Source organism: Phascolarctos cinereus, unplaced genomic scaffold (genome assembly GCF_003287225.1).
Source record: "Phascolarctos cinereus isolate Bilbo 61053 unplaced genomic scaffold, phaCin_HiC Scaffold_1;HRSCAF=81, whole genome shotgun sequence".
Classification (NCBI taxonomy): Eukaryota; Metazoa; Chordata; class Mammalia; order Diprotodontia; family Phascolarctidae; genus Phascolarctos; species Phascolarctos cinereus.
Genome location: NW_027555514.1, coordinates 134,940,818 through 136,094,250, shown reverse-complemented (window position 1 = coordinate 136,094,250; position 1,153,433 = coordinate 134,940,818). Strand labels below are relative to the sequence as shown.

Below are 1,153,433 nucleotides of genomic sequence, written 5' to 3'. Positions count from 1 at the left end.
ATTGATCTATTGCTTGCCTTCTCAGTGGGTGGAAGAGAGGCTGAAATGAGGGAGAGAATTTGAAACTCAAAATTTAAATAAAAAAGAATGTTAAAATAAATATTTTTTTAAAAAAGGAAAAAGTAGTGATTAATTGCTACAGTACTTTTAAAGTTTTTAAATCTCTGTGCTACTGTATAGTTGGGCAGTATTCACATAAGAAAAAAGACATGGATGTGGGCTATACCAAAATTGTATTTACGATTTTATACTAAACACATATTCTGTAGCTTTTTTATTAAAAAAAAGGCAATTTGTTAAATTCAAAATACTTGTTAATAGCACGCAGTAAAAATGCCTTTGAGGTAATAAATTGTAGGTGGTGGTGATTAGTCAGTGATTTTTTCCCCCTGAAAAAAAAAAAGTTTTCTTAAAATTCATTTTTAAAACTTCCCAGCACGTCATGTGATATTTCCTGGTAAGCAACAATAAGGTAGAATTAACTATCCTCAAATGACTACAAAATTAAGTCAGCCATATAAGATTAAGATGACCATAAATACCATTAAAAACATGAATTTGCATAGCCCCTAACCATGCTAAATGGTCACATTAACAATCCTACATTTATTCCTTTCAGATGCCAGACTTGTTATTTTACAACTTGAAATCATGTCAGCTAAATGAACTTGTTTGGTCTAAATGTTGCAATTGCTTTTTTATCTATATTACTGATAAGATTCATCAGCCCTGGCTATTATTTCTGCATATTTTATTAAACCAATTAATGTAATTAAATTGATCTAAGCGATTCTCACTGAGGTGAGCAATACAATTTTAAACTGCTTACCCTTAGGCAACATGTGACATCATGATGAATTTATACATAAACCAAAACTGAATGCTAACAGATAATATACAAGTAACGTTTATCTCTAAGCAGTCATTTGAAAATTACTGCACAGTTTTACTTTCATCTTAAAGACATGCATGTAGTCCAATCCTAACATCTATAACAGAGCATAAATCTTCAGGAATAATTCCTCTGCAGGTTTTATTTTTCTAATCACATTTTTTAATTGATGCCTTTTGTTGTTATATTATACTCATTTCTGATTGTACCTTTCCTCACCCCGCAATCTACTCTTACCCAAGGAGCCATCCCTTGTGACAGATATTTAAAAGAAAGAAAAAAAGTGTTTCAACAAAACCAACATATGTATTGAGTGTGACAGTGTATATAACATGCCACATCTATAGTCCCTCACCTTTGCATTGAAAGGAGGGATGTGTATTTGTCTCAATTCTTCTACAGAGCCAAGAGTGTAATTATTGTTACAGTGTTCAACTTCATTTTATCATTCTTTCTGTTTACATTATTGTTGGCACTGTGTATACCATTTTCCTGGTCTTATTAACCTTACTCTATCAATTCATATAATTATTGACATGCTTCTTTGAATTTGTCATAGTTACAGTTTTTTATGGTACAGTCCATTATATTCATGTTCCACAATTTGTTTAGCCATTCCCTAATTAATGAAAATATAGTTTCGTTCTCATTCTTTTAATCATATACCAAAAAAAAGTGCTTCTAAGAATATTTTTGTTTATATGGTACTTTTTTTGCCCTGTTTTTGACATGCTTGGAATAACTGCCAAGCAGTGGGATCTGCCTCTGGAGATTTTCGGCAGAGAAAATTCCCTCTGCCCAATATTACAATACATACACTTAGCACTGTGTAGCATTATCTTGGGATAAGCTATGAGGAGCAGTGCACTAACTCTAGCATTTTTTAGAGCATATGAATAGTATGCACCTCTTATTTAGATGACTACAATAGCCTGCTAAATGCTTTCCCTTCTTCAAGTTTATCACCATTCTAGTCCATTCCACACACTTTCACTAAAGTAATTTTTCTTTAGTACAAATATGAGCATGTGACTCCCCTACTTAAATGGCTCAGTTTCATATTGCCTCTAAGATAAAATTTAAACTGTTTAGCTTTTAAGGTTCTACACACCTAACCCCAATAGGTATTTCTAGCCTAACTGGACATGACTCCTTCCCATAAACTGTCCAGCTAAACTGGCCTTCTTTCTGTTCCTCACACATAACACTCCATCTCCCATCTCCATGTCTTTGCACTGGCCATCCACCCATGACTGAAAAACACTCCTTTCTTACCTCCACCTCATTAAATCTTTTTCCTCCTTTAAAACGCAACTCAAACATCATCCGCATGAGACTTTTCCTAATGCCCTCCACCTGCTAATGCCCTCCCTCCTAAAGTACCTAAATGCATGTCTGTAAGTATTAACTTTATATTTATACTCTTTACATTTGTGAATACACCCATGTTATGTCCCCTGTTAGAATGTAAGCTCTTTTTGAAAAAGGATTGTCTTGTTCTTTAGACTTGTGTTCCCAGCACCTTACTAATACTCACTAGTCTTCTCTTTCCTGGGCTAATTATCTTCTCCTCCTCCCTTAAATGAACCTCATACATGATCTCAATCCCGTCCACCACTCTGATTACCCTCTTCTAGACTTAAAGTAGTTTATCATTGTCTTTCCAGCCTTTTGAAGGTTTAGCAAATGGCACCTCCATTGAATCTAGCCAAATTCAACATGTACTTCAATGCTTTCTAAAACTGCTATGTACTCATTTAATTTTTTCCCATTCCTTGCCAGATCTTATTTTCCATAACAGTTACTACAGAAATCAACCAATTAAACATGAAAAGGAATAGCTACACTTTCCTAGTACAAACTTTTATAAGACATTGAAATAAGCTCTTTCCCCTCCTCTCAGTCAATTCATACAACTACCTTTTGTCAAAGCAATGATAAATGATCACCTGGAAGCAGGTAGGTGGCTCAGTGAATAGGATACTAGGCCTGGACTCAGGAAGACTTGAGTTCAAATCCAGTCTCAGATACTTATTAGCTCTGTCCTCCTGGGCAAGTTGCTTACCTTCTATTTGCCTCAGTTACCTCAACTATAAAATGGGATATTTATAGCATTTTACCTCACAGGGTTTTATGAGGATTAAATGAGATAATATATGTAAAGTGCTTATGCCCAGTGCTTATCACTTAGTAGGCACTATATAAATGCTTATTCCCTTCTCCCTTCTTCTTACCTTCCTAACAGGGCCACTCCTGATGAGTCTGGACCCGATTAATCACTGTATTATCTCCTCAGCACTTAGGTAAATATTCCAAATATCACAATAGCTTAAATTTTGCAATATGTTACTTGAGCTTTTTTTTATGCTTTGTTCCTTCTTCCCTATTATTATTTTTTTCTTCCCTGTTATTAGAAAGACAAAGTTCCATGTGTTATTTTGCTTTATTCACACTATAACAATATAGTATCCTACATATGGTAAGAAAGCAAAAGTAGCAAAAACAATAATAGAGAACATGCATACAGCACTCTACAGCTTGAAAAATTATATACACATAATTTTTAAAATAAAATTTTATATTTAATTATATAATTTAATAACAAAAAGAAATTCATACATTGTTCATACAATCATAATTCACTGTGGAAAGGACCATTATGATTCCCATCTTACACATAAGTACACTAAAGCTAAAAGAGGTGAAGTAACCTTCCCAATGTCACAAGCCTAGTAATATCACAGCTGAGATTTTTTTTTAGACAACTGGGGTTAAGTGACTTGCCCAGGGTCACACAGCTAGCAAGTATCAAGTGTTGGGTCTGAGGCCAGATTTGAACTTAGGTCCTTCTGACTTCAGGGCCAGTATTCTATCCACCATGCCACCTAGCTGCCCCTACAGCTAAGATTTAAAAGGAATTCTCTGTTGACTCCAAATCTACTGTTACTTTGGAAACAACATACTAATTCTTCATCAGATAAAGTAAAATACTGGAGAATACATCACCTAGATGAATCATCCCACATAAATCTCATTTGTTCTGAGCTGTGTAGCCATTTTGAAGATTTTTGTCTTCATATTGAACAGGTCAACACTGCAATTATAGACCAGTCAGTTTAACATCAGACAACTGTGAAGTTACTAGAACAGGTCATCAAGCAATCAATTTTAAATCACCCTAATAGCAAGCACAATGAGACAGAAACAAAAAATGGGTTTATAATGTGTGAAATACGACAAAGTGGAAGACCACAAAGATATGGAAGATGAAAGCATTGTATAAAAGTGGTCTTCAAAGGAAGAGCCAAGATGATGGAGAAAAGACAAGGGCTCACTTGAGCTCTCCCCCAAATGCCTCCAGATAACTTTTAAAAATGCCTCAAAACAAATTCTAGAGTGGCAGAACCCACAAGTGAAGCAATTTTCCAGTCCAAGGCAACTTAAAAGGTCAATAGTCAAAAACTGTTGCACCAGGGTGAGAGTGGAGCACAGTTCAGTGCAGGCCATGCCAGCACAGACTGGGCCCCAGCAAACCAGAAGCAGACTTTTGGGGCAACAGAATCAGTGGCATCAGTGGCAGTTTGTGGACCTCTCAGTTCATAGATGGTGAAGAGGTCAGACAACTGGCCAACAGAAGATTACAGGGGTCCTTTCACTGGCACAAGAAGCAGGACTGTGTTGCATTGCCCATGCTCGGTATGGGTCTCAGTCTCAGAGCAAGGAGAAGCATAGCACAGCACAGCTTACAGGCACTAGTTATAGTTCCAGGGTAGAAAAGACTGCTTGTGCTCATTCACAGATCAGTGCACAGTACAGTAGAGTAGTAAACACACCTCTCCCTAGATCATACAACCTTGGAAGAACCAAAAACTTACAGGTCCCCAGAATTACCTCTGAAAACAGCTGCACAAAAAACCTGAAGCTTCGGACTGTGACCCTCCACTTCAGAAGAAGAGTCCCACTTTATCATAGATTTAAAAATCAGGAAATAGGCTGAGAAATGAACAAATAGCAGAAAAAGGACCCAACTATAGAAAGTTACTATGGTGACAGCAAAGATCAAAACATAAACTGAGAAGTCAACAAAGTCAAACTTCTACATCCAAAGCCCCAAAGAAAAATATGAATTGGCTTCAGTCCATGGAAGAGCTCAAAAAGGATTTCTAAGTCAAGTGGGGGGCGGGGATGGGAAGAGAAATGAGAGTGATGCAAGAAAATCATGAAAAAACAAGTGAGTAGCTTGGTAAAGGAGACACAAAAAACTATTGAAGAAAACACCTTAAAACAGAATAGGCCAAATGGTAAAAGAGAAACAAAAATCCTGGGTGGTTGTTGTTGTTGATGGTGTTATTGTTGTTGATCCTTTGTTCTAAAAGACAGTCAGATAATTTTCATGTCAGAATTGGCTCAAAGATGGAATAACACACACACACACACACACACACACACATAGTTGGGTGAAGAAATCTATCTTAACACACAGGAAAGTAGAAGGTAAAGAAGATAAGAGAAATGGGGGTAAAAGAAGGGAGGGCAGATTGAGGGAGGTAAAAGTCAGAAGCAAAACACTTGAGAATGGACAAGGTGAAAGGAGAGAGAGAGAGAGACAGAGTAGGATAAACAGGTGGAAAATAGTACAGAGAAAAATATATAGTGGGTAATCATTACTGTGAAAAAAAAATTTACAGCAAGTTTTTCTGATAATGACCTATTTCTCAAATATACTGAAAATTGAGTCAAATTTATAGAAATAAGAGTAATTAATTAATTGATAAATGGTCAAAGGGTATGAACTGGCAATATTCAGACAAAGTAATAATAGCTATAGTCATATGAAAAATGCTCTAAATCATTATTGATTAGGAAAAATGCAAATTAAAACAGCTCTGTGTTACCACCACAAACCTATCAGATTGGCTAATAGGACACAAAAGGAAAATGACAAATTTTGGAGCAGATATGGTAAAATTAAAATATTAACATACTGTTCACAAAGTTGTATACTGATTCAACCACTGGGGGGAGCAATTTGGAACTATGACCAAAGTGCTATAAAACCATCAACACCCTTTGACCAACCAATGCCACTACTAGGTTTATATCTAAAAAAACAAACAAACAAACAAAACCAAAAAGGAAAAGGGCCTACATGTATACTACATGTACTAAAATATAGCAGTTCTTTTAGTGGTGGCAAAGAATTAAAAACTGTGGGGATATCGATCGATTTGGGAATGGCTGAACAAGTTGCTCTATATGGTAGCAATGGGATACCATTGTGTGATAAGAAATGACAAGTAGGACGTTCTCAGAAAAACCTGAAAATTGTCTGCAATTGACATTTGATCAAGAAAGATTAAAAACAGTACAATTTTAATGACCAAAATAAATTATATAATTGGTCTATAAAAGCCAGATGATCTGCAGCATGGAAAATTGTTTTGTTGTTTGCTTTTGGTTGTTTGTTTTTGTTTCTTTTGTGTTTTTTTTTTTGTCCTTCATGCTGAAAGAGGACCAAACTGACATCATTATGTCAGGTCAATGTACATTGTGTCCAGCTCTGGCTGATTATACCAGGACAAGCTCATAAGGCTTTACTACAGGTCAGGCACAAACAGTCCTCATCACCATTTGGAGGGAGATGTCTCTAAATTTGCACATCTCACATTTCTTATGAGCTAACTTCCTCTTGCTATATAACCCAGAAGATTTCAGTCAGCTTTTGTATAAGCAGTAGATTCCCTGCCTTGTAAATCTCTGCTGGAACAGAATCAGCAATAAGTGCTTTGCCACATGAGAGGAGCTTAATGGCATTCAAAATTTCTACAGTTGGAAGGTCAGCTAGAGAGGGATTGACTTCAATCTGAGGTAAATGGTCAATGGTTTTAGCACCAATTGATATCAGTCTGTTGAGAACACTATGGAAGTGTTCAGGCCATCTCACCAGGGATCGCATCCTTATGATCTGTGTGGCTCCATCAGCACTGAGTAGTTTAGATTCATCAAAGGTTTTTGGCCTATAAGTAACTTTCATGGCATCATAAAAATGATTTGGCTTGTTGTTATCAGTGTAAAACTGAATTTCATTTGCCTTCTTACCAAATCAAGAATCCTGTAACTTTCTAAGCTTTGCTTGCATTTTACTTTTGAAGGAGTTAAACACTGTTTTTTAGAGACAGATGAACAGTCCTGCTAGGAGACCCTGTAGAGTTCTTGTTTTTCATTTAGTAGCTTCTGAATTTTCCCCATCATTTTCATAAAAACAATCCTGAGGTTTGCAAGTGTTCTGGCCCAGATTAGTAAATGCAGTGCTACACACCAAATCTATGAAAGCTGCCCACTCCTCTTCTGCTCCACCGTTACCAACAGTGTGTTGGCTCAGCTTTCCCTCCCAGTCAGTATCAAACTATAGAGAAGCACTCTAATTTATTGACACTGTGTCTTCTGATAGTCATCATCCCGGGGAGCCAGCACTTTGTGTTGCATGCCAATGTCTAGCTTGGAGAGGTATGATCAGTCCACCACTCTGTGTCACACATTGCCTTTTTACTTCTTACATCCTGTCTATCTTTTCTTCTTACAATGACATACTCTGTTAAATGCCAATGTTTTCTGTGAGGTTGAATCTATGAAGTTTTGTTGCATTTAGGTAAATGGAAAACAGTGTTGGTGATGAGGTCATGAGATACACAAGTCTTCAATACTAAGCGATCACTGCTATTACTGTGTCCAACTCGATTCCTCACAAGGACTCCCTGCCACATCTGATAGTCTGTGACTACTCTGGCATTAAATTTAGCCAGAAACACAAGCCTGTCTTCTTTTGGCACATTGATAATGAGGGTCTCCAGGTTTTCATAGAATTTTTTTTTCACCTCATCAGGGCTCATCTTGATGAGATCATAAACACAGTGGCAGAATGGCACTTTCCTTCAAGTAGCAATCATATTGTCATGAACCTGTTGCTGACTCCTTCTGGGAGGCATACAAGTTTATTGACTAGATTAGATTTGATGGCAAAACCTACACTGGCTTCAGAGCACTCCTCATCACTGCAGTCCCTCCAGAAAAAAAAAAAATGTGTATCTAGCTCTGACTTCAGTAAGCTGGCCTTCATTTCACAACCGTTTTACTCAGGGCTACTATTTGGATGTGATATCTGCTGAGTTCTTTCACAACAGGAGCTGTTCATCTTTCAGGTCTGCTGGCTTTCTTGCTGATAAGTGTGCACATATTCCATGTACCAATGATTGAGTTGAATCATCTTCACAAAAGTTTTTGTTCATGTTCTCTTTGTTTTGACCACAGGGTGGGATCCACATCTACAGTGGTAAGTAGGCCAGGATTAGGTGAAGCAGACAATTTTTAGGGCACTTTTTCTAACTCCTTCCTCATGCCAAGAAGTGAGCAGTGTGGTGCTTAAGAAGGCTGCTCGGACACCCAGGGGGCTACGAAATCTCACTGCTACTTTAGTACAGTGAGAAGATGACCCTATGACCTGGGACACCTGCATAGAGTTGTGCCTATAGCATCTACAGTTTCCATGCCTTCTGCTTCATCACTAACCTGCTACTACAGGACTTCAAAATAGGTAAAATAGTTGCAGAGTAAAATAATAAAAAAATAAAATATTTGAATAGTAAAATAAGAAAATTATTGAACAGTAAAATAAGAAAATAATGAAATAGTAAAATGGTATGGGTGATGCCTTTTCACATGATCTTAAATTGGATTTAAGCACAAAGTTGTTAGCCTCACTTTTTCTTCCAAAGTCATCAGATCCTAGGGGGAAGACAAAAATCAAGATGACTGGTGATGTCTCCAGATGCAATGAATGACCTTGGCATTTCTAGTGTATGACCAAGCTCTAAGTACTTCACAAGACTTACTTCTGCCGACTTCATAGTCAATTGAAACAAAATGTTTACATTCACCTATTCTGCCTAGGAAGTCTCCACATGCTTAGAGCAGATACCCCTGAGGGGTCTGAGGCCTTTCAGTTACCCTCAACCAGGTTTAGCCCAACTACCAAGATAATTTTACTAGGGTGTAGCCACTATGCATGCTACAACTTCTTGGAGCCCCTTGGGCAGCAGGGGGACACCAAAGGTGGATGAGCAGCCCTGAAAAGGGCTTGGCAACCCTCACACCAGAGGTGCTATCCTCCCTAAACACCTAATCCATCCCAGCATGGACAAATAAAATGCCAGGCTTAGCAAAAAATATTAACTACTGGAAAACAGCATCCTTTTTCATCCATTCTCAAATCTCCCACAACTTCCCTTACCCCTTCCACTCACCTGAGAACCTTACTTCACATTTCAATTAAAAAATTGAAGACCAAGACCTCCTTATTCTCCCTTCAATTGCCTTCCAAAACTATGAAATCCTTCACCTCTGTCTCACATAAAGATGTGGCCCTTATCCTTGCTAAGCCAAACTCCCTACCTACATGCACAAATGATTTCATTACATACCATCTTCTCCAACAGATTACTTTTGTTATCATCCCTATTCTCTCACAGTCTACCGGACGTTTCCCTCTCCCTCTGAAAACCCTTGCTTGATCCACTAATCCATACCAGCTATTATTCCATATCCTTCTTTCTTTTTATGGCTAAATTTCTTGATGATGCTATCTACAAGAGAAGCTTCCACTTTCTTTCTTCTAACTCTCTTCTTAACTCTCTACAATCTGGCTTCTGACATCATCATTCAACCTCAATTGCCAAATCTAAAGGTCCTCTCAATCCTCATACTTCTTGACCTCTCTGCAGTCTTTGACATTGTCAATCACCTTCTTCTCCTTGATACTTTCTTCTCTCTAGGGTTTTGTGACACTTCTGTCTTATGACTCCTCAGTGTACTTTGCTGTATCTTCATACAGGTCATACCCATTAATGGTGATCATCCCACAAGACTATGCTGGGCCCTCTTCTCCCTCTCGACTATTTCACTTGGTGATCTCATTGGTTTCCATGGACTTAATTTCATCTCTATGGAGATGATTTACAGTTCTACTTATTTAGCCCTAACCTCTTTGCTGATCTTCCAGTCTTGTAACACCAACTATCTATAAGACATCTTGAACCAAATATCCCATAGACATCTTGAGCTCAACATGTCCAAAACTGAACTCATCATCTTTTTCCCTGAACCCTACCCTTTACCTAACTTCTCTACCTAGTCACTGGGATCACAACCTAAGTATCATCTTTAACAACTTATACTTTCACCTTCCATATAAAATGTGTAGCAAAGTCCTAAAGATTCCACCTTCACACCATCTCTCCTATATGCCTCTTTCTCTCCTTTGACACTACCACCACTCTTGCCCAGACTCCCATAAACTTACTCTGGGAATAATAATAGCCTTCTTAACTCTTGGGCAGTATAAAAACAGGCAACAGACCAGATTTGGTCAGCAGGCTAAAGCTTGCTAACCCTGCTCTAAATGATTCAGTGACCAGTAAAATTATATACTACTTAATAAAATTCACCATATGCATACTAACATTCTTGCTATAAATAAAATCAGAAGACATAAAAAAGTTGAATCTAAATGGAAAGTCAGCTCACAGATTTTCCTTAGAGAGGAGAATAAAATAATTGGTAGCATCAGTTTCATCACATGCCTAAAATACTATAATAAGTATAATTCATGCAATTAAGTTATCTCACCTTACAACACTCAGGATCTTTAAGATCTAGCAATGAAAGAAACCAAAGGGTGGTAGCTTACTCAGAAGCTTCACACTAGTATATTATGAATATATCTTTCAAAAACAGAGCCGGCACTAGATATGGTGAGTACTGGACAATATGACCCAAAACAAAGCTTACCATATCTTAATAAACCAAAAATGACTGATTACCAACAAAGAAGCTGTTTAGTTAGTATTTAGTGTCTATTATGTGCCAAGTACTACGCTTAGCACTAGAGTCATTTTTTTTAATCAGTTGATCACAGCAGGATAGAACTTTAGCAGTCACATAGTATAACCTCCCCACCCCTGTCCTATTTTTCAGATGAGGAACCTGACACTCAGAATGTTGAGATGATTTGCCGAAGTTCACATAGGAATCAGCAGAAGCACATTTAAACCCAGGTACTCTTGCCCCAAGGGCTTTTTTCACTAGGCCACATTGTCTCCCAGTCACATGGCTTACATCAGCAAAGAAAAAGGTAAGCAATGTAACTCTGGGGGGTGGGGAAGACAAAGAGACAGAGAGAGAGAGAGAGAGAGAGAGAGAGAGAGAGAGAGAGACAGACAGACAGACAGACAGACAGAGACAGAGACAGAAAGACAGAGAGTGACAAAGAGACACAGAGACACAGAGAGACACACAGAGTGAGATATCTTTCCATGGCAGTGAGAAGAGGTTAGTACAGGTATGATGGAAGGGGAAGAATCAAGAGCAAAGAGAATAAAGGTGAAGAGGAAAGTGTGTGATGATAGGGAGCTATTTTACTCTATAGGTTCACGTTGAAAAAGTCAATGCTGTTGAACAATGGTAGGGGTAGAAGGTAAAGTTGACATACTCTGAAAAGATATATTGAGTGGCAGGCTTCTACAGTACAGTAGCACTGGAGGGGAACATGTGGTGTTTCCTACATACTTCCCAAATTAATTCATTTGGAAGAGGGCCATTTAAGGCAGAATGATAGACTGTCCTGTCACACCAATGATAATTACACCAATTTATTTAGTTCTAGGGAAGCCAGATATTATAACATATTATAACATAATGATATTATACTACAGAAAGTGATTTGCATTTCAGAAGGTTTGGGCAAAGTCACTGATTCAAGTAAGCTCCTGCATGAACAGTAGTCATTGGGTTCCTTTTATCCCTCACCTTGAGTTATTTGTGCATCATCAAAATTTCTTAGGGATTTCTTTCTCTTAGGCATGCAACTTTAAAGTGAGGTGGAGTGGGGTTTCCTGTGCAATGGTACTGAGAAGAATGCAAAATACAGCGAAAAGGATTGCTTTGCTAATTTTGTACATGGATGTGAGTCTTAGTATAAGCTATGTACCTCAAGTCACAGAGGGAACTAGCCTGCAATGCACCATGATCCAAGACTCCAAAAAAACTAATGCATTATTGAAAGCATTAGAATTTGTCAGTCTTTCAGAATTGTTCATTTTTACAATACTAATGTTATAGTTCTGCTCACTCCACTCTGCATTAGTTCATTAAAGTCTTCTTAGATTTCTCTGAAGCCATTCTCCTTTGTCAGTTAAATAAAAATTATTCCATTATAATTCTTTATCATGATTTTTTCACTTATTCCCTAAACTATGGATACTCATTCAATTTCCAGGTCTTTGCCATGACAAGAAGAGCTTCTATAAATATGATTGTACATATAGAACTTGTACCCCATTCTTTTATCCAATTTGGGTACAGGCCTGGTAGGAGTATCACTACCATCATTCCAGAGGATTGATGAAGAACATTGCCGACCTCATGAAAGAGAGATGATGGACTAGCACAAAAAACAAGAAATACATTTTTTGTATGTAGCTAATGCAGATACCTATTTTGCTTGACTATGCTTAAATGAAACAAGGGTCTTTTTTTCCTTCTTTTCTTCCTTCCTTCCTTCCTATTTAGGGGGGGTGGGAGGTAGGAAGAAGAAAAAAATACTTTATACTTAAAAAAAATCTTTTTTAAAAGTATGAGATAGGACTTTCACTGCTATAATCATAAAGGCTTCACTGAGTAGTCTAGGTGGTGGAGCCAGGATTAGAAACCAAGTCTGCCACTTTTTCCAGTTGTAGTCTCTATATTTTATCACATATGTTGAGAAGATTAAGAAAAATGAAAAAAGAGCAAACAGAAAGATTAAAAGAATAGAACTGACCTTATTTATCCTGAAAAAGGTGATTTTGTAATAGTGCTATTAAAGAACTATAAAAATAGGACTGAAAGACCTCTCTTGGATAATTTAGTCCCAAATTGCCTGCAGCTAAGGACACAGAACCAATCACTTCTGAAAGTTTTCTCTGGCACCATGATTCTATTAATTGTGTCTCATTTAGACTGCAATTTCAAGCAGAAAAAAATATTTCATTGGCATAATAAACCTATAATCTAGATAGTTCTTTTAGTATGACTCCAAATAATTTGATCTTTTCATAACTTATAGTTGTATTAAAGTATTTATAAATTGAAATATTTTTATAATTAGGATAGCTCTCTGTTTTAATAACTGCTGTAATAATTTTTTGTAAAGGAAATAATCCTTTGTTACTGAGAATACTAATTCTGATTTAACTATTTTTAGAGTTAAATATTTTTTAAAGTTTGGATTTTGAAATCCAAATCTAGGTTTGTTTTCATTGTATGTGCATGTTCCCTTCCCCATCCCCACATTGGAGGAAAAATACAGTTATATTAAACTTCACATGCTAAAATTACCAACATAATTTTGTAGGCATATTCCAAATAAAATGGCCCCAAGGACACTTTTTTTTTAATAATGTCATCAATATTTTATAAACCCCCCCCCACTCCAGTGGCGCATTACTGTAATTCTGCTACTAGGGGAGGCTGAGACTAGAGGATCTGCTTGAGCTTGAGAGTTCTAAGCCACGTGGTTATGGTTAAAGCTGATCCACAACAATTCAAAAATAATGAGCCCTTGGGAGGTACCAGGCAGCCAAAGGCAACCAAATCAGAAACAAAACATGTCAAAGCTTTCATTGTGTTTCCACTCTAGGAAATATAATGAGACACAATGTCTATCTGTCTGTGCATATGTCTCTCTCTGTGTCTCTATGTGTGTGTGTGTGTGTCTAAACATATATATATATATATATATGTATATATATATATATACATATACATGAAAATACATGTGTATATGTATATTTATATGCACATGTAGATATATATTATAATCCCCAAAGTAATTTTGCAAAATCTTGCTAAAATATTAATCACCAGTTCCTTATTATTTTTAGAGAATAGCTTAGGTTTTATTCCATTACCAACCTTAACTCCATCCTTTTCCATGCCGCTTGACCCTATGGTGCCTTCCTGGGACCTCCCTATTTGTTTCTCCCTGCATCTGCATCTCAACTCCTGGCACTCTTGCTTTTCTTCTGGTGGGTCCCCTAACACTAGAATATCCCTAGTAACTGTGCTCAATTATTCCACATGACCAGGCTACTGACATTTTCTAGCTCATTCAACCTTAACTCCTCTTGTTTGTCCCATATCTTCTTTGTCCTTCTTCCTTCTACTCTTCTTGCCTTAGGAAACTTATCTACTCTGGACCATGAGTCTAAGTTCCTTATGTCTCTAGTCACCAAACATATTTGTTCCAATCTGTACCAGAAGCCTTACCCACTCAACTTAATCCAGATCTATAATACCCAAAGGTCCCCTTCCCATTCCTTTCCTTGTCTGTTCTCTTCTGCCATACATAATCTTCCGGAGTCAGACCAATTTCCTGATTTCTGCTTGTGCTTTGCCATTTTTCATTTATGAGATTAATTACTTACTCAAAAATATAAGAAAAACAGGTTCCAAATTAAACTAATCTAAATTTAGGACATTACTGGCAGACAGAATTGAAATATAGTATTTATAGAGACTATGTCACTACTTTGCTACTAGGACAGTAATTATTAAAGCATTATGTGTAATAACAGTTGTGATGGTACTTCAAAGTAACATTTTAAAATTGTAATTTCTTTAAAAATCTATAAATTAATACAATTGTTTGACAGTGCCAGACTTCCATAGTTAGTTGTGTAATAAAAAAACACTTCACATCAAATTATGTTTCCCGAATTTATTATTGGATAATGGGATTTAAGTGTAGGTCATAGGATTTAGAGCCATAAAGAAATAGTAAGATGACCAAGACTAGTGGTTCTCACACTTTTTAAGCTTATGACCTTATGGGGCATACCCCATTGTACATGTGCAATATAATTCATGATGTATACCCTTTGAGAACCACTGGTCTAGTTGTGCAGAAACTGAGGGCCTGACAGGTTCAGTGATTAATCCAAGCTTATGGTGGTTATATAGAGCAGAGCCAGGATTCAAACCCAGACTTGAAGAGTTCAAAACTTTCCATGACATCTAGCTACTTCTACTACACTAATCATTACAGAGACTATAATAATAATTATTTGTATAACAGGAAATGACTTAGCAAGTAAAATAAATTCTGAATGAGAAGACCCTATACTTTTCTTGTTGCTCAATTTTTAAAAATTAAATTCAGCATGAAATTACCATCTAGCAATGGACTTTGCATAATTTTGAACTGCAATTTGCTCTGCTTCATGAAAGACACAGAAGAAAAAAGATGGGTATTTGAAACCATTCAAGTTCTGAAACGCCATCTGATATCATGAATATTTCATCTATTGAAAAGATTTTTATGCTTATCACTTTTTGAAATTCCACATCATAATGCTTTCTTCTACCTGCCTGTGACAGAGATCATTACTATCTCTGAAAAGCTGCTCCTTTCATGCCACACTAGAGAAACTATTGGATTTCCTACTACTTAGCAGCCAATCCTAACACTCAAACAAGAAATCCTAACAGAAGAATATACAAGATTACAGAGAAGGCAGTCATATTGCATGGAATTAAAATATCACAGTTTCTAAAAGGTGTCACCTGACCAAAGTTTGAGATTTACTATATGACTAAACTGTACAGCTAGAAACAAGAAACCAGCTCATCAGCTGGCCTGAAACTAGGATACTGACAATTTATTGGCTCTTTTCTGATTTAAATGTTTATGAGTAAAGCACCTTTGATATAAATTCCTTAAACTCAAATGCATTAGAAAGTCTAGTAGATCAAAACGAAAATATGATACATCCTTCTATGTCCAAAAAGAAGGGAATAATAAAAGAGTCTAAAAGGATGGAAACATGCCAAATGATCAGCATCAATGTGAGTTTAGCTTGGTGCCAATTTATTACATTGAAGAATTTAGCTACATTTCCATTATAATTCTTTCTCTTTTTCCCCCTGTTTTTTGGGCAAAATTCAAATATGCTCTACAGTAGAAGGAAAATGATTTCCTGGCAAATTGGAAGAATCTGGTGGGCTATAGATTTTTAATATTCCACTTAGTTAAGAAAACATTCATTTAGAAAAAGTCTGGTATGCTCTTTGTTCTACATATATCATTCCTAACCAACTACAGTTATCTCTTCCTCATGGTGGAGGTTAGGGACACAGCATCCCCATGATCTGAAAAATCTGCATAAAATGTTTGGACCTCCCTTTGTACCAGAGAAGAAAACTGATTTTTTTCTCTTTTTTCCTTTATGGAGAGTTTACAGTATCTTACTGTAAAATTTGGGTTAAGTATTTGGTCATAGGCTCTTGTAGGTTAATGTTAAGTAAAAATACAAGCCTTTGTGTGTAATCTCCTGGCTTTTGTGTTCTTTTTGCAAACTTTAACTTTTACTTATTTTAACTTTAAAAAAGAAATTGTGTATATTTATGGTATTAAAAGATAAAATATATTAATATTACACAGCACTGTACACATATTTTATGCATTTCTGAGTTTCTAAACTTTTTCTTTGTCACCTGATAGCCTTTGTATGTCATCTGCAGCTTCTACAAAACTTCCTAAAATTACCCATTTAATTTCTTATACTCACATGCAATATATCAAAACTGTAATGGGGAAAGTCACAATGTAGAAGGAATAACTGCACTAAGTTAAAAAAAAACTATTCATTCAGTCAACTGTATCAAACATTTCTTAGGACATTAAGAATATTCACCCCTTATATTAATTTTGAATGTTGAAAGACAATTTCTTTTAGCTAATTATCTAGGATTGACTAATACTTTAAGATGGTTAAATGTATCTCATATTTGGTCTAATCAAATGTTCTGTACAACTTATGCCATATTGAAACTAAACTCAAGGTACCAAACAAAAACAAATTTATAAATGAAAATAAAAACAACTACAACTTTTTTAAGTAGGAAAATTCTCAAGAAATATACACACATAATTCTAATAAGAGTTCACATTCATATATACGGTTAAATGTCTACAAAGAACTTTCCTCATTATAAACCTAGGATTATATATCTATACCTGGAAGGGACATTAGAGGTTATCTAGTGTAACCCCATCATTCTACAGATGAGAAAAGAGAGGCCCAGGGAGGGCAAGTGATTTGCCCAAGGTAACACAGGTATTAAGTAGCAGACCCAGGATTTGAATTCTGGTTTTGTGACTTCAAGTTCGGCACTCTTTTTTATTGTGCTACTCTATAAGGTATCCATCATTTTATAGGTAAGAAGTTAAGGTTTAGAGAGACTAGATAACTTGTCCATGGTCACAAAGCTATTAAGAATGATACCTTGAACCAGAACCCAGATCTTCTAACCAAAAAGTCCCATTACTCTTTGCATACCTCCCCTCTTTATATACCTTTCATATACCTTAAAAATATTATAGATTTTTATTTAAAACTACTAGTTTAAGCTAAGTATATTTTTATTTGTATAAACCAGCCTTTTCTAAATAATTTCAAATGATTATTCCAAATCTCAAAGTAGGAAACCAAAGGTATATCATCATTCTTGGAGGAAAATGGAATCTAACACATGGCTCCCCTCTTCTCAACTGATACATGTTTCACTCTTAAGAATTGTGCTTCTGGGTCGGGGCAGAGCCAAGATGGCAGAGTGAAAGCAGTGACTTGCTGGGAGCTCTCCCCCAAACCCCTCCAAATACTCATAAAAAATGGCTCTAAACAAATTCTGAAGCAGCAGAACCCACAAAAAGACAGAGTGAAACAAATTTCCAGCCCAAGAAAACCTGGATGATTGATCAGAAAGGTGAATCATGCCGGGCTGGGAGCGCAGTGCACCGTGGGTGCACAGGCCACAGCGAACCTGGAGCAGGCCTCAGATGACTGAATCTCGGGCAGCTGTGGAGGTTTCCAGACTCCTCAATCCACTAATACCAAAGACAACTTAGAAGATCAATGGGAAAAGTCTGTTTCTGTCAGTGCTGAGAAAGGAAGGGGGGATCTCAGCTCCATTCCCCACTACTGTGTCCCTGAGGGGGGCAGCTGCTTCCCGAGCTTCCAGACAACAGACTGAGGGGGAATTTGGTGGCTGATCAGAGAGGGACTGCAGGGATCTCTTTGCCAGTACTGAGGAATCTCTTGCTTTGCCTGTGTTTGGATCTGAGTCACAGTTTTTGGGCAGCAGTGCTCTGGTGAGGAGAAGTGCTGGCGTGGTGGAGCTTGCAGTGGCTGTGAAGAGGAACCCCTCCTCACAGTTACAGGACAGAAAGGAATATTTGTGGTCACAGGCCAGAAAAGGAGTAAACACCTCGCCCCTTATCATACCACCTTAGAAGAACTGAAAATTTACAGGTCCCTACAAGTATCTCTGAAAACAGCTGTACAAACCCCCGAAGCTTGGGACAGTACATTCTCCACATTGGTAGCAGACTCTTACCTTAACAAAGAATTTAAAACTCAAGTAATTGGCCTGGATCATGAGCAAGCAGTGCAAAAAGAGTCAGACTATATTATCTTACTTTGGTGAAAAAGAAGATCAAAATATACAACCAGAAGACAACAAAGTCAAAGCTCCTACATCCAAAGCCTCCAAGAAAAATATGAATCAGTCCCAGGCCTTGGAAGAGCTCAAAAGGGATTTTGAGAAGCAAGTAAGAGAAGTAGAAGAAAAACTGGAAAGAGAAATGAGAGTGATGCAAGAAAATCATGAAAAACAAGTCAACAGCTTGCTAAAGGAGACCCAAAAAAATACTGAAGAAAATAACACCTTAAAAAATAGCCTAACCCAAATGGCAAAAGAGGTCCAAAAAGCCAATGAGGAGAAAAATGCCCTAAAAAAAAATTGGCCAAATGGAAAAGGAAGTCCAAAAGATTACTGAAGAAAATACTTCCTTAAAAATTAGAATAGAGCAATTGGAAGCTAGTGACTTTATGAGAAATCAAGACACTGTAAAACAAATCAAAAGAATGAAAAATTAGAAAACAATGTGAAATATCTCATTGGAAAAACAACTGACCTGGAAAATAGATCCAGGAGAGAGAATTTAAAAATTATTGGACTATCTGAAAGCCATGATCAAAAAAAAGCCTAGACATCATCTTTCAAGAAATTATCAAGGAAAACTGCCCTGATATATTAGAACCAGAGGGCAAAATAAATTGAAAGAATCCACAGATCTCCTCCTGAAAGAGATCCCCAAAGGAAAACTCCTAGGAATATTATAGCCAAATTCCAGAGTTCCCAGGTCAAGGAGAAAATATTACAAGCTGCCAGAAGGAAACACTTCAAGTACTGTGGAAACACAATCAGGATAACACAAGATTTAGCAGCTTCTACATTAAAGGACCACAGGGCATGGAATATAATATTCCAGAGGGCAAAGGAGATAGGATTACAACCAAGAATCACCTACCCAGCAAAACTGAGTATAATCCTTCAGGGGAAAAAATGGTCATTCAGTGAAATAGAGGACTTTCAAGCATTCTTGATGAAAAGACCAGAGCTGAATAGAAAATTTGACTTTCAAATACAGGACTCAAGTGGAACATGAAGAGGTAAACAGGAAAGAGAAATCATAAGAGACTTATTAAGATTGAACTGTTTACATTCCTGCATGGAAAGATGATATTTAACTCATGAACCTTTGTCAGTATTAGGGTAGTTGGAGGAAAAAAATTATATGTGTAGATAGATAGATAGATAGATAGATAGATAGATAGATAGATAGATAGAAGGCACAGGGTGAGTTGAAGATTAAGGGGTCATATCTGGAGAATAAAATTAAGGGATGAGGAGGATTATACTGGAGAAGAAGAAAGGGAGAGGTAGAATGGGTAAATTATCTCACAAAAAAAACAAAAAGAAAAGTCTCTTACAGTGGAGGGGAAAGGGGAAGGTGAGAGGGAATGAGTGAATCTTATTCTCATAGGATTTGGCTTAAGGAGGGAATAACATACACATTCAATTGGGTATGGAAATTGTCTTACCCTACAGAAAATAGGGGGAGAAGGGGACAAGAGAGCAGGGGATGATAGAGAGGAGGGCAGATTGGAAAAGGGTGTAATCAGAAGTAAATACTTCTGAGGAGGAACAGGGTCAAAGGAAAGAATGGGAGGGCACAACAGGATTAAGGGAAATAGAGTTAGTTTTTCACAACATGTCTAATATGGAAGTGTTTTGCATAACTGCACATGTACAACCTATATTGAGTTGCTTGCCTTTCCAATGAGGGTGGGTGGGGAGGGAGGAAGAGAGAAAATTTGAAACCTAAAGTTTTAAAAACATATGTTCAAAAAAAATGTTTTCACATGCTACTGGGAAATAAATATAGGAAATGGGGTACAGAAGTCTATCCTGCCCTAGAGGAAAATAGAAGGGGAAGGGGGTAAGAGAAGGGGGGAGAGAAAGAAAAGAGGACAGACTAGGGGAAGGAATATTCAGAATGCATGCCATCTTGGTGTAGGGGGAGGGGTGAGATGGGGTGAAAATTTGGAACTCAAAAACTTGTGGAAATGAATGTTGAAAACTACAAATAAATAATTTTATATTAAAAAAAAAGAATTTTGCTTCTCAGAATCCCTTCTGGTACTTTAGGTATGATAGTCTTTTCTCCCTATCTTCATGGGTGATTCTTCTGCCTTTCAAATACATCATTTGACTATCTCAGAATAATCTTCTAGCAGCTACTTAAGGTATTCAACATTTAGCCCTTTCGCCTATTCTAGTTCAACCCTGAGTCAAACACCTAGAAAAACTATACTAACCTCTAACCCTACCATAGGTGGGATATTGTTAAATGTTTTGCTGAAATTTGCATGTACCATCTATAAAACTTCCCCTAATCTACTAGCCCTCCCTTATCTTTCCCAGGACTACACTCAGTGAACTCTAAAAATACTCCCAGGACTACACTCAGTGAACTCTAAAAACAAAAACAAAAACAAAAACAACCAAAATATCGCTTGTGCTCAATCCCTTCAGGAGAAAATGATATTTGTAAATTATGGTGCCAGTACAAAGTACCTATCCATTAAGATTATAAATTATTTAGCATATGCTATGTATTTCCTTTATATAGTTGGATTGATATAGTACAAAAAGTGCTGAACTGGACATCAGTAATCTTGGATTTGAGTCTCAAATAATCCTTTAGCTAAATCTATAATTTCTCTGGCCTCATCTGTAAAATGAGGGGGTAGGGCTAAATGATTGCTCACTTCCCTTCTAATTATAAAATTCTATGAGTCCCCAAATAATAAGACCCAAGGAGACTAAAATGAATACGGACCCTCATTCAGGAACTTGGCACAATGGTGACATTCACTAAAGATTCATAATATCCATCTTTAAATTAATAATGCTGTATATTCTATGTTACTGTAATTTTACTCTCATTTCCAACATATGAAGACCCAAGCAATTCTGGACTGTTGCCTTAGAAGAATAGCCAACACTTATAAGATTTAGCTCTAGTAACAAAAAATACGCTATGAACCCATATAATTGAAAGACAAAGTAAAACATCTTTAAATATTCATCACTTCAGTTCCTAGTCCCACTAGGTGTTTCTGAAAGGTGTTGTTTCCATATTTTGAGGCAATCCACAAGTATATCCAGGAATCATATTAAAGTTAAAACTTGGAAAGAACAAATCATTCATTTTTATATAACATTTCATTGATGACTTTTTAGACATATTTTGTGCCTACATCTTCCTGTGCACAAAATTGATCTGTTCACTTACTGAAGAATATATTCATAACAGGACTATGATTTCGATTTTTCTGGGAGGCCTAAAATAGCTAGTGTCAAAGTCAGCCAAAATTCGTTTTTTAACTGGCAATAACTATAGATTTATAACTGTCTGAAAACCTGAATGTTTAGCTGGAGGTCAGACTATGAGGTCAAAAAGCTGTTTTTGTAGTGTGTAAAACCAAAAAGGTCTACAAAATGGGAGTTTAGGGAATTCTATAAAAATTCCTACTTTTATACCAAAATGCTGGAAAATTTATACATATATATATATATATGTGTGTGTGTGTGTGTGTGTGTGTATGTATGTATGTGTGTATGTATCACCAAATATAATAACTGATATTAACCAAACCAGTATTCAATATTAAACAAAGTGCTGAACTGAGAGCAAATGTGTTCAACTTCAGCAATAACTAATTATAAAACCCTAGGCAAGAAATTCGACTTTTCTCTACCTAGTTTTTCTATAAAATAAGGGAGTTAGATTTAAATTAAATTAAATGTTCTTTCCATTTCTAAAACTATGATTCCATTACTCATTAAGCTTATAACATGATCCAAACACAGTGGAACACAATTTGGAACAATCCCCCAAAAGCCACTAAACTCTGCATATCCTTGACCCAGTATAGTAATACCACTATTAAAAGCATTTCCCTAATGAGGTCAAACATGGAAAGAAAGGACCTAATGGAGGAAAAATATTTATAGCAGCATTTTTTTTTACAGAAAAGAACTTGAAACAAAATTCATGCAGTTGAGAAATGGATGAACTAATTGTGATATATGAATGAAATGGAATATTATTGCATTTCATTCTATTGAATTATAAATTCATACATTCTATATAAATGTAACAGAATACTACTGTGCTATCAAATTCAAATGAATATGACAGATTCATAGATAATTGAGACAGCTGTAATAAATTCACACAGAGTAAAATGAGCAGAAGCTGATCAATTTTCACAACAGCAATGTAAATGAAAATACTTATAAAGGCCTTCAGAACTCTGATCAATGCAATGGTTAATTATAATTTCACATGATGAATCATGTCTACCACCTTTTGGAAGAGAAGTAGAAGGCTATAGGTGTGGAATGAGATATATACCTTTTGATATGGATAATGACTTGAATTGATTTTCCTAGTTATATTTATTTGTTTTACTTGTTATTTATAATAATAGAAATATTTTAAAGAAAGAGGAATGAATGGGCATAAATAAACTCTTAAAAATACAATTTAAAAATATGAAAGCACTCAAAAGAGACACAAATGATTAGAGTGATTTTGCTATTCCTGTGTTAAATTTAATATACACTTTAAAACTGTATGTAACAGAAATATACTTTCAAATAAAATGCTTTTTGTTTTCTTTTATATTTTGAAGTATTCGTGTTTGTTGATGTTTGTTAATTTCATAACAATGAATATTTTAAAAAGAAAAACATAAGCAAAGTAAAAGTAACCAAAAATATGTGTGGTTTCTTCTCTCATGAATCTTTTGTAAAAATCAGTTTCAAGCAGAGGCTTATTAAAGATACCTTGCTGTTACCCTCCCATTCTACATCCTCCTTACTACCTAAATCTCTAGCTCCTTGTCTCCCGCTGGATGATCTAGAGCTGTGACAGTCAACATGCCTTCTTATGTATTCATATATACAGATTTGTTGTTAAAGGATTAAAGATGGTAAATATTTAAATGTATCTAAATCTCAACCCAAAATCTAATTTATGGCCAAAACTTATGTGAGGGTAGGTCAAAATCACTCCCACTTACCTTTGTTGCTTTAACTAGGTCAAAACTAACCATGGGTGTCCAAGAAGGTTCTGTCCTGGGCCCTCTTCTTCCTCTATGCTATTGCATTTGGTCATCTCATCAGCTTCCATGGATTTAATTACCATCTCTATGCTGCTAATTCTTAAATCTACCAGTCCTGCCCCAATTTCTCTGCTGACCTCCAATATTGCATCTCCAACTGTTTTTCAGACATCTCAGAACAGATATTCAATAAACATACTAAGCTCATGTCCAAAACAGAACTCATTATCTTTTCCCCTAAATCCTCTCCCCTCTCCTGCTTTCCCCATTACCAGAGAGAGCATCAATATCCTCCCAGTTCCCCAGTGGCAACATGGAAATCATTGTTGACTCCTCACTATCTCTCACTCCCCATATCTGTTGCCAGGTCAGTTGATTTCACCTTTGCATCTCTTACATATGATTCTTTCTCTCCTGTGACAATGTGACTTACTTTGGTAAAGGCCCTCAACACCTGGACTACCATTGCAATAATCTATAGATAGGTCTGCCTGCTTGAAGCCTCTCCTCACATCCATCCTCCATCTAGCTGCCAAAGTTATTTTCCTAAAGCACAAATATAACTATGTTACTCCAGTAGCTCTAAATGCATATTGAATGAATAGCATCATGACAAATTGGGAAATGACATTTTCAAGTCTTTTTTATCCCTATGAAACCTATAAAACCAAGGTCTTCCAATACTCATTTACAATTAATTGAACATTTTTGCAAGATTACCTAAAATTTCCCCATAGGCTTTCAGTTTGGTATAAAAATTTTCTTTTCTCCCTCTATAAACATAATACTTGGGGTTCTATAGCAACCTCAGGCAAATTTAATTTCAGAGATGAGTAAAATTCATGCCCAGAGAGATCTATAAACTATATGGTATAGAAATACAAACATAATCCCTAAAATCTCAGCCCTTTCACATATTCTACTTCTCTGGCTGGTATATTTTATTTTTCTTTGCTTTATAGCATAACTTTCAATGATAGGGCTTCTGAGTAAGAACTATATGTTATCTCTTTTTGTGAAATCAATCAATACATAATAAAAGAACACTAAACTACAGAGAGAGTAATTCTATGAACCATGTTAAAAATCAGTCTTCAGGGGTACAGCCAAGATGGAAGAGAAAAGACAGGGACTTGCCTGAGCTCTCCCTAAATTCCCCTCCAAATAACTTTAAATAAAGACCTCAAAACAAATTCTGGAGCAGCAGAGCCCATAAAAAGACAGGGTGAATCAATTTTCCAGCACACGACAACTTAAAAGGTTGGCAAGAGAAGACTGTCACACTAGGCTAAACATGAAGTGCAGTCTAACACAGGCAGCCCCACCCCAGGCCTTGAAGGCCAGTGAATCAGCAGCAGTGGCTTCAAGAGCTCTCATCCTACAAATGGTAAGAGGGTCAGACAACTGCTCAGAAGGAGATTACAGGGGTCACTTTGCTGGTACCAGATGCAGGACTCTATTGCATTGCCCATATGCAGACCCAGAGCAAAGTTCTAGGTCACAGTCCCAGCTCGCAAACCCAGGGTGGGGAAGAGAATGAGTATATCAGAGCTTGTAGATACAAGGGAGCAGGGACCCTGGTCACAATTCCAAAGTGGAAAAGAGTGCTCACAAGCCAGAATAGTAGTAAATACACGTCTTCTTAGATTGTACCACCTTGGAAAAACTGAAAGCTTACAGACCCCCAGAGCCAGCTCTGAAAACAGCTACAGAAAAAACCTAAAACTAGGGACAATGCCCCCTCTGTCACAGGAACAGTATCCAACTTTAACAAAAAATTAAAAGTCAAGAAAAAGGAAGCAAACAACAACAAATAAGAGCTTGACCACAGAAAGTTACTATGGTGACAGGAAAGACCAAGGACAAACTCAGAAGAAGACAACAAAATGAACACCGTAAAATTCAAAGCCTCAAAGAAAAATGTGAATTAGTCTCAGGACCAAAGAGAATTCAAAGTTAAAAAGAATTTTAAAAATCAAATAAGAGAGTGAGAGGAAAAATTGGGAAAAGAAATTAAAGAGGTGCAAGAAAATCATTAAAAAAAAAAAAAGAGTAAACAGCTAAAGGAGACACACAAAATAATACCAAAGAAATTAACACCTTAAAAATAGAATAAGCCAAATGGTAAAAGAGGCACAAAAACACACTGAAGAGAAGAATTCCTGAAGAAGTGGAATTTGCTAGATAGGAAAAGACGCATAAAAATTCACTGAAGAAAATAACTCCTTAAAAAAGTAGAATTGCAGGGCAGCTAGGTGGGGCAGTAGATGGAGCACCAGCCCTGAAGTCAGGAGGACCTGAGTTCAAATCTGACATCAAACCAAACACTTGACACTTAGCTGTGTGACCCTGGGCAAGTCACTTACCCCAACTGCCTTAAAAAAAATAGAATTGGTCATTTAAAAAAATGGATATCTAAAACACATAAAGTGGTGAGAAAAAGGAATGCACTGCAGAAAAGAAAAGGAAGAAGTAAAATGGGGTAAATTATCTCACCTTGAAAAAGGCATGAAAAAGATTTTACAATGGAGAGGAAGATAGAAGAGATAGGGAGGAGCACTTCAACTTTCTCATCAGAACCAGCTCAAAGAGGGGAATAACATACATACTCAATTGAAGATAAAAATCTATCTTACCCTTTAGGAAAGTAGGAAGGGGAGGAGCTAGGAGGGAGGGGTGCTGATAGAAGAGAGGGTGAATGTGGGAGGAAATAGTCAGAAACAAAACACTTTTGAGGATGAATACAATGAAAAGACAAAATAGGATAAACGGGAAATTTTCTCTGATAAAGCTTCTCTGATAAAAAGCCTCATTTCTCAAATATATAGAGAAGTGAGTCAAATTTATAAAAATAAGAGCTATTCTCCAATTAATAAATGGTCAAGGGATATGAATGTACAGTTTTCAAATGAAGTAATCAAAGCTATCTATACTCAAGAAAAAATGCTCTAAATCACTATTGATTAGACAAATGCAAATTTAAAAAACTTATACCTATCACATTGGATAATGTGACAGAAAAGGAAAAATGACAAATGCTGGAGTGAATGTGGGGAAACTGGGACACTAATACACTGTTGGTGGAGTTTTGAATTGATTCAACCATTCTGGAGAACAAATTGCAAGTATGCCAAAAGGGCTTTAAAACCATACGTATCTTTCACCTAGCAATATCACCACTAGATCTGTATGCCAAACAGACAAAGGTGGGGGCCTCATATGTACAAAAATATTTGTAGCTGCTTTTTATGTGGTAGCAAAGAATTGAAAATTAAGGGGATGCCTATCAGTTGGGAAGTGGCTGAATAAATTGTGCTATGTGATTGTGATCGAATACTATTGTACTCCAAGAAATGATAAGCAGAGTACTCTCAGAAAAATCTGTAAAGACTTACCTGAATTGACACAAAGTCAAATGAGCAGAACCAGAACACTGTGCATGCTAACAGCAATATTGTACAAAAACAGCAAGATTGTACAATGATCAACTGTAAATGACTTAGCTGTTCTCAGCAATACAATGATCCACAATTCTGAAAGACTTATGATAAAAAATGCTATCCATCCCCAGAGAAAGACGTGATAGAGTCTGAATGTGAATGGAAGTATAATTTTATTTACTTTTTCTTGGGCTTTATTTCTGTTTTCTTTCTCAACATGGCAAATAAAGGAATATGTTTTACATGATTGCACATGTATAAGCTATGTCAAATTGCTTGCCTTCTCATTGAGGAGGGGGGTGAGAGGAAGAGAGAGAGAGAGAGAATTTGGAGCTCAAAATTTTAAAAACGAATGTTAAAATTGTTTTTACATGTAACTGGGAAAAAATAAGATAGTAAACTTTTTTAAAAGTTTATTCATATGTGGTTGTGTGTGTGTGTGTGTGCAGTATGTATGACACATGCACATTATAAAGGACAGTCAAAGTCATACCTTTTTACACAAAAGCCATAGCAAACTTTTCTTTAAATAACAATAAGAAAGTACAATAAATCCCATAGGTAAAAGTTTCAATATTAGTTTATAGGCAGGTATTCTGGTTTTGGAGTCTAGCTATAAAGCTATATAGCCACCTCCCCAAATTTCAAGCATCTATACAAAATAGCAACTGACCTCTGTTGATAACACTCATAAAAGGAATTAGTAATACCCTATTAAGAAGTGTACCTAAAGCTGATTTGTTCCACTATCAGCATGAATTCTGTCCAGAGTACAGCCATTCAACAGCATATTTTTTATATTATATATATGTATATATATACACATATATATGTATGTACATATATATGTGTATATATGTATATATCTTATTTGTACAATTATTTACAGGTTTGTTTTCCTCATTAGATTGTGAACTCTTCAAGGATAGGAACTATCTTTTGCTTTTTTTTTTTCATCCCCAATGCTTAGCACAGTACCTGACACATAGTAGATGCCTAATTAATGTTTATTGACTAACTGTTTGACATTCCCTTTTCAACTTTTTTTATAAGTTGATTCTAAATAGTAAATTTGCAAATGAATCATTCAAACAATAAACATTTAATTAGCGACTACTACGTGCCAGGCACGGGTAATACAAAAAGTGGCAAAAGATCATTACCTACCCTCAAGGAACTTACAATCAAAATGTGAAGACAACAGAGAAATATATAGAGAGTTGTGTGTGTATACATGTGTGTATGGGTATGTCCACACACACACACAACCACAAAGGTGTGTAAGAAGACCACAAAGGTAAGGGGTACTATGGTTATGAAGAACTTTGAATGCCAAACAGAGGATCTGATCCTGGAAGTGATAGGGAGCCACTGGAGTTTATGGAGTAGAGGGGAATGGTGATACGATCATATCTGTGCTTTAACAACATCACTTTGGTGGCTGGATGGAGGATGGCCTGGAGTGGGAAAGAGACTTGAGGCAGGCTGAGCCACCAGCAGATACTGCAATAGTGAAGGCGTGAGGTGGTAAAAAAAAAAATATTCACCAAAGTGGTGGCTGTGTGAGAGGAGAGAAAGGAGCACATACAAGAAATGTTGCAATGGTAAAATCTATAGACCTTAGCAACAGAGTGTATATGGAGGGTGAGAGATAGTGTGGAAGTGAGAATGATACCTGGGTTGAAAGCCTAAGGATCTAAGAGGGTGGTATTACTCTCTAGATTTAGAATGTAGAGGGAAGTTAGAAGGGGGGAAAGTCTGGGGGGTGGGAAATGAGTTCAATTTTGGACATGTTGAGTTTAAGATGTTTTACTGGACATCCATTTCAAGATGCATGTAAAGCAATTGAAAATTTGAGATTGGGAATTAGCAGAGAAACTGGAGCAGGATCAGTAGATTTGTGAAGCATCAGCAAAGGCATGGCAATTAAATTTATGGAAGTGGATGAGATCAACGAGTGAAGTAGAATAGGGGAAGAAGAGAAGATAGCACACGTGAGAGCCCTATGGGACATCTATAATTAAAGCACATGCTCTGGATGATGATCCAACACAGGAGACTAAGGAGTGGCCAGTTAGGTAGGAAAAAAGGACCATGAAATAATGGTGCCCTGAACACTTAGAAAAAAAGAGAATATCAAGGAAGAGAGGGTGATCAATGGGGTCAAAGGCTACTAGAGGTTGAGGAGAATAAAGATTGAGTAAAAGTCATTGGATTTGCCAGCTGATAACTTTAGAGAGAGTAATTTTGATGGAATAATGTCAGAAGTTGGTTTGTAAGGGGTTAAGAAGAGAGTGAGAGGAAGTAAAGTGCAGGTGCCTATTGTAGGCAACACTTTTGAGGAGTTCAGCCACAAAGCAAGAAGGGATATACGTTGATAATTCTTAGGGATGGAAGGATCAAGTGAGAGTTTTTTCAAGTTAAGGAAGACATGGGCATTTTTGTTGGTAATAAGGAATGACTCTGTATATATAGAATAAAAATAAGATGACAGAGCGTGCAATGTGTTAAAGGGGACTGTAGGAACACACTTTCTTGTAAAATGGGGGCTCCCTAGATTTCATTTCATTATAAAAATCATCAAAAATATATTTGCATGCCCATAATAACTTGTGCAAGAAGATTTTTACTGTAGATTTGGTGGGGGTTTTTTTGTCATTAGTGTGTATGAGATTACTAGATATAATTCTCCTTATTCCTAATAGAAGGCATGCTCATAAATTCTGGTATATTGATATATTTAAAGAAAAAAAACCTTTTCATAGATTTACTTCTGTGATATGCTATGCAACACTCAAAGAAAAGCACATAATCTATATACCATAAATTTTAAAAATCTAGTTGCTTCCTAATTAAATGTTATCCAAACTGTCTGTCTTCACAGTGGGGTATTTTAATATGAAGAAAATATTCTAATGAGGATAAAGACAGGTCACAAATGTCTCTATATTAAATCTGCAAGATTTTGAGTTATATTTAAGATTACAAAATTCTCACTGATACTCTATTCTTCCAAGTGTCACAGAAAAAATAAATATATGTTTAAGAGTTTTATATATATAAACACAGTAAAATCAACTCCTGGCTACCCATGGGTTTTCACACTGTCATTGACATTGTTACCTACTAAGTTTATCTTGACTCTTGGTAAAGGTAAACAGTCTCTTGATTTAATGCAAAGGGAACTGGAATATAAAGTTCTTTAAGTCACAGTAGTTATCTCTATCTCCCTATGACCGCCCTAGGGATACTGTGAGGACAGATGAAAACACCAGCTCTGGATCTTCACAATTCCCAGAACTGAATGGGGTTTATGAGGAAACTCTGTTAAATGTTTACAGAAGTACTCTGGATTCCCAGAACAAAGACAACTTTGGTTTCCTCCCCTTCTATTTTCCCTTCTTTAATCCTTTCTTTTCTAAACTATTCACTCCTTTTTCCTCAAAAAAAAAGTATGGCTGAATGAATCAGTACCAACAAATGAAAGAAAAATAAAGAAACAAATTTAGTGATTGCTGAAAATAGCTGTAGCCTCACTATAGAAATGAAAGTTTAGGAATATCAACAGGTCTGGCAGAAGTGGAGGGCTAAACTATAAAAAGAGGGCAAGTGAGGATGCAGTAAAATGATTCTCAGACAGAGAAGCTGAGGAGAAAGGACCCTTTACTACCACCCACCATGTCTTACACTGATATTCAGAAGTATATCATAACCTGGGGATGTAATACTTAGAAAAGAATGGAATGAGATACAATCACTCCCTTGATAGGGTAGACAAAGTCCTAAGTAAAAGAATTCTGGTGAATTTCAATTCCAAAGAATTGTTTGGTTCATCACAAAATAATCAGTGTCATTCATCACAGAAAAATGCAGGAAAAAAATATGAAAAACCTAACTAATTAGCCAAAGACAAAAATATTTTTGTCTATCACTTCTCTTCCAAAACTCTAATCTCCAGGTCATAACACACTTATTAATGTTAGCATACAACCTGGCAGAAAGCAATAAAAATCATATATCTTTAGCTTTCTTTTGTCTTTCAAGGTATAATCTCAGTCTAGCTTTAGTGTCCACTAAACAGTTTCATTCTTTCATTCCTATATGTAAGATTAATTAGTTATTTTCAGGAGTGCAAAGAAACTCAGTTTATAAATTTCCTGTCACAATGACAAAAATAAACAAATATTTTTCAACTTGTCACTAGGACTTCTGTTCAAATCCAAACCCTACTGCCTGAGAAAGTAAATTCACCTATAGGGGCTTCATCTTCCTCAACTATGAAATGAAGGGATTAGACTAGATGACTTCTTAGACCCCTTACAACTCTAAATTCATGATCTCATAATTGTATATGCTGTTGCAAGTGAAATTCAACAAAGGTAGAGGAAGGCACATTTTCTCCAAGCAATAAAATAGTTTATTAACAGGGCATAAACCACTTAATAAAGCAGGTCTAATGACTGCCTCAGTTAGCCAAAAGTCTTGGAATAGATGGTCATCTCCCTTTTTGTAGGTTTTGGAGAAGACAGAAGAAAGAACAGAACAGGGCAGGTAAAGAAATAATAAAATTGGTTATAGGGTTGGTGACAACATAGGGTTGAGGATAACATGATTGGTTATATAGCTGAGGCAAGGGGAACAATATGATTGGTTGGAAGTTAGGAATGAGGGGCTAACAACCACTCCCCCCTTCCCTCCTGTGACTAATAAATGTTCATTGTTTGAGTCTACTTACAAGGTCAGAGACAGTGAGCCAGACATCCTTAAATGATAGCTTGGTGGCATATAGATACTGGGCCAGCCTCCCTACTGTCCAGCCTTATCCCCCAATCATGACAGATTTCTCTGAGGCAAGAATAGAACAGCAATTATCAGGAGAACTGACTCTCTAAACTTAATTCATTACAGACCAGCTGAACTTCTGAACTAAGTTCAGGGACAAAGAACCTTGACTTAGGCAGTTATAGTGCTCAGCTCTATACAAGATAATGGGAATGATAAAATACGGCCTGTTCTGAGCAGTGATTATAAACTAAACAGGGAGGTGTGACAAAGATTAATATGCCATAGTGGAAAGAGTACTAGACTTGGAGTCAGAAGTTGTTGATCGGTCAGTCATTCAGTCTTGTCCAACTCTTTGTGATCCCATGTACCATTATCATGCCATCACTACCTGTAGATTTTTCTTGATGAAGATATTGGAGTGGTTTGCCATTTTCTTCTACAGTGGATTAAGGCCAACAGAGGTTATGCGGCTTGCCCAGGGTCCCACAACTTGTGAGTGTCTGAAACTGGATTTAAACTCAGGTCTTCCTAACTCCAGGCCCAGCATGTTATCCACTGAGCTACCCAGCTGGGATCAAATCTAGCTGTGTTACTTCATACCTGTGTGATCTTAAGCAAATCCTTTAACCCCTCTTCAATTTCTTAATCAGTAAACTTAGGGGTTCAGAAATTATTTCCAAGACCCTTTCTAGAACCACATGCTAAAATACTATGATAAACATGAAAAAAAAATTAATGAGAGGCAGAATGGAGAAGTGACTAGAAAGCTGACTTAGAGTTAAAGAAGACCTGTTCCTGTCTCTGACATCCTGGCTATTTGATGCTTATGAAAGCCACATAAACATTCAGTACATCCCAGGCAAATATCTAGGACTAGAAAGAATAGAGTAGACATTAATTGACATAAGTAGAATTTCCTCAAAGAAATCATAGCTACAGTCTAAAATAAAATCAAAACAAGCAAAAAAAAAACAGTTAAGTAGATCAATACAACAAAAATTCATCGCCCCTATGGAAAAAATGTCAATATATTCTCTGTTAATATTATTATTAATATTACCACTTCTGTTATTTTTCACAAAAGGTGCTGGAAATTTTGGTTTGTATGTCTAAGGATGATCAATTTTTCTATAAGCATGGATTCTTAAAATGAAGAAAATAAGGAATATGTCCTAGGAAATACCATAGAGATCACTGTATGAATAAGTGAATAGGAAAGGATGCTCAGACAGAATGAATACCACATTCACTAACTTGATGACATATTGCAAGAAGGCAGAAGAATATGCTAAGAGTACATAACAAAAACTTTGTTGCTTTTACCAGCTCTTTAGCTCAGAATAGAGAAGAAGAGAAGAAGGAGTGCAAGGGTAAATGCAAAACAACCAGTTCTACAAAGATATGTATGTGTGTAAGCATATGTGTGGGTGGGTATGCATGTGTACAGACACATACACACACACACATTCACACACACACACACACACACACACACACACACACACACACACACAGATAGGTAAATAGGACTTTGAAACTAGGTCCAAATCTGAAAGATCTGCTAATGTCCATCAATCAATTATCACTTCATCAACATCTGTTTTCTGTATAACATGGAGGTATATTTTATTCCAAAACACATGATCTGCTATCAAGAAAAGCTAGTTGGCTCTTATAAACATTAACCCCATATTCCCATGTCACATTTGGTAGGCCAAAACACAATCTTCTTAATATGTCTGATCTAAAAACTCCCTTAATTCATTTTCTAGGAAACAAATTCTTTCCACGATTATAAAAGCAAATGTAACATGCAACGACTAAACCATATGAGAGAGCTACCAAAAGGTTGTAGCTAGGATGCGATGCTTAATCCATATTTTGTATAGGAGACAGCTCTAAAACTGCCTTTTACGTAGACTGAAAAGCTAGAATTGAATGCAATATATACACACATATATACAAATGAATATATATGTAAATCTATATATATATATATAATTATGTATATAATATATAATTATTATTAATGTTTCCATCACTTTTTAAAGCCTAGATAATCAATGAAACAATAAAGCAAGCACTGATTTGTAGCACTTGCAAATTTCCTAAAATTTAACAATCAACTCTCCTGTTTTGAGCTGGCTCCAACACAGTCCTGGAGAAACAGCACTGCAGTGTTTTAAGGCTGTTCTGGTATCAAAAAGGAAAGTAGAGAGGGAAGATGAAGAAGGAGGAGGAGGAGGAAAAGGAGGAAGATATATGGAGAAGTTAGAGGAATGGAGAAATACAGAGGAAAGATGAGAAAATGAGGTAGAGAAAGCAAGATGGGGGAAGGGAGATAAGAATGTATTAGAGGTGGTAGAAGAACATGGAAATGAAGAACTAGATGAGTAGAAGACAAAAGATGAGGCAGAAAAGAGAATAAATGAGAGGTGTGTTAAAGATTACCTTTCCTGTTACAGTTATACACCAAGTACTGCCATTTGTAAAGCTACCTTATAGTAGAGATTTTAATTTAACTGCTTTTCTTGACAACTTCTGTTACTACTGGAGGTAAATGAGTTAGTGAGAATTATGAACAAAAAGAATATATGCCTTCGGGGTGGGGTTCTAATACTGAAGAAAATGAAATGAGTTGAGATATGATCTTACATATTTTACACCAAATTAGCTTCTCCACTGAATGGAGTGATTCATAAATTGTACTTACCCCAAACCCCTAAGCACATCTGGAGTTTATGATCACACAACAGCAACAAAAAAGGAAACATCTTTAAAAATAGAGAATTCACTTATGGTAGAAAGTGCACATGCCTCAAATAACATCACTGACTTAAATGAAAGGTTCATATCATTCTCTAAGCCATTTACTTACACAAAGAAACTACAAAGGAGGTACTTCTTCCTGCCACATAATTTTGCCATGGTCTTAACCCACTTTTACTATTTATGGTGAAGGATCATTATATCCACTAAACGTTAAATACTTTGGGATAGAACACCTACAAAACTCAAACACTAAAATCAGTCATTTCAAGTTACTTCAATGAGCATTGCTTTTAGCAATCTGAGCAAAGAACAAGTTTTTGAAATTTTTCTTATGCTATGATTTTAAAGCAGCATCATTGTTTGAAGCTGAATACTTATTAATGCATACTAAAAATGTGATTACTATATGGCAAAATTCTGATCCCGCCAACTGCTCTTTCAAAACCCTAATTTGTATTACTTATAATCTTACTTATTCTCGAAAGTAGTATCCCAATTAAATCAAAATAAATTAATAAAAATTAAAATAAATAAATAAAAAATTGAAAAAACTATGGAAGTCAAATCACTCTCACTTATTTTTATCTTCTGTTGAGTTTTGTCTCATCTTTCTGATGGTTCCTCCTATTGGTTTTAATTTTTTACTTACAATTTCACTAATGTGAAAATATGTTTAATGGGTATGTAAATGTAAAGCCTATATCAGATTGTGCATCACCTTGGGGGAGGGTGGGGGGGAGGAAGGAGGAGAAAAATTTTCAACTCAAAAGCATATGGAAGTGATTGTTGATAAATCAAAATAAATTAATAAAATTTTTTAAAAAAGTAGTGTCCCAAGGTAGAAAGAATTGTTAGACTCATGGCTAGATTATCTCATTAAGTCCATTTTATTTAATCTCACAATTTTATCATTGATTCATTTAACTTGATTTCATCTGGATATGGTACAATGGTCTTTTTTTTTCTTTGTCTCAGTCCATAGAAAGACTATCCATCTAATTCTTACCGATTTAAAACCCAAGGACAGTTAGATTCTGAGAGGGCAACAAGGGACATACAAGAAGAGGTGTTGGTTATAAATCAAAGTCTACCAAGATCCTGAAAATAAGAGTCTAGACCTGAAACCACATTCAATTCTAGCTTTGTAGTCTATGTAAAAGGCAGTGTCAGTGTCATCTCCTATACAAATTATAGATGAAGCATTGCATCCTAGCTACAATCTTTTGGTAGTTATTTCTCATGGTTCAGTCATTGTATGTTTTATTTGCTTTTGTAATCATAGAATAAATTTATTTTCTAGTAAATAAAATAATGGAACTTTCAGATCAGATAGAGAGAGAAGGTTATGTTTTGGCCTATCAAAAGTGACGTGGAAATGTGGGGTTAATATTTGTAAGATCCATCTAGGTGTGGCCCTTTGACTGAATCCAAACTTCACAGAACAAATCCCCTTAATAAAAGAATTTGTTCTGTAAAACTTGGACTCAGTAAAAAGGCTGTACCCAATGACCTAGAAGGCCACATGCAACCTTAAGGCCACAGGTTTCCCACCCATGGAAGCCTACTTGAACCATGACTAGGCCAAAAAAATTTTTTTTAAGTTCCCCCTGCAAAAAAAGTGCAGGCTTTCTGGAATTTGCCAAGTGCCTGCCTAGTATGAAAAGAGAATCCTTGGACCAAAAAGGGGTTCTTTACCCAGCCAGCCCAGGTGTCTCCTTTGAGAGCGGCCATCCAGCCCCTCCAGAAAATCCTTTCCTCCAAATCCTTTATGCCTCAAATAACTAAGTCCCCTGCTTATCATAACTACTTTCAATTTCACTCATACTGCTCCTTTGACTTACCCAGTGAGCGGTACTCAATTAAAAGCTATAATCACTAAAAAGAGCTTGGCCCATCTAATGCCCAACTTATTCTATTTCAAGTTCTAAACTGAAAACAGAGAGGATGAAGAAGATAGGAAAGAAGGAAAGGAAGCCAGGGAGGAGGAGGAAGGGGCCTCCCCTAAATAATTATTCCAATTGTTCATCATGGCAAGGAAATGATCCAAGGTCCTCAAAGTCAGCGTCCAACAAGCTTAGCCAGGTCTTGTCAAGCTATAAAGGCTTTGGGTATGACCCTACAGTGTGCTTTTCATCTTAGGGTCAGCCAATTTAAACTCATCTTCAAAGAACTTCCCACCAGGTGACAAATTATTTTGGCTATAGTAACTCATGAAATCCTCTATGTGGTATGATTAGGGGGTCAATGTGACTCAGTCAAGGACTCCCTGCATGGAAAAAAAATTGGACATCCTTAAAGTACTGAAGTAATCATATCCACAATTTATGTAGTACTTAAAGGTTTATGAAGATCTTAACAAATATCATCTCATTTGATCCTCACAACAACCCTGGAAGATAGGGGCTATTATTATTATCATTTTATAGATAGAGACTGAGGCAGACAGAGGTTAAGTGACTTGCCCAGGGTCACACAGCTAGTATATGTCTAAGAGAGGGTCTGAATTCATATCTTCCTGAATCTATATTCACTACTCTATCCACTCAGCCACCTACATGTGATAATATCCATATGTCCATACTACTTTACATTTTACAAAATGTTTTCCTCATATTCTGTCATGTAACCTAGTTTAAATATTATTTTTTACAGAAGAGGAAACTAAGATTAAACACATTAAGTCACTTATCCAGTGGTACTCTACTAGAACATGTCATTACTAAGACCCAACCACAGTTTTTCTGACTCAAGTCCAACATGCTTTCCATTATACTATACTGCAAAGATGATTGTGTTTATAGTATTTTTTTTAAATCTCACTTCCTTTCTCACTAGAATATATCAACAATAATTTACTCAAGAAGGAAAGAGAAAGTATACAACTGGATGTAAAGAAGAGTAGAAAATAATGGATGGAAAAGGATAATTTAAACAAAAAAATTGAACAATGAAAGGAAATTAGTCTTTTCAAATATTTGAAGAGACTTCCATGTAGAAGAAAAGAAAATAGAATTGATCCATGGAAGGTGTAACTGTGTATAGCAAAAGTGGCATTCAACAGATCATGAAAAAATATACAATATGAAGAGGAGTTCGGCAGGTCATACAGCCAAAGCAAAGGATAAAGATGGACAGATCCATTAGAATGCAGGTAATGGCAAGAGATCTAAAGAAAGGCTTACAGTAGCACATTGTGTAGTCCTGCAATAAGAGGATAATATGAAAAATTTCAAAGGATGATGACTTGAAAGGGTTACAATCTGCACCATGGGTAGGTATCACAGATCCATTAAAATAATTATGAACTGAGAGTGACCTAGTATCTATCTCTTTCTGAAAATATCTCAAAACCAAAGTGCAAGAGAATACAGAGAAAAGTAAAAATAAAGGAAGAAAAGAGATGGTGATCTTCTGGACATTCTCCAAAAGAGAAAAAGAGTTACCTTATTTCCATTAATCTATTCTTTTAGCTCACCACCAAAAGAAAACTAAATGTTATCTTCATAAATTTTATTCATTCAATAAATTTATACTGTATCCAGGTCAAAAATGTTAAGACTTAATGTGTCTAAGCACCTACTGTTCATCAAATATTATACTAATAGCCAGTCAATCTAATAGAAATATATAGCATAGTATTTGCCTTAAGGAACATACAATACATCCAGCTAAAAAATAGTCATCTGAAAATTATGAAATTTAAAATAAAATATAGTGAATCAAACTGTAGTAATACTTTTTACCAGATCAACATGTCAGAGAATATAGCATTAATTTTCATTATTTAAATTATATTTCAATAACTATAAATGTTTTGCATAACTGCCAAATCAATTCTTTCTGAATCAGCACAATAAAGAAATTTATCAGATTTCCATACTTCCTATTATATGTAAAGCTACAAAATTGATTTTGTTTCCAGTGATGTGGCAAAGGTGAATTCACATTTATTCAAGCTAACTGATTGATAGACCTGAAAACTTTAAAAATTCAACAATAAAATGAAGTAGCCTTCCTGTGCTTTGATTATTCATTATGAGAAACAGAGCTCTGGTTTGCTAAGCCGGCAAAGTAATAAAGAATATGATAGTACTATAGACACTTTCAACTTGTTCAAATTGCTAGATAGAAAAGTGAAGTACCTAAATGGTATTGTGGATAAAGTACAGACTCAGAGTCAGGAAGACCTGAGTTCAAATCTTACCTGAAGCACTTATTATTTAGCAAGCCGCTTACCCACTCCATTCCTCAGTTTACCCATACGTAAAATGAGAAATTCAATTCAATGACCTCTAACCTATGATCATAACACTGACAATGTATCTCTGTGTGCACATATACTTAATTAAAATTACATTTAATTCAGTGCTAATGAGGAAATTTTGAAGGCAAGACTACCTTTTAAAAATAAATCGTTTATAAAAAGATAAGAAAAATTACTTTGTTGCTGTGTCTAGTACAAAGTAGATAATAAACAAATACCTGCTGGTTTTTGGTTACTGTTATAGAAAAAAAAATGAGAAACTTTCTCTGAAATCTCACTATGATGCCAAGTAATCTCAATGGAAATGAGATAAAAAGTTTATAATGACAGCTATATACTTCCACAGCTGAATTCGATGTAGGCTGATATAGAAATGTACATAATATTCTACTGAAAGATTTGCTTGTTGAGAGTCCTTAAATTATGTGTCTGTCATGCAAGATTATGGCTGTTACAGGTATTTAAGTACAAGTCATTTTAAAAATTGAAAAATTGGTCAGAATGTTTACATACTGAAATAAGATTTTACAACATAACATGTTTGAGCACCTATACTTAGAATTACACACATACACATTTCACTACATGTAAAACTGGTTTATCAATAATAAATGTGATAAGTAACCATGGTTAAAGTCAAATGGGAATACTTTTCTATTATCTCTACCAAAAATTCAGTATCTAAAAGTTTTTAACTTCACCAAAGGTAGGTTTTAAAAATATCAAAATAGTATACATTATCAGACTTCTACATAATGAGACTTCTCTACTTACAAGGAAGCGTGAAGGAAATAGACATCAAATTCACATAAAATGTCTCAGTGTAGCATGGGAGTGAAATGAAGACTAACTGAGATGTGGCAACTGCTGGCAAGAGTGTGTGGTCTTTCATGAGAGGCTATTCCTACTTGTTACAAGCAAAAGTAGAAGGGCAACAGGGCAAAGGTGAGACAAAAGTCAGTCTAAATGTCTTAGAGAGTGACAGAGCCTATGTTCCTTAGGCAGAAGTAGACTAAGAAGACTCTAAAAGAGAGAGGTTTGTCACATTTTGAAGACAATACCATAGCAGCCATAGTCCTCTTTGCTGTGATGCACTTTCTCTATCTTTGGTGTAAGAAACCTCATTCGTAGAGTTGGTAAGAAGGTAGCTTCAAGGTGACAAACAATATGAACCAGATAGCTGTTCCCCACACTCTAACATATTTCTACAGCAAGGGGCTGAAGGAGTCAACGTCAGCAAGATAATAGGATCACAAACTGGGAACCAAAAGGGACCATTGAAGCCAATAAAGCCAAGTTCCACTTTTTATAGATGCGGAAGGATCTTTCAGGCTCCTTCTAGATCACATTCGGGTTATACGAGGAACACTACAACATCTGCAAGTGTGGAAAATCAACAAAAGACACACAACTCTACCAGTGGAGAATAGCAGAAGGTACTACCTCTTAAGCCACCCATAAAAGAAGAGGACACCAACAGTCAGCTAAGTGCCAGGCACAGCTCTAAAGTCCTGGAGAAAGGCAGAGGAAAGTTCCTGCTCCCAAGAATCTCACAGTCTAATGGGAAAGACGACATTCAAACACCTATGTACAAACGAGCTATATTCAAAACAAATCAGAGATAATCAACAGAGGGAACACACTGGAATTAAGGGGGATCTGTAAAAGATTCCTATAGAAGCTAAGATTCTAGCTGGGACGTGAAAGAAACCAGGAGGTAGAGAAGAGGAGGGACAGAGTTCCAGACATGGGGCACAGCCAGAGAAGATGTCCAGAGTCAGGAGATCAAGTGTCTTGTGTGAGTAACAGCAAGGAGGCTAGAGCCACTAGATCACAGAGAAGATGGAAGGGTATAAGGTATAAGAAGACTAGAAAGACAGGAAGGGGCAGGTTATGAAGGGAATTTGAAGGCCAAACAATGGATTTTGTATTTGATCCTAGATGTGATAGAGAGCCACTGGATTTTATTGAGTAAGGAAGTTACATAATCAGACTCGTGCTTACGGACCCTAACTGAGTAGAGAAGGGAGTAGAGTGGGGGAAAAACTTGTGGCAGGCAGAGCAATTAGCAGGCTATTTCAATAGTCCAGGTGTGAGGTGATGACACTGTCAGGACAGAAAAGTGGGCATATGTTGTTTGTTCTTTGTTCTTAGAAGAAGATCATGACATCAGGGAGGTGATGCCATGACATGCAAACAAACTGCATTTAAGTGAAGGAGGGCTGTGCAAAGTCACCAGCTTCACTTTCTCCTCCAAAGCTATCTGAGCCCAGTGACAAGACATAGATCAGGACAACTGGAGAGGGCCCAGGATGCAGTGGGATACGTTGGCCTTTTAAAGCTAAGGTCTTTAACAGGTCTCAGATGCAGGCAATGCCCATTCAGTGATTAAGGCTAGGTGAGAAATGAGGCAGAGAATGGCCTCTTTACCTGATTAAAAAAAATCAATCTGAGAAGGGAAGACTCTCAGGGTTCTTGGCCAAAAAAGAAACAACTGCTATTTACATTCACACTGAGACATCAGAGCCCAAACAATGATCAAGTGGGGCTTGATCTGGGACCTATTGTTGGTCAATCAATGAGAGCCAGAGTGATTTGGGTTTAAGGCACTATTCCTAAGAAAAAAAGGTTTCAGGAATCAAAATTTACATTCCTTTGGGCAGAGCATCCACAGATATGATACCTTTTGTGGATTGAGGGAAGAGAAAGCAAGAAAGCAAGAGGAAGGAAGGAAGGAAGGAAGGAAGGAAGGAAGGAAGGAAGGAAGGAAAGGAAGGAAGGAAGAAGGAAGGAAGGAAGGAAGGAAGGAAGGAAGGAAGGAAGGAAGGAAGGAAGGAAGGAAGGAAGGAAGGAAGGAAGGAAGGAAGGAAGGAAGATATTAACAAGGTAACAACAACACGCTTTGGCAACAGATTGAATATGTCAGGGAAGAGAGAGTAAAGAGTCAAGGATATCAGGTAGGTTGTGAGACTGAGTGACTGGGCAGATGGTGGTAAGTTAGAAGAAAGGGTGAGTTTAGGGGGAAAGATAGTTCAGTTTTGGATATGCTGAGTTTAAGATATCTTTGATACATTTAGTTTAAGATGTTCAATAGGCAGTTGGAGTGCTGCTGCAAAGCTGGAAATGTGCAGATAGGTTAGGGCTGGATAAGAGATTTGAGAATTAACAACATAAAGATGATAACTGAATCAATAGGAGCTGATAAGATCTCCAAGCAAAGCTGCATGAAAGGAAAAAAAGAAGAGGGCTCTGGACAGAGAATTGAGGGACACCCGTGGTTAATAAGCATGACATAGAAGATGATCCAGTGGTCAGAACAGATTCATGTCATGAAAACCTAGAGAAATGAGAATGTCACGCACAAGAAGGTGATTGACAGCGTCCAAAAGAAAGTAGTAAGTCAATATGAAATGGAGTTTCTAGCAAAAACACTCTTCTACACGCAAGAGCCTGGAAGTTAAATAACAAGCGATTAAAAGTTAATCAGAGGTCACACACAATTTCACATCAAACGTTTCCTTAAATGATGCATTCATAACATTAAACTGTTTATGGTTCTCATTCTGGGTATAACCTGATCATTTAGTGTGATGTGTTCTTTAAATAGAGACGAATATTAAGAATTACTGGGATAAAAGTCACAAGTTGGATTAGTGGGAGACAGTGAAATAGTTGCATTGTAAATTCTCTCTGTGAGAAGTCTTCAATGTTGTTTAGCATGGAAGAATTTAAATTGTTAAATTTTCTAGTGTTTTGTTGTTATTGTTTGTTTGGTTGGTTCTCACAAAGAAAATGATATCGTATTGTACTTAAGTGTTACAAAGGTACTTAATATTACTTTACACTTTTCTGAAACTGTACTCGTCAAGTTAATATCCTGTCAAGAGAGTCTATAAATATTTTTTAAAAGAACGCCTTCAATAGACAATTTCAGTGAAGCTAATTTTCTTGGAAAAACCTTAAATACCCAATTATATACTTATTGACTTCAGGTACATGGCTGAAGCCAAATAATGATCCTTTGTCAAGATATGACGGATATATTTACGTGGCCTCTGACAGTATGATACATTTAAAATGGAAGAAAAACAAAATCACAAATAGTGAAGAAGTGAAAGCAGTAGATCACTCTGCTTTTCCATTTTTTTCCTTTAAAATCTGAGTTCAATGAAATTTAGCTTCTTGAACGACTAGTCTAATACACAGCTGCCTATTATTAAGCAGCAGACTTGTAATCAATACCTTTACTAACAGCTATTCCCCTGGCTCTCTTAAAAAATAAACACAATATTATGTGGGATGGAAAACGCCCAATTAGGTTTTCCTGGACTAATTTAGCTTGTCAAGCTATTGAATATTTTGACAATAAATATATTCACACTACCGGGTTTGTGAGAGAAAAAATTAGTCCTTTAATTAGCAGTAAAACCAGTTCAGAAATCAGCCATCTGGTTTGCCTGTGGTATATCGTGAGATTGCATCAAGTCATCAGAAATTTAAAATGCTAGGAATAAATTACTGACCTCAGAGGACAAAATTCATTTCACCAACACTAACAAAAAGAAAAGAAAAGCCAACTCATTTTTCATGAAAGCACTGAAGTTGATACAAAATGAAGAAAATCAAGCTTTTTCTTACTACCACAATCTGACTATATATTACCAGAATGAGAGAATAAATCTGGACTCCTTTTTATGAAACAAGTACATCTGGATGAGAAAATGTAATGTATTTAAATGTACACTTATATGTAAACTGACCTAGAAGTATTTCCATGCTTGGTACCTGGGTAATCTAAGCCACTTGGAGCAGCTAAGGATTTCAAGGCACATGGGGTTCTTTCCTGTGCTATATATAAGATGCTACACCGCATTTCACAGGACATAACTGTGGTCAATTATTAGAGTGTAAGGTCCATAAGGGGAGATGACCACATTTTACCTGAGCCCTGGAGCTCCTCCAACCAGTGTGTTTTTCATCTAACACATTTCTTCTGGTTACCAATGATTCAAAGAAGATCCCTAAGTTGTGACAACTGCTAGGTAAAAACATGGCCCAGATAGGTGTAACAATTTGCTCCAAACAACAAAGGTAGGAAGTAGCACAGGTATGATTTGAACAGGGGCCCATTGACTCAGTAGTCAGTGCTCATTCAACTGTATCACATTCCCTCTCTTCCTCACACAAAGATTTATTAACACCTTACTAGATACCTAACCCTGTGAATATTCATATAAAGATATATGTGTGTGTGCATGCACGCACATCATGAGAAAGAAAAAGAATATGATCATAACGTTAGCCTGTGAGAAAATGACTGTGTACGTGTTTGTGTGCATCAATTTATATGCATACATATGTGTATGGGATGATAAGAAAAAATGCCAGAATATATGAAAAATAAAGGCTGGGATGAACTGGGAAGAGACAGGAGAGGTGGTTTTGTTTGTTTGTTTTTAAACATCTAGAAGGAAAATAAAGAAACATATCTGCCTTTACCCCTTGTGCCCTAGGCAAACTGGAGCCCAGTTCCTAGGCCAGGCTCTAGGGATCTTTTTCTTTTGGTGAAGGACAAAAAATTGCCAAAAATATAGTTTAGAGAACTCTCGGTGGGGAAAATCCCTCTACCAAACCAGACTATCAGCTATTCTGCAATTTATAGTCTAAAAGAGCTGCCCAGGGTACCTGGGAGGTTGAGTGAAGGGTCACACAGTCACAAGTGCAAGAGGTAAGATCTGAACCCACAAATTTCAGACTGCAAGGCTGATCCACCCCTCTACTCTTCCTCTCATACTAGCGAAACAAAGCTAAAAGTGAAAATCCTTCCTGCTCTCCAAGTTTAGATTCTATGCAGTCCCATCAACTTCCAATTACTTCCTTTCCCCTCTAGTACACCTACTCATTATCTCCACAAACTCACCACTCTGGCCTCTTCCATTTTCATGATTGCCAAAACAAAGTGAAGCCATATAAGTCTTAATTCATTAGAGCCTATATGGACCTTAAAAGGTAAAATTCTGTATAAAATTTATGTAAACTTCTACATGAAATATTCCTTACACAAAAAAGAAAGGGCACATTCCCTTGTTTGATAAACAAAGCAACAGAGACTCTGTTGCTCTGTGGGCGATTAGAACAATGGACCAAACACAGTAAGCCACTGCCTCCCTGTCAGCCATGAATTGGCATTTGCTGGTTATGCTGATCTGGAGCACAAGGAACCTATTCAACAATAGTCCCTATACCCATATGTCATCCTGAAAGGGTAGAAGAGAATGCTATTATTTGTATTTCTTGGTCACAAACCACAAGAATAAAAGAACTGTTTTCAGAAATGATGAGGTTCCGGCAGATAACATTTACCCAGAGGATTTGAGGCTTTTTGTGACATGAAGTGCAGAGTACTTTGAGGATGGTTACAGATGCAATGGCACAGAAAGGCTTTTAACTTTGGCTCATTTCCTCTGACCACCCCTGCCTATGTTCTAAATTATAACCTCTCAAAGCTACAGATCCTATAAAACTAGCTTTTCTTAGTATCATTACCCAAAATAAGTACATTTTCTTGCCTCAAAATAAAAGGACAAAATTATAGGACTCAATAACTGTCTACATTATTACATGCAGATAAATACAGCTCAACAAAGACTGTTTTATCCTAATAGCTATTACTTGTTGCTACCAAGAAATATGTCAAGACTGAAACCAATTTGAAATGTGCCTTAATAATATCTTATTCAGAACCAGTTTGAAATTCAGAAATACACAGCACATATTGCCTCAGTATTAATACTGGATTTACACAATGCAATCTTTGCCTCACTAAGAAATCTTACCTCTCACTTCTGCATGATGAAAGCAACTAAAAGCCTACAGGATGCCTTTTTGACCTGATAATTACCTTTTGAGATATCTCACATCACATGTTCTCTGAATAACTGGAATCAACCTTCAAATCCTTTTTTTTCACCCAATGGGAAAGTAGTAGCATAAAAAAATAAGCACAATGGGATTAATGAAAAAAGTAGGAAGAAAGGAGGGGCCTAGTGGTACCAGATCTCAAACTATACTGGAAAGCCTTAATCATAAAAAAAAAAATTAGTACTGTGTAAGAAATGAAAAATATTGATCAATGGAACAGATTAGGCATAGGATATATAAAAGCAAACAAGAACATCAGCCTACTGTTTGACAAACTCAAAGATCCCAGTTATTGAGACAACCCACTGTTTGACAAAAACTATTGGGAAAACTCGAACACATTCTGACAGAAACTAGATATAGACTAATTACTCATGTCATATACAAAGCCAAACTCCAAAATGGTACATGATTTGGACAAAAAATGGCAACATAATAAACAAACTAGGGGACAATAGGAGAAACTGCCAGTCAGAACTATGGATAAAGGATGAGTTCATGACCAAACGAGATAAAGAGGCTCAAAGGAGATAAAATGGAAACTTTTGATTAAATTCTCAGAGAATATAAATAGGTAGTTTTCTGATGAAAAATCTAAGCTATTAATAAATATATATATATATATATATATATATATATATATATATATGTTCTGAATCACTAATAATTAGATAAATTAAAATAACTCTGGAGCACTACTCAATACCCACCAGACTGGTAAAGTTGACCCAAAATAAAAAAAAAAAGGAAATGACAAATGTTGGAGAGGCCATGAAAAAATGGGCACATTAATGCTCTGTTGCTGGAGCTATGAATTGGTTCAGCCATTCTGGAAAGCAACTTGGTTCTATACACAAAAAGCTATTAAAACTGTGCATATCCTTTGATCCAGTGATAACACCACTAATTCTATGGTAAGATCAAGAAAGAGGAGAAAGATCCACATGTTCAAAAATGTTTGTATCAACCCTTTCTGTGGTGACAAAGAATTGGAATTTGAAGGAGTACCTATCAAGTGGGGAATGGCTGAACAAGTCAGAGTATATGAACATGACAGAATACTACTGTGCAGTAAAAAAAAAAAATTATTAAGGGAATGGCTTGAGAGAAACCTCAGAAGACTGTATGAACAGATACAGAGTAAAATGAGCAGGACCAGAAGAGAAATTTATACAATAACAATACTATAAAGATAAAATTTGGAAAGACTTAGAAATTTTGTTCAAACCACAATTCCAATCGACTTTCCATAAAGAAAGGTGATAGACTCAGTGCATACTGAGATATAGATAGATAGATAGATACACAGAGAGACAGAGAGAGATAGAGAAAGAGAGAGAGAGAGAAAGGAATTGTTAATTCAGGAATTTCATTTAGCTGTATGTGATAGTAACAGTTTTCTTTTGTATGCTTTCTCAATTAAAAAGAAAAACTGTGAGAAAGAGAATTTAGAATTGAAAATTAAATAAATAAGCAGTACAACAAAAGATTGGACCAGTGTATTTATCTAACATTAACTTGAGAATCTGCAAGAAGCTCTGCTTGTCTACCATTAGCATTTTGTAGTTGCCATACCTCTAAAACCACATATGAAATTAAATAAAGTTATAAATAGAGCTTTCAACAATAGCATGCTGAGAAATGGAAGTTTTATGTCATGCTTGGTAAAACACCTTACAAATGAAAAGTGCTGAATTTTAATAAATATTAAAAGAAGGTATTATTTCAAATCTTTAAAGCAACATTAAAAGTTTAGAATTTCTGAAATAAGAAAAAGCCCTACTTTTGTTTTGTAATAAAGTACATCCAGTAGGGGAGTGTGGACAGGTAGGTATCACAGTAGAGAGAGTGCCGGGCCTGAAGTCAGCTGTGTGACCCTGGGCAAGTTAATTAACCTTGTTTGCCTCAGTTTCCTTATCTGCAAAATGAGCTTGAGAAGGAAATACCAAATCATTCCAGTATCTTTGCCAAGAAAACCCCAATGGGGTCACAGAAAGTCAGACACAACTGAAATAAAAGAAAAACAACAAAGTAGGGGGCTGCATTTTTTAATGTTGGCTTCCTTTTCTCCTTCCACTAAAGGACACTGTTTTTCTTTGATTTTTTTTTTTAACCTGAATTCTCTTTCCAACTTTTTTCCATTCAGGTTCTTAAGCTGAGAGCTTTTTTTTTTTTTTTACTTTCCTCTTTCCATGTTTGCAAAATATAAACATTGTTTAAAAAACACATTTACCTCTCATGGTCCACTAGATCCTGCTGTTTGATCCTGCCATGAAACTGAAATGAAACAAAATTATTTCCTTGGTAATAGACAATAATCTAGTAAATACAAAATTCTGACTTAGCAGGATCACGAAGTAAAATAATATGCCAGGATAATAGCCCTACTCAATTTTAAGTTTTTCATGTAGATTATCAAACATAAAGTTTTAAATTCTGAAATCAATGTATCTGACATGCTTAGGAAAAAAAAATCACATTTAAACAGAATGTATATGAAGAGTTAAAAGGAAATTGACCCTAACATTCATTGAGTTTTTTAGATTAGCCTTCACATTTATAGATGAAATCTAATCTGGAGGTGTTAAATTGATAACCATTTTGCAATTTGTAATTCCAAGACTGACAAACTTTGTATGACCATTATCCATTATATTGTGAAGTATAATAGTGAAATATGGAATTTTATTTTAGTTTTAGTTTTAAATAAAATCATAACTTTAACCTGAGTATAGTAAACAGTAGAATAGCCTATATTGTCTCTCAAACCTTTTCCTTCTTTGCTAACCCTACTACCAATACTACAATTCTAATTCATTACTTTCTGCCTGGATTATTGTATTAGACTGCTAATCTAGCCCCATCTCCAATGACTTTCTTCTCCAATCCATTACACACACAACTACCAGAAAAGTTTTCTAGGGCATAACTCTGATCATAATATTGCTCTACTCAAAAATCTTTGATGGTCACTTAATGTTTAATGAACTATATCTAGATTCCTTACCTGGCATTCAAAGCCATGAATGTGGCTTTCTAATCTGAGCTTCCAGATTTAGCTCTCATTACATTTCTCCAATACCTTATGCTACAGCCAAACTAAAATATTCTGCTCTTCCCAGAACAAGCCTTACATCACGTGTTATTCATGCTTTCTTTCTCAACAGACTAGAATAATAGGTGAACTCTAATAAGAGGAACTATACTTCAACTTCAATCTCTGATTTCATTGGCATGGGTTCCTCTTCTATTGATACAGATTAAAAGTCCTCCAAATATCTGTACTTGTTTATGAATTGTTGTGGCAAGAAGAATTATCATCCAGTTCCAAAATTTTGGTAATGAGCCTCTACAACTTCACAAATCTGGATCTTGGATGCCCATCCACTGTTGGGCCTATACTTAAGCTTTTTTGAGGATTTTAGGATTAGAAGATCATTTATTTTCCTGGCACAGCTTTTAAGAACCAATAGTCACACCTCATATATGCCAGCACAATAAGGAACAGGAGCTGGACTTTAGTGGAGGAAGATAAAATTTAATAGGGAAAAATGTGCATCTGAGTTCAAAGATTCACTGCACCAGTATAGGAGAGAGGAATATAAGACAATATATGTGAAAATGACCTAGGGGATCTGACAAGGACTACAAGCTCAACATAAATCACTAGTGCAATATGATAGGTGATATTGCCAAGTTCTGAACAAGACAGGTAATAGTCCCAATGTATTCTGCTTTGATAGACAATAGTAAGAGCACACCAAGTGCATTCTGACTGGTGGAAGCAGTGTCTAACCCCTTGCAAATTAGCCTAGTCTCTCCTTAAAAAATATTGTGACCATCCTTGAAACTTAAATGGCTCAGGGGACTAAAGGCTCATACTTTTAACATCATTTCCTCATGTTACACATTTGAATACAAAACAGCCACTAGGAGCTCCAGGTGCTCTCTCTCTGATGCTCAGCTAGTAGATCACTTTGGAAAAATTCAGAAAAGGAAGCTTTATTCAGCTGAATCAACTCAAAGTATCAAATCTCCTCCTAAAATCCTTATCCTTGTTGAATATCCTTTTCCTGTTACGGCTAAGTACATATCTTGTTGTTAATTGTTGATCTATGAATGTCTCATTTTGTCCTAAAAGCTAACCTAAAATATCAGAGTACTCGTGTGATTTTGGACCAGCCTCTCTCCTAACAATGCCACTTCTTGGTTCTCCAAGCCTTCCCCCAAGGAGGACTTGTACAATGGTCACTGTTTGTACTTGGCAGAAGGGCTGATTACTTCTGGATTACAGTAGACAATGGATTATAGTATGCCTGCCTTTTGCCATTGTTCATGCCAGAGTCCACTCTTCTGTGGCAGCTGCCCACTGCCTGTGGAGCCCACATCCTTGCCCACTAACTGATGATGTCTACCATTGTTAGAGACCACATCCGGGTATGCTATCCATCACCAGTGGGGCCTGAATCTGTGCCTGTAGCCTCCTGACCACTGCCATATCTCATATCTGCCATAAATCCCATATCTGTGCCTTTTGCCACTCTCACCTCTGCCTAGAGCCACTAGGGCCCATGTCTGTGCCCACTGCTCCCACCCCTGGCCAGGGCTGCTGGGTCCCAATTCTCTGTCCACTACCCACTGTAATGGAGTTAATTGTTACACACCCTATGCTGAGGCAAAATAACTGCCATTACTCTGTTTCTGCTAGGGCCTGATTCTTGCCTCCTCTGTTGAGGCCCAGGTTATGAAGGATAGAGCACCACCCTCTCTACTGGCTTATCCAACACAGTTAATGAGGTCAGGAATTGCCATACAGGATGACTCAGGCAACTGCAAAGATTCAGACTAATCATGCCAGGGCTTAGATTCCCTTAACTACCAGTGGTCCACTTCAATAATTTTGTTAGTTAATAGGCACTATCAAGTGCCTACTGTGTGCTAGGGACTGTGCTAAGCACTGGAGATATGAAAGATACAAAAGAGAGTCCCTGCCCTCAAGGAAGGCTAAATCTAATGAGGAAGACAACAAGCAAACAAATATATACAAACAAGCGCTATACAGGATAAGTAGGAAATAATTAAAAGAAATAAGGAACTAGAATTAAGGGGGGTTGGGAAAGGCTTCAGCTAGAAGATAGGATTTTAGTTGGGATTGAAGGATGCCAGTAGACAAAGATAAGGAGGGAGAACATTCTAGGCATGAGGAATAGTCAAAGAAAATGCCTAGAGACAAGAAATAGAGTGCCTTGTTTCTGAAACAGCCAAGAGACCAGTGTCACTGGATCAAAGAGTATATGGCAGGGAAGAAGATACAAGACTGGAAAAGTATAGAGGCTGGATAGAAAAGGTTCTGAATACCAACCAGAGGAGTTTAAATTTGATCCTGGAAGCTACTGAGAGGCACTGTAGTTTACTGAGTAAGGGAGTGTCATGGTCAAACCCACATTTTAGGAAAATCACTTTGGTGGTTTAATGGAGAATGGATCCACAAGTGCGGTGATACTTGAAGCAGGCAGACCCACCAACAGGCTTTTGTAGTAATCAAGGATTGAGGTGAAAGCATTAGAGACAGTATCAGAGAAGAGAAGTTGGTATATGCTAGAGATATTTCAAATGTGAAATTGGCAGGCCTTTGGAACAGCCTGGATACGGAGAATGAGAGATAGTGAGGAATTGAGGATGACACCTAGGTTGCGAGAAACTGGAGTATGATATTAACCTCAACAGTAATATGGAAGTTAAGATGAAAGAGTATTTATGGAGAAAAGATAAAAAATTCAGTTTTGGACATGTTCGGCTTAGTATATCTTAATGGACATCCAATTCAAGATGTCCAAAAGGCTGTTGAAGATACAAGATTGGAAATCAGCAGAGAGGCTAGAGTAGGACAGGTAGATTTGAGAATCATCAACAGAGAGACTGTAATTAAATCCATGGAGCTGATGAGATTACCAATTAATGTAGTATAGAAGGAGAAGAAAAGAAGAGCAGAACTGTGCAGAATGCCCAGGATTAGAAGATGTCATCTAGATGAGAATCCAACAAAGATTAATATGGAGCCATCATATAGGTAGAATGAGAACCAGGAGAGAAAACCTAAAGAAAAGAGAGCATCAAGGAGGAGAGAGTGATCAACAATGTCAAAGATCATAGAAAGGTGGAGGAGACTAAAGACTGAGTGAAAGCTACTAGATTTGGCAACTAAGAGATCACAGGCAACAAATTGTTTTAGTCTTAGTTTTGTCATGTATAAAGTGGGAGAATAATGCTCACATAACATACCACGGTGTTCCTGTGAGGAGTATGCTTGGTATACCTTAAAACATTTGAATTATTGTTGTTAAATGACACATAGTGTGGCAAAGAATAGCCAGTAACAAAACAAGGAAGTCCTTGCTTCAAGTCCGGCTTCTGATAATATACTGGTTGGGACCCTGAATAAGTCACTTATCCACACAATCTAAGCCTGTTGTAAAATTCTTACAAATCTTCACTAATGAAAGGAGTTTCCTATAAATGAAATCAGAAGTCTAAATACTAAATAAGAGATTTAAAGTGGTCTTTCAAATCATAATATACTATGTAAATGATTATTGTTATTATTATACTAGATGAATTAGTGGTAGAAAATATGTTCAAACCTACAAAAACTGGATCAATAGGATTCCAAAACTGTGTGATATCAATACAAAAAATTCACTTTGGGGGTATGAAGAGGTTACTGTGCACAATGATCTTCCTGTCCTACTCACTTCACTTTTCATCAGGTCACATAGGTCTTACCATGTTTCTCTGAAACAATTCCCCCTTGGCATTTCCCACCGCACAACAGTACTCTATCACGGTCATATACTAAAAATTTTTTTTCAGCCATTCCCCAAATGATGAGCATCTCTTGATTTCCAATTCTTTGCCACCACAAAAAGAGTTGCTATAAAAATTTTTGTACCTATATTGGTCTTTTTCCTTTTTCATCAGTCTCTTTGGGATACAGATCTAGTAAGTGATATTGCTGGGTCAAGGGGTAGGCACAGTTTTATAGCCCTTTGGACCTAGTTCCAGATTGTTGTCCAAAATGTTTGGACCAGTTCCTTAGTTTACCACTAGCTCATTAGTGAAGCTATTTTTTTTCCTTATCTCCTCAAATATTTGTTGCTTCTGATAGATCTGAGGTAATACTTCAGACTTGTTTTAATTTGCCTTTTTGTAATTAATAGCGATTTAGAGTATTTTTTTCATATGACCAGAAATAGCTTTGATTTTTATTTGCAATAACTGCCTGTTTATATCCTTTGACCAGTTATCAACTGGTGAATGGTTCTTATTTTTATAAATTTGACTCAGTTCTGTACTCAGCATATATTTAAGAAATGAGGCCTTCATCAGAGAAATTTTCTTTAAAATTTTTGATATTACTTTATTGTCTGTGGTACCTTTTAGCAAAATGTAGTTTTCCTGATTATTTCTTTTAATTAGGACTATTTTTGCTTTTGCTTTGTCTGAGACCATGATTGCTACTCCTGACTTTTTTTTTCTTTTGGCTCAGTTGAAGCACATTAGATTCTGCTGTAACCCTTTCTTTTAACTCTGTGTGTGTCATTCTGTTTCAAGTGTATCTCTTGTAAAAAACATATTGTTGGATTCTGGTTTCTAATCCCTTCTGCTCTGTGCTTCTGTTTTATGGGCAAGCTCATCCCATTCATATTCACAGTTAAGATTATTGTGTATTTCCCTTCAAACCATTTTCTTCTGTTTCTTCTTCTCTCTCTCTTTTTATCCTGTCCCTGCTCAAAACTCTATTTTGCTTCTAACCACTGCTTCCTTTAACCTGTTATCATCCCCCGCTTCTCTTATTCCCTTCCCCTCCTATTTGCCTATCAGGTAAGTTCCATTTTATATACAAATGAGTGTGTTTATGTGTGTGTGTGTGTGTGTGTGTGTGTGTGTGTGTGTGTGTATGCTTCCCTCTTTGAACCAATTCTGATGACTGAGGTTCAAGCATGGCCTTCCACCCCAACCCTCAAGTTTTCCCCTCCACTATAAAAGCTCTTCCTTGCATGCCTCTCTTATTTGAGAAATTTTTCCCCATTCTATCTCTGTCTTCTCCCTTCCTCTAGTGCATCCCTCTTTCTTACCCCTTTATTTTTCTGATGATCATTCCAACATAATTGATTCACATCATATGCCCTCTGTCTATATAAACTCCTTTTAACTGCTTTAATAATGATAAAATTCTTAGGAGTTACATGCATCATCTTCCCATATAGGAATATAAAGAGTTTGACTTTATTGAGACTCTTGTGATTACTCTTTCATGTTTAGCTTTTTATGCTTGTCTTGAGTCTTGTGTTTAACTGTCAACTTTTCTATTCAGCTTGGGAGCTTGACCCCTAACACTCCTCTCTGCCCTGGAACTGTGACCCAGAATTGCACATGGGCAACAGAGTTGCCAATCAGTGCCAGGTATACAGCACCAGTAAAGGACTTGCTGTAATCTCTGCTCAATCTCTTTCTGACCAGTTATCTGACCCCATTACAACCTCTAGGCTGAGAGTTCCTGAAGCTGCTCCTGCTCCTGCGGGCACTGTTGCTGCTGGCTCCAGACAATCTTCCACTCTAGTGTTATAAACTTCTCCTGCCAACATACTAAGTTTTCTTAGGCTGGAAAAAATCTCACACTGACCTTGTGTTGGCTCTGCCACTCCAAAATTTCATTTAAGGTGTTATTTTAAAGTTGTTTGAAGGAGAATGTTGATCGTTTAGCTGGGTTGCCTCTAATCTGCCATCTTGAGTCTACCCCCTGGCAGAATCAGTCATTTAAAATGACATAATAAGCACAGAAGGGTCAGGCTGGCTATTACGAGAATTATAAAGACGTTGACATTTGAGAGTCTTTTATTCTTGAGGTGCTTAAGTCTATTGTCACAAGGACAGAAACAATAAGAGGAGAAATGTGCAGTCAGACTCAGATATATAAACATATATGAACACAAATGTTTTCTTGAAAACTAAAAATCCAGCTAATGCTGACAAAATTAAGAGAGTTAAAAGTGTTTAAAAACTGCATTTTTAAGCACAAATGTGATGATTTAAATTAATTTACTGGTAATAATATTATAAATTCTTTTTTTTTCTTTTAAGATTTACATTTCTTTCCAGACTAGCATAACATGCTTTTCCTCCCAAAAATATCCCTAGCAATGCTACCACCACCCACCACCACACCAGGGGCAGAATGCCACCTGGCAGCAAGCAGTTTTGTTGCTGTTCACCATTTCAGTGCTAAGCCAAACACCTACACTCAACCTTCCTCCCACCCCTCCACGATTGCAAATGTGGCACTGAAACTTCTCTGACACAACAGTGCTAACAATAATCTCCCTTTACAAGTCAGTCTTCCTTGACTGGGAAGAGAGGATGTCACTTGGCCACCTTAACCTGGGATAATTTGGCTTCTGCCAGCAAAATCATGGGCAATCTGTCTCTATTCCTTGGCATGCATGCATTTCCTGATGTCTCTATACCCCACTATTCATGAATGGCTATTTATTTTTCTTACTGGTGTCTGGTCTACAGAACTAAACAACTGCGCTATATATCTGAGGGCTCCTATGTCCAGCACACTCTTTCCTTGACTTTTTTTTAATACTCTAATGAACAACAGCTCATTGCTAATAAGCACTATAATGACGTGCTCTGCCCCAGGACCACCTTTAGTGCTGTACAAGAAAAGGAAGGTTGCTGACTCTGTACCTTCCTCTTTTTATTGTCTCCTCATCTGGGGCAGAGGCATCTGCTTAGGGATTTCCCCCCCCCTTATGAACAAAGTTCCTCTAGACAAAAGAGGCTAATCCCTTTCTCCAGATTACTTTGATTCCAAGGTCTAGCTGTTATAACGTCGTCTGGCAGAGTGGACTGAAGCCTTGACCCTACAGGTGAGGTTCAAGCAAGGTGCACCAATCTAACACGTAGTTGAAAAAGAAATTGCACTGCCTAAGCTATAGCTGCTCAAACACTACCCCAATTTTAAGGGAACTTCTGCACCAATGGAATTCCAGACCAACCTCTCCTGCTAGGTCTGCCTTTTCTGTAACATTTGTACCAATTAATCAGTCAACAAGGATTTATTAAGTATTTACTATGTGCCAGGTATGATGGTAGGCACTAAGCATGCAAAAACACAAAAATGAAATTGTCCCTTCCTTCAAACAGCTAAAAGAGAGCATGGGGGCAGCTAGGTGGCATAGTGCATAGAGCTCCAGCCTTGGAGTCAGGAGTTCAAATCTGGCCTCAGACACTTGACACTTAACTAGCTGTGTGACCCTGGGCAAGTCACTTAACCCCAATTGCCTCACCAAAAAAAAAGGCAAAAAAAAAAGAGCATGAGTGTATATAAATATATTCATAACTGATATACACATATATGTATTACATAGAGGTATACATCACTTTTCTGCTAAACTATGAAAAATACTACCAGAATTAATCAGGGCTCATGAAAGTCAGGTTTTATCTGACCCCAAGAAAATGCTCCCTCAAGAGAAAATTTAGAATGTCTTTTACTATGCCTTTCAGATTGCTTTTTCTTCCACCTGCAGATTTCTTCTCCAAAACTGCTTACTCCCTGCTTCACAAGATGAGTAAACAGGGCACATACATTGGGAACACAGGCCTGGTTTGGGGAATCCTTGCCCAACCAACATTTAGAGCATACCCCCTCCCTATTTTAATATTTCCCTCATATAGTCCTTAGATTTTTTTTCTAGTCCTAAAATCACCCCTGCCCTTTTCCTCTCCTCTGTATAGGGGGTCTTAATCTGGAATCTAGATACCCAAGGGGTCCATGGTTAGATTTCAGGAGATCCATGAACTTGAATAAGAAAAAAATACGTCTTTATTTTTCACTGGCATTTAACTGAAAGTTAGGATTTCCTTCAAGTATAAAAAAAATATTACTCTGGAAAGGGGTCCATTGACTTCACCAAAGTGAAGCCTATACTAAAGAGGTTCATTACCAAAAAAAGGTTGAGAACTCCTAATCTAGATGGTCATTCAATTGCATGGTCAATGTCACCAATGACATTAAATCTCCAGACACAGATTGACCTGCTTAGTGGTCCTCTAAATACTCACTGTGTCCCTTCTAAGAGAAATCTCGTTGTCCTCTCTTCCTTAACTAAATGGGTCTCAGCTAATGGAATCTGTCAAGACAAGTTAACAATTTGCTTCTCCCACCCCAGGTGGTTCCTACATACATCTTAATTGTGTTGTGGGTACCCACCCAGAAAAAGACAGAGCAGGGGACATTCTTCCTTCATCAAACTGCCTATTTTAGGACAGGTCCTACTGATCTCTGGATCATAATAGCCACTCAAGCCTGATCAGAGTTTTGAGGTTGCAATACAAACACTAGTGAAACTAGAATGAATTCAAGTGGAGGCAGGTGAAATGGGGAGGGCTGCATGAGAGGCCAATAGTAACACAGTACCTGCAATCTAAGGCTGGTAGCAACAGCCTGCAGATTTCACATCAATGCAGTGTTCACACAAAATTACTGGTCTTCGACAAACGACCAGTACTTATGCATTCAAACAAATGTATTTACCTTCCCCACAAGGCTGTATACTTATTCAAACAATCTGGATTTGCTCAAAGCATTATTCAAACCCCTTTTCTGTGACTACCTTTAAAGCCAGTTGTCATACAATAGAAAATCAGTCTCTTTGCGCAACCATACCTTTTCTTTCCTCAGCATGATGACTAGTCTTAGTAAAAATGCTTCACAATTAAATAATTTTCAAGTTTAGAGAAAAAAAAACTTCTTATAAATATTATATGAGACAGTCAATACTACAAGTATTATTTCTCCATTTTCAGATCAGAAAACAGGCATAGGGAATGTATAGTGACTTGCCCAAGGTCAGCCAACTAGTGAGACATCCGGAACTGGAGCCCAGGGTTTCATAACTCTCAGTCCTGGGTTTCATAACCTCAGTCCAGTGTTCTTTCCTCTACACCATGCTGCCTTCTTCACCAAACCAGACTCTGAATGATTTCCGGCTATTTCTAAATGCCAAATTGGTTCTTCAAGGATAAATTGCTGTCACCCCCTAGGCTATTCAAAAGAATGTGCTAAAAGTCCCAGTGGTAATTCAAAATGAGTAGTTCCAAAAGTATTTTGAGCAATGGCAGCACCATGAAAATAAGTATGTGGCCTCCCAAAGTGACTTCTTTGAAGGGAAGGGTAATCATTTGGAAGTCTAAGCTCTAGTATATTTATTACTAAATCAATCATAATATCATTGTAAGTCACCTTTCTACATTGGAATTCTACAATTTGTGCAAAGTCAAAAGACAAATACAAGTGTTTGGAGTTGATTTTTTGGCAGAAATTTGATGAAGGAAGGAGTTCTATTTTAGTAGAAAAGAATAGAAATGGATTATGCAAGTATGGTCAGAAGGAGCCACCCTATCATATATTTCACTCATCCAAACAATGCATAGAACCTCCCAACTGCTGTCTCTGGAATCTCCCTCAAACTCCCCTAGTGTCTCAAATTTAAGTAATATTTTGCTAATGTGATATGCACGCTTATACAAAACTGAATTATCACAGTTATTTTTACACAGAGTTGAATTACATTGTTGAATTTAAATTATCTTAAATTAAGAAAATGGAAAAGATATTTACTATTTTAAGTAACATTGTATATGTAGAAGCATATAGCAATATAAATAGCAGTATTTGTAGCACAATTTCATATGTTATTTTCCAAAGGATGAGAATATGTTCATCCTGGGTTTATTTACTCCATTTCTCTCTATTTATCCTGTTCACCTATACATGAAATTTTGCTTCGGTTTTAACAGTAGCTTTATAAAATATATTTTTAGAAGAAGAAAAAAATGCATTTCTAATGACTTTTATTTTCTTCTCCTAGAGCAAAAGAAATGGCAGACAGCATGGGAAACAAAAATGAAATCTGTCACATCCTCCCTTTTTGTAGACGCTCTCCTCCAGATACCCAATTTTCCTTATTCCCAAGCACTGCATTTGGTCAGCACATTAAGGGAAAAAAAATCACTAAGGAAATTGAGTGAATTGATGAAAGTCGTGTTCAAGTACTGGGTTGAGAGGATTCAGGGATTCCACTCATAACCCAACTGGATAGATTTCTCAACTCAAAGGTTTTTATTTACTTCAAATATTTCATGCTACCAACTAACTACAAAAGAGAAAGAAACTTGTTAAAGAGTTCAGTATCTTAGTGTACAGAATTAGTTGTATGTATATTTTTGGAAAAGACTAATGAAATATCTATTTTATTAGTTGATCGTACATATTTATTATTAAGATTGTTTTGTCTTTTTTTGTTTTCCAATGAGGAGGATAGGTGGGAGGGAGTTAAAATAAATATTTGTTAATTAAATAAATAAAATTTAATTTAAAAAAGAGTTCCATGGTTAGAATGATTGAAAATATTTTCTTTTGTTTTATTTTTTGAAGTATAAACCTGTGGAATAAATTTATTTAAAATGAGGTACATGAATATATCAAAGAAAAAAAACATACAAGTATTTGCCACAGTATTTTCCCTGATTTGGGATTACCTGAAAAAACAAAAACAATTACCTTTTATCTCAATGTCATTTTAAGATTGTACTATTCAATATGTAGTTAATTCTCCGTTATCTAGAATGTCTGGTAAATAGTTATTCTAACACTATGGTTAATAAAGAATTATCTCTCTCCCACACTAAAATCATACAGTCCTTATTCAAAACTAAACTTTAATAACTTTATATGAAGAAAATAGAGGTTAAAACACAAAATCTTAAGATTGTCAAGCAATGCAATTTGATTTTTTTTTAATCTTCAACATAGCTACCATCTTTTGCAATACATCTTTCAAACCAGTTTTCAGTTGGTGCTCAATAATTTGAACATAGTTTTAATCAATTACTCTTTTATAGAGGCATTATTTCACATGTTTACAAGACACAATTTTTGTTCCAATTATCTCCAGATTTTGTGAAATTTCTGTAGTTACATGCAGCCCCTAAAATACATTCCTGTCTCAATTACAAAGAATACACAGAAATAAACATTTTTAATGTAATTCTTTTTTCCAAACTAAAAAATAAACCAAAACTTAGGAAAAAACAAAAAAACACTATGCCATAGCAAAAGGACTACTCTTAGTCTTATTTTTTGCCAAATCATACAATCATTTCAAAAGGAAGACAATTTTTCCTTTTGTTGAGAGTCTACAAGACAGTTAATTAATGTTCTAATGAAAAGTATAATATGGTCACAAATTTTCCTTAGTGATAAGAAAAGTATGAAAATGAATACTGCATAGCCTGCTGGTATTATTATTCTGTACACACAAACATGTATACATACATGCACATATTTGTATATGTATACACGTATGTGTACCTACATACACATATGCACATGTGTGCATATTGGTTGTACTGCTGAGTGATTTTGTTCTTCTCCTATTCAAAATTCAATTGTAATCTTTAGTGGAATTTATCCTTTAATGTCCAAGAGAATTCACAAGAGCCTATAATAAGCTCAAGGCTGTCATATTTTCAAACAGCTTCAATTAGTCATTATTTCTGAGAATCTGAACATCCACCTGGAAAGTCTGTTGTTCAATTTTATCTGAACCACAAACTTAATTGTTAAATTTTAATACATGAGCTTGTTTTTAGAATACTGAGAAACAGATTACAGAGGATTTGATTTTAACAAAATGCTACTGTAAGTCTATTATCATACTATTCAGCTGCATTTTCATTTATACTAAGTAAGGAATAACAATACATAATAATGGCAAAGGCCCATACATAATATTAACATACTCAAATAAAAATCATACTTTTTAAAATATGTATTTCCAAGTAGTAGAATTTAGACATAATATATACACATACATTTATTATTTATATGCTATATTATATTATATTATATTATATTATATTATATTATATTATATTATATTATATTATATTATGTTATGTTATGTTATGTTATGTTATGTTATGTTATGTTATGTTATGTTATGTTATGTTATGTTATGTTATGTTATGTTTATGTTATGTTATGTTATTCTATACTATACTATACTATACTATACTATACTATACTATACTATACTATACTATACTATACTATACTATACTATACTATATTATATTATATTATATTATATTATATTATATTATATTATATTATATTATATTATATTATATTATATTATATTATATTATATTATATTATATTATATTATATTACATTATATTATATTATATCATATTATATTATATTGTATCATATTATATTGTATCGTATCACATCACATCATATCAAATCACATCACATCACATCACATCACATCACATCACATCACATCACATCACATCACATCATATCATATTAAACATGGACTTGACCATTTTTTCCAGACTATGGACCTAAGAATTAACATCCCATCTTCACACCAGACAATATCACAAATGTTGCCATTATCAACAATATATCTGACATCACTGTTTATTAAGAAAGGAAGAGAGAGATGGAGAAAAGAAAAAAAGAGAAGAAAAGAGGAGGGAAAGAAGAAAGGAAGGAAACAAGTATTTCTTAAGTACCTACTAAATGCCAAGCACTGTGCTAAGCACTTTACAAATATTATCTCATTTGAACCTCACCACAACCTGGGAGGTAGGTGATATTATTATTCCTATTTTACAGTTGAGGAAACTGAGGCAGACAGAAATTAAGTGACTCTCCCAGGAATGATAGATTAATATCTTAACTTTATATAGAAGAAAAGAAATAGGTCTTTAATATATTTTTGAGAAATAGGCTTTTAGGTTATAGAGTTATCAATATACAATGGTCAGTTTGTACATTTTAACAAACTAACTCAGGACAATATACAAAAATGCAATGTTGGGTATGTGCATGAATTAGCACTTGAAATCAGATCTGTCATCCTTTATATGTTTTAATTTAAAATGTTATGAGGTATATTGGATAGAGAGCTTGCCTTACAGTCAGGAAAACAGGCTCAACTCCTGCCTGTAACATATACTGCCTTTGTGATCCTGGGCAAATCACACACTAGACAACTCTCTAAGACTTCACTGGTAGAATCAGTCCTACTTTTAAAGGAATCACTGGTCACATCAAAAGTATATTAATTTCCTGCCTGCTAACACTCTTGAGAATCTTTGATTTCCTTCTGTTCAAGCCACCTTCACAAAGCCTTTCCTGATCAGCCCCACAAGTAGTGCACTCCTTCCCCAAATTCCCCTGTAGTCATCATATGTGTGTGCGTACATTCTTTTGGTATGGACATGTGTCTCCCTCCCGACCCCAACCTCAACCCTCCCCACACACCTTTTAGAATATAAGTTCTTGCCTACTGCTCTTCACTTTTATTTTTGTATTCCCAATGATTAATATGGTGTTTAGCAATTAATAAATGCAGATAGCTGAGACTTAATAAATGCAGACAGTTGACACCTGTTGAATGCAGATTCATTGGTTGATTGGTTATAGTCAACCCTAACAAAAGCTGTGAAGAAAAACCAGGATATGTTTATTCTCCCTGCCCCTGAACCACATTTTCTATCCTTTCTTCTCCTTTACACTCTTTTGATAAGGCAAGGTCTCACTCAGCCAAGAGACAGAAGACTTTGGTTCTAGACCTGCTTCTGTTACTACTAACTAGCTATGTGACCTTGATGAGTCATTAACCCCATCTGCAAAATAGGAAGTGCAGACTAAATGATCAGTAAAATATTTTCCGGCACTATACTTCTATGAACTTACCCCTACCATCCTCACAATGCCCTCTGGCTGCCCAGAGTCTCCTCTGCAAAAGCCAACAAGGCCTAATTTCCATAACACCTGGAAAAAAACCTATAATTTCTAATTTAAATTACCTCAAGATCTTATTAACTAGCCAGATAATTATATAATGGTTGATATTAGCTTAAATGTTACATTCCCTGTACATTCTCAGTCCCACCTCCAAATTCCAAATAATAAAGTTTTCAAATGAGATCAACAAGCATATTTTTAAGTACCTACTTTGTACTGGGCACTGTACTAGGCACTTGGAATAAAAAAGGATAAAAAAAATTAAATGGTCTCTTTCTTAAATGACCTTTTGCTTTATCAAGGAAAATAACATGTATAAATATGGGTAAAAATACAAAATGTATTGAGGATAAAAAAAAACATTAAATGGTCTCTTTCTTAAATGACCTTATGCTTTATCAAGGAAAATAACATGTATAAATATGGGTAAAAATACAAAATGTATCGACACCAAATACAAACCTATTTAGAAGAAGGAGCAGAATGGGAGCACCAACAATAGAGGGACTCAGAAGAGGCCTTTTCTAAAAGGTGGCAATTGAGCCACCTCTTATTGTGGTGAACTAGGGATCCCATGAAACAGAGGTAAGGAAGGGTATTCCAGGCATGGGGTAAGCTTGTACACAGGCATGCATGAAGAAAATGGATATCACATATGGGGAATGGTAAATAAACCAGTTGGGCTAAAAAGTTTATGATGGGTAGTAATGTCTAATCAACTGGAAAAGATAGATTAGAGTCAGATTACAAAGGCTTTAAAAGTTTGTTTTTCTTTTAATACAATTAACTTAAACATCAATAGATGGAAAAAAGTAACTATATGTGAAATCATGAATCTCTTTTACACGTAGCTTTTCTAAGGACGTAATAAATTTAACAATTCTGTTTTCTGAACTTCCTTATGCTCTCTTCTGCATAGCTTTTAAATGTTTTTTGATAGGTTTTTTTTGCATTACCATCATTACCTACCTACTTCCTTCTACAATAGTCCCCCTCAAAAATGAAAGCCCTTCCTTATAACAACTAATTGTCAAGAAAAACAAATTCACATGTTAGCTATGTTTTCTACCTCTAATCCAACACCTTTTCTGTGAAAAGATAAGGAGAAGCATTTGTAATTAGTATTCTGAAGTCCTAATTGGTCACTACAGGGAGTCATTCAAAGTAGTTTATCAAAACAGTTTTTGTAGTCGTTGAATAAATTGGCTTTGCTCACATCATTCTGTATCAGTTAATATAAGTTTTCCAAAGGTCTTCTGAATCCCTCATATTCAATACTTATTACAGTTCAATAATCTTTCATTAAAATACACACACCATAAATTTGTTCAGGCATTCCCCAATTGATGGGCACCTACTTTATTTTCAGTCCTTTCCTGTAACACAATAGCACTGCTACAGATTGTTTTTTGTACACATGGGATCTTTCTCTTTGTCCTTGGCCTTTTTGAAATATACTTGCTTGGTCAAGAACTGTTCTCCATTACTAGCTGTGAAAGGTATTGCATTCCCAGATAGATAAGTAGTTATCAATTATTTATAGATAAATTATAATCTTTATAACTAAGTGAGGCATCCATCTGGAGTTTATTGTGGCATATGGAGTGAAATAGCAATCTAGGCCTAATCTTTGCCAGATTGTTTCCCAATTTACCCAACAATTTTTATTAAAAGTGAGTCCTTACTCTGGTAATTGGTGTCTTTGGATATATTGGGCACTATGCTGCTATGGACAATTGTTTTTGGATCTTGTACAACAAATCTTTTTGACTAAACAATTTTTCTATTTTTAACCAATAACAAATAATTTTAATGATAACCAATTTGTAGTGTGGTTTAAAATTTGATACTGCTAGGCACCCTTCTTCCCATTTTTTCTTTCATTATTTCCCTTGAGATTCTTAAAGACTTTTTGTTCCTTCTGGATGAATTTTGCAATTATTTTTATGGTCAAATAAAATAAGCCTTTAATAGGTTCATGTGGCATTGAATTCATAAAATGATCTAGATAACAGTCATTTTTATTATAAGCATGAGCAATTAATATCTCTCCAATTATGTCTTCCTTTATTCCCATAAAGAGTATATTGTGATTGTAGTCATTTAATTCCTCCTCATGTCTTGGTAAGTAGATTCCCAGATAGTTATACTTTCTGTAATTATTCTGAATGTAATTTGGTTTTCTGTCTATTCCTGCTGGGTTGTTAGTGAATAAATTATAGTTTTATTTTATATCCTGTTAATTTATACGTTATTATTTCAATTAATTTAGCTGACCCTGTAGAGTTCTCTAAATAAACCATCACAGCATCTGCAAAAAGTGATTTATTGTGTTTCTTCTTTGCATAAATTATGAAGGGTCTTAAATTCTAAACAGATGAGTTTCTTTTATCCTTGAGGTAAAAGGGAGCCAGTGAAGCTTCATAAGCAGAGAAGGTTATGATCAGATCTGAGCTTAGGAATGTCAGTTGGGAAACTCTGTGGAGGATGGATTGAAAAGGGGCTAGGTTGGATGAAAACAAGCCCATTATATGGGGATTGCAGTAATTCAGGAAGAAGGTGAAAAGGACTTCAACTAGGGTGATGACTTTATGAATAGAGAGAAAAGTATAGATGAGAGAAATGTTGTAGAAGTAGAACTGATAAGACTTGGTGACTCATCACATTGGCTTTCTTATTTTCATTTTAAAAAACACAGTTTGATACCCTAACCCAAAGCTGTAAGTGACAAGGAATTTCAGACTTGTTAATAGCAAAAGACTTGGATACTCTTCAAATTATGGGCAAATGTGTGCTCTTTCAATAAGTCTAACAATGGGAATGCACATTGTGCAAAAATAAAGTTTATATTTTTTGTTTGGGAATGGGCTCTAGATCTGCCAGTCAACTAGCCTACTAATTAAGTGCTTACCATGTGACAGGTACTATACCAAGTGCTGGGGATACAAAGAAAGGCAAAAGACAGTCTTTCTTCTCATAGAACTAGTAGTCTAATGGGGGAGACAACATGCAAACAAATTATGTACAAATAAGATATTATTAGAATAAATTGGAGATAATCAAGAGAGGAAAGGCACTAGAATTAAGGGAGAACAGAAAAGGTTTCTTTAGGTGAGACTTTAGCTGAAACATGAAGAAAACCAGGGAAGCTAGGAAATGTAGATAGAGAGGGACAGTGTTCCATGAATGGGAGACAGACAATGAAACTATGCAGTCAGGAAACAGTATTTCATGCAAGTAAAATCAGCAAAGCCAGCAGCACTGGATAACGGAGTATGTGGGGAAGTATAGGGCGTAGGAAAACTGGAATGGCAGGAAAGGTAAGATTATGAAAGACATTATAAGCTAAACAGAGGGTTTTAAATTTGATCCAGGAGGTGACATGGAGACACTGGAGTGGACTGAATGGAGGTGGGAGGTGTAACACAATCAGACTTGCACTTTAGGAAGACCAATTTGGCAGATGAATGGAGTTTGGAGTGGAGAAAGGCACGTAGCATGGGGATCAACCAGCAGGCTTTGACAGTAGTACAGGAATTAGAGGATAAAGGCCTGAACTAGGATTTTAGCAATATCATAGAAAAGAAAGGAGCAACTACAAGAGAGGTTGTGAGAATACAAATGACCAAACTTGGTAAATGATTGGACATGGAGTGTAAGAGAGTGAGGAGTCAAGAAAAATACTGTCATGAGGCTGGTTGACTAGAAGGATGATAGTACTCCCCAAAAGAATAGGGAAGTCAGGAAGGTAAAAAAGCTTTGGGGGAAAGTTAGTGAGTTCAGTTTTAAACAAGTTAAATTTAAGATGTCTATGGGACATCCAGTTGGAGATGTTGAACATAATAAGAAAGTAGGTCATCAGAGAGGGTAAGGCTAGATAAATAGATCTGAGAACAATCAGCATTATCTATGAAAACTGAATCCATATAAGCTGATGAGATCACAAAATGACATAGTATAGAGGGAGAAGAAGACCCAGAACAGAGCCCAGCAGGACAACCATAGTTAACAGATATACCCTGGAAAAAGATCCAACAACAAGAGATGAGGACTGAGAAAATGTCATTAGTTTGGGCAATTAAGAGAGTACCATTTACTTTGGAGAAAGAAGATTCAGTTGAATGATGATGTCAGAAGCCACACTGCAGAGAGTTAAAAAGAAAGTAAGAGGGAAACAAGTGTATATGTCGATTGTAGTCAGCCTTCCCAAGGAATTTAGTCATAAAAGGGGGAAGAGAATTGGAAGTGACAGATAAAATCAGTGTTTTCTGAGGATGCAGAAGACATAAGCATATTTGTAGACAATAAGGAAGCACCCAGTAGACAGGGAGAGATTGAAGGTAAGTGAGAGAGTAAGGATGGTAGAAGGGTGAATCTCCTGGAGAAGATGAGATAGAATGGAAGGACGTGCTTGTAGAAAGAAGAGACACCTCTTCTTATGAAACAAGGCTGTAAAGGGGAGGGAAGAAAGAAAGTGGAGGAAGGGATATTAGTGATGGGAGATGAGGAGGTGAGTAGAGGAGCTCTTGGTGAATGGGCTCGATTTATTTGCCAGTGACACTTATGAACTACATGACCATAGGCAAGTCCCCTCTCTGAGCCTCAGTTTCCCCAGATCTAACATGGTCATGATAATGCGTGTAGTATACCTCATTAGATTACTATGAGGTTCAAGTGAGACTTTCAGGGCCCCACAGTGTTTAGTGATAAGATTGTGAAATATGAGGCAAAGGTCTCAGCTGAGAGGATAGGGTTGGGAAGCCACAGGAGGTTTGTGCAGAGGTAAAAAAGGTTTAGAAAACCCTCTGTAGTGAACAGGGTAATGAATTAAAGGGTATAAAAGGATCAACCTGCCACCTTGAGGGCCCAGTTGACATTATGTAAAATAAATTTGTAATGGATCCAGTCAGCACAACTTCATGATCTTCTCCTTCTGTGTTAAGCAATGTGTGAATAGAAGCATAAATAGCAGAGGATAGAAGCAATCCAGGGTTCAGTCTTGGTAAGGTGAGATTTTACACTGGATAAGGGGCAAAGGGACGCTAGAGCAGAGGACTGTGTAGAGATGAATTAATTCACTAAGGGGTCGAGATAGGAAAGGAGGAGGGTGTAACCAGTGCAGGGGTGATGGCCTGAGAAAGAACAAAGGGATAAAGGATTGGAGTTCATGATGTGGAAAAAGAATAGGTTTAGGAGTTGTGAGACATAGAGAAAGGTGGAACGACAAAAGATCAGATATAGGAACTTTAGAGATTGTAAACATGGAAGTGGTACACTTGAGGGTGGTGATAAGCTCAGTGGTATGACTATCTCTGTGTGTAGATGAGGGGTGGAAAAATTCATCATAGAAAAGGAGTAAATTGAAGAATTAGAAGATTAAATTTATTTTAAAATGAGAAACTTTAAAAGGTTACTAACGAAGTTTCAATGTTCATAAGTTGTTGCACTTATTTTACTGGATGTTAAAAGTAGTACTTGTGCCTGTTTTTGTTTTGTTTTTCTTTTGGTTACACATTCATATTTTCAAAAGGTTCACTTGGGTGAGCCTTGTAAAATACATTCTATGTAAGGATGATCATTTGTCAAGAACGCTAAAAAAAGAATTCTTCCTTCAGTTACTAGTTTACCTAGATGTCAAGAACCTCTTAGGTTCTGTGATTCTAAATGGTCACGTAAGGAATTCAATGAAAGAACAAAGACTAGTGAGCCACTGTTCAGTTTTCCTATATTTAGAAGGAAAAGAAGGAAGGGAATAAACATTTATATAGTGCCTAATATGTGCCATGAACTCTCCTAAGAGCTTTACAAATATTATTGCATTTAATCGTCACAATAACCCTGTGAGGTAGGTGCTGTTATTATCCCCATTTTTCAGTTAAGGAAACTGAGGTAAACAGAGGTTAAATTACTTGACCAGAGTCACACAGCCAGTAAGTTTTTAAAACTAGTTTTGAACTAAAGTTTTCCCTACCCCAGTGTACCTAGCAAAGAACCTGTTTAGGTTCATTGAAGTGGAATGAGAAAGTAATAGAAACGTTAGAGTAAGAGAAGGAGGCATTAGGAAAAGCAAGCTAGGAAATCTCATCCAGAATATTAGCTTCCAAGCAAGACCTCTCTCAGTTCATCCCTAAAGACACTGTACACACACACACACACACACACACACACACACACACATATATACACTATATATATATACACACTATATATATATACACACTATATATATATACACACTATATATATATACACACATACATATATGTGTGTGTGTGTATTAAGTTCATGTCTTATTCCCTTATACTTTTCTAACATAATACTTCACTTTTACATAATTCTTTTCTAATAACCACTCAGTAAAGCCAGGTGATACAAGGATACACATGCTTATTCTATAGATGAAAATCTATAAAAGGAATAAGGAAATCAGAACGTGGAAAATTGCTTCTTGTTACACTGCCAGTAGGGGTCAGAGGCAGGATGAAAACAAGAATCCTTTGTCCAAGTCCATCCTTTCTAATGCCAAAAACATACATTATATTCTCCGCTTACCTTCCTTAGACTATGTTCTTAACTATGGAAAAAATATATAAATATCCTCCTAAGTTGCTTCCAACCTAGCCAGTATTTTCAAATGGAATAGGAAAAAATTTAATCTGGCAAGATAGCTGGCATGCCAAGGTATCCAGTTTTAGTAAGATAAAATTTTTAAAAGTCAATTTGATAAGATATAGGGGGAAAAAATGTTCCAAGGGAATGGCTGATTGACTATTGGCAATCAGTTTAAGCAATGCTGCTATAATGAAAATGAAATTTTATTAATTATCTCATTTAAAACAGTACATTGAACTATTTGACAGAAAATAATTGTATTCAAAATGCCAGCAGAAAATAATGAATAGTTCTCATGAATACCAAAAATTAATCTTTAATACAAATAACCTTGAAAAGCTCTTCAGAGATTTTATGCTTTGAGGGTTGCCTCTTTCCACTACAGAATCAAAACTGCATTTAGTAGATTATTTATTCCCTACTCCTAATGCAAGAATCACTACTACATAATAGTAATCAACTGAAATATAATGGTAACTCTTTATCAATAGAAATAAAAATGATCCCAAGTCTACTAACAAAATTTAACCAGAAATAGACTAGGGAAGGGGAAAAGACATAAGGAGACGAGAGACAGAGCATAACAGCTCTAATCTTGGCCCATCTGGAAGAATTTAAATGTTATAAGAGGCAGTGTAGTATAGTGGAAAGATCACTGTATTTAAAATCAGAACCAGAAAGCTGGATTTGAATTCTGCCTCCAGCATCAGGTAACTGTGTGTATGATTAAGTCACTTAATGTCTCAGTGCATTGATTGCTTTATTTGTAAAGGCAAAAAAAAGGATAATTAAGCCCATTCCAGAGTTGTGAGGAATAAATTATATGACATATGTAAATATGTAATTGCCTTATGATCCTTAAAGTAGTATATAAATTTATTCTTGTTGTTATCAGGGAAAACAAAACTTCATTCAAATTAAGGGACCATGGTATTACAAATAAATTTCATTCTAAAGCCTCAAATTTTAATAGTTGCAAAAGGCTGTAATGCAAAATCAAAAATTACCCATACTACCAGTTCCCAAAGGGAATGTCAATTGGTATTTGTAGATTAATTCAATGACCTGAAATAATTATGAGTTTCTCATACAAAGTGGGTGATGTGGATAGTGAAGAATTTATTTTTGCTGTGTGGACTCTGAAAAGCAAACAAAGAAGAGACCTAAATGGCTACTTCAATGAGTATGTTAAACTCCATTATTGCCTATAACATGAGAATGAGGAAAAAACTGACGTGGGAGATGAAGCATATTATACCTAAAGTTCAAGGTGAGCTGAATAAGGTAACATGCCCAATCAACTATCTTCCTGACCTGATGAGACACTAAAAGCTTAAGGAAAGTTCTTAATTTTTTTGAAACTATCAATGTCTTAGTGTGCCTTATATGTGTTTTATAGCTTATTATTAGTAACTTAGTAAAAATAATTTTAAATTATGTGTTCTTTCATTCACAGTAAGAAGGTCTTCAAAAGTATAATTGCCCCCAGCTCTTTTCCTTTGCTACTACTTTCCATGGAGTATAAAAGCTTTCCTGAAATGTCAGATGCAGAAATACCTAGAAATTCAACATAAAACACATAAGTACATCTCTACTACACAAGCAATTAGTAAAGCTATATTTTGTTATGTTGGAGGAAAAAAAGCTGGTATCTTCTTAGCCATTTATTAAATATATTAATACATGATACTGCTAAAATGTAAAATTTTTTCAGAATTAACTTTTTAAAAGGTTTGGAGTAGTTCATAGGATTCAATATTTTATTCACTAGATCAGCAGTTCTCAAACTATGGTCCTGGAAGACCTATTTGGTCCATGAGGTCAAAAACATTTTTATAATACTACTAAGAGGTTTTAATTTTTAATATGGTAAATATTACTACATATAACTAATATAAATAAAAGTTCAATTTTTTTAAGAGTCTGAAGAGGTCCTGAGATGAAAAGCATTGATAACAGCTGTCACTAGAAAATGATACTGAATTATACTTTTCATGCTTTGGCATTGCTAAGAAACAATACAGGGATTGGAATATTGTACATTCAGATTTTACTAAAATAGATTATTTAAGACAATAAATGCAACATCTGATATAACAAGCCATATTATTTAATATAATGTGGTATACCATTAAACTAGAGTCCATCAATGTAAATTGAAATTGAAATTATCTTTCACTTGCTGCACTCTGCCAAGTATGCAAGAACATTTCCAGAGTAATGATTTCATTTGCTTTGAATTTACTTAAATCATTACACATCTTTCCACAGCTGCTAAATAACAATTTTCTTTTCTTTAAACTTTAATATTTGATTACTTACACATTTTAATGAAAACCTTTAAAAAATAAAAAAGTTTTGTAAAGAAAGATATGTATAATCTATAACTTGTTTCTCTTTTATTTTTGTCATATTTTTGGAGGTAAAGTGGGTTAAGTGACTTTCCCAGGATCGTACACAGATAGTAAGTGAATAGATACTTTTACTTTAACAAAATAAATCTCAAAGAAAAGAATTCTATACCAACATATCTAGTAAGAAACTTTTCTTCTTGTTCCTATAAGGCAGCTACATATCACAATGGAGAGGGCTCTGTACATAGAGTCAAGAAGATGTGAGTTCAAAACCAGCTTTAGACTCTTATTAATTATTTAGCAGTGTGGCCCTAGGCAAATCACTCAGTTTCACCATGTATAAAATGGAACTAATAATAACTACCTCACAAGGCTGTTGTGACTATCAAAAGAGATAATATATGTAAATTGCTTTTGCAAGCCTTAAAATTCTGGGTAAATTCTAGCTTACTGTTGTTGCTATTATTTTTATTTTTATTAAAAAGGCAGTTGCGAAAGACTTGAGAATTCTGATCAATGTAATGATCAACCCAGTTCCAGAGGACTGATGAAGAAATATGTTATCTGCCTCTTAACAGAAAAGTAATAAACTCAGAGTGCAAAATTAGACATGTATTTTTTACACATGGCCAAGGTGAGAACTTGATTCCCTTGTTACAAAGGTTTTGCTTTTGTTTTTTTGTTTTTCTAATGTGGAGATGGAGATGGTAGTGAGGGAAAAAGTGATGTTTGTTCATTGAAAAACATGAAATTATATTTAAAAAATTAAAGTTTGTTAGCTCTAGACACTTAAAGGCAATTATTACTGTAATCTTTATTATTACACATGAATCAATTTTTTTTGTGTGATGCAGGATATTGTGCTGTAACTCTTGCATCAGCTATACATTTCCAACAAAGAGACATATATATATTTACATACATATAAACATATAGAATTTAGAGAGTTTATAATCAGGGAATTTAAATTAGATGATGATGATGATGATGATGAAGTCTTTGTGTCTAGACATAGAAAGGCTTATAATAATTATCACAGCTATTATTATAATAATACAAAGATGCTGGATCTAGACAGTGAGAGGCCAAAAAATATATAGTTAAAGTTATCATCGTTGTCTGCCTTTCAGTGTCAAGACCCATAGTCTTCGTTATATTATTACTGTAATCATTACTGATATTATTAAAATATGTAGTCCAAAGCCTTACAGACTAAAATGTCTCTATTTTATCTATGTATATCCATATCTTTTCAGTGGTTATTGTTGTTCAGTTGTTTTTCAGTTGTGTCTGACCCTTTATGGTATATTTTGGGGTTTTCTTGGCAAAGATACTGGAGTGGTTTGCCATTTCCTTCTCGAGCTCATTTTACAGGTGAGGAAATTGAGACAAACAAAGTTAAGTGACTTGCTCAGGGTCACATAGCTAGTAAATTGTCTGAGACCAGATTTGAACTCAAGAAGAAGAGTCTTCCTGACTCCAGGCCTAGCGCATTCAAGATAGCTTAGGTGTGTACAAGTCTTGAATGGCCAAAAAACAGAGAGTGGATAATTTATAACTCTTATGAACCAAATCTTCAGATGATAAGCCCCATAATATAACCAACTGAGCTAATAAATGTACAGAAGCCCAAACACAGAAACTTTGCCATGATTTATACTATCAATTTTCTAAAGTTATTAAGCATTATAATATTAAAGAAATGTAAAATATACATGTAACTAAGGACAGAAAAGATTGGTCTGATGGTAGATTCATATACAAAACTCTCATAATGACATATTAGAAAATTTATAGGAAAGACCTCACTCAAGAATACTTATGTGACTTCTATTACCAAGATCACAGAGCAAAGAAGGAACCCTCTGAAGCCTTCCCAAATTCCTCTTGAAACAACTAGAGAGGGGCAGCCAGATCGCGCAGTGGATAGCGCACCGCCCTGAAGTCAGGAGGACCTGAGTTCAAATTTGGCCTCAGACGAAACACTTCACACTTAATAGCTGTGTGACCCTGAGGAAGTCACTTGATCCCAATTGCCAAGAAAGAAAGACAGAAAGAAAGACAGAAAGAAAGACAGACAGAAAGAAAGAAAGAAAGAAAGAAAGAAAGAAAGAAAGAAAGAAAGAAAGAAAGAAAGACAGACAGACAGACAGACAGACAGAAAGAAAGAAAGAAAGAAAGAAAGAAAGAAAGAAAGAAAGAAAGAAAGAAAGAAAGAAAGAAGAAAAGAAACAACTAGAAAACCGCCTCAGAATTGATCTAGGATGAGAGAAGCAGCTTACAAGCCCTGCAGGAAAGGTCTATCTCACTGGGTTAGGAGGGGAGTAAGGTCCAAAAGCAGCAGCACCCAGCCTCACAGCAAGGGGCCTGCAGCAAGGCTCCAAGTCTAGGACAATGCACCAGTGAGGCTCCATCCTCCTGTAAACCAACAGCCCCATAGGCAAATGAGCAGTCTGGGCAGAACAGCAAGGGCCCACCCCAGTGACCTAGCCACCAGCAAGACAAGGACCCCACTGCTGACCAGTATTGACTGGCCAACAGTGAGACTTCAACCTTGGGGCTTACAAACAGAGAGACCCTGTTTCCATAGCAACCCAGCAGCAGGCTCCACCCCTGAGCCAGACCAGCAACAAAATTATTCCTCCAGGGCCAGCTACCAAAAAGATTCTGTTAGCACAGCAATCCATCTGAAAGGCCCACCCCTAGAGCACACTAGCAGCTAAACCCCACACCCAGGGGAGGCCAACAGGAAGGCCCCAGCCTTCAACAGAAGCTGGAAGGGAAGCCTACATTCCAGAGAAAGCAAGCAGCTAATCCCTGAAATCTAGTGAAAGCCAGCAATAAGTGCCAGAGCACCAGCACAAAGAATTTGGGACAGCATAGAACCAGAGCCCAACTGTCACCTAAAAAAGGTGGGGGAGGGTTTGAAATGAGCAAAAAAAAAAAGGAGCTTGATCACAGAAAGTTACTATGGTGACAGGGAGGAACAAGGCATAAATTTAGAAGAGAACAACAGTGTCAAAATGGATACATGTGAAGCCTCAAAGAAAAATGTCATTTGGTGGCCTAACCATTTTGGAGAGCAATTTGAAATTATGCTCAAAGGGCTATAAAAATGTGCATACCCTTTGACCCAGAAATAGCACTTCTAGGGCTATATCCCAGAGATCATACAAATGGGAAAAGGACCCACATGTACAAAAATATTGATAGCAGCTCTTTTTGTGGTGGCAAAGAATTGGAAATTGAGAGGATGCCCATCAACTGGGGAATGACTGAACAAGTTGTGGTGTATGAATGTAATAGAATACTACTGTGCTATATGAAATGATAATCGGAAGGACTTCAGAAAAACCTGGAAAGACTTGCATGGACTGATACTGAGTGAAGTGAGCAGAACCAGGAGAACATTGTACGCAGTAGTAGCCGCATTGTGTGATGACTAATGTTGATAGACTTACCCTTCTCAGCAATGCAAAGATCTAAGACATCTCCAAATGTCTGATGATGGAAAATGCTATCTACATCCAAAGAAAGAACTATGGAGTTTGAATGCAGATCGAAGCATACCATTTGCTTTTTTTTTTCTTCTGTTTTGTTTTCTCTTTCTTGTGGTTCCTCCTATTGGTTCTGATTCTTCCTTACAACATCACTAATGTGAAAATATGTTTAATAGGAATATTATATATAGTCTAAATCAGATTGTGTGCCCTCTTGGGCAGGGAGGTGGGGAGAGAGAGAAAAATTTAAAACTCAAAAGGTTATGGAAGTGATTGTTGATAAATCAAAATGAATTAATAAAAAATGTCATTGGTCTCTGGCCCAAAAAGAATTCCTGGAAGAGATTAAAAAGGTTTTTTAAAAAAAATTTAAAGATATTTTAAAAAGCAAATTAGAATACAATAAAAATTGAGAAAAAAATGAGTAATGCAATAGAATCATGAAGAAAGAGTCAATAAAATGAGAAAAAAATATACAAAAATTTACTAAGAAAAATAACTACCTAAAAAAACAGAATTGGCCAAATGGAAAAGGAAGTACAAAAGCTCCCTGAAGAAAATAATCCCTTATAAATTAGAATTGAACCAGTGGAAATTAATGACTATAAGACATCAAGATATGATAAGACAAAATCAAAAATATAAAAAAAAATAGAAGAAAATGTGAAATTTCTCACTGGAAAAACAACTGACCTAGAAAACGGATCCAGGAGAAATAATATAAAAATTACTGCACTACCTGAAAGCCATGATAGAAGAAGGAGAAGGAGAAGCCTAGACATCTTTCAAGAAATTATCAAGTAAACCGCTCTGACATATTAGAGCCAGAGGGCAAAACAGAAATTGAAAGAATCCACTGATCACTGCCTGAAAGAAATCCCAAAATAAAAACTCCCAGGAACATCATAGCCAAATTCCACAGCTCACAAGGAAAAAGTATTACAAGCAGCCAAAAAGAAATAATTCAAATATGGTGTCACTACAGTCAGGGTTACACAGGACTTGGCAGTTCCCACATTAAAGGCTTGTAATATGATATGCTGAAAGGCAAAGAAGCTACAAAGAATCACTTACCCGGTAAAATTGAATATAGTCTTTCATGTGGGAAAATGGATATTTAACAAAATAAAGGACTCTCAAGTATTTCTAATTAAGAGACCAGAGCTAAATTAAAGAAAAATTTGAGCTCCAATTACAAGACTCAAGAGAAACATGAAAAGGTAAAAAACAACAACAACAACAACAACAACAAGAAAGAGAAAACATAAGAAATCTAATAAGGTTAAATTGTTCATATTTTCTATATGGCAAGATAATATTTGTAACTCTTAACTTTATTACTATAAAAGCAATTAGAAGGAGTATGTGTAGACAGAGGATGTGAATATAAGGTGATTTTGACAGGTCAATGCAAAAATAAATAAATAAATGAATAAATAAATAAACAAACAAACAAACAAACAAATAAATAAATGAATGAAGGAAGGAAGGAAGGAAGGAAGGAAGGAAGGAAGGAAGGAAGGAAGGAAGGAATAAAGGGGTGAGAAAGAAAATTGCACTGGAAAAAGGAGGGGGAGATTGAATGGGGTAAATTATCCCACATAAAAGAAGCCCAAAGAAATATTATAATAGAGGAGAAGATGGATGAAGGGGAGTGGACAAAGCTTAAATCTTACTGTCATCAAAATTGGCTCAAAGAAGGAATAACATATACATTCAGTTGGATATAGCAATCTATCTTGCCTTATTAGGAAGTAAAAAGGGACAAGGATAATAGAAAGAGTAGAGGGGACTGATGAAATGGAGGATATATTGGGGAAGGCAGTGATCAGAAGTAAAACACTTGTGAGGAGGGAAAGGATGGAGGGGTAACAGAGAGAGTGGGCTAAACAAGTGAAAAATATCATGGAGAGAAATGTACAGTTAGTTATCATAACTACAAATGTGAATGGGATGAACTCACCCATAAAACAGAAGTGGATAGCAGAATGGATTAAAAAACCAGAATCCTACAATATGTTTTTTAGAAGAAGCATATTTGAAGCAGAGAAATACAGATAGGATAAAGGTAAGGGGTTGGAGCAGAATCTATTATGCTTCAGCCGAAGGCAAGAAAGCAGGGATAACAATCATGATCTCAGACAAAGCAAAAGCAAAAATAGATTTAATTAAAAGAGATAAAGAAGTAAACTATATCTTGCTGAAAGGTACCATAGACAATGAAGTCAAATCAATGCTAAACTCATATGCACTAAATGGAATAGCATCTAAATTTTTGAAGAAGTTGAATGAGCTACAGGAGGAAATAGATAATAAAGCTATACTAATGGTGGACCTCAACTTTCCCCTCTCAGAACTAGATAAATCTAACAACAAAAGGTAAATAAAAAAGAAGTCAAGGAGGTGATTAAAATTCTGGAAAAGTTAGATATGATACATCTCTGGAGAAAACTGAATGGGAATAGAAAGGAATATAGCTTTTTCTCAGCAGTATATGCTACCTACACAAAAACTGACTACGTATACACAAAAACCTCACAACCAAATGGAGGAAAGCAGAAATAGTAAATAAATCCTTTTCAGATTATAATGCAACAAAAAATTACATTTGATAGTGGAAAATAGAGACTAAAAATTAATTTTAGATTAAATAATCTAATCCTAAAAAAAACAAGTGGGTCAAAGAACAAATCATAGAAGCAATCAATTTCATTAAAGAAAATGACAACAATGAGACAACATTTGAAAATTTATGTGATGCTGCCAAAGTGGTACTTAGGAGAAATTTTATATCTCTAATTGTTTACATCAATAAAAAGAGAAAAAGCAGATGCAACTTAAAAAGAACTAGAAAAAGAACAAATTAAAAATCTGTAATTAAACAACAAATTAACAACCCTAAAAATCAAAGGAGAGATTAATTAAATTGAAAGTAAGAAAATCATTGGACTAATCAATAAAACTAGAAGCTGGTTTTATGGGAAAAAAAACCCAACAAAATGGATAAACCACGAATTAATCTGATTTAAAAAAGAAAGAAGAAAACCAAATTACTAGTACCAAAAATGAAAAGGATGAATTCACCACCAACAAAGAGGAAATTCTGACAATTGTTAGGAGCTATTTTGCCCAATTATATGCCAATAAATTTAACAATTGAAATGAAATGGCTGAATATCTACAAAAATATAAATTACCCAGATTAACAAAAGAAGAAATAAAATACTTAAATAACTCAATCTTAGAAAAAGAAATTGAACAAGCCATCAATGAACTTCTTAAGAAAAAAAATCTCCTGGACCAGATGGATTCACAAGTGAATTCTACCAAGCATTTGAAAAACAAATAATCCCAATACTATATAAACTATTTGGGAAAACAGGTGAAGAGAGAGTGCTGATACCTAGACTAGGAAGAGCCAAAACAGAGAAAGAAAACTATAGACCAATTTCCCTAAAGAATATTTAGCAAAACAAAAAATTAAATACTAGCAAAGAGATGACAGCAATATATCATAAGGATCATACACTATGACCAAGTGAGATTTATACCAGGAATACAGGGCTGGCTCAACATTAGGAAAATTACCAGCATAATTGACCATATCAATAACAAAACCAGTAGAAATCATATGATTATCTCAATAGATTCAGAAAAAGCCTCTGCAAAATATAGCACTCATTCCTATTAAAAACACTAGAGAACATAAGGATAAATAGAGCTTACCTTAAAATGACTAGTAACACTTATTTAAAACCAAGGCATGCATTATCTGTAAGGGAGATAAGCTAGAAGCATTCTCAATAAGATCGGGGTAAAGCAAGAATGCCCATTATCATCTCTATTATTTAATATTGTATTAGAAATGTTAGCCACAGGAATAAGAGAAGAAAAAGAAATTAAAGGAATTAGAATAGGCAATAAAGAAACAGAACTATCATTCCTAGAGAAAATCCTAGAGAATCAATTGAAAAAATTACTTAAAATTATTAACAACTTTAGAAAGTTGCAGGATACAAAATAAACCCACATAAACCATCAGCATTTCTATATATTACCAACAAAGTCCAGCAGCAAGAGATAGAGACATGTTATTTAAAATAACTGTACACAATATAAAATACTTGAGAATCTACCTGCCAAAACAACTATAAAACACTTTTCACACAAATAAAAGTCATATCTTAACTACTGGAAATACATTAATTGCACATGGTTAAGCTAAGCCAATAAAATAAAGATGACAATTCAACCTAAATTAATCTATTTATTCAGTGCCATACAAATCAAACTATCAAAAATTACTTTATAAAGCTAGAACAAGTAATAACAAAATTCATCTGGAAGAACAAAATGTCAAGGATATCGAGGGAATCAATGAAAACAAAAACTGCAGAAGAAGGTAGTCTAGCTGAACTAGATCTCAAATTGTATTATAAAGCAGTAATTATCAAAGCAATCTGGTACTGGCTAAGAAATAGAGTGGTGGATCAGTGGAATAAATTAGGTACAAATTGCATCATAGTAAATGCCCATAGTAATCTAGTATGTGAAAAACCAAAAGATGTAGCTTTTGGAACAAAAACTCAGTATTTGACACAAATTGCTCGAAAACTGGAAAACAGTATGGCATTGTATACCAAGATAAGGTCAAAATGGCAACATGATTCACATATAAAGGGTAATGCCATAAACAAATTAAGAGAGCACAGAATAGATTATATGTCAGATTTATGCATAAATGAAAAATTTAGGACCAAAGAATAGAGAGCATTACAAAATGTAAAATAGATAATTTTGATTACATAAAATTAAAAATTATTGCATAAACAAAACCAATGGGACCAAAATTATAAGGAAAGCAAAAAACTGGGGGGAGGGGATTTGCAACAAGTATCTCTCAAATATATAGAGAACTGAGTCAAATTTATAAAAATACAAGTCATTTCCCAATTAATAAATGGTCAAAGGATATGAACAGGTAGTTTTTGACAAAGAAATCAAAGCTATCTGAAGTCATATTAAAATGCTCTAAATCACTAAAGTTCAGAGAAATGTAAATTAAAACAATTCTGAGGTACCACCTCACACCTATCAGAGTGATTAATATGACAAAAAGGAAAATGTTGGATGTTGGAGGAGATGTGGGAAAACTGGGACACTAAAGCACTGTTGGTGAAGTTGTAACCTGATCCAACCATTCTGGAGAGCAATTTGGAACTATAACTAAAGGGCTATAAAACTATGCATACCCTGTGATCTAGGAATACCACTACTATATCCCAAAGACATCCTAAAAAAGAGAAAAGGACCTATTTGTACAAAACTATTTATAGCAGCTCTTTTTGAAGTGGCTAAGAATTAGAAATCAAAGGAATGACCATTAATTGGGGAATGGCTAAACAAGCTGTGGTATATGGTTGTAATGGAATACTATTGTGGTATAAGAAATGACAAGCAGGATGATTTCAGAAAAATCTAGAAAGATTTACATGAACTGATCTATAGTGAACAGAACCAAGAAACCATTGTACACTGTAATAGCAATATTGTTCAATGAAGAACAGTGAATGACTTAGCTTTTCTCAGCAATACAATGATCTAAGACAATCTCAAAGGACTAACAATGAAGCATACTATCCACCTCCAGAAAAAGAACTGATATTGATTGAACATTGACTAAAGCATGCTATTTCTCACTTTCTTTCATTTTTTTCCTTTTATTTGCATCTTCTGGTACAAAATGACTAATATAGAAATGTTTTATACAATTGCACATGTAAAACCTATATCTGAATGCTTACCATCTCAGGAAGAGGGGAGAGAAGGGAGGAAGGAATAGAATTTGGAACTGAAAGGTTTAGATAAAAATGATTAAAAATGGGGGGGAAGAATACTTGTGTGTGTGTGTATACATATGCATGCTTACAGATATACAAATACCAAAAGACACACACACAAAAATATCCTGTAGTATGTCAGTACAATACAAATTGGCAGACACATCACTGTTCATGTAACCAATGAACACAACAGATGACAGTGTGCTTTATCTCCTTAGCACAACAATTCAATTAAAAAATTCACATTAAAGTAAGCCAATAAAATTGAAAATTTTTGAGAAACTGGTAATTTGTATGATTTTCCCATCTATCAGGAAAATGACCTACAATTTAGAAATAGCTCTAGATATGAGCACTGATGGATAAATTACTTTTTATACTTGTTAAGAATGTTAGAAGAAAATAAGAGGATTTACACAAATGCACTGAAATACTTTATTATGTGACACCAATGTTTTTAATATTTTAAAACTTCAGCATCCTGTTTGATAACCTAGACTATACCGGAGACTATACATAACTAAAGCAACATTCACCTTCAGTATTGTACAGGAGACAGGCTGGAAAACCAGCATCAGCACTTTCTGTCTAAGTGATATATTGACACAATACTGAAATAGCGACTCTGGCTAAAAATATGCCATTTATAACTGAGAAGAAATGTTTCTAAATGCTGATAAGCTTCTTCCTGTTAAAATACATTACGTAAAAATATTTTTCCTCTAAATGCTTATTCTACTGTTAGTAGATAACTGAGTCATTAACCTATATTCCTAATTTGATGATTAAAAGCTTTCTTTTACATAGATCATAGCAGTTTTGATATGCATATTTCTGATATACACATAAAGAGCTAGAAATCATTTGTCGTTTTTAAAGCAAAATATGCCACTCTAAAACAGAAAAATCAATTTTCACCCTTAATTTTCTTAGAATGTAAATTGTCTGCCCTAGAAAGCAATACATCAACAGTAAATTTATGACTCAATATGGATATCAGCCCACAGCTAAGAATTTGCAGATCTGCATAACCAAGCACATTAAATAGTCCTCCCGGGTAACATATAACCAGAAGTAACTCTCATAATTCAGCATGTACTATAGGAAGAGCTATTACAACAATATGTGTTCACCTTTTAGGAGCCTAATCCATTTTTAAAAGAAGTTATGCATATTGCCATTGTAATGAATGAAATCACAAATCTCATAAATTTTAAATGGTCCAAAGGATATTCTTTCACCTTTGTATGGCAACCAAATGCTATATGTTTAAACTGAAATTCTTTTTGAAAAATTAAATGGTCTTATCTGCTACATCCATGTTCCATGAAATCTACGGAAATATAAAGTTCAGTAACATCAACAGTGTCTTCTTAGAATAACCAGATTCAATTTACGCACTCAGATTAACTCAATTCACTGGGAGTGGAGGAAGAGATATTTAAGTAAATAAAGAAAATGATGTGGTTCTGTACAAAGAATGCAAAATTTGTAATCAGAAGACCTGAGTTCAAATTTAACTGCTAGTTACCATGAGACCTCAGGAAAATCACTGAACTTTGCTGGACCACAGTTTCCACATCCAAACTCATCTATAAGGTCCTTCCCAACTCTAAATCAGCCATATTATACTACCTGTATATCCTCAAAAAGGTCAGTAACTTTTTCAGGGTCATAGAGCTAGTGAACTTTAGAGCCAGAATTCAAACCCAGGCCTTTTCAACAAACACACAGAGCAGAAAGTGAAAACTATGTCTGTTGTCACTGTGACAACCTACTAAGGTCAACAAACACAACTAGATATGTATAGTTGTTAATATTCTAAGGTAATTGAACTGAGCCTAAACAAGGAATTCTTAACCAACTCTTTCATATGACTGACATGCCATTAGTTCCTTTATGACTGTCTCTGTTCCATACCTGATACTACAGACTTTTTCCATCATGCCACAACAAATCTTCCCACTGAAGTTCACTTCCCCCTCACTCTGATTGGTTGGTTCCTGTCAGAATCTCCATTTTAACGAAAATGCCCAGGCAGGCCACGTACACCCCTTAATTCCTCTCTTGGCTCTCCACTTGACTCTGTGGATTTTTTCCATCAGGCTTCCACATGTGTATTTTCTGCTCCCCACCCCATCCTACCTAAACTCCCCTTATTTTTCAGCTTGCTTTTATATATTGTCTCCTCTTATTAGAATGTAAGCTCCTCAAGGGCTGGGACAGGCTTTCTTTGTGTTTATGTTTCCAACATCTAGCATAGTGCCTAGCACATAGGGAATGTTTAATAAATGCTCAGTGATTCTGAATTGTTACAATAAATGCAAATTCAATTACTTTTATTATTATAGGTAATTTGTTCTTAAGAAGACATTCTTGAGAGAGAAGATTAGAGGGCCAGCCTCAAAATCAAGAAGACAATGAATTAGTTATTGCCAGCTAATCAGTGCTAAAATGCACTTGTTCTCAACACTTGCATATTATTGCACATTTTCAGTGTCTTAACACCTGGGATCATGAGGATTCTGCATCATAATTTCTACTGTAAATAGCTCAAGTTTAGACAATATAGGGCTCTGGTATTGTATATTTAAGAATAAAGCCATTTTATTTTGGCAGCTCTTTTTTATTTGTTAATGGCTAGATGGTTTGAGTTGGTTATATTAGGATGAATAAAAATTTAAAAGGCCCCCAGAAAAGTGATTTGCCTGTGGCATCTCTGACACCAAATCATTTAGTCTTACAGTACCCATGCAACATTCTAATCTTCTAAGTTATAGAACAGTTGTTTATCTGCATCAATAAAAGGAACTTTCCTTCACCAGAAGTTCCCTAAACCAATGACATTATCTTTGTTGTTGTTCAGGCATTTTCCAGTCATGCCCTACACTTATGACCCCAGTTGAGGTTTTCTTGCCAAAGATAGTGGCATGGTTTGCCATTTCTTTCTCTAGCTCATTTTACAGATGAGGAAACTGAGGAAAACAGGGTTAAGTGACTTGCCCACGGTCACACAAATATTACGTGTTTGAGGATAGATTTGAACTCAGCAAAACAAGCCTTCCAGACTCCAGCCCACTACTCTGTCTACTACACCACCTAGCTGCTCAATGAAATTACAGATCTGGACAAAACATATTATTATTGCAACAAATATACAAATATAGTATGTGATAGCAAGTGAAATACATTGATAAATCCATTAGAAGGAATAACTTTTCATCAGAATATTTAATCACAATCAGGCCAGTTTTCCAACCTACTGATCAAGACTGTGGTGTTATATAGACCACACTCTAATTATGTAGAAACAGAAGAATTTGGCTGACCACTTTAAATAGGTTTAGATGGTACATTCTAAAATCATGGGATTATTAGCTTATAACTAGAAGAGTATTCAGGGGCCATCTAGTTCAATCCATATACAGATGAGGAAAATGGGGCCCATTGAGGTTAAGTGACTTGCCCAGGCCCACTCAAATTCTAAGCTTCAAAGTGCTCTACCTCTTGATCTAGTACTCTCTTCCTTGTGCCACAGTCATTTTTTTCTACCTTTCAGAGGAAGGAGTATCATAACTCTTTGAGCTGGAATAAGAGAATAAGACTAAATTCCTTAAGGACAGGTTGCAAAGAAACAAACTACCTTAGTTCATATTCCACAGAGGTCCTAGGCCTGGATGGAACTGGAGCTAAATGTTTTATCCTAGCATAATGCCTTTGGTTGGGCTGAGGGATTTCCAATGTAAAACAAGAAATAAGAACAGGATGCGATTGGAAGATCTCTTCAGCAGAAACAATCAGAAGAGTGGGAATAATTGTATAGCACCAGGGTTAACACACTTTAAGGAATAAAGATTTGATTGGGGGTGGGGAGGTCGTGGAATAATGATAAAAGTCTGGGCTCACAAAGAATATGACATTCTCAGAATCTGAAAGGACCTTATAGGTCAGTAAGTCCAAATTGTAGATAATTTGCAGGACTCAATGTGCTTTTTTCACTTACATATTTTTACCCTGGGAATTATCATTTTGTCACATCTTTCTTCCTTCCAGCTTTCCATAAATTACCTGCAACTTTTTAGCTCCCATCACTATCATCTACTCTCCTTCAATTTCCATTACTCTAAAATGAAACTATTAAGTTTGGGCAACTTATGCCCAAACTCATACAGCTAGTATGTTTAGTGGCTGTACTTGAATTCAGGTCTTCCTGATTGCAGAGCTATCTCTCCAGTTACTATACCATACTGCTTCCCAATAAAATGTTACTCTCACTTTATCATTTTTAAATATTATGTGCAAAATAACATTTTCAAATGCACCTATAGCTTGGCCCTTTCCTACTTTTCCACTCTTCTTGCAACTTACTCCTCCCTCTACATTCTTCAGTGCAGTGATTGGCCACACAGACACTCTACCTCCCAAATCCAGACATTTTAACTGGCTGTCCACCATGTCTGGCACTGTCTCTCTCTCTCTTCTTCTCTGCCTCATAACTTCCCCTGACTTCCTTCTATTCTCAAGTAAAGTCATACCTTCTGCAAGAAATTTTTCCCAATCCTCATTAATCCTAGTGACTTCTCTAAGTGTCCACTCTCAATTTATTCTGTATATATCCTGTTTCTATATAGAAGTTTGTATGTTTCTCTCCCATTAGACAATGAGCTACTTAAAAGCAAGAAATGTTTTTTGTCTTTGTAACCCTAACACTTTGCACGTGGCGTGGCACATAGTAGGTGCTTAATAAATGCCCATTGATTTGACTTGACACCTAAAACTGTGTTAAGAATTGTGGAAAACAAATGACTCAAAATAATGATGAGATATTAGCTCAATCATGTATATCATTCTCATTTACAATGGGGCATGATATTAGCATGTCAGCTCCCAAAACACTTTGTTCTATGAAAGAGACAAACAGATTAGGGCATATGTCCATATTTTTATTTCTCTCAAGCTGGCTTGACGCACATTGCATGGGAGTTACAATCCATAACTGGGCTCCCTTAAGGGGGCCAATCCAGAACTGGTTCAATTTCAGATTTGGGGTGTGACAGTTGATCTCTCAGAAGTGAAGCCTCCTCAGGGGATCAATGGTTCTTGTTAATATTTCTTCATTGTTGCTTTCAAAACCCTCCCCTGCTCAGACCCTGTTTTTAAATGCTTAGCAGAAAGAATAGCCCTGCCCCCAACCTGAACTGCTTGCCCTTGAAAAGCTTCCTGCCTTTTCTTGTCTCTGGGATAAGGATAAGGGGGTTAGGGAGGGGAAATTTCAGTAAGTGTACAGTTTCCTAGAAATTACCTAAACCTATAGGAATTTGGCCCTAAAGGCCCTCCTGATTGCCACACCACTGTCACATCAGCATTAGGTTTACTAAATAAGGACATGTACATTTGGATTGGCTATGCCCTGTTTCCTTTTCTTTGTCTTTGAATTTTTGCTCCTAGAATGTAAGCCTGCCTCACAGCTAATGGGAATGGGAAGATTTTCACACCTAAGAATGTAAGCCCGCCTCCCAACCAATGGGAGTAAGGGACAGTGGTGGGTGGAGGTTTGTTTGTGTTAGGGTATATAATCTCATTTTGCTTTCTGTACCTCCCCTCTCTCCTGCTGGAAGTGTAGCTGGAGGAGCAGACACCCCTTCTCTCGAGATTTCAATAAAAAGTAACTTTTGCTTCCACCTTGAGAAGTCTCTGAGTTTAATTGATTTAGAGTCACTGTACCACACAGGGGGTACAAGGTTATATGCCCTGTGAAGAGTAGATGTTCCCAAGGGGTGCCAATCAACTCTGATTGATCAACACATTGGGAGGTGGGCTATATTAAAATGAGGGTCTTTGAGTACATGACTTAGGTCACTTAATCCTGGTACAATACCTTTTCAACAGGGGCTGATATCATCCCTCCATCATTCTACCTCTAGACAGAGGGAATACCTATTCTATCAGACCCCTCCACCATATCAGACTACTCCCAGTCTTGGGCTATCCAGGCAGAAAAGTCCATTTCCACCCAAACCTGGGAAGCTTCCAATGCAATCTCATTATCAGTAATGTCCTTCTGAAGAACTTTTCAGAAGGGGCCTGAGGGGGTGGGGGGGAGATGGTACTCTGAGTTTAACAATCATTTTTCACAGCAGAAAGGTCAAAGACATAAAATCAACCACTTTTTGGCCACTAATTGAGCAAAATTAGTATACCCTAAAGCTGAGCAAACATCTACAAATACTGTAGATTTTCAAAGTACAGCCTAAACAGTTACACGATATATAAATGCGTATGTCTGATAAAAGTTGTAAATATGCAGCTTTTCAGGAAATTACAAAAGAAGGGTTACTATTCATACTGGAACATGTACTCAGTCTCAACATGGAACTATTAGGCCATAGTTAAATAAACACTGAAAATCCCTTTAGTAAAATGACATATATTATAAAATGATATTTCTAAAAATTAAAGTTAAATATTATTATATACCACACCACAAAACTGTGGGAAGGAGCTCCTGAAAATACAGTAGCGCAATAGATTTTTAAAACCTATGTAAGGTTAATCTTTTACCATTAAAAAAAAGTTACATAACATATCCTAATATTAATTTTCTTCCAGCTTTTACATTCTATAATGCAACTCCCACTTTGGAGGGAGATTCTTGTGTCCTTCCTTCTTGAAGAGGACCATGACATCAGGAGATGATGCCATTACTTACAAATGAATTGGATTTAAGAGACAGAGGGCTGGGCACAGTCATCAGCCTCACTTTCTCCTCTGGAGCCATCTGGCTCCAGTGGCAAGATGTAGATCAGGACAATGGGAGATGGCCTTGGATGCAGTGGGAGACCTTGGCCTTTTTAAACTTAGGTCTTTCCCAGATCTCAGTTAGACTGAGGCAACACCTATTCAGTGATTAAAGCTAGGTAAGAAATGAGGCAGAAATGTTTTACCTAGACCAAAAGATAAATAAATAAATAAATCTGGGGTGGCGGAAAGACCCTCAGGGTTTCTGACTGAAATAGAAACAGTTGCTATTTACATTCACTCTGACCCATCTGGGGCCAAACAACGACCAGGTAGGGCTTGGTCTGAGACCTACTGTTAACAATTCAATAATTCAATGAGAGCCAGAGTGATTTATGTTTAAGTTATGTTTCTTAAGAAAGAAATCTAGCCTGTAAACCCCAAGATAGTTTGTGAGATTTAAGCCTGATCAAAATTCACATTCTTTTGGGCAGAGCACCTAGCAGGGGCAGAGGAGAGGGGAAGGAAGGGGAAGGTATCTATGTCCAGTGGCAAGATATAGATCAGAATGACTAGAGATGGCCCCTCTATCCACTGACAGTCACCTAGATGCCCCATCAGGGCTAGCTCTAAAGCAGCCTTAATTCAGGCTCAGAAAAATGATAGTGGCAAACCTTGGTAGCCATTTCAGATAATCCTCATGGACATGATGAGGATGGGATCTAGACCCCAAAAAGGAAAACCCCTGTACTTTCTCACATGGCCAAATCTCTGGTGGTCCCCTGGGATTATAATCCTATCAACTGGCCTTTCATTGTGGCAATGCCTAATCTATTACCCTTAATTTAGTACCTCCCTAAAGCCCCCAGCCATTTCCCACCCTTAACCCTAGCTAGGTTCCATTCTCCCTTGGCCACTGTGGTCCAGGTCCCAGGAGTTCTGTTTACCTCAGTTTACTGGCCACTCCCATCCAGATCCTCCTTAAACCCCTCCTCCAGTCACCCCAAACTACTTGGCCACTCCTAGACCCCTCCCATAGTTTTTCTGTATATAAGGTCCATCTTGTCTCCATTAAGATGCTTAGATTCTTAAAATCTAACCACATGCTCAGATTCTAACAATCTAGCCACTGTTCAGATTCTTATAATCTAGCCAATAGCTCACTAACATTCAGACTCCTTAAGAGTCTGCCCAATATGATGTTCTAATAAACCTTGTCTTTGACTGAAAGAAGGTTTGGGTTGAATTCTTTCGGACAGGATCCCTGTGTTCTGATATTGGGGTCCTAGCACCCCTAAACCTCTAGACTTCATCAGACAGAGTGTAACTATGGGGGATGGGGGAAAGAAGAATTGTTATCCTGCTATTATAAAAATAAAGTTCAAAGTGATGTGCACATCATAGCTTTGGTGTGTTCAGTCAAGTTTTAGGAAAATCACTGAGGAATAGGTTTCCAATAGAATTTAAGTTAATCTACTGACTATATAATTATTAATTAATATTACCTATGAAAAGTGATGAATATGAAACATCTATAACCAGTTTTGTTAACTATGCAAATAAAATCAATAGAACATGAACAGAAATCATTAACTATCCTATTAAAATACAGATTGAAGCTTTAGGCTCAAAAGGTCATCTATTGACAGCATTAACAGTACTGAAAAAATCTACTATGTGGTAGGCATATAATAAATTAAATTTGCAAACTCTTTTGAAAAATGCAATGATCTACCATAATTGTAATTCAGAAATGATTATACTAAATAGATTATGTACATATTTTCCCAATTAAATATGTATGAGTTACTGTCAAATTCCACTTCCAAGTGAAATAGTGATTTGGTCCTAATTTTCAGAATCTGATTTGGACTGCTTAGTTGAATAAACTAAGTAGATATATAAAATTTTCAGCACATTATTCAAATAATAAACTTTTCCCTTTCCCTTTTGTACTGCTTATTAAACTTTTTAAGAGTTCAACGAAATAGACGAAAGGTTTCCTTTTTAACTCTATTGTAGAATCAATCAGTCTGACAGAGAATTATAGACTATTCAAGAAAATTCAGGGAACATTTTCCAAAAAGATCATTTATTGGTTCAGTATAATTTTGTAAATATCTAAAAAATATCCAAGAATATTTGAACCTGATAGTGCACTTAAATTGTGAGCCCCTTTAGGGCATAGGCTGTCTTTTTTGTATCCCTAGCACTTAGCATAGAACCTGGCACACAGCAGGCACTTAATGTTTATCATCTGATTAACTGGTTGACTGACATTTTCAAGATAGATGTTCACTTTACTATTACATGAAGTTGTTAAAATCATATTTATCTATAAGTAACTCAGTCAAAAATGTGACTTGCAGTTTAGACTGTAATATCCATCCTTGACGTGATAAAGCTAACACCACTAACTACTATGCAAATATTTCTTGAAAATGGGTAGATAAATAAGGAAACATTTAAAATACAAAACATTAATAAATAGGTAAAGGATTACCTCATCTCTCAACTAAAACACATTTCAATTCATAAAAAAAAAATTCACTTAACATTTGAAATTCTTAATTAGTATATTGCCAAGGAAACCCTTGTCATGGCATGGAGAAAACTTTTGATTCTTGAAGAAAAATTCTGTTCAAGTTCTGCAACATCCCAGAAAACTCGAGGGGCAGCTAGGTGGTACAGTGGACAGAACACCAGCCCTGAAGTCAGGAGGACCTGAGTTGAAATCTGGCCTCAGAACAAACACCTGACACTTACTAGCTGTGTGACCCTGGGCAAGTCACTTACCCCCAATTGCCTAAAAAAAAAATCTTAAGATCATTCTGTCCTATGACAAACCATATGTGTACCTGTGGTCTGAAGCCAGATGAATTCAGGTACACTCATCATTGAAGTGATAGTTAGTAGTCAGTAGTCAGGAGAGTTTTTTTGTTTTTGGTTTGGTTTGGTTTGGTTTGGGGTTTTTTGGCACGGTATGAAAATGTGCCTTGACTTATGGAAGAACTGTGATCTAGAGTGATAAAAGAAATATCCCCAATAATGAAAGAACATATCCTTCAAAATCACATATGATATCAAGAAAATAATAACCCAGTTCATTCATTTTCAACAAATCACAATTTTTAAAAGGCTACTTTATTTTAATATTCATTCCTAAAACCCACAGTGCATATTTTGTTCTGTTTTATTTTATAACAATTGTGATTTATTTTATATTTATTTTACAATTGTTATTGTTTGTTTTATCTTAAGTATCACAAACCATATTTAATAGTTTTACAAACTCCACTATTGTTCCCATTATACTAAGATCATGTCTTTCCTTCTGGATTATAATATATTCCACTTTGAGACTCAGAGAAGTAAAACATGAAATCTATAAAACAAAAGTATAACAAAGATCAATTGGTTTTTTTAATAGCATCTAACAAACTATAAAAGACTATTCTTAACATTACCTTTGTGGTTTTTAAACACTCAAATAAAATTAAGATATTTTATGGAAGTCTAACATGCAAATAAAATTTTAATGATCTTTTGAATTACATTTCATTTTTAAATGGAATTATTATTCAACCTTAGGTTCATGTGACCATTAACATGGAGGGCTAGATACTTTCTCTGACCTTGAAGATCTCTCAAACCTTTCCAAAATAGACATTCTCTATCCCAAGGAGCAGATTTTAAGGGAAATGGGGAAACAAGTTAAGCAAGGGGATGGTATAGAATAGATCATTAGTCCTCTTCATAATCAGAGATGAGAGAGGGGCTACAATGGGGTTGTGTCTCCTCTGTCACCTGTAGGAACTGGCATTGCTCTGAGAGTAAAGCACATCAGAAAGAGGGAATCTATACAGGCAAGCTCTACAAGGGAGTGGTAGAAGCTGGAATAGCTATCTCAGAAATTTGGATTCCATAAGGAATACAGAGAGTAGAGAGAAATTAATTATAGGGATCATATACCAAAAAATAAGGGTCTAAGGCAGACAGAGAGGATGTATAATAAAGAGAGAAGGATAAACCTTCTCTCAAAAGACACATACATAATAAAATTAAAGGAATGGAAGAAATTAATCACGCAACAAATGAATCCAAAAAAAGCAGAAGTTGGAATCGTTATCTGACAAATCAAAAACAAGCAGTCAAAAAATAAAAAAAGGCAAATAAGGAAATTGCATTATGAAGAAAGGAATCAAAGACAACAAGAAAATTTCAGTAATAAAATCATACACGCCAGATGACTTAGCATCCAAATTTATAAAGGAAATGATAACTGAGCTGCAAGAAGACATAGACAATATGATAGTGACAGAGGACTCTAATATCCCTCTTTCAGCTTAGTATAGAACTGAAAAAATTCCTGGAGAAACTAAAGTTAAAAATAGTACATCTTCTAAATGGGTCTGAAAAGGAACATACATATTTATCTGCATTACATGGAAATTTTATGAAAACAGATTGTCTATTAGGTAATAAAGATATTGCAAACAAATGCAAAAGAATAGAAAGAGTAAATAGATCCTTTCAAACCAAGGCAATAAATAGTCATTCGTTCATGGACCATTAAAAAAAAAAGACACAAACCCAAATGGAGACATAACAATGAAATACTTTTTTAAAAAAATGAATGAGACAAAGAATAAATCATAGAAATAATAACTATGTGAAAGAAAATTATAATGATGAAATATTATATCAAAATTTCTCATATGCAGCTAAAGTCGACTTCAGGAGAAAAATCATATCCCTATAAACATGCATTAACAACATAGAAAAAAAGAGGATTAATGTACCAAATATACAACTTTTAAAATTACAAAGTTGACAAATAAACAACCTTAAAAGTGAAGATACTAAAAGTTAGAAAAGAAGGAAAGAGATTAGAAACAAAAAATATCCAAGTAAATCATAAATAAAACTTGAAGCTGTTTCTTTTAAAATACTCATAAAATTGATAAACTTTTAGCTGATCTAATTAAAAAATATGAGAGCAGAAAATCAAATCAATAAATTAGTAAACAAACAAGGTAAAGTCACAGAAAAAAAGAAATGAAAAGACTAATTAGGATATATTATGCATTTATACACTAACAAAACTGAGAACACAAAAGAAATAGAAGAATTTCTCCAAAAAGTTTTAAATGCCCAAACTATCAGAAGACCAAATTGAGGTCTAAAATAACCCAAAGAAAAGGAAATATACCTAACAGTTATGGAGCTTCCAAAGGAAAAAAGTCTTTGTCCTATTAGATTCACAGAAGAATTCTATTAAATTTAAAACTAAAAACAATTAGTACCCATACTTGACAAATCTTTCTCAAAAATTGAGAAAATACTTCATAAGAATCCTTTTAGGACACAAATACAGTCTTAAGACTTAAATCAAGGGAAGATAAAACAGGGAGGGAAAGTTATAATGAATATTGACTTAAAATTTTTAAACAAAATCCTGCCAAAGAGACTACAGCAATTAATACAAGAAATCATTCATTATGATGAAATGGAATTTATCCCTGGGATGCAAAGATGTTTCAATATTCAGAAAACAATAAACATAATTAATCCTATTAAAAACCAAACTTCAAAACCTACATGATCATCTCAATAGAGGCAGGAAAAGCCTTTGACAAAGTACAGGACTGTTTTATCATAAAAACTCTTACAGAGATAAGCATAAAAACTTTTTTAATATCACAAAAATATATACCTTAAACCAAAAGCAAGTACCATCAGCAAGGCATATATATCTCTAGAATATTTTCTAATAAATACAGGAATGAAGCAAGGCTGTCTAGTCTCCCTCTATTATTTTTTATAGTCCTGGAACTGTTAGCAATAGCAATAATGCAAGAGAAAGACATTAATGTCAATAAGATGGACAAAAAGAAGATAAAACTGTCTGTATTTATTGATGATATAATCATATACCTGGAAAATCCTAGAGAATCAGCAAATATGCTAATTGAGACAATTAATAGCTTTAGCAAATTGCAGGCTACAAAATAAATCCTCAAAACTTAACTGTATTTCTATATAATAAGAAAACCCAAGAAACAAAAATAAAAAGGTGTGTCTCATTCCAAATAACTACAAAATGCATAAAATATCTGAGGATTGATGCACCGAAGCACACAAAAGTTTTGCATAGATTTAATTACAAAGTGGTCTTTAAAGAAATGAAGCTGGATGAATATTCACTGCTCCTGGATAGGCCATGCCAATTTAATAAAAATGATAATACTACCAAAGTTAACTTATATTTCTGATGCTATACCTATCAAATTACCAAGAGGATATTTTATAGAACTTGATAAATAATAAGAAAAATCCACTTGGAAAAATAAAAGTTCTAGATTATCAAGGGAAATGATGAAAAGAAATAGAGATGAAAGGGGATTAGTACTTCCAGAGTTCAAGGTATATTATAAAGCAGCAGTCATCAAAACTATCTGGTATTGGTTAAAAGAATGGATCAATGGAACAGACTAAACAGGGAGAATAAGAAACAATGGAACTCAACAACTTAAAGTTTGATAAAGTAAAGAACATAAGTGATTTAGGGAAAAAATCATTATTTGATTTTTTAAAATCTACTGAAAAAAAAACTGGAAACCAGTCTGGCAGAAATTAGGCTTAGACCAACACCTTATATTCCACAATACACTCTAAATGGATACACAATCTTAATATTTAAGATCATGCTAAAAATAGAACAGAAAAAGTTCATATACCTCTAACAGTTATGAGTAGGTGATATATTTTTTTTTCTTTCAGTTAAAGTAGTGAGGTTTTTTATAACACCAGAATGGCACGCAAGATTCCTAGTAAATCTGCTAGGTGATATATTCTTAAGCAAACAACAGAGAGAGTCGATTACAAAAATAAAATATAAAACTTTTATTACACAATACTGAAAAGTTTCTGCATAGGCTTATACTCCAAGGAAGCAATCAATAAGACAAAAGTCTCCATGTACAACAAATTATTTAGAGACGCACTTTTTGTGATAGCAAATAAGCGGAAATATAATGAAGACCCAACAATTAAGAAATAGATAAACTAATTTTGGTACATAAATATAATGGGATATTGTTATACTGTAAAAAAGGTATGTGATGAATACAGAAAAGCATGGAAAGATTTTCATAACTGATGCAGAATGAGGTGGAGCCAAGAAAGCAATATATAATAACAGTAATGTAAATGAAAGGAAGAACCACACTACAAAAAAAAAAATCAAAAGTGAATGAACAAAATTACAAAGATGAAACATGATTTGAATGACCCCTTCATAGAGGGAAGAGGTCCACATGTATTACATATTACATAAGTTTTAGACTTTTTCAATGTATTAATTAGTTGTACTGATTTTTTTCCTTTCAAAAAGATGATTTACTATATAGGATTGCTATATGGGAGGGAGAGGGAAAGGGATACTAGAGGTAATAATGATGATGTAAGAAACAGAAAATGGCAATAAAATTTATTTTTTTAAAAAGTAATTAGACTTTGTTTCATATCTTTCATGGTCCATTAAACTATACTTTTAATAATCAAATTTGTGATCACTTAAATTATAAGTCATTTTTTGAAAAGGTATGGTGGGGGGGGTGGGGAAGCTTTATTTCACATAAATAGAGTTCTTTTTACCATAACACAATTCTATTCTAACTCCTATCTGTCTTGGTTTATAAAATCAAAATCTGAAAGTATACGTTAAGGAAATAAATGTTGAGCCAAATTACACCTCTGACTTTCCACTTAAAACCCTACAATTGGGGGACAGCTAGGTGGTGCAGTAGATAGTACACCAGCCCTAAAGTCAAGAGGACCTGAGTTCAAATCCAGACTCAGACCAAACACTTGACAGTAGCTATGTGACCCTGGGCAAGTCATTTAACCCCAATTGCCTAAAACAAAAACAAACAAAAAAAACCCCTATCATCAGTGAATATATATGATGATATATATGATGATCTATGATCAATAAGTGTATTTGTCAAAAAGTCCAATGTATCTTTCTAAAACACTTCTTAAATTACCTTATATTTGTAAATATGGTATATTCAAATAACCCCTAAACATAAGCTATACAAGTTTATCTAGGGCAGAAATTATTTGACTTTGTCTTATTATTTCTAACACCTATCCCAGTGTCTTGAGCAGGGTGAAATTTAATGTTTGTTGAATTAAATTGAATGAACTGTTTCTATACTATCCTCATTTCTCTTCAGGATGCATTCTAGGCAATCTCTTCTATGCCTCAGAAACCTCTTCATCCTGAAACTCATTCCACCCCTGGAATTCACACATTGGAGGCATTTTTAGTCTTCAGCTACGTCTCCCTCTGAGTAGATGGCTCCCTTTGGAACTTCATTTAAGTAAAGTACCCAGGAGAGGCCTGCCTAATTCCTCTCCAGGATATACTTTTCTATTATTTGTATTTTCCTGCATTTAGAATACTATCTGATAAATAATGACCATTTAATAAATAATTCTTGACTTGACTATACTAGTTTATGATACTAAAATGCATATTTAAAGAGGACTACCATAGAACATATTTTCACAGTAATAAAATTACAATTCTCCATGTATATTTTCATAACACCAGCTTAAACCAATTATTTCTAATGTCAAGTGATCCTACCACAGAAAACAAATGAGAACTTACGAATTATATTTTAATTTTGATTGCAACCTCTGAAATCATTAATTTTATTATCTTTGAAACAAAGTTGACAGGACAAAGGTATAGGACTAGATACCTTCTGGTTTTAAAGCACTACAAGTCACTGGGCTTTTCTATTCCTAATATATCATATATACACTTCTACTGACCTTGTTGTATGCCACCAAAAATCTCTATCCAGTAGTTGTCAAGTCCCACATAATACAGTAATTATAGGTACTTACAAAGTTTAATGGATGCTACCCTTGCATAACTTTAGTTCCCGCCTCCACTCTACCAAAGTCATGCTATTAGTCATTTCATGAAATAAAAAGGATTTTTTTAAAACTTCATTAATTGTTCATCTCAAGTTTTCAATTTTTCATTATTTAAACTCATTTTGCAGAGCAATCCTTCACTTTTCTAATATATTCTGCACTTAAGCATTCACATTTCCTTTTAAAAAAAAAGTCATCCATTTTCACAAGCATTTTTACATTCAATAAAATGCTTTTACAGGGGAACTACATTTCTCCTGTGCTGAATCACCTACAGTATTATCAAGTAGGATTAGAAAACTTTTTTTTTTCTAGAAACAATCAAGGAATTTTTATGGATTAGAAGATCAGTATAACAATAAAATACTGAATACCTGAAAACTATATCAAACATATAATTAGCTTATAATAGGAATGTAATATTTATAAGCAAAAAAATCACAAAGAAGGGACTGATTTTTGATCATTACAAAATACCTACAACGAAAATGAGAATGAGAATGGGAATGGGAAAGTACACTACGAATCAGAAGACTAGTCTACTAATAACCAACTAAATGGCCTTGAGAAGGATATTTTGGCTCTTTGGTCTACACTTCTTCATCTACAAGATTATACAGTTAGATAACAAAGTTGATTTTGAATGATGAGGCTTTTTGAATCCTGGTGTCAGATACTCAAATAAAGAGAGGTTGACTTGGACCCAAGAGATACGTGATAAACTCACCAGGTGGCTTTGACACCAGACCATGTTTCAGCTTTACATCCCATCCAGCCATGCATCCGGATTGCCTTTGTATGAATGACCTTTGGCTTCTCAATATCTTTCCTTAAATATGATGCCCAGCAGTGAAGATAATACCATACTAAAATAAAAACAGAGCACCTGTTTTTGTCACTGTTGGAGGTGGTGGTGCTGCTGTTGCTACTGTTGTTGATGTTGCTGGTTTTTGTCTAATTTCTGGGACCTCTGCTCTCTAAAAGCTGCCAAACACTATATTACCTTTCAAGGCTCATCTCAGATTGTTAACTCATGTTGAGTTTACAGGCTAATAAAACACGCAAGGCTTTTTTCAGATATGCTGCATAACCATATTGCTCCCATCTTATACTGCTATAAAGTAGTTTTTTTTAATCCAAGTATAAAATTTTACATTTATATCAATCATCTTATTTCATTTCAACAAGCTATTATGAAACACCTATTATGTGATAGTTGTCCTGCTAGATGCTTGAGATGCAAAGATAAGAAGTGTTTTTAAGAAGCTTACATTCTAATTGGGCAGGATTGAGGATGGGGAGGGGAGGGAAGAAGATGCATATGTGGGCAGATTTCTGTATACAAAATAACTACAAAGTAATTTTGAGAGGAGGAAGCAGAATTAATGTCTGGAAAAATAAGGAAGGGCATGTGATTGAGCATGTGACAGATCCAAAAGATCTGTCAAGATCTTTTGGAATTCTCTGTGGATGAATGAGTTAGTAATCACCCCTAGGCCTTTTACATTTCCAAATTTGATAAGAATATTATCTGTACCTTTATCTAAGACATTGATGAACATGTTAAACAGCATGAAGAGAAGCACAGATCTACAGAACAATCTACTCAAGGCCACCTTACAAGTTGTCATCAAATTATTAATGACTATCTTGTATTCTCGGGCATTCAATTAGTAGAATCCACCTAATTTTACTCTCTAGCTTATTTTTTGCCTTCTCTACAAATGAAAATCATGAGAGTTCTTATCAAATCCTTGGAAAAAATAAAAGTAAACTCTATCTACAATATTTCCATGGTCTGCAATTAACTACTGTGTCAAAAAAAATACCAATACATTAATATGATGAACTATTGTTGATTCAGGCATGTGCATTCTTTCTGTTTGATGCTTTCTTTTCTCAATGTTCCTTAACACATTATTTATTAATATGCCATAGAATTTTGCTAAGAATCAAATTCAAGATCATCTGCACATAATTTGTAGACTATTATCTTTGACTTTAAGGAAACACACAATATTTGCTATTCTCCAATACTATATTTATACATAATAGCTCACATTCGCCAAATCTTTTTAAAGATCATTGATAGTAGATGAGTATGATATCTGCTAGTTAATTTGAAACCTAAGCATGGAATTCACCTAGACCATGCGATTTAAACTTATCAAAAGCAGTTTCAGACTGTTTTACTATCTTGATTTTCATTATCAATTCCCTATATTAATCATATTTTTCTCTGTGCATACCATCCCAAAGAATACTTTCCTTAGAAAACACAAGCATAATAGGAATTGACCAATCCTGTCTTCTCTAGATTCATTTATTCCTTTCTCATCAAACCTAGGCAGTGGTTTAATCCTTCTTTCTGTCTTCCTGTTTTCCCCAAAATAGTCACACACAAAAAATCCTTTTTTGCTCTGAGCTTTCCTGATAAGAGTCAACTCATTCTGAGCTTTGACATTCTTGACACCGTTTTTCCATTATCATGCCATTCTTCAGATTTCTCCTCTCTTTTCTGCCTTTCATCTTTGTTTGCATCATTTGTCCCTGTCCTTTTAAAATCTAAGTTGGCTGGTGAGCATCATCTACACTGCTTTCTTAGATAACTCCATTTTTTCCTCTTCATTGGTATGGTTTCTCTTTTTATCTTCATTATTTCAGTTTTGAGAGGTTTCCATGACTAAATTAGCATGAATTTCTGCAGTAAAATTTGAATCCTTGGGATCCTATTTATACTTTCTCTGAACTCTTTGAAATATGTTCTCCTTAAATCTAAGGTATATTTCAGACTATTCCTGTCTTCTCTGCTTCTGTACTATAAAATCTAAGATGGAGCAGTTCTGTCCTCCTAAAGTTCCCATCATTTTCATGACAGCAGCTATTTTTTTCCTGATTTTTATTTAACAAGAATCAGATCTGGCATAGAATTCCCCCATGTTTCACATTTTGAAAAAGAAAATTATCATTAGGACACATTACGAAATTATTAGCTTCATTATTTTTTCACTTTCTTTATTTTTCTTGCTTTTTGTAACATGGCTAATATGGAAATATGTTTTACATGATTTCACATGTATAACCGCTTTCACATTGCTTGCATTCTCAATAGGTGGGGGAAGGGCAGGAGAGAGGAAGGGAATTCAGAAACTTTTTTTAAGAATGATATAAATAAACAAATAAATAAATAAATAGAAAATAAGTTATTAGCTTTTCTGTTTTTAGTACACAGGGAGCTGCAAAAAAAACCATATAATATAGTATATATGTATGTGTGTGTGTGTGTGTGTGTGTGTGTGTGTGTGTGTGTGTGTGTGTGGAGAAAATCCCCCATTACTACAATATCATGCTTCTGTGTCAGGTTTGTATCTGATTCATTACCACATCTTTATTCTCTTTCTGTCCAGGTAACCTATGGTATAACATTACCAATTGTTTCTTATTCTATTATCCTTCACCTGAGTATCCTCCACTGTGAGTCTACTCTCTGCTTTCTGAATTTTTCATGTGAGTTTATCTTGTTAATATACAATTTTATTCAATTGCACCCCAATTTAGTAACCCTACTCTTTTAAATAAGGTTTATCATTTTAGAGCCACATTTCAATCATGAGCCTCATCCTACCAAGTCTCAGTAATACATATAAGGTCAAATTTAACTCCTTACATACACCCCCCCCAATATAAACAAAAACGCACACACTCATACAAATACAAGTGCACACTTGAGTCTAGGTACAAACCTCATTCTCCTGCTATATTCCAAGTTTTCATACATAGCTTAGCCCTACCCTTTCTGAGGATCACTCACTCTTCTCTTCAATCAACCCTTTTCCTTTGTACCTGGCAAATCACCTGTCTTAAACAAAGTACACAAGTTCCAAATTTTCTTTTATTTCTTCACCTTACCTGAAACTTAGCATTGGCCTGATACCATACCCTTTCCTCCAAACTGTCCTTTAAGAAGGCTTCTCCTGCTAGATCTTTTGACTTATGAGTAGGAACTGCCCTACTCTTTCAATTGCTACTTCTAAACCATTATTCTTTTAGTCCTTTCAACAATTTTTTGTGATGATGATGAGAAAGAAGAGAAGAATTAAAGCACTTACATAGCACTTTAAGGTTTGTAAATTGCTTACAAATATTATTTCATTTTATCATCACAGCAACCCTGGGAGGTGGGTGTTAATGTACTAGTAAAATAAAACTACACTTTTCTTGTTTGCGTCTTTCTTTATACTGGCTATTTACCTAATAGTAAAAGGAAGAAATTACTATAAGTTTTTAAATCAAGGTTATATAAGGGGCAGAGCCAAGATGATGGAGTGAAAGCAGTGACTTGCCTGAGCTCTCCCCAAAACCCCTCCAAATACCTGTAAAAAAATGGCTCTAAACAAATTCTAAAGTAGCAGAACCCACCAAAAGACAGAGTGATGCAAATTTCCAGCCCAAGACAGAAAGGTATATTGTGCTGGGCTGGAAGAGTAGAGCAGTGTAGCATGGGCACAGGCCAGAGGGAACCTGGAGCAGGCCTCAGAGTATGGAATTGAGGGCAGCTATGGAGGTTTCCAGACTTCTCAACCCATGAACACTAAAGACAACTGAGAAGGTCAGTGGGAAAAGTCTGTTTCTGCTGTGCTTAGAGAGGAGCACAGGGTCTCAGCTCCAGTTCCTTGAGAGCGAGAGTGTGGCCCTGGGGAAATGGCTACCTCCTGAGCTTCTGGCCCACAGGCTGAGGGGGAATCAAGTGGCTGATCAGAGGGGGATTGCAAGGATCTCTTTGCCAGTGCTGAGGCAGGAATCTCATGCTTTGCCCATGCTTAGATCTGGGTCACAGTTTTGGGCAGCAGTCCTGGGGCAAAGAAGAGCGCTGGTGTAGTGGAGCTTGTAGTGATTGTGGAGAGAAAACCCTCCTCACAGTTCCAAGACAGAAGAGAGGGCTTGTGGTCACTCATAGACCAGAGAATAGGCCAGGAAAGGAGCAAACACCTCGCCCCTTATCATACCACCTTGGAAGAACTGAAAATTTACAGGTCCCTACAAGTATCTCTGAAAACAGCTGTACAAACCCCCAAACCTTGGGACAGTACATTCTCCACATTGGAAGCAGACTCTTACTTTAACAAAGAGTTTAAAACTCAAGTAATTGGCTGGGATCATGAGCAAGCAGCACAAAAAGAGTCAGAAAAAATATTATCTTACTTTGGTGACAAAGCAGATCAAAACATACAACCAGAAGAAGACAACAAAGTCAAAGCTCCTACATCCAAAACCTCCAAGAAAAACATGAATCAATCCCCGGCCTTGGAAGAGCTCAAAAGGGATTTTGAGAAGCAAGTAAGAGAAGTAGAGGGAAAACTGGGAAGAGAAATGAGAGTAACGCAAGAAAATCATGAAAAGTCAACAGCTTGCTAAAGGAGACCCCCAAAAAATACTGAAGAAAATAACACCTTAAAAAATAGCCTAATCCAAATGGCAAAAGAGGTCAAAAAGCCAATGAGGAGAACAATGCCCTAAAAAGAAAAATTGGACAAATGGAAAAGGAAGTCTAAAAGATTACTGAAGAAAATACTTCCTTAAAAATTAGAGTAGAGCAATTGGAAGCTAGTGACTTTATGAGAAATCAAGACACTATAAAACAAATCCAAAAGAATGAAAAATTAGAAAACATTGTGAAATATCTCACTGGAAAAACACCTGACCTGGAAAATTGATCCAGGAGAGAGAATTTAAAAATTATAGGTCTCTCTGAAAGCCATGATCAAAAAAAAGAGCCTAGACACCATCTTTCAAGAAATTATCAAGGAAAACTGCCTGGATGTTTTAGAACCAGAGGGCAAAACAGAAATTGAAAGAATCTACCAATCTCCTCCTGAAAGAGACCCTCAAAGGAAAGCTCCCAGGAATATTGTAGCCAAATTCCAGAGTTCCCAGGTCAAGAAGAAAATATTGCAAGCTGCCAGAAAGAAACAATTCAAGTATTGTGGAAATACAATCAGGATAACACAAGATTTAGCAGCTTAGCTACATATATGTGTATGTATATATGTGTATGTGTATACATACACATACATATCAGGCCTAATATCAATCTGAATGACCATTAAGAAGGCTTAATTTCATATTCCAAGAAGTATTCTTAAAAAAAAAATTCTGATTATTATCTTAGAATACCTAAATTTTACTTTTAATGTTGTCTAAATTCTAGAACTATTACCAAAAAGTATATCCTTTGCCTGAAATTGTCCTATACAAAGAAAAGTTGAATTGTTGAGGAAACTAATCACAGAATACAAAACTATTCACTTCTAGGTTCTATCTGGACCAAGTAGATACGAAACAGACAGTGGATGATGGCCTATTTGAAATGGACGAGTTGTCCTTGAGATTCTTCTTCACAGAAGACAGGTATCAATGTAACAAAACATCAACTAAATTGATTCTCATTGACCTTCTTTCTAATTCCCTCACAGTAGGCATTATGGATGATCTCTTGAGACCTATTTCCAATCGCACCACTCAATCACTTTTTATTTATTTGTTCATTCATTCACCAAACTTATGGGAAACACTATGCAAAGCAATGTTAGAAAAACAAAAATGATAAAGTCATGGTCCTTCAACCTAAAGACTATGCAAATATAAGACAGATTGTATCTTCCTAAGAGGTACAAAATGCTATAGAAATTCAAAGTAGAGAGATTAGTTCCAGCTGGAAGGGATCAATGAAGGCTTTATAGTACCTTGTACAAAGTAAGTGTTTAATAAATGTTAAATGCCATTTAATTTATGGAGAAGGTACCATTTAAGCTAGGCCATACGAGATGTGCAGAATTTCTTAGAGAAGTCACTTAACCCTTCTCCACATTTTCCCCAGATATAAATTGGAAATTAAAACTTTTGCCCTCTTTTTGGCAAGAATCCAGAGTTTAAATTCCCAGCACTATAACAAACTTTAGGTAATATGTCTGACCTACCTTCCCTACCTGATAAAATTGAATAATGTAGATTTACATATTTATTGCCAGAAATGTTGGAAGGCATTTAAGCAAATTCTAAAGCAGCCTTGAAGTCATTTGAAAACTACAGCAACTATCACATGTAATTTCAAGCTCTGGTTCAATTACTTCTACAGATCTTCCCCATAGTTGACAAATAATATTCCTAAAACATGGGGCTAACCACATCACTCTTCTGCTCAAAAGTTTTCTGGATTTTGCTCCTGGGATAAAATGCAAATTGTTCAAACTGATGATACTCTAAGACCTCCACAATGTGTATCCAATTTAACCTTAAAGCCTTATTTCAAGCTAATCCCTATCTTGAACTCTACATTCTAGGCAAATTATATCATGAGCCATTCAGCAAATGCCATACTTTCTATCTTCTGTCTCCATGCTTTCATACAGGTCTTTCACCATGTTTAGAACATACTCAACCCTAATCTACACCTCAAAAAATCGTGGTCATCTTTCAAGATGTCACTTCTTCTTTAAACAATTCTCTGACTTTCCCAGGCCCCCAAGTACTTAATATTCTTTCTTTCTCTCTTATTTGTTTCTTGTGATACATTTATTCGTAATACGCTTTATTTGTAATATATTTATATAGCCTTGATATACCTCCTCTTTGAGCACAAAAATTGTTTCATTTGTGTCTTTGTATTCCTGGTGTTAGGTCAGTGGCTTGTCAAAGTAGGTGTTCAATAAATACTTGATAAATTGAACGGAATTTCCCAAATCTTGTAAGGTAAAAATGACCCTGAAATACAAGAAAATTCTAGAGGCGCCTTATGCCCAAGAAACTGAAAAATAGAATGTATGAGGAAATTAGGGCGAAAGATGATAAAGACAAAAGAAAGAAAGAGACAGAAAGAGACAGAGACTGAGAGAAAACAAAACTTATGCAAGAATGAAAAGAAACTCATTTGAGACTGAAATAAACTCCAGGGATTTACATACTTTCATTTAAACTAATGCCTTCTTGTTCAATAGTCTCTGCTTTATTCTCTATTTTTTTAAAAAAAATATCACCTATAATATTATAAACTTTGCGATTCCAAGTGAGAATTTCAGTAAACTAAACAAATATTTTCCCAGTAATCCTGGATGGGTACTAGTAGCAATAGAAATGAAAAAAAAAATTCCCCTAAAGTGGACATAGGGTCTCCTTATCCTGTGTGTCTCTGACATGAGGGTTACATAAATCATTGTCAGTAAAAGAGGATATCAAGGACTTTAAAGCACACCATCAAGGACACAGTAATTTAAAGTGAACTTCATTCCCAGTACTGACTGATAAACTTTAATTCAACTAAGCAAAGGAAGTTCAGACATTTATCAACACTTCACTGAATATCTGTTTCCCAGTTTAAACAAACTAGAAATGCCTTTTCTCTTTATAGTAATCAAAAGCTAGTTTCAGAAACAATCACAAAATATTGTAACTGCAATATTTGAAAATAAAAAAAATTATCAGGTTGTGCTATGGTTTAGCAAAACATTATGGGACTTACAAAGCTCAATATATTTTCTTAAATCCATTTCTTTCCATAGAGACACATGTTGGCATTGAGGGAAGAAGAAGACACTTGACTTAACATGCATGCATCACAAGTGGGGAAAGGAAAAAAGAGAATAAATTAAAACATTCTATAAATAAGGAAGATGAATGGTAAAATACATATGGTGCATGTTTACTAATAGTATCCAATTTAAAAAGAAAACAAAATCTTAAATATAATTTTAAATAGCTTCAAAATACTTTGCTGACAATTTATGCATAAGTATTTTATAAAATATAGTATTAAAAAGTCAGCTACTTTGTTTTATGGAATAAATTTATTTTGTTTATGTATTTCTATATATCTCTATGTTCAAAAAAACTAACATTGTTTTCACATTTCAGTTTTAGTCTAAATTAGAATATCTACTGGTGTTCTGAAATAACATTCTCAGTGTTCCAAGTTGTATCTGCTTGGTAAAAAATAAAAAGCTGTGTTTCTTATACAGCACAAAAAAACACTGCAAATTATTACCATCATCATCATCATCATCTTTATCATAACCATCCCCATAAAATTTTTCAAGAACATAACTGATTTGAGAACTAAACAAAACATTTGAGGCCATTCAACTTGAGATCCCTTTTCTCCCATTCTAATCCCATCTTGAAATCATCTCCCATTCTCTGTTCCTTTCTCCCAGAATCAAATAATGAAGCAGCCAATCTCTTTGCCAAGGACAACAGCTCTACATACATGTTTGATCCCATTCCTTCCCATTTGCTCTAGAAGATTGTGTCCCCAATCATCCCTCCACTCAAATTTTTAACCTCTCCCCCTCAACAAGTTCCTTCCCTACTCCATTCAAACACACCCAATTTTCTCCTGTCCTTTTAAAAACCTTCACTAGACCCCTTAAGCTATCATCCCATAATCTGTCCTCCAATTCTCTGCCAAACATCTTGGAAAAAGTTGCCTACAATCACTGCCTCCACTTTTTTCTCTCTCCTAAATTCCGTGCAATGTGGCTTGCAATCTCTTTACTAAATTGAAACTGATCAGTCCAAAGCTGTTTTCCAAAGTCATTTTTCAGTAGTGTCTGACTCTTTGTAATCCTATTTGGGGCCTTTTTTTGGCAAAGATACTGGAGTGGTTTGCCACTTCCCTTTCCAGTTAATGAGGGACCAAGGCAAACAGGGTTAAGTGATTTGCCCAGGGTCACACAGCTATAAAGTACCTGAGGTTGACTCATCAGGAAAATGAGTCTTCCTGATTCCTGGTCTAGTGCTCTATCTAGCTACCTAGCTACCCCAAACTCCCAAACTCTCTGAAGTTATCATCTATCTAATTGCCAAAAGTTATAGTACTTTCTCAGTCCTAATCCTTCTCAACCTATTTGTTGCTTTTGACACCATTTACCACCTTCTCCTCCTAGATACTCTCTGCTTTTTCGGTTTTCATGAGACAACTTGATTCTGGTTCTCTATGTCTATAACTGTTCCTTCCCAGGAACAGTTTGCTAGCTCAGTGGTGCAGTGAATAGAGCACTGGCCCTAAAGTCAGGAGGACCTGAGTTCAAATCTAGCCTCAGATGAAACATTTTGCTAGCTCAACATCCACATTATGACAACTAATTGTGGCTGTTCTCCAACATTTTGTCCTGAATCCTATCCCTCTTCTCTTCTCTCTCAGGAGTTCATAATGTAGTTGTTGTCGTGCAACCCTCTGGACGTCTGGTGAAACCTATGGTCCTCTTATCAAAATACTTTTTTTAAATAATTGAAAGAAGTGCTAAATTTCAGCTAACGTAAGTGAAAATAAAGATTCATTTTTCTTAATCCAAAACCAAGAATCCCCTTGAAATCTATCCATGGATCTTAGTACATTTATAAATAACTCTTGCTATACACTCTCTTGATGATCTCATCAACTTTCATAAGTTTAATTATCATCTCTATGAAGAAAACTCCCAAATCTATATTCTCATCTTTAATCTTTCACCAGAGTCCCACCTCACCAACTGCCATTAGATGTTTCAAAATTTATGTCCCACAGACATCTTAAACACATGTCTAAAACTGAACTTATTACTTTTCTTTTCAAATCATCCCCTCTTCTGAACTTCCCAATTTCTGTCAAAAGCACCACCATCCTACCAGTGTCTTTATGTTATAATCTTGACATTATCCTTGACTCCTCACTCTCTCACCTCCCATATCTAATTAAGGTACCAAATCTTGCCATTTCTACCTTCACAACATCTCTTGCATCTGACCTCTTCTTAATTCTCATACAGCTGTCATCCTGGTCCAGGCTTTCATCATTTCTTACCTAAAAGATTACAACAGCCTCCTAATTGAGCTCCCTGACCTAAGACTGTCACTTGTCAGGTCAGTTCTCTGCACTGCTACAAAAGTAATTTTCCACAAGCATAGATTCAAATATGTCACTTCCCTACTCAATCAACTCCAGTATCTTCTTACTGATTCTAGAATTAAACATAATAGTATATAATAATTATCTATATCTACTAGAGTATACACTCCACTCAATGTACTTGTTAATCCACTGTTATCTTACTTAATGTGCTCTATATAGAACAGGCACTTAAAAAGTATTGGCTGTATAAATTTATGAATGAATGACATCAACACACATATATAAAATAGATAATCAATAGAAGAAAAACATTAATACACAAGCAAAAAGTAAGAACATTAGAATAATCAACATGCATTTATTAACCACCTGCTTTTTCCTCAGATACTGTACTAGGCCCTGTTATTCAGAAACAAAAACACAATAATCCCTGCTCTCAAGGAGTTTATATTTTATCAGGGGAGTTAACATGTACACATGTCAATATAAACAATATAAAATATGTATACAATAAACATATGCTGTATAATTACCAAATAAATATAAAGTTGTTAGCTACAAAATAGTGAAGGAGAACACTAATAGTTAGGAAATTAAGAAAAGCATCATGTAGTAGGTGGTACTTAATGATCAGTGCTCAAACAATTTTTATTGTCTAAACAAACTGCCTGAATAAAACTTTATAAATAAAAAGTCCCACAGATTCTTTGAAGTACATCTGCTAGTAACATCAGCAAGAAATCAATGTATGTTTTTAAAAGGAAAGCTGAAGAAAAAGATAATAGAAAATATAATAGTCACTGGTCACTGGAAGTAAACTACTATTTTTTTTTAATCTTCAAACACTCTAAAACAAGGGAGAGAAAGGATGTAGTTCTGAAAATTATGTTAAATAAATATGTATGGAAAAAATAAAAATAAATTTTAAAAGATCTACAGAATGGTTGGAACTATTCCATTATGCATGTTTATAGTCCAGTTCAAACAATTTATGGTCCTTATCAGTACTGGTCTTATAAAATCCTCCACAGCCATGAACATATGCATCAGTCCTGCAAGGGAATTTTATAAGATACATTCTGCAAATCTGAAATTGAAAGCAAAAACTAACCATATTATTTTAACAAGTTGTCAAGATGTGTAGTCTTATCAGGAGGGACACTATGCTGGCCTTTTGAAAAGCAGATAAAACTTAGAATTCCCCAAATAATTTACAATTCACAAAATCAGTCACATTGTAGGGACATCAAAGTCTCACAAAGCATGTGATTCAGGGAATATTTGATGCTTATATGAAAAGAACATTTTCTAATTTTTGAACTATGTGTTAGATTGTGCTAATCTTTATACTGCTGGTATTACCCATTTATTAAAAAGTTTACCATTGTTCTTATTTCCATTTAAGAAATGAAAAGACAAAACTAACAATAAGAATAACATGGTATTAAAACTCTTGATCATAGGATTATAGATTTAGAGCTGGAAGGGAACTTGCAATCTTAAAATAAAGATAATGTTTATCAGCCCATTAATAATTAATATACATATTTGATGAAAGAATCCATATTAAATTATGCAGTCACTCAAATTCAACTCAAGGTGACTAAAAGGATAAAGAGAGGTTAAAGTGAACTGAAGCAAGCATTCTAAAAGTTCTCAGACACTAGGGTCCTTAATGCTGTTGTCTTTATTTGGTAGAAAAGCTTTGAGGGAGCTTACTACTCCATTTTGACATCTCATGTGTTTCAATGCCATACCTCAAGTGTTTCAATGCTACAGGCTCACCAACCCTGGGACAGTCACAAAATCAAACAAAATCGCTTTTCTCCAAAGCCTTTCTGACAGTTCAAGGGTATCAGAGTTTAGCAGGTTCCCCATAAGTTAAAAGTCCAACTGCTCTATTATAAGCAGAGTAATCACTAAGGTATTTTCCAGCTCTAAAGTTCTATAACTAAAAATTCTCATTTTATCATAATTATTCGCTGAGGAAATGGGCTCACCTGATTTAGAATTTACTTTTCAGTTAACAAGTTTTTTCCATTTTTTGAAAGTTCAAAATTATAGAAATATAGAGTGAAGAACAGAAAGGGGGAAAAGGAAAATGTTGTTTTTAATGTCTTCAGCGGCCAACTAAGAGTACCAAATGCATAACGAGGAACTTAAACGTATTCCAACAGTAAGGTCATAGTCAGCACCAATTTAAAAATAGATAGCTCTGAGGGCAAAGTAGATCTATGCAGACAGAGAAGCTCTTCTGGGTATACAGGATGTTATTATCTCTTGCTGGCCTACAACATGATTTTTGCATGTGGCAAAACCACACTTTTCTTATTACGGTTGCCCTAGTTCTTCCAACATCGGTTATTGTACAGTCTCTAAATGTCACTAATTTATTCCTTAAGCATATAAAATGTTATATGACATGTGAAATATGATCACCAGATGTTCTTTATTTGCTTTAAGACATATATTGTAACTCACTAAATCACTAAAAATTGTACCACCTAGATTTCTCATTGTTTTAAATTTTAAGATTATATATCATCTCTTACAAGTACAAATATCCTTTTCTCCTGTCTGTTTTTGGCTTAGAGTAGCCTTAGAAAGAAATCAAAGTTGAGTAAATTAGCATGTAGGCTCCAGCTCACTTTCCCAAAGCCAACCAGGCCACATCTGCCTCTCAGGATTCTAGGGTACCCTGTGGGAGAGGGGATATTTCTACTCTAATGCCATCAGGTTCAGCCTTCACTGGCCATGTTCTCCTCTATGAAAGGACCAGTATCTACCAGGATTTCTCTCTCCCCCACATCTTCACCCTCATAGGTTTGGTTGGTTTTCCCCCAAAAGGCAACAAACTTAGGACTTGATTGATCTAGGAATGGGGCAAGGTTTAAGTTATGCCTCCTTTAATGCAGCATCCTGGTAGGTTTCAGGTGTGCTGATGTAGCTTCCTGGTCACCTAGAGCCATAAAAAGTCCCACCAACATAGGATCAGTGCCCCTCAGACTTGTGTATGCCTGAATACAACACAAGTCACCACATTCTATCTTGATGACCATATATATTTCCATATATAGACAAAGAGGCTAGTGTCTATCCAAGCTAAATGCTACTTTATATCCTTGCTATGTCAGGGCCAAGTAAACCTCCTTTAATTTATAGTTCAATGACTTAAGAGTGACTCATTTCATCCCAACACTGAATGTGAACTAACAGATTGCCAGGGTTAGGCCTGCACCTAACATACTATTACATAACTTACTGGTGTCCCAGTTCCATTTAACCACTTAACTACTTAACCACTCACTAGCTTTTAGAAAGGAAATTTTATAGCAACAACAAAAGTACAAATGTTTCCTCCTTCAACATCTCAGGGACAACTTCTTCCCTATTCTACTTTGGTTTACAGGAAGAATGGACCCAAACTTAGCTCATTTCCAATAAAACACTGATCCTATCAAGTTCACATCTGGATGCAATGTGAATGCTGGATGAGTCCTTATCACAGTTACTATTAGGCAGCCCCCCCCAAATCACTCTTGGTCACTTCTTACTTCACTAGATACCAATGCTGAACTGGTTATAAACAGATTCTGGGAGGCTCAGATGCTCCCTCACCAGACCTTTCAAAATTCACAAGTTTGGAGGCTCCAATCTCTTCACCTAGAATAAAAATGAAAAAAGAAAGAGGCCAAGGACCAAGGCCCATTTCTCTGGATTGAGTAGCCAGGACAGGCAGAAAGCCCCAAGACCTCTTCCCTTGCAACTCTTTCACTAGATGCCTTCAGAAAAGGAGTCAAATAATCAGAATACAGATAAAGAGAATGAGTAAAAAGAGTAAGCCAAGGCTGACTAAAACCTTTTTTGAAAATGCCCTAAGTTCTGCCTATAATGTTAATAAAAAAAAAACTTCTAAATATATAGTCAGCAGACCTGAACAAGTTGTAGAATTTCTATTAAGCTCTAGTCCAGTCCAAATTTTACAGAACAAATCCTTTTTTATTAAGGGGACTTGTTCTTTCAAGTTTGAATTCAGTTAAAGGGCCACATCTGAGGACCTAGAAGGCCACATGTGGCCTTAAGGCTGCTGGTTCCCCATCCCTGCTCTAGTCTCTCCAAGGCACTGACCAGCAATATTTCTTGGCACATGTGCAAGAGCCCCTTGTGTAAACACCAGCTGCAAATTGACAACACAGCACCTAAAGTTATTATCTGAGATCCCTGTGAGGAGAGGATTAAGAATAAAGTTCAATCCATCCCACATAGCCAGAGCAATTTACCTAGCAAGGAAAGTTCTCAGTGTTTATCTGTATCTGCTAAGGATGGATTGGAATCCTCCTATAATGGAATCCCCATTTCCCGCTGCTCCTGGGGCCATCTCCAGTCATCCTGAACTATATATTGCAACTAGACCCAGATGCCTGGGAAGGAGAGAGTGAGGCTGGTGATTTTGCATAGCCCTGCCTCACTTAAATCCAATTCACTTGCAAGTCAAGACATCACCTTCCTGATGTCATTGGTCCTCTTTGAGAATGAAGGACAAACAATAGCAATTTCTATAACCCAACAGACTCCTTGATTTTCACAGCAGTTCAAAACAGATGAAAAATCTAAACAATGAAGTCATAGCAGTATTCAATTCTGCTCAAAGAGAAACTGCCAGAAAATTGTTCAGGAAAAGAAAAATTGTTAAGGGGTCAGGAAAGCAATCTGAAGGTAAGCACTAAGTAAATTTCCAAGGAAAGATGGTGGCAAGAGCAAAACCTAAAATGAAGAGATTAAAGATACCATGGTATCCTTTAATGATGTCCTGGAGTTTGAAAATATAGCTGTGGCGAGAGAGACATTTCAGAAATTAAGATTGATGGCAGTGGGGGGAGCAGGGAGATCTATAGAAATTTTTAAAAAATCTCCCAATTCCAATATCCACCCATTATACAAGTGAATATGGAGGTGACTCTAGTTTCTCAAGGGCTATTCTAGTGGAACACAAGCTCTGACACTTCCTCTATACAATAATAAATTATTTTCTGTACCATTTTTATTCCAAAAAAGTGGTATTTTTGACTGTCAGACTGAAACAGATTGTTAATTAAATAGAAAATACTCCACGTACATATTTTTAGATATTCAAAACTGAACTCATAACCTAGGTTACAAAAATTATACATAGCCTAAACTTCACTATTCATGGTACCTCCATTTTCCCAGTCACTCATACCCAAAACTTGCCATTATCTTTGTCCTTATCTGAAGGCAGAGCAGAGGGAATGTTGGATTTGTCATCAAAGGACTTCAATCCTTGCTCTGCCACTCAACTACCGGTGTGACCTTCTACAAATCATTTATTTTCACTGTAAGCCTCTGTTTCCTCACCTATAAAATTAAGGGATTTGATTAAACAATGCCAGGGATTCATTCCAATATTAGATGCTATGATTTTATGGAACAAGAATTAGAGCCTCTTATTGGCTTCTAATGGTAGTCTAAGAATTTTTGAAAAATTCTATAGATCACTCAGTAGGGAAGACCAGCTTATAAATTCTCTGAAGCCCATTCCCACTGCCCACCAGTGAGTTCAAGACCCCATTACCTGTTGCCTATATTATTAGGGTAGTCTAACAATTACTTGGTCTCAATTTTTTCATTTTCCCTCTATTCTAATCCTTTATTTACACTGACCCCAAGATATTTTTTCTAATGTTCCTATATCATCAAAATAATTTTTCTGGGACTGATTCATATTTTTCTTGGAGGCTTTGGATGTAGGAGCTTTGACTTTGTTGTCTTCTTCTGACTGTATATTTTGATCTTCTTTTTCACCAAAGTAAGATAATACAGTCTGACTCTTTTTGCACTGCTTGCTCATGATCCCAGCCAATTACTTGAGTTTTAAACTCTTTGTTAAGGTAAGAGTCTGCTTCCAATGTGGAGAGTGTACTTTCCCAAGCTTCGGGGGTTTGTACAGCTGTTTTCAGAGATACTTGTAGGGACCTATAAATTTTCAGTTCTTCCAAGGTGGTAGGATAAGGGGCGAGGTATTTACTCCTTTCCTGGCCTGTGACCACAAGTACTCCTTTCTGTCCTGTAACTGTGATGAGGGGTTTCTCTCTACAGCTCCTATAAGCTCCACCAGGCCGGCGCTCCTCCTCACCCCAGCACCACCACCCAAAACTGTGACCCAGATCCACACACAGGCAAAGCAAGAGATTCCTGCCTCAGCACTGGCAAAGAGATCCCTGCAATCCCTCTCTGATCAGCCACTGTATTCCCCCTCAGTCTGTGGGCCGGAAGCTCGGGAAGCAGCTGCACCCCCCCCCAGGGCCATGCTCTTGGGGAATGGGGCTGAGACCCCGCCTTCCTCTCTGACCACCAACAGAAACAGACTTTTTCCACTGACCTTCTAAGTTGTCTTTGGCATTCATGGATTGAGGAGTCTGGAAACCTCCACAGCTGCCCATGATTCAGTCCTCTGAGGCCTGCTCCAGGTTTGCGGCAGCCTGCGCGCCCACACTGCACCGCGCTGTGCTCCCAGCCCGGTGTGATACACCTTTCTGATCGAACATCCAGGTTGTCTTGGGCTGGAAATTTGTTTCACTCTGTCTTTTTGTGTGTTCTGCTGCTTCAGAATTTGTTTAGAGCCATTTTTTATGAGTATTTGGAGGGGTTCGGGGGAGAGCTCAACCAAGTCATTGCTTTCACTCCGCCATCTTGGCTCCGCCAAAATACTTTTTCTAATGTTCAAATCTCATCACATCACTTGGGTATTCAAAATCCTTCATTGACTACAAAATTAAATACAAATTCTTTAATCTTAACATTTAAGGTCTTCTTCTAGTGAGAAAAAATCCCCCTACCCACAGTGGTTTGCACCTCTGCAAGGTACAGTTGTAGAGAATTATCTAGACCAAAGTGTCAAACACTAGAACACAGATAATGTTAACATATGGTTTTCTAGGTCAATATGTAGCTCCAAAGGATAGTTATGAATTGTTTAGTTGCCCCAGGCTTATACAACTAGTAAACTCTGAGGTGAAAATTGAACTTCCTGGCTCTCAGGTCAGATTGCTATATATTGCCTGTCTGCCTTTCTGGACTAATTCACAAATAAGAAAGTTAAAATATTAAGGACTTGTTATTAAGAGTGAACTTATTTTCTTAGTCTAAAAATCAGTGCTAGAAATTGTGGGAACCAGAACTAAAACACAAGCCCCAAACCTTCTGATCCCCAAGACCATATAAATTCTTTCTTTTCTTTCTTTCTTTCTTTCTTTCTTTCTTTCTTTCTTTCTTTCTTTCTTTCTTTCTTTCTTTCTTTCTTTCTTTCTCTCTCTCTCTCTCTTTCTCTCTCTCTCTCTCTCTCTCTCTCTCTCTCTCTCTCTCTCTCTCTCTCTCTCTCTTTCTCCCTCTCTCTCTCTCTCTTTTAAATATGAGGCATTTGGGGTTAAGTGACTTGCCCAGAGTTACACAGCTAGTGAGTGCTATGTGTCTGACGCCAGATTTGAGTCCACAGCCGGTGCCCTATCCTCTGCTCCACCTAGCTGCCCATGCCTCTCTTAAAAAAAAAATGACACCCACAGTACACACTACTGTACCGTTTGAATACAAAAGTCTGGAAATGGCCAGGATATATTACAACAGGAGCTCAGCAGTTAATTTTTAAATTATAAAATTTTATTTAGAACATGGACAATATTCACTATATATAAATTCACATTAGGCAAATTCGACTCTACTTAAAGAATTCTGAAAGAAATCTGCAATCCAAAAAAAACCCACAAAAACCCTGTTAATTTCTCTCTATAGTACCCCATTTTCTTACTCCACAGTACCACGCGCTCACGCTCTCTCTCCATTCTTGCCTCACCCCCTCAGGGGAAAAAAAAATACTGAACTAAAAAGAATTCCTCCAAGTGAAAGCAGAAGTATAGAGGCACAGGGAGACCCTTGCCACGTGTGATACAGGCCTGGGCTGCCCTCTGTGTGTCTGTCTTCTTTCTCTCTGTGCTCAGGTACCATGTGTCTGTTCCATGCCCCTGTGTTGCTTAGGCCTTCTGTCTTTGTCGGTGGCTGGCCCTGACCACGTGTGTTCCTCGTCCTGCTCTAGCTCCTCTGTCTCTGCCAGTCCTTGAACTGTGTTCTAGCCCCTTCTCTCCACAAACGGGGCCTTCTTCTGCCTCCTTCCCTTCATATTACTTAAAAGGTCTGTGGAAAGGGACACTGACCTAAAGCAAGGACTGTCTGTATTTTGTAATACTGTACATTCAAATATAATTCAAGAGAAGGGAATGGTTTGTTTACTCTTTCTGATTCGTTTTGGAAATGATAAAATAATTCAGCACATCTACCTCTTCACTTGGTCACTGGATACAAATGTAAGGGACATCATGCTCCCACAATTTAAGATAACCTTTGACATCTTACAACGTCAGCAAAGAAGTTATATTGTTTCAACAAGCTTGCAAAACCTTGAAAGGGCAAGCCAATGAGAAGGGCCCTAATCTTTTAGTAGACCCCAAGGTTCTAAAGGGCAGAACTAGTTTTAAGCAGCCCTAAGTAGGACAAAGGGCAAGGGCTTTTGGATGAGGAGGGATGGGGGGGCATGTCAAGGGGACATGGGATGGGTGGACATGTAAGATGACCTAGAAAGGAACAGACCAATCTGGGCCTGGAAGGGAGGAGTGGGGGCGTTCTCACAGTATAAAACTTTTTCTCACTTCTGTATTTGGTGCACTGTCTTCCAAGAGGTGTGCCCAGTTCTCCCAAGAACCATAAATAAACGATTCTTCACTCACTCAGAGGTTAGTTTCATCTTTAACTAGAAGGCTTTATTTCTCTAAGGCCTCCTTTGTAACACAAAGAATATAGCAAATAGTTCTTTCATACTGTACAACTTAATAAATAACCATCTTTTCACTCATTTTAGCAAGACTTTTAAAAAAAAGTTTTCATGAAATACAATAATTTTGGAACTCCTTGAAGTTCAGTTATTGGGATTTTACTAATAAAAAAATAGAAAAGGGAGGATGTGACCAAGTGAGGATGAGGTGAAAAGAAAAAAGTGAAGTAAGTCAAATTTAAGTGTTAACAATAAAAATAACAAAGAACAAACAATAGATTTAATGCCAAGATCTCTTTTTATATAGTAATTCCATGAAGACATTTAGGATTTTCAGAAGTGATTTCTTCACATTTTCCTAAGCCATATTTTTTTTAAAGCATGAATGAGAAGTTATATCATCTCTAAGAATGTGGAATCTACTAATGAATTTTAATCACCATTATGAAAGCTATCATTATTTTTTGTAGAACACAAAAAATAATAGTAGTAATTAGCAAGAGGTCCTTGGAAAAAAGTAAAGATCTGACTTTATCCAACTTTAATGATACTTTCTCAAAAAGGGCTGCACCCACTTCAGTCTCTGGATGCCATTCACCCAGAAAAAAATCATAAAATTCAGACTTCCAAATAATGGAGTTGTAATTCTTAGTCCTTTCCACCTACAGTAGCAGGATCCACTCAAGGCTCTGCCTGTATAAGACTGATTGTGGCACAGATATAAATAAAATCGAATTTCTGGCCATTGGCTCGCCAATCTGAAAATAATTTAATCTTGATTCGAACAAAGTACTAAATTGAACTAAAACACATGTATATGTAAAAATCTGTGTGTTCAGATTTCTGACCTTTAAGTATGGCCAGAAAAAAATTTAATTTAACTGGATAAGCCTCAACATTCTTCTGGGATGTGTGCCACCTAGCTGCCCCTACACTGCTTACTGAAAGATTCATGTTAGTTTTTTGAAGTTTGGTCCCTTACCCCTGTCAAATGGTCACAACCATTAAGATAGTCTTCATTTCAATTAATACCAAATTAAGATATCTTGCGAGACCTAAACCTGTCCTTCATCATTTAAGACAAGAAAAAAATCCTTGAAATAGGCTTATCAGGTGGTATGTCAGTGCTGTCCAACTAAAATAAAAATGAGACCACTAAACCACACATGAGGAACCTGCAGTAAACATGTTGCTTTAGAAAACTACAAATTAAGATTATCTATGTTCCACTTCATTTTTTATTTTGTTAAATATCTCCCAATTACATTTTAATCTGAGCCATACCAGGGAGTGTTGTCAGGTGTTTGACAAAGCTAGTATGAGTAATGATTTGCAAGGAAGGTTAAGATGGATCTTTTAGATAGATAGATAGATAGATAGATAGATAGATAGACAGATAGATAGATAGATAGATAGATACACAGTAATTCAACATAATCATTTAGGATTTTTAGAAATTATATTAAATTCTCTGAAGTGAAACATGGGTTCCACAATACAAATACTAAGCTATTTCTACATATTCTTCCAAGTCATAATTTAAACCATAACAGAAAGAAAAATACCTAGATACCTTAGTCTGAATATATATAGTTACACAAGTATAATATAAGGTTAACTTCTCAAAATACCATATTTTATTCACAACCCAATGTTAAACAATAACCTTAATATGATGACTAAGTTTATTGTTAGGTCACATTCATATGACATGGAAAAATCCATAAACAAACCAACAATTATGAATATTAGATGTGGTATTACTGGAAATTTCTAACTGTATACCAATTTCTAACTCAAGCCCAACTCTAAAATGCCCTCCTAATTAGTACAAGTCACTGCTTTTCTATAAGAAAGCAATAACGAAGGTATAGCTAATGTAAACAAGATAAAAAAAATATAAAACACTTTGGTTGATTCTTCAGGAGGATTTTTTTTCCTCAATTAAAATTGATTTTTAACAATTCTAATTTTTACATTCAGAATTGGAATTTCTTTTTAAGTTTCCTTTTTTACTGTAAATAAAAAAACATAAAGAGCTCAAGATAAAAAAAATAGTAAGGAGGAATGTATATGAAATTGTGCATTTGCATCATATACATTCCCTCCACCATAAATTTACTTTCTTACCTCCCACCCCCCACCACTGCCACCCACCCACTCTCAACTCTAGCAGTGAATAGACACATAGTGTCAAATAGAGAAGACCTGGGTTCTAATCCTTCCTCTGACACATACTAGCTCTGTGACCCTGGGCACATCACTTACCTCTCACTAACCTAGGGAACTCTGTTGCAAGTTGCTGAGGAAATGCAGACCATTATTTGTAGAAGGCATTTCCTCATCCAGGAGTTCCTTGAACCAATGAAATCAGACGTTTAGTCTCTATTATGGTCCCTATCCCTTTCCATATATGCATAGATACACAGATACATATACACACATATGTGTGTGAATGTATGTATGTGTGTGTGTATGTTAACAGGGTTCAAGTATCTCTTCATGTCAAATATATAGGACAATTATGATGATCTGCCAACATTACCTCAAACAAAATTTCAAGCAGAAGTAGGTAACCTAAAAACAAGAATAGTACAGAGTACACAAAATAACAACTGATGATGCTGCCATTCCCTATCATATGCATATTTCTTCTTTCTCACTTGTACTAACATCTGCTTTATTTCTCTTCTCACTTATTTCCTTTCCCTCTATCCTGCTATGCTTCAGACCTAAGCATGGCATCTACCACTGACTTATTTATAGAGCCATGGTAATGGCTCTCAGGAATTAAAAATAAAAACAAAAACAAACAAAAGCAAAGCAAAAAAAGCCATCCTTTTATTACTGACCAAATTCACAGAGGACCTCAAAAAAACCTCAGATTTGTTGACTTTGGGAAAATGGAATCAAACAGCATGTAGTTTGTTGGCTAATCTCCAAAGAGATCTTCAACTTTTAAAAATTTAAAACAAGAAAATTACAAAAGCCCTCAGCTGATCTGGCCTGATGGAGTCTGAATGAAAAGGAGATCTAAACAGAGGAAAAGTAATCAGCATATGAATCGTAAATGGATTCCACGTCTGTATGTGCGTGTGTGTATGTATGTGATAGAATGAATACAGCATTCCTGTATATCTATGTTTTGTTTTATGCATATGCATCTTTTTGCTAAGCCCAATGGAGAGTCTCTTTTTACCAAAGACAATAATATATGCTAAATATAAACATTAATTTTTTGAACTGTGTGCCCCAGCTTCATTTCTAATAATATATAATGTTGAGTTCTTACATATGTAGCAGGGTAGAAAAATAAGAAAGAGCGAGAGAGAGGAGGTAAATAGAGAGATAGACAAATAGGTATACTAAGCATTATTAGGCACTTACTATGCATCAGGCACTGTTCAATTCACTATGGCTAGAAATACAAGAAAGCAAGACAGTAATGGGGGAAAACATAAATAAGAGTTGGAAAGGGGGAGGAGGTTAACTCTGAGGTAGAGATGAGCAGGAACTGGCATGGAAACTTTGTCAAGATGAGGCAAGCCTCACCCGTTATAATTTGATATCCCAGGGGCAGGGTTCAAGTTTCTGAAACAAAAGGGATGAGGGTGATTATATTTTATAATACATAAATTAAATTTTACCATGTTTCCCAGGGGCAGAGTTCAAGTTTCTGAAACAAAAGGGATGGATGAGGGTGATTATATTTTATAACATATAAATTAAATTGTACCATGTTTACTTTGCCTTTCTGTGAATCTCACAAGGCTACTACTAATTTATGCACAATTCATGTCGTTACAAAGAATAAATTTCCAAAGTTAACTAGTGTTTACATCGAAAACAACAAGCCAGTGAATGTTCTATTTACATAAAATGATAATGCAATCTGCCTGAAAAATACAGAGATTATAAGGCTAATTAACATTTTAAACCTCCTGGCTTGCTATTATTACCTTGCTTTCCATCTGAAAAGAGCCTATCAACAACAAAATAAGACCAAGACTTTTTTACAATATGCAGAAATATTCCTGTTGACATTATATTCAGTGTTATTTATGGGCCATGGTATTCTTTCAAGATTTTTTTTATGTTTAAGCAAAATTCACTTTCTCAGCATTTCTATAATACTTCCTGAAGTGCTCCCAGAAGTGATATGCTACAGTTAATATTTATATTTTTTTCATGGTCTCAGTGATTATGCTGGCCTCAAGTCTCAACGACTTAGCTTGTCACTAAGCAAAGGGATATGAAGTAAACTACAGTAAGATTTTATTGAGTTCAGAAATATGTGGCATTAAAGAAAAATTGCAACTTGACTTCTCAGACTTCTATTTTAGGAGAGGCCAGGAGATAGTAGAGACATATTTTAAATAAAATTATTGATATCTTTTGTCTTTTCCGTCACCTAAATTTCCTCCAGTATCTTTCCCTCCTCTTTCTCTCTGAAAGCCATCCCATATAACAAAGAATATTTGTAAAGAAAAGTAAAAAAGAGAAAAAAGAGAAAATAATAATAAACCTGATCAACATATCAAAAAAAGTGATGTACTGTTCCACATTCATGGACCTCCTACAACTAAAAAAATAATTTTCTAGAAAGAAAGAATCAATTCTCCTTTGCTACCTGCCAAAAGAACTTCCTGCTACATATCAAATCTAAGGGGATCTATTATTTCACTATAAAAGGCTTTTGGTCAGTTAAGAAGTTCATGCTTTATTACCTAAGGAAGTCCACTGTCTGATTTGAAACCAATTCTAAGCCTAATTGTAAATAAATTTATATAAATCATTTGCAACCCAGTGGTGCCTAAATGCTATCCCATTGTCAAATATCATGCTCAAGAATTGAAATATGTATAGGGACATGATTTCTGACAGAAGTAAATAAGAGTCTTAATTGCCTTCTTCTAGGAATTACAGCTACTTTATAGATAGAATTGCAGTAGTGGTATTGTGATTTGAGGGGTATAGGATGCCCAACATTACCAAAAACTCCAGCACCACTACTGAGGAACACAAGCATCCCAATGCAATTCAACAAGCATTCCTTAAAATCCTACAAGTGTCATTCTTTTGGGACTTAAAAGCCTTTAGGCCTTAAAAATGCAAAAATCACAGGGAATACAAGGATTATCTGACAATTATAAAAAATAAAGATAAATTATGCGAGGACAGTGGAGGAAAGGAGGAGGTACCAAAGATAAACTTAACATACATCATGTGGGATGGGAAACATGTAAAAATGGCTAGAATCCTATCAAAAGGTAGTTTCAAGGAAGTCAATGTTTATACCATGAAGAAACAACAAAATCAATTTCAAGAATATGCCAATAGCTCTGAGGTCAACTTAACAGAATCCCAAGTACCAGACAATTCCAAATATGCTAGGGAATGACTATCACAGAAATGGCTGATTAACTTAGGTGGCTTTTGAGAATTTTATAGCAAGAAATAACCTTGGAGATCAGCTAGCAACGCTCCTCCCCTTATATTCCAGATAAGGAAATTAAAGCCTAAGAAAGATTTTGTTAACAATTTTTCTGCAGCTAATTATCAACAGTGCCAGGTCCCCCAATTCCCAGTCAAATGTTCTCTCAATTACACTATACTGCTTTTTGCAGCAAAATATGGATAACATACACTAAGATTAAATGAAAATAAAAAGGCAACATTCTTGAAATTTGAATACAGCATGCCAATTATAATGCAATTCTTATAATGAGTTTGCATGATAGTCTATAAAAATCCTTGCTTTTAGCAGATTTGATACATCCTCAAAATGCATACACAAATGTATATGATATCATATGTTTGTTGGACTAGTACTGATTAAAGTATAGTATTTCAGCCCACGTTGTATGAGTATACATTATTCATTCTTACTTAAAGTCATTTAACTGTAATTTTATGAATAGTTATTATCTGAACTCATATTCCCATTAATAAAGACATATATAATTAATTATGGACAAAAAGACTTGAAACAGTTCAAAGAACTTACTTTTCAATTAATATTACCATCAAACAAGAAAAGATAGTCATTTATTAAGGCACTATAATGTTGATTGCTGTAATTTATAGTATTCTCTGAAATGGTAAAATAAAATGAAAATTATAAGTATTGTATGTAATGACATGATATGTTTTATTCTAGCAAGATGTGCTAACTTTGTACAATGTGACCACAGAATATTCAACCATTGTGCTGTGTCATTTCAGGATAGCTGATGATTTTGCAACCTAATTAAAACATTTGGCACAATTTCTTCAACATTCTAAGCTGGTAGACAAATTTGTCTATCAATTATGTCTGCCACAGCATACATCGAAAATAGTAAAGATATTTCCTTTAAAAAGCTATTTCTCTTTTGGGGCTTTAACCCATTATTTGAAACTCTATATGGTAATTAATTTTTGTAAGGCATTTTAATGAGTTGCTAACCACTGCTAACCAGTGAAAATGGTTAAATTGTTGCCTTTGTAGGGATGTGCTTTTGCAAAAATATAGTGTTGATGAAAATTAATAAAGATTGTTTGATTGCACGTCATGTTTATTTATGTTCTCTATTACCATCCTTCATATTTAGAGTTAACAATAATGGATGGTGACAGCTGTCGCAGTATGAGTAGGGGAATTCACAGTTGTTATTACACAGTGTCCACCTGATAGACACAGAAATGATGGTTTGATTTTTGACTGCAACATGAGTTTCTAGTGCCCATTACTGCTTGTATTTCAGATCCATCTAATTAAAACCTGTGCTCCACAAAGCTACCCAAACTACTCCTTGACTACTACATAACAGGTTTGATCTGTTTGCGCTTATTCTTTCCTATTTGCTAATCAGTGCACTCTTAAAATATTTCTTCTGTGCTCTTGCCCTTCCTTCTTAATGTTGTTCTACTTCTGTTTACCACACAGCTACTATAATATGTACAGTCTCCACAAACATACAACCAAGAATTGAACTACAAAAAGCCTTATTTACTGAATTCTAGCAGATTACTCTGAGACCATAAATTCCTTAAAAGCATGAATTTGCTGTCATATGCCCCAGAATCTAGTACAGTACATTTCTAAGTACTTCCTTCATCACAATGCTTCTATGTCTTAGAAACTGTACATGACTTGGTGGCCAAAAAATTTTATCATTTCATAGGCAACCAAGTGACTGATGAGGAACTTAGCTGGTACTTAGATTAAAAGACATACAAAGTTAAAATGACTTTTAAAAAAACAGGTTCCGCTTCATGCCACAATAAAGAACTAAGCTATCATGAACATCATTTCCTTAGTGCTTACAGACTACTCATAAAATTTTTAAAAAGCAAGGTCTAGATTGAATTTATGGTTGTGTGCACTAATAGTACTTCCCCTAGCACATACAAGTACAAATACATAACATGTAATCAAAAGAGAATTCCAGCCAAGGGCCTGACAGACTTAGAAGCCCTAATGCTTAATCTGTATTTGCTGAATTGAAATAGTAATCATTCCTTACACTTCAATCTTAAATGTATCTGACTGGCAAAGAAGTAGCTCACAGGTCTGTGTATACCAAATTGTCACAAAGATAGAGGTTTAACATGATCACCCTTTCACAGACCTTCATTTTGGTGTGTGGTTTGTAATTACACTGGCGCCACATGGTTTTCTAATGTACTAATTCAAATCAACCAAAATCACTCCCTCTAAATTCACCAAAGATCTCCACATTGATAAATCCCGTCAAGACTTATTGATTTACCCAGAACATCTGACATAATAACCACTCTTTCTTCTGGATGAGAGACAGCATGTCTCGGGGTACAGAGCGCTAAGAAGGCCTTGATTCAAGGCCCACCTCTCATATACTGGTTGCATGACCCTGGACTTTCACCTCTCAGTGCTATAGGAAATTCTCTAAGACTAAGTAGCAGAGAAGGTCAAGGCCAAGCCTTGACAGTTCTACCTCAAAAATACTTCTGATAGCCCACTCTCTCCAGTCACAAAAGGCTCTCATTACTTTTATACTGCTCTATTATAATAGGTTTCTAACTGGTCTCTCTGAATCCAGAGTTTCCCCTCTATAATCCAGCTTTCATACAGCTGCCACATTGATGTTTCTAAAGTACATTACTGCGGCCTCAGACCAAGCACTTGACACTTACTAACTGTGTGATGCTGGGCAACTCACTTGACCCCAATTGACTAAAAAAATAAAATGAATTTAAAAAGTAATCTAAAGTTCATTAGTGGCTATATCACTACCTTGTTCAAGATGCACCTGTAGGTCTTTATTACTACCAGAACAAAAAACAAAGGTTTTTTGTTTGGGATTTAAAACACTTCAAAATATGGCTTCAGCCTATGTTTCTTTGATTCTTTTGTGCAGGCTCAGGATAACATCAGAGAAAACACAAAGAACTCCCATGCACTTATAAACAGATACATAAACACATAAGGTATACAGCTGACCCATCAACTTTCTACAAAAAGAAAATTAACTTGGGGTTGCTACTAAGGCAATATTTTGACATTTCAGGACTAATAAGATTAGATACCACATGAAGTGTGTGTGTTTGTGTGTGTGTGTGTGTGTGTGTGTGTGTGTGTAAAAGAGAGAGAGAGAGAGAGAGAGAGAGAGAGAGAGAAGAGAGAGAGAGAGAGAGAGAGAGAAAGAGAGAAGGTAGCACAGTAAATCAATGAACAGAGATCAGGCTTGGAATACTCACCTCATCTACCCTCAGACACTTACTACATATGTGATACTGGGTAAATCACTTAATGTGCATGCCTGTATGCCTCAATTCCTCATCTGTAAAATGAGGTGGAGAAGGAAATGGCAAACCACTCCAGTATCTTTGCCGAGAAAACCTCAAATGGGGGGTCCTAAAGAGTTGAACACTATTGAAACAACTGAACAATAACTTTTCAACTGCTTCTAATAATTAATGAATTGTTCTTGTTGAATCACATTCAACTTTTCATGGTCCAATGGACCATACTGTCCATGGGGTTTTCTTGGCAAAGACACCAGAATAATTTACCATTTCCTTTCCCAGTGGATTAAGGTAAATAGAAGTTAAGTGATTTGTCCACAATCACACAGCTAGTAAGTGTCTGAGACCAAATTTGAACTCAGATCTTCCTGATTCTAAGCCCCATATTCTATCCAGTGAGTCATCTAGCTGGCCAATTAATGAATAAAAAATGTTGAAATATGTTTACATATTTATTTCACTTGGTAAAATAAAATTGAAACTACTTATAATAATATTACAATAATAATACAGTTACAAAGTAAAGGCTTCTATTATTATGGATATTATTCTTGATAGATTAAATAGACCTCAGGATAGGCCTCTCTCTTAGTGCAGCATCCTGGCAATTAGATTAGACTAAATTATTATTTATACCACCTTTGAATTCAGAATCATCTGGGAATTTAATTTCTTGACATCTGTTCCCTCTACTAGATCATTAATGAAGAGGTTACATAAAATTAGACCTTCCATCAATTACTGGAAAACCTCCCAAATATGTCCCACAACCCAGAGAATAAGGTTTCTTTAGAAGATTGGCCAATCATCAACTTCACTGACCAATAGAGAAACCTATTGTAAAAGACTTTTGCATAGTTTTCAGAATATTATTTTTCACCTACTGATGGTTTTGATGTCATCCTCTAATGCCTCATGATAGCACTGAGTTATCAAAGGCCAAGTCAGCAAAACACAAACTCCAGCGAGTTCTTCTAAGTGGAAAAGGCCTGAGTATGGCACCAACGATAGGAATAACTGTATTCTAAAGTGCACCCAGTCCAGCTATGTTAGGAGAGACTAATCACCAGAAATACAATATGGCATGAAGATCATCTGCTAAGACATAGAAAACTGGTATAAACCAATGTAAGGACTGATCGTCCAAAACAATGAAAACATAGATCCTGGAAGTACTCAAGTTCTAATGGTTTTTAAAATCACTATGTTGAAATTCAATCATAAAATTGACATTTTCCTGTGTTGTATATTCTTGCTCGTGTTCAAATTAACCCTCTTTTTCTTGACATGTATCTCTCTCAAGCAAGATATTTCAGTACTTTAGAGCTCCTATTTAGGGATTTGAGTAATTATTTTAAAAAATCATATTTGTCTTACAATAAGTTTATTCTGTTGAAACATGCCAGCGATACAAAGTCTTTTCTTCTAGATTTTTCATCATTATTTGAGTAAGCTTACAAGATCAATTTTACTCAGGATAAAAAGCAGCCCTTGATGATTACTGACAGCATGTTTCCCCTTTCCAAATGGAAGAGGATACATGAGTTTTCAAAGATAATTGCAAAATGTTGAGTTAAGTTCGTTAGCTAACATTCCCCTAATGTCCCAAGGCAGTTTTCTTATTTACTTTTAAGCTAACAGCATATTAGTCTAATTATCTATATTGGTTTGCTTTCTCTTCTCTAAGTCTGATTTAGCCAAGAACTTCACTCATTCAAGAATCATTCATTTCATTCTTATCCTCATTTGACAATGAATCTTTTTCTATTCACTGATTTTTCTCCTTGAGTTCTTAAAATTCTTTCCCCTTGAATTTGGCTCCATTCTGTGAACACATTCTTACCTGATTTGAATTCCATTAACACATTAGCACTGTTACCAAAACTCTCGTATTATTTCTTTGTGATCTTATTTCTCTTTAAATTTCCAGCAGTAGAATATTGAATTTTTAATAATATAAAATGTATCAATGTTCCATATTTGACTCTAAAGACAAACACTTAAAAGAAGCTTATCTATTTTATTTTAATGAAGCTTTGTGTTCTTATATCAAGTTCATTTCCGAATGTCTTCCTCCCTCACCCCACTCACCATAATCATTACCCTGAAACAGACATTGAACAAAGGGGGCGGGGAAAGCAGCCCAACAAAATCAACAAAATCATTGATTATTTGGAACTTCTTATGGGATATGGTGTAGGTTGCTGGTTTAAGCCTAATTTTTACCAAGGTGCTTTCTAGTTTTCCAAGTAGCTCTTGTGAAACAGGGAGTTCCTCCCCAAATAATTTATATTCTAAGACTTACCAAACGATGACTTCAAGTATTTCTGTGATTCTTACTTATCTAGGTCATTCCACTGATCTATTTTTCTATTTTTTAGCAAATACCAAATAATTTAGGTGATTACTGCTTTACAGTATGATTTGACATATGGGAGTGCTATTTACCCCTTAATTCCTATTTCCTTCCACAATTTGCTGATGAAAATATAAAATCTAGACCTTTACGTTCCTCCAAATAAATGCCATTCTTTTGTTCAGTTCTAAAAAATAACCCAAAGTAGTTTGTTTGGTAGAGTACCAAATATTTAAAATTAGGTAGTAGTATTTTTATTATATTTATTTCATTATCATAACATGGCCCAACCATTAGTAGGAACTATCCTTCCAATTATTTAGGCAATTCTTTGATTCTGTATAGAGTGTTTTGTCAATATGTTTACGTTTTGAATGTGTCTTGGTAGAATAATTCTCAGATACTTTATATGTTCTGCAATTGTTTTTAACGGAGTTTCTCTATTATTTCCTCCTGGTTTCAGTGACAGCTATTTAGGCATGCTAATGACTTTTGCAGACTCTCAGACTGTTTTATTTTTGAATCCTACTGCTTTACTTTAGCCATTAATAATTTAAATTTGTTTCTCTGCTGATTCTTTGGGATCTTCTATTGTAAGTAAACCATTGTGTCATCTGTAAATAGGGATAATTTTGTCTTTTTTGTTAATGTTTATGTCTTTAATGCCTTTTTTCCTATCACTACTATTGCAAGGATTTAAAAAAACTATGTCAAATAAACATGACAGCTTGCTTTCCTCCATATTTATTTGGGAAAGCTTCTAGTTTCTACTCATTATAAAAATATTAGGTTTTGGTTCCAGTTTTTATACTTAGCCTTATATGAAAAATAATCCCTCCATGCCTGTGCTATTAAGGGTTTTTAAATTATAAGTGAGTTTCAATTTTGTTAAAGATTATCTTATATCTATTGACGTAATCATGTGGATTAAAATGAGAGTTTTGGGTGAAATTATATTATTTTCTTAACACTGGACCACCTTTGAATTCCCAGTGTGAATGCAGTTTGGTCAAAGTTAATATTTATTCTATTTAATAAATAGTCATGTTAATTATTTATGTGTATACATATGTTGTGTGTATACATATATGTTTTATACACATATATTGCATCTATTACATATAAATTTCTTATATGTGTATATGTATATGTACACATATGTACTCTCTTTCTATTCTTTATCCATCCCTGGTTTAAGTGTTAGGACAATATTTATCTCATAAAAATAATTTGAAAAATGTGTGCATTTTTTTTGAGAAAAATTTGCATTGCCTATATATTTGTCTTTTAAATGTTTGATAGACTTTACCTATAAATTCATGTAGACAAGGTTTTCTACCTCACACAAACACACATACAATCACAAACACACCTTCTGGCAGTTCTTTTATGGCTTGTTCAATTCCATTTTCTGAAACTAGGTTGATTCAGTACTGGTAACTTGACTTTGCTCTTTTTTACCAGAATAAGCAAATATTTTTATTTTATTATTCTTTTCTAAAGTACAGTCTTTAGTTTTTGCCATTTCCACATTCTTCTTTGTTGTGCATTTGATTCATTTCTAATTTTCAATCTTCCTTCATTTGTTCTTATTTTGGTTTTTAAATTTCTATACTAAGGTTGCAGGTCTGCTCTTTTTCTATATTGTTAATATACACTTTTAGAAGTATAATTTTTTTTCTTCTGTGTACTATTTTGGTTATATCACAGATATTCTGATATGGTATTTCATCATTATCTCATATACTCATTGTGTTAATGATTTATTACTGAGCCTACTCATCAATATGCAGAAAGTCATTGAGTCTTCATTTGGCTTTTGAACCCTGAGGGGGAGTTTAATCCTGATTCTGAAAGTGAGCCAAAGCATGCTTGGTACAGATATGGAGAGACAGACAGACAGACAATTTCATGGCTGCAGTTACCATCTGCAGTGATCTTTGAGTCCAAGAATATAAAATCTGATACTGCTTCCATTTCTTTTCCCTCTATTTCCCAGGAAGTGATGGGACCAGTTGTCAAGATCTTTGGGTTTTGTTTTGTTGTTGTTAAGCTTCAAGCCAGCTTTTACACTCACCTCTTTCAACATCAAGAGGCTTCTTAATTCTTCTTTACTATCTGCCATCTGAGTGGTATCATCTGCATATCTGGGATTATTGATATTTCTCCTAGCAACCTTAATTCCAGCTTTTGATTTATCCAGCTTGGCATTTCACATAATATACTCTGCATGTATGTTAAATAAATATGGCAGGAATATATAGCCTAGCCTGTCTTAAACCAATCAGCTGTTTCATGTTCAATTCTAACTATTGCTTCTTGACCAAAATGCAGTTTCCTCAGGAGAAAAGTAAAATGGTCTGGTAATCACATCTCTTTGAGGACTTGCCACATTTTGTTGTGATTCACACAGTCAAAGGTTTAGTAGAGTCAATGAAGTAGAAGTAGGTATTTTTCTCGAACTCCCTTGCTTTATCCAAAATCCAGCAAATACTGGCAATTTGGTCTCTATTTTCTCTGCCTCTTCAAAAACCAGCCTGTTCTGGTAATTCTCAGTTCAAATATTGCTGAAGTGTAGCTTGCCAAATCTTAAGCATAACCTTGCTGGCATGTGAAATGAGTACAACTATGTGATAATTTGAATATTCTTTGGCATTGCCCTTCTGTAGGCCTGGGAGGTAAACTGATCTTTTCTAATCCAGTGGCCACTCTTGTATTTTCCAAATTTGCTAGCACATTGAGTGCATTACTTTAACAGCATCATCTTTCAGAATTTTAAATAGTTCCACTGGAATTCCAATCACCTCCACTAGCCTTATTGCTAGTGATGCTTCCTAAGGTCCACTTGACTTAATTCTCCAGGTTACTCCAGGTCATTAGCCACACCTCTGTGGTTATCAGTGATGTTAAGATCTTTCTTGGATAGTTCTTATGTATATTCTTGCTACCTCTTCTTAAACTTTCCACTTCTATTAAGTCTCTACCATTTTTGTCTTTTATCATGCCCATTTTGACATGAAACATCCCCTTGATATCTCTAATTTTCTCTTGTCTTTCTCATTCTATTGTTTTCTTCTATTTCTTTGCATTGCTCATTTAAGCCATTCAAGATTACCCAAGACAGAAAGTTACAGTGGAAAGTTCTGACAAAAGGTGATCCACCAGTAAAAGAGAGGACAAAATACTCCATAGTCTTTGCCAAATTATCTTTGCCAAGAAAACCCCATGGACCCTCCTTTTTCAGATAAGAAAATTGACAAAAAGGAAATTAAGCCATGATCGAGGCCATGCAATCAATGAGTGGCATCCTGATGACTACACCCTAGGTCTTCTGATTCCAAAGCCTGTGTCCTCTAGTACTATATCATATTACATCCATTTACTAACCGTATCAAGGTTCAAAAAAATGTTTCATAAAAGATGAAAAAATTTCAATGAACAGACATGATTTGTAATTAAAATGTAAATTAATTATAGATAGACTAGTTTTCTAAGAGTACTTAAAAACAATTCATTCTCAATCTCTTTAGATTGCTATTATAATTTAATAAATCAACAAACATTTTAAATACCTACTATTTAACGAAATTTTTCTAGGTGCAGGGAATACAAAGACAGAAACAAAACAGCACCTGCCTTCAAGGAGCTAACAATCTACCAAGAAGAAACAACACAATACAAAGTTGTTTCATAGGGAAGCACTCACAAATGAACCAGGAAAGCCCTCTTTTAAAAGGGCCAACACTTGAGCTAAGATTTGAAGGTAGCAAGGGGTTTCAAGAGGCACATGTAAAAAAGGTGTTCCAAACATAAAAAGTCATCTAAGAGAAAGGACAAGTAGGCCATTTTAGCTAGAATAGAGAGTAGCTAAGGGAGAAGAACATACAATCAGAATGGAGAGACAGACTAGAACCAGATCATAAAATCCTTTAAGTGACAAACAGAGAAGTTTGTATTTTTTTTTCCATAGATGTAATGGATAGATACTGAAGTTTATTGAGCATGGGAATGACATGTTAAGAGCTATGTTTTAGGAATATCTGGATTTGGCAGGTACGTAAAAAATAGACTAGAAAAAAATAAGGCTAGAGAAGGGGATACTATGAGTAAGCTCATGTGATAGCACAGGCAAGAGGCAATAGGGTTTACATTAGGCATATAGTATGACTTGAATGGAGGGGATAAATGAAGGAAATTTTGATGGGGAGCTAAATCAATAAGACCTAGAAACTGAGTAAACAGGAGAATGGGGATTCAGAGTAAACAAACACATTTCCCTAAAATACATCTAGGAAATTTCATGTTATTTATTAAAACAGAACATTTAATATCTTATACAATCTATTATTTTTATTTATCAAACTAAAGGAAGACTTGAATTAAAATCTTGCCTCACATACCTAGTAGCTAGGTGATCCTAGGCAAATCACTAAACCTAAGCTCTACCCAGTATGCTGCTTAGTATATAATACATACTATATAAATGCCTATTCCATTCTGTTTTTGAGGCAGCTACATGGGTCACTGGATAGAGTTATGAGCCTGGAGTCAGGAAGACCGGGATTCAAATCTGACCTCGGACATTTACTAGCTATGTGACCCTGGACGAGTCACTTAACCTATGTTTATCTTAATCCTCTGAAGGAGGAAATGGCAAACCACTCCAGTATCCTTGCCAAGAAAACTCTACAGACAGTGTTGGTATACTATGGTCCATAGGGTTACAAAGAGTTGGACATGACTGAACAACAACAAAAAATAAACTGAATCTTATGTAAAGTTAGTTTTTAATTAACTAAACTTTATTTTAAAACAGAGATTTTGCAAAGGATATCGTAAATTTAACTTTTCCCCTTACACTAAAATCTGTAACAAAGCTTTTCTGCCACATAATTTAGCCTAAAATAATAGCTAACACTTACATAGTATTTTAAACTTTATAACATTATTTATATATTATTCTCTCATTTGCGACTGCTGATGGAACAGTAGATAGAGCCCTAGGACTGGAGTCGGGAAGACCTGAGTTCAAATCTAACTTTAGGCACTTCCTGTGTGACCCTGGACAAGTCACAACGTCTGTTTGCCTCAGGAAAATAATAGCAACTACCTTACAGAGTTGCCATGAGGTTCAAATGAGATAATAATTGTAAAGTGCTTAATACAATACCTGGCACATGGTAAGCAATATATAAATGTTAGTTATTATTATTGTTATTATTATAGTGTTATATCTCTATTTTATGGATGAAAACATTGAAGCTAAAAGAGGTTAAATGATATATATCCAAGGTCACAAAGCTAGTAAGTATCTGAGGCAGGATTTAAACCCATCTTCCTGATTTCATGACAAGTGCTGTATGTACTATAGCATGTAGGTACTCTAAAGAAAACCTTTCCAACTATACCTTGCTCCCCTAGCCTTGAACTTTGATATGTGAGTTTAAAGATTGATGGCCAAAAGTGAGTAATTTTCAAATCTAAAATTTTCAACTTTTTTTTCCTTTCTTACCTATACCAACCAGAGAACCAGGGCTAAGTCCTATACGCTGAGCAAAAGAAAAATGAAGTGACCCAATGAGCGAAAGGGAGAAAATGTCTACTGGATTTTTCCTTGGAACAGCTACAGTCTACCAGACTCCAAAGAGAGGAACAGGGTGCCTTCTGCAACAAAAAGGAGGTTGATAGACCACCTGACCCAAAAAAGGAATGAGTTTTGCCAAGTATAAGTGCAGCTAGAGTAATTAATACAGCACCAGAGAGAGAACCCAGAAGAGGCTTGTAGAAGGAGGCAGCCAAGGGACTCTTGTCTTTCTTTGCACCAGTTTTGTGGAAACAGCAAAGGGGAAGTGAGTGAGAAGTAGGGGAAGGAAGTAATAGTATCATGAAGACTGCAGTAAGATGATGTTCCCAGAGATTGAGAAAGCCATACTGCCCCAAACAGCTCCACCATAGGTGCTAGCACATTACAATGTGTCTAGTAAATTTTACACACCATGCAAACATACCAAACCTGAGTGACTGGAAGAATGGTAGTATCCTTGACAAACAGAAAGAATTTAGGAGTAGGGATAGGTTTAGGAGAAAAGAAAATAAGTTGGGTATAGGACATATTGAGTTAATGGGATTTCCAGGTAAAAACAGAGGGTAGGCAGTTGGAGATGGAGGACTAGAGCTCAGGAGAGAGATGAGAGCTGGATATTCAGAGCTGGGAGTCATCTGTATATATATGAAAGCTGATGAGTTTGTCAAGAGTGAATAAACCCTGTCTTTCTTTAACAAGTAATTAAATTAAATTAAATTTCATGAATGATTTGTGAGATCTCTCTTTATTGTCACATTTTGAGGGTATGAAGATCAACTTCAGACTTGCTCTTGTCTGAAATATCAGAATTTCCAAAGTGCTCTGAACTAATAAGGCATGGTTACTGTAGAAAAGCACAAACATCTTTACTAACCACTTGGATCTTTTCTAATGAAGTTTGTTGTGCATAAACAGAAACCTAATAACTCATGGATCTAGTAAAAAATTTCTTTCATATTTTATAAAAAATATTTTAAGGAGTTAATTTTCATGATGAAGGTGAGAAATGATTCTAAGCTGGTCTGTCATTTGAAAAATTTAGGGAATGGATCAAATCAAGGCGTCTGTGCAGTAAGTTGGAGAGTGAAATCCAGTCTACAGCTGCCTCGTCTTGTGCAGCCTGTGAGCTAAGAATGATTTTCACATTTTTTTTAATACAATAAAACTTTCAAAATGTAAAAAACTGTTCTTACTTCAAGAGCCATAGAGAAACAGACTGAGGGCTAGTTTGCAGACTCCTGGATTAAATGATCACTAATCTAGGATAGACAAGATATAGTTCTAAAACTTGAATAAGAAAGAGATTCTTGTAATGGAGATGGGGAGTGGGAATATTTTGAAATTATGTTTTCAACCAAAGGATGAAAAAAATAGAAAAGTTCCTTTGAGGTCACTGTGGCCCAGAAAGGAAAGTACTTATTTAACTTCTATGTCAGTACAACCTTACTACAATGACCTGCAACCTAGAAGACAGATGACTGTAAAGTGTATAGTACCTTAGACACAAACAATAATAGAATAAAAATAGGCAGAGCCAAGAAGGTCAAGAAAAGGTAATGTGAAAGTAGTTTATAATAAAATATTAAGGACTGGAAAAGGAGATCTTAAAAAAAAGAAACTTATAAACAACACATTTAATTTATACCTTTCTATTTTTATTCTTTGGAGGGTAAAAATCTTTATGTATGATTTTAGGGTTCAAAACAACATATACCTCTCAAAATTTTATGTAGAGCTTTCAATAAAACGATTAAGGGATGGTTCAGTTTTATTTCTCTGGTATGACACAATTTTATCAAGGTCACTACAGGTCTATCAATACAGCTCATTTGCATGACATTAACATTTCTATTTGAATGTTTAACTATTTCTTCTTGATTCTTTATTATGTTTGGTGTTTGTATTTAGAAGCAATATTCTGCAAACCTGCAGAAGGCTATATTAAGGAATTCTTTTCCTCTATATTTTACTTCTTAACTCTTTATCCATTATATAATACTTGTACAATTTTGTAAATGTCATCCTATGCATTTGTTTCAATTTAAAAAAAAATACTCCACATAGGACTAATACCTTTATACAATTGAACTCAGTTATATATAAACATTATCTGTATAAAAAAACTTTACTTTTCTCCAACTTTTACTTCATTTTCAGGAGCAAGAATATGATTTATAAATTTACGGAAGCAGAAATTTTGTATCTAATATGCAATCACAGTAAAGTCAAATCTCACAAACTCGATGTCTCTCACATTAGTACCTGTCTCTCCATTGCCACCACAACCACCCAGTCCAGGCCATGATCATCTCTCTCCTCAACTACTGCAGTACTCTCCTGATTGGTCTCCTCATCCTTTACCAAAGTATTCTCCACGCAACAGATAAAGACATAAGGCATTCGTTAAAAGCTTATCACTCGATAGGAGCCATGCTAAGTAAGCATTGCAGATACAAACATAAGCAAGCAAGACAGTCTCTGCCCTCAAGGAATTTAAATTCTAATAGAGGAAGAAACCATTTAAGGGGCTTTGGAGATATGTAGCAGCTTAGTGCTCCTTTGGTTGAGAAATGGCATGGAATCCTTAGCAAAACTAGAGAAAACACTCCATTTCAGAGCTGTGGCTAAATCAGGAGTGGAAACTAAGAAAATGTGTGGGGAAATGAAACTGTAGCCACAGTGTGGGTGACATAGTGAAAAATATCCAAGAAGTGGTATGGTAGCCTGTTTTCAAACAAAATAAAGCAAAAGTTCATCTCTCAGTACCTATGGGCAGAGTCCATATAACAAAGTGGAGAGATGAGAATATTGGCCAAAGTGTAGAAAGTATGATGAAGAAATGGCCAAATCTCTTTGGCTGCCAAATGGATATTCCTAAAGCATAGTTAAATCTGACCGTGTCATTCCTCTGTTCAAGAAGTTTCAGTATCTTTTCCTTCTTAGGTTCCTTCCTTTCATTCAGTCTAAAAACTCTTCATCTTCTCTATTAAACTAGAACATAGACTAATGGAGATTACTTCCAGTACAAAATACAAATTCCTATTTTATATTTAAAATTTGTTAAAAGAAAATCTTTTTTCAGGCCTTTGCCCTCACTAAGGAAGTAAACTCAGAGAAAATTAAAGGCATTTATTATGTATCTCAAGGCACCAAGGCATTGACAGCACTGGACCAGAATTCAAGCCATGAGCCAAGACAAATTTCATAACTAGACAAGACAAACCTAATAGGCAGACATTTCAAAAAGAGGATGAACCATTGTGTGGATCTCCTTCCCCCTTGCCACTTCATAGGGAAGTGAGATTAGGAGTAAGGAAGATGAAAGAAAAGCATATGCGGCTAGTGTTGACTAGCAGGTATTACAAATGACAAAGGGATGGAAGCAAAAGTACGTGCCTCAGACTGGCTGATGCCTCTCCCAATAGCATGTATCTGGAAGACAAGCAAGACAGAAAACAAAGGGGTCTCTAGGAGTGAAGCAACATATATTTTAATAACTGGTTCTAGACCATCCATGTTGATTAGCTATTAGTCCCCCTGGATCACATTACATTCAAACTAAAGTGGTCTACTTGCTATTCCTGCCCAAAACAGCATTCCATCCTCTCCTTCCTCTGGGTCTCCACTCAATCCTGGCCTAGAAAGCTCCTTCTCTCACCTCTGCCTTTAGCAATCTCTAATTCCCTTAAAGGCCTGCCCAAGTGCCACCTCCTACAAGAGAACTATCCTAGTTTCCCTGAGTGTTAGTGTTCTACCCCAAACCACTCAAATTACTTTCTACTGATTTTGTGCAATCTTCTATTGACTTATCTGTGTACACACTATAGTGGAATGTAAGCTCCATCAGGAAAGGAATTCCCTCATCTTTTGTCTTTGCATTCCTATTACACAGCTTCATACACATCATAGAGTAGGCATCCAATAAATGTTTGTCAAACTGAATTAAATCACATTTCAAATTTATAAGTCAAAATGTGTTGGGTAGAAGTGTTTGCATGATGAAAAAAAGTTTTGTTAAGAAAGGAAATATGACAGGATTTCAGGGGATAGGTTAAAACTTTTAAAAGAGATTTTTAAACTAGTAGCATATTAATTATTTGCATGCATAAATGGGTACCATTATTTACAACAGAGTTATAGTTACTCATCAAATAATAGTTGTAACAATAGGGTATTGTACTTATGATTTTATTTATATCTGTGGGGATGCTCAGATAAAGAAACTCTGCAACCAATACAAATTAATACATTCTCTGAAACTTTTAGTCTTTGAGGGAGATATACAGACATATATATTATGTTTGCATGTATGTAAAGACTATAGTTTATATATATATACATGCATATACATTTTATATGTGTGTGTATATATATGTATATCTTGAGGTACCTAGTAGATTATATACTCCTTGAGAGCATAGATTGTAGTTGATTTACTTTCATAGTTCTGTGAGTACTTGGCACAGTGTTTTTCACAAAGGAGGAACTTTAAAAATGTTTCTTTAATGGACTTTACTAAAATCAAAATATCTAATGAATACTAAATAAAAATAATAATATTAATATTAAAATAACAATACTAAATAAAATACTAACAGATAACATTACATAACACTTTAAAGTTTGCAAAACACTTTAAATATATGATTTCATTTGATCCTATAACAACCCTATAAAATGCTATTATTCCCAATTTATAGATAAAGAAACAGAGGCTGAGAAAGATTAAGTGAACCTCTTAGCCTGTTTCCTCACCTCTCAAATCTTTTACCGTGCTATGTTGACAACTTCATCTTGAAAAAGGAGGTGCAGAGAACAAAGGAAACAAATGGTTGGCAGAACTTTATGAGAAAGTTATCTTTCTCACACAAAAAAAATTAACTTAGGTTAGATTTGTCAAATTATCTTAGGGTCTCTGCTATAGACTAAGTGAGAGATGTATTCCAAGGCTTTAAGAAGGCAGATTTCAAAAAGTTCGGATAAAAAATAAGCAGCACCACATGTCCAGTTACTTTCATGAAAAGCTAAACAAGGAGAATATGGAGTATCTCAAAAATGTTATACCATACTTCATGGATGTTCATAAACACTCATTAATATCTACTTCCCCTACTGGAATTACTGCAATAAAACACTTCTGGAGCTCTAGAAAAAAAAAAGGTAGTAAAGTTCAGTGGCCAGTTCACAGAAGATAGGAATTGGTTTATGTTACAATAAACCAGTTGTCAAGTTTATGCCTGGGTTTACTTGGATATAGCTGAATCTGTAATCTCAAAGAGGGTTCTCCTTCCAAAGAAAGATGGTAACCCATCCTTCCCTGCCCATACAATGAAACTCTTGTCCAAGTCCTCCAATAAATCACCATAAACGGTCCATCCAAAATTCTAGGAGCTTTCTTCTAGAACTTTACATTGTGTGTGTGTGTGTGTGTACAAAGGAAGCACATATACTGTCCATCAAGTATCTCTTACTATTAGCCATTTTTTTCCATTCATACATTTTTTCTGCTGATATCTTTCTGCTGCTTCTCCTGAGCAATTCAGAATTGCAGTTGCAATTCAGAATATTACTTTTGCAATATGTTGTTTACTTCTTCTCCACTGACCTTTGAATGACTCACAACTTCAACTCTTTAGCAACAATAGCATTCCATGACTTGTAGCTATATATCATCACTGGAAAAATAGTAGCTTTAAAAAGTTGGCCATTTGCTTGAAGGAGAAGCTTAGAATCATTTAAAGAATTGTACAGTTTCCCAAGTGCAATCCAGCCCTCTCTCTTCCTCCTATTTAGTTCTGGCCGTAGATCACTGTACATTTTCAGTGGCTTCTGTAGATATGGATATATATATATATATACACACATACATATGTGTATATATATATATACACACATATATATGTGTGTATATATATATATACACATATATGTATATATATATATATATTTTATATGTATATTTATCTTTTAAAATTTCATAATCAAATCACACATATATATATATATATACACATATATAAAAGGAAGCACATATACTGTCCATCAAGTATCTCTTACTGTTACCCATTGGTAACATTGGAATGGAATGCATTATATGAGTCATGTGTCCAAATGAATATCATAGTCTCGACAATTCACTCTTGATTTTTCCTCTATGGATAATTAATTCATTCTTCTGTGAGTGACTGCAGACCTAGTTTTGGAGGCCTTGCAATGTTTTTGGGCTTGATACAACCAGTGCAATGTCAAAGGCAAAAGGGAACACCCAGAGTTCCAACACCATCTTTAGGGAATCCTTCTTCCATTTGGACTCTACACTTATCGCTATCAATGATGTTGATAAACACTTTTAAGAAAGTGTATGTTTTCCTGTTTTATGATTCACTTAATAATCAGAGTTGTCAAAGTCATTTCTATTATTATATCTTTTAATGAATTTTGTATGATTTTGACTTATGCATAGAAAACACTGTGGGAGGTACTATGGGGAACAGTTTGTTAATAAAAGTATACTTTATATTGTCCATTACAATATGAATTTCACTCATGATAATTTTTAAAATCATCATCATAAGTAGTACACTCATACTATCACTGGTTGGTGTTGTATACAAATTCACTAATTCAGAAATGTGGCCATTTTTCAGTCATATGTGATTCTTTGTGACCTTATTTGGGGTTTTCTTGGCAGAGATAATGAAAGTATTTGAGATTTCCTTATCCAGTTAATTTTACACATGAAAAACTGAGGCAAACAGAGGTAAGTCACACAGCTAGTAAGTGTCTGAGGCCACACTTGAACTCATGAAGATGTCTTCCTGATTCCAAACTTAGTGCTCTATTCACTGCACCATTTAGCTGTGCTACTGTAAGCAATCAATAATATTTACTATTGAATTACAAATTACACTTTGGCTGACTATTCATATCATTCCCAAGATACTTTAAGCAAAAGTATTATTTTTATGTTTTTATTAGTGGGGAAAAAAGTTCAATATGTTTCTTGTAGGAGATGAAAAAGTATAAATGTTAATATTTCAGCTTCCAGAATAAACTGCCCATCATTATACTGGCCACATTCTTTGTATTTTTATTCTAAGTTGCTGCCACAAAAACAGAGAAAAATCTAGCAGGAAACAGGCTGCAGAAAAGGAGGCTCACACCAAGAGTTCTACCTCTCTTTTCTCTCAGAGGAGAAGAAACTACATATGAAGAGATTTTTCTGTCCCATACATTTTTATCTGGTACACACACACACCCACATTCCAAAAGTATGTTGTTTTGACAACTTCCATTGTATAAAATGGTATTGCTATTACATGTTATTTTCAAAGGATACATAATTTTTAAGGTAAACACTCAAATCTCTCTTGTATAATACTTTAATTTGAAAATGAATTTCTAGCTACTCATTTATACATTTGAGAAAACAGCAAGCTTAATTTTATATGTGTATTTATATTTTTAAATTTCATAATCAGATCACATTTCTATAAGTCAATGTACATCTTAGCTATAAAATTCCGTGATTTGCTGAGAACCATTAGCCATCCTACAGCCATACTAATATATGTAGTAAAAGAAATACATTCAGTTATTTCTCAATTCAGAATTCAAAGTACATTACCAATGCAATCCAATTTCTACCCTTTTATCAAACTGAAAAGTTCATATCACTTGTATGAGCAGATAGGTATTTATTCCAAATAATATTTTTCCATATAAAATTTTTTAAGTCGGTTGGGGTTCTGGTATCTCAAGTATACCATCATGGGAAAAGAACAATAAATAATTTCAATGCCAAGAAAACTCAAAATGAGGTCATGAAGAGTCAGACAAAAACTGAAATCACTGAACATCAACCCAAAATTCCAAGAGTTTAAAGATTTTTTTCTTCCATTTTCAAAGAAAGAAAATAAACATTGTTTAATAACCATTTCTAAATTATGACCCTTAAGAGCCTTGTTAACAAAATGTCATTTGGTAAACTATTTTTTATTTAGTTGAGAATACTCATTAGGTAATACAAACCCTATTGCTAAGTAATATTTCTGATTATTCTACATCTCATTAACATCAAGCTTCATCTTTGAAGACGGTTAGTTGCATAATTAAATATAACCTGTGAGAACAAAGAAATACTTCATACAAATATCCAGTGCCCATATTGTGTCTCATATTAGTATGTGAGCATATATTAACATATCAATGTATTGTATATATCATACTAGACACATATGTACTTATTAGTACGCTAGTTAGGTATTACTAGGTAATACAATACTCTATTGCTAAATAATATTTCAGATTATTTCATTCCTCAGCGTCAAGCTTCATATTTAAAGATGGTCAGTCATATAATTAAGTATAATCTGTGAGAACAAAGAAATATTTCAGGTAGATATCCTTTGACCATATATGTGTGTATCTAATATTATATTATGTTCATGCATATTAATATTAGCATGATATCTTTGGGTTATACTTTCCACTATCGATCTCTCTTATACCCCCTCTCCTTCGTGTACTCTGCAATCTAGTGACAATGGCCTCCTTGCTATTTCTCAAACAAGACACAACATCTCCTTACTCCAAGCGTTTTCCCTGGCTGTCACCCATACCTGCAATGAGAGTGGAGGCTATCTTTCACCTTTCTTTGTATCCTCAGAGCTTAGCATAGTGCCTGGCACACAGGAGCTACTTGATAAAAGTTTATTGACTGATGAGAGACACAGAAAGCATAGATAAATTCTGAAAGTAGTCCCCAATTAATAGTGTAATATTTTGTTTCTACCATTGCCCTTACCACTAGTGCTGACAAGTAGCAAAATCACGAATTCTGATGTTCATATTTTGATTTTGTCCTTGCAGACCCTCTGATGACAAGGCCAACTGTAGACAGCAAGCTGATGAAAATGTAGATGAGAAGGCCTGGTTAGTGTTATAAAGAGACAAATAATTCTTGAATAATCAAGAGCTCGGTCTAATTCAATACCAAAAATAGACTTTTCCAATTGGGGATGGCTGAGCAAGTTGTGGTATATGAATGTAATGGAATACTATTGTGCTATAAGAAATGATTAACAGGCTGACTTCAGAAAAACCTGGAAAGACTTGTATGGTTTGATGCTGAGTGAAGTGAGCAGAACCAATAGAACATTGTACACAATAACAGTCACATTATGTGATGACTAATATTGATAAACTTAACCCTTCCCAGCAATACAAGGATCTAAGACATCTCCAAAGGCCTTGTGATGGAAAATGCTATCCACATCCAAAGAAAGTACTATGGAATTTGAATGCAGATTGAAGCATACTATTTACTATTTTTTTTCCTCTTCTGTTGAGTTTTGTTTCCTATTTCTGGTGGTTCCTCCTATTGTTTCTAATTTTAACTTACAACGTCACTAATCTGAACATATGTTTAATAAGAATGTATATATATAGCCTATATCAGATTGTGCGCCGTCTTGGGGAGAAAAATTTTAAACTCAAAAGCATATGGAAGTGATTGTTGATAAATCAAAATAAATTAATAAAAAAATAAAAAATAAAAAAAGAACTTTAAAATCAGCATTCCTGATACAGGCAGCAGAGCCAAGATGGCAGAGTGAAAGCAGTGACTTCCTTGAGCTCTCCCCCAAATGCTACAAATACCAGTAAAAAAAATAGCTCTAAACAAATTCCAAAGCACCACAACCCACAAAAAAGACAAAGTGAAGCAAATTTCCAGCCCAAGACTGCCTGGATGGTTGATCAGAAAGGTATTTTGAATTGGGCTGGGGGAGGAGCGTGGGCATGTAGGCCACAGCAAACCTGGAGCTGGGACTCAGAGGACTGAATCGTGGGCAGCTGTGGTGCATTCCAGACTTCTCAATCAGGAATGCCAAAGACAGCTTAGAAGGTCAGTGGGAAAAGTCTGTTTCTGCAGTGAGAGAGGAGCTAGGTCTCAGAGCCAGTTCCAGAGCGCAGAATGCAGGCCCTGAGGTGGTGGCTTTGTCCTGAACTTCCAGGCCACAGAATGAGGGGGAATCCAGTGGCTGATCAGAGGGGGATTGCAGGGATCTCTTTGCCAGTGCTGAGGCAAGAATCTGTTGTTTTGCCTATGCTTGGATCTGGGTCACAGTTTTGGGTGGCAGTCCTGGGGGCGAGGAGGAATGCTGGTGTGGGGGAGCCTGTAGTGGCTGTGGAGAGAAAACCTTCCTCACAGTTCCAAGACAGAAAAGACTGCTTGTGGTCACTCATAGACCAGGAAAGGAGTAAACACCTCACCCCTTATCATACCACCTTGGAAGAATTGAAAATTTACAGGTCCCTACAAGTATCTCTGAAAACAGCTGTACAAACCCCCAAACCTTGGGACAGTACATTCTCCACATTCGAAGCAGACTCTTACCTTAACAAAGAGTTTATAACTCAAGTAATTGGCTGGGATCATGAGCAAATCTCACAAAAAGAATCAGACTATATTATCTTCCTTTGGTGACAAAGATCAAAACATACAACCAGAAGAAGACAACAAAGTCAAAGCTCCTACATCCAAAGCCTCCAAGAAAAATACGAATCAGTTCCAGGCCTTGGAAGAGCTCAAAAGGGATTTTGAGAAGCAAGTAAGAGAAGTAGAAAGAAAAACTGGAAAGAGAAATGAGAGTGATGCAAGAAAATCATGAAAAACAAGTCAACAGCTTGCTAAAGGAGACCCAAAAAAATACTGAAGAAAATAACACCTTAAAAAATAGCCTAATCCAAATGGCAAAAGAGGTCCAAAAAGCCAATTAGGAGAAGAATGCCCTAAAAAGCAAAATTGGCCAACTGGAAAAGGAAGTCCAGAAGATTACTGAAGAAAATACTTCCTTAAAAATTAGAATACAGCAATTGGAAGCTAGTGACTTAATGAGAAATCAAGACACTGTAAAACAAATCCAAAAGAATGAAAAATTAGAAAACAATGTGATATATCTCATTGGAAAAACAACTGACCTGGAAAATAAGTCCAGGAGAGAGAATTTTAAAATTATTGGACTGTCTAAAATCCATGATCAAAAAAAGAACCTAGACATTATCTTTGAAGAAATTATGAAGGAAAACTGCCTGGATGTTTTAGAACCAGAGGGCAAAACAGAAATTGAAAGAATCTACCAATCTTCTCCTGAAAGAGATCCCCAAAGGAAAACTCCTAAGAATATTGTAGCCAAATTCCAGAGTTCCAGGTCAAGGAGAAAATATTACAAGCAGCCAGAAAGAAACAATTCAAGTATTGTGGAAACACAATCAGGATCAAACAAGATTTAGCAGCTTCTATATTAAAGGACCGCAGGGCATGGAATATAATATTCCAGAGGGCAAAGGAGATAGGATTACAACCAAAAATCACCTACCCAGAAAAACTGAGTATAATCCTTCAGGGGAAAAAAATGGTCACTCAGTGAAATAGTGGACTTTCAAGAATTCTTGATGAAAAGACCAGAGCTGAATAGAAATCAAATACAGGACTCAAGTGGAACATGAAAAGGTAAACAGGAAAGAGAAATCATAAGAGACTTATTAAGGTTGAACTGTTTACATTCCTGCATGAAAAGATGATATTTATAACTCATGAGACCTTTGTTAGTATTAGGGTACTTGGAGGGAAAAAATTATATGTATGTCGATAGATAGATAGATAGATAGATAGATAGATAGATAGATAGATAGATAGAGGGCACAGGGTAAGTTGAAGATGAAGGGGTCATATCTGGAGAATAAAATTAAGGGATGAGAGAGGATTATACTAGGAGAAGGAGAGAGGGAGAGGTAGAACAGAGTAAATTATCTCAAAAAAAACAGAAAAGAAAACGCTCTTACAGTGGAGGGAAAACGAAGGAAGGTGAGAGGGAATGAGTGAGTCTTATTCTCACAGGATTTGGGTTAAGGAAAGGAAAACATACACACTCAATTGGGTATGGAAATCTGTCTTATACTACAGGAAAATAGGGGAAGAAGAGGACAAGAGAGCAAGGAGATGATAGAGAGGAGGGCAGATTGGGAAAGGGGGTAATCAGAAGCAAATACTTCTGAGGCAGGACAGGGGGATAGGATAGGATTAAGGGAAATAGAGTTAGTTTTTCACAACATGTCTACTATGGGAGTGTTTTGCATAACTGCACATGTATAACCTAAATTGAGTTGCTTGCCTTTTCAATGAGGCTGGGTGGGGAGGGAGGAAGGGAGAAAATTTGGAACCCAAAGTTTTAAAAACTCATGTTAAAAAATTGTTTTCACATGCAACTGGGAAATAAGAAATACAGGAAATGAGTTACAGAAATCTAACCTGCCCACAGGAAAATAGAAGGGGAAGGCGATAAGAGAAGGGGGGTAGAGATAGAAGAGAGGGCAGACTAGGGGAAGGGATATTCAGAATGCATGCCATCTTGGGGTGCAGGGAGGGACTAGATACGGTAAAAATTTGGAAATCGAAATATTGTGGAAGTAAATGTTGGAAACTAAAAATAAATAAATTTATTTAAAAAAATCAGCATTCCTGGAGACAGACATACAAAACAACTACAAACAAAAAGTGAACAATATATTACATAAATATGTGATTTCTTAATACTATGCCAAGACAGAGATAAACTGCAATGATCCATAAGGGTTATGGAAGCTCCCAGACTGGGTTCATGAAGTTGGAGAAAACTTACTATTGTTCATTAATTTAAAAAAAGGTCTCTTAAGAGAATAAAAGTAAAGCGAAATACTGTGATTAGATATTCTTGGTTAGATATTCTTTACTCCATAAAAAACACCATATAGGGATATATAGATTAACTAAATTTAAAAAGGAAGACTTTAGGAGTCATTAATTTTATCCATCCTATAATTTATCTTTTCTTTGTATTGATCTGCAGAGTAAATATCTGTCAACTTCTATTTTTGCTTCTAATATTAATTTATTTTGCATTTTCTGTTCTTGCTTGGTATAGACAACATGTTATTCAAGAAAAGAGAGGGGAACAACATATTCCACAGTTGTATATGAGCATTGTATGACCTATTCCACTTGAGTGGTTATCCTTTCCATCACAAACTAAGTAGGCAGGTACCCTTGCCAAACAAAAGACAAAAGGACACTGAGCCTGGACAGGGAAACTCAACATGTCAAGGGCTTGTAAGGAGGTTTATGACTGATGAAATAAAAATATCCTCTACAGATGGAGCTGGTGTGAGGAAATAGTCCAACACATAAAGAACCATTCCTGGGTTTCTGCTACTCAAAATCCCAAACATTTTTAATGTTACAATTAATAATCTACCAGCTCTTGTTACCACGTTTTTAAATAAATCTTAAAAGCACAACTTGTGAGGAAATGTGTTCTTATAGAATTACCTAAGTATGGGCAAGTAATTAACAGAAACCTATTGTCCAAGTAATTTATACATCATCAGAAAACATTAAAATTTCCAGGTCAAGAATCAGAAAGATAAACAGGTTTCTGGCACGCACATATACACACAGGCAAACATCACCATTTTTTCCCCATTACTACTATATAGAATGTTAGTAACATTACTACATTGCCACCACAGTAAAAAAAAAAAAAAGCTGGCCTAACAAGAAGGTATACTAAATCATACCCCCCCCCAAATCAAAAGAAATGAGGCAGGTATTATTATAATCTACCTACTGTGCAGTTTATTTTTGAAAAGAAAAACTTTAAACTTAAACTATCCAAGCATTTGCAATGATATTTGTTATATCACTATGTCAGATATGTGTACTTTGACATCCCTTTTTACATTAGAACTGGAATGCGATTCTTGTCCTCTACAAATCTCAAAGGTTTTCAACAGACAAACAGTGCCACCTTTTGGTTTCACACACGTAGGAATTGCTATTTTTCTCCTATAATTCTAATTAACCCATGATTCATACAAGTGAGTTAATGTGTATATTGTGTCATAGAGTTCCATGTTACACTTGTCTGGAAATATGATAAAAACTATGCATTTAATACATGTATATTATTATAAGCATGGATGAGAAAAAGTAAATAAGATGGATCAAAAGCTTGTCATCAATTGTATTAAGTACTATAACTAAAATTTCTAATTATGTGAATTAATATCATTTAATAATACATCTTTTAACTACAGTAATGCATCTATTAACTACAAAAAATCTCAGTGCATGCATTCTTCTTGATATGAAGGAAATAAAAATTTCTTCCAGAAATTAAAGGTAAATAAAGTTGTTACTTTCTAAAAGCTAACTAAAAGATACATACCATATTTAAAGATGCATAATTTACTTTGTTGCTAATAACTGATCTTTCATGAATGATGGACTACACATGGAAATCAGAAAATATTCCATTATAAATAGAAAAAATAAAAAAGTTTCACTCTTACTTACACCAGTGACAGAATATTACCATGGTGCACTTCATAATTCCTAATTTTCCAGTAGTTCAAAAGCACTACATCACGTGCGTGGCTCCATCCAGGATTCAAAGAAGGCTGAAAAAAACAAAAATAGAGAGTAATTAAATGATACTGTATACAGTCTGTGATCTTATCAATGTGAATATTCCCTACATTGTCATAAGTGTATGTCCCTCATATTTTCATGTCTCATAACATTCCACTAGAAAGAACAAAAATAATTTTTCAAGTATAGTCATTTTCAACGAATTCCAGTTCTATAAAAACTCCAAATGCCAATGGAGTTTTCCAGAAGGCTAAATACTAATGCAAAGATGATAACTCAAACAAACAAATAAATAGATGAACAGATTATAGATAAAGAGTAGAATCAATGTTGGGTAGGTAGATAGACAGACACAGTAAATAACTATATTTAGGATGACAGATTTAGAACTGGAAGGGATCTAATGACATTTAGGCCAAAAGTTTCATTTTGCTGATGGGTTAACTAATGCCCCAAGTTAAGCTACCTGTCCAAGTCAATAAGCATTTTTCATGTTCTTGCTATGTGCCAGACGTGGTAAGGAATATCATTAATGCACTCAGGATGCAAAGAAAAAGGAAAAGAACAAAAAATAAAAATCTTGCCCTGAAGAAGCTCACCTTTTAATGGGGAAACAACTTATATAAATCAGGTCTTGGAAAACAATGACAATAATAGCTAGTATTTATACAGGACTTCCAGATTTACAAAGTATTTTACATATATTATTTTATCCTCAAAACAACCCTGGGAAGTAGGTACTATTGTTATCTCAATTTTGCAGATGTGAAAACTGGGGCTGAAAGAAGCTAAACGACAGGCCTAGGATCACACTGTCAATGTCTGAAGTAGGGTTCAAACTCAGCCCTTTCTGACTCCAAGTCCAACACTCTATGCACTGTGCCAGTGAGCTGCCTCAGAACGAATGAAAGGTAACCTTCAAAAGGCTAGTACTAGAGGTACCATGAGAATCATCTTAAAGAAGATGGCATGAGATGAGTCTTAAAGGAAACTAGACATGATAAGAATCAAGGGTTGGGATGAAGAATGTTTCAGGCACAGAAAACAGCCAGTGAAAAGCCAAGGATATAGGAGATAGATTGTACCGTACGAGGGCAAGTAAGACAGTGTGGCTGGATCACAGAATTCATGAAGGGGAGAAAAATGCAAAAATACAAATGAGTCAGTCAATAAATATTAATTAGGCACCTACTATGTGCCAGGCACTATATTAAGCACTGTACAAAGCAAGACAAAAGATAGTACCTGCTCTTAAGGAGCTCAGAGTCAAATGAAGGAGACAGGATAAATTGGAAATAATCAACCAATGGCAGGCATTAGTATTAAGGAAGATCAGAAAAGACTTCCTGTAAATAGTGAAAATTTGGCTAGAATTTGAAGAAAGCCAAAGACAGAGATGAGGAGGGAGAGAATTCTTACCATGGATAACAACAAATAAAAATGCCCAGAGTTGGCAGATGGAGTGTCTTATGCAAGGAACCACAGGGAAGCCAGTGCCACTGGAACACAAAGTAAATGGCAGGGGTGGGAGTGGAAGGAATATGAAAACTGGAAAGTTAGAAAGTTTAAAAGACTAGAGAGTTATAAAGGGTTTTAAGTCCCAAAGAAAGGATTTTATATTTGATCCTGGAAGTTATAAAGAAACACTGGAGATTACTGAGTGTTGAGGTGGAGGACAGGGTAACAAGGGCATACCTATACTTTAGGCAGATTACTTTGGTCAATATGTGGAGAATAGACTGGAGGAGAAAGAGACATGGCAGGGAGACCTACCTACAAGCTAATGCAATAGCCCAGACATGAGGTTATGAGGGCCTGGCCCAAGGTGGTACTAGTGTCAAAGGAGAGAAGGGGGCTTATATGAAAGATATTATGAAAGTAACATTGATAGGCCTTGGCAACAGATTGATATGGAGGAATAAGAGAGTAAGAGACAGCAAAAAATCAAGGATGACATCTAGTTTTTTAGCCTGGAGGATTAAGAGGCTAGTGGTACCATCAACAGTAACAGGGAAGTGTATCCATCAACTGGGGAATGGCTGAACAAGTTATGGTATATGAAGGTGAACAGATATTATTGTGCTGTAAGAAATGATGAAGTAGATGGTTTCAAAAAACCTGGAAAGACTTGTGTGAATGGATACAAAGTGAAGTGAGCACAACCAATAGTACAATTTTTAATACCAACAATATTGTAAAAATAAATATCTTTGAAAGACTTTGGAACTCTGATCAACACAATGATCCACCACAAATTCAAAAGACCCATGATTGTTCCATGCTATCCTCTTCAAGATGGAAAACTAAGAACTTAGAATGCAGATTAAAGCATATTTTCTTTTCTTTCTTTTTATTTCTTTATGGACATTGCTTATTTAGGAATTTTTTTGCTTGAATATATGTGTGTGTGTCTGTGTGTGTCTGTGTGTCTGTGTCTGTGTCTGCGTCTGTGATGTGTATATATGTATGAGTTTTGTTTTTCCTGTCTTCTCAGTAAGGAAGAAAGAGGGAAGAGAGAGCAAGACAATTCAGAACTGAAAATAAAATAAAATTCAATTTTAAGAATCAGTAATAGGGAAGTTGGAATAAAGGGAGTATTTTGGTGGAAAGATAATTAGTTTCTTTTTTGACATGTTGAATTTAAGAAGTCTATGGAACATCTTGTTTAGATGTCTATTATGCACTTTCAGGGAAATCATTTTGGTGGCTGAATAGAGGATGGATTGAATTGAGGAGAGACTTGAGGCAGGTAGACCCACCAGCAGGCTATTTTGATAGTCTAGGCATAAGGTGATGAAGGTTGGCAAAATAGTGGTGGTAATGTCAGAGGAGAGGAGGGTGTATATGAGAGATGTTGCAGGGGTGAGATTGACAGGCCTTGGCCACAGGTTAGATATGTGGGGAGACAGTGAGGAGTCTAGAATGATACCTTGGTTGTAAGCCTGAGGGACTGAAAGGATGGTACAGCCCTCTACAGTAATAGGGAAGATAGGAACTGGGGAAGGACTTAAAGGGGAAAGATAATAAATTCTGTTTGGGACATGTTTAGTTCAAGATGTCTACTAGGCATCCAACTTAAGATGTTTGAAAGACAGTTGGAGATATGAAGTTGGAGGTCTAGAGAGAGGTTGAAGCAGGGTAGGTAGACTTAAGAATCATCTGCACAGAAGTGGTAACTACATCTATGGGAGCTAATGAGGTCACCAATGAAGTAATATAGAAGTTGAAGAGAAGGGATCTCAGGGCAGAACCCTGAGGGACACCTATGGTTAGAGGGTTTAATGAATGAAGCTCCAGCAATGGAGACTGAGAACGAGCAGTCAGATAGGTATGAGGAGAAGCAGGAGAAACCAGGAATGGTGTCCTGAAAACATAAAGAGAAGAGGGTATCAAGAAGGAGAGTGACAAAAAGTATCAAAAGCTGCAGAAAAGTCAAGAAGAATGAGGCTAGAGAAAAGACCATTGGAACTGACAACTAAATAATCATTGATAACTTTGAAAAGAGCAATTTCAGTGAAATAAAATTAGGCAAAAGTTGGAGAATAAGGGGTTGAGGAAAGAATAAGAAGAGATAAAGTGAAGGTACCTATTGTAGACAGACTTTTTTGAGTTTAGCTATAAATGGCTTAAGAGATAAAGAATGATAGCAGAGAGGCAAGGATCAAGTGAGGGTTTGGGTTCTTATTTTTAGTATGGAGAATATATGGCCATGTTTGTAGGCAGTAGGGAATGATCCAATAGGCAAGGAGAGGTTGAAAATTAGCAATAGGCTGAGGATGACAGAGGGAAAATCTGTTAGTGGAAATAGGATGGAATATGATTTCTTGAACAAGTAGAACAGTTAGCATTGGTGAGGAATAAGGCCACTGTAGTTTCTTGATAGGTCAAGTCTGAGGAAAGCCTTAGGAAAAGCACACTTTGGTTGCTCAATGGAGGATGGATTGTATGGAGAGACTTGAGGCAGGCACCCCAAGCAGGCTATTGCGATAATCCAAGTGTGAGGTAATGAAGGTCTGCACCAAAGTGGTGGCATTATCAGAGAAGAGAAGAGACCAAATTCAAAAGATGTGGCAATAAGGAATAGTAATAGGGAAGTTAGGAAGAGGGAGGATTTAGGGGAGAAGATAGTGAGTTCAGTTTTAGACATGTTGATTTTAAGATGTCTACTGGACATCCAGCTTGAGGTGACTGAGAGGCTGTCAGAGATATGAGACTAGAGGATGGTATAAAGGATAGAGCAAAATGGATAAATCTGAGAATCATCAACATAGAGGAGGTAATTAGCAGCATAGTGAATAGGAGGCAAACAGACAGACAGTAGGAGTTATCCAGGATTGAGGTATGCAAGGTATGACATGTTTGCCAATGAAACAGGGGAAAGGATTCAAGAACAATGAATAGCATAGAATTGAATTTGTTCAATAAGAAGTCAAGATTAGGAAGCAGTCAGAATTCAAACCCAGAACCTTACACAAATCTGTCAGTCTTTTTACTATCCCACACTGATTGCATATTTATTACAAAAGAATTATTTCTCATCTTCTATTCTACCATAATGTATTTGGTAAAGCAAACTATCCTAGTCTTTACCAAAACTCACTATAGGCATGGGACAATATTATTCCACTAAAAGTAAATTAATAAATTTTTCCCTTGCCCTTCTGATATTCTTTTTTCACAGAAGCAAAAAGGGACCTACAGTTTGGATTTTATCCAATATGGGAAAATTTAGCCAGGTAGAAGTGATGAGAACCTTCAAAGAAAGTGACCATAATGCCCAAGGAGAAGATGTGGATATAGACAGACATGGGTTCTGAACTTTAGGAAAGCAGATTTGAAAAATTTCCAATTATTGTATCCTGATACATGATTGGTAAGATCCCATAAGCAAGAGTTTTTTAAAAAAGAAACTAACCTACAAAAAGTTTGCGAAGTATTCACGAATAAAATTTTGGCAATACGGTAATAAAAGAGAAAGGAGTTCTCATAATTTGACCATTTTGTAGATGCTCTTGATCTTTTCCTACCTGCTAAAAAAAAAGGAATGTGACCATGTGATCAGCAAGATGCCTTCTACCTCCAAAATTCCATAATTCTATGAAAATCAGACTTGTACTTTTCTTTGTCCACTAGAATTAGCATAGCCATAAAAATAAGCGAGAAATGCTAGACTATTAATAATCACTCCAGGATTTTGCTTTTGAAATGTCTTCCGTAATTTCATCTTAGCTTTACATGCATTAAAATATCACAGGGCATATCATTTTTGGTCAACATAGCTAATCTCAAAAGCACTAAAGGTTTTCTCTGTATAGGATTTGAAACTAAAAATCCCTGTTCTTGAAGCTTAAGAACTGGAACCTAATATTCCATTATCCTGTTAAAAAAAATGGTTTAGAATATCAATTAATTTGGCTTTCTAGAGACTTATACAGTTATAAATTTGGAGCAACTTAACACCATGGAGGAGTGAGCTATCTTGCTCTCACCTTTTGTATTTCTTCATTTAATTTTAACACAGATTACTATACACTGACTTTTATTTATGTGGACAATGTAATTCCTTAATTTAATTAGATGCACAATGTAATTTTTCAAGCTATGTTGACATCATTGCATGAAATTGACCCTAATTTCTCAAATGTTATCAGAGGACTATAAGGTCTCAAATGCACTACAATATGGAATGGCATTGAGTACAGGACCAGCAACTGCCAGTATGTCTGTCTTCTAAAGATTAGTCATTCATCCCTAGTGTGCTTCAGTTTCTTCATGAGTAAAATGGGATAATAATAGCACCTACCTTGAAGGGCTGTTGTGAAAATCAAATGAGATAATATTTGGAAGGTGTTTAGCATAGTGTCTGGCAAATCAATTCAATAAAAAATTTATTAAGTGCTTACTATGTATCAGGCACTGGGCTGAGAACTAGGAGAACAAATAAGTAAAAAGAAAAACAGCTTCTGCTCTCAAGAAGCTCAAAATCTAAAGGGAAAAGACAAAAATGATACAAAATCAATTTAATCTTCTCTGTGATCCCCAGTGTTATTTTTTTTCCAATTGTACATTCATTCCTGAAATTATAGTTGGGAAAATGGGAAGACCTTCTTGTCCAGTTTCAGGAGTGAGAGGGGAAAAAAGGGAGAAGCAAATAAAATTACATGAGACATAAAGGAAGGTAGTTCATTATTATGAACATTGGTCTTCATAAAGAATTATGTCTAAAATACTAGTCACTGTGTGAATTTGTTTCACTTCACAATACATGTGTGGATATATATGTATATATATATATATATATATGTTGTGTGTGTGTGTGTGTGTGTGTGTATATATACATATATATATATATATTTTAAAGAAAGATTTTTTTCTTTCTTTTTATTTTCATGAGGGAGGTGTGTGTGTGGATGGGTGAGGAATAGTTATAGAGCTGGCCAAGAAATACAGAAAAAGATTTTATTGAAGCATTTTTAAATGCACAGAAGATGATAGAAAGAAGGCCATAAGGAAAAATAAAGTTATGTGTTAAATTTATTATGTACTTGAAAGGAAAGAGATTCATATTTTCATGGACACTGTTACTTTCTGTTCTACTTTGAATACAAAATTATTCATTTGTTTATTAAGTTGAGAATTAAAAAATTATATTAAAAATAAACTGTTATCTGGCCAGTTGCCAGAGGGATGGTGTTGAATTGTTCTCTGAGAGGAAGGATCAAATCCATCATGAAGGTTCTTAAGGCCACTTCCCTTAGAATGTTATATGAATGCTAACTCAGGTTCTTTAAGAGAAGGAGAATCAGTTGCCAATACAAGATATCCAAATAAGGAGGGAAAAGCTTGAATTAATAATACTGCTAGGTATGAATAGATATTATAATATATATATATATGTATATCCTTATTTGTACTAAATATATTATTATATGTTATATTATATTTCATACATGCATATATGTTCTAGCATGCAATATCAATTCCATTACTTTTCCCAGAGGAAGAATGGTATTTTTAGTTACAAAACTTTAAACAGCAAATACAGCATCCTCATACATTAACAAAGTCATAGAAACTACAAAACACATAGTACAAAACGAATCATGACAGTCATAGTTTAATAGACCCTATAACATCTGGTACAGTAGATAGAGTAATAGTTTTATAAACAGGAAGACCTGGATTGAAATAGTATCTCTGACACATATTGCCTATATGACCCTGAGCAAGTCACTTAATTTCTCAATACCCTCAGGAAACTACCCAGGCTTATCAATATCAGAACAACTACTGCTGTGCCCTGGTAGAAGGCATTTCCTCACCTCCTATGAGTTTCCTACCCTAATAAATACAAGGATACAAACAAAAACAATATATAAGTAAAGAAGAATACTCTAAATGTGATACTGACTTATTCACAGTTTGGAACATAATGAATCACTCATTTTCCATCCTCCTAAGTCCTGATTTTACTATCCTATTTAAAAGAGGTTTATAAATCTATCTAGCTGCTCCTTATTAACACATTATTTTAAAATTTTTATAGCTCAGTTCCTCTCTATCTAAGCTATCTTAAATCTAAAATAGCAGAAACTAAAAAGAAAGAACAAAATATTTAGCTTTCCTGATCTGCTGTGATGACACTGAAATGTTGTTATCAAATATAAAACATTTTTCTCTAGCAAACCAGAGAACTAGATAGATAACCTCAATTAATTATAATAGAAATCATCTATGTATAAATAATCCAATGTAAACAGCCAATAAATCATTAACTATTTTTACACATATAAAGTTCCTATTTATACCACAATAAGGTATCCATATGTCTCTGCATATAAAAGATCTGCATATTAACAATCTTACATGTCTCTTCCACATGTAAAAGATCTGCATATTAGTAATCTTTAGTATCACTCAAAGATTTGACTTTTTTGCCAACAAATTTTGCTTGTTTTTTTTAAGCATTCTCTTATTCAGTTGAAACACTTTCTCCATCACCTCTAAGAAACCAGTTTCCTTCCAGTGTGGTTTCTTAAAGTAAAGAAATATATTTGGAGTTGGGCTACATAGAAAGATAAATGAAAACAATTGTATAAGTCTTCATTGAGGCTGACATAGCTGCCAGTAACTGGCTCAAATAAGAAAAATGCTCATAAGATGCCTATATTTAGCAATGGCACATGAAACCTCTAAGTTAGAAGGGCTAAAAGAACATCAAAAACAATCTTTTCAATTGTAATAATATTATAATTAGACCAGATAGCAGTATTTATTGAATATCTACTCAATACACAGCTTTAAGTGCTGTAGGGGACATGGCACCTACCCATTAGGAACTTAAAATCTACTGGTCTTTCCACTTCATCCTATCCTCCTGACCCTGGCCATCTAAAACTCACCAGGGACGGCTGGGAGGCAGGAAGACCCACCTCCACAGGCAGACAACCTGGAGCCCCAACTACTGGAAATCCAGAAAAGAAAGTTCTTGCCTCCAAAGTCTTTGGCATTTTCAAATGGTGTATATCAGAAACTGATGTGATTTTGTCAGTGGAAATGACATTAACAAAGTAGCATTACCATCTGCTTTGCCACTGTACCGTAAGGACTTTGGGACTTTTCCCTCTGACTTCAACTGAAACCTCCTACATGTGTTGTCTCCTTGATTCGAGTGGGAGCTCCTTGAAAGCTGAGAATGTTATACATTTCTATTTGTAGTCTCAGTGCTTAGCACTATGCTTTTCAGAGTAAGCTCTTAATGAATGTTTTTTAATTAATTCATTTTTATGAAATGAGCAAAAAGCAATACAAAATAATGTACATTCATGTGCTAAATAGTTGCTATTAACTATAAATGCTACTAAAGGAGTTCAGAGAAGAGTAAAAACAGTATATTCTGGAGTAGTCAGGAAAATTTCATGGGGAAAGTAAAACCTGAACTGGGCCTTGAAGGATGAAGCAAAATTGGGAAGGTAATTAATGATGAACATGGCACATACGGGAATGATCCGGAGACTGGCATAGAGTTCATGGTGGAAAGTAAGATAAAATAATAAAATGAGTAGGTAGAGTACAGTTAAATTATGAAGTCTTAAAAAAAAAAAAGGAGTTTCCAAAACATGATGAAAAATATGGTCTTCAGGAAAATTTGTCTTATGTATAAGATTTCAAAAGAAAACAATGGAATCAGGGAAACTAGCTAGAAAGATTCTGCATTAATTCAGGCAGGAGTTATGGGACACTGAACCAAGCTGATGATAGGAATAGGGATTAATCCAAGAGCTAATCCAAAATTAGATCAGAAATGTATAGAGCCTTCAAGGTTCTGTGTCCAAAGGGAACTAGAATAAAAAGCATTAAAGGTGACAGTTGAATCCAAATAAGATTAAATTCTGCTTAGGAGAAAACAGAAGGCTGTTAACATCTCCTTAAAGGATGACCAAAGTTCAAAGGCAGAAACCTGAAGAGGATCCAATCATTGAGAAAATGCAGGACAAGTGAGAGAAAAAAAGCAAAAATAAATAAAATTTCTTATTACTAGGGTCTAAGAAGGAATGAAAGTATGTAGAGGGCTCAAAAAGAGTCTGTGGTAAGAAGGACTGCACCTGGGATTAGATTCACCAAACCCTCTCAATTCTTTTATAGACCAGAGTCTCAAATCAAAACAACGTGATCCAAGGAACATTTTGAGGTTTTTCACTATGCTCTACTCCAGCTGTTTTAGAAAACCTGTAAAGGTAGTGCTAGTTCAAAATGATTTAATAGATTTTTTTAAAACTTCTATTTGAGATTGCATGACCAATATGATTATAAAGTATTTGCTTTCAGCAATCTACAGCAACCCAAAAACCTCACAAAAAGTAATTATCCACTATTACGCAAGTACCAGAAACTGCATTCCCAAGATAAGGAAACAAATATCTCACAACATAAGACAACATGAAATAAAATTAGGGAACTTAAATATTCTTACTCAGTATCTGGCCCTCAAACCATTTCACCTGCTGGACAGTAGTATCTAAGATAAACACATAGGTCTTCAGGGTCTGGCAGCAGAGATCACTGTTCATTGCTCACCTATGGCAAAGACTCAACCTGAACATACCGTCATCCATAAGAGTCAATAAGTTAACAATGATTCTGACATTCTGCATGTATAAGATTCACAAAAAAATGGCAATTATTCAAGAAGCAGTGGAAGAAAAATCATAATAATGTACTGTTGGTGAACCAATGCACTGGTCCAGGTATTACAGAAAACAATTTGGAATTAAATCCAAAAAGTCATCAAATTATGTACTGTTCAATGTGGTGATACCCTCAATAGTCATATAATCTATAAAAATAAAGGATCCACATTACACATATACTTACAGCTGCATTTTTTGTACTAAAGAACTGGAAACTAGAGGTGCCCATCAATTAGGGGATGGCTGAACAAATTATGCTATATGAAAATGTTATGCCATACGATATGGCAAGAGATGGGTTCAGACATATGTGAGACTTGTATAAACTAATGGAGAGTGAAATTAGCACGTGTGATATGGTTATAGATTACTTACTTTTTCTCTTTTTGGACTACCTATGCATATCTTTGGACCACATCTATTAGCAAATAGTTGAACATGTTCCCAATATATCCTGGATATAAAAACTTTACAAAAGAAATCTATTACAAAGACCCTCCCAACCTAAGTAACTATTTTCCTTCTAATTTTAAATGCATTGATTTCATTTGGGCAAAAAATTATTTTACGCTATCAAAATTATCCAGTTTTTCTCTTGTGAGCCTCTCTATTCCTTGTCTGGTCAAGAGTTCTTCCCTTATCCACCATTTTATCTCTTTATCTGCTCCTTTAATTGTTTTATGATATGACCTTTTATATCTACATCATTTATCCAGTTGGTATTTATTGGAGTATATGATGTGAGATGGTGGTCTAACCTAATTTCTTCCAGGCTGCTTTTCAGTTTTCTTAATTTTTTTTTCAAATAGTAAATTCTTTCCCAAGTAATTAGTCTTTGGATTTGTCAAACATTCTGCTACCTTGTTGTTGTTGTTGTTATTGTTGTTGTTGTTGTTTTTCCTTTGTTCTCAAAGAGGACAAATGATATCAGGAAGGTGATGTCTTGATTAGCAAGTGAATTGGATTTAAGCGAGGTAGGGCTATGCAAAAGTCACCATTCTCACTCTTTCCTCCAGAGCCATCTGGATCCAGTGACAAGATATATATCAGGATAACTGGAGTTGACTTGCTTCTGGATTATGTATACCTCATCTTTTCCACTGATCAACTTGTCTCTTTTTAAACAAATACCAAATAATTACTTGCTGTCCAGTTTGGTATTTACTATTCCTAGTATGTTTTTCTTCCCATTTCTTTTCACCATATCTCAAAATTCTTGATAAAATAAAGGAATAAAATTCCTCTAGGTAAATTTTGTATTTTTTCCTTAGCTTTATTAAGTAATCTTTTGGTAACTGGATTTTTATGACACTGAATAAGTTAACTAAATAATAATATTTTATTATATTGATACAACTCAACAATGAGCAATTAAAATCTCTCCAATTATTTAGGTATATCATTATTTCTATTAAGAAAATTTGTAGTTATAATTATATAATTCCCATACTTTGTTGGATGAACAGCCAAATATTTTATCCATTCTTTAGTCATTTTAAATGTAATTCCTCTTTGTATCTCTTCTGTTGGGTTTTGTTGGTAATATATAAGAAGGGCTGCTGATTTATGTGGTTTTCTTTTATATCCCATTTCTTGCTGCAATTGTTAGTTTTAATTAATTTTAGCTGAATATCTAGGATTCCCTATGTAGACCATGCTAACATTTGTCCAAAGTAATCATTTTATTTCCTCTTTACCCACATTTTCCCTCATTTTCCATTTTCTTGAATTTCTGAATTTATACCAGATAAATCATGGTCATGGGCTTTCTTACCTTACCCCTGATTTAGTTGGGAAGGATTTTAGATTTTTTCTACCAAAAAAAAAATTACCCTAGGATTTAAGTAGATGGAATTTATTATACTAAGGAAAGAAAGCCTTTTTAAAAACAGAAATGGGTGTTGTCTTTCATATCAAGGTTTTTCTATGTCTACTGATGTTATCGTGTGATTTTATTTTTGTCATTAACATGAGCAATTATATTTATAGTTTAATACTGAACCCAACCTTCTATGTAAATTCAATGTGGTCACTGTGTAGATTCTTTTAATATGTTACTGTAGCCTCTTTGCATTTAATATTACACTCAATATTTTTGCATTGTTATTCATTAGGGATGCCGGTCTATAGCTTTATTTCTCTGTTTTCTATCTCCCTGGATTTAGGTATTAGGAACTTGATTCATATGAGGAGTTTCATAGAATCCCTTCTACTTCAATTTTTATAAGTAGTGCAAAAAATTACTGAATCATTATTTAAATATTCAATAGAATTCAGTAAATAATAACAATATAATAATAAACTAGTTCTAGGCACACTTTATGTTCTGAACAGTTAATAGCTTTCAATACCTTATATTTTCTTCTTAGAATTTCTAATACATCCTGTATTGACTACTTAAAAATTCTTGGTGCTTTAGCTTAATTCTTCATAATTCACAAAATAATTCATAATTTCTTCAAATTTATTTTAAAATACATCATGACCATTAATGTCTTGACAACAGCAACAATGTCTTGACCATAACTGTAATAAATGTAAATTTTAAAATTCTCCAATTTAAAAAAGACACCGATTGATAATTGCCACAAAATTGTTTATATAGACAGAGGCCCCCCAAGAAATATTTTCCAAGGCCCCATTTACCCTAGGGTGGTCCTGAATACATCCAAAGTACATATCTCTGTCTTGGGCAGGTAAAACATGAGTGGTGAAGCTATCACTTCCTTCATTTAGAATACTGTGTCTGTTTTAAAGTAGTCTAAGATTATATGAATTTTTTTTGGCTTCCATACAATACTCTTAATAAGCCTAAAGTATATTAAAACCTATAGATCTTCTTCAGATGAACTGCTTGTCTAACCATACTCCCTCCATCTTGTAGTTATGAAACTGAATTTTTGAACCCCAAGTGTAAGACTTTTGCTGTATTCCTTTTGAAATTTTGATTATCTTCAGCCTCATGTTTCAACTTCTCAGCATCTCTCAGAATCCTTACTCTGTCATCCAGTTTTGTGGCTGTGCTTTCCACTTTTATATGACCTGGAAATCTGATGAGCATGCCATTGATAACTTTGTCTAAGTTACTGCTGAGAGCATTCATTAAATAGCACAGGGCCAAACATGGATCTGTGAGGCAATCTACCAAAGAAGAAATCCCTTTTAAGTTGACACTAAACAATCATATATTTCACAAATAAACATATTTAAAAGCTGAAGACAAAAGAGACCAATGAAAAAAATCAGATGAACAATGTAAATTAACTGCTACTACAAAGAATTTTCAGTGTTCCCTTTGTTAGTGAAAAAAAAGCATTAGTTTTAGAGTCAAAAGGTCTAGGTTCAAATCCCCAATGAGACTGTTACTATCTGAATGACCACGGGCAAGTGACTTGACCTCTGGACTTCAGTTTTTTCCCACCATAACATGAAGGAGTTGGTTCAGATGATCTCTGAGGTTCCTTCCACATTTAAATCCTATGATCCTATTAAAGAGTTAACTATATTCTTAAACCAGGAAAAACCACACCTCAAAAAACTTTTTAAAAGAATGGGAATAATAAAAAGCAAGGGGGAGAACACTTTGAAATGTTTTAGATTTTCTATCAAATTTCACTTAAGGACAATATCTTATTTCTCTTAGTTTCTGGGCAGTACTGGCATGCAATAAATATGTGTGTGTGGGTAGTGTGTGCCTTTAAAAAACTGTATATTGGGGCACCTAGGTGGTGCAGTGGATAGAGCACTGGCCCTGGATTCAGGAGGACCTGACTTCAAATCCAGCCTCAGACACATAACACTTACTGGCTGTGTGGCCCTGGGCAAGCCACTTAACCCCATTGCCTAGCCAAAAAAATAAATCTACATATTAAAAGGCAAATTCAATTCAATATAATAAGCATTTTGTTAAATACCTACTATTGTTCAAGAGATTGGAGATTAAAAAAATAGAAATAAAAAAGATCCCCACCCTTAAGGAACTGGCATTCTACTTTAGATACAACATGTAAACAGATAAATCATATAATTTGATGACAGAAAGAGAAATCAGGAAAGGCTCCACATTGGAGGATACCAGAGTTGAACCTCAGAAGAGGCAGTTCAAAATTGGAAGAGGTGCCAAAAGAAAGTTCCTAGGAATACTGTAGCCAAATTCCAGAGTTCCCAGGTCAAGGAGAAAATATTGCAAGAAGCCAGAAAGAAACAATTCAAGTATTATGGAAACACAATCAGGATAACACAAGATTTAGCTGCTTCTATTTTAAGACACCAGAGGGCTTAGAATATGATATTCTGGAGATCAAAGAAGCTATGATTAAAACCAAGAATCACCTACTCAGCAAAACTGAGCATAATCTTTCAGGAGAAAAAATGGACATTCAGTGAAATAGAGGACTTTTAAGAATTCTTGATAAAAAGACCAGAGCTGAATATAAAATTTGGCTTTCAAATACAAGACTCAAGAGAAACAAGAATAGGTAAACACGAAAGAGAAACCATAAGGGACTTATTATGGTTGCACTGTTTATATTCCTGCATGGAAAGATGATATTTGTAATTCGTGAGATCTTTGTCAGTATTAGTACAGTTATAGGGAAAAATTATGTGTATAGATAGATAGATAGAGGGCACAGGGTGAGTTGAAGATGAAGGGGTGGCATCTGGAGAATACAAGGGGTGAGAGAATTATACTGGGAAAAGGAGAATGAGAGAGGGAGAATGGGGTAAATTATCACATAAAACAGACAAGAAAAGACTTTAAAAGTGGAGGGAAGGTGGGAGAAGGTGAGAGGGAGTGAGTGAATCTTATTCTCATCAGATTTGGCTTAAGGAGGGAATGCCATATACACTCAATTGGGTATGGAAATATATCTAACCCTACAGGAAAATAGAGGAGAAGAGAACAAGAGAACAGGGGGAAGATAGAGGGGAGGGCAGATTGGGGGAGTGGGTAATCAGAAGCAAACAATTCTAAGGAGGGACAGGGTCAAAAAAGAAAATAAAATAAATGGCGGCAGGATAGGATTAAGGAAAATATAGTTAGTTTTTCACAACATGACTATTATGGAAGTGTTTTGCATGACTATACATGTATAACCTGTATCAAGTTGCTTGCCCTCTCAATTAGGGTGGGTGGGGAGGGAGGAAGGGAGAAAATTTGGATCCCAAAGTTTTAAAAATAAATTTTTAAAAAATTGTGTTCCATGCAACTAGGAAATAAGATGTACAGGAAATGGGGTATAGAAATTTAGCCTGCCCTATAGGAAAATTGAAGAGGAAGGGGATAAGAGAAGGGGGTGCAGAGATAGAAGGGAGGGCAGATTAGGGGAAGGGGTATTCAGAATGCATGCCATCTTGGGGTGGGGGGAGGGACAAGATGGAGAGAAAATTTGGAACTCAAAATCTTGTGGAAGTGAATGTTGAAAACTAAAATAAATAAATTAATAATAATAATAAATAACAAAAAAAGAATTAAATCAAGGTCTTGGATACAAAAAAAAACCATAAAAGAAGAAAAAAACTGGAAGAGGTAGATTAGAGGAAAATATCCATTCTAAGCCTGAGGACTGCCTGTGCAAACACAGCAGGAGATGGAATTCTGAGTTAGGATTCAGAGCACAGCAAAGAGGCCAGTTCAGTTGGAATATGGAATGCATGAATTCAGTATATTGTCAAAAGTGAATTCATAATTTCAAAAAGTTATGTGCAACTCATAACTCAACCTACTAATTTTGACAATATAGATTTTCATTTTATTATTGCATTTGAGGCTTTTCAAGTATGAAGTTATAACTGCTTAGATAGGAATGGCAATGCTAAGAAAAGAATGTAAGCAAAACTATAATGTCCTATAAATTTAAAAATGGCACTTTTGAAACCTAATTGCAAAAAAAAAAGTAATGATTTATATGTCAGTATACTGCTAATGATAGTACTGTACCATATTTGAAGAGTAACAACAGACAAAAATGGGATGTTGTTTTAAATATATACACAAGTATAATTTAAAGAACTTAATTCTTAGAATAGATCTATTCACTTAGCTCAGTACCAGGAGGCCAATGAGAAATCTTACTACAATATTCAGAAGCCACAAAGAATCCCCTCTTTCTGATTATCAAATAATAACATATTAATTGTAATTCAAATATAAAATTGGATCATAGGAAATGAACTCTTTTCGATAAAAGGAAAGCAGTTTTCTTTAATTACAATTGAAAGGATTTTCTATTTCTGTTGATGTCACCACTATTCAACTAATCTTCCAACCTTAAAACCTCAGATTTCCATTCCCTTACTATCAATCCTTTCCAAGTCTTACCAATTTTCACCTCCACTCATACTGCTACACTCCTTATTCTGGCCTTCAACACCTATTGCCTGAATTCACAGTGCAGACAGGCAGCAAAGCATATAGAATATTGGACACATAATAGTCAGAAGGCTTGGGTTTAAACTGTTCCTCATAAGTTGATTTGTGATGTAATCCTAGATAATTCACTTAAACTCTCAGAGACTCAGTTTCTTCATATCTAAAATGAAGATGAGAATATTTGTACTACTTAATTAACAGTTGTGAAGAAAGTACACTGGAAACCTTAATCATTCTATCTGCTTCCAGTCCAATCATATTCAAGTCCTCTTTCACAAAGCTGCCAAAATAATACTTCTAAGACAAAGGTCTGATCATGTCACTTCCTTGTCACTTCAAAAAACCTTCAGTGGTTCCTTGTTTCCTGTAGAATATCCTTAGCCTATCATGTAAAGCCTCCACAATCAACTTGCAACCTGCCTTTCCAGGATTATTTCACATTACCCTCTTTCATGTACTCTACATTCCAGCTAAACTGTACATTTAGCTGTTCCCAGGTCCTGTTTTGCTTTCATGAATTTGTCCAGTTTATATCCTCATTTCCTGGTATGTACTCCCTCATCATTTTGTCTGCTGACCTTTCTTTTTCTTTAAGGACAAGCTTTATATTATATTGACTGGTGTACACATCATATCACTCAACAGACTGTAAGCTTCTTGAGCATTTAGAATGTTGTTTGCTTTTTCCAATCTTTATATATTCAGCAACTGTCATGGTACCTAAATCTTAATAAAAATGCACTGAATTAAAAAAAATATTTGTTTATTTTCCTGTGGTGGATAGTGTGTTTGCTTTTTAAAGAGAAATATCAAAATAAATTTTGCAAATTACATAGAATTAATGATACCAAGTTCCAATCCTCTGGACTTCTCCATCATGCCCCAAAACCTCTTGATCCTAGAAGATCATTTCATCCCCAAAACTCATGACTTGGAAGCACTCTATGCCCCTGGAGCCTCTCCTTCTGATTGGATAGTGGAGGGTTCATCCCAGAACCTCAATTTACAAGGAGGACACCCTGGCCAGCCATCTCTTCATTTCTTACCAGGATATACTCCTCTGTAATTTTCCATCAAGCCCAAGCCAAGTACATTCTGTCCCTACCTGTTTTCAGCTTCCTTTCATGTGTTGTATTCCTTATTAGAATGTAAGGTTCTTGAGGCTTAGAATTATCTTTCTTCTTATTTGTACAGTCAGTTATGATATAAAACTTGGTTTTAAAATGCGAATTTGTCCCAGTGTGATTGATCTATTAGGGGAAAATGTGAGAATAACCAGAATTTTGTGCTTGCTTAACCAGCATTTTGTGGGTGAGAAACAGAAAGAGAATACAGAAAACTGGACCACTTCACAATAACTCACAAGTTGCAATCCTTCTTACACCCACTTCCCACAAGTAAACCTAAGGTTTTTTCCCCAAGATAAAGTGCCACATATAATGTTTATCTTCTGGTGCAGTAGGAGCTGTGGGCTAAAAAAAGGGGTTGGGACCATTCCAACCTCTTACCCCATTTTCCATTATGACTTACCTAGGGTTCTGATCCACTGAGGTCCCTCCCTCTCTTATCCACAGTGACTCAACTTTGCCAACTTGAGTCCCGTGAGAATCAGGCTGCAGGCATGGCCACTATTTATTGTAGTATTCATGTATTTCTTAACCACATAACATGTATAAAACTGATACCATTTTTTATTAGATTCCTGCCTTTTTTAAGTGTTAATGATGAAAGTTTTGATTGTTGTGTTAGTGTTAATAAATACTTACTGATGAATTCTAATAATACTTTAAAAGAAAAGTGGACTGATTGCTTGTATATGATTGTAATCTATCACATTGTTGAGTAGATTGAAATGATCAAGAATAAGTATTAATGTTTACAGTATGATTTTATTTTCACAATTCAATTCCATTTTCAGCAAATACTTCAGTGATGTACCTGCCAACAAGGGAAGGAAACATTTGTCAAAGCTTACTGAAATATTAGAAATGCTTGCTTTGTCTAGTTTAAAATAAAACTGGAAGTCTGTTTTGTATGAGTTTAAGCTAAAAATTCACTTTTCCTTTCATTTTTTTTCAAAAGACAGATTCAGATGCCATCATCTCAGAGTTAATCAACAATATGGATTCTTTTTTTCTAAATATTTAGGCTTCATCACATAACATAGCTTCCCTCATGTAGACAATTATATTCATTTTTAAATCTCTTCATCTCAATCTTTTATTCTTTCTTTTATTATTTGTTTTTAACATTCTTTTCTTTTTAAATTTTGAGTTCCAGATTCTCTCCCTCCTCAACCACTGAGAAGGCAAACAATATAATATAAATTATAGATATGAAATCATGCAAAACATTTCCATATTGCCATATTGTAAAAAAAAATAGAAAGCAAAAAAATTATACTTCAACTAGCACTCAGAGTTCATCAGTTCTCTCTCTGGATACCATCTTTTTTGTCATAAGTCCTTTGGAATTGTCTTAGAGCACTATTGATTAGAGTATCCAAGTCTTTCACAATTGATTATCATTACAACAGTGCTATTACTGTGTAAAATGAGTTCCCACTTCTCACTTCACTTTGCATCAGTTCATATAGGTCTACCTTTCATTCTTTCAAAAAGTAAAAAATACCTTTGCCAAAGCAGTCTTCTTTGCTTACAACAAAGAAAGAGCCACAAACTACTATCTAGTAAGCAGAATACATGTTTTAGAGGCCACCAGGAAATTTCAAAGGCTTTCTCAGAGCATGATTTCAGAACTTCAGTGTGCTTAAGAAACTTACAACCAATCCAAGTTTTACTAATCAAATCAAGTCAGTTTCTAATTTAGGATATGAAACCTCCATTTCCCTTCAACTATAGAAAGTATAATGGAAAGACCATAATATTTGCAGGTAAATATTATATTCAGTTCCTATATATCCATTCACACTGCCCCTTCTCTAACTCCAAAGCTAATCAAAATTTCTTTACAATTCTTTCTCCTTCAGTCCAAGTCCAATTCATATGTGGAAAACAGTGTTTTGCTGTGATTAGTTGAAGGTCTACTAGACCAATACAGCTATTCAGGCATTTTCAGAATTTCAACTTGAATCAACCTGATCCTCAACCAGATCTAACCTCCTTAGAAAATCTAGGGGGCCTTTAGAGGCCTTGGATTTAGGAGTCAGGCTTAATTTATCCCTGCTTAGGAATAATTGACCTCCCTACTTTAATTACTATTCAAGGCTTATCTATTCCAGAAGCCTTCCCAGACTGACCCACTTAATACTGCTTGTTGACTGATGAAAAGTTCTCTAACTTCCAGTTAAGTGCAATGCAACAGTTAGACAACAACAAATATTGGATAACTAATGTGTGCAGATCATTTAATGGGCGCTCTAGGACTTAACAGCACAGACCCCATACCCATCAAAAGCACAAATCCCATTCCTTCTGAAGTCTTTTCACTGAACAATTATCAAAGTTGAATTTTGCAAAAAGGACATAGGGATTCTCCAACAACTTTTAAAATATTAAAAAATTTCTTTTAAACTTATTTCATAAGAGTTGAATTCCCATCATTGCTAATATGCTTAAAACTCTCCCTAAAATCCCATGTACTCCACAAAATCTTCCTTCAGTGAAGCAACAAGTTAAGTTTAGCTCCTAGAAGAAGAGAACCCATCATATTTATACTCTAAATTTTCTCAGCATCTAGTAAAGTACAGTGTACCTAGTATGTGCTTAATAAATGTGTATTAAATTAATAAATCCACAATTTACCATAATATGCCACAAATCAATCTCAAGAAAAATAAATGTTCTCCAAGGACATTAATAATTCATCCATAACTTTAAAACATTCTAAGAAAAATCGTATTCAAATACTGCTGATGTAAAAGAAAAACCTTAATATACCAACAAGCTTGATGAATCAAATGGGAGAGCAGATGAAAGGTATCTAGAGATATAATAGACTACATAAAACATGCTCCTATCTGTGGTATCATAGGAATTAAAGGAAAATCCATAAAAGCACATTTCAAAATTATCACACGCCAACTTTTTCAATTTCACATACTTTGAGTGCAATAAATATGAACTAATCTATTTGAATTCTCTATTAATAACAATTTAGAGAACTACATAAAAACTACAACTTCCTAAGGGGCAAAAAGCTCAGATGAGGATTTGAGGGAAAGGTAATTTGAGAAGAAAATACAGACAAGCAATTAAAGTATGCTAAAAATTATATCCTATCTTCCTTTAACACTGATCTCTGCAGAATTATGGAGATTAGAATATAGAAGAGTCAGCATAGGATCACAGTTTGTACCAGGGGGTCCCCAGCCCTAGGAAAATGCAAAATCAGCTGTAATAGTGAAATTCCCCAACTCTATTTTAAGTGACTATGCATAAATCACAATATAGCTCTTGATGGTCTTCTAGTAACCATCTTGCCAGAAAGTCAAAACAGTAACAACCTACAATGATTACTGAATAATATTAAGCTGTCTCTGAGTTTAAAAACGAAAACACAGATTTAAAAAGAAAGCAGGCCTATTGCTTGCTTTTTTTTGGATAGAATTTTTAATTTCAAACTCAGCAGGAAAGAAGATAATCAGTGCAAAAAGCCAGCTAGGAGCCTAAGAGGGTTATTACAAATCTAGTTCTTAGGGACTCATTCACAGATAGCTTAAAGTCAAGACAATCACAAAGCCAATGGATGTGTGCTATTAATGGATAAAAGGTTACATGCTGTTTGAACTTCACTTTTCCTCATATGCTATAGTTTTGTAATGCATTCCACATAAATCACCTCTGAAGTCTACCAGAGAGCATTGTATTTTAATATTTTGAAGTGTTATCTTCTTCTAGTTAAACAGAGAAAGAGAAAATGAGATGAATTTTGTATAATTATAATTTAAAACTTTAACAAATGGTATGCCTGTCATCTAATCCACAAAATAGTGAATCTGTATTTTTTCAATTTGTATTAAGACATCTTTTCATTTAACTGTTTAAGTCATACATTCTAGTTTTGAATTTACAAAGTATAGATATTTTTACATTCTCAGCTAGTGGCCCTCACCCAGGCATCTCAATTCAAAGCAAATCCGAAATTTCACTTGTAAGGATATTAAAGGTCTCAGGATATGCTTTACCAATATAGCCCTATGTCCAATCAAATGGTCAGAAGAAGAGAGATATAAGGATACTGTCAAGGTCTCTCTGAAGAACTTTGAGAAACATGGGAGACATTGGCACAGGATCATCTGACATGGTGTAGCCATATCAAATAAGGCGCTGTGCTCTATAAGCAAAGCAAAATTGTGGTAGCTCCAAAGAAATGTGAAATATACAAATTTAGAGACATCTCCCTCCCAAGTAGTCACATGGACTATTTGTGCCTCACTTGTGGTAGAGCCTTCCAAGCTCATATTGGTATGGTCAGCCACAGCCCAACACACTGTACATTGAGCCTGACATCATGATGTTATTTTAGTCCTCTTCAAGCATGTAAGACAAACAGCAACAAGTTCCACATCCAGTCAAAACTCTAATTTGGGTCATTAAGTTGTGTCCAACCAAAGCACCTCTGAAGTTTCAAAAGTACACCATAACATTCTTCATATCCTATGTTAAACTGCTATTCAATACTGTGGTACTTCTTTTACAAAGAAAAAAAAACCTACCATTTTCAATGGTAATGACTTTTAATTTAAAATGATTCAGATGTTATGCCATGCTCAACCTTATGGAAAAAAAAGAAAATGTAAATAATAATCAACATTTTATGAGATGTTGTGAAAATAAAAGGAAGAAGATTTGGCAATAGATTGGATATGTAAGATGAACAGAAGTTAGAATTCAAGGATGACACTTAAGTTAAGCACTTAGGTGAGTGGTAGGATTATAGTGCCCTCAAGAGAAATAGGGAAATTTGAAAGAGGAAGTTTGGAGTAGAATCAATATTTTAGAGTGGTAGGAAGCAGAACAATAAACTCCCCTCCACAAAACTCCTCTAGCCATCTAAAGGATGTATCAGATGTTTCTATCAGACTGAATCCTGATGGGGAAATACAGAAGTTATGGTGAGTCATTTGTCTAGTGCAGCTTGGCATAAGGAGACTGACAAGGAAGTTGGCAGATACTGGGATTAGGCTAGAAGAATGTCACACATGAGTACTCAAGGAGAGGCTGTGAACCAGGGCAAGAAAAGTTACCAGACACATACCACTTCACCCCTAGATGTGGACAGGTGTAAAGCGGCAGCTTGTCACCCCCTACTCAGTTTTAGGTCACAGATCCAGAGAGGAATGAGGAGACTGGCACTCAGGTCAGTTACCTATGTAGAGATGCCTTAAGCAGTTTATCTAGAAAGGAGGAAATTCAGAAGCTACTGGGGCAGTGGTTTAGTTCAGGCTCCAGGCTCAGAGCAGGATCTCATTTGTAGTGTCTAGCCTAGCCTACAGAGGAATGAGTACAGGAATTCGCAAGGGAAACCTATAAATCTGCCATGGTGAGCTTTCCAGTTGGTTAATAGGGACTGAATCCAGCAGCCTTGCTCAGATTCACACTCAGGGTCAGGTACTCACAAAGCTCAAGCCAGAGAGATGAGGAGAGGACCAGCAATAAGACTTTGCACTGAATCACAGCACTCAGGAAACACTGAAATTTTACAGGTCCCCAGACTGTCCTCTGAAATCCTGGAATGACACAGCACTCAGTTTCCCAATATAGCAGCAACAGGACCAGCCCAAACTCCTTCTCCAGAAATGCTGCAGAGCCCATCCCTAACATAAAGTTTGAAGTCAGGAAGTAGTTAAAAGAATCAACAAACAAGCAAGAAAATAATCCCACCATAAAGAAGTATTATAGCAGCAGGGAAGCTGAAGGCATAAATTCAGAAGAAGAGAATGACTTCAAAATATCTATAAGCAAGGCTCAGAGAAAAAGATAGTTTGGTAACACACTTAACTTTGAATGCCTGGAAGAAACTGAGCAAGAGTTTTTAAAATGTTTTTATAAGTGGAATGTAATTGCTAAAGAAAAAATAATGAGAGCGATAGAGGAAAAAATCAGACAATTAGTAGCTTGACACAAGAGGTACAAAACCTTACCCAAGCAACAAACTCCCTGAAAATTAGAATGAACCAAATAGAAGCAAATAACTATATAAGGTGGCAAGAAATTTTAAAGCAATGTCAAAATACTGAAAAATAAAAGCAATATATAGTATTTCACAGCAGAAGCAACTGACCTGAAACACACTGAAGAGAAAAAAAATTTAGGAATCATAAGACTACTTGAATGCCATGATAAAAAAAAAACACCTCAAATATCCTATTTCAAGAAATCTTCAAACTGCCCAGATCTCTTATAATCAGAGGGCAAAGTAGAAGTATGACTAACCCTTCAGGCATCTTCTGAAGGAAACTCAAAAATGGTACTTTAGCCAAAATCCAAAGTTTCCAGGTAAAAGACAAAAATATTGCAAGCAGACAGAAAAATTTCGAGTAGTGAGGAGCCACAGACAGAATTGCACATGATTTAGAAGCTGACACTCTAAAGGAGTGGAGAACTCAGAATAAAATATTCTAGAAGGTAAAGAACATTATCTTGAAGCCAAGAATAACTTACCTATCAAAACTGAGTATAATATTACAAGGTAAGGAAAGGACTTTTAATGAAATAGTACTGCCAAGCATTCCTGATGAGAAGAGCAGAGCTGTGTAGAAATTTTGAAATTCAAACACAAGAGTGAAGAGAATCATAAAAAGGTAAACATGAATGAACAAAGGTAAAGGACTGAACAAGGATAAATTACTAACATTCAAATCTCAGGATATGACACGTGTTTCTTCAGAACCCTAACATCATCAGGGGTCACAGAGGGAGTATAATTAGACAAGGCCTGAAATCTGGAAAGACAGAAAAGGACTAGGTTATGAAGAGCTTTGAATTCCAGAGAATTTGTATTTTGATCCTAGCAGTGATATGGAGTCATTGGGGTTTATTGAGTAGGGAAGTAACATGAGACCTGAGTTTTAGGAAAACAACTTTGGTGGCTGGATGGAGGCTGGATTAGAGTGGGGAGAGATTTGAGGAAGGCAGACCCACCAGCAGGCTATTGCAGCAGTCCAGGCATGAGGTTGTGAGGGACTGCCCTAGAGCAGTAGCAGTATCAGAGAAGAAAGGGGAACATATATGAGAGATGTTACAGAAGTGAAACTGACAGGCTTTAACAACAGCTTGGGAATGGTGGAGTGAGAGGGAGTGAGGAGTTGAGATAACCCCTAGGTTGTAAGCCTGAGAGACTGGGAGGATGGTGTTGCCCTCTAAAGGGATAGGAAAGGCAGAAGTGGGGAAGGCCTTAGGCAGAAAAATAATGAGTTCTATTTTGGATATCTTTAAGAAGAAAATGTCTGACCATTCAAAAAGACCATTTCCATAAATTTTGTGGGTATACAATCCAGAGGATTTTCAGTGTGACTGAAGACAATCTTTCTGGTCTTCAACATGCTGATATCAGCATCTGAATATCTAAAATTACTGCACCAGTACTTTTCTATCTGGTTCACAGATACATTAATAATAAAATAATTAAACATCCCCAGTATCTACTCCTCCATAACATCCCCCACCAAAAAATGTAGAAATATAGCTAAGCAAAATAATAATAACAATAATAAGAGTAGACATGAGATATTTTCTAAGTGATAGACATTTGATTCAAATACCTCAAAGTAGTAAGGTATTCTTAACAAATGTTTCCTAGAATCTCTGTTTATTTCTCTAAGGAAAATCAACACAAAAAGTCATCTAACAAATTTTCTCATTCAATTTTAATCCTACTGTGGTTATTACATAATTAAATAGGGATAGGAACTAGGCCTATTATTTCATTAGCATAGATAACTGGCTGGTAAGGAAACTCCTCTTACTAATACAGGTTTGCACCTTCTCTGACACTTAGAAAGTTGCTGCCTAGAGCTCTGAGTGGTTTAATGGCTTAGCCAGGGCCATGTAGCCTGTACCTTCCTGGTTTCCGGGGTGAATCTATATCCTCCACACCACAGTGTCTCTCTACTTTACATAATATGTAGTATTCCAGAAAACACCAATAATTTAGTCAAGTAAAGCTTCATCAAAATTTGTCTCTTTCTTCTTGCATATGACTTTCAGTCTAAAGACTGGCTTCATCATGAAAACATTCAACTCGGTTCTCATTGCTAGCACTTTGTAAATAAAAAGCACATGTCATGTTGAATATATTAAGAATACTTAACAGAAATAAAGCTTTTATGAATCACACCTGCATTGAAGCACAGTCTACCCTTGCAACACAGGCCACTTGATCCAGAAAAGTTACTGTCACAGGCATAGCAACAAAGAAACCTCTCACAAAGGCCTTCAAATATCATCTCCCAAAGCCTTGCATCAACTCCATTCCTAAAAAGATGAAGGAAAAAAAAGGTAAAAATCACTCATAAGAATAGCAGGAATTTTTCAAAAGAGGTCTTTTGCTAGATAAGTGAATTAAACAGGTAGGAAAAATATCAGAAATTCAAAACAAGTATAAGATAAACATATAGATACATAAATATATATGATATACATAAAGCCAAACAATGACTTCTTCTCCTAATACATTTTCATACTGAACCTTTTTGTACTAATAGAAAATCTTTGATTTAAAGCCCTAATGACAAACTCATTAACTCTGCTAAGCTGTTTACAGCAATGCATTAAGATGAAGTCCAGCTAGGTAACCTCAGTGAAAAGCTTCCCTCTACAAGGCAAAAATAATTAGAGAATGATAAATTAACATAAAATAAGCATTCTAAAATTAAATTCTTCCATAGTCCAGATTGGCAAGGAATCTATGGTGGCTAAGAAAAATCCCACTACACACAAGTGAAATGTAGACATGAGATTATTCACATCCATTTAGCATTACCAATAAAGATTTCTTATCATTGTTCTTGCTTTATCAAAATTTTAGAGTTGTTTGGGGATCAACAACCACCTCAAATATCTCCCATTTAGAGATGAGGGAAACAGGTAAGGTTACGTTCTATATTTACTAATATTAAACCAAAAATACCTACAAAAACATCAGCAGAAGATATCTTTCTTAATTGGGGTAAAAAATTACTAAAATTTCCTCCACAGATCTTTATTTTATCTTTAGTATTATTATATAAATATTATATCTTAATTAATATGTCTTAATTATGCAAGCTCCATGGGTTGATGAATAGTGAAAAAAATTCACTTAGTACAATATAAAGATGTACCTCATTTCAACTCCCTCTTTCTCTCTCTCTCTCTCTCTCTCTCTCTCTCTCTCTCTCTCTCTCTCTCTCTCTCTCTCTCTCTTTCTCTTTCCCCAACCCTGTCAGTACAGAACCAAATTAATCCTTACATATTGCCAAAGTCAAAATGATTCTAATTTGACCTGTGATTTCTTCAGGTACTTTTCAAGACAGGCCCAGGGATACTGTTTAGACTCCAAACAAGTGCAAAAACAGTATAAAATAAAATAGAATATTCTTTGGGCTTTTGGAAAGAATCAAATGGTTACCCTACCAGTAAGACTATATCACTATTAGCACTTCAGAATAGAATTGAACAATACAGAGATGAAACCATGAGAAAAATATTGGAGAAATTAGGAAATATAGGAATGATTGCAAGAAATGAAGAAAATAATTGCATAGAAGATGCCATAAGGGTGGTGTTCATGTTCTCTCTTGACTATGAATGTTGGATCCTCTCCAATAGTCATCAAACTTACATTTGATGTGGAAAAATAGGAACCATCTTTGATAACTAAATAGGTATAGCTACCTGAACAGTGCAGCAGTAAGAATAATACCAACAACACCTATAAATCATGTTAATTGAATGATTCCATATTTCACTTCATAAGTTGTCAACAAGCATTTGTTCATGTGTCCTTATTTTACAGGAGAGGAAAACAAGGTCCCAGTGAATGTGGTATGATGGAAATATCACTGCTTCTGGAGTCATGACATGTTTATTTAAATCATGCCTCTGTCACTTAAAACTGTGTGATCATGGGCAGATCTCTTAACTGTTCTGGAGCTCAGGCGTTTAATGAGGCAAAATACAAGAACTGGACTAGATAGCTAGTAAGATGTCTTCCAGCTCTAAAGTGACAGGCCTATCCATAGCATAGCATTTGACCTTGTTGACCACTCTAATATATTCTTTGTTATGTATTTTTATGACGGTATTCTCTCTCTTAGTTTTCCTCTTGACCTCTCAAATTCAACATGCACAAAACAGAATTCAACTTTTTCCACAAACCCACCTATATTTCAAACTTCCAATTTATATTGAGGGTACCATCCTCCTCCTAGACTCCCAAGTTAACAAAGCCTCAGGGTCATCTTCGACTCCTCATTCTCATTCACCCAATATGTCCAGTCAAATGCCAAATCTTGCATTCTACCCTTTCAAAAGAAAACCCATATCTATCATCTGTTCTCCACACATAGAACTGCCAGTCTATAGTTCAGGCCCTTATCACTTCTCACCTTTTGTAATAGCCTTTTAATTGGTCTCTCTGTCTCCTATTTCTCCCTTTTATTTATTTTCCACACAGCTTACAAAGTGACATCTATTAAGTATATGTCTACTCATATCATTTCCCTGCTCAAAAAAACTACAGCGATTCTCTATAGGATTGACTACAAACTTCTCTATTTGGCTTTGGAAGCCCTTCACAGCCTGGTTCCAGCCTACTTTCTACTTATTATGTATTATTTACTTCCCTTCATGCATTCTAATTCCAGCCAAAATGCCCTACTTGTCTTTCTTCCCACATAACATCCCATCTCCTGTGTCTGTGCCTTTACACACAGAAGCTGACCCCAATGCCTTAGACACACTCCCTCCTCATCTCTACTGCTAAGAATGCCCTTCAAAGCTCACTTCATGTCACCTTCTATATAAGACTTTTCCTTAACCTCACAACCACCACTAACTCCTTCCCTACTCTTAGAAATTTCTATGGATTAATCTTGTATATATTTTGTACTTAATGTATCTTTTTACATATTGTTTCCCTTATAAGTTCCTGGAGGACAGAGACTGGGTTTGTTTTGTTTTTGTCCTTGTTTCTCCGGCATCAGTGCCTGGCACATAATAGGTAGTTAGTATTATACTGATTATCACTTTCTAAATATTTTGAATTAAAGAGATAAGGAAAAAATGACTCAGCTCTTTCTCCCTTGTGCACACATGTGTAATTCCAGTTGACATAAATGGTAGTGATGTATATACGTGAAGACGAACACAGACCTCTAAATTGCCAGTAATCTAATCTACCTGGAATGAGGATAACTTCAGAATAGTTTTAGATTGCATTTCTCTTAAAGTAAGAAATTTCACTCAAGCTTTATAAGGAATAGTAATTTTTAAAATTAGACTGTTTATTGGTTGACACATACAACATTAATAAAATGTGAATGTTTTTCCAAGGATTCTAAATGATTTTAATAAAACAACATTGTGAGCAGCCTCAGCCATTTGAATTCAGAAAACAGTAAACTTGCATGACAAGCCCCAATACTATATTACCTATAAACCATTTTAACATTAATTCCTTAAAGAAGCTAATTTACTTTCAATGACAACATCTTTCAGCCAGAGAACTAAAACACCTTTACTAATTATTTTTATATCACCTACACATGAGATTTAACATTCCGTTTCAATGGATTATGTCATAAGGATCTCATTTATCATTTTCCACATGCCTTGGTAATACAAGAACAATTTTAGCATACTTATTAAATCTGCACTGCTCAGACTCAAAAGATGTATTTTCCCTAGTCTTAGATTTCATTAGTTCAGTCTCTATGAAAACAGTTCCAATTTACATCAACTATTTTCACAACAAGGCAAAAATGGCCTGAATCCAAAAGTTCAATAACCTTCACATATAAAGAACATTGTCCTTCTGTTGCTTTTAAAGATGTTTTCAAAAAAATAAACAACTGGAACAGATGTACTCAATCTAGTAATATGCAGAGAACAAAATTCCCTAAACTTTGTAGTAGAGATATAAATTAATTGATATATGTGCTCCTGAAAAGCAGCTTGAAAATCATATTTCTATAAATCTAATTTTATTTCAAATTCAGTTTTGGAAAAGGCAGTGGCTTTGGATTCTGAGGACCTTGACTCAAGTCTTTCTCTAGTGATTACTGCCAAAATGTCTTTAGTTAAGTCATTTGACCTCTGTGAGCCTCAGTTTCCTCATATCACATGAGGGGCTTGAACTAGACAACCTTTGAGGTTATCTTCCAACTTTGAAATTCTGCAATTTTGTGAAACTGTCTTGTAAGCTGCTGGGGTGCTATGCCATCTATTTTTTATGTTGTTTTCTATGACACTAAAGACAAACTCAGAAAATATTTCAGATTTAAAAATAATTTATAGTAGCAAAATGCATGGCAAAGCACACTTGCCAGCCCTTTCTAATTTTGCTCCCTCATGGGTAGAGAGGGAAGAGATTGAATGGGAATCTTCTTAATTTAAGTCATGGTCAACAACCTTGAGTACTTCATGTAGGCAGTCTATAAACTCTATAGAATAGTGCTGTCATATGTTCCATAAACTTCTAATGTAGCCCCAATTAGATTAGCTCTAGAAATACCTATCTATCCATTCACCAAAGGGAAGTAAATTCTGAATAGGGAAAAAAAGTTGATTTTTCACTTTATCCCAGGGCTAGTCACAGGCAAAATCTGTGATAACAGGACTGGCAAGGGCAGGGGAGATGGGAAGGTGGTGCAGCAGGCCCCCAGATTTTTTTCCCTTTTATCCCCTACAGTTGGCTCCTCCAGAAAAGGAGCGATCTTATTAGTCTTGACCTTGTGCAAAGTCAGCCACTTGTGCGGTATCAGTGTGAGAGACTTCATGTGTAAGCTTTACTTAGGCTTTGGGTATATGTGCAGCCAACCTGCAAGGGATGGTGGTCCAGAAATACCCTGCACATGAGTACTTAGACATGGAGGAGGAGCTGAGGCAGCACATAACCAATCTCCTCATGATTCATGTACAAATAAACATGCTTTTGCCCTTACATGGAAGTCATTTACTCCTGTCTCTAAAGGCAGCAAGCAGTTTGAAATCCACACCTACTTCACCCAACTGCTTACTGCCACTGTGTGCTAATAAAATACTTTTACCTTTCTTTTCCTTAGTTCACTTTATTGACCAAGTCAAGACTCACAGCAAGATTTCTTTTAACAACCCAATCCTCTCTACCTCACCTCTTCATATTTCATCTAAAAGCACTGTTCTTTCTACCTTGGCACCCTAGCTCTGGCAATGAAATTCTCAGGATAGCCTTAGCTTGGTTTTCCTCTGAAATGTAAATGGATTTTATTTTACTTGCTCAGTGTAGAACTACACTACATTGATAACTACATGCGACTTTGCCTTTCCTTGCTTATGTGGAAAGTTATGGGGGATGTAGAAGAGGAACTGTTGATTCTATTTCTCCCTCTCCCCTTTATTCACAAACATCCAAAGTACATGGATCTCTTAAAAAAGAAGACCATATTCTTTTTCATAGTGAACTTGGGCAAGAGAGAATGTTTGATTGGAAGCAAACAATTCTACCAGTTGAATGGAAGAAAGACAGACCAATCTCCAGGACTCATGAAGAAAAAGAAAAGGGTGACCAAGGAGCTGAGTTGGCAGGACTAAAAAAAAAAAGTGAAGATTTCCACTAGGAGACTTCTGACCAACTGTGTTTCCTACCACCATCACCAAAGGTCCTTCCCCCATACCACTTTGGTGCCTTTAGTCCCCACTCTGCAGTCAGCTGGAGCTGCCCTAAATCCCCACAGCCCACCCACTTAAAGTGTGTAGGTGGGTGAATCCACCTTCAACTTGTATAGTACTAGGAGATGTGTTCTTGACATCTCCAAAGAAGGTTCTCAATTTATAACAACATTTCCCATAAAGAAGTATCATCACATGACCAGAGGTTAAGTGCTACAGTACTAAAAGCATACTACAGGAAGTTAGGCAGCTCAAGGGATACAGTGCTAAGACCTGAGTTCAAATTCTGCCACAGATACTAGCTGTGTGACCACGGGTAAGTCATTTAATCTAGCTACTCCATAGAACTGTTATAAGGCTTTGTAAACCTTAAGGCATTACATAAATGCAGGCTATTATTAGTGGGCATCAAGTGGGTTTTTATAGGCTGGTCTGAGAACCCAAATGCCATTCACCACATTTTTTCTAAAGAATTTGGTAGATATCTTCCCCTCATAGATTTAAAAATCATCTTCATGGACACAATCCACTTAAAGTTTGTATGTGTAGGTGCACTGCACATGTGTGTTTTTGTGTGTGTCTGTCTCTCTATATGTGCCTTATGTCCCTTACTAAACTGGATTCCTTGAGGTCAGGCAAAATGTTTTATTTCTCTTTTTATGTATTAAAGCATAATACATTGTACTTAGTAGATAGTAATAAATGTTGAGTGGATGAATGTGCATAAAAAATAAGAAACATTCAGAAATTTTCTGTTACTTGAGCTTTTACGAGTTTTAAACTACCAAACTGTTGCTATTGTTGTTTGTTCTTTGTTTTCAAAGAGGACTATGGGATGATGTCAACTCATGTTTGAATTGGATTCAAGTGAGGCAAAGCTGCACAAAGTCATCATCCTCACTCTCTCACCCAGAGACACAGAGGTCCAATAGCAAGACAAAATTCAAGACAACTGGCAATAGCCCCAGATACAGTGGATGACCCTGGCATTGTCAATGTCTGACCAAACTCTAGGCACTTCACAGTGTCTACTTCAGCCACTTTCATGGCCATTGGAGCATATTTTTGTCATTCACCCATTCTACTGGGGGAAGTCTTCATATGCTTGGAGTAGACACTCTCATAGCTCACAGACAGGTTTGAGGCCCATGAGTTACCTTCAGCCTGGTTTAGCCAATCTACCAAGACAGTTTGCTAGGGTGTGGTGGCTGCACATGCTACAAATTTTTGGAAGCAGTGTCGAGAGTTGAGTGTTAGATAGACCCCAAAGATAGATGAAAAGCCCTGAAAAGGGCTCAGCAAGCCCTCATACCAGAGGTGCTAATCTTCCTTGAACATCCCATAGATCCCAAACTAACAGGCCACTGGAGACATACCTCTCTTAGGAAACATCTTCCAACCAGCAACAAGCCAATGCTATAAAAAAAAAAGTCCTCAAAGGGGGAAAAAAAGAACAGTGTTTATCAGTAACCTGATTCCTCTAGTGACCATGAAAATTATATGCATTTAAAATGTGAGCCCTCAAGGCAGAGCAAAAGCAATGACTTACTTGAGCTCTCCCCCAAAACCCTCCAAATACCTATAAAAAATGACTCTAAACGAATTCTAGAGTAGCAGAACCCACAAAAAACAGTGAAACAAATTTGCAGCTCAACACAACCTGGATGGTTGATAGGAAAGGTCTGTTGCACCTGGTTGGGAGAGGAGCACAGTTCAATGTGGGCTGCAGAGGCAAAGATGGGGCCAGAGGAAACCCACAACAGGCCTCAGAGGACTAAAACATGGGAAATTGTGGTGGGTTTGAGACTTTTCAACCCATAAATGCCAAAGAAAACTTAGAAAGTCAGTGGGAAAGGTCTGTTGGACCTGGGTAAGAGAGGAGCACAGTCTAGCCCTGGCCCTAGTGCAACCCTGGGGAAGTGGCCACAGTGGCAATAGTTGCTTCCGGACCTGTCAGCCTGTGGGGAGATCGAGTGGCAGATCAAAAGGGGATTGCAGGGATCTCTTTGCTGGTGTAGAGGCAGGATCCTCTTGCTTTGCCCATGCTTGGATCTGAGTCACAGTCCTGGGGGGCAGTCCTAGGGACAGAAGGAGCACTGGAGTGGTGGAGATTATGATAATGGAAAGAGAATCCTTATCACAGTTCCAAGGCATAAAACAGTGCTTGTCATTACTTATAGACCAGAGTACAGGCCAGGAAAAGAGTAAACACCTCGCCCCTTATCATACCACCTTGGAAGAACTGAAAATTTACAGGTCCCTACAAGTATCTCTGAAAACAGCTGCACAACAAGCCTGAATCTTGGGACAGTACACCCTCCACACTGGAAGCAGGGCACTACCTTAACAAAGAATCAAAAAGTTAAGTAATTGGCTGGGAACATGAGCAAACAGAGGCAAAAACTTTGACTATAGAATATTACTTTGGTGACAACAAAGATCAAAACAGACAACCAGAAGACAACAAAACCAAAGCTCCTGCATCCAAAGCATCCAAGAAAAATATGAATCAGACCATAGAAGAGCTCAAAAGGGATTTTGAAAATCAAGTAAGAGAAGTAGAGGAAAAATTGAGAAGAAAAATGAGAGTGAATCAAGAAAATCATGAAAAATGAGTCAACAGCTTGGTAAAGGAGACCCAGAAGAATACTTAAGAAAATAACAGCTTAAAAAATAGGCTAACCCACGTGGGAAAAGAGGTCCAAAGAGCCAATGAGGAGAAGAATGGCTTAAAAAGCAGAATTGGCCAAATGGAAAAGGAAGTCCAAAAGCTCACTGAAGAAAAGAATTCCTTAAAAATTAGAATGGAGCAGTCTGTCCATCAGCCTGCTGGGAGCAATGCATGAGGCCATGTCCACCATTAGACCTACCCAGCTCCCTCATTGCCTCGACTCATGCCTGTGCCCCAAGGAGCAGTGACCCCCAACGCACTCAAAGATGGCTGGGATGGGAGTGCAGGTAAAGACCATCTCCCCCAGAGACAGGCATACTCTCCCCAACCGTGGCCGAACCTACACGGGGATGCTTGAAGATGGGAAAACGTTTGATTCCTCTTGTGACAGAAATAAGCTCTTCAAGTGTGTGACGGGGAAGCAAGAGGTGATTCGAGGCTGGGAAGGAGTTGCCCAGATGAGTGTGGTCCAGAGAGCAAAAATGTCCATCTCTCCAGACTATGCTTATGGTTCCTCTGGTCACCCAGGTATCATTCCACCAAATGCTAACCTCATCTTTGATGTGGAACTTACAAAAATGGAAAGACAGGAATGGTTTCTTCCCCTAGCTCCCTGTTTCTTGAATTGGATACATGGAGGAGTCCAGAGTCTCAGCTTCAAGAAGAAGAATGCACATGAATTTGTATGGAGCTTTTCCCTGATATTCCACTATTTATTGTATAGACATATACCCCACTTGAATGTGTTATCACCTGGCTTTCCTTCCAACTCTTCCTCCTTGTACATGTGTTGTCTCTAAACTATATACTGTAAACCTCAACTTTTCATCTTTTTTGTTTTTGGGGTTTAGATTGAAATTGAAATCTTTTGGGTATACATTTAAGATTAAGTATATGATCAAGCATTAATAGCACATAGCTGGGTTAACCTTAGAATAGGAATTATTTGGACAGAGAAAATCTTTGCACCCTTTATTTTTTTTTGGATGAAATTTATCCATTATGTGTTTTTTTTTCTTTTTGCTGCTGCTGTAAAGCCAAAGCAGATCGAGTTGCTACTGAGGGCTGACATATTCTCCATGCTAAATGATTTCCTTGGAGCATATCAGTCACCCTGTCCAAAATGAAGGTGGAGAAGAAGCTGCTTCAACCATTCAACCCTCTTTCCTCTCCCCCCTCTTAACTTCTGCCTTTTCAAAGCAGATATTTTCGATGCAGTGTTGTGCATGCCACTTGGTGTCTTATCCATAGGACAACTTGGGTCAATATAAACCTATTTTGTTGATGCCTGACTTTTTTTTTCAATCTTGTGCTTTTCTAATGGATTTGGAGGACTTTTTAAATCTCTAGTAGTCATCAAAGTTCCACAACTACCTAAATTCCAAGAACTTGTAGAAATTTGTTTGTAGAAATTTTCAACACAATGAAAGCCCAGTCATTGTCACAGGAAATTATTGCATTTTCTCTAAAAAAAAAAAAAGCCCTGATGCTGGTCATCACAACTTCAACATCTCCTGTTTTTGATGCTCAGCTTCCCCACTGCTGATACCCCTCCCTCCACTCTCACCCCCCTTTTGCTGTCCTGTGTAGTGATTTGGTAAGAAAAACTGACACCACCCCCTCTCCCTCCACCACATATGAGTTTCAAGTTTTATTATTGCAATAAAACACTTTATACTGGCTTTTCTCAAAAAGAAATATAAAAAAAAATTACAAGTGTTGCAAATGGAAGCTAATGACTCTATGAGAAATCAAGAAATTATAATACAAAACCAAAAGAATGGAAAATTAGAAGACAATGTGAAATATCTCATTGGAAAAACAACTGACCTGGAAAACAGATCCAGGAGAGATAATTTAAAAATTATTCAACTACCTGAAAGTCATGTTAAAAAAAAGAGTCTAGGCATCATCTTTCAAGAAATTATCAAGGAAAACTGCCCTGATATTCTTGAACCAGAGCAAAAAATAGAAATGGAAAGAATCTACCAATCACCTCCTCCCAAAAGGAAAACTCCTAGGAATATTATAGCCAAATTTCAGAGTTCTCAAGTCAAGGAGAAAATATTGTAAGCAGCCAGAAACAATCCAAGTACTGTGGAAACACAATCAGGATAACACAAGATTTAGTAGCTTCTACATTAAGGAAACAGAGGGCTTGGAATATGATATTCTGGATGTCAAAGGAGGTAGGATTAAAACCAAGAATCATCTACACAGCAAAACTGAGTATAATCCTTCAGGGGGAAAAATGAAAATTCAATGAAATAGAAGACTTCCAAGCATTCCTGATGAAAAGACCAGAGCTGAGTAGAAAATTTGATTTTCAAATACAAGACTGGAGAGAAGCATAAAAAGGTAAACAGGAAATAGAAATCATAAGGGACTTATTAAAGTTGAACTGTTTACATTCCTACATGAAAAGATGATATTTGTAACTCATGAGAACTTTCTCAGTACTAGGGTAGTTGGAGGGAATATATATATATATATATATATATATATATATATATAGACAGAGGGCACAGGGTGAGTTAAATGTGAAGGAATGATATCTAAAAAATACAATTAATGGGTGAGAGAGGATTGTACTGGGAGAAGAAGAAAGGGAGAGGTAGAATGGGGTAAATTATATCACATAAAAGAGGCCAGAAAAAGCTTTTACAGTAGAAGGGAAGAAGGGGGAGAGGAGAAGGAATGAGTGAACCTTACTCTGATCGGATTTGTCTTAAGGAGGAAATAACATACACACTCAATTGGGTATGGAAATCTATCTTACCCTACACGAAAATAGGAGGTAAGGGGATAAGAGACAGAAGAGATGATAGAAGGGAGGAAGGATTAGGAGAGGGGGTAATCAGAAGAGAAACTTCTGAGGAGGGACAGGGTCAAAGGAGAGAATAGAATAAACAGGGGCAGGATAAGATGGAGGAAAATATAGTTAGTCTTTCACAACATGACTATTATGGAAGTGTTTTGCAGTAACTACACAGGTATAACCTGTTTTAAATTGCTTGCTTTCTCAACAAGGATAGGTAAGGAGGGAGGAAGAGATTTGGAACTCAAAGTTTTAAAAAAGATTGTTAAAAATTATTTTTACATGCAACTGAGAATAAGATATACAGACAAAGGGGTATAGAAATCTATCTTGCCTTATAGGAAAATAGAAGGGTTAAGGGGAAAGGGATAAGAGGGAGGGTGGTGATAGAAGGGAGGGCAGAATGGGGGAAGGGTTATTCAGAATGCATGGTGTCTTAGAGTGAGGGAGGGAAGAGATGGGGAGAAAATTTCTAACTCAAAATCTTGTGGAATTATGTAAATGAACACTAAAAATAAATTAATTCATTAAAAAAAAGAAAAAAGAAAAAAATCATGTGAAGAACACTATACAAAATGGTAAAAGAAAAATAAAGACATAGTTCCTCTATAATCTATCCAGCCCTACAGGAAAATAGAAGGGGAAGAAGATAAGAAAAGGGGGAGGGAGGTGATAGAAGGGAGAGCAGACTGGGGGAAGGTACATTTAGAATGCAAGCCATCTTGAGGTTGGGGGAGGGGAGAGATGGGGAGAAAATTTGGAACTCAAAATCTTGTGGAAGTGAATGTTGAAAACTAAAAATAAATTAATTAATCAAAAAGAAAAAACAGAAAAAAATGTGAGCCCTGAGAATTTTTTTTCTTGATTAGTAAGCAAACATAGTTCATTGCTGCAGTACATAACTGTGAATAAAAGTGTCCAGATTCATATGCCATATGCTTTATAATACTTACAGGTGAAAGTCCTAATAAAGAAGGAAAAGTTCAAACACAGAATTCCAATCTTAAAAACAGCAAAAGAAAATTTTCACAAATGGAGGAGAGTGGGAAAGGGTATCACACAGGAATGTGACATACTTCACACTAAGTTTGAAGTGCTTTTCATTTGAGAGCAAGAACTTTTACATTTTGCAAATGATTTATATTGTCTTTCTGAGCTTTCCCTCCCTCAAATTTTTACTAGTGGATGTTTATTTCCAAATAACACAGTAACAGTGGACAGGTCTTATAATATAATGCAATCAAGTATACTGTTCTCACTATACATCTCACTATTCCAATGGCATGACTCAGTCTTTTAATAAAGAAACTATGTGAAATCCAAACCTTTGATCAATATTCATCACCATAAATAAGGTTGTTTTTTTTTTAATTTAGCTATAGGTTCTAATGAAATATGCTCGATGTTAAGTTTTAAATTCAGAAATATGCTCATCAAAACTATATTTATTACATTTAGGGAGGAGGAAGAGATTTAAGGAAGAATAAAAAAGAGAGCATGCTTTAAATATATGTGTATGTATTTGTGTGTGTTATGAAAGCTATCTTTGCATAGTTCAAACGCTTTCATAGAGATTAGACTTGTTCTGTTTCACATAAGCAAGAACAATAGTTAAAAATTGCAATGGGACAGATTTAGGTGATGTCAGGAAAAGATGAATAACAATTAGAGTGGTTCAGTGATGAAGCACATTATCCACTTCCTGACAGAAAGGTGATGGTCTCAAAATCTAGAAAGAGACATATTTTTGGACATGATCACTGAATATATTCATTTTGGTTGACTATGCTTATTTGTTACAAGGTTGATTTTTTTCTCAGAGAGAGAGAGAGAAAACTTGTTTTATAATGCACAAGAACAGGGGGAAGCACAGACAAGCAGGACAATTTTGAAAGTAACATGTGGAATTTGTTATATCCTTTTTTTCCTTTTTTTAGAAAATGGAAATAGTTCCATATGCAATCCTCTTTTTCTGTCTTATTTTATGTTTGGAAATGCTCTGCTGTGTGTGTATGTGCATGCATATGTGTGTTTCAGTTCAAGTAGAATGGTCCAAAAATGGAGTATGCTGGCTCCAGAAGTAGTAGGTTCTATTTCTTCACTCAAGGTCTTCAAACAAAGTATACTTGAGTGTCTGTCAATTATTTTTTTGGTGGGTATTCCTTTTAGCCATAGATTGTTGGACTAGAAGGCCATGCAGCTTCCTTCCTACTCTGAAATTCTGTATTTAAACTGTGGTTTATCCAGCCTGGTTTACCTTAATCAAATCAGCCTAACTCTCATATAAATTACATGACAGTGTAGGAGAGAGAGTAAGGAAGTGAATTGCTGGTAAGGTTCCAAGAAACTTACAATGACTCAGCTAGGAGGGTCCAGCATTTTTCTCTCTGAACTACCTAACATGTGCTGCCCTAGTATTGTACCTCCAGGGAGGATAGTCAGTCCCAATTTCTTGTGATATGTCAGTTTCAATCAGAGCCTGTACTGAATGGAAGCTGGACATAGAACACAAATAAGAAAGAATCTCAGTGGAGATGATAGGGCCTGAAGACTTCTTTTTTGCCAGGAACATAAAAAAGTGAACAATAGGGAATATTGCTCAGTGGTGAGTACCTCTGTGACATAGTGGGGTTAACCTTATAAGCAAGGATTAAGTGACCTCAGCTATGGAGGTTAGAAGGTTGCAGGGGCAGGAAGCAAGCAGATTATTACGTCTGTTACTGATATTAACACAAGGACCATGTAGCTGATGGCAAATAAGTAAGATGGCATTCACTATAAATGAAGGTCTGTAAATATAGCCTTAATTAAACACATGGACACAGGTAAGCACTTGGAAGGAATCTAAAAGGTCACAAGACAGCAAATCACAATAATGTTGGCTACAGTGAGTCAGCATCATCTAGGGAAAAGAACACTGCACTTGACATCAAAAGACCTAGGTTTTAATCTCTGCTCTTCCATTTATTAGCTGTCTGACTTCTCTGGGTCTCAGTTTTCTGCTCCCTGAATTAGGGATAAAAATACTTGTACCACCTTCTGCAAAGTTATTTTAAGGACAGAATAAGATGGAAATTAAGTACTTTAAAATTATGAATTGCTTATATAGAAGTGACCTCTTTTTTTCAGGCCTACTATAAACAGAATTTGGACGAGGTAATCCTCCATCACCAAATAAAATGTCAAAATTACAAGATTTTGCCCTGATTCTTTTAAATTTCAAATAATCATTCAGGTACTTGGAGTTATAAAAATGTGTGAAAAGTAACTCCAGTTTGTAAACATGTCATCTCTTTAAAACTTGCTTGACTTATCAGTTCTTCTCAGGAAAATCTTTTGAGGAACAAGAAGGCAAGAGAAAATATGCAAAGAGTGAAAGTGTGGGCCAAACATAATTGGCCCACAGTTATTACAAAAGAAAATCCAGCAGCCATAGAATCCTAAAGCAAAAGTCAATCATTATAAAAAGTCAATGCTAGCAATGCTGACCAAGACAAGGGCTCTCTATCTTGAACCAGAAATGTTTCTGTTAGAGGAAATTCTAACCCTCTATCAAAAAGCTGAGGAGCTATAATTGATTACTAGAAGAACAGATGCTAAAAAAAATATATCTATTAGATAGAAGAATAGGAACATATGAAAAACAAGTCAACTCGGAGGGTAGGCTTTTTTTGCTTTTTTTGTACACCAGCACTTAGCATAAGAGGTGGTACATAATAAATGATTAATAAAGGCCTGTTCACTTGATTCAAATCTAGAACAAAATATATAGCAATCAGAAGAAAGAAAACAAAGAGATAGTAAATGGGTTCTGGTTATTCTCATGAAAAGATTATCATTATAGTAAATCCTAGAAAAAGCATCAGAGGGATTCTACTGCATTTTTAATTTACTTGTTCTTTGAAACTTTTACTGATGTCTTCTGTTTTCACAGTAGTCTTTTCATAATATGCCTCCTTAACACTGAACCCTTTTTAAAGCAAAGAAAAATAATTTAAAATGACCAACAAAGCACTTGTACTGGAGAACCTCAATAATAAGATGAAAGAACAGTGTTTCATCATTTATGCTTCAGGAATAAGGTTAGTAATCTTCATAATCAACTAAATAATCTGCTGTAATCAAGTAGCAGTTTTCTAGTCATTTACACTGTAACATACAGTTTCCAAGTATATGCACAAATAGTGTTATTTATGCATATTTATTCCAACTTAACAGGATAGAATAATAAAAATAGTATCTGTAAGTGAATTTTAGGCTAATGAAATGATAACTCTCATGCATGTATTAACTAGGCAGATGCAACACAAAATAATTATAGGAATTTTAGCTATTTAATCAAAATGGAACTTATTTCTACAATGGTGGTATTCTAAATTAGTAAAAGTTTGCATTCTCTATCAAACACACTTGCTGAGGTTTAAAATAAAAATTTTGGATTTTTGAATTGCTATTTAACATTTCTAATATACTTGACATTTCTCTTTTTAAAAAAATATCATAGCTTCTGAGGAAAATTGGCATCATGGCAAACTTGATATAGGAACAGCTTTAAAGACAAGGAAACCTGGGTTCATGTCTTGCCTCTGAAATGTACTAGTTATGTGACCCTGGGCAACTAATTTAACTTCTTGGGCACCAACACAAACAGGAATTCTTAATATTTTTTTCTGGCATGGACACTTTTGGTAGTCCAGTGAAGCCTATGGAAAACTTTTCAGAAAAATATTGTTAAATGTATAAAGTAAAATATGTAAGTATACAAAGGAAACCAATTATATTAAAATACAGTTATCAAAATATGTTTCTTTTTAATTAATGGATCCCATGTTAAGATTCCCTTGTCTAAATGCACATCACTAGCAAATTGTTGATCTGTATCCATGGAGCCAGTTCTTATGCTGAAAGTTCCTTTCACTTATTAAGTAACAAGTCTGGACCCCCCCAAAAAATTTTTCTGATAAAAACAGGACCTTTCCTCAAAAAAAACTCTAAAATCACTACATGACAATGCTCAAAAAACAAAAGCAAAACCATTACCATCTTTTCAACACCATCATCAAAGATATAAAAACCATGAGAAGTAAGAATAAGATGGCAGCAGTGAGGAAACAAAGAAAGGAGGGAAGCAAATAAACAAAAGGTGGGATGTAAGAGGGTGAGCAGTTAAAAATGCAACGTAAGGGGAAAATTTAGCTGACAAATAATTAAAATAAAAATTTCAAGATTTGTGTAGTCAGTATCCTGTACCAGGATCATCTAGAATGATCCATAGGTTCCAAAAGTGAGTGATACCACCTCCTGGGGGTGCTAGACCAATCCAAGGGGGGTTGTAGTAGCCTCAGGTACAACTGGGGGGCATTAAATAAAAATAAGGGGGCAGTGGAAGCATAAGAAGAGAAGATAAGAAAATTTTGAAAAATTGCTTGTACATGTTTCATTTGTTGTGTATCAGAGTTACAGTCATAGTGATTACATTATTTTCCAAATAAACACACAAAATGCAATTTATAACCAATCAAGAGTAAAGTCTATTGACAGGTCTTAATAAGCAAGTGTTTGCAGACTAGCATGTCACAAATTGTAGGGAAGCCCAGCATGATTGGCAGGAATATATGTCTGTAATGACTTGTTTACAGTACAATACTATAAGATTACATGATGCAATATTGCATCATCAAAATTTCATTGTGTGGAAAAAAACCCCACAAATCTACAATAAATAATTAAATTTAAGATGCATAATTTTTTAAAAAACCGTATATAATATATACATATATGTTTTTGAAATCATGCAAATTTCTTTTTAAAAAAAGACAAAGGGTTAAGGAAAGTAGATTTCCAAGAGGGACACAGTAATATTTTTTTTAAAAGGGGAGGTAGGCCAAATAAGTTTGGGAACTTCTGATCTAGACTGTCTGGATGTGCTGCTCCTTGACTGCCTTGAGGTCTCTTACCCTAGCTAACAGTAGGGATGGATGTTTATAATCCTCCATTATTTTGGTCCATTTATCTTAGTTGCTTCTTCCAGCAACTGTGGTTGTTTATATTGTGTTTTAAAAGTTCTAAATGGGAGGGGTGGAGCCAAGATGGCAGAGTGAAAGCAGTGACTTGCTTGAGCTCTCCTCCAAATCCTATAAAAAATGGCCCTAAACAAATTCTAGAGCAGCAGAACCCACAAAAAGACAAAGTGAAACAAATTTCCAGCCCAAGACAACCTGGATGGTTGATTGGAAAGGTCTATTGTGCCAGGCACAGTTCAGTGTGGGCCCCACAGGCAAAGACCAGGCCTCAGCTAACCTGAAGCAGGCCTCAGGGGACTAAATCATGGGCAGCTGTGGTGGTTTCCAGATTTCTCAACCCACAAATGCCAAAGACAACTTAGAAAGTCAGTAGGAAAAGTCTGTGATCATGGTGACAGAGAAGCTCAGAACCAGTTCCAGCACAGCCTCAGGGTGGCAGCTGCTTCCATAGCTCTTGGCCTACAGACTGGGGGGGAATCAAGTGGCTGATCAGAGGGGGATTGTAGGGATCTCTTTGCTGATGCTGAGGAAGGATTCTTTTGCTTTGCCTGTGCTTGGATCTGTGTCACAGTTCTAGGTAGCGGTCCTGGGGTAAGGAGGAGGGCTGGCATGGTGGAGCATGTAGTGATGGAGGAGAGTGAATCCTCCTCACAGTTACAAGGCAGGAAAGACTTCTTGTGGTACTCATAGAGCACAGCATAGGCCAGGAAAGGAGTAAACACCTTGCCCCTTATCATACCACCTTGGAAGAAATGAAACTTTACTGGTCCCTAGAAGTATCTCTGAAAACAGCTGCACAAAACCCCCAAAGCTTGGGACAGTACATTGTACATACTGGAGGTAGCCCCCTACATTAACAAAGAGTTTAAAATTCAAGTAATTGGCTGGGAACATGAACAAACTGCTCAATAAAAGTCAGACCATAGAATCTTTTTTTGGTGACAAGATCAAAACATATGACCAGAAGAAAACAAACTCAAAGCTCCTACATCCAAAGCATCCAAGAAAAATATGAATCAGTCCCAGGCCATGCAAGAGCTCAAAAAGAATTTTGAAAAGCAAGTAAGAGAAGTAGAGGAAAAACTGGGAAGAGAAATGAGAGTGATGCAAGAAAATCTTGAAAAACAAGTCAACAGCTTGCTAAAGGAGACCACCAAAAATACTGAAGAAAATGACATCTTAAAAAATGGCCTAACCCAAATGGCAAAAGAGGTCCAAAAAGCCAATGAGGAGAAGAATACTTTAAAAAGCAGAATTGGTCAGATGGAAAAGGAAGTCCAAAAATTCACTGAAGAAAATACTTCCTTAAAAATTAGAATGGAGCAATTGGAAGCTAGTGATTTTATGAGAAATCAAGACATTGTAACACAAAACCAAATGAAAAATAGAAGACAATGTGAAATATCTTATTGGAAAAACAACTGACCTGGAAAACAAATCCAGGAGAGATAATTTTAAAATTATTGGACTACATGAAAGCCATGATCAAAAAAAGAGCCTAGACATCATCTTTCAAAAATTATTAAGGAAAACTGCCCTGATATTCTAGAACCAGAGGGTAAAATAGAAATGGATCACCTCTGAAAGCAGTGATCACCTCTTGAAAGAGATCTCCAAAGGAAAAGTCCTAGGAATATTATAGCCAAATTCCAGAGTTCCCAGGTCAAGGAGAAAATATTGCAAGCAGCCAGAATGAAACAATTCAAATATTGTAGAAACACAATCAGGATAACATAAGATTTAGCAGCTTCTATATTAACAGACCAGAGGGCTTGGAATATAATATTCCAGAGGTCTAAGGAAATAGGATTACAGCCAAGAATCACCTACCCAACAAAACTGAGTATAATCCTTCAGGGGGGAAAAAATGAACATTCAGTGAAAAAAAAGGACTTTCAAGCATTCTTGATGAAAAGACTGATACAGAAAATATTTTTTTTCTGTCTTGGACATTTTTGGCAGTTCAGTGAAGCCTATGGAAAACTTTTCAGAATAATATTGTTAAATGAATAAAATATATAGTATACAATACCTGAATAGAAAATTTGACTTTCAAATATAACACTCAAGAGAAGCATGAAATGTAAATGGGAAAGAGAAATCATAAGGGACTTATTAATGTTGAACTGTTTACATTTCTGCATGGAAAGATGATAGCTGTAACTCATGAGACCTTTGGCAGTATTAGGGCAGTTGGAGGGGGAAAAAATTGTATGTAGCTAGATAGATAGATAGATGGATGATGGATAGATAGAAGGCACAGGTGAGCTGAAGATAAAAGGGTGATATCTGGAGAATAAAATTAAGGGGTGAGAGAGGATTATACTGAGAGGAGAAAGGGAGAGGTAGAATGGGGTAAATTATCTCACATAAAACAAACAAGAAAAGGCTTTTATGGTAGAGGGGAAGTGGGGGAAGGTGAGAAGGAATGAGTGAATCTTATTCTCATGGGATCTGGCTTAAGGAGGAAATAACATACACACTCAATTGGGTATGGAAATCTATCATACCGTACAGGAAAATAGGGGGGAAGGGGATAAGAGAGCAGGGGAGGGGTTTTTAAAGGGGAGGGCAGATTGGGGGAGGGGATAATCTGAAGCAAACATTTCTGAGGAGGGACAGGGTCAAAAGAGAAAGTAGAATAAACAGGGGGTGTGTTAGGATCAAGAGAAATATAGTTAGTTTTCCACAACATGACTACTATGGAAGTGTTTTGCATGACTACACATGTATGGCCTGTATTGAGTTGTTTGCTTTCTCAATGAGGGTGGGTAGAGAGGGAGGAAGGGAGAAAATTTGGAACCCAAAGTTTTAAAAAAAAAGTGAAAAAATTGTTTTCACATGCAACTGGGAAATAAGATACACAAGCAATGGGTTATAGAAATCTATCTTGCTCTACAGGAAAATAGGAGGGGAAGGGAACAAGAGAAGCAGGGAGGAGATAGAAGGGAGGGCAGATTAGGGGAAGGGGTATTCAGAATGCAAGCTGTCTTGGGATGGTAGGAAGAATGAGATGGGGAGAAAGTTTGGAACTCAAAATCTTGCGAAAGTGAATGCTGAAAACTAAAAATAAATAAATATCTTTTAAAAGTTCTAAAAGGGCTTTACTCAGATAGGCTTTATTTCACTAGGACTTGTTACATACACATTGAATAGGTACCTGCCTAAGGAATTATAATTTCAGGAGCCAGGAAATTACTCTCTAGGCTCCCTAAAACACTGCTGAATAGCTTCCTTTATGAGGAAACAAAATCTTTTGTCTCACAATAAGAAAGTATATAAAATGAAAAATATCTCCTGGAAAAGCAATATATTGACTGAAAATTCATACTAAGATATAAAGGACTGATGTTAGATCCTTTCTTGAAAGACATCAAGCAAGGGAGCAAGGGAAAGGAGAAGGGAAAGAAGAAACTACAAAGACTCTGGTAATCAAGAGACCAAGGTATGTTGGAGAAATGAAGAAAGAAAAGAAACATTTATAGAAAGCACAGATTGAGGGCTCCCAAGGCTTCTACTTCACAGTTTTGCTCAGAATTAGCCCCTGGGCAAATCTCTCCTCTACCGTTCTTCTTTAAATGGGCCTGGGGCACAAAAAAAAATCTCAGCCAGCAGATTAGTCTTATTAAAGTCCTGAGTAATCTCAAATATACAGTCAATTCAAAATACATTCAAAGAAATTTTTTGCAATCTACTCACAGTTCATAGACCACCCCAGCACCAACGGGAATATCATATTTATTAAAAATGAGCATGTAGGCTTAAGACTAGACAGTGGAAAAGACCACCATTAAAATAAGCCTGATGTAAAAGGCTTAAGTACTTTAAAGTCTAAAAAAAACTACTTGTAAATAAGTTGTGTCCTTCATCCTTCACACTTAATACAAGGGAACTTGTTGAAATGACAATGAAGCCAAGAATAACATCAAAAGCCAAAAGAACTGCCATACAAGAAATCCATAGCACATAGTCCAGAGATTAGAGCAGATGGAGCACAGCACTAACTAGTCTGAAGTGTCTGCTGAACAGAAAGGTCAAGGACTATAATGAGCCTCTGGTGAGCATTATAACTTGTGGAACAAAGGTGACCATTCAGATTGCTCTCTACACGTGAATGTTTCTTTTGTATATCTGTCTGATCATTGCAAGTTACTGTTTATGGAATTACCCATAAAATTTAACAATAAAACCCCAAGTTATGATGCATTTACAAATCAAACCTTACTCAATATAAGGTATGATGTGAAACAATAAAAAATACTTATTAGCAGTTTAAGGAAACAAAATGGTCCCAAATGCATAATTTTTAAAGAATATCAGGAATTGAGGAAAGACAAAAACCTAACTTATTCATTTAAACACTAAATCTTAATATGTTATTAGCCTCTTTCAAAAAATATTTTCATACTTGTAATTCAGTTAATTTAATGATATATTCATCGTAACAACCAGTGGCATAATAGTATGTGATACATCCTTACTTTGAATTATCAGGTTTTCAAATTTCAGTCATTAAACATATGTTTTATATATACTTATTTCAAAGTATTATGAGATATAAAAACTCAAAGGACTTAGAGGCTAGCTGCCCAGGCATTCTTTCAAAAGTAGAAGTTAAAGAGCCAGCATAAACCAAGCACTGGCAGCCTGAGCTAAGTCAGAGAGACAAAAATGTCAAAAACAAATTCAGGGATAACAGTGAATTTGGACCACAGCACTAAATAAGAGAACAGAAGTCATATATGGCACGTAAGTTAGGTAGAAGACTGAGAACTTGGAATGTTAGGCTAAGGGGATTCCATTTTATTTGGTAGGAGGCAATGTAATGTAATAGAAAGAATATTGGCTCTAGTCTGAGCACCTGGGTTCAAATCCTGCCTCAGATTCTTACTGCCTATGTAATCTTAGTCAAATCACTGAGCTTCTCTGAGCCTTATCTATAAAAGGAGGGGGTTGGACTACATGGACTCTAAGGTCCATGTTTTAAATCTACGATCCTAGGAGAAAGTATTCTAAATACCTGTATGATATGACAACTATGAATTAGGAAGAATACTAAGGCAGAAGGATATATTGGAATAAGAAGAAATTAGAAACAAGGAAACAGATATAAGGCTCTCCAGTAGTCTAATGAGGAGGTATGAATCCTTAAACTAGGACTGTGTCAGAAATGGAAAGGAAGGAACAGATACAAAAGACATTCTGGGAAAGAGATATGAAAAGATTTAACAACTGAGTGGACATAGAAGGTGAGAAAAGAGTAATTTTTTAAAAATTCTGCATAACTTGATTAAGCACTTTTTTTTGGTTGGGCAAAGAGGGTTAAGTGACTGGCCCAGGGTCACATAGCTAGTAAGTGTTATGTGTCTGAGGCTGGATTTGAACTCAGGTCCTCCTGAATCCAGGGCCAGTGCTCTATCCCCTGTACCACCTAGCTGCCTCCAACTAAGCACTTTTTTAAATTAATAAATGAATGAATATCCTAAGTACTACAGATGTAAAGAAAGGCAAAAATATCACCCTTGTCCTCAAAGAGTTCACTTTCTACTGGAGATGAACGTGAAATCACTATGTACAAGATACATAGAGAGCAAATGGAAATTAACCTCAGAGCCAAGGGAACTAAAAAAATCTGCCTGAAAAAGAGTGAGTCTTACTCACTGTAAACTGAGTCTTGAAGGAAGCCATAGAAGCTAAAAGGTAGAGATAAGGAGCAAGAACATTCCAGGATGGAGTATACAGCCAATGCAAAAGTACAGAGATGGGAGATTCAATGTTGTATGCAAGGAATTGAAAGTAAGTTAGTGTTACTGAATCACAGAGTACATGGAGGTGAGAAAAGTATAACAATTCTATAAAGTTAGAAAGGGGGCAGGTTTTGAAGAGCTTCAAATGTCAAAAATAGGCCTTTATATTTGATCCTACAGGCAATATATGGCCAGCAGAATTTTAGTAGAGGTATGACATGGTCAGACCTACACTGTACAAATATAACTTTATCAGCTGAGTGGGAAGATGAATTGCAGTAGGAAGAGACTTGACACAAAGAGACCAATTAGTCTAGCTTAATTGCTAATAACCCAGGGAAGTTGGTAGCTGTGTGAGTGAAGACAAGGGGATATTTAAAAGAGATACTGGGAAGACAGGAACAGTAAGGTTTGGCAACAAAATGCATGTGAGGGACAAGTGAGTAAGAAGTGGAAAATGACATCGTTATGAGCCCGGGAGAACACTAAAGCTCTCAACAAAACCAGGGAAGCTGGGAAAAGGAGATAGTTCAAGGGAAAAGATAATGGATTCACTTTCAGACATGTTAAATTTGAAATGCCTATGGGATATCTAATTCAAGATACCAACTACCAAAAGGTAGTCGTGACACATGACTGAAGCTCAGGAAAGAGATTTGGGCTACACACATACACACACCTGTATATGTGTGTGTGTGTGTGTGTGTGTGTGTATATATATATATATATATACATATGTCTACATGCATACACACACACACGTTTGGGAAGCACCTGCACAGAGATGATAAATGAACCCAAAGACCTGATATCACCAAGTGAATATATTGAAAAAAAAAAGAAAGAAAGCCCAGGACAAAGACTTGGAGGTCCTCCATTGTTAATGGGAGTAATAAGAATGAATATCCAGCAAAGATAGAATGGTCAAACAGGTAGAAGAACCAAGAAAGAGCAGTATCACGGAAACTAAACAAGAGCACAGAGCATGCAGAAAAAGGTGACCAATAGCATCAAATTCAACAGAGTGGTCAAGAAGGATGAGGACTGAGGTAAAAACCATTTGATTTTGATATTTAGGGAACACTAAAGTAAATTTGGAGGATCATTTACTCTGAACTGGTCCCTTCACAAAGAATGCCTTCTATTCCATCTCTAAATGTTAAATCCTACCTGTCCCTCAAAGGCCCAGTAAGAATGCTGCCTTTTTTTTTATTCAGGCATCCTGCATCCCCTCAGGTTTCATCCCCGTACCACCTTCTGACTGACATCACTGTTTATAAGTTATTTTCCTATAGAAGTTAAATTCCATTAAATCAGTATTGCAATGTTCATTTTTGCAACAATATGTGGAACAGGGTCTTAGGTACTCAAAAAAATATTTACTGCACCTGAACACTAAAAATTGTATCTTTTTCTTATGGTAATTCTACACTTGTGAGATTAAATTTTGAAAAGAAATTAGCTATTTCAGTAGGTGCAATCAGGAAATTCAAGGTTAATCAACTTTAGCATATTATAACCTTATCAAAGAAACAAGAACCAATTTGGAATTCTCAGGAGTATAACTGAACAAATGTGCAAAGTATGGCTGACTTTTTAGTACTTTGACTTACTCAGAAAGCAACAGAGAATTGATCAGTATCAATTGACATGAGGAACATTAGGCCTATCACCCTATCACAAATTCATTAATGAAAAAAATATAATTCTCTAAAAGATTAATTATTTTACTATATTAATATCCCAATATTTTATTCATGCAGGCATGAAATAACCAACACAGTCATACAGAACAAAATGATTAAGATGTCAAATAAGTGAAGTTCATTGAGCAGCTACGTAGAGCAAAGTTTGTTTATGTAAAACATGAATTCCACTTACCCCTTCTTGTAAAAAATGAGTTGTTTTACTTATTTTGGAAATGAGGCACACCTGGAAGAATACCTGAAATATAAGTTGTTTTATTTATTTTAACATGATTTAATTTCAATAAAAATTTTCATTTGTTTTACTTTGAAATAAGTCACAACAGCATTTATAAACATGTATAATAACAGAAAGGGTCAATGAATTTTTTTCATGACCATTCCTCAACATGTTACGAAAAACTTATTTTGAATTCAACAACTTATTTTGAGGATGTTTGAATTTTTAAAAACAAATACTCAATTATATGTTCAGTATTGCATCCTGATAATTTCCACATTACTTGGAGATAATAAATTAAGTACTGTTGAATTTGTATGTCATTGTTTATAACAGAATAAGAAACATAATTCTAATATAGAAAACAACAAGGAAAGAAACACAGAACAGGTTTTGGAAAAAATACACTCATTCTGGGATGTAGTTGTTTCCCATATATTTATCATACTAGGGCTAGTAGAATGAATTGCTTTCTGATCGTTAAATGAAAAGATTAATGACATATAATACCAAAATGAGTTAAATGAATACAAAGGCCACTACCAATTTTGTAAAAGACATAAGTAAATGTCCAATTTCTTTGCCACAGCCTCTGATTTTTTTTTAGTGAGAATTATATCAAAATAGAAGGTGTGGCCAACAAACATTTAACTAAATGATACCTATTTTGCCAATGTCTAGAAGTGAATAGTATTACAAAAACCAGGAGCTTATTAAAAACTATCATTTATCATTACAGCAAACCAATACCTAAAAGGCAGAATCAGATCTTCCAAGGTCACATACAGTGGGATAATTAGCAATATAACTCCCCCTAAAAGCAAGGAATCTGTCTGCTTCTTACTTCATTGTCCCTTAATGAGCTTGAATATGCATAGGAAAACAGGTTCAGTGGAATCCATAACAGAGAGTGAATGGTAATTGACATGGCAGTCATTTCAAAATAAGCTGTTTCTGTGTAGTCAAATCATCAACTAATTAGGTCAAACATAAAATTAGATGAAAATATAAAAGTGAGAAGATTCTATGTGATTACAATAGTTCAGAATACTTCTATTCAAATAAATGAAATTTCTGTTAATATAAAAACTGGCAAGTAAATAAAGATAAAATATTAAGATAAAAATATTGACTACAACTATCACCAAAGAGAAAGTTTAGCCTAAAGTAATCCTGTAATAAAGAAACCCCCAAAAGCCCAGGAATTACCTCAGCCAGGAAACATCTACTACCTCTTTAATCTTGGACAAATCACTGAAGAAGAGGAGGAGGAGAAGGAGGAGGTTGACTACATTCCCACTAGGGTCCCTTCAGACTCTAGAAATATATGGCCACCAAGGTCAATATTGATTTATAAGCTTATGTCTAAAACATTATAAAAGAGGGTGGAAGATAAGGAATATCTTCTCTCAAAGCAGTGAAAAGCAAGGGAGAGGAAAATGCATCTACAGGAAGATTTATGTGTGATCTAATAAAGCAGATCATCCCAACAGCATTTATAGATGAAATGAAAAGAGGGCAACAAACAAAAGTAAAATGAACTGGATTAGTTAGTATTTCCATATTGGTATACTATCATCAATAATGATATAGAGATACATTTAGAACCTATCATCTCCATATGCAGTATGCTATGTATAAGAAGTAGGAATAGGAAGAAAAAGACATTGGGAAGTATGTGACTAGGCAAGACAAAATACATGCAGAAGAAATTCATGTTGGAGCCACAACTGGAATTGATTTGTCTGACACTCCAAAGAAAAGATACCAAAACCAATGAGAAAAATCACAGATGGAGAGGGCACATGGCAGGGAAGAAGGCATTAGCATATCAACAACTATTGACCCATATGAGAATGGTCTACATATGTATAGATAATATTCTTGAAAATATGAGAAGGAAACAGTCTTTCACAGATAACTTTATGCAGAAAACTTTTCCTATTAGCCAAAATCCTAATTTGATTATAGTAGTACCCTCCTAATAGGTCTCCCTGCACCAAGGCTTTCATCTCTCCAATCTGGCCCTCATATAGATGCCAAAGTCATATCCCTTTATTTTTTATTCTAAATTTAAAAACAAAATATTTCTATATACAGATGAGAATTGTACATGAAACCACAAATCTCCATCATGTATGGCTTATTTTTCTTTTTAAGAACATAACAAATTCAGTGCTACTTTCAAAGTTGTCCTACTCATCTGTGTCCTTCTGGACTTCCTTCTATTCTATTTGGTACATTTTAAATGCCTCGTTAACTGTCTTCTCCTTTAAAAAGTAAAACTAGAAGCTAGACCTCTATAACTTCACCTCCATCCCCAGCCCACCCCCTTAACCCTCATGGAGGGAGAGGAAAGGAAAAAAAATTAACAAATATATATAGTCAAGGAAGGATATATGGAGGAGGAGTAGCACCTCTGGTGTGAGGGCTTGCTGAGCCCTTTTCAGGGCTGCTTATCCACCTTTGGTGTCTAGCTGGCACTCAACTCTGACCTGTGACTCCAAGAAACTGTAGCATGAGCAGCAGCCACACTCCAGTAAATGGTCTCAGCAGGTAGGCTAAACAAGGCTGAAAGTAACTCGCAGGTCTCAAATCTGTTAGTGAGTTAGGGAAGTGTATACCCCAAGTGTGTGAAGACTTTCCCTGGCTGAATGGGCAAATGAGAACAATTTGTTCCAGTGGCCATGAAGGTGACTGAAGCAGTACTGTGGAGCACTTAGACCTTGGTCAGATATCAAAGACACCAAGGTCATCCACTGCATCACAAGTCATCCTGACTTTTGTCTTGTCACTGGACTTCAATGACTGTGTAAGACAGCATGAGGCTGCCAACTCTGCCCCACTTAAATCCAATTCATCCACGAGTAAAGATATCGCTGAGTGATGTCATTGGTCCTCTTCAAAAATGAAGGCCAAATAACAACAATGGTCAAGGAAAACAAATCTACACAGTGGCCACATATGAAAACGTACGTCTTATTCTATATCTTCAGATGAACACTTCTTTTTCAGTAGGTGAATAGCATGCCATCTCATTGGTCCTGTGAAGTCATGGTTGTTCATTGTGCAGATCAAATTGTTTAAGTCTTTACTGTCATTGTATAAATAGTTCTGGCATTATTCCCTTCACTCTGAATCTGTTCACATGCTATTTTTATTATTTCTTACAGAATAATGGTAGTCTATTATATTCATGTTCCATAATTTGTTCAGTCATTTAAAAATGATGGGCACCATCCACCTTAATTCCCAGTTTTTGTTACAAGGAATAGAGGTACTATAAGTATTTTTACATGTGCATCTTTTCTCTCTTCCTTTGATCATTTTGAGGTTAGACCAAAAGATAGGCATAAGTTGGTAATTTTTTATATAGCTTCAGATAGTAGAAAAGTAGGACCAATTCACAGCTCTACCATCAGTACATAGTGTGTCTTTCTTCCCACAGCCCCTGTAATAACTGTCACTTTCCTGTTTTGGCATTTTTGTCAATCTGATAGATTTAAGGTAGAACTTTAGAGTTATTTTAATTATACTTTTCTAAATATTAGTAATTTGGAACATTTTAAATAGGGCTATTGATAGCCTGAATTTCTTCCTTTAAAAACTACCTGTTACGTTGGAAGGGATGTGGAAAAACTGGGACTCTAATTCACTGTTCATGGAACTGTGAACTGATCCAACCATTTTGGAGAATAGTCTGGAATTATGTCCAAAGAGTTATTAAATGGTGTATATCCTTTAAGCAGTAATACCACTATTAGGTCTGATTCCCGAGGTGATTTGGGAAAAAATGAAAGGAACTTACAAATTCTAAAATATTTATATCAGCTCTCTTTATAGTGGCAAAAAACTGCAAATAGAAGAGAATACTACTGTGCTATAAGAAATGATAAGCTGGTTGATTTTAGAAAAACATGGAAAGATTTGAATGAAATGATTAGGAGTGAAATGAGCAGAACCAAGAAGATATTGTTCTAAAAACAACTTTGAATAACAAAAGTAATTTTGAGTATTATAAATGCTTGAATCAACTACAAAGGACCTATGAAGGAAGATGCTATCCACATCCAGTGAAAGAACTGATAAATAGAAGTATGTATAGTATGGTTTTATATATATATATATATATACATATTTGTGTCTGATGGTAGCCTTCTCTAGGATGGGATTCAGAGGGAGGAGAAAAAAATAAAAGTGCACACTAGAGAACAAAAGAAAACTTAGAAGGAAGGACAGAAAAGCTGGGTAGCTTTGAAAACAATGCGTAGCATTTATTACATAGTGTTTTTTTTAAGTAAACAATGTGAAATGAAAATTAATGGTTTAAGGAGCAGCTAGGTGGCATAGCGGATAGAGCACTGGCCCTGGAATCAGGAGGATGTGAGTTCAAATCCAGTCTCAGACCAGACACTTGACACTTACTAGCTATGTGACCCTGGGTAAATCACTTAACCCCAATTGCCTCACTAAAAAAAAAAAAATATGGTTTTATATTGAAACTTCTTTTTGTGTTGTGCCATGTATATGGAAATATTTTTTTTAATTTTTCTATTAAAGTTAAAAATTAACTTTAAAAAATTAAGCAAAAAAAGAAAACTGCCTGTTTATATACTTTGGTAATTTATCTATTAGAGAATGGCTTTTTTGCAATCTATTTGATTCAGTTTTTTAATGTATCTTGACTATTGGATCTCTATCAGAAAAAATGACTAAAAAGATTTTTCACCAGTTAAATTATTCCCTTCTGATTTTAAATACATTGACTTAACTTGTGTAAGTTTTTCCATTTTATACAAACAAAAGAATACATTTGATCTTCTGTGATACTATTTATCCCTTATTTGGTCATGAATTTCCCCCAATTATAGTTATGACAGATATTTATTATGCTTCTCTACTTTGTTTATGATGTAAACTTTTATGTCATATTCATGCATGCTTTTGGAGCTTATCTTAGCATACTGCATGTGATGGTAGGCTAATAAAGTGATATTCTTATTTAGCATTTTATGTTTCCCCAGTTACTAGTAAAAACAATTTTTAACATTAGGTTTTAAAACTTTGAGTTCCAAATTTTCTCCCTTCCTCCATCCCCATGCCTTTTCCATTGAGAAGGCAAGCAATTTGATATAGGTTATATATGTGTAGTCATGCAAAACACAGATCCAAGTGTGGGCAAAGAAACAGAGTCCTGCCTTAGTGCTAGTAAACAGACCCTTGTAATCTCCTTCTGACCAGTTGTTCAACCCCCTTACCATGTGTGGGCTGACAACTCCAGAAGCAGCCACTGCCACTGCCACTGATGATTCAATCACTTTCAAAGCCTCTTCCTGGTTTGTCATGGCCAGGGCTGTGCTGGGGCAGCCTTTGTTGAACAGAGCTTCACTCTCACCCAGGTTCTACAGACCTTTCCTGTCAACCTTTCAAGTTGTCTTTGGTGACTGTGGGCTGTGAGGTCTGGAAACTGCCACTGCTACCACTGATTTAGTTGTCCTGAGGCTTACTCCTGGTTTTCCGGGTCCCGGTCTACAGTGGTGCAGTCTATGCTGGACTGTGCTCTTCTCTCATCCTAGTGCAACAGACCTTTCCTGACAACCTTCCAAGTTGTTTTGGGCTGAAAATGTGTTTCACTCCATCTTTTTGTGGGTTCTGCTGTTCAATAATTTGTTTAGAGTCATTTTTAAAGGTATTTGGAGGGGTTTGGGGGAGAGCTCAGGAGAGTCCCTTCCTTTACTCCGCCATCTTGGCTCTACCTCCTAATAAAGTGATATTCATAAAGCTCAGTTATGACTGACCATTACACCTTCCCTAATAATAAACTCCAGTGGCTCCCTATCAGTTTTATGATCAAATATAAAATTATATTTGGCATTTAAAGCTCTTCATAATATGTTGCCAACCCAACCTCTCCTAAGCTTGTTATAAATTACTCCCCTTAAATGGTCAAAGGATATGAACAAGCAGTTTTAAGATGAAGAAATAAAAGCTATCTATAGTCATATGAAAAAAATGCTCTAAATCACTACTGATTAGAGAAATACAAATCAAAACAACTCTGAGGTACCACATCACACCTATCTGATTGACTAACATGACAAAATAGGAAAATGATAAATGCTGGAGAAGATGTGGGAAAATTGGACACTAATGCATTGTTGGTAGAGTGAAATGATCCAGCCATTTTGGAGAACAATTTGGAACTATGCCCAAAGGGCTATAAAAACACACATACCCTTTGACCTAGCAATAGCACTTCCAGGGCTGTATCCCAAAGAGATCATAAAAATGGGAAAAGCACCAACATGGACAAAAATATTTATAGCAGTTCTTTTTATGGTGGCCAAGAACTGAAAATTGGAAAATTGTAAATTAAGGGATGCCCATCAACTTGGGAATGGCCAAACAAGTTGTGGTATATGAATGTAATAGAATACTATGGTTCCATAAGAAATGATGAGCAGGAAGACTTCAGAAAACCTGGATTTACATGAACTGATGCTGAGTGAACAGAAATAGGAGAACATTGTACATAGTAACAGCAACATTATGTGATGACTAACTTTGATAGACTTATTTATTCTTAGCAATGCAAGGATATAAGATAACTCCAAAAATCTCATTATGGAAAATGCTATCCACATCCAGAAAAAGAACTATGGAGTCTAACTACAGATCAAAGCATATTATTTGCTTTCTTTTTGTTTGTTTCTTCTTTCTCATGATTCCTGCCATTGGTTCTAATTCTTCTTTATAACATGACTAATGTGAAAATATATTTATTATCAATGTATAGGTAGAGCCTATATCAGATTGCATGCCATCTTGAGGTGGGGGAAAGGAAAAAGGGAGGCAAAAATTTGGAATTCAAAAATCTTACAGAAGTGAATGTTGAAAACTAACAAGTAATTAATATTTTTAAAAACACTGAAAAAATAACACCTTAAAAAATAGAATTGGCCAAATGCAAAAAGGGGGTACAAAACTTAACTGATGAAAGTAATTCCTTAAGAAGGAGAATTGTCCAAATGGAAAGGGAAGTACAAAAGCTCACTGAATAAAATAATTCCTTAAAATTAGAACTGGTAAGCTAGAAGTTGATGATTCCACGAGACATCACGAAATAATAAAGCAAAATTAAAGAATTTTAAAAAGAAAATATGAAATGTATTATTGGAAAAAATAACTGACTGAGAAAACAGATTGAGAAGAGGTAATTTAAGAATTATTAAACTACATGAAGCTAGGATAAAAGAAAGAACCTAGATATCATATTTCAAGAAATTATGAGGGGCAGCTAGGTGGCACAGTGGATAGAGCAGGGGCCTTGAAGTCAGGAGGACCTGAGTTCAAATCCAGCCTCAGACCATGTACTTCACACTTACTAGCTGTGTGACCCTGGGCAAGTCACTTAACCCCAACTGCCTAAAAAAAAATAATTAAAATTAAAAATAAAATAAAAATAAATAAAAATAAAGAAATTATCAAGTAAAACTGCCCTGATATTCTAGAACTAGAGGGTAAAATAGAAATTGAAAGAATCCATAGACCACTACATGAAAGAGACCCCAAAATGAAAACTCCCAGGAACATGAGCACCAAAATCCAAAGTTTCCAAATCAAAGAGAAAATACTTCAAATAGACAGAAAGAAATCATTAACATACCATGGAGCCACAGTGAGGATCATACTAGATTTAGCAGCTAACACATTAAAAGAGAAGGAGGCTTAGAATATGATATTCTGGAAGGCAAACGACTTGTAATTATAGCCAAGCAGAACCTATCCAACAAAATGGGGTACAATACTTTGATAGAAAAAAATACTTAATGAAATAGAGAACTTTTAAGCATTCCTAATGAAAAGACCAGAGACGAATAGAAAATTTCACTTTCAAACACAAGACTCAAGAGAAGTATAAAAAAGTAACATGAAAGAGAAATCATAAGAGACTTAATTATGTTAAAATGTTTACATTTCTCTATGGGAAGAGGATACATATAACTTCTAAGAACTTTATCATTATTGGGGCAGTTAGAAAGATTTTACATAGATAGACAGCATGGGAGTGAGTTGGTTGTTGGAATTATTAAAAAAAAATTGGTCGGTGGAAAAGAGGGATGCCCTGGGAGAATGGGAAAGGGAGAGAAAGAATAGGGAAAACTATCTCATGGAGAAGAGGGACACAAGGAAGAGCCTTTACAATGGAGGGGGAAATGGTGCAGGAGCAATGATTGAACCTCATTCTCATCTAAATTGGTTCAAAGAGGGAAAAATATATATAAACTCAATTCATTTTAGATATCTCTTACCCAACAGGAAAGCAGAAGGGGAAAGGGATAAAAGAAAGAGAGTGGTAGCAAAAAAGGAACAACAAATAATCTCAATACTACATAAACTATTCAAAAAAAATAGTTAAAGAAGGAGGCCTATCCAATTCCTCTTGTGACACAAATATGGTTTTGATACCTAAACAAGGTAAAGCAAAAATAGAAGGAAAACCATAGACCAATTTCTCTAATGAATATGATGTAAAGATTTTTAAATAAAATATAAGCAATTTGGTTAAAGCAATATATCACACTATCATACACTATGACCAGGTAAGATTTATACTAGGAATGCATGTCTTGTTCAATATCAGGAAAACTACCAGTAAAATTCACCATACAAATAACAAAAACAAAAATAATATGATTATATCAATCGATATAGAAAATATCTTTCACAAAATACAACACCCATTTTTATTAAAAACACTAGAAAGCATAGGAATTAATGAAGCCATTCTTAAAATAGTAAACAGTAAATATCTAAAACCAAGAGCAAGCAATATCTGTAATAGAGTTTAACTTGAAGCCTTCATAGTAAGACCAGGGGTAAATGAAGGATGTCCATTATCACCACTATTATTCAATATTATGCTAGAAATGCTAGCTATAGTAGTAATAAAAGAAAAAAGAAAATGAAGGAATAAAAATAGGCAATGAGGAAATAAAACTATCACTCTTTGCTGATGATACAATGGTATACTTAAAGGACCCTAAAGAATCAACTAAAAAATAGTTCAAACAATCAACAACTTTGGCAAATTTGCAGGATACAAAATAAACATCACCATTTCTATATACTCCAGCAAAACATAGCAGGAAGAGATAGAAAAATTCCATTTAAAATAACTGCAGACAATATAAACCACTTGGGATTCTACCTGCCAAGAAAATCCAGGGACTCTATGAACATAATTACAAAACACTTTTCACACAAATAAAGACAAATCTAAACAATTGGAGACATATTAATTGGTAGGCCAAGCCAATATAATGAAATAGCAATTCTACCTAAATTAATTTACTTAATCAGTGCCACAACAATAAAATTACTGTAGAATTATTTTATAGAACTAGAAAAAATAATAATAAAATTCATCTGAAAGAACAAAAAGTCAAGAATATCAAGGGAATTAATGGAAAAAAAAATCTGAAGGAGGGCAACCTAGCAGAACCAGATTTCAAACTATATTACCTAGTAGTAATCATTAAAACAATCTGGTACAGGCTAATAAATAGACTGGTGGATCAGTGAAATACATTAAGTACACAATATGCAGTAGTAAATGACCATAGTAATCTAGTACTTGATACACTCAAAGATCCAAACTTTTAGGGTAGGAACTCACCATTAGACAAAAATTGCTGGGAAAACTGGAAAGCACTTTGGCAGAAACTAGGCATAGACGAACATCTCACACCATATACCAAGATAAGGTCAAAATGGTAAATGATTTACACATAAAGGGTAATACAAGTAAATTATGGGAGCATGGGAAAAATGTATCTGTCAGATCTATGGATAAGAGAAGAGTTTATGACCAAACAAGAGATAGAGATGATCACAAGAAGCAAAATGGATAATTTTTATTACATTAAACTCAAAAGCCTTTGCACAAATAAAATTATGCAGCCAAAATTAGAAGGAAAATAGGAAACTAGGGTGGTTGGGTATCAAGTTTCTCTGATAAAGGTCTCATTTCTCAAATACAAAAGGAAGTGAGACAAATTTGTAAAAATAAGAGCCATTCCTCAGTCAATAAATGGTTAAAGGATATATATAGGCAGCTTCCAGAAGAAATCAAAGTTATCTATAATCATATTTAAAAATGCTCTAAATCACTACTGATTAAAGAAATGCAAATTAAAACAACTCTGAGATACCATCTCACACTTATTAGACTGGCTAAAATGACAGAAAAGAAAAATGACAAATGTTTTCTGGAGAGTATGTGGATAAATTGGGATACTAATTCACCAACGTTGGTGGAGTTGTGAACTAATCCAACCATTCTGGATAGCAATTTGGAACTGTGTGAAAAGAGCTATGAGACAGTGCTTGCCTTTTGACCCAGAAATATCACTACTAGGTCTGTATTCCAAAGAGATCAAAGAAAAGGGAAAAGGACCTATTTCTTCAAAAAATACTAATAGCAGCTCTTTTTGTGGTATCAAGAAATTGGAAATAGAGGTGATGCCCATCACTTGTGGAATAGTTGAACAAGTTGTGATACATGATTGCGATGAAATATTATTTTGGTATAAGAAATGGTTTCAGAAAAATACCTGAGAAGGCTTATATGAACTGAGGCAAAGTGAAGTGACCAGAACCAGGAGAACAGTGTACACAATAACAGCAATGCAATATATACAGTAACAGCAATATTGTAATGATGATCAACTGTGAAAGACCTATCTACTCTAATCAGGACAATGATCAAGAAAATTCCGTAGGGTCCCATGATGAAAAATGCTACCTACCTCCAGAGAGAGAACTGATCAACTCTTAATACAGATGAAGCATATTTTTATTTTATTTTTCTTGGTTTTTTATCTGTTTTCTTTTGCAACATGGCTAATATGGGAATGCTTTCATGAATTCCCAAGTATAATCAATATCAAACTACATTCCTTCTCAAGGAGGGGGAAGGGGCAGGAGGAAACAGAGAACTTGAAACTCAAATTTTTTTTAAATGAATATTAAAGAAAATTTTTACATGTAATTGTGGAATAGTTAATGAGATAAATAAAAATACATTGAAAAAAGAGTCATTTCAAAGGACAGCCAGGATTCATTTACAGATTTGTGTTTCTTAAGTTAAAAACATGACAATATGTTACTATATTTGGGAAGCTGTTTTTAGTACAAAAAAAAAAACAAGCTATTACATACACCTTAAATTTTTATCTTTATCTTTCCTTTTTTTTTTTGGTGAGGCAATTGGGGTTAAGTGACTTGCCCAGGGTCACACGGCTAGTAAAGTGTTATGTGTCTGAGGCCGGATTTGAACTCAGGTCCTCCTGAATCCAGGGCTGGTGCTCTATCCACTGCGCCACCTAACTGTCCCAACACCTTACATTTTTGCTGAGAGTAATGTTTAATCATTAACTTAAAAAAATACAGTAGACAAACCCCTCCACATCAGTCAGGATTTTGACCTCACTAGTTTCCACCAAAAAACTACAAATCTATAACCCCATTTAATCAATTACAGGATAATAGCAGCACAACTAGCTATATTAAGCGAATGAAAGAAAACTATAAATAATTTTCTAGAGAAACTGATGGGACAAAAAAATGTTTCATCAATCTCACCAAGAACATTTGTTCTTCTGTATTTGAAAAAATTGGATTACTATATTAAGGATTTCAAATGTAAGAAACTTTCTTTATTATTTTACTTATTTATTATTCTCATTGTATTCATATTATAAGAATGAGTTATCATTTCATTAGTAGTGGTTCTAGAAATTGAAGGTAACACAATTGGGAACAGTGACTTGTACATTTTGATTAATTTAATCCATGATATATTAAAGCAAGTGCTCAAGTCTCATTAGTTCCCGTTAAATTTTCAAATGGGACAGAGAAAAACACACAGCTTCTATAAATAACATCAATTAGTAGAGAAATATAGTTTTTGGACATCTAATTAGAACTGTCACTGGGCTTAATAAGTCCTGAAAGTCCTTGTTTCATGTAGAACAGTCTATTTAGCAAAGTCAATTACTTCTTCTAAGGTGAAATGTCACTTTTGGAACAAAAGAAACCTGAAAGATAAGTGTATTTCCCAACAATATAGATCTGTACAATTTCTTGCACACATTAATAGCTGAATTTGCAAGTACATCAAAGAGCCATACTCATTCAAGTAAAGTATGTCTAAAATGTAAAACTGAACATACCAGAAAATAAATATAACCTTCTAAGTTCAAAATTGCCAAAAAGTATTTACAAGAAGAAAAAAAAAACCTGATAGTTGTATCTTACAGCAACTTTCATGTTTAATATTCTGAGAAAATATCATAAAAACTAATACAAATGCACAGTTCAAACACTTATTAAATGTCTACTATGTGCATGGCCTATGAGGATCAAAAGACAAAAATAAAACAGTCTTTGCCCTCAAAAAACTTACATTCTACTGAGGAGATACAATGTGCGGCATGGGGGAAGGAGGAAGGGCAGAGGAAGTATATAATAACTAACACTTATATAGCTCTTACTATGTGCCTGGCATTGTGCTAATGCTTACAACTATTATCTCCATTTTACTGTTGAGGAAACTAAGGCAAACAGAGATTGAGTGACTTGCCCAGGGTCACAGAGCTAGTAAGTGTCTTGGGCCATATTTGAACTCAAGTCTTCCTCACTCCAAGCCCAGTATTCTATCCATTTCACCATGCATTTTCATACACATATGTGCATGTGTGTATGTGTGTATACATATATATGAATATATATATATATTTACAGATATACATATATATATATACACATGTACATATGTATATACAAACAAGTAAATATAAAGCATATACAAAGTAACTTCATGACTAAGAGAGGTAATAACTGGGAAAGGGGGAGGGGAATCAGAAAAGATCTTTTGTCAGAAGAGGCACCAGAGCTGTGTTGCAAATGGAACAGAATTCTACTAGGTGGAAGGTAGGCAGGAATGTATTTTAGATACGGAAGACTGCTTGTGCAAGAACAAGGAAGCTGGAGATAGAATGTTGGGCAAAAGGAGTAGCCATCACACTAGTTTGACTTAAAATGAAGAGTACAGGAAAGTGAGTAATGTGAAATAAGACTGCAAATATGAGTGGAAGCCAGATTGTGGAAGGTTTGAAATGCCAAGCTAAGAAGTTTATATTTCATCATGGAAGTAATCAGAAGTCATTGAAGATCTAAGGGAAGGAGGGTCGACATAGTCAAATTGTTGTTGTTTTTATCAACTTGGGAGAGCAAGACAGGAGGCAGGAAGACCTACTAAGAGGTTATTGTAATAATCTAGGAGATGGGGGCTTGAATCATAGGGTAGAGGTTGTGTAGGCAGATAAGAGACAGATAGAGAGATGTTGTAAAGGAAAGAGTGAAAGGAAAGTCAAATTTTTATTGCTAATTTTTTTTTCAAAAACTAGGGCTAAAATAAACATTTATATTACTAGTAACATCTTATGTTTGTATATTGCTTCATACTTTAAAAAGCAATTTTCACTGTTTTTTATCTCCTGTGATCCATAAAACAGCCCACAAAGATAGGAAGGGCAAGTGTTACCATTAGCCCAATTTATAGAAAATGAAAGCAAATCTTTTGTCCCTTGCCCAAAATCACAGGTAGTTAGTTAGCAGAGTCAGAATTTGAAACCAGATCCTTTAACTTCAAATTGTAGAGTACCTAATATTGTAAATGTTTATCATATTATGCTGACATCCATGGAACCACTCAACATTTGTAAATGCTGTACTTTATACACCAAGATGATATGACAGATAGCCTATCTGTAGGGCTCACACTACATTTTGGGGTTTTTTTTCAATAGCACTCATAAATTTACTCTAATCCATCCATAGATTCAGAGACCATTAAGGTTTGGAAAGGACTTCTGAGGTCATTTACTCCAATATTTGTATTTTATAGATGAGGAAAGTCAGTCCTAAAGAATAGAAATTATTTGCCCAAGGTGACAATAAACAATTCCACTATGACTCAAAACCAAGTTTTATTCAAGGCTTGGCCCCTTTCTCATTAACTGTGAACTAGTGACCAATACTATGCACTTACAAAATAGCCAGCTAGGAACAGATAGATTTACAGTCTTTGAGATAACTAGAGCATAGTGAAATTGAATCCAAAATTTTGGCCACATTAATATTATTAGGACAGTGTCTTCACCAACTAATCAGATGCATATACTACAATTAAAGAGGAACATGAGTTAGTACTTCTAGAATATTTAGTTTTGCATATACCAACTTGCACAAGACTGAATCTACAAATATTATGCTGTTGTACATCTTTATTTAATCTTAATTAATTTATTTTTTTCAATATAGGATACTTTAAAATGCTCAATTTTGATATGATTGCAAACTTTACCACTAGAGAATCAAAATTTCATTCACTTAGCTCATTTATTCATTACTCATTCAGTAACATGAAGTGCTCCTGAGGAATCTCATGCTTCTAATTCTGAAATCAAGTTTCAAACCTATTTAGGAGGTCTACCTTACTTTCCTCTTAATATTTTAATGAATTAATAAACTCTTTCAGAAAATATACAACCCTCAGAATTATTTTGGCCAGAGAACTTAACATTAGGGGAAAAGCTAGTGATCTATGAGATAATAGCAAATGTGATTAAGATGATCAAGGTAGAAAAAACTGACCTCAGATAAGCTGTGTAATTCTACAATCAACCTAGTTAAGTGATCCCCTGTACAAATGGCCATATCTACTCACTGATCAGACCAAAGACCTATCCTTTCAGAAGTTCTTGGGGGAGAGGGGAAGGAAGCCGCTCCTCCATCCTTTTACCACTTCCTAGAACTCTGAATACTGGTAATCATAAAGAAATACACAAAATTACAATATTTAACTTAGCACCATGCTTGGTATAAAATAAATGCTTAATAAGCTTTATAAATAATGATATTATATATAATAAAAATAATATTAAAAAACTTAATAAATTTTTTCAGAACCTATATAAGTAAACTACTATGTATAACATTCTCCTGGTTCACCAGCACATAACTTGGCCAAAAGGGAAGTTACATTAGCGATCACCAATTCCTTTTTTAACCTTCACTACCAATCCCTTTAATAACATATTCTAAAAATTTACCAAGAATCAAAGTCAAGAACATTGTCCTGCAGCCTCCCAATAATCACTCTCTTTTTGAAAAACCATAAAATTTGTCAATCTTTCCTCCTATGGGCCTTATCCTGTTTTTTCAGTTTTTTAAAGATCACTGACAATGGCTTAGCCATCACAACAACCAATTTTTTTCAATACCCTGGGATGAATAGGTCATCTAGCCTTGTGCTTTCATCATCTCCTTGTATATTTTGTGCAGTAGCTTGTTCATATTGGAATAAAAACAAAACTATAAGCTGGCTAAAATTAAGGGCTTACAATCCTTTCTTTAGCTAAACCACTGCAATTCCTTTATTCTTCCTTTAAAAATCTGGATGAGACTATTTCATGGAGGAAAAAATAAGATATAGAAAAGCATTATTAAATTTTTAACAGGTACCCCTACCAGTCATGGGTAGAACTAGGGGTGAAAGTGCTCTCATCACTCAATTCTGTTAACTAAGCTAACATACACCCCAATTGCTACAAACAAAAGCAACTCAAATACATACCAAATCACAAATTGATATTCTATTATTGCCCTCCCTGGAAAAAAATTCCCCATCCAGAAATCAAAATTGCTTATTCCTTTTCTTTTTTGGTATCAACAACTCCTTTGCGACTACCCAGATGCCCTCCAGTACTGATATTTTACTACAGACATACTTTCATCCTTAGGCTTTATAAAAGCATGCCATCTTCTTGCCTTTAGATATGTGTTTCATTTTGGAAATAACAGAAAAGAAGTACATTCCAATTGCTAATGGCTTAGGAACATATGGAATGAAAATTACAATACAGCTGTCAACTGTATTGTCAAAAGTAGCCACTTTTATCTCCAGCTAAGAGCCTTGAAGATTCTGCAAACATTAAAGTTTACTATTTTCTATAATTTAATTGATTAGGCCCACAGGTCTGGGGAACCTGTGGCCTCAAGGCCACATGTGGCAGCTCTCTAGGTCCTCAAGTATGGATCTTTGACTAAATCCAAACTTCTCAGAACAAATTCCTTAATAAAAGGATTTGTTCTGTAAAACTTGGATTCAGTCAAAAGGCTGCACCCAAGGACCTAGAAGGTCATATGTGGCCTGGGGGCTTAAGGTTCCCCACCCCTGGAGTCAATCCCAGCTCTATTTAAGCATTTTAAATTAGAATTATAATTCAGTAAAACTGAAAATTGTATATCATCCATCTCAAAAATTCATCTGCACGACTTCCTTCTGTTTTCCAAAGCACTTCTACTAGCTCTGTCTTATTCTATCCACTGAAGGCAGAATCAGATTTGTTGGCACAGGCACTTTAGGAGCTAGATTTTTATATATATCCATGGCACAAAATATAATTCAGTATACTTTTTGGGGGGATGGAGGGTAGGCTAACTATAAAATGCAATGAACAACAATAGGCCACATGTTTATAGAGCATTGAGCTTTGCAAAGCACTTTACACAGTATCTCATTTGATCCAACCAACAAATCTATGAGGCAGGTGCCATTGTTATCCCAATTATATAGATGAGGAAATTGAGTCTAGGAAAGACTAAGTGATTTGCTCAGGGTTGCTTAATAAATATATAAAGTAGGATTAGGACTCAGGTCTTCTATCCACCAAGCCACTGGGGCCCTCTCCGCTAGAAACCTGGTATACTTATGGAAAGTTTCAATATAACTCTGCCTTAAAGGCATTTGTGGCATGAAAGCCCTTTAATAGAAAATAGCTTTCACACCTGTCTGTTATATATGAATGTTATTCTCAGTGAATCTGGGCTACAAGTTCCAAACAGGGTACATTTAAAAAAATGGCTAAAAACTATCACTATAAATAAAGCTCATCAGAATCAACTTGGATATAATGAGCCAGAATCTAACCAAGCAACTTCCCATTTGCAGAAGTAAATTGCCAAATGGAAGCAGTTTCTCAACAGCCTGGTAAGAACACTGGACTTGGAGTTAAAAAAAAAAAAACCAACCAGGTTTGAGTCTCAATTTCACTCTTTGCTGGCACTGTGGCTTTGAGCAAGTCAATTTAACTTCTATCAGTTTCCTTCTCTGCAAAATGGGGATATTAATACTAGTAACCCCACAGAGATGTTAGAAGGACAATACTTTGTAGAGCCTAATTTTTCAAGGATCTGTAACCTTTAATGTGTTCGCTCTCCCCAGTGGCGAAGAATGCAATCCATCTACATCTTGTGACTCTAGTATATGTCCATAATGTGTCCACTCAACATGGTGGGGGGTGGTCTTCTTTTAGGTCTTTTAACATTCTGTGGATGCCAGTGCAGCAGACAGGCTGTCTATCCAGTAGACAAATGTGAATTATTATATAAGCCTTAGTCACAAATTCTCAACATGTCCACTAGCTGCAAACAAGACTGTTCTTCAGAAGTTGACTATAAATGCTACAACCATTTTTCACTAAGAGAACATATAATAGGGCATGTGTCAAAGTGCCATAACAATGGCCTCTCTCTCAGAACAAACTTCTGGACAAGTCTGCAAAGATGTGTGTTTATGATTTGTGTGGGTGGTAGTTACAGACTTCTATCATTTAGATAGTATTGATGAAAAGATCTTCTTTGAGTACACAAGAGCTTATTCAAAGAAGTAGTATAACCAAATGGATTCTGACCAGAAACCTTCCAGTTCATGTATTTGCCCTTCTGAGTAGCTTCCCATGCACTTGTTGTTACTGTTTTATTAATATTGAGAAATAACATGATACAATATAGAATATGAGGTTTATCCTTGTCCTGAGGGCTTCTCTTTGCATGAAGGAGTTTTATAATCAACTGCTTGACCAATCAAGCAAAAAGATTTTTTTTAGCAAAAATCTACTACTAATAAAGCACTTTTTAACATTCTTATGTTTTAATCAGCATAAAAATTAGGTTCACCCAACCCTAATCTTCCCTTTCATTTTCTTGATGCTGCCTAAGAAATTTTTATAATGCAGTTTTCAAAAAATGAATTTAAATATATGATGGATCAAATTATATCTCCTGAAATAAAACATGTTATCAAAACCCTCACAAGGATTGCTGTGAGCTATGGGTTGGGAGAAGGACAGTGGCCCTCTCTCACTGAGCCACCATGTGTCCCTAAACACAGGGACACATATCCCCCATTAGACAATGTGCTCCTTGAGAGCAAAGATTGTTTTTTCATTTCTTTGTATACTTAGATAGGTATATAGAGCTTTGTACAATGTCTGGCATATACTAAGTATTTTTAAAATGCAAGTTGACTGACTGACTGAAAAAACAAAACAAATATTAGTGCTATTCCCTACTACTACCATTATAAATACAGTGCATATTAGGAAGCCAGTAAGAGTTGAGCTATGTAAATGACCTGTTTTAAGTTTCAATGAATGCTGGGCATCAAATTGTCACAGCGCCTAGAAATTTTGTTGTGGCACCTTATACCTTCAATAGCAATTACTTAATAGGAAAACAACAAGCTAACAGCTGGGATAAGTTTAGCTATTACATATACTGATAGAATAATAGATTTAGAGCTGGAAGGGACCCTAGAAGGGGCTGAGCATGCATGTTATCATAGCAAACACTGAACGAGGAAGGAGCAAAAGAAGATGGGGACCCAGTCATAGCTCCTTAGTTGTGCCTCTATCTCCTGCTGCTGGCTAACATGAGGTGCCAAAATCAATGCTGCTGCATCCAAGCTTCTCTTCCGTGGGATCCTAAGATGTACATAATTTGATAGATCTAGGCAAATGGTAGAATGAACAACATTAAATGGGTAGGGGGAGAAATGCATATCTTGCAGTAACATAGCCTTGTTGTGGTCATACTAAATCCTACCCCCTAAGCCAGCCCCTACCAAAAAATACCTATAGCAACTGGTGTTTCTGCATCTTGCTCACAAAACTGTAGATTTAAAGGTGGAGAACTTAGAAGCCATCCAGATCACCCTCATCATATCACAGAGAAGAAGCTGAGAAACAGACAAGCTCAATGTTATGCCGTGGGTCACACAGCTAGAACTACTATCAGAAGCAAAATCTGAAACTAAGTCTTCCTAATGCTGAATCTAGTAACTAATACACTTGCTTTTCCCATCCCCATCTTTCATTCCTTTCTCCTGCTCCCAGTGGCTCTCAATTTCTAGCTGGCATCACATGAGGGAACCCTATTTTTCCCCTTCTCAACTGCCTCCCTTAAGTCACCTGCACAGGAAAGGATGCAGGGGATAACTCAGGTGATAACTGCCCCTTCCTACTGAGAAATTCAACATTTGGCCTTTTGCAGGTTTGGAAGAAATTGTTTAAAAAGTTTTTAATATCATAGGATCATAGATCTAGAACCAGAAGAAACTTTAGAGGTCGTCTAGTCTAATCTTCTCTTTATTCGGATGGGGAAACTGTGACCCAGGGTGGGTAACTTCTCCAAAGTCACTGAAGTAGTAAGCCACAGAAGCAGGATTTGAACTCAGTATTTCAACTGACACCAGAGGAATCACAATGAATCACAATGGCCAATGGCTTCTTGGGAAGTCAGAGTAGGCATTAAGCCTCTTCCTCTTCTTCCTGTTACCTTGGCTAGATTCATGAATACACACACACACACACACACACACACACACACACACACACAACACGTGTGTGTGTGTGTGTGTGTGTGTGTGTGTGGGGGGAGAAAGAGGGAGAGAGAGAAGGAGAAAGAGAGAAACAGACAGATAGACAGACATAAATTTGTTTGGCCCCTACATCCAAAGTAAATCCATAAATTTAGAGTTGTGCCTTAGAGATCTATTTCAGAGAGAATTTTAAATTCTAATTCCCTCCCTTCATTATGCAAATTAGTAACTTGAGGTCCAGAGAAGTTTAGTGACTTCTTCATTGTTATAGTTATGAACTGCTAAGCTAGGATTCAAAACCAGATCATCCGACTTCAAATCTAGTATTCATTTGCTAAGATTTGGACTTACCTATCATAAAGAAGTTGTTCACATGACATTCAAAGAACACCCTCCAATTTACAATTCTTTTTAATGTATTTATATATTTGTTGTGTCCTAGTAAATGTAAGCTCCTTTAAGGGCAGGGACTGTTTTACTCTTACCTTTGTAACTCTAGCACAGAGCACAGTGTCCTGCATGTAGCTGGTGTTTGATAAATGTCTGTAAAATTGAATCTAAACTTACAAAGGCCTATCATATCTATCCCTTTTGATTCATCCTGCTTCCTCAACCCCAAGTCCTTCTTATCAAAGATAACATATGGGTGTACTCAAATACTCATCCTGGTCCGATCCAGTTCCTCTTCCACCTCCCCCACCAACAAGAAAATCTAAAGCTTCTCTTAACAGGATGCATGTTGTCCTTGTCAGGATGGACAAGGAATAGCCAGCTGGTTGCCTGAAAAGGGGTGGAACAGCTGGGGTAAAAACATGACCTTCTCTAACATGTACTTGTCTACTTTTCCCCAACAGCCAAGAGTGCCTCCTGTCCAATAAAACACTCTGACAAACATTTTCCAAAGCCCCCAGTTACCTTGAATTCCCAACACCAATTACAGAATGAGATAAAAGTACCTTATTCCTCTAAACAGTGCTTAATTTTATAAAATGATAAATGGAAAGAAGAAAGCTGAGAACTATATGACTAACTTATTTTGTAGCATTTCATCTTAAACATTATTACAAAGAATTTAACTTTATATTTCAACCATTATAAAATCTTACTTATAATATAATTTATGAAATATTTAATCAAGTGCAACCAACGTAACAGACTAAAAAAATCTAATTGTCAATAGCCTCTTTAAGGTTTTGCTACTTGCCTTAAATCTTTGTTGATTTAATCATAGTCATCTCAGTAAAATATTATGATTCCCATGTTCATAATCATGAAACTCTCCAAGTCCTTCTCTGTGTGATAGCCAATATAACACTAGGTGGACATTAGTTTCTTAATGAGGCATCTACATTTAGGAAATATTTTGTCAAACTGTTTGTTTCAAACTAATAGTTTATAGGACTAAAAGAAGGGTACTAACTCTTAACACCAGACAACTGGTACAACATGAATTTTTTTTTCCTTGAATATCTTTTAAGAGTATACTTCTACCTATATACTATAGATGGTCCACTCCACAGTAAACTGGTAGGAGTGAATCAGTGAGAAACCTAGAACAAATTTAGACTTCACCTAGAAGTGCTTTTACTAACACAAGCAAATAGAAGATTTCCTTCTCCCAGAATTCAATTCAACAAGCATTTATTAAAGGCCTACTGTGTACAGAGCACAACAGTAGGTACTGAAGAAAAGACAAGATTTATCTTTGTCCTATTGACTTTACCCCTCCTAGAACTTCACAGTCCAGTAAAAGGATATGACAAACATAGACAACCATAATACAAAGTAATACAGGTTAAATATATTAACCTCTTCTCCATGTGCAGCCATAGCCCTACTACCACCACTCTCACTAATATCTGGAAAGGGAAAAAAGAAGAAAACAAGCATTTATTAAGCACCTACAATGTGCCAGGCACTATGCTAAGTGATTTGCAAATATTATCTCATTTGATCCTCAAAACAGCCCTGGAAGGTATTATTATTACCCCTATTTCATAGTAGAGAAAATTGAGGCAGACAGTGGTTAAATGACTTGACCTCAACTGGTAAGTATCTGAGGCTGGCTTTGAACTCAGGTCTTCCTGACTCCAAGCCCAGCACTCTATCCACTGTGCCACCTAGTTGCCTCTACCGAGGTAAAGAAAGGGAGAGAAAGCCCAAATAACTGCCACTCCCAACTCTAATGCCAATCAACATTGAGGTCTGAGGCAGCAAGAGGAAAGGAGAGGATAGGAACATAAAAGTCCACAGCAAACCTTGTGAACATATCCCCCGCTGTCTCCACAAAGCTACTATCCAGAAACAGCACTTCTCAAAATGGCAAAGCTGAAAAAGATAGATAGGAAAATTGGAAGGAAATAATGGAAATCAGGTGAGGATTTTAGTCCTTTCTTGCATTCCCTTATATATAGTAAACAACAGTAGGATCAAAGTTACTTAGGTAAATTATTAGATTCCCTCCAAAGGAAATAAAGTAGGCAACCAAAGAATCAGGCATGGCAGCCTGGGTTTCCTTTACAAGGTACAATCTTAACATGAGTAACCATGAAACAGAAGAAAATAATTATGGAGCTCAGAAAGGCCAGATACCAAAAGAATTTTAGGAATTCTTGTCTCCAAGGACATAAAAACTTGTGCAGCTCAAGTTATATCAACAAGCATTTATTAAGTGATCACTCTGTGCCAGGCACTGTGCTAAGCAGTGGGGATACAAATAAAGACAAAAATAGTCACTCAGTTGTCCTTAAGGAGGGGTAGCTAGGTGGCACAGTGAACAGAGCACTGGGCCTGAAGTCAGAAAGACTCATCTTCCTGAGTTTAAATCAGCCAGCCTCAGACACTTACTAGTTGTGTGACCCTGGGCAAGTCATTTAGCCCTGTTTGCTTCAGTTTCCTGAGGCAAGATCATGATGAGTTGGACACAACTGAAATGACTGAACGACAATAATAAAAAGTCCACAAGGAGCTCAGATTCTGATTGTAGTCCATCCCAGTAAAAGACATCAGAATGTTGTTGCATATGGAGAAGCTTAAGTCTGACAATGAGAGCAAATCGTCCAATTTCTACAGAGGAGTCAGCAGAAGGTAGTAACAATCAAACAAAGGAGGTAACAAGGTACCTCCCTGTGGAGGTTAACTGAGACCCAGGGAGGATAAGTAACCTGCCCCAGGTCATACAAGGAGTATGAAGGGGCTGATATGGTCATCACAGACACCAGTCAGGTGCCTTCAATGAATCAAGGGACCTAGAAGCAAAAAAAGGGCCTAGCATCCATCCTTCCCACTAAGTTCCTATTCCCACTTCACGCCCCACCAAGCAGAATCTAACCTATCAGGGCCTGCCAGTACCACCATTGTGTGGGACTTCTAACAAAACAAGTCAAGTCAGTAAGCATTTATCAAGTGCTATGTGCCAAGCACTGTGCTAGGTGCTAGGAATACTTACAGAAGAAGAAAAAAAGACAATCTTTGCCTTCAAAGAGTATTCATTCATTCATTCATTCATAGAAAAGGGCTGTAGAGAGCGCAAGGGGAAGTAAGTACCCACAAGAGGTCATAGTGGAGAAAGAAGTCTGGCAAGTCAGGAGAGGAGCCTAGAGAGAAATGAAGAAGTGGACATAGCCTGGGTCCTTCCTTAAAATGGAGTTCCATGCAGAACTGACCAATCTGCAAAACAGGAGGCAGAGACAGAGGAAGGCTTCTGAGATATGGTAATGAAAGAATCTTCCAGGATGAGAAGGCTGCTAGGACACAGTGGTCAAAGTAGTCCAGAAAGTCAAGAGTGATACACCTGTCTAAGGCCATGAACACCACCACCAATAGCTTAGAACTAGTATACAATTCCTGCCTAAAGCATAGCACTGGAAAAAAGGAGAAGTTGGAAGTGGAGGGAAAGACACACTTCTGTTACTATAGCTGCAACAGAAACATTCCTGACATCTCAAATTGAAACTCTTAAAATATATTTTCCCATAGAAACAATGTTATAAATAGTGGTTAAATTTATAGTACTATACTTCAGGTGTATTATGGGCCAAGTAGGCTTTTGTGGCCTGCAAGCATATAACCATTTATAACAGTGATTTTATAAGAAAATGTTTGAGTGCCCAACAACTGACAAAATCAAATGATTGAAACATAACCCATTCATAAGTAGAGAACTGCCTATAACAGTATTTCTACATATATTCTATCAAAAAAACCAAAAAAGTTACTGCAACAGAAATACTTTCTCCTTGTTAACTAAAAATGATATGTATGTGACACATATAGAAAATATGCATGTCTGACCAGAAATCCACCTTTAATAAGCTGTCATTTGAATGAAACATTGTCTTAAACCAACAGACCAAAATTTATAGAAATGCCACCATATACAATAGCATAGCTGATAATCCTTGAACTACATCAAAATGTACTACTTTGTGAAACAAAACTAAAATAAAATAAGATGTTGTAGAAGTGTTTTTTCAGCACCCATTAGCTGTAGACACATTAAAAGCTTAGCATCACAATAATATGGAAACTGAGCCCAAGAATTTTCTAGAGTACAAGATACTCCTCAAACAAGCACTTCTATAATTGTAGCTGTGATGGGACCAATATCCACCAAAGTCTCCCTTTCCCTGTAACATGTTAGAATAGCCCCCCCTTTAAATGCAACAGCTGTACCTAGTACTTGACTGGGGGCAAAAGACAAGGTCAAGTCTCAAGTTGCCTTTCTTGATTCAGTTTCATGATAGCTTCTGGTTGTATCAATATGACTTCCTGGTCATGTAAGGACATGAAAAGATCAACCCCTTTGGGCTCAGGGTCCTTCAAATGACATCCTAATCCTCAGACCAGATACAATTACATATATATGAAGGTATGGGGGTGGAGAGTGTAATCTACCCAAGGAAAGAGCTGGGATATACTTACTGAGAATCCTTTCTATGCTATGACTAAATAAAAGTTATTTTGTTAACTGCTGAATGACCTATCAGTGCATCTTTTTCATCTCAGCTCAAACCTGAACAGGTACTAGTCCAGAGGACTTCTCACCCTGAAAGATGCCTCCAACCTATCCATCAATTAGTGAGTTCCTCCTTGGAATCTTCATTTGAAGAAGTATGCAAGCCAGCCATGCTCAAGACTTTCAGCTCCACTTCTAACTCTCTGGATTTCTACATCTTACCCTCTCCACCTTGCTTTTCAGCTCCTTTTCATGTGCTGTCTTCTCTCATTAGAATGTAAGCTCTTTGAAAGCAGAGGCTATCTTTCTGTGTCTATTTGTTTTTCCAGTGCTTAGCACATTGCCTGGTAAACAGTAAATGCTTAATAACTGCTTTATACGTCTGTCTTTATCAGTCAATCCTTCTCCTAACAGTAGCATTGTGTTTTCCTCCTTTAAGGTACTGCCTCACAAGTTTTAAACAGAGGCAACATCGCCTAAGGTACGCTTAACTAGGAATCAAACCTGAGTTCTAGTTCCAGCTCTGCCAGCTATGTGATAGTTACTTGATCTGTCCCTAAAATGAAGGTATATAATATCTGACATCCATATAGCAGTTTAAGGTTTAAAAAGTACTTCACATGTCATAACCCATTTGAGTCTTGCAGCAACCCTGAGAAGTAAGTTATTACTAGCCTTATTTTAAAAATGAGGAAGAAAAGAGACTTGGTCACAGCAGTAGGAGGTGAGATTCAACCCCAAGATCAGCATCTGCTCGGTTCTCAAGTCAACTAAGATCTATTAAGCACTTACTATGTTCTGGGCACTGTGCTAAATGCTGGGAACATAGCAGAAATAAGCAGAAAGAAAGAATCCCTGCCCTCAAGGAGTTTACATTCTAATGGGGAGAAGACAACAAATAAAAGGAAGTTGAAAAGGGGAAAGAGAGGATGAAGGCATGGCTGAAATGATACAGAAAGTCTTGTGGAGTATCAGGAACATGGCCTTCCCTTCTTTTCCCAAGGTTGTGAGAAACAACAATAATAATAATAATTGTATAATGCTTAAAGGCTTGCAAATGTACTTTATTTTCATGTAAAAGTGATATATATGCATATGTACACATATATTTATACATATATACAATAATATGTATGTCTATACATGTGTGTGTGTATATGTGTGTGTGTGTGTGTGTGTGTGTGTGTGTGTGTGTGTGTGTACACACACATATATGAAGTATTATATCACCATTAGGAACAGCTGGCTTTTCACTTTTAAAGTTTCAATGTGATATTGGGTAAAAAAAAAAAAGGTACCTTGGCTTCCAACCCTGTTAAAAATGTTATAGAGAGGTCAAGAAGAGTAAAGACTAATAAAGGCCATCATCTCTTTATATGTATATTTTCCATATATAATTTATATACATATAATTGCCTTTCTCAATCTTCAACCCTCTTGACCTCTCTGTCACATTTTACACTGTGGATCAGTGATAACCTTCTCCTGGATTTTCTCATTTCAGGTTTCTTGATAGCATTATCCTGGTTCTTCTGCCATCCAGCCACTTCTTCTCAGTCTCCTTTGCTGGTTCTTCATCATCATGACCATCATTGGTGCCACTGAGTAGCACCCAAGGCCCTGTCTTGGGCTTCTCTTCTCTCTTTACCCTTTTACTTCTACTATTCTACTTCTACTATTTTACTTGACAGTAGCATCAGCTCTCATTGGTTCAATTATCTTTTTCATGCAAATGATTCTGAGATCTATATATCCCAGCTCTAGTCTCTACCCTGAACTACATACAGTACCATATAAACAACCACCTTTTAGATACTGAGAACTGCCATAGCCATCGCTAACTCAACATGAGTAAAACAGAACTGATTAATTTTCTCCACAAATCCTCCTCTTTTCTGAACTTCCCTATTACTTTCACTATTCTTTTAGTCATTCAGACTCATACTGGTTATCCTCCACTCCTCACTCTTCCTCACCCCATATATCCAATTCATTGCCAAATTTTATCATCTCTACCTTCACAACTTCTCTCATTTGCATACCCTTCCCTCTTTTCACACAGTTTATCACGCTAGTTCAGACTCTCAATACCTCTTGTATATACCATTGCAATGGCTAGGAATTGAGGAAGTTTCTGCAAGTGCTACAGCAGTAGAGGAAGTTTCCATTCTATTGGCTCCCTATAACCAATGAAATCACAGGAGTGGTCTCAAAATCATTTTAAAAACTCCAAGAATGGTAATAGGTAATTACTGCAATGGCTTTCTGGCTAGTGTCCCAGCCTCATCTCTCCACACTTCAATCCACCTACCACTCAGCTACCAATGTGATTTTTTTAAAGAATAATAATGATGATGATGATGATGACGGGTATTTGTATAGCTTTTACTATGTGCCAGGCACTTTACAATTATTATCTCTGATTAGCACATCAACCCTGGGCCATAGGTACTATTATGATTTCCATTTTATGAGGAAACTGAGGCAAACAGAGGTTAAGTGACTTGCCCAGAGTCACAGGTAGTATCTGGGGGCAGACTGAACTCAGGATGACTCCAGGCCAGGTTCTCTATCCATTGTGTCACCTTGCTGCATGGTCAGAACAAGTCTGACCATGCATGTCACACCACTCTCCCTCTCCACAAGGAGCACCAGGGAGTCCCTGTTACAATACTCCATCTCCTTGTCTGTGCCTTTGCAACACATAGCTCGAATGGTCTGCCTTCTCATCTTGCCTCTCAAGTTTCCCTGGTTTCCTCAATACCCAGATCAAATGCCACCTTCTGTAGGAAGCTTTTCCTTGGCCATCTAAGTTCCTAAAGCCTGCTTCCTCTCAGATTTTCCCCCATCTACTCAGTATATCTTATATGTTTCAAGTTATTTACATGTTGCCAACTGTATTACAAAGTTATTTGAAAGCAGCAGCTGTTTTGTGTCTTTCTTTGTATCCTCAGCGTTTATAGTTGGGTAAGGAATAAATAGTGACACAACAAATCTTTGCTGTCTGACTGATTATAGTTCCAGTTAAGGTACTCCAGTCCCTAAAAATATGCTATCAGAGATTTATTCCTCTGAATTAAGTATTAGTATCTTCTCACATCTTCTCTTAAAATGTAAATACCACTGGGAGGATGTTGTTTAGGTTAGTGTGATAAATAAGCTATGTAAAGCACTTTGAAAATTTTATAGTGCCACAGGAATATTCATTGCTATTATTACTATTTCTATCCCTATCCATTTGAATTTTACATTTGAAAGCTCCCAAAGAACTGCAATGGTAGAGGAAGTTTCCATCCTGTTGATTCCCTATAACCAATTAAATCACAAGAGCAGTCCAAAACCATTATCAAAACTCCAAGTATAGTAATGGATAAGAAAATTACATTTTCAAAAGTAACAGTGTGGTTTGAAAATTATACTTTCCATCGTTATCATTTATACATCAAATCATGAATTCACTTTTGACAATGTACTGAATTCATGCTATATTCATGCTCAACAGGCCACTTTCTAATTCTGGAGCTCAGTGTTCCATATCTCTCCACTGTGCCTTTACAAAGGCAGTACCCCTGATTTAAGAATGAACTCTCTCATCTCTACTTTAGCATCCATTAAGACTCAGTCCCATGTCACTCCCTAGCCATTCTGATCCCCTAGTTCTCTTCCCCCATCAAATTGTCATATTTGCTTGTGTTTACATATTGTCCCTCTCAACAGAAGTTCTTCATAATTAAGGGTTGTTTTTCATTTCTGTCTTTGTGACTCCAAGACTTAACATAATGCCTTGCACAGAGCTGTTACATAACGTTTGTTGTATTCTATAAGCTACTAAGTCCTTGACCCTTGAGGGTGAATTAGTCTTGAGTTGCTTTCCTTCCTCAAAGATAAGAAGAGAGAAAAATGCAAAGGATGGAGAACTAGAGAGTGAAAATAATTTTTTAACTCTGCAATTTAGTCTAGGATCAACCCCCATTTAAGAAATAAAAGTCTTTATGTTTTTCGTCAGAAGGTTGAGGAGGTTGTATCAGAAGGAAAAGGAAAGTCAAGTCAATAGTTAAAATGAAGAGAACTGAAGTTTATATTGGGGATGTAGCTATAAATCATTTTCTACAAATTACTAACTGCATCTTGTGAACCTTCCCCTTATAAATATGATACATACATATATACATACATATGCATGTGTGTATATGTATATATGTGTCTATTTTTTTCCATATTTATAACTTGAGAACTCTCTCTACTAAAGCCCTGGGGTTAGAAAGAGTTTAAACATTGTTAAGAAGCCCTTTCAATTTAAGAGGCAAATATGGTCTATATTTCCTTGACATTCTCTATTTTTTTTAAACTAGGTATTCCTTTGAGCTTATAGAACCCCTTTCTAGCTCAATAGGTTGTCTTCATCTAATTATTGTCACTATTAATAGGACTTGCTACACTGGGCAACAGGTATTTCCTTCAGTAGAAAACTCATTATGGTAACTCAGAGTTTATGACTAGAATTTTAAGTAGTATGCTATATAATACCGTTTACTTCTACCAAGAAAAGTATTATGAAGCCATTATATTAACGTTTGTTAAGACATCCAGAAAGACCCCAAAAAGTTCCAGTTTCCTAATCCTGGATCTTTCCAACCTCATCATTATCCACTATACATAGCAGGTTGGGCACTAAATAAATGTGTTGAACTAATCAATGGGTATTTATTTTTCTCTCTAGAGGCAAATGAGATTACCTGACTGTAATGCAAATCTAATAAGGTAACAAATCTAAAACAATAGCAAAAATTGACTAAAACTCCCACAAACATAAACTCCACATCTTTCCCACATAGCCTGTACCTCTAGGCTAATTTGCCACATTTCTGCTCTTAGGTAAACTCAATTCCCATTACACCACATTAGAATCCTCCAAATTTTCTGTAAGAGCATTCAGGTAACACAGCTCCGAAACGGAACGGGAAAAGGGGGCTGCTACTGACAAAGTCCTTGAGTAAAGCAAGGGAGAAGACACTATAAACTGCGTCCTCTTTCCTCATTGAGAATTCTGGAAAATCTTTGAGAGAAGATATAATGTGACAACTGCCTTGAAGATCTACTTTCAAATACCAAGTTCTTGCTTATTTACTTCTCAAGTAGAGTTCAGAGGAGATAAGGTTACCGTTAATGGATCGTCAGAAGGTAAAAAAAAATGGTTTTTGTAGGGCATGCTTCTTCAATACCAAATGCCTTTTCTCTATGAAGCAGTACCAGATTTATGAAGTACCTTTTTGATTCTGACCTTAAGGCTGTTTCTTCAAGAGTTTTTAAATTGTTTAAAAAAAAAAAAGACCAGAGGATTCATACACTGATATAAAAAGAGGAGTGAAAGCACCAACCTTTTAAATTGAAAACCATCTCAGCTGAAAATCAGCACCTCATTATTTTAATTCTCATGTATTAGGAAGTGGAACTGGTCTTAGATTTGCATACTTCTTTTCTCATGTATTTGTAAGGTGTTAATAATAATCCACTTTTAGACTGCAGTTTGTGAAAATTAAAAGCTTCTATTTCCACCTGAGTTCAACTTATAGCTCTGCTACCTATTACTTATGTGACCTTAAGCAATTCATTTAACCTCACTTGGCCCTCAGTTTCCTCATTTCTAAAATGAAGGAATTGGACTAGGTGAACTCAAATCCCTTCAAACTCTAACTTCAAAGATCCTAAAACTTCAGGGTGTTAGTAAACACTAAGCTGTGTTCACTGGCTGACTGGAACAAAGATTTCTAGATACAGATAGATAGATAGATAGATAGATAGATAGATAGATAGATAGATAGATAGATAGATAGATAGATAGATAGACAGATAGACAGACAGACAGACAGACAGACAGACAGAGACAGACAGACCGACAGATAAGATGCTGTGGAGATTAAACTTCTACTTTATCATTCTACCTAAAGTTGGTCTTAGCACAGTATTCAAGTTCAAGGGTTACTTTCAATTGACAATAAAGGTTTCATCAGTTACTCATCACTTGTTTATTCTTAATCCACAGGAATTAATAAAGTTTTTATTATGTTTTATTATGTTCTTGGCACTGTGCTTGATATTGAAAATAACAGGAAAAGCCTACTATAGAAAGTGGCACTTGAATTGACCTTTGAATAGAGCTGGGGATTCCAAGAGGCAGAGATGAGAAAGGAATGCATTTACAGGCACAAATGAATGTAAGAAAATGCATGCATTAAGTGCTTACTATGTTTCAGGCACTGTGGAAGAATATTCAAAGACAAGAAGAGGGAATGTTGTGGCCCGAGCTCGGATTTAGAGCTGGAAAAGACTTTGGAGATTAAACTCCAACTCCCTCTCATTTAATAGGGGAGGAAACTGATTCCTAGAGACTTGAAGTAATACCCAAAGTAGCAGAGACACATTATGAACCCAGGTCCTATTTCCAAATCCCAAGCTCTTCCCACACCACCAAACTAGTCTTGAAAATTTTTTTTAATTACTACAGGGCAGCGTCATGGGATGCTAGGAAACTTCCTGACCAGGCCTCTTTAGTTGCAGTGTATTCTTTCCTGTCTAAGGCTTTGTATCCTCGAGAGAGAACGAAGGCTAAGGCCAGCTTCATCCAGGGAAGTTTGAAATCCATTCAAACACAGTCAAACTTTACTTTTCATTCTTTCCCTTTCTAGGGAAAAAGCTATGACTCCCAGCTCTGGGACTCCTTACTTTTTCTCCCGTTCTTCCCCGGTGAGAAAGTTTAAGTGGTTATTTTTGTGCCCCAAGACCCCCAAAAGTGAAAAAGATATAGACAGATCGTTAAAAATCCAAATGACAAAGCCCAAGGAAACCCACCAGCCCCGTGCAACTGGAGTAGGCAATAAAACTTTGGGGAGGCGTCCCCTTAGGGAAAATAAACCCGGCCGGAGGGGCGAACTCTGCCCTAGGTCCACGTGCGAGGCAGAAGTTGGGAGACCGTGGCACCGCTCCAAGGGAGCATAGTGGGGTGGGGGTAGGATGGGAGGTGCGGCTTGTTTAACAGAGGAAAGGTCAACCAAAGGAAGGCTGGGAAAGGTCGCCCTCACTCTCTTTTACATGCACACCCACACGTGCGCCTTGGGAAAAGGGAACACCGGGCAGCACGCACCACCTGTCTCAGTCCCCGCAGCCACACCCTGCACTGGCAACTCCGCTCCCCTCACCCCGCGCCCTTTGCAACCATCCCAGACTGCCAGGGATAACGGCTACCCCGTATTCCCACGCTAGGCCGGGAACCTGAACCTAACCATGACCATGCCACTACTCCCAGACCTGGCAAGAGACGGAGGCCCAAGCCTGCCCCTCTTTCTCCGCAGCGCAACTCAGCTCTGTCCCTGGGGAGGTCCACCCCCCGCCCCACCTGCGCCCCCACCTCCCGGTCATCTCGCCCAGCCCCTTCTAGGCTCCGCCCCGTGGCGTGGAGCCCCGCCCACCGGCAGCAGCCCACTCTTCCCTCCACCTCCACCAGCCCCTCCCAAGTCTTGGCTCTGAACCGCTTCAGAGAAAGGTCTCTATCCCATCCCTTCCATTTGGAGCTAAGGTTTAAAACCTTGCCCATAGCCTGACCTGGTGTTATTATTATTGCTATTGCTGTTATCATTAAGATATAGTAGTAGAAGGCTCATTCCGGGGCCTCTTCAAAGGACTTTCGAGGTAATTTAGACCAACGCCATCATTTTGCTGCTAAAGCTGCCTCCGAAAGGTAGAGCAACTCGCCTAAGGTAACAGAGGTAATCGTAATTATCACTGACATTTATATTGCCCGTTAAAATTTGCAAATCATTTTACACAGTTTATCCCTTTTAATTGAATCCTCAAATAAATAAAGAACACCTAAGCAGAATGGGGACAGGACCTGTGATTTCATCAATATGTGGAACTCCCAGGTGAGTGAACTCCCTCTGTCAATGCTGGTAACTCTCCTAGAGCACTGAGAAATGACTTTCCCAGGAACACACAGTCAGTGCATGTCAGAGGCAGGCCTTAAACCCTTATTTTCTTGGTTTTAAGGCTTGTCCTCTATCCAGCATGCCAGTCAATCAATTGATAAAGATTTATTAAGCGCTTACTATGTGTTAGGCACTGTGCTAAGTGCTGGAAAGTTCTAGACTCCTGTCTCCTTGAATTTGAAACTACTGTGTCCCCAGTGGTTCAATTACCTAAAGACCATCAAAATTTTTAGAAGACAAATTTATGTTCCATAAAGGGGGTTCAGAAAGACTTCAATTTCCCTGTGTTCTTGGAACCAGAATAACTCTTGTGTATTCTCTTCCTACCCTTCAGGAATGCTTCTTACTCTCAAGTCTGAACTCCCCCAGGTACAGAATATAATATGCTTTTTTTTCTTGAGACTTACTACACAACTTTTTCCAAGGAGAAGAAATGAGGGGGAAATATGACAACATCTTGAATTTCTCCCATATATGTATCCACTATGTTCAGTCTGCCATCTTATCATATCAACTCTTTCTTCAAAATGTCACTGGAATTTAGGTAATGCTAGTATAGCTAGTACAGTAGATGAGTTGCCCCTTTCCTCACAACTCAGTTTTTCTAACAACTTCCTGAATGGTCTCACTCCCTTGAGTCTCTCTTTCACTCTATCCTCCATACTTCTGCCAGAATAATTTACCAAAGCATTACTTCAGTCATCTCAAGAAACTATCTTGCTCAAGAAATCTAAGTGGCCTACCACATCATGTCAAAAATTCTCAGTCTAGTTTTCAAGGACATTTTTAATCTGATGTTACCCTTGCTATCCAGCCTTATTACCCATTACTCTACAACATAAACCATCTAGTATAATCAGTAATTAATATGAATGAAAAATTAAGTAATTATCTACATATTCAATAATAATAGTAACTAGCTTTTTATAGCATCCACTCAAGCACTATGCTAAGCACTTCACAAATACCTCATTTGATCCTCATAAACCTGGGAAGTAAGTACTGTTATTATCCCCATTTTATAGTTGAGGAAACTGAGACAGAGGTTAAATGATTTGCCCAAGATCACACAGCTAGTCAGTGTCTGAGGCTAGATTTGAACTCAGGTCTTTCTGACTCTAAGCCCACCACTCTACTCACTGTCATCATAAATTCTATGTACCCATATTTACATTATGCAAGAAGTTTTTTGGGGGGAAGGGGGACAAAGTAGGGGTGTAGGAAATCTGTGTTTGTAAGTGCAATGGTTTGTGACAGTCCCTATATAGAAATTCCCTCTGAAGATGTGTTTCAGCCACCTGTCCATAACTTACAGTCTTAGAGAATTATCTGGGGGTACTAAGAGGTTAAGTGACTTGCTCAGGATTACCTAGCCAGTATATGTCATAAATAAGATGACCCCAGGTCTTCATGATTCCCAGACCAGCCCTCTCTGCTGTGCCACTCTGCCTCTCAAGAAGTACAAGACACTCTATCGTACTCTTTATTTCACCCTTTGCATATCCTGCATTCTATAATCAGTGCATCCTGTAAAACACCTGAAATTACAGCCCTTTACTATTTCCAATTTCACTTGAATTTGACATGGCCCCTATTGAGCTAACATATTTTTAAATGTTTCTCAGGAAAACTGTTACTATAGCAACTCCAGTGAAACTTGTATTCTTATTTGAATGGATACTGCAACTTTCATAATTCTGCTTCCATCTTTCATTTCAAATGTTTTACGAATAGTTGAACATAAATCATGCCATCTGGAAAAAATAAGACTCTTTTTGTACAGTTGTCACCCAATCTTAAGTACATTCATAGTGGTAGCTATGTAATCTTGTAAAAAATAATTAACTCAAAATAAATATTTGGCAATAATCAGTCACATTCCATTATTTATATCCAAATGCATGTAAATATTAGATTCCAGAGACTTAAGATGCATTTTAAGTTGTAACTGGGAAATAACTGCTAGATGTATAGACTTTACATATAAGTGAAGATAGGAAAACTCTAGGGATTATTCAGTCAGATTTATTTGTTACCATTTAAATGGTAAATAATTTCAATTGTCAAGAATATTCAAAGTTGATGATTCGTGTTCAAGATTCTCATCCAATTTTTTCAAAACTATATACTCCATACTCTTTTACTTTGCTCATTTCCTCCAATTCTTCCAAAACTTTCCTTGCTAAACTCAAAAGCAAAATAGGCATGTATAGGCAAAATAGACTTGTACATCTCTTTTACCATTGCTCTATTGGAATCATTATTTTCCTTCATTCCACTCTTTATTTGGGAAGTATCCTTCCTTGAGAATGAAAGTGAGAGAAACCTTCTTTACTCCATCCATACATTTTCTCTCATAACTGAATGAATGCTTATGTCAACCTCTTACCCCTTACAAAAATAATTTATCTTTTTGTTCAGTGGATTTACTATCTCATCAACTTAAATATCCCATTGAGAGAATAATCCTAAACCCATTTATACCCTTGTACCCTGTGTGAATCTTGTCCATATCTTCCCATACGTCTTCCATAAAGGCCCTATCCAATATGTAACAACAACAATAACATCATTATGTGCAAGCACTGCACACGTGCATATATACATGTATACATACATTTTTATAAATACACACATATGCATGCACATATAGTATATATAAGACCCTTTTTCTGTCTTTTATCCCCTTGGGGTACATGACCAATAGCCATAATGGTAGGTTGTTCTGGACTGGACTTAATTCAGGCCACTTTTCCTGGTTTAGGATTTGTATTAGAACAAAATGAGATACTCATAGGTCATTCAACAGTTAACAAAAGGAGATTTATTTAGCTAAAGCAAGAGAAAGATATTCAACAAGCAGCTCCTTTGAGTTGCTTAGGCTGAGCAAATCTCTCATCTTGTTCCACTGGTCAAGCATCAGGGACCCCCTCTAGCTTCTCAGAACTGCTTTGTACCCAAGTGATGAAGTGACATCAACAGTCTGTGCCCTTAGTCCTCCGAGCCAACCAAGGCTGGAGGAATGTTTCAGTACTAGTCAAGGGAAAATTAGTTTAACCTGCATGGAGGGAGGGACTAGGATGTTGCTCTGTTACCACATGAGACAAAGAGTTGTTTGCCCTGTTATCTTGGTTCAATCTACTGCATTTAAAGAAGTAACATGGTCTAACACAGAAAGCATACTCCTGGCTAGTTTGTATGCCTAGGCTTTATTAAAAGGTACACAGAGGGAAAGAAATGTTAGCATCCTCTAAATAACACAAGCTGCTGAAGCAGATATTCCCAAGCCCTGGGGATGCAATGGCCAAGCATTGAGAGCCTGCTTCATACTGATTAGGCCTTCTGTTAGAGCCAAGACAAAGGTGCCTAGGGGACAGAATGGTTATAGTTTAAATACGGTCTTTAGGCAAAGGATATAATTAGAAGAGGTCTTGGTACAAGCTCAGACATGAGATATATAGGCATGTTGTACATCTAAAAATGATATTTCTTTAAAAAGAAATATACACGTATACATGCACATATATATGTTTCTATATGCATATACACATGAATGTTTGTATACACACATGCACATATATGTAATATATTCCGAAAAGTAACACTGAATATAGGCCACAATGTACAAGGTCTAATACAAATCATATTTGGGAGGCAAGGAGGGAGATGTTCCTTTATTAAGACCAATATAGTATATATTAATAAATTAATATAAATACTACCTTGATAATATTCATGAGTATATTCAACCTTAAAACCAAAATCTATGCAACTGTCTGTACTGACAAATGCAATGGATTCTTTGTAAACCCCATCCTCTCTGAAACATTAACACTGTTAATTCTTCTCCTGGAACTACTCACCTTTCTGCATTTTCAGGACTGGTCTCTACATTGGTTCTCCTCTTAACCACCTGCTCTATCTGTCTGATCCATTCTCAGCCTCCTTTGCTAGATTCATATCCATATCATATTACACCACCTAATTATAGGTGTCCCTTAAGGTTCTATCTTAGGCCTTTTTCTCTTTTTACTTTCTCCTCCTTGGTGATCTCATTGGTTCCTGTAAATCTAATTACCATCTCTTTGCAGTTGGCTCCTAAATGTGTATGTCTGCCCCTAACCTCTCTCTTGAGCTCCATTTCGGAATCACCAGCAGCTTATTGAGTATTTTGAGTTGGGTATACTGTAGGCATCTCAAACTTAGCATGTCTAAAACAGAGCTCATGAATGTTCCCCCAAAGCCTCTCCCTGTTCTGAACTTCCCTATTTCTGTCAAGAGCTTTAGTGTCTTTCATTACCCAGATTTGTAGTCTCAGTGCCATCCTCAACGCGTCATTCTCCCTTATCTCACATAACCAAAAAGTTGCCAAACCTCATCATTTCTATATCCCTCACATCTCTTGCCTCACAGAGGCACTGCCCTATTTCAAATCTTCATCACCTCTCACATAGAGTATTGCAATATCCTCCTAATTATTGAATTTCCTCCCTCTTTAACACAAACTCACCTCATCTACCAAAGTAATTCTTCTACCATACAGCCATGACCATGGCATTCCCTTATTCAACAAACTGCTGTGATTCTCTATTTTAGAATCAAATATAAATTCTTCTATTTGGCATTTAAAACCATTTGCAACCTGAAGGCTACTTACCTTCCAAGCCTTAGTACATGCGCTTCCCTTCACTCACCCTATGGTCCAGTCAAAATAGCCTTCATGCTATTCCATTTATAACCTATGTGCCCTTGCAGAGTCTGCCCCCATGCTCGAAATGCATGCCCTGTTCACTTCTACCTCTTAGAGTCCCTTGTTTCCATCAAAACTCAGCTCAAATGTCATCATGTATGTGAAGCCTTTACTAATTCCCTCTCCAAGCACAACTGCTGCAAGTACTCTCTCTAAATTAGTTTGTGTCTATTTTGTACATATTTATGTATATGTGATAGCAGAATAGCTTAGTGGATAGCAGCCTGGTCTTAGAGACAAGAAGTCCTAGGCCTGATCCTGCCTTGGAACCATTCTGGCTATGAATCCCTGGGCAAGTCACTTAAACTTCCAATGCTCTAGGTCTTCAAGTTGGAGGCCATGGCATAGACCCCAACTGGAGGAGAGGAAGATGGGTCAAGTTCCACCCTCCCTACAACAGCCAATTGTGATACGTCTCTGCTACAAGCACATCTGCCCTTCATTCATTATTCTTCCACCACTTTCCTGTTCACTCCCTTTCTTTATTATGCAGATTCATAACATCCCCCCTCCCTTTTCCCTACCATTAGTCCCCCAGGGTAGTTTTTACTGAACTGCTACCCCAAAGCCCATAGCAACAACTTTAGAGGTACCATAGAGAAAATTGTCCCTCTTCTCTTCCCCTTCACCTATATACCCATCTCTCAAAGAGGACCTTTTTGCTGTAGCCGTGCCATCACCAGTGAATGAGAGCCCCTGCCCTCAACTCCTATTTTTGTTTTGGGTTGGAAAGAGTGAGTTGCATAGTACTGTATATAGTGGGTTAAGAATTAAACCTGGGATTTCACTAGTATAGACAATTCCATGGTGAGGAAACTCCTCCTATCAATTCGGGTCAGCCCTTTTTCTTCAGCTTAGAGTCATAGAGAGCTGTCTAGAGCAAGGGTGTCAAACACCAGCCCATAACATTCTTGGGTGCCATCAGAAACAGATTTAAGTACAATTGGAAAATATTTAACAAAATAAATAATATCAATATGTGATTTTCTAAGTCAATATGTAGCCTTCAGAGATCCTTCTGTGTGGTTTAGTGGCCCCTGTTTCTATCTGAGTTTGACAAAATTGGCCTAGAGTACTGAGAGGCTATGACTTGTCCAGGTCATAGAGGCAATAAATGGCAAAGATGGGGATTTGAACATAAGTCTTCAGACTCCAAATCCACTGATCTTTCCACTGGACCATACTGCATTCTCATTTAAATTGCATTATGTCATTATGACAACTCATCTAATCTACCATCTCCCAAACCCTGCTTATAGTCTTTCTTCCATGATTTGGTTCCTAAAATCCCTAGTCAAAGATCTAGAACAGGAAGGTGTTGAAAGACCATCAGTTCCAATGTCCTCATTTTACAATTAAGGAAACTGAGGTCCAGGAAATTTAAGTGAATTATTCAAGTTCACAGGCAGTAAGCTTCAATTGTGGTATAGTTCCACTGGTCACAAAGCTGGTGTTCTTTCTAATTGTTCTATATGATTTCCTGCACTTAACAGTGAATTTCCTCAAAGTCAAATATGAAAGTCTTGTGGTAAAAATTCATTGATCCTTTATTTATCCATGAGATGAACATATGGTCTCACTTTTTAATGTTTTTTTTGGTTTATGTGTGTGTGTATGTGTGTATATGTGTATGAAGTTGTAAGGAAGAGAAGAGACAGCTTAATTCTATACCAAGTATCTTAACTTAAAATTAGTGTTATTTTTCTTGCATAAACACTGACTTTTAAAAAATCATTTTTATAGGCAAACATTGAGTATAAAAATCATCCAACAGTAAGAGGATTTCATCATACACACCCCAGAAACTGCTGAACTCTCAACAAATCTTCAACTTTTCAGTCATGTCGCCAAAATTTGTTGCCCTACATGTTTGGGCCAGGTATACGTGTGGATATATAAGTGAATATCTTTATATGGATGAATGAGCAAGTTTCTGTGTGTGTGTGTGTGTGTGTGTGTGTGTGTGTGTGAATGAGTATTGTGTGCATGTTTGTATGCTAGTGTGATTATCTATGACATAAAGTTGTATAGGAAAGTCAGCATACTTTCAGATTCATAAGTATTATAAGGTGGAATAAATTGTCTCTACATTCTAAAGCAGCAAGATGATACAATATAGGAAGCCAGAAACTATGCCCAAAGGGCTATAAAAATGTGCATACCATTTGACACAGCAATACCACTTCTAGGGCTATATCCCAGAGAGATCATAAAAATGGGAAAAGGACCCACAAAAATATTTATAGCAGCTCTTTTTGTGGTGGCCAAGTATTGGAAATTGAGGGGATACCCATATAAATTGGGGAATGGCTAAACAAGTTGTAGTATATTAATGTAATGGAATACTTTTGTTCCATAAGAAATGATGAGCAGGCAGACTTCAGAAAAACCTGGAAAGACTTACATGAATTGATGCTGAGTGAAATGAGCAGAAGCAGGAGAACATTGTACACAGTAACAGAAAGATTGTGTGATGACTAACTTTGGTAGACTTACCTCTTCTTAGCAAAAAGACTCATTATGGAAAATGCTATCCACATCCAGAAAAAGAACTATGGAATCCAAATGCAGATCGAAATGTACTACTTTTTTTGTTTTGTTTCTTCTTTCTCATGGTTCCTCCAGTTAGTTCTAGTTCTTCTTTACAACATGACTAATGTGAAAATGTGTTTAATATGAATGTATATGTAGAGCCTATATCAGATGGTGGTAGAAGAGAGAGCCAAAACTTAAGATCTTTTTTCCCCAGACATAAATATAGTCCCTTTGACCTTTAACAATGTGAGCAAGTACTCTTTATGTCTCTCCTATTTGCTCAGCATACCTACCAGTTATGATTTAAAAAAAAAAAAGATGCACAGGAAATGGTCCAAATCCTCAAAGATTTTACAGTCTCTGGAAAAAATCACACACACACACACACACACACACACACACACACACACACTAAAGGTATTTATGTATTAACACCAAAATGAGCAATACAGACAATAAGAGTTATCATCATAATGTGCAGTGGAAAGAATGCTGGGTTTGGAGTTATGATCAAAGAACTAGGGCTGTGATGAACGAATGGATGAATGAATGAATGCATTAATTGAAGAAGAAGATATTGCCAAGTACCTACTATGTTCCAGGTATGGTGCTAGGTAAGAGGAATGCAAATATATAGGTAATATAGTCCCTTCTCTCAAGGGAACTCCCTATTCTAAGAAGGGGAGATAAATCAGTGGTATCCAGAGAAGAGAATTTTGGGTGGTGAGTGGAGCCATAAAAGGTTGTCAGAAACTTTCTGGTGTCACTGGTAGATTATTGTTCCCAGAGTAATAGGTAAATGACAGGAAGGAGGAGAGAAGGAAGTAGCTATGTGCTCAGCGATGGAGGAGAAAGTAAAATGCCCAGGACCGATGGCTGGCTGTATGGGATGAGGCCTTCTAAATACAGTGGGTTAGATATATTTGTACCCATCACCAATCAGAACTTCTCAGCCACTGCCAAAGCTTGGGCAATTCATTTCACCTCTTTGACTCTTAATGTCCCCCTTTCTAAAATGATGAGATGGAACTAGATGCCCTTTGAAATCCCTCCTAGCTCTAGGCCTATCATCTTATAATCCTCCCAGCACTATGTTACTAATCTACAGTATGTGTGTGTAAAGAATAGAGCAATCAGTTGCAGACTAGAAAAGTAAGATGGCTGTTCCTCTAACAGCCTTAGTGCCTTCTTCAGTTTTTCCCTCCAACACATCCCCTGCCATCATCCTTTGGGACTTTAGTATTCGTTCTGATGCTCTGTATGACACTCTGACTACATTTCAATGGGAAAATTGGGGCCAGACATACACAAGGAGTTTCAGAACTAAGAAAGTTAAGTACCCCAAGAGAATGCAGCAGCAGTTTAATGACAAGGTCAGATGGTACAAACTTGCCTCATACCACCAATTGGTAGTCAGAGAATAAAAGATGGCTTTCCCAACTCTGGTCCCAAAGAGGCGGGTTCTAGGAGAGACACACAAAGAAATATCCACTTTAGGGAAATCTCTTGGCAATAAAGCCCTACTCTTTCTGAACTCTGCAGGCTCACATGGGTCTGAGTTGCTCTAGAGAAGCAACCAAAACTCCAACGATGTTCTATAATAGCAATTAGTGTATTTTTATAGGTATTTAGATACTGGTCTACCTTCTCCTGAAATCCCCAGTTACGATCCATACCTGTGTGCCCACAACAGTAGCAAATCCCAAATCTGCTGCCATCTCAGTCCTATTCCTTGCCAAATTATTCATTCAGCTTCCTGCCCTCAGCTTTGTCAGGACCCTTGGTCATAGCTCTGATATAAAGGTCAGGGTCAAGAGGAGAATGAGAAGCTAGCAAAAGAAAGGGCAAAGGGGAAAGAAAAAGAAGAACCATGAGAGTTCAGTGTTATAGATGCCAAGGGGAAAGAGAATACCAAGAAAGAGGGGGCAGTCAGCAGTTTAAGATGCTTCAGAAAGATCAAGGAGGATAAGGGATTTATTTATGTTTCATTTATTTTACTGATGGCTGTTCTCTCCTATAAAGGTGTTAGCATACCAGAGCTGTATGTGTTGAGTCTAACAAAAACGTTAATAATAGTAATAATATCTTACATTCAAATGGTACTTTTATGTTTCCCAACTACTTTTATACTCCTGATCTAATTTTACCCTCACAACAAGCCAGTGATACCTATTAGGCATTGAGGTGGTGTCATGGATAGAGCATTAGGCTTGGAGTCAGGTATACCTGAGTTCAGATCCTACCTCAGACATTTGTGTAGCTGTGTGATTCATCCTCGGTTACTCTATCTGTAAAACAGGGGCAATAATAGCACCTACCTCACAGGGTTGTGGTAAGGATCAAATCGTTTGTATGTTAAGTCTTTTGCATACCTTAAAAGCTATATAAATGCTAGCTATTATTATCCAGTGTCTGAAGCGTAGTAGGTACCTAATAAATGCTTGTTGACAACTCCATAGAGCAAATATCATTCTTCCTATGGTACAGATGAGGAAAATAGGCACAAAGATGTGAAGTAACTGTCTTAACGTCATCTAGCAAGTTGGCATAAAAGCTAAGAATACAACATAGATCTTTTTGCTACTGGCCCTCAGTTTTTACTGTTTGCCTCAAGACTAATTGATTCTTTTCTAACTTACTTTTGATGGGTTAACAGTAACTAATGAGGATAATTAAGAAAATAAATTATTAGGCTGAGAACAGAAGTATCAACAAAAGCAAAACCTTAATTGAATAAATTTGCTTTTGTTAATGGACAATAGCATGTAATAAACATATCCACAAAAAAACAGCTGAGGTAGGTGGATTAATTGAAACAAAATATATTTTTTAATAACTGGTTGTTCCATTTAAACAGAATTTAAATACTACCTCAGTAATGTGGGGACAGACAAAGAGAGCTTTGAAAAAGAAAATCATAGCTAATCCAAAAGCCTTTTTTAAAAATATGATTTAAGAAACAAATTGTCTGATTTAAGCTTCATTTTTCTTGTTCTTCTCTACTTGCCTTCTGGAGAGGCACTAACAAGTCATGGAACAAAGAGACAAAAGGTGAAGAGCAAGAGCAGAAGCAAAAAGGAGAGCTGAGAGAATGAGTAATCAGTCCCTGATTAATCAAAAGCTGTTTATATTGGAGCCTAATTTTACTTTTCCCAGTCTAAGACGAGACTCAAAGCTGCAGAGCAAATTGAACATGATGGGCAGAGATTAGCCCTACACAGCAGCAGCTGAACTGAGCTAGTAAGTGGAAACACACTAAGGAGCCTATTCTCCTTGGGTATACATAGTGCTTAGAAAACACCAGTATCTTTATAGTGTACTTTTAATAATTTTCCACTGACATTAAAAGTAATAATACCTAAGAAACTACTTTGTAAGAGGCCAGAGGATTTGCATTGAGTGCTTTTTGTTGCAGTTCCTCACACAAGACCCTCTATCTCCTGACTCTGGGCATTTTCACTGGCTGTCCCCATGCCTGGAACTCTCTACCTCCTTCCCTTTGCCTTCACTGACTTCTTCCATGTCTCAGATAAAGTCTCATCTCCTGTAAAAAGATTCTCACCATCCTTTTTAATCTTAGCCCCTTTTCACTGTAATCCTATCCAATTTTTCTTGTCTTTATCTATATTTGTACATAGTTATATAGACTGGTAGCTCCCTGAGAGTAGGCACTAGGTTTTTTGTTTTGTTTTGTCATTGCCTATCTTCATATCCCCAGAGACTATCACAGTTCCTGGAACTTAACAAACACTTCTTGGCTTGACTCAAATTTTGCTTTTCGGAACAATACTGAGAACAGTTGCTTTAAGATTAATTTTAAAGTTGATATTGACTTGAAATATAGACTTTCAATTCAATTTAATCAATATTTATTAGTACCTATTATGTGCAAGTCAACATGGACATAAAGACAAAACAGCCCTACTCCTGCCCTTAAGGAGCTTGCATTCTACCTGAGGGGATGCAACAAGTATTCAAAAAAATATATATTTTCTTTGGGAATTCATCAAATAAAGCCCATTCTTCTGATAGACTGTCGGGGCCCTATAAAAGAAAGGAAAAAGATGGATCTGTGGGTTCATCATGTATATTTCCTGTGATTGTAGTTTGATAACAAATTCAATTTGATAAGCATTTATCCAGTGCCTCCCAATGTATTAGATGCTAGAGATACAAAGAGGAAAAAATGACAGTCTCTGCTGTCCAGGAGCTTACAATCTCATAAGGGGAGGAAGCTACCTCCAGCAAGTTAAGGTATATTGGACATATCCATTTTATTTTCTATGTAGAGACTGCATGCTGAGTAACTTCCAAATCCCAGAGATAACATTCTCCCTAGATTGGTACCAGCCATTTCTGGGGTATCAACAAGCCCAGAACAAATCACAGTCTGGCACTGTGCATCTGACCCTTTCTTTTTACAGCCTCTGGTCTCCTACATTTGTATTCAAGCAACATTGATTTTCTTTGGTAATAAGGATGAAAGAGAGAAACTTTAGGTCTTTTTAAGCAACACTTGGTCACCTCCCCTGCAGTGATTTTCTTCCCCAAGTTGCTACTCAGCTAGCATCACTTCAGCCCCCCCCCCCAAAGCACAGGACCTTGAGCACTTAATAAATACTTGTTGATTGGTTGATTACCCCCAAAGACAACACTCTAAGAAGAAAGTTAAAAAAAAGCCTCTGGCTCTCCCTCCCACTAATCTCTAGCCTGAGTGCCTTGTGTAACACCCAAAAGAAAAACTCAACAAATAAACACTTGTTTTGACTAATAGACTCTTGCTAATTAACTAATCAGTTTTGACAAACAACCAGCATTATGGTTCAATTAGACAAACTGGTTTTATATGCTTAAAAACAACCTTTGACGGTCTTTTCAAGCATCTGAAATTCAATAATATTTTTGAAAGCATTCACAAACAGGACAGACCTGGCCTTCAAGGAGTGTATAGTCCAATGAAGAAAATAACACAGGAAGGTGGAAACTGAAAGGGAAGGTTCCCCCAAGCACAGGCTTGATAGAAAAGTCCATATGAATATAGCCTGATGGCAAATGAAAAGGTAGCTGGCCTGGGCACCGTCCTTAAACGGCAGTTCAAAGTAGTCAAATCAGTTGATTTGGTGCTACGTAGACTGTTAAAGTGTTTGTAAGCATAATCCTCTCTAGTGAGTTTAGGGAATATGTATAAGAAATTTAAGAATAAGTAGAAAAGTGGCATGATCAAAGTGATTCCTTAGGATTATTAGGATTACTGAATTGAGGATAAATTGAAGGCAGGAAGAGTAATTAGGAGGCTCAAACATTCTAGGCAAAAAGAGCTAAGTATACCAACTAGGGTAGTTGTAGTAGGAATAGAGTAAAGATCATAGGTAAGATATATTTTAGTATTGACAACACTTGACAACTGATTTAATTTTTAGTGGAGATGAAAGAGTCAAAAATAACTGAGATTACGAGTCTACAGGTCTGAGAGTGTATGTGTTCCATCAACAGAAACAGAGGGAAAAACTATTAGCTTTGCTTTGCAGGGAGGGTATGCGTGTTTAAAAGGGGAAATGGTGAGGTAAGTGTTAGACAATCACACTAATCAATTAGTTCTGATCCCCTACCCTAATTCATTAATAAAACAGAGAAAATAAACCTTCATCTCTTTCTCTCTTCTCCCTCCACTCCTGTGTCCCTCTCTATCTCTGTCTTTGTCTCTCTCTCACTGTCTCTTTGTCTCTCTGTCTGTCTCTGTCTCTGTCTCTGTGTCTTTCTCTATCTCTGTCTCTCTTTGTGTTCTTCCTTTCCTTCCTCCTTTTTCCCCCTCCCTATACCTGGTCTGATTGTCTTAAAAATATAACTTACTGGATATATAATTTATTAACAGAATAACAAACAATACAAAGACATATTTGAACATTTTAACAATGTGGAATGTTGGGATGAGGGTAACTTGGACAATGGGGGTTGAAGCATGTATATACTTTGGCTGGTTGCTGTTCATTTGGTGGTTTTTTGAGGGGGGAATCCACATCTGGCCATGTGCAAGGGCTTGTACTTAATGTTAGAGTCCCTTAATTGGACTCCATCAGCTGAAAGATGATAAATGCAGTCACCCAAGGAAACTTCAGAGAAGATAACTTCTTATGGAGGAGAGAAATAGCAACAATGAATTTAAGATAACAGCAATTCCTCAGAGACCAGTGAAGCCAGCTCTCCAGCAGACATGTCATACCTTGTGAGGAACAAGCAGTCTAGAAGTAGAGCAATTCAACCAGAATAGGTGCCATGCCCAGCAGTGAACTTTATGAGAACTCTACAAATCATGAAAGGACATTGAAGTCAATCAAGGCCAGGGGTTTTGAGTTACTACAGCCACAAATGCTCTTTAGAGGTGTTCTTCACTACCATATTATTCTCATTTTGAGCACACTATTCCATGGATTGTGTGTGTATTTGTAGGGGAATGAAACCCAGGGTTAGAAGAAGGAATGTTTTATGACAATTATTCTTGCTATGACATTTGAAAAATGCCTTTGATAAAAGCTAATTAAATCTACTATGATCAATAATTGGAAGCATGCCTATGGGGGAAGGGTTTGTGATTTAGAATAGTGAGTAGCCATTCACAGAATCATTCCTGGAACCCAAACTAGTATTCAGTTACCCTCTTAGGGACACAACTTATGAGTGAGTACAAATTTCAGGGAGTAGCAGCCCCTCTTGGAATGGGGAGTACTACAGATATATCAAAGTGAAGATCATATTCGGTAACCTCTAACTGTAACATCTTCCTAACACACACTGGAATAATAGCCCCACTATTCAACTGTCTCAGAGTGGTGGTGGCAGTCAAGGCCTGTCAAAAATTCCTTTTAGGATATCTTCTTTGAAGGATAAGAATTAAATCCAGTTCTCTCAAAATGTATCTTCCATCTCAAAGATAACAATTAACTCACTCTTAAGAAAGTTCTTGAAGTCCGTTTTTTCTATACCTCAAAGAGCCTCTCTCAGCGATGACAGTTCACTCTCTCCAGATGATAACTAAACTGTCTTCCCACAAAAATTCTATCCTCTTTATGGGTTGTGTGTGTTGTTCAACAGGGTTTAGTACCTCTGATGTAAGATGCTGTCGAGGGCTGCTCATCCACTTTTGATGTCCACCTAGCTCTCACCTGCAGCTTCAAGAAGCTGTAGCATGCACAGTAGCCAAGGTGGCTAAATTGCTAAAAGGTAACCAACTGGCCTTTGAAAATGAAATATAAACAATAATCCTCTTTATATTAAAGATACAATAACAATATTTATATTCTTTATGGGAAAGGTTATTGATGTTGGTGTTACATTTGCAAAGCCTTTATTTACTTCCTCGGTAGGGGAGGGGTGCATCAGAGTTAGCAAAGGTTAATGGTAACATGTAGTTTATGCATCTACCATAAACTGTAACACAGAAAAGCAAACTTGCTTGACACGCCTGTTTTCTCAAGGCAGTGCTGTATAAAACATCTTTTATTTCATTTGTTAGTTTTTGCCCACCCTTCTGACTTTTGGATATTTGTTTCTTTCTGTTCTTGCCCAGCTTTGCAAAAAATCTCCATCTGATATATATGTCTTCCAGTTACTAGGCTTTACATCCATAGGGTTGGGTTTATTTCTTTGTCTGCTATTAATTCATTTAACAAGGGGCAGTATGGTATAGTAGATGGAGGGGATGGCCTTGAAATCAGAAAAACCTGAGTTGTAATTCTGCTTATGATACATATATGTGTCATGGCTATATGACCATAGGCAAGTCATTTAATGCTCCTGGTGCATGCCAGTGCCCCCAGGCAACTCTCTAAGACTGCATCAACAGAGGGTATTTACACTCTGGGAGTTCTCCATATTAATGAAACCATGGGCTTGGACAAAAAGAAAAGTCTATTTGACAATATGATATTTTACAACTTTTCTCCTTTGTTTTTTTTCCATTTCTACAGGTTAGTTGTTTATGTAGAGAGTTATTATAGAGCACATATGTGTATATGTACATATATGTATATAAATATATTCATATATCTATGTGTGTATATCCCCTTCTCTCCTTTTCCATGGACATATGTATACATATGTATACATATGCACATGTGTGTATGTACATGTGTATACATGTGTATATACATATGTATATATGCACATATACGTGTGTGCATGTGTTGAATATTATGTCACACATAGTATAAAAATTATGTGATGTATTATCATATATAATGAATATATAGTGGTCCTTATTACATTATATATAATATATATGTGTGTGTTGATAATTTTATTTTATATATTTTATATTATATATATATATATACACGTACATATATATATATACATAATATATGTATGAATAATCAAGGTTGGCTTGACAATCATGGATTGTTTGGGGAAGGAAAAAAAGGCAGTCTGTAGATCATATATTACCAGGTCTTTTCCTGTAAACAGGAAGACTTTGTATCGCTGTAGCCTAATCTTTTTAGTACTTCTTTTGATTCCAGATAAAATTCTATAGCTTCTACTAAAATAGAAGCCTAATTGTGTTAAGTTTTTTACTGGGGTCCTCAAAGGCTATACCAATAGAAAGTGAACTCTGGTAGGTCATGCCAAGTTGGAAGTATGAGCCTGGCAATGGGCTGGTGTTCTGTGATCTCAGAACCTGCTTACTAAAGTTCAAAGAGACTCATGATCAGAAAAGTGGTCAACATGCTAGTAACAGATTTTTTTTCAGGCACCAAGCCTGTTTACTAAGGCATAGAAAGACTATGATCTATTGAAATCAAAGATCTTTGAAGTATTGAGTTAGGTAAAGTTTTTTTACATCCATATAGTGTGCCTTCATGGTCTTATGGCCAGACCCCTTCAGTGGCAATTACCTCATACTTTTCTAAATGCTTACAAACTGATTTTTCAATAATTGGTTCCAAATCAACAGCAATGATGTGGACAAAATTGAATCCTGTATACTTATAATGACTAAATTTGGGTCCAAATAACAGATGAGAAACCTCAGCAAACTCCTTTCCTTTGCAGAGGTGGTAGTAGTGGCTGGGAGAAGAGGGATATGTATATATAATACTGCATATTCTCTCAGGCTCAGTTGATGTATTGATTTGGTTGAACTACTTTCTCTCCACCACTTCCCATATTTCTCATTTTAATTTTTATTGAAAAGGATGGTTCACCATGGGACAAGGGAAAATAATATTATATAAAAATGAAAGATATTTGGAAATTCACTTCTCTGGGTTTCAGTTTCCTCATCTTCAAAATGAGGGGATTGGACTAGATGATCCCTGAAGTACATCCCAACTTTAAATCGGTAGACCTATATATCCAGATGTAATAGTATCTGTGGGAAGAATAGGATTCCATATGAAAAAAAATAAGCAAGAAGCTTATTAATCAAATGGAAATTAGCAAGAAAAGAGAAAAACCCAGTAGGATTATGAAATAGCTTCAACTATCAGGCTCTTTATTTTTAGCAAAATCAAATAAAATTTATTAATCACTCAGATGTATATGGCACCATATTCAAGAACAGCTGGGAATTGAAAAAAAGAATGAAAAAACACAAATGCACAAGCTCTTTTCATATCTTTTATTTTCCTGACCCTCTCCGTGAAAAAAAGTGTTGTTGTATAACTTATGGTATCACATATGCCCAAATGATCTTTGACAAGCTTTAGAAACTCTTTCCCTGCTCTAACTAGTATGTTAAAATATCATTGGCTGAAAATGTGCAAATTTTCAGTACTCTTTCAGTGATCTAAATATTTGGAATGGCCTACATTCTTTATATTTTCTTATTAATAAATGGAGCAATCAATAATTACTCATTGAATGCTTACTGCAAACTCAGCACCATGCTAGGCACTGTGGGAGACAGAAATTATCTACATCATGATATCTACCTTCAAGGACTTATAAACTAGCTGTATACTTCAATAGTGAACAATTTAAGACAGCCTGCTCTCCTTTTCCCATTTCCAGGTTAAATTTGAAAGAATTGTAATATGTCTTATGTGTGACAGAGATGACAGGAAAAGCCCTGACACTTAAGGGTTGTTGAGTGCAATACTATTGACAGCTAGCCTTTTAAAATTTACAATGCATTTTACATATACAGTCTCATATGATCTTCTTAACAACTCTATGAGATAAGTGCTCCCTATTTTAAAGATGAGAATACCATAGCTGAGAGATAATAAGCAACTTGCCCAGAGCCTTAATAAAGAGCTAAGACATTATCTAAACTTAGGTCTTCCTGATTCAAACACCAGCACCTGTACACTTCTGATTCCTCTCCTCTAATTGTGAGCCCCTGGCCAGAAACATCCTTACATGATGTGGCCATACAATCCATCCCTTCTCTTCTGGCTTCATTCTTGACATTCTGGACATGCTGTAGAAGAGATCTATCATCTTACCACTCGCCACCAACTCCTACAAACCAGACTAGATGAAGCACAAGTATCCTGAGGGAAATGAGAGGTGGTGTGTGCCAGGTGGGTCAAATCATTGCCATTACCTTGGCCACTACTTTTCCTTGTATCCTCTTGGAGATTGCACAAGACCCAGAGCCTAAGAGCCCCAAGAATTTCAGTAGTTTCCTACACTCCAAATACTAGTCCTGCTTTTAGCCTGGGCCTCAAAGCAAACAAATGAAGTTTTTTAGTCAATGTAAAGGACATTTTAAATCCATTACCATCTGCTTCATTGATACATCCTAAGGACAGCTGAGCCTTTCTATTTAACTTGTAGCTGAAACCTGTAATGTGAGCTCTGTGAGAAAGTGACTGTCTTGCTTTTCTATTTGTACTCCCAGAACTTAGTACAGTGTTTTGTATGTATTAAACATTCATTCATTCATTTTCCATTTTTGATACTTACTAGCTGTATGACCATTGTAAAGTTATGTTACCTCTTGGAGCGTCATAAAAATACCTAGTGTTTGCTTACAGAATTGTAAGGATCAAATGAAATAATACATACAAAGCACTTAACCAGCTATTATTGTCATCAGTAATAATAATAAACACCACAAGATGCCAGGAGTATAGAAATGAAGTATGGAGAAAGTCATCTGATACACTGTTTAGTCCGCATTGTATCCTATTGAGCTTAATTAGAAATGTTTAGCATGTAGCATTGTCAAAAGCAATTATGTATGACCTCCTTCCTCCACCCATGCCTCTCCAAAGGTTAACAATAATCAGGGTGGCAGTATACAGAACTACCATTTGTCTAAGAGAGAGGAATTATCCAACAGCTTCTAAGGCTGGCTTCCTGAAAGAAGGCCAATAATATTAATCAATATGACTATATGCTCATTTCCAGAGTTGTCAATCTCTGTGGTCCTTGTTTATAATCTTCAAACCCTCTGCTTACCTGGGTCTTTCCACTATACTGGATCTTTAAGAATACTTGTAATATCAATGCTCATATCATGCCATTTTTAAGGGCTAGTCTGATAGAGGTTACTGGTTGTTCCATGTCAATTTCATTCCATTATTATTTATGTGTCATTGTGTGGTGTGTAAAAGATAACACCAGACACCTGGATTTTACCCACAATATTTGAATAGCTTTTCCTGAAACACTATTCTGATCCCTCATGTTGGTAAGGAGATAATCCTGGATTCCCAAAGACCAGACCTGCTGAGGACAAGCTCTGGAACATCTTGATAAATGGGGAAACTCAGAGTGCAGTTCAGTGATGGTCTGAAAATTTGTTGTCCAAAGAATTTATCCTAGCTGAACTCAGTGAGGCTCATCACCAAATTGGCTGCAGAGTTATCCTTCCAAACAACTTTCAAAAACCATCCACAAGGTTATAGAAGAATTGCAAGGGTTTGCAATTTTGTCAGTGGCATACCCATACTAATAAAAATGTAATACCTTGAAGTATTAGGCTATCTAGAATATTCATAAAATCATAGGGTTGAAGGTCATCTTGCCTTAACGAGTATTCCCTAACAAAGGGCCATCTTGGTTCTACCTGAATATATCCAAATTCACAAAATTTAAAGTGAATGGAATCATTTAAAGTTAAGGAAGCAAAATACAAGGTACATCATTAAATCACTACAAATGACCATGGATATTTACAAGTTAATTTGCGTTGCTGTTTGCCGTATACATTTTTACAGTAGGATTGCATATTTAAACAGTTTAATCTTCTCTAGCATGCCATCTGTGACAATCTACAAGTGCCAAAATCAGAAAGGATGGGATCACTTTTCCATTTCTTTAAGGTCACCAAGGACAGACAAACTTGGGACATACTGTATTTGTCAGAAGCAAAAGAGATGACTGGTGAGGTGGCAATGACAAATCTGTTCCAGGCTCAGCTCATTTTACTGAAGAATGTTTGTCCCTCTCTGACATTTATCAAAAGAAATTCAATTTTATAAAAAGAAGGATGTCAAATAATAGTACATTGCTAACACTCATTCTACTCCTGTCAAAAGGGTAGGTAGGGGTGAGAGGAGGAGGGGATTCCATTATGATGAGATATAGGCAATCAAACAAGATGGAATGATACTGCTAATAGTACATGCATCTTTTAATTAACTTCTAATTAAATTGCTAGTTTGAGGTATGGGTTAGGGCCTGCTTCACACTCTAGAATATTTTCCTCTTCATATAAGATGAACATCTTACCTAAGATTTTGATGCCTGCCCCTTAGCTGGAGCAGGGGCCATGGCTAATGAAATTTAGCAATCCCCATGGCAAACCCCATTGTACAGCAACATGTACCTTGTAGGCACTTAATAAATATTTTTGATGATGATGATGATGTGATGATTTTTCTCTGTGCTCAGAGAGATCAAAGTAAGTTGTCACAGAGGGAAAAGAAATATGAAAGTCAGACTGAAATCAAAGGGAAGGAATTCTATTAAGTGACATGCTGAAAATGATGAAATGCTGAAACAAGTAATAGTATTTTTACTATTTTGCATAGAAATATTGAATTAGGGTACAAATTAAATCTTTTTCTCTGTAAGGGGTTTCCGCAGGACATAGGCAATCAGGCTATTGTCTGAAGGAAGGCAGGAAACTTGATTAACCAATCCAAAAAAGACCACATAGGAAAGATGGATTTAACCCTAGGAGGTGAAACACCAACTGTTATGCAGATTGGCTTTTCCCAACATATCGCGTAAATTAAATCAAGGACTGAAATACTGAAATATACACATAGTAATAACCATACATATATATGTAAATATATTTATTAATGTAGCCACATGCATATATATATATGTGTGTGTGTGCATGTACAGTACACAAACACATACACATGTATATGGCATGTACATTTGTATATATACACATATATATATAAAATGTTCTCTAGCCTGAAACCAGACATTCCATATTAAACTAACAAGAATCAAGGATATTCTTATTTAAGTAAGTAGTATTGACACATATGTTCTAGTTAAAGCTTCCAGAAAAGAACATTATTGCACTGAAAGGGGAATTTTAACCATGAAATAAGCTTTTGATTTTAATTTTGTGTAATCTAGCTTTCAAGCAGTCAAACACAGACATAACAAGAGAAGGCTAGATGATAGGCTAACTGCTCCAGATGTAACCCCTGGAGGAACATGGAAGGACCAGGTTGGCAGTGGAGAAGAAGCAGCAAGAATTGATTATGTATATAGAATATCAATGCCACTGGCTTCCCTGCTGTCTGTAAATAATACTGTTCTTTTCTTCTAGAGAAAGGAAGTACATAGTATATTACCAAATCAGAATAGAACCATGAATAGAAAACCACAATTAGACATGGAAAAGTGAATTCTGTTCTTAGTTTTTCTTACAAAAGATTGGGGGACATTGCCAATTATCCTGATGTATACCTTGCCACTTTGCATAGTCCTTCCTCACTTAAATCCAATTCATGTGCAAGTCATGGCATCATCTTCTGGATATCATGGTCCTCTTCAAGAATGAAGGACAAACAATAATAACAAAACACAAGTCAAACAAAGGACCTAATCTTAGTTTCTAAATGGACATGTGATTTAATCAGTATGAGTATTCTCTTCAGTAGTATTTTCCATCAATACATGCCCATCCTCTTATCTATGTTCTCCTATAAATTCATGACAAAGGGTTTATTTAATGTACTTAGGGCCTTGCTTGAGGTTTTCTGGCTTGCTGATGCCAGTAGGAACCATGGGTTTTCCATCAGTTGTCCCATGCTCCTTCCACATGGCAATTCTGCTTTCTTATTCAATTGCACATTTTGTTAACTAGACCTGTTCCAACACTTCTCCTTCCTATTTCTTATTTGTAGTGTGTTGTAAGCTGTTAGCTATCATTATGTACTTTTTCATTGTTCTATATGTGATCCTCAACTTAATTTCTTTGGAAGCTATAATGTTCCATACAACATCACCAGAAGAATGTTGGGATTAAAAAAAAAAAACACCACAGGCCTTACCTTCTCTTTCCTCTTTATAAAGGTGGAGGAATATAAGTGTGCAATATTGCCTACACTGTCAAAATCCTCTGATGTGTTAGTCTTGTTGGACTGCTTTTTTCTCCTCAATTTTCTATTCTTCATAAAAAGGATGGCTCCAGGGACAGGGGGTGGTGGTAGAAGGAAATATTTGGAAATAAAGATGATATAAAAATATCAATAAAAATGAAAAGTTTACTACTGTTTCTGATGTACCACTACTTCAAAAGATATAGGTTAAACCAATGAAGAAAAAAATTTAAAAGGGATGAAAACACATAGGATCAAAGTGGAAGGATATGAATTTGGTCAGGCATCGACTAAGTTCATGACTCTTTGTATCAGGATGGTCATTTGGCACAAAGATAATACCTGGCTCTGAATCCAGAGCTGGACAGCTTCCTTTATAGTTTAATGGTTCACTCTGGATGTGAGTAGATTTATTTGTGCAAGGAATAATTCAGTAAGAACAATATCTCCTCCTCCAAACATTGTTTACCAGTCATGTAGGTCTTTTTGTTTTAAAGGAAAATTTGTTCATTTTAAATAATGTATTTTATAATAGTGTAGGATGTAAAAATGATGAAAGAGAAAAAATGGGTTTTTATGGCTCTACATAGCTGACTATATTATATAAAATATGTTGTATGTGAATATATACATAATATGCATATATATATAATAGATATAGATTAAATAGTTTTATTATACCCAAGGAAATTTTAACCTATATAATATATATTTACATATACTGCATTAAATATATGCTAAAAGTAACGTATATACAAATGTGCTTGTGATGTATACAATAATACATGTGCATATAATATATACATATAATGTGTGCATATATGTTATATATACATACCTTGTATATGTGATGTGCAAGGATCTATACTGCAATAAAATAACAAATTATATTATATAACATATTAACAAGTGAAAGCATAATTACATTGGGATAATAAGCATACATATAAAAGCAAAACCAAATAAATTCTACAGTTGGAGAATGAATGGCAATCTGAATCAAATTTAAGAAACTATGGGGAGATGTTTTCTAATGGGAAATTATTTTAGCCCTATGCAGACCAATGGCAAGTACCTGCCATTGTGTGCAACATTTTTCCTAGAATATGCCAATTATAATTCAGCTACTGTGTCCTGTTTATCATGCCTACATCAGACTTCTAACTTTGTACTTCCTTCTACCATCTTTGTACTACCTTTTATTCATGTTTCAATTCAGTATCAACTTACTCCCTCCAGTTTATTGTTTGCCTCCTCAATTCAGTTGTGAAACTATCAATTGGGGGGCAGGTAGGTGGCACAGTGGATAGAGCACTGGACCTGAAGTCAAGAGGACCTGAGTTCAAATCCGGACTCAGACCAAACACCTGACACTTACTAGCTATGTGACCCTGGGCAAGTCACTTAACCCCAATTGCCTAAAAAAAAAATAAGAAAAAAAAAACAACCTATCAATTGGCCAGCTACCTAAACTTCACCAGAGAGTGTGACTATGAGACCTGCTTGTGTATCCATGGTCTAATTCTCCCCTTGCATAAACAATTAATAAAAATGTCTTTGCTATGGCAAGGAAATGCAGACTACTGAATTAATTCTTTAACAACATGGTGTATGTAGGCTTTTTAAAAAATTCATGCAATATATTTTTAAAAGAATGTATAATTAATTACCAAAATAAGTGGTATAGTCTGTGTCACAGGATGTCCGATGACAGTGAGATCAGGTCTTTATATTTAGGAGTTTATAATCTAAAATGAAAAATATTGAATCAGGTGAACACGTAGCAGCGCCAAAGACATTTCCATAATAAAAATTGAACCAATGCCTACATTATCTTCTGCAAACAACAGAATTTCTCCAAATAGGACACAATACTTTTTTTTATCATTCAAATCTTTTTATTGAAAATTTCTAAGAGGTGAATTTTAATGAACTTTGTATACATTCCTATCTACACAGATTCATTTATTTTTAAGATTTTTTGTTTAAAAAAATTTAACATTCATTTTTAAAAATTTGAGCTCCAAATTCTCTCCCTCTTTCTTGTCCCTCCCCCACCCACTAAGAAGGAAAACAATATACATGAGAAGGCAATCCATTATACATGGACCATAATGTGTGTTTATTCTGTCTGGAAAACACTGTATCTGAACTTCATAACTCACTCTGTTTGGAACACAGTTCTCCATGTCAGGTGCTCAATAAATATTTCTTGCATTGAATTTGTTAAAGACATACATTAATTTATGTATATAAATATCCCTGTGGAGCTCAGAGGAAAGGGATGTAATAGAGTTTTTGTTTGACCAAGGAGGACTCAATAAACTCCAAAAGCTCACTATAACCTCCAGGATCAAATTCAAAATCCTCTGTTTGGCTTTCAAAGCCTTTCATAACTTGACCTTTCCCTACCTTTCCACTCTTCTTAAACCTTACAGTCTTCCCTCTCCCTTATACTCTTTAATCCAGTGGCAATGGCCTTCTGCTGTTCCTTGCTGGACATTTTTACTTGCTGCCCCCAAAGCTTGGAATGTTATCCCTCCTCATTTCCATCTCCTGGTCTCCCTAGCTTCTTTCAATCCTTAGCTACAATCTCACTTTCTACAAGAAGCCTTTCCAGGGGCAGCTAGGTGGCACAATGGATAGAGTACTAGCCCTGAAGACAGGAGGACCTGAGTTCAAATCCGGCCTCAGACCAAACACTTGACACATACTAGCTGTGTGACCTTGGGCAAGTCACTTAACCCTGATTGCCTCATTTAAAAAAAAAGAAGCCTTTCCTAATCCTCTTTAATTCTAGTACTTTCTCTCTACTAATTATTTCCAATTTATCTTGTATATAGCTTATTTGCACACAGTTTCTTATATGTTGTTTCTCCAATGAGACTGAGTTCCTTAAGAACAAAGGCCTTTCACTGTGTCTCCAGACCTTAGCACAATATTTGGCACTTACTAGGTGCTTAATACATATTTATTAATTTACTTGTCCAGGGTCAGGCAGCTAATGAATGATTGAGATGGGATTTGAAACTGACATCTTCCAAATTCCAAGTTAAATGTCTTATCTACTACAAAACAATTCTCAAGGGTACAAATGCCTTTTTCCAGCTCTGTGTATCATGTAAAAAAAAAGTATTAGCTGAGTGTATGAATAATCTTCAAATCAACATAAACCCACTTTCAAAACAAAAACTAAACTATGAAATAGAAATTTTAGAAGTCTTTTTAAGAGCTAAGGTCATAACTCACTTTTAAACTGTAAAGAAATGCATTAAATCAGGCAGCCAACCAAATTTCAAGATCCATGCCTGATAAATATCCTAAGTTTTGTTCCTTATAATGATTTGTATTAGTTACTCCTCAAAGCAGCCTTGTAAAGCAGGTTAGGATTATCCTATTTTTTTTTCCAGAGAAGTATCCTGAAGTCCAGAGGGATAAAGTGACTTCTTATGAGTAACCAATGACAGTGTTGTAACCCAATGCATAAGGGAGAAATATGGATGAAAAGCTATATAAATACTTTATTATTTACAAAATCATTTGCTACTATGTATTTTTTCAAAACAGAATGCACCAAAAAAATTACTCAGTGAGAATGTGTGGAGAATGTGTGCATGAGCTAGATAACATTCAGCAAGTTATATTGATGGGCTTAAACATAATTTTGTTTGCTCTTCAGTCTCAGGTACACAGTGGCCAACTGTTTTCTATTTACTCAGAGAATAAAACAAGAGGAAAGAGGCTTAATTCAGTTGGACAGTGAGACAAAAAGCTACAGAGACCTTCTTAACAGTGTAGTTAAATTATTCATACTGTAAGATTATCATAGAGGCATACAGTCTGAAAGGAACTTACAGGACATAGCATCACAGAGCTAGAGTTAGAAGGTAACTCAGAGGCCATGTAGTCCAATCATTTGATTTTACAGATGAGTAAACTGAGACCCAGGGTGGTTGTAACTTACCCAAGGTATTAGGAAGCAGAGGTGGAGGGAAAGGAAAAGAAGAGAACAGGCATTTATTAAGTACCTAAGATGTGCCAAGCACCATGCAAAGCACTTTTTACAAATATTATCTAATTTGAGATGGGATTTGAATCCAAATTTTCTGGAGCTAATGCTTGTTACATTTTATCAGGATGCTTCCTTTTATATTACAAGATTTAGAAATGGAAGAACTGAAAGAGATCATCAAGTCTAAGCTTTTCATTTTCATAGCAAAGGAAGCCTTAGCCTCAAGAAGGTTAAATGATTTGTCTATGAGCAGACAGGTTGTAGGGAATTAAGATTCTGACCTTGGTCCTCTAACTTAAAATTGGAAATCTTTTTATTTCATTGAAACAAATCAGCCTGAAGCTTGGATGTCTCTCCAACAGCTTTGATTGTTCCCTCTTCTTCCTTTCTAATTCTTCGCAGCACATTTTACTTAGCAGGTGCTCAGAGTAGGTTATTGATGATGGCATAGCTATAGCTAGGATTTTTTTCAACTGGCATGAAAATTGGAGATGAAATGCTAAGTTCAGGAACAACTAATAGGCCAATTTGATTGAACAATTGAGTATGTGAAGAGGAATAATGTAAAATGAACCAGGAAAGGGAAATGTGGAGCCAAAAGCTGAGGAGATTGTATTTTATCTTAGAGGCAAGAAGAAGCTACTGAAAGTTTTTAAGTAGGGTAGTGACATGCCAGCTAGGTGGAAGGTGAATTAGACAAGGGAGAGATTAGAAGCAGGGTGTCATTAGAATTCTATTGTAATTATTGAGGCAAGTGTTGATGAAGACCTGAAGTAAGGTGCTAGTCATGTCAGGGGAGAGAGGACAGCTGTGAGATATATGATGGAGGTAGATTCTTTAAGACTGGGCAACTGATCAGACATATATGGGGTGAATGAGAGGTAAGAACTGAAGATGCCTTACCAAGTTGGAAATATGGTGGTGCTCTCAACAGAAATAGGGATATTTGGAAGATGATGGGTACTGGGGTCGGGGGAGGATAAAGAGTTCTCTTTTGACATATTAAGTTTGAGATGTCTATGGAATATCCTGTTGGAGATGTGTTATAGAGATTTGGCAATGCAGAAGTGGAAGTAGTTTTGTGAATGTATGGGAGATGATGATTTCACTATGACAGAAAGAAGTGGGTGACTTAGAAACATTGACTCTTACATGTACAATCTCCTAAAAGAGAAGCCTAAGAAGGAGAGGTCAAACAAATAGGAGGATAAACACTTGAAAAATGTGTCAGTAAGATGAGGCAATGAGAAAGTATCTAGCAAGAAGAATGGTCAACAGTTTTAAAAGCTGTAGATAACGCAAGGAGGTTGAAGATTGAGAAAAGGCTATAGGTTTGAATAGCCAAGAGATCTTAGGTAACTTTGAGAAGAGTAGTGAAGATTAGAAGCCAGAATGAGAAGGGAGGAAGAGAAGGGGTGAATAGAAATGAATATTGCTGCTTCTAGAGGTTTGGGTATGATAAGGAAGAGAAATATAAGAACAAAGTTTTTATTTCAAACTTTTTCTCCCTAACTAGTTACACCTTAGGCAGTGTATGGCTAGTGAGACTTGACCCATTAAACTGTGAGCTCCAGAAAGCAAGAACTTATCCCCAGCACTTAGCATGGTGCCTGGCACATAGTAGCTGCCTAATAAATCCTTATTGACTAATTGACCCAGGCTAAGGATATTTATACCAAAATCAGCTGGAAAGGGGGAGGGAAGGGAAGGGGCCAGAAAAGAGAGCATATGGTCACTTGGTAGATGTCTCTAGGTGCTGTCTGTTTCCTCTAAGGGCAGGTTACAGGGAAAAAGGAATCAGGACTTGATGAGGTTGAGGGGGAGGGGCTTATGGTATCTCCTCCTCCAAATACCAATAGGGATTCTCATCCTCCTGAGCAGGTTTGCTCCTGCAGTGGGATTGTGAGAGGGTGAACAGTACTTTGAGAAGGGATTTGAATCAAATTTTCTGACTCAGAAGCTAATAATGCTTGTTCTGTTTTATCAAGCTGCTTCCCTTTGTATCACAAGATTTAGAACTAGAAAGTATAAAAGAGATCATCTAGTCCAAGCCTTTCCTTTTCATAGAAAAGGACTGTGGACTTGGTCCTTTTCTCAGGTCAATGAGAGGTAAGTCCTAGGCTGTTGGTGCCAGACAGGGTAACCTGGGTGGCTCTAGTTTAGAGGCAGAGTACCTCCATACTTTTCACACTCCATGCCAGGCCTTGGTCCCAAGCGCTTAGCTCATTGCCTACAAGAGGCTTAAAGATCAGGGATCATCTGCCATTTTCAAACCCATACTACCCTACCTGTCTCAATTTCAGTGAAAGACTGCCAGTGTTGAAACCCAGCAGTCTCTCAGAAGAGAAGAGGACTAGGACTTCCATTATACCAGGTTCTTAACCTGGGGTCTTAGAACTTAAAAATAAATATGTTGATAACTGAACTTAATATAATCGGTTTCCTTTGCAATCCTATATAATTTATTTTAAGTACTTAAAAGCATTATTCTGAAAAGAGGCCCACAGGTTTCACCAGATCACCAAATGAGTCCCTGCCATAAAACAAAATTTAAGAACTTTCTATCTAGTTCCTAGTAGCAGAAAGGTGGCAGCCAGAGCTAAGGCTAGCTGGTAGCAGATGAATTTTTTTTTTGATGAATTAAGAGTATCAATGGTCCTACCTTTTTTGTAATCATGCACATGGGTAGCTAGTGAGTGAAAGTTAGCCACTATCCCTCCTCCCTCCAACCCCTATGCCTTTGGTGTTCTCTAAATTCCTGATAAAAATTGTGGGCAGCTAGGTGGCACAGTGGATAGAGTGTCAGTTCAAATCTGGCCTCCGATATTTGCTGTGTGACCCTGGTCAAGTCACTTAAACCTGTTTGCTTCAGTTTCCTTATCTACAAAATGAATTGGAGAAGGAAATGGTAAGTCACTCCATTATCTTTGCCAAGAAAACTCCAAATGGGGTCATGAAGAATCAGACATGATTGAACAATGACAACAACAACAAAATTCCTGAATCTGGAACAAATTTCCCTTACCTGTGCAGATTAGGGATCTGATTTATAGATTGATTAAATCATAATATAATAATATATATATATATTGTATGTATAATATATAATGAAATATATAATAATATATAGATCTAGAGCTGGAAGGAGCATCTAGTCCCACTTTCTGATTTTACATATAAGGAACCCAAGACCTCCTCCACCACGTCCCACACTCACTGGGAAGGCAAGAAATACAAAATCCTTACAAATTTGAAGTAATAAAAAATAAATTTTCATATTAGCCAAGTTTGATTCTTTTGGAATTGTGGTAGGTTATCACGTTGATCAGTCACTAAGTCTTTCACAGTTGATTATAATATTGCTGTTACTGTGTAAATTGCTTTTGGACCTCACTTTGTATCAGTCTATGTCTTTCCAAGTTTTTCTGAAACCATCCCCTTCATCATTTCTTCCAGCATAATAGTAGTCCATCACATTCATATACCATAACTTTTTCAACCATTCCCCAGTTTATGGGCAAAGAGGCAGGATTTGAACTTAGGTCTTTTGACCTCAGAGCCATTTCTCCTTCTGGTATAACATGCTAGGTCAAAAGAGAGGCTAGAGAATCTATTTCCTAGAAAATATTTAACAGAAACTTATCTCACCAGAATGAGTTTGTGGTGAAGAGACCTTATTGCAGGGGTTGTTTAATTATGTTTTACGCCTTGGATGTCTGGTGAACCTTTTCTCAGAATAATGCATTCAAATGCATAAAATAAAATACATTAGATTACAAAGAAACCAATTATATTGAAATAAAGATTTGATTTTGTTTTTCCCATACAAGTACATAAATTCCCCTGAAATCAATCCATGGATCCTGAGTCTCCCCGCCCTCCACTCTCCTGCACCCCAGGTCTATAGAGTCCATCTTAGAACCTCTGTCCTTGGTACTGAAACATGGGTGAGGCAGGGGTAGAAGATTCTCTCTAATCCTAAAAAGGTATATTGAAATAATACTATTAAACTGGTTTATTGCAAAATAACCTTCCCTCCCTTCCACCCCACTTCCCCAAGTAAAATTTAAATGGTTAAATTCAGGCCTTCTCAGATAAAGTACTTGTCTGCCACCTCCCTCTCCCCACCCCCTAGAAACTGATTTCTGAATAATTCCTCTTGTACTGCACTTTAAAGGTGTGTAATTAACTGGTAACAGGTTGTTAGGTAGCTGATGAGGTGTGAACCAGCCCCTAATTTGTTTTCTTTATTTACAACTTTCCTTGCACTTGAAGATGACAGCATGATGTTTTTCATTCTCTGCTTCCTTCACCAGATTAAAAAGTGATTTGTGAAGCCATTTTTAATTCCTCAAATTCCATTAAAATGGAATATCCAGGGGAGTCTTAATCAAGACATAATGGGCACTAAAATGCAAGCACAACTGCACTTTTGATATAGCCCTAAGGTAGATGCAATGTCAAACAACTACCACCAGTTAGTTATCTGATCATCAACCCTCAGCACTGGCCTTTCTCCACTTTTGGAATGGCTGCTAGGTGACAGGCCTTACTTACAACTCCAATATGTGGAATATGCATTAGAATTTGCCCAGTAATTAAAATGCAAGATTTGTTACAAGATTATGATGATTGCGTTATCAGGAAAATTTGCTTTTCATTTTGAATTTCCCTGCTTCCTATTAAATAAAAAACAGGCTGAGAGGGAGCTAAAAATCAAAATACAATGTAGTGAGAATTGTGAAAATGCAAGAAGGGAATACTGAAGATATCTAGAATATACAGCTGAAACAAAAATGGCTAAGTGGAAAATAAGGCTAGAACTGAAAGGAAGCATGAGGTAAAAGAATTAATGGAGACATTGGGAGGATCTGAAAAGATAAATGACAAGAACAGTCTTTCCTCTACCATTTAAGTAGGTCCCAAGCAAAGCCACATTTGGCAGTTGTTTGGGCCCTGATTGGCTCAGAGTGAATGTAAATAGCAATTGTTTCTGTTTTGGCCAGAAACCCTGAGGGTCTTCCCCTCTCAGATCAATTTTTTTTTTGACTAGGTAAAGAGGTCATTCTCTGCCTCATTTCTTACCTAGCCTTAAGCACTGAATGGGCACTGCCTCAGTCAAATTGAGACCTGTTAAATACCTTAGCTTAAAAAGGCAGAGGTCTCCCATTGCATCCTGGGCCATGCAGTCAGGGCCATCTCCAGTCGTCCTGATCTATATCTCGCCAATGAACCCAGATGAACCTGGAGGAGAGAGTAAGGCTGGTGACTTTGCGCAGCCTTCCTTCATTTAAATATAATTCACTTGCATTTCATGGCATCACTTCCCTAATGTCATGGTCCTCTTCAAGAACTAAGGACAAACAACAATAATGTAGTAAGGGCTAGATTGGAGCTTACCATATGAAACAAGTATGTAGCAGATAGACATGCATAGAGCTAAACTGAACTCCTCTTGCCACTTTTGTGGACACTCAAGTTGAAGGATTTAGGGATGATGTAAGAGGGAAGAGTTTATTCCTTCCTCCTACCCCACACATCCAATCTGTTGAAGCTTTTCACATATTAACAATGGCACATGTGCTGCTCAGACAAGGTACTCCTGGGCCCGGAGGTCTCTTTCTGCTTTTCCTAGTATTTGACTATTTTCCTGAACATGAGAGGCAATTTTGGCTTAGTGGATAGAGAGCTAGATGGGATTCAAGTCCTTCCCTCTGACACATACCGAAGTGAGTCATAATCTCGCAGAGCACTAGGCTTTGAGACTATAAGTTGCAGAGAAGGTACTGACCTGAATTGGTGGGAGGAATTTTGCTACCAGGGAGTCCCCTAAATATTTTTTTTAATTCCTTTATTTAAAAATGTAGGGGCAGCTAGGTGGCACAGTGGATAGAGCACCGCCCCTGAAGTTAGGAGGACCTGAATTCAAATCCATCCTCAGACCAAACACTTGACACTTACTAGCTGTGTGACCCTGGGCAAGTCACTTAACACCAATTGCCTAAAAACAAATGTGAAACAAAGATTTTCATCTTATAATATTGAAAGCAAAAACTTTTTCCACTCAATAAGAGATTATGAAAGTAAAACTTCTATCACTTCTATCTGATAAGAAACCTTTTTACTTACCCATAGCAGAAATATAAAAAGTTTCAGGTTCAGCTGCGTATTTCTACATACTATCACAGACAAGTCTATTAACCCTCTTGTTCAGATGGAGACATACTAAATGTAACAGATGTATCTCAGGCAAATGAGGTCTTTATACATTTATACTTAGAAATATCTAGGTTTTTGCGATAAATGATACTTGACTCCATAGACTGATCTAGTGAATAGTGATAAGATCTTTATTTTTTTTCATGTTTTGTACAGTGCAAATAATTTTAAAACAGAAATATATGAAAAAGTTTATTTTGTCAATGCAGTATCATACCTCTAACTTTTTAATAAGTGTAATTATCTCTCTGAATCAGAATGGAAATTTGAGTACCTTGCATTGATTAGTTTAGAATATTTACTTTTTTAAAAAGTCAACCGAATATTCAAGTTTCGGGAGCATATTTTTATTATGAAACAAATTTGCTTCATCCTTATTACAATTACTAAATAAAGCAAAACTTCTTTGTTTATGCACTTCATGTTCAAAAGCAGTGAGCAATATGACAATGATACAACTCATTTGTGTCAAGAGCCTACCCACTTGAAGTTAGCAGATTGCATCCACTGTTGAGATTTAACATGTGCTAGCTCAAATTTGACCTCATTTGCACGCATTGTTTCAAATAATCATTTCTGGGCTAGATTCACTGTCAGATGAAATGAATTTGATGTGTTAGTCTTACTTTTGTTGACCCTGATTGAACTTTGTTTTCAATTAAAAAGTAAGTGTATTTATATGGGAATTTTATTCAAAAATTTCCAATAATTTTGGCCATTTCTTTGTGTTTCTCCTGAGAAGGGCTTATCACCCTCAAGGCATGTGATATAGTAGATGAGAAGCTGGACATAGAGTCAGAGAGCCCTGGATTCAAACTCCTCTTCAAATATTTACTATCCATGTGATCTTGAGTAAATTATTTAAATTCCATGGGTCTCTGTCTCCTCATTTGTAAAAAGAGGGGGTAATATTTGATACTTTCTGCCCTGCTAGTGCTAAATTTATGATCCTATTACTCTCCCCTTCCCACCATGGGGCATGGCTTATAGTTATGATTTAGGCTATTATCAGCCACTCACTCCTTACTGGGATTTAGTTTTTAGGACTATTTTCTTCCTTGACAGACTTTAGACAGCATAGCATTAAAGGAATGACAGATAGTTTTGATGGAGAGAGAAAAAGAAAGGATACTTTTGAATATGGGGTACTGGTTTTCATATCCTTTATTTTTATGTTTTGTTTTTCAAATTAATTTTAATTTTTATTCAGAATTCTAACACCAAATAGGATGAGTATTTGCATATATGTGTATATATATATATATGTACATACATATATAGTAGATAAAAAAGAGGATTGTGCATGAAACTGCAAATCTCTATTATATAGTGTTTGTTTTTCTTTTTAAGCATATGAGATCAACCTGTAACTTTCAAAGCTGTTCCACATTCTTTAAGACCTTCCTTCTGTTCTTTTATTGCCATTAAAAAAAAAAGATGCCTCAATATATCTTTTTTTTCCCCCTTTGGTTGCTTATTTCTATTCCCACTATGCCCTCCCACTCCACCCCATTAGGAAAAAAAAGTCCTTATAACCAATACTCATTGGCTATCTGAAGATGTTTTTCATACCCTTTTACCATTTATCCTTTAGAACAGACCAGCACAACTTGTAAACTTCTTCAGGCCACAGATAGGTTAGACCAGAGACAGACTGATGATGGTTGGTTGCCATAGGTTATGTGACTCTTGCCTGGGCTGCAAATGGCCCACGGCCATATGTTGTGCAGGCCTGCTTTAGAGCATAGGTTCCCAAAGTGGGTGATACTACCCCGTGGAGAGTACTAGAATGATCCAAGGGGAAGTAATAACCTCAGGTACAATTGGGGAGCATTGAATAAAATAAGGGGGTAGTTGAAGCATAAAGAAAAAAGATATGATAGAAAAATTTTTTAAAACCATTCATGTATGTTTCATCTATTGTGTAATAGAGTTAAAGTCGTAGTGATTATATTATTTTCCAAATAAGCACACAAAATGCAAGTTATAACCCATCAGTGGTCAAGTCCACCAACAAGTTTAACAAGCAAGTATTGGCAGGCTACCATGGCACACATTATCAGGAAATCCAGCATGTGTCAGCAGGAATATGTGTATGTAATGACTTGTTTACAATATAATATTATACAGGTACATGATGCAATATTGTATCATCAAAATTTCAATGAGGGAAAAACCCCTACCAATTTACAATAAATTCTTAAATTTAAGATGCATCATTTTAAATAAAAATGAATAAAAACATTTTATATTTTTTGAAATGATAACAATTTTCAAAAACAAAAATGTAAGGGTTAAGAAAGTAGATTTCCAGGGGGTCACTGAGTAATTTTTTTAAAGGGGTCAGTAGACCAAATAAGTTTGGGAACCTGTGTTTTAGAAGATGGCTTTTGTTCTTGTATTTTTGTGTTAGTTCTCAATGCATCTTGGATATCAGCCCTTATTCAAAATCATTTGATTCAATTTCTCCCCAATAACAGCTTCCCTTCTTATTCTAGTTGCACTGATTTTGTTTATGCAAAAACTTTTCAATTTCATGTAATCAGCATTATTTATTTAATATTTTGTGATCACTTAAATCTTTGTTTAGTTAAGAATTATTCTCCTATCCATAGCTATGAAATGTATCTTGCATTTTTCCTACTATTTCCTGTGTGACCTTTAATATTCAGGGTGCATACATTTTGGCCTTATTGTGGCACATAACATAAGATGTTAGTTTAAACCTCATCTACCAAAGTATTTTCCTGTTTTCCCAACAGTTCTTGTCAAATAAGTAGTCCTTCCCCAAGTAAGTGGTGTTTTGGGATTTATCAGTTGCTGGGATACTGAGTCCTGAATGTGTGTGTGTGTTGGTAGGATAACTTTCAAATATTTGGGGCATTTTGTTGCTATTTTGAATGTATTGTTCCATTATTTTCTCATGACTTCTGTTAGTCCTGTAAAAAATGTTGATGATTTTATGAATTTGTACTGTATTTGGTATTTAGTATAGTTATTAGTCCTTTCAATTTCTTTACTGATTTACTTGACTTTACTGAATAAACATCATGTTATTAGCAAATAAGGGTTAAATTTTTTCTTCCCTTTGGAGATTTCATACATTTATTTTTTTAATTGTCTTGTTGCCATGACTAGTATTTCTAGTTTTAAGTTCAATTCTGTGGGGAGAGGATCACTCTTGCTTTACCCCATTGTTATCAGAAAGCTTTTCAACATTTCTCATTTTTGAACAAATGCTAGCTCTTGGTTTTAGATTTATACTTTTGACCATATTAAACAATGATCCTTCATGTCTATTCTTAATGTATGTCTTTTAATTTAATTATGTGGTCTATGGCATTCATGGGACTAATTATGAAAATTATTTTCCTAATAGAGACCCATTCTTGCATCTCTGGTACAACTTCAACTTCAGACTGTTTGACCCTTTCCCCAACCATTGCTATGATGTTTTCTCCTTTCTAGAGCTCCCAGATCTGGTGACTTCAAAGCCATCTTGTTGAAGGATAGGAATGCCTAGCTGGCTTCCTGCCAGTTTCCACAGGGGAAAAAGAAAATCAGCTCCTCGATTTGTAGCCCTTTTCCTTTCCTTCAGCAAAGAAGGCAGGTTCTTTATTTCTAGGCTCCTCAAAGAACGTAAATGTCTTGGAATGAGTAACACATTTGGATATTATCAGTTTGGTGTGACATGACTGATCACAGAATAAGAAATTTTTACAAAGTTCTGAGTATGCACTTTGAGGAGAGGGAAAAGAACTAAATCCTGAGGGTGTAGTGCTTGCTCAGCAAGGGTAGTTCTAGGTGAGGCTCCACGATTGGAGTGCCTGGAGAACTAAAGGGGACTGGGTTCCAGTAGAATGGAGAGAGTAACTGAATGCAGTGTTGAAGATGAAGGTGGAAAAACCCTTGGGACAAACTTTGTCTATTTTTCTTACCAAAGGTCAAGCTCTGTCAATATGTAAACTTGTTTTCTTTAGTTATGCTCTTTTGGAAAACTTTTGACATTCATCTTTGTAATAGAATTCTATATCTTTAAAAAGTTACCCACTGTTGACCTTAAATGTACTTAGTTCTTCAAGTACATTACTTATTTACAATTACCTCCAGTAGACTCCCTATAGGCAAACATCTGTAAACTCAGGTATAACTAAAGGCAAGAATACTATTTCAGAATACCATTCTGAATAGAATACTTTTTCAGAAAATTTCAGGAAACCTAGAGAGAACTTGTATCACTTTTAGAGCCTCATACAAAACTCATACAAAAATATTTGTGATATTTTGCCAGTACAACCATTCACTTATATGGTGAAATGTTGTCCTGCCCCCACACCTTCAAGACAGAAATGAAAGACTAAAGAACAATAATAAGTAAAAGACATTAACAAATAATGGAATTTTACACTACTATCATTTATTTCAGGCTACTCAAACCAGGTTTGAATTCATCTTTTCATGGAAAGAATGTTTGTAAATTGCATCATATTGATTGTAAATTGTCTAACACAGAGGTGTGGAACCTGTGGCCTCAAGGCCACATGTGACCTTCTAGGTCCTTGGGTGTGGCCTTTTGACTGAGCCCAAGCTTTACAGAACAAATTCTTTTAAGGGGATTTGTTTGGTGAAGTTTGGATTCCATCAAAGGGCTGCACTTGAGGACCCAGAGGGCCACATGTGGTTTCAAGGCCACAGGTTCCCCAGCCTTTGTAGCATATGGGGCAGAATAGACTTGTGAAAGTAGTTACAGAAGTTCTCATTTGGAATTATCAGTTAGGTTTTATATTACTCTGGATGTCATCCAAGGAGAAACTAGCACAAGACATGTTTACTGGCTGTGGCATCTGATCACTTTCATCCTCTGGAAGATTTCAAGGGTAAACTAAGGGAGATGATAACCTTAGTTCTACAAACACATTCACATATTACATATGTATGTTGAGGACAGTTATAGATATGTTGACATAGTTATGTATCATACATACACATGTGTTTATATATGAAGTATATATTTGTTACCCAGTTGGGATTTGTATTAACTCTTCCTTCAGAAATTTAATATTTTTTAATTGCTCCAGCCTGTTATTCTATTTGTGCAGTTTTGTTTTGTTTTGTTGGCTAGGTAATGAGGTTAAGTGACTTTCCCAGGGTCACAGAGCTAGTAAGTGTTATGTGTCTGAGGCCAGATTTGAATTCAGGTCCTCCTGAATCCAGGGCTGATGCTCTATCCACTGCACCACCTAGCTTCCGCTATTTGTGCAGTTTTGAAAGACACGACATAGGTCAATGAAATTTCAAAATAGCTTAATACTTGGAAAGTTAAATTCAAATGCTATTTTACGTATTATGTATTAGGCATGGTTGAAGAAATTATCAGTTAGTTTCTGCTTAAACATGTCCATATTGGGTGTCCATTCACGGACACTCAAAAAGATATGAAGATGGCAATTTCCCCTGCATTTCTGTCACAACAAAGACTGTTCGCATACTCTATTGTCATAATGCAATATTTTATCAGAATATTTCAATTCAATTAAATAAATATTTATTAAATTACTACTACATACAGGGCACAGTACTATTTGTGAGAAGATACAAAAATTAAAATCAGCCCTTTCCCTTAAGGATATCAGAGTCTAGGAATAATAGAAGATGTGGAAACAAATGTGGTACAAAGTAGAATGTGTTATGGGCACAAAAAAGAAAAGAAAAGAAGAGAAGAGAAGAGAAGAGAAGAGAAGAGAAGAGAAGAGAAGAGAAGAGAAGAGAAGAGAAGAGAAGAGAAGAGAAAAGAAAAGAAAGAAATGCTATCAGAAATAGGAGAAGAAAAAGCTCACTTGCAAAGGTGAAACAGAGAATGCTTTGAAGAGATGGTACTTGAGCCAGACCTTAAAAGATTTCAATCAACAGAGATATGCAGAAAATGTGTTTCAGATATAAAAGAAAAAGACACCTTGTACTGATGTCCTCAGGACACAGAGGATAGGATAAAATCTGGGAACAAGAGTTAATCCAATCTAGGTGGACTTCAGAGTGCTCTAAGGAAAGCAGAATGAAATAAGGCTAGAGAAGCAAGTGCAGTCTTAAGTGTCAGGCTAAGGCAGAGTAATAATAGTTTGTTATCTAACATTTTAAGATTTGTGAAAAATCAAATAAGATAATGCATTTAAAGTGAATTGTGAGCCTCAAAACAGTACATAAATTTCAGCTGCTATTATTTTTTATTAATATTAAAGACTCAGTACCCCCTCAATACTTTAAGTTTAGTTTAAATTATTTAGGATAATCATAGTATCCAAGCTCATTCAGTGTATTTGCTATTAACAGATTACACAAGAACTATAAGTCAAATAGCAAAGCATTTAATCATAGCAGAGTAGCCAAATAAATGGAACAGCTAAGTGGTGCAGTAGATAGAGTACCAGGCATGGATTCAGGAAGATTTAGCTTCCTGAGTTCATTTCTGCCCTCAGACACTTACTAGCTGTGTGACCCTGAGCAAGTCACTTAACCCTACTTATCTCAGTTTCCTCATCTGTAAAATTAGCTGGAGAAGAAAATGGCAAATCATTCCAGTATCTTTGCCAATAAAACCCCACAGGGTCATGAAGAGTTGGACATGACTGAAATAACTCAATACAAGCCAAATGAATAATAGTAAATCAAATAACACAATTATAATCATCTTCCTCATACATGAAAGTATATAATCTCAGCAGGTTTGGGAGGCAAGAGAATACCCTGTTGATACAGTAGAGGTATTTGTGTTGTGACTCAGTGACCTCTCATAATTTAGTGTTCTAGGAAACTGCTGCACCTCACTGCTTCTTGGTTCCACCTCTTAGCATGATTTCCTAGAGGCAAACAAGGGTCAAAGATGAGCAATAACCCTTGAAAGGAAATGTGACATGCTAGAGAGTACACAGGACTTGGAGTCAGGAAGACCATGATTCCCACCATAGATACTTCCAACGTGACCCTGGGTAAGTCACTTAATGTCTCTATCTCCTTTTCCACATTTGTAATAATAGGAACTCTAATATTTGTAGCTTTTAGGTCACAGGGTTATTATAAGGATCTAGGGGAAACAACAGATCCATAAAATGTTTCATAAATGTCAGCTATTATTAAATACATAGCATCCCTGGAAAGGGAAGGATGGAACTGGTAACATTTGCCCTGTATTTCCATCACTGAGGCAAAGATTTCTATCCTCCCCTTATAGGCAAGGGTGTACATGGTCACATGTGTGATTTACGAATATTATTTTTGAAATGATAGGAAGGATAAATTTGAAAGGGTTGAATTAGCAGACAAGAAGACCAGTTGGAAGACTATTACAATAGCCAAAGAGAGAGAATTGGTACTTGAACTAAAGTGTTGGCAGTATAAGTGCAAAGAAAAATGCAAGGGATGTTGTGAGGAAGAATCAGGCAATTTAATCACTGTAGAGAGGTGAAAGAGACAGAACAGTCAAATATAACTTCTAAGTTTCAAGTTTAAATGACTGGGAGGATGGTGATATCAATAGAAATAAAGACATTTGGAGGAGAAGCCATTTTTGTAATATTATTGCTGTTGAGATAAAAAAAAAAATAAAGCAAGTTTAGTTTTGTTCCAGTAGAATCTGAGAGGTTTTCAGGACAGCTATGTCTAACTATATATATAGACAGTTAGAAATGTGGACTTAGAGCTCAGTGGAGAGAAAAGGATGAATGATAAGGGGGAAAAAAGATAGATAGATAGATAGATAGATAGATAGATAGATAGATAGATAGATAGATAGATAGATAGATAGATAGAGTTTTAGGAGTTGTCATCATAAAGATGAAAAATTGGAGCCTTGGGAATTGTTGAAATCATCAGAAAAAGTGAGAAGAGGAGAAAGCTAAGGATATAAATTTAAGGATCACATACTCTAAGAGATACAAAGAACCAACCAATCAATAAGCCTTTATTAAGCACCCACTATGTTTCAGGCACTGTTCTAGGCACTGAGGATAAAAAGACAAAAAAACCATATTTTAAAAAAGAAGTTATTAGGGGAAATGCCAGTAGATAAGCACTGAGCTTTGAAGAAAAACAAGTTTTGCTAAGAGGTAGAGGAATGATGGGAGATGCAATGCTGCTTATTAAGAACATCAAAGTCAATTTGGCTAGGCTAAAAAAGTAAATAAGACAGAGTAATATATAATAACAATAAAAAAGGAAGAGTAGAACCCAGTTGTGTAGGAATTCAAATGCCAAATATGGTCATCTGCATAGAGATGATAATTGTAACCACAGGAACTTAGAAGGTCACTAAGTATTTAAAGAGAGAAGAAAAAAGGGCCCAGAACAGTATCTTGGTGGTACACCTATGATGACCCAACAATAGAGACTGAAGAGTAGTCAGGTAGGAGGAGAACTAAGAGAGATGGGATGTAAAAAAAAAATCCAGAGAGAAGAAAAATATCTAGGAATGGTAAAGCATGTCAATTCTACAGAGTGGTCAAGAAATATAAGATCTGAGAAGAGGCTATTGGGTTTGTCAGTTAAGAGATTCATAACTTTGAAGAGTGCAATTTCAGTTGAATGATGAAGTTGGATGTCAAATTACAAGGAGTTGAGAAGTGGGAAGAGAAGTGTAGGAAATAGCTTTTGCTAGGAGTTTGGCTGATAAAGGGATAAGTTCTATAGTTTTGTGTTTTGAAAGGATGGTAAAGACATATGAGAGATATTTAAAATTTTAATTTAATATATTATTTTTCCACAATTACATGTAAAACAATTTTCAACATTCATTTTAAAAATTGACTTCCAAATTCTCTCCCTCCCTCCCAACCCCCTCATTGAAAAAGAAATCAATTTGATATAGGTTATACATGTGTAATCATGCAAAACATATTTCCATATTAGTCATGCTGTAAAAGAAAACATAGGCCAAAATAAAAACCCAAGAAAAAATAAAGTAAAAAAAAAGTGTGCTTTAATCTGTATGAAGACTCCATCAATTCTTTCTCTGGGGATAGATAGCACTTTTCATAAGTCCTTCAGAATTCTCTCGGATCATTGTATTGCTGAGGATAGCTAAGTCATTTACAGTTGATCACCATACAATATTGCTGTTACAGTGTACAATGTCCTACTGGTTTTACTCATTTCACTTTGCATCAATTCATGTAAGTCTCTCCAGGTTTTTCTGAGAGCATCTAGCTCATCATTTCTTTCTTTTTTTTTTTTTTTTAAAAAATTAATTAATTTTTAGTTTTCAACATTCACTTCAATAAGATTTTGAGTTTTAAATTTTCTCGTCTTTCCTCTCCTCCCTCGCTCCTTAACATGGCATGCAATCTGATATAGGCTCTACTTACACATTGATATTAACCATATTTTCTCATTAGTCATGATGTAAAGAATAATTAGAACTAATGGGAGGAATCACAAGAATGAAACAATAAAACAAAACAACAAAGGAAAAGGAGAGCAAATAGTATACTTCCACCTGCATTCAGACTCCATAGTTCTTTCTCCAGATGTGGATAGCATTTTCTATCATTAGTCTTTTGGAATTGTCTTAGATCCTTGCATTGCTGAGAAGAGCCTAGTCTGTCAAAGTCAGTCATTGCGCAGTGTGACTGTTACTATACAATGTCCTCCTGGTTCTGCTCATTTCACTCAGCATCAGTTCATATAAGTCTTTCCAGGTTTTTATGAAGTCCACCTGCTCATCATTTCTTATAGCACAATAGTATTTCATTACATTCATATGCCACCACTTGTTCAGCCATTCCCCAATTGATGGGCATTCCCTCAATTTTCTTTGCCACCATAATAAGATGACTCATCATTTCGTATATCACAATAGCATTCCATCAAAATCATATGCCACAAATTGTTCAGCAGTTCTCCAGTTGATGGGCATCCCCTCAATTTCTAAATTTTTGCCACCATAAAAGAGCTGCTATAAATATTTGGGCATAGTTTCTAATTGCTCTACATAATAGTTGAGCCAGTTCACAACTCCACCAAAAGTACATTAGTGTCTCAATTTTCCCACATCTCCTTCAACATTTATCATTCTCCTTTTCATCCTGTCAGCTAGTCTAATAGGTATGAGGTAGTATCTCAGTATTGTCTTAATTTGCATTTCTCTGATCACTACTCATTTAGAGCATTTCTTCATATGGCTATAGATAGCTTTGATTACTTTATCTGAAAACTGTTCATATTTTTTGATCATTTGTCAATTGGGAAATGGCTCTTATATTTATAAATTTGGTTCATTTCCTCTATATATTTAAGAGATGAGACCTTTATCAGAGAAATTTGTTTCAAATTTTTTTCACAATTATGATTGCTAACCATATTTTCCCTTCATCCTATTTTCCCCCTGTTTATTCTATTCTCTCCCTCCTTTCTCCTTGTTCCTCCTCAAAAGTGTTTTTCTTCTGACTATTGCCTCCCCCACTCCACCTTCCTTCCTATGAGGACCACCACCTTCTCTTATTCCTTTCCTCTTCTACTTTTCTATAGGCTAAGATAGATTTCTATACTCAATTGAGTGTATATGTCATTCCCACTTTGAGCCAATTCCAAAGAGAGTAAAGTTCAAGCATTCCCCACCACCTCCCCATCCTCTCCTCTACTATAATAGTTCTTTCTTGCCTCTTTTATGTAAGATAATTTACCCCATTCTACCTCTCCCTTTCTGTTTCTCCCAGTGCATTCCTTTCTCATTTCTTAATTTTATTTTTTAAAGATATCATCCCATCATATTCAACTCACATCTGTGCCCTCTGTCTATATATACTCCTTCTAACTGCCCTAATAATGAAAAAGTTCTAATGATTTATAAGTATCATCTTCCTATGTAGGAGTGTGAACAATTTAACCTTATTAAGCCCCTTATAAGTTCCCTTTCCTGTTTATCTTTTTATTCTTTTCTTGAGTCTTGTATCTGAAACTCAAATTTTCTATTCAGCTCCAGTCTTTTCATCAGGAATGCTTGAAAGTCCTCTATTTTATTGAATGCCCATTTTTTCCCCTGCAGGATTATACTCAGTTTTGCTGGGTAGGTGGTTCTTGGTTATAATGCTAGATCTTTTGCCCTCCAAAATATTATATTTCAAGCCCTCTGATCCTTTAATGTAGAAGTTGCTAAATCTTGTGTTACCCTGACTGTGGATCCGCAATACTTGAATTGTTTCTTTTTGGCTGCTTGCAATATTTTCTCCTTAATGTGGGAGCTCTGGAATTTGGTTTTTTTTTTTTTGGCGGGGGGTGGAGGGTAGGCAATGGGGTTAAGTGACTTGCCCAGAGGCACACAGCTAGTAAGTATTATGTGTCTGAGACCAGATTTGAACTCAGGTCCTCCTGAAGCCAGGGCCGGTGTTCTATCCACTTTGCCACCTAGCTGCCGCAAGCTCTGGAATTTGGCTGTAATATTCCTGGGAATTTTTATTTTGGGATCTCTTTCAGGAGTTGGTTGGTGGATTCTTTCCATTTCTATTTTACCTTCTCATCCTAGAATTTTAGAAAATTTCTTATCAGATGGCTAGCTCTTTTTTTAATCATGGCTTTCAGTAAGTCCTACAATTTTTAAATTATGTCTCCTGCATCTACTTTCCATGTCAGTTTTTTTCCAATAAGATATTTCACATTGTCTTCTATTTTATCATTCTTTTGGTTTTGGTTTATTGTTTCTTGATGTCTAATAGAGTCATTAGCTTCCACTGTCTCAATTCTAACTTTTAAGGAATTATTTTCTTCAATGAGCCTTTTACCTACTTTTCCATTTGGCCAATTCTGCTTTTTAAGGAGTTTTTCTCTTCTGTATATCTTTTTCCATTTGGCTAATTCTGTTTTTCAAGTCATCATTCTCCTTATTGGATTTTTGTAACTCTTTTACCATTTGGCCTATTCTATTTTTCTAAAGTGTTACCTTCTTCAGTATTTTTTGGGTCTCTTTACCAAGCTGCCTACTTGTTTTTTCATTATTTTCTTGAATCACTCTCCTTTCTCTTCCCAATTTTTCCTCTACCTCTCTTACTCGATTTTTAGAAATCCTTTCTTAGCTCTTCTGTGGCCTGAGACCAATTCATATTTTTCTTGGAGGCTTTGGATATAGGAGCTTTGCCTTTCCTGTCTTCTTCTGAATGTCTGTTTTATTTTGTTCACCATAGCAACTTTCTACAGTCAGAATTTTTTTTCTGTTGTTTGCTCATTTTCCCAGCCTCTCGACTTTTAACTCTTTGCTAAAGTAGGGCTCTACTTTCAGGGTAGAGTGTGCACTGTCCCAAGCTTCAGGTATTTGTGCACTGTTTTCGGAGATACTTCTGGGGACCTGTAAATTTTCAGTTTTTCAAAGATGGTAAGATCTAAGCATAGGTGTGTTTACTACTCTACTGGCCTGTGCTCTGGTTTGTGGGTGACAACATGCAGTCTTTTCTGCCCTGGAACTGTGAAGAGGGTCCCTACTTCACTGTGGACACAAGCTCCTCAACCTAGGACTGTCACCCACGACTGTGACCTGTATTTGAGTACAGGCAAAGCAACAGAGTCCTTCCCTCAGTGCCAGAAAAGAGATCTCTGTAATCTCCTTCTGACCAGTTGTTTGACCCCCTTATTTTTTGTGGTCTGAGAGCCCTGGAAGCAGCTACTGCAGCTGTTGATGCATTCACTCCCAATGCCTGCTCCTGGTTTGCTGGGACTGAGTCTGTGCTGGCACAGACTATTCCAGATTGTGCTCCACTCTCACTCCACTTCCAATGAGAGACATTTCCTGCAAAACTTTTAAGTTGTCTTGAGCTGGAAAATTGTTTCACCCTGTCCTTTTGTGGGTTCTGCCATTGCAGGATTTGTCTTAAGGCATTATTTAAAGGTCTTTGGAGGGGTTTGGGGAAGAGCTCAGGTGAGTCCCTGCCTTCTCTCTGCCATCTTAGCTCCATCTCCCCAAGTGAGGGAATTTTAAGAATGGAGGAGAATTGGGCATATTTGTAAGAAGCAAGGAATAGCCAGTAGAAAGAAAGAGACTGAGTATTAGAAAGAGAGGGAATGATTTGTCAGAACAATCTTCCAGGGAGATGAGAGGACAAGGGATCAAAGCTTTAGTGAACTAATGAATGGTCTTGAGAAGGGTTATTAACTCAAGGTAAGAGAAGAAGCAGGAGAATAGTGTCATAGAATGCAAGGAAAGAGAGATTATCACAAAGGTACAGATGATACCTACTCTTTTTTGTTAGAAGTGATATTTCAATGTGCAGGTGATTCTTCCCTTCCCACTCCATTTCACAAATAATTGAAATAAAAGACAAAAGACTTCAATAATATTATTTTTATTAAAATGAAGTGTTGATGGATGGTGTCAGATGCTGCAAAAATGTGGAGAATGAGAATTTAGAAAAGGCCACTGAATTTGGCAATTTAGAGATCATTGAAGACCTTAGGAAGAGTGATTACAGTTACGTGATGGGAACAGAAGCACAATTGCAGGGAAAGAAAGGGGGAGGAGGAGGGGAAGAATAGGAAAATAGCTTGAGGGGGTGGTTATTTAGGACAGGGTCAGAACAAATATGTTTATAGGCAGCAAAATTTGAAGGGAGGGAGAGACAGAAGCAGGGAAAAAGGTAGAAAGACAAGGAGAGAAAGAGAGAGAGAATGATTAATGCAGTTTGTATTGAGTTTGTGACATGAGAGTGACCTTGAGGTCTCAAAGGCTATGCCAGTGGAGAACAATGTTTGGTAGGTTGCACCAAGTTGGAAAGATACTGAATACAGTCCTGAGGACTGTTTGCTATCTAAGAACAGACTAGCTAAATATCACTAGGAAGGTGAGCACAGGGGCAATAGCAATTCATGAAACCATTTACTAAGATGTAGAGGAATTGCAATCTGGATTAGTAGAAGAACTATCCAATCAATGAAATCACAGTCTTGGGAAAAATTTAGAGAATCATACTTTGAGTAGAGAAAATTTTTAAATATTAAATTTAGCATTTTGAAATCTACTTACAATGTTTTATATTCCCCTCTGCCAAAAATTTCCAAATTAATTATGTATCATAAATTACCTAAGAAGTAAAACCTTACCTGGAAGTTTAAAAAGAAATTCTGTTTTCCTCAGATCACACATACTGAGTCATTATCCAACGTACCTCATCCTTTGGAAGACTGCTGAAATTTGAAGTATTATTTAAGAATCTAAGGGACTTACCAAACAAGAATGGATTCAATTGCTCACACTGTGAGCATTAACTCTCTCAGGCTAATAGGGTACCATTTTCTAAATTACCTCTTCTAATAGACTGAATATCTAAGACCCTAGAAACAGAGGTTAGTGACATTTTAGAGACATAATGTCAGTTTTGTTAAAATAGAGGTCAAGGAACATTGTTAGAGGTATAGAAACCAATCAGAAGAGGTTACTCCTCTTAGAGTTGACAAGTTCTAAAGACATATGAGATAGACCTGATTCTGCTGGTAAGAAGCAAGTAAATTGTTCCCTTTGGAAACACGTATGAATTCTTTCAGGCCAGGTTGGTACAGTTTGTGAAATTATTTCAGCTTAAAACCAGAACTGCTCTGCCCTGTCTCGTTTACAAAGCACTCTCAAACTGAAGAATTTTCTGTACTGAGGTTAGCCTCCAACTTTTCTGAACAAAAGAGAGCCTTTATATTTCTTCAGAGGCTTAAGATGAGGGAGAGGGGGAGGGGAAGTGATATAAGATGTGAGAATAAGGGACCGAGAAGATGAAATCTTTCAGCAGTGAAGTCCCCACTCTCTGCTCTTGAACAAAAAAGAGATGGGCATGTCAGTATCTTCTTAACATATTATGGGTTTTGATTTTTTTTTAAATAGAAGGGTCATGAGGAATAGTTAGTCTAACCCCAATAAACCCACACTATACCATACTGGACAAGTGGTTATCTAGCACTTGAATAAAGATTATATCTCCTCCCACCATATAGTACCAGCTTGCCATCATGAAAGGGAAATGGCAACATTTGCCACTTTGTAATTGACCAGATGGCAGTTTCTTACCAACTAGTTGGGGACCAACCAGTGCTTTATTCATTGTGAGGAACCAGGAATTAGCATATGAATAATAGGACTTATGTTTCATTTATCACTTGCTTTTTTCAGGACTTACAATCTCTTCAGTATAGGAAACTCCATCACCTGCTCCACAATTTATTGTCTCAGAGAGTTGACTGAGAGCACTGAGAGGTTAAATTGATTTGCACAAGATAACAGTTAGTTTGACAGTTGGGATCTGAACCCAGGTCTTCATGACTTCAGACCTGGCTTCCTTATCCACTACTTCATGCTACACCTCATGTTAGTGGAAAGGAAGAAGAATGGTCCACCTTACACTCTTGCAGATGAAAGAGCTACCAAGGGATTTCAATAAAGCTTCAACAAAAGGCCTCTTTATACAAAAACGAACCTATCTTTATGCTTCACACCCACACATTAAAGATAATTTTGAATTAAGACACTGAAGATCTCTATTAAAATGTAAGTCTATTGTTCAAAGTAAATTACACTTAAATCATTATCAACTGCTAACACATCAATTAAACTAATTCATTACAAAAATAAGCATCTACTACATTCAGAGACTTATGGTTAGTGCTAAAAGAGACACAAAAAATAATAACATGGTTTCATCCTTCATGGTAGGCTAAAAATTTAGCAAAGAGACATAAATAAATAACTATAATACAAAAGTTAGTAAGCGTAATGAATAATTATAATACAAAAGTTAGTAAGCACAAAGGATAAGTAAAAATTAAATACTTTTCCAGGTCCTAGGGAGGAAACAATTATTTCCAGCTTCAAAGATCAAGGAGTACTTTATGGGGAAAGTGGGTGAATCTTGATGGATATATAGGAATTCAATAATCAATCAAATTCTTAGCATTTATTAAGTGACTGCTATGTGCCCAGTACTACGCTAGGAACTAGGATTGAAGTGGAAATAGTTAGAATAGCTGGCATTTATATTGCACTTTAAGGTTTGCAAAGCACTTTACATTTGATGCTTAACCACCATAGGAGGGAGACACTATTATTATTCCCATTTTACAGTTGTTGAAACTAAATCAGATCAAAGTTAAGTTACTTGACAAGAGTCACACAATTCTTAAGTGTCTGTGGCTAGTTTTAAACTCAGGTATTCCTAAGTCCAGGTGTTGTGCTTTATCCATTCTACCATTGAGCTGTCTCTAAATGGTGGGGACAGGGGAAGGGAGGGGGAAGGGAAGGTCCAGGAGGAGAGAAGATCAGCAGAAGCACAGCGATGGGAAAGAGGAGGGTCTGAAGCTTACCTTTGCCTCTTTACAACCTATGTGATTTTGGGCAAATCTCACTTTCTTCATTTGCAGAATGAAAGGGTTGGAGTAGATGATCAGTTAGTTCCCTTCCAGTTCTAAATTTCTGATCCTATGATCTATAGGGTCAAGTAACAGAAACTGTAACAAATGTTAGAAAAATATGAGGAGGGAGATTTCTTCTTGGAAGAATACTCAGGGATCTAATCTTTTTTTTTCTTTCAAATATGTGCTGAAAGAAACATTGAGCAATTTTGCTATATATTTTTCTACAGCTATTTCTTATATGTAGGTGGCTATTTCCAGTAATCTTTAGTACAAATTATGAAGATGTAGGAAAAAGACAGTGCTTCTATGATCTGGGTTCATTGTCTCTACAAAAGGTCAGCTGGACAATACAATGGCCCTGCCAGTGACTTTTATAACTTCTGAAAGTATGAGACTTTTAGTTTTTTTCTTATCTTTTTTTTTCTGGTCTGTCCCTGCTAGAATTTTAGGACATATTTTGTTGAAACTGTTTTCATAAGACAATAGTTTGGGCTAGCAAGGAAGCTTTATAATTGCAGTTGGGGGTTATTTTTTTCTCTGCTGAATTAAGTAGCAGGAACATGTATCTAGAGGTTTATTTGTCTTCTTAGAAAAGTGGGAAGCAGAAAAAGTAAGAATACGAATGTAAGGTAAAACAGAGGAAAGGAAGATAAAACCAAGGCAAAACAAGAAGCAAGATTAGAGAAAACTGACAGATGTGGCCATCTGAAGAAAAATTAAAAGGAAAAGGGTCACCAACAGAGACTATTTCAAATATCTATTTCAAGTTATTTAATGTGGAGGTTGAATTAAAAATGTAATTAATTTAATTATGCACAGCTGTTCCCCATTGAAATCAACTGAGGAAGTTCTTCTTAAGAGACTTTCCCTAGAGGCCTCCTTTCTGCTCAAGGCTCTTTTAGCCAGGTCGTCAACCTCCCACCTCAAGCCACATCAATCTGGTGCAAGGGAGAGGAGAGCTCCCAGGGAGAAGACACTTTTGGCAAAGGCTTTTCACACCAACATTCTAATTAAAACCCTGGAGACATTCTAATTAGACCCCTGGGGCTAATTCTCCAAGTTTGGCTCAAAGCTAACACATTTAATCCCTTTAATTCAGAACCTACTAGATAGGCAAAAATATATTTTATTTACTACCTTTCTAACTTCTCATAACTAGACAATTTAGTCCTCCCTCTCCAGTCCTACCTTTGTCCTCTTCTGGCCCTCTATTTCCATAGCACCTTCAGAAATTCCTACACCCTTGTTTATAAACAAATCTCCATTCATTCTGTCTCTTCCCAAATTCCTTCCATTCTTTTCCTGATGGAAAGCTCACTTCCTCCTAAAGACACCTCTTGATGTCTTACAACTGTTTCCAGGGTTGGTCTGGGAAAGCCCAGAAAGCGGGCAGAGTAGGAAGAAACAGTATAGCCAAGCTGTACCACAATGATACAAAGATTGAACAGGAGCAATAGTCCAAGTAGAAATCAGGAAATCCAGAAAGGACCATGGCTTCTCCTATCACCCTATAAGCATAGGGAAAATGCTTTCTTTGACACTGTCTCTCCTAGGTTCTTCTTCTGTCACTGTCACTCAGCAACTGATCCTCCATTAAAGGTCATTCCTTGAAGTTATATTACTCTGTCCAGATCCTTATTGTCAGTCAAGCAAACAATCAATAAACATTTACTAAGTGCCTACTATATGCCAGGCATTGTACTAAGCTATCAGTCACACTTTCTCCTCATTTAGAGTCTTGCTTTCCTGATTTCCAAATTCCTGAACTTATTCTTGTACACTTCTATATTTATATTGATCACTCTTTTGAACAGCCTGGCCTTCCAATTCATCAGCATCCTCAATTGCCATGAACTGCATCTCTACTCTACATTAGCCACCCTCAGCAGCAGTGGTCATATTTAAGACCATCACCCAAAAGTTCCACTATCATGAAGTCTGAAAATTCCTTCTCTAATCACAATCTGCTGCCCTTCACCCATCACTCCTAATAATAATAGTTGTAATTTATATAATTCTTCAAGGTTTGCAAGGAGCTTTATATGTATTATATCGTTTGATCCTCATCAATTCTGTGATGTAGACACTAAAGCTATTAGTATTGTTATCCACAGTTTAGAGAGGAGCAAACAGGAAAGAGGTTAAGTGTCTTGCCTGTGGTCAGAAGCTAGTAAGTATCAGAGTCAGGATATGAATGTATTTCTTCTTGACTCTAGTGTTCTAGCTTTTTCTACAAACATTATCAAATCTCCCCTTTCCTTAAAAAACAAAAACAAACACTTTCACTTGACATGACAGTCAGCCTAAAGTTCTCTTCCTTTTCATCAGAAAGAGTAATTTTTGTATGTTGCCTCTGATCTCACCCATTCACTGTTTCCCTCTTTGCAACTTTGCTTCTAATCACATGCTGTACTGAAATTGCTCTTTGAAAGATTACCAAAAACATTTAAATTGATAGATCTGATGGCTTTTTCTCAATCCTCATCTTCCTTTACCTTTCATCAGCATTTAACACTTTTGACTAAATACTTCTGGATACTCTCTCTCTTCTGCTGACTTTCATTGATGTTACCTTCTCCTGGTTCTCCTACTACCTGTCCATCTTCTTGAGTCTTCTTCGCTAGTTTATTATCCTTCTCCGGCACATTGAGCATGACTGTTCCATGTGCTCTTAGCTTGGCTCTCTTCTCTGTGTCTCTACACTCTATCCCTTTGCAATTAATCTGTTCCTGTTAGTTCAGTGACTATTTGTATGTGGATCCCAAATCTACACACCCCACCCTACATCTCAACCTGTATCTCAGATATAGCTACTGATCACACCTCTGCCTCTAATTCTACATGCCTGAAACTGAAATCAGCAGTTTCTTCTAGAAACCAAGCCCTCCTGTTTTTTTTTTTACTTTTTAAAAGATTTATTTTAATTGATATCTTTTGCTTTTATATTGCCTAGATTTCTCCCTATGTCTTTCCCTCTTTCCTCTCTAAGACAGCCATCCTTTATAACTAAAGTTTACTATGATTTTTTATTTTATATAGTGTTTTATTTTTTCCAATTACATGTAAAGATAATTTTTAATATTCATCTTTAAATAAACTTTTGAGTTCCAAATTTTCTCCCTCCCTTCTCTTCCTCCTCCCTAAGGTGGCAAACAATGTGATATAGGTTATATATGTGCAATCATGTAAAACATATTTCCATATTAGTCATGTTATATGAGAAGAAACAGAACAAAAGGAAAAAATTACCAAAAAATAAAGAAAGTGATAGTATGCTTCAATCTGCATTCAGATTCCATCAGTTCCTTCTCTGGATGTGGATAGCATCTTCCATCATGAGTCTGGAATTGCCTTGTATCATTTGTTTGCTGAGAAGAGCTAAATCAATCATAGTTGACTATCACATAATGTTGTTATTACTGTGTACGATGTTCTCTTGGTTCTGCTCACTTCACTCAGCATCAGTCCATTTAAGCCTTTCCAGGTTTTTCTGAAATCTGCCTGCTCATCATTTCTTATAGCACAATAGCATTCATATACCACATCTTGTTTAGCCATTCCCAAATTGATGGGTATCCCCTCAATTTCCATTTCTTTGCCACCACAAAAAGAACTTCTACAAGTATTTTTGTATATGTAGGTCCTTTTCCCTTTTTTATGATCTCTTTGGGATACAGACCTAGTAATAGTATTGCTAGATCAAAGGGTATGCATGATTTGATTGTCTTTGGGTATAGTTCTGAATTGCTCTCCAGAATGGTTGGATCAGATCACCAATCCACCAACAGTCAAATCCTCTTAACTTCCTTATTTATGTTGAGGTCAACACCATTCTTCCCAACTCCTCAAATCAGTTGCTAAGTCCTACTGATTCTACTCTATAAAATTTCTTCCATGCATCCCTTTCTCCACACTCACACTGCATACACCCTAATTCAGGGTCCCATTACCCTGCATTTGGACTATTCTTCTAATTGATTTCTTAGATTTTCTGTCTTTTCTCCATTCTGTCCTTCAATTTAAAAAAAAACATATTTCATGCCTATTGTGTGTCAGAAAATGTGCTAAATGATAGAAGGAAAAAAGACAATAATATCTGCCTTCAAAGAGCTTACATTTTATGGGGGAAGAACAACATAGAGACAGATAAGAAAAACAAAATATATTCACAGTAAATCAGTGGGATGGGAAGGCCCTAGCATCTAGATGTATCAGGATAGGCCTCGTATAGGAGGTTCCACTAGAACTGAGACTTAAAGGAAACTAGGGATCATGCCAGGCAGAGATGAAGGGGGAGAACATTCCAGGCATGAAGGATAACCTGTGCAAAGGCATAGGGACAGATGATGGTATGTTTTGTATAGAGAGCAGCAAATAGGCTAACTTGGTTGGAACTTGAAGTAGGGGAGATGGGAAGTAACAGAAAATCAACCTAGAAAGATAGGTTGGAAATAGATTGTGAAAGTATTTAAATGTGAAAGAGAAAGTTTGTATTTTGTCCTAGAGGCTATATGGAGCTACTCATACTTCTAGATCAGGGAGTGTTGTGGTCAGACATGTGTTTTAGGAATATTAATATAGAGCAATGTAGAAGATGTATTGAAGAAAGAAGAGACTATTATCAAGAAGACCAATTAGGAGGCAGTTGCAATATTCTGAGTGAAATATGATATGGGCCTGAACTATGGTGGCAGTGATGTGAGTAAAGAGAAGGCAGTATCATGGAAATATCATGGAAGTAAAATCACATGATGGAAAGTAAAATTCATAAGACTCGGCAACTGATAGTTATGGGGAGGGGTAATGAGGGAGAGAGAAGAGTCAAAGATAACTGAAGTTCTGAATGTGGTTGACTAGAAGGATGGTGGTACCCTAGATAAGTTAGGTATTAGAGGAAAATAATGAGTCCTCTTTGAGATATATTGCTTCTATGATATCTGTAGAACATAAAGGTCGAACTGTCCAGGAGGCATGTGACACTATAAAAGTGGTACTTAGGAGACTGTAAGAGTGAGGGCTGACTGTAAATTTGGAGGCCATTTTCATAGAAATGATAACTGAACCCATGGAAGTTGACAAAACTGAAAAAGGAAAGAATCTAGAGGGAAAACAGAAGAGGGTACAGGACAAAGCTCTGGGGCAGATCTATGCATAAGGTGCTTGACATATACGTTGGTCAATCAAAGGATACTGAAGAGAATCAAGAGAGAGTAACATCATGAAAACTCAGGGAGAAGAGAATATACAGGAGGAAAAGGTGAGCAATAGTTTCACACACCTCCAGACAGGTCAAGAACAATGAAAACTAAGAAAAGCTCAATGGACTTAATTAAAAAATCCTTGGTAAACTTGGAGAGTTCAGTTTCAGTCAGATGGTGGGGAGAGGTGAATCTAAATTACTACTGTTTGATAAGTGAATGAGATATAAAGAAAAAGAGCAGCAACAAATATAGACAGCCTTTTCTATGAGTTTGGCAATGAAAGGATAAAATTCTATAAAATATTAGCTTAAGGGTCAAGGGTAGGATTTTAAAAAAATTATTAATTTATTTTGATTTATCAACAATCATTTCTATATGCTTCTGAGTTTAAAATTTTTCTTCCCCTCCCTCCCCACCACCCTCCCCAAGATGGTGCACAATGTGATACAGGCTATTAAACATATTTTCACATTAGTGATGTTGTAAGTAAGAATTAGAACCAATAGGAGGAACCACCAGAAAAAGGAAACAAAACTCAGCAGAAGAAAAAAAATAGTATGCTTCAATCTGTATTCAAACTGCATTCTTTCTTCTTTGTGGATAGCATTGTCCATCACAAGGCCTTTGGAGATGTCTTAGATCCTTGTATTGCTGGGAAGGGTTAAGTTTATCAATATTAATTATCACATAATGTGATTGTTATTGTGTACAACGTTCTCTTGGTTCTGCTCACTTCACTCAGCATCAGACCATACAAGTGTTTCCAGGTTTTTCTGAAGTCAGCCTGTTCATCATTTCTTATAGCACAATAGTATCCCCTTACATTCATATGCCACAACTTGTTCAGCCATTCCCCAATTGATAGGCATCCTTTCAATTTCCAATTCTTTGCCCCCACAAAAAGAGCTGCTATAAATATTTTTGTACATGTGGGTCCTTTTTCCCATTTGCATGATCTCTTTGGGATATAGCCCTAGAAGTGCTATTGCTGGGTCAAAGGGTATGCACATTTTTATAACCCTTTGGGCATAGTTCCAAATTGCTCTCCAAAATGGATGGATCATCTCACAACACCACCAACAATGCTTTAGTGTTCCAATTTTCCCACATCTTCTCCAACATTTATCATTTTCTTGTTTTGTCATCTTGACCAATCTGATAGGTGTGATGTGGTGCCTCAGAGTTGTTTTGATTTGCATTTCTCTAATCAATAGTAATTTAGGCATTTTTTCATATGACTATAGATGGCTTTAATTTATTCATCTCAGAACTGCCTGTTCGTATCCTTTGACCATTTATCAGTTGGGGAATGCCTTGTATTCTTATAAATTTGACTCATTCTCTATATATTTTAGCAATGAGGCCAAGGGTAGGATTTTTAAGGAGAGGGGATATCTGAACATGCTTATAGGAAGTGGAGAAGATAGTGAGTAGAGACTGAAGATTAGAAAGAGAAGGGAGGATGAACAAAGGAGCAACCTAACTGAGAAAATAAAAGGATATAGAATAAAGGGAACAAATAGAGGGTTTGGCATTGGTAATGAGCACTACCTCTTTCTCTGAAATTAGATCATAGGAGGGAAAAAAATGGGATGATATTGAAGGTACTGATCTGATTTTGTAATCCCCTGCTAAAAATCATCAATTTCTCCCTATTTCCAAGAAGATAAAATACAAATCCATTATGGCAATTATATAACTCTGGAGTATGTGGGGGATACCATCTTCATCTATTCTGATTTCTGAAAGATGATCTTGAGTCTAAATGAAGGACTGGAGAGAACTCTCTTTGGAATCAGCACCAATAGAAAGATCATGTCTTTGCCTCCCACCACATTCAGTTGTTTGTGAGTCATGTTAGTACCCATAAAAAAATACAACACACCATGTGCTGAACTGAATAATTAGGTTGGAACCCTTATGAATCAGAAACTAGGGACTGAGTCCATCATCAATCTGGATGGTGGGAGGCTGTGATATTACATTTTGGGGGGTTCAAGACCACATGATCCTAATAATCAGTTATCTTTTTATCCTTATTGCCTTGCACAAAATAGGTAGCTTATGAATAATTGTTTAAATGAATTAAATAAATTTACACAACGCTTTAAATAGAAGAATATAGCAATGACTCATTGGATTGAGCACAAGAATTAGACAACAAGACTAAGAGACTTGTATCTCTTGCTCTTGGGTCATAAGAGCATTAGAACTGGCATACTTGGTCAGACTATGGCCCATCTAACCCAATATTCTTTTTGTGATAATAACACCAAGCAATGGTTGGGGGAGGACCATTTTTTCCTTGACATGTTAACCTCTAAAAGGTAGAATTTAGACCCAAACATCTTAGTTTATCTTGGCAAACCCATTGTATATGAATATATCTATACTTTCATGAAGCTATTTTTATTTTTTATATTATATTACTTCTTTGTTTCCAAACAAAAGAAGCATTTCCTATCCCTGGTGAAGGTCTCCAGATGCTCTTATTTGCAGGTGGTGCCATGCTAATTCCATTGAGCGCTATAACAATATAAAGGCTATTCAGCAATGTTAACAATATTGTGAATGAGTGGTCCAACCATCCACACTGTAAAAACAAAGTAAATGAATAAAGTAAATAGGCTGAACTCTGACATGCAGCTGGATGGACAACCTGGCAAATTGTTCCATCAATATGCATTACTTGAATAAGTGCATTAGATGGACAATATACTTGGCCTACAATTGAGTAGGAGGGGGACATTGAACTGGATTAGATTTAGAAAATTGTACAGTGCTTTCAGTAATCCCAAACTGCTTGCTATTGGCAAAAGCCCATCTTGTTAATAGCAGTATCATGAAATGCTACTCTTTTGAAAGAATTAAAATGATAAATAACCCAAATGTCAAGGGAAATATGCAAAGTGGTTATAGATACATTGTGACATGTGACTATCACAAGCTTGCATTTGAAAATTGGCATGACAGCCAATATTGCAGATATTTCTCACAAAAAAGGGAAGTGGATTCATCACATAGCAGAAATGAGAGACAAGAGATAAAGGGTGTAAACAGTACATTAGCAAAAAGTATCATAACATCTAGGGTAGATCATCAGCAGAGGATTTATAGGAAAGCACAAATAGTAGTCACACATGATAAGGTGTCATGGAGGGGTGTCTAGCATCAGTGTGGTACAGAGGAAATAGAATATAATTTGAGCATCAGAGTTCCTGGGTTCAAATTTCAGTTTTGGAGCTTACTAGGTATGGCAAATCTCTGAGTTTCTTCATTTGCAAAATGAAGGGATCAGACTAGATCATATCTTACAATCTCTACCTGCTCCAAATCCAATCCTATAGTAATCATATTTAGCAGTAGCAGAAGTAACAATACTGATGAAATTATAGATCTCCAAAATATTATAGCATAAAAGTACTACCCTTTAGGGTAATGAGTTTCTTAAGTTTACTACCTAATGGTATAATACAATGAGTAAATAGAAGGAATCAGAAGACCTGGGTTTGAGTTCTGATTTTGCCACTAACTTGGTATATGACTCTAGGAAATTGATTTAACCTAGGTATCAGGTTCTTCACTTAAAAATGGTAGCAATAATACACTAACTACATCATAGGGTTGTCATTATGATTAAATGAGACAGAATATGTAAAACCTTTTGTAAATCACAACTGAAGATACTAAGATATTTAGATAGTTCTTTCACGTCAATGACATGGGTACTCTCTCCATCAGTTAGGCAGAAGCCATGCCTTTTCATACTATGTGATTATTGGCATGAAAGAAAGGAAGGAAGGAAGGAAGGAAGGAAGGAAGGAAGGAAGGAAGGAAGGAAGGAAGGAAGGAAGGAAGGAAGGAAGGAAGGAAGGAAGGAAGAAAAAAAAGAAAGAAAGAAAACCTCCTTCAAAACAGAGGAACCCAATGTGCAAGAAACCTTCTTCAAGATCTTTTAGCCTTTTAGTCCATGAGGACTTGGGCTACCTATTACTTCTTTTCACATTATGTTATTGGCACATCTCTTTTTATGAATATGCATGCCCTGGCTGATACTGTTTATGTGACTGCTTGAGTACAAAAAGTGGGCTGTGTACAACTCATTTTGGGTAATATACTTCAATCTACTTACATATATCACACATCTCTCCATTGCTCTCTATGCTACCAATACTTTTGATTCTTTGGAAATTGTGATGTTCTATGATTTGCAGCTATAAGATATCACAGGGAGAATATTAATGTTTAAAAAAAGATATGGAGTTTTGTGGAGATGAGAAAGTCAGAATATGACCTGGTGATTACTCATATCTTCTTGGCTGCCTTTTAGGGGTAGTTTCCAAAGTTTTGCTATCTTCATTTCCCTGAGCTATCTTGAAAATCATTCCTTAATGTCTTCAAAATTGTGTCAACTTGAGCACAGATCTCATCAGTCTCTACGTATTCTAATTCAGCTCCTCTTTCCAGGGTCATCTTTTTACATTCCATTGCCACTTACTCTCATAACATACTGGGCACTGAGGATCTGAACAGGGTGATTTCACTATCATTGCTGGTGGAAACAGGTTACTGCAAAGACAGTGAGAAATCTGTCACTATTATGTTTGTGCCTATTTTTCATCTTCCTTCCAGTTTTGTTTTGTTTTTTCTGTAAATGTTCTCACCATAACCTGGGTTATGGTTAGCTGAGTCTCAAGGCAAACTTCTACACATACATTTCTTTCCTTGTGCCTACCATTACATTGAAGTCACTGAGTAACAAAAGATCTTAGGTTTAGAGCTAGAAGGGATCTCAGTCTTTATCTGGTTCATCTACTTCACTTTAACAAAAAGTGGCTGAGGCCCAAACAGTCACAAGACATGTTCAAGGTCAACAGGAGTAGAGTTGGACTTTGAATTTAGGTTATCTACTTCTAAATCCAGTGCTCTTTCCATTATACCATGCTCCTTATCACATACATTGCCAAATTCTTTATAAAATCTCTCTGCCACATAAGTAGCAATTTTTCTTCCTCTAACCTTCTCTCTCTATATGTCTCTCTCTGTCTCTCTCTCCCCCTTCTCTACCCCACTATCTCTCCCCCCTCTCTTTCTCTATTCTTCCTTTCTCTTCTCTCTCTCTCTCTCCCTACTCTCTGTCTCTATCTCTTCCCTTTCCCCCACTTCTCTCTTCTTTCTCTTTCTTTCACCTCTCTACTTCTCTCTCCTTCTCTTCTCTCCCCTGTCTCCCTCTCTCTCTCCTCTCCTTTCCCTTTCCCCCTTCCCTATCTTTCTCTCCTTCTTCTCTACCCTGTATCTCTCTTTCTCCCCCCTCTCTTTCTCTCTCCTCCTTTCTCTCCCTCCTTCAACCTCATCATACTTGCAAGCAGCAGAAAATGAGCCAGTAGATGGAAATAGTGAAGATGAGAGACAGGAAATGATTGAAGGGCCAAGCTCTCCAGTGAACACATTGAAAAGGGTAATAATAATAATAATAATAATTCACATTTATATAAAGCTTTAAGATTTGCAAATGGCTTTATACATATCTCCTTAGATGAAGGGCACAAGTGGAGATGTTAGCTTTGGCCAAGAGTAGATGCACTCCATCATAGATTGGAGCAAAAGAAAAGAGATTGAGAATGATTAAGAGGGTTTCGCAATTTGGAAGAAGAGGGAATGCACAAATAACAGCTTCTCTTTTCTCTGTAAAGGAGGAGGCAAGGTCCTGATGTTTGCTCCTTTTTGTTTTTCTTAATATACAAATGTATTATATAACAGCTCATAACATTCTCAAGAGATTTATTAAGTGAAGATAATAGAGTAGGATTCACTCAAGTAACTAACTTCCTGTGGGGAAAAAATTAATCTTTTTTTTCCTGAAGAGGTCCATTATGCTTTTAAAAGTCATATCTCTATCTTTTCAGCTGTCCATTTGGCTAAGAAGCTAGCCCTCAGGAATCAGGAATAGGAGGGCTTAAAGTCTTTTAACACATTTTAAATTTCATAAATAATTGAGGTGGAGGTTGCTAGGCTGCAGATGATTTACATTTCAACTTATCCCATGGTAATGTGATTTCAGCTTGTTTCACCGTTGTTTTTTTGTTTTGTTTTGTTTCTTTCTAATCCTAAGAGCCTGAGTTTCAATATTTAATTGTAACTCTTCTAAGAAAATGACTCTAGGTCTTTTATTTATGTTATTTCTTTGTACATATTTGAACAGGAAAAAAAGTCTATAGTATTATCCTATTAAATACACTAAGAATCCCAAAGAAAAGAAGAAGTGATGGGCTTGATTCCTGTTTTCCTGCTTCCAAGGCTTCTCTTGGATTCAGTTCCCCTAAAGAGAGAGAGAATTCCCAGTAGAGCAGCTGGGAAGGGGGTGGTAATGCTGATATTAAGGTGTCTTTTTCCATTAGAATGTAAGCTTAGTCTGAAGACTCTCTCCTTTGTATGTATGTTCCATGGGCTTAGCATAGTGCATGGCACATAGTAAATGCTTAATAAATACTTTCTCATTCATGTAACTCATTGATTTCTTTAGATAATTTTATAGTTAAGAACTGACACCTTCATTTCCCACCTGCTGCGCTGCTCGGTTCTATCTCCACCATTATTATGCTCCCTCAGGATAAGCTCATCACCAGGAAAGTCATCAACACGGAGATTGCTTCAGCTGTTGTACTCACACCTCATCAGTACCCTCAGCTGACTTTCCCCCTTGATTGGAGAAGGGTTGGAAGGCAGAACAAAAAACTCCTCCCAAAGCTTCCCTTTATAGAGGCCTCAGAAGTTCTAGCCAACACTTCATTTCCTACCAGGTACTCTTCCCTAATGTTCTACTCACCATTCCTGTGACTCCCCAGTCAAAAGCCTGGTTCCATGGCCACCACTTTTCTATACTATCATTTCTTTCCATTACAACATAAGCTCCTTGAGGGCAAGAACTGTCTCACTTTGCATCCCCAACACTTAGCACAGTGCCTAGTTACATAATAAACTTAATAAAATATTTTTCATAAATCAGTTCACTAACTCATACTGTAATGATTATAGCTTGTTTAGCTATTTGAATGGGGAGGGCTCTATGGAAGATCTACCCCTCCTTTGCTCCTGCCAGTGCAGGCACTTTCCGTTATTAAATGAAGTAGAATTCTCTTAACTCAATGACCGGACAAGTGATATGGCCTGGACTCAACGAGACAGATTTCTGTTCATTTAACATAGGCTAACTTCCCCAAAACAAACTGATTCCTTCCATTGACAAAGCTTCCAAGACTAGGCTATTCTTGGAGTTGTAACTGAGGTATGGCCCTGTCCTTTCATTTGATAAGTTAATATCAGTCATTCAACAAGCATTTATTAAGCATTTGCTATATGCCAGTAACTGAGCTAGAAGCAAGTGACTGAGTTTGACTAGAAGTAGTAGGCATAGTTTCAGCCAGGTTCTTTGCAATGTTTGCTCTTGAACTTTGCTTTCTCTCTTTCTTTCTAGTGACTGATTCTGTAAAACAATGAGGTAGTAAGGAAACCCAGCAGGCCCGAAATGTGTCTGTGGATAGAAGTGGATGGATGGCTGCCTTTCTAAGTAACACAGAAGTGATTGGAACTCTCTTCATTCTCTCCTCCTCCTCCCCCTCCCTCCCTTTCTTTCTTACCCACATTCCCTCTTTTCATTTTATATAGCAATAGTTTTGATAGATTAGTATCCCCTATGGTATATGTTCTTATTTTCATAAAAAAGCTTTCTTTCTGGATCAAAACTGTCCTTTTATGGGGGGGAGGGGTCAGTTTTACGGATGCTCTGATCAGGGTCTAAAGATCTCAGGAGGTCTGGCACTCTAATAATTTTGAAGGTAAAATAGACTCAACAGCTGGTAGAAGCTGAGGTATCTCCCAAATTCAGTAGAATTCAGAAAAATAGAGGGAGTGGTACAAAACAAAATAAGAATCAGATTTGTGCAGAAAATAGAGATCCAATTTAGTAATGAATCAACAATGCTGAAATATAATAAACATGATATTAGGGAGAGCTCAAATTTAAGTAATACATTAAAGTTTGCTTTCTTCACAGCAAACCTAGTAAGAATCTTCCATCCCACCCAGAGGAAAGAAGAAGGTGACACACAGGGGAAAAACATATCCACATACCTCAACTCCATCATGACCAATGTAGACACTGGATAATAGGTTGAGACAGTTGTTGCTGAAGAGGTCTAGAGGTTTCTGGGGTACTGATAGGAACCCCCAAAATTGCGATGCTAGGTCCTGTCTGAAAGAATTCGACTCAAATCTTCCAGCCAGAGAAAAAGTTTATTAGTGATAAAACGCATAGGCCAGGTGATACCCTTAGGATGAGCGGGTGTGAGAAAGTCTCCACCTTTTGGGCATGAGACTCTCAGCATCTGAATAGGGGCCAGGGTGGATTTTTTATCCACTGAAGTAACTTTGGGTGGCCAGAGAAGGGGGCTGGGAAAAGAGTCTAGGTGAGAATTCCGATTGGAAGGTCTGAGAGATTGAATAGACAATGGGAATAGATAATGAAGGGAACTGGAAGATAGATTTTTATAAGGCATCTGCATAAGATCAAAAGGTGGAGCTAGGGCTTTCAAAGGGATATAAGGGGAGTCCACAAGGGGAGTCCATAAGGAGCCCTTTGAGACCAGAGTCTGAGGCCCATAGATAAAAGGGAGCCAGATTCTTTTAGGGGGAGGGGCAAAGGTGCATCTGAAAAAGATTAAAAGGTAAGGCTAATGCTTTCAAGGAAGATAAGGGGCTGGGGCCTGTAGACAAATGGGAGTCAGATTCCCTCTGGTGCAAGGGGCTAAGATCTCAGCAGTTGCAGGATTGTGTAAAATCAGGGATTAGGTCTGTTTGGATAGCCATGGGAAATCATGAATAGGATTTCAAGAGGGAAGAGTCCTTAGATATCATCTAGAGATCATTTTATAGATGAGGAAACTGAGGCCCTGAGAAGTTAAATAATATGACAAAGGTCACACAGCCAGTCAGTCAATAAGCATTTAGGGTTAAGGTTAGAGTCTAAGGGTTAGGATTAGGGTTAGAGTTGGAGGCAAAATTTGGGTTAGGTTTAGGGTTGGAGGGTCTAAGACAGAGAGGGAGTTAGAGTCCTAAGCAAAATTAGGGTTGAGATCAGTATTTAAATGTCTTTTATATGCAAGGCACTGTGCTAAATTTTGAGGATACAAAGAAAGGCAAAAGACAGTCCCTGCTCTCAAAAAACTCACAGTCTAACGAGAATGACCTGAAAAGTGATTATGGGAAACAAGATATAGATAGATAGATAGATAGATAGATAGATAGATAGATAGATAGATAGATACACACATATGTTAAATTGGAGATAATAGAGGGAAGACAATAGCATTAAAGGGGAATCAGGAAAAACTTCTTTAATAATATGGAATTTAAGCTGGCACTAGAAGGAAACCTGAGAAGTCAAGAGGTGGAGATGAGGAGGGAGAACCTTCCAGGCATGAGGATCAGTCAGTGAAAATGCCTGGAGTCTGGAAAAGGAGTTGCAGAGTCAGGATTAAGACCTAGATCCTCTGATTTCAATTCCAGTGCTCTTTCTGCTGTAATTTGCTGCCTCTCCCCTAGCATTATTGCATAAGACATAGACACACATAATACATGCATGCATGTATATATGAATATGTATGTATTCATATACACATAAATTTTGTTGTTGAGTTGTTTCAGTCATGTCCGACTCTTTGTAACCCCATTTGAAATGTTTGAGGCAAAGATACTAGAGTAGTTTGCCATTTCCTTCCCCCTTTCACTACTGTCTGGGGTTTACTGGCTAGATTTCTTTCTCAAAGCCTTAAACCCAATTCACTCTGGAGCTCATAGATTGGACAATAGGCCCCTACCCAAGCACATTAATGGTTATTTTTTGGGCCGTCCTTACTCAGAGTGAATGTAAATAGTGAGTGTTTCTCTTTTGTCCAGCAACCCTAAAAGTCTTCCCCTACCAGTTTGATTTTTTTTTTGTTAAAGGGGCCATCCCTTGACTCACTTCTTAAAGAGGCCTATTCACTGAATGGCCATTACCTCACTCAAAGTGAGAACCTGAAAAGACCTTGGTTTAAAAGGGCTAGGGTCTCCCATTGCATCCTGGGCCACCTCCAGTCTTCCGGATGACTATCTGGCCACTGGACCCAGATGGCTCTGGAGCAGAAAGTGAGACTGGTGACCTTTCACAGCCCTCCCTCACTCAAATCAAAGTCAGTTGCAAGTCTTGTCATCATCTCCCTAATGTTATGATCCTCTCTGAGCAGGAAGGACAAACACAGCGACAAATGAGGAAACTGAGGTAAACAATGTTAAGTGACTTGCCCAGGATCATACATCTAGTAAGTGTCTGAAGCCAGATTTGAAGTTGGGAAGATGAGTTTTCCTTCCTACTCCCCTAACTCTCCCAGGGGAGAGAGGGAGAGAGACTGAGCACAAGAGCACATAAGGTAAGGGCCTTACGGAAAACATTCCAGGTTTGTAGCAAGTGTTAGAGTATGAGTTGACTTACATAACTTCAAGGAACTTAAAAGTCACCTCCACACTGTGATGTCAGCACCAGGGTAGGAGCTCTCCTCCTCCTAGAGAACTGGCTCTATGTTCAAAATATTGTAGATTCACAATCCCATTGCAGTGCTAAACCTCAGTAAATGGGAAGATACAAATCAACTGCTGATTTGCCAACTAGTAGGCGAACAAGAATTTTCTTGGGGAGTAGCCAACATTCTATACAAAGAATAAATCCTGCCAGACTAATTTTTTTCTTTGACAGACTGACAAGGGGGAAGTGGTAGAAGTAATATATCCAGACTTCACTAAGGCCTTTGATTCCATTTCACATGACATTTTTCTTCCATAAGCTAGTAATGCATGGTTTGGATCACACTACTGTCAAGTGAAGACATAAGTGGTTGGAAAGTAGCAATCAAAGAGGGGCTATCAGTGACTTAACGCCAACCCGATGTGGCCTGCAGGTGCTGGCCTTGGAGTCAGGCTTATCTAATGGGTGGTGGAATTGAGAGCAAATTCAGTAACTTGACACTAACACCAATCTGAAGGGATTGCTGATACCTAGGGAAACAGGTGAAGACTATAATGATTTTGTTAAAGTAGAGGGTCAAGAGAATAAGATAGTCAAGCTTCAAAGCCACAGTATCAGTCAAAGGGGTATTGGAAGGACTGATGGGGGTGGGAGGAGGGTATATATCAGAGACAGGATTTGAAGCTCTATCTACTTACTCCAAGGACTTCTCTATATCTATGATAGCATAATCCCTGTGTCCTTAGTCACTTAGTTCCCTATAATACTAAACTATAGTCAGTTCTGCTAAAATGCTTAAAATTGGAAATTTGTTCCAACGCAATGGATGCGTCAAGGAACAATTTGAACATAAAGTTGTTTCTGGAGGATATCGTCCACAAGAAACAGTGAGTTCAGAAACCGTCCCCAGCTGCAGAAGAGACAAAAGGACAATGAACCACCCCCATCTACATCTGATGTTACCACTTTCTGTCTGATTTCAGATTACCATATTTCTACCACTTCAGAATAACTCACAAGCTGAAATCCTTCCAAGACTCGCTTCCACCAGCAAACTTCAGATCTTCTTCAAGTGTCATATTGAGCCATATTGACTATATCTTCTGGTTCTGTAAAAGCTGTTGTCAGAGGAGGGCTAGTCTGTAACCCTCTGCCCCCTGCCTCCCAAACCTTCTTCCACAGCCATGGCCAAGGCTCCCAGCCCCCAGTTCCTGAGTTGCCACTCAGGAGCTTATCAAGGTCACCCTCCTGCCAATAAGGGTCCATCAACTTTGCCAGCTTGGGCCCAGTAATAGCCAAAACTGCAGATATGGCCATTATTTATCATAGTATTTATGTGTTTCTCAACCAATTAAAATATAAAACTGTGGTATCATTTTTTATTTAGGTTCTTATCTTTGTGTATGAGTGTGTCTAGGTGTCATTGATGAAGTTTTTGAGAGTTGTGCTCCAAACCCTATTTCTGTCATAAGCCCTTTGGTTTTTATTGTATAATTTTGCATAGAGGGATGATTTTTAAGAATGCATATGTTTGTTCTATAGCAGAACTGACTGTACCCTGTAGGTATTGCTTGTAGAGTCGGGGCATGGCAAAAATGATGTCGAAGAGGAGCAGGCATTAGAAAGGAGAAATTATTAACATACTGATACCAGTTTTATCTCAGGCTAGGTGTGTGACCTGTCTTTGCACCCTCCATAAGCTGTTTGTTGGATCCCTGGTCTGAATGGCACACACTATGTCAGTAATAAAAAGATGTGCTTGTCCAAAACACGGGCTGGTTATAAGTATTCTTGTTACCTAGATACTTCCTTGGGCTATGTCCCTATGTAGCCACAGAATGAGGTGGAAATTGAACCAATTACCTGGATAATGAATCTACAAACTACCTTTGCCTGAGGTATAGAAATAAATGAGGCAAAAAAGGGTTGGGCTTGGTTTTGGCTTAAATTATTCTTGTAATTACTTCAATTCTCCTTTGAGAAGTGTGTGTGTGTGTGTGTGTGTGTGTGTGTGTGTGTGTGTGTGTGTGTGTGTAGACTCAGGCTTCAAGTCTACAGGAGTAGGAATATCCACCTAAGGGCTATTTGTATGCTTTGGCATCTGAGGAATCTTCAAAAGTTTAATTCAAACTTGTTTAAAGAAAAGCTGCTTTCTAGCTTCTTTCTTTTGAAAAAATAACATTGCAACTGGCATTACCCAAGAAAGATGAAGATCTTCCTTTTGGTCTAAGCCTGCTTTCTTTATTCTTGCTTCAGACATGATTTCTGTTTTTGATGTCCCAGGGTTAGGGATGAAAAGAATTTGGATTTAGTTAAGTGAGTCACCAGCATCTACCTTCTTACAGTCTCAGAGGCTGCCCACTGAGTGACTGATTAGATGGGAGCAAACAAAGGAAAACAAGACGGGCATTGTGTCCTATTCAGAAATCAGCTGCTCCTGGATGGGGGAATTTGAGTGCCACTTGGCCTCACAGCTTACAAGGCAGTTATCATTTTATTCTCTGTGCTTAGTTCCCAAAACAAGAAGAAGGGGGGGAAATGAGTGGCCCCTCCATTATGTGGCAGCATATCTCTCAGGAATAGAGTAAACAACGAGCACACTGCAGAGAGTTGACCAGTAATGAGTCCTGCCCAACTGGCCAAGCAAATTCTGGCCCTCCTTTCTTCCTTCTTCCATTACTGTCTTCCCCTCCACCTCCACCACCACCACCCCCTCCTTCAAACTATAATTTCTTGCTTCATTTCATTCTTTCAGCCTTTATATCATTTTATGGCTTACTCAGAGAAAAGAGGAGCCTTTTTGTGAAACTAGGAGGCATGTATGCGATCAGTTTCTGTAGCTTTTATTCATCCAGTGAATTGTTTTTGATATTCCCCACGAATGGGTATTGTCATCAGCTCACACACAATTCCACCAGGTACATGGAATATGATTATCAATTGACATTGCCCTATCTCAAAATGTCCCATCAATCCATCAACTGTGCAAATAAAATGATTCAATGTGGGCAGAGATGGAAGAAAAACAATGTTTTGACTTTTCTCAGGGGCTTGGGGGAAAAATGTATGTAACTTTTGTGTGGTCTAAGCAGTCAACCTTTGATGCTATAAAATCAGTGCAATCAGCTTCAGTTTCTACCCAAGGCCTACCGTCTCTTTGATTCTAAATCTTGAGTTCCCAGAAGAAGCTGTTTACGTATTTAAGAAAATCATCCTCTCTTTACTGGTATCAACAAGTGTTTATTCATAGTTAGTTTATATCTGCATAAATATATGCCCTTTCCTTGTGAAGAAACTCACTAACTCCTAGGTTGCCTCAGGTCAGGATTTGAATTCATATCATCCTGATCCACACTATAACATACTACCTCTCTAGTTTTGTACATATGAATATATATAACATGGATAAGCTATAGTAGAGGAAAACAGGAGTACTTGTAAGTGTATATATACTGTGTATGTATGTATATATACCACCATAATAGTTTTAGAAGAACTGGAGAAAAGCAGAATAGCAGAAATATATGTACATATGATGTGTATGTGTGTATGTGTATATGTGTATATATAAACATATACATACATATATATATATGTTTATATTACATAATAAAAATTACATATACTAGCACTTTAAATGATAAAGCAAACAAAGCATCTGTGTCATATTCTGGATTCAAGTCCTGAGACTATGTGACCTTGGACAAGTCATTTAACTTCTCAATGCCCCCAATAAGTAGTTCTCCATCTGTATTGGAAGAGTGAGTTTTCTTTCAGGAGTTTCCTATACCAACAAATAATAATGACAGTGATAACTAGTTTTTATATAGCACTTTAATGTTTGCAAAGTGCTTAGCATATATTATTTCTTTATCTACACAGCAACCTTGCAAGGCATGTACTATTCTTATCCCCCATTTTATAGATGAGAAAACTGAGGCAAATAGAGTAACCTGGCCAGAGTTACATAATAAGTGTCTGTGGCTAGATCTGAAATCCGTTATTCCTGACCCTAGATTCAGTGCTCTACTTACTGTATCACCCACTCACTAGTCCAAAAATTAGACTACAGCAAACATCATCATTTAGCTACTCAAATAAGTAATCATAAAAACCAGGAAGTTTCACAAATACTTTCACAACAATCTCATTGTTTTGTTCATTTACTTCAGAGGAAATGCTACTGTCATGTTGCTAATTTAAAAAAAAGTAACAATCTATATGGCTAGATTGTATAGGAATATTTTCTATCTCCTCAAAACATTTTTTTGGTCATATAGATGGTCAAAACCATTTCTGATCCAAATATTTGAATAAATGGCTCCAAGTGCCTAACAGCATACACTGCTATATGGAAACAAATTTTATCAATGATGACTTTAATTTTAAGAAATATACCAAAGCTCAGTTATATGCCATAAGTCGTATGCATACTTTAGTTTGATGTGTATCATTATGTTATGTATATATATATATTATATTATGCATGTGTATATATTATATATATTATACCCAATATTAAGATTGGCCAGTTAATTGTACCATTAGATAAAGTGATAAACTGAGTCAAAATATCATAGGTAAAAGATGTTACCATTAACCAAGGGGCTGATGTGAGCAGCATTCTGTTAAGCACTGAAGCACATATAAGACATTGTCTATGTATGCAGTCAATGTGGACATTATCTAGAAGCATTAGCATTAGCTGCAGTTGGGGCTTTAGCTGAAACAAATATTCTTGAAGAAAAACAGCTGGTAGAACTCTGGTGTGATCCATTTAAACGTGTGCCTGCTCTGAATGGAAATAAACATCACATTGAATCCTTTGTGTTCCAAGAACTAGCATTCTTACTCAAAGATGAGGAAAGAACATGAGGAGATTCAGAAATCTTTCCATTTTGAAAATGGATGTTTCAAAACAATTCACCTGCAAAATTCAATGTAGCCTAATAGACCCAGAAAATACATTCTTACCTTCAAATACTCAGATTTCTAACCCATTGTCTCTTACTTGGAGGACAGGGTACATCAGGATAAGTCTGTTCTTTTCCTTTTTTTCATAAAACCAGGGCAATTTGTTATTTAAAAAAAATCAGCTTAGCAAAAAAAGAAATTAAATGAGTTTTTTATATCAAATAGACAAAATATCATGAAGCTATTTTTTTCATTTCTTCTTAGATTGATTTGGTGTTGAATATAGTCACAATCTAAGGTGAGGGGCAGGAAGTGGGAGAGGGGGAGGAAGAGAAGAGTGAGAAAGTAAAGAGGGAGGGAAGGAGACATAGAGACAGAGAGAATTATTTTAGAGAAAAGGGCACCCCATCCTCCTTCAACAGAGCATACTGACAGCTCTGCATCATCTGCATTTCTGGCAGAATCAGCACATCCTTTACTCCCACAGGTCAGAACACTGTGTACTGATGCTAAATGACAGCAACAAATGTCATTCATTCTACCACCTCAGCAACAGAGGACTACAGGGTATATAATACCTGTCTCCTCCCTCACAGGGGTAGGGCAAGGTTTAATTAATGATTGCAAAACACTTGGAGGTCTACATATAAAAGTTGCTATATAATTGTAAAGGATTGTGGTGAGGCAGGAATGGTATTAAAAATTTATTGGGGAAGGAAGGGGATTTAACAGGTGAATTTTATGTTTTACTTTGAAAATGACACCAGAGAGAAATGAACTGGCTTTCTAAGTACCAGAGGAAAAGAAGGGGGTGAACTTAAGAAAAGATACTCTATAAATCCCAAAGCATTATTATTTTAGTTTTATAGCTTAGATTAATCTGGTTTTAATACACAATAACAATAACCAGCACTAGCCAAATACACTGTAATCATTTGTTATTGAGATTAAAATCTCCAGTTATATGATGGTTATCTGTCTTTTGAAATGTCACTAGTGTGTAATGAATTCCAAGTTCCTAGATGTTTAAGGATACCTCAGCCACTAAGATGATAATTGGATTTTCTTTGATGCCCCTCAGTTTTCAGTAGGTTTGTTTCTCTGTCAGAGTCACATGCTTATTTATCTTATTTGCATTTGTTCTAAGGCAGCTCTTGCACAGTAGAGGAGCAATATACACATTCTGTTGAGTTATTAAAATTTTCTCAGATTATATTTGGACAGAATTTGTTTCCATACCAATATAATTTATGAGTTTTTTGTTGTTGTTGTTGTTGTTGTCGTTTTTATCACAGCATATCTGTGGGTCCATACAGACCTAATGGAGTCAGTTCCTCTGCCTGCCTCACATTTGAGGACCAGTCAATTATGTAAAGGATCAACAAAAATGTTATGCCTATTAGCAGGATCCTCAGCAACCAAAATGTCAGTTCTACTGCATTCTCTATTGTCTTGTCACTTAATGCTACCATTTGTGGCAGTTAAGTGATAGTGGATGGAGTGCTAGATTTGGAGTCAGGAAGACCTGAGTTCAAATCCTACCTCATGCTAATTAGCTTTTCACCTTGGGCTTCTGTTAAGGAAACTGAAACAAGCTGGAAACTGAGGGACATCACTTAACCTCTTTCAGTCTATTTCCTCATCTGTAAAATGGGATAATAAAAACACCTACTGAATGGGATTGTTGTGAAGATTAAATAACATGCAAAACAACTTTCCAAATCTTAAAGTGTTGCTTTAAATGCTAGCTATTATTATTAAAATAACTTTATTTAGTGATATCAAATTGTACTTTCACGTTCTTAAAACTCTTAATTATGTTTACTGATATATGAAGCTATAATCTTAAAGCTTACTTAGATCACACTTTATGGTTTAAAAGGCACTTTGTAGAAGCAGTATGGCACAGAGGATAGCAATCTAGTCTTTGAGCTAAGAAGACCTGAATTTGAGTCCTGCCTCTGACAGATATGGACAGCTAGGTGGTGCAGTGTATAGAATCCAGACCCGGAGCTGGGAAAACCTGAGTTCAAATCCAGTCTTACATACTTACTAACTGTGTGATCCTGAGCAAGTCACTTAACCCTGTTTGCCTCAGTTTCCTCATCTGTAAAATGAACTGGAGAAGGAAACAACAAACCACTTTGCCAAGAAAACTCCAAATAGGGTCATGAAGAGTTGGACATGACTGAAATGCCTGAACAACAAATTTGACAAATAAAGTTTGTGTAACAGTTAGCAAATCATATAAACTCTGTGCTCCAGGCAGGTCTCTAAGACTGCAATTTGTAGAGAAGTATCAATTGGCATTGGTAGGGGGATTGATTTTTAGCCAAGAATTTCCTTATGCTAATGAAATCATAATATATGTGTACATACAACACACACACACACACACACACACACACACACACGCGCGCGCTCACACACCTAGGAATAAGGACTAGAGCTGTGAATTCACTGTTATAGGGAACTCTCAGAAGAAGAAACTTCTGATTGCTACCTTTTCTGCAATCTATATCCTTAGAGAGTTTCTTAGACTCCTGTGAGGTTAAATGACTTAGTCAGTAAGTGCCAGAGGCAGTTCTTGAACTCCAAGCTTTTCTGGCTCCAAGGCTATTCCATCTATCTATCCATCTATCTTACACATATGTGTGTGTGTGTGTGCATACACACATACATATATATATATATAATGTACACACTGCATACATATAGGTTGAATTGATAATTAATTTATTATGAAATGGGGCAGGCACGCCCAGTTCTTTGGGTACTAAAGACTGTGATGGCAGTGGGAAGTGAGGCTGCAATCACACTTTAATAAGGCACAGAGAGTGTGGGGGCAAATAACGCAGAAAGTACAGAGACAAATGAGGAGAAGGAGTATAGAGGCAGATGTGGAGAGTGATAAGATTGTGGAGGAAGGCAGGCAGTATGGGGAAGAGCATGTGTAGGTAGAGAGGCACAGAGAATCACCCATGTAACCATGAATTAGAGTTGGGAGCACTTGGCAGCACTTGGTACCTATATGGGGATGGAAGAGTGCTCAGGGGGCAGGAGTCTGGGGTCTCATTTTATAGGATTTTGTGGGGCACAGACTAACTCTTATCTGTACAAACTTGGAGTTACTTCATTAACTTAACCAGATCATCTCAAAATTGTCAGTAAAACTTTAAAGATAACATGTATACATCATCTCAAAATTATCAGCACCATTTGGTGTTCTGTTGGTCTTCCTGTGGATGTCTGGAATTTATCTGAGGTTTACATATCATAGGGCCAAAAGGCCCTGAGAGCAAAACCTAGATGACTTAGCCTAATTCAGCACATATTATGAAGATGTGATTTTTTTGGTTAATATATGAAACAGTTTGCCAATTATGATCTTTTGATCTTTGAAACAATCTGTATGTGACTTCTAGGTTTCCCTTTGCAATCTTCTTGCTATTGCTACTTATAAAATTACTATACTGACTAAAAGGAGAGGGGTGGTCGGGGGGATTAGAACAAGATACAATTTTAACACATAAGTATGTATATATGTATTTGTGTGTGCATGTACACACACATAAACATACACACACATTCTCATAATCTGAGGATCAAAGTTCTCCTCATTGGTGGAGATTGTTTATTTAGTGTTCCACACCCACATAAGGGACAGAGCTGGTAAAAGCTTGGGAGAAGAGATTGTCTTGTCTTCTGGCTTGTAGCTTTTAGAGAAAACACATTTGGTTCCAGAATCTCGTCAAGTCCCCAAGAGGAGAAAAAGACTCTGGAAAGAAGCCAAAATGTGGAGAAGTGGCACTTCAATCATGTCCCTATTCCCAGTGAACTCATTAGGGACTTAGGAGAATTTCCTCTTGGGCAAAAACTGAGATGCTCTCTTGGTTGAGCTGAGTTATCTTGCTCCCAGTGACAGAGCTTATTCACTCTGTATTTTCTGATGTGTTCTTTACTATAAAACATTTCTGATTTCTGTTTCAATAAGTAAACCCATTTAGGGAAATGGATTTATTTGCTCTATGTGTTAGTTATGGAACTAGCATTTGGTGGGAAGGGCATCAAATCTATGCATGTTTCTGTGTATAAATCTGTACAATATGTATGTGATATGTATATGTCAGCATACATATATGCATGTATAATATAGTATGTTACACAAATTATGAATATTTGTTACAACAAAAGTGGAGGCATTAGACCAATTTTATAGATGGAAAAACTAAAACTCACTTAAGTGAAGTAATATGCCCACTGCCACACCCAGTAAGTGGTAGAACCAAGACCTGCATCCAGGTCTTACAATTTCAAATCTGTTGCATTTTCTACTATATAACAGCTAGCTCTATGTAGCTATTTTAATCTATATCTACACATACTTATTGGTTTACCAATTTTTGACAGGCCATGATTTTTGTTTTAAGGACTTGATGGATCAAAGCCTTTCTCAATCCATATATTCTTAGAATTGGAATAAATTTTTCACTCTTTGTTGCAGAGCCAATAACTGATCATATGTTTACCCTGACCCCTTATCTTTCAGCAATAACTGGTGCTTATTTAGCTTTCTAGATTGTAAAATGAAAACTTAATGGAGTATATGGGTCTCTGAATTTTTTCCTATCCTTTAAGTATGACTTGACCATCATGCCAACTGAAATCTGTAAAATAATGCTTGATTTGTTCATTAATTAATACAAATACTCATAACTTGAAGTCAGTTTTATAAAGCTATAAAATCTTTTGTAGAAATGAGTGAAGAGTACAGCATGACTGTGGAAGGAGTACTATTTCCTAGGGCCCTAGCTCTTCCTAGAGCACTAACTCGCACAGGCTAGGATGGTTTCTCCTTAAAGAGTACTAAAATTGGGGCAGCTAGGTGGCAAAGGGGCTAGAGCACTGGCCCTGGAGTCAGGAGGACCTGAGTTCAAATTCGACCTCAGATACTTAACACTTACTAGCTATGTGACCCTGGGCAAGTCACTTAACCCCATTGCCTAGCCCCCCCCCCCAAAAAAGTATTGAAATCTATTCTTGAATTTCAACTGGCCCAGGGGTTTAAGGCTTTAGTCCTTGACTCAGCTTCTTGGTCACCCAAGGATATTAAAGAGCCCAATTTATGAGGAGTCAGTGCCCTTCAAACTAGGTCCATGTCCCTTTGCTGGAAGAGTCCTCAACCTTATTGACCAGATTTTTTTTGGGGGGGGGGGATGAGGACATTTCTACAGCTAGTCTTCAGTTCTTCATCCTACAACAGAGGTTTTTAACCTTGTATGTCATGATCCCTTTGACAATTTAGTGAAGTCTCTTCTCAGAATACTGTTTTTAAATATGTAAAATAAAATACAAAGGGTTACAAAGGAAAGTAATTATATTGAAAAACCTTTATCAAAATACATATTTTTTTAAAATTTCATGGACTGCCAATTAATGGACCCCTCTACAACATAATAACTAATTGTCTGTGGAATCAAGTTTGGTAGATATGTGCAGTCAGTTTCCTCTCCCCCACTTTGAGTTTATAGTTCTTCAGATCAGAAAAATTGCCAAGCAAATGTACTTAACTGATTCTCACTAGATGTAATCCATATCTTGCCAACAATCTATACTTCATTTCTATATTTTAAATGATATTGGTCCAGAAATCCAAATTCTCATCTCAAATATCATCCTCTTAATGAGCTGTTTACTTCCCAAATCTTACTTTCCTTTCCAAAGCCCCATCCTTCAACTGGCAACAGTGATGGAACTACTCCTTTACCCCCAGAGTCTCTATATTAATTGCTAGGACTTCATAATCCCATCAGCACTTGTCTGGCATTTAAGACCTTCCACAACCAACCACCAATCATAGCTCATACTATTTTTCTCCTATTACTCTGTGTTCTGTACTATTTGGTACCCACATAGTACCATGTTTTCCTGCCTCATTGTCTTTGCTCATTCTCTTTCTTTTGTCCAGAATGCCCTTTTACCAGCTCTCTAAATGTTCTAAGGCTCAACTCAATGCCACCTTCATGAAGCCTTTCTGAATACCCTCCACTTGGTAATTGCTCTCTTCTCTCAAACCTCAAGATTTGTTTGAATTTCCCTTACCTATTTAGTGTTTATAGTTTAGTATATGGTTATTTAAATATGGGTCTTTCTATTAGACTTAGTACAGAGATTGTGTTCTAAGATTTATATCTCCTCCCTCCTCTTGTATGTAGCACAATACTTTGTACATGGTACATACGTACTAGATATTTGTTTGGACCAACTCAAATCTTTTATGTTCAATTAAGGCTATTTTTCTCTTTGTTCTAGCCTCAACAAATATGACCACAACTAGTTACCCTTCTGGCCATTGTGTGAGGAAATGTTAAGTTCTAGAATGTGTCAAAATGTTATTACTTTCGAAGGATTTGTCACATAATGTAAAAGGAAAAATTCTGAGAAATGTTCAACCCTTGCTAGCCTTTTATGATTAAAATGTTATATTCTTGGTCCTTGAATACTGGTTTATTGTAAAATGTTAAGTATAAAAAAGTAAAAAAAAAATCACTTCCCTCCAAAGTTGTGACATTTTTCTGAGAGGGAGAAAGCAATAGGATGGGGAAAATTGATTGAAGGCGTAATTGATTGAAGATTACAATTTGGAATAAAGAACATAGATATAGATATAGATATATAAAATATCACATACATACATATGTATATTTTAATTCCCATATTAACTAGTGGACAAGTGATCTAATGAGCAAGTGATCAAAAGAAATGTATAGTTTACTCCAGAGGATATCCAGGTTATAAATCATTGTGTGCATAACAGTACAACTTCATTAACAGTTAAAAAATTAAAACTATTAATTAAAACCATTTTAAGGTACTACTAATTAAACCAGCAAAATAAATTAAAATGATTAAAAACCCAGTGTTGGGCAGGCTATGAGAAAACAGGTAGAAATGCATTTTTGTAACATTTTTAAGGGTTAGGGTGCTATCCCACCCCAATTAATCATGGTAGATCCAGACACTCAATTAATCAAAAGTTTTAACTAGGTGTGAACAAGTCCTTAATCAATTTGAGCAGATTAAAGTGCTTCTACTGTTGGATGAAATTAGATGAAGCCACATGGGAATCTTGTGTTTGGTTGAAAGAATGAGACACACTCAAGGAACTATATTGTATTAATATTGTGTGTGTATGTGTGTGTGTGTATATATGTGTATATATATATATATACATATATATGTATATATATACACATATATACATGTATACACACACACACACACACACACACATAGTGTAATTAGTTCAGTGGTGGGCCAATACATTGGTGAAGGACTCCAGGTTTGGGAGTACCATGAGGAGGCATGCCCTCATGTCTGTAGCACAGATATCAAGGGAAAGGGGACAGTAAGCCCAGATACAGTGTTACACTCCTCCATCCCCTACACTGGCCATGTCACTAGACAGACTAGACCAGAGATAGATAATGCATCCAAAAGACATACCAAGGACAAACTAGTTATTCGACTCATTGAGGAAAGGCTGTTTCAGAGAACATGACTCCTTGAGGAAGAGAGAAAAGTTAGCTATGAACTCTACAAGGGCACAAGCTTCTAAGTCAAGCAGAGAACTACGCCTTAAAGGAAACTTCATGAGGACTCTACAAAGAGAAAGAACTTCTAGTAAGCAAGAACTGAGAGGCAGCATTTTGCCATAATTGTTCTTTATCCTTGTGTCTCACCACCATTGTACTTTAACTTGAATCTTAGTGGTTGCATTGAATCTTTTTTTTTTTTACATTTTTACCATCTGAATAACTCTGTTTTTGTTTGTTTTTGGCTTTTGGTTTTTGTCTAGCCAATGGGGTTAAGTGACTTGCCCAGGGTCACACAGCTAGTAAGTGTTACGTGTCTGAGGCCAGATGTGAACTCAGGTCCTCCTGAATCCAGGGCCAGTACTCTATCCACTGCGCCACACAGCTGCCCCTTGAATAACTCTTTGCTTAGCTCTAGAGTTGAAAGCAACTCCTTGCTGAGATGGTGTATTCTGAATGTAGTAGTTTATCTGCAGCTCAAACTAGCATAACTGAGCAATCTTCTGAGACACAGAATTCTTTCAAGTTACTAGTAGACCTTGAATACTTCCCAGGTACCTTGTGTGTGCAGGGGAAGAGTGCCAAGGAACACAAGAATAATCAGCTGGTGACAAGAGGAGCTAACTGTGTAGAGGAGAAAGAGGCATCAGTTCAGATTTCAAAATGGAGTTAAGGACCCCAAGAACTCCAATGTCTGGAGCTTTAACCAATCCTCTCTACTTAAAAGTTTCCACAATGGGTCAGAGTTGTCAACATCTGTTAGGTGTCTGGAGCTCAGACTGGAGCAAAAGAATTTTTTTCTTGGGATAAAAAATCCCAAGATTGCCTTTAGTTTGTGAGAAATGTTTTCATAGTTACTGTTGTTCTCAATTTATCTCCTCAGTAATATATTTTTTAAAAAGCTAATTAAGTCTGACTAGTTGTCAGTGAGAAGCTTACTGGTGAGGTTCCTAAGTGATAGTACTAGAAATTCAGTCCCTCAGGGTTACCTTATAGAATTTTAAGAAAGTAAATAGCAGCTGCACTCTAGGGACATGGCCTGTCATTGTGAGTACAAATAGGGTAATAACCTGGAGGGAGCGTCACATTTTAAATTGGTTGTCCTTTAAAAAATAATGGTTCTTAAAAATACATATATTGCTTTCTTGCCAACATTTCTTTTCACAGAACCTGCTCTTTCAACAAAAAGGTACCATTAAGTAAAACAAACCAATACATTGACCACGTCTGACAGTGTATGCTTCATTCTGTACCCATAGTCCACCACTTCTCTAGTGAGAGGAAGGAGGAATAACAATCCTCTGGAATAAAAATCAGTCATTTCATTAAAATGAGTTCTGAATTTTTTAGGCTTATTTTTCTTTACATTGTTTTCCTCTACATTACTTTCTATTTCCTGGTCATTGTGTATCTATTTCTTGTGATTTTGCTTAATTTCTTCTGCATTTAATTCATACAAGCTGTCTCAAGTTTCTATGAATCTTCACTTTCATTGTTTCTCATGTCATAACAATTTCCAGTACATCTGTATATCCTAATTTGTTTAGCCATTCTACTATTGATGGGCATACACTCTATTTCCAGTTTGTGGTAGTTTTTGTAGTTGTTGTTTACTAAGACAATAAATGGTGTTATGAATATTTTGTTATGTATGAAAAGGCCAGTTTATTTTAGGAGAACAATCTGACATAGTGTAACAGGAGCTGTGGGTATTCACACCCTTTGGTCCAGTAATTCTATCTGGAAAAATATACCCCAATAACTTAATGCCAAAGGAGGTAAAATATTTTTAGTAAACTATTCATCGCTGACTTAATTATGATAATTAAAAGTGGTAGCAATCCACATGACCCAAAATAAAGAAATGCCTGAGAAAACCAAGGCATAATCACACAATGAAATTAGTATTAGTATAGTTATAGAAATTGACAAATATGCAGACTGTCTAAATACATAATAAGTTATATGTGTTTCAACATTTTGTGGAAAAACTCAGAATGGAAAACAATGTGTATACGTGGATTTATAGCTATGTAAAAATGTAGGTCCTCTGAAGATGTCATTTTTTGATGTTGCATGTTGGAATGGAGAGTCTGGGTTCTTGAAAGCCGTGATAGCGATACATCCTATCAACTACATGACCTTCAGGCCATCAGTTAACAAGCATGTAATAATAATAACAACCATAAACAATTAACATCTCTATAGCTCCAACTATATGCCAGGCACTCTGCTAAGTGCTTTATAACTATTATCTCATTTGATATTAACAATAACCCTGGGAGGTAGGTACTATTATTAAACCTGTTTTACAGATAAGGAAACTGAGGCAAAGAAAGGTGAAGGGACTTGCCCAGGGTCATATAGCTACCAAGTCTCTGAGGCTGGATTTGCTGACTTCAGGTCCAATGATCTGTCCACTGTGCTACCTAACTGCCCCTACTAGTAAGTACTCTCTTGAAAAGAAAGTCTTGAAAAGCAGTCTCTGCTTTCAAGGAGCTGACCATCTCATGAAATAGACAATGTGAAAACAACTGTACATAAATAAGCTGTATAGTGAACAGAGTAAATTAGAGATAATCAATAGAGGGAAAGGCATTAATTAGTGTTAAGGAGGATCCAGTGAGGTCTCTTGTAGATGATTAGATTTTTAACTGGGACTTGCAAGCAGCCAGGGAAGCTAGGAGTCATATATAAGGAGGGAGACAGTCACAGAGATGGGGAGGACAGTGAAAATGACAAGAGTCTGGAGATGAAATGTCTTCTTTGAGATACGGCAAGGAGTCTAGTGTCACTTGATTGAAGAGACATGGTGTGAAGTAAGGCATAAGAAGATTAGAAAGGTAGTAGGGCTTTGAACTCCAAAGAATCTTACATTGGATCCTGGAGGTGATAGGGAACCATTGGAATTTATTGAGTAGGGGTGGCACTGTTAGATCTGCCCTATAAGAAAATTAACTTGTCAGCCGAGTAAAAGGTGACTGGAATGGGGAGATTAGAGGCAGGGACATCAAGTGGAAGATTATTGCAATAGTTCGTATATGAGGGCCTGTACCAGGTTGATGGCCCAGTAAAGCACTCTGTTATTCTAAGGCCAGATTTGCTAAATTTGTCACTTGCCATCAGATGAATACTAATCATGTGAGGGATTTATTGGTCTTCACAAAGACTATCTATGAACACTCTGTGTGCAGTTTATAGTCTCTCCAAGTACTTGCATATTGAAGTATGTAGCTACCAAATATTGACAAAGATCTATTTTTAACAAAGAGTAGTTGGATATAAATTTCTTTAGGGACTGTTTCAATTTTAACTTTGTAGCCCCAAGACCACACAGTACCTTGAATGGATAAATGAATGAATGAAATAGCATTTGTTATGTGTTTACTGTATTAGTAGGAAGTATTTTTAAATTCCTGTTGAATAAATCAGAATGATTAGAAGAGAACTTAGAGGGCAGCATGTAGCATTTTATAATCATCAGGTTCCTTTTATTTTGGTAAAAGTTGTCTAATTTTTTTTTAAAATTTCATACAAAAGAGTTCTTTTCTCTTGTTCTACTAAAATACAAAGGCCTTAAAATGACAGAGAGCACAAGGAGCACATTATATGGCAACCTCCAGAGAATATTCATTTTAATTGCATTGATCTTACTCCATGAGGTTAAACACAATTGTTCCCTGAGTTATATATCATTTTTATTGAGGTTAATGTGGAGTCAAGATCCAATTTCAGCAGCTCCTTAAAGGTATTTGATGGGTTCTCCCCTGCCTCTCCGACCTACCCCCAGCTGTTCAGTGACATTTGTTCACTTTAATTCTAATTCCTGGTGTCACACCTCAGCACTGTGCAAGAAGTAGCACATGCTTCCCAATCTTTTACTTTGTTTTGTAGTCCTGCATGGATTGGCATGACAGAGTCAAATTGGCACCAGACTCTGAGTAAGATTTAGGTTCCAGTACTGTCTAGGGACAACTAAAGTAGTGTGCCTTTGGCTAAGTCATTTAACTTTCAATGGCTCCCCATTACTCTCAGGATAAAATACAGATCAATATTTAAAGCCCTCTACAAGGTGACTCCAGCCTACTTTTCAAAATTTCTTTTAAATTACTTCCCTTTGTGAGCTCAATATTCCAACCAAACTTTTCTAAGGATGTACTAGATCAGGAAGCTCTGAGTTCAAATCCTCCCTCAGGCACATAACAGCTGTGTGGTCTTGGGAAAGTCACTTAACCCTCAAGCCTTAGTTTCCCCATCTGTAAAATGGGGATAATAAAACTCCTATCTCCCAGAGTTGTGAGGATCAAGTGAGATAGATAATAGTTTTAAAGTGCTTTGCAATCTTTAAAAGTGCTTTATAAAATGCCAGCTACTACTTTTCTCTGCACTCAGTGTTCTATCTTCTGCTTCTGTGCATTCCCCCGAGCTATATGTAACCCAGGCTCGAAATGTGCTTCCTTTTCCCTTCCTTCTCTTAGAATCCTTGTCTTACTTGAGGATTCAGCAGAAGTGTCACCTCCATCACAAGGCCTTCATTGATCATCTCAGTTGTAAGGCTTTAACTCTCTTCAATTTTCCTTGTACTATGCTTATTTATGTGCATGCTTTATCAAGCTCCCATGGAAGGCTGTGATTATTTAATTTTTGTTTTTGTATCCCCAGCACCTTGCACAAAATGGGTACTTAATGTTTAAGTTGAATTGAGCTGAAACCCTCTGAATCTCAGTTTCCACATCCATAAAATGGGAATAATATGTTTACTTCTCTTATCACAAGGTTGTTGTTTGAAACAAACAAGATGATGGGTTTAAAACACTTTGTTGTTGTTGTTAAGTTGTTTCAGTCCTGTCCAGCTCTTCATGACCCTATTTGGGGTTTTCTTGGAAAAGATACTGGAGCAGTTTGCCATGTCCTTCTCCAGCCCACTTTACAGATGAAGACCTGAGGCAAACAGGATTAAGTAACTTGCCTAGGGTCACACAGCTAGTAGGTGTCTAAGACTGGATTTGGACTCAGGACTCTTAGGAGCTGTGTTACTTTGGCCAAGTCATTTAATCTTCAATGACTCCCCATTACGCTCAGGATAAAATACAGATTGGTATTTAAGGCTTTCTACAATGTGACTCCAGCCTACTTTTCCAAATTTCTTTTAAATTACATTCCTTTATGAGAACTACATTCCAATCATACTTTCTAAGCCCAATAAAACTGTATGTAAGCTACTCCTGTGTACTTTATTTATTATTGTTTTTCTAAGAAGCAGTATGACATCACAGAAAAATCATTCATGTCAAAAGTTAGAAACCAGAAGATCCAGTCCTGGTTTGACATATACTAGCTTCAGTGACCCTGGGAAAGTCATCTAACCATTTGGTGCCTTAGTTTCCTCATCTGCCAAGTGTGGGTAATAACACTTGTATGAGGCAGCTAGGTTGCACAGTGGATAGAGCACTGGTTCTAGAGCCAGGAATACTTGGGTGCAGATGCAGCCTTTGACACTTATTAGCTGTGTGACCCTAGGCAAGTCACTGAGCCTTTATCTGTCTTGGTTTCCTCAACTATAAAGTGAAGATAATTATTCTACCAGGAGGTTTTTTGTGAGGATGAAATGAGTTAATATTTGTTAAATACTTAGCACAATATCTGGCACATAGTAAGTGCTATGTAAGTGCTAGTTATAATATTATTATCATTATACTAATTATTATACTATCATTATTATGGTTATTATTATTACCTTTATCATATAAGAGAGCCCTTTGAAAATCTGAAATAAATTAATATGAAGTGGTGGTAGTAAAAGTAGCAGCAGCAGTAGCATTAATAGAGATAGCAGCAGTGACATTATTGTTTTGTCCAAATCATTAATAGAAAAAATTTTTTCAATACCAAATCTCATTAAATAAGAGGATAACAAACACAGCAACTTGTTGTTATGCATAGTAAAGTGACACATCATGCACCTATTTATTCTTTCATTCCTGATGCTAATTATGGGAAAGTTTAGATAGTAATACTGGCTAACATTTATTGAGCCCCTACTGTTTGCTAGACATTGTGCTAAGAACTTTACAACTATTATCTCATTTGATCCTCACAACAATCCTGAGAGGTAGGTGCTATTATTATCATACCCATTTTACAGATGAGGAAACTACAGCAAACAGGGGTTAAACAACTTGCCCATGGTCACAAAGTTAGTAAGCACGCCAAGAACTCCTGAGGCAGATATATATCATATACAGACCACCATTTCTCAGTCTCTAGGCCCAAGCCTGAACCTCTAATAGAAAGATGTATAATGAGAAGAGCACTTTGCCAAGAGTGCTGGATTTCAGTTCAGGTTCGGCCAATAACTCAATTATATGAACTTGGATGAATAACTGAAAAATCCCTATGCCTGAAATCATGATGCTTGGGCTAAAAATCATCCTCCCTGGTAGAGAAAACAGAAGTAAAATAGGATAAATTGTTTCTACCTTCTTCTTGTCATAAGCTGTTATCATCCTATCCACAGTGCTTAATGGTTCTAGCTATTCTCTTACCCCCAACATAGCTAAATATACATACAGAGCAACTTTTTTTTTGTTATTCTTGGTATTCATAGTTAAACTTAACTGTTCTGGACTTTTAGCATAACCAACATTGTTTTTTTTAATGATGATACTCTTTTGTATTCATTGTAAGTTGTCTGCCCTTGCTTAAATATCTTTTGTACAAGTCTTTTAATAACCTAAGTTGATCAATGAATTCCCTGGGCATTCACATTAGTCTGTATTGACATCTTTCCTGTTCTTCATTAGAATCATTTGTGTTTTTTTATTAACATTTTTAAACGTACATCCCATCTCTCTTGCACTTTTTCTATAAAATTTTTTAAGCCATGGAAAGTTAGTTATCCTCTTCTAAATTCTTTGAAATCTGCTCTTCCAAAATCTAGATTGCATGTTAAACTCTACCCATCTTTTCCTTCCTTATCTATCCCAAATAACAAGGATGGTATAATTACTTCTTCCCAAGTTTCCTATCATTTTACTTTGGCAACTAGTTCCACCTTATCAGTCATAATCACATCTAGAACAATCCATTTGTTATTTCCTATATCTTTTTAAAAATTAAATTATCATTAATACAAGGCAACATTAATACAAGTTGTATTAATGGCTCTGCTTCTAGCAGAGAAGATGCTAGTAGATGCTTGGATGGTTGAAGCCCTCCATCAATATTATTATATCATGCCTCCTTTCCAATTTGTTATTTGTTCACTTCAATCATTATTCGTTTCCTCTTTCTGACCAACAGATTTGTCATATATTTCCATCACAAAGATGATTTTCTTTCTACCACCACTGATCCTTGTACAAGTGACCTCCAGCATTCCCCTGATTCATGGATTTCCTCATAGGTTTGTATCTTTTTAATGCATTCCTTTGTTTTACTGCTCCCCTGTCCCTTTGATCTAATCTGTTCTTTTTGAATAAAGGTTAATTTCTCATCACCATATTCCAGCATAGTGTCCTATCTCACCTATGAGGTTGAATTTGCCTCTTTACATTAAGATCTGCTGGCTGGCCTTCGATTCACTCTGCACATTCATGTGTAGACATGGGGTTTGAGTATAATAATTGACCCTTTTAATTTAATATTGGTATCCATGAATTAATGGTTCTCTCCAATGATATCCTTTCCTGTGCTATATCTGCTACTCTATGTGGTATCTAGCCTAGCAGATGTATGTGAACAGTTTTTGCCCTCCCACTCTGTTTTTAATTTAAAGCTTTCTCAATCGGCTTCATAAGTATCCAGACTAATATTTTTTCCAGTTCTCATTAGATGTGCTCTATCCTTGGCTACATGCCCATCATTCCTATATCTACATCCTTAGTCCATACATTTCGAACTTTTTCTCAGATACCATTTAATCCTGGTGTTCATTCCTCTTGTCCTTTCTTTTTGGAAGCCAGTCAGTCAATAAATATTTATCAAGCATTTGCTATGTGCTAGGCATTGTGCTAAGCACTTGGAAAACAAAGAAAGGCAAAAATAGTTCCTTACCTCAAGAAATGTACATTCTAATGAGGGAGAAAATGTATAAATAACTAGGTACAAAGAAGACATATGCAAAGGAGATAAAAGGTATATGGAAAGGGAAAGCTAGCAGTTAGGGGGACTGTGAAAGACCTGCAGAAAGTGGGATATGAGCCAAGTCTTGAAAAAAGACTTGAAAAAAGCCAGGAAAATAAAGAGGTGGAGGCAAGGGGGCAAAGCATTCCAGGAATGGGAGATAGCAAGTGTAAAGGTGTGGAGACATGGGATAGAGTGTTATGTTCACTGATGGCTCTGACTGCTATGAAAGAGGAAGATACCACTGCACTTAGGTAACCATTTGTCCAGTAATGTGGGACACCCCACATAGCAATCCTGGCAAGTTTTCCCAGTCTGCTGAGCTGTGAGCCTTGAGGGAAGAGGCCAATGAGATTTTCATCTATAGCTGATTCCTGGGCAGTAAATGTGAAGATAGCTGAGTGATCTATGAGTTGGAAAGAACAGAACTGAATCATCAGTTCTGCCCTTTGAGATCGGGACCAGTGGAAGTATTTTTACTGATGCTTTCCACCGTATACAACTATTGGCAGCAGTGATGAAAAAACAACCTCTATTCTCTCTGGTCTTTAGTTTCTTTCCCAGGAGTCCATGACCAATAGCTTACCATTTTGGTATCAAGTGAAGTGAATCATTCTTCTGGTTCCAATATGACCTCATATCATGGTTCTAATTATCAAGCTCTTGGTCTTGTTCTTTTGGAATTAGTCTCCTACAAGGGTATTCCCCTGCGCCTGAGTCTCTGTCTTGTTCCCCTGTCTAGTACACAGGTCCCTAGGACCATTTATACTGTAGTCACTGGGACTTGCTTCACCAGTCCTTCCAGAGATTAAAAATACCATCCTTGAACACTAGGCCCCCATTTCTGGTCCCTGACATCCCTGGTGTTTCATTGCTTACCTGCATGGATCTCTACCTATGTCCTACTACCTGACATTGTGCTCTGGGACCTATATCTGTTGCCCATTACCAGACCTCCCTGGCTCTGACTTCACACTTAACTGGATTTTTTTCTAGTCATAAGAACATAAGATCACAGATTTAGAGCTAGACAGAACCTTATAGATAATCTAGTTCATTCTCAACTACGTCTCCAATTTTATAGATGAGGAAAAAGGCCCAGTGAAGGTAAATGAGTTAACAAAAGGCATCAAAGTAAATGAAAGAGCCAAGATTTGAAACTAAGTCCTCTGTCTCCAGGAAATATAGTCCTCTTTCCACTCTATCAAGATCTGCTATCTATATTTCCCCTTTTCACTGTCCCTTAGATATATTTAGTTTCCTTGGTCCAAGAGTGGGGAGCCTGCGGCCTTGAGGCCACACTTGAGGGCCACGTGTGGCCTCAGATTCCTCACTCCTGGACTAGTCATTCCCAAAAATTGCCTATCTAGCCACTGACCAACTTCTACTTATAATGCTCAGTGCTTTTTGACTTTGAGAATTCACTTAGGAGTCAGTGAAATTTTTTTACATACTAACAACTTTCTCCTCTCCCTCTCTCTCCCTCCCCACCCCTTTTAATAGCTGTGGGCTGGGAGACTTTGAAATGGAAATTGGTAATTCCAAGATGTGTGGAGAGACATGACCCCTTCATCCATAATCAGGTATGCATCAAAGTGAAGCACCTTTTAACATAACTTGCATTTCATGAATTTTTTAGTGGTTTTGTTTAAAACATGGAAGAATGATTTTTATCAGCAGTTATTTCTTGTCTCAGAAGAGATATGTTCTGAGCCCTTTGGGATGGTCATGAGTGCCTGCCTTGCTGTAGGATTCCCTGGGGTATCTATCATAAAACAGGCAGAGGTAAATGGTTATAATGTAGTCCTGCATAATGGAGGACAAGAGGAATAGATAGATTTACAAAGTACCTTCATCACAACCACTTGAGGTGTAGATAGTATGAGTATTATTATTCCCTGTGATAGGACCAACATTTCCGTGAAGCAGCTTTTTTCTTCTCACCCTCAATATGAAGAGGCTTTACCTAAAAGAAGACAAAACTGTCTCCCACCCTCTTCCCTGGACCTGATTGGATCTCACCTTCCCCATCTTTTCCCCAGCACAGGGCCAGGACAAAGCTGCCTCTGGGACCTGATTGGACCTGGTTTCCCTAATTCAGTTTCCTGGTAATCTAGGGGCATAAAAAGTCCTAGCCACATGAAGTCTGGACGTCTCAGATTTTATGGGTGCTTAAGACCTCAGAAGTCCTCTACCTTGATGACTTGCTGATCTTTCAATGAGGAGGCAAGAGAAGCTAAGTCTACAAAAGCTGAAGATAAATGCTGCTGTATTCTTGTTGCATAGTCTTGCTGTATTAAAACAAAGTAAACCTCCTTTGTTAAATGTTTGATTTATGAGTGCCTCATTTCATGCTCAAATTAAATCTGAACTATAGGGCAATGCCTCCCACATTCCTGTAGTAAAGACGTGGAGACTAAGACACAGAATAGTTCAATAGTTTTCCTAGGGTCACACAGTTAATGAATTGTAGAATTGGGACTTAAATTCCTCTTTTGAGTTCAAGACCAATATTCTCTCCACCATAAAACATTTCCTCCATCTCATTTTAAATGAAGGGAAAAGAAAAATTAATTCAGGACAAAGGCATTATTAAAGGTGTAAGCAAACAAATGATTAGATATTAAGAAAGTACCTGAGGGACAGCTAGGTGATACAGTGGGTAGAGCACTGGCCCTGGAGTCAAGAGGACCTAAGTTCAAATCTGGCTCAGACACTAATTAGCTGTGTGACCCTGGGCAAGTCACTTAATCTCAACTGCCTCAAAAAAGAAAGGAAGGAAGGAAGGAAGGAAGGAAGGAAGGAAGGAAGGAAGGAAGGAAGGAAGGAAGGAAGGAAGGAAGGAAAGAAGGAAGGAAGAAAGGAAGGAAGGAAAAGAAAAAGAAAGTACTGGGCTGCCCTTGATGAATTCAAATCATCTCACCCAAATTATTGAACTACAAGTCTTAAATGTTCTCTGCCTCCTCATCTTTGCCTCTTAGGATCTCTGGTTTCCTCCACAACTCAGCTCAGATGGCCCCTTCTGCTAGAGGTTTTCTCAGCACCTCCCAGGTAAGAATCCCTTCCTCTTTAAAGTTACTTCACATCTCTTCTTTATGTCTTTTATGGATATCCAGTTATATACATGTTGTTTTCCCTATTACAATATAAGCTTCTTGTGGACAGTGACCGTTTTTGCTTTTCCTTTGTATCCTCAGCATTTAATACAATGCCTAGCACACAGTAAGTGCCTAATAAATGCCTAATAATTTACTTAAAGAATAGGAAAATGTGATTGCTGACTCACTATTACTAATAGGTGAAAGATTTTTTTTAATGGGGTAGGTACTACAGGACTTAAAAAGGAAATGTCCCCCAATTTTTCAAATGGGAGTGTGCGAATACAGCCTAAAAACTATAGGCCAGTGATCTTGACATTGATTCCTAGAAAACTGTTATAAGAGATCATGAAAAAGATTATGAGGGAACATTTTTAAGTGGTTATCACACAGAGCCAGCACGAATGCATCAAGAATAGATCATCCAAGACTAATCTTATTCCCTTAGAATTGTTAAGCTGGTGGTAGATCAGGGGAAAACTCTAGTTTTAATCTATTTCAGTTTTAGTAAAGTCTTTAACAAAATTTCTCATTGTTCTTATGAAAAAAAGATAGAAAGATGTGGGCCAGATGATATTTGAATTAGATAGATTTGAAGTCAGTTAAATGGCAGGGCTCAAAGTCTTCTTGTTAATGATTTAATATTGACTGAATAGGAGGCTCCCAGTGGAGAGAGTAGCCAGTATTCTGTGCTTGGTTTGTGCTATTTAATATTCTTATCAATGAATTGGATAAAGGAATCGATGACATGCTTATCAGATATATAAATGATAGAGGCTGCTAGGTGATGCAGTAGGTAGAGTGACAGGCTTGGAGTCAGGAAGATCTGAGTTCAGATCCAGCCTCAGATGCTTCCTAGCTATGTGATCCTAGGCAAGTTACTTAACTTCTCTTTGCCTCAGTTTCTTCATCTGTAAAATGTGAATCATAATAGCACTTGCCTTCAAGGATTGTTGTGAGGATCAAATGAGATAATAATTTTAAAGCCCTCAGTACAGTACCTGGCAAAGCTATATTGATGTTGGTTATGATGGTGGTAGTGATGGTGATGATGATGCTGATGCTGATAAAAATGATGATGATATGATGCTTGCAGCAGCTAGGTGGCATAGTGGATAGAACACTGGAATGAAGAAGACCTGAGTTCAAATTCAGCCTCAGATACTTAATTAACTGTGCATCCTTGCACAACTCATTTAACCTGTTTCCTTATCTGTAAAATGGGGGTCATAATAGCACTTATCTTCTAGGGTTTTTGTGAGGATCAAATGAGATATTTATAAAGTGCTTAATACAGTAGTTGCATATTATAGGTGCTATTAAAATGATTTATTATTATACAAACTCTCTTCACCCCTATCTCTTGGCTTCCCTAAAGAATCAGCTCAAATTCTTTCTATAAGACACCATTCCTGGTCTTCCCCTTCCTCCTTTCCCTTAAGTACTTTTGTCCTGACATTTATTGTTCAATCATTTTAGTTGTGTCCTACTCTTTGTGATAGCATTTGTGGTTTTCTTGGTAAGGATACTAGAGAGGTTTGCCATTTCCTTCTCCAGCTCATTTTACAGACAAGGAACTAAAGAAAATGGTGAAGAGACTTACCCAGGATCACACATCTAGTGTGTGAGACCTGATCTGAACTCAGGAAGATGAGTTTTCCTGACTCCAGGCCCAGCACTATCTACTGTGCTTAGCTGCCCTGCACTGAGATTACCTTACACTTTTACTGTTTAGGTGTTATATGTGTATAGTTATTTACATGTTGACTCTCCCATTAGAACTTGAGCTTCTTGAGAACAAGGCTCCTGTTTTTGCTCTTTTTTGTATCTCCTGTACTTATCATAAAGCCTGACAAACAGGAGGCATTTAACTAATGTTTGTCAGCAGACACAAAGCTGGCAGGCGTAGCTAACACAAAGGATGATGACATCCAGATCCAAAAAGATCTTGACAGTCTAGAGAAGAAGTATCAAACATGCAGCCCTCAACATTCCTGAGCATAATCTGAACCAGATTAAGATGTAATTTGGAAATATTTAACAAAATAGATAAATATAATGAAACAGATGATAATATGTGGTCTTCTAAATCCATATGGACCACTCAGGGACCCTTATGTATGGTTACTGACATTGTTTCCATTTGAATTTGACACCACTGGTCTAAAGCACTGGGATAAATCTAATAAGGTGACTTTTAACAGGGATAAATGTTAAGTCTTATATTGTAAAAAATCATGTTTGCAAGTATAAGATTGGCGAGGCATGGTCAGACAACAATTAGAAAAATAACAGGAGTTTGTAATGGACTTGTAAGATCAATATGAATCAGCAGCATGATATGATAGTAAAAAAAATTAACGCAATCTTGGGCTCTATTGAGAGAGGAACAGTTTCTAGAAATAAGGATCTGAGAGTACTATTATACTCTGCTTCAGTCAGATCACATATGGTTCACTGTGTTCAATCACAGTATGGGTGCTGTAGTTTAGGAATAACACAGAGGAGAGAAAACAGAACTTTGAAGGGCAGTAACTCCATGCCGTATGTAGATTGTTGAAGGAACCAGGAATGTATAGCCTGGACAGGAGGAGACTCCATGAGTCACATGTAGATTTATTGTTGTTGATCATATAGATTTAAGGAAGTAATGGAGAAAATGTTAATTATGCACATTAAACTTCAAAGTGGGTCCTATATATATTTCCCCCAGTAAGCTCATTGTTAAACATTTGCCAGTGCACCCTTGACTAGTCCCTGCAGAAATCCTTTTCAGCCTTGCAGTCCTTTGATTCTGTATGAACAAGAAACACAATTACCATGGGAGTGTCAATGGACCAAGGGTATAGTACATAAATGAACAAAATTTCAACCAGTATAAGTACAAAATCTTTGAATCTGAGAATCTTAGAAATAGAAGGGAGCTAGGAGGTTATTTAGACCAAACTCTTCCCATCACACAGGAATCTCTTATAATGTCATTGGACTTGAGTGGTCATCTAGCTTCTGAATGAACACTTACAGTGATGGAGAGATTACTAACCACCGCTCAGACTAGTCATTCTGTTTTGGCAAAATAATCAGTAAATTATTACTTCTGCTACTCATGTTGCTAATGTTCTAGGAAAACCATGTATACGATGCAATAACATTGTAGGGGGAAAACAAATTTTAGAATTCTGATTAATGCAATCATAAAGTACTAGTCCAGAACACTGAAGATAAAACATGCCGTTCAGCTTCTTGAAGAGAGGTGATGAACTTATAATACAGAGGGAGACATATTTTGGGTCATGGCCAATGTGGGGATTTGTTTTGCTGAATTATGTATATTTATGATGAGAGTATTGTGCAGGTATGACGGCACACACCTGTAATCCTTGCTACTGGGAAGGGTGAGGTTGGTGAATTGTTTAAGCTCAGGAGTTCTGAGCTGCAATAGGCCAAGCCTATTGGGTATCCATACGAAGTCTGGCACCAGTATGGCAAGCCCCTGGGAGTGAGGAGGCCACCAGATTCCTAAGAAGGGTTGAACTGGCCCAGATTAGAAATGGAGCAGGTTAAAAATACTATACGAGTCAGTATCGTGAATGGCCACAGCACTTGACGAAAAAGGGAGATCCAGTCTCAAAAAAAAAAAAAGATGAATGTCTCTTTTGAGAGGGGCACATTATAAATGCATTTAAAATGAAAAATTAAATTTATTTTAAAAAGACCTACAGATTTTAGTGTTATATAAACCCAGTATGAATGAACAGTACAGTATTTTTTGGCTGGGATTCAATTCAAATATGGAAAAAGAATAGCTAGATGGCAATTAGTCTGAAAAAGACCTAAGGATTTTAGTCAACTGTAAGCTGGTTATGAGTCAACAGGATTACATGGAATCCAAGAAAGGAAATGTGATCTTGGACTGCATGAGGAAAGGCAGGAAGTCCTGGGCTAGGTCTGCTCTGATGAGAACACATCTAGGGTACTGTGTTTAGTTCTGGGCACCACATTTTAGGAAGGCATGTACTTAGAGAAATCTACCAGTAAGGTATACATGAGTGGGGAAAATCCATGTGCTGGGGGCAACTCACAACTGGACTATGGGCCTTGATGTCTTTATTCCCTTCAGGAATAATCTTCATCCCATGAAGCCACTTCTCTACTAGCTGATCACCTTCTGGTTTTCACCACTTTCCTGATGGACAAATCACTTTCTTAATTGATGGCTGATTTTAGGCACATGATGTTATTATAATATATCATTACCCTCTATCAAACTTTGTCTACATAATTAAAAGAGTCCCTCTCTCTTTTTGATTAGCTTTTAAATTTTTTTTTGGATTACTTTAGTCAAATTTAAAATTGAATTAAAATTAATGTTTTACATAACCAGCCACCATTAAGTTCAATAGGCATTTCACCCTTAGGATAAAATCTTCTCACTATTTTGCTACATAGATGAGTTGGTTCTCCTAATTGTTTCATAGTAGCTCCCTTAATCTGTTCTTCCTGAGCTCATGAAATAGTAACAAGTTCTTTCAATTCACACCTTCCCTTAAGAGGGTGCTGATAAAATGTTATGCTACTATAGTGATAGTCACTTGCCTTTAAGCCAGAGAACCACAGAGTTCCTCAGGTTGGCCCTCTGTCCAATTCAGGCAAGCCCAGTCAGCAATTCAGTTGGCAATCAACTTTCAGCTGGTCGAGCCTTTTCTTACAGCAAAGCAGAACCCACTACAAAATAGATGCAAAACTCATCTCTGCCCCCACCCCCATCCCTTTTTTTCCTCTTAAACCAGAGAGGCATTAGAAAACAACCAGTCATCTCAGGTGTTTTCTCTCTCTCAGGTATCAAGATGATACTAGAAGGCAATAAACTCAAATAACAGCAAAATTAATCTATCTTTCACTGAGACTACCAGAAACAATTTCAACTATTTCTTCAAACAATTGGTAAAACAATCCCTCTTTTTCAATCACTAGACTCCCAGCAAAGCAGCTGAAGCCTTCCTGTCAGTTTCCTCTCCTGCTAGTTAGTGTCTTCGTAGTTTACATTTTTCATACTCCCAATGATTCAGATCAGAACCCTTTGGTGGCCAGTGACTCATCATATTAGGCAACCCTCAAAAAATCACTTTCTATCAGGTATGAACCCCAAAGTCCTTGTTTAATCTTCCCATAGTAGCCAGTTATTTGTTATACCATATTTCATCTATTAGAACCTTTAAAGCTTGGGGGGGGGGGAGTCATGTAAATAGAGACAAAAGTGCCCTAAGTCATCATTTATTCAGTTATTTCTCTGTCTACATATAGGTTCATTCAATATATTCATCTAAGGGGGCAGTTGTCTATATAGTTTTTCTTCACATTTTATCCAAGACTATATTTCTTCACAAGTTGATTTCCCTGACACAAGTTATTTTTCTGTTCCTTTAAGCAACCAAACTGTTTACATATGAAAGAAATAATGTCCCTCATCAGGATAGTGAGAAACTTGGAGAACACAATCTAAGATATATGTTAAAGAAACAGAGGCTATTTACCCTGGAGAAGAGGAGACTTGGGGAGTTAAGGAAGAACATAATGGCCATCTTCAAGCATTTGAAGTGCTGTCATCTAAAAGATTAGATTTATTCTATTTGGCTGCAGTGGAACAAAGCCAGGGACAATGGATAGAATCTGGAGAAGGGCCAATTTGGGCATAATGTAAGAAAACCCCTCCAAATAATTAGAGCTGTCTGAAAAATTAAAATTGTCTACTTGAGGAGTAGTGAGTTCCTCCTTCCTGGAAGCCTTTAAACAAAGGGTGAATGATCACTTGCAAGTTATAACAGGGATTCTTATTCAGGTATGACTTAGACTCATTGATTTATGATGTTCCTTTCAGCTCCAAAATTCTGCACTTTTGTGATTCTCGGATTCTGGGAAAGCATGCTGGGGAAAATTCCTTGAAGAATAAAAAGTGCTGTGGGGGTTCCAAGTTTTGAGTCAATGTGATTTCATCTGACAAAGCAAATTATAACCATGACTATTCTCTACTAACTAAGAATTGATTTAAGTCAATAGCATTTAATTTAATATTTCCTACTTAGAGATTAATCCTTCACTTCTTAGGTAAGTCAAACTCTTATTTCAAAGGAATTTTTCTTGCCTAAGGAGCAGAACCATGTTTATAGGCTCCCTGTTCTTATGTGATCTCCTTTATCTCTGTACCCATTTCTAATTCCTTGATGTCTGAAAATCTCCATGAAATCCTTTAACTGTCTTTTTTTCCAGCTTATATGATCGTTTGGATAAAATGTCCCTTCCATTTATCCCAACTCACAAAGTAACTTTGGGGAAGAAGAGGTGTGGCATACTTCTGAGAAATAGCCCTTAATGGTTATTTTCAACTCAGAAATGCAGTTGTAATAAATGGTGTGCATTTAAAGTTCCCTTATGTCTACTACAGAAAATAATGTGGCAATATGGATAGAAGACTTTCCTTGGAGTCATGGAGATTTGGATTCAAATCATGCCCCTGACACATAGTAGCTATTATAACATTGGGCAAGTTACTTAATTTATGATTGCTCCAGATTAGACAAGTTGCTGGTCTGCATCAATGGAAAGAATTTCCATATAAAGGGTACTCAATATCAGTGAAATCACAGATCTACACCCTACATCCCTCCAACCTCTGCACCATGTCCATTGCAATACTCCAGAGATTAGGCATGAAATATTTGTTATTGGACCAGTCATAAAACATTTCAGTCTGTTTGGACAATGAAGAGAGTAGTTAGTTTTAATAAGCAGTGAAATGAAACTTATGGATTCTCTTTTTTCTTTCAAATGAAAAATATTTTATCAACCTCCTTTTCCTTCCAGAAAGGGCAAGCCAAAAATCAGTCATTCTTTCTCTCACAGCTTGGAGGAGCCTGGGCTAATACTATTCAGCTGATTAATGCAAATCGACATTTCAGGCAAAGATGTCTTGGGTAAAGGTCAAGACGGTGCCCCAAACTGGATTCAGCCTCCAAAGGGCAGATGGGAGCTCCAACCTCATTTGCGTTCATTGCCATAGTGTTGCATCCACAGTATACCTGTCATATCAGGAATCCAGCCAAAGCAGACAAACTTAACCATCACTAAAAGATTAGTCTTGGAGGTTGGCTTTACTGCTTAAGAATTATATTCTCATGACAAGCATATTCCCTCCCTCTCCTCACAGTCAGGCATCATTTCCATTCTGATTGGGTAAAGTAATGCCATGCTCAGCTATTTCAGTTGGTTTCCTAGTTAGTTGAGATTAGATGATCATAGCTAAGATTTGGCATCCAGAGTCTGGAACAGACTTATTAATGATGATCAATTATGGCCAGGTGGAATTTCTGACAGCTGATTTTTACCTGACAATATGTATAAAGCCTTTAATTAGATAAATGTAGCTAGCAAGCTGACCTTACCATCTGCTCTCATTTCTCTCCCTGAGAAGAGTATTTCACTACATTCTGAATTTAACCCAAAATTTGAGCCCTGGTCAACCACAGGCAGTGATCTAATACTTCATCATCTACTTATAGCAATACAAATAGAAACTGTTTCCCCTAAACCAGCTGATGACCAAGTTGATAATTTGAAAGAAACCCTTCTCTGTCAACCTAAATTAAGTAGTTTTTGTTGCAAGCAAAAGGGATATTTAGATCAGGCCCCTTTCTGTTTTATACACTCTGTGGTGATATCTCATCAAAAAACATATAGGTGGGAAACACATTACGGCAAAGAAGGTGATGAGCCAGTAGTAGTAATGATGACATGGTAAAGTAACAGCAGCACTAAAAATAAAATTGATGCTGTAATGTCACAAGGGCCTGCCAACAAATACTGAATCTATTCCACACCTACAACTCTACCTCAGTATATCTGGGAAGTTCGTAGTCTCTGGGACCACCTATAGTTTTCAGGGAGGAGCCCATAGTAACCTATATATGATTATATTTTATAGCATACTGGGAGTTCTTGGAAGTACTAGTAATAGGAAAAAGATAAAAGGAAGAAATTAAAGGCAAAAAAACAGAGAGGAGGCAAAACTATCCCTACTTGCTGATGACATGATGGTTTATTCTGAAAATACTAGGAAATAAGCCAAAAATTAATTGAAACAAAGGTTTCAGTAAAGTAGCAGCTTCCAAAATTCACAGAAAACCAATAGCAGTTCTATTAAGGTATAACATTTGGGAACAACATGATAAACATGATATTTTAAACATTTATTAAGTACCTACTATGTGCCAAGCATTATGCTAAGGGCTAGAGTTACAGAAAAGAATCCCTGCCCTCAGAGGAACTCGAAGTCTAAGTGGGGAAATAATAAGTAAACAGATAAACAAGCCACATATAGAACAAATAGAAAGTACCTAAGAGAGGGAAGGTATTAAAATTAAGAAGGGTTAAGAAAGGCTTCCTCCAGAAGATGGGTTCTTAGTTGGAACTTAAAGAAAGCCAGGGAAGCCAATAGCCAGAGATGAAGAGGAAGAGTGTTTTAGGCAGGAGGGACAACCAGAGAAAATGCCCAGAGCTGAGAGATGGAGTGTCTTGTTCATTGAGCAGCCAGGTAGCCAGTGACACTGGATTGAAGAGTCTCTGGTAGGGAATAAGGTGTAATCCTGGAAAGGTAGGAGAGGGCTAGGCTATGAAAGGCTTTAAATGCCAAACAGAGCCTTTTGTATTTGATCCTGGAGGTGATAGGAAGTCACTGGAGTTTATTGAGAAGAGGCATGACAAGGCTGAACATGTGCTTTAGGAACATCACTTTAGTGGCTGAATGGGTGATGAATTGGGGTGGGTTGGGGCTTGAGGCAGGCAGACATACCATTGCACCATTACAGTAGTCCAGGCATGAGATGATGAAGGTGTGCACTAGAGTAGTGGCAGCATCAGAGGAAAAGAAAGAGATGTTGTAGAGATACCAAAGAAGTGAAATCAACAGGTCTTGGCAAAAGATTGCATATAGGAGGTGAGATAGGATGAGGAGTTGAGGATGATGCCTAGGTTGTGAACCTGAGGAGCTAGGAGGATGGTATTACCCTCAGCAGTAATAGGAAAGGTGGAGGGGGGAGGTTTAGGGCAAAAGATGAGTTTAGTTTTGGACTTAAGTGTGAGATGTCTATTGCAGTGCTTCTTAAACTGCGGGTTGTGATTGGCAACAGTAAAAGGTTTCTGAACGTGCAATGACCAAAAATTAATTCAAAACCAACTTGTAATGAATCCAACGTGTTTCCGGCAGCACTTGCTTGTGTTGCATTGCACAACTTCACTGCAGCCTTGATTCTAAACACGAAGCATGTGCACTTTGCACTGTGGAATGCCCTGAGGCTGTGCAATGCCAATGCATGCTGCACAAAAAGGGGTCATAAGTGGAAAAAGGTTAAGAAATCCTGGTCTGTTGTACTTCTAGTTCTAGATGTCTGAATGGCAATTGGAGATTTAAAATTTGAAGTCAGCAGAAAGGTTTGGGCATTTGAGAATTATCACCATAGAGATGGTAATTAAGTCCATGGGAGCTAATGAGATCACCAAGAAGAATAGAGAAAGAAGAGAAGAGGGCCCAGGACAAAACTAAGGTGTGATCTAAATGACCTTCCAAAAAAGGAGAACTGACAAGTAGAAGTCTGGGAGGTAAGAGAAGAACCAGGAGAGAATGGTATCCCAACACTCTAGAGAGAAAAGAAAGGATTTCAAGGAGAGAATGATCAACAGTGTCAAAGGCTGAAGAGAGATCAAGAATTAGGATGGAGAAAAGGTCATTGGATTTGGCCTTGCTATACAAGATATGTGGGTAACTAATAAAAATATATAAGACCAAAATTCATTCCCTAGTAGGTAAGTGGTCAAAGGATATTAAAAAACAAACAATTCTCAAAAGAAGAATCATAAAAATATTAAAAACCATATAAAAGAATGTTACAAATCACTAATAAAAAAAAAAAAGACAAACAAAACCCGAAACAACTTAGAGGTTTCATCTCATACCCAGTAAATTGGCAAAGTTGACAAAAGATGGGAATAGTCAATGTTGGAGCAGTTGTGAAAAGACAGGCACTGTGAGTGTTGCTATGAATTGTTCCAACAATTCTTCAGGGAATTTGGAATTATGTAAATGAAGTGATGAAAACATTTCTATACTTTGACCAGAGATTCCACTGCCAGGCATATATACCCAGTGGGCCAATGATAAAAATAAATTCCCATATACACTAAAATATTTATGGTGATGATCTTTTGTAGCAGCAAAGAATTAAAAACAAAGTTGATGCCCATCAACTGGAGAATGGCTAAACAAAATTGTTAGTCACTTGAGTCTAATGGAATATTACTGTGCTGTAAGAAATGTTAAATGTGATGAATATAGGGAAGCATGTAGAGCTTTACACAATTTGATGTAGGGTGAAGTAAGCAGAGTTAAGAAAACAATATGCATGATCATAACCATGTAAATAGAAAGAACAACTACAAAATAATATAAAGTAAATATTCCAAAATAACAAAGAACAAGCATGGCTCCAAGGGAAGGATATGAGAAGATACCCTGACCTCAGCCCTTTGCAGAGATAGAAGGTCAATGGATATGGTACATTATACATATTTTCAAACTTTTTTCATTTTTTGTTCAGTTTTGCTGATTTTTTTTCTTTTTCTTAAAATATTATTTTTTTATTGCACATAGCAGAACCTAGGTAGTACAGAGGATATAGTACTAGACATATAGTCATAAAGTCCTGAGTTGAAATCCACTCTCTTTTTATCCACTTATTAATTATGTGATTAATTATGTGACCCTGGGCACATATGAGCCAGTTGTCTCATTTCCAAAGTTGTCATGAAGATAAAATGAGATATTCATAAAACATTTTCCAAACTTAGGGTACTATATAAATATTATTTTATTAATCATCATTATTATTAATTGTAGTAATATCTTATGGGATGGCTATCTTAGAGGGAGAGGAGAGGGATACTGGGAGAAATTTTGGTCACATAAAAAAAGATATCAATGAAAATGTATTTTTTAAAAATTGGAAACAAGATAAATGTCCATCAACTGGGGACTAGCTAAACAAATTCTGTAACATAAGCATAATGGAATATCTTTATGCTATAAGAAATGATGAATACTGAGAAGTATAAGATTTATATGAATCAATCAATATTTAATAAGTAATTACTATGCACCAAGAACTATGCTAAGCTCTGAAATTCAAAGAAAAATAAAAATGATTCCCCTCTTTCAAGGAGTCCACATTCTGATGGAGGAGATTATTGTTTCCCCTACATTTTCTAAGGGGACCAGTGACATAATAGGTGATGTCTTGACTTGTGCATGAATTGGATTTAAGTAAGGCAGAGTTGCACAAAGTCGTCAGCCTCATTCTACCTGGGTCATGGAAGTCCAGTGTCAGGACAAGAGTCAAAATGACTGGTGATAGCTCAGGAGCTAACATGCAAACAACAATGTACAAACAAGAAGTTAATGGAGTTAACTAGAGTTAATGTCAGAGGAAAGTCACTCTGAAGAAGTGGGAAAGGTTTCTTAAAAAAAAAGTGAGATTTTATTTATTTATTTTGGTTAGGATATGGGGTTAAGTGACTTGCCCAGGGTCACACAGCTAGTAAGTGTTAAGTGTCTGAGGCCGGATTTGAACTCGGGCCTTCCTGACTCCAAAGCCAGAGTTCTATCCACTGTACCACCTAGCTATCCCAAAAGGTGAGATTTTAGCTGATACTAAACTGAAACCAGGAGACAGAGGGAAAGAGGGAAAACATGTCAGGTAGGGAGGACATCATTGAAATTGCATGGAATTCAGACATAGAGTATCTTATGTGAACAGCAAGGAGATAGTGTCACTGGATTTTGGAATATATATGAGTAACATTTAAGAAGATTTAGAGAGATGGGATGGGGGGATTGGTTATAGAGGAATTTTAAAAGCCAAATAGTAAATTTTATATTTAATTCTGGAGCTATTAGGAGCTAATAACAGGAGTAAAACAAATCTCTGGAGACAATGAAGGCACTTCACCCTGAAACATTAAGTTGTGACAACCCATGCGATTTTGCTGCTGTATAGGTATTAAACTGATGTAATGGAAATCCCCTTTCCCCCCCAAACCACTGTTATAATGACTTGGTAAGCACTTTTAACACTGTGGTGTATACATCACAGTACAACGCTCTTATAATGCTGAACATCCCTTAAACACCTCATCCCTGTACCTGCCTGATGGCAACAAGCATTTGTCACTGAACAGGTCACTATGCATAGGTCTCGGTGGCATTAGTGTCCCCCAAAAAAATTCTGGCAGCTTCTTTCTTTGCAGGCCTTGCTTATTATGTATCTAGGTGGCCACATATTAAAACTTTGTTTTTACTAACAGAAGAATGTGTCACAGAAGACCCTCCTGATTGCCTCATGGAAGGTCACTTCAGGTCAGGTTCATGGAGGCAGGTTCACATGCTATTGAACTTTTACTACAATTCTAACAGTGTTAAAAAGGTGTGTGTGTGTGTGTGTGTGTGTGTGCGTGTGTGTGTGTGTGTGTGTGTGTGTGTGTGTGTGTGTGTGTGAGAGAGAGAGAGAGAGAGAGAGAGAGAGAGAGTGTGTGAAGAGTTGTGAATATAGAGGTGAACAAGACCCATATGTTTTGTAAGAATTTGTTTTGTATTTGTTTTGAATTTGTAAGAATTTTGTAAGAATTCTTTATTAGTAAGAGCAAAAGACAAGGCAGTGTGTTATAGAAGAGTGTTGGCCTCAAAGTCAGAAATAATAATGATGATAATGATGTTGCTGATGATAGTGTTTATCACCTTAATGTTGGCAAAGTGTTTTGAGGTTTAGGTCTTGCCTTTGATATATATTGGCTGTGTTACCCACTCAGTGTACCAGGAAATATTTTGAGACTGTCATTGGTTGATCTATTTGGTAGAGAGATTTTATTCACTGGGAGCTCCTTATTCAATGAAATCACAGGTCTGAGCAGAGAGGAAATAAAACATTAAAGTTACCTTGTATATGTGTTAGAGTATTGTTAACTTTTTCTCACATAGGGTAGGCAAGCTAGTCTAGTTGAAGCATCAAAGTACTCTGAAAGAGAGACAAGAGGTAGTATGTGCTGGAAAGTGCAGGCCACCATTACTACCACCTTGAGTACTATCTCCCCTCAGACCTTGAAAAGAGCCATGTCCTCCAAAACAGCAGACCTAATTCTAGCCCATCCTCCATAGCTATCATTGAAGGAAGAAATCATGGTGGAGAAGGAGTCTAATCAATAAACATTTATTAAGCACCTACTATGTGGCAGGCATTGTTCTAAGTGCTAGGGATACAAATAAGAAAAAGAAAGACAGTCCATGCCCTCAAGCAGCTTACAATCTAATGGGGAAAGAAAACACAAAAAAGAAAACTGAAAAGGGAAAGGGAGATACCTGGTACAAGCACATAGTAGAGCCCAGTCCAAGAAGTGAAAGTGGTGGAAAATGAAGAGTTAGTTGTATGGCTTGGGATTCCTCTTTAAATGCAGTATTGGGAAAAGGTCTTTGCCCCACCCTCCAGCTCTCCAGTAAAAGGGGCAAAGGGCACTGATGAGGTATGAGAACCAAATCTGATGCAATCTCACAGAAAGATGAGTTTCCTGGTGATGAGGTTTCCTGGGAGCATTTTTATGATGGAGTCCACTCTAACATGGGAAACCTATCTCCCTCATTACCACTAGCCACAAATGCTAAACACCTGCCATTAATAGGTAGATGCCCTAGGAGTAGAAGCATCACCCATACCACAATCTTCACAGCCCTCATCTGGGGAGGCAACTCCTATGGAGAAGGGACAGACATCTGATTTACGAACTACCAGCCAACTCACCAACAGGGAAGGCAAGCTGGTTGAAGCAACAAAGAGAACCCTAGGGGAGAGAGAAGAGGCAGTATATATCATACAGGCTAAACCATCATCATTACTGTGACTACTATTTCCCTTTAGATCCTAATGGAGACTGTTAAGGATTCTAAACTTGAGAGAGACTTTTCTCAATCTACATTCTTCTTTATTAGTCTTTAACATAGTTGATACCTCTTTCTCCTGTTTTCCCTACTTGTCTGACCACTCCTCATTCTCATTTTCAGGATCCTCATCCAGATCTTGCCCTCTAACTGTAGTTGTTCCTCAAGATTATGTCCTGAGCCCTCTTCTCCCTCTATACTACTTCACTTGGTGATCTCATCAGCTTCTATGGATTTAATTAGAATGTCTGGGCTGATAATTCTAGTTTTATGTATTAGTTCAATTTTTTTTAACTTTCAATTTTATTTATCGCTCCTTTGATTTTCCAGGATTTCTATTTTGTTGTTTAATTGGGAATTTATAATTTGTTCTTTTTCTAGTTTTTTTTGTAGCATACCCAATCCATTGATCTATTCTTTATCTCTTTTATTGATGTGCAGCTTTAGAAATATAAAATTTTTGCAGTCTTTGGTTGCATTTCATGAATTTTGATATGTTATCTCATTGCTGTCTTAATGAAGTTATTGATTATTTCTATGATCTATTCTTTGACCCACTTATACTTTATGATTAGATTACTTAGGTTCAAATTAATTTGCCTTCCTTTATCTACTGTCTCTTTTATCACCCTCCTCTTTCTCTTATCCCATTCCTCTTCTACTTCTGTATAGGGTAGGACAGATTTTTATACCCAATTGAGTGTATATACATTTATTTCCCTCTTAGAACCAACTTAGATGAGAGTGAGGTTCAAGCATTGTGTGCCTCCCCACCATTTCTCCTTCCACTGTTAAAGCTCTTCCTTGCATACCTTTTCTGCACGAGACAATTTTCCCCATTCTTCCTCTCCCTTCCCTTCTCCCAGCGCATCACTCCCTCACATGTCCATTTTTTTACAACCTCCCAACATAATCAACTCACTCTTGTGCCCCCTGTTTATGTAGAATCCTTCTAACTGACCTAACAATAAGTTCTTAGAGTTACATTTATTATCTTCCTATAGGAGAATGTAAACAGTTTAACATTCTTAAGTCCCTTATGATTTCTCAATCCTGTTTATGCTTTCATTGAGTCTTGTATTTGAAAGTTAAGTTTTCTATTCAGCTCTGGTCTTTTCATCAGGAAAGCCTGAAAATCTTCTATTTCATTATTTTTTTCCCTTGAAGGATTATACTCAGTTTTGTTGGGTAGGTTATTCTTGGTTGTAATCCTAGCTCTTTTGCCTTCTAGAATATCACATTCCAAGCCTTTAACATGGTAGCTGCTAAATCTTGTGTGTCCCTAATTGTGGCTTCATGATATTTAAATGATTTATTTCTGACTAATTGTAGTATTTTCTCTTTGATATGGAAACTCTGTAATTTGGCTATAATATTCTGAGGAGTTTTCATTTTGAGATCTCTTCCAGATAGTTTTTCCCTAGTTTGCCCTCAGGTTTGAGGATTATCAGGACAGTTCCTTTGATAATTTCTTGAAATATGATGTCTAGACTGTTTCTTTGATAACAATTCTTTTTGATAATTTGGTAATAATTCTTAAATTATCTCTCCTCGATTTATTTTCCAACTCAGTTGTTTCTCCAATGAGAGGTTTCATATTTTCTTCTATTTTTTTCATTCTTTTGACTGTGTGTTGTTTCTTGATGTCTCATGGAGTCATTAGTTTCTACTTGCCCAATAATAATTTGTAAGGAATCATTTTCTTAAGTAAGCTTTTGAACCACTTTTTTCCATTTGGCCAGTTCTGTTTTTTAAGGAGTTATTTCCTTCAGTATTTTTGTGCCTCTTTTAACAAGCTGTTAATTATCTTTTTATTATTTCTTCCCTTGTTCTCATTTTGGCTTACATGTTGTTTCCCCCATTAGATTTTGAGCTTCTTGAGGCAGGGATTATCTTTTATCTCTTCTTTATATCCCCAGTGCCTGGTACATATTAGACACTTAATAAATGCTTAGGTTGGTTGATTGTCATTATCAATGTTCAATGAATGAAGGCATCATACTTGGAAGTTACTCCTTTGGAAATAGAGCCTAGCAACTGCATCTGCAGGTGATATAGCCACATCCATTAAAGATTCAGAAAGAAAGTTCTTGTCACCAAAGCAAAGTCTGGCACTGTCAAATAGTTCAGTATTAGAAAATGATATGATTTTATCACCTGAAATGTCATTAAAGAAAAAGCATTGCCATCTCTTTTGCTGGTGCACCTTAAGAACCAAGTACATTTTGAACTGACTTGTAGCTGAAATCTTCCATATGTGTTGTCTCTCTCATTAGAGTATGAGTTCCTTGGAAGCAGGAACCATTTTATACACATATAGTAAGTGTCTCCCTCTCTTTCCCTCTGTCTGTCACTTCTTGCCTCCCCTTCTCCCTGCCTCCCTTTCTCCCTCTCCCTGCCTTCCCTTCTCCCTCTCCCTGCCTCCCTTTCCCCCTCCCTCCCTTCCTTCTTTCCTTCCTTCCCTCACCTATGATTTCATCATTGTAGGGAACACTTGGTGTGGACATTCCATTTTCTAATGCATATTAGGTAATTTCTCTTTAAACAACAGCCTTGAAGAGAGAGCTATCAGAAGTCATTTAGCAATTAAGAAATTTGCCCATGGTCACACAACAAAGAGGTTTCAGAGGCTGGACTCAAACCCAGGTTTTCTTGCTTTCAAAGCTTTTCCTTTATCCTCCAAGCCATGCTGCCTCTGTAGTTCAAGAACTAATGCATTCCCTGGCAAGATTTAAACAATGAAAGGTTTCCCACAAGACTGGCCTTATTTATGTGTATAAAGCTAAGTGCCAGTCACTTACCAACTGTGTGACCTTGGGGAAATGGTTTAACCACCCTAGGTCTCAGTTCCCTCATCTATAAAATGAAGGGGACAACTGGATGATCACTGAGTCTCTTCAAGCTGTGACATCTCCACCTCTATTTGGCCTATTCATAACAATGCAGTTCAGGTTTTGTTTCTTCCCTCAGATCCAACTGGAATCCATTCAGAAATGCTGCTTTTATATTACTGACAGACCCTGCTTCAATTCTGTAACTCGGCACCCAGGGGATAGCTGATGTGTGAAAGCTTACCCACTCTGCCAAAATGAAAGACTTCTGCTCAACTTACTATCTTCTTCTGCCACAATGTGGAATACTGAGGCGTAAACACAACATTAAGTATGGAAATTCATACTGCTCTGTTTCATGCTGCAACAGTAGTTGAGAGCAGCTCACTGCTTTATAGCTTTTGTTTTTAATTATAGCAACAACCGTATTCATTTTCTCTGTGGTGTTTTGTTTTGTTTGTTTGTTTTTTTAAAGTAGTGGGTCTATTAAAATCCACCTAGGCAGCCTTTCATCTCCCTGTCAAACTTTTGGGCTTTACTTTGCTGTAAAGAACACTGTCTGGGGAACTGGAAGTCCTGGGGTGTAGACTCACATTTGCCAGTCACTTATTAGCTGTGTGATCTTAGGTAAGTTGCTTAACCGGCCAGAGCCTCACTTTCTTCATCTTTACAACAAAGGGGGTAGAACTAGATGAACACTGAGTCTCTTCAAGCTGTGACAATACGTGATTCTATGATTTATTTTACTTCCCTACCTCACCCTCTCCCATCAGCCAAGCCTTCCTGCCCCATTAGAGTATAAGTTCCTTGGAAGCAGGGACCATTTTACTTTTCTATTGGTATCTACAATGCTTTACACATGTAGTAAATGTCTCCTTTTCTTTTTCTCTCTCTGTCACTTCTTTCCTTCCTTCCTTTCTCGCATCCCTCTCATCTTCCTGATTCCTCTCATTCCCTATACTTAGAATCCTTTCTACTCATCTCCTTTTCTTCTCCACTAATTGATGTTCTTTGCTTCATTTAAGGGCAGCAAGGTAGTACAATGGATAGAGCACCAGGCCGGGAGTCAGGAAGACCTGAGTTCAAATCTAATCTTAGACACTTACTAGATGTGTGACCCTGAGCAAGTCACTTAACCCTGTTTGCCTCAGTCTCTTCATCTGTAAAATGAGCTAGAGAAGGAAATAGCAAACCACTCTACTATCTTTGCCTGAAAAAAACCCATAATGGAGTCACAAAGAGTCAAATACAACTGAACAACAGCTTCATTTAAGATCTAGCTCAAAACTTATGTCTTCTTACCTTCTGTGATCAATAGATCGCTTTCTCCAGCACTGTTATATGAAGGTGGTTTTTTTAATTAATTAATGTGTTTTTAGTTTTCAACATTCATTTCCACAAGATTTTGAGTTCCAGTTTTTCTCCCTATCTCTACTTTCCCCCTACCCCAGACAGCATGCATTCTGAATACCCCTTCCCCCAATCTGCCCTCCCTTCTATCACCTGCCCCTTCCTTTACCCTTCCCCTTCTATTTTCCTGTTAGGCAGGATAGATTTCTATACCCCATTGCCTGTATATCTTATTTCCCAGTTGCATGTAAAAACAATTTTTAACATTAGTTTTTAAAACTTTAAGTTCCAAATTCTCTCCCTTCCTCCCTCCCCACCCACCCTCATTGAAAAGACAAGCAATTCGAAACAGGTTATACATGTGTAGTTATGCAAAACACTTCCATAATAGTCATGTTGTGAGAGACTATATTTCCCTCCATCCTATCCCACCCCCCATTTATTCTATTCTCTCCTTTGACCTTGTCCCTTCTCAAAGGTGTTTGCTTTTGATTATCCTCTTCCCCAATCTTCCCTCCCTTCTATCATCTCCCTGTCTCTTATCCCCTTCCTCTCTATTTTCCCATAGGGTAAGATAGATTTTCATACTCAATTGAGTGTGTATATTGTTCCCTTCTAAGCCAAATCCGACGACAGTAAGATTCACTCGTTCCCTCTCACCTCCCCCCTCTTCCCCTCCACTGTAACAGCTTTTTCTTGCCTCTTTTATGTGAGATAATTTATTCCATTCTACCTCTCCCTTTCTCCTTCTCCCAGTATAATCCTCTCATCCTTAATTGTATTTTTTTAGATATCATCCCTTCATATTCAACTCGCCCTGTGCCCTCTGTGTGTGTGTACATGTTTGTGTGTGTGTGTGTGTGTGTGTGTGTGTGTGTGTGTGTGTGTGAATTCCCTCCAACTACCCTAATACTGAGAAAGGTCTCATGAGTTACAAATATCATCTTTCCACATAGGAATGTAAACAATTCAACTGTAATAAGTCCCTTATGATTTCTCTTTCCTGCTTATCTTTTCACGCTTCTCTTGAATCTTGTATTTGAAATTCAAATTTTCTATTCAGCTCTGGTCTTTTTATCAAGAATGCTTGAAAGTCCTCTATTTCACTGAATATCCTTTTTTTTTTCCATGAAGGATTATGCTCAGTTTTGCTGGGTAGATGATTCTTGGTTTTAATCCTAGCTTCTTTGACCTCCAGAATATCATATTCCAAGCCCTCTGATACCTTAATGTAGAAGCTGCTAAGTCTTGTGTTTCCACAATACTTGAATTGTTTCTTTTTTTCCCAGGGTTGGGTGTTTTGGGGGGGGGGCAGGGGAAGGTTGTTGGGGGTTTTTTTGGGGGGTGAGTCAGTTGGGATTAAGTGACTTGCCCAGGGTCACACAGCTAGTAAGGGTCAAGTGTCTGGTCTGAGACTAGATTTTAACTCAGGTCCTCCTGACTCCAGGGCTGGTGTTCTATCCACTGCACCACCTAATTGCCCCTACTTTAATTGTTTCTTTCTGGCTGCTTGCAACATTTTCTCCTTGACCTAGGAACTCTGGAATTTGGCTGTAAAATTCCTAGGAATTTTCCTTTTGGGACCTCTTTCAGGGGGTGATCACTGGTTTCTTTCAATTTCAGTTTTACCCTCTGGTTCTAGAATATCAGGGCAGTTTTCCTTGATAATTTCTTGAAAGATGATGTCTAGGCTCTTTTTGATCGTGGCTTTCAGGTAGTCCTATAATTTTTAAATTATCTCTCCTGGATCTATTTTCTGAGGCCTGGCTTTTTGGATCTCTCTTGCCATTTAGGTTAGTCTATTTTTTAAGGTGCTATTTTCTTCAGTATTTTTTTGGGTCTCCTTTAGCAAGCTGTTGACTCATTTTTCATGATTTTCTTGCATCACTCTCATTTCTTTTCCCAATTTTTCCTCTACTTCTCTTGCTTGCTTTTCAAAATCCTTTTTGAGCTCTTCCATGACCTGAGACCAATTCCTATTTTTCTTGGAGGCTTTGGATGTAGAAGCTTTGATTTTATTGCCTTCTGGTTGTATGTTTTGACCTTCTTTGTCACTAAAGTAATATTCTATAGTCTGAATTTTTTCCCCCTGTTTGCTCATGTTTCCAGCCAATTACTTGACTTTTAAACTCTTTGTTAAGGTAGGGCTCTGCTTCCAGTGTGGAGGGTGTGCTAGTCTATGAGTAACCACAAGCATTCTTTTCTGCCTTGAAACTGTGAAGAGGATTCTCTCTGCACTGCCACAAGCTCTGCCACACCAGTGCTCCTCCTTGCTCCAGGACCACCACCCAGGACTATGACCCAGATCTAAGCCTGGGCAAAGCAAGAGAATCCTGCCTCAGCACCAGCAAAGAGATCCCTGCAATCCCTTCTCTGATCAGCCACTTGATTCCCCCACCATCAGTGGGCCAAGCACTGCAGTAGCAGCCACCACTGATGCCACCCTAGGTCTGTGCTGAGACAGTAGCCAGACCATGCTCCTCTCTCCCAGGTCCAACAGACCTTTCCTACAGACCTCCTAAATTGTCTTTGGTGTTTGTGGTTTGAGAAGTCTGGAAACTGCCACAGTTGCCAGTAATATTGTCCCCTGAGGCCTGCTCCAGGTTAGCTGGGGCCCAGTCTTTGCTGTGGGACCCATGCTAAACTTTGCTCCTCTCTCAGTCTGGCACAATAGATCTTTCCTGTTGACCTTCCAGATTGTATTGGGCTAGAAATTTGTTTCAGTTTGTCTTTTTGTGAGTTCTGCTGCTCTAGAATGTGTTTAGAGTAATTTTTTACAGGTATTTGGAGGGACTCGGGGGAGAACTCAAACAAGTCACTGCTTTTACCCTGCCATCTTGGCTCTGCCCCAGTGGGGTTTTTTTTAAAACCCTATTCCATTGTATTGATTCCACCTCTGGTTTGTGTGCATTCACACACATTTATACCTGCTCTGCTCTCCTCCTACCCCTCATCTCTTCGCCAATGCACATCGTTCTCATCTCCATCTCTCATTATTCTTATTTTCCTTCAAAAACAAAAAAGAATTGCTATCATTTATATAGTGCTTTAAAGTTTGCAAAGCATTTTACAAATATATTACTTTATCTACACAACTCTGAGAGATAGGTGATATTAGAAACGGAATTAGAGTTAGAATTACATATAGGGAAACTGAGGCAGACAGTAGTTAAGCAATTTGCACAAGGTCACACAGCTAATGTCTGAGGCTGCATTTGAACTCAGGTCTCCCTAACTCCAGGCCCAGTGCTCTATCCACTGCACCACCTAGCTGCCAAGGCTCAGCTCCATTCTACCTCTTCCATGAAGCTTTTTCTTTATCCTCCCAGTGGTTGGTACTCTCTTCAAATTAACTTGGACATATTGTTTATTTATTCTTGATTGACTCCACCTCCCTCAGCCTCCTCTCCCCTCTGATTGGAGGGCTGAAGGATGGAATACCAAACTCTTCCCAATTCCTTCTTTTATAGAGAGCAGAAACTGGACTCTCAGATCTCACTCCACTATACATCTGCCTTGCTTTGTTTTAACTCCATGGAACAAGATGGCCCTGCACCAGGTAGCCCCTGGTGTTGAATCCTCCCCACTTCCTTGCCTCCTTTTGAGGGCAAATTATCTTTCTTTTTATTTATTGTAATCCCAACACCTAGCACAATGCCTGGCACAAAGTCAGTTGCTTAATAAATGTTGATTAGATTCAATTACCTGTATAACCTGTTGTATTCCCTGCCTCTCCGCCACTCAGTAGATTGCAAGTTCCCAGAAGGAATGAGTGGTTTCATTTTTTCTCTCTGTATTCTCCAGTACCTCTCATAGTACCTGTATAATATAAGTGCTTAATATTTGTTGAGTTGTTCATTCTTTCAGCAAACATTCATTAAATATTCACCATATTCAGTAGCCTGTACCAGGCATTGGGAGAGAAACTCACCTTTCTCTTTCTAATTGCTTATTCAATTTTCTTCCTTGGTTCTCCTTCTACCTCCTAATCCCTTAAATAAGGTATTTCCTTTTATGTAAGTCTCATTTTAATCTTTACTAATATGTATTTGTAATTATACAGTTACAGAACTGTAGAATTTGAGAGTTGGATGAGATCTGACCAGCCATATAGTCCAATCCCTACATGAAAGTATTCTCCATTATAACATACCCAACAAATGGTCATAGAGCCTCTGCTCAAACACCTCCAAGGAGGGAAAAACCACCACTTCTGGGGCTGCTTATTTCACTATTGGTCAGCTTTAATTGTTAGAAAGCTTTTGCTGACATCAAGCCTGAAATCTCTTCACTGCAGCCTCCTGGTTCTGGCTTGTATGTTTACGCTTATCCTTTCTAATAGACCCTTAATTTCCATGAGGGAAAGTAATGTTCTTTAAGTCTTGAAAGGGAATCTTAGTACCGGCTACTAGTCTCATGATAACAGCTTGGTGAATGAATGAACATAGAGTAACTCAAGTCAGAGCAACTTATTTCTAAATGTATTAATAGTATATTTATGTGGCAAAGTTTATAGGGCACTGGGTCTGGAGTCAGGAAAACCTGAAATCAAATTAGGCTTTAGATACTAGCTGTGTGACCCTTTAAAAGTCACTTAGCACGTAACTACATGGATAGAACTCGTGATAAAGAGTACAAAAAGGGTTTAATTTCAATTCTGTCCTTGGAGGCTTTCAGTCACCACCTGTGTTGCTTAACATCCGCTGAAGCCTGACAGGAACCATGCCATGATTCAATTCCAGGTTCTTTAATTCACTAGCATTTTCTTGGATCATCACCTTGGGGGCTGTCCTTAGGGCTGTGAGACAAAGAATGCTTGGAGCTTCCTCTTTAGTGATGGGAAAGGGGAATTGGAAAAAAAAAGTTTCCCCATTACAATTTCTAATTAAATAATACTGTATTTTTTCCTGTCATACTTGAAGTGATGACAAGTCAATGGAAAAGCACTGCCCTATGAAATGGAAATAAGGCAGAGAAGGAGGTGCTGCTAGATTGACTTCAATAAATGTAATCAGATAAATCCATAATGAAAGGCAGCATAGTAAAGCTGATAGAGAGCTGTTCAGGGGCTCAGGATCCTCTGGGTTCAAGTCTACTGGATGTGTGACCCTTGACCAAGCCCTCAGCCTTTCAGTGCCCTGGGCAGCTCTCTAAGACTACCATACAGCTCAGTTGTTTGTATACATCAGTAGGAGTTTCTTATACCAAGAGTTCCCTAGTAGGTGAAGTTTGAGGTCTGGATTAAAACCAAACAATTTTAAAAACTCTTATATAACATTTTAATGATTGCACAGAACATTATTCACTTCAATTTGGTAAAGGAGGTAAAATAAATATTATTAGCCACACTTTACAGATGAGGAAACTGAGGCTTTCAGATTTGAAGTGACTTACCCATACACGACCATGTAACTAGTAAGTTCCTAAAGCAGCTTTTGAACCCAGATCTCCTGATTTGTAGGTCCCACACACTATCTATTATGCTGCAGAGTTGCTGTTTTTTCTACTAAATGCCCTTTTGACTAGGATCATACAATCATGGATTTAGAGCTGGAAGGGACCTCTCTGGGTGTCTGTTTTCTTACCAGGGAATTGCAATTAGACTCAATAATCTCCAAAGTACTTTCCACTTATAAATCTACGATTCAATGATCTAAATGGTATACATGTCATCTCTCCTACTAAAATGTAAGCTCTATAAGGGCAAAGAGATTGGGTATCATTTTTTTTTATTTTTGTATTTTTTTTTCAGCCAAAGACAAGGTTTATTAAAGATTCGCCATGTTGGCCAGAGTCTCAAGGAATATGAACATTTGTGACCTTTGTATTGGCCAGATTTTACGAATCTCAGTCTTTTTAAAAATCGTATTTCTTTTCTTTTTATTTTGAATTTTGGATTTTTAAAATTTTTTTTTATAGTGAGGCAATTGGGGTTAAGTGACTTGCCCAAGGTCACACTGCTGGTAAGTGTCAAGTGTCTGGGGCTGCATTTGAACTCCGGTCCTCTTGACTCCAAGACTGGAGCTTTATCCACTGTCCCACATAGCTGCCCCAATTTTTGTATTCTTTATATCAACTTGCACATAGTAGGTTTTTAAAGAGTCTTTGTTCATTCAATAAATAAATCTTCCCTTGATGATAAGTCAAGGAACCAAATTCTGCTCATCCTTGTGGGACCCACAAAAGTGCCAAGCCAGGCATTTATTTGTCCTCTTTTCTTTTCTAGCTTTATATACCATTATTAAATGTTAATTGAAGGTGGTGTTCCCAAACCAGCACTGCACACAGGTGAGTAGTTAGAGGAAGAGGCTGTTGATATGTGTTTTCATAGTCACACAGGAGGCCAAAACCAATTTCACAATGGTGTTTAAATCACTACCTCGCCTGCCAGTCAGCAACAATCTTGTCTGGTCTTGGCAAAAGCTACATTCTTAATCATCTCCACATCTTGCTCAAGCAAACTTTCAGTATGACACTCTCAGCATTCGATCACATTAAGAAATGTTAGCAGTTTCCATAAAAGCAAGTAACAGCAAGAATGGATTACCAAACAGAAACTTGCTTTGGAAACTACTGACCCAGCAATGGACTCTTCACCAGTCTCACTTGATGTCTTACTGCTTATATGATCATATGCTGAAGCAATGGAGTACTGATACTCAATTTCAGTGACCTCCACCTCATGTGCTAAGTTAATTAACTCCATAATCAAAATCAATTTTGTTTAAAAATAAAGATTAGCATTGAGGAAAATAATCTAAACCTAGTATATCTTTTTCTTGAGCTCCCAAAGTGGTGATGAGTGAATGGAACAATGAGTGAATACAAAAGCATCTAAGTACCAAATATTATGTTTTGTGATAGGGATAAAACCATAAAAGAAGCCAGTTCTTGCCCTTGTGGGACTTATATTTTAATTGAGAGAGTTAACACATATAGGGAGGTGACCAGGAAAATTTTAGTCTTAGGAATTAAAGGGATGGTGAATTGATCCATATGGAAGTAAATTGGCAGAAGTAATGGCAGATTGCTTTCCAGCAAGTAATAATGATTTTGATTTGATTACTAGGCCCTGAGCAAAAGGTGATGGTTGGCATAATTCCAGAGGACTCATGTTGAAACATACAACCCATCTTCTGAGAAAAAGGTGATAAACTCAGACTACAGATTGAGTGTGTGTGTGTGTGTGTGTGTGTGTGTGTGTGTGTGTGTGTGTGTGTGTGTGTGTGTGTGTGTGTGTGTATGCGCACGTGCACACGCACTCTCGCCGCATGTGTTTTGGACATGGCTAATGTGGGAATTTCTTTTCCTTGGGGGAAAACAGGTGATGGTATAATGATAAACAGGGTAGATGGCTAGCTAGGATATGAAGAATAGTCTGGTCTGAGGCCAGTAGGCCAAGTGAGTTTGAATTTACTCCCTCAACCACTGATCAAGACAGTTTAGTCCCAGGGCAGGAATATCAAAGCGAATGGATTAATTCCCCAGAAACTAGGGTTTATGGAAATTAGATCCTTTTCTCTTTTTTTTTGCCTTAATTCCCACCCTTCCTAATTTCTGAAGGATCTTACTCCCATACTTATCCATCCCTGTCCATGTTCTTTAGTGTCCTTCTCCCCACTGGCTCCTTTGCTTCTGCATGTTTGAAGGCAAAAATAAAAGGGAAGGTTTAGGAAGGCAGACATTGAGTTTGCAGAATCATGGAATTTCAGTTGGATAAGACTTCAGCAGCAAGCTAGTTCAAACTATTCCTTTAAAAGAATTCTTACTACAACACACCTCACAAGTAGTTACTCAGCCTTTCCTGAACTCCAGTGGGGGGGGGGAAGCAAATAAGCATTTATATGATGTTATGTGACAGGCCCTCCTGGATACCTCTTGGATCACTGTCTTATTGTGATAGAGCTGCTTGCATAGTTCATTGAAACTATAAGCAATGCTGTTCAGGGTTACCCAAGGTGGACAGGTCATGGTGGAGGACTCTAATAACAGGTGATTCACTGGAGACGGAAATGGCAAACTTCTCCAGTATCTTTGCCACCCCATGGACAGTATTAAAATTCTCCTGGGGTGAATCCATGGGGTCATGAAGTAGTGAACACGACTGAATGATTCAACAACAACAGCAGCAAATGTTCCAGGCACTGTGCTAAGCCCTTCGCAATTATCATCTCATTCCACCCTCCCCACCAGCCAGAGATGAAGGTGCTATTATTAATCCCATTTAATAGTAGAGGAAATTGATTTGCCCAGGATGCAATAAATTACCTGAGAGCAGATCTGATCTCAAGTCTTCCTGACTTCAGGTTCAGAGCTCTATCCACTCTGCCACCACTAGCTGCCTCATGAAATAGAAAATGTAGCATATTGTCAAGTGGTTATTTTGATTTTTGATAGCACCAGTTCTTAGGAAGTTGCTCATTCAATTTAGGTTTTAATATTTTGATTTTGAGATGCTGATTTAACAACTAAATAGACATATCCAACAGGTGATTAGAGAGGTAGGCCTGGAATTCAAGAGATATATTAAGCTGAACACCAGTCAATCAACAAACATTTATAAAATACCTAATATGTGTTAGACACTTTGGGGATCATTTAGTTAGCAATGATGGTTTAACCAGGGGTGGGGAACCTGTGGCCTCAAGGCTGCATAGGGTCTCTAGGTCCTCAAGTTTGGCTCTTTGACTGAATCCAAACTTTACAGAACAAGTTCCCTTAATTAAAGGATTTATTCTGTAAAATTTGATCTCAGTCAAAAGGCCATACTCGAGGACCTAGAAGGCCACATCCGACCTTGAGGCTGCAGGTTCTCCACCCCTAGATCTATAAGGATATATGAAATACTATCTTTGATCAAAAGATGGAGAAATGTGGGCTAGATTAAAATCCACTTCCATGGATTCAAAACTCACTGAATGACCATAAACAGAGAAGTAGTTGTTAACAGCTCAGTATCAACTTGTAGAGCACCTGGGTATCTATGCTTGGCCCTGTGCTATTTTTAGCATTTGAATCACTGACTTAGATTATGTATAGAGGGAGAGCAGAGAGAGAGAGAGGGAGAGAGAGAGAGAATGCTACACATTTATTAGAATTGAAGATGACATTAAGCTAGGAGAGATAACTAGCATGTTACATGACAAAGTCTTTAAAAAGTTTTTGACAAGACATAAAAATGAGCCAAATCAAGCAGCATGAAATTTAATACAGGTAATAGTCAACTCACACAATTTAGTTAGAAAAATAAACTTTATTGCTATAACATGGGGGAGTTATGGCTGAGCAACAGTTTGTGTGAATGAGATCTGGGGTGTTTAGTGAACTGCAATCTCAAGATGACTCAGTAGTGAAACTTAGTGGACACAGAAGCTAATGAGATTTTAGGGTGAATGACATGAGGCATGGCATCCAGGACCGGGGAAGTGAAAGTCCGTACTGTCCTGGCCACACTGTATCTGGCAGTATTGTGTTCAGTTGTGGCCACCACATTTAAAGAGGGACATTAATAGGTCAGACAGCTTCAAGAGGAGCTCAACCAGGATGGTAAGGGGCCTCAAATCATGCCATATGAAGAATGGTTGCAATATAGTTAGAAGAAGAATATGCTTACAGGGACTGTAACAGCTATCTTTAAGTATCTGAAGGATAGTTATGGGGATAAAGGGAGGGATTAGACTTGCGCTGTTTTACTTCACAGGTCAGACTTAGAAACAGTGGGCAATGTGAACAGAGAGGGTTTTATGTCGGTGGGGTGAGGGGGTGGACTGTTTTAACAATTAGAGCTGTTCAAAAGTGGAGTGCTTACTTCTTCAGTGTCCACTGCTTCAGGCAATAGTGGATTCTCTCTTATAGATGGCCTGCAGGTAAAAACTTGTCAGACATGTTTGGAGGAGGGATTCTTTGACAGGAATGTCCTTATTTTAAAAACAAACAAAAACCCTTTTAATTCTGGTATTAACTGCCTAACTTTTCAAATGGTCAACCTATATCTCCTGCTTCCATTCGCTTCTCCCATCATGCCTGAGCACTTTGTGATCTTTTCATCTTTATCACTAAACCTGTTTTCCTTTCTAGCTTTTTTTGTTTTAATTCTGCATTATCATTGTACCCAAGTACAAAATGCTGGAGTCATCTTGGACTCTTCCCTTTTCATTGCCTATATCCAATTAGTAACCAAATTCTTTTGATTATTTCTTGAGTTCTCTCCTGTTTGTTTCTCTCTTTCTTTCCAGCAACTTTTATCAATACCCTAGTCTCAGCCTTTATCACCTTTGTCATTGACAATTGAAACAGCTTCCTCTTTCCTCTGCTTAGAGTCTCTGCATATTCCAATTCTTCCTACTTATGCCTAACAGATTATTGTTCCTAAAACCCTTTTATTGAGTCGTTTCCTTGCTACAGGACCTAAATTAGTTTCCTACTGTTAATAGCTTAAAGTCTGAACTTTTTAGCCTGGCATTCAAGATGCCCCTTACTAATCTGTTTGATCTTTATTGAGCCAATTCTTATCTCCATATGAACTCTCTACTTCTTCCAGGCTAATTTTCTCACTAACACATCCTATATTCCTTCCTGACTCATTCTTTGCTCATTGAGTTATTTGAAATTATCTTTACTTTCTTCTCTGATTAATCAAATCCTGTTTATTGTTTAGAGTTAAGGTCAAGTCATATTTCCTCCACTGAGACCTGCTCTAGTCATCATGTCCACATTAATTATCCATTCTCTGAGCTCTCACAATACATATGTTTGTGTGGGAGGCAACCTAGTACAGTAGAGAGAGGGTTGTACTTTGAAATTAGGAGAGGCCTGCATTTGAATCCTAATGTTGACACTTAGTAGCTGTGATTAGTGAGTGGGTAAATCACTTAGCCTTTCTGGGCCATGGTTTCCTCTGATGGAAAATGAAGGTAACAATATCTCTCAGTAAACTGTATAGGATGCTACACACACACACACACACACACACACACACAGTAGGAGATCAGGTTCCTAGAGCTAGGCTAGTTCCATCTCCCTCTGAGGGTTCTATAAAAGGACAAATTACAGTCCATAGGCCAAATCTGGCCCACTACCTGATTTTATATGGCTAGTGAGCTTAAAAATATTTTTAGTATTTTAAAATTATTTTATTGTATTTTTAAAATGTAAAAAACATTGTTTGCTTATTAATCATATGAAAGCAGTGGGCTGGATTTGGTCCCTGGATCAGTTTGCTGACCATTGTTCTAAAGTGACCCCTGAGGGATGGGGGGTGGGGGGGTACGTGATTCTCATAGTCTCAAACCCCCATACTGGAAAATTTTCAGTCATTGAACAGGGATTAGCTTCTCAGCTTTATTTAGTCAATTAACATCCATTAGCTTTCACAAAGGGTTATTTATTGAGAATATATAGCAAGAATAGAAGAGACATCTGTCCACAACATGCCCACATTTTCCTTTGTACTGCATCAATCCATGGAGAGAGTGGGCTCAAACTTAAAATCTTCTATGTAGCATTTGCTCTACCTCCCAGGGTTATTGTGAGGATCAAGTGTGTTGATATTTTTAAAATCTTTCTTCACTTCCTCTGCCCTTCCCTCAATTCATTCCTTCCTCTCCTTCCTCCCTCCTTCCATTTCTTCCTCTCTTTCCTTCCTTCCTCCCTCTGTCCATTCCTTCTCTCCCTTCCTTCATTTCTCCCTCTCCTTTCTCTCTCCCTCTGTTCCTCTTCTTCCTCCATTCCCTCCTGCCTCTTTTGTTCCTCTTTCCTCTCTTCCTCTTTCCCTTCCTTGGTTCCTCCTCCTTCTTCTTGCCTCTTTTGCTCTTTCCTTCCCTTCCCTTCCTTTTCTCCTTCTCTCTTCCACTCTTTCTTCCCCCTCAAAGCAGGAAAAAGCAAAAAGAAAAAAAACCCGAAACACAGGGCTGTGTTAATGGACCTCAGTTCCTAGGTAGCAAGGGTTCAAGGCTTTTCACTACTTACAGCCTTACTGCATGTTTCTCTCTTCGAATACATCTAGGAAGGAAAAGGAGGCTTTTATATTGTTCAGTTAGTGTCTTTGGAATGTACCCCAATCCTGTCTCAACAGCCAACTAAAAGTCTATTTTTTCCACATTTGGTTAGCTAACCAGAACCAGTTACAGAGAATCTGCACATACTCCAAATCAGGGAATAGAGCTCTCTTTCATTATATGACAACAAAACTTCCTGGAATCAGGCTCCCAGCCTCTTCCCCATGGGGACCAACACCAACCAAGTACACTCTGCACATGCTCGCTAGCCTCACCCTACCCCAGTCACAAGGATCAGTGAGTTAATGTATGTGAAGTACTTTGCAAACTTTGAAGAAATGTGTGAACACCAGTTCAATAATGTTTTATCATGCCATTTGTAGGATCTTAGAATTGACCTGAAAGTAAATTATTATTATCCATTCATTTTACAGAAAAGAAAAATGAAACATTTGGGCACTGAATGAATGGCTGAAAAAGAATTTATTAAGCAGTTACTATGTGCCAGGCATTGGAATAAGTTCATGGAGCACTAATACAAGCAAACTAAACAGTCTCTGTATTCAAGGAGCTTATATTCTATTGCAGGAGACAGTACATAAAGGGGAGCTGCCAGGAGTGGAACATAAGCTTGGTATGGTTTAGAAATGGTTGGAAAGTGATATAGAGGCCTGGTTTCACACAGAATAAGGCAAAGGCTCACTTCTTATGAGCAGAACCAGGAGAACATTGTGCACAATAACAGCAAGATTGTAATGATGATCACCGGTGAAAGACTTAGCTACTCTGATCAATACAATGATCCAAAACAATTCCAAAGGACTCCTGATGAAAAATTCAGTTCACCTCCAGAGAGAGAGAAAACTGATGAACTCTGTGTCTAGATAGAGCATATTTTTTAAGCCTTTACATGCATAATGAGTGTCACTTTGCTTACCTTTTCAATGGTTATGGGAGAGGCTGGAGAGAGGATTTGCAACTCAAAATTAAAAAAAAACTCACTTAATTAGAGCCCCAGGGCAGGCTCCAGGCTTCCATGGGAGTGGGTTAAAGATGGCCAGGGTACATGCTGTCTTACATTATTACTCAAAGCATGTGGAATAATGTTTTTTCAAACAACTATAGTTTTAGAAATATGTACAGTATTTGTCTTACAGGATTGTTGTCAGGATCAAATTTGATGTCAAGTGATTTTCATACTTCAAAGCACTATAAAAATGTCACTTGTTATAGTTAAGTTTTTCAATTGTGTTGCTCAAAATATTGATTTCAAAATATAATTTCAGGCTAATGCTCTTAGAAAATTCTCCTGGTTATTACAAAGCTTTTTTTTTAAAGAATAAAACTATAGCTGTTTGAAAATATATTATTCCACATGCTTTTTAGCAGTCTTCAGTATTTTTATGTACAGTTGTATAGTTATGATATGGATATCCTTTTATGTCCTCATTTTTTTTTCATTTGTTTGTCCCATATTCTCTTGTAGATTGTCTTCTCCCAGGCTTGTTCACATCTATTATTTCATTTGATCCTCACTACATGGCACGCAGAACTACTAATTTACAGCTTGGAAAACTGAGGTATAGAGAAGTTTAATGGATATCTAGCTAATATCAAAAACAGCTAGAACTCTATCCAATCTCCTGACTTGGATTCTAGTAATATTCAGTGCTTACTCAATAAATCCTATTGATAAATTCTGAGCAAATTTGTTCTGTCACCCCCTCTACCCACATTAATGTAATTAAGAAGATAATCTAGCCCTTTATTAGATGAAAAATACTTCTTCAATTAAGTTATAGCATAAAAAGTATGAAGTAGGTGTCTCGACCATTCCAAGATAACTTTCATTGGATCAATCAACTAAAGTTGTAAGCTATGTTCTTTTGAGCAAATCTATGATTGATTTGGAATGGTTGAGCTATTGGGTAAAATCAGATGATTAAATGTATTGAGGTTGACTGAGAAAATTAGACAATTGACAAAATTAGACAATTAGAAAAATTCCTCTCTATCTTATAGATGGGATTTGAGCAAAACAGCAACAATAATAAATCAAGGTTTGGGTGTGCTTTGAGGAGATAAACCTGAAAGATAAACAGGGAGGGGAGAGGAAAGAATAGGCATGGAGGACATGTCAAATTCTTTTCTTTCCCTCATTCCTCCTCCATTGATCATATCACATTGAGACTGGACTAGTAAAACAATGCATCTATCTACAAACTGAAAAAGGACAAATTAGACACATTGATGAAAGGCAGAGAGAAATGAAGCTGTAGACTCTTGTAAAGGCACTGACCCTTGGAGTCCAATAGAGAGCTAAATTTCAGGAGAACTTCGAATACTCCATGAAAGGAGAAAAGGACTTCCAATAATCCAGAGCTATGGGATTAACTTTTTACCAAATGAGTTTTCTAAGTTTGAGCCTATTCACCACAGACACACTGTGTGTCCAACAGGAGAGCATGTCCCATGCTTTTGGAGAAATTAATTTTCTACTAACATTATACTATGACAGTAAATATCCTTGGGGCAGCTAGGTGACACAGTGGATAGAGCTGTGGCCCTGGATTCAGGAGCACCTGAGTTCAAATCCGGCCTCAGACATATAACACTTACTAGCTGTGTGGCCCTAGGCAAGTCACTTAACCCCATTACCTATCCAAAAAAAAAAAAAAACAGTAAATATCCTTTGTATAAAGCTTAGTTAATTCTGGCTGGTAATCAATATCAGACAGGAACTCACTATACAATATAACTCAAACCTTTCAGGGTGTACCCTAGAGTCTTGAAAGGAGAACTAATTTTCCTCTGGGGACTCAAGCCACCATTGGGTTGGGAGAATGACCCTGGAGAGGTGATACATAAGAATCAATAGTTCAATTCAAGTATTAATGTTTCTAAGAAAATAAACTTTTTAAAAAAAGTGTTCTGATGCCTTTTTTGTCCCCAATGTGATGAGCCAGAATACTGTGCCCTTCAATTACATTAGAATAATGTCTCATTGATCTGAAAGATAATTGATGTTTACTCCTTTGAGTACCAAATTATTTTTATTTTAATGGCTTATAATGGAAATCTTTCTAAAATGTGCCACATTTATTCTTGCTTTCTAAAACAATATATGTTGAACATAAGTTAACCTTTTGGAGATGAAAGCTTATTGTAATAAATATCAGTTACTATACAGTGCCATAGCAGTAGTACACTTAGAGGTTCCTCAGGCCATAAAGTCTCTTTGCTTCTATGTGAAATATAGCTTACCTAGATTTTAGTAAAGAATTTGACAGTTTCCCAGGCTATTCTCATTGGGGAGAGACAGAAATGGAGGTTAGTTGACATATTTAGAAAGATTTGGAATTGGTTAGAAGGCTGGAATCAGAGAGTGGTCATCAGTGATTTGATGTCAACTTGATAGGAGGTGCCCTAGCTATGCTTGGCCCTGTGCTATTCGAAATTTTTATCAACTACTTGGATGAAGGTATAGATGGAATGTGCTTCAAAATTGCATATTGTCAAAACAAATGTGATAGTTAACAGCCTGAATGGCAGTCAGGATACAAAAAATTCAACAGGTTGGAAACAGTGAGCCAAATTAAGAAAGATTAAAGTTTAATAGAGATAAATGCAAAATGTCATACTTGGGTCCAGAGAATCAACTTCACAAATACAATATGGGAGAGGCATGGGTAGACAATAGTTTGTCTGAAAAACATTTGTAGATTTTAGTGGACTGCACGCTGAACATGAATTAATAATGTGATATGGCAGTCAAAAAAAGCTAATTTTTGGACTAATGCACTGAATTTAAGGAATACTATCCAGGAACAAGAAGGGGATAGTTCCATTTACTCAGATAATATCTGGAGAAGTATTTGGGTTTTTGGCATCACATTTCAGCATCCAGAGAAATATAACCAGGATGGTGAAAGGCCTTAAGTCAATTCTATATGAAGTCTGGTGGAAGGAACTGAGGTTGTTTAACCTAGAGAAGAAATGATCAAGGGGACACATGCTGGTTGTCTTCAAGTACATGAAAGGCTATTAAATGGAATATTAATTATACTTTTTTTCTGTTTGGCCCAAAGGACAGGACTGGGAATACAGGGTAGGAGTTGCAGAGAGACAAATTTAGGGATAGCAATATGAAAACTGCTCCAACCCCTACTCTCAAAGAAATTACAATTGCCCATGAATTGGAAAACCAGCTAAGCATTCTTGCTTGAATTGTGTCTTTAAAAAAAAAAGGCTCTGAGTGAAGGCCTCTTCTATGAATTAAGTGCATCGACTTTAGTGCATGAAGTATATGGCACCTAGTTTGGTTGTTCATAGACCTTTCTTACTTCTAGGTTCTTGGGAGAGTTGAGATAGATAGATAAGTAGTGGTGTAGGGGTAAATGTTTAACAACCTACTCTTTTCCCCTTCAAAAAAAATGTGCAGATGATACCTTTAAGTTTAATTTGCACAATTAACATTTTCTCTATAACTTTCTGAAGTCTAGACAATCAACAAAACAAATTAAGTGTTGGCTGATCTCGGAGGTGAAAATGCTCACACTGAAAACCTAGAAGTTGGTGTTCTGATCTGGTATTAGTTGGCTCTTACATACCATCATATGTAGATAAGTGACCTCTGGATTAGTGAGATGTTTTATGTAATAAGAATATTAGAGGTTTCCAGTTGTCATGCTCTTAAAAATGTCACATAATATAGAGTTAACAGCTCCTTTGAGGGATCAGAGTCATGTTCTTCCATCCTCTAGCTGAATTCAGAGGGTATAGTGGTAACCTCACTAAATGGATGCAATACTGGATTGAGTCAAGAAGATCTGAGCTCAGATCCTGCCTATGACAGTATGACTGGGCAGATCACTTGAACTTTGTTTACCTCAGGCAAATCTCTAGGATTTATCTGCTAAGTAACATGATTGGCGGAAGGAATCCATTATGCTAAGGAATTGCAAATCCATCACATATTTAGAAAGTAAGCTCTTGAAAGACAAAGGTACAAGCCTACCCAGCCTAACAGTAATAGCTAAGTAGCTAAAAGGCTTTCTGGGTCTTTTAGTGGGTAACATTCTTTTTTAAAAAATATATTTTATTTTTACCCCAATTATATATTAAAACAATTTTTTTAAAGTTTTGAGTTCCAAATTTTATCCCTCACTCTCTTCCCTCCTCCCTGTGATAACATTCTTAACATGAATGTTTATTACTGTTTTGTCTTTATGAGTAATTCAAAGGCTTCCATAAAAAGGGAACATTACTTTGTTCAGCACAAACAGCTATAAAACACTTAATTGACTTGGGAAAATTTACCCTCAAATTTTGAACAAGGCTTATAATAATTAAGCCTTTATTTCTATAAAGGTTCTAAACCACATTTTTAATGTGTGAAGTAGTATGGATCAATTAAATAAAACTGGATATCTTATTCCCTTCCTCTTTTTTCCTCCCTCCTTTCTTCCTTACCTTCCCTCCTCTTATGACTGTATTGAGACAAACTGTCACTTAGACAGCACCCTGAGCTACTTGTGCCATAATTATGATTTCAGTTACAAAGAAATGTGTCTCAAACCACCATCTCTAGGTAACATTGAATGAATGAATCAATGAAGGAAAAAGCATTTATTGACTGCTTACTAGGCACTACTCACCTTGGATACAAAGACAAAAACAAAGACAGTCCCAGATCTCCAGGAGCTTAAGGAAACAATACAGGGGAGTGGTGAGGAGGAGTGGCACTTTGGTCCATAACATCACAAGGAAGGTGACTAAGGCCACAGAGCTGTGTTGAGAAATAATCTATAAACTTTTGATGATGGTCTATAAGTATATATTGTCAAAAGGTTATGCAACAAGAGTCTGATTAGCATTGACTTCAGTGTAAAAAATTTATCTGTGGCATATGAACAGCTCACAAAGCAAACACACAGTCTTTTTGGCCTAATATATTTCCTAGTACACTTTTGTGGAATTCACTAAAAACATCTGCTCCCAGACACAGTTTGTCGCAGTTGGCAAAAGGAAGGTGCATGGGCTGCTTTACATTGCAGCTGGCTGTCATTTTTGTGTTGAGCCCTTCCTTTTTTGGTGTTTTGAAAGGTAAAACAGGGACCCAGTTATGCTAATAAATGGTCAGCTAAAGAGATAAATTTAACCTACTTCTCTACCAATTGGAAGCTGAAGCTGGTACCATCTCCATCTTTCCTCTTTAACCCACAAACATGAATTGTGTAGCTTAGAAAAAAGTAGTACAATGAAAAGGATTGTTTCACATGAGAAGAAAACAGTCATCTCAAGAGACCCGTTAGAAATATTCACTCTGGGAGATAGATTTACACAGCTACTCCTCTAGACAAAAACACACACAAAATATGAAAATGTTAAGATTAATCAAGTAATTTTATTTCATATTTACCATTCTGCAGCAACCAACATGAACATCTGGGTAAACAGAATCTCATGAAATAATCTGCTGCAAAAGCTGACTTCAGTAATACACGCACATGATAAATTCAATAACTCTGTTCACTGCCAGAAATAAAAAAAAAATGGCTTCAAGAGCAAATAACACTGATTCGTACTGTGCTCAAGCACTAGTCAACAAATCTATTAAACTACACAGGGAAAAGAAATCAGAGAGGCTTTGTTATCTTACTAGGGACACCTTGTTGAAATGGGCGGCTCTACCTCTTTATACCAACAGAAATAGGGAACCTCCCACATCATTTAGGATGTGATTATAAACACAAAATGTTATAATCAAAAGCAAGTTCAAGAAATTTCAGGCTGCAAAAACTTGCAAGATACAAAGCTCAAATTCATATGTTTCTTTTCTCAATTATGAATACTTTCACTAAACATAAATATTTTAACATATATTAATTTTTTTCTGACATTCAAAATTGTAAAGTCAATATGGCAGAATTATTGTTAAAAGCACATATGTACAAATATTTTTTCATACATAAAGTATTTGGCATAATTATAACAATCATACTGCATACACAACTGTTTGCTTTTATTTTTTTTTACACATAATGGTATCTCTTATTAAAATTAACCAGTTATGTACAAAAATACTTGAACATTTATTATAGAAAACCTCTATAACCAGCCTCAACAGCGTATACCTGCTGGATGGTTTCACTGAGAGAATATAAAAAAGTGGTCACCACCTTCCAGTTTAAGCTATCGACAAAAGCAAACACAGTTAAACCAACATGAGCTTCCCAACAAAAGAGGGAAAATATTTTAACAGTATGATTTTTAAATACAGTTCATATGTCTATTATCAAGTGAGTGTTATAAACAGTCAGTTAAAGAAAAAACAAAGATACAAAATACATACTACATACAAGGTGCTTTTTCCACACTCCTACAACTGGGGCATTAGCATTACTAGCTAGATCTACAGATGCTATGTTGGGAAATTCAAACTAGATTGGACTACAGGTATCTTCTCCAACCAGGGGACAAAAGGGATCATCAGTTAAGTGAGAGAAACTCCACTGTTAAGAAAGTAGAGCCTGGAAGGAATTTTCTTGTTTTGTGAAAAATTGAGAGTCAATAGTGCCTCTGCCTTTTACAAGTTCTGATGCCATGCAGTTGTACTAATCCATATTCTTGAAGGGTTTTTTTTTTACCCCTTCACTTACACGTATTGATTTAATACTGTCCAGCACTGATTCCTGTATCCTTGTTAATGGGACACATTCATTTGTGACTATTTAACACGGGAACATTTGTTCCTCTGCAGTGACCAATTTTATGTAAGAACCTTCTGAAGTCAGCAGGTACAAAATCCAAGTAAACATTTCTACAGAATCTTTTGCTTAGGATAGCTGTTGGAATACTGAAAGTGAATTGCACCTTAAAAAGAAAGAGATAGAGTGGAGACAAGAACACTGAAGAATCGATATTAATGAATCCTCAAAGTTTTACATATGTAGACAGCTGTCAAACTTCAAAAGCAGTCTGAAAGGAGTGTTTTGTCTCCAGAACAAAGGTACTCCTCAAACTTGATGCTTGCAACCCCTTCAATATATACTTTAAGTAACTGGCCTTCAACCTGATTTTCAATGATGTACGATTTTCTTTCTGCTTGTAAAAAAGCCACAAACCTCAGCCCTACTTACCGAAGTCTTCTAGAATAAGGACAATTGTGTTAGAATATGCACTGATTTAAATAAGCTTTCTTGTAGTATCAAGTATTCAGTAAAAAGTATACAACTTTAACACAAATGACAGCATTGTGTTGATTTTAGATTAGACTATGTAAAAAAGTAAACATAAAAAGATACAAAAAAGTCTATATCACTATTTACCACTTTCAAATTAGAATGTTTTAATGCAATTCTCTCATCAACACTTCCTGTAACATCTGGCCTTCTAGATCAGTAATTTTATTTAATATTGTGCAACATAATATTAATAAGCAAGTTTTATTTCATTTATTTAAAGAAAAAATCTGGGTAAAATATTAAAGTGCCTACACTAAATTTCTTCTCACCATACTTTTATTACTTTGTAAATGGTAAAGAATTCATTTCAAGGGAATAGAAAAGTGACTTATAATTGAGAGACCTTCCGAGGAAGGGGTCTGGGCCGAGGGACTTGTTCGGTCCTCCTGCTGCCATTCTCTAGGTTGGTTGATCGGGCCAACAGAGGTTTGGGTGGCAAGGCGGGAGGCTCCGAAGTAACAGGGATGGAAAGGCTGTGAGGTAGCGGAGTGGGGCGCCTCAAAGTTCGTTCATAAACGCTGTAAGGAGGTGGTGTTTTACTTTCCTTCCTCACTGGCTCTTCAGGCACACTGTAGGTCAACATGCCGACTGTCTGTTCATTCACTGGGTTTTCAAAGCCTGAAGTTTCAGACGTGCTACACCGGCTCAAGGATGAGATCCCACTGCTGTAACTTCCTGACAAGACCGGCGAGTTGGATATTAATCCTGAAGAGTGATACTCCACTGGAGACGGGGTAAATGATTGCATGGAACCCTGTTCAAAAGCAAAGCGAAAATGGAAAGGGACAAAAGAATGAGAAACAAAAGAAAATAGAGCAGAAAGATGAGAGCAGAGCAACAGTGAGAGCTTATATCAAATCAATAGTGAATTGCCTGGAATGTCTTCTTTAATCCACCTTTGCCTGTTGAATTCCCTAGGAATCAAGCTGTAGAACAGGACAGGAACTCAGAAACCATTCAGCACAACCAATTCATTTTATAGATGAAGAAAGTGAAACAGAGGTAGTAAGCATCGGAGGCAGGATTTGAACTCAGGTCCGCTCACACCAGAGCCAATGTACTTTCTATTATGCCACGCTACTCAACTTAAAAGCCACCTCCTTCACAAAGCTTTGCCTGACTCTTGGGTGGTGAGAACCTTCCCTGGCAAATCATATATAACATTGTGCTTTGCTCCTTTGTATGTACTTATATCTTATCCCCTTCTATCTTTTCAGCTTCATTGGACTAATATTACTCCTCTTCCACACACTCTGCAATTCAGCCAGATTGGCTTTTTTTTTTGGGGGGGGTGCAGCTATGCAACAGGGTTAAATGACTTGCCCAGGGTCACACAGCTAGTAAGTGTTAAGTATGTGAAGCTGGATTTGAACTCTGGTCCTCCTGAATCCAGGACCGGTGTTCTATCCACTGTGCCACCTAGCTGCCCCTAGATTGGGCTTTTTTATGTACCTCAAACATAGTGCCCCAAATCTTGTCTCTGTATCGTTGTACCCCTGGCCATCCTCTGTGCTTGGAATACAATTTCTTCCTTGCCTTGGTCTCACACACAGTCTTTCTCTTAATTTGCAGCTCCACCATAATTTTCTGCATGAAGTCTTTTCTTATCCCTTTCAACTGCTAATGCCCTCTACCCTACCTTATATTTTACTATTTTGTATACATTTGCATATATTTACAGGCTTTCTCACTGGAATGTAAATTCCATGAGATTAGGGATTGTTTTCTGATTTGCACTTACATCCCAAATGCTTAGTACAGTGCCTGGCACATAAAAGGCACTTAATAAATGTGTAGATTAATAATATTAAGTCCATGAGGACAGAGCCCATGCCTTATCTAAACTTATCTAAATCTAAACTGAGTTTTTGTCATTCAGAATAAACATGAAATGCTTCCTAGCCCATCCCATCACCCACATGATTAGCCTTATTAACCTTTATATCATTAGGAAGGCAAAAGAGAGAGACAGAAATGACCAGTGGCAGTTGGTAATCTGGACAGATATGAAAAGAGAACAAAGAATTAAAAGGTGAGAAACAAGAAGATAATACTGAAACCCCTTAGAGGGCCTGGAAGCAGGAACTACAATCTTCAGACATGGAGGCAATGATGCAGAATTTCTATGGGCACATGACTGACACAGAGTTTAGAAAAAAAAAACAATAACCCTACTTTTAAATAAGATTCCAGAAGGTAGGAAAGAATCTACTTTCAAAGTTACTGACATAAGACAACCTATTTTCTTTTCCTTTCACTCTAGATTGTTATCTTTGAAAAGCACCTTCAAAAATCTTATTTTTTAAAAGAAAAAAATGCTGCCTGGTCCCAAAACTCCAATTCTAGGCAGTCTGCATATAATTAAGGCCATTTAAAAAAAAGTGTTTTTCCAGTTCCAAATTCTCTCAACTCCTCCCACCCCCTTCCCTACCCAGTGAGAAGGCAGGAAATATAATACCCATTATACATATGAAGTAAGGCCATCTCTTTAAAAGATACAAATTCATGACGTCTTTGTCACCAAAATATACCCTAAATTCATGATAGCTAATGCTAGCGATTAGGATTTGGTTCTTAGTTTCAGACTGTTTTAACTTGGTATCAGTGTGCCCTCTAATGTAATTCTGGAGTGACAACACATGTGATATCTAGTGACACTTTTATATAAATTTCAGATCTGTTCTTCACAGCATTTTCTCCCTATTTAAATGATAAGGGCCTAACATATCAACATGCCTGTGATCAGTAAAAATACATTCAGGTCATATTCCAGAGGTATTGTCCAGTGATACTATAGGTTAGGTAACCTTTCCATGGATTAGCTTCATTTGTAAGGATTTGTCCAAAATATTTCTTATGAAGGGCAGCCAAGTGGTGCAGTGGATAGAGCTCTGGCCTTGGAGTTAGGAGGATGTGAGTTCAAATCCAGCTTCAGACACTTAACACTTACTAGCTGTGAGACCCTGGGCAAGTCACTTAACCCTAAATTGCCTCACTTTAAAAAAAAAAAAAGAAAAGAAAGAAAAAACCAAGGAAAACAACAAAATATTTTTTGTGAGCAGCAGCATGGCATCAGGGCTAGAGTGTTGGCCTTAGAATCATAAGAAATTAGTTTGAGAGTTGGTCATTTAATAGCTGGTACAACATTGGGCAAGTTCTTTAACCTGAGGCCTTAAGTTTCCTCATCTATAAGGTGGGGATAATAATAATTAACTACTCGTCTCACAGGATTCAGATGAGACAATGGGCATACTTTTATATCAATAATAATGATGATAAAAATAACTGATATTGACATAGTTGTTTAAAATTTGAGAAGCACTTAACGTGCATCTCACAATAACCAATTCAGATAGGCATCGTGAGTATTATCTGCCTGTGGCCACATAGCTAGATGTCAAAGAAAGGACTTGAAACTAGGAAATAATAATATTTATATAGGGCTTTAAAGTTTGCATATGCTAACTCATTTGATCCTCATGACAACACTGTGAAGTAGGTGCTATTACTATCTTCATTTTTACAGTTGAAGAAACAAAGGTTAAGTGACACCCCCAGGGCTACACAGCTAGGAAGTGTCTGAGGCAGGATTAAAATTCAGGGCTTCCTAACTTAAGTCCAGCACTCTACCCATTATACTAGGCTGCCTCACCAATGATGACTCTCATATCAAGTCTGCATAAAGTCCTGGGTCAACATGTCATAGCTCTGCTAATAAGTAATAAGGCAAATACAAAAACATGAAGGTGATACTGCCTCTTTCCTCAGTGTGGGCTATGTCATGAAATTCTACTCTAGATGTAAAAATTCAGAAAAAAAATTCTACTCTGCCATTATAAGTATGTATATACGTATACCTATGTGTGTGTACATATATACATACACATATAGTTCATCATTAAATAACACCTGTAGATCTTTTAGCTCTCAAAGTCATTCAGATTCTGCACATACCCCTTCAGAATTAAAATAATGAGACCATTTAACTCACCAGCAAATTGCCAAAGTAGAAAGCCTGGCAGCAGGAATGAAATCACATTTCTCTGTGATTTCCTCCAGTTTTGCTTTGAGGGCTCTTACCTTGTACAATCAGGCATTATTAAAAATGCAGATGACTCAAGGTCTCCTTGACCTGCCACAATTTGTTTGGAGAGGCTAGGTTGTTTCTCTTTCCCATTACCTTTGAAACACCTCATCAGCACAATGGACATGAAACCTGTATGTTCTCATATACTCAAATTCAAAATTTCTTAGACTTCTCACTTCAACCTCATACTCACCTCTACTGCAATAGCTTTTTAAAAAAAGGTGATTATGCTAAAATTCAGATTTTTTATCACCAAGTGATTATATTGATAATCCTAGTATACTGTCTGATTCAATTTAAGACACTAAATGCAGTTCTTGGTTTTCAGGGTGGCTGTTTTATGTACTAAAATTTTAAATAGTTCATGTCTTCATCCCAATTCAAAGTGATCTCTTTGACCATTTTATTTTTTTTATTTTTTTTAGGCAATTGGGATTAAGTGACTTGCCCAAGGCCACACAGCTAGTAAGTGTCAAGTGTTTGGTCTGAGGCCGCATTTGAACTCAGGTCCTCCTGACTTCAGGGCCGGTGCTCTATCCACTGTGCCACCTAGCTGCCCCATTTTATTTTCAGGCATAACTTTTTTTTTTATTTTTTGTTTTTGTTTTTGTTTTTAAATCAGTAAAAGAAACTGGGGTCTAGAACTGGGGTCCCTCCTTGTTTTTGGAAGGGTAGAGGCACTTGGGCTCCCTTCTCCTGCAATCATAAATATGCATTTCTAATTCACATGCCAGCAGGCTGTTTCAAATGATCTCAAAGAAAACATAGCCTGCATCAAGATGGATGAGGGTGATGCATAACAAAGGGTAAACAGACACCATAGTATGCCACTCCCTTTGGAAAAAAGGACCCAGTAGGATTTGAAGAACAGCCATCTGATTTCTAATTTGTGTTGGGGGTTTTTTTCAGTCAGGTTGGACCTAAAACTACTGAAAATGTTTGGGGACTTTTGACTTCCCTTGCATTTAGCTTAAGTGTTGGTCTTCCTGACATGTGTTTCTCATGATTCAATGCCTATTATAATATTATTTCTTTTTCCCTGTGTGAAATAGTTTGTGACTGTTTTGGGAGAGTGATGTCTGTGATTTGAATCTGTGCCTTGTGCAGCTTTCAGGAAGTAAGCAACCAACAGGGAAGATGCCATTTTCCCCCTTTCCGTGGGAAACTTTCCCACGTCCTAGAGTATCCTCCCACTCTCAATCCCTTCTTCCCACCTTGATGCATGTATCCATGAGTATTCTGCCTTGCCTTCTCTCTCCTATTGAACAGTAACCTCCAGGAGGGCAGGAACTGTCATTTTTCATCTTTGTATCTCTAACACTTCATACAGTCCTTTATTTTTTTTTTTGCATAAGGCACTTAATACATGTTTGCTGAACTAAATGATTTGCTTGAGGATGAACATTCCGGTGTACACCTAAGAGTCATGAATCTAAGGGAAAGTAGGGGTGTGAAGCTTTGTCTCTCCTGAGAAATACACCAGGTTCCTGTACCTTCATCGGAGATCGCCCAGCAGGAGAGGGGGAGAGTGGCGTCCCATGTCTTGCTGGTGAAGCTGTAAACAGAAATATTTCGTTTCATTTCAAAGAAGCCAAATGATTCATTCCAATTCCAAGCAGCCTCTCCATTTTTGAGGAGCCAAAACGAAAATCCCCTCCCTTCTTCTTGTACCCAGGGTTAGTATGTTAAGCCACCACCAGCACCGGCTTAGAATAGAACCTAAATGCGAACACATACAAAACTTCAAGGCTACAGAAATATCACCAACAAATTACCAGCAAAAAGTCACTGAGCTCATGAGGGTCCATGCCAAGAGCTAGATGTCCTGAGAGCCTGGTGTTTCATTGATGGAAGGGTCACTTATACACCCCAGAGTGCTGCCTAGGGCCTGGGTAGCTAAAGGAGGACCACAGGACAGAAACGTAGCAGCTTATAGCAGAATCATCAGCAGTCCCTATGACATTTCCCTCGCCTTTTGAATACTCCTGAGATACAAACAGAACACATGTGACTATGTAAATAAAAGAGAGATGAATATATCTTGTTTATGTTCTCTCACATTTACACCCAGGACTGCACATCATCCTATAAGATGTTCAGACATGAAGTGACAGTATTCTGTCAATACCAGAAACTTGGTAGGAAACTGTGATGCTTGGGCTAGCCTCTCTACTAACTAGATCCTCCTTTGATGCTAAAATACTCAAAACCAGCATTGGTGATCACACTGCTTTCTTCCACTTTTTAAAAAAGCACATTGTGTATGTGTGTGTGGTGCATAGGCAGCAGTTTGTGATCAGGGTTGAGACCAAATTTATACTTTATGCTTTCTGGCACAGCAAGACAGACCTCACTTTACTGCTCACAAATACATTTACAGTAGAACCACATTAATGGTTGACTCTTTATCCTAGAGATCTTTTTAGCTATGGATCAAACCACCACTTGTAACATTTAATTGTGGACAGACAGTCACAGTCTGATATAACATGGTTAGCCTGCAAACAGAATGCTTGTCAGATCCTCCTATATCCAAGTATTTGTTGCACATTGCTTTAAGCATACTCTGTTCAGTGACATAGAACTATTCAGTATCTGAAAGGAAGAAATGCAGACAGCTATAGATCACCACGATAGCAAACACAAATGGAAACTTCACAACAGATTAGATATGCGATCCATGCAGAAGGAAATGTAGATATCTTGATTCACATCATTAGGTCAGGTCTGTACTTAGGCTAATTGTACACAAACAGCCTGTGAAGTCCCTGGTTTGTTCTGAGTTGTCCATTGGCTAACATGCAAGCCAAATAAATGTCACCACTGGGATTGTGTGAGCTAATCCAAATTATTGGGAGACACCATAAACACATCAATGTGCTTACTGAAATGAGACTTGAAATCTCATTTCAGTAGCAGTATTATTGTGATTTCTTCAGTCCTACCGAAAGAAGTAATTCCACCAATAGTTATATGTATACCTATGTATGGGTGCTCCCTGACTTGCAATCAGAACTCAGAATAGAAGGGGGAATGTTAGAAAACCACTGACCTGCTCAGTTTTTGATTCTCAGAAAAGGAACATGGGTCATTTATAAATAAAATCATTAAGTCAGAGATTTGAGGAGGAGGGTTTAGTCTTCAGTGCCCAATCTTTTCCCTTGCCTCCTACCCTATCAGGGTCATGTCTGAAGTTAAGGTATGTCCTATTTGAAATTAAGTTCTCAGGAGACTAAAAATTCATCCTTACAGCGGTGCTTTCAAATTGGCCTTCCTACGCCTTAACCTGAAGTGGGGCAATAGATTGCTGCATCAGAAATACAAGCTGTTAGTCTAGTTGTTAAATCATACAAGAACCATTTTAAAGAACCAGTTATAGATTTTTTACGAGTCTTTCTGCCTTGACAGATATAGAACATAAACTCAGAGCAGACTACTTGTAGGGGGAAAAAAAAGAAAAAGACTATGAAATCATCTTTGTTTCCTTAAAACAAAAAGATTCTAGAATTTAACAAATGTCATGGGGGGATCGTTTCACAAAACTAACACAGTACAAGCCTAGTTATCATGGAACAGACTCTCTAATGATAGAAAGACTCTCTAATCAACACTAATCAACAAATACATGATTATTGTTATTATTTTCAAACCTGCTATGTGCAAGACACTCTTTGTAGTCGATCGATAACTGCTGAATTTCTATTTTGTAATGACTGACTTGGTTTCAGGTCAATACGATTAGAAAAAAATTAACTGAATTAGCATCAGATTTGACAAGAACCAGTTGGATAATGAGATAAAGAAGATGAGTTAGCAAGGTTAGGTAACATCTCTAAACCTCTGACGATGATATTATGGAGAGTGTCACTTTCCCACAAACATCTGAGTCAGAAGCAGAATGCTACCGGGCTGAAAGGTTCACTGGCTTGTTCCAGTATCGATTTTCTTCAATACTTAGAGAAGAATAGCAGCTCAGAGTAGAAGGGGGAACATTAGAAAACAAGTGCCCTGCTCAGTTTTTCATTCTCAGAAAATGAACATCTACCTTTCTCTGAGTAATTCAAGATAGGATGGAGTGATTAGTAAAAATTATTTTACATAAGTGATGGCTCAAATACCCACCAGTCTGTGTGGGTCTTGGAGGGACAGGGGGAGATAAAAGTTTCCCACTATCCAACATGTTCTTGGCTTCTTTCCCACTGTCCAGGCTCCAGCTGCTAGGGGTGGGATTCACAGCTGGAAGGGAATAAGAAAGCTGAAATACACATGGTTCCAGCTCTTCTTTGTGAGTTAATGAGTCTTTAATACCAGGAGAAAGTTAGAATGACCCAAAATGAAAATTAAAGCAGGAAAATTAAAAAAAAACCCATTAAGAAACCTTCTCAATACCAAGCCATTATTTCATGGGCTACTTACAGTTGCATTTGACACTTAATTTGGTGATAGTATTTCTCTTCATTTCAGTCTAGCTGTCAAATAGAACTACTTAACTCTAGGCAGGATTGTAGAAGCTTGTGGGGAATCAGAAACTGTTTAGTTGGTTGATAACAGATGGCAGACATATCCTTGAGACTATTTTAAAACTTGGCTTCTTATGAAACTTTCTTGGCAAATAGCACCCTAAAGGAGAAGCCATGAAATGCTAACATCCCAACTGTTGGGCAGTGCTATTTAAAAAGAAGGGACATGATAGACGATCAAAACAACTGGATCATATGCTGTTGGAGGACTAGGCCTCATGTCCTCAGAAAAATTCCTAAATGAATTGTAGTGGGTCACAGAGATGCTAGTGAACAGCAAGGATGGTATTGCTTTTTCCCCCATGCTCTTGGATTAGCTGATGAAGCGGCTCTACTCCCCAGAAAGATGTTGAAATCTGGAGCAAGCATTTTTCAAACAAGGCCACTGACAGATCTCTCTCACACATGTATATGTATACACACATATATGTATACATATTTAGTACATTTATGTATTATATGTACACATACAGCCTGGTTTCAAAAACAAAACGAGTTCAGCAATCTAATGGGAAGCTGCCTACACAGATATTGCCATCTGCTGGCAACTGCAAGAATTTAAATCTCATGGCTAATACTGCACAAAGATTAGAACGAACAAATAGGAGTACCACAAAATGACTAAATGGACCCCTACTTGAAATCCTTTAAAAAAAAATCCAGCCAGTTCTGTTTGAAGTAACATTGCAAGTGGAAGTGAACAATCTTACACCTCTCAATTCAACCTTCAGCATTCACTATTGGATTTGTAAGCATCAAAGTGACATTTTCAGCTTTTAAATTCTCCTCGGTCAGGACCTAAGGGATCTGTGACTTGTACTGAAAAGTTTTACATTCATTTACCAGTACATTCAAATGAAAGCATGGGCTATGCTCTTAATGAAGGGCAATTAAAATGCATTTAAGCAAGGACATTTCCATTAAAGGCTTTTGATTCATTTGCCTGTGGACCTCTTTCACATTTGAAGCTTGACCCTGAAAGAGGCAAATGGGTGATTTCCTGAAAGGCCATTTTTATTCCCAAATAGATGAGGAAGACATGTTTAATCTGCATTTCATTCTGTGCTGAACAGATTGATACTAATATGCAATTTGCAACTAAGAATGTGGTTAGTTCTTTTTCAAGTGACTTTCAGACAGGGCATGTTCCATTATGCACTGGATTGTAATTCTTAAATACCATTTAATTGCACAGAGAGCTAAGCCAATGTCACTGCAAACAACAGATGAGGCTGGGAGACAGCACTTTGTAATGGAGACAAAGAATGGAGGCATGAAATCAATCTATAAAGTTACCATTCTCTCTACACCAAACAAGTAACCTAATTGGCAATCTTTTATTGTTGTTGTTATTCTAAGGAATAGAAATTTCCCACTGTGGCCCATTAAGGCACCAGCAGAAAGCCACTAACTGAGGATTGTCTTTCTTGTTCCCTGTACATATTCAAATCTTACATGAAAACTAATTGTGAGGAACAGAATCATGAATGTAGGTCTCTCATTAAACTGCCCAAAGAGAAAACCAGTTTTGACTATTAAAAATATTTCACTAAGTGACAAGAGCATCCCACATTAGACACACAGAAGACTTTGAAAATAAAGACAAAGAAAACCCAAGCACATGGGCTGGGCTTAGACCCACCTTTATCAGGTGCTGAAAGATTAGGGTCACTTCTTGGCAAAGGACCATCTCCAATATGATTAAACAGCATCCTCTGGAAATTCAGAAGAATTTAATGTTTTATAATGCAATAGAACATGCTGGCTTATAATACTCTTTAGAATGTAATATCTCACAACTGAACTTGGTTCCAAATAATTTAAAATATGGAACAAAGAACCTAGAAACAAAGAATCTGGTTATCCTTTAGGGGGAAAAAAGCCAAAACAAAAACAAACCTCACAAAAAATAAAAATAAAAGATGATGCATTTGTTTTGAGAAAGGAAAAAACAACATTCAGAAGTTGGATTGGCCTACATAGAATAGAAATATCAACAAAATTAGTATCTAAAATATTTTTGGAATGGAGCTGAATGTGATGCAATTTTAATGGCAGAACTAGGCCCTGAGAAAGAGATGAAAAAATGTGCCTCCCTCCTTTCAAAGATGGGGGGAGGACTATGGGTATAGAACATTACATATACTATTAGACTCTGATGAAAAAGAGAGTTGATCCCTCTTTTTTTCTTCTTTGTGACAAAGAATGGTCCTCTGGGTAAAAGAGTGGGAAGAAATATTTGATAATGTAAAAAAAATCAATAAAAACTAAAAAGTAGATTGATTTTTCTTGTATTCCATGTTAAACATAGGTTAAACTAGAGAACACTTTATAAATATGCATATATGCTATTATGGTAAATAAAATCCAGATAAGAATTAAAGATAAAACAATGGCTTCAATATTATGGTGAATAGATATTATTCCAAAAAATTTTGAAAACATATATTAAAAGTTAAATATTTGACCTCAAAAATAAATAAAACTTGGCAAAAGGCATAATTTGGGAATTCTTTGTTGTGTCAACACAGCATAAAATTTCACAAGGGGAGGAACTCAAGAGATTCCAAGTACCCATGACTTGCTGAGTCCTTTATGTTGGCAGCATTTTCCTTGAGCAGATGGAACAACATTGAAATTCCCTTGCAACATCAAATGACAAAGGGAAATAAAAATGATTAGCTAGTTCAGCCAAATGCACTCAGACATAATTTTTGAGAGATACCAGAGTATTACAGATGAGGTGTCTTGGGATTACAAGAAGATCACATAATCAGCATGAATGAACCAATCAAGTCAAATATCTCTTTCTTTTCAGTTTTAAGATATAGCTGCTGTTCTCTGGGAAAATCATATGAAGAAAAGGACACAAGGAAAAAATAAAACCCTCCACTTCTGTTAGAAGACAGAAATCATTTAGAATTTACTCAGATTTTACCTGCTATATGTTCAGAGATTAAATTCACCTCCACATAATTTGTACGACCAAAGGATGTTGTGGATCTTCAACTTTACACCATGTTACAACTCTTAAACTATCTTCAGATTCCTGAGCCTCAGTGAAATTTCTTCATATACAGGGTAGGAAAAGAGACAGAAAAGCTATCTCCCTCCTCCCACTTCCCTTGTCTCCCAAAGTGTGTGAGCTCCTTGAAGCCAAGAACTGTTTCATTTTTTCTTTGTATCCCAGTATACAGTATATGTATATGGTATATATATATATATATATATATATATATATATATATATATACAGTTTGTATACAGTAACTGACACATAGTAGCCACTGCACAAATGCTTATTGAATGAAAAAAGGAGAGGGAAGGTTTTTAAATATTTTTTCCCAAGTTGTGATGGTGATCTTTATTCAGCTCTATTGTTCCTGGACGTCATGAAGGGGGTGCCAAATATAACTCTGTCCCATTGGTTTTGGCAGATTAAAGGTATTGCTACGTAGTCTGTTTCCAAAGGAGCCTAAACATCAGAGAATCTCAGAGCTCAAAAAGAACTCTAGGCCATCTAGGCTCACAGATAGCTGAATGAGAATCTCCTTAAAGGATTCCCAGACACCAGGTCATCCAACCTCTGCCTGAAACCCTCCAGTGAAGGGGAAAACCCATTACCAGCTGAGGTGGCATATTCTAACATTCTTAGATGGTTCTGAGTGCCTTTTTTCCTAGCACTAAAGTGAAAACACCCTTTCTGCAGCTTTCCCCATTGATCCCTCTTCTGACCTCCAAGGCTAAACAGTACAAAATGGCAATTTTTCTTTCTTGCAATGGCAATCTTTCAAATGAAAACAATTATCATATCCCCCAGTAAATCCAGTGTCCACAATCAATACTCTTATGCAAGGGTATCTGTGTCTTTCATCATCTTCGTCACCCTCCTCTGGATGTATTTTAATTCACGAAAGTCATCCTGAACAATGTTTAACACACATACCACATTCTAAAAAACATTAAAAGCTGCATGAAGTTGGGAGGCTGTGACAAAGAAGGGTAAAATCAAGGTCAGAACCTTTATTTCCCTCCACGTTCTTTTGGCCAGACAATATATATGTATTTTGATTGTTAATATGACCAAAAAGGAACTCTCAGGCCATGGGCAGAGAGAATGCAATCTGTACGGTATAAACAATCAAATTTGGCATTTTGTTCCAACCCTGTTTTGCCTGTGACATTGCCTTAGAGAAGCTCAAGTCAACTTCTCTGGAGAAATACCAGTGGTTTTAAGCAGTCCAACATGAGATTATTACCTTTTCCCTTGCACCTGGTTAACTAAGCCTCCCATTCCCATGAGTGCTACCTGTGAAGGCTCCGTGGGAGTAGGATAGATGGCACTGCATGGTCTCTCTCTAGGAGACAAGCAAGAGTTTTCTCTGGAATGTTTGTGTTTGTCAGACAGGAGAGGGGAGGCTAGAAGGAAAAAAAGAAGGCGAGATGGTCAGTCTGGTGGGGACGGGGGTATTAGGATGCATTCAGAGGGGAAGCCCCTTCTTGAATTCCCTACTCTCTCCAAAGGAAGACCCACATTTTCTCTGCAGCTTGCAGAGTGAAGGGTCCTGAAGGAGGAGTTTACTAGGGCAGGAAGAGATATCTGGGCAACGTCATTTCCACCTCCTACTCTGGCACTGACCTCTGGCACTGGATGGGGCTGAGCTGGTCACGTTAGGTGAAGCAGAATGAGTAGAACTCAAGCTTGAGGTAGATGGACTTGGCTGGAAATACATGGGAAGTTGTTATCAAACTATGCTCACAGGCTTTAAAAAATGCAGAAATGCTTTATAAAGGCTATACACAACTACCGATTTTTTCTTTAAGTCAGAATGTTATCTTAAATGAAAAGAGCTCTTTGTAATATAGTAAGATGTTATTAATTCAGAATTATTGAAGGAAGGAGTTTGAATTAAGAATATGAATTATTCAATACTTTAAAAGAAATTAAGTTTCATTACTATCAAGTATGTACCATAGCTCAAAGTTTTATCTGATAGGGATCCTTACAGAATCTGCTTTTACAAATAGATAAGAATGTGTTTTAAATATTATATCTGAAATGACATTCTTACTTATTTGGCTAGAGTTTGTTTTATCAAAACTTTGTTTGTCTCCTAGAACAGTGCTCTGCACACAGCAGATACTTATGTGTTTTTGGACTGAATTGATTTTGGGGCTTATACATGAGTGCTTCTGTCTTGTTTCAACTGCTTAAGAGAACAAAATGGTTTTATTCTCTTGGTAATTTTGCCACTGTTAATTTGACCGATAAAGTTTTTTTGTTGCTTTTTTTTTGCCATAAATTGTACAAAATTCAACTTTAGACCAGGCTCTTTTTGAACTACCACAAACTGCATTTTGGTGGATTTCTTAAGATTATTCATTAGAGTTGGAAGCAACATTCTAATCTTGTAGAGAGGAAACTGAGGTCTAGAGAGGCTAATTAACTTGACCAAAGTCACACAGGTAGTACATGGCAAAACCAGGATTTGAACCCAGAATCTTTGATTCCATTGGGTTTCCCACTATACCACACAGTCAGATGGTAAAGTAATCAAAAGGAATAGATGTAATGCTTCACGCAGCTGATTTTGCAGTACATACATCTTTTCATCACTCCCCACATTCACGTAGATATAGGAGGGTAACAGTCAACACTGATGAAGTTTGACTACATAAATAACTGACAAGGCTATACTATGTTATGTTTTTCATAAAGAAAAAAACCCCACAAAACCCCCAATCCTGTTATGTGAAAGAAAAAAAGACCACTGAAAATATTAAGAATATCCATCTTTCCAGTTCATCTTGAGATATCATGTGGATATCACCAAAGAACAAAATGATACATAGATTTCCAAGCTCACCAGGGCATAGCTATATTGGGTTTTCCTCACTTGTAGGGATGGACATGCTTTCTCAGAGCACATAGGGGCAATTATGGAAGAAATACTTTCCATCATCCCAAAGATAACAATACTGTTATAAGGCCTTACTATATATGAAAACTCTTCCGCAAATTCTAAAATGTTGTAGAATCATCAGTTATTATTATAATTATCATCACCATTAGTATTAGAGGTTTGTTTTAAGATAACTGTTTACTCTCATGTTCACACTTCTGATATAACAAAATGATTAGGAAGTTCTATGATTGTGGGCGGGAGGAGGGTGAAGAGGTGAAGGGGAGGAATGAACATATAAATATGACCAAATAAATAACTGATATTACCTGCATGTTAAAGACTTCATCAGAGCTTTCTGATTGCCCTGTGATATTGCTTACTTCGGCAGAGGCTTGTGAGGACAATGAAGAGGAAGAGTATCGGTTGACAGCTGGATAACTTAATGGGCTGTTACAGGGAGAAAAAAATGGTTGTTAACTCAGTCTTGGAATTGCACTTTATCACATGCTGGTATGGCATAAAATGGAAAGAAAAAGTATACATCACATTTTGTCATCCCACATTTATCTCAACAGAGTCAAATGTTTGAGTTTATTTATTCCTCATGCTGTTGCTATTTTACCAGCGGCAGATGTCTACAGCTGCCTTGTAGGTTAATTATTTCATTAAGAAATAGTGTATTTGATGAATTATGCCATAAAGAATGAGAGAATTGTTTCAGATCATCTTGTGAAAATGCCAATGACTTGAAATATAAAATAATTCAGTCTCTGACTTACCTACGCCTAGGAATTACTCTTGCACCATCTGGACTCATAGAAGCAGGTGCTGAGTTTCTACAGACCCGAGGACTTCCATTAGGGAAATGGACAGGACTGGCTTGAATACATGCAGAGAACTCCTAAGAATATATTAGGCAAAAGAAATGCTATTTTAGAACAGTAATCAAATGAACAAAGTAACTTGTGAGAAAGCATTTCTATACATTATCTGTGAATTCTACTTAAATTTCATTTAAATAAAAAAATTCTCATAATATATACATATATAAAGGTAAGTTTGCTTCATTATGATCAAGTGCACCCCACATCCTTTTTTTTTTGTAATAATACGAACATAGTGAGAAGACTTAACAGTTGAGATTTCCTCTGTGTAAACAGTGTAGTATGACAGAATGACCAAAAGATGTCACTATTGGTTATTTAATCCTCCCCTCAAAAGCAAATCACATCAGACTGATTGCTCCTCCATGGCCAATTTGTGTGATGCCTTTTCTGTACACACCTGTATACCCAAGCTTGACTTCATCACGAAGAACTGATCAACTAGCTTTTTATGCAGAGGCCTCATATCTTGAGGTACAAACTTCTCATGCACGGCTAAACCAAATTCCAGAATCTGTGCCTTTAGAATAACATAAAAGAAAACATTTATTAATGAAACACAGTTCTGAGTTATCACCTCAACCCACACCATTTGTCAATGGGGAAAGGATGTTTCTTTCTTGGGAAATGCAGGAAGAGTGGGCAGGAGTAGCTGGGAGAGCGTTTGATAGGAGCCCTGCCTCACCACAGAAAAGATGAGGCCAACTGTTCTCAGCTCTTCACTCCCTGTAACCATCTGATACCTAACATTTTCCTTTTCTCATTAGTCTCTTTTCCACAGTTCTCTATTCCATCCCTCTCAGAGTTGTGAAGAGGAGAAAAATGAAAAAAAAATTATATAAGTGACTAATCCTCTTGCTTGGTTTGAAAATCCATGGGTGTATCTAGGTAGGACCGAGATTGTAATTATTATTTTATTTGCATGGGACAGTAGTTCTCAAACTTTCTGGTCTTGGGACCCCCTTACAACACTCTTAAAAACTACTGAGGACCCTCCAAAGATCTTTTGTTTATGTGGATTATATCTACAGATATTTACCATATTAGAAACTAAAACATCTTAGAATTATTATGCAAATAGCTTTGACCTCTCAAACCCTTGAATGAGTCTCTGGGACACACATGGATCTCTGGAACACTTTGAGAATCTCTAGTATAGGGAATTTCTGATGAGGAAACTTCCTCTACCAAAGCAAACCTGTGCCTTCTCTGAACCTTATAGCCTTAGAGAGCTGACAGAGACATTTGGATTAATAGAATTGCCCAGAACACATGGCCAATATGTTAAGAACTCTGCTTTAGCGGAAGGATGATATAATTTCTACAGCAAAGCATTCAAAAAACATAAGTACTTGTGAGAATCTGCCTACACTGGGATCATAGCTCTAAGATTAGGAGAGGGCCTGAGAGGCCATTGTGCTTTTAACCTTTTCCTTTCATAGACGTGGAAATTGAGTTTACTCAGCCTAGTCACCATTGAATTTACTTTTACCTCGAAGAGGGCAGAAGAATTAGAGAGACAGTGATACAGAAATAACAGGTAAGAACTGGCAACTCAAATATGCGGTTAGGTGACAGTAGATAGAGCGCTGGACCTGGACTCAGGAAGACTCCTCTTGGTGAGTTCAAATCTGGTCTCACACATTTAACTAGCTATGTGACCCCAGGCAAGTCATTTAACCCTGTTTGTTTCAGGTCCTCATCTGTAAAATGAGCTGGAAAAGGAAATGGCAAACCACTTCAATATCTTTGCCAAGAAAACCCCAAATGGGGTCACAAAGAGGAGGACATCACCGAAAAGACTCAACAACATCCTTTACTGCTTCTGAGATCAATGAACAAAACTGTGAGTACTCCCTCTCCTGAGGCAGATGGCAATCTTTCTATGTCTCAATAGATTATTTCATGAGTTATTCATGCCTGGAGAAATCCTATCCCCTCATGGCTAAAATTCTGATGGTAGACCTTACTGAACTGGGCTAGACTTGTCCTACGATGGTAAAGATATAGGATTACCAGCCTGTACCCAAACCCTGTCCAGTTTGGTAAGACCTACCAAAGCTTCTATTCTGTAATTACAGCCTTCAAGCTATACTTCAAACCATGATGAAAGACTTGGGTAGAATTTTCATAGAGGTTCTTTATAATATATATCTAGGCAACTAACCAGATCCTGGGGTATTTAAAAAGAGCTGTCACATATCAATAGCTGGCAAGATGGATAAGTAATCGCATTATGAATTTTCTTTCTTACCTGCTCAAGCATCAGCTCTCTCAAGCGTGTGATTTTCTCCCCATCTTCTGGGTGGTTTAAAATGTATTCTTTCACAAAGAATGCCTGCAAAAACACAAACACTGTCAGTTACATCCATTGCATATGTCCTATGGGAGACATACAAATATAATTTTAGAAAAATTGTGATCTTTGCCTCTGAGGAACTACAGTCTAATTAGGGGTGAAGGCAAACCTCATGTACATATTCAGAAAAAAGATCAATGGATATGAAGTCAGAGAACCTGGGTTCAAATCCTACCTCTGAGTAGACCTTGTACAAGTCAGTTAACTACTCTGCCACAGTTTCCTTAGCTGTAAAATGAGGGAATTTTAGACTAAATGGACTCTAAGGTCTCTTCCAGCTTTCATCCTATGACCTTATGAACACTTCCTCCTATTTCCTCCATTTGCTTTGTATGTATTGTGTGTACTAGTTTATTTGTCTCCTCCATTAGAATATTAGACTTTTGAGGGCAGGAGCTGTATCCCATAAGTTTAGCACAATGGGTGGCACATAGTAAGTGCTTTATAAATAATTAATTGACTCATTTTTTAAGAATGCATACTGCAGGGGCAGCTAGGTGGTACAGTGGACAGAACACCTGCTGTGGAGTCAGGAGGACCTGAGTTCAAATCCAGCCTCAGACACTTGACAACTTACTAGTTGTGTGACTCTGGGCAAGTCACTTAACGCCTATTGCCTCACAAAACACACACAACAACACACACACACACACACACACACAAAACAAAGAATGCATATTGCAGCCCCCATATGACTTGACAGTCCATGAGAGTTGCTATGATCAAAAGCTCATCATCCTGAAGCTAACACTGTAATGAGTCTATCTGAACATAGCTAACTAGGCTGGTGCTTGGCTGACAGTTCAATCTGCTAGCATTTTTAGCTTAGTAGGACCTGCCACTGCTTATTTACTGCTACCATACATGGTCTTTGAGAATCCAGAATCACTTCTGTGTCTTCAGTGGATAGTATAAAATCAAAAAAAATCAAATAAACTATTTGATAAGGAGGTAGTTGGACTCATCCCTGGAGAGCAAAATTAGCTGTAAAACTAAGTGATGCCATGGACATGTCAAGTCAGCAATCATTAAAGAGATGAATCTTAAGAAGAGGTCAGAAGTTATGTAATGAGTGTGTTTTAACTAAAATTATTTATATTCTTGTACTATATTCTTGAACAAACTTTCTTCATATTAATAGTGACTGGTGGTATGGAATCATCTGTCTATCATTCTGTTTGGGGTTTAGAGGATTGATAAGATGACAGCTGGTGGCTTCAGAATAAAAAATAGTCACTCACCATGCTTGCACAAAGTGATGGCTTTAATTGACCAAACGTCATTCATTCATTCCTTCTTTATTCATTGTGGTATGTACACAGGCTGGCTAAGTAATTTCTTGTGGCTGGTAAATTTTTGGTATTTCAGACCTGAGTTTTCAAATCCTGCCGCACACACTCACTGTGTACTATGGTCTACCATGTCAACTTAAGCCTCACTGAACTTAACCATAGACAAAAGTCACTTAAGCCTAGATTTCTTCATCTGTAAAACAGGGATAATAACATCACCAGCTTCACAGAGTTGTGATGATCAAAAGAGATAGCACGTAAAGGATTTTGTAAACCTTAAAGCACCATATAAATGCTAGTTGCTATTATATACAATCCTCACCTCTTGGTACCTGGAAACTCCACCATTAACTGCTGCATCTATGACACCATTCAGACACATTGTGAGTGGGTTAATATTTTGCATCTGCCGAGTTTGACACTGGCTAATCAGCGTCTTCAGTTGTTGGTTCTTATTTTCCAACACTTCAATTGCATTTTCCAGAGGACTCATTTCCACCTAAGAAGCAATTAGTCACAAAAGCACACAAAATAACTCTAAGGCATGATTATCCAGTTTGGATTACCCATAACCTTTTTGGTTTCATGAATTCTATCATACTCCACTCACTCACTGACTGAAATGAAGTTGGGATTATCAGCAATTCTCAATTATCCACTGGAATGAGTTATCAAGAATTGACAACATTCAATTTAATTCTTCAAAGCAAATTTCTCCACTTTTTATACAAGGCTGAATGTCTTTCTTAAAACTTATTTTTATTTTCTTTAATACATGACAAATTATTTGAGAAATATGCCACACCTCTGTGATTTTTAGGATGATTTTTTTTTTTACCACTAAAGGTGCTAAAGGATGGTACTAGAGACTATGGTACAATGACAAATCAGGCATAGTTACTGCTTTCATGGAGTACAGTCTATTAAGAGAAACAGGGTATTTGCATAAAACTATAACTGAGACCACAAGCTAGCACATTATGGAAAAGATGAAAGTTATGGGAAAAAAAAGTGATTTAGACCCCAGGGTCTTCCTATGGAAGGGCAGCCTTTTTTATGGTCAATGATGTAAAATGATTTTTTTAATGATCTGGTAAGGGGTGAGGTGGCAATGATTGTTTTTTTAAAAGTTTTGGAAAATATATATAAATATATGAATATTGCTATCCTTCACTAATTATTGCCTGAATTAATTGAATACAAAACAAAAGGCATTCTCCTTGAAGAGAAAGGCTGCCAAATTATTAGATTAAAAGGCCTCCAGGTTTATCTTCTTTCAGTTAAGAAGCTAAGGTTGGTACTGTTAAAGATTTCTTACAACATCTAAGACCAACCTTGGAGAAAGAGAAATAATTTATAACCATGGTAACTTAGAATTTAATCAGTTATTATGGAGTTGCCTCATACAAAAGATTCTCCATATGGTCTAAAGTTGGCATGTTTTAGGTCACAACTTGGATGACTAAATGTGAATCAGTTTTTAAGGAAATAGGAATGACATCTCAGATGCTGCTTTCCATATCGTCTCTGTTTTTATGTACATACTACTTTTCCCTAGATTTTTTTTTCTTTTTGTTGTGGACCTAATGCAGCAATATAGACCCAAACTATTGCTGGGGATTTCTAAACCTTGCAAGTGGGACAAGACTCTCCATGCCATGCACCTAGCATCCAGCCCCAACATTTCTACTAAATGATGAACATGCTAGAACATAATAAGGGGAAAAAATGAGCATTTCAGTAACATCTACTCAAGCTACAAAAAAATGAAATTTCCCATATATATTCAATTTGCTTGAGGGTTGAATCTACTTGAGGTTTTTTTTGTTTGTTTGTTTTTTAGCTATTGCAAAATGAAGATGTCATTCATTTAGTTTAACTGAACATGTCATGTTAGGGATGGTTTCACTGCTCACTGAATATTTCAGGTAGGACAAGGGATTCTTGGCAGATGACTTTGGAGATCAACTGCACCTGCTTCTTTGTTGGCAAGGTAAGTATCCTTTGGAAAGGATACAAAAAAGTTGCTGAAAATGAGTTCATTATTAGCACATTTCATGCTGGATGAAAGCAGGTGGGGATCATTGGGAGAGCTGGCCTCATTTCTACAAGATGAAACAAAACTTATGAAGCAGGGAGATCAGGTGTTGTAAGACCCCAGGGCTATGGCAAGAAGTCCAAGTGAGTGGAAACTAAAACTGGTAGATGATGGCGGCACAGGTCTAACCATCAGGCTCAGCGAGACATTTGGGTTGGCTCATGCTGCTACCTCTATTTCTCAGATCTGGAAATTGGCAGTGGTGGCATTGATTAGGATTGTGTTTGGTTCTTTAGCCAAGATTTCCAGATGACTCCCATCTCTCTGCATTTGGCTTTCTTTCTGTGCCTGGATCTACCTAGATGAATGATATTCCACTATACACGCTTCACGGCATTCAGCAAGACAGGTCACATAGCACTAATATGCTAGTGCATCTATGGGGCTAAACATGCCCCAAAGCTTCCAGTGGGTATAAGAGGATGAACACTGAACGTTATTTTTGAACATGGTACCTATTTGGGAATGGTGCTTAGTATCATAAACATTCATTAACTCGTGATTGCAATGTTCACATAGTGGACTGACTCAAACAAAAACTCAGACAATGGATACCATGGCTTCAAGTAAAAAATTACGAAGAACTGCTTAGCTAGAAACTTTGATCCTTACCACTTCACGCTTTTCCACCTCAAACCAGCGAGAAATTCCTGGCAAACTCTGTACCAAAATCAATGAAGTTCTCTCCACCCAGAGACTCTAGAAAAATGCAGAGATAAATAAATAAATTAAAGCAAGCTACTGAGCTAAGGTTAATGTTTACTTTTTAGTTTTCTCATACTTTGTTTATTCTTGCTAGCTTTTGTCAGTCGAGTTACCCTGGTATGCCTTTATAACATGTTGATATCTGATGACTTATCTCTCCTGCACTTACAATCTGCAAGGCATTATCCTTATGTTCATATTCATCTTCCCTTTGTATGTATTCTAATACCCTTTTCTTCCTTTGTGAGTGTTCAGTCTCCCCAGGTTGACTATAATAGGTAAAGATAGACTTCATGTTTTCCTCCCTGTTCTATCTCAAACAGGATTAACCATTTTAATAAGGCTTAGGCATTAGATAGCTAACTTCGATATTTCATTCATCCATAACTTTAATTCAGGTGTTTTCTCCAGCAACACAGATCATGAGTGCCTCTATCTATGCTGGAAAGATAACTGTTGCTAAAAAAAAATCTACCATCTTTTGGCCAGTTTGGTGATGAACTTCTATAGACTAAGCTAGGCTGGTCCTTGAATGACAGACATATAGTCTGCCACTAGGTCCCTACTCAAAACCATTTTCAGCTTGAAAGAACATGCCAGTAGTCTTCAGCAGCTTAAGGTCACATACATGTCATAGCAATGAATAAAAACATAACTTTGGTGAAAGACAAACTAGTAAATACACCAAAATAATTGAATCATAGAGCTAGAATGGACATTAAAGACCATCCTGTCCAACCTCATGTTACAGATGAAATAATTGAGGCTTGAACCAATTAAATGGTGATGTCACACACAGCTACTTACTGGAATAATCAAGCCTAGATCTTAGCTACTTAGTAAGCCAAAAAGAGTGCTCATCTTGGAATCACGAGGTCTGGTCTTGAAGCCTGCCTCTGCCATTTACTATTTGTATGTCTTTGGACAAATCACTTTAACTTCTCTTGGCCTCAAATATAAAGTGAAGGTGTTGGACTGGATCCCTACCAGCTTTAAACCTATGGTCCTCATGCTCTTCCTACCATTCTATGCTGCTTCATCACATTATCTGATTCCTCTTACCACCCACTGTCTTATAGAGGGAGAAAGGGCTGAAGCACATTACTGCAGAATGGGCAGTTTTGGTGAGAGAAGAAGACAATAAGAACATGAAAACCCTGGCAGGTGTGAAGACAAACCTTATCTTCTTCATGGGTTTGCCCTAATTCTGGCCCTACTTCCCAATATAGGAAGTGGACTATATCTGACTATGAGTAAATAATATTTTTCTGTAAGAGAAGCTACTCTACATATATAAAAGCATGCTTAAAAAGAAAGGAGCTCTGTAAAATTAGTACATCAGAGTAACATGTTTCTAACCCTACTTTGGCCATTTCTTCTATGGCTAATTTACTTTCTTTAGGGGAAAAAATAATTTTCTGAGTGTTCAGATAGATATTGTATACTACAAATTCTCAATTGCAATGGTGCCCTCTAAGTTGAGAAGTAGGACTGTTAATGAAATGGCAACATAGTGTTGTAAAACAAGAGAGAGTCCACTCTTTCTCTTTACTGATGCACTTACACCTATCTCTATAGCTACCTAGACATATTAACTGTTCTAGTTGGGCAGACTAGACTACATAACAGGGAAGAGTTGGTTATGAGAATACCTTGTTCAGTAATCCCTTCCACACTGGTGTTTATAATTATTAGGGTGCAGATAAACAGGAAACAAATAGCCTTAAAGTACTTGCAATGCCTCTTTTAACCCATATTTTGACCTTAACTCTTCTATAGATATCCACTTTGTTTTCTCCTATTCTCATGTGGGTCCTCAACTAAGGAACCTCTCTCTATATATATTTCTCTCTATTTCTCTCTCTCTCTCTCTCTCTCTCTCTCTCTCTCTCTCTCTCTCTCTCTCTCTCTCTCTCTGTCTCTCTCTCTCTCTCTCTCTCTCTCTCTCTCAAACACACACACACACACACACACACACACACACACACACACACCTCCAAGGAAAAAGGTAGAGGACTAAATATTAGAACTGTAACTTGACTGTCATAAGAAGATTATGAACAAAGAAATTTCCTCTACCAATGCAGGTCAGTACATTTTCTGCAATGTATAGTCCTGGAGAGTTACCCAGAGCATTGAAAGGTTAAGTCATTTGTCCAGGGTCATATAAACAGTAAGTCAGAGGGAGAACTTTAACTGGCTCTGAAGCTGACTCTATCTAGTACACCATATTTCATATCCAAGATAGAAAAGAAAGATAAATTCTGGTTTGTCATTTTTAGTAGAATTCCTCAGCTTACTTCAGTATCTCACTATGATACAGTAGTGACTGGGGACTCTCCGGTTATGTCAGCAGAATACCAGCTCCACGGGTAGGATTTATCAAGTTGGAAAGATTCAAAGTATAAGCCCAGAAAGAAAGCCCCTGTACTTGTCATATGAGATTGAACCCCACCTAAGAATAGAGACACTCATCACCAAAAGGTTGGCCACCAGGAGATCTGTTTTCTAGCTACAACTATAAGTATCAGAAGGTGCAGATGATAGAATGCGGGACCTGGAGTCAGGAAGATCTGAGTTCAAATCCTGCCCCCAACACTACCACTTATGTTACCCTGGAAAAATCATTTGAATTTTCTAATCCTTAGCTTTTCCAACTATAAAATAGAGATGATAGCACCTGTTCCCTGGACTGCAGTAAGGATCAAACGAGATACTACATGTAAAGCATTTTGCAAACCTTAAAGTAATATATAAATGCATTAATATTCACAAAACACGGATTTTGAACAGCAACCCCTCCACATTCTAAAGAAGTTTAACTGAATTTGCTGTTTTTGAAAAAGTACTGGTATGGTTAATAGCTCAAAAGCTGGAAGGTGATAAAGCCCTGTGTTCACAGTCTGTAGTTACATGAAAAATTTTGAAAGACAATGTGGTGGTGGAGGTATCTTGGACCAGCCTTGAAGTAAGGAAGTCCTAGGTATACTTCCTGCTTCTACCAAACACTACTTGTTGGGTTTAGTCGTTTTTCAGTTCTATTCAATTCGTCATGACCCCGTTAGGATTTTCTTGGCAAAGATACTGGAGTGGTTTGCCATTTCCTTCTCCAGTTCATTTTACAGATTAGGAAATGATGCAAAGTTAAGTGACTTGCCCAGGGTCACACAGTTAGTTTAAATCTGGCCTCAAATATTTACTAACGAAAATGAGTCTTTCTGACTTCAGGCTGGGCACTCTATTCACCAAGCCACATAGACGCCCCAAACACTACTTATAAGACCACCAACAAGTTATTTAACTTCCAGGGCCTTAGGTACTCAGATATCAAATTACATAGTGACAACTTGCTGATTTGTCTTGGATGAAGGGAATGTCCAAACTGGAAGTTTTCTACATTCACAAAGTCCCTGGTATGGCCCTCTCCGTCCCATACCTACCTATAAAGGTCTACTTTGGGTAAGATAGCTAAATAAGAAAAATGAGGTTTTTATAATGAGAATTAGGTATAAATTATAGATGTTTGGATAACAAAATGAATACATATCAACAACAAGCATTTACTAAGAATTTAATTATTTTTGCAGTACTGGCCACACCAGAATGTTTTCTAGAAACATTTCCCAGAAATGTTTTCTGCTAGATAATCTCTAAGGTCCTTTCCAAATCTAAAATTCTATGTGTCTTTTTATAGAGTAGCCATGATGGAAGAAATTACACATAAAACTAAGTAATTTCAATGATTAGGTTTTAAGAGGGACCTACTCCCTCTCTTAAGTGATGTATCTGGTCTCCAAAATGTCGCTGTATTCAGAAATAGAAAGCCATATTATATTCTGTCTGCCAAAGAATCTTGCCTTTCTCCCCAGATGGTATGGTTGCAAGTCTTATTACCCTTTACTTTTGAAAGTCCCAAACTCAGTAGTATATGGGATATATAAGAAGAGTCAGATGATTAGGTAAGTAGACAGAAATAAAAGATATGTCTTCACCCGTCACGTGAGAAGTTCCTAAGTACACCTTCTCTAATGAAAATAGCAATTAAAACAAACTAACAAGATTCTCCAAAGGCTACAAAGTTGTTTTCTACTGCAGAGAATTTATTTAAAATTCATCACATTAAAATTCATCATCTATAAACTTCATCACTTTGTATCTGTGAATAAGTTCCTTGAAGTTCCCATAATCTATTCAATGTTAAAAGCATAGATAATGATAAAAGGAACCTTAGAGATTTTCTTGTCCAAGACCCTTATTTTACAGATAAGAAAATTGAAGCCCAGAGAGAGTTACTTACCCCAAAGCCCAGTGGTAAAGATGGGACTAGAAATCCAATCTTCTGAATTCTAGTCCATTTCTCTTCAAGCTACATGTCTGCTAGTACAGTTTAATTCATTTAAATTGTTGAGTTACACAGTTATTTACATAGATACCACTATATTCTATATTAACTGCTTTAGAAAGTTCAAAAGAATGAAAAGATCCATTCTCTGCCTTCAAAGAGCTTAAAATATAGTCGAGGAAATGTGACATAAAAGAAGTTGATGGTACCTTGAATTCATTCTCCTTATCTTTAGTTCCTTTGTGGAATGGCCTATCATAGCGAAATCTCCAAATATGATTCACTTTATAGAAGCTTTTGATGTTGTCTGGGATGCCTTCTCTCTGCAAGACCTCCTGGCTCTCAGGGATGGGAGTCACAGCATAGATCTGCAGATCTGTATTCAAATGATTAAGGAAAGAAACCTGGAACTGCAAAAGCCAAGGAAGTTTATCTGGATCTAAAGGTTTTCAAGAATCAAATTGCAGATAAACACTGATTGCTCCCCTATGGTGAGGTCTGTGTTGGCTCCATTCAATTCTGGACCACTCCTATTCCCCTCCCCCTTTTTAAAAAAATCAGCAGAAAATAACTGAAGTCCTAATTAATTGAAATTATTTTTAAAATCTTTAGGCCATAAACCAACTACTGATGGCTCTAGGCAGGTAAATCTTGTGTGCGTTTCAATGGCATAAATATTTTATGATTTTTAAAAAAATTTATAATTTGATTTTTGTTTATGACTGACCTGTTTTTATCAATTATGATATAACTCAATCTATTTAAATACATTCTCTGTTGTGCCATTATAAGAAAAAATGTTCAATCCCTAAATAACTGTCTTTCCTTTATTCATTCATTCATTCATTTATTCATTCATTCATTTATTTATTTATTTATTTGGTTTTTGCTTTGCAATGTCATTCACGGTACCCAGAAAAAACTTCCAAAGGGGTTAAAGAACAATAGTTTCATAGCTGCAGGCTAAGTCAGATAAGAGTACCAGAGTTAATCAATTTTGCCTCTGCTAGGTCACTAGTTGATCTACTGTTCTTTAGACAGTAGTAGGTGAGACTCTTAATAGCAATTAATAAAGGCTGTTCTGCCTTTTCCCATTCCTCCATTTCAAAATGAGAATACCAAAGAAAAAGGGGATAGTGAATTATGCAAATAAACAGCGCTATCCTTTCTCTGAATTGAGCTAGTTGCCACTATATAATATAGAAGCAAATTACTTTAAGAGAACTGCTAAAATAGCTTTCAAAAGCATGGCTGTGCTGGAGAATAATTTTAATTAAAAGGAGATTTTCCGATATAAAGGATTTCTTTTCAGTTCCAATCATCATTTAAAAACAGCAGCTGGAAACTGTTTGCCAGGAACCCAGTGAAATTAAATGAGCAGAAAGAGACTGTAACACAAATAGTATGCAGACATTCTCTTCCTCCCCACCTCTCCCTCCCTCCCCCCACAAAAAAAGAGTAACCACTCAAGAACCTTGGAAAAAAATTGGGTAGTGAATGGTTAGTGCCATTTAATAAGAACACCACCCTTCCGCATGTATGGATACACTGTGCTTCTGCCTGAAAGATGGTCTCATCAGGCTGATTGGCATGTTGCATAGCAATAGCATGTGGGAACTCATTCAGCATCCGTTGCTGGAAAGCTTCCAGTCTTTCATAGTCATGCCCTCGGCAAACAAATTCTTTGTTCTAGAGGGGGAAGGGCAAGAAAAATACAACAATAAGCAAATTATCAAGACGTCTGAAGTACCATTACGTGGAGGAGGATAGCAACATTAAAATGAACACTGACATCTTCACATCAGCTTGATTACATGAAGTAGCACTAGTCTGAAAATGAGAAACTGGACTAATTTTAAAACATGCAAACTAAATGCCACATATTTTGTTTTGTAGATTCTGAAATGACCTCTTAGTATACATGATTCCAGGTCTTATAGATTTTCTTACAGGAGTGCATGATTTGCTCAGAGTATGAAACTTTGAAACAAAGCCAATCCGTTCAATCTGGATGCAAACATGCACAATTAAAATGAGAGACTTGGATGAGATAATCTCAAAGATCCAATCCAGCTCTAAGTTCTATAACCCTAAGACATGTTAGAATCTCGATTAAAAACCATCATACTCCCCTATCTCCAACTGTCACCACCAAAGAGTATCCAATTAATGGTTCCTGTGTAGACATATGAATGAAACTGACCCATCAGTCATTAAATGGCTAAACTTTTAAAGCAATTCTTGCATGTGTGAGACAACAATTTAGTAAAATCTTGGAGAGCTATAAATAAACCTTTATGAGTTCAGTAAGGATATGAGGGAAAAGGAAATAATTCTGAAATTAAGTTTGCTATTTGGTTAGATAATGAGTACATTGGGAATTTTCTCTATTACAACTTGGTACAGAGAGAGGCAGTATGCATAATGGAATCACTATATAGCAGAGTGGAAAGCTGGCTTTGGAGTCAAGAAAACTTCCATTCACATCATGCCTCTAAGACACATTGGCAATGGGATGTAAATTCTCACTGCCCAAAACAACTTCTAAGACTGTAAGTTACAGATAAGTTGCTGACCTGCATTAATTGATGAAATGTCCACAGTAGAATTTCCCTTCCCTAATCATATGTCAGGACTTTCCCCAAATACATACATACATAGATATACATATATAAATATGCATATATATATATATATATATACATATATATATGGAGAGAGAGAAATATGTCACTCTCCCTTTCTCCCTCTCTATATACACACAGACATTTTTATGTGTCATATTTCATATCACAATAACTCCAGAGAAAGTAAAGCTTCTGTTATGACAGGTATATCTGTTAAGCTATTTTCCATAATAAAAAATAGATATTGCATATATTTTATAGTTTTAATTGTCTTGACTTATCAGGAAAGAGAAAGTTCTTTTTGAAGGCGAATGGATAGAACATCTGAAACACTGATTCTTGAAGAGTAGTCCTGCAGTTCATATTTTTAGCCAACAGAGGGTAACACTTTCCTATTGTTCAGTAGAAAATCACATTAATATGCAAGGAACATTTTTAAAAAGAGAAATGATTTAGAAATTGATATATACCCTGGATAAAACATTTTCAAGGGACTTATTTAATGAAATTTATTCTATTAACTAATGCAGTTTTCTAATTTGCTAAACTGACTTTGAAAATTAATGACTCATACCTCTTACAGATCTTTCTTATTGCCTCTTTAATTGACATTAATTGTGCTTACTAGATACCTAGGGTGGTTCACATTATACTTCATAGTTACTGAGCTAGGATATCTTGGGCAAAGATCCCAGGTTATAATGGTGAAAGATAGGGAAAATCATTTCTTTTCTTTCATTTTAAATACAGCCACCCTTTGTGATTCAGTACTTAGCATTTAAGTCTTGCATCATCTTGTAAAGTGTCTCAGATGTTTGTGTGCGTGTATTATGTACACCCTTTAATATATATGGACCACGTCCCACATGCTTGCTAATAAAAGCTCTACTTTCAAAATGCTGACATGTTAACTTTATTGTTTTTGAACTCAATTCAAGTAGTTTCTTTTAACAGTAATTTCATTGTTTTTGGAAGTTAAATTATGTACTGAGTTGGACTAATCTTGCTTCTTGATCCTCAAATTTTGCACATATCTCAAAATATAGAAATGCTCTGTTATTAAAGCAAAATGAAAACCAAAGACTAAGTGATGCCAAAGCATCTTGGTGTAGAAAGCATTTCAATAAAGAAATTCAATCAATCATTTGGATATGTGGTCAATGAGTCAACTCACACTTTGTTTAACCTTATTGGACTTTTGGAGTATGAAACTTTTAAGATGAATTCTATTTCCTTTCCTTCCTCTTTTACTTCTCCATCCTCATATTGCCAAGTATACGTTCAGATACAAAGTAAAATTTGGGACACCATTAATACTAACATCTTTAAGCATTAAAGATTTAAGGTTAAAATTATTTGGTCCTATTTTCCCTAAAACTGTGGACGTGAGCATCAAAATTCATTTAATGCCACGCAGTGGCTCTACTTTCAATTTTTCATTCGTTTCTTGGCACTAACATAAGAAAGATGGAAAATGGAGCCCAGTGTCTTATTTATTAGTATTATAAAACTAGAAGTTTCTTTATGAACACATACTTTATGAACAATGTATTTTGTAGAAAATAGTTATTAGTAGTAATCAGTAGGAATTTCATTGTTGGTATGGTGCTGACTTTTTCTTTCACAAAACAATCCTCTTTCTTCCAGGTTTGCATTCCAAGATGTAGAACTACTACACCTTTTTGACGGTTCCATTAACTCCATCTCCTACCCTAATACCGCCATTATAAAAATTGCAGCATTAACAGTGTTAACTAGAAACATAGGTGCATAAGACTAAAAAGTGGAAACAACTATAATTATACAACACAGTATATCCAATAATAACCTGAAGTAAATCTAGATAGGAGAGCTAATCTTTGTTCTGATGGATTTAAGTAATTCTAAATCTATGCTATTGCAGATTATTATTAGATTTCTAGCTTAAAAAGATAAAAAAGATAATCCAAGGATTTTCTAACATTTTCAGAAAGAGTAAAGCAGTTCTAACATGATAGAGTCCTCCTAATTGAAGGAATTGGTGTTGGAAGTATGAAAGAAAACTAAAAACGCCATGTACTCACTCTTAAGAAAAATGGAAATTTTTTCCCATAAAATCCAACTCTAAAAAACTCTGGTTCAAGACGTTGTTGGTCCATGATCTTGTCATATAAAGAGGCTTCCATCATCTGAGAAAGCACAAGAAAACCTTTAAACGTTTCTGGCTGGTCTTTAACACTGATAATTGACAGAGGCTACTGTTTCCTGAATATCTGAATTTCTTAGTTTAATTTCTAGAAAGATGGTTTTCATATACTTCTTGTTTTCTTGGGTGAAACTTATCCTGAAGTTCAATTGAATTCTTTCTATTCATTCACAACACAATCACGCAATGCATTATTCACAATGAAACATAGGTTAATATAGAATGTCAAAATGAAAACCTTTTGCATTTTAAATCAAACAATGCCTATTCACTCAGAACTGAAGTGACCAATTTCACATGTCTTTTTAGTCTCCTGGAATTCACTGATGAGGAAAATGCCAGGAAATTGGAGTAGGGGTTTTTTTGGGGGGGGCATGGAATGGATCTTTCAAAACACAAGTGAATCCAGTTATTTCTATGAATAATAAATTACACTTGTATGTGATATAGAATTTGATGGTCTGGTATACACAATTGTGGATTTCAGCCCTACAGATGGTCAACTTTTCACTCTAGAGGATGCAAGCATTCCTTAAACTAGATAGTTTTGTGGTAACAATTCTAATACAAAAGAATCTGATATATTAGGCCCCCTGTGCACAGAAAGCCTTTAAATATAACTTGAAACCACGAGGCATTTAACAAAATGCATCAAGTTTGCAATTCCTGGTTTCAGCAACACAAAGTCTTCCGTAGTAAAACTATTATTGCATGTGAAAGCTTTTTTCTCTGTGGATGATACTCCATGGAGCAGCAAGAGTGATGTTTAATGCTTTGAGTTTAAAAAAAATCTTAGCAACTATTGCACCTACGGGCCACTGTGACTCAATGTTGTAACCCTCACTTCTGCCAAATAGCAACAACCCAAAGTCTGAAATCTCAAACTCTGAGGCCTGACAGAGCCAGCATAATGTACTACATTTAAAAACACAATTCTTCTCTGTGGTCAAGAACCACCACCCCATAAATTATCTCACAAAAAACAGAAAAGAAAAGGCTCTTACAGGGGAAAGTAAGAGAGAATGAGTGAATCTTCTCATAGGATTTGGCTTAAGGAGGGAATAACATACACACTCAACTGGGTATGGAAATTTGTCTTATCCTACAGGAAAACAAGGGGAGAAGGGGACAAGAGAGCAGGGGAATGATAGAGAGGAGGGCAGATTGGGAAAGGGGGTAATCAGAAGCAAACACTTTTGAGGAGGGACAGGGTCAAAAGAGAGAATAGAATAAATGGGGGGGTGGGATAGGTTTAAGGGAAATAGTTTTTTTTCCTTTCTTTTTCTTTTTTTTTTTTTTTTGGCTAGGCAATGGGGTTAAGTGACTTGCCCAGGGTCAAATAGCTAGTTAAATGTTATATGTCTGAGGCAGGATTTGAACTCGGGTCCTCCTGAATTCAGGGCTGGTGCTCTATCCACTGCTCCACCTAGCTGCCCCCAAGAGTCAGTTTTTCACATCATGACTACTATGGAAGTGTTTTGCATAACTGCACATGCATAACCTATATTGAGTTGCTTGCCTTTTCAGTGAGGGTGGGTAGTGAGGGAGGAAGGGAGAAAATTTGGAACCCAAAGTTTTAAAAGCATATGTTCAAAAAAAATGTTTTCACATGCAACTGGGGAATAAGAAATACAAGAAACGGGGTATAGAAATCTATCCTGCTCTATAGGAAAATAGAATGGGAAGGAGATAAGAGAAGGCGGGGGAGAGATAGAAGGGAGGACAGACTAGGGGAAGGGCTATTCAGAATGCATGCCATCTTGGGTTGGGGGAGTGGTGAGATGGGGTGAAAATTTGGAATTCAAAATCTTGTGGAAATAAATGTTGAAAACTAAAAATAAATGAATTTTTAAAAAAATTTTAAAAACCACCACCCCAGCTTAATGACAAAACAAACACAATTTACTCCTCCATAAAGAGAACCCAGTCCAATATTAATCGGGTTAAATTAACAGTTTCCAATGCTCTGCTTGGCAGATTTTTGTAACAGAGAAATACATGTGTATATTTATTGCCTTGTGACAGTCTGAAGAGCATTTTTTTATAAAAGCCAAAAAATCTCACCCATAGGATAGATTAAGTGCTGAAGATTTAGTGTACAAGAATAGATTACGTACTAATGATCTCCAGCCCTCCCCAAGTAATCGAATTGGAAGTCCACAAAAATTTTCAGGTAGGTCCATTTGCTATTTCCAATGTCAGTGCATATTTCACAAGGAAACCGTCCAAAAACATTTTTAAGCAAGATTTGCAATATTGCAAATGAAATCTAATTTCACAAATGTTCTTCAGAAAACTAATTGAAAAAGATGCTCCCTTAACTCCTTGATTAGATTCCACCAGGTACATTACCCGCATCTTGCTCAGGTTTCTGTAGTCGTAATAGCTTTCATATTGCTCTGCAATCTTCCGGCATAAGATAATACCATTCTCCCAACACTGTGGACAAAGAGATGACATAGAAACAATTTGGCCATCAAGCCATGCAACTTACACCTCTTAGTTATGATATGCTCCTTTGAAAATTCCAAATTGCCTAGATCATAGATTAATTATGCCTTGCAGGGGTGTGCTGGAGCCAACTTGAACCAGCTCCACATAATTGTCAAATTCCCAGTATGAGCATTTATACCTTAGAAATTGGCAAAGACTACAAATCAGGACTGGACGGTTTTGTTGATTGTATAGACTTCAGAAAATAACAGAGAAAATGTTAATGATGTGGATTAAACTCAAATGTGTGTCATGTGCACATTTTCCCCCTCAGAGGGCAGGTTGTTATACATTTAACAGAACATTCCCTACATGAGAGTCAGGAGAGAGAGGGCAAAAAGGGCTGGTCTTGAAGTCAGGAAGATTGTGGTCAAGTACTCCTCTGCCACATACTTACTACTTGACCATGGGCAAGTCATTTAACCTCTTAATGCTCCAGGCACCTAAGATTGTAGTTAGAAAAAAACTGTCAATCTGCAAAAAGGGAGGGAGTTTCTACACTGGGTGCTCCTCACACCAATGAAATCACAGATTTAGACATTTCACTTCCACACATACCCCCCCAATTTTTTTTTTATTAATCTTTGCCATGTTCCTGTGAAAATATTGACCTCCCTCCACCCCCGACAATTCCTCTCTGTGTGTGTATGTGTGGTTAAAAATTCCAGAGGTCTATAAAGTAGTAAGAAGCTTTCATGACCAGGGAGAAAAAAAAAAGGCAGATTAAAGTCTCACCAGCAGCATCTACTAGTTTTGAATGCAGAAACAATTTTTTCAGCTGTCATTTCAATTGCATATCCATGTATTCTTCATTAGAATTTAAATTCAATAGTGGCCAGAGAGAGGAGAGGAAATTAGGCCCTGGATGCTGAGGTGTGATTACCACTGACCACCAAGGAGCAATTACTCCCTCCTGATAGAACCATGATGGCTACCCCTTCCTCCTCAATTACCCAAATTGCACTCCCAGATCCGGAGGCATTAACACAACACCTGCCAACTTTGGCTATTTGCTGGCCACTGCACTGCATAGATGCTTTGATCTAACACAAACTCCTGGGAATGGCTTAATACAAGCAGGCAGAGATAAAACTGAATTTGTGACCAGCAATTAACTCAACAGGTGAGAGACTTGACTGTGGAAGGGCACAGAGGGATTTCGTTCACTGCCAGGATAACTAGATATCAAAGCTGTTTACTCAGGTAAAAAGGCAGAAAAGAAAAGAAGCATTTTCCTCCTTTTAAATTTTGAGACACATCACATTATACTTTTTTGACAGAACTATGATATATGGTAGAATTACAGGTCTCTGGCTTTCCCTTAACCCCAAACTAGATACATATAAAGCACCTATCACTGAAGGATCTGAATGCTCAGTTAAAACATAAAAACCTCATGGCAAATGCCAAGCTATAGATCCCAGGATAACATATTTAGAGATCTTAGAGGTCATGAGGGCCAACCCTCTCATTGTACAGATCAGGAAAGAGGTCAAATAAGCTGCACAAAGTCATACACAGGAGTAGAACCAGGGCTTGAATCCAGGTCCTATGACGAAGAAATTCTGAACTCTACACTGTACCACTCATTCTACTTGAACTGGCTTAACGAAAGGAAACTGAAAACATACATTAAGACAAATGAGTTGGTCAATGATTCTTCATCTTAGTTTTGTGGTCAGAGGTTTATAGATTTAGAGTTAAAAGGGACTGTACAAGTTCAACTACCTCATTTTATAGATGAGGAAACTGAGGTCCACTGGGGTCACTTTTCCACAATTACAAGGGTAGTAAGTAGAAGAGCTAAGATCCAAACCCCTGTATCTTCTGTCTCTAAAGTCAATGCTTTTTCCATTGCACATTGTAACATTGCAGAATTTCCAATAATTTTAAATTTTACTTAACTCTAGTTACAAACAAATTGACATATATTACAGAGCATTTTTAAGAGCAGGTAGGTGGTGTACTAGATGCAGTATTAGACCTAGAAGACGTGAGTTCAAATTTGTCCTAAGATAATTATTAGCTGTGTGACCCTGGGCAAGTCACTTTAGTTCTCTGTTTGATCCAGTTTCCTTATCTGTAAGATGAAGATAATAACAGCACCTACCTCTGATGGTCATGAACATCAACTAAAATAAGAGTAAAGCACTTAGCACAGTGCCTGGCACATAGTAACCACACACATACCCAAATAAATTAGCTATTATTGTTTTTAATCATCATTACTATTACTATGAGGTAATTGGGCTAGGGTCAAGAATTAAAAACAAAAATAAAAACAACCAACTGAAAGTAGTTGGTTGTCAAAACTCTCAAAAGGCAGGAGGACAGTAAATTGGATATTCCCAGATCAAGGACAGTGAACCTCGAGGCCACATGTGGCTTTCTAGGTCCTTGGGTGCAGTCTTTTGACTGAGTCCAAGTTTTACAGAACAAATCTTTTTATTAAGGGGGATTTGTTCTGTGAAGTTTGGACTCAAAGGGCCACACTTGAGGACCTAGAGGGCCACATGTGGTCTTGAGGCCAGAGGTTCTCCACCTCTGCTGCAGATAATGAGGATACATAGAGGATTTTGCAGAAGAAAGTTGAGAAGTGACATTAAAAAAAAAATCTGATTAGTGATTTCCGTGAAGGAAACTTCCAATGAGGAGTATCCTTCTACCAAAGTAGAACACTAGCTATTCCACAATTGATTTGTCCTACAGAATTGCCTCAGGCACTGAGGTTAAGTCATACAGCCTGTATTGTTACAGATGGGCCTTGAAGCCAGCCAGGTCTTCTTGACCCTGAGGTCGACTCTCTACTACACCAAGATGGCTCCTAAATCTCCTAAATGAACTTAAAGATGTTGTTGTTATTTCCTTAAACTTTCTAGTTATTACCAAAAGACACACGACTGGTCACTGACACTTACTTTGCCTCTGTCAAAGTTCTGAATGATGGTGAGGTGAAGGTATTCTTTGCGTTGCCACTCTGTTTGCATGGGATAAGTTAAAAATTCCCTGAGGGGCCGATCAGACCATTCCAGTAACTCATCGTACAAGAGGAGAGTATAAGCAGCCTCTGAAAGTTAAGGGAAAACATATTCATTAAAATAGCGCCTTAAAAGCCACATGGCTATATGTAAGACTCTTTTACGTGGAGAAATTTCCAGCCAACTTGGAGGAAATTATAATGTTGTCATTTTATAAGATATGTACCCTGGTTTTAGTACTATCCACTATCTCATCCTGCCAGTTCTTTTCCCATTTCCCCAAAGGTTCCCAACCTGATTAAAGGCAGAGGCCACAATTTATCATTGTAATCAAAAGGTTATAATAATTTCCCCTTGAAATGTTAATGTAATTTGCTTGCAATACTGAATACAACTGAAAAATGTTTATATCAGTCATTCCTTTTACTCACATCTTATCATTCTAGATCTTTCAGAGGGTACAACAGTACTTTGAACCAGAGTAATAATATTAATAGTTAGTATTAACATAATGCCCTAAAGTTTGCTAACAGCCTTTCAGGCACTATCTCATTTGACCTCATCACAATCTCGTGAAGTCAACATTATAATTATCCCCATTTTACAGATGACAAAACTAACTTAGAGATAGGCTAAGTGTCTTGTCCAGCGTCACAAAGATATCAAATGTCTGAAATGAGACCCAAAGATCTAGACTGCCCTGATTCCAACACCATCAGTCTGTCCACTGTTACACAGCCCCTAGTATCAATGTAACTCATTTGTTGTTTAGTTGATTTAGTCACGTATGACTCTTTGTGACCCTATTTGGGGTTTTCTTCGCAGAGAATTTTGCCATTGGACTGTTTTACCATTTCCTTCTTCAGCTCATTTTACAGGGGAAGAAATTGAAGCCAACGGGATTAAGTGATTTGCCAGCATCACACAGCTAATAAATATCAGAGACTGGTTTTGAACTCAAGTCTTCCTGACTCCAGGGCCAGCGTTCTATTCGCTGTGCCACCCAGTTGCCCCAATGTAACTCATGATGGCTGTGTTTTCGCTTAATATGTGCTTGCTTTAAGGAATGTACATGAAACTCAAGTAGTTATATGTTATTTATATGCATTCCTAGAACTATGGATTATTCATTCTATATATCTGAAAAATGAACAGCAATAAATAAAGGGATATTTGTCTCACGGACATTGTAAAAATACTGTAATTTTAGGTAGAATTTTTTTCAGATTACCCTTACCTTTACTATATTAGTTTGTTTTTAATATTGCATCCTACCTTCCACATGAAGTGATTTCTACACACATGTATATAAATATTGTGAAGTTATAATTTATTCTTTATATCTGCATACAATTCTCATGTCTTTGAACTTCTTAGCCAAATCAATTTTCTTCTTCTTTTAAAGCAATAACTCATAACTTTATGGTGTTTTAAGGCATATAACACTCTTTCTATAACAACCTTGTGAGGTAGATAATTAATTCTTAAGGGCTGTTGTGAGGATCAAATGAGATAATATTTGTAAAGTGCTTAGCATAACTCCCTGCACAGAGTAGGCAATAAATGCTTGTTTCCTTTCCCCTTAAATTTAAGTTTAATTACAAGTTAATATGAGGCTCAACTTGCCTATGGTCACATAGCTAGTAAAGATCAAAATCTGAATCTTCTGAAACCATATCTCCTGATTTCTACCATTACATATATATACATATATACATCTCTATCTATATCTATCTATCTAACCTGTCTGTCTGCCTATCTAGTATTTGGCACAGCTAGTGGTGAAGTGGATGGAGTACCAGACTTGGAGTCAGGAAGAGTGATCTTCTTGAGTTCGAATCTAGAATCACACTTCCTAGCTGTGTGACCCTGGGCAAATCAGCTAAACCTAGGTTTCTTCACTATAAAATGAGTTGGAGAAGGAAATGGCAAACCACCATAGCACCTTTGCCAAGACAATCCCAAATGGGATCACAAAGAGTCAGACATGATTGAAATGACCGAATAACAACAACAAAATATATATAAAAGACATTAGCAGCTGGGAGCAAGGGAAAAGGGGGAGGAAAGGAGGGAAAAAGAGGCAGACTAGGCCTCCTTTGGAAGGTGGGATTTGAACTGAGTTCTAAAGGAAGTCAGAGGGGAAGGTGAGAAAGCAGAGCCCTGCAGGCATGGAGGACATCCAAGGCACAAGAAGGAGTGGCAGAGAGGCAAATTTAGAGCTAGTATAAATAGAAATTCTTAACTGTTAGAGCTACTCCAAAGAGAAGTAGACTACCTCATTAGGTATCATCATTGGAAGGCTTAAAGTAGATGACCACTGGTTTGACCCTCTTGTTTAGGTATAAAATAAAGTAGATAATCTGTGAGGTCCTTTAGAAGACTCAGATTGTGTGGGAGTGGGAATAGCCAGAGCATGGAGTGATACTATTCAGGCTGGGCTGGCTAATAAAGTTCCAGCTAACGAGGAGGGTGACCTGTGGATCCTCAAGCTCTGGCCCGCACTCAAATTGTGCAAACTTCCCAGATGTGATGAAGAGATGGAAATGGTAAAGTTCAGTTAGAATAGAAGGAACTTAGAAAGGGCTGAAAAAGTTTTATTCCATTTAACACAAACACCCCCCCATATAAAATAATGGGTTTTTTTTTCATTCATTTTACTTTCCCCATGGATACAAAAGAATGAGGGCATGAATTATAACATATGCTAAAGACTGAAGAATAAAATATTTGAAAAAAATAACCTATTCCTTGAGGAACATGAAAATCATAAGTGCAAATTGGGTAAACATATTTCAGGAAAAGACTGATTTGTTTCTAGAATAGAAAGAGACATATGTAGGCTTCCTTTTGGGGAAGCAAAATGTCTCTATCACCTAGCTGGAATAAATGGACTAAAGTTCTCTTTTTCTTTCTACAAGCTTTAAAAAATAAATATGTGTCCACATACTCACTTTGTTGCTTCACTGATTAAACAATTCCCGAACTCAAATAGTTCCCAACTAATGAATTAGTTGTAAAATTATGTAAATCAGGTGTTTGGAATCCAAAATGTATCTTTTTGGTATATAATATTGCAAATAGAAATTCTATTTCCAGGCCAGCTCACAAAAGCCAACTTAATCCATAATATATATGACAGTATACCATTAGAACCCACCATAAAAACCACCATATATAACACAATTCAACAAGTATTCATCAGATGTCCATTACATGAAAGACTCTCTGCTAAGTGCTAAGTATACTAAGATAAAAAATGATAGTGCTTGTCCTCAAGGACTCTTAGTTTTTTTTCAGAGAAATATATGCTCAGAGTTCCAACTGGACCAGGAATCCCAACGGGGACTGTTAGGAGGAGGGGGTAAAATTCAGGGACTAGAGCTCTAACAGAGCAGAGGTATGAGATCCCTCAGTTTCCTGTCTGTGTAAACCCTGAGGAACACTCTTTAAGGTAGCTTCTTGGTCCTATGATGGTAGAATCTACTAGGTCATCAAGTACCACCTGCCATTACTGTCTAAGAACATAAAAGGCCTTAGCTTTCCTCAATACACAGAGCCCAGGAAGGTGGGGTCTAAAGCAGACACTAAGGTCCCTGTCCCCAAAACTGCTCAATCCTTTGCCATCGCTGGACCCAGGGGCCCAGCCTCTCTCGAAAACTGGAAGCCTCCTTGACACAAAAGCGACTACTATGTTATGGCAAGTAGTACTAATTTTGTCCTGAGTCATTGAAAAAAAAATGCCCCAGGATTCTGTACATACTGAATTCACTTTTCACTGTCAGACTCCATTAACGGGCCTCAGATACAAAATCTTTTACTGTTGTGACTCCAAAATCACTGTCAGGACACCAGGCCTGAACAGAAGCCAAGTACACACTCTATGTATAGGGTATCTCCCAGGTGTACATTTTAGGATAAAGTAAAGGAACTGGTATTAAATGTGATTGCAAGGAGAGGTGGGGAGGAGAAGAGTCCAACCACTAGGTATCCAACATACCTACCCTAATTTCCCTGCTCCCCAGAATAGATGCTGTCCATCATTATGGGATGTAGGGGTGGGAAGTCAACTGGTACTTTCCTAATCCTATAACTAACAAATTCCCAACTCTTCTATCCCTGATTCAGTCATTATTTTCCCAAGCAAAGCCTCACTCCATTTGATAACGTTCCCTCTCTCTTATCTCTATCTAGCTCAGATCTGTTCCTTCCCTTGTTTCTATTCTTTTCAATCTCTCTCTGAAATTGTGTCCTCTGGATCCTTCCCCCTCTTTGGTAAAACATCCTTCCATCCTAGATTTATTCCTCTTCATTCTTTCCTTTTTCTTATACACATGGAAACTTGGTTCCCTTCCAGAGGCACTGGTCACCCCTTCAGTACAGGGTGTTGCTTTTCTCATATCCTCTACCCACTTGTCCAGGAACTGGGGCCAGTAGACTCCTGGCTACTCATTGCTACTTCCAGGCCTTCTGTCACTCAGTAACATCTCCTCTATTGAGGTTTACTCCACCCATCTGTATCACCCATCAAGATCCTTGTTTTCAGAAGCTACCAGTTCCTTAGTCTCTCTTCCCCTTTCTCACAGAGTTTAATACATAGCTCAAAATCTTCCATTCTGCCCCAACCCTTATATTTGAACTTGACATCCTGATGTCTCCTGGAATACTGTGGCCTCTCAGTAAATCAGCCTATATTTCACTTTAGCTACCCAATGGGATGGTAGTACATGAAGACTTAGAAACCACCCATATACATGCTATTTCCATGATCCTAAATTATTTTCCTCTCTGACTATAAACACTTGTCCTCCCATCTCTCTGTCTCCCTTATTCCTCCTAAATCTATATTCATCCTTCCTCAGTTCAAAATCTTTAGTCTCTCCACCCTCTGTCTGTTCTAATCTAGCCCATAATCCCTGCTGTGGTCTCATTGCTTTCCCTTTTACAGTCTTTAACTGATTTGGCCTCATTGCCCTCCTTTACAGTCTTGACCTTAGAGTTTAACAGTTCAACCCTACACTGTTTTCTACCCTTTTATCTTTCACCCTATCCCTTGGCTTAATACTACTCATACCTTATGGAACCTCAAGCCTGTGTTATCTCTGTGACTCATCTTTCCAATACTGTTCTCATGCCACTCATGGAAGGAATAACAACCTATAGGCTCAGCCCACAATTTCACATTAAGTTATCTTGACTGGGCATATAATATAGTTTCATTATAATCCTTTTATTGACTAATTCTCTCCCACGTTCTCTTAAATGGATCCCAAGCCTTTTCTTCTTTTCTCATTTCCTCTAGCAATTCATTTCCCTCCCTCCCAATAGAGGATCTCCTCCTCTATTTTACTGAGAAAAATCAAGGATGCCCCCAGCAACTTGTCCTACTTATTCTCTCCCTATGCCCACTGCCTGGCACAGTCCCTGGACTCCTAAAGAATGCTTATTGATTGACTCATGTACAGATTTATTTCCTGATACCTTTCAATGTGCCCAGCTCTCCTCATTTAAAAATATCCATTACTGATTCTATCACTACCCCCTCCCAAGTTGTTAACCTGAATCTCTCCTAGAAGTCATCTACACTTGGTGCCTCCAGTTCTTCACTTGTCACTCATATCACTCATATCATATTACCTAGCTTCCAGACATATCACTCTACTGAGGCTGCTTCCTTGAAGGTAACTAACAATCCCTTAACTGATAAAGCCAATGGCTTTTTCTCAGTTCTTATCCTACTTGACCTCCCCTCCCTTCCACATTCTTTCTCCTCCCCCATCCCATCTCTTAGATTCTGTGAGACTGTCTCTGTCTCCTATTTCTTCTCTATTTTTCTAACTGCCTCCTTTGCCATTTCATCTTCAATCTCCTGTACCATGAGTGTGGATGTTTTTCAAGGCTTGATTCTAAGCTCTCTCCTTTGTTGTTTTCATATGCTCCCATAGGTTAAAGTAGCATTACCATACAGCTTGCTCCAAAATCCATTCCTAATATTTCTTCTAGACTCTAGTACTACATTTCAGTGCAGTAGGAGGCAGGACCCTAGGTTATTTGCTCTGTGCGGTGGAAGAGGGAGCTACTGGGAGAGAGGAAAAGGTACAAAACAGTCACTATGGAGAATGAGACAGAGAATCAATCAATGTTGAATGGACTGTCTACCAGTAAAAGCCCAGCTAAGGTTATGTAGCATAAATTTGCAGTAGGTTGGCAACATAATTTTTTGGCTTTACCATGGAAGCTTAATGGCCTTGGGAAAGCAAAGAAATCATCTGGTAGGCCTTATTCTTGGTTGAGAATTGGCAGTTTGGGAATGACAAAAGGTCGAGTAAGGCAAGGGATTTAAAGGGTAGCTGCTAGCAAATCACTTAAGTGGTTAACCACAGACATGGTCAAGAGTGGGTATTGAGGCAAGGGAAATTGAGAGTACAGAGATGACTACGGGAAGAGGGAGAGGTCGAGGAACGAAGGTTATGGTGAGAGTGAGAGCAGGATTCTTGTGAACTGGGATGATTATAGATGGAGAGAAGAATCTCAAAGTTAGTGATTTTGGGAGATGGTATGGTTACAATTGAAGTTCTATAGAATGACCATGCCTGCATGTGTCTGAATTAGGGCACACATGGAGGCTGCTGGAGTTGAGAAGGTGGAGAAATTATGAGATTCATCAGCCTATCCATCAAAACAGTTTCTGAGTAGTAGGCTATGCCTAGGCCTAGATGCACTGTAATGGAGGGAGCTACATTCTACTATAAAGGAATAGCTAAGATTTCATGCCACATAGGAATATTCAGGGCTGATAACCTCTGATAAGGAGGCAGCTAGAGAGTAAAAGTGGCTTTGTTTTATGCATAATGGAAGACTTTGCATGGCTGCTATCTCTGACCCCTGACATCCTCACAAGCATATTAAAAAGCCCAGGGTGGAATGGTGCCTCCTCACTCCTGGAGGTCCAGATCTGCTGTTTGTCAGAGATATCCCCTGGGGAGAAGAATAAAACAGACACTCAACCAGAACTATCAGCATACATCCTTGCCTTTTGTTTGACAACTTCATCCTTACAAGTTAAGTAAACCTTCTCTTCTACCTCTTACTTTTGTCTGGTCAATCATTTCTACATTCTAAGAGCTGGGTTTATGATGACTGCCTGAAGTCCTTCCAAAGCATCTTTATACTCATTTTTACTGTTTATGTGTAAGCACACTCTTACCAAGTCAGAAATAATCTTAAATTGAGAGAAGTACATCACAAGGGAAAAGGCTCTTCTGAGAGTTAACAATGCTTAGGTTCTGAGAGTGTTGGAGATTTTTCACTTTTAAAACAAAAAGGCATTTAAACTAGATACAAGGCCCTGGAATAAATATGTGAGGAATATCTAAGCTGCGGCAAAAACTACATTTAAGTGAAATAAACAACATCTATGAAATATATACCCAAACCTGCTGATTTTAGCTAAGAGCAGTAAGTTGAAATTTTGTGAATAAAAGCAATAATTTCAGAAAGGTAAAAAGAGTGCCTTCACTCTTTTAAATACTGCAAAATAGCCATACCTACAGTCGATAGGGCCCCTTATCATACTGATGCTGTGAACCAATATTTACCAGGTCATGTATTGCATATACAGTAAATTATAATCTCCAGGTAGCCATGCTACTTTGAAATCCCAAGTCCTGACTTTGGATTAAGAAAGTGAATGTAGTTGCATGACTTCACAGATATAACCAATATCATATTGCTTGCCTTCTCAAGGGGTGGGGGAGTAGCAGGTTGGAGGGAAAGAATTTAGAGCTCAAATTTTTAAAAAATGAATGTTAAAATTTTTTTACATGTGATTAGTAAAAAATTAACAAAATAAACAAAAATAATTTTTAAAATTGAAAGTGAACATAGGTATTTGTCATCCTTAAGGAAACAATCTCCAATACTACCCCCAAGCCCCAAATAGTAAAGTTACCTGTGAAATTCTGTGCTTTCAGATGCAGATCATAGAGTTTATGAATGTAGCGTATATACATCTCTTCTTTGTTCAACTCAGTTTTGTAAAAGTTCTGTAGCAAAAGTGTAAGCATAAAAAGCTGTGTTAAGGTCAAAAAGTTATCAGCCTAGTTCTCTTCTTCAGTTCTTCAGTGAAATATAAGAACTGGCTCCTTTTTAAAACCCATCTTACAGAATAAAACCTTGAAATCTACAGAGCCTATTTTAAGTGAGGAGAGTAGTGGTACCATCATTTATTAGTGACTAAGCTGGGACATTTGAAACATTTTTGCTTAAATTTCTCTAGTCCATTTTTTTTTTCTCTGTCTGCATTTGCGGGGGGGTGGGGGAGGGAGGGAGGTTAGGTCTAGACCTATGATCTTATTGGTGGTGAATTCCTAGTATGGAAATTCATTGCACTAATGCAGATCATCTACTAACTTATAAATTATTATCATAGTTAACTGGGCCACTTACAGGGATTGAGTGACTTCTCATTTATTGGAGGCAGGGCTTAAAATCAGGTCTTTCTGACTTTAAGTCTGGCCTTCTATTCTCTAAGCCATGATGCATTTTAAATCATCAATGAACAATTCATCTCCTGATTCCTTGCTTTTTACTTCCTGTCACTCATACCTGAAAAGCTATAGCTCCTCACCTCCACCTCCTGGGTTTTCTGGCTTCCTTCAAGACTTACATCAAATCCCACCTTCTTTAGGAGACCTTTCTTGGTATCCTCCCCCTCCCCAGTGCTTAGGTTCAGAGAGTGTTGGAGATTTTTCACTTTTAAAACATCTACTTAGCATATCTCTTGTATGTATATGCTTGTTTGCATATTGTCTCCCACATTAGAATGTGAACTTCTTAAGGGAAAGGCTATGTTTCTGCTTTTCTTTGTGTCCCTAGAGCTTAGCACATGGCCTGGCACAGAGCTTTCAACAAATGCTTGTTGAGTTAGTAGTTGGACATAACCAAGATTGTAACAGATTGAACATAATGGTTATTGATTTATGGCTTTTCCACACCAAAATGGTTTATAAAATGCTACACATTTTATTGGCAAACCATTCCAGTATCTTTGCCAAAAAAACTCCATGGACAGTATGGTCCATGGGATCATGAAGAATCAGAAATAACTGAATGTCTGAACAACAATATATTTTATAAATGGGATTTTATGAATGAAAATATATATATATATATATACACATATATATATATATACATATATATATAAATATATAATCATATAAATGCATAGACATTTTGTAAAATGACTATACATTCAATTGTATCTTTAAATTTTGGATTTATTTTAAAAATTTATCTAAGAAATAAAAAAAATGGTATTGATAGACAAAACGTGAACCTGTTATGTTTTCTGAAAAACCATGTGGTGTAAGACAGATGGAAGAGACCATTTTATGATGAGTAAGCTCCTACTCTAGGTTACTAATGACAGATGCTAAGTATTTTTGGTTTATGTTTAAAACACTTGTCCTACATATGAATCAATAGGGATTTGATTCATAAAACAAATATTTTATTTGGTTATAAAAATATATGGGGCTCCGATAAGAGTAAATGTAAATGAGAACGAAGAGGCAAAGAATCATGAGAGAAGGTTAGAAAGAGTGAATGAAAAGTTATGGGTTTTATGTACTGAAATTAATTGATTATAAAAAAAGTTAATATCATTTAGTTATATAATTCAATATTAAGTTATAAATAATTTAATAAAAGAATTTTTAAAATGTGTCTGGTCCTTATTTAGCTTCCCTGTGGTCTTTTAATTATTTACTAAAAACTCTATTTTGATTTATCTAAAAACATTATACATGCAATGCTTGACTTACAAATATCCCTTATACATGAAAAGGACCACCTAAATTAGATGGTATGTTCTCTCAGTTAAGATAATGAGATTTTTTTATTTGAAAGAGACATTAAAGGTCATTGAGTACTGCCCATTTCACCTTTCCTCTCCAAATTTACAAATGAAGAAACTGAAAACTCAGAAAGGAAGTGACTTTGCTGTTACTGTATGGGATTTCCTTCTCCTTCCCTCACAACCTGCTTCTGTCTCATACTCTAGCCCCATGACCTCTTCCCTTTCCTCATAAACACTTCCCATTTTGGCTTTTATCTTGCTCCAAGGTAGGCCTACTTCATCAGCACCATTTGTCCTGGAAGCAGCCAGGAAGCCACACAAGTCACTGAATTTCTCAGGGTGCCAGTTTCATCTCTCAAATGAAGGGGCTGAACTCAGTGATATTAAAGCCCCTTCCAGCTCTATTCTTCTGGTTCTGCAAAGAGGAGGGAAGAGGAGAAAAAAGTCACCTCGCCTCGCTCCTCCCCTCTCTTTCAACCCAACATACACACTTGGTCTTAGTGCTGTCACTCGGCCTCAGCTTACTCGCCCTTCTCAGGGTTTTGTTACTATTCTAGTTCATGTAGGGGGAAAAAAAGTCTGTGACCCCCATCTAGTTTTTCTTTGAAATGTTAACATGTTTACTACATATATATCCCAATGACTCAAAATTATCACCATCATGAACCCTGGATTTTCCTATAGGATTTCAACAAAAAAAAATAGAAAGGAGGTGGGAGGGGAGGTGGGGAGGGGAGTGAAACATGGAAGAAAAGAAGTTTCATCATCTCTGTTTCCTCATTAAGCTTTAATACCTTAAGACCGCACTAAGACTTTTGGGACACTGTATTCCAGAGAACCAGTAGCAGGTTCTACTGTGTTATAAAAATTCATTTTCTAGGCAGATCACAAGGCCTTTACAATTTAACAGACTGTCTTCCAGAGTTGCTGTGATCTCAGAATTCTCCACCCTGTCACCAGTATCATGAGAGCCTTTTTTTTTTAACTTGGCTAGGCTCGTCCTCTGATGAAAGACTGACAATTTAGTTTATCATAAGCCGAGGCTGAAGTTTTTTGAGCTTGGTAGAAATGGCTAGAGCTTGGGCTCTCTTGTCCTTGTCTCTGACAATGCTGGGTCGACCCCACACCATGATTTAGCACTGGAACATTTAAGGGAAAACCAATTCAGTTTGCTTCAGTTAAACATTCTTTTAATAAAGTATTATATTTAGGGCCACAGGCCATTCTCTAAGACTGTATGTTATAAGTTATTTATAGATCTGTATCCAGTAGAGAGGGTTTCTCTAGAGCAATGAAGTCATGAGTCTGATAAATTGTGTTTGTGTGTGCATGTGCATAGCCTATACAGGGGTAAATGGATGGATGGATACGTAGATAAATACATATACGTATATATGCATATAAATACATACATATATAGATAGATAGATAGATAGATAGATAGATAGATAGATAGATAGATAGATAGATTTTCAAATACATTATGGATTGATTTTTTTAAACAGGATTGAATGACCACTGAACTAAGATTTATGACATGATTGCTAGGGGAAAATTTATTCTGAGTTCCACACAACTAACAAGTTTATTTCTAGACTGTGACCACAGTAATTCTGTCTATAATATATAATACGAGTCCATCTACCCATTTACAATATTAGAAGAGCTACTAGTTGAGCTCAGGAAACTTGAAAAATGAAAATTTATTCTAAGAGGAGTGCCATACTTTAAATCATGTGTTTAATGTACTTTTATTGAGCAGGCCATCATTCTAGCTGATTCTTAAGGAACTAAAGCATCCTTTCTTTATTTACATTTTTTTAGGGAGTGAGGAGATGGGATAAAGATCATCAAATTGCAGCAGAGGAAGATGAGCACCAGGGTCAGATCGTGGACTAGGGTTGGGCAGCAAGACCTACTTATTGTGATATTCAAAGTCAAATAAAATGTTTTAAGTAGAAACAAATGCAAACAAATGTCAGAGCTGCAAGGGAACATAAATCAATCAACATGTATTCATTAAGCACCTATTATGCACCAGGAACTGCATTACATATTGTGGACACTAGTACAAGAAATGAAACAACCCCTACTTGCAATGAGCCTACATTTCAATGGGGAGGTCATCCCAGGGATTCTTAACCACAGATCCCCAAAGGAGTCTGTAGGTAGATTTTAGTGGGTCCTTGAACTGGGATGGGAAAAACTAAAAGCAAAACCAAAAACCCTTACATCTTTATATTCACTAGCCCCTAAACGAAATTTAGTGTTCCATTCAATTATAAATGTGAGCAACAGTGTTCTGAGAAGGGAAGCAATAAAGTTCATCAGATTGTTGAAGGGGTCTGTGCCACAAAAAAAATTAAGAATCCCTGATGTAGTCTAGCCTGCTCACCTTACAAATAAGGAAACTGAGGGCCAGAGTGCTGAAGTGCCACAGCCAATTTGTAGCAGAGCTGGGGCTATATTCCAACTATGTTAGACGCCAATGCACCATCAATGCCTCCTTCAGATGACTGTTGGGGCATCATAAATGTGAATCACTTCCCCCAGACACTGCCTAGTCTCAAAAGAGTTTGTAACAAACTTTAGCCAGTGATTTTAATTTATTTTCTCTCTACTTGTCTTAAAGTATCCCTCTCCTTATCTGGGGACTAATGTACTTATGATACACTAGAAATATGATAGAGATCAGAGAATGCAAATATTCTATTTTGACTACATTCAAAATGCTTCATTTATCCTTCCTACCTTTTGTTTCCTGTAGATTATGGCATTTTAAAAAAATGTTATTCATAGCCCTCTCTCTTAAATTAACCAAAAATCATTTTAATTATCTAGAATTGTTGTACCATAAACACAGTGTCTAACAGCACCACAGCAGGGTTTTTGAAATTACCAAAGGATGATTTGCTCTAACAGCTTGCTTTTAAGAAGGAGCTTTCTTTGAGAACAAAATAAGCCTTTTTCCTATGAAGGAAAAGCACTTCTTTTGAAAACATTTTATTATTACTGTCAGTAGACAGGAATCTTTCGCATGTGTCTGGCAAACATGCTCATGACACATAGAACAAAACAATAATTATATTTTCTAGTGTTAGTCATGTCAAAAATTATGCACATTATTAATTTAATGTTGGAATTTAACTCATGGTTTTTTCACAAGACAAATGGGAACTTTCTTAAAACAAATACTTTAGAAATTACCCTTCCAAAGCATTAATCAAAATGGACCAAAAAGAAGAGATAACATATGGAGTAAAAATTAAAAGGTCAGCCTAGGAGTGACATATTAGGGCCTTTAATTATAGATTTTCTTATATTAACCTGAAACAATAATTACTCTAAAAATATGAGTATCTTTTGCCTATTCACTATGCCTGAAACTACCAGTGAAAATCAATAAACATGTATTAAGCACTTACTTCATGCCAGGGACTGTGATAGGTACTGGGGATACAAAGACATAACAAGACAACCTCAACCCTCAAGTAGCTTCTAGTCTAATGTAGTGGAGAAAGAATGGGGGTGTGTGTAAGGGAGAAGCTAAACACATAAAAATATACATAAAGCTAAACAAAGAAAAACACACACAAAGCAAATAGAGTAGGTCACTAGCTACCAAGGCTTCATGTTGGACATGGCACGTGAGCTACACATTCAAGAAAATGAGAGATTCAAAATTCCAAAGGGACGAGGGTGTGAATTCTGGGTGTAGGGGATAGACTGCACACAACTACAGGGACTGGAGATGAAATTTCATGTACAAGGACTAGCAATTAGGCCTGTTTGGCTGAGACAATGACTACCTAAAGGAGAATAATGTACAATAAGCTTGGAAAGGTAGGTGGAACCAGGGTGTGAAGGACTTTAAATGGGGGAAAAAAGTTTACATTTTATCTTTCATCTTAAATGCAGGAAAAAAGCTATTAAGGTTTTTTGAGGTGATGCAAGGGGTGGATAGAGCACTAGGTCTGGAAGCAGGAAGACCTGAGTTCAAATCTAGCCTCAGACACTAGCTATGTCGCTTACCTTCTGTTTACCTCGGGATTAAATGAAATAATAGCAAAGTGCTTAGCACACAGTAGGTACTATATAAATGTTTATTCTCTATTCCTCTTTATTCCTCCCTTGAGTAGGAGAGGAGCATTCCAGTACTTCAGGATTTTGTCAAGTATGCTTCATGGATTGGAGAAGGCAGCTAGCTGCTAGAGGCAGAGAGATCAATTAGAACACTACTACTACTGTTGTGGATACAGAAAAAATGACTAAGGGTTGATTAGAATGACAGCCCTATAAGTAAACAGAAAGAGAGGGGTACAAGAGATATTATGGAGGAAGAATTAATAGGCCTTTGTAACTGAATAGGTATGGGGCTAGCAGAGATGGTTGACAATGACTAAGTGATGATGGTACCCTGAATAGAAATGTGGAAGTTAGGAAGAAGAAAGGGTTTGAGATGAAAGACAATGAACTCTGTTTTGGACATTTTGATGTAGATGTCTACAGGATAGCCGGTTGGAAATGTCAAACAGGAAGCTGGTAATGTAGTGCTGGGGCTCTGGAGACAGAAAAGGGATAGATACTTAGATCTGGGAGTCATAGAATCAAAGGACCACAGGCTCACATATTCAAAGTTAGAAGGTACTACTTAAGCAATCTCATCATTTCTTTTCTTTTTTTCTTTTTTGGCAAGGCAATGGGGCGAAGCGACTTGCCCAGAGTCATGCAGCTAGTAAGTGTCAAGTATCTGAGGCCAGCTTTGAACTCAGGTCTTCCTGAATCCAGGGCCTGTGCTCTATCCACTGCACTACCTAGCTGCCCCTAACCCACACATTTTAAAGATGAGGAAACCAAGATCTAGGAAGTTAAGTGACTTGCCCAACTTCACATTGGCAGTGATCACCAGAGTTGAGATTTAAACTCCTGTCCTCTGACTCCAGAATCAGTGGTCTTTCCACTCTACCTTGGATTGATCTTCATGAGTCATTGGGAGTTGATGAGACTATCAAGGGAAAAAGAACATAAAGAGAAGAGAAAAGGGCCAAGAATAGAGCCACTAGAACAAAGGTCAAGATGTGAATGATTATGCAGTAAAAGATAACGAAAAGGAGGATGGCCTGAATAGGAGGCAGGCTGTGCATCTCCTGTGTGCCTATTCCAGCAAATGGTCTCACCAGCCCAATGATGAAGAAATCTAAAGAGAAACTTAATTAAATTGGTTGTTGTTGTTGTTGTGCAGTTGTTTCAGTTGTGTCTGACTCTTTGTGACCCTACCTGAGGTTTTCTTAGCAAAGATACTGGAGTGGTTTGTCATTCCCTTCTCCAGCTCATTTTACAAATGAGAAACTGAGGCAAACAGGGTTAAAGGACTAGGACAGAGTCACACAGAAAATAAATGTCTGAGGCTGGATTTGAATTCATGAAGATAAGTCTTACTGGTGACAAACCCAGTACTATATCCATGGAGCCACCTAGCTACCCTAAGTTATTTCTACTATCCCAAAACTACACACACACACACACACACACACACACACACACACACACAGCCAGAAACACATGGGCAAGCAGAAAAGGGGGTTAGTGTCAGCACAGGTAGAGAAGCCAGCAGCTTCCCAGTGCTATTGGCCAGAGATTTGTGTAGCCTTCAGAGCTATGTGTACAGAGGCAACAAGAGTGGATTCCTCCCTGTTACCTCCATTCCCCCAAATCCTCAGTGTGTTCAGAAAGCCATAGTGTGGGAACTCTGGAAGCCATGGGGGCGTAGGAGGTAACAGTGAAGATGCTACAGAGCTCAAACCAGGATAGCTCAGGTATCAAGGGGCTACTAAGCCCCTAACATTCTGATCTAAGATGCCAGAAAAGGTCCTGAAGATTCAGGGCTCTGAACTTCAAAGAACCCCTGGGGCCTAACAGTGGAGTTCAGCACAGGAATTCAAGGGACCCAAAATAAAAGACCAATCAGGGAATATCACCCCACCAAAACACAGCAGACGTAGAGCTTGACCTTTGTGTAAAGTCCCAATTCAAGAGGGATGAATAAACCAAAGAAAATACAAATTACTATAGCTCTGGAAATGTTTCCTCCTACTCCCACCAAAAAAACAAAAAAACAAAAAAACCAAAACAGGTCTAGGGGAGAATACATTCATAACAACTACAAACAGAGAGACTCAAGGGAAATGGATTTTCCGCAAAAATTGCACGGACACCCAGAAGAAAGGTAGCAAGAGCTAAATTAAATAAATAAACAAACAAACAAACAAACAAATAAATAAATGAACGTTGTAGAAGAAAGAATTGGAAGGAGATAAATAGCATAGGAGGAGTAGTAAACCTTACCAAAGTAATGCACTACCTGAAAAAGATAATAGATCAGATAGAAATCAGTGATTCCACTAGATGACAAGAAATACTAGAACAAAATCAAATGATTAAAAAAAGAGAACAAAACATGAGATATCTGATATCTGAGACAACTGATCTGGAAACTAGGTCAAAGAAAGATAATTTAAAAATCATTGTACTTCCTAAAAAACTATTTTTAAAAAAGCCTGAACACTATATTTTAAGAAATTAAAAATGAAAATAGCTAAGACATATTAGAACCAGAGGGCAAAGGAAGATAGGAAGAATCCACCATTAATCTCTTGAAAAAAAAATTTATGAAGAAAAGTCCTGGTAATGTTTAGCCAAAATCCAGAGCTCCTATGTCAAAGAAAAAAATACTGCAAGCATCCTGAAAGAAGTTCAAGTACTAAAGAACCACGATCAACATCACACAAGACCTGGCAGCTTCTCCTCTAAATTAGAGACCGTGGAATAAAAATTCCAAAAGGTATAGATTTACAACCAAGAATAACTTATTCTATCAAACTGAGTATAATCATATATGGTGGGGCAGGGGGTGGAGGTGGGGAGGGTGAGAGGAAGAAATGGATCTTTAATGGAAAAGAGGGTTTTTAAGCATTTTTAATAAAAGACCAGAGATGAAGAGGAACTATGAGATATAAGCACAAGAATCAAGAGATATCTACAAAGGTAAATTTATTTGATTATCTGGAAAGACCTGTATGATGATGTAGTGCTAACATTCTAATGGGGGAACAAGGAAAAATAAGCGTATCTTCAGAATCTTAATGTCTTCAAAGGATATTAAAGGAGTTAACGAGTGAAGACAGCGGACCTGAGGGTTGATTGGTTCTGTTCTAAGAGTTTGGAGACAGGAGAGAAAAGGGCAGGTAAAAGGAATAACACATTATTTAAAGGAGGAAAAAAGAGGTGGTATTGCTATTTTTCATAACTGGGCTGTATAAGAAGAATATGCAAACATAGAAGTAAAGAACAGAGGGAATGAGCATTAGATGAACCTCATTCTTCTGAAATGAACAAAGGCAGGTTGAACATGCACAAACAGAATTTGGTGTAAAATCTATCACATTCAACAGGGAAATGTGAGAAATGGGAAAGATGATACCAAGAAGATAGCTGTAAGTAAAACCTATTTCCTAATCCTGAAAAGTGTATGTGTGTGTGTGTGTGTGTGTGTGTGTGTGTGTGTGTGTGTGTGTGCAGGTGTGTAGGTAGGTAGATGAAAAGAAAAAAAAGAAAAGCAGGAGACTAGAATATGAGTTGTTACCCATCAACTGGGTAATTAATGGCTGGGCATATTTTGGATGGTACATAGTCTTCTTAATAACACACATAGCAAGCCTTAATAAGTTCTTATTGACGTGGAATTTGAATATGATGGAATTTTGTGGCACCATAAAACATGGCAATATAATTCCACAGAATCCAGGGTTGTATGAATCTATGTGGAGTGGACTGGAATGAGCAGAATGAGAAGAAATGTTTAAACAAGGAAAACAGGATTGTAAACAACAACAAAACAAAGAAATCCAACAACAATTTTGAAAGACTGCAGAACTCCCATCAATGAGATAATCCAACACATCTCTGAAGGACCTGTGATGAACCCTGTTAACCACCTCTTGATGGAAAGGTAATGAACTAAAGTTTCCAAAGCAGGTGCACATTTTTGTGCAGAGTCACCAGTGTGGATTCATTATACTTGACTATACTTCTTCCTTGAAAAGGTTTTTCTTTTTCTTTTTTTTTTCTTGGATTTTTTAATGGAAAAGTTGGGGAGGTGAGGTTGGGATCAGCAATGGCGATACAAAAAAGTGAAGGGTAGTGGGATGCTTTAAGGACTACGTAGGGGAGGACTGAGGAAAATTCAGATGGGAAGAACAATTTTGAAAGTAACATGGAATTTATTGTTGCATAAAAGCAAGTGCATGAAGTGACAATTTGCAATTTCATGTATAGTTGTTTTTTTCTGTTTTGTGTATGTTGAGATGTTCTTTCCTGGTGCTTAAAATTTAGAATAAAAATAATTAAAAGTAAATTTTAAAAAGGAGTAAGGCTCAGGGCAGCTAGGTGATACAGTGGATAGAGCACCAGACCCGGAGTCAGGAGGACCTGTGTTCAAATCTGGCCTCAGACACTTACTAGCTGTGTGACCCTTGGCAAGTCACTTAATCCTGATTGCCTCAAAAACAAACAAAAAAAGATTAAAGTTTGTTAGGGAAGAAATATAAAATATGAACTTGAAAAATCATAGACATCCACAGCTGAGTGGAATATCTGGTAATACCAATGAATAAAGATGCTTAATGTGTGTTTAAAAAATAATAGCTAACACTCGTACAGTACTTTGAGGTTTGCAAAGACTTTACAAATAGTATCTCATTTTATCCTTGCAACAAACCTAACAGGTAGGTGCTATTATTACTTTCATTTTATAGAAGGGGACACTGAGGCACACAATGGTTAAGTGACTTGCCTAGGATTACACAACTAGGAAGTGTCTGGGTTTGGATTTGAACTCATCTTCTTGAGACCAGGTCCAGTGCTCTATCCACTGTCTCTAGGTGCATGAGTATGAGGTAAGAAGTAGATAATTAGGTTGACAATTCATGGGTAGCAGGGTTTTGTGTTACATGTGCATTTGAGGGCATGCTAACAACTATGAAGCTGAATGAGGGTAAAGGTACAAAAGTAATCAGCTGCAATAACATTATGTTAAATAATGTTAATTTAGTAACATTATTTATTTAATATTATTATTATTATTATTATTATTATTATTATTTTATAATATAATAATATAATATTATTATTATTAATATTATTTAATAACAGAGAGGTTGTAAAGAAAGGAAGAATGGATGTGAACCCTATGAAGTTAAATGAAGTGGTGCTGAAGGGGGCATAATATGATTTAAAGTTGAAGTCCAATGGGAGAAACTAGGGACTATATGGAATTCAAGGTCACAAAGTAAAGATATGAATAGTCAGATGATAGAACTTCGAATAGACAGTGAAATGCCAGGAGTAGAATAAAAAAATTAGGTGGATAAAAAGTAGCACGATATTTACAAACTCAAAAGAAAGCTCATTTCAAGCAGAGATTACATTACTCTTTGTAACTTGTAGCCTCAAATACCTAATACAGTTTCTAGTACATAGTAGGTGCTTAATAAATATTTGTTGATTTATAGGAGTACCACCTGGCTTCATTCCAAACTGGAGTGTACACATTTGTCTACAGTATTAATCCACACTTTACAGATGCTTGAAAAGCTAACCTCTAAATGTATGGTCATTATTTTAATCTACAAAGACACGACCAATAGATTTAAAAGATAGTTACATAGCATTTGCTATGTAATTATTGCCTGAGCTTGTCTTGGCAATTGGGAAATAAGTTCCTATCCTTGAAACAAGCTATAATAAAATTATGGTTTTGGTGCATTAAAACAACTTGATTTTCCAAGCACAATCAGCTACATAATTATTATTATTTCAAGACAAGTACTGCATTATTCCTCAAAATGGACTGTTAGAAATGGCATGGTAGTTCTATATGCAATTAGGAAATCTACAAAGTAGTAACAAATACTGGGAGATATTTATAATCTGAAAGCTAACAATGGCTGTTTTGTGAATGCAAAGTGTGAAGAAGGAAGAATGTGAAAATTACTGCGTTAAAATACAAAATTGCCATGGGTATCAAAAAGAGGGCTCATTATTCTTTCCTAGAAATGGATTCTACTTGCTGAAAGGAACGAAAAGAAGAAGGGTGGCCACAGGAAGTCTATATACATTGAAGGGGGAAAAAAATCCGATCAAGGGACACTGATATCTCCAAAGAGGACAACAGGTGTTCTATAAATGTTAAAACGGCTTCAACTTTTATGGTATTGAGAATATATTCCTCAAGAAGTTTGTTTTGTCATTATTAGATTCTATTGTAGAGTTTGCTATTAGTCCTGGTTAGATTATAGTGGGAACACTTTGCTATAGCTGAATATCTATTTTTTTAATACTGAATCCAACATGTAATTTGTAAAATTCCTCTGAAAGTCACTCTTCAATTTATCTGAGAAACATCTAAGCAAAAATGTACACGTCGTTTCTGTAATTAGCAAAAAATTAATCAGACATGCATACAGAGAAAAAATGATTTACAAACCAGTAGGCTAACTGTACAGCCAATCTTTTTGCCATCCACTTCTCCCATTTTCATGCAGTCCCTAAAACAAAACACAGTAGTCAGAAGTCTCAAGTACAGACAAATGCAGTTTGTTTCATGAAACAATAGGTGCCAGCTAAGATTATATAATCACAGCAGATAGGAACGCAATTAGACATTCAGCCACTGGAAGAAAGGTTATATCACAGCATGCTATGATTGTATATGACCCCTTCAGGTATGCCTATGAGCTCCACATCAAAACTTTGTGCTGAAGATTACATCTCCAGGGTAAGAGATAATACAATTATTTGGGAAATAGAGAATAAGAGGGAATAATATAAATATGATAGAGGTATATCGTTACATGAAATGGACACTAAAAAAGGTTTATTTCAACTTAATCATCTTAATAGGAATAAATGCTTTAAAAACAAATACATAGTGAAAGAAGAGGGACAGGCTTGATTGATCCCATTATTTAGAAAGGAGAGACAGTAATATAATATTCTTTTCATTAAAAAACAAGACTGGTCCCATCATAGACCACTTTAATTTTTCATCCATGGTCCTATTAATCAGAAAGATGCTTAGTTAATAGAGTTTCAGAAGAGGACTCCCATTTACTAGGACTTGCCCACAACTGGCCAATAAGAATTTCCCACTGGCTTGGTTTTGAGCCAGTTATCTAAGTTCAAAAAGTCTTATGTTCTGATTGTCAGTCCTTTGAATTGATTACTCAAATGGAAGATTTATTCAATTCTAACCATCTGATGTCCTAACCCTGGTCCAAGATTTCTGGAAAGCATTATGTAGGAGCTCACCTGTAGTCTAATAACCTCTCCATTAGACGGGTTACAGTGGCGATCAATGATACGCCACTCTCCCTCCATGTTTCCCGTTCAATTTTCTTCAGTAGACTGGAAAAGAAAAGAACCCAGGGCAATTTCAACATTTATTTTTACCAGTCACCATGACAACCATTTTACTTCATCAGTACCTTAAATACCTTAGCAACCACTGCAACATTTCACAAGTACCACAATTTGCAAACAATGTCTTACCTAGGATATGGACCAAATAGTGGAATTCTAATCCAGGAAGCATTGACAAAGCAAATTGATTTTCAGATTATCCAAGTCATCAAGTCAAAAAACATGCATAAGATTTTCAAAACACACAGACATCTCACAGCTCAAAGATATTTCCAAGTCCCCCTTAGACTGTTAGAAGCTTGCATCTTGGAAAATCAAAGGACACGATACACATGGAATATAGGAGTAGCTCCAAGTTTCTTTTCAGTAGGATATTGTTTTATTCACATAAAAATGTTTTCCTACCTCTCAGTAGAATGCATCTTCGTCCAGGCAATTTTACTGCAATGCAACTGCTACAGGAAAATCCTTGTACAGACGGTATGACGTTTTGCGTTTTTTTTCTTTCACTTAACATTTGCCCACTCAATACATATTGTACTATCTGTGCACTCACTCAACAGTTTCATTCATTTAGTCATTAATCACAGAGGATTTTCTATGTAGGCTGTTAAAGCAGATTGATGACAAGTACTGAACCACATCTCTCCTCCTACATTTTTCCCTTATTTTTAAGCACCTTGGAGTCGAGGCACTAAATAAACGTAAAATAACAACAATCATAATAATTAGGAGCTGTGTTTTTTTTGTCCCCAACCCACAAAAAATTCAACAACAAGATCAGTGAATTCTTTCAGCGCTCCCAAACTGAACTTTTCCTCAGAGACAAAAGTGAACAGCCTATGTCCACTTGTACAGGGAGACTTTCACCTTTCCAAACTAATAATCAAGATTATTTTACTCCAAAGCCCTCTACAATTCCTCTTTTCTTTTTTCTAAATTTCACCAGAAACATATGGAAGAAACATTAAATATGAGTGAAAACTAAGTAGATGACTTGCCTGGCACCATTTTTTAAAAAGAATCAATAAAAGAAATCTAGAATTTTAAGAGAAGTGATGAAACCTTATTTCTGGATCCCAGATTGTGGTTATGCTCACTCCCAAGTTCTTTTTTTTTAAAATTTTTTGGAATTTAGCATCCCTTCACTCAGTCTGCTGGACTTATTATCTAGCTGTTTCTCTTTTTGCATCCAATGACATATGCTTTGTTAGTTTACCCTGTGCTTGTTCTCTTAATGCTGTTAGACTAAGTGAGGGGAAAGTGGCATATGGAAGGGATGGAAGGGATGGAAGGGATGGATCTTAGCCTGACTAATCACACAAGGCAGAAGGTATCTTGGTTTTGGGGTTTTTTTTGGTGTTTCTGGCATTTAAACATTTTAAGTGTACAGTACTCCCTATCAGAAACCTCTGAACAGCACCTTGTTCACATTGAAATGCCAAAACAGTATTGAACCATGTACTAATTCAAGATCTGCCTGCCAAATCAATTTGGGAGGATGTAACAGCTCTGTGAAATGACTGCCATGCACAACCACACACTTGATGGCTTCAAAAACAAAGAATTCAAGTCAAAGTAATAAGTTCTAAAAATACATGAAAGCTTCTGTTTTAGAGATATGAATTTCATTATTCTTCACAGCTCTCTGGCGCAGCAAGTAGGGAGGTTAGGTAACATACCCTGGCCCCAAAAAGTGAGAAACTTGGTAGAACATATTTTCGTAATTAACTCAAGATTCAGTGTTGGAGTTCAGATAAGGATCTGAGTCTCTAGATTATAGTTCCAAACTGGAAGAGACCTTATCAGTCATCTTGTTTAACTTCCTCATTTTACAGATGAAGAAACTGAGGCCTGGAGAAGTTAAATGAGCTGCCCAAAGTTACGGAGGAATTGAGAGGCAAAGCGGGGATCCAAACTTAGATCATGCGCTTTTAAAGTTCTATTCTCCCTATGGGGAAATTCACTTATTATTATCTCTCTTTCTAGACAGTAAGTTGGAAAGGGAGGATCTTTAAGTTGAGAGAAGAGAAATTGGTCATTCCTTTCTTATTCCGAGGAATTGTTTGACATCTATTTCCATATCAGATTAAAATACTCCTTAATGCTACATTATAAATGCTGGGACCCGCTTTCTAACACTTGGAGGTTTTGGGAGACAGAGCAAAATATTTCAATTATAGACTAACCTGCTCATACATGTCTTCGGTGCTGTGTCATAAGGTTTGGGAGGGGGCATATCCCCCAAAGGGTCACACCGTACAACTCTTATGTCTACGTGGCATTTTCTTGCTTAAATGGTAGCTAAGAGCTTTCTAAATTTAGAAAAAAAATCACTGTTCTACTTTCCCCAATAGTTTATGACATTTTTGTCATTGAGAACTAGAACTGTCTGGTAATTTCTAAAGTATCATTTTTTTGCTTGTGTTGTTTATTTGTAGAAGCTTTTATCACAAGGAACAAAAACTTAGGAAAACTGTATTCCAAATAGTTCAGTGACATGGGAAATTTAGTCCTTTTCACTTGGTATATCTTCAACAGAAAGAGCATCTTGGGAAAATACTAATTGGAAGATATGGAGAAATTCAGGCTGCTACTTTTGGAAAGCTTTGCTAAAAAAAAAAGCTCATTATGTCTGAAATAATCACAAACTATTATAAAATATTTTATTTTTTTCTATTTATTATTCATTACGAAAATTACCAAGCTATTACAATCTGGGTGACAGCTTAAACAAAACATATTCGGCAAGGCAAGAAATAGATATTAAATTGAAATCGCCCTAGTAAAAGGGAGGAAGGACAAAACAATAGAGGGAGTACTGTGGCTATTTTGGTTATAGTTATCAAGCTTTGTCCTGGAAAAACTCTGAGGTACATCGAACAGAAATGGTGCCTCACATTAAGTCCTTAGCCGCTATACAATTCTGAATCAACTGGGGTTCATAAAACCAAGAGCACTCCAATTACATTTAGCATTAGAGAAACATATTGAACAGAAGATGGAAATTCAGTGTACCAAAATGGAAAGCCAATTGGAATAGATGTCAGCAGATCAGGGTCCTAATAACCAGTGACTTGGGCATGTCATATATTCTTGATGGTTTATGGTTTCACAAACTATCAATGTTTGGAATGGCACTATGAATCTTACCTATGTCACTGAGATGCTATGTGGATCAGTGAGGAAATGGATCCATAGAACTATTTTATATATATAAAGAAACACACATACACACATACATACACACACATATATATACATACATACGTGTGCATATGTAGGTGTGTGTGTATACATAAATATTGTTAAGCTGTTGAGAAGAAAGGCACATCACTGCTGGAATGTCATTCTTTTAAGCACATTAATTCCTCTTCACCAATACTTTGATGAATTTAATCTTTGCCATTTTAAAAAGGAAAGTAATCTTGCTGGGTAGGTTCTGCCTTCTCCTCCACCCACCTCCAAATCCAACTTTATATTCTGGCAGCACTGAGTTACTTATAGCTTTTATACTTTTGAATGAATATCAAACAATACTTAAGGAAGCATGAATTAAAAAGACCAACTGAGGATCTGCACCCTGATTTCATGTATTTTCTAAACTCTTAATTTATGTGACGACTCACTGTGATTACACCAATTTATTATGGTTGCTCTTGCCAAAGGAACACTTCCTGAAATTCAGTTTGGGTTTCTCATTTTCCTGACCACAGGTACAAATGACATTTAATCATCACTTAAGTGTTGGCTTATCCCCCTGTGCTAGTTATAAAAGCATGAAAGCAGAATATTGTTGCTACCTTTGTGAAACTATGCTAAAAAGGCAAGGCAAGGATAAAAACATCAACATAAGACATCAGGTACCTTAAAAGAGTCACAACTGCCCAGGACTTAATATTTTAATTGTTGACTTTTTCCCCAATATCAGGGATCATCCTCTATTTCAAAGTCTTATTTATGTATAAGCCATCCAAATTAGATGCTATCAGGCTTTTTTTTAATAAAAGAAATCAGAGGCACTATTGAAATATGTAAGTATTTAATCTTACAAATTACTTCCAAAAAATGAGTCACAAATCTTTAGAGAATCACTTCATTGAAAGCTTTTTCATTTTTGTTCTCTGTTCAAGCCCCAAATGAAGAGCCCATTTAGGAGCTGTTGTAGAAAACAATTTATTATATTAGAGGAGGTTTTAATCAGAATTCCTGCTAAATTCTTGTCAAAGAAAGACAGATATCCTGCATACTAGGATGAATGAGTACTTGGTGTATTATTAATAAAAGTTTGAGTTTAATTATGGCATTAATCACATGAACATGGTGCTGTGCAGAATGTTGCACAAAGAACTTCTTTTATCATTCCCCAAGACAATTCATTTACTCCCCAACTTTTTTTGTTTCAGCCTAACTTCTCAATGCTTCCATAACAATTATTACACATGCAAACTGGCCTGCTCTGTCTTTCACAATATTATTTAATGCACCCTGTCCTTGCTCCAAATTAAGAATCACGAATGGATTTCTTGTTTGTTTGTTTTGGGAATTTTGTGTTTGACTTTCAGCTATTTAGAGGTAAATATTAGTATTGTTCCTTTAACTACAAAACCTAGAACTGCATTATTTCGCACTTCTGAAAATAGTGCCAACATCTTACAATCAACAAATGAGGGAATTGCTTCCTTCAAACAAGTAGAAATTCTTCCTAAAAGGTAGACATGTAAGCATACCCGGGCTTTTAAAGCACATACCCAGAAAATTTTTGATAAAAATAAAAGACCAGCCTGAAATTCCCAAAGCATTAAGTCATTCTCATATATCTACTTTGACCCTTTCAAATGCAGGCTACTTCAAAGACTGTAGAAGATCAATTGATAATTCCATATCTGTGACTAGAAACTAATTCTACTTGTGTGAACAACCTCAAAGTTCCTTTAGAGGCTCTGTGGAGCAGGGTCCATTATTCCTTTCTAGCCTTCATACAAAACAGACTAAATTAAAATGTGCCTATGAAACTTTAATCTGAAAATCTTGATAAGCAATTCATAATCACTGAGCAATCAGTTCCAATGAGATATTTGTAGAATGGGATCAACAAGTGTTTCATTTTTAAGGACAGATGCAAATCATGTTAATTCCACAGGAGCTAACCAACTCTTATAACCTTGCTTTGATGAAAAGTATCATCCACTAACTTAATGATTCCCCACATTTCCCCTCCCCCTATCATCTCCGCTCAAAGTCATCACCACATTTCTTGATTTTTAAATCATTAGGCATGAAAAGAGAGAATCTTGTTATGTTACACATGCAACCTGCCCCAATCACAGATAAAATAAAGAGACAAGTCTAATCATTAACATAATAAGAGTTAGGAAATCATCCTTTATTTCACACTTCAAAAAGACAAAGCACTCCTGTGAGACCAAAGCTGTTTCTGTAGTTCTCGTCCACAGTGAGGCTGAGTCCCCTATCTTTTGCACCAACATCACTCAATGAAAACAGAGATGAGATAAATTTATTACTCACATGCTGTTGAAGAGCTCACGATAAGTTTCATCACCTTTGCCTTCTGACATCAAGCTATCCAATTTGTCAATCAATTTGGCCTCCACCTGAAACATAGCCAAATATTAGCCACGCTCTCTCTTCTCTTTCACAAGCAGAATTTCTAGACAAACTGAAAGATATGCATGTATTTTTTGCAAGGCAAACAGTCATATAAGATGTTCTCATCTGAGAAAAAAAATATATAAATTTAATGAGAGGTCACATTACTTGCTGTGTGTTCAACAGTGACAGTCCCCTTGGAATTTTTTTAGGGCTAATTTAAATGGAGCAACGTGACTTCAAACTACTGGCTGAGTAGCATTTGCTGCTGCTAAGGCAGCTATCTATTTATGGATTCAAACAAAAAAGCCAGTAGCCCAGCTCCACTGCCTGAATTCTCATTGAGGGGCTGCAATGAGTAGCAAGTCATAATTCATTTTTTTTAAAAAGTGCCTCCTGCATCAAAATAAAAATTTCAAGTAAACAGGACCACTTTCTCAGCAACAGTTTGGGGCTGTGCATTTTAAGAAGTTTTACTAGTGCCTCCCCCCCCATATCACAATCATATCTAAAAAAACACTGTTCTGTCTCCCACCTGGAAATGGACCGTAATTCAGAGGCTGCCTCTATGATATATGTCACATTTGATTCCTATTGACAACCTGCTCCCTCTTCCCCACCTTCTCTACTGAAAGGAGAAAGGTAAATTCCATTCTCTGTTCCTCAGCGTCAGCACTGGTTTTCGCAGTTACCTAGAATTCAGTTTTCTTTCAGTGTTCTTTCCATTTACATTACTGTGGTCTTTTTGTATATTTCAGCAAGCATTTATATAGTTTTAAGAAGTGCTTTAAAATGTTATATAATTTTAATCTCACAATAACCAATTACGATGAGGAAACTGATGCAGACAGTTACGTGGCTGGCCTCACATTATACATCTAATATGATTCTGGGGTTGGATTTGAATTTGGGTCTTCTTGACTCTAATTCAGTGGTCTCTCCTCTACATTATACCTAGCTGCCACATACTTATTTCGTACAAATCTGTGTTAGTCCATACAAACTTTTCCACACTTCTCTGAATTTCACTTAGTGTACTATGAGAAATGGTAAATATTCCATTACATTCATATGCCACCATTTGTTCCACTATTCACCAAATGATGGGTATCCACTTTGTTTCCAGTTCTTTGCTACCATAAGTGTTGCTATAACTATTTTTTTTTTCACAAATTAAACCCTTCTATTTTTGACTTAACCTCACTGGGGATATGGAGCTGTATGCTTTTCAGCTTAAGTTCAAAACCTGATTTGCCTTTGGATAAAGGGGAGAGACAATTTTCAAGTGAACAAGAAGGGGGACAGCAAAAAGAAGTAGCATTTCTAAAAGGCTGATAAAATAAAAACAACAACAATAACTTGTATTTTCAAAGGTATTAACTCTCCTCTCAGGACTATGTATATGACCAGGAGAAAACTACAACCAAATCTGTAGGACATGGCAAAAGGGAAAGAAAATGAATTCTGCCTCTCTGGAGCAAAAGAGACTCTCCTGTCAAACACTTGACCTTAATAGAGAAGAAACCACAATTTCTTATTTGAAGTGAAATTGAATCAGCAGAAAAATACACCCAGAAGTGTAGCTTTCTCCAATATAATTTTCTACTTGGTCTTCATTCATGTGCTAGCTCTACTTTTGAAAGTGCTACATGGGTGACTCTGGGCAAGTCACTTAACCCCTGTGAATCTCAGTTTCCTTGTATGCAACATGGGAACAATAATACTCACACAACTTACTTTCCTGCACATAATAGTTGTGAAGAAATCATTTTATAAACCTTGAAGTATAATATCAGGTGATAATATAATATCAATGTGAATTATTATAATTCTTCTTAATGATGATTAGAAATTGTTATTAATAACCAATAATTTGGGGGGAGATTCAGAGCTCTCCCCTTCTTCTCAAGTCCTTTAAAAGTTTTCTTTGGGAGGACATTACTGATAATGAGATTGAAATGACTCTCCTTGGTCTGGGTCAGACCCCACTCAACCCTACAAGGAATTTAATCTAAGGTGGTAAAGCCCATTGTGTTCTGCTCAGGCTTGGGTTGGGTATACATTCTTTGAATTACTAGCCTACAGGGGGCAGCTAGGCTGCACAGTAAATGGAGCTCCTGCCTTGGAGTCAGGAGGACCTGAGTGTGACCCTAGGCAAGTCACTTTACCTCTAGATCCTTTCCCTATCCAAAGATACTCAACCCTTCATTTTAATATCGCCCACCTTCAATGACATTAACCAATTAGATCGGATTGCTGTTTGATGGACCACCTACTGTTCTGAAGGGTATATAAACTGTGAGTCTGCTGCCACCACTGGTTTTGGTCTGAGATGGCCAAATGACCAACCTTTTATTAATAACCTACTGGCTTTATTAATAAAATGATTAAATTACCCAGAAACTATGTCTCTCAAACCTTTTTAAAGGTCATATGATGAAGATAATAAAACCAGGAAAAATGCTTTGACCTTCTGATGTTTTACCAATAGAGTACTTTCATATACTTCTCTTTCCTAAGAAGCTCTCAACCCAATTCCTGAAACTAATTCTAACACTTCTGCAAAGGCTCATTTGCAACAGCACAGAGAAAGGAACAATCCAAGGATTCAACCCTACAGTGATTAGTCTTCTCGATGTAAGATGTAAGCAGATGGCAACTTTAGTAGCTCCAAGTGAGGCACAAAAGGTGCTCTGGAGTGGCAGGAGCCACTGAGTCCTCACGAGATTTGGTTTCTTCATTAAAAAAAAATCTTTCCTTTTAAGATTGGAAAGTGAATTACTGAGACCTAAGTCTGTGAACAATCACAGCATTACTATTGCATTTCTTGTGTTTCAATTGCTTTTCCACTTCAAATTAATCTCACCCATTCAAAGAGAAGATCAATACAACATACAGTGTATGAAATGAACAAAGCTGAACCATTCCACAAATACAACAGCCAGAGCTCAAAGGATTTAAGCAATTCTCAAAAACCATTAACTCCAGGATTCCCCCAAGTGGGACCCATCTCTGACCAAGAAAAGATACTGCTGGCTTTAAGATACAGAATTATAAGCTTCTAGAAAGCTAGAGCTAAAAGGCACCTTAGAGATCCCCTGGAACAACCAACTCATTTTACCAGGGAGGAAATTAAGGCCCTTCCAAAGAGGTACAGTAATTCATCCAAGGCCATATGACTAGTTAATCAATCAATTAATTAACAAACATTTATTAAGTGCCTATTATATGCCAGGAACTGTGCTAAGCACAGAGGATACCAAAAGAGGCAAAAGACAGTCCCCACCCTCAAGGAGTTTACAATCTAAAGGGGAAGAGAACACACACACAAATATATACACAAAGGAAGCTATACATAGGATAAGTAGAAAGTAATTAACAGAGGAGATGCACTTGAATTAGGAGGAGTTGGGGGACCGCTTCCTGAAGAAGCTAGGATTTTAGCTGGGGCTCAAAGGAAGCTTGGAAGTCAGCAGTCAAAATAGAGAAGGGAGAGCATTCCAAGCTTGGGGAGCAGCCAGAGAGAATGCCCAGAGGGTGAAAAATGTAGTGTTTAGTTCATGGTCAGTGTCACTGGATTGAAGAGTATGTGTCGAGGAGAAAGGCGTAAGAAAACTGGAAATGTAGAAAGGAGCTAGATTATGAAGGGCTTTGAATGACGTACAGGGCATTTTGTATTTGATCTTGGAGGCAACAGGTGATGGGGTTCGGATCTGGAAGGAAAAACCCTGGACTTTCCCACATGGCCAAATCTCTGGCATTCACCTGAGGCTATAATCCCATCAACTGGCCTTTCCTTGTGGCTAAACCCAATCTCCCAATTCTCTGTTACCCTTAACCTAACCTAGCCCTCCATTATTTTACATCCCTATGAGTCCCTCCCGACCCTACCCCTTCCCACTCTTAAATCTAGCTGGGCTCTATTCTCCCTTGGCCATGTGGTCCAGGTCCCTGGCATTCTATTACCTCACAGTGCCCACAGTCTACTTGGCCATGCCTAGATCCCTCCCACAGTCTTTCTGTATATAAGGTCCATCTTGTCTCCACTAAGGTGCTCAAAGATCTTATAATCTAGCCAACAGCTCACTAATGTTCAGACTCCTTAAGAGTCTGCCCAATATGATGGATGTTCTAATAAACATTGTCTTTGGCGGAATGAAGGCTTGGGTTGAATTCTTCTGGGCAGGACCCACGATTTTGGGGTCCCAACACCCCTAACCTCTAAACCTCAACATAGGGAGCCGCTGGAGTTTTTTAAATAGGAGGAATGACACGATCAGATCCGTGCTTTAGGAAAATCATTTTACTGGCTGAATGGAGAATGCATTGGAATGTGTGTGGGGGGGGAAGACTTGAGACAGGCAGACCCATCAACACGCTATTTTAATAATCCAGGTAGGAATTAATGAAGTCCTGTATTAGAATAGTGGCAGTGTTAGAGGAGAAGGGGGCATATTTGAGAGATGTTCTAAAGATGAAATCAACATGCTTTGGCAACAGATTGGTTAGGGCAGGATAGGAGATATTAGAAATAATGAATTACAGATTTTAGAACTGGAAGGGAAGTTAGTAATAACCAAATGGAACTCTTTCATTTTATAGATAAGGAAACTAAAGTCCAGATGATGAGGTCTAGAGGTTAGGGGTGCTGGGACCCTGAAATCATGACACACAGGACCTGCTTAATTGAATTAGACCCAAGCCTTCTTTGAGCCAGAGACAAGGTTTATTAAAAATCCACCATATTGGCCAGACTCATAAGGAATCTGAACATTCATGAGCTATTGGCTAGGTTCTTAAGGAATCAGAGCAGTGGCTAAATTTTACGAATCTGAGCACTTTAATGGAGACAAGATGAACCTTATATACAAAGAGACTGTAGGAGGGATCTAGGAGTGGCCAAGTAGTTTGGGATGACTGCAGGGGTCTCAGGAAGATCTAGATGGGAATGGCCAGTAAGCTGGGGTGAGCAGAACACCTGGGGCCTAGAACCTAAACCACAAGGCCAAGGGAGAATGGAGTCTAGATAGGATTAAGGGTGGGAAGCCACTTGAGCTATCTGAGGTAGGGCTGGGTGACAGAATTGGGAGATTGGGCTATAATGAAAGGCCAATTGATAGGATTATAGCCTCAGGCAAATGCCAGAGATTTGGCCATGTGGGAAAGTCTAGGGTTTTTCTTTTTGGGGTCCAGATCCCATCCTCATCACAGAGAAGTTGAGCCATTCAAAGTACAGACCGAAAGAAATTTCTTTAGACTCTTTATCCAGTGTTTTTCTTCCCCACACATCAAGACAGGTTTGGGAATCAGGTCTCTTGATTCCTTTTAAATCAAGTGCTCTTATTGATAGGGTGCTTGGGTGCTTGTACTGGGACCCAAATTCTAAGACCATATGTCTCCCTTACCTCAGAAACACTATCCCTGGCTGTTTCCCCCTAGCCCAAGGAAACTGTGCCTAGCAATTACTCATGAGTGGGTCTCAGCAACACACTTATCTCTCTCCCTGGTGCAGTTACAAACTGCACCTGAAGGAATTATTAATTTGAACTGGCTTTGCACTGGGTCATAAAGATATTCACACCCACTGGACTATCTACACTACCTCCCTACCTCATTATCTATATCCTGGACTCCTCATTTTATGTATTATAGACTTAAGACATATGTATACTCCCTACATTTATCTTGTCAAACAAGACATTTATTGGTGGCACACTGGGCACCCCTCAGTTGGTCCTGACCACTAGTTAACTTAGTGACACAGCAGACCTAAAAACCACACCTCTATGTGGCCCCACCTTGGGCTTTTCCTGGTAAACTCTGGGTAAAATGCCTGAACAGACATAAAAAGTACATGTTCCTTTAAGAACTGACCACTCCTTAACCACTCCCTAATCCCACCCTGAATCACCTAGCTAGCATATTTGGCACATGTTTTACAACAGTTTAGCCTATATAAACTTTAACTGACCCCCTCTAAGGTCGCAGAATCCTTGCCCACTGAAAAGCGTAACAATAAATCTTTGCCAATTTGATTTAAAGAATGCTTGAGTCTGTGAATTCATTACAGATGACCCCATTCTGAACTCTGGTCTTTGAGGGGTCTCAACCTCTCAAACTGCAACATTTCCACCAAAATATAATTAATTCAATTTAACTGGTCAAATATTTATTAAGCTTCTATTATATGCCAGACACTGTGCTAGGTACTGGGGATATGAAGATAAGAATGGCTTGCAGCCCTTAAAGATCTGATAAAGAACTTGGTGATCTCTAAAATACGTTTCACTGGACTTTTCCATCTGCATGGGGAGAAGTCTGTGCTTACCTGCTTAAAGTTGCCACTTCGCCTTTGCTCCCAGTCCATCATATCATGGAAAATAGGAATCATTACATTCCGTAGGTCTGGCTGAGGTATCAAGGTTACTTCTAAGAAAGGGCCAATCAGTGCAGGAATGAAATGAAGCTTGTGTTCTCCTAAATAAAATAGAGAAATCTGAATTTGACAGTGATTCAGAAAACTAGAGAGCAAAAGACAGCACAGTCTTCAATTAGAAAAGCGAAGTCCTTGGAAAACTTGTTTAAGAGTGAACTTTTGCAAAGTGAATCTCATTTCCCATGAAATCCCCTTTTAAATGGGAGGTTTTTGCCTTTAGGAAAACACTTTGGTTCAAAGACAGTGGTTCTCAAAAGGTATTCTTTGAATTCTATTGAACTTACCCTTACACATGCATGTGGTGAGTCTCTTATCTCTCCCACAGTGTGTCAGGATTCCTCATAGCAACAAATGATATACTGTGCCACGTGCAAAAATGTTTTTAAAAATTGAGAACCAGAGGCGGAGCCAAGATGGCAGAGTGAAAGCAGTGACTTGCTTGAGCTCTCCCCCAAACCCCTTCAAATATCTATAAAAAATGGCTCTAAACAAATTCTAAAGCAGCAGAACCCACAAAAAGACAGAGTGAAGCAAATTTCAGCCCAAGACAATCTGGATGATTGATTGGAAAGGTACATCACGCCAGGTGGGGAGGGGAGAGGAATGCAGTGCAGTGTGGGCCTGCAGGCCGCAGCAAACCTACAGCAGGCCTCAGAGGACTGAATCTCGGGCAGCTGTGGTGGCTTCCAGACCTCTCAACACACAAACACCAAAGACAACTTAGAAGGTCAGTGGGAAAAGTCTGTTTCTGCAGTGAGAGAGGAGCTAGGTCTCAGAGACAGTTCCAGAGCACAGAGCTCAGGCCCCTGGGCAGTGGCTTCATCCTGAGCTTCTGGCCCACAAACTGAGGTGGAATCCAGTGGCTGATCAGGGGGGATTGCAGGGATCTCTTTGCCAGTGCTGAGGCAGGAATCTCTTCTTTTGCCCATCCTTGGATCTGGGTCACAGTTCTGAGTGGTGGTCTTGGGGCAAGGAGGAGTGCTGGTGTGGTGGAGCTTGTGGCAGAGAAGAGGAAACCTTTCTCACAGTTCCAGGACAGAAAGGAATACTTGTGGTCACTAAGAGACCAGAGCACAGGCCAGGAAAGTAGTTAACACCTCACCCCTTACCATACCACCTTGAAAGAATTGAAAATTTACAGGTCCCTACAAGTATCTCTGAAAACAGCTGTATAAACCCCCAAATTTGGGACAGTACATTCTCCACATTGGAAGCAGACTTTTACCTTAACAAAGACTTTAAAACTCAAGTAATTGGCCAGGATCATAAGCAAACCTCGCAAAAAGAGTCAGACTATATCATCTTCCTTTGGTGACAAAGAAGATCAAAACATACAACCAGAAGAAGACAACAAAGTCAAAGCTCCTACATCCAAAGCCTCCAAGAAAAATATGAATCAGTCCCAGGCCTTGGAAGAGCTCAAAAGGGATTTTGAGAAGCAAGTAAGAGAAGTAGAGGAAAAATTGGGAAAAGAAATGAGAGTGATGCAAGAAAATCATGAAAAACAAGTCAACAGCTTGCTAAAGGAGACCCAAAAAATACTGAAGAAAATAACACCTTAAAAAATAGCCTAACCCAAATGGCAAAAGAGGTCCAAAAAGCCAATGAGGAGAAGAATGCCCTAAAAAGCAAAATTGGCCAAATGGAAAAGGAAGTCCAAAAGATTACTGAAGAAAATACTTCCTTAAAAATTAGAATAGAGCAATTGGAAGCTAGTGACTTTATGAGAAATCAAGACACTGTAAAACAAATCCAAAAGAATGAAAAATTAGAAGACAATGTGAAATATCTCATTGGAAAAACAACTGACCTGGAAAATAGATCCAGGAGAGAGAATTTAAAAATTATTGGATTACCTGAAAGCCATGATCAAAAAAAGAGCCTAGACATCATCTTTCAAGAAATTATCAAGGAAAACTGCCCTGATATTTTAGAACCAGAAGGCAAAATAGAAATTGAAAGAATCCACCAATCTCCTCCTGAAAGAGATCCCCAAAGGAAAACTCCTAAGAATATTGTAGCCAAATTCCAGAGTTCCAGGTCAAGGAGAAAATATTACAAGCAGCCAGAAGGAAACAATTCAAGTATTGTGGAAACACAAACACAAGATTAACAGCTTCTCCATTAAAGGACCACAGGGCATGGAATATGATATTCCAGAGGGCAAAGGAGATAGGATTACAACCAAGAATCACCTACCCAGCAAAACTGAGTATAATCCTTCAGGGGAAAAAATGCTCATTCAGTGAAATAGAGGACTTTCAAGCATTCTTGATGAAAAGACCAGAGCTGAATAGAAAATTTGACTTTCAAATTCAAGACTCAAGTGGAACATGAAGAGGTAAACAGGAAAGAGAAATCATAAGAGACTTATTAAGGTTGAACTGTTTACATTCCTGCATGGAAAGATGACATTTATAACTCATGAGACCTTTGTCAGTATTAGGGTAGTAGAAGGGACAAAATTATATGTATGTATATATGTATAGATAGATAGATAGATAGATAGATAGATAGATAGATAGATAGATAGATAGATAGATAGATAGATAGAGGACACAGGGTGAGTTGAAGATTAAGGGGTCATATCTGGAGAATAAAATGAAGGATGAGAGAAGATTATACTAGGAGAAGAAGAAAGGGAGAGGTAGAATGGGGTAAATTATCTCACAAAAAAAACAGAAAAAAAGGCTCTTCCAGTGGAGGGGAAACGGGGGAAGGTAAGAGGGAATAAGTGAATCTTCTTCTCATAGGATTTGGCTTAAGGAGGGAATAACATATACACTTAATTGGGCATGGAAATCTGTCTTACCCTACAGGAAAAGGAGGGGGGAAGGGAACAAGAGAGCAGGGGGATGATAGAGAGGAGGGCAGATTGGGAAAGGGGATAATCAGAAGCAAATACTTCTGAGGAGGACAGGTCAAAAGAAAGAATAGAATAGATGGGGGGCAGGATAGGATTAAGGGAAATAGAATTAGTTTTTCACAACATGTTTACTATGGAAGTGTTTTGCATAACTGCACATGTATAACCTATATTGAGTTGCTTGCCTTTTCAATGAGGGTAGGTAGGGAGGAAGGAAGGGAGAAAATTTGGAACCCAAAGTTTTAAAAACACATGTTTAAAAAAAATGTTTTCACATGCAACTGGGAAATAAGAAATACAGGAAATGGGGTACAGAAGTCTATCCTACCTTACAGGAAAATAGAAGAGGAATGGGGATAAGAGAAGAGGGAGAGATAGAAGAGAGGGCAGACTGGGGGAAGGGGTATTCAGAATACATACCATCTTGGGGTGGGGGGAGGGGTGAGATGGGGTGAAAATTTGGAACTGAAAATCTGGTGGAAGTAAATGTTGAAAAATAAAAATAAATAAATTTATATTAAAAAAATAAAATAATCTGTGGAGAGGTAATGAGGACCAAATTGGCGTGATGGCCTATAATACATTGGCCAGAGAATAGCAAGTGAGTAAAGGCTGATTGAATGGAAAGGAAAAGATAAGCTCCAGACTTCAACGTTATTTTTGTTGTTGTTGTTTTGAACTAGTAATCAACAGAACTTGGTCCATAGTAATGAAGGAGAGATGCCTTGGTATCCCCTTTGCTCTTCCCTCCGCAACCATTTTCTCCCAGAAGACTTGCTTTGGAAAGAGTACCCTCCTCAACCACTCCTTTCTCCCTCACCCTTCCAGTTTTTGAACCATAATTAAATGAGTACTGCTCAAATGTAATGGATGATTATGGTGTTGCAAGAAATGTTGTATATGATGAATGTAGAGAAATATTGAAAGATTTACATGAACTGCTGTAGAATGAAGTGAGCAGAGTCAAGAAAATAATATATACAATAACTACAACAATGTAAATGGAAAGAACAACACCATACCCCAAAATAAAAATTGAATGTAACAAAATTATGAAGGACAAGCATGAATTGAATGAAAAGATAATGAGAAAACTGACACTTCTTTGTGGAGGTCAGAAATCCAAAAGTGTTACACTTTGGACATGTTTTGAGGCTTTGTCAATGTATCAATCAGTTGTCCTGATTTTTTCCCCCTCTTTTTAAAAAAAGTACCATTTTTTATATGAGATAGCTCTCTGGGAAGGGGTGGAGGAAGGATATCAAGGATAACTATGATGATGTAAGAAAGATATCAATAAAAACTTGTTTTAAAAAAGGGGAAAAAATTGAGAACCACTGCTCTATAATATAATGAAGTGACATAATATGAATACTAGAGATGTTTTCAATCAATCAATAAGCTTTTATTAAGCACCTACTATGTGCAGGCTCTACAGTAGGTGCTGAGGATATAAATAAAAGAATGAAACAATGGCTCCTTGCAAGGAGCTTACACATAAAAAGCTTACACTTTTTTTTAACAGATGAAGAAACTGAGGCAAAGAGAAGTTAACTGACTTGCTCAGGGCCACACAGTAAGTATCTGAGGAAGGATTTGAACTCAAATCTTCTTGACTCCAAGTTCAACCCTCTTATCAACTGTGCCTCTACTCAAACTTGGGTGGGTAGTGTAAGTGAAATACCTAGTACCTGTTGCAAACTGTTAGTTAGCCCACATATTTCAAAAATTAAGGAATCTTTGAGACCATGACAAACAAGGATCAGTTAGAGGAACTAGGGAGACAACAATACTTGGGGGGAAGGAGAATGAAGCACAGAGCTATCTTCAAGTATTTGAATAGGTGTCTTGTGGAAAAGGAATTAGACTTGTTCGTTTCAGACCCAAAGGGCAGAGCTAATAGCAACAGGTAGGAATTCTAGAAGTAAATTTAAACTTGACAGAAGGGGGAAAAACCCCACAAAATAAAACTTATTAACAATTTACAAAAATAGACCAGGTTTCCTCAGAGTGCGATAAATTTCCCTTCACTTCAAGTATTCAAGTGGAGGCTGGATTATCAATCTGTCAGATGGATTCTCATCCATGTATGGGTTGAATTGTTTTCTGACATTGCTCCTAATTCCAAGACTTTGTGATTTGGTAAAAATAGAATTGACTTTAATCTTATTTCAACTCTTCAAGGATCAAAGTAAGTACTCCCATAACTAACATAGATTACAACTCATCTGTGACTTTGTAAATAGTTTTTGAGAGATTTTATGGTTAAAAAATTTATCACCCCAAAGCCAATCTAGTGATAAGCTTCTTTGAACTTAGCAAGGCTGGTCTTTAAACAGTAAGCATAGAGTCCGGGCCTGGCTCAGGGTTAGGGTCTACAGGATGGCTAAGGTACAAGACTCTTACCAAACTGGAGATACCTTTGAAAGGTCATAAGGTTCAGATCACTGACTAGTTAGAGCAAAAGTCACAGTAAATACCACATAAAAAGAAAGAAAAGGAGGCATGGAGTCTTCTGACATCAGCTCCAGTTCTGTTTAAATAACTGTTTAAATGGACTATCCTTAAAAAAAAAAAAGGAAATGGGCAAAAGTAGACTCTATGTCCATTTCTTAGAGAAGTTTAACTGATTCAAAATAGCCGACATAACAGAAAATACAAAAGACTAGAAATTGCTCCAGAAAATAAAAACTTAATTTATTACCTCTTGGAGAGATATAGAAATCAGGCACAACACTGAGTTTTAATACAAAATGTAAATTCCTTTCCAAAACACTGGAGAGTAGGAGCTGGAACACTAAGCAGGATCACATCATAAAAACATTGTGAATAGAAAACAATGCTGCAGCACTTGAAACGAAATCCAGCTAAACCAGGTCATTATAAGAGCTTTTGTAGAAAATAAAAAAATAGAATGGAGACAACAAAGAGATGCCAAATGGAACATACCATATTACAGCAATGTACTCTGATGATGGACTCGTTTTTGGAAAATTCTGAAATACTCTGAATGATCCTAAGCTATGCATTGCCACCAAAATGCACCTCTTTAATACCAGTACTATGTCAAGTATGCAGTATGATTACAAACCATGGAGCAGCACTAGCCAGGAAGGATATGTATGTATGTATACATACACATATGTGTATATAGCCCAAGGGAGAAGGGGAATATTCATGACTCATGCATGTAGACTACAAAATATAATCAATAATGAATGGTTTGTGAAAGTGATACAAAAGATGAATGGAGACTTAAATGATTGATAAAGGACATGGATTCATCATGCAGCAAAAATGACAGAAAACAGAAGGACAGCCATATGAGTATCATGCAGATATTAAAATAACCAGAGAAAGACTTTCAGCACATCTATAGAAAGACTTAAAAAAGAAAAGCTGATTATGAATGTCGAGAGGTTGTGACCTGTATAAATTGCCCACAGGGATGAAAATCACAGAGCAATCACTATTTTCATAGATAGGAATTTTCACTTAGTGGGTTTCCTTTAAGTGAAAAATACCCAAAATTATCTAACCCCTTGACTCAGGAAGATATTCTACATCATGTAGTCATTAGTGTCAACATATGGACCAGGAAGTTCTGTTCCAAGCAAAGAAGAAGACAAAATGTTCTCTTCTCATGGAGTCATTTAGGACCTAGGAATTCTTATCAAGTTTTAAGGTTTTTAAATTTTACAAAATCTTACCACATTCATTGTCAATATCCACAGCAAGACAGTAAAACAAAATGTGTTATATTGGTAAGATTAGGTTGTAGAGCTTTCTAATAATAACTAAATAGAAGTCATTCCAATTTATCAGCAGGGGAAGCAATCAATCAGGGCTCCAAGAAATCACAAAAGCCATGGCGAAGCAATAAATGATGGGGCAGCCATGGAATACCTAACACATGAGCTAGCTTAAACAGTGAAGGAACAGATGTGTCTCAAGTACAAAAATCATCTATCTTGCTAGATACTCTACCAAATATTTAAGTGAAGCCTACTGTGAGGTCTGCACTGTGCTAGAACACTGAAAATAGAAACAAAACAGTACCTGCCTTTGAAAAGCTTTTATTCTACTGAGTCTGATCAGTTTTCTTAATCTATCTTAGCTTAATTGCAATTGCCTGGATTGCCTTTTCTGCTTAAAAGAATATAGGTTTTTAATCATATTGTATTCTTTTCCAAATACAGCTTTTGCTGGTGTAGACTAAAATAAATAATAAAAACACTAACTCAAATTCAACTGAGCAGTCAATGAAACTGAGCAAAAGAAAGGTTATTTTTCCCCCCTTGTTATGTTCCTTTTTAACTTCCATCTTTTGTGTTAAATTCTGGACTCAAAGCCATATTGTCCACAATCATTTGCCAATTTCAGAGTTAAATGCATGCATATCCGACTCTTCTTAACTCCATTTGGGGTTTTCTTGGCAAAGATACTGGAGTGGTTTAGCCATTTCCTTCTCCAGTTCATTTTAAAGTTGAGGAAACTGAGGCAAACAGGGTGAAGTGTAGGGTTACACAGCTACTCAGTGTCTGAGGCTTCATTTTAACTCAGGAAAATGAATCTTCCTGACTCTAGGCCCTGTATTCTCTCCATTGCACCACCTAGCTGCCCCCAGCATGTCCTTAGAAGGGAGGAAAGCTATCAAGAATGAGGGATGAGAGAAAAGAGGGAGTAGAAAGTTGATGTCTGCATGACGAAACAGGCATGAAAATACATCTCCAGTCAACTACAATTTGACCTCATTACCTGGACAGCAGCCTCATTTTCAGTGCCAAGGGAGCACACAAGGCCATAAGTATGTAGATGGATGTGGGATTAAGTATTCATAAACCCATTCTAAACAATACATATAGTCAGTTTACATATAGTCAGTACTTTAAGGTTTTCAAAGCATTTTCTTCACTGGGGCTTATACAGCATAGTATAAAGAGAACCGGCCCTGGAAATCAGAGGACTTGGGTTCAAATCCTACCTCTTTTACTCACTTTGTGACTTTGAACAAGTCATTTAGTTCCTCAAATGGTTCTTTTGTAAAATTGAGGGGGCTAGACTAAATGGCCTATATTTATGATCCTATAAAGCAGTGGTTCCCAAATAGTGGTTTCTGAATTTCCTGGGGGTTCATGATGGTCCAAAGCATATGACTAATTAGGGAGGTGGTAGTAGCCTTGGGTGCAATTGGGGGGCATTGAATAAAAATAGGGGTGATGGAAGCATAAAGAAAAAAGAGAAAAGAAAATTTTGAAAAATGTTTCGTACATGTTTCATCTGTTGTGTAACAGAGTTAAAGTCATAGTGATTACACTATTTTCCAAATAAACATACAAAATGCACGTTATAACTTATCAGTGGTCAAGTCTGCCAAAGGTCTTAACAGGCAAGTGTTGGCAGGTGAGTGTGTCTCACATTGTCAGGAAGTCCAGCATGTATCAGCAGGAATATATGACTTGTTTACAATACAATTGTATATGGTTACATGATACAATATGTTGTCATCAACATTTCAATGCAGGAAAAACCTCACAAATTTATAATAAATTATTAAATTTAAGATGTGTCTTTTTTTAAAAAATATTTTATATTTTTTTGAAATGATGCAAATTTTTTAAAAAATTAAAGAATTAAAGACAGTACATTTCCAAGGAGGTACTGAGTAATTTTTTTTTAAAGGGGGCAGTAAGTCAAATAAGTTTGGGAACCTCTGGTCAGAAGGGTTTGCACTAAAAATTCTTCAATAATATATTAAGCAGCAAATAACTGCCAAGTTATTAGGACTTGCTAGCTTACTTAATTCTTACAGAATGTCCCATAAAATCATGGCAAAGATATTGTACTGGTTTGCCATTTCCTTCTCCAGCTTATTTTACAGATGAGGAAACTTGAGGCAAAAAGGATTAATGACTTGCCCAGGATCACATAGCTAATAAATTTCTGAAGGTCAGATTTGAACTCAGGAAGATGAGTCTTCCTTCTTCCAGATCTGGTACTCTATCCACTGTGCCACTTAGCTGCCTATGATTTTTCATAGTTTCCATAATTATAGGTAGAATAAATTTTATATTTTATAATTACAATTATATGACGTGAATTTTAATTTGGAAGTTTGGGGGCAAAAGTTGTCACTGTAGATACTTTAAACACTTAATGAATAAATCTAAAAGAATATTAGGAATAGGATATGAAATTACTCTGGGGGTTTACAATACATTTTGTTGTTGTTAAAAGGGGCTCAGGGAACAAAAAATGTTGTCATCCACTATTCTAAAGTAATCTCTTATTCCTACTTTGCAGATAAGGAAACAGAAACTCAGAGAATCAAAGTGATTCAACCAAGGTCACACAACCACACTAGCACTACAAGTCTAGCTCAGAAAGTGATACTATCAGGAGCACAAGCTTTCTAGAAGGGACAATGGCATGTAAATGAGCTTCTGTTCCAGTAATTACTCTTAGGTAACCAGGGAAACCATCTGAAACATTTTAAAAGCCAAGCATATTTTTTCTAGGTCAGAAAGTATAATGTTTTTCAAGACAGATTTTTCTGATTAGTATTACCTGACTGTCCTCACTCTTCTGCGCAGTGAACTCAGATGACATATCCACTTATTTTATATCGCAATACAATGTGTCAAAGTCGAATGGCTTAGGATGGAATCTACAGTAATTAACAATATATGATCTGAGCAGATGTCATCTCATGAAGTGCAACATTTCCTCCATGGGGAAACAATGCTTTGAAGTACATCTCTGAGAGAGGAAAAGGAATCATATGCACAAAAGTAATAATGGAAGCTCTTTATGGTTACAAAGAATAGAAGGTTATAAACTAAGGGGGTACTAACCATCAGCTGGCGAATAACTGAAAAATATATGACGCATGAATGTGATATAACACTACTGCGCAGTCAGAAATGAACAATATGATTTCAGAGAAACGTGGGAAGAGAGTATGAACTGATACAGAGTGAAATAAACAGAATAATTTAAATGGGAACAATAGTCTTTTATAAAGACAAACAGCTTTGAAAGACATAAGCACTCTCATTAATAGTGACCTATGATGATTCCATGGATGATAAAGTTGGCAAAAAGGTGATAGATTCAGGGTGCAGAATAAGACATATTTTTTGGATATGGCCAATAAGAGAATTAGTTTTGCTTGATTACGTATATGTTACAAGGTTTTGCTTTTCTTTTTTTCTAATGGGGGAAAAAGAGGTAGAAGAGGGAGAAAATAGAGAGGGAGAAGGAGAGCAGGGGAAACAGGTAGAAAAGGGAGAAAATAGGGAAAAGGAGATTGAAGAAGAGAAAGAGAGCAAGAGATTAACTGATAACTTTTGCTGCTATAACATATTTAAGTATCTGGTATCTATATCAAAAGAGGAAATCCTAATCTAGCATCCTATTACTTTTTATTTCTTCTCCTTGGTGTGAGAGAATTTAATAAGGATGCTTGCTCTCCCTCCAGCTAATCTTTCCTAGTTCATTTTGGAGTCTTCCCTTAACAAGTAGGGAAATAGTTTTTCTTACTTACTAAAAGGAAGGTTCTTTTTTGCAGAGACAAACTCCTTTTATGGTCTATGTCAGCCTAGGATTAGATTATTGGTTTGGAATTACAAGGAACCCTAAAGATCATCTAGTCCAACGTCCCCTTCCCCCTCAATTTTACAGGTGAGAAAACAGAGATCTAGGTAGGTTGTAACTTGCCCGAGGTCATGGAAACAGAATATAGATGATGGAGGTTGGATTCCATACCAGGTCTTCTGACTCTAATCCAGAACCCTTTCTATTGCGATATTGCAAGATTCTTTTGCAAATGACTACTTCAGCCCTGGATGTTTTCCTTTGAATAAGGGAATGGTTATTCTATTTCACCCATGCAGCTTTATTCACTCCTCTTCTATTATTCTCTTCCATCTGGGTTTCCCTTTTCAATTCAAATAAATTCTAATTCATAAACATGTATTAAGCACCGACTCTATTGGGACACTCTGGAAGATACTTGGTATACAAAGAATAAAACACAGTCACTGCCTTCAAAAGGTTCAAAGGCTAATAGGGGAAATGAGTCATACAGATAGCTAAAATGTCTATTAGATTGTATGTAGAGAGGCAAAGCACAAAGTGACTTATAAAAGAAAAGATTACTTCTAACTAGAGGGATCAGGAAAGGCTTCGTGGAGGAGGTAACACCTGAATTAGACCTTAAAGAAAGAAAAGGATTTCAGGAGGTGAATACTGGGGGGCAGGATCGAAGGAGGGGAAGTCTATTCCAAACCTGAGAGGAAGCATAAGCCAATGAAAAACGGAGCATGAATGGGGAACACTGAAGAAGAGTGAAATAGGGCCAGATTGTAGAAAGCCTTGTGTGCCAGTTTAAGTAATTTGTACTTCATGGTGTAAGCCTTGGGCAGTCTCTAAAAGTTTTTTACCAATGGAATGATATGATCAGAGCAAAGGATTATGAAGATTATTTGGACAATGACATTAATGATAGATTAGCAGGAAGACAGCTGTAGACTATTTGTTGAGCATTGACCATGCTTTCCTTCAAGTGTTCTCTCCTCTCCTGGTTTTCATGATGTTTCATTCTTAGTGTTCCTCCTACTTTCCTATCAAACTAGACACTCCTTCCTAGTAGTCTTTTTTGCTGGATCACCATCCATGTCCCCCTGAGTAAATGTGGGTGTACCCCAAGGATTTTTCCTGGCTCTTCTTGTCTTCCCTCTAATTTGTTTTTCTTTGGGACTCCATGAACCATGGGATTCAATCGTCATGTAGACAACACTATGCAACTACCCCTAAATCTGGATATCCAGCTCTAGTCTTTCTCCTGAGCTCCAGTAACACATTACCAATTGCTAACTGGACATTTCCATCTGGATCTTCCATAGGCATCTCAAACTCACTCCATTCAAAGCAGAATTCATTATTTTGTCTTTCTCAATCCCAAATTCCCTATTTCTGTTGGGGATACCATCTTATATACCCCCCAGTTGTCTAGGTATGCAATCTTAGAATCATGTACATGGCCACCACCATGGTTCACATTGCCACATCTCACCTGTATTGCAACAGCCTCCTAGCTGTGCTCCTTGCTTCTAATCTCTTCCCTGTTCAATTGATTCTCCATGTAAATGCCAAAGTGATATTCCTAAAGCAGAGGTTGGCTGCCAAGTAAGGAATGCACTCCTTTCTAATCTTTGTCTCTAACAATCCCTTGTTCCTTTCAAAGCTCAGTTCAAATGCCACCTTTTAAGATTTTTCCTTTCTCATCCTTCCAACTTCTAGTCCCAACACTGAAAATACCTTGTTTTCACTTTGAATTTCCTCATATGTGGATGTTTTATTTCCCTGGAATAAAAAGTAAATTCCTCAAGGGTAGGTACTGTTTTGTTTTTGTATACCCAGAACCAAGCACAGTGCCTGGCACATCACAGCTATTTAATATATGCTTACTGACTGGTTGATTAATTTCCATTCTTTTGTGGTTTTTTTCCTAACCCCAGATTGCACTTTTCAATCTCTCTGCCAAGAGGCTCTTGGGTGAAATTTGACAAGCTGATATTCTGTTGACAGGCCTTTTCTTTCAGGGACCAAACCTGAAATCACATCCCTGTCTAGGAATTTAGAACAATTTCAATCAACCTACAAACATTTATCAGGCCCTTACAATGTACCAGGCATTACACTAGGTACGTGAGGGAGAAATCCAAGGAAAGAAACAATCCCTACTTGTGAGAAGGTTACATTCTGATGTAATTACATCACATTACAATATAGTCGACTATAAAACATGCCTTGGTAACACAGGACTGAGAGAACCTTAATAGGTTCTCTTATAGAAGACCTCATCCCAGAACCTTTCATAAAGAACAAGGCAGAATTCTGAGCTCTTTGTAGAATATGACAACAGCAAAACAAACTTCTGTTATCACGGCAGATTTAGTATGTATTCCTTATCCCTAACGGCCATATGCTCTTGTTATGAAGCATTTAGGACACCTGAGACTCTGTCCCTTGAGTTTTATATTTGTGCACAGAACAGACTGCCTGAAAAGTATTGATTTTTCTACAGCAGTCACTAGATGCTGTGTTTGCAAATGTGGGAGAAAGTGCCTGCTTTATATATTTAGTAAGAATTTTACTTCATCTGAAAATAGAACAAACAAACCCTGCTGAAAGATAAATGCCAGAGGATGGACCTCAATGGTAATGATTGACCCTTCCATTGCCAGACAGTGCAGCTGTAGCTGGAAACATAAAGATACATAATCTAAAAAAAAAAGTTTAATCATAAATATTAATCGAATTGGTTTTGTTACTGTTTAAAGTTCATAATAAATTAAACATGCATATATAATGCATTCATCCAGGTATTGTTTATAAAGTCCATAATAAATCATATATGTACATATATAATCCATTATATAAATATATATATTGCTGTTATTTAAAGTTATGGTAAATACATGTATTTATAAAATTTGTTGTAAATTTTAGACAACAGCAAAAACAATTTATATATTTAAAGAAAAAAAAACCCTTGAAGAATGGGTGTTTGGAGGAAAACAAAACATCCACATATATTTCTTTTTTTAAAAAATTTATTTATTTTTAATTTTCAACATTCACTTTCACAAGATTTTGAGTTGCAAATTTTCTCCCCCTCCTTTCCTCTCCCCACTCCAAGACGGTATGCAATCTGATATAGGCTCTACATGTACATTCATATTAAACATATTTTCACATTAGTCATGTTGTACAGAAGAATTAGAACCAATAGGAAGAACCATAAGAAAAGAAGAAACAAACAAACAAAAGAACAAATAGTATGCTTCAATCTGCATTCAGATTCCAGAGTTCTTTTTCTGGCTGCAGATCACATATATTTCTTGAGAGTTTTTTGTCCCAAGGACAAAAATTTGATTATGAATGTTTTTATAATGATGAATTTTATATGTAATATAAGGTATTTGTATGGCATTATTTGACCTCCATTCCCGCAAAATAATTTCTAAAGACTACATCATGGGAAGATGGTACTGTTAAATATTTTACAGAATTCATAGAATGCTTTCTGGTTTGCAGAGCCCTTTATATGTTACCTGTTTTGATTCTCACAACATCCCTGTGAGGTAGGTGCTATTGTTACCTTCATTTTACATAAATATGAGGAAACAGAAGCTAAGAGAGATTAAGTGACACAGGACTAGTAAGCATATGAAGCAAGGTGTGAACTCATGTCTTCCTGGCTCCAAGCACAGCCTTCTAGACATTACTCCAGCACTGCCTTCAGGGAATTTCACTGTGTAACAAGGTAAGAGTGATTCTTTACCTCCTCTGCTTGTGGGTTTCCTTTTACTGACTTTTGATTGAGAGATTGATGAATAGGCTCCTGTGATCCTGATTTGCTTTTAAAAGACTCAGAATATAGTGAACACAAGAAATATATTGATTTACTGATGAAGAAATTAGAAACAAGAAATTTATCATCCTTTTTGTTTAAATAGTTCAAGACACAAGAGGAAGAAATCTAAAAGTTTTTTCCCCCTACAAGCTGAGGGAAATTACAACCTGGCTCTTCGTGACTATCTGACCTTGAGAACAACACTAAATGACAGAAAGAAAATTTTTTTAAATAAAAGTTAGTATTTAAACTTATATGAATTCAGAATATTAAATAATATTTTGGTTGAGAGAAGCAACATGATATAATGGGTAGGGATTCAGCTTCAGAGTCAGGAAGACGCAGGTTTAAGTCACATCTCTGACACACTCAAATTGGGCCTTAAAAAAAAGGATGTGTGTGTGACCCTGACCAATGGCCTTAACTCCTCTTGCCCTAAGAAACTCTCAAAGAGTTTAAGCTGCAGAGAAGTGCTGATATGCACCCACGGTAGAAGGAGTTTCCTCACTGGAACTTCCCTTTATCAGTGAAACACTAGTCAGGTCCCCCCCACAAATTGCTCAATTAGCATATTTTATTAACTTGGGAAAATCATAATTGAACACCTCTAATCAGATTCTATCCCTAAACTGTCTACCCAAAGAACTAGGGAGCCATATCCTCTTTTTCACTATGGAGCTAGGAAAACTGTCTGCTGTGAGTTCTTATAGGAATTTTATGGTTAAATTCAGTATTTATATATAAACTCATGACTAAGCTACATTTCTCTCCCTTCCCCATTCTTTTCTTTCTGAAGAAGAAAAAACAAAATAAAACATGATTTTCTAATACTGTTAAATGAAATTCACATTTCCAGTTTCTGATTAGATAGTCACATGTGGCAAAAATAATAATCAATAAGCCTCAAGGTTTTTTCCTCCCTTTGTATTCCTCATTACACTTTCAGGAAATGAACGCTTTCTGTTTCTGCTTGACAAACACTGGTGTTTGCTTCATGATAACTGCAGAAAAAAAATGTCATCTTAACTTTCTTTGTTTTTACTAGGATGATGATGGTTCCTTCTATTCAGTTCAATTCAACAAGCACTTATTAAATACCTGCTGTGTACAAGACACTGAGGCTACTAAGGCAAAAGCTAGGAACACCCTCTACTAGTCCCTGGTAATCAACATATAACCAGATAAGTAAACTGAAAAGAATAGAGATAATTAGAGATCAAGAAATGCTAGGGAGCCAAGATTTGAAGGAAGCTGGTCAATCAATTTTAAGAAGCAGTGATGAGGAATGTTTTCATTCCATTTATGGGGGACAGTCTATGCAAAGTCACAAAGTCAAGAAATGGCATATCAAAATCAGGGAACAACAAATAAACTAGTTAAAAGTAATCTGTGCCTAGCAAAGGGACTACCCTAATCTCTACTTTTTGTTAAATTGAAAATATTCTTTGAATTTTTGAACATGTTTCTTCATCTCAAACATATGTTTATAATTTTTTTTAATGTACAGAGGAGAGATTCCTTAAAATTCTACAGCTTAAAACCTTATTTATAACAAAAATGAAAAACAATTAAAAAATCCAATGAGCAAATCTGAAATTCTTGTTCAAACAAACCTATCTCTTTTACAGCAATATTCTCCCAATGATACTATATGGCTTTGAATCATGGACACCACAATCTCAGAAGAATTATAACATTAAAAAACAACCCATTAGGCAAAACAAAGGAACACAGTGTCAAAAGCAGGCTGGAACATGTCACTAATGACAATTTTCATTAAAAAACTGGCACAAGAGATACTACTAAAGATGTATATTAATGGAAAAGAGAGTTGGTTAAACTTATCACGAGAATGAGAATCAACAGATGGTTAGCCCAAGTGACATAAGGGTATACCCAGGCTCCTAAAAGAGCAAGAGTCCCAAGGTTTTGGGTAGATCTCTTATGGCGGATTTCTGGGAAGCACATGGACAACTACCTAAAAGATTGATGAAGCTGTGAAAAATGCAATGAGCTGTTTCAATGAAGACACTACCTATACTAAAGAAGTTATGGTTTCTCCAGAATGTCAGCCCAAACAAACAACTCTTTAAATAATGTAGCAAATATAAGAATAATATGAGTAAGGCCAGGTTATGCAAAACATATATTCATGTTCCTAAATTAAGTACCACCCAAGAGAAGCTCATTGCATCACTCTACCTTACCAAAGGTAGGGTCACAGCCCCCATTGTCAGTAGCTTCAGAAAGTCATGTTTAAGCCTGTAAAGAGTGTTAATGAAAGGTATTAAATACATGTTTTCTTCATTTTGTTTCCTGAAAGAATTCCCTTTACTACCTAGTGATGTCTTCAAAATTCTGGATACACTGCACTTCTATTCTTTTGAAAGAGGAACACCTTTTAAAATGTATTTATTCTTGTGGACTAATGGTAAGGAAAGACTTATTATCACGAATAAGGAAAACGAAGCAACAATCAAAAAATGAACTGAAACCTTGAAGGCACCATGGTCCAGTGGAAAGAACACTAGCTTTGGAGTCAGAGGACCTAACCCCACTTCTCATACTCATTATCTGTGTTACCTTGGGCAAGTCACTTAACCCTCTGGGCCTCAACTTCCTTAACTGTAAATTGAGGAAGTTAGACCAGATGGCCTCTAGGAACCCTTCCAGATCTAAATAAATGGGGGCAGGTAGGTAAAACAGTGGATAGAGCACCGGCCCTGGATTCAGGAGGACCTGAGTTCAAATCCTGCCTCAGACACATAATGCTTATTAGCTGTGTGACCCTGGGCAAGTCACTTAACCCCATTGCCTAACAAAAACAAAACAAAACAGATCTAAATAAATGATCCTCTGTTCCTCATTAGAAAAGAAAAAACACAGAAAGAGTTTACAGGTTAATGAGTCTTGGAGAAATACTCATTAAATATAGGGAAAATGTGGCACTGTTTTAAAGATAAATCTAGGCATGTCTCCTATTTAACTCTGCAGTTATTCATGACTCCCTATTTTCAACTATCCAACATATCCAATCTGTTGGATTATGCGATCATGTGATTTCTACCTCCACAACATCTCTTTGATATTGACATAGCTACCATGTTAGATCAACTGTGCATCTCCTCTCACCTAGACTTTTGCAACAGCCTCCTAATTGGTCTCCTTGTGTCAAATCTCTTCACTCTAATCCACCTTCCATGTAGTTTTGCCAAAGTGATTTTCCTAAAGTTTAAGTCTGACTATGTTAGCCCATCCCCCCACTCAATAAATTCCTCATTAACTAGTTCTAGGTTCAAAGATAACTTTCTTGGTTCGGCATGTAAAGCTTTTCGTAACCTGACCCCTTGCTACCTTTCCAGTTTTCTTATATATCATTCCTCTTTGCACAGTCTATGGTCCAGCTCTTCTGGCCTGCTAGCTGCTCCATACACATTGATCTTTCTTCTCCACGATTCTGCACTGGCTATCCTCTATGCACTCTTTCCTTACCTTCACCTCTTGGAATCCTGACTTTCTTCAAGAATCAACTGAAACATCACCTTCTGAAGAAAGCCTTTCCTGGTCCTCCTAACTACCGGTGCCTTTGCCTTTAAGGTTAGTTTCCATCTACCATGTGTAAGCATCTTGTATTTATTTATACAGATGTTCTTGCCTCCCTAATGGGGCAACGTAAGTTTGGAAGGCAGAGGCTATTTTTGCTATTTCTTCCTATGCCTAGTACTCAGCAGTGCCTATCACAGAGGGATTCCTTAGCAAGTGCATATTGACTGATTATCTACTTGTCCTGATTGTCATCCTCCATAGGATAAGGCCCATATTCCAGACTCTGAAGCCAAGTCACTCAGCAATGTAAACTGAGGTTTCCTAAACTTGTTGCGTTTTATAGTAGCAGAACTGATCCCTAGGAAACTGTCAAATATTCCTTGGGAATTGAAATAGGAGAAAAATTATGTATGCAGTTTGCTTCCCTCTTAGAAACAAATCATTTTGCCTTATAAGAATTCTACAGACTATATGTCCAAATTGGCACATGGGCTATGTTTGGACGATCCCAAAAGTCCTTAAAGTCATCTTTCCTAAACCACCTACATGTTATTACACAAGTCTAGGAATCTGAACATTCTATATTAACTAGGGGTTAGGGTGGGTCTGAGCAAACACTTATTACATTACAGCTAGATCATCAAAGCACAGATCTGAGCATCTTGGCCCAAGGATGAAGACCACAAAGCTGCCCTGGCATCTACTCTTTTTCTGTTTTTAGAGGCCAGGAACCTCTAAGTCCTCTTTGGCCAAAGCTTTCAGCTGCACTCATTTAACATCAGGAAACAAATGACAAGCAAACAAAACTTACTTCCCAGCTTGCCCTGAGGTTTATTCTGACCACTTAGGGAGCTGTGTCACAGATGTGGATAGTTGGCACAAGTGCCTAGCACTTAGGGAGATATGCTTTTACTGGAAAAGACGTCTTTATTCAAGATCTGGGAACACTATACCATGAGTCGAATTCAGCATGGTTCTGCCCACAAACAGTTCAAATTTACAACCTTATGGAACTCAGGGTCACCATTTCACTGAAACAAGTTCTCTAATGAAAGACAGAAAAAAGGCCAAGAAAATACCATAAATTTCTAGCGCAGAAGACTAAAGAGGTACAAACTCTAGAGTTACTTCACTAATACCATCGCAAGTCTAGAAGGAATAAAGGAATGGATGGATGATTAAGCTAAGTGCTAATCTCAATGCAAAAAACAAAGGCAGTTCCCTGCCCTCAAGGAGTTTACATTCTAATCAGGAGACAAGAATGGTGGCCAGAGAGGAGGGAGATTTTTCTCAATTGTTCAGGACAGCTCTTGGCAGGCTCTATGGACTACTGTTAAATTGAATAATTACCCCAAAGTCTGGAACATACACAATATCTCAGTTTCATTGACAATACCTTTAGGATGTAATTTTATAATTGTGTACTGGGAGAAAGAAAAATAAGAAAGCCCATTAATGCAAGGAACATACACCTTCATGAAACACAGCCCTCATCATCATATCCCATACTCTCAAGTAGCAAGAGTGATATTCATAACTATTGTGTTGGTTGGTGTCCATTACTTTGTAAGTAGAAACATGTCCAAACTTGGCTTTGTAACACATTCTTAAAAAAAAAAAACTAACAGAAAAAGCATTCAACTTATCACACATTTAATTCAGAGATAAGCTACTTTAATAAACCATAGAAATCGAATGATAAAAGTGCAGAATTTTCAAATAAATTTACATAGCTGAAAATAGTGATCAAATTAAATAAGTTATAAATGTACAGAAAAGAAGATCTAGTGTCAATGAAATTCTAAAACAATTTCTCTTCTGAATGCTAGGTCTTTCTAGTGTGACCAGGTCTGCATTATCAATTTGCAGAAATAATATGCCCTGTCTGGTGGGGAAGATTAACCAAATTGAAATAACAGTCTCTTAGCAACTATAGATATTTAAAAAATCATTTTGTAATACCCTTTATGATGTGGCTTAAAGGAATAAAGTTTTCCAGAATAATGATGCTCAAAGTTAATACTTTATGAAGCTCAAACTGAACTCTAGAGAATTTGCAGCTTCAATTTGGGGTCCTTATAGAAACTGAGCAGTTATCCACATTAGTAAGTCAAGAGAAATAAAGTACTTATTTTCTTGGAACAATGAGTGATTTTAATACTGATTATCAATTAATTATCTAAATACAAAGATTACTGTATTTTTCAGGACTCTATCTAAGTATCCTGGCAACCAGAAAACATTCATTTGTGAGAAAAGAGTGGACCTAAGGAAAGGTCTTGAAATTTAGGATATAACATTTCATGGGGAGGTGATGTTTTAGATCACTGAATTATGTTGATGGGGAGATAGAGACCCTAGAATTGCAGGGAACCTATTATATTGCTACTGGCATAGTTACAGACAGAAGCAGGGTCAAGCTGTGCTGGGGAAAGCTACTTTGAAATACAAGATCTTGGCATTTTGAGGCAGTTGGCTAACTCAGTTGATAGAGCACTGGACTTGGAGTCTGGAAGACCTGGGTTTGAATCCTACCTCCGACACTTATTAGCTGTTTGACCTTGGGCAAGTCGTTTAACCTTTCTCAGCCTCAGTTTCCTTGCCTGAAAAATGAGGATAATAATACTGTGTACTTCCCAGGGTTGTTGTAAGGATTAAATTAGATAATATGTAAAGTAGTTTGTAAACCTAAGGTGTTAGCTACTTATCATTATTCATTATTATTATTCCTCAACAACAAATAGCAATTTCAAAATGATATTTTTATAAGTCCATCCCCAAATTAAACAAGAATGAATTCATCTTTCTGGTATCTCAGTCTCCTTGAAAATACTCTGGCATGTAATGATATACAAATAATTGGACAGTTGATACAGATCAAATCAGACACAACATGAATTCTGAGTAGTGGTTTAAGGAGATTTTGCCTTCATCATCTCATAGGTAGCTTTTGTACAAGCCATTTAAAGTCAGGGATAGGAGGCAACTGGGTGACTCAGTGGATAGAGTGCTGGGCTTGGAGTAAGGAAGACCTTGGTTCAGATCTGACCTTACACACTCAATAGCTTCGTGACCCTGGGAAAGTCATTTAATCTTGTATGTCTCAGTTTCCTCATCTGTAAAACATCTTTGCCAAGAAAACCCCAAATGGGGGCATGAAGAATCACACAGGACTGAAACAAACTAACAATACAGTTGTGATGGTACCCTGGGGTAAGTGGTAACTTGAATCTAAAAGAGGTAGAAAGGAACAAAACCAGCCAAGGATTGTAGATGAAAGAACTAGTCTAGAGGACTATCAGTGGCAGGAAGTATGTTCCCTAATGTTGGTTCCTTAGAACAAAGCACTCCACCTTAGTTATAGCTCTAATAATTTTTCTTTCAAAAAGACTTCAGAAAAATTAGTTGCAAATAACATCAAATTGAAGAATTAATGTGGATATTTCCACTGACAGCTGTTGTCTTCCAATCTTTGTCTTCTGGATATTGCTTTTTCCTCATTGTCACTACAATTAAAAGTATATTTATCACCTGTACAATGAAAATGGTTTCTTTTTTTCATTACTTACCTAAATTCTGCCACATGCTGAAGATTTCACAACCCATTGTTACCCGCATATCACCATATCTGAAAATGAACAAATCTGAGATTAAAGGAAGTCTCACAAATAGTGAAACAATGAGAAGTCACTTTATGATAGTAAATTATTCTGAGGCAGGTGATACATTTCTACCAACTAATATCAAGTACACAAAATATATTTGAGTATCTCCCAATCAGGTCACACACTCAGTTTCTTAAGTTTATTTGCTTGATATGCCAAACTTTAGATCACTCAGAAACATAGAAATACTTCTGCAAGTAAACCCAAATCTCAGAAATTTAAAGATAAATTTGCTTCTCATTTTCCCTTTTATTTTTAGTTTTAATCCTCCATAGTTGAACACAGAATCTCAGACTTGGAAAAGACATCAAAGGGCCTTTAGTCTTATGTATATTTGAAAAAGAATTCTATTTTTATCCTAAAACTCAGTTTTTCCTATGGGATAAAAAGCTGCTGAGGTCATTTAGAGCATTCATGAATTTCCAATGATTTCAAGAATATGTCTTTCATAGTTCAATATTATCACCTGAGCCAATATCAGTACTTACTTTTCCAGAACTTTTTTCTTTTTGGAAGGTGTGAACATCTCCAACTGCAGACACAACTGGTTTATGAAAATGACAGCAAGGTAAAAGTAGGAATCCCAGATCTAAAGGGAAGAATAAGATATGTAAATGCTGCAGTCTCCTTGAAACCACTACTCACAATTCATGTTGTGTCTGATTTGATCTGTATCAACTGTCCAATTATTTGTATATTATTACATGCCAGAGTATTTTCAAGGAGACTGACATACTAGAAAGATGAATTCATTCTTGTTTAATTTTGGGACAGACTTATAAAAATATCATTTTGAAATTGCTATTCTTAAGTGGTAAAATGATATGAAGAAAAAATTCCCAGAAGAATAACAACCATATAATGTAGCAGACTGCTATCAAAACCTCACATACAGAAGATTAGAAAAGACAAGAAAAAAATGGAAAAAGCCAAGATTGTAGGGGTTACATAAGGACAGACATATCAATATACTATCATTAGAGCTATTAATTTGTCCAACCATTATGGAAAGAAATTTGGAATTATGTTAAACAAAGTCACCCCTTTGATCCAAGAAGGCTATTGCATATACCCAGCCAAAAAATCAAGAATTGAAAGAAAGGTCACATGTACACACCAAAATGCTCATAGCAGCTCTTTTTTATGGTAGCAAAGAACTAGAAATAAAGTTGATGCTTATCAATTAGGGAATGGCTACACAAAATGTGGTACATGAATGCAATAGAATTTATGTTATAAAAAAAGTTACAGAATTCAGAAGCATGGGAATAGTTATATGAATTGATACAAAGTGTAGTAAGTAGAACCAGGAATGCACAATTGACTATAAAAAGGTAACAAAAAGAACAAAAACCCAAACTGAACTTGTGAAATTATTTATCGATTTCTTTTGGTTTTACTCTACTTATAATTCCCAATGCATCTCTTTTCTCTCCCAGAGACCCCATTTCACAATAGAGAATTTTTAAAAAGATAAAATGTCCAGCAAAGCCAACCAATATATCAGTGAAAGCCAATATTATATGTATTATTCTATACTGATAATTCTCGACCTTGGGAAAGGGAGGTAGGCACATTATACTGGGGTTTTTTGGAGTCAAGGTTTGGTCATTATAATTTTACAGCATTCAGTTTCTATTGTTCTTTGGTTATTCTTTCCATTTATATTTTTGTAGCAATTGTATGTGAATTTCCTGGTTATTCTTATTTTATTCTTTGTTTTGTATGTTTTCTTGTCCTTCTCTGAATTTATTGTATTCATCACTTTCTTAGAGCAGAGTAGTTTCATCACATTTATGTACCACAATTTGTTTAGTCATTCCCCAATTGATGGACTTTGATTCCAGTTCTGTGCTGCTACAATAAGTGCTAATATGAATATTTTGGTTTATATGGAGCCTTTCTTTCTATCTTTGACACCTTTGGGGGTATACACTTAAAAGTCTAATCTTTGGGTTGAAGGGTATGGATATTTTAGTTACCTTCTTAGCATAGTCTCATTTCATTTCATTTCATAATCACATTTCATAAGGGCTAAATTAATGCAAAATTCCACCAACAGGCTTTTAAAATATTATAAGCAAGATCGGCCTCAGAGAGGATGAGAAAATAAATCTCCCAACATTTTTTCAGAGGTAAGAGACTGCAGGAGTAGAATATACATATACTGGGAGACATGGTTGCTATGTTGGTTAGTTTTGCAAAACTGGTTTTTTTTTATTGCCTTTCTTTTAAAATCTTTGTTACAAATGATACTTCTCCCTATTCCTAAGGAAGATGAATGAGAAATATTCAGAAATGAAGGTGATATAAAAAAACCAAGAGATATTAATAAAGATAAAAATAAAAATGCTAATCTTTTAAATTGCAACATTTATAAATACTTTCTGTCCCCAGGTCAATATTCTGGGTATTTAATTTCACATACTAAAAGATAAGAAAGGGGGGGGAGGGAAACCATTAGCATGGTGAAAGAAATAAAGTGTGAAACCAATGGTGGCTCAACCCATTTTTCTGATCTTATTTCAGAATTACAAAATGTTAGAACTATAAGGAACATTAGAAATAATTTGGAAAAAACTGAAGATATGAAAGGTTAAATAATTTGTCTGAAGTCACACAGCTGGTAAGGAGAAGAGCTGGTATCCAAACCCAGGGCTTCTAAGACTCATGCTCTTTCCATTATGTTACTTCTATCACTCCCTTTATTGCTAATTTGTCTTGTGTAAAATTATATTTAATAAGTTCTCATGCGCTTCTACATGAATCAGACTAGCTATGAAGAAAGCTATGACATTATGTCTCCTCTGACCAAAGCCTGATTTATCTTGAATAAGACATGTGAGAGGGAAGGTTTCATCCAGTTTTTTTCCCAAACTTTTCTTCACCAAGTCCTAGTAAAATCATAATATAGAGTCTTCTAATAACATTCTGGGCTTCCACTCACATGCTTTGAGGGACAAGAGGAAGCAGCACTAAAAACCTGTGGTATTTTTTTCAAAGTAATTGAAATTCACTATTTTGTTTCTGTTATATTTTCTTTCCCAAATTTTTTGGTTTTGTTTTAAGGTTTGTTCTCCCTATCTCACTCAGACTGAAAGTACACGAGCTACTAATGGACCAGGTCCTACTACCAATGCTTACTGGAGTTTTGATTTGCTCCATTTCCAGTTTGGGTTAGTTTGCCCCACATTAGTGACCCCTTGCTCCCTGGAGTGTACCATATTAATGCCAAACTTGGTGCAGATAATTAAATCAACATAATCCATAGTAGCTCAGAAATCCTGATCTAAAGCAATCCTCTAGCCTTCTTCCTTCCAGTAGTTGACATTACAGAGCCTGACCAATTACACAGGTTAAGAGGTTACTGTTACGAGACTTCTTTTATTAAGAAAAAAAAACTTTTAGTATTTTTAGCTAAAAGCAGCAAGAATCTATACCATACAGAGGAAGAAATATAATATCAGGCAATCAGTTAAATAGACACTTACCTTATAATCAAAGTTTTCATTTAAGAAATTCTTACGAAGGGCATCTGAGAGATACAAAACTGTTGTAATGATGACACTGGTAATTAAAGAAAAAAGCATATTAAGTAGACAAATGGACTTTTTTTGTTTTTTTAATTCAATTTTATTTTCAGTTCTGAATTCTTTCCTCCCTTCTACTCCCACCCACTGAGAAGGCAAGAAAAACAAAACACATTACAAATATGTAGTCATGCAAAACAAATTCCCCCTTTAGCCTCATCCAAAAGGAGGAGGAGAAGAAGAAATAAAAGAAAATATGTTTCAATCTGCACTCAGTGTTCACCAACTTTCTATCTGAAGATGGAAAGCATGCCTCATCATAAATACTTTGGAATTATGTTTGCTCAATCAAAGTTACTAAGCCTTTCAAAGTTGATGATCTCTGCAATATTGTTGTTGTTGTATAAATTTTTCTCATGGTTCTGCTTATTTCACTTTGGACCAGTGAAGGATTGATTTTTAATAAAAATCAACTAGTAGAAAGGATAAATGGTACAGTTATATATGAAGTATTAATTGTATGATAAACAGAAAGGGCTAGAAACACTAGGAAAAGCATCATCATTCAAGTCATGGAGTCTTATTCAGGAAAACTGACTAATTCAATGTGCTTTCGAAGAGAAAGATGCTATTTTGATGTTTTGCAATATATTGGCCACAAATTATTTTTACTAGCTTTTAAACCAGGCAAAGATGAAATACAATTGTGTTTCTATTTTACTGAGAATAAAACCGTGTCTCATAAGCAATATGAAATGAGCTATATGCCATGGAGACATATGTGGGAGTGGGGGGAAGAGATCATAGTAAAAGTTAGTATCTACTGAATGGTTTCTATCTGCCTAGCACTCATCTAAGGTTACTGGGAATATCAGAGACATGGGCAACCTGGTCCTTTTTCTCAAGGAGTTTCTTTCTAACCTGGTTAGAAAGGCAATATTTATTTATAGGAGGCAATTAGGTAACAAGAGAAACCATTATAGATGAAGTGGTGAATTGTATCAAATAGAACAAAAGTGCTATCAGAGTTTAAAAGAAAGACATAAAAATATGGTTTGGAGTGAGAGGGGAGGTTTCACAGAAGAGGCAAAACCTAAAAAAGACTTTCATGAATAGGTACAATGTGGACAGGTAAGCGGCAGCCAGAAGAGAACATTCTGGAGTTTCAGAGCAGGCTTGCATATGCATAAAGCATCCATTGGACAAACAAAAGGAAAGCAGAAGAAATTTTTGTTGTTGTTCAGTTGTTTGTCAGTCATAGGAGCAATCAATTAAGTTGAAAACTAAACTAAAATTCTGAGTTGTATATTAATTTTTAATTGCCTGGGCCAGCTAAGTTGTTTCAAAATCGAATGGAAGACATGGTTGTATTTCTCAGTAATTAGGATAACGAAGAAGAGTAGATAAGTGAGTTAAAAATAAGAGGTTGGGAACTGTTCTCTAGAGAAATTGTTGCAACAACACAATGAAGATGTACAGGTATGAGTCATTTTTAAGTATTTAAGTGATTCTGAATGCACATACAATCTTGCTCTTAGAAAAGAGAAAAGACTCAAACAAGTAGAAGAAAACAAATATAACCAATATATTACAGAATTTTCTTCATCTCTACATTAAAAGAGTTGTTCAGTTTTCTGATGAAGGGACATAGTAATGCAGTTGAGTAATGTCCATTTGAATAGGGCAAGGGCAGTTATGTGTGAAGTTATAAGCAGAGAGTTAAATGATATACTTTTCTACTATAAGAATCTTTCATGATAGAGGAAAGGAAAATGGAGAACAGTAGTGGTAGTAGTAGCAGTAGCAGTTAGAAACAATGGTAGTAGTAGGAGTAGTAGCAGTAGTAATCACTTACTTTTATATTGTCTTTTAAGATTTACCAAGCACTTAACACGTATTATTAAAAAGCAACAGACCTAAAAAGAGAAGTAACCCCTTCTTTATCTACTAAGTTTCCAAATGACCTTTAGCTACATGAACGTGAAGTTTCTTTTTTTTTTAAGCTCTGTGATCTTATCCCACCTCAACTTTCATTCCTGGCTTATTACAATTATTTACTAAAAGCAAGTCAGGAATGACCTTTTCTATTTATCTACAGTTACTCTTATTATCTACAAACATTTTTTTTCTTATACCACTACCTTCTGGCCTCATTATTTATTTCTATAGTTTAGGAAAATGGATTCTTAATGTTTGGGTTTCCTTTAAAGTTCATACTTACAAATTTAGGAACAAAGGGCACTTGTAAGACTCCCTCACATATTCCCTTTCTTTCCACTTCCCTATTATTGAAAAAAAGTCTTCAGAGAATCTCAAATATTTATTTGAGATTTTCCCAAGTGGTCAAATAGTTGTTAAATGATAATAGCCCAGTCACAAGTGTTATATAAGCATGTGTATACATACATATATATATATATGCACATATATACACATATACATACACATACGTAATTATATACATGTGTATATACAGGGTATCCTAAACATATTAGTGCAATTTTAAGCTTTAATCACTTTAGAAGTATAAGTGCTACAAACTTACAAAAGAAAACACTTGAAATATTAATTATTTAAAATTTTAAAATGTCAATATTTTTGTATTGAGGGAGCTTCCTCACCTGGGAGTTTCCTATAGCAATAAAATTGCAGGTCTAGTCCCTATCACCATTCCTATATACTATAAACTACAGTATTCTGCAGATGCTGGCAAGTGTTAATGACTAATGAAATACAGTGGTCCCAAATTTTATATAAGTGGATGCTTTTAGGGCATTCAGACACAGTATTTCATCTGCAATGGACAAAAACTTAATTTAAAACATAGTCTCTATTAATAAAGACAAAAAGCTTCTAACAATATCTGGTAAAAGACTCTCACGTTTCTAAGCTGGAGATATAATAGAAAATTCATAGACGTTCTGATACTTTAAATTAGTTATCACAAACAATTTTTCCAGGTCTTCTAGTTGATGGGAGAATGAAGGCATTTTCATACCATCTCTGAACTTTCGGTACAAACCTTGCTTTCTGTTATAAAGCTAATTCTCAGTTTGTTCTCAACAACGAACTACCTTCCTCGAATGTTAATGAAACACAACTGGCCTGGGATTCACACTAATGTCCTGGAAAAAAGCCAGTGAACTAAGTGCTTCATAAGAGGATGATTATTCTGAAGAAAGGATTAATATAACCAACAGCTTCTTGTTGGTTCTCTCTCTCTCTCTCTCTCTCTCTCTCTCTCTCTCTCTCTCTCTCTCTGAGGCAATTGGGGGTTAAGTGACTTGCCCACAGTCACACAGCTAGTGAGTGTTATGTGTCTGAATCCACATTTGAACTCAGGTCCTCCTGATTCCAGGGCTCTGTCCACTGTGCCACCTTGCTGTCCCTTGGATGGTTCTCCAAGGTGAAAATGACATAGGTTCTTTGGTATCAAACTACTCTGGCTGGATGACAATAGCAGGCCTGTGGACTCTGGTGGACCCTTGGGCCTGCTTAGTGCTATTCCAACAGAACAATGTCAGCACTTCCCTGTGGAATTGCTCAGCCTTAACACTTTCTCATCTTAAAGCTATTGTGGTATTAAGGAAGTCACACAAGGTAGTTAATGACAAATCTAAGGCTTGAATTAAGTCCCTCTTATTATAAATCCAGGGCCTTTCCCACTATGACTTACTGACTACTCACTGCCTTTACAATCTGTAATAGGGAACAAAAGGTGATATTCCTTCTGTTGTTTCACCAAATTATTCAGCTTTTAGATACTATCTGCAGTGATAGATCACATTAAGTCCACAGCCCAATGTGACCAATGCTTCCTGGTTATCTAGTAAAGACAAATGTTTTAGGGGCTAGGGAAAGTCATATAACACACCAGGCATGATGTCAGGTGAAGCCTGTATTTATCACTAATCCCTTCCTATAAAATAGATAGCTTGAAGGGCTTTTTGTTGTTTGCTTCTAATCTATTACACCCAGGACAGCCAGAATGGAATGATTTGGCTTCAAAAGTGCTTTTCATTGGCTTCTCTATTTCTCAGTCTTTTTCTCATTTATTCATCGTTCTTAAAGATGGAAATTATTGGAACCTTGTCTGTTTGACATGCAGTCAATGAGAGATTTGTACTCTATCACAATTTAATTTGTTTATTTCTACAGAGTAAATTCAGACACAAAAGTCACTCTACTCTCTGGTTACTGAAAGTCTTGGATACAGCACAACTCAATACACACGCATGTGCGCCCACGCACACACACACACAGAGGAGAAATTCCACGAAATAAAACATTTCATTTCAGTGGCTTGGAATCGCCATTTGAACCCACCAAGTGCTCTTATCTTCTCTTAAAATCTTTATCTCCTAATACTTCATTGTCTGAAACTTATACCCTAACCTTTTTACTGTGGGAAAAAAAAAAAGAAACCCTCCAAATACCACAATTCAACACTTATTAAGCACCTACTATGCTCAAGCCAGTGTTTTAGCCACTGTGGATATAAAGTGTTAAGGGTTGAGGTCTATTAAATTAGTCAATCAAATCCCTCCATGCCCCACCCTCTGCCCCACCCCCTACTCCCTCCCAAAGTAGCCAACAATCTGATCATCCTGATTAAATTGATCAGAGCAATTAACCAGAGAATGTTCTGATTGGTTAAAGAGCTTGGCCAGGCCATCCAGGCCCCAGTGAGCTAGTCGGGAATACAGGCTATAAGCATCTGACAGTTTAGTGGTGGAAGCCCTTCAGGAAAGCCCAGGACAAGGAACTTGGCGTTGCGGATGAGAGAACAGCAAGGCCCCAGCCATAGTTTTGGTATCTACCTCTTTGCACTTTGACTGCAGGAAGGCCTTGTGAACTTCGAAGGACACAGGAATTTTTTTTCAACTTCTAGGCCTAGCAGAATCCCTGGAATAGCTTACTCAAGGTCTGCATTTGGGGGTCAAGAACATACTTAGACACAATTGGGGAAGACAGCTTTTACATTCTGCAAGAAGCCCAGCAGAAAAGCTATATACCATGCCTAAGGGAAATATAATGAATACCCCGTTACAGAGAAAAGAATTCTGGCAACTGGGAGCTGTGAGTTAGCCCTTTGCCCATGTGCCTTTGAAGCCTGAGTTCACTGGTGGAAGAGTACATTACAGACTTTTGGGGGATCATTCATATAAAATGCCTTATCATAACACCTTATTAATACTCCTGACTAGAAACTAATTAAACCTAAGTGATATCAACTCACAATCATAAGGCTTATGAACTATAGCATTAAAAATACCACCCCAATAAGCTAGAAGCATTCCCAATAAGATCAGGGGTGAAGCAAGGATGCTCATTATCATCAGTATTATTCAATATCATACTAGACATGCTAGGTATAAAGGAAGAAAAATAAACTGAAAGAATTAAAATAGGCAACAAGGAAACAAAACTATTGCTCTCTGCACATGATACCATGGCATACCTAGAGAAACAACTAAAAAACTACTTGAAATGATCAATGTTAGCAAAGTTGCAAGATATAAAATAAACCCACATAAATCATCAGCATTTCTATATATCACCAACAACATCCAGCAGCAAGAGAAGGAAAGTGATATTCCATTTAAAATAATAGTAGATAATATAAAATACTTGGGAATCTACCTGCTAAGACAAATCAAGGAACTATAAGAACACAATTACAAAACACTTTTCACATGAATAAAGTCAGACCTAAACAATGTGAAAAATATAATTGCTCATGGGTAGGCCAAGCCAATATAATAAAAATGACAATTCTACCTAAATTAATTTACTTATTCAGTGTCATACCAAACTACAAAAAAAAATTATTTTGAGAGCTAGAAAAAATAATAACAATCTGAAGAACCAAAGGTCAGGAATATCAAGGCAATTAATGAAAAAAAAAAAAGTAAAGTCAGGTGGTCCAGCTATACCAGATCTCTAATTGCATTATAAAGTGGTAACCATCAGAACAATCCAGCACTGGCTAAGAAATAAGAATGGTGATCAGTTTAATGGATTAGGTACACAATACACAGTAGTAAATAACCATAGTAATCTAGTGTTTGATAATCCAAAAACCCAAGCTTTTGGGATAAGAACTCACTATTTGACAAAAATTCCTGAGAAAATGGAAAAGAGTTTGGCAGAAACTAAATATAGACCAACATCTCACACCATAGACCAACATAAGGTCAAAGTGGCTACATGTTTTAAACATAAAGGGGAATATGAATGGTAAATTAGGGGAGTGTGGAGTAGTTTACCTGTCAGGTCTATGGATAAGGGTAGAATTCATGACTGAACAAGAATAACATTACAAGATGTAAAATGGATAAATTTGATTATAGTTCATTAAAAAGTTTTTTGCACAATCAAAACCAATGCAGCCAAGATTAGAAGGAAAACAGTTCAGAAAAAAATCTGTAGTAAGTGTCTCTGATAAAGGCCTCATTTCTCAAATGCATAGAGAACTGAGTCCAATATATAAGAATACAACTCATTCCCCAGTTGATAAATGGTCAAAGAATATGAACAGACAGTTTTCAGAAGAAATCAAAGCTATCTATAGTTATACAAAAAAATGCTCTAAATCAGTACTGATTAGAGAAATTAAATTTAAACAACTCTGAGGTACTAACTCACACTTATCAGATTGGCTAATAGGATAGAAAAGGAAAATAACAAATGCTGGAAGTGATATGGGAAAATTGGGACAATAATACACTGTTGGCAGAGTTGTGAACTGAACCAAACATTCTGGAGAGCAATTTGGAACTATGCCCAAAGGGCTACCAAGCCATGCACACCCTTTGACCCAACAATGACACTACTAGGTCTGTATCCCAAAGAAATTTAAAAAAGGGGGGGGGAATGGACTTATTTGTACAAAAATATCTATAGCAGCTCTTTTTGTAGTGGCAAAGAATTAGAAATTGACCAAATGGAATGATAAACTTGACAATGCTGTGTACCCTTATGATTCTTTCACAATGTAAAATAGTTTTTTTACTTTAATTAGCAAGTCGAATTCGCCGATGAGATAATAGGGAATATAAAGGGAAAACATTAACAAGGGCATGATCTTTGAAGTAGAAAAGAACCCAGATCCCTTGGGCAGGAATGGCAAAATACTAGGTGTGATGCTGTGATGAATCCTCCATTTGGACACTGGTGTCTAAATCCACATGGCGAAATAATGACCTGTATTATCCATGTAAATCTGACACATTCAATTTAACACAGTATGTTGGAGAGAATACTACACTTGGAAGTCATGAGACCTGGGCTTAAAGTTTCTTATTACTTGCGTAATCCTGAGAAAGTCACAAAAATAATAATAATCATAACAACAATTAGCATGTATGTAATGCTTTGAGGTTTGCTAAACACTTTATATATGTTATATCTCATTGGAACTTCACAACAACAACCTGGGTGCTGTTATTATCTCCACTTCACAGATGAGGAAACTAAGGTTTACTGACTTGTTTAGGGTCAACAGCTAGTAACTGTCTGAGGCAAGATTTGAATTCAGATCTTCCGAACTCCAAATTCAGTGCTTTAGGCCTGGTGTCAGCTAGCTGCCTATAATTCAACAGTGATATAATCTGTTTGGGTTTGAATTTCCTTATCTGTCTGGTTAGACATAGATTCACATAGTGTTAGAATCAGAAGTATGTATTCATAGGGCCATTTGGCTTTAAATTAGAATTTTCATTGGTTTGTGATTACCACGAGCCAAAACTTCTAGGTTACTGAGATTGAACCCACAAAAGGCCCAAAGTAAACCCAAATATACCTAAATACAGTGGTTAGAATGGGCAAACACTGAGCCAGATGTAAAGGTGACTGATCTCTAAGTTTCCTTGTAACTCTACTAAATCATTGATTTCATAAAGTATTCTAAAATAACCCCAGTGATCTCCAGGAATAAAACAGCAATGAACCAAGAAGGAAAGCTTTCAAGCCAGTTCTGTTCAGGCAAAAGTGTTTTCATTTTCTTCAGTGATAACTGTATGCTCATAAGCTTTTTATTCCTGCCCCCTACCCCAAAAACATGATAAGATTTATTTTAATACCCCAGCATACACATGGGTGAGGGGTGGGGAGAGAGTTACTTTAAAATGTTTTGTATTTTTGGTGCTTCATTTTAATTTCCATTATATTCCTCCTATACCAGTTTGGGCTGCTGATTTCTCTTTCGCCATTACATTTATTAACAACCCTCAGTTTACATTCCATCTACATCCCATTCATTTCAAGAAACTTTAATGCAGCCCTGCTATAAGACATTCTGCTAAGCACTGTGCATCCAAATACCATACAAACTTGGATCTGTAAACTCTTTGATAATAGAGATGATTTTTGCCTTTCTTTGTTGGCCTAGAGCCTGGCCTCTTCAGTGGATAGAACGCTTTAGAAAATTTCCTGGGGACAGTGAGGGATAAAATGACTTGCCTGGGGTCTCAAAGATAGTATGCATTGGAACAGTCTTTTTTTTTTTAAGGTTTTCATAAGAATGGATATAGTAAATAGCCACATGAAAACAATAACATCAACAAAATTAGCTAATCATCTAGATGTTTCCAGATATTCAAGTGCAAAGAAGCATAAACAAATACATTGATAATATGACATTTGGATAACATGTACAAGATGTTCATTATCTAACAGTAACATATTTGGAGAAAGGGGAAGGGCTTAGGCATAAAAGGAATTGCAAAGGACAAAGAAAATATAGGTTCCTATGGGATAATAGGACTGTAACGATGCTGACAGTCAAGACTCAAAGATCTTGGAACACAAAAGCCCAGCCTCAGACATTTACTAGCTCTATGACCCTAGGAAAGTCACCTGCCTCAGTTTCCTCAACTCTAAAATGGGGATAACAATAGCACCTACTTCAAAAGATTGCTGTGAGGATCAAATTCGATAATATTTGTGTTTGACACAAAAGAGAGTCCCTCCCCTTAAGGAGCTTACAATTAGGTCCTTAATGGAGTTGGTAGTAGTGAAAGACTGGCTTACACTGCCTGTATACCTTAAAAGAAAAGATTAGTAATCTTGCTGGCACAACCAGAGTAGATATCAGTCTCAAAGATCCTTTTTTTTGTTTGTTTAGGCAATGGGTTTAAGTGACTTGCCCAGGGTCACACAGCTAGTGAGTGTTATGTGTCTGGGGTCAGATTTGAACTCAGATCCTCCTGAATCCAGGGCCAGTGCTCTATTCACTGTGCCACCTACCTGCCCCTTTCAAACATCCTTTTTAACACAGGTCTCTCCCATTTCCCTCCCTGTCTCCCAATATCTGTGCTGGATAAATTCAGCAAAGGAAAATCTCCTTAAAATGGAGAGCTAGATAAGGAGAAGAAAAGTAAATATAATGTCTTGTAGAAGGGACGGAGCAAAAGTAGTTTTTAGGTCAGAAGAACAAGTTATTTTGCTGGAATCATGGCATTGATCACCTTATAGAATGAAGCAGTTTGCAAGTGAGACCTAATGCCTCTTAGAGTGGTAGGCTGGGCCTGCAGGACCAGATCCTCATCAGCACCATTATATATTTCTTTTTTTTTTGGGCAGAGGAGGTTCGGGGGCCAGTGGCTAGGCAATGGAGTTAAGTGATTTGCCCAGGGTAACACAGCTAGTAAGTGTCAAGTATCTCAGGCCAGATTTGATCTCAGGTCCTCATTTGAACTCCAGGGCCAGTTCCCTGTCCACTGCACTACCTAGCTGCCCCTGCAATAATATTTCTTAAACAATAAAATAATGATGGGATTTTTGTTCAGTCATTTTGGTCATGTCTGACTCTTTGTGACCCCATTTGGGGTTTTCTTGGCAGAGTTACTAGAGTGGTTTGCCATTTTCTTCTCCAGCTCATTTTACAGATGAGGAAACTGAGAAAAACAGGGTTAGGTAGCTTGCCCAAGGTCAGAGAGCCAGTAAATGTCTGAGGCTGGATTTGAACTCAGGTCTTCCTGACTTCAGGGCTCATACTCTATCCCCTGGGCCAACTTGCTGCCCCGTAATGATAGGGATTGAGGGTGCATTTCTGATTAAATATCAGCTATTATATTTTGTGAGCCATCATGTTTTACACGGCTATTTAAAGAACTGTCATCTAATTTTCTTCTCATTTGAAGAAAAATATCTAAACATGAAAAAACTTTAATATTGGGGAAAACTACAAGATATAAGAGAAATTAAAAATAAAACTATAAACATGACATACTGAGCAAAGGTCAGATCTGGCAATATTAATGCTAGTCCTAGATTAAAAACAAATCAACAAACCTGAAAACTATATGTTTACTTAAAGGCTGAGTCTCAAAGACTCTGTAACTCCTTAGTTTAGCTAGCTATCTGATTTTTGGTGTACTGTAAACTCCCTGAGGGCAGGGGCTGATTCCTTGGTTTTTGTCTTCCTATTTCTAACAGTGCTTTATAAATGATAAGCATTTAATAAATGTCTGTTGAATTGAATTGCATTCACAGCTAAAGCAAATAACTCACTAGCCTTTGAAAGAAAAAAAAACAAGTACTGGTTACCAAAGTAGCTAAAAAAATTTATTATTATTATTATTTTTTATGCTAAAGAAGGCAAAGAAGCAGTGTCCTTTTTCCCTATTATTGATTTTCCCATCTAGGTCTGTGGATCATGCACTGTAATTGACCAGTCCTCATATTTAGGAATAATGTAAACAAAACCAAACATCAGAACAAATGTACTAGAGTCAACTAATCAATAAACATTTATTAAGCACCTAGTATATGCCAGCACTGTGCTAAGTACTACCTAAAAATGCAGGGCCCTGGATTTTGGCTGAACTGAAATTTAATTTCATTCTTCTCACGATATCACACTAAATATTCCAAGCCCTAAAGAGGGCTGCAGCAACACTCCTGATTTGTCTGCAAAAACAGAAAAGCTGGAACTGTCAACACTGCTCCTGCAGTTATTTAAAATACATTATGCCATATTATATGATTTGCTACTTTGCAAAGTTTTAACACGTCTGCTTCTATAAATGTATGCTGCAGTTGGAACCATGTTGGGCAAGTCTAATAAAAATCTTTATAGTCTCAAAGCTTTTATCACTCTTTTATCTGAGGATTTGGAAATATATACATAGACCACTTAGGCAAGTGTATATTGAAACCAGTTCTCACCCTATGCATATGCTCATTTTTCCCCATATACCATGATGCCTTCCCAAAATGTCATGTTTACTTTAGCAGATCAATTAATATGGGGAAATGGGAAGATAGTCAACAGTAATTTGAGAGTTTTAGAAGATCCTTTCATATACTCTTCTCTCCCTAAACAGAAAACTGTATTTATAAGCCGCATATAAGTGTCTTACTTGTTAGCAACCAAGCGCATGACAGTCCAGTCTTTTGGAAACATCTCAGGCCGTATCAGTATTCGAAACACAGTAAAAATCTGCAGCAGGAAATCCTGGGAGAGAATAGAGAAAAAAAGAATATTTTTTCTGATTTTACTGTAATTGCTAACACATCCAAGTGTAAAAAGAAAAAAAAACCCAGAAAGAGAAAAGAAACAATGTCAAAAATTGCTGGAGCTAATTGCATTTTTTTTTAAACAAAACAACTACAGAAAAGTGGAGTCACATATTGCAGCAAATAACCACAAAAACGAATTCTTTTCAGAGCATCTTCTTGTCCTTTAATACTCCAAATCACACTCCTCATGCTTTCAATGTTTTTGTTATTGTGGTTCAGTTGTATCTGACTCATTGTGACCTCTTATGGGGTTTTCTTGGCAAAGACACTGAAATGGTTTGCCATTTCCTTCTCCAGTTCATTTTACAGATGAGGAAACAGGGTTAAGTGACTTACCCGGGATCATAGCTAGGAAGTGTCAGAAGCTGGATTTGAATTCAGTTCTCCCTGACTCTAGGCCCAGCATTCTATGCACTATGGCGCCTAGCTGCCATATATTTAGGTACAAGAAAATGAGTGGAAAGCTTCCAGTAGCATGCAGAAGACTACGGCCAACCACATCAAGAGGCTTAGATGGCTCAGTGGAGAGAGTGCTGGGCTTGGAGTGAGAAAGACCTGAGTTCAAATATAGCCTCAGACACTAGCTGTGTGATCCTGGGCAAGTCATGTAATCGTTTGCCTCAGTTTCCTCTGATGTAAAAAGGGGATGATAATAGTACCTACCTCTCATGGTTGTAAAGCAACCTCTTACAACCCCACCTCTCAGGGCTGTAAAATGAAATAAAATTTCTGAAGTGCTTAGCACAGTGCCTGGCTCACAGTAGCCACTATGTAAATGCTAGCTATTTCCATTAGATTGTGTGCTCCTTGAGGGTAGAAACTGCTTTTTGCTTCTTTTTGTATTCCCAGCACTTAGCACAGTGGCTGGCACACAGTAGGTGCTTAATCAATGTTTACTGACTGACAATCTCCTTCTTCACAGTACCAAGACTTTTCAAACTAGGAGAATTTTTCATGATTTCAGGATCATAACTATTTTTTCTCTGTCAATTTTAGAAATTTATGTTTAAATCTAAACAAGACATCTAAAATAAAACTCCACTTTCATAGTTATTTACATGGTACCTCCTCTGTTTAAACATGAGCTCCTTGAGGGCATGGACCATGCTTTTACCTTATTCTCAATTCTTAGCAGGTGCCTATAGAACATTGCAGGTGCTTAAGAAATGTTCACGGACTGATTGATCTTCATAAGACTGAATATAGAGGGTACTAGACTTAGTAATCAGAGACCTAAGTGGCCCACTGGATAGAATTTGGAGTTCGGTCAGGAAAACATGAGTTCAAATCCTACCTCAGATACTAGCTATGTGACTCTGGGCAAGTCACTTGATTTCTCTAACTCTCAGATTCACCTCTGTAAAGTGGGGAAAATAACAGCATCTACTTCATAGAGCTGTAGTGAGGATCAGATGAGATACCACATGAAAAGTGCTCTGTAAACCTAAAAGCATTATGTGAATGGTAGTTATTATTATAATTCACACCACTCTGGGCCTCAGTTACATCATCCATAGAATGAGAGGGTATGACTAACATACCATTAAGGTTCCAACTCTAACAAGTTGTCTATGAATGGGTCTTCACATCAATCAGTCAATAAGTATTTATTAAACACCTACTCAGTATCAGTTCCTGAGCTAAGCACTCTGGAATACAAAGGAATACCAGTTTCCCCTAAGATGAAAAGGACTTGTCACAACTTTTGTCCATCCTATATGGCATTTTTCAAAAAATCAGACTTAAAAGAAGGACAGGAAATAACCCTGAGGTTTAAAGGCACTCTTCAAAGAGGACATGTCAGAGGGGTGCACATGTTTGCAAAAAAGCTCCTTTTGAATTGACCAAGCCGAATAACCTGACAAAGGACCTGTTGTTATTCTAGAAGATGCCTTTTCCAAAACAGATATCTAATGGGGCATCAAAATTCTGCTGCAATATTACACCTTTTCCTTTTTCTGGAAGGGAATCAAAAAGATAAATTACCCCTTGAAAAAATGAAAAAGAAATAGGTTCTTCTCTCTCTGTCTCTTTCTCTCTCTCTCTCTCTCTCTCTCTCTTTCTCTGTGTGTGTGTGTGTGTGTGTGTGTGTGTGTGTGTGTGTCTTTCTCTGTCTCCATTTGGCTCAATTTAGTTGTATTATAGAATCACTAACAAGCAAATTCCAAATTAAAAAAAAATAAAGGTTCCTTATACTACGGGTCTCAGGAAAGTATGCTTCCATTTCTCTGATGTGTTTGAAATGTAGCAGTGAAATATTGTAAACAAAAATGCTAGAATTTTGTTTAATAAAATACACAGTAACAAATGTAAACAACATTAACATTGTCACTCAAATCAATAGAAGACAGAATGAGAAAAATGTAAAAATATTCTTCTTGCTTATGATATGCATTTTCCACATATACTCTAGCAGCTTTTTAATCAAATCAATAAATATTTTGACCATGTTTTTGTTTTACGGTTTTTTCATCTATTCATATATGTCTCTATTTGTTATGGCCTCCAGATGGAGATCATCAGATTTGGAGATCTCTCTATTTGCAGATAGGAAGCCACCTGCTTGTAAAAATGACCATGAGTAGGCTCTGTTCATTTAATGAACAAGAATTTAATGAGTAGTTTGTTCATGTTCACACAGCCAGTGTGTCAGAAGTGGGACTCGTACATGCTCACACGTACACACAAGCTACCTACCTTTATATACCCTGTGCTTAGCATAGTGCCCACACACAGCAAGCACTTCAGAAACGCTTACTGCCTAACAGACCCTATTTTCTATCTCTAGCTTAAAAGGAGGGTGAGGGGTTTTTGTTAATCTATTTTTTTTCAAGGTGGGGGGCAGTGTTAAGTGTTTAAGTATTTGAACTTACCCAAGGTGCTATTTCCTATAGTTGTCTCTAAATGTGTCTCTAAAAACTTTCTTTTATTGTATCAAATGTTTTCTTCCAGAAAAAAAAGCCTTTTTTCCCCTTCATCTAATAATAACTTACTAATAGTTTTTTTAGTATTCAAGTAAAAAATACTCATACTTCTTTAGCAATATTGTTCAAACAATGATAAGAACACAGAAAGAAAATAAAGGTCATATACTCTACAAGTTTTATTGGTAACAAGAAGGCAATAATGTCCTTTGCTTCAACTAACAAACAAAAGTCTCCTATCACATTTTTTTGTAATTCTCATAAAGCTAAACTTCCTCCTTGTTGTTCAATCATGTCCAACCCTCTGAGGCCTCAGTTGGAGTTTTCTTGGCAGAGATACTGGAGTGGTTTGCCATTTCCTTTTCCATCTCATCTTACAAATGAGAAAACTGAGGCAAACAGGATTATGTGACTTGCCCAGGGTCACACAGCTAGTGTGTGTCTGGGACCAGATTTGAACTCGAGGAGATGAGTCTTCCTGACTCCAGGCCCAGCACTCTATCTACTTCACCACCAACCTGCCCTTTCTACCCTCCTAAGCTAGAGTCAAATCATAGAGTCAAGTGAGAGATAATTTGTTTCAGAAAATTGTGCTTTCCAAGCATCAGGTTTTTAATCTCTAACACCTTCATTCTAGGAAAGTACTCATCGCCTTCTAAAGCAGTAAAAGTTTTCATATTCAAATAAGGGAAGTGAAGGTGTTTCATTAAGTTTTTAAAAGGGAAAAAAAAACAATAAGTCTCTTCATAACACAAGGAAAGAGCAGAGTAGAAACTAGCTGCTCTCAGAACTAACAAGTAAATCACATAAATTAATTCAAGACCTTTTTTTTTTGTTTCAGAACAGTAAATTAGGATTAACTGTACTATCTTCAAATGGGACTTAGCTTGAAATTGGCTTCAAGGTGATGTGCTGATATTTAAAAGTGAATTCCCCCCTCCCAAATTAAATGTGAATGTTTTGAGGGTTGGGGATGGTTGGTTCTGTTTCTGTCTTTGTTATCTCCAGAGTTTGGCACATAATTGGTGATAAATAAATGCTTGTTGATTGGTTGAATTAAATACTCACTCTCAAACACAAGTTCTTGAATAAAAGAAAATTGGTAGATTATTTCATTAGAGTTCTAGATTTTCCAGGAAAACCAAGTATGGCCTACGTTGCCCATAAAAGATGGCACATAATATCATGGCAGGAATTAGAGGAAAGGATATAGTCATGAGGAGCTCCTTTGGAAGATTCCCTAATCCTTCATCTACTGATCAAATGTGACAATGGCTAATTATTATTTGCCTCAGAAATTATTACTATATAATTTCTGAGGGTAGAACTTGGATTGAGTGTAGGGAGTTACAGGAAAGCCATTTTCCAGTTCAATATAAAAAACACTTTCTATCTGAGGAGTTTTTATGCCTATTAGAGACATTATTTTGAAATTCCTTAAAGGGCTTAAGAAACACATTTATGATTCACAGAAAGCAACATTATAGATCTGAGAGATCTAACCCTTTCAGTTTATGCATGAGTAAAACAGACAGGGTAGGTCTTTGAATCATACCAACTTCAGTGAGGGGGGTGATTGCAATGTCAATCTTTTTTAAAGAATGAACCAAGAACACAAAGATTTCTTCAATCATTGGGCAAATGGATGTCTACTATCTTAAGACCACTGTCTTATTCCATTTACAAATGAAGCATGGGTCATGATACCAGATGAGCTTGTGGGAAAGGTGTTCAAAGTACTAATTACCACCCAACCATCACAGATTCTTTCAGTCTTGTATTCTAAGACCCAGAAGTCACATTTTTCCTTTCACTATTAACCTATGTGAGGTAAGCTAGGTAGGGCTTGGAATCAGGAAGACTCATCTTCATGAGTTCAAATCCAGCCTCAGACACTTACTAGCTGTGTAATCTTGTTTGCCTCTGTTTCCTCATCTGTAAAATGAACTGGAGAAGGAAATGGCAAAACACTCTAGTATCTTCACTAAGAAAACCCCAAATGGGGTCACCAAGAATAGGACATGATTAAAATGACTCAACAACAAAAAAATAACCTATATAGTAAATGCCCTATTATTCACATTTATGGAGGGTAAAAGAATTCTAGAGCTGAAGCATAGTCAAACATTTGAAAATCACAGATCACAGCTCTAGTGCTAGAAGGGCCCTCAGAGGCTATCTAGTGCAACTCTCTCCCTTTACAGAAGTGGAAAAGGAGGTCTATGGAGGAAAAATGTTTGGCATAAGATCACATAGGTAATGGTCAGAGACAGAATTTGAACCTAGGACCTCCGACTTTAGTCTCAGTGTTCTTTCCACTGTAACACACTACCTTTAAATACTTCTCTTTGGTTTTAGAAGTATTTTATTTTTCTTATCATACTTGGAGTATGTGAGGTACTTTGGAATTCAAAGAAATAAATGAATTCAAAATGAAATTACACTATGATGAATTGGTAGAGGATGGAATGGGAAGGGTGTTTGTTTTTAGTATCCTAACCCTTTTCCATGTAACTCAATCCATGTTGGGAAAAGACTGATGTAAAGTATTACTGCTCACTCAATAAACACCAAATAAATCAATAAACATTTAGTAAGCACCTACTATGTGCCAGGCACTATGCTAAGTGCTGGAGATACAAAAAGGGGCTAAAGACAAACCCTGCACTCCAGGAGCTTAAAATCTAATGGCTGAGACAACAGACAAAAAAAAATATGCAAAGCAAACACGATAAACAGGAAATAATTCACAGGTGGGAGGCACTAGAATTAAAAGAGGTTGGACAACACTCCCAACCAGATCTTCTACAATGGAATCATTTAAGTGATAAAGTGCGTGTGTTTTAAAAATCTTCCTTAAATTTGTGTTTATAATTCACAGAGGGGCTGCAAAATCAACAAAGTAGTAACTATAGTTAAGAACTTAGGTGTCTTTAAAAAAAATGATTAAACTGAGTAGAGGCTCTCAAGAAACCTGAAATGAACATCAGCCACAGATCAACTGCAATTAAGTTAGTTTGCTTATGGAATATCAAGAGTTGGCAACATATGACAATTTAACATAACACCAAACAGAAACAAAACTTCTACAAAGAGAGCTGTTTTATATGATAAACTAGCATTACAAAGGTGGGCTCCCTTCTTTCTAGACCAGAGGTACTTAACCTGTGTTATGAAACCTTTGCCAGGGGTGGGGAACTTGAGACTTCCAGGCTGCAGGTTCCCTACCCCTGCATTAGGCAATGGTAAAACCTATGGCTCCATTCTCAGACTCATGGATTTTCATACATAAAATAAATGGAAAGAAATGCTGAATTTCACTTCAGGGGTTGTGAAAAGTAAGTTATATTTTTAAAACTTTTTTTTCCATCTAAACTCATGGACCCTCTGAAATCAGTCATGGATACATGGACACATGAAAGAGGCATTTCTTCAAAAATTTTTTTAAAGTTTTGCTTTAAAAGAAGATATAACCAAAGCAAGGAACTAAAAAAAAAATCAATTTATTATGGGAAAAGATGATTATAATTCACTTTGTTGTTTTCAAAATATGTAGTCAAAAATTGTAAGAAGATTATCAGAAAAGAAAATGGGAAGAAATAAGGCAGCTAGAATGGACAAAATGAAAGGATAAAGTAGAATAGTGGCAAATACAGCATAAGTACATTTTTATGCTTTGAGTTGCAAATTACAGTCAACTTGACTAGTTTCAAAGAATTCATGTTCGTGTTACCTTCATTATTGAACTTAAATGCAATCGAAGTAAATTACATGAGTAATATTTATATTTTACAAACTTCACTTGAAGACCTCAACTACATTATGAAAAAAACATAAACTTCAAGTAGGTCTTATGTTTTAAGAGTCCTAGAAATTATTACTATTATAATTTTTGGTTCATCCTCTCGTTTTTATGGAAAGTGGGGGTGGGGGGGACCTGAAACATCCTACACTAATCAAAGCAAGTTCACAAGGAAAGGATAGCTTCTGATGCAGACAGCTGTCTGCAAGGTCAAAGGTTTCTTCCTTTGCTTTCAGTTTCTAAGACATACAGTCATGTCTGACTCTTCATGATACCAAATGGGGTTTTCTTGACAAGGGTACTGTAGTGGTTTGCCATTTCCTTCTCTAGCCCATTTCACAGATGAGGAACTGAAGCAAACAGGGTTAAGCGATTTGGCCAGGGTCACACAGCTAGTTGGTGTCTGAAGCCAGATTTGGACTCAGGAAGAGGCTTATTGATTCCAAGCCTGGTGCTCTATCCACTGTACTACCTAGCTGCTCTCTCTGTTGTTGCTGACATTTTAGTCACGTCCAACTTTCCATGACCCCATTTGGGGTTTTCTTGACAAAGATACTGGAGTGGTTTGCTACTTCTTCCCCAGCTCTTTTACAGATAAGGAAACTGAGGCAAACACGGTTAAGTGACTTGCCCAGGGTCATACACCTAGAGAGTGTCTGAGTCTGAATTTGAACTCAGGTCCTCTTACTCCAAGCCTGGCGCTCTATCCACTGTGCTACCTAGTTGCCCTCTTTATTTCCACACTGAAGCAAACCCATATAAATAATAGTAATCCACAAAGAATAGGAGTTTTCTGGCTTCACATATGTTGAACAATAAGGAATATGTGCAAAGCTGTAGCCCACAGAACAGGGTGGGTGTATAGTGAAGTAACACAGGATGATGCAGAACAAGCCTAATCACTATTCAGCGATTTCCTTCGCCTCCAGTTTTAAGGTTTCTTTTTAATTTGTCATATTCCAGTGAAGGGAAAAACTTCAAACAATTCCAAGTCTTGGCACTCAAGTCTGAGCTCCTCTATACTTTGTACTGATACCAACAAAAAGCTGCCTTTTTTTTTCAAATGTACTTTGGTTGAGAATGGGGGGAAAAATGCATACTCTTCATGTCACAATTAATCAAAAAGCCAGGAAGCACTGAAGCGGCAACCTTAGGTCCTTCATGCTTCTTAAGCAAGAATACATTAATACATTTAAAGAACCATCAGGTCCAATTGCCAAACTTCATTCTGATTCAGAAAACTCCTATCAAAAACTTGGGTCAAATTAAATTTAAAATTAAATTAAGTTAAAAATAGTGACAAAAAATAAAACATATACTAAGGAACATTTGTGCTTATTATTGGGCCAGTTTATGGAATCAATATAGGGAACTTGCCGACAGGAAAATCCTTGTCCCAGTACAGATCTGTACCTGCTTGGCAACTTACAGAGTAGCTCAGGGGCAAACAGCCAGTAGAAATCTAAAGTAGGACTTGAATCCAAATCTCCCTGACCCTGAGGCTGGTGCCTTTTATTCACTACAACAGGTTATCTCTGTACCAAAATAAACTAATTAAATATTAATATTATTAAACCATAAACTCTTGCAGAGCAACAAGATCTTAAAGGGTTCTATAGCTTACAGAAATTCTCCTTATTCTTGATAATTAGGCTCCTCTTGAACACTTTCAGTCGTGAGGTTTGGAGGGGGATAGAGAGACTGAGAGAGAGCAGTGCAATCCATTTTGGGGGGGACTAAGTCTCTCTTGCTCAGGCTAGAAATTCAATGGCCAGTTATGAACTGATACGCATTGTATTGTGAGCTCCTTGAAGGGAGGAAATATCTTTTGCATCTTTTTATCCCCAGCATTTTAGTACAGTGCCTAGCATATAACATGTGCTTAACACATGTTTAATGCTGGATTGATCGATACCACCACTGATCAGATCAGCACAGAAGTTTTGACCTGCTCTATTTCTGATCTGGGCCAGCTCTTACCTCCTTAGGCTCTTTCCTCCTGAGAGCTCACTATTTTGGTGCCAAACTGTTGTATAGACACCAATCAGCTCAAAAATATTGAGTATGAGCAATCACCAATCTTAATTTTTTTATTGTTGTTGTACAGTTGTTTCATTCATGTCCAACTCTTTGTGACCCCAATTGGGGTTTTCTTGGCAAAGATACTGGAGTGATTTTCCATTTCCTTCTCCAGTTCATTTTACAGATCAGGAAACTGAGGCAATCAGGGTTAAGTGACTTACCCAGGATCATATAGCTAGTAAGTGCCTGAGACTGGATTTGAACTCATAAAGATAGAGTCTTCCTGATTCCAAGCCTAGTGTTTTATCCATTGAGCCATCTACCTGCCCTAACCTTAACTTTAGCAGGGATTATAAGTGTTTATCACTATGTCTAGCACTAATCCATTTTCAGATATCTCTAAATTGTAGAATGTTCACTCTTTCAATAAACAGAAAGCTAGCTCCTTCTGCACACTCATCCATGCTCTGTCATAAGCTATACAGAATAAATCTAATCTCTTAAATATCTGAAGAAAACTATTATTCCTTCATTCCTTCCTTACACACCTATGTCCCCCAAATCTTTCTTTATTCATGTGAAACATCCCTAGTTACTTTGACTGTTCTACATATGACAGCTAGGTATCACAGCATAACAAGTATTGAACTCGGGAGTCAGGAAGACCTGAATTTGAATTCTGCCTGAGACATTTATTATCTTCTTGACCTGGATAAGTCATTTAACTTCTCAGCTTCAGTTTCCTTATCTTTAAAAGAACACCTACCTTACAAGGTTGTGGTTAGACCCAAATGAGATAGATTATGCCAACCTTAAAACTGTATAACAAAGAAACTTAATTTTAATGCTGTATTAATATTAAAATGTAATATTCCTTTTCCTGTCTGAACCCCTACCTTTCAGCCTAGCTCAAATGAGAAATTTCTCCCAAACCAAGCTGGCTAAGGAATGTGATCATATTCCAAGTTCCATCCAAAGCTTGGGCTGGGCCTCTTTGTTTACCCCATGAGCTTAGAAGCCAGCAAGAGCTTGTCTACACTACCAAGGATGACTCTTGGGTCCTTGTTTTCTAATCAAAGTTGGGGGTGACCTGGTCTACAAAGGGGAAACTAAGCCAGGGAAATCCTGATTGGAGTGGTTTTTCCAAAAGCCCAGATTGCTACAGGCAGTTGAGTCTCCTGACCAGGCCACTTTCCTCAGCTGCCTCTCCTCCCCTCAATGATGAAGCAATGGGGAGGAGTTGAGAACTCTTAGCCTACCTCCTAATAAATGTGCACCAATCAGGATTATCAGGAAAACAGACTGGGTTTTAAAAAGGCCTGAGATACTCACTTTTTGTCTCTGGATCACCAAGAGAGATCAATGACCTCAATTTATTGGTTACTGCTAGCCTACCTAATATATTGATTAATCATACCCAGAACTCTGTCCCTCAAAATTTTACTCACAACAATATAAATGTTAGCAATTGCTATCATTATTACATATGTTTTTGAGGCCCTATATTGGTTATCTTCTTTAATGAACATTATTTAGTTTGTCCCTATCCCTTTTGAAATACAGTACCTATAACTGAACATAACTCTCCAAGTGTGATCTGATAAGGAAGAATATAGCATGATATCTTTTCCTTCGTATCCTTTGCTTGGGACATTATGCATTTTAATTAATGCAGCCTAAGACTGACTATTTTTTTTCTTTTGGCAGTCATATCACATTACTGATTCATTGATCTGGCAGTCAACTAAAACTCCTAAATCTTTTTCACAGAAACAGCTGTTAAGCCACACCTCTTCCATCCAACATCTGAGCAATTGATTTGGTGAACCTAAGTAGCAAGTCCTCAGAGTAACGTGTACTGTTTCATCTTTTATATTTGGTCTTTTATTTCAACCCGTTGAGATCTTTTTGAACTCCATTTCTGTTATTTGGCATATGAGCTATCTATAGTCTCTCCCTTTCCGCTTTCATGTCATGCACAACTTTGATCAGCATGCTTCCTAAGTCTTGAATCATTAATAAAACAGTTTAACAGGACAGGGCCCTACGGCACGTGACTTAGAGACTCCCCTACACTTTGACCTCAATCCATGAATCAAAGATTATTCAGGTATAATTGTTCAACCAGCTACAAATTCACCTTACTGTAATACCATTTAGCCCACATTTCTTCACCTTGGCCATAAAGATTTCATGAAAACCTTGTCAAAGGCCTTGATGAAATCTGGATATGACTACAGCCAAAGGCTGGGGTGGAATGTTGGAAAGAACACAGTCAGAACACTGACTTCTAGTTCAGCATTTCTCATTTGCTTGTCATGTAAAATTGGGCATGATGAAATTCAGTTTCTTCATTTCCAAAAGGTAAAATTAAAGATTTCTCTATATAGTGTTCAAATGAGCAATATATTCTGAAATGATATCAAAATATGCATGTACCACTGGAATCTCTGACTGGCACATTGTAAACATTTAGTGAATCTTTATTATCATGTGTTTTCATGGTTAACAAACAATTAACTTCAAAGTGTCCATGGAAGGTATGGGTTTATATAGTTCCTATCTGTCTAAATTTAACAGAGATGCAGGCATCAGGCTATGGAAATGCCCAGAGAAAATACTAGAGTCAACAATGTACAAGTAACACGGTGCGGACATCTATAGAGTAAAATAGTTTTGAAGATATTCCAGCCAAGCTTAAAAGTATTTTTTAAATGGCTATGAACATTGACCAATGAGTTTGTATACTTTGTAGGCATTAGTGTATTTTTATTTATGTGTACAAGTCATTTCCCATGCCCTTGAATTAGTGATTATCTTGCCAAACTAAAATCTTTTTGGAAATAAATGGGAGTAGTATAAACCCCAAATGAACAGATAGAAAGTTACCAGCAGCTATAGCCAGATGAGAGAGATTAGTATTTTCCTCCCCATGCAACAGAGTAGCATAATTAGTTGAAATGAGAGAATTCAGGGGCAGCTAGGTGGTGCAGTGGATAGAGCACCAGCCCTGAAGTCAGGAGGACCTGAGTTCAAATCCAGACTCAGACCAAACACTTGACACTTACTAACTGTGTGACCCTGGGCAAGGCACTTAACCCCAATTGCCTTAAAAAAAATGAGAGAATTCAATGAGCTAGAATTCTATAAGATAAGAATATCAAGGGCCACAGTTAACACACTTTGATTCCAAGCATTGCTTCCAATGAACCCCAGACTTGGGAGTGTGATACCTGCCCTTTCTGAGTCATATAATAGCAAGCTTGCTTGTTGGGAAAGACTAGGAAATATAAAAGGAACTATGATTACTTCTTGCTCCTATCAACAAGTCTGTTAAATCATTCAAAATCTGTTGCATTGCTGGAAATTTTGACCCCAAGAAAATGTAATATAGGGACTACTTGCTAGTATTATGTGTTTGAAAAAATGGAGAAGGTGGATCCTTACTATTTCTTACCATTCTTACCATTACTTCAGAAAGACTACAGCCTTATGGCTGATTAACGTTTAATAAAAAGATGAACTGATCTTTAGTAAGTGGATAACTACTGGTTATCTTCTCTAAATGCAGTGTTTCATAGTCCCAGGCTTCTGATGATGTGCTGTAAATGTCTGAACTGCCAGGGTTTTCAAAGAGTAAGTAGGGGCCTAGCATAGTAGTTCCTATATATTTTCAGATAGTCCTCCTGGGACCCTTCTATCTGCCGGGCCCTCAATTGTTATACAGGGCTACTCAGGCAGCTTAGAGATGTACAATTCTATTAGATTAAAGTATTACTGACATCCTTCATATTTCCCTTGTTCCCACTGTTGACCAAAGTTGATTTCCACATATTTTAAAAATATCAGTTGATTCCTCTGAACTGCAGTCAAATGGCTTACTTATGACATTATTTGAGAATCTTTTGTGAAGATTCATGCAGCTCACATGATGTTTGTGGCCTTCAGAATACTTATTGGAAATGGCTTCTGCAATTTGCCTAGAATCTCAAAGGTGCTTTCATAGTTACTGAACTAGAAAAGCTTTTTGTGGCTTTGAATACTAAACCTCAGAAAAACCAGTATTGAAACAAATGCATTTTGTAAGGACTCTAATACAGTTAAACCCCATTACAAAATACTTTGCTGTATTATGGACTTAGTTGAACTGCAGATCTGGTACTCTCTGGGGACATAGTAGGCCTATGAGACTTATCACTAAGAAAGTCTGTCTCCTGCATCTTATCTGACTTCCCTGACAGCAGTCAAATGAAGAGGTCCTACAGTATTGGGAAACAAAACTCAGGAGATTACAGTACTCTGATGAATGCTGGGAAAGGATAAGACCACCCAAGTTCATACAAGCCAGAATTAATTACAATTTCAAGTGATGGTATCATACCTGCTGATCTCTGTGTTATCTTAAGATCCATTTCAGCCACACTGGTAGCTAAAAGTCTCTAAACTGAGAAAGTTAACATTAGTAGATAGAGCTAATACAAAAAGAACAATCTCCAGCTACAAGGCCCTTGGTTTGACTTTACTCTGCTAAGACGCCAATTTTTGATTATGCTAACATTATAGGGTTTTTAATCTAAGAATTCCTGTTTTTTTGCTTTGTTTTTTTTGTTTTTGCTTTGTTTTTTGTTTTTTTTGCACAGTCATTATCATTTTTCCTATAAGGCATATCAAGATGTTTTTAAAGATGTATTTGTGGTTTACAGAAACCATAAATCTTATACACTGGAAGAATTCAATTTTGTATTTGATATGTCTAACTTTGCAGATAAGGAGCTTACAGAAAATCAACTTCTAATTATTTACAGCAGAGGGGGAAACTGTGGCACAAATATGCCATGAAGCAAATAATCAAAAAGCAATTCTCAATTTGAGTTTATTAGAGCTATTTAGCTTTCAAAATATATTTAGGCTAATAAATCAGTTTAGATTCTCAAAGCATACAAAAAACTGATTTCAATTTACCATTTTTGTTTAGTGAAAAAAAAAAGATTAGAGCCATTTCACAAGTAATAAAACACAAGTTACCAGCAATGGGCTACACATTACCTTAGTGTTCCCTTAACCAATCCCAGGGCCATTCAGCCAATTTATCCAACTCCACTAAAGCTGTACAATAACCAAATGGGGAACCAAGTCACCAAGTATCTTTTTCTTTATCTTGTTAAATAAGATAATATATGTAAAGTGATTCACAAACCTTAAATAACTATATAAATGTATTTTATTAGTGTCATTGTCGTCATCATTATCATCATCATCAACCCTATCTACTTTTCCCCCTCCTGGAGAACCTATAATAGGATCACTAGGTTTATACATGAAAGGGACCCTAAAGATTGTCCAGTACCATCTCATCACTTTATAGATGAGGAAACCAAGACTCAGTGAAGTGATTTGTTCAAAGTCACATAGCTAGTAAGTGACAGAGCCAAGACTCCTACTCATGTATTCTAATTCTGAGTGCAGTGCTCTTTTCAATGCCCCACACTGACCTCACATGTTGTTATATGTTGTTGTTCAATATTTGTTGTATTTTCCCATTTTCTTCTATCATATACTACTCAGTTTCACTTTAGGCAAGCTTCCTCACCCTACTCCTCTTTCTTCTTCTCTCCTAATTCTTGCTCAATCACTTTAAGAATATGTTTTTTCACTTTCCCCTCAGTCTATTTGTTTTTAAGAAAGAAAAAAAAGACCCTATTTAAGGGCAAGAAGCACAAGGATAGTGCTAGCAATATACCTGTTTCAAGTAAGAGCTGATAGTTGTGAAATTTAATTAGACAAAAGAATCAATGCCATTAACCTCTAAATTCCTTGAAAGTGTCTCCAAATCTCCTTCAGATTTACTACAGAAGTCTCAATTACTTCCTCATCCTCTTCTAATTAAGCTTACTTTCCCTTAAGTACTAGTATTCAAGAAAATAAAATTTAAACTATTCCTTATCCAACTTTATTTCCTTTAGGTTTTGTTTAGCATGTGTTTTTTTTACTATGTATGTAGTATGTTTGTTTAGTATGTATATTTTCCCACTGTAGCTCAATTCAAAAGTTGTTGAATTGTTTCAGTCTTGTCCAACTCTTTCTGACCCCATTTGAGGCTTTATTGGTAAAGATACTGGAGTGGTTTGCCATTTTCTTCTCCAGCTCATTTTATAGATGAGGAACTGAGGCAAACAAGGTGAAGTGACTTGTGTCTAGTAAGTGTCTGAGGCCAGATTTGAACTTACAAAGATGAGTCTTTCTGACTTCAGAGCTGGCACTCTATCCACTGTGTCCCCAGTTCAAAAGTACAGTTCTTTAAACTAATTTACTTCAAAAGACCACTCTCTCTCTCTCTCTAATACACTCATGGAACAGACATACCATCCTATTTGAGGGTCCTAATGTTCCATTTCTCACACCTGTGGCTTTTACCCTGGAACATGCTTGGAATGTTCTTCCTCCACACTATTGAATTCTTAAAGAAGTCTTGAAGTATTTTAACTCCTCAAAGGTTAAGTGGATTTTCATGGATTGGTTTGGAAATTTCATCATCATTCTTTCTATAGAAAAATGCATTTTGGATCCTAAGTAAACAAGTTACACACAAGTAGTTCCTTGAGGGCAGGAACTATTTCATTTACGTCTTTGTATTCTTAGCATGTGACACAGAATCTGACACATAGTATAAGCTCACTAAATTCCTATTAAATTTTTGAAACTTTTAGGACACAATAAGTTTGTAGGTTGGACACTATTTTCTTAGACTCCTTAGTGTCTTTTTTGCTTGAGAGCTGACACCTTTGTTATCCTGTCTCTGTGTTACTTGTTAATAATAACCACATGAGAGAAATAAGTATCACAAAATCACAGAATCTCACAGTTGGAAGGGATGTGACAGGACATCTAGCTCCAACTTATACCTTAGCAGGAATCCTCTCCACATTATTGACAAGTAGTCACCCCACTTTTATTGGAATACTTCCAGTGATGTGGAACCCACCACAGCCTAAAGGAGCCCATCCCACTTTTAGATAGCTCTAAACTTTAAGAAATTTTTCCTTACATTGAACTTTGACCCATACCTCTGCTATTTCTACCCACTGCTCCTCTTTCTGCCATTTGGGCCCAAGTAGAATATATGATGACCACATGATATCCATAGTCTAACTTTTCAAATAACTTGCTTTCATGGTTTTCCCCATTCTCCTCCCACCCCAAATACTCAATTTTCCAAATTAAACATTCCTAATTAAACAGTTTCTTTAATCTTATATCATGTTCTACAGACTTTTGTACCATTCTGGCTAAGCCATTCTAGGTATCTTCTAGACTATCAAGTTCTTCATGAAATATGATATGTAGCACTGAACACCAAACTCCATAGAGCAGAGTACAGACAGAAATCATAACCTCTATCATTTGGGACACTATGGCTCTCTCTCTCTGTCTCTCCCCCTCTCTCCCTCCCTCCCCCCCCCTCCTCCCTCCCTCCCCCCCCCTCTCCCTCCCTCCCCCTCTCCCCCCCTCCCCCTCCCTCTCTCCCTCCCCCTCTCTCCCTCCCTCTCTCTCCCTCTCTCTCTCTCTCTCTCTCTCTCTCTCTCTCTCTCTCTCTCTCTCTCTCTCTCTCTCTCTCTCTCTCTCTCTCCCCCCTCCCTCCCTCCCTCTCTTTCTCTCTCTCTTTTTTAGAGAGAGGAAATTAGGGTTAAGTGGCTTGCCCAAGAGTCACACAGCTAGGAAGTATTATGTGTCCAGGCCGGATTTGAACTCAGGTCCTCCTGACTCCAGGGCCAGTGCTCTATCTACCACGCCACCTAGCTGCCTCGACTATGGTTCTCTTACTGGAGACTAAAAGATTACATTAGTATTTTTTTGGCAGCCATGACATATATTAATGATTCATAATGATATTAAAATCCACTAAAACTCATAGGCTTTTTTCCCCATACACATGTAGCAGGAATAACTTTTGCTATAAAATTTGCATTTAACTTGCAAAATCTCTAATTTGCATTTTCCCATAACTTAATAAAAACTTCCAATTTTATTATTGTCAATGTACTGAGTTCCCACAACTACTTTTGACTGTTTTTGAATGTTCATTTCTCAGAAATACTTGTTAAATATCTCCATTATTCATAGTGAAAATGGCTATAACAATCAGGGTTGCTGAGTATTTAAAAGATTTTTTTTTATTCTCTGCAGCAAACCTACACACAGGAGTCATGATTCAAGTGGTGAAGGCATATATAGCACTTTTATAGATTTCTTCCAGATGTATGTGAAAATTAACACTGAGGAGGAAATCATCATAATTGGTTTTGGGAGAAAGTTCTGTTGGTTGCCTGGAATGAGAAAAGTACATACCTTTATTCAGAGCTTATAACATACATTATTCTTGTTAGTGGGTATGTTAAAGCATTCAAAAGCAATATATTAGTCTACTGGGTCATTTCTTTCAACTTAAGCTTTGTTGCTATTTTCAACATCATTCCCAATCTGTAGAAATATGTAAAAGAGTGTTATATTGTACTCTTAAACCTTTGACAATCTGGCTTCTGATCTCATCACTCAACTGAAACTGTTCTCTTCAGAGTTATCAGTGATCTCTTAAATGCCAAATCTAATGACCTTTTCCCAATTCTTATACTTCTTGACTTCTCTGTAAGTTGTGACACTACTGCTTACCTTCTCTTTCTGACCATACTTTCCTCCCTGGGTTTTCATCAAAATGCTTCCTTGGTGCTCCTCCTATCTTTCTGAATGTTCCTTCATGGTTTCCTTTTCTGGGTCCTCATCCATATTACTAACTGTGAATAGACTCACAAAGTTCCATTGCGTGATCTTCTCTTTTTTCTAACACTCTTCCACTTGCTGACCTCATCAGTTCCTATAACTTAATTAACATTTCCATCTAGATGACTTCCTGATCTCTCTCTCTGTATGTGTGTGTGTGTGTGTGTGTGTGTGTGTGTGTGTATATAATATATTTTATATATATATATATATATATATATATAAAATATATTTTACATTTCCATATAGATGACTTCCTGATCTCTCTCTCTGTATGTATGTGTGTGTGTATATGTATATATATATATATATATTTTATATAGCCCAGGCTCTCTCCTAAACTCTAGTCTGAAAAAAGCAACTGCCTATTGGATATTGCAAACTGGATGCTTTATAGCTAGCTCATACTCAACATGTTCAAAAGAGAGTTATTTTATTGCCTCAAAAAGTGACCCTTCTTCCAAACTTTCCTATTCCTATCAAAGCCATCACCATCCTTTCAGTCACTCAGGTTTTCAATGTCAGTGTCACCCTCAAGTTCTTACTTTCATCTCACGTATTGTTGCCAAATCTTTTATTTCTATCTCTGCAATATTTCTCAGATACCTCACCTTTTCTTGACACATTTCACAGCAGCCACCATCCTGGGTCAGTCCTGTATCAACTTTTGCTGTGACTATTGCCACAGTCTCCTATTTGGTCTCCCTGTCTCAGTCTCTTCACATTTCATTCTATCCTCCAAAGAACCATAAAAGTCATTTTCCCTAAAGCACATACAAGTCCGATAGTGTTACCTCCCTACTAAAATGCCATTGGCTCACTCTTATTTTTAGAATCAAATATAAATTTCTCTGTTTGGCATTTAAAGCTCTTCCCAAAATCTGGTTGCATCCTACCTTACCAGTTTTCTTATACGTTTCTCCCCTGCCTCTCCTCTCCCCCCTCCCTTTCCCTCTCATGTATTCTATGATACCACCATATTGTCCAAATTGCTATTCTAGTGCTCTATTTCCCATGTCTATGCCTTTGCACTGGCACATGTCTGGAAGGCCCACCCTCCAGTCCTCTGAACTTTGTTGTCCCTTCAAGAATCAACTCAAACATCACTGCTATCAGGGGCCTTCCCTTATCTATCTCTCCTGCCCTACTATGGCTGTTAGTGCCTTCTCAGCTACGGTTACTGTGTATCTGTTTTGCATGTTTAATATATACCTACATATGTACATGTTGCTTTCCATGTTAGAACATAAGTTTCTTGAGAATAGGGACTGTTCATTTCTGTCTTTATATGCCCACTGCTTAGAACATCATAATCAGGCAGTAAGATGGTAGTACAGTGGATAGAAGGGTGGGCTTGAAGTCAGGAAGATCTAAGATGCCCACCATCCTTTCTCAGCCTCAGTATCCTTATCAGGAGGATGGGGATAATGACAGCATCTACTTTAAATGACTGTTGTCAGGATAAAAAGAGATTTTTACATACATACATACACACGTCTGTAACTTTAAAGTGCTCATATAAATGCTAGCTATTATTATTAAAACAATTCAATTGCTTGCTGATTGATAAAAATACACAGGCATATCTTTCTTCCATTAAAATGTAATGCTTAACAAGGGCAATTCAATTCATCAAATATACATGAAGTTCCTACTGTCTATATATAGCACACTCTTGTGGGCACTGGAAGAGGTATAAAGGTGTAAGATAAAATCTCTTCCTCATCTCTGAGTGTTTTCACTGGCTGTATCTTATACCTGGAATTCTCCCTCCTCGTCTCTGTCTTGTGGCTTCTTTCAAGTTTCAATTCAAATCCCATCATCTGCAAGAAGCTTTTCCAGTCCCCCTTAATGCTTCTGCCTTCCCTCTGAGATTAGCTGCAGTGTATCTTGCCTATAATCTTGTTTGCACAAAGTGGTTTGCATGTTGTCTCTCCCATTAGACTGTGAGCTCCTTGAGGAAGGGGACTGTTTTTGCCCCTTCTTTGTATCCTGAGCACTTAGCACAATTCTTGGTATGTAATAGGTGTTTCATAAATGCCTCTACTCTCATCATCTTCCTGGAGCTTACAACTTTGGTAGCACAAATAATGTTGCAGATGAGGAATTCAATGAATGCCGCTGCATGTCACCTCCATCTGAGAAATTCAGATTTCCATGTTTCCAGAGGCACATTTGAAATTCACATGTTCAATTCTTGACTCTGAGCTTAGAGGAAACACATGCACACACACGTCTTGCTTTTTGCATCCGTTAGCAGTCTCTGCATCAGGCATTATCCTCATCTGCTTTGTGCTTCATTAGTCAAGAGCTCCCAAACAGCACAGATATCACTGAAATATTCTTCTGTAGTTACCCCAAATGTCTGTTAATCCATAGTATTAGAAATGAGAGATAAATGTGTGATACAGATCTAGTGCCCTTTCTCAGCACATATTCAAAACACACTTTTTAAAGTAAGGGGCTATGCTTGTTCTGAACTGATAAAATGCCAAGTGTTGGTTTCTGCCTCCTTCTTCCCTGCCAGATGAGCTCTACAGCCCTTTTCTTCTGTAATATTTGGCAAGTTTCTCCACTGCCAAGGTAGACCAGAGTACTTAATCCATCAACAAGCAGAATATTTGTCAATCCGACATACTGACTTATCTAGACAAGTAAGGATAGCTAACAGAACAGTGAAATGAATGTAAAGAAGGGTAGAAAATTACCAACAATTCTGGTCACTAAAGAGAATCTGTGAGCCTACAAGGTTTTAGTGGACATTAAGAGAAAAAACAAAATATTGTCCAAGTCACATAAAAAGACTGTTTTTGTTTTAAAACAACTTGAAATTTGTGGTGTTTAATGTCAAACTGTCAGACTAACACATCATATTGATTAGACCTTAGGTGGCAAAGGATATGAAATACAACCCAAATTACCCATGAGAGTAGGCTCTGGAACTTGTCAATGATACTGTGGTCTACAGTCCCTTGTTTGAAAGAAAGAAGATATTTTCTTTAGCTTGTCCTTTCTATTTTCTAGCAAGGACAAGTGTTCCCAAGGCCACTTCACAGAAACAAGAGTGAGTTTCACTCCCCTCCCAGAATCCCCAAAAGCCAACGTAAATTAAAAAGTTTACACTACTGATTAAATACTCCTATCCCTATCTGCTGAGAAACACCTCAGATTTTTAACATCATCAAGCCTAAACAATATTTCTTTAATTATAATAAGGGGAAAAGAGAGAACAAAGAGAGATATTGAAGAGAGAAAAGAAATGTCAAAAGAGTCACTTACCCTTAGTTCTTCCTTTGTGCCGAAGCCATCAAGAAGCTGTTGATAATGTCTGTCTGTCATCTGTCGTAACAGGGACAGGAGGCAGGCAACAAACTCCCCCTAATTAAAAGAGAAATCATATATTACAGCAAAGCTCTCCACTCAGGAGAACCAGAAGTCGAGAAAATTTGAATTCACATCTGGCTGAAGATATTTCCCAACTGTATGACCATGGGCAAATCACTTAGCCTCACTAAGACTCAGTTTCCCCAGCTGTAAAATGGGGATAAGAATCAGACCTGCCTTCAGGGCTAAAGGATAAAATGAGACGACTTTTGTAAAGCTTTTGTAAAATAGGGCACTATATAAATGATTATAGTTTTGAAATAGTCCATATTCTCCTTAAATGTACCTTGGAAAACTTAAAAACACAAAGTACCCTAGCATGTAATACAACCTGAAGTGATATCGTAGGAATGAGCCTAGTAAATTGAAATTGAAATTTTCTTAACTAGGGGTCTGTGAATCTTTTAAAAAATATTTGATAACTGTATTTAAATTGGTTTCCTTTGTAAACTTGTGTATCTTATTTTATACATTTAAAAACATTATTCTAAGAAGGGACCCATATGCTTCAACAGCACACCAAACAGGTCCATGACACAAAAATGTTAAGAATTCCTAATCTAAATTAGGGTTTACAACCTCATAGACAGTTATTCTTTTCTCATTGTAAGGAGTAAACATCTACTTCACTTAAACCTATTGAGATTCAGAGTAAACTAAGAGTATTTGGTAAAAATAAATTTATCTCTAGGGATTCCTTCTTAAATAGCAGACTAGCCCTAGTGACAGCCTGCCTAGCCATAAGGAGTTAAAATAACGACTGGAATCATCAAAAAATGAGATATTTTCCATTAAATGAAGATTGCCACTTCCCCGTGAAGTACCAGGGTTTTAAAAAGTATTAATATTTTTATGAAAATCCTTCCAAAAATGGGTTATAAACATCTTTGCCTATTTAAATAGAAGACACAGCATAGTCAAACAATTTCTTGATAACTTCAACTCATTATAATTCTTCTTCTTCAGTGGATCTGTGATCATAATGATGTGGGTGTCCTTCCATAGGAAGAGATCACCAGTCATTCACAATTTCTTTTCCCACTTGCCTCTTGTGTATGTCTTCACACAAATACTTTAACAGAGAATCAACTCAACACATGAGAGGCCTTTCTTTTTGGTCAGTTTACATTATATGGGTACCTGTGTAACATCTGGTAATGGCAGTGGTTACACTGTGCTATAACACAATGATGGTCTCAGGGGCTAGACAGCCAGAGAGTATCAGACTTTTTGTCCCTATATGAAATGTCCCCAAACTCCTATGCTTTTTGAATTCTTGCATGAGCTTTTTATAGGTGGCCTGTGTCCTCTTTTGCTTTAAACACTGCATTTCCTGGACTGACTTCATTTCCTGACATTCTCAGTGAATCTCAGCCCCATCTCTAGCTGTACCATGTCTTTCTCTATGATTTGTTATGAACTTGTTAGCCAGAAAATCAAGTTCATAACTGTGCCCAAAGTAAGTCAATAAGGGGTTGTGACCCACAGTTTAAGAAGTGCTGAAGGGGTCTTGAGTGGAAAAAATTTAAGAAGCCCTGGTCTTGACGAGGTCCTGAAGGGCTTTCCTATGAATTCAAAACAAAAATGAATCAAAATATATGGACCTTCTTGTTTTTGCAAGTTCTCAGAAGTCTTTTTTATTATTTTTTATTCCTCCCAGTTCCCACTACTCTCCATGCCAGTACAATGGAAGTTCTTTGTGGTCAGAGATTGTTTCCCTTTTGTCTTTTTATATCTAACACCTCACATGTTGTCTTGCATCTAGTAGGTGCTTTAAAATGTTTCAATTGAATTCTTGGTTCTCATTGTGTTTGGACACTTGAGGTTGATGGGTAGGTGAATTCCAAATAACTTATCGTATCTCTTTTCTCAAAAAATAATAGATCCATCCTTTCTAAGTATGTTCATCTTGAAAGATGGTATCAAAAGCCCAAATTAGCTCTCTCCCTTTCCACCCACCATCTGCCCTCTACGGCCTTGCATTCTGTGGCACAATACCATACCAAGAATAAGGAGGTGAAATAATAACACATTCATTGTTAAAGGATTGTTTTATTGATCTGACATATTCCCAGAGAGAGAGCGAGACTGTGCAAGAGAACATATTGGTATGTGCAAATCAGCAGTCCTTTTAGAAGTACAGGGTGGTATTAGAACGTTTGTCATCCTCAGAAAAAAACTGACTGGGACCAATGGCTCTGTTTCTGTTTTTACTGATGTGGTGACCCTTTAGGACAATCTCTTTGAGGCATGTGCTCAGTCAGCCATTGAGGCAAGTATATGGTAACATAGGGTGGACCTGTTCTAAGGATGGGGGGACCTTAAGAAGCTACAGAGAGCAGACTCTGGTCTCAGGTGATTGATCTGAAGGAGGTCTGTTCTCCTGCTCTTCTTTTATATATTTTTGAAGGCAATCAATGTGTAAAGTATATGAAGCTTCAATGCCTTAAGTATGGTGTTACTCAACATGCTGTTTCTTTAGCAAAATAAATCATGGCTGATGTAAGAACTTGACAAATGAAAATTGATCTGAACTCACTCTGTATAAAATGATGGCTATGTAAGTAGGCAAATGAAAACATTTCTAATATATTTGCTGCTAATTTCAAGAGGAATGGGGCAGCTAGGTGGCACAGTGGATAGAGTGCCAGGCCTGGAGTAAGGAAGACTTATCTTCCTGAGTTCAAATCTGGCCTCAAAAATTTACTAGCCGGGTGACCCTGGGCAAGTCACTTAACCCTATTTGCCTCAATTTCCTCATCTGTAAAATGAGCTGGAGAGGGTAATCGCAAACCACTCCAAGTATCTTTGCCAAGAAAACCCCAAATGGGGTCATGAAAAGCCAGACATAACTGAAAAAATGACTTACTGTCCTTGAAGTTCTCAGACTCTACATTTACAATGGTAGCTAATGGCAACTAGGAGGCATAGATTGATATACTTGGAGTCAGGAAATCCTGAGTTGAAATCCTACCACTGATGTAGGTACACTAGCTGTGTGATCCTGGGCAATTCACCTAACCTCTGGAGATCCAGTTTCCTCATCTATAAAATGGGGATAATTGCACCTATTTCACAGGGTTGTTGTAAGGATAAAATGAGATAATATAGGTATAAGCCTTAAAGTGCTATATAAATGCTAGATATTCACAGCTGATTCAGGAATGTTATTTAACAGCTATGACTCAAAACTGCCTTTTTCTGAATATGTCTTTTGGAGAGGATGACCCCTCCTTTCAAAAACTGGTCCTTGTCATAGTAATCTCTAGGTAAGACTAGTAAGACATGGGCTAAGCAGGGCTATTCCCTGAAGACCATCTAGAAGATTCAGCTGTTATTAAACAAAATAGCTTGACTTCTAAGTGGAATAAAGAATTTATTTTTTTAAGAGTATTTTGTATTCTATTTTTTAACGTATTTTTTCTAAGTATAATTCAAGATCTTAGCTGTGGCATATGCATTTTTAGATGGCTTAAGATTTAGTTACTTTAGTGATCAGCTCTTCCTATGTACAACTGAGAAAATGAGTAGTAATAACCAATAATTTGGGGAGATCCAGAGTTCTCCCCCTTTTTCTAAAGTCCTCAATTTAAGGCTCAGCCTCTGAAGGATAGGTTTAACATTCTTCTCAAACAAGGTATTTGTATCCCACCCAAACTTACAAGGAATTTGATCTAAGGTGAAACTATGACCCATAGTCTTCTGTTCAAGCTTGGGTGGGGATATAGATTTTATTTCCTATATTTCCTCCCAAGGCTGGGGGTGATTTAGAGGTAAACGACATGATCAAAGTTACATTCCCCCAGCTCCTCATTATAATAGGTTCATTTCTCATTGTAATATTCATTCTCTCTCATTAATTGTTAACCAGTCAAAGTTGATTGCCACCCTCAGGAACACTTACTCTGCCAAGGGCACATAAACAGCCTACCACCATGACTGGTCTTTAGCATTAGAAAATATCACTAACCCATTTTATTGGTAATACTGGTAATATTCTACCATTATTAATAAAATAATTACCCCAAAATTATATATCTAAAACTTTTCAAAAGTCACAAAGTCATGTCAATTTTGACCAGCCAGGGCTCTCTCCTAAGTTCTAGGGCTGGGGACCTAAAGACAGGACATTTTTTTCATGAAATTATTTGCCCAACAAAGCTCAGTAAAGCACTCAGTCTGATGAATTCCAAGACATGGTAAAGGACATATCACTTTATTGATTTCAAATATATGCCAACTACTAATGTTCTCTTTTAAAGGTTTTCCATAATATTAAAATGACAAAGTTTATTGAATATAATAATTTAGGGCAATAGGTGATTATCAGTCAACTAGAAGAAAGTCATCTTCCATGGATCACTGAAGTAGCTATGACAAAAAACAATGGACCACCTTATCTTTCTCATTCAAACTTTTCACATTTTTTAGGGTGCTCATTCTGTCTTCTTTCAAAAATCACACTTATGCACTTAAATACAGATGCAGGAAAAATTCCAATTAAGTTGCAATTCTGTAAATCTAGAATCAGTTTACACTGATGGTTTTTTCTATCATGCTTGTATTGTTTTGAATGTTATTGCTCTAATTAGAGGAGGATAAATGATTAGTGAGCAAGGAGGTTGCACTGAAAACACAAATATTTTACAATCTGAAATGCACTGGGAACATGGATTACAGAAATTTTACAAACAGGCATATAGGTCTACAGATTTCTTTACTCATTTTTATGCCCTTATTTTTAAAAATTATGGACATTGTGATTAATTTGCCTTATGATATAAGCACAAGAAGAGTTAATCAAGTGACATCAATTATAACGACTAATTCAAAGTCTTTGTCTTTAAGAATTAGTAGAGGAGTTAAGACAGCTACAAAAAAAGCAGAAAATGATAAAGAAAAAAAAATATTATATATATATATATATATATATATATATATATATATATATATATATATATATATATATATATATTATTTATTTATTTTTGGTATTTTTTTTGGCTAGGCAATGGGGTTAAGTGACTTGCCCAGGGTCACACAACTAGTAAGTGTTATGTGTCTGAGGCCAGGTTTGAATTCAGGTCCTCCTGAATCCAGGGCTGGTGCTCTATCCACTGTGCCACCTAGCTGCTCCGAGAAGTATAATATATTAAAGGCACTTAGATGAGAGATATATCATATCTGGTTCGTTGGGCAAGGTAAAGAATAGTGCTTTATTAGAAAGGAAGTAACTGAACCAGTTTTTAAAGCTTGAATAATATTTCAATAGCTGGAGAAGGAGATGCATGGAATAAGAAATTATATGATCAAATGAGGGTTAGAAGGGAAAGCATTAGTTATGCTTAGGGACCACTTTGAAAAGTAGAACAAAATTTGGCCAGATCTTGGACTATTATTTTTGGGGGATATTAAGAGGTAAGTCTAGAAAGGTAGGTTAGGGCCATATTGGGGAAAACACTGAATGACAGAATGAGGAGTTTGGGCTGTATTCTGTAAGCAAAGAGAGATTACTGAAGGTTTTTGAGGGTGGTATGTGTGAAAGAGTGCTTTGATTAGAGCTATTCTCCAGCAAGTTGTGGTAGGAGGCCAGGAAGCTACTACAAAAGTCCAGGGGTGAGGTCATGAAGGCAATGAAAATAGATACAAGGGGAGAAGATGGAAAAACCCTGTAGAGGTAGAATAATACTTGACAACTAGAAATTAGGAATGAAGGAAAAATGAGTCAAAGAGGAGTCTACTATTTTGTGCCTAGGTAACTAGAAGAAAGGTAGTATATTCATATAGATAAATTAATTCTAATGTAATTATGCCAATCTCACTCTCAATACCACTATTAATTAGTTTTATTTAGGTGCTCAAAAACCTTTAAGATCATATAATGAGGAAGAATGGGAAGAGTACTGGAACTGAAATCAAGTGACTGGTTCAATTCTGACATCATTAGAATGTTAAACTCATCATGATGGACTAGATTTTCAGATAAGCAAACAGGCTCATGAACAGAAATATGACAGACATTCTTTTTCTCAAGCTATATCTTTAGGGTCTCCAGTATATTGGAAAGAAAATCTCCATCTGCATCTGATTTCCCCATCATCAAAATCCCTGAGAGCCACAAACTTTGAATGATCTTAGAAAAATTGCTCAACTTCTCTGGAACTGATTTCCTCACCTGTAGATTAGTTGAGGTAGGAAAGGGGTGGGGGAAGGGTTAAGGAGGAATTGAACTAGATGACCTCTAAAGACCCTTCCAGCTCTAAATCGCATGAGACTGTGACCAAACCTTTCCTGATTCCTTCCATCCTAATCCAATTCTAATGATAATTTTCATTTTTAAAAAGTTATCATCCTTTTTGTTAATCTTCATTTAATAAAGGAGAGTAGAAAAATTTATCTCTACTACTAGATTTTTTAGTTTCACTAGATTATAGAAAAATATGAATATAAGCAATCCAAGGCCCACATAACTGGCAATACATATATGCATACATATATAATATGAGAAGATAATATTCCCTGGCACAGAATCACTTAATTTTTAGCATAGATGTTCTTTAATATACAAAGTAGCTAAAATAATTTTTTTAAAAACCCAAATGCAATTATCAATGCATCTCCTATTTTTATAGATTCAATACTAAAAGATTTTGGGGGGGGGGCGTGTGGGTGTGTGTGTGTGTGTGTGTGTGTGTGTGTGTGTGTGTGTGTGTGTAATAGAGATTACAGAGATGCTGGGGGTGGTTTTGTGATTTCATCTGTGCAAGGAACTCCCAGTGTGTAAACTACATCCACCAATTCAGACTGGCACCTGGTCTGTAACTTAAGAGTCACAGAAATCTTTCTGTGGGTACTATGGGGTTAACTTACTTGCTTTTATGTGTTAGATACAAGACTTGACCTGAGGACTTTCTGACTCCTAGGTCAGGCTACTATCTACTATGCAATATCGACTTTCACACTGCATCTATCTGTTTGTCTGTCTGTCTCTGTATATGCAGAATAATTGTTTTTTTAAAAACTTTCTTATGTGATAGACTTTTGGAAGCCATAAGCCCACATTGCAAGAAATCTTCAGGCAAATGAGCATCTGTCCTAGAAATGACCTATGCTGAGACGAGTCAACTGTATTTGAAAAGGCCTTCTGGGAGAATTATGTGCAAAGAAAGAAAAGCATTTGTAAATTCTAAGAAACTCTAGAGTCCAATTATTTGAGGGTGTGAAGCAAATAGCCATTTGTGCTTTTTTATAAAATCTGTATCCATGTACAATTAGAATACTGAAAGGCACCAATTACAAGGGCACTTAATCCAGTTGGAGGGATAATTTTTTTAAATTTAAAGAATAGTTGATAGAATAATGAAAAGTACAATTCTTTAAAACTGAAAAATAAGGCTACTATTACCTAGAATCAGGTATACAGTAAAAGTTTATTGTCATACTGGTCATTGAGTATAATGCCCACATTATAGACTTTTCCATGTCATATGCTAAAAGATGTAACTACATGTCACTAAATCCTTTTAGAACATAATTTGATTCATAACAGAAGTGAGAGAAGCAATGCAACATAACGAAAAGATTCAGAATCCCCAAGTTTGAATCATACTTCTGACCCTTATGGGCTGTGTGACCATGGGCAAATTGTTTAACTCTTACAAGCCTCATTTTCCTCAGGATCTGTGGTGTGGCTGATTATAGGAAGGAAAACACTTTATTTTCCTTCAATTCATCTTTCCTATCTTATAATTTGGCTGAACAACACAAATCAGTAGGCTCCATATCAGTAGTGTCAGAGTCTTCTATATTTTGTCATTACTCCTTCTCATAGAGCATGCACAATGCAATTGTGAAGCAAATTATTTATAAATCTTTAAGTATGATTTAAATATTATTATTATTATTATTATTCTAGTTTAGAGTAGAAAGTAATTTGTGTGTATTTGAAGAAGTGCAAGCCAAAACACACTAACTGTCCCTCCAGTGTAGCTAAGTAAAGTTCTGGGGTAATTTGAATGGATCTGCTATTAGTGGCCTGGGGGATGATGGGAATTTAAAGGAATTTACTCACCCCAACCCAAATATAAAGTAGGCTTAAGGGAGTTCTTACTGAGGTAGAAATAAAGTGGTCCAAATAGAATGAATTGGTTTGCCAGGCTGTTGCTCTGCTGCCTAGGAGTGGCTGTGGATCTGATTCACAAAAGAACTCAAATAGCTCTGAGATAATAGGTCAGCTTTCTTAGAGAAAAGAAGTCAAGTAGTAGCCACAATTAAGTTGAAAGATATTAGATTGTAACAGCAGCTCTCTGGAGAATATAGATAAGCTTCTCATGAGAGAAAGCAGCTCAGCAATTGGCAACAGTAGCTCTACAGGGAAGTAGCAAGGTTTTCCAGCTGGGGCTCAATCATAAGATTATTAAATTCTTGGACTACAAGTATTCCCTCTCCAGCCAATAGCACTGGAATCTGTGAGAAAGCAGTCTTCTATATTTGAGAATATTTTTCCTTGTCATTTACTGTGATATTCTGTATAATTGAGGACCTTTGTTTTCAGTTGATGTGTTCCCTGGTTTGGAAAAACAGAATGTGGCTTCAGAGCTTTGTTTTGAACAGATATCAAACAGATATAATAGTGGACATGTTTACAAGTAACATTTGAAAGAGTTCCTTCAACTTGGCCACAGTATTCATGGTACCATATTGACATGGTTCTGGCCTATGAGAGGAAGGTGTAGGGGTGTGTGTGTGTGGGTGGGTGTTCACATGTATGCATGTACATGTTTTGTAAAAATATAATAAAGTAATAAAATGTAGTATAGGACTTTTATTGCAGTGGATTTTTTATTATTAACAAATCTTATTCTCTACAGAAAAAAATGAAATTGACATGTTCCATGCCTAAGAGAAGTTATTTTGAATGAAGAGGGTATCTTTTTCACTGTAAACTAATTAATATGGATAAAAGTCTAAGGAGATATACAATCAAGGATGCATTTTTTAAAGGTACAGATCTGTACTCCCTAGAAAAAAATCATTCTTTCCATCTTGAGTGAGTTTTCCCTTCAGAAAGATAGATCAGTGTGTTTTCTAGTTAAGTATGTTACATGGCCCAGCTAGGAAGGATCCTTAGCACTCCATCTCTGTCTTCTCCTTTCTTTTTTAAAAATCTCTCCTCACTCACATGCTTTCTTTTTAGGCACATCACATTTTATAAGGCATTTAATTTGTACTATCTATTACATTGTTACAGCTTAAAGCTCATTTTTGTTACATTTAGGATTTTGGCCCCAGTTGGTAGAACTGCATTGGACAAGTATACAAAGCACTTTCCTTACAATGAGCCCACTGTGTGGTCAGTAGCACAATCCCATTTTATGGGCAGGAAAATTAAAAGAGATTACATGACTTGTTCACAATCAGCTAGCAAATCAAAGTACAGGGATTTAAACCCAGATCCTCAGATTACGTGGTCCAGCATTCTTTCTACTACCTTCCTCCAAAGCTGTATGATTTGAATGTGAATTGATTTTTTTTAATGACTTAGGATTAAGCTTACATATATGGGTTTCTCCTTTTTACTCATAGGTTTTTGGCTATTTCAGACATGTGCAAAAATTTTATGAGGTTAACAAAATCTTGTCTTAAAAGAGAACAAAGTAAAAAGTATACAGCAGAGAATAAAAGAAAACCTACAAGGAAGCAAAGAAAAGATGGACAGCTACACAACACATAGTACTTAATATATAGGCTTTCTTGAAATGGAAATGTATTGCTATATATTTTGAATCCTCTCTTAACATTCTGCTGTGCACATGACGTGTTTTTTTTATTCAAGTCTAAAATTTTAAAAAAACCTTGTCTTGTGTTCTTTTTGATTTTCAAGATTAAGAGTAATGCCTACTGCTAGGAAGCTGATATACTCTCATTATAAAAAGTCATGATGATCCCTAATGGCACCAGATGATATTAAAGGGAAATCAACTTTCTCTCTAAGCTGGTTTTGTTTTTTGTTTCTTTGTACACAATAATATCTTCTATTTTAAATCCAAAAGAAAGATCTTTTCTTCTCTTCCCCACTATGACAAAGGTGGGAAAGCTAGGTTTAATACTGCTTAGTTGTATCACTCTGCCCACTCAGCTAAAGCTAAATTCTGAGAGAGTAGGTAGGTGATCTGAAGTGTTAACAATAGTTCATTTCTTGAGCAACCTTCTGAAACCCAATGTGATTTAAAGTCAAAGCAAAATTTCATATTCCAGTAGGAAAATAATGCGATTTTTACACAGTACCAAAGGAAGCATATTTCACAGGATCCTAGGAAATAGAATTGGAAGGAAGATTAGAGATTATCTTATCTGAATCCTGATTTTCACAGATAAGGAAATTGAGGCTCAGAGAGGTTAAATGATTTATTTCTAGATAATGTAAATTCTAAGAAGATGTGCTTGGCATACTATTAAGAGCAGACATGTTTACAAATAACACTTGAAAAATGTTATGTTTATCGATGTATGCAAAAACTTTTTTTTCACTATCTATTGTAGCAGTAGTTTTATTTGTTTTGTTTTGGTTTGGTTTTGGCTAAGCAATGGGGTTAAGTGGCTTGCCCAGGGTCACACAGGTAGTGTTATGTATTTGAGGCTGGATTTGAACTCAAGTCTTCTTGAATCCAGAGCCAGTGCTCTATCCACTGCCCCATAGCAATATTTTTAAGCAAAACCAAACTCGTTTTTCATCTTTCATTTTTTATTTATTTTTTTCTGTTTTCAACATTCGCTTTTATAAGATTTTGAGTTCCAAATTTTTTCCCTCCCTCCTCCGTAAGATGGCAAGTAATCTGATACATACCATACATCAACAATCACATTAAACATATTTTCATATTAGTCATGTTGTGAAAGAAGAATAAGAACAAAAGGGAATTACCATGAGAAAGAAAAAACCTCCAAAAAAGTGAAAATAGTACGCTTTGATTTACATTCAGACTCCATAGTTCTTTCTCTAGTTGCAGATAGCATTCTCCATCATGAGTCTTTTGGAATTGTTTAAGATAATCATATTCCTGTGAAGATCCAATTTGATCAGACCAAATCTTTGACAAATGAAGGTGAGTTTTAAATATAAAAAATATATTAATATCAATTTCTCAATTATATTTTTGAGTTGGCCATGTGTGCCACAGATTTCTATGCAATGTAGAGATTTACTGGCAGACCTCCCCAGTACACTAGATAGATCCTCTGTGAGGGATTTTAAAGAGGACATGGACAAGAGATACACATAGTGAAAAGAACTATGTGGGTTACAATCTGTATCACTAAAGAGAGTACCTGTATGAGGAGATCACAAGTCCAACAAAATGTTATATGTGTATTTTCTGGATTCAGAGAATGTTCGGGCTGAAAGGTTCCCCAAAGAATACAGAGTCCAGCTCCTTAGTTTTAGATGTAGAAACAGAATCAGAGAAGCTAGTGGACTTTGTCACAGTAGCATAGCTAATTACAGTGGCAAAGCTTTCTAAGGCAGAATTCCCAATCCAATGCTTTTTCAACTTCTCTGTAATTTTTTATCTTTTGTGACTTAAAAAAAAAATCTTTCCATCTGGTGGTGGGCTTATAAGACAAGTAAATTTACTGAAAGCAAAATAATAAAAAAAAAATCAAATTTGGATTTTAAAATATTAAAGAATTATTGAACTTTTAGCACATCCATTCCAGGTTTGCTAAACCTATTGAAAACTTATGGAAATACTCTACCATATGATATTACTCATTATAAAGGAAAACAATTCATTCATGATATCTCTCCCTATATTACCCAGTTTTGACCTACCCTTAAAATACCTAAAGCACCAACAAGTACAAACTGTTCTCTTCCCAATGTTCCTTGTTTTTTTATGATCTTACCGTCACATCTTGAAATTGAAGCCTCATTGCAGAGCCGGATGGCTGAGGGCGACTAGTGATTTCTAATATGGTTCTCAGAAGGATGTCCAGCAAGCTGGTCACAATCACATCTATTTCTTCCAGAACAGATTTTTCCTAAAGAGAAAAAATGTAAATATATACACATGTATATATTGTATTTGTGATGAAAATAACAATAGATTTCTATTTCCCTTTCTAAATAGTAACAGGAAAACAGATTTTCCAAATTTAGAATGAGCATTATAAAATTTTAGAGCTACAAAGTACATTGGAAATTATCTAGCTCAATTCCTTTGTTTTATGGATGGTGAGACTACAGAGAGCCAGAAAGGTTAGATGATTTTCCCAAGGCTACACAGTTAGCTAGGTAGGGGTAAGCCAACTAAAATTGTGCCATTAATAAACTTCACATTTTTACCATATACATATACATATACATACATACACATACACACACACACACACATATATTTTTTCTCTCCTAGAAATCTGTTTTAGGAAATGGGAAATGGGAACCAGTTCTTTAAAATTATCAACAAAATCCCTATACATAACAATTGAGATACATAGGCAACTGTGCCCTCTGTAAGAAGCCTGGAGCCTTTCTGCCAGGCCAAATATGCCAGTGCTGTGAAAGATAATGTAGCTAAGCCAGGTCTAACACAATGTCTGGAATCGTCCAAATTGGGCAGATACACTATGCCCACTGTTTCACATTAATTCCATGCTGCTGGTAATTAGGACTCAAAACAGCTGCATAGGGAAACATTCTGAGGACAAGTAGTTAACCACTAGAAGAAATTTTGTTTGCAATTCTGCCTTAAAGAACATAAATACTGAAGGACTGTTGGCCAGAAATTTATAATATATTTCCTTATACTATGTTTATATATGTGTATGTATGTGTATGTATATGGGGGTAGAGTGGGGGGTCGGAGTCCAGGTTTGTTATTTCATCCACATGAAGAACTCCTATTATGGAAGCTTCCTGTACCAATACAGATCAACAATTTCAACTTGGTTTACAGGATTATAGATTTAGAGATGGAATGGAATTAGAGGCTTATGAGTCCAACTGCCTCCCCTTATTCCGATGAGGGAACTGAGGCACCAAAATGAATTGCCTAGGGCCATATAACCGCAGGCACCTGAAGCAAGATTTGAACCTAGGCTCTTTGTGATTCCATGTGTGGCATCCTATCTGCAATGAATTGGCTGGGTAAGTGAAAGCCAGAATGACCTGCTTGAGGTCACATAGCCTTTTTCAGAGACAAGACTTGAAAGCAAGTCTTCCTAACTGCCAGCTCCTCTATTTAATAAGTTAAGTTGCTTCTTAATATATATTATAAGTATATTACACATCCCCTGGAAAAATTACAGCTATCTTCTGGGCTATCCCCAGGCCCCATTTTCAGAGTTTGAGTCAGAATCCTACTCTGTCCTTATCTAGAGACCTTCTGTCATTCCCAAGCCAAAAGAGACAACGTAAAATTTAAAATCACTTCACCTGATGTTTACAGTAAACCCTGTTTATTTTCTCATTGTTAGCAATAAGGGTTTGAGAAAAACCAACCCAACAAGGCAAAGTGTGGTGTTCTTCTCCTTATATTCAAAAGAAATGAAGAACACACACTTTCACTCACAATGCCACTCCATCATCCTCCTCATTTCTCCACTCACTTCCATTTTCCCTTTCAAAGTCCCTAATGCAGTCTGGTGGCCTGTGTAACATAACTGAGGTAAAGCTGGTCATCTTTTTCTGGGCAAGTTCTTCTCTTGGTGAACACCCAGAGAGCTTTCCTCCAGGAAAGCAGCTTTGGTCTTTTCCTCAGCAATAGCTCTATTCCCAAGAGAGTAGGAGTCAAAATTACATAACCCAATTTCATTCACTATCATGTCACTGTGTTACTAGAAAAGGAGTAAGGAAAATTGAAAGGAGGTAATAGGCATAGAATAATAGGGAGAAAGAAACAAAAATGAATAGAAGAATCGCTGTCCAATAGTGTATCTGGCTCATGGCAAGGTTATTTTACAAATAATCACTTCCAATACGCACCATGACTTACTACTTGTGCCAGAGTCACAAAACTGGACAAGAAAGCTATCTATGCATATAAATATGAGAACTGTAACTTGTGACCCAACACCTAGAATTCCCCCCCAGCAAGTACCAAGAGCATTTCAATATTTCATCATTATAAGGAAGTTTTTTAGGTACTAGAGTTTTACCCAGACTAATAACAAAGAAGACAATGAAGTAGATGACGATATGTAAGTATGCCTTAAGCTCTGCAAAGTGCTTTACAAATATTCTCTCCTTTGATACTCACAACAACCCTAGGAAGTAGGTGCTATTATTATATCCATTTTATGTGGAGAAAATTGAGGCTGAAAGAGGATAATTGACTTGCCCAGGGTCTCACTGCTAATGAGTCTCTGAGGCTGCGTTTGAACTCCAGTTTTTTCTCCAGGTCCAGCATTCTATCCACTGCACCCTCAAGATGCCAAAACTATTGAAACTTGGGATTTCAGGGAAACAGGTAGGAGATGATAGCCAAATTCTTCCCAACTAAGGAATCATGGGTGGGTGCTACAGGTGTACTTCTAAGAGAAGGGTTCTTAACCTTTTTTGGGTCATGCATTCCTTTAGCAGTCTGATGAAGCCTGTGGACCCCTTCATAGAATAATGTTTTTAAATGCACAAAATAAATTATATAGGACTATGAAAGAAACCAAACGTTAATGAAAATAAAAATGTATTTTTCCCCATCCAAGTGTATGAACCCCCTAAAATCTAGCTTAGGGATCATCTGTGGCTCCCTGTTTAAGAACCCCTGTGATATGATATTTCCAGGCTCCAGGGGGATTTACTCCAAAAGGATGGTCCTTCTAGGATCCAGCTACTGAGAAACATCCAAAACGTATCATGAAGATTTTCATAAATTTGAACAATAACAATAATGGTTATGAGACAGTAACCTACAGCTAAAAGAGACCTTGGAAGCAATCTAGGTGAATACCCCCATCACAAAAATAAGGGACTCAAGGACCAAGACTTTTAGCTGACTTGTCTGAGTTTAGACAGATAGTAAGCATCAGACATGGCATTTGAACCCAGGTCCTCTAACCCAGATTCAGTGTTTTTTCTACTGAATCACATTTTGCATTTCAGTAGTGCTTCACAACTTACCATATGTGCCCACATCCCTTCTCACATGATACCCATAATTCTGCGATGTAAGCAGGACAGATATTAGCATCTCCATTTTAGCAATGAGGAGCTTTGGACTCAGGGAGGTTAAATGGCACACATGGGGCTAGAATTTGGGTTCACTGGCCTCCAATTCCAGTGCTTTTCCACTGTACCAGACCACCCCCTAAACAACAAGATCTGCTTTGTAGGAAGGAAATTGTCCTTGCCAAAGAATATTTTTCATATCAAGATTAAGGACACTTGTGGGATCCCTCAAGATGTCTGATTTTTCTCAATTTCCATTACAACCTTCTCTTCAAATCTAAGGTTGAGAGACCTAAATTGCGCAGAGTAATATCATTTTGCTGGGTGAAAATCGGTCCCACTATCTTACAAAAATTATTTCAGCATGAAAAGAAGAAAAGGTAAACTCAAGGGGAAATCAAGTGCCATAGAGGCTTACGTCTTAGTAGTGGCATTTTTAAACTTTCAAGTCTTAATGTTATTTGATTAGTAGAAGACACTTATGGAAGTTTACATCCCATGACTGGTTACTTACTGAGCTATTTTTCTTGATGAGACAAAATATGTTGCTAAGAATGCGTGCACACATGATGAGGTCCTTTTGCTCTTGCAAATGCATATGGAGGTGATGCAGAACAACAGGCAGAAGTATGTATCGAGAATCTGAAAAGGAAAACAGTAATTAGTGTCACTTCTTTCAGAGGTCCCACTGGAACATATTCCCTTCTTAAACAATATTAAAATATATAGTTTGCATTTTTAAAACTGTATACGTATTTCCTTTAAAAATTAACCAATCAAATAGGCACCTCTGAATACTTCAGCATAAATGTATAAAAATATTTTAGGATTTAGTTGAGTACTTTTTAATCATTTGCAAATGTATGAATGAATGCATCTGGTTTCTCACATAGTGTCTAAGAACTCTTAGTTTGGAGATTGGTAGTGGTTCTCTCCTCCAATATGGTCCCCTCAGGCAGAATACAAATAAGCCTATGGCACCTGTTAGCAAGGATACTTACCTACAGAGAACTCTGGCTTCATTTCTTTTAATTGCTGTATCTTTAAATGCTCTCATTTGAGCAACATCACATAGACTGATAAAACCTACTGTGAGCCTTATATCTAGTTTTTACAAGTCATTTAGTTCATAGAAATTTCATTTGGCCTACACACTTGACCCTGACCTCATTAACACATTATATCCTACTGTTTCTAACTAGTGCTACTGCCTCTTAACTTATCTACATCAAAAGGCTAAAACAAAACAAAAATGTAAGCCTCCACAGTAAATATACACTGTTATCCCACCAATGCAGTTTAATTCTGTGTGGAAACCAAGCACCAATTCAATGCATGGAAATTTTTCTTAGGATTCCAACACAACAGAACCCAGAGAGTAACATTTAGAATTGTGGCATATTTCACTTTAAGAAAACCTAAGGGGGCAGCTAGGTGGTGCAGCAGAGAAAGCTCTGGCCTTGGAATCAGGAGGACCTGAGTTCAAATTCAGTCTCAGACACTGACACTTACTAGCTGTGTGACCCTGGGCAAGTCATTTAACCCCAATTGCCTCACCAAAAAGAAAAGAAAACCTAAGGAGAATTCAGACTTACAGAACAAATGAATTAGAAGGTGATTATTAATATTACAGAAGAACCTAGTGTTTTATGAAGTGACTGATTGCACGGGTCTTTTAAATGGTGAATTTCCATGATAAATTTAAATATTTGTCTAGAAACCAAAAGTTATTTGAAAGAGAAGCTAGAAGCTCAAAGTGTCTGGAGTTACTGACAACTGCAATTTAATCAGAAAGGATGAAAATCATCTCTGAAATTGTCATTGAGTATTAATAATAATGAAGCTGATAACCAGAATAGCACACATTTATATAGCATTTTAGGGCTTACAAAAGACTTCCCCCACAGCAACAGTGAGTACTAGGTAGTTTAATATTATTATATTCATTTTATAGAAGTAAACAATGAAGCACAGAGGTTAAATCATTTACCCATGTTCACAGAGGTTGATAGACTAGTCTTTAACCCAATTCTCTTTCGAAACACTATGCAACAGATACAATTTATGAAAATGTAATTTACATGCTAAGAATACAACCATTGCAGAACATGAGTTAGAAAGGTAAAGAAAAATCTATTTGTGAAGAATACTCAAAGCATATGATTACACTGGCCTACAAATTTGTTGCTAGGCCCCTTAAGGGCAGGGACTCATTTTTGTTTTTGTACTCTTAGTGCCTAGCACAGTGCCTGGTGCATAGAAAGAATTTAATGAATGCTTGCTTGCTTACTACTAATAGTAATAACAGTTACATAGTGGTTTTAAACTTTGAATACTGCCTTTCTTTTATATGAAAAAAAGGTCTTTATAAGTTTTCCAAAGAATCAGAGAATACAATATTCAGGAGTTATCTAGGCAATTTAATAACAGATCATGGAAGAGTTTCTTAAAGAACAGTTTCTTAAATAACTATATAACATAACAGCATGTGGGCCATAGTTGCAGATCAAAATTTAAAACCTCCTCAGTCAACAGTAGCCAGCTAACTATTGGATAACGGCAAATGACAAATGGAACTCCAGCAACTGGTAAACAGAGAGATAAGCCATATCTCTGGTAGCCTTTAAAAAGCAAGAGTTGGGCAATTTACTCTTTATTTCTTCCCATGTGCCTCTTGGAAAGTATAGCAGGATGGGGAGGGGATTTAGGTCCCCTAAATTCCTTAGGTAATGGCATTTTGTAGCAGAAGCACAAATTGAGGAGAGGGGCCACAGCTGCAGGGTAGAGTTCAGTAAGTGAGGAGTCAAGAATCTGGCATGGAACTGGGATCCTGCTTAGGAGAGGATGACACACCCTGTAATAGAGACAAAGCAGCTAGGTGGCAGGGTGAATAGAGTGCTAGAGTCAGAAAGACTCATCTACCTGAGTTCAAATCAGTCCTCAGGTACTTATTAGTTGTGTGATCCTGGACAAGTCACTTAACCCCATGTGCTTCAATTTCCTCATCTATAAAATGAGCTAGAGAAGGAAATGGCAAACCCCTCCAATATCTTTGACAAGAAAACCCCAAATGAGGTCACAAAGAGTTGGGTATAACTGCAAATGAGACAATAACAACATAATAGAGACTCCTATTGGTCCCTACAGTATAGGTTATATTTCTTTCCTGAAAAGTAATACCCTAGGTCAGAATTACATAGCAGTACCAGAGACCAAGATTTCAGCTGAGTCCAAAGCTAGAGACAATGGAGTCTTTAACTAAGTATCTGCTGATCCCAGGTTACAGGTTCTATTTCTTTCCTAAAGTACATAGCAGTACCCTAGACCAGGATTTCAGCTAGCCTGCAGCTGGAGATGGTAGAGATTATGGACAAGCATTGGAAGTAAGGGTCTAATATGGCAGATAAATTGCACCTAGCAAGGAGTAATGGAAAAAAAGCACTAGGAGATATCAAGGGCCTAGAAACCCTTATAAACACATCTCTGGGTCACATACATTCTCTTGTTCAGTCATGTCCAACACTTCATAACCCTGTGAACACACTATTCATGGGGTTTTTTTTTGCAAAAATGCTAGACTAGTTTGCCATTTCCTTCTCCAGTAGATTAAGGCAAAAAGAGGTTAAGTGACTTGCCCAGGGTCATTCAGCTAGTAAGTGTCCAAGGCTGGCTTTGAACTCAGGTTTTCCTAACTCCAGCCCCAGCATGCTATCCACTTAGTGGCCTAGCTGCCTCCCATGCATTTCCTACATGTGTGCTTTTCTACTGTTGAAACCAATGGGTATACACTCCTCCCAGTAATGGTGGACATATTTATGAAAGAACGGACCTTGGGTTAATAGGACAGATATTATGTTCCTTATTCTACCATTTTAGTAAATACTTTTGCCTTGAGCTAATTGAATCCTCTGGTATACACTGGTGTGGTTTCAGTAGCTATAATTTTGGGAGTACACACTCAAAGGACCTAGAACATGGTAGTTGTTTTTGTTGGGGGGCGGGGAGGGGAGAACCTATCCTATGAATGGAATTTGGGAATAATTGAAGAGGAGTACTGTGGATATATTACCTCAGTTAAGTCTCACACCAATTCTGTAAAGCAGTTACTGAAAGTATTATTATCTTCATCTTATAAATTAGGTAAGTGAAGCTCAAAAAGGTTAAGTAATGTAGCTACTGAATATCAGAAGTCGAATTTGAACCCAGGTAATCCTGACTCTAATTCCATTACTGAATCCACTCTATCTTGTCACTCTTGTCTTTCAATAACTAGGTATAGTGTCAGCCAATGCAAATTATTGAATTAATGTGCATAGGTATTACCATGATCAGGAGTCTGAGTCATTAGTTATTCTGTCTTCATTTCCCAGTCTTTCTGAAGGCCAAATTAGCTGACTGGTTAAAATGCTAATACTCGCCTTTACAATAAAAAAAAAATCCCAAACTGAAAAAGCAGGGAAAATGCAACTTAAGCAAGAATCTTTTCAAACACAGATTGGTGGAAATTAAAGGCTAAAACATGAAAAACACTTGCTATTCAGTTTGGGAAGGTTCAATGAGACACCATTCAGTCTCATATTTGCCCTTTCTGCTTACCCTCGGTGAAGGAAGCAACACTGACTACAGTAGGATAAGTGTGAATTTTAAAAATTTCCCTCCTAAGTGACTCTCAAACAAAGACATAAGCTGACCTTTGCTTCCTCCAAGAATAGGACTCTGGCCAGGGATCTTACAAGTCAGCATTTTGGCATGAGTAGGAGTGATATTAAAATGAGTCATATGATCAGATCCATATGGTCACCACAGCTCATCCTCACCAGACAGGGCATATAAATAAGTTGGGTGCCAGCAAGACACCTCAGCAGCTGAGGCATGGCAATCTCACATGGAGATGATTAGAAACAAGATGGGCAGAAGTTCTGCTGAAGTAGATAGAACTCAAGAAGGAAGGCCAAGCAAACACAGAGAAAGAAATTTTTCCTGATTAAGGCAATCTAGGAGTAGATTAAAGAGTTCTGCCTAAATGCCTCGAAACCGTGGTTTGGGATTCTGTTATCTTCCCATTTGAAGACAGCTAGAGTAGGTCCTGATAAAGAGGCTCATTATTTTCATGATGGCCAAAATTCTTTTTTTCCAATCTGGCTGTGCCATGTTGGGAGCTGATTGTGAAATCAAGCTGAACAAACTGTGGTATATGAACACAATGGATTATTTACTTTACTATGAGAAAAGACAATGAAAAGATGATGATGAAGAGTTCAGTGAGATTTGGGGAAATGTTTGTGAATGGAAGCAGAATACAGTAAGCAAAACCAAGAACAATTAGCCCAAAAATGCAAAGGAAAACAACACTGAAAGACAGTAGAAATCTGACCAATGCAACGACCAATCTTTGGTCTAAAAAGACTTGTGGTGAAACATAGCCCTCTTCTCTCAGTGAGGCTGTGGTAAGACTAATGAGTCTGAAATGGAGTATACATTGGAGTATATGGCTGATACTGGTTTATTTTGCTTAACTATAATCTTTGTTACATGGGGAGATTCTATTGTGGGGAAAGACCTCTTTGGGAAGTCACAGCAATATTTTTTAAAACATGTTTAAAAAAAGCTGACAGCCAATAATTTTTCAGATCACAAGGCCTGCCACAAATAGCATTCTTTTCATGTTGTTGTTTGTCCTTAATTCTCAAAGATGACCATGACATCAGGAGGATGATGCCATGACTTGCAAGTGAATTGGGTTTAAGTGAAAGAGGGCTGTGCAAAGTCACCAGCCTCACTTTCTCCTCCAGAGTCATCTGGGTCCAGTGGCAAGATGTAGATCAGGATGACTGGAGATAGCCCCCATGTGCAATGGTAGACCTAGCCAAAACATACCCAATTATACAGGGATAGTAAAGGAAATATTCTGAGAATGAGATACCATCATTAAGGATGATAACAGTATCAACTCTACCTTACAGAGGAAAAATACTTTCAAAGTGCTTATACAGACATTATCTTCCTAGAAAGGATTTTCATAAATGTCAGAGACTGAAGGGACATTAGAGATCATCTAATACTGTCTCCTCAATTTGGAAGGAAACTGAGGCCTTCACATGTAGTGACTTGCTCAAGGGCATGAAATTATTCAGTCTACATAATTCTCACAACAACTCTTTTAAAGTAGCCCAAATGTCCTGACCTCCATTTTACAGTTGAGGAAGTAGGCTCAGAGAGGCAACTAAGTTCACACGGTTTGTAAATGGTAGAACAGGGGCTAAAACCCTAGATCAGGAGTTCAATGTTCTTTCCACTATACCAGTGGAAACAGAAATGGATCCCTGCCAGTAACATATTGACTTGGAAAACCACAAACTAACATGATATATGCTCTGTTATGCTTTTATTTGTTTAGTTGAATAATTCCCAATTCCATTTGGAAGTTTTGCCTGACACCGGGGAGGTGAATTTCACACATTTGTTTAATGTACCACATTGCTAAAGAGATGAGTATTCTTTTCTCTTTCTCCTTCCCCAAAACACGATGGGTCTAAAGTTTATGTTCTTTTATACTGAACAGCATTTGTACAAATATGATAAATAGGGTCAGAAAGCCTGCATAAAATGCTTTGAGAGTGACACAAAGTTCATGAATTGTTATTTCAAATGGAATCATCATTTCATCAGTTGAGATAGTTCTTCCACAGATGATGGTCATCACCTCTCCCCCCTAAATAAATGGCCTGCATCAGTTGCCTTTTTTCAAAATAGTTCATGCAACCTGTCACTGGGCTGAAACTTGAAACCTTTTCAGCTTGCTAGGATCTGCCAGGGTTTGTTTTCTGCTGGCATATCCTTCAAGGACCTAGGGTCCTTTTCAGTTCACAGGGGAACATAAGGAGAACCATAGTAAGATATAAATAAACCAATTTATGAAAAAGGATAGTACGGACTTGTCCACTGTGATCTACATACAGACTCAGAAACGACACTGGATATTCTACTTTTATTTTGGCTCCATTTTGTCTTACCTAAGGAAAAAAAATTAAATATCATTTAGAGCATATATGTACATCTGTAAAACTAGTTACTTCAGTTTAGGCATCAGTGCTAACATGTGAGTTTGACAACATTTTCACTGTTATATGGGAAAACCCTTAAAATATTTCAGGAACTTGACCTGAGATAAGTTTTTGGCAAATGCTCTCAAGACTCTGCTAGTTGGAGATAACATGGCAGCCCTGAAGCAAGAGTTTTCCCAATATGGCAGAGTCCAATCAGACAGAGGTTAGTATGATATGAAAGGGATTGGTGATAAGTAGAAAGTATGTAGAGGAGATAATAAGGGTTTTCAAGGTCAAAACCTGACTGCTTTTAGTCAAAACTTATTGTTGGACTAATGGAAAATATCTGTATATTCTTTAATACTCCTACATTCACACACATGCAAAGAGATATACATGTACACACACACACACATATACATTTTAAATTATCTTTTGTCTTTAACACCTCATTTGTTTCTAAATATACCCTCCTCTCACCTAGGCAGCTACCCTTTCAAAGAAAAATTTAAAAAGAATGAGAAGAAAATTCAGCAAAATAAACAAATCACCTGTGTTTGACAGTATGTGCAATAGTCTATAAGCATAACTACCCACCTCCCTATCTGCAGTAAAAGGTAGAAGGTATATCTTTAACACTTTTCTCTAAAGGCAAACTTGGTCATTATAATTACACAGCATTCTCTCTGTGCTTTTTAACATTCTATAGCCAATATGAAAAAAAGGTTTGCCAATTTACATTTTGAAGTATATTTATCACTGTTACTTAATATTATCCCTAGCCATCACACTCAACACCATATAAGGAAGCAGCTGGAGTGTCCCTAGCATGGCTGCTTTAAGGCCCATCAGTCCCTCTCATTCACATCTGGTTAGCAGCAAAGTTTTAAACCAAATCAGTTTTGGAAGTGTAAACAAAACTCTATAGCTCTTGCTGCAATAAAAATCAATATAAATTGCACCTTAACTACAGTTCTCAGAAAAAGCTACTGAGCACCCATCAAATGCAGTAAGCCTTATTTTCAAAGCTGTTGCCAGAATAATAGATACCACCCACCAAACATCCTTCTGGCATGTTATGGCACAGAACCAGGGGAGCCCATTAATTTATGGGAAGTAACTCTGGAATGTACTTTCAACATAACCTTTACAAATTTACCACAGTCTCAAAGAAAGCTGCACAGTCTGGTAGCAAGGATTGGTGGCTTTATTGATGCAAAACAATAAAACCCTTTTTTATACTTTCTTAAGAATTTTTTTCCCACATTGGGAAGATTTAAAAAAAACTAATATGACTTTTTAGGCTTTGGGAATTTTTTTAATGCAGGCTTCTTATCAATAACATATGTTTAGCATGTATAGTGAATCCTTAAGTCTACTGCTGTGTATTAGCTTGATCAATCACCCAATTATCCAGAAACTGAACAGACACAAGGACTTTTACTTAACAAGAAAATAGCTTAGCTGCACCTGCAGATAGCTGCTAAAGCAATCACCAAGCATCAAGCAGTGTAAACAAAACAGAAATAAATGTGAAGACCGTAGTACAAACAGACTGATCTTGCAGAGGCTGTGAGTCTAATATCCAAGTCCTTGCTATTTCAAACACTATTGGCCTGTTTTAGACCCTTATCATATCATGGCTGGGTTATCATAACCTCTTCCTTGATCATCTCCCCACCCACACTTCTAACCAATCCCTATCATCCAATATCTTCTGACTACTGCTGCCAAAGCTGGCAAGTCACCAGACTGACCCTGCCAATCTCCTCTTTAAAGGCTGTAAATGTTGAAGATTAACCTCAAGATCCCTACATTAGGTTTTGGAGCCCTTTATCTGGGTGCCCAAGGCTTCTTTGCCCTTCTCTCATCCCCAACAAGTACCCCATGGATTTATCTCAAAGGAGAGAGTTAAAATATCCAGAAATTCTGAAACCATCTACAAATACCTACTTGGCTCTTTTGGAGTATAAGAATGGCAGGGAAGATGATTGGAAATTTGGACAAAAATAAAAATCTAGACAGTGCTTTAGTACCCTTCTTAGAGCTGATTTAACAAAATTCAAATGAAATGAATAAGATTAACCATGCACAAAAGAAAACAAACTTAAAAAATGATGGCCAAACATGAATGACAATCCTAGGTTTGCTAAAGCTTGTCCTGTGAGCCTACAATGCTTCTTTAAAATCTAATCAGCAAACTATGTAAAGTATAGGTGATGTGAGTTAAGCTGTAATTTAATTAATTGTAACAGGTAAACCATGAGATGATGTCATAAGGTGGTTCTGCTGACTGAGAAATAATATTGAAAACAGTGAGTGAGTAAAAAAAAAATTGTCAATGGTTGTTCAGTATTGTCCAAGGGAGAAAAAGACTAGAGCTGATGGACAGATGCACTCTGCTATACTATAAAGAGATGCAGTGTGGTAATACTGGATTTGGCACCTGGGAATTTGGGCCCCCTAATTATTACTGGTATAACCATGGGAAAGTTGTTTTAATTTTAGGCCTCAGTTTTTTTCATTTGTAAAATGAAAGAGACTGGATGACCAGCTTTAAAGTTCTAACGCTCTAAAGCCATAACAATAACAATAATAATAGCTGGCATTTATATAGTGCTTTAAGATTTGCAGCACTTCACAAATTTTTATCCCATTTTATCCTCAAAACAACCGCGGGAGGTAAATATTATTATTTCTATTTTATAGATGAGGAAACTGAGACACAGAGGTTAAATGACTTAATCTATTAAGTGACTTGATTCTGGATTTGAACTTAGGTCTTCTTGACTCCAGATCCATGACTCTATCCACTCTGCTACCAAATGGCATCTAATAATACAGTAGGGGAATTAATTAGTCTTGACAGTAGCCAGGGTGAAATACCCCACAAGACTATTTAACTCCTTTCGCTTTAATTATCTGTTCACCAGGCAACTACACTCAAAGTGGAAATGGGACCTTTGACATCATCTAATCCAATCCCTACTCATAGCACAAATCCCCATTATGGTCATTCAGCCTCTACTTGAAGGCTTCTATGAGAAGAAATTCAGTACCTCCCAATGCAGCCTATTCAATTTGTGAACAATTTAACTTTTATGAAGTTCATCATTATCGACATCATCATCATCATTATCATTCTATCACACATATAATTTCATTGGTGTGGGGAATTCCTAATGCAGAAACTTTTATTACCAGTGCAGATCAACAGCTTCTCTGAAATTTAGTCTTACAGAGTTGTCTGGGTTTCTGAGATGTTAAGTGAATTATTGTCCATGGTTCCCACATCCCATACATCAGAGAGGCAGGACTTGAACCCAGGTTTCCTTGACTCCAACCTTAATCCACTTGTCACTGCCACTTTCCTACTTATTTTGAGATAAATTTTGCCTCTCTGTAACTTCTACACATTTGTCTTACTTTTTCCCTGAAGGTATCAAGCAGAATAGATCTAATCCCTTTTCCACATAATGACATGGAGAGTACCACCTTCCCTTCACAATCAAGGTGGCCTGGAATCATGTCACCGGGGGGGGGGGTTATCTCATGTTGTTTGATCATATTTCATTTACAGGTAACTAAAATTACTAAATATTTTTCTTGGATTGTTATATAGCAATCTATATACCAGGCACTGTGTTAATTATTGGGGATACAAAGACAAAAAAAAACAATTCGTGCTGTTAAGGAACTTACATTTTATTGTAATTGCATGTAAATACACACACACACACACATATGTGTGTGTGTATATATATATGTATGTATATATGTATATGTATATGTATGTGTGTATATATATATGTATGTGTGTGTGTGTGTATATATATATATATATATATATATATATATATATATATATATATATATACACATAAACATTTTTTGGGGGTGAGGCAATCGGGGTTAAGTGACTTGCCCAGGGTCACACAGCTAGTAAGTGTCAAGCGTCTGAGGCTGGATTTGAATTCAGGTCCTCCTGACTCCAAAGCCAGAGCTGTATCCATTGCCCCACCTAGCTACCCCAACACATTTTATATATGTACATTTTTGTACAGTTGTGTGCGTGTGTGTGTGTGTGTGTGTACATTTTAAGCAAAAAAAAATTTAAGCTGCACTAAGACTTTTGGGACACCAAGTGGAAAATTGTGTTTAAGTTGTATTTTAAAGGAAGTTTGGGATTATAAGAAGCAAAGGGAAAAAATTAGTACGTTCTGGGCATGAGTAATAGCATTGAGATTGAAAATGGAGTATGATATGTAAGGATCAGAGGAAAGCCAGTTTGATTGGATTAGAGAGTAATAATGTTTCCCTCATTCTGAACTCATATCATTGATATTTTTTTTTCAAGTTTGCAACTCTCTGGAAATCCATGATCCCAAGAGCAGAAGCATGATGGAGATCATTTGGTTGAAGCAAATGACAGACCTAAACGATATTTTTGTATGAGTTTACTACAGAATGTTCAGCCAGATGGAAGATATGAATCATACCTTCTTAATACAAATTATAAAACTGTCATGGTACAATAGACATCTGAGGCCATAAGCATTTGTTTCTGGCTATTTTTCCTTTTATTCTGACCTGAGAATTACTAGATCTATCACCCATGACTATGGTTCTCCTTTGTTATACATGTTGTTACTCACTTTATCTACTTTTGCCATTTTATATATATCTTTTTGATCAAATTTCAGCACTCTTGATCAACTCAAGTCTTCTGCCAAGAACCTTCTTCTTGACCTTCCTAAAATCCATTTTTTTGACCCTCACTAGGGAGCTCAACTCATCATTCTAGTATAATAAATTATTGTTCTATAAAACTAAATCCTGTTCTTTGACACTATCTCTATAGTCAGCCCTTCATTTTCTCTAAGCTCCCTTAGAGTTCTAATTCTATAAGCCTGATTAACTATTTCAGCTCTAATATGAAAGCATCTGTGCCACTCAGTATGGAACCGCCAACCACTCTTTCTCCCTTCCTGGGGGTATTACTTGGATTCTTCTTACTTGTGAGGGTCTGTATTCTGAACACAAGCTTCTGCTGTTTCATCAGAGAGAAGGCAGACTCACTCTCCACTAAGAGAAGATTGCATACTTGTTGTATTGCTCCAGTGGGAAGGTCTCATCTCTCCTCCACTCTCCCATTTACTAAATTAAAGAACTGATACTGGCTCTGAGTCCCACCTGCCCCTATGGAATCTTTTCTTGCTGGCTTCTTCCCTAGATTATTTGTTTTTAAATTAATTTTCTTTTTTATTATGAAATTAGAAATCAATAAACACCAACATTTCCATATATGAAGAACATGAAAGAGGTCTTATATGGTTTAAAAATATGTGTATGTGTTTATATGTCACATATGTTACATACATATGCATATATACTATATAAAATCTAACAAAGTGCTCTAATTTATTTCTGTTCCCTATTACACTATTTTTCTTCTGTGCAGTTTAAAAAAAATACCTTGTTGATACTCTTTTTTCCATCTAATCAATGTATTGTTCCCCACTAGCTTACCCTATTTGCCCCTCTGTAAAATGGGGATAATAATAGCACAAACCTCCTAGGATTTGTGTGAGGATCAAATGAGACAATATTTGTAAAGCACCTAGCATAGTGCCTGGGCCATAGCAGGTAATTAATAGTTTATTCCTTTCCCTTTCTCTCCCCCTCCTCTCAGAATGAAGCTTTAACAAATACAGATAGTACAGGAGGAAAAAATATCAATCCATTGGCCATGTCTGAGAATGTATAACTCATTCTGCATCTCTAGTCCATGACTTCATTTATTTTTTTACCTTATTTAGGAACCTTTTATCCCCTCCAAGAAGACTTAGGACACCAGATTACATTTGTAAAATTTAAGTGGTAACTTAGGCTAAAGTTGTCTGTATTACCGGACAAGAAGCCGTCTGAGGATAGGGATTATGTATTGGTTAGAAAAAGAAGTCTTGATTGAGGCCTAATGTTCTGCACATAGTAGGTGCTTTGTGTGTGTGTGTGTGTGTGTGTGTGTGTGTGTGTATGTGTGTATGTGTGTGTGTGTTTGAAAGAAGAGCACATACTTTGCAAATCACTAGACCAAATTTCTTGTTTTAATGTCATTTTGGTCTCAAGATGAACTATTATCATCTGTTAGTGGACTAGAAAAACATTCCTGGAACTGTTTCAAAAATCATCTCTCATATTCTCTTTCTTCAAAAGTGCTGCTTTTATATGCCTCTTTAGCCCTGTTTGTCCACTTGTCAAACTTCTGGGCCATCCTGTGTGTCAAGCACTCCTTTGGTACGTAGTCACACACAGAGCACTCAGCAGTCTCTAGCCTCTCACTGGCACTCAGTCTACAAAATAAGCAACATCTCGACTCATGATCAAAAGATAATAGCAATTATTTGTGTGACTGCTCCAGCAACGTGCCGTATTAATCAAAATGATTCAATGGATACCAAAAAACATGGCGGATATCCAGGATCCCAAACTTCCCTAATAAAAAATTCACTTTCCTAGGGAAAGGACTGTTTTCATGAAATTAGTCCCAAAATGTTGATTTTAGAAAAAATGAAACAAAAAAATCCCTATTCATTTTCTTTCTCTGTGTTTTACTGATCCCCTTTATTATACCAATTTCCTATTATTTTTTTCTATAACCTTTAAAAAAAAATCTCAATTGATCCCTTATTCAAGTTTAAAAATGAAACTTTCAACACAAATATGCAAGTTTGCCATACAAACTCAGATTAAAGCAGTTCGCTTAGAGTCCAAGATGTCATCATTATGGGGTTTATTCTTTCTGGAAACAGAAATATTGCTAGTCATGCTTTTAACATGGATAAAAAATAATTTAGCTTCAATATTCCACATCAATGATGCTTTTCTGAACTGGGGTTTTCAGAATGTTTTCATAGGTTTCTGCTGACCTGTGAAAGCAAGACATGATGAGTTTTCTAGAGAGTTTATTTCACCCAAGAGAATTATCATCTTACCAGGGTTAGTATATAGCTGGCTTTCCACTGTTTTTCCAATACACTGAAGCTTCACAGCTTGAAGGGAGTCATCCACATGCATGATAGTTGGCAGACTGCCCAGAGTATCATGCACTAAGTTTGCTACCTCACGAACATCAAAGAGTTTCAACAGCTCAGAATACACTGCTGGGAAGGAGCTCAGGAACACAGCCTTAAAAAAAAAAAGGGAAGGAGAAAGAATTAAAATTAACCTCAAATTACCACATGAAATGAGTTTTTAAATCTCAGTGTTCTGAGGGATTATCTTAAGTATTTTAAATTTTGGAGGGGTGGTAGATTAGAGAAAATGTAGAGTACCTCAAAAAGAAGAGGTAAAGTTATCAGTTGTTTATTTTTTTAATTGTAGTGGCTAGAACAACAAAAGAACTGGGAATTTGGGAAATTCACTGATAGTGGTACAGGGTTTGGGGAAAGCCCAGCATCAGCAGGGGGCAGCACTGGGTTGTGGGAAGAACACCCAACCAGAATCTAGGGGATCTGGCTTCTATTTTTCAGCTCTGCCACTGACTAGTGGTGTGACCTTAGAGAAGTCACTACAGCTATCCCTTCCACATCACAACTTTCCTCATCATGGTTTCCATATATTGAAGGCTGGCATAAGAAATTAAATGGGAAAGTTTTTAAGAGTTTTGTGGAAGCCCCAGATGTGCAGGCCAGCAGATATCATAGAAAAAGTTTAGAAACTCAGGAATGTATAAAATATATGTATAATATCAAATAATATTAATCTATTTTGTTTTTTAATACCATAATAATTCAGACTTCTTCTCTGGTAGGGAGGACCAAAAGATTTTACATGGATTTTCCAGATCATGGAAGTACTGCACTCTAACCCTCACGACGTGGGCGGGGGTGGGGGAGGATAACTCTACTAATGTCTTACTACCTGGTACCAGCCCTGCCTCCCTGAAGAGTTTGTTGGGATGATGAAATGAGATGATATTGAATGCACTTAGAATACCATAAAGTCCTATACAAACTTAAGGCATTATTATACTTCATCAAACTGGCTTCCTTTAAGAGCTAGATAACTACCCTTACAAAAAGTCTAGAAGCATGATTTAGGTGGGTAACCAATTCAACTATACTTAATGCTACATTATGCTCTCCAACCTGTTATCACTAGTTTATATAACCTAGGAGAACCGATTTTAAAGCTATAATTTGCCCCCATTGACTTCCTGGGGATTGGGGAGGTAGAGTTACTACTGTCTTTGTCCCTCTGATTGGAGAAGGGACCCCAAACTCCAAACCTCTGTTAAAGGAAAGAACTTGGCTCAGAGGCATCCTCATTTCTCACCTAGCTGTACTACTCTGGGACTTCTCCATCATGTCCCAGGTCGCATACCTTCTTCTCTAGCCCCTCCTTTGACATTGGGCAGTTGTACCAGTTATTGCAGACTGCCACAGGACAGTGAGGGAGCATGTAAGTACCACAGCACTCAGTTTGGCCTCGGCCCATGTAACTGGGGGCCGGAATTCAAGAGATGAAAAAGCAGTTCGGGGTTTCAGGAAGATAATTAAAACCATATTGACTCTGGTGAAATTCCTTCCACAACAGTGATGGGAATAAGCTGTCTAGCCACCAATAGTCTTTCTGGCAACCGAAAATGATGCTAATGCAAATCAGTATCTTTTCAATTCAGATAGGAAAAAGTTGAAAATAAAGCAACCAAGTTCTGCTATTTAGGGCTGATGGAATGAAGGGAAAAAAAACAACCTGTTCTAAATCACAACAGGTGCAGCTATAAGATGAAGCCCAATTATGTTTCTATGTAAACACCTTTCCCCCCTATTCAACAGTTAACAAAAATTACCTGTGACTGAGACAAAGCTCCAGACCCTTTGCTTTCTTGGGAAAGGAAGAATCGTACTGACATGAGGAGCTCCTGAATGCAGCATCGGAATTCTTCTTCATTTTGCCCACCAGTGGCAAGAGAAAACAGCCTTCGAGATTGAACTATATACTTAAAAATATATTCCTGTGCCTAAAATCAAAGGAAAAAACCACGCACATCAAAAGGAAACCCAGGCACCTTAACAAATGTAACAGCTCCCACTCCCCAAGACACCATTCAAAAGAGTTTTTCAAATGAAAGAAGACAGCAGACATTTATCAACCTTTGTTCTAAAAAATAAGGCCCAATGGATGTTTTGAACCCTTTCATTTTAGGAAGGACTTTTTGCCCAACACCCTAATGAGATTTTTTTAAAAAAAAGAGGGATTACCAGAAACACTACATGATTCAGCCTGGCAGAGTGAATAGAATGCTGAATATGGAGTCTGAAAGACCTGGGTTCAAATGTCTCTTCTGACAGGCACACTAACTTCTGTCAGTCACTATTTATTCATTGATAAAATGGAGATAATGGTATTTGCAGTATTGACTTCACAGAGTTGCTCTGAGACTCAGATGAATTGATATACAAAAAGCACTTTACAAATTTTCAAGTTCTAAGCAAATGTCAGCTATTATTATTATTATTATTAGAAAAAATGTTTTCTTCAATTGAATTTTATTTGGAAATATGAACATCAAAAGGCAATGGATAACATGAACATTACTCTGGAATACATTTAACAAAGAGAAGTTAACCTTCCATAAATGATTTTATCCTCATTACATTTTTATTTAACTTAAGTCTTGGGCTTTTTGTTCAATACTCCTAAAGTAATTTAATAATGTTGCACATTAATTACTTTACAAAATGTTAATGCCCTTTGGCCTTCTCTTCTAATATCAGACAGTACAATATGAATAGGAATACTACCTTCTTTTAATTTGGAATGTCAATCTTTAGATAACCAAAAAGCTGTTAAGAATTTATTTCATTTAAAAAAAAAAGGATTTTCCTAACATGCCTCTGAAGGAGTCGTCTTTTCCATTTTTAGTTGAACAACAGTAACAGCAACAAAAAAACCCCAAAGGTACGCAATTAATAAGTGAGCTGTGTGAGTTTATACCCAGACATTCCAATGGAATGATTGATAATCACAGATCACAGATCGTCCTCTTTATCCTCACTAATTCATCCTATTTGATGTGAAAATTCTGAGTATAATAATTCCAATATGGTTCCAGCAGAGGAAGTTGGTACCATGATTAAAGAAATAGGATCTTAATATGCTTCTGTACAGTATGTGGGCATCATCACTTTCTTAAGTTCTTCCTCCCCACTAATCCAAAATAATCGGTAGATTCTGGGAAAAGTATGAAGAAATAAAAGCTCAAAGAAGATGTAAAATTCTTACCTCTCTGGGGGAGCCATAATTTCAAAATCCCAAAATTAAATGCCATGAGCATGAACTTTATTAATCTATCACCACTGGTCCCTTTGCACAAAGGGAAAAACTCTGTTTAGAGTATTTGTTAGTTGTGCTATATTTACCTTTAGAACTTCCTGGATGTGTTCCTGTCTCTCTGCTTCTGTTATTCTGTCCACATACCACTTGAGAACTTTTATAAGATCTAAAAATAGAGGGAAAATATGCAGTGAATGGATTTTTCCTAATTCTCATAATAATTAATAATCAATGTAAATTTCAAATACCCAAATTAAATACCTACTGTGATTGTTGGAAGGATTCTTTTCTTGTCAGGAATATCACTAATTGATGGCTGTGGATGATTATAGGTCTTAATAGATCCTTAATTTTAGATCTGTCATGTTGCCAATGAGTAATAACCCCAATTTCCCTAACCTAACTCTGCAACATCATCATTTCTTCTAAAGCCAGAGGGGAAAAACTCTGCCTTAGCCTCTCCCGCCACCTCCCAACCCCCAGATTTTCTTTATGCCATTAATTTATCTCATTTTTTAAAAACACTGCTTTCAAAACAATTATAGTCACATGGGACAATGGAAAGAATGCTAGATTTGCTTACCAAGGACTTGAATTTGATTCCCAACTCTGTAACCTGTGCAAACTTAGCCTAATCAACTTGACCACTCTGGGTCTCAGTTTCCTAATTTATAAAAATGAGAGGGGCAGACCACTAAGGTTCCCTCCAGCTCTAGACTTTTGGCCATTTTCATGGATAGCTTTTTGCAGCTTTCATGCTCTAAACCACATGGATACTGCAATTACTCTGCCCTGTGCCACTCCAATGACTTAAGGGTCCTTCATTATCACTAAGTGCTCAGGGGCTAAATTTGGTATCTTCCTTGCTATGGAACCTTTTGCCACATATAGAGGCACTGCCTATTTTTCTACTCAACTGAGTCATTTGGGAAAAGCAAAAAAACCCAAAAAACCAAACAACAATTAGCCTCACAATCTTTGAGGACTGAGATCCCAGGACTCTTATTGCCAGGACCCTATCCAGGACTAAGTCCTCATATACCAGGTGATCCAAGAGCCAGATGCATCTTCCATATGGAGGGTATCTTGTCCTTGGTCTTACATACTCCCTACATGTGGGCCTTCCCACTTAGGCCCTTTACCTGTGACCATTTTTATCATTTATGTGTGGTGTATTTGTGGAAGAGTATACCCCATATTTATGGGGGAAATATTTTTGTGCTACTTTTATTACTATGCCTTGTCATTAAATATCTTTCTTTGAGCCAACTGTGCCCTCTGGCTGCCTATTAAAGGTAAAAATATCAGTGAGGGCTCATGAGCTACAGTTTTAGGGATGTAGTTGTACATAGTACATTCAATATGGAGGGGACCATCCTGTGGGGGACCCATCCTAAATGTTGTGGGGCTGGGAGGAGCTTGGGTATTAAACTGCCATTTTGAGATAAAACTAAAGAACTGGCATTGAATGTGAGTAAAGCCATAGTCCTAGGAATGTAATCATCAGGGATTTACTAACTGATCTTCTTGCTGACACAACTTTCTTTTCCTGGCAGATGAGAGAAAAAAAACAAAAAACTGACCCCTTCCTCCACAACCTCAAGATCCCTGAGGTAGAATCTTCAGTCATCAGCTATTTCATTCAACCTATGGCTAACAAAGTCCCACCTTTTCCTCCTTTAATCCCTGTGGTTTGGAGTCAACATATGCCAAAGCTAAAACTCCTTCCTTCTTCAGCTACTACTTGGTCAGGGCCCTCTACCTCAAACTCATCTCTACAGACTCCCTGTTCTCCTCTGTTCCTCAGTCCCACTACATTAGTTGGATCCTACTCATCTATCATTAACCCATTTCCCTTTGTCCTATGTCCCTCTCATACATTTTCCATCTCATAGTACTCATGGAAAACTGGTCCTCTCCAGATGTACCTGGTCAACCTTTCCATACAGGACACCCCTTCTATCTTCTCTGCCTCATCCCCATGCCAACATATGGGGCCAAGAATTGTAGTAAATATATTCCCCAGTCTTTACTGCCAATTCCACTCCAACTCTTCTTTCTATCCTTTAGCAAACTCCCCACCTTTGAGGTCTCCACTGTCTATATTATTCAGTACAGGTCCTTGCTACATTTATCTATTGGCCTTGACCTGTATCTTTAATCCACCTCATCCACCCCTATAGGAATGGTCCATAATAATAATACCACCTCCATGATCTTGAATTCTGAAATTCCTCTCATGGACCAGGATCTCCTGTTCTTACATCCTTTACTTCTCCTAAACCTGTTTTTAATCCCCACAATAATCTCTAGTCTAATCTTAATTGGGTCCTCATTGATGCAATAACCATTTTTTTTCTTCCTTGAATGGCTTTCTATAATACTATACTGATTATCCAAATGTTCTATGATCTCTGCAAGCCCCTGGAACAACCTTCCCCTGTTTACTTTTAAGAGAAAGACTTTGCCTCCTATCTGACCAATAAAAGAAAGGGTCTTTCTATCATGAGCACTTTCACTGTCCTTGGTCTACATCTTAAAACCACTCTATATCACTCTACTCCCTATTCCTTTGCTTCAGTTTCATTCTTCTATTTTTCCCTTGAGCTCTTCCTCCCTCTTCTTTGAGACATTATCCTCAAACACCTCACTCCATATATACAACCTTCAAAATCCTATATTTCTCTTGAGGGTACCACCATCCTTCTCATTGACCAGGGTCCTAACCTAGAAGTCATTCTTGATTTTTTTTTCTCACACATACCAATATCCAATCACTTGCTAAGGCTGGTCAATTCTACCTCCACATCATCACTCCAATCCATCACCATCTTTTAACACTGCCACTATCCTAGTTCAGCTCCCATCACTTCTCTCTTGGTCTATCACAATGATCTAACTGGACTTCCAGTTTCTCCCCTCTCCAATCCATCCTTCACATCACACCAAAGTTTACCTAAAGCAAAGGTCTCACTGCTATCTATCTGCTCAAGAATCTTCAATGGCTCCCTGGAACACCTGGGATGAAATACCAATGCCTCTGTTTTGAATTAAAACTCTCCACCAACTATTTCCAACTTACCTTTTTTATAATTTTTAGGCAATTGGGGTTAAGTGACTTTCCCAGGGTCACACAGCTAGTAAGTATCAAGTGTTTGGTCTGAGGCCACATTTGAACTCAGGTCGTCCTGACTTCAGGGCTGGTGCTCTATCCACTGCGCCACCTAGCTGCCCCCCAACTTACCTTTACAGAGCTATTACAAAAAGCATCCCTTCATGCCATGTGTCCTAGACAAACTGGTTGATGACCAAACTCAGTTGTCTATGTCCCTCTGTCTCTGTGCTATTGAACAGGCTGTTTCCCATAACTGGAATGTTCTTCCTCCTCACCTCTGCTTCTTAGAAGCTTAGCTTCCTTCCAGGACCAGCTTATTCCCTCCTATTTGAAAGTCTTTCCTGATCTGCCTCTGTTAAGATTTTCTCCTCCCTTTAAATTCATTTATATTTATTTGTGTACATGTTGTGCCTAGCAGTAATGTAAGCATCTTGAATTTCCCATTTTTGTTTTGTAATATCTGCCACAGTGCCTTACACATAGAAATGAATTAATGAATACTTATCAAATTGAATTTGATAGTAAAGAGTCACTCATACCTTTTGCTCTCTGCCTTCAAACCTTGACTTACTTTATTTCCTATGCTTGGGAAGGCCTCCTTATGTTTCAATGAACCCTAGAAACTGTTTGGGATTAACAGTGAAATCAAGAGGCATTAAGTAAGTGTGTATATGTCTGTGCACATGAGGCACAGTAAAGAGGACACAATTTTTTCCCAAATGCATTTATTTCCTCCATGGCTTCAAAAAAGCACATTGTAAATTTATAGGAATATTGGGCTTGATGTCAAAGAGTGCTCTCACTCTTTAATCACAGAATTCTAATTGTGCATAGAGAGTTAATTTCCACAGAATTAAAATGTTTTGTCCAAAGATATAATTTTGGCCAAAGACACAATTCTGTGTCTCAAAATTATAGCTTTTTCACCTTGAGCTGGGGCAGTCACAGGATTATAGATTTGGAGTGAAAAGGGACCTTAGAGGCTGTTAGACAATTCTTTCATTCTATATATGAGTAAACGGTGGCCCATATCATTTCGGTGATTTTCTGAAGGTAACACAGGTTAAGGAGGAAGAGCCAGGATTTGAACCTGGGTCCTCTGACCCCAAATCCAGTGCTCTTTCTGCTTGATCAACACAGCTTCTCTGGTCTCAACAGAATACATGGGCTACATAGCCATTTGAAAGGTCAATCTCTTCCCTCTCAGTGAGAAGCAAATAAACAGAGATGCCCATAGGGCAGACAAGCTGCTGAAGGGACTACTTTTCAAACAAGACGTTCCAGGGAGTTTTGCCCGCCTACAGTTTCACAAGATTCTGTGGTACTTATTTGTCTGGTTAGGAGTGCCTGGCCCACTACTTCTCTAGCCGATCTGAAATGGAGGTAATTACACGCCTGCTCGCTAAATTCCAATTCCAATTTGTGCTTAGTCAGGTGGTAGAGCCGTGAGAACACCACTGACCTCTTTCCTGATGCTGTTGCATTTCATCCTGGGCATCAAATCACACTGACAGCACAGCAAGCCACTGCCCATCGACTGAATTAGACACAAAAATAACTTGCCTCATGTAAACATCAGAGGAGCACATTTCACACATAAGCCAGGAAATGGCCAAACCAAAGGTATTCATGTGCCATTCAGAGTATTCCCATTTGCAATGTGTATTATTTCTTTTTGGAAGCAAAAATGTGCTGTACACCCCATAAGGCAGCACAATGAAAACAAAACACTCTGAATGTTATGTTGATGCATAATTTGAACTGGCAGTATATGTGTATGCTGAAGAAACTGGGAAGTAACAGGTAAAATCTAGGTCAGATGGGTGCATGTCTTATAGCTACATTAAGGCAGAGCTAAGAAGGTCAGGCTAAGGCCTACTCCCTACCTACTTTTTTCACCTTCTTTCTTTTCTTGCTACTGTCCTACCTCTATCTCCTTCATCCCTTTGCTCTTTCCTTTCTTTTTTTTCTTCCTTCCACTTGAACTGGTGAATTTTAAATTCTGAGTAGAAGATAGTGACTTCTAATTTACAATTATCCTTCTGTAATAGGGTGGGTGAAGCAAAGATTTGAGAGTTAAGAATTTTGGCTTTGGTGCAAATGTCTTAGGTAGTGTATGTGTGCTAGAGTGCCAGGTCTGAAGTCAGGAAGGCTCATCTTTCCAAGTTCATATCTGCTCTCAGATACTTCCTAGCTGTGTGACTCTGGGCAAGTCACTTAACCCTTAATTCCTCTTCTGCAAAATGAGCTGGTGAAAGAAAAGGCAAACCACTCCAGTATCTCTGCCAAGAAAACTTCAAATGGGATCACTAAGAGTTGGACATGACTCAAAAACGACTGAACAACAACACTAAAAGTAAAGCTTTAAATTGTATTAAAAATCAAACAAACATTGCACTCTGAGTCAAAAGTCCTAGATTCGAACCCCAGATATTCCACATTAGCTGGGTGCCTCAGGTTAAATATGTCGCCTCTCCCAGTGTTAAGTTCCTCATCTGTAAAATGGGAACGTTTCCGACTAGATGTCTTTAAGGTAGCATTTAGCCCTAACAACCTAGCAACTTGTGATTTTGTGGATAAGGGGCTACACTAAACACTGCTACTTGCTAGTAATAACCCAGTGAGATAGTGAGGGCAGCAGTGGCAAAGACACAACTTTTCTTTGGAATCTCTTTTATTGCTGTAACTTTTAACTGAATGAGGAGGAGCAAGAAGTAGTCCTCACAGCTAACTAATTTACTTTAGCATATATGGCAGAGAAAGTAGTTTTTCCTCTCAAAGTTATTTTGATATTTCAAAACTGAAAATAAATGTAATTTCTCACAGTCAAGGAGGAAAAAAATTAGTCACCTTAGACTATAAGGTGATGAATTAAAAATTAAACGAGAAAACCTTTAATCCTTTAGTTTCATATTAAGTTGAAGACTATAATTTAGGAAGCTGTTTTTTCCCTTGGGAGTTTAAATAAGACGCAACCAGATTTTTTCACGTGGTTGTTGTTTTAAATTAGACTCAGACTCTGGGAATGTTACGTGTGTTGTCCTTCATTTTTCCTATGCCTACCTTTTAAATTTATATCCATGGCTGGTGTTGCTTACAAAGACTGAAAAAAGCGATGATTTCAAGCCAATTAAAAGATAAAAGACCTTACCTGTATGCAAGTGCCCCAGCAAAATGACTTTCAATGTAAGTGTCCATTACAGGTTTGAAATGATGAAATTTGCTATCTTGCAGTAAGTTTATTATGTGGACCTAAAAGAAAATTAAGCCTTATTAAACTGATGCAAATCAAGTTCCTTTTGTTACCTGTAATTGAACTGTTATGCTCTCAATTTCACATTTCTGAAATGCTTTTGTAACAGTCACGACTGAGAGGCAAAATGATTAATGTGCAATTAAGGAAAAATTTATACTCACCAAAGAATCAAACACCTTTGACCCATATTTTTGAGAATTTTCGTCTAAGATTCCAAATAAGGTGTCCAGGGTATCTTGCAGAAACTGTTTTGCAGATAAAAATAAAATTCACAAAATGTCATTTTGTCCTTTTTGGTCTCCTCCACACCTTTTTCACAGATTTTTTTTTTCGGGGAAGAGTTTACCTTTACTATCTCTGAGCCATCAATTTCTTTTATTTTGGAGAGGCAGCCTGTTATCTTGTCTGGATGAGTTCTCCATTTTAGAAGATCAAGCATATCTCCTATACAAAAATAAAAGGACGATAAACAGTCACAGGAGACCTTAGTCTCTTCAACTGAAACACTGAACTGTCAAAAACCTGAAACCCCAAACAAGCCACAACCAAACACAGAAACCAATGTGATAATGCTGTCAAGTCTAACAAGCCTGTTAACACATCCCTATTCTTGAACTAGGCACTTTGTATCAAGATCCAAGTAACTAATATCATTTAGTAGAAATGGGTCACACATTCATGGGCATATCAATTCACTGACCACACCTGTGTTTATGTAGGGAGTAGGAACAGTTCTAGCCTCGCTGGCGCGAGTAAGTCAGTATTTAGAGAGCTAGATTATAGTGGAATCCAGGCCATTCTGTTGCTGCAATTCCTTTATCAATCGAGTGAATAATTTTTTCCCCTGATCTTCTGGCCCTCTGTGGTGGGGTAGCAAGGCAACCTGGTGGTTGACAACATGAAGTCAGAAGTTTAAAACATGCATGCACACCACATATGCATGCACACATACACATACACACAACATATCTGAGACTTAATAAAAGTGCACAGCATGCAACAGAGATGTGGAAATACTACAGTATGGCTGATCTGTCAACTGACATGAGGAAGGAGAAAACTATTTTAGCATTCAGCAAAACTGGAGGAACAGAAAGGTTCACAGAGCATTCATGAGGGATTTGCTAGGATTAAAAAAAACAACCATATATAAGTGAGAAATTTACTTCAAAGCATTAGTTTCAGGAGAAATCTCTCCTTGAGAGCCAGAAGGATATCACTAAGAAAAGGGGGAAAAACCTGAAGGAATATTTAAGATTAAATAGGAAATTATATGTAGTGAGCAGAAAGAATAAGAAACAAATATCTCAGGGAGATGTCATGGGAAATAGACATAATCTCAAACAGTTAGATGGAAAAATGTAGAAAACATGAACAACTTCACAATGAGTTGAAAGCCTATAAATCTGATACCCTTACAGAGAAAGAGAGGCAGAAATCCCCAAGGGATACAAAGGAATTGGGCAAACATATTCATTCCCTAAATTACTATATTTTAAAGAAGAGATTTATGAGTTTTCTGTAACTCCGAAGTATTTGAGCTATATTTTCAATGTCCACATCTGAATGAACAATCCTGGGGTTTTGAACTAAAACTATCCGTATAATTACAAGCAAATCATCATATTTCAAGTATTTTTTTATTTTCATAATACACAAGAGTGCTAAAGCTACAAAAACAGACGATTTGTTTTTCCACTACTCTGCTGTCTCCTTCCATTTCCTTTATGTTACCTTCAACATTTGACCCCACTTCTGGCTAAGTATGCTGTTAAAAAATAATTATTCCACAGTTATATTCCTTAACTTTTCTTTCCTTAATCTGCTCCTCTCAACTACTCTCTCTTTCTCTCTCTCTTTGCTTCTTCCTCTGTGCCTTGTGTGTACTACCAACACCTCTTCTTCATCAGTTGAGGACTGTCCTAGACAACCTGGACATTCTGTGGAAGGATGCTCCATGTAGGTGGGGCATGGGTCAGCCAGTGTCTGGCACATAGCACTTAATAAATATTTGCTGACTATGATGGTTATAAAGGTAATGTTGGAGGGAGGAGTAGAAAGGCTGAAGTGTGATTGTCTCTTACAGGGACAGAAATCAACTGTCAAAAGTGGTAAGTGCATCCAGGGATGCCTACAAAGGTATTTATAATGATCACAAATTCATAGTCTCTAAAAACAGAAAAAAACCAACAGAGAAGATCATCTTTTAGGGCCAGAGGGAGGGATAAAAGGGAAAATTGGAGGATAATGACAGTGACACACAAAAAAAGTATCAATAAGACATTTTAGGAAAAAAATTACAGAAATAAATTCATGAAGGGATACAAACAGGACAGTTTTATTCCTACCATGTTAAACTTAGTATACACTAAAAACACTTATGTGTAAAAGAAGCTCACAGTCTCATATATAACCCTCTTTTCTGTTCTTTGTGTGTTAAAATGTTTGTGTTTGATAAATAGATAACAAAAATATTTTTAAAAAATAATCTGGTCTAGTTCCTTTTGTGTATAGATAAGGAAAGGACGCTTATCAAGTGTTAGGACCAGGACATGAACTGGGGTCTCTTTCTTCCATATCACAATGGAGTAGGATACTAATGGCTTACTAGATAGAGTGCTGGCCTTGGAATCAGGAAGACTTGAGCTCAAATTCAGCATCAGACACTTATGAGTGACCTGGGACAAGTGGCTTTAATCTGTCTTAGCCCCATTTGCAAAACAGCGACAGTAATAGCACTGACTTCAGAGTGTTGTGATGCAGATCAAATGAGAGAATTTATGTAAAGTGCTTCACAAACATGTAAGTGGTATAAACACGTTAACTATTCTTCTTGATGTAAGAACAGAAACCATATCTAGCATACTTCCACGGCTCTTGAAATTTCACTAAGCTTTCCATAATAGTGCCAAGATATTACATTTATTGGAAAACCTACATGACTAAGAGCATGCACTTCTATCTTAATCTGCAGAAGAGTTATCTGTGTACATGCTGACCAACTGTCACCATCAGGTAGATAAACCTCAAAACCCTGGAAGTCATAGGATCCCCTCCCCCCAGACCACTGGTCCTGTGGTCAGCCCAGTTCCTGCAAAAATTATCTGGGGAACCAATTCATGAGGAAAAGCAGCCAGCTTTCTTTACCAACTGCCGACCAATTCCTACCTATAGGTCTGGTAAGCCAACCTCGCTGAGGGAGCAGAGTACCCAAAGGAAAAGATAGAAGCAGCATAAGCCAGATAAGTCACTACCACCTTAACAACTACGTACCCTTGGATCTTGATGGAGATAGTTGAGGATCCTAAACTGAAAGCCTTAGGAGTGGCAGTGCCCTCCAAACCACTTTCTCCACTTCCATCCTGAGTCCCAAAGCCATCATGAAGACAGCTATTACTGTGGAGAAGGGCCCTAGTTTCCTCTTCCTCATCAATACCAAATGCTAACTAATTGTCAGTGATAGAAGGCAAACTCAAAAATGTTGGGAGTAGCAGCACCTCTATCCCCACCCCACCCCACCCCACCAAAAAAACCATTGCCCTGCTTCTAGTCCAGAATCTATCCTACCATCCAAGGAAGCAACTTCCATGGAGATGTGACCTGGTAAATGTAGGTGCCACCATTACTGAAGGCCTTTAAAGTCCGTGTCACTGTCAAATGGCTCTACATCAGAAAACTATGGTTTTATCTGTAGAAATGACATTAAAGATGATATGTTGCCATTTGCACCCAGGGATAATGCCACTTTTTCATGTGACTTGCAACTGAAACCTTCTATACATAGTCTTCTCCATCAGAATGTGATCTCCTTGAGATCAAATGAAGTGATATTCATAGCACTCATAACACAGTATCCGACACACAGTAGGTGCTATATAAAATGTTTATCACCTCCCTCCCCCTTCCCTTCCTTGAGAGTACTGTCTGTCTTAATTTTTTTGTTATATCCCCAGTGGTTAACATAGTGATTTGAACACAGAAAGCATTGGTAAATGCTTTTTCATTCATTCATTCATTCATTCATATTATTCTATCATCGCTCCTATGAGACTGTAAACATCTGCAGTCAGGAGGCATACTTCAGTTATCTTTCTATCTCCCCCTACACCTAGTACAGTGACATAATAAATGCTTAACAAGATATTTGTTTGGGATTTACTATTATAAATTAGATTTGATTATTTCCCAAACAGAGTAGGATTAAATGTGAAATTGTTTCATGATAACATTACTCCTATTCCTATCATTTTAATGGTATTAAATGAAACAGAAAGAATGGCATTGGGGTATACATTCTGCAAGATCACCTTCCTTCTCCCTTTTTCTATTCAAAATATATTACTAATTTCCTGCTTATTTTCAGTTGGATATCTTCTTAAATGTACAAGTTCAATTAAGGTCAAAAATGATAATTTAGCATTTGTAAGACCTCAATTGCACTAAAAATACTATATTAAAAGTTGACTCAGCCTTCAACAGAGGCAGGCATCCAATATTTTAATCCCACATATCCTATGTTTATATCAACCTGTAAATATTGTTTTCCTCTTACAAAATACAGTTGTTAATTATCAGCCCCTGGTGCTCAGTATCTATCTAAAATACTAACGTTAAGATTCTCTTCCTAGAAGTAACCATATATAACCTTAGTTCATTTATGGTAGAGAACTGATTATTAGGGGAGCTAATTCTAAAAATCACCAATATGTATAACGTTAGAGGTATTTTATAACACTTTACTGGGGAAGGTGTTGTAATCTAATTACAACTCAGCCTATAGGACAGGCAAACGTCTAATCTACCCAAGATGAACAGATATCCTTTGATGGATGAAGTAGATAAAAGGGTGATTTCACTCTATAACCTTCACATGGGCACACTGATAGCCATCATAAAAATTCATGAGAGATGGTAAGTGTTTTGCACTTATTTACAAAGTTGTACCAGTGGAGATTTTAGTTAATTGGTGATAAACTCTGAAAGGCATCATGGCATCTTAGATAAAGGGTTAGCCTAGGAGTTAGCAAGATCTGTATTCGAGTTGTCCCTTTGACACATAGAGTTACATAACACATCAATTCTTAGGGCTCCAGGCAGCTCTAGAGCATTTTAAATTACAGATGAATTGAGAGAGACAGACAGACAACAGGTACTTTTTCATGTTCAATGAAAATAAAACATGCAGCAGATCTGGAGAGAAACTAATAAAAAACGTAAAGAACTACTGAGAATTCAACTTGTATACATATATTCTGTGCTGAAATGGAAAGGCAATTGGAAGTTGTTTAATACTGTAGCATTATGTTTCATCCCCCATACCCTCTACCCTGCCAAAGAGATAAACCTTTTTTTATTATTATTATTATAAATGATGGATCATGGAACAAGGAAAAAAATCAAAGAAAAAAAAACCCAAACACTTGTACACAGGAATAGTTTTTGAGAAACTGTATCTTACAATACGTGGATTGTTTTGTCAACATAATGAATCTGCCTTATTAGTCTGCCATTCGAGATGCAAGCCAGACATGAAAAGCTCAAAAAAAAAAACCATTCATTTACCTCCTTGAGTATAGACATTGTTTTCATTATGATCTACCAAGAAGATGGGCTTGCTTTATTAATCATAACTTGCTAAACAATCAATGACATAAAAAGTAATGTTAGAATAGAAAAGCAATATCCATCTAATGAAACAAAACCAGCCTTTTATTCAGAAGCCTGCAATAAGCAATGGATAAGGAACCATAAAACAACAGATTAAGGTGGGGCCTCCTTTGTTCTTTCTTGTTTTGAAGCAGCTGGGTTTTGATGGCTTATTCTAAGGGTTATACATTTGGTTTCCAATGTGGAGCTAATTTTAGAGCCATTCTTAAATTGTGTACACTTGATGGATCATTGAGTCCCAGTTGTTTCCATCTTATTAGAAAAGGCGCAGACAAAAGGAGTAACCAGATTTTCTAGTGCAAAATCCTTAAATATTTCAGTGTTTACTTGGAAATGTCATTTATAAATTCACTGGAACAAATAGTTTTCAAAGAACCCACCTACCATTCTGCGTGAGTTTAGTGGAACAGAGGAAAGATGTGATCCAAAAGGACTCTTTAGTGGCCTTTATTGCTTGATTATTGGTCCCAAGGAGACTGGCCTTGGAAAAGGGAAGCCTGAGGTAGCGACTAGAATCCTGAAGGTTTGTATTTTCTTCACACTGTTTAAAAAGCAAGGAAAACGAAACCAAATAACTTTTTTTTTAAGTAGAACTACAAATGACATTTGGCTTAAAAAAAAAAAGAACCAGACAAAAAAGTTTAGCTTGTTTTACTGTGACTTCAACAATTAATTTAAAGGTTCCTAAAAATTCTTCTATCCTGAAACAGCTAATTGACTTAGTGAAACTTCAATGATTTCATGCTTGCTTTGGCAGTATATTTACTAAAATTTGAACAATACAGAGAAGATTAGTATAGGCTCTGTGCAAAGATGACACGAAAATTTGTGAAATGTGTTCTATATGTTTTCTTACTGGAGGGCAGAGGGAGGTGGGAGGGAGAGAATATGGAGATGAATATAAAAAGAAACAACTCAAATGATTTCAAGTGTAAATTTTACAGGCTTGTAATGAACTAGCTCTTTAATGAGACCCAATTACTTTATAAGAAGAGCACATCTGTGTGTAGATTAAAACTGCTTTGAAAACATTCAGTCACAATAGAATCAACAACAGTTTAAGCATGAAATCTCCTAAATGTCTCTGGAATGTTTGCACGTGTTTTAAAATTAATTTCATCAGTTCATCACGAACATTAAATCTTTTATCTAGTTTCAGAAACTTTGCCCACAAGAAAAAAAAACTTACTATTTTACTAAGCTACAATAAACTATTTCCAAAAATACTCTGGGCAATTTCAAACTACAATGGCAAATGACTCCAAGGGGCAAGGACCCATTCAGAATAACTTTATGCTGGCTTAGATGATTAAAAAAAATTCTTGCCTAGCTTGGGCATTACGATGGCCAATGTCCTAAAATCTTGATAATTTCCTATTAATTGTACAAACTTCATTCATGGTGCTATAAATGATAAAAGAATTCCTGTAGGTGAAAAAATCATCCCTAGAACTGATAAGCATGGTGAGACTGAGAAAGAGAGTGTAAATAAGAGTAATATTAAGTGAGTTCTGCAAAGACTGAAGAGATGAACTCATTTTGCTTTTGAGGTTTAACTGAGGCTTTTAAAAAAAATTCATGTTGTGAAAGGAAACAGGCAAAAAACATTAGAAAAATAAAGAAAGTAAAGAAAAACTATGCTTCGATGGGCATTTACACACCACCAATTCTTTCTCTGGAGATGGTAGCATTTTTCATTTCAGAATTTCATTTCATTTTCAGTTCAGAATTATCTTGGATCATTGTATTGCTGAGAATGGCTAAGTCATTCACAGTTGATCATCACACAATACTGCTGTTACTGTATATGGTGTTCTCCTGGTTTTGCTCATTTCACTTTACAACAGTTCATGTCTTTCCAGATTTTACTGAAAATGTCCTGCTTGACATTTCTTATAGTACAATAGCATTCCATCACAATAATTTACAACAACTTGTTCATCCATGCCCCAGTTCATGTACATCCCCTCAATTTCCAAATCTTTGTCACCATTTAAAGAGCTGCTATAAATATTTTGGTACATATAGGTCCTTTTTTTTGTTTTTTTTTCTAATCTCTCTAGGATACAGACTTAGTAGAGGTATTACTTGGTCAAAGGGTATGCATGGTTTTATAGCTGTCTGCATATATTAACGGAGGCTTACGAGACCAAAGGCTGAACTATAAATGGCTGGTCAAGATGAGGACATCGAGAATAGTTAACAAAGTGGATATGTTGATAAAGGTTAGGTATTAATTGATAAAGCAGTTAGGAAGTACTCACGATGAGCCAGTCACAAAGCTAGGTGCCAGAGACACAAATATAAGCAAAGGAAACCATCCCTATGCTAAAGCAGCTTACATTTTAATAAGAGAGAGAACACAAAAAGAAGATCTAGAAAGTAAAAGGCAGGATCTGGGGGAGGAGGTTACTCAGGAAAGGCTGTCAGCAAGTGAAGAGAGAAGTTTAGAGAGGAGTGGAGTCAGTAGTGCCATGACCAGGTCCTGGGCATCTCCTTAAATGGTGATCTTGGCTAGAGACATCTCCAGCTAAGACAACAGGCTTCAGGATGGAACCATGTTCAAGGCAGAAAGGCTGGTGCCAAGAAGGTAAAGACAGAGAGTGAGGAATACATCTGGGAATGATAGAGGGGATAGAGGGATGTTACAAGTAAAATAATTTCATATTTTGAATACTCACAGGATCTGGTCAAGATGTACAGAAAACATAGTAACATGACTCATATGCCATACTCAAATGTGTTTCCTAAACGGCTTACAGAGACACTGGAAATTTATGAATAATCATCCCAATACCATAGTTTTCCATGTTTTTTTAGCTCTAGTTGATAATCTACATTTCAAAAATATCCATGAGGTATACCGAGAAAGCATTCAGTATTCCATAATTAAGAAAGGCCATGATAAAACGTTTCCAGCCCAAAGAGATAAATGTGATTTTGAAGTAGACATCTACATCAGGGGCTAGAGTGGTTTGTGTCCTAATGTCAATGTTGGGCTCAAGCAACTTTAAAAATTAAGACAAGTGTCTGGAAGTTGCCCTGCAAGTGCAAATGTATACTCTGAAGTCATGAAAGTGATGTTATAAAATGAAGAAGTTACCTACATGGAGCTAAGTTGAGTAGCAATGAAAGGTTGATAAGCAAATGAATACTGAGAACCAGAAATAGATATAGAGAGCAGGAATTTGAGAGGCAAAACTATAAAAAAGGTGAATATGGATAAATGAAAAATAAAGGCAGGGAGATAGCAACATGGAGACCCAAGATGGTAGGTCTAAGAGGAGAGGACCATAGAGCTTGTTAGATTATTCTTAAGACAGAAAGAAGAAAAGAAAACTCAAAATGCATTAATAAAAAGTGCACAAAAACTGTCACAAAACAGGGAACAAAGAAAGGGTAGGATGACAGGACTGTCAGGAATTAGGGATGGGGATAAATGAGCTATACGCATGAAGGAGAAAGCCATATCACTGCGGTTATTAACTGAAAGTCAGAAGAGTGACCTTGGAACAAACACAAAGAATCTTACTCCTTGAATGATAAAACACTTAATCAAGAAACAGATTAATCTAAGACTAGAGATTAAAGGGGAGTGCATCTAAGAGGAAGACAAGACAGGAGACATGGGAAAATCTTCATACTTTTAAACATGATCATTCAGAGATGCAGCAGGACCAGTGTTGGGGAGTGCTTGCAAAATCTCAGTCTAAGCTGGTTGAACAACATGAAACCTTATCAATGGTAACTCTCAGTGGTATACTGTTAGTTCTTCAGGCTACAATAAAGTTTAGTTAAGCACCAAAATTAGTTTGCTGGAGAAGAGGAGGGGAAGAAGAGTGACAGAGAAGGAAGAGGGGGATAAATAAAGCAGAGAGATTAAGCATTTATTAAACTCACACTGTAAGCTAGGTACTACACCAAGTGAAAGGAATACAAATACAAATAAAAAAGCGAATGTGGGAGAGAGGGAGAGAAAGAAAGAGGGAGATAAGGAGGAAGATGGATAGAAAGAAAGGAGGGAGAAGGAGTAAATGGGAGGATTATAGGGTGAAGGAACAAGAGTGAGGGAAAGGAGAGTGAGAGGTGAAGAGAGATGTGAGCAGAGAGAAGCAGGGCCTGAAGCCAAAAGATGCATTTTCATGCAACAAACATCCTTTTCTTGTCTTTTTTTTTCTTACAAGCTGGATGTCAGAAATGAAGAGGTAATCCATGCTTACGCCATGAGCAGTCAATGAAATATTAAATCCCATTTCATCACAAAAGCACTCAAATTAAAGATTTGTTCCTGTGCATGATTAACATTAAGAAGCATGCCACAGTTTTATGGATTTTCTTAGAACTCAAAGAAATCTTACTCCTCTGGAGCCCAAAGAAAGACCAAAGAAAGACAATGAAGCCAGGATGGAGGCTATTCTAAATTTCTATTCTCTATTTACATAATCTCTATTTACATAATTTCTAAACACCTCCTCTTCCCTGGCTCTTTGTTTTTGACATGTAAGAAGGTAAGGAATCATTTCTAAAGTTCTGACCAATTATTTTGGAAACACTACAAAATAAAACAAGAAGAAAAATAGCTAATGCTTTCCCCACAAACTAGAGTTATTCGCTTGCCAAGTGTGTGTATCAGGGGGAGAAATTTAAAATCCAGATTCTCATTAATTTAGCTGTGGATTTTAATCAAAAGTAGGTAAAGTTCTTAAAAAAACAATTTGGAATCACACAAGAAAAGTTACTAAATTGTCCATATTCTTTGATCCAGAGATTTTCTTATTGGAAGTCTATTCCAAGGAGGCTATTGACTATAATATATATATTATATATATATGCATATGTATATATACATGTATATATATAATAAGAATCCTATGTATACAAAGATATTCAGAAAAGCACTAATAATGATTTCTTTAAAATCCAAGGGAAAAAATATGTGCCCAATCATTGGGGAATATCTAAAGAAATTATAGAATATTATGTAATGGAATATTTCTGGAACATAACAAATGACAGATAAAAAGAATTCAAAAACATATGGTAAGAGTTGCAAGGAGGGACATAAAACAAATTTAGAAACTAGAACCAAAAGTACAATAGAAGGAAACAAGCATTTTTTTTTCATTTTCACATTAGTCACGTTGTAAAGAAGATTCAGAACCAATAGGAGAAACCATAAGAAGGAAGAAACAAAAAGAGAGATAGAGAGAGAGGACAAATATTATGCTTCAATCTGCATTCTTTCTCTGGATGTGGACAGCATTTTCCATCATGAGTCTTTTGGAGTTGTCTTAGATCATTGCACTGCTTTTTATGCCTCTCTTGAGTCTTGTATTTGAAGATCAAATTTTTCATTGAGCTCTGGTCTTTTCATCAGGAAGGTCTGGAAGTCCCCTATTTCATTGAATGTCCATCTCTTACCCTGAAAGATTGTGCCCATTATTCATATTCCAAGCCCTCCAATCTTTTAATGTAGAAGCTGCAAAATCCTGCATAATCCTGACTGTGGCTTCACAATATTTGAATTGTTTCTCTTTGGCTGCTTGCAATATTTTTTCCTTGACCTGATAATTCTGGAGTTTGGCTACAATATTCCTTGGCATTTTCAATTTGGGATCTCTTTCAGAAGGTGATCAGTGAATTCTTTTGATGATTATTTTACCCTCTGATTCTAGGATCTCAGGGCAGTTTTCCATGATGCTTTCTTGAAAGATGCTGTCCAAGCTCTTTTTTGATCATGATTTTCAGGTAGACCAATAATTCTTAAATTATCTCTCCTGGATCTATTTTCAAGGTCAGTTGTTTTTCTAATGAAGTATTTTACATTTTATTCTATTTTTTTTCATTCTTTGGATTTTGTTTGACTGATTTTTGATGTCTCATAAAGTCATTAGCTTCCACTTGCCCAATTCTAATTTTTAATGAACTGTTTTCTGCAGTTAGCTTTTGTACCTCCTTTTCCATTAGACCAATTCTACTTTTTTAAGGAGTTGTTTTCTTCAGTATATTTTTGTTTCCATTTTGTCAATTGTATTTTTAAAGGAATTCTTCAATTTTTCTTCTGCCTCTCTTACTTGACTTTTAAAATCCTTCTTGTGCTCTTCTAAGAAGGCTTTTTGGGCTTGAGACCAATTCATATTTCCCCTTGAGGTCTCACATGTGGGTATATTGACAATGTTGTCCTCTCCTAAATTTGTGTTTTGATCTTCCTCGTAACCATAATAATTCTCTATGGCCATTGTTTTTCTTTGCTGCTTTTTGCTCATGGTGTTTGCCTTTTTCCTGGCTTTTAAAATTAATTTCTGCTTGTGGGGCACTGGGGGCGCTGTCCCATACTTTTTGTGCTCAGGGCTGGGGCCTGGTTACTGGCTTTGTGTGTTGGGGCCTCAGATTCTGGCAGCTGAAGGCTGCAGGGGTCTGGTAGCTTACTTGCTGCTTAGCTGGTATGTGCCAAGGCCAGGTAGGTTTTGTTTTGTTTTGTTCTGTTTTGCATTTCCCCAGGGTTTCACTGAAGCTTGCAGGGCAGGAGGTGGAGGTGGGGGTGGTCTGGCCACTGGAGGTCATCTGCTCTCCCAGGGCTGTGCTAGAGCATGGGGAGGTTCAGCTGCTGGCAGATGCCTGTCCAGCAGCTACACCATGGAGAACCCTGGCTGGGCTAAGGTATGCAGGGGGTGGAGGAGAATCCTGGTGTTGGTGCTTGCCTGCCCTACCACCCTGGGGCTCAGGCTCTCCAACTGTTTTGCTGAGGTGAGGCTTGCTGCTAGCTTGTCAGGACACCCCCCCAATCTGTGATGATCCCCTTCAGCCACAGCAAGAGGGACCTTTCCCATTAATCCCCCTAGCTTCCCAAGCTAAAAGACTGCTTTACTTCATCTTTTGGCCAGCTCCATTGTTCCAGGATTTTTCCTGGGGCAGTATTTTCTGGGTTTTTCAAGGTCAATAAGGGAGGGTAAGAGTGACTTATTGCTTACTCCACCATCTTGGCTCCCAAAGTCTGAAACAAGCATTTATTTAGCATCTAATATGTGCCATACATTGTACTAAGCACTTTACAGTTATTGTCTCATTTAACTTTCCCAATAACCTTATGAGGCAGAAGCTATTATTTTCCCCATTTTACAGTTGATGAAACTAAGGTAAAAAAAAATTAAGTGACTTGCCCAATGGTGACATCATTATTTATGTGTCTTAAGTTGAATCTGAAGTCAGGTCCTCCTAACTCCAGGCCCAGCACATTACCCATTGTACCACCTACTTGCTTAATTTATAGCATATAATGATGACAAGTCATCACTAAAGGGCAAGAAACTCTTATTTACATAAATGTTAGTATCCTCTGTTCAAAGCTAAAGGAAATATTCCTCCTTCTCATTTTGCAAATAACAAAATAGTTTTGAGAAGAATGCATTATTTGTAAGGGGTTGTTAGATGGATGTTGAAAAATATCTTCTGTATTGAAACAAAATACATAAATAATTTTTTAAATTTTTGAGAAAAGGATTGTTGGTAACATTTATTAGGTATTTTCCAGACTGGCTTATAGGATCACAGATCCAGAGCTTACCTAGAGTGATTACAGAATCATAGATTTAGATCAGGAAGGGACCTTGGACATCATTAAGTCCAACCCCTTCATTTTATAGTTGAAGAGACTGAGGACAAGGATGGTAAAATAACTTGCTCCAAGTCATCCAGGAAGTAAATGGCAGAGCAGGGATTTGAACCTAGGTCTTCTGATACCAGACTCAGGGCTTTCTGCACTGTGCCACACTGCCTAAAACCTTTTTGCAGACTCTTAGAATTGGAAGGGTTATCATCTTAGTTATCATCTAGTACAGAGGCCCAATCCCTAGTTTGGCAGTAACCAGATTAAAATGTAACTGGGAAAGTTTTTAAAAAAAAATACAACACAGCACAGATAATGTTGATTTGTGGTTTTCTAAGTCAGCTTGCCAGGATCTGTTTCTATTTTTAATTTGATACCATTTAATTTCATACAATCTTCCACCCCCAAATAAACATAAAATGCCACTATTAATTTTTTTAAAAAGGTGTTGCATGTAAAGATACTTTTATTTAATTCTATTTTTCCTAATAATCTTCCTGATAAACAACTTGATATTGGAAATTTTTGTAACTTTTTCCTTTTTTCTAAACACTACAAGAGAGATTTATTTACTAGGGCATTGCAAAAAGCTTTATTCTACTGCTATGATTTTATAGTTCTTCTCAGGCTACTGAACTCTAACTGATTTTACCTTATGTACGATGAGCTCATGTGTGCCATCTGGAAGGGTCCTACCATCTTCTTGCATCAGAGGAACAAAAGAGAAGCCAAATAATTTTTTCTCACCTTTCTCTTTTGCTGTGTAAACAAAAAAAAAAGAGGAATTATATACTTAATTCAGTAAAAGTAAATATCTATGTGTCCAAACCTTATGTTTATAGACATGTAATTTTTTTAAAAAATCATAGAATCATAAAGAAGAAATGGAGAGGATTACCTTCACTAGCAAGCCCATAAGAACCTACAACGTATTAGTCAAACTCTGCCCCCTAGCTGTTGTACAGAATGGTCTTGACAACAAAAGTAAATGACATCACTGCTTTGAGCCACTAGCTTGGCTGCTACTAGCTTAGGTTGTGGCAAAGAATTTTTCCTTCACTTGAAAACATGAAAGGACAATAAAACTCAATAAAACAGATTGTTGTCAGATATTATATTTTCATAATATATTAAACATGACTGGAAGCTTCATTAGTGTCACAGTTGTTGTTATTGTCAAGTCATTTCAGTTGTATCTGACTTTTTGTGACCCCATTTGGGGTTTTCTTGGCAAAGATATGTAGTGGTTTGGCCTTTCCTTCTCTAGCCATTTTACAGATGAAGAAACTGAGGTAAATTAGGTTAAGTGATTTGCCCAGCGTCAAACAACTAGTAACTGTCTTGAGGTTGGATTTGAACTTGGGTAGATGAGTTGTCCTGACTTCAGTCTCCAGCACTCTAATCTATCGCATCACCTGGCTGCTTCAATCACTTAGTAGATGATTTTGAGGCAATATGGTTCATTGGTAAGAGCAATGGATGGAGTCTAAGGGCTGGGATCAAAATTCCTGCTCTGCCACTTACTGCCTGTGTGACTGTGGGCAAGTTAATTAACCTCTCTGGACTTAGTCTGTTTATCTGTAAAATAATGATCTACATTCCTTTGAAGATTTAAATCTATGATCCTTTAATCACTCTAATCAAACTCTGAAGACCAGAAAGGATCAATGTGTTTTCCAAACTTGCCAAACTTACTCCCCAAGATAAAACAGGGATTGGAATATTACTGTTTTGTAGTCTTGATTCTTCTTTCACTTTCTGGTGTATATAGAATAATTTTCCAATCCCTGAGATATTATTAGAAGTATTATTCTCAATTATCCTGCCCAAGTTTACTTGTAGACATAATTTAATTTAACAAATGTAATAACAACAACTAACATTTATATAATGCTTATTATATACCAACCACTGTGCTAGGTGCTTTACGATTACATCATTGTGCTCCTCACAACCTCCAGAGAGGCAGGTACTATTATTATCTCCATCTTATATATAAGTAAACAAAGACAGAGCTGTCCAGATTTACACAGTTAGTATCTGAAGTCAGATGTGAACTCAGCTCTTCCTGATTCCAAGCCTGAAACTTTATCTACTATGCCACCTAGCTGCCTCTAAATATGTACTAAGCACAGTAACGGCTGAGTGAGAAATAAAGATGAATAAGACATAGCTCATGTTTTTTTTAGTAATTTAGCAATGGGGATAAATCATGGTCGGAGAGAAACATGGCAAATGCATGAGACACACAAAGTGCTATTAGAATTCATGAGAGGAAAGGGCTATATTTGGCTAAGGGAAGCCAAAATTGACTCTGATGAAGAAGTGGCAATGGAGCTGGATGAGTGGGATTTCAGGTAGTGGAAATATAGGGGGAGGGTAATCTAGGTTGAAGGAACATCATAGGCAATGGAACCATCATGGGCCACAAAATTGGAAAAGTGTGGAGTATATATGGGGAATGTGGAAGAGTTCAACTTGGCTTTTGCCCAGGTCACGTGAATGGAAATAACATGAGATAAAGCTGAAAAGATAAACTAGAATTAGATTATGGAGGGAATTAAAGGCTAAGGAATCATTGGCTCTACCAAGATCTTACAGTGATGCCTCATGCAGGTTACCCTGAGCTCTTGAAGACTCCTCTGGCTAAATGCAAGTTCTGACAATCCCTACTAACCTGAAAATGATAAGTCCATTGACAAATTCAAACCCATGGTCATCTTAGCTAATTCATAGAGGTACTTTACTTGCAGTTTTGCCTCACAAAGACCACATAGTGAGGAGTGGTAATCTCTACTGGAGGAGAAAGTTCCCACCACTGAAGAAATCATGCATTTTTTAATTACTACAGAAAGATGTCATTGAAGATTTTTTAAGCAATAGAATGGCATGACCAGAATTATACATTAGTAAGGTTATTCTGACAGCAGTTGGAAGGACAAATTGGCTGGGCAAGAGACTGAAGACGGTGAAGCCAGCTAAAAGGTTATTATAATACAAGGTAATAAGGGGAGCAATAAGAGGTGATAAGGAACTTGACATGGCAATGAGAATAGAAAAACGGGGACAGATAGGAGACGTGAAGATAGAGGAGATGGGACCTGATGAATGAATGTAAGGAGAAAGAGAAAAAGAGGAGGAGTAAAAAGATAGCAAACATTTCATAAATACGTGTGAGTGAAGTCAGCTCATAGATATATGTAGGGCCCCAAGACAAAGTTTAGAGAGGAATCAAGGTGTAGCGAATAAAGAACTGGCCACAGAGCCAAGAAGTCTTGGATTCAAGTCTCTCTGAAAGACATTGGTCAGGTCCCTTGATAAGTCCCTTAAACTCTCAGTGCTCTTGGTGGCTCTCTAAGAGTGTAAGTTGCAGAGAAAGCGCAGACCCACATTGATAGAAGGAGCTTCCACATAGGGGTGTTGCTATATCAAAGAAATTATAGGTTCAATTGCTGTCCTTTTCCTAAGACTATGGCTAAGTGAGCTAGCAACACTGTTTCTTTAAGGTTTAGCAAGTCTTTAGTGACATGATATACTACAACCTTGATATCTAACCAATGTTGCTGTTCAGTCATTTTCAGTTGTGTCTGACTGCTCATGACCCCATTTGGGGTTTTCTTGGCAAAGATATTGAAGTGTTTTGCCATATCCTTTTCTAGCTCATTTTCCAGATGAGGAAACTGAGGCAAACAGGGTTAAGTGATTTGCCCAAGGTCACACAACTAGTAAGTGACTGAGGCCAGACTTCAACTTGGGAAGGTGAGTCTCCCTGATTCCAGGCCTGGCACTTTATCTCTTGTACCACCTTGATGTCCCATTTAATCACAGAGCAGCACATTGAGTAACACAAGTGATCCACTTCTTTGGAAAAATGTTCTCACACTGTATTCAGCATAATTCTATTACGCAGTCATTTTAATCTTGTTTTTTTTTTCTTTCTGGTGAGGCAATTGGGGTTAAGTGACTTGCCCAGGGTCACATAGCTATTAAGTGTCAAGTGTCTGAGGCCAGATTTGAACTCAGCCTCCTGACTCCAAGGCTGGAGCTCTATCTACTACGCCACCTAGCTGCCCCTAAGTTTTCGCTTTGAAAGGCTGACTTTGGCTCCTAGAGTTAGGAAATGCCAGAAAGCTGGAGGTGAAATGAGGTTTCACTTTAAAAACCAAAACACTAATTTCCCCCATTCAAAATTGACAGGATCAGAAAGAAATACAGGAAATAAAGTTAAATGGATCCACAAAAGGAAAGCTCTCTGGGGGGATAATTCTATGTCAAAGGATATTTTCAGGTACAGACCTTCTGATTTGGAAGGAAAAGATTTACTGAGAAGTAATTTTAAGAATGTGTTCCACCATTTATCATTTTTGTCTTTCATGACAAGCATTTGACCCAGATTTTTGTTAATAATAAAGGTATCAATGTGAGAAAACTAGCAAAGAGATTACATCGAGGTTATAAATGGCTTCCTCATCTTTACCTTCCATTCTTTAAAACAAACAAACAAAATTAAGCAAGCAAACACATTGAAACAAACTATATATAATTCTGCCCAATTTTATGAGGTCTTGATAAATGAGCACGTTTGAGAGATGAGGAATAAAGAGGCGCTCTTGTTTTCCTTTAGGTAGCAAGAATCCAAACTTCTGACTCATTATACACTTTTCAGCATTATCCCTGCACTTCTTTCCTGCCTAATCAGGAGGAAACGATATCCTAGCCAGAGAGAAAATGAAGATGAAAGAGAGGGAATGACTGATGGAGCAAGCTCCTGAAAAAAATAGGAGGGGATGGAAATGAGGACACAAATAGAAAGTCAAAGACAAAGGCCAATTCTTTCTTGGAGACAGGAGTGGAGATAAGGATAAAGATATAGTAGAGTTTTGAGGGGTGGAGAAAGGAATATGATTGAATTCACAATGAATAGCTTGAAATTTCTTAAGAAAGCAGGAGGCAAAGACATCTGCTGGTAGGAGGGGACAGGGGATTGAAAAGAGGTTTGGAATATAATAAACATGTCTGCAGTAGGGAATATTAGATAATATGACTTTTTATTGAACCCCATGAGCACTAGGATATGATTTCTTTCAGAGGCTGTCAGAAGCTCATGTCTGAAAGTGGAGAATAGTAGAGGTGATGTGGGTCATCCAGGCTAGAAGATTGGTGAGCCAAAAATGGTGATAGGGTAAGTGGTTAAGGGTGGTGCTCTTCCTGGCAGGTTCTATATAACATGTTCAGATATTCCCTGCCTGGTTCCAATCTAATATGTGGAACTTCAGAAGCATATTTTGAGATTCTGTAATACCAAGGGGTTCATATTATATGGAGATGAAATCTACTTGCCTGTGGAACTGAACAAATCAAGAGTCAGGAGGTATGAGCAAAAACTGGGTTCAAATATAGAAGGGATTACCCAATCTTTCCACAATTGCAGTGAGCTGCCAGATGAGGGCCAGGGGAAGAAGGGCAGCTGGACACCATGTCATTCCCCTACTCAAGGAGCTCACATTCTAATGAGAGAGGCAACACATACATAAGATATATACAGAGAAGATGGAAACAATCTTAGAGAAGAAAGAAACAGCAACTAAGGAACCTAGAAGGGCCTCCTATAGGTCGTGGGATTTGAGTTGTCTTAAAGGAATCCTGGTATTCTAAGAGACAGAGGTACCGAGAAGGAGGATTCTAGGCATGGGGACAGAAAATCGACTATCATAAAAGGGAACAGGAAGAAGGCTACTGTAACTCATTAAGTACATGTAGAGGAGAATAACATAAGAAAACTAAAAAGTCAGGAAGGTAACAGGTTATGTTTGGTTTTAAATGCCAAAGACGGGACTTTTTATTTGATTCTAGAACTAATAAAGAGCCACTGGAATTTACTGAGGGGAAGAGTGATATAGTGAGACCTTGCCCAAGGTCACACAGCCAGTAGGTGTCTGAAGTCAGATTTGAACTCAGGAAGATGAGTCTTCCTGACTCCAGGACCTGTACTCTATCCACTGCACCACTTAGCTGCCCCATCACTTTGGCAGTTGCGTGGAAGACATATCGGAGAAGACAGAGTTTTGAGGCAAGGAGACAGAACAGTTATTGAATCAATCCAGATGAGGAGTGATGTGGACCTGAATTAAGGGGTGATTATGTGAATGGTAAGAAGGGAATATAAGAGATGTTGTGAAAAAAGAAAAAGCAAGATCTGGTAATGGATTAGATAGCAGGAAACATTTCCTTCCCCAAGGGAAAGTGAACAGCCATAGCTGACATTGAGGTTATAAGCTGTGGCGATAGGGAAGGTGGTAGGGTCCTCAATAGTAAAAGAAATTAGGAAGAAGAGAAGGCTGGGGGAAAAGATGATGAGTTTTCTTCTTTTTCTCAAACTACTTTCATATATCTCTATATCCATATCTTGCGGCCTAATGCCTGCAATGCCCTCCCCTTCTTATTTTCGCCTCTTAAAATCCTTCTCTTCCCCAAATCTCCCATGATTCCTCCTGTTGTTAGTACACTCTGGATACTGGTTCGTATATACTGCTACCTGGGTAGCCTCAGTAGAATGAAGGCTCCTTGAGGGCAAGAACTTTTTCAATATTATCTCCATAGCCATAGCACCTAGCAGACTTGCAAACAGTAGGCACTCAATAAATCCTCAATGAATTGAACCAGGTAAGAATCTTCCTTAACCACAGGCTAGTGATATATGTTTTTCCTTTTATAATCTTTATCATCACCACTGCCATCATACTGTCCTCATAACTCACATTATACAGTGCTTTAAGGTTTGCAAAATGTTTTACATATTTTATCTGATTTGCTGCTCACAACTGTTACATATGTGCTATTACGATGCCCATTTTATAGAAGAGGCACAGAGGTTAAGTGACTTACTTTAGGATCACACAAGTAATAAGTTTCTGAGGTAAAGTTCAAATTTGGGTCTTCCTGATTCCAAGTCCAGGGCTCCCTATACTATGTCACCCTTTTCCACACTCCTAGTCTCTTCTTAGGAAGTAAGACTCTAGAGAAATTTTGAAAATAGCAATTATAGCCAACCAGTTTTATTTCTTTGGATACGCTCTGAGATTTTGTGCAGTTTGCTCAGCTTTACAAATGGGGAGATTTAGATGCCAGAAGAACTTTGGGGTAACGATACCAAATGAACAGCTGAAAATATAACACTGGGGCTCAGGATAGAGGTTTTAAATGGACATATAGAGTTGGAAGTCATTTACATGGAGGAGATCACTGAAGTTAACACAGTAGAAGATTATCACCAAGAAACAGGGTCTAAGGGGGAAAAACTACAAGGGCATTTTAGCGGCATACCTGCATTTAGAGAGTTTCAAGTAAAAAAGACCAAGAAGGAGTGGTTGAGAGAGGTAGAAGTAGATGCAGAAGAGTAAAATAGGAAAAAATCCAAGAGAAGAAAGAGTATAAAAGATCAACAGCATTAAATGAATCTATTGCTCATGCTTTCTTTTCCTATAGACTAGATCAGGGGTTCTTAACCATTTTTTATGTTATAGACTCCATTGGCAACCTGTGAAGAATCTGGACCCTTCCAAAGAATGCTTTCAAATAATTGAAGAGAATGTTTAATTCTGGTCAGAGATTATTGAAAATAAAAATGTAGTTTTTTTTTAATCATTCAAGTTCACGAACCCAATCTATCTAGAAATCTCTAGGTAAATGTGTGGCTCCCAGGTTAAGAATCCCTAAACTAGCTAGAAACATGTTGTTCCATCCCTAAGACTATGAATCTTACAATTTCCTGAGCTTTGATATTTTTCAAAAGTAAAATACATTATCATGGTGTGTTTGCAATTGCATCCACATGTGTACCAACACACATGTGATGCACATACATACACACACACACACACACACACACACACACACACACACACACACACACACACACACACACACATCTGGTATATGTGAGGGAAGCCTAACGGGGAATGGGCTATAAGCAGAATGGTGTGTGGATTAGGAAAACAGGAAAATAATCAACAATAATTGCAACAGAGACAAATTACTCAACCGTCCTGGGTTTTATCTATCTATAAAATGAGGTATTTGGACAACAAAATTTCTAAAGTCCTTTATATTCCTAATATTCTATAATTTCAACTTCAAAAATGACTAAGGAAAAATTGAAGAGCAATGTTGATGTTGCAGTAGTAGTAGTAGTAGTAGTCATAGTTGTAGTAGTAGTAATTACATCTATGCAGAATTTTACACTTTCAAAGCCCTATATGTATATTATTCATTTATCCTCATAATCTCATAAAGTAGGTATTACTATCATCCCTATGTTAAGAAAATAAACTGAGTTTGGGTTTATTTAAATGATTTGCCTGAGCTCACCCAGATCCTAAGTCTCTGAGAGAGTATTTGAATTCAGTTCTTCCTGATGACAAGTTCTCTATGCACCCAGACTCTCTACTCTACACAAAGCCTGTACAAATCTTACCCAGTTAGGCTCTGACCCTCCTAATGACCTTATACACTAGAACAGATACTCATAAAAACCTCAGTAGAGACCACTAATCATAATGGTTGCTACATTAGCATTTACCTTGGCATATATCAAATTATAAAGAACTATGCAATACCAACCTTGTGTTATTATTTTATATTGAATCTGTTTCTTTCTGTAAGATGTCTGGTGGTACTAGTAATAAAAGCATATATTTACGCCGTGCTTTAAAGTTTGCAAAGCACTTTACATATATAGTCTAATTTTATCTTCACAGCAGTCCTGGATGTTAGGTGCTATTATAGTCAGAGTCATACAGTTCAGTGAAAAGAGCGCTGAATCAGGAGTCAGTTCAAGTCAGGTTTTGCCACCTATTTACCTGTGTGACCCTGGAAAAGTCAATGAAATTATCTGGGACTTATTTTACTTATTAGTAAAATCAGGAGGTTGAACTAGATTGCCTTTCAGGTACCCTGTAGCTCTAAAGTCTATGATTCTTATTATCTCCATTTTATAGATGAGGAAACAAGTTCAGAGAAGTTGTATTACTTGCCTGTGGTTACACAGTTAATAAATGTCAAAGATAGATTTGAACTCATATCTCCCTACTCTAGAGTATCACTCATTCCACTTTTCCACACTCCATCTTGATCATTCTGGAGTTGTCACACAGTATGACCTGATTGTATATATCTAGTCCCCCACCATATATTTGCTTTCTCTGAACCCCTCCACAAGGTTGGTGTTTCCCCAGATTGAAAAGTTTGGGAATCTCACCTAGAAATGAAGAACCCTTCTAAATAAAGATCCTTTTCCCAAGATATTTGCCTTCTTTTCCACCCTACTTCAGAGGTCTCATTCAGTTTACTCACTTTGCTGACTGCCCTGATAAGAGTAAGGCAATATAATTAATTATACTCAATTCTTACTGGAACAATGTCGGAACTCAAAGCGGATGTGGGAGCCTCTGAATTTATCCACAGGAATGGGGAGTTTCAGCAGTTCAGACCATCTGGGACTGTTGTTGTGGTAAAGTACAAAGGAGTGGAACTCATTAGCTGGCGGTTCACCAGAGCCAAAGGAGATAAAATCCTAACAAAAGAAACAAACAGGTTAAAGACAGCTTCATTTTCAAATTACTTTGAAGTCAGAAAAGCAATTACTTTTCTCTATGTATATATCTGCTCTCCATGTTCTCCTTTCATGTAAAATGACCTTCTTCTTTTGTAGGTAAGACAGCTATACCTGCTAGCAAACTGCATGTGCTTAACCCTACCGAATAGAGGTTCATTGTTTTAAAGGATGTGTCTCATTTATTCATATTAATCTGACGATTCTTACTCTTTTTGGTATCATGGACCCCTTTGGCAGTCTGGTAAAGGCTGTTGTTGAGTCTCTCAGTCCTGTTTGACTGTTTATGATTTCATGAACCGTACCATGCCAATACTGTCCATGGGGCTTTCTTGGAAAGATAGTGGAGTGGTTTGCCATTTCTTACTCCAGTGAATTAAGGCAAACATAGACTGAATGATTTGCCCAAGGTCACACAGCTAGTGAGTATCTGAGGCCAGATATGAACTCAGGTCTTTCTGACTCCAGGCCTAGTGATTTATCCACTAAGCCACCTATCTGCCTCCCTTTAGCTGGTAAAGCCTACAAACCATTATTGAGAATAATGTATTTAAAAGCCTAGGATTTCAAAGAAAATCAATTATACTGAAATAGAATTATCAAAAATTTCATATGGAAATATGCTTTGTATGATTGCACAAGTATAATCTATATCAAACTGCTTATTGCCTCAGGGAGGAGGAAGAGAAGGGAGAGAGGGAAGGAGAAAATTTGGAACTCAAATTTTAAAAAAAAGTGAATGTTAAAAATTGTCTTTACATGTAATTGGGGGAAAAATAAAATATTATTTAAATTTTTTTTCATAAGTACATAGACTCCCGCTTAAGAACCCTTACTTGAAAAAGACAATAATGTGTTTGATTAGGAGCTTAGCTGTACATACTATGTCATTTTCTAAAGGAGATGCTTAAAAATATGTACCTCAGTTGGGGAATTAGTAAGAGGTTGGAATTGTTCTATCATAAGAACAAGTAATGACAGTCTCCAATCACACAGGGACTACTTGTGGGGTCTGGGTAAATGTTTCTACCACTTAAGAAACTCTTTAATAAAAAGAGCAAATTATCCTATCTATTTGGGAAAAGTACAGAAGAGCAACTCTGACATATTTTTAAAAATAGTTCTTCTGGGGTTACAAAGGTGAGTCAAGTGTCTATCCATGATAACCATGAGAAAACAGAATGGAATCAGGGAGAGAAGAAATTCATGCCCCTAAATAACTAAAAATAAGGCATATTTAAGTACTAATTGTTACATAAGTTGAAATTTGATAACATAATTAAAATAATTACTAGCCAACATATAATTATGAAGGTAAATTAAGGAAGAAATCTTATTTTAACCCTACTTTATGAATGATGAAAAGGAAAAAAATATGCAGAGTTAAGATATTAAGTTCCAGAAATTTTAAAATTGAGATTAATTCAAAGCAATGAGAAAGAAATCAATTTGTGTAAATGAGGACAAATGACATACCTTTAAGTTCTGGCCATTAGTGTCAATGATATACATGGTCACTTCCACATTTCTGGCCACACTCTTCCCTCCTTTCTCAAACTCTCCCCTTTCTATGGTGATATATAAATCATTCCTCATTTCACCTATTAAGAATGGACAACAAAGCAAAACAAAAGTATGTTAGCTATGACAGAGAAATAAGGATTCATATTTACTCTCTCTACGAGACACAAAATCTGGCACATATCGTACCATAGGAAGGCACTGTAGCTTCATTTTAACCATGCAAGATGTAAAACCTAGCCCTTCTTTCCCCTTGAATAATAATATCTAACATTTATATAGTGTTTTACTACCAAAAAAACTACGTTGTTGTGACAAATTAGCTGGGCAATTTTGAAAAACTAACTACTTTTCTGGGGCTCAATTTCCTCATCTACAAAATTTAATTCAACAAAGAACTCACAGAGGAAAATACGGGCACAATGCACAAACCACTGGGCCTGGATTCAGGAAGATTTGAGTTCAAAATCAGTCTCAGATACTTGCTCATCTATAAAAAGGAGATAATAATAGTATCTACTTTTCAGGGTTGTTGTGAGGATCAATGAGAAAATGTTTGTAAAGAACTTGGCACAGTGCCGGGCAGGTAGTAAGTGCTTATATAAATGTTAGCCATTATTATTGTTATTAATTACTAGTATTATGTGACTTGCCCAGGTTCACAAAGTTATTAGTAGGTGTCAAAACCAGGATGAACAACCAGGTCTTCCGATCCCAACACAGTGCTCTTTCCAATATACTTAACTGTTCTCCAAAGGCTGGCTTGCATCTGCAGAGCTGAAAAGTGAATATCTTGCCTCAATAATTTCACCTAATATTCCCGCATTTCACTATTCTTCGGATATGTCACAACCCCATTAGCAAGGTGCAACTAAAATAATGAGACTTTTGAAGACCAATCTCATTACCTTACAGTTTGAACATAAAAGCTGCTTAATAAGCAGGCTCTTTTTTTCACCTGTTTAAAAAGAATCTCAATATTATAAAAAAATTCTGTGGGCAAAATTATCTCACTGCTTCTAGAATGCTGGGTCTTAATTTATTTACATGTAAAATGAGAGATTCGACCTAGTTCAGCCCTAAGGTCCCACCTAGTCCTAACATTCTATGAGTGGACTATAGGTATAAAGGTATAATAAACATTCTGCTTTACAATCACATTCATTTTAGCACTCTGAGTACCATGAAGCTACAAGCAAAATGAGAAAAATTTCTAAATTCAAAGTCACTTATGCTATAGAGAGGGAGGAAGAAGGGAAAAAAGGAGAAGGAAGAAGGGAGAAAGAGGGGGAGAAGAAAGAAAAAAGGGAAGAAGTGAGGGAGGGGGAGAGAGGGACAGAGAAAGGGAGAGAAAGCTCACTATTTTTTAGTTGATTATTTAATAAAGTTAAATATTCAATTATCTCACCTAACCACCTCAACCTGTCATTGGAAAACACAAATGCCCAGTAACCACAGATAGGTACATGACAGACACTCACATTTTATTTTAGCTGCTCTGTTTTGTCATTTTTGACCTGACCTGCAAGCTCTAGGAGGGAAACTTCCTCTACCACTGCCAGACAGGCATCTTCTTTACAACTTTTAGCCATAGAGAGTTGCCTTAGGCACTGAGAGGTTAAACGACTTGCCCAGGGTCACACAGCCAAGATGTGTCAATGGTAATAACTGAACCCAGGTCTCCTTGATTCAAAAGACAGCTCTTTAAACTGTCCTTTGTAAGAATTAAATTAGGGAATTTTCTGGGGTTTTTTTAGTATTTTTATAAATGTTTTATTTTCTTATAAATGAAAAAGCATATTACTCAAAATTATTTGATGGTGAAGATGGACAAGATTTCATTTATTTGGATTTAAGACAATTTCAAGTGTGTGAATTATCTTTTTTTAAATGAGTAAGATGCCCCCACCGCCCCTTATTAATAAGAACTTCTTAATGAGGAAGCAAATCATCAGTGCTTGGAGATACGGGGTAAAAATGAGGGAAATGGCAAAATCACATAGCCAGGACAGTGCCCAAACATATAAAAGAAATAATTCCTAGTTCTTCAGTGTTGTGGGGTATCCCAATAAATCTGGTGATGTCCTTCCATGAATATCCAGCTTATTCTGGCATCCTCATTTGCAACAAAAAAATAAAACCAACCACATCACTCCAATAGTATGAACACGAGTCTGGCTGACCAGGAAACAGATGGCTCATCAAACAGCGAAAATGACAATGCCATACAAAAGAGTAAACCATATAGAACAGAACCTTTATTGCTAACACAAAAAAGGCGGAGAATAGACTTCCAAACTCAGTCAGAAAGGAAATTGACAATAACACCCTGTGAATTGGTGAATGACATTTCTTTCCTCTGAAATCATTGTCATTTCCAAAAAAAGTGTTTGTGTGCTTTCCAAATGGTTTTCTCCTTCCCATTTAAAATTTTTCAAAGAAGAGGACATCAATTTTTACTATTAACTTCTTGTTCAGACAGGAGCTTTTACTTCAATATTCAGGCGACTGTTGGTAAATGAAGGTTATAAAATCATAGCTTTACAACTGGAAGGGATTTTAGAGGTCAGCAAGTGTAACTTTTTCATTTTACAGATAAAGAAACTATGGTCTAGAGAATTTCAATGACTTTCTTAGGGTCTTAGAAATAAGTGTCTGAGGTAAGACCTAAACCTAGGTCTTCCCGATTCCAACTCTAGTGTCTGACAAACTAACAAGAAAATAGGGCACCATGGTGAGTTTCCAAGGTAAAATTAGCGTTGTTTTAGAAATATGAGAGTGATTGGGGGGGGGGGAACACCAAAAAAAGACAACACAAACCAGAAAAAAAAATCCAAAAGGAATGTTTCTCCAAATTTGGTTTAATTCTTTTTTGAAAATTCCTGTGAATAACAAAAATTATTTCTTTTAGCCTCATGTTTAAAGATCCGTACATGTGTCTCTCTTCAATGACCACATTTTAGCACTGACTGCATTAGCACATGCTGTTTTCTACGTTTTGGCCTGAGAGGTTGTTCTTGCTCTAACAATTTTGCCATTCACATCTGGACTTGAAAAAAAATCAAGCAGAAATATTATAGCATAAAGGATTGGCTTATGATATGCCTGGAATGTCCTCCCTCTAACCATTATCCTTATGCTGGGGGTTACAGGCATCTGAATTTCTCTTCAACCTTGAAAGCCCAACTCAAATATCATCTTCTCTATGTATAAACCTTGCCTGGATCCCAGTGCTCCTGATTGAAAGCCCTTACATAAAACTTTGTTTGAAACTTTCTTATGCACTTACGATAGAACTAATATCTGCTGGAATTCTCCCTCCTCCCCCTCCCCTAATCCCCTAAAAATGGATTGGGAAAAGGCCACAAAGTTAGGACTTGAATGGCCTGGTGGTAGGCCAAGACTCAAATTGTCATCCCTTGCTAAAGGCTTCCTCATGGCCTCTGGAGGTGTTGATGTGGCTTCCAGACCTTTCAGGGTATAAAGGTCCCCCACCTAGCTGAGGCAAGGGCCACTCTGTCCCACCACACCCTAAACTGCTAATCAGATAAGCAGGCAAGTGTAGGTAGAGAAGCTAAGAACCACTGTAGCCTCATTATCTGCACTATGTTGTCATGTCTAACTCTTCATGATCCCATTTGGGGTTTTCTTGGCAAAGATAGTGGAGCTCTTTGTCATTTCCTTCTCCACCTCATTTTACAGATGAGGAAACTGAGGCAAACATGGTTAAGTGCCTTGCTCAGGGTCACACAGCTAGTAAATATCTGAGGCCAAATTTGAACTCAGGTCTTCCTGACACCATCCAGGACTTTATCCACTGTGCCACCTCACTACACTATGTCAGGGCTAAAACAAAACAAAAAACAAAACAAAAACAAACCCTCCTTTTGTTAACTGTTCAATGACTTAGGAGTCATAAAAAAAGAATGACTTACGTAGATATCATATCTCTTTTTAAGTCCCTAAGGATGGGGACCATTTCTTATCTAAACTTTTTATTTCCCCTAAGCATTTAACAAAGTATCTACACACAGTAGACCCAATAAATGGTTGTTTTAATATCTTTCCTATAGTCCTTGAGGTAGGTAAACTATATATTAAATATTAATGTATTCTTTGAATGAATAAATTTTAAAACTCAAAAGATAAAAAACCTCATTAAGCACTTTCTCTATGCAAAGCACTCTCCTAAGCTAGAGAAGGAAAAGAGTTGCTTTTCTCCAAGAATTCACTATTCTAATAGGAGGAAACAACACCAACAGGAGTTCTCAGGTTTAAGATAGATGGAAAGGACTGTTTTCCTTAGAATTCAGCAGCAGCAAAGTAGATAGTAATGCATTTTCTGGAATGTCATTTCCATTAATATAACTAGATGAGATCCTGTTGTTGAATTATTTAAGAGTGCCATTGGCAGTAAGAACTTTCTTTTTTTGGCTTTTAGTAACTGTGATTGTTTGGGGTTTTTTTTGGCTAGGCAATGGGGTTAAGTGACTTGCCCAGGGTCACACAGCTAGTAAGTGTTATGTGTCTCAGGCCGGATTTGAATTCAGGTCCTCCTGAATCCAGGGCCGGTGCTCTATCCACTGTACCACCTTGCTCCCCCAGTAACTGTGATTGTTGAGGAGGTAGGGACTGCAACACCTGTAATGGAGGCTGCCAGATTTCATTCCCACTGAGATTATTCCTTTGAAAAATGGCTATTTTCAAGAGTAAATATGATGAATAAAGTATGCAAAACTGATTAAAGAGCAGGTATTTATGTGACTTCCACCATTAAAGTCCTACTTTAATGCTTCATGGTGGCAAAGAGGTAACCATGGGCCCCTGAAAACTAGGATATGGAATGAAAGTTCTGGTAAACTGTAAAACACAGTTGATCCCATGAGCTCACCTGGCTTCAATTGTCTCTTACCTCACACAAATAACTTTCTAGTATAATGGTTTAGTCTTAACCTATCTCCCAACTTCCAATTTCACCAACTGCCTTTTAGACATCTCAAACTGGAGAGTTTATAGATATCTTACACTCAACATTTTCAAAGTTGAACTCATTATCTTTTTTCCCAAAATCCTTCCCTTTTCCCAATTTCCTTATTACTACTGAGGGTACCACCATTATCCTAGTCACCCAGGCTCAAAATCTACCTGTCAGCCTCCACTCCTCACCCTCTAGTTTACTCCCCATATCCAATCAAATGTTAACTCCTGTTGTTTCTACCTTTTCAACGTCTCTCATGTATGTCCTCCACTCTTCTTGGACACTGCTAGCACTCTACTGCTGGCCCTTATCACTTCATACTTGTACTATTGTAAAGCCTACTAAATGGTCCTCCTGCCTCAGCCCTCCCCAATCCAATCAATCCTCAGCTGTCAAACTGATTCTAAAGCACAGGTCTTCCAACATCACTGTGTTTAGCACTTCAAAAATATTATCTCATTTGATCCTAACAAAAACCCTAAGAGGTAGGTACTAGTATTATCCCATTTTACAGTAGAGGAAACTGAGGCATCAAACAGAAGTTAAGCAACTTGCCCAGGGTGACATACATTGTTAAGTATCTGAGGCCACATTTGAACTCGTCTTCCCAACTCTAGGCCTAGCATGATATCCTACTCTCTCACCTACTTGCATGGGTTCCATTTTATCTACAGAATCAAATACAAAATCCTGTTTAGCTTTCAAAGCACTTCATAGCCCAGTCCCTCACTACTTTGCAATCTTCTTATACCTTACTCCCCTCCACGTTATCTGTGTTCCAGTGACACTGGGCTCCTTGAAATATCTCACACATGACACACCATAGCCAGACTCCATGCATTTTCTCTGGCTGTCCCACATTTCTGGAACCCTTTTCCTCCTCATCTCTACCTCCTGGTTTCCCCAGCTTCCTTCAAGTCTCAGATACCAACTTTTGCAAGAAGTCTTTTCCTGTCCTCCTAAATCTTACTGCCTTCTCTCTGAGATGACCCCCAGTATGTCTTAGACATAGTTGTTCTCATGTTACCTCCCTCGCTGGACTATGAGCTTAAAAAGCAGGGGCTGTTTTTGCCTTTTTTTGCTATCCCTAATTTTTTTTTAGGCAATTGGGGTTAATTGACTTGCCCAGGGTCACACAGCTAGTAAGTGTCAAGTGTTTGGTCTGAGGCCAGATTTGAATTCAGGTCCTCCTGACTTCAGGGTCAGTGCTCTATCCACTGCACCACCTAGCTGCCTCTGAATCCCTAATTCTTAGCACAGTGTCCGCCACTTAGTTACTTAATAAATGCTAGCTGACTTGACTTGATCAATCAACACGTATTTATTAAACACTTTGCTATGTGTCAGGTACTCTACTCAGCATGAGGCTTACAAAGCCAAAAGAGAAACAATTTGATTCCTGTTCTCAAGAAGCTTTCCTCCCACTACAATAGGAACACTATAGATAGATAGATAGATAGATAGACAGACAGACAGATAGATGATAGATAGACACACACACACATATGTGTACACATAATTGGTACAAATTGAATATAAGATGATTGATTATGGAAGGGAAGGCACTAGGAGGTGGGACCAGGGGAGGCTTAGTTCAGGAAGGGGCACTTCAATCTTCAAAGAAACCAGATATCATCACTGGTTTGGCTTCTTTAATGCCCCAGATATAAAAGTTCCATACCATGTGGAAGAGCTTTTAGTGGAGCTCCTACTTCTCTTAGAAAATTACTTTCTGGGGCCGGCTAGGTGGTGCAGTGTATACAGCACTGGCCCTTGAGTCAGGAGGACCTGAGTTCAAATCAGGCCTCAGGCACTTGACTCTTCCTGGTTGTGTGACCCTGGGCAAGTCACTTAACCCTAACTGCCTCACAAAAAAAAAGGAAAAGAAAATTACTTTACGTACTAGAGCCAATGGCTGCTCTGCTGAATATGCAGATGGGAGTTGTCCTTTTGTCTACATTACTATCTTTTAAACACAGGAAACTGACTCCTTATTCTTTACTCTTAGTAAATACATTTTTTGTTGTTTTCATGGTCCACATGTATCTCACTTCATTCTAATCCCAAGTCTAAATCACTGGATTTGCCTAAGTTAGACCTGGCCTAGACTAACAACTTATGAAGAGGTCTCTTATGGCATATGGGGGGGGGTTACATTTTGCAATAGTAAAGGAAGTAGTTATACCAATTTCAACACTGAAGTGTTGAAATATTGAAATGCTGCAGTATGCCTTGAGAATACACCTATCTCAGGTACCACCCAAACATGCACACAAATTTAGTCAGTCCAAAACCACAATGGAAGAAGTTCCCTTGCAACTCAGGAGAGTGAATCACTACTTTCCTTTCTCACCACTTGCCAGCCAGAGATTGACTACTGTGGTTTTAATAGGAAGAAGAAGAGATGAAGAAGCCACAAGTAGACCATGCAGCACATAATGTTCTGGGCTTGGAGTCAGAAGAATTTGAGCTCAAACCTGGCTTCATTTAATAGGCAAGTCACACTTTCAGCCTCAATTTCCTCAAGTGTATAATGAGAATGATAATAATAGCACCTAATTCCAGGACTGTTGTGAGGATCCAACGAGATAATATTTGTAAAGAACTTAAGCACAATTCGTGGCACACATCAGGAGCTACATAAATGCATGTTTCCTAGTCTTTCTTCCTCCCCTCTTCTTCCAAGCGTGCTATGGATGCTATTGGTCTGGTCGGAAAGGGCTGTTGGAAGCCAGAGACGCATGATCAGTGCTACTGAATCTCCTTCTACCTCTGTGCTCTGGAAGAAATTTTCCTAAAGACATGTTATAAATGCCGATTTGATTGTAAACCAACCCTTAATACACCTGAACTCAATGCATTCCAAGTTCCAACCAACTAACTTTAAAAAGGAGTTTTTAAAACATAACTTTTCATGCATCACCACCTGTGAAGCAATAAAAATGAATATTGCATAGAGGACAATGGAAAGGCTCATCGAAGTCATGAGCAGGATACAACATAGAAGCCACAGGTACTTGTATGTTGGGTGAATTTATAGGATTATACGGACAAAACAGGCAGGCATTAACAGTTGGCCATCTGCATCCCTGTACGACCCTCCTCAATACACGTTACAAATTCATTTTCATGAATTACTCATTTGAGTAACTTTTTAAAGATCAATAGCTGATTTTCTACTTGCATGTGATTATGCTTTGCCATTCTGCTAGCCCTTTCACTTCAGTCCATCAGTGGATCTGTGACTTTATCAATGTGATAAGCCATTCCCTCCAATGGATAGCACTGACTGAAACTCATCCAAGTACTGTGACCCTGAGCCATACTTGTCCATGTACTCTCATAAATCCAAGGAAGATATATCCAGTGTACAGAAAGCCTTACCTCAGGGGCTTTAATATTCACTGGGCACCAAGACTACATCTGTTTTTTCTTACTCTTGAAACATATGTTTCAAGCAACTTCTTTCATCAACCTCAATTCAAGGTTTGAATTCAATGAGGAATGTTTAAGGAGTGCCTACTGTATGCAGTGCAGCCTAGAATAGATTCAGAGTTTAAAGAAAACTCAACTCCTGTTAAGGAACCCAAATATGAGGCCCTCCTTATCAATGGCATAATTATATTTGATACCAAGTTACCTTTCTGGCTACGTGGAATGGGGAGAGGAGCACTGCCTGGCCAGTACAAAGGTCTCAGGGAAGAAGACAGTATAAAGTAACTAGACTGGAAGGGGAATCCCTCTGATTACATTATTAGAGGCTGTCCTGTGAAAAGGACATTTGTATCATTATGATGATAGTGAAAAAACACTTAGTTAGTGCTTACTATATGCAAAGCTCTTGGCTAAGTATGGAAGATACAAAGAGAATAAGAGCTTGCAATGTAGGAGGTATGATGTTGCCACCAACCCTCAAGGTGAGGAGTTACAGAATTACAGATTTAGTATGAAGGAATCTAAGTAGGAAGATGCCAGCATAGAACACATTATCAGATGTTTTGTTTTCTTTGTCACTATAGAGAATTCAATCTAGAATGTGAGGTTTGAAATAAGTAATGTAAAGACAAAACAGAGGGAGAAGGACTGAACCTACGGCTTCAGTGATATGAGGGAACTCTTCCAACGTAGGGAGGCATGTTCTCTGCAATACTAAATTTGCCTAAAATAACGACAATAATAATAGCATTTATATAGCACTTTTAAGTTTTGCAAAGAGCTTCAGAAATATCTCATTTGAACTGGGGTCTTTATCTAGCTAGCTGCCTCATAATAATAAGTTTGCAAAGCACTTTATAAATATTATCTCATTTTGTCCCCACAAACCCCCTAGGAGGTAGGAACTATTATTATTGATAATTTAGACATGAGGAAACTGAGGTAGGCAGAAATTAGGTGGTTGACTTAAAAGAAATTATTTGCTTAGGCTCTCCCAGCTATTAAGTGTCTCGAGAACATAAGTGAACTAAGATCTACTTGACTCTGGCTCCACTGCTCTATCTGTTGCACCTCTAGTGCCCAGGAGTGGTTCTCAAAGTGTGGTCCTCAGATTTCCAGGGATCCCAGAGACCTTTCCATGAGGTCAAAAGTATTTTCATGACAATACCAAGACAATATTTGCATACTAAAATACTCCTCTTTTTTGCAATTATATATCTGTATGAGGCCAGACTTTCTTCATATCTAACAACCAAAACAGCATATTGCAACCGATTAAATCCAGAAACAGATATTAGTATCCAGCTGTCATCTATTAAGCCAGACACTGGATTTATATAAAAAGGTGTAAAAATACCACTCTTCTCACTAATTTTTGATTTGGAAAATGGTTATTTTTCATTAAAATGTTATTTTACTAATACAAATATGGATTTGTTTTACTTTTACTGAATTAGTAAATATATTAGAGTATCATCAATTTTAATTTCTAATATGATAAATATTAGTAGATGTAAATCACACAAATAAAAGATTTGGGGGTCTTCAATAATTTTTAAGGGTGTAAAGGGGTCCTGAGACCAAAAGTTTGTGAAGCCATGGCCTATAGTACTAAGAGGTTAAGTGACTCGCCCATGGTCACAAGGCCATTGCTTGTCAGAAAATCTGAATCCAGCTTTTCCTGCCTCTAAGCATAGGTCTCATTCCACCACAACACCCTCACTGCCTCTTAAAAGACAAAGACATCAATAACATACATTTTTAAAAATGCTTTAATGCACTAAAAAGAAATACACTTATCTAAACTAAAATAAACTGTTTCCAAATGGGAAAAAAGCAAAAGAAAGTGACATGTCCTAACTACCCCAGAAGGTGCAGATAGAACAAAATCACAGGTTTTCTGAGACCTTTTTCTGGAAAGCTCTCACTTTTCTTGGAAGGCAGAGAAGCTCTGCTCTTTTATCTTCTTTGGAGATGGCCTTCTTGGCAGCTTAGTGATGAGTAGTTTTGCTTTCACATGTATTTTTCTCACTACTTTCCTGGGAGAAGAGCAAATTTTAATCCATCTCTCTTTCTCTTTTACTCTCTGCTGTTAAGTGGTTAGTATAGTTGGCCTTGTGCCAAGGTAAATCCAATTGGGCCCAGGAGAGGGAATCCACTTTCATCTTATTTACAGAATTCTCATAGCTTACATTTTTAGGGTCACTGTTAGAAATTATATTGTCAATTTACAGATATTATTTCAGAGGATTTTAAAATCTATTCTCAGGAATTTTCCTTAAAGTCCCCATACTTCCTAGTATCAATTAAATTTTCTCCCTTCTCTAGCTCTTTCCCTACTTATGCCATATTCCTTTCCCCTCAAAATTGTGATTCCACCCATCAAGCATCTTTTGCACTTGGGACATAGTAAATACATTTGCAACAAATGCTTGTTGACTGATTGTCCAGAACTGAAAATACCTGAGATAAAGAGAGAACTGGTCAACATTAGCTTCTGAAGAAAAGGAGTGGGCTCTCTTTGTCACCAAATTCAGTAGAAGAACACTAGGGCAATGTTCTACTGAGAGTATGTTTGTTCAATTGCTTGCAACAAATCATTGATTATACAATCATATGATTTAGGGTCAGATGGGATCTTTAAAACCTATTTAGTACAAGTTCCTCATTTAACAGATGAAGAAACTGAAAATGAAAGATATGAAGTAACTTCACAGTCCCAGACATTATAAATAGTAGAGACATGATTTGAACCAGACACACTCATGAGATAAGGCACATGGACAGACAATTAGAGTATAAAACAAACAGCAAGTTCTTTAGAAAAGTGTAAAACAAAGTGTTATTGGAAACTGGGTGGGAAATGGGGAAAGGAATGAGAGGCCATTACCAAAAGGGGAAATAAGGGAAAGGTTCATAAAAGAAAGAGATGCCATTTTAATTGGGTTTTAAAAGATAGGCAAGACTCCAACAGTTAAAGAAGAATTAGGAAGGTCTGTTCAGGCTTAAGGAACTATGGGAGCAAAAGCATACAATCTGTGAGTTGAAAAGAACCTCAGTAGACATCTGGTCCAACTTATACATGAAATGAATCCCCAGTATAACATCCCAAACAATTGGCATAAAGTAAGGAAACCATAGGGTTATTTGGGGATGGAGGTAGCTGTGGTGCAGAGCGCACAGGGATTGTTGTTGTTCATCCTTTGTTCTCAGAGGACCAATGACATCAGGAGAGTCTTGTCTTGACTTGCAAGTGAATTGGATTTAATGAGGAAGAGCTGTACAAAGTCATCAGCCTCACTCTCTTCTCCAGAGTCGTATGAGTCTAGTAACAAGACATAAGTCAAGAGGACTGGTGATGACCAAAGCTAAGGTCTTTCCCAGGTCTCAGTTTGCCTGAGGCAACACCCATGCATAGGGAGGAAAAAAGGGGGATAATCCTGGAAAGGTAGAAAGCTTTCTGAATTGGTGAGGGCCTTGCATGCCAGGTGAAGAAATCCAAACTTCACTTAGTCTACAATGGGAAACCATTGAAGATTTCTGATCACAGGAGTTAAATGACTAGATTCATATGTAAAGATTATTCTGCCTCATTTCTTAAGATAGGATTTGAAAAAAGAGAGGAGGCAATGCAGTTGGGAAGACCTGTTAGAAAACTTCAAACCTTTAAAAAAGAAATCAAAATATGATTTCTTTCAAAGGAAAACATCAGTGATGAGATCATGCTCCTGGTACTATCCCCCATATGCTTCTTCCTAGGAGTTTCACAGCTTGTTATTTGCCACTACTGCAAAGTGCCATGTTTTTGCCAAAACATTCAGGAGTACAGAGTTGAAACAAGTGCTAATTAAAATCAACACATGGGATTGGTGCTGAAGAGAATGAATAAGCCCAAATAGCAGTAAGAAACTTAACCAGGTAATTAGGAGAAGAAACAGAATAATCTCAGTACATAATGGAAAGATAGCCTCCATAGGAAAATAATTTTCCTGCCACATTTATATTCAAAACACTTCAATGTAGCAATTTTGATGTAAGTAGGTGAATTTTGCCTTTCCCTTTAAGGAAAGAGGGGAGATTTTATGTAGCCTTTACTTTCCTAACATTCTGGCTATTCAGAGCCTGAGGTAATCTTCTCCTCCCCTCTACCTCCTCCACCCCCACCACCCAGGCCTTAACTCCTCTACCAGTGCCAACAATCTGGACCCTCCAATTTTTTAACCTTTCTAAAACTTAATTGTCTTCCATTATATTCCCTCAGGGCTTTGCACTCAACTAGTGATTTCTTTTACAAAACCAAACCAGATTAACACAAAATAAGGTCGTAGGATCATAGATTCAAAACTAGGAGGGAACTCAGAGATCATAGTGTACAGTGCCCTGAATTCACTGGTAAGAACACTAAGATTCTGAGTGAACATGTAAGTTGCCCAAACTCACACAGGTAGAAAAGTAGCAGACTAAGAATTCAAATCCAAGTCTTCTGACTGCAAATCTGATGTCTTTTCAATAGTAGAACCTGTCCCAGGGAAATATATACTTCAACAATTTCCTAGATACTTCATATGTGAGTTAGTAAGTGTGGTATCCTGACTCTTTCCTTTTTATTTCTTAATTTATTTTGGAGAAGGAGGGGATAAGGTGAAGGCTTTATTTTATGAATATGTATATATGCCTCGCTTCCCTGTCAGATGGAGGTAGGCAACTTCCCTGATATTCTAGAATCAGAGGGTAAAATAGAAATGGAAAGAATCTACTGATCACCTCCTGAAAGAGATCCCCAAAGGAAATTTCCTAGGAATACTATATATAGCCAAATTCCAGAGTTCCCAGGTCAAGGAGAAAATATTGCAAGAAGCCAGAAAGAAACAATTCAAGCATTGTAGAAACACGATCAGGATAATACAAGATTTAGCAGCTTCTACATTAAGGTCCTGCAGGGCTTGGAATACAATATTCCAGAGATAGGATTACAACCAAGAATCACCTACCCAGCAAAACTGAGTATAATCCTTCAGGAGAAAAAATGGATAGTCAATGAAATAGAGGACTTTCAAGCATTCTTGATGAAAAGACCAGAGCTGAATAGAAAATATGACTTTCAAATACAAGAATCAAGAGAAACATGAAAAGGTAAACAGCAAAGAGAAATAATAAGGGACTTATTAAAATTGAACTGTTTACTTTCCTACATGGAAAGATATTTGTAACTCATGAGACCTTTGTCAGTATTAGGGTAGTTGGAGGGGAAAGAAAAAAAATATATGTGTGTATATATATATATTATACATATATACATATATATAAAATAGAGAGAGAGACAGAGGGCAGAGAGTGAGTTGAAGATGAAGGGGTGATATCTAAAAAATAAAAATTAAAGGGTGAGAGAGGATTATACTGGGAGAAAGAGAAAGGGAGAGGTAGAATGCAGTAAATTATCTCACATAAAACACAAGAAAAAGCCTTTACAGTGGAGAAGAAGTGGGGGAAGGTAAGAGGGAATGAGTGAATCTTATTCTCATCGGATTTGACTTAAGGAGGGAATAACATACACATTTAATTGGGTATGGAAATCTATCTTACCCTACAGGAAAATAGGGGGGAAGGAGATAAGAGAGGGGGGGGGATTGATACAAGGGAGGGCAGATTGGTGGAGGGGGTAATCAGAAGCAAACATTTCTGAGGAGAGACAGGGTCAAAAGAGAGAGTAGAGTAAACAGAGGGTGGGATAGAATGAAGGGAAATATAGTTAGTTTTTTGCATCATGACTACTATGGAAGTGTTTTCCATAACTACACATCTATAACCTGTATTGAGGTGCTTGCCTTCTCAATGAGAGTAGGTGGACCCAAAGTTTTAAAAGCAAATGTTAAAAATTGTTTTCACATGCAACTGGGAAATAAGATATACAAGCAATGGGGTATAGAAATCTATCCTGACCTCTGGAAAGGAAAATAGAAGGGGAGGAGCATAAGAGAAGGAGGCGGGGAGACAGAAGGAAGGGCAGATTAGTGGAAGGGGTATTCAGAATACATGCTGTCTTGGGGTAAGACGAGATGGAGAGAAAATTAAGGACTCAACATCTTGTAGAAGCAAATGTTGAAAACTAAAAATAAATAAATAAATCTTAAAAATAGAAAAAATAGAACAAATAAAGAAAAAAAAAGAAGGAGGTAGGCAGCATGCTTTACTTTATCATCGTTCATTTGAAATCATGACTGGTCACTGCATTTATCATAGTTCTTCACATCTCTCAAATTTGCTTGTATTTATAATGTTCTTACTACATAAACTCTTCTACTGGTTCTGTTCACTTCACTGTCAGTTTACATTCTTCCCAGGTTTCTCTGAAACTACTTACATAAACTTGTTCAGCCATTCCCCAACTAACAAGCACCTCCTTAGTTTCTGTTATTTTACCTCTACAAAAGGAGATGCTAAAAATATTTTTGTACACATAAGTCCTTTATCTCTTTCTTTGATCTTTTGGGATATAGGCTTCATAGTAATATAACTAGGTCAGAGGATATAGGCAGTTTAGTGTCATTGGAGCACAGTTCAAAGTTGCTCTCCAGAACAGCTAAAGCAATTTATGTTGGTTCATCAACAGTGAGTATACTTAATAAGCCTGTTTCCTCTCAATCCTTGCAACATTTATCATTAACCTTTATTTTTGGTCAACTTTGCCGATCTGATGGGTATGAGATAGAACCTAGTAATTGTTTTAATCTGCATTATCTCTACTTGTGATTTGTAGTGCTTTTTTTTTAACATGGCTATGGATAGACTGGATTTTGTTCTTTGAAAATTACCTATTTATATCTTTTAACCTTTTGTTAAGGGAATGACTTTAAAAATTTGAATCCATTTCTCATATAACTAGGAAATGAGGCCTTTATTGAATGAATATCCTATGTACCATGTAGTCTTGGGTAGGTGGGGGATTTTTAGGGTATCACTATGCCCTTCAACCAATCCACACGAAAATCATTGGGCTTCACTTTCTTCAAGCACAAAGGGATGAGAATGAACCAGATGATGTTTAAGGGTTCCTTTTAACACTAAATTTCTAAGAGTCCTTAGCATGATCTTCAAAATTATTCAACAAGATCCTAATGGAAGCCATTTGAAACAAACTGTTAAGCTGTGTTTAGGGCAACACAGACTCAACTATTAGTATTCATACTGAGCTGTGTGGTCAGAAAAGTTTAACAGGAAGGAAGCAAGACCTTTTACATGGTGTGATTTTTTTTTCCTGAGGGGCCCTCAATAGATTACCACTTCCTCCACTTTGTGTTAACACAACTGCCACAAAGTACACTACCACAAAAACTTAATTACTTTACATCTTACATTTTACCCTGTTAAATATGCCTGTGAATATTAACCAAATTGGTTAAAAAGTTTATCACTCATCACCTGAGTTGGCAGCCATCTGAGAGTGAGAATATATAAGAACAAGACATAAACTAAAATAAATCTTTTTAACCTGGTGTCCATGGATAGATTCTAGGGAGTCCTTGAATTTAAACTGGAAAAGAAATCTTTCTATATTTTCACTAAGTTCTAATGGAAATTTAAGATTTCTTTCAACTATTAAAAAAACACTATTCCAAGAAGGGATCCAGAGGTTTTATTTTTTACCCAACTGTCAAAAGGGTATTTAACCAAAAAAAGGTTAAGAACCTCTGTGTCAAAGTCTAGGACTAGGGAGGCAAGAAACTCTGACAGAGAAAGGCCAAGAAGGCCAAACATGTTCTTTTCTAGTTTTATACTTTATATGCTTAACTTTTATTACTGAGACAGTGCGGCACTGTGGCCTTTGATGCCAGAAAGACATGGGTTCAAATACTGCCTTTGACATTTATTGTCTCTGTGACCCTGGGCAAGCCACTTAATTTCTGAATGCCCCCAAAGAACTCTAAATTGCAAAAAAAAAAGATGTTGATCTGTATTAGTAGAGAGTTTCTCCACAGGAACTTCAATAAATTCACGGGTCCAGTTTGTTTTTTTTGTTTTTTTTAAGTATCATAATCTTTTAACATGTTCCAATTCAAATGGCAACTATGTAGCACTACCATCCTTTAATATACAGCTGAGATCAATGTTACTTGAGCTGTTATGCAGTGGGGATACAGTCTAAGTTATAAAAGAATGTATTTGTTCCCTTACAAATATATCCCGGAAAATGAATGTCTAATGAGACAGCTACCACAAGACCACTACTGAACAAGACTGTTGCATCAAGACACACAAATGCAGTTGCTATGCAGACAATCCAAGGAGACGAGGCTGATTCTTCTTGCCATCCAGTGTGCTCATTGATTCAAATAAGGTTAGGGAAAGAATAATTTATTTTCCATTGGTTTTTCTACTTTAAAAAAATTTTTTGGGCTTATATTACATTCTGAGATCACCTGAAAGAGTTCAGTGTTTGTCTGTTTCTTGTCTAGCTTTGAAGCAAGGAGAATTCCATTCTACAGGAAAATCTCATTCCTGCTCTTAAAACTACCAACTGGGGAACCATATACTCACCTGACCCTATACCTATCAGAATGCTAAGGGTACCAATCGAAAATGAAGTACAATTACAATTCAAAAGACTGAGATTGAAAAACCCCCCCAACAACTTAGGGCTTACATATTCTGTGTCAGGCTTCTGGTCTGACTGGAATTCATTATTCAAGGTGTCAGCTACAATTCTTTTATGACCACTGATGAGAATTAATTAACCTAAGTTGAAAGTAGGATTTATAACAAAAGACACAATTTTTTCACTCTTGGATTTTCCCCATCTGAAAAATTCTACTCAGTTTTCCAATTTATTCCAGCTGTTAAAACACACACAAACACAAAACCACAACTCTCTTTTTCTGGGAGAATAAGCAGCTGAAGGGGAAAAGGAGAAAAGAAAACAAAGAAATAGTCTGTTTTAAAAAATCCCTCATTTGCTGCCTATGGACTGCAGTCATTTCATTCCCTAAACTGTTCTTTTTGGTAGTGAATCTTCCTCATTATTATGGGAGGGGGAGGACGATGTTGAGGAGACTGATGGTGGGTCTAGAGAAATTTCGTTTCCATCATTAAAGCCAGACAAGAGTTGCATCAGAATAGCACAGACCAGACAATTACTGAGCTGATGAAGTGACATGCTGAAAAATTCTCTCTCCATATTTTTTCCAAATCTCAAATGAGTCTGACCAGAGACTGAGCTGTGGAATTTTACCAACAGCTGGTTACATACCACTCTAGAATATGTTTTTCATATCAGCCAAACACATCAGTTTGTCTCTCAATGGGAAGATTTTTGTTGTTTTTATGGAGGAAATACCCATTATTTTTAGCAACTGAAGGAAAACAATGAACAGTTGCAAGTCACTGAAGCCAGAAGTAAACAGTACTATAAACAATGATTTCCAATAATAGTAGGACTGTGTAAATTCAGCTAAACTGTATTTTCCAAAGACGTTACCGTCTCCGGAAACATTTTCACAGCCTTTAAGCTTTCATTCTTGAAAGACCACTAATTGTTAGATCAAAACAGATTATCATAGACAATGCTAGTCAGTTTCTGTGTCATCTTCTACTTCTTGTTCCATCATCCTATCACAATTTCAAATACAACAGCACACACAGCTGCACCCATTGTTTTTCCATAGAATTTCAATAGTAGCGTTCTGATGCTTGTTTTGAAAATACTGTCAATTAATTAAGATTTCACCCTTCATCTCATTTTTACTCCTTTTCAGGAAATGAAAATCACCTACTAAAATATCTGCAAACTCCTTCACTTCTCTTCTGAATCCTTGCTCTTGATGTATTGCTGTAGTGTTGGGGAATCTGTGCTTCTCAGGAGGGCCACAGACCCACACATACCAAAGATGTTTGAAGTCCACCAGCAGTACATTGGAGCCAGATGTAATGGCTTGTTAAATTTTCAGTGTTAGCATTTACACCTCTGAAATTGGATCAGAGCTTGATTTATTGTTCTGTTGATGGTCTAGACTTAAGAAAGTGTTAATAATGCAGATTAAATTTAATTGTGTGTGCTGAGTACATTCCCCCCACTCCCAGGTGGTTGTTAAATATTTCCCAGTACACCCCTAAAGTTCACACACAAATAAAAAGCCATTTTATTTTTTTTCAAAGAGAAATACTTCAAGTTGAATGGAAAAGTCTAAAATACTCTATTCTTTGTGCTTTTAAATTAGGAGATGCATAAACTCATTTCATGTCTTTAAGATTATATATGAAATTACATATAATTCATATTTATCAACCTGCTTCTCCATGGGGGTGGGGAGGAACATTCATTAAGTTCCTATTATTTTCAGTACCAGTTATGTGCTTTACAAATATTATCTCATTTACTCCTCACAGCAACCTAGGGAGAGAGGTAATGTTATTTAACCCTATTTTATAGTTGAGGAAACTGAGGCAGACAGCAGTTGAAATAACTTGTCCAGGGTCACACAGCTAGCAAGTGTCCGAGGTCAGATTTGAACACAAGTCTTCCTGACTCCAAGAACACTGCATTCTGTCCACTTCTCCACCTAGCTGCCAAATATATATCATGTGCAATGACTACAAGAAGCCATCACTAAGATGCACTCTATCTACTGCATCACTCAGATACCTCAATACAGTCTATAGCACTTTGGCAAACCTTAAAATGCTTTATAATTGTTAGTTGTTACATACATTTAAATTCTCTATTGAAGTTAATGAAAAGTATAGAGCAGAGGTTCTTAACCTGGATTCAGTGATTTAAAAAAAAAGATTTTGAAAACTGTAATTGTAATCCTATGTGTTGCATTTTTTCTTTCTTTCTTTCTTTCTTTCTTTCTTTCTTTCTTTCTTTCTTTCTTTCTTTCTTTCTTTCTTTCTTTCTGTGAGGCAATGGAGGTTAAGTGACTTGCCTAGGGTCACACAGCTAGTAAGTGTCTGAGGCCAGATTTGAGCTCAGGTCCTCCTAACTCCAAGGCATGAGCTCCATCCACTGTGCTACCTAGCTGCACCTCATTTTATTCTTTTAAAAATATTATTCTGGGAAGGGGTCCATGACATACAACAACAAAAAAAAGTTAAGAATTCCTACAAGTGGAAAAAGGCAAAGAAAAAAGGGAGAGGGAGAAGGAGGAGAAAGAATGAGTAACAGACAGGCATATACAGAGGGAGATTAAAAGATGTAAGGAGAAAGGAAAATACGGAGATGCTCTTTAGATGCTAAGGTGAGGGTGTCAGTTTGAAGTGAACCATCTTCCCACCCTCATCCACCCTCTAACTATTCCCTGTAGTAGCCAGCATCCAAGTAAAGTATTCAAGTGATATGACTACATTTTGGAACTTTAATTAGCTGTCCAAGATTCTCAGCCCTGAAACTAGAAAACAGGTTTTCCGCTTTTATTTTCAGGCCTCAAAGATTGAAATTTTTTAAAAGGTTTATTTCCTTATGGAATTCAGAAGGTTTTATAAAGGTACCAAGGAACTCTTAAGTCTTAGAAATTTCCCTGGTAACTTTAGAGGTGTCAATTTTCTAGCCAACCCCCAAAATTCCTTTGATATTCAAAAGCTGTCAGACAGTTTTATCTTCCTCATTGAAAAAGATTAGGTGCTGAAATAGCACTCATTTGATTATTTTGTGCCTTCAACCTGCACTAACTACCCCAGAACTAAATCTAGTCTTTTTTTTTTACTGTTTTTTTTTGGGGGGTATAGTTACTTCCTTAATAAGAATAACATGTGGGCATATATACATGCTCTCATATGCTGCAGGTGTGTGTGGACAACATTCCCCCCCCACACACACCCCCACACGCAGTGGCAGAGGCATAGGCATATTCATACAGATTCTGAAGGATGTGGGAAAACTTTATGGGAGTAAACTGCTCTTATCAAATTTTCATCTGAATGACCCACCAGAAGGTCAGTTATTCCCAGGGCTGGACCTCTCATTTCTATGTCTTTTTTACAGATGAAACCAAACCAAGATTTTGAAATTACTTTTCTTTGATTTAAACCTAAAGAATCCATACTGAGTCCCTGACAGTTTTACTTTTGTCATTCAATGCTACAACTCATTTCATTGCTTTAGAATGCAACATTTGCATCTCCAATTCTATTCAACAAACATGTACTAAGTGCTTGGGGCACCATGCTGGCACAGAGACCAAAAAAAAAAATCCAAGAACCACATGCCATTCCCTGCCCTCAAATTAGGGACATTTCTCATATATTAAAAAAAAAAAAAGCTCACCACTTTTGCTTCTTCTCATTACCTACCAGGCATAATAATATTGGAAAATCCCAGCTTCCGTGTAATGGACACCCCATGAGTAAATACTGATGAGTATTCTCTTCTGATTTGTTCAATATCTCCATGCAGGAGTTGAAGAGAAACAGCTAATCCTAGAACAAAAGAAAAAGAATAAAAGCAAAATTGTAGCATCAGTACAACATAGAACCATAGGAATGATTAAATCCAAAACTTTCCTCTTTCAAAATAAAAAATTAAAAATATTTGTATGAAAAAAGTTTTGATAAAACTCCCAATTGCAAATCATCCACAAATTTATTCCTCTATAAGCAAGAAATCAAGATAATGAAAGTGCCTCAGCAGAAAGCAAAGCATGTGATGAACTGAGCTACCATCCTATTTACAAGCTTCATCAAGATGGATAATGTTACTATACTCCCATTTCAATTATCTAGAGAGAGCCATCTTGGCTTAGAACATTTCATTCTAAAAACAGGAAAAAATATTTTTCCTAGAAGACTGCTTATTTAAATAACATAGGGAAAACAGAACTTGGAAAAATTAGGCTTATTTCACAGCATTTCTTGAAGTATTATTAATATCTGTGTTAATGATGAAATAAATAGCAATTCTTCAGTATTCTATACAACGAAAACTCACAATTATCTTCATTGGGCAATGACTCAACTATAGCATAAAACTGACTCACTTTGAGCCTTATTCATGGAGATTTAGTAGCTGGCACAGTCAAAGGATGGAATTTAAAGGAACTTTTATCAAGATGGTTCTGTAACTCCAAGAAAGAAAAAAAGTAAAACATAAAACAGACTGCATCTGTATGTAGGTGGCAACAGTGGAAAGACCACTGGAATGGATGTAATGTAATTAGAATCAGAATATAATCTGACCTCACCTATGCCATTTCCTATGTAACCTTGGACAAATGAAAAACTAAAGTTTTCTTTTCCTAATCTGAAAAATGGAATTAGCAATTCTCAGTTACTTCACACACAGACTTCTGCAGAACAAATATGAATTATAAGTTGCAAATGCTTGACAAAGTTAAGGTGCTATCAGAGATTCCCAGAATGTTAAAACTAAGTAATGGGTTTCAACCCACACCCATAAACCAATAGCCCCACACCCCTGCCACAATATTCCTAAGAAGTGGTTGTCCAATGTATAACCTATATTGGATTGCTTGCTGGGAGATTGGGAGAAAAATCTGAAACTCAAAATCTTATAAAAAAGGAATGTTGAAAACTATCTTTACATGTAATTGGAAAATATAAAATACTATTTACAAAAAAAAAAACCCAAGAAGTGGTCAGGTAACCTCTTGATTTTGAGACCATCAATAAGAGACCCACCAGCACAACCTTTCCAGGCAACTTTTTCAGTTTTGTACAACCCCAGTTGCTGGCAAGTTTTCCCTGCCATTAAGCCCAAGTCTGTGACATGGCAACTCCCATCTACCGCTCTTGGTTCCATTGCTTTTAAAATGTTCTGCTTCTCTGTTTCCTTCTGAACTTCCCTCACTTCTCTCCTCTCTAATCTTCAACGATCTGTGAGTTCCTTAAGGGCAGTTACTGATTTTTAAACATTTTCTTTGTATCCCCAGCACTTAGCACAGTGGCTGGCACTTAGTTGGTGCTTAATAAATGCTTGTTAACTTGTTGACTTCTTTGCATTTTAAAAAATGCTTCAAACCAAAAGAATGAAAAAACAGAAGACAATGTGAAATATCTCATTGGAAAAACAACTGACATGGAAAGTAGATCCAGGAGAGATAGTTTTAAAATTATCAGACTATATGAAAGCCATGATCAAAAAAAGAGTCTAGACACCATCTTTCAAGTAATTATCAAGGAAAACTGCCCTGATATTCTAGAATCACAGAGTAAAATAGAAATGGAGAGAATCCACCAATCACCTCCTGAAAGAGATCCCCAAAGAAAAACTCCTAGGAATATTGTTGCCAAATTCCAGAGTTTGCAGGTCACGGAGAAAATATTTCAAGCAGCCAGAAAGAAACAATTCAAGTGTTGTGGAAACACAATCAGGATAACACAGGATTTAGCAGCTTCTACATTAAGGGACAGCAGGGCTTAGAATATGATATTCCCAAGGACAAAGGAGATGGGATTACAACCAAGAATCACCTACCCAGCAAAACTGAGTATAATCCTTCAGGAGAAAAAATACACAGTCAATGAAATAGAGGACTTTCAAGGCTTCTTGATGAAAAGACCAGAGCTGAATAGAAAATCTGACTTTCAAATACAAGATTCAAGAGAAACATGAAGAGGTAAACATGAAAGAGAAAGCATAAGGTACTTACTTATTAAGGCTCAGCTGTTTACATTCCTGCATGGAAAGATGATATTTGTAACTCATAAGACCTTTGTCAGTATTAGAGTAGTTGGAGGGGAAAAAAATTATATGTATGCATATAGATAGATAGATAGATAGATAGATAGATAGATAGATAGATAGATAGATAGATAGATGGCACAGAGTGAGTTGAAGATGAAGGGGTGATATCTGCAGAATAAAATTAAGGAGTGAGAGAGGATTATACTGGGAGAAGGAGAAAGGGAGAGGTAGAATGCGGTAAATTATCTCACATGAAACAGACAAGAAAAGGATTTTACAGTGGAGGGGAAGAGGGGGAAGGTGAGAGGGAATGAGTGACTCTTATTCTTATAGGATTTGACTTAAGGAGGGAATAACATACACATTCTATTGGGTATGGAAATCTATCTTGCCCTACAGGAAAATAAGGGACAAGAGAACAGGGGATGATAGAGGGGAGGGCAGATTGGGGGAAGGGGTAATCAGAAGCAAACACTTCTAAGGAGGGACATGGTCAAAAGAAAGAATAGAATAAATAGCGGGCAGAATATAATAAAGAGAAATATACTTAGTTTTCCACAGCATGACTACTATGGAAGTGTTTTGCATGACTACACATGTATAACCTGTATTGAATTGCTTGCCCTCTCAATAAGGATAGGTGGGGAGGGAGAAAGGGAGAAAATTTGGAACCCAAGTTTTAAAATGTTAAAAAAAATTGTTTTCACATGCAACTGGGAAATAAGATATACAGGCAATGGGACACAGAAATCTATCCTGCCTTACAGGAAAATTGAAGGGCAAGGGGATAAGAGAAGGGAGGGCAGAAATAGAAGGGAGGGCAGATTATGGGAAGGGGTATTCAGAATGGGGTATTCACCCAATTTTGGGGTGGGGGGAGGCGTGAGATGGGGAGAAAATATGGAACTCAAAATCTTGTGGAAGTGAATGTTGAAAACTAAAAATAAACAAATTTTAAAAAAAATTTCTCCACTTCCTCTTCTCCTCCCTCCCCAAGGTGTCATGCAATCTGATATAAGCTCTACTTATACATTCATATTAAGCATATTTTCACAATAGTCATACGTATATTCTATTTCTAGAGATCTAGAAATACTGGCTTATCTTTATTCTTCATTGTTTTAATAAAGAGTTCCTTTTTTATGAAAAAAAATGCTTCAATGGCACTTTTTCTTTTCTCCTTTTTTTGTGTGACACTATTGCTAGCTTTGTTGTTGTTCAGTCGTTTCAGTCATGTCCAACTTTTCATGACCCCATTTGGAGTTTTCTTGGCAAAGATACTGGAGTAGTTTGCCATTTCCTTCTCCAGCTCATTTTACAGATGAGGAAACTGAAGCAAACAGGGTTAAATGATTTGCCCAGAGTCACACAGCTAGTAAGAGTCTGAGGCCCAATTTGAACTCAAGAAGATGTCTTTCTGACTCCAGGCCTCACACTTTATCCACTGTGTCACCAATCTACTCCTCTGTTGCTAGTAACTCAAATATAAAAAGAAAACCATCCTTGTAACAAGTGTATTTAAGGGGCGGGGGGGGGGGAATCCATATATTTGCCTTCTTCAAAATTGTTTGTCTTTTTCTATATCTTGAGTCCATCATTTTCTTTCAGAAGATAGATAGCATGCTTCCTTCATTGATTTGTTTTCTGGAGTCCCAGGTGCTCATTGTATTAATTAGAGTTTTTAAGTCTTTCAGAGTTGCTTTTCTTCACAGTGTTGTGTATTTTATAAATTGTTCTCCTGGTTCTGCTCACTTTCCTCAGCTTCAATTCAAAGAAGTGGACCACTTTGATGGTCCACCTATTATACCTCACCATGAATCTAGTCAATCCTCTCTTCCCATGTTGGTATCTGTATTTCTTTTCTTTTCTTTTTTTTTTAATGATCCCAAACTCCTTCAGACAACAGCCCATATATATGAAAACCAAAATTCTACCAGTGTGACTGAGAGGCATGGAACACAACAGTCTCAAAAAATGGAAAACAAATATAACACAGAGAGCAATGCAGTGGCATGTGAAGCCTGTGAACAAGCTATGGTATACAACCAGTACAGGACTTCAAATAGAACTTTACAAGAAGAGGCTGATCTGAAACAAATGGGAACCCATATAGGAAAGTGACAGATCTGGAAAGTGATCTTAAGGCAAGACTCATTTTATTTTATAATTGTGCCAGAAGGGAGAGAATAGCAATATTTAGTATGGCAGGTTCTGGAAATTCAAATGAAAGCCTCAGGGGAGGTCATCCCACAAGTTACATTTTTCAAATGGTCCAACTTCTCCACAAAAAAGAGCTTGGTGACAGAGAAACTGAGACAGAAGGAATTAGAAAGCCCTATGCGCTTGCTTTCAATGTTCTTAACTCTTCCTCACATCATCAGATTCACTTTCATAGAATAAAACGACGATACAATATACAACAAAGAAAAAACAAAAGAGTGGGTTTGCTTAGTCAAGAAAATAGGAAAAAAAATCCCAAACCAAGTTGCCACTGGATATTTTGTTACAAAGCAACAAAAGAGGGCCCATAGACCATTAAATTGTTCATTTAAAATCAAGACGCATAATCCTTTTCAAACAAAAAAAAATGCTCTTAAAATAATATTTTTGAAAAGTGTAGTGCTAAATCAGTATTACCACAATCAACAACTTTGATGAACAAGAACAAAAGAAGATTATGCATTAAGTCTGAAGAACTGTTTGATGTTAGTGAGGAAAAGGTCCCTTAAGTCTCCCACAAATTTTACAGTTTCAGCTTTCTCATGAATAATACTTTTATTTCAGGATAGAGATGGTTTATGAAGTTGGCAGTATTCTTATTCATTCCCTGATCTTGTTTTTCCCTTCCTTAGTGACCACACGTATTCCCACAGTTTAAACTATTACCCCGTATGGATAATTCCCAAACCTGTATCCCTAGACAGTCCTGATCCTCTCTTTAGAGCTCTAGTACCACATTTTCAACTATTTTCTGGACATCTTGAACTAGATATTCTATTGATATCTCAAACTCAATGACTAAAATTGAATTTCTCCTCTTCACCACACAAGGCAGATAATCCTTTTCATTTCCTTATTTATGTTAACGGTACCATCATTCTTCTAATCTCAAAATGAGGGAATTATATGATGATTTTTGCTTTCCTTTGAAAAGTTCTTTTGGGTTTTTTAATCCACCTTCCTTTCCCTAGGAGAATGATCCCAACCAATGGTATTGGCCTGTGGCTTCAGTTCTTTTACATCTGAGTAGAGAGGAATCTTACATTGATCAGGGCAGTATCCCGATCCACTTGATGAGGAAGATACACCATTCTATTAGGAGAATGGATGTCTACTGGCACCTCATTGAGAAGATTAAGGATATCTCCTAAATTCTTAAGGCTAGTACTGATATTTGCATATCATTGAAGAGAAGTGACTAAATCTTTGCAGTGGGAGATAAATTGTTGTTCCAAACTTCCCTTTTGTTCTCTTGCAAAGTAGGTCCCTTTTTGAAGAACTCCTAACAAGTTAAGCACAGTAGATGGCAGCAGAGCTAAGAGCAGATCTAGTTATGGAGATGGGGGCGGGGAGGGTGAGCAGGGCAGGGAGCCAATGCAGTTAATAACGGTAAAGAGAGGAAGTGGCAAATCCTTTCAACAATGCAACACTCAGAAAAGATTGAGAAATAGGTCCAGCCTCCCATACCTATAGAAGGCAGGAATTTCTGAACAATGTAAAATTCCTGGAGAGTTTGGGAATCCTTCGTTTTAGGGGAGACGGTCAACTTCTTAGAAGAGATGAAAAAGAATTGTATCATTTTCTTATAGGGTACCGAGAGTTATTTACATTGTTTTTCATTTTTCCTGATACAAGTGAAGTCTGTCCTATTCCTGGTATCCATTATTGCCTTGAGTACTGATATGGGAGCTGAAGATCCTTTTCCCCATACCTACAAAGATGCTTACATTAACCATGTGCTGAAGTTCCAAAAGAAATATTTGGGTAGAGGCAAAATGAAGGACAGAGAAATAACTTGGGGAACCAACCTCAGCACAGAACCTGGTACATATAACTCCAAAGCTTGCAGTTATAAGTCAAGTGGCCAAACTTATCAATAAAATATAGAGACAGATTTCCTTCCTTCCTTCTTTATTCCTTCCCTCTGCATTCTACTAAAGAACAATTTATTTCCAAAGCAAAATCACAAGGTGTTTAACAATCCGGTACTTTTGTATAGAAACTAATACTCTTCTTTACTGGGTTATTCTTTTAGAGGCCGTTCATGAAGCCCTATTCTTGGAGTACACAAAGTAGCCACTTCAGCATTGTTTAGAGTTAGCTACAAAATTAATTTCTGAATACACTAGCGACTATTACCAATAAACTCAATAATAAAAAGTAGAGCATTTTCACCAGCACATAAATAAAACCTAGTGCCAACTACTATTATGTGCTGTTATTAAGCTTGCTATTTATGAAGTGCTTTGTACATGATCATTTCTTTTTTTCTCTATTTCATGTATTATTAAAAATTTAACATCAAACACATTAATATGAACAACTAAACTCGCTTAGTGACTACAAAATTAATTTAAACACACACTCATCACCTTAATTTTGTTTCTGTAAGCCTCCCATAGAATTTTCTGCAGGTCTATGTTGTCTTATTTTACAAGACCATCAAAATACACAAAATGAAATACCTGTAGTTTAACTACAGGTCCAAAAGGGTCCAAAGGATCTCCACATGTCTCAAATATCATCTCCATTTTAATATTCAGGGTCTCAAAAGCATCTGTATGTTAAGTCAAATTCATTAAAATCGCACATGCAAAGTTACTTATTGCACGACCTTTGGAAGTAAAAATATGGGACTTTAGAGATTAATCTGAAAATAACATCTTTATTTAAGAGTCACCTTTAATAAGCAAGGATAAAATAAACTTTCAATTAACAAATATGTGCAAATATTTGGTAGAGCCAATGAAAGGGTTGAGTACAATGAACTTTGGGGGGGCATACCCAATAAAATAAAGTAAGCTGGCTAAGAAGAAAAGGTAAATTTTAAAGGTTGATCTTGACAAGATTGAGAGGGATATGATTTCATGGAGTAGCAAGTGTATTCTTTGTATGTCTGTACCTGACCAGAAAATCTCAGAAGGTTATATAATCACGGATTTAAAGTAGGAAAAGACGTCATCCAACTATCTGATTTTACTGATGAGACACAAAAAGTTTAAGTGACTTGTGAAATTTTCCACAGTGAATAATAAATGTCTGCAGAAAAACATGACCTCAGGTTGTCTTTACTGCATGGACAGAAATCTATCTACTGGATCATTAACTAGGAAACCATAGAGATTTACATCCCTAGAAGAGAGACTTGGGCCTGGGTATAGATTATACACATTTACCATGTTTCCCTATTCCCCCCCAAGGCTTCTTACCTCCTGGCTAAATATGCCCCTTTCCTTCAGCCAGTTCTCATATACCATGTAAACAAAGTTCTTTTCACCATCTTTGATGTCTTCTTTTGAATTCTTTCCAACTTATCAGAGTGATTCCTAAATCATAGTTCCCCAAACTGAACCCAGTATTGCAGATGTGGTATGACCCTGGCAGAGCCCTGGCAGGCTACCACCTTCTGAAAGCTAGGTCTCTAATCTAAGGTGCCCTAAAAGTCTTAGAATAATTTTAAGCCAGCAAAACTATTAAAGCTTAAAACTAAGACTTTTGGGATAACCCATACATAGAGTTCTCTTATTGTGATTTACACCTACTTTATTCCTGGAAGGTATGCCTTTTTTATGTAATGGCCATCGTTTGTACCAAGGAAATAAAGGAACCATGGTGGCATGGGCCTGGAGTCAAGAAGAGTTTAAATCTGACCTCAGACACTCACTAGCTGTGTGACTTTGAGCCAGTCACTTAACCTGTCTGCCTCAGTTGCCTCAACTGTGAAAGAGATAACAATACTTACCGGCAGAGTTATTGTGAGTATTAAATCAGATACTTCTAAAGGACTTAGCACAGTGCCTGACACATAGTAGGTGCTATAAAATGCTTATTCCCTCCCTACCCCTTTCTTCGTTCCTTCCCCCCAAGGGCAAAGATTTTTTTTTTAAAAAAGGCTTAATTTACTTAGATCACCATCATTATGAAAAGGTGTTTATTAAATAAGTTAAACAGGCTCAGACATCAACTTCTCACTTACAATCTAGGACGCCATGGGGCCCATCCAAAGCCTCCTTTAAAAAAATAAAAAGCTCGTTTCTACTAAGAAAGATAAGTAAATAGTTAGAGGGTAAGAAGAAGTACAGTAAGCACCTCAGATTTATTTGATAAAAGTCTCTTTGCCAGTAGCACAATAAAGGTTCCCGGAGGGAAAATACAATAGCAATGACTCCTAGATACAATTCCCCATAAACATTTAAAATTACAGCTTTCATTCATTAAGCGCAAAGAAAACTCTCTGACTGTGCATTTATTCTGATGTAGACTTTTTTTAGCATCACACTTATTGAAGACAAGTTTTAAATAGCTGCCCTGCGTTTATAAACATCCAAAATTAAAGTACATAATCCCAAGTCACAAACTAAAAAGCATAAAACAGTCAAAATGTTTACTCCACTGATGTGACTCAAGTCAGAAGAGAGTCTCTATGCAAATCAAAAAGAGAAGGGATATGTAAGGTAGCTAATGTGCTACTTATAAGCCCCAACTAAGATCCCATTTTTTACAGAAAGCCTTTTCCAAACCCTCTTAATTCTAGTGCCATTCCCGTTAGGTGCCTAATAAACGTTTATTGATTGATTGCTGTCCTATATGTGCTAAAAATTATTACATAAGGGACATTTTTCCCCTTCTTTGTGCAGATTTGTTACCTCATTTCACACAGAACACTTAAGAAGGAAATCCCTACCACAAATGCAGCAAGTACTGTACATCTTATAGACTGTAGGAATTACAGGAATAGAGACTCTGAGATGGCAAGTGACTTGTCCAGGTTCACTCAGCCAATTTAGGTCATGGCAGAGTGTGAGCCCATGTTATCCAGACTCTTAAAGCTAACTCTCTATCCAATGTACTACACATCTTCTCAAGGAACAGCTAAACATCATGTTACAAACAAAAATTGAAGTTAGTGATTACAACCAATGGTACTCATTGATTGATCTATGTAAAGCAAAGGAAAAATAGTGTTCAATCACATACTTGTTTTCCCTATTTTCCCAATTATAGATTTTTCATAAAGTTTGATAACTAAGGCAAAAAAAACCCCTCATCATCTTTACTTTCCACTTCCAGCATTTTACAAAGTCTTGTGATAGATAATCTGAAGAATATAATTCTTCTGAAAAAAAAAAAAAAGGAAAATAGTACTGTTGTCCTAAGTACTGTTGCTGGCTGAGAGGTTGAGAGGTTGTGACCCCTCAAAGACCAGAGTACAAGATGGGTCATCTGGAATGAATTCACAGACTCAAGCATTCTTTAACCCAAGCCGTCCCACGCCTTGTTGGGAACTTCTGCCGGTTTTTTTTCTCCTTCACCAGGATGCTGGTCAAGGCAAGTAGACTGCAGGAGCAAGTCCTTTTTTTTTTTTTTAAGGCTTACTGGCAAAGAGGATGGGCAATCTCCCCCTACACCCTGAGATTCGTCCCTAGGTTATCTTTTATAGAACTGGAGAAAGACCATTCTCCAAAACCTTAAGAAAAATTTTTGCCTGGTCTCCATAAGATCTGGAGAATCATGAAAAATTGTCTGTTTTGTACAGGGGAAGTCTCTCTGAGTTTTTGGATTATCCCTGTCATTATCATGTTATCTGTTCTATGTTTGTGTTTGTCTGTGTGGTGTGTGTCCGTGTGTCCGTGTGTGATTTGAGAAACCCTTTGCAGCCAGGGCTGTAGCTGGACATTTTCTTCTTTCTCTCCCTCCCTGATAACAGCAGCTTCAGAGGAGTGGGTGGATGAGAAAGAGAGAAAAATGCTTTATTATTTAGGTTACATAATTGGTAAAAAGTAAGTTAAGAAGGATCCTCGAAGTGTCAGGTCAGAATTAGAAAGATGTTAGATATGTGCAGTTTTATGTTCAGAAAGCTTAAGGAAGGTATAATTTATTTGCACAGTGTGAATAGAGGGTCTGAGAGTAAAAAGGTTTTGAAACTTTTGGAGAATTGTAAAAAAAAAATTTATTTCTCCCTCTCTCTCTTTACATTCCATCCTTGGCCAAGTTGTTAAATGTGGAAGAGAGAAAGGTGAGGAAAGAAGAGGTGAATCTTTTCCCAATCTTTTCTGCCTCTCATAAAAAAGTTTTTGTGTACCAGAACACAACCAAAAGGTAATTTAATTCATTCTGGTAATATTTCAAATGAAATGTGATGCTCTTAATTTAATGCTTAAGTCAGAATTTATTATGCTATTTGGAAGTAAAGTAAATTGGGGAAATGCATGGATCTGAAATTTGCTAACTGGGTGACATTAAGCAAGTTACCTCAGTTTATCTCACATGATTGAAAGGTAAGGCTAAGGCTTTCAAGGGAGATGAGGGTCTGGGGCCTGTGAGTCAGATTCCCTTTGGGGCAAAGGGCGAAGATCTTGGCTTGGGCCCCGTCCCCATCAGTACCAATTGCAGCCAAATATGGAAGCCTAAATTAGATGGCAACCAAACTTGCCCAGATCATTCAAGAAGCTACTAGAATTTATTTCAGAATGGTAAGGGAAAAAAAGACTGGATCATCTGAGAACCAGAGGGAGGTGAGAGAAACAAGGCAGGGTGGGGAAGGAGGAGATAGAGAGACAGAAGACAGAGGAAAAGAAGGAGAAAGAGGAGGGGGCGGGAGAAACAGAGAGACAGAGAGAGAAACAGAGAAGAGGAGGGGGAGGAAGGAAGGAGGGTGGGACAGAGAAAGACAGATCCATAAAATATACCATTCATAAGTCTACATGAGAAATAGGATATGCTCAATGGACAGAGAAGGACTTTAATTATGGCCAAAAAATGTAGAAATATAGAAAAAAGAAACCAGTGATGTAAATTGTTTCAGTATTTTAAGAATAGGACAGAGAGTATGAGATAGCATGGATATACAAGACTTAATTTTATTTGTTTTCGACCTTTGAGGCTTTGCTGATCACTATCTCAAACAGAAGTTACTACATTATTAACTCAGTTTCCGGAGAAGTTATCATGTAGACCCTGCAATGTCACCACAAAATAATATACTTTTTTAGGTATATGATTTTTGTACTATCACCAGTATACCACTATATCCTGCTGATAGCAATTCAAATTACAAAGTATTTCCTAAAATAGGTCACACTTATCAGGCACTAGATTTTTGCTGGTTTAACAAAAAAGGAACCAGACAACTCTTTTTCTCAGTCTATATAAATGTGTCATCATTGATTAAAAAAAGAGGGGGGGTGGTTAAGATAGATAGACAGACACATATATACAAACACACATATATATGTATATAAAAGGGGGGAAAAAGCTTACCAAAAGCTGAAAAAGTAGCTCATTTATACTTGTTAAGAAATCACTGTATATTGCATGGTAATACTGAGTACAATATAGAAATGGTAAATGCTACGTGTGAGGAAAGTACTCTGTGTGTGTGTGTGTGTGTGTGTATGTGTGTGAAATGCTCTCACAGAATATCAACACCTAGAGCAATGGGGTTATAAACTGCATCCATGCTTTCTTTCATCACTTGGCTACTCAAAAATACCCAGAAGCTTCATAAAACTTATAGCGTGAATTAAGAAAATCAGGAGGCTCAGGAATCTTTGTAAAATACTTTAGTCTTAAAAAACAACCACAATGACAAAAAAAAAGGCTTAGCATATGATTTCCCCATGGGTATCAAAATTAAGAATCAAAAGAGACATTGAATCCCAATTGTCTTGACCAAACCTCTAGATAAGGAAATTGGAATGAAACCAGGTCATATAGGCAGTAAGTGGTAGAGCCAGAATTTGAACCCAACAGGGTTCTTTTACTCTAAAATGAGTATTCTTTGGTGCTTCTGATGAAGGATTCTCCTCTTTGACATTTCACTAAGGAATTCTAGGAAATTATGATGTGTCCTGGCTGTTTTTTAAATGTTAATGGATCTACAAAATGCTTGACCTTTCTTCTCTTTATCTGAAAATCTAAACAATGCAGGGAAAGAAAACTGCACACATGTGTGTACATATGCACAAACACACACACATGCATGCACGTGCCCTACAGAGTAAGCAGAGAAACTGGATGCATCAGTTTGTCATTTTTGTTATTTCTTTTCTTTATAAATGAATAGTTAACATGTAATAAGCATAAATTTTATGTTTTAAAATGAAATTATATCCTATAAACAAAATAGACTCCTGAATGCACTCCAAAAAGGATTGATAGTTATTTACTGATGATAATTATAAAGGGATGAGAACTGATTTCTCAAACAGATCATCTCAAAACCAAAGAATACCATGATTCTGCCAGGCCAAGCCTCAAACAGTTTAAAACAGAAATTTTTGCAACTCGATTTCTTTAAAATGAGAGATATGACCCCTAAGGTCCCTTCTAGCTCTAAACCAATGGTCCTGTGATCCCAATGATTCCTTTTTAAAATAATCAATTTTGCTAATCTTGCTGGCAAACATCTGGGCTACCACCACTCTCCACCAATAAGATAGCAACGGCTAATTTTAGGATCTTAGAATGATAGATTTAGAGCTAGGAGAAACCTCCAAGGTCGTTGGTTCAACCTCTTCATTTTACAGTTAAGGGAACTGAGATTTATAAAAATGAAGTGACACTATGGATACTATCATCCACTGGTTAATAAAATACATGCTATTTTAAAAGCATCCCTGGCAACTTTTTGTCTTCATGTATTTTGTTAATCCCAACAGTTTCTATGTAGCGTATTTTGAAAGTACTGCTCTACATATATGTGTGAGATCTTATTTATTCATCACATATGGATTCATGGCTACCTTTACAATAACTCTTCAACTCTAAGGGGCCCACAACCCACCGATTGGTAAAAAAATGCATTTCTTTCTCTTCTTTGTACCCCAAATCTAATAAGTCGCTAAGATCTTTCAATTCCTCCCATAAAATGTTCTCTGAGTCCCTTCTTTATTCTTCTTGCTGCCATTTCCCTAATTCTAGGCCAATCAATCAAACAAGCATTTATTAAAGGCTCACTGCATACCAGACACCTTTCTAGGCATTAGAGATACTTGGAGTCAGGAAGACATGAGTTTAAATACTGCCTTGGGCACTTGCTGGATCAGTGATCCTGGGGAAGCTGTTTAATCTGTGTTAGCCTCAGTTTCCTCATCTGTAAAAACTGGAAAAACCAAAGGATCCTAACTCAGGGGATCAAATGACATAACATGTGATGCACTTTGTAAACTCTGAAGTACTACATAAATCATCATCATCATCATCATCATCACTATTATCATTTTCATCATCATCATCATCAATAATAATCCCTACATTCAAGGATCTTTATTCTATCTGCTGAGACAAGTATGTATATAAGCATATAGAAATAAAGGTAAAATAATAAATAAAAATAAACATGAGGCAATTAAATACAATATACGGAGGAAGGACATTAGTAGTTGGGGGAATCAGGGAAGGCTTCAACCTAAGCTGCTTCTTGAGGTAAATTAGGGATACTTTGAAGTGGAGATGGGAAGAGAATCTATTCAGACATGGGGGATAGAGCTAAGCACAGGAGTTTATTTATCACAGAGGCATATGACTTACTCAATTTCTTTTGCTGAGATGGGGTTAAGTATTTTACTTTCTCTTCTGTTAATCTAGGCAATTTATATTTTTGTAAATATTCATCCATTTCATTAAGATTGTCAAATTTGTTGGCATACAGTTGGACAAAAATAGTTTCTAATTATTGTTTTAATTTCCTCTTCCTTGGTGGTGGATTCACCCTTTTACTTTTGATACTGGTAATTTGGTTTTCTTCTTTCTTTTTTTTTAATTAAATTAACCAAAGGTTTATCTATCTTATTGGTTTTTTCATAAAACCAGCTTTTAGTTTTATTAGTTCAATAGTTTTCTCAATTTTAATTTTATTAATCTCTCCTTTGGCTTTCTGTATTTCTAATTTGGTGTTTAAATGAGGATTTTTAACTTGTTCTTTTTCTGGGTTTTTTTTTTAGTTGCATGCCTAATTCATTGACCTCCTCTTTCTCTGTTTTATTCATGTAAGCATTTAGAGATATAAAACTTCCCCTAAGAACTGCTTTCATTGCATCCCATTAGTTTTGGAATGTTGTCTCATTATTGTCATTCTCTTGAATGAAGTTATTGATTGTTTCTATGATCTGTTGTTTGACCCATTCATTTTTTAGGATTAGATTATTTAATTTCCAATTATTTTTTAGTCTATCTTTCCATGACCCTTTATTACATATAATTTTTAACACATCATGATCTGAAAAGGATGCATTTAATATTGTTGCCTTTCTTCATTGGATTGTGAGGTTTTTTATGCCCTAGCACATGATCAGTTTTTGTGTATGTGCCATGTACCACTGAGAAAATAGTATATTCCTTTCTATGCCCATTCAATTTTCTCCAGAGGTCTACCATTCCTTACTTTTCTAATATTCTATTCACCTCCTTTACTTCTTTCTTGTTTATTTCATAGTTAGATTTATCTAGTTCAGAGAGGTGAAGTTGAGGTCCCCCACTAGTATAGTTTTGCTGTCTATTTCTTCCTGTAACTCCCTGAACTTCTCCTCTAAGAATTTAGATGCTATATCATTTGGTGCATATATGTTTATCAATGATTTTACTTCATTGTCCATGGTGCCTTTTAGCAGGATGTAGTTTCCTTCCTTAACTCTTTAGATAAGATCTATTTTTGCTTTTGCTTTGTCTGCACAGAGGTATTTGAGAGGTGCTGAAGTTGGCTGGATAGGGGAAGGAAGGGGCCAGAAGTGCAATTAAGGACAATCCTTTTAGCTACTGTATGGACAGTCTTGAGGTAGGGAGACCCGTTAGGAGGCTACTGACAAAATTTGAGTGAGAAGTAATGGGGCCTAAAGCAATATGGCTGATGTATGTATGAGTACAGTTGTTCACTTGTTTTGGTTGTTTCCAAATCTTTGTGACCTCATTTGGGGTTTTCTTGGCAAAGATACTGGAGTGCTTTGCCATTTCCTTCTCCTGCTCATTTTATCGATGAGGAACTGAGGCAAACAGAATTAAGTGACTTGCCCAGGATTACATAGCTAGTAAATGTCTGAGGCCGGATTTAAACTTGGTAAGATGAGTCTTCCTGACTTCAGGACTTGGACTGTATCTACTCTGCCACCTAGCTGATGATCAAATGTAAGCAGAGGAGTCACATGTTGTACAGATAAAATAAGGGAAGATTTGGCAACCAAGTGGACATACAGTTTGAAGGAGAATGAGGAGCTGAAGAAAATGCCAAGTGTATGGACCTGAGAGACTGGAAGAATGGTAGTGCCTCTGATAGAAATAGGGAAGAGGAAGAATTTGTGTGCTTAAAGACTTCACATGCAATTAGGGGGTGAAACCCATAAATACTACACAGAAATCAAAGTATGTGGGGGTAGGGAGGGGGACTAACATTGGGAGGATCATGAAAGGTCTCTTGAAGGATATGGAAGTTAAGCTGCACTGCAAGGGGTCTAGGAACTCCAAAAGGTAAAGGTGAAGAAGGACAGCCTGGGGGACATCACATGCAAAGGCCTGGAGGCAAGAGATGGGAAGAAAGTGATAGTGCCTTATTTCTCAATTCCTAGTTTTGTTCAAGATACTCCCTAACTCCCAGATTATACCCCACTTCATCACCATTGATCTAATCCTGTACATTCTTTGGAATTGAGAAAAATGACAACTTTCTTCCTGACTACCCCTGCTGACAATCATTTGTTTTTTTTTCTTTCCATGGATCTCCTTTAGCATTTATACCATAAAATCTGGCCTTCAATAATATGATGCTTTATATTATTCTCCGGTTGCTTCATGCATATGAACAATTAAGCTTCTCCCTAATGAAGGTAGGAAGATCTTCAAGGAGAGAGGATCATGCATTCTCTTTCTTTCAAATTGAGCACTGTCTCTGATGGTGGCGTAGTGTTGGATGCGAAGTAGAGTCTAATCAATATTTCCTGACTAGTGGCAGTGAATCTCATTGAAGTTGCAATTCAAGTCTCAGCTGTCATTTCCTTGTCAACTTTTTGCTCCTCACTCAACATTTGTCACTTCATGCCTGGAATGCAGTCCCTCCTCACTTCTACCTCTTAGAATCTCTAGCTTTCTGCAAAGCTCAGCTCACTTTCTTCATGACCCCATGGGGTCATGACTCACAGTTTAAGAAGTACTGAAGAGGTTGTGAATGGAAAAAGTTTAAGAAGCCCTGTGGATGATGCCTTTCCTCATTTATCTCTGCTGCTGGTTGCCTGACCCAGATATTACTTTTTATTCTTTCTGCCTTTTGCCTTTACTTACAGGTGTACATACTGTTTTCCAAAGAGAATGCAAGCTCCTTGAGGGACTGCTTCATCTTTCTTTTCATCCACCAGCATCTAGTACCTGTCTGGCATATAGTGGTCACTTTATAAATGTTTTCCGGTTGATTAAGCAAATCCTTTAACTCATGTGATCTTGTTTCTTCAGAGGTAAAATGGGGATGATACCTAGTATCCCTACTTCACAGGGTTTATGTGAAGATATAAGTGGGAGGGAATTCGAATTTATATAGCACAAATTACATGTTGTGTCTAACTCTTCATGACTCTGTGGTCTCTACTGTCCATGGAGTTTTTATGGCAAGGATACTGGAGTGGTTTGCCATTTCCTTGTTCATTGGATTAAGGCAAACCAAGTTTAAATGACTTGCCTAGCATCACACAGCTAGTAAATGCCTGAGACTGGATGTGAATTCTTGTCTTCCTGATTCCAGGCCCAGTGCTCAATCTACTGAGCCACCTAGCTGCCTCCTATATAGCACCTACTATATGCTGAGCAATTTTTTATAAATATTATCTCATTTGAAACACATAACTCAAAAAATGAGTATGTAGGAAGGGAGATGGGGGTAATGTGCCCTATAATTATATTTGATATACATCTATGTAATCATGCATATGTATGTGCTATGATCAACTGTTTTCTACCTAATCACATAAAAGAAGCATGCATATACATGCCTGAGTTTATAAGAAATTACAAATCATATGTATTGATAGCACATTAAATGAAGCAAACACATTTCAGCATCTTATACCAGTTTTGCGATACTGAGGGTGTTTGCCAGATATAGCTTCTTCACGTACAACTGGATTTTCCCTCTGATTTCATCTGCTTTTCAATTTGCATGGAGCTCACCTGCTACTTTTAATAAAGGAAATGAATGACCACCAAGGCAACTTCCGCTATTCATCCTCATTCCAAGTATTCTCAAGAATGAAGGTTTCACAGCATGACACTCAAGACAACACTCTCATGACATTCTGAATTCATATTCCTACAACTAATCACAACAAGTTGTAATGAACTCAGATGAATGAAATCAGAAAAAAAAGAAGTGATTTTTAAGGAAAAACTGTTGCTAAACAACATATTTTTAAAAGGAAAGCTATAAAAAAAGTTAAGGAAGGAAGGGCTGAAGACAATCTAAAAATATCAGAAAAAGTGTTGACTGCCAAAAAAGGAAGCCCAACTATCAGGACAGTATGAAAGTATGAAAAGGATGTAATTGAAAGATTTCCAAGAAAAGAGAGGGAAGAATAACATTCTTAAAAACTAAATATGAAGAAAAGTGTTGTGACAAATGGTGATAAGCAGATTTCGATTTCAATAATATTTCTTGATGATAATCTGAGATGGGAAAAACAAGCAAAACACCGCATGAAGAGTTAAGCTTCTCATCTTGCAACATCACTAACTTCCATTGGGTGTCAGCAAAACTTCCCAAAGATAGAGTTATTCATTCCTTTAACAATTATTTTCTAGCTTCTAAGTCATTTCAGTGAAATTTGAAAACACTTTTGCTATATCTAGGATGTTACTGGTAGGACTGTGAGGACTCTGCATCCAATCCCTTATACAATATTAATTTATAAAGAGATATGCCAGTTTAGCTCCATGACAATGGAACATTTAAGGCATGAGTATTAAAAACAACCTCATTAGTTTAAATCAGGGGTTTTTAACCAGCTTTGTGTCAAGGATCCCTTTGGCAGTCTGGTGAAACCTATGCATCCCTCTTCAGAATAAGGTTTTAAATAACTGAGGGAAATCTTAAATTTCAGTTAAGGGTTAGTGAAAATAATTTTTTTCCCCATCCAGATTCGCAGACCCCCTGAAACTGGATGCTCATAAACCCCCAGGTCAAGAACTGGTTTAAGGAGACATGTGAAAACATGTATCCAAATGATATATTTTCATTCCCTTTACAGTATAGTCTCCTAGGGCAGCTATATAATTACTCCAGTTAGGCTGCCATTGTAGACAATATTTTTTGAATTCTGCTGAAATCCTGAAGAAATATGAGTTGAAGTTTTGAGAAATGGTGGTATCATCGGAATAAAGTGAATAGCCTTTGAAGGCAACTACTTTGAAGGGCTGACACTCATTGACTACAGAAGGTCTAGTATACTATTTTATGAAATAGTAACATTATTTTATAGTTACATGTTATTCTCTATAACATGAGAAATTCAATAAGTCATTGGAATTTCTAGGTCATGATTCTCCTAAGACCAATTTGCCTTCTTTTCTGAAATGACCCAAGCCATCTCTGTTGGTCAATCCATGGCTAACAACTAGAGAGTCAGTGGAATGCTCAATAACCTGTTTTTCCCCCATTGATCAGCAAAACACATGGTATCAGTGCCCTTCATTTTACCTTAAGAAGAAAGAAAATGTGCTGGCTAGTTTTTCCTTTAACTGAAAAAGTCAAAATTCCTTTTATGAGAGATCTTAATTATTGCATATAGTGTTGTTTGCCGAATAGAATCACCATTGCTGAAGAGTTCAATTAAAATGAATAAATTATTATTTATAGGAAGAGATTAAGAAATGCAATTATAAAAGCAGTGCCTTACAATGCTGAGTCTTATGTTGGGCCTTTCTTAATTTTCATTTTAATCATGAATGCACTCAACTGTGAAGCTTCTCCTCTTAGCAAAAATCCAATTAATAAGGGCAAAAAATTAACATATTTTCCTAACTTGTATGATATTTGACTGGTCTCATAAAAAGGTTACATTCCTCTTATGAATATTATGTAAATACGTAGTTTCTGAACAATATTAATTTGTATAGTCCGTCTCTTTGCCTACAGGATATGGAAAGAAAACAGGCTGTAAAGTTAGCAATCCTGAGTTAAAGACCAAAGTGTAATATCCATTACCTTCCTGAGCATGGACCTATCACTTTACATTTCAGCCTTGGTTTCCTCATCTATAAAATGGGAATAAGCATACTCGTACTATTGACTTCACAGGAGTATAGTGAAGAAAGTCTACTAGAAAATGCTATGCATATATGTTATTATTACTGACCAGCGCAATGGAAATATCTGGATCCTACAGGAACACTCTTTTATTAGCCAGCTTCATTTTATTTTTAATCTTTCCAATAGAGATCACAGAAAAATAGATGTGGAGCTAGTAAAGACCTCAAAAGCCATCTACTCCATCATTTTAGAAATGAGGAAACTGAGGTCCAATGGAATTAAATGACTTGCCCAAGATCACAAGTGTAATAAATGTCAGAGATGGGATTTGAATACAGGACTGTGGATTCCAAAGCTAATGTGCTTTCCACCTTACCATGTTAGTTCCCTAATATGAATTTTAATCTGCTAGGTTTCTTATGCAAAAACCCTAACGCAAAAGATAGCAAAGAAGAAGCTATTCAAAAATCAGTACAGATTTTTTCTTTAACTTAATTTGGCCTTCAAATATTTGACATAGCATTGCCTATGGTGAAACAACGGCTGGTAGTAGAGTACAGCAAGCCACCATTCATGACTGATATGTAAAAATTGTAGTAAAAGATATCACCAGAGATATGTATCACTAAAAAAGTAGGTGATCTGGTCACATACTGAGAATGAGAGACAACAAATGGACTGTCCAATACTGCCTTGGTGTCTATGAGACATTAATAGAGTAAGAAGAAGGCCTCCAGAGCATAGAAGGGACCCTGTATGAATATTTCATAGAAAGATATGGACTAAAGACCTCATAAGACAAGATGCATAAATGCGGCCACTATCTCCATAGGGTAAGTGTATCTTCACACCAAGAAAGGAGATCATATATTTATTAAGGCATCACTTAAAGCAAGTGTCAGTAAGTTTGCTCATCACTGGTGACTTCCTCTATGAGCTCTGCTTCTTCCTATATATGCTAAACTTTTGCCAATTACCAGTTGACTAGTCTTTTTGCTTCAAGATTTAAAGATTTAATTTCACTAAAGAAATGAAATAATATGGGAGTGTTGGCTTCAACAAAATACAACTAGGCTTTTTGCTAGACAGCCTGAAAGTTTTGCTGTGGAGAGAGAACCATGAACTAGAAATCCTCAGTTTTGTGATGACTAAAAAAAAAAAAATTAGAGTTGGTGAGGTTATTTTGACATTAGCCATATTCATAGCTCACAGTCAACATTTGTGTGAGGTGCCTGAGAAATCACCATTTTGACAGCTTGGGGTAAAAAAGATTATAAATTAAAGTACCAAGCTCTTTACCTCCCTGTACCCCAACTGATTTCGAAGTTACTTGGCTTTAAAATTTTGTTGTGAAAAAAATTGTATTGAAATACTCTGTTGAGGCAGATAGGTGGTGCAGTGGATACAGCACTGGCCCTGGAGTCAGGAGGTCCTGAGTTCAAATCCAACCTCAGACATTTGACACTTACTACCAGCTGTGTGACCCTGGGAAAGTTACTTAGCCCCATTGCCTAACCCCCATCCCCCTAGTGACAGGAAATATGAAATAATAGTGAGGTGGGAGGGGGGACCTGGGTTCAATTCCTCCTTCAGGCACAAGCTGTGTAAACTTGGCTAAATCACTTAATCTATTTCGAGCCTCAGATTCCTCAACTCTAAAGTGCAGGAAATAGCGCTTGTACTTCTCTACCTCACTGGGGTGATGAAAGGAAAGCATTTCTGAATCTGTTAAGGCAGCATGTAATTATGAGACTTTAAAAGTAGTCACACCAATGGAGCTTAAATCATATAATTTAATTTTTGATGATAAAAATGAAATTCTAGCCCTTCACCATGTGTTTTCCCCACTTAATAATGAATTGTAAAGTCATGCTTCCCTAGTTAGAAAACAAAATTCACCATTATTTCTGTTCATTTGTGTCTCACATTTTTCACACTAAAGAAACCATTTAATGGGTCTCACATCTTACTTATGTTGAATTTGTTTTTTCTTTACAACTTGAACTTACAGCAGCATAGGTTTAGACACAGAAGAGACCTTAAAGGTCACCCAGGGAAATATTCTCATTTTTCAAAAGGAGAAACTGAGGCCTGAAGAGTTTGAGTATCCTGAAAAGAACCTGGTTTTATAATTAAGAAATAAAGTGTTAATTTCCCATTCTATATTTCTGGCCAATAGGTGGCGCCAATAATTCCTACATTGCTCTTAATTCTATTTGGAAGAATGATTTCCAAACTGAGCATCTTAAAGTCAAAGAAGCTAATATTATGATTCTAATTATAATGATGATGAGTCATTGATAAGGAAGAAAAATAGCATTTTGGGGACACAAGTTCATGGGCTTATCTTCCATTAGGAAATGAGTTGACATCCCAAAGGAATTTTCCCCACTGCTATGCATAGCAGTACTTACTTGCTGCATTTGGTGAAATACCATGGCTTCCATATGTGCCTTCATGAACTTTAAAATTGAACCTGTAGCCAAGAGGCCCTATATTTCTTTACCAATTCCCTTCCTTCTTGTTATGTTACAGTTGCCCCCCTCCAAAAAAAAAAAAAAGAAAATTGTTAAGAATATAACAAGATTACAAACTTAGCATATCTTTTTGGAGACAAAGAGATATTCCTAGAGAAACTTACTTCAGTAGAAAATTTCCTAATTTTGGATTTTTGTACTTTAGATATCATAGGTAGTAAAATCTGATACGTGTACAGGTAACATGCTAATGTGATTTCTGTCACAACTCATAGCTCAAAATCTAATGATTCTGGGATACATTTCATTTCAACCCTGGGAATTGAATTCTCCATAGCCAATCTAATTGATTCAGTATCATTCTATGTTCTTAAAAATCTAAAATTCAGCTTGATCCTGAAGGTTAGAAATGGCATTCACAATGACCATTTGTTCTCAGAATATTAAATGTTTTTGTGAATATTCTTGATGTGGATAATGACAGGACTCAGATTAAGTTTGGCACAGGGAATCCCAAGTAAGAAAAGTTCTACTAATTGATGAAGACACTTTTTTCCTCACATAGGACAGGAATCAGAGCTGTATTTGTAGGCCTAGAGTGCTATCCATTGTGCCACTATATATTATAATTACATAAAATCAGAGACACAAATTCATTTAAATTTCTATCTTCAGAAGTGAGATGTAACATTCATACTACTTTACCCAACTACCATAATCAATGAAGAGGTTTAATGTATCTTTGGAAGACAACCCTCATGGGGGGAGGGGAAGCAGGAAGGGTCAAACTATTTAACTGTAAATATCCTTAAATGGACAGGATTACAACTCTAGAGATAAAAAAGGCATCAGTGAAATATAACTTGGGCAGCTCAGAAAAAATTCATTTTCAAATTTCAAAGGTTTTTTTTTCCAGTACCAATCTCCATGAAACAATATGGAAAAAAAATTTAAAAATATGACACTGATAAATTGCCAGATTTGTGAAGCCATTAAATTTGAGAACCAAGTTTTGGTTCAATAGAATATTAACAAATGTAAGGAGGAAAGTATTAGAAGTCAAACTTCAAATTCTGGGTTAGGGCACTAATTGGCTTAGTTTCCCGCCCCAGATTCTTTTATTAAGACACCATCAACTTTGAAGCTTGTCTTATAGACCTTCACTTCCAACGAGGGAGGTAAAAAATAATTTCTTAAAAATATTCCAACAAGGGATATTATCTCTTCTCATTCTTTATTAAAAGGCAGATAATACCTGCACTTAACAACCAATATTTAACATTTTACATACACCCTACCCTCTACCATGTACTCTTCAATTCAGTGACACTGGCCTCAATGTTCCATGAAAAAGTCCTCCATGCCTGAAAAGCTCTCCCTCCTCATTTCTGCCTATGGGCTTCCTTGGATTCCTCTGAGACTCAGCTAAAATCTCATCTTTTATCTAATGCCTTTCCCAACTCCGTTTCATTCTAGTGCTTTCCCCTTTTAAATTTTTTTCAATTTATTCTATATACAGCTCCTTTGTATGTATGTGTTTACTTGTTTGTCCCAACAACACACCTCCCTTTAGAATGTGAACTCCTTGAGGTAAGGAACTGTCTTTTGTCTTGTGTGTGTGTGTGTGTGTGTGTGTGTGTGTGTGTGTGTGTGTGTGTGTGTGTGTGTGTGTGTGTGTACCTAGTGCTTAGCAAAGTGGGAGGAACAGAGTAGGTGCTTAATAAATGTTTATTGACTGATTTTAGATTGAAGGTCAATGGATCAGTCAATAAACACTTATAATTTATCAGCAACAGCACTGAGAACAAGCCAGACAAAAGAAGTCCTAAAGAGTTCCTGCCCTCAGGGAGTTTACATTCTAATGAGGAAGATAGGAATGAAAACAGGTACATAAATAGGATCTATACAGAGTAAACAGAAAGTAATCTCATAAGGGAAGGCATTAGCACCTGAGCAACCAGGAAAGGCTTCCTATAGAGGCTTTTTTTTTTTGGCTAGGCAATGGGGTTAAGTGACTTGCCCAGGGTCACACAGCTAGTAAGTGTTATGTGTCTGAGGCGGAATTTGAACTCAGGTCCTCCTGAATCCAGGGCTGGTGCTCTATCCACTGCACCACCTAGCTGCCCCCTATTGAAAGAAGACAAGCAAACCAAGAGGTGAAGATGAGGAGAGAGAACATTCCAGGAATAGGGGGACAGCAAGTACAAAGGCATAGAAATGGGAGATGTTCAGGGAACAGAAAATTAGGCAGGACTGGAAGCAACATGTAGAAGAATAAAAGAGCAGCTAGGTGGTGCCACAGTGCATAGAGTGCTGGGCCTGGAGCAAGGAAGACTCTTCTTCCTAAGTTCAAATCTGGCCTCAGACACTTATCAGCTGTGTGACCCTGGGCAAGTCACTTAACCCTCTTTGCCTCAGTTTCCTTATCTGGAAAAGGAGGTGGCAATCTGTTCCAGTATTGCCAAGAAAACCCCAAATGGGGTCACGAAGAATCAGACACCACTCAACAACAACAACAACAACAAAATACAAGAAGTCTAGAAAGGCAAAAAGGGGTTAGGTTGTGAAGAGATTTAAATGCAAAACAAAGATTTTTAAATTCGATCTTTGAGATAAAAGGAAGCCACTAGGATTTACCGATTATATGGTCAGACTTACTGAGTGACGTACCAAAGGTCAAGAATCTTGAAGCAGGGTGACCAATCAGAAAAATATAGTAATTGTCCACACGAGAGGCAAACAAAGAGGTAGTGTGAGCTGAGATCTATAGGACAAAATTTGGCAACGAATGGGATATATAGGGTGAGTGAGAGTCAGGAGTCAAGGATGAGACCAAGCTGACATGCAGGAATTCTCTAGCTTAGACTACACCTCCTTTTGCATTTCTACTATTTTCAGAGTTCTAAGGGCAGTAAGTCAGTCATTCACTCAATAATATTGACAAATCACCCAGTGCCTACAGAGACAGGTATGAGGACAAACACAAGATGCCAGAGGAAGTGGATGCTATCCTTGCCCTTGGGGAACTGAAATCCAATGGAAAAAAGAGACTGAACAAATAAACAATCATTTATTCAAACATTTATTAAATGACTGCTGTGTACTTAGCATGTGCTAGGTTCTGGAGGAGATACCAAGACATTGGAGGTATTAGACTCAATTTTTGCTCAAGAGCTTTAATTCATGATAGGACTGCCACAACAAGAGAAATTACGTATTGGAGTAATTTTTGGAAAGGATGATTCTTCCTGTTCTGCCTAAAACCTATTTGAAAGAGAGGGCAAAGGTCAGGGGTCATCCCAGAGGCTGAAAGAGAAAATTATTGCCTAGTAGTTTTATTCAGGAATAGAATGATGGAAATGTAAAATCAAATAGCAAGTTGATCAACCAAAGTCAGGAGATCTGACAACATTCTGCAATCAATGGGTACAGAAAGAGAGGTCAGAAGTGAACTGAAGAGTATGGGGAAGAAGACCTGGGTTCAAAAACTCTCTGGTGGATAGAGCTCCAGCCTTGGAGTCAGGAGGACCTGAGTTCAAATCTGGCCTCACACACATGACACTTACTAGCTGTGTGACCCTGGGCAAGTCACTTGACCCCAACTGCCTCACCAAAACGCAAAAAAAGAAAAAAACTGTGTCTGCCTCATACCCTCTGTGTGACTTTGGGAAAAATCTCTAAGCCTCACTAGATCTTAGCTCCCTCAACTGTTGAACAAAGGCAGTGGACTAGATGGCCTCAGAGGTCCTATCCATTTCTAAATCTATAACCTAATGATCTAAGATCAAGATATGTGGGAAAGGGAGAGAGTCTGCTGTTAGTAGTAAGAGGAATATGGGAATGTAGAAGGAAGGAAACCTAACAGATGCATTTATTCACATAATCTGTCAGTCTCTGTTTCCACTGATCTCTACATCTCTTTCTGTCTTTCTCTATCTGAATGTCTGTCCATCTCTCTTTGCTCTGCCCCAAATGAATTTTGCCTTGAAGACAGTCAAACAGAGCTATCTCTATAGACAGTGTGATATAGGATTAGAGAGAAAATGAGGTAAATTTATCTGGGCCAAAGCTCTACAGTATATACATAGACAGACAGACATGGCAGAGAGAAAGAAACAGAATGAGTAGTTATTAAGTGCTTACTACACACCAGAAATTGATAAACAATAGCTCAATGGACCCATGATGTAGAAACTTCCTCAACTGATGCAGATCACAAAGCACTAAGGCATTCTGGTCCTGGGCAACTTTTGTTTAGGTCTTTTGGGAATCTTCTGTAAAATATCTACTCAACACACTAGGACATTCTTCTAGTTCTTTTAATATTTTGTGGTGAGAGTGCAACACTATACTGGAGAATAATTCACATCCTGGTAGCAGCTGGATACACACAAAGGAAATAGTGCTCCCAGGGAAAAAGATGTAGAAAAACAGTGCTGGGGAATGAGTTTTGGGACATATACATAGCCAATGGGAGGAGGAGATGATGAGAAATCAGCAATAAGGGCAGAGAAGAAGAGGCTGGAGATGTATGGGGCGGGGGGAGGAGAACACAACTCAAGGGTCTGTGCTATCCTTGGAACTAAGATGTTTACAAAAGAGAGGAGAAAAGGTAATTAAAAGCAGCAAAAAGGTTTAGAAGAAAAAGACAAAACAGGCCAGCACTCACAGATCAAAAGGCTTAGAGTGATGACGTGAGGGAAGAGGCTTTTGAGTTCCTCAGCTGGTTTTTGTTTGTTTCACATAGAACCCGTGATTTCATTTCATGGTGAATTTCAGGTGAAAAAGTTCCATCTCCCAATTCAGATTAGAATTAGCTTTGCAATTTGGAGTATTAGAGCTGCCTGGGCCACTCGCCCAGAGTAATGCTTCTGCTGTCGTTGTTTGTCCTCTGTCTGTGAAGACGACCAATGACATCATGGGGCGATATCTTGACTTCATCATGAATTGGATTTCAATAAGTCAGAGTTATACAGAATCCTCAACTCTCTGTCTCTTCCAAAGTTGTGGAAGTCCAATGCCAGGACAAAAGTCAAGATGACTGGTCATGGCCCGGGATGCAGTGGATGACTTTGGCATCTTCAATGTCTGACCAAGATCTAAGTACTGAACAGCACCTGGTTCAGCCACCTTCATGACCATTGGAAAAAAATTATTCTCTTCCACCCACTCCACTGGGGGAAGTCTATACATGTTTGGGATAGACATTCCCCTAACTCACCAATGTGTATGAGGCCTTCAACCTTGGTTAGCCCATCTGTTGAGACAGTTTTACCAGGGTGTGGCTGCTTCACATGCTACAGCCTCTTGGATACACAGGTAAGAGTTGAGTGCCAGATGGACACCAAAGGTGGATGAAAAGGGCTTTGCAAGCCCTCACACCCAGGGGTTAGTCTTCCCTGATACCCAATTTGTCAGAGGTAAGCCTTGAAGACAAGGTTTAGTGACTCTGAGGTCAGTTCTTTGTCCATTATACAGAGCTATATCTCCATTGCTTTTATGTGCAGGCAAACGGTGATGCCATTAACAGAAACAAGAAAATCAGGAAACAAAAAAATAAAATCATTTTTAAAGGAAAAGAGTCAGGGTAGGCTAGCAGAAAAAAACCTTGAGTCTGAGGTTCTGCTTATGAATTCTGGCTCTCACCCAAATGAGCTGTGTCACCATGTGTAAGCCTCTTGACTTGTCTTGGCTTACTGCCTCATCTGCAAAAGGTGAGGGTTGTACTAAATGATCTGTAATATTTTTATAGGTCTAAATCCAATGATCTCCAACCCCCTCATTTTATAAATGATCAAGGCCTCAAGAGGTGAAGTTTGCATAGGGAGCAAGAAGGATTTGTAACAAAGTAGGTTCTATCGTTCCAAATCTAGTCTCCTGACCATTACATTCTTCTGTCTCCAATTGGGACAGACCTTCCAAAAAACAAACTTAAAGAAATGACAGAAGGAAACAGAGACAAGCAAGACGGCTTGGAAAGGAACAGGAAAAAATTATTTTATATATGTATGTGTATGCACATACACACATGTGTGCATTTATACAGTGTATATACAACACATATGTATTATTAACATATATTAAAAGGAAGTTGTGTGTAAAGTTTTATAATTTCATGTATAATGTTATTTCTGTTCTACATTGCATGTGAAAATGTCCTCCTTTTCTTTTTCTTGGTGTTTGTAAAGTTCAAGGGGAAATATTTTTTTCTAAAATTCCTAATTTTTCATAGTATCAACACAGGAGATATGTACCGTGTTTTCTCTGTCCTCCAAAAAAGGGGCAATAGATCTAAATCATCTGATAATGTATCATTGACTTTCTTTAAGTCATACACTGCTCTCTTTAGATTTGCAGTTTTGTGTGCAATCATCTTTATTATTGTACTATGTTACGAAAATGCTTGTTTTATTCCATAAATTAAAAATAAAATAAAAAAAAGAATTACCAGTGTAAAATCATAAAAAGCTTCCTTTTAAGTGACACTCAACTGATTCTTATGCTGCTTTTCCTGATAATTGACTAACATTATTATTCTAAAAATTTTACAAAATGTGAAACTATAATAGAACTGATAACTGTTTTTCAATAGTTTCTTTTGCTTTACTAAGTCACTTCCTACTTCTCTCATGGATGTCTAATAGCAGGTGCCCAGAGTCTTGCTCATAAATGTTTTTAAGAGTGTGTTGAGTTCCAGTTTAAAATACATGATGGACATCAGTACTAGGTCAAATCATGGCTTCCTCCCCTATCTCTTGGGAGAGGGGAGGAGGTAACTGACCTCACCACTGAGAATAGTCTGGAATGTTGTTTATAGCAGTCAAATGAACTACATGTAGACACTCTTAGCTTTAACTGAATGAAGTCCCAGTGAAAAGTCATTTCCATCTTCATTAACTCTTTCATTTGATAACAGCATAGCATGGTACTAGACTTGGACTCAAATGATCTGAGTTTCCAGTTCTGACTGGACCACTACTTGCTGCATGATCTTGGGTAAGTGATCCAAGTTCTTTGAGACTCAGTTTCTTCATCTGTAATATGGCTTTAAAATGTTTATATCCCCTAGCCCACAGGATGGTAGTGAAGATAAAATGAGAGGGTGGGTTCACTTTGCACTTTGTTAATTTAAAACACTAAATGGATGGACACTATTATTATTATTTAATGCTATAGTCCAATAAGGTAAGCATTCTCCCCCTAAAGTCTCCCCTCTGCTACCTTATTGTGGCAGTGAAGTGAGCCTGACTCAGTGAAGGCTCTTAGAGGTAAGTGCAGTTTCTAGCAGGTTCTGTCAAGATGAAAAAAGATTTCAAATGCAGTCCCTTAACTCTGTGTCTGAGGATCAGTTTCTTTAAATGCAGTACCATATTATCAGGCTGGTCTTAGAAATGATGAGGTGTTTATTTGTTTGATTTTTTCCTTGTAGGCACAGCAACTGTGACTGAAGGAAAGGCTGATACCAATGAGATAGGAAATCAGTGAGGTGTTGAAGAGAATCAGAAAACTGGGTGTCAGGTAATCTAAAGTTCAAATTTCATTTCTTCTTATAACTGGCAATTGGAGCTGCAGAAAGAGCCCTACTAGTGCACTCAAGACACCTGAATGTAAGCATTGGCTCTGGGAGTTCCAAGATGTGTGACCCTGCTAATGTCATTTCAACTCTCTGTTTCAGATTGTTCATAACCTGCAAATAGGGGTAATAATACTTGTACCACCCACCCCACAGAGTTGTTAGGAATCAATCAATTAATCTACAAACACTTATTAAGCACCTACTATGTGTCAAGCCTTTTGTTAACATTCAAGTTCTCTAGAAATCTAGGTCATTATTATTAACAATTTTCCTTTTCAGATGGATTTCTAGACTGCCAAATCAAGGGTATACTTTAGATTTAGTTTACATAAACATTAACAAAACATTTAAGAAAGTCTTTTCTCTATAGACAAGATGTAGAGATGTAAGGCTGGATAGAGGGATTTGAAACTGTCTGAACGGCTAGACCAAAATGGTTCAATATCAAGCTGGAGAGATGTTTCTTGCTTGAGTGTCCCAGGGACCTAACCTTGGCTTTCTGCTTTAACATTGTTATGAATGACTTGGATGAAGCTACAGTTGGAATGCTTATTAAATTTGCTAGGAGGGATTGTTAATATGTTGGATGAGAGTCAGTATCCATAAAGACCTTTGAAGGTGAGAATGATTGGCCAAGCAGCAAATTCCAAATTCAGTGTTTTATTTTCTTTTTCCTACTGTAGTAGGCACTACTGAAAGTTAGGTCTATGCTACCTGAATTTCTTTATATAATGTGTCCATCAATCTGTTGACATACTCTCCCTTCCCAAAGACTGAAAAGGCCTTCCATTAGAATAAACATTACTCTCCCTCTTGTCACATCTTGACAAATCTGCTTGTCTTCAACTGTAATAAAAATGCTTTGCTGGCAGCCAATAATAGGCAGTGAAAAAGGTTTTATTGGGCAATAATTACAGATTTTGGTTTCAAACACCAATTTCTACACAATAGCTATGGACCCAAGAGTATTTCTCATTTAGCTCTTAGTTATATCTCTTTAGATCTCTTAAGCCTATGGACGAGTTCAAGGCCTTTTGTCTTCTTTCACAGATTTTGCAATAATTTGGCAGAGGTCTAAGAAATATGTAGATATTATCACTAAAATTGTAATAATTCTTTTTAGATATAATTATAGCTGAAAGGTCTAGAGTCAGTAGCTGGAATGTAGGCTTAACACTTTTAGCAGGAAGAGTACACATATTAAAAAACAACCAAAGTCCAGGCACATGCTTACAGCATAAACTCACCTGCATTGGAACCTGTCAGATTATAGCGGGCATTAAGTTTCTTGATGATATTTTCATGGATTTGATACCATTCACTCTCTGTGTTGCACCTATGAAAACAGTGAGACCCTGTTAAGTCTTAATGACGCATGACAGCAAGCAGTGTTCTTGATAGTTGATCTGACCTTCCCACTCATAAACACTTCCTTCTTGTCTCATCATTGAGGCAATGTCTAGGTCAGATTTTTCATCATGTTCATGATAACTGTTCTGAAATAAGCAGGACCCCCATATGAGTCCCTGGTCCACTTCCCATCTAGGAAACCTCTGTTACAAACTGAATCAACAAAAGAAAAATCCAAATAGAATAGCGGCTACTGTGACACTGTCCATACCAGTGGTTCTCAAAGCTTTATCTGGGGATCCCAAGGATTCCAGATGTAAAAAATTATTTTCATAATAAGATTAAGGCATTTTAATTCTGAAAGGGTAAATATCAATAGATATAACCCACAGAAACAAAAGCTTTGGTTGGGAGGGTCCTCAAGAATTCTTAAGAATTCTTAAAAATTAGGTAGGATGTCAACCTCTAATCACAACCTTCAAGGCAAAATGTATTCAGTATTTATCAAAGGGAATTGAACTTTTATACAAAGTATAATTCAGCTCAGAAAATACTTCCTAGATTAAGTAAATCTGAACTACTTGAGCACACTGGGACCTATTTTTCTCCTCCTTTATTACAAATACTTCCTTTGCTAGGGTTTCATTCAGGTCATTGTCTCTCACCCTTACATGTATTTCCAAATAAGCTGCCATCTTGTATTAGCCACTAACATTTCTCTCCATGAACTGAGAAAAGGCAGCCTCAGTTATTAAAATAAAACCAGAGTTGAAATTATTCCCCAGTTATATCTTTTTCTGATACCCTGAATCTGAAGCTGTTGGTTTATATTTTATCTGTTTTGCAATTCACAGGTACTTTCATGATGGACATTATTTGTCACACATATAACTTTCTGAACAGTGGGGCACCAAATAGAGCTTTTAAATTTGGATGGCTAGAAAACTGAGATCAAATAAAACCATTCTATGTGACCAGCAGTAAGAAACAAAATTACCTTTCAGGAGAATTTGCATGTAGTTTTTTTTTTCTTCCTTCTTTTACCTCAGTGGGTAAGAAGAAAAGATGGCTGGCATCTTACTAGGTACCTAAGCAATATCAATGTTCAAGTCTTTTTTTAACCAATAAAACCCAAAATGAAACTAAAGCTTATTCTAAAAAGTCTAAGGCCAGAATCTGTGGCTCATAAACCAGAGATTCAAAATATTCCTTAACATTGTGTTTAAGAATAGCATAGGATTTGGGAACTCCTAACAGAACTCCCAGATTGTCATCAGACTTGGTGTCAGTTAAGAAACATAACTCTCTCTCTCTCCCTCTCTCTCTCTTGTATGAGCCTTCTATTTAAAAAACCAAACACAAAAACTAAGTTCCCATTTTCTTTTCTCTATGATCTCTCCCTAGCTGACAGTTCTTCTTATAAAGACCGTCTGTAGTCTATATTCTTGAGTTTTCTCCATACTCCTTGGAATTACCGTGCTCTCACTTGATCATGAGAAAACTACAGCATTAAGATGTGTTTACCAGAGAGGCAGTGGGCCATATGGGCAATGCAAGAATTCATGGCTTTTACTCTGATTTTTACATGATCAAAGAAAACATATTTAGCTGTCTCCCTCAGTTTTCCCCTAAGTGGGGTGGATGTAATGCTTGGTATCTACAGTTTGAAATAAAGGTGTGAGTATTGATGACACGTTTGCTGAGAATTTCAGTTCCTTAAAAGGGCAATGTTGAAAAGTAATGCTTTTGCTGTATTACTAGGGAGCCAGGCAAGACAGGACCTGCAAATGCATTACGTGGTTCTAACATGTGTCAGACCATGATCATGAATTTTAGCCTTCTTTGGGAATGACTTATATGGGCAAGACATTTAACTTCTCAATGCTCTAGGAAATTCTCTAAAACTTTAAGTTGCAAGAGGGTGCCCACCTTCATCAGTAGAGGAAATTTTTGCATCAAGGAGTTCCCTGTGAAATCACAGACCTAGTTTTTTAGCCCTGTACTCAGTTAAAGACAAAAAATGATATGGTAGCGTAGATAGAAGGGGTTAGTCTTAAGAGTCAGGAAGGTCTGGATTCATGTCCTGCCTTTGACACATCCTGGCACACAGACAAGTCCCTTCACTACTGTAGTATAGGTAACTCTCAAAGACTATAAATTATAAAAGAATTGCTCATCTGCATCAGTGGGAAAATTCCTGATACCACTGGTGAAATCATAGGTCTGAACAAAAACAAACAAAAAAGCATTGGCATGCTCCCAAAACAGAAAAACAGTTATGAATTTTACCAAATATTTATGTATTTTAAAACAGGGTCAAAGATTTCTACATTCTTATGGGATAGTTAGTTCTCCTTGCTTAAAGACCTCAGTTTACCAACTAATTGGTAAATGTGTGGCACTGTGAAATAGAAAAGCAAGAGATTATGGATAACAACAGGAAATCCATCCATGTCAGTGGGGTAAAAAGTGTTAAGTATGTGCCTATACAGTAATCCTACATGAATGATATGTATCAAATTTAGAATAAACTGGTGTAATTTATGGCAGGCATGGATGAGTTTCAAGAGTTGACTCTGAGTCCTTGGAGGCTACTTGGGTGGGAACACAAGGTTTGGCAGACCTCTCCAGGCTGAAAAGGCTGGGTGTGCTGGATATGGTCAGAGAAGAAATATATAAAATGTCATCTCAGAATAAGCTCAACTTTGAACAGGCTTAGCTCCAGAAGTTTGGCCACCAGTTAATTAAACTTACTAGACACTCTGACTCCTACAAACAGTCTATAAAACAGGTGTTTACTTAGCCTCTTTTTGTTATGGAATTTTTTTGGTAGTCTAATGAAATCTATGGACCCCTTCAAAGAATGTTTTTAAATACATAAAATAAAATACATGAGTTTATGAAGGTAACCAATTATATTGAAATACAATTATATATATGTAATTAAATATATTATATATATAATTATATATGTGTATATATATATATATATATATATAAAATTGTGTGTGTGTGTGTGTGTGTGTGTGTGTGTGTGTATAAAATTCATAGATTCCACCTCAAGAATCCCTGGTCTAAAACACAGAAAGGTTGTGATCTACATCGGTAAAGAGGTAACTCACACCAATGAATTCTCAAATTTTTTAAATATTTCAGAATTAATTTTGGCATTGTCTTCAGATGGTCTCCCAGAAATATTCTGCTCAGTGATAAAAACTTTTCCACAAAAATTTTCTTAGGAAAAAAAAAACAACCAAAATTTAAATTTAATGCAAACTTAGCTATAAAATGCAATATGTATTTTGGGGATGGGGAGATGAAGTATACCAAAAGGCTCACTTTATAAATTCTAACTTACTGGTAAGGGTAGGCTTCCCAGTATATGTTATGTGACTGTTTTAGCCCACTTCAAAGTTCAAGAGACCCCTAATACATGAAACTTCAATTTTATGAATAAAGCCAAACCCCTATGTAACTTAGGTGATTTAGACATATATATGTGTGTGTACACACACACACACACACACACACACACACATACATACATATGTGTATGAGGACATAATATATGTGTGTATGTATTATGCTATTGTTTATCATTGATGGTGGTGGTGTAGCTCTGGTTGTGGTAGTTGCTGTTGTTTACAAAGTACTTTACATACATTATCTGACTGGAGCTTCACACGAACACTGGGAGCTATTTTCAGCTACTATCTCCATTTTACAGATAAGGAAACTGGGGCCCAAAGAGATTAAGTGACTGATTCATGGTCAAAAAGCTGAAAGATAGCAAAGGGTATGATTCAAATTCAAATTTTCTGATTCAGTCAGGTAATCTGCCAATTATACAAAGTCCTATACCCATTTGGGAACCCCAAATGGTACCAAAAATATTTGTTATTTTTTGGTTGTTAATCCCACTTTCCCAGAAACTTTTGCCAATGTATTATACAGAAAGCAGATAAAGGAATTCTGCAGAGCTATGATTAAAATTGTTGTGCAAATTAATACTACAGCATAGTTTGACACTATATGGTAAAACAGGCCTTCTCAACCTGGTGTCCATGACTTATTTAATATTTTGATAACTGCATTTCAATATAATCAGTTTCCAAAGTAATTCTATGTATTTTACTTATGCATTAATAAACATTATTCTTAGAAGGGGTCCAGAGGCTTTAGCAGACTGTCCAAGGGGCATGAAAAAGGTTAAGAATCCTTTTGCTATAAGACATTTGCAATATAATTGTAACAATATCTTCCTTTTATAGGAGATTTCCACTATAGATAAATGCTTTTATTAGGTAACTCATGCACATATACATTTATATTGTGATGCTTTCTGCTTGCTTATAAAATGTTCAGTAGCATTTGTGGGGCCATTTGTTATATTTCTGGGCTGTGGGAAACGGCTTCCTGTCCATGCGTCCCTTCCCCCACCTCCAAAAAAAAAAGACATATATATAGAGAGAGGCCATATACCTACAAGGCCAAGTAAGTGGGACTCACCTCTACATGGGACAGCGCTAACATAGCCATCCTTTTTACTGCATCACCCAACTATAATGGCCAAATGTCTCAAAGCATAAATTTGGGAATAGAGGAAAAATGTTTCCCTTGCCTCCCTGTTAATCCAAAGGCCAGGTCCAAAGCTAGCTCCTAAGAGAGTCTACCATAAAAGAAAGAGACAACCCTGTGCCGTTGTTTCACTAAATGAACTTCACGTGGACTTTGCATTAGCATTTTGGTAGGTTATATGGGGATCAGATGATTGACAGAAATGGACAGAATGTGTTCCTGTCCTGGAAAGACTTAAGGGAGCTCTTCAGCAGCTGAGTTCCTTCCCCTCACTGTTTAAGACCTACTTGGCTATAGCATATCCTTGAACAAAAGCTCTTCCAGATATGTCAGTTATATGTAGGATATATATCCTTTGACTTCCTTAGTGGCCTTGGGTTGACGGCATGAAAATCAAATAACAGGTAATCAAATAGCCTCTGACTAGAGGGTATTAGCTTGAAACAATGACATTTACTTAGGTTACTATTAAGACTGATTTGCTTATATTCTCATTTTCTCTATTTCTTTCCTCTTTCTTTATACAAAGATTCAATCCCTCTTACTAGTCAGCATGGGGCAGCTGATTTGCTCTGTTTTTGACTTGGATAGGTTTATCCCTTTTTAGGTAACTTTATGCACCACCTCACCTGGACATTTACCATGTTAATGCCAAACTTTGTGTATATGGTCAATCAAGTTGCCAGTGAAGCTCAAAACTTCGGAGCTCAAAAGATCTGTCAGCTTGTAGCTGGGATTACAGGCAAGTGCCATCATGCCCAATTAACTAATTTTCATTTTTTCAGAACTAACTGATGTTCAGGGAGGTGGTCTAGAAAAAAAAAATGGGGGAAGCCATATTGGAATTTTAAACCCACAGTAGAGAAGCTAAAAAAGGCAGACAATCAATATTCACATTAATTGAGAACTTAATATAGTTACCATTTGAGAAACAGTCAGTGGCAGTTAGCAAGCTTATCCCCATAACACTACACATGTTGAGTCTCTTGGGATAGACCTGTGAAATCCACATTTTACGTCCTATCACCCATAGCTAATGCTAGCAAGAGTAGTAGAACTCTCATTCTCTATTCCCTTGGGAGTGGATATAAGTGATCTCACCATCTTTTCCCCAAATACAAATGCTTGAACATTTCTTACATGTACACTTTCAAGATGAGGTCATCCTTGGTCTCTCCAGTCAGCAGGTCAGCAATACTGAGGACTGCACAGCCAAAGGGCCGCCGATACTGTACACTGCACGCATTCTTCTTCTCTCCAGCCCCCATTCGACCTGTCCAGTAAAACAATGACAGGACATAGCCACTTGACTGGAGCCATCCTCATGAGCCATGCCCCGCTACATGGCAGTCCAGAAATAACTTAATGTTGTGATTGAAAGGAGGATTGGAAACCTGAGTCTAGTCCTACCTCTGAGACTAAATAGCTGTGTGACCCTGGACTTGTCACCTAATCTCTCTAGTCCTGAATTACTTCATCTGTAAAATGACAGGATTAGACAAGATGATTTCTAAAGACTTTTGGCACTCTAAGGTTCTAGAATTCCATATAAGTCATGTGATGTTCTTCAATAATCTTTGCCTTTTCATCTAGACTTGCAATAAAATAAGAGAAACATAACTTTCACAATAGCTTGAGAAGATCCTCAAATGAGAAACATGTATAGGCTGTTCCTGTTACCATCTCCCAACCCCATAAAGCATAACTCTCTTTGCTTTACAACACTTACATGTTGACAAACTTAATTTTGGGGGCCTTCCCTTCTGGCTCTGCGAAGACTGGCTCGCTCTAACATACTACAACACTGATACTATTGCAGTGCTCAATTGACTGGTGCTGTCAACTCTAGAGTTCCTAACTCTCTGATTAATGAGAAGCCCAGGACTCTGGTCATATTTGTAGGAAAGGCCCCTAGGCAAGAACAAAGGGGGGAGGAGAGTAAAGGAGAGCACCTATCAGCAACAAGCCATTTCAAAAAATTAAGAAGGAAAAAGAAACGAGAGTAAAAGAGAAATAAAAAGGAATGCAAAGAAGGGGACAAGAGAATGCAAACTTCTTAATTTTCTTTATTTAGAAAATATGTTTTCCTTTCAGAATCAAAGACCTGGACCTAAACACCAAGAAGCAAAGCACTAAACAGCAAGGTGTATCATTTCTCATTTTCCCTAGCTAGTGCTGGCCAGCACACCCTTCTCACCCAATAAGCAGATGCTTGGGACACTTTTATAGAAATGAAAAGTGCCTGGCTCTTAAAGATAACAATTCCTTCTCCCCTTCATTTCATCACATCAAAAGAGCTAACAGACTAAGCCTAAATTCTTCTTACAGTGCAACACTCCAAATCTAATTTCATCTCATTCTCAAAACGTTTAACCAAAAATCTCTTGACCTTTTCGGCAGGTCATTCAATAATCCCAATGAAGTTATGCATTCAATGAAAGCTGGGAGGGGGGATTAACTGCTAATTAAATGTTCATTTCAACTAATTAATATCTACAAAATACTTGATAAAAAGAGATAACAGCTATTAAACTGTTATATATTTGAAGCAAGCATGGTGCCTATTAAAATCCCTTGGCTTTAATAGGTCTGCTCCAAATATATTTTCTGTTATCCCTCTTTAAGAAATGAGGAACATTCTAGGTCTTGGGTAGGAACATTACCGTATTCCTCTAATTACAGAAAATTCATAAATAGCCATTATCAAAAATCCACAATGCAATGAGTGATATTACCAAATTTAAAAGACTTCCCAGAAAACTATCTTTTAGATTTTGTTGCATAAAGTTGCATTATTGATTTGAAAGAAGACAACAAAGGAGTGTGTAGTCTTTACTCTTGTCACCTTGCTGGTTTACTGAATCTCCCTCACAGAAATACATTTCAGTATTCACTCTAGCTTTTCTTAATGCTTCAAAGGATTTCCTTCCCAAAACGTTCCTATGTAACCATTTAAAAAGAAGACAAAAAAAGAAACAAATAGATTGCTTCTCACTTCTGCTGTCCTTCAAACATAAAAAGACAAATGGAAAAGGGATTTCAGAATGGATTATATACAGAAAAAAAAACCATACACACATATTAGTCTGCATTGAAATGACAATGTATTATAAACTCTCCTCTCTCCATGCACAATGCAGATGCTTCATGTGGACAAAAATAAAATGAAGATCAATACATTGTGTTCTATGTGGGTACACCATAATCCTATAGAACCATGCCATTGCTGAGGGGAAAAAAAACTATAGTGCTGAAAGAAAAGGGAATGAATTTCAAATTCCAGCTCCTTGGTATCAATATAAAAGCCATATGGCTTAACTAATTCGTGTTTTACCTTATTCGTCCAACTGCAAAATCCCTTCATTGTAAATCATTTACTATGCTGGAATAACACAGGGGAAATACATGCTGCCTGATTTATGCCTGTGTAATATAAAGAATTCATGAATTTGTAGGAAATTTAGCCCCAAAAGACCACTTCACACTATCCTCCAAAATTAGGATTTGTCTTTTTTTTTTCACTTGAAAAAAAGATAAACTTTAAAGAGAATACTCTTATGGACCTACTCCCCCTCCCCCAATCTTGTATAAAGACAGAAAACCTCTTTTATTTATTTTTCTCCCAAGGCAGAGAGGAAAACCACCAAAAACACCTGGTTGTCACTGACTATTTAAAAATAAAAGAATTACCAATATACTTATCACCATTTACAATGGGGGAAAAAAGGCTATTCCCAGATCAGTACTAAAAACTGATAGGTTTAAATTATCAATACTGGCACCAGAAAAAAATAAGTGGCATCAAATACTGAGAAGCAAAGCACAGGCAGACTTCTTTCCCAAATGGATTCAAGCATACAGAATTGAAATGCATCATATCCACATCCAAACCTCATTGCCTTTTTTTCTCCTAGCGACTTGCACATCATTTACAAATGTGTCATTAAGGTTGGCAGGCTGCCCTACTCACCTATTCGGATGATGTGCACAGTGATATAGATGTCCTTTCTGAGCTCACTGCTACCCAGATCCTGCCAAAGAAATCAAGGAAGGTCATTTGACAGCTTACACATGAAAAAATAACATTGAAAGGGTATATGGTATATTACTTTGCCAGTACCTGGCAAAAAGTAGGCACTTAATAAATGCTAGTTGACCTACTGCACACAGAAACAGGCTTATCACCTGGCACTGTTAGGACTAACATTATTTCACAATAATAACCTTATTCTTATGAAAGCCATAGCCCCTTGTAACACTGTTTCATCTAACATCATGTTTTCAGGGAACCAGTTAAGAGTGTTAGCCTATTTCATATGGAAAAATAAGTAGCTCAAAATGGAATTAGATTCCTAAAATGAAGTTATGTTGTAGCCAGTTATCAGAAAGACAGACAGACAGACAGACAGACAGATAGATGATAGATAGATAGATACATAGGTAGATGGAGAAAGGAGAGAGAGAGAGAGAGAGAGAGAGAGAGAGAGAGAGAAGAGAGAGAGAGAGAGAGAGATTAAATCGTATTACAAATGCAATTGGAACTATAAACACGTTTCCTTTTAACAAAGAATGATTTCAAGCAGTAACCAGTGGGCTACTTGCTTCAAAACAAAGGTCAACAACAACATTTTAGTGAAGCAAAGGAATATTCACAGTTCTTAATGTTATTCTAACAGGATTTGACCCGTATAAAAGAAAAAAAATGTAGAGTTAACGAATGATGTTACAACTGATACTACATGAATGGCCAAATTTCTGAATCTTCATGAGATTTATAAGCTAACTAGCAATCTTAGGCAGGAACAATGGGGTCTACTTATAATAGCAATTTGGATAAGTACAATGGAAGAAAGTTTTCTTGCATATGAAAATAAGGTACACTCACCACAAAGAGAGAACAATGTCTTTCAGGCTTCTCTGGGGACTTTGGCAGACCATTCCTATTTAGTCTCAAAAAAAACCTCTCACTGCAAGCAAGAAAAAAAAGTTTTCAATTTTAAGAAGTTAGCTTACTTTCTTTATTTTTATTTTTTTCATTCTTCTATAACTTTGATTCTCAAACTTTTTCATTCTCAACTTTTACAATTTTAGTGAATACCATTCCAAACAGCATGCATTTTATAGAAAAATTTGCCTTATAAAAATTTGCCTTTATAAAAATAGCACCTAAAATGGGGGCAGCTAAGTGGCTTGGTGGATAGAATACTGGGGCTGGAGTCAGGAATACCTGAGTTCAAATCTGGCCTCAGACACTTAATAGCTATGTGACCCCTGGGCAAGTCACTTAACCATTGCTTGTCCTAATCCACTGGAGAAAAAAGGGCAAATCACTCCAGGTCTTTGTCAAGAAAATCCCATGGACAGTATAGTCCATGGGGTCATGACTCAACAACAACAACACAACACCTGAAACAAAAACAGTTTGCTTCTCTTGGGATAAACTTTGCAAGACAACAACTCAGAAAGTGGCAAATATAAGGTACAAAAAAATGACTTCCTGAGAAGTGAAAAGCATTTGAAATCCATCTTTTCATTGTTTTTCTTTCCAAAAGTATAGCCAGAAATTAAATAATGAGGATGAAACAAGGTATCATTTGCGTGTCCTTACTAGAGAGTCACATGGAGCCTATTCGTTTTTCTTTAAATTAAATTTTATTTTTAATCATTTTTATCATTGAAAATCTGCTTTTTCTCTCTCCCGTCTCTCCCTTCCACTGAGAAAGAAAAAAAAAACATTATTACAAAGATATATAGATGAGCAAAACAAATTCTTACATTGATCACATCTAAAAAAATTATCTAAATCTGTACTCTGAGTTCATAACTTTCTGTCATGGCATGAAGAACATGTTTTCTCATGAGTTCTCTAGTATTGTGGTTGGTCATTGTATAGATGAGAATCCCTAAGTCTTTGAAAGTCGCTTATTACAATACTGTGATTGTGTAAACTGCTCTCCTGATCCTGTATATTTCATTCTGTATTTTATCAGTTCACAAAGTCTTCCCATATTTCTCTAAAACCTTCACCTCCTCATTATTTTTCAAAGCACAATAGTTTCCCCATCACATTCATATACCATAACTTATTCAGCCATTACCTAGTCAATGGGCTCCCCACCCCAAGTCTAATTTTTATTTAAATACTTCTGTTTGTTGATCAGTGACAGAAATGCTTAATAAAATTAAAATGGGTGGTTGGGTTATGCTCTTACAAATTCAGAATTTAGCATTCAGTAAAAAAAGGCAATTCTAAGAAAAATGAAAGTCACAGAAAATATCAATGCATAAGAAATGAATCAGTTCACAATGAAACAAAAGAACTGAAGGATCACCTACCCCATTCGTCAGTGTGGGAAAAAATCTTGCCATAATTAATGGGAATAAAAATTACTTTTGCATAGTTGCCTTTCAGGGGTAGATGATAAATGGTTAAAAAAAAAAGGGAAGAAATTCAGTTAGGGAAGAAAAAGGGCTACTTCACATTATTGTAATATTATTATCTATAAGACATTAGGCAATAGACCACCTGGAAAGTCCCTGGAACTTTATACCAATGGTCTCCAAAGCACACTGCAACAATCACTGTACAATGAGTATGGGCTTTCTAGAGGTAACTAATTACCATTCTTGGCCCAGAGCTAACTCTGACATATGAGTTACAAGTAATAATTGTTTTCCTCCTCCTATTATGTCAAAACAAAGTTGAGCCCACTACATTATTGCTCCTTGGTTTTCCTCATTAATGTGTACCACACTTCCAGAGCCAGGTTTGGGCTTATGCCTAAGCACAGTACAGAATATGAGTTAAGAAGCAATGAAAGATTCAGCTGAGTAAAGTATTTCCCTCAGCAGCCTGGTAAGAGCACCTGGAATTTTACCTTTTATCATCACACCTTTAGCTTAAGATAATTGTGCTTACACAAAAACCTTGTTAAAATGTAATTAAGCTTCCTGGATTGGGTAATGCAAGAATGCTAGATTGGATGGTTTAAAAACATTTGGGCAGTTACAGAGGTTTATCACCCCCAAGCATGTCCCATGAATGAACTCAGATCAGTTTAACAGAGGAAGCAATCTGGTAGGGGAAGAATCACAGGACTTGAAGTCCGGAGAATTGGGTTGCCTTAGTCAATTTGCATTGTAAACCACAATATTCATTCAGCACTTACTCAGTTATTTCAGTCTTGTCTGACTCTTCATGACTCCGTTTGGGGTTTTCTTGGCAAAGATACTGACGTTGTTTGCCATTTCTTTCTCCAGCTCATTTTACAGATAAGTCTGAGTTAGTGACTTGCCCAGGGTCACATAGCTAGTGTGTGAGCTGAGATCTGAAGTAAAGAAGATGAATCTTCCTAACTCTAGGCATGGTGCTCTATCCACTATGCCACCTAACTGCCAACACTAAGCACCTATGAAGTACTATTACAGAGACTAGGTCCCTGGAGTAATGGACATTTTTTAAAAATACAGAAACAGGGGTGGGAGATAAAAAAGATCAGAAAAGTCTAAACCTAGTAGCTACTTGGCAGGGCCACGTGAGCTCACTTTAATGGAGGCAGAGGAATGATGATGGATCTAGCCAGAAGGACATACTAGACACCTGAGAATGAAAACTGTAGAAAGGGAAAAGACAGATTTTTGCCAGCTTTCCAGTTCTGCCTAAGACTATCTTGCATAGAATGCCTAAACATCTAAATAGTTTATTTATCAAGAGAGGGTATGAGGTGACAAGTATGCATTAGGCATGGAACATTGGAAGAAGAAATGCCATTTGTTTCTGTATTCTGTTGAATTCTGTCTCTGGATGGCTGTCGTTAGTATCAATAGATGTTGCTAGAAACAGGGACAGGGACTATTCCGGAAATGTGATTTCACTGGCATGAGGAAAATGCTTCTACCAAGCCAAGGTGGCATCTTCTCTGACACTTATAGTCCCACAACATTGAGAAGGAAACCCTTCCCTGGGTTACACAGACAGAAGGCATCAGAGGGAGGGCTTGAACTCGGGTCTTCTGGGTTCTGAGCCAAGCTTTCTGTCCCACTCTGCCCTGCTGCCTTTTGATTGCCAATAAAATAAGATTTCATTCGGTTCTCTTTCACCCCACACTCACCCACATCCCAACTCCCACAACTACTTTTGCAGCCTGAGGCACTGCATGAGAACCAGTGACTATTTTACATCAGCCTGGGAAGTCTAGGGTGCTGTGGCTTGCCTGCCACTCCCATGCTTAAGAAAGTAAAACACAAAACCAAAGGCATAAGGCCTGAGTGGGAATATGTTTTTTGGAGAAAAAAAACTTGGACAAACAGTGAAATCTGGACTGTGAGGGAGAATGGGTGCTCTTTCCTCTTTTCAGTTACCAAACAATGGTTACAGAAACAAATAAGGATATAAAACTCACTCTGCCCACCTTACCGCCTTCAGGCAAATGAGAAAAATGTCAATGGTGTGATATGAAGAGCACTGGATTTGAGGAATACACACACACACACACACACACACACACACACACACACACACGTACACACACGAGCTGAATAAAAAAACATTTCACTCAACAGGGAGACAAAAGGAAAAAGGAAGAAGTGGGGAATTAGAGGTAGGGTACATGACCTGCTACTTATACCTGTATGATTTTGGGAAAGTCACTTATCCTCTTTAGGATCTTTGTTTTATGTCTATAAAATGAAATACTTGAATCCCCCAAGTACCTTCCAGTTATAAAACCTGGGAAGAATTCAGTCTAACGGCACAGTAGATAGAGTGACAGTTCTGGAGTCAGGAAGACTTGAGTTCAAATCCAGCCTCAGATACCTATGATCCATGTGATCCTGGATGTCACTTAACCCTTGCTTGCCTCAGTTTCCCTATCTATAAAATGGAGTTAATAATAGCACCTACCTCCCAGGGTGATGATGAGGATCAAATGAGACAGCAATGTATTGCCAGTGACTGTCACACAGTAAGTGCTATATAAATGTTAGCTATTCTATCTAGAGGATAAATGTTCATTGAGTCACTCCTATATGTTGAATACTGTGCTAGGCTGAGGGACATATAAGCACCAACAAAACACAGTCCCTGCCTTCAATAAGCTTACAGACCAGGAGGAGATGTAAAGTATGTACCAGGGCCAGATAGGTATCACACCTATTCACTCACTGATAAAGGGAACTCACAGATGAAGAAACTCCATTTGCTAACACAGAGGGCCACCTTCTTTGCAGTTTATAATTTTAGAGACTGATTTAGCCAGAGTGGAATGTGTCAGATGCAGGATTTGAATCCAGGTCTTCATCCGTCTGTCAGATGAGAATTGTATCCATTTTGGTATGCTGCCTCTCAAACACAGGCCTAACTATTATGCAAAATAATATTACTGGTGCTTAAGAGAGAAATAATATAATCTGCAAGATCAGGGGAAAGAGAGAGCTCAATCTCTACTGGGGGTAAAGGCAATTAGGCAAAGCTTTATGGAGGAGGTGGATCTTGCTTGGGAGACTGGGGGAGAGAGAATAGTCACTCTTCCTGAAGGAGACATGAAACCAAGCATTGAATCACCAAGTTCAAGGAAACCTTAAACAGTCAACAGCCCTGCTACCATAAGGTGGCCTCGTAAAACATTTTCAGTCAAGGTTTGGGGCCAAATGAACACGGCTACATCAACATTAAGAAGCTTACCAAGACAGATGATCTCTGAGGTAGGCTGCATCATTAATGCTAACACCTACCTCTAGTAATGGTCACCAACATCTGTTAATTTGTTACTTCCTCTATGTGAGGGACTATGGCTAGCTATTAGAGACAAGAAGCAGACCATGACTCCCCAAGGGGATTACAGTCTAGTTGGACGTACAGAACAAATGCAAACAAGAGAATATAAACATCCCAAATCAGTGTTACAAATAAACACTAAAACCATTTCATGGTCCCTGACAGTTAAGGAAGGCCAGGGAAGCTGTGATATAAGTAGGACCCAACCAGGGATAATTTAATCCAATTCCATTCCACTGAGCAAAAAATTACAAAGTGTCTATTGTTTGTAGGTCACCCTATAGGTACTAAGGTAGTTATAAAGTTTAGATAAGGCATAGCCCTGTCCTCAAAGGGCTTAGAGTCTACTGGGAGAATATGATGCATAGAAAATCATAATAGCTGATATGCATACTATAGAAATAAATGCAAAAGAACATATTTTTTGAAGTACAAGGATCATAGTTATAGAGCTAAACAATATGAGAAGCCATCATTTTCAACCAATTCAACTTCAGATGAGAAACTAAAGCCCAAGGAGGCTAAAGTAAATTGCCCAAGGTCACACAGATAGTAAATATCAGAGGCAGGATTTGAACCCAGATCCTTGAACTCCAGAAAGAGTGCTTTTTTCTTTCTGCACAGACCGAGGGCTTCATGAATCAGGTCACATTTCAGTATGGTTTTAAAGCAGTGGTGTCAAACTCAAATAGGTCCTCAAATAGAGCTTCCACCCACCTTCCGCTGCATTAGGAGTCACAAAACCATAAAGATTCCTGCAGGCTGCCAGTTGACTTACAAAACTACATATAAACATTGTCTATGTTCTATTGTATTTATATATTTTGTTAAATAGTTCCCAATTACATTTTTATCTGGTTTGGCTTCACTTAGGAGTGGTGTGGGCAGTATTGCAAAGAAATCTGACCTCTGCTATAAAGGATGGGTAGAAATTAATAGGTGAAGAGAGAAAGGGAAAACTTTTTGAACACAAAGAACAATATGAGAAAATGCATGAAAAAAGTCTCCTTAAAGCACAGAATAAATGGAGTAGATGAATACAAAACAAGTCTGGCCATGAAGGGCTTTGAATGCCACACAAAGAAACAATCAACTTTATCAAGAGTGAAAGTATTGAGAAAACAGAAGTGGGTCAAGGACAAAACTTTGGAAAGCTACCAAGGTTAAGGTGTTGGGAAGTGGCCAAAAAGGGCAGGAGGAGTAAGGAAGGAACATTTAGAAAGGTAGGAGAAGAATCAAAAGAATGTGGCATCTCTGAAGCTAAACAGGAAAGGGTGTCAAGAAAAAAAAGGCATAATCAACAGTGCCAAAAGCTACAGAGAAATCAAGGAGGACAAAGACCGGAAAAAAAAAAAAAGCTACTGCCTTTAGTGATGACTGATAACCAATCTTTGAGATAGCAGTTTGAGTAGGAGTATGGGTGTAGAAGCCAGGTCACAAGGAGTCAAGAAAAGAACAGATTATGAGAAGTGCTTAGCATCTATGGAACTGGTTGTATTTAACACCTTCCAAACATCTAGCAAAAAAGGGGAGGCAGTCGAGGATTAACCAGTAACTGGGTGATCTACAGGGGCCAGGGAGGGTTTTTCTTCCCTAGCATTTGGATGAACTGCACATGTTTATGGGTACATGAGAAATAGTCTCATTCAGGCCCCTTCACAGTGGAGCAGGATAGATTGAAGATACACAAGAAAATGAAATTATGAGACAAATGTCTTGGAAGTGGTAGAAGGGAATTACAATCAAGGACACATGAAGAAGAATTAATGAGCTTTATTCAGAGACAGAGCTCTTACTCTGTGACCATAGAGGAGAGTATGCAATCATACTGAGAAGACAGATGTCCTCTGTATTCTCACTAGTTCTTTAATGAAGGGTAGGATTCAGAAAACCAAAAAGGAGATGGACTTTCTGGGCAAGGGGAATGGAAGAAGGGATGAATAAAGGGGCAGTGGGGAAGGGGAAGGAAGAAGGAAAAGACCAATTAATGCATAGCTGTGTTCATATAGTGTATAATGGGAGATAAGGTTGGGAGAATAGGTAGGAATCAAGTTGTGATGAGCTATATGCCAGGCTAAGGAGATTGGACTTTATTATAAAGGTAATGGAGATCCATGAAATGTTTCCAAGCAGGAGCAGGTGATATTTTCAAGGCTGGGCCTTAGAAAAAATTAATCTGGCAGCAGTGAGCAGCAGGATGAATTGGATAGGTGGCATCCTGAAATTATCTTTACCTACTTAATTTAGAAATAATTATCTAATCAGTCTTTGAAACTTGCATATATTTTTCTTTAATGCATGATTAATGTTTGACATAATTACCAATATACTAAGTAAAAGGCTAGGATATTTCTAAGAAGGCAGATCATATTCTTCAAAGAAAAGGTAACTTTAAAATATTTTTTCCTACAAGAATTAATACATACTGCATATATGTCCAAAAAAACTAAAATTCATAAAAAAGCCCAAGAAGAGTTGATATACCAGCTACCTCTGACTTCAAGTCCTCAATAAATTTCAATAAGTTAGTACTTATAATGGAGGCTCTAAAGTGGCGGCCCTGGCAGTGAGCTTCTCGTCAGCATTCAAACACCCTGCGATCATCACAAAGTCTGAACTATGTCACTACAATTTTGGTCCAAGGAATTCACAGGGAACAGAAATTCAGGGAATTAACAAGATGCTTTCAAGTCTCTCAAGTCGTTACTTCTTTTAGAAGACTGTCTCTAGGAGCTCGGGCATGATAAGCTATTCAAGATGAGCTAGAGGTAATTACTTTTCTCTTATTTAACATTTTCTTTGCATTCTTCAGGTATTCATCATTATTCTTTTGCAAAGTTATTTGTGCATATATGCTATATTTCCCTACTAGAATCTAAGCACCATGAGGGCAGGGAAAGATTATAAAAACTTTGTATCTTCCTCAATAGTGTTCTACACATAGTAGGTGCTGAATAAATTTGTTTAAAGTAGGAGCTACATACATACCTCCAAGGCGGTAATAGATGGACACATATTTAAGGCGTATTTAGAATGTTTTTAGGGCTTGCCCTGCACATGACCTAAATTTTAAGGGCATGTTTAGCATCTTGGTCTCCATATCTTATTTCATCTTGTGTCCTTCCAGGTCTCTTCTCATGGAAAAAGCAACTAATACATGCTCTTCTGTAGTACAGTTTCTACACTTGTTTGAGCATCGAGGAACAGGGAGGGGAGTGAGGGTAAGGAGAGGAGAAAGGGAAAGGGAAAAACAAAGAGAAAGGAAATGAAAAATAATGATTGCAAGGTTTCTGAAATGAAACTTGAAGTCCCAGATCATATCCTTCTAAAATGGAAGTACTGTCACACCACACAAGAAACACTGTCCCTGACAGAAACAGAATGATGTGGCCAAGCTAATTTCATCACACCCAATTTAAATGACATAACTGAAGAATAAAGACTGAACTTTTCTTCATCATAAAAGAAAGCCAACCTCTTCCCATTTCAAGCCTTGGTAATGTAGAAAGTGACAAAAACAAACAAACAAAAACCACTCTACTGTAAGGTAAAGGAATTATAGGTTTAAAGTATTTAACTTAAAAGCAAAACATGATAAATATTTGGAGAAGTTAAGAAATACTGAGTGCCTATTTTTTCATTTCTCCTTTATACATTTGAGTGAGAGGCACAGCCTGGTACAGTGCTTAGAGCTAGTCTCAGAATCAGAAAGGCCTAGATTAAATCCTGCTTCTATCACATACTGCTTGTGTGGCCCTGGCTAAATCACCTAATCCCTTTCATGCCCCTGGTCAAGCAACTCTGTAGTACTCTAAGTACTCTAAGTGGGTGACAGATCTGCAATAGCAAATTTTTGCAATAGCAATCACCCAGAGCTCCCCACATTGATGAAATCACAGGTCTAGGTGATACATATGTATACGTATGTACATACACACACAAACACACACACATATGTATACATACATATATATGTATGAATATATCTGCACTTATCAAGTGAAATTAGAAATATATAACATGTTCATATAATTATATACTATAGTAATAACAGCTGGAATTGATACAGTGCTTTAAGCTTTACAAATTACTTTACACATATGATCTCATTGGATTCTCACAACAATCTTGGGAAGTAGGTGGTATTATTATTTCCATTTTACAGATGCTGATACTGAGTCAGAGGTTAAGCGACTTGCCTAAGGTCATACAGCTAGTATCTGTGGTAGGATTCAAACTCAAGCCTTCCTGACTCCAGATCCTACAGCTATCACCTAGCTGAAAAATATATAAATCTTCTAAGAGAACACTGAATTAGACACATTATTTGGATTTAAAGTAGCCATTGGCAATCTAAGACAAGAAGGCAGGTTATCTGCTATTGGCCCCCTTACGCTTTGTATTAGCAGCTACTATCCTTATCCATAATCCCTATTATCCCCATCCCTACATACATAGAGCCCACTATATAAACTGGACTATATGGGATAGAGAAGAACAAGGTGTGGTTGCTTCTCTCCAGAAGCCGTGGAGGAGAGGGGAAGGTCATATTAATAACACTTCCCATGCCCCTTTCTTCATCCCATCTTCCAACAAAGAGAATCCCAGCCTGAGCACGTTACTTTTTAAAAGTTGCTAAACACTGATTGAAAATGTACTCTATAGAGCTTTTTCCAAGAAATCAAATTAGAAATGAGACTGGGGAAAAAAAGAGATCTGTTTTTACCAAATGGAACATAAAATGCTCATCTGAAAAGATCTAAGAACTTGATTTCAATTAACAAAAGCTCCTGAGGGTTAGAACGACTACTTTCCTCCTTCCTTCTTAGCTGCCAATCACAGACCTACACCACTTATTCATTAAGATTGCAGCCCAGGCAAAATGGTCAAAGGCAGCATATTATGTTTTACATTTCTTGGAGAGCACTGGTGATTGGTACTATTGAAACATGTAAAACAATTTCTCATTTGTATATCTTTTGACAAATCAGAATGGCATAATAAAGGCTTCTGAGATTAATATACATGGCTCAACAGGCGATTCTGAAAATTGAAATTGTTCATCACGTGTATGTCACAAAGCCATTTTGACAGTGACCTTGCCAAGCAAGATCACACCAACCTAGTCTATTTTTTAGAAGAGCTTTAAAGTGGAGTCAATATCACTACTTTAATTCCAGTAGTCTAGACAGATTTCCCTGCTGTGTGATTTGGAATGCAAATCTGGATCTGCTTTTTCTATTAGATTACATCATATGCTGTAGCAGAAAGAATATCAATATATATTAAACCACAGCAAATAACAAGTCCCTCGGCCAAATATGGCTCAATTGAAAACGAATGTAGATTTAAGAGCAGATAGCTAATATATAGAGAAATGTGGCAAGTAATTACCAAACATATTATAAACTAACCATCCTTGCTTAATAAACCGCATAATGGATAAGCAAGTAATTCTTGGTTTTACCAGTTTTAATAACATAACAGTTTTGGGGGGAAATGTGATATCTCAACCTGAGTGAGCTACAAAAATCATTGTCATTCATTTGGTGCCCTAAGGTTGTTATAGCAATTCATCATTTTCTTTTTAGTAGGTACAGCAACATCAAAACTAATCAGCAAATGGTTTCAGGGGGAGGGGGAAGAGTCACTGTATTTTAAAATCATTTGGATTAGAGTAGTGACACATATAAAACACATGACTGACAACAAGTCCACAGACAGAGTGGAAAAACAGAGCCAAGATGCCTCATCCAAAGACATCTCTGTGATCCTCTCCCTTCCCCAGACCTTTTAGAATATTTCTAAGGCATTTTTGTACTCAGAAGGATGCATTATTTCATTGGTGTGGACACTCACTCAAAGGTATAAATCTCAAGATAACATTGAATAAAGCAAAGGTCTGGATGTACAGACAGAACTGGGTTCAAATATAAACTCTTACTATTTATGTGGCATTTAGTTTAGTCATTTAATGTCTATGGACCTCAATGTCCTTATCTGTAAAATAGGGGGTTAGGCTAGAACATCTCTGCAGCTCCCCTCCAGGTCTAAGAGTATGACTCTAGTCAAAAGTCAAGACCCTACAAGAGACTGAGTCTTGAACTCCTCCATGCCTCAGTAGCCTATCTTCATCAGTTTCTGTGACCATCAGTAACAAATAATTATCTCATAGCCAATCTGCTGGCAAAGATCCTCTCTAAATTTAACTAGGGAGATCCTCAGTCTAAGACCTGTGGTCTATTGCTTTCTAAGCTCCAAAGTTCCTTTCCTGTTTGAAAGAATCAGGCAGAACTGGAGCATAGCATGGCAGGAAAAGTTCTGGATCTGGAGTCACCAGAATTGGACTCGAATTCTGGTTTTGCCATTTACTATCAGTGTGACCACAGACTATTCACTCAACCTCTCTGGGTCTGATTTCTTCATATACATAGTGAAAGGTTTGGACTCGGTGACCTCCAAGGTTTCTTCCAACTCTGACTCAAGATTTTTAGGATAGTGATGGTCTCCTTTGTTACCAAGATCAGGTATTTGAGCTAGCCGAGGTGTCTGTAGGTATAAGAATTATAACTTTAAGAATTTTGCCTTCAAGAATTCAAAGAAATTGCTTTACCACAATGAAGCAACAGAGTAGACCTTTACTGGAAGTGAGTACATACACAAACAACCACACAGAGGTATTTTTGATGCTATATTCAGAGTGAAGAGTATAACTTGATGTCAGAAAGACATGTCGGGAGTTCAAGTACTACCTGCAATACCCACTTGCTGTGTGACACCGGGCTAGGCACTTAACTACTCAATGTCCTACACAATTCTTTAAGACCATGGTTACAGAGGAGTTATTGATCTGCATTAGCAAAAATAAGTTCTAGAAACTAAGGGGTACCCATCATTTGGAGAATGGCTGAATAATTTATGATACTGAAATGTGATGAAATATTGTGTTACAAAAAGTGGTGTCAGATTTCTGAGAATCCTAGAAACTATGAATTGATACAAAGTAAAGTGAAAAGAACTAGGAGAACTTTCTACAATGATTATGACATTGTAAAGAAAAACCAACTCTGAAAGACTAAAGAACTCTGAACAAAACAATGAGCAATTTATCTCCAGAGGATCTATAATGAAGTTTGTTACTCACATTTTGAAAGACAGCTGATAGCCTTAAGGTATGGAAAAGGGCTTATATTTTTGCACATGACTCCATGGTGTAGATTTGTTTTACTTACTATGTTTATTTGTTGCAAAACATTTCCCTCCTTTTTTATTAGGGAAGTGGGGCAGTGAAGATAGAAGAAGAAGGAGAAGAAGAAGAAGAAGAAGAAGAAGAAGAAGAAGAAGAAGAAGAAGAAGAAGAAGAAGAAGAAGAAGAAGAAGAAGAAGAAGAAGAAGACGAAGAAGAAGAAGAAGAAGAAGAAGAAGAAGAAGAGGAGGAGGAGGAGGAGGAGGAGAGGAGGAGGAGGAGGAGGAGGAGGAAGAAGAAAGAAGACGATGATGAAGACAACAAAAACGAAGATGAAGAAGAAGATGACAAAGAAAAAGAAGGAGAAGGATGAGGAGGAGGAGGAGAAGAAGGAGAAGAAAAAAGAAAATCCATTAAGACCTTTTTTGCAAAGTGCACAGAGGAGACCATAAGATGGTTCAATAGAAAGCAGAAACAAGCAGGACATTTTTGAAAGAATGTGTTGAATTTATTATATACATTTTTAAAAAGCAAATGGTATGGAAAAGAGATTCTGTTTCAAATGCAATCACCTTTATGTGTTCTACTTTGCATGTCAAAATGTATATTTTTTAGTTTCTTAAATTCAAATTATAAAAATTATGTAAAAAGAAAAATAAATTAAATGGATAATCATATCTTCACTGGTAGTTAAGATAAGTAAAACATAAGTCAAGAAGAAAAGGATCAAACACAAAATGGTGTCATAGTATGGTAAAAAGAACACTGGATTTGGCATCAAGAGACATAAGCTCAACTGTGGGCTCCAATGCTTATATGGGCTGATAGAAAACAAATATGGGCTCCAGTAGAGTAGCTGCATGATCATATGGTACGCCATTTTTGCATTTCTGAGAATTGGGTTCTTCATCTGTAAAATGCACAGCACATGTAACAATAACGTTACATGGTTGTTGTAAGGGAAATGCTATGTAAACTTTACACACCATAGCTAGAAACATGAAGTGATATTATTCTATCTCTTCTTCCTATTGTGCTCCCACCTTACTTTACACCCTTCCAACTCAAATTCACTTAAGATGTAATTACACTTAAGCCACACGTCCTTTCTCAACTACTTGCTTCTTGCAGATATATTCTAAGTAGTATCAGACAATGATGGATTGATGAGGAAAGCCTCAGGAAGAAGATGATCTATTTTGGTGAGAATCCAGTTCCCAGGTAACAGCTGCTTGAGAACAATTGAGCTACTTGGATCGTAGATGTTACCTACTCCCAAGGCTAGTAAAACTACATTAGCATATGCTAACCTGATGTCTAAGATATGAAGAAGTAGGGCATGGAGAAAAGAAAGCCTAAAGGAAGAGGCAGGAGTGACTTAGGGCTAGTCTACAGACTAGCTCTACAGATTACATGCTACTTTACAGACATAACTATAAGTAGCCAGGATTATATGGTTTTCTAAGGATTATATAAGGTTAATGCATAAGTGGGTCAACCAATGCCCTGGAAGCTTCCTCTTCAATATGGACATTTTGGTGACTCTGTTCACTTTATTCTTTGACTTTCAAACTTGAATGACTCATTAACGTCATCTTCTTCTGTTGAGGAAAACATATCAGAGGAAATGGCAGTGTGTTGGGGAGGAGACAGAAAGGAGGAGGGAAAAAAAGGGGAGGAAGAAGTATGGACACACAGACGGGAGAGAGGTGGAAGAGAGATGCAAGAAATATTTGGATGCAAAAAGATTAGATATAAAGAGAGGTGCTTAGGTGGCATCACAACGGCAGTCTAAATATAAGTAAAAATCTTGGGAAAAAGTGCAAAGCATTGCTCCAATAATACCCTTCTTTTTTCCCAATCATGATGTGGATGTGACCCTCAGTTCTCAAAGACTATACCAAAAGAGTGCAAGGCCTATTGGTTCTATAAAAGATTTAAAAAATAGCAATGAAATTTATGTTTTTCATCTGAGGAACAGCTCAAGTCTCCCATAATGAGGATGGAGAAGTCACAGAGACTACCTACTAAGATACAGAGAAGTTTCTGCATTATTAGAGGTAACATTCACATCTACAATATCTTGAATCATTTTAAATATCATTAATATTATTACTTACTTTCCCATGATTTATTCTCTGGGTTTCAAATTTTCAGTTGCCTTCAGAATGACCATTACAAATGTTCCTTCTAAACAGTGAAGACTTTCATTATAATTTTTTTCTGATGCAAGCAATGAAGCACCAGCCAGGGATGAGGCAGTGGCAGATTTTGGAATTGCTACCGTATTGTATGCCAGGCAATTATAACAGTAATAACAACAACAGTAAAAACTCACATTTAAGATTTGCAAAGTACTGTCTACATATTTGATCAACTGATCCTTACAACAACCCTTTCAGATAAGTTGTTTTATGACTCTCATTTTAAAGATGAGGATACTGAGGCTGACAAAAGTGACTTACCAAAGGTCATGCAGCTATCGATTTAAGGCAGGATTTGAATTTGGGCATTCCTCACTCCAAGTTCAGTGCTATATTTGCTATGACATCTATCTGGCCCTGAACTGTAATCATTTCTGGTTGGCACACTAGTCCAAAAGAAGGTTTGGAGGGAGTAGTGTAGATTGTACAATGACACACTGACGGTGAGAGCTAAGGTCCCTGGTCCTTGGTACCAAGGGTGGTATGTTTGTTATCTCTTACTCTTGAGAGGTGGGTGATTACCAGAAGATGAGAATGGCAAATAAGGGACAATGACAGGGAAAAATCACCACCTCTAGGGATAAATACATGGCTGAAGCAACAGCTTCTACTGGGCATTTCGTGAAAATCACTTCTCAAGTAGATCCTCATAATTACATTTATTAATCATTCAATCCATTAACAAGTATTTAATAAACATGTAAAATAAATGAAATTTAAAAATAACAAATTAAGTTAAATAAAACCAGACATAGTGCAAGGCACTGCAAATGTGAATACAAAGAACAAAACGATCCCTTCTTGGACGGAGCTTTCATTCCAACAGGAAAAAAATGCGCATATAAACACATATATAGCATAAATATAAAAGAATAAATACAAGGTATTTTGGGAAAGGAGGCACTAGCAATTAGAGGGTCTTAAAAGGTCTTCATGGCAAAGCCTCCTGAGTTTCATCTTAAATGAAGAAAAGAATTCTGCAGGGAGGAGGTAAAAAGGAAATGTATTCCAGGAACGAGGGAAAGCCAAAGCAAGGCTCTTTTATTTAATAAGCCAAGGAAGGTTGTGTCTGAAGAACAGAGGATTTGGTTTCTATTCTTAAACTGGAAGGAACATTAGCTGTGTTCTGATTTAAAAGGAAATCAAAGGAGATAGAATCTTCATGGTGGGCTTTTCCATAGATGAGTGTCATCAAAAGAGTAGCCATTGTCTGAGGCTTCTTACAAATCAACACTAAAAATTCATATGACTGAATAAAATAACATTTTACCTGACTGTTTCCTTAAATACCATTCCATTGAAGGATTTAATTTGAGGTGAATTTTACAAGAAATGCTGGCATAGTAAATTAAACTCTAAATTAAAAGGAAAAGTAAACTCTAAATGTTCAGCTTATCCATTACGTGACAAATTTTAATCTCAAACTGATTTCCCCTGGTGATCACAGTGCTTCTGAACTATTTGGATTGGTTTTTGCTGTTGTTAAGGGATTTTTTGGGAAGGGGAGAGGTGGGAAAGAGGAAGGATACGACTTATTCTTATCACTAATATGCTAAGTAAATGCAGTTATTAATAAAAAAAAGTTATTTAGAAGGAATATTCATTTCTGAGGAGTGAGGGCAGGGTAAGAGTTGATATTTTTAGATCACCTAAGCTTCTGATTGGGGAGCTAGATAGTACAATGTGCTGGGCCTATAGTCAGGAAGGCTCATCTTCCTATGTTCTACTCTTGCCTCAAACACTAGTTGTGAGACATTGAGTGTGCCTCAGTTTTCTCATTTGTAAAATGAGTTAGAGAAAGAAATGGCAAACCACTCCATTACCTTTGACAAGAAAACCTCAAATGGGGTCACAAAGAATCAGATATGACTGAGCAAAATGCTTCTGTTTTCTATTAGATTACATACAAAATAAGAAAATCATTTTTCAAAAAAACGTTATTTGAATAATTAGCTTGAAAGAAAGGGGATGGGGAAATAAAGGTTACCCATGAGTTGTAGAGATGAGAGCCCTGAGAAATCTCTCCCTACATGTAACTCAAGCACAATTATGAAAATAATACTACGGTTAAATGTACTATTTACTATACAGGGTGTCCAAAAGACTTAGTTTGATTTTAAACTATTAATATTTAAAACTGCCTCTAAGGCTTTTAATAAACCCTGCACAAAAATTTGAGGAAAAAAAATAGACTGACCTCAATTGCATGAAATTCAAGAATACCAGATATATATAAATAACATCATAAACTACAGTTAACACACGTTCTACTGTTTGCTAAAAAAGGGGGTTCTCAGTGTTCAAAACAGAAACTGGATAACAGCAGGACTTGGCCAAGAGAAGCAACCATGCAACAATAAACCTTAAAAACAGTAAGATTATGTGAACCTCTACCCACAGAAAATTTACATAATGTGATCATTGCAAACAGTGCATCTTTGACATTTCCAGATACAGTAATCATCCTGGTCTACAGACAGTAATCATTTTGACCTTTGTAGCAGTGAATCCTTATTAAGAACAGCATCAATGACAGGGAACCTTTAAAGTAAAGTTTAAAAAATAAATCTAACAAATAACAAAGTACTAAATTGCACTCCTGGTCTGTAAATGAGGTTTCTGAAAAGATCAAGGGTAAAGATGGCCCAAATGAGAGCAAAGCAAATAACAAAAAAGTTATAAAGGCCCTATACCATATCTTTCCATTATGAAGAGCTAATATTATACACATTTGACTTTCAAAGCTAACTGCTATAATCATTCAAATCCTTGAGCTTATTCTGGAAATAAGAATTTATTCTTTTGTTGCATTTTATAGGAAGCATTCTGAACTAAAATGTGAAAAATTAAGACCTCATAGAAAATAGTTATCAATCACTTCAACTGCATAGAATGAATCGAAATAAATGGGGTCAAAATACTGGTTTTTGGTTACGTAGTAAAAGATATTCTTCCTAATTGAAGTAAGCTGCTGAATAATGATAACATATCATCTTAGTTTTTTAAAATGAGAAATTTAGAGTAATTAATATCTAGTTTATGTGGAACAAGATAAGTGATGCATGCATTCAGCAAATATGTGGAATATATACACATATACATACACATACACATATATTTGGAAACCCCAAATATGTGGAAAACATGCTGGAAGACGTATGCCAAAAAATTCAGAAACGTTTTTTTCTAGCTATAAATCTGGGACATATATATATATATATATATATGTGTGTGTGTGTATGTGTATGAACATACATATGTACATACACATGCATACTGTGTATATACGTGTGTATGTATGTATTCATTCATTCATTTCTATAGAGCATGGGTCTCAGGCAGAAGGCCCAGTTGCATGTCTAGCCTCAGACTCTAAGTGACTCTGGTCAAGTCATATCACCTTTCATTGCTCTTTAAGACTACAAGTTGCAGACAAGATTTTTGGAACACTTTGAATATAGGTATATACTAATTATATATAAAACACATCCAAGGTAATGAGGGAATTGGAAGGAGGTTCTTGCAGCTAGGGGAGAAGGGAGAGTGTTAAGGACCATACTGAAATATTCAACATGCATTCATAAAGTAAGTTTTTTCACCAGGGAGTTCAATCAACAATTTAAATCACAGGTTTATTTCCCATCTCTATGATGATCTCACATTCTTGCCCTCCTTACACTTACCTGCTGGCATAGGGGCTGTTAAAGTGACAGCAGACTAAAACCTAGCTTCCAAGTTAAGTACCAACCTGCCTGTCTCTTTAAAACACTGGTAATTAGGGGAAGAATAATCCACTTGGCTTTTATTCTGAAATATTGCACCCTGTAAGGGAAGACAGTTTCTTGGAGCTCTGGGGAACAGAAAGTTAGTCACCTGACTGCCACTTCTCTATGAGCATTCTAATTTCCTCAATCCTGAATTTCTAGCCTATTCAAAAAGCTGAAAACCTAGTAAAATCAAATAAATATGCTCTTTAAATGTGACAGAGAGAAGGTCTCATTTTTAGCTTGGTCTGCCTATGTATAAAGGATCCCATGATCCTTGTTCTTGAAGAATTCAATCCATGCTGCTGATCCATTTCTCATTTAAAATCACTGTCCTCCTTAATGACATTACCACTGTCTTTAAAGCAATTAATTTCTATGAGACTGAGATCTGTGGCTTAAATCAGGTGTAAACTGCAAAACCAGGTTAATTCTTCAATGACAAGTATTCTGATTTTCAAGCAAATGAATGAACAGAGGCAGAAAGAGAAAAAGCAATATTCCCTGTAAAGAGAAGACTGGAGGGAGGGTCACTGTGGGTCACTGATATACAGCTACCCCAAATGAAATCCATGCCAAGTTTGTCTAGACAAAGCAGGAAATGCTCTGTAGAGAGCAGCTGATATTGCCAAGTTCACAGAAGAATCCCTTAACACCCTCTTCATCTATTTATGTTCTCAGATAGAAATGTGTTCTCAACAAGATGTCTGACCAGTTTTCTCTCCCCTCCCCCCAACTTAATTATTCTTTTGCTTTTGGGGGGGAAAAAGGAACAGAATTTTCCATTAGTCCTCTAAGACACTGCAATAAAATCAGCATCCTGCCAAATATGCTTAACTTTCAAAACAACAATAAATATCCCTAAGTTATATAAAATATACAAGCTGAATTTGTGGGACCACACCACAATAAGTTGTAAATGATGTATGAAATGAGAAATTCTTGCACAGTGCACAGAGAATTAAAAGGCGGTCCCTTTGCTGTCTTAACGCTTTGTACTATGTAACATACACAATTGAATATTGATATTTCTGCAGGTCTGGGATGAATGAACAATCCCCTAAATCTCCAGTACATCCTTTTTCTAACAGTTTTCATCAGGTAGCTAGCTGAATCCAGAAAAGAAGCAGAGATGAAGCATCTATCTAAAAATATCCTCTAAAACCTCTTAAAAACATTTGTTACATTTATACTGGTACCTAAAATGAAAAATTGTATGGGCTGGGATTGGGGGGAATTGAGTTAGATCAATATAAAGTCCTATGACATACTGACAGACAATAGTCTTGAAAGTATTAGAAGGAGACCTAGTGCAATACAGATTTTCAGGGCAAAACAGGTAACCAATGACTATCATTTCTTATTTGTTATTGTTGTTGAGTCATTCCAATGTCATGTCCAATTCTTTGTGACCCCATTTAGGAGTTTTCTTGGCAAAGATACTGGAATGGTTTATCATTTCCTTCTCCAGTTCATTTCACAAACAAGGAACTGAGACAAACAGGGTTAAGTGACTTGCCCAGAGTCAAATAGCTAATAAATGTCTAAGGCCAGATTTGAACTCATGAAGAAGAATCTTCCTGATTCCAAGCACAGTGCTCTATCCACTGTACCATCTAGCTGCCCATCATTCCTTATTTAGTATGTCAACAAACATTGAGGATACAAAGAGAAAAGGAACATAATCTTTGCCCTCAACAAGCTCACATTTTATCAAGGGAGACCATATGTTCATCCAGGGGGTCCCAAAAACTAAGATTTTTGAATACCTGTATATATGTATGTAATTCCTATATACAAAACACCTCCAAGCTAATGACAGAATGGAGAAGGAGGCACCAGCAGCTGGGAGCAGGGGAAGAATGTTAAGGAGCATGATGAAATATCCATAGCAACATTTTTTTTTGATAGCAAAACTTTGGAAGCATGCAATTGTCCACTGGCTGCTGAATAGCTGGAAAATCGGCATATGAATGTGGCAAAATATTATGACAAAAAGTATGGGAAGATTTACATGAACTAATGCAAAGTAAACAGAACCAAGAGATCAGGATATTCAATAACCAGAATAACGTAAATGAAAACAATACCAAAGGGCAACTGAATTCTGACGAATGGTAATGACCAATCTTGGTCCAGGAGAATAGATGATGAAACACACTTCCCTCCTCCATGGCAAGTTAAAAGATTACATATGAAGATAATTTAAGATATGGTTATTGTGCTGAGAAAGGGAAGCATATATTGGGATATGTCTGGGAAATAAAAATAAATGATATTGATAAAGTTTTGGTTTTTTAAGTTTATGGAAAGTATCAATTTCCTGAGTGCCAGCCCTAGAGATATCAGATGTAATGCTTTACATCTCTCTGACTGCCCTAGCCTTAATTAAGCAAGCTGTATCATTAGAGAAATACAAGGAAACTGACTTATTCATGACAGAAATATAATCTAACTATCAATTAGAACAGGATTTTTAAAAAATGGAATGACTTATTGAATTCATAAATGAATTAAAGAGCATTTATTTATTTACTGTGCTCCAAAGGGTCCATCGACTCCTATGTATTCTGGGTAAATATTCAAAGATCCCACAAGATCATCTATTGAGAGCCCTCCAAGTCCATTTAGTCCAATGTCTTCATTTCATAGAAGAGAAAACTGAGATCCAGGAATGTTAAATGACTTCCTCAAAGTCAGGTAAGAAGAATCAGAGAATGAACTAGTAGGGTTATATTCACCAAGGAAGCAGGGTTAGGGAAAGGATCCTGTCTTAGTATGGAACTTCAAAATGAAAGAGGTTTTAAGAATTGTAAATTTAACATGAAAACAAACATTTCAAGAAAAAAAGAAAAGTTTAAATGTAGAAAAGGGAGAATAAGAGCATCAGAAAATTCATGACTAAAAAGTGAATTTTAAGTTGTATTTAATTCTTGATCTATTTTTCCAGAAATAATGCCTAGCTGCTCTTCTCTACAATAAAACTAATGTCAACAGCATAACATGCATGAGCTGCCTTACACTAAGCAATCAATGAGCATGCCACAAGAGGAAAAGAACTCAGTTAACTAGGCTATTTTCAGTTTCACTGAATTTGAGACAATCACACTACGTATTAAAAACCATGTCGATGCTAGGAAGTTTCCAGACTGCACCTTTAATGGCTTTTCATTGGTTGAACTGAAGGAATATTAAGGACACTTTCTGATAAACAATGAAATACACCATTGGATTATTCTTCAGGCAAATTTATGAGTTTAATTAATGAAGCCTTAGCATACAAAAGTAAAGATAAGTAATGAAACTTACAAAGGATGACTTCAGCCAGTGAACCATGTTATTTTTATGTGGTCACATTAGTCAGCTTGAAGTTGTATTCAGTTGAAGATTAAGTATGGTGCATCATCACAACAGAGATAAGAATTAATATACCAATTTATTTCCACTCACCCTGAATTAAAGGCCAAACACATTCAAAATTTATAATGCCACAAAATAGAAGCATCAACAATCAGTATAAACTGAAAATGGAATGGGAAGAAGAAAACTGCTTTTACACATACACGCACATGCACGCGTGCGCGCATGCACACACACACACACACCCACACACACACCCACACACACCTCTTCTGGAAACCAGAAGGCACAACCACAAAAAGATGACTAAAAAGCAGGAGAAAGGCTCAGTAATTTATCAGAAGCAAAATTTAGGGAAAATGCAGGTAATTATAATCCTAGAGTGCTCAAATTATTATTTATACACAAATGTGCCAAGTATACTCAATGAACAAAGTGAACTTGATCTCAATTCAAGGAGATAAATTTCTTGTCGGGTATCAATGAGACTTGGCAAAATGTGACACGTCTGAAATGAAGCAATGGAATGACTGACTCTATTCAAGAGGAAGAGATGAGGCAAATGGGACACTGATATGTGTGTGTGTGTGTGTGTGTGTGTGTATATATATATATATATACATATATATATGTATATGTATATGTATATGTATATGTATATGTATGATTCATTCACTTGAGGAAACTCACAAACCAGGAGAGGAGAACATTTGGGTGAGGATCAATGGCACAAGAAAGAGAAGTGGCATTGGTTTAGATTTCAACCAGAAGAAAGAAATGGATGAGGAGTCCCAGTAACAGATCAGGAGATGTCATGGAGGCATGATTATAGTAGTGATGAGGGACTTGAATCCCAAGTCACACATTTACTAGCTATGTAACCCTGGGCATCTAGGTGGCACAGTGAACAGAATTTGAAGTCAGGAAGACCTGAGTTCAAATCTGACTGTGTAACCCTGGGCAAGTCACTTAACTCTGTTTGCCTCAGTTTCCTCATCTGTAAAATGAGATGAAGAAGGAAATGGAAAATCACTTCAGTATCTTTGCCAGGAAAACCCCAAATGAGGTCCCAAAGAGTCAGACATGACTGAAATGACTGAACAACAACATCAACCCTGGGCAAATTACTTAACTTCTCTATGCCTCAGTTTCTCCATATATAAAATGAGGCAAATGGATTTTAAGAACTCTAAAATCCTTCCAGCATTAAAGTTATAATCAATTATTCAAAAGTCACCTGGAGCTCTTTTTTTGGCTAAAAGAAGAGCAGATGCTAAATTCTGGACTTCTTTTTAAGTCAAAAGGTGGAACAGCAGATGAACTGAGTCTAAGTCTATTGATTGAATAGAAATTATATAAACCAAGGAGATAACAATAGCAACTCGAATTTGTATAGCATTTTAAGGCTTATTTTACAAAGAAGAAAGTCAGACACAGACATAAGCAATATTTTGTGATGATAGATTTCATATTCAGAGAAATTAATCAATAAGCCTTTATTATACACAGAAATAATATGCATGATTCCATGGCCTAAGATTCCCTATGGGAAGTCAGCCCAAGAAAGGTGGGATGTCATCCACACCTTTACTAAGATAGAAAATAACAAGCTAGAAATTGGTGAGGAAAAGTCTTTTGTCAACTATTAAAAAAAATCTAACTTATTATAACCCCTGGTCCATCCTGGCTCTGAGATCAGGATCATAGATCATAGATTTAGAGTTGAGAGAGAACTTGGAAGACATCAAGTCGAACCCCCTCATTTTGCATATGAGGAAACTGAGGCTGAGAGTAGTTAAGTGACTAGCCTAAGGTATGTGAGGCTGAAATTGAACCTGAACCTGTATGGCAATTCTACAGCTAAACTACATATTATATAGTTACATACTATATTATACATCCATATAATATGTATGTATTTTATATATACATATATTTACATGTACAATATATGGATATGTTAAATATGTATCCATATATAGACATACACATATTCATACTGTAAGCTCCTTGAAGGCAGGGACTGTCTCTTGCCTTTTTTTTTTAGTATCCCTAGCACTTCACATAGTGCCAGACACACAGTAAGCACTTTAAATGTTAATTAATTGACTTATATATGTATATCTATATATACATATATCCATATCCATATTTTTTTCCTATCTATATCTGGGATAAACAGAAGTGAAAAAGCCCTATGGAATAAAGAGATGGTATACCTCTACTGCTTGATGAAATATAAAAAGAGGACAAGTGGCTCAAATGACAGATTCACCTTATGGACTGGATTCAGTAAAGTAGCTCACTTGGGTCTCCATTTATAACTCCATTTCTCTTGACTCCCTAAAATCAATTTTAAGCTGATCCACTTTGGTAAATATATTACTAATTAAAATACTTCCTAGCAATGAATCATTCTTTTTTTAAATGACCCTCAGTTTTCCTTCACCTCAGCACAAAATCTATTTTTTGCCAAGAGAGTTTATCTTATCAGTATACCTGTGTAACTGGACCTTCAGCCAACCTTGAGGTCAAGCTGCTTCATAATCAATTGAAGAAGGTAGATTTTAAAAGAAGACTAAGTAAGATTTTTGCTGACAGTAAGATATCTCAGAAAATATCTTAATCCTAAAATTGTAACAAATTGTAATAGGCATCCACCACGAGCCCCAAAGGTCCTAAGTTTGGAGATTATCTTGAGGCAGCCTCAATACTCATTTCTGAGCATTATTAAGAGCTTAAGCGTAGTGAAGGACTCAAAGACAGAGTGTGTACCACAAGGTTCCCTCAGGTAATTCTGCAGAATTCCTGCTCTGACTGAAGTTTCTAGTGTAGCAAAAGATTCATCCTTGGTTCTGCTGAATGAGGGAGAACTCTAGTTGTTTTTCAGGTGGGAGGGAGGATGAGGACAAGAGAGAAAAAAAGACTCTAATGGGTGAGCAAAACAAATAAATCAGAAAATCATAGGACTACAAGGGAACTGGAAGAACACAGAATCACCATTGTCATCATCAATAATGACAAGACTCCAATTAAGGAGGAAGCCTAGGCCAGCTGCCTCTTCATTTGCCACCTGGTTCTGCTCCTTTGGGCTACAGTCCATCATGATCGTGCTCCCCACATGAGGGCACTCAGGTACCTCTCCCCAGAAAAGAGAAAGGGAAAAAAGGAAGCTTTGGGGCTTTCTTTTGTGTGGTATCTTCCCCCATCAGATTATAAGCTCCTTGTCTTTTTCTTGTGTTTTTTTTTTCTCATCTGTTGTTGTTGTTGTTGTTTTATCTTCCAGTACTTAGCAGAGTGCCTGGAACATAGTAGATGCTAAACAAGTGTTTATTGACTGACTGACTGACTGACTAATGGATGGATGGATCATTATTCAGGTGACACCTGTTATCTGTGGGTGACCCCCCCCCCACTGTCTCCTGGGCCCTCTTCTCTTCTGCCTCTATACTATTTTGCCTGGTGATCTCATCAGCTCTGAAAGATTCAATTCTATCTATGCAGACGACTCTCAGATCTACTTATCCAATTCTAACCTCAGTCTCAGATCTCCAATAGCCTTTTGGATTACATTCTATTAAACATCTTGAATTGTAAGTTCCACAAACATCTTAAAATCAACAAGTCCAAAACTGACCCCATTATCCTTCCCCCCTCCCCCCAGACCCTGCCTTCTTCCAAATTTCCCAATTACTATCCAGGGTACCACTTTTCTTACAGTTACCCAGACTTCCAACCTAAGTATCATCCTTAACTTCACAATCTCTCTCACATCCCCATATCCAACCTCTTATATACTCCCTTCTCTCTGACACTACCACCACTCTTGGTGCAGGCCTTCATCAGCTCAGTAAAGTTGGTATCCCAACCACAAGTCTCTCCCTAATCCAGTTAACCCTCCATAAAGCTATCAAAGTCATCTGTAAAGTCAGCTGCAAATCTGATAATCTCAGCCTTTTAATAAACTTCAGAAGCTCCCTATCACCTCCAGTCCTAAATCTGAAATCATTTCCTTGGCTTTCAAAGTCCTTCCCCATACGGCCCCCTCTTACTTTTCCAGTCTTCTTATACTTTACTCCTCTCTCTCCAAACGTACTCTGTGATCCAGTGATTTTGATCTCCTCACAGTATCTCACTTAGGGCATTGCATCTCCTAAAACAGGCTGTCCCTTATGCCTGCAAACCTCTTCCAACTCAGCTCTGCATCCTGGTTTCTCTGACCACCTTCAAGTTCCAGCTAAAATACCACCTTCTACAAGAAGTCTTTCCTGATCCTCTTTAATGCTCATGACCTTCCCTCTGTTAGCTATCTAATTTGCTTGTCTATATTTTGCACATAGTCATTTGCATGTTATCTCCTCCAGAAGACTGTAAGATCTTGAGGTTTTGTTGTTGCTATTGTTGTTGGGTTGTTTGTTTTTTTTATTTCTATTTGGCGTTCTTTTGCATCTCCAACACCTAGCAGGGTACCTGGTACATAGTAGTCACTTACTAAATGGTTACTGGCTTACTGTTGACTGACTTGATTTAGATAATAAAAAAGGCAAGATTTGAACATAGCTTATAATAAAACTCAGAGAGAGAGAGAGAGCTCCTCCATTCTGTACTGCTGCATTACCTAATATTTTCTCTTGAACTTGGATTCAAAACATAAACTTTGTAGATGCAGTTTAGGGGAAATTTGGTTTAACAATAGTTGCCAGTAAAAACACTCGGAGGTTTTAATCAACTGTAAGGTCAAAATGAGTCACCCATGTGCTATGATTTCTCTCTTTCTCAAAAAAAAAAAAAAACCCAAACACAAAACTAATTCAATATAGAACAATTTGAGTTAAGAAACAAACAGAGCAAAGCTCTCTCTGAATACAAACTGAAGGTTATGTAATTATTATAATGAAAAAGTTTGGTTCCAAAGAAGAGATATAAGAATCTCTCTACTTTTTTTTTGTAAAGGAGGGGATGGTGGGACTAAGGAAGGGGAAAATAGTATATACTGTCACACTTAATTGATCTACTTATTTGTTTCTAACTAATTCCCTTGCCAAATCACCTAAGCTAAAATTTCTATTAATACCGTTACTATCGTCTACATAGGAAAAACTTAGACATTCCTTTAAATATGATAGAATTTGACTTATTCTCACTGGCCTTATTTGCTTAATTACTTAATATCTCCAAAACATGAAATTTTGTAAGCATTTGGGAACTGTGATTTTTTATATCAAACTTTCAACTAATACTTCTTGACCATTTTCTCTGTGCAAATATGAAGAAATGTGTAGTCTCTACCCTCAAAAAACTTTCAGTTTAGACAAGACATACAAATGAAAAGCAAAGAAACAACATAAAGCTTGAACAGTTCAAGACAGCATGAGAAGAGCTGTCACAAGGTTAACTACCCAGGCAATGATACAGGCATCAGAAGAGTTTAAAAGTGGGTATTAGAGTTTAGAAGTAGGAAATGGTCACTTAAGGCAAGATAGTGATGGAAAATTTTACAGATGGCACCTGGGTTTTGAAACTAAGAATCTGAATAGTGAAAATAAGGTCAAATATTACAGACCAAAGTCTACTCCAATTAACCCCAAAGGAGTGTATAAATTCTATTTCTCTTATAGAAAAATGCCACAGTATTAAATATGGTTGAAATAAGTGGGTCGTAGGCTGGGATTTGGAAATCTTTTGTTGTTCTTGTTTGTCCTTCATTCTTGAAGAGGACCATGACATTGGAAAGGTGATGTCATGACTTGCAAGTGAACTGGATTTAAGTGAGGCAGAGCTGTGTAAAGTCACCAGCCTCACTCTCTCCTGAGTCATCTGGGTCCAGTGACAAGATATAGATCAGGATATATCAAAAATAGATTGCAGATGGCCCTGGATGCAGTGGGAGACCTTGGCCTTTATAAACTAAGGTCTTTCCCAGGTCTCAGTTTATGTAGAGTTTTTTTTATTATTATTATTATTATTATTATTATTATTATTATTATTATTATTATTATTATATCCCCCAGAATCATTGATTTAGACCTGGAAAGGATTTTGAAGGTCACTGAGTCAACCTATACATGAGGAAACTGAAACTCTAAGAGACTGAATGATTTGCCCTGGGTTACACAACTAGTAAGTGTGTGAGGTGGGATATGAATCCAGGTTTTCCTCAGTCTATCCTCCACAGTGATGTCAAACTCAAATAGAAACAGGAGCCATTCAAATGTACATAAATGTACACAAGAATTGTTGAAGCTACATATTGACTCAGAAACCACATATTAACATTATCTATGTCTCATCATATTTTTATTTACTTAAATATCTCCCAATTACATTTAAATCTGGTTCCAAATGCACTGGAGAAAGTTGTGGACCAAATGCAGCCCATGGTGACATGTCTGATGTATCTGTTCTATATCACTCTGACTTTTTATTCACTGAAATATGATTTGGCCTGCAATTTGAATAATTAACAAATGATAATAAACAAGGATTAATAAAATTATGATGAATTACCTTAATTTCCATAATAAGGAATTTATCCCTTTTCAACACTTATCATTTCAATTCAATTCAACTAAAATTCAGCTAACATTTATTTAAGCATCTACTCCATTGAAAGCACTGTGCTGAGAGAGCTACTGAATTTTACTAAGACATGATGTATGCTTTACAAAGCTTAGCATCTAACAGTGGAATAAGAGACATACATAAATATAATGTAATATATTATATTTACATCAATATAATACAAAATAACATTTGCTAAATACAAGAGCACTCCAAAGGAATAGCTAAATGAGGTCTAAGGGGGGAAAGATCATTATTATTCAGAGAATTGTATAAGCCTTCATGGAAGAAATCACATTTGACACTGACTTTAAAGAGTTTTGGAATTAAATAGACAAAGACTGAAGAAAGAATTTCAGGTGTAAGGGTCACCATGACATGGATAGGAGTATAAAGTTTGGCTTTGGGGCTTAAATGGACAAAGCATTAAGAAACTTTCTTGGTGAAATAACAAGCAGGATGTTTTCAGAAAAACATGGGAAGACTTACATGAACTGATGCAAAGTGAACTGAGCAGAACCAGGAGAACATTGTAAACAGTAACAGCAATACTACAAAACGATCAACTGTGAATGACTTATCTATTCTCAGCAACATAATGACCCAGGACAATTCCAAAGGACTTAACGATGAAAAATGCTAGCCATCTCCAGAGAAAGAACTGATGGAGTCCGAACATTTTTTTTTTTACTTGCTTCCTTTTTTGGGGGGGGCCACGTTTTCTTTTGTAACATAGCTAATAAGAAAAATCTTACATGACTGCACATGTACAATGTATATCAAAGTGCTTGCCTTCTCAAGGAGTGGGGAAGGGAGGAAGGGAGGAAAATAATTTGCAACTAATTTTTTTTTAAATGTTAAAAATATTTTTACATATAACTGATAAAAAATTAAAAAAGAAACTTCCCCAAAATTAAATAAACCATTTAGTTGAGAATTTTTTAAAAAGAAACTTTCTTGGCAAAAATCAATTTTTGGTGGGGAGTCAGAGTGGGAGGAAGGAGGCTAAGTGTCATTTCTTGCTGTCTCTTTTTTTTTAAGGCAATTGGGGTTAAGTGACTTGCCCAGGGTCACACAGCTAGTTAAGTGTCAAGTGTTTTGTCTGAGGCTGGATTTGAACTCAGGTCCTCCTGACTTCAGGGCCCGTACTCTATCCACTGTGACACCTAGATGCCCCTAACTGTCATTTCTTGAAAGGATCCATCTATATACAGTTTGTAATTAGCAAAATAATAATAGTAATAATAATAACAAGGTCAGGGACCAGACCTATAATTTCATAAATATAGGCAACTCCCCAGTGGGTAAACTCCCTTTACCAATATAGCTCACACCATTTCTGCAACTTATAGTCTTAGAGAATTGCCTAGAGTTCTGTGAGAGGTTAAATGATGCAGGCAACTCAATGATGCCATCATGCATTTGGACGGCACACCTCACTAACTTACTGACTCTGGCATAGATGGAAAGCAGATTGAACTTCCTGGCTTTTGGAGATCACAGATTAGAATTGTAAGGGATCTCAAAGTATGATCTCTAGACCTTAGATGATCTCTGGAGTACCTTCCTGTTCTATGATTCAATGAATATGCTTCAGAAGTCAATTAATTTCAATAAGTATAGCATATTCATATTAAAAAGAAGTGCTTAGCTTGGAGAATAATAATAAAGGTAGCAATTTCTTTAAAAAAAAAAGACCTTATTCAAAGAAAATTAGGCAACCCTTTATGATTGGTGCCTATTTTTTATTCAATAAGAAGAAAATTTATTATCCCTGGTGATAAGCAAAAAAAAGCAAGTTAATAGCAGGGAGTTCTACTGCATATGAATTAAAATCAAAGGTGTCCAATGTGATTGTTTTTATATATTACAAAATCGAAATCAATTAGGCACTCAGTGTGAAGTACCAGTAAAAATGAAAATGGTTACAGAATTGCAAAGAATAATTTGAGAAGCACGGTAGGTACAGATAATCTGGTCTCCAGTTTCATCTTTTTATGGGACTAGGAAGGTAGGGAACTTACAAATGTCCATACTCTAACGTGCTATTGCAACTCCTAAATCTGGTGCCAAGATGACCCTGGGTCTTTTAGGTCTATTCCAGTAGAGCAAAAGTTCTTACAGGTTATAAAGTTGAAGAGACTTCAAGTACAAGCTAGTATATGGAAGTTTGTTGACCAAGATTTATCCTAGCTATGTTCAGAGAAATTTTGGACCATAAAGTTCATTAATAGGTAATAAATTTTTTTACTTGCTTCCTCATGAAGACTGACTACTAAGGCAAGTCTAGGGGTAGAGAGGGTCATCCAAATCAATGAAAGAAGACCTCGCATTGAAGAAATTCAAAGTCCTTGAAGTGTTGAATAATGCTTATGCAGGAGTATTAACTGAGTCTTTTTTTTTTCCTCCTTCCTTTCATTGTTGGACTTCAGCCAATTTGCTACTCATGAGTGTCTCCATGAATTGGTGGATAAGATGAAAACAAAGAAATTGAGTTCTGTCAATTTAACTGTGATAACAAGTCTGGCAAAAGTTTTCTTTTGGGGGTGAGATTAAAATTATTGGTTAAAAAGAGGTTTGGGATCTGTGTATTACAGCTATTGCCAAACATTTATTAAATAACTAATGTGTTCAAGTTATTATACAGGGCACTGGGCTTACAAAGATACCTCTGAAAAAACTTTACTCTCTAGGAGTTTAAAATCTAATTAAGGAGGAAAACACATTCAGAAATAATTACAAAACATAGGAGAGTGAGATAATTAATATTTACATAGTCTTTTCAAAATATAGGCTCAAAGAAAATGCTAGGAAATCTCAGTATAGAACACTTTCACCTGGGGAAAGACAGAAAACTGTGTGTGTCTCTGTTTGTCCATCTGTGTGTAATGGCTTCCTAGAGAAGGTGGCACAAGTACTTTTTCTCATTAGCCAAATTGAATTCAATTGAATATTAATTCAATCAAATTTATATTGCTGTTTTTAAATTTTTTTATTTTATTTTCACTTTTAAACTCTCTCTCTCCTTCCTCTGACTCTTATATTCATACAACAGTTTTTAAGTTGAAAGAAATTTCCTGCATAGAAACAGGGTCTGGTTTTGAGAAGGAAGGAAATTTTCTATGAAGAAAGGTGATATACTGGAAGTCATCAGTAGCGTGGAATTGAAAAGTAGTGAGATGTGGAACCAGACTAAGTCTTACCATTGGAAAATACCTATGTAAAATTATTTCAGACATGAAACCTTTACCTCCACTCCCTCGATTTCTTCCACTTCTAGCTGAAGCCTAAAAACTTTACCCTTTGTTCCCTTGAAATGTAAAACTTTCTTGGAGGGATAACACAACCTTTTTGTTGTTATTCAGTTATGTCCAACTCTTCATGACCCCATTTGGGGTTTTCTTGGCAGACATGTTAGAGTGGCTTGCCATTTCCTTCTCTAACTCATTTTACAGATGAGGAAACTAAGGCAAATAAGGTTAAGTGATTTGCCCAGAGTCACATAACTAATAAATATCTGAGGCTGGATTTGAACTCAGGTCTTCCTGATTCCAGGCTTGCTGCTCTATCCACTGTGACAGTCTGGTACAATAGAAAGAACACTTCTGGAATCAGAGGACCTAGGTTAAAATCTAGCCTCTGATGCTTCTTGTGTGGTTTCTAACAAGTTACAATCTCTCTCTCTGAGTGTCAGTTTTTTTCTTTGTCTAATGATGGGTTTGAATCAGATGGCCTCTGAGGTCTCTTCCAGTTTAAGATCTAACATCTAAGATCAGATCACTTTCAAGTTATTGTGAAAGGATTTATCAGATTATTTCCAGAGAGTGGAGGGTTAATGCGGTGGGGCTTGCAGGAGGAGAGAATACCAGGAAGGCACTGGCCATCTGGGATTATAATAGTAGGTTGGGAAGATGAAGGATTAAACTGAGAAAAGATTTCTCCACTAGAGCTGGCCTGAAAAGGGAAATTGGAAAGAGATAAAACCAGAAGCATGAGGAAAAAGCAGAAACTAGAGTCTAAAAGTAAAACAGGATGACACAATTTAATCGTCTCTGATTTTAAAAACTGTAAACAAACAAATATCAAGTAAATAGAGTGTTTTTACTCAATGATGCCTCAGTTTGCTACTAAACCATATACTGTACGTATTGTCATATTAATCTCGTAGAATCTAAGCTCCTTAAGGTCAAGAGGACATTTCTTTTTTGTTTGCTTGTTTTGTTTAATTTTGTATTCCATGCATCTAGCAGACCCAAAATAAATGTTTGTTGAATTGAATTAACCTAATTAAAGAGTTCTCCAAGAGAGATTACCCTAGGTGCTTCTTAAAAGCAAGTATTTTGCATAATAGGAGCAAACTAAAGATTAATTTCATTTTTCCTACCTTTTTCTACCTCACAGTTAATTATGAAATATCTCAAAAAAGGTCATATTTCATATACACAATTGAATTAAGATTTTGTTCTTTTTTAATGCCTTGCAAATTAAGTCCTCAAACACTTGGATATTTCAGCAGGTTATGCATATAAGCAAAATTATTATCCTTTTTCTTTAGCAAAGGGCAATGCGGACTTTCTTTCACATATCACAAGATTTTAGAATAGCATCTTTTAAGCTGCAGTTTAAGCCAATTTTTCTTCAACTTCAATTTCCATTTTTTTAATTTGATTTTTTAAAGAGAAAAATGACTGCTACCCAATAACAAAAGAATTATGTTGTAGTTGTTGGAAATGAGGCCTTTTGGACACAAAATAACAAAAATAAAACTCCTACAAAGAAAAGATACTGCACAGTGAAAGCAAGACTCAAAACACTTGCAAGAAAGGACTCTGAATTCCAAGAACATAAAGAGTAAAGTTTTAAAAAAAAAAAACTACCATCCAAGATTTAAAACACAATTCATCTGAGAGTCCTATATTACAAAAGAAATGTTTCCAATTATTTTGTATTCAGTATAGAGATTTTACTCAATACAAGGTAGAAATAACACAAGATTTCAAGCAGTACAAATTCATAACACACAAACACATGCACACACATATACATATGCACACATACACCCACATACATGCACTGATTCTTTTATAAAGAACATAGTACCACCAACCAGAGATATTCAGTCCTCTATAAATGAACTATACACAAAACCATTTTTAACAAAGCATGGCTATCTATACCATACTGTCTGAAAGCCTGTCATTCAAACACATTTACCATTATAGGATTAAAAAAATAAAAACCATAGTCTTACAAAGATCCCACAAGTTACCTGATTGGTCGATTCTCTTTGCTATCAAAAAGTGAGAAGATGACTTCCAGCTCTTCACCCAAGTTGGAGCACATCAAACTTTTCATCTGTACAAAGAGGTGGTGGCTGCTCGCCTGTACAGGAGTGTCTTTCTTCCTGTGTCGGTGCTCCATCTGAAAAACACCCATCCAAATTGAAAATAGGATCAGCATGAGCCAAGCAAAGTCAAATGCCCCATCAGATCAAAGTTGGGGCACAGAATGTGAGGCAGCTACAATTTCCCAATATAACACAAAACATGTAACCATGAATGACTGATCTAGTTGGAAGAGAAATCCCATTTTTTCTGACAATACCCAAATTGGTTTAATGGAAAACCAAGAGGTCTTACATATGTGTCAAAATTAGGAATAATACAACTTGCTAAAAAAAAGTTGATGGATCATTAGCCAACAATTCCAATCAGGTATTTCATGTGGTATTATTAAAAACAGCTCAAAACTTAAAGTCATGGGAACTGAGTTCAGATCCAAACTCTATTCACTATTCACTACCTGGGAGGCTTTAGGTAAATCATTTGTCCTTTCTGGATCTCAGTTTCCTCATCTGTTAAATAAAAGTGCTGGTTAAGATGACTTTTGAGGCTGCTCCCATCTCTTGATCTGGATTCCAGGATCTAGTCTGACCAATTTACTTCCAAAAAATGACACTATGTAACTTTTAGAATAATGAAAGAAAAACAACAAAATTATTCAAATCTCCATGATCATTCCAATGATTGTAATTTGGAGTAAGATATTAAATTATAAGTGCTTGAAAAGCATGATGTTTCTCTAAGATATTGCAAATGAATGTGCAATTACTGGAATTTACTTAACACTTTCTTTTGCATCTGTCATACTTGACACGTGACGCTGTGTACTGTGATTATCTATAGACATGTGTCTCCTGCTGGACTTCAAGCTCAAAACTAGATGAAAAGGCTGATGTCATATCTAAGCTCTGTATCTTCACACAATCCTTTTTCAGTGCTTCACATACATGAGGTGCTTAATAAGTGTTTGTTGAATAAATACATAAAGGAATTATACCCATTAAAATGAAGATTATCCTAGAGACCTCCCACTTCCACTCACCAAGATAACTCATAATACAGTAGAGGGTGAGAATAAAAATTAATATTGTAATAACCTCTTGGGAGAAGAAATCATTGGTGGTACTAAGAAATATGAAGAGGGGAGACAAGTAGTCTTCAGAATACAAAATCTTACTCCACTTGCAAAAATAATAATAGCTAACACTAAGACAGCTCTTTAAGCTTTGTAAGGCATTTTCCATATATTATCACATTTGACATTCACAACAACCTTGTGAGGTAGTTGCTGTTATTTTCTCCATTATACAGATGAAGAAAATAAGGCTGAGAAGGGTGAAGTAATTTGCCAAGCATTCCACAGCTATTAAGTATCTGAGGCAGAATTCAAACTCAGGTCTTCCTGAGATTACAAAAGTGAAAAAATAATTTGGCCATCACTGTCTGGCAGTCCTTAAAAGGTAGTCCAGCATTTATAACTTCTCATTAAGTAGACACTGTTTAAGGCTAGCTGGCTAATGCTGTAACTTCAGTTCTACCTTAGTTATTATAAAAGCTATAATTCTAATTTAATTGCAAATGCATTTCAAACATGTAATCTAAAGGTGTAAATGTAATCATCACCACAGATTGATTTTTACTTTGGAACAAAAAAAAAGTACCTAAGATGAGTCTGTTTGCTACAAAAAGATTTTGAAAAACCTAATGACATACAGGCACCAAATATCTTCTAGTTTTTACTACCTTTTGTCATTAATTGGATCCACTTGAAATATCAAACTTATAAAAACTACAACCAACTAGATAAATTCATCATCATAATAAATTTAATATGTGCAAATAACATGTCCCTGGGGTGGAGGGTGAGGGGAGAAACAGGAGGAAAAGTCGTTAATCTATCAAGAAACTGGGCATGGCAGGAGCTCTGCTTGTTTCCAGTTAACTCTTTAAAAAGGCATCTGGCTAGCAAAATCCTCACCTACAGTCTGAGTCATATACCCGCTTCTCCACCCCCCCCCAGCTCCCCACCAATATGATTCTATTTTTATGCACTGACATTTGGTTTGGAAGCAGGAATGAAACCTAAAACATTTGCTGTCTTCCACTCAATACTATAAATCTCCACCCCCTGCCCCCCAAAAGTTTTAATTTTGACTTGATGGGGGAAATTCCTGACTTATTTGAAGCCTGGGCTCCCAAAGTAAAAGCTGCTGGTGATTAGTCTGAAGATAACAAATTTTAGGGTTTGGAGAAACAAATCTGGATCTGGTTAAATGATGACTTTTTCATTTTTAGCCTAACCTGTGTTTTCATTGGAATATATAGGGAACTCCAAAAGAGGGAATCCTCCCCCCTTTACCAGTGCAGAGCCACACCTATTCTCCAATTCATATTCAAGAGACCTGTCTCGGGTCTTGACAGATTAAACGCCTAGCCCAGGGTCCTGAAGCCACTATGTGTCAGAAGCTGGCTCTAAGGCTGACTTCTCTATCCATTGTACCATAATGCCTCAGGTCACCTCTTTCAAATTAGTTGCTATAGGGAGCTGTTGAAAATATTTTTAGGAAGGCAACATTACAGTAATAGGGAGAAAATCAAACTGATTCCGATTCATTTTGTAATTGATTCTATTCTTTATCACACCCAATAATGTTGTAAAATTGTCTAAGCCACATTTCTTTGTCTCACTGTTAAGTTCAGAAGTTCAACTTTCCTCTCTAAGCTGTCTCATAAATCACCTTAATTCTAAGGAATATATTGTCTCTATACATCTTACTGCCCACGTACAATTAAGGGAGATCTGTTATCTTGCTAACAAGCCTTGCAAGATGCAGGTGAATGCCAGGAAGTCTGTTATCTCTGCAGTACTGGCTGTCCTTCAAGAAAGTCTGAACTGTTATCCCTGTGACTCTTAGCTAACCATGCATGTGAATACCACCAATGAGTTTTCCATAGCAACAAGATGAAAGGAGGGGTTGTTGCTAGCCCTGCATTTCTGACTTCCATCCAATCATATTCTGTTCCATCTTCTATGATGTTTTGAACTTTGTAACCAATATTATTGTTTTATGCTTCCTGTTCCTCACTTTCTCATACTTCCCAAAACTACATGAAGGACAGACAGTAAGTTCCACCTCATGGTCTTTTGACTGACTGAGGAGTTGAGAAAACCTATTTTTGATAATTACTATCTTTATCAATAAATTGAATATGCTTGGAACTTTGTGTCTCAGTTTACTTTAATTTCAGTCACAACTATGGCAAGAACAAGAAATTGTGAAACTGAGGATCTGACACCTCTGGTGATTACTGCCTCTGTGACTGGGCAAGTCACAACTTCTATGGGCCTAAGTTTCCCCATCTGTAAAAGGAGAGATTTGGACCAGATGGCCTCAGGATCTTTTCTAGATCTACAGCCTTGACCTTATGAATGATAATGTGAGATCCATGTAACAAACAGCTTAAACATGTGGAGATGATCTATTTCCACACCCCCTTTGCTGAATTTTAGCTATGGTCTTCCCTTAAAACAATCAAAATACTCCCAAGATTCCTTAGGTGGATTCAATACTTAGTCTTATAATGAGCTCATTATTAGACCCAAATTATTCTGCTTACCCTCCAAGGATCACAAGGCATGGTGCCAAAATCACCCTTTTGCAACATAAAAAATAATCCATTTTGATACTCCGCAGGCAGAAATAGCAAGAATATTTAAACGGGAGAAAAAAAGAGACCATGGGAAGAATTGCTTCTTAGCCACTTGAGAGATTTGTATTTGGTCTTTTGGCACCAAGGAAAGCTTTCCAAGGAGACATATGTTAACACTATGAGGTCTAACACATTTCATTACTCAAATAAACACAACTAGGTGAAAATGAATTGCTAAGTGTGATGTCCGAAGCCTAAAGTCAGATAATTCACCTGGTGTTTTAACCTGGATTTTCAAAGAGGCAGCTCAGAGACCTGTGTCTAACATATAAGATTGAGGAGTTGCTCATTGCAAAAGGGCAAGCCTCGAAGGCATAGTAACTAACACAGAAACATTCCAAAGGCTTGATGGAATTATCTTGGTGAAAATGTCACAGTAGTAGATTTTTCAGTGATCCTTGATGCCTAGAAGATGGAGGGATTGTACATGGTGCCTTTCAGTTCTATAGAGTGTGGCCTTTACTCCTGAAGAGAAAAACAAATTAGTGTCACAGTGACCTGTCTTCTCACCCTAATGAGACTGGGATACCATGGCATGCTTATGAGGTAGTATAGTATAACAGAAAGAGGACTTGTGTTGCAGTGTAAGACTTAAGTTTGAATTTCAGCTCCAACCCTAGCTTTAAATCTTCACAGGTCATTTAGTCTCATCTGTAAAACAGAGATAATTTTTAAAAAAGATATAAAAAGGGCAGCTAGGTGGTGCAGTGGATAGAACACCAACCCTGTAGTCAGGAGGAGCTGAATTCAAACCCAGCCCTGGACACTTAACACTTCCTAGCTGTGTGACCCTGGGCAAGTCCATTGCCTCAAAAAAAGAAAAAGAAAAAGAAAAAGATGTAAAGCAGAGATGATACTGTTTGGCCTAACTTCACCACAAGGAAATTTTGCACGAAGTTCTTTATAAAATGCTAAGTACTAAACAAGGTAGCTCAGTAATACTGTGTACAGAGTGCCAAGCCCGGAGTCAAGAAGACTTATCTTCCCAAGTTCAAATCTAGCCTCAAACACTTACAAGCTTTATGACCATGGACAAGTCACTTAACCCTGTTTGCCTCAGCTTCTTCACCTTTAAAAGGAGCTGGAGAAGAAAATGGCAAACCACTCTAGTATCTTTACCAGTGAAACCAAAAAGTCAGACATGACTGAAACAACTGAACAACAAAAAATACTAAACAAATGTGAGTCATCAAGAAGGGGCCTGATTTGTAGTTAAAGGGGAAAGAATACTGGATTTGGAACCAAAGGACCTAGGTTCAAATCCCAGCTCTACTCTGGGCAAGTCCCTTAATGTTTTGGGGCTTCAGTTTCCTCACCTGTAAAATGAAGTGCTTAGGCCAAATGACCTCTAATATCTTTTCATGCAATTCGACAAGCATTAATTGAGTACTCACAACCATGTAATCCTTAGATTTTATCATCATCTAGGTTTTATTGAGGTACATTACTTCCAATGAAAAAAAAGAATATATAAATATTAACTAATTGACCACCAAAAGCAATTAAATACATAGACTAGATTACCTCTGAGTTCCCATTACATCTCTGAAATATTTCAAAAAGGAGGAAGGAGGGAGAGAGAGAGAGGTAGAAGAGAGGAAACAATACAGAGAAGGGAAGAAAGAGGGACAGCAGAAGAGAAATCAAGAGAAGATGGGAGAGGGGTTCTAGGCCTCTACCCCACAATCTTCTTGCCATATGCTTTGCTGACCAGTACATGCCTACCCCTGGATTTTTTGCTCTAGAATTATAATGAAATTAACATCACTCCTGGTTTTGGAAAGGACATGTCAAACATCTTTTCTATGCCCTTTACTCACCAGGACAGAGGAGAGGAAAGAAGGAGAGGGGGATAAGGGAAAGAAGATGAGGAGGAGGAAAGGAAATTTGTCATGAGGTAAGATAAATTACCAAATACACCACATAGAGAATTATTGCTTTTGGAATTCGGGTGGAGGGAATCATGTCTTACTGGGTTAATAAGGCATCAAAGAGGACAGGAATTGGTATCCTAATATTACTAAAAGAAAGATCTAACCATGTCACCATTCAATGCAAAAATCGACAATGGTTCCATAATACCTTTAGGATAAAATTTAAAATTCCCAATCCAATATTTAAGAGTCTCAACAATTTCATTGCCATTTGCCTTTCCATTCTTTTTTTAAAAAATATTACTCCTTTCAATGTCGAGTAGTAAATAGACAGCCTAGCCTTGACACCAGGAAGACCTAGGCCCGGGTCTAATCTCCAACACACTGGCTTTATGTCCTTGAAGAAGTGGTTTAGCATATTAGTGTTCTAGGTAGCTCTCTAAGACTTTGAGTTGATCTGCCCTGGCAGAGAAAACTTCCCCACCCAGTCAAGAAATCACAGGCCTAGTCCCCATCCCTAGCCCCTTCATCCACTCTTTGTTTGTTCCCTCAATAAATAACTGGCCCATAAGCTATGCCCAATACAAATCATTCAATCTCTCAGCCTTACATCTTTACAAGGGAATCATCTCCATTGTTAGGAGGACATCCATTTTTACATCTCTACCTTACAGAACCCTGGCTTCCTAGTCAGGCACAACCTCTTCCCCAGGGAGTTTTCTGCCCCCCAGTTCATAGCATTCTCTCTCCCAGATAATGCTTCCCACCATCCACCATGGCCATCTTTCCATGTGTTTTGATGCAGCACTCCTGCACTAAATGCCCACCAGAAACCATATGCTGGATGACGTAACCGATTTAACTGTTGAACTCCCACACTGGGACCAAGCTATTCTGATTGGTGAGTCAGTGATGGTCTCAGATCATCATATCATGCTTAAAGCCCACAATCTTCTTCCTATCTGCTTTGTCTTCCAGTGAATATATCTACCTTCTCTAGTTCTCATTCAAGCACTGCATTCAAATCAACCATCAGTACTGAGAAGGCCACGTCAATTATCTCCCCTACAACTTCACTCGCCATCTGTGATTCCCCAAACCAAAACATTCTTTCCTAGCCACCACTTCACAATATGTATTCTCTCCCCCTATTAAAACATAAGCTCCTTGAAGGCAGCCACTATATAGCTTCTGTTTTTGTCTTGTATCACCCTTACACAAATCACTCTAGCGCAGTGCTTAGCACATACAAATGTTGCAAAACTTCATTATATTTACTCACTTATCCTTTCTCATGAAATTCTTTTGTATATAACTCTGTATTTACTTATTAGGTTCATGTTATATACACTTCCAGAAGGAGAATGTAAGTTCAATGAGGGCAGGAACTTTTTCATTTTTTTTCTTTGTATCCTCAGTGCCTAGCAGAATGTCTGGACCACAATAGACACTTACTAAATGTTCTGAAGTTGAATTGATGAGGAATTTCATCTGGACTTTGAGAAGTGGATAAGATTCAGACAAGCAGAAGAGTGAAGATGATAAAGCTATGACTAAAACCAAAGGAAGTTAATGGGACAGTGAATAAACCGGTTTGGCTAAAATTCAGAAATCATACCAGGAAATAATGGGAGACAAAAGTGGAAAAGGGAAGATGGGGGCAAATAAGAAGGCCTACAACACCAAAATTCAAAATTTAGATTCCAATCAAGTCCATAAGAGTAAGAATTATTTATATCATTTTATCATTGTATGTCCTTCAGTATATATCACAATACCTTGGCACGGAATAAACATTGAATAAATATGTTAGTTGCTCCTTAATCTTCTCTTAGACTCTTATTTGCCTAGGTCAACTCCCAGTGGCTGAAACATACCCCTTCCACATCTCTGCATATTCCAGACTCCTCAAGCTTAAAATTATCTCCTACTCATCTGATTTTATTCTAGCACCCTTTCCTTTACCTTTATCACACTTTACCTTCTATTTTCTTCGTATGTATATATATGTATATATGTGCGTATGTATGTATTATATGTCTATATGTGTGTACATGTACACATAGACACAAATATGTATGCATAAACTCCTCTTCCCCCATTAAATTACAATAAGCCTCTTCAAGGCAGAGATTATATGACTTTTTATTTTGTACCTGCCTTGCTCAGCACTGCACCTTGTATATGGCACACACTTAAGAGTTGATGAATTTAATTTATTGGACTGCCTGTAGCTCTTTGAGCTTGAATATGATGTGACCAAAGAACTATCTTTTTATTAATTTATTTATTTTTGGCTTGCAACATTCACTTCCACAAGATTTTGAGTCCCAAATTTTCTCCCCATCTCACACCTAACCCTACCCTGGCATGCATTCTGAATATCCCTTCCCCTAATCTTCCCTCGCTTCTATCTCTCCCCCCCTTCTTTTATCCCCTTCCCCTTCTATTTTCCTGTAGGGCAGGATAGATTTCTATACCTCATTGCCTACATATCTTATTTCTCAGTTGCATGTGAAAACAATTTTTAACATTTGTTTTTAAAACTTCGGGTTTCAAATTTTCTCCCTTCCTCCCTCCTGACCTACCCTCATTGAGAAGGCAAGTAACTCAAAACAGGTTATACATAGGTAGTCATGTAAAACATTTCCACAGTAGTTATGTTGTGAAAAACTAACTATATTTCCCTTCATCTTATCCCACTCGAGTTTATTCTATTCTCTCTTTTAACCTTGTCCCTCCTCAGAAGTGTTTGTTTCTGATTACCCCCCTCCTTCAACCTGCCCTCCTTTCCATCATCCCCCTGCTCTCTTATACCCTTCCCCTCTATTTTCCTGTAGGCTAAGATACATTTAGATACACAATTGAGGATATGTTATTCCCTCCTTAAGCCAACTCCAATGAGAATAAGATTCATTCGTTCCCTCTCACCTTCCCCCATTTCCCCTCCACTGTAACAGCTTTTTCTTGTTTCTTTTATGTGAGAAAATTTACCTCATTCTATCTCTCCCTTTCTCCTTTTCTCAGTATACTCCTCTCTCATCCCTTAATTTTATTTTTTAGATATCACCCCTTCAACTTCAACTCACCTTGGGCCCTCTATCTATCTATCTATCTATCTATCTATCTATCTATCTATCTATCTATCTATCTATCTATCTATATCTATGTAACTTTTCCCCTCCAACTACCCTAATACTGAAAAATGTCTCATGAGTTACAAATATTAATTTTCATGTAGGAATGTAAACAGTTCAACTTTAATAAGTCCCTTATGATTTCTCTTTCCTGTTAACCTTTTCATGCTTCTCTTGAGTCTTGGATTTGAAAGTCAAATTTTCTATTCAGCTCTGGTCTTTTCATCAAGAATGCTTGAAAGTCCTCTGTTTCAATGAATATCCATTTTTCCCCCTGAAGGATTATACTCAGTTTTGCTGGGTAGGTCATTCTTGGTTGCAATCCTATCACCTTTGACCTCTGCAATATCATATTCTAAGCCCTCCAGTCGCTTAATGTAGAAGCTGCTAAATCTTTTGTTATCCTGAGTGTGTTTCCACAGCAGTTGAATTGTTTCTTTCTGGCTGCTTACAATATTTTCTTCTTGACCTGGGAACTCTGGAATTTGGCTATAATATTCCTAGGAGTTTTACTTTGGGGATCTCTTTCAGGAGGCAATGGGTGGATTCTTTCAATTTCTATTTTACCCTCTGGTTCTAGAACATCAGGGCAGTTTTCCTTGATAATTTCTGGAAAGATGATATCTAGGCTCTTTTTTTGATCATGGATTTCAGGTAGTCCAATAATTTTAAAATTATCTGTCCTGGATCTATTTTCCAAGTCAGTTGTTTTTCCAATGAGATATTTCACATTGTCTTCTATTTTTTCATTCTTTTGGTTTTGTTTACAATGTCTTGATTTCTCATAAAGTCATTAGCTTCCATTTGCTCCATTCTAATTTTTAAGAACTCATTTTCTTCAGTGAGTTTTTGGACTTCCTTTTCCATGTGGCCAATTTTGCTTTTTAAGGCATTCTTCTCTTCATTGGCTTTTTGGACCTCTTTTGCCATTTGAGTTAGTCCGTTTTTTAAGGTGTTATTTTCTTCAGTATTTTTGGGGGGGTCTCCTTTAGCAAGCTGTTGACTTGTTTTTGATGATTTTCTTGCACACTCTCATTCCTCTTCCCCGTTTTTCCTCTACTCCTCTTACTTGCTTCTCAAAATCCTTTTTGAGCTCTTCCATGGCCTGGGAATGATTCATATTTTTCTTGGAGGCTTCGGATGTGGGAGCTTTGACTTTGTTTTCTTCTTCTGGTTGTATGTTTTGATCTTCTTTGTCACCAAAGAAAGAGTCTATGGTCTGACTTTTGTGTGTGTGTGTGCTGTGTGCTCATGTTCCCAGGCAATTACTTGAATTTTAAACTCTTTGTTAAGGTAGGGGTCTGCTTCCAGTGTGGAGAATTATTGTCCCAAGCTTTGGTGGTTTTGTGCAGCTGTTTTCAGAGATACTTCTAGGGACCTGTAAATTTTCATTTCATCCAAAGTGGTATGATCAATGGCGAGGTGTTTACTCCTTTCCTGGCCTCTGCTGCGGTTTATGAGTGACCACAGCACTCTTTTCTGTCTTGGAACTGTGAGAAGGTTTCCATCTTCACCTCCACTACAAGCTCCACATTACCAGCACTCCTTGCCCTAGGACCGCCACTGAAAACTGCGACCCAGATCCAAGTACAAGCAAAGCAAGAGAATCCTATCTCATGACCAGCAAAGAGATCCCTGCAATCCCCGTCTGATCAGCCATTTGATCCCCCCTCTGTCTGTGGGCCCAGAGCTCCGGAACCACCGGCCTCCCAACTGAGCTTCTCTCTCACCAAGGTCACAGACCTTTCCTACTGATCTTCTAAGTTGTCTTTGGTATTTGTGGGTTGAGAAGTCTGGAAACCACCACGGCTGCCAGTGATTTAGTCCCCTGAAGCTTGTTCCAGATTCACTGAGGTCTAGTCTTTGCCTGAACACGCCTATGCTGAATTCAGTTCTTCTCCCAGCCTGGCACAATAGACCTTTCCAATCAACCATCCAGGTTGTCTTGGGCTGGAAATTTGTTTCACTCTATCTTTTTGTAGGTTCTGCTGCTCTAGAATTTGTTTAGAGCAGTTTTTTACCAGTATTTGGAGGTGTTTGGGGGAGAGCTCAAGCAAGTCACTGCTTTTACTCCACCATCTTGGCTCTGTCCCCCCCCCCCAAGAAGTATCTTAAGAATATTAAATACAGCATAGTATAGATTTAAAGGAGGAAAGGCTAGAGACAGGGGAACCAGTTAGGATGATATGCAGTAATCAGGAAAGAAGCAATAGGTATTTTAACAAGAACTGAAATGATAATGATGACAATGAAAAATGAATAAATAAATGAGGGAGGTTTTTTGTTTGTTTTTTCAATCAAGAGGATTTGGTAATTTGTTGGAGTGATTTGTATAAGGGTGATAAGACAAAAACAAACACAAAAGAATGACCTCAATTTATCCTGGGGCCACAAAACAATGCAAAGAAATATGCAAAGGAAAATAAAACTTATTTTCAATCTTATCTTCTTGGTACCTGTGAAGCAGAGGACATATTAAAGTACATCACATTATCCTGAGACATTAGTAAAATTTAAATATGTTTCAGGGCACGGTCACCTCAATTCTCAACTTCCTTGAATTCATCTCCAAATTAAATTCGGAACACGATGCAAGCTCTATGTTTAATAAATTAGGCAAATATTAAGGACACCATGGAAACCACAAAATTAGCACTTACAGAATAAATGAAGGTAAGGTGCTAAATACCTACCAATCTGTAGAGTTCCGTGATGCTAATATCCTCAGGGTCCACCATTGCATATTCCTTTCGAGGCACCAAATCTAATCCAAGTTGTCTGGAAAACAAGACATAGCAATTTATAAGAGCTGCCTCTGCAGAATAGGCTAAAAAGGTATATTTTCTTGTTTTTTAAAAAATGACTGCAGTCATTCTTTTTTTTTTTAAGGCAATTGGAGTTAAGTGATTTGCCCAGGGTCACACAGATAGTAAGTGTTAAGTGTTTGGTCTGAGGCTGGATTTGAACTCAGGTCCTCCTGACTCCAGGTGCTCTATCCACTGCGACACCTAGCTGCCCCTAGTCATTCTAATGCATGTGTTAGTCTCAAGCAGTTTCTCTAACTAGAGTAAGAATCAGTAGCATAAGTCAATGAGGAAAACCAAGAAATTACTAGATATTGTCAATGAAGCATCCCCATCACTAGGGACACCACTTTCCCAGGCTAAATACATAAGGAAAGTAAAAATGGTATATGTTTTAGTGAAAAGGATGAGGACAGTGACCCAGTGAAAGATAAGAACCTCTCTGGAGAGACAGTCAACTCAGGGCATAAGGGGAGAATTGAGGATTAACAGAGGAATAAACTCCAAAGATTTTGGTAGCATCAAGCAAAATAAATAGGCCAAATAAGGCCTCAAGAAATGAGTGGGTTTTTTGATGGTTCTACCATCACTGATGTTGAAAAATTTCTAGAAATGCTGATAATATGAAGAGGACCAAATTTGGTAAAAAAAAATGATTTGAAAGATAAACAAAGTATTACCCCCTGAAGGCAAAAAAAAAAAAAAAGAAAAGAAATCTTAACAGATCTTTTCTATTTGGGGGAGGGAGGCTGTTTATTGTCTTTCCAGTTTAATTCTTGAGAGTTCTCAGGATGATCTTCCTTAGTTGGGTCTCTTACCAAATATTTTGTAAATCTGTATTTCCCCCTAGTGTAAATCACTGTTTTATAAGACAGTATTACTCAGAATCTCCTACCAAAAGGCTGTACCTAAGGATCTAGAAGCTAGATGTGGCCTCAAGGTCACAGGTTCCCCACTCCTGGCTAGGAGAAAGAATGTGAAACTTGTAATCAGAAGAGACCTAGTTTAAAATTTTGACACTTAATAAATATATTATAGCTGTCACCTACCTCCTAAGCCTCCATTTCCAGGGGTGGGGAACCTGCGGCCTCGAGACCACATGTGGCCTTCTAGGTCCTTGGGTGCACTGTTTTGACTGAGTCCATATTTTACAGAATAAATACTTTTATTAAGGGGATTTGTTCTGTGAAGTTTGTATTCAATCAATGGGCTACACTTGAAGACCTAGATAGAGGGCCACATGTGGCCTTAAGGCCACAGATTCCCCACCCCTGGTCTAGGCCAATGGTGTTAAATTCAAATATACAGACACCTGCTAATCACATATTGACTCAAAACCCCACAAATTAACATAATCCATGTGGCATTACATTTATGTTTATTTTGTTAAATACTTCCCAATTATATTTAAATATGGTTGGGGCAGCAATTAGGAGTATGTAGACAGCATACCAAGGACTACATGTTTGACACCTCTCATCTAGACTAAATAATTGCAGTTGCATTTTTTTCGAATAGCCTGTTCATTCAAACCATCATCTTTTGCAAATGTGACAAAACTAGGGAGTCCAAAAGAACATGATGGTAGTTGGTTTCAGGATTAAATCAATTTAACAACCATTTAATAGGGTTCCTCCCTGAAGGAGTTCTAGGAATCTAGAATCAGTCTCTTTAAAGCTGGGAGGAATATTAGAGAATCTCCTAGAGGTAGGGCTGGGCATTGGCTCAGCTTCAAGACCCAATCCCCTTCCAGTCAGAAGCATACTTTATAAGGTTTGTGAGTGATTAGATATGTTAGTTAAAAAGTGCTTTCCTCCTACTGGAAAAAAAAGAAAAAAAGAGAGAGATGTGATGTCTAGGGCTTAAAGTAAGCCCTTCAAGAGAAAATCTCATCTACAGAGTTATCCTAAGCAGACTACAAGCTGCAAAATGGCTAATCTGTATGCATAACAAATTATGAAGAGCCCCACAGCTGTGCCAGCCATAAGACTTTCCTTTAAAGTTAAAGGATTTCTCACAGGATTACATTGGTGACCTTTTCAAGATAAATGCCATGATGCAGAAGAGGCCCTTATGAAGCACAAATACCCAGGCCAAAAGGAAAGACTCAACTGAAGAATGTGAGAGACGGGAGTCGGTGGCAGCATTGACCAGAATGATTCCCTCGAGCATCTCCTTTCTAACAAGGATGCCCATGCTTTTATTCTCCACAACTGGAGAACACAAGGCTGACAGGGGATAAAGCACTGGCCTTGGATTCAGGAGGACCCGAGTTCAAATCCGGCCTCAGACACATAACACTTACTAGCTGTGTGACCCTGGGCAAGTCACTTAACCCCACTGCCTAGCCCAAAAAAAAAAAACCACAAGGCTGACAGCATCCAGCACTGCTTCCCTTGATGGAAGGGAAGTACCTATCATTTTTGTCTTTATATTCCCAGGGCTTACTACAGTGCCTGGCGCATAGTGAATGCTTAATAAATGTTTGTTGATTTATTGATTTGGAACAGGAGTAACTGAGTTAGCAGCAGCTGGCCTTTCCTGACCTTATATGTGACAGTATGTTCTGAGAGTAAATGAAAGGATCATAGGATCTTATATTCGGTGCTAGAAGGGACCCTGAAGGCCATCTAGTGCACACCCTTCATTTTAAAATAAAGAAACTGAGACAGAAAGGTTAAATGATTTGCCTAAGGGCACACCTACTCAAGAAAACAGAAGAAAGTTGCATTTGATTCTTTTAGTAACTACAATCATACACTATCTATCCATAGTTAATTTCTGTTATGCTCAATTATCTGGAATAGCTTCTACTATTATTACTCACTCATTGCCCCAGTCCAGGCGAGCAGTGATGTGCCGTTTCACATCTTTCATACGGTCATGGGTGAGATGGCCAACTAGTACTTGACGTCTTAGGTCCAGGATTTCATTCATTATATGCCAAAGTCGGTGGAAGAGATCGCCTTCATTTCTCTAAAAGAGATCCAAAGGAGGAAAATTCATTAATTAATCCAAAACACAAAGATCTTTACAGCAACCAGATTAATTTTTGTTGTTGTTCACTTGTGTCCGACTCTTCATGACCCAATTTGGGGTTTTCTTGGCAAAGATACTAGAGTGGTTTGCCATTTCCTTCTTTGGCTTGTTTAACAGATGAGGAAACGGAGGCAAATAAGATTACATGACTTGCCCAGGGTCACATGGCTAGTAAGTATCTGAGGCCAAATTTGAACTTAAGAAGATGAGTCTTCCTGACTCTAGGCCCAACATTCTATCCACTGTACCATCTAGCTGCCAGAATAGACCAATCAGCTAGTTTCTAAATTATGGTATGTGCACAGAACTCATTCCAATTAAGAAATATTTATTTAGCACCTATAGTATGCAGAGTTTAGATAAAACATAGTCCTCACAATTATGGAGCTTATAACCTAGTGATACATATATAAGAAATTGTAATATACAATAATAGATGGTATAGTACACAGAGTGCTGGGCCTAGAGTTAGGAAGATCCTAGTTCAGGGGTGGGGAACCTGCCCTAGTTCAAATCGAGCCCCAGACACTTAGTAGCTGTATGACCCTGGGCAAGTCACTTAACCTTCTTTGTCTCAGTTTCCTCATCTGTAAAATGAGCTAGAGAAGGAAATGGCAAACTACTCTACTTCCTCTGCCAAGAACACCCCAAAAAGAAGTTCCTAAGAGTTAAGACAGGACTAAAATGACTAAACAACAATATATAATGATACATTACAGGGTACACAGAGAATTGTGAATCAAAGTATCATATGAGGTTATACACATATTATACCCATCTGATATAATCTCTTCTCCCATCATATTTGTTTACAACACTTTTCTGTTCAAGAATCTCTGATGGCTCCCTATTGTCTACAACTGAGTCCAAACTCCTGTACACAGGGTCCTGTCACAGACATGGCTCCACTGTCTATTCAATTTTATTTTCTACTACTTTCCAATACATTTTCTCTGGTCAAGTTAATTTGTTCATGCTGTTTCCTGCTAAACATTCCTGAAATTCACTCTGCTACCAAGTACCATATGCCATTCAAAGCATCAACTGCTCCTCCCTCCTTTCTCTAAACTCCTAATGTACTTCTGAAAGGATCCACCTTTTCGTGAACTCTCAACAGCATTTGACACCCAAACACCCTCTTCATCTGATACTCTCTGCTCTCTCCTGGTTCTCTTTTTGTCTGAATATGCCTCCATCTCCTTTGACGGATCTTCATCCACCTGATCCATTAACCTGAACCTTCTTCTCTCTATATATTATTTCATTTGGTGATCTCATCAACTCCCAGGGATTCAACTAACATCTCTACATAGACAGCTCCCAGATCTACTTGTCCAGCTAGTTTTAATCTCTCTCCAAAACTTCAATCTCATATCTCCAACTGCCAAGTAGATATCTTGTTTTATCACAGTCATTTATATTATATATAATATATATTATCATAAAGTCCATTATATTTCCTCAAAACTCTCCCTTCTTCCTAACTTCCCTAATACTGCCAAGGATGTCTTTATCCTCTTATTGTCCTTAACTCTTAACTCTCAACTCTCAAAATCTGTATCCAATAAGTTGTCAAGTTCTACCATTACCATTACCACATGTGTCTTATATATCCCTTTCTCTCCTCTGGTGCTGGCCCATATCACTTCACATCTAGACTGTTGCAATAGGCTGCTTTTTAGTCACCTGGTACATTTCTCCCCATACCAATCCAACCTCAACTCAGCTGTCAAATTGATCTTCTGAAATAAAGACCAAATATAAAAATCCTCTGTTTATCCCAAACATAATCCCTTCTTATATTGGCCCCTTCCTATCCATCCAGTCTTTTTATACCACTTCACGTACTCTAAAATCTGGTAATACTAATCTCCTTGCTGTTCCTCTCACATTGCACTCCATCTCCTTCCTTTGAAGGTTTTCACTGGCTGGCCCCCATGCCAGGAATGGTCTCCCTCTTCAGGCTCTGCCTCCTGGCTTCCCTAGCTTCCTTCAGGTCTCAGCTAAAGTCCCACTTTGTGCAAGAATCCTTTCCCAGTCTTACTCCTAGTGCTTTGCCTCTGAGATTATCCCCAATGTATCCTGCATACATGCTGTTTATTCAGAGCTGTTTGCATGTTATCTCCCCCATTTGACTGTAAGGGCCTTGACAATAGGGACTATTCATCTATTTTTGTATTTGCCTTTCATAGTATCCCCAGAGATGAGTACAGCACCTAGCACATAGCAGACATTTAACAAATGCTAGTTGACTTAACTTGACTTACTGACAGTCAACTTAAGATACTGGCTCAAATACTTAGGATAAGTCCAATAGACTTTTGTCCTTCGATCCAAGTCCTTTATTTTCTAAATCTTTCACTAACCCTTGAACCCCAAACCTGAGGTATTATACCATGTAGACTTCTTAGATCTCTGATCTGCTTGCCTCTTTGAATCTAGAAAGCATCACAATTAACAAAAGTCAATCCCTTCTTCTTCTATTGTGTCAATCTTAGCTCCTACTTTTCTCTTTTCCTAGTAACCACTATCACACTCCTTAAGTGTGATGAAATAAGAAAGTATGAGAAATTACTTTTTAAGACTAATAAAAGAAAAGAAAATATATCAATTCAAAAGTTGCATCAAAAGGTAAACTAAAGAAATCCTAAGGCAGTAGTTTCTCTGGACTACACTACCACCAACATGACCCCACCCTTACACTACCACCCCATACACACACACACACCCCCTTGCTTGCTTACTTGAAGATAGTCTCTAAGAGGGTGGCTGCTACATCGGTTTCTAGAGGTAGCCCTATGAGTTTATACTTTTGAAGATTATACTCCTACCATTTACCTTACCATTAACAATCAACTAGTAAAATTAATTTACTCTTTGCAAAGGCATTTACTAAGATAGTAAAAATGGTTGATATAAAATAATCCCACAAAAAGTCCTAAGGTATACTATTCCAATAGATAGATAGATAGATGGATAGATAGATAGACAGACAGACAGACAGACAGACAGACACATACAAACATGCACGCATAGTATCCAGGGGCTCAAAGTTAGAGTACAATGGTAGTGAGAGACACATATAGAAAACATTATGGAAAATGGGTAACCCATGACTCCTACTACTGAAATCCTTTCTCCTTTTGTAGAGGCCTCACACAGTTAGTGGGATACAGCCCCATTTGTAGAGGGTGCAACTTTCTCTGTGGAGTAGTCTACTCAGCTGTGCCCAGGACAGGATATTTCTTTAGTCTATAGCTTACAATTCTCTCTACTGTGAGACTTCACACTCTGAAGCTTCTCTCTTCAAGTGACTGTCTTTTGGTAACTGTCTATCCTCAGTGCAGCTCCCTGCTCCCAGTTAGATGAATTTTCTTACACTGGACCAGGCTGTCCAAAGACATGGTCAGTGATGGTTTGTAGAAGAAAGAAAAATTTCTCCATATCCCAAGAGCAATTCTCTTTAAGGGACCTTGGTTTTCCTCCATTTCTAGCTACTGTAAAACCTAAAATCTTCACCTCCTAAACTGGAAAACTCCTACATTGACTTATTATTTTAATGTAAAGGCTCAATGGATGTGGCTAATTCACCCAATCATAAGATGTTTCTTGTGATCCAGTCAAAGACTTCCCCAAACAAAGGTAGATGCATCTTGTTTACACGTTAGAACTTCACAAAGACTTTACATTCATTATATTCTGGACCTTCTGTAATTGTAGCACCTAAAGTATGTGTGGAAGGAAAAGGGTCGATTGATTCTCATTGTCATGCACAGGGAACTATATCTTTGAAAACTCAATGCTTTTCCTAAGAGACAAGTCAATTTAACTTAGAAATGAAGTTCTCAGGTTCAAGTCAGATTTCTGGGAATTTTTCCTACAGCCTATTGAAATACTTTTTTTTTAAAGTTATCACATGAACAATGCAGCATTAAGAGAATTCAGAGATCATCATTCCTGCTAAAATGTTTTTACAGTAAGAAGCTGTCCTGACAAAACTATCAACTTTTATGTGATGAATAAGTTTTCAGTTGGTAAAGATGTTTAGTAATAATGGGCATTACCTATTTAAAAATGCAGTTACAGCTTTCCTACATCATTAAATAGCAATGGCTGAGGAGTCTCAATGTATTTCATAAACGATCCCCAGCAAGGAGAAGAGAAAAGCAAATGGATTTGGAGAAAGACAGTAATTAGAAATGAAAAATCCAAGTCATACATGATTGGCTTTCAGTTGCATCACTTAACTGAAACTACTTTTTCAAAGTCACCAGTGTTCTCTTTACTGCCACATCTCCTGGCCTTTTCTTAATCCTTATCCTCCTTGACCTCTTTTCAGGCTTACACACAGTTGAGCATCCTCTTATCCTGGATAAACACTCTCCTCTGGGTTCTTATGTCATTGCTCTGTCCAGGTTCTCTTTATCTGTGTGACCACTCTTCAGTGCCTTTTTTTCATTTTTCATGGAAATCATTCCCACTAAGCATAAGTATCCCTCAAAGTGCTGTCCTTGGCTCTATTCTCTTCTCCCTGTATGCTATCTCACTTGGAAATATCATCGGCTTGCATGGGTTCAGTTATCATCTCTATGAAAATGATTCACCAATCATTATAGCCTTTCCTAACTTTTCTTCTGAATTCATCTTGTGTCAATAACTTCCTCTTGTACATCTTTAATTATATGTTCTAAGGTATATCAAACTAAGTATGTCTAAAACAGAGCTCTTTGTCTTCCATATTCTGAGCTTCCCTATTACTAGGGAGCTCACATCACAGTTACCTAAACTTATAATCTTAATGTCACCCCCGAATCCTCATTTTCTCTCATTCCCCCTCATTCCCCATATGAGGTCAACTGTCAAGTCCTGTTCTTCCTATGCTCCCCCTTCTCTCCTCTGATACAGCCACCATTCTAATATAGGCTCTCATAGTCTCATGAATGGATTATTGTGATAACTGCTAGTTGGTCTGCCTGCCTCATCTCTTCTCTCTCCACTCCACCTTCTAAGTGTCAAAGTGATTTTCCTAAAGCGCGTGTCTGACCATGTTGTCACCACCCGTACTCAATAAACTCCCATCATGTAACATAATCATAAGAATAAAATGATGAAAATACCAGATGATTACAGAGCCCCTTGGTCATAACCTCAACAGACAGTATTTCCTCTGATAACATTTTGTAAAACACATATACAGTTAACAGAGAAACACTATTCCAGTTATTTACTTGTCCTACTGCATAAAATGGGGTTACAGTGAATTAATTTTTTATTCTGTGTTCTAAAATTTTTGTATTTTGGTGCAGAATTCATTGAATTTACACATAAAACAATTTTGTTCAGATAAAACAAATGTAGCTCCCTATTAACTCCAGAAACCAATATAAAATGCTCTGTTTAGAATTTAAACTCTTCAAGACTTTGTCCCTTTTCCCTATCTTTGCAGTCTTTTTCCATTCCACTCCCTTTACAGTCTTTACAATCCAATAACATCCGCTTCTTGATATTCCTCAAGTAGGACATCCCATCTCCTGACACCATGTCTTTTCAATCCTCATATCCGAAATGCTCTTTCTTTGAATATTGCTTCTGGTTCCCTGGGTTTCCTTCAGCACTCAGCTGAAATCTCACTTTCTGCAGGAACCTTTTCTTAACCTCATGGCTACTACCCTGCCTCTGGGATCATCTTCCAACTAACTTTGTAAAAATCTTGTACATACAATTGTATATATGTTGTCTCCCCCATTATGATGTGAATTCCTTGAGGTGAGGAACGATGTTTTTGTCTGTCCTTCCATGCCCAGTTCTTGGAACAGTTTCTAAAATCCAGGGTATGGCACAGATCCTTAGCCTGGCTGTGAAAATCATATCATTTGTGCTGACAGTGTACTTCAATCTTAATTTTTTTTTTACATGTAGAAGACATGCTGAAAGGCTGCAGAGTACCTTAATTAATCTCAAACAATTGTTAGGGAAATGCAGCAAGTACATAGAGCTTCTGACTTTCTGAGACATTTTCAACATGGCCTCACCTGTGTACTTTCTCCCCACATACCCAACTTTTTAAGCTCCCTTCTATATGCTGTCTTGCTTCATAAGAATGTGAGCTCCTTAAGAATAGAGACTGTCCTTCTGTTTGCTTGTATTTGTATCCCCATGGGTTAGCACCATGCCAGGCACATAATAAATGTTTATAAATGCTTGTTGCCTCCCTGCCTAACCAGTACATTCAACACCATCATCAACATCACAAATTAATAGCATCTTACACTTCACAGAACACTATCCTCAAAATAACCTTGTCTGGTAGGTATTACACAAATATTTTCATCTCCTGAGAAAAAGAAATTGAGGCTCAGAGAGGTTTGAGTCAGAAAGATTTTTGCAGGCTAAATACTGATGACAAGTGATAGAGTCACTATCCAAACTCCTACCTCCTTAGGCTAATAAATGTAAGTATTTGTGTATATGTGGATATACACACACTTATTGGTGAATACACACACACACACACACACACACACACACACACACACACATAAAGATATACATTATATGGAAAATCTATATTTAGATATTTCTCAAAGAGTTTACATTCTATTGCAGAGATAAAACAATTAATGGTGAATATGTGTGTGTGTGTGTGTGTAATATGCATGTGTGTGTGTATATATATATACATATATATATATATTCACCAATATGTATATATACAGAAACATATATATACACAATACAGAAACATAAATATATACATACATTTCACATATGTGCACATATTTTTACATACATATATTTACCAACATACATGTGTATATGCACATAGTTTAAAATTTTAATATTTATAAATTTTTAAAATTCTAATATTTATAAATTTTTAAAACTTTACATATGCCAGGAACAGGTAGGTGGCACAGCAGATAGAGCACCAGCCTTGAAGTCAAGAGGTCCTGAGTTCAAATCTGGCCTCCGACACTTACAAGCTGTGTGACCCTGAACAAGTCACTTAACCCCAATTGACTCTTCCCCAAAAAAAAAACTTTACATGGCTCTATGTGCGCATATGTGTGTGTGTGTATGTGTACACACACACACATACGTATATATATATATATATACACATAAACATGTATGTATATATACAGCCTAAAACTCCTACTATAAACCATAATAATATTATCAAAAACAATAGCTAATGTGTGTGTGTGTATATATATATATATGTATATATCTGTGTGTATATACATATATACATACGTACACACACACATGCATTCCCCAATGAGTATTGTGTATCTGTAGTAGAATGTAAACTCTGAGAATAACGACTCTCACTTTTGTTTTTATATCCCAAGTACTTAACAGAGTGCCTAATCCATAGTAGGCAGATGAATGACAGGTTGGAGCAAGCCTTCAGAACAATGACCAAGACAGCTAGGAGACTGAAAGCATCACCCAAGGATCACCTCAGGATGATTAGCTTGGTCAAGAGGTAACATCATCACTGTTCTCAAGTATTTCAAGTGCAGTCCCATGGAAGAAGGATTAAACTAGCTTGGCCCGACACCAGAATTTAGAATGAATAACAACAAAAGCAAACTACACTTAAATGGCACTTGAAAGTTTAAAAAGTACTTGTCTCATGACAGTCCTGAGAGTTTGGTAATGAAATTCTTATCTTCATTTTGCAGACGGAGACATTCAGTCACAAAACTATTGCTCAGGGTCACAAAACTATTAAATTTTAAAGCCATAATTCAAACTCAGGTCTCAGCCTAAAACTCCTACTATAAACCATGATTATAATATTATTATTACCAAAAACAACAACAGCTAACATTAATCTAGCGCTTTAGGTTTTTCAAAGCAATCTACAAATATCTCATCATATTTTCACAACAGTCCTGGGAAGCATATGCTATTATTATCCCTATAATAAAATGAGGGAACTGAGGAAGAAGTTAAGTAACTTCCCCAAGAGCTAGTAAGTGCCTAAAACTGGATTTAAACTCCGGTCTTCCTGAGTCCACATCCAGAGCTTTACCCACTGTGCCATGTAGCTGCCTCACATACCATGCTGCCTTTCAATAATAAAAGCACAACATTATTTAGCTCTTAAAAATTATAGATCAATTTCTCCACAATAGCTTTATGAGGTAGGTAATACCAAATATTATTATCCTTATTATGTTTCTCAGCTAAAGAAACTGAGGCTTCAAGAGGTTACATGATTTACCCAGGGTTATACTGCCAGCAAGCACGCTATCAGACCTGAAACCTGAACTGTTCTCCTGATTCAAAATCCAGACTCTCTCCACTCTGCCATGTCACCTCTAGTGCCAATTAATTAGCAGAGAGAAAGTGATTTTACCTTAACTACTTGCCCTTTCCTGAACACCCTCTATACTTTTTCTCTTGATAACTTTCCCAATCATGACATTCCTTCTACCCCAAAAGCCTAAACCTATTCTCTCCCCAACCTCTGTCCAACTTCTCTGTATTTTCTTGGATGTACTGAAATTCCTTCTTTCTCTCCCTTGCTCATCTTCATATTTTAAAATAGTTTCTTCATTGAGACAACATAGGACTTTGTACTTATCCTATTAGACATCCCTTACACACAATTCCTTGTCTTCTGTCTCCTTTTGTATACATCTTTCCCCCTTACTATAAGCCTCCTGCAGTCAGGTGCTGTCATAGTTTTCTATGAATCTCCCACAGCAGCTAGAGTAATGCCTTGTGCATACTGGGCACTTAAGAGTGTTTATTAAGTGAACAGACATATAGACATACACACACACACACACACACACACACACACACACACACCACACACACACATACATATATATATAATTACTGTTCAAATCACACTCCAATAGCTGCGTTTTGTTCAATAACAACAAAGAGCTAGATAGAAGACCTCCACTGGAATCTGCTTCCTGACAACTAATTAGCTGTGTGATCTTGACCAAGTCAGTTAACCTCACAGAGCATCAGTGTCTTCATCTGTTGGACTAGAAGGTTACTTCACATTGACAATGCTCTAAATCTAAGATTCTGTGTGTGTTCCTGCCAGGTATCAATATTCCTTATTCTACTGCTGATCTTTCCTTTTTCTATGCTGTCACAGAATTTGATTGACCTGAATATATCTCTGCTGACACGAACACCTGCCAGTCACTGTGTTTTACATGACCCAAAATACTGGGCTGGTGATAGTACACCCACAATCACCATTAATAAAGTACCATTATCTTTGAACAAGAAAGTACAGTAAAGGAAGACGAGGCTATCAGAGTCATCATCTCCAAATTGGGCTGCCTAATAATCTTGTATTTTATTTCTCCAGGTCTTTTATCTTTCCAGGTCAAATTGCATTGGCTGTATTTAAATACAGCTGAATGTGATCTAGGAATAATATGTAGGTTCCTGATTCACCAGGAAAAGTTGTCCATTCTTATTGTTAATCCATTTTCTGTTGCTCAGAACAAAACAAGCTTTGAGTTGGAGTTGACCTGTCTCTCTCTGGTGTTTGCTTCCCATGGTGTGGTCAGCATCCTCACTTGGTTGGTTTTCAAATTAACTGACTGTGATCTTCAAAATGGCAGTTCATAGCATTAAATAAAGTTATGAAAAACCAGATCAGGTAAAACATAATCCAACTTTTTTTTCCCAAAAAGACAGATATAAAGCAGATTACTAGCAGGGTAGCTCTGTTCATTCAAACCACAGTGCACTGACCCATTGTCCAAGTGCACATATTAGGTATTAAGGATGTTGTGACTTTCATCTTCCTTTCAAATGATTCTGTCCCTTCTATTAAAAAGCACCCATATGCTGCTGTTTCACTGTTTTAAGTTAAGAGTTTTGCTTGGGCTTTGCTCATTTTTCAGTAGAGTGTATTTTGTGTGTGTGTATGTGTGTGTGTGTGTGTGTGTGTGTGTGTGTGTGTGTGTGTGTGCGCGTGCACACGCGTATGTTTCAGTCCAAAAACTGAACAGCTTTTCTTTAGCTGCCTGAATGGCACAAGGTCCTTCAGGTCACTCTTCTGTCCATTGTGCTTTTCTCCTCATGCCAGCAACACTCACATTCAGACATTTCATACGGGACTGTTCTTGATTCTCAGCATGAGGTTGCTCAAGCTACCCTGCTTCAGGATACAGGGCTACAGTACCAACATCGGTTATTTTGCTGCATTTTCTTAAGCTGTGTCTTTCATTAATCAAATATACTATTCAATTCCACAAATAACACAGGTCAGAAATACTTTGTTCCATTTCTATACATCTCATTCTAGGAAATTTTCTTTTTCCTCTTTGGCATAATCCTTACAAAACATCTTCTCAAAAGAAATATATCAGTAATGTTTTAAATTTATTATATATGCCTTTTTGCTCCTAAAATAAAATCTAGGCTGTCAATTTAATTATAAAGCTTGATAAATTCCTTCTAATAAATCTATGTTAAATAATTAAGTAGCCTTTTTTTGTTTGTTTGTTTTCAGTTCTGATTCTTCATGATCCCATTTGGAGTTTTCTTGACAAAGATACTGGAGTGGTTTGCCATTTCCTTCTCCAGGTCATTTTACAGATGAGGAACTGAGGCAAATAGGGTTAAGCGACATGCCTAGAGTCACACAGCTGTTAAGGGTCTGAAGCTTGACTTGAACTCAGAAAGATGAATCTTCCTGACTCCAGACTCAGTGCTCTAACCACTGTACCACCTAGTTGACCATAATTTCTTTGGTTATCATACATACCTTGAAGCTTTTTTAAAAACACAACATATCAAGTCTTTTTCCAATATGATGGAGGAATAAGGTGCTTTTATTAACCACATATTCCAGTTAACTGAGACCTACCAAGTGTGCTGTATTTTGATTACTAAAAGGAATTAGAATATACTGAAACACATTTAAGAGGAAACGTGTACTGAATATAATTTGATCTTTCTCTGAAGGCCCTTCAGCCCCAGCAGAGATCCATAGAGTTATTCACGGAGTTTACAATGAATGAAATCAGCCTTTACTAAAGTTAGGAGAGAAGCAATTAAAAGCATTCAAACACACTGGCAATAATACCTCACCTTTAGAAAACTTAACATTTAATGACATGCAGAATTATTGAAATTTCTGGTATTTTATTCCAAATTATTTTCTGCCAGAAAAACAATACCATAAAAAGCTAATTACCACATAAAGTTGCTTCCACATGGTTCCCCAGTCTCTTAAAGTTGATGTCATTTCTGTGATAACGGAGTCTTCTGTTGGAATTACCATTTCAAACTGCCTGTGATATTAAAAATATATTTTAAAAAATACCCAAAACAGTATTTTCAAATACTATAGATAATAAACTTGTTTTATGTATCACAATGGGGAAATGGGGTGGGAAGAGACTCCTCATCATTATTTCAATCTACAGACGGTTATCACTTTCCAATTATACAGCAACATTAGGTTGAGAGAGAAAATCCAAAATTCTCAGTCTATCATTTAAAGATCTCTGCAATATCTCTTACCAACCTCTCCACAATTATGTGATATTGTTACTATCCTTAGTGCAAGCAAAATGACAGGCAAACTGACATACTTGCTGTTTCCCAAACTCAGCATCCCATCTCCCATCTCTGTTTCTTTTCACGGGCTATCCCATGTGACCAGATTGCACTCCTTCCTCACCTTGATCTCTTAATGCCAAGTTTCCTTAAAGACTCAGCTTAGACATCATCTCAAATGGAAGGATTTTTATGCATGCCTTTTTGTATAGTGTTGTTAATTCTTTCTCTTTACTGAATTTATTTTTTACTTGCTAATCTGTGTGCATATTGAGTCCTTGAATAGAATGGGAACTCTTAGAGGACAGGTATTATTTGATTTTTGTCTCTGTATTCCCGGAACTTGATAAAGTTCCTGGTCTACATTAGGGAATTAATTTTTATTGAATTGATTTGATTTTTTGAGGATTCAGAATCAGAGATGCCATAAAGATATTTTTAATATTTGGCCTCAAATCCCCATGCTAATACCGATGTTATATTTACTTTGAAGAGTTATTACATTTTTTAGGCCCAGTTTTCCATCCTTTACATCATTCTTTGAAGCATAGGCCTGTAATGGACAAGATCCATATATTTACAAATATTTCACACAATATCCTATGCGGGGGGGGGGTGTTGATTCTATCAACAAGTTCCTTTGCTAAACAGAAGAGATATGAAAAGGTAAAGGAAATGGACAGATTTTTATTTTCTATTATTTGGCAAGAGAGTTTCCATTTCCATTGAGTCTCAGTTCCAGGTGACAAACACATCTTATGAGGTTCAAATAAGGCCAGGATTAATACTGCTTTGCAGGAACATATTATTACCTCAGCTCTCAAATTCTATGATCGTCTAATTCTATGACTTAAGACAAACAGGATTCCATGTTAGTCAAGTTTAATTTTCTCAAGGATGACAGGTAGGGATGACCCAATGGAAAAGATAACAGGATCGATTCAAACCAAGAGGTCCTAATGAGAGATGAAATTCTTTGCCTGATGCTAATAGCAGCTCTGAAGGCTCTTTCCCAGGAAACTACTAAAATAACGCTAATTGGTATTTTTTAAAAGTTTCATTAAAGGCACTTAGAAAAAGTAAAAGCACATGTTGAGTACTCTTCACCACAGGAGTTTGAGCTCTTCATTTCAGAGGGCTGCTATAATTATGCCTGCCTAGTGACAGTTCTCCTTTTTCCAGATATAAAAAAGTATAAAAACTATAAAACTGGGTATCTAAAACGGAAAAATGAAATACTTATAAAAATGACACACCAGCTTTGAGAGAAACAGACTGGCTGGCTGTTCCAGTAAGGAATAACTTCTAAAAGGTAAACAGAAAAACATGATGTTTCAAAGAATATTAAAGCTATTTTGTTCTTCCAGTAGCTACCATACTTAAAATTGGCAACATTTTAAAATGGGCCTAAAGAGCTCAGCCTCAGGAAGGTGGGAAAGGGAACAATGAATCACTGAAAGTAGCTGGGAATCCCATTGGATCTTTAAAAAATATGACAGGCATAGAATCTACAATACCAAAACTCTCTTACTATTTAAGTACTATTTGAATTTAAAACTTCAAACCCCTTTTACATGGCTTTGAATATCTTGTCATTAGGAAGCACTAAGAATGTAGTTCAGTTTTATGGGGTAGAGAGTTGAGAGTTTTTTCATGCTAAAATGAGCAGTCTTAAGTGAGCAGCTGTATATATTGATTAGGAGAATAAACAGCTTCACGCTTACGTGTCAAACTAAATGTTTTATTTGGTAGGCTTCAACAGTGCTTAATGATCAATCTTAACTTCAAAGTCAAGGTTAATTCAGTTAGCTATTTAGAGGTGAGTTTTTAATATGTCAACAGGTAAGCACAAGAGGATAGCGTTGGCTTCAAATAAGCTGTACTGGGATATTTGCACAGATAGGACTATGAACTAATAAAATATTTCCCTCAAACTTTTTTCCTAGTTAAAGTTGTCTCTTCTATATGATCATCTGAAGTTACAATTGATATATATGGTACAAATGCTTGTTATAATTCTAAACTCTATTCTTAAAATGTTACTAAATAAACTTTTGTGCTGCTCCATACCCACAATTAAATTGGTTGAAATTCCATTTGGGCAACATGTAGATGGGAGTCCCCAGAAGTAAGACAGCTCTGGTTTTCTCACATCTGGCATCTAAAGCTCATGTTTCTGACTTCAACCAACATCACAGATATTAGTACATGTCTGTGTATTAGTATATAGATAAGCACACAATATATAGTATATTTGGGGACTAGGATGTGAACTTACTACGACTCAGAGCATGACAAAAGCTTGCATAAAACATTTGATATTTGAAACAGTCTAATGGATACATAACTCTTCATTCATCTAGATTCTGAGTTCTATATTAAGTTAATCCATCAGAGAGAAAAGGACCTGGACCTCATTATCTTTATCCCTCACAGAAATGACTTTACTGAGCTATGATTTAATGCTATGTCCTCTGCTGTTACATAGGAAAGATAGGATAACTCTCTCAACTGCAACTCTATTTATTTTGCAAAACCATAGTTTAAGATATTATAGGAAATGTCTTTTTTGTGAAGTTCCAAGTGAGAAATCCTTGTTCAAGTTTAGTTTTGTTTTTTTTTAATTGTTTGCAGATGAAGGCTGTTGTTTCTTGTCACAAAGCAAAAACATGTAATTTTATGTCTCCCCATGTCCTCACTTAAAAAAAAAATCAACTGCCAGAATGATTAGAGCCAAGTTCACTGACTAAATGATAGTCATCAACTCATCTATGTGACCTAGGAACATCTACTATATCTGTTTCTTTTACATATAAAATCTCTCCTGCTTCAGTTCAAAGTGGAGTGTATACAGCACATCAGCCAGCTAGTCACCTCACCAAACTCTCTTGAAAGTAGGTGGGCAGGAATCATTAAAAAGAAAAATCCGCCAATTAAAATCTTAATTTTTTGCTTTCTTAGACATAAATTTATTAAAGAGGGAGAGTCAAAATTCAGAGCTGGAAGAGATTGTTAGACACCATCTTGCTCATTCCAGTCACTTCACAGATAAGGTGAGTAAGACCCGAGGAAGTAAAGTGATTTGCCAAAAGGCAACCCTTACTTAATAGTAGAAGAGGGACTGGAACTCAGGCCTCCTGACTCCTAGGTTAGCATGCTTTCCACAATAATACATTCTCTGTCCTAAGCAGGAAGGCCATTTCAGAAAAGGTCTTTTACAAATAGCATACAATATAAAAATATTTTTGTAAAGCAGACAAATGTCAAGAATATTATTTATGTATTACTTACATTCTACCTGAGAGAGTTATTCATCATCTTTCCTTTTTTGAAGGGGAAGGATAAGGTTGGACTACGACTTCACTGAAGTAGGGAGCTCCCATTGTGGCAATTACCTTATTCATGCAGACTGGCAATTCAACTGGAATTTAAAGTCTTAGACAGTCACATGAAGGCACTGAAAAACTACGTGACTGCCACATAGCCCTAAAGACAGTTCATGTCAGAAGAAAGACATGAACATAGGTCTTCTTTATTCCAAGGCCAACTCAATCCCATATGCTATGCTCTCATCCACACTTTATAGAGAGATTTGAGCCAGACATGGTTTAGTCATAATTAATGACAAAAGTAGACAAAAACTATACCTAGGGCTCACATTACTGCAAGATTCAACTAGTTCAATTGTCATTACTACTACAACTATTACTACTGCTACTGTTGCAACAACAATTAATAATGATGATGATGATAATAATAATAAATACAGCTTGGTGGAATCAGGAAGACCTGAGTTAAAAAACTGCCTCAGAAATGTACTAGATGTGAGACCTTGGACAAGTCACTTAACTTCTGTATGCCTCAGTTTCCTCAGCTATAAAAGCACCCACTTCCTGTGGTTGTTGTGGGAATCAAACGAGATAATATTTGAAAAGCACTGAACACAATATCTTGCACATACTAGCCGTTTAATAAATGCTAGCTATTATTAATATTAATAATCATTCTGCTGAAATCACAGTAGACCAAGCCTTGATTCTGGTTCCATCTACCACATTAACCATTTCAGTAGAAAATATCTAGTACCTTGCAATGTACATAATTTAAAAATACCACTTGCATAGGCAGGTAGGTGGTACAATGGACAGAGCATTGAACCTGGAGTTAGGAAGACCTGAATTCCAAGAGAGCCTTAGACACTACCTATGTGACATTGGACAACTTAGTTAACCACTGTCTGCCTCAGATGTCACAACTTGTAAAAATGGAGATAATAAAAACACCTACCTCCCATGGTTGTTGTAAGGATATTATCAGACAGTATTTCTATCTGATATATACATAGTATTGCAAACCTTAAAGCATTATATAAAAGATGTTATTATGATTGTTATATTTATTAATATTATCACTAATAATTTCTTCTTCATGCTAAATACAAAGCCTATAAAAGTTCCAAATCAGATCTTAAAAACTAAAACTCATTTCTTACCCTTTGTTCTTAACACATGCATTTTTCAAGTGAATGTAGCTGGAAGGAAATATACCCTGGAAGAGAAAAAATAGTTTTAATTAAGATTCCTCAAAGATCCTGCAGCCAGCTGCTTATGGTGAAGGCAGGATTGGTTTCCACAAGTCATATGAATAAAACCAGCCACAAGACAACAAAGCTACCATGAATGGGGGGGGGGGATCTAAAAATTGCTACCATGTAATCTATATAACCAGACTCTAGTCATTCCAGCTTAGTTGTTCTCATTTCAAATCCTTTTAATAATTACTAATTCTAAAATTTAGGTAAATATTTCAACAGAAATTAAAACTAAAGAATAAAGACTTTGAGAAAAAAATAATATTCAGATAGATTCAAAATATGAGATGACCAATTATTTTATACACAAGTTTTAACCCTCTATTTTAGAATGGAAAACTTCATATATTTTAGAGTATTTTACTGGAACACTTGATTTTCACCCTCCTAATCTAGCCCATCACTCCATTAGGAGGTACATTCAAACATGACTACTAGTCACTGAGGGCCACAAACAAATATACATACATACACATGTATACATGCATACAGAATGGGTTATGGCTAATATTTGCTGACAATGCAGTGTCAGCTAAGGCTTGTCATGCCACTACTGCTGACTAGTGCCCGGAAGCTATGTCAATGCACAGCTTTGTTTTGTTGACAACAAAGAGAAAACAAATGGGAAATGTCACAAGGAGAGAAAGAGAAGCAACTTTCTTGTCCATTAGAAGACTGAACTTCCTAAAGGTTTTTCAACTTGTCATCAAGTGACAAATTCAATGAAACATTCAGGCAAACAAATGCCAGTTGAATATTTTATCACTGAATTAAAAATAGAATCTTGAAAAGCACATTCAGTATTAGGAAATAGGTATAAAACAGTCACCAGTACCTCTTTCCCAACATTTGTCTTTATGTCAGTGTAACAGACTTAACAAAGAGAACTGGAAGAAACGACCTCATTTTTTTTAGATAGTGAAAAGATGGCAATTATCTGAATAGACTCTTTTTCATTTTTTTTTTCAAATAACCAATTAAAAATTGAAGCTCAATTTGCATTGGGTGGCAAATGATCAATGACAACTTTAGGTGAGTGTATAGTAGGAAATGAAGTGAGATAATGTTATGTTCCTTATGTTCTCTTTGCCTTCAGAGTAAGCTTTAAGAAATAAAATTACTAAGCAGAATTAGAAAAAAAATGGGGGGAAGAGTATATTTAAAGCAGGCATTTTATATTAAGATGAAAAATGCTATAAAGTTTACATACCAGTACTAATAATTAACTGGTCATTAAATGACAGATTGGAAAAAAGGGGAAATGTATTAGATTACAAAAATGGATAAAAGAAATTATACAGGGAGTAGGGGGAGAGGGGAGAAAGATCAGATGTAAAACAACACTTTGCAGTAGCAAAGAACTACAAAGTACATGTTCTTCATTTGGGGAAGGATAAACAAACAAGATAAACAAATGTAATGTAACACTGACTTATTTGATGAATACAGAGCAGCATGAGAAAACTTCTACAAACTGATACAAAGTGAAATAAACCAAATTAGAAAAAACAATGCCACAAAGACAATGTAAATGCAGAAACAATTGCTGTTGTTCAATTGCAAAACAATTGAAACTGAATGTATAACAGTGAAGTATAACAGTGAAGCTTGTCTAAAAAGAGAAGGCTTTGCTCTCTCCTCCTACCTTTACCCTACCGCAAGTCATTCATCTCTGCAAAACTTCTTTGAAGTTTTTGTTTATGTTGATTATAGCTATTGATATTTACCATGTTAAATATTAACATATCTTAGCATTATTATTAAAATAGTTTTGACCTTGTGGACTCCCTGAATTGGGAGGGGGTACCACACTTTGAGAACCACTAGACTACAAAATCTAGCACTGCAGTAGTGACATTTATTATCCAATTTCTAATAAGGATTCATATAAATCTATAAAGGATAATGAACCTCAATTTTTGTCACTGCTATCAGGAATGAGGCTTTCCTACATTTTTATCTCCACGATCCAGGAGATCTCTTCCATCTGTGCCGTGGAATAAAACTTAAAGGAAAAAAAAATATAGGTATAGATATATATATATATATATATATATATATATATACATTTCCCTCACCAATATGTCTGACAAGTCATACCAAAAGTATTTTTTCATGGTAAAAAATATTTAGCTGATATTAACTTTTTAATGCACTCCCCAGCTCTTCTTTTGGTTTCTAGAAATCTAACATGTTAGTAATTATGTCTATGCATAATGAGCTTATTAAGGTCCCCAAGATCAATCCACAAGATCCACATAGGATTAACATTTGGTCACCATCCTAAAATATAATCCAAGTTCAAAGGAGTTTTAAAAATTATTTAAATCTCCATTATTGTTGTCATGTACAGTCCCCACTATCTCAACCACACACATAATTCAAATAAAAGTATTTTTGTTAAAAAATGCTTAGGACTAGAGTTAGAAACAAGTGTTTTTACCTTGATATTTGGGTTTTTTAAGGCAAATCCTCTGTACCAGCCTGTGGAGAAATAATTATATTTTGATAAACCAAAAGAATGAAAAGAATAATAACTCTCTCTGTCCTTACCAATGGGGAGATAGTCTACATATATAAATAAAACATATAAAAGTATGAGACTTACTAAAATGTAATAAATTAAATCCTGGGAATCACTAATCTAAATATAACCTGTGTTAACAAAAGTCTACAAATAAATGAAAATTAATTATAATCATATTTAAAGTCTTTTGTTTTTAAAGAACTTTTGACTTTAAAGTACCCATGTCTCACTTGGAAATCTGGTCAAGAAAGTGGAAAGAATTTAAGAGCCCTCCAAAGTTTCTCTTTATATTGTAATATGGAATAGTATTATGTCCTTAGCAGGATTTCTACTTCCAGTGTAGAAATTCAGCAATTTTGTTAGAATGTGGAGAGTTGCCTGGGGGAACTGAGGTGAAGTGACATCGTGGTCCTGGTCATAGACCTAATATATGTTAGAAACTGGACTTGAACTTAGGTCTTCTCAACTCCTATTGAATTTAGTCATTTTCCTTAGCAAAGATTATTCAAGTCGTGTAAATGTGAATCTAAGTACTAGTGAGCTATATTACAATAAAGCTTTCCTTCATTAGAAAATTTCTTAAGGAAATCATCTTAGAAGGAAATTAGATATAAACTTTTCATTTGCCAGTGTCGTATAACAGTTTTTTATGCACACGAACATAACTGTCTGACAATTTAGATATCCACATACCATATAAATGAAGAATTTTCAGGTTAGTTCACAAAATAAAGCAAGCAGTTTACACCATTGCTGTAAATATTTTCTTGTGTTCAGATATGAAAGTTTTAGGTAGAAAGAATACTGAACTAGTAGGTTGGAGACAAGGGCTCTAACCTCATGTTGGACAGCAACTAGCAAGTTATTTTTATAACCTTTTTGTAACCATCTCCTCATCTATACAATGAAGAGACTACTACATAAGATTTTTAAGCACTAATCTTCTAGGATACCATAAATGGCATCCAATCTGACATACTGAGTCATGCACACTGTCAGAGTAGCACTTCTTAACATTAGCAAAAATGAAGAAGAAATAATAAAAGTGACAAATTTTAAAAATCACAAATTGTAATTGATTTTTACTTTCTCTGATGTTATATACACAGGGGGAAAAATCTCTAACTAAGTGTTAGACCTATAAAACTTAACCAGGCATTAGTTTTGTGTTTAGGAAAAAGTTCATAAATGTTACATAGTACAAAATGAAATCACAATCCATGTCAGCCCAAATCAATTGTGACCAACAGCACACTTACCATCACATTTCTCCAGGATCTGAACTGTGTCTCCAATTTCCAATGATAGGCCATATGGGACTGTTCCTCGAAAACTGGCAATCACTGTAAAAGATAATTCATAACACATCATCTAATCTTCCAATTTAAAAAGAAAGGCATACCATTTGTTGTTAAATGTTTATAAACTAGAGAATGGGAATGAGTTTATAAGCACTTAGATAATAAGCAACTTTGAAGACACATTTTAAATATTTGTATTTTGTAGGGAAATTATGTATAAACAACTTGCTCTAATTTATAGACTCAATAACATGCTTTTCAAAAACACATTTCAAAAGAATCAATGATGTTCCCATGGGCTTTATAAGTGAGGATATCAACTGAACTATATTGTTTGGTATATTTGTTAAAAGAATCTATGGTCCTGACTCCTAAGCAGTTCTATGATAGTACCAGTCAGGATGAGTGGCCCAAAATTGATCCTGTGAAATAATCAGGGATTGGGTTTTGTAAAAAATGAAATAGCAATATCCAGCAACTGGCTGTTAGGGTAAAATCTGGGGAAGAAGAACAGAAGAAAAAAAATGTGGCACAGAGGATACCAGTCTCATTGGTTTACCTCAGGATATTTAGAGCCAGAATGAAAGAAAATGACTTATTTTAACAGTCAGAAAGGAGGCAAACATAAAGAAGATAGAAAATATGGCTAAACACAGCAAAGGATGAGGAAAATACCCAAGTGTCATAAGATCACTCTACAAATAGCTTTTATCTACCTATGGTGAAAAAAAAAATCCAAAATATCTGAAGAACTATCAGGTCCAAGAACACAGGTGACCTTAGTAGCCACCAAATCTAACTGCCTTATTTTACAGATTCAAAAATTAGGCACAGATTGCTAAAATGATTTACTGAAGGTTATTTTCATAGAGTGGGCAGATAAGTGGCACAGGGGATAGAATGCCAGGCCTGGAGTAGAGACAACTGGACTTCAAATTCAGCCTCAGACACTTATTAGCTGTGTGACCCTGGGCATGTCACTTAACTCTGTATGCCTCTGTTTCCTCATCTGGAGAAGGAAATGGCAAACCACTCCAGTATCTCTGCCAAGAAAACCTCAAAATAGGGTCAAGAAGAGTAGAAATAATTGAACAGTAACAACACCAAAAAAAGGATAAGCCTGAGGCTAATTACTACTAGAATTCCCTAGCCTCTGGCAAATCTGTTCCCCTTCTTCATTCTCATAACTCATGTCTCAACAGGAACCAAAGCCTCTAGGTCAGAGACTAAGGGTAGGTTCCTGGCTGGGGACTGCTCACTCCCCACCTCCATCAGGAGAGATCTCTTCATTTGTTTGGCTATCAGCTCCACTCCTTGCATGGGTAGAACACTGGGGTTGGCATCAGGAAGACTCATGTTCATCAGTTCAAATCCAGCCTCAAACACTTACTAGCTGAGTGACTCTGGGTAAATCACTTAATCTCTGTTTGCCTTAACCCACGGGAGAAAGACATGGCAAACAAGTCCAGTATCTTTGCCAAGAAAATCCTAAATTGGGTCATGAAGAGTCAGTCAGACACAGCTGAAATGACTGAACAACAATAATAAATTTCATAGAAATTATCATTGTCATAATTTGAACACAGGTCTTTTAATCCAACTCTCAATGCTCTTTCTTCTATGCCACACTACCTGGATTTAAAAAAGATAAAAACTGACTTTTGTCATTTTATTCTGAATGTTCAATGTTATAAGCGAAACTTAAAAATACAAATCATTGTTTGTCCTCCAAGGTGGAAATACTAGTCCCTCCACAAATGATAAATTGGGCAAATAAAAATGTTCCAACAACCAACTCAAGAGAACTGTCAAGTCCATTTATGAATTTGAACTAAAATTAACACCAGGAATTAGAACACAATACTCAAACACATGAGAGTTAAATCAAGAGGAAACAGATCTAGCAAGACTACCAAATGAAAATAATTTAGGGAAACATTGGGTTATGATGTCATGTCTTTCAGCTGTAACCAGAAATACCCAGAATTGCCTAATGTTGCCGAATATTTTTGTCAAAATATAGTCTTTTTGTTGAGGAGAAAAATGAAGACAAATTTCCACTTTGTGGCAGACTATCTCATATGATTTTTCCCCTAAAAATTTCTCATATGTGGGGCCAGTGTTATAAAAACAAACATAAAATTCACTTCAGATTGACTTCAAAAAATTCTTATTTAGAATTCACCTCACTGAACAAAGGACAGTTCCATGAAAACCAAAGAATGCCATTGTGGTGAGAAGCTGAAAGAATGTAGGAAGTGCAATCTGAGAAACTGAGTTCAAATCTTGATCCTTCCATTTATTACCTGTTGACTTTGGGCAATCAGTAAACCAAGAGACATTTACTAAGGACCTACTATGTGATAGGCAATATGCTAGATGATGGATGAAGAGACAAAAATAAAGTAGTCCTTTTCCTCAAGGAGAATCAATGCGTACTTACAAAATCATGTAAAAATAAATCAAAGGTTATTTGGCACTGGGGATTGCTGGAGGTTGAGGAGAGGCCTTATGAAGAAGACAACACTTAAGCTGAGCTTTGAGGGAAATGAGGGGGGTAAGAATACATTCTAAAAATAGAAGATAGATTGAACAAAGATACTGAGAGGAAGACAGAATAGTGCCATGTGTGAAGAACTGTGAGAAATTATACTGGTTGGACCACAGAAGGAATGAAAGTGAGTAGAGTAACACAGAGCAAGGCTAGAATGGTAGGTTGCCAAAGGATTTTGCATTTGATCCTAGAGGTAGTAGGGAGCTATCAAAGTTTATTTAGAAGAGGAGTGACACAGTCAGACCTGTGTTTTTTAAAAAAATCACTTTGGCATCTGTGTGGAAAATGAAATGGACAGAGGAGAGATTCAACCGAGTCAGAGAGATAAATACGGAGATTACCATACTATTCTAGAATGTTGGCAATGGGAGTAATACAGTGAAAAAGCAGAAAATTCCCTAGGGTGCAGGTCATGTGAGTAGACGGAAAGGGGACATATTATGAAAGTAGAGTCAACAAAAACTAGCAACAAATTGGGGAAGCAGCAATTAAACTCTCTGTACCTCATTTTCCTCATTTGTAAAATTAACATGTTGGAATAAATTACATCTCTGGCTCCTTTCAGCTATCATGAACTTCTCAGAGGACAGGAAGTAAACTACCAATCATTACAAATCAGTTTTATTATGGAAGGTTTGAGTTCCATGCATGTATCTAACACAATCCTATGCATAGGCATAGGCCTACTCATATATGATGGCAAATTTCAAAAATAAAGCCCTACCCACATCCCAAAAAACGCATGAGTCTAAGACCCCTCCTGCTGAATCCACTTGAGCATGACACAACTTGGTATTCATAGCTGGCAGATATTCAGGACTTCACATGGATACCTGACCCCTCAGCAAAATAAAGGAATGGGAAAAGACAATGAAAAAATGGTATGAGGGTTATAGGAGTTTATCCCCATCCATAAGACAGGGAATTCAATGACCTTAGTGAACATGTTGGTCAGTGAACTCTTGAGAGTATGGCCAGGATGACCAATAGCAATGTTAAATGAGCCTATATTACAACTAGTGAACATATATTTATTGTTCTTCAGTCAGTTCAGTCTTGTCTGACTCTGAAAGAGTCATGACCCCATTTGGGGTTTTAATGACAAAGATCCTGGAGTGGTTTGCCACTTCTTTCTCTGGCTCATTTCACAGATAAGAAACTAAAGCAAACAGGGTGAAGTGACTTGCCCAGCGTCACACAGCTAGTACGTGTCTGAGGCTGGAGTTGAGTTTTCCTCCAAGCTCAGTGCTCCATTCACTGCATCAAGATATACATTTGTTGAACTGGAGTGAAAGCAACACACTTCTAGAAGTTATCCAACACATTGGCTTTGGTCTGTATACCCATGAATGGCAATGGGCATACAAAGGATCAAAGTGACTTTATTGCAACTAGACACTCAGTTTGAAGCCAGTGTAAGAAGCCCTGAGATGCCAGCTCCAAGACAGAAGAGGAAGTACAAAGAAGAAGGTAGTTCTAAGCAAAAGGTCAGTGGATCTGAAGCTAAGTCTTTCCCCTAGATCATAATTGCTCATGTTTGCAGGAGAACATAATCTACTCAGAGAAGTGGGGTAAGGAAAGGGCAAGAAGTACTAAAGAAAAAACAAGATAACATAAGCTCCAATAAAGGCTCAGATAATATTTCCAACAATCTACTCTCATTTCATTTGTCATTGTCAGAGTGAGTCTTAAAGTCTTCCTAGTAAATCCCCTTGCCAGTCTAGAAGTATGTTGCAATAAAAAAAAAAAGCTACAGAATAAACTGAATTTTATGCTCTGTTTCATTGTGAAATAGTAGTTTCCTTTTTGTAGAAGAAATACCAATTCTCATTTCATAGCTCCCAAATGTACATCTTTCAAAGAAAGATGATCTAAGCCAGGCAAACTATCACAGGATTTTAGTTTACTTTTCATTTTTTAATATATACTATATGCTTTCTTTGATAGCTATAAAAAGAAAGATCAGAAAGTAATTAACTCATAAATACAATTAGGAGTAATTAAGGGACAATGAAGTACTTGAACAGTTATTCAATGCTCATGGTTGGGTCATGATAATATAATAAAAATTATAATATAATCAAAATTGATCTACAGTTTTAATGCCATATGAATAAAATCACCTAATGAACTATGTCATAAAACTAAAACCAGTAACAAAATTAGTTGTAAGGAATAAAAGTTCTGTAATCTCAAAGGGAATAATGAGAAAAATTGTTGTTGTTTGTCCTTCGTTCTCAAAGAGGACCATGATACCGGGAAGGTGATGCCATGACTTGCAAGTGAATTGGATTTAAGTGAGGAGGAATGTGCAAAGTCACCAGTGTCACTTTCTCCTCTGAAGCCATCTGGGTCCAGTGGCAAGATACAGATCAGGATGACTGGAGATCATTCCCAATGAGAAAAAAAAATATGAATGAAGGTAATACAGTATTGTCAAACCTTAAAATGTATTGTAAAACAGAAGTCATAAATTGTATTTGGTGTTGGTTAGAAAACAAAAAAAAAGCAAATCAGTGGAACAAAAGTCAAAGGGAGAAAATTTATAGCTGTACTCTTTATAGCAGCAAAAAAAAAAAACTGGAAACAAAAGGGCTGCCCATCATTAAAGAAATGGTGGGGGGAAAAACACAGTTGTATATTAATGTAATGTAACAATATGGTGTAATAAGAACTGGTTAATGTGAGGAATTCAAATAAATGTGGGGAGACTTACATGAAATAAACACATACACACACACACACACACACACACACACACACACACACACACACACACACACACTGACTAAAACAATGTAAATAGAGAAATCCCTAACTCAAAAAATCCCTAATCTCAAACTCTTGAGTAGCTAAAATACCAGCAACAGTCTCAGAGAAAATATAAAGAAATATAGCTCTCTTCTCATGACAGAGAGAGGGAGGGAACTAAAAGAACTGAATATTATCACCTAGAGGCAGTAAGACTGGCTAGAGAGCTGGATTTGGAATTTATACTCTCTTAAAATTTGAATCCTACACCATAAATTAGCTGTGTGACTCTGGGCAAGTCAAAACCTCCATCTGCCTCAGTTAATTCATCTGAAAAAATGGAGATAGTAGCAACACCTACCTCACAGGGTTGTTGTCAGGCTTACTGAGACTGTGCATGTAAAATGTTTCAAAAATCCTGCTGCTCAAGTACCAACTCTAATGTTTTTGTTTAATTACTACTCTTTGTCACAAGAAAGAGTTCCAGTGGTGGCAGGAGTATATCCTATACCCCCAACCCCTTCAAACTTATTGCAATGTAAAAGTATGAAAAACTAATTTTTAAAATGGGCAACATAAGCGGAAGCTCTGTTTTTGCCGCTAAAGGCTTGATAGAAACCTTCAATTGCATAGGAAAATTACACATAGTTTTATTCATCTCTTCCCATTCTCCCCATTTATTTCCTGTGGATTAATAAACATTTCAATAAACCTAATTTAAAGTGAAGTGTTTAAAAATCTGAGATCAACTATTCCCTCACATTTCCATTATATTTTTGAATGGTATTTCATAAATGTCCACTATTATCATTTGCTATGATATTCATTTAAATATAGAGAATGCTGATTACCAACATATTAAAAGTGAATAGCTTTGAGCAAGCTAGGAAGGCATACAATATTTTGCAACTATTTCCTAACCAAAACCAAAGAAACAGAGAGAGAGAAAGAGAGAGAGATCATCATCACTACCCTATCATTCAAAGGTTCAAAGGCACATTCACTTTCTATTCTTTAAAAGAACTAAACTTTTGAGTGAAAAAGCTACATACTTAAAAAGCAGCAATTTAATACCTTTCTGAGTCTCAGTTTCCTCATCAGTAAAATTGAGATAATATCTTTGTTACCTATCTTGAAAGACAGCTATAAAAATAAAAGCATGCAAATGTAAAACTCCTTTCTTTATAAAGCTTAAATATAAATGTCAGTTTGTACCAGGACTCTATGATGTTCAAAAATCTAAATTAACTAACAAAACTTGTATAAAAGTGCTGATTCAATGCAAGATAAATCACTGTTCCAAATTGGTGAATGCTATTCATGATTACTAAAAATGTTCCGTGTATTTAGGATCTATATCTACCTGGCATTTCCAACTTTAATTATCACTAATTATTGACATATTTATATAACACTTTGAAGTTTATAAAGCATTATATTCACAAGAAACCTGTGAAAGTATTATTATGCACATTTTACAGATGAGATAATTGTTCTGATAGACTTATTTAGCTCATGATCATATAGCAACTGTCTAAGATGAAATTTGAACCCAGAACTCCTAAGTTCTAGTCACTACAGCAGGTGGCTTCTCACCTATTACATGAAGAGAACTCAATTTGGTCCTAGGAGAAGTATGAAGTTTTAATAAAAGATAACCAATGCCTTCATGGAAATTATCATCTTCAAGGTTCTAGGGAATAAAAGTTGAGTACGCTCTATTCTTGTTCTCTAGGGATTTATCATCTAAAATGGAAAGCAACTTTAAATATATTATCTTTCATATGTGTGGCATTACCTTGATTATAACAAACCCCTAAACCATGTTGAATCTCCACGAAGAAATACATATTTAATCACTACACCAGATAGATGAAAATGGATGAAAAAAATGGATGAAAAATACCTATCATTCATACTACAGCAGGCACTTGATCAACATCCCATAGATCCTGGAACAGACAGGATAATTACACAATTACAGTCCAGAGTTAAACAGGAAGAAGAGAGTGGTATAGATTGCTTCTGAGAAATTGTGAAACTCATTTAATAACCTCAAGTTTCTCACATGAGAAAAACACCATTTTCTAAATACTAGCATTCTATCAGCTGCAGTATGGCAGCAAGATATCAGAACAAAGAATAAAAAAAATCAATATCAGAGAAGACACTGAGAGCACATGGAAAGTGTGCCATATAACTAACAATGGAGTATACTACTCAACAGAGCATACCGTATAATTAACAAGAAATCGAGAAGAAGTACAGGAGTAAAAGCGGTCATCAAGTAATTGTATGATAAGAAGTAAAGATGTACTTGTACTGTGGTGAGTTCAAAGGAAGATATGTAGAGAGTCAGGTTTCTCCACTGTTATCCCAATGTGTGTGGGGGGGGGATCAAGGAAGGAATAAGAAGTTTTGAATAAACTCCTCATGGCACAGTTATTGGAGGGTGTGGACAAGAGTTACTTAAGACAGGGAATCAATGATGGGTTGTGACCTGTATCATTGGATGGCATTTCCAAATCTAGATTAAAGACTTATTCAAATGTTAATCTATTACATGCAGTGATAATGTTACTAATTAGCCTCTTAATAGGAAAGTCAGTATTTTATTTATTTTAATTTTCATTATTCCTGTTTTATACAGTCTTATACACTGAAAGTTAATTTGTTAAATTATATATGTTATTTAAAGCACATTCTCTCATATAAATGATTTATTCGTTTTGTTGTTGATCACACATAAAGTGCCTCTCTTCAATGCCCACCTCTGTTAATAGAACTTAGATTTTGTACAGCTGTACTGTCATGAAACAATACCAATTTTAAAACAGCACTGAAGAGGAAATCATTTTCTTTTGAATACTGATGCTTGAGAAAAGGCAACATTAATTGGAGGAGGATTAGAAGGCAAGTGAGACTTTCGTGGAAATTCTTGAATGGACCTTTGGATGTATCTCATGGTTTAATGGCTCTGGTTTTTTATTATGTCAAATTTAACTTCAAAATAGATGGCTTTTCTTTTGCTTAATAGAGCTGTCTCCCTAACATTTGCTCCTATATCTCAGTAAAAATTAGGATGCCTGGGGTTTATAAGGGGAATTAAGTGAGAAGTAGACTTTTTTATGGTGTTACTGGACAAGGGTTAAGAAATAACATAGTGTAGTGGATAGAGAACCAGTCTAAGAGCCAGAAAGACTTGGTTTTAGGTCCCACCCCTGATACATAATGGTTATGCAATCCTAAGCAAGGCAATGAACCTCTCAGTGACGTTAAGTTGGAGAAAAGGTGCCAAGTTACATTGGTAGATAGAATTTCCTCACCAGGAAATATTCTCTACTAATAAAATCCCAGGTCTAGCCTCTATCCTACCTATTCTACTGGACAAGGGTTGGAAAAGATAGGAAAAAGGAACACATTTCAGGAAATGTGTATTGTGTTGCCAGAAGGGGCGAAAAAACCCTATTTTAACTATAATTAATAGAGGCTAGAGGAGAAAGAAGGAGCAACAGCACGTATCAAATACTCTGGAAGAAAGGAGGCCAGGGAGTACTGAGGCATCAGACAGTGTCCTTTCTGATAGCTATCAACAGAGTAAGGGGGTAGATGTGTGGGGAGGGAAGAAGAACCACCAGCTTTGGATGGGAAAGGGAGAACTGGGGAACAGTAGCTATTCTATGCAACAAGGTTCACAACGCAGTCCTTCTGAACAGAAGACACTTCTGTGGCAGAGGGAGAATGGTGCAATGGGAAGAGAACTGCACTCGGTTGGGTTCATCCTTCAGTTCCATTATTTATTAGCAGTCTAATTTCATTATGATTCAATTTCAGTAAGTGTGTACCATGTGTCAAGCACTATGACTGGGGATGCAAAGACAAAATAAAACAAACAATGCTCCACTGTGGAATGGAGGTGGGACAATAAAGACACAAACCTCAGGCAAGTCATCTGACCTCTCTGAACCTCAGTTTCTTCATCTGTACAACATGTTACCAGTTGCTCTCAAAAACAAGTTACAAGCATCAAATGAGAAAGCATATGAAACAAATTGTAAGCTGTAAAGCATTACAGTTACAGTATCATTTGAAGAAATGAATAAAAGTGTGAAATTACCTTTGGCCCTAATATTACCATGTTCTGATCCACTAAGTTGCCAGAAAGGCTTGATACAGTACAGTACAAAGAAAGGCAAATAGAAAGAAAAGCAAAATCTATAGGCTGTTATACCATTGTTAAAATGCTAAGCCAAACTCTGTATTCCTGCTGTACCTGACTTGGCCAAGGATAAACAACTAGTTTGTGGGGGCAGCTAGGTAACACAGGGGATAGAGCACTGGCCCTGGAGTCAGAAGGATCTGAGTTCGAATCCAGCATTCGACACTTGACACTTACTAGCTATGTGACCCTGGGCAAGTCACTTAATCCCGACTGCCTTGAAAAAAAAAAACACAAAAAATAGTTTGTGGTAGAGCCTTGTCTAAAACCCATGTCATCTGATAATCTACACAGTTCTCTTTCTAATGTACCATAATATGATATCATATACTGTGTCCCTGTGCTTTTTGATGGACAATAAAGGTCCTTGTGTAATTCCAGGTCATTTTCACACTGTATACATGAGACCCATTTGTCCTTCCACTTGAAATGTCCTCCCTCATCTCCTCTACCTCTTAGAACCCTTGGCTTCTTTCAAAACTTGAGTACAAAGACTGATGGTTATAATGAAGAATTTCAATTACATGTATTTCTCAGAACTTAGGTGAACCATAGAACATTCATCAACAAGTCAGGCCAAAAAGATGAGCACAGGAAGAGTTAAGCAACAAGATCACTTTCATCCTTTTTTTTTTTAACACTACTTATAAACCCCTGAGCTTTCTCCAAAGCACAGCTCAGATACCACATTTTCAGTTATTATCTCTCTCTCTCTCTCTCTCTCTCTCTCTCTCTCTCTCTCTCTCTCTCTCTCTCTCATGAAATTACTTTGTATGTACTTTGTATTTACTTATTTGTGTTTATCTCCTCTACAAATTGATACTTAATAAATGTTAAATTATTTAATAGAATTCTGTCTCTATCCCTTTGACTTTCTCTCCCCACTCTCCCTTTATTTTTTTCTCTCTCCTTGTGTGTATGACCTTGTACCACAACTCTTTAATCTAGTGTTAGGAACACCATGTATTTAGTAAGGAAGAAAAGAAGGGGAAATAGGAGAGTTTTAGGGGGATTTGTAATTGGCATTTTCCACTTGCAATCATACACAAGGTCAAATGAATGTCTTTGAATTCTCATCTGTCTGCCCCAGTTAAGTGTGGTTCTATTCAAAGTCAGGGGATTAACTAGAGTTCACAAGGTTCCTTCTGGCCCTAAAATGCTTTTAGAAAAAGAGAAGAGGATATCAATTCTAGAGTGTATCATTTTCTGACATCTCACAGCTATTACTTGAAAATATTTTGCTTTTCTATATTCAGAGGAAAGAACAGAAAGTGATTACAGACCTTTCCATCACATGAGATTTGAGCTGTGTCCTTCTAGACCTGAATTTAACTGAAAACATTTACTTTAAGAAAAAAGAAATATCCCCTTCTTGGTCACTGTATGCCAAGCTGCTCTGTCTGGTGTCATTGCCTCTCCCTGCTGTGCCCACAAGCAGTGCAAATTGCCCAGCTACCAGAAATATAAGCCACTGAATTTTACTAAAAAAAGGGAGGGGGGAGATCTGGAAATGAGCTCAATGTTACATTCCATATTCACCCCATAAAACTTCTGCCAGCCCTCACCAACTCTACAAAAGAAGCAAAGTATGCTGACTAAAGCAATTCTCTCCCCAAATCAACTATACCTCTGCCTCAAGGGTAAAATCAATGCTATTAGCGCTGGAGAATGAGATGTCTTAAAGTGGGGCAAAGATGAAGAAGGTTCAAGGAAAAATTGCTACCAGCTAGCAGTCACATGTAAGTACAGCGAGCTTTTGCAAACAATTCTTGACATATATCCCAACTACTTATTTCTTCATTACTTTCATGCACAGGTGATAGAAAGACTGTTGGAATCATCTTTTAAGCTCAATTTTCTTTACCTCCTAAGCAAAAGAGACAAATGAACACATAATGGAAATAAGACATAGCATGGCATAAAGGATAGAAAGCTAGCCTCAGAGTCCAAGAGGTTTGGATTCAAGTCCTACCTACCTCTAACACTGACTGGGTGACCCTAGATAAGTCACTTAATTTCTCCTGGTCCAAACAACTCTAAAGGACCATATGTTAAAAGCAGCTGCTACTCAGTCTGCAGTTCTGAGATTCCAGGACTGGTCCAAAAGGCAAAAAATAAAAAATAAAAATAAGTAAAACCTCATATTTACATAGTTTTAAGATTTACCCAGTATTTGCCTTGCAAGGTAAGTAGAAAAATTAAGCCAAATGCAAGGGAACATTCTCCATTATATCTGGTGACATTTCACTACAACCCTGTGTAACTGAAAAAAGTTCGCTTTAAAAACAAAGGAGTTCACCAAGGTCTACCAATTAGAGCTTCACCATTACTTTGATTTCCAAGTCAAAAATTAAGAGATACCACTTGATTTCCCTATGAAATGAAGTCTCATTACAAACAGAAAGCAAAAAATAAGCCATGTATCAATTCTTCTATTAATATATCAATGGTTTAAAAGAAAACTAATAGAGGAGAAACAGCTATGTTCCAGTCAAACATCCACCAAAGAAAAGTTTCTGAAAATAGGCAAAATGATTGCTCAGCTTCTCAAGTGCCCCCCTCATTTTCTCAACCAAGAGGAGAAGAGATTTTAGTCTTTCTTTTAATAGGTTGCCAAAGGAACTAGACAGATAATATCCTTGGAGACAGTAAAAAAATTTGGGGACCTGTAAATTAGAAGGCACAATCTCAGCAAGACTCCTTTTCATAGTCATGAGTGATATCAACAATGAGCCCATTTCTCTGCTTTGTCTTGGAAATGACAATTAAAGAGTGAAAAAAATGGAGTGGGGAGAGGGGAGGAACACGCATATCCACTAGAGGGAAAAAAAAAGACAAAAATCAATCCTTCCCCCCCCCCGATATAACACCATACTTGACATAGAGTACTTTGAAGGTGATGAGAGAAATCAAAGATAGACAGATTTTCCTAAAATTCTATAATAAAGATGTGACGGGAAGGACATTGATTTCTTAAAATTTCATAGTCATCCTAATAGTATATTTTCAAATGTAACTATAAAATCCCATAATATCATTCACAGGTTAGGTTAGCTAACCATTAATGTTACTTAAATATGGATTGAAACTGTGATGCAGAAAGATTGCTTTTTTCTCAACTGAAAGAAAACTTGGTACCAAAAGACAAGATATCATCAACCAAACTACTTGATTGGCACATCAAAAGCCATTATCAAATTTACAAACCATTAAAGAAATTAACTTAAAACAGCTGTCAGGTAACACTCCTATAATTTGATTTAGCCCCCCTAAAAACTTTGGTGGGGGGGGAAAGGATTGAGCAATGACCAAAATAAAGACTTTTGGAAAAATGGTGAGAATAAGTACAAATTTCATATTTCTTTACTAGATAGTCAATCCATAGAAAAAAGTAGCAATCATATTTCAGCTAATCATTCACAGCACAGAAAGAAGCATTTTTATGATTTTTCTGGTGAGGTCTGCATAATTTTATTTGTGCAAAAGCTTGAACTGGGAAACTATATATTTATCCCTCTGCAGATCTGCAACTGTCTGCTGCAGTGATGAATTGTGCCTTTTTTTCTGTCCTGATCAAAGCTAAGAATAATAAGAGTAACTGACATCTACATAGCACTAGTTTACAAAGCACTTAAGATACAATATCTCTCATTTAGGCCTCATAACAAGCCTGCAATATAGATACTAAGGGAATTATTTCCATTTTACAGATGAGAAATCAGTAGCACACAAAGTTAAGTGCTTGCCCCTGGCTATACAACAGAGTCAATAACCAGCAATTCAGGCAACTCTAGGTCCTCTGATGGTGGTGGCACCATAGGGATGGATATGAAAGCAAGGATATTCAAGAGATAGCAAAGGGGGCACTGGAGGAAAGCCTCAGCAGAGGACTATGAGATGCAGGTTTCCTCTGGGTAGTAGAAATTGTGCTCCCACAGATGGCAACTATCAACATGCAACCTAGTGTATGACACGCCTATCATCTTGTCCAAGTTAATATTCTCAATATGAGAGACAGGAGTAGAACCCAAGCTTTCTCCCACCCCATCCCCAAGCCTTTTAAAGTTTAGCTCAGACCACTAAGTGGTATGGTAGATATAGTTCTGGACTTAAAATCAGGAAGACCTGAGTTCAAATCCTTTTGCATACACTTGCTAGTTGTGTGATGCTGGATAATTCATTTCTCTTCTGTCTGCTTCAATTTCCTCATCTGTAAAATGGAGATGATAATAGCACCTACTTCCTAGGGCTGTTATAAGGATAAAAATGAGATAGTATTTATTATGCACTATGTAAAACTTAACATGCCAGGTAAATGCTAGCTATTATTACTATTATATATATGTATATATATATATATATATATATATATATATATATATATATATATATATATGTATATATATATATATGTGGTTAGGGCTTCCTAAAAATCCAAGAAATAGGAACACCTCCCCACAGCCATAATTCTAGAAACTGGTTTGGAAGGGACTTAAATGGGAACCCATTACATCGAATTATGCCATATTACCATATATATATATATATACACATATGTATTTCCAGGTCCAACACTCTATCCACTATACTATGCTGCTTCTGATGGTCTAAATATTCAAAGTTACAAAGTAAATACTACTGGTTGCAAAGTTACTCTTACTAGCCCTGATCATCAGTGTTCAGGTGAAAGAATTTACCATAGCTATGAAGGTAGGGATAAGATATTTGGGTCTGGGGGGAGGGAATGGTGGGGGGGAAACTGCTGCTAAGTAGAAAAATCAGCACCTGGCATAGTCAGTCTTGCAGTAATGCTGATGATATGACCTAGAATGATGGAAAGAGATTGCATATCACTTTCTTGTTGAAGAAACACTGCTCTGATCCTTACATAGCTCACTGAGTAGTCCCTCTGGAGGAGAGACGGAAGGAACAAGTCAAAACAGCCACCTTGTTGCAGTGGTCAAATGATTCAGTATACTGGCTGTATGGAACATGGTAACAACAATCCTTTGAATCAGTTTCATTTAAAGTGCTAGCCCCGCTTCTGAAGTCCATTATCATCATTCAACATTCCTACACATTTTCCAGTTCACATTGCTGATTGTTGCCACCATGGCTTTTGCTCTTTTCAATTCATTTTTTTTTCCATTAGAATTCTTAACCTCTCAGGATATCTACCAGAATATTCCCCAAATTCTCCAATGTAAAACAAATTTGGAATTTAACTAGCATTATTTTACAGAGGGTCAACGATTTTAGAACATGAAGAGACCTTAAGGGACCATTAAGTACAATGCCCCTCATTTTATAGATGAGGAAACTGAGATCATAGAAAGGTTAAATGACTTGTCCAAGGTAACACAGCTAGTAAGGATATGAGGTGGGATTTGAACCCAGGTCTTCCCAACTCCAAGTTCTGTTCTATCTCCAACATCAACAATAACTAGAAGCATTTATTAAGTGCTTACTATGTGCTAGGCACTATGTTAAGCACTACGGATTCAAAGAAACTCCTCTTTTCTAGAGAGGCTTACATTCTAACTAGGGAGACAATATGTAAACATCTATTGGCACTCAAAGGGTAGCTAGGTGGTTCAGTGGATACAGTGCTGGCCCTAGAGTCATGAAGAATCATCTTCTGAGTTCAAATCTGACCTCAGACACTTACTAGCTGTGTGACCCTGGGCAAGTCATTTAAACCTGTATGCTTCAGTTCTTCATCTGTAAAATGAACTGGAGAAGGAAATGGAAAACCACTCCTGTATCTTTGCCAAGGAAACCCCAAATGGGGTCATGAAGAGCCAGACATGACTGAAACAATTCAAAAACAATAAAATTGGCATACAAGATATACACAAAAATGATAAAAAGTCATCTCAGAGGGAGGGTACTAGCAGTACTGGGTACCAGGAAAGGGCTCCTGCAGAACACAGGATCTGAACTGAGTTTTGATGGAAGCCAAAGGAGCCTGTAGGTCGACATAAGGTAGGTGAGCATTCCAGTCACTGTTTCTTAAATATGTGATTCAAAACTACCCTGTCAAACCCAAGAGCAACCCATTCTCCCTTACAATTCATGGCATTATTCATGACTCCCTAACTTTGTTTCCTGATACAAGTTCTTAACTGATACAAGTTCTTATTTCAGCTATACACTAATATTTGGAAACTTATTTTAAAAAAAATACACAGCAAAACAGTTCTATGAAACCACAGAATAGCTGTCAATCATTATTTTTAAAAAAACTGTTTCTCACATCTTTTTGTACACATTGAAAAATCAAAGAGAGGGAACCTATGAACTCTCAACTTCATCAGCGCTCTCAAGAAACAACATCCTGCAAGATGACATCAACCCTCAAACTCATACCCCCTCAACCCACCCTGGTTTTGGTGGTCCCTACCTCTTTCTGACTGTACAAGGCGGAGAGCAGTCAGTGATGAGCTCCTCCCAGATCCTCCATTCAAGGAGAGTGCCAAGAGCGGCCATTCCATCATTTCTCACCTTCTGCAATCCCATGGACCTCATCAGGAGCGCACACACACACACACACACACACACCCTCTTTCCACCTTCTTTTTTTTTTTTTGGTTGGGCAATGGGGGTTAAGTGACTTGCCCAGGGTCACACAGCTAGTAAGTTTTTATGTATCTGAGGCCAGATTTGAACTCGGGTCCTCCTGACTCCAGGGCCAGTACTCCATCCACTGCGCCACCTAGTTGCCCCCTTTCCAGCTTCTTTTGATGTGTTGTCTTATCCATTAGCCTGTAAGCCCATTGAGGGCAGGTATGTCTTCTGCTTTTCTTTGTATCCTTCCACACTCAGCAAAGTGCCTCATACTTAATAAATGTTTACTCACCAACTCAAAACTTACTAGGTACATGACCTTGAGTAAGTCACTTTCTTTTCATCTGTAAAATGGACATGATATTACTTGTTTTATTAGATGATTCATTATTCTCTAGCCATTTACTCCTCACCAACTTCCTTGTTGCCCACACTAGAGACCATGTCCCAGAGGTTTTTACTGTTTGATTACCAGAACTTCTGCCCTGGGGTCCCACAGTTTTGATTGATAAATGTGTCTCCAGATGCATCATTTCACCAAAGTCCCAGACCTGCTTCACTCACTTCATTCCCTACTCTCATCTCCTCTACAGTCTTTATGACTATCTTGTCTCTATGCTTTACTACTCTTCTCCTGCTCTCCCAACTCTCCAGTTCAGTTCAGCTCTGCCATGATTCCTGGTTGGGGCATGTCTATTTACATTCTCTAAAACCCCACTCACTATCCTTGAAATTTCCAGGATCAAGGTATCCCTCCCTTGCCACCACTTTCCTATATATTGAAGGGAAGGGAGAAAGAAAGAAATATTTATTTAGCATCTACTATGTGCCAGGTACTGTGCTAAACTTTTTACAACTGTTATTTCTTTTGATCTTTGAAACAATCTTGGGAGGTAGGCCCTTTAATTGTCCTCATTTTACAGTTGAGGAAACTGAAGCAAGCCCCAGGTCACATCACTAGGAAGTGCCTGAGGCCAGATTTGAACTTGGGTTTTTCTGACTCCAGACCCAGTGCTCTATCCACTTCTCCACTAGCTGCTATACATATACATATATACTACATATATACATACAGGGGAGGGTGTGTGCTTGTGTGCGTGTGTGTGTGTGTGTGTGTGTTTTCTAGATGTACATTTCTCTATACGTATTTTCTCCCCCAGTCAAGGCTTTATTTTTATATGAGCACTTAGCACAATGTTTTTGCACATAGTAAGAACTTAATAAAGGCTTCATTCATTTATTCAATTATTTCACAGAGCTGTGAGTTAAAGTACCATGTAAATATGAATTATGATTATTAGAGACTGAACCATTTGCCTCAACCTGTCTTGATCACCCATAAGAGTTACCATCTGCATCATATATTCTGGTACATGAGTACATTCAACTTTGTCCCTTAATACCTCACATGGTGCTCTAAATCTTTTATTTGTATGTCTTGTCTTTCTCCTGAGATCTTAAGCTGGGTCTCCTATTACACATATTTATCATAGTCTAAATTTAGTATGTATACAGGTAGCTCCTAAGTACTTGGCAAACGTTTCAAAAATATTTGCTAAATTAAACTGGAGATGGTAGTCCCCCAATACACCACTACCTTAAACTGTAGCCAGGACCAGAATATTACTGTGAGGACTGAGGGACTCCAGCCCTGCTTTATTCCCCTAAACTCTAAGACCAGGGGTTACTGTTTTGCAAAGGGTAACACTCCCATGCCCCAAAGTGAGTTCAAATTTCAACAACTACCTATGTTCCTGTTCTGACATTAACTCCAAAGCTGTTTCCTTCTCTTTAAAAAGAGGGGATTAGACAAGATGGATTTTCCAACACTAACAATCAGAAACTGTGAGATATAGGGACATCTGACTCCAGCTCATTATCAAGTTGAGTTAACAGTTGAATGAGACTTTCTTCTTACCAAGAAAGGTAAAATGTGCATTTTCCCAATTAGAGGGCCAATCTTGGTTATTATAATTACATAACATTCTGTTTCTTTTTTTTTATTTGTTTTGTTCCATTTATGTTATTATAGTCATGTATTTATAGTATTTTCCCGGTTTGGCAATTTTTATTTACTCTGCCCTCCCCGTGCTTCTCTGAATTTTTCATTACCATAATTTCTTATGGCACAATAATATGCATTATATTAATGTACCCAATTATTTTAATCATTCTCCAACTAATGAATATCTCTCTTGAGTTCTTTCTAACCACAAAAAAGTGTTACTACAAATATTTTGTTGTACAAGAGACCTTTCTGTCTTTGATTTCCTTAGTTATCCTTAATCTCCCAATAAACAAACTTCTTAGATGGCAAGCATAGAGAAATAAGTAATTATTCCTGATACCTTAAGTGCAAATACTGCCTCAGATACTTACTAGTTCTATGATCCTGGAAAAGTTATTTAGCCTCATCACCTCAGTTTCCTCATCTATAAAATGGGGATGATAATGACATTAACTTCACAGGGTCACTGAGATATTCAAATAAGCTAACTTACATAAAGTGCTTTGTAAATGCTAAAGTGCAGGGGCAGCTTTGCGGCCCACTGGATAGAGCACAGGCTCTGGAGTCAGGAGGACCTGAGCTCAATCCAGCCTCAGACACTTGGCACTTACTAACTGTGTGACTCTGGGCAAGTCACTTAACCCCACTGCCTAGCAAAAAACAAGTAAAAAAACAAACAAGCAAATGCTAAAGTGCTATTGGAATTCTAGGTATTATTATTATTATTATATTTTATAGATAGATAGATGATATAGATATAGATATAGATATAAAGATATAGATATAGATATAGATATAGATATAGATATAGATATAGATATAGATATAGATATAGATATAGATATAGATATAGATATAGATATAGATATAGATATAGATAGATATATTTTTAGGCAATTGGGGTTAAGTGACTTGCCCAGGGTTACTAATAAGTGTCAAGTGTTTGGTCTGAGGCCGAATTTGAACTCAGGTCCTCCTGACTTCAGAGTCATTGCTCTATCTACTGCTCCACCTAGCTGCCCCAATGCTAGGTATTATTATTATGCTAAGATGAATTTCAATAAGAAACTACAAATGTTCCTCTTCCCATGGGAGTGAGAGTGAGCAGCCTCACCAGCAACCGATCTCATGGTGTAGGTGGTGGGGAGAGGGGGTATCTCTGCCTCTACCCAATAGGTGTTGCTGAACTCCTGAGGGTCCCTTTCATTACACTTGTTCATGCAAGTTTTGCCCCATATGCAAAAATTCCAAGTTCCAACTCTACATGTTAATATTATTCTTTTCTTACATCCATTAAATGTATTCTGCATTGTATATTATTCTCCAAATGTACACCATTAAACAAGAGGTAAGATTTCTAGTTTAGCCATTAATCTCCTTTATTCGAGACCAAGAGTTCTCTTTCTTTGATCATGCTCACAGTGTAGACCTGTAACCATCACACCCATGGTCACATTACATTTGGAAAAATAAAAAAAGCTCTATTGAGGTATTTTTTCAACATTGTTGTCTCACCTGGGACACCATACTTCAACATCAGCAGAATATTTGCTGAGCTATTTTAACTGTGGTCAAGAAACTGATTCCATTTCCTTTGCAAAATGGGGTAGACCAGATGGGGTGGGCTGGGGGGAGAAGGAGGAGGAGGAGAAATTTAAAAAATTTCTCAGCGGCTTCATATAAGGCTTTAGAACAAAGAAGCAAAAACACACCACAGAGGTAGAGGTAACCTAGCTGATTTATTAAATGAACTGCCGCAAAAACCTCAGCAATCTATATTTTATTTCAGCAAAGTGCTATATAATGTAATAAAAATAAATTTGGACTTGGAGGACCTAATTTCAGGTTCTAGCTCTGCAATTCACTATGTGTGATCTCTGTCTAGGCTTTTGGTTTCCTAGATGACTCTGCGGTCTCCTCTGGCTCATTCTAAGGTCTACAATTTTATTTCTATTTACAAGTATCAATATTTCTATCTCACCATGAAGTCTACCACCATCAGGTGAGATCAATGAAAATATCAGTCATGGCCCTACTGTCAATTATAATCATCAGTTGTTTCAACTACTTTCTTCTTCTGCCTTCACAGCAACAATTAGTGGCTATCTGTAAATGCACAGCACGGGCATTTCCATGAATATATTTAAATTTCATACTTCTCCCATTTCATGGCAGGAGTATTTTTTTTTTACATATTGATACCTGTTATATGACTGTGAGTAAATAGAATACTACAGACATTAAAGCTGAAGGTCAATGACAAAGCAACAAAATGGCCTAAAGTGGGATTGAGAAGGTTCTAACATGTCACCAACCAAGAATACTCAATAAAGTAGCATACAGGTCAGAAACAGAAAATTTAGAACCAGAAATGACAGTGGGTTGGTCATACAGCAGGAGCAAGGCGACCAATAAGATATTTACTGAATTGTTTCATAGACCATCATACACAGGTATTAAGGAACCTGGACAACTGGTAAGGAAGTCGGGGGAAAGGACATAAGATTTCATGTGGCAGGTATCAAAGACACAAAGGGTGGGGAGACCTAGCAAAATTTGGGGGCTGGATTCACTTTCACTATTCTTGGGCCCAAGGACCCCTATAACTGTTCCCTAAGATCCTCCTTTATCCTGGAAGCTGCAGTTCTCCAATCTTGGTCCAAAATACAGCTCTGGTACCATTTCCAGTAACTTTCTCCTCCCATCTACCTTTGTCCATCTTCCTCCAAATACAATGTGGTACCATCAGGGAAAAATCCCAACACCGCTTTCAGAGACACAATAATAAACTGTCACTTGGCAAAAGCATGGTGGCTAAGGGAATACTTCTCAATGTCCAGAGCTTCTGGAAGGCAGACTGGTACAGACATGAAAAGAGCATCCCATTTGGAGTCACAGGCCCTGAGGATGAATCCTGCATCTGCCATTGACTGTCACTGTGTGATCCTGGGCAAGTCACATAATCTCTCTGGGCCTCAGTTTCTTTATTTGTAAACACTGGACATACAACCAAATGACCTCTAAGTTCCCTTCTAGCTGTAGATCTAAAATGGCAAAGACTGGATGTTCTCAGAGAGTTATAAAACGTTTAAGCTAAGAATTTTAAGGACTAATAGAACTGGTAAGTTTATGAGCCCATGGGATGTTCCTAAACCAAATATTTTCAACTGAACAATGCACTGGGAGTGCATTCTGTTTTTTACAAAATTCTCTCTTGCCAGTTCTTAAAGGCATGGGCTCCCTTTGTCAACCACCAGGAAAAAAAGTGAAAGCTAACAGAAGAAATAGCATTTTTGACATTTTGGCAAAAACAGAAACTCATGAAAATTCTAATTTCAAATCAGGGAAATGGGACAGAGATGAAAGTCACCAACTCAGAACTGGTCAATTACAAATGAGCTTCTAAATTCTTTTGTAGGATTTTAGAGGGCAATAAATCATTCCATGATCACACCCATGACCCTTTCCTCTTCCAATTTTGTAAGATAAGGCAGTATTTCCATGGCTTTCTTCTTACTAAAAAAGATGTCAGCTATTGATCCTAGACATTGTCTATTATACCTGAAATCCAGGTTGCTTTGTTTGTAACTCAATAACTCTCCTTGAAAGAAACATGACCCTCGAATCTATTTTCACCCTAATTAAAAGTTAAAAGTCTTTAGCTTGACTAGTGAGAAATCTTTACGAATGGGTTGTCCTATCTTCTTTTCTGCTATGAAACTGGCAAAACAAATTACTTAAGTACTCCAATATTCCAAAATATCCATAAAAACAGACAACAGCTCTAGTTTAAAAGCCAAATGTAATTAAAGAAAAAGAATATACTTGTTACATGTGATGTTAAATTAGAGCCAAGAAATCTACCCCTGGTTTTTAGTCAGAATCACAAATTTGCAGGTGCCTATAGAAAGGTTAAAATACAAAAGAAAGAAAAGAAACTAAATCAAAAACAACAACAACAGATAATTTTTAAAGTGCTATAAGTAATCTAAAGTGCACCAAAATCAAAGAGCTATTTTTCCACAGATGTAGGGATTTAAAGAATTCTGACTGCCAATCAGAGACTATAAGGATTTAAATCCTTTGTACAATTCAATTGCAAGGCAATTTGAAAGTCAATGCTTTGAATCCATGTTAAAAGATATGAATATTTCTGCCTTTTGTAATCAGATACAATGAAAATTATTGCGCATTTTAAGGTCTCTGCCATAAATTCAAATGTCAATGCTGTTTTGTGCAGCCCTTTCCCTTTTTACTAAGAGTTTAAATAGCATTGAATTTTTTTTAAACCCAGGATAAAAATGTTTATTTTCCTTTGCCTCTAAAATGAGAAGAAAGTATTCAATGAGCAGGTTATTGCTATAATTTTACTCTCCTTTATACTGAATGCCTGTCTCTGGCAAAAGAAATTCCCAAAAATTCAGCATTCAGCCTTGGCCAGCTGTATGTAACGGATCCACTGAATTGAATTTGCCATTTTAAATATGTACATTATATATATATACATATACATATATGTGTGTGTGTGTGTGTGTTTGTGTGTGTGTGTGTGTGTGTATACACACACATACATATATATGTATGTATGTAAAGAAATTCCAAATGCAAATATATGACTTAAAAAGGACAACTCCAAAAACAAAATCATGAAAACTCCTATCTGTGGACTGTCAATGCTCGGAAACAATGTGTCAGAACAGTTATAAATCTATCCTGTTTTTATCCCCATACTGCATCCCCAAGAAGTTTTCCAAGCTATAGCTCCAAGAACTAAGAAAAGTGCTCATTAGCACTAAGGACGCATTTTGATGCTAGACAAGATCTTTCATTTGCACTCACACATTCATAGAAGCAGCCTTGGTGACCACAGTAATTCCCTGAAGAATTCCACAAGAGTAAAATGTCCCCTTCTGCTGTGATCAAAAAAAAAAATTTGCTCCGGCCTAGTAAGTTAATATGTCCACTACTCTATAGTGATAACTCTGGGAATGGCATATAGAATAAATACCTATGGTGTCTCTATTTTATCTCCATGATCAATATTTACTCAGGGAGAGAAGAGTGAGAAAAAAGAAGATTAATTCTCTTCCATTCTCCCCTACCCCGCCTCACACACATATTAAGCTTTTAAATTCTGTCCAACGCACTGTCCTTCATTATGACTGCATATAAACACTAAATAAGATATTCACATACTTTAATTTTCATTCCTAATTGGATAGCTTTAGCAGTCTCAAGCCACACAAATTATTCAAGTCTCCTGGATGCTTATAAGATTATAAATATTACTAAATAACTGTTCTGCCAGTGACCAGCAGCAGAATACCTCCGATTTTCCCCCGCCTTCCATTTGAGAATACACTAAGAAAAATATGGATTAAGAAATGCAGAATTTTACACTTGGAAAGGATCTCTGAAGTCATGTGATCTAACTCTTCCCCCATGTCCCCTATGTTACATATAACAAGAACTAGCATTTATATAAGCCCCTTCTGGATGAGTTTGCAAAGAACTTTGCTATTATCTCATTTAATCTTCACAACAATGCTGTGAGATTATTATCCACATTTTTGCAGAATAGGAAACAGGCTGAGAGAGGTTAAAATAACTTGCCCAGGGTCATACAGCTGGTAAGTGTCTGACATAGGATTTGAACTCAGGTCTTTCTGTCTCTGAAATCCAGCATACTCTACCTATACCATCTAGCTGTCCAGATGGGGGAGGGAGTTCCAGAGATGTGAAGGAATTTTCCAAAGTCATACAAGTTTGTGGCAAGGCTGGGTCTCAAACTGGGGTTGACTGATTTCCAGTTCAGTGAGCTTTCTGTTATACCTTTGAGCTATGGGTCTTTTTATCATTTGTGTATGACAATGAAGAAATAGCCAGTAATTTAAAGGAAAGAGAGGCTGGGTGACCACTTCTTAAGTATGTTACACCCTGGGAGCTGGCGGGGGGAGGGGAATCTTTTCATGTATGGGTTGAATTAGATGGCCATTTCATCCCCTCCAGCTCTTGGATTCTGTGATTTTGCCCACTGGATGCATTTCAGTGACTACATCCAAAGTAGATTCGACAACAGAATCATTAACCTTAAAGAAAAACACATGCCCTGCACAATAGGGGCAACTAGGTGGTGCAGTGGATTGAGCACTGGGCCTGCAATTAGGCTAATCTGAATTCAAATCTGAACCTCAAACACTTCCTAGCTGTGAAAATTGGGCCAAGTCACTTGCCTTCATTCATCTCAGTTTTCTCATCTGTAAAATGGGAATAATAATAGCACCTACCTCCCAGGGTTGTCCAGAGGACTAAACGAGACAGCTGTAAAGTTCTTAGTAAAGTGCCTGGCATATAGTAGGTACTATATGAATGTCATCTATTATTCTTCTTATTATTATTATTATTTGTATTTGTATTTCAACTTGGGTAAAAATATGCACATGACTTAATATTCATCATTGAGCTTCCAGTGTGTTAGAAAAAAAAAAAGACATTTTCAGATGGACCTGGCAGAGAGATAGAGCCTGACATTGCACACAGCAGCTACGGGGTTTGCCCTCTTCCTGCCAAGGTCAGTCTGTTTCTTTCTCTACTACTCACTGTGTCTGCTTAGGTCCTTTTTAACTTGCATAGAATGTTAGCTTATATTGACTTTCAGCTTCAATTGTTCTTACAAAAGTGGGTCCAAGCAGAAGCTATGCCTATGGAACTCTTCAAAATGCACCACCAATCCTTTGAGTTCCCAAAGGTGTGAAAATTCTGTTCCACACAATTCTTTAGCTGTAGCAGGTATGTTAGTTTAAAGGGGGGAAAAAAGTTGGGGTTTTTTTTTCAACCTCTCTCCTTCATTTAAAGCCCTGATGTTCCTCATTAAGTCAGCAGTTCGGTCCTGCTGAGTTTGTGAAAAACAAATTTTTGAATTTACATTTGTTCTTGGAAAAGAAGTAAAAGCATAACACTCTTTAGTAGAATTGTATTTGGCTTCAATGAGAACACATCCTGTGAAGCCTGGGCTAAAAACATGACTGCCTAATAAGGTTTGTTGGCAGAGAAAATTGGCTGCAAAACAACTTTGTCTCGAGTGACAAAAGTCATTTGAACCCAACGCAGTTCTTAAAGATTTTGTGCACAGTGAAGGGCATCATGAACAGAGAATGAGGAATTAGTGGCCTATAGTCACACTGACATAAGTTTGGTTCTCTTTCAGGTCCAACAACCTTCGGAAACAATTTCAGAAACTGCTAGAATTAGGAGAAGGAAACATTAGCCCTATGCTAATAAGCGTTTTACAAATACTAGCTCATTTGGTCCTCACCATAACCTGAAGAGGTAGGTGCTTCTATTAGCTTTTATTCGTTTCACAGCTGAGGAAAAAGAGGAAAATGGAGGCTCAGTGACTTGTCCAGGATAGCTAGTAAGTATCTGCAGCTGGGCTGAATCAAATCTTCCTGACTGCAAGCTCAGTGCTCTAGCCACCTTTGAAATAATCTAGTCTAACCTTATCACTCTATAAATGATGAAATGTAGACCCCTCAAGAGACATTAAATGACTTGCTCAAGATCACATGTTCAATTAGTAGTAGAAATGCTATCTGGATTCATTTTATGTAGGGCTTTGTTAGACTAGAGAATGTCCAGAAGAAGTCAAGGAGAATGGTGAGGGGATTCCAAATCATGTAATTAATATATATATATATATATATATATATATATATATATATATTATATATGCACGCGCGCGCACACACACACACATACACACATACACACATGTAACATTCTATATTATATAATTATTGTTATTTAATATATTAATTATATATAACCTTATAATTTTATAACTAATTATATTACACATTAATATTATTATAATAAATTATAATGTTATTTATTAATCTATTAGATTATAATAATAAAATATACTGTTAATAATAATATTACAATAGGGACATTGATCTTAGAGATAAGGAGACAAGAGAGGACAAGATAAAAGTCTTCAAATGTCTATGCAAAGGCTCTCAAATGGAAGACAGATTAGTCTGTTTTCCTTTTTTTGTTTGTTTTTTGGCTAGGCAATGGGATTAAGTGACTTGCCCAGAGTCACACTGCTAGTAAAGGTCAACTGTCTGAGGCCAGATTTGAAATCAGGTCCTCCTGACTCCAGGGCCCTCCACTGCTCTCTCCACTGCACCAGCTGGTTGGCCCCTAGTCTGTTTTCCTTAACCCCAAAAGGTAGAAGAAGGACCACGGGGCAGAAGTTATGCAAAGGTGGATTTGGGCTAGACAGAAGGGGGAAAAAGCTGTTTTTTAAAGCTTATTGACATTTTGTGATCATCGCATTATCTTCATTTCCAAATACATCCCTTGTACCTCCCCTAACCACATAGCTATCCTTACAACAAAGAATAAAAAAAATAATAAACAATCAAGAGGGAAAAAAAGCCAGTTCAGTAAAAAAAAAAAAGAAAAGAAAAATCAACTTTGTCTGAATACGCATGCAATAAGAGAAAAAGTTGCATAACAACTATCACAAAAAAAGTTGCTAGCAACTCTAACAATGGGCTGCGTTGAAGGGTAGCAAGTTCCCCATAATGAGAGGCCTTTAAGTGGATGCTGGATGTTTACTTAGCCAGGATGGCCTGTATAGAGAACTAGGAGTCAGCAAAGATCTGGGTGCAAATCCAGCTTCTGTCACATTAGCCATGAGACTCAGTTTCTTCATCTATTAAATAGGAATAATAATCACTCACATGACTCATGGTGATCTTAGGGGCATAGATTTAGAGCCAGAACAGACTTCATAAGTCACCAATTACAACTCCTTAATTTTAGCCAAGTCAGTTAAGTGATTTTTCTAAGGTGGTAACAGTATTGCCCAAAGGTAGGATTTGAATGCACCAAAGCCAGTATTCTTTTCACTGTGTCACACTATGAGGTGCAAGGAAGATTACTTCTATCAAATACTTCACATAGACCTTTATTTCAGTTATTGCTATCAGTGGTATGGGACAAAAAGACTTCATTGAGTTTAAAAAGTCATATTCAACTTTCTGAGCTCCATCTGTTCCCCAAATTTATTGACTTCATTTAAAAAATAGTATCAAAATAAACCAGAATCAAAATAACTACACTGAGAAGTTGGATGAAATTATAATTGCGTGTGAAGACAAATTATTATAACTATGACATTGTGGCAGGTACTGAGAGAAAAAGAGGAATGATAGCAATTTCAGCTACCCCAAACCCTCAGAAAATTAGTCATTCTGAAGAGTCAAGTTTTCCAGACAGCTGAGGGTTTTACTACTTTTAACCAAAAACCACAACTTTTTCTTAAAGTGTTTCGGATAGTGATCTTTCTAAAGCCCAGTACATACTTCCCTGTTAGTCTTTCTCACATGTACTGCATGCTTCCTTACTATTCACTCTTCAGACCCCTGTGATCTAGCTTCTTTCCTGACAACTCAACTGAAGCTGTCATCTCCAGGGTCAACAAGTGATCTCTTAATTGCTCAATCTGATAGCTTTTTCTCAGCCACTATCCTCCCTCCTTGACAGTTTTCCAGCATCTGACACTGTTGACCAAACCATCCTTTTTGCTGTTCTGCTCTCTGGGCTTCTGTGATACTTACTGCTCTTTTCCTGGTTTTTTTTCCCTACTTGTCTGACTCTATTACTCATTCTCTTTTATTGTTTCAATCTCCTTCTTCTGGCCCTTAAGGGTTAGTAATCCCCTGAGGTTCTATCCATGTCTCTCTTCTTTTTCTCCTTAGTTCATCTCAAATCTCAGCTAGATGTTAATGACTCCAAAACTTCCTTCGGCTCCAGTTGGCATTTTTGTTCCCTAGAAAGTTTTCCTTGAACATCTCACCTGCATCTCAAACTCAGATGTCTAAAATGGAACTCATAATTTTTCTCCTAAAACTTCCCTTCCTCCCAAATTCCTTGTATAATCGATGGAATCATCCTCCTCCCATTAACTTGGGCCTGAAATGCCTCGATCTGCTTTGGCTCTTCCTCACATCACATCCACTCATATGCCAGGTTCTATCAATTCTTTATCTCTCACATTTCTCCCATCCTCTCCACTGGTGCCATTACCATTCTAGTTCAGACAATCATTATCTATGACCAGGATTACAGTATTCATTATCCGATTTCCCTGCCTCAATTTTCTACGTCTGCTAAGGTAACCTTGCTAATGCATAAAACCACGGGATTCTAGATTCAGTGTTGTAAGGGATTTTGGTAACCACCTACTAAGACCTCTCACACACTGATGAGGAAGTTGACTTGCCCAAGGTGACAGAAACTGGATTTGAACTCAGCTTCACCAACTCCAAAACAAGTGTTCTTTGGGCTAACTTGCACCAAAAGTGTGACAATGCTCCAAATGTCCCTGATCCAAAACCATCAATAATTCCTCATTGTCTGTGGGACAAAATACCAACTCCTTAGCCAGTCTTTAATGCCCTGTGCAATTTGGCTACAACCTACTTATCCAAATATTTCTTATTACATCTCTTCACATTCAGCATCCCACATTCCAAACCCAGCCAAAATACTCTATTACCTATTTGTTGGTCTCATGCCATAAACTACACACTCATCTCAACTCTCCCTCTTCAGCACAGGTTCTTAACCTGGGCTCCTGAGATTCTCCATAAAGCCCATGGAAATATTTCAAGGAATCTATGAACCTTGAAGGGAAAAAAATCATAACTTTATTTTCATTAACCTCTAACTGAAATTTAGCACTACCTTCCAATATGGATGTAGGTAACAATCATGATTCTGAAAAGCAAATTTTACCAGACTGCCAAATGGGTTCATGACACACAAAAAGTTAAAAAATCCTGTTCTACATTGAAGGTAGGACAGGTAAGTGGCAGGATGCATAGAACACATATAGTGCTTTAAGGTTTCCAACATTTTTTACATTCATCATTTAATCTATTCTCTACAACAACTTATAAAAGTCGTGGGTGTGAATATTGTTATCCACATTATAAAGATGAGGAAATGGAAGGCCGGAATGGGTCAGCATCTTGTAGCAGGTGACACACATAATATATGGCAGAGTAAGGGTTTAAAGCCAGGTCTTCTGACTCAAGTGGGAGCCGGGCAGTCAGTATTAAAAACCTCCTTTGGTGAATGGACCTTTTAATATCTATTCTGTAAGCTCAAAGGAGGATTTTACTTATATAATGGTTTTTCAGCATGTACCAAACAGGAGAGACTCTGTCTCTGAAAGGAATTTATACATAAAAAGGAAAATAACAATATCATCATTATCTACATATTCCCCCAAAGAAGATAAGAAAGAGGGAGTATGTGAATTTTGTACCAAGCTCTACAAAGTCAGAAAAATAAAATATGATTTACAAACTGACTGGAGGACAATTTTCTGAAGTCTAGGACCTGCTACTGAGAAAAACAAGCTAATAAACACCATGAGACTAATTTAAAGCTGTCAACATATAAATCACACAAATAAAATTACTTCCTTTATCTGTCTCATTTTCTCCACTCACTATGTATTTCTCTCACCTTCAAAACACTTACTTAAGATGCCCATCACTATTTTCATAGTCAATAATGTCATGCAATCCTGCCCCACCATTCTGAGTATATGCCCACTTTTTCACTGTGCTTGTCAAATTTGATGGTGCATCCACACAGTGATGTACTGGGGCTTTTTCTAACCCCATGCTTTGAAGGACACCTCCAGTCTTGCTAGCAGTGAATCATAGTTAAGGAAGGAAAGCAATATTCACTGCCATTCCCAAGTGAACTTTGGGGTCAGGCCCATGACAGGTGCCAGAAACCAGAACTCAAAATATCAAATTTAATAGAAATGATGCATCTTATATTTACCAAGTACATACTTTAATATAGTCTATTATCATAACTGCAATATAGAAAACAAAAACATATTTAAGTGCCAAAGTGGATAGAACACAAAAATTAAGAGTAAGGAAGCCCTGAGTTCAAACCTGCAAATCATTTCACCTCTTAATCACTTAACCTCAGTTTCCTCATCTGAAAAAATGGGAGTGATGATGGCAACCTGTTCCACAGGGTTGTTATGAGGACCAAATGATAGACTCCGTGTAAAGCACTTCGCAAATCTTAAAGTTAGCTTAAAATCCTAAATGCTGCTGCTGCTGCTGCAATTGTTGTTACTGTTTTCAAATCCTTTGTTAAATGTAGTCAAAGAAAGGCTCAGATTGGGATTTTCACAGAGCTGGACTCTTTTCCCCTAAAAATTTCCTAAATGAAATTTTTCAGCTGAAATTTTGAGCACTCTTACATCATTAGTTCTGGAAACCCAGGTACACCTGGCATCAGGTAGACTGATTTTCTATATGATTATTAAGAAAAGGTATCTGCTGATGTGACCTAAGTCAAGGGCAATGTATGGTTAATCAGTATCACCGAGGCTACAAAATTCCAAGTACTTTGTGCTGGGTTAATGTAGGGAACTTTGGCAAATGCTTCCACCTAATTCTAACAATGCTTCTATTATCCCTCCTACCTCCTCCAAATTCAGTCTTTAATCCCATTTAATTTATAAAATATATTCAAGGAAACCAGGCAGGACAAATGAGCAAAGCTGCCTTCTCACTGGTCAGGATACACCATCATTCTTGTAGGCAGAAGCACATTAAATATCTTCAAACCTTCCAGATCAGAAAACAAAGTCTTTACTTGTTATGTTTCTATTAGTTTTAATCTATAAAACTGAAGTCTTTTAACTGTCTTTGAGAGCCAATCCTAGCATACTAATGAAAGAACAAGCATTTTGTGCTCTCCTTCCTGAATAACTATGCTATTCCTTTCACTCAACTGTCCTCAAAGAAAACTTTGAGTTTGTATAGCCAAGTCTTTGACTTGTATGGGGATAGGGTAGAAAAAGGTAAGGATGGAAAATGAGTTTCAGGAGAAATCCCACTTTAATCCCCAGCACAGTTCTGTTTAAAATATTCTTCATTTTAAGCCCTTTTAGATATTTTTAGTTTTTACCTCCCAGTCAGAGGACAAAAATAGTTTCCAGTGAAGAGAACTGCTTGTGTCTGTTAATTTATTTTTCATATTCGAAATGGGTAAAGTAAAAAGAACATTAAATTTGGCGGTCAGAGGACCTTGGTTCAAGTCTCAGCTCTGCTATCTTCTAACTGTGGGAGCCTGGCAAGTCACTGGGCCTCAATTTGCCCATCTATAAAAATGTCATAGTTGGACTGACTTCTAAGGTACCTTCCAGGCCAAAACCAATGATTCTATGATACTCCTATTCTTTTCCTCAAAAATGATTTCTTTGAAAACTCCAATAACGATTCAACAGTTGTGAAGTTCAGTTACATATTTTGTCTTATAGTGCCCAGTTCCTTGGTGTTTTTCACATATTCCTAACTGTATATTTGAATGGACAAGACCACACATGCAGAGTTTTTGTGGTTTGCTAACAAAATTTATCTTTGTCTAAAATAATCCTTATTCTTTATAAAGAAGCAACTTATGAAAGGTTATTTTCAAGAAAGGGGAAAGTGGACAAATTTGGCAGTTTGTAGGTAGTAGATAGGTAGATAAATTCATGATATCAGATTCGAATGGGAGAGAGAGAGAACATAATAAAACAAGCACATACAGATCAGACTCCAACTCCTCAATTTTGTGATTGGTAAAGAAGCTGTTTTCCAAAGATTATTTTTAAATTATTTACTGTAATGGGTATCAAATATTTTTATTCCATGAAAGGAAAAAGAAAAGATTTCAAATAATTTTTCTGGATGGATTAGCCCAAGTGAAAGAAAAAAAAATTTCTTTAATTTACCGTGCCAAATACAACATATAATTAGCAAAGTAATTGCTTTTTAAAATGTAGAACATTTTCTGAACAAATTACATGTTCTATACTTCATCCTATAAGCTATAAAACTTCTTTAGAGGGGATGAGTATTTCCTCAACATTGCAAACTACCTACTTTATTGCTGGCAGTCACTAAAAAACACAAATAAGTCATTTTTGAGCTAGGCGTGCATGATGAAATTGTAAAATGAGAAGGTTGAACTCAACAGTATTCAAGGTCACTTCCAACCCTAGATCTTTTAGCAATGAGCTGCAAGCCATTTGTAATACCTGGGATAAGATACTTTAGGCCTCAATTTCCTCTTTTGCAAAATAAGATTAGTGGACTAAATGACCTCTAAGGAACCTTCCATCCCCGTAACTATAATCATATGACCCAATAATCAATGTAATTACAAAGCATATAAGGAATAATAACAGAAATTGTTGTCCTAGTACCCCTCAAGTGGAGCCCCCAGTTCCTTCCCTTGCAGTTTGGGGCACAGTACTTACAAAATAATCATAATCCCAGTAGCCTTTGTACAATACTAGAACCAGTTTAGGTGGGCTACGTTTGTCTCAGTCCCCAGCCTGTGCTGCCAATACCCATTGACTTGTCTCAGTTTATTCCATTTACCAGAACTATCACTATTTTTTCAAGACATTTTCTTCAGTTCTTGACCTGTTTCTGGTTCTCCTACAAAACAGCCTACATGCTATGCTCACTGACATTGGCAGGCCTTCTTCATCATCTCCCAGAAGCTACACTGTGCTCCCATTTTTTCCTCTCAGCAGCCCCTACTCAGTGCTTTCAAGATATGTGAACCAGAGGCCATTGCATTAGGGGAAAGTGAGTATCTTCCTCTTGGATACATGTGTTCTGTTGAATCCTCCACTCAACCATCAAGATGGGAGGGGAAAACAGAAAAAAAGAAGATAGCATTCCTCATCGCAGCTGGCTCTCATGCATGCTAGCTACTGTATCAAAGAGAGAAAGGGGACGAGGGTGATGAGGTTTGGAATCAATTTGTATTCGCCTGAAAATTGCTACCCTAGTAGGCCTAGACCCAGCAAGTACCATGCATATCACAAGCAGAATAAGTACAAAAATGTCATAGGCTAACTTGTGATGATGCCAAAATAAGATGCACTTGATTTTTTGCCTCCAGAAGTGCCTCACAGCTGAAATCAAACAGGAGAAATTTCAGGCCAGAAGGAAAACCTCCAAAATAATTAGGATCTCAGTGAATGGGTACTTAAGGAAAGACCCCTTCCAACTCTCATCATATACCCCAATAAAATAACATAGAGCACAGCTTCACTCCAGCTCTACAGCGGAGCAAACACAAGGAAACATGCATTCAGCTCCCTCACTTTTGGTCCCAGCCAGGCCAAGAACAAGAACTTAATTTCCTATGTTGATTTCCTTCTCTTTAATTCAATAACAACTGATACTGAATCATAGAAAGTAGCCTAGACACTGAAAGGGAGGAGATTTATACAAGGTCTTTGCTGTTATTGTTGCTGTTTTGTTTTGTTTTTTTGCTTTTCTTTGCTAATAACTGTCTGCAAATTTATCAGATGGCAATATGGCATGGAATGAGGAGATGTCGATTTCAAATCCTCCCTCAGTTATGTGATCATTGCCAAGTAACTTAATCTCTGAATCTCATTCAGTTTCCCCTGCTTTACCTTACCTCACACAGATGTTGTTAGGACAGAGCTTTGTAAAGTATAAAGGGGATGTGGGAGAAGGGAACAAGCATTTAAATACCTACTGTGTGCTAGATGCTGTACTGAGCACTCTATAAATATCTCATTTTATTTTATTTTTTGTTGTTTTTATTGTTTTAGGCCACGGGGTTAAGTGACTTGCCCCGGGTCACACAGCTAGTAAGTGTTATGTGTCTGAGGCCAGATTTGAACTCAGGTCCTCCTGACTTCAGGGCCGGTGCTGTATCCACTGTGCCACCTAGCTGCCCCTCTCATTTTATTTTCACAACAACACAAGGACGTGGGTGCCATTACTATTCCCATTTTACAATTAAGGAAACTGGAGCAGACAGAGGTTAACTGAGAGGCTAGGTGACGTGCCCAGGCTCACACAGGTAGAAAAGGTCTGAGGCTACCTTTGAATTCAGGTTTTCCTAATTCTAGGCCCAGTACTGTACTCACTGTGCCACCTAATTGCCTCTAGGAAATTCTAAAGAGTTATAGAATCATCGATGAGATAGTAAGGGCTGGCAGGATCTAGGTAAAACTGTGATGCTACTTACTACATGCATGAATTAGGACAAATCATTTCATTATCTAGGCCTCAGTTTCTTAATCTGTGAAAATATAAGAATTAGAGTAGATGCCATCTGAAGTCACTTCTAGCTTTACATTTCTTATCTTAGTTTGGCTCCAGCACAATTATCATCAACTAAAGTTACAGTCAATGTGACAGAGTTTTGTACTTTTCCTGCTATAAAATTTCAAACAAAACCTAAAAATCTAAATAAAAGAAAAATATAACTTTATGATTCAAAACATTTTAAGATTTTGTTCAATGCCACATAGAATCAGAAAGTAGAAAAGCAGTGAGTTACATAGGGAAATCTTATAGGTAACTGATACAACTTTAAAATACATTTAATAACTCAATTATCAGAAAACAATTTATTTGCGTAAAGAACAAAACACTTGGTTTGCTCTAGACTTGCTTGTAGTGAAAGAAGCCACTTTAAGGCAAAATAATTTACTTTCCTGCCCCTAGGAAAGTGTGGGATTTAAAAGCAAACTTACAGCAGTATGTTCTACAATCATAAAGTAAAACCTGGAAAAGACCTCAAAGATCATATGTGCCAACCCCTCACTTTACAGATGAGAAGAGAGGGACCTAAAGACGTCACAGAGGCAGTAATAGCCATGGTGGCATTTGAGCCCTTGCCCTTTGATTGTTCATTCCATGCTCTTTTGCATCATCATTGAGTGTCTCTATGAGGCTGCAATACTACTGACAGGTCAAATGGGCATCTGGATACACCTGGGGAAATGGGGAGTAGGGTGGGAAATAGGTAAGCACAGAGATTAAGGAGCAGAAAAGAAACTGTACTAACTTTCCAGAGTCTCCCACAATTACAGAATTATTTCATTGCTTTCATTGAAGTATTACAAATCTCCAGATCAACAATATACATATGCAAATATATAAACAAAATCACATTTTAAAAGACTTGAATATTTTTGATTACTGTCATTGCTGCTGTTATTCATTCCTATCAGTTGTGTCCAATTCTTCATGATTCAATTTGAAGTTTTCCTGGCAAAGATAATGGTTTGCCATTTCCTTCTCCAGCTCATTTTACAGATGAGGGAACTGAGGCAAACAGGGTTAAGTGACTTGCCAAGGATCACACAGGTAGTAAGTGTCTGAGGCCAGATTTGAACTCAGGAAGATGAGTCTTATTGACTCCAGACCTGGCACTCTAGCCACTGCACCACCTAGCCACATTGTACTCCTACATTTATGCAAACAAGTAAGAACAATTATAATGACAAAATTCAACATCAGTAAAAACATAGGTGTACCCTAATTTGCATTTACCTATAAGTGTCAGAGAACAGGAGAAATGAGTAGCAAAGTTGCTAATGGTACAACATACTTATGAATGTTTGGTGGGAGTGGAGTATTCATGTTCCAACCCAACAAGGATGAATTGTACTAGTTCCTTGCAGACATTTGGCCCTGGAGTAAGATGCCAGGCAATACACTCACATCTCTTTCCTCTTCTCTGAAGTGGATATAATAATATTTCAACTGTCTACCTCTCAGCATTGTGAGGATCAAATGAGATTGTATGTGTATGTGTATATAGTGTTATAATGATAAAGCATTTAATATAAACATGAGCTATTATTAATATCAATGGCTATAGTAGTTCACTATAGGGCTGTGGTGATGAATACACTTTGTAAACCTGGAAGTGTTGTGTAAGTGTGGGCTGTAACTATTACTGTAGCAGCAATCAGAAATGGTGAAAAATAAGAATGTAGATTAATTGGGAATCCGGATCAGGAGGAATGCTTAGAAGCTGTGTTGATGTTAATGCGATTTGAATCCTGCCACTGTGGAACTTTTAGCAAGTCCCTTAATTTTTCTGTGCCTCAGTTACCTCTCCTGTAAAATGAGGAGATTGGTTGACTGAGTGGAGAAAGCCTGAAGAAAAGGTAGTATAGCAATGTCATAAAATATCAGTGTGCTATAAGAACAGATAATTATGAGGAATTCAGAGAAATATGAGTTGATTTATGTGAACTTATTCAATGTAAAGAAAATAGAACCAGAAGAATATTAATAATGATGACACATATACTGTACAGGAGCTAACACTGATTAAAAGCAATGACTAATGTTGGGATAGCTGAAGAAGCATAGGCCTATCCCCTTGTTAGAGAAGCAGAGACTGCAGTTGCCAAAAGTTGCATCCATTTGTTGTCAAAGTAAGTCAATAAATCATAGGTTTACACCGGAAAAAGGGAGGGAGGAGGGGAAGCTAGGTGGCTCAGTGGATAGAGCACTGGCCCTGAAGTCTGGAGGACCTGAGTTCAAATTCAGTCTCAGACCAAACACTTGACACTTACTAGCTATGTGACCCTGGGCAAGTCACTTAACCCCAACTGCCTAGAAAAAAAAAAAAGAAAAAGGGAGGGAGGAATGATGGGGTTGCTAGGGAATGGACATATTGGGAAGTGTCAAAAGTATCAATTAAGTTTTGGTTGAGTTTTTTTTTTTTAATGAGTGGATTAGACTAGATGATCTCCAAAGTCTCTTCTATCATGAATCAACAAGTATTAATTAGGCCCCTGCTATGTGCTGAGCACTGTGCTAGGTGAGAAGGCAGGAATACAAATGAAATAATTCTTCATTGCAAGGTGCTTGATTTTTTTAAAAATAGATTTTATATGTTTAATAGGAATGTATATGTAGAGCCTATATAAGATTGCATGCCATCTTGGGGAGGGAGGTGTGGAAGGAGGGAGAGAAAATTTAAAACTCAAAAGCTTATGGAAGTGAGTGTAGAAAACTAAAAATAAATTAATTAAAAAAAATTTTAAATAGATTTTGCCAATGTCTCTTTTTTTATGTAGCCTACATTTCCCCCTGCATCTTCCCCGCTTCTCCCCTCCTAGACAGCCATCTCTTATAACAAAGAATTTTAAAAAAAAAATTCAGTAAAACTAATCAATACATTTTTTAAAATTCGACGTTAAATGTAACATTCCACAAAAATGAACCTCTTCAACCTTTGAAAAGATGCATGAGGGGTGTCGTTTCACCTCTCTTTTGGGTCTAAGCTCAGTGATAACAATTTATCAATGCCCATTCCAGAATGCATTCTCGTGGTTCTGTTTTTTCATTTACGTTGCTGTAGGCATTGTGTCTATTGTTTCCTCACATTCTAACATAAGGATATATACACATGTATATACATATATAAATATGCAAAATGAATATACATTGATGAACATGAAGCATGTAACATGAGGTGGTTTGGACAGTGAGGGCACAAGCTCTTAAGGAAATTGGTAAAGTTTTCACCTAAAGGCAGGTGCTTGAAAGGCATCTTGAAGGAAGAGAGAGATTCTGTGTGGCAGAGATGAGAAAGGAGAGGGTTCCAGGTATGGATAACAGCCAGTGCAAAAGCATGGATATGGGAGATGTCGTGTCTTGTGTGAGGAATACAAAGAAGACCAGTTTGCCTGGATCACACAACGTGAGAAGACTAATGTACAATGAGGGTGTGGCATGGCTGTGAAGAGTTTTAAAATCTCAACAAATGAGTTTATATTTTATTCTAGAGGCAAATATAGTCTGAAGTTAGTTGCTTAAGTGGGGAAATGACATGGTCAGATCTGCAATGATGATAATATGACTAACAATAATCAGCATATATATGCACACAAAAACACACACAAACACACATATATTTATATATCACTTTCAGGTTTGCAAAGCATTGTACAAATATTACCTATTATATCCTCAAAACAACTGTAGGAAAGCAAGTGCTATTATTAGGTCCATTTTACAGAATAGGAAATTGAGACAGTCAAAGATTAAATGACTTGCCCAGGGTCACAAAGCTACTAATTATGTGAGGCTAAATTTGAACTCAGGTCTTCCTGACTCCAGGTTGAGCCCTCTATCCACAGTTTACCTAACTGCCTCTTAAGCAAAATCACTTTGGCAGCACTGTGGTGGATTGACTGAAATAGGCAGAGACTTAAGGCAGAAATGTTAATGAACAAGGGCCTGAACTAAAGATGCACATGTGTGAATCTAAAGAAGTGATCCCATTACAGAAATGGTGTGGAGGTAGATATGGTAAGATTTGGCAATTGACTGGATGTGTAGGATAAGAGAGAATGAGAATTTAAGAGCAACACCAAGATTGCGATCCTGGGAGACTGGAAGAATGGGAGTGCCTTAAAAAGAGATACGCAATTTTGGAAGATGAGTGAGTTTAAGGGAAAAGATGATCAATTCTCTTTTTGGAGATGCTGAATTTCAGATGTCTCTTGGACACCCAATTTGAAATGTGCAATAGGCAATCCACAATGTGGGATTAAAGGTCAGCAAACAAATAGGGCTCGATATGTAGACCTGTGAGACATAAATAAGAGATCCTGATTAAAACCATGGGAGCTGAAAAAGGTACCAAGAAAGAGTGAGTAGAGAGAGAAGCAGGGGTCTAAAGAAAGTCTTACTGGACATCTATAATATAGATGATGAGGCAGCAAAGGAAATGAAGAGGGAGTGTTAGATAGGAAGAAAACCAGAAGAGATTAGTGCCACAAAAGCCCAGGGAGGGGAGAATATCCAGGAGGAAAGCAGGGAAAAAATTTCAAAGACAGCAGATAGTTAAAGGAATATGAGAAATAGAAAAAAAAAACTAGACTTGGCAATTAAGATCTCCCTGGTAAGTTTGGAGAGCAGAGTTTTAATTGAGTGATGGTGACAGAAGCCAGATAGCAAAAGTCTGAGTAAGTTAGAGCAAAGAGAGTAGATACAGGAGTTCAGACAGATTTTTCTGTGGGCTTGGCTGAGAAAGAGAAGATACAGGACTTAGCTTAAGGCATGGTAGGGACCAGTGGAAGGTTTTTTTAAGGATGGGAAAGACTTGAGTATGTGTGGAGGGAGTAAGGAATTGACAAGACAAGAAGTAGTTGAGGAATAAAGAGAGAAGGATGGTTAGGATTAAAATCTACAGTAGAAGATTGTGTTGATATTGGATCAAAGGAACACGTAGAGGGGCTCTGCTTGGCAAGGAGAACTACCTTTTGGTAAGAGATTGTAGGAAAGGAGGAGACTGTGACAGGAAGAAAGATTGAGTGATGATGTCAATGGATTTAGAGAGACAAAGAATATGAGAAGACAGAACTCACATCAAATGACTTCAATTTTCTCAGTAATTTTTCAGTTTGCAGCTGAGAGAAGTAAGAGATAGGATATGGAACACCTGAGGGAAAGAGGTTTTAAGAAGACTTTGTGGGGAGTAAGATAGGGAATCAATTAGAGAAAAACAAAAAATATTTCCTTGCAATAATGAGGGCCCAGTTGAAATTGGAGAACATGAATCTGTAACATACTCAGTAAGCATGTTTGTACAACTTCCTCTATTTCTGTTCAATATGAGGGGTGAAGGTAAATAGTGGGACTAACATAGGGCTGAAGTTCAGCTAGAGAGAAGTTGTCACAGGGGCATGGAGTAAACGGGCAGGGCAGTGAGGGAGGTTCAATAGTAAATGACAGTACAGAATTGAAATGGCTGATTACAAGGGCAGGACTAGAAAGGAGGGGAATTGAGGTTAGAGAAAGGGTAATGGCCTGAGGAAGTCTTGAGGAGTGGTGGGAATAGAGGTCTCAGTGAGAGCGAAGACTAGGAGTGAGGCACAGAGACAGAATGATAAAGGGTTATGGTCATATAGAGGTATATCAAGAGGTTATAATTAGGGATGTCAAACACTTGTGGGGAATGGTGAAATCTGGTGTGTGACTATTCCTATGGGAAGCTGAGTCAGAGCAAAAGAGCTTGTCATGGGATACAAGAAGCCTTAGAGACTGAGAGGTTAGGGAATTTGTGGGAGTGGCAACAGGGATGCGAAGTTTCCTAATATAAGGGCATCTCTAAATCTATAACCCTATATTTATGAGAAAACACTTCTGCTAAATAAACCTTTCTAAAGTTTACCAGCTGTGTCAGAAACACTGCCTTTTACTTGAGGAAAGGAAGCAGGGTCGGTGTAGGGAGGAGGATCAGGAAATATGGTTTTTAATCCAGATCACAGAACAGGACACATAGCTTCCTCAACTGAGTAAATCACTTCAGAGTTCCAAAGGATCAATTAAGACATGGAAGAGGTGGGGCAGCTAGGTGGCATAGTGGATACAGCACCGGTCCTGGAGTCAGGAGGACCTGAGTGCAACACTGGCCTCAGACACATAACACTTACTAGTTGTGTGACCCTGGGCAAGTCGTTTAACCCCACTGCCTACCCAAAAAAAAAAAAAGAAAGAGAGAGAGAGAGAAGAGAGAGAGAGAGAGAGAGAGAGAGAGAGAGAGAGAGAGAGAGAGAGAGAGAGAGATGGAAGAGGCCTTAGAGATCATCTAGTGGAACTCTGTTACATAACACCTAAATGCCTTGAACATAATAGGTATGTAACATATTTGTGCTGAAGTGAAGGGGCACCAAAGAAAATCTGAGATGCTTTGGATTTTCTTTGGGAGCCTAATTTCTGTGCCATTAGAGATGCAAACCTCTCTAAAACATTTCCTTACATTCCATTTCCTTTTCTTGTTATTGTTCAGCCCTGTTCTACTCTTCATGTGTCCGTTTGGTATTTTCTTGGCAGAGATACTGGAATAATTTGCCATCTCCTTCTCCAGCTCATTTTACAGATGAGCAAACTAAGGCAAACAGGGTGAAGTGACTTGCCCAGGGTCACACAGCTAGTAAGTGTCTGAGGCCAGATCTGAACTCAGAAATATAAGTGTTCCTGAGTGTAGGCCCAGCACTCTATCCACTATACCACCTAGCTACTCCTTTTGTTATCCTATTTTTATAAGTTCCTTGGTTTCATATCTCCATTTAACACACTTGAAGGCAGATGCCATCACTACTCAAACTTCTCTAGGAAAAAAAAGACCCAATTATATTAACTTTATCATGGGTACCATTTTTTAGCCCTTTAATCATCTCATTGGCTATCCTTTCTTTAAACTCACTCATTTCTGTGTCTTAAGTCATGCCGGCAATAACTTATTTTCAGAGGGAATTTGCTATGCACATTTCAAACGTGCTACAAATGATTTCCTTGCAATAATGCCTGCCTTGCTTCAATCCAGAAATTTAGCTTTTTGGCTTTTGGTTTGTGTCCTTTTTTTGTGTTAGATAACCCCCTGGAAAATGTATGTTTATATGGAGATGCTGACAAACCACAACTGGAGTGACGAACAAGACACAAAAATATTCCTTGTCAGAATAGCTGACGGCTTTACATTTTGTAAATGAGAAATATTAATCAACCTCATCAAGTGATAGAATTCCCTTTGGATCAAAATGAGATGTACTAGCAACCAGAAGAATGCTGCTGGGTTTTTAGTTTTGTATGGCAAGGCTGGCCATTATCTCCATAGAAACAATAATGGAAAAATCAAATATGAATGCTGAAACTCAGGCCATCTGCAGCACGGAATTCACTAGAATTTTTCATCTGGTCATAACACTCCTGTGTGAGTCATAGAAAGCTTAAAGAATTTTGTATGATGGGCAATACTACTTAAGTCATACTGCTAGTAAAGAGAATACTTCATTATCATTTGTCTTAACCTTCAATACACTGTAAGATCTTGACAGTATAGGAAAAGAGAAGAAGGGAAAAGCTATGCAGAAATCCTTACTCAGACAGGTATGCAAAGTGCAGGTATTTAAGAATTTCATCAGACAAACTAGGTACAAATAATGTTGGCAATGTTCTACATCACAGGTGTCAAGCAATACTGCATGGCCCACTATATTAAAATGTAATTGGGAAATATTTAACAAAAAAAAAATACAATAGAACATAGATAATGTTAATTTGTGGTTTTCTAAATAAATATCCTGCCCAAAGGAATCCTTATAAATGGGTTAGTGACTAAGTTTCTGTTTGAGCTTGACATTCCTGTGCTGTAGCTTCCCTCAAGGAACTTAAATTCTTTTGACAAATGAAAGGATACAACATGTACACAAATAAGTACAATTTGTGGAGAGAAAGAAGAATGGAAACTGAAAGGATCATAGAAGGCTTAATGGATGAGAAGTACATTCCAGGCATAGTGAACCCTTTTTGTAAATGCCCAATGATCACAGGCGCATGGATTTATAAGAAGAGACTTAAAGGTCACCCAGTCAAATTGTCTCATTTTACAACTGGGAAAAACAAACCAGAGGTTTAAGGTCACAGTGATGGTGTCAGAGCCAAGATTTGAATCCAGGTATTTGGACTCCAAATCCATAACTCTTTTCATGGCACTACACTATACAGAATTTTTGTGTCATTTTTTTCTTTTTTTTATTAATTTATTTTGATTTATCAATCACTTCCATGAGCTTTTAAGTTTTAAATTTTTCTCCTCCTCCCGCCCCCCATCCCTCTCCAAGACGGCATGCGATCTGATATAGGTTATACATATACATTTCTATTAAACATATTTTTATATTAGTATATATCATTTTTAAAACATCCATTTTCTCCACTTACCTTAAGGCATTGTTTATTTTATTTAGAAATATGAAACCAATAGCTTTATGTTGTAATTTCATTCAAGCACAGTTATTTGAGCCAAATAAAATATTGCTGCAAGATTTTTTCAGGACTTATATTACATTTCATACATCATTACAATGGAGCCTCAGTGTAATGTGGTCTTCAGGGTCCATACTACACAACCACCTTACAAAGAAGTCCCTTTGGTATTTCACTCTCTAATTTCTCTTCACTCTTGGACAAAGGTACCTTATATTTAGTGCCTCTGTCTTAAATACAGCCATAGTGAGAGTTCTGCCATGCATAAAGTGGGTGCATAAATTAATGCTTTTTTGATTGTTATTTCATTTTTCCATATAATAATAGTTAACATACAAAAGATCTGGGATAGGGATAATAACACTGGAAAAGGTTCTGCTTAGGACACCATGACCCAGTTCAATAAACTTTTCTGCTTCAGTTTCCCCAGACGTGATAAAGGTTTCTGGACTAACTCTATGATTTCACCACAACTGAGTGTGCCAGATGAGGAACTTCCTCTGGTGTTACAGAATACAGAGGATGCCTCCTTGGCAACCTCTAGTTTTAAAAAGTTGCCTGCGGCCTGGGGGTACTAGTCACAATGCCATGATGTGTGGCAAGAAATCCTAGAACTCAGGTCTTCTACCCATAATATCAGCTCCAAATCTGCTTCTAATGACCTCAAATGTGATAAATAAATGAATATATTGCTTCTTCCTCTCTGCCTCACTGTAACTGCTAAAAGCCAAACATTTTTTTTCCATGATGCTTTACATTCCACAAAGTTTCACTTTTTTATAAATTAAAGCCATTCTATGCTTCGAGCAAAATCTTTTCCACATATACAAATGCCACATTTTCATATGAAAAGGCAGTCAGAATTATTAACCTCTTTAGCTAATAAACATAAACAAAAGAATCACATTTTAATCACTTCTAACTTTAATCTTAACATATCAGAGAAAATTAAATCTGATTTTGCCTGGAATATGAGTCTATCTGAATCAATGTTGAACTAGACAGGAAAGGTAGAAAGATAGAGACGAAAGGCAGACAGACACATATAAGATTGACGGTTTTGAAAGCACATCCTGAAGAAACCATGGCAAATCTAATATAATTTCAAAACAAGACAAGCCTCATTAACTCGCCATAAGGCAAAATGGGTTAACATTGTCTGAAATGTAAAAAGAATAATTTCAGCTGCTAATCTCTCCACACTGTGAATGCTTGAAGAAAAAGAAATGAAAGCATGTTAGAGATTAGAAAAATGAAACTTCAGAAGTAGAAAATGTACTTTTGAGATGAATTTTTTCCTCAACTAACAAATCTTTTTATAAAAGACAAAAATCCCAGGAGTGCCCAGGTAAATCTGTACAATTAGATTGCGCAAGAAGACACTTAACATTTTCTGTGTTCACTAACAGGTTGGGAGGTAGAATTGGCAGGATATTCTTAATCCCTTGTCAAAATTCCACACCTTTAATCAAAACTTTTAACTGGTATATTCTGTCCAGGTTATGTCATTTTGTATCACCAAACCCTGTAAAATGAAATTAGATTTCTCACGGTTGATTTTAAATGACAAGCATTGTGAAGAAAAGTTATGGTTATAACTGAATGGGACTAATTCTCCACTTAATGTGCTCATATCACAGCACCCTTTCTTTACTCTGAAGCAGCTTGGTGTTGCCAGTCAGTAGTACCATCTTCTTCCTATTAATTTGATTTTTTTTAAGTTAAATATTAGGATAATCAAAAAACTTGAACTTAAAACTGCAATTTGCTGTAGAAATGCCATTTAAAAGTGGTGCCCTGTTTGAAGTAAGCCCAAGAAACAAAGGTCTCCAAAGAATAGCGTCTTCATTTTTAAGTTCTGTCACAAATAAGCCCATTTTCAGTATTTACACTAATCTATTATACTTTTAATTGGGTTTTGACTCTAAGCTGTCCATCCAAACTTTAATTTTATTTGAAGTGTTTAATATTTTCATGTCCTAGGGCAGCAGGGGCAAAGGAGAGTGGGAGGTAGAATACAATACCATTCAACCATCTGAGACATTCCGATTTTCATAAATCAGACCAATGTGAAAGGAGACTGGCAGATACATAAACAGACAAAAAGGGGGAATGTGGGGGAGGGGAGGGAAACAGTATAAGCACACATTCAACAAATCCAATTTGGAGCAAGGAGGTGTTTTTTAAAGAGCTGATTATCAGGGAGTTCTCATATCACAGCTGACCAGGCGATCATTCAGTTATTCTTAGGGGTCCTGAGGCTACTCTGAATGAAAGGAAATCAGAGTAACCTTCTGCCACAGAAGTGAAGCCACATTAGAGGTCAGCATGCCAAGGGAAATGAAGACCTTCTTGGCATTGGGAGGCCTCTACCATGCTTCCTAGGACATATTTCTCTGGGGCAACAATACCATTAAATGACAGAGAGGCAGTCTTAACATCACAAAGGTGAGGATTGCTCTTTGGCCTCATAGATCATATGAAGAAATGTTCAGTTCTTTCTGACTTATTCTTTAGATGTCATTGATTCCTTCTTTCATGAAGAAATGTAGCCCCACTAACTACTGGGGAGGAAAATTGACAAAAATGTAAAGACCAACTGGAATTAGAGTGGTTGAAAGGTGTGGGCCAAATTGGCCAAGGATGGATCAAACCAATGTTAGTAACATATATAGATTGTGAGCTCCTTGAAAGCAAAAGCTATCTTTTGCCTCTTTCTGTACATGTAGTGGACATGGGCCAAATGCCGTGGAGAATTACTCTTGTTCAATTCTAACCATAACTGTTCTGAGTTCCTGTTGATTTATAATACCAAGAAACCTGCTATACTGTGTCTGCTATATCTATCCACTAAAAATCGTCTACAACATACTTCACATAGGAGACACTCATTTGGTTTCAATGGCACCTCCATTAAAATGAAAGTAAAATGGGGATCTGGTGTATGCCTAGACTTAATAAAGTGAAAGAGAAATTTTAATGATGCAGATTAAACTCAAAAGTGTGGCCTGCATAGATTTTTGTTTTGTCACAGGTAGGACTTGAACCCAAGCTTGGACTTCCTGGCTATGAAGCCATGGTGCCTTAAAAGAAGCTGACCTAATAGGCTGCATTAAGAGGAGTATAATGGGGGGAAGCTAGGTGGCATAGTAGATAGAGCTCCAGCCTTGGAGTCAGGAGGACCCGAGTTCAAATCCGACCTCAGACACTTGATACTGTGTGACCGTGGGCAAGTCACTTAACCCTGATTGCCTCACCAAAAAAAACAGAGGAGTATAATGTCAGGAAGGGCAGCGAAGGGGCACAGTAGATAGAGCACAAGGCTTGAAGTCAGAAAGATCCATCTGCCTGAGTTTAAATCTGGCCTCAGACACTTACCAGCTGTGTGACTCTGGGCAAGTCATTTAGCCCTATCTGCATCAATTTCCTCATCTGAGCTGGAGAAGGAAATAGCAAGCCACTACAGTATCTTTTCCAAGAAAATCCCCAAATGGGCACACAGAGTTGGACATAACTGAAAAATGACTGAACAACAAAAATGTCAACAATATCATGCATATTACCCTGGTCAGACATCTCAAGTATTGTTTTCAGTGCCACAATTTTGAAAGGAAATTGATAAGCTGATGTGCGGCCAGACACTATTGACCAAGATGGTGGTGAAAAGAATTAAACTATGGCATGGGAATCAGTTGAAGGATCTAAGAATATTTAGCCTAAGAAGAGAAAACATAGGAAAGGCAGAAGTTTGAGGTAAGTTAGACATGGCACACCAACACTTAGAAGAGGTGATATGCCATGATGGGAGGACCTGAATCCCCAAAAGATAGTGTTAGTATAACAAGTGAAGTGGAAGGGAAAAATATTGGGCTACAGTTGCCCAATATAAAGAACAATATCTGAATATTCTCCATCTATGATAATGACAAAGAAAAGGCTGCTTTAAAAAAAATCCTAAAGTATGAGGCTAGAAATAAATTATTTAAGTGAAACACTAGGATAGATATAAAGAATTGCTTTGTTGACAGAATGGTTGGAGATGCAGCTTCATTTTTATTTTTTTTCATCTTTAATAAATTGAGGTCTTACTGCATTCAGAGCAGCTGATTCCAAAATGACTGTCACATTGGTAATCATCAGTTCATATCTATTGTAATAGATCACATTTGAGGTGATGTTATTTCATGCCCCCTGTGCACAGTGCTTCCCAATTCATTTCTTGAAGGGCTATGGACAGAGGAGAAGCTTCTGTGTAAAATATAAGCCTTTGCTATCATTTCTTTCTCCTCAATCACACTTGACAAAATGCAACTTATAGATATTACTATTACCCCTTTTGCCCCTGTTTTATAGACGAGAAAACTAAAGCTGAGAAGTTGAGACTTACTTAGTCATAAACTTAGTGTCAGAAGAAGGATTTGAACCTAGGTCTTCCTGAATAATATCTCAGGGATCTGTGCACTAGGTGATGCTGCCTCAACACATATGTATCCATGTATGTGTATCTTACATGTATACCACTCCTATTCCCAAATTCAGAACCAAAAAGTCAAGCTTTATGAGACATTTCATTAGATATTTAATCAAATCAACTTTTGTTTACAAAATTTTAGTTGTTTTTCACCTACTCTATTTACAGTCTCTGAAGTGGTAAACAGAATTCTTAGCCATTTTAACTCACCAGGAGCTGAAAGTAGCAACCTTTTTAAGGATGACAATTATATCCCTCACCCCTGTGAATGTTGTGAACCAGCCCATTTAAAAATAGGGAAACCAACAGTGCTTTAGGCCTGGCCTCCATCTGAGAAGCAATTCAATTCATTCTCAGCATCGTGGGGAGTAAAAGGAAAAGATGAGCTCTGGAGGCAGGATCAGTTAGCTCAACATTAAACAACTTTATATTGTCATTTCATCTTTGGATTGAAGGCATGGCGGATTCCCCCATCTATATTTAAATGAAATAAAGCATCATCCCCAAAACTGATGGCTGAATTACCTGACCTCCTAGTTATCTTTACAGAGTACCTACTATGTGCACAATTCAAAGTGCTATTTTCCCTTAGTATGTATAATGGGAGATAAAGTTGAAATGAATGTCCCTGTCTACCTTCACAGAAGCCAAACATACTACCTGTATTTTGCCTGGTAACTGACTCTCTTTTGCATTCTCCCTATTTCCCCTTCGTGTACTGGCTCATTTTGACAGAGTAACACCAGTTGCTACCAACTCTTCTACTGGAGTAAAAAGAAAGCATTGGTGAAGATGTTTCCTTAACGGTTTCCTGGCATTTAACAAGCCAATGTTGATGAACGCTGCTGATAAAAACTCTCCCACAGTCAAGTTGGCCAACTGGTATGACATGAAGGTCAGGAACTTAAATTATTTTAATTTTTTTCAGGAGAGGTAAGACCCTGAGGTGTAGCTGTCAGAGTGGATAAAAAATTACAATTATAGAGGTTTAAAATGTATTTTCTGTGACCTCATGGAAATAGGAAGAGGCAAAATGGGGTCAGGGAAAAAATGTAATATTGCCTGGCATGCCAATTTTTTTTCATTAAATCACTTTCTATTAAGCAGTTCTCAAATACAACATAAAATATTAATTATTTTTCAAGGTGGCCAATGCTATGTCTCCTCTGACCCAAACTTTATGGATGGGTGGGGCATTATTTTAATAGTAAGAAAGAGTGCCTTCAGCAGCCTTTAAATTTTACCAGGAAGTCAGCAGCAACACCACTTCCCTAAAATAAAAACTAAATAGACAGGGAACAAAATAAATACAAGTTTCCAGAGAGAAAAGGCAAAAAGAAACTGAAAATGCTACTGAATGCCACTTAGGAAAAAAAGGAGAAACTGAGTAGCTTTCCAAGGTTTTACATCATTCATATTTCTTCTGACACAAAGCAAGCCATAATAGCTCGACTTCATCACCATACTTAATGTGTTACCCCACTTCTCTCCATCTTTTAGTCTCATCCTCCAAATTTCTGAAGTTTTAAATTCATGAAGTTAGTTTAACTACAAAGAGAGATTAAATTCAATAATAATAAGTGTAAAATTTTGCTGGATTAAAAAAACCCACTGGCAGGAGCAGTATCTATTAGGGTCTCTGTGACATAAGCTGGGATAGTTTTCCACTAAATGTCAGGGAAACATTCCAAAAACTAGATTGGTCCAATGTAGTAGCATACATTTCATGGGCATGATTTTCTAGTTAAATTAGGCCATAAGAAGATGAGCCTACAAGGATGCAGTCCCCCTAAGATTTGTTGGATGCAAGTTATCACAACTTTCTGAACCAATACTCCTTTCAGACCAAAGGTATTTCCACATGGAGACAAAATGGGGTATGTCTGTTTTGTTACTCAGTACACTTTCCTGTAGATAAGTAAGCCTTTTTATTAGTGTTGAATAGTGAAGAGAAGTCTCAACCACTGGACTGTCCTGAGTAAGACCTGGCCAGAAAACATGGTTAGCCAGCAGTTTCGACTGCCCACTCAAAATAAGTCGGCAGTCTGAATAGAGCAGCCCAAAAAATCAGAAACCAAGAAAAAAGTCATGTTATCTCTGGTTGCATTAACTCCACCCTTTGTTGATTTCTGGTACAGATGTGATGCTCTGCCTCTAATCCTAAAACTGTAGTCCTCCAATGCCTGCCTGCTTTGCTGCTAAACTGTTTTCTGCAGAAATTTCTACAGCTATTGAATGCCCCTGGAGGCATGGATGGCTCTTTTGATGAACTCTGCCACCCTGGAAATAGTTTTCTAGACTATTTGTTGAAAACATCTTTATTTCTAAGAGTCTACAGTTTAGAATGAGAGACAGAGATCTGGCCTCGGTGCCAAGAAGACCTGTGTTCAAGTTTTGCCTCTGACACATACTACCTGTGTGACCATAGGCAAAGCGTGGTAAACTCTCAGGCAATTCTCTAAAATTATAAATGCAGAGAAGGTTCAGATCTGCAATTATGCACAGAGTTTTCTCATCCCTAAAGCAACGAAATCACAAGTCAAATTCCTATTCCTTCTTTAATTACTTCTGTACTTGTTTATGAAAACATTCCCACCTCTAATCCAACTGACCACCAATTGGCTCCCTAATTCTGGAATTCCTCATGTGGTAAAAAAGAACTCTCAATTTGCAATTGGGAAACCAAAATTCAGCTGGATGTTCAAAGAACTAGAAGTGACCTTAGATATCACCAAGCATGATACCCTCATTAAAAACTCAATTCAGTCTTCTCCATTCTAGTTGATAAGTGAGTGGCTCTCCTACTGACCGGCTTTGTGATTATAGGCAAGTCACTTGCCCCATGTAGAAATCACAGGCTTTGATGAGATGATGTCTAAGGGATCCTTCCAGATCTAAAAATCTATGAGTGATGAGGAATAACTCAAGGAGCTAGTTTTCATTTCCCCAAATATGTACAACAACTGCTCCAGAAATATATTCCCTGAGAACACAATTTTGTTCCATTCTTCCAAAACTAGGCTACAAAATAGCATAATAGCCCATGGAAAATGATAATTGAGTACTCACAGATTTGTTGACAACATAAGGTGGTCTATCTTGTTGGTAAAGTTCTCCAAAGAAAGCCCCTCCATAGTACTTCATGCAAATATATAACTATTTTTTATAGTTAACCAACCCCTTTCATTAGATTAATTGACTCCTACATTCACTCAATTCAGGCTTAAGAGGTATAAAGTGCCCTCTGTTTAAAAAAAAAACCAAAAGAAGTCATCTAAAAACACAAAAAATCACACGTAGCTCAGCAGGTCTTAGAGACAAATGGGAAAGGGCTATTAGAAGTTACAACCATAATAACAGCTAACATTTATACAGTACTCACTATATTCTCACTATGCTGTACATTTGACAAATATTATTTCATTTGATCTTCACAAAAACTCTGGGAGGTAGATGCCATTATTATCCTCATTTTACAGTGGAGGAAACTGAGGCGAACAAGCTAAGTGACTTGCCCAAGGTCACACAGTTAGTAAATGTCAGAGGCCATATTTGTACTCAGGTCTGCCTAACTCCAGGCCCAGTATTCTACCCAATTCATCACCAACTGCAGTTAGTTAAAATAACAAATTCCCAGCAAATAAAGGAGGAGAATATGGCTTTCAAGTAATATCAATAAAAACAAGTAACATCTGTAGAAATGTAATCACTTGATCTATTTTGCCCAGTAGGTTGATGAGACTTGGTAAGTAGATGGAAAAACAATGGGTTTAATGGGTTTAAAACATTATGTTCCTCTACTGTTAACTGTATAGGATAGTCTGTAACATATTACAAATGATAGAAGCATAGAAGTAAGCTGTTAAAAGAAACTTGTAACTTGGATATCATATTAAAATGGTTAAGAAACAAGAGAATCCTTTCAAAAGTTATCTATAAAAGCTATTGATTATAGAATGATGAGGAACTAAAGATCTCTGAATGTTTTAATTATATGGAAGGAGACACTCTAACCACCGATTTTTGCTCCTGAGGCAAGAGGTAGGTGAGGCTCCCTTGAGATGAAACTGGTAGGTGCTGGAGGAGATTTTTAAGTTGTTAAAGGAGGAAGGAAGACTCATTAATGGGAAGGTAGAGGATGCAAACGGAAGAAAATAGCCTCCCCCAAGAAACCATTCTCTCTAATGTCACAGAGACTTATGCATGGAAAGAAATGCCCCCCAAGATGGTGCTACAAATTAATATTCTCTGAATTTTCCACCCTGTGACAAGGTCCCAGTCATTTTTCCTTCGTTACAATTGTCTAAGGAATATTTCCCTAATTTTCTGTAGTCTAAGAACATACTACAAAGGGTTATGGTTCAAAATAAATGTGGCACATCACAGATTGCAAACATCAAATAACTATACTTCAAAACAGAATAAGTTTACAATAGACATCTCAGAAGAGAAGTGAAGGGCAATAAGAATCTGAGGAAAAATATTGAGGAAGTGGTAACATAGTAAAACCATGTACATTTGGATGCTGTGAAATTGAGAATGTTTTATATAATTAGGACATCTCCAGTAGTGTAGTTGATTGTGTCCTTACCCTCCTGCCCCTCTCCACCTAAAATCAAAATTAGATTAAAGATAAAAGAAGTTCAATGGGGAGAGGTCTTAGAAATCATCTGGTTCAGGCCCCCAGTTTTAGACATAAGTAAACTGAAGCTAAGAAAGATTTAGTGACTTGCCCAAGCACACATCGAGATTTGCAGCTGGGCTTAGATGGCAATTTCAGGACAATACTTTTTTCATTAAGTCAGAGATTAGATATGATGCAAACTTTTAAAGATGATAAAGCTGAAAGTATGTGGCTTCTAGTCCTAGCTCTGTTAACAATTAGCTCCATGACTAGGCAAATTATTTAACCTCTGTTGGCACCAGTTTCGTCAAGGGGAAAACAAAGGTGGAGAATTATATGATCTCTAATTCAGCTTTCCACTTCTACCCTAATTTTTGAGTCTAGGCCTGGATGGTCAGTGACTTTAGAGACAACTTAGGCTTAGCATTTTTCACTCCCAAATCACAGTAATCCCCTTTTCATCTATTTTAGGAGCTAATAATGAAGAAGGTTAGACAACTGTGTCAGGTACATGACAGGTCTGTGAAAATACCAAGATCAGCGCTCTATACCTCTGGGTTTGAAGAGAAAAAAGGCTACAGTCACATTCCACTAAAGGCATCAAAGAGACAGAAGTGGTAAACACTAATAATTTGAGAAGAAGTGAACTATGCCATTTGCTTTTAAAAATAGTATCAATAAAATAAACTGCTTGTGTTTGAAACCAGAATGTAAAATTTAGGAAACATATGTTCATTTCCAAACATCATAATATGAAGGTCAGACCATTCCCAGGGCTTTTCTAGCTGGTAAGAATAAGAATCTCTCCCATAGCTATCATTTAGTAAGTTTATGGTGGTAGAATATAGAAGGTACTTTGGGAAAGCACTGTAATATACCTTTTTCTTAAGAAAATTAAAATTAAACATACACACACACAAATACACACACACACACGCATAAATCATCAACCTAAAAACTATATGACAATTGTTGTTTGCCTTTTTATGGGAAATACTTTTCATTTATTGACCTCTAGGAATCTGTATAAATGCCATAGCAAAAACATAGCTTCAGCCCATTACAAGGTGTAATCTATACTTAAAGCAACAAAACGGTCTAACAGTAAGTATACACAAATTCATGTAAACATGAAAGCAAACCATATAAAGGTGCAGGGTTGTTGTGGTTGTTGTTGTTGTCATTTTCAATTCTATCTCCAATATGTTACAATGGAAAATGTGTACATTAGAATGAGAGGAACTGGCTTTAAATATACCTTTTGATTCTTCCTAGCTGAATGACCTTGGACAAGGCACTTCACCTTCATAAGACTGAGTTTCCTCATTTTTAAAGTAAAGAGGCTGGATTAGATGACTTCTAGTGTTCCATCTTGATCTATAGCTATGATTTGGTGACTTTGGTACTGACCTGTAGCTGGTGCCCAAAGTGAGGGACAGGAGAGAAGAATCAGAGCCTGTCTCCTACAATTTGAATTTATAAATGACCTTTGAGGACAAATAAATTCTTGTAATCAAACTATAACAATTCACATTTACAGATCACTAAGCTTAATGAAGCATCTTGGAGTGAGAGATGAAGATTATAGTAAGGAAGTTGTGGGAGTAGTTAGCTAGATGAAGAAACAATCACAATGCTGCAAAAAGGAGAAAATGTCAAAGGAATGTTCCATCTAGCTAAAAGGGCAAGGTTTTACCCCCACTACAATTAATGCAAGCAATGAAGGCCTAGGCACTTCAACTGAATCAATCAACACATGTGATAAAGTTTAATTGTGTACACAAGATGCTTTAGGTTCCAATCAGTGTCATTTCTACCTTCATAACAAACATTCCTTTGTTTCTTCTGACAATGCCACCACCCTAGTGTAGGCCCTCACCACCTGATGCCTGGACTATTGCAATAACCTACTGCTGGATGTCCCTAGGTCAAGTGGCTCCCTACTCCAATCCAACCCCCACTCAGCTGTCTAACTGATCTTTCTAAAATGACGATTTGATCATATCATGCCCCTCTCCCATTTAATAAAGTCCCATGGCTTTCTATTACCTTTAAGATCAAATACAAAATCCTGTTTGGCTTTCAAAGTCCTTCATAACATTTACATAATGATTACTATATGCCAGTCTCTGTGCTAAGTGCTTTACAATTATTATTTCATTTGTTCTCCTCAATAACCCCAGGAGGTAGATGCTGTTCTTATCCTCATTTTACAGATGAAGAAACTGAAGCAAAAAGAGGTTGGTTAACTTTCTCAGGGTTACCCAGTTAGAAAGTGTCTGAGGGCAAATCTGAACCCAGTCAATCTTACCCCAGGCTTGGCATTCAATTCACTACACCATCTGAATATTTCAGAAGTTAGTTCAACAGCAGATGTCTAGCAATGGAAGACTCCAAGTTCAAGAGGTAAAGATCCTAGTTTCAGAATTGAATTAAAGCTCCTACAAGAAAATTGCTCTTGGAAAAAGTTTTCCCCCCCTCTTTCTCTCCTCCCCACCATGTTATTGGAACAACTTTGAAAGAGACGCTGCATTAGCCAGGAATAGTGAGACACAAAGTTAGGACAAGAGTGAACAAACATGTAAGAAGACAGGACAGCCACCCAACAGAGGGAGCTGCCTCGAGACCATGAGCCTTTAAATCAGATAAGAATGCCAGCTACAGATGTCTAATAACAAGGAGTTGAGTTTACATTTTGGCCACATATGCTCCCTAAGTTTAAGCCCCCACTTTTCATGGACATCGCATGCAGTTGTAGGAGTGTACCTCAGCTTCGGGGTGAAATATTTTGTACCATCTTTTTTTTTCCTACTACACCACCTCAGAAAATGCCTTCGCTAAAAAATCTACTGTCTAGATGATAATGGGGAGTGCATCACCGAGGGCTAATAAGTGACAAAAACAGAAACCTAGCTCCTCAGGATCACCCTTAGAGAACTCTGAGAACAATAGTCAGTCACTTCTCTGAGGACCCATCCTGTAAGTCTGAGTGGTATTTGAAGGAGAAGCCCCAGTGGGACTGCTACATAATCAAGACTGAACACATACTAATTCACCAAAAATATGTTTGGCTTCATACTTAGGATGTGTAGGAAAAAAGGCCAACAAAATCTGTGACTTTGAGCAGCAGGAGAAAAAAGACTACTGTACTTATAAAATCTTTTAATGTATTAGTTGACTTTGGGCCAATCTTACATTCATTAAAATTTCCAAGTAAATTATTACTGAGAAAAAAGTAAAGTGCTCTCTGAATCTCTTCACAATCTGATGCTTTGTGATCCAAAGGTTGGTGGGTTTACTTTCTGCCCATAGTGAATCATCCACAAACAAGGACAACCCTAAACCTAATGCTTTCTTGTTTGGCTACCTTTTCAGTATTCACTCTAGTTCACACAAGTTACATAAATATGACACTGGTACAATTAGATATTTCTTGAATTTACCTTCACTATGATTAAACTACTATTTAGGAGGTTAAAAGAATGATGGTGTTACTATAAGGGACGTGAAAAATTGATCTTCATATTACTTTAGAAAACAAACACAAAAAACATGAAATCGAATATCTCTAAGACTTGAACTAATTGGGTAGTGGTGAACCATTAAAAGGATAGAATTCTTTTCTCACTCTCTTAATCTCTCTCCCCCTAAAAATTATCTTTCCCATTAAACAAATAAAAGGTTTCAGTTTTGAATTTTTCCTTTTAAAAATCTACTTTACACTTAATTTGATGTTATTATGTTGTATTAGAAAAAGAAATTTAAGGCTTTCATACAGCTCAGTGTCTGCATAATCAAGTGATTAAAACCAATTTTATAATGCAAGGAGTTAGGCCTATTTGATATTGATGGAGTTAGGAGTCTTCTTTCCAGTGTACCATTCTGCTTCCATCATCATCATCATCAAGATCATCTCTACATGTGTGTATGCATAGATACATATACATATATACATAAATAAACATACAGTATTTTAAGACATAAAATATGTTTTCCTTGCAACAACCATCATATCTATTTTATAGATAATTAAACTAAGCTTCTAAGAAATTAAGTGCCTTCCATTCAGTCATAGCTAGGGACAAATCCAACACACAAACCTAGGCCTCCTCATTCCAAGACTCCCAGCCACTAAGCCATAACACAGATTCTTACAAACAATTGAAAGAGACAAAGCATACACAAAGAATCAATCAGTATGACAGTATCACAAATTTCAGCATGACAGAGATATAAAAAATAATTAAAGTGATAAAGTAATTTTTCTAAAGTACAGGTCTACATGTGAATGACACATTTTCTGGTCTTTTCATTAGGAATGCTTCAAATACCTCTATTTCATTAAATATCCATTCTTCCTCTTGTAGGATTATACTCAGTATTGCTGAATATGTTATGCTGGGTTATAATTCTAGCTTCTTTGCTTCTATAATGTCATATTCCAAGTAGTCCACTCCCTTATAGCAGTAGCTGCTAAATCTTATGAGAATCTGACTGTGGGTCCATGGTATTTGAACTCTATCTGTTTTAATATTTAAACACATGACTCAAGAAATGCATAAAAAGTAAACATGAGTGAGAAATCATAAGGGATTTAACAAGTTTACATTGTTTACTTTCCTATGTGGGAAGATGATACCTGCAACCCCTAAGAACTTCATCATCACTAGGCCAATTAGAATTTACTTAGAGGGCATAAGTGTGAGTCTATCAAGTCTGAAAGATAACAGAAGAATGGAAGGGTGAGAAAGATGAATCCATAGTGAGGAAGGGGAAAGGAGAGGAAGAATGGGAAAATTATGTTATTTAAAAGAGATATGCAAGGAAAAATTTACACAATGAAGAATGGGGGTGAGGGTGGAGTAGGCAATGCTTGAAACTTACTCTGATCTAAACAAGTTCAAAGAAGGAAAAATAAATATATACACAGTTAGGTATAAATACTCATCTTACCAAAAAGGGAAGTAGGAGTGAAACAGGCTAAGAGAAATGGGGTAAGGGATAAGAGGAAGGACAGAATAATGTCAAAAACAAAGTCCTGAAGAGACAAGTTATAAAAAGAAAAATAGAAGAGAGTAGGATGCAAGGAAATACATAGGTAAAAATAATAATTGTGAATGCAAATCAGATAAACTCACCCAAAAAAAACAGAAGATGATAGCAACAGATTAGAAACCAGAATCCAAAAATATGTTGTTTACAAAAAACACACTTAAAACAGATACAGTTAAAAACACATATAGTTAAAATAAGAGGCTAGAATACAATCTATTATGCTTCAGCTGACAGAAACAACTCAAGAATAGCAATCGTGATTTCAGGCAAATCAAAAGCAAAAATAGATCTACTTAAATAATAAAGAAACTACATTTTTATTTTTAAAAGTACCATAGGTGATAAATTTATAACAACATTGAACATGCGTATCCCAAAAGGCATAGCATCCAAAGTCTTCAAGGAAAAGTTAAGTAACTTGCTAAAGGAAATAGATAAACTATAGTAGCAGAGGAATTCAATTTACCCATCTGAGACACTGATAAATCCAACCATAAAGTTAATAAGAAAAAAGTTAAACAGTTTAATAGAATTGTAGATGTTAGACATGATAGACCTTTGTAGAATATTGAAGGGGAACAGAAAGGAGTATACCTATTACTTATCTGTGCAAGATCCTTCACAAAAATTAACCACATATTAAGATATCAAAACCTTATAAGTAAGTGCAGAAAACAAAAATATTAACTATATCTTGGGGGGGCATAATGCAATGAAAATTACATTTTACAAAGGACTTTGAAGCACAGATTAAAATAATTGTGAAAAAAAATCATAAAACATATTTGAGTCAATAAGCAAATCAAAGAAACAACCAATAATTGTATTACAGATAATGACAATGAGGCAACATGTCAAAATTTGTGGGATGCAGCCAAAGCAGTTTTTAGGGGAAAATTATATCTCTAAATGCTTACATAAATAAAAGAGAAAAACAGCAGAACAATAAATTAAACATGCAACTATAAGAATAGAAAAATAACAAATCAAATATCTGCAATTAAACACTAAAATATAAATTCCAAAAATCAAAGAAAAGATTAATGAAATTAAAAAGAAAAAAACTGAATTAATGAATAAAAGTAGGAGCTGATTTTATAGAAAAAAATAATAAAAAGAGAAAACCATTGGCTAATTTGATTTTGAAAAAAGTAAGAAGAAAACCAAATTACCAGTATCAAAAATGAAAAAGGTGAATGCACAACCAATGAAGATGAAATTACAGCAATTATGAAATTATTTGCCTAATTATATGCTAATAAAACTGACAATCTAAACAAAATGGATAAATATTTATCATATATAAACTGTCCAAATTAAGAGAATATTTTATAACTCTATCTTAGAAAAAGAAATTGAATAAGCCATAAATGAGCTCCCAAAGACAAAAAAAAACCCTCAGAAACATACAGATCTACAAATGAATTCTGCCAAATATTTAAAGAACAATTAATTCTAATACCATGTAAATTACTTGGGAAAAAATAGGTAAAGACAGAGCACAATAAAATTCTTTCTGACACAAATAACAGCTTTGATAACTAAACAAGGGAAAGCAAAAAACAGAAAGAAAAAACTGTAGACCAATTTCCCTAATGACTACTGATGCAAAATTTCAAATAAAATATTAGCATGGAGATTACAACAAAACATCACAGATCATACACCAACTAGATTTATACTAGGAATTTAGGACTGATTTAATATTAGAAAAACTATAAGCATAATTTACCATATCGATAATAAAAATAATATTATTTCAATAAATACAGAAAAAATGTTTGACAAAATACTACAATCATTCCTATTAAAATATATAGGAATAAATGGAAGTTTTCTTAAAATGATAAGTAGTATCTCTCTAAAACCATCAGCAACCATTACCATAAGCTAGAAGCCTTTCCAATAAGATCAAGGGTGAAACAAAGATGTCCATTATCACCACTATTCTTCAATGCTTTACTAGAAATGCTAGCTACAGCAATATGACAAGAAAAAGAAATTGAAGGAAAAAATAATATGCAATAAGGAAACAAAACTTCACATATGATATGATGGTATACTTAGAAAACCATAGAGAGAGTCAACCAAAAAACTCACCAATCAAAACAATTAGCAATTGCAGTAAAGTTTCAGAATATAAAACAAGCCCACACAAATCATCAGCATATATATTACCAACAAAATCCAGCAGAACAGATGTAAAGAGAAATTCTATTTAAAATAACTAAAAACAGTATATAAAATACTTAATCTCCCAAGATGCACATAGGAACTGTAAGAGTACAATTACAAAACACTCTTTGTATAAATAAAAATGGATCTAAATAATTGTAGAAATACTAATTTCTCATGGGTGGAATGAGTCAATATAATAAAAATTACAATAATACTGACATTTATTTACTTACTCAGTTTTATGCCAATCAAAAATACTACAGAATTACCTTGTAGAAGTAGAAAAAGTAGTAACAAAACTCAGCTGGAAAAATAAAAGATAAAAAATATCAAGATAAGCAATGAAAAGAAATGTGAAGAAAAGGAGCCTAGCAGTATTGGATAATCATTTGGTAATGGATGAGAAGTAGAGTGGTTGATCAGTGGAGCAGATTAGGTTTGCAATATATAAAAGCAAATGAGCACAGTAACCCAACACTTGATAAATTAGGTTTGAAGTATATAAAAGCAAATGAGCACAGTAACCCAACACTTGATAAATCCAAAGATCTCTGCTATTGGGGCAAGAATCCATTATTCGACAAAAAAATTCTAGGAAAACTGGAAAGTAGTCTGGCAGAAACTCGACTGAGACCAACAATTCACACTGCATATTAACATAAGATCAAAATGGGTACACAGTTTAGATATAAAAGGTTATAAGCAAATTAGAGAAGCATGGGGAAAAAATTACCCATCAAACCTATGACTAGGAAAAGGGTTCGTGACCAAACAAAAGATAGGAGAGAGGATCTATTAGTGAGAGGAAAATCATAAATTTTTATTACATTAAATTGAACAAGTTTTACAGAAACAACTGCTAAAATTAAAAGAAAAGCAAGGAAATTGGAGGTGGGAGATTTGCAGCATTCCTCTGATAAAGGTATCATTTCTAAAATATATAGGGAATTGAGTCAAATTTAGAAGAATAGGAGCCATTTTCCAATTGATAAATGGTTACAGGGAATAAGCAGGCAGTTTTCAATGGAAGAAATCAAAGCCATCAATAGTCTCTATTGCTCTAAATCATTAATAATTAGAGAAATGCACATTAAAACAATTCTGAGATGCCATCTCACACCCCTGAGATTTACTAAAATCACAGAAAAGGAAATTGACAAATGCTGGAGGGGAAGTGGAAAACTAGGTACACCACTGCACTGTTCTCAGTGCTGTAAATTAGTCTAACCATTTTGAAGAGCAATTTGAAACTATGCCCCCCAAAAAAAAATCTGTAAAAAAACTGTGCAAACACTTTGACCAAGTAATATCACTACTAGGTCTATACCCCCAAAGAGATGAAAGGAAAAGAAAAGGTATCCATAAGTACAAAAATATTTATAGCAGTTATTTTTGTGGTAGCAAAGAATTAAAAACTCAGGTGATGCCCATCAATTGGAGAATGGCTGAACAAGTATATAAATCTGATGGAATATTGTTGTGCTGTAAGAAATGATGAAGAGGATGGTTTCAGAAAAACTTAGAAGATTTATATGAACTGATGCAAAATGAAGTGAGCAAAACCAGAATAACAATCTTCATAATAAAAGTAAAAGTGTAAAGACAATCAACTGTGAAAGACTTCTGAACAATATAATTTTGAACAATAAAATGATCCACCACAATTCCAAAGGACCCATGATAAAGAAACCTAGTGACCTCCAGATGGAGAATTGATGGACCCAGAGTACAGACTGAGGCATATTTATTTCCCTTTCTTTCTTGTTTTCACTTTAAAAAAATGGCTAATATGGAAATATTTTGCACGACTTCATATGTATATGGTGGATATTATAATTCTATCCTTGACGGGTAGGGGAAGGAACAGGAAGAGAGAGAATTTAGAACTAAAAATAATAGTGAATTGTTTTCTAAAAAGGTTATAATTGTGTGAAATGTGATCTTTGGTTCTAACCCAGTGAAAATATAGAGTAAAATAATAGGACCACTTCAGGGTATTCATTACTCACAATAATCAAGACCTAGCTGTATACTCACTCATACACATATACATGCATCAATATATCCATATAGGTATATGTATTCATTCATGTATACGCACAGGGTATCCCAAAAATCTTAATGCTATTTAAAACTATTCAGAGCTAATATTTTTGACGCACTCTATAATTTCGCATTATGGACATAGTGTTGGCTTTAGATTCAAGAAGAACAGAGTTCAGATTTTGCCTCAAGCATTCTGATGGATCAATCAAGCAACGAGTATTTATTAAGTGTCTACTATGTGCCTAACACTGTGATAGGCAGTGGGGATATAAACACAAATCTTGACAGCTGTATGAGCATGGGGGAGCCACTGAACTCCCTCTGAATCTCAGCTTCCTCATCAATAAAAGGGAGGTGAAACCTAAATCCTGAAGTTGTGCATGTAAATAAGAAAAATGTATATTAAGTCTCCTTGTGAACCTTAAGACACTATGTGAATGTCAAGACACTATGTGAATGTCAGTTATTATTTACAATTATTTTCATTCTTCCCATCTTTATCATCATCATTATTACAGGGCTGCAGAAAAATAATTCCAGTGAGGAGAATGAAGATAACATGAGATAAACTGTGCTCCTTCAATAATACTATATTAGCATTAAATGAGATCGTTTTATAATCACTATAAATAGACTAAGGCATTTTGGAACTACTATACGAAAGCCAGTCATTCATTTCTACTCGAGCTTTGTTCCAACTTGTTTTTCAGATTTACTTTAATTATGACCTTCTAGGGTGTAGGTGAGACTATATTTTTAGCTCTTTTCCTATACTTAAATTCAGCTAAACCTCACACAGAATTGTTCTGTAAATACAAATAAGTATTCCCTTTAGTAGGAATTTTCCTCTAGTATACAGATTCTTCTTTCTTTGATGTTTTTTTTTTAAATCTGACAATGTTGCTTTGCTGGAGTTCTTTTAAAAACAAATATAAAAGCATATTTCATTTATGGATTCCAGGCCTACATTCAGTCAAGTCTACTTCTTCCATACCAATTTGCCATCTGTTACTTCAAAGCCAATTCTTATATTCTAGACTCAGACCCGGAATGTGAGATAGAAAGCTCTGCTTCCCCTGCCACACACCCACCCAAAAAAATGATGACTGCTACCCTACTATGAAGCAACTGAGCCCTTACATTGCCTGGACCCTATCTATAGCCCCCATAACAAACTTTCTCCCTTCTCATTTTACTCACTAACACTATATAGGGGTTTCTTAGGAGTTTTTGTATATTGTGGGGTTTTTTTCAAATGATATTTCTACTTTTTTTCTTTCAACAATGTAATTTTACATTTGTGGAAAGTGAGGCATGAGAAACACTTGAAGGATTGTCAGTAAGTTTCACAAGCAACCCACTAAATACTGTTGTTCTTCAGTCATTTCCAGTTGCATCTGACTCTTTGTAATCCCATTTGGGGTTTTCTTGGCAAAGACACTGAAGTCGTTTGCATTTCCTTCTGAAAATAACTGAACAACAATAATCATCATTATTATTAAATGAATAAAATAAATACACAGGATTAGAAAGGAAAATAATTAAAGTGAAATAAAGTTACCAAAATTTGTTTTAACAAAAAACAAACTCATAGTTCCTAAATTAAGGATCTCTTGCTCTAAAGGTATTTTCTCCATTTTTGAGACAAAGAAAATTAAGCTCAAAGAAGATTAAGTGAATTTACCAAAGACACTTAGTTAGCAAGTATCATGTGTAGGATTTGAAACCAATTCTTATGGGATTTTAGGATCATGACCCTTAGAGCTAAAAGGGACTTCTGAGGGCATCTAGTTCAACAACCACATTTTATAGGTGAAGAAACTGAGGTACAGATAGGTGGCTTGCCCAAAATCACGCAGGTAATAAGCATCAGAGTTGGGATTTGAAACGAGACAATCTGATTCCAGAGTCAGGATTCTTTCTATCATACCACAATGCTTTTCAATTCTTCCCAACTTTACTTCCAGTAACTATGCATTATGCCAGGCCACTTTTTACTTAGGGAGCCAGTGAGAGAACTTCGAGGCATGGTTAGGTAAGAAGAATGGATAGGAGAACTTAGTTAAATATCATATCCTACCTCCCACCTTCAACCCTTATCCTGTACCATCCAATGTATGTTTATTTCAGCTAAAATGATTTTGAAGAATAGCTAGCATGGGATTGCATGTACTAGACACAACTCTTACCTCTGTGAAAAAGGAACAAAGTACTTTATAAAAAGTAATCCATAAAAATCAGAAGAACTAATGGCAGACTATATAATATATCTACTTATAGCAATACCTGCCACCATATATGTCAATAAAAAGCAGAAGAGCTAATGGCACACTATATATTTTATCTACTTAAGGCAACACTTGCCACCATAGAAGTCACCACTACCACCAGGACTAATTTAATTACAAGTTATCATTCCTCAGATCAGGTTCAAAAGTTTGAAGTATAGAAGGACAGAGCACAAAGGAATGTTCACACATTTTTGGTGCCTCTTAGTATATCATAAGAGTAAACACTAGGCAATTTTTAAATATCCTGGGACTCACATTTTTATGGCTTATTTTTCTATTTGGGCTGTTTAATAAAACAATAAAAGCATTCTAGCCATCATTATAATCTTCCTCAATACTCCTAGTTTCTAGAATTCAAACACTGTCAGTTTTCAATCATCATGGAGGAGTAGATGTGACTGTGGATTATAATGTAACTATTCCATACTGCCACCAACTACCCAGAGTGTCTAAAAAATTTATCAAAAAACAAACCAAAAAAACCATACAACTATAACAGAGAAAGAACAGGGGATATAGAGTCCTTTCCAGATTTTACAATTAATTCATTAAAAGAACAGATCTATATGAAATTGAAAACTTTTGCATCAACAAAATCAGTTCAACTACGACAAGAAGGAGAACTTCCAGGTGGGAAATTAATCTTTGCATCTAATAACTCTTGAGCATTCTGATATCCAAATTATCAAAAAGCGATTACCACAAGTATTTAAAACAAAAAAATAACCACTTAATCTAATAGTTAAATAGTCAAAGTATATTAGGGGAAAATGATATCCAAACAATAGCAAATTATTAACAAGCATATGAAAGTATTCAAAATTTCTAATACTAAGAGGAATGCAAAGAAAAATTACTGAGCTTTCATCTCACACCCAAAAAACTAGCAAAGATGACAAAAGACAAGACTGGTCAAAGGTAGAAGGTGAGTAGGAAAACAGGCACACTAATATCTTGACTTTGGAATAGCCAATTGGTACAATCATTCTGGAAAGCAATTTGTAATTATGCTAAGGAAAACAACTAAAATGGCCACATCTTTTGACCCAGAGATATCACTGCTAATGATATGCTGCCAGGAAGTTAAATATAGAAAGAAAGGTCCAATAAATACCAAAATATTTATATCCACTTTTTTTTGTAGTAGCAAAAACCTCATCACAAAATAGATTCTGCTAAATGATTATGGAATGGCTAAACAAATCATGGTATGTTAGTTAATGTATTGGAATCATTACTATGCTGTAGGAAACGATGAATAAGATGATGATATAGAACCATTGGAAGACATATCAATTGATACACAGGGAAGCATGTAGAAATCAAGAACACAAAATGAATAGCTCAATATAAATGAAAAAACACTGATAGAAGTGAAACTAAATGTTGTATAACTATAATTTAGCTTGACCCCAAAAAAGAGGTCTAAAAATACATATTCTTTTCCTAATTTGCAGATGTGAGGGGGAACATGGATTTTTTTTAAAAAGCATATACTGTCAACTTTATTAATGTATTATTTACTTTTCCTAAATTTTTTTCTACTTTCCATTCTCGGTAGTAAGAAATGAATCTTTGGACAGGAGAGGGGGAAGATATATTGGGAAATGAAATTATATAAAACAAAAATAATAAGTTGTTATGTTTTTAAGCATGAGGGTAGATTTCTTTAACCCCTTAAGACTCTGGCTTGGTTTTTACCACATGCAATATACAGTCACAAAATTAATATTTCATTAAGAGATTCTTTCCTGCTTATTTGTTTTAGTGAATTCCAGCAATAGAAAATACTACATAAACTTCTTTTCAACATATGTCTTCCTCTTCCTTCCAGGTTTTCAGTGTTTACTAGACAGTTTCCGCTATATGTGGCCTAGGTATCATCCCTGAATAGATCTGTGGTCTTATCTATGTCGGCACTCCCTCCAATAGTACATACAGATCCAAGTTCACCCAGGCTTTTTTATCCTTGACACTTATGAATGGCCTCCAGAGAAGAGGCAACCAACATGCTGGGTGGCCTTCATCTAAATTTCTTGAAATTACATGGATGCCAATGTACTACATGGCCTGCTCATTGTTTCTACTTCAAAATATATTATCTACATTTTTCCTTTTCAGGTCATCTATGTCTCTGATGATATCCTTTTCATTAATTATCCAGTAAAACTGTTATTCCCTAGTTATATGCTACAGTCTATACTCACTCCTCATGCATCTCTCCATCGCATTTTTTGACCTTCAACTTTAATTCTTCAGAGAATATGGCATTCTATATTCATGGTCATTGAAATATTATTGGAAGAATGCTGATGGGCCTCCATTTCAGAAAGAATTAGAATTTCATAAATGTGTAAAAAGAAAACATGGTGCAGTATAAAGACTGTTGGAATTAGAGTCAGAGGACCTGGGTTCAAGACCTGGCAAATCTTAGGCAAATCACTTATACTCCTCAGTTTCCTGAAATATAAAAATATGGGGCTAGACTAGATGAACTTGAAGATTCCTCTCAGATCTAAATCTAGACTCATACAAAAATATCACTATTTAACTTATTACAATTATATGTATAGGGGGAGGAAAGGAGGAAGGAAGAAAAAAGAGAGAAAAGCTCAAGGCAGTTAAATTTTAAATGATTTGGAAGAGAGCAAAAGGAATCTTCATAGTTTGCCCAGGTAGCCTATTTTTTGGCTCTGTTTCATAAAAATATTCAGAAGAATGTGTTAGAAGTTGGATTTTATTCCTTATTTTACATGTTTATTTGCTTATTTTCTTTCTCGATGGTGTTTAAGTTCATGATTTTTTTTTCGCAAATATTCTTGTGTGATATAGACAGTAACAAGCATCTCCATTATTGCTCTGGGGAACATACGGCACAAAAGGAGGTCTGGAACTCACTCTTTCGAACTCCCAATCTAATTTTCTCTCTACAGACACCATAGATCTTTACTACTGCCTCAACAAATTAATGTGATGTTAGGCAATTCACTTCACCATTCTACTGAGTTTAAGTTCAGATAGCACTTACTAAGCACCTACTATGTTTAAGGAAGTGAACTGGGCACTGAGGACAAAAAAAAGGAAAAATGTCATTCAGGTGGAAAGGAAGGAGAAAGGGAAGAAGATAGAAAGAAGTAAAGGAGAGACAAAAGGGAGATGAGAGAGAGGGAGGTAGTGAAAGAGGGAGAAAGAGAGAGGGAGGAGGGAGAGGACAGAGAAAGATGAATTGAGACTAGACAGATAAACAGAGATAATAGAAATAGAAATAGATGATCTAATTTTTGCCCTTAAAGAATTAATAATAATCTGTTAGTGGGGATATGATTTTTATTTATATATATGCATGTGTGTGCGTGTACATGTGCACATATGTATGTATTGTGTGTGATATGTACACATATGTATGTGTATGTGTGTGTGTATATATGTATAGAAGATTTGTGACTATGGGCAAATCACTTAATCTCTCAGTGTTCTGAGCAGCTCTCTATGACCGTTAGCTATAGAAACTGACCAACATAAGGTGGAAAGAATTTCCACACCAAGAAGGTCTCCACATGGATGAATTCACAAATCTGGACACCCTCACCAAAAAAATAAATAAATGAAAGTCTTCAACAAGGTAAAGTAAGAAAGTCATAAAGGAAATGCTAAGACAATGTATCCTTGGGAAATCTGAGGAGGGAGAGATCATCTTCAGTCAGCTAAGCACAGGGGAAAAGGAATCAAAGAAAACTTCATGGATTAGGATGCCCTTGAGCAAGTCTTTTTAAAAAAGTACTTCAACAAGTTGAAATATAGGAGCAGCATACTCTAGGTACAGCAGAGAGTCAGTCTAAAGTCAGGGCGTCAGGAATGGACGGGGGCAGCTAGGTGTCACAATGGATAGAGGACCAGCCCTGGAGTCAGGAGGTCCTAAGTTCAAATTAGGCCTCAGATACATAACACTCACTAGCTATGTGACTCTAGGCAAGTCACTTAACCCCAATTGCCTCACAAAAAAAAGAGTGGACAGAAAGAAATCAGAAAACCATTAGTCATCCCCCTTGACTGAAAAACCCAAGTGCATGAAAGCAAGTAGCGTGAAAGACAGTGATACAGAAGGTACTTTAGAGCTACGCCTTCAAAGGCCATAACTGCTAAGCTAAGGAGTTTGTATCTTATCCTATGAAATAGAAAGCCATAGAAGGTTTTGAGCAGAGGAGTGACCTGGTAATAACCTGTACATTAGAAGATTACTTTGGCAGCAGCACGTAGAATGGATTAGAGAGCAGATACTGGAGTCAGTTCCTCCAATAGTACCTCAAAGAAAAAGTAATGAGGACAAAAAAAAATCACTAATATGGAGATGCTAACACTGATCAGAAATCTTACTAAACTTTGGTTCTCAGTATTTGAAGTTTGGGGATGCCTTCATTATTTAAAAGTGGTTTTATTACTACATAAAGGATGGAATTCTGAACAACTGAATGTTTATTCATACAGTTATACCCCTACAAATGTCCTTAACTGTTTCCCAGAAAAAGTGATATTAGGTGAAGCAACATTACAAAAGGAATTTCATTTCATAGAAATATTTTTTAAAAAGGTAATTAATGGACAATTAGCCAAAGCTTTCTTATGGTAAGGTTTTATGGCATTAGAGTGGGTTGGTAATAAAATCATACAATATCACTGCAGAATGAAAATGGCTGTTTTATGTGGGGTCTGTCTAAGAAGAGTAACAATAAAAATAATAGCTAGCATTTCTATAGTGCCTACTATGTGCCAAGCATTGTCCTAAGTTATTTACAATTATTATCTCCTTTGATTCTCACCACAACTAGGTTGTTGTGTATTATTATTAGTAAGTACTACTATTATTCCCATTTTACAGATGAGGAAACTGAGACAGAGGTTAAGTGACTTCCCAAGGTTACATAGTTGTTAAGTTTCTAAGGCTTTGAACCCAAGTCTTCCTGACTCCAGCCACTGTTCAAACTAGCAGTCCTCAAGATTCCCTAACCATGACCTTCCAGAGAAAAGGCCTCAAGCACTCTGAAGTATCAATGCTCCTGAGTTCCCAACAGGACTGAGAGCAGTTATTTGACTACCTCAGTCACTTCCAATTTACAATTACAGAGGTAAGCACTTCACATTCCCTCAAATCTATGCAAAGGCAATTATTAAAAATAGATGAGTAAAAAAAATTGAGTGAGAAGAAACTCATGGAATAGTGTATAGGGAGCCGACCACAAGGCCAGGAAGACTGAGTCCATGCTTGCCTCAGACAAATGAAGACTATGAGATCAGGAGCAAGGCACCTAACCTGTCAGCGATCTGAGAAGCTTTCTAAGATTATAAATTACAGAAGGGGTGTTAACATGCATTGGTAAAGGGAATTTCTTCATCTGGGAGGTCCCTATCCCAATAAAATCACAGATCCATTTCCTACTCTATGAAAAACAAGCACACATTTCCTTTCACTGGGAAAAAAAAAACTTCACACGCTTAGATGCTTACTGAGTAGCCACTCCATGGGAGGCTTTGAAGGGGTACTAACATTGATGAGGTCATGAATTAAGTGAAGAACTGCAATACATACAACGCTTATAGCCATGATGTCATGCATGTTCATTTAGATGTGTTTATTGTTATGAGAGGACAAAGGCATTTTGAAGTTAGCTGATTTTATATTTATACAGTACTTGTCTGCAGATGAAGTCCAAGTCCATTTATGAGCTGCAGGAAATAGGTAAACCTTCTTCAATAATTTGGGAAGCAGAGCTCAAATCAAACAGGGTCGGGCAGTAGCACCACTGATTAAGAGCTGAAAAAGCACTTTAGAGATCATATAGACCAATGTCTTTATTTTATTGAGGAGGAAACTAAAGGCCAGAGAAGGAAAGCAACCTCCTCAGGCTTCCATAGCTAGTAAATAGCAAAGGCAGGATCTCACAAGAAGAAGCTCTTTTTGATTAGACAGCAAGTGGGAGAAGCATTTGGAGCCATAACTATAGAGAAAGAAAATCAACAGGATGAACCGACACATTAACAATAACAAAAAATTATTATGACAGTATCTGACATTTATATAGAATTCTAAAGTTTGCCAAGCATCTCACAGCCATGAGTCATATAAGCCTCACAATCATCTTATCTTATAAGATTGGTACAAGTATTATTTTCCTTATTTTATAGAAAAGGAAACTCAGTCTCAGATAATTTAAATGACTTGACTATGGTTCCACAGCGGGTATCATCTCTATATATACTCTTCTTACCCTCTTCCCATCTTTAAAGCAACTGCAAGAAATGTACATCTGCAATCATGGTAACAAAAATAATCCCTTAAAACATAATAAATATTTCTGCTCAAGTAATATCACTGTCCTTTGTGTTCAGAAATGGTACTATAAGCAATATTAAGGAGAGATACAATGTTAATAGACAAATTATTTTTGGAATAGGAATTCCAAATCGATATCCATAATGGATGTAATCCATAAATTTAATTTAATTTCAGTTGTGACCTTTCCTACAACATCATTGTTTGATTAGCCACTTAATATATCTCATCATATAATGCTTACTACCTTCAATAATATTTCCATTGTCTAAATTTTCCATCCAGTCTTCTGTTTCATTCACATACAAAAAGGACACATGCTTCATGTCACACCCAGAGTTCAAAGCAAATAAAAATCTGGTGCAGTGGCTTGTAGGTTTGTTTGGTTGTTTTTTAAACAAAGTTTGCTTTTTCAAGGATAGTTATGCAGATGAAGGATAAGTAAACTTACAACCTCAAGGGAGAATTAGAAAGAAAAAAAAAGGGGAGAGAAAAAAATACCTAATGTGGAGCTGATCATCCATTTGGATAATTCAGTTGCAGGACAATATTAGACCTGATGGTCTCAATGGGAAAAGTTTATGGGAAATGGATATCTACTTTAATCTAGAATAATTTCAGAAGGTCTAAAGAGGATTTGCATTATTTGCTGTCACAAGGCCTTGATTTGTTTTAAAAGACATTCTGGAAATTTAATTTCAACATTGAGTATGTCCAGGTTAGCTCCTGAGCTACACTAACCTGAACATCTAGGGCAGCAACTTTCTATCATTCCTAGAATAATGGTGACTTTATTCACATGGCCAGAGAATTGGGTGCTTTTAATTACAAAATTCCTCTTTTTGTCTTGGCCATGCTATTCCTGATCAAATTTTCTTTAATCAGGCCATAACTTTGACTGCTTCTACCACACTGCTGATTTGCTTCACTTATCTCCTTTGGGGAATTTTATTAAAAGTTTGATCAAGTTCAGTGCCATGACACACACTTGACTCCATTAGCTACCATGGTACTAGACCAATGAACAACAGAAAAATGAGACTTTATATTGTGAAAGCCAATGAACACAGGAATTTTGCTTTTTCACAATTACATCACAGAATTCAAAGAACAATACAGTGAATGAGGAACCATTTACGCCTTGTCACAAAGCAGCATCAAGCCAATTCCTTTTCACCTGCCAAAGACTTTTTGAAGGCAGTTGTCCTGGTTTTTTCCTCTCTTTTCATTTGACAGTAAAAGTGGTAGACAATTTTATTTTGACAGCTGAAAACAGGATCCTTTTGCAATTTCAAAACACACAAAAAATTAAATGCATAAATTACACAAATCACAGAATCTAGGAGTTTGAAGAAATCTCAGAAGGTATCCAGTAGCATATGTCCTGACCAAAAATCCCCTCCAAAATATGACCAACATGTGGTTAACTCTGTATGAAAAGCTGCAGTGAAGAGGGACCTATTACCAAGTTGGACTATACTATTCTATACTCCTCAATGACATTTATTACTAGGAAACTTCTCCCTCATCCTGAGTAAATCTATTTCTATGTAACTTCAACCCATTCTTCTTTATTCCATTCTTTGGTAATAAAGACACCACCACTACCAAATCTAAACTGCCTGTTACATGACTGCCTTTTAAGTATATGAAGGCTGTTGTGTCTTTCCCATGCCCACCTCCTAGTTTTCTCTTCTCCAGGCTAAGCAGCCCCAGATCTTTGACACAATTTCCAATCCGCTCCCCATCACATTTGCATTCCAGCTTGTCTATGTCCTTCCTAAAATGTGGTGGCCAAGCCTGAGCACAAGACTCTAATCATGGGCTGCCAATGGCAAAGCACAGTGGGATGACCATGACCTCCATTAGGGAAATTATGATTTTCTTAATGTAGGCTAGAATAGGAGAGAGGGGCTGGATCTCTTGTTTCACTGATATAGAGAACTCTCAGGTGAGGCAAGTCCCTCTGCCAGCACTTCCTCTGCAACTCAGTCTTAAAGAGCCACCTTAAACACAGAGTGGCCACATAGGCAGCATATGATAGAGTTGGCACTCCACACTATGTCTTCCTGGCTTCCAGTCTAGCTCTCTATCTACTACACCATGCTGTCTTTCAACTTAGAATAGGTTTTTGTGGTTCCCATATTGTACATTTGAATTACATGGAATTTGCAAAACACTAAACCTCTCAGTTTATTTCACAAGAACTATTGTCTAGCCATGCCTGCTCCAACCTGGAATTATGAAAGTGTAGGGGCAGCTAAATGGCACAGTGGATAGATCACTGGTCCAGAGTCAGGAAGATTCATCTTCCTGAGTTCAAATCTGGCCTCAGATTTGTGTGTGACCCTAGGCAAGTCACTTAACCCTGTTTGCCTCAGTTTCCTCATTTGTAAAATCAGCTGGAGAAAGAATGGCAAACCACTCCAGTATATTTGCCAGGAAAATCCCAAATGGGGTCGTGAAGAGTCAAACCAACTGAAAAATGACTAAAGAATAAGGACTTTACAATTAGCCTTACAGAAATGTTTAACAACTGGGCTGGGGGTGGGGGGAACTATGCACACACTTTTAAATTTAACCTGCATCATTAACACTTTCTTAAGTCTAGACAACCAATAAAACAATAAATTAAGCCCTGATTTTTGGTGATTGCTGATACACATTTAACAACCAGCTCTCCCTACTCCTGGTTCTTGCACATCCCTGGCCTTATTATATTTCATGTTGTTCAATTTGAGCTGTTGCTGTAATCTATTTAGACTTCCTTGGATCCTGCCTAATCCACTGCGTTATTCTATCTCTTTCAGCTTCATTTATCTGCCAATTTCATAGTATTTTCTGTGGCTTCATCAAATTATTGATAAAAATCTTCAGGATGGATCCCATAAGGCACTCCCTATAGACCCATCCTTCAAAGGAACAATGAGTCATTTATGACTACCCTTTAAATCTAGGCATTCAGAAAGTTCTAAATCCCTAGCCCACATATCTTCATCTTTTCCACAAGGATAGTATTAGAGAAGACAAAAACTGTTTTTTAGAAATCTAAGTATATGCAATTTTTTTTAAGTGCAAAGGAGGGAAAAGATGGAGATCACTTTTACATTTGGCTCAGATCTGCAGCATCTTCATAAATTAGTCTTAGAGTGTTATCTAGGGGAACTAAGATGTCAAATGGTTTGTCTAGGGCCATATAGTCAGTATATTGGCAGACTTCAAACTCAGATATTCCTAATGCAGAGGCCAGCTCTCAACCCACTGCACTGGCCTTTCTCCCAGTAGTCTAGTTATCTAAAAGGGAATTTTTTAAAAAAAGATTTTGAAAGCTCCATTCTTTTCCTTTTTTTGAAAATCAGAAATTTAATGTTTTAATATTCCTTTAGCACCCATTTCTCTATGATCTTTCGAAGAACATCTATAGTAGTAACATCTGTCCATTATTTTAATACTTTGGGATTCTGTCTGGTATCATGACCTGAACTCAAGGATGGACACCAATATTACACAAGACCGAATTTTCAAAGGTTATAGTCATTCTGAACATACCGTTCTCTTTTATCTGAACTGACTCCCTACTTCCTACTGTAGTCTGAGTTAGAAAGAGATCACTGTAGACCATTGGAAAGTAGTGTTGCTTCCTTAAAGGAAGATTCTCCAGAGGAGAGGTTGTCAGAATAATAAGCAGCAGGATAGTATACATACAAATGAGAGTGCCCAGGAAAGTGAATCTACTCAATCTTGCCGTAAGAAGGAGTACCTGGAGATGTTTAGCCTGGTAAAGAGAAGACTTCAGGAAGCTGTTTTCACACGTGAAGGGTTGTTATTTAAAAAAGGAATTGGACTTGGCCCCAGAAGCCATAATGAGGACCAAGAGATGGAATTGACAGAAAAGCCCAGTGATAGGGGGGAAAAAATGAATTCTCCTCCTCGAGGTCTTTTCAAAGAAAGGATAGTCAGAGACATAGAGGGAATTCCTGTTTCATGTATGGGATGGACTAGATGGCTTCTAAGTTTCCCCTTCCAGCCCTAAGATGATATAATACCATAAAATAAAAATTCAGGATTTAAAACACAAACAGTTCCTTCAAGATCTCAATATTTTTATGATTCTATGATGAGAAGAAAAAGAAGGGAGTGTTCTGAGCAAGACATGACCATAGAAAATGAAGTAATAAAGATGATTTGAGATAAATGAGCAAAGGAGAACTACTTACATGATAAACACAATAATGTAAAGGAAAACAACTCAAAGACCCTAGAGGTCTGACCCATTTAGTGACCTTCATGACTCCAAAAGACTGATAATAAAGAGGGGCAGAGAGGTCATAAAGAAGCAAAGAAAGAAGAATATATTACAGACAGAAAATGTGTTTATTTGTTTGGTTTCACTGTGTTTATTGGTTACAAGGAAGGATTTATATTTCATAGGGGAAATGGTGAATGAGACTGATGCAAAAAGAAAACAGAAAAAGAAAAAAATTTAAATTTAAATGACATCACTGAAATGTTAAGAAGCATATAAATGGAAAGAAGGTCAGGAGGACAGAGTCAAGCAGGACAGTTTTGCTGTTATCATGTTAAATTTAATATACATATAAAATACTCTAGGTAACAGAAGATTTTAGATGTAATCCTCTTTTCTATTCTTTGGTTAGTAACACTTTCATATTTATTCCTGTCTGTTAAGGTTTTAATTTTAAAAAGGTTTTAATTTAAAAAGAGTTCACTATTCTATAAAGAACAAGTCCTACCAAATCCAGATCCTTTCATTAAAAAAATAAATGTTATATTAGTGAATACACATTTTCAAATACCACATTCTAGAAAAACTTCAAATGTTGTATGCACTAATCTTCTATCATCATCTATGCCCTCTCAAGACTTGCACAAAAGGCAGTATGAATATGTAGGTTGAAAAAAAAAGGCAAAAAAAGCCCCACCAAATAGTAATAGAATATTGAAAAAAGTTTTTTCATGACTTATACTTCTACAAAAGACCTCATTATTTCAAGGAGGTGATACTGGGCTCATATGACCCCATCAAACTGAATACAGACTCTGACAGGTTAACTTAAACAACAGCAGGTGTAGTCTGGGTGACAAATTGAGGCCCACCCAGCCATTTCAAAAGATGCTAATCACCAGTAAACTCCACTATTTATTAAATTCTATGGCATTGAGGGATTAGGAAGGATGAGAACTAAGAGAAGGTCACTGAATTTACTAATTTATACATGGAACACAATTCCAACTTAACCTTCAAGGTCCAACTCGAAGCCATCTCCCCAGAAATCCATCAATGATTCTGATTTCCCTACTGGAAATTTCTCTCTTCAAACCACACATAATGAATGAATGAAAACATAATATTTTCTTTTTTCCTCTTATATTATTTGACTTAAGTCAACCTCCTAATAGCCCATAAACTTAATACCAGCAAGGCATAAAGAATAATCTAAACTTTCTATCTCTTCCCCACACAGTACCCAGCAAAACAATCTGCATAAAAAGGAGCACTTAAAAAACTCTTATAGCATCAAATGAATTCCACTGAGTTAGCTGAGAGCTCTTCTGTTTCTAGGATGCTAATGGTCTGCCAGAGAGAGGTCAGAGTAAAGTAGCATTCTCTGTAAAGAGCACCAAGTTGGGAGAGCCAAGATGGCAGAGTGAAAGCAGTGACTTGCTTGAGCTCTCCCCAAACTCCTCCAAATACTCATAAAAAATGGCTCTAAACAAATTCTGAAGCAGCAGAATCCACAAAAAGACACAGTGAAACAAATTTCCAGCCCAAGACAACCTGGATGATTGATCAGAAAGGTGTATCGCGCCAGGCTGGGAGCACAGCACAGTGTGGGGTGGGTGCGCAGGCCACAGCAAACCTGCAGCAGGCCTCAGAGGACTGAATCACGGGCAGCTGTGGAGGTTTCCAGACTCCTCAATCCATGAATGACAAAGACAATTTAGAAGGTCAGTGGGAAAAGTCTCTTTCTGTGGTGCTCAGAGAGGAAAGCGGGGTTTCAGCTCCATTCCCCAAGAGCGAGGCCTTGGGGCAGGGCAGCTTCTTCCCCAGCTTCCAGCCCACAGACTGAGGGGGAATCCAGTGGCTGATCAGAGAGGGATTGCAGGGATCTCTTTGCCAGTGCTGAGGCAGGAATCTCTTGCTTTGCCCGTTTTTGGATCTGGGTCACAGTTCTGGGTGGCGGTGCGGGGGTGAGGAGGAGCGCTGGCGTGGTGGAGCTTGTAGTGATTGTGGAGAGGAGCCCCTCCTCACAGTTAGAGGACAGAAAGGAGGACTTGTGGTCACAGGCCAGGAAAGGAGTAAACACCTCACCCCTTATCATACCACCTTGGAAGAACTGAAAATTTACAGGTCCCTACAAGTGTCTCTGAAAACAGCTGTACAAACCCCCAAGCTAGGGACAGTACATCTCCACATTGGAAGCAGACTCTTACCTTAACAAAGAGTTAAAACTCATGTAATTGGCCGGGATCATGAGCAAGCAGCGCAAAAAGAGTCAGACTATATTATCTTACTTTGGTGACAAAGAAGATCAAAATATACAACCAGAAGAAGACAACAAAGTCAAAGCTCCTACATCCAAAGCCTCCAAGAAAAATATGAATCAGTCTCAGGCCTTGGAAGAGCTCAAAAGGGATTTTGAGAAGCAAGTAAGGAAAGTAGAGGAAAAACTGGGAAAAGAAATGAGAGTGATGCAAGAAAATCATGAAAAACAAGTCAACAGCTTGCTAAAGGAGACCCAAAAAATACTGAAGAAAATAACACCTTAAAAAATAGCCTAACCCAAAGGGCAAAAGAGGTCCAAAAAGCCAATGAGGAGAAAAATGCCCTAAAAAGAAAAATTGGCCAAATGGAAAAGGAAGTCCAAAAGATTACTGAAGAAAATACTTCCTTAAAAATTAGAATAGAGCAATTGGAAGCTAGTGACTTTATGAGAAATCAAGACACTGTAAAACAAATCCAAAAGAATGAAAAATTGGAAAACAATGTGAAATATCTCATTGGAAAAACAACTGACCTGGAAAATTGGTCCAGGAGAGAGAATTTAAAAATTATTGGACAATCTGAAAGCCATGATCAAAACAAGAGCCTAGACATCATCTTTCAAAAAATTATCAAGGAAAACTGCCCTAATATATTAGTACCAGAGGGCAAAATAGAAATTGAAAGAATCCACAGATATCCTCCTGAAAGAGATCCCCAAAGGAAAACTCCTAGGAATATTGTAGCCAAATTCCAGAGTTCCCAGGTCAAGCAGAAAATATTACAAGCTGCAAGAAGGAAACAATTCAAGTACTGTGGAAACACAATCAGGATAATGCAAGATTTAGCAGCTTCTACATTAAAGAACCACAGGGCATGGAATATAATATTCCAGAGGGCAAAGGAAATAGGATTACAACCAAGAATCACATACCCAGCAAACCTGAGTATAATCCTTCAGGGGGAAAAATGGTCATTCAGTGAAATAGAAGACTTTCAAGCATTCCTGATGAAAAGATCAGAGCTGAATAGAAAATTTGACTTTCAAATACAGGACTCAAGTGGAACATGAAGAGGTAAACAGGAAAGAGAAATCAGAAGAGACTTATTAAGGTTGAACTGCTTACATTCCTGCATGGAAAGATGATATTTATAACTCATGAGACCTTTGTCAGTATTAGGGCAGTTGAAGGAAAAAAATTCTATGTATGTATGGATAGATAGATAGATAGATAGATAGATAGACAGACAGACAGACAGACAGACAGACAGACAGACAGACAGATAGATAGAAGATAGATAGATAGATAGATAGATAGATAGATAGATAGATAGATAGATGGCACAGGGTGACTTGAAGATTAAGGGGTCATATCTGGAGAATAAAATTAAGGGGTGAGAGAGGATGATACTCGGAGGAGAAGAAGAAAGGGAGAGGTAGAATGGGGTAAATTATCTCACAAAAAAAACAGAAAAGAAAAGTCTCTTACAGTGGAGGGGAAGCAGGGGAAGGTGAGAGGGAATGAGTGAATCTTATTCTCATAGGATTTGGCTTAAGGAGGGAATAACATACACATTCAATTGGGTATGGAAATCTGTCTTACCCTACAGGAAAATAGGGGGAGAAGGGGACAAGAGAGCAGGGGATGATAGAGAGGAGGGCAGATTGGGAAAGGGGGTAATCAGAAGGAAATACTTCTGAGGAGGGACAGGGTCAAAAGAAAGAATAGAATAAATGGGAGGGCAGGACAAGATTAAGGGAAATAGAGTTAGCTTTTCACAACATGTCTACTATGGAAGTGTTTTGCATAACTGCACATGTACAGCCTATATTGAGTTGCTTGCCTTTTCAATGAGAGTGGATGGGGAGGGAAGGAGAAAGAAAATTTGAAACCTAAAGTTTTAAAAACATATGTTTAAAAAAAATGTTTTCACATGCCACTGGGAAATAAGAAATACAGGAGATGGGGTATAGAAGTCTATCCTGCCCTACAGGAAAATAGAAGGGGAAGGGGATAAGAGAAAGGGGGAGAGATAGAAAAGAGGACAGACTAGGGGAAGGGGTATTCAGAATGCATGCCATCTTGGGGTGGGGGGAGGGGTGAGATGGAGCGAAAATTTGGAACTCAAAAACTTGTGGAAGTGAATGTTGAAAACTAAAAATAAATAAATTTATATTTTAAAAAAAAAGAGCACCAAGTCATTCAATCAGAATATTGATAATAGAAACATCATGGTTTTCTTCTCCTGTCTGTTGCAGGGAGAAGCACAGAAAAAGAAAATGGATAGGACATCCTCACTGGCCATGATGCTATTTAAGAAGTAGGATACAAAAACCTAAAAAGAAAATGGCAGAGTCTATAAAATTAAAATCAGAATTGAACAAATGAAATCACTTTTGTAGAGCACTTTACACACTTCATCATGCCATATAAATATCAGCTACTGTTATTAGCTGGGTGACTATCTTGACCTCTCCCATACACACACACACACACACACACACACACACAACACACACACACATCAATGGGTATTAACAAAAATAAATGCTGTAAAAACCAAGCTTACATAAGGAATCTGGGCACTTTAGGCAAATTTACTAACAGTACCCTCAACAATACTCTCTTACATTGGAAGATCATATACCACAACCTCTCTTCCTCACCTCTATCTCTACCCAACACCCCTCACTGGAAGCTTTGCACCTTTGTTGTATTACATAAATCTTGACTTTCCACAAAATAATTTCTCTGAGCCACAGAGAAGATAATTTTCTGTCACTATAAATACACTTGTTACTTTTTTTAGTAGCAAAAATACTGGGAATGAAATGTTCATCAGTTGGGGAATGGCTGAACATAATGAAATATTACTGAAATGGTGATTTTTGAATATTCAGAGAAACCTAGGAAGACATATATAAATTGATGTGGTGTAAGGTAAGGTCTACCAAGAGAACATCATACCCAATGACAACAATAACATAAGTGAAATAAGAGCAGCAAATGAAAGATAGCTAGATTATGATGGATTATAAGGAATAATTGTGGTCAAGAAGGATAGATGATAAAACATACCCCACCTTTCAGCAGAGAAATGTGAAATGTTGTATATGTTATCAGAGAGAGTCAATTTGCCATTCAGTTTTATATAACTGATTTCTTTTCTGTGACAACAGAGGATTTGATGGGGAGAGATGTGTATCCATATCTATCTATCTTTATATCTATCTATCTATCTATATATCCATATCTATCTATCTATCTATCTTATATATATATATATACACATATACATACATACATATATGTATATATACACACACACACACACACACACACACACACACATACATACACACACACACAGATATATATATAGATGGCTATCTCCAGTTGTTCTGATCTATATCTTGTCATTGGGCTCTGATAGTCTCAGGGGAGAAAGTGTGGCTGCTGACTTTGCAGCCCTCCCTCACTTCACTCCAATTCACTTGCAAGTCATGGCATCACCTTCCTGAAGTCATAGTCATCTTCAAGAACAAAGCACAAACATATATACATAGGCATATGCATACAGTCGATCCTCAACATTCCCACATTTAACTTTTGCAACTTCAAGCATTAGCGTGATTTTGTTAGTAACCTTATTTTGACTTTCAAGTTGGCAACCACACACATTAACAGTTATGCCCATTAGAGAAAAAATAATAAGAGGTACAATGCATGCCAATTTTGTGGAGTGGCTGGTAGTCTACCTGAAGCTTTACTGGTCTTGTTCACCCTACCACTGTAAAGAGTTCCCCATGCATTCGTTGCATATTTTCATCGTTTGCATTTAAAACTCAAGTTTTATGTTACAATTATGTTCCCAAAATGTAGTATAAGTCCTTTGGGTGCATAGCAGCCAACTTAAGTCCCATAAACCTATCTCTTGGTTTTAAGAGGGTGGCCAAGGTAGAGAGGTTTACGGCACTATAATATACAATACAACATGGACAAACTATTATCTGACATTGTGGGAAGTAAGATTCAGATTAAAAACCATTTTCATTTTTAAAAATTCTATTTGCTGTATGGTATTTATGGCACTGTAAATTTCATGTGTTACATCTGAAATTAACGTTGTTTTTTGGTGTTCATGGGGAACCTAACCCCCTCTTTCCCAGAGGTTCAATGTATCAACACCCCTGCCATTTTCTAAGAATGTTACACCCATGAAAGTTAAGGACTGACTGTGTGGATGTATATGTGTGCATATATATGTATATGTATATGTGTGTGTGTATATATATATATGCATATATATACACACACACACATATATATACACATGCGTACACACACACACACACATATATATATACATACATATATATATGGAAAAGAATATGATTCAAAAACCAAAATGCACCAATACAACTTTTATACATATGCATTTATTAAAACTGACATCAAAAATGTCTGTCACTACACCCCCTGAATGATGTTACCCAGGCAGCTCAATTTTGCCCACACCCAATCCTAACTCCGTAATACTACTATTTCCCCACTCCCAAAGCACCTTACCTATCCAGTGCCCATTTTGTTCCACTGATACAATGAGAGTTTGTGGTATTGGGCAATTTTAACTAAATCATCCAAAAATATCCTGCATACAGGCAACATGAGGATGGAAACTAATAGGAGTCTTCCAAGAGTGAATCAGCATTTTACATACATTATCTCATTTAGCCTTCATAATAGGCCTGGGTAGGAGGTACTACTATTATTCCCATTTTATATACAGGTGAGGAGAGGAAATTGAGGCTTGGTTGAGTTACATCACTGGCTAAAGGTCACACAGCTTGTACACAGTAGAGGTGGGATTTGAACGCAGGTCTTCCTCACTCCAAGTCCAGCACTCTACCACATATGCCACTCTGCTTCTCTCTACTACATGAACCACCCATGAAGCAACTGTCAAAGCAGACTTTGAATATATATGAAGAATATAATTAGTATGGTGTTGCCCCTTCCACCTGTCTGGTGGTAACTGAGAATTATATGATTCCTAGTTAGCTTTTCCTTAGAAGTAGTACCTCACTGGCTGGTGGTTTCACTTTGCTATGGGTGACTCTTCAAAGGAACAGAGCCTGGGGAATAAATGATGGCAAGACACTTAACCTGTTAATGCTCTACACTAGTGATTCAAAGTATAGTTCAAGGACCCTTGGGAATATCTGAGCCCCTTTCAGGTGGTTCATGATACAAAAATTATTTTCATAATAATACTGAGATTTTCATTGTGAATGTGGTAAATATTGATAGATGTAACCTACATAAACAAAAGCTCTTTGAGAGCATCAAGGAATCTTGAGACCAAGATGCCCGAAAACTGATGCTCTAAGCAACTCTCTCTCTAGGAAACATAATTTATAGGATTGCAATCTTATCAATTATGGGAAGGTGTCCACCATCATTATTGGTAAGAATTTCCTCATCTGGAAGCTCTCTATACCAATGAAATTATAGATCTTGTCCTTATCCTCACAGAAAGATATTATTATTATTTCCTAGAGTTAAATTATCACTTATATTTTTTGGGGAAAAACCCAGCTTAACTTTCCACCAGTTTAGGGTGGCCAAGGAATGCTAGAAGTGGAATACACTCCCACAACTCCTCAAATTAAATGACATTAAGTGGACAAAGAGAAATGGAGAAGTAAATCTTTTGTGATCAAAGTTTTGGCTCACATCATACTTCAAGACTGAGATGTCTAGGAACAAAAGACAAATAAGTTCTTCCATTAAAGGAACCAGGGAGCAGTGCCTTGTGTAAGTATCTTCATCTGACTATCAGAATCACTTCCCTTACACCAAACTTATACAAATTAACACATTCTATGAAAACCTTCCTCCTAGACTATAAATAGCGTGCGCTCTCTCTCTCTCTCTCTCTCTCTCTCTCTCTCTCTCTCTCTCTCTCTCTCTCTCTCTCTCGCTCTCTCTCTGTCTCTCTCTCTCTCCTTTTATTTTTGAATAAGCAGCATGGTTTGGGATGAAAAAATACAAAGCTCATCCAGGCACCCTTACATCAACAATAACTGCATCCTCCCTTTCACTCAAGAAGACTATGAAATAAACTCAGATAAAGTGCTGTTTTACCTTGAGAGTAAGTATTGACGGTAAGAGTAACTAGAACAGCTTAGGTCTCAGTGGGCATTAATAACTGTTCACTGACAACAGCAATTATGATTAGAAGTACATGGATTATATATTTTCTTCACTGATAAAGAGGATGTGCCTCTTTGGTCATACTTCTCCATCTATTACATGGGGAATAACTTGAAATATGCCTACAAAATGGAATCATGTTAAGTTAAACTAGCTCTTCTCCCTAGAACAAATATTTCATAGGATTTAGAGAGGAGAGGGGTTTGACAAATTTTCTAACCCAAACCACCCAGCACCAGAAATAAATGTCACAGGTTCAAATAAGTAAAGACAGATCTCCATTTGAATTTGGAAAAAAAAGCCATTTATTAAGTGCTAGACCTTGAGCAGGTCACTTAACTTCCATGTGTTTCAGTTGTATCATCTGTAAAATGAGGAAGTTGAACTAGAGTACTTTTGTAACCCTATATTTTTTATCTTATTATATATAAGGCCCTGTGGTGGGTACCGAAAATTCAAAGATAAAAAATTAAGTAATTCCATTTATATTCTATGCCAGAGAATAGGGAGATAATAGAGCTTTTTCATTTTCTTAATAAAGTGTTTAACAACAAGCTGTCCATAAATGTTTGTTAATGATCACTATGATTAGCATGATTGACAGTGATAGCCATTAAAGTCAAGGTGTTAGGAAAGTTTTAAACAGTTGGTTTTAGAATAAAAGTATAAACAGAAGCATCATTCATGATTTTTGCTAATTATTCTTGAGTATGCACATATTCAAAAACACTATAAAAAGAAATATACATTCAACACAATTATAACAAATTCTGATCATGCATGCCACTTCATGAGTGGAAGTAAGAATGAAGAAGAAGAATAAGGGAAGTATCAGTAGTGTCTCAGACTTTAATCAGTTCCCTTAAGGTACATGGAATATATACATAGGAAAGAAATACTCATTATAGGTGTGGTCACAGGAAGCTAAAGGCTGGTTTCCCTTCTAAGAGAAACAACACTAGCATCTAGAGTAGAACACGGAATGTGTTCTTTCTAAAGTTTTTGGCAGTAACTCTCAGGAACTTAATGAAATTAAAGTATTTACTTTCTAAGAGTTGGACAAAGGACCTAGAGTAATTTTCAAGTCAGTGGACTTTATTTCCATTCCTGGAAAAATTCTAGAGCATATTATTAAAGAGACAGTTAGTAAACATCTAGAAAAGTGATCACAAAGAGCCAGTATCACTTCAGCCAAAATAAATTATGCAAGATTACCCTTATTTCCTTTTTTGCCAGGGTCACTCAATTGGCAGATCAAGAAAATGCCTTAGCTGTAGTTTATCCAAATTTTATATTATTTTTCCACAGTTTGAATGGAATCATAATGAAAACCAAAACCATTTCTTGTGATATTCCTGCCCATATAGTATTCGTCCATTAAAAAAAAAAAGATTTATTGATGCCATTTGTCTTTTATACCATGGTCATTTCCTGATACACCCTCTCCCATACATAACCGTTTCTTGTAATGCAGAAAATATTTAAGCAAATCCAATTCAAACAGCAAACTCGTTCTCACAGTCTACGGAATATTCCATTCCCACAATTCTTTCTCATTGTGTGAGAGGAGAGAAGTGTGTTTCATCATGTCTTCTCCTGAACCAAAATTTATCACTGTAATCAGAGTCCAGATATCTTTTAGTGTGGCTTATAATTATTATTTGTATTGTTCTCCTGGTTCTGCTTATTTCAGTCTGGATTAGTTCATATGAGGATTTCCACATTTCAATTGCCTAGATAGCAAAAACAGTATTTGCCACCGTCTCTCATGCTGTTGTTAAGAAAAAGGAAAAAGAGATGTGGATTAGGTGATGGTACAGTTGGTTAGGTTAAAAAAAAAAGAGGATGGATGGCTAATCATTAATGGACCAATGTTAACTTGGAAGGAGTCCTTCAATGGAGTGGCCCAAAGAGCTATACTTTGCCCCTTGCTATTTAACATTTTTATCAATGACTTGTGCAAAGGCAGGGATGAATTGCTTAACAAATTTATAGCTGACACAAAAATGGGATAGTTAAACTGAATGCTGGTCAGAATTTTAAAAGAATATTGAAATTAAAGCAAATCAAATATGAAGACATTTAATAGGAAAAAATTTAAAGCTTACACTTAAGTTCAAAGGATTGACTTCACCAAGATGAGAATGGAATGGTTAAACAGCATTTTGTCTGCAAAAGATCTGGTTATTTAACAGCATTTTGAGCTCAGTATCAGTCAATAACTAGATATGGCATCTAAATCAAAAAGGACGTTAACCTTAGGCTTCATTAAGTATCCAGAATAGGGAGGAGATAATCCATTCTACTCAGAACTATAGAGGATCCACACACATCTGTATAATCTGTTTAAGCATTGGTGTAACAATTTATATGTCACAAATTTACATTAGAAGGTATACTAATTGGAAGGAGAAATGATTTCATTCTTGTACTTATACCTTCAGTACTTAGTGCAAAACCTAAACCTTAATAAACACTAGCTGATTGACACAATAGCAGTCTCAAAGATATGAAACACCATCTTGCAAGAGAAAGAAGTGGACCCAGAAGACAGAAGTCAAAGCAATAGGTAGGAGTCCCAAAATCCAAATTTAAGCTTGATGTTTAAAAAACAAATGCTTCCTAACAAGTAGAGTTCTTCAAAAGCAGAAGGTGCCACACATCTTAACTGTATAATTTCTAAAGAGGCACACTAATACATTGTTGGTGAAGCTATGAATTAGTACAAGGATTCTAGAAAGCAATTTGGAATTATGTAAATAAATTGGCTAAAATGTCCACATCCTTTGACTAAAGAGACTCCAAAGCAAGGCATAAATCTACAAGAAGGTCACTAATTACTAGAAAGTTGCATATACACAAAATACTTATAATAGCAATTTTTTTGTGGCAGCACAGAAGTGAAAACAAAGCAGATGTCCAATGACTGGGGAATGACTAAATAAATTGCTGTACATGAATGTAATGGAATATTATTGTGCTGAAAGCAATGGTGATTATGATAGGTACAGAGGAGCATTGAAGGACTTACAGGAATTGATGAAAAGTGAAGAAGAGCCAAGAAAACAATACATACAATCATGGCATCAATGTAAATGAAAAAAGTAACCAGCACAAAATGGGTGAAATTAACATTGCTAAAACTACAAAGAACAAGCTTGGCCCCAAAGAAGAACTATGAAAAGACATATCTCCCCAATCCTTTGCAGAGCTGCAGAGGAGAGGGACATATGTCGAACACTGCACATACCGTCTGATATTTTTTCAATGTATTAATAAGTTTTGCTGGGGGGGTTCCTTTTTTTTGCAACAAAATTCTTGGGAGAGATAGAAGTGAAGGGATACAGGCAATGTAAAAATAAAAGATATCAATGTAATGTTATTTTTTTTTAAATTTGAAACTAGATGGTAAAAAAAAATCTGGGACTGCTGCGTAGTTCTATGAGCAAAATTACTGGCAGGAAAGAGTAAGAGAAGGATTTCCTGTCTTGCTTCTGTATGGACTGATAACTTTAACTTTCCTCTGGTACCTATGCGGAGAAGGAAAACTCTCCAAAACAGAACTGATGTTCCAAATGTGCCATCCAGGACAACAGTGAGAATTCCTTGGATCTCTTTAAGTCTTAGCACATTCTTGAAGTGGAAAAGCACAATGTCCTTTCAGCATGATCTCACCCTGATTTTTGAAGTTACAAACTAGGAATACCAGTATTAGCATTTTGGTTAGTGGTATAGAATTACTACAGAATGGCTTAAAGAAACTACAATAAAACTAGACCCAACTTCAGCCCAATCATTGATCATTTTACTTTCTGAGCTTTCATTTCTGAGCAAATACATAACTATTCTGAATCAAGAAAATTATGCATATTCCATATATTTGCATAAGAAAATAAACAAAAAATTTATAATAATCTGTATTTCTTTTTTTCTTTCCATTTCCCCCCACACATTATCATTCACAAGTTCAAGTCAACAAGCATTTATTCATAAATGTTTACTATGTTCCAGGTACTATGCTAAATTCATAATCCAAACCCCTAATTTTACAGATGAGGAAACTGAAGCCTAGAAAGGTGACTTGGCCCAAAGTCTAACAGGTAGTAAGTAGTAGAGACAAGATTTCCACCTTAGTACTTTGATTCCAAATATATCACTCTTTCCACTACATCATTCTGTATTTCTTCTTCTTTCTTCATTTCTCTGGTTGGCATAATTTCTTCCTCACTCAAGCAGAAAATCAACATTACCTGGAAGAAACCAGTTGTTTTTATACTAGCGTATAAGCTGACTGAAGACAGGAAACATGGCTTATTTGTCTTCTTAGCCCATGCCACCTTCAAAAACCAATTACCCAGTAAATGTTTGCTGGGGACACAGCCATGATTACCTTAATGTCAGATGGGGGGATAGGGAAGAATGGCAAGAGTGTTTTTCTGTACAAAAAGGGCTTCTCTGACTATACTTCTACAGAGGCTCGCCCCTTCAGAAATTTCTTTCAACAAAAACTTTAACCTGTTATACAAGGTACTATGTTAACTATTAGATAATCAAGGCTGAAATAGACAGTTCCTATCTTAAAGGAGCTTATTGCCATAGAAAGTGCACTGGATTGGGAGTTGGCCATGGGTTCAAATCCCAGCTCTGACACGTATTACCTGTGTGACCTCAAGCAAGTCACTCCATCTCATTAGGCCTCAAGTCTCTCATCTGTAAAATAAGGACGATGAACCAAGATCCCTTAGGCCGCTACGTCTATGGTTCCTTCACCTAGCCGAAATGGTAAAGTTATGCACAAAAATAGCAACAATAAAAATGTACAGGTGATCAACTGAAAGGAAATGCTCAAAGAGCTATGAGAAAGTGAAGCCCCTTGATACAACTCAAATTGTGAACTACTAAAGGGTAGAAAGCATGACTAACCTTAAACATCCTTATCTTTCCCACCCAATATACATACAAGTATTAACAGATACTCAAACAAATTAGTGCTTCTTGCTGCTGCCTGATTGATATAGCACCAAAAACGTGCACAATAATGAATCATTCATTCCAACAAAAAATTGGCTATGAAGTTGGGTGATATAGTTCAAATATCTTTATATTAGATTCATGGAATATCTGAATTTTTGTTGTAGTTGCTGCAATAAAAGAAATATGCTAAAATGAATATACCACAAGTAGCTACATTGCTAGGATACAGGACCCAAGAGATAAAATATAGGCTTTTCCACAGTGAATTAGGAAGCAAAACAATGAAAAAGTGCTCTGAAGCTACTGGGAGAAGGAAGGAAATGCCACACATAATCTATCTCTTTCTTCTTCCTATTTTCTGAACCACTTTGAGTGATTTGTTTTATTGTTGGTTCTAAAGACACTAAGTGTTTGGATGAGGTCCTTGTGACGTTTGAGGTGCGAAGAAGCAAGGGATAGCTCCCAGTTGATGGCAAGTTAAAAGCTTTTGGGAGCTAAGTGATCTTCCCTTTGCCTAAAAAGCAATCAAATTCAGCTTTTACATGGGCATAGGTTCATGGAAACACACACGGGATTCCTGGCAACCAGATCTAAGACATATTGTTTTTAGAGACAGCCCCAACCACACATACCCCTACCCTGGCCAATTTTATCAAGACGTGTGTTCTGCAAAACGCTTTTTTGCAAGGCAATCATTGTAATTGTGGTTTTATCTTTATCTTCAGTCCACAGTGTTTTCTCTTCATGCTTTCAATTTATCACCTACTACCTCTGCATGCACTTATCAATTAATTACTGTAAAAAACAATCACAACTTTTCTCTCCCTGGGTGACTTCATCAGCTCCCACGGGCTCAGTTAGCATCAGATACTGAGGTGCAAGTACGTGACTCCCACGTACATTTCATAGATAGATGCAGTCCTCTTGTCTCTCGCTAAACTTCAGTCCTGTATCTTCACTTGCCTACAGGACATCTCTAACTAGATATCCCACAGGTATCTCCACTGTTTGGTATTTCAAGCTCCTCACAATCTGGCTGGCTGTAGCCTATCTTATATCATATTTCCCTTTCAGCCAAACAGTTCTTCTGCCTTTTTCTTGTATGTCCATGTTCCTGTCTCTATGATTTTGCATATGCTTTCTCCCACACCTGGAATGTGCTCGTTACACTTCTAAGCAATCAGCTCAGTTCAGCTCCTAGATGAAGCATCCTCCCCAAACTGGTGTAGTATATATTTTGTATTTACTGAGATACATAGATTTCCCCCTCTAATAACATGTAAATTCCTTGCAACCCAGGACTATTTTGATGCCTATCATCATATCTCCAGGGCCTAGGGAACAGTATGCCCTAACTAACTGCTTATTGATTGATTGATCTCAAACTCAACAAGTGCAAAACAGAACTTCCCTTCTCTCTAAGCTGTCTATTTGTGTTAAGGACAGTGCTATCCTTCCAGTCATTCAGACTTTCACCCCCCCACACACAGTCTTCCTCATCTCTCCATCCCATATATGCCATCACTTTGCCAAGTACTGTCAATTTTATCTCAATGATATCTCTGACAACTGTCTCCTTCTTTCCATTTTCATAGACACCACCAAAGCTCAAGTATCAATCATGTTACACCAAGATTATGGTGTCAAGTCACTCTCTATTCCCATCCATCCTCCATACCTGCCAAAGTGATTTTCCTAAATATTTTACTTTCCTATTCAATTTCTAGTGGCTCACTCTTACTTCAAGAATCGTATGTAAAATCCTCTATTTGATATTTAATGCCCTTCACAACCCAGTCCCACACTATCTTTCCATCTTTATTGCAAATTATTCCCTTTCCCATATGGTCTAGCCAACCATGACACTCCTTCCATCTCTGTTCCTTTGATCTAGCTATCCTTGACACCTAGAATTCACTCTTTCCTCACTACTGCCTCTTAAAATCTCTATTTTCCTTTAAACTCACTTAATCACCACCTTCAATATGAATCTTCTCCTGATGGTAGTGCCTCCTCCCCTTAATTATCCCTTCTGCTTTCAATATATCTATGTATTTATGCATTTTTCCCCTATTTAAATAGTTTCAGCATTCCCAGAACACCTAGCACAGAAACTGGCACATAGCTGGTCCTTAATAAAAGCTTATTGATTTACATACATCCAATCTATCCGTTAGATCTAATCTAATCCATCCTCCATATAGCTGGCAACCATCAACCTCATATCCCTAAAAAATAAGTCTGACCTTGTCACTCATCTACTCAAGAATCTATAGGTGCTCACTATTGCTACTAGTGTAAAATACCAATTCCTTTGATCAGCATGTAGATACCCTCTCCTTATCCATGTTTCCAGTCTTACTGAACATTATTCTCTTTCATGATCTCTTCATTCCAGCCAAATTGGCTTGTTTGCTTTTCTTTACACTCAACATTTCATTTTGTGCCTCCATTCATTCTACAGAAGGGTCCCCTAAATCTGGAAAGCACTCCCTCATCAGTGCTCACAGAATTCCTAGCTTCCTGCAAGACTGAGCCCAAGAGCCACCTGTTACATTAGGGCTGTGCAAATCTTTCCATTATCTAGTGTCCCCTAGACTCCTACGGACAAGGCTGCTTACATGTCACTTCATCCCAGTGGAGCGTAAGCTTCTTGAGGATGAGGACTGTTTTATTTTTGTCTTCACATTCCCAAAGCTGAGTATAATGCTTAATGAAAAATATTTAATAAAGTTTTGTTAAAAGAGTTAATAATTTAACTTTTTTACTGTTTACCTTGTCACATATTTATATCATTTCTTCTACTAGAGATTGAAACTGCTAGTAGTCAGTGTATATTTGCTTATTAATGTATACAAAGAAAGGGCCATTGATAAGAGCCAAGGTCCTTCATTGTTAAGTTTTTTAGTGTATCAAAGCCACTGATGGTCAAATCTTCATACAATGACCACTTTGAAGAGTCACATATATGTGTAAAAATAACTCTAGCAATGTCATTTCACTTACTGCTGCAAACAAAAGACTCAAAGATAAAACCACTCTATTAGAAATGAAGTAAAAGTCAAAGGAGTCTTAAACGCTCTGAGAAGATTGGCGGTTTCATGCTCTCAAAAGGATTGTAACGTTCACTTGCATTTGCCTCTTATCTTTGTTGCCAGTAGCTTTCAGCCCTGAGTATCAAGAAATAAAGTAAAAGCATGCTTACATTTAAGAGTGCATTAGGAGTTCATGTAACAGAATATATGTCTGATAGAAACCAAAGCACTTGAGTGTTTTTGATCTGAATCCTGTCAAAGGGAGGAAAGGAAGAGCTTCACCAAGTAGTTCTCGGCTAAAAAAGATTACAGTGATAAAACCCAAAATAACTATTCTTTTTATTTGCTTACATTTCTAGTGGTTTTTCTTGGCAGTCATGAATTCTTCAGTGAAACAAAACTCCATACATTACTTCATTCTTGTGAACTTTTTTTTTTTGCTTCAGACCAACAGGAGAATTCATTCCCAAACCGTAATTTGCAACAATTTTGTAGCTACTGAAAGTTCCAAATAGTATTCATTCTCTATCTCAGGCGCTCTTACAAAAGGTTAAGAGCCTTTACTTTGAATCCTAAGAACATAAGCCCTAACACAAAATATATTTCTATATTTAGGAAACATAAGCCAAAGGTCCATGGATTTGGCAAAAAGTTAACTCCGTCTGGATACTTGGAAATTCTCAAGTACGAAAAAAATTCACAATTACAGTAGTAACTTACAAAATACCAAGACAGTAACAACTTAACTAAGATTACTCTTGCCATTTGTCCACGAAAATTGTACCCCTTTGTTTAATATTCCTAGTGCAGTTAGTAAATCACTATAAAATCCTATTCTGATATCTCTTTCACAGTGTTGAAATGACTGACTGACCCTGAGTTCTTGAAGGCTACATAGGCAGTGCCTAATTTCTGTCAGGGCCTACATCACTCTGGAATGTCTTCAAATCTGAGCTCCAAGATGGATTGTATGTTCATCTTCCGATGACTAACCTACGTTGAGAGAAGCTCGTTACAAAGTTGGATTTCAGGTGATGAATTTTTCTGGTGCAGGAACTTTATTGCCTGGACAGTTAATAGATGGTAAAGAAGGGATATGAATCAGTTTCTACATAGGGAGTATGTGTAACAATGAAATCACATATTTTGAAGCACAATTAGCAAATCATAGAACTTACTTGCACTAAGAAGCACAACACAAACATTACTGGTTTGTGTGAACTATCAGACTGGTTTGGGTATTTGTGGTTTTTTGGAGGGAGAGGTTTAAAATTCTATTGCACTTATGCCTTAGACTCCCCATTTAGGCTGCAAAGAACCTTTTTTATGACCTACTTCTGTAAGGCAAGCAGACTTCTGTAGAATAAGAAAGAGCCCTTCACAATGTATAAGGAACAAACTCTGGTCTCTACCGTGCCAATCACTGAACAAAAACACATGATAATGGTAAATCTCACTGTTAACAACGCATGCCTCATAAATGCTTTAACACAAATCAAAATAGACATAGCCAAGAATTCCTTTCAAAATGGTGGGATAGAATGAGGGATTCGATGCACCTGATTTATCTAACCATCTTTTTTTTAAACTACTTACACTGGACCCAGCACAATACTAGGTGCTGGAGAAGATACAAAGTTTTTATAAGATATTTGTTCTCTGTTTCTGTAATGTTGATATACTAGGAAGGAGATAAGACACGAACAAAGGTAGTTATAACACATGATAAATATTACTTGATAAGTGAATTGAAAGTCTGCAAAATAAAATGTTATAAGAGACCAAGAGAAGCTCTTAGCTTCTGACTATAGCTCCCTGGAAGGAGTTTTCTCACAAAAGTGTTTTCCTTTTCCAGTGAAATAACAGATCCTGTCCATATTCCTATCCCTACTATGTAAAAGGTACTACTACTACTAGAAGTTTATTCTTAAAATAAAGCTTGCTAAATTTAGGGCCCTCCTCTCCCAACTTCCTTCCCTACATCCCTATACGCATCCCTATACGCACTCAACAGTAGACATTAGGGATTGAAGAGCCTTAAAGATAATCTAATTCTATTATTTCACAGATGAGGAAATTGAGGCCCATTGACCTTAAATATACAACTATTGAAGAACAGATAAGTTTAAAAGTTTACCTCATGCCATTTATAAAAAAGAGATTTCCTCAGCAAACTGACAACATAAATACGGGCCATTTTCTAAATCCCTGGAGGCTATCGGTTTACGTGTAAACTAATGCCCAGCACTCCTGTTTGATGTCTGTACCAATTTGCCATTTAATGACTTGTACTATTTGATACTGTTTTGTGTTAGGCCTCTCTTCCCAACTAGACAATAAAGTCTTTAGGAGACAGTGACCATGTTTCACCCTTCTTCCCCAGCTCTACATATAAGGCCCATCCAAATGCAAATTACAGTGTACGGATGGAATGAAAGAAGGAAACAAGAAGTTATTAAGCATCAATTATGTGTCATGTGTCAGGCTGTGCTAAGCTCTTTACAAATATTCTTATTGGATCCTCACAACAATCCTGGGACATAGGTATTCTAATTATCCTTAAGTTACATCAAAGAAACTGAGACGAATAGAGGTTAAATGACCTGCCCAGGGTCACATGTCTATAAAGTGTCTGAGGCTGTATTTGAACTCAGATCTGACCAGTGCTCTATCCACTACATCAACTGGCTACTTCAGTGGGTTCTCTATAACTGCTTCTGGATTGAATGATGTGATAAACACAAAAAATTCTCACCTATTCATCAAAGTCTGTCACAAAGTGCTGTATTCCACAATAATTTTTGCTATTGCTTTGTGCCAGTGTATGATATATATTAAAATTTATAAAAGTGTTTCCTTCAAATTATTGCATGATTTGGAATTTTAACTGACTCAACCTGCCTTTTCTACCAATTAGTCTGAGTTTCAGAGGACAATGTCTTTAGTGAGATGGTATTTTAATATCAGCTCAGAATCTAGAGCCATATTAAATATGCTTATTAAAGCAGTAGACAAGGAGAGCTTAGGAAATTTTGGCACACTTTCACAGATTATTTGCTGATGTAAGACATCTGGCTTTTTTGATTATTTATGGAATTTCACTCCAAGGCCCATTTGATATTTTAAAAATATGTTTTGCAATATTTGGACAATCCCCAGGTGGCTGGCTTTGAATGCACATTTCCACCCCCACCACAATTACCCCCAGCACACACATACACACACACACACACACACACACACACACACACACACACACACACACATATTATCTAATGACTATAAATTAATCTGAAGCTTGGAAAAAATGTCTATACATTTTAACAACGAAAATTAGATTAAAATATCAAAAACCAAACCATGTTGATTTCTGAGAAGTTTAATTAGAGCTAATAAGACTTCAAGAAGAGAGAATTTCAATTGCAGTTTAAATAATTACACACTCAATTTTTGCAATTAATAACGCTTCCCTTTCAGAATAGTTTGTAGAAATTCCAATTAGAGACTTTCCCCCAAAGTAAAATTTTTCTGTTTTTCTTTTGGGAAAAAATATTGATACATTAATCAAGAGATGACTGTACATATTGTTCTTTATACATTCATGAATATGCCACAATGTAAATTTATTTCTAATAGCATGTAATAAACAAATGACAGGAGTTTTCACCCAAGGATATTTAGTGAACATAAGTGAGGAGCAATGCATACACAGTGGAGTACAGTGGTGTAATGTAAGTAGACACTTTGATTTTATTCACTGTTGAGCCAAGGCGCAGAGTGGTGAGAGCAAAAAGCAATGAGCCAATGTGCCAGCCATTAAACCCCTTCCATATTTCAATGTAGATGAGGTAATGATTGGCTAAAATTTATTGTAAATTCAATCACCTCCAATGTTAGGATGCTTCCAGAAAAATAGATGGGTAGGAAGATAAATAAACAGAGACAGACAGACAGATAGAGACAAATGAACTCAAAGTCTAAACTTTTTTTTGAAAATCTGTTATCAATTAAAATAGGATTATAGTACAAAATTCAGAAGAAAAAAAACTTACAGACCCTGTATGGCATGCCCTTCTTTTTTACAGATGAGGAAACCGAAATGCAAAGAGCTGAAGTTGTTTGCTAAAGGTTACACATGTAAAGAAAATGAAGAAAAAAGTACCAAAAGCCTGAATTTGACTAAAAATTTAGCTCCTTTTCATGTGTCAAAGTAGAAAGATCACTGTGATGTGGCATTAGAGGTTGTTGTTCCCCTCATTTTCAGTCATGTCCAACTCCTCATTTGGGGTTTTCTTGGCAAGGATACTGGAGTGGTTTGCCATTTCCTTTTCCAGACACGAGGAAACTGAGGCAAATAAGGTTAAGTGACTTACAGAGGATAACACAGCTAGTAAGTGTCTGAGGCCAAATATGAACCCAGAAAGAGAGGTCTTTCTGACTCCAATCCTGGCACTCTATTCACTGGGCCAACCTAGCTGTCCCTAGCTGTGTTACAGGACTTAGGTTCAAATTCTGGCTCTTCCACTCACTAGTTAAATGATCCTAGCAAGTCACTTCACTTACCTATGCCCCAGTTTCCCAATGTGGAAAGTGAAGAGATTGGCCTAGGCAACCTCTAAGTCATAAATGCTTGTCAATTTTAAGTCTAAGACTTTTCCAAATGAAAGTCTACAATCTCATGAACCACATAACCTTCTCCTAGACCTTAACAATGGGCAAATTCCAAATTCTATCAAATCATTTATTCATTCAAAGCTGGACATGATGAAAGCACAGATTAGCTGGATATATGAAATGACTATCTTGCACTCTTCTTTTCTATTTCCATCTAAATAACTGGTTCTTTGGCCAATCTTAATGGGATTTGGGTCCCCAGTGAGCCATGTGTAGGATACTGTGGGCTCTCATCTACTACGGAAACAAATTAAATGTACATATAGCAAAAAAGAAAAACCCTCAAAATGAAACAAAACCTCTTAAACATAAAATACAATGCCACTGAATCATCTTTATCCAATTCATACAACATAATATGGTGAGGAAATAGTCTTTTCTATTTCTATAGAAACTTCATCAAAGCAGGCAATATGACAGCTTTTTAAAAGAGATATTCCAAAATGCTTAGAAAAGTATTTAATGTGTTGACTACTTAAAAATAATATAAAAAATATTAAGAGGGACAGCTAGATGGTGCAGTTGATAAAGCACCGGCCCAGGAGTCTGGAGGACCCGAGTTCTAATCTGGCCTTAGACACTTACTAGTGAGGTGACCCTGTTACTTGGCATAGCTAGACGGTGCAGTGGACAGAGCACCAGCCCTTTAGTCAGGAGGACCTGAGTTCAAATTCAGCCTCATGCCAAACTCTTGACACTTACTAGCTGTGTGACCCTGGGCAAGTCACTTAACCCAATTGCCTATTAAAAAAAATTAAGAAGAGTTCATTTATTGACCATTCATTCAAAGTCAAGGACCTTGTAACACGTACTAAGTTATGTCAATCTAACAGAACTGTCTGTAAAAAAGTCTATATAAATACAATGAAAGACATGTTTATGATAAATCTATAGTCAACCAAACTCAGAAAATGTCCAGGTGGCTAGTGAAGAAGATGAATAATGAGAGTCATGCCTTAGACACTCAAATTTTTATAAAAAAAAAATAGATCAGTTTTAAGACTTCTGTGAAATAAGAACAATCAACACAGTAAATACATTGAAAGGTAAGCAGCTAAAAAGGTTCAATGCAATATTAGATAATGATTTTTTTTTCTTGACTAGACTTGAGATTTCATTGATATGGGAAATTCCTGATGAGGAAACTTTCTATCAAGGCAGATAGCACCATCTCACAGCTACTTAATATCTTAGAGAATGGCCAAAGGCAGGAAGGGTTTAAGGGATTTGCCCAGAGCCATCTAGTGTCTGTTTATCACCTATGGCACTGGAACCCAAGTCTTCCTGAATCCAAAGCCAGCTCCCTATCCATTATATGACACTGTCTCTTGTAAAGAATAACAACATGCATTTGTGCCTTAAAGGTTACAAAATGCCTTCTTCACAACAGCTATTAAATATATAATATAAAATACTATCATTGTCATTTTTGGGGCTCATCATCGTGTTTACTGGCACACAGCAGAACCAAGACAGCTTCATTCTAAGTCAAGTACTCCTTCCACTACCTGGACACTCTCCCTCTTCCCTACCCTGGGAAGAACTTTGCATGGTGTTAAACCCATAATAAGCCCTTAATAAATGCTTATGGATTACCTAACTGCCTCAACAATAAATTAAAACCATTTTGTTACCATGTAATAAGATCTATATCTTCACGGTCTCTTCTCCTCCTTCATTCCTAAAAGGGTAGAGAAGTTGTCCTAAAATTTGATTGGCAAGGGCAGGGGTGGAGTTTGGATTCAGTCAGAGGGCCACACTTGAGGACCTAGAGGGCCACATGTGGCCTGAAGGCCATAGGTCCCCCACCCCTGGCCCAAGGAGCTAAGGATCAAGCTGAATTCCTGCATTTCTCTAAGTTTCCTGGTCATCTGAAGGCATTAAATAGGACTGTCTAGAGAGGTTTGGGCCTTTAGACTCGGTTGGGGCCTCCCCCATGGAAAGGCCCTGCTCTACTGGTGAGAAGCTTTTTCACAAGAAATCAATTAGAGCTACATGCTGTATTCCTAATGAGTATCCTTTCTTTGTTAAAGCTAAGTAAACTTCCTCTTGTTAATTGCTAAATAACCTACAAGAGTCTCATTTCATTCTAATACTGGACCTAAAATACCAAGTGAATGGCTTAAAGCAGGCCTAGCCTACAATACACCATGATTATTTGGGGCATCCAAACCCTAAAACAGCAAAACACATAGCATCAGACCAATGTTTGTTTATTCACTGCTCCATCCCACCCCACAAATGAAAAGAATGTAACATAAAGTGAAAACTCCTTACTTCAAGGCTTTCCATTCTTTGGTCTCAGCCTCCTTTGAAAATCTTTGCTTTCACAACTTCCCTTTGCATTCCCCAGGCTCTCATTAAGCTCAACAGTTTGTTGCTCCAGGATAATGCTCCCTGCTTTTCAGATCAGCTTTCTTTCCCTGTGCAACTGCAAACCTCTATTTGGGGTGCCCTTTTCCAATCAATTCTGCCTGTCCAATTACTATCTATTCTGCAAGACCTATATCAAATGTCACCTCTTTAATGATGACAAATCTTTTTTGCATCTTATTAAAACAACCCTGTGAGTAAGTAGTGCAACTATGATAATTATCACTTTCTAGATGAGAAAACTGAGGTTCAGGTGAATTCACTTGTCCAAGGTCACTCAAACAATAAGCAGCAGAGCCAAGATTCGAGCCCATGATTTATGCTGCCAAACCCAGGGTCCTTTTGGACCATCCACTACACCTCTCCATTGCCATTCTTAGATCTTCTGACGTGAAAGTTCTCATTCTCTCTCTCTCTCTCTCTCTCTCTCTCTCTCTCTCTCTCTCTCTCTCTCTCTCACACACACACACACACACACACACACACACACACACACACACACATTCTACGTGCACGAGAGAAGGTATAGAATGTTATTTTTAAAATTACAAGTAACTCAAAAGGCCCCTGGAAAGACACAAGATGAATATAAGTAGGTTTCAATGTTGCCAAGTATTATTTGGATTTAATAAGTGGTACAAAAGATATTACTGAGTAGATGCATGAACATAAAAGAATTTGGGCAAAAAATGTTTTAAAAAAATGAGAGACAGCAGATGGATAGTTGAGTAGCAAGCTGCTACCTTCAACATAAAAGACAAAGAAAATGGCCTCCAGAAAGATTCTCTACGGAGAATTTATGGGAAAAGACCAAAAAAAATCAGGATTAGTGAAGTTGTATGCTGCACTAACGGGACAACCTGACTGATGAAACCATAAATCCATCAAAATATTATATTCTTCTTTATGTTACAGCTGTTTTTCTACATATGCTGTTTCTTTCCTTCTTTCTTCCTTTTTTGGGGCAATCAGCGTTAAGTGACTTACCCAGGATCATGCAACTATTTGCCCTTTCTAATAGACTGTAACCTTCATGAAGGCAGGAACTATATCTTAGGGTTCTTTTGCATACCCCTAAACTTTAGTATGGTTTCTTACATACTATCCATTCTTAATATTTATTCGGTTGATGAATGACCTAGTGAATCTCCTCTAGAAACTAACAGTACATTCATATCACGTGATGGACACACTTAATCATTCTTGAACAGATTAATGCATTTTAAATTGATAAACAGAAAGGTAGAGAAGAAAGGTCACTACCCAGAGGACCTGGGTTGTAGTTACAGCTCTAACACTAAATGTTTTAGGCATGGTCTTTAAGAAAGAAATCTCATTGATTGGCCAACAATAGGTCCCTGCTCAAACACCTCTTAATGTTATTTGGGGGCCTGATGGCTCAGAGTGAATGCAAATAGTAATTGTTTCTCTTTCATTCAGCAACCCTGAGAGTCTTCACCCTCCCAGTTTGATTTTTTTTTAAAGAGGCCACCCCTAGACTCACTTCTTCAACAGGCCTAATCACTAAATGGGTGATGCCTCAGTCAAAGTGAAAACTTAGAAAGACCTTGGCTTCAATGCATCCTGGGCCATCTCCAGTTTTCCTGATCTATATCTGGCCATTGACCCAAATGGCTCTGGAGGAGAAAGTGAGGCTGGTGATTGTGCACAGCCTTCACTCAAATCCAATTCAATTGCAACTCATGGCATCATCTTCCTGATGTCACGGTTCTCTTCAAGAACAAACGACAAACCACACACAACCACATTTACTGTGTGATTTTCAGGAAGATATTTACCTCTCAGAGTGTGATAATAATATTTATCCGACCTGTCTCATTGACTTTTTGTAAACAATGTACTTTTCAAATGATGAAGTATTATGTAACTATCTATTATTAACAGCATTATTGCTATTATAAATTCTAAGCATTATTACTGCATTTTTTCCTTAAGAGCATGACAAATAGCCTATTAACACTAGCAGAAACCTGCCAAACTCATCAAATACAAAGACTCCTCTGGGACACAAGATGGCCCATGTATTTATGTTCCTTTCAGTTCATTGTGAACCTATATTTCATTCCCTCATACTACTAAGACCACTACTATAAGAACAATGATAACCTCCATTAGGTCTTTAATTCGGGGCAGAAGGTCACAGATTTAACACTGGAAGGTATCTTAGATCACAGAGTTCAACCCTCTCATTTTACAAATGAGGAAATTGTTCCCAAAATAGGGGCTTACACACCACTCCTAGGATGAAAGATGCCATGAACTTCCTAATCAATGACTACCATCTTCTATCACAAAACTCACCAGAACTGAAAGGAAAGTGGATACTACTTTTCATGAGACACCAAGAGATTATATTGTATATTTTATATCAACTATCAATTCATGCTAGGAGAAGGGAAAAGCATATAAAATGACTTTTAAAACTTTTGCTAATGTCACGTGAATCATTTTGAGCACACATCACCTGAGAAAGGCCTAAAAACCTGAATTGGCCAATCAGGAGAAAGACATTTTTGGCCCACTCTGAGCTTACCCTACCATAATGACTTGTGTGCTCTGGCATAACAGACATGCTTTGCTTTGCTCTGAGTGAACCCAAAATACCCCTTCCTGTGTCAGCAACTACAAGGCTGGATGAAGCTGAATAGGTGCATTCTTCTGTTTATGATTGCCAAGGACAAGGCATCTTGAACCAGACACTATCTTGAAAAATGAGACTTTTCTTATGTTTTCTTATGTTACATTATGTCATGTTAATGAGAGAAGAAACACAGATATCCTGGATCTAGAATTTCAATTAACACTTTGACACTCATTTTATTGTATTCAGAATTTATCCCATTAAGAAATTCCTTTCTCACATTTTGGTCAACACATATGGAGACTATAATTTTGGTTGACACAGGCATTCTGAGTTGGGATTATTCTAAGTGTATAAAGGATCTTCTTCAGTTTATTTAACTCTGAACTCAGGATTATTTTCTGACTCCCATGCATGCATGATTCTCTGGCTTAATGAGAATACATAAGTACATTATAGCTCATGTACAGACTGATTTTGTTTGTTCCTTGGTCAAAACTTTGGTAAGGTAAACCCCATTCTGTTTGTCCTTGAACAAACTTTTGATAAAGGGGAACCCCATTCTATTTGTTCTTGAAGAAAACTTTGGTAAAGCGGGAAACTAATTCTGTTTGTTTCTGGACCAAACCTTTGATGAATGGTTGACAGCCGTTACTAGGTCTGTATCCCAAATAGATTAAAGAAAAGGAAAAGGACTGATCTACAAAAATATTTATAGCAGCTCTTTTTGTGGAGGCAAAGAATTGGAAATTAAAGGGAAACTCATCAATTGGGGAACAGCTGAACAAGTTGTGGTATATGATTGTGACTGAGTACTGGTGTGCTGTAAGAAATGACAAGCAGGATGCTTTCAGAAAAACCTGGGAAGACTTATATGAACTGATGTAAAATGAAGAGAGCAGAACTAGAAGTACACGGCGTACAGCCATATTGTAACAATGATCAACTGAAAAACGTAGCTGCTCTGATCAAGACAATGATCCAAGACGATCCCAAAAGATCCATGATGAAAGATTCTATCCACCTCCAAAGAGAGAACTGATGAACTCTAGTGCAGATCAAACCACATTTTCCCACTTCCTTTATGTTTCTTGCTTGTTATTTTGCAACATGGCTAATACTGAAATATGTTTTGCATGACTTTACACACACAATTTAGATCATATTTGTCTTCTCAATGGGGAGGGGAGGGGTTAGAGGGAAAAAGAATCTGGAACTCAAAAAAAATTTCAATAATAAAGAAAAAAAACCATTTGTTATAAAATACTGGTTTGTAGACTAGGTATAGGACCTTCTGGAAAATCAACACAGTATTCCATTATCATGAATGCTTTTTTTTTCCATTTCTTCTTCTTGTTCCTCCACATTGTTTGGCAATACGAAATAGCTGTACACATCTGCTCCATCATACTCTCATCTTCACAAATCACACAACAGTTTTCCACTGACATAAATATGAAAATTCTTGAAACAATCTTAAAATGTTGGTACCTCTACTCAGTTGCTCACTTGCAGCATCCAGATGATAGTAGGTGAATTTGTAGAGGCTAATTAAAGTAACATAAGGTATAACTGTTGTAAACAGCAAGACAAAGGTCATCCCAAATGCTTCTAAACAAAATGGTTATATAAACACCCGCTGGATCAAAAGAAACGCATCCTCTACGAGGCTAGTAGAGGAGAAAGCAAAAATTTAACATACGGTCTGCCTTTAAGAAGACAAGAAGGAAATAACCTCCTGACTTTTTACAAAATTTACATAGTTGGTCACGAGCTCTTCTTGGGCAATTCTGACTAGCAAAGGAAAGCCAAGGCATGATTAAAGTATATAGGAGACAGATCATTTCTGAGCAGATTTTGAAAACAACCATTTAAAATGGCAAGTCTTTTGTCACTGCCTTTCTCATTTTAGCAAACTCCTTCAGGGAACAAGGGGATCAGTTTAAAAAAAAAAGCTAATATTCTAATTTTTTTACACCAAATATGGTGGTAGTATCCCTTTTTGGTAAAACCTCATACTCACTAATACAAACTCAATGAACATAAAAATCAAACAAATTATTTTATAAAGGCAAAATAGCTTGGGGTGGGGGAAGGAAAGCATCCTCTAAACAGATTAAGATGTTAAACTAATTGCTTTGGAAAGTCAAACAAAACAGAGACACTACATAAACATTACCTTAATAATATGAATGCAGCACAGGATAGTGGAACAAGCAAGATTTGGGATTCAGAAAACCTGAGTGCAAACCTTGCCTCTGACATTAACTACCTGCACACTACTGGACAAATCACATGGCTACCATAGGCTTCAGTTTCCACATTTATAAATCTGAGGTGGGCTGCTGGGGTGGATGTTGAACTAGATGGCATCCTCTTGAGTCCTTTTTTGGCTCTACATCTATCATGCTATGTTTTATTCTAAGAAAGCTTTTCAGGAACAAGTCAGTCCATAAAACAAGTTACTCTTCATGATAACAACAGACTAGAGATTGTTCATTTACCATATATGGAAATTACTGAAAGGCCCACAAGTCAGTCAGTCATCTAGTATTTATTAAGCACCTATTACATGCGAGATACAAGCCCCCTTCTTGTGACCTTGAACACAGCAAAAAAAATTTAGGCACCAGAAAATATCAAGAGCAACCTTTTTGGATTTGTGCCACTGAAGCAGCTAGGTACCGTAGTGGATAGCACATCGGGCCTTGAGTCAGGAAGACCTGAGTTCAAATCCAGTCTCATACATTTATTAATTGTGTGACCCTGAGCAAGTCACCTTGGTTTGTTTCAGTATCCCCAACTGTAAAATGGATGTGATAAGAGCATCTACCTCCCAGGGTTGTGTGAGAATCAAATGAGAGAATATTTGTAAACTGTTGATATATTATTATTGTTATTATTATTACTAGCATTTACATAACGCTTTCAGTTTTGTACTTTACAAGTATCTGTAAGGGGCAGGCGCTATTATTATCCATAATTTACAAGCAAGGAAACTGAAGAGACAGAAGTTAAGATACAGCTGTTTAAGGCTGCATAGGAACTGAGGTCTTCCTGACTCCAAGACAAATGAGTTCAACAAAGTGGACCCCTATCCACTGTGCTGCACAGATGATCCTAGGTTGCTAAGGCAAAGGATCTGTACTAGGTTTCATGTAGTGAGAAAAATACCAATATGCAACCAAAAGTTTTCCCTGATGTGTTTATTCCAAAGGCAATTGAGGTCCTCAGGCAAATCATTATTAGTATTATTTAAAACAACCTATTCATAAGGAACCTGAGCAGATTAGCAAAAACAAACTAGAAATAGGTAAGGAGATTATTAAAGACCAGCAGAAAGAAGAGAAAGCTGACTATAGACCTATAATGGAGTAAGTATCAAAACATATAAGCAGCCAGAACCATATCTATGTCCACACACAACAGTAGAGACTCATAATGGCCAAAATGACAACACAGTCATCAACAAAAGTTTAAATGTTTTACTGTCATATAAGAAGGCAGGAAAATATGTAGTGCGTTTCCATCAAAACAGAGACAGCATGGCTGAGTAGACAGAGCTGGCCTCAGAGCAAAGTTCAAGCTATGCCATCTATATCTGTATCTAGAGAGATACAGATATATAGATATAGATATCTATCAGAGTGTGTGTCTGTGTGTGTATGTGCTGTGTGACCTTGGACAAATCATTCAACCTCTTAGCACTCCAAAGACTATACTTGCATTAGCAGGAGTTCTCTCCTAAAAGTGCTCTATACTAATGAAATCGCCAGCACAATCCCTATCCTACCATTAGAAATGGTTGAAATAAACAAATTCCAGCATGAAAATGGGGAAGTCCACTTTAGTCACTAAGAAAACCAAGCCTTTCCAGAAAAGCTCATTTCCCCAAAATGTCGGATGAATGAGGCATTGCTACAGAATAAATGCTTTTCTTAGTAAAATGTCCAGAAAACAGAAGCAATTGTTTCCTTAAATAAAGTCTGCTTAGCTTTGCTGAACATTCACACAGGAACCTGGGTTAACGTATTTCCATCTGGGGTTGCATACTGCTGAGAAGCAGCAAGGAACGAACATTCACATGATAGATACTGTGGGCTGAGAAAAAGTTTGCTTGAGTTCCCACAATTAAACTTACACAGGAAACTGCAAGCATTGAATAATAATAGAAATGGGGCGGGGGAGAAGCACGACCCTTTTACATTTGTACCTAGTAAAATAAATGAGCTGCAGAAGTAATAGCAATCTGGAGAGAAACGAATGTTTTGGGAAACTAACCGTGGAAGGCCCAACAGTTTAACAACAAAAACCTCCACGCAGGTCCAACTGCACAATGACCTTCTGACCTTTTCTCCTCGACCAAGGGAACCAACCTAACTAATTTAATTTAATACAAAACTGGCAACAAAGGAAAGCCCTTTAGGGTCCCAACAGATTGTGTGCTTGTAAACAACTCAGCTTAGTGCCAATTTCAATACGTTCCTAAAGCCTGGAAGCAAGAACATCAGGACCCAAAATCCTTTATCAGAGGCCATTAAAAAGCTAACAACCCTTCAATTCCCTTCCACATGGTGATGGTGGAAATTTCCTGCATGCCCCATGGTCAGTCAAATATCAGCCATGTACATTTCAGAGGTCACTGCTAACCAGCTTGGCAGGATTTTTTCTTATGGTGAACCAGGGCTGATCAGTACAGCTACCCAAAATGCTAAATGGGAAACATATGTTGAAGACTATAGATTGCACTGAATAGCTGAAATAGCCCGTGTGTGTGTGTGTGTGAGTGTGTGTGTGTGTGTGTGTGTGTGTGTGTGTGTGTGTGTGTATCTCACAGTTTACACAAATAGAGTCGCTAACACCAGATGGAGATGACCTCTCTCCCCCCCCCCAAGGCTTCAACAACAAAAACTCTTCAGAACAAAATGACAAGCTGGACTCCCTAAAATCATCTTTGCTCTCTGTCCAAGTGATGAGCTTACATGTCTGGTTGGACAGGCTTTGAGAAAAAGGGAACAGAAATAGGGGAAACACTCTAGGGCTAGGATTCTATGAATTGCAGCATCACCCAGCCAGCTCACCAAGACAAATGCTGTGGTTGGCCACCCCTCTTTTTTGTTGCTCCAAGATGGCCCTTCAGATCCCATTGCATCTGGCAGAAAGTCTCCAGAGGCAGTGTTACTATGATAGAAAAGACACTGATCTTGGAGTTAGATGACCCAATCAGGTTCAAGACCCACCACCTTAAGGGCAGCTGGGTGGTGCAGTGGATAGAGCACCGGCCCTGGATTCAGGAGAACCTGAGTTTAAATCTAGCCTCAGACACATAACACTCACTACCTGTGTAACCCTGGGCAAGTCACTTAACCCTATTGCCTAGCAAAAAAAAAAAAAAAAGACCCACCACCTGCCGTTTAGGACCTTGGGCAAATCTTTTGATGCTTTCCTGCTCCTGCTCCCAAATCTGTAAATTCAAAAAGTTGACCAAGGTGACCTTGAAGGTCCTTTCCAGCTCTAAATTCATAATCCTACAAAGTCTAATTTCTGTGTACAGAGGTGGCACAGTGGCCTGAGTTCAAATATGGCCTTAGACACTAGCTATGTGACCCTGGACAAGTCACTTCACCCTGTTTGCCTCAGTTTCCTCATTTGTAAAATGAGTTGGAGAAGGAAATGGCAAACCACTCCAGTATCTTTGCCAAGAAAACCCTAAATGGGGTCATGAATAGTTGGACATGATTGAAACAACAGAACATACATATACTATATATGTATGTATGTACATATATACACACTGAGAGAAATATATACGAGTGTGTGTGCATATATACATATGCTACACACAGAGAAACAACTACATACAAAATAAAAACAAGATAATTTGGTGAAGAGAGGGAAGGGAGGCAATACAACCTGGGTAGGAGTAGCGAGGGTAGAAATCAGCTAAGACTTCATGGAGAAGGTAGATTTGAACTGAGCTTTGAAGAAAACAATAGATTCTTGGAGGCAGAGTTGAGGAGGAAGTGAGTGCATTCCAGGCACGAGAGTCAACCTCTACAAAGTCACAGATAGGGGAAATGGAGTAAGAAACAACAAGGCTGACAATTTACCTGTATCAAAGAGTTATGTGAAGGGGAGCAATGCGTAATAAGGTCACAAAAATAGAATGGAGCTCAGTTATTAAAGCCTTTAAATGCCAGAGAGGACTTGATATTTGACCACTGGGGGTAATAGGGCACCACTGAAATTTGCAGAATAGGGGAATGATGTGATGAAGCCTGTGCTTTAGGAAAATCACTTGGGAAGCTGTGGGAAGAATAGTTGGAAAGTGGAGGGACTTGAGGCACAGTAGCCAATTAGGAGACTATTCCAATAATCCAGGTGAGAGGTGATAAGGGCTTGCACAAGAGTAGTGGTCTACGTGAGCAGAGAGATGATGACCAGACATGAAAGATATTGTTGAAGTTTAACTAGACAAGATCTGGCACTTCATGGGATATGGGGGGTCAGGGTAAACTCCTTGGTGACTCTGGTACCTTATTAATATAATAAAGAGAGGCATGTTAGCTAGTGTATGTGCTAACTTTTATTTCCAACACTCTGTGGTTAGATACCTAATTGAAGATATTTCTCCACCAACTGTGGGTTTTGTATAGTACAACTCTATACCTGAGGCTAAGAAAAGAAGGATCTAAATAAAATATAATGAAACTTATATGTATACATATATATATATATGAAATTCTATAGTTTTCATAAGTGCAATGCCCATGAAATAGAAGGAACTTTGTTCTTTACATGAAGCAAAAATATTGTTTCTTCTTTGGATACAAAAAAATACTTTAAAAAGACTGGGATATTACTGTACTATCATGGAATAGAATTCTTTGATCGATTTGGGACCCCCATACTAAAATGTAGTAACAGAAGTACCAAAGATCATTGCTCCCTGAGGGCAGGGACTGAGTTTGCCTTTCTTTGCAACCCCAGCACTTAGCACAGTGCCTAGTACATAATAAACACTTGTTGACTGGCCAACTGACTGTATAAAGCAGTCCCACCTCCCCAAAACATGAACCCTGGAGTTGGTGTCATATTACAAAACATTTCAATATCCATATAAAGTGATTAGATGCAAGCAATACATAAGTAGCATTTCAGGATTTAGTCAACATCAAAGCACATCACACATCTACTACAGAGTTAGCTTTTTCATTAAGGAGAATGGAGTTATTCCAATACTATTCTTAGAGACAGAGGCTGCATAAATACAATATTTACCCCAATTTAGTGAATTTGGCTATCATCTCTAAAAAAGTGCTAAAATGGTATGTTTGTATATACATGTAAATATACACCCAATGAAACAAAAATATTTTATTTATAAAATACAAAGCCATGTGCCAGTATACACACAAGGATGTTAATATCCATCAGCATGAAGAAATACGTATGTGATCATTTTATCTTAATACTGAGCACTCTTATTATTTGGCATCTTACCAGCTGGAATACTCTACTGGCATATCTTACATAGGCCACTGGCACATCTTTAAAAATCTGTCTGTACTTACAAAAATCCAATCCAGAGAAAATGACCTCTGGAAGATACATCCTAAAATCCCAAATAATAAAAAGGTGCCTTTATATGGAAGAAGATATTCTGAATTACAGAATGGCATTCTATCCTTTTTCATTCTTTCCAAAATGGAGTTTTTGGTGGTATTCCTTCCCAGCTGAAAATCAGAAAAATAAACAGAATTTCAAGAATATTTATGTTTGCAAGTTCAAATTCTGATTTTAAAACACCTCAGCATTACAAAAAATGGTAATATAAATTCATTTTTACTTTCAAGAAGGTTATTAATTCTCTCTCCATTGGGCCCCACCCTTATCCTCCCAAAAGCAGGAGTTAACTCTAAAGTTAATGTGTTATATTAACTACCTTTTGATGGATGTGATCTTTAGAAAGTCATTTTATCTTTAATCCACATAGAATATCATTCATTCAATGAGCTTTTCTTAAAGTCCTTTCAAGGAATTTTTGAACAATAATGACAGATTAAATTAGATTGCTTAGCTTAATTAATATTCTAATTTTATAAAAACTGGCAAATTTTGTTTGACATGTATGATAACTTTATATGATCAGAACATCCTATTATTTGACCATGGAAGAGAATAAAAAGTTGACTGAATATTATTGTAAGACACATTTCCATGAGGTTTCTGGTTACCACAAGTAGAAATTAATATTTTTTTTAAAATCATAAAAATTCTGAATTCTTGCCCCACTGTGCCAACTTAATTAGCTCAAATGATATTTCTAAGTGCTCTGGGGGGAAAGGATCACATATTTTAAACATTCTGTACAACATTTAGTACACTACACATACTTTTAAAAGGTGTAGAATTATAATTATTCTAATAACATCCTTTAGCTATATAAAGGAACAGAGAAAGACTCATTAGAAAGAATTTAATTCACCTCTAACCCAAGATGAAAAATCCTGTTTAGACAAATCATTACTGTCCACTTCAGAAATAATCCAGTCACCTGGGTGTATAATTAAAATACAATGAAACCTATGAAAATTGGATATTTCTACAATCCTTTTAAAAACAGGAGCCATTGCCTGAAATGGATTAATTACAAAACGATTCAGGTTTAAAATTAGATGACAGTTAAGCACAAAACCTCATTCTGATAAGTGGATTATACAGATAGATCAATTTTCATGAAAAAAAAAAACAAGAACATTTTATTCTATACAATTTGCAATTCAAGAAGCCATATTTTCCTTGTGAGGGCCTAGTTCAGTGGCCACAGCACAATAGCCCCTCCACAAATACTTGACAAATAAATTCTGAGCTAGTACAGTGAGAATGGCACAGAAACCATTTAATAATTCTTCCTGAATAGTTGAATCTTGAATTGGCTTACAAATGTCTAGGATAAGGGTGTGAACTTTTTTTGTGTAGTAATGAGGACCTCCCAACTAAATGGTGCAGTGAATAGAGCGCTGGGCCTCGAGGCAGGAAGACTCATCTTCCTGAGTTCAAATCTGGCTCGGACACTTACTAGCTCTGTCACCCTGGGCAAGTCACTTCACCCTGTTTGCCTCAGTTTCCTCATCTATAAAATGAGCTGGAGAAGGAAATGGCAAACCACTCCAGTATCTCTGCCAAGAAAACCCCAAATGGGGTCATGAAGAGTAGGACACAACTGAACAATAACAACAAAGAGGACCTCATCAGAAGCCATGTGGCAGCTTGAGTGAGGATGGAGTGTTGTCGTTCATCATTCATTCTCAAAGTGAACCAATCACCTCACCACGGTGGTGTCTTAACATGAATTGGAGTCAGCCTCAGCCTTTCCTCTGTAGTCACCAAAGCCCAGTGGCAGGACACAAGTCAAGACAATGGCCCAGGTTGCAATGGACGCTGGCCTAATTGCCATCCTATAAATATCAATCTGGGAGGGGAAAACTCTCAAAGTTTCTGGCTAGAACAGAAAATAATTGCCATTTACTCTCAATATAAGCCATCAAAAACTGAACAATGAGCCACAGACGCTCAGGCTGAGGTTACTGGCCATTCAATGAGAGCAAGAATAATTTGGGTTTAAAGGAATAGTCAAGCAGCTCCATTTGAAACATAGTAGGATTTTTAAAGCCTGTTTTTTCAGAGCTATATTTCAAGAAATCACAACAGAAAACTGCAAAGGACAAAAAGTAAACTATTCTAGCTTTTTTGGAAAAAAACTAAATTAATTAAAATTTTAAAAAATCTAGTCCCTATACCCCAAAATTCTTACAAAATATAAACAACCAAAAATTTAATTCCTATGGAGAGAGCACCCACATGTAAGGATATGGCACCCCAAGTGGAGAGAGAGAGAGAGAGAGAGAGAGAGAGAGAGAGAGAGAGAGAGAGAGAGAGAGAGAGAGAGAGAGAGAGAAAGAGAGCATATGTGGTGAGGGAAGAAGGAGGAGGAGCAGAAATAGCCACCCAACTTCTGCTAAAATTGGTAGGCTGGGTCCCCAGAGGGCAGCCACTACCACACTCAGAATTCTAGAGATAACTGGGATGGAGTGCTACTGACCTGCAGGATGAGGTAGGACAATGATAGGATTATCATCACCATCACCATTATCATCAAATGCAAAAATTCCTGGGTAAGGAAATATTCCAGTAGCCATGTGTGCTTCCCTCTACCTGGAGCAGTAATTTCTACCTCTTTAAAGGAATTTCAAACCCTACCAGTCAGAAAAGGAAGACAATTCTAAAAACATTTGCTAGAGATCAATGGGAACAGAGATAGAACAATAAGGTACCTGTCATTTGTATTTTTTTTTCCTAGTGATTTAGCAGAGTACAAAGGATTGCCATTTTTGAAGCATTCAGCCAACAGGAATTTATTGAGCGTTTGCTATCTGAAAAGACAAAGGCAGTTAGATGGCTCAGTGGATAGAGTGCTGGGCCTGGACTCCAGGAAGACCTGAGTTCAAATTCAGCTTCAGACACTTACTGTTTGACCCAGGGCAAGTCACTTAACCTCTGGTTGCCTAGAAGGCAGCTAGGTGGTTCACTGGATAAAGTACTGGGCCTGGAATCAGGGAGACCCAAGTTTAAATCCAGCCTCAGACACACCACTAGCTGTGTGATCCTGGGTAAGTCACTTAACATCTGTTCACTTTAATACACTGGAGAAGGAAATGGCAAACCACTCCAGTATCTCTGCCAAGAAAACCAAAGAGTTGGACATGACTGAAAGACAACAATGTACAAAGAAGACAGAGTGCTAGGCACTGGCCATACAAAAACAAAAATCAAAGAGTCCTTGATCCAGGAAAATAATAAAATTAGTAGACTTAGAGCAGAAGGGGACTTTAGCTGTTATTAAGCCAAACCTCTCATTTTATAGATAAGGAAAACTAAGATCCAAGGATTGAATGACTTGCCCAAATTCATATGAACTATGGTTCTCTTAATACAAATAATGACTCTCCAATGAAGTATGCTACTTCTGAACTCATTAAGATTCTAATCTTCAGACTCACTCCACTATTTTATTTCAGTGATCAAATGGTGCTTAATATGTGCCAGGTATTGGGAATACAAATGCATAAATGAAAATAGTATCTGTCCTTGAGAAGCTTATATTCTGTTAGAGGAAATAAAGTACAAATATCAGTAAATACATTACAAGCAATCTCTGGGACTTGAACTTGGTCAGGTCTTCTAATTCTATTTGTCAAGAATAAGAAAAGAGGAAAGTAGGCTAACTCCTGAGAGGAATTTTTTTTAATGGGTTTAAAATAGGAGGTGGGTTTAAGCTGGTTTTTGAAGGAAATGTGAGATTCTAAGAGCTAAAGAAGGAGAGAAGATGCCTTCCTGACATATAGGCCAGATGGGCCAAAGACAAGGAGGTAGGATATAGAAACGTATACAATGACCAACAATTGGGCCAAGTTTTCTGGAATGTGTGTGTGAGGAAAAACAATTTTCAGTAAGCCTGGAACGTTGTGTTGGAACAAGATTGTAAGAGGTTTTGAATATCTAATGTTGTGCATTTTATCCTAGAGAAAATAAGGAGTTGTTGAAGCTTGAGTAGAAGAATAACATGAAACATGTTCTTAATATCAAAATCAAAACCTTCTTAGACCCTTGCCCTAGTTTCCTGGCCCAACTTTGGCTAGTAGTTGTAGGGCTTATTAGAAAGAAGTAAACAGCATCATTTCTGCCCTGGGGCAAGTCTATACTCAACTGACTTTTGTAGACATAAGAGAATTACAAGGTCTTGCCTCCTTTCTTAGGAAGTAATAAAAGCTGGGAAGAATGAGAAACCTTGAATAAATCAGGGCCAAAAGTAATACCTTATGTAGAGAGGTATGATATAGTGGAAAGTGGGTTGAATTTGGAGTCAAAAGACCTGGGTTCAAATTTTGGCTCTGCCACTGACCTGTGTGACCGTGGAAAAGTCACTTTACTTATATTGGCCTAAATTTCCTCAACTGTAAAATGTGATTGGATTCTAAGGTCCCTTTCAGTTCTAAATATATGAACCTATAAAGGCATGTTCAAAAGAGAACTCACTATCACAGTGTTTGCTCCATACATACCAATGCCCTATCAAACAGACCCTGGATGCATCCTATCTTAATGGCATAATTTTCAATTCAGGGCACCCTCTGAATGGTCAAAGGCTGAGGAAGGGATGCTCTGATTTGGAGGAGACTGGTGGGGTGAAGGGATGTAGAGATGAACTGCACCAAAGCTTTGATTTCATGTCAGGCTTGCACATACTGACTCTATGTACAAAGCATGAGTAGTAACTATAGAGCTTTCAGGATTCCATTCTCCTGCCATGGTATGCCCTCCCACGTCCACTATTAATTCCATGCTTAAAATCTGACTGTACTACATAAAAAGGCAAAGGGCATGTTTTTCTCTCACTGAGCTTAAAATTGGTTTCCACAAAAACCCAGGGCACCTCCTAAAATTTGTGACTGGTATACGAATGCCCTGTGATTATTGATGGATTAACAAGGAGCTGTGAATCACATAGACCCTTCCATAAAGTGCTTCCCACAGAATGAATATGGCAAATCAATGCTGAACAGTCTTTCTGTTTTCAAATAGAAACTAAGACTCACTGAGGGTTTTTTGATGAGAGCAGGAGCAGCAGACAACTACACAGCCCCTCTTTTGAAAGAACTGGAGACTCAGACCTTGTCCTATCCTTAACAGCTCTTCTTCTGTCCTAGTCCAGCGTTCTTCAAAGCTTCTCAGGACTGAAGTGAATAACAGTCCACAAGTTACCAGAAAAATCTTTCCCCTACTTTCCACATGTCACCTTCAGATGGCACCAAGAATTGAAGAGCACTAAATCTGTAAAGCCTATTTTCTAAGCTTATTATTTAGTAGTATCAAAAGAGCAACAGAATCAATCTTAGCCTTAAAACTATACCTAGCTTTTAGTTTGTTGGAGAACTCAGTGCATTCTATAGTCAGAGTTGGTTGAAACTGGAGTGCAGCTGTTATTTCTGTTGTTGTTTTTTCTCCTCTTGTCTACAAAGCATGTCACAGGAACACAGAAGAAAATGAACTGATATGAGAAGAGTAAATTACTAAACAAATTCCAGCTATGCCCCCAAACCAGATGTCTTTTGCTGCCACACTGGCCCCACCCCGCCCTACACACACACACACACACACACACACTCTCTCTCTCTCTCTCTTCATCTCTTCCACCTCTACCCCAGCTAATTATCTGTTCCAATCCAAACTAGCAGAATAGACATTTTTTTCTTTTCATTTTTTAGACTCGCAGCTCTCTTTTCTCCTGCTTCCCATACTTTGCTAAAACCCTGTTTTTTGTTTATTTGCCATTTCAGTCTATTATCTCCAGACAGACAGACACATAAAAAGATTCCTTTCAGAGCTTCCAGGCACTTAATTCAAGTCCTCCAGTAAAGGAAGAGTTGTATCCACCTTTCAGGAAGCCCTCTTCACAGCAGCTAGGTACTTTACCTGTTCCTAAGTGCAGACAAGGATATGTGGGTTTACATATCACGTCAGTACAAAGGAAAAAAAATCTAACAGCAACCAAGGAGAAAAATTGCTTTCTAAAAAGGACGCTGGCAAACAAACTGGAGGAGGACTCTGACTCAGAGGCTCCCCATCATTTGCATTAAAGTGCTTTCTTTTCCTTTTGAACATGCCCAATGGGCAGCAGTAAATCAGAAAGCCATAACCATTATTTCAGTCTTGAAATTGAGCTGTCCTCATTTCCAAAGAATAAAATAAAGGATATAACCATAAGGCTCGAGGCAATACTCTATCACACTCACGTGGGCTTCAAGATGTTTGAAGGGTTTGGGGTCTTGAAGGGAATCTGAGAGTAGCAGGGAAGACATACCTCAATTTCTATCAGCATTTTACTGAAGGTTCAACTCATGAAGAGTCAAATTTCCAATTCAACAACAAAGAATTTATCATTTCTGTCTTCAACATATAGGTGTTGTTAAGGAGAGCTTCTGGACACACAGGCATAATATCATTAGATACAAAAGAAAAGGAAAAGACTAAAATAGAAAGAAGAGGTGTATACCAATGTATTAGTAAACACACAAAAGTTCCCAGGATTCTTTTTCTTGACAAAAACATATGGAGGCATTGATTATGTGAAAGCATGCACATGTGCACACATGGGCTTATAAATATTACCTTTTCACAAGGAAATATACAGCACCTGTCTCTGTACCTTTCTCATATGGACTCATTTTTCCTATTAATTTTACAGTTAATTTTTTTTCTGGCCAATTGATTTCTGTTTCTTCTAAAAGCACTCAAACTAGCTTAAACATCACCATTCACTTACTTTCTACTAAAAAGCAAGAACCACCATACTTTAGTAGCATTGATCTGTTGTAGGTTAAATTAATAGCAAACACTCAATTATGAGGAAATGAGTTGCATGAAAACAACCCAGATCCCAGTGATGACTACATACTACTGGTTTTCCTTACAAGCTAAAAACTTTGAGAAGCCAAGAAACTTCATGGAATTGTTATTGTAAGTTAAATTTCAATGGAACTGGGAAGTCAGCAAAATGTTCATTTCTTTTAGATGATAAATGCTGCATAAGCAAAAACGCTATTGGGAGAGGAAATTCTTATTACGGTAACATATCACCTCAAGGATAATAATGGAAAACTCCAATGTGTAAGCCACATGTCAAAAGAATGAATTGCCCTATACTAATCTCTTTTTTTAAAAAACGATTTCAAGTAAGTATAGCAACAGAAATTGATCTACAATGATCTTTGGTTGGAGAAAGAGGAGGAGGAGTCACAGTATTTGAAATAGTCCCTTTTGAAATTATGAAAGAATAAATTTAGAGTCCATCTTATAAAGAGGGAAAAAAGATAATAACTCTGGAAGTTGCAGCAATAGATTATATTTTTATTCTGAGTACCAGCTGAGATTGTCAAAGAACCACAAAGCCAGCTGTAGTATGTTGAATTCTTCTGCTATGGCACACCATGGTGTGGTTCTACTTCTGCAATAATGTTGGGGAAGTGGTGGGAAAAGGTATGGGGAATGCTAAGTATCACACCATTTTTTGCCTATTAGAATAACTAATGATAATCCAAATAAGTGTAGTTTATCCAACAGCCACTGAATTGACATAGATCATAGATTTGGAAGTGACCTTCAAGTTTATTTAATCCAATATTCATTATTTATGAATGATAGAACTCAGGCCCCTAGAGGTTAAGTGATTTGCTTTACAAATTTATGTTACCTAACCTCAATGAGATCCTTACTGATCCATGGCAATATTGTTGAGGGCAGCTAGTGAATAGAGTGCTGGGCCTGGAGTCAGGAAGACCTGGGTTCAAGTCCAGCCTTAGACACTCACTAGTTGTGTGATCCTGGACAAGTGACTTAATCCACTGGAGAAAGAAATGGCAAAAACTATTCCAGTATCTCTGCCCAGTAAACTCCATGGACAGCATGGTCCACAGGGTCATGAAGAGTCAGACACCACTGAACAACAAAAACAAATCTCAATGAGATCCTCATTGATGCAGCAATACTTTTACTCTTCTCTATTATGCTTGCCACAGGAAAGTTTCAAAACTTTCTCTCCTTAACACTCTCTGTTATTCATAGCCTCTCAAGAGAGAATATTGCCTCATACCTCATAAAGATAATGGAGGTTATCCATTGAAGTCTTCCAAATGCTCTAGCTCAGATCCCATTAACATCATCCTCCATTCTCTTCTCCAATGCTTTGGTTTCAGAGGAAGAAGAGGACCCTTTCCTTACCAAGGTCAACCCTCTACTACCTATGTCCTATTCCATCTCCTTTGGGAGCCTACACATTCAATCACCCCCTCCTCCATAAAATCTTCAACCTCTCTTTATCCACAGGCTTTTTGCCTGTTGCCTACAAAGATCCCCAGATTTTTGCCACCTTTAAAAAACAAAAAACTAAAAAACACAAAACCTTTTTCACCTGACTCTGTCACTGATCCTCCTTCATCATTTTCATATACCTCTCCTGGTTGCTTTTATAGTCAAATTCCAATTAAAAAAAAGGTAACTATATTCCTTACTTCCAATGCTTAACTTCTAATTTTCCTGACAACGGTTTGTAATCTAGCTTCTGATTAGCACCACTCAAGTGAAACCAATCACTCAAAAATTCCCAAAGCCCAGGCTTTGGCCTCACTCGCCTAACCCTGACTTGGATCAGTAGACTGGTGCCCAGAAGGGGGTTGACTATATCTCCCCTCAGATTTCTAGGAGTAATCCTGGGTGACTAATAGTGGTTTTTCTAGTTTTGTAGCTCACAAGCCCCCAGCAAGGTGCTTTCCCCATCAATGATCAATCGATATAATTTCGCCAGTCAGAATTAATTAAGTTTTAGTATTTTCTAAGGTGGCATAGTAAGAAAAATTGGTGCAAAACATCTATTTGGGGGCACCCTCTTGCACAAGTACATATAGAGTCCAGGAGAAAATAGTTTCAAGATTAGAGTACATTTGGCAAAGGAGTAATACAGTTAATGGAAGTCCTTTTGGTAGAAATCTTTTTCTCCCTGCCCCTCATCATCATAGGTTCCTCATGAAGATTCCCTTATATACGTATAGTGCAGCTTTCTGCTGGGCTCCTTATAGAGTCCAGAAGCTGCCTTTCCTTATTTTATCTATTTTGTCTTTGGTTCCTGATACAAGCATTGCCATCAGCCACTACTGTTTGAAAGACACAATTTGAACACTGATTAGAAGTCTAAAATCACCCTATTGTTTTAAGTTGATGAGACTATACAACAGCCAAAGTTGGTGGTGGGGGAGGAGGACAGAGGTTCCTCCCCAACTCCTCCCTAAATGATTCCCTCTCAGGGGCTTAGTTAAAATTGATTTGCCAATCAAACATTGGCATTGGAACTGGTTTGCTATTTTTTACAAACCCCACAGGATGTGACAAAGTCTCCTAAACCAATCCTAATACGATTCCTATTTGGTTTTATTTCTTTTTATACAATGGCTTGAAGTTTTCTGCTTCCCAAATTGATTAATTTAGTCTCTTTAATTGAATGATTTATTGATTCAATAGTTATTCTCACCTAATAAGCTATGAGGTTATAGTATCTTTGTAGTTAATTTAATTAGGGGTAGAAGGTAATGGGTTGATTCAATCAACCCCCACCCTTACCTAAGGATTTCTTAATTCCTAAATCCAAAGTTTTCTCAGTCCACATCTTTCTTGACCAATATGCAGTGTTTAATGTGGTTGACCTTCCTGTCTTCCTGGATACTTTTTACATTCTGTGCTTCAATAACACTGATCTCTCTCCTGTTTCTCCTCCTATGTGTTTGATAATCCATGCTGCTGTGATGGATCATAACATATGTTCCATCTCACATTTATGAATAGATTCCAATGATCTGCTTTGAGTCCCTTCCTCTTCCTACACTTCCTCATTTGGTGGTTTTATCAGTTTCCATTGGTTCAATCCATATATCTAGGCATTCTCTCCACTGCCATGTCTAGACGTCTCCACCTGGATCCACAAGCATCTCAAAATCAACATGTTCAAAAGAGAACTCATTATCTTTTCCCCTAAACCCATTCTTTCTCCTAAACTTCTCTGCTTCTAACAAGGGTATCACCAGCCTTCTCTTCAACTAGGTTTACAAACTAGGAGTCATACTCAATCCTTCACTCTCCCTTCTCCCCCACATCTAATCAGTTGCCAGATCTAACACAAACCTCTCATTCAGGCTATTGCAATAGCCTCCTAATTGGTCTCCTTGCCTCTAATCTCCCCCACTGAATATATTCACCAGGCAACTACCAAGCTGCTATTTCTAGAATATAGGTCTGACCATGTAACTGCTTCCTGAAGAAGTTTTGCCTCTAGAGCAAAACCTAGATTCTTCAGTTTGGTATTTAAAGCTTTTCACAATAAAACATCAACCTCGGGTCAATTTCATAACACGTGTCCACATGTTCTCTACAACATAGCCAAACCAACCAACTTCCTGCTCCCTGTACAAACATTCCATCCCTTGGTTCTATGCCTTTATATCGGCTATCCCCACATCTACAGCTATAATGTCCTCCCAGCTCACCACTGTCTCATGCAATCCCTATTTCTTTCAAAGTGCTACATCTTACCAAAAGCCTATCTGGATCCTCTAGTAACTAGTGCCTTGATCCTGTATTATTTTGTGTATACACACACACACACACACACACACACACACACACACACACACATACACACAAATGTATATACATCTACATCTATATGTCTATATCTATAGTTCCCTTCCTACAATAAATTAGCAACTACTTACAGATGGAGTCATTTCATTTTTAACTTTGTATCTCTGGCGTTTAGCAGCATGTTTGACATGTAATAAATGAATATTTGAGCAGAACCAGAATAATATATGCAACTGTAACAAATAATATAAAGGAAAATAACTTTGAAAGGCTTCAAGAGTGATCAATGCACTGACCCATCATAACTTCAGAAGACTTACAACAAAGCATATTCCCACCTCATGGAAGAGAAGTGATGGATTCCATATGCAAAACAAGACATTTTCAGACAAGGACAATTTGTTTGAATAAACTTATTTGTTGCAAGGTAGGGCTTCTGCTAGAGGTGGGGGCTGGTGAGTAGTGATAGATGCAAAAAAAAAAAACAAGAAAAGAAATAAGAGTATGAATCAAACATTTTTCAAATATATAGAATATAGAACGAAAAAGTTCAGAAGTAGAGAAGGGCAATGTTGTTAATATCATGTTAAATTTAATATACACTTTAAAAAACTATTTAACAAAAGTTTGTAATTACATATACTATTAATCCTATATTATTCATGCATTTATATGTGTGTATATGTATTGTGTAGGTATATATTGAAACATCTATATTTGCTAAGTTCAAAATAAAAATAAAGAACCTTACATATAGCTTTTAAAATGTTATCTTCCCTTGTGTTAAATGAAATATGGTTACGGAAACCCGTAAACAAAATTTCAGATTAGGCAAAAGCAAACATTCGATTCTCTTGGGCTCTTTATCATCCTGTTTCTGTATTCCTCTCCCACTACCTGAGATCCCTTTCTCTGTCTCTCAACCCTCTCGCTGTATAAAGTTCTATAATGCAGAACTCCACACAAACATTTCGCTTAAGTACCTACTAATCCCAATTCAGTTTAATTTAATTCCAATCTTAAAATACCTTTCTCTCTTCTCTATCTATAGCAAAACTTCTGTTCCCTCAGTCAGGCTTTTAAATGTTGGAATATGATTAAAGTAATTTAATAAAATTGTGACTACTCCCTCCACAGAGTATATTTGTAGCTTAAAAAAAAAAGAAATTTAAATGAACTCTCAATTGATTTAATTAGAAACAGCATAACAAAGTAAATTTCAATAATGGGGAAAGGAGGGGTGGAATAGATATTTGGGAGAAGGAAAGCTTTCTCAGGTTGTATACTGTCCGGCCTCTCAAAGTTCCTACTATTATATCACACTATTATATTTCAATTGAATTAAATTGCAAGAAACCAAGCGTGAGAGGAAAACTAGTTTGTAACAAGACTAAAGTCATTCTAAAGAGTAAGGAGAAGACATTGAAACAGCCAAATTCTTACAATTCCAAAGTAGTTCTATAAGCAGGCAGCATGGGACCATCAGGAGAACACAAGAAATAAAAGCATTTTGCAGATCCTAATTAAATACATTGAATAGTTCTATTTCATGGATTTAGGTGTCTGCAGAAAACATCAATATAATTAACTGTCAAGTATGTTCCTCAGGCATATAAACCCTATATTCTTTTAATTGCTATAGATGAATTATTTCCTAAATCAAATCATTAGTTCTTTTAAGACGAAGACTGTTTTATACCTATAAATGGCACACCTAGCATAGTACCTGGTACGTTTCACATACTTAAGAAATACTTATTGATTCACCTGTTGAAATACAGGTGAGGGAGAGGCCTTAATTTACTGTCCAGTTCATCTCTAATCTCAGGAAATAAAATAGAAAAATAAAAAATAGTAATAGAAAACAAATGAAATAGAATAACTCCAACACAAATAATCTCTCATTGTAGTTTTCAGTAGGCAATGTGCCTACTGCATTTAGGTCTATATGGTACAGAAGACTGAGCTCCAAAACAGGAGTTAGGAAGACTCAGCTAAATTCAAACTGTCCCAGACACTTAGTAGCCATGTGACTTGGGGCAAGTCACTTGACTTTTTTCAATTTCCCCAACTGTAAAATGAGAATTATAATAGGTTCTCAGCCTTAGTTTCTCCATCCATCAAGTGAGGATAACAAAAACACCATTTCATAGAGTTATAAGGATCAAATGAGATACTATAAGGAGGGTGTTTGCAGACTTTATAGCAATATAAAAAATGTTTGTTAGCTACAGTGTACAACTATTTTAAGCAACATATACAGTCCTTTATAATTTTGCCACTGAGATTATTATTGTTTCAATAATCTTCCTTCCAACAATTTGACTAGAGACAAAAAGAAAGAATGTGATTTTCTAAAAGCCTTATTCTACTCCCTCTGAGTTTAAGGTCCATCAATACCAAATAGAAGAATTTAGCCCTTTATCAGGCCAAGAAGCAGGAAGAAAGATACAAAGTCAGAATCACACTATAATAATTTCTGATTCTAAAACCTTCTAGGGCACCAGAGAAGATTCCCAGTGGAAATTGCCAACTCTTCAGTGCAACCTAGTTGACAAGGCCTCTTACCTTCAAATTTTCAAATTCTTTACATGGTCAGATCTTTCAAATGTTACATGAAAATAGCTTGATCTTTCAAGAAATGGTTTCTAACTATTCAACTCTGTATCCATCAAATGTTTCAATACTGGACAATGACTAGAAGTCACTTAATTGTTAATATGTACCTCACAATGAAATGTCATAAATACCTATCAATACAAAGACAATTTGTGCCCCTTTGCTCAGATTCTCTAAAAATAAATAGTTCTATGCTAAAAAGTACAAGTGATTATTCCAAATAACCATTTCAATACAATATATATTCCAACTTTGAAATATTTCAAGTCAGAAGAAAAAAAGAAGAAAAACTTGTGAAATAGAAGTTTATAGAAGATTTTTAAATGCCTAGAACTTACTACTGGGCTTCTAGTCCATTCCACTCAAAAATTACCTTATATCTTTTTCATCTGTTATGGATATGCCTATTTATGCACATACTGTCTTCTTTATAATGTAGGCTTCTTGAAGGGAGGGACTGGTTTTTTTCTACCTTTACATCCCCAGTTCCTAGTATCTAGGAGTTTAATAACTGCCTATTTAGTGTTTAATCATTTATTATGTGCCCATTAAGTACTAGGCACTGTGATAGGTGCTTTATAAATATAATCTCATGTGACCCTTACAACAACCTTGGGAGATAGGTACTATTGCTATCTCTATTTTACAGTTGAGGAAACTGAGGAAGATAGCAATTAAATGATTTGCTCATGGTCCCACAGCAAATTAATGTCTGTGAACAAATTTCAGGTCTAATCTTCCTGACTCCTGGTCCAGCACTCTTTGCACTATGTTCCCTAAGCCTCCAATTATTGATTAACTGGCCATTTATGTTCTAAGAAAAGCAATAATCTACAGAAATATATACAAATATACCAATCAGCATTCTTGTTTGTCCTTCGTACTGAAAGAGGACCAACAATATCTTGTCAGCAACAGATAAGGTACAGTGTGTTCAGCTGTGGCTGATCAATCTAATATGAGTTCAGAAGGCTCTACCACAGGTTGGGCACAAATAGTCCATCTGAACATTTGGGATGGAGATGTCTCTAGATTTGTACATCTCTGGTATCCTTGGTGCTACTTCTATTCTGCTTTGCTCATGGAGCACAGCATTTTCTCTGATGCAGGCATGCCATGCTGGGCAGTCCTATGCCGGTGTCTCCCATGTCTCAAAATTGATACTAAAGTTCTACAGAAAGACCTTCAGAGTGTCCTTGTACCACTTCTTTTGACCTCCATGTAAATGCTTGTCTTGTACTAGTTCTCTGTAAAGCAGTCTTTTAAGTCATCATACGTTTGGTATTCAGGCTTCATGGTCAGCCCATCTGAGCTGTACTCTCTGCAGTAGAGTTTGAATGCCTGACAGTTCAGCTTGAGGGAGGACCTCAATTTCCAGTATCTTATTTTGCTAGGTAATCCAGCATGAGCCTGACTCATAATCTCCAATGTTGTTTTCATGTGGGCTAAGGAAGAGGGAAATCTATCTAGGTAGATAAAAACATATACCATAAACATATGTGCAAATACTGACACACTACTAGATATATAGATATATAGATATATGTGTGTGTGCGTGTGTGTGCATATATACACACCTACATATATATGTGCATATATATATATGCACATATATATCACCATAGGCAAAAAATTAAAACTAGATCAGCTTATTTTGCTTAATTACATTAGTATGCATTACAGCAAACAAACATTGGATCGTAGATTTAGAGCTGAAATAGAACTTTAAAGTCACTGAGTCCAATATTCTCATTTTACAGATAGGGAAACTGAGGCTGAGAGAGAGAATAATTACTGTCCAGAGTTATATAGCTAGTAAGTGTACGAGGCAGGATTTGAACTCGTGTCTTCCCAATTCCACATCCAGTGCTCTCTTCACCCATCCACCAAAAACCATCACAAATGTTTTCATCTCGTCAAAATACCTGGATGTTTTAGGCTCCATATTAAACCAATAGTAATCTAAATTAAATGGTGGGAGGGGGACCTGAACATGGTAGGCATAAACCTTCTCTCCTCCCACATAAGACCTGGAATGTATATTAAGAGACATTTTATATTGTATAAAATATAAAATTTCATGTTTTCACATGTGCCAATTTTTCACATTGTAGCTATGAAAGCATTCAAGAAACTTTTGTTTTAAAAAGCAAGTGTTAGTAAGGCTATGTTTTATAAGATAGGCTACTAAATTTGGGAGTTGGAAATATGGATTCAAATCTTGCCTTACTAGATTTGTGACCATGAACAAATCACGAAAGGCCTGTGGGACAACAATCAAAAGATTTACCCAAGTCATACACAAGTTGTGATGTGAATGAGGAGAAAGTCCTTATAACACAAAAGTCAAAGATCCTTGTCATGGTAACTTCATAAATGAAGGAATGCAATTTATAAAATATGTGGCACAATGTAGGGATAGGGACTAGATCTGCAATTTCATTGGTAATGTGAACTCCCAGGCAAGGAAATTTCCTCTAGTAATACAGGTTAATACCTTCTAAGCAATTTCTAGTCTTAAAGAGAATTACCTACAACATTGAGAGGTGAGGGAATTGGCCCAGAACATAACTATTCACTGTCAGAAGTGGGACTTGAACCCAGATCTTCCTGGATCTCAGGCAAACACTCAATGCAATACACTCCACCCCAATAGCACAATTAAATTCTATTCAATGGGACATAGCTTTCTCATTTTCAGCCTAACATGAAATTATATAAAACCTTTCTTGTCAGCTAAGGAATTCTTCAAACTTGAATTGTTTTTGTCCAGACATTCAGTGGTATCCAACTCTTCATGACCCTGTGGACCACAGCATGCCAATACTATTCACAGGGTTTTCTTGGCAAAGATACTGAGGTGATGTGCAACTTCCTTCTCCAGTGGATTAAGGCAAACAGAGGTTAATGACTTGTCCAGGGTCACACAGCTAGTAAGTGTCTGAGCCCAAATTTGAACTCAGGTCTTCCTAACTCCAGGCCCAAGTGCTCTGTCTGCTAAGCCATCTAAATGCCTCAAAACTTGAATACACATAATGGATTAAAATATGTAGCTCTCCCTTGCTCTACTGCATGAGGAGGAGCCAATCATCTCTTTAGAAAAGGCAGGTGCTCACCAATAGTCAAATAAAACAATTTTTTTTCAGAAAGTCATGAAGACTAAGAACACATTAAAGAAAAATGACCTATACATAATGACTTCTATTTCTAAAAAGATTTGTGTGATTGAATACATCATAATATTAATAGTACCCAATCAGATTCTAAGAAGGAAAGATTCAGGGTCTACAAAACTTCAGTAATTTACCTGTTGAATTAGAGAAGGGGGGGGAGGGAATTCTCTTTTTCACCTTCTATACAAGGCACAGTGGGTACAATCATCCTTAACAAATGACCAAAAGAGGAGCATCTTCCTAGAAATGACAAGAAATTTTATGGTTCCTAGCACCTAAATATAGATTCCTCTTCTTACCCATTCGGAAAGATGCTGATTTACTACCATACTTTTCACATGCTAGTTAAAAAATTCCATTCAAATAAATCATTCTGACTATGTTTTAAATCAAGGTTAAGTTAACCCTGTACTGAAAACTGGCTCTTATCCAGAAAGGGAAAATGGTCATACAACATAAAGAGGATTCTCAGGTATTTGGCTGTTACGTGTGATTCCTAAAATCCTTGTATAGAAAACATCCATAGGGCTGTTTCATGACAAAGCAGTGTCCCCTATGCAGCCTATCATGTGGCCTGCCACTTAAAAAATGTTGAAAACCCAAGTTCCCATGCCAACTTTTTAGAAGTATGTTATATATTTTTCTAGCAATCATATGTAATCGGGATTGGAGAGAAAACCCAATACTAAACAAATTAAATAGGATTCAGAGCTATTTCTATTCTTTAAGAAAAACTAAACAGCCCAACACTTGCATCTCCTGTCTCTTTTCTTCCCTCCCTAAACCCCAAATCTTCCATCAGGGAAAAATGTCAGCTGGAGATGGAAGAGACAAAGAATAGAAATTCAGCCAAATGGGATCTTTTTTTTTCTTCCCAAAATCATGGTCATTAGAGAACAAGGGTTTAGTAGGTTAATGCCCTGTTAACGTTATAATGATATTTTCAGACCAGATGTATTATTGCTACTGGAGACTCTGGAATATGAATCATAACACAAAGCAATTATTACTGAATTACCATTAGACACACTACTGAAAGAGAATGCCTCATTAACCAGCTCTGATCTCCATTAGGAAACTCATCATTATACTGGTGCTTATATATGAAATAGCTCAGAATTCAAAGCCTTTACAACCTATTTTCCCTTAATTGCAGGCCATGACTAAAGGGCTTCTGCAACCTGGTAGGCTGATAGTTTAAAAAAAAAAAGCCCAAACTCAAAATTAACCCAGCTCCAACCCAAGGTCTGTGGATTGGTCCTCAAAAGATGTACTTCTCAACTATATAGTACTTCTTCCTTCACTGTGGGCAAAAGAAAATACAATTAGGACTATGAAAAATAATAGAGATTATATGAATAATCAACTCACGAGAACATGTATTTTGGATTATTTTAGAGAGTTGTATTCCACACATATTGTGCCCTACTGCCACTCTAAAAAGATGGGTGAAGAGGGCATTTCTTATAATTTTTAGCAACGTTACTAGCAAACAGTTGTTCCCACTTGGGCCAACCTGGAAGTGTAGTAAGGAAGCTTTCAGAGACAATATCAATCTATTGTCAATTTCACAACGATGTAAGCAACATCATAGGTACATCTCTTCATCCTTCCTTCTTTCCTGAAAGTCAAGTGCCAAACCTAGGGTTGCCAGATAGTCTCCATACATTAGCAAAGGAGATTAAGCAAGCTGTAGCTGCAGAGCAATTGAATGAAGCCACTATCTTTGATGAGAATGTGGATTCTGTTTTGGCTCTGTAGGAGGTTCCTGCAAAGTTTTGTACCATATTACTACAAAACCCTACAAGTAACAGGCGGCTCACTTCAAAATAACATTTGTATATTTGCAAAGGTGGTGGTTGTATTAAGTTCTATTTTGGTATATCTGTTTTCATCTTTAAGTTGGAGAACCTGAAAGAATATGTGCACAAAAGTTATATAACCTGAACCATAAGTCTAAAGAGTAAAGATTACTAGAAGTAGGCTACCTGAGTTATTTTTCTGACAATTTTTTTTAAGTTTTGGCTTAACTCTTGGCAACAATTGTACAAATCCTTAAGTATTTTTGGAAATCATATTTTGGCAATGGTTCATTTATGTGAAAATACCAGTAACTGCATTTTTTTTAAATGTTGGAGAGATGAATGCACTCTATAACCTCTATTCATACCAAGACTTTGTGTAAATGAAGCTCCATGTATTGAGAAGAAAAGTATTCTCCATTGATTCTCCAGTTTAAATTCTCACCAAGAATACAGGAAAGTTCCTCTTGAATAAAAGTCCAATGCCCTTGCTTTCAAAGCCTTCTAATTTAAAAAAATATATATGCACTCAAACTCTGAAAGATAGTACTAGTTTATCCTACCATGAAAACTATCTAAAACTGTTTACTCATTTTAAAATACCTGCAGAAAGGCACAAGCATACTTAACAAATCTCTAAAAGCTTAGAAAGAGATGAAAAGTCTCATCTTAAACTTTAATTCACTCACTACAAGAATAGAGTCGCTGCCAATTCTGATTCTCATCAATTAATAATCAGTAACACTTAATAGTTTGCCAAGTGATTTAAAAAAAAACCAGCACAGGAAATGGGACTCCTTTATTCTAGAAACTCATCATTTAAAAGGCCTGGAATAATAACAAACGGTTTGTTTTCAGTCCTAAGGTTTCTGTTGCTGTCTCAGAATGAATGTAGGGATCATGTTTTTCATCTTCGATTCACCAGCACTTGTTTTTGTTGTGGAATCATGTCCAACTCTTCATAACCCCATTTGGTGTTTTCTTGGCAAAGACATGGAGTGGTTTTCCATTTCCTTCTCCAGCTTATTTTACAGATGAGGAAACTGAGGCAAATGGGGTTAAGTAAGTTTCCCAGGGAAACATAGCTAGTGAGTATCTGAGGCTATATTTGGAATCAGGAAGACGAGTCTTCCTGATTCCAAGCCCAGGATTCTATCCACTGTGCCACATAGCTTCCCCTCCCCTACCCCCATCCCTGCCCAGTGCTTAATACATAGTGGCTAAATTTGCATGACTCATAATTCCTGAGTTTTCAAAATAAATATTGATAGTCAAGGGGAGTATTACAATTATTAGTTTTAAGTTCTTGTAACCAGACCAATTCAGATATTACTGTCATGAGACAATTCACCCTCTGATGTCAAGACATTCATTTACATCAACCTAATCAGGAGATCCCAATGAAACTTACATCATTAAAAAGTTATTAAAAACTTAGGTCACTAATGAAATGGTCAAAACTAGGAATGGCTTCCAAAAGCAATAAAAACCAAAAATAATTCAATGGGCCTGGTTTCCAAATAACATAGTTTCCCTATTATCACAGGCAAATTTTAAACTTCCCACAGAACTGTATGTTTATGAAACCTTGAAAGTATCAAAATACATATTAAAAAAAGGGCACCCGCAATTAACTGATGCTGAAACTCAGGTATTTTGCTGCAAAGAAAACTGAATCTATAGTCAAGATTCCTAAGTGGCTTTGACCAAATAATTTTTATTTTTGCACCTAAGTTTCTTCATTTTTCAAAAAGAGGGTTTTCACCCACTGGAGTGATGATGGTATGATCCCAAGCCAGCTTCCAAAGTTTAATGCAACTCTTCTGCAAAATCTTCTCCATATGAGGCCATGTCTCACCAAAGTAGGTGATGAATCACACAGCCCATCAATGGAATGATATTCCTGCTACATATTCTGTAAGGCTACATACACCCAAAAATACATGACAGTCATGATTGTCAAGGCTGCTGCTATTTGGACTCATCTCACAGTAATTCCAAACCTTCCATTCATCCCTAATTGATTCCCTATTTCACTCCAGAAAAAAAGATTTTCCAAACCTTCTCTTTTCTCCTCAAGCCATCCAAATCTCTTCTTCTCATCTTTATTTCAGTTCAGGATTTTTCCTTCTACATTACTGAGAAATTTGAGGCTGCACATTCTATTTTGACTTCCCTCTTCTCTCATTTACCCCCACTGCTATCCTCCACTTTGTTCTACTCTCCACTCTCTAACAATGAAGTATCCTTTTTCCTTGCCCTTGACCCCACTACCTTCTGACTTATCCAGTCTGCAACTTCAACCATCTCTCCCCTCAAATATTCAAACACTCCTTATCTATTGGTTCCTTCCCTGTCTTCAGATATGTCCAACACTCAGCCTTCCTTAAAGACCTTCACTAGATCTTACCATCCCCTCAAGCTATCATATAAACTCCTTGAGGTCAGAGACTGCTTCAGTTTTGTCTCCTTATCTCCAGTGTCTTAGTATAGTGTCTGACACATAGAACTTAGTATGTTGATTAATATATATAGATAAATTCTATGTAACTTGCCAAATTAAATAAACCTGCTTCATAATATTTACTCAGGTTATCAATCTTACGTGTCAATACAAAAATCCTTCTAATTGCTCCTACAACAGTTGGTTACTAGCTGGTGGATTTTTTTGTTTCTTTGTTTGTTTTTGCCAAAGCAAATTATAAAACTATTAGGCATCACGACATTCTACTTGACCTTTGCAGCAGGTATACTCACATTAGTAAGCACTGAACTAATAGAGACATATTTCTCTTCCTCCACATTCACTTGTCACTATTTTAGTGTTCAAAGAAATTAAAAGTGTGATCCTGCATAGTCACAAGATGTTAACTTTATCATTGAAAACCTTTAAAATATATACTTCTGATTGGATGAAACTTCCACTTAGGAGCAATATTCTTTACTGTCTAGAGTAAAAATTCAAAGAAAAGGGTGGAAACTTATTTCAGTCCTAAAACTGGAGTGGAAAAATCACAAAGTGACAGCAAATATCACATTTTACCTTACCATATCACAAGTATTACTTACAAGTTAAGGCAGTAGGTGGTAAACCTGAGTTCAAAGCCCAACTCAGACACTTGCTAGCTGTGTGACCCTAGGCAAGTCACTTAACCTCTGTCTGATTCATTTTCCTCAACTATAAAATGGGAATAATGATAGTACCTACCTCCCAAGGTTGTTGTGAAGATCAAATAAGGTAAAATTTGTAAAGTGCTTTGCAAACCTTAAAATGCTAGCTGTTGTTATTATTATTAGTATTATTACCTCCTCACACATAACTGAATAAGTATGTTTAAGACTGTTCTTCGGAGTAATTGGAGAAGCATAAAATGAGGTGTATTGTTTCAGAGTTTTTTAGATACTGTCTTTACTATAACAAATTATGTCGATAATGCAGCTGTTTCACTAAAACCAGCTTCTAGGGCAGAATTCAGTTATCACTCACCTGCATCAATCTTCACACTGATCACTAAATAATAGTGCTATCCTATACCATCAGCTGGGCAGGTAGGTGGCACAGCAGATACAGGTCTAGGCCTGGAGTTAAGATTCACCTTTCTGAGTTCAAATCTGATCTCAGACATTTACCAACTGTGTAATCCTGGGCAAGTAAGTCACTTAACCTTGTTTGCCTCAGTTTCCTCATCAATAAAATGAGCTGGAGAAGTAAATGTCAAACCACTCCAATATCTTTCCCAAGAAAACCCCAAATGGGGTCAGGAAGAATTGAACATGACTGAAACAAGTAAACAACAATATACTATCAGGAATGATAGGCTTATAGATCTCTTATTTGAAACTAAAAAAAAAGTCTTGAAAAAGAAGAAAAAGATGAAGGGAAAAAAAAAAGATAAATCCAAGAACCTTGTACTATTTTCACAATCCTCTTTAATTTTAGAGATTAAGAATCAAGTAATTTATTGCCACAGTCAAAGAGCCTTAATTGGATGGTTTCATTTGAAGATTGCTCTGAAAGAAGGAAAAGTTGAGAATGATTAGAACAGAGAAAAAAATTAATGTTTATTTGGAGCCTCTTAAGGAACACTCAACTCTTTACCCAATTGTAAAACAAGTCAACTGCCTGTTCCATATGACAAAAAACTATAACTTAAACAAACTATATAATATGAAATGCTAATAAATAGTTTATACAGGGCACTCCCAAAAGTCTTAATGCCATTTACACTTCAACTGCACTAAGACTTTTGGGACACTATAGTTCTCAATCAATCAACACACCACTTTCTTGAACTCATTCAAACCATTTGATTGACATTATATAAATCCAACCTTTACACATTTTTTTAAAAGTAGCAGTCATTCTGAAAGAGACAGAGAGAGAGACAGAGACAGAGAGAGAGGGAGGGATGGAGTTAGTCCTCTCCAGGAGCTTACATTCTAATGGAAGAAAACAACAGGTAAAAAGAAGCTAAAGGGGGTTGTGAGCTGGTGGGTGGGAATGTACTTACAACATGATGAAGTCTAGACTACAGCCCAGTGAAGGGAGAGGGAGAGAGGGAGAAAGGTAGCACATATGGGGAAATTTTTTTTCAGCAGCGACAGGTCAAATTTCATTTTCTACTACTTCACATAAAACTCTCAGAGTTTATTTTGAAACTGTTGCAATGCAAGAAAAACAAAATGGTCCTAAATTTCACAATTTTGATGTGCTTACATTTCTTGTCAGAATGAGAAATAATGCTTAAAATGAAGCTATATGGTCTATTTAATCAGCAAATTTACATGCTCCTATACAAACATTTGATTCCGTCTATCTCAATAATACACTGTCTATTGCAAAGTTAAATAAATTACTTCACATTTTATTTATTTATTTATTATTCATTCATTCACTTATTTATTTAAGGCAATTGGGGTTAATTGACTCGCCCAGGGTCACACAGCTAGTAAGTGTCAAGTGTTTGGTCTGAGGCCGGATTTGAACTCAGGTCCTTCTGACTTCAGAGCCGGTGCTCTATCCACTGTACCACCTAGCTGCCCCTTCATATGTAATTTTTCACGGCACAGATATATCTGTGTGCATGTGTAGAAAGAGGGCACTTAAAAATGGATACTTAATCATTACCAAACCTTCTTCAGTATTAGTCAACTTCTCAAAATTACAATAATGATAGGCAGCAGACGACCAGATAGAGATGATTAACCTCTCAGTTTCCCCATCTATAAAATGGGGACAAAAATAGCAACAATCTTCATAAGATTGTTGTGAGGATCAAATGCAAAATGCTTTACAAAACTTAAAAGTGCTAATTAAATGATGGCTATGATTATTACACTGATTATTCTTGGATATTCACTTGTACACATGGGGTACTTATTTTAATTTGGGACTACAAATGGTTAAGTAACTGCCCATTGTCATATTCCTGCTTTACACAGTGTGGTTTATCCAGGTAGATCAGTGACTGATGAGGACTTTGTTCTGTTGTTTGTAGATGATCTGTAGCTGTGATATGTCCACATTCCATAAATTCCCACAAATAAACCTGTCACTTAAACATGGAATGAGTCAAGTTATGAGTTTCCCAGAAAAAGAAATAAATTAACACATTTCACTCATGTTCCTGCAGCCACAACAAAGAGTAGTCTAACCAGAAATACAAAACCCTTTTTCAGAGAACAGGGATGCTATGCAGAAAAAGGATGAGATTTCTTCTGCTTAGCCCCAATGCACAGGCTAGAGGCTGAGTCAGTCTCGATGTAAAGAAAAGCTCCCTAACAATTTGGTTCAAAGTGAGAAAGATTTCCTTGGGATATTTTAGGTACCCTCTCATCAGAGGCCACCCATGGAAGGCTAGGTGACCAGTTGCTGGGGATTCTTGGAGAAAGGCTTTTCAGGCAGACAGATGTCAAAATAGATTGCCTCTAATATGTTGTGATTCTGAGAACAGGACACCCTTACCGGCTATGCTTTATTCTTGCTGCGCAACCTGCTTTTAATTTTCCCACAAACTCTTGCTTTTTTAATAACTAGACCCCTCTGGATGAGAATCATAGGGATACCACTTGATACTGCATTTTACAGTGTCTGCAGTCCTACTGCAGTAAGGTATCAAAGAAACAATGCTAAACTGGGAGTCAACAAGAGATCCAAGTTCAAATCCCATCTTGAGTACTTATGTGTGACCATGAGCAAGCCACTGAAGCCACTTGAGCCTGTTTCCTCACTGGTATAAGGGGGATGATGACAATAGCACTTATCTCATATTGTTGTAATAACAATGATAGCAACAACAAGAACAATCACAGCTAGCATTCATATACTATACACCAAGCACTGTGCTAAGTGCTTTACAAATATTTGATCCTCATGATAACACTGGGAGGTAGGTGCTATTATTAGCCTCATTTTATAATTGAAGAAACTGAGGCAGACAGAAGTTAAATGACTTGCCCAGGGTCACACAGCTAGTAAGTGTCTGAAACAGATTTGACTCAGGTCTTTCTGACTCCAGGCCTAGATCTATCCATGTTATTTACTGTGCTACCCAGTTGCCTTAAATATCATTTAGTAACCTATACTTCATTTTAAAGATGAGGAAAACGAGGCCCAGAAAGATGAAGTTACTTGCTGAAGGTCACAGAAGCAATGAGAGGCTGAATTTGAACCCATGTCCTTTGATCTGAATCTGGAGCTTAAGTTGTTCCTTCAATGGATCTGTCACCTAATGGTATGGATATTTCCTTTACTAGTACAGATTCCAGCCTTTGTATTTGTTCTTATCTTATGTACTTCTTGCCCACCCACATCTTTGAAGAAATCCTCCTCACCTATAAAGCAGAAATAATATGACTTGTAACACTTACTTCACAGGGTTGTGAGGGTTCAAATGAGATAATATAAGTAAAGCAGCTCGCAAATTAATGTATTTATGTAGGGAGGGAGGAGGGAAGGGAAGAAGGAAGAAGGGAGAGAAGGAGAGAGGGAGAGGGAGAGAGAGGGAGAGAAGGAAAAGGACAGGGCGAGGGAGGAAGAGAGAGAGAGAGAGAGAGGGAGAGGAAGAGACGGACAGACAGGTAGATATGCCAGGTCCTATAGCTACTGTTGGAGGACTTGCACAACATGGCAAAGGTTTTCATTTACTCATTTTAGAGTTTATGCATATCAATGAAGCAGCATTCAGCTGTACACCTGCCCTCACTTTCATAAAGTAACCAGCCACTTCCTTTTCAGAGTGTACATATACTAAATTATGTCTTCCACGTTACTTTTCTTTCAACAATCATTGTTAGTACTTGTATCTACCATTTCTCTTTCCATTGCCCTTTGGGTCAAACAAAATAGTTATTCTTCTGAAATTATGATATTCTACAAGCTGTAGCAACACAGCATTGCCCATGTACTTCTGGTGTTAAAAATATGGAGCTTCTTTCTTATAAAATAGGGCTATACTAACAAACTGATGGTGGTGCTCTCAATTGGTTCAACCATTTTGGAAACAAATTGGAACTATGTCAAGAAATGATTAAAATCTCTGTAACTTTTGACTCAGAGATTCCACTGCCAATAACAAAAAGAAACATCTATATACATTAAAATATTTATAACAGAACTTTTTATTTTCAAAAAGAATTGGAAACAAAGCTATTGATTGAGGAATGGCTAAACGAGTAATATTATGAATTTGTCATAATAAGTGATAAACATGATAAATACAATACAGAGAAGCATGGGAAGAAATGAATTGATGCAAAGTGAAGTAAGTAGAAAAAGGCAAAAAATATGTTGATGACTATAACAATGGAAATAAGGAAAACAAAAAGAAAAACAATGAAAACCAAATTTCATATGGCCAAGCTTGACCCTACCCAGACTTACACCCTGCTCGCTGACTACTATTCCTCAATCCAATCTTACTTCCAACCTGGAACTTTAGGTCCCACCCTGGTAACTTGTACTCATGATTGGTGAGACTTTTCCATTACTTATCCAACCCAGACATGGGGGAGTCTCTGGCCACCTTCATGCCCTGCCACTCTGTATCAGAAAAGAATAAAAAAAAATCACTACCATTCCTAGAGAAGATATCTTCCACTCACCCTCTCTGTGACTTCCTTTCCCAAAGTACCTTTTTCTGTTGTTGTTGTTGTTGTTCTTGATATTCCCAGCACTTAGCGCAGTGCCTGGCACGTAGTAAACAGTTAATAAATGCTTCATTTATTCATTCATAAATTTATTCATTTGTAAATTCATTAATTCAAATTTTATAGAATCATCCTTGCTTTGCTGGCATAGCCTTCAAGAACATTTGGTGAATTCCACATGAGGATAAGACATCAAAGCAGGACTTGTGTGAATCTAAAAATAGAAATATACAGCACCCCTTCATTTTACAGATGAAAGAGCTAAGTCCCAGCAAAATTAAGTGAATTGCCTGAGGCCTAATTCATGAGTGACAGAGTTGTACCTCAAATCTAGGTTCTCTTAACTCCAAACTCAAAATGCTTTCCACTGGACCCATTTGGTGTATTTTAAAAGAAGAAAAGAGGGTAGGTGGGGTCTACTTGGCACAAGTTTGAAACTCAATAGAACATCTATATTTTAAATTAAGTAAATAATGCTACATTGGGCAATTCATAGTTAACAATTTTTATTAAGTGACAGTCCATTTTAATATGACCACTTTTCCCACAATATCTGTGTGAACCAAATTACATTGCAAATATCATATTATTAAATATTAAAGCTTTTTTCCCCAAGAAGAGGATGCTCAGTTCTTTGGCATAAGCTGAGAACCATGCCATTTAGAGAAGCCTGCCTCTCAGAATCCAAACCTTCTATTAAAAATATCAGAATTACATTCAAATAATGCTTTATTTTTGAGCTGTCACATGATTTAGCTTGTATTATTGACTTCTCTGAACCTTTACACAAAGCTTTATTGTACTTCTGGGTAGGTTGCCTTCTAATAAATACATCAAGCATAACTGGTAGTTCTTATTATGCAGCCATCCCAATTATACAGCTCCCCAATACTATAGCTCTTCAGAGCTCAATTGACTCTAAATTGTAATAAGGAAATAGCATAGGTATATCTCTGCTCTAAAAAAAGATCCAACTAATGTCAACATTAACCTGCTAAGCTCTTAATTTCCAACCATTCAAAGAAACAACAAAAAAAGGCATGGTACACACTTAAGAATTGTCAATAATTACTTGTTCTGAAAAGCACTAACAATATGGAAAATTTCAATTTCTTATTTACTAGAATGAGGGTACAGGTAGATCGTACAGTGGATAGCGTGCCAGATCTGGAAACACGAAGGCTCATCTTCCTGAGTTCAAATCTACCCTCAGACACTTCCTGTGTGATCCTGGGAAAGTCACTTAGCCCTGTTTGCCTCAATTTCCTCATCTATAAAATGAACTAGAGAAGGAAATGGCAAACCACTTCAGTATCTTGGCCAAGAAAACCCCAAATGGTGTTACAAAGAGTTGGACACAACTGAAATGATTCAACAATAAACAACAGCATTCACAAGCCAGCCAAAGGGGACAGTCTCCCCTGAAAATTTAGGTAAAAATACCTTTACATATTTTTGCGTAAGAATTTTTGTTCTCAAAATTCAAAGTGCTTGGCAGACAACACTCTACTTTACTCACTGGAAAGCCATAAATCATCAGCTAATATCATCTTACATTTTGTAAGTGAGGAAACTGAAATGGGAAGATATTGTTGAGCTTTTTTGATGTAATACTACAAATAAGTGGCAAACTGGAGAATAAAATCTAGGTCTCAAGTCTCAGACCACAGTTCTAACTACAGTATATTACATCTCTTTTCAGCCAAGGTTGTGATGCAATGACAATCATTGGTTTTGGCACAGCAGAAACTGTGTTCAATTTAGGGTCTTTAGAGCTGAATTTCCTCCCAGACCCTGTCTCTGCCATTTACTACACATGTGACCTTGAGCAAGTCATGAAGGTGTTGCACTAGGTGATCTCTATGGCCACTTCCATCTCTAAATCCATTGTCCTATGACCTAACAACAAAATAAAGATCTTAGTGAGAATATTTTATAAGCCTTCCCCTTGCCCACACTCCAGAAGGAGGTCCAATTGCTATAGTATGAAAACAGGGTATAGAAGAGTAGTGGCCCATTTTTTGAAACAGAGAAATCTATCTAGCAGTGGATCACCCTCCTTCCAGGATGTTCAGATTAGTTTTAAAATAACTCAGGGGGAAAAGGGAAGGGAGGGAACAGTCATTCATTAAGCTACATGTCAGATATTGCCAAGTGCTTTATGAATATCTCATCTGATCCTCACATCAAGCCTGGAAGGTGGGTGCTGGACCAGTTTGGCCTACAGGGACAATTAGAGATGCGGGCAGAAGCCTAAGGGTGATGGACATTTGTCCATGTGGATATACTACTTTGCTTACTCCAAAATATCTACTTTCATGCAATGTTTAAATATGAAAACAAAAAAGATCTCACTGATTAACACAACTGAAATACAAATCAAAAGGAATTCATTTGGCAGTGTCCATTACAAATTAAATTCCATGTGTATTATTTTAAAATAGTACTGCCACAAAAATCTCTTCATGATTAAAAAAAAGCCCCAGCATATAATCTACTTGTCTATTCCTAACAATATTCAATTAAACACAATATGAATAGCCATAAACAGAAAACTGGACAATCCCTTTACAGTTTTTTCTTTTGTTTTGTTTTAAGGATTTGACTTACATCTAATACTCCCACTGTCTATCCTCAGGAGACTCTAAGGAAACAACACAGGGCAGTGCTCAAAGGCTTAATTTGTCACTGTTTTAGAAATTGTGTAATTCATTCAGTTTTAATTTATGCAACTGATAGTGCTAATGAACAGTAAAGAAAACTTAGGGGGGCAAAAAAAAAACAGAACATGCCGTGCCTCTCCATGGCCTTTTCCTTCTAAAAAGCCTCCCTCTCTCTCTTTCTCAAATCCCCCTCTAATCCAGCTTCCTGCAGGAATTCTCAACAAAACAAAGTCATGAAGTGCCCGACCTCCCCTAACTTTTTTTACCAAAGTAGAATAGGGAGGGAAAAAAGAAAAGCAAAACAAGACCATGTAAATAAATATATGTGATTCAGACATAGCAATGACATAAATTATCTCTCTGTGTACTTAACTGAAGCTCATACACAATGACTATTCAATAACTAGTAAAATAGCAATATTACCCAGGAGAAATCTAAACTTTTCTATAGAAAATATGATTAAATACTTTATAATATTTAAGTATATATAAATAAAATGTGCTTTTGCATGATACATTGAACGTTTAGATATATGTACATACATGTACTTATCAACTAAGACACTGAAGTAAAATAAATTATGCACTGAATAACAGATAGATAGATAGATAGATAGATAGATAGATAGATAAGATATCTCAAATCATCTCCATTATAATGAGGATAGAACTCATTTCTGAATACGCTAACATGATTACAAGTGATAGAGGCAGCTAGCAGACAGAGCACTGGTACTGGAGGCAGGAAGACTCAAGTTCAAATCAGGCCTCAAACATTTAATAGCCAAATGACCGTGGGCAAGTCAGTTAATCTTTTTCTGCCTCAGTTTCCTCATCTATAAAATGGGAATAACAACAGTTTACCAATCCTGCCACCAATGGTGGTAGTGAGGATAAAATAATGTTTGTAAAATAAAGTTTGCAAAACTTAAAGCATTATATAAATGCTAGTGATTCTTAGTTTTATTATTATTGTGATGGAGGTCAAAGGGCACTTCTTTTCTGTTTGTTTCTTGATTTATTTCTATTATTTATATGACATATTCTATGTGCAATGCCCATTAAGGTAGAAATATGTATCTTTAGCCAGGAAAAAATGTAATATGGGAGGCCTAAATAGGAATGAACCATAACACCACAGAACCACAATATACCTCAGTGAAATCAAAACTGCCTTTCCTCTGAGCCAATATACTCATTATCGCAGCAAACATACTAAAATGTAACTATTATTTGAAAAGCTTTGGCAGCACAAAGTAAAATGTAAATGGTTAAAAACACAAAGACATTTATACTAAAAAAATGAAGTAATTCTTCATTTAAGTTTATCATCTTTGGACAAAGTGGCAGTAATATTGATGGCACTGAAAAGTTAAGCTTATACAAAGTGTATATCACAATCTTCAGAACAGCATTTATTTTCTGTCAGATCATTACCTCAGTAAAAGTTACCTAAAATAAGCCTGTTTGATTTCAGTATTTTAGACAACAAATGCAACAATCTCTCTCAATGTCACACTAGCTTTGAAAAATACAGGTTTCTAATAGCAAAAGCCTATGTTTTCAAGAAAGCTGTATACTTCATCATAAAAATATGTCTAAAAGCTTACAAATACAATTTAGTTTTACAGTATTTGAGGTATCTTCTGCTATTTTTATTAATCTAATAATCTCAGTGCAGTAGCTATAGCATTCTCTAGATATTAATATAAGTGCTCTTCACTATACCTTAGATGGTTTAAAAATGCATTGTGCTTTGATGCATTCAAGTCAATTCAATTTAAAAAAAAACATTCCTTAAAAGCCAACTCTATGTGAAGCATTGTGAGAAACACAAAGTTTAAATGATATACAGTCTTTGCCATCCATGGAGTGTATAATCAACTAAGAGGATATAGCTCTCACAAATAGCTTTAATGTATGAAGAGTATATAGGAGAGGTGCAAACAAAATGCTTTGGAAGTTTCCACGTGGAATAGGCTCACCTATAAAATCATAATAAAAGTATCATAACTGCCTCCTAACTGCTCCTCCAATTTTTCTGTTTGGTAGAATACAGGAAAATAAAGTAGTAGGATATTTTGACAAAAGACAAGAAGATTAAGTCAATGTTGGAGGGCTTGTGGGAAGACAGGCACATTAGCGCATTGTTCGTAGAACTATGAATCAGTACAACTATTATAGAAAACCATTTTAAATTATACAAAGTGATTAAAATGTCTACACCTTTTGACACAGAGATTCTGCAACTCAGCACATACCCCAAGGAGGTCGTTGATAAGAAGAAAGCTTCTATATACACAAAAATATCATAGCACATTTTTGTAGTAGTAAATAATCATACACAGAATAGATCTCCATCAATTGGGGAATGGCTAAAAGAAATGTTGTACAAGAACGTAATGGAATATTATTGTGCTATAACAAACTCAGAAAATCACAGACTTACATGAACTGATGCAGTTTGAAGCTGAGTCAAGACAACAGCATATATAATCATTACAATAATGGAAATGGATAGTACAAAAACAGCAAAGCAATCAAGAGAGAATGTCATAAAATTATAACGAACAAACACAGCCCCAAAGATGAGATATGTGAAACTACTCCACTCATTTGCAGAGGTGGGAGGTCAATATGAAACACGACAAATATTTTCAGAATTTTTCCATATACTGATCAGTTTGGGTGATGTTTTTCTCTTCTTTTCTTTATATTATTTACAAAAATTTTATTATATGGCATGGCTCCCTGGGAGCAGAATATTAAGAGAAATGTTGGTGATGTAAAAACAAAAGATAGTAACAAAAAATTATTTCTAAAAGGAGATGTAAATTATTTTAACAGTATACAGCTAAAAGGGAAATTTTCTAAAGTGATTTTAGGTCCATTTGTCCTACATGTCCATAAAAGGCATATGCCTATACAGGAAACTGATGGTTGGATGTAGCTTGCCTTCATGAACACAGTTGGCTATACCAGTGACTAATGCAGAGCTCTGCGTGCATTAATCCAGCAAACTGCAGTCAGTACCAGCTACTATGTGACTAATGAGGCACCTTATCACAGTGTGTGCTAGGCACTGGGCTAAGCACTGTGGATACAAAGAAAAAGCAAAAAGCAGCCCCTGTTCTCAGAGAGGTTACATTCTAATGGGAGAATGTTAAGTATGAGATCTATGTTTATTGAATAAAAAATGAATGTTGAGTATACCAGACCTTCAAGAGGATTACTGAATACAACTAGGATTGTCCCAAAGGAGAATTTATTCTTTAAGGATACTATTTTACATATAATTATTCTGAATTATTCTATATGTCTGCATTAAGGGCATAATGTGAGGGAAGAGAGAGAGTGGAACCTGATAGTGCTTTAGATCCACTAGGAAATAAATACACTGCTTAGGTTTTGCAGCCATGAATCGACACTTTGGTGGAATACCTTAAATCTGTCTGAACGGGAGCCCTCACTGCCATAGGCCACCTCTCTGTGGTAGTTTTACATAAACCACAGGAATTCCTATCAAATGTTAAATCACAGTTTCAAAGACACTGCTTTATTGGGAAAGCTCTTAAACAGAAGTTCAAAAGAGAGAGAAACGGGGAAAGAGTGCCTTCCCGGAAGGATTTCTGGGCATACCAGGCAAAAGGACTAGAATGAAGAAATGGGATAACCCTGAAAAAAAAATTGAGCATTTGGTCACCTGAGCAATCAAGGCAGTTCACACAAAGGATGTGATGTTAAAAACAGAATAAATAAAAATTCACAGGGAGGTGAAATCTACACATAGAGTAAAAATTAATGGCATCCTTCCACTAAAATGCCATAAAAGAGCTGTATATAGAAAAAAGGCACACACACCCAGCAAGGTAGGACCATATGGGACAAACTTGTTTTTCCAAAAACTTTCCAGTTTGCTGTTTTCCTGTAACTTTCAAGGTTATTGACTATGCAGTACAGTAGGAAGCAGCTGGAGAAGATTCTTCCTTCCATTTTCCTCTATTTATATCTAAGGTCCCAGTACTTACCTAATTATCTGTACCTGAAATGTGTGTGTATGTGTTTATACATATATTTCTTATGTACAATCTTGACTGTGGCTACTTTTTAGCTTAAAGCCTTTCAGTGATGACCTGTCCAAGTAATTTATAAAATCTGTAACTCATTTGTTATTGATTTGTAAAACTGACATTCATGACCCTTCATAAACTGGTATCTCCTTACCACTGTAGCTTTCTATCATCCTTATTTTCCTTCTCACATGCTACACTTCAGCCAAATGTGGCTACTCACTGTCCCAGCACTTCTTCTGACTCTTTGTCCTCTTCTCGGCTACCCCTAAGCCTGAAAACCCTTTTGCAATAATTTTGCTTTTTGAATTTCTGTTCATCTTTCAAGGCTTAGCTTAAATATCATTTCCTCCAAGAAACCTTTTCCCATCCCTGAGTCAGAAATAATCTCTATAGCACTTTGCAGACCCTTGTGCTTGTCTGTTCTACAGCTACGTTGCAGAGTTATTGTATAATTCTACATATTCATATATGTTCAAGTCTGACCACATCATTCCCCTATTCAGTGTAAGCTTCATGAAGGTAATTGGGAGCCTCTAAAGATTTTTGAGCGAAAATGACGGCATTCTCAGGCCATGGGCTAGAAGGAAAATTAAGATGGATAACTGGGGAGAAGTCATTCATGCAATGAGGCTATTAAGCTCAACAAACATTTATTAAGCATGTACTAGGTATAAAGTATCATGCTGGGTTTGGGTAGACAAAGACAAAATCAAACCAACCTATTCCTTCAAGGAGCTTACATTGTATAATTTGTATACAAGCAAATAAATATAAAGTCTATGTAAAGTAATTTTTAAGAAGGAGTAAATGCTAATTACAAAGTGACTCAGTTGACTCTGTGGACATGTGGTGCTAGGGTTAATGAAAGTGAAAACAAATAAGGAAGAGATATGAGGGATATTACAAATGTGGAATAAGAATGACTTGGCAAATGATTGCATATTAAAGATAGTCCTAATGATGTTTATGGTGAAACCTAGGAAGACTTATATGAACTAATGCAAAGTGAAGTGAGGAGAACAAGAAGAATATACAATAACAACAACATAGTAAAAACATAGCAAAACAACTCTGAAAGCCTTAGGAATTCTCATCAACACAATGACCAACTATGAGTCCACAGGACCAATGATGCAGCATGCTACCCACCTCTTAACAGAAAAGTAATGGACTCAAGGTACAAAATGAAAACTATATTTTTTTAGACATGGCTATTGTAGGAAATTGTTTTTCCTCTCCATACCTTTTCCTTAAAAAAAAAAGTTTGGTTACCTTTTGATCCAGCAGTACCACTTCTAGGGCTGTATCCCAAAGAAATCATAAAAATGGGAAAAGGACCCACATGTACAAAAATATTTATAGCAGATCTTTTTGTGGTGGCAAAGAATTGAAAATTGAGGGGATGTCCATCAATGTGGGAATGGCTGAATAAGTTATGGTATATGAACGTAATGGAATACTATTGTGCTATCAGAAATGATGAGCAGGCAAAGTTAAAAAAAAACTTGGAAAGACTTACATGAACTGATACAGAGTGAAATGAGCAGAACCAGGAAAACATTGTACACAGTAACAGCCACATTACTGGATGAATGACTTTGATAGATTTGGCTCTTCACAGCAAGGCAAGAATTTAAGACAACTACAAAAAATTCATGATGGAAATTGCTATCCACACCCAGAGAAAGAAATATGGAGTCTGAATGCAGACGGAAGCATACTATTTGCTCTCCTTTCCTTTGTTGTTTTGTTTCATTGCTTTGTTCTCATGGTTCCTCCCATCAGTTCTAATTGTTCTTTACATCATGACTAATGGGAAAATATGCTTAACATATGAATATATATGTAGAGCCTATATCGGATTGTATGCTGTATCCGGGTGGGGGGTGGGGAGAAGAAATGGGAGGGGGAGAAAATTTAAAACTCAAAATATTATGGAAGTGAATGTTGAAAACTAAAAATAAATAAGGTTAAATTTTTTAAAAGTTTTGTTTTTATGGGTTTTTATTTTTCCAATAAAGGAGAATGGAGAGACAAATAATTGAAAAAAAAATAAGTCTAATAACATTGTTTAAAATAATCCCAAAATTTTGAATATGGAAAGCTAGGTGCCACAGAAATATATAGTGAATTTGAAAGAAAAAGATTTAGGCCAAAGTAAATAAACTCTGCTTGGGACATAATGAGTTTGAAGTAATGGTGGTAATGTTTAGGTGGAGAAATTGTGTTGGATTTCAGAAAAAAAGATTCAGAATGATCAATAGATTTAGGAGTTAGAAGGTGATAGTTGAAGCCATAGAAGTGAGTATTACTAAAGGATACAGAATAAAGCAACAAGAAAAAGGGTCATCAATAATAATTTAAAGAACACCCAAATTAAAAAGTCAAGAAGAACCAGTGACAGAGAAGCAGAGATTAAAGCTATATGAACAGAATCAACATAGTGTCGTTCCTTTTAAGCCACAAGAAGAGAAAGTTGGAGTAATTATTATTAAAGACAACAATAATAAAAATACTTATACAGTAGATTAGGGTTTAATAAGTGGTTTACAGGAAGTGTCTTATTTAGATCTTGTAACCACACTATTCTGTCACTTCTATCTTAGAAATGTTTCTCAAATATACACCCCTTTCTCTCTGTTGACACTGCCACCACCCTCATTGATGCCCTCATTACCTTACACTTAAACTATTGCAATAGCCTGCTGAGTGGTTTCTCTGTCTCAAATCTCTCTCCCCACTCCAGTCTATACTCCATTCAGCTAGCAAGTTATCTTCCTATTTCTCAAGTGTGACCATATCATTAGCATATTCAATAAAATCCCATAGCTCCCTATTACATCTAGGATCAAATATAAAATCCTCTGTATGGCTTTTAAAGTCCTCCATAACGTAGCATCCTTTTCTACCTTTATGGTGTTATTATACCTTACTCCCCTCAATGTAACTAACCTGTGAGCCAGTGACAGTGGCTGCCTTGCTGCTCCTCATGAAGAACAAGCCACCTCCTGACTAAGCATTTTCACTGGCTCTGTCTCATGCCTGGAATACTCTAATCTTCTCCTTCGTCATCTTTACCTCCTATAGTTTCTGGCTTCCTTTGAGTCTCAGCAAAAGTATCACCTTCTACAAAAAACAAAACAAAACAAAAAAACAAAAAATCCTTTCCTAGTCTTTCTTAAGCTCAGTGCCTCCCCTATATGACTACTCCCAACTTGGTCTATAAAGAGGAACTTGTTTGTATATAGTTGCTTGCATGTTGTCTCACCCACTAAATTGTTGGTTCCTTTAAAGCAGGGACCATCTTTTAAGTTTCTTTGTATCACCAGCACTTAGCACGGTGTCTGGTACATACAAGTAAACACTTAATAAATGATAGCTGACTTGACTGTACGGTAGGAACACTACTATTATCATCTCCATTTTGCAGATGACAGACTTGTAGTAATTTCATCATTTGCTCACTGTCTTTTCTGTTTCTTTAGTTGCTTTTCAGTCTATCTAACTCTCAGTGACCACTTTTGGGGTTTTCTTGGCAAAGATACTACAGCAGTTTGCCATTTCTTTCTCCATATCATTTTACAAATGAGGAAACTGAGGCAAACAGGATTAAGTGACTTGCCCAGAGTCACAGAGCTAGTAAGTGTCTGAGGCCAGATTTGAACTGAGGTCTTCTTGACTGCAGACTGGGCATTCTATCCACTGTGCCACCTCCCTGCCCCTTGCCTATCATCACAAAGCTAGAAAGAATCAGAAACAGGATTGAAACCCACAATACAAATTAAGTTAGTGACACAGACCTGAAAGAGCAAGGAAGCATAAAATATAAAATATATATGTGTGTATATATGTACACACACACACACACGGCATATATTTCATACACACACATATGCACATATAATTGAGGAGTAATCCAAGAGTCAAAGGAATCTTTTGCCATGTTAAAAAAAATGTACTTCGAGCTCCAATAAGTGTTTCCTCCGCTTGTTTTCTTAAACATCTTCAGAGGAAAAAAAAAACAAACGAGGCTTTCCTGTTTGCCCTGAAATTAGATTTCTTAACTTTACAATTCCCTCTCAACATGAAAAAGATACAAAGGTACACAATGAAAAAGTCAATGGTAGATCAGGGTAAGGCCCAACTTCTTTTAAACAGCACTACAAGCTGACAGTTGCTTTAAGAAAACTATCTCGGATGAGGAATCATCTTGGCATTTAAAAAAAAAATTTAAATAAATCATTCATATAATTTTGAGTCTCTTCTATCAGCAGACAATAAAATCACCTTGGTTTTTAATCAAAGTTCCAACTTTCCTATAATTTATTCTCAAAAGCAACTATTCTGAGATTTAATAAGCTGGGCAGAGCTTTCTACATCACACGAGTATTTCCCTCCGGAGGTATAGGAAGCAGTTGTGCAAACATAACTCCAGACTGGGTAAACCCAGTGCCATCCGTAGACTGTAAATACGTCACCTCTTGTCATACAGTCAATACTGCTGATGATAGAAACTTCCTCTCTTGTCTGTATTTATATGACAGGGTCTCAGCTGGCAGTATCAGTGCATCCCCTTTCCCTTCTCCCCTCTCCGCCCCCTTAAAAATATTCTAACAGCAAAAATCAGCACTTGTATACTTTCTTTTCTCTTGGTATTTTTAAGAGATTCCTCAAGTAAGACACAAATAGATAAGGCAAAAGTGCATAGGTCAAGAAACAAAGGGAAAAATCTAGGGTTGCCTGGAGAGTAAGGCCGGATTTTAAAAAGGATGAGACTCAGTGCCCTCTTTTAACACAGAATGAGTAAACGGATTCAATTAAATGGACTCCTTTCCTTAAGTGGCAGTGATATATTATTCCCCTTTTAGGTCATTTCCTTAGTCAAAGAATGACAAGGCTATTTCCCATTGAATCTTTCATCCATTTCCTCCATCTAAGCTAGAAAAGCAGGAGGGGGAAATGGAAGCTTTTCCTGTTATAAAAGTTAACTAAGAAATTCTTACCATGGCAATTTGCTCTCTCTCCTTTTCTTCTATACTCTGCCACTCCAGCTTTATTAAAAAATGTAGCTAGTTGTCTGAATTTCTTTTCGTAATTACTATTGTCATTGTTCAGCCATTTCACTCATATCAGACTCTCTGTGACTCTATTTGGGTTTTTCTTGGTAAAAATACTGGGGTGGTTTGCCATATCCTTCTCTAGCTCATTTTATAGATGAAGAAACTGAGGCAAACAGGATTAAATGACTTGCCAAGGGTCACACAGCTAGTGAGTGTCTGAGGACAGATTTGAACTCAAGTAGATTGAGCCTTCTACCTTAGGCCCAGCACTCTATCCCCCACACCACCTAGCTGCCTCATAATTACTATTATTATTGTTTGTTGTTCAGTCATGTCTGACACTTTGTAAAAACAATGGACACCTCTACTGTCCATGGGGCTTTCTTGGCAAGGACACTGGAGTGGTTTGCCATTTCCTTACTCTAGTGGATTAAGGAAAATAGAGGTTAAATTACTTGCCCAGGGTCACACAGCTAGAAAGTGCCTGAGGCTGGATTTGAATTCATGTCTTCCTGATTCCAGGCTCAATGCTCTATCCACTGAGCCACCAGATACCTCCATAATTACTATTACAAGCCACTAATTTAAAATAATTAATTTATCTTTTCCTGGAAGAAAGAAGACATGATACAGAAAACTTTTTTTAATAAATTATCTTAGAAGCTAAAGTCAAAACTTCTGAAACTGATAACTTCATGAATATACTTTAATATTCCCTTTTTTTTCTTCGTGCCTTACTATATCTGACAAACACCTCTATCTTCCCACCAAATAAATATATTTGTTGTACCCTGATATAGTTATTCTTGCATGGTATGAACTCGACAATTATGTGGTAATTTAATGAGAAAAAAAATTCCCATTAACTTTATACCTGCTGTACTTCTTTTCATCAGAAGAAGCTGCCAGAGTTCTGTGAAGTTCATTGTCACACACCACCACAAGCATCTAGTACCCTGAAACTCCAGTGACCTGCCACATTTTCTTATCAGGCTACCTTTCCCACTAGTCTCTCATTCACACTAAAATTGTTCCATGCTCTCACTTTGTCCTTCAGTTCTAGTCCCCTTCCAATGTTCCCTCTCTTCTATTCTGGCTTCAATTACCTCCATACCTAGATTTGTCTCCTTAAAATCACAGAATATCAAAGCTGAAAAGGACCATAGAGGCTAGCTAACTCATCTGGCCTATGTCCCCACAAAAATCTCCCCTACAACCTCCCTGACAAGTGGCCATCCAGTCTCAGCTTGAAGACCTCCATGGTAAGGTAACTCCCTCCCTCCTAAAGAACCATCCCATTATTTATTACATGGAATTGTTGGGAAGTTTTTCTTTTCATCAAGCTTAAATCAGACTTTCTACACATTGCTTCAAGGAATGTCCTGCTTCAATAGAATTCCTCTAACAAACAACAATCTTTCAGATACTTAAAAAGGCTATTATGTTCCAACCTCCCTACCCTGACACCAACATTTCTACTCCAATCAATCATCATATGGCATGATCCTGAAACCCTAGACCATACTGTTCACCTTCCTCTGAATGCTGTCCAGCTTATTATTCATATTCTTACTAAAACAGGGCACCCAGAACTGAACAATTAAGAATAAATAATTTTAATAATTTTAACAATTAAAATTAACAATTACTCCATTAAGTGAAACACCAAGTTAATAATTTTGTAGCTACAACAGAATGAGCCTTTGGACAATACTGGCCATGGGGTTTTCTTCGCAAAGATACTGGAGTGATTTGCCATTTCATTCTCCAACGGATTAAGTCAAACAGAGGTTAAGTGGCTTGCTTAGGGTCACATAACTAATAAGTATCTGAGGCTGGATTTGAATTCAGGTCTTCCTGATTCCAGCCCCAGTACTCTATCCACTGAACCACCTAGCTGCCTTTTAACTATTTACATTAAATATTTGCTCCTTTCTCCTTATGTTATGAATACTAATTATTTCCATTTTTACTTAATTTACATATTTTAGCAGAAGCTATAAAAGAGTAAAGGAGTTGCCAATGTATAATAAAAGAATTTATTATACTACTAGTATATATAATTACTAGTTATATATAACTATTTAGATACATACATTTTTAAATTGGTTATATTAGTAAATTTGCAACCTGGTATTGACTATTACCAAGTACTTTCCTGAACCACTGTCAACTGGTATGTGTTTACCTTTGATTATAATTTAAAATATAGACAGTTCTCCTATGAAAAGCCATATCATTCATTCCTTCATTTAATCTTTTATTCAATAAATCCTTATTAAGAACATTGTGTCCAATAATGCAATGTATCCAAAGTCATTGTGTAGCTGGGGCCAGGGAATATGGCCTGCAATCATAAGAAACCTGGCTTCTCTCTGTGCTGGGGCACAGGGAAAGAAAGGTATGTGAGAACTGGGTGGAGCTTCTCCTCATTATTAGAGAAGAAAAGACTGAAAAGCCTTCAAAATCAAATTCATAGGTCAAAACTGTCAGAGGTTAATCCAACAATGGGAGGGAAAGAGAGAAAGGGAGAAGGAGAGAGAAAGTGCAAGGCTAAGCAGAGTGTCCTATAAATGATGTTAACCAAAAAGGGTTGAATTTTAATCAGGCTGCAATATTAAGTTAACAAGTCAACAAGGAAAAGATATATGGTATACAAGCTCAAAGGACAGACATTACAGTTAGAGTCCTGTTCTTATCCTTGTCGTTACCATTTAGTTTTTACAGCTCTTTATAACTTGGCTCCTCCATATCTTTCCAGCCTCATTATACTTTATTCTCTGTCCCACATTTTATTATCTAGCCAAAGTTTGCCTCTCTCAATGTGGCACTCCATCTCCCAGCTCTTTGCCTTTGCATTGGCCATCCCCCGTGACTGGAATGTACTTCCTCCTCACCTCTGTTTCATAGGACCCTTCTCTTCTTTTAAAATGTAATTCAGGCACCACTTTCTACTGAAGCCTTTCTAGATCTCTTCAACTATCCAACAATCACATTCTAACTACCCTATATTGAATTATCTTGTATTTATTCTCTACATATTTATTCTGCCCAATAGATTATAATCTCCTTGAGCCTTAGGATGTTCGTTTTTTGTATTATATCCTCAGTGCCTTACACGGGGCTTTGCACATGGCAGGTGCTTAATAAGTGCTTAGAGAACAAGTTGATGCCAAAGCCTTTTACCCTTAACTGCTGTCCAAGGGCAGCCCTCTCCTCCTCTCCCCATCCCACCCCTCCCCACTGGATGAGCTATTGTTGCTAGTATCCTTGAACTATTTACTCATGGTGTTGTTGTTAAGTTTTCAGTTGTGTCCAACTCTTGGCGACCCCATTTTTTTTTCTTGGCAAAGATACTGGGGTAGTTTGCCATTGTCTCCTCCAGATCTTTTCATTTTTTTTTCAGATGAAGAACTGAGACAAACAGGGTTAAATGACTCCCAGGGTCACAGATATAATAAGCATGTGAGGACAAATTTGAACTTAGGAAGATGAGTCTTCCTGATTCCAGGCCTGGCACTCCGACCACTGTGTCACCCAGCTTCCCTGGTTACACATGGTAAGCACTTAATAATTGCCTAAGGAATTAAAGGCACCCCTATCTCCTTTGATAAATACAACAATACCACAAAAAGAGTAGTTGTTTTCCAGGAGTTTATGGGGGGGGGGAATTGTAATTTCCACATCTAGTAGCTAAATGGGAGTTGACTCTATACTGTGTTATTATTGTGGTGTGAGAAGAAGTCTAGTCTGGTGGATTGAAGGCTAGAATTAATGTCAAGAAAAACTGGGTCCAAGTCATACTCCTAATAGATACTAGTCAAGTGTCCATGGTCAAGCCATTTAAGAGTGGTCTCAGTGTCTCCAGACCATGCTTTAAGACTGTTAAGTTACAAAAGAGTTGCAGATCTACATAAGAGGAAGAAATGTCTACATAGAGTTTCCCCACATAAATGAAATAACAGGTCCAAACAAATTAAAAGGGGGGCAGGAAAGAAGGAAGGGGGAAATAAATTCCTAGTATAAATCAGATTCAAAGTGTGTTAGGTCAAACTGAAGTTAGTCTCCCACAAGCAATATTTTAATAAGAAATTTTATAATTTATACATTCAAATAACAGCTAGATATCAGGCATGGCCTACTTTCAAAACTCTGAAAGTAATGCTGTCTTTAATTCTTTCCAAAGAGATCAGTACTTTTCTTTCTTTTCCTTGGACCTATCAAGCATCTTAGAGAGAAGGGAGCTGCAGCTGATAAAAAAAATGAATATGGACATTACCACCAGATGATGGGAAGTGCTAAAAGTCATCCCTGGCCAATACAGCCATGTGGCCCTTCACTGACCAGCTTTATAGGTATGGGGAAGGTATAAAGTAGTCCAGGGGACTGGTAGAATTTCTGGAAGCAATCCTATTCCCCTTCAAAACTAGACTTCTAGTGAGGGGAAAAAATGTTCCTCTTCCCACAGATTATTATCCATTCTGAACTGCTACACCAAACTAAAAGCCCAACTCTTGACTGCTAAGCAGGTTTCTTGAGGTCAAAGACTATGGCATTTATCAATTTTCTATCTCCTCCTAGAATGCATTGCACCTAGTAGGCATTTACTACATGTTGGTAGAATTTATAGTTTTTTCCTCATTCTCAAAGAGGACTATGAAATCTGGGAGGTGATGCCATGACATGCAAGTGAATTGAACTTAAATGAGGGAGGGCTGTGCAAAGTCACCAGTCTCACTTTCTCCTCCAGAACCATCTGGGTCCAATGGCAAGATATAGATCAGGACAACTGAATGCAGTGGGAGACCTCGGCTTCTTTAAGCCAAGGTCTTTAACAGGTCTCAATTTGACTGAGGCAATACCCATTCAGTGATTAATTGAACACAGGAAGCACCAAAACTGTGACCACAGTAAGTAAAGGTAACAACATTTTGAGTGAAGGAGAGACAACAATAGCATAGTGGACAGAGCAGTAGATTTGGGGTAAGGAAGATCTGAATCCTGCTCACAGCCAGGGGCAAGGTACTTAACCTCTTGGGGCCTCATCTGTGAAATAAGGACATTGGACTCAATGACCTCCAAGGCCCTTCCCAGCTTTCAATTTGTGATCCTATAAGGAAAGAGGTACCATCACAAAAGATAATCACTGATTTATTGCTGAAAGGGAAGGAACTGTTTCAAAGGTTTGGTGGTGCTTTCTCACTTATGGCACAGCCATTTAGTAGTTAGGGGAGTAATGAAGGATCAATAAGTCAAAGGCCAGGCTACAAATATTAGTCTCTTCATAAAATGGTGCCAGCAAAAGTGTCATGGCTGCATATGAAGTCTAGTAGATATCTAAAACAACATGCAACCTAAGAAAATGGCCAGGTATAAAGCCAGCCAGCCTTCAAAAAAAAAGCTATAGCTTCATTTCATCCAAATGAGAAGAAATGTAAAGAGTGTCAAATTAACAAATTCAGTAGCAGTCTGTTAATTATGGAGCCAGGTGTGGAAACTAGTAGGGTTTTTGCAGCTTTCTAGTGTAAATTAAAAGTTTGCTTATTTTGTAACTCCAAAATACAGAAACAAAAAAAGTGTCCACAGAGCACCAAAACCTTTGGTCAGAAACTATAAAGACAGGCAGGGCCTTAGGGTTAAAAGAAAAAGCAATTTATTATGATCCTCGCTACCGATTCACTAATCTAATCAATAATTATTTAGCATTCTCGCATCGTGTACTCAATATATGGGACACATGAAAACATAAGACAAAGTCTCTCTCCTCCAGGATTCCCAAATATGAAAAACAAACAGAGCCCTGGGAAGGGACATTAGAGAATACATTTTGTAAATATGGAAGCTGAGGTTCAAAAAGAATTAGTGATTTGCCAACTAAGAGCAAAGCTGGGACCAGGTAAATTTCAACTTGCATTCCAGTGTCCCTTTCACTGAGGATCTTATATATATTACTTCAAAATAAAAAACAATCACACATGAAATACAAGTGAATATTATTGTTAATTTCTCCGGTACTAACTATAAGGAAGTATAGCATATCGGAAAGAATGTAGGGATTGGAGTCAGAAGACTCAGCTTCAAATCCTGGATCCAAAACTTACTACCTGGATGGATAATTATTTTTAACCTCTGAGTCTCAGTTTCCTCATTTATAAAATAACAATAAATACCTACCTCACAATGATGTTGTGAGAAAAGCACTATGCAAATCTTAAAGTGCTATACCAATGCAAATTATTATTATTGTGAATGCTCAAATTTTCTGATCAATGTACACTAGAATAACCAGAGAAGGCTTCATAGTAATTGTCCTCAAATAGAGGATATCTGGCTGTTAGGGGATATCCATCAGTACAATTATTAGATGACTTCACATCTGCATCTCCTCTTTCATTCCCTGAAGGCTTGTTTCCTTGCATTTACTTGTCAGCCTGTTATTCTAACGTTAAACAAAATACCGAATTCTATCTGTGTTTTAAATTGGTGTTATTTATTAAAAGAGGAAGAAGGGGAGTCTGGAGACCATGTTCAAATATTTATTCTCAAAAGCCACAATTACAGAGAGTGCACAGAAAGTTCAAGAATAGGAAAAGAAAAACCTTTCCCAAAGTACTTGAGAAGCACTCAGGAAGGCGCAGACACTGAAGAAATTCTTTTTTGCCCTGATTTTTAAAAATGCCGTATGCCAGCTTTGCAACCATCTCCCTTAGAAACACAGAAGAGTTCACAGGATTTGTTGGAGAAGGGAAAGAAGAAAAGATTTTTAAAATTATCTTAATGATAAATGCATAATAAAGATGACCAAATGATGTTATATGTTCAAAAAAATTCATTAAAACTTGACCTGCAATGCTAAAGGCAAGACTGAAATAATTACAGTTGAGGAAACTGAAGCCTAGAAGGGAGTTGTTGAGTCTTTTCAGACTCTCCATGACCCCATTTGCAGTTTTCTTGTCAGAGACATTGGAATGTTTGCCATTTCCTTCTCCAGCTCATTTTATAGATGAGGAACTGAGGCAAACAGGGTTAAGTGACTTGCCCAGGGTCACACAACTCAGTAGGTATCTGAGACTAGATTTGAACTTAGATCTTCCTGACTTCAAGGGCAGCACTCTATCCACCATGGCACCTAGCTGCCCCCTAAAAAAGAGAAGTGACATCCCAAGTCACATAGGCAGTAAAAAGCAGACCTGTGATTCCAACTGAGGTACTCTGACTCTAAGACTAATTTTTTAGACTCTAAGACTGTTTTATCCATTGTACTTCAGTGTTTCCACATTCTCTATCCCCATAACCTCAGAGTTCAATAGTCCTGATACCTCTTAGCATAAAGAGTATACTTTGGAGGTTACCCTTCATTGTCCCCTTCCTAGGATCATAGGAACACAGCTCTAGAGGTTAAAGGATCTCAGAGGTCATTCAGTCCAAGATGCTCACATTTTATAGGTGATGACGACATTAAATTCCAGGAAGGTAAATTGTCCCATTCCTGGTCATGAAGATGGTGAGCACATGGGAGGCAGAATTTGAACCCAGATTCTCTGCCTCCAGAAACAGTGAATGCTTTTCCACTAAACCATAGGTGCCTGAGTTTTTACAACACCACCACCACCCATTTATTGCCATTCATCTTGACTATGAGCTAGAAACCATGATGGAATTTTTACTTGAATAACTATCTGTTTTTCTGTTTCACCTTATAAACTCCTACCCATGACAGCTCCTATGTGGCTAGATGGTAGAGTGGATAGAACCCTTGGCTTGGAGTCAGGAAGACCTGAGTTCATATCTAACTTCAGACACTGACTAGTTCAGTGACCCTGGATAAGTCACATAACCTCTGTCTGCCTCAGTTTCCTCAGCTGTAAGATAGGAATAATAATAGCACTTCCCTCACAAGGTTATTGTGAGGATCAAATGAAGTAATATTTGTAAAGTGCCTGGCATATAGTACTAAAAATACTTCTTACCTTCCTTCCCTCCTCCCTTTTTTCCTTTCCAAGTACCCTACTACTCTCCAGCTACATAAAAAGCTTACAGATTCCACCACTATTATATAGCTATTCAAAGCAATTGCAGCCTCAGTCAATCTGCATCACAGCCAATCTCGAAGACTCAGAGGAAAAGCATTTCAGAAGAGGGCCCAGAAGCTAAAGAAGGCTCCCTTCAGCCTACACAAGCAAAAACAAAAAACCAACAAAAAAAAACACAGTTGTTTGGAACTTTACAGCTCAGATCTTCCAATACCTTTGAAGTCTCTCATGATATCCAGAGAGAATTCCCAACCTCTTAGAAGACTATAATTTCCCAAGTTTATACTGAGGGAGTCTGAGGGACTCTTAATTTTCCTCACCATGGGAAAAGAAAGAAAGCAGGAGCTCTATCAGAAAAGCAATAATAATTAGCATTTATATAGTGCCCTTTACTAGGGACCTCAGAGCCCCACACAGACATTTTCTTGTTAAGCCTTGTAATAGCCTTGTGAAGGAGGTCATGGCAAATGCAATTTTACAGATGAAGAAATCTATGCACAGAGAGGATAAAAGTCATGCCCAAGGTCACACCCATGCAGGAGAACAAGTAGTTCCAATCAGGTCTCCCTTATCTTTCCCTTTGCAGCTTTGTCCACACTGTCTCTCAAACAGGCATACATGAAGAATTAGTTTGCAACAGGGCTCAGGAAAGCACTTTTGTATCACTAGGTCATGGCGCTACCTACAATAATTGAAGGGAGAATGCTCATAGTTTCTAATGAACCAGTATCATTGAACCGAGAAAATTGAAGTCCTTTGAAAAATAAAGTTCATTATTAATAAAATGGACAAGGGATCATCTTTTCACACAACAGCCAAGGCACATCAACAAAGTCTACTGGGCAGAAGGAGCCAGAAAGAAACTAGCTTTATGGCATACCATTGCAAAAAAAAAAAAGTGTCACAACAAAGACAGGCTAATACTGCTGCTTGGAATACCTCAAATAACTTTAGCTTCCATATGTTCAAGTATCAAGACTTATGGCACTTGTTCAGCCAAATAAAAAGAAAGCATTCTTCAGATATTTATAAACCAAGACAGGAAGGAGTTATTTAAAGTCTTTTAAACAACAGCTAAGACTGGTAACAAAAAGTCCCTCAGTTCAGTCAATTTACATCAACCTGGTTGGTATCCACATTACAATCTTGTTTTTTCCAGGGAATTTTACATTTTAGAGAGATTCTCCTTGTTTAGTTATGTGTGTGTATATGTATTTTCTCACTAAGATTCATATCAATGTGTGAAAACCACTGATCAGTGCAAAAAAAACATAAAAAGCCCACTCACTTTCCCACTCCAAGTATTTTCTTCTTTATCTTTCTCTGGAATCAACTAATCTACAATGCTGCTAAATAAACTTCAGAATCAAATAAGGACAGGAGTCAGGAAGCAGAAATGTCAGGGTCAAAATTGAACTCAAAACCTCTTCCAGAAGGTTTCCAGGCTAATCTGATCTGATCTAGGTCATCTAAACTTATTTCTTAAGAATTTATGTATTTATTCCTAAAAAACTGTGTATTGTGAATTTGTGTATTTATTGTGTAATTGTATATTTGTGTGCTTTGTTGTGTAATTTGTGTAATTTATTGTATAATGATTGTGTAATTGTGAATTTGTGTAATTTGTGTAATTTATTGTGAAAGTGTGTATTTATTCCTAAGAAACTGTGTTTTGTGAATTTGTACTCAATTGTTTTTCCATTTATGATTATTTTAATTTGTGTTATTCTTAAACTTCCATGAATTCCTACTCTGACTACCCAAAGTAATCACAGGTAGGCCCTGGGTACTCCAAGACTATACCAGTGAAACACAATTTTACCATTCCAGAAGGGCTGGTTACATGGTCATTTATACCATCCAAGGGCCCATTTAGCTAAACAGTTCAATACCAAAAGACTAATCACCAGATGGTGAGCTTTTCTCTAAGCCCAAGAAACATGCAAAAATGCAAAATGGTCTTTAGTCCTGTGTGGTCCTCTTCTGCTCATGAAATAAGAGAGTTGGTGGAAAGGAGGAAAGAAAGTACTTGGAATCCTATAGATCTTAGATAATTTACAAATATTAATTTAACTTTTGGTACTTACTTGGCCATCTTACCCAACAGCTATTAAGTTGAGACATTACTAGAGTAGTTGAACCACATCCATTAGGACATCCTACAAAACCCAAAAGACATTAAGAAGCTATAGCTAACAGATTCTCCTCAAAGAGATATAAATAAAACAAAACACTATTATCTCCCCTTGAAGTGCTCAAAATGGGCAGAAGTACCATTAAGATAATGATAGTTTATATATCAACACCAGATGCAGGAGATGAAGACATAGGAAAGTTGTATGATGCAACTGATAAAACTCTCCAAACTAATTGAATATATAACTTTATATCTTATGACTTCAGTATAAAATGAAACAAAAGGAATATGTTGAAAACTACATTGGAAAAAATGAGTCAGTATTAAGAAACAAAAAAAGGTACAGGTATGTAGACTAAGAAGCCTCATGCCTATACGATAGAAATAATTTATTCAAGAAGAGAGCTGAATATGATGACTGAGCATGGTAAATACAGAACATCAAAAAACAGAAAATTATTATATTTTGACAGGATTATCTACTTCTGAACTGATTTTGGAACAATCAGTAGCATATGAGGAATATAGATTGAAGAAAGAGTGTTTCGGAGGTATCTAATCCAGCTTTAAATTACCAGGACCAAAGTTCTAATCCCAAATCTTGCATACTACTGGTATGCAGAAAAGATCACACTTCCAGGAGCACACTGTTGGTCAGAGAATTGCCTGTGTTCCCACAGAGTTGGTACAAGGACAATACTCTGTGGGCCTGAATGAACCAAGATGTTTCTAGCCATCAGAGATAGGGTGGGATATATGCCATTTATCTTTAGGAGACATCCCGAAATCTCCCCATAATATCAATGGAGGAATCAGGGAATCTTAAAGTCACCTAGGAACTAGAATTAGCCATGTCCTTAGAAGACCTCCTTCAAGTAATCTCCTTCAGTAGTCCATTTTTGTTGTTCAGTCATTTTTCAGTCTTGTTCAACACTTTGTGACCCCATTTCAGGTTTTCTTGCACAGATACTGGAGTGGCTTGCCATTTTTCCTCCAGATCATTTTAAAGAAGAAGTAACTGAGGCAAACAGGATTAAGTGACTTGCCTGGGGTCACACAGCTGATGTCTCAGGACAGATGTGAACTCAGGAAGATGAGAATTCCTGACTCCAGGCCCAGCAGTCTACCCATTGTGCCACTCTACTACCTTTATTAGTCCTCTAATAATGTCCAAAGTTCTGTCATTATTGGTTCATTTCTTCAAATTTTTAATGGATTGAGCACCATTAAAATTTAAATACCCTTAGGAAGGATAGACATTAAGCCTTATTAGCTAATATAGCTTTTTCTCCACCTAGGAGAAGAAGATGGGAAAGAGTTAATAGTTATATTGATAAAGAGAGCAGCCATGATGAAGAAATCACTGATCCTACAAAGTTCAAAGATAAACCTAAGAGAGCAGCTCCCAGAAGTAATAAACATAGAGTCTGTAGGTTTCAAAAGTGGTATTTTTGAGAAAGAAGTATGAAACCAGTACTTTGGCCCAGGAGAAAGAAATTACCATTTGGGCCATAAAGGCTCCTATGCAAGCCTGGGGAGAGGGCTTCCAAGATAAGAATGGGTGCTAATGAAAGGAAGGAGCAACAGAAAGGAAACAAGCTGAATGGGAAAAGCAAGAGGACAACAAAGACTGGCTATTTTCAAAGTTTCATTTGGGTGCAGCCCTGAATAAAAACTGTTCAGAACAGAGTTGAAGTTGGTAGGCTATGTCTCTCCTAAATGCTGTACCCTGACTTGTATTAGTCACCCTATGCGCCATCCATGCCCCAAAAGTTGAACAGAGAAGGGAAAATTCACCAGTATACTCCTGTGCTACATTTTTTTAAGCCTTGAGTTTTTTTTTCCAATACCAGTAATTAATTTCCTGATATTAGCCTTATTCTTTGAACCATCCCTTTGAACAACCACAACCACAACAACAACAACAAAAAAGTTAAGGGGCAGCTAGGTTGCGCAGTAGATAGAGCACCCACCCCAGATTCAGGAGGACCTGAGTTCAAATCCAGCCTCAGACACATAACACTCACTAGCTGTGTGACTCTGGGCAAGTCACTTATCCCTACCAACTTTGCCTCATACACACAAAAAAAAGGTTAAGCAAGACTGAACAGGGAAATAACTATATGGTTCCAAAGGACAATATGAGAAGACAACTCTTTGTACAACCTCTCTATAGAGGTAGGAAAATGACAGTGTAAGATGTTACTGCTGAGTCATTTCAGTCACAGCCAATTCTTCATGACCCTGTGGACCTCTGTCCCTGGAGTTTTCTTGGCAAAGATACTGCATGGTTTGTATTTCTTTCTCCAGTGTTAAACAGTGGTTAAGCGACTTGCCCAAGATGACATAGCTAGGAAACTTCTGAGATGGGATTTGAAGTCTTTCTGACTCCAAGGCCAGTGCTCTATCCATTGCACTACCTAGCTGCCTCTATAGTCTGGTATATCCCATATGTTTTCAGGCTCTTTTGCTGTACTGATAACTTTTGCTCATTTTTTTGTCTTTTCTTCCTTCTTTTTTTCTTCTTTCTCTTTTTTTGTTGTTGTTGTTGTTGTTGTTGTTGTTGTTGTTGTTGTTGTTGTTTGCTAGGCAATGGGGCTAAGTAACTTGCCCAGGGTCACACAGCTAGTAAGTGCCAAGTGTCTGAGGCCACATTCGAACTCAGGTCCTCCTGACTCTAGGGCTGGTGCTCTATCCACTGTGCCACCTCACTGCCCCTCTTCTTTTTTAAAAATAATATTTGTTACGTAGGATGGCTCTGCAGGAGGAGAAAGGCATGGCATATTAGAAGAAATTTTGGCAATGTATAAAAAACAAAAAAAAATAAATAAAAATTTATTTTTAAAATGAATTTTAAAAATCATTACATCTGGTGGCTTATGTGCCATTTGGCTACTATTGTTCTGAAATGTAATACTTGTGTGACCTTGGGAAAGTCATTTAACATCTTCAGCCTCAGTTTCATCATCAATAAATTAAGAGGGCTAGACTAGATTCTCCCTGAGCTCCAGTCACCATTAAATCCATGATCACATGATCCTATAACGTCTCTCTTAAGAAGACAGAATATATTTAATTGTTTTCCAGGACCATTGTTCATAGTAATTAATCTGAATTTAGCTGCCTTTTAATTTCATTTTCCTTTTATATTATTACACACACAAATTATGAATTGATTCAGATTCCCCAAAACAGCCACATTTGAGACATATGTTGTGCAGCAAAAGAGCATTGGGGCTTGAAACACTGCAATGTTATGTCCTGAGATACAACATTATTCCTCTCCCAGTCTAGAGTGTCAAAATGAGCTATTCACATTACACTAAATTCCAACTAGACTTGTAATGCTCCAACAGTTATCTTTATAAAACTTAACAGGATCTAGAGACAAATTATTTTATTCTTCCTAATGGTACACAAAAAAATTATTGCTCCTTTTGCATAGGACATGCAACCAACAAAATGGTGAACTAGACATTTTCTCCAGTCTCCACTAAATCTGAAAAAAACTCACAATAGAAGAAATATACTTTCTAGATGTAGAACAATAACAGCTAAATCCTTAGGACTATAGAGCAAGAAGCCTTAACTAGGTAACAGCCTTATGAATTAAAACTGAATAACTCTAATCCTCAAAGCACTTACTTAGCACCTCTCCTCTACAAAACCTCCACCCCATAATAGGTCTCCAAAAGTGACCCACACATTTGCAATTGGGATTTGAAGGATTCCCCTCCTGCTGCACAGAATCTGTAAACATAGCCTACTTGCTGCCTATCACCACACCACTGAAAGAGCAGGAAATTTTGACTCAGCCCAGTCATGTGAGGACAAAGAGATTGGGGGGATGAAGGGGATTGTGCTTTTTTTTTTGCCCGGGTGACTCTTAGGTTGGGTAACCCCAAGCCCATAAAGATTCTGCCTAGAATATTCACCTCACCCTTACCCCAAATCCTACAAAAAAAAATACAGCTCAGCCAGGAAAAGACAGATTAAGAGACACAGACTGCACTCGGGCAGGGGACCAGAACGGGTGGCTATATCCAATCTGAAGGAAAGGACTAAAATTCAATTGGAGATGCTCCTGCACAACCAGAAACTACTGAGGGTATGGTAAGAGGTTAGTGAAAAATAAATTCTCCAATTTGGGAAGAGGTTGAAGAAATTTTGCAGAGGGGGAAAGGAGGGAGGAGACAGAAAATGAGTAACAAGGAAATGTAAAGCCAAAAAGCTAAAACTATCAAATATTTCAAGAAGAAAATTCAGTCCAAAACCTAGCATGAAAACAGATAAATCAACAGAGTATATTTATGTTCGAAATGAAAGATAAGTACTAAGACATGAAAAAAATTACAAAGTTTTCCAGATAAAATATTACATGAAACAGGCAAGTAAATCCATTCCTAGTGTAATAAAGAACTCTGTGAAATCTCAAGACAATGTGGAACCACAAGAAAATGTTTTAGAATCATTCAAAAGAGAAATAAAAAATATAAAAAATAACAAATGTCAAAATTTATATCCTGCATAGAATAATTAACAATATAAAAACTTGAATCCACAGTAGTGAGTCTCTCCAAAGAAGCCAGAGTAAACAATGGATTCAGAATATAAAAATACTGAAGTTAAGGACAAGCTAAAAGATGACAAGCAAAAAGCAATAACGCTAAAAGAACACATGATCTCTATAAAAGTCATTGATCTTAAAAACAGGACATGAAGAGAGAACTTAAAGGTTAGAGGTCTCCCAGAAAAATGAGATGAGTCAAAAAAGCCTGAATACTATAATTTAGGAAATAATATAGGAGCTTCTGAATACAGAAAACAAAAAAAATCAATTAAAGAACACATAGATTGCCTCCAGAAAAACAATAAAAACTATTTTTCCAACTCCAAGAGATATCATAATTAAATTTAATAATTCCAATGACAAGCAACAAATTCTGCAAGAAGCCAAGAGAAAAACCTTGAAATATAAAGAAAAGGGAATTTGAGTAACACCAGACTATTCCACACACAGCAGAAGCCTGACAATGGAATGGAATAACATATTCTGAAAATAAATTCTAACATACCCTACAAATCTGAGCCATTATAATAATCAATAAAAAGATGTACATTAAATGAAAATATTTGAAGCATTCCTACAAAAATAAAACAACAAAAATCCAGACAAGAGCAGAATATTTGACTTGCAAACACCCCAAACAAAAGAAACACAAGGAAGGTAAATAAATACAGCTACCAAAAAAAGAATAAGTAAAGAAATAAATTATTCCCCAAAAAGAAAGACTGACCTACAGGATTCAAAAAAAACAGAGGAACTATTAAGAGATTTAATAAAGTATACTGCAGATAAAGAAGAAGACGGAATATAAAGAAACAAGAAAGTGAGAGTGGAGGAGGAGGGATGATACACCATGGAGTAAATCCTATAAGCATCCTATAGGTCAATTAATGTATTTTGTGAGACAAAATAGCAGAGTGACTGGATGCATAAATAACAAAAGAGGAGGTAAAGGACAAGGGGAGTATTTGATACGCCTTTTATCAAACCCACAATTGAACAAGAAAGGGAAGATAACTAGATTCCCTCATCAAAAAAGATGTGTTACAGGATATTTGGAGAGGTTAGCAGAAGAGAGAAATAGAAAACGGGGAATGAAAGGGTAAAGTACCACAGAAGAGCTCTCCCATGCAAAGGCAGACCTCTGTAACAGGAGATGAAAACTTTAGTACGGGAGAATTGGTACACCACTTTCTCTGAGAGATTACTGTTCCTTTGTGACAAGTTTCTGCCTCAAGAGAACTAAAATTGCCACTCCTGAGGACAAATAAAAGAGTTGGTGAACACAGACCCAAGGAGCAGATTATACAATAAATGAATGGGACAACAAATGATCATGGGAACAGGGACATTCTATGATGGCAGAATGATTCTTTCCCCCTTACTTCCTTTACGAATTGATACTTTTAGGAGTGAGGCACAACAAAAAATGGGACAATGGAGCATGATGTACAAAGGCAATGATATATGAATTCATTAGAAGAGAAAGTTCAGAAGCTCTAATGTTTCAATTCTAATGTTCAATAAGGAACACAATGAGATTAAATAAGGAATCATTAAGAATACAGAACATGAATCAAAAAATAAAATTGAAAATTGAAAGGAAGGGTAGAGAATTAATGATGAAAACAAGATAAAGAAATTCTTTTTAGAAAAAAAGGTGAAGAAAAGGAAAAATAACCAAAACAAGATGGAAGAAAAGAAAAACTACTTAACTGAGATGGGAAGAGAGGGGAAGAATTAGATAACAAAATAAAGGAAAATAAAGTAAAATTCCAAAGACAGGGAAAGGGTTGATAAATGAGAGAGAAGAGGGAAAAGGTGGCGGAGAAGAGAGCCAGAAGGAATAGGGATGCATCATAGTCGATTGAACTCCTTTCATATGATTGTTATGCCACAGGCTTGATGTCCCTAATAGGAATGATTTTATAAACACATCGTTAGCAATAAAATGCCTTACTTATTTAACATCTCTAAAATCAAAAGGTCAGATCTTCAAGGCAGTATCTGAGCCACAAAAGAAAAAAATATATATTAGAGGGAGGTGGTGGTGGAAAAAGAGAGGGAAGAGAAAGAGGAAAGGATGATGAGTACAGACAACCTAGCAACAACCATATTTATTAATGTTTAAATTTTATGTTTTATTAGGAAGTATTTAACAATTGGTTAATGATAATCAATATTCAGGATTATAGTTCTAGTGACTTAGTTACAATACCAAAACCTTTTTTTTTTTAGGAACAGCATCTGCCTCACGGAAGTTTATAAACCAATTTAATATATCCTAAAATCAAAGTTATAACAAAGTAGTATTTATCAAGCTTATATCTCAGATATCACTTCACAAGAAGCCACCCATGGGAATTCCATGGAATGACAGAGCTTTAGGGTTGTCTCCATAGATAATGCTAGGAAAGACTATACAACCTCAGCATTTTTCCAGTCTTATCCCAGGGAATGGTTTTAGAGAGATGAGATGATATAGCTGGTGTTTTAAAAGACAGTGTTGGATTTAGCATCAGGAAGACTTAAATTCAAATCTTGCCTTACACACTTAACTAAGTATGTGACTCTTGGCAAGACCTTCAATATCTTTAAGCCTCAGCTTCCTTATCTATAAAATAAAGGGGTTGGACTGGATCGCCTCTAATGTCTCTTCCAGCTCTAAATCTGTCATCTTATTTTATCTGCCCAAAGTTACATGACTAATAACTAGTAAGCAAATGACTTGGGACCATTATGTCACCCTGACTTTCTGACTAAGCAAATTAGTCATTTAAGAAAGAGAATTATTAAAACCTTTGTAAGAATAAATTGATAGGAAAAAAGAAAATGTAAAACTCTGAAACACCCATTAACTTACAATTGATAATGGTAGGAGCAAACTTAAGAGATACATACCTCCATTGCCTTTCAGAGCACTCTTCTTAGTAACTAGTAGGTTACCAAATTTTGGAGAATTTTTATCCAATATTAAATCAATAGATTCTATTGTCTTTCCTATGGCAAACTGAAAGCTTGAAAGCTATTTTCATGCTAAGCTTTGAGAGTTTTCATTTATAGTCCAATTTAGGATCCATACGAAACAAAAAAATCTAAATCTTAGTCACTAACAATATTACTAACAGCTAGCATAGATATAGTGCCTTATGGTATGTAATGCACTTTGCAAATATCTCATTTTATCTCCACAACAATCCTGCAAGTTAGGCACTGTGATTTTGCTCATTTTACAGATGAGGAAACTGAGGCAGACAAAGGTTAAGTAACTTGAGCAGGATCACACAGCTAGTTAAAAATCTGAGGCAGGATTTGAATTCAAATCTTCCTGAATTCAGGGTTTGGAAATATTCAGAACACCAAAAGACTCTCACAATCACAAATATTTTGATCTCTATATGGTTAATGGAAAGAATGCTGGTCTCAGAATAAGGAAAGAACTATATTCAAGCCTTCCTCTTTCACTCACCAGTTTTGTGACCATTGGTAAGTCATTACACCTTCCTAAGTGTCAGTTTCCTCACCTGCAAAATGGGGTCATAGAAGTACTAACCTCCCAGGTTGCTGTAAGGCATCTCAGATAATATTTGTAAAATACTCTGTAAATCTTAAAGCATTCTATGTTAACATTATCATATCTTAGGATTTTGTGTAAAAAAATCTTATTACCAAATAATCATATTCTTCATTCTTATCTCCTCAATCACCACCATGGGAGGGAAAATACTTTTTTACAAGCTACCATTTAAAAAACATGGCCTATAGATTACCAAGATCCAGGGAGATCTTCTTGTTAGATTATAAATGTTAAGTAATATTTATAAAACACTTTGAAATTTACATATAGAACCACATCAAAGACTCATAACAAACCTGGGGGCTAAGTACTAAGGGTATTATTATTATTGCCATTTAATAGATAATGAAACTGAGCCTCAGAGTTTCAGTAATTTGTCTATGGTCATACAGTTTAAGTGTCAAAGGTGAGATTTGAAAGTAGGGCTTGAAGATTCAAAGGCCCTTTGACTATAACAATGGAGTTCTCAGTGAGGAAAAAAAAAGTTGGAATAATATGATCAGGTACCATGAGGTGAAGATAAAACTATTATAATTCAAATTGATTATTGAAGGTCAAGTTGAACAATACTTCCTTAAGTATTCAGATCTAACTCCCAAAAGTAGGGTTGGATTTTGATCAAGAGAAGCCTTCTTCTGGGTGTAGGGAGGAAGAAAAACCTCAGCTTAATTAATTTTTCAATCTCTTGATTATTCCACCCAACTCACTATTTCCCTTATCTCATTAAACACTTCTTCGCCATCTCTCCCTCTTGGGCCCCTTATTATCACTCTCTTCTCCCTTGGCTCTCCTTGCAAAGTTTAACATTCTCTATTTCTTCTCTTGTCTAAACAACATCACATCTGATTTCCCAGAAAACACTGGGCAGAGTCAACAACTGTCATCCAGCACCAGTGTACAAAGTACCATACCAGACACAAGAGGTACAATAAAAGAAATAGCTGATGTCACCTTTAAGAAAGATAAAATAGAGACAAAACTAGAGTCAGAGCACATTGCTGGGCTCATTCAAATAAAATAGTTCAACAAAGTCCAGGCTCAAACTAAACCTTCAGAAGCTCCAGTCTAAGGGTTTGCTATTTAAATTCTCCTAATATAACCTAAGACATTTGGGAATTAACCATGGAAGAAGACATAGAGAACAGGATATGGAGAAGAGATTTTTCTGACTCCTACAGGTATTATGACCTTTAAGTGTCAGCTAATAAACAAATTCTTAACATTTTAATTTTCTTTCTATATCTATTGATACCTTTGTTTTCATATCACTTTCATTCCCAAAAATGTCCCTTGTGCCTTCTCTACTCAGAAAGCCATCCTATGTAACAAAGGCTAAAAAAGAATGGGGGGGGGTATAAAGCAATGCATCAAACAAACTAAAATATCAGCGGAGACTAATAGTATATCTACTATCACCTAGCCAAGATCCTCCCCTCCCCTCCCCCAAAGATGAAAAGTAGTTTTCATAGTGGCTAGACAGCTGGCTTCAGAGCTAGGAAGATTCAGAGTACTACCTCTCTGCCTTATACTAGCTAGAAGACCTTCCTTGGGTGTGTCATTTAACTTTTCAGTGTTACTGGCAATTCTCAAGTAAAGTCAACAAACATTTATTAAGTGCCTCCTATGTGCCAGGCACTATACCAAATGTTTGTGATACAAAGAAAGGCATAAATACCCCCTGCCCTCAAGAAGTTCATAATCTATTAGGACAGACAAAATGTAAAGAGCTATGTACAAACAAGATATGTTCTCAATAAAAGATTGCCTCAGAGGGATGGCACTGACATTAAGGGGGACCAGAAATGGTTCTTGCTAAAAGGTGGGATTTTAGGTTTCACATTGTAGAAGTTGCAAAAAAGGTGCCAACCTGCACTGCAAAAGGAACTTTCCCCACCTGGGATTTCCTTATCCTGATCTCCTTTATTTATGTATAGAGGACAGCTCTCTATATAATCTTTCATGGTCTCTCCACTTTTATAGGCTGCCTCCCAGTGAGGCAAGTGAAATACTCAACTCTGCTTGACTGAGGCTTCAATGAAGAAATGCTGTTGTTTGTTCTTCCTTCTCAAAGAGGACCATGACATGTGAATGAATTGGATTTATGTGAGGAATGGCTGTGCAAAGTCACCAGCCTCACTTCCTCCTCCAGAGACATTTGAGTGCGGTGGCTACATATAGATCAGGATCACTGGAGATGGAAATGGCCTTGGATGTAGTGGAAGCCCTCAGCCTTCTTAAACTTAGGCCTTTAACAGGTCTCAATTTGACTGAGGTAACACCTATAAAGTGACTAAGGCTGGATAAGAAAGGAAGCAGAGAATGGCTTCTTTACCTAATAAAAAAAAATCAATCTGGGAAGGAAAGACCTTCAGGGTTTCTAGCTAAAACAGAAATAATCGTTATTTACATTCACTCTAAGTCAATGAGAGCCAAAACAGTGACCAAATGGGGCTTGTCCTGGGACCTATTGTTGGCCAATCATTGAAGAAAAGTATTGGGGAAAGGAAAGAAGAGGCATAACAATTCTAGAGATTCTTCCACAGCATACCCTAGCTTTCCAGAATGACTTCGTTACGCACTGAAAATCAACACTTAACTGGCCTTCTACTTAAAGTATTTTAGTCTGTACATCTTAGAGCATCTGGGATGAATATAGGCTGTTATGTCTCCTTTCTGAGGCTCAGCACTAGCTTTGAGATCACACAATCAAAAGATTAGGGGATTTACAACTGGAAAGGACCTTAGAGATTATTTCATTCAAACCCCACTTCCCACATCCCCCTTTCCAATCCTCTCTGGAGGAAGACATATACATAATGTCAGACTTATGACAGACAGGAGTAATCATGCATTACATCATTTTTAGGGTTGCATAGAAGAAGAGAGTCTCTGGGTTCAGAACCCTCAATTGCCACTTAACTCTTGAATTACCTTGTTCTACTCCCTTCACATCTCTAAGCCTCAGTTTTTTCATCTGTAAAATGAGGTCATGGTTCAGATGACCTCTAAGGTCCCTTCTAAGGTCCCTTCCAAGGACCCTCTTAAGGTCCCTATGATCCTACACTGTCCCTGGGTATGATGCTGGTAGTTTGGCTTAGCTGGGTACCAGTGCAGTAACGGGGGCACACAGGGCCTCCAAAGAGGGGCATGATAGGGCCAGAATCATTGGGGAGTGCCAGCCTGAGGTGAAGGAGGAAACAGAAGATGGCAATAACTTGAAAAGCTACATGCCAAAAGAGGAAAGTCAATGGGAAAGAAGCATACATACCCACCCAATGTTGGCACCCTGGGGCAATACCTTTATTCACCCAGCTCTATTTGCTGCTCTGGTTAGAATGCACTGGAAACTTTTTGTAACTGTATGGTAACTGTATTCTTGCTAAGTTTTAGTCTGTCATCCCTTTTATTACCCCCTCAGACCCTGCCCCAGACATACACTTAGTAATATTTAGTAGATTTGGTTGTAACCTAAGTGAAAACCATGTTATTTGTTGCTCATCTATTTAGTTTATAATACTGGGAGTAAATCAAGTATTATTATGAGGAAGATATTTTACACAAAGACTATCAAATTATTTCCAAAAGATTAGACATTGGATTTGTATATGTTTTATTTTTGTTTCACATTATTGATACTATTTTTGGTGTTTGTTTTTCCAGATAAAAGAACAGTATTTACTATAGTGTCATATTTTGGCTATGAAAATGATGCCTCTTCTAGGAATTTTCCACCACAGGTAAAGGCACTTCTGAAACATTTGTACCTACACAACTACCATACTCTGAAAACACAATACCTAGCACATAAGTACCTTGAATGCACTGGGTATTTGATAAATGTGAGCTAAATAGAATTGAACAACCCATTGTCTTCTTGATAGACATTCAACTGAAAGTCACTTCCAGTTTGGGTGCATATATTTTCTACCACTATCCCTTCCTGGTTAAAGCTTTATAATTCCTCCATAACTAAATCTTCTAAGACATTCTCTGATACTCAGGTTGAATGCATAAACAGCTACAATTAAGCCATAAAGGGGACAAACTAAAAAGTATCAGAAGGCATGTTTTGTTTTTGCTTTCTCCTGGGGGAAAAAAGGCCACTATATATAAGATAAATTGTATCCCATGAATGATAAAATATTTATTATTTGTAACAAGAAAATCCACTGCTTGTTACCAAAAAGATTCCAGACTACTTCTACTTCCAACCTGAATTGTCAAATTTTGAAAATTAAGAGCTTAAAAATGTAAAAAGAAAATGAACAACCCATGATGTCTCTGTGAAAATCCATGACATTTGGAGGGAAAATGAGAAATGAATGAGTTAGAAAAAGAGGAACCACCTTTTTGACCTATTCATCTGGATCTGGTTGTCTGATCAACTGACAAGGACCTGACTGTTTATTAGTGGACCATGAAAAGCATGGTCCCCAGGCTGACCTCACCCAAACAGAAGACTCTATGGCCAGGATCCACTACAGCCTGTACATGTACTACAAAAGCACACTCTGCCTATGTCACTGATTAAACTCCAACACCTACCTATTACCGCTAGGAAAGGGTTTCCTATTTTGGGTGTCATGGACCCTTTTGGCAGTCTGGTGAAGTATATGAACATCCTTCTCAGAATTATGTTTTTAAATGCATAAGATAAAAATACATAGGATTACAAAGCAAACTAGTGTCATTGAAATAAAGATGCAATTTTTCCCATCCAAGTTCACAGACTGCCTGAAGTCTATCCATGGACCCCAGCTTAAGAATGCCTGCTCTGAGGCACTTGACCACCTAGTCTTACCGGACTTATCTTAAATCATTCATCTTCATTTGTTCTCCAGTGCAATCAGTGTTTCTTACTGCTTCTTGCACCTAGCAATCCATTTCTTACTTTTCTCTTTTTGTACTGGCTCCATGTCAGAAGAGCCCCTCATTTCTGCCTCTTATAAACCCTCAGTTCCTTCAAACTCCCCTCAAGCACAACTTTCATGATTAGGTGTTTTCCTGATCAACTCTGCTGCTAGTACTTTCCTCCAATAAAATCACCTTGAATCTGTTTTGTTCATATCTATTTGCACCTTTAAACTCCTTGAGGGCAGAGCCTGTTTTTACTTTTTTATTTATATTCCTAAAAGCTAACACAGTACCTGACACATAGTAGGCAATTAATAAATATTTGCTGATTGACTGATTGATGGGTAATTTTCTGAGACAACCCCTCAGGAAAGAATGGAGATTTCAAGTCCTTTGCCCCTTCACTTTTCCTGAAGCACCCCTCCACTCCCACAGTGACCACTGCAGGTAGTACAAAGCAGACAAAGTAAACATTGTTAGGCTGGATTTAATTAAATAATTATAGCATGGGTTATTCTGCTATGGAACCAGGGAATCTCAAAATACAAATCAGAAATTAGATAAGTTACAGGTGTGTGGTCTCCTATTATTCAATTATCCTGACTCAGCTGTAAGTATCATGCAGTCTTTCCAGGTATGCCCTGCTCTATGCCTTCTGCTTCAGCCAGCTCCTCACTAATCTGAACATCGCCAGGCATTTTGTCCTGCCTTGTTAGTTCACCTTTAGTTCCAATTCCCAGTATTCCACTGAGCTAGATCTGACAGTTCCATAATCATTAGAGAAGCAAGGTCCTTTTCTCTCCAGACATAAGCTCCACACCACGTCAGGTTCAGGTCAAAACAGCACTTCTCAAAGTCCCTTGAACTTCAACAAAACTGTGTCCCTGGAGCCTGTCTGCCCAGAGAAATTCCCTGAAAGTCATTCCTGATTCTAGGCAGACAACAACCAACCAGTTCAGTTCCTCTGAATTGAGACTCTTCTCTAGACTTTTGTCACCTCAATTTCCCAGAGCCGGCTGTACAATGTTTCATTTTCTCTAGTCCTTCTCCCCAAGTCCCAGTTGCTCATAGAACAGTCCCCATGATCATCCCCATTCTGGGATCCTCAAGCTTCTATGTTCACACATCTTCTCAGGAAATCACAAATCCAGACACTTACCTCCAGGTCACTGTTTCCTCTCAGACTAAAATTAGTATGCAACCAAAACCATCTGTAGAACCTAATTACAGTTCACTTAATCTGGCCCCAGCCAGACTGGGGATACTCCCAAATCCACATATGATTTTCTTTCTAAAGAGAAGAGGGACTAGATGATATTGAAAATTCCCAGGGAAGGAAGTTCCATCTACCACCCCAGGTCAAAACCATCTCTGCTCTCTTCTTTTAAATCACAGGGGTTCTTAACCTAGGGTCCATTAACTTTTTAAAAAATATATTTTAATAATTATTTCAATATATTTTGTTTGCCTGGCAATTTTATACCGTGTACTTAAAACATTAGTCTAAGAAGAGGTCTATAGGTCTCATCAGCCTGCCAAATGGGTCCATGACATAAAAAGAGGTGGAGAACCCTGCTTTAAGATGCACCATCTTCCTGATATCATCAACTGTTAATTGGCAGTAAGGAAGTGCAAGGGATAGAATGCTGGGCCTAGAGTCAAGAAGATCAGAGTTCAAATCCAAACCTAGATATTTACTAGCTGTGTGACCTTAGGCAAATGACAACCTCTTTTGGGCTCAGTTTCCTCAACTGTAAAATGGAGATAATAATAGCACCTATTTCACAGGGTTGTTGTAAAGATCAAATGAGATATTTGTAAAGTGCTTCATACAGTTCCTGGCACACAGCGTTAGTTGTCTATTATTATTATTATTATTATTATTATTAACATTATTATTCATAAATGACAAAACAAAAAAATGGATTTCGACTGCAGTACTTATTTTATCATTTAAATTAGAAAATCGTAATTTTGCCATTTAAAAAGTCAAAGGGGAGGGGCAGCTAGGTGACACAGTGGATGGAGCACCTGTGCTGGATTCAGGAGGACCTGCGTTCAAATCCAGCCTCAGACACATAATACTTACTAACTGTGTGACCCTTAACTTAACTCCATTGCCTAACCCCACTTAACCCCATTGCCTAACCAAAAAAAAAAAAAGTCAGAGAGGAGCTTTTCTGAAACTTTTCCTTCAGAGCCCACAGTTGAAACTGTCACCAGATAGATGATAGACATTAGCAATAGAAAAGATCTTTTAGTTTCCCTAGTCATACTCTTTATCTTATAGGGGGCACATAAACAGAGACCAAAAGAGGTCCCAGGCCACAAATCTAGTCAGTAGAAGAATGAGGTTTAGAACTCAGTTTCCCTAGGATTTAGTCCAAAGATTTTTTTTCACTACACCATGCTGTTTCCCACACATCTGGAGCTAACCTTGAGTCCTATATTCCTCTGAACAGAAGCAAATCTAATGTTTGTATATTCCATTTTAGTCAAAGGTTAACTCTGAAAAATGGTGGTGATGCTTTTTTTTTTCTATGTACTGGGGTTCCTTTCTTGTACACCTGTGTCTTTTTCAAGGAGTGCTTTTTTTTTCCAATTAAGAAGAGCTTGGGGGGGTAGTCAAAGGTTAAGTTCTCTCTCCCTATTACCTACCCAATTATCAGACAGGAGGAAAGAATCTTGTTGGCTGGATTGACAGTCAAGTCATAGCATATACTAGAATGGATCGATATCATGCCGCAATATTGCATTCCTACACAATACATTTTTACCTGTAATAAGGACACAGAATTGCTGTGGGTATTTTTCAGAACCCACTGAGATGAGGCAGTAGCCTCCTATTATTTCTGACTAATCAAACTAAATTGAAATAAACATGATGCTTGGCTGCATCTGATGGAGGGTGGGGGATGCTTAAAAACAATGAAAATGCTTTCATACAAAAAAAAGTAATGAAATGCTTTTTGCCTCAAATGCTCTTAAAAAAAAAGACAGATCCTGTTCACATCAGGCTCCATTCTGAATTTTAATTTCTTAAAAACCAATGGAAAGCAAATCATTCTTGTGTCTACTATTTATAAAAGAAGGCTCAGAAATGAGATACTACGGGGCACCATGTGATAGTTAAGTGTTAGCATTTAACAAACTAGTCTATAATTATAAATAAATCATTTCATCACAGCTGCCTTCTCAAAATCTGAATATTAATAAATGGACTTAATAGGTCTTGATTTACTACAGAATTTCTATCAAATTAAACAGTTATTACACTGATAATTGTGTCCACATGTAGCACAGCATGGCTCCCTAAAGATAAAACCTGTGTGATGTGAGAGTCTCCCAGTCACTGATTAATCCTGAAGCCTATTTGAACAGCATTTTTTACTTGTAGCACTGAGACTGATTTAACAAAAATTAGCAAATGGAAGGCGTGCTGTACAAATGTCCTTGGAACAGACTTTAAATCAAAATCACAAAAATAACCTCATTTGATTAATTGAAAATGCACCAAAGACAGGTTCAAAAGTGGGACCAATTCCAGGTGCCCACTGAAGCCACTAAGTAGAATAAAAAATGGAGAAAGATAGTTAGACATATCTAACAGAAATACCAAAATATCTATGGTCTGCAGTCAAAAGTCATTCAATTTAGTAGCTTATGGGGGTATTTTTATAAGTCTTGGTGATTTGCATTACTCCCTTACTACCAGTTCAAAAACTACCATAGAAAGGAGATTAATAATGTCATGTGGTATCAATGTCAGTTTCTATGGCAACTTGGAGATTGCAGGGTTTAGGGTAACAGATGGGAAACACTGTAATGTATTCCTTAAACTTCATCATTATTTTAGAGTAATACGTATTCACCTTTGTGGGATAAATATGATATAGTATCATAAACAATGACAGTACACTCTTCCTATCACAACCTATTGACTTACTGAGTTTTTACTGAATTCAATTATATAAAAGGAAACAGAATAAATAAATTGTGATCAGTATATACTATATTTAATTGAATAAAGGAATGAAGTGGCTTATATAACAATGTCTTCTATACATTAAATAATATTGGGTGAGTACAACTTTGGGGATCATAAAGTGAAAATGAAATTTAATTTTACTTCCTGAATTTTATATCTTTAGATTCTTTGGTTTCAAAGAATTCAAACCTAAGCAAGATATGTAAAGAGATCAAGAAAGAAATCTAAGGAAGGAGAAGTTGCTTCTAAATGGAAGGGGAATTAAAATTGTGGGGTCTCTTGAGTGTTAGTTGAAAGAGTTTAGATTTAATCCAGGAGAAAATGGGGTTTGGGGCAATGAAGAAGATGGGAGACTTAGAACACCGAATTAACTATGCAGAGATATCTAAGAGATATACCATTTAAGATGGATAGGAGAGGAAAGAGATCAGTGGTAGGGAGACCAGTTAGAAGGCTATTACAATAATGCAGTTAATCTGAGGTGATAGCTGAAGTCAGTAAGTCATCACTGTCCTGGTAGCAGCAGTAGCTTACCTTTTTATACAACACATTCCTGTTCAGGGAACATTTTCATGTCCATTTCGTTTGAAGAGATAGGTAGATTGGAAGAATAAAACAGATTACTGACATCAAAAGAACTCAGCTGCTAATTGGATGTGGAGAATTAAGGAAAGAAAGGATAGACTCAAAGATGATTTGGAAATTTTTGACACTTAATGGATTAGGGGAATGGCAGTATCATTAACAAAAATCAGGAAAAGCTTCCAGCAACTAAAAGTGACAAAAATTCAATCAGATGATCTGAGTTTAAGGTTCAAGCAGGATATTCAAGTCAAGATATCTGGTAGACAGAAATATGGATCTGGAGCTGGAGGAAAAGGGGCAGGGCTGGAAACTTTTGTGGAAATCATGAGGGTGATAGTGACAATAGAAATTATGAGAGAAAGAGTTTATCAGGTAAGAGAACAGAGAGAAGAGGGTTAAGGATAGGAACCTTACGGAAAGCTGGGGGAGGGGGAGGGATTCTAGGACAGCCAGAAACATAAATCTTGTATATATGATTTCTAGACCCCTGACTCTAGAATGACTGGATCATATTTAGACATAGATCATACCTTTAAAATGATTTAGTTCAACCCTTCCCTTTTATAAATGAGGAGACTGAAGTCCAGTGAGGTCCCATAGGTTACCAGATTCCAAGATTCAAACTTCAATCCTCTGACTACACATCCAGAACTCTTTCCACTCATTCCTTTGGTTATCTGTTTGTTAACGTTACTCTTAAAATGTGGTGAGCAGCGTTCATCCCTTCTTTGCAGAAGTAGGAGACTGCACAAATAGAACACAGCATATGTTGGACTTCATGGATACATTGGCTAATTTTCCTGGACTGATCCCTTCCCTCCTTTTTCTTATTTGTTTATAAGTGAAGTGGTGGAGGGGGAAAGGATATATTGGGAAATGAAGGTGATGTAGAAACAAAAGACACCAATATAAATATTCTTTAGTGTGATGTGCTAAACTCAACCCAACATCCTAAATGTGAGTTAACTAGCAAAGAACATAATAAAAAAAATATTTCCCTCCTGAATATAATATTCTATTAATGCAGCCTAAGATTAAAATGGTTATTTCAGTATCCACTGCCTAATGTTGGTTCACATTGAGTTTGCTCATCCATTAAAAGTCCATAAAAGGGCCACTAAGTGTGCCAGGCCTGGAGTCAGGAAGACTCATCTTTCTGGGTTCAAATCTTAGTAGCTGTGTGACCCTGGGCCAGTCACTTAACCCTGTCTGCCTCAGTTTCCTCATCTGTAAAATGAACTGGAGAAGGAAATGGCAAGATACTCCAGTATCTTTACCAAGAAAACCCTGAATGGGGTCACAAAGAGTTGAACACAACTGAAACAAATGAACAACAAAGAGTCTCCACACCATTATGCTGCAGCAGAAGCAGGGATTCCCCTATGACAACAAATGTTCCTACAGCAGGAAGTCCAGCCAATATATGTTTGGAACATTTAGAAGTCAGGCATCCACTTCCTCATCTGTAAAATAAGAGGACTGAACTGTTTGCATAAGGTCACTTTTAACTTTAAAATTTTCTAAACCTAATGTGAGGAAACTGAGATTCAAGTAGTACCAGTGCTAATAGATGCCTGCTCCAAATCTATTTCCAGGATACTCAAATCACAAACGTGATTCCTTTCTCTGAAAGGAAGCTCTCTGCAATTAAAAAAAAAAAAAACCTAAAAGGTGGCAGGTAGGTGGCGCAGTGGATAGAGCACTGGCCCTGAAGTCAGGAGAACCTGAGTTCAAATCCAGCCTCAGACCAAACACTTGACACTTACTAGCTGTGTGACCCTGGGCAAGTCACTTAACCTCAATTGCCCCCCCAAAAAAAACCCTAAAGTAAAAGTATATCTGACCTTCTCATGTATGCTTTCACCAATCATACAGGGAGCATGCAGTCTGATTACAGAGAAGGATCATAGGGTAACCCTTCACAGTAGCCCCAAATGTGGAAATGGTACCTGATATATCTGATACTATGAATGACCAAAAACATCAGAAGCCCAGTAGCATTAGCTTCCCAGCTTCCAGCCAACAAGAGAAGAATATTGTGAGAAAGGTGACAAATTCCCAGTCAGCATACTGTCACTATGTGTAATAATTTACAACTTACTCATCATAGCTGAAAAGCATCATGAATTAGCATGAAAGGGTATTGAAGCCAAAGAACCTGCAGTTCTGAGAGCTGATAATTATCATTACTATTCAAGAGAATGTACTTTGAAAACTGTGAGCAATGTTTTTTCACATGCCTAGATACTGTCCTAAAAGTCCTGCATTTTGACTTGTGCTTAGCTTTAGAAATAGAATAATACAGACTATTAGAATGATGTATATCATTCACACAGTCCTTAAAGCTGTAGTTATTAAAATTATTAGACAACTTCCCTGTTTCATGAATAGAGATTACAGCTGATACATAGAGTATTGTCTACTATATATCAAGACAAGTACTCTCTGCAAAGGATCTGCAAAGATGGAGCCTGGTATTTATTCCTCCCTGAGATAAAGACTCTCTCATCTCCCAGGAATATTGGCTCAGATTGAATGAGCTCATGAGGGAAAACCTCTAATGCAGCTGATGGATATCAGGGATCCATCTCTCCAAACAGAGAATTTTTCTTCTTGCCAATCGCATCTTACTGTGCACATAACAACAAAAGATCTTTCACTGAAAACATTTTCAATGTCCCCAAAATACCAAACTGCAGTGGTAACATGCTTTTCTTCTGAGTACGGGGCTTTGGAATGAGATGTATTTTATGTCTACCCTCAGGTAAGTTTAGGTAAAAGATAAAACAAAATAGATGATTGCAGTAATGATAAGAAAGAAAATGTCACTTTCTTGCAGGTAATAATACCAAGGACTGTCACATTCATTTTGTCACAAATTTCTATGAGTTCACTGTGATCCTCACAGACAGGGCAGTTACTATTATATTAACTTTATAGAAAAGGAAAGGTCAGTGTGGTTAACTGACTTGTCTCTGGCCTCATAGGTAGTAAATCAAATCAACAAATACTTATTAAGTGCCCATACCCGGAGAGAGGCAGCATGGTATCATGGAAAGAGTGGTTCTCTCCTGGGCTTGAATCCTACCTCTGACTCACACGATCAGTATGTGACTCAGGCAAAACTTAATCTTCAAGTGGCCCAGGCATAATGCTAAGCTGGTGGGGTGTCCATCTGCACTGGAAGACTGAAGTTCCTCACTAGTAGCTCATTATACTTTAAAAATAATAGCAATAGTAAATAGCATTTTGTAGTGCATTAAAGGTTTGCAAAGCACTTTACAAATATTATCTCATTTTTTTTCCTTACAAAATCCCTGGGAGGTAGGTGCTATCATTATCATCCCCATTTTATAGATGAGGAAACTGAGGCAGAGGTTAAGCGATTTGTCCAGGATGACATAGCTAGTAAGTACCTGAGGTCAAACTTGAATTCAAGTTTGCCTGACTCCAGGTCCGGTGCTCTTTCCACTGTGCCCAATGGGCCAACATCATCCCAGACTTCATAAAGCTTAAATTCTATTAGGATAGCAAATGATTGACCTAGGACTAGGACCCAGGTCTCTGAACTCCAGTACAATGTTCCTGCCAGTATATTATGGTGCAATAACAAAAGTGATCTTTTAAGAGGACACAGCGGTCATCTGTATCAAACCCCATGTATCTGTACAATATGTCTACATATGTACATCATTTTCTAAGTTGGTTACTGTTGCTCTAAATTGAACCTCCAGAGACAATGAACTAAGAGAAGTGACTCCACTCTGAATTCACTGGAACCATGGATGCTGCTGAACATACTACCCACCCTCCTCAACACACACACACACACACACACACACACACACACACACACACACACACACACACACTTTTTACCTTTTGCTCCAAAAATTCTAACCAATTCAACACTACTATTGCCTCTGCAAAGAGTATGTAAATGGATTATCCCATTATTCCACTTACCATCCACAAAACACTCTTATCTGGCCATTATTTCCCTATATGTAGTCTCCCTTTATTAGAATATAAGTTCCTCAAGGGCAGAGTTTCCTACATTTGCACAATGCTTAGCATATAGTAAACATTAGACTGTGCGCTTTTTGCCTTTTTTTAATCCTGAGTGCTTTATTAGCACAGTGCCTGACACTTAGTAGGTGCTTAATACTTACTGACTGACACTTAATGTTTTTTCATTCATTCATAATGCTAATTTTGGAGAAGTAGAGCCCTCAACAATTTTAAAACTCCATTCTCCACTTAATAAAATCTTTCCCAAGAGAATTTTGAGGATTCCTTTAATCTATTTAGAACTCACCAGAGTATATTCTAAATTTTAACTCTCACTAATTACCCTCCCTTTGGGGCTGCCTTTGCCTGCTGCGGTTCATATGCTGCTATGAATTCACTTTTAAAAAGTATTCAGAGAATAGTCTGCACCATTGGAACAAACTGTTTAGCATTAAGCATGCTGACAAATAGAAATTGCTTTCTTCTCATGGACTGACCTTTTAAAGAAAAGCAGTCCCTGAATAAAGCTGCATATAAAAACACTATTATAGTCATCCTGCAATTATCCACAAGTGGATTATCCATGGCTGCTTCTGTTCCATTATCCAGCTGGGTCCCACACTGCTGACAGTAGGATCAGAACATGAGCAAGTGAATGTCTAAGGATGAATGCATCCCAAGCACCCCAATAAATGATTTGGAGATTATCTATGCCTCTGGTAGTGAAGACAATAGACAGCTGACTATAATGACTTCCTTAGAGACAACATGGTGAGTAACTGGGTCATCGAACTTTCAGAATTAAAAGATCAAGTTACCATCACAGGGTAAAGTTTTCTTTGTCTCAATTTCCTCTATATTATGCAAACAGTATTTGAACTTTCCCTCCCCTAAGGGATGGGGTATAGCCTTAAAAATAAATCCACGTAAATTGTTATAAGCTCCTTGGGGAAAAGACTATACCAAAAAAAAAAGTTTTTAATGCCATACTGATCATTTTCTTTTTTAACTTGACTTATAATTTCATTTCTGTAAAGAACTCTCCATAAGGAAATTCTCCCTACCAATACAAATTGGCAACTATTCTACAATGCGTAGTCTGCTCATCATCAAGACAGAGACTGACCCTGTGGTTGGCATGAGGAATTCTGGGATGGAAAAGCTACCTCTACAAATGAAGGATGATACTTCACTTACAATTCATAGCTTTAAAAATCTGCCTAGAGCACTAAGAGGTTAAAGAAATTGTCAAGGGTCACACAACCAGAATATCCAAGGTAGGAGTTGATCTTCTTGGCTCCAAAGCTGACTCTATCCAGTACACCATGCTCCTAACCATTTTACCAGGTCTAACAGGTCTATGGAATACAACAGGCCATGGGCTCGTCTCCTTTTTCATATTAGCCTCTTTGCAATTTTCTTCTCATTCTGCAGTCACAAGAAGCCACTCTCCCCGATCTTTATTTCACAGCCACAGCCTTTCATGCCACAGTGATAATCTATACATTAACATGTGCAAAAGGTGCCTCCAAGAATAGCAGATTAAGAGGCTTTTCTGCATTGATCACAAGCACTGAATCATTTTCAATGCCCCATATACATCCAGGAGCTCACTAATGATTAAATGGAATGTTTTTGGGGGTGGGGGGGTGGGGATTCTGTTTGGTATGAGTCCTTTATACTTGTAGCACCAGTCTCCATGAGTTCCCAAAAAGCTATTTACATAGTGGCCTTTTCGTTATGGTTTTATTATAGTGACCACTTTATTATATTTCCCTTTTCACCCTTTTAGAGTCAGGATAATGTATCTCATGGTGTTGGGACACTATAAAAGGTTTAAAACAAAATTTCCAAGAGGAGCAGTTAAGTTGGCATTTTAAGCCTCAGCATTTTGGCTACCTTCCAATGAGGGTAAACTACATAGTACTTCTCCAAGTCTCTCCCTGTGGCTACAATTAGAAACACCCTTTTCCTTACTCAAATAACGGCATATTGTTTCTGGGTCCTTTCGGGCAGCTGCTAGAGTCTACCTCAGGGGCAACAGTAACATTTCAAGGGTGAAAGATGCGTCCTCATAATAATGAAATATAGAAGGACAGAAAGAAATAACTAATTGTAGATCTGGTCACTCAGCTTGAGGATAGTATCTTAATACAATGGTGGGAGGGGGAGTGTGCAAGGAAAGAGAAAAAGCTAAAAGTTTTATTTATTCTTCTTGAATTTAGGAGACAAAGAGCTCTTTACCCATGATCCATTCTGTTCACCTTCAAGAGAATTAGGAAAGTTAAATCCTGAAGACCAAATAAAATTTCAGTCAAGTAGAGATCTGGAAGTCACCTGATTCATGTAGTAAATGGAGACAGCCAGCTAGGTTTGGGGGAAAGGCCAATATCAAATGAGGCTACCTGCATTGATCAACTAACCAGGTAATTACACTACAAATAGCAAACTGCAGATATAGCAGACACAGCCCAAACTGTCTATCTCTTTCAGTATATCTTCCTTTAAGTCAATAATTCTCCTTTAATTTATCTGGTTACTTTCTACTCCCTTGGTTTGTAACCTAGAAAGCTGATCCTCCCCAATTTGTATCTCTCAGAGGAAAGGCAAGAGGGGAGGGAAGAGGAGGAATTACCAAGGCTTAGAATCAGCTTTAAAGGTGATCTTAGCACTTTTAAGTTGCAGAATCTACCTGCAAATTGCTACAGTTTCCAAGAGATTGAGTCAGCTCAATGTCACCCAGAGACTCAAAGAGAGAGAAGCATGCTGATTAATTTCTATCATGTTATCTATTATGATGGACTTCATTTTATTTGTAAGGTATTGTTCAGCAATTGCCCCAATGTTGTGCTTTTATTAACTTATGTGCAAAAACGTTCATGTGCATACACTGCACAAATCATTCACCTAGGACACATCATTTACACTTTATGTTTATCTGTGTGCACTTGTTCTTAAGTCCTCAATGTTGCAGTTGTACCAGCTGTTTGGAGTTGAACCACAAATTCGAGAGTGTCCTAATAGGCTTCTCAATTTTATTATCCTTTGTTAACTTAAGACAAATGCTGAGAGCGTTTATCTGTTTATTATTTTTCAATATTGACTAACATCACCCACCATGATACAGTCTGCATTTGGGAACTACAAATACATAGATGTCCTGGAGAAAGGAGAGAAGGGGTATATCCATTAAAAATGAAACCTTTTAAAATCCACTAAATCAAGGTTTAAAATTTCTATACTGAAATCAAAGGAGTAAAAACCCCATATATTGGATGATTTGTAAAGTCCCTTGCAGATCTGAATCCAATGAAAGAAGAGAGCTTTTATAAATAAGTGTTCATAATGATAACAAAAATCTTAGATGGGCAAAGAAAGACAAAAACCATATCAACATTTCAGTTGTCTCTCAGAAATAAACAGTATTCCTTTAGGATTTTAGGAAGGTCAACAAGAACTTTTTCAAGCTTCAAATGGAAGCCCCAAATGGAAGATTTCAACATCTCTAAGGTCAAGTTATATGCTACCTGAAACTATGAGGGATCCATAATTTAATTAGTAAGAACACTTTCTACCACAGATGATCAGAATATCTTCAAATTCTGTGGCATTCTTGTTGATAATCTTCCATAAATCTTCCACAAAGGAAGCAATGTAGAATTTGGATGTCAACCTGTGTTTCCTCACTTCCTCTTCATGAACTAACTACATCTTTTCCAGTGTCTCTGATGGTGGCTTTTAGCCATTACCCAAACAAAAGTCATCTTGGGTATATGCTGCGGCTTACATGTATCATTCATCTTTCCATTCTCCTTTGGATCATGTGCGATTTTACTCTTTTGAGATAAAGGTGTTTGTTCCATGATTCATAGCTATATAATACTGCCAGGAAAATATTTATATTAAAAATAAAGAGCAGTTTTAGCACTGAGGAGTTTAAAATAATGAAAAATGCTATGTAATTTCTAAAATGTAATCAAACCTGATCTACTATTTAACACTGAACCCGGCTCATTTTCCTTCAGTACCCATCCAAGAGACATATAATGGAATTTAAATAATACATCCACATGTGTGCACACAGACTAATACAATAGGATCTCCAACTACATGCTATGATCTGGGTAATGTGTTTTTTTTTTATCTACTTCATTTTTCCATTGTGTGTAATGAGCTTCATCTCTCAAATTACTCTAGATATCATTAAAGAGGATTTGTACTATTCTAGGTACTTGACACAATTAGCATGTCATCAACCAATAATAGGTGCATTTGGAGAAGATCATCATAAATAAGAATTGTATTTGGACTTTGTTCAGAATAGTTTCCCTAATGTTGGTCAACAACTCTCCTGGTGTTCTGCCTCATTTGGTGTTGACATGCAGTGTTATTTCTATTGTTGTAACTTCATAATTTTATGTGACAAACATTTGCAAGGGAGACATTTTTTATGAGAGGAGTCTTTGGTGGCTGCATATTTTGTTATCCTAAGCCAAATTTCATCAAAAATTTATTTTAAGGGGCAGCTAGGTGGCACAGTAGATAGAGCACGTGCCCTGGAGTCAGGAGGACCCGAGTTCAAATTTGGCCTCAGACACAAAACACTTACTAGCTGTGTGACTCTGGGCAAGTCACTTAACCCCAATTGCCTCACAAAATAAAAAATAATAATTTATTTTAAAAAGAAGGACACAGAAGGATTTTACAGACTCTATACCTCTCAGTTCTGTGATTATAAAGACGTGATCTGTTACAGAAAATCACCTGTGAAAGCCTGATGGTTCCCATCCTATGTTCTGATCAAGTTTGTCTTTGACATATGCATAGATCATTACATGATTCAATAGACATAGATGTCTTCTGGATCACTTAGGAGGGTGAATAAAAATATCATTTATGTTTTTCTTCTCATTTTGCAAATCTTTTCCTCTTTTGGATTACTTGAAAATAAATTATTATCAATAGTAGTCATAGTAGTTCATATTTTTTAAAGTTTACTAAGCGCTTTACATATATTACCTCATTTGAAATTCACAACCCTATGAAATAGTTGCTTGTTATTATACCCATATGATGGAATTGAGGCCTAGGAACTTATGTGACTTTCCCAGGGTCTCAGATGCTAGTAAGTATTTGAGGCCTTCCTATCTCCAAGTCCAGTGTTCTATCTATTGCACCAGCGGTTTTCAAAGTTTTTGGTCTTGTGACCCCTTTATGTTAGTAAAAATTATCAAGGGGCCAAAAGAACTTTTGGTCATATGGGTTATGCCTATCAATATTTACCATAATAGAAATTAAAACATATTATTATTATTTATAAGATATGTAAATATCTTATTATTATGAAAATAGTTTTTAACATCAAGGACCCCCTAAAAGAGTCTTGGGGACCCCCAGTATTTCCTGGACTACATTTTGAGAACCATTGCACTACATCACACTGCTAATTGTTAAATGCTTTTAAAATCACATTCTCTCAGGCACAAGCAGCTTCAGCTATCTTCTGTATACATATAACGAAGTCAACTACTTTCCCCAGCTTCTTCAGGGCTATTTGCCATTTCCTTATATACTGACATCATGAGGTAGAACCCAAATGTCTGAAATGAAAAGAAATATATCTATAGATAACAAGAGATATGTTCTTAACTGTGTCTTTGTTGTCTCGCAGTTTAAACTACAATATGACATGGTAACAGCAATTCTGCATGATGATCAGAAGGGAATGACTTAGCTATTCTCAGCAATACAATCATCCAAGACAGTTCTGAAGGACTCATGATGAAAAATGCTATCCACCTCCAGAGAAAGAAGTGATGGGAGTCTGAAGGCAGATTGAAGCGTCTTTTTTTTTAACTTTATTTTCCTTGGGTTTTTTTTTTTAGTCTGTGTTTTCTTTCTTTCACAACACGGAAATATGTCTTGAATGCCTGCACGTGTATAATCTATAACAAATTGCTTGCCTTCTCAAGGAAGTGGGAGAGGAAGGAGGGAGAGAATTTGGAGCTCAAATTTGTAAAGAATGAGTGTTAAAATTGTTTTTACATGGAATTGGGAAAAAACAATTTAAAAAATTTAAATAAGGTGAAAAAAAACCCATTATATTGGCTTACCTGGATCTTATATTAAGTTTCTATAGACACATTTTCCCCCTGCTGTTTTCAAGGTGACAAAACCCCCAATACTATATTTGTAGAGTCTGTGTGGCTTAATAAAGTACTAGTCTTGGACCCAGGAAAAGCTGGGTTCAAATCTTACCTGACGCTAGATCCATGACTCTGGACTAGTCACTTAACTTGTGTATGTAATAGCTAACTGTAAGACTTGCTGAGTCATGTATTTACTCATGCCTCAGTTAACACTCAGGCCTTCTATACTGAAGTATGTATAAAGTTAGTATTTATTTATCTGCATTGTATTCCCTGATAACCCCCCTAGTAGAATATAGACTTCTTGAGAACAGGACATTTTGGTCTTCATCTTTGCATCCCTTCTGCCCAAGGTCTTACACAGTGATGTAGCAGGTGTTGAATAAATGTTTGTTAAATGTATCTGAATGTTAATAGAGGAAAGACCTGGCTAACCACACAGCAGTCATTCTAGAAACAGCTGTCCAATTTGAAGCCATATCAACTAAATAGAGGGAAGGTCGAAATCAATTGGAAACAAAGACTAAAGATCTGATGAAGATTCACTTAGAATTGCAGCAACTTCAACCCAAATTGTTTAAGTAAATTCTCAACTCTGGAAAAACAGGTAATGTACTCAACTAAATATATTGACTTTATCAGGACTTCTTAATCAAATTGAACTAATACAAAACAGTTCATCTCCTTTCTAAGAGGAGAGACGTGGCAACCAACGGTAGCACAAACTTGTAAGTGCAAGCTCATTGGCAAATGCTGTAGAGGAAGAAGATGTAATGTTACAGATAATGACATCACAAAATAAGTTTTTTAAAGAAATAAAATCATTTAAAATATACAAGGTGAGTCAAATGATGCTAATAAAATGGATGAGTGATTTGGAATTACTTTGTCAATTGTAAACAAATGTTTCAAGTTCTCCAAAGGGTTTAAAACCAGTTTGTTGTCTAGAATTTTCTCTTGAAATTTTACTTAGCTTATTAAGAAAGTCTTTGTTTAATAGAGATAAAATTCAGCCCACTCTGTCTGAATAAGCATACTTCAATTAAGGGAGCTCAATTAATCAAGTCAACAAGTACTCATTTAGTATCTACAGGAGGTATCCAAAACTGTAGTCTACACCATGGGAGATACACAAGAAGCATTCAACAGGGTCACTGTGGTGGAATGGAAAGAGCATTTATCCAGGAGTCAAGAGACTGATTCATCACAAATGAGCTATGTGACATTTCCAAATCATTTTTTTTGTCTATCAGGTCACCTCAACCTCAGTGTAACTGAACTCATCATTATTTTCTAACTTTCCTTGGCACCACCATTCTTTCTCATTCCCACCCCCACTCACATACATTTAAAAGCTGCATGTTGTCTTTGACAATTCCTACATCATCACCAATTTTATCACAATTTGTCCCATGTTCATCAATTCCTTTTCTGCCTTATGCAATTATCCAAGTTGAGGTCCTTATTACCACATGCCTGAACTATGACAAAGCCTAACTAGTCTCTCTCTGTATCCCTGTGGTCTTTCCCCACTCTAATCTGTCATGTACACTACTGACAAATTAATCTACCCAAAACATTTCTTTGATCAAGTAACTCCCCTGCTCAAAAACTCTCAACAGCTCCCTATGGCTAAACAAAGTTCAGACTCTTTTGCCTTTCTTTCAACATCCTACACAGTTGGACTGACTTACCTCGCTAGTGATAAGCCAGTACACAAACTCTCCATGTCAGTCATTGCCCCTGCTTAATACATATGATGCTTTCCTGTTCACATCACCCTTACCCCATAAGCTCTAGCCTTCATATTACTACTATCCTTCATGGCCCAACTCAAGCGCTACCTCAGTTAATAAGCTTTTCATGATCAACCCAATAAGAATTTCCCTTCTTTGACTTCTATTGCTTTTATCACTCATATAGTACTTATCATATATGGGTTTAATCATTATAGTTATTTATGCATGTTTTATCCTCCCTATTAACTGGAAGCTTCTAAAGGACAAGAAATATTTCTTAAGCTTTTTTTTTTTAATTTTTGTATCCCCCATAAGGCCTATCACAATGATTTGCATGTAATGGGTACTCAGTGATTTGCTGAGTAAAGTAAACTTCCCTGTTTTTCTATTTGTCCATTTCTCTACACAGTATAACTTTAAATACTGAATGAAATAATGCATAGGGAAGATCTTTGAAAATTTCAAAACATAATACAAATACATGGAATTAGTTCTTTCACCAGATTGGAAATTACACGTATATATGAAACCAAATAGCACAAACCCTCTCACAAACTAAATTGCTACTGAATATCAGAAAAAAAAAATCAAATATTTTGGGCACAATAATACAAAAAGGCTTATCAGAAGAAGTGAGATGTTAGGTGGGTCTCAAAGTAAATATAACATTTTCTGGGGCAAGGAGATGACCATGCCATACATGTGTATGTATGTATGTATAGGTATATGTGTATGTGTATACACATACATACACACACATAACAACCTAAAGGTTCATATACATATACAAGCCAGCCTAAGAGACCCTTTTTTTGAAGGGCATTAGCTCCATCTTCTTGAACAGATTTTTAGCCTATACATGAGCAAAAATCTGACTGCCACCTGTTAAAACAACCACTCTCATATGCACCATTTGAGTGAGGCCCTTAAACAAATGTCACTGCCATCGTCAATGGCTAGTGTCTCCTAGAGTAGAGAAAGGGACTAATCTTAAGTAGCAATTTAACCAGTTATTGCTTTTGTTTGCACTTCCATTCCTGAAGCTAAATGTCTGCTTATTTAATTAACAGCACAGTCCTTGAATGATCATATCCATTATTACTAAAGGTGTCATAGTACTTTACAAGTATTTCACAACTCCTGGATATGGAATTAAGAAGCCAGTCTCAGCAAACTTGGACTTAAAAACAATTTTAATTAAACAAACACTAACCTTGGAAATAAAAGTATATGTAAACACTGTTTTATGAGAAATGTTGCAAAGTAATTGGTGAATTCCTTATTTGTATTTTCCCGGGGTTGCAAACCTAACGTGATATGAAGGCTTTCGTCTTAACATTTACATACACACCTCAGCAATTTTATTCTATTTGCTATTACCTGCTGTATGATCCATACGGGAGGACAGGCTAGGGAAAACATCTTTTGTAGGCAAGTCAAAGTTGTGTATCACTTCATTAAGATGAATAGGGCACGTGCCTACCACATACTCTTAAAATAAAAGAAAATCTTCCACTGCAATAAACTCTAAGGCTACCAACAGTGAGCTCCAATCTGGCTAGGGGCATGGTAACAGAAGGCAATGCTAAATATGTCTTTTAGGCCTGGCTTGGAAAACCTAATTGAAGAACTGCAATTTCATCCTGGAAGGCAGCATTTCTTTCATACAGCTTCCAATGTGATTGGCTGGAAGAGGTAATCACAGGGTTTTGTTTAGCTCCTGGGATCAGTGTGCTTAGCACATAATCTGTAACCAAACTCAGAATGCTTAAAACTTCAAAAGTGCATAGCTCAATAACCCTGGTCTCCAAATTTCAGCAGCAAGAATTTTTTTTTAACTTGACACAATTTTCTGTCCATTCAGACTGAATAAAGGCTGTGCTGATCTACTAATGTAACACATGATTTATTCATGAAGGGAAGGAAGGTTAAGGTCCCCTGGGTATAACAGCTTGAGCACTGAGACCAGTCTCTCTGGACTGCTTAAGCAATATCGATAGCTCACTTATGACATTTGCACATCTTGGTTAATGTGGCATAACAAAAACCCGAGAACCTTTAAGCCAAGTCATTTTTCCCCACAGTGACAGTAAGTAAAGGATGACAAAGGGTCCCAATTCTGAGCTTCCCAGAAACATCCTAACAAAATAAACAGGGCATCATTACTACTCTCCACTCATAATGACATACTTTAAATGGTCAGAGGTATGGGAGTAATTCTTAATTTTTTCTGTTACAATCACAAAGGTATTCCCTAAGAAAGGTTAATTTTCATTAAAGGAAGAGTATAATTCATTAAAACTGTAATGTTTCTTTTTCTTGATCCTAAAGGTGACAATGATAATAACAATGGACACAATAATGCTTTAATGTATTTAATGAAATTAACATATGATGCTGTTTCTAAGTCTTATAACAATTCTGTGATATAGGTATAGGTACTATAAGTATCTGAATCTCCATCGTAGTGAAAGGGAAACTGAGGATCAGAGAGGCAAGGTCACAAAGTTAGCACTAAAAATGTCATCTGAATCCATGTCTTTCTGATTCTGAACCAAGCACTCTATCCATCAATCCATGCTACCTTCCAGATATTAAAAAGCTCCAAGAAGAGTGGTATTTATTCCTTAATTATCCAGCATAGGGGTTGGCAGGAAAAATTCTTTTCATAAATAACTGCTGCTTAATTCTTTTTTATAAAGCTTTACATTTTTTAAAAACTATAGCATGCTTTTATGGAGTACTTCCTAGTTAATGTAGCTCAGTGGCTAGAGTGCTGAATTCAGAAAGATATGAATTTGAATCCTGCCTCAGGCACTGGTTGTGTGACCTTGAGCCTCTTAACTTCTCTCAAGCCACAGTTACTTAATCTATAAAGTAAGTATGATAATAACACCTCTCTCACATGGCTATTGAGAGGATCACAAATGAGATACGATCTGGAAATCCTTTGAAAACCTTAAAATATTAGTTGTTATTACTATTATTACTATTATTATTTACTTCCTCATTGTAATAAAAATGAACAAAATGAACTAAACAAGATAGTGAATATGTACTACATTTATACAACAATGTCATACAATAATACCTTCAGGAGACAGATGTATATGTCTAGGCTTAACTTTTAACTGAATTTCAAGAATGCCATACTGTTGTTCCTTACTGGTCCTGTTGTCTTCAGGGATACCTTCAGGAACTACTTAGTTATGTGGGGCTCTTTGTCCCTAAGTGAATGCCTCCGACCTACTCACCCTATTTTTACTGAATGGATTTCTGTTGACTGCAGGGAGAAGTACTCTATCATGTCACTGTTTAAGCTAGGTTTGAAAACACTACCAGTTAAACGAAGGCCTCTGCTTGACACTAATACTTCTTCCTGATATCAGAGCATTTTTTTTCTGCTTCATACTTGCTCTTCTTACATTCTGTATGCTGCTGATCTCCCACATTCACTGTTAGGGAACAGATACATATACGTATGTGTGTGTGTGTGTGTATATGTACATATGTATATCTATGTGTGTATGTATATAAATAAAATCTCTCTCTCTCTCTCTCTCTCTCTCTCTCTCTCTCTCTCTCTCTCTCTCTCTCTCTCTCTCTTTCTCTCTCTCTCATCCTTGTGGGAAGGATATGAGTATTTATACAGTGCCTCTATGCACCATGCACTGTGTTAAGCACTATTACAAATATTATCTGCTTGGATCCTCACAACTCTGGGAGGTAGGTGTTAATATTACACATACACACATATACATATATATTAGCAAGCCAGTAATGCATGATTCTGGGTTATCACACACAAATTATCAATGTACACACATATATGAATATGTGCAAACTCACATATGTATTATATATAGTTTTATATATTGTATAGACAGATATAAAACTGTATCATCCCTTTAACATATCTACATGGTATCTTATTGATGATGAGTGAGCCCTCTCAAAAAACTGAAATTAGTTCATTGTTATATTGACTTATCCATATAAATAGATATGTATATAAATTCAGATAAATTACTTCTATATACACTTAAGTTTATGTTGATATACACATAGACATGAAAGATGCTTCCCTCTTGATCTTTAAAATGGTGGATTTTAATGAATAATGGGAAATTTAAAAGAGCAATAAATCTGTTATTTCTCTCTACAGAACTGAGTTACAGGAAAATAGGAAGTTAAGACCCAAGCAGACAAAGCTATAATGAGAATCTGTATATCCTAAAGAATTTCAGGGTATAAAGGCTCTTTCAGTTCCTCATTAAGTCAACAAGCATTTATTAAGCTCCAACTAAGTGCCAAGCACAGTCTTAAGCTACCCTTACTCCATTCAATTCAATTCAATAAACACTGAGTAGCTATTATGTATTGAACACTGCTCAGGGAAACTCAAAATTTACATAAGATATAATCCCCACCTTTGTGTAATCTGTGTTGTAATGTGTGCACATATAGATACAAAGAACCCTAAACTCAGAGTTAGAAGACATGGTGAGTTCAAGGCACATGACTCTAGTCAATTCTCTAGGCTTCAATTTCCTCACTACAAAATGAGGGAGCTGGACTCTACCTCTCAGGTCTCCTCCAGCTCTAAGATTCTGTGATTTTGCCACACATGACGGTGACAAAAAGGAAGACACAATAAGAGCCAAAGGCATGCCAGCCAACTATTTCCTTATTCATGCAACCTCACCAAATAAAATCAATCTCTCTCTCTCTCTCTCTCTCTCTCTCTCTCTCTCTCTCTCTCTCTCTCTCTCTCTCTCTCTCTCTCTCTCTCTCATCCTTGTGGGAAGGATATGAGTATTTATGCAGTGCCTCTATGCACCAAGCACTGTGTTAAGCACTATTACAAATATTATCTGCTTGGATCCTCACAACTCTGGGAGGTAGGTGTTAATATTATTCCCATTTTACAGTTGAGGAAACTATTTGTTTTTTAAGAGCTTTGAGATCTGACTAGATGAGTCAAAAAACTCTATAAGTAAGATCAACCTTAGAGCTCTGGATTCTAGTCAGAGTCTTTCTTCTATTATTCAGCTTTCCTTAAGAGCTATTCTCCCAAATCAATTTCTGTCTTTCCTTCTCCAAGGACAAATCACAAATACTATTTCTGGTTGAAAAATATTTCATCCTGTAGGAAGTGGGAATCTCTTAATGTGTGTGTGAGTATATGTTTGTGTGTGTTCTGCTTTGCAGAATACCGACAAATGATTTTCTCATGTGTTCAATTGTATGTGCCAGGGGAATACATGCTAACAAAAAAAAAACTGAGAATGTACACATTCAAATAAAGGCTACTACCCTTTTTGAAGAAATAATGACCATGAAAGGATTCATTCCACCAGCAATACCATTTCTGCTACCTTATCTGGAATCCCATTGTGGAAATGCAGCATGATGCCATGGAAGGGAACAAGACCAAGGGTCAGAAGTCCAGGGTTTGGATGCTGCTTCCATCACTACCTGGCTATGAGAATGGGGCAAAGTCACGGCAATCTCCATGCTTTAATTTCTTCATTTGTAAAAAGATGGGGTGGGACATTTCAGCTCCAAATCTATGAACCTAACTGAAGCTCATTACCTTCCATTTCTGTGCCACATTATTCTGAACATTTTTCAATGCGGCAAAGCTTTACCCTTTAAGGGTAAATGTGATTTTTTTTTCAGAGTCCAAAACCATTAATGCCCAAGATGGGTGAATCAGGTAGGCAAATCAAGACAAGGAGTACTTTCCTGGGTGGGGGAGGAGATGAAGAAAAATAGAAATAAGGCATTACAACAAAATAGCAATGAGTTGATCTTATTGACTTAAATTGAGTCTGAAAACAATTTCAAAAGCAGAATTCCAAAAATGTTGTGAGCAGTGATAGAATTGGTCCAATAATCACACTGCCTTCCAAGATGATTACTATAAAAGGGGCAGAACTCATTGGGATATGAGTTCTGGTAGTCTGAAGAATCCACCTCTTTCCTTCAAATGTACCTTCTTTATCAGTGTGCATATGTGCTGCAAAGAAGGAAGGTGCTCATGATGTTACCCATCTTGCTCCTTATTTGCCAACTGTCAACACCTGGGAAATTCACTGAGACAGTATTCATATTTAACCTTTTCATTGAAAATCAAGGAGCCTGTAGACTAGGCCAAAGATATTGGAGCTCTGTGATAAAGAACTTCAGGTAAGGTCATTTAACTCTCCAAGGAAAAGGAATGACCACCAGCCTTTCCCTCTTCATGTCTAAAAACAACAAAGAAGAAGGGAGGAACACACAAATACACACACATACACACACACACACACACACACACACACACACAGAATAGAAATGAGAAAGAAGAAGAGGGAAAAACAAACAAACCACTTCAGACACCAGAAAATGAACAAATATCCTGCATTTGCAAACAGAACAGAAAAACAGAAGCAGGTGGTCAAGTAGCTAAGCTGGCAAAGCTATTGGCTACTAGCCGGATGGCCTGAAATCAATCTTTGCTGAGGTCACTAATGTCCTCCTAGTACCCAATTGTATGCTGGTTGCTTGGAACTTTAAAAAAAAAACACTTATGGGGGCAGCTAGGTGGTGCAGTGGGCAGAGCACCGGCCCTGAAGTGAGGAGGTCCTGAGTTCAAATTCAGCCTCAGACCAAACACTTGACACTTACTAGCTGTGTGACCCTGGGCAACTCACTTAACCCCAAATGCCTAAAAAGTAAAAAAAAAAAAACTTATGGCAAAATAATCAAAATTAGACCCAACAGAAAAATATACCTAAGTTTCAAAACCAATGAAAAACACAACACTAAGAAGTCAACCAATCAATGGCTAGATATCCACAAGCATTTACCAAAGGGATGATCAGTTCAAGTCATCGATTACAACATGGCAGGAGAGCCATAAACTTTTATCCAGCCCATACTTTTATCCACATTCTTATAGAGAAGATAGTTTATCTCAATAAGTGTATGGGCTCTGCTTTCCCAATCAATTGCATCTTGAATTCTAGTCCTGTCCCCGCAGAGAGAGAAAGAGCAATGATACCCTGCACGTGTAATTTCCCCTCAGTTTCCTCAAATACAAGGTGACAGAGTTCAATTAGATACACACTAGGACCCCCTCAAACCATCCAACTTTCTCACATTCAAGGACACCTCTAAGGTCTTCCAGGGAACTACAGTGGAGAACATGAGGAGCACAGGCCTTGGGCAGAAACTTATCTGCAATTTAATGGGTCCCCTAATGTTTTTATAAGGTCACACTAGAAGCACAACATTCCTGCATGTGGTTTTGCTTTCCTACTCCTTGTTCACTATCGCTCTGAGCAGAAGCAAGGGTATGACTACAAAATCTTGAGGACTGGGAGCAGGCAAATGTGATTCATACCATAGCAATTTACACCTCTCTTGAAATCTAGTTTTACAACCACAACTCTTGTGAGAACACAGGGTATGACACTCACTTGAATGGAGTTCTTTTTGACAGAAAAATACACACAATACTATTATCCATTGAGCAAGCTGAGCTTCCAGAGTCCTCGACTTGATATAAGAGTTGTCTAGTTACTATAATTAGGGAGAAAGTAAATGTGCTACACCTTTAAATACATACATACATATATGTGTATTATATATACATATGCATTGTGTGTATATATGTATATATCATCTATACATATGCATTATGTGTGTATATATAATATGTAATTCAAACCATTCTCTTGATTTCAAGAATCAATCTGCAAATTAATTTAACATTCTCATGAACATGCTGAATAACCCAAATATTTCTGAGGTGGGGGGAGGGGTGTAGAATGAGAAATTAATCCAAGCCTTCTAGGTCCACAATATCCACCCCAGATAAGGGCTTTTTGTTACTGTTGCTCATTTTCAGTTGTGTCCAATTGTTCCAGCTCATTTTATAGATGGGGAAACTGAGGCAAACAGGGTTAAGTGACTTAGCCTTGTCACATGGTTAGCAAGCGTCTGAGGCCTGATTTGAACTCAGGTCTTCCTGACTCCAGGCCCTAGGTCTTTTTATTCAGGGTTTTACTCCATGCTTCATATACTAAACAAGTTTTTTGGAAACTACTTTTCACCTTTAATAACATATACCCAAAGTACAAGAAAGTGAGTATTTTCAATCTGAGTATATAGCCAGGGAACACATTAACCTCCCCTTAAATAACAAGGTCGAGTATCATGGGAATAGGTATTAGTAAAATGCTGACCATGCCATTTAACAGAAAGTGCAGTACTGGAATCCTACTTACAAACTGCATTTGCAAAACATCGAAAGGGAAAACCATGTAGACAACTGTTGGCCTAGTTTGAAGCACAAATCCATGAAAAACTGCAAGTTAAGCAGAGCAATCTTTCAAAAACAGCACACTGTGTGGTCCTTATCAGAAAAATTAACATGCATTACATTATCAATTCTGTGACAAAGCTTTCCTAGCACATTCAGCAGTAATAGGGCTTAAAGGGAGGGAAAAAAATATCAGACACACAAAAGGGAGGCTCTGCTTAGTACCTTAACATTTAAACCTTCAGGGGATTAAACTGAGAGTTCTATCACCCAAACATTGGTTTTTGAATGTAATTACTCTCTACATAAATAATGAAAAGTTCAATTATGGAGGGCATTTTTGAAAAATGTTAGGCATGTGGCTAAATAGTGGAAAAATCAACACAGGTGAGTGCTACTCAGTTTCTGGCGTACCTTTTTTGTTTCCTCCTGCCCTTCTTAGGAGATGATGTTATATACAGAGGCCAGAATTGAATCACAGATTTTAAAAGGTCACAGAATTTAAAATCTGAAGCTCGAGAGGACCTCAGATACCACTGAGCCCAACATCCCTGAGAACCAGGAAGTTGAAGTGACTATCCCGAAATGAAACAGGTAATAAATGTGACTGAAGGTCTCCTGCCTCCTCACTTCTCTTTTCACTGCAAGTTTACCACACTGCCTCTCTTACCACATTTGTCACATCTATGGCTTCCTAGCTATGACATATAGTTAGGGAAGAAGCTGAAATTATAGCACCACCTTGCCCATCTGAGACTGAGCCATCAACAGCAGCAACTGTTATGAAACATGCCAAAAACAACAAAAGATAAAAAACAAAAACTTTTAAGCCACCAAAGTAAATGGCCCAAACTCCATTCATTTTTCAGCAAACTTACAAAAGTTCAAAATCTATTTCCTTTTATTTGATAAACAATTCTGAGAACCCTGGTTATATGATATGATTTCTTTTCTTTTCTTTTTTTGGAAGGGCAATGGGATTAAGTGACTTACCCAAAGTCACACAGCTAATAAGTGTTATGTCTGAGGTTGGATTTGAACTCAGGTCCTCCTGAATCCGAGGCCGTTACTCTATCCACTGCGCCACCTAGCTGCCCCTTATTATATGATTTCTAAGCCTACAATAAATTTAAAGCAGCAAATCAGGAAGAAGAGCCTCTACCAATATGATGAACTAAAGCAGTAAGAGGTAACCACAATGGAGGAGAAAGGAAAACTATTGTTGTTCACCCTTCATTCTCGAAGAAGACCAATGATGCCAGGAGGGTGATGTCTTGACTTGGAAGTAAGCTGGATTTAAGTGAGGCAAAGCTGCACAAAGTCATCAGCCTCATTCTCTCCTCCAGAATCATCAGAGTCTAGTGGCAAGACATAGGTAGAGACAATTGGAGATGGCCCCAGATGCAATGGGAGACCTTGGCCTTTTTAAGCAAGATGCAGTGGGAGACCTTGGCCTTTTGAAGGCCTTAAGGTCCTTCCCAGGCCTCAGTTTGTTTGAGGCAAAGCCCATTCAGTAATTAAAAGCCAGGTAAGAATTGAGGCAAAAGATGGCCTAGTTTTCCTTCAAAAAAGAATCAGTTTGGGAAAGGAAGACCCTCAGGAAAATTCAAAAGAACAGAAAACACAGCAATATGGTGCCATTTAAAATAAGAATGAATAACCCTACAGGCCCTGTACACATAACTGTATTACCACACAGTACAATACTAGATATGGCCCTGAATTTTAAAAGACAAGATAATATGTATATTTTAATCCAAAATAGTGTTTATGCCTAATTCTTAATTTATTGCTTAAATGGGGAAATGAGAGGTAGGTTGGCCTTGGAGTCAAGAACATGCCCTGCTTCTGACACATGTAGTCTGAGTAACCATGAAAAGTGTCCCAGGCAACTCTCAGACTATTGTTATAAATCATTTTCAGATCCACATCAGTGGAGGTAATTTTTTCACTGATAAAATCAAAGGTCTGAACAATAATAAATGAGTAAATATAGCTTAAAGAAAAAAAATGTTGCTTAAATAGGTAAAAATTTAGCTTCTTAGAAAACATGACTGCTCAGAATAATTTATTCTCTTTAATTCTAAGGCCTTCCCTGTTTGGTTATTTCCAATTTATCTTGCATATATTGTGTTTGTACATAGGCAACCTGGAGGGCCTAACAGACAGAGTGCCAGGCCTGTAGTTAGGAAACCAGAATTCAAATCTTGCCTTAGACACTTACTTGCTGGATCTTGCTGTGTGACCCTGGACATGTCACTTAACTTCTCTTTGCCTCCGTTTCCTGGACTGTAGAATGTGGATAATAGCAGCACCTACGTCCCGGGGTTATTTCAAGGATCAAATGGATCACAGTAGTCACTATAGAAATAATCATCATTCCCTTCACAGTGAGAAGAGTGCATGTATTGAAACTTATCTTACAGGGTTCTTTTTACAGAAAGAGGAGAGCTCTTTGGGCAATTTGCTAAGACAGAGAGAACTGAATGAATGTTTAATTAGAAATCTACATTATTCTTATCTTTAAGTCACATGGAGATTAGTTCTTCTGGAAACTCATTCATATTGGAAGCTAAAAGTAAAGGTCAATGTTCCCATCAATTGCCCTCTTCCAAATTAGGGATGGGGATCTAATCTGTGATTTCATCAGTGCAATAACCTTCAAGGTAAGAAAACTTCCTCTGCCAGCAAAGGTTGGCATCTTCTCTGCCACTCAATCGCAGAGCACTTCTTAAGAGGTTAAGAAACTAATGGGATGGGATGACAATCAGAATGCATGAAGGTTGGGATCCGAGTCAGACCACTATATTACATGGCCTCTTTCTCCAAAATTAGACCACCCTAAATCCTAATGTTTGACCTAAATATCCTTTACAATGTTTTACTACCTACAGAATGTCACACAAAAATGTCACATAATGGCAGGTGGAAATTCTATACCTAATACCCGAAGGACCACATTAATTAGTTTAAGCTGGACAGAGAACAAACTATCATAGAAGAATAAAAACGTGAATAACCAGGAACAAGGGTAATCCCCTCTGACTCCCTCCCTACAACAAATCTGATCATGTGGCTATTTATTATTTAGCTGATACCAAAGACATCTGGCATTTCAATAACTCAAAGGGCAACTGAAGACTATGCTAGATTCAATGTAATCCCTCTGACCTTCTATACATTTGCTTGATTAATTTAGAATTGGGTTTTCACAGATACATGAGCAGACCTATTCAGAAAAAAAAAAACCTGGAAAAAAATATAATCTTAAAAAAAAAAAGCATCATCTCCCCAATTCATCAACTGAGAAGAAAAAGAAAAATTCTGTTTCTTTTCTTTTGGGATCTGTAATTACTTTTCCATCCTTTAGTGTAACTGGCCTCAACTCAGCAGAAGAGTGGGGAAAGATGTCTTTTCTAGACAATAACCCTTGTTGCACTACATTATTTTCCATTGTATCTTCCTAAAGATTTAGTGGTGGGGCAGCTGTTTTGTAGGCAGCAGGTCCTCAGCTTGCTGTCCCTATGGGACCGTTTCCTATAGAGATTAATAAGACAGTCAAACAGAAATGGCTCTGAAGAATATGCTATATGTTCAAAAGCTGTCAACAGCTAATTCAAAAAGGTTTCACTGGGATCTATTTTGGCTTTTAAAATTGCTATTAAGTTGGGTAATATTTAGGCTTCACTTGCTCCAGAGGGCCGCTGAGCACACTAATAATTGTGCTTCGGAAATGTCCACACCTGCAATGCACACATACGTAGAAAAGGGACAAAAGAGACAAGCAAGAGATCATGGCCTGTTTGGCCAGGTGGGCACAGAAATACTAAGTGACGATAGACCTCTAACATGCAAGAAATGTATACTGACCAGGGCACCAGGAAAAAAAAAATCACGGTGAATGATCTGTACTGGTAAAAGCAAAACAGCGAGCTATCTCTGAATTAGGCTGCCTAAATAGTACAAACAAAAATGGGCAAAAATCAATCCAGAAAGCAATCATGTTCTCCAGGAAGGAAAAAAAGAAAAGGTAAGGCACATTATTTTAAGTAGAAGCAATGTCCTATGCTGTTATAATAGAAGCAGTCCTGAATAGAAAGACAATGTCTGAATCAAAAAGATCTGTGTTCAAATCCCACTTTTGTTAACATACTAGCAGTGAGGCCCTGGACAAGGCATTTAATCACTCAGTGCCCTACAAGCAACCTTTCAAAGGCTGTATATTATATAGAAGGTACTAACCATTGGTGGAGAGAGTTTCCTCACCTGGGATTTCCCCATACCAATAAAACCACATGTTGAATCACTAGTCCTACCCAAGTAGTATACATAAAAATCAGCAAGTCAATCAAGGAAGCCATCATGTTTTCCAGGCAGCAAAAAGGTAGTGTGAAAAAGGGGCTGACCTAATACTACAGGAGAAATTTATGGACTAGCAACTATATATGGCCTTGAATATAAGAGTCTCTGTCTCTATGTCACTGTCTCTGTTTCTCTTTCTGTGTATCTCTATGTGTCTCTCCGTGTCTCTCTCTCTCTCACACACACCCACACACACACCAGATAAGCATCTTACACTTTCTACTTTCCTCATTTGTTGCTTCTTCTCTGACTTTTCCTGTTGCTGTCCTTTCCCGCTACATTTTTTTTATAGAAATGAGGTTTATTTACTTGAGAGTTTACAGATTACAAGCATTTAAGGCAATTCAAGGAATGTTTATTAAGTGCCTACTAACTGCAAAGCAGCATATTGGGGATAGAGAAAAAAATGAAGCAATTCCTCCCCTCAAGTGTATACACTATATTGAGGCAAAATAAGACTTAAACCCAGAAATGTTCATGAACCTGGAAGTTGAGAGAAGAGTAACGGTGCCTTCAATAGAAATGAGGAAATTCTACAGAGAGCTAATATTATAACTTTGGGACTGATGGTCTTGAGGCCACCATGACAGTGTCCCCTAAAGGGAGGCTGTAATTTATAGAATTTATGCATGGAAACCATTGTTATAAGACTAGGCCTGATGGTCACGTCCCTCTACAATTTTGCCTCCTGCTCTACTTCTGCCTAAAGCCAACATCAAAGAGATCAATGGGCATCCCATTGCCATCACTGAAGGCTTTAAAATCTAGGCACTTCTAGAGCAGGGTTTCAGTTTGTGCCTGACATGACGCAGCCCAACCACACTGATAGAACCTTTATCACTGTATCCCCATTATGACTACAGTCTAGAGTCCTGGAGCAATGGTACCCCCCCCTTTAAGTAGAAAGACTCTTTTTTAACATAAAAAAAAATTGCACAGAACCTCCCACTCTAGTGGTTTTAGTATTAGTTTCTATTAAGAACATTTGTAAATTTTTTTTAACCATACCTGTGAATTCACTGGTATAGTGAGGAGACTCTCTTTCCCAAGGCATGTAAGCCCATCCTCTATACCTAAACTGGGATACTGAGGGTTTGGTCTGCAGGCCTGCCTAGGGCATTGAGAGTTTAAATGACACAGCTATGAGAAGCAGGACCAGAACTCAGGTCTACCTTACTCTGAGGCCAGCTCTCTCTATATTAATGACAGGATGCCTGTAAGAAAATAGAAAAAGACAAAACATGACACAAATTCAGCCATGCTTCTAAATGTGCCTTGTTCATTGTAATAATGTCTACATACACTTGAAAAACAGTGATGCATAAAAAGTGTGAGACATTTTATTTCATTTTGTATATACTAATGTACGTCCTTGTTGTCTCCTCCAATAGAATGTTGACTTCTTTTGAGGAGGGACTGTTTCATTTGTTTGTGTCTCTCTCCAGCACTTGGCCCACTGCCTGGCATGTATTTGTTGTTCAGTTGTTTTCAATTGTTTGACTCTTTGTGACTCCATTTTGGGATTTTCTTGGAAAGATACTGGAGTGGTTTGCCATTTCCGTCTCCATCTCATTTTAAAGATAAGGAAACTGAGGTAAACAGGATTAAGTGATATGCCCAGGGTCACAAAGCTGGTAAGTGTCTGAGGCCAGATCTGAACTCAGGTCTTCCTGACTCCAGGCCCAGTGCTGTAGACACTGAGCCACCTATTTAGTGATTATTAAATGATTGCTGATTGATTATTCAGTCTACAGACATTGTGTTTGCTTATCTATGAATGCATATATGGATCTGTGGATGCCTTGCAATGATACCTTGCAAAAAAAAAACAATAGCTCACAGGTTAGAAATTATTGTCCAGAGAATAGCCAAGCCACAAGTAGTATCTCAGTATTTACTCAGTACATTTTTCCTTCTGGTCAGGGCCTGCCTCTAGGCCAACAGCATCAAACTCAAACAGAACCAAGGGCCTCTAAACCATAAGGATTGACTTAGTTTTAAAACAAAATGTTACTTATATTTTATTGAGTTTTTATTTATTTTGTTAAATATTTCCCAATTTCATTTTAATCTAGTTTGGGTCACACTGGAGAGTGTTTTGGGTGTGTCTCACACCTTTGCTCTAGGATAAGGTTCACAGATGAAATAGGATAGAAACACTTTGTGAATGTTACACTACTATAGATAACTGTCGGCCAAAAAAAAATATGTGGCATAGTGGATAGAGCGCTGGATTTCGAGTCAGAAGAGCTGAGTTCAAATTCTGCCTCAGACACTTGTGGAGGCCCTAGGTATGTTCCTTAACTGCTCTCTGACTCAAGTTTCCTGACATGTAAATGGGAATCACAATGCTTATAGCATTTATATCACAGAGTTCTTATGAGGTTTAAATTAGATTGTGCATAAAAAGGGCTTTGAAAACCTTGATGTATATTATAAGTGTAAGTTTTTGCTATTGTTATGATTAAAGCAAGATTCTCTAGAAGAAGCTATATGGCCAAACGAGGTAAGGTACACAGGAAAAAAAATGCTATGAAATGCAAATAACTTCAAACATCATGCATATGAAATTCCTGGAAACAAGAGAAGAGGAAAAAGACCAGTATGAGCGTGTGTTATTGTCATCCAACTTTAAAACAGAAGCAAAAGAGGTGGAAAAGCATGGCCTCCTATATCAGGTCTTTTACATGTCAACAAAACCACTCATGATTAGGCTTAATCCGCATATATCTATGTCTACATTTATAGCAAAGGGAAAAGACTGATAGATAGCACATTTGTTGTTTCAGATCTATGAGACCACATGAATACCAGCAGCAGGTTATCTCTGAATCTGTCCGAGAATGCCTCCCCCCTTTGAGGGATCCAAGCATGAAATTCTTCATTTAAAAAAACAAAAACACAATTTTTTTAAACCAAACTAATAAGTTGGAGGTAGATAAAACTATCTATGTATAAAAATAGATTCAGTTCAGACACTTCTCTTGTGGTCTTGAAAACCCAATTCCACATTCTTTGTCTTCACTCATATTTTTTTTTGTTTGTTTTTGCTTTTGTTTTGTTGTTGTTGTTGTTTCAGCTAGGCAATGGGGTTAAGTGACTTGCCCAGGGTCACACAGCTAGTAAGTGTTATGTGTCTGAAACTGGATTTTAACTCAGGTCCTCCTGAATCCAGGGCCGGTGCTCTATCCACTGTGCCACCTAGCTCCTCCAGTCTTCACTCATATTTCAATGATTTTAGCTGGAAAGAAGCCCATAATCCTCCCTGCTCCATTTAAAGGTAAATTATTGACACTTTTTTCTTTGTGTTGAAACAATTGGGATTAAGTGACTTGCCCAGAGTCACACATGTGTCTGAGGCCAAATTTGAACTCAGATCCTCTTGAGTCCAGGGCCGGTGCTCTAACCACTGCGCCACGTAGCTGCCCCAAATTACTGACACTTTGAAGGAAAATGATTCATCTGCCGCCTTCCACAAAGCCACAAATCTATGAGCTTATTGATGGCAAGTGTGCTTTTTCCATCAACAGGGCTTTCCTTTAACCTTTCATAAAGGCCAAGGAAAAATAAAGAGGAACGGTTTAAGAGAAACAGCCTGGTAAAATGGATAGTGTTGGACTCAAAATCAGGAAGATCTGGGTTCAAGTCTTACCACAGACACTAAATGTGAGACACTGGAGAATTTACCTAATCTCTCTGGGCTTCAGTTTCCTCATCTATAAAAGGAGCATAATTGTAGCACCTTAGAGGCTCCAAGGTTCTAGGATTCAAAGCAACTAGGGTTGAATAGCTTGATAAGGCCACTGTGAGTTGAAAAGGAAAGGATTCAGAGCTCTTCGAGGATAAAGGATTAAGCCCTAGGGCTGTTGTTGTTTTTTGTTAATGTTTTTCTTTCCTTCTAGAAGGGGACCTAGGCTTCAGCAAGGTTATGCCATGACTTGCAAGTGAAGTGGATTTAAGTGAGGGAGCACTGTACAAAGTCATCTGCTTCACTTTCTCCTCTGGAGCCATCTCAGTCCAATGCTAAGATATAGATCAGAATGACTGGAGATGGCCCCCAAGCCATAGGGTACTTATAAAGTTGGAGGGTTACATAGGTCTCTGAAGAAAGGAACATCCATCAGAAAGGAGAGTAAAATTTTATCCATGTCTATATGCTTTGTATTTCTTTGTGAGTCCTTTGTGCTTCTTTGAATTGTCTGTGGGGAAAAACAAGTGCTGTCCCATAACTATTATGCATTGTTACCTTTAATACTTACACAAGAAGCAAAACCTTTTCACTATATCTGTAAACATAGACACGACTTATATTCTTAAATTCTGAAAGAAAACTAATGGTGAGGACAAAGCAAGCCAAAGACATATGATTTGGGGATAGTTGCTCTCTCTAAAACTGAACTCAGTCTGTGTAAACCCAGAGCTTGATGTTCTATGCTAGAGTCAACAGAGAAAAGACAAGGAAAAAAGGATATTATCTTTCTACTCAGAGTAATAAGGTCCTTTGCCTAGCTGCTTCCAATTCACTCCCCAAAAGGTGCCAGATTCTAGATCTCCAGCAATTTAAGACCTCTCTCTTAGCATATTTTTATCTTATTACTTCACTGATCAGCTCAATTATCATGGTTTATTCGAAGTTTGGGGCACTGTCTTTGGTCCTTGGCTTCCAAAGACAATGGAAGACGTGGGAGTAGTAGAGTTCCTTCCTCCCCCACTGACACAGCTATAATTGCCTGAGTGACCTTTCACTGTGTCTTCTCATTATTAATAAAGATAAGGAGATACAAAAATAAATTTGACTCAAAGACCAATTTTCTAGCAAGGAAAAGTGTATTGTATTTTAGTTAAAAAAAATGCACATATGCTCTTCCCGTATTTGGCTGCAACAAAAACCTGCATTTTGTACAAAACTGCCAATTACTGCATTTTAAATTACAGCAATTTTTACCCCCCAGAGTCTTTACAACCACATAGCCCTACCAGTTACAATTTAAGACCTTGACTCATTTAATTTAAGTATCCCCTGGGCATGTACCTTTCTAACTAAATGCAAATGCAGAGATAATAGGGTTCAATATTAAGATTACTAATCACTAAGAATGGTTTGTTTTTTTAATGAAATAGATGTTGATCTGCTAAATGATTATCAATCAATAAGCATTTACTAAGTGTTTGGGGGCAGCTAGGTGGTGCAGTGACCTGGAATCAGGAAGATTCATCTTCCTGAGTTCAGATCTGACCTCAGACACTTACTAGCTATATGACCCTGAGCAAGTCATTTAATCCTGTTTGCCTCAGTTTCTTCATCTGTAAAATGAGCTGGAGAAGAAAATGGCAAACCACTCCAACATCTTTGCCAAGAAAATCCCAAATGGGGTCACAAAGAGCTGGGCAAGACTGAGAAACAACTAAACAACAATTAGGAAGAGAGAGGAGGCTGTAGCAGTTAAAGGGATCAGGAAAGACCACGTAAAAGTGGTGTCTAAGCCTCGTCTTCAAGGAAGAAAGGGTCTCTGTGAAGCAAAAGCGAGGAGGGATTGCACTCCAGTCATGAGGAAAAACCGATAAGAAGGAAAAGAGTTGGTAGGAGTGTTGGATGGAGAACAAAGAAAAGGGCAGCTTTTCTATATTGCAGGGTAGACAGAGGGTAGTAATATACAATGAGGCTGTAGAGATAGGTTGGGGCCAGGGGCTTTAAAAGCTAAACAGAAGAGTTTATATTTTATCCTAGAGACAACAGGCAGCCACTGGGGTTTACTGAGTAGGGGAGTGACGTGGCCGGATCTGTACTTGTGGAAAATCAATTTGGCAGCAACCTAAAAGATGGAACAGAGAAACTGAGGCAAGACCAATCATGCAAGTGACAGGTGATGAGGTAATAAGAAAAAAGGCATCAGATTCTAGGTATATGGTGGAGGTAGAAATGGCAACATCTGACATCTAATGGGATACATGGAATGAAAGAGTAAGGAGTAGTCAAGGATATCACCAAGATTATGAACTTGGCAGACTGGAAGAATTTCTACATAAACAGGGAATTTGGAAGAAAGAAGGGTTTGGGAATAATGAGTGGTTTTGGTCATGATGAATTTGTGATGTCTCCAGCTCATTCAATTTGAAATGTCCAATAGGCAACAGTTGTTATGAGACTGAAGCTCACTATACCTTCACCTTCTAAGTATCAGCCCAAGATCCTTGGACAAGGTCAAGTCAATCTTACTCAAAGGAAGGGGGCTAGGAAGATGGTGAATCACCCAAAATAGAAGTTACTACCTGGTTAAGGCAACATTTAAGATAACACATTCTAAAAAACCGAGATATAATCTAGATTACAAAGTAAACAAAGGTGAATGTGATCCTCCCCAGTTAACTATTCCATCTTCCCATGGAGAGCCACTTTTCATTCAATGAAGTCAATTCACTTCTGGGACAGAAATCAATAACCAAAATAAGTGCTTGATGGTTTTAATCTAGGCTGATTCTGTAGCATCTAGCAGCTTCTGTCGAACACAGAGACAAGGGCAGCAAGATTACATACTGTTGCATATATTCTAATGCTCTCCAGCACATCTGACGTTATTTTAGTTAGCTCTTAGTGATATTCTCCAATCCTGCACTCCACCCCCTTTTTGTAATTATGCTTCCCTAGGTGGCACAGTGGATCGAGCATTGACCCTGAAGTAAAGAAGAACCAAGTTCAAATACAGCCACAGACACTATCTGTGTGAACCTGGGATGGTCATTAACCTCTGCCTCAGTTTCCTCAACTGTAAAATGGAAATAATAACAGCACCTACCTCCCAGGTTATTGTGAGGATCAAATGAGACATCTGTAAAGCCCTATAAAATGCCAGCTATCATTAGCAATGTCTCATGTTATTTCTACCCCCTCAGAATGAAGTTTCTGAAAAATATGTGTTACTGAATAGGTCCTATTTGCTACCAAAGGAATATGCTTACATATCTAGTTGACTATGTGACTAAAAGCTAAGGGACTGCTTTTTTTATCTGTTTTTCCCCCCAAAAAAAGACCCACTAAGGCCAAATTTTTCTCTTCCTGATTGACACCAGAAATGGCAACAATAGGGAAATGTTAAGTTTTACAGCCTTATGGAGAAAATGGAAAAAAACAAGCATAGGCATATGTATATTTTTCTTTATGCAATTAATACGTCCTCAAATGTGGCATAGAAATTTATATTTTGTAACTCATAGGAAGTATTTAAAATTCACAGAGGTAGTACCTATTTAAAAAGGAATCTTACGGAGAAAATCCTTTTAAAAAAGCAAATACTTACCACCTCCCAATTTATCATTTGCTATAAATTTCAGTTTTCTTCCATTATTACCTTTGCTTAAGGCAAAATACAGCTGCATTACAGTAACTCTTCTCCTCACTGAGGGTGTTATGGGGAGTTATTTAGGCATGACCATTCACCATTCAGTGGCATTCACAAGCTCATGGGAAAAGCACACCTGGGAAACATAATTCCTTGGAAACAAGACTTCCAAAACTAATAATAGAACACAGCAATGGGACAACAATCAATTCACCTCACTAAGCATTAAATGCCTACTGTGTGCCCAGCTTTGGAATGTGCAGTCACTGGAATGAATAGCCCTCTTTCCTGATCTCTTTCTTTCTGCACTTCTATCAGGAAACTATGAAGATTACTCCAAATCTCATTCTTTTAAATGAAAGCTACAGATTATGGTTAACATCTGGACCACATTTGAAATACAGCCTTCTTTCTTCAATAACATATAGATATTGCAGCTCATCTATATAGTGAGTTTTTGGTTGTTGTTCGGTTTTTTTTTTTTAGTAAGGAGAGTTTCCCATTAGTTTTTGTCATCTAGCTTTTTCATAGTGCATAAAATTGACCACAGAGTATGCTATTTTTATAGCCGTCCTACCCACCTCCAAAATGCACCACCATGTGTGTGGAGGAGAAAGCAGTGAAGGGGTCAACAGACAAGAGCAAATATCACAACACTATGGACAAGCAGTGCTGTGATTACAGGTAAATAAAATAAGCAGCCACTTGGAACAAAAAGCCATTAAGGGGGAATGGAATGAAGGCATACCTTTTGCACTATTAACTTTGATAAATGTCCTTTTTTTTTAAGGCAATTGGGGTTAAATGACTTGCCCAGGGTCACACAGCTAGTAAATGTCAAGTGTTTAGTCTGAGGCCAGATTTGAACTCAGGTCCTCCTGAATCCAGAGCCAGGGCTCTATCCACTGCACCACCTAGCTGCTCCCTGAGTGTGCATTTTTTAACGATGCAGAAAATTCTGCTCTGCATTGCACATAGCACAAAGTTAGCTTGTGATGTCAAATTGCATTCTTATCTCACATCTCAGGCACTACTAGATATGTGATCATAGACAAGTCAGAGTGTTCTTATTTGTGAAAAGGGAACAATCATGCTTACACTACCAACCTCACAGGGTTGTTGGGAAAAAAGCATTAAGCACAACTTAAAAGTACTTTATGAATGAGAATAAGACAGTGTAGTTTAGTGGACAGAAAGCTGGCCTTGAAGCTACAAAGACCTGGGTTCAAGTCCTGCCTCTGATATATACTGGCCTTGTCCACCCTTGGGAAATCATTAATCCTCTCAGGGTTCTGGGTAAATCTCAGACTATAAGTAGCCAAGAAGGTCTCAATGTGCTCTGAGGGAATGTCCCTAGCTGGGAGTTCCCTATACCACCGAAATCACAACTCCAGTCCCTATTTCTATGAAAGATACAGAGATTACAATTTTCAAACTTTGCTTAGGACAGATATAGCTGGCTTTTTCAAGATCTGGGTAGGAGGAAAATAAATCTCCTGGGCATCTCTTTTCTTCATTCTCTCTACCAAAGAAGCCAGAAAACGAAATGCGGCAATACCAGAAAAACGTATAAACTCACAACATCCCATTTCTCTTCCCCCTTTCTCCCAGTGCTGCACATCTACATCACTGCATTGTCCCTTATCTGAACCACAGAATCTGCTTCAATTACAGTGACAGGGACATCATTTTTGTTCCCCACAGCAACCAAGCATGTGGATTAAATGATCAGTTTTATGTGCATTTTGATAAAAAGTGAATCAAGAAAATCTTTCTTCTATCACCATTCCTCCTCATTTAGTTTCTCATCCCCCCTTTCTCTCACTGAAAAAGTCAGATTTAAAGCCTGCACACATTCATGCCACAAGCAACTAAATTATTGCATTTTTAGAAAATTCTAAATGTACCAACTTTACTACAGAGGTTCAGACAGCCATGTTTGAACAACTTATCTAACCTCTTGGTGCCTCAGTTTCCTCATCTCTAAAATGAAATGGTTAGACCAGGTGACCTTTGTCCCTTCCAACTCTATATCTATGATGCTGTGATCCATTGTAGAAGTCACCTCATCAACAGATCGATTTTAAATCAAAGAAATAAAACTGTGATGGCTAAGGAACTCATCTATGCTTTCTGGCTTGTCTCTTGTTTAAAGGAAAGTTAGAAGTTAAGATCCCTAAATTAGTCAATTTCTCAAATCCTGGAAACAGGATGACAAATTCCAACATTGCAACTAGTTAAGGCAGAGATGGATCTGGGAGTAAACCTAAGCTAGATGCTTTTTCTCCCAAAACTCTGGAAATTGCGCCAGATAGTTGTCGAGTGGTGCTGACAACATTTAAAAGCATCATCACCTACCAGAGGCTATCAGCATCACACAGGAAAAAAAGAGGGATGTTAAAGAACTAAGTAAATACATATAGAACCTACTATGTACCCACAAAAAAAATTGAAAATATATCCTTAGAAGGGAAAATACAATGCTCTCTGAAGTCCAAGGAAACAGGTTGTATCAACAGGAAGAACCTCAAAAAGAACTCCCTATCTATCCCTTACAGATACACAAGGTCATTGTGCAGCCCATATCCCACATCCCACATCCCACAAAACCAAGCTTAATGAGAAGGCCGCAAATAAAACCAGAAGCTCAATCTTCAGTATTTAGGATACTAGGACAGCTCATTTAAACCTCCGCAAGCTCAGGATCTGCCGATGAAAACAAGGCAGCTGAAAGGAGTGATGAATATTAAATTCAGGCTTGTATTACTTTAGCACAAGTATTTTTCCAATTTAGATTCTTTATAGTCCATGAACTTTTGACGTGCTCTCAGTTAGGTAAGCTGACAAGCTGTCAGGGGAGTAAAAAAAAAATGGTAGCTCTCTGTTCTGCAACAGCCATGCTCCTACAAGCCTAAAAGGAAATGCTGTTTAAAAGTTTTGAAACTTTTCAGCTCAAAAAATGAAAACTTCTGTTAACCATCTTGAGCAGCAGAAGATGCAAAATTTACCACTTGCGCATAAAAAAAAATCTGCCAGCTTTAATTATCCACATAAAACAAGTAAAAAAGGACATCAACTGTGGAGTATACTGTCAGATTAACTCTTTTCAGTGAGCAAATATAACATGTATACATTTAAAAACAAAGAAGGAGAGAGAACTTGGAAGTGAGAAGAAAGATGAGAGAGAGGGAAGATAGGAGGAGAGAGAAGAGAATCAGAGTTCCCACTGAAGAAAGGTGTCACTAATCCAGATGTGATTTGGTATGGGCAGCTAGGTGACACAGTAGATAGAGTGCCCAGCCTGAGTCAGGAAGACTCATCTTTCTGAGTTCAAAACTAGCCTGACACTTACTAGCTGTGTGACCCTGAGCAAGTCACTCAATCCTGTTTGCCTCAGCTTCCTCATCTGTAAAATGAGCTGGAGAAGGAAATGGCAAACCACTCCAGTAATTTTGCCAAGAAAACTCCAAATAGGGTCATGAAGATTCAGACAGGACTAAACAACAACAACACTAGCTATGGGCAAATGTAAGTAGAAGTCATCTTCGTAAAGGTCACCATTGTTTCCATAAAGGGTAATATGGAAGTAGGTGGAACATAAATACCGATGTGTACAAATAAGGGACCTGGATTCTATTTATTCTTCACTATCTGTGTGATAGCCCATCCCACCACCATTTTGGGCCTTAGTTTCATCATCTAAATAATAAATGGTTTGCGTGTGTACAGAACTTTGTAAGAGTTTTCTCATATGCTGATATTTCATGCAACATTATGAGGTGGGCTCAGAAGGTAAAGAAGGACAATGCCTCCCAAGTATCCAATTTGATGAGAGGTATTTAAGCATTTTAGAAAGATTAAAGCCCTATTACAATCATAAGGTGATCTTATTAAAGACATAAGAAAGTGAATTATAAACATTCCAAGTCAAACAACAATAATGAAAAGGTTTCCGAGGGATTAAAACTCAGACCACATTAGAAAGCTATGTCAAAACTTTCCAAATTCAAGATTTTTCAGACTTTCTTACTATGGGTTTCCTGTTCCCATGAAGGAAGCTATGCTTTGCTTTCCAGGAGACATCTGGTAAAGGATACCCAGCTGATTTGAAAATTAATATTTAAACTGTAACACAGTGTTGTTAATGCTCCATTGTACTACCATCCTGTTGATTCCCAAGTATAGACAGCTTTATCCTGTTGTAGGGTGTTAACATGTGATAAGGATAAATCATATCTTGGTAACACTATTAGGTGCTAGATTACTCCAGAGTGAGGTTTTTTTAGGCATTTTAAAAATAAAATATCCCCAAAAGCAAGCAATAATAATAATAAACACATAAACACATCAAATAACTAAAAAGTATATGGCTATATCTTTCTTTTCCTTACCATTTACAGAAAGGGGAAATATCAGTTTATTGTTATGCTTTGAAAGTAGTATACCAATGTAATAAGCACATTGTATGTGTAGAATCTGATCCCATCTGATCATGTGATTAAACAGTGCAACTATTACTAGAACATGGAAAGAATTTGTAATTTACAGGGCTCTGTGATTTCAGCTTAGGGAACACTCCCTCCAATAATGCAACTGGCATCTACCATATCTGACCCAACTTATCTACAGCCATCTATGACTTAATAAATTAAGTCCCAGAGAGTTGTCTAAACCATCCTGAAGTTAACAGACAAGGCTAAAGTCACATAAGGTCAGAGGCAGATTCAAACCCTGGCTTTTCAAATCCTCAGCCCAACATTCCATCTACTCATTACTTAAGGCAAATTGCTTCTAAAGGCAGATACTATGATCCTCATATTATAGATGAGGAGAATGAGGCTCAGAAAATCTAAGTGATTTGATAGTTGCAAACACCTCCTGAAATACCCAGTATCCTGACCTCGAGTCCTTTTCACCTACACCACATCCTAACCTGGTCACTATTAGGAGCATGATACAGTTTTAGGGAAATCTAGCAGAAGTCCCAAATTAAGTCAGTACATCAAAAAAGAAAAAAAAGCTTAAAGAAAAGGGTTTTGGGATTTTTTAAAAAATCAAATATCTTGATATTCACTTGTAGATTATGTTTTAATTCTCCTTTTTTAAACCTCTCAGCTGTGATGAACCCTAAACAACAAAGATCAGATATATTCCAAATAGATAAAAATAACTTAAGTTAAACCTGCATATGTTCTTACCTACTTTTTATTTCAAATGTTTCTGGAAATGTAATTAAGACTCCTTTTAGTAAAAAAAATTCAAATGCCTAAATACATTTTAAGTATGCCAAAACACCAAGAAATTACAAAACCTAATACCAGAATAATTCATGTGCTACATCCCTAATTACTTCTGCAGTCAGAAAATTACTATTCTCATAAGACAAACCAGGCAATTTCCAAAAAAAATTGTTCCCTTCTGGTTCAATCTAGGATAATAAAAACTCAAACCTAAGTCATTTTCGCCAACTAAGACCTAAAGAAAAAAAAAACAACCAGATTATTACAAATAATTAATTTGGACTGCAAATGAAGAAAGATTTCTCCTTTCAAGGGGTGCTCTAATAAGGGTTTCCTCTCTCTATAATAGGTGGCCACACACACACACACACACACACACACACACACACACACACACACACACACATTTTCATTTTCACAGCTGCTTCTGTAGAAGTAGCAGGAAGGACAGCCTTCTTCCCCTGTGTTTAAATAGGACCAGTGGTTGGCTAGTCTTTGTCTGATATATTCCTATGAATGGCAGTCAGAAAGCAAATGGGAAGGGAGGGGTGGGAAGGAGGAGTTTGTTATTGCTTTCAGAGGCTATCATTTTTCAGGTGGAAAATAAGAATATCATGCCACAATGATATTTTGCCTTGTGTCACAATGATTAATAGTCCTAATTTTTTCCAATTAGGGGAATAAATGCAACCAATCAGTGAAATCTAACCAGTCTTGCACAGTATGGGCAGCCAGTGCTCTAAACCGAATGGGAAATGAGATCTCAGATGATGCTTTGCCCTTCTGTATGTCTTAAGAGTTTCATTATATTTCTATTCATGAGTTCTTTGGGCTAGAAAGGCAAAGGGATATTTAAAATAATTAAGGAACTCTCTCCAAAATATTTTTTTTGAATTTTTCTTATATACTTCAAAATTATAGTTGATAGCCTACACATGAAATGTTAACAACCTTCACAAAATTAGTAGTAGGGTCAAGTCTGTTTCAGTGGGAAATCTTTTTAATACAGCAAAGCAAAACCAAAGAGAGCAGCTTTATGGAAGCCTAAGCAGTTCAAGATTAAAAAAAAAAAAACACAACCAACAGACAAAATTGCTAAATCAGCAAATAATTCTTTTCAGTTCTTTACATGAGACATTACTAGCACTGGAATAAGCAATATCACACAGAAATTATCTTTATCTACCTGAATACAAACCAATATCATTAGGGAGACAAAATAGATTCAGAGAGAAAGCACTACTAAAGTTTAAGGATAATCTATAAATTAATCCCACAAACATTTCTACTCCTATGAGAACAACAATAGGCCAAGTTGCTTAACTTTGCTGGGCCTCAGTTTCCTCATCAGGCAATGATAGGATTGAACTAGATGGCCCCTGGAATCAATGATCTTAGAGTCAGATAAAAGACATGTTCAGAACCTATTTTTAAATAAGACATAACTGCTTACCCTCATTGAGCTTAAGACAAAAGCACAATTCATTAAGTAAACCATACTACCTATCAGATGAATTGGAGAACTGTTAAACAATGCGTGTTTTTGAGATTCATTGAGGAAGGAAATCAGGAAGGGCTTTAGGAGTTCATTGAGTTACTCACTTGGACTTTAAAGCAGTGAGGAGCCTAAGAGGTGCAGAGGGGAAGGAAGAAGCATATTAACAGGCACAGGTTTTGCTGAGGCCGCTGGTGGCTCTGTGTCTAAAGCACTGGACCTGGAGTCAGGAAGACCTAAGTTCAAATGTGACCTTAGACACTTGTTAGCTGTGTGACCCTCAGCAAGGCTGTTTGCCTCAGTTTCTCCAACTGTAAAATGGGAATAATAACAGCACTCAGGGTGGTTGTGAGGACCAAATGAGATGAGAAGATACTACAGAAATCCTTGCTCCCTTCCCTTCCCTATATGAGCAAGCACACGGAGGTATGCTTGGTGGGTAGTGAGCAGTTCAGTTTGGCTTGTGTATAATGCATAGAAGGCTGGGTTAATGGGGCTGGAAAGACAAGACAGCACTGGACTGTGCAGGATAAACTGAAAATATGAAATAAATATAAATGCCTTTAGCTGACTTCATCACTCGATTCCGTGGTCCCTTTCAAGTCTTCTTAGACTTTTGTCTCCTGTACACACACTATTCATGTTTCAACTACATTGGCCTACTTGAAATGCTAGCTTTCCCCCATTCCTGGAATGCTCAATACATTCACCTTCATCTTGGAGTTTCTCTGACTTCCTTCAAGACTCAGATCAAATTCCACCTACTCCAGGAAGCCTTTCCAGGTTTTCCCTGGCTGCTAATGTCTTTTCCTCTCAGAATGTGTTTGTGTACATACACACAGATGTCTACATAATATATTCTATCTCCCTAGGTTACATGTTGTTCCCTCCCTCCATCAAAATGTAAACTCCTTCAAAGTCAGGGACTGTTTTTGATCCCCACACACACTTTTTTTTGGGTACCCTCAGCACTGTGGCCTGGCACTTAATAGATGCTTGTTAAAATAAGAACCTCAGATGTCAGGGAGTTTGAACTTTACTCAGGAGGCAATATGAAGCCACTGAAATTTTTAGAGCAAAGAAGGTATGTGACAAACCAATGCATAAGATAAGTGATTCTGGCAGCAGTATGAAAGCTGGATTTGTGAGTAAAAAGTGGAGATGATTAAGTAGAACCTGTTAAGAGGGTTATCACGATGGTACAAGCAGGTAGTGAAGAGTCCAGTCCTAGGCTGTTGGCAATGGGGATGACTGTGACTGGACATGAGAAGTGATTGATAGTAGAAGGAAGAGACAAAGGTAACAGCAAAGTTGGGATCGTAAGAGGCTCACTAATAGTGCCTCCAACAGAAATAAGAAAATCAGAAGGAGTGAAGGATTCCAAGGGAAAGCTGCACAGGACCATGGAGACTCCCTGGGAGAAGGGAAGTGACTTGTCTAAGTTCATTCAGCTAGTCATATGTAGACTTTTCAGAAGTAGCACAGCATCAGAACAAAACTCAAGGGTTTATTTTGTTTTGTTTTCAGGAACAAACCACTACATTGTATTACTACAAACTAAATGCCATATGAGATTGTAGAAGGAACTCTATCTATGACCTGTGATCTCCCATCTGCACTTTTATTTCAGCCATTCAGATCAGCGGCTTGGTCACATCTTCTATCTCACCATTCCTTGTAACTACACCACCCCCACCATGGGACTCCAAGACACTGTATTTCCCCATCTCTAAGCAGTCCTTCCAGCTCTCCTGCTCCTTTACTCCTCTCAGACCTGTTCTTTTAATTCCATTCTATTCAAGAAGCATTTATTAAGCTTCTACTAAGCAAATGCAGGGCACTCTGCTAAGTTCTAAGGACATAAAAATCCAAAAGTGAAATGCTCCTGCCTTCAGGGAACTTACCTTCTCTTGGGGGAATAAAGTATGTAGATAAATGAGTAAATACAACTTAATTTCAGGAGGGACAGAGAATTAACAACTAAGGTGACCAAGAAAGGTTTCACAGGAGACCATATATGAGCTGAGGAGCTAAAATGAAAAGATGAGGAGGGAGTGTATTCTAGGTAGGAGGGACTGCCTGTCCAAAAGCACAAAGGCTGGAGATAGAATGCCAAGTTCAGGGAACAGGAATTAGGCCACCGTAGTTGTAGCAAAGGGAAGTAATGTGAAGTAAGTTTGAACAGGTACACTGGAATCACATTGTAAAAGGTTTTAAATACTCAAAACGGAAATTTAGATTTTTTTCCTAGAGCAATAGGGAGCCACTTAAGATTCTTAAGCAGGGGAGTGGCATGGTCAGAACTGTGGGTGCTTTAGGATTTGGCAGCTACATAGGAAACAGATTGGAGAGGTGAGAAAATGAAATTAAAGAGCCCAATTAGGATGGTAATGAAATGGTCAGGTGAAAGATAACAAGGGTCCCAACTAGGGTGGTGGTCATGTGAACAAAGTTAGGGAAGGACACAAGAGAGGTTATAGAGATAGAATCAAGACTTGGCAAGTGACTAGATTTGGAGGGTGGAGAAGAAGAGTTAAGAACTGAGGATGACTCCAACGTTAGGAACTTGGGTGAGTCAAAGGATGGTGGCAAACTTCAATAGAACTGGGAATTTTGGAGGACATCTAGGCTGGGCAAGGATGGGAAGGGGTTTTGGAAATGTCCCATTCATCACTTGGTTGGAGCTGTCCAGATGCTAGTGATGTGGAACTGGATCTCAGAAGAAAGAACAGAGCTTAACATTTAGAAGTCAACACATAAAAATGACTGTTAAACCCACGTCTGCATCGCGTCCTTCGGCTCATCAATTCCTCCATGTTTTTACCAGTGCATCAGCCCAGTTCTGGCCTCATTTTCCTCCTTAGTCAGTTTTATCATAATGGTCCATCATTTCAACAATGTTTTTCCCCCCTCCATTTAAGAAGCTTCCCTTCACTCTTTGATATTCCCACCTTATTAATCCTCTATCCAAGCAAACTCCCACATCAATCCTTTTTTTTTAATGTAAATCAATTCAATAAGCTTTTACTGAGGAGCTTAAGCAACAGAAATTCAGTAGTTGCTGCCCTCAAGAAGTTTCCAATCTACTGCAAGTTACAAATAAACATATATACAGATAAACAAATACAAGGTCATTGGAGGGAAGAATGAGCCATAACTGGGGGGGGATGGGAGTAGAATTAGGGAAGGCTGAATGAAGAAGGTGGTACCAGGGCTCAAGCCTTGAAAGAAAGAAAACATTTGGAGAGATGGCAACAAAGAGGGAGTATATTTTAGGCATATATGAAAATATGGAGGTAGTCAATGGAATGCTGAGTCAGGCCAACAGCCAGCAGTCCAGTTTCAATAGAATTTAGAGAATATAAAAGTAGCATCATGAAATAAGGACAGAATATAGGCTGTGGACAGATTTTGAAGGGTGCCAAGTGTAGGGCTGAGGAACTGGCATATTGCTACCAAACTGACATTCAGTAGTTTCCTCTTTTGAGGGTACCTTCTATCTCTGGGCATTCCTTATGCTAAATAGCTGACCTGGAGTTGGGTGCAGAAGGCTGAAGGGAGAGAAAGATTAGGTTTCTCTGAGTATTAACTAATGTTCTGTGCATACTTTAGCAAGACCTGTTGACTGAGTATGGGCAAACCACAGTTTCACTGCCTTTTAAGAAAGAAGGAAAGGAAGGAAGGAAAGGAATAGAAGGAAAGGAACAAAAGGAAAGGAAAGGAAGGAAGGAAAGAAAGAAAAAGAAAGAAAGAAAGAAAGAAAGAAAGAAAGAAAGAAAGAAAGAAAGAAAAGAAGAAAGGAAGGAAGGAAAAAAGGAAGGAAAGAAACAAAGAAAGAAAAACATTTCCCCTAGCCAACTCTTGGCTCTCCATAAATATTTAGTAGTGACTTATATTGACTCCTCCAAGAATTTTTTGAAAAAGAATAACAAAACTGCATCTATTTTATTTCCTTTGCCTAGTCTTAGAAAACATTTTTTTTTTGTTTTTATTCTAGGCAATTGGGGTTAAGTGACTTGCCCAGGGTCACACAGCTAGTAAGTGTCAAATGTTTGATCTGAGTTCATATTTGAACTCAGGTCCTCCTGACTTCAGGGCCAGTGCTCTATCCACTGTGCCACCTAGCTGCCCCCTTAGAAAACATTTTTTTAAAAAAAAGGTAAAGTATTGTACATTAAGCATAAGATCAGCCAAGGCTGAGGTGAAAATCCTTCCAGGAAGAAAGAGAAAAAAGAAAAACATCTTCCAGCTATTTAAATTGCAGCTGAACTCAGGTGTTTCTATTGTATTTGAAGACTACTCATTCATTGCAGCTGTCTACTTCAACCAGGGTGGGGAGAATATTCCCCTCCAAAAAAAAATCTGTTCTTTTGCAGGAAGACACTGAGTTGGCCAGGATATGAGACACTATCCGAGAACTGTTTCCTCAGACACACATCTAAACTGCAGTCTTAGTAAGCCATATCACCAGCGTCATCTCAAGTCAAAATCTCCACTTTAAAGTTTTGAAAGAAAAACACAACTTCTTTGCCTTGAACACCAAACTAATTTCTCTGAAACAGGCAAGCGCGTCATATAATGCCTTAAGAAAAAAATACAGGAAGGCCCGTTATGTTTCTTGGAGTCTAGCACAGTGGCAAAGATATATTTCAGTAACTGCACTGATTACTTTGGGTTTCCAGTGGATAATCCACATCATGCTGGTGTTTAACTGTTAGAATTAAACTAAGATAAAGAACATGGCTTTTTTCTCTTGCCTCTCTCCCAAGGACAGGCCTATTCCCCAGGACCAGAATTCTCTTACTTTCACCTCCTTCAAGGCCCAACTGAAATGTCACCCAATTTGTAGTATTTGCCCATCATCAAGGTGTAAATGCTCATATTGAAAACTTAACAACAATGTTTCAAGTTGACTCCAGCACACCCCTGCCTTCTTCCCTTTCTGAAGTCATCTCCCAGCCAGTTCTATGATCTCATTATGTTTTGCAATCTTCTTATTTACTTATATTTTATTTTGTCTTCTACTTATATCTGGTTAGCTTACCCCCACTAGATCTTAAGCTCCTTGAAGGCAAGAATTGGATTTTATTCATGTTTATCTCTATCTACCCCACTTGCCCCAGCATCAAACAGAATTGTGCAATACATAATGTATATTTAATAAATGTTTGTTATATGAATGAACTCATTACTCAGAGAAGCAGAGTTCATCAATACCAGATCAGTTACATTCTAGGTGTTTCATGTCACTGTCACATCTCCAGTATTTGTTGTTGTTGTTCAATTGTACCCAACTCCTAATGACCCTAATTGGGGTTTTCTTGGCAAAAATACTCGAGTGGTTTGCCATTTCCTTCTCCAGCTCATTTTACAGATAAGGAAACTGAAGCAAACAGGGTTAAGTGACTTGCCCGGGGTCAAGCAATCTGAAAGTATCTAAGGCCAGATTTGAACTCAGGAAGATGAGTCTTCCTGATTCCAGGCTGGGGGCTCTATCCACTGCACCACCTAACCTGCCCCACATCTCCAGTATCCAGTAGGAATAGCATTCTAATCTAACAGGTGTATTCTCGCTCTCACTGGTAGCCAAGTCACAAGCAACAGTCATAAGAAAAGATACCTAGGGGGCAGCTAGGTGGTGCAGCAGACAGAGCACCAGCCCTGAAGTCAGGAGGACCTGAGTTCAAATCCAGCCTCAGACATGGAACATTTACTAGCTGTGTGACCCTGGGCAAGTCACTTAACCCCAATTGCCTTAAAAAAAAAGAAAAGATAACTAGAACCTTGCTAAAACTCTCCTTATAATTTTGTTGCAAGCAGCAGCAGCTAGAAAAAGGAATAAGGAAGCACTTCAAACACTTGGATTGTTTACTGGTTCTGTAGGTCACAAGGAGATATGTATGGAAGGTGTGAAAAGAACAGTCCAGCAGAGTCATTCTTCAGGAAAATGCATATGCAGTAAAAACATTTTTTAAAAAAATTGGATCACTGACAAGTGTGTGACCAAAGTTGTGGGGTATGAAAGGAAGGGGGGTGGGGTGAGGAAGATGGATGTAAAACAGACAATGGAATTAAGATTATAAACAGCAGCTTACATTCAAACTGTAGTGCTTACTTAACAAGCTCCCAAGGGCAAGGAATCTATTCATTTAACTCTTGTCAGACTGGACAATCCCTAAAAAAGTGAGACCATTTCATGTGAGCCCTCATAATAGCAAACCAGAATCCGGTCAAACTGTCTTATTTGAACTAAGCACCATGACAAACTTCTCCAAAATACTCCTGGGATATAAACTCTTGTTTTAAGGGGGGTGGGGTGGGGAAGGATGTGTGGAGGGACTGGGGTGGAGAATTTATAATATAATAGAATGCGCACACTAATTCTCAAGCTGAAACTCCTGAGTGCTTCATAAAGGATGTTGAATTTTTATTAAGTGTGAACTTGTTTCCTAGCTTTGGAGAAGAGATGAATATTCTGTTCCTTTTTTTCCCCCCCCACAATGTGAATCTAAAAAGGCAGTGTGAATATTCAGGCCCAAAGTGACTGTAACAACGGGTGAGAGAGGGTATTCTGTGGTAGCAATATCACATGCAAGCAAACTATTTTGGAGAGGAAAATTGGTTTAAATTTATAACTGGAAGAGGGAACTTTATAGAGTTGAATGACAAATTGAAGTCAGCTGATCCAGATACAACTCATCCCAGTCAACCCTTTCACCCCAAGGAAATACCCTATACCTTTATAGTAGGTAGCTCAATTTTTACATAGAAGCACTTTATTTACATTATAATTTATTTTTTTTAATTTTTTTTCCATATGCTTTTGAGTTGAAAATCTTTTCTCCCTTTTTCTCCCCCTCCCCCACCCTCCCCAAGACGGGCACACAATCTGACATAGGCTTTACATTTACATGCCCATTAAACATATTTTCACATTAGTGAAGTTGTAAGTAAAAATTAAAACCAATAGGAGGAACCATCAGAAAGATGAAACAAAACTCAACTGAAGGTGAAAATAAGTGAGAGTGATTCAACTTCCATAGTTCTTTCTTTGGATGTGGACAGCATTTTCCATCCCGAGGCCTCTGGAGATGTCTTAGATCCTCGTAATGCTGAGAAGGGTTCAGTTTAACATTCTTAGTCATTGCATAACGTGGCTGCTATTGTACACAAAGACCTCTTGGTTCTGCTCACTTCACTCAGCATCAGACCATATAAGTCTTCCCAGGTTTTTCTGAAGTCAGCCTGTTCATCATTTCTTATAGAACAATAGTATTCCATTACATTCATATACCACAACTTGTTCAGCCATTTCCCAATTGATGGGCATCCTCTCAATTTCCAATTCTTTGCCACCACAAAAAGAGCTGCTATGAATATTTTTGTACATGTGCGTCCTTTTCCCATTTGTTTGATCTCTTTCATCCTTTTCCCATTTGTTTGATCTCTTTGGGATATAGCCCTAGAAGTGCTATTGCTGGATCAAAGGGTATGCACATTTTTGTAGGCCTTTGGGCATAGTTCCAAATTGTTCTCCAAAATGGTTGGATCATTTCACAACTCCACCAACAATGCATTAGTGTTCCAATATTCCCACATCTTCTCCAACATTTATCATTTTCCTGTTTTGTCATGTTGGCCAATCTGATAGGTGTGATGTGATACCTCAGAGTTGTTTTGACTTGCATTTCTCTAATCAATAATGATTTAGAGCATTTTTTCATATGACTATAGATGGCTTTAATTTCTTCATCTGAGAACTGGCTGTTCATATCCTTTGACCATTCATAGTAATTTTTTTTCAGGAGTGCTAAGTCATCTGTGCTAGGATGTCAAATGTAGCATACCACATGTGACAGAAAGAGCACTGAATTTGGAGTCTGGTGTGCTAGGTTCAAATGCCAGCTTTACCCTTACTAGTTATTATGAGTATGGGCCGTTCATTTAACTGTGCCTCAGTGTAAAATGAGGATAACAATACTTGTACCACCCACCTTACAGGAGTTATAGGATCCAAGAAGCTAGGTGACACAGTAGCTAAAAAGAGACTTGGAATCAATAAGATCTGAGTTCAAATCCTGTTTCAGACACTAGGTGTGTAACACCAGACAAGTCATTTGACATCTCTCAGCCTCAGTTTCCCCATCTGTAAAATGAGGATGATAATAATAACTATTTCACTTAGTCTTGTGAAGATCAAATGAGCTAACATATGACAGGCACTATACAAATGCCAGTTATTATTAATAAAATCATGGATTGGGACAGCTAGGAGGCACAGTGGATAGAGCACCAGCCCTGGAGTCAGGAGGACCTGAGTTCAAATGTGGCCTCAGACACTTACTAGCTAGCTGTGTAACCCTGGGCAAGTCACTCGACCCCTATTGCCTCCAAAATGAAAAATAATAATAATATCACCGATTCTTAGCTAGAAAGGACCTTAAAACTCAGCGGCCTCATCTCATCAATAAGAAAGTTGAAGCCACGGGAGGCTATGGCTCACCTAAGGCCACATGGGAAATAAGTAGCAGATCCACTATTAAAAATCCCATCCTCTCAGACTCCAAAATACAGCATGCTTTCAATTGTATCATACATATAAAGTGCTTTACAATCATTAAGATGTAAATGATTGGTATAAACTGTTGAGTCTTTGGAGATTGTTTACATATTTACCCCAGTATTCAACTATATAAGAATACTTCCCTAAGGTTAGCTTGGGTCTGGAGTCAGAAGCCCCAAGTTCAAATCCTGACTCTAATGCTTAATACCTCTGTGATCCTGAATAAGTAATTTAAACCTCCCTATAAATCTGAGCCAGCCTCTGAGACCCTTTGCAACTCAAGATCTAAAATCCCATAATCCTATTGCTTTATTATGCACACATAAGCTGTTGGAGGAAGAAGTCTGAATTCTATTTACTAAAATGTTATTTACGCATTCTGTTGTTCAACATACTTTTTGGAAACCTCAAAAACATGTGCAATCTGGCATAAAATATTTGTTTGGGTGGAAACTGTCACAGAAATAGAAATAAGTAGCACCTTAGCCAAAGAATACACTGGTGAGAAAGAAAATTTTATTATTTTAAGAAAAAATAATAAAAGTTCATATATTGCCAATTTTACAAAAATCAATGACAGAACTTAGTTATTTCTTTTGGTGAGAGTCAGAAGGTAGATGTCACAGTGAATAGAGTGCTGGACATAGAATCAGGAAGACCTGAGTTCATACTCAGCCCCCCACATTTAATAACTGTGTGATTAACTACTGCTAGACTCAGTTTCCTCATTTGTAAACTGGTAAAATGACATTATATTAGTAAAGTTTTGCAAATCTTAAAGTGCTTTCTAGATGCTAATTATTATTATACCTATTCTGAACATGCATCAATAAAGTGATAGCGAGAGGCAGTTAGGTGGCTCAGTGGATAGAATGCCAGGCCTGGAGTCAGGACGACCAGAGTTCTAATCTGGTCTCAGACATTTATAAGCTGTGTGACCCTGGACAAGTCACAACCCTTTCTGCCTCAGTTCCTCATCTGTAAATGAGCTGGAGAAGGAAATGGCCAACCACTCCAGTATCTTTGCCAAGAAAACCCAAAATGGAGTCACAGAGAGTCAGACACAGCTGAAACACTGAACAACAACTCTACAGTTGGAAAAAGGTCCTTTTGTCTACTCTACATCCAAAAACAATCTAAGACTATATAAACTGGGCCATCAACCAATTACACGACTAATAAAAGGAGGGATAAATTGACACTTCAGAGATAAATCTGATTGTATTTCATCTACATTTTTGATAATTCAATTCAGTAAGTGAATGAGTAATGTGCTTGTCATCCTTTGTATACAAAGGTGACACTACATCCCAGAGTCAATAGAGCATTCACTTTGAATTCATTTTCCTGTAATGGTTTCAGTTTTGCATGGTATTATTTATTTGGTCTTGCTTATGCCTGAAAACCAGTAGAAGGCAGAAGAGTAGTTTTTCACGACTGACTGCCCTATATAGAGATGGAGTCCACAATCTTAACCCCATTGGGATTACAGTCATAGAAGCAACAAATCCAGAATTTCAACGGGAATCCAACAGCAACCTGAAGCTTGAATCCCCTCAAGCCCCATCCCAACAAGTGGTCATCTGACCCCTGCTTGAACACTTTACAAAAAGTCTTTCACAAACTTTATCCTCATTTGATCCTCACAATAGTTCTGTGCTGTAATCAGGACAATTGAGCTTACCACTCCAGCTTATTTAGAAAACAAGTCACATAAGCTGTCTTGTTCCTTTTAATTACGATCAACAAACTTGGCCAAATAGAAGAGCTGATGCCAAGTGGCATGCTCTCCTTTGGAGTCCCACAGCTGATAATGAATCCCAGTGAAACAGATTGTGCTTTCCTTTCTTAAGGTCAACAAAAAGCTTTTTTGCCCTGGAAATAAAGTCTAAGAATAAGTGATCAATATGTAGTTGATTGAGCTTATTACTTTCTTTTCAAATCCAAGGAAGAGGGGATTCCAGAAATTAGAGAGGCACCTTTCTTAAAAGTTACAACAGCTTAAAACAAAGGAATGCATTTGTCCCACGGTTAAGAAATAACATAGCTTTAAAAAAAAGAAATAACATAGTTTGTTTGGTTTGGGGTTGTTACAGTTTGGTTTTTGTTTTGTTTTGTTTTTTGGCTCAAATCAGAACCAAGTTAATATTTTTTTCTTTCTTTTTTTAAAATTTTTTTTAGGCAATTGGGGTTAAGTGACTTGCCCAGGGTCACACAACTAGTAAGTGTCAAGTGTTTGGTCTGAGGCTGGATTTGAACTCAGGTTCTTCTGAATCCAGGGCCAGTACTCAAGTTCATATTTAGAAGGCACTCTAAGTGTAGTAGAAAGTGTATAAACACAGGATACTTGTCATATGCCTGTCATAATCTTGATCTGGTCATTTGTTCTCTAAATTTATAAAATCTACTATGTACAAAGCTCTCTCATTAATGCAATTCCGATAATACAACCAACTAATGATTCTCTGAAGGCAGAAAAGGTGTTACTACTAAACACTTTTTAACCATTTTCTATTAATATCATTTGTATAAATGACTACTGATCTTGAGTAAGTACATACGAGGGCCACATTTTCTGAAAGAAATGATTACCTAGGGCATATGTTAGCATGTCAAATATCTATGATTTTATACCCCACAAAGATGGCAACAAATATATAACTTGGCAGATGAGTCATAGAAATGCCCAAGGCACCAAGAGGTTGAGAGGCTTGCTCATGATCTTCTAAGTAGGATTAGGTGGTGTTTTAACTTAGGTAGGATTCCTAATTACAAAATCCAACAATCTATCCACTATGCCACAATGCCCCTCTACTTACAGAATCAGATTGACTAAATGATCTGTAACGGTGACTAACAGTATTTGAACATTTCCAGGGGTGATAGCAGGGGTGAAAAGAGGATTGATTCTTAGAAGAGTTCTGGAAGAGGCAAGTTCACTGAAATTCTTAAAATCTTACCCTGCTAACATGCCACTTCCTCTAAGAATCTTTCCCAGGGCATTTCTTTAATAGAAATTAAATTTTAAAAAATAGCTCAGCTTAAAACTTCCTAAATTTGTACTGTAAAATTCCTTGTTTTCTTTCTATTTGGGGTGGGGGAAGAAAGGAATAATGGAATTTTTTTTTAATTTAGGATGGAAGAGAATGGAGAATCATCTTCTAACCATAAATGAGAAAGCTCACAATTAAATTTATTTTATATCTTTTAAATTCTCAATTCAAACCAACAACTATTTAAAGATCTTCTGTAAGTAAGGCATCATGCTAGAGCTGAAGATGAAAAACAATGTAGCCCTTGCCTCTAGTTATCTTGTCTACTCACAATTGCAAGGATATAGCTTTAAGATAAACAATGTTTCAATATGAGAACAAATACCCTACCCTTAATACTCCTAACAACTTTCCTACCAACTTCTCATAACAACTTTGTATTAGATGGTAACCCCTTGTGAATGGGAACTGTATCATTCTTTGTACTTGTCAGTAAACATTTATTAAGTGCTGACCAAGTGCCAGACACCATGTTAAGTACTGAGGATAAGTGCCTGGGAAGTGGGAGGTGTTTAATAAATACTTGTTGATTAATTGATTCAGAGCACCTTGTGGATCCCACACCTATAATCAACAGTTTAGAACCGTGGATTTAGAATCAGCATAGACCTTAGAGGTCATCTTAAATAAATTCTCCTTTCACAGATGAGGAAATCAATGTCCTTAGCCATACAGTTACCTGCCCAAGGTCACAGAAGTAGTTAAGTAGTAGAGTCAAGATTCTAAATCAGGTCTTCTGATCCTAAATCCAGCATTTATCTATTCCACCACATTGTGCTGCTTCCCACTTGATATGTACAACAATCAATTAACAAACATCTTAACTCTTGTGGCAAGCATCTGGAGCTAGGATATAACTATATAATGCCTTATCTCTCCTAATAGATTCTAAATTCCTGGAATTTCGGTGGTTTACTTCCCTATCAAATAGCATTTTGTATACTTATGCATTTATATTCATCTATACAACATTTCTTACTTTCCCTACTAGTTTAATAACTTATGTATTCAGCTTCATTGTTTGGAACATACTTTCTTCACAACAAATCTGTGAGCTAAGGAGTATCATCTACTTTTGCAGATGAGGAAACTGAAGCTCAGTGAGGTTAAAGAATTTGCCTATACAGAAACTGAGTCACCTAGTTTCATAAATTAATAAAATGATTTGTTCTGTAAAACTTTGACTCAATCAAAAGGCAGCACCCAAGGACCTAGAAGGCCACATGTGGCCTTGAGGTTGAAGTTTTTCCACCCCTGGTAGACTAAGATGTTACATCATATACCAAGATAAAGTCAAAATGGCTACATGATTTAGACATAAAGGGTGATACAATAAGCAAATTAAGAGAGCATGGAATAGTTTACCTGTCAGATCTATGGAGAAGGGAAAAATTTAGAACCAAATAAGATATAAAGAACATTAGGATATACAAAATGGATAATTTTGATTATATTAAATTAAAAAGTTTTTGGACAAACAAAACCAAAGCAATCAAAATAAGAAGGAAAGGAGAAAACTCGGGCAAAAAAAAATTTACACCAAGTTTCTCTGATAAAGGACTAATTTCTCATATACATAGAGAACTGAGTCAAATTCATAAGAATATAAATCATTCTCCATTTGACAATGGTCAAAGGATATAAACAGGCAGTTATCAGGAGAAGAAATCAAAGTTATACATAGTCACATGAAAAAAATGCTCTAAATTACTATTGATTAGAGAAATGCATATTAAAACAACTGAGGTGCTACCTCACACCTATCAGATTGACTAATATGACAGAAAAGGATAGTGATAAATGTTGGAGGAGATATGGGAAAACTGGGACACTAATGCACTGTTGGTGGAATTGTGAATTGATCCAACGATTCTGGAGAACAGTTTGGAACTATGCCCAAAGGGCAATCAAATTGTGCATAGTCTTTGACCAAGTAACACCACTACTAAGTCTGTATTCCAAAGAGATTTTTTAAGAAAAAAAAAGAAAAGGACCTATTTTTACAAAAATATTTATAGCAGGTCTTTTTGTGGTGGCTAAAAAAATGGAAATTGAGGGCACGCTCATCAATTGGGGAATGGCTGAACAAGTTGTGGTATATGATTGTAATGGAATATAATTGTGCTACAATAAATTATGAGAAGGCTGATTTTTAAAAAAAAGCCAGCAATAACCTGGAAAGACTTACATGAACTGAAGCAAAGGAAAGCGAGCAGAACCAGGAGAACATTGTACACAATAACAGCAATATTGTACAATGAACAAATACGAATGACTTAGCTATTCTCAGCAATGCAATCCAAGACAATTCCAAAAGGCTAATGATGAAAAATGCTACCTGCCTCCAGAAAAAAAAAACTGATAGTCTGAATATAGACTGAAGCACACTTTTTCACTTTCTTGTTGTTGTTGTTGTTGTCGTTCAAGTTTTCTTCCACAAAATGACTAATATGGAAATGTGTTTTACATGATTGCACATGTATAACTTATATGAGATTGCTTAATACTGTATCAGGGAGAGGGAAGGGGAGGGAGGGCGAGACAAAATTTGGAACTCAAAACTGAAAAAAAGTGAATGTTCAAAAAATGGTTTTTACATGTAAATGGGGGAAAAGATATTTTTTTTAAAAAAGAGAATTTGCCTGTAATCATACAGCTGGTAAGGGCCATAGTCAGATTGTTTTGACTCCACATCCAAGGTTCTTTCTACCTCTGGAGGATAAAGACCAAGGTATTCATTTTTGTAGCTCTCCCAGCACTAAGCATAGCTTGTTGTTTATGTAGTTAGTGAATGAATGAATGAATGAATGAATGAGACTAATAGAGGACTTCTATTCTAAGTCTCCTTGTAGAAAGTGAGACTGTGACTCCACCACACTGACTGAAAACAAATCAAAACCTCTTTAAGCTCAATTTCTTTTCTGTAAAATAGAGATAAAAATACCTGCTGTTCCCAACTCATCTAGTTGCAGTGATAATCAAAACAGAGTACAAGTAAAACTGATTCTGAGCAAGGGTCATACAAATGTAAGCTTTTATCATCATGATGATCCTCAGTCACTATTATTTATTATTAAAACTGTTAACAGGTTAAGTTAAATGACTATAACCATCTAGAATTCTGCCACTTCAAGAATCACCCTCCATGAGGGTGGGTGGGGAGGGAGGAAGGGAGAACATTTGGAACCCAAAATTTTAAAAGCAAAAGATTAAAAAAAATTTGTTTTCAAATGCAACTGAGAGATAAGATATACAGGAAATGGGGTATAGAAATCTATCCTGCCCTACAGGAAAACTGAAGGTGAAGGGGATAAGAGAAGAGGGGAGGAGATAGAAGGGAGAATAGATTAGGAGTATTCAGAATGCATGCCATTTTGGGGTGGGGGGAGGGATGAGATGGGGAGAAAATTAGGAACTCAAAATCTTGTGGAAGTGAATGTTGAAAACTAAAAATAAATACATAAATTTAAATATGTGTGTGTGTGTGTATAGATATATAAAAAATCATCCTCCAACAAAGTAGAAAAGGAAGGCACAATTATTGTTCTATTGTTTTTAAAGTATCTCTAAGTTGGTCCTTCTGAAAGAATTGTCACTCAGGAAGGAGCCATAAGGAAAGGAAATCAATAGTATAATCCCAAAATAGAAATCACTCTTACCCCTACCACTTAAGAAAAAGTTCAAAACCATTCACCCACTGTTGGGCTCTTTCTGAATACTATTTTCACAGCATTACAACCACACATTATTTGGATAAAAAAAAAGTCATGAAATAATTTTTTTAAAAAACTCTTTAAAATGTGTTTGCAATGGCAATGAATAAAACTAAAAGAAAAATCATGCCCTCCTTATTATTTTTTCCCAGACAAGAGTACAATTACATTTTCTTTTTGAATGAAACACAACTGTAAAATAACTTTTACAAAGAGGCAGGTATTAGTTTTCTGTTACAATAAAAGGACCTTAAAAAGAAAAACCAGTCAAATTCAACCAAAACATCTCTAGAAAATGCTAACTTACATTTATACAGTGTTTAAGAGTTTGCACAGTTTTTTCACTCCAGCAACCCTGTGAAGTCATCATCCCCTTTTCACAGTTGGGAAAACGGAGATAAAAGTAACTTGTCCAGGGTCACACATGTACCACACAGCTGTTCAAAACTGATCTTCTGATTTTAAGTCATATGTTCTTTCCATGATAGCATACTTTCCTCTTCCTGGAAAATACAGGCAGGTATTTTTGATGACCAAGTATGTTTATGAACTCCTAGAGAGCAGACACCCCCTCTAATTTAGATATTTATCTCCTCCAAAACCCAGGAGAATATATAATCCATAATTTTAGTGAATTCTCTATGCTGATTATTTCCAATTTATCCTGTATATAGCTTGTTTGTACTTAATTGTTCATATGTTGTCTCCCTCAACAGATTCTGAGATCCTTGAGGATAGGAACTGTCTTTTATCTTTCATCTTTTTTTTTTTGGTAGCTATCCCCTGCCTGACCTAATACATATTTGTTAAATTAATGAATGACTAGTAATAACATTAATGTTGATCTCAGCAATAGGACTATAGCAGAAGCAGTACTGAGTAGATCCTTTACATACAAGATTATACTATTAACTTCGAGTTGGTATGTGCAGCATGCATTTGGAGTTGTTTTACCTGTTATGTTAATGGCTTTGTACTGATTCATCCCTAATCTCTTGCCCAGCCAAGGGTGTATGTACATTTATGAATTAGTTAGCTGACAAAAGTTAAAAGTGCTGTCTATGGTCATAGAACAGGAAACAATAACTAACCCACATGGGGATATTAGAGACAATAAAATAACTCATCTGTACATAGTGCTTTAGGATTATAAAGTATTTTTATCTATTATCTCACTTGAGCCTAACAACACTGTGAGGTAGACTTGGCGAATTTTAGCCATCCCATTTTGCAGGTGAAGAAACTGAAGCTCAGAGAGATTAAAAATAAGTTGCCCCAGAGCATAGAGCTAGTTTAATGGCAAAGCCTTCTTCAAGTCCAAGCCTCTTCATTTGCAGTCCAGACCTCTTTTCTATACTGTATACCAGGAGGTCTCTTCACTGCAGGCACCACACAGCTACCTGCTGAATGACTCTTGAAGCAGTCACGCCTTCAATGCTCTGAACTATATCTACGGGCAATCCCCACTTATGCAGAGAAGGAAGGTGACCTCTTTATCTCTGCAAAAATTATTCAGTCTGCAGGAAGTCAGAAAACATTTTGAGGGGGGTGAGTATGCTTTACTCACTGTCAGAGGAACTCCTCTTGGAAGGATCAGACAGACTGTGAAAGTGAGCAACTGCCACCTGGCTCCTAGCAGTCCCTCCAAGAAACCAGGTGGCTTTTGCTTAGCTCTTCATCTTGTTTAAAAATCATTTTTGGCATGCCATGGGAAAAGTACATACCACACAGCAAGCTCTGTAAAATGTAGATGTTCTTCTTTCTAAAGGGTACATATGACTGGTAGCTTCAGAACTGTAAAGCTGCAGCTTACGGAATGTAAATCATCATGTAGTCTGACCCCTTCATTTTACAGGTGAAGAGATCGAGACCCAGCAAAGTTACTGACGTGCCTAAAGTCACAAAGCTAGTCAAGGGTAAATTCAGAACTAGAACTCTGGTCTCTGGCATATCAGTCCAATGCTCTATTCCACTCCCATAAACTGATGGAGCCAACAACCAGCAACTTAAAAAACATCCTCATTTCATCATGAATAACTTTTTTAATCACATTCAAAAGGCAGAATTATATTATACTCAGATATGCAGCTTGATTCTTATCTTTCATAATTTTCCAATTTCAGACAATTCAAGTCCATAACAAAACATAGATTGTTTTGACAGAAAGGTGGTCCATCACTTAAACATTATAGGCTGTCCTATTGTCCAGGTAAGAGAATTTACATTTCCAATCCATTTTGAGGGGAAAACACACACACACACACACACACACACACACACACACACACACACACATACACACACACACATACATACACATATGTATGTATACACATACTATTTATTATAAAAGAAAATGGAGACTATGGGTTATATTTGTGAAATGTTAACACACATATATAAAAGGCACAAATGTTTTCTCAGTAGACACACATGGATCACTAGAGATTTTTTTAAAAAGTCCCACAGTAAAAGTGTTAGATTTTCACAGGTATCAAAGACTGAACACTTCAGGTTGTAAAGGCTCAATTTATTTCAGTTGGTTATGAAACAGAGTGACAACTGGACCAAAAATTGCAAAACTTTGGTAACCACAAAATACCCTTCCCTGGTGTTCATAAGAACTACGGAAAATACACACATTTATCAAGGGTAAAAGAGAGGAGGAGGAGAAGCCTTGAAGCACTAACAGTCACAAATAGTTCTCTCCATGGTGAAGAAAGAAGCTCTGCATGCTGGAGTATCCTAGCAAATTTTTCTCCGCACTCCAAAAAATCCTAACAGATGGATGGTGAACAACTAAGCAACCACAAGCCAAATGCTTGAAAAATAATAAAAAAAAATATTATTAGCCCTTAAAGGTTTGCAGTATAAATGACAAAGGAAAGCAATAATTCTGGCAAGAAACACTCATCTTTCCACTCTCCCCCTTCCTCTGCCACCTTTTCCCACTCAGCCTCCAAATCACAACTACCACCACACAAATCTGAGTGGTTTTATTGCAGCTTGAAATACTTGACTGATAATATCCTGTTTGTCACTCCAGGAAACCCCAGAGTGGTTTATCAGACCCTGCCCATAGCTGTAAAGAAAAGAAAGTAGGAGAGCTAATCGATACTAGCAACCCAGCTGTGACTTGGCACATAAAGAAATAAAGAAAATGAATCCCATCGATAATCTCTATAATTTAACACTTGGAAGAAAGCAACATCTGGGATCAACTCCAAATGGGACGGGGTTGCCCTGAATGGGTCTTGGCTTCTTGCACTAATTGTTAAACCCGGTGCAAAGAGATGATACTGAGATGATATCCTTGTCCTCAGGCTCAGAAACAAAGACAAACTCTTTGGCTTCTACCTAAACATGGGAAATATATAAAAGCGACCAAGGAAAAGGAGAAAGCTAGAAAGAATGACTGTCAAACATACTCCAAACACATCTAGAAGAAACTATTGTCTTGCTAACCACTCAACACAGCAGAATGCAGAAAGAAGGCTTTTAATAGGTCAAGCAAAAGACGAGATGACTTTGTTTAATCACTTCACAAAGTCAGTTCAGAGAGCTCCACGGTCCTTCCCTGAGGCAAAATTGGGGGGAGGGGAGTGGGAAGAGGGTCCCCAGTGAAAATGACTCCCACAAACAGCACTTTGATCTTTCTTCTTTAATTGCAGGAAACGAATGAGAGGGGAAGAAAGAAGATTTTCCACTGTATCCCAATCTACAGAGATCTGCCCTTTTCAAAAGCACTGCCTGGCGGCAGTAGATGGCAGATAAGAAATAAGGGGATAACAGATAAATTCTATAAATGTTCTGATCTCAGTGAGACCTTTAGGGCCGTGGTTAGCCCATTTTTATTTCAGGACCTTCACTGGAAGACCCATTTCTTTTTTTTTTTAAAGGCAAACCCTAAAAACCCAGAAGGAGTGGAGGGGGATGGGGAGGAGGAAAGAACCCAGCTTAATTCAAACAAGAACGGGAACTCTAGTCCGTATTAAATGGGAGGAGGGAAAGGAAGGGAGAATCCAGTGTTCATCAGTCAACATTAATGTCCTTTGTTGTTCACCTTTGCACAGAGGAGCGAGTGTTGCACTGTTTTCCTTTTTCTCAAAACGCCGAAGTCAGACAGGTTCTTCCTTAAAACGTGCCCTCCTCCCTCGGTCTGACCCATGGCTATCCGTCGCTCACTCCCCAGAATCGAAAATGCACTTTCCAGCTGTCCCCCCAAAACCCCACCCCACTCTCCGCTCCCCGCAATGACCCCAGGATCGGACCGGACGCAGTAGTCAGAAGTGGAAACATAACCAAGTCCTCGTTCCTTTTCAAATGACAAGGAAAGGGAGCAATTCAACTGAAATTCACAGAGAAACTCTCCCACCCCAAAAAACACTTAGCACGAAATACAAACAAAAATATGCGGGGGGTGGGGAGAAGAAGGGCGTTAGGGAAGGAAATAGAGCGGGCTTAGTCTTCTGTCAGAATTGCTCCTTTGTAGAATATTGCACATTTTGCACTCTGGGGATGTTGATGCGAGCCAGAAGGAAGGGTTTGTCTTCCCTTTCTGGTTTTGTTGGTTTCGGGTTTTCTTTCCCTCCCCTTCCTCTCTTCTCTGTCCCCAGCCCTCCTCCCGGGAAATCTCTGCAGCCGATTGTCGTTTTGGATCCTGGGGTTGGGGGGGGGGAGTGAGGACGGAGAAGGGGAGGACTAGGAAAGAGGCTCGCCCTTTCCCTTGCAACTTGACACACACATGTACCTATCTCCACTTCCAAACTCCAAAGACGGAGATGAGAGTAAGCAACACAGAACTGAGGGATTCGTTCCCTTTGCATCGACCGGCTGATCGCTAGCCAGTGGATCTGGCAGGGGAGGGCAAGCAAGGAAGGAGGAGGAGGGTGCGTGGGGTTTCATTGGGGCGGGTGCGAGCCCCCAATCCAGCGAGTTGGGGGGGGGCGGGGATGTGTGTGTCTCCTCTCCTCTCTTTGAGATGATCTGCATAGCACAGCACCGTATCAGGGCAAAAGAGGGAAGCAAACGGTGGACTATATTATTCCACAACTATCCATTTCCAGCCTCACCTAAATACAGGGAGCAAATATCGAGAGCAGAAAAGAGGAAATAGAGGAATATTGCAGACACAGGAGAAAGAATAAAAGTTCGCCCGGAGAAAGACTCACCTACGCCGTATTTCTCGTGCTCTGTAGGTATCCACATGGCTAAAGGAAGATTCTGTTGTCCCTCTCTATTTCTCTTCTTTTTTTTCCCCTCCCACACCTCCTCTCAGGAGCTCAAAACAATAAATCAGAAGCCAGAGTAGCAGCAGTAGCAATAGGACTGAAAGCAGCTCAGTGCTCTCAGTCCTTGAGCAAGAGGGAAAAGGGTCAGGACTGGAGTGTGCTCAAGCGCTGACACTGCGCGGGCTATGCTGCCTACTGATGCTAAGGCTGCTTGGGCTGCTGCCGCCGCTAAGGCTGCTGCCGCTGCTGCACCTCTTCGCAGCTTCCTCAACGCGCTCCCGGGATTTCAGACGCGCAGGCATTGTTCTGATTCACTGAACTAAGCGAACACGCCGGGGCACTCTCAGGCGCACCGCCCCCACTGCCTTCCTCCACTCCACTCCCCCCTCTTCTCTCCTCCCTCCTCCGCATCCAGATGCATGATGGGCATTGTAGTTCCCCACCTCACTCCAGAGAAGGGACCGGGCACTGGAGTGATTGGGGTGGGGCTTATGGAGGTTCCTCCCACTCTCCCTTGTTCTGTTCTGCTGAATAAGAGCCGTTTGTGGCTACGTCTGGGAGTGGAGGGAAGGCTGAAGTTGGGGGGTGGGGTGAGGTGTAAATTCGCTTCTAGGTTCTCATTAAAACTAGACACCCACCCCCTCAGTTCTCTCCCCCCACCCCCAGCGGAATGGCTTCTCCTGAGACTGAGGGGGTTGCAGCTGGAGAAGATGGTGTTGGCAGTAGCAGCAACAGCAAATTCAGTGAGGCAGGTGAGTTTGGTGGCCCCCATGAAGCAGGGTCCTTGGTGCCAGCAGCTTTGGTTGGTTTTTTTTTCCTGCCCTCTATTCCAGTCGTCCCTGCTGCAACACAAGCCTTAGAGTCAAACTGACTTCCAGAAAGGGTTTGCCAGAGCCTTAAAGGATGAGCTTTCTGTAGCCACGTGTGCCCTGGGAATGGCGCTGTGAACCGCGGGAGGGCAGGAGGCGGAGGCGCATATTTGGCAGCTGTTTGCCTAAGAGTGGGTGGAGAAAGGAGGAGGAAATGCCACCTCCCCTCCCCGAGCTGTTAGGGAACCCTCTCTTAGATCTTCCCTTCCGGTTTTGAAATAGCGCCCTTCGTACACTCCAGCCCATTCAATCGCTTTGGGTTGGTTTGGATTGATATTGGGCCGTGTGTTTATGACGTTGGACATTAGCAAGTCTCTCCACCTCCCTTTCCTCAGCCTTGACTCTTTTTGTGCTTTGTTGGGCATCGAGAAACTTGTTTTATTTGCGTCTTGCGTCTTCCAGGTATGAAATGTTCGTTCCTGGACGTTTGTGTGGCGATCTCTGGAAGTTTTCTTCCGCAGTGGGGGAATTTTGTGTCAGATGAAAGCTCTCTCGGTTCTCAGCCAAAGGAGAATGTTGCCGCTGGGAGTCTTGTCAGAGATCCGAGGACTTGAGGAAGGAGGGAGAGAGAATTTGTACTCGAGTTCAGAGGCGATTCAGAGGGCTCTGGACTTTTCAGTGACAGTGTCTTGGGCTGTGTTTTGGCAATCCCAGTTAACTTTTACCAGGCTATGACTGTGGGTTCCCTGGAAGACTTGTGTATCATGTCAATAATAAGAAACTAAACTTTGAGGGAGGAGCGCCCTGGATGAGAAACTAACTAAATTGGGGGAGGAGCCTCTTGGACTAGAAACTAAATTTGGGGGAGAAGCCTCCAGGATTAGTCTTTTCGGGTATCAGAGGGGCAGAATTATAAGGAACGTCAGAGACAATTTTAATCTAGCCTCCTCATTTTACTGGTGAGGAAACAACCACAAAAAAAGGACGGGGATAGAGAGTTCAGTTGCTTTCCCGGGGGTACACAGGTAGTAAGTGTCCGCTTCAGTTCTGCCCTCTGCTCACCAGTTCCCGGATTGCTTTTCTACTTCCCGGATTCTTCCTCCTTTCCCCTGGACAAAAGGAGAGAGCCTCCAGGCAAAGAATGTAGACAGCTGTAATAGTAACTTGCAAGTTGCCATTTCAGAGGAGGAAAAAAAAAGGTTGTGGGGTTTTTTTGCCCTGGCTAAGGTTTGGTACATCTCTGCTGGAGTTGTTTTTTTTTTCTTTTACAGTTAATAATCTTGTGGTCAAAAACTGAGTTCATCTCATCACCACAAAGTTAAAGTGCTGTTACCAGCCACTTCTATTATCAAAATTCCCTAACCCTGAAATTATTTTTTAAAAGTACCTCTGTCAGTGTTATATATCTTAAACTGACTGCTGAGTCAAATGTTTATCCACCTCCACATCCTAGACAGTTAATTATTGAGTTATTTGGTATTCATTTTGGTGGACCAAGTGCTTGACCCAACTCTCATTTGGGGGAAACATATAATTAAAGTTCTCTAGATGCTAGCATTTCAAGAAGGTTATTTCAGACCCAGGGATGTCACATTTAAAATTGTCAACAAGCTGACTGTTGAAGAAAAAATGGTGCCTAAACTTTCACATTTGTTCCTGCAAAAGGTTCTTAAAATGGAAATGGACCAAATGAGAAAGCTGAGTGGAAAGCTGACTTTCAGTAACTCCTGAATCAGGGTTTTTGGTTGCTTTTTGTTTTGTTTTAATGCCATTAGTAATCCAAATATAGAAATTCCTGAAATCAGTATCAAAGGGGAAGGTGTAATCTAATGAAGGACTACCATAAGATGGATTTGAAACCATTCCCTGAAGACAGTTTACAAAATTATAGGAAATGCCATCCTAGATCAAATCAACCCTGTTGTCTCTCTTGGAGTGGATGAAGGGATGTTTGAGAAGCTGTGGAGTGCATAGAATGCTGGACTTAGAATCAGGAAAGCTAGAAAGACATTTATTCTGTGACCCTAACTAGTCATTTAACCTCAGTTTCTTCATCTATGAAATGGGAATAATAATTACTAACTTAGGCTGTTGTGGGGTCAGATGGGATAATATGTGTAATTAAGGCACAAACCTTATTACTGCAGAAAGGTCACATTTATATTAGTTGACTTTTGTAATGTCACACCACACATTTAGCGTTCTACCCCCCAAACTCCCCTTTAGTAACCCATTTATAGCATTACATAAATTTTCCAGACTACACTTCAAAACTGTAAATCACAAAAAAATTTGAAGGAGCATTGTTATCAAGCACCTTTCTGTTTTTCATCAGTGAAAACCCAGGCTAATAAATCATGCATGGTGTTTATTGCCTGTTGTGCATCATACTACTCCCATTGAATTGATCTAAAACAACTTCCTTCAAGAGATGTCTTCTAATTCTAAAGGTAGCATGCCATAATGGAAAGAATACTGAATTAGCCTGGGTTTGAGTTCTGGTTCTATCTCTTACTTAGTGACCTTGGATAACTTACTTAATAAACATTTATTAAGTACCTACTATGTGCCAGGCATCATATTAAACCCTGGGGCTACAAAGAAAGGCAAAAGACCATACTTGCCCTTAAGGAGCTCACAATCTAATAGGGAGACAATATACAAGCAAGTAAATACAGAGCAACTGCTCTGAGACTCCATTTAATTATCTGTAAAACAGAGATAATACTTGCACTATTGTGCATAAAGCACTTTTAGAACTGTGAAGTGCTATATAAATCTAGGCTAGCACTTATAAGAGTTTTTTAGGCCTAGCCTAATATTTTAGTATGAGGCCTATTCCATAGGAATGGGGAATTATGCTCAGTGTCTGAGGACGTGTCATTATTGCCCAGATTCCTGCTTTGATATGTTTGGTGTCTAGATTCTGGAGCAGCACAGCACTCCACTGGAGACCCACCTGCCAAAGACATCTTGGGGAAACATGGACATGCCACATCTGTCCCAGTATGCATCTATCAGAGGTTCAGTAGCCAGTCATACAGAACGGAACAAACACTGAGGAAAGCTGGCAGAAACACCAGACAGCTGCAAGTGGTGTACTTGCAAGCTTCCCCTGAGCTACACCTGAGTATTCACTCACTCCCACACAAAGCACATGAAATTAGCCCTCTACACCAGGTGCTTCTCCCAAATTCATTTGCAGCACAGGCCCCAGTTTCCTCAGGTTCCTCTTCCCCTGCATTTGTTCCTAACCCCTGGAACAGATGCAGGTGGTAGGGTGGATCTCTCTTCACCAGTACCCCCAGTCCTATGAGAAGAAGTTTAATGAAAACTCTTGCTCTCTGAGAAACTCTGGGACTACAAGGATCCCAGAAATTTCTATGTCATTATCTACTATCCATATATATGGAGGATTTATGAGTACAGTTCAATTCTGTATATGCCTACCATTTGTGAGACACTGTGTTAGGTGCTAAGACTGGACTAGTTGATCTCTGAGATCTAAATTCTGTAGATACCACACAGGCCTTGCCTTGCTCTTAAGGAGCTTAGTGAACTAAGGACTAGGTGAAGGACACACGTACACAAACAATTATGGTACAAATAAGAGCCATTGTAAGTAAGGTTTTTAGCAAGGTGCTGCAGGGATAGGATGATTATACCTATGATGAGGAGGTCAGGGAAGATCTCACAGGTAATAACAGTGCTTACATAATAAAAGACGCTTACATAGCACTAAGTTTTACGCAGGGATTTATGTTCATTCTCAGTCAATCTTGCAACAACCTTGTTAGGAAGGTGTTGATCTTATCCCTGTTTTAGAGCTGAGGAAAGAAGCTTAGCAAGGTTAAGTGACTTGCCCAAGATCACACAGCCAGTGACTGAGACATTGGTCTCTTCTGACCCCACTTTGGGTAGTGAACTGGCTGGACTTGAAAAGGGACTTATCTCAGTTTTGAATTTGCTTCTTCAGCTCCTAGTCCAATGTCTGACACATAGTAAGCTATTAATAACTGCATGGTGATTTATTGAAGTCAGAAGACTTATCTTCCAGTCCAGCTTTTCTCACTTACATGCTAGTTATGTGATCCTGGCAAGTCCATTTCCTTCTCATAGCCCAGGATTCATCTATGAAATGAGGGGGTTAGAGGAATGATCTCTGATCTCTCTACTAACTCTAACATTTTGTGGTTGATTACTCAGTGAGGTCATACCAATTCATCATCATCCCCTTCCCATGCATTTGGACCATGAGGAAGTCTCCATGACCTTTGAAATCCAGTCTGAAGCACTGAATTAAAAGGGAGGAGACATAGTCTCTGGTACCAACTTTACTACCAGGCAACTCTGTGACTTAATCTTCATTGTTGCCTCAGTTTCTCCTTTTGTAATTACAGGATAGCACCACTTGCTTTCCTCATCCACCCTGTAGGAATAGATAATGGAGCCCAAATAAGATAAGAGGCACATAAGAGGCAAAATAAATTGGTGGATTAACCAGGAGGAGAGAGAATGAATCTCTTATTTTGGTACCCTAGCTAAATGGAGATACCATTTTAGAGAAAGTAGAAATTCACTCTACCTCAGTGAATTAGCTTTGTAAAAGAATATGTTAAGGCAGACCCATCCTGACACACTTGTCCTTGAAGGCCCTGTGTCATTGTCTTTGGGGCTGTTGTCCAGATGGGCTGGGACTTGGATGGCAGTAGTTAAGCTTTTCTAACTGTCTATGGAGCAACATGCTGTCAGAAAGCTACTTGTTGTAGAGCTGAATTAAGTCAAATCTCATACCTTTAGTGCTTTTCTCTTTCAGGGGGGAAGAAAACCAGCAGAAAAGGAAATCCACTCCCTTTTCTTTAACGTCTCCAATATCCTGAATTTCTAGGTTCTACGAAATAATCCTGGGAAAGGTTAGAAATGTGTTGATCATTATGACTTCTGTTACTAGTATGTACATTCCTGGAGTTTCCAGACTGAGAGAAAATATTGGTGGACTCTGAAAGTTATCCTCCCCAAATTCTTTCTCTGGATGTCCCTCACGTGCTACTCAGTCTCCAAGAAACTGAGATGAATGAACTTGATGTGGCAAAGTATATGCCAAAGGAGATCCAGGGGGGATTTGGTGGGATGAAACAAGGTGGAATGGAGCTGTTCTTGTAGTGTTTGGAGTAAGATGGGAATGAAAGCCCCCCAAATCCTTTCCTTCTCTACCAAAAACGAGAACACCTTTATAGTTGAAACAATAGGGGGCAGCTAGGTGTCAAGTGAATAGAGTGTCAGGCCTTGGAGTCACAAGAATTGAGTTCAAATGCAGTCTCAGATACTTGACACTTACTAGCTGTGTGACCCTAGGCAAGTCACTTGACCTGATTGCCTCACCAAAAATAAAAAAAGAAGTATAGTTGAAACAATCTTATGGTGCTTTTATTAGTCTTTTTGGTACTTGAATAACTAGTGGTGCTTGGATATAGTCTAACTCAAAACTTAAATTACCAAATTCTTAACAAATTTCATTCTAAATCCCCCCAAAAAATGTATAGCTACAGCTGGCTACCTTCTTAGTCAAGACATTTACTTGTGGTGTGCTACTTGTGTGCTGGGATGTACAGATGTTAGTACCTCTGGTGTGAGGGCTGCTGAGCCTTTTTTAGGGCTGCTTTCCACCTTTGGTATCCACCTGCCACTCAACTCTCACCTGTGGCTTCAAGAAGCTGTACCATGAGCAGTGGTCACACCCTTGTAAATCCTTTCTGAAGACAGGCTAAACCAGACTTAGGGTAACCAGCAGGCCTCCAACCTATTTGTGAGTGAGGGGGGTGTCTACCCCAGGCATGTGAAGACTTCACTGATGGAATGGGGTGGGGAGGTGGTGAACCATTTGTTCCAACAGGCCATGAAGGCAGCAGAAGCAGGTGCTGTGGAGTGGTGGAAGCTTGGTTACATATGGAAGACATGAAGTCATCCACTGCATCACAGTCCATCACCAATTGTCTTGATTTTTGTCTTGCCACTGCACTTTGATGACTCTGGTAGATTGAGGCCACGGGCTTTTGTGCAACTCCACCTCACTTAAATTCAATTTATTCAGGAATCAAAAGACTTGTGTACTAGGTACTGTGCTAAGCACTGGTAATACAAATATAGAAAAAAAAAGACAGTTCCTGCCCTCAAGGAGCTTACATTCCAGTGGGAGAAGACAACATATTAAAGGTAACTGAAAAGTAGGGAGGAAGGTAAGAGAAGTGAGGACCAGGAATGAGCATGGCTGAAGGCTGGCCTGGGCACTTTCTTAAAAATGGAGGTTCCAGGAAAAACTCACCAATCAAAGAAAGGTGAGTGGGTGAATCTCCACCCAATCACAAGGATAGAAGGATAGTTGGGAGTGATAAGAATACAAGAAGATTTTCCCAAGTGTGATATTCTAGGCAAGTTTCCCACCCCTCTTCTAGTCCATGGGGAGAGCCAACCCTTGTGAATTAGATGAAATTTATCTTTGTCATTTTTCTGCTTCTTAGAACACGATTTCTTTATTTATCTTGATGCCCTTATTATAACCTCCCTTCCCTTGCCTGCCTGTCTGTGCCCAAGATCTAATTTTAGAGATATAATCCACATATGTGAATCCAGTCCTGCTTCTACACCTACGGTGATCGAATCAATACAAAATGATTCTGGTTGTAAGTTCAAGTTGAGCCATTAACTCAAGTAGGTCTCTCCTAATGTCTTTGACATTGCCTACACAGTGACACAATCATTATCACCTCAGAAATTTACCAGTTATTGTGGCTAGCACTCTCCTTTAATTGTTCATTGTGTCCATATGGTCACTTCAAGCATGGGTTTCTGCTGTGTTTCTCAGTAATTGAATTGTGTTGAACTTCACATGATATTGGGGTGGGGGGAGAGATGTTTAATCTTTCTCTCATAGCTCTCCTTTTATGCTAAGTAACTGAATCCTATTGAGAAAAAAAAACTGATAGAGCCACTCAGTATATACAGCTCTGGCAAAGTCTTGTGCTATCTTCAAGTACCTGATTTAGTAAGTTTCCTTGTAAGTATAATTCAGATCGAGTAGGAAATTACAAAAAGAGCAGGCTCTCTCACTTCTGCTGGTTTAGTCCTTAAGTGTCTGTGCTTAGTTATGCCTTTAGACTCTTACCCCAAAGTGATGGTTTATTTTATGCTGCAGATCCTGTATCAGACATTGTAAACTAAGCTAACCTGAAATGAATCAGTACTCAAGGCAGAGAATGTAGGCTGCTTCCCTCCAAGAATGAAATGTGCTCTCCACTGTAGATGGAGATGACACCACTGAGCCAGAGTCGATAGGTCATGTATTTTGGATTTTTTTTTCCAGGAGTAATGAAAGATTGGCTGATGAGCTCATGCACTCCGTCAGCCCATTCATTCATACACTCTTATCTAATCCACTTTGTGAAGAGGAGATATATTTGAAAACTTGCTTCCTAGGGTTAGGAGGTAATGTTATGGCCATGGAACAGAGCAAAGTTTACTGACCCAACCCGTGTGAGATCCTTGAGAGCAGGGAACATTTTGCCTTTCTTTGTATCCCCCAGCTCTCAGAACCTTGTGTGGCACACTTGCTTAATAAATGCTTAGGACTTGATGATAACTCTAGTGGTTTGAATGCTTTAAATGACATTTAGGAGAAATCAACTGCTACTGGGTTATTATCCCCATAGGGTGAATTTAAATCAGTCAACCTGTATCTATTAAACTCCTAGTACATGCCCAATGTTGTGTGAGGTACAAAAGAAGTTAGAAGTCATGGTCCCTGGCCACAATGAGCTTACAGTCTACCTGAGGGGGCAACACATATTTGTGTTCCCTTCGATATCCTATAATGGCTATCATATGCTATAATTAGCCTGCTAGGAAGGAGACCAATGTAATTCTGTGATGTATAGCACTAGGCATACAGCTTTAAATCATGTGATGCAGTGTGCCACAGAATCAGGAAGAAAGACCTCGAGCCCTGCATTCAAGACCTGTCTCTGATACATCTTAACTGTGACCCCAGACAACTCTCTAGGGCTATCCTTTACGCAGAAGGTACCTGCTTTGGTAGAGGGAATTTTGTTTTAGAGAGTTCTCTCTACTCATGAAATTACAAGTCTAGCACACACACACGCACACAAAAACTTATAGTCACCTATTACTTGCAGAAATGGACAGGCTTGATTTTTTAATTATGTTCATTTTTATAAAGAAGAGAAGTTCATGCTGAGCCTCATGCTTTCTCCAGACTTGATTTTTAGTTTTTCTGCAGTGAAAGATGAGTCACCTTGTAATTACAGAGGCCGCACCTGTTATAAATTATTTTGAGTGTGTTTATCAAAATATGCATAGATGTTTAATTTCTTAGACCAAACTGGTTGTTGCATATTTAACACAATGCTCTGTTAAGCAACATGTTGGTATTCAACAGTAATAGCCAATTAGAAAAGAAAATATCTTGTACTCACTGATCTTGATTACATCTCTAAGCTAATTAATAGTAGGAATCATTTGAGTAATAATAGAACATCAATCCGACTTCTTACTGAAAACACCGTAACCAAAGGCCTTCAAAATGCCTAGAGGGGAGGACAATGAAAAAAAGGAAGAAGGCCGGGGTAATTCTTGTAATCTAGTTTTTTATAAAATTTATTTACCCTTCATTTGTGAAAACCTGCTATTAGAAGATGATGTGCTTTCAGTTCTTTTTCCAGTAGTGGTCCCTCTTACACACTACCATGGGTGACATCATGTTATACTGGACTAGGAATCATGAAACTTGGGTTCTAGGCCTGTCTAGAACTGCTGTAACCACTGATAAGCCAGATAACTATTCCAGGCTGGTTTTCTTATCTTTATTTTTATTTATTTATTTATTTATTTATTTATTTGGTGAGGCAGTTGGGGTTAAGTGACTTGGCCAGGATTACAAAGCTAGTAAGTGTTACGTGTCTGAGGTCGGATTTGAACTCAGGTCCTCCTGACTCCAGGGCCAGTACTTTATCCACTGCGCCACCTAGCTGCCCCCCCCAAGTTTCCTTATCTTTAAAATGAAGAGGTTGTACTAGAAGATAATTCCAGTAAGAAGTATCCTTCTGGCTGTAAAACTACCATTCTTTCTTGTTTATCCATGCTGTCACAACTTTGTTTACATCAACTCCCCATCTTGATCACAGATCATAGATTTAGAGCTAGTGGATATATTAGAGGCCACTGTGGCCAAAACCCTTGTTTTACGATGAGGAAACTGAGTCTGAGAGACGTTAAGTGACTTGCCTAGGGTCACACAGCTAGTATCTGACTAGTTAAATCTGAAGGATTTGAATTTGGGTTATCCTGACTCTGAGACAAGCAGCCTAAGGGCTATACCACCTAGCACCTCAAAAAGAAGCTCAGTCCCTTGGAGTTTTCTTCACCTTGATGAGTTCATAGGATCATAGGCCTTGAACAACAAGGACCCTCAAAGACCATCTAGGCAAACCTCCTCATTTGATGGTTAAGAAAACTGAGACCTAGGGAAATTAAGTTACTTACCTAAGATCACACAGATAGTAAGCATCAGAGGTAAGATTTGAACTCAGGTCGTACAACTCCAAAGCCAGTGTTTTTTCTACTGTATCACCCTGGAAGTCAACCCAATAGAATATATTTCTGAATGTGGGCATAAAATTCCTGACATTGGGTTTATTAGCACCAGACTACTGAACTCAATATCATTCTAATATTCAGTTCCTTCCTCATGATCCCCAGCACTGCTGTAGAATGTGATACCCTAAAGGGAGATTCCTAGTCTTACTCATTTTACACACTTTAGAGATGAAAGAAGATATAGTTCTAGATTTGCATGAATGTTAGAAAACTATTTACAATCTGAGGAATTGTTTTGCTAATGTATTTTCCTAGTTTATATGATTGCCCTTTTTGTGAGGGAAGATGAATGCAGCTACTAGTCTCCGTGTATTAACAACTGTAGGGGCTGTCAATTAACCGTAACCTCCCATCATGCAGAGGCTAGACTCAACAAATGTCAGGCCATGGTCCTAAAAGAAATAAACTTCCTCCTTGCTTATGTTTGGGAGGTGTTCACTGGAATGTATGTTCTCTTAGCTGTGCTATGTGGGGAAAGTTGGATGCTGATAAGAGGGAGAAGAGCTTTGTGGGGAATGGCACGTAAGGGTCATTCAAGAAAAAAAAAAGATTGGGATGTTTTAGCCTCTGGAAAAGAAGGCTTAGACAGGACAGGATAGCTGTCTGCAGGGATTTGAAATACTGCCTTGAGGATGAGGGGTTAAACTTGTTCAGCTGGATCTCTGAAGGCAAAATCAACAGCCTTAGGTGAAAATTAGAGAGAGACAGATTTGTCTAACAATTTGTGCTTTCCAAAAGTGAAAATGATTACCTTAGTGGGTTCCCCTTCAGAGGTCTTCAGCTGAAGACTGAGTGTCTAGTTGGAGACGATGTAGGTGGGAGAGGCAGGCAGAATGGTACAGTCCAAAGGACATTGGGTTTGAGGTCCTGGCTTCATCTCTACCTTATTAACCGTGACTTTGGGCAGGTCCCTTAATTTCTCCCTGGGCCTCAAAGTCCTTATCTGCACAGTGAAGGGGTTGGGCAAGATGGCTTTCTCAGGGTCTCTTTCTAGATCAGTGATTTGTCATTCTAATTGGACCACATTCTAAGCCAAGGCCTAGGTTGGCCTAGATGTTACTTGAGTTCCCTTCAAGCTCTAAGATTCTCTGGGAACATTACTAATGGTAGGTATTGTCAATGCCAATTTGGTGGGCTGTTTATCTTTTTGAAAGTGAATATTCATGCTTTATACATAGGTAGGGACTTTGAGAAATCTTCTAGGCCAAGGCAGGGAAGTTTTGGCAGCACAGAACACTCTTAAATTTAATCTGCATTGTTAACATTTTCTCTGTCCCTTTCTTAAATCTAGACAATTAACAAAACAAGAAATCAATCCCCAATTTGTAGTCTGCCATTTCTAGAGTATAAATGTTCACTTTGAAAATTTAACAACCTGCTTTCCCCAGCCAGTTAGAGCATGCTTCAACACACCCATGCATCTAGGTCATCCTTTCAAAGAACAACCCATGTAGAGTACATCATGAGATCATAGAGTTAGCACTAGAAGGGACTCTGGAGGTCATCTAGTCCAAACCTCCATATTTTATAGGTAATCGTATGAAATTATCCTGTTTTCAAAAACCTCCTGAAAAAGGTGTGACATGCCTTTTGGCTATAACCAATTTCAATGTCTTATAACACCAGAGAATTATCCTTTGAATATAGGCAGCTGAATAGTGTAATTGACAGAGTAGTAGACTTGGAAATAGGAAGACCTGAGTTCAGATTCTTCCTCATTTTTTTTAGCTGTGTGACCACAGGCAACTCACCATCTCTGAGTCTGAGTTTCCTTAAATATAAAATGAGATCCCTATCCTGATTTTCACAGTGGAGTTAGGACACTTTTAGAATACAACCCATAGTCAAATAGAATGGCACAATGTATACTTTTCCAGTAGAAAGTAAGCTTCTTTTCATTTTGTTTTTGTAGTTCCAGTGACCTGTGCTTAGCACATAGTAGGCACCTAATAAGTATTGCTTGGTGCCTCCCTCCAGTGAGGCCATAATTCCATAGAGTGATCTTAGTATGGATCAAGAAGTAGGGCTTCATTTTAGAACATCAAGAACCAAGATTCTTCTGAAATTCTCTGTGGTATGTATGCATTAAACTAAACATCTCTCCGTACAAAATCATTCCAGTTTAACACATTGTGGAAACATTCTCTCTTTAAGTCAGTGTCTGTCACTGTGGTATTATAGTGTCCCTTCCTTACCACATTTGAAATAGGACTTTTTCTTAAAAAATAGAACAAAAAGACAATGTTCTTAAATAACCAGACTCTGACATACTGCTCCAAAGTACTCAGGCCTAAGCTTTTTATTAATTCAGGTAACCATAGCTATTCAATGCATTATTTAGCATCATAAAACTTTAATTTGCATTCTTCGATCAGCTTTCATTTCCTTCAGAATGTAGGTATGATCAAATTTTTTTAAAACTGTCAGTGGAACCACTATTAGAAAAGTTAGGGAGAGGTGGAAACCATTGGTGATTAAACAATTATTTACCAATAAAATCATAAGTGTTCTACACATGTCACAGGTGAGAAATTCACCTGCTGATCTGGTCTGTTTTGTTTGTCGTTTGTTAAAGAAGCATAGGATCATAGAATTTTAGAGTCAGAAAGGTACAGAGAACCCCTCTCATTTCACACATATGGAAACAGGGACCCAGAAAAGTCAAGTGACTTGGTAAAAGTCACCCATCTGAATGGCACAGCTGAGACTGGAAGCCAAGCCTCCTGAGTACCAGGGCCATTCATGTTACCTGTCTTGTTTTATAAATAAGCTTAGGATTGATTCATGGAGCTTTTTCTAAACAGCTGATTTGCTTGATTCAGCAAATGTTTTATTGAGGATGAACTAAAATGTTTAGGGCTGACTGGACAAACCTCCATTTCTTCAGGATGCACATTTGTGGAAAGTATGATGGAAAGACAGGCTGGTTTTCACATAGGTCAGGTAAACAGTTTTTCTGTTTGTTGAATTCTACCCAAAGCAAGGCTGCTGTGTGGTTGATAATGTGACTCCTTAAATGAGGGGAAAGGTAAGGAGGAGGGGGAATAGCAGAGAGGCTGGCTGAACTAGGAGCGGAGCAAGAACAAACCAAAAAGCTAGTCTGAGTTGGTATACCAGGAAGGCTGTGGAGAGGCAAAATCTAACAATCCAAGGCAAATGGGAAAAGCTGTTGCCAGAGCAAAGATTCAAGATGCAGAGATCGATGCTAAATCAGAAGGAAAAATGCGGAGAGGTGAAGGAGCTGACCTTTGTCAGGTTCTGTTTCTCCAGAGTCTTGGCCTTTTTATGATGGCTATTCCTGTCTCCTTTCTGACCTTCCTCCCTACTCCAGTGTACTGATATGGGGACATGTTCAAGGATAAGAGACCACTCCCATCCTCCAACTCATCAACTCGTAAATGTCTAATACCTTTAAAAAATGTTGTATATGTCTTTTTGCAAGAGGAACATTTAGGACATTCTTAAATCAGATTGTATATATACTTCTGTCCTGAAAGATGATCAGTTATTAACTTAAGAAATTTACAATTTGTGTAAGCACTTGAAAGTGTTGTTTAGGCCCAAGTCCCTTCTCAAAAATGAAAACAATACTTACGGAAAATCAAGCTACATGATCCTTTGCTAATGGCCATTTGTGTTTTTCACTCTACTATTCTTCACTACTTAGTGAGATGATATTTTTACACAAATGGATCTGTAATTTCATCAATAGTGGTATTCTCTCCAGAGATACAGATCACAACTTATCCATGCCTAACTGTCCTGTGTGACTCTTTCTCATTTCCTCCCCTAAGTTCACCTTTGGAGATCTGCCCAATGTACTAGGGACCTTCCTTGCTTTCTCTTAACAGCATGAGGATGCCCATAGAGCACTCAGGCTGTTCGTCCATTATCCCTTGTTCTTCATATGAGACCAGCCCATCTTTTTCACTCATACATTTCTTTGATGACATCCTTTATACCATTTCATCTTTTTTCTTTCTTTCTTTTTTTAATGTTTTCTAGCCTGCTTAGGGCTAATATGTGCATATCCCTTGCCTCTCAAATGATCCTCATTTTAAAACTGTAGTGTTCCATAACTTTACAAGCAGCTAGGTGGCACAATGGATAGGGTGCTGAGCCTGGAGTCAAGAAGACCTGAGTTCAAATCTGCCCTCAGACATATAGTAGCTGTATGACACCAGGGAAAGTCATCTAGCCTTTGTTTGCTTCAGTTTTCTCAATGGCGAAAATGAGGATAATAATAGTAGCTACCTACCAGGGTCATTGTGAGGATCGAATGATATGTTTGTAATGCACTTATCACAATGATTGGCATATAGTAGGCACCACATAAATGGTAGCTGCTATCATCATCATCATCAGTAGTAGTTGTGGTTGTAAGAGTAGTCTTGTAGCCATATAATATCACTGGAAGATTAATATTAAGATTTGCCTTTGCTTCATGGAGAAGTTTAAGCTCATTAAAAGAACTTTTCCGTTTTGCAAAGAAAATTCAATCTACTTTCTTCCTTATGTTGATTCCGAACCCACATTATGCAAGATGTTTCCCAAACATGTACTGTCAGACAGGCTCTATAGGTTGCCCGTTGACTTGAAAGTCTCGGCCTAGACAATAGGTATTCTTCATCCATCTGGGTCTTCCAATTTGGCTATTTGATATAGCTCTTATTTAGGAGGTTTTTCCTGTGTTTCTTGATGCAATCAATATACTATGTTCAGCAGCTCTTGGAAGGACTTCCTTTACTTGGTTTCTAGTAGGCCTTCTCTGTGACACTGATGAACATCCTTGTTTTATGTCTCAGTGGAGGAAGCATGGAAAGGTGGGTAGAGTTATGGCCCTAGAGTCTGGAAGAACGGGGTTCAAATCCCACATCAGACTACTAGCTCATTAACACTGGAAAGTCACTTAGCCTCTCTGTCTCAGTTTCCTCATCTGTAAAATGGGGATAATAATAGTGCCGACCTCAGGTTGTTATGATAATTAAATGAAATTATATATGTAAAGCATTTTGTAATCCTTAAAGCCATATGTACATGTTAGCTATTATTATTTTGCTTTAGGAATTTATTCAACACCCTTAAAATTGTTTCACTCCTAGCACAGACCTCCTCTGTGTCCACTACTCTATTTTTCTCACCTTTGTTTTTGTAAGCACTATTTCCACTTCTCTTATAAGCACATTCAAACTGTCAAGTTGACTCCAAATGTGGGGGCTTCACTGTCCTTGTTGATTAAAAAAAAAGTTTATTATCAAGATCTAAATATCCTTTAATCTTTTCTCCATTTGTTGCTTACTTTCCAATTTTCATTCTTGAATGACCTCAGAATGACTCTGCTTACCTGAGTTTCTCACCAATCTCTGTTTAAACAGGATTCTACCATCTATCATCACCTTTTCTTGCTGTTGTTTCACAAGACCATACAGCTCAAATGATCTTGTCCCATTTTTCTCTATAAGATTTTGCAACTAAGTATATTCTGAACAGGAGTTCCCTTTGGCTAGCATGTATTTCTTCCCAATAAGTAAATCAAATGTTTGCTGATTAAGGTGGCCTTTATCTCTTTTGGTTTCCTTGTTATGGTGATTAGTTTATGGCAGTTAAGCTTCTGTGTGCAATTTATAGATTCAGTGGCAATGACATTTTCTCATTCCACTTCCATTTTTGGATATCCAAACCTCACTTTGATAGTTCACACTGGAGTTCATTTTGTGTGTCATATTTCCCCCCTCATTTTTATTCTTCTACCTGTATTAACTTTGATCTTTGCTCCAACAAGTCAGCGGTCTTACTATAGAGACATCTGGTTAAAGAATGAGTCCCATATCAGTAAGGAAGCATTTCCTATGTAATATAAAAATATAAAATCAAAAACAGAATCAGTTTCATTTCTTGTGATGTTATTTGGTGTTTGCCATGTTCACTGCCTTGATTCTTTTTCTTAACTAGCATTTATTAAGTTCCTATGTGTCAGGCTCTGCCTTATATGCTATAGATACAAAGACAAAACTTAAAACCTGTCCTCAAGGTTCGGGCATTCTAATGGAGATACACAATGAACATATACAGGAATATGTAAAACACACACAAAGTAGATACCAGGTGTATTCTTGGGAGAAAGGGATGCACTAGTAGCTGGAGAAACTAGGAAAGCTGTCAAGCCAAAGGTAGTTCTTGAACTAACTCTTGAAATTAAAGATTCCAAAAAGAAGAGAGAGTATTCCCAGGCCTGAAGGACAACTATTGTAAAGGCAGGTAGATGAAAGTTTTGCTGGTTTTATTTTGTTTCAATCTAGACAGACAACATTTTTAGGAAGTCTTGAAATTAGGCAATGTCTAATATGTATTTATGTCACTCTTAAGAGGCAGCATGGAATAGTGGATAGAGGTCTGACCTTGGAGTATAGAGGACCTGGGTTTGAGCCCTGCCTCAGACATTTTTGTGAGGGTGATGGTCAACAAGTACCCCAACCTCTCAGGACTCTGACAGCTCTCTGAGACTATAAGTTAATTACACAGGAGTTGAGTGACCATGAGATGAATCACCAATTTTTTAAAAAGCATGTTAAGGCTGAAGCAATTAAAGCGGTAAAGATTTCTTATACTGATAAGAGGTACAGCTATAAATCTAGTATCTATAGGCAAAGAATGGATCCATGATATATACATATGAAGCCTTTGTGTATCCTACAAATCTCTAGAATCTCCTTCCTTACTCCTGAATCGTATTTTCCAATATGTTTTTCATGATCCATATCTATTCCTCCTTTTTCAATAAAGCCACTCAATTATCAATTTTTTATTTAATTTGGGGGGGGTGTCTGAGCAAATTCTTCACAAAACTCCTCTTCTTTATCTTTAGCTACAGATTCTTTTCCCAACTAGCATTTATTATTTTTATTTTCTTGGTAGTCTTTTTGAAAATACTGACCATAGGTAGGTACTATTTAGATGACCAAATGTCTCAGGAAATATTTTTGTTGACTTTTGGCACACGATAAAACCAACTGTCAATTCCTTTATTTGTCTGCAAGGAGAACCTGTGAGGCATTATTCCTTTCAACTACAGCTTTCTACTTTCATTTCTACAGACTTCTACTTTCATTAATAATGAAGATGTGAAGATTGATATGATTCAGTTCCTCCAGTAGTATGTCCACTACATTGGTCACTCACATATAAGTTCTCACATGTAGAATAAGCTAGTGTTAATAGATAGCTTAACAACTCCTCTAAAAGTATGTAGGCTGCATAGAATCTACACATCTCTACATCCTGGATATGTTCTTTGATCTTATGACAGTAGATACCAGATTTTAGTTGTAACTCATAATTGGAGGCATTGCTCAGAGCCCTGGCTCCAAAATCAGCCTATCAGTGATGATTTGTGCTCAGGTTTGTGCTCAGAATGCATTTCTGTTGCCAGGAGGGACCTTACCAGCAGTTTTTCCAGTAGAACAGAATCTGCCAGAGCTTATGCTTCACTGGAATTGCCTTTGAGAGCCCACACTCATCTCCATACTGCACTGAGACATCCAAGTAGGACTTTATGAAGATGAGACTGCTCATTAAAAAGAGAGATGCATACACAGAAAGAAGATCAACCACTTGAAAGTGCTTAGCCTTGCTAAATACACAGGATAGATTAAAGAATAGATGAAGAATTCCTATTTTCCAAATTGATTCAAGGTTGAAAGAACAGTCTATAGAGTTGATCTATCAATATATACATCTCACGTGGATACTGTGTATGGATAATAAACTATGTCAAGAATGTGTAGGAGAAGAACTGGATTGCATCTGAGAAATTGCTTAGTGCTTTTATTTTTTTTTCAGTTTGAATAATCTTTTATTTTTTAATTTTTTTCTAACTGGAGCCCTTTATTTTTTTCAATTTTTGAACATTTTTATATAAAGTTTTGAGTTCCAATTCCACCCCTCCCACCCTTGCCTCCTCCCTCCATTAGACAGTAAGCATTCTGTTGGCACAGACAGCATGTCCCTATGTACTTATGCAAGTACATACAAAATAAGTGCAAGGTAATTTGGAGGAGTAAAGGTCACTAATAGTTGGGGGAATCAATAAATTCTTAATGACATTTGATCTGAGCTTTGAAGGGAACCAAGAATTCTAAGATATAGAGGTGAGAAGGGAATGCAATCCAAGGGAATAGCATAAGCAAAGTCACAGGATGGAAGATGGTATATTATGTGGGAGGAACAGTAAAAAGGACAGTTTGGCTGGACCATGATGGGGAAATCATGTAAAATATGGCTGGAAAGGCAGTCTGGAGCCAAGTTTCAAAAGACTTAAAATTCCAAACAGAGGTGGGTTTCTGGGAAAGGTAATGAGTAGCATGAAAGTTAAAACAAGGCATAAAGCAACCAATAAAAACTAATATTAAGGAATATTTAACAAGACAGGATTGGGGCTGATTGTGTAGGAATAAATAACCTATACTTAACATCAGGAGAGATCTAGAGGCAGGCTCCCACAGTGTTGGGAAGACCCTTGTTAAGAATTTATTGGATAATATGGACAAGAGTAGAAAAAGATGAGAAGATATGGATGGATTATAGTCTGCACTGTTGGGTGAAATACTTCTATTGATGAGATTGTAGACCTTTCTATTTATGGGGATAAATGGCTTTAGTCAAGGTGAAACCACTAAATTTTTTTTTATGTTTTATTTTGATAATATACTTAAAACTCCAGTTTGCATTTTTTGCTCATTGTTCTTCTCCTTTAGGGCCATTAATCAGAACCATCATGACACACTAAATAATTTCCAGTGCTTTATTTTCATTGGCTGCCAGAGAATTACTTGCCTTTTTCCTTTTAAAGACCAAGAAAATTAGTAATAGATCTGAGTATTTCCCAGGGTCACTCAATGAATAAAATGCAGATCAGAACTAATAACCTAGTTCTCAATTTATGCTTATTGTAATGAATGCCACTCCCTCATTGAATAGGGGCTAATTTTAAATCAGTCAACTGGCTGGTATATATTAGACTGAACTATAGACACTTCCATATGTCCATGTAGTCTACTGGATGATCTGGCCAAGAATTTTTTTTTTTAGCCCTTTGTAAGCAGATGGTGCCTGCTGCTTGACTTTCTGGACACTCGGTCTTGTGTGTTGACCTTAGTTCTCATGAATATTAAACTTTCCCTAGATAGCCAGCCCTAAAGACTTTATCATTCATCAAAATCTTTCTCAGTACATTTTGCAAAGACCTGCAGAGGAGCAGAATTTTCATGCTAGTCCTACCTTTGCAGGAAGGATTTTTAAACTTTGTATTCTTTTTCTTTGGGCTGTGCCACTCCTTCACTATGATTTCCGTTATTATTTCAAGAGTTACATGCAGAGTGTTTGGGCAGATCGTTTTGGTATTTGCTGTTCCTCACAAGAATACTGGAGTGCCACTGCTCACTCTTCCTTACAGTTGAGGAATTAGATGTAAATGGCTTGCATATGTATTCCCATCCCTTGAGTTAGGATATGCTACCTTAAGGCATATGGTGTCATATCTTTGAAGCTGCCTCTCTTCTCTTTCTTTGTAAACTTAGCCTGCTTTGGAATTAGCGTTAGTGACTGAGCAGTGTTAACCATCCATGGCTAACTGTAAGCCAGGTCCTGTCATCTGTTTAGTCTTCCTTCAAAGTGCCTCTTCATTGATCATTTATTTGACAAATAGATGTTGAGTGCCTTAGCAAGGCATTCTGCTAAGCACTGTGAAAGATACAAAGGAAGGATAACCAGCCATTCTCTACTAAGCCAACAGTCCTGCTGCCATGAAAAGAGCACCTAGTCTTGAGTTAGAGGACCTGGGTTCAAATCTCACCTCTGCTTACTTGCTACCCATGTGACTTTGGGTGAATTGTTTAACTTTCCTGGGGCTCAGTTTTCTCTCCTACCTCTGACTGAAGGCTCCTGTGATCTAACTGGAGAAGAGATATGTGCCCACATAAACTGATGCATAGCAACACAAGATAAAGTACTAGATTACTGGTACAGACAACAGTTGCTCTAAAAATTCAGCATGTAAACACAGTATAAATACATAGTAAGTGCTTATTAAATTCTGATTGATAAACTGACCACTTCTGACAGCATAATCAGGGAAGGCTCTGTGGAAGAAAAAGTACCCTAACTCAAAAATCAAATGTAATTAATGTTAGAAGTTCCCATTTTAACTGGGTAGGGGCAGAGTAAGCTAAAATGGGTAATTTACCAGATGAAATAAATTTTTCACTGAAAAGTACTCCCTGGATCTGAACCCAAGCAAATTAAGAGGTGAGTGGAAAATGGATTACATGTATTTTAATAGTATAATTATTGTCATAGAGGAGTGTCTTTTTATCTTTAAAAAGAGATCCCCCAAGTCAAAAAGGTGGGGAGCTATTGAACTATATGATCTTCAAGGATCCCACCAGCTTTGATATTCTATGACTGATTTAAAAACCTGATTCTGTTGGGGGTGGGGGGAGGAATGCAACAATGCTAACTTTTTTTTTTGATCAAGCCATTTTCTAGGTAATAAATTTATGTGGAAAATATTGGTCTTAATTTCATAGGTAAGAAGTCTCATAGTTGATTCCTTTTATATGAAATTTACATGCTTATTTAAATCTGTTACTACACCAAGTTTACTTAAAATTTTCTAAGAATATTTTCCAGTTGGTATCCAAATCAGAGCTTTTTCATGGTGTCCCCTTGAACCACTTGAAAAATCTAAACTTTATCTCTGTAGAAATGATAAAATTATAAAGAGAAAAAAAATTGTTCTGCCTTCCTATTTTTTTTGCTCTCCTGTTCTCTTTCTCTCTAATATGTATTTCTATATATAATTCTAAACTTACCTAGCTATATTCAGTAGTGTACCTCAGAATCTTTTTTTTTTCACTTGACTGTTGATAAATCCCAAGGTCACCCTTGGCCAGTTTTCCTGAGCTAAACCCCATGTTGCCACAATTTTATCTTTCAGGGTAGTAGCTCTTTTTCCCTGATAAGAGACATGTTTTGTTAGTAGCTCAGCTACTTCTGAAGTCTCAGATGAATGCCATCTGGTACTAATGATGTATTGCAATTTAATTTCTTAGATTGTCTTGTGGCTTCCTCCATCTTCCTACCTCCTTTTCTATTTTCCTAATACTACTACAGGTAATTACATAGCAGTTTCAAAACCCATGTGTTTCTTTTGCATAAATATATTCAAATTTAAAATACTCTTTCTTTTAAACATTTTTAAAAATTGAAATGGCAGAATTTTTCTTAATTTGCGCAAATAGTCGACAAGATCCAGTTCCCTGTGTTTATTTGTCCCCATATAGAAACAACCATAGACCTTATTTAATTCAGAGACCAATGTACAAATTGTCTGTTGTGTATTCCTTCCTAATATTGAATGCATTTGTTGCAAAGAGGTAATTTTGGGGGGAAAGGATCTAGCCCATTATTTCAAAAAGAGAAAAAGATAGTAGTTTCCATTTCATTAGGAAAGAAGATTGGTATCAATTTAAAGTGTTCCTCTGCTTTCTCCCAATTAGCTCCCTTGGTGAAAACAGCAGCCGTGTTTAGGGACTACAAAAAAATATTTTATTCCTTCACTGAAAGCTGTTTCAAAGCTTTAGTCACATAAGTGTCATGCAGGGAAGTCCCTGGACAAGAGGCTTAAAAAGTAAGTAATGAGGATCTAGGGAATTCACAGGGGATTGGGAATTGAGAGCAATTGGAATTAAGGTCTCTGGGGAAGACAAAGGAACAGAATATCATTTGGGAGACAAAGGAACAAGGTATCCAACTGGAAGACAGGGAAAGATACTGTAAAATCAAAAGAGAAATGTCAGGCTGGAACACTAGGAGAAAGCGGTCTGACTGAATTAACTCTGTAGGTCAATACTTAACATTCATATAGGCTGTTGGGTTCCATTTTCAAAGAGCTGCTCAGCCCAGTTCATATTCTGCTTTGACTTCTCAGAAGCCAGGCAAATAAATTACTGAGAACAAACTCCAATGACTTTTACAAGGTCACAGGAGACATCCATTGTGAGAACAAGGAATAGAACATTTCCACTTCATGTTTGTTGATGAAGAGCTAGGCATCACAAAGAATGGATGAGGCACCTTGGCTGCTGTCAAAGAAGCCTCACATGTTCATTTCATTATCAGGAAATTATAAGATCAGATCTAGAGCTGTAAGGGAGTATCGAGGCCTACCCTTTTCATTTTACAGATGAGGAAATTGAGGCCCAGAGAGATTAAATGACTTGTGCCAGGTCACAGAGGTAAGCAAGTGGCATAGTAGGGATTTGAAGTCCATGTACCATAACTTTGAGTCCAGAGTTCCATGTTCAGAGCTCTTTGCGTTGTGCTGTGTTGTATATCGGTAATTTCTTCATTTGCTGAGCATTTAGTCCATGTCTACTTGTTTGCCTTACTCTATATCTACTTTGTACTTAATTATTATTTATCTCATAACTATATACATACACACACACACACACACACACACACGATGTTTCCCTTATTAGAAGGTAAGCTCCTCAAAGGCAGGAACAATTTTCACTTTTTCGTCATTCTCCTAGCACTTAACACAGTTCATAGGACATAATAACTGCTTAATAAACACTTGTTAATTATTACACACAATGTAAAAGTGAGCAACAGAGGGACATGACCTTTACCCTGTCAGGTTCACTACATTCAGGTTTTGTCTTTGGGCAGCAGAATGAATGTCACTGTATTCTTCTCATATCCTTTTTTGCACTTGGTTGTTCCACAGATTTGAGGTCCTAGAATCGGCAGCATTTTTATCTCTATACAGTATAGTCATAAAGAATTTGAACTTACTCTGTCTTCTTTACTCACTGTCTTTCACATTACACCGATCATTTTCAGTTAAGGAGCACCGCGTACCTGTGTAGTTACATAAGACATAAAATAAACCCTTGCACCCCATATTCAGGAAGTTGGAATGGTCCTGGCTCCCCATTGCTACTTCCAAACACTCCCTCTAACCCCGTAACTCAGCCACCTCTCCTCCTTTGAGGTCCACACTATTCAAATGTATCACTCAATCCAGCTGGTAGGCAAGGGGCAGTCTTTCTCCTCTTCAATTTCTATTCTCATGCTAAGGAACTTCAAAGTAGATATTGATGTTCCTTCAAATATTCTAACTTCCCAGTTCTTAACCTGCTCCTTCATTCCACCTTAGTTTCACATAAAGATGATCATTTCCTTGATTTTGACACCATCTACAAATGTTCTGCTGTGCTCTGAAAGTATTTTATCTGGTCATAATCTTTCATCACTGCATCTTTTTCTAGATAATTTTCCTGCATAGTCATAAGGCTATGACTCCTAACCCTGGTATTCATCCTTATGATCCCTCTACCTCTCAGTTCATCATTCCTACACTGGCTATACAACCTTTCCTTCTATTCATCCTTTGATGAATCAGTCCACCTCTATGCCACTGTCTACACCTGAATCTCTTGTCCCCTTGACCTACAGCTGATCAAGCTTTACCACATTCCAGCTTTGGGTTACCACCATCTTCTACTTCTTTCATTCCTATTCACATGCTGCTTAACAGAGCTAGAGAAAATCATGAAACAGTGCTAACTGAATCCACTACATATTGTGTTCTCTAATCTCAACTGGGCCCTCACTTCATTAAGGCATTCTCCTGAACATCTGTAATCACTTTGTCATCCCACTGATGACAGCTGCTTCTCCAAATATTCTCATCTCTCAAGTGCCCCACAGTACCACTACCTCCCTTACCCAACCTTCTCAGCCTAGGATTTTTCCACAACTTTGCTGAAAAAAATTTAAGCTATTTGATCTTCTCTCTTCTTCATCTCATGTAAGTTAGATTTCTTCTTCCACTACCTCCTTCATTGCTGCCTCAAATGAAGAAGTAGCCCTTCTTGCCAAGGCAAGCCATTCAACATGCTTTAAAAGACCTCTCTTGATCTCATCATCCTTATCCTATATCTCTCCTCTTCTCACAGATATCTCATTCGTCTATAGGCTGCATCTCCACAAGACTTTCTCTACCATAAAACCTCTTTACCTTGGAAGCTTTCTCCATCCTTGGGTGACTTCTCACATTAGAAATATCTTCCAGCCCTTCTGGCCTTGCCCTGTGGTTGGCTGGTTTCCTTCCAGAAACATCCATTTTTAAGGAGAAAGCCCAGGCCAGCTATGTCTTCATTCCTCCCCAGGAGTCACTTCTAACTCATCAGAATTTCTCTGCCATTTCCCTGGGGGTTGGGGGGAGGGAAAGTGGGGACCTCTACTGGTGTCATCCTTTTCAGTTCTCCTTTATATGTTTTCTTCTCTCATTTGAACATAAGCTCGTTAAGGGCAGAGACTATCTATCTTTCTTTCTGTTTGTGTTTCTGTCCCCAAAATTTAGCATGGTTCTTGGCACATAGTACATGCTTAATAAATGCTTGTTGACCTGACTTGACTTGAATCAGCTAAATTCTTTGAGAAAGCCTTCTACCATAGCCTTATTCTATAGCCTTATTTTTCTGGCTTCTGACCTCATCATTCCACTGAAAATGCTCTCTCTGGAGTTTCTGATAATCTCCAATTTGCCAGGTAAAATGGTTTTTTCTCAGTCTTCTTCCTTCTTGGCCTCTCTGCAGAAACTGACACTTTTGATTACCTTTTCCTCATAGATATTCTCTCCTCTTTGAGTTTTTGTGACCCTCTTCTCTCCTGGCTTTCCCTATAAATGCCTGACTGCACTATCTCGATTTCCTTTGCTGAATGTTCTTACAGGTCACAACCATTAGCCACGAGTATCCCCCCCAGGTTCTGTCCTGAGTCCTCTTCTCTGCTCCCTCTAATCATATAGAGTCTATATTGTCACTCATGGTAATCCCATCAGTTCCTAAGATTTCTTTTATCATCACTATGCCCAGAGCTATATCCTAGCTCAGTTGTCTTTTATGAGCTACAGTCTCATCAACAATTCATTTTTGGACAGCTCAGATTGGATGGCACTGTAAGCTATTCAAATTCAGGAATGTCCAAAACCAAACCCATTTTCTTTCTTCCTCTCCCTCCTCCCCCACCAAAAAACAAAAACAAAAACAAAAAACCCTTTCATCTCCCTATAATTGTCAAGAGTACCACCATCATCCCAGTCACTGAGGTCTGCAACGTAGGTGTCACCCTTGAAACCGCTCTTAGACTTGCCCCATATAGCCATTCTGTGTGATAGCTTATCAAGCACTGGACCTGGAATAAGTAAGATCTGAGTTCAGATTTGGCCTCAGACACTTACTACTTCTACAGTCCTGGGCAAGACATTTAACCTTTGTCTGCCCCAGTTTCTTCATGTCTGAAATGGAAATAAATTGTACCTATCTCTTAGGGTTTTTATGAGGATTAAATGAGATATTTATAAAGCACTTAGAACAGTGCACAACACATAGCATGTGCTTAATAAATGTGTATCTCCTTCCTTTCTTTTCTTCTTTCCTACCACCTTAACAACATCTTACAGTGTCCCTTTTTTCTCCAATCACACAGCCATTACCCTAATGCAGACCTTTATCACTTCACACCTGGACTACTGCAATAGCCTTCTGGTTGATTTGCCTTGCCTCAAGTCACTCCCCACTCCAATCCATCCTTTACTCCACTGCCAAAGTGAACTTCCTAAGCTGCGTGCCCCACACACACACACACACACACACACACACACACACACACACACACACACACCCCAATTGAGTAAAGTATAATGGGTCCCCATTACCTCATGGATCAAATATAAATACAATGTTTGTCACTTGAAGTCTTTCACAAGCTGACCTCTTCCTATTTTTTCAAGTAGGAACACTTTCCTCTCCTTGTACTCTTACTGTTTCTTGAATATGATACACCATCCCCTGACTCTATCCCTTTTCACTGCTGATCCTTCATGCCTGGAATACTCTCCTCCTCACCTCTGTGTCCTGGCAAAAACCTTCTATGATTATTATTTAGTATAATTTATAACATAATTATTTTGAGGAATGAAAATATTTTTTTCTCCTCAGAGGAATTTGGAATTAGAATTAGAGCTGGTCAGGGTTTTAGAAATAATTTAATCCCAACCTTCTGTTTTATCAAGAAAGAAGGTAAAGTTAAATTTAACCTAGAGAGATTTAAATGAACAATTAAGTAGGAGAGCAAGGATTCAAAACTGGGTCTTGGGGGATGGGGGCAAAAAAATGAGGGAGGGGGAGATAAAGTCTCCTTATCTTGCCCAGCCTGGAAGTTCAGCAACCACTCATAGGCTAGATTCCACCACTAATCTACATGGGAGGTAAGATTTACTCTATTTCTAACTTGGGTCAGTTCACGCACATACACACCCACACCCACCCACTTCTCCTCCTGCCACTTAGGCAGCCTAGTGGCCCTCTACTCCTGAGGCCTTGCCATTTTGGTGCTGAACTTCTGATCAGCTTACCATAGGGCATCTCAAAATTCCTAAGTTCAATTGATCCACTAACTTCAGCCTTCCCTTTCACAGATATTACACGTGTATGCTACCACACCCAACAAAACCCAGGTCTTAAGACTCTAAATCCTTTGCTCTTTCTATGACTGTTTCAGGCATCAAGTAAGGAGTGAGGACTGAGACAATAGGTTAGCCTTCTCTTTGACCATTAAATCGTATTGTCCTTAAGACTGACCCTGAAGGTTAACCTAATGTAGCTATTCTAAGGTTTTTAGATCAGGGAGTGAGAGAGGAGTGGTCAAAAAGCTCAGAAGGCATATTGAAATATGTAATGTAGTGTTCATACTTATGTATCTCTCCAATGCCTTTGAATAACCTGCACCTTTATTCTTTGGAGAGTGTGGAATTCCACGACTTATAGCCATACATCATCACGGGAAGAAGACTAATGTCAAAAATATGGGATTCAATTTCAGGAAGATGCTTTAAAAGAAATGTACAGCTCTCCAAAGGTAATCCAACTCACTTTTTTGATTCTCTGCCCAGTTCATTGTCCTTCTGTTGGGTCTAACCAAGATAGATAGATATAGATGATGGGTAGATGAATGGATGGATAGATAGATAGATAGATAGATAGATAGATAGATAGATAGATAAATACTAATTGACCACCTCTGAGAGTTGTCCATCCAGCCACATATCACAATTATGGACTCAAGGCATTCTTTATCCACTTGTTTTTTTCTATGTAGACAGTTAGGCCAATTTTTAAACTAAATGTTTTACAAAAAAAAAATCAGTAATAAACTTTTTAATTATTTACACAAATTAATTTGAACATGTAAAATACCATAATACTTTTTTGGTCCCTCCAAGTCCCCTATGGGATTCTTTGTCCATTCATTTTTATGCACTTTTCCTCATATGATCATAGTTTGTATGTGTTCCATTCTCCTGGTTCTGTTTTTTTCATTTTTCGTTATTTCATTAAGTCCTTGCTTTATCTCACTTGCTTTATAGTAGTCCATTACATTAATGTGCTACAATTTATTTAACCATTCCCATTTTGTTGGACTTAGGCTAATTCCAGCTGTGTATGTGTGCGATTACATAAAATTCTACTATGAAAATCTTTGAATAGATAGCTCATTTTTTTTAGAACTGTCAGGAAAAAAGACTGTCAGATAACATTCCCAACAATGGAAAAACAAGCACACAAGAAAATTAAGGAGCACAATAAAAAGAAAGATTGATAAAGAGGGCTTTTTAAAGCATATTACAAAATAGTTACCATCAAGACTATCTGTTCCTTGGTGAAAAGGAGAAAAAACAATCAATGGAATAGAATGGAAACACCAGGCATGGAAGCAAATGTACACAAATGATGAGTGTTTGACAGACCTTTGGAAAAGGAAAAGCTAGGGAGATATTCACTGCTTAATAATTATACTTGGAAAAATTGGTTGTCAATTCATTGGGGAAAAGAATTTGGACTTAAATTTTAACCCATATAACCCAGAGAATTCTAGGAGAGTAGGACACTTAAATACTTTTTAAAAAAACTATTAAAAAAATAGGACAAAATAGAGACAATTTTTTTTTCTATTCAACAAATGAGATATGCTAAGTTTTCTTGAAAGAGTATGGATCTCATTTACGAGACTCTGCAATCAGCACAATGGAACCCCCAAACTGTAAAACTTACATTCCATAGGGAAACCTTCATTCCTTTTACCTTGGGCAGGACACTTCTCCATGATGACAGCAAACAACTTTGTGAGGCATACGTGTCTTTGTATTATGTCCCATTTCATGACTAATAATCAGAAAAATGTCAGAGTTCCTTATTACATCTTTCAGGAATCACAGGAGCATATGTTGAAAGGTAGAAGTGTCATTCATTGTAACTTCCTAATTTTATAGAAGGGGAAACAGAAGCCTAGAGATATTAGGTGTCTTTCCATAGGTAATACAGATAGTTAAGTAGAAGTGCTTAGATTCAAAACCAAATTGTCTGTCTCCAAATCCAGCATTCTTTCTGATATACCACACTTCTTCCCAGGGAATCCTATATGATTTTTTTTTCATTTTCATCTCATTTTATTTTTGAATTAGCAAGCATTTATTTTCTCTCTCCTACCCACCCCACCCCCCAATTTAAAAGAAAATCAAAACCATGGTAACAGTTATGCATAATCAAGCAAAACAAATTCCCACATTGACTATGTCCAGAATGTGGAACACTTTGTTGAAGAGATCCTTTAAAGCAGTGTTTTGCTCTACCAAATTGAGTTCTTTTTATAATCAAACAATGACCACAGTCGCATTTTGTATTCTTTGCACCATTCGGTCAATCATATAACCATAGAAATATAGTTTCTGGCAGACTATCATCTGTAAAAAGCTTGCATGATGACATCTTATACTTCCATCAAGCAATACAAATCAATACATCAATACAAAAATGTATTTATTTTTTAGTTTTCAACATTCACTTCCGTAAGATTTTGAGTTGTAAATTTTCTCTCCTTCCCTCCCCAAGACAGCATGCAATTTGATACAGGCTCTACATATACATTCATATTAAACCTATTTTCATATTAGTCATGTTGTAAAGAAAAATTAGAACCAATGGGAGAAACCATGAGAAAGAAAGAGAAAAAAGAGAGCAAATAATATGCTTTGATCCGCATTCAGACTCCACAGTTCTTTTTTTGGATGTGGACAGCATTTTCCATCACAGGTCCTTTGGGGTTGTCTCAGATCCTTGTACTGCTAAGATGAGTCTATCAAAGTTAGTCATCATGCATTGTGGCTGTTACTGTTTACAACGTTCTCCTGGTTCTGCTTACTTCACTCAGCGTTAGATCATATAAGTCTTTCCAGGTTTTTCTGAAGTCTGCCTGCTCATCATTTCTTACAGCACAATAGTATTCCATTACATTCATATACCACAACTTGTTCAGCCATTCCCCATTTGATGGGCATCCCCTCAATTTCTAATTCTTTGCCATCACAAAAAGAGCTGCTATAAATATTTTTGTACATGTGGATCCTTTTCCCATTTGTATGATCTCTTTGGGATACAGCCCTAGAAGTACTATTATTGCTAGGTCAAAGGGTATGCATGTTTTTATAGCCCTTTGGGCATAGTTCCAAATTGCTCTCCAGAATGGTTGGATGAGTTCACAACTCCACCAACAATGCATTAGTGTTCCAATTTTTCCGCATCTTCTCTAGTATTTACCATTTTCCTGTTTTGTCATATTAGCCAATCTCATAGGTGTGATATGGTACCTCAGAGTTGTTTTGATTTGCATTTCTCTAAACAATAATGATTTAGGGCATTTTTTTTGCTTTTTTTGGTGAGGTAATCGGGGTTAAGGGACTTGCCCAAGGTCACACAGCTAGTAAATACTAAGTGTCTGAGACTGGATTTGAACTCAGGTCCTTCTGGCTCCAAGGCCAGAGCTCCATTCACTGTGCCAACTTGCTGCCCCTAGGGCATTTTTTCATCTGACTACAGATAACTTTAATTTTCTTCATCTGAAAACTGCTCATATCCTTTGACCATTTATCAATTTGGGAATGACTTGTGTTCTTATAAATTTGACTCAGTTCTCTATATATTTTAGAAGTGAGATCTTTATCAGAGACACTGGTTGTAAAAACTCCCAGTTTTTTGCTTCCCTTCTAATCTTGGTTGCATTGGCTTTGTTTGTGTGTCTATCCTTTTTTTTTTTTAAACAGCTTCCTATTTGTTGGCATCAGCAGCTTATTCAGGTAGGACATACTGAACTTCCTTTCACTGTATTTTGATTCTTCTATATTTTAGATCTCTGTTCTACCAAGTTGGTCAAAATGGTCTTGGAGTACCAAAACAGCAATGACTCCCACATCAAGAACCATGAGTTTCCTGTCTACTAAAATGTTCTGTTTCATTTTCATTGTGTGATATTATTTGGTGATGGCCATACCCAGCAACTTCAGACTCTTATCTTCAAGGAAGTATTAATAACATAAAGATATGAGTCTTCTGTATAAATTACAAGACTTTGGCACTCTCTTTTTACACCATGCCACAGGTTTCCTCCCTAACCTCATAGCAATCATAAAAAATAACCATGTTCCTAAATCTAGATTAGATGAAATAAGATGAAAATGAGGAGATACTCAAATCTGGAGAGAGAAAAGTTGAAGAACTGAGCTCAGGTTACTGAAAATCTTCATTTAATTGCCAGTTTCTTCCATTCACAACAGGCATGAAAGTAGGAGCAGACCTGATCATCTGACAAAGTAATTATTTCGCTTAAGTACCTGGTTGAAAATTTAGATGGAAATTAGTTTTCTGCAATCTTCTGAGTCTTTTATCTATGGGTATTCACTGTTGGGTCCAGTTATGATGAAAATCTTTTTACTATATTGCTTCCTAAAGATTTGTAATGGGCTTTCTTTAAAATTGAGATTGTATATAAAATGAATCCTCTTGTTACCATTTGGGCTACATCTCTTCTATTTATACTAACTGCTCCCTTGGCCAGCTCTCTTTCAAACGTTACAAAACACTTTTGTGTGCTGTTTGACAGATAGTAAGTACTGTGAATGATAGGGTTTTTTAGACTCCCCTCACTGGTGCTTTAAAATACTTTTATATTTTCAAAAGCTGCCTGCTGAGCCTCCAACACCAGAGCACATCAAAAGAAAGGCAGTGGCCGTAGCCCTTTGGTAGAGTGCACTAATGAGGAGCATGTCCTTGAAATCTTGAAATCTGTGTTTTAGTGAGCCCTTTTAAAGGTACCACTCCTGTAACCCCTGCTCTTTTCTGATTCACAGTTTAACAGGTCAGTGAGCATAGGTGGGAATTTTCTGCTAAGTCAAAATTGTTGATACACTGGGTTGACTGTTTTAGAATGGAGAGAGGAATGCTCATGATGGAAGTACATACTTTGTTATGGTTAACAGCCAAAGTTTCATTGGTTCTTAGAAATTGCTAGAAATTCCATTCTACTAATAATCATTCTTTGTTTCCTGTCTTTAAAAGTTGAATCTCATGTGTAATTTTTAAAAAAAAATTAATATTTTCTTTATGCCTTTTATTTCTGGATCTCCCTCTCACCATCAAATTGATGTGAACCTTCCCCCACCTTTTTTAAAGTAAAATTTGATATCTTTTTTTCATATCACCTAAATTTTCTCATATAGTCTTCTCCACTACACCTCCCAGAGACCCATCTCTTATAACAAAGAATTTGTTTAAATTAAATTTAAAAAGGAAGAAGAGAAAACATTAGTAATTCAAAATCAATTAAAAATAGGGTATGTACAATGTTCCACATTTGCAGATCCCACCTCCTATGGAACCCTACTTTGTAACAAAGGAAAATCATTAAGCAAAAGTAACTAATAACAAGACTGTGTGCAACATTCTGCCCTCATAGTTCTTCACCTCTCTCTTCTCTTGGAACAAGTTAGTTATTATAATTATTCAAAGTTTGGCTTCCTTTTAGCATTCTTTTCATTAATATCATTTGCATCATTGTGTATAACATTAATCAAATTCTGCCCATATCATTCTGTATCCATACACAGTTTACCATGTTTCAATGAATTTTTCATACTTGCAATTTTTTATCATCCAATAATAATTCTATTACATCCATGTACCATATTCAATCAAGCCATTCCTCCCTATGGGCACCACTTTGTTTACAGTTTTCTGGTACCACAAAAGTACTACTGCATATTTACCCTTCCTCTGTCCTCGACAACCTTGTTGGGGAATCAGTATATGGTATTTTAAATTAGAATCCAAAAAGCATCATTCATTGAAAATATCTGTCCCCTGGATAATCTTCTGATTCCCATCAAATGAGGTATTTACCACGAGATGTACGTTCACTAAATATGTTTACCAATGGCATTCATTCATCCAACAAGCATTTATTAAACATCTATGGTATGACAGCCACTTTAGGCCTGGTGCTGAAGATACCAAGATAGAGTTAACAGTTCTTTCAAAGATGTTAAATCCATTGGGGTGGGGAGATAAGAAACAGCATATAAAGAAATACAAAATAATTTCTGGGAGAGACTCTAACAATTAATTTCTTGTGTAGGAGGTGGTACTTGAGTTTAGGAAGCTAGGGATAGAACTGAGGAAGCACATTCCAGAGATGGAGGCTAGCCCATGGAAAGGCACAGATATTGGAGATTTAATGTATGGGGGAAAGCAAGTAAGATAAATCTTGCATGATAGGATGTTTAAAGGCTAAACAAAAGAATGATTTTTTTTCTTAATTGATGAGGATGGTCTCCAAATGCTCCCATTCACAAATGCCACAAAGCCTTGTTGGTGAAATCTGGTAATGTGAATAAGATTGGGCTGACTATCTATTCTTAGAAAACAAAGTGGATAACAACAGATAATTGAGTGGTTATATTAGTGTCATACACACACACACACACACACACACACACACACACATATATATGTGTATATATATATATATATATATATATATATAAAATAGTTATATTCTGTTCAAGTACTACAGATGGATACTGACTTAAGCCTATGTGACAGGAATTAGTGCCAGTTATATGTAGAATAGTCTGGCTTCCCTTTAAAAAGGGGCATGGAAGCTCTCCCTGGCATTTGGCTGACTTAGTAGATTAGATCTTAAATTATTGGTGTGTTTTCCTTGCTCCCTCAGGCATAGCATATGGTGAATGAGTACTCCTCAGGTTTTAAATGAATTCTTATTGCCCTTAAAATCACTTTTTTGTTGTTGTTGACCCAGTATGGCCAATTGCAGGAGGCAGTTAGGTGGTACAATGGATAGAGTGGTGGGCCTGGAGGCAGGAAGACCTGGGCAAGTCAATTAACCTCTGTTTGCCTTAATACACTAGAGAAGGAACTGGCAGACCACTCCAGTGTCTTTGCCAAGAAAACCCTTTGGACAGTATTAGCATAATATAGTCCACAGGGTCACAAAGAGTTGGACATGACCAAATGGCTAAACAACAACAAATTGTCAGTTGCTGTGGCAAATGAAAGAGCGCAATGGAGTAGAGTTTAATTTAATTTGGTTAGAAATTGTATTGTTTTAAATCACAAGGTAAGTTGTTTTTATTGGATTTTATGGTCTATGAGTACTTCCTTGCATTCTAACAATGAACCTGAATGGCCTGATCTCAGTGGGGCTGGCCTCAAAATATCCTGGAATTGAGTATGGTGAAGAGATATAGAGAGTTTAATATTTGGGAAGTTTCATAGTGCTTTCAGAAATTTTAAACTGCTTACTGCGACAAATGACTCTCTTTAACACTGATATTCTTATGTTGTGCTATCTTCTTGCCAAATCACAATAGGCTTCCTTACATTTCTGAGTAGGACTACCTTAAAATTCTATATAATTTGGGCTAAGAAATTATTTTTTAAAGAAAAATTATTTTCTTGATTAGACAATCATTAGACAATACTAAGTATATTTCTAGTATCTCCTGGTTTATGTATCTGTTAATAAAGAATCTAGACTGAAACTATCAGCCTTGTGAGTTTCCACTCTGTTGCTTAAACCATTAACCCATCCCATTTTTTTTAATTCAAAGAGTGTGTGTGTGTGTGTGTGTGTGTGTGTGTGTGTGTGTGTGTGTGCGCATGAGCATGAGAGAGAAATTAAATTGAGTTTGTAACTTGGAACATTCCAGTTCCTTATTTTAAAAAGGAACTATGAGTTGGTCTATTTCCAGAAATCAAGACAAAGTTAATTTTGCTTAGTTTGAAGCTGTCTTCACAGGCAAAGAAAGAGTAGAAAATTATCTGGATAACTAATTAAAGTTGAAAAGCATGTCTGAATTGTCTGGAAAATTGCTTCAGTTCTCTACTTCACTTTGCTAATGAAGACAAAGTTGAGCTGTCTTTTTCACATGTATGATGCAGAGACAGTTTGCATGAAATAGACATCTATAATCCTATTTGGACCTTCATAATCTCAATTAATTTATATAATGCATGAAATGCTGCTAGAAAAAAGTTACGAACTACTTTCTTAAGTCAAGTTATAATATATTGTCTAAGGAATTTAACCCATGTACAGATAACATTCAAATCCTAGAGTTTTTAGCCACAGGTCAGGACCAAAAAATAGCTGTGGAAAATGCCATCAATTACTAACTTGTGGTTTAGCTCTATGAGATAGTAATACTCCATGATTACAGAGGATTTTCTAGGCTTTCTTATGAAAAAAAAGTAAAACAAAAATACACACCTCATGAAAAAGTGGCATGGTATAATTCAATTCTATAAGCATTTAATAAATACTATGTATCAGTCACAGTGCTAGGTATAAGAAATGGAAATGGAAAGACTCCTGGAGTAGTACTCAGGAGACCTGAGTTCTAGTCTTGGCTATAGCACTCTCCAGCTGTATGATCTTGGGTAAATTACTTGACTTCTCTAAGATTCTTCTTTTTCATATATTAAACTGAGGGGTTTAGGTTAGTTCATGCTTAAATTGTTCATATTTCTTAGCTTCCAGAGCTTTCGTTTGTACTGTATGATGTTAATATCAACAGTGTGGAGAAAGTATTAACTATGAAATCAAGTGGATCTGTGATCTCCTTAGTGTAAATGGGATCTCTGGTCATGTGACTCTCATCCTTGTCCTTGGTGTAAGGTTATCTTTTAGGGTTCAACTGGACACACTGAGGGCCTCCTTCTCTTGCTTTGTTTTGTTTTCAAGTTTTACAAAGCACGTTCATCTATTATTTCATCTGATCCTTGCAATAGCCCTGTAGGGTAGATGCTATCCCCATTTTACACATATGGTACTGAGGCTGAGAAAATTCTAGTAGCTCATCCAGGGCCACACAGCCAGTGACTGAATGACAAGTCCTTCCAACCAAGTGTAGAACTCTACCTAGGGCAAGTCTCAATGTCAGAAAACTTGGGTTCTAATCCTTACTGTATATGACAACTGTCTGATGATGGGTACATCACTCAATCCCTACTCCTGTCTCACTTGACATCATGAGAACAATAATTGATTATAGAGGCAGTCTTATCATCTTACCTTTTGCTTTTGCTCTTGCTCATGACCAACTCATCTTCTTTTCTTTCATACCTCTCATTAATGACATCCATTACTAAAGATTTCTGAGGGCTATGTCAATGGATCTTGAGTTCTGGTAGGTTCTATCCTACTGGAAAAGCCTCAGGTACAATCCCAGAAACTAAATCTGCTTTCCAAGGACCAATCTTTCTGAATTCAGCGGCTCATTAACCTAAGAAGATGAATTCCTTAGCAATGAAAACACATGACTGTTAACATTACTATATCTTAAACTTTCTCCAAGCATTACATTCCATAAACCAGTGAGACCCACAGAAAATAGGAAAATTCCCATGTGTAAGCTGCACTTTTGGCTTTAATGTCTTAGCAGTAAAAAGCTAACAACTTACTGGTAGTGAGAATAAACAAGAGAAATAATAAAAGAAGGCCAAAATAGATATTTGCCCTACTTAAAACTGCATTTTTTTAAAAAGTCAGTTTGTCAAGTAGCAAACAAAAATACAGGAATGTTATTTGTGAGTTGTGTTTCTAAGCAACTTGCCCCTTTTCATTATTATCACATCCTTTTTTAGGAAAAGAAAGAGTCTAAAGAGTCTAAAAGCCTAAGAACAAAGACAATTTTAGTATATTTTCTCATTGAAGAGTTAATTCCCAATTATTTGGGGGTATTGCAAAGCAAGGATAGTATGGATTGTTAAATTCCAGATACTTCAACAACTAGTTTAAATTAGTCATTTCTATGCTGCTCATAATAAGTATTATCAGATTGCCAGCTAGTAACCAATGGTACCGCTTAAAGTTTCTTCTTGTTCTCCTTATCATGAAGCTTTTAATGGGTGGAAAGTGGCAGGGAAAAGAAAGGGTGGTACCAGTACCAGGGAAAAGAAGGAAAGGCAACTGGCCAGAATAATCCATGAAGTATATCAGCAGTCTCAAAATACTCAGGAGTTGGCTTTATCTGAGGAGAAATAATGATTTTGCAAAACCATAGAATTATGGAATGTAGAGTTGGAAAAGATCTCACAGGTCATCAAATCTAATCTTCTATTCACCACAGGAATTCCCTCTATGAAAGGAATTCTTATCCTATGGTCCATGGACTCCCAAGGGGTCTGTTGATAGATTTTAGGGGTCTTGTAAATTTGGATGGGGGAAAAAATATACCTTTCTTTTCACTAATCTCTAGTCTACAGCATTGCACTCAGGTGGTCATTTCTTCTCTGTTTGTGACCCTTTCTTGCAATTGTCTACCTTGTACTAAGAACTGTGCTAGGAATTGAGAAACTATAAAGACAAAAACAAAATCAAAATCATCCCTTCCCTTAAGGAACTCATTTAGAAAAAAAATAGGAGGAACACCTTAGAAACAGAAAAGTAACCATAAAATGTATACAAAGTAGGAAGCTTAGTATCCTACAAGGCAGGTTTTTCCTTTGTTGGACAGCTCTAGGTGTTTTTGATTTTGTTTTTGTTTTTTTTTGGGGGGGAGACTTAGACTTTTTTTGTGAAGCTACTGAAGTATGTTTATCCCTCTTCCATGTTTCAGTCCTTCAGATATTTATAGATAGCTTTCTTATCTCCCCTAAGCTTTCAACTGTTCTTACTATGACATGGGTTCACAGTCTCAGTTACATGGGCAAGCTCCAATTCATCAGTTACTCCAGGAATTGAAATATGGGCCAACCAGTGTTTTTCTGGATGTTGCATGTTTACTGCTTCCTGAGATTGAATTGGCCTTTCAAAAAAATTTATTGATTTTTTTTTGTTTTATATCACCTTCATTTCCCAACATTTCCTTCCTCCCTCCCCTGCCCAGAGAACTGTCCCTTAGAACAGTGAATAAAATGGAAAGAGAAACAAAAGGTAGGTCAGCAAAACTAATCAGTAATCCAATCAAATCTCATGTTATGCTGTGTTCCACCTTGGTAGTCCCCCACTATATAGTCAGGAACCCCAGGATTCCAGTGCTACCTTTGACAAGTCTGGCTATGTGACCTTGGGAAAGTCACTTACCCTCTCTGAGCCTCATTTTCTTAATCTGAAAAATGAAAGGAATGAACTAGGTTGTCTCTGTGATCCCTTTTATCTCTAGAACTATAATCCTATGATTTTACATTTATTTGTATTAAATGTTTATCTTGGTAGAGAATTAATTTGCACCTTTTGTCCCAAGCTTTTTTGAATGATGATTTTGTCGCTCTGCTGTCCCTGTAAGCTAGCTTTATGTTATCTGAATACCTGAGAAACATTCTAGTTATTATCCAAGTTATTAATTTTAAAATTCTACCTCTCCTTCCCAGCATAGACACACACTAACACATATCCCGAAGGGTCAAATATAGAGCCTTGTAGCATATCAGAAGAGATCTCTCTTCAGTTTTACAATATCCATTAATACTCTTTTTTTCTATATGCTTGTTTGAACCAGCTGACATGGTCATTCAGCTAGCAAGAAACATGTCACCCTTCCAACCTCCTTATCCCACTCAAGAGAAGCCCTCTGTACTTTGGCTCCAAACTAACTACCCTAGCTGTCTTATCTCCTACTCTAAACTGTAGCCAAAATGAACCAATCTCCTAACTACCATAGTCTAATGAAAAAGATATTTTCCCTTTTGGATTTAATGAATTTTAAAATGTAGAGTAATGATGAAGTTCTGAAGCCCAATCTGCTATTGTTGGTTTTATTTTGCCACACCCTTTCTCCCTCCTAAAAGCATTACATAGTTCTAAAATTAAAGTGAATCAGTTGAGCAATACCAATGAGACAGTGGAGACTCCCTGTTGTATTGCATAAGCTGATATCGAGTCCCAGCTTTTTATTTCTGATGTGCTAATGGGCCTTGTACACATTCACCCTGAGAATTTAAAAAAAAAAACACTTGTTACTGTACTCAACACATGATCAATCTTTCCATGTTTGTTTTTAATTATGAATCGTTGAAGGATAAATGATAATAACTCACATTTTGCACAGTGTTTTAAGGTTTGCAAAGCATCGTATTTGATACTCCCAACAATCCCAGAATATAGGTGCAATTATTATCCTTGTTTTATAGAGAAGGAAACTGAGGCAGACAGAGGTTAAGTTACTTACCTGGGATCAAATAGCCAATAAGTTCTGAGGCAGGATCTGAATTTAGACTTTCCTGACTCCAGGCCCAGTGTTCAGTTTAGATCATAAAGCTTCCTATTAAGTTCCTACTATGTGCCCAACTGTGAAGTAGGTTATTGTAGCTCATACAGGTTAACATGGGACATGATCCTTGACCTTAAGAAGCTTATAGTACAGTTGGGGAGACATAACTAATACCTATGAACCAATATAGGAGAACATTAAAGAACAGGGTAGGATAGTAGATGTAGTAATCAGTTGCCAAATGGCATAATATAAATTATTAATGTAATAAACTTACAGAGACTAGGAAATCTGGCTTCATGGAGGGAGAAGGTGACCTTGAAGTACAGATTGGATTTGGAGAGGTAGAGAAAAGAAGGGGAAAGTATTTCAGGTTAGAAAAACAGCATAAGCAAGAGTACTTATGAGGATTGCATGTCCAAGGGAGGGCAGGGATTGGAACAGTGAGGATTTTTAACTAGAGCAACTAGAACTAAAGTTAAGCCAGACAATGAAAGGTCTTTAAAGGGAGGCTGGGGAGTCAGGATGCAACAGGCAGTGGGAATGATTATTAGTTCTTCAGCAGAATAGTGATGCACAAAAAACTGATATTTAAGGAAAAGTTTTCTGGCAGCAAGATGGATTATGAGTTAAAATAAGCCTGATTTGGAATCAAAAGGCACTTCAGAGGTCATGAAGAAACTGAGACCAAGAGAGGTTATATGAGTTGCCCAAGGTCACATACATACTGGTATATCTCGTTCTCAGAACCAGTTCCTCTGAATCTAAGTCCATTTATTCAATATGCCCTCCTGAGGAACCAAACCAGCATTGTGTTGAGTTAAAGCAAGGAATCAGGGGTGCAGTTCTCTCCCAAAGAGAGAGCTAACAGGTTATTTCAGAGACTTCTAGATCTTAGTACTATATGGTACTTAGTACAATAAAAAGTAGTCCCTGCCTCTTGAGTCTGGATCTTAGTAGCTAGGAAGTCACAAATCATACACCTCGTGTTTATATAAAATTCTGTCATTTGCAAAACTCATAACAACATCTCTATGAAGTAGGTACAGCAAACATTATACCAGATTTTACAAATGAAGAAATTGAGGCTTAAATAGATTTAGTAACTTGCTCATAGTCATTTGACATTCATTCATCAAGCATATATGTTCCCACTATGTCCCAGGCACTGTGATGGGCCCCAAGGATACAAAGACAAAAACTACACTGGCCCAGGTCTCAAGGAATTCACATTTTTTGGGGTGAAACAACATGTACGGAGGCAATTAAATATAAAATATATCCAAGCTAATTTCTCCTCCAAAAAGCCCCAGCAATTGGGGGATCAAGAGAAGTTTCCTATAAGAAGTGATACTTGAGCTGAACTTTGAAGGAAAGTATATATTCTAGGAATGGAGGTAAGGAGAAAGATTGCAGGCATCATGTAGAGGCTGTACAAGGCACAGAGACAGAGAAAATGGTCCACATAAGTGGCAGAGCCAGGATTAAACTACCTTCTAATGCCCAAGCCAGTGGGCATTTTTGCACACATAGTCTGTATTTGCCTCTAAGTCCAAAAGATGTTCCCATTCTCAACAAAGTATACAGGGAGTAAAATAAGTGAATGGGTATCATTTGCTACTCAAAATCGGTGACCTAAATAGCCCTAAGTATATGACTGTGATGTAAGTACCAGATGTGTTTCACTCACAAAGAATCTTGGTGAGCAGGGGAGGAAACCAAGTTGCCATTTATCTATCACAAGAAAAATAATTATAGCCTACATTTATGTGCTACTTTAGGGTTGACAAAGTACTTTCATTATTTGATAACGTGAGGAAGGACTGGTTTTGGGTGGTGTCAATAAAGGGTGTAGTAGCCACAAACTTACTTCACCAGCCTGTGGGAATCAACAGTATAGTCACATAGAAATAAGCAGGTGCAGCCCAAGGCAGTGGCTTGAAAGAAACAAAATTGTGAAGTACCTTTTCAGGGCATATATGGTAGGTTCTCATCTCCTGTTCTAACAGATGAGAAAACAGAGCCACAGTTTTAACAAATGTTTTTTATTCATCATTAACATCATCAATGAAACATAGTCCCTTCCACTCCAGTCAATTATGGTCTAGCAAGAGTATAAGATATAGATGCAGTAGTGTGCATGCACATGCGCACACACACACACACAAGCTATAGTACAAGATAAGATGTGTATGATAACTGCAGTGATAGAGGCTCATAGCACTGCATGAGCACAGGAAAAAGAAATCATTTCCATTTCTGAAGTAATCAGGAAAGGTATCATAGGGGATGTGAAATACGAACTATGTTGAAGGAAGAATAAATTTTGGGTGGGCAGAAATGTGAGAGAAGAACACAGTTTGATCAAATACTTGGAGGAAACATGAAATTCAGGAGAATATTTCAGGAATGGTATATCTTGATTAGAGAAGTGGGAGAATTTATCAAGAAAGTGGAACGGTCAACAGTATGCTACAAATACTACATGGAGATAAAAAAGGCTGCATACTGAGAAAAAAATAAAGAACATTGGATTTGGCAACAGAGTAGAAAGCATGGAAACCAGATTGTTAAAATTTCAGTAGGTGAACAAGAAGTAAAAGCACATAAATTTCTTTCTTAGAAGTTGTGTAGTAAGAGGAACTGGCAGGGCATGACTTGGAGGAATGGCAAAGTCAAGGAGAAGGCTTTTGTTGTTTTGTTTGTTTGTTGACAGACTGTGGAAAGGATTAGATTGAAGGAGAGTTAGACAGGGATCCTACATCACCTCCAAGCCACAGTAAGGCATCACAATAAGACTTTTGTGAAGGCACATAAATATATATTCTGTGACTTCATTGGCATAAGAAACTTCAGTGAGGAAATACTTCCTACCAATCAAGGCAGGTCAGCAACTATTCCACAACTTAGAGTCTTAGAAGGTTTCCTGGGGTAGTGAGAAATTGTGATTTGCCCAGAATTTGCCAGTATTTATCAGAGGCTAAATTTGAACCCAGATCTTTCAGACCTTGAATTCAGCATTCTATCCACAAGGACATCAAAGATCTTACATTCTATCTGGGGAAACAATATATACCTGTCCAAGTAAATACAAGAGTGAATAAAATAAATACAAAGCAATAAGGAAGAAGGAGGCACTAACATCTGGGGAAGACAATCAGGGCATAAAGTGGTATCTTTAAGTTATTTTCATTTCATTGATGAGTTGATAATTTTAATAGCTTTTTCATTTGGTCATTAACAATTTGTATTTCCACCAAGCAAGAGATAGTTGTTGTTATTAGTCATTCAGTGTGTCCAACTCTTTGTGACTCTATGGATTGTAGCATGACTGGGCCCCTCTATCCTCCACTATATCTCAAAGTCTGTTCATATTCAAATTCATATTTATTGTTTATATGATACTATCCATCCATCTCATCCTCTGCCATCCCCTTTTTCTTTTGCCTTCAAACTTTCCCAACATCAGGGTCTTTTCCAATGAGTCCCATCTTCGCATTATGTGGCCAAAGTATTTAAGCTTCGGTATTTGACCTTCCGGTGACTAGCCTGAATTAATTTCTTTAAGTATTGACTTTGCACCATAATTCAAAAACATCATTTCTGCAGCACTCAGCTTTCCTTATAGTCCAACTCTCACAGCCATATATTGCTATTGGGAAAAAATAAACATGACTTTGGCTATACAGACCTTTGTGAGCAAGGTGATGTCTCTGCTTTTTAAAGTACTGTCCAGATTTGCCATAGCTTTCCTTTCAGGGAGTAAGTGTCTTTTAATTTCATGGCTGCAGTAGCCACCATGGTGATCTTTGTCCTCAAGAATATAAATCTGTCACTGCTTCCATTTTTTTCTCCTCTATTTGCCAGGAAGTGATGGGACCACTTGCCAAGATCTTAGTTTTTTGTTTTTTGTTTTTTTATGTTAAGCTTCAAGCCAGTTTTTATACTCTTCTCTTTCGCCCTCATCAAGAGGCTCCTTAATTCCTTTTCACTTTCTGCCATCAGAGCAGTATCATCTACCTATCTGAGATTGTTGATATTTCTCCCAGCAATCTTAATTCCAGCTTTTAATTCATCCAGCCTGGCTTTTCACATCATGTGCTCTCTTTATAAGTTAAACAAGGTGACAATATGCAGGCTTGTTATACTCCTTTTGCAATCTTAAACTAATTAGTTCCATGTTCAGTTCTAACTGTTGCTTCTTGGCCCACGTACAGGTTCCTCAGGAGACAAGTCAAATGATCTGGTACTTCTGTCTCTTTGAGGACTTGCCACATTTTGTTGTGATCTATGCAATCAAAGGCTTCAGTGTAGTCAATGAAGCAAAAGTAGAAATTTTTCTGGAACTCCCTTGCTTTCTCCATAACCCAGCAAATGTTGGCAATTTGGTCCCTAGTTCCTCTGTCTCTTCAAAAACCAGCCTATTCTGGTAATTCTCAGTTCACATATTGCTAAAGCCTAGCTTACAGAATCTTAAACAATACCTTGCTGGCATGTGAAATGAGTACAATTGTTTGGTAATTTAAACATTCCTTGGCATTTCCCTTCTTTAGGATTAGGATGAAAACTGATCTTTTCCAGTACAGTAGCCACTGTTGTGTTTTCCAAAATTGCCTGCATATTGAGTGCAGCACTTTAACAGCATCATCTTTTGGGGTTTTACATTTTATTGCATCACCTCCACTAGCGTTATTGTTAGCAATGCTTCCTAAAGCCCACTTAACTTCATTCTCCAAGATGTGTGTCTCTAGATCAGTAACCACACCATCATGGTTATCAGTGATATTAAGATCTGTCTTATATAGTTTGTGAGAAAGAGAGACAGGATTTCAAAAGATAAAATGGACAATTTTGATTATATAAAACTGAAGGTTTTTTGCAAACACAAAATTAGTCATGCTAGAGATTAGAAAAGAAACAGTTAATGGGGGGGATCTTTTTGTCAAATTTTCTCTGATAAAGGCCTCATTTTTCAGATATATAGGGAACTGAGTCAAATGTATAAGAATAAGAGCCATCTCCCAGTTGATAAAAGAGCAAAGGAGCAGTTTTCAAGGTTAGAAACTCAGGCTAGTAATCAGTAGTAATTAGCAAAATACAAATTAAAGCAACTCTGAGGCTGTACCTCATACTGATCAGCTTGATAAAATTGACAGAAAAGGAGAATGACAAATGTTGGTGGGACTAGGGGAAAACAGATACATTAATACACTGTTATGCCTGCCTTCAAATGGCTTTCCACGATGTGTTCCCCACCATTATCCAACAAGTGTCTTTTCATCTAGTCAGGCAAGTTTCTTCAGTATCACCCATATAAGCCATAAGGTCATGTATATCTGCTTATCTAAATTCTAATCTTATATCAATTACTTGCTAATTATATAGCAATGGAAAAAATGGCAGCATTTGGAATGAGGACCCAAGTTCAAATCCTGACTCAGCCATTACCTTTTTGATCTTGGTCATCATTTAACCTCATAGGGCCTATTTCTTCCTTTATAAAATGATGTTATTGGACTAGACAATCTCTAAAGTATCATTCAACTCTAAATGTATTGTTCTCCCATCTCCTGCAACTAAAAATTTAAGCTTTTTAAGGGGTGAGAAGCCTGGGCTCCACCTCACTCCAAAAGAATATAACCTCTTTAAGAGCAAAAGCTACAATAGTTCAAAGCCAATGCCTAGCAGTGTACCTGGAACTTGATAAGCATTTAATAAAAATTTAATGAATTAGGCTCTCCTGTACTCTTCTCCCCCACTTGTTTAGCACAGTAGGAGGCTCATGGCATTTCTAGAAAGACAGGAGATATGTTTAGTGATGGCTTTTGAGCTCTCTTCCAGCTCTAAAACTGTGATCATATTTGTAGCAAATACTTGTTGGCTACCCTCATTTTTTCCAATTTGATGACAAGTGGTCTCATAAAACTAAATCACACTCATGTGTTAATGGCATAATGTATTGACCTTTCCTTTTTTTCTTCCCTTCTTCAGATAAAAAAAAAGTGAGTAGCGTATTTGACTATGGCTTTTCTCTAACAATCTCTAGGAAAGTCTCAAGCTTTTCTCTCTCATTTTTTTTTCATCTTCCTCATTTTCTTCGCTCAGTCACCCATTCTTCCTTCTCCCCACCTTGAGAATCCAACAGAGATAAAAAAAAATTTAGAAATCAGAAAGGTAAGCCTCTGCCTTTAAGAAGAGTTCATAAAGTTGGAGTAACAGACCAGTTGATATGACAGTTATTAACAATGTCAACAAAATGTTCTTATATTTAGTTTAAATATGTTCTCAAGCAGTTGGGGAAATGGGCAATATAGCTTTGTTTTATTTACTTTTAACAGTTACATTTTTTTTTTTACTCTTCAAGACTCTTCTTTTCATTCACTTGTGTACTGATGATTCCACTCTGGTACCCATAGCAACACTTGTTAATGCTAATGAAACAGCAACATCTTCAGCTCTCCTACAGAGCATCTCTGTTAAAATGGCCATTGAGCACAGTGGCATTTTTGTGATTTCTTCCCCTGAAAAGATACCTGAATCATGAAAGCTTTTTCCCAGATAACCAAGATTTAGTAACTTCTTAAATCTGTCTGATTACTAGAAGGGAGTCTGAGTTTGTTTTAGGGGGTTTCGGGTTTTTTTTAAGCTTTGGGTACCATTAAGTATTTAGGTGTATAAGCCCACACTATATTTATATCAGATATCCCTATGATTCCCACTGATAGAGGATAGGAATAATTACCAATATTCTGCCAGGCTTCTGTTCACATAGTTATGTCTAGGGGAGGTGTGGTTTTAAATGATTTTACTGTATTTGTTTTTATATCTCTTAGGCTTAGCAGTATTTTTTTGTAAATCTTTATATTTTAAACTTAAGTACAAAATGAGAAAAGGGAAAAAACAAACATTGCCATGTATACAGCAGACCATAAAAAGGATTCAATATAAAACAATAAATTTCCATTTCAAAAAACCTATAAAATACTGCATATTGTTTTCAAAGCTGCCCAGCTTTTCTTTGCTTCCTTGTTGGTTTTCTTTTGTTCTCTGCTGTGCACTTTTTACTTTATTTTTTCCCCTCCCTCCCTCCACCAACCCTAAAGAAGGCTACAATTAAGCATGGATAGATATATACATATACATGAATATCTATAAGCATATACATATATACTCATATACAGTCATTCACATGTACGTAAGACTGTACTATACTTATTTCCTTCTATTATCTCTCTGAAGATGGATAGCATCTTCCTTCATAAGTCCAAGTCTTTACATGTTTTTCTGAATCAACCAGCTCATCATTTCCTACACCACAGCAATATTCCAATCCAATCACATCCTGAGAGATTGTCTATGAAATTCCCGCCCCCCAATTTTCTGCATTCCTTCTGTTCTTGGCTATATAGGTTTTATTTATACAAGAAAATTTTTATTTAAAATAATCAAAATTATCCTTTTTACACTTCAACAATGTTCTCACCTTGGGGGGTGGAGCCAAGATGGCAGAGTGAAAGCAGTGACTTGCTTGAGCTCTCCCCCAAACCCCTCCAAATACTCATAAAAAATGGCTCTAAACAAATTCTGAAGCAGCAGAACCCACAAAAAGAAAGAGTGAAACAAATTTCCAGCCCAAGACAACCTGGATGATTGATCAGAAAGGTGTATCGCACCAGGCTGGGAGTGGAGCTCAGCACGGCGTGGGCACGCAGGCCGCAGAGAACCTGGAGCAAGCCTCAGAGGACTGAATCTCAGGCAGCTGTGGAGCTTTCCAAACTCCTCAATCCACAAATGCCAAAGACAACTTAGAAGGTCAGTGGGAAAAGTCTGTTCCTGTCGGTGCTGAGAGAGGAAGGTGGGGTCTCAGCTTCATTCCCCAAGAGCTTGGCGCTAGGGAGGGGGGCAGCTGCTTCCCAAGCTTCTGGCCCACAGACTGAGGGGGAATCCAGTGGCTGATCACAGAGGGATTGCAGGGATCTCTTTGCCAGTGCTGAGGCAGGAATCTCTTGCTTTGCCCTTGTGTGGATCTGGGTCACAGTTCTGGGCAGTGGTGCTGGGGTGAGGAGAAGCGCTGGCATAGTGGAGCTTGTAGTGGCTGTGGAGAGAAACCTCTCCTCACAGATACAGGATAGAAAGGAGTACTTGTGGTCACAGGCCAGGAAAGGAGTAAACACCTCATCCCTTATCATACCACCTTGGAAGAACTGAAAATTTACAGGTCCCTACAAGTGTCTCTGAAAACAGCTGTACAAACCCCCTGAAGCTTGGGACAGTACATTCTCCACATTGGAAGCAGACTCTTACCTTAACAAAGAGTTTAAAACTCAAGTAATTGGCTGGGATCATGAGCAAGCAGCGCAAAAAGAGTCAGACTATATTATCTTACTTTGGTGAAAAAGAAGATCAAAATATACAACCAGAAGAAGACAACAAAGTCAAAGCTCCTACATCCAAAGCCTCCAAGAAAAATATGAATCAGTCTCAGGCCTTGGAAGAGCTCAAAAGGGATTTTGAGAAGCAAGTAAGAGAAGTAGAGGAAAAACTGGGAAGAGAAATGAGAGTGATGCAAGAAAATCATGAAAAACAAGTCAACAGCTTGCTAAAGGAGACCCAAAAAAATACTGAAGAAAATAACACCTTAAAAAATAGCCTAACCCAAATGGCAAAAGAGGTCCAAAAAGCCAATGAGGAGAAAAATGCCCTAAAAAGAAAAATTGGCCAAATGGAAAAGGAAGTCCAAAAGATTACTGAAGAAAATACTTCCTTAAAAATTAGAATAGAGCAATTGGAAGCTAGTGACTTTATGAGAAATCAAGACACTGTAAAACAAATCCAAAAGAATGAAAAATTAGAAAACAATGTGAAATATCTCATTGGAAAAACAACTGACCTGGAAAATAGATCCAGGAGAGAGAATTTAAAAATTATTGGACTATCTGAAAGCCATGATCAAAAAAAGAGCCTAGACATCATCTTTCAAGAAATTATCAAGGAAAACTGCCCTGATATATTAGAACCAGAGGGCAAAATAGAAATTGAAAGAATCCACAGATCTCCTCCTGAAAGAGATCCCCAAAGGAAAACTCCTAGGAATATTGTAGCCAAATTCCAGAGTTCCCAGGTCAAGGAGAAAATATTACAAGCTGCCAGAAGGAAACAATTCAAGTACTGTGGAAACACAATCAGGATAACACAAGATTTAGCAGCTTCTACATTAAAGGACCACAGGGCATGGAATATAATATTCTGGAGGGCAAAGGAGATAGGATTACAACCAAGAATCACCTACCCAGCAAAACTGAGTATAATCCTTCAGGGGAAAAAATGGTCATTCAGTGAAATAGAGGACTTTCAAGCATTCCTGATGAAAAGACCAGAGCTGAATAGAAAATTTGACTTTCAAATACAAGACTCAAGTGGAACATGAAGAGGTAAACAGGAAAGAGAAATCATAAGAGACTTATTAAGTTGAACTGTTTACATTCCTGCATGGAAAGATGATATTTATAACTCATGAGACCTTTGTCAGTATTAGGGTAGTTGGAAAAAAATTATATGTATGTATATATAGATATAGATATAGATAGATAGATAGATAGATAGATAGATAGATAGATAGATAGATAGATAGATAGATAGATAGATAGATAGAGGGCACAGGGTGAGTTGAAGATTAAGGGGTCATATCTGGAGAATAAAATTAAGGGATGAGAGAGGATTATACTCAGAGAAGAAGAAAGGGAGAGGTAGAATGGGGTAAATTATCTCACAAAAAAAAACAGAAAAGTCTCTTACAGTGGAGGGGAAGCAGGGGAAGGTGAGAGGGAATGAGTGAATCTTATTCTCATAGGATTTGGCTTAAGGAGGGAATAACATACACATTCAATTGGGTATGGAAATCTGTCTTACCCTACAGGAAAATAGGGGAGAAGGGGACAAGAGAGCAGGGGGATGATAGAGAGGAGGGCAGATTGGGAAAGGGGTAATCAGAAGAAATACTTCTGAGGAGGACAGGGTCAAAAGAAAGAATAGAATAAATGGGAGGGCAGGATAGGATTAAGGGAAATAGAGTTAGTTTTTCACAACATGTCTACTATGGAAGTGTTTTGCATAACTGCACATGTATAACCTATATTGAGTTGCTTGCCTTTTCAATGAGGGTGGTGGGGAGGGAGGAAGAGAAAATTTGAAACCTAAAGTTTTAAAAACATATGTTTAAAAAAAATGTTTTCACGTGCTACTGGAAAATAAGAAATACAGGAGATGGGGTATAGAAGTCTATCCTGCCCTACAGGAAAATAGAAGGGGAAGGGGATAAGAGAAGGGGAGAGAGATAGAAGAGAGGACAGACCAGGGGAAGGGGTATTCAGAATGCATGCCATCTTGGGGTGGGGGGAGGGGTGAGATGGGGTGAAAATTTGGAACTCAAAAACTTGTGGAAGTGAATATTGAAAACTAAAAATAAATAAATTTATATTAAAATAATAATAATATTTTTTTAAAAAAAAACAATGCTCTCATCTTATAATATAGTTTAGAGGCTTATATTGCTGAATCTATTTCCTTTACATCTTTTTTCCCTGGTTTCTTTGAAGTTCCTGACCTTTTATTCTTCTAAATGAACTTTGTTATTATTTTTTCTAACTCAGTAAAATTTTTTTTTAGTAATTTAATTGGGATGACATCGAATAAATAGGTTAAGTAAAATTGTCATTTAAAAAAATTATATTGGCTTTACCTACCCAGGATCAATAAATATTACTTCAGTTATTTAGATCCGAGTTTATTTGTATAAAAAGTATTTTATGTTTATGTTCATATTGTTTCTGTATTTGTTTTGGCAGGTATATGCCCAGGAATTTTATACTGTCTAGGTATTTTATATGATCTAAAACAATATTGAATAATATTGCTGATACATAGTGTAGTTTCTCTACTTTTCACTTTTTATTAAATCTATTTTAGCTTTAACTTTGAGATCATGATTACTATCCCTGCTTTTTTCACATACTAAATTCTACTCCTGCCCTTTGTCTTATCTTTGAGTATGTCTCTCATTTATTTTTATAATGGTTCCTGAAAGCAACATATCATTGAATTCAAATTTTTAATCCGCTATTCATTTCCTTTTTATGAGTAAATTCATCCCATTCACATTCTGAGCTCCACACTTAGCAATATTTTAAAAATATAAGCAAGAATGTTAATTTACTTTCAGTAAAATTGAGCAGAGGGGAGACAACTTATTGATCTTTGGGTACTGAAGGGAAAGTTACCTAATCTCCATTTATCTGATAGATGTTTTTAATAAGCAGAAGAAAAAGCTAAATAATTGTCAATAACTCTTTGCTGATAGGCAATGACTCAGGCTCTTAAAAGTGTCATCACCCCTTTGTCTCTCTTTTTTTTAAATGGTTTCTATTGTTTCTTAAATGGAAATAAGCACAATTTGATATGGATGTAGAGACTGAGTCAGAATTGTGACATATAATAATTCTTTCTTACTTCATATCCTGAAAAGCAAAGAATCCTGTGTATGATGCAAAGGAAAAAATTGAAGGCTCGATATGAGAAGACAGTTGAATTGAGAAATGCAAAACTGGAAAACGGGAAAACTTGTTTTTATATGTTACGTCTTCTAAGGACAACTCAAGAATGGTCAGGTGGGGTAGAGATTGAGAAAGCCAGGCACACTGAGCAGAAGGATTTAGATCCCACTGCTATCAGAGTTCAGGGAAAATGGGAGTCTGGAAACCAGAGACCCAGGCCAGAGGCCAAGGGAGTTTCAGTTCTCCATAGAAAGGGGACAAACTGAAGAGCTAAAAGGCCAGGGAATCTATCTCTGAGGTCAAAGGAACAGAATCGGAAAATCTAGAAGTTGCAGTATTTAGGAAGACATCAGTGAGCACTAACACCCAATATGAGCTTAATCCTAAATCAGGGACTACTTGTTCTCTGCCCTTTTGGGGAAGAAAAACGTTCCTGTTAAATATAAGCAGTATACTTTAAGTTTAAGAGAGAGAGAGTTACAAGCCTGGTGCTTTTTTCTCATTTGTCAATTGAGGGGATTGCCAAACAGATCAAAGAAAAGGGAAAAGGACCTATTTGAACAAAAATATTTGTGGAAGCTTTTTTTTGTAGTGGTAAAGAACTGGAAACTAAAAGGTTACCCATCGATCAAGGAAAGACTGAATAAATTATGGCATATGGGTGTAATAGAATATTGTGCTGTAAGAAATGACAAAAGGAATAGCTTCAGAGAAACCTAAGAAGACCTGTGCAAACTGTTGCAGTGTGAGGAAAACAGAACCAGGAGAACAGTTTATAGAATAATAACATTGTTCAAACAAATGACTTTGAAAGACTTTAGAATTCTGGTCAATGCAATGACCAATCATGATTGTAGAAGGCCAATGATAAATATTACCTACCTCCTGACATTCAGGAGACAAAATGAAACATACATTTTTCAACATGGCCAATGTTGACTTTTTTGTGCCTGACGCTGTAGATTTGTTACAAGTGTTTTGTTTTTCTTTATTTCTGGGGTTTAGGGTGGAAAGGAAAGAAAATAAATGTTTATTCATTGGAAAAGAATTTAATTTGAAAAATAAATTCAGGGGAGTTGGGTTAGATGGCTTATAAGGTTCTTTCCAACTCTAGCTGTAGGATCCTGTGTGTCATGCTCTGATCCTGACTGTAGCCTAGACAGAGGAGCTACTGTACTATAAAAGGGAAGTTTGTTTTTTTGCATCTGTGAGAGCTCATGAATGTAGCATCTCACCTCCCTTTCTGCCCCTGGGCAGAATTGAGTTTATACCATTCCACAAAGATAGCTGGTTTACCCAATAAAAAAAAAACCCTCTCAAGGTGGTGAAAGAAACTGGACAACCTCCCTTTCTTTGCTACTGTTTGTGGAGGATGGGAAGTAGGGCCTTGAGGAAAAGGGCAGGTATGAGGCTTGGTTCATTCCTCAGTTCTGAAGAGAGGTGTTGTAAATTGTCTGTTCTGTTATTCCTCTCTCGCCTTCCCTTACTCTAATATATCCCAGACTGAAAGTGCTGGGCCAGTTTTTCTTGCCATCATCCACTCTGCACCCCCATCTCCTTCAGCCTCTCTCCAGTGGTGACAGATTCTTTTGGTAAAGTATTCCAACATTTCATTTCTCCAGCATTGTCAGGAAATGATGTATTCCATCATATCTGTTAATTTCTAAATGCCACAATATTGATATTATTCATTTTGCACAATTATGATTATGTTAATCATTTTGCATTTTACGGTAATAATTTTACAAAACTTTTAAGATTGGATTAAATGATTCGCTGGCTTCTTAGATAGAGATTTGGGGGTGGGGAGGGAATGGGAGACAAGGTTGGGATCCACACCTGTGATTTCATTGGTACCAGGAACGAATTCCTGATAAAGAAAGTCTTCTCTCCCAACACAGATCTACAACTGCTTGACAATTTATAGGTTTAGTTGACTGTGGCACCCAGAGGTTAAGTGACTTGCCAAGAGTCACAGGGCAGGTATGTGTCAGAGGCTGGGCTTAAACACAGATCTTCTTACTCTGAGGTTGACTCTCTATGCACCACACAGTGCTGAGTGTAGTGAACATCATATAACCTTTCTTAATGATTCAGGGCTGTGAACTTCAGTTACTGTATTGTGACATCTTCAGGAATGATCAAAGCATGTAAGGCTATTTGCCTCCATCCTACACACCATGAAAATACTATTCATTTTTTTCCCCTCAATTCTCATGTCTGCTTTTGGAGATTTTCTCTTTTTCCTAACATTAGGCTACCAGCTGTTATTTCTTGCTTCTGTCAATGTGCCTTCCTTAAGCAGCCTCCTGACATTCATCTAATTTTGTCCTTTAAATCTATAGCTGCCTGGGAAATCAGGTTACTATAGTTAGTAGAATTTCATGTCAAATAAAAGTAAATAGGCTTTGAGACAGGGCCTGGGCTGGGGGGTAGTAGTTCTAGAGTGTTAAAAAAAATAAAATAACCAAATGTATTATTGGCTTTGTGACGTCTTACAAAAGGTTGTTTAGGGCTCAGTCCTGGGAGTCCAGCTGTGCTCCAGATAGTTGAGGCTGCTGGGTAATTGACCCCTGGGTAAGTGAGTTCACCGGTTTATTAGTCTTTTTTTCCCCTGGTTTGCCTGCACTGGAGAAAGTCTTTAAAAGGGAAATGAAAAAAAGAATGGATTCTGGGTCTAAAATGTGGACATGTTGGTTAAGTTTTAAAACAAATACAAGCTTCTGCAAAGAGTTTCGCTGTATTTCATTTTCTTGATGTATAATAGATTGTTTTGCCCCTGGAGTTAAATGAGCTTCATTTGTATCTGCACATTCATCACCATGCTGCTGATTTCCTTGTACTGTATTTTTCCTCCTGTTTTTATCTATCTTTTAAATGCCCTCCTTTTTCATGTTAAACAAATTGACAGGAATTCTTAATCTCTGAAAAGCCAAGCGCTGGGCCCTTTGTTTCAAATAGTGTTTTTGCTTCTGTACATTTCACTTGGCCATTGTTGCTGCACTTCTCGAAGTTCTCTGATTCTTTCTTTTCTGATATTAACCATCTGTATTAATGAGATAATAAACCAGGCTTGTTGCTAATGAATTGATTCATTCAACTGCTGAATTTAATTAGACATTTAACATACTAGCAGATGTTCTGATTTTGTTTCATTATCCCCAAATATAATGAAACAAAACAATGAATTTATATGTATTTTGCATAAATTAAACTCAGCCAAAGATTGGTTACTGTTTCATAAATTATAAATGGATAAATCAGTAGGGGTTTATAACCAATGTACTCTAAAAATAAGGAGTAATTTCCTTTTTAAAACACCTAGCTAATACTAATTGGCAGTTGCTAGTTAGATGGTTCCAGAAGTAGAGAGGTGGCGTGGCTACCAACTCCTTAGGAAGAAAACTAAGTCATAGAAATACCCCAAATCTGTGCATTTTTGCAGATACGCATTACCTGAGTACTTTAATAACTTAGAAAACACTTATTTTCCAGAAGCAAAATGGGCAATGAGTCCCCTTCCTTGAATGTCTAGAAGTAGAAGGTAGATGACCACATGTAGGATATATTTAAATTGGAGGTATCTTTTCGGGTATGGGTTGGCCTAGATAGCCCCTGAGTTCCTTCCAGATTTTAGAATTCTGTGATTTCTGTGGACCAGTTCTATCAGTACCTGAATCCTATCTGGTTTTATTTGTGGTGTTTTGTTTGGGGTTTGTATTTGTGTATGTGGTTTAATTTTTTTTTCTTGTTCAGAATGTTATCATGGCATGATTCATATTCTTGGTTTTAGATACTGATATCCAGGAAGCATTCTTTGCCTTACAGAATTTAGTTTTATAGAATGGGGTTGTGATTTTAACAAAAATGTTTGAAGAAATTCCACATGTGGTAAGGGTGAGGCTAGACAACATAAGTGGTTCAGTATATATATGGAAAGATATAGAGATATAGATAGATAGATATAGATATATATGATTATTAATTAATGAGTTTAATAGTCAGGAAAAGTCATGCAAATGTGTTTTTGGGTTATATTAAGAGAGGCATAGCTTCCCTGAAAAAGGATCCCTATATTCTCCTCTCAAGAGATCTCATCTAGGGTATTTGGTTGAGTTCTGGGTGCCACAGTTTATAAGAAGGAAATTGATAAGCTGGAGAGTATTCAGAGGAGGGCAATCAGGACGGCATGAGCCTGTATTGTCTGACAATCTATTGAAGGAATTGGACATGTTTAGTCTTGGAGAAAATAAAGCTCTGAGGAAGATGTGACAGCTGTCCTTAAATAACTAAAGAATGGTCATGTGGAAGAAGAATTAGACATGTTTTCTTTGGAACAAGAAGGCAGAAGAAATGGGGGCAATGGATGGAATTCAAAGAGGGAAATATCGACTTGTTGTCAAGAAAAATTCCTAAACAACTAGAGTTGTCCAGAAGTGGAATGAGATATTTCTAAAAGTGGTGGGTTCCCCTTCCTCAGAAGTGTTTAAATGAAGACTAGTATATCATAGTGGAGATTCTTTTTTATGCATGGGTTGGATTAGATGGCTTCCAATTCTCAAATTGCTTAACACAATTCTCCTTTTTGAACTTTGAGATCATTAGCCATTTCCCATGTCTGAGGGAGAGCTAAAGCAATGATTGCATAGCATTGCAAAGAACAGATTATTGAACAACATGCCTGACTCATAGATAAGTAGATGGATGGATGGATAGATATATAGATAGATATCAAAAAGTTCACTCTTCTGTGAATTTACACTATGCTAATCTGAACTGTCAGGAGGGATGACAATCTTTCACAAGGAGACTCTCCATAGGTTTCCAGGAATGCAGTCATTCAATTCAATAAATACTTATAAAACATCTGCCAATGTGCTAGATTATAGGTAGACTACAGAGATTAAAAAGCAATATAACACCTGCCTTCAGGGACTTTACAGTCTAATGGCACTGTAAGACATGTACATAATTATTAAGCCATGTAAAATACGATAGTTATGAAAGAGAACTCCAGACAAACTACTGTAAAAAATTTGAGAAATAAAAGTTGACTTTCAGAGGGGAAAGGAGGGAAGGAATCTGGGAAAGTGTTATGGAGGAATTAGCCCCTGAGCTGAGCCTTAAAGTAAAAGAGATTGCAACAGTAGGGATCACATTCTATCTAGGGTAAGAAATATCATGCATGTATTCAGGAAGGCAGGAATGAGAAGAAAGAAATCAGCAAATACCTGGTTGCCCAGTGTGATGGAAACAAAATATATGTAAACTCTAAAATAAGGCCAGAAAGGTAAGATGGAACCAGATGACAAAGGGTCAGCTAAAGAATTTGCATTTGTCTTAAAATCAACAAGGAACCATTGATTGTTCTTAAATAGGAAGATACCAAGGTCAGGCTTGTGCATTTAGAGTGTTCTTCTGGAAGCTGTGTGAAAGATGAATCAGAGGTGGGTTATCCTGTGCTCTGTAACTTCGGGAAAGGGTAAGAAGTTGGGTGATGACTCAGGTTCTGAGATATAGAGGAAGGAAGATGAAGAGGCCCACAACAGAAAAGCCACCGGTCTTCCCAGTTAAGAAGGTCATTTACTAAGAACTGGGTTGGTGAGGGTGCAGTTGGATGAGAAATGAGCAAAAGGTTTGGGAATGTGTGGGAATGAGATAAGGAATCAATCAAAAATGTAGAAGTTGAAGGAAGGAAGGGAGAACTACTTTGCTCTCTCTTCCTTTTTAAAGAAAGATATGTCTAGGAGGGGTCAGCCTCAGTTATCAACTAACATACCTTAATTTTCATATTGGGACACACTAAGCAGACTCCTAAGGACCAAGATAGAGTACTTAAAATGTAGAGGTAAGTTAGGAGGCAAGGAAAAGGACCAACAGGAGATATAAGAAAATACTCTACTAAGTCTATGTTATACACCTTAAAATAATAAAACTAATATTCAGAGCTATATGGGATCTGACCATTAGACCAAGGGATACTTAAGCTGTGGTTCACTGACTGCTAAAGGATCTGTGGATAGATTTCAGGGCGTCTATGAATTTGAATGGGAATTTCCATTAACATCTCACTAAAATTTAGCATTTAGTTATTAAAAAACGCTATTCTGAGAAAGTGTTCATAAGTTTACCAGTCCACCCAGAACGGTCCATGACACACAGAAGATAGAGAATCTCTAAAGGACCCCTTCATTTTAAAAATAGGGAAACCAGGGATCTTCTTGAACACCTGTGGCATGTTTGTCATAGGCTGCCAGAACCAGAGGGGCAGGTGTGGTTCAGTAGGAAAAGCAACGAACCCAGAGAGAAAGGACCAGATTTGAATGCCAGTTCTGCCTCTTACTTACCCATATACCATTGGGTAAGTCTCATCATCTTTCTGGGCTTCATTTTCTTTATTTGTAAATTGAAGTGCTTGAACCCTATAACATCTAAGGCCCTTTCTAGCTCTAAATATATGATCCCTGAATTAATCCTGATGAAGCATCATAAAAAGTCATCTCTCATGCCTTTGGTTGAGTTTTTCACTCAGGATTCAATTTTAAGTTGTCATCATTTTACTTTAGGTCCTGCTGGTTTTCTTTCATGGCATGGTAGGTAGGCCTTGTTATTTTTGATGGCCAAGAGGAGGGGGTAGAGACTAAGACAGCTAGTCCAAAGTTTCTACACACACTTGCCCCCCCACAGTAGTTAGGATGGAAGACCACTTAGAGAAGCTGAGGGACCTCATAAGCAGATGTGACCCACTGCTTCTTATTAAATTCCGTCCTTCCATTAATCCAGCAGGGGCCAGGTCTTTGGTTTCTTTCTTTCTCAGTACAGGAGTACTTGACATGACAGGGATCAGAAGAATAAAAACAAAGGATGGGTTGAGGTCAGACCTCAGCTCCTAAGTCTGCAGCACTAACTTCTGTCCCAGTACATCTCACAAACAAAATTGAGACTGAGAATTGTGAGGTTCTAGATGGTAACAAAATAAATGCTAAGCCCATTAGTGACCAAAAAAGGCTCTGGGGCCAGCCCATCCACGTGCAGTACAAATGAGTAACATCAGCCATGGGGGAGAAGAGCTCAAAGGTGGCAAAGGCCAACTCCTCTGCAGCTTCTTACTTCAGCTGCCTATCCAAAGCTTCTCATAGCTGGCTTCTAGAACTCCTTGTAATGATTTATTCAGACAGCCAGAGAAAGCCAGGAATGCAAAGATGGCTGACATCATCTGCCAAACTCGAGAGGGATCTCTGAGCACCTATTCAGTACACTTAAGTTCCCAACTGATGGTCCGAGAACCGATAACCCTTATGGGATAACCCTATCTCCAGATCTGGTGCTCATTTGCAAAGCCACGGTCAGCTAGTCTGGGTCATGTCAGCAGAGTCTACAGGTTGAAATCTTGCTTCAAAACTGGAGCTCAAGTTATGCCAGGCCTCTCTTCATCACTATTTTAAGTCCACCCTACTTAATTTTTAATAGCCAAAGATTCCCTCCTTCCCTGCATCAGAACATTTTGTCCATAAAAAGCATGAAATTATGGAAATTAAACTTGCTGGATTTCATAAAGGACTAACAAATGGCATGAGTTAATATTTCATATGGGTGATAATGGCCAAGTTATATCTATGCTCTGCCTTTTCAAAAAGGAAAGAAAGAGTTAGTGAAAATAATCAATCCATTTGAGCTCTATATAAGACTGTGTTTCAGAGACTAAACATTTCTCCTTGCCTTTCTGGAAAGAAAGACCCTGTGTACATGTGAAATAATAATGGTGACATTCTGTATTGAAGCAGGAGGGGGGAAATGTCTTCAGTTTCTTTAGTACTAACCTCTGCCCTAATTTATTTTCATACGCCCTTGTGTCTGGATGTGACTGCATGTAACACTACCCCCAAATCCTTATTATCTGTTCAGTTTTCATATTCCCTCTAGAATTGTGTGTATTTCTATGAGGCTACTTCATAATCTTCTCCCCTTTAAAGACTTCAACCCTCATTTGTCTAATCCTCTTGAATAACAAAGCCTCTAGTCAAAGCCTGGCTATCATTCTGCTTGCCCTTAGCTGTATATTCTACACTTGTTTAAAAAAAAAAAAGCTTTTGTAGCTACATGACCTGAATCACCCTTGTTCCAAATATAGCTCCAGTTATTTAGTCTTTGAATAACATCCTCTGACTTATACCAAGGTAATAAACATCCTAGAATTCTATTTTGTTTCTTAAACAGTGAGCTAAAGATTTTGGAATCATATCCTCCACTAATCATTTATTCGTCTAGGCTCAACGTTTTATAGCCAATGACTTCCAAGGGGGCATTCATTTTGTGGAATTTGTTGTTCCCAGCCTTGTTGTTTTATATTTCTCCACAATGAGTTCCTTATACTTCCATCAGTCTTATTCAGTTTAGTTGTGCTCCTTTCTACAGCCTTACCACCCCAGTTTTGACATTTCAATAGATTTCTTTACCTCTTTGCTTGTTCCTTTTTCAGAATTACTGGGAGTACGGGAAGGGAAGGGGAGAAAAATAAGCCTAATAGAGGCTCAATTCCAGAAGTAGAATGGTGACAGTCTCATTGTACATTGCTCACATCGGACTTCATCTGGAGTATTGTGTTCAGTTCTGGTCAGGGTGATTTAAGAACATAGATATGGTGCAGAGTGTGCAGAAGAAGGCAAGCAAAATTGTGAAGTTCCTCGAGTCCATCTCAGACTATTAAAGGAACTGGACCTATTTGGCATAGACAAGGGAAGACTCTAGGAGATCATGACAACTTTCTTCAAATATCTAGAGGGCCACTATGTAGAAGAGGAATTGTAATTGCTGTTTGGCCCCTGGGGCAATGAATGGAAGTTTCAAAGAGGCAAATTTAGACTTGGCCTCAGAAACAACTTCCTAACTATTAGAGTAATCCAAAAGTTGAATGAGATATCTCAAGTGGAGGTATCCTTAGAGGTCTTCAAGCAGAGGCTGGACAAGCACTTGTTGGTGATATTGAGATTCCTTTGTGGTATGAAATGGGCTGCAGAGATCCCCTCTAGCTCTCAAAGTCTGTGATTTGTGTATCTATAATTGGGGGAGAGGGGGCTATGCCTCAGCAAATATAATCTGAATCCCTTTGTGACTTAGTAGATGACCTTTGAGAGGTCACCAACCTAATGGTGAGCACCTTTGACAAAAATTGTACATTCTATCACCAGGCCTGTACTCGTTCTTTCCATCGTCTGGTACCTTATCATGCCAAGTAATATTCAAAATCTTCCTAAGACAATTCAAGTGGAAATGGTTCCGTTTTCTGGCACAGCACTGGTATACTGCAAGGTTTAACAGGCATGCAACAGTGAAGTAAGCAAGACAGCTCTGTAGACCTTCAGTTTGGTATGCAGCCTAATATCTCTTCTCTCCCATAATTCCTTTCCAAACCTGTCAAATGCTGAGCTAACTTTGGCAGTTTATTCATCAACCTCATCATCTGTGTGGATAGGTTCCCAAGATTCATCCTGAAAACTACAGCTGCCTTCCCCTCCACTAGTGAGCTCAAAGGAGCTATTTGTGAATCCCAAGTCTGCCATTTATTTACCTGTGTTAACCTTTCAGGACCTCAGTTTCCTTGTTTGTCAAATGAGTTTGTAAAAAGGGTTGGACCAGTTTCTCTGTAAGGTCCCTTCCAACTCTAAGAATTTTATTTTGTTACCTCATTAAATTGGGTCTTCTCAGTCTTATTCTGTCTTCTCTTGGCTCCATACAGTTGATAAGATTCATAAGATCTTAGACTTCCAAGCTGAAAGGAACCTCCCTGAACATCTTGCCTGTTAAAATCTCTTCCTTCAAGGCCCAGCTCAGGTACTTCCTGATTCTTGCTATCTCCCACCTCCCAGTTGAAACTTATCTCTTCTTCCTTATAATAATTCCCTGCTTAAATTAATATTAACTCAGATTTATCATTTATTGTGTCATTTATCAGGGCTTCAAGATGGACAAAGTACTTTCCTCAAAATCCTTATACTGTTTTGTCAGTCTCTTTAATTTCTTTGCTTTATATCCCACTTGGTTTTATCCTTATTCATATAAGCATTTCATCTCCTTATTAGATTGTAAGTTACTTGAGGGCAATTGGTTTTCATCTTGGCAACTCCTACTACCCAATTTAGTATTTTGCACACAGTAGATACTTGATAGATACTTACCTGGATTAAGATGTAAAATAGTTGTATTTAACCATCTCATTCATTCCCTATATTATAATCAAGATTCCAACAATCCATGTTCTATGTCATATGATTCTTTTAAACAAATAATTGTATGGGGGGAGAATTTTTTTAAAAATAATTTATTGACAGCTTCCATTCTGTTTTGACATTGTTCTCTGGTTTCAGTAAATACAAAATGGTAGTGCTTAATTTCACTTCAGCATTGTATTATGATCTATATAAATACAATATTTCATTTTATCTCAACATTATAACATTTTCTCCATAGACCAAAAAAAAAATGTCACTTTGGGAACATTGTATTGATGCTCAGTCCTATTAAAATGAAAGATTAAAGAGTTTGGGCATGATAAATGATGGAAAGTAACTGCTGTTCATAATCTGAAACAGTGTTTCCAAGCTTGCCACTTAAGTCATTTCCAGAGGTTTCTTTGCATTAAATTTGTTAAAATGAGAACTCCATGAACAGATACTTCACTGGACTATAGCTAAAAAAGGCCACCTAGACCTGAGGGACTTTGCCAGTGACAATGCCCTTAAAATAGATAGATAGATAGATAGATAGATAGATAGATAGATAGATAAGTAAATAAGTGAATAAGTAAATAAATCCTTGAACATTTTTTTAAAAAAAGATTTGTCATTTGTATCTGAAACTTAAGTCTACCTGTGACAAACAATTTGTAAATTTATTATGTGCCTACTAAATCTGTCATGATAAGTGGCTAAAATCAGTACTAGAAGCCTGAGATTTGAGTCCCTTCTCTAATGCATACTAGCTTTATGACCCTGGGCAAACCTCTTTATTTCTTTAAGACTAATTTGCAGAGAAGTTTGCATTGGTAGAGGAAAATTTCCTCATTCAAAAGTTTCCTACACCAGTGAAATCACAGGTCCAGTCCCTATGTCCATGTTGTTGTTGTTGAGTTATTTCATTTGTGTCTGACTCTTTGTGGACCCCACTATAGGTTCTCTTGGCAGAGATACTGGAGTGGTATGCTATTTCCTTCTCCAGCTCATTTTGCAGATGAGGAAGCTGAGGCAAACAGGGTGAAGTGACTTGTCCAGGGTCACATAGCTAGTAAGTGTCTGAGGCCAGATTTGAACTCAGGAAGGTAAGTCTTTCTGACTCCAGGCCCAGCTCTCTATGCGCTGTGCCATCTGGCTACCCCGCTTTGTCCATAGGACTCTGCTATTTGGGGTAAGGGGGAGAGAGAAGGGAAGGATTAATATATAATGATAAATAGGTTATAGTTGCCACCCAAAAGAAGCTTATACTCTAAAGAGAATACATACTTGTATTGGCATCTGACCTTAAAGAAAGTGAAACTTCAATACATCCCTTGCCCTCAAGTATTTAGTCTCATGCAGTCTATCATATGTTGGACAAGGTAACATCTTCAATTTATTTCTGTCTTCCCAATCCTCTCCATATCTCAGTCAGTCAATCAATAAGCATTTATGAAGTGCCTTGCTAACCTTCTCCATAATTGCTGTGTATTTAACCTTTCTACCCAGAAAAGGCCTCTTGGGAGAGTCAGATCATGAACTACTCCCATAATATCCTCTTGAAGAGTCTCCCTGAAAGACAGGTTCTTAACCTTTTATCTGTTGGATCCGTATGGCAGTCAGGTGAAGCTTACCCCTCTCAGAATAATGTTACCTGACCCATGGAATAAAATACATAGGATTTCAAAGGAAATCTATTACATTGAAATTGGGGCAGTTAGGTAATGTAGTGGATAGAGCCCCGGGCCTGGAGTCCGAAGGACTTGAATTCAAATGTAGCCTGAGACACTTAGCTGTGTGACTGTGGGCAAATCACTTAACCCTGTTTGCCTCAGTTTCCTCATCTGTAAAATTAGCTGGAGAAGGAAATGGCAAACCAACCCCAATGGGGTTACAGAGAGTCAAACATGACCAAAACAATTCAACAACATCGCAGTTGCTAAAATAGATTTTTTTTAAAGAAGAAGTTCATGGACCCCAGGTTAAGAACCTCTGCCCTCAAAGGACTTAATCAGAATTGTTTTCAGAGCCAGTGAATGGACCTACCTTGAGCCTCACTCACTTTCTTCACTTTCTTCACTTACTTCGTGAACCTCACTTCCTTCCCTCCTCCAATTTCTCTACCTACTCAACTGTGCCTAGAAGTTCTTTTCATAACAGTCAAAGCCCTTGGTTCTTTTCACTATTAATAATAAAAGACTTAAGCACCTACTATGTGCACAGCACTGGCCCAAATGCTAGGGATATGAAAACAAAAAACACATCACTACCTACTCTCAAAGAACTCACTTTCTATGAGGGTATATAACATGTACACAGATAGATGAAAGAAAAGAAAGTGAGCACTTTTCATTGTGAATGAAGGATAGAGTGGGCAAACATTGGAGGCAGGGAGAGCAACTTGAAAGTTTTTGTCCAACTGAGAGGTGATGAGGACTTAATGGAAGGCATTTAAATGTTTGTTGACTGACTGTTTTAGGGTGGCTTGAGCGAAGATCATAGGATCTTAGATTTAGACCTGAAGAGAAGCATCAGCTCCAAGCACGTTGGAGGACAGAGAGGTGAAGCCCAAGGTCCTCTAATACTGTCAGACTGGAATTTGAACCCACCTGGTCTGACTCTAAATCCAGCACTGTTCCCACTCAGAAGGGGATCTGATGGAAGTTTGTAGAGATTGAAATGACAACCCCAGTAACTGATGGAATGAGAGTATGAGCGCATAATTAAAGAAGACTTCCTGCTTTTGAGTAGGTGTGTTTGCCTATCAGCATCTTTCTTCCTACCCCCACTTCCCCTTCTCTCCCTTCTCCATTTTTTCCCTTTGTAAAAGTTAGTGATTGCGCCAGCTGGCCAGGGGGAAACACTTTTTTTTTTTACATTAGCCTTCCTTAGAGTAAAAACTCAAGGTTTTTACTAGCAAGCTGAGTGATTACAGAAAGAAACATTATAATTGCTAGGACATAAAATTCTCTCACCTACCAAGACTGACTTTGGCCAGGCTACCTGAAGAACTGGACCCTTGGAATAGCCCAATGAGCAGCTGTGGCAGCTTGCCCAGACCTGTCATTTCCAAGGCTTTCACTGTGTGCCTCCCACAGATGATTGAAATTCTTAAGCAGCAGCACTGCTTTGCTCCGTTCCTAGAAAAGGAAAGTAACAACCCCGGCTTTGTCTGAGTCCCCTTCAGATGAGTCTAACTGGATCCGTCTGCTTGTTTTGTGCAGGAGTTGCTTCTTGCTTGTATATTTCGGGGGTGGGAGGTGGGACTAAGAGATGCTGCATATGTAATTCGCTTTACAGCCTAATTTAAAGGCCCCTTATTGGAGTCATAGGAAGGTTTCACTCATTCTGAGTCACTGCAGCTCTTTTTTTTGTGGCTAATGAAACTGCCAAGAGGAAGACACAAAAGGGTAAGAAAGGAGTAAGGATAGAAACCAGCCCCCAACAGAAAAGTTAGTGCTAGTTACAGATTTAAGAAAAAGCAGAATACAAAACACAGCCTTTGGCTTTGTTCACCACATCCAAAAGAACACTTCTTTCCCAATAATACAAATCAGTTAACAAGCAGTTATTAAACCTTTACTAGCAGTATCAAGTGCTGAACATGGAGTCAGGAATATCTGGGCTCTGGGCTTAAGTCCCTCTTTAGCCACTTCCTAGCTGTGTGATCCTGGGCAAGTCACTTAACTTTCAGGGCCTTAGTTTCTCGTCTGCAGAGTGAGGGAGTTAGACCAGGTGGCCATTAAGGTCTCTTCTTGTTCTGAATGAGCCTGTGATCCTATGACCACTACTCTGCTAAGCAATAAAGGCACACGCACACACACACACACACACACACACACACACACACACACACACACACAGACATTAGAGTGAGCACCTCATCCATTATAAAGGGTGTAAGCACATGCCAAGGAGATTGGAATGCCCAATGGGAGAGCTCTTGAAAATAATGCAGCCTAGCACACGGGTACAGTATGTTCCACCAGTAAAGAGAGAAGGATTTTGAACCAGAAGACCTCTTTTTAAATCTAGTCTTTATTATTCATTAATTGTGTGACTTGAGGCACGTCACTTAATCTCTGTAGACCTCGGTTTCCTTACTCTTAAAATAAAGAGGATTGGACCATAAAATAGGAAGGTGGATGACAACCCCCAAAGTCACTTTAAACCCTGAATCTGTGATCCTCTGTCCTGTATATGGAATATTTCAGTGATTTATCATGAGCTCTTTCTTTTTTTTCTCTCCTGTCTGGAACTTTATGACAATCAGCAGGCCATCAGTATGAGAACACTAGGAATGTGGGCTTATCACTTTTTCTTAATTAAAAAGAAAAAAGATGAATTCACTTACTGGCTTTTGAGACAGTTCATCATTTCTGAGTTTTCCTATGTTCTGTCTGTATTAACTTTTTGAGGTCAGGAAAAAATAATTCTCTGTAATCAGTTTAACCTTCTCCAGATCAAAGTGTTCCATAGTTTGGTGAATAGATTACAATGACGATATTTAGGCCATGCCCCTAATTTTTCCTTAGCTTGGTTGCTTGTCTTTATTTTATGAAGATAATGAAGGTATGCCAGTTTCATGTGGCTTATGTGAACATCCAGTTAGGAGCTCATAAAAGGAAAATTGATTACGTTTTAATGACTTCAAGTAAACAGTTTAGTATTTTGTTTTAATCTCATTCATTATCTCAGGTAGTTTCCTCACTTTTAAGATCTCCTTCCAACACTGACACTGGTATTTTATTTTGTGAATCATTCTTCCAAATTTAACTGCCTGGGAATCTTAGAATTTAGGACCAGAAGACTTTAGAGGTTATCTAGTCCTATTCCCCCATTTTACAGGCAAAGAAAGGAAGGCCCAGAGGATTAGGTCTTCTCATACCTTACACCACACCACATACTCTGCAGTCCAATGACAATGGCCTCTTTGCTGTTCCACAAACAAGACTTTCTATCTCTCAGCTCTGGGCATTTCTTCTGGCTATCCTCATCTCTGCCTCCTGACTTCCCTGGCTTCCTTCAGGTCCCCGTTCAGGAAGTCTTTCCTCATTCTTCTTAAGGCTAGTGCCTTCCTTCTGTTGATTATTTCCTATTTACCTTATAAATAGCTAGCTTGTAAATATTTGTTTGCTTGTTGTCTTCCTCACTAGATCATGAGCTCCTGGAGGGCAGGGACTATCTTTTATCTCTCTTCCTATCCCCAGCACTTAGCATAGTGCCTGTACTTAGTAACTGGCAGACTGACTGTGGTCAGCAAACTTGCAGCCCTCTTTTTCTCCTGGTCCCTGTGATTGGGTCACCAGACATCAATAAGAAACTTTTCTTTGGTTCCTTTTACTACTGTCACATATCTGTCAGTTCATTCTTATCACTTCCCGATTCCTATCCTCCTTATCATTTGCTGGAATAGTAAACGGTTTGTAGCTCTTAAGTTGTTTCAGTCATGTCCAAATCTTTGTGACCCCATTTTAGGGTTTTCTTAGCAAAGATACTAGAGTGATTTGACTTTTCTTTTTTTAGCTCACTTTACAAGTGAGGAAACTGAGGCAAACAGGGTTAAATAACTTGCCCAGGATCACAAAGCTAGAAAGTGTCTGAAGCCAGATTTGAACTCAGAAAGATGAGTCTTTCTGACTCCATGCCCAGCACTCTAACCACTGAGCCACCAAACTGCCCTATATAAATGATCTATAATATGCAACAATAGCATTAACTAACTTGCCCAGGTCATTCGTTTTATATCTTGTCTCCTAAAGCTCTTGGCATCAAGATGACCCTGTGTTTTTAATGACAATACCTTTAAGTAGAGCACAATCTCTGAAAAATCTTACCAAGCTAAGTGGACTTTAAGTATAGTCTTGCCTGTGGTCTGAGGAATGACCTAACCTAACTTTTAGTTCTGTAAGTTTAGCCATCAAGCAATGGAAGTTTTTCCCACATTGCAACTCACAAAAAATATATACTAAAGTGTGAAAGGCTTGGAAGGGTTGCAGTCTTTGTCAGTGAAAGGAACACAAACTAATGAAATCACAGTTCCTTGTACTTTGAAAATACACGTGTCAGTGAATGAAGAAAGGCAACATAACCTAGCAGAGGAGGAAGACCTGGGTTCAAGTTCTGCCTCAAACATGTGCTGTCTATGTGCCCTTAGGAAGGCACCAACCTCTCTTTGTTCCAGACAGATCTGTGAGGCCACAAACTGCAAAGTAGGTACCAGTCTACCTTGGCAAAGGGAATGTCTCATCCAGAGTTCTCTATACTAATGAAATCAAAGGTCTAGCTCTCCTCCCTGTACCTTCTCCACCTCAAAAAAAAAAAAAGTCAGCACCGAACTATGGGTGTTGATAGATTGCATAATAATAGCAAAAATAATGGCTACAAACAATATCAATATTTATTCTAATCTTTTAAAAAAAACTCTAACATTTCTAGAGCACTTTGCAAAGTGCTTTTCATATATTTTTTCAAATTATTTTATGTGGTAAACGAACATTTTGTAGAAGGGAATCTGACCCCAAAGAGTTGGGAACATCCAATTTGTGAAACCAAAATTTGTCTATTGAGAATTGAGAAGTATCATTGTACAAATAAACAGAGAAATTTTAATATATCCAGAATACTTCATTACATCTTATTGATTCTAAAAAAAAGATAGAGAGCAACTAGGATTCAAGCTGGTAGAGCAGCTGGGAGAATAAGGATAAAGATAGAACTCTGTGGAAGTACCAATTTGTCAAATGCTGGACCCCAGACTGAGACCAGGCCACCTGCCCCCAGGGGCTGCTATGTGACTTGAAACGAAGAAGTAAATCTAATGCTTCAGTGTCTCTGTTAGTAATTAGACATTCATGTTGCTCAGTGTTACATATAAACTCGTTTGGAAATGCTAGATTATATTCAATCTCAATACAGCATCTTGTGTTACAATTATTTAGTGAAGCATCTCCTCTCCCCTAATGGTCCCTGAAAAACAGCAGGTGCTGTTTTTCTTTCTCTTTTTTTTTCCCCTCCAATTTTTGTATCCTCTACAATGCTTTGAATATAGGGGACATCAACAAATATGTTTGAAGTGAATGAAAGAAGGAAAATATTTCCTAGCTAACATGACAGAGGCATGTTAGTGGTAAATTTACTGTCAAGGAAGGGAGTTGATGGTCACTGACATTAAAAGTCCAAAAGAGTAACAATAAAAATACCCTATTTGATCTTCAGTTTACTCACATGTAAAAAATAGGTGTTGAACCAGGATTATCTCTAAGGAACAATCTCTTCTAGCTCTGACGTGCCTTTGATCTATAAGTTTCTTCCTGCCAAAGCCAAGTGAAATTTCTGGTACCTTGTTTGTACCATATGTTGCTGTTATAGGGACCTTCTAGCATGGAATTTCCCTCCAATGATGCAGATCAGAAATTTGTCTGTAATTTATAATCTCACAGGCTTTCCTGTGAACTTGTCCAAGGTCACATAGCTGTTATATATGTCATAAGCAAGACTGAAACCCCAAACTTCCCAACTATAAGACCAGTCCTTTATCCATGTACATACTAGTACTAAAAGAAAGCTTGATTGTGAATCTGTTAAGAGTCCTGTTATCATGCCCAGCCTTGGAGTTCATGCCTTTTCAATGGAAGTGTCCTAAATTATTTTGGTATCTCAATACCTGAAACCCCTTGGACATAATGCGAAAAAGCCTGCCTCATACTAGCATCACAGATACAGCTGTCATCAAGTACATTCCACTTCACAGTGAAGGAAACTGAGGCCTAGAGAAGTTATGCGACTTGCCTAAGGCCATAGAGATAGTGAGCAAATGAGCCTATATTCAAACTAAGCCATTTGATTTCATTAGGTACTAAATGTAAATGGTGTAAAGGCATTGTACTGTATAATAACAGAATATTAATCAAAAATGTTAAGAGTAAGAAGCTAGAACTTAAAATTTTAATATCTAAACCCTCAGATCATTGCCAGAAGACTCCTTAGCTGTAGACAAGAATGACAAAGAATTCTGTGACAAGAATAATTTTTTCCCCTTAAGAAAATTCATTAAAGAGCCAAAATTTCTTCTAAATGAATCCTAATTGATTGTGTATGTGTTTGTGTGTTGATATACACACAGTACACTTGATCATGGCCAAAAGGCATCTACAAAGTGCCTCACTGGGGTATGGAGGTGATCATATATTCTAGACAGCTATGCACACATAGCAGGAAATGCAGTAGATTCTTGAAAACTGGAAAAGCTTTCAGTATGGTATTGGCCACACACTAATCTGTGATCTAAGACTCAGCCTATCTAATTACAGACTTTGCACAGTAACTAAATCACTAGGTAGTGAATTTTTTGACCATTGCAATCCATGAGAAATAGAATAATAAGAAAGACTGCCCTTTAGTCAGTCAGTAAAAATTTATTAAGAACTACATGCAGATTGGTGGCTTCATGTACAATTCTCCTTCTTTATTCTATTGTATAGATGGAAATGGCCATTTTATGTGGTGTTTAAGTTCAAAATCAACAAAATAAAGCAAAGGTTCTTTCCATTGTAAAAAAAAAAAAAAGAAAAGAAAAAAGAAAGAGGAAAAAAAGAGCTATGTGCTAGGCACAATTTTAGGCATTGGGGATTAAAAAAAACCCCATAAATTAAACAGTTCTTGTCTTTAAGAAACTTACATTGTATAGGAGAAGAAAACAAGTCCATATATAAGTATATATGCAAAATAAATGCAAGATAATTTTGCAGGGGGATTGGGGGGGAGGCAAGCAGCTGGGAAGACCAAGAAAGGATTTATTTAGAAGATGATGCCTGAGCTGAGGTTTGAAGGAAATAAGGTTCTAGGAAGGATTCTAACCTATATTTGTTGTCTAACACAAGATTTTTTTTAAGATAGCTTATTTTTGCAGAAAAAAAATCTAGTCACTTATTGGACAGATAAGATGCTCATATTTCTTATGGTGGACTACTTGCCACCATAAGTATATATAATTTTATAAAGTGTAGATGCTAGAGAATTAGAACATAGACCTAAAAGTCTTGAGCAGAGGGTGAGGTGGTTATAGACATTTTTAAAATATCCACATACGTTGCTTAAATCATTTTTGTTTTCATTTGCCTAGAAAAATATCACCATTACCCTATACCTTAGAAAACAATGTCATTTTATGTGTTGAGAAAGTACTTGATAATTAAAACACTGAATACTTGAAGTAAAATAAAACCCTAGAGAGCCAGCAGAACTATATAATGTTTTGGAGATATATTTGTCCCATAATTCAGAAATTTATGCTTCTATCAAAAGTACTAATTATACTTAATAGGGAGCACTGGACAGGTGATTTACGATTTTCAAGTTATTGACCCGTTTCATTAAAAAATTGACTACAGGATTTACTCCAAAATAATCGCCTGTCAAATCAAATCAAACAAGTTACATTAAACTCAACCTCACCTGATGTACTATAAAGCTTCTATTTGACAAAAACTCATTTAGAAAATGGAATCATAAAACACAATTCAAAAAAACAGGTCTACCTGTACTTTGGGGTCAGCCATCTCTTGTTCTCTCTTCCTACATTCTAATATCCAGAAAACTGAGGGGTAGGGGATGAGATAGGATAGAAATATCCATGTCTATTTTTTTTTCATGTTGGAAAAAGTTGGTCCTTTCTTAAACTTCACTTCTCTAAAGGGACATTACCAGGTGAACATGTCCTCAACGTTTAACAAAACCCTTATGAATCCCAAATAATGGTGAACTGCATTTTCCTGGTTAATTGAATTGATGGTTAGCTGAGATTTAATCAGAACTCCCATTTTTATTTTATGGCTTACTGCTGAAAATTCTCTTAAACCCTACACAACGTCAAATGACTGTTGTTTCTTCTCTAGCTACTAGCTGCCCTCTACTGGTGGAAGGGAGACAGTCAAAGATTCCCCCACTCAAGGGTAGAAGGCATCCCCAGTGGAAGCCATCATTTATACCTTGGCCCTGCAGCCATAAAATCTGTGGAAGCACCATGTCTGCATACCCCAAAAAGTCTTTGATTATGTACAGTGGGCATATTAAAAGAGGGACCTGACTTACATTTTAAAAGCCTATTAAGCACTGTTTTTGTATTTTAAATGTGCAGCAGACTTAAATGTACTAATTACAATGATACCTTAACAGTAACTCCATCTAAATTCCCTCCCATTCTTTATGATTGTAAATGTCTTAGACTTTTTAAAGGTAGTTGTAACCAGTATATATACTGTTCCTGTAGTTCTGCTTTTTTCACTTTGCATTTTTTTGTAAAGGTCCTTTCCATATTCCTCTTACTTGTCATTTAAAAGGACTATATAGTATTAGATTAGAGAGAAAAAGTGTTGCATGGTAGATTAATGAGCTGACCTTGAAGCCAGAAAGATCTAGAGTCAACCCCCACTTCTGACACATGCTGGCTAGGGAAGATACTTCACCTCTCAATGCTCTAGTACTCAACCTTAAGTTGCAAAGATGGTACCAACCTGAAGCAGTTTATTCACATGGGAGTTCCCCTATATCAGTCTTTCTCAGGGACCCTTGGTGTTCCCTGAGACCCTTTCAGTGAATCTATGAGGTCAAAATTCTTTTCATAATATTACTAAAATGTTTTAATTTTTATTATAGTAAATATTGATAGAGCTAACCCACATAAACAAAAGCTCTTTGGGGAAAGTCCTAAATAATTTTTAAGAGTATAAAGGGGCTTAAGAAAAGAGTGTGGGGCTAGCTAGATGGCTGAGTGGGTAGAGCACCAGCCCTGGAGTCAGAAGGACCTGAGTTCAAATCCAGCCTCATACATATAACATTTACTAGCTGTGTGACCCTGGGCAAGTCACTTAACCCCATTGCCTAGCAAAAAAACAAACAAAAAAAAAGAGTGTGAATGGGGTCCTTATACCAAAAATTTTGAGAATTGCTGCCATATACTAATAAAATTGCAGGTCTAGTCACTATCCTTATCCTGTGGAATTCTTTTATATTAATAGGCCATGGTTCAGTTATATTCAACTATGTACATTTAGGTTGTTTTTAATTCCTAGATATTACAGATAGCATAGTTCTCAGTGTGTATACACACATCTTTCTTTACTTCTTTTTAATTACTTCCTTAATGGGATATTCCCAGTAGTTGGTCTAAGGGGTCAAATAGTCCAATCAGCTTTATGATAGTATGCTACCACAGATCTTGAGCAACTGTGCTATTGTGGCAGAGACTGAATTTAAAGACAGAAGGCCTGGGTTCATATGCTTGCTAATGCATGCTACTAGTGTATTGATGGTCAAGTCATTTCTGTCTGAGCTCCATTTTTTTCACCTGTAAGATGAAGGGGATTGAACTGATTGAGCTCTTAGGACCCTCTACCTTTAAATCAATGTATTTATTATCTGCTTGCAATTCCATCATCAGTGTATATCTTATTACCTACAGCTCTGCCATCATGGATTTCTATCATTTTTATTCATATTTGCCAGTTTGATAAGTAACATCATTTATTGATGATGTGAATTTTTTCACGTATTTTGTTTACAATTTAGGTTCTCACTTTGTGAAATTTACAATTGATGTCATTTGAATTTGGAGGAAGTAGGTATTGTTCTTGTAGATTTTACGTCAGTTCTTTGTAAATGCTGACATTTTAGCTGTCATATTAATTGTGAAAAAAAAAGTTTCCCATCTGTTTAACCCCAAATACACACTTTATTTGATTATATGAAAATAGATACATGAATGGATGGATAAACAAATGGATGCATCTACCTTGTCCACACTACTTCACTGGGTCATTGTGAGGAAAGTACATTGTAAACCCTTAAGCATTATGATTTTCCTTTTTTTTTTTTGGCAATTGGGGTTAAGTGACTTGCCCAGGGTCACACAGCTAGTAAGTATCAAGTGTTTGGTTTGATTTGAACTCATGTTCTCCTGACTTCAAGGCTGGTGCTCTGTCTACTGCGCTGCCACCCAGCTGCCCCTCTATTATGAAAATGTGAGTTATTCTGTTCTTCAACAAAGACAACAATTTTGTGTCACCATTATATTTTGATATTTCTATAGATCCACCATGTCATTCATTTGTATAGATGGAAACCCATCCATATTTATATGCAGTCTCATTCTGTGTAATTTTTACTCTCTAAACCTTCCATAAACCTCCACAGACGCTACTATGCTGGAGGTTTTCTTGTAGGTCTATTAATATTTTGTGTTTACTAGTACAGTATTTCCCTTTGCATCTGTTTTCCCCTGATCTTGCTCCATGCATGGCCAATTTCTTTTTGTAGTCATAAGCCTTGATGTTGTCTTTTATGTCACTTCTTGTGTACAAGTCATTTTTGGAACAGGCTGCAGCTTACATATGCCCATCAAGGATCATTCCAACATCCTTTGGATCAATTGCAATTTTGAGATCATGGTGTTTCATGATTCACAAACATACAGAATATGGAGAATATTGATTTAAAATAGGGGTTCTTAATCCTTTTTTGTCATGGAACTTGTTAGCAGTCTAGTGATGCCTACATGTACTTCTCAGAGTCATGTCTTTAAATGCATAAAGTAAAATATGTAGAATTACAAAGGAATTCAGTTATAATCTGTAGTTTCTAAATGGAAAGACTGTGATCACAAAATTCTAATGGCAGATCTATTAACTATATTAATAAACCTGTTACTAATTAACTACTTTCAAAATAGTAATGATTGTCAATGATATTTTGAGCTATAGTCAACAATTGTAGTGTTATATGAAAATATCTGTAATTTCTATTGTTAGCGAAGTAACAGGTCCTACAATTACTATTGTGGTTTGTTGCGTACATTCATAATTAGAGAAATGCTAAATTCCAGAGTATAGTAAAAATGAAGATGTAATTTTTCCCCATCCAAGTTCACAACCCCCTCATTGAAAAGATGGGCTTTTGTGGAAGGAAATAATCAGGGATTCTTGAAAGCCCTAATACAACAATTTTCCAACCAAAACCCAACTTATCCTCCTATTTAGTTTTGGAATATCTCTTTTCCCATATGCTGTGTCTATCCAAGCTTTATGTAATAATAGATTAATTTTACAGGCTACCCATTTAGTTGCAAATCGTAGTCTGAGCATTATACATTTGTGCAACCAAAAAAAAAATGAAGATTTATTTTACAGGAGCTACTTACACCTAGCTACAAGGAAACCAGTCAATTTAAAACATCAAGAGGGTCTATGGCACAAGATTAATCAAAGGGATTTCAGGCAAATGGACCTTCCTGAAGGAATTAAAAGATAGAAATTCCTATCAGAGAGGATTTTAATAGAAAAAGTTCTGAATGAGGCAGAAAGCTGGGACAGTTCTGGTTAGCATGACACTTCCAGAGACTTTAGCCAGTAGTAAGCACAGATCAGACATTCCGTCTCTCTGTTTTTGTGACCTCTGTGGTCGGCCACAGTCAAGCTCCTTGGACCTCTGCCTCATATTTCTCCTTTTGCACTTCAGCCTGCACATTTGCTTTTTCCTACACTTGGCTCCAACACGAGAGTAGAAATCAGCAAAATGGCACTAAGAGAAAATGGAAATATAAATTCTTTATCCATGTTGGGTTTTCCTGTGTTGCTTACTGGGCCAATCTTATTTGAGTGACTGTGGGTCTTACTGAAGAGGCCTCGTATTCTTCATTTTATTACATATGTTTTTCTATACTCTGATTAATTTTATTTTATATTTAATTTTACTTACTCAGATATAAAAAAGTTTATTTAAAAACTATATATCGTTGTCTTTCTCAGCTCTCTATCTCTGTCCCATCCCATTGATTTTTTTTTTGAAGGGGGAAAGGATATGAGGGGTGATAGACTGTGTGTATATGTTTGTGTGTGTGTATGCGTGCATGCGCGCTCAAACAAGCATGTTTTACCAATGTCAATTAAATAAAATAAAAAAATAGGAGTAGACTTTGAATGTGCTTATTCAACCTTTCTCTGACTCCAAATCCCTCACAGGCATGGAATATTAAGAAATATGAAATATCTCCAGAGAATGGAATTCAAAATTATGTTTTTAACTGTGTTTTTGTAAACACCAAAAAACTTCAGGTTCACTGTATATACCTTTATTGAAGTACTATATAAGCTTCTTAAAGAACCTCTTAAAAGAGTTCTCATTGGTCCACAAGCAAGCCAAACATTTATCATTTATTAAAAGGGGACTTACAGAAAGGACTTACTGTTTTATATTTCTCACTTTTGGATTCTCTACCTAAGGTCTTTCTCCCTTAAAATGCTTACAGACTATCATACCTTAAACAACAGCAGGGTAATTGAGTGGAAAGAACATGATGAATTTGGAATTGAAGGGCCTACATACAAGACCTGACTTAGGTCTTGGCTTTGCCACTTACTGTTTATATGATCTTGGATAAATTACTTGCCTTAGTTTCCTCATCCATAAAATGAAGGGATTGGAGTTGATGACCTCTAGTGGCCCTTCTAGATCTATCTAAATCATTAATTTTTTGCTCCTTCATAAGATAGCTCCTGATTTCATAGGATAAACTAATTGAAGAGAAACACTAGTTTCCCAGATGCATGGAAAATCTAGAGGAGATAAAATAAAGCTGACTTGCCAGTTCAGTTTCTTTATTCATGCTCTTTCTTTATCAGTTCCTTCTTCCCTCATTTCTTAAACACTACTAAGAAAGAAACCTGATTCAGTTTTAGCATTAAGGAGTTTTATCATTTTTAAAGGGAGAGAAACCTAGCATCCCAGGTGTTTTAAATATGCTAAAAAATTAGGTTCTGCTCTCTCTTGAGAGCCCTATTTAGTAATCCTTATTCATGGCAAAGTCAGTTGAGGCAAGTGGAATAATATAGAAAATAGTCCCTCCTGGGTGAAATCAGATCAGAAAGGATAGCCATGCTCCAGATTCTGGCCTAGGTCCTGTTGCGGTCTAGGAGTGCTAAGAACCCTGAAATGAAAAAAGGGTACAGGTCCCATCTTGAAAGAATTCAATCCCTCAAGCCTCCTTTCAGTCCATGTAGCAAGGTTTATTGTAACACCAATATAAGGAGGCCAGATTTTAAAAATCTGAGCAATTTAATGGAGGCAAGATGGACCTTTTATACAGAAATACTGTGGGAAGATCTAGATGTGATCTAGGAGTAGCCAACAGTCTGGGTAACCAGAGGTAACAGAGGTAACCTAGAAGGGGTATAGATGGGATTAAAGGTGGGAAATAGCCTGAAGTGGTCTGAAGGAAACTGATCATTGTTAGGGCTGGGCTAGGTCAGAGGTAATCGGAAATGAAGGGGGGGAGGGTGTCACAATGAAAGAACGGTTGAAAGAATTACTGAGATGAGCAATGCCTCAGGGGTACACCAGGGACTGGGCCATGTGGGAAAGTCCAGGGGCTTTTCTTTTTTGGGGTCCAGATCCCAAAGACATGGTCTTTTCCTTTTAGAGGTTCAGATCCCATCAGCCCCACCCTTACAGTACAATTAACAATTTTAGGACCTCCTAATTCTAGGTACAAAGGGCAAACAACAGAGGGACAGAAGGGTATGGCATTTAGGGAATGTGGTTTCTAAGAATGGGATTTCCCCAGACAACTCTGAAGGACTTATGATGGAAAATGCTGTCCATCCATGATGATGTCTGAATACAGATTGAAGCATACTTTTTTTTTTTACTTTCATTATCTCTTGAGGTTTTTTTGGTCAATGTTTTCTTTTACAACATGACTATCATGGATGTGTCTTGCATGACTACAAATATAACCTATATTGAATTGCTTGCCTTTTCTATGGGGGGGGGGAGGAAGGGAGAGAATTTGGAACTCAATTTTAAAAAACAAATGTTAAAAATTGTTTTTACATATAAGTGGGAAAAAAATTTTGAATTAATTTTTTTTAAATGAAAACCAAAAATGGGATTTCATTGTGGTGGAAACTTAGAATAGTGATTGGGAGTGAGGTAACTGTATAGTATAGAGCATAGAGAAGAAACATGCTAGCTCTGTGACCCTGGGAAAGTCACTTAACCCTGATTGCCTCCTCCCCCTCACCCCCCCCAAAAAGGTTTCAGTGACTATTATTTCTTTCATTTCTTCCTTTCCTTTTTTTTGGGGGGGGTAGGGAAGCATTGGAGGGCAACCCTCTCCCTAGCTCCCTTATACCTCCTCATTACCTCCCTCTCCCAAAGAGAAAAAAAATGTGCATTCTGGGGCAAAGCCTAGTCACCATGCCCAAGTTACATGTCTAGTTCCGCTTCCCTAGATTACTATTAATCTCCTGAAGCCTTAGATTACTCAGGTCACCTATGAAATCAGTAGCAATTCCAATTTATATCTGTTGGATCTCTCAAAAATCATAGAGCTAGGGGCAGCTAGGTGGGGCAGTAGATAGATCACCAGCCCTGGATTCAGGAGGACCTGAGTTCAGGTCTGGCCTCAGACACATAACACTTGTTAGCTGTGTAAACCTGGGCAAGTCACCTAACACCATTGCCTAGCCAAAAAAAAAAAATCAGAGCTAGATCGGCCCTTAAAGTTGATAGAGTCCAATCACCTGAGTTTACAGCTAAGGAAACTGAGATTTAAAAATATTAAGTGACTTACTTAGGGTTACGTAGGTGGTTAGTGACAGAGGTGAGACACCCAATCCAGTGCTAAACCCTGAAACCTAAACTCTCCCTATTTGAAATAACTGCTAAGGTGACTAAGAATTATCCAAGTAAAAGGACAGGAAAAGGCTTATGTAAAAATATCCAACCTGCTCATAGACAAGGATTTTAAATAAAAACTGGGAAGAAGTACTACTAAAACCTAAGTTTCTGGATCCGAGCTAAAAGGCACCTTGGAGACCATCTCATCTAACCTTTTTTTTTTTGACAGATAAGGAAACCCAGGCTCAGAACTCTTAATTTGCCCATTGTCTTAGAGATAGGAAACATCACAGGTGAGCTATCAACATTGGTCCTTTAATTCCAGCATCAGTGCTCTTTCCACTGTTCTGTGCTCCCTCTCTGAAAGCAGACAGCCCCCCTAGGATGAAGGTGGTTCATAGGAAAGAGCTATTTGTAGAAAATTTAGTCCCAGTCCTTCTGTTCAAGGGAGTGATTTAGCTGCCTTCTTCTGCCAGACTAGCCCAGCCTCCTCCTCCTCCTCATTTGCTGCTTCTGCCTGAAGCTTCCCTGAGCATATGCCCTCCCTGTTGAAAAGGTTTACAGCCCTCCTTAGTTTGAAATGAGCAGAAGCTTTAAGATATTAAAGAGAGAAGTACTTAGTAGAGGCACTTTTTCCTAATGCAATCCGAAGCTTTGAAAAACGGAAAGATTTGGGAAGCAAGATGAAGCATCCTGTGGTCAAACAAGAATAAGCCCTTCTTTGCCTGTAAGGCTCCATTATGGCTTCAGTCGTACAGTATCAGCAGATTTTTTTTTCCAGCTTAGGTCACCTCTATAGCATAATACACTCTTCTCCCCCACTCGTAAATACAGAAAGTCTCCAGTATAGTATATATACCCTCAGGATGAGCCTTAAGCAGAATGGTGAGGTGATTGGCAAGGTATCTTTGGCACTTCCCTATTCCCTGGTCATTACTCAGTGGCCTCAAGATCGAGTGCCTGCTATAGTCTGAGCACACTATGCTGAAGAACTTTACTTTCCTCTCCTCCAAAAGAACTTTCCTTGCTTTGCGTCCCCATTCCCCAAAGGCCCTGCTGTTTGTTAGCAAATTGGGATGGCAAATCTGAGCAGTGGTCATTTGAGGAGACAATTGATTATCATGATTTCTCCTCTTCCTCCCCGACCACCCACCCCACCTGAATTCAACTGGAGCTTTTCAAAACAAAGCCATTATTCACTGGAGCATCTTTATTTTGGGGAATGTCAGGTACCCTGGGGAGATGCCATCTAACAAGTGGACTTGCCTTGCCCATCCTGTCACACCAAGGAAGCAGCTTCCTATTCAGCCTTCACCTAGGGCCCAGATTATATGTTCTTGATACAAAATAAGATATAAACTCAAGCCCTTGAGTGGTGGTTAATTCCATTGGCTATGTCAGTAACTGGGAATTTCCAAGTCAGGACATTAGTCACAAACAGTGAAAAGAATTTTTCCATCAATCCCATCATTAGAAAGTTATTTTTAGAGGGATGTTCTTAAACATGAATTTTTAAGGTAAGGAACTTTTCTTCACCATTATTAATGATATGTAGGTATCACGGTAGAACAGGTTGGTTTGTAATGTGCAGAAATAAACCTGAAAAACATATTTTCCCTTTAGGCACAGAATGCAAATGTTTTGTAGAAGTCAGAACAAGTGTGACTGAAGAGGAGTTACCGTTATTAGGAATAACATTATTAACATTATTAATGTTAAGTTAACATTATTAAGAATAATTTTATTAGCATCATTAATAACATTATTAACCTTTGAGCAGGCAGTCAGGTAAGCTAGGCCAAAGTCCTGGACTAAATAGAACTAGCTATGTGCTTTTGGTCTTTCTGTTTTTCAGTTGTGTCCAACTCTTTGTGACCCCATTTAGGGTTTTTTTGGCAAAGATACTGGAGTGCCATTTTCTCTCCAGCTCATTTTACAGATGAGAAATTGAGACAAACAGGGTTAAGGGAATTGACCAGGGTCACACAGCTAGTAAGTGTCTGAGGTCAAATTTGAACTCAGAGATGAATCTTCCTGCCACCAGGCCCGGCACTCTCTCTGCTGAGCCGCCTAAATGCCGTTCTGGCCTTTCTGGGCCTCTCTCAACTTCCTCACTATTAAAATGAACGGTTGGGACAAAAAGATTTCGGTTTGATTCCGCGGAAGTGTATTTAAAACTTCACTTGTAGTAAGACTGAAAACATTAAGAAATAATATTTTTCTCTAAAGCCCTTTCCAGACTCCTGGGGAAAGTCCCTTGGATTGGTAGGTGATAGGTTGAGAACAAAAAGACCTTTCATTAGGTGAATGGGTTAAAAGGTAATCTGTCTTTATTCCCTGAAGGGATTAGACTTTGGTCCACCCCAGGGAAAGTGTCTTCCTTTACTGAACTAAACATATTCTCACAGTTTCCTATTATTTAATTTAGATTCTTGTTATAGATCTCTAAGAGGGACCCCAGGGATTCCTCTAGGAGGTCCAGGAGGAAAAAGATAGTGACTTTGACGACTTGATTCTGGAATGTTAACTTAAACTATATTTTAAAATGGCTTTTTTTTCACCATTACTATAAATGTTACTAGAAATCTTGGGGCAGGGAGGAAAGCCATGAAGGGGTTGTGCCAGTTTGGACATCTCTGTCTCTATGCTAGAAACGTCCTGGATATAGATTTAAGGATAAATTAAATTGTTTATGGCACACTGGGGCCTCAATAGAGTACAGTATTTGTTTTAATTTTTTTTTCTACGAAACTTCTATCTCTAAATCTACCACCTGAGCTCAGGACCAGGGGCCAGGAAGACATGAATTCAAATCCCATCTTATACATTTAATAGCTGCGTGAACAAGTCACTTAACCTTTGTCTGTCTCCATTTTCCTGTGTAAAATGGGGATAATAATGGCGTCTACCTCCCAGAGTATTGTGAAGGTAAAATGAGATAATGTTAATAAAGTGCTTTGCAAACCTTTATAAATGCTGGCTATTATCATATAAATAGCAATTATTAAATCCTACGAATACTTTGAAACAGTGTAACTATTCTTGTCCTTGTTTTAGAGATGAGGGAACTGAAGGTCACAGGAGTGGGGAGCCTATGGTCTTGAGGCCACATATGGCCCTCTAAGTCCTCAAGTGCAGCCCTTTGACTGAATCCAAAATTCACAGAACAAATCGAAGTTTGGATTCAGTCAAAGGGGTACACTTAAGGACCTAAAGGGTCACATGTGGCCTCAAAGCTACAGGTTCCCTACACCTAGAAGGGGTGATGTGATCAACACAAGGTTATACAGGTAGCAAAACTGAGATTTGAAACTAGGTCTTCTGACTAGGTGAGGTGGGTACTCTTTCTACTCCACCTTATTGCCTCTTATAGCTCAAACAGGCATTTTGTTTTAGTGATTAAAAAGTATATGGGGGGCAGCTAGTAAATAGAGGACTGGCCCTGGAATCAGGAGAACCTAAGTCCAAATCTGGCCTTAGACACTTACTAGCTGTGTGGCCCTGGGCAAGTTACTTAACCTCAATTGCCTCCAAAAAAATAAAAAAAGTATATGACAAAGAAGGAAAATGACAAATGTGGGTAGGCCTATAGGAAAACAGGGCCATCGATGCATTATTGGTAAAGCTGTGCATTGGTACAGCTATTCAGAAAAGCAATTTAAAACTGCCCAAAAAAGTTATGAAACCCTTTGACCCCACAATACTACTACTAGGCCTGTAGCCCAAAGAGATCAAAATAAGAGGAAAACTGTCCTATACATACACAAGTATTTTATAGCTGCTCTTTTTGTGGTGGCAAAGAACTGGAAACTAACGAGGTACCCATCAATTGGGGAATGGTGGAACAAATGATGGTGGAAGACTGCTCTTGTGCTAAAAGAAAGTCTGAAGGGGACAATTTTAGAGAAGCCTGGGAAGACTTGGATGAACTACTCTATAGTGAAGTGAGCAGAATCAGGAAAACAATTTGTACTGTAACAACGATACTGTAAAATCAAACAATTTTGTGAAATACTTAAGAATTCTGATCAGTGTACTGACCAATGATGATCCCAAAAATCTCGAGATGAAGAATGCTACTCACCTCCTGACAGAGATATGACAGGCTAAATCTGCAGAATGAGTCACACACTTTTGGACATGGCTAATAATGTGGGAAATTGTTTTGCTATGAAAATAAAAATAATAATAATAGTATTTGTGTAATAATAGCATTTGTAAGGTTTACTGAGCACTTCACATGTCATCTCATTTGATCCTTTGTGGTAGGTACTTTTATTATCCCCTTTCTACAAATAAGAAAACTGAAGCTAAGAAAGGCTTGACTTCCAGGTTTGTTGCAAGGATTTTTTTCTTTGGGGGAAGTGGGAAGGAAAAAAAGGAAATGCTTGATAATTGAAAAAATATAAATAGAAATATATGAATTACGTAAAAGAGAATGGTGATGTGGACAGTCTACAAGTCAACAAGCTTATTATATGAATTGCACAAAATAGAAACTAGTATTATTGACAGGCAACAAGCATTTATTAAATGGCACCTACTATCCACCTGGGTACTGTGCTAAGCACTGGGGATACGAAGAAAGGAAAAACCAAGGCCGCTGACCTCAGAAAACTCGCATTCTAATGAGGGATACAACATCTACACAACTATGCATATACAAGTTATAGACAAGATATATGCAGAGTAGATGGAAAGTAAACAGGAACACCAATTGGAAAACTCTTGCAGTAATCCAAGTGAGAGGGAATGAGGGGCCTGTACTACTAGAGAAGGGGACTTGGACCACTGACTTACAAAACTATTACAAAAGCACTCCTGAATTTATGCCTGAGATTGTTCAATTCAGCAGACTTTTATTTTGCACCAACTTATGTGTATACAGAACTGGGCAGCTAGGTGGTGCAGTGGGTAGACCTGGAGTCAAGAAGACTCATTTTCCTGAGTTCAAATCTGGCCTCAGACACTTTCTTTTTGCCTCCATTTCCTCATCTGTAAAATGAGCTGGTGAAGGAAATGGCAAACCACTCCATTATCTTTGCCAAGAAAACCACAGATGGGGTCACAAAAAGTCGGGACACAACTGAAAATGACTAAACAACAAACAGGTACAGAACTATATGTAGAGCACTTCATTCCTTCTCTCTGGCCCCCTCCTGTTCCCCCTTATTATCCACACCAGACACCATGCCCTAAAGGAATTTTCACTTTAGGGATGGGGGGGAGGAGAAGGGAGCCTTGTTTTGACTAGTGACTTCCTCTGTGTTGTAGGACAGCCTCAGCCAGCACATTTTACTTGATTTCATCTTCTTCCTCCCTCTCAACAGTGGCCTTACTGCCTACTCATTTCTTCCCAACTTCCCCCCATAGTTCTGGATCTTTGAACCATAATCGAATCATTTCTGCCATTGCTACTGGATATGTGGTGTCAGTCTGATCCCCTGTGGATCTACTCACCAGTCTGGTAACCTTTCTGCTCTTCCCTGGCCACCATTCCTTTACATGTATCCTCTGTCCCATTAGAAAGTGAGGTCCCTGGGAACATGAGGGACTGTCTTCATTCTGTATTTGGACTCCCCAGCACTTAGCACACTTCTGAGCTGTTATAAGTGCTTAATAAAAGCCTTTTCTTTTATTTATCCATCCATCCATCCATTTGTTTATTTATTATGCAAGGCATGGGGGCAGGGGAGATATAACACATTCACAAATACAAAATAATAGGAATACCAGAAGAGTACCATAAGAATATAGGTGAATTTTTTTTTGAAAAGTGTTTTATAAGGACAATTTGTGGCTAGGGGAGATTGGTCATGACTAAATAAAAGCAAGTCATTTCTCAGTGCCTCAGTTTTCTCATCTGTAAAATGATGATCAGGATGATCTATAATACTCCTTCTAGCTCTTGTGAGTTTCTCAAAGGCAGCAGCTGTCTTTTGCCTTTTATTGTATTTCCAGCTCAACACAGGGCCTGGCACATAGTAGGTGCTTAATAAATGCTTACTGACTGACTTTAAGGTTCTGCAACATTCTAATATTCGTTCTGCAGTTCTTTTTAGAAGGTAACCAATTATTAATCCAGGAGAATTAGTACTTGTTCAAATTATAGCCCTGCCTTGTGGTCTTTTCCTCTGTGACCCTGAACAAGGGACCTCAGTTTTCTTATCTATAAACTGAAGGCGTTGGACTAGATAATTTCTAAGATTCCTTCCATCTCTAAAACTATCATTCTGTGAATCTTCCTCCCGAAAACAACCTTCCTTCCTTCCTTCCTCTATCTTTATAGGGTCATATTCTTTCTTTTGTAACAAAACTGTTTTATGGAGATGACAGAAGAGCATTAAAATCAGAGCATTACACATTTTCTGGTAGAGGTGCTTTTCTTAGCCCTTCTAGGCTCTAAGTGAATGATTGATTCTGTACCACCAATGGGGGGCAGGGGGAAGGAAACTAAGAAAAATTTTTCTGATTTTGGAAAATGTTGCATGTGTTGCAAAGGCCAAAAGGGGAATAGTATGTCATCATTCTACCTGCCTTATAGGGTGGATATAAAGAAACAACTGTAAACACTTTATATAAATGCACATTATTTATGGTTATTATATGTGGCCTCTAGTCTTTTGAGACATGGCTCAGGAAATGATTTTGCCAGCTCACTATTATTAGTCACATTTTTCTCTCACCTAGATTAGAGCGGGTCCTCAAAGGAAAGAGCTTTGCAACAAGAGGAATCGTTGCCTTCTACCTGCACTAATAACAAGCTTTTATTTTATTTTTTTAAATTTTTTACCATGGCTGCTGTATAGGTAAATTCTGGAATCATACATGCAAGGATAGGCATTTTGATAGATGCTAGGATCATGAATATTAATATGAGGTTTCCTGGATAAACATTTCTTGCCTAAGGAATTTGTCCCTTCCAGGGTAAATTAATATGTTGGTTGCCTGGTGATAAGGGAAAACACTCCTTTTATTTGGAAATTTTTATAATTATAGGATGTAGACCTAGACAGGACTTTCAAAGATCATCCAGTCCAGCCTCTTCATTTTATAGCTGAGGAAACTGAGGCCTAGAGAGGTTAAGATATGCATGTAAAGTCACATGACTAATAAATGTCAGAGCAGCATTTGAAACCAGGCCCCTTGATTCAGAATCCTGTGCTCTTTCCACTATACCAAGCTGCTTTTCTTAGTAAAGTCATTTTCCCTTTTGTTAGCATTAGTTAACCATGCCTTTCAGCAGAGAAGACAGCCCTACAACATGAGGACCAGAGCAGGTACTTTGGCACTATTCATTTACAGTGACGGATGTGAAGTAGGTTTGGAGCCAAAAGGGAACTTTGAAGATGGTATGGCCCTGACTAATTTACTTACGTTTGCTTGGAGGACCCAAATTCTTTATGCCTGGAACCTGGGCATTTTGGTAACTATTCTATTCCTATGCCAAATGGGCTGCCAGAATTAAAGATGAAGAGGTGATTTATGTGGCCTTGACTTCACTAATACAGACATCTGCTTGAAAGAAGCCAAAACCTTACTGAGAAAGACCTTACTGAATAAATCAACTGGCACATAGCATAGCTCTTTCACGGTTCTAAGACACATAATTCTGTTGCCAAAGAAGTCTCATTGTCAGGCTGTAGACTAAATAACAGGTCTATGATCCATCCTTAATTCTATAGAAAAATATCATCCATTCATTCACATTTACTGTACTTTTTAAAGTACCTACTATGTGCAGTGAATTGTTGGAGGGAGAATATGCTGAAGAAGCAAGTAAGTAAATGAGACATAGTTCCTGCCTTTGAAATGGTTATAATCTATGAAGGGTCATGTGCAGGCAGAAATGGGGGGGGGGAGAGCAAAAAAATCTGTTTGGTCAGAATTTTGTAGTTCAGACCTGCAATTTCATTGTTATAGGGTACTCCCAGTCAGGAAACTCTCATCTACCAATGCATATAATTATTATCCAATTTAATCTTGGAGAATTGCCTGGGGCACTGAGAATTTAAGTGACTTATTCTTGGTCTCTCAGACCATATGTGCCAGAGGCAAGATTTGAGCCCCTAGGACTGGCTCTATCCACCATACCATGTTTCTGTTCAAAATCATCCTTGAAAATCCCTTAAACTACCCATTAAAAAAATATAGTATCTTTAAAGAATTATAGGTGCAAAGGGGCTGGGTTCTCTTTAAAAAACAAAAGTTATCTATTTCAGAGGGCAGAACAACCTAATATAGATGGTATAGGAAAAGTTGATTATGAGCTTTACTTTTTGCAAAGTGGCTAGCTAAACTATGATCTATAGAGAGCAGGGAACCAGGACTTCTGTTTGAAGAGAGGAAAACAGAAACACATAAAGACTTAGCTTACAGCAAGACTCATGATAAAGGGAGGAAAAAATTCTTAAAAGGGTTTTACATGGTATTTATATTAGATTGTACACAGACCACCACATAACTGTGTCTGACACATTGTTTTCAAAGACTGCCAATGATGTCACAGGGGATGTCTTGACTTGTCTGTAAATTGGATTTGTGAAGCAGAGTTGCACAAAGTTGTCAGCCTCACTCTCTCTTTCAGAGTCATTGAAGTCCAGTGGCAAGACAAAAGTCAGGAGGACTGGCATGTAGTAAGTGTTTGATAAATGTTTACTGAATTGAATTGAAATGGAAATTCTTTATCCTACTGTACCAGGAAGTCAGAGAGGGCCCAAAAGAGTCATAGGGAACTCAGCAGGGATCTTGCTAGTTGCCTAGGATTGCTATGAAGACCAATCAAAGTGAACTCTTTTCTGGTTAGCTCTATGAACCTAAACAGAATGAAGAGACTTTCTGTGAGTATTGAATGGGATGTCCCAGTGAAGACTTCTCAGTGTAATTAAAGTTTGGGATAAGACTATCCTAAATCTGGTAATAAGTTCAGGAGGTAGGATAGGGTTAAGTATAGATTTCTGTAAGTTCTTTTTTTAGTACCATATATCAGTAGTTAAAATGTGTCTAGTTGTTAAGCCTCAGCCTACCTTTTAATCTTATTCAGATGCACCTTTGCCCCTCACCCTAAAAGAATCTGGCTCCCATTTGTCCCAGAAAACCCTTAAACTTTCATGTTCCTTATCTACTCCCCTTATCTCCCTTTGAAAGGACCTTACTCAGATGCCTTCCAGTTCCCTTCATTATCTATTCTCATTGTCTGTTCAGTCTCTCAGACCTCCCAATACATTTGTAAACTATCTTTCTGTCATGGTGGCCTGGCTCCACAGTACAATGTCTAGCTTGACTGCACATTTTTAATTGCTTCTTTGACATTATCTCAAACAAACTAAGAAATATAGAGATGTATACTGTTTCCTTGTTCTCTGATAGAGTTTTGTGTTTGAGATTGTGATCTGAGTGACGGACAGCTGGTGGGAGGGGGAATTTACCCATTAGGACTATTTAACCTGGCTTTCTGCTTCTGTGTATTTGTCTCCCCTCATCAGATCATACTGGTGGAGGGACACCCGAATCTCGAGATTTGAAATAATAATAATAAATTAACTTTCTGTTTCTCCTTGGATACCTCTGTGCTTTTTAATTTGAGTGGCATCCCACACAGTATGATGAAGAGGAGATTCTGGATTCATCATCAAAGGGGAAAAGGTACCATAAGAGCTACATAGGAATTTCCACCACTGCGGGAGCTGCAAATTCATGGCAGCTAGGTGGATGGAGCACTAGACCTGGAGTCAGGAAGACTTTGGTTCTGATCGTACCTCAGACATGTACTAGATATGTGACCCTAGACAAGTCCCTTAACCTCTGCATGTCTCACTTTCTTCGTATGCAAAATGGAGATAATTAGAACATATACCTCCCAGGGTCGTTATGAAGATAAAATGAGTTAATATTTGTAAAGTGCTTTACAAACGTTAAAGCTCTATATAAATGCTAGCTGTTATTCACATCCCATTTCTAGCTCATCATTAATCAGAATAGTGGGAATCACTTCACATTATTAAAATTGTTATTTCTCTCTCTCCAAAATGGACTAGCATCTATCTTTTCAACAGAATGTTTGCCAGAGGATAATCTCTGACTATATGCTGTTGGACAAGTTATTAGTAAACTATTCATTCCTGGTGGAGGCTGAAAGAGAGGGAAAGTAAGATTAATCCAATTCCAGAGCCTATTGTCTATGGAAACACTGTTTTGCCTCCAGGGTATGTAGGTACTTTTCACTCCCTAAGATGTCAAACATTTCCTTCTGGTTGCCTGGTTACTAAATACTCTCTAGTCAGCACAAGGGTAGCAGACCTGGACTTCCAGCCTAGCACTGATAGGCACTGCTATTTAGGAGTACCTGCTGTCTGTCCCCACACAAAGCCTTTTTTCCTGGTTTACAGTTTGGTGTCCTCTGCTCTCAGCTAGTCTCCCTCATCTCTCAAATAGACAGTAGCTGGAGACGCTATGTCTCAAGCAAGACGGAAAAATCTCCCTCCACTACATACAGTGCACATCTTATAATGATGACGCATGATAATTCAGCAAGCAACAGATAGGCATAAATCAACATAGAAACCTGTCAGCTGGGTGGTGTATTTGGCATGTACAGGAACCCCAGCTCAGTACAAGGGCTTTCCCCTGTTTGTTGCATGGCAAGTAAGTGCAATCAGGAAGTGAACTGCAGGTGCAGGAGGAAGCAGCTTAAAGGAACCTGCCTAGCATCTGCATCCCCAGAATATTGAGTTTCCTTCCCTTGCCTTCATGACTCTCATCCCTGGGTCACAATTGGGCCTCACAACCCTAAACTCAGCAATAAGCAGCCTTCCCCCTCCAGGTTCGCCCCTGGGATTGCTGCCATTGGCCCCCTGCCCAGAAGAAACCTTGGACAGCTGCCCAAGCAAATGGGCTTCCCCCACTCAAACCAACAAGCATAGCCCAGGAGGTTTAAGCCAGCCATGCACTGTGCCCCTCCTTTCAGTTAAGAGAGCTCTATATAATAAAAAAGTCCCCTCTCTCATTCACTTAGTCTTCCCCATCCCCTTTTATTGCCAGATCAACTTATCTTTAGGGTTGTTTTAATTCGTGAGGTGAAAAAATCATCAATCCTAAGAGTTATGTTCAGCTTTTCTTCTTTTTTTCTCCCCCAGACAGTAGGGATTGTATCTTGGAGCCTCTCTCCCTGCCAGAAAGTCCAGGTGGCATCACCACTTTAGAAGGTTCCCCATCTGTGCCTTGTATCTTCTGTGAGGAACGTTTTCCCGTGGCTGAACAAGACAAACTTCTGAAGCACATGATTATCGAGCACAAGATTGTCATAGCTGATGTCAAGCTGGTTGCTGATTTCCGAAGGTACATTTCCTTTCATTTCATGTAGGAATGAAATTGATTCTCTTTGGAAGAAAAAGCACTCTTTGTGTGCATATATGTATGTGCATATATGTATGTAAATTGAATATAGCCAAGGTAAATAGTGGCCATTCCCTTTGAAGTTTCCAGTTCAGTATTTGTTATCTTTGTACTCCATTGCTTACTAGAGTGTATGTGTTTGTTTGTATTACTATGTATTACTCTATGATAACCCTGAAAATGAGGAAACTTACCCACCAGCTGGTAATACTCCCTTTGTCACACTCTTTACACATGTTGCTGTTTGAAGCCATCTGTCTGCTGGAGTCCATCTTCCTGTTGGGAGTTCTTTCCTAGCCTCTTGGGGTAGATTGGGTTTATTTCATAGTGCAGACAGTCCCTGACTTAAGAGCAATTAACTTATGAATAACTTAAGATTACTCTATTCCTTATGACAAGTTGCTTCTACACAAATGATGAGTAAAATAGGCTTTTGTATGTTGTCCCTCGAGTGCTAACCACCATTAAATCATTTTTATGGAAAAGTATGTTTTGAGAATCAGTCAAATGACTTACAAACACATTGCAGCTTGTGCTGAAGAATAGGAACTACCTGCTTAGCCAAAGGTGCTGATCTAGTCTTGGGTTCTATCCTTTAAATTATTAAACATCATTTTTTTTTAATTTAGTATTTTTCCCCAGTTATATGTAAAAACAATTTTTAACATTTGTTTTTAAAAGTTCGAGTTCCAAATTCTCTCCCTTCTTCCCTTCCCACCCCCACCCCCTTAAATATCATTTCTAATCCCACTTTCAGCATTAGCAACAAATGTTTATTGGGCATCTTCTGGATATATGGTACTTTCTGAAGGGTTGCTTTTACTTCATTTCTTATTTTTCAATTCCTTATTCTCCCTTTCTCTATCTCTTTCTCTGTTCCTCTCCATCTCTGCACTGTATCTTTTTTTCTGTCTGTCTATGTCTCTTTGTCTCTGTCTGGTCTTGGTCTTGCTCCCTCTCTCTCTCTTTCTCTCACTCCCTCTGTACCTCTTTTTCCTCCTCATCTCCTCCTTTCAGTAAATGTAGAAACATGGCACACATTCTAGTAAATTCCTCATGTATGGTATCTTGTTTTTTGTAATCAAACCTAAACTTTTAATGTTTATGGTTTTCCTTTTCAAGATAAAGGGTCTTGTTACCTCTCATCTGCATTAATGACATAACAGTTTTACTTTAGAAAACCGTCAAATAAGTATGCCATTCTTTTCTAATTCTCACTAAGGTCAACTTTTCAATTTGTGTGAAATTATTCTGTCTTCTTCTTTCTTCTGTCCTGCTGATGTGAAATTCCCTTGGAATTTGCCGAAACAGCTAATCATCCAGCAGTGATGGTCAGTTGAGTAACACAAAACTTTTTCCTTTCCCTCCTAAAAATCTATAACCCAAGGTCTTAATCGAGGTTTGCATCTTTACTCCTATGCCTGCATATAGTAGTTAAGAAATTGGATCCATTCTTATCTATTTCTCTAATTCTTTGTCAAGATTATTGATCTTTTTATCAATGGGGGGCAGAGGGGAGGTAGATAATCACACATTAATTATTTAATAGACCTCCATGCTCAGGAGTCACCCACAAGATGCAGCCATTCAAAAAGTGAACATATCAGGAATAAAATAGGAAATGAAAATGGACAGTGCTTGATTTTAAGAGGAAATTTTAATTTTAATGATCTGATTTATATGGCTACATTGCTGACCAGTTGATATCTTCTTTGATTTTGGTACCAAAATTCTCAACATTGCCAATGTTTGTTTGTTTGTTTAATTAATTAATTTTCAGTCTTTTTAATTAAATGAGAAGCACAGCAAAGAGAGGCATGTCTAATTCAAATCTTCTAGGAATGGTCATCTCTTTCCTTAAACATATTCCCTTTTCAAGATATTTGTTAGTCTCCTATGACTAATGCCTATATTATAATATATAATTACTGAAAAGTTTTTGTTGTTGTGTAGAGGCCCATTTAATTTGGACTCCATTCCCAGTATTTATTAGTTGGTATCACCTCATGTACTATAAGTTAACCTTTATGTGCCCCTAGAGAGTGGTCAAGTGTTCCTTTGACACTTTGATTAGAGAGCAAAAGATTTTCCTTTTTTGTGATAACCTGAGTGCTTTCCGAAGGAAAAAAAAAATAGAAAAAAAGATTCAAAGAACAGGAGCTATTTTTACTTGAAATTCAGATACAGGAAGATGCGCGCGCGCACACACACACACACACACACACAATACTTAGAGAAGCTGCTGTTTCTGTGTAGTTATTACTTCCTGACTGAGAGGTAAAGGACCCAGAATGTAGAACAAGACAGACTTTTTTTTGGACGTGGCTAATGTGGAAATTTGTTTCAGTTGACTGTACATGTTTATAATGGGTTTTGCTTCTCTTATGTTATCAACTGGGGAGTGCAGTCAATAAGCAGATCAGATTATTCTAGCTCCAAGTAAGAAAATGCTGTATTTAACACAGAACTCTAAACTCAGCACTTGATCTCTTAAGTTATTCTAATAAAGAAGGTCTCATGGAAAAGTTTGAGTCTGTTAGCCAAGCTAGTTGCATGCATAGAGCTACTCAATTTTCTTGCTGCAGTGATACTGTTTCCAACAGACAGAACATAAACGTTTCTTGTCTCTTGCTGCTGTATACCTTGCTCTCCTCTCATTTGTTGTTGCCTAACTTCACAGCCATGCTTCAGTTTTCCCCGCCTTTTTCATTCATCAGACATTTCCAGTGATGTGCACTTGCGTAGACAATAGCATTAATAGAATAAGGGCTTATGTTTATATTGGCAAGTCTGTGAAAGATACTTACAGGTCATAGAATGTTAGAGCTAGAAAATAACTCGGATATTTAGTCCACTATTATTTTATAGACAAGAAAACTGAGGCCCTTAAAGGTTTAAGGGACTTGGACCTCAAATCCCATAGTTTGTGTCAGAGCTGAGACTACAACTTGGGCTTTTTGACCTAGAGAGAGTTTTCTACTTCTCAACACTTTTGTCATTGTTCCCTCATTTCATTCATGTGCAACTCTTTGTGACCCTTATTGGGGGTTTTCGTGGCAGAAATACTGGAGTGGTTTGCCATTTCCTTCTCTAGCTCATTTAACAGATAAGGAACTGAGGCAAACAGGCAAACTTGGCCAGGGTCACATAGCTGGTAAATGTCTAAGGTCAAATTTGAACTCAGGTCTTCCTGACTCCAGGCCCGGCACTCTATCAACTGTGCCACTTAGCTGCCCCTTCTCTTCACTGCCTCTCTTATATTTTGAACTTCCGCCTTTTAAAGTCCTTGGTACTGACCTTCTGGTGAAAAGTGAAGACTCTAAGAGTTACCAGTTAAGTTATAATTTATTGCCATTTATTGTTTTCAGTACTGACTCCTAATAACTCATTCTGAAGGAGGAAGATAGATTAATGGCAAATAATTTTTCCCCTTTATAATAATACTGAGGCTTTCAGAGTTCCTTTGGATATCGATGTGATAGCACCTTAGCAAAGGCAGGTAGAATCATCATCGATTTTTATAGTTAAGAAACCAAACTCTTCTACATTTAACTGACTTACTCAGCGGTATAACAATATAAAACCTTGTTTTACAGTTAGCTAATCTTGTACAACACGAAAATAAGTTGTTTATATGCCTTGACCAGCCCTGGAAAATAGGTGCCCTTGTGTCTTGGGAAGTATTTATTTGTTTTTTCTTCTTTTTTTCTTTATTTAATTTTCTTAATTTAATTAGTTTTAGTCAGCCAAGATCTTATCCTTCCACCCCACCCTACTGCACTCCCCAGTTGATAACATAAGAGAAGCAAAACCCATTATAAACATGTATAGTCAACTGAAACAAATTTCCACATTAGCCACGTCCAAAAAAAGTCTGTCTCGTTCTACGTTCTGGGTCCTTTACTTCTCAGTCAGGAAGTAAGTAGCGTGTTTCATCATTAGCCCCCGAGAATTCTGGTTGGTGAATTATGATGATCTAGGTTCTACATAATAGCATTCCATCACATTTACATGCCATAATCTACTCATTCATTCCCCAGTTTATGGGTATCCCATCAGATTCCCCTCGGCTTATTACCGCCTCAAAAAGAGTAATAAATATCTTCTGTATCCTTGTTGGTTTTTGGCTTAACACCAATTCTTTCCCTAATCTTGCCTCCCTCTAATTCCCCTTTTGCCCTTCTCCCTTTTCCTTGTTGGGTAAGTTATTCTTGGCTGGAAGCTTTTATTCTTGCCTTATAGAATATCACATTGTAAGTTCTCTCCTTTATAGTGGTGGCTACTAAATCACGTATAATTGTAACTGTGGCTTCTAAATTCTTTATTTCTGGCTATTTATAGTATCTTTTCTCTGGATTTTGGTTATGATATTCCTGGAATTTTCATTTTAGGGTTTCTTTCAGAAGATGATCAGTGAATTCTTTTAATTTCCACTTTGACCTCTGGTTCTAAGATCTGGGCACTTTTAAGATTTTTAAAAATATGTAGGCTTTTTTTTTGCATTCAGGTAGTCCAATGATTTTTTAATTTTTTTTCTCCTCAATCCGTTTTCTAGATCCATTATTTTTGCTATGAGATACCTTAAATTTTGTATTTTGTTCAGCCTTTTGACTTTGTTAAAATGTTTCTTGTTGTCTCATGGAATCATTGGCTTCTGTTTGGTTGACTAATTTGAAGGGAATTTGTTGCTTAAGCAAGGTTTTATACTTCTTGTTCCAAGCTGTTAATTCCCTTTCCAATTCTTTCTTTCATAGCTCTCATTTCTTTTCCAATTTTTCCTCAAGCACTCTATATTTTTTTTCCCCAAAATTAACTCTTGCTTCATCTTTTCCAGGAATTCTGGTAGAGTTTGTATCCAAATTGTTTTGTTGTTGTTGTTTCTGAGGCATTGCTTGCAGATTTTTGGAGTCATTCTTTTCTTCTGCTTTTGCATCTTAAGCATCCCTGAAACTATAATAATTCTTTTCTTGTTTATCCATTCTTCCGTCTACTTCTTTACTTGGGACTTGATGTTAGGGCTAGACTTTGCCACACTTCTGGAGAGAAGGCTGAGCTGGTCCTGTCACTGCTTTCTTGAGGTACTGAGTATTGTGTTATTGTAGGATCTTAGGGATAGCCTGGGGATAGGAGGGCAAGGTACAAAGGAACGTTTGTGTTCTGTGTTGAAAACAGCATCACTGCCGCAAGAAAAGCAATTGAGTAACTCTATGCATGCAACTAGGTTGGTTAACAGACTCAAACTTTTCCATGAGACCTTCTTCATTAGAATGTGAGATCAAGTGCTGAGTTTAGAGTTCTGTGTTAAATACTGGCATTTTCTTACTTGGAGCTAGAATAATCTCATCTGTTTATTGATTATGTACCTTCTAATAAGTACACAGAAATGGCAGCTTCTCTAAGTATCTCTGTGTGTGTGCATCTTCCTGTATCTGAATTCCAAGTGAAAATAGTTCCTGTTCCTTGAATCTCTTTTATTTCGATTTTTTTTTCCCTTAAGAAACAGCTTTCACTGTTTCCAAAGTGATCTGATTTGAGCTCATCACCTGGGTTTGGTCTGTGCATGAGTAGACAGATACTGATTCAGGCCCTATCAGCCACGTGGAAAACTTTGTTGGCTCAGAGTGGCAGAACTGTAGGCTCCTCTATGGTTTGAGATTCCTGCCTTAGTTATCCTTCAGCAGATGCTTTCATTAAGACCCTGCTCACTTCCTGAGGGTCTGAACTATTGCTTCTGCTGGCTTCTGAACTTTGCCCTTTCTCAGTATACCACCCGTGATCTCCTTAATCAAGAACACCACTCCCCTGAGCAAGACTTCTCAGTCTGCCCCGGATGTATGATCCAGAACTGGACAGTTGGCAACAAAAGTATCAGTTGGCACTTGTCCTGCTGCAGTGCCCACTATGAGTCTGGGACTCCCCAGTACAGTTTTGCAACTTCCTCCTTCCCTAGTGCACAGTCTCTTCCCAAATGTTGTAGTACTTCATCCACTCCTGGTCCACTAAGTCTCGAATGCCAAGCTCAGCTATGACTTTTTCTGGATTTCCCCATCAGGGTTTGACCTGGTACATTTTCTAGATCAGTTTGGGGAAGTTGGTAGAGTGGATCTCCTGGCACTTCTTCTACCCCTCAGCCATCTTGGCTTTGCCCCTCTCTCAATGTATTTTGACAAGTCCTGAGGCACCTGTCAACAACTGGTCAGTGAAATAGGGTTTGAGGTAGCAGGGTTTTAGTAGAACATTGTTTTTGTTCTTCTGATGTTCTCTCCTATCTTCCCTTGATTTTTCCTGCCTGTTTCCCCTTCCAGGGTGGGAAGGGATGGGGGAAGGGAAATATAGGTGATATTTCCAGATGAGGTGGTATCTCAAGCTTGCTGTGGGATCAGGGCTCCAGCCTGGTTTGGATTCCTCTCCCCTTGCTTTGCTCTCCAGTATATTTGTCAAAATGCTGTGTTCAGTCCGTGATAGAACTCTGGTATGAAGAATGAAAAGGTTGCTGGTGCTGTGAGCAACATTTCAAATAGCATTTCTGTAGTTCCTCCACATTGTGCATCCAAAACAAGCCAAGGGACAGAGATATGTCATATGATGCTTACTCCCAGTTATCTTAGGAGGTTCCATATTTCACTGCTGTAAGGAAGGATTAAGCAGGGCTCTCAGCATGAGAAAAGGAAACTGTGAAACATGTCATATATTAAGAAGCAAGTCAAAAGTGTACTAGACTTGGAATGTGGTGACCTCAGTTCCAGTTCTCACCATCCCCAACTCAGATTTCAAGATACTATCCATCGGACCATGGTCATGTCATTTATCCTCTCCAAGACTCAGTTTCCTCCTCTGTAAAACAGGGATAGCAATACTTGTAGTACACAAATCAGTGGGTTGTTGTGAGTAGAGTGCTTTGTAAACCTTAAGATTCTATATAAATGTGTCACTGTTGTTTCATTTAATACTTTAAATATTCATTTACTTATTTAGTACATGTACTGGTACTACTATAGAGCAGTTAGGTGGTACAGTAGATAGAGTGTCAGGCCTGGAGTCAGGAAGACTCATCTTCATGGGTTCAAATCTGACCTCAGACATTTATTAGCTATGTGAACCTGGGCAAGTCACTTAACCCTGCTTGACTCAGTTTCCTCATCTATAAAATGGGCTGGAGAAGGAAATGGCAAACCACTCCAGTATCTTTGCCAAGAAGAACCCAAGTGAGGTCACACAGTTGGACACAACTGAAAATGACTAAACAACAGCAAACATTGGTACTATTGTTGTCCTGTTGTCTGTTTTGCCTTTGGAATAGCACCATGATATAATAGATAGAGGTCTGACTATAGAGTCCAAAAGAACTGGGTTCAGATCCCATCCTTGACACTTTCTTCCTATGAGATCTTGAACAAATCATTAATTTCTCTGGGCCTCAATTTCTTCATCTGTAACAAGAAGAGCCTGGACTAGATGGTTTCTCAGCTCCCTTCTACCTCTAAATCTATGATTCTGTGCTCTTTTATATATCTTTTTTTCTGAATTATATTGATCTATTAGGCAGAGGGCCATGACTTATTTGTTCTCTAAAGCTGCTAGCATAGTTACCACATGCAGCTAACTAGCAAATTTTCAGCAGAGATATGGATATTGAGATTTCCCAACTAGTACTGGGAATAAAGCTCTCTGACTTCTCTTTTAACTATTAACACCCTTTTGGTAACACTTCAAGATATCTGGTAATTGAGGATAGGAAAATGTTAAGGAAAAAAGGGGAAAAAATAAAATGACAGAAGGCAAATTATTATTGGGATAAGGAGGATACTGTTTGGAAAACCTTGCAGAATAGTGGGGGGAAAAAAAGCACAACAGACCTTTACCCTTATATCAGTACTTATACTATAACCATTATTTTTTGGAGCACTCAGTCAATAAACATTTATTAAGTACCAGGCACCATTCTAAGTACTGGAAATACAAAGAAAGGCAAAAAACAGTCCTGCCCCAAGGAACTCACTATCTTCTCACAGCAGCTACTATACTGAGCATGGTCCTATTGTTACGGGGGTAGGTAATACAAAGAACCAAATACAGATTAATAAAATCTGTCAGGTCTCTTAATGTTTTATTTTGTCAGGACTGGATATTGTATTTATATATACATTTGTTGCAAATATCCAGACACACAAATGTATTTCTCTTTTATCTTTTTTTATTGACACCTATCACTGTTACAGGGCCTGGTCTTTTGTTGTAAGTTTCTCTTTTATCCATCAGCTATGCCTGCACATGAAGCCAACCCTTCCATTTCCTTTCTCCCTGGGAAGGCAACGACAATCTCTCCTTGTACCATTTGACAAAGAGTTTCCAATTGGCAGCATAAATCTTGTTAGATAAATGGGAAGATGAACAGATCACTGACTCCTGTCATCTTTCCCCCTCTCATCAGAAATGGAGGTCTGGATGTTAAGCTTTTAAATTTTGCCAGTGTGCAGCAGCTAACTCTGCTCATTACATTCATCGAGTGAGTTGTAACCTTGTCTATCTTGCTCCCACCATTCAGTTTGCCTTATTTAGACCCAAACTGTACGTGTAGACTCTTCCTGTGTTGTTATAAAAAGTGAAATTAACAGCTGAATTCCTATTACATGATTTTACAATTCTTTATATAACTGATAATCACCCAATACTCAGTTTTGTTGGATAATATGAAATCTAGCCTGTTTAATAGATGCTTGGTTATACGTTGATATCACACTTAAAATATCACTTCAGAAAAGCTTTGAATGTACCATAGGAATATCTCAATTGACCTTTCCCCATACCTATGCAGATTGAAGGCGTCCAGCCTTTGCACGAAGATCTCCCAAGCATAGCTACCTTTGACCTCTGGATGCTCTTCTTTACATCAGGCCTAACTCATTGCAATTTCCCCGTACTGTTTCCAGTTCTACAGTCTGGGACCAAGCAGAACAAATCTAATCCTTTCTCCACGTGCAAGCTATCATGTTCCTCCTCAGTTTTCTCTAGGATAAAAATCCCAAGCCAGTTTGTTAAACAAGTTCTCACATGACATAAACTTAAGGGCCTTAATCATTCTAGTTACCCTCTTATGGATACTCTCCAGACTATCAATAACCTTCCTAGAATATGGTGACAAGAACTAAACCTAATGCTCTGAATTCAATAATACTTATTAACGTAGAGTGAATTCAATAAGATATTAAGTGCTTAACTACGCGCAAGACTCTTTGTCAGTCATTGAGGATATAGAGATTAAATAAAACAGAGATCTTGACCTTGAACAGTTTCCAATCTGATGGAAGTTGGGGAGTATAGTGAATAAAGGGCTGCCCTTTCCTTCTTGTTCTTTCTTTGCCCATCTGTTTGTTTGTATGTTTTACAATAAGTGTAGAAATCAGTATACATTCTAGTAAATTCCTCATGTATAGGATCTGGTTCCAAGTGGCCAGATTTCACCTTTTATTTAGGTCAACCTTACTTCACAGCCTAACAAAGAAAAAAGTACAAGGCAGATATATAATCTACCCAAATTACTGATACAGGTTAGAATGTACTAAGTTTAATGGAGAGGTCTTCACAAAAATACACAAAGAAATACTTTTTGTATTTTGAGTTTGAGATGTTAGGGAATGGCCAGGCACATGCAAGTATAGATGTCCAACAGATATTTGGAGATAAAGGACAGGAGAGAGTTTAGATATGGAATTAAGAGACATCTACCTGCAACTGATATTTGAAACCGTATGAGTTAATGTTGTTTTCAAGGGAGAGAGTATAGAGACAGAAAAGAGGCAAATAAAGAATCTTTAAAGGACAAGAGGAAGGTATGAACCAATGGAGACCAGAGAAGGGACAATTAAGGTAGAAGAGAATATCATAAAAGTATAGTGTCATGGAAGCCAAGGAAGGAGGAATGGCCAAAAGTTTTAAATGTTGCAGAATGGTCAGGGACAACAAGGGCTTAAAAATGCCTAGTGGATTTGTCAATAAGGGCATTATTTAGTGACCTTGGAGAGAACAGTTTCTGATGAAGTGTGGAAAGAGAAGCCAGTAAAACTGAATGATTTCCATGCCATATAATTTTACTTCATAAAATATTAATTTCAAATTTGGTAACAAAACGGTACACTATGGTGCCATTCCTTTTTTATCACAAACTTCCAAGCAATATTCCATCATAAGCATGTCACTTTGTGGCAAACAGATATTCTTCTAAAAGCCCATCACTCTAGAGCAGGCCTGTACAACCTGTAGCCCGCGGGCCAGTTACAGTATCCTCTGCATTTTTCACAGGCCACCCAAAATCCTTTAGCATGCCCATAGGCCACAAGTTATACAGGCCTGCTGTAGAGGAGGCAGTATTGAAACTCCTTTCAACTCTCTGTTTTTGGATTATTTTAAGGTATGTTTTATATTGGAAGAAGAGGTTCACTGAGCAGCCTATCACAGATTTCTGTAGTTTGATAAGAACCAATTGCAAAGCTCCATTTGGTGAGTATGCCATTCAGCTTTTTTCTATTCCTTTCAATCCAAGAATGCAAAGTAATAATCTGGTACCTTACATTAATTTCATAACAATTAAAATTAACTAGTTTTACTTGTCTTACCCAGTTTGAAAAAGGCTAAAACAGAGCTATATGTCAGGATAAGTCCTGATAGAGATACATATTTTTAAAAATAAATCTTTTGAGGAAAAAAATTAAGAATACATATTTGTCATTTATCTTTGTAATCTCTCAACAGAGGAGCAAGACAATTATTTTTTATTGTGTGATGTTTTACCAGAAGATAGAGTTCTCAGAGAAGAGCTACAGAAACAGAGATTGGTAAGAATTTTTTTTTAATTAGTACCATTTGCTTTTGGGGGAAAGACCCAAGTATTAATGAACAAATGTATTAATTTATACAGTGATTGAAGTATTTTGTGTTAAGACTTTACACAGAAATTTTGTTTTTATCTAGTTTCCTGGATCATCACTAAGATAACAACATCACTTACACATTTCTGTGTCACTTTAGCTGCCTGACACTTGCTAGGGGTTCAGCAGTCATGGAAAAATGCCCTAAGCTAACATTGAGTTGAATTGATTACTCTTTTGGTCCTCCTCCCCTTTCCTGGGAATGTGCTGTGCATTAATGCTCCCTTTATTCTGGTCTACAAATTAAGCATATGGTTCAATAAATATGGTATCATTTTTAATGTTAAGATATTACTATTAGGTAGGTTCATTTTAATCCCTGCAAACTTACTTCTTTTTTCTACCACAAAGAATCTGAGATTCTATAACGTCTTAATGAAAAAGCAAATTTAAGGAAGTTTCCTTTTTTAAAAAAAAATGTTAAGTAACTATGAGATAACAAATTAGGAAAATATTTTGTAAGAATATTCATTTTTTCCATTTTCTTTTTAATCCCATTATGTCTTTACATAAGATTAATTTCCCCAGACTTTAAAAATAGCTATTATTCGCATATTTCTTCTTATATTCCTCCCATGCTGTTCTGTGACTTCTTCCAACCATGCCGTTTGACCTTGAAACAGAACCAAGAGAGAGAGAGAGAGAGAGAGAGAGAGAGAGAGAGAGAGAGAGAGAAGGATGAAGGCAAATTCAGGGTTGAGTTTTGGCCAAGTGGGCTCAAAAAGAAAAACAAGAGTGAAGGATTCTAGGGTGTTTATGAAGAGAGAATTAAAATGGGCAGAGGCAAGTATAGTTAGAAGGAACTAAAAGAATAGATTAATGGAAGTTCTTGATGAGGACCAAGAGCAGGTTTATGGGTGTTATGAGCTCCAAGTTTTGAGATCTTGAAGCAGTAACACTGCCAGGCAGTAATAAAATCAGAGGTATGGCTCTGTTGGTAAGTAACTGAAGCAAGAGGAGATAAAGATCACCGGGGTCCTAGGGAATGAGGAGCTGGAAGGTCAGGGTACCACACGGATCATTTAACAATCACATTGAAGTCCTGAGGATTAAGGCCCAAGGCAAGGTAGGGAGGAGAAAGATGAGCCTAGTGGGGAAATTAGTCTTTAAAAGAATAGAAATAGAATGGTGATGGTAGATCAATAGAGTAGAAGTTATGCTTAGGGAAGAAAGAACAGATCAACCCATCCTCACCCACTGTGTTTAGCAAAGTGGGAAATGGGGGGCAGCTAGGTGGCACAGTGGATGGAGTACTGGCCTTGAAGTCAGGAGGACCTAAGTTCAAATCTGGCCTCAGACCGAACACTTGATACTGACTAGCTGTGTGACTCTGGGCAAGTCACTTAATCCCAACTGCCTTAAAAAAAAAAAAAGGCAAAATGGGAAATGGAAGTTTCCACTGAAGTGGAAATAGGTGGGTGTGATATCATCTGAGGAAAGTCAGATTTTGGTTAAGAGACTGAAACCAGATTTCTGGACTTCTGTCTTTTCCAAACACATATTAAAGTAACATAATGCTTATGTACTGAGTACTTGACCTGTGGTGAGGTTCCCCGACTAACTCTAAGATAGGGAACTGAAGACTGGACAAGGCTTTTGATGGTTTAAAAGAGTAACGTTTACTGACCTACCCATTTTCTTTCCTGATATCCTAAAGTGTTCTCTTAACATTCACCCAAACCATATGATCACTACTTCTGGTCAATAAAAGAATGACTGACCTAAGCCCCATCTTCTTGAATTACTAGAATTCATTGTAGTTAAGTACATAAAATATTCCAGTGTTTTTCTAATGCAGCTCTATACAGGTTTACACTGGAAATTTTCATGCTCAACTCAACTGCTGGTAGCAACAAACATTCAGTGTTTATGAGCACTCAGCAGTGAAATATAACTTTTATTTAAATTAGAAGAAACTACAGTTGAATTTTCTGTGATTTAAAAGATATCACTTCAGGAGCTCTCTTAATGGCAGCAATAAATATTTTATCAAATTTTTAACCAACTTGACAATTTTCTCTGTTGGAAGGAAATACAATGTTTTCGAAACAAATGGAGCTTTAGATATTACTTCCTTCCCACCCTACCCCACCCCCAATAAATTATACACCTCTTAAAGAATATGTTACCGAAATCTTGTCTTGTGCTAATTTTGTCTAATATTTTTCCTTGGAGTGATAAACTTGATGCACTAGAGCTGGCTCGTGTTTTCTCTGTTTTGTCTACAAAATAAAGCTCTTTTAAAATAGTCAACACAAGCATAAAAAAACTGTACACATTTCTCCCTTTCTTTGCTTGATCTCAGTTTGCAGCAGCAATCAGTCAGTCAAGTATTTATTAAGTGCCCCCATGTGGCAGGCCCTATGCTATGAGCTGGGGTTATAAATACTCAACAGACACATAGTTCCTGCCCTGGAGGAGCTTACATTCTATTGAAGGGATTTAATGAGCTTGCAGGTAAATGAATACAGGATTTATGACAAATAAATAAATGATACTATTTAGTAGTAGGGTGGGGAAAATGCTAGCACTGAGTGAAATCAAGACAAGCCTCTTGGGGGGGGGGGGCAGTTGATCTGGGCCCTGAAGGGTCTTCAACCAGAAAAATGAACTCAAGCCCTGAGATTTCTCCTGTTAGCCGCCTGTATTTTCTTCCTCCCTCTCCCTACCCATTATGTTTGACCCATTTTATTTGAGCACCCTAAGGAAGTCATTCACTTAACTCTCTGTCTCCCACACTCCTTGTTCATGCTTCTTAGATGCTCAGCCCACACTTGCCCTTACCTCTTTCCTCCTCTTCAAGTCACCCCAGTGAGTCTCACAGAAGAAAGAAAAATATGGCCTTTCGACTGTGTAACAAGCAGATGGCATCTGCTTCTAACATTATGATTCCAGAAAGGGTGGGAGGTACTGATGCCTTTCAAGAAGGTGAGATATTAGTCAGATGATATCTCATGGACGTCAGGCACTTACCATCCAGTTAAGCAATCCTTTGCTAGTGTGTTTTGGTTTGACACCACTTGGCAATCTCAGGTAACCAGCAGAAAGCTGACTTTCTCAACAGTTCTTGTGTCATCTTTATGCTCCCTGTAATTACTGTCTAGGAAACCCAGGGCAATAGTGATTTCCTTGGAAACAGCATTGCACTCCTCATGTTACTTTTTTTTTTGATTGACTTAAACCTTCCCTGACATGGCAGAGCTTGTTTGTTTTAGGAGTTTTCACATAAAGTAGCTAATCCCTGCTGCCTGCACCAGAATGCTAAAAAATTGAGTCTCAATGTATCAAATGCTGGCAGAGAAATGTGAACATCCCCTAGGGCTGCTTTGCATTCCTCAACACTTCAAGAGGAACCCCAAGAAAAAAAAAGGTGCTTTCAAGTAGCCTCCTAGTTGCAGATTGCTTTTAAAACTTTTTTAAAAATTTAAAGGTTAATGCTACCCTGAAAATTGGTTGATGTTACTCCCATGCATCCAAAGACAAAACTGGGTCATGATTTCATTTTTAATTTGTTAATAATCTAAATACTAATCTCCCCCAGTCCTTAACACTTAACAGCCATTTATTGACCATTTTCTGGCTCAGTGTTTTTATGTTGTATATTATATCTGGCAAAGTGGAAAACGCCATGATTATTGTTGCACATGCTTTTATTTACTAATGGTGATAGGTGTTAGGTCTTCTGCAGAGAATACCAAATCATCCACTGAGTTTAAAATAAAAATTAATATAATTTCTGTTCCTCAACTCAGAGAAATGAAGGCTACGAGGAGAATAATTAATCTACCTCTACCGCATTGTAGGAAGAACAGGAGGAAATAGTTTTACATTGTCGATCCCTGTGAATTGTAAAATGTTTTAAACTGGTTTTGAAGCCAGCCTTGGCAGATCTTTACTAGCTCTATGACCCTTGGAAAGGCAGTTAACCTCTCTGAGGCTCAGTTTCCTCATCTGGACTGTATTGAGGATCAAATGAGAAAATGTCTGTGAAGTCTTTTGCAAACCTTAAGCACTACACAAATATGAGATGTTAGTATTATTATTGTTATTATCACTGTTATATCATTCTTCCCATCTTGTTTGACAGTTGAGAAAAAAACAATCTAAGGACAAGTTGCCATTCTTCTATCATTCTTTAATATTTCATTTCTTTGGGCTATTGTGCAGGTGGAGAGAAAGACCACTTTTTGTAATTCAGTAAAAGTACAGAGATATAAGCTTGTCTTCCATTGACTCACTGAAAACATTTTGAGGTTAAATCCAGTGGGAGATGCAAACCACTCTAGTAGCAGTGAGGATAACAGGAATGAGATGCTCCTCGTCCTACTGCCAAAGAGTTTTCAATTTCCTGTATTAAGTCTCTTTGTTTTAAAAGCTTTTCATTCCATGTGCTTTTAGGGTTATGAGTCTTTTAGTATAGCAGTATCTAGTAAATATGTTCTTCAAATTTTATGAATGAGTATTAGGTCCAGGCATTTGTAGGCAATATTTATCTATATTGATGCTCTGGATCCAGTAGAATTTATTTGTTGAATTTTCAAGAATGTTTTGAAGAGTATATTTGTGGTATAAGGCAGTTAGATGGATGGAGGACATCAGGAAGACCTGAGTTCGAATGTGGCCTCAGAGACTTACTAGCTATGTGACCCTGGGTGAATCACTTAACCCCATTTGCCTCAGTTTCCTCATATGTAAAATGAACTGGAGGAGGAAATGCCAAACCACTCCAGTATCTTTACCAAAGAAAATCCCAAATGGGCTCACAAAGAGTTGGACATAGCTGAAATGACGGAACAATAGTTGTGGTGTAGAGATTTTTCATCTGTTAGTTTTTAAAGGATAGTGAGCTGATATATAATTCTTGGGGGAAGTAGGATTTTAAGGGGTTCTCATCACCATCTCATTTTCATCTTTCATACTGTAAGAATTGTAGTCTTAGTGATATGGGCTATCCCTATACAGTTATTGTTATAATGTTACTCTATATTTCACCACAGGCAAATGGATATTTTATCCATGCTTTAAACATTTGTAAATAATGTGTAAAGGTTAGCAATAATAGCTGTGGACATTTGCACCCTGTGTACAATAGACCCTCAATGAATATTTATTGACTTTTTTATTTTATACAAGTAATTATTTAAATGCCCTTCCTCACAGCCAAGGGCTAGCCTAACTGACTGCTCAAGATTCTTTATAGTAATTTGATGTAAAGAAACCTTCCCATTCTGGAGTGGGATTATAGTGGAGGTCCTAGAATCTCTGAAAATCTTTAAGACACTGCTTTCTGTAATAGAGTTTTAATTATTATATAGAATCTGCAGGCTGGGTAACTAGCACTTGAAGGTTTGCAAAGCACTTTAGATAAGTTAGCTCATTTTACACTCACAGGAATCCTGGCAGGTTGATGCTATTATTATCCCAGTTTTACAGAGGAGGAAACTGAGGCAGAAATTAAGTGATTTGCCCAGTGTCTGGGACTGGATTTGAATTTGTAATGAATCAGATGGTTTTCTAGGTTCTGCCTAATCAATCAGTATTCATTAAGTGTTTCCCACATGCCAGGCATTGTCCTAAGTAGTGGGGATACAAAAAAGAAACCAAAGGCAGTCCCTGCCCTCAAGAATCTCACAGTCTATAAATTCTTATCTTACAAAATACCTAACAACCTTAAGCACAGAAGAACATTGATTCTGCCCACAAAAGAAAAGGTAATTTCTCCCTTTTTGAAAAACATTATATCATCCACTCATCAACTACACCTCTGGCACTATTAAATAGTACCCTAGTCAACCAAGAATGAGCCTGTGTCCCTCAAAAGGAGTTGGGAACAGGGTGCTCCATGGCCAGCTGAAGTCAGTATCCCGAGACATCCACCTTGCCCATTGTTAGTTTTCCCTATCCCTACTGAACTATTTTGACTCATTCAGACATTTCACTTCATGGATACTAGATAGTGAGTAGGACTTTTCCAAGCCCTTCCTTCACCTTGATTCATCAGGCTCAATACCTTTTGCTTTATCTCCCTGTTGCACAACTCACATTGCACTTAATGTGCCTGTGAGTAAATAGCTCAGAATTTCCACACTCTTTTTTTCTAAAGATCTTTCCATCAGAGTTCTTAATGCATTAGCTATTTTGCCATTTGGTAGGCAGTCTGGACACTGGATTTGTAAACAAGTTATCTGAAAAGAAGTCTGGCACTCTGTGATTCATTTCTAATGGCAGTACATTGGGCAGACCATTTTTTTTCATTATTTATCTCTTTAATTTTCATTTTCACTCAGTTTATTCATTCATTTTCCTTCATCCAAGGCTGAAGAATCATTGAAATCATACATTCTAATCTATTACAGGATTGCTTCCTCTCCAGGGTTTTGTCCCACTCTGAGATTCCTGGATGCCAATGTTTCCAGCCCTACTCATGGGAGAATATTGTATAAACTGGGCATGTAAATTGAAAAACAGATCTGCTTGTACAGACTTTTGCTAGGCTTTAGAGGGACAAGGAAAATTAAGACAGAGGAAAGCAGTGTGGCTTTCCCAGTCTATTGATGATCCCTACTTGCCCTAAGAATAGAGAAAATCAGTCAATAGATATAAATTGCCTACAATATGCAAGGCACTGTGCTAAGCACTAGAGATACAAAAAGAGGCAAAATACAGTCCCTGTCCTCAAGAAGCTTACAAACTAATAGGGGAGACAACATGCAAAGAAATATATACAAAACAAGCTATATGCAGGAGAAATAGGAATTAACTAACAGAGGGAAGGCACTGGAATAAAGAAGGATTGGAGAAGCCTTCCTGTATTAGATGGGATTTAGTTGGGACTTAAAGGAAGCCAGAGAGGTCAGTAGGTGGAGTTGAGGATTTCAGGCATGGGGGATAGCCAGAGGAAATGCCTGGAGCCAAGACATGGAGTGTCTAGTTTGTGGAACAGCCAGGAGACCAATGTTATTGGATCAAAGAGTACATGTCAGGGAGTGAGGGATAAAAAGACTAGAAAGGTAAAAGGGGACTGGGTTAATTTTGTATTTGTTAGGAAGCCACTGGAACTTATTGAGTAAGGGGGTGACACGATCAGACTTGCGTTTTAGGAAGATCACTTTGGTGGCTGATATGGCTTTAGTGGCTAAATGGAAGATGGATTAGATTGGGGAGAGACCTGAGGCAGGGAAATAAACTAGAATACTTAGAATACTACTGCAATAGTCCAGGTGTGTGGCAATGACAGCCTGCACTAGAGTGGTGGAGGTGTCAGAGGAGAGAAGGAGGCTTATTTGAAAGATGCTGCAAAAGTAAAGTAGCAGGCCTTGGCAACAGATTGGACAGATAGTGAGGAATCCAGGATGACTCCTAAGTTGTGACCCTGAGGGATTGGAAGGATGATGTTGCCTTCTGCAGTAATAGGGAAGGTAGGAGTAGGAGAGGGCTTTAGGGGAAAAATAATAAGTTCCATTTTGAATATATTGAGTTTAAGATGTCTATTGGAGGGACAGCTAGGTGGTGCAGTGGATAGAGCACTGGCCCTGGAGCCAGGAGGACTTGAGTTCAAATGCAGCCTTAGACATATCACACTCACTAGCTGTGTGACCCTGGGTAAGTTACTTAACCGTAATTGCCCTCACCAAAAAAAAAAAAAAGATGTCTATTGGACATCCAGTTTGAGATGTCTGGAGATGCAGGATTAGAAGTCAGGAGAAAAGCCTGACTCAGGAAACATTGGTTTGAGGGTCATCAAAGAGTAGAGATGATAATAACGGATAGAAGATAAATAGAATAAGAGAGGTGGGCCTCCTGTCTGCCATTTTCCCCCACTAATTTTTATGGCCTTTTTAAAGCCTCTACTGAGGCCCTTGGAACAATGAAGTCATGGCAGAGTAATAGATTTCTATATCGATTAGCATTGAGAGACAGTGATGCAATAAGACAAGTGCTAAATTAGGAGCCAAGAGGCAAAGATTCAAATCCCAGCTATGTGGGAATGGACAGAGCTGCTTCACCATTCTAAGCCTCAATTTTTTTTTCCCATGGTAAAATGGTGACATTAATAGTTGTAACACTTACCATATAAGATTTTGAGAAAAATACTGTATGGATTTTAAAGGGTGGTAGTGGTTGACAGTTTTGTTTTTGGATAAAACGAGTGATTTCATTGATCTAGAGAGCTTCTAGTGAAGAATCTTCTCTACTAATGAAAACTAATAGCTTTTCTGCAACTTGTACTATGAGAGCTCCCTGGGTCACTGAGAGTTTATATGACTTGCCCATGGTGGTATAGCCACTGTGTGCTAGAGACAAAACTGAAACCCAGTTCTTTCTGACTTCAAGGCCAATTCTCTATCTGCTGCACCATGATACCTGTCAGTGTGGTGTTTAATAGTGTGGCATCAAAAAGTTTGAGAGATATAATTCCTGGGTAATTTAATCATTTCATTAATAATGCCATCTTTTTAATAAAAGGGTGGTCATTTGGCCATTTCTCACTTAGTGCAAAGACCCCTCATGACAGTGGGCTCACAGTTTATATACCCTTGGAAGAGCAGGTATTCTTGAGGGTGGCAATGAACGATGACTTGTTAACAATTAATGAGAGAATGAATATTACAATGAGAGGGTAGGTTATATTAGAATGAGGGTCTTGGGGTACATAATTTGGATAACCCAAATCTTGGTCAAAGAGACATATCAATTTCCATATCACCTGACTGACAAAAAGAGGATCCACATTTTCCCAAACCCGTCTGAGCAAACACAAGAGCAGGAATGCATTCATTAGCCTAAACTTAGAATTTCTTTTACTGTCTTTGATTAGATCTCAGCCATCCTGGCTAGGTAAATCTTTTAGAGAGATTTCCCACACTGGTTGATTTCTGGATAAGGAAGTAGAAAAAGGGGAAAAACTTGGTTCTGATTCAATAATTAGTTATTCATACAAGAGAGAAATAATCATTTCTCTTAATAGTATTACTAGACTCAGGATGTTGCATCTGGCTAACCTATATGCTGTGACTTCACCTTTCAAGGGAATATAAAGGTCATGCCATACAAGGATCAGCTGAAAGACTGAGGGATGTTTAACCTAAGGAAGAAAAGATGTGAAAGGGGCATGTGTTCAAGTATTTGAAGGTCTGTCATATGGAATGAGTATTAAACTTCTGCCTTGCCCCAGAGGGCACAATGGGAAATAACAGATGGAAGTTTTAGAGTCAGATTTAGGTATGACATAAAAGAAAAGAAAACCCTGACAACTGAGCTTTGCCTAAAGGAAAAGGATTTTCTCTAGGTATAGTGAACCCTCCCCTCATTAGAGATCATCTGTGGAAGATTGGCTGAACGTTTGTTGGGGATGTTATAGAAGGTATTCTCGTCCAGGCAAAGGTTGGACTTGATAGATCCTAAGGTACCTTATAACTCTAATTCTGTTTTTTTTAAAAATGGTACAATATTTCAAAAGTAGAAGATGGGAGATGAGAGGAAGAACCTGCCCCCATACGTGGTTTTCTAGGCCATTGGTATTGCTATTGAATGGAATTTGGTGTTTGAGGGTCAGGAATCACCTTGGCTAGTTTCCTGAACATTATAATCTCTTCCCCCATTAGAATGTAAGCTACCCGAGGGCAAATGACTATCTTGCTTACTCATATTTGTCTCACCAGTATTTAGGATAGTGCCTGGCATGTGAAAAGCAAGTGCTTAATGAGGGAGCAACCTTTTTTTCACTCAAAGCCACTTATTCATTGAGCCAGGAAAAATTCTGCTATATACCAAGTGATTATTAATTGGTTCTTTGCTCAGCCTTGGACTTTGTTTTTTCTGCCTCTCTTTTGCCTTTGGTATATCAATATTAAAGAACTACTTTCCTCCCAAATATACCCATTTCCAACTGTAATTACAATTTTTATTTGCTTCCAATATAGGAAGTACTATATCTAATTTGGGATCACCTGAAGTTTCGTTGATATTTCCTCCATTTTCAACTTATACATACAAATGAGACCACGCCCTAACCTCTTCCATGCCACACTTGACACTTTGTACCAAATAGGGAGGCACATGGTTCTTTATTGTGCCCTTTATCTAGTACATCAACTGGTCTTTGAACCATACAATGATAGTTTTCTCCAAGGATTCTTTGCTCTAAAATTTTGATTTCATCAGTTCAAATAGGCAACATCTGTGACCTTCCTGTCATTTCTCAATTTTGTAATTCCATGAATGAAACTTAGTCTCTCTAGCTCATGTATGTTGTTTGGTTTTGGGTTTTTTTTTAAATAAAGTCAGAGCTCATGGGTTAACGACTGGGAGGACCTTGTGTGCTTTTTTATGGTTTTCTCATTTTACAATATTTTTTTACCCTAAGGTGATTTTAAAAACATTTGCTGTAGGTGAAATTATCCAATACATTAACCTTGCAGATATTGTTTTAATTGTCCGAATGACTTATAACCTACTTAACCTCCTACCAATAGTACTAGCAGAATTAGGGTAGAAGTAGTGGTCCCAGCCTAGCCTAGCCATAGCATAAAGATATTATTTTTTTTAATACTTCAAAATTTCTCATTATAATGACCAAATGTGGCCTCAGATAAGAAAATGTACCTCCCCGTCTTCTTTATAGAGCCAGGGAACTATAGGTGTGGAACATTACATATGAAACATTATAATAGTCTAGTGCAGAAATGCCAGACTCAGTTGACATATTGATTTTGCTGAATTCCTTTTTTTCTTTCTCTTTTATTCTTTTGTTATAAGGGATGGTGTGCTGGGGAGGGAAGTTAAATGTATTTGAAAACTAAGGTGGTGTGAAAATAAAAGCTTTAAGTAAAAATTTAAAACATGCATTTATTTAAAATGAATTTAAATCAGAGGGGGGGGGAGAGAGAGAATTGGTCATCTAAGTTCTTCTTGAAGGCTTCTAAGGAGAGGGAACTCACTACCTCCTGAGGTAGTCCATCTCACTTTTGGGCAGCTCTGTTAAGAAGTTTACATATATATACAGAAGTTTTTATACATATGTGTGTGTGTGTGTGTGTCTATGTCTATGTCTATGTCTATGTATATATATATTTATATATATATATATATATATATATATATATATATATATATATTCACCACACACATACTTCAAGCAGCCATGATTTTGTTATTGTGTGTATGACATACACTGATATGGATGACAACCTCTCTACATCTACAGGGTTTTCAGCAGTTGCTGTGATGAAATAAATTTATCACTTTGTGGCCAAGCTAATGAAGAGCTCTCACAACTTAGCTAAGCTGGTGCTCCAAGGATGGGTGTATGGTCTGTCTCCAAACCCTACTGATAGCCTTTCTCAATTAGCAAGTCCTGCAAGGGCTTGAATTCTGCCAGAACAACCTTCAAAAACACAGCCATGTCTGTATGCTTCAGTGAGGCCTTGGAATAGGAATTTTTAGATTTCAAAAATGTGAATTTCTCTCAATCCTCCACTTCAGGGAAGAAATGGAATATAGAAGAATAGAGAACTGCATTAACAGAGGCTCACCTTCTAGTAATGGAAGGTGATAATCCCATGGTAGTCTGTACTTGTCAGACCCAAGTGTCTCTGTTTAAGAATGACATTGATTGGGGCAGATAGGTGGTACAGTGAATAGAGCACTGGCCCTGAAGTCAGGAGGACCTGAGTTCAAATCCAGCCTTAGACACTTGACACTTACTAGCTGTGTGACCTCGGGCAAGTCACTTAACCCCACTGCCTAGCCAAAAAAAAAAAAATTACCTTGATGAGCTAACGAGTTTGCTTGAGAGCCTCTAGGATGGTAAAGGGCTTTGAATCTATGTTATATGAGTATTGTCTGAAGGAATTAGGCATGTTTAGCCCAGAGAAAAAAGATGAGGGGAACAATGTGGATATAATGGCTATCTTCAAGATTTTAAAAGGGTGTCATGTGGAAGAGTGATTAGGCTTGGTTCTGTTTGGGTGGAAGTTACAAAGAGACAAATTTAAGTTTGATACCAGGAAAAACCAACAATTAGAGTTGTCCAAAAGTGAAACGGACTGCCTGGATGACCACTTCTCAGATCTATTATCATGGGGATTCCTTTTGTGTGTGGGTTGCACTAGATGGCTGTAAAGGTCCCTTCCAACTCTCTGTGATTCTGTGAGACCTGGATTTTTATTATGCACCTACCATATACAAGGCACTGAGAATACAAGGACATAAACAAAAATAGTTCCTGATCTCAAGGAAGTTATGTTCCACTTGGGGAAGGGGCAGTGGAGGTAGTTTACAATATGTATGGCAATAAAGCAATATAAAACATATGTGTAGTAAATACAAAGCACTTCCAAGAATGAGGGACAGCATTGATTCTCGGGAGGAGAAGAATAATAAGGAAAGGCACTGTATAAGAGGTGGCACTTGATCTGAGCCTTAAAGGAACTTTTATGTTCTAAAATGTTTATAGCAGCTCTATTTGTGGCAAAGAACTGGAAATTTGCAGGGATGTCCATCAATTGTGGGATGGCTGAACAAGCTGTGCTATATGATTGTGATGCAATACTACTGTGCTCTAAGAAATGATGAGCTCGATGATCTCACAAAAAACATGGAAAGACTTGCACAAAATAATGAGCGAAATGAGCAGAACAAAGAGAACATTGTATACAGTAACAGCAGTATTGTTTTAAGACTTTGAGAAAATAAGTCATTTTGACTTAAATACCCAAATTAACTACAAAGGATATATGAAGAAAGACATATGCAGCAGAGAAAGAACTGATAAATAGAAGTATGTACAGAATAATTTTACATATATGTGTGTATATGTGTGTGTATGTATGTGTGTGTGTGTGTGTGTGTGTGTACATACACACATTTGTGCCTAATGGTAGTCACCTCTAAGGTGGGTGGGGAAGGAAAAAAAAAGAAATTTACATGATAACTATATTATATATTTAAAATGAATAGCAAGTTGTAATAACAGATTTGCAGTTTCATGTGCCATCATGTTTCTTATCATACTATGTTATAGGAATGTTTGTTATATTTCACAAATTTTTTAAAAACATTTTTTTAAAAAGGGACCTAGGGATTCCAAGAGGTGAATGGGAAGAGAAAGAACATTCCAAGCTTGGGGACAGCCTATGTAAAGGCTGAAGGCAAGAGAGGAAATCTCTCATATGGGTAGCCAGTACTTCCTATATACTCATTAATTCTAATTTGACTAGAATGTGGGATGCATGAAAATAATAATGTAAAATCAGTCCAGCAGGATAGATTGGGGCCAGGTTCTGAAGCGCTTTAAAGGCTGAACAGAAGAGTATATTATCCTAAGGGCAGCAGGGAAGTATCCAAGTGTTTTGAGCAAAGGGCAACAACATGGCAGGTAACTGTTCAGTGACTTAGAAATGTTTTATTTTCTCCTCAAAACCAACCTGAACCAACCTGAAAAATTCCAGCACTAACAGGGTGCTAGCATTAATGCATGTCTTCAAGGTGTAATTGTGACCAAAAAGAGAATTAAGACCAGAAATGGAGAGTAAGGATAAATGGAACAGTTTAGGTTCCTAAAATCATAAATTTAGAACTGGGAGGGGCCTCCTAGACCAACTAGTTCAACTCTGTTTCCAACAATGATTACACCCCACAACCTGCCAATCACAAACCACTTTAGACCCTCACAGAGAGGCAAAGGAAGCTGATAGAGGAAGGCAAGTAAGATGTACTAGACTGCCCTGGACTGAAGGAACAGAATTCAGGCTAAAAAAAAGGAATACTGTTCTCCCCCCACTTTCTAGAACATAGTCTTCTAAGTCGGCCAGTCTCGGTCTCCAAAGATTATGCAGAAATTTGAGGTTAGGATGTTCCTGTCTGTTTGTCCAGAAATCCTTAGACTTCATGTGCATTTACTGGATTCCTTTTTAAGTGCTTCCTGCCCGAGTTCTGAAAGGTGCCTTCCATTCCGTAACATGCCTTCTGGCTGGTAAACTACCTGGAGTAAGTGTTAATTTAAACCCAGAACCCCTCACAACAAATGAACATAAAGCTTTTGCACAGTGTTTGAAGAGGATCAGTAAATGGCCACTTGCCTCTGAAATCTAAGGTTCAACCTGATTTAGTTAAAAGGAAGTAATGAGTTTGGCAAGTTCTTCTCTTGGCCATTCACACACTTCAGAAAACTAATAAACAGTTTAAAAAACTGTCCTTTTCCACCCATGAAAAGTCTGGGTCTGGAATAGCTAGTTCTTTTGTCTACTAGGGTGATCCATGGGGATCAAGGTGTCTTGGAAAATCAGTGGAAGAACTTGCCAGATTTATGCCTGAAATATCAGGAGCTCAATGTAAAGAAGTTCCTTTGTTATTGGGTCCACTGAATAAATTCTGTTATAACAACCACCACAACAAAGACAATATAAGTTTGTAAGCAGTGGGAATATTTCAGTTTGGCTTTAGAAAAACCTCTCATCCTCTTTTGATGAACTGAATCAAAGGAAGGAGGAGCATGACCATTTTTTCATATAGAAGGAATAACTGTCAGGGTCTCTGAGTTTAAACCATTTGCCTCTAAGTTCTGTCATGTTTTTATTGGATTTAACTGTAATTTTTTTAAAATTTATAAATATTTGCTCTCCCTTTTACCCCCACTCTTCCTCCAAAAAAGAAAATCAAAACCCTTATAACAGACATGCATAGCCACCCAGCATGATAACTACATACCTGAAATGGGAAGACTGAACCTGACATTTCTCTTGACTTCAGGAGTTTTGATCTGAAACAGGACTAAAGCCAATATGATGTCTGAACTAACATCAGCACCAATATAGTAAGTCCCAGGAGCAGTGGGTCACCAGGCTGCCTTTCTGACCTGAGAAAGTAACAGAATAGGTCAAAGCTTCTGTTTTGATCCACAGGGCAGGACAAGCTTATGAGTAGCCACTGTACTTCCAGTCTGGGTGAAATAAGGAGAACTTGTTCCAAAACAAACAAAATACATTTTTTAAAAGTCCCATATTGACCATAGCCAAAAATATGTGTCTCATTCTCTATATTTGGACCATCACCTCTCTGTTAGGATGTAAGTAGCATTCTTCATCCTTGGTCCTCTAGCAACATGACCAGAGTTGACCAGAATTCTTAAGTACTTAAATGTGTAACTCAAAGACTGCCATATAAAATATGATTCCTTTAGGCACTTCAATTGCATGCACTGAGGAGAAAGGGGAGAATATCTAACATTTTACCCTTTACCCTTTTCTGGGAGAAGCAAACATCATGTAGAATGGTCTTCTTTGAGAGAACTAGAGAGAAATCCACCTCTTTGTCAGGTTCAGATCTTAACAGGCTTAAAAAAAAAAAAAAACTCAATGTAATACAGTGTTACCACACCTGAAATTTCCTCCAAAGTTCTGTACAATGACTCTCACCCACATTCCATTTAGAGAAGAGCTGCAGGCCTATTACTTCATTTGTCTTGAATTGCATCTTGAGTTCTTTTCTCAGAATTTGTTTCCATGGTAACAAAAATGCCCACTGAATTTACACATCTAACTGCACAATCAATATACAAAATCTCAAACACAAACCCAAGATCTTCAAACCATAGCTGTAAAGTATTCAGGTTGGCAATGATGACTTTGTGTTCTTACTAGAATGGAAATTTGCTCAATTTGTAAAATCTCTTGAATTTTCTTTAGAATTTCTGTCTTAGGATATATAATGTTCTCAATAGGCAAGTTTCTTGTTCAAGCAAATATCCTTTTAATGTTAAAGTTTGGACAACTTACAGTTGGTATGTGTGAAATAGAAACTAGGATATAATTGTGCCTAGCCTGTCCATTTGTAGAAAGGTGACAAAAGAAACCACTATGAGGGTGAATCTACTATAACTCACTCTTTGCAGAAAGAGACTTTTCCACAGATGAGTTCACATTTGTCTTACCTAGATATGTTGTATATTTTAGGTAAGCTGAATGTTCCTTCATCCATTCTAGAAGTATTAATTTAGTATCTCCATAACATGAGGCACTGTGTGGAATAGAACTGGGCAAGCGCTTTCCCTTATAATGTTTATAGTCTAGAGCAGGGTTCCCATTTAGTGGTTCTCAAACCTCTTGGGGATTCATAATGATGGTCCAAGGAGTTTGTGCTAAAAAAAATTTTATTGGCCACTTAAATATTGTAAAATAGTAGTGAAATAAAACAGTAAATAGTAAGGAAAAAAGTAGCAAAATAAACACAAAATGAGTAGTATATTAAATTATCCTGGGGGTAACACAATACATTTTTGTTGCTGTTGAAAGGGGTTCAAAAAACAAAAATCACTGGGAACCATCAGTGTATGGTTGTGTATACATGTGGAGGTGAATTCCAAGAGATTTTATCTGCAGTGCAAAACAGCACATGTTAAATGATACAAACTCAACACTTTAAGTGTGCAGAGGAGGTGGGGTTAGGTTCCTGTTGGGATGATAAAGGAAGAGCTCATGGAGACTTTGCTGGGCAGGTAAGATTTTTTTAAGTAAAGTTGTGGAAAGAGCATTCTAGGTAAAAAGAACAGAGTGAGCAAATTTATGGAAGTGGTCAAAGTGTTCAGGGAAGAAATAGTACAGATTTGTTTCAGAATGAGTTCTGTGTTGGTAGTATTTGGAAAATGAGACCTGAGTCAGCCTTGGAAGAGTGTCAGGATAAAAAGTTTGGATTTAATCCTGTAGGCATTCGAGATTCTTTGTTTAAAAATTATTTTTTTCAGGTAATGTGTTTTTTTTCTTCTCCTTTCCACGTCTGCATCCCCAGTTTAAATAATTTTTAAAAAAATAACAAATACTCATACTTAAGCAAAACAAATCTCTGCATTGGCCATCTTCAAAAATGTTTGTTCCAATCTGCAGCTTGAGTTCATAGCCTTTCTTTCAGGTGGATAGGTGCTTTCAGGAGGTTTCATTTTTGGTCCTCTAGAATCATAGTTGGTAATCGCATTGATCAGAGTTTTTAATACTTTGAAAGTTATTTTTCTGTAGCATGAGGTTGTTTTTATATAAAGAGTTCTCCTGATTCTGCTCACTTCACTCTTCAATTCATATAGCTCTCGGTCTATTCTTTCAGCATTTTTTATGGCATAATAAGTATTTCTTTATGTAGCATAATTTGTTCACTGATCCCCTAGTTGATGAGCTCTGTATTAGATTCTCATCCTTTACCATTACAAAAAGAGCTGCTATAAATATTTTTGTACATGTGGTCCTTTTGCTCTCTCTTTGATCCTTTGAGATATGGGCCTAGTCAAGGTCCATTCCAAAGGTATACATAGTTTAGTGACTTTTGGGCCGTAGTTCCAAGTTTCTTTCCTGAATGGCTGTACCATTTCCTAGCTCAACCAACAGTGCATACCTGCCTTCCTGCAGCTCCTCTAGTGTTCGCCATTATCCTTTTTTTTGTTGTTATATTTGCTCATATGATGGGTATTAAGAGAAACCTCAGAGTTGCTTTAATTTGTATTTCTCTGTTAGTGATTTAGAGCATTTTTCATGTGACTACAGATAGCTTCTATTTATTATTTTGAAAACTGATTGTTTATATCCTTCGACAATTTATCAATCAGGGAATGGCCCTAATTGGTATAAATTTGAAAATTTCCATATATAAATATAATGTATATACGCACACACACACACACACATATATACACACATATACACACACACACATACACTATAAATATATATATACACATAAAGAAATCTCTATTAGGTAAACTTGCTGCAAAATTTTTTCCCCTTCTAACTTACTTGTATTGGATTTGTTTGTGCAGAAACCTAATCAGAATTGGCCATTTTATTTTCCGTGATGCTCTCTGTTGCTTATTTGGTCGTGAATGCTTTTCTGTTCTTATTTCCAAAAGGTAATTTCTTCATTGTTGCTCTAAATTTGTTTATGATGTGACCCTTTGGGACATGTGTCTACTGGTATACATACATACATACATACATATATAGATAGATAGATATAGATATAGATATAGATATAGATATAGATATAGATATAGATATAGATATAGTGGGAGGTATTGTTCTAAACCCAGTTTCTGCTAGACTGTTTTCCAATTATTTTAGCAATTTTTGTCAAATAGTGAATCCTTAGTCCAGTGGCTGAGGTGTTTGTGTATTGATCAATAGATTACTAAGCTTGTTTACTTGTGTATGTTGATTGACTTCTTCATTTTTTAACCAATACCAAAACATTTTGAGAATTAGCACTTTGTAATATAATTTTTGGAGGTCCAACTTTTTTCCCCATTATTTCCCTGAATATTCTTGACCTTTTGTTCTTCCAGATGAATGTTTGATAGAATCTGTTTGCAAATCTGTATGATTGTAGTTTTTCCCCCACTTTGAAAGGTCATTTTATGAACCCTTTGATTTTTTTTTTCTGAGGATGGGTTATTTAAATTCTCTATTTCTTGTTCTGTTAATCTGAACATTTTACATTTTTGTAAATATTCATCCATTTTATTTAAGTTTTTGCTTTATTGGCATATAGTTGGGCAAAATAGTTTCTAATATTTCACTAGAGAAACTTTCCACTGGTCACCCAACAACCACTTTATTACCCACTTGATTCCAGGCCATGGTAAGGGTGTTTTAGCCAATTTGTGCTTAGATACTAAGACAAAAGTGAAACAGTTCTTACCCTCAAGTAGTCTACATTTTAACAAGGGACACAGTACATATATAGGTATAAACAAAATGAAAGCAATGTGATTTCAGGGAGGGGGTCACTACCATCTGGGATAATCAGGAAAGGTTCCATGTAGAAAATGGCAAGTGGACTGAGTCTTGAAGGAAACTTGGGATTCACAGAGGTAAAGGTGAGAAGAGGGGTGTATTCCAGGATGGCACAGCTGGTATAAAGGTAGAGATGGAAGGTAGTGCACCGTGTTTGAGGAACAGTTGTTGCTGTTGTTTTTTAAGTACAATTAGACTACAGAGAATATAAAGAGGAACAATATAATGAGACTGAAAAGGTAGGTTGGATGCATATTGTGACAGGTGTTAAATGCCAAACATAGAAATGTATAGTTTATTTTATAATGAATAGGAAGCAGCCAGAGTTTGAATAAGGGTTAATAGGAAAATTGGGGGACAGTGGAGAGAGGGGAGACAAAGCATGGAGATCACTGTAATGATCTAGCCTAGAAATGATGATGGCCTGAGCTAGGCCATGTGAAGGGAGAGGAGACAGACAAGAGATGTTGTGAGGGTAAAAATGGCAAGATGTGGCACCTGGATATGTGGTATTGAGCGTGAGGAAACAAGGATGATGGCAGGTTATAAGTCTGCATAACTGGAAGGATGGTGGTGCCCCTGACAGAAATAAGGAATTTCAGAAAAAAAGACAGGCTTCAGAAGAAAGATAATGAGTTCTGTTTTGGATGCGTTAAGTTTGGGATGCAAACCCATTTTGGTTTTTTTGGGGGGGTTTGTTTGTTTCTTTGTTTGTTTGTTTGAAATGGAATGGTTTCCTATTAAGACGAAAACGATGAAATTCAGAACTGGATCATTTGGCCCTTTCTCTTCTTATCTCCCCCCGGTTCAAAATGCTTACCCCTCTTAATGGCAAGCATCCTCTTAGACCTGGGTTCCACACATTCAAGCCTCAGTACATACAATCTTTTTTGTGGTCTTTGCCTTTTTCCGGAAAATTGGTGGTGTTTGACCACCATAGCCACTCTGCTTCCGATTGTATCGCCTTTTTCCCTGAGCGTACAGGGAATCTTTGCCTTTCTTGTACTGCATCACTTTGTGAGGCTGGTGCTTGCCGCACTTTTTCCAAAAACTTCTGCGGGTTTTAGGGACGTTCACCGAAGGGCAGCGCTGCGCTTCCAACTGGGCTTCTCTGATGACAAGGGCCGCGGGGATCCCTCGGCCGAGCGCTCATAAGCGAACGCTCGGCCGAGGACGACGACGAGCTAAGGAAATGACTGGCTTCGAAGGATGACTGCGGAAGACTCAGGAAACCCATTTTGAAATAACTAATAGGTTACTGGTGATTCACGACTAGAAGTCAGGAAAGACTAAGGCAGGTCGTCAAGCTCTGGAGTCATCTGCATAGAAAGGATCGTTAAACCTATAAGCACTAATGAGTTCACCAAATTAGAGTTATCAACAGCAACATTCATGGTTATGTCCTTTCAAAACCCTGTTCTGGGTTTGTTTCAAATCTAGAGTTAACTGTCACATGCTAACAAATTGAACATGCAGTTAATTCTCCCCCGAATCTCTATTTATAGTCAGGTTTTTGTCTTTTATCACTGCTAAGCATGCACCAAACATTCCAAGAAAAAAATATGCTGGTGTAAAATAATGTACAATTATCTGTTGATTGAGCATGTGACAGGCACCAAAAAATATACAACAAACCTCTGACTCCAATGCAAATAGCTTCCACAAAGTCCCTATATTTTACTGTCCAGGAAAGAAGTTTAGTTATATTTTCCCATCTCAGACATACATCATATTTGACTTAATTTTTCACTTGATACTCGGTTTTCTGGTTTCCTCCAGCCACTTTCAGCTGTGCCCTAAATAATAGCCAGAAAGCAGAGATGCCTAATCTGTGTATATATTGAGTTTGGGGATGGTTGGGGTGGGTGACTCAAAACTGGGAGCAATAAAAACTGATCAACAGAAGGAAGGAACTTTGGAGAAATAATGTGGTCTCAAGGGGAGGAGAGAAAACCATCCCCAACTAGGAGGGCATTGGAGTCTTTGCAAAATCGGTAGAAGGGCAGATGAAACAAACCTCAATTTCACTCGAGGGAATTTCAAATAGGGTCCCATGGTTATTTTGATACGACATAATCTGGTAAGATGGGACTGACTAAGAAGGTGCTATTGGGGATATAGCTTTCACCCATCTTGTGACATATATTCATTCCCATCAAATCCTTTGATGTGCTCTGTGCTCAAAATATCAGGCAGTTTCACAGCATGACCCAGCATATGAAACACACAATAAAGGGGAGACTTGTCTGGTGAGAGTGTGTGTGTGTGTGTGTGTGTGTGTGTGTGTGTGTGTGTGTGTGTGTGTGTGGTTTTCATTGAGTCTAAGTGACTTGATCTAAGTCACAAAATGATTTATCATTCAGTAACTGACATTCATGATGGTGATCCTCGTTCCTTTTACATTATAATTATAGCAAGATTTGCTTCCAAAACTTAAATTCAAGTGTTCATGCTTAAAGGATTAAGTTATAGTTATCTGGAAAATTCCCTTAGCCAGACCATCTCATTCCCCAGTGATGCCAGCTAAATTGAGTCATTAATTGCATATGCTGTCTGAGCAAGGAACCAAAAATAGTTTTGTCAAGCATCAAACCCCTTCCCCTCCTCCCGCAAGTGATATTTTTTGACTTGTGACCAAGATCAGTCAGACCACTGTCAGTGAGGGTTTGGTGTCCATGGTTTTCTTTCTTTATTTTGGATAGATAGGCAACAGACAAAGGTTGCATGACATCTGCCCTTCCTAAGGGCAGAGTGGGCTGGATGACCTGTCTAGGTCAGTCAGTTCCTGGACGCTGTCAATCAATCAACAAGCATTTATAAAGTGCCTACTATGTACCAGGCACTAATTCTCAGGATTATTTTCCTTTGGCAGGTTATGGCATCTCCTGTCACTCACATGTCCTTTTCTTAGTGATCCAGTTACTTGACGTTATTCTGTGCCTTCATGGACTGAGTGAACAGAAGGATAGGGGTAAGAAAGGACATCCTTTTGGGTGAAAGACAAATGTGGTATAGCAGAAATAGCTATCAAATATTACTCAGTAGACCTGGGCTCTCAGCCTACTTCTGTTAATAACTAGCTGTGTGGCAAAAATATACCCTTTCTTAAAGCTGGTCTACATGATCTCTGACCAAGGCCTTTGATTCTGTCAGTCATGAGGGCTTATGGAAAATTATGTCAAAATTTGGCTGCCCAGAGAAGTTCATCAGCATTGTACGTCAGTGTACATGCTTGCCCAGGTTCTGGATAACGGACAATGCTCTTGTGCTTTCCCAGTCACCAATGGAGTGAAACAAGGCTGTGTGCTTGCTTCCATGCTTTTTAGCATGTTTTCAGTCCTGTTGTCAAATGCTTTCAATGAGGATGAATATGGCTTCAAGGTTAGCTACCGCACTGCTGGTAAATTTTTCAACTTGAAAAGGCCACAAGTCAAGACCAAAGTGGAGGGAGTGTTGGTGCATGATTTTCTGTTTGCAGATGATTGTACACTCAATGCAGCCTCTGAAGCTAAGATTCAACAAAGTATGGATCTGTTCTCTGCTTCTTATGCTAATTTTGGCCTAGCAATTAACACCAAGAAAACACAGGTGTTTCATCAGCCACCACCACACCATCAGTTAGAGCAAATGGAGAAGTTTTGAATGCTGTGGATAAGTTCACTTACCTTGGTGGTGTACTTTATAGGGATGTACACATTGATAATGAGGTTGAAGCATGCACTGCCAGAGCTAGCTCAGTGTTTGGGAGGCTCCAAAGGAAAGTATGGGAGAGAAGACGGGTTAGACTGACTACCAAACTGAAGGTCTACAGAGCCGTTGTGCTGACCTCATTGTTGTATGCCTGTGAAACCTGGGCAGTATACCAGTGCCATGCCAGGAAACTGAATCACTTCCATTTGAATTGTCTTAGGAAGATTCTGAAGATCACCTGGCAGGATAAGATAACAAACACTAAGGTCCTTTCTCGAGCTAAACTGCCAAGCATTCAAACGCTGCCTTAGAGAGTGCAATTCTGATGGGCTGGCCAGGTTTGACAGCAAAACATACCCTTGCCAAAAAGACTATTTTATGGAGAACTCACACAGAGAAAGTGTTCACATGGTGGTCAGAAGAAGTGATACAAAGACACTCTCAAGGTGTCTCTTTAGAACTTTGGAATTGATTGTGACATGGGAGACACTGGCATAGGACCGCCCGGCATGATGTGCCCTCATCAGAGAAGGTGCTGTGCTCTGTGAGAAAAGCAGAATTGAAATAGCTGAAGGGAAATGCAAGATATACCAGTTTAGGTCCACAGGGACTATTTGTGCCCGACCTGTGATAGAGCCTTCCAAGCTGATATTGGTCTGATCAGCCACAGTTGGACACACTGAAACTTGACTCTAGCACAGTGAAGTCATTTTGGTCCTCTTCAAGAGCAAAGGACAACAACCAAATATAACCTTTCTTAAAGTTGGTGTATGTGATCTCTGAGGTCCACTCTAGCATGACAATTGTATGGTTGCTAGTTTCTGTATAATTTGAGGGGCCTATACTCTTAGTCTAGCATCGCTTCTTAACCTGTGGCTCATGACCCCATATGGGGTCAAAAATATTTAGCAACAGTAAAAGGTTTCTGAATGCTCAATGACCAAAAATTAATTAAAAACCAAATGTGTAATGACTCCCAGGTGTTTCTGGCAGGTAGGGTAAATTTTTGGCATAGGTCTGTAATTTCCTGCAAAGGCTGGGCTTCAAACAAGGAAATAGGACAGAGGAAAAAGCCTAGATCTCCCCCATGATTGGTTATTAATAATCATTTCTCTCAACTATGACAAGTGCAGCTTTTATTTTTCCAACTTTTCTCCCTTCAAAAAGCAGGTCTACGCTCCTGTGGTGGCTTTAACATTTAAAACAACTATTGAAAATAATTTATCGAAAGAGCCTACAGCCTCATTAGTCTTACGCTTTTTTCCTCCACACCCCCAGAATTCTACCCCCGGAAGTTAAGACTAGCCTTGTCTGATTGCATTAAAGCTGTCTTGCTCTGTGGTTAGTATTTTGGCACTCGGTGTTTCTATACAGACACAGAGTGTATGTGGGCAGATCACACATCTAGGTTTTCGTTGTTAAGTCCCAACCTTTCACAATGCAGGGCATCTTGACCTATACCAACTAGTGATTATATGGTTCCTGACTGTGCCCTCCTATTTGAGGTTAAAACGAGCTCTTCCTTTTACAAGAAGTTTTTCATTTACCCAGAAGAGTACATTGCTATTAATAAATCATAGAAGAGTAAGTATGACAGCATTGAAATATAGAGTAACTTATCTACTTTGCGTCCAATTTGTCCGAGGCTTGAGGGTAATATCTTTTGGGGATAAGTGAATTTTGATGGTTAAATTGCCTTTCAAGGAGTTTACTGGTCACTTGAGCTTGAGAACAGTGAAGAAGGTGATTGAGAAAGGCTGAAATGGTTGTAGTTTGGGAATGTAATGGACTACTGCATGTTATGAAACAATAAATACGAGGAATTCAGAGAAAAAGAGAACTTGCGTTTGCTTCATCCTGCACTAATTTTATACAGGTTCCCATGTTTCTCTGAATTCCTCATATTGGTCACATATATAGGTATTATATATGTATGTGTACATATATGTAGCGAAAGAATGAATGAAGGTAATGAAACTGAGGAAACTGAACTCTGAGTAATCATAATAACTATTCTTGGTTATTACAGAGAACCCAGAGAACTCTACATGTTATTACCCAGAGAAGAGTTAATAAAACAAACCTCCCACCTCTCGGCAGAGAGACTATTGTTGTTTGTCCTTTGTTCTGGAAGAGGACCATGACATCAGGGAGGGGATGCCATGACTTACAAGTGAATTGGACTTAAGTGAGGGAGGGCTGTGCAAAGTCACCAGCCTCACTTTCTCCTCCAGAGCCATCTGGGTCCAGTGGGCAGATATGGATCAGGATGACTGGAGTTCCCCCTTGCCCCCCAGCAGAAAGGTAGAGGACTACAAGCCCAGAATAGCTAATACATTGTTAGTGTATGGTTTTTGTGTAACTGTTTTTCTTGGTCACAAAAGAAGGTTCAGTTCCAAGGGGAGGGAAGAGAGATAAGATCTAGAAAAACTATGATGTATAAACAAAAGGTATCAAACTTTTTTTTAAGTGAAAGTAGGGAAGGGAGATGAAAAGGGAGAAAGGCAGTAGTATGAAGGAATATAAAGCAAAGGCCAGTGGTTTTTGATTGGTTTTTAGGGTCAGAATAAAAGTATTTATAAAACAAGCACAAGTTAGTTTCCTTACAAATTTTGGCATAGAAATAATGATGCTGTAAGTATGTGGTAATAATGACATTGACTTTGGACTTTATCTTTGTATTCAGGACTGTACAAACAATGCACACACCAGTCAAAAGGGAGAAAACCCTATTTCCAACCCTTCTCCTCCCCTCCCTTAGCCAGGTATGGCAATACATAAGTGGAATACTCCCAATCCTCTCTTCTGTTCATTCATGAACTAATGAACCCAGCATGAGTTTAAATGATGGTGATCTCATTCCTTGCCCCAGTATAGGCACGAAGGAAAATTAAGAAGGCCTAAGCTAAACTGTTTAAATGCATTCTATTTCCCTGTCTTTGGTCAATATATGCAAGGTTCTAATTGAATAAAGCTGTTTCCTTCCCTATAGCATTCTTCAACCTAAGTTAGACAAAATAATTACTGATTAGAATGGCTCTTATGAGAATGAGGTTATAATCCAGAGAAATGGGAGCCAGAACTCTGATTTCTTTCCTTTAAAAAAAAATTTTGTATACTGCCTTTCCTCTAAAGGCACAGTACATAGAACTTTCCAGCAGTAAATATTTCTCACACATAGAAGCAAAACAGCAAAGTAGTGAAAAAAAAGTAATAGAATCAAGATAAATAGAAACAAAAAAATGCACCTAGAAGGAAAAAAAGTACAGAAATTTTTTAGATAGAAGTTTTATTAACTTAGTGGCTTTAAATTTTTTTTCAGTGTGGAACTAAATATCACTATTATCTCCTCTGTTGCTAAAGAATAAGAGGATGATTATTAAAAAAAAAAAAACTTGTTTGGTCCTTACTATGTGCCAGGCAGGCATTATCCCAAGCCCTGGGAATACAAAGAAAAAAGTAAAAACAAGTCCCTCCCCTCAAGGAGCATATATAGTGATGAGGTAGACAACATAGACAGATCAGAACTTACAAGATAAATACATCATAGGTGGAAGGTGACCCTAGAGGGGATGGCACTAGAAGGAAGAAGGACCAAGAGAGGCCTCTTGGAATAAGTAGCATTTGATCTGAGACTTAAAGAAAGCCAAGGATTCTAAGTAGGAAGTTGGGACAGAGAGCATTGTAGGTGTGGGGAACAGCCTGTGTGCAGAGGATGGAGACAGGATATGTCATATCCAAGGAGCAGCATATAGGCATATGACTGGATCTGAGTAGAATGCTTATCGATTAGATAGGTAGGAAGGGGTCAGGTTGTAAAGAGATTCAACTAGAGAAGTTTATATTTGAGCATGTAGTAACAATGAGCCACTGAAGTTCATTAATAAGGCAGGTGAAGGTACCATGGTCTCACATGCACTTTGGCAGCTGTGTAGAGAATGGAATGGAATAGAAAGAGGCAGGGAAACCAACGAGAAGGCTATTGCAACGATCCAGGCAAAAAAGTGATGAGGTTGTAAACTAGGGCAGGGCGGTGGCTGTGTGAGTAGAGAGAACAGAACATACATAAAAGATGTGAAAGTAAACATGATGAGATTGGCAGAAATTAGCTATGTGGACAAGTGAGAGAGAGAGGGGACAAGTGAGAGAGAGAGGGGAGTGGAGAATGATACCATAAGAAGAGAGGGTTTGGGGAAAAAACTCAAAATGTTCTGTTTTGGACATAGTGGGTCTGAGATGCCTTTGGAATCCAGTTTGTTGTCCAATAGGCAATTAGTATTATGGTACTAGAGCTCAGGAGAGAGACTAGGCTTGGATACAAAATTCTGGGTATCATATGCGGGAGGTGATATCTGATCCAGTGGGAGATAGGATCTTGAGAGAGAATCAAGAGAAAAGAGAAGAAAGCTCAGGAAAGAGCCCTGAGGAATCCCCATACTTATTGGGGACCAGGATGAAGATCCTGCAAAAGAAACTGAGATTATATATATGGCCAGATAGGTTAGAGGAGAACCAAGAGAGTAGATTCACAAAAACTTAGAGAAGAGAAAGTAACCAAAAAGAGATGATGATTTACAGTGTCACGTGCTACAGATGGATCAGAAAGGATAAGGATCAAGAAGGGGCCATTTGTTTCAGCAAACAAGACATCATTGGTAAATTTGAAAAGAGCAGTTTTATTTGAATAATACTATTGGAAGCTGTATTGCAGAAGGTTTAAGGGAATGTGAGAAAGGTTCCTAGTTTAGATTTTTTCTCCCCAAAAATGTTAGCAGAGTAGAGAAATAGAGATATGGAACAATCACAGGCACACATAGTATAATCTAGTGAGAGTTAAAGAAAAAGGAGACTTGGGAATATTTATAGGCAGCAGCTAAAAAGCCAGTAGGAAGGGAGAAATTGTAGATTAGAGAGAGAGTGGAGGTGACAGTGGGAGCAATTTGATAGGAAGACAGAAGGGGATGAGATCAAGAAGGGTATGGGTGGAGGGGTTGGCCTTGGCAAGCCAAAGGGCCATCTCATGATCAGAAACCAAAGTGAAGGAGGAGAGAGTGGGAGATTGATATCAGAAAGCTGTGAGGTGAGGAGAGGAGAGGGAACTCTTATAGAATGACTGTGTGTGTGTGTGTGTGTGTGTGTGTGTGTGTGTGTGTGTGTGTGCGCGTGTAAAGTATGAGATGAGGTCCTCAGCAGAGAGGTTGGGGTTAGGGAGTGGGATGGGAGTCTTAAAGAGAGAAGAAAAGGCTCAGAATACTGTTGTGATTGGTATAAAGAAATTTGGTAAGTTTTAGATTCAATTCAGTAATATATGTACATTATAAATCAGGTATACATAGAGTGCCTACTGCAAGCTGAGCACTTTGTCAGGTACTATAGAGAATTATAGATGCATAAGACATGGTTCATCCCCTAAAGCATCATAAAAGAGCTTGGGAAGATATTCCATATACAAAACAATTAGTGATTAATACAATTAAATATATTTAAGTGCTAAACCATGTGGTGAGAACAGTAAATTCTGAGGAGGAGATTGGGATGAGAATTGGAACAGTCAACAAGCCTAACTACATGGGAGAAATTCACATTTGAGCTTGGCCTTGAAAGGTAGGCATCATTTGTATTAAGTGGAAGGTATTCAGGTAAGAACCAGGTAATCAAGGGTAAAGATGCAAGAATGAGAATCCTATCTTTGGACATAATGTGGAAACCAACAATGACTGCAGTTTGATTGTGTCTAGGGGAGTAGGTCAGACAAGATTGGCTATGGAGGGGGAAGGCAGATGGATTTAGACTTACTAGAGTAAGAAACTAAGAAACATTGAGAAAGTTTACCATAGGTTTTTACATAAGATAAATTCATCTGGCAGTAGTACATAGGATGCTTAAAATCAAGTAAAAACCAACATTAGGGAAGACATTATAGGAATCCTGCTGTGATACAATGAAGGCCTGGAATACATGCTTGCATTTGGAATGAAGGAGGAGGGAGGGATTCAAGAGACATTTTATCAAAAATAAAATCAATAGGACTTAACGATTGACTTGACTGCATATGGAGGAGGAATCAACAAGATGAATCAAAGATGACTCTCAGGGCTTTTAGCCTGGATAATTACAGGAGTGTTTGTTAGTGGTGACAGCAACTGGGAAGTCAGGAAAGTGGCTGAGCTGATTTGGAAGAGAAGATGATTAGTTCAGTTTTGAACATGCTGAGTTTATGGTGACCATGGGACATTCAGATGGAAATGTTCAGTAAGCAATTAGAGATTGAAGACATGAATTTTGGCAAGAGAACATTACTGAAGGTAGAGGTTGAGGATATTGTCAGATGCTCAGTCCCGCTTTGTGTTCTGACCCCAAATTTCAACCACATTTTTTTTTTACAAAGTAGTGTTTGGCTGATTATATGACAAAACAGGTAAAAAATAATTCAGAAACACTTAATCATGAATTTGTAAAACTGCTATCAATCAAATCTGCCTTTGTTTTACAGAAAGAAATCCTAGAGCAGCAACAGCATGAAAGATATGATACCAGTTTCCGTGGGGTGTGTATGTTTTGCAGTGAAGAATTCACAGGAAACAGGTTGGAGTTTTCTGCGTCTTTAAATGATCACTTTTTTTAAATTTGCAAACTCTTCAACACATACGTGTGTGTCTGTGTGTGTGTATGTGTATACTGACCCAAAGCATTAAACCTTATGGTCTGACCCACTAGAACTCTTCAGCAGTATCTGCTAGAAGTCAACCAAGTATATCCTGAGTATACCTTATTTTGTTGACCTATATTCTCCCTCCCCCCTTTTTTTCCTTCTTTTCTTAAAAAACAAAACAAAGAGCTGTAAGGAGATAAAATACTTAATGATCTGGTTTCTAAAACTCTGTCATTTGACACAGATCTGCAGAGATAAACATATCACAAGATGGTGGAGTTCTTTCTTGGCAATTTCTCCAATCTCAAAACCTAAAAAAGAAAGGAATTGGTATGGGGTAGAGAGTTGTTGAATCCAAAGGATATGAAGAAAGAACCATCCCCTACCCAAACAGGTTTTAAAAATGAATTGACACTAGGAACTTTAATATTTAGACTTCTCGTTCAATATGTCTCAGTCTACACTGCTACCCACTGCAGGGGAGACAAACAAACTCCCAGGAATATAGCCTGAGTTCTGACTATAGGAATTCTCTAGACCTCAACCAATATCACCACCCAACTTCTCATCTGTCACTAACCTAACAAGAGTCAGGTAGAAGACGCTGATTTCTGACTAGTCACACAAAGGAAAGATATAATGCCCAGATGATTACACTGATACTCAGAAACACAAACCAGAGGGGAACAAACACCAGGCCTGAGGGAAAGGGGACTGGAACTCAGCTGGGGCCAGTGCTTCCCATTCCCTTCTTCTCCCAAAAGTTACTCAGAGTAAATACTCAAAACTAGCCAAACAGTATATCCTCTAACTTGAGAAAGTTTGAGTATGGCCAGCACCCAAGCCTCAAGGGTTCTATGTAGCTGGGGGAGGGGAGAAGAATGGGAAGAGAACCCAGATACAAGTGAGGGAGAATATAAGGGAAAGGATAAAAGACCAAAAGATCTATGGAGAGCCTGAATAATTACCTAGCTCACAAGTAAATAAACCAACAGAAGAAAGGATGTGTCAAACCTTAAAAGAGAGGAACCAGGCTCTTTGAACAAGTATTATAATATGAAGAAAAATTAATCAAATATTACCTCTTGAAAGGGGCAGCTAGGTGGAACAGTGGATGGAGCACTGGGCCTGTAGTCAGGAAGACTCATCATCGTGAGTTCAAATCCAGCCCCAGACACTAACCGTGAGATCCTGGGCAAGTCACATAACCTATCTGCCTTAGTTTCCTCATCTGTATGAACTGGAGAACAGAATGGCAAACCACTCCAGTCCCTTTGCCAAGAAAACCCCAAATTGGGGCACAACGAGTCAGACAAGACTGAAAAACAACTGAACAACAGTAACCTTTTAAAGAAGAGAGAATTGGGGCCAGCTAGGTGGCACAGTGGACAGAGCACCGGCCTTGGAGGACCTGAGTTCAAATGTGGCCTCAGACACATAACACTTACTAGCTGTGTGATTCTGGGCAAGTCACTTAACCCCGAGAGAGAGAGAGAGAGAGAGAGAGAGAGAGAGAGAGAGAGAGAGAGAGAGAGAGAGAGAAAGAATATTAGGTGAACTCACAGAGCATGGAACAATCCCAGAAAGATTCAAAAGAGAAATAAAACTCCTAAAAGAATAAATTAATAATGAATTTAGGTCAGAAATTAGAAAACTGGACATAGAATTTAAAAATGAAGATATTTTTGAGCCCATGTAAGTATCAAGGTCCAGTATCTTCTCAAGGATATCCCACTTTATTGTCATTGCTCTGAGTCTGTAGCTGTTCAGCACTGAGAGAAGAGAATAAGTAGATTCTTGGTGAAATGATTTTGACTAAATTCAGGATTCTTTCTGACACGGCAAGAGTGGAGTTTAAGTTGGTCTCTCTAAATATTTCAAAAAAACAACCTTGAAGTCTTGAAGATGATGAAAAGAATTGAAAATGTTTTTTTTTAAAGGCAGCAGGATTGGGGGACTAGTTGGAAATCTTTTGGCTTATTGAACCAGTAGAGAGTTATTTGAGGAATAAAATTTTAAAAACCTTAATACTAGAAGGACCAGAATTTAAGAATACTTTGAAGTACCAAGCTGCATCAATTGATGCAATGATTTTTTTTAACTATAAAAAGAGATAGTGGGCTAAAAATTTTTATTTCAGAGTTTTAAAGACAATGTGTTGATTGACATGCCAGGCCCTTCAAGTGTTAAAGATTACATAGTTTGTTTTACAGGTGATGAATCTGGTTCCATAATCTTCTTGCCATATTCATTGGGAGTGGGTCTGATCAAATATAATTGAACTAATCAGAGGTTAACATGAAAATAAACTTTTAAAAGCCTCCAAAAAATAAATCCCTATTTTGTGTTGAGGATATTGTCTAAATGGCTATATGGGAGACTATACCAAGCTAGATGATTTTTAAGGCCTCTTATCTAAATTGCTAGCACCAAACTTCTGAGGACTTTTTTTTTTCATTTAGTAACTTAAATATTGTAACGTAAGGAAGCTTAAAGGCAAACATAAATGCACAATTGTAGGTACACAAACATAGATCCATGTACCACCATCAAATTGTAAGCTCCTCTATATTTTCTTCTTCCTTATCAAGATAAGGCGAGGTGGAGAGGTCAAATCACTTGCCCAGAGTGACAAAGCTAATAAGTGTCTATAGCTGAATTTGAATCAGGTCTTCCTGACTCTAGGCTCAGAGCTGTATCCTACTGTGTCACCAACTGCATTCAATTTTATGTTTTGTTTGTTTTTAAGGTACTTAATAGGGGATGATGGAGTCAGACCTATACTTTAGGAAGATCACACTTTAACAGCCGAGTAAAGGATGAACTAGAGTTTTTATGGTGCAAAACTCCATATTTTTTAGAATGCGTAGTATAGGGTGAATAACACTGGACTTCTAGTCAACAGCATGGTATTCAGGACCAAACTCTAGTGGTTTCTTATGCAAGTCATTGAACCTCTCAGAGTTTCATTTCTTCATGTAACAAATGGTAACAGTATGTGCTTAATAAACTAAAGCAACTTCTTTTCTACATGCTCATGTCACTTTCTACACATCAAAATCCCTCACCACTGAGAATTAAATAAATATTAAAGTTACTGGCTGGACAACCTAATTACCTTGTTAGTACAAGGCAGCCCATAATAAAACTGACATAAATTGTCATTCACATTGCTTAAGGTGAAAGATACCAGCAAGTCAGCTTTGACCACTTACAATGCTTGACTTCTCATTTCTATAACATAGTCCTATCATTCATTTATCTCAAGATATCAAGTTCCATCTCTTCTTGAGAAGAATTTTCTTTCTTCATCCTTTTTGTAAGGCAAAAGGTCAGAACAATTCACTAAGGAAATAAGTACTCTTCATCTCCTTTCCTTGTATCTCACTCAGACTCTCCAGCCTTGGCAAGAAAATAGTCTCAGTCACAAATGTCAGTTAAAACTGCCAATTCCTAAAGCCGATTAGCGAGGCAGTAATAATAGCTATATCTGGTCTCCATGGGAGAGGCTGCTGAAGCTGGTGTTATACCTCTAACATGTGTCTTTATAAGGTTAAGGGAATCAATTGAGAACACATGTCAAGTACTTTGTAAGCATAAAGTACTAAACATGAATTGTTATTGATATTCTATTTAATAGATATACTATTTCCTCTGATAATTTCCCACTAAAATGAAAGAACTATGTAATGAAATCTTACTTTAGTCTCTCTCCTTAGCAGAGTAAAAAAATCTTAAATCTTTCAACACCAGTTACTACCCAGATTTCTTAAAATTTCTTCTTTCCTTTAGAAGTTCTATGTGTTTGGGGGGAAAAAAAGTTCAATGTTGAATGAGAAACTAGAGCCCAGCTAATTTGAGCAGCTCCCCACAGGTTAGGTTCATTGTGAGTCCTGACAGCCCTCTACTCTCAACCTAGGCTATAACTGCTCCTTCTCTTATCTGTGTAATTTGGAAAGATCCAAAAAATACATTGAAATGCTAGCATTTCAGCCCAGTGGAAGGAAAAGAGAGACAAATGAAGAGGAAGAGGGCTAAGAGGCAGCTAAGTTTAAACAGAGAAGTAAGTGATAATTGTTCTCATCTCTAGACCTCAGTCAAAGGAAAGCAGCTGGGTAGTCATTAATTTAACCTTTTGTTGACCTAAAGCTCATTCTATCAGGAGCATAAAATATCAACAGAGAAATAAAAATAACATGGAAGATGGAAAAACTATGTAAAGAAACAATTTTCTTAAAGAGCCGAGATGGCAGACTAAAATCAAGGATTCGCTTGAGCTCTCCCCCAAAGCCCTCCAAATACCTGTAAAAATTAGTCTAAACAAATTCTAGAGCAGCAGAACCCACAAAAATACAGAGTGAAATAAATTTCCAGCCCAAGACAACCTGGACGGTCAATGGGAAAGGTCTGTTGTGCCGGGCAGGGAGAGGAGCGCAGTCTAGCGTGGGCTGTGCTGGCACCAACCAGGCCTCAGGGGACTGAATCACTGGCAGCTATGGGAGTTTCCAGACTTCTCAACCCACAAACACCAAAGACAACTTAAAAGGTCAGTAGGAAAGATCTGTTGGACCTGGTGAGAGAGGAGCACAGGCCAGCCCCAGCACCAGCACAACCTGCTTCTGGAGATCTCAGCCCACAGATTGTAAGGGGATTGAACAACTGATCAGAAGGAGATTACAGAAATCTTTTTGCTGGAATTGAGGCAGGATTCTGTTGCTTTGTCCATATTTGGATCTGGGTCACAGTTCTGGGTAGCAGTCCTGGGGTGAGGAGGAGCACTGGCATAGCAGAATTTGTGGCAGTGCAGAGGGAACCCTCCTCACAGTTCCAGGGCAGAAAAGAGTGCTTGTGGTCACAGACCAGAGCACAGGCAAGAGGAGGAGTAAACACCTCTCCTTAGATCATACCACCTCGGAAGCACTGAAAACTTATAGTTCTCTAGAAGGATCTCTGAAAACAGCTACACAAAATCCCTGAAGGTTGGGCAGAGTCCCACCTTAACAAAGACTTAAAAAGTCAAGTAATTGGCTGATAAAATGAGCAAACAGAGGGGAAAAAGTCAGACTATAGAATCTTACTTTGGTGACAAGGAAGATCAAAACATACAATCAGAAGATGACAAAGTCAAAGCTCCTACATCCAAAGCCTCCAAGAAAAATATTAATTGGTCTCAGGCCATGGAAGAGCTCAAAAAGGATTTTGAAAATCAAGTAAGAAAGGTAGAGAAAAACTGGGAAGAGAAATGAGAATGATGCAAGAAAATCATGAAAAACGAGTCAACAGCTTCCTAAAGGAGACTCCCCAAAAGATACTGAAGTAAATAAAACCTTAAAAAATAGACTAGACCAAATGGAAAAAGAGGTCCAAAAGCTCACTGAAGAAAATAATTCCTTAAAAATTAGAATGGAACAAATAGAAACTAATGACCCTATGAGACATCAAGAAATTATAAAACAAAACCAAAAGAATGAAAAAATAGAAGACAATGTGAAATATCTCATTGGAAAAACAACTGACCTGGAAAATAGATCCAGGAGAGATAATTTTAAAATTAGTGGACTACCGGAAAGCCACGATCAAAAAAACAGCGTGGACATCATCTTTCAAAAAATTATCAAAGAAAACTATTTTAGAACCAGAGAGCATAATGGAAATTGAAAGAATCTACTAATCACCTCCCGAAAGGAAAACTCCTAAGAATATTATAGCCAAATGCCAGAGTTCCCAGGTCAAGGAGAAAATATTGCAAGCAGCCAGAAAGAAACAATTCAAGTGTTGTGGAAACACAATCAGGGTAACAAAAGATTTAGCAGCTTCTACATTAAGATACTGGAGGGCTTGGGATATGATATTTCAGAGGTCAAAGGAGCTAGGATTAAAACCAAAAATCACTTATCCAGCAAAACTGAGTGTAATCAGTGAGGGGGAAAAATTGATATTCAGTGACATAGAAGAATTTAATGCATTCTTGAGAAGCCAAAGTTAAATAGAAAAAAATTGATTTTCAAATACAAGACTGAAGCATGAAAAGGTAAATAGCAAAGAGAAATCACAAGAGACTTATTAAAATTGAACTGTTTACATTCCTACATGGAAAGATGATATTTGTAACTCATGAGACCTTCTCAGTATTAGGGTAGTTGGAGGGAATATATATATAGACAGAAAGCACAGGATGAGTTGAAGATGAAGGGGTGATATCTAAAAATTAAAATTAAGAACTGAGAGAGGAATGTACTGAGAGAAGGAGAAAGGGAGAGGTAGAATGGGACAAATTACCTTACATGAAAGAGGCAAGAAAAATCTTTTACAGTAGAGGGGAAGAGAGTGGAGAAGAGGGGGGAGGTGAGAGGGAATGAGTGAACCTTACTCTCATCAGATTTGGCTTAAGGAGGGATTAACACACCCTCAATTGGGTATGGAAATCTATCTTACCCTACAGCTGCTACAGGGGGGGAAGGAGTTGAGGGGGTGATAGAAGGGAGGGCAGATTGGGGGAGATGCTAATCAGAAGCAAACATTTTTGAGGAGAGACAGGGTCAAAGGAGAGAACAGAATAAACGGAGGACAGGATAGGATAGAGAGAAATATAGTTAGTCTTTCACAACATGCCTATTGTGGAAGTGTTTTGCATGACTACACACTTTTAACCTCTATTAAATTGCTTGCCTTCTCAATGAGAGTGGAGCGGGGGGAGGGAAGAAGGGAGAGAATTTGGAACTCAAAGTTTTAACAATAAATGTTAAAAAAGATACACAGGCAATAGGGTATAGAAATCCATCTTACCCTACAGGAAAATAGAAAGGGAAAGGGATAAGAGAAGGAGGGGAGGAGGTTGACAGAAGAGAGGGCATGTTGGAGGAAGGGGTATTCAGAATGCACACCTTCATGGTGTGGGGGGAGGGGAGAGAAGGGGAGAAAATTTGGAACTCAAAATCCTACGGAAGTGAATTTTGAAAACTAAAAATAAACAAAATTTAAAGTGTAGAAGTAGAAAAATACATAAATAAATATATAGTAAGTATTGAATCTCAGAAAATTATGATCAATCTCTTTAAATTGTGTGTTTCTAAAAATTCTTTAGTTCATCAGAATGGCCTACATGAAGGATCATCTAATTATGTATAAAAGTAGACTTGTAGACTCAAGATAAAATGTTATAAGCCAAAAAACTGAAATGCTGGCTGAGATAATTATAATTAGTAGATGAAGCTGACTTTGTGGTAATGGTGAAACAGATGATTAGAAACAGAGTAGTAAAGTTGAACAACTTAAAATATCATGCTTGGTTGAATCCCATCAAAATGGCAAATGTGGAATGGGTAAATAAAGACAACCTTCCCTCCAATCAAGTGACAATTACATTAAATTGTCAGATGCGAGGAAATCAGAGGATTGTGTGAGACAAGCCAGGAGACAAAGGAGACTGAACTTCTACCTTCTTTTTCCCTCACACATCTTAAGTTGAAAGATTATATTAATGAGACTCGTCTTGTACTGAAGGTTAGGTTTTAAGGTGAAGAGATGCCCACATTAAGTGTCTTACTCTGATATCTCATAGTGGTATGGAGTTGATCATGGATTCCCAAAGGTTCCACCAATGGAGCACGAGCTCTGTTGTGTCTGTTATGATAGAGAGCCTCCGAATATAGTCCCAATAGCAGTCTGTGCCCACTTTGCAAGGAACAGACTAGCTGAGCACCAAGAAGCTCATCAGTAAGAGGCTTGCCACTGGGTGATAAATTCTTTGGCCTTGGGCAATCTGTGGGGAAAAAAAATACAAAACAGCCCTCAGGCCATTGTACTTCTGCAGTGATGGCATCCCTGGTAGGAAAAAAAAAGAGACAGTGCTAAGGATTAATCCATTTTTAGGCTATTCCCATGATCCTAGATAAGTTTCAATGTAACAGGGTGCTGTCTCTTTTCCTTCCCCATCACTTGGGAGACGAAGTACATAAAGAGCAACTTACTTTGCAGATCAGAGAGCAAATGCATAGCTTATCTTTAGAGCCCAAGTAGAAAGAAGCACAAACTTGGCCTCCTAATCCAGACATGGTGCAATAACTCATGTACTTCTGGTGCACATACTACCCTCTATGTGTCTTCTACTTCATCTCTTACTGGCTAGTCAGCATATGGATGACAGAATCATTTCATAGTTGTTTGTCTCTCTAATGGTGTTGATGTATGTGATGCATTTGCCATCTCCTCTGTCTGGCATGTTCTTCATCTTCACCTCTGATTCCTTGAATTCCTAGCTTCCTTCAAGACACAGCTCAAGTACCCTCTTCTACATAAAGCCTTATCTGATCTCCCCTACCCAATTTCTAATATGCCCTCCTACCCTAACTACCTTGTATTTAACTATATTGTATACACACACACACACACACATACACACACACACATACACAACACACATATTCAGTGCTTGTGTCCTCCATTAGAATATAAGCTCTTTGAGAGAAGGGATTATTTCATCCTTTCTATTTGAATCTCCAGTGCTTAGAACAGTGCTTGGCCCACAATAAACACCTAATAAATGCTTATTAATGGTTGAGTGATTTTGTGTTTATTCTACATATTTTTATTCTGTGTAAACCTCCATATATACATGTTGTTTACCCCAATTGAGTGTAAAATCCTTGAGAGAAGAGACTGTTCCATTATTGTCTTTGTAGCCCACCACCTAGCATACTGTCTCACTTGTAGTAGGCATTTAATAAATGCTTTTTGATTGATTTTATACTTCTTAAAGATATATACTTTTCATATTTCACATACTCTATAAACCTTTATCAGGTACCTACTGTGTGCAGAGCATTGTGCTAAGTGCTAGGAGAAACGCAAAGTTTAGAAAAGACAGAATCCCTGCTCTCATGAGCTTACAATCTAGAGACACTAACAGTGTGACCATGGACAAGTAACTCTCTGGATTTCTCGTAAAATGAAAATAGTAGGGGCAGGTAGGTGGTGCAGTAGATAGAGCTCTGGCCTTGGAATCAGGAGAACCTGAGTTCAAATCCGGCCTCAGACACTTGATATTAGCTGTGTGACCCTGGGCAAGTCACTTAACCCCAATTGCCTCACCAAAAAGGATGGAAGGAAGGAAGGAAGGAAGGAAGGAAGGAAGGAAGGAAGGAAGGAAGGAAGGAAGGAAGGAAGGAAGGAAGGAAGGAGAGGAGGGAGGGAGGGAGGGAGGAAAGAAAGAAAGAAAGAAAGAAAGAAAGAAAGAAAGAGAATAGTAATACTTGCAGTCAGTCCGTCAAAACGTATTTATTGAGCACCTATGTGCCAGGTATCCTGCTAAGTGCTAAGAATTCAAAAAAAGGTAAAAGACAGTCAATTCCTACTCTGAAAGAGCTTACAATTTGATGGGAGAGGCAGCATATAAACAACTATGTTCAACAATGTATATACAGGATTAACTGGAGATAATCTCAGAGACTAGGCACTAAAGATTAAAGAAGACCAGAAAGGCTACTTATAGAAGGTGGGATTTTAGCTGAGACTTGCCTAGCTTCTTATGTGAAGAATATATTTTATAAACCTTAAATCACCATAGAAAGATGGGTTGTTAAATTGTTATTCATTATTACAATAATGATAATTAATTACTGTTACTGGAAAACCCAGACACTCTAAAGGGAGCCTTGAGTTAGTGTGATGTAGGAATCTGCCAAGTGAACTGGGGATGTTTGACCTTGAAAAGAGAATCCTTAGAGAGGACATGATAGTAGCATTCAAGTCTTTGAAGGATTGTCATGTATAAAAGGGATTAGATTCATTCTGCTTTGCCCTAAAGGGCAAAACAATGGATTTCAGCTTCCTGTAAGGAAAAGCTTTCTAAGAATTAGAGCTTTCCAAAAGTTCAGAGGATTGCAAGATGATGTAGTAGGTTCCCCCTCACTAGAGGTCTCAATGGCAAGCTGGGTCACAGTTCTTTAGGGACATTGTAGAAGGGATTCTTAGCCTACTATAGATTGAACTGTATTGGGTGTACTGAGATTCTGTGATATATCATACCAAGAAAACTAGAATTCACAGTGCTATGTGATACATCTGAATGAGACATACATTTTTCTATTTAATTTAAAAAATAAAATTAATGCAAGGCTTTTGTCTTTTACATCTGTTATTTTAGTTATCCCTCCAGAATGAACCCTTCACAATTAAGCAAAACATCAGGTATAGTGACTTTATCTGACAATATATACAGTATTGTATCCTAGTAGGCCTCCACCTCTGTGCTATGAGGTGAAGGCATATTTCATTATCTGTTTTCTGCCATTTTCTCAGAATTCATAATACTTTTGCTGATGTTTTCATTTACATTATAGTCCATGGCCAATGTAGAATTTGCTTTGCTTTACTATTTGAGTTTGTCAGGAAAAGGAACTAGCTATAGGAATAAAAAAAGAGAAAGAAAGGAAAAGAAAAGAGTGTCATTGAAGCAATATACTCAAGTGGTGAAATCAGAAGGAAGGAACAGATTTAGGACCAGTTTGGGACACATTGAGTTTGAGGTAGGTGGAACATCCAAATAAAGATGTGTGCTTGAAATACAGGTCTGAAGCTCAAAAGTGAGCTCAGAGCTAGATAGATAGTATGACAGACTGAAAGCTGGAAGTGAGACGAACTAAGACCTACATTTAGAAAGGCTGAAGTCCCAGGCCATCACCAGTTATCTTGACTTCTGTCTCGCCACTGGACTTTGATGACTGTGGAGGACAGAGTGAAGCTGACAGTTTTGTACAGCTCTGCCTCACATCCAATTCACATGCAAATTAAGACATCACCCTCGTGCTGTCATTGGTCCTCTTCCAGAGGTCATCAAGTCCAACCCTTCATATTCTCCAGATAATGTAAATGAGCCCCGGGGAGGTTAAAATTATTTTCCCAGAGACATGCAATTAGTAAGTATATGAATCAGGATTCAAACCCAAGTCTTCCTAAATTCAAGGCCTATACTCTCTCCCAATATTCCAAACTTTTGAAAGTCATCTGTGTAGATGTGGTGATTGAAACTGTGAGAATGAATGAGATAGCAAGGCAGAGAGTATGGACGGAAGCTAAAATAGGTTCTTAGGGATCATCTTTATTAAGGGGTGGGGGGGAAATGAGAAGTCCATGAAGGTGACAGAAAAGAAATAATAAAAATAGTAGAAGGAGTATCCAGAGAGGGTGGTATCTCTGAAGGCAAGGGAGAAGGGAGTATTCATTTGGAATGGTTGCTGCTAGGAGCAATAAAAACACGCACACACACAAGAGAACCTTAAAAAGAATAATTAGATTGGTGGGTAAGAGGTCATTTTGAGACAGTAGTTTCGTAGAAGAGAGGTGGCAGAAAATCGAGATTGCAAAGAATTGAATGGCCAGTAGGAATTTTAATGTACAGTTATAGTGGACAAAGTCCCTTTGGTTTTGAGATTTTCTTCATCAATGTTCAACATAGAACTAGAATACAGTGATAGATTTTGAGCTAAAAGGGGGTTATCTACTAAAGGTCATCTACTCCAACCCCCTGGTTTACAGATAAAGATATGAAGGCCCAGGGAAGTTACATGGCATGTCTACACAGGTGGTAAATAGCAGAGGTTAACTTTCAGTCTAGATCCTGTGACTTTAAAAACAATGTTCTTTCTGCTGCAGAAATTATATGGTGGGAGAAATACTCAAAGATGAGAAACGCAGGTCTAGACTAGTAAAATATGAAGGTGAAGGAAGGGGATGAATTTTAAGGTAATAATAGTAATAATAATTACTAGCATTTGTATTATGTTTAAGGTTTGCAAACTGCTTCCATATATCTCATTTTATCTTCACAACCCCCCTGGAAGATAGGTGCTATTGTCCCCATTTTACAGATGAGGAAACAGGCACAGAAGGATAAGTGACTTGGCCATGATCATATAGCTAAGAAGTATTTGAGGTAGAATTTGAACTCTAATATTCCCAACTCCAGGTCCAACACTCTATCCACAGTACCAGTTTAGCTGCCTTCTTCACTATTGTTGTTCAGTTGTGTTTTTGGAGTTTTTCTTGGCAAAGGTTCTAGAGTGGTTTTCTATGTTCTTCTCCAGCTTATTTTACAGATGAGGAAACTGAGGCAAATAGGATTAAGTGACTTGGCTAGGGTCACGTAGCTAATAAGTGTCTGAGGCCAGATTTGAACTCAGGAAGATGAGTCATTCTGACTCCAGGCCTGGTGCTCTAACCATTGTGGCACCAAGCTGCCCTTCACTGTTAGCTAGTGATTATTTCTATGAGTAATCTCATCTAATCTCTAATCTCATTGTAGGTCTGTCCTTTTGAACCACATGGCAAGAGAGCATGCCTTCAATATTGGACTGCCAGACAATATTGTACATTGCAGTGAATTTCTCCAGACATTGCAGAAAAAGCTTGACAAGTAAGAACTGTTTAAGGAAATATACCCTGAAGTTATGTTAATCTCAGTGGTGTTTTTTTTAATCAATTTAATAGTCAAAGGCAATTAGTGAAGTATAACCTGCTTATTTGTAATATTAGAAAAGCTGAAACATTGAAGAACAATTCTCACTCTTCTAGATTATATTTCCACTTAATTTTAGTGCATATTTACTGTAAATGCAGTTTAACCAGAAGTCAAACATTGAGAAACCTTGATTATATGGGATGAAATTGAAGATCTGAAATTGAGGCTCTGAGCTACTGAAAGAGTTATTACCAAGCCCATGGGCTAACTCCTAAATCCTTTACTCTGTAGTTCCTTGGGTCCTCACACAGAGCTTCTTTAGACACAGTTCTAAAACAAACTTGGTTATCTGGGTTCACAGTCCATAAAAACTGAATGATGGCAAATCAGAATGCTAGCTAGGAAACAGGCTTACACAGTTGAAAGAAATAATAGCTAACAACCAGGAAGGAAGGGAGGAGATAGGAAAATTTAATATTTTCATGTTAATAAACTTTAAAACTGCACTAACACTTTTGGGACAGCCTGTATATACCTAAGAACTCAAAAAATTGCATAATTTGGGGCCATCTAGTATAGGGATAATTAGCCCAACACACCCTCAGTAGCTACTGAAATGATTATCATAGCACTGCTCTGCACCTCATCCGTGAAATTAGGGTTTTGGTATCTTATTTGAACCCAACAATGGCCTGTGAAGTAGGTCATCCAAACAAAATGATTTGCTGTTCTCTGAAATTGGCATTCCGTCCCCTGCCTCCAAGAATGCACTCTCTCTCTTCATCTCCACCTCTTTGAATCCTTCCAGGTTGAATTCACATTCTACTTCCTACAGGAATTCTTTCTCGATCTCCATAGCTCTCAGTGTTCTCTCCTGCCTCAAGTTACCATGTGTACACTTAAATATTTGCAAGTTAAGTGTTCACACTACAATGTAAGCTGAGCACAGGTACTACCATGCTTTTCTATTTATATATGCCCAGCCATCTACCAGATACCTTCCATATAGTAGGAGCTTAATAAAGGCTTGTTGGATTGGATTCAACCAAAGCCTTCCAGGTGTAAGACTGTGATGACTTCACCCTGTTTTTAAGTGTTTGGTTTAAATTGACCTTCCTAACTGAATTTTTTAAAAAATCCTTCCCACTTTCTGTAGTTCACTGCTTCCCGATATCACTCCAGATTTCCATTTCATATCTACAAGCTAGTTAATCATCAGTGTCTATCCTACCTTATCATGCAGGGGTAGGCAGGAGAATTTTTCTCCAAAACATAAGCACTTTTATCTTTTGAGACAGAAATTGAGGTTCATAAGGATAACTCTGAGTCATCAAGATTAAGTTGAATTACAGTCAGCTTACCCTGTCTAAGTAAGTAGGAGAGTGTGTGACATTTTAGAAGAATTTCTGTCAGAAATGGTTAAACTTTTAAAAGCATCAGTGCTTAAAGGGCTTAGCTTCAGTTACTGGGGAAATGCACTTATGTGGAGCACCTCCCTTCCTGATAAAAGCAAACTAATGAAGTGTTACTGAATATCCTTTTGAAGTCTTTCCAGAAAGTCACCGTAGCCCCAAAGAAGCAATTCTCAACAGGCATTTAGTTCTAATTTTCATATCAACACTGCTTGATCCCAAGTAGCACACTTAATTCCATCATGCCTTGGGTGTCCTCTATGAAAATGAAGATAAAAACATCCTTTAAAGCTTGATTGACTGAGAGTAGGTGATTATAAATAATGCTTAAATTTGTGACCTTATCACTCTAAGTATCCTATTCATTGGTACAAAGAGCAAACCAATCCCACCTTCTCTTCCTGAGTATTTCTGTCCATGTTCTCCCATTAACTTTCATCTAACCAGTATTCTGGAGGCCTTCCTTTAGAGGTCATCACAAATGATGAGATAGGTGGTATGATAAGGGATCTTATATTTCATGGATACCAGTAGACAATAGATACTGGGGCTGACCTATATTATTCCTTACCCCTTACATGATTAACCTACCTCATTTTCTAGTCATAATCTCCTACATATCTTTTACACTACTTATATTAGCCATTGTTGAAAATAGAAGTCTTTGTGCCCCATTATCAATTACTAATGTCAAATAAAGCATAATGCAGGGAGGTGTATGCTCACCAGAGGAGTTCACCAATATCATGAGTATGTCTTAAGCATATATTTAAATGATGAGGTCCTCCAGAAGTGCCTGCTTATAGATGATATTGTGCTGATTCCATCCATCTCCATAGTATGACAAGGCCTCCTCAGTGAGATCAGTAATTACTCAAAAGTGATTGGCCTAACCATATATTCAGGAAAAACTAAATGGATGAAAAAATGCCAATTGTGCAGACTATAATTTGCATTCAAACAGCTAGCAATTTAAGTTTGCACATTAATACAAAAAGACACCACAGATGGACAATGAGTTGGACCCAGAATTAAATAGTTAAAAGAGACTGATTTGTATTTGGGAACTTGTACAATGTTTTCAATTATTCCCAAGATATTCCCTGGCACAAAAACATTTCCTTTTTTTGTTGTTGTTGTTTTAATTTAATACAAATGGTTATAAATGAGACAACACTACAATCTCTAAGAGCCAAAAGCTTCTGGTAACCCAAAGGTCAATGAAAAGAGACCATAAAATTTCTTACAGTCTGAAGTACCAAAGTAGTGCATATTAGGAAATCTTTCAGTTCAAATACTATTATGTATGTTTTTATTTTAGCTTGCAGTGCTTGTACTGTGAAAAGTTCTTCAGAGACAAAAATACACTTAAGGATCACATGAGGAAAAAGCAGCATCGCAGGATCAATGCTAAGAATAGAGAATATGACCGATTTTATGTCATTAATTATTTGGTAAGCTTTTCCCTTCCTAATTGAAAATTTTATTAAAGAACAGCAAACACAATCTTGTTAAAGACCCATCTCTAATTTTTGAACAAGCTACTTAGCACAAAAGTCAAAATGCAATTGAAGGGCTCTTCAGAATTATATTCCCTCATAAGAATGGTGAGTTTACAAAACAGGTGAACAAACATTTGTACATTCCAAAAAATAAAATGTCACCCACATTAATAGCAATCCTAATATTAACAACTTAACTAAAATAAATTTCAAAGCACTCTTATGACCTTTTTTTCATGTGAAATATATTGACTTCAGGCCTTACATCCAAACAATTATCACAGACTCAGAACCAGAAGAGAATTTTTGAGTTCCCACTTTCTTGTTTTATAAATGAGGAAAGTGAGGGCCAGAGAGTTGAATTAAATTTCTCAGGGTCATATGGGTAATATATGGCAAAGCCAAGATTCAGACCTAGGTCCTCTGACCCCAAGGCTGGCATCCTTAATAGTGGACTACCACTGCCTCACTTCCTATTGACTACCTCAAGTTTTCCTTCTCCTTTCCCCACATCTCACCTCACCCTACCCTACTCTACCCTGACCCTTGCAGTGACCTGACCAAGAGGGTTCCCACTGACAATTTTAAGCCATACCTCACCAAACACCTATGTGAGGTGATGAGTCTGGGTCCATGAATGGCTGTTGCACATCCAGCTTGGCCATAGTCAAGAAAGAAAAGAAAAAAGGATGGAAGAAAGAAGAAAGGAGGGAAAAGGAAAAAAGATAAAATATCAAAAATTTTCATAGAAGCATTATACGTAATTGCAAAAAACTGGAAGCAACCCTAGAGCAGCTGGGTGGTACAGTGGACAGTATCGGGGCCTACTTTTAAGTGGCACCTAAAAGTTCTGCCTACACAAAATTATTTCCCACTAGGCTGCCACATTGGATTGTTGTGTCCAGAAAGGCCCTATCAAAGTATAAATATTACATGAGAGGAATAACAAACACTCATGGGAGTCATAGTACAAGTAAATTTTTAAGTGGGATTAAAAGGAAACAGAAGTACAGAGCATGAGTTATTAACAGGGGGAATAGAAATTCATATGTGTGGCCATAGTCAGAAGCCCTGGGTATCACAAGGTTACAAAAAAATCTGAAAGCAGAAAAAGGGAAAGGACCCACTGGATCTGCTTCATGGTTCTGCTTAGACATAGTGGCCAGTAGGTATAATGGCTAAGGTGACCTCTGCAGCAGAGATGGCCCACCACCCCATGGAGAATAAGTCTCCAAAGTCAGAAAACCCACCCTCCCTGCAAAATCCCTATTACTCTTAGCCCATGGGACATGCTGTTACACACAGGGGACTTCACGAAGGTCACATAGTTCAGTGCAGCCACATATAATTAAGTGACCGTGTGGATGTTAGCCCAAAGGTAGGTAGGTTTCTTCCTTTGCTGTTCTTCACTTGTTTCAGCTGTGTTGCATCCAACTTTTTGCAACCTCATTTGGGTTTGGGTTGTTTTTTTTTCTTGGCAAAGTACTACAGTGGTTTTGCCATTTCCTTCTCCAGTTCATATTACAGATGGAAAAACTGAGGCAAACAGGGTTGAGTGACTTGCCCAAGGTCACGCAACTAGTAAATGTCTGAGGCCAGATTTGAACTCAGGAAAATGCATCTTGCTAACTCTAGGCCCTGACACTCTGTCCACTGTACTACCCAGCTGCTCTAGGGTTGCTTCCAGTTTTTTGCAATTACATATAATGCTTCTATGAAAATTTTTGATATTTTATCTTTTTTCCTTTTCCCTCCCTTCTTCTTTCTTCCTTCCTTTTTTCTTTTCTTTCTTGACTATGGCCAGGCTGGATGTGCAGCAGCCATTCATGGACCCAGTCTCATTATTGATCAGTACAAGAGCTGTTCCATTCCCAAACTGAGCTCGTTCACCTCTCTTTAGGCAGTTCAGTCCTGTCTCTCCAGGACTCATCATATTTGTGCTGATAACCTCTTGCTTCTAACCCTACTGCAGCTCAGCCTTCCAGAGCTCAAGTGATCAACCCGCCTCAGAACCTCTATTCAAGGAGTACCACCACCCCTAGCTTTTTTCTTCTTGTTTTTTTTTCCATAATGCTTCCAAGACATAGTCACAACAGTGGAAAGAACATTGAACTTGGATTCAGGAAGATCTGAGTTTAAATCCCACCAGAGACAAGTGCTATGTGTATGATTCTAGAGAAGTCACTCAGCCTTTTTTAGTCTCTTCTAGAAAATGGAGATAAGAATAGCACCTAGTTCAAAAGAGTTGTTGCAAAGGTCCATGAGATAAACTAGGCAAAATGCTTTGTAAACCTTAAAGTGCTATATAAATCTTACCTATTATTAGATGTCCTATCCTGGGGCCAGGTGTTTACTCCTGGCTCTGCTTTCATGCTTCCTTCCAGGCCTACCTATGCACAGGTCTGTGTTAAGTTATATGAATTTCTAGGGTGTCTTTAGGACATACTATTAGCACCAGGTATGTCATAGCAGCTACAGCATCAGAGACTGAAAGAGCTGGCCCAGGAACATCCCCATGGTGACATGGCACCAGAATATATCTACCACCAGATCAGCCCAGAGTTCAGCCACCCACCTGAGCACCCACTCATTTTTAGTTGCATATGGCAGATTGGTGGACAGCTATGCACAGAGGGTCTATTGACTTAAAAATGGAATAGGATGTCAGATAGAAGTTTTGTATTTCATTGACATTTCCTCTAAGCAAATGGCAGAAGCTTTTTCCTGTTATGAACGCTGAATTAAAATCGATAACCATTGTCCACAAAAGCATAATTGGATCCAATAAAGTTGTTTTCTTTTAAGGGTGATACTTTTATTTTCCAAAAAGAAACACGTGTGTGCTGAATTGGTATGTAAATATTCTTCCTGGCCCCAGGGAGCAATTTCTGCCTGTTCTAATCCTTTTGGCATTTAAAGTTAAAACAAAAAATTCTCCTCATGAGGCTAGTTTAGCGTGTGTTTTCAGGCTGGCTCTGTGAGTTACCATGGTGCACGACAAATGTTTCACAACTAGCTAATGGCAAAGCCACATGCATCATTTGAATCCTTCTCCTGAAATCACTTAGTCTCATGTTCTCCAGCAAACCCACCTTCAGGGTTCAGCAGAATTCATTAGGGAATGCGCCTCAGTATTAAACTTCCAAGAAATAGGGAGGTACAGCAAAAAATAGAGGAGAATTGAATGGGGCTCCTTCCTTCTGAGACTCTTTTAAACTAATACCTTAGCATGGGATTTAGGGGAACACCAAATGGCCAGAGGAACTCACCTTTTCAATAAGACTTTTTTTTAAATTTTATTAATTTATTTTGATTTATCAACAATCACTTCCATATGCTTTTGAGTTGAAAATTTTTCTCCCCCTTCCTCCCCTCCACCCTCCCCAACACGGCACACAATCTGATATAGGCTTTACATTTACATTCCTATTAAACATATTTTCACATTAGTGAAGTTGTAAGTAAAAATTAAAACCAGTAGGAGGAACCATCAGAAAGATGAAACAAAACTCAACAGAAGGTAAAAATAAGTGATAGCAATTCGATTTCCATAGTTCTTTCTTTGGATGTGGACAGCATTTTCCATCCCAAGGCCTCTGGAGATGTCTTAGATCCTTGTAATGCTGAGAAGGGTTCAGTTTAACAATATTAGTCATCATATAATGTGGCTGTTATTGTGTACAAAGTCCTCTTGGTTCTGCTCACTTCACTCAGCATCAGACCATATAAGTCTTTCCAGGTTTTTCTGAAGTCAGCCTGTTCATCATTTCTTATAGCACAATAGTATTCCATTACATTCATATACCACAACTTGCTCAGCCATTCCCCAATTGATGGGCATCCTCTCAATTTCCAATTCTTTGCCACCACAAAAAGAGCTGCTATGAATATTTTTGTACATGTGGGTCCTTTTCCCATTTGTTTGATCTCTTTGGGATATAGCCCTAGAAGTGCTATTGCTGGATCAAAGGGTATGCACATTTTTGTAGCCCTTTGGGCATAGTTCCAAATTGTTCTCCAAAATGGTTGGATCATTTCACAACTCCACCAACAATGTATTAGTGTTCCAATTTTCCCACATCTTCTCCAACATTTATCATTTTCCTGTTTTGTCATGTTGGCCAATCTGATAGGTGTGATGTGGTACCTCAGAGTTGTTTTGATTTGCATTTCTCTAATCAATAACGATTTAGAGCATTTTTTCATATGACTATAGATGGCTTTAATTTCTTCATCTGAGAACTGTCTGTTCATATCCTTTGACCATTTATCAATTGGGGAATGGCTTGTGTTCTTATAAATTTGTCTTAATTCTCTATATATTTTAGAAATGAGGCCTTTATCAGAGAGACTGGTTGTAAAAATTCTTTCCCAATTTTCTACCTTCCTTCTAATCTTAGTTGCATTGGCTTTGTTTGTGCAAAAACTTTTCAATTTAATGTAATCAAAATTATCCATTTTGCTTTTCATAATGTTCTCTATCTCCTGTTTGGTCATGAATTCTTCTGTTCTCCATAGATCTGATAGGTAAACTATTCCTTGTTCTCCCAGTTTACTTATGGTATCAGCCTTTATATCTAAGTCATGAACCCATTTTGACTTTATTTTGGTATATGGTGTGAGATTTGGGTCTATGCCTAGTTTCTGCCATACTCTTTTCCAGTTTTCCCAGCAGTTTTTTTCAAAGAGTGGGTTCTTATCCCAGAAGCTGGGGTCTTTGGGTTTATCAAATAATAGATTACTATAGTCATTGACTACTGTGTCTTGCATATTTAACCTATTCCACTGATCCACCTCCCTATTTCTTAGCCAGTACCAAGCAGTTTTGATGATTGCTGCTTTATAATACAATTTAAGATCTGGAATTGCTAGGCCACCTTCCCCTGCATTTCTTTTCATTAGTTCCTTTGATATTCTGGACCTTTTGTTTTTCCAAATGAATCTTGTTATTATTTTTTCTAACTCTATAAAATAATTTTTGGTAGTTTGATTGGTATGGCACTGAATAAGTAAATTAGCTTAGGTAGGATTGTCATTTTTATTATATTAGCTCGGCCTACCCATGAGCAACTGATGTTTTTCCAATTATTTAGATCTGATTTTATTTGTGTGAAAAGTGTTTTGTAATTGTGTTCATAGAGTTCCTGGGTTTGTTTCGGTAGGTAGACTCCTAAATATTTTATGTCTACAGTCAGTTTAAATGGGATTTCTCTTTCTATCTCTTGCTGTTGGGCTTTGTTGGTAATATATAGAAATGCTGATGATTTATGTGGGTTTATTTTATAGCCTGCAACTTTGCTAAAGTTGTTTATTATTTCAAGTAGTTTTTTACTTGATTCTCTAGGATTCTCTATCATCATGTCATCTGCAAAGAGTGATAGCTTTGTTTCTTCTTTGCCTATTCTAATGCCTTCAATTTCTTTTTCTTCTCTTATTGCTAAAGCTAACGTTTCCAGTACACTATTGAATAACAGTGGTGATAATGGACATCCTTGTTTCACCCCTGATCTTATTGGAAATGCTTCTAGCCTGTCCCCATTACATATGATGCTTACTGAAGGTTTTAGATATATGCTATTTATTATTTTAAGGAAAACTCCATTTATACCTATGCTTTCTAGAGTTTTTAATAGGAATGGGTGTTGTATTTTATCAAAAGCTTTTTCTGCATCTATTGAGATGATCACGTGGTTTCTGTTGGTGTTGGTGTTGATATGCTCAATTATGCTGATAGTTTTCCTAATATTGAACCAACCCTGAATTCCTGGTATAAATCCCACCTGGTCATAGTGTATTATTCTTGTGATAAGTTGCTGCAATCTATTTGTTAGTATTTTGTTTAAAATTTTTGCATCTATATTCATTAGAGAAATTGGTCTATAATTTTCTTTCCCTATTTTGACTCTTCCTGGTTTAGGTATCAACACCATATTTGTATCATAAAAAGAATTCGGTAAGGCTCCTTCGTCACCTATTTTCCCAAATAGTCTATATAGTGTTGTCAATAAGACTTTCAAAGAACCAAAACTCTTGAGCTCTGACACTTTTAGAAAAGTAAATGTACTACTAACCCATAGTTCACTCTAGTTCCTGTGGTTATAAATCTTCTGTCCTTAATAGAACCACACTAGCATCACATAACTGGGCATAAACTATTAGGTCCTGTCAAACTTCACCTTGACATGGTACTCCAGGGCCTGCTGCTATTAATGCATGTAGCTGATATGTAATTTCCAGCTTCTCTAAAAAAGGCCTCAATAATATGCTTCAAGATCATATAATTACTGGTATTTGTATGGTATTTTCAAGTTTGCAAACCACAGTATATATTATTACATTTGTTGTTGAGTCGTTTTCAGTATTTTCAACTCTTCTTGACCTGTTTTGGGGGTTTTCTTGGCAAAGATACTGGAATGATCTGCCATTTCCCTCTCCAGATCATATTACAGTTGAGGAAACTGAGGCCAACAGGCCTAAGTGACTTGCCCAGAGTCACACAGCTACTAAGTGTCTGAGGCTGAATGTGAACTCTGGTCTTCCTGACTTTAGGCCCAGCACTCTATCCACTGGGCCACCTAGCTGCCAGATATTAAAGGTAGCATTCTTATTTGTCAAGTGATTAAGAAACTATGGCTACAATAGATATATCATCACAATATAGTCACAGTGTGACCTGTCCATGGTCACACAGGTAATAAGCGTCATGGGCAGGATGATTTGACCTAGATCTTCGTGCACTGAGTCTGTCACGTTATTATTTATGTTATTCTGCCTCTTTTCAAATATAAAGATGGACAAAATGAGAGACAGCATAGTCTAATGGCTAGAGATCCAACACTGGAGTCAGGAAGGGCTGGGTTCAAGTGCCACTTCTGATTCATAGTGGCTGTATCACCCTTGGCTAGTCCTGTAATTTCTTAGTGCCCCCAGCCAACTTTTTTTTTTGGGCAATTGGGGTTAAATGACTTGCCCAGGGTCACACAGTGTCGAGTATTTAGTCTGAGGCCAGATTTGAACTCAGGTCCTCCTGACTTCAGGAGTGCTTTATCAACTGTGCCACCTAGCTGCCCCTCCCAGCCAACTTTCTAAGAGAACAAGTTGCAGGACTGGTACTGATCTATATTGGTAGGGAGAGTTTTGTCACTGGGATTTCCCTACACCATTATAAGTCCAATTAAAAAAAAAAAGATATACAGTGCCCAAATTTTAAATTTCATTAGAATTCTGAGATAGTAATACTATGACCAGGAGGAATAATAAACAGATGCTTACTCTGTCGTACTCTGATGGGTTGATAGTATCCTAATAGTACTAAGATATGCTTAGAGTTGTTTTTGGAGTAGCAATAAGGGATTTGTACCAATGCCTCCCCACCCCCACTCCCACTGTAGCCTAGTCCTCCTTGTGGCTCATGCTTTCCATTGGCCAGCGTTGTAACTGATCCCAAGTGGCCTATGCAAAGCTCAGACCCCCAGCCTTAGCCTCATCAGCACCCTACTCTGCCCTGCTGAGGTAAAGAGCAGGGCCATTAAGTGCTTGGAACTTTGCGAACACTTTTGTTCCTTAGAGTTATGTGGTGATAAAGTGAATGCTCTCTAACTGGGCTAATGGGAGTTGTGAAGAATTGCTATCGGTGTGTTTAAGGAATGGGCACAGAGAAGCTGCTTCCCAGGTTACCAGCTATATAGTACCTTAGGAATTATGATCAACCAAAGAGAGATGGATGGTCAGGACTTGCTTCTGCCATTGGGAATTAAAACCATTTTAATTATCTGCAAAATGAGTAGTTGAGGGGGGGAAATCTCTAATACTAAAAAAAGAATTAGAGAAAAGTGGGGCATAAAGACTCTGGGGTCATCTGGTTTTAGCCCTGCTGCCATAGTGAAGAAACATTCCTGTTGGATAGGAAGCAGTGTGGTACGGTGGAGAGCACCTCTCATGTTGACTTTCTGTGTCACCTGGAGTTATTCCTTTGAAGTCCCTGAGTCTCAGTTTCCTCGTATGGTCAATGAGATTAGGCTGAGTGGCCTCTGGGGTCCTTTTCAGCTCTCAATCTCTGATCCTCCTATTAGTTCTTTGAGCTATTTAATCGAATTTTATTTATAAAGAAATTTGACCAAATATAAAATGAAAAGGAAGGCAGAAAGGCAATACTCCTTATTTAACAGTGCTCCTTTAGGGGCAATCAGAAGGGAAGATGAAGTACGTTAATATCCCCACTCCATGTTCCCATTTTCAATGCTGCTTCCTATAGGGCAGTATTTTTGACTTGACATCTGTGGACCTTTTCTCAGGCAGGTATTTTAAGGAACTGATTTCTGTACTGGGCCATGAAGGTCATCTAGTCTAATCCACTAAGTTACATAACTTGCCCAACATTTCAGATAATAAATGTCAGTCAGGATTTGAATACAGTTCTTGTGATTCCACTTGCTTCATAAGGCCATTTACACGTTCTAGGTCACCCAGAGAAAACCCTTATTTTCTCTACAGAAGGATGAAAAGGGCTGAGACAACACTCAGGGTAGTTGGGCCACTGTAAGCTAGACAGCTTTATTCCCAGCCTTTTCTGCCTTAAGAAAGTGGAGTGAGGGGAAGGGAATAAACATTTATATAGCACCTTCTGTGTGCCAGGTATTATGCTAAGCTAATTACAAATATTATCTCATTTGATTCTCACAACAACCCTGTAAGATAGGTACTATTAGTATCTCCATTTTATGAGTTAAGGAAACTGAGGCAGACACCAGTTAAGTGACTTGCCCAGGGCCACACAGCACATAAGTGTGTAAGGCTGGATTTTAACTCTGATCTTCCTGACTCTTCCTTACTTCCACATCAATATCCAGGCACCAGCTACATTCTCTTCACATGCCAGGCTTTGTGGAGCTCTGGCTGTTGTTTTCACTGAAGCTTCAGCATTCCTTGGTTTAAAAAAAATTTTTTTCCCTTGAAGACACACAAAAAACAAGCTGCTTCTAGTGACTTTGGGACCTTGAGTGATCCCAAGTGATCATGGATCTCTCTTGGTAGGTCTCTGTCATAAAATAACCCATTCACATTTAAAGCACACTGCCTTCTTCGTCTGTTCCTAGCCCACTTTTGTCTAAGGGCGTGGGTGTGGGTCTGCCTCTCGTATCGCATACTCTTTCCAACCCTTGCATGAGCCATCTGATGCAGAGGTTTGAGGGGGTGGACCACAAGGCTTTATTGACATGCCTTCCCAACTTTGTTTTTTTCCTGTTCTGTACTTTCATGATGTGATTCATTACCAGGCACGATCTCTTAATTAGAAAGTTATGTGTTGTTTCTTTCCTCTGAGTCCTGGTTCTTTTGTAAATGGCTAACTTAGCTGTACCGTAAGAGGGGCCCAGGGAAACGTCTGGGTACTTGTTTTGTACAAATAGCTATTTTCCTAATTCACTGTTTGGGTTCCATTTCCATTTCCCTCCACAGCTGAATGTAGTTTATGCTGTACTTCCTGGATAATTCCTGGATGTTGTACTTAGTTCAAAGGATATTACAAATTATTTGGGCAATGGAAGATGTTTTCTTATCACTTTTCGATCAAGCTATTTAATGGTAAACAACCATCTAAGGATTAGAAATGAATGGTGGCATCCTTGGGCACTTACTAGTCAAAGATCTGTGATTTTTGTCCCTTCCACCGGTGGAGATGAGAGCCTGACTAAGACTTAGGAGATACTTGAGTCTTAAAAAGAACTTAAGTGACTCAAGTAGCAATTATCAGAAGCTGGGCTTGAAATACACATTTTCCTTACTCCAAATGTGGAATTCTATCTCCTGCCTTGGCCTGGAGCAGCGAAGGGGCTCAGTGGATCTAGTGCAGGGCCTAGAATCAGAAAGGCTTATCTTCCTGAGTTCAAATCTGGCCTCAGACACCTACTAGCTGTGTAACCCTGGGCAAGTCCCTTAGGCCCGTTTGCCTCGGTTCTCTCATCTGTAAAATGAACTGGAGAAGGAAATGCCAAACCACTCCAGCATCACTGCCAAGAAAACTCCAAACCAGGGCCATGAACAGCTGGACACTGCTGAAATGACTAAACAACAATAACAACATTCCTTGGCTTCTCCCATGTTCAGAAACTCTTGACAAAGAGACAGACCGTAGCCAATAAGGCCTCAGTTCAGTTCCAGAGTAAACAACACCACCATACCTAAAGGAGTTAATGGAGCTCCAAAGATGATGATGATGATGATGATGATGATAGCTAACATTTATATAGTGCTTATTAGGTGCCAGGGACTGTGCTAGGCACTTCACAATTTATCTCACTTGATCCTAATAACAATGGGGGTGGAAGGGGTGCTATTATTGTGCCCATTTTACAGATGAGGAAACTGAGGCAAACTCAGTAAGTGACTGAGGCTGGATTTGAATTTGGGTCTTCCTGCATCCAAGCCCAGCACTCTTTCCATTGTGCCACTTACGTGCCCCATATATATATTACTTCTGTTTACTAAGATCTGGTTGGTTATACTGTGGCAAAGTTATGGTTCTTGCCAGTGGTGTGCTCCTTATAATATGCTACATAAATACACGCTATTATTGTTATTATGCAAAGTTTACACCATAATTTTATGTTTCTGAATTAACTACCCCATCTTTACTTCAAAGACCTAGTGTTGAAGAGCATCCAGCGACATTTGAGTTTATGCATCATTAACCTGACAGATTGTGACAACTCTGAAGCCTCTCATTAAGTTGACAAATGATGTATTCATTTTGTTTTTCTCTCTTTTCACACCTATCCCCATGTCCCTTCCCCCTCCCTCAAAAAAAAGGGAGGAAAATGCCTCTGGTAGTAATAGTAGTTCGTGGTTTTGTGAGGATATTTGAATACCATAGTCTGCTTTATTTGAATATTAAATTCAACAAACATTCATAAAGCACCTACCACAGACAAGACAATTTCTTAGGCACTCGTATTCAAAGGTGATACCAGAACTTCAAAATTTAGGCCAATTTTTTTTCATAAAAGCATAGGGCTATGCCAGTAGTGGGATAGTATTTAGCTAACCTTAATTCCAAAGTAATCATATCCATCCCTCTCATTTTGCAGTGAAGAAAACTGAAGTCAGGAGAAGTGTCATGCAAGTAGTAAGTGGTGGTCCTGAGATTAATACTCAGGTTCTCTGACTCCCAATCCAGACTTTTGTCTCTGCCATTAACTATTCAGTCTTATGTAAGTCATTTGACCTCTGTGGGCCTCAATTTCCTCATCTTTTTAAAAAGCAGAGGGAGTGACCTACTGCCCCGATCATCCCCATCATTCTCAGGCTTGACTCACCTTGGGAAAGGTAATGTTACCACCCCATCTTGGCCTCCCCAGACTAATATGCAAGCTGTTTTTTCCTAGATCACTGGAGCAGAAGAGGGCAGAAAAGGAACAGATGGCATTAAGATGGTATAAATAGGATCTGCTGAAACTAGGGGACAGGCTTTGAGGAGAAACCATTGGACCAAGCATCTTTGGGCCAGTTTCACATACGAATGATGAGGCTACACTTTCTCCAGTACACAAGGGAGAAAAGAAGTGGGTTCTAGTGTAGCTTCATGATTTAGATCTTTTTTCTGGAAACAATTGAAAAGATTTGTAGTATCAATAGATCAGCATTCCTCTAATCCAGCAAGGTCTCTGAGAGTTACTGTGGCTGAAAGATTCATCCCCTGTAGTCAAGTCAGATGAGGAAAAAAACTCTTGTTAGTTTGGTTGATTGTCAGATGACAAACATGAGACACATATCAGTCTGTCACTAGGCCCAATTTTGAAAATGCAAACCATTCTTTTCTTCATGGCTTACTCTGTTTCTTTAGAAGACCCAAATCAAAGATGTTGCAAATGCTGTGGAATATGTTGGAATCAGCAGAATGTGAGCTACTCGAGGGTGGGGACTTTTTAGATTTTTCACTCTCTTATTTCCAGTCCCTTGCTCTTGGGAAGTGGTTTAAAAATTTAATTGAATAGTGATATAGGTCTCATTTTAAAAGAATCCAGTGAGCATATTTAATCTGGAATTGTCAATCTTTTTTTTTTTAAATCAGCAATTTAAAATGAGTGGGATGATTATTTGGCTTATTTTTAAAGTGAACTTCAATTTAAATTGTATTTATTGAAATGTTAGAGAATTCCTGTTCTCCCTTCTTGAAAGGGAAGACATTGTCAGAAGGGCAAGCTTAAAGTCTGCACAAATCTTTCAATGTTTATATTGTTTCAAAGTCAGCAACAGAACTGGGAGTCGTCTAGCAGCTTTGTGAACATATTCTTAATCCTAATCTTTATCTTTCTAATCTTTTTGTCTTAACTTACACAGGAGCTCGGAAAGTCATGGGAAGAAGTTCAGTTGGAAGATGATCGGGAGCTGCTAGACCATCAGGAAGAGTAAGAATTGTTGCTATTTTTTGTGGCCACTTCTTAACTAGAATTAAAATCGGTATTTGGGAATGTGTGCCTAAAGAGAAGTAACAAAGACATGTTTCTCCCTGGACCATGAATTCAGTGACTTGACTCTTATTTGATGGTGTTTGACAGCCTATCTTTCAGTACAATTAAGCAAAATTTCATTAATTTGATATTGGTTAATTCAAAATAGCTTCTAAAACAATAGCCAAGGCAACTGTCATTGCTACTGGATAGGGTTTTGCCATTAAGGTTATTTGGTTCCTTGAAAGCATATATGTGTGTTTGTATATAGAGAGATTTATAATTCAAAGAGGAAATTGCATCCCAGAGTGTCTTGCATTATTAAGCTGGTCTAAAAACTTGAAGTAAGTGATGTGATCTTTGGACTGCTCCAATTACTGTCAGCTCTGCCCTGGTCAGACCACATCCAGAGAATCATGTTCAATTCTGGAGGGCCATATTTTAAGAAGGACTTTGATAGGCTGGAAAGAATTCAGAAGAGGGCAGTGAGAATGAATGAAATTACTATTATAATAAGGATCAACCAAAGGAACTAGAGGTGTTTATCATGGAGAAGAGAATATGGGGGGGGGACCTTCAAATATTTGAAGCAATGTCATATGGGAGAGAGCTTAGACTTGCTCTACTTGGCCCAGATGTCAGAACCAGGAGGAACAAGGGATGAGAGTTGCAGAGAGTCAAACTGAAGCAAATTCAGAACTTCCTAATAATTAGAGTTATCACAAAGTGATGTAGGATAGCTGGGGAAGGTGGTAGTTTCCTATCACTGGGAAACACACGCTAGACCATTTGACAGGTATATTGTAGAGGGGATTCTTGTTTAGATATGGGTTGGACTGAATAGTCTCTGAGGTCCCTTCTAACTCTGATAATCTATCTGAGAAGTAGAGGAGGGGGAATAACTGTTCATCCTGTCTTAAGACTAACTCAAAATCACCTGCATCTTCTTCATCTCAACTATCAAGTTTAAGAAATGTTCACTTCTTACGTCATTTTCATTACAAATTGACTTTTTTAGAAAGAATAGAATAAATGGGAGGGCAGAATAGGATTAAGGGAAATAGAGTTAGTTTTTCACAACATGTCTACTATGGAAGTGTTTTGCATGACTGCACACGTACAACCTATATTGAGTTGCTCGCCTTTTCAATGAGGGTGGGTGGGGAGGGAGGAAGAGAGAAAATCTGAAACCTAAAGTTTTAAAAAACATATGTTTAAAGAAATGTTTTCACATGCTGCTGGGAAGTAAGAAATACAGGAAATGGGGTACAGAAGTCTATCCTGCCCTACAGGAAAATAGAAGGGGAAGGGGATAAGAGAAGGTGGGGAAGAGATAGAAGAGAGGACAGACTAGGGGAAGGGATATTCAGAATGGATGCCATCTTGGGGTGGGGGGAGGGGTGGGATGGGGTGAAAATTTGGAACTCAAAAACTTGTGGAAGTGAATGTTGAAAACTAAAAATAAATAAATTTATATTTTTAAAAATTGACTTTTTTTCTTGGTCTCCTGAGGTTTGAATTAATATTTTGCTAAAGTGAATACCAAAGTTGGGTAACAGAAGGTTTGCTATCTTCTTCGTAACAGAGGACCTGGTTAGTAGGTCCTCTAGACTTTGGAAAACAGCATTTCTTCAGGGCACCCTTGTTAGTGTGTTTTATGCAGTAAACATTTACATTTTGATGCCACGGGTATCTCATGAACAAGGGTGGTAATGCAGAATGAGGAGCTCATATTGACTACCATCCCTTCCCTCCACCACCCCCAACACACACACACACACACACACACACACACACACACACACACACACACACACACACACACACACACACACACATATACACTCACTCTCTCTCTCTCTCTCTCTCTCTTCTCTCTCTCTCTCTCTCTCTCTCTCTCTCACTGGAAAAGAGGGAAAGGAAGGGAACATCAGTCTTAATTTTGCCAAGAAAAGAGGAGATGAGTCATCTAAGACCCCACCAGGAGTTAGTGGCTTCTTGAGTAGCCCATTGATTCTAAGTACTTAGTTTCCTTGCTATTTGGGTAGAATTCAAGAAGAGTATATCCCCAAATACCTACCTACCTGAAAGTAATTATTAGCATTTCAAAAGAGAAAGGAGGAAAAAGGGATGTCTGCTCTACTACAAGATTCCCCAGGAGGTCCTGGTAAAAATAACGATTATTTCTGTGATGGAAAAAAAATGGATTGTTTTGAAATGCAGCATGCCCCATTTGTCATGCAGAAACACGTTTGCAGCATCTTGCCTGACTGTGTGTACACTCAGTGGATGTAGTTAACACATCCCTTGATATGCCTCCTTGTGCAAATTAGACCTAGTTGTCTCAGAACAGAGTCTGCCAGAAACAACTGCTGTTTCATGATTCCCACTCGTTCAGTAGTGGGGTAGCTGTTCAGAGGAGAGTAAAATAGGAGAAAAAGGATCAGCACCTGTTTGTCATTTATATTAATTTCATGGTACTTCTTAGACTTTCAAAAGCTAAAAGATAAACATAATGTGTTGTGACAATCTCTGGATAAATGTCAAGGTTGAAAAAGATTTGGCTGGTCTCCCTCTGGCAGACTGGGAGGGGAGAACCTAATGGCCAGTGCCACCTATGAACCACTGAGCTGAGAGGGCTCGGGCACACCTCCCACATACACACTGTATTTTTAAATGCACACAGATTTGTTTTTTTGTTTTGAATGTTTTATCAAAAGTGTTACAGTGAACATCAATATAACTAGCTAAATTTGCCTAATAGCTATTTACCTTTAAATTAATTAATTTCAATCAATAAAGAGTCATAACAATTAACTTCTTCACTCCAAGTCCTCATTAGGGTTCTCTGTTCATTTTCATATACTTTTTCTCCTAGTGGTGATAGTTAGTCTGTATTCCCACTCTTCTGGTTTTGCTTATTTTGTGTTATTTCAGATCTTTCCAGATTTCTCTCATATTCCTCAGTCTCTACTGTATTATAGGATTCCATTACATTCTTGTTCTACAGTTATTTAACCATTCCCCTACTACTGGACCTTTAGGCTGTTTCTAGCTTTTAATGATTATGTGTGTGTGTGTGTGTGTGTGTGTCTGTGTCTGTGTCTGTGTCTGTGTGTATACATATATACACAAACACATATATGTGTGTGTGTTTGTATACATATATGTATGTATATATATGCATATATGTGTGTATGTATATATATATATATATATATATATATATTTCTGCTGCTGAAATCATAGAATAGCTCTTTTTTTGTTGTTCTGACAACACAGGTATATTTCCAGTGACAGATAGTTTTATGGTTTTTATCATTTACTTTTAATTTTTTGGACTGCAAAGCAAAAAGTTTCTACATATTTGCAATTCCACCAAAAATGGATAAATGTACCTCTTCCTCCACAGCCCAGCTACCATTATTTTGCTGTTTTTAATGCTTTGTGGTCTGAGCAAACTAATAATGAAGGCAATCTCTGTTTTATGTTTTTTGCATATAGTGACTGGTCTGATTGGGAAGAACATCCTGTCTGTGCCGTTTGCTTGTTTTGTGAAAAACAAGCAGATACTACTGAAAAATTACATGTCCACATGGAGGTGAGATATTGTATTGCTCATTTGGTTTGTACTTTATTGTATAAAAAGAATGCAGATCATTACTTCAACCTTAACAGCCTATAACTACGGCCTCTTATTCTTCAGTCATTTTTCAGTCATGTCTGACTCTCCATGACCCCTATTTGGGGTTTTCTTGGCAAAGATACTGCAGTGGTTTGCCATTTCCTTCTTCAGCTCATTTTATAGATGAGAAAACTGAGGCAAACAGGGTTAAATGACTTGCCCAGAGTCACACAGCTAGTAAGTGTCTGAGGCCAGATTTGAACTCAGGAAGAGGAGTTTTCCTGACTCCAGGCCCAGTGCTCTATCCACTGCACTACCTCGCTGCCTAGAGCCTCTTATCTATCCCTATCCTGAAGGCAAGATTTGGAAGTATAGTGGTAGCATGTAATCCATTCAATGCGATCTAATGATCCAACATGTGTGGCTAAGCGTTTAGGGGTATTTTGGCATAATTCTAGCCCAGAAATTCAAATATGAATCAACATAAGCATTCAGACTAGGGTAGGTAGAGATATATCCAAGTCCTGAGTCTCATTCCAGTGCTTCCTGCCCTGGGTAGAGATCATAGAAATCTGTTCTATTCTGTACTAAGCTGTTGTGGAAGCCATATGAAAAACAGGGCCAGGGTCATATCTTTATAAAGAAAACTGGAAATATCCCACAGTCAAGAATTTTCCTTTTCACTCAACTACAACCTTTTTGTATTTTAAAACAAAATTAAAACTGCAAGATGAACAAGGCTAGGATCATATGCTCATAATTTTGCCGCAGCCTAGAAGGCAGTCACAGGGCCATGAATGTTAACCCTGTGGAGGCAGAACTCCCTGAAGCAGGAATCCTCTTCCAACTCTCCCCTTCAAGCCTAAGAAATAGAGCAGCACCTGCTTATTTATGCAGGGGACCAGCTGTGAGGTTGCCAATTCATAGACACATAGAGTTGGAGAAGAACTTAAAAGTTCCCCTGCCCGAACAATGAAGAAATATTCAATGCAACATCACTAACACATAGCTATCCAGCCTCTACTTGCACACTTCGTGATGAAATGTAAGTGGAATAAATTTTTCATCACAACTAGCTGGCGCAGTGGAGAGAGTACTGGCCTTGGAGTCAGGAAAACCTGAGTTCAAATCCCACCACAGACATTTACTAGCCATATGACCCTGGGCAAGTCACTTACTCCCTCTCAGCCTCAGTTTCCTCATCTGTGAAATAAGGATAAAAATAGCACCTATCTCACAGAGTTGTTATGGGGATCAGTGACATAATATATGTAAAGCTGTGGGCAAAACTTACAATGCTATAGAAATGCTAGCGATGATGATAATGAAGATGATGAAGAAGAACTGACCAAAAGCATTGAGAGCTTATTTCGACATAGTGCTTATGCTAGATATTGTCTGAAGCTAGGAACGGGCATTGCCTATTGTGAGCAGGTAAGTGAAAACAATAATAAAATACCCACAAACCATGAATCGATTATTCAGGCATGCCATATGCTAGGGGACTTTATGGTAGAGTGAAAAGTGCACTCATTTTGGAGTCAGAGGACCTAGGTTCAAATCCTGTCTCTGCCATTAGCTCACCTTGGGCAGGTCACTCTCTGGGCTTCAGGTTCCTTATGAATAAATTGAGGGGGTGGGCTAGCTGATTTTCAAGACCCCTTCCGACTCTCACTCTTGGATCTTACAGATAAGAAGAAGGATCTAGAATCTAGACTGTAAGTCCAATCTAAGTCGAAATCTGATCCTCTTCTCCTACATGGAAGCCTTAAGAATCTGACCAAGATGGGAATAACCCAAAAAATCTATTACAAGCCTCTGCGGCTCCTGGGGAAGTCTCAAGTACACAGGAGAAGTCAAATCCAAAAAGAACAAGGTTTCTTAACCTTTTGTGTGTCGTGGACTTCTTTGTCAGTCTGGTGAAGCCTATGAGCCCCTTCTCAGAATAATGTTTTTAATTGTATGAAACTTGATACATAGGATTATAAGCACAGGTCTAGTCATGTCTCACACACACACACACACACACACACACACACACACACACACACACACACACAAAATTCAGTAAACTCTAGTAGCTTTCTATTGCCTCCATGATCAAATATAAAATGTTCCATTTGTCATTCAAAGCCCTTCATGACCCAGCCCCTTCCCACCTTTCCTGTTGTCTTACACCTTATTCCCCAACACATACTCTTCAATCCAGAAACAGTGGCCTGCTTTCTGTTTCACCATCAAGCCACTGCAGTTTAAAGTTGTCTATAGTCATATTAAAAAATGCTCTAAGTCACTATTAATTAGAGAAATGCAAAATAAAACAACTCTGAGGTACCACATCACACCTATAAGATTGGCTAATATGACAAAACGGGAAAATGATAAATGTTGGAGAAGATGTGGGAAAATTGGAACATTAATGGATTGTTGGTAAAGTTGTGAACTGATCCAACCATTCTGGAGAGCAATTAGGAGCTATGATCAAAGGGCTATAAAACTCTGCATACCCTTTGACCCAGCACTACCACCACTAGGTCTGTATCCCAAAAAGATCATAAAAAAAAGGAAAAGGATCCACATGTACAAAAATATTCATAGCAGCTCTTTTTATGGTGGCAAAGAATTGGAAATTGAGGGGATGCCCATCAGTTGGGGAATGGCTATATATGAATGTAATGGAATACTATTATTCCATAAGAAATGATGAGCAAATGGATTTCAGAAAAACCTGGAAAGACTTGCATGAACTGATGCTGAGTGAAGTGAGCAAAACCAGGAGAACATTATACACAGCAACAACAACACTGTGCAATGACCAACTTTGATAGATTTACCTCTTAGCAATGTGAGGATCTAAGTCAATTCCAAAAGACTTATGATGGAAAATGCTATCCACATCCAGAGAAAGAACTATGGAGTCTGAATGCAGATCAAAGCATACTATTTTCTCTTTTTTTTTTCTTTCTTGTAACCTTTTCCTTTTGTTCTGATTCTTCTTTTACAACATGACTAATGTGGAAATATGTTTAATATGATTATACACATATAGTCTATATCAGGTTGCGTGCCATCTTGGAGAGGGGGAAGAGGAGGGAGGGAGGGGGAAAAATTTAGACCTCATAATCTTATAAAAATAAATGTTGAAAATTAAAAATTAATTAATAAATTTTTGTTAAAAGACACTGCAGTTATCCTTTTCACAACTCAATTTTTCTGATCACGATTTCAGTATATCACAGGTTGGTATAAGAAATTAAATGGGAATTTGGGAGGGAGTTTTGTGGAAGCCATAGGTGACACATGAAGTGCAGACTCAGAAATGCATAGAATATATGTATAGTATTGTATAATATAGCCTATGACCAAATATTTAATCCAAATTTTACAATAAGGTCTGTAAACACCCCATAACAGAAAAAGAAAAAGAAAAAAAAATTCAGACTTCTGTGGTACGAAAGGAGGGCCAAAAAATGTTATGCAGATTTTCAGCTCACTGGGGTTGGGGGTGGGCCACCACACCCTAAGCCCTGCAATGCGGAAGGAATAACTGTACATATCTTAGCTGCAAGTGTTTTCTCTGAATGTTCCCCATTCCTAGAACACTCTCCCTCCTGTGCTCTGATTACTGACTTCTTTGGCTACCTTCAGGTCCCAACTAAAATCCTACCTTCTACAGGAAGCTTTCCCTAACCCCTTGATTCCAGTGCCTTCTCTCTGTTAGTTAATTCCTGTTTATCCTATATATAAGTTGCTTTGTATGTATTTGTTTGTATTTTGTCTCCCCCTTTAGATTGTAAGTTTCTTGAGGGCAGAGACTGTCTTTTGCCTCTTTTTGCCTGGCACATAGGGGCTTAATACAAGTTTGTTAATTATAAAGGAAACCAATTCCATTGAAATACAGTTATGAAAATATTTTCCAAAAACAAATTCACAGACTTCAGGTGAAGAACTCCTAATTTATAACATAGATCACAAGAACTTCACAAATATGGAAGCATAACAGAACCACCGCATCGGAAAGGGCCTCCAAGATTATCTAGTTCATTCTACCTCCCCAAATCCCTCATGCGGCCTCCTTACCAAGTATTTCATAAGTAATAAGAGGATTTATGTTAGAGAAGTCAAAAGTTAGTGTATTTTGGGGGGAGCCTAGGAAGAGAGAGAGAGAGGCAGTTGACCATTTACACAACACATACTTAATAAAGGAAAGTAAAAAGAGAAACTTTTCAAGGTTATCAGGTATGGGGGATTTCTAGCACCTTAATACAGAGTGCAAGAGTGACAGACACATGCTTACTGGAAGACCAGATGATAGAATACATGCAGGACATGCTTAAGAAATAATCCTACAAGAAAAGAAAGAAAGAAAAAGAAAGAAAGAAAAGAAAGAAAGAAAGAAAGAAAGAAAGAAAGAAAGAAAGAAAGAAAGAAAGAAAGAAAGAAAGAAAGAAGGAAACATATACATTAATAGATATATAGATACACATACATACATACAAAAATACAGATAGGAGCGAGAGAGAATGGCTACATAATACATCAATAAAAAAAATGATAATCCTACCACTGCCATAGCTGAAGAGGTGTTTCAAGTCCATGTAATCAGTTTTTGCTGGGCTGTGTTACTTAGATTTTAAACAATTTAGAAAAGGAAGATGGTAGACATGGGTTGAACTTCCAGGAGCTCAAACTCCTTGGAGTTCTTGGTAAGCTCACTTTCTGTTTAAAACATCAACATGAATGATGAAAGAACTCAACGGATTATGGATCTGTATAGCAAGGCATATAAATGAATAATGAATATTTATTTACAGGATGCACATGAATTTGATCTTCTGAAAATAAAATCTGACCTTGGTGAGTATGGTATACTCTACCCTGCAATGACACATTTTTCATTAAGAGTCCTGTAAAACAATCCAAAAACCTTAAATGTGCTTTTCTTATGTACTACTAAAAGATGGTAAGATTGGGTGTTTTGTTGGATTCTTTAGTCTTTTTTTTAACTACATATATACATACATACATATATATATATATACATATATATATACATATATACATACATACATATATATATATACATATATATATGCATATAGAGAGAGAAACTATGTGTGTGTGTGTATATTTAAACTACGTATATAGAGAAAAAGAGGGAGGGAGAGATCTACATTTTCTTGACTTGAGAAGATCTAAATTTACTTTCTTTTAAACTATAACAGTACTCTATAATCAGAGATGGAAACTATCTGTCCAAAATGTTTTCCATGTATATATAGTAGAGGATTCTATTTAAAGTAGTTTTTCCCAGGCATTTTGAAATTTCATTCTCCCATTGTTTTATATCTGACTTCTCCACACTCTTTATTGGTCCTCTTTACATGTGCTTTATCCCAAGCTGGCAATCCATATGCAGCCCATGAGCCAAATGTCTGTAGCTCCCAGAGACCCTAGGAATACAGATCTCCTGAGATTTTTTTTCTTAGGGAATGCAAAAACTTAATTATTTGGCACACATGAGCCCTACAAGACACAGCTATCCACCACTGCCCCTGTATCATGCTACCATAAGGACCAGGTATTGAGACTAGGGCTGTAATCTCATTGGTGTTAAGAAATCCTGAGGGAAGCATATCCTTCCAGTGTAGGTCAGAACCCTTTTTGCAACATTTATAGTATTAGAGAGTTACCTAGAGCACGGAGAGATTGGCTTGCCAGACCACACAGCCAGCATGGGTGAGACCTGAACCCAGGTCTTCCTGGTTCTCTATTCACCATTGTGGGGTTCCTTCATGCTACCATACTTGGATAATTAATAACTAATTAAAATTAGGGAGGCAGCATGGCCAGATGGATAGAGGAATGATTTTGGTGTCAGGAAAACCAGAGTTCAAATCCTAGTTCTGATATATACTGGCTACATAACCACAGGCAATCACTTAACCTCTCAATGTGCCAGACGACTGTCCAAAACTGAATTACAAATATCCTGCCAATATGAATTAGTGGAAGAATTTGGATTCCTGATCATATGGCCCACCATTGAGAAACATGACCCCTCCCCCCAATCATGTGCTATATATTTATTTGCATATCAAGTCAAAGAAAAGTAGTATCAGTTCTGTTTATCTCCTCTTGCAATAACTGGACACATTAGAGTACTGAAAAAAAAAAACAGAGTCAGGAATCACTGATATAAAGGGATTATTTGATTCATTTTGCATATTGATGACCTTTTGAAAAGCTCCAAATTCACCTTCTTTGGCATAAGACTCTTAGAAGGGCAGGCCTGAAGAATTCAATAGTTATGTCTAATATAGCTGTAGAACTACTGAAAAAAAATGTTAACTGAAATACCTAAAGTCAATCTGTGGCACCGTCCATACCCAACCCAGGATGTCTTGGGTATGAACAGACTGTGTTACACATTTCTCAGGCTAGTGGGGACAGAAGCATAACAGCACAAAGAAGACTGGTAACTTGCTTGTCAATAATAGGTGCAAACACAAATGACCTCTTCTTGCCTCTCAGCACCACTAGACTTCTTGTACATCTTTTTTCTTTGGTTACTTTATACTACTGAAATCATACATGTGCTTCTCTTCTTAGGTGCAACCCTCTCAAACCCCCTGCAGATATCCTAATGCATTCTCAGTCTTTCTTAGGCTACTGTGAAAAGTCTAAATGACGTTTTTAAAAAATATACCAGTGCAAAAGTAATTGTCTAATGAATCATCTGGCATGATTTTGCTTCCTACCATCTTCCCAGGATTACATTTCTATCAGCAAGTAAAACTGGTCAACTTCATTCGGAGGGAAGTTCACCAATGTAGATGTTATGGCTGCCATTTGAAATTTACATCCAAAGCAGAATTAAGGAATCACATGGAGAAAACCAAACACATATCAATGCTTCCTGAAAGAACCACATGGGATCAGCCACAGTAAGTATTGCTCCTTCACATGCATGTATCTTTCCTTCTCTCCCATCTTCCTACCTCTCACATTTCAATATTTTTAAGTTGCTGAAAAGCTGACTAGCTAGTATGCAACTACTTGGGTGTGCATTATTAATCCTATAAGCATCCTTTGGCCTGGCACCTAATTGAAGCCTATTTTGAAGGACCCTGGAACTATTATATAAGATCTTATATATCCCTTAGATAACATTAGTTCAAAAGGGTCCTGGAAAGTTAAGTCCCCCAAAGATTCCAGTATAGAAGCACTTCTCTCCCTTCCCTCATCCCTCAGGTAGAGAACGACAAGCTGGAGAAATTGCTGGCAACACAATACCACATAGACCTTTAGAGGCAATCTTGTCCAACCCCTTAATTTTACAGATGAGGAAACTGAGCCCAGAAGAGGTGAAGTGACTTGTCTAAGGTCACACAGGTAATAAGTGACAGAGCTAGGAGTCAAACCCAGCTTCCAAATCCATCTCTCCACTATACTTCACTACAAAATGTGCTTGCTGCAATGGAGTCCACGGAACTCTGTCCCTCTCCCAAGATGGATTCCTTAGAAAGGGCCTTGTGAATTTCCAGAGTCATCCCTCAACTAGGCATCTTCCCAAGTGGGTGGAAAACCCAGATGAATTCATGTTAGGCATTTCCAAATGTTTTTATGGCTCTCTAATGGAAGGGGGCATAGACTTGTTCTGTGTTTCTCCAAAAGGCACAAACACTTGAGCAAATGAGTAAGAGTTCCAGATAGGCAAGAAGATTGCAGCTCAGTGAGGGAACTGACCATCTCATAAGATAATGAGTTTTTTGTTCACAGAAGTAATTAAGCAGAGACTGGATGGCTATCTGTTGTAGAAAGTATTCCTATATTGGGAGGAGATCAAAGGTGTCAAACATGCAGCCCATAACTCTCCTGAGTGCTACCCAAACCAGATCGAAATATAATTGGGAAATATATAACAAAATAAATAAAAATTGAGTAAAACAAAACATAATAAAACAAATAATATACAAAATATAATAGATATAGTATCTATAACAATGTTTAGTATAATAATTGATGATATATAATATAGATAATAACAAAATTTATACATGATCTTCTAAGTGATTGTAAGGCTAACAGGGGGTCCTTGTGTATGATTTAGTGGCCTCTGTTTCTATTTGAGCTTGACACCACTGGACTAGATTATCTCCCAACATCACTTGTCATTCTAAGATTCCATGTTGCTCTGCCAACTTTGTATTGCATCTTGCTTTAATTTTTCTCTTTTTTTCCTCTCTCTTTCCCCCCTCTGTGGGATTCCTCAGATAGTTTATGGCAAGTTGGTAAGAGAGCTGGACTTAGAGTCAGAGGAGACTTAAGTTTAAATTCTACGTGCCACACACTTCCAACTTTCCCTTTCTGAGCCTCCGTTTCCTTATCTGTAAACTGAGGAGATAATAATACCTACAGAACTTAGAAGAGCTGTTGTGATTGTTATAGGAGATCATGTATATAAAGTACTTTGCAAAAACTATTTCGTCATTAGCTCTTATTACCCCCAAATGACCTGTGCCTTTGGATATTGTTCTGGTTAAATATTTAGAGCAGATCTATATGCATCACCAAATGATTGTGGGGCTAAGGAATGAGGGCTGAGGTAACCTAAAGGCCCAACACATAACTGGATAAAGGAATCACAAGCTGAGTTGTGCCTGGAGAAATTGCTGGTAACACAATACCACATCCCTCCACACACATCTCATTATCCTCACCCTTATGACCATAGGGTCTTTCTTTCTTTAATTTAGATTAATTAGATCTTTAATTAGGTCTTTCTTTAATTTTCTGTATTCTATTTCCTTTCTTTCTCCCATCTTCTTTTCTTACACTTTCTTTCTCCTCTCCTTTCTTTCAGTCTCCCTTATCTATCGATGCTTTGGCTCTGAAAGTGGCACCAACAGCCATCACTTGGACTCAGTGATGGTGCTCAGAGTTCAATAGATTGCTGATCATTCATCAGTGGGTGCACCTGTATGTATTGATAATATGCCAGAATGTTCGAGGACCTTCTCTCTAATCTCAATCTTTTCTTTCCTTTCTGTCCACTCCAATCCAACAAGCATCTTTTCAGTGTCTGTTATGTGCAGATTCTAAGGATACAAAGACAAGATGAAAAATAGGCCCAACCCTAAGAAGATTTTTTCCCTCTTAAACTGAGGGGATACAACATGTAAACAAATAAGTACATACCCAGTAATTTGAAGAGGAAGAAGCAAACACTAACTACAAAAGGGAGATCAAGAAAGAATTCCAATTAGGGGTGGCACCAGAGCCAAGCCTTGAATTAAACCATGCATTAGGATGAGATGCACTCTGGACATGCAGGACAACCTGTGCAAAGATGAAACACCTACTTTGCAAAGACAAGTTTGAGCCACAGCGTGATGTAACTGATAGGACATTGAACTTGCAGTCAGAAGTCCCACCTCAGACATTTACTAGTTGGGTAATCCTGGTTAAATCACTGTACTTCTCTGTTTCTCGATTGCCTGGTGTATAAAATGAGGCAATTGAATCCAGTAACCCACTCTAAAATCTATGTTCTTATTATCTATAAGTAGAAGATTGACTAGAATGGTAGTAATGTGAAATAAGCCTGGGAAAGCAGATTGTCCTCCCTTCTTTTCTATTCTGTTCAGCTTTTTCCTTCCCTGTTCCTCCCTTCTTTCCCCTATAGTCCCTCTCCTTTCTTCCCTTCTATTATCTTTTCCCCATCTCTGTTTTTAATTCACTTTTCCTTTTCAAGAATTTTGAAAGCATTCCTTCTCTCTGCTGTGGATACCAGTGTCTACTTCACTTTCCTTGATATCCTGAGAAATAATGGATAAGAATGGGATAGGAATGTGTCCTGAAATCATCTGAATGTTTCTTTGAAACCAACAGGAATTATTCTGATATTGGAGGGTGGCCATGATTCCAGAACCTTTAATTTCCTCTAATTGGTTTGAATGTCACCCAGGGAACAGCTGGACCTCAATAAGTGTATTATGGTGGTCCTTTTCTCCTCAAGTCGTATGTATTTAGAAAATCTGGATTTCTGACTGACCTGGAAAACTGACCCAGAAAGGGGAAAGGGAAGCCAAATGGGCAAGAATCCCAGGGCCTGGGGAAAGGGAAGCTCCCTTTACCAGTAGTTGTCCTGGAAGAAAAAGGAAGCTTGACATTTTGGAATGCACCGGGATTGTCCCTGGTCATCATCCAGCTTGAGGTTGTCTTCCAGTGAAAAAGAGAGCGTAGACAATTCAAATGTTGTCTTGTTTGCAGTGTTTACAAAATTCAGCATACATTGTTGGCAAGTGTTTTAAGCTTTCACTGTCAAGAATAGAATAGACTACAGCTGACTGTAACTGCCCATTAAGAATGAGGCTTTTTTTTTTAAACGCATTTGTGGTTGTGTTTTCAGGTATTACTTCCCAACCTATGAAAATGACACCCTTCTGTGTGCACTGTCTGACAGCGAAGGTGACTTGAATGCCGAGGGGCTGAAAGAAGATGACATCCCCGTCATCAGTGAGGATGTGCCCAATCTGCAGGCTCTGAAACAAGGCAGTGTTTTGAACCAGTTACTACAAGGAGATGGCTCAAAAAGCCAGAGAAAACTGTAGCCAACAAGAGGAATGTTGGGCTAGCTTTAAAACCCAATCACAAAAGGACAGTTCAGATTTCAACACAGGATCTAAACCTAGAGAAGACCTTGGAGATCATCTTGTCCAACCTTATCATCTTATAGACAAGAAAACTCAGCTCCCAAGAGGTTTGGTGATTTGCCCCAGAGAAGACTAGGAGTAACTAGCAGAACCAGTATTCCAACTCAAGTCCCCTAATTCCAAGATAGATCAATCAAAAAAGGAGAAAACATGGAATTGTGGTCCAGAATTCACCAGGTCATTCATTATTTGGTGTAAGGTTACCTGCCAAGGGAAAATGAAGTCCAGACAACTTAAATTTTATCCTTTTGCATGCTTGTAACTTCAACATAAATAATTCTGAATAAAATTTCCACATGAATTGTTCTGCAAAACAGTGCCTGGCTTTTCATGTTGTACCATGCTCTTGGCAGGGTGGCTGCAGGCAAAGGGGACTTCTGGGATGAAAGCACAGGGCAAAAGTCTCCCCTCTCCATAACTTTGTACAGGCTGTTTCTCATACTTGAAATGTACTTCTTTTTTCTCACCTCTGCCTCAGAGAATCCCTCGTTTTCTTCAAAGCTAAGCTCAAGTGACATCTACAGGAAGTAAGAAAAAGCAAATCCTTTTTGTGCCCTCAACAGGAACATATTTTTTTATTTTTCCATGAATGTAGGGTTTTGGGGTTTGTTTGGGGGTTTTTTGCAGATGGAAAAAAAAATCTTTATTTTTGTACAATCAAAAGCCTTTTTTTCTTTTTCTTTTTTCTATTAGCCCTTGTGATTACAGTTTTCTCTTGGTCTCATCTTAAAGGTAAAATATAAAGCCCATCAAAATCTGACTCCAAACTGTTTTTCTGCAATGATTTAACAATAACTGCCTCCCTACACATATTCTCTCTCTCTGACTCTCTCTCTCTGTGCCCTTCCTCTTGTGTCCCATCCCCCCCCAAAACCCTTCCCCCTCATCAAACTGAACTTCCCCAAGCACGGAATTCCATCTCCTCCCTCCATCCTCCTTACTTACCTCTGCCTCTTGGAATCTCTAGCTCCCTTCAAGATTCAGCTCGATTACCCCCTCCTTTCTTGATTTCATCCCAGATGTTAGTGGCCTCCCACCCATCCCCTGAAATGACTTTGAATTTGCTCTGTGTGTGTGTGTCTGTGTGTGTGTGTGTGTTTTCATTTACTTGTCTAGATATATGTTATTTCCTCTCAGTAGAACATAAGCTCCTTGAGGGCAGAGTGTATCTTACCTTTGTATTTGTAGTCCCAGCACCTGCGTGCATGATATGCAGTGAACACTTGGTAAATTCTTACTCAACTTTTCTTTGGAGTCATAATGGCCCCTAATATGAATGATAGTACTGCAGTTCATGGAGCAATTAGGTGGCGTTAGTAGAGTGCTGGGCCTGGAGTCAGGAAGACTTGAGTTCAAATATGACTTCAGAGACTTGCTAGCTGTGTGACCCTGGACAAGTCACTTGACCCAGTTTGCCTCAGTTTCCTCATCTGTAAAATGAGTTGGAGAAGGAAATTGCAAAACCACTCCAGTATCTTTGCCAAGAAAACATCAAATGGGGTCATGAAGAGTGGGACACAACTAAACAATAGCAGCAGCAGCAGCAATATACTTTATAATGTTTTCCGCTAGACTCAAGATGCTGGAAGCAAAATGATTATCTCTAGTTTTTCAGTATGGGTCCAATGGAATGTCTCTGTTGCAGTGTTTCATGGGATGCCTTTGCTCCAATTGTATGTTTAGGTATGAGAAATCTGAAAGATGTAGGACAACGGACTGCCTACCTAGGTACTGAAAGCCAGGTAGTTCACATCCCAAGAGAAAAAAAAAATCTGTCTCAATTACTTTGATACTAAACTTACTTGGAATCTGGTGTAGGATTTAGTTTTGTCCTACAAATAATTAAGGAAAGACAGATTGGAGCCGGGTTATGATGGGCTTTAAAAAATGCAAGCCAAAAAAAATTATTTCAAAGTTTTTCAAAGTAAAATTGTCTTTGTAAAGAGTTGTTTCTTAAATTTGTTTAAATTTCAAGATTCCTATGCAATGCTAAATAGCAGAACCCCATCACTGAATTTTGCGTATTTTCAAAATTTTCCATGATGGTACAAAAATATTTTTTGAAGACGATAAGTTAACACATAAAGTGTTATTTGTATCAGTGGAGAAAATTTTCATATCAGGAGTTCCTCACATCTATAAAATTATAGACTGGGACCACCAAAAAGGCTCTTCTTTACACAATCTGTTCAGTAATCATGTATATTTCATAGTTTGTTGATTATGATGCTCTGAACCAATATTTTTATAGGGGAAAAATTAGTGCTAAGACTTCTTGTAGTGTGGTTACACTTTGCCCATTCTGACTGGGCTTTACAAATGCCCCTATCCCAAAGGGTATATTGAACTCAAAGAGAAAAATTCTTGCTTCAGGAATTTGGTCATTTACCTGATTCCACACAGTTACTATCTTGCTGGTTTTAAGTCAGTAACTGAAGAGAAAACTGAACATGGCTCAGCTGAAATATTTAGTGAACTACTCTTTGCAAAGCACAAAAGACTCTGTGGGGAATACAAAGCTATATGTTATGGTCCCTGCTCTCAGTGAGCTTACAATCTAGTAAGGCAGACTTGTCACCTAATAACAAACTTTCTGTTAAAACCATAATTAGCTTTTTACCTCTATATCTACACTGCAGTGAACTTTTTTGGAAATTTTCTTGAATTTTTTTCTTGGAAAAGGTGCTGGAAATGGAATCTGACTTTCCCATGAAACAATCTTATGTAATAAGCAGTTATGTAGCTTTTTTCTAGAAATAATCATAAACACCATTTTTAATCAACTATAAATGATATAACTGCAGTATATACTCTGCCACAAGTCTCTCACCATTCTAATCCATCCATCACACAGCTGCCAAAATGATTTGCCATAAATGTCATTCCCCTAGTCAACTGCAATGGTTCCCTATTGCCTCTAAGATAAAATAAAAACTCTGGCTTTTAAAGCCTTTCATAGATTAGTCCCCTCCTACCTTGCCAGGCTCATTATATATTACCCTTCCTATACTCCCTTCCTCCCACATAGATTTCTGTCTCCCATCTCCATACCTTTGTACTGTCCGTCTCCCATACCTGAAATATTTTTTTTCTCACCTCTGCCTCAAAAAAATCCCTCTTTCCAAAGATACAGCTCAAGCCACAACTTTCTATATCAAGAGTTCTGTTCCCCTTTTCCTATAAATATTTTTGATGATTATATTTCCATATAACAGGTTACCTTCGTAATCTCCTGTATTATACATGCACTTATTGTATTTCCATGGGACAGGTTACCTTCGTAATCCCCTGTATTTTATGCATTTAAAAACATCATTCTGAGAAGGAGTCTATAGCTTTACCAGACTGCCAAAAGGCTCTGGTACAAAAAAGGTTAAGAACACCTCTTCATATGAAGCCTTACTTGGTGCTCCCAATTGCTAGTACCTTTCTCACCCACCTACCTTTATTTTATATATATTCTGAAGATATTTATTCTCTATATACTTATGTATGTACCTATCTCCTCCAATAGAATAGAAGCTTTTAAGAGGAGGAATTGTTTAATTCCCTATATCAGTATTCATAGTACCCAATACATTGTCTGGCATGTGGTACTTAATAAATGTTTCTTGACTGATTAATAAATTCTAAAATATTAATTTTAGAACTTCAAGTACCTGTTATTTCATCTGTGTGGATACTCCCTCCACCAATGAAGATTGCATCCTCTCTATAAATTAGTACAGTGGTCTCCAAAGTGGGATATGTCCAATATGAGTTACTAGGAGTACTGGGCTTCTCCACAGGGTAGGTAGTTATTACCCACTCTGCCCCCACACATTCTTGTTCTCCACCCACAGCAGTAGCATAGACTGTATACATGTTTCCTGAGCCCAGCTTCACATATGAACAGAATATGAGCTCTATGCTTGCCCACCCAGGCCTAAAGCTCATGAGAGATATTAGAGGTGGGCAGATGTTTCCCAAGACTGTCCTAGGTAGGCCCTTTTCTTCCTTTATTCTATATTCTCTCTTAATAACCTCATTGGTTCCCATGGGTTTAACTATGATCTCAAATGTGGATAACTCCTATATCTACATGCTGAGCCCCATTGCCTCCCCTAAGAATCACCAACTGCCTATTGGATGTTTCAAACTAGATGTTCCTGAGACATCTCAAATTCACAGAAGTGAGCTCATTACCTTCTCCCTTAAGCCTTCCTTCTCCCAAACTTCCCTATTTCTGTTGAAGGCAGCACCACCCTTCCAGGCTCCCAGGTTCATTATCCCAACATTTCCTTGACTTCTTCATTCTCCCTCACAACATTCAGGCAATCAGTTGCCAAATGTTGTCATTTCTATCTCAACATCTCTTAGCTAACCCCTTCTCTCCACTCACAGAGCTATTACCATTATTTGGGTCTTCATCCCATCTTACTAGATTATTCCAACAACCTCACTAGTCTCCTACCTCAAGTTTCTCCCTATTCCTATCTACCTTACACACAGATGCCAAAGTAAATTACCTTAAATGCGGGCCTGGCCATGTGACTCTTTTACTCAATCAACTCCAGTGGCCTCCTACTTCCTCTATAATAAAAGATAAACTCCTGTATTTACCTTTTAAAGCCTATACAACCTAGCCCTTGCCTGTATTTCCAGCCCAATCCGAACACAATTCCCTCTCCCATACTCTTTGATTCAGCCAAACTGGCCTTCTCTCTGTTCTTCATACATGATATAGTTCATCTCTAGTATCCATATCTTTGTAGCGGCATCCTCCATGTCTGGAATGCACTCCAGCCTTACCTCTGCCTTGTGGAGTTCCTCTCTTCCATTAAGCAGTTTTTTCTACACAAAGCCTTTTTTGATCCTCCCAACTACCAGTGTCCTCACTCCTTAAACTACCTTGTAAGCTGGTTTGTCTCTGTGTATTTGTATTTATTCATTTATATTTATGTTGTATAAATTCATATAGGTACTTAGTGTCTCCCCATTACTCCTTGGGAGTAGGAATTTTTTTCATTTTTTGTAGAACAACATCAGGCACACTGTAAGTATTTAATAAACACTTATTGGCCTATTGTTATCTACATAGAGATAATAGTTGAACCCACAGGAGCAGATGAGGTTACCTAAAGAAAAGTAAGGACCTAGGACAGAATTTCAGACAACACCCACTGTTAGGGAGTGTGATATGGAGGATCAGTTAGCAAAGGAAACTGGGGAGTGGTGAGGTGGTGGTGGTGGTGGTTGTTTGTCCTTTGTTCTAGAAGAGGACTGTGACATCAAGAAGGTGAAGCCATGACTTGCAAGTGAATTGGATTTAAGCAAGGGAGGGCTATACAAAGAGAGAACTAGGAGAGTGCAGTGTCATAAAAACCCAGAAAGGACAGAGTATCCAGGAGGAAGAAGTGGTCAACAAGGTGAGATGCAGCAGATAAGCCAAGAAAGATGAGGACTAAGAAAAGACCATCAGATTTAGTCATTAAGAAATCACTGGTAACTGGAGAGAGCAGTTTCAGTTGAGTGATGAAGTCGGAAGCCAGTTTGCAAAGGGTTGAGGGAAGAATAACAGGAGAGGAAGTGAAAGCAACAGGTGTAGACAGTTGTGTCAAGGAGTTTAGCTAAGAAAGAGAGGAGAAATAGGAAAAATAGCTTAAGAGGCTGGCAGGGGCTAGTGAAGGATTTATAAGGATAGGGAAGACTTGGGCATATCTGAAGGCAGTAGGGAAGGATATTATCATTACCTGGGCAAGGATCAATTCTTTAGATCTCCTCCAAGCATCTAGCATTCATAGTGCCATGCATATAGCAGGTACTTTAAAAAATAGTCAATTGAATCAAATGATTGACACTTTTGAGATGAGATTGGGAGAAAACAGATGCAGATCTCCTATCAATGGTATAAATGTAATATTTACAATTACAACATAAAACAGGTACATATACATCAATATACATATGTATATACATATACATCAATACAAACAACTTTGTACAAAGAAAGGAAGGGGCAGAGAGAATGCAGCAGGTTACGGGTGGAGGGTAGCCCATTTTACAGACTCAATCCCAAGAAAATCAAAAGACATGTTACAGCCACTGCAAAATTTTGCTCAAATGCTTTGCAATGCTGATACCTACATTGTCATTTTTGGCTTGATCAACCATGCTAATAGATGCTTGAATATTGCCTTCCCCCACCTTTGGCAGTTTAATTCTGTTGTGATTGATTCTTCCTTTCTATTTCCCTGGATTCTGTTTGGCTTTCATTTACTTAAGGGATGAGGTCTCTATAGACCTCAGATCCTCATTAGGTTTACACTGCACAATTTCCTTACTCTCTGAGCTTCAGGGAGTGTCTCATTCTCTGGCTGCATTTTGAAGTGAATAATCATGTTTGATGCTCTCTGAAGGTGGGCTGATTTTTTTTTTTGCATCCATTTTCATATGAGTTTATCCAGTTTCACAGATTCTTGCATTTGGATCAAGCTGTCGCAAAATATGCAGGGTGGTGCCACTGTCTCAAGGAGTGTTCAGTTTATTTGTGAAAATAGATGGCATCTAACCCATATTTTTGAAAAGGGTTGAAAAAGATATAATGGTTTCATAAATGCCCAAGGTTCTTTGGTGGAAAATCTGGGGTGATATTCCTACAGCAATAAGCACCTTCTAAATACTTTGCATTCGGAACAGGTAGCAGACTACTTGAGCAAGCCTGGTCACTCAAGGAGGAAAATAGAGGAAGAACAGAGAGGAAGAGTCACATTAATAACTATGGTCTGCAGGGAAAAGAAAACCTGCCAAGAGAATGTGAGTGGCGTGTGGATTCATGATAGAAGTGGTACATGGGATCTGGTCAGCCAAGTAATGAATTGGACATAATTTTGATTGTTGTGTATGTGACTCCATCATTGCTTCTTAACCTCTGGGCCTCAGTCTCTTCTTATGGCTTATGTAGCTATAGGTCAGCTATAATTGTTGTGTATGTGACTCCATCATTGCTTCTTAACCTCTGGGCCTCAGTCTCTTCTTATGGCTTATGTAGCTATTGATCAACTAACCTGATTAGCTCATTAGGAAATATAAATGGATAAAAAATACTGGACAGAGTGCCTCCAAATGAACCCTAAATAAGAATGATCCTGTAAAATGGAATCAAGAACAGCAGTGACAAAATTATTTTACATTAAAATAACTTCAGGAGAGGAGTGAGTATTAGAGAAAGATTAACACCTCTGATTTCATCAGTATAGGAAATCATCTAATGTGGAAACTTCTTCTACCAAAGCAGATCTTAGATAATGATGATGATAAGCAGCATTTATATAGCATATTAAGGTTTGCAAAACATTTTACAAATATTGGCTCATTTTATCTTCACAACAACCAAAGTAGGTATTATCCCCATTTTATAGATGAAGAAACTGAGACTGACAGAGGCTAGCTGGCTTGCCCAGGGTCGCATTGCTAGTAAGTGTCTGAAGCAGGATTTGAACTCAGGTCTTCCTCATTCCAGGTCCAGGGTTCTATCCACTCTTAGAGTTAACTGAGGCAATGAGAGGCTAAGCATTTTCCCAGGCTCTCAACCAATACAGGGTGGGCTTGAACCCAGATTTTCTTGATTCCAAGGAGAGGCCCCTATTCTTTAAGTTATCTTTTAAATCAAATTAGTTTTTTAACTGATATAGGGAATTCCTGGTAAGAAAATTGTATCTTCTAATACAAACTGGCACCTGCTCTCCAATTTAGTCTTACAGATTTGCCCGTGGATGGCGCTAAGAATTTAAAATTGGCCCAGGGTTACATAGTCAGTATATATCCAAGGCACCACTCGAAACTAGATATTCTTAGGTTCCTGATGTAAACTGGTTACTTCTAGGATCAAATATAAACATCTCTGGTGTGGCACTTAATTTCCAGCCTTCTCCTCTCCTCCCAAGATGATACAATAGATAGAGTGATGGAGGCAGAGCCAGGAAGACCTGAATTCAAATCTAGCCTCACACTCTGTAATTATGTGACTCTCAATCACTTAACCTGTGATCTGCCTCAGTTTCCTCACCTGTAAAATGGGGATAACACCAACCATTCAGGGTTGTTGTGAGGATAAAATGACATAATACATGTAAAAAAGTGCTCTGTAAATCTTAAAGCACTATATAAGTGGTTATTGTCATTATTATCAATCTGTGCTCCAACCAAACCGGCCTAAGCATTAGTTGCTCCTGACTTTGTAAGCCCGTAGTCTAGCACAGACCCTGACTCACAGTAAACACATACCAAATGCCTGTTAATTCATTGACTCCTGATTCCAAAGCTGGCTCACTAACCATTACAACATGATAGCCTTCATAAACAACAACATGATACAACAAAATTATATGTAATTATACATGGGTGGAACGTCCCAAATTGGCCCTTATTGCATGCTTGACTTTTTTTTTTTAAGGATCCAAGGAATTGTAATTTTTTGTATGTGTGTGTACTGCTTTCAAACCATAATTACAGGGATTTATTTTTCTGAGAGCAGAGTGAAATTGGAAACCCGAGCATGAAAAGAATATATGTATATATGCCTATATGCATATACATTTATATACATACACACATATATATACACATACATAAATATAAAAATGCACACATAAATACAGCTAAGGTCCGAATTAGAGTAAATAATGAATCCCCAGAAGTGGTCACATTATTTGAATTTACACTGCATCTGTCTATTGGGTTGAAACTAATCACCGTATTTTATATAATATTACCTTGGAATAATGTACATTTGAATATATGCAACCTCTTCAGAGATTCAGTATTTGTATTAATCAGAACCTAGATGTACACATATACATGTACACATATATGTTTAAATATTCATATATGTGTCTTTATATGCATATATGTGTATATATACATATACTTTCTAAAATTTATAGTCAGAACTAAAGCTATGGCATCCATGAAGTAGGAGTCATGCTCCCAGACCTCACAGCAAGTTGATCAAATTCTACTCTTTCACTATTCCTTAAGAAACTAGAAGAATAGTCAGAGGCCACCATATGAACTAATGTATAATCTGTGATAACTGAGATTTTAGAAAAGATAAAGATAGTATTAAGTACTGTTGTTCAGTTATTCCAGTCATGTCTGACTCCCTGTGACCCCATCTGGGTTTCCTTAGCAAAGAAATTTAAGTGGTTTGCCCTTTCCTTACAGATGGGAAAACTGAGGCAGACAGTGATTTTTTTTTTTAACCCAGGATCACACAGCTAATAAGTGTCTGAGTTGGATTTGAACTCAAGTCTTCCTGGCTCTGGGCACTCTATCCACTGTCCCTCCTCTTATCAATGAATAAAAACAGCAGCACTGAATATACTTCTAGGTATTTCTCAATCTTGTTTAAAAATATTTTTAAACATGAACATTGGTAGCACACATCTGTATGTCTCATTGCTACCAGGGAGGCTGAGTTCAGGATTCTGAGCTGCAATGGATTAAGCTAATCAGATGTCTGCACTAACTCTGGCATCATTATGATGAGCCAGGGGAGATGAGGGGGCAACCCAATTCCCTAATGAGCGGTGAACTGGCACAAGTCAGAAACAGAGCCAGTCAAGGTTTCCATGCTAATCAAAGCAGGACAAGACTGTGAGTAGTCCCTGCACTTCCAGTCTGGGTGACATAGAAAACTCCGGTCTTTAAAATAAATTTAAATGATTTAAATGATTTTAATACAGACATCGGATTTTTTCTTGCTTTTTTTTGCAACATGACTAATGTGGAAATTTGTTTTGCATGACTACACCTGTATAATTGATATATTTCTTGCTGTCTCAGTGGGTGAGGGGAGGGGCTGGAAAGAGGGAGATAATTTGGCACTCAAAATGTTTACAAATGAATTTTTAAGATAAATGGTAAATAATTTATTTAAAAAATGAAGGAACTGAAAAAATAATACTGATATTGGAACTGAAATTATGCTCTAGTAACCCAATGATTTAGTTACTTTTGCAATGTTTCTTTTAATCTTCTAATCATAGAATTCCTCAACATAAGTAGTAGTTTAATATCTGTGCTATCATTTCAATGAAAGTTGTATTTCATTGATTCTGATCAAATGTGACTGTGAGCACATCATACCACTTCTCTAGACTTCAGTTTCCTCCTAGATACAGTAAACTGGTTGGACTAAATGACCCCTAGGAGTTCTTCTAGCTTTTAGACTTTAGGACTCTTAGTGGCTTGACAGCAAAAATATATTGAATCTTTCCCTTAAGGAAAAAAAAAAACTTTGTCTACACAGAACAGGGGGCACATGAGAGACAGAGAGTGATATAGACTTTTAGTTTGTTGATAGTATTTGAAATTAAAAATAAAGTAGATGTCCATCAAGCTAAACAAGTTGTAGTACATGAATGAAATATTGTGCTATAATAAACAATGAATAGGATGAATTCAGAAAAGAATGAGAAAACAATCTGATGCAAAGCAAAGTCAACAGAACCAGGAAAACACTGATGCACAATGATCACAACAATGTAAATGGAACAATGATCACAACAATGTAAATGGAACAAACAACAACAATCGAAACTGAATTTTGTGAAATGATATGATCAAGCTTAGCCCTAGTTACAAAAGATATATGAAAATGTACTTTCTGCCATTCTTTGCAGAGGTAGGGAAATATAAGTATGGAACACTATATCTAATGTTAGACTAGGGTGATATGTTTGTTGGCAATATCGTTGAGTTTTTTTCTCTTTGTTATTTTGTATTACAAGGGATGTCCTTTTGAGAATAAGAGGAAAGAGACACATTGGGAAATGTTGGTCATATTAAAAAAAAAAGATCTCAATATAATATTTTTTTAAAAATTTAAAGAATATTAGAAAGACAATCTAAAACTATCCTAAATGGTTATCCATTTAGGTTATCTATTAGGTTGTCCTGCTTCCTGCATCCTACCAAAGCAGGATGGATAGGTTCCTATGACTGAAATACGGAAAAACTGGTAGTTGATGGGAGAAGGCAAACTTATTCTGATGCCAAATATGTTTAAAGTCTGAGATATCTAAACAAACCTAGGAAGATCCTAGGATTTTGAGTAGGAAGGATTCTTAAATATCATCAAGTTCCCTCACCTCCATTTTGCAACTGAGGAAAATAAGACTCAGTGTGTTGAAATGACTTATCGTGATGGGATAGGTAGTGAGTAGCAAAGCAGGGATTCAAACCTAAGATCTGTAACTCTTAATCCACAGTTCTTAGGATTTAAATCCAAGGTATGGGGAAAAGAAGGAGGCGGGGAGGAGGGGGAGGGGAGGGGGAAGGGGAAAGAGGGGAAGAGGAGAAGGGAGAAAGAAGAAAGAAGAAACAACAACCAGTACAAGTGCTGAAACTGTAAACCTAAAGAAATAATTCAGGGTGAGAGGAGAGCTTGGGAGTCATCCAATCCAACCCTTCATTTTACAGATGAGGGAATTAAAGTCCCCAAAACATTAGGAGATTTGCTTTAGGTCACATAGTTTATTAAATATCAGGGCTGGGATTTGAACCCAGGTCCTCTAGACTCTCAAACCAGGATTCTTTCCCCTGAACCATGTGAAATAAATCATTATATGTTGTTCCATTTGGTAACAAAACAGATTCCTCAGCTATTCCTTCCCTTTATTCATGGCCAAATAATTTTATTTGGTTAGTGGAGGATATGGTTACCAAAATATACTGCTTATCTTTCCTCTGCAACAGTGTCATAGGAGGAAATTGGTATGAATGTGTTTTGGTATGCTGTTCTATGCTCCTGGGATCTCCTGCACATCTTTGAACAAGGAGGGTAGGTCAGAAAGGGTAACAAACATAAGAAGCTGTAAGTCCTAGCCCTTAAAAGGCAAAGATGTAAAATACAAGTGTGTGCCTGCCTGAATGCATGGTGTGTGTAGCCAGTGGTATTGTGAAGGGCCAACAAGACTTGAGCTCAAGTCCTGCCTCTGACACGTTATGGCCATAGGATCCTCTGAAAGTCATCTAAATCCCATTCCTCTAGTCGACTCTTCAAGACTCTACCTTACAGAGAAGGAGTTTCCTTATCTAGGAGTTCCCTATTCAATATTACCAGTGCAGGCATTCTTACAACAATGTAAATGGAAACAACAGGATATAAAATAAACTCACAAAAATTGACAGTCTTTCTATGGAAAATCACAAGGAAGAGATAGAAAAAACAATCAATTCCATTCAAAATAACTACAGTATACATGAAATATGTAGAAATTCAGCTGCTGAAATATATACATAGAATTATTTGAATACAGTGCCATAGTGAGTGGATAGAGTACTGAGCCTAAAAGTCAGGAAGATTCATCCTCCTGAGTTCAGTTCCAGCCTCCGATACTTCCTAGCTGTGTGACCCTGGGCAAGTCACTTAACCCTGTTTGCCTCAGTTTCTCATTTGTAAAATGAACTAAAGAAAGAAATGGTGAACCATTCCAGTATCTTTGCCAAGAAAACTCCAACTGGGGTGATGAAGAATCAGACACAACTGAAACAACTGAACAGTAAGAACTACAAAACACTCTTTAGAGAAATAGGCAGACATAAATTATTGAAGAGGAACATGACAATATAATGCAAAGGACAATGCTACCTAAATTAGTATATAGATTCAGTGCCTTACCATACCAAATTATCAAAAGGTTACTTTACAGAACTAGAAAAAAATAATAAAATTTGTCTAGAGGCATGTGTGCTAATGCATATGTGCATGTGCATGTATAAATGTATAATGCCTGTTATGTAAAGGTTTTAACCCTCTCTATTAGACTATAAGCTCTTTGATTGGAAATTGAGGGGATGCTTATCAACTGCAGAAGAGCCAAAGTAGTTAAGTCATTTACAGTTGATCATCAAGCAATATTGCTATTACTGTGTATGATGTTTTCCTGGTTCTGCCAATTCTACTTTGCATGAGTTCATATAAGTCTTCCCAGGTTTTTCTGAAAGCATCCTGCTCATCATTTCTTATAGCACAATAGTACTCTATCACAATTATATACCACAACTTGTTCAGCTATTCTGCAGTGAATTCCAAAGGACCCAGGATAAGAAATGCTATCCACGTCCAGAGAGGGAACTGATTCATTTTGAGCACAGATAGAAGCATTTTTTTTTACTTTCTTTATTTTTCTTGTTTTCTTGTTTGTTTTGTGTGTGTGTTTTCTGTTGCAACATGGCTAATATGGAAATAAGTTTTGTATGATTTCATGTGTAAACTTGATATCGTATTGCTTTCATTTTCAAGGGGAGGGGAGGGCGGAAGGGAAGGAGAGAATTTAGAACTAGAAATTTTTAAAAAATGAATATTAAAAAAAGTTTACATGTAACTGGAAAATATTTAACAAAATAAATTTTAAAAAATTTTAAATGACTATAAGCTCTTTGAGGATTGTGCAATGTGATTTTTTATCTTTGTATCTCCAATGCCTAGCAAAGTACCTCCTAATTTTTAAAATACTTGTTTAATTGAAATTAATTTAAATACCCTTTAAAAATCTGACACATAAAAATTCATATTTGTACCAAAAAACATAAATTTTAGGTCTGGAAGAGGGTATTGGAGATTATTTATTCCAACCCCTCCCCCTCACCATATAGAAAAATGGTAGGGTTTATTTTTTGTGGGTTTGGTTTGAGGTTTTTTGGGTTTTTTTTTTTTTTGGCTTTGTGGACAGTCCTTGGCTTAAAAGTTATAGCGAATCCCCTTGATACATTAAAAATGATTCAATTTTTTAAAAACAATTTACCACCAACACCATTTCCACACTCTGATGAACATTCCTGAAAAAAAAAAACTCGGGATAGTCACTTGGCCTCCCACTTCTGTAAGTTTGTCTAATGCTGGCTCTAAACTGATGATTTACTGTGAAAGGCCTATAATCTATGAAACACACTACTCAGAGCTTAGAGACTTTTATGTGATAAATTTTAAATGAAGAAAACCTTCAAACTTATCTTCTAAACATTTTTAAAGTTGGAATCTATTAAGTCAGACTTCAGGGTAAAACCTAGTACTCTCTTCCTCTCTCATTATGATATGCTTCTCTTCTTAAGTAACCAACTTACTTTGAAAGAGTGGTTTAGGCTCTGGGGACAATTTAGCTCATTGATTTATAAAGTAGCTTTCATTTCTGAAAACTATTCTTTGGCTCACTGTGTATCTACTTGATTATTTCAAATTGCCCTTGAAACATATAACATAGGTGGCCACTATTTTTTAGGGATTTTTTGGTGAAGCAGAAAAGATTCTTTTATTCATGTCCTTGTCCATAGGAGAGGAGGGGATTTTTTTTCCCCCATAAAGTAACATTGTTAAGTTAAGCAAAAGAAACTACTTACATTTACATGTAAGAGTATGAGATTTGGAATTAGAAGATAGGTTCAAAGGGACCATTCCTTAATGGAAAATATAGAATTAAAGAATAAATACCTTTAAGGGCCAGGCTATAGCATTATTTTTATCCATAAGGCAAGGGAAATAGAGATAGAATAAATTTTTTTATCTCAAAGTAAATTTGCATTAAAATTTCTGCATTAATTGATGTGCTTGGCTTGGTTCTTTTAGTGCTAATGTAATAAATAAGAGCTATCTAAAACTGAGAATTAGTATTATCTGTAATGGAAAAATACTACAGTCCTTTCCAATAAGATCAGAGGTAAAGCAAGGATGTTAACTGCCATCACCATTATTTGTTATTATCCTACAAATTCTAGCTATACCAATAAGATGAGAAAAAAATATTTATAGGCAAAGAGGAAACAGAATTATTCCTTTTTTTTTCTTTTGCAAATGACATGATGGTTTATTCAGAGAACCCTAGGGAGTGATTTAAAATTGAAACAATAAATAGCAAGATATAAGATAAATATCCCCAAAATCATCTTTTTATATATTACAAACAAAATTCAGCACAAAGAGATGGAAAGAGAAAATCCATTCAAAATAACTACAGAATGTATAAAATATGTGGAAGTACAACTCCCAAGACCCACAAAGGAATAATGTGGACATAACTGTAAAATAATCTTTATAGAAATAAAAATAAAGACCAAAATAATTGGAGAGATATTTACTGCACATGGCTGCACCATGCCAATATAATAAAAGTGACAATACTACCAAAATTAATTTACAGATTCAGGGCCATACCAACCATACTACTAATGGATTACGTTATAGAACTAGGAAAAAAAAATAACAAAATTCAATAGCCACAAGGTAAATAATAAAAAGAAAAAAGGAGAAGGAAGGGAGACTAACAATAACAAATTTCAAATTATATTATAAAACAGCAACTATCCATGATATTTGGTACAGGCAAAAAAAAAAGTTGGTCAATTGAAAGGATAAAATATGCTAAGAGCAATCAAACACAGTTGTATTTGATAAAACTAAGGACCCCAATTAGGTGGATAGGAAGTCATAGTTTAACAGAAACTAATGCTGGAAAGCAGTCTGGCAGAAATTAAGCTTAGGCTAACATCTCACATCATATACAATAAGCTCCAAATATATTCAAGACTTAGATATAAAAGTCATATTATAAGCAAACTAGGGGAGCAGTGAAAGATATATGTTCATGACTATGGAGAGGAAAAGTTCTTTAGCAAACAATGGACGGAGAGGAATCAAAGGAAATAAAAGGAATAATTCTGATTACATAATTTAGAGAAATTTAAAATTTTTAAATAAAATCAGTGCAGTTAGAATTCACTGAAAATGGTCTGATATCCAAGAAATATAAGAAACTGATCTAAAGGTAGAAGAACAAAAGCCACACTCCCTAATAGATAAAGCCAAACTGCTCACCACCTTTCCTATCAGTTTTATGTTAAAAGACGTAATTAATAGTTCTCAAAAGAAGATAAGGAAACTATTAACAATTATGAAAACTATTCTAAATTGTTAATAAGAGAAATGCAAATTAAAACAATTCTGAGGTCCCATCTCAAATGAATCAGATTCAGAAAAATGGAGGGGAAAAGGATTATAATAGTTGTTGGTAAGGATCTAGGAGGACAAGCATGTGATATACTGTTGGCAGAACTGTGAAGTAGTTCAACCAAGCTTTACATCAATTTATTTAAAATTCACTAAACTATGCATACCCTTTGATCCAGTTGATACCACTCCTAAGAAAAGGACCAATATCTACAAAAAGAAAGGAGAGGACCCATATGTACCTAAATATTTGTAGCAGAACCTTTTGTTGCAGCAAAGAACTGAAACAAAGTGAGTATCATCAGTTAGGAAATAACTAAACAAATTATGATATATGAATGCAATGGAAGATTACCATGTCCTGCAAAATGACAAGCTCCTTCAATTCAAAGAAGCCTGGAAGGTCTTCTATGTCCTGCTACATATAAGTGAGCTGATCCAGGAGGACAATTTATACAACGACTACAACATCATGTAACAGGGCTTTGACACATGCCCATTTCACCTACAACAGAGATGCCAGAGATCTGTTTCTGGAAAAAAATGTTCTGTGTTCCCCACTAAATGGGTAAGAATAGCTTCACTCCATTAGCTTCATAACTGTAACAAGCCACATCTTTAAAACTACCAGTCCCATTCTCTCTTTCCAGAGGCATGGGGGCGGGGAGGGGAGATGTTAAGATCCTGTTGACCCACGGCATGGGCATTATGAACTGAGCTACCTGAGGGAAAGGACCTTCCCCACTCCCCACCATTTAGGACCTGCGACCTCTAGAAACAGGCTTAGGGTTTTATTCTGTTTTGTTCTTCCTTTTCAGCTCTAGTTGCAGGTAGTACAGTCTTAGGACTTGGACTCAAGCCATGACAGTTTTAAAGCAAGGATTCAAGGCCAGATATTTTTTCAAGCCCAGCAGGGAAGCCCTGAGAAGCCAGGGTCCCAAGATATAAGCCCAGGTGGACTTTGGACGTGGAATTTGGTATGACTACTCTATATAGGCCTTGAACTAAGCTATGAACCCAATCCCCTTCTTTTTCTAGAGACTGAGATGGTATAAGGGGGAGATGATGCCCCCCATACTTCAAAGGGAATGTTTGCATATTTATTCTTGCTATATACCTTTGAAGTAAATATTACTTTTTAAAGCTAAACTATTAAATGCTTAAATGGAATTGGAATGCTGGGGATACCTAAAGTTAGGGGAGTGCCATCAGTGTGGGCTTGAGCTAATGGCAGAGATTAGACCCTTAAAGACAGTGGAGAACCCTGGGGAAGGGGGGAAACATAATACACCTGCCTCCTGAGTAGTGGCAGCTAGATTAATCACTGTCATGACTGTAAAAGGCTTAAGCATTATCATTAATGCAATGAAACTCCAAGAGACTGATGAACTATGCTCCTCACCTCTTGACTGAAGTGATGAATTAGCAACAAGTCAACAGTGAGTAAGTATGGCACTGCGCTGAGCACTAAGAATACAAAGAAAGCCACCCCCTCAAAAAAAATAATAATTCCTCTTTTCAAGAAGCTCATGGTCTACTGGGGGAGACAACATATGAACCCTTACATACAAACAAAATAAATACAGTATAAATTGGACATAATTTCAGAAGGAAAGCATGAACATTAAGTGAGACCAAGAAAGGTTTCTTACAGAAGATGGAATTTTTGCTGAGATTTGAATTAAGCCAGGGAGAAAGGGGTAGCTAGGTGGCAAAGTGGAGAGAGCCCTGGACTTGGAGTCTGAAGAGCTGAGTTCAAATCCAGCCTTAGACACTTAGAAGCTGTGTGACCCTGGGCAAGTCACTTGACCCTGTTTGCTCCAGCTTCCTCATCTGTAAAATAAGCTGGAAAGGAAATAGCAAACAACTCTAGTATCTTTGCCAAGAAAACCCCAAATGGGATCATGAAAAGTCAGACAGGACTGAAACAATTGGCCAACAACAACAACAGGGAGAAAGGGATGAAGAGAAGAATTTTCCAGGCATGGAGTCCAGAGGCCAGGTGGCTGGATTGTAGCGTATATAGAGGGGCATAAAGTATAAAAAGACTAGAAAGATGGGAAGGGTCCAAGTTATAAAAGGCTTAAAAGCCAAACAGAGGATTTTATATTTGATCCTGGAGGAAATAGGGAAACTCTGGAATTTATCAAGTAGTGATACTGTCAGACCTTCACTTCTGGAAGATCATCACTTTGAGTGAAAGGTATACCAGAGTGGAAAGAGATTAGAATCAGAAAGAACAACCAGCAGGTTGTTGTAAGAGACTAGGGTGAGGAGATGAAGGTTTGTACCAGGGTGTTGGCCATGTCGGATAAGAGGAGTGTGAGTAAAAAGTAGAGGTATAGAATGAAACAGATTCTCAGCTACAGCCAGTGTGACTTTATTTTGTGTGACTATGCTTGACTTAAGGGCTTTTGTCTTTTGGGGGAAGAGGTTTGAAATACAGGTAGTGATTGTTGTTCAGTTGTTTTCAGCTGTGTCCCACTCTTTGTGACCTCTCTGAGGTTTTCTTAGCAAAGATAGTAAAGTGGTTTATTACTTCCTTCTCCCGTGCATTTTACAGATGAGGAAACTGAGGCAAGCAGAGTAAAGTGACTTGCTCAGGGTCACACAGCTAGTAAGTATCTGAGGCTAGATTTGAACTCAGGAAAAGTATTCTTCCTGACTCCAGGCCTCATACTCTATCCACTGTACCACCTAGCTGTCCCCTAGAGGTGGTAAATAGAGACACATTCCGACCCTCACTCACATACACAATCCTGAACTTTAATGGGCTCCAGTACTGTGATTGCCTCTCCCTACTTCCATTTGCCCTCCCTTCAGGCTGTTTTAATGATTCCCCCCCCCCATTAAGACTGCTTTTGGTGTTCATTTTAATCTGATTTCCCCTATAAATAACAGTGGAGCAAACTATGATTTGCTCCAGACCTGTGTCCCTATATTGCTCTAGGGTTGGGACTAGCTCAGAAACCATACACAATCCCCTGAAAGAAGATGGGTTATAATATAAAAATAGAAATACTAGTTTAGCATAGTTGTAGTTCAATCATGGTGCTAATGAGGCCAAAATTCTTTCTAGGGACAAATCAATTTGCCTGGCTTCATTCCACAGTTGCAAACAGCATGCCTAACCCCTGCCATCTATCTCAAAAATTTCATGCTGTTGATTATGAGGGGAACCAGATAAAATATAAAGCAGGAAAAATCCATTATACTAGAAAACAAATGCCAAGCACATGCCCAACTAAATGTGGGTCAGTGATGACACCCCCGTTTCAAAGGACAGAATGTCTTTTTAAAATTGTAATAGAATCTGAGACTTAACTTGACATAACCAAGAAAGCAGGTAACAAGTTAGCAGACAGTGGACCTTTCCTACAGAAGGTTAGATTAATTTTATTTTCATCACTGGGTAAGAGTTCAAAAGCCTATTATGTTGGATCTAACACAAAGATTTGTGTTAGTCACCTGTTCCAAATGTGTCTTTCTCACCAAGTCCACACTTCTATCAGGTTGAGGAAGGCCTACAGAAAGAATCTTATCAGCCAAACTCTCATCAAGTGAAGTTCTGATGGTGGCAGAATCAGGCATAAATATAGTTTGGAAATGTAATTTCCAATTATACTTGGAATAATATAATAATAGCATTATTACAAAAAATTATATTACCACTAAATATATTGTAAAATGTATAATCAAAATAATAGATAAAATAGATAATATAATAAAAAAGAAATATATAATTTTCCTCCTCCTTCTCCCCCAGTATACTTTCCAGCACATCTCAAGCCAAACAATACGTCTCATTCTTTCAGTATAAAGTTACCTCTTTGCTTCTTAATAATAGCATTATTGTTTTAAGAACAACTTTGAGCAAATAATTCATTTTTACTATTATAAATAACCAAATTAACTACAAAGGACATATCAAGGAAGATGCTATCTGCATCCAGAGAAAGAACTGATAAATGGAAGTATAAACAGAATAATTTTACATACATATTTGTGTCTAATGGTAGTCATATGTAGGGCAGAAGGAAAAAAAAAAGAAATGTACATGGTAACTTTATTATATGTTTCAAAGGAATAACAAGTTGTACATAAGAGATTTGTAGCTTCATGTACAATCATTTTTTAAAATTATACTATATTATGGAAATGCTTGCTTTATATAATAAATTGAAAATAAAATGAATAAAATTTTTAAAAAACTTAGAATTTCACAATGAAGTTTATAAACATAACAGAACAAGGGAATATGGAGAAGAGAACCTTTGCTACATGTAACATAATAGAACAAAGAGTAGACTTGGAGCTAGAAGTTGTGAGTTCAAATCTCAGCTGTACTACTTACTCTACTTGTGTGAACTTGGACTAGTAACAACCTCTCTGGACCTCAGTTCCCTCATTTGTAAAATAAGGGGTTTGAGAGAGACAGAAGTAGACAGTGGAAAGCTCACAGTCTCTGGAGTCAGAAGATCTGGGTTCAAATCCTACCTGTAATACTTATTACCTGTGTAACCTCATGTAAGTGACTTCAGTTCTCTTAGACCTCAGTTTGCTTTTTGAGGGCTCTCCAGTAATAGATCTATGATCCTCTGAATAGATAGCCTCCTCTGTTCCTTTCAACTCCATCTCTCTCTTCCCATGATCCCATAACTAGATGCTCTCATAGATCCCTTCAAGCTCACCTAAGGCTCCTAGGTTCTAATCTCCCAGGGTTCTGATTAGGAACGAAGGTCCCCAATCCTATCGCCAATAATAATTGCTGCCAGCCCATAGGAATCAATTGAGAAGTGGGGAAAAAAAAAACCAGAGTTCAAACCAAAATAAATTGGGAATCCTGAAAGGGAGAGGCTGGGGTATAATAAGGACAATGACATCAAGTATTTTAAAAGCACCGTGCTACAGACCCAGGGGCCTCCCATTCATCATTCAAAGCCTCCAACTACTCCCTCTCTCCTTCTCTCCTCACAAGCCTCTCCCCTAATCAGAAGTCACATCTGCTTAGATACAAGCAGTATCACAGAGCTGTCCTGCTAATGCTAGGGGCAAAACAAAAAACAAAAAACAATCCAGCTTTCAGGGAGCTCACGGTCTAATAGGGGACACTACATGCAAATAACCATCTAGAAACAAAACATATACAGGATATCCTGCAGGTGATCTCAGAAGAAAGACACTAAAGTTATTCTTAACCGGCTTATTCAGAGCCTGGCAGTTTATAAGAGTCACATTTACTTTGTTTTGTTTTCTTGGTGTTCACAATATATTCATCATATTTAAAGGTATGGACACACAAAGAAGGAACTGGAATCATTCCAAGGGTCTACATCTGAGAACCTCATTCTTTAGGGAATTTCAGTGTAGGCTTGGCATCCCAGAATAAAGACTTTCACAAGACTTTCACAGGTTTGTAATTATACAGGACTGGCCCAGATCTGGAAGTTCCACTTGTAGGTTAGGTTTTTTTTTTTTTCAGGGTCTCCAGCTACCTTGGCCTATGGTATTGAAGATGACAGCAGGACAGATATCTGAATGTTCACTGACACAATGTGCCTAAAAATGCTAGAAAAGAATTCCTGTCCTTTCAGGGGGAAATCTGATATTGAAGTTCAAACTGCTCGCTTTTTCTTCCATGCTTTGATACCATAAAGGAATGGGTTCTCCTCCATGGGAATTCCCATGGGACTCAGGATAGTTCTCTATAGCTCTCAAAGTAATATTTAGTACTGACTAGCACCCTGAGTGGGATTCCCATCTAAAGGCAATTTTTCCAGTGTTCTTTACTGTTGCTAATGTATAGGTAATGGTTTATGTCATCTTTAACGCCAGCTAAATCTTCACACAGAAAGGTTCATATCAGAAATGCAGTCTGCTTTCTTGTCACATTTAATAGAATTTTGTACTCTAATGTTCACATTGGCCAATATTTTTGCATATGGTCCTATGACACTGAATGGTTTAGAGTGCTTTTGTTTTTTCTTCCTGACATGTTCCTTTAGTAAGGAGCAGTTTGAGGTTATCAGAAACCAAGCCTTAATATCAGGGAGCTCTCCAGGTTCTGACTCCAACACACACTGTGGGACCCTGATCAAGTCACTCTCTGATGGAACTAAACTGGGCTGACACCTGATATTCCACCTTCAGCCTCCCCAACTTAAGCTCAAAGTTTGTCAGTGAATCTTAAGAAGGTTAAGTTTCTTTTCTGGCTTAAATATTTCCAAGATTAGCAATGAAGTTAATGTTTGTCATAGCATGGAAAATTGCATATCGTTTAATGGTGCAGCATGAGAAGTGCTAGATTTGGAGTCAGAATAACTGGGGACAACCCCTGACTTTGCTACTTGGTGGCCTTGGACAAGTCACTTAACCTCTCTGTGCCTTGGTTTCCTCATTTGTAAAATGATTATGTTAGACCAGATGACTTCAGAATTCCCATCCAGTTCTGGACAGCTAGGTGACACCATGGAGAGAGCATTGGACTTGAATACAGGAAGACTTGAGTTCAAATCCTGCCTCAGACACTCAATAGCTGTGTGAGCCTGGCCAATTTATTTAACATATCTCAGCCTCAGTTTCCTCATATATAAAAAGGGACAATAGTAGCACCTACTTTCCAGTTGCTGTGAGGATCAAATGGGATAACATGTACAGTGCTTTGCAAACCTTAAATAATTATATAAATGCTGGCTATTAAATCTAGGAGTTTATGATCCAAGTGCCATCCCATTCTGTGCTTATACCCATGGATAGCTTGGGATCTTACAACTGTGCAGACGTTCTAGGATATGGGACAAAGAGGTTCCTGTTATCCTAATTGGTATCCTGTCTAGGCTACAGATGGAACCAAATGGCTTGATATTATTTTGTCCATACTTTTAAAATAACAACTAACATTAATACAAAGCTTTAAGCTTGAAAAATGCTTTGAAATATATTATCTCATTTGCTCCTCACAACAACGCAGTGAGGCTCAGTGACTTGCACAGAATTTCAACTCAGTTCTCCCCAACTCCAAGGCTAGCACTCTATTTCTCTAGCTGCCTTCAAATTAAAGGGTTGATTGCCTGCTCCAGGACATACAAGAAATGCTACAATGAAATGATATGTACTGTCCTCCTAATGAACTCTTGTTCTAACTCTACTATGTAATAAATGGGAACCCAACCGAGGGTAGAAACACCCAGACTTAAAAGGGGGTTTGAAGCTGAGAAAGGGAAACTTGGTGCTGGGCACCCTGTAAACTATGTTGTCCAAGCCAGCATGGCTATATGGTAGTATTCTGGAGATAAGATTTCCATGCTCTATAAACTCCACCATTTTGTATTTTGTATTTTGTTTTGTATTAATTTACCTTGAAGATTTCCTTTTGAAAAACTCCCAACCTTGTCCTTGTCCAGACTAAGCTAAAAGGGAAAGGAGATTGTTCACACTAAGACCCATAGAGCTGGAGGGACCAAATTGTCCCTTAGAAGCCAAGCATGGTAAGGAGAGAAGCCATCTTTTCCATCAATGGGGACTATACCAGTTTTTTTATGTGCTAAAAAAAATAGCCAAAGTATTTCACCACATTTTCCTAATGGTATAGACATCCCATCAACAGATAGTCACAATCCTTAAACCTACATTTCCACCCAGTAGCACCTTTTTAACATCAGAAAAAAAATAAAGCCATATGAGATGGGGAGCAGAAGGGACTGAAAACAAGCCTTTTGCTTCCATCAATAGTTCACTTATAGAGCAAAACCCATACCCTTATTCCAAATCCATTTGCTTGAGCTGAAATATCATGTGTCTTAGTGAGGCAATGGGATAGTTATTATCTCTCTATGTGCTTTTAAAATAATTGCCCCTCGCTGTAAATGGTGGAATGAGACTAGCTAGTAGCACTCCATGCAAAAATCTAGCCCACCAATGGAATACTTATTTTCTTGTTCCCACCAAGTGCACGAGCTGAGAATTTCATTCTTGCTATAATTGTAGATTAACCATTAAAGGGACAGAATGGAAAATTTCCCTATCCATTCAAGTTTCTAACACCTAATCATTTTCATTGAAGGTCTGTGACATTATTTTAGACCTTGGCTATTAAATAGTGCCTTTTATACTTTGTTCAACAACAAAACATGTGAAGAATGACTGAGGTGGGGGTGGGAGAAGAGAAATTTCCTCTTTCTATAGTGAGCCACAGCATGTGATAGTGTTCATGCTTTCTGTTCACAGCAACTTCCATTTTATGTCCTGGCACTTGGATGAGAGCAGGATCACGGTTACCCTCATAACTATGGGGATTTGAGGGGTTTAGGGAAACTCCTCTTCCCCTCTCCTGTCCCACTGTCTGAAAGTCTACCATTTGGGATTGGTTCTTTTAGGTTAAACAAATTTCTTTTAAAATGCAAATACCCCTGGAAATGCTCTTTTAAACAAAATGCTAAAAACTGTTCTCATATCAGATGCTCTCCTTTTTCTTTGGGAGGAGGGAGGCAATCAGGGTTAGGTGACTTGCCCATGGTCACACAGGTAGTAAGCATCTGAGATCAGATTTGAACTCAGGTTCTCCTGACTCCAGGGGCCAGTGCTGTATTCATTGAGCCACCTAGCTGCCCCTAAATGTTCTCCTCTTAAGACACAATAATAGGAGACAGAAGAATGACTGCCCCTGAGCAGTAGGATTTGTTTCATTGATTGTATTTGTGCTGTCAGTGCCTGGCACAGTGCCAGTTACCTAGTAGGTATACAATAAATATTTGCTGATTCATTAATAAAGGATCAAATGGGATGTATGAAACAGATTTTGTAATCAGCAGGCATATAAACATGCACCATCTATTCATTTGGATCCCTTCTTGGGCTGGATAGGATGAAAGCACGTTTCCAGTTCAATTCCACAAACATGTAAGCACCTACTATGTGTTAGGCACTGAGCTAGGCACCGGTGATACAAAGATAAAAATAACCCTGCCCTTGTTATTGATGAGCTTACATTCTACTCTGCCAAACACCAGAACCTTGCCCAACTTTGTCATCTGTCTGAACAGATGAATCCCACTGAGTGGCTACTTGAGGAACTGTGAGATATAATCTACAAATCAATTGGTTCCTCCATTGTCTGTAATTCTTGCTCCATGACCTAACCAGTGGCTTTTCATTAGCTAAATCGCTTCCGGGACATTCAACACTCTTGCCTTTCCAAGGAATTTGTTTGCCATGGGATTTCGGAGAAAGATTCTGTACATCATTCTATTAAAATGAGTTACTACTATGAATAACAATAACAGTAATACCATCAACATCAGTTTTGTGGCATAGTAGGAGCTTATACCTTAGCTAAAGAAAGGCCCTACTGGGTACCTGGACGGGGTTAGTGGTTAAGAGGAGGGTGAGATGAGTGTAGAAGAGAGATGAGAGGATGTCGAAGATAAAAACCACATACTTCACAACTTTATAGGGTCTTATGTAATACTGTGGACATGTGCCAACTGTAATGCTAATACTATAGCAGTCCTGTAGTATTTATGAGAGGATGTGACATTAGATCTTACTTTATAGGTTTGGGGTCTTAAAGTTCTTGGGTTAATCTATCCTTCTGAGTCCTATTTGTACACAATTTAGACAAAGTGAATAGTTTCACATGACCTTGTGGTCTGAACAGCCAGACTTTCATCCCTGTATTTAACCGAAAAAACAAAAACAAAAACAGGAAAGCCTCTCACTCACTCCTGATGTCCCCTTGTCCCCTTTGTTTGCTATAACTGGGAAATGTTGGCAGAGACACGTATGGTCTGAGGCCTCTTTGACGTGGGACCAAGATGTCCAGTAAGCTCAGTGCTATTGGAGACAATGAACCCAATGCTTATTCTCTTCATTTCCTCCTTCCCGTTAAATTAGTTGTTATCGTTCAGTCGTTTTCAGTCACTTCTGACTCTTCCTGACCCTGTTTGGTGTTTCCTTGGCAAAAAAGACTGGAGTGATTTGGCATTTCCTTCTCCAACTCATTTTAAAGATGAGGAAACCAAGGTAAACAGGATTAAGTGACTTATCCAGGATATAACACATATAACTAGCCTCTGAGGTCAAATTTGAACTCAGGATGATACGTCTTCCTGACTTCAGGCCCAGGATTCTACCCACTGTACCACTTAGCTGCCCCTTTTAATTAAATTACCTCCTCCCATTTCTTCCTTCTTTTTGCTTCTTGCAAAAAGTCTTTCATACTGTTAACCTTTTAAAAGAATCAATTTAGTAAATAATAAGAATACCTAACTGCTTCCTGTTTGTAAAGCACCTTTATAAATTAGCTGTGAGGTCAAGCACATATTTCACCCTTTATTATTATTACAATGTCAACAGCTGATTGAATGGTTATTTTCTGCAAACTATCAAATATATGTTCCAGAGACAAAGCAATGAGGAAGATCTGGAGCCAGATGAAGTTAATGGACTAATTACTTCCTCTGCAGAGGTTTATTTAACCTAGGTCTCCTCTTTAGAGGATGTTTTATTTCCTAGATGTTTTTTATCTGTCTTAAGAGACTAGATCTGGTTTTCCTGTATGTTAATAGCAATAGGGCTACATAATTGCTTGCCATCACCTCTTCAATCCTCTCCATGACTCCTAGTACTTCAAAAGGACTAAAAGTGGTTTAGAGTTGAATGTGTTGTGCTGACTCTGCATTCTCATCTATCTGAATGGCAATTATAAATGACATTTCTGTTTTTCCAGGAGTCATTCTTTTGTGCACGTGAGGTAACATTGTATCTACTAAGTATTGCATTATTAAGCATCACTTATTCCATTATTTTATTGTATTTTGACTAACCTATTTGATTAATGTTATTGAGTATCATTAAGCATCACTTATAACTTTCAGTATTTTGTTGTGTTTAACATATTTTACTAACTTAATTGTACTTCGATATAACTTCTGTTAGAAGTAATGTCTCTAAAGCCAGTACCCTCTTAGTTCAAGTTCGATGTTAGGAGGAAATGAGGCACTCACAAGTTACTGAAAATTTAACAAAGGAGGAGGTTTACCTTGTCCTAATGCAACATGAACATACGAAAAGAATACAGTGGTACTTAGCTTCCCTTGGGGCACCTCACCTCATCTCCATTCTATCTGTCTCCATTTGAAAACAAGGTTGGTCAGTATTTGGAAACAGAACTGATTAGTTTCCACTCTTATCTGTCTCCTTTTGGAAACATGGCAGGTAAGTAAGTCATCAGGGCATGGCCACTCTTGGTGACTGCCATAGTGTCAAACATTCACCAAATCTGTGAGGTTGAGACCATGTGTTGCTGGTGTCTTTTATGCCCCCAGACCAGGAAGCTGAAGCCAATCAAATTGTGTGGGAGGAGGAAGGGGCAACAGGAAGTTGGAGCCAATAAGGTTGCTAGGGAAAAGAAACTGGGACTGAAAGAATTTGTGTCAGGAAAATGCTAGCTCTATCACAGCTTCCGTTAGCAATGTGATAGATGAAAACAAAAACACTGGCATTTTCTTACATAGGAGGCTTGTGATTTCCATAGGGGATAGATTCTGAAGGACCCAGGTAATCAGGGACTGTAGTAACATTGAAACAAAAGAAAGAGAGAAACTTCCCCCCACCTCAACCAAGAACTGCCTTACTCTGGGATCTCAGCTACTTACTGGTCTGACAAAAACAATAAACGCAAAGATATGGATGACCAGTAGACAGCTCTCAATGGAATTTTGCTTTTAAAAGTATAGTTTCTAAAAAGAGAAATTCCACCTGGAAGAATGTATAGGAGAGAGATTTTTTTAACAGAAGGTCTTTCTGCTTGTTCAACTCTGAAACTCAAAGCTGACTCTAACTCTCTACTTTTTAGACACTCAGTACCAAGGTGTTGTTGTATTCCACAATAGCCATAGGTAAGCAAATCATCCAAAAACTGAAGGATGTCAGTCTCTCAGTCAATGCATAGGATCATTCAATTCAATTCAACAAAAACTGAATAAGTTCCATTAAGCTTCTACTATGTGCAAGGCACTATGTTAGAAAACTCTTGGGAATACAAAGACAAAGAAGCATAATCTACAAGTTCTGTCAAGGAGACACAATCAACATCTTTCATACCTCTCCAATCACATATTAAAATAAGAGGCCATCATTCCAAGGGGATGTTTGTTTACTAAAGGGGACACAATATTATTTTTGTGCAAAATTCCAAATCATGGCCCTCATCAGAATGAGAAATCTCAGTTGATAAACCCTCTCTAGTTAACTTCACACAGAGCTGACCTTGGGGGAGGAGTCAGCTTGGAAAAGGACAGCCCTTCCCACTACATAGATGGTATCATTTCCTATTAGGCAGTTGGGGAACTTAGCTATTTTACCTCCCCTATTTTCCAAGCTTAGAGACTCAGTATAGCTGAAACAGTATTGATGGAGCAACTAGATGTTGGAGTGGATAGAGTGCTAGGCCTGGAGTCAAAAATGCCTGATACAAAATCCTGCCTCTGACACTAGCTGTGTGACCCTGGGCAAGTCATTTAACCTCTATCTGCCTCAGCATCCTTAACTATAAAAAGGTTATTATAATAGAACCTACTGCCCAGGATTTTAGAAGGATCAAATGAGATAATATTAAAAAACTCTTAGCATAGTGCCTGTTAAATAGTAGGTACTATATAAGTGCTAGCTATTATTGTTGTAGTACCCAGAGAATTGATTTCTTTTGCTGCTTGCCTGACATGGGATTTGATGCATTCTCTGTTTTTCTATTAAATGCAGACCTTCTCTTCCCAAGATGATGGTAGTGTTGCCATCAAACAGTGGTGACTTCCAGAACCTTAGGGAACCACAGTGGCTTCTAGACATCATGGTCACAGCAGTGCTGTGGTAAATAGCAATGTTGGGGTAAGGAGCATGGAGTTGACATCACTCCAGTGGCACTGGGCAAATTGTTATACTCAGATTTCCAGGTTCTCTAGTTTGAATGCAGAGCCAGGAACAGGCTAGATTAGAAAGTTTCCAGCTGTAGGGGGTTGGGAGAAAATAAGGGTGTTTTTTGAGATGCCACAGGTATGAAGAGAGTCTGTTATTCATGTATTTCCTTGATATATGATACTTTCTATTTTAAATTTTTATTCTTGTTCTTACCACAATATGAAATCATATGATAGACCGATTGTTCTAGACAGGAAGCTGTAGTGGGTGGGGGCTTGGAGCATTATTGTGAGTGGTTTTGAACTGAAAGTCAGGTAAATTTCCAGGATTGCAGTTTTGAACACTGTTATAATCCCATATGATAATAACTTCTTTTTTTTTTCAGTTGTGAAAAGTTTCCACAAGAAAAGTAGCTGAAAGAATCTAGTGTGGAAATACCTCAAATTCAACAGGCACACCACCAAGGACAGGGGAGAGGTGGTTGAAAGAGAAAATACCAGCAAGGGAATAGTCACAAACAAAACAAATTTACTGATTCTAAAGAGGAGATTGGGAAGGGGGGCTAGGATGGAGAATAGAAAAGAACTAGATTCTAAGGGAGTGCTTTAGATTGCTTTTTTAACAGTGAGAGAGTGGCTAAACAATTGTGGCATATGAATGTAATGAAATGTTATTGTACCATAAGAAATGATGAAAGATCATTCCACAAAGTCCTGGGTAGTATGAACTGAAGCAGAATGAAGTGAGCAGAGCCAGGAGAACAATTTATACACAGACAATATTGCAAAGAAAAACAATATTGAAAGCCTTAGGAACTCTGATTAAAGCAACGACCTCAATCATATGTCCAAATGACCTGTTATGAAGCATATTTCCCACCTCTCGATAGAGAAGTGCACAGCACAAGGTGCAGAGACGTAATTTTTGGACTTGGCCACTGTATGGATTCATTTGGCTGGCCTCTGCTAATTTGTTACAAGAGTAAGTGACATGTAGAATTTACTACATATTCTGAAAAATAGCAAGCCCTGAAAAATGGAGATTCTTGTTTTCATATAAAATCTTTTTTATTCTGTATATATGAGAATTTTCTTTTTTGTTGTTAAATAACAAATTGAATAAATAATACGATTAAATACATTAATTTCTTTGAAATAACATAATTAAAATTTTTAAAATAGCAGTTGCTGTAACTCAGGGAAGGAAACAGTATAGAAGTTAGACCTCGCAGCATGGATAGCATCTGGGTATGTTAGCACTGGGGACATGGAGACATCTTTACAATTCCTAAAACCCTTCTTTAGGGGCAGCTAGGTGGCGCAGTGGATAGAGTACTGGCCCTGAAGTCAGGAGGACCTGAGTTCAAATCCAGCCTCAGACCAACCACTTGACACTTAACTAGCTGTGTGACCCTAGGCAAGTCACTTAACCCCAATTGCCTAAAAAAAAAGCGAAAAAAAAAAGAAACCCTTCTTTAGCACTAAGGGTCTAATGAAAAGCCTTTGGGGGTTAGAGACAGTCTGTGAGAAATTTGCTCAGGATTGAAAAAGACAGAATAAAAGAAGTCAGGAACCTCCCAACTGTAGGAATCATCTGGAGGTCCTTCATGTTTGTTGGTGTCTCCCCTCAGTTCTCTGTCCTGAAAACTCTGTTATATGTCCCAAGAACTGGAGCACATCTTCCTCAAGCTTGTCTTTCTGTCCTTCCTTTTAGCTTCAGGAATAAGTATATTGAGTATAGACACTGGAGAACAGTTTTGTTTTGTTTTGCTTTTTATCAAGTTGACCTGTTGTCTGGTCTCCCAGGAGATCAGAATATGATAAAAGTACACTGCTACTCACTGATTAAAAATGTCAAGAAAACATGAGCTCATGAAATGCTCCTTTACTTGGTGAGCTTATCAGTTCCTTTGAATTTAATGACTGATGCTGATGATTCTCAAATCTACCTTTCCTGCCCCAATCTCTCTGCTGTCCTCCAGTCTCATATCTCTAATTTTCTTTGACATCTCCAATTGGATGTCCAGTAGACATAAAAAACTCAATATGTCCCAAACAGAACTCATTATATATTTTTCCCCCTAAACCTTCCCCCATACCTACCTTTCCTAATACTATAGAGGGCAACACCATCCTCCCAGTCCCTCATGTTTGCAACCTAGGAATCATCCTGAATTCTTCACTATCTCTTAACGCCCATATTCAAGCTGTTACCAAAATCTGTCAATTTCACCTTTGCAGCATCTCCCAAGTACACCCCCTTTTCTCCTCTGCCACTGCCACTGTCAGGCCTTCATCATCTGACACCCTGATTACTGGAATAGCATGCTGATGGGTCTGCCTGCTTCAAATCTCTCCCAACTCCATTCCATTCTCCATTCAGCCCTAAAAGTGATTTTCCTAAAATGCAAGTCTGATCGTGTCACATACCCCGCCTCTCCAGTACTCAATAAACCCCAATGGCCTCCTTTTACCTCCAGAAGCAAATACAAAATGGTCTGTTTGGCATTCAAAGCCCTTCATAACCTGGCCCCTCCTACCTTTCTAGTCTTCTTATACCTTATTCCCTGACACATAATCTTTGATCCAGTGACACGGGTATCTTACATGTTCCACAAACAAGACACTCCATCTCTTGGCTCTTGGCATTCTCTCTGGCTGTCCTTCATGCCTGGAATGTTCTTCCTCCTCTACTCTGACTGCTGACCTCCCTGACTTCTTTTAAGTCTCAACTAAAATCCTATCTTCTACAGGAAGTCTTCCTTAACACTGCTTAATTCCAGTGCTATCCCTCTCTTAATTATTTTCTATTTATCCTGTATACAACTTGTTTTCTATATATGGTAGCATATTGTCTCCCCCATTGTATGGTATGCTCCTTGAGGGCAGCTACTGTCTTTTGCCTCTTTTTCTTAGCATACTGCCTGGCACATAGTAATTACTTAATAAATGTTTTTGAATTGAAATTATTGAACCATCTAAAGTCCATGCTGCCTCTCACCCACTTTTCCTGCAGTTCTCTTGGCAGTAGATAGAATGGAAGCAACCTGGGGCAGCGAGGTAGAGAAATGGATAGAGCACCGGCCCTGTAGTCAGGAGGACCTGAGTTCAAATCCGACCTCAGACCCAAAACTTGATACTTACTAGCTGTGTGACCCTGGGCAAGTCACTTAACCCCAATTGCCTAAAAAGCAAAAAAAAAAAAAATGGAACCAACCTAATGTCCTAAGTACTACCCAGGTTATGGTGAGCCAGATACTTGACCTTCAAGATTACTGAAAATACTGGGTACCATGTGATGTCTAAAGTGTGGTATTCACCATGTTCTCATGTCCTAGTCCACAAAAAGCTGATATCTTGAGAATCTGGCCATGATTTGAAGACATTAATGGTAGACCACTGGCTTTACTTTGCGTTTTAGGGGTACCCAATCCCAATTAGGCCAGTTTTATTTCCAAGAAGTTTTGTGTTCAAGAAGTAGCCTCAAGCCTACCAGAGCCTAGACACAATGTTCTTTTGGTAAATCCAGGTAGAAAGACAAAAATCAACAAGTCACATTTCTAGATGTGGGGGGTGGGGGAGAGATTTGGTTCCACTTCTGGCCCCTCATCATGAAACCTGTTTCCCCCTTTGGACACTGGGCTGGCCATGTTTCTGCACAAGATGTAGGCATTTTACAATAGAAATATGGTCCTTCTACAATGAATTGGATCCATCCTACCAGTGTCATAGTTAAGCCATCTATGGAAGGATGAGAGGAGGTGAATCATGGAGTCAAATGGGAAGAAAATGAATATGTGGTAACTACGAAGTTTATCGTGGGCTTGGCAAGGTGTTGAGCCAGGTCTCATCTTATTGTTTAATGAACTCTATCCAGAAGGTGTCCTCAGCTCAATTCTTGATTGCATATCTTGGAATATATCTGCCAAATCCTCCATAAACTGGCCTATCAGAAACATTTGATTCCATTAGAACTCCTATGCCAACACTTCTTTTGGAGATAATAGATACATTTGTTGTCAATTTTAGCAACGAAATTTTATTGAAAACTTCCTGTAACTTCTAGAAGAATGCCTCAGAGTTATGAGCACAAAATGTTCTGGATCATATAGCATCTGGCCCAGGGGGCAGGTAGCATATCAGAAAAAAAAAATATTGATAAGCTCAGCTGAAATCCTGAGGTCAGAAGTCAAACAGTAGTATTAATTATGTGATGAACACAGGAAGATTTGTGACTTAGCTGGGAAACTTTCCAGGGAAGCTTATCAGGAAGCTTACACTTCCCCACAAAGCTATCTAGCCTTTTCTTCATGCAGTTTGGCCATCTTGCCCAGAAGAATCACATTCTCAATTGCAGAAAAGCCAAATTCTCGCTGTAAAAAAAAAAAATATTCTGGATCTGCACTTCTGCCTATTGGAAAGTTAGTTTCTTAGGAGTAGGAAGTTGCCATGATATGACAATACTGAATTGTGCTCTAGGTCCCTGGGTAGAGGTTGTGCTAAGATTTACTGAAGACCTTAGGTAGGCAGGATCCACAGTGCAGATTAAACCTACCCATGCTCCAGGAGCAGGGAAGAAAGTCATTGGGAACAGTTCTAGCAGAGGTGGAAGTGGGGATCAAGAAACAATAACCTAATCTAAGAGAGGGGGGATTCAGTTGATAAAGCTCAGTTGATAAAGTATCCAATTCCCTTTCCCTTACATTAATAACACACTGGATGACCAAATCAGGATCCCCCAAAAGCTCAACAGGTTAGAATACACAGCTGAATCTAATAAAATGAAGTGTAATCGGATAAATGTCTAGTCTTGCTTTTTGTTTTCTAAAAAATCAGCTTCACATGCCCAAGATGGAAGAGGTATGATGTGATGGGCCAGGATTTCTCTCCCCACCAATGTAGATTAAGCTAGTTCTCTTCCTAAAAACCAAGGAAACTGTCCTCAAGACTTGATTGACCCAGGATTCTAAAACTGAAATCAACTAAAGGCCTCAGGGAATATTAACTTAGGTTCCTGTTCATCTAACACCCTGGCCATCTAGAGTGGTGGCTCTTCAGAATTAGCAGATGGCCCAACACTGCGTGAATCTTTATTTCCCACCTGGCTGTCCTCCTTTGGTCTTTATCACAGCCGTAGTACCTCCTATCCTTTTTCAATTTCCTTTTGAGTGTTGTCTTCACCCATCATATTTGTGAGTTTCTTGTGTTTTTGTATTGATATCCTCAGCACTTAGCACAGTGTCTAGCATACAGTAGGTGCTTAATAAAAGTTTATTGAGTGACTGACTGAGTCTGTTGACCATATACCTTTCTGGAGGTGAAGAGAGCCATGGCCACCCAAGATGAGCACTTTTCCCTCAGTGAATATCCTTTCTATGCTATGGCTAAGTAAAGCTCCTTTTGTTAACTGCTAAATGATCTATGACTGTCTCATTTCGTTCCAGTACTGGAATTAGACTACAAAGGAATCAGCTTGAATCAGGCTCAGCACAGAATACACAGTTAGGTAGCTGTTTATCTGAAAAAGATGGGAGTAGGGGTGGGGGAGGAGGTTAATGTGTTATTCATCAACAGCACGATCTGGCAGCCCTCAAAATTAATTGCCTTCTTGGACTGTATTAAGAAAGAGATAGTTTGCGGAATGAAAATGAGGATAGTCCAATTGTTCCTTCTCTGGGTCAGACCACATCTAGAGCACTATGTTCAGTTCCAGGCACAACAGCTTAAAAGGATGATAAGCAGGAAAATATCCAATGCCCAGGGAAGAGAAACCAGAAGGATGAGTCTGTGCTTTGTGAAGCTTGGCTGAAGTTTAGCTTGAAGATTAAAAGAGAACATGATATATATTTTAAAGGTTGTCACATGAAACAGGAACTGGAATTGTTCCGCATTACCGTAAAGAGAAGAATTAGGCAGGCAATGGAAATGGCAGAAGCAAATGTAGACTTGATGTCAGGGAAAACTTTTGAACACAGTCATCAAAGGTTGGAATAGGCTATCTGGGGAGGGAGGGAGCTCCCCTCTTATTGGAGGTCTTCAAAAAAAGGCCAGATGATCACTTGTGTGGTATGTTGTAGTGGGGATTCTTTTTTAGGTGCTGGTTAGAATAGATGGTCACTGGGGCACTTTGCAACTCTGAACATCTATGATTCAATGACACCAGGGATCGAGTGATGAGCCAGAAACAGAAGTAATAGCAGAGACAGAAGCAGGATCCAAACCACAGATTAAGGAGAGTCAAAAAGAGGTCTAGTGGGAAGTAAAGACCAGTTTCTAAATTGCATTGCCAGGAAATAGACAAGGGGCTGAGAGACAAAGGCATGAGTTTATTTTTCTCCCTCAGGAGTTATGCAAATGCAAGCTAGTTTCAAGTTCAGCTGTATACCAGTGAGTTCCATTTTCTCAACTCACCCCAAACCCTATGAGCTGGAAAACCCCTCATTCCAGTGCTGCCTTCATCAACCTCTATGGACTCAATGGGTTAGCAAGCAAATGGGTCCCACTAGTGATTCTATGTGAGATTTTTAGAAAACTTTCATAACATCTTTGTCTGATTAGTCCTCTACAGAATAGGGGCAATGATACTTGGCACTTAAATGTGGCATGATGTATCTCTGAGTTCCTGGTAATTTCAATTAATGCCCTTGTTAGGAGTATCACATCCAATTTTTCGAATCCAAGTTTCCAAATAAATGCATGTGTCCTTTAAGGACCAGTGGATGTCCACATCCAAAATAACCCCCCAAAAAAGTTGTTTATTCATTCATCTCATATGGGTAACTTTGCCCTACTTCTCCAAGTCTTTGAAGAGTCAATTCCATAGTTCTTAAGGTAAGGACTAGACATCTTCCTCTACTTTATCAGCTGAAAATGATATCTGTGGGGTTCTATCTTCCTCTGGCCATAAACACACCTTTGCATACCCCTATCACCTTGCATTCCCATCGCTGACATCCTTCACCCACCCTCACAGAGTTGGGAGTGTAGAAAAGCCAAAAAGCCAAACACTATCTGCTTTAAGTGGGGACTCACCTTAAGTGTTGTTCCACCATACTCCATGCCATATTTTCCTCCCCACTGTCTTCTCCTGGGACTTGCTTAGCAGACTTGATGGAGTGGGCTGTCCTCTGCATGTGCCTCTTCCACCCCTTTGTTACATCTTCCCAGGGTTGTCCTGATCAAAAATGAAGACATTACCTTCACATATTCAGCCTCTCCCCACCTCTGCCCTCTCCTGGGGATTGCCCAGCATGACTGCCTCCAAAGGGGAAGAACTATTCATTGCATTCCACTCCACTAAATATATCTCAATGGTTAGAATACCTAGATATGACTCTGGCAATAATGAAAACAAAACAAAACAAAACACCTATACCTATAATGTCTTCATTTTTTCCCCCCACATTTTACAGTTTGGAAAATGTTGTATTAGCCTAAGGGTGTGTGTGTGTGTGTGTGTGTGTGTGTGTGTGTATGCTTTCAACAACCCATATTTGAGGGTTAACTGTTGGTAAGCTCACATCACATAGAGGCATTATTGTGCCTGCTGGTATAAACCACAACAACCAATGTGTGACTTTTTTAAAAAAATTATTTTTGTTGTTGATGTTGTTATTCACTGAAAACCACATTTATAATGAAATCAGTTGATAGCACAAATATACATCAAATTCTTATATTACTGTAACAATCTCATGTTTACTTATTGCTAATTCTATTTCAATGTAATTAACTCTTTTAATCATCCATTATTTGTATTTAGTCTGGACTGAAGGGGAGCACACTCTGGGGTTTTTGGCTGCCTGCCTGGGCAGCTTAGCATGCTTGACAAAATGTTGCCAAATTCTACAGTAGCTCATATTTTTTCTCATTTCCGCATTTTTGACATGTTGCTTCCCTCCTCCCCTCTCCCCTATGGAGCAGATGTTTCATCTGATCAATTAAAATTTGTTACTGAAATGCCACACTGTGGTAGGTGAATCGTGAAATGCATGAAATGTCACCAAGTGTAATAAGTACTCATTGCAAAGTTATGTGTCAGCTACAGGGTGACTATTGTTATCAGATTGCCATTATTTGATTATTAATCAATTTGATTAAAGACTACAGAAGAGTTTCCACTAAGATTTGTCTTGGATCTCTGTCTTATTCAAAATAGTTTCTGTCATTAGTGACAGGAAGTAAACTTTTAGTAGACTTTGGAAACTGGAAACTGTACATAGTGACATATATCATTTAATACATGAGGGAAGCAACCAAAAACAAAGTTTCTTCTTGTGCTAATAAAAAGTTAAATACCCCAGCTTTGCTAGAAAAAATGCAAGGTGTTAGGCAGCATATAAGAATCCCAGAAATGTCTCTTGGATATGTATCCTATGTCCCAGCACCCCAATCTTTGAACAAACACAATGGATTTAATCTTGGTGAGTAAAACTTTTCTGTTTCATTTTTCCCTAACCAATTTTCTCTGGGAATCTCACAATTTGGTTTGAACTGTATCTCCACTACTATGAATAGTAATAAAAAAAACCCCAGCTCCTATGCAAGGTAACAATGAGTATTAGATACAGAAGAGTTTTTATTTTACCTGATAGAAAATGAAAAGCGAAAAAAAAAAAAAGAATATATACTAACCTGTAAATAGTTTATACAACTGCCCTCTCCTTTCCAATGAGTTCTATCTTTCCTCCTGAGATCAATATAGTCCTCTAGCAGTGATGGTGGAGTGGGTAGAATTTTGGACTTGTAATCAAGGAGACCTGGATTCAAATCCCACCTTAGATATTTATTAGCTATGTGATCTTGGGCTAGTCAACTAATCACCCTGGGCTTCAGTCTCCTCATCTCTTAAATGAGGGAGTTGAACTCAACAGCCTGTGAGGTCCCTTCTAACTCTAGGTCTGTGCTCCAAGGATGCTGGGATTTTCCTAGGAAGGGAAGTAAATCTGAAGTTCTTAAGGCAACTTCCCCCCAACTTTCTGGTGAGTATAAACTTCAGCTGGGGACAAATGGAGCTCTCCAGGCTTGTTTGTTACCCTAATGGTCCGGACTACCCTCAAAAGAGAATGAACTAGGATTGCTACAGAGGAAACCCTTTTTTTTCCCATTAGGCTAGCATGGAGCAAATGACTTACAGTCATGTCAAAGGTACAAGTCGAGGTAGTGGTTTTGCTCTTCTACCTAATAACTCTTCCTTGCTGCTCAACAAACTCTAGAGCTACCCAGTAGAACCTCAGTCAAGAAACCCAATATCCTCAATCTTCTAGAAAGCTACAGTTAGAAAACTCCTACCAGGGCCTGGCAGTACCGTATCTCAAAACTATACTAAAACACAGTAATCATTCAAACTATTTGTTACTGATCAAAACAAAGAAAGTGGCAGTTGGATGGCATGGTGAATAGAGTTCTGGGCTTGAAATCAGGAATACTCATCTTCCTGAGTTCAACTATGGTGTCAGACACTTTGCTAGCTGTAGGACCTTGGCAAGTCACTTCTTTGCCTCAGTTTCCTTATCTGTAAAATGAGCTGGAGAAAGAAATAGCAAACCTTTCCAATACTTTTGCCAAGAAAACCCCAAATGGGGTCACAAAGAGTCAGACACAATTGAAATGACTGAACAACAAAACATGGAAAGGTTGATTAGTGGAACATATTAGATATAAAAAATGTAGAATGCTGGGAAATAAATGCTGGGAAAAGATCCCATTATTTGACAAAACTGGGAAAACTAGAAAGCAGTCTGGCAGAAACTAGGGTATGTCAATATCTCACACTGCATACCAAGATAAATTCCAAATGAGTATATGACATTAATTTTTTTTCTCTTCTATCTCTCCCTTCCCTATTGAAAAAAAACAACATCTTATAAATATGTATAGTGAAGCAATGCAAATTTCTACACTGGCCACATCCAAAAAATATGTCTCATTCTCTACCCTTCACCCTGTATCCAACATCTCTTTGTTAGGAGGGAGTGATTTTAAAGGAGTACTTTTAGTATTCTTAATTTATTACTCTTAAATTAAGAGTAAATAAAGGAGTACACTAACATTTGTTAGGAGGGTGACACATTAAAAAAAAAATTAGAGGAACAGCAAAGGACTTACTTTTCATATCTATACATAGGGAAACAATTCATGGCCAAATAAGGGATAGAGGGACTAAAGAAGATAAAATGGACAATTTTGATTAAGGCAAATAAATTTTTTTTTGCCTTTTTGGTGAGGCAATCAGGGTTAAGTGACTTGCCCAGTCATGCAGCTAGGAAGTATCATGTGTGTGAGGCCAAATTTGAACTCAGGTCCTCTTGTCTTCAAAGCCGGAGCTTATCCACTGCACCACCTGTCTGCCCCTGAATAAAAATATTTTTGCACAAGCAAAATCAATGCAGCTAAAATTCAAAGGGGAACAATAACTGGGGAAAAATCATTGCAGTAAGTTTCTCTGAAAAAGGAAGGTCTCATTTCAAATATAAGGAAGTGATCTAAATGTATAAGACCAAGAAGTCATTTCCTAATAGATAAAAATCCAAAGGATATGAATAGTCAGTTTTTGAAGGAAGAAATTCTAGTTATCAAAAAACATGGAAAAATGTTCCAAATCACTAATAATTAGAGAAATTTAAATTAAATCAACTCTGAGGTTCTACCTCAAACCCATCAGACAGGCAAGGATGATAAAAAAGGAAAATGACAAATATTGGAGGGGCTCTAGGGAAATAGTAGCAAAGCACTTTTGGAGAGCTATGAATTGGTCTAACCATTCTGGAAAGCAATTTGGAACTATACCTTAAATGTTACTAAATTATGCATATACCTTGACCCAGCAATACCACTACCAAAGAGATGAATGAAAAAGGAAATGCATATACAAAAATATTTATAGTAGCTCTTTTCGTGGTGAGGGAAAAAAATGAGAACAAAATGCGTGCCCATCATTTGGGAAATGCCTGAAGAAATTATGGTATATTAATATAATGGAATATTACTGTGCCATAAGAAGTTACAAAAGGGATAGCTTCAGAGAAATCTGGGAAGACATGTATGAACTCATGCAGAGAGAAGAAAGCAGAACCAAGAGAATATATGTGTGTGTGTGTGTGTATAATAATGACAATATCACAGAGAAAAACAGTTTTTAAGAACTTGACAACTCTAATCCTTCTTTCAGAAGACTGGTGATGAAGCATGGAACACACCCTCCTAACAAAGAGACGTTGGGTGCAGGGTGCAGAATGAGACACGTATTTGTTTGGACATGGTCAATGCAGAAATTTGCATTGCTTCACTATACACATTTATAAGGTATTTTTTTCTATAGGGAAGGGAGAGGAAAAAAATAGATTTTTGTCCATTGAAAAAAAAGTAAAATTTAATATTTGGTTTTAAAGAAATTCCCAGAACTCAGAAAGATGGTTTCACTCTCCATAGCTGCCATCTCTAGGGCTGAAAGATTATACCATTTATGCTGCAAGGCTGAGGCCAGAATCTTGTGCCCAGGAATTCTCCTGGGGCTATGTGGTTTAGAGGTCTGCCACTTCCTTTTGCTAAAACCTCTCAGACCCTATGGATGAAAGCACATATACTTGTAATATGTCCGCTCCAAGGCTGTCATCAGTGACTCCCAGAGGAAAGGTTCTATTACTGTACATGTTTCCTGCCCCTTCTCTGGTATCCAGGCTCAAGCTAAGATCTGTGGTTACTGATTTGTGTCCAGCTTTCTCTCTGGATCTCTCAAAAGAAAAGGCCATCTCAGGTCTTTTAGCCTCCTTTTATAGGTTCAGCTATGACCTACAGAATCTAAAATCAACTCAACAATCCCCAGTCAGGGAGAGTGAAGGAGGTGCCTTTAGTTTTCTTAAAGAAATACCAGTGGGAGTGTTCCCAATCTCCATAGGAAAATACCATCAAAGTACCAAGGAAAAAAAAAAGGCCTACCAACATATAAACTCATAAAGCTGATCAAGTTGGCCTGATCAGTGGGATTTCTCTTCCATTCTCCCCCTCTTTCCTCCCTCCCTCTCTTCTGTCTCTGGCCTTTACACGTTTGCACAGGCTGTCTCCTATATTCAGGGAGGCTTTCTCTCTCATCTCCATTCCTCTGAACTCTTAATTCTTCAAGGCACTGCTCTAGTACCATTTCCTACAAGAGGAATTTCCTGATTCCTCAAGTTTACACTCAACAAATCATTTCATATTTATTTTCTGTATATTTTGTATTTACTTCTCAATGTAATGTTATATCCCGTGTAGAATGTAATCTCCTTGAATGTAAGAAATGCTTTGTTTTGTCATTGTATCCCCATCACCGAGGACAGTGTTGAACATGTCCCATGCACTTAATAAGTTCTTGGAGACTTGAACTGAATTGAATAAATACCAAATGAGTGATACAAATTAAGTGTTGTAAGAGTTCTTAAGAGGGAGGGATTGCTTCCAGCTGGAGTGAACAGAGAAGGAATATTGAAAAAGGTGTCACTTGAATTGGTCCTTAAAGGATGCATAATATGGAATTGCCATAAGTGAAGTGTGCTGTCCTTCAAAGAACTCCTCTTGAGAGGCCACCCATTGATTCCAAACTTGCTATTAGATGGGGCTGTTATACTGTCATTGCTCCAATTTTTGAAATTCGAATTTTGGGGAAATTTCTTTCAGAGTCAGCTTCTGAATCACAGAAGAACTCATTCTCATCATTTTATCTCACTGCCTTTTTTTTTTTTTACTTAAATCAGGATTACCCTCTAGCTTGATTACCTGTCAGATGTGTTACTGAATGACTTTTGGGTATTTAAAAAAATAATAATAATAAAATCCACCCTTAGTGAATCAGGTTTGCCACCATTAAGGATATTTAAAATCATGTGTTATAGGTCTGAAGGAAATTCCACAGATAGATTTTTTTAAAATAATGCTTTGAACAAGTTAGAATACTTGGGATTGATATAGATCCTTTCAAGGCATCTTCTCCAGGATGACACTCTTTTGAATGTGTATGTAACAAATGTTCTGGAGCTACTATCCTAACTCCTACCCAGAATTTGGCTACTATGCCCCTCTCCCCACTCCAGAGCTCAGGGGATACCCTGGGTGGGGGTGGAGAAGGGCAAGGTTGTCTTTATAGTGCTATCAGCTCAAGCTCCCAATCTAATGTGTTTTCTCTTGGGGTATGAGTTGATTATCATCTAGCCAACTAGATTCAATTAGTTTGGGTTTTTTTTAGAAAGCGGTATTTACTAAGGTGATACAAAACATCCCTCCAAAAGTCTGTGATATACTCTCCCTCAAATACATACTGAATCCAGGGAAAAGTGGGCTCAAACTTAGGAAGCACATCTGAAGAGTGAACTTCTTGTTTCTAGAAGTTCCTTTCTCCTCTTCCCAGGGATGCTCAAGAAAGTTGCCTCAGGTGTGGTGTAATTTCTTTGCTGAGCTCTTTGTAAAGCTGTGAATCTGTGTTCAATCTATTTTTGATTATTGATATGGCCCCTGATACCAGCTATTATTATAGCTGGAATGTTGCTAGGATGCCAAGGGAAAGATGGGAAGTCTAAAATGCTCTGAAAAGTTCGCTAGGTCTCCTCCAGCTAAAGTGTGTGTGTGTGGGAGAAGGGGTCTGGAGAGACCTAGGCCACTGTCAAAACAGAAGTCTCTCCTTCCCTGCCTAGGGGTTACTCTTCAGGGATTTTACAGAAACATCATACACATTCCTAGCCTTGGATTAACCTCAGTTCTCAACTTGTTTGATATTTCATAGATGACTCCTAGGATCTGACCTTGTTTATTCATCCTATCCAAACATGATTCCTGTGTAATGTCAGTCTAGTTCCCAGGATTTTTCACACCTAGCCTAAAGCCTATGATTGATTGATTGAAATTAATTGCTTGTCTTCACCTGGTTAAGGTACTGGCATTTTATTGCTCACTTTACATAGGGAGGGAGGGGTGATTTGATTGATTCACTCAGTTAACATCCGCTCTGAACATTTAAGTTCAGGTGAGAATATTCACACATACCATGTCATAGGCATCCCCTACAGTGGTTCTGGAAGCCTTGTAAATCCAATTCAACATTTATCAAACAACAACGACTATACCCAAGGTACTGTGCTAGGTTTTTAGGAATACAAATGCAAAAATGATACATTTACATTTTAGTGGGCAGATACAGCCTGCATGTAGAAAGTGTAATATGAGCTAATTCGAGGAGGGAATAATATAATATCATAATGGAGAAGGTAGGGAAAAAACTCAGATGAGGTGGCACTTGAATTGAGCTTTGGAGGTTGTCAAAGATTCTGAGAGTCAGAACTGAGGAGGGAATACATTCCAGGCATGGAGGGCCAGGAATGCAAAGGTTGGGGATGTGTGAAGAAAGGCATAAGTGGAACAAAATGTTAAGTCAGCAGAGCAGCTAATTGGCTGGAAAATGCAGTGCATGAAAGGAAGTAATTTAAAATACAGATGGAAAGGTAGGCTGGGAGCAGATTGTGGATGTTCTTAAATGCCAGGCTAAGAAGTCTGTATTTTATCCCACATGCAATGGGAAGCCAGTCAAGTTTTTTGAGCAGAGAAGTAACACCTTGAGGTCTATGAGATGGTAGCTTTGTGGAGGATGGAAAGGTGAGAGCCCAGAAGCTGTAAGACTAATTAGAAAGCTATTCCAGTAGTGCAGACAAGAAGAGATGAATGGAGAAAAGGGGTCAGATGTGAGAGATATTTTAGAGACAGGACTGAAAAGACTTGATGAGTGATAGAATGTGGGCTGAAAGAGAGGAAAGAAGGGGGAAGGAAATATCAGATTACAAATATCATCCCATATCTCATCCCTTTTGTGGCTAAACTCCTTTACTCTTTCTACAATAGATGCCTTCTATTCCTTTCCTCTTACTCTCTTCTTAACTCAATAGTTTGACTTCCAAACTCCTCAATAAACAGAAACTCTCTCTCCAGAATTGCTACTGGCCTCTTACTCACCAAATCTAAAGGTCTTTTCTCACTCTTCACCCTGTCTTTGACACTGTCAATCACCTTCTTCTCTCTGATACTCTCTTTTTTCTAAGTTTTTGAGATACTTGTCTAATCCCTCCTTCTCAGATTCCTTTGCTGAATATTTGTCCAGGTGACACTTGCTAGCTGTAGGTGACCCACAAGGCTCTCTCCTGACCCCTTCTCTCTTCTCCCTGCATACTATTTCACTTGGTGACCTCATCAACTCCCATGGATTAAATTATCATCTTTATGATGATTCTCAAATATGATTTATCACATTTGATATATCACAAATGATATGTCAAATACATGATTCTCAAATCTAATTATCCAAACCTAGCATCTTCTACTGACCACCAGTCTTGATTTCCAACTGCCTATTGGACATCTTGAGCTAGATGTCCCATAGATATCATAAACTCAACCTGTCAAAAACTGAACTCATTGTCTTTCCTCCAAACCTTTTCCTTCTTAACTTCCCTTTGACTGCAGAGGGTAGCATCATCTTTTCAGTCACCCTGGGTGTCATCCTCCACCCCTCACTCTCTCTCATCCCACCCACCCCCACTCATATCCAATCCATTGCCAAGGCCCGTACATTTTAACTTTGTAATATCTCTAGTATCTATTTCCTTTTTTCTTCTGACACTGCCACCACCCTGGTGTAGGCCCTTATCACTTCATGCCTAGACTATTGCAATAGCCTGCTTGAGTGGTCTCCCTGCCACAAATCTCTCCCCTTTCCATTTCATTCTTCAGCCAACTGTCAAAGTAAACTTCCTAAAGCATAAGTCTGACCATGTCATTCTCCCTTCCCCCAAACACACACACTTTGTCAATAAATTCCAGTGGCTCTCTTGGATCTAATATAAAATCCTCTGTGATTCAAAGCCCTTCATAACTTGCCCCCTTCCCTTTCTTTTCCAGTCTTCTTCCACCTTCCACTCCACCCCCACCCCCAATACTCTTCAATCCAGTAACACCAATCTCCTGCTGGAACAAGATTTTTCATGTCTTCACCCCAGGTATTTACAGTAGTTGTCTCCCATATGTGGAATACTCTCAGTCCTCATCTCTATCCACCTCCAGGCTTCTTTCAAGCCCCAGCTAAAATCACACCTTCTACATGAAGTCTTTCCTCAGCTTCCTTAATTCTAATGTCTTCCCTAGATGATTATTTCCCTTACCTGTTGATTATTTCCAGTTTCTCATGTATGTAGTTTGTACTGAGTTATTTTTGGTTCTCTCCACATTTTGAGCTTCTTAAGAGGAAGTACTGTCTTTTACTTTTCTTTGTATCCCCAGTGCTTACTTAGCACAATGCCTGCTCCATTGGAAGCAGTTAACAAATTTTTATTGACTGACTGTTAGGAAAAGAAAATGGTGGTCGTCTCAAAACAAAAAGGGAAGTTTGGAGGAGGGGGAGATAATGAGTTTCGCTTTGGAGGTAGAATTTGAAATATTTTGGAGACACTATCCAGGTGGTGATTGATAGTGTAGGACTTGAATTCACCTGAGATATTAGGGCCAGATATATTGATTTAGAGATAAGGGAGTCCTGTAACATCAATCTTTAAATCAGAGCAATGGGGTTGCTTTCTCTATCCTATTTAATTCATGGTTCAACTCATTCAGCAAAGAATATTTGTGGAGTTTTATATTTAAGGTTTCACAAAACAGTAACCTTCCATGTAGAATCCACAGGGTCAGCACATTATAAACAATGTCATGATTTCAGGAGCACTTGGAAATCCTATTCTTCAACCCCCCCAAAAAAAAATCCTCACCCATCTATTCACTGTTGACTAAAATGCTTTTAAGTAGGAGAATCCCAAAAATCAGAGAGAAAACTCAAATGCAAATACTCCCGGGAGAGGTAATATGTTTCTAGAAAACTTTAAGTGATCAATATCAGGTCCTTTCCTTAAGGTCCTTTTTGGTAGGGGGAGGGTCAGAGAGCGGGTGACTTAAAGTGGGGAGGGAGAAGAATGGGGTACCAGGAGTGGAGAAACAAGAAAAAAGAAGTCAAAAAGGGAGGTTTTGGAAATTGTCTCTGTTCCAGCTTTTCCTAGGGCTAGCTCTTTAAGTACTCTCTGAAGGTCACAAGAATTCACTGAAGATCAATCACTCAGCACACAAAAGAGTAGCAGTAGCTAGTGCAGGTTAATTATGCCTGTGGCGCTGGTCTGTATAGTGAAAGTGCTAAAGTCCACACTTTCCTTTCTTGATTTGCATTAATGCCAAAGAAACTCTTGATTTGCATTAATGCCAAAGGAACAACCTTTGCATGGTGGGTGGGTGGAGTATCTGTTTATTTTCCAATTTAAGAGTTTCTGAAGGCTTTGTTTGGTTGTTTATTGGTTTGTTTATTTTTGGTCAGGAGCTCCCAAATTTCTAGCTACAAACCTTTCATTCTGGAAAAAAAAATTGCCTGACACAAAACATAGACATCCTGGATTTCCTTGGGCACTTTGATGGCATCTGATACTACCCTAAGCGAAATGGAAGAACTATTATCATCAGAAACTTAACTAGAAATTCTGGAGTCAGGAACAAGCTTCAAAAACTGCACTTAGCCCAAACAGCATAAAACATACCCTACAATCAATTTTTAAAATACAAATTCCTTTGATCGGCATTGGTATAGACCCCAGGACACAAGGTGCTGGGGCCAGAGAGACTGTGGGGTACCTGCTACGTCACTGAGGGTAGAGGAGAGTAAGAAGGCAGCCCAGGCAGGTGAGGCCAGAGAATAGCTTACTTTGCATAGTTTCTGCCCTCCTGTGAGGGGTAGGAAATATGCCATCTGGTAGGTTCCTATTTTAGCTCACTAATCTTGCTAACTGGGTGCTAAGCTCAGTTGTTTCTAAAGCTAGTCAGATTTGGGAAATTCAAGGAAAATGACTGCCAATTAAGCTAGCCAGGCTAGAAAATTCAGAGTAGAGAGCAACAACATTTACCTTAAGATGACTACAAGATCTATTGGATAGTAGCAGGAAAGTCACCAGCTGAACGCTTCTCCCCCAACTCTTCCGCCTCCCCCCCAAGTGTTATTGGTATAGAGAACTACCAGCCAGCAAAGTTTCTTTATCAATGCAGGTCAGCATTGTAGTCTTGTTTATTTACTTGTAGACTACAAAAGAGAGTGGGGCTAATGACTTCGCACAACTCTGTCTCTCTTCAATCCAATTCACTTGCAGATATCATTGGTCCTCTTTGAGAATGAAAGACAAATAGCAACAGCAGCGACAACAGTAACAATGTAGTCTTGGAGAATTGGCTGAAGCACTTAGAGTTTAAATGACTTGCCCAGAGTCACAGAATCAACATGTCCCAAGACCTGAATCCAACTCTTCCAGACTGACATCAGTTCTTTATCCACTTGGACATGCTACCTCTTTTGTATGAGTCACTATTCCACAAATTCATAAGAAAAGAAAAGGATACAAGACATATATGTACAAGATATACATGCTCTAATCTTCAGGTTCCTAGTTTGACCTGGTTTAAGGGAGCAAAGTTCCTCACAATCCATCAATCTAAAAGCAGTTATTAAGCATCTACTCTGTATAAGGCACAGGGAAGACAAAAGTGAGACAGTCCCTGCCCCCAAAGAGCTCACATCCCACTGGGGGAGCTAACCAGTAGACATATACCATATACACAATAAGGATATATGTAATACAGGCTGGAGGGGATGGGGTTACCATCCCAACTCCCACTCCTACTGGCAAATTGGGTGTCCAGAGCCAGACTACCTCCCCCCCTCATAATCTAAGGGTTACTTTGAGAGGTTGTGGGGTATCTTTTTCTGTGATTGTTGCTCTTGAGCCCCCATCCAGTATATTTCTCTGCAATATCGATCAGTTACTAGCTTCTCAATATCAATCGACCGATTGGTATTTCCATAATATTATCTAACCAGCGATGACTGCACCAGTATAATTGTGACCAGTGATCTCCTCAATAACATTAATAACCAATTAATGTCAATTCCCTTTAATAAAAAGATACTTACTGAAAAAGTAAAGGAAGGGAAAAGCTATAAAAACATCCTTCCAAACTGAGGTACCTTCTATCCTTCATAAAAATGCTTTGATTCTGGAAAAAATCGACACAAACTTAACTCAAACAAAGTACTATTGCCACTAAGTTCACTCCTGGGTGTCACATTACCTATGATAAGTCACTCTCTCTCTTTTGTAGGGCATGGTATCTTGACTGCTGGGTCAATTCATTGTTGGGATGGGTCAAAAAGTTCACTCCTCACCAGGACTGGTTGCTGTATCTACCAGCAGACTCTACTATATACTTCCTTAAAAAACAATAGTTTGGCTCATTTAAAACAACTGTTATTTATTTATCTTTAGCATTCTTTTCTTATCTACTATGTACTTCTAATATTGGACTTCCAATAATTGGGTTGTTTTTTCTTTGTTTCTTTGTTTGTTTGGTTTTTGTTGTTGTTATTCCCCCTTCCCTCCAAAAGCTCACAAAGTCATAACCTGGTCCATCTTATCTCTTATACACATTCATCTAAGGTCAGGAAAGAAAAAACACAACAGAGACCAAAGAAATAGGCAGCCATGTCTTTGTGGCCTTGTGGGTAGGGAGAAAGAGGGAAAAGGAAAGGAAGAGAGAGGGAGAGGGAGAGAAAGAGAGAGAGGACGGGGGAAGAGAAAGGAAGGAGTGAGAGAGGGAAAGAAAGTGCAAGAAGAGAGAAAGAGAGGGAAAGAGGGAAGGAAAGGAGAGGGACACAGAGGTGAGAGAAGGATGGAAGGGGAGAGAGAGGGAGGGAGGAGGGAGAAAAAGAGAGGGAGGGAAGGGGGTAAGGAAGAAAGAGGAAGGGGAGAGAGAAAGAAAGAGGGAGAGGGGAAGAAAGGAGGGAAAGAGAAAAGAGAAAGGGGAAAGGGAGGGAAAGAAAGAAGGGGAGGGAGAGGGGGGTTAGGAAAGAGGGAAAGGGAGACAGAATTGACAGAGATGGCAGAGGGAATGGAGAGAGAGAGAGAGAGAGAGAGAGAGAGAGAGAGAGAGAGAGAGAGAGAGAGAGAGAGAGAGAGAGACTTTTGTCTATTTGTGCTTTTTATGTACATAAAAAGTTCTAGCTCCAAAGTTCTGTCTCAAGAAGTTAATTAAAAGGTTTTCTATTATTAAAGGTTTTCTATTATTCTATATGGATCAAGTAGCCATCATCCTACATACAGCTCTGGTTACTATATATATGTATATATACTCACATATATATATTTATCATTCTGCCTAGTAACTGGTAGTCACTTGATCCATTAGGCCAGAACGGTGCTTCATACCTAGACGCCTAGTAAACGTTTGTTAAATTTCATCATTGTACCTGGGAACTTTTAGACTACAGCTATAGTAAATCTTTGGTTATATAGACTTATTGGAGAATAAACCACGAAAAGGACTTTTCTGGATAGTCAAGAGTCTATATTTATGTTCTATAGCAAGTACTATATTTCACATTTCCCCACTTGAGTTCCCTTGTAAGACATACACATCACTAGACTGTTTGTGAATTCAAAAAGTAGAATTGTGACATGAATTTTTCTGCTGTTAGGAATGAACTCCAGGATGCAGTGACTAGATATAAAATGCATTTTTGAACTTTGATAGTTATATTTGTAACTCATGTACTGGACGGGGGGTATGGAGGTGGGTCAGTACAGTCAGAAGTGCTCCCAGTTAATATCTAGGAGGCTGGTATATACCCTCTTGACTCTAGTTCTGCTGGAAATCGATTTTTTAAAAATTTTCCTAAGCTAAGGAGAAAGCCAGTGACATAGTTCCTCTTAGATTCAAAGGACATAAAGGGCCACTATTTAACACCAGTCTGAGGAAATAAATGTAAGACTAAGGAATAGTTCTTGTGTGGTGGCAAGGAAGGTGGGGGATGTCTGGGAGGTAAGGAGGTTGTCACTGAAGGGTACTGGCAACTTGGTGGCACAATGGATAGTGTTCTAGACCTAGAATCAGGAAGATCTGAGTTCAAATCTAGCTGTAGCCATTACTAGCTCTGTTACCTTGTACACTTAACCTGTATTTGCCTCGGTTTCCTCAACTATAAAAATGATAGCACCTACCTCCCAGAATTGTTGTGAGGATCAAATGAGATAATATTTATAAATTGGTTAGCATAGCTTTGCCTGGCACGGATTAGGTGCTTAATGAATGCTTATTCTATCTATTGTTGTACTGTGCAATATATGTGATTATAGATGCACGTGGCATGGAATCTAGTGATGAATAACAGTTAATTATCCAAATTAGCATGACTTTAGTGTAACACACTGATACACTTAGGAACCATTTAGGTGTACCTCCTTAATGCTAGCGTCTTTACTCTCTTGATTTTATCTTATATATAGTGTATTTGTACATAGTGGTTTGTATGTTGTCTCCCCCAGTGGGCTGCTTGGGAGCAGAGACTATTTTGTGCTGTTTTTCCTTTCTTTGTATCCCCAGTGCTGAGCACTGCCTACCACATAGTAGGCCCTTAAATGTTTATCAACTGACTGACCTGGTTTCTTCTTCAGCATCTCGAGCTCACCTTCCCCCCCAACAAGATTCCTTGTGCCTGTTCCTCAAGGCTACATACAGAATTGAGTTTCTGACAGCTGTTTGCCCTCTTCCCCATGCTCCAGTCTAGACCTCAGAACTCCTTGATCTTGTCTCTGTTAATAGCTCTCTTCTCTGCTGTCAGTATCTCCTGCTGACAAGCACTGTTGCTACTTCTAATCACCCTTGGTGCCATTGGGACTTTTATCAGCTCTTTCTGCTATCAGCCATGTCCTCCTCTTTTCCCTCCTCCTTCACAGCTTTTGTGTGAAAAGGAAGGTCTTTTAGAACCAGAGCAAGCTTTCCCTTTTGTTAGCAAACTGACAAATCAAACCACCTTAGGGAGGTCTTTGGTGCCTCTCAGCTGTTTTCATCACTATTTGTTACTCAAAGCTTAATGAAAATCCCGGGGAGGAAGTTTTGATTTTTTCCATTAGGCCTGTCTGCCTTCTTCTCTTTTCCTTTTTCTTCCTTTCCTTCTCTGCTTCCTTCCTCCACTCCTCAAACTGTGCTGTAAACCTGGTTTACATTACAACTTCACAATCACAATGTTTTAACCAACTGAACTAAATAGTTATGCAAGTCAAAACTGGCTAATATAGACATCAGGGAAGAACAATTAGGAAATTAACTAATTATACTTCTATTCATGCTTCAATTGTAGGAACTAAAGGTAAATATGGTCAAATAATGCTTTCTGCCTAGAAGATACATGATAGCATAAAAAGTGTTGAGGCCTACTTCATAAGTCTGAAATGCAAGAAGACATATTAGGTGAAGTGAAAAGAACATTTCAATTGGTATCTGGAGGAGCCTGGATTAGAAACTGCCTCTGAGAGGCAGCTAGGTGGAGATAGAGTACTGGCCCTAGAGTCAGAAGGACCTGAGTTCAAATCCAGCGTCAGACCAGATACTTGACGCTAGCTGTGTTACCCTCGGCAAGTCACTTAACCTCAATTGCCTAAAACAAAACGAAAAAAAAAGTGCCTCTGACACTAGCTACTTGACCACCTCTCTGAGCTTTATCAATCAATAAACATTTATCAAGCACCTACTATGTGCCTGGCATTAAGCACTGGGAATACAAAAAAGCAAAAGACAGTCCCTGCCCTCAAGGAACTTCTGTAACATGGAGATTATGTCTTTAATATTTGCACCTCCCATGTTGTCATGACAATCAATAATGTATGCAAACCATAAAGTACAGTGAAAATGTCAGCTATAATTGTTTCTAACTTAGCTATAAATACAGTTTAATTTACTAGTGACCAGTAATGATTGATAATGGAAGTACCAAATGTTAGTTTAAAATTGGCTTATTTTTAAGTATAAATGGCATATGATTCAGATACGTTAATTCCTTTTTATGAATATTAGCAGCGTTTAGTCTTTTTAATTTAGTTTTGTTCTGAACTTAACAAAAACCAAATAAAATATAAGCATCTAAATAAAATGAGCATTTCCATAAACATTGTACAAGAGATTTGCACATGAAACTGCAAATCTCTAGTATACAGAGCTTGCTTTTCTTTTTAAATATGTAATGAATTCAACATGTAATTTCAAAGCTTTACTATGTGTCTATAATTCCTTATGGCCCTCCTTCTGTTCTCTTCTCATTTGGAAGGGAGGTGATGGGGAAAAGAGAATTTCTAGCCCTCCTTTTCCTCCCAACTCCCTACCCCAACTGAAAAGGAAAGAAAAACAAAACTCTTATAACAATTACGTATAGTCAAGGAAAACAAATTCTCCCCATTTGCCATATCCAAAAATGTTTATTTTGCATCTTAAGTCAATCATCTCTCTGTCAGAAGATGGGTAGCACAATATTCAGTCTTCAGCCTTAATACAATATACATCTGTAACTGTAGGAGAGTGAATTTACAATGCTTTTGTCTACAAACTGATGGATTTGGGAGGTCTTACAATTGTGTTCTTGTACACAATTTCTCCCCAATTTCCTTTACTGTATGCCTCCGTCAGGGTATGAAATGGACTGTGTTTAGTGAGGACAATCACCCAGGAAATGAACCAGATTGATTTGTCCTTTCTTTTGTCCTTTACCACACATCATCAATCGCTTTTCTGTTGCTTGGCTCAGTAAACTGAGCATAGATTTAATTGGACTCACTGACCCCAGTTTTGGTGACTTCCTGAAGGGGACAAGAACACTTCAATGCTCTGCAGTGTGTCACATGTAATAATAATAATAATAGCCACTGACATTTAGATTGTGCATTATAATTTACAATAGACTTCACACATATCTCATTTGATCAAGTATTATTAGATCCATTTTACAGATGAGGTCACTGAAACTGAGAGATTATGTCACTCCTCCAAAGCCATATTAACTTCTAAGTGGCGGACCTATGGGTTTTAATCTTTGTACTTGACCTCAAACCCAATCTCTCTACTATACAACTCTACTATACCACTATATGACCAGCAGGTTAACTCTGTCCAACACATCAAATGAAAGCTATCAGACAATGATGAGGAGCCACGGTTTCAATTCTATGTTCATAGTCAACACGTCTTAGGAGGATATTCTCTAAATACTATGAAACCAAACATTAATTACAGCATCACAGAATGTCAGGACTGAAAGGAACTTCAGAGATCAAGTAGTTTAATCTTTTCATTTTGCAGATAAGGAAACCAAGAAAGGACCAGAGCCTGGCTTAATTAGACTATGAGCTCCCTGAGGGCAAGAATTGTCTCTATTTTCCATCTGTATCCTTAGTACTTAGCAGAGTGCCAAGCACTTAAGTGCTTAATAAATGCTTTATTCATTCATTCATTCAATTCAGCTACATGCAGCTATATAATGTTTCTCTCTCTCTCTCTCTCTCTCTCTCTCTCTCTCTCTCTCTCTCTCTCTCCTCTCTCTCTCTCTCTCTCTCCTGGATGGTTCTGACTCAATGTTTTGAGAATCCCAGACAAAGATTTATTCTGAATTGCATTTATACCAAGATTTAGGCAGATGTGAGTGTGCATATGCTCCCATCTGAGCCTCAAATTCATTTTCAGAAGAGTAAACTACCTGATGCTCCTTTTTCTGGGTGGTTTATAGCATTGCATCAAATGGGGCTATAAATTCTGCACCAGGAATAAAAATTCCACAGTAAGCATCCATTCCCATGTCATCAGGCCACCTTTATCCGTAACAAATATAGTCCATTCTGTTTATGTCTGAAATGGAAGGTGAATATTGATTCTCAGTATTTGGCTGCTTGAACTAGAAAAAAATTATCCAAAGAAAAACTGATAGCAGTTTAGAGCAGCAGTTCTCAAAGTATAGTCTGGAGGTCTCTGAGACCCCTTCAGCTGGAAGGGTCTCATTAAATGTGCACAACACAGATTTTAGTGTTAGAAGAGCCTTCCAAAAAAAAAAGGGCATCTAGTCAACCCCTTCTTTTATAAACAATAAATCCATAGCCTGTGGAAGTCAAATTTGGCAGGATTTGAACCAGGTTCTCTGACTCTAGAACCCCAGCTCTTTACATTGTACCATGTTGCCTCTCCCAGAGTTCTCAGGGAACTTTGGTAATTAGCACCCAAAGTGAACTTGAGTCCAGATGTCCAATGATTAGAATTTGTGAGATTTTGTTCAGTGGAAGAGAGAGACACCAGTGAAGGCTGTGAATATGGCAGCTGCCATGCAGTTCTAGTTATCACTCTGCCTCATGAACATAGAAAATTATTTAGCTTGAACCTAACACCAGCATTCTGAATATATCTCTCTGGAGTACTTCTGAAATAAAACAGCTAATTCTTTATGATCATAAAATTATATAGAGTAATGGGAAACAAGGACTTGCTTTGGTTAAAGGCAAACAGTGGTCACAGCTTCATTTTGTTTCTTTCTGATAACAGCTAAATAATTTATGGCATCAAATCATTACAGGTTCTGACTCATTAATTGCTTGCAACATGTCAATTTATTCTATTGGATGATGCAAGAGGATCTCATAATACATTGAAAAGCAAGCAAAACTGTTTTCTCCTAAATTATGCAGATAGGGTTTTCTTAATTTTTTCATTAACAGGATACTTAACTCTGAATTATAAGAGAGCAGTTTCATCATTTTTCAAACATTTTAATTCTCTTATATATGTCCTTCTTTTTAAAAAAAATAGTTTGGTTATTAGGGAGTAATTAACATTGGATAAAAAAAAATGATGTTTGTTAGGCATGGCAAGCTAAAGAATCTACAGACAACCACCTGGAGAAACATTGATCCCAGGCAGGTAATTCAGAGCTCATGCCAATTGGCTCACTCTGTTAAATTTTCAGTGTGAACATTTATTCCTCAGAAATCAGCAAAGTCTATAAATAAGGACTTGGTTTATTGTTGTGTTGATTGTTTAGACTTAAGAAAGTTATGGAGAAAATGTTAGCAATGCAAATCAAATTTAAAAGAGTGTTATGAGAACTTTTGGGGGGAATAGTCTGTGGTTAAATGTTTAACAGAAGTACTGATCTCAGGCCAAGGGTTAAGGCTTATTTATGAGCCCTGGACATTTGTAATGTAACTTTCTTGAGAGCAGGAGCTGTTTTTGCCTTTCATTGTAACCCAGTGCTTAGCATGGTGCCTGACTCTTAGTAAGTGGTTAACAAATGTTTGTAGAGGTATGGAGATCCCTCCAGGCCATTTTCATTGGTCTAATATATATCAATTAGGCAATTATTGTTTTGTTGCTAAATAGTATAATGCCCAAAGGTACCTAACTTATAACCAGAGAATAAGTAGCTTTGACATGGATAGAATTTGGCTCAAAATATGTTAAACATCATAATATTAGGTATTCTAAAAGAAATTGAATTTTTCAACACATAAATAAAATTCATGGCTCTGATCCCTAAGAGTTTAAATGTAAAGGAGAGCACAAGCTCACATACATTATGGTAAACCAATAATAAACCTACAAAGGCAAAATAAAGTTGACATTGCATTTCATATGTTTTTAGGTTTGACTGCCTTGTATTTTATGCCTCCTCCATCTCTGGTGTCTGGCCTCACAGCTGCACAGATTCAGCTGAGTCATTTAGATCACCCAGGCCTCCCTCAGCTCCCCCACCCACCCTACTCCAATGTGCATACCCATCACCATACATCCACATTCCCACCAATTTTCAATCTTTCTTTAACAATTCAATTCAATTACTATTAATTTAGTCCCTGCAACGTGCTGAAGGAGAAATAAAATAAAACAAGCTATCCAAGGACATAGTAAAGCAGATGGTTTTATCCACTATTGTAAGAACTATTTGTGTAATCCTTGAATAGAAGACACCTGTAGATGTCTCTAAAAGTCAAGAATACAGCAATGATAACCCAATCCTGAGGTCATAGATGAAGTGGATTTCTTTAACAGTTGTAAAAGTATTTGGTCCACTCATCTTCTTTTATTACCTTGAACAGGGAATTCTTGCACTCCTTCCTCCCCTCTGACTACTGGCTTCCCTGGCTTCTATTAAGTCCCAACTAATATCTCATTTTTTACTGGAAGCCTTTCCTAATCCATCTTAATTCTAGTGCCTTCTCTCTGTAATTTATCTCCTATTCATCATGTATACAGCTTGCTTTGTGTATATTTGTTTGCCTGTTGTCTCCCTCATTATATTATAAGCTCCTTCAGGGCAGAGACTGTCTTTTGCCTCTTTTTTTTTTGTATCCCCTATGTTTAGCACAGTGCCTGGCACATAATAGGTATTTAGTAAATGTTTACTGATTGAGGTGGAGCCAAGAAGGCGGAGTAAAAGCAGTGACTTGCTTGAGCTCTCCCTCAAACCCCTCCAAATACCTGTAAAAAATAGTTCTAAACAAATTCTAAAGCAGCAGAACCCAAAAAAAGACAGAGTGAAACAAATTTCCAGCCCAAGACAACCTGGATGGTTGATCAGAAAGTTATATTGTGCCAAGCTGGGAAGGAATGCAGTTTGGCGTGGGCATATAGGCAAAACAGGCCTCAGAAAACCTGGAACAGCCCTCAGAGGACTGAATCACAGCAGCTGTGGTGATTTCCAGAGTTCTCAACCCACAAACGCCAACGACAACTTAGAAGATCAGTGGGAAAAGTCCGTGACTGCAGTGAGAGAGAAGTGCAGTCCCAGGGTGGCGGCTACTTCTGGAGCTTTCCACCCATAGACTGAGAGGGAATTGAGTGGCTGATCAGAGGAGGATTGCAGGGATTTCTTTGCTGGTGCAGGATTCTCTTGCTTTGCCCATGCTTGGATCTGGGTCACAATTCTAGGGGGTGGTCCTGGGTGAGGAGGAGTGCTGGCATGGTAGAGCTTGTAGTGGTGGTAAAGAGAAATCCTCCTCACAGTTCCAAGTCAGAAAAGAGTGCTTGTGGTCACTCATAGACCAGAGCACAGGCCAGGAAAGGAGTAAACACCTCGCCCCTTATCAAACCACCTTGGAAGAACTGAAAATTTACAGGTCCCTAGAAGTATTTCTGAAAACTGCTATACAAACCCCTGAAGCTTGGGACAGTACATTCTCCACACTGGAAACAAACCCCTACCTTAACAAAGAGTTTATAACTCAAATAATTGACTGGGATCTTGAGCAAACCCCATAAAAAAAAGTCAGACCACAGAATCTTCCTTTGGTGACGAAGATCAAAACATACAATCAGAAGAAGACAACAAAGTCAAAGTTCCTACATCCAAAGCCTCCAAGAAAAATATGAATTGGTCCCAGGCCATGGAAGGGCTCAGAAAGGATTTTGAGAAGCAAGTAAGAGAAGTCGAGGGAAAACTGGGAAGAGAAATGAGAGTGATGCAAGAAAATCATGAAAAACAAGTCAACAGCTTGCTAAAGGAGACCCACAAAAGAAAAAGTACTGAAGAAAATAAAACCTTAAAAAATAGCCTATCCTAAATGGCAAAAGAGGTCCAAAAAGCCAAAGAGGAGAAGAATGCCTTCAAAAGCAAAATTGGCCAAATGGAAAAGGAAGTCCAAAAGCTTACTAAAGAAAATACTTCCTTAAAAATTAGAATAGAGTAATTGGAACATAGTGACTTTATGAGAAATCAAGACACTGTAAAACAAAACCAAAAGAATGAACAAGTAGAAAACAATGTGAAATATCTCACTGGAAAAACAACTGACCTGGAATATAGATCCAGGAGAGAGAATTTAAAAATTATTGGATTATCTGAAAGCCATGATCAAAAAAAGAGCCTAGACATCATCTTTTAAGAAATTATCAAGGAAAATTGCCCTGATATTTTAGAACCAGAGGGCAAAATAGAAATTGAAAGAATCCACCGATCTCCGCCTGAAAGAGACACCCAAAGGAAAACTCCTAGGAATATTGTAGCCAAACTCCAGAGTTCCCAGGTCAAGGAGAAAATATTGCAAGCAGCCAGAAAGAAACAATTCAAGTATTGTGGAAACACAATCAGGATAACACAAGATTTAGCAGCTTCTACATTAAGGGACTAGAGGGCTTGGAATAGAATATTCCAGAGGGCAAAGGAGATAGGATTACAACCAAGAGTCACCTACCCAGCAAAACTGAGTATAATCCTTCAGGGGGAATATTGGACATTCAGTGAAATAGAGGACTTTCAAGCATTCTTGATGAAAAGACCAGAGCTGAATAGAAAATTTGACTTTCAAATACAAGACTCAAGTGGAACATGAAGAGGTAAACAGGAAAGAGAAATCATAAGGGACTTATTAAGGTTAAACTGTTTACATTCCTGCATGGAAAGATGATATTTGTAACTCATGAGACCTTTGTCAGTATTAGGGTAGTTGGAGGGGGGAAATTACATGTTTGTATATATTAGATAGATTGATAAATAGAGGGCACAGGGTGAGTTGAAGATGAAAGGGTGATATCTGGAGAATAAAATTAAGGGGTGAGAGAGAATTATACTGGAGAAGGAGAAAGGGAGAGGTAGAATGGGGTAAATTACCTCACATAAAAGAGACAAGAAAAGGCTTTTAGAGTGGAGGAGAAATGGGGGAAGGTGAGAGGGAATGAGTGAATCTTATTCTCATAGGATTTGGCTTAAGGAGGGAATAACATACACGCTCAATTGGGTATGGAAATCTATCTTACCCTACAATAAAACAGGAGGGGGAAGGGGACAAGACAGCAGGGGAATGATAGAGGGGAGGGCAGATTGGGGGAGGGGTTAATCAGAAGCAAACACTTCTAAGGAGGGACACAGTCAAAAGAGAGAATAGAATAAATGGGAGGTAGGATAGGATTAAGAGAAATATACTTAGTTTTTCACAACATGACTACTATGGAAGTGTTTTGCATGTATAACCTGTATCAAGAAACTTGCCTTCTCAATGAGGGTAGGTGGGGAGGGAAGAAGGGAGAGAATTTGGAACCCAAAGTTTTAAAAACAAATGTTTAAAAAAATTATTTTCACATGTAATTGGAGAATAAGATATATAAGAATTGGGGTATAGAAATCTATCCTGCCCTACAGGAAAATTGAAGAGGAAGGGGATAAGAGAAAGGGGAGGGAGATAGAAGGAAGGGCAAATTAAGGGAAGGGGTATTCGGAATGCATGCCATCTTGCGGTGGGGGAAGGACAAGATGGGAGAAAATTTGGAACTCAGAATCTTGTGGAAGTGAATGTTGAAAACTAAAAATAAATAATAAGAAAAAAATAAAAAAAAGAAGAGGGAAAAAAGTTTACTAATTGATATTGATTAATTCTGAGAAAAAATCCTGCCAGTTGCTTGCTAAATACTTCTTATCCAAATTCCTTTTTTCTTCCTGTTATATTCCCCCTTCTTCCCTCTGCTATGAAAGGTGTTGCTTTTCTATCCTAAACTGCAGCAGTATACTCTAAGCAAACCTGGAAAGTTACAAAAATCTATACTTGCTGAAGCTACTACTAGCAAGATGTCTTCCTTAGCATACTATTAAATTTTTTTTCCCCCAGCTTGGTTACTCATTTTTTTTTAACCTCCAGTTAGCAGATCCAGTTTATAGGTGAGATTCTCCTTAGGTTCTTCAGGGACCCAAGCTGAGTAATTCTCCAACAATGCCAAGCTGGGAGTACACAGGAAAAAATGAGAACAGTCCTTGTCCTCAATGAGTTTATAATTCTACTGGGGGAAAAACAAGATGTACACAGATAAATATACAAAACACATTTTAAGTAAAAAGGAACTTGTAATGTGGAAACACTAGCATTTGGGGAGAGAAAGGCCCCGTGAAGGAGGTGGTACTTGAGCCAATTCTTAAATGAAGCTAGGGATTCCAAGACACTGACCGCAGTGCAGAAGGACAGCATCCAGGCCTAGGGACAGACTGCAAGAAAGCTCTGAGAAAGGAGATAGAATGTCAGGGGGTGAAAAGTGGAAAGCAAATATTTCAATTTGGCTGGAACATAAGAGTATGTGAAATGTAGTAATGTGAAATTAATTTGGAAATACAGTCCGGAGGCATCAGATAGTAAAGTTTTTTTAAATGCCAAATTAAATAGTTTGTATTTTAACCCAGAAGTTAATAGGGAGCCACTGAAGCTTTTTGAGCAGGAGTGTGATCTATGCTTTAGGAATATCACCTTGGTATTTTCTTAACCTTGCTCCATGTTGACCTCTCTCAGCACTGGATCTTTTGATTTTGAATTCAGGGGTTTGGTTTCTACTTTAACCTCTAAATTGATTGCCTTTCTGAACCCCTGGCTTTAAACTTGGCCTATCTTTCTGTTTACCTGTTTTATTTTTGGTTCAGACCATGCCCAGAACCCCCCTAGATATGTTCTTTCTTTCTGGACCTGGGAAGTGCTGCCAATTTCTGCTATGTATTGAATCAGATCTTATTTTCTCATTCTTCTCCTTGAAGGGGTAGGCTCCTGACAGCTGGTATTTGAGAACAGGTGCTAAGTACAAAGATAGTCTCCTTTCCCCTTCCTTCATTAATGATAATTTCACAAAGGAAGTAGGTTTATAGGAGATCTTTGAAGTGTGATTAAAAAGAGGATGGACAGAGCTATTCTATGAAAAAAGTCACATTGGAGACATGTTAGGGCTCAATGGGAAGCCATCTGCCAGGGCAAGTAGGGGGTTAACCTGGAAGGTGAAGATAGACTGAGAAAGTCATTGCTTACTGTGGCTGGGAATGAATGTAAGACTGCCAATTGCCTTATTCTGGATTGTGAATCAAATTTTAATATAATAATGTCAGTAAAATGCTTTGAACCTGTAAAGTACCAAATCAATGATTAAGGTTGTTAGTACTAATTCCAGCAACATTATAAGATGGACTGAAGTGGCAAAAGTGGCTGAGTTAGCTTTGGAGTCAGGAAAACCTGAGTTCAGGTCCTTCTGCTGACACATGCTAGCTGTGTGATCTTCAGCAAATCACTTGACCTTTCTGTGCCCCTGGCAACCGTCTGAGACTATAAGTTACAGAACAGCTACTGTTCTGTATAGGTATAGCTTTCCTCACCAGGAAAACCTATACCATTGAAGTTAGTAGTCCAGAAGAAAAAAAAAAAAAGGAGGGGAATGGGTAGAAGAATTCATTAGAGCAATCCATTACTTTTGGAAAAGCAGCTCCAGGATCATGTCCCACTGTTGTGTACCAAGGACAGCACATCAGATTGAAACAGTCCATTTTAAACTTGCATCATAAATCTACTGTGTTATTTGTGAATGATCCCCCTTATTGGGCAGAGAGAGTCTATTTTTCATGCTGTATCCTGAAATATACCACATATACTATGAAAAATGAAGACGAGAAAGGGACTATATGAGAGGCTGAGCCTTTGAAGTTTGTCACAGGGTTACTGGAGGCAGCTCCTAACTGGAGCAAGTTAGTAACCTAACCTGGGGGCAAGGTTATTAGGTGCCACAGTGGATAGAGCACCTGGCTTGGAATTAGAAAGACTCCTCTTCCTGAGTTCAAATCTGGCTTCAGACACTTACTAGCTGTGTGACCCTGGGCAAGCCACTTAATCCTATTTGCCTCAGTGTCCTCATCTATAAAATGAGCTGAAGAGGGAAATGAAAAACTATTCTAGTATCTTTGCCAAGAAAATCCCAAATGTGTTTGAAGAGTTAGACGTGACTGAAAATTACTGAACAAGTATTTAGAGATATACATTTTCTTCTGATTACTACTTTGTTGCATCCCATAAGTTTTGATATGTTGTCTCATTATTATCACTTGACAAAATTATTGTTTCTATGACTTGTTCTTTAACCCACTCATTCTTTAAGATTAGGCTATTTAGTCTTGAATTGATTTTTAATCTGTTTCTCTGGTCCTTTATTAAATATAATTTTATTGCATTATGATCTGAAAAGGATGCATTTATTATTTCTGCTTTTCTGCATTTAACTATAAAGTTTTTATGGCCTAATATATGGTCAATTTTTGTAAAAGTGCCATGTGCTATTGAGAAAAAGATATATTCCTTTCTTTCCCATTCAGTTCTCTCCAGATGTCTATCATATCTGGCTTATCTAAGATTCTCTTCATCTCTTTGACTTCTTATTTATTTTTTTATTAGATTTCTCTAGCTCTGAGAGTGAAAGTTTGAAATTCCCCACTTACAGTTTTGCTACCTATTTACCTATTTCCACCTGCAATTTATCTACCTTTTCCTTTAAAAATGTGAATGGTATAGCCTTTGGTACATATATGCTTAGTATTGATATTATTTCATTATCTATGGTACCTTTTAACATAATGTGGTTTCCCTAATTATCCCTTTTAATCAAATCAATTTTAGCTTTAACTTTGTCTCAGATTGTGCTTGCTACTCCTGCATTTTTTTAACATCATCTAAAGCATAAAAAACTCTTCTCCTGCCCTTTGTTTTTACTCTATGTATCTCTCATTTTTAGATTTGTTTCTTGTAAACAATATATTGTTGGGTTCAGGGTTTTGATCCATTCTGCAATCCATTTTCGTTGTATGGGGGTTTTCATTCCATTCACATTCAAAATTGAAATTACTAGTTATGTATTTCCTGCTATCCTATTTCCTCCCTGTTTATCCTTCTTTCTCTCTCTTTTTACCATATTCCTCCTCAAGAAATCTAATTTACTCCTGACCACTGCCTCCCTAATTTGCACACTCTTCTAGAAACTCTTCCCTTATCTTAACCCCTTACCCTCCTATTAAGACTTTTATACCCTACAAAATGCATACGTTGTTCCCTCTTTAACATAATTCTGAGAATAAGGTTCCCATACTACCTGTCTTCTGCCCTATCTTCCCCTCTACTATAAGAGTTCTTCCATTCACGCCTCTTTTGTATGGGATAATTTACTTCATTTTATCTCTTCCTCCCCAATTTTGTTTTTTTAGAATGTTCCCATCATAATCAACTCAACCCCAAGCTTTTCATTTATGTATACTTTTTAAAACTACCTTAGGAATAACGTTTCCCCTTTTTAACAGTATTTTATTTTTTCCAATTACATGTGAAGACAATTTTTAACATTCCTTTTTTATAAAATTTTGAGTTCCAAATTTTCTTCTTCCCTCCCTTCACTCCCTGCAAAAACATATTTCCATATTAGTCATGTTGTGACAAAAGAAATAGCTTGAAAAACAAATTAGTTTGCAAAAGGAAAAAAAAAACAAGAAAAAAAGTGAAAATAGTATGCTTTGATCTACATTCAGACTCCAAATGATAACATTCTTACGAGTTACAAATATCATTTTCCCATTTGAGAAGTAAACAATTTAGCCTTATTAAATCTCTTATTAGTCCTTCATATTTACCTTCTTATGTTTCTCCTAGTTCTTGTAAGTAATATTTTCTGTTTAGTTTTGATCTTTTTCTCATGAGCACCTGAAGGTCCTTCAGTTCATTAATATCCATTTTTTTCTATGCAGGATTACACTCAGCTTTGCTGGGTAAGTTATTCTTGGTTGCAAACCCAGCTGTTTTGCTTTTTGGAATATTATATTCCCTGCGCTTCAGTCTTTTAATGTAGTAGGTATGAAATCTTGTGTTTCTTGACTGTAGCTCCACAATATTTAAATTGTTCCTTTCTAGTTGTTTATAATATTTCTCATTGATCTGGGAGCTCTGAAACTTAGCTATAACATTCTTATGTGTTTTCATTTTGGGATTTCTTTCAGGCAGTGATTAATGGATTTTTTTTTTCTATTTTACTCTACTTAAGAACAACTTTTAATAATTTCTTGAAGCATAGTGTCTAGACTCCTTTTTCAATCATAAATTTTGAACAGTCTAACAATTCTTAAATTATATTTTCCTCTTTTCTAAGTTGGTTGTTTTTCTGATGAGATGTTTCTTTTCTTTTTTTATTCATTTGATTTTGTTTTATTATTTCTTGAATGAAGTCATTAGTTTTCCCTTGCCCAACTCTAATTTTTTTTTATTGGAAGCAATTGGGGTTAAATGACTTGCCCAGTGTCACACAACTAGTAAGTGTCTGAGGCTGGATTTGAACTCTGGTCCTCCAACTTCAGGGCCTGTTCTCTATCTCTTTGTCACTTTTTTAAACCAATTCTAATTTTTAAGGAGTTATTTTCTTCAGTAGGGTTTTGGATCTCTTTTTCCAATTAGTTGACTTTCTTTTCATAATTTTCTTTATTTTCTTGCATCCACTTATTTTCCCCCCAATTTTTCCTCAGCCTCTCCTTTTTAAGCTCTTCCAAGAACACTTTTGGGGCTTGTGACAATTTTAATTTTTCTTTGAAGCTTTACAAGAGGCTATATTGTCCTCTGAGTTTGAACCTTGATCTCTATCACTATAGCAGCTACAGTCAAGTTTTTTCTCTGTTTTTTACTTATTTTTGAATGGCTTATTTCTTGGCTGCTAGCTTTATGTTAGAGTCCAGCTCTGTCCTGGGGTATGGGGGATAATGTTTCAGGCTTCAACTTTTTCATGCTGTTGTTTTCTTCTTCTTTTTAAAAATTTTTTAACAAAGCTACTTTTAAAAAACACTGGGAAAGGGTAGCCCCTCATCCTGAGGAAAGCCCTGGAGGACAGCAAGGTTGCCTTGGGGGAAAGATGCACAGAGGCAACCCACTGCAGACACAGGGCAAAGGGAATGCCATCAGTTCTGGGACCTATGAGCACTACAAGAGGAGGTGAGAGCATGACCAGGCACATGGTAGATGGGCAAGAGAGATGGGCATGAGCCATAGAGTTGCTTGGGCTCTTCCTTCTTCTCATTGACCTTTTGCTGCTTCGATTGCATGATCTCCAAGTCTCTCTGCTTTCAGACAGCTGCAGAGAGCCTATCATCCTGTCATTTTCCCTTGCCTGAGTAGCTTTGCTTTTTCATGTTCTTCTGGCAGGCAAGCTCATGCTGGTTACTGCAGGTCATGGCAATGACAGCGGCTCCGGCCTGACTTGGTGGGGTCCACTGTTTCCCCTCTGATGTCCCTGACCCCGCCCCTTCCCCACCACATGAAGTGTTCACCCAATTCCCCACTGACCCAAACCACACTCATGCTGTTGTTTTCTGAGCTCTATCTGGGGGTCTTTGACTTTTTGGTTCTTCCAATGTTCTGTAATCAAGGCCAGATATGGTCACTGCTCCTTTGGTTCCTACCTTGATCTATAAGTGACCTTAGGTACTCCTCTCTGCCCCTGAGCCATAACCAGGGCCACCAGCACTGTTGCCACTGTAAACACTCTTGCTCCCTATGGTCTTTCAGGTGGCTGTAAGTATCAGCTGGCTTCTCTGCCCCTGAACCCAAACCAGGGACTCCACACCACAATTAGCAGGACCCCACCCCTCTGCAACCATACTTAGCAGTGGGTGGTCTATCCTCTTGGCATGTAGCCACAGTCTGGGTACCCATCTGGGTCCCACATCCAGCACCAGCAGAGGGCCTCACAATCTTCCCCAAATCAGCCACACCCACACTCTGTGTGTGTGTGTGTGTGTGTGAGAGAGAGAGAGAGAAAGTGAGAGAGAGAGAGAGAGAGAGAGAGAGAGAGAGAGAGAGAGAGAGAGAGAGAGAGAGAGAGAGTTCCTGAAGCTACACAGCTGCCCTACACAGCTGCCCCCAGGGCTTGCTGTTTGTTGACTTTCTGATATCTTTACTTCACTCAGGCTACACCACCATCCCAGGAGATCAGATCTTTCCGTAAAGTCCTCCCAAATTGTCTTAGGCTGGATGACTGCTTTACCCTGACTTTTGATTATTCCTGCTGCTCTAAAATTTATTTTTAGGCATTATTTTAAGTTATTTGTGGGGGAATTTGGGAGAGCCAGGTAGTTTCCTGTCTTATTCTGCCATCTTCCTTTCCTTCTTCTTCAAACAAACTACCTGATATCAACTTGTTTTCTTGACATTTGCTTTTTTTTCGTACCCTCCATGCTGCCAATAGCAGTTCTAGATACAAATTTCCTTAATAAATCTTTTTTATTGATTTTTTTCTCCCCAAAGAGTAAAAAATTGTGAGTTCCAGTTAGTCCAAATTCTATTATAAATTTAAGACTGTACTTGAAGGTTACCTCCCAATAGAATTATATCTTTGAAACAAAGATGAATGATGGTGCTAGACATATCCTGTGCTGATGTCAGTTTTCCAGTTCTCCAACTCATGGGGATGCTTCCTGCATTGGCTAATTAATACAATATTGATGCCAAATCTTTACAACTAAGCTCTTGCCAAATGATAAAGAATACCACAAATTTTGCTTTTGAAATGCATCAGGTGATTCACCTGCATGAGATTTGTGAGGAAGCCATTTATTTTTAAATAACAATTTTATAATCCATTTGTGGGAGGGGGCTGTAGAACAAAAATATGTGTATTAAGCTTAGGGGAGCCATGAAAGAATATTGATTGCTACAGTGTCACCAGTGCCTCATTAATTGCTCTCTGAAAGCCCAGCAGTGGTATTTTAGGTGCTGTACCCCTAAGACTAGACCCACTATGGCAGAGCTTCTGGGACCAAGCTAGGACTTAGAGAGAGGACATGAAAATGACACTTCCAGGTTCCTTCCCTCTTTTGATTTGTGAATGGCATTTGTCATCATTTCATACCTTGAGGTTTGTACATTTAACCTTCAACAAGGATATGTACCTGCTGAACAACTCAGAACAAACAAACAAACAAAAAGAAGCTTACATTGTTAACCCATGTTAAACATGCTGCCACCAGGTGGTTGGGGTCCCTTAGTCACAGATTTGGAACTATATACAAAGTCAAGTTTTGTCTGAATGGGGCTTTCTGCTCAAGCCCTCAATAAATTTATAACACTTGTTATTTTTAAAAGTAAAACAAAATCAAGTAAATATTCTTTTAAAGCCATAAACTTAAAAAAAAATTTTAATAAAAAAAAATTCTGGGTATAATTGGGTATGTTTCTATTGCTTATCAGACACAAATTAAATGAGTGTCAAGACAGTTGAGTGGTCTAAGACATCAAATTCAAGGTTAGTCAAGATCAGTACTGCCGGTTCTGGTTTTAGTGCAATCATGCCCTCTCTTGTCCACATTTAAATTATAGACGACAGACAAAATGGCCACTCCTTATAGTGAGAGGAACTGAAGACAACTTCTTTCCTGACTATGCTAGCCAGAAATGGAGATGATTCCTCTCTGAAGACTCCTTTTCCCATAATGCTGTGGGACCAGAGCCAATGATCAGAGAGAATTGAGCTGAAAATACCAGAGAAAAGAACCAGCTTCATTGATGGACAGCTGCTTGGCCAGAAGTCCCTGAGGAAAACCAGGAGCTACAGAACAAAAGATGACAGTGACAAGCAGGTGGCAGTAAAAACCAGGAGCCAGGCTAAAGTGATCTCATACCACAATAGTAATTCAGCCAAACTACTGAGATTTTGCTGATTAGTACCATGTATCTTGCTGAGACAGTGATCAGAGCTGTAGGGAAAGGACCAAAGGACTCAGCTTGATGGGCATTGTTTTAAGTTTAAATGTCTTGGTAACCTCAGTTGCCTATAGGAAGGAAATGAAATATATTTGTTGGGAAGAAGGGGCTAAAGTGATTCTAATGTTCCCAGAAATTTTTGGGTGGGGGCAAATACTAGCCAGAGTATATTAATTATTGAGAAACCTCTAAGATTTAATTTGGGTCTCTCTATATTAAAAGCTATTTTTCTATGATGATAACAGGCTGCTGATTATATCCAGGCTGTGGTGTTGCCTGACTTAACCTCAAACCTGTCTTGGCTCTCCCAGGCCTGGGATACAGCTTCAAGAGTTCAGGCCAGCTTGCTATATCAGCCATTAGAGTTTTTCTCACCTTTCAAATAAATGTATCTCAACTGGAACAATTATTTTCTCTGCTGTTTTTTTTTGGCAATGCAGTGTTCAAGTAATTCCCCACAGAATTCACTTATCTGATCTTTTCTTTTCGCATTGTCTCATACCAGGAGAAACAAGAAACAGATCCCTCTATGACTAGATTCTCTCCATACAGGGGGATATAATGCTCCAATTTATTCAATTTTGTTGTTGAAAAAAATTTTGTTTTATTTTTAATATCATTTCCCCTTCACTGTGTTCCACTTCTACCATTGAAGCTTTCCTCATAACAAAGAAACATATTCAAGTAAAGCTATATGGCACAGCAACAACATTGACAAGCTATCCTGCATTTCGTATTTGTTCAAACTATTTTTCTTTTAGCAATGCCAAAGCTTGGTAATCTGCAATTTTTATTAATTGCATCAGCAAGACAATTCTTTAGAAACTTTTGTCTGAAAAATTCTGTATCCCGTAGAGTATATAATTTTGCATGATATTTTTAAATGTAGATTCAAACTGGTTTTATTATTTGCCGTCCTTCTTCCCAATCCACCTGTTCTCTTGCTACTTAATTCTGAACCCAGTTCACCCTCCATCTGCAATGTCCATCCAAGAATTCCATAGATCCTGTAAATAATAGATGACATTTTTGTAACCCATGGATCAGGATCTTTAGCTCTGAGTTTATATGGATTGGGTTCAATCTGGCATTTGGCCCCTGTAACTAGAGTTGCTCCTTAGAAATGTAAAAATGGGTTGAATATAATTCTACATATTAAATTAAAAGTTTTTGTACAAATAAAATGAATATAGCCAAGATTAGAAGGAAAGCAGAAAATCAGGACATAATTTTATAGACAATTTATCAGATAAAGGTCTCATATCAAAAATATATAAAGAACTTTTTCAAATCTATAAGACTATGTCATTCCCCAATTGATAAATGGTCAAAGGATATAAACAGTTTTCTAAAGAAGAAAACAAAATAATTTATAGTCATACAAAAATGCTGGAAATCATTATTGACTAGAGAAATGAAGATGAAAACAACCTTGAGATATTTTACACCTACAAGATTGGATAAAATGATGGAAGGTGAAAGTGACAAATATTGAAGAGGATGTAGAAAAATTGGGACATATTCATTGTTGGTGGAATTGTGAAATAATCTAACCATTTTGCAGAGCAATCTGGAATCATGCCCAAAGAATTATTAAACTATCAATATCCTTTGACCCAGCAGTATCACCACTTGGTCCACTTTCAAAGATGATTAAAGAAAAAGGAAAAGAACCTATATATTCTAAATGTTTATAGCAACTCTCTTTGTAGTGGCCAAGAAACGAAAATTGGGTAGAAGGCTCCCCAGATCCTATACAAGCACTCAAGGTAGCAATGTATATATCAGGTACAGGACAGCCTTTATTATACTTCACAGAAATTGCAAACAACAAATAACCCATACATAAGCAACACAATTCTCTTCCTTTCCAATGAGTTCTACCTTTCCTGGAGTTCTAAAGTCCTTCAGAGTCTCTCTAGAATCATAGTGGCACCTATGATCTGGAATCAAGCAAACTTGATATTGCTAGCTAGTCAATCTCATGACATTCTGCTGGATTTTACCTTTACCCTCAGGAACTCATGTGGGCACTCGACCGTAAGGCACTTGTATTCCCCATGGAAAGAAATGAACTTGAGGTTGATAAAGAAGAAAACCCCTTTTCCATGGAGGCTACACTTTGCAGATATGTAACGGTAATAGCAATTGGCAGTGTCTGGGTCTTTTACTTTCCCATCATGTGGCTTAAATCTACCTGCAATTGCTGTAGCTTCAGAGCCATGTGTGTGAACTCTCTATCTAAATGTTTGTAGTTACCCAGAAATTCCCCCTTGTCTTGGTAAAAAGCTGGATTCAAGGACTTTCACTGAAGTTGCTAAAGTCTCAAAGAAGTTGTGAAAAGTGCCAGGGGCTTATACTGCTCAAGAAATCACCCTCTTACTAGAAGACCAAATTCTAGGGCTGAGTTCTACATTTGGACATGTAGTTATCTTCTCTCCAGGCATTTTAGGCTGAGAGATTGTATCACTGCTTATTCAAGATAAGGGCAAGGAAGTTGGGGTCCAGCTCTCTTTTCTTGGACTCTGTAGGTATGATAGCACATGAAGCTTCCATGTCTATTTGTTCCAGGGCAGTCATTAGCATCTCCTAGATGGAGAGGCAGGTGTTAATGCATACCCACAGAATCTAAATCAACTCTGCTGTACTCTAGTCTGTCTTCCATATTTGGGAGGAGGGGGAGAGGAGAAAGCCCAGAAGAAAAAAAAAGTCCCAAGTCAGTAATTGAAGACTCCCCCATATAGGCCAACACAAAGGATGGTCCCTCCCATAACTCTCTGTTCTACAGGGGTTCAAGCCAATCATTTCATCCATGATCAATGAGATTTATCCTCCAAGGGACATCAAGAGATATGTCTATACTCCTTTCAGGTAGATTTTCAAAAGTCCCAATTAAAAGATTACAATCCTGTAAGCTCATCAAGTTGGTTAGCAAGCTCCTTTGATAAACACACCATGTTTATGTAATGCTTTCAAGTTTTCAATGACGTGTGTTTATGTGCGTGTGTGTGTGTGTGTGTGTGTGTGTGTGTGTGTGTGTGTGTGTAATCACATTTGATAGGTATAACATCCCTGGGAGGGAAATACTAAAGTCATTATTATCTTCATTTTACTTTAAATTATTTTATTAAAAATTTATCTCATTATATCCTTAGAACAACCTTGAGACATGGGTGCTATTATTATCCCCATTTTATGGATGAGGAAATTGAAGTAGACAGAGGTTAAATGACTTGCCCAGAGTCATATAGCTAATAAGTATCTGAGGCTGGATTTGAACTTAGGTCTTCCTGACTCCAGGTCCAAATCTTCATCTAATGTGCACTTAGCAGCCAATTATCTCCATTTTACAAATAAGAAAGCAGACTTAGAAAAGTTAAATAATTTGTTCATGGTCATGGAACTAGTAAGTGTTAGAACAGAGATTTGAATCCAGGTTTGCTTCCAACTCTAAGTATGCTACACCATACTGTCTCTTACATAGATGGATAGATGGTCAGATGGCTAAACATGGATCAATTCAATTGGCTGTTCATCAAGCTACTTGTCACAATTTAGGCATTATACTTTGTCACTTTCTTTGTTTTTCCTGTGTGGATGATTAAACCAGTCTCTTTCAAGTAAGCATGGATTTCACTGATTTTCATTGAGGGATATTTCAAGGCTTAATAAAATCAATGCCTTCTGGAAATAGGAACATTTGGAGAACCCTTTCATTAACAGGGAGTGTTTCTCCTTGAACTCTGTACAAGACATCTTCCTTGACATTGACAGCCTCCTTAGGTAAGTAGAGTTTCATAGATAGGTCCATTGTACAGGTGCATTATTTCATGTCCCCCAGAAAATCAATGAACAAAGTTATCCACAGCCACCACTGTCAAATAACCTAACATTTTTAAATGCATGGGAGACATCTGCTTTGAAAAGATTCTTTAAATAACACATTTTCATATCAAGTCAACGAGCATGTACTAAGTGTCTAATATGTGCCAGGCACTGTGCTTACCCCTGGGAATATAAAGACAGGGCAAAACAGTCTCTAATCTCAAGAAGCTCACATTCTAATACAAGAAGCAACATGCGAAAAATTATATAGATACAAAACATAAACAGGGTAAATTGATACTAATTTCAGAGGAAAGGCACTAGCATTGAGGAGAAATGAGAAACACTTCTTGTAGAATGTAAGATTTTAGCTGAGACTTGAAGGAAAACCAATGGAACCAGGAGGGGAAATGAGGAAAGGGGGCACTCCAGGGACAGCCAGTCAAAATGCACAAAGTTGGGAGATAGAATGTCTTGTGTAAGGAACAGCAAGGAAACTAATGGATTGTAGCATACATAGAGAGGAGTAAACTGTAAGAGTAGAAATGTAGGAAAGGGCCAGGTTGGGAAGGGTTTTAAAAGTCAAACAGAAGATTTCATATTTGATCTTGGAGGTAATGGGGAGCCACTGGAGTTAGTTTCCTGGCCTTGCAACATACTAGATGTATGACCATGAATTCTCTGGGTCTCAGTGTCTTCACCAGTAAAATGGGGGAAATAATAATTGCACTGACTGTCTTATTGGGCTGCTATTAGGAAAGGCCCTTGAAAACCTTTAGGTGTCATATAAATGTGACATTACTATTATTCAGATTGATCTCCACTTGACACTGATTCCCGACACTAGCTGCAGATGTCTCTGTTTACTGTCTCTCTGTCAAGTTAATAAATATTTACACACACTGAGGACACTCCTCTGTTTACAAAAGGATTCATGACAGTGCTGCTTTAAAGCAGTTACAGTCTTTCATGAGATTCTGGAGTCACACTGGCAATCACTATTAACCAAAAAGATGCATGCCCTGTTAAATCTCTAGAATTAAAAAATATTCTTATACAAAAAGTATAGCTTCCTTCAGATAAGCTTGAACGAAGCAAAAAATTAAATAAATGAAGACTATTGGGATGGATTGCATTTGAGAAATTGCAGTGCTTACTGATCCTAAGGGGCCTGTTACAGCAAAGCCTTACATATTTTTAATTAAATTTTGTTTTTTCAATTAACAAGCATTTATTTTC

The 1,153,433-nt window shown here is 37.2% G+C and overlaps 4 protein-coding genes, 1 non-coding gene and 2 pseudogenes across 9 annotated transcripts; 3 read left to right on the top strand and 4 right to left on the bottom strand.

Moving 5' to 3' along the window:
• Window positions 1-147,431: 147,431 nt before the first annotated feature.
• Window positions 147,432-173,508, bottom strand: IMMP2L (inner mitochondrial membrane peptidase subunit 2). The gene is given in 2 exon segments (XM_078149971.1): window positions 147,432-147,539; window positions 173,374-173,508. Coding segments are annotated over 2 exon segments (243 nt in total).
• Window positions 173,509-181,832: 8,324 nt separating this feature from the next.
• Window positions 181,833-229,813, top strand: LOC110206939 (uncharacterized). The gene is made up of 2 exons (XM_020984461.1): window positions 181,833-182,152; window positions 229,504-229,813. Exons 1-2 carry the CDS (start codon window positions 181,833-181,835, stop codon window positions 229,811-229,813), a joined length of 630 nt encoding a protein of 209 aa, XP_020840120.1.
• A 125,465-nt stretch (window positions 229,814-355,278) lies between these two features.
• DOCK4 (dedicator of cytokinesis 4) lies at window positions 355,279-910,211 on the bottom strand. 4 transcript variants are annotated; one of them, XM_020984638.2, is made up of 53 exons: window positions 909,813-910,211; window positions 676,946-677,029; window positions 675,603-675,643; window positions 673,061-673,116; window positions 668,204-668,300; window positions 656,798-656,946; window positions 653,860-653,944; window positions 642,372-642,523; window positions 609,138-609,219; window positions 608,223-608,283; window positions 605,393-605,525; window positions 599,572-599,660; window positions 568,482-568,607; window positions 547,742-547,866; window positions 546,064-546,226; window positions 537,308-537,414; window positions 529,434-529,590; window positions 523,729-523,826; window positions 523,544-523,627; window positions 523,278-523,378; window positions 517,098-517,179; window positions 515,525-515,695; window positions 513,666-513,858; window positions 500,139-500,266; window positions 496,366-496,500; window positions 484,357-484,455; window positions 463,395-463,489; window positions 451,990-452,065; window positions 448,987-449,087; window positions 448,403-448,461; window positions 426,892-427,040; window positions 420,483-420,568; window positions 415,083-415,109; window positions 414,843-414,938; window positions 414,019-414,079; window positions 401,565-401,658; window positions 393,554-393,702; window positions 390,495-390,581; window positions 388,021-388,125; window positions 384,878-385,019; window positions 383,540-383,706; window positions 378,896-378,982; window positions 376,508-376,684; window positions 374,789-374,872; window positions 372,935-373,054; window positions 372,430-372,551; window positions 371,977-372,097; window positions 370,384-370,465; window positions 370,054-370,163; window positions 367,388-367,460; window positions 365,348-365,461; window positions 362,719-362,780; window positions 355,279-357,892 (listed from the first exon to the last, which is right to left on the bottom strand). In XM_020984638.2, exons 1-53 carry the CDS (start codon window positions 909,847-909,849, stop codon window positions 357,467-357,469), a joined length of 5,907 nt encoding a protein of 1,968 aa, XP_020840297.1. In that variant the 5' UTR covers window positions 909,850-910,211; the 3' UTR covers window positions 355,279-357,466. The 4 variants fall into 4 exon arrangements, with proteins under 4 accessions (XP_020840297.1, XP_020840299.1, XP_020840298.1 ...); XM_020984640.2 differs by lacking the exon at window positions 365,348-365,461; XM_020984639.2 differs by lacking the exon at window positions 415,083-415,109 and having other exon boundaries at window positions 909,813-910,210.
• Window positions 529,791-529,897, top strand: LOC144455275 (U6 spliceosomal RNA). The gene has a single exon (XR_013483998.1). It is a non-coding gene; the product is annotated as a U6 spliceosomal RNA (small nuclear RNA).
• A 176-nt stretch (window positions 910,212-910,387) lies between the features above and the next one.
• ZNF277 (zinc finger protein 277) lies at window positions 910,388-1,081,379 on the top strand. 2 transcript variants are annotated; one of them, XM_020984642.2, is made up of 12 exons: window positions 910,388-910,624; window positions 998,607-998,808; window positions 1,009,274-1,009,362; window positions 1,009,615-1,009,697; window positions 1,038,747-1,038,838; window positions 1,051,207-1,051,317; window positions 1,054,096-1,054,228; window positions 1,066,613-1,066,680; window positions 1,070,227-1,070,323; window positions 1,075,162-1,075,204; window positions 1,077,120-1,077,294; window positions 1,080,762-1,081,379. In XM_020984642.2, exons 1-12 carry the CDS (start codon window positions 910,543-910,545, stop codon window positions 1,080,961-1,080,963), a joined length of 1,377 nt encoding a protein of 458 aa, XP_020840301.1. In that variant the 5' UTR covers window positions 910,388-910,542; the 3' UTR covers window positions 1,080,964-1,081,379. The 2 variants fall into 2 exon arrangements, with proteins under 2 accessions (XP_020840301.1, XP_020840303.1); XM_020984644.2 differs by lacking the exon at window positions 910,388-910,624 and adding an exon at window positions 911,011-911,143.
• LOC110206923 (large ribosomal subunit protein eL42-like) lies at window positions 1,028,163-1,029,712 on the bottom strand (annotated as a pseudogene).
• Window positions 1,081,380-1,145,569: 64,190 nt separating the features above from the next.
• On the bottom strand, window positions 1,145,570-1,145,842 carry LOC110206940 (small EDRK-rich factor 2 pseudogene; annotated as a pseudogene).
• Window positions 1,145,843-1,153,433: the final 7,591 nt, after the last annotated feature.

Coding starts and splice junctions, on each gene's coding strand:
- DOCK4 (XM_020984638.2), bottom strand. CDS start 909,849: ATGTGGATACCTACAGAGCACGAGAAATACGGCGTAG. Junction 523,827..529,433: donor CACTAAACTCACGCAGAATG/GTAGGTGGGTTC, acceptor ATTTTTGTATAG/GAGATATGCTTGATCTTCTA. Junction 390,582..393,553: donor AGAACTTTGACAGAGGCAAA/GTAAGTGTCAGT, acceptor CTTTGTCCACAG/TGTTGGGAGAATGGTATTAT.
- LOC110206939 (XM_020984461.1), top strand. CDS start 181,833: ATGGGAGTGCAGGTAAAGACCATCTCCCCCAGAGACAGGCATACTCTC. Junction 182,153..229,503: donor AAAATGGAAAGACAGGAATG/GTTTCTTCCCCT, acceptor TTCCCTTTCTAG/GGAAAAAGCTATGACTCCCA.
- ZNF277 (XM_020984642.2), top strand. CDS start 910,543: ATGGCTTCTCCTGAGACTGAGGGGGTTGCAGCTGGAGAAGATGGTGTT. Junction 998,809..1,009,273: donor CTGGTTGCTGATTTCCGAAG/GTACATTTCCTT, acceptor GATTATTTTAAG/GTATGTTTTATATTGGAAGA. Junction 1,070,324..1,075,161: donor AATTACATGTCCACATGGAG/GTGAGATATTGT, acceptor ATTTATTTACAG/GATGCACATGAATTTGATCT.